The sequence below is a fragment of the Schistocerca cancellata genome, chromosome 4 (genome assembly GCF_023864275.1).
Source record: "Schistocerca cancellata isolate TAMUIC-IGC-003103 chromosome 4, iqSchCanc2.1, whole genome shotgun sequence".
Lineage (NCBI taxonomy): Eukaryota > Metazoa > Arthropoda > Insecta > Orthoptera > Acrididae > Schistocerca > Schistocerca cancellata.
The window spans coordinates 21,732,463-22,870,018 of record NC_064629.1 but is presented as its reverse complement, the minus strand read 5'-3'; the positions used below and the strand labels follow the sequence as shown (position 1 = coordinate 22,870,018).

At 42.3% G+C, this 1,137,556-nt stretch overlaps 3 protein-coding genes, 1 non-coding gene and 3 pseudogenes across 5 annotated transcripts in view; 4 read left to right on the top strand and 3 right to left on the bottom strand.

Annotated features, from left to right (window-relative positions):
• Window positions 1-29,167, top strand: part of LOC126185129 (BTB/POZ domain-containing protein 7) — a 63,946-nt gene extending 34,779 nt beyond the window's left edge. Inside the window, exons 6-9 of the mRNA XM_049927954.1 lie at window positions 1-405; window positions 649-821; window positions 12,597-12,818; window positions 28,607-29,167. The exon at window positions 1-405 is cut by the window's left edge and continues 63 nt beyond it. Of these exons, the coding sequence (XP_049783911.1) occupies window positions 1-405; window positions 649-821; window positions 12,597-12,818; window positions 28,607-28,933 (1,127 nt within the window). The 3' untranslated portion in view covers window positions 28,934-29,167. The remainder of the gene's footprint in view (window positions 406-648; window positions 822-12,596; window positions 12,819-28,606) is intronic.
• A 139,461-nt stretch (window positions 29,168-168,628) lies between these two features.
• On the bottom strand, window positions 168,629-719,558 carry LOC126183868 (polypeptide N-acetylgalactosaminyltransferase 16-like; the record flags this gene model as incomplete). The annotated part of the gene is made up of 14 exons (XM_049926159.1): window positions 168,629-169,381; window positions 201,734-201,971; window positions 210,984-211,067; window positions 215,649-215,741; window positions 215,823-215,949; window positions 228,624-228,727; window positions 233,784-233,868; window positions 233,941-234,028; window positions 253,930-254,051; window positions 288,409-288,474; window positions 288,565-288,632; window positions 304,991-305,092; window positions 374,807-374,985; window positions 719,478-719,558. Coding segments are annotated over 14 exons (1,611 nt in total), but the record flags the coding sequence as incomplete, so codon positions are not given.
• LOC126185440 (5S ribosomal RNA) lies at window positions 379,912-380,029 on the top strand (annotated as a pseudogene).
• On the top strand, window positions 558,269-558,386 carry LOC126185526 (5S ribosomal RNA; annotated as a pseudogene).
• On the bottom strand, window positions 572,500-572,617 carry LOC126185953 (5S ribosomal RNA; annotated as a pseudogene).
• A 107,306-nt stretch (window positions 719,559-826,864) lies between the features above and the next one.
• Window positions 826,865-931,525, top strand: LOC126183611 (golgin-84-like). Of its 2 annotated transcripts, none has more exons than XM_049925721.1 (11): window positions 826,865-827,192; window positions 827,269-827,401; window positions 851,269-851,620; window positions 867,586-867,727; window positions 867,831-867,965; window positions 875,852-876,072; window positions 894,639-894,898; window positions 895,420-895,665; window positions 895,820-895,895; window positions 930,626-930,786; window positions 930,887-931,525. In XM_049925721.1, exons 1-11 carry the CDS (start codon window positions 827,053-827,055, stop codon window positions 930,953-930,955), a joined length of 1,935 nt encoding a protein of 644 aa, XP_049781678.1. In that variant the 5' UTR covers window positions 826,865-827,052; the 3' UTR covers window positions 930,956-931,525. The 2 variants fall into 2 exon arrangements, with proteins under 2 accessions (XP_049781678.1, XP_049781679.1); XM_049925722.1 differs by having other exon boundaries at window positions 826,866-827,192; window positions 827,272-827,401.
• Window positions 835,756-835,827, bottom strand: Trnaw-cca (transfer RNA tryptophan (anticodon CCA)). Its single transcript has one exon. It is a non-coding gene; the product is annotated as a tRNA-Trp (tRNA).
• Window positions 931,526-1,137,556: the final 206,031 nt, after the last annotated feature.

The window sequence follows — 1,137,556 nt, the reverse complement described above, 5'->3', positions numbered from 1 at the left end:
TGAGTGATGTTGAACTTAGAGAAATTTTGTCAGATTTGTTGCCACTGGTACGTATGGACCATGTACTGCCTCCAAGTAGTGAAGTACTTAGCCAAGCAATCAGACGGGGCCTTGTAAGCACGCCACCCAGTCACATGATAGGAGATGAAAGAGAGAACTTGCGCCTAAACGCATGGATACGATGTGGGAAGAATAATGGACTTTTTGTTCGGCCTCGTCTGTTCATGCCGTATTATGAAGAAATAAAGGCACAGCTTGATGATCATATGCTACAGGAGGTAGAATTACTTCGAATACGAAGAGCTCGATATGCCCCTGACATTCCTGATACGCTGTACATGGTGGAGGAGAAACCTCGACCAATGGGTGCAGCTGGTGTTGATGTTCTAGCTGCAGCACTTCCAGGTATGGGCAATGTTCCACATTTCATCTTTAAAAGCTGTTGTTTAAAATAACAGCAAAAGAATATATGGTTGAGGAGAAGCAGATTACAAAGCCATTATCTGAAAATGGTTACTAGATTTCACAGTTATTTTTACTACACATATAGTAAGGATTAAATGTATATTTCTAAATGTAATAACTTTTTGCATTGAAACTGTTTACTTGAGCATTTATGCATATCATTAAAAATTTTCCCTTTTGCAGATGCTGCCACCATGACAGCTATGTTAAAAAGGGAGCAGAAGTTAAGACAGTCTCCAAGTTGCCAAAGAGCCATTGCCTTGCCATTATCTAATCGCCAAGAAATCAATAAACAATTAAGACTTCGTGTTGTAAGAGAGTTCAACTTGCCAGATGCTGTCTCTGATTTGCTAGAGGTAAAAATACTTTTATGATTTCACCATTCAAAAAAATTAAATGATGGGTTAAAATAAAAACAATTATGTGTTTTTGCTTGGCATGTAATATGTAATTGAGAAACATATACTATTGTAAGTGGTATTGATTTTGTATTTAAAATAACAGCACAAGAATATATGGTTGAGGAGAAGTAGATTACAAAGCAATGTAAATTAATAGGGATAGAGGAAGAAACATGGAATAATAATAATAATAATAATAATAATAATAATAATAATAATCTTATTAAAATGATGAAGCAGTAATTCTGTTTATCAATCAGATAACGTCTGAAAAGGAAAAAAAAAGGTAGTAGTATAGTATATTCACTGGTAGCAAGTTTATGTTTGTTGCTCCATTGTCATGTTCTTAAAAACCAAACAGAACTTTGTAGGATTTGATGATTAGTGGAGGAATTAGCTATGATCTTTATAGGAGAATTATTATTAAGTGAAAAGGTTGAGGCAACATATGGAACTCATGGATTTTGGGTATAATAGAAAATTATGCATTGGTTTATTCAAGATATGAAGAGAAGCACATTGCAACAATGAATTGGTTTCTCCCTGTTTAGAAGGTGAGAAAAAAGTTTGTGGATGCAGTCAGTTCCTCAGTGCACCCAATAGTAGAAATGTGGTAGTTGCTTAAATATGTACCTGTTGCCCAACGATATCTGGCATGTTCCCATGAATTATTTTTTTTTTTTTTTGTTATAAATAGTTTTAAAACAGAAATGTATAAAATGTTTGTGCTGTTTTTATATGTTATGTTATTGTGTGGCTGCTTTTATTTGCACTGCTGTGATATTCACTAGCACTGTGTCTTAAAGCATGATAATTTCACATGGTTAGACTGCTACATATCTGTGGATGCAACTGCGTTATAAGTTGTTGGTAGTTCTGGTATGTGGTGAAGTTCTCGATCATTCGATCGAAAGATGAAATAGACATTTTGTTAGAATGTCAGTTATTCCTATTTTGAAACCTGTTTAATGTACACTGATGAGCCAAAACATTACGACCACCTTCTTAGTAGCATATTGATCCACCTTTGGAATGCAGTGCAACAGTGATTCTGCCTTGCATTGATTCAACAAGGCCTTGGCAAGTTTTTGCAGGTATGTGGCATCAGATACCTAGGCACAGGTCTCACAATTAAGATTAATTTATGAGCCGGTGGTTTGTGTCCATGGTGCTGGTGTCCAATAGCATCCCAGATGTGTGTCATTGGTTCCAGAGCAGGTGAATTTAGTGTACAAGATGCCAACATGAAGTCAGTATAATGCTACACAAACTACTGTGGCATAATTATCTTGCTGGAAGATGCCATTGCATTTGAGGAAGACATCAGTCATGAAGGGATGCAGGTGGTCTATAATAATGTTCATGTAGTTCACAGCTGTCATGGTATTTATGATTACTACCCCAGGCCCCCCCCCTGCGGGTTCGGGGGTTAGAATAGGCCCGCGGTATTCCTGCCTGTCGTAAGAGGCGACTAAAAGGAGTCTCACATGATTCGGCCTTATGTGATGGTCCCCTCTCGGGTTTGACCTCCATCTTTCTAAATTATTCCGAAGAGCGAGCCAATTGGGGAAGGGCGCCTTACATGGTGCACTGTATCCGTCGTGCAATTAGACCTTTAGCCGTCTTTCTCGTCGTTGCAATGGTGTCCCGCTCGTTTTCGATCTCTTGGGCGATTACCACACTGCACTCTGCAGTGTTTCTTTTAACTGCGACGACGACCTTGGCCATTTTTGCACCTAAGATCCAGCACGGTAGCCAGCCCGTTGTGGTGGGGCCGCCATGTACCCTCTTGGTTGTAGCCCCCTGACAACACAGGGATCGCTCTACTGATGCCTGCGCCGTTCACTCCCCACGTATGCCAAGGAGTAGATGCCCATCTCCCTGGGGCATCAGGACTCCCAGCAATGGCCATCCTGCCAGGTGGCTATTGCTGCGGCTGGGTGGCGCCCGTGGGGAGGGCCCTTGGTCGGAGTAGGTGGCATCAGGGCGGATGACCCGCAATGAAGCGTGGTACATCATCTCTCGCTGGTGGGCCACCACCAGCAGTCTCTAAGCGATCGAGGTCTAACCTCAACGGCAGGAAATACGATCCACGATCATTTCCCTCCCTGGCCACTCCATGGGAGGAACGTATGGCAAAAGAAGGCAGTGGAGACTATTCACCCCGGTTCCTTGTGTGTACGCGAGTTGATGGGGAATCGTTTATGTCAACCAAGCCCCAGTTTTTTGTGGAGCATTTAGAGGACAAGTTCGGGGAGGTGGAGGGCTTGTCCAAGATGCGCTCTGGTTCTGTGCTCATCAAAACGGCATCCTCTGCCCAGTCACGGAGGTTGCTCAATTGTGACAAGTTGGGGGATGTTTCAGTTAACATCACGCCGCATAAGAGTCTGAACATGGTCCAGGGTATTATATTCCACAGGGATCTTCTTCTGCAGTCCGACGATGAATTACGCGCCAACCTCGAACGACGAGGTGTTCACTTCGTCCGGCGCGTCCATCGGGGTCCGAGGGATAATCAGGTAGCCACCGGTGCCTTCATCTTGGCCTTTGAGGGTGATGTCTTACCCGAAAAGGTTAAGGTGATGGTTTACCGTTGTGATGTGAAGCCATATATCCCTCCTCCGATGCGGTGTTTTAAATGCTGGAAGTTCGGGCACATGTCATCTTGCTGTACTTCCAGCATCACGTGTCGGGATTGTGGACGTCCTTCGCATCCTGATACTCCATGTGCCCCGCCTCCTATCTGTGTTAACTGCGGAGAACACCATTCCCCCTGCTCGCCGGACTGTAGGATCTTCCAGAAAGAAAGGAAGATAATGGAATATAAGACCCTGGACCGCCTGTCCTACACCGAGGCAAGGCGGAAATTTGAGCGGCTACATCCTGTGCCAATGCCAACTAGTTATGCCGCTGCTGCAACACCAGTTCGATCTCAGCTCGGTCAGCATTCACCGGCCCCCTTGGTTGTGGGGGGCACTTCACTCCCTGTTGCTCCTGCTCCGTCTTCTTCAGGAGCAACACCACCCCAACCACCGGGGACATCTGTTCCCCCTTCACAGCCGGAGAAGCGTGAGCCTTCTTCGGCTCCTCTCGCTCGGAAGGGGTCCCTTGGGGCCCTCCCATCCCAGGCTTTGCCCAGTGCCAAAGCGGACACCCGCAAGGTTGTCAAACAACCACCGGTCGCTGGTCGTAGGGCGTCACGGTCGTCTTCAGTCCCAGAGACTGACCCAGTGAGGCCCTCCCAGCCGGAACCACCTAAGGCTCAGCGCGCAAAGCAGTCGAAGAAAAAGGCTCCCAAGCATCCTGAAATTGCGGTGGCACCTGTCCCACCGCAACCTTCTCCCTCTGCGTCCGAAGATGAGGTGGAGATCCTGGCGTCCGCTGAGGACATGGATCTCGCCAGTCCCTCGGATGCAATAGACAGCTGTTGTCCAGGTGGTGACTCAGTAGCAGCAGGGGCCCCGGAGGCGTAATCTGCCTCCCCAGTCCCTTCACGCCTTTCCCATCCATGGCTAATACCATCCTCCAGTGGAACTGCAGCGGTTTTTTCCACCATCTAGCTGAGCTCCGCCAACTTCTCAGCCGTCATCCTTTCCTTTGCATTGCTCTGCAGGAAACTTGGTTTCCAGCACTGCGAACCCCCGCCCTCCGTGGGTATCGGGGTTATTTTAAGAACCGAGCAGCTTATGAAAGGGTGTCTGGTGGCGTCTGCATCTATGTCCTTAACTCTCTTCACAGCGAGTTTGTACCTCTACAAACAGCTTTAGAGGCTGTCGCTGTTTGGGTGTGGACGCCACAGGCTATCACCGTCTGCAGTATTTACCTTCCACCTGATGGTGTTGTCGCACAGCATGTCCTGGCTGCTCTGATAGCCGAACTGCCGCCACCTTTTTTGCTGCTGGGTGATTTCAATGCCCACAACCCTCTATGGGGTGGGACTGTCTCCGATGTTCGCGGTCGGGCCGTGGAGCATGTGTTGGCTCAGCTCGACCTTAGCCTCTTGAACACCGGTGCTCCCACGCATTTCAGTGTGGCCCATGGCTCGTTCTCGGCCATCGATCTCTCTATTTGCAGCCCTGGCCTTCTCCCATCCCTCCACTGGAGAGTGCACCCTGACGTGTGTGGTAGTGACCATTTTCCCATCTATTTGTCACTGCCCCAGTGTCATTCTTCTGGGCGCTTGCCCCGCTGGGCTCTCCACAGGGCTGACTGGCCAGCTTTTACTTCCGCTGCAACCATTGAGTCTCCCCCACAGGGTGACATTGACGAGGTGGTTCGTGTTTTAACCACGTCCATCATTTCAGCGGCCGAGGCTTCCATCCCCCGTTCTTCTGGCCTCCCTCGGAGGAAGGCTGTCCCCTGGTGGTCGCCGGAGATTGCTGAGGCTATTCGCGACCGTAGGCGGGCTCTCCAGCGTCATAGGCGGCACCCGTCTCTGGAGACCCTCATCGCCTTTAAGAGGCTCCGTGCCTTCGCCCGCCGTCTTATTGCACGGCGTAAGCAGGAGTGCTGGGAGCGGTATGTTTCCTCCTTGGGCTCCCGTGTTTCCCCCTCGCTCGTGTGGTCCCGGATACGGCGGATTTATGGACACCAGACCTCTACGGGTGTCCCTGGGATCTCTTTGGACGGCGCTGTGTGCACGGACGCTGCCGCCATTGCTGAACACCTTGCTGCGCACTTCGCTGCGAGCTCTGCGACTGCAACTTATCCCCCCGCCTTTCGCTCTCTCAAGGAGCGGGCCGAGCAGACGCCATTATCGTTCCACACGCGTCGTTCTGAAACTTACAATGCTCCTTTCAGCGAGAGGGAATTCCTCGCTGCCCTCGCCGATTGCCCTGATACAGCACCAGGACCGGACTGCATCCACGCACAGATGCTGAAGCATCTCTCCAGGGACTGCCAGAGACACATTCTCGTGATATTTAATCGCATTTGGAGCGAAGGCGTCTTCCCGTCGCAATGGCGAGAGGGTGTTATTGTCCCCATCTTGAAGCCCGGTGCGGACCCACTGGCGGTGGACAGCTATCGTCCCATTACCCTCACCAACGTTTTGTGCAAATTGCTCGAACGTATGGTGGGGCGGCGTTTGTGTTGGGTCCTTGAGTCGCGCGGTCTCCTCGCTCCATCCCAGGGTGGCTTCCGTCGGGGCCGGTCTGCAGTGGACAATTTGGTGCGGCTGGAATCTGCTGTCCGTATGGCCTTTGCCCGACGTCAGCATCTCGTTGCTGTGTTTTTCGATCTGCGGAAGGCGTATGACACCACATGGAGGCATCACATCCTCGCCACATTGCATGAGTGGGGTCTTCGTGGTCGGCTCCCGGCTTTTATTCAAAGCTTTTTATTGCGCCGCTCTTTCCGGGTGCAAGTCGGTGCAACCTCTAGTTCCTCTTACATACAGGAAAATGGGGTCCCGCAGGGCTCGGTGTTGAGCGTCTCCTTATTTTTAGTGGCCATTAATGGTCTGGCTGCAGCAGTGGGGTCGTCGGTGTCTCCTTCTTTGTATGCCGACGACTTCTGCATCTCATTTAGCTCCACGACTACGGGAGTCGCCGAACGCAGGCTGCAAGTCGCCGTTCGCAAGGCAGCATCATGGGCTCTGACTCACGGTTTTCAGTTCTCTGCACCCAAGACTCGAGTTATGCACTTCTGCAGGCGTCGGACGGTCCACCCTCATCCTGAACTTTACCTCGACGGCCACCTGCTTGAAGTGGTGGACACTTGCCGCTTCTTGGGACTCGTGTTTGACGCCCGGCTCACATGGGTTCCTCATGTTACTCAGCTGAAGCAAAAATGCTGGCGGCACCTCAACGCCCTCCGCTGCCTTAGCCACACGTCTTGGGGTGCAGATCGCTGCACGCTGCTGCTGTTGTACCGAGCCCTTGTGCAGTCCCGGCTTGATTATGGGAGCCTGGCCTATGGGTCTGCGTCCCCCTCAGTGTTGAAGTTGTTAGACCCCATACACCACTGTGGGGTTAGGCTTGCCACTGGCGCTTTTCGCACCAGCCCCGTGGATAGTCTACTGGTGGAGGCCGGGGTTCCCCCGCTGCGGATTCGCCGCCATCGTCTGCTCGTCGACTATGCTGTCCACGTTCATTGCTCGCCAGATCATCCCAATCGTCGCCTGCTTTTCCCTGCTATGGTCCTCCATCTGCCCGAACGGCGACCTAGGTCTGGGCTTTCCGTCGCTGTCCGCGTTCAGTCCCTGCTGTCGGAATTGGGTTCATTCCCTCTTCCGCCTCCCTTCCGGGTCCGTGCACCTACGCCTCCCTGGTGTTTGTCCCGGCCGTCCGTCCGTCTGGACTTGGCACAGGGACCCAAGGACTCGGTTCCGCCTGTGGCCCTCCGTCGCCGTTTTCTTGCTCTCCTCGCCTCATTTTCGGACTGTGAGACTGTCTACACTGATGGTTCCCTGGTTGATGGTCGCACTGCCTACTCTTTTGCTCATGCTGTTCATGTTGAGCAACGCTCCTTGCCGGCTGGCTGCAGTATATTTACTGCAGAGCTGGTGGCCATATTGCGCGCTCTTGAGCATATGCGTTTCTGCTCAGGTAGGTCCGTCGTCATCTGCAGTGACTCCCTGAGCAGCCTTCAGGCCATCGACCGCTGCTATCCCTCCTCTCCTCTGGTGTCCTCCATTCAGGAGACTGTTTCCGCCATTGCCCGTTCTGGTCGTTCGGTGGTCCTGGTTTGGACGCCCGGTCATGTTGGCATCCCAGGGAACGAACGTGTAGACAGGCTGGCCAAAGGGGCGATCGACGCCCCGGCTTTGGAGGTCGGCCTTACGGCTCGCGACCAGCAGATGGTGTTGCGCCGTAAGCTGATTGGGATGTGGGCTGCTGAGTGGCGTGGCATGACAGCCCCGAATAAACTGCGGGCTGTCAAGGGGACGACCGATGTGTGGCGTTCCTCCCTGCGGGCTTCTCACAGGGACTCGGTAGTCCTGTGTCGGCTGCGCATCGGCCATACATACCTGACGCACGGCCATCTGTTGCGTCAGGAGGATCCCCCCTTGTGTCGGTGTGGGTCCCGGCTGACGGTCGGCCACATTTTGCTGGAGTGTCCTCGACTGCGCACACTCCGGCAATCTTTTAATCTCCCGGGCACTTTGGCTTTGGTTTTATCTGACGATGCCTCCATGGCTGATGCCGTTTTAAATTTTATCCGTGGTAGTCCGTTTTATGGTTCGATTTAGGGTGGTCCTGCACCTTTCCTTTTCTGTGTCTTTTGTCCTTGTGTCTGTTGCTGTTCTGGTGTGCCGTGAGATGGTTGGCTCTTTCCCTTTTCTTGTTCTCGTGGTCAGTCAACCAGTCTCCGGCCGTCTTCCTTTCTTCTGCTTCTTTCTGTCTGGTGTTCCTCTGTCCTGTTCTTGTCTGTAATGTTTGTTGCTCCATTTGTGTTCTTTTAGCGCCTGGGGGGTCGTCTCCTCCCCCTTTGGTTTTTATCTGCTCCGTAGATTTTCGGCTCGCCTGATTTTGGAATGGGGGGCTGATGACCTTCGCTGTTTAGTCCCCCTTAAACATCCCAACAACCACCACCACCCCAGGCCCCAAGGACATCTACGTGAATGTCCTTCATGGTGTAATACTGCTTCCACTGTCCTACATCCATAGCAAGGTGCATGTTTCAGGCAGCCATCTGGAAATGATTGTCGATCTGGTGTAAAGTATATGATTCGTATGCCCAGGTGACTGGTGACCATTGATCCATGATCCAATATTGTTGATTCTTTGTGCACTGCAGTCATAATGGACAATGTTGGATCAACATGGGAACAGGGAGGAGTCATCTGCAGCGAAGCCCCATGTTCAGCTATGTACACTGAATGGTGTGTTCAAAACTCTTGTACCTGCACAAGCATTGTACCCTGTCATCAGATCTGCCACAGAGCGGGCAAGTCTCTCACTTCTCCATTCTGTGACTTGTGACTAGGCATGTATGCCCACCACCTTGTCACCTACTCTTGAATTCACTGTCCATCAACTGTAAGTAGATGTTAAAGACCATAGCATGCAAACACCCAACCAGCTTCACCATTTCCAAAAGGCTTATTCCCCAGCAACATGCCTTGATAATCTGTCCTCTGTGCATGTCAGTTATGTCTGGGGATTTCCTCATTTGCTGCTCATACTGTCACTAGAATTTGTCTCTGCTCCTCTTAGATACTTTCCTTACTGATTCACGTGTATGCAGTGCCAAGGCAGTGGTCATAATTTTTTGGCTCATCAGTGTAAGACAAATTACATAACATATCTTCTTCCTGAAAGTTTGTCAGAGATATGGCTGTAAGAATGCCTGTACAGATAGAATCCATGTAAGGTGGTACGCAAGATATCAATGTGACCTGTTGATACTGAATCAACCAGTAGTGATGAATGCCCTCAGAAGAATTGAGTATGAGCATATTTCTTGCACAAGTAATTGCCAAACTTCAGCATTGTTGCTCATGCATTGTAGAGAATCTCCTGAACTTGAATATCATACCTGACATTCCAAAGCAAAACTTCTATTTATCAAATAACGACATTCAAATATCCTTTGCAGTGCTGTACTACAAAGACTATTGAGACATCAGTGATGTGAGACAGTTTTTAATGTAGTTTAGGACCCAAAGACTGCTTGTGTAACATTTTTGTCCACATTGTGTTAATGACATCATTTGACTTCGTTAGTCCATGAAAATTATCTAATGTTCTTTAAAATTAATGAGAATATTCGTACAAATTCTTCCTTCCATTAATACAAGGATTAACATATAATCCTGCAATATTCTCTCTCTCTCTCTCTCTCTCTCTCTCTCTCTCTCTCTCTCTCTAATCGTATTCATGCCATTTAATGATTCATAGCAATCTGTTACTTAACTTTGTTTATGTAAAATTGGCATTTTACTTACCACTACCATACTCCTAAAACTATTAAAATTTCACTTCTATATTTCTGCGTCAAAGTCAGCATCATTTTTGTAATAACGCAACTGTTTGTTCATTATAGGATTATCCTACAGCGCACTATTTTTGTACGATTGTTGTGATATACAGCCTCTGCCCAGAAAGTTTGATGAATAACGTCATATGCTCACAGTGGTAAGAGTTACCAGACAAGTCGAGACATGGCTGAACAAGTTCCACAGCAGCAGTACTGCAAGTGTCCTTCTCGTGTGGAAAAAGACTGAGCAAGGTAGTGCAGTGGTTAGCATACTGGACGATGGTTCAAACCCACGTCTAGCCGTACACATTTTGATTTTCCGTGATTTCCGTAAATTGCTTAAAACAAATGCTGAGATGGTTGCTTTGAAAGGGCACGGCCAATTTCCTTCTCCGTCTTCCCTAATCCGAGCTTGTGCTCAATCTCTAATGATTTCATCATCAATAGAATGTTAAACAATAATCTCCATCTCGTGTAAATTGCATGGTGGAGAGTGAAGGTGTATTGCACACAGTCAGAACACAAAATGGATCAGCGAACGAATATGCTATTTTGTTTCAAACTTGAAAAATCAGTTAAAGTCTCTTGAAATGCTGATAATAGTTTATGAAGAATGTGCTGTCACCTTGAAGTGTATTTGACTGGTTTAAATGGTTCCGAGAAGGGCAAGACACCTTGGAAGACAGCCACTGAGCTGACTGGCCTGCAACTGTTTGCACCATGGAGAGTGTACTGGAAGTAAAGGAACTCTTGTCCCAGGATTGTCGTGTGACAGCACGAATGATGGACAACAAAGTGGGAATAGTGCCCATCTCAAAGTGATGCAAGCTTCGGTCCTGACCTTTTCCCCACACTTTGATGCCATAAAAAATACAACTTCAATTAACGCCTGTGGAGACATCATCAAAATGGTGGGTAGAGAGCCAAATTTCCTGAAAACCATCATCGTGAGCAACAAGACCTGGTGTGTGAGGTACAATTCCTAAGGTAAGTGACCCAGTATAATGTGGTGGGGTTATAAAATCGCCAAAAAGCAAGAAGGAAAATAGTGAGAGATCCCACATCAGGATAATGCTTGCGGTGTTCGAATCTGAGTGTCTTGTCCATAAAGAATTCCTCCTGGTGGGCACCACGTTACATGCTGCTATATGTGTGGAAATGCAAAAATGTCTGCTGTAGCAGATAAAATGGGTATGCACCCGTACACCAAACAAGATGACTTGATCCCTTTCCACGAAAGTACCTGGGCGCACACTGTCTTTCTGGTACAGTAGTTCCTGACTGTTAGGGGTGTAGTCACTCAATAACCCACTCTACTCCCCTGACTTGTCTGCCCCAGATTTTTTTCTCATTTGTAAAATTGAAATCTGTGCTGAAAGTTAAGAGGTTTGGACAGAATGTTATGACCCAACTGAAATCTATCTGTAAGGACCCCAGATTTTACAAAGGGTTTCCGTGACTTGTACAGCTGTTACCAGAAGTGCATTATCATCGATGGGGTTTACTTCGAAGGACAGAAGCTGCTGTCTCAGGTAACTCGACAATCTGTTTGCGATATAGCCATTCAGCGAACTTTCTCGGCAGAGGTTGTATATTATTCTTCGACACTTTGAAATTAATTTTTGTTTTGCCATACATCCTCCCTTTTCACCAATGGAAAACCTGTGGCGTATTTTTTTGATTATTGACTAATAGAAATTGAAATAATTGTATTACTGAAGTTCCCACAGATGTTACTCTTATATTATTAAAACTTTTTAAGAGACAAAAATTTAACATGGAGATATATTTCTTAAGCTCATATGTAATTGGCAGAAGTGACAAGCAAAATAATGTATTGTGTGTGTGTGTATTGTATCTTATAAGTGCTGAAATGAATCAGAATCAAAGCTTCCACTCTGCAGCTGTGTATAAATTGAAAGTGACCTTACATCACAAAATACAAGGTCCAGGTTTGAGTCATGGAGAGCCCAAGCATTTTAACTTTCGAGGAAAATTCATTGCTGTGAACAGTTAAGATATGCATATTTTCATGTTGGAAATCATTTACCTGTAAAGCAAGGAAAAGAGTTCTGTTAAAGAGTACTGGATCAAAGATTTTTTACCACTGGCACCTCCCGTTATTTTCTGGGAGGAGGTGGATATGTTTACAGATCTGCAGCCATATGTAAAACATTTACGTATACATCTATACCCTGCAAGCCACCTTCTGGTGTGTGGAAGATGGTACTTTGTGTACCAGTGTCACTTCCCCCCTTTCCTGTTCCAGCTGCAAATATTTTGCAGGAAGAATGATTGCCGGCAAGCCTGTGTGTAGGCTCTAATCCCTCTAATTTTTCTTCATGATCTTTTCATAAGATATATGTAGGAGGAAGGAATGTATTTGTTGGCTATTCTTGGAACGTTTTAACATGAAACCGCGCCTTATTGCAGAATGCTTTGCTTGCAGCAAAGTTGATTAATCATCTCTGTGATGCCTTCATTCTTACTAAATGTAGTGTGGTTTATTAAAATACAGTACAATTAACATAGAAAACAAATGTTTTAATATGATTTTGTTATATACTCATAACTACTCTTCTTTTATCATGAACATAATTTTCTGTTGTTAATCAGTGATGTAAAAGGATATAAATCACGAAAACTTTAGAGTAAAAAGTTAGAAATCGTTTGTAGAGAAAACTAATATACTAAGAGCTGTATAAGCATTTTTGAGCAGTTTTTTGCCAGTAATTCATAATGTTGATAACTTTGCTGATAAATATTTGCAATGATTTCATTGAACTTTCCTTTGTCTGAAATTTCCAGACAGCAGCTTGTTATTGTGCTCAGGAAGAAGAGGAAGACGTTGCTATGGACGGAGAACCAGTTAAGGCACCTGTTGGAAATAAACAGCCAGTATGCTCTCCTGGGATACCGCCAAATTTTGGCCGGAATATGACCTTCCCACGTGGTCACACAAGTTATTCACAGCGCCACGAGTTGCCAGCCATTGTCACGGAGGGTGATGCTTATAGAAGTCACGGAGAGGTAATTTCAACAATATGTTCTTTCTTCTTTTTATAAGACTTTACCCGTGTAAAAGAGACACTTGAAAAGTAACTCACTTTAGCATTTGATACTTAGATGTTTCTTCTTCAGAGAAGAAAGAGGGACTAGTGATCGGTCGAGGTTGGAAAGTGTCGAGGATAGATCACTAGGACTCTGGGTGGAGAGGGACGCCATCTGTTGTGTGAAGAGGAGAGGCAAAGATGATGGAGATCATGTCAGAGAGAGTAGGTGGTGACATAGTGCAGTGCTAAGCACTGTGCTGGCTTCAGACAGAAGGTGACAGATGGGGCAGAGTGAGACATAATGATGAATTAAAGAAGAAGAGAAATGAAAAGTTGAATGAATAGTGCAACCAAGAAGTGGTATGAGAAGAGGAATAGAGTGTGGGAAGAAAACATCAAGAAAGAGTGAATGGGGGAGAGAACTGAAAATAGAAATAAATAATTCAGTAAATGATCGGTGACTCACCCAGGCTTCAGACAGGTAGCATTAAGTATGCACGGCTGAACGACTTGGCTGACATGGTGGGTCACATGATAGAGTTATGATTTAAGTTTATAGAGAACAACATAAGGCAAGTGAAAAACATCACTTTCGTGTAACTTAAATGATTTATGCAGTGCTCGCTAGGAAAGTTTTCAGGTGGCACAACTGTTGTGTTCTATATTTAATTGGCATTCGGAATGACACCTTGTGCCAAAAGTGGAAGCTGCGAGCTACCGGGCCGCCCGGTCTGCCCTGAATCAGTGTATATGTTAATGAAAACTGTATCAAAATCCCTGCAGTAGTTCCTAATAAGATTATCCTTCACATACAGAAAGAAAAACGTGTTGGGGGACTTTAACTTAGAAATGGTATACTTAGAAGTATAGCTTCAGGTAATAATAATTTTATGTGGCTCTGTGGCCTGGACGATATTGACTCGACTTGGGAAGATGTGCGTGTAGCACAAAATGTGCAAAACCCAGAATGGAAAGCAATAATAGCTCAGATAAATGTGACAATGTTGTCTTAGTGAGAATATAGAACCATACCTATAGCGAGGAGTGGTGAAGATGAAATGCTCTCGTTCATACAGTAACAGCCTAGGCTGCCAGTTCTGCCATTCACTATTAGATGACAAAAACGTTTTCTCAGCAGTGATTAATTCATTATAGTTCGGCCAATTGCATGGAATATTCATAAATTACATACACAAACCGTCCTTGTAAATCAGTCTACCTATTAGTAAAAAGATATCAAAATCGCTACAGTAGTTCCTGAGATTAGCCCAAGCAAACAGACAAAAGCAAGCTGGAGACATCATTTTATATATATGAGAGAATATTTTACCATTGAGAAAATAAAGGTCTGTGTGGTGTTGGGGGGGGGGGGGGCAGATGTTAATGGAAGTAAGTCCAGGAGGGTGGTGATGAGAGAATGTTGGAGGAAAAGTTCCAGTATTTAAAGTTAAAGTAAACTAATACTGGGCAAGAGGATTCAAATGGTCTTTGTGGTGTAACAAGCACTAAGGTCACTTGAGTTCTCCTGTAAAGCAAGCTCAGCCACTAGATACTGGGTATTCTCAAGGAAGGCACTTTTTTTTATATTCATTCATTTGTTCAGCTTAGAGGTACCTCTTCATATATAAAAAGTTGTGCAGTAAATCCATCTTAGTGGTCAAATAACATGAACTGTTTCACATGGTGTTCTTCTTTTGATAAGTCAGGATTTTGGAAAGAATGACATTTCAGTTGTTAAGGAGATACTACAAAATTTATTTGTGTCTGTGAATTCTTTGACATCAGCTTTATTAGTTGTAGATATAGTACCTGTTAGTGACATAATAGAAATTTGTGCCAGAACAGGACTCTAATCCAGATTTCTCACTTAGTGCAAGAGGTCACCTTAACCGATTTGGTTATCTATGCACCCTGCTCGAACTAACCCGAACCTTCACACATCACATTGTGGACATCCTTATGCCTTAGTCTCCTATAGTCACCACCTAATGCTCGCCAACATTATTAATTGGATTCCTGCCCAGGGAGAATGAGACTGAGGAATCGAGACCACTGCTGTTATCACTATATACCCATCTGGGCTTGTAATACTTCACTCGCATGTTTGAAAGAACAGACAGTTTGCAGTCAAAGCAGAAATCTCAAATTATTTCATGTAGCTGTGGATCGTTAATAATGTCTGTTCTTTCAGATGTGCAAATAAAGTATTAAAAGCCTCGTCAGGTATACGACAATAACAACAGTGGTCCCGACTGATAGTAGTCTCATTCTGCCTGTGCAGAAATCAAATTGATAATGTTGGTGGGCATTCGGTGATGCGTGATGCATGTAGGGAACTGTGATGTCAGGATGTACACCGTGTGACATATGGAGGTTTGGATCAGTCCAGCATGCACAGATAGCTGAAGATGTTTGTACAACAGATCGTGACAAGCAGTAAATTGGGATTTGAGTCTCTGTATGGCACAGATTTTTGTATGTCACTAATAGGTAGCACACCTGTACCTAATACTTCAGTATCCTTTAGCTGAGTAATGTGACTGCCAGTGTTGAGATACACACTTTGTAGTAACAACTGTTTATTAACGTGACTAAACTGTGTACAGCTTCTGAGAACAAATGTTCATATGACCCAGTGACAGAAATGTTGTCCTTGACAGTGTGTAACATGTGCGGACTAGGGCAAAGCCCATAAAAATCGAAGTCACGAGGAATAGAGAGGATAAGTAATGACACAGTCCCTCTGTGCTGGGAGCTTGTAGGTAGCCCACTGATGAGCAGCAAGTTACTGTAATGACATGGTCCCACAAGGTAATGAGCTTGTGGGCAGTCACGTGTGGATACTTTGAAGTGATGCCCTAGGCAGTGGCTGACAGAATTGCAGCATCATACATGGCTCACAGCAAGGGCTAAACGACACGTTGTAGGATGGTGGCAGCAGCAGCAGAGGCAGCAACAGCAGGTGTTGGGTTTTTATTGGAGACTTGTAGCAGCTGTCAATTGGTCGGAGAATGGATCATAACGGGCTCTTGATGGGTGGAGTGTCGACCTAACTAGGCGTGTATGGAAGAGTGCGTGCGTAGTGTCACCTAGACACACGATTGTGCGGATGCGAGTAAGTGCCCGAGACTTCAGCGCTATGCACCGTGACCTGGTTGCCCTGTAGTGGCATGTCTTGCACTTCCAGGTGCCGTGGCAGGTGCCGAGTCTTTACAGTAAACAGCTCGGCAACTCTTCTGTGAACAAAAGTCTTGCAAGGTGATGTGGGGACCATACCTGATTTGCAAAATGCATGTGTAGGTATGGTGGCCAAATACGTATGGGCACAGCCCTGCATGTACTGCAAATATAACTAGTGTCAAAGAACTTAGTCAGTGAATAAGCTTTGGGTTTGTGCAGCTGTGGATCATCAATAATGTCTCATCCATCAGATGTGCAAGTAAAATATTAATGAGATGTTTGTTGATTGTTTAAATAGTTTTTAAAATGGTTTATTAGCTGGCACAAACAAAAAATTTCAACAAAAATTATAATTTTCTGCCATTACTGGCCTATCTACAGATTGTAAAAGGAAGCAATTAATTGTGAGCACATTGAGAAAACCACAGTGATAGTGTCAGATCCTAGATCCACACTGATGATGCTGTGTCATCCAAACAAGACACAGCCAAGGCAAAAGCACCAGAGGCGCAAAGGTTCGAGCTGGTGCCCGTGCTGTAGAGACTCACTACTTGTGCGAGTTCCACCAGTGCCACAGGCAGTGCTGAGGATGAAGATATCGACTTCGCCGTGGCCAGTTGCTGGCCAAGTACAATCCGCCAATGATCAGATGATAATGGGCAGAAGCCTACTTGGAAGATAGAAGAGCAGCTCTCGCACACTCGGCTATAGATCATCGTCCAGTGCGACTTAGACAGGGAACGTCATTAGTGCACTCTTAGAATTGATCAGACAGTTGTTTTAAATTGCATTTGCTATGTACTGTGAAGTTTACCTACGATTATTTGCACTTTGCCATTGAGGGCCTCTTTTGTGTTATATTACAAGTAGTGTTGCAGACTTCTTATTTGTCGAGATGCAAAGATAAGTAATCCTTTTAACTCATTTGTGTGAATTTGTTACTAATTTGTTGGAGTGTTGTAGAACCTTCATTCTCCTAACCTGTTACCTGACCCTGGCGCATAGCTCTGTAATAGCGGCAGGGACAAACTGTCCTAGTGGTGTACTGCACCAGAAGCCATTTCACAAACTCTGCCTACTGTAAGAGCAGTGGCAACTCGGCCTCCACAGCAGTAGCAATAAGGCCTTTACAAAACTGGTGACAAGGCTTTACAAAAGGCAATGTGGTTTTATCAGTGTGTTTGTGATTGAACTATTGCTTCTGCGCATAATCTAGAAATTTCTTGTGGAAATTTTATGTGGTTATGTGTGACAATAAACCATTTTACAAAGATGTAGGATGTACCAGTGATGGGACTAATTTAAATGGTAGTGGATGATTTTATTTCAGAAATAAGAAAATAATCACTTTGGCAAAGATAGTGAGTAGTGAGGCATTCAAGGCCTGAGTAGTGCTGGATATTATTTTTATTTATTTATTTATTTTTTTTTTGGGGGGGGGGGCGTTGCCCTCTCCACACTATATATTTTTTCAGAAGATTGAGATAGGAGAGTGCCAGGGAGATTTGTTTTTGGTCAAGATCAGAGGGGCAGTTGACAGAGGAAAGCCTGGGAGAGGGTATTGGTATAAGCATTGAGACTGAGTATGACTATGGAGCAGATCAATTTACCAATCATGCCTAGGATGAAGAGAATGGAGCAATTTATGTCGAAGGGCTGGCAGCTCTTGAAGTGGAGGTATTGTTTCCCTAGTTGCTAGTTTTATAGAAATTGAGGGTTGTTTAATATCCCTGCCAATGGCTGATATTGATAGTGGCTCAGAGGCACTTCAGCTCGTGGTGTTGACCACCATTAGGGATATGTGCAGCAGGTCACACAGTTCGAGCTGCTTGCCGCTATGGGGTAGGCGGGCAGTCATGATTCAGTCTACTGCAGTATGTTGCATGAGCTACCGTCAATTTTGCCATGCTGCTTAATGGATTTTGACCCAGCATTGTACTTGGCCTTTCATGTTCTCATTACTTGCATTCATTCAGTATTCTACTCTTGACGAACTTGGCTTCATTTATGGAGTACATCTTCGTATTGGGAGCAGATAGAATGTAGACGTGAGCCTCAACGAGAAGGTCAGCATTGATGAAGAGTGCTTTGGATTTGGAAAAGGGTCTTGGTGGATTGCAGTTGGGAAATGGAGTTAAGCTGCTGCAGGGAATAGTGTTCTCTTTCACAGTAAATCCAGACTACAAATATGTCTTCAATAAAGACAGTTGGCACAGTTTCTGGGTGTTGAGGGATGCTTCAACTGTGCAACAAATGACATGGTTGGAATAGGATAAAGCCATTCTGGTTCCAATATCTAGTGTGATAATGACTAGAGTTTTTCAGACATTTTCAGGTTTGCATTGGGAGAGGAATTTTTCTGAGGATGAGAAGCTGTGTGTCCGCAGGGATGTCAGTGTGGAGCAAGGTCGTCTCAGTTGTGATGAGGAAAGGTTCAGGTAGGACACATGTGGGAAATGATTTGACATGTTGCGGGAAGTGGTTGGTGTCTTTTAAGTAGTTAAGTAAATTAAAGTGTTTCAAGCTCATGCAGTCGTTCTTTCTGTGCACCATTTATGGCAATTTGGAGGGGGGGGGGGGGATTGGGGAGGGAGAGTTGTGCAAACAACGCCCACAGCCACATATCTTAAGGTGGATTGTAGATTGTAGGTATGGGATGGGAGACTGTGTGATGGGTTTTAGGTGGTGGTCTACCAGAGCTGAAATGGGTTCAGTTGGAACTTTGAAGCCTGTTGCAAAGTGATAACTACAGCAACATGACTACACTGCAATTCACGCGTAGGTGCCTTGCAGAGAGTTCATCAAACCACTTTCACACTATTTCTCTATTGTTCCACTGTTGAACAATGCATGGGAAAAACAAATGCTTAAATTTTTCCATATGAGCTCTGATTTCACTTATTTTATTACGATGATAGTGTGTGTGTGTGTGTGTGTGTGTGTGTGTGTGTGTGTGTGTGTGTGTCAACTGAATAGTTCTGCATTCAGATTCAGAGGACTGCCTTTATTTTAATGATTGCCACCTCATCCCATGTATTACATCTGTGACACTGTCTACTGTATTTCACTATACTACCAAATGTACTGTCCTTCTTTGAACCTTATTCCTTTTAGTACTCATGTGGACAGTTTCACACTTTTCATTACTTATAATCAATTGCCACTTTTATGCAGATATCTTGACTAAATCATTTTGCAGTTGATTTCGATCTTCTGATAAATTTACTATACAGTAAATGACAGCATAATCTGCAAACAGTCAAAGAGGGCTGCTCAGATTGTCTCCTAAATCATTTATATAAACCAGGAACAGCAGAGAGCATATAAAACTTCCTTGGGGAATGTCAAGTATCACTTCTGTTTTACTCAATGATCTTTCGTCAGTATGAACTGTGACCTTTCTGACAGGAAGTCACAAATCCTGTTGCACAGCTGAGACAATACTCTATAGACACACATTTTGATTAGAAACTGATTGGCAGGAACCAAGTCAAAATCGTTCCAGAAATCTGAAATCAATTTGAAATCCACTTCGATTGCACTCATTACTTTGTGAGAGTAAAAAGCTAGTTGTGTTGCAAAGAAGCGATATTTTATGAATCTGTGCTGGCGATGTCAGTAGATTTGTTTTCTTTGAGGTAATTCATAATGATTGAACACGGTATATGTTCCAGAATCCTACCGCAAATCAACGTCAGTGATATTGGTCTGCAATTCAGTGGATTATTCCTGTGTCCTTGCTATTGTTTTGGTGTGATCTGTGCAACTTCCCAGTATTTAGGTGTGCATCTTTCATCAAGCAAGCTGTTTTATATGATTCCTAAGTGTGAAGCTGACTATATCAGCCAACTCTGCAAGAAAGCTAATTTGTATACAGCTGGGGCCAGAATACTTGCCTTCATTAAATGATTTAAGCTGCTTTGCTACCATGAGGATATCTACTTCTAAATTAATCATGTCAGCAGCTGTTCTTGATTTGAACTCTGGAATATTTACTTCATCTGCTTTGATAAAGGACTTTTGAAAATCATGTTTAGTAACTCCATTTTAGTGGCACTGTAATTGGTAACATTACTATTGGTATCATGCTGTGTAGGTATTGATTGTATACTGCCACTGGTGTACTTTACATATGACCAAAATCTTTTGGGATTTTCTGTGAGCTTTTGAGGCAGTTTTGTTGTGGGAATTGTTAAAAGCATCTCACATTGTACCCCTGCTAAATATTAAGTTTCTGTAAAACTTGCCGATCTTGGGGATTTCACATTCATCTAAATTTGATATACTTTTTAATTGCCTCTACAAGTGTTTCTGACGCGTTTTGTGTGCCTTGAGGGATATGTTCCACCTCGTATTAAATTATTTGATATAGATCTCTCAATTACTGTTGATATTATTTCCTTGAATTCAAGCCACATCTGGTCTAAACTTAGTTCAGAAGGAATGAAGTCTGTCTCTTAGGAAGGTATCAAATAGATATATTTTACAAGTATTTTTAATGGGTTTGGATGTGATGGTATTCAGGCTCGCTACAATGACGTTGTTGTGTTTTGGTAACCATTTGCAATTCAAGTGAGCTCCTGAACAAATTGCTCAAACTAATATGCAGGGAAAACATTTATTACAATTTTGGATGAAGTTTTATGCTTACCACCTGCTTTGACCCTCAATTTTTGCTAACATATTGAAGGTAGGTTGAAGTTGATACCAACTGTAACTGAGCAAGTGGGTACCTATTTGAGACAATACTTTCAGAAATTGTAACATCTGAGTCAATGGTTTGAGAAAAGGAGCAAATTATTAATTTATTTCAGTTCTCAAATATAACCTCTACCCATACTAATTCACAATAACTATCTGTTTCGATTTCATTACAATATTAACTACTTTTAGCATCAACAAACATGCCAACTGTATTTAATTCATCCTTTCTGAAGATGTGAAGGTCCTTTCTAAAAATTTCAACTGACTTTATCTCCAACTAAAGCCAGCTTTCAGCCGAGATGGTAATTTTTGTACATTTTAGGAAGTATACAGAAGGTAAGTGTGCTTGGATCAGGAAGCATACAGACTTCTATGGAGGCAGTTAAAACCTTTTAAGGTACTTACGGCTCTTAGAATTTTATATTGATCATTCTGGATTCAAGGACAAAACTACATAAAATAAATACATTGCTTGACACAAGAAAAGTGAAATGAAATGTTACTTCACCAGTTGATATGATATGTGGTGTTACTTCAGTAACAAATAAATTGGCAGTATGAGCCCATATATCAGTATGACATTTCAATCCGCTGGTCTGGATATGTGCATTTATTTGCTTTGAAAGGTGTCATAAAGCCATATAGTCCTCTCATGAGGCAAGCTGGCCCCTATCTATAGTAACTGGTTCTGTTAAGCGTGATCTCAGTTTCCGTAAAGTGGATGTCCATCATATTCCGTGCAGTTGTGGCATGTCATATATTGGTCAGACTGTCAGGAGCTCGAAGGACCAGTGTGTTGAGCATAAGCGTCGCACACACTTACAACAGCTAAGCAAATCAGCTAGAGTTGCCTGATTTCAGTGAGGGGAAAGTAGGAACACATTTATCGACACTGACATTTTTTAAAATAATTATGTTCACTGGACATTTTCTTCATAATACACTCAACACAATGAAGAGGAGTACCTTCTAGTTGAGCAGGCAATTCTCAACATTTTTCATTAGACAATACTGTCTTATAAAAATCACTGCAACTTTCATCATAATTGAAATAAGTGTACCACTCATTTTTTGTTAGATCAACTGAACATATATTTCTATCATCCCTCCATTTAATGTTCATAATGGAGAAAACACTCTCTGTGAATGCATTTGAAGGAAATATACTTAAAACAAATCTAACTAAAACACTGCACATTTTTGATGTATCAATCATTTCTATAATGTAGACCCATCTCTGTGATATTGCCATAGTAGCTAACTTTGCTTTCAAATGGTCATTCTCCCCCCCCCCCCCCCCCCAAATAAAAGAGAAATCAGAAACATTTGTGACCTCTGAATACATATTATCTACGATTAGGAAATCAACAATACAAAATTATTACACTAATTTCAGAATATTTGAAACTCAGTCTCTCTCTCTCTCTCTCTCTCTCTCTCTCTCTCTCTCTCTCTCTCTCTCTCTCTCTCTTTTGAAGTGATATACAATCCATTAATGACAAAACATTACTCTCATCAAAATCAAACCATTTATTTAAATATTTCAGTCAAACTTCATATACACTGAAGAACCAAAGAAACGGGTACACCTGCCTAATATTGTGCAGGGCCCCCGCAAGCACGCAGAAGTGCCACAACATGACATGGCATGGACTTGACTACCATCTGAAGTAGTGATGGAGAAAATTTACTCCATGAATCCTGCAGGGCTGTCCATAAATCCGTAAGAGTACAAGGGGGTGGAGATCTCTTCTGAACAGCATGTTGCAAGGGATCCCAGATATGCTCAATAATGTTCATGTTTGGGGAGTTTGGTGGCCAGTGGAAATGTTTAAATTCATAAGTGTGCTGCTGGAGCCACTCTCTAGCAATTCTGGACATGTGGGGTGTTGCATTGTCCTGCTGGAATTGTCCAAGTCCCTCGGAATTCACAATGGACATGAATGGATGCAGGTGATCAGACAGGATGCTTATGTATGTGTGAGTTGTATCTAGATGTACCAGGGTTCCGATATAACTCCAACTGCACATACCCCACACCATTACAGAGCCTCCACCAACTTGAACAGTCCCCTGCCGACATTCAGTGTTCATGGATTAATGGGGTCGTCTCCATACCCGTACATGTCCATCCACTTGATACAGTTTGAGATGAGACTCGTCCGACCAGGTGACATGTTTCTAGCCATCAACAGCTCAGTGCTGGTATTGATTGGCCCAGGTGAGCCGTAAAGCTTTGTGTCATGCAGTCATCAAGGGTAAATGAGTGGGCCTTCGGCTCTGCAAGCCCATATTGATTTTTTGTTGAATGGTTCGCACGCTGACATTTGTTGATGGCCCAGCACTGAAATATGCAGCAATTTGCAGAAGGGTTGCACTTCTGTCATGCTGAATGATTCTCTTCAGTTGTCGTTGGTCCCATCTTTTTCCAGACCCAGAGGTGTCAGAGTTTAATGTTTTATCAGATTCTTGATATCCACAGTACCCTCATGAAATGGTCATACAGGAAAATCTGCACTTCATTGCTACCTCAGACTTGCTGTGTCCCATTGCTTGTGCGCCGACTATAACACCACAGTCAAACTCTGTTAAATCTTGATAAACTGCCATTGTAGCTGCAGTAACTGATCGAACAACTGCGCCAGACACTTGTTTCTTATATAGGCGTTGCCAACCACAGTGCCGTATTCTGCCTGTTTACATATTTTTGTGTTTGAATACGCATGCCTATACTAACTACTTTGGTGCTTCAGTGTCTATGTCTGCATTCTTCCAGTTGTGTTTCTTTTTCACCTGGGATCAGGCCATCCAACTGATCTAGCAATTGTTGCACGTTATTGCACATTATAACCAAAAAACAGGTCAGTTAGTCTATGTTCTAACTCCATTTTTATTTTCTCCATCACATGGTATACTTCACAAATTGTCAGTTCATTTTTTTCTAAGTTGAGTGCACCCTTCAAAAAAACATCAGTTAAGTGCAAGGAAAATTGTAGATATAATTCCACTGAAGTAAGCTGTTTTCCTGAACCAGACACATCTATTAAGTTGTTTTTAATGAAGCTGGGCAATTGTCTACACTAGAAAAGTATGATATAATTGTAGGAAGATTTCTCAACAATCTTTCTATGGCAGGCTTTAGACTTAAACACCTTGTTGGAACATGTCTCAACTAAGCATTGCATTCTATGTTAACAAATTAAAAAAAAATCTTTCAGCTGAGATACCCTTTTAGCTGAATTCGAGAAATAGTTGAAAGTCTTAATTACTAACTTTTCGATGTCTATTGACATAGTGATCATACCAGATTTAAAGTAATTATGGACTATATGTGCACAGCAGTTTGATTTCACTGTATCATGATTTTCCTTTTGTAAGTAAACGTAAAGAGAGATTTCTTCCCATAGTTTGCAAATGTATTGTCAGCAGTAAAACAAATTCGACTTGTATTTTGTTGTATTTTGGAATCCTTTTCAAGATCTGCTCAGACATTGCAGATGTAGATTCATCAGAGTCCTCATAGAAATCTAGAATACTGTGAGACACACCTGCTTGCAAATCAAGATACCTTACACTCAAATAGGATAGTGCTTTTGATTAACCTTTGTTGGAAGTGTCAAATCCCACACCGAAAAACTTGTTATCCTTCAACTTCTGAGTTAAATTATTGACGCTATTTGGTCTCAGAACACCAGTAAGGAATGTCTCACATTTTGTTTTACCACACATGGTTTTGTTCGCAATTGTCGAATCTGGGAATAACTGAGAAGATATTTTTACATTGCAGTTAGTGCTGGCATAGCTAAGATGATGTTTAACTGTGTGAAAAGTGAGTTTAAGCTCAGATGCTGTTATCTGAAAATGAGGAAAGAAGCACTAATAATAATAACATCTTTTTATAATTGGCTAAACAGATTATTACCTTGAAAGTTAGAGATGTTGAAATTAGTGTGAACCTACTACATACCTTGTCTGCTTCATCAGAGTCCATCTTGTAGAGACTTTTTATCAGTGTGGTTTTTACTGGTATTAATCGTTTGTGTTTGTGGTTGACACTGTTAAAATGATGCTGAACATCAGTTATGCCACCATGTAAAATCGAAAATCCCTCTCCAGCTTTTCCAACACATAAGGTACACCTTGCTTTATATACATTTTCTGGAACTGGCCGCAATTCGGGAAATTCTTTTTCCCAAACTGAACGATACACATGCAGTTTTCTATTCCGGTGTGTGCTGGTTTTGAATATCTAATTTTCTTTTTGTGGGATTTGTCACAGTCCCATCCATTTTGAACACACTACTTCCACAAAGAAATAAGTTCTAAAACATAAAATATACAATGGCTTGCATAAAGTGTTGAATCTGCTTCCGAAATGAACGAAACAATGTGCCTCATTGCATGGAGTGGAAGTACAGCTTGTTCAGAAAAAGAAGAAAAATTCTGAGGGGGTGTGGCATTGGGGGAGCAAGCCGCACTTCCATCATACAGTGCTATTGCTACACTCGCAATTACATACCGTTATCAAATTATGCCCAAGCAAGGCTCCAGTCGGAATTGATAGTTCCATGTTGAGTGATGGTGCTTTTTTGCTCCTAATTCCATATCATAGACAATTAGAAATTGAAAAGAGCCAGTAATAAAACTTACATTGTGGCAATAAAAAGAACACATCCCAACAATCACTTTGCAATGGTAACAAGACAAGGTTCTGTGTTGGATCGCTGAGGTTGACAGCGACCAACATAAAACGTGAGCAGGCCTAAGTTGGTCGACTTCTGCCGAGCAAGAACTAGGCAGGACTCGTTGATCTGTTTGTTAATATACTGCACACAATGCGGTTCTGATTCTGATGTCACATCCGTCTTGTTCTCAGTCCCAACTGCCATCACATGTGCACCCTAGCACATAGAATGTAATCTGCATTGTAAAATTAGGCACTGAAAGATTAAAAAATATAAGTCATTATACCTCATGTTCAAAATCGGAATGTTTGGCATATGGTTAAAGGTTTGCACCGTGCCCAGAACAAAATGGGAAAATTCCGTATTGTTCTGGCTAAAATCGTATGTCTGGCAACCCTAAAATCAGGTATTGCAAAACACGGTCTTGCACCAGTCATCTTATGGGATATGACAGTGTGGGGATTCTGGCATGTACTTCCAGCTATTGGCATAGTGTTCTTAAGGAAGCATTTAAGATTAAATTAGCAAGTAACCTTGTAAATAGAGATGGAGATTTTTGCTTCATTTCTATGTGGAACCCTGCTCTCTGTCTTATAAAAAAATGGGGGAAGAGTTAATGCTACGCCCCTCATTACTTAGTAATTTTCACTTTCGATAAGTTTGTTCATCTTTGGTTGTGTGGTGGCGCTAATGTTTATATGTTTATTTTGTGTGTGTGTGTGTGTGTGTGTGTGTGTGTGTGTGTGTGTGTGTGGGGCTGGAATTGCTATGCAAACCAAGGTTTTAAATTCAATTTATGAATGTCCATCCTATTGCATGGACAACACTTAACACTTACTTGCTGCAGTTCTGCCTTGATAATGGCAGGGTGGCCACCTGTCGGTTATCTATGCGATGATGTGTCACCTGGCTGCATTGTCATAGTTTACTTGAACATAGTATACACCAGGAAAAACTCAGGTCTGACACTGAAGACTCTTGTCATGTGTAAGTTAACCGAATGTTACTCTATAAGTAAAAATGAAGAAGGCTGGATGGGGACTGTCCACATTGAGGCAGCGTTAGGTAAAGTAGTTACCGTATTTACTCGAATCTAAGCCGCACTCGAATCTAAGCCGCACCTGAAAAATGAGACTCGAAATCAAGGAAAAAAAATTTTCCCGAATCTAAGCCGCACCTGAAATATGAGACTCGAAATTCAAGGGGAGAGTAAAGTTTTAGGCCGCACCTCCAAATCGAAACAAAGTTGGTCCATTGTAATATGAGACACAATTTAGGTCGAATGAATGACGATACAGCTACAGTAGTTTGGTTCGCGTAGTAAGCTAAGCAGTTAGGCTTTACCAGGTAGCCATAGCTATGCGTCAGGCGCTCCGTCCATAATTATACGGGTACCCTTCCTTTTTCACGTGCTTCATCTGGTTTGGATCGATTGCTTATTTTTCTTTGATCTTATAAGTGCCGTTCTCTTTGTTTACGTCACTCTAAGCTGAAAATGCATTACTGTACTGTGTCATGCACTGTTTGTCTCATTCTGATAATCAGTGTTTACGGCCTGTCGCCGCTCGCGGCGTGGCTTGCTTTTGTGCGCACTACCGCCGCTTACAATTAAAAAAAGAAAAAGAGAGAAATCGTCTCATTAGCGAAACAATGGCAAGAGACTGCTATTTGTTGTTACTAACACTGCTGCTTTCTTTGACGATCAACAAGAACCAAATAATAAACTGCGTATGATAGAAGATGTTCTGAACGAGAGTTTAGCGAAAATTTTTCTGTTTGGAAATCTTTGCAGACGTCTCTTTAGTACATAACGTTCTGCACAGAAATTAGTCATCTTAAATTTAAAAATCTAGTCAATTGACGTGCTTCATTTCTGACTATCACTATTAGGCATAAGAATAATACGAATATAAACATGAAATGATATGTATATTCTTCGGCGTTTGCTGTTGTCTCACTCTAGTTTCGTAGTTTATTAAGCGGACAGGATTTAAATGCGATAGCAGCAAACACGAAAGAATACATGGCAAAATGTTTATATACGTATTATTCTTATGGTGAAGAGAATACTGCATGTGATTCACAATTCATAAAAGTTCCTATTAGTAACCATCTCTTCTCATAGGTAGAAAAAATTCAGAACGTAGAGTTGGCCATATTGACAAACATCCCAAACAGTCTTGCCAGTCGGATTTTCGTAGTACAGTACATTGAAATGTTGCTACATTCGAAGACTAACAATACGGAATTTGTATTTACTTCGTTGGATAATGTATGAAAATGCAGTGGTCGAAACTCGGGGCGGAGAAAAAATTTCGTCTTCCATCGTTTTTTTTTTTTTTATTTATTTACTGACGCAGAGGTTTTGGCGCCAGTATTTATCTTTGTGCCTGAAAAGCATGCATGTAAATCGCTACATATATTCAATGGCAGAAGTTAGTTGTGGCGGCACCTACCAACATTTTTAAGAACTTCCGCTTACTTTGCACTCGATTCTAAGCCGCAGGCGGTTTTTTGGATTACAAAAACCGGAAAAAAAGTGCGGCTTAGATTCGAGTAAATACGGTAAGTGTAAATTTCACTTTGAATATCTGTAAGATGTTCATAAAGTGAGTGTGTTAGTAGTGTGGTTTTATGAACTTATGCAATCACTACTACTCTCTCTCTCTCTCTCTCTCTCTCTCTCTCTCTCTCTCTCTCTCTCTCCCTCCCTCCCTCCCCCCCTCCCGTCTCAATTTTTCCATATTGTTATACCTCTTCAGTCTTCAAGAAGGGATTTGAAATCAGTAGTTTCTTTGTCTTCCTTTATAACAACTTTGTGTTTCATGCTTCAGTAGAGCCCAGATGAGTCTTATTGTATTTTACATATCTTGCTACAGATATTGTGACTCACCAATTACAGTCAAAAATGATTTAAAAAGACAGAGTATTGAATTTAGTCAATAAATAGGAGGACATGTGTGGTTGCCATACCTTGTATTCTTCCATCCAATTTCAATTAACATTTTATAATTCTTGTTAAATCTGCTAATTTAAACTGTTAGTGTTTTCATTACTTGAATGATGAAGTTTGTGTGTGGCTAGAGAGAGAGAGAGAGAGAGAGAGAGAGAGAGAGAGAGAAGTAAGGTATCTTTAATGTAGAGTCATCTTGTTGAATTGAAAAAAATTAGTGCAGTGATTGTTTTCTTCCATTAGCCTGAAAGCAGTTCATGCAGCGATGGGCACTTATCGGACATAATGCCAGATGTGGCAATGGCAACAGCGTCCTTTGGCCAACTGCAGTTACAAGATGGTCAGGAACTGGAGCTTGACCTCGGTGATGGAGCAAGCCATTTGGGATTTGGAGGCCTCAGCACTGTGTCAACTAGGGGTCCGAGCTCTCGCGCTGCATCTCACAATGCTGCACCCTACCATCGCTACCTGTCTGCTGTCGGTCCCAGCCCTCCCCCTCCATATCGTCCATCACCATCTCTCGGACATGGACACTCTACATACCATTCAGGTCCACCACGCTTCATATAGTCCACTGGTATTCCCTCTTTTATTAAAGAGGAGTGCCCAAGCTCATGGGTGCAAAACTTCTTCTGGTGTTACAGCAGGATCTGAATTTCACTGGGAATGTGTGTTATTATGTTCAGACAGCTTCAATGATGTTGCATGTATTGTATAACATGCAAGTAGTAATTTGTATGTATAGATAGCCACTGCTGGAATCTGGTAGCAAGTTTCTTTTGTGACATTTGTATAAAGTTTATTGATATAACGCTATTTTAATGTGATAGTAACACATGTGAAAGTGTTAGAGCTGTGTTATATGTTCATTTGCGAAATGAAATGGAAGCTTGTAAATATTGTTTCCTTTTTTCATTTTCATTACTTTGTTATTGTTACTGTTACTTTTCTCTCTGTTTTTTTTTTCTTTTTTTTTTAAGTAATAGTTCTGTGAAGCAGAGACTGAGAAAGCACAAGCATTGGTCAATGAGTAATCCTCTGGTGCAGAATTGCTGGTAGAAATACTAATGTCACTTGTATGTGCTTTGTTCATTTTCTGCTGACACAAATTAAAATCACTCTCTATTTGCTATCTGCATTGAAATAATGGCACTGCCATAAGTACCAGAAAATTACTCGTATCTTAATCAAAAATATTGTTTTGAGAATCTGATACCAAGCTTTTGGGAAACTAAGTTACTTATAGACAATGGGTTTTGTAGAATCTGCTGTTACTGTTGTGATTTAAAAACGAAGCCACAAAATTATATTTATTAGTTTTTTTAGAATTTGTGGGGAAACAGCTGAAGCTATCTACTCTAAAGTTGTTGTTAATAACTTGTGGAATGGGTGCCAGTTACGAGGTGTAGTCATGGAATGGGCATCTCATGATGCAGTGCCATAAAACTCTGTATTAAAGATTTGTGGAAACCAGCACTGCTAGCCACTCACTCCTTGCTTAATCATCACTTATGATGTGTACTCTGGTCAGAATTCTTTACAGACACCCTAGAGATATATTAATGCTCTTTCTCAAGGTTTGAGCATGTTGTACTTATTCTGTGTGTCACGAGCTTCTACATTCCTTTATAGCAAATAAATCTTGCTTAAATTTAAAGACAGTGTATCTGTTAGGTATGTTTCTTTGCAAAATGTGCATTCAGCTTCCTAGAACATGTGACTGTAGTACGTCGGGACTAGTGGTCTAGTGGTGAAGCACATGCCTGGAAACCAAAAGGTGGTGGGATTGAATCTCTGTCGGACCTTGAATTTTTTCAGTGTGCCTTTAACCCACCCTTCACCTCTGATATTAATATTCGGCAGCAACAACACATGGTTCAGATTCCACATTAAACTGTACAACATGTTTTCTCGGTAGATTTACTAGAGTAGGTAGAGACATGCAAGTTGTCAAAATGGTGTCCAATTGAGAAGTGTGCGCCAAGTCGTTGAGCAACAGGAAAATATTATTTATTATTGCTGTAATATTATTTCTTTGCAAATGTTAGCAGCCATGGTGTCTTTTCAAGGGCTCTGATAACCTCTTGTCAGATCAGTGTTGTCTGTTACAATCAGCTTGTCTGTTATGTTGGAGAGACCTTCATCCTGCCCCAGTTGTTTTAAAATAATAATTGCAATTTTTTGTAATAGTGAGGGTAACTTCTCATTTTTGTTTCAATTTTTGTTGCATAGAACTGAAATGAAGACCATTATTGCAATTTAATCATGAGAAAATAATGGCTATATTCAGATATTTTCAGTTCATTTTAGTGTACTTTTTGCAGATTGATCTAATAACATCATTTAAAATTGTGTGACAGTACCAATTGCATACTATGAAAATTATTTCCCAGTGTGTATCTGTTAGAACTGTTATTTACTGTTCTGAGATCATTTTCATGAAAAAGCATTACTAATAAACATTTTACTTCACATTTGTTGGTCGGTGACTAAGAGAAGTGAATTTCGTGTTATTTTCTTCTGTTGCCGGACATCATTATGTGCTAATTTATGCACTCCATACTTCATAGGATCTTGAAACAGAATATGAGAGAGAAAATGGAAATGTCACAAATACTAAGCTTTTTCATTCTTTGTTTAATTATTATTTTATATTTGATTGTAAACTATAGCAGTATGAACCGAAATTTTTAAGATCTATTGTGGAATATTCTGTTGATAGCTGACTGTTGTTTGTAGGTGATGTTCATGAGAGGCAGACATTAAAATGACATTTCACAAATAATTTTCAACTTGTCATTGTGCTGTCAGAAAACATAAAAAACAAAATCATTGCATTAATGACATTCAGATTATTAGCTCATTGCCCCAAAATGCAGGAAAGGCTTGGCAACAGCGTGTGATTGTGGCATTATCTTCACTTTCTTTTTGCCTCATTGAATCACACACAAACAGTATTGGGCCATTAAAAATATGACAAGTGAATGTACAACTCGAAATTTTGTACCTCAAAAATCACTTGTCAACTAAGCAAAATTTTCAAAGGAACTGCGATGAGTAGGATATTGGGTATTCTTAAAGCGTTGTGGAGATCTCATAAGCATGGACTATTCTTGAACAGTTACAAACACTACTTTCCTATTTAGTCCATACTTATTCATCAATGTGGTGCCAAATTTGGATTTTTTACTACCTTAGTACATTGACTAATGTTACCGAAACTATTAAGACAACCGTAAGCCTGGGATTTAAAGCACAAACCACTTCTTGATGATCCTAGTTTGTACATACCATAACTTGTGGGTAGGATGAAAGTTTAAGATTAATTTTGCTGTCTTGACATTTAGTTGGAAGAAGTTGAACACCTCATCTGTGTTGCCTCATAAACCTGATACCATTGTAATCTTTGGACAAATGTGTATGTTCTCAGATGCCACATTCCACACTGACTCTTTCAGTGAATATAAACACAGCATAAAACGATTCCCATGACCTAAAACTCACAACTTGTTTGTGATACATTATGGTGCAAAGTTATATTGTGAACTTTCTCCCATTGCATCAGTATTCTCCCAAACAAAAAAAATTACTGTGATAATCTCTCTGTTGTGTTAAGTTTGCTCCTGTTTGATCTCTGATGTGAAAAATATACTTCTTCTCATATCTTTCTTAACTAATGCAGCAGTCTTTCCCGTATGGCAGTTGAATATGCATGGCACTCATTCTTTGAGTGAGTGAAGAATATACTGGCCCTTTTTTCCCGGATGGAATGTCTCCTCATATCTCCCCCCAGCTTTTGTCTTAAAAAGTACCTTCATTCATCCTCTATGTACTACCTTCCCTATTAAGAATTACATCTCTAACAAGAGGTGAAAATAATAATCTAATTCTGTGATTCTTTAAATCAGAAATACTTGGGTTATTGTTATATGCTCCAAAACTACTTGTAACTCACCATAAAAACTGTCTTTGCTCATATCTTTGAGAAAGAGAGAGCATGCACTCAACTATGCTGTCTTGTGATCAACAGATTTCCACTAATCATTGTTCCAGTTTACCCCGTACAACCAACCAAATATTGCCTTTTACTGAAGTTAAGCTGACCAAATATTTTTAATACTGAACTATTTACATTATTCTTCCTACAGTCCAACTACCTACCTATCCTATCTATGTACCTAACCACCCACCCATTATTGTTCCTGTTTGAATTGTAGTTTACCCACCATCTTCTGCAGACATTGACTTTGTTTTCCATTCTAGTGTCATAATATTCCTATTTTAATCACGTTCCTGTGGACACAACAGTCTTACAGTGTGTGCATGACTTCTCCCTCACTCCCCCCCCCCCCCCTCTCTCTCTCTCTCTCTCTCTCTCTCTCTCTCTCTGTCTGTCTGTGTGTGTGTGTGTGTGTGTGTGTGTGTAAGATCATATGAAAGTACCAGTGATCAGAAGGCTGTGTTTTACACAGCACTGTGCTTTTTCTGTGTGCCGGTAATATGGAAGATTCCATTAATTCCACTACTGTAGTGTTTATGAATTACTGTTTAACTTTTTATTGTTATGTCATGACTTCTGACACCTTTGCTAGGAAGAAAAGTACTTTGATTTGATGGAGACACGAACTTGCTTTAGAAGAGATTCTAAAATAAGAGAAAGATATTTTTTAAATTTTTTAGTGGGTGAGGAACAGATATACTAGTAATTCTAAGGAAACTTTTTTTCCGTAGAAATGCAATAATTGTCTTAACTTCCTAAATAAATGAATGATAATTTACAACTCATCTTCTTTGTTTAACTGGATGAGTGGCAAATGGAGTAGTGGCTGGAAGCTGTTGGAACATTTCAATTTGTTCACTCAGTCTTTTATATATTTGAAGATTAGAAGTAATTATATTAAATACCTGTGAAATATTTATATACATATTATGAAAACTCTGTGTTGACATAAACTAATAGAAAAATTCAGTGTTTGTACTGGCACCACATTATATAAATTGTAAATTAATTGGTGAGAGATTGTTGTATACTGTTTCTTAACATACTCAATACAGAATCTGATTTGTGCTGCATATAGCTGTAAACTTGCACATTAGTATTATCTGTTTGCAGCTTTTTTAAATTTGATGTAATATCTGTACACTTATTTTGTCTTGTTTGGGATTTATCACATGTACAGAAATACTTGTTAAATGTTTTCCACTTTCTCCGAAAAGAAGTTTCTAGCTGTCAAAAATATTCTACTGTGTGTTATATTGCTATTTCTTAAGCATTAAACATTCTTATAAATTGTGGTCCTCAAAAATTTTGTGGAAAGAATTTAATAATGGATGTCTGCATATGATATTACTAGTTCACAAGATTTGGTTGTATAGGTTTTTTGCCGAATGTCAAAACTGAAAGCACCCAGCTTTTACATTCTTTTGCTTTCAAGTAATGCAAGCATTGGCTATTCTTAAGCTCAAGGTTATTAAAAGTCTGAGAGATTGTGATACCATCACAGTTTTCACTTTTTGGACATGGGTTAAGTTGTATTTCGTGTAGTTTTAGAATGCTGAATGTGGCAAAACTTCATTTCATCCACCTTAAAATTGGATTTCCCTCCTCTTTCTCTGACAAACTGGTCCTTATTTGAACATTCCATCTGAAATACTTGTGAAGATGTAGATCTGTAAGTTTCCTACATTCCACCTATAACCTTAATTGTTATATCAGATGTGTTTGTACAGAACATGGCTGACAGGTAACATGTGAAACTACTGTATAGGCACAAGATAAAAAGATACCATTGCAGTCATGTATAAATGTGTTTGTAAGTAACCTTCCTCTTTAACTTTTTGCTGTTTGAGTACTGGGTAAAGTAAATTGGGCTTCCCACAAATACCCTTGTTAGAACTTCACTGCATGATTAAATATGTGGTGATCTTGTCACGTATATAAGCTGCGATATTGGAATATGGGGAATGAGATGATGATCTGTCGAGGAGATTGTTTCAGTATTACTTCCATTAAGGAAGTATGTGAAGTAAAAATTATTGTACTTGTATTAATGTAAATAATATGCAAACAAATATATTTGAATCACTAATTGTTTGTGAAGTGTTCTGACTAAATAATATTCACACAGTAGTAACTGGGTCTATTAAAGTAATATATGAGAAACATGAATGTGTAATGCACAGTTTTTAATGGAATATGTTTTTATGCCTCCGTTTTACACTCATTAAAAAAGGATTGAGTGCAGTGTTACGTCTGTTTTGCTTAAAGTAAAAATGGTGCACATCACAAAGTATAGAAAAAAAATGTAGCAAAAATTTCTCTAAAATTCATGCTCATAATTTCTGTTTCCATGAAATCTCTCATTACACACATTCTTAAGATTTCTCATTCTCTGAATCTTATACTTCTGTGGGAATGGATACAATTATAAATTCTAAGCTGATAGGGGATCTTCCAGGAAATAGATTAAGTTTCTGTTTATTTATAACATGTCCATTATTTCCCATAAGGTAATAATTAATTACTGGAGACATATGTACAAATTATTTGTTGGGAATTAAAAATATTTACAGTTTTTGTTACATTCATTGTACGTGTAATTCAGTTGCATTTTGGCAGTAATATACATTTGTTATGTAACTTCAGGGTTTTTTTATGGTGATGTTCATGGTTGATGATTTCTCAGGTGTGCAGTCAGTTGTCACAAGATGCTCTCACTGACTTCACATTTAACAATAATCCAGCCAATATACTTTTGTGTGGTTTCATAATTATTTGGATTGTATCAGTACATAACACGCCGTAAGCCACACTTTTCACATGACAGCTCTCTATTTGTTTGTAAAGTTATGCATAATATACTTTTACCACTGGTGCATAAATTATAATTTGTACATGTAATCTAATTTATTTAAAAGCTTTAGGTACTGGAAATTTCCACAATTATTCGTGGGTTATATCTGCCATTGGTAAATACAGTGGGTGCATTTACAGGTAGGAAAATGTTTCTGAAACCAGGTTATTACTACTTGGAACTGAAGCTTAAAAGTAACTGTATGGTGCATGAGAGACGATAGTAACTTTCGTTAATTGTCATGTTAGTATCGTAAATCACATATCACTGATGCATACGTGATGGTGAATAAGTTACAGGAGTGTAAACGCGAGTAAATATTTTATTTCATACAATCTTCCACCTTTAGGTGTAACTTTGATTCCTGTAGAGTATGTAGGATACCAAGTTTTAGTCGTTAATTGTTGTTGGTGGTGACCAGTGACATCTCTGTGATAACTTAACTGAAGAGTAACAAATGATGGATGACTAAATATCATTTTTCTTCTTGTGGTTTCAATCTCACAGTTGTCACCCTTAACATTGCTGGTGGACACCAAAAGGGATTGTTGAAAACTGACTTTAAGAAAAAGAGAGAATATTTTCAACCAACAGTAAACAGGCTAGATACACTATGATCAAAAGGGGCCTATTGTTTTAGGTGTGCTGGTATTTACTTTTGTTTCTAAATTTAAAAGTTACGATACACAGTTAATGTGTCATTGTATACCTCTGTGACTTCAATTCGTAAAATTGGTTGTGGAGTTACAGTTCACAATTTTATGTGATTTTTACCACACAAAAATAGATATTCTAGTAATTTGAATATAGAATATTGAGTTATATTGTTGTCAGGTAGGGAATGTTAACTTAAATACCTAGCAGTTTACCACTACTTTTCTCTACACTTTTGGCTCCAAACTAATGACATTTTACTTGCAAGTAACTGCTAAAAAGAATCATCAAGTAGAGAAATCATTTTACACACTGATAATCTGAATTTGGGCTCCAGTTTTGAAGAAATTTTTATACTATGAATTTGGTACCATAAAGAATACCTCATTGAACATCAGCAATTACCCTGTAAAGTCAGTTATAAAAAAATTCACCCAGTCTCATGGATAGTTCTTGTACTGCTATTTGATGTTGAGTGAAACTACACTAAAATAGAAAGGAGATGCAGCAACTTATGGATCTTCATTGTGTATATGTTGCATTCATTTAGATTAATATTGAAGGTCATTTTAACTTTGTCATCAGTTGATTTATGCACTCAACCAGCGTGAGGTGATTTCTTTTAAATTTTTTGTGTATCAGTGTCAGGGCATTTTAATGCCAGATACAGTGCAAAAGCAACTGATTCTTTGAATCCTCTGATGCTCTGGATAAGTAATAGATCAATGGATGAATTTTACCCTATGAAGAAGCTAAATGTAATAACAAGTTACGGTTTATGATGATAGTAGTAGTAGTAGTTTCATACCCTTCTCTTGTCTTTCAAAGAAGAACTACGATATTTTCTTTTCTTGAGAGTAATTCAAAGTTTATTGTGTAACAACACTGTTGGACAATTAATTTAAAATATGACATATAAATCACACTGATGAAGTCGTAAGTGATGTTAGAACACATTGGATCCATCAAATGATTTTTTCTTCTTTTTTATTATCTAGTGAGAATATTCCTCACTACACAAGAGTTTGATATCATACCAGTGCCTACACTTTCACAACTGATTTAGAGAGAGAGGGAAGAGGGGCTAGACTGTGAAAATGAGGGAAGAAATATACATATTTTTTGGGTCCTCTGTTTGAAAAATAACTTTTGTGATTAAACATTTGTACTAAAGTGGTAATTATTTTCTATCTTTCCAAAAGCATGACAAGGGTAGACATTGTTATAACTGTCACTCATAATGTAATCTGTGAGGTAAGTGGTAAAATGCCGTAATAATAGATGCTGTATCATTTAGCATTTATTATTATTAATGCCATTGGAATTTATTACTCTTCCTTGGCATCAATGTTTGTTGGAGTACCACAGCAGAAGGGGGTGATATTTGTTTAAACCAAATCATATTTAAATCATTTCATCATCTCCCAATCCTTTTATTTTTAAATTGTGCGAAATTCATAAAAACAAAATGCACAATTTCTTGTAGCTTTCAAAGGAGAAATGCTTACTGTTATCGACTTCTGCTAAATTGCATCTTGCATTACATCATGTTCTGTGCCATAAAATTTTGCATTACAAAATAAGTGAGAGCACTTGTTTAATGATACTAGTGTGGATGTTTCTGCCAACACGGTAGCTGCTATACAGCTGTTTATTGTATGATTGATTATAATATGTTGTTTATGAAGTACATTAACTCTATCAGCAATCTTATCAGTATTTTAATAATTTTGGGCTCTTATTTGGTGATATTCCAGTAGCTATTGAAGTTCTATAATGAGCTTAATAATAATAATAATAATAATATTAATATTAATAATAATTATAATAATAATAATAATAATTATTATTATTATTATTGTTGTCATGGTTATTGTGGACAATGCTATGCTAATGTACAATACAGACATTGACAGATTGTGTAATTTATAAAAGTCAGAGAATTTCCGGCAGAATTTAGCAGTATCATAAAGTCTATTCTGGTATCAAATTCAGTTCAAGCAGCAAGTATTTCCATTTTCAACATGAATTCTGATGATAAGATATAAATGTTAACAGATGCACAAGATGTGATCCTTCTTTTAACAGTATTATGTTTTTGGTGGTTATAAAACAAAATTTATCTTGGTAGTTTGACTTGCCTTTGTCATATGGTAGATCAGTATTGTGCTTTATGGCTTTGTCATCCAGTAGTGTTGCTTTAGTGTGATTTGGCACTATAAATAATTGTTGATTTCTTCATCTATTGATCTTGGTGTTACTATGTTCCATAATTTTGCAAGATCTTTCAGTTTGAGACTGTTTGTATATTTTAAACCAATTTTTGTACTTAATATTCATTACTAGATAAGTTAGGTATGTTGTTTTTCTTTTATATCTCATTTAGGTTCTCTATCTTGTGTTTACAAGTAGTTTCTAAACACAAAATATGGCTAACTGTGATTTCCCGCTTATCACATTATGAGGATGTAATAGGCAGATGTGGATAAAATCAACACTCTTGTTTTACTTGATCTTTTTTTTCCAATTTGATCTTTTTCATGTTTATATTTGCTTTTTGTAAGCGGATGTGGAGGAAGTGGGAGATCATTTCAGAGGTGTCCTGGTATTGTTTTTCTTACATATGGAATCTTGCATGTGCCTGCAAGTCACAGGTGTTTTGCTTTTCACGTGAAAATGCTTAATCCTTTTGCTCTCATCTAAAGTTTGTATTTCTTTCTTTAACATATTTTTGCCCAGAAAAGGTAGCAGAGATAGGCACAAAACTACCACAGTTACAATTTTTATATGATTTTCAACACAACTTAACATTTTCAGAAAACTACTTGCTTTGTGAAGTAGCACAAATTGCACTTTACTGCATTTCTGTAAGCATTATATGTGCACAGTATCTATAATGACGAAAAGTGTTGCAGTTCATAAAAAAAGAGTCTGAACCTGATAATCTGTGTTTGATACTCTGTAACATATCTCATTTTTTTTACTGACCTAAGTTATTTATGAGGAAAATACTGGAGTGTGCAGTTTTTATTTCTCATTTTAGGCCATGGTAGCATGAAATGAACTTTACAGTAATAAAATTCTTGCTATTATAATGAAATTTAGAGAAAAAAATATAATTTTTCATTTGTATATTCCTTGTCTTATTTCTCAGCCAAGCTGCTGCGAAGCAGTAAATGGATTTCATGCTCTCTTTAAAGTCAGACTGACATTTTCATGCTGATAATATTTGTGAAATATGCTGATATGTCTAAATGTCCATTTTCTTTGCCTGTTCTTTATTTTACAACTGTATAAATTCCGGAATATCGTGCGGACATCATACCTTGCAACTGAAAAATACATTTTAAATGATGATGTTTTAGTTACCTTTAAGCTGCATCATTGTTTTGTTATACACTTACTGGATATGTTTCAGAAATGCACTGGTTTTCAACAGTCAGTTGTCTGCCCTAAATGGAATGCTTTTCTAAAACCTGCTAAGTATGTGAATACAAAAACAATGACACGGTTTAAAGGTAACAATGTGTCATTATTTTTTTTTTTAATGTATACATTGTGGTTTTCAGTACTGCCATTAATACGCAAAGGAACCTGCCATTTTATGGCAATTTATTTTAGTAAATTTTGTGTATTTAAGTTAAGAAAAGTTTTGTTGCTGAAAACAGATAGTAGTAAATAAATGGATTATACAGTCTAATGTTAATTCATTTCACTGCACTCTCTTTGTCAGCATTTTTCTATGCTGCTTGTGTCTACACTGTTGTCAGGTAATGTGTACACAGTGCACAATCAAGGAATCCACTAAGTACCTGTTTTAGGATGAAAATGGTAATGTTGTTGAACTAAGTTAAAACTATTGGAGTGCATTAGTTTTGGATACACTGTGATGATGTAAGCTTTATTGTTGTTTGTTCTATTTCGAAAATGATCAGGCTGGAAATGGAGGACTTAAGATGTCATATTGTTTAAAGCATTATTAATTTGATATCATATATAAAAAGCATCATAAAATTAACAGGATCATTCCATTGAAATAGTTTTAAAATGGACATGACGAAATTTCATATTCTTTGTTGTATTTGAGTAGTACAAATGCTGAAATTGTGAAAATAATGAACTTATATATTTGTGACTGCTTTGTCACTTAAATGTTAAAGCGTAGCCTTTGAATATGTGTTGTTGTAATAAAATTTCTCTTTGAACCAAAGCATTTATAATTATTCTATACAACAATAACTTTATAGATTTTTTTAATGTCTGTAGTTTTCTTCCATTTGTGATTGTGAGTTAGTATCTCTGTGTTTTTCAAACTTACAGAGAGGTAAAACATAAATGTATATGTATCCATGAAAGGACAGTCATATGCAGTGAAGCTTTAGTCTGTCACATTAGTCAGAAAATCTTGAGACATTATTCAGTGACATGTGCAAGTTCATTTTTTAGATTAGTAGCTGTCCACTCCCCCCTCTCCCTAAACAGACCTAAGTTCAATTTAATTGCAAATTAGAATAAATTAAAAAAGGTGGAAATATATTGAGAATGAGCCAACACTGGAGATTAGTTGACAGTGAAGAGAGTGCTGGAACAATTCTGGTACTCGCATAAGCGTACACATTGAGGGAACACTATGGAATTAAACATGTGGCTTCTCATAGGGTTAATGCAGTTATAAAAGGGCAGTGACTAGGATGCAATATATGTATACAAGACAAATTTGATATCCAGAAGCAAATGTCTGTAGTAAGATTTGTGGCTCGGAATTTAGTTGTTCAGTAAAAACCTGAGGTGTATTACCTTCCTGCTAACTGGCACTGTTGTGGATCTGTCCAGTAATATTTTGGTCTGAAAGTGCGTACGAACTTGTACATTCATTAGTAGACTAGCTTTTATGGAAGAGATACAAGCATATACTGCTAGCATAGGTGAGTGACACTTATCAACTGCAGCAGAAAAAGAGGAAATTTCATAACCTGTTGCCCACTACAATAGCAGATAAAAGGAAACTTTTCTTCTACAGTTTTATGCAATTTCTGCAGTAAACATGTTTCAGGTGTAGTCATCTTAAGAGCTGTTCCAACCAAAACATTTAAACTGCAGTATGTTGTACTAAGTATCTCTCTTTACAAGGGTTATTTAACTATTTGCCAAATCTCTTCCAAACACATAGCTATCACACTTTTTTTCCTTTATCTACTAACAGTACATAAATGACTACTCAGAGGAACCTTGTGACACACACACACACACACACACACACACACACACACTGGTTTTCTGCTTGCCTTAGGTGACTTTCTAATGGAGTTGTCTATGGCATGCTGCAAAGTACTGTAGTGTCATTGAGACATTGACAGCAATTTTCTCTCGGCCTCCCTTTCCATTTATCGGAGCTTGGTCCTTTGAAACAATGTAAGAGAGTTATTCATGAGGGCAGATGTAAGAACATTACTCACTAAAGGCACTTCATAGTTAGATACTTTTTCAGTATGCCAAATTCACTTTGCTTTTCTTACCAGTGCATAATCCTTTTTGATATTGATCAAATTGAAGGCTTTTTATGAAGCATGGTCTTATTTAATTTGATAAGCTGTTTTATTAATCTTACTTGTGGACTCAGCCAGGCAGTTATGAGGGCAGACCTTCAGATTCACATAGAATCTGAGCTATGGAGAAGTTTGGCATTTTTCGCATATGTGGGGTACTGTGAAGGACATAGGTTATTCTGGTTGTATGACTGCTCCCTGATTCAGAATAATCTAATGTTTTAGCCACTATTGTAGAGATATGTTCAGGTGTGTGCCGATACATACCAATGGACTCTCATTCAGGAGGTTGGTGGTTCAAGTCCTCATTCATACATACAAATTTAGGTTTTTGTGGGTGTTTTAAACCATTCAAGGCAAGGTTCCTTTGAAAAGTATAGTGCTGATTTCGTTTTTCAGCCTTCCCCAGTTTGAACTTGTGTTCTATGACCACATCATTGACACGATGTTAACACCAGTCTTCCTTAATATATATCATTGATGTAGTTGTTGTTTCCCTTCCTAATCTATCCTGTGCCAGTCTCTTCATCGCTGCATAACCACTGCATCTTACATCCGTTTTGACCTGCTTACTGTATTCAAGCCTTTTCTGCTTTCACAAATTTTAACCCCTTTGCTTCTCTCCATTACCAAGTTGTCTGTTACTTGCTGCCTCTGGGTGTATTCTGTCAACCAGTCTCTTATTTTAATCAAGTTGTGCCATACATTTCTTTTTTCCTCAGTTCAGTTACATATCTCCTCATTAGTTATTCAGTCTACCTATCTAATCTTCAATCGTTGTCTGTAGTACCACATTTTGAAAGCTTCTGTTCATGTTTTTTCTGGACTGTTTATCGTTTGTGTTTCATGGCTACACTCCAGACAAATACATTCAGCAATGACTTCCTAACACTTAAATTTATATTTGATGTTAACACTGTTCCTGTTATTGTCAGCTTACATATTCTCTCTAATTTTGATATCATCAGTTAGTTTGCTGCCCAACTAGAAAAACTCATCCACTAATTTTAGTGACTAATTTCTTAATTTTTCCCCTCGCCGTTACCTGATTTCGTTTGATTCCATTCAATTACCCTTGTTTTACTTTAGCTGGTGTTTATCTTGTAACCTCTTTTCAAGACAGTATCCTTTCTGTTGACTGCTCTTCCAAGTCCTTCACTGTTTCTGAGATAATTATAATGCCACTGCCAAACACCAAAACTCTTTATTTCTTTTCCATGAATTTAAATTCCCTTCCCAAGTATCTTCTTAGTTTCCTTTACTGCTTGCTCATTGTTCTGATTGAATAACATTGGATATAGGTTACAACCCTGTCTTACTCCCTGCTCAACTACTACTTTTCTTACATATCCTTCAACTTTTATGATTGCAGTCTGGTTTCTGTACAGGTTGAAGAGAAGTTAAGATAGTATTCCAGTCAACACTCTAAAAATATTCTATATCTACAAATGCTATAAACATAGATTTACCTTTCTACAGTCTATCTTCTAAGATAAATGGTTGGGTCAGTATTGCTTTTTGTGTTCCTACATTTCTCTGGAATCCAACCTGATATTCCCTGAGCTTGGCTTTACCAATTTTTTCATTCTTTTGTAAATAGTTCGTGTCAGTATTTTGCAACCGTGAATTATCGAACTGATAGTTCACTCACACACATGTGCCCTCATCTGCCTTTTGGGATTGGGATTATTACATTTTTCTTTAATTCTGAGGGTATTTTGCAAGTCTCATATATCTTGCACACTTATAGAATAGTTTTGTCACAACTGCTGCTTTTGAGGATGTGACCGATAATGACCCTTACCACTCCCACTTGTGCAGCAGTTTCTCCTCTGTTGAGGCCTACACGCACACAGAGAAGAAACTAGGGGCTCTAGGCAGTTCCAATTTTGGGTGTGTGATGACCTCTTTCAGAGAAATAACATCACAGTAGGGGGACAAGACCAATGGGCACTCTGTATATATCTGGGGAGGATCTGCCTGCCAGGTCAGCAATTGAGAAGTTGGATCGCAGTCAGCTGCAGATTGTCACTCATGTAAGCATTGATGACCTGTGTTGCCAGTTCTCAGTATGCAGAAATGATTTATCATATAGGATCAGCAGTACTGTAGGATTGTCAGCTGATGATGCTGTTGTGTACAGGGAAGTATCATTGTTGGATGATGGTAAAGAAATGCAGAAAAAAAACTTGGACAAAGCTTGTGCTCGGCTCTCGTTAAATGTGGATAAATGCAAGAAACTGAAAGAACCTGATAGTCTCAGATTATGAAATTAGTGGTGAACATCTTGAGTGTGTCACATCATATAAGTACACTGCCTGACAAAAAATTGAAGCACTGCGAAGTGGAGGAGAAAAAAAATGAAACTCAATGGGTCGAGATTGTACATGATGTTATTACAGAGATCACAAAATCGAGTTAAATTTACAAACAACTTACCAGTATCATTTTTTCAAGGGAACGCACTGTCATCTGACAGTTTTATTGTTTATTGCTAAACAGGCTTTTATGCCACTTTCAAGTATTTGATTTTATGTCTTTAACATATATTGCAAATCACTTAACATGTTGTCAAGTGTCCTGCAATATATATTAAAGACGTAAAATCAAATAGTTGAAAATGGCATAAAAGGCTGAAACCTGGCTTGTACTTAAATAAACAACAAAACAGTCAAAATGTGGTATGTTCCTTTAAAAAATATAGTATGACTGGTGCTCAGCAACATCATAAACTGTGTAGCAATATCAACCCACTATCAGTACGACGTTGCACCAACTGTGGTCCAGATGCACGCACTGATTCTGTTGGAAAGGGTGTCGTAAAGCCACTTCATGTGTCTCTCTATGAATTGCCCTGTTGAAAAATGGCAGCACGATACTGTCACGTGAGTAGTTACAAGTGAAAATGCTGGATGTCCGTAACATACTGTTGTGCTGTCAGAGTTCCCTCAATCACTGTCAGCTGTGATCTGAAGTGATACCCAATGGCTCCCCACACCATAACACCAAGAGTAACACCACTGTCCCTCTCCAAAACACTGGAAGAAGGGACCACTCCCCAGGTTGCTGCCATATTCGCTGATGATGGTCGGTAGGGATAGTACAGAATTGCAATTAATTGCTGAATAAGATGCCATTCATCTTGAGTCCATGTTTCTCATTAGTGACACCAATTTGTAGGCAGCTGTTTATGTTGTGGTATTAATGACGGCCCATATACAGGACAACAGAAATTCCCTAGACTGGCCGCTGGTGCAGGATGATTCAGAATGTTGCAGAGAGTCAATTACTGGTTTTTGGAATAGAAGGTGCAGACACGAAGGCATTACGTGGTCGGTGAACAATGCGGCGGTCCTCCCTTGGGGTGGTCAGATATGGCCGGCCTGAATTGTACCTACTCTCAAGTTTCCGTGCAGTCTGATGTTGGGCTACAGTCACATCTGTTTGCCCCACAGATTGGGATATTTCAAAATTTGTCCAGCCAGCCAATTCAAGTCCCACAATGAATCCCCTTTCAAACTCTGTCGGGTGATGATAATGCAATCTCATGAAAGTACGTAGCATCTCCCAGTCCTTCACAGTGATCACTCAACATCTGATGCTGTTGACATCCCTTATATACTCTATCAGGCCTTGTAACAACATTAAACATGATAAACACTAACACACTCTGGTGGCTGTTCTACTTGTCACAGAAAATTGCAACTCTAATCACTTACATGCTTGCTAATGGTCTTTTTGTGTATAAGTTACACTGACATCTGATCATGTCTTCATTGTGCTTTAATTATTTTCTCAGGCAGTGTATTCAGCAATAATACCAAGATGTGATATGAAATGGGATGACCACGTAAAATCAGTATTAGGGAAGGCAAATAGAAGGCAGATTTGTTGTAAAGGTTCTGTGGAAATGCAGTGAATGTGTACAGGAACTCTAGAGTATGATACTCCATTTGAGACACGATCAAGTTGGCATCACAGTGGACTTCAAACAAACTCAGACACACACTACTAGGACTGTAACATGTTGGTGTAGCTCACATGAAAATGTAACAAAATGCTTGGGAACCTTCAATGGCAGTTCTTGGATGAAAGATGACATAGTTCTCAGAAAACCCTGTTTTGTACATTTACAGAATGTATATTTGAGGAAGACTGTGTGGCCATTCTGCTGCTGCTATCATATATCTAGCATAGCAGTCATGATATATATATATCAGCGCACCTACAGAGACATACGGCAGTCATTTTTCCCCTCTGAATATATGAATAGTATAAAACAGAAAATTACTTATATTAGTATGAAGCGTGCTCTGATATGCACTGTACTGTGGCCTGTGGCACACACACCGAGGTGACAAAACTATGCACATATACATATATACAATGTATAAAAAAGGGCTGTGCATTGACGGAGCTGTTATTTGTACTTTGGTGCTTCACATAATTATGGCCACATGACAGCAATTAACAGGCTATGAATGTGGAATGGTAGTTGGAGTTAGATGCATGGAACATTCCATCTCATAAATCATTAGCCACAGACAAGGCAGTGGCTGATGGCCTTCACTTAATGACTGATAGCAACAGTGTATGTGTAGAGTTGTTGGTGTTAACAGACAAGCAACAGTGTGTGAAATAACTGCAGAAATTAATGTGGGATGTACAACAAACATACATGTAAGGACAATGTGGTGAAATTTGCCGTTAATGGGCAATGGTGGCAGATGAGCGATTTGAGTGCCTTTGCCAACAGCATGACATTGCTAACAGTGCCTCTCCTGGGCTCATGACAATATCGATTGGATCCTAGATGACTGGAAGACCGCGGTCCGGTCAGATGAGCCCTGATTTTGGCTGGTAATAGCTGATGGTAGGGTTCAAGTGTGGTGCAGACCCCATGAAGCTATGGACCCATGTTGTCAACTAGGCACTGTGCATCCTGATGGCTCTATAATGGTGTGGGCTGTATTTACAGGGAATGGACTGGGTCCTCTGGTCCAACTGAACTGATCATTGATTGGAAATGGTTATTTTCAGCTACTTAGAGACCATTTGCAGTGTTCATGGACTTCATTTTCCCAAACAATGAAGGAATTTTTATGAACAATAATGCGACATGTCACCAGTTTGAAGAAAATTCTGAACAATGCGAGGTACTGATTTGGCCACCCATATCACCCAACATGAATCTCATTGAACATTTATGGGACATAATTGAGATCTCAGTTCGTGCACAAAACCATGCACTGGCAACACTTTCGCAATTACGGATGTCCATACAGACAGCATAGCTCAATATTTATGCAGGGGACTTCCAATGAGTTGTTGAGTCCATGTCACATTGAGTTGCTGCACTATGCCAGGCAAAAGGAGGTCTGACACAATATTAGGAAGTAGCCCAAAGTTTTTGTCACTTCACTGTATAAGTGAATGTAGATGTTAGAAAATGTAATGTAATGGGTAAATGGTGAGCTTCACAGAACAGCCCTATTACTCAGCGATAGGTCACTGATGTTATTACAACACAACAAAGCTGGTTGTATTCCTCCTGAGATGCATAGTTATATGGTCAACATAATGAGATATGTTAAATATCAATATTATGGGATCATCATCATAAATTGTAAAATTCAGGAAATTCGTGACAAAGTGGCACATTAACATGGAACACTGTGTTCACTATTTCTACCCTACATAGACTGCTTTGGAAACCATGGAGTTGGTTGTGATTGATTTTAATAGAAGAATAGATAAATCATAGTCTCGAAGTAAATACTTTATGCTGAAGTGAAAGAGGGATATAAGGCTATTAAATGTCCAGTGTCTGCAACTACATGTACATTCTGTAAGTTACAGTGTGCTGTGTGGGGGAGGGTACTCCTGCTATCATTATTATTTCCCCTGTTCCATTCACAAAAAATTCTCAGTCATTATGACTCCATATGAGCTCAAATTTCTCTCATTTGTCCATCATGTTCAATTTGTGAGATGTATCTGGTTGGAAGCAATATATTGCCTAAATTGTCTTGGAACATGCACTCTCAGAAATCTTAACAGTAAACCAACCCTTGACAAAATGCACAAGTCTTATTTGCATTTTCTCCATTTCCTGCATTAGTCATACTTGTTAAGGGTTCTGTAATGCAAGATTACCTCCCTTCGTGAGTGACTTATGTTCTGTAAGGATTCAGCTGATGAACCTCAGTTTGGTACCTACCTTTCCTACAGCTGGTTTTGTGTAGACCTTCCACTTTAAACTGCTCTTGATGTACAACCTTAGGTATTAAATAATTGAGACTGTTCCTCATTATTGATTTCCAGTTGTGTTATCACGCAATAATGGGTCATTGTACCTGTTTATCTACAATCCATTACATTCGTTTATGTTGATTAACAACAGTTTTTAGCACCATGTGTTGATGTCATGCATGTCATCCTGCATTTCACTACAATGTTCTCTTGTTTTGACATCCCTACATGCAACATCAACACCCAGTGACAACCGTACAGAACTTTTGATGTTATCTACCAGCCCATAACAATCTGATAAATTTTCCTCGGTAAGAAAAATGGACTGGGTTGTTGGCTAGGAAGTCTTCAATCCAGTCACAAAGCTGGTCTGATATTCCATAGGGTCAAATTTTGTTCATTAGGTGGTAACTGCAGAACTGTGTAAAATGACTTAAACCTTGTGAATCTCATGAATGAGCAGAGAGAGCTGATTCTAAGTCAATCACTGTTTATGGAGTGCAAGACAGGGTCCATATTTCTAAAACAGATTGAAATAATAAAAAGCCAGAATTATCCACATTTGTCTGACGTCCAGTCTTGGAAATGGAAATGGCTTATACTTTTTCCCAATCATTCGGATTGTTTTGTTGTTCTAGCAACCTACAATAAACTGCTCCTTGAAGGGGAGCAGTTCTTTCATAAATTTTCTATAAAATCATACACATTTCTCACAAGGTTCAGTTATACAGCCTGTATTAAGATACTTTAGTTGACTTCCTGTTCCTCCATCATTTCTTTTAATATGTATCATTTTAGTGTTGACTTGACTGTCAAAAGGAAGAATCATAGTATGATTCCTCACTGCAATAGTTTCAAAAGACCAAAGTCAGTATTTAAGCATTATCTGTGTCATACTTAATTTTGATACAAAAATGACCATTGAGAAACTAGACAGGTATGAAACTTCCTGGCAGATTAAAACTGTGTGCTGGACTGAGACTTGAACCCGGGACCTTTGCCTTTCGTGGGCAAGTGCTCTACCATCTGAGCTACCCGAGCACGACTCATGCCCCATCCTCACAGCTTTACTTCTGCCAGTACCTCATCTCCTACTTTCCAAACTCCACAGACGCTCTCCTGCAAACCTTGCAGAACTAGCACTCCTGGAAGAAAGGATATTGTGGAGACATGGCTTAGCCACAGCCTGGGGGATGTTTCCAGAATGAGATTTTCACTCTGCAGTGGAGTGTGCGCTGATATGAAACTTCCTGACAGATTAAATCTGTGTGCCGGACCAAGACTCGAACTCGGGACCTTTGCCTTTCTCGGCCAAGTGCTCTATCATCTGAGCTACCCAAGCATGACTCACGGCAAAGGTCCCAAGTTTGAGTCTCGGTCTGGCACACAGTTTTAATCTGCCAGGAAGTTTCATATCAGTGCACACTCCTATGCAGAGTGAAAATCTCATCTAGGAACTAGACAGGCAGTTTGACCATTTGTGGCATCAAGAGTTTCACAGAGTATTGCTGGTTGGTTGAAATCTCCACCTATTACCAATCTACAGTCAGGAAATTTTCTTTTAAGCATTCTGGCATTATAACTCCTGAGTTGTGTCATCAATAAAAGCATCTTGATTTCCATCTTTCATCTATCTTTGATGCTTATCTTTAGCCAAATTATTTCAAATTTAAAATCTACAATAACTTCACTACACAATATTAGGTTCCTTACAGCAATAAAAGTCACCCCTGTCATCAATGTACAAACCCACAAACCAGTCTCATGAGAATATATTTTCTTTTATATTTTCCTGTGACTTAGTACAGAAAGAACTTTTTGTTCTCCAAGCGGAAGGTGACACAGAGCAGTTTCAATATGTCATGTTGTAACATGGCACATAAGGAAACAATATTATGAAATTGTCAGTGCCAGGATTGATGATCATCTCAATACACTGGTCGTGTATAGAACACTCATTTTGTGGACTGCTGCTAGCATGATCAAACTTGTTTCCACTTAGATATGAGTCCGCCGCTCGTGGTCTCGCGGTAGCGTTCTCGCTTCCCGAGCACGGGGTCCCGGGTTCGATTCCCGGCGGGGTCAGGGATTTTCACCTGCCTCGAGATGACTGGGTGTTTGTGTTGTCCTCATCATTTCATCATCATCCAGGAAAGTGGCGAAATTGGACTGAGTAAAGACTGGGTAATTGTACGGGCGCTGATAACCACGCAGTTGAGCGCCCCACAAACCAAACATCATCATCATCACTTAGATATGAGTTTTAATTATTAATACTTTATGGTCAAGTGAGTATGGTTTGGTCTTTCAAGTCATTATTTTGCTTAAATTTACTTTTGTGGAAAATTTCATAAAAATGTGCAACTCATCAGTTCCTGAAACCATTTTTCTAAACTGTATACCTTAGATATGATGAAAAATGTTGAATACCAAGTCAAGATTCAGTATATATGTTAGCTTGAAAATCGATTTTGTAATTAAAAAATGAAGTTAATGTGTTTTGAAACCAATTGTTATCATTACGTAACGTATGAAATTTCATACAGTAAAACATATTCAGCCATGATTTAAAGTATGTAAACAGAATTTCCATTTGTTGAAGAACATTTTTTAATATTTGAACTTATGTGAAAGTTTAATTTTCAGTTTTATGTTTAATCCTGTTTGGGAACTAACAATGCATGAAAAACATCTAAGGCATCTTATCACATAAATCATCCAGCAGGAGAGAATGCTATAGCTCATTTTTGGCACTCTTGCTTCAGCCTTTGTATTGCTCAGTATCAGTTGTAACCATGTTTGAGTATTATTCACGATTTTAATACTGACCTGTGTGAAAGTTTGGACAATCTTAAATTTATCTTGCTGAAGAAGTTAAAGAATAAAAAAACAACAATAAATGGAAATATTCTTCTGGTTATTGCACTTTAATGCAAAAGGATCACCCAGGGAGAGTTGAGCTATAGTCCCTGAAGGTAAGTATACATTCAGATACTGATGTAGTTGTGCATTACCTCTTGATGACTTACAATGGAAGTTTATTCCCATAAAGTCATCTACAATATTTTTAAAAGTTGACATGAATATAAAAGATTTTTGTATAATAATGAACAATAATGTCACAACATATGGATAATGACCAAGGCCATTTTGTTCACACTTAGCACTGGATTTGTGATTTTTCTGAGCTGAACTGGTAAATGTGAGATCAATTTTGTATGACAGGACTCCACACTCTCCTGTGAAGCCAAATGAGTTGAGAATTCCTTCTTGGTTGCATGATTTTAACCACGACAGTCGCTTTCTGACATTGTTCATTTCAGCACTGCTCCATTGGTGGTTGACTTTATTTTCCAGACGTCTATGGTGCACCACTAGCTTTATTAGAGCTCAGATGTCATGCGCGAAGCTGCTCTCAGTCCTGTTGGTAATTCCTATTATCTCTTTTCCTCCTCATGAGACTGTTTACCATATTCATCCCCTTAATTAAGGCTCAAGAGCCCCTACTTAATCTAGCCTCCTTTCATTAATAAAACAAAGTCTCTTTTTTAAAATTCCTATTAATCATTTGCTTCAAAGTCACTGTTCATCCCTTGTCCACTGCCTATTTGCTTTTCCATCCTTGGAACAGCTAGCATCAGATGTTGGATGTATACCCATCTGGCCAACAATATTTCCATTGGTCAGTGACCACTTAATTACAATTTGTGCATCATCTATTTTGGCAAATGATTAACTGAGGCTGATAGTGGTTAGTTACCAACATAAAGTGAAAATGTTACCTTGTCAAGCATGAACTATGCTACAATTCACTGAAATCAAAATTGACTGCTGCCTGTCATGCCACTGGGTGCTGTTGTGAGCAAGCTGGTTGTTGTTACCTTAGTAGTGAACAGTGCATCATCACAATCTGATGGCCATGGGTTAGAGATGTTGGCATAGTCTGCCTTCCTCTACAGAGCAGTCACTGTGCATACACTCTGCACCTGTACACAGCTTCCACTGCCTCAACACTGTTTTTGCCGTCATCTCTCTTGAGGTCAAATGTGACTGTGACAGTGAAGTTATCTGGTCATGTATAACCAAGTTAATTGTTGGGTGTTTTTACTGGCCACCCAATTCTGTTGTGACAGTTCTAGAGTCATTCAAAGAATGTCTATGGTCAGTAGTGTGTCAATACCTAGACCATGTATTACTAGTTGGAGGCAACTTTAGCCTACCAAGTGTAGACTGGGTTGTCTATGGTTTCATTGCAGGGGGTACAGGCAGACCATCATGTGAAGTACTTTTGAAAATGTTTTCTGAAAATTGTCTTGATCAGCTAGCTTGATAGCCCACACAAAATGGAAATATCTTTATCCTTGTAGCTGCATGTAGTCCAGACCTTATTGACAACATCAGTATAGAAATGTGGATTGGCAATCGTGATGTCATTTTAGCAACTATGGTTATGAAACTTAATAAAGGCAAGGAGAGCGTTTTTGTTAGAAAGAGCACATGAGCTTTTGTTAGCATCTCCCTTACACAGTGAATTGACATCACTTAGTTCCAGTAAGATGGACGCAGAGGAATTATGGACAAAGTTTAAGCAGACTGTAAATTGTGGTCTGGAGGACTACATGCCTAGTAAGTGGATTAAGGACGGAAAAGACCCACCATGGTTTAATAACGAGATTTGGAAAATGCTGAGAATGCAGAGCCTGTTGCACTCTCAGTTCAAAAGAGAATGTGCAAATAATGACAAGTGAAGGTTAGTAGAGATTCATATGTCTGTGAAAAGATCTATGCTTGAAGCATACAACTACTACCACTGTTATATCTTAGCAAAAGATCTGGCAGTGAACCTGAAAAAATGCTGGTCCTGTGTAAAACTGGAAGGATATTTAAGGCTTCCAACCAGTCACTTGTTGACCAGTCTGGTGTGGCAGTTGAAGATAGCAAAACAAAACCTGAAATTTTAAATTTCACATTCAAGAAATCATACACAGAATCGTGCAAACATTTGATCGTTTGACCATTGAACAGACTCCCATATGAACAACATAGTAATAAGCATCCTTGGAATGGAGAAACAGCTGAAGGAGTTGAAAACAAATAATTCACCAGGTCTAGATGGAATCCCAATTCAGTTTTTGAAAGAGTATTCTATGGCATTGGTCACTTACTTAACTTGCATTTATCACAAATCTCTCACCTAGTGCAAAGTACTAAGAGACAGGAAAAAAATGCAGGTGATTCTTGTGTATAAGAAGAGTAAAAGAAAGGGCCCAAAAAATTACAGACCAATATCCCTAACATCGGTTTGCTGCAGAATCCTTGAACATATTCTCAGACTGAATATAATAAATTTTCTTGAGACTGAGAAGCTTATGTGCACGAATCAGCATGGTTTTAGAAAGCATTGCTCGTGCAAAACTCATCCTACCGTTTTCTCACATAATGCACTGTGAAATATTAATGAAGGGCAACAGGCAGATTCCATATTTCTAGATTTGTGGAAAGCGTTTGACACGGTGCTTCAGTGCAGGCTGTTAAAAGAAGGTATGAGCATATGGAATAGTTTCATAGATATGTGAATGGCCTGAAGGCTTCTTATGTTATACAGCCCAGTATGTTTTCCTTGATGGCAAGTGTTCATCAGAGAGGAGGGTATCCTCAGGAATGCCCCAGGTAAGTGTAATAGGACCATTGTTATTCTCTATACACAAAAATGATGTGACAAACATGATGGGCAGCAACCTGCAGTTGTTTACTAATGATACTGTGGTGTATGCTACATCTACATCTACAGGATTACTCTGCAATTCACATTTAAGTGCTTGGCAGAGGGTTCATCGAACCACAATCATACTATCTCTCTACCATTCCACTCCCGAACAGCGCACAGGAAAAACGAACACCTAAACCTTTCTGTTCGAGCTCTGATTTCTCTTATTTTATTTTGATGATCATTCCTACCTATGTAGGTTGGGCTCAACAACGTCTTTGCTTTAATGACTTCCATCCCAACTTGCGTATCATATCTGCCACACTGTCTCCCCTATTACATGATAATACAAAATGAGCTGTCCTTTTTTGCACCCTTTCGATGTACTCCGTCAATCCCACCTGGTAAGGATCCCACACTGCGCAGCAATATTCTAACAGAGGACGAATGAGTGTAGTGTAAGCTGTCTCTTTAGTGGACTTGTTGCATCTTCTAAGTGTCCTGCCAATGAAACACAACCTTTGGCTCGCCTTCCCCACTATATAATCTATGTGGTCTTTCCAACTGAAGTTGTTCGTAATTTTAACACCCAGGTACTTAGTTGAATTGACAGCCTTGAGAATTGTACTATTTATCGAGTAATCGAATTCCAACGGATTTCTTTTGGAACTCATGAGGATCACTTTTCGTTATTTAGCGTCAACTGCCACCTGCCACACCATACAGCAGTCTTTTCTAAATCGCTTTGCAACTGATACTGGTCTTTGGATGACCTTACTAGACGGTAAATTACAGCATCATCTGCGAACAACCTAAGAGAACTGCTCAGATTGTCACCCACGTCATTTATATAGGTCAGGAACAGCAGAGGCTCCAGGACGCTTCCCTGGGGAACACCCGATATCACTTCAGTTTTACTCGATGATTTGCCATCTATTACTACGAACTGCGACCTTCCTGACAGGAAATCATGAATCCAGTCACACAACTGAGACAACTAGATTGACTGAGACAATTGATTAGAAGTCGCTTGTGAGGAACGGTGTCAAAAGCTTTCCGGAAATCTAGAAATACGGAATCAACTTGAGCTCCCCTGTCGATAGTGACCATTACTTTGTGCGAATAAAGAGCTAGCTGCGTTGCACAAGAACGATGTTTTCTGAAACCATGCTGATTACGTATCAATAGATCGTTCCCTTTGAGGTGATTCATAATGTTTGAATACAGTATATGCTCCAAAACCCTACTGCAAACCGATGTCAATGATATAGGTCTGTAGTTTGATAGATTACTCCTACTATCCTTCTTAAACACTGGTGCGAACTGCACAATTTTCCAATCTGTAGGTACAGATCTATCGGTGAGCGAGTGGTTTTATACGATTGCTAAGTAGGGAGCTATTGTATCAGCGTAATCTGAAAGGAACCTAATTGGTATACAATCTGAACCTGAAGACTTGCCCGTATCAAGCGATTTGAGTTGCTTCACAACCCCTAAGGTATCTACTTCTAAGAAACTCATGCTAGCAGCTGTTCATGTTTCAAATTCTGGAATATTCCATTTGTCTTCCCTGGTGAAGGAATTTCAGAAAACTGCATTCAATAACTCCGCTTTAGCGGCACAGTCGTCAGTAACAGTACCATCGGCACTGCGCAGCGAAGGTATTGACTGCGTCTTGCCGCTTGTGTACGTTACATACGACCAGAATTTCTCCGGAGTTTCTACCAAATTTCGAGACAATGTTTCCTTGTGGAACCTATTAAAGGCATCTCGCTTTGAAGTCCGCGCCAAATTTCGTGCGTCTGTAAATTTTTTCAAATCTTCAGGATTTTGCGTTCTTCTGAACTTCGCATGCTTTTTCCGTTGCCTCTGCAACAGCTTTCGGACATGTTTTGTGTACCATGGGGGATCAGTTCCATCTCTTACCAATTTATGAGGTATGAATCTCTCAATTGCTGTTGTTACTATATCTTTGAATTTGAGCCACACCTCGTCTACATTTGCATAGTCAGTTTGGAAGGAATGGAGATTGTCTCTTAGGAAGGCTTCTAGTGACACTTTATCCGCTTTTTTAAATAAAATTATTTTGCATTTGTTTCTGGTGGACTTGGAAGAAACGGTATTGAGCCTAGCTACAACGACCTTGTGATCACTAATCCCTGTATCAGTCATGATGCTCTCTATTAGCTCTGGATTTTTTGTGGCTAAGAGGTCAAGTGTGTTTTCGCAACCATTTACATTTTGTGTGGGTTCGTGGACTAACTGCTCGAAATAATTTTCGGAGAAAGCATTTAGAACAATCTCGGAAGATGTTTTCTGCCTACCACCGGTTTTGAACAAGTATTTTTGTCAACATATCGAGGGAAGGTTGAAGTCCCCACCAACTATAACTGTATGAGTGGGGTATTTATTCATTATCAGACTCAAATTTTCTCTGAACTGTTCAGCAACTATATCATCGGAGTCCGGGGGTGAGCAGAAGGAGCCAATTATTAACTTAGTTCGGCTGTTAAGTATAACCTCCATCCATACCAATTCGCACGGAGTATCTACTTCGACTTCACTACAAGATAAACCACTACTGACAGACGCAAACACTCCACCACCAATTCTGCCTAATCTCTCTTTCCTGAACACCGTCTGAGACTTCGTAAAAAATTCTGCAGAACTTATTTCAGGCTTTAGCCAGCTTTCTGTACCTATAACGATTTCAGCTTCTGTGCTTTCTATTAGCGCTTGAGCTCAGGGACTTTCCCAGCACAACTACAACAATTTACAACTACAATTCTGACTGTTCCTTGATCCAAGCATGTCCTGTATTTGCCATGCACCCTTTGAGATTGCAGCCCACCCCATACTTTCCCGAGCCCTTCTAACCTAAAAAACTGCCCAGTCCATGCCACACAGCCTCCGCTACCTGTGTAGCTGCCAGCTGAGTGTAGTGAACTCCTGACCTATTCAGCGGAACCCGAAACCCCACCACCCTATGGCGCAAGTCAAGGAATCTGCAGCCAACATGGTCGCAAAACTATCTGAGCCTCTGATTCAGACCCTCCACCCGGCTCTGCACCAAAGGTCTGCAGTCGGTTCTGCCAACGATGCTGCAGATGGTGAGCTCTGCCTTCATCTCGTAAGCTAGACTGGCAGCCTTCACCAAATCAGATAGCCGCTGGAATCCAGAGAGAATTTCCTCAGATCCAAAGTGACACAAGTCATTAGTGCTGACATGTGCTACCACCTGCAGCTGGCTGCACCCTGTGCTCTTCATGGCATCCGGAAGGACCCTTTCCACATCAGGAATGACTCCACCCAGAATGCACACGGAGTGCACACTGGATTTCTTCCCCTCCTTAGCCGCCATATCCCTAAGGGGCCCCATTACTCGCCTAACATTGGAGCTCCCAACTACCAATAAGCCCACCCTCTGTGATTGCCTGGACCTTGGAGGCTGAGAATCATCCTCTGAAACAGGGCAGGCAGCTGCATGTGGCTCAGCCAGAGACAGTACCTGAAACCTGTTTGTCAGACGCACCAGGGAGGCTTTCTGATAAGCCTCCGGGGACGTCTTTCGCTGCCTGCCACGCCTTGGAACAACCTCCCAATCAACCACAGGCGAGGGCTCAGCCCCACTGTGGGCAGCAACCAGGGCAACGACAGCGGCAGACTGATCTGGGGACAGACGGGACGAGGTTGACATCCCCGTGATACCCAAGTCCGGCTCCCCACAGTGGTGCCCATTGGCAACAGCCTCAAGCTGCGTGACCAAAGTCAGCGCCACCTGCAGCTGTGAGCGAAGGGATGCCAACTCAGCCCTCATCCGAACACAGCAATCACAGTCCCTGTCCATTCTAATCGATGTTGAACAACAGTTACTGAAACAGGAGTCTGTGCCTAGATAATGCAAGGGAAACACGCAAAGAATGTATGAACTAACCTGTACAAATGCCTAATGACTGTGCTACAATATGCCTGAATTTACGATTACAGTAACTAAAACTCGAAATTACACCTCCTATACGAAACTCACACGCAATTTAAGTAAGAATCTACGAAGTAAACACAGAAAAGGTGCTATATAGGTATCTTTCTGCGCTGTCGATGTTCACCAACTGGGAGCTCAGGACACACTGGCCTCCGAGAGCCTACTAGACAGACAAGGTGTCAAAGTTGAGTGAGTGTGGGAAGATACAAGATGACAAAGTTTCTAGTTGTTGTGATGAATGGTAGCTGACTTTAAATGTAGAAAAATATAAGTTAATGTGGATGAGTAGCAAATACAAACTCATAATGTTTGGATACAGCATTAGTAATGTCCAGCTTGACACAGTTTTGTCATTTAAATATCTGGGCATAACACTGCAAACCAATATGAAAAGGAACAAGTGTGTGAGGATTGTGGTAGGAAAGGTGATTGGTCAACTTTGGTTTATTGGGAGTAATCTAGGAAGGTGTGGTTCATTGTAAAGAAGACTGCATATAGGATGCTAATGTGACATATTCTTGAGCACTGCTCAAGTATTTGGAATCCATACCAGATGGATTTAAAGGAAGACACTGAAGCAATTCAGAGGCTGGCTGCTAGAATTGGTACTGGTAGGTTTGAACAACATGCAAGTGTTACAGAGATTCTTCAGGAACACAAATGGGAATGCCTGGAGGGAAGGTGGCATTCTTATCTAGGAACACTACTGAGAAAATTTAGAGAATTGGAATTGGAAACTGACCGCAGGACGATTCTGTTTCTTCCAACATACATTGTGTGTAAGGATTGTGAAGATAAGCTATGAGAAATTAGGGCTCTTATAGAGGCATATAGATAGTCATTTTTCCTCCATTGTATTTGTGAGTGGAACAGGAAAGGAAATGACTAGTAGTGGTACAGAATGCCCTCTGCCGATGTAGATGTAGATGAACACACAGATCCTTTCTAAGCCAGTAATATAAGTGTGGGTCTCAAATACTGTAGTAGGCTTTCAACAGAGTACTGATACAATTTTTAGCCATCACGGAAAATGTCTGTGGTTGCTATTAATACTATTAGTCAGATCAGTAATATACAATATGAACAGCAAGATGGTAAAGTTATCTGTAATGAAGTACTACCCGAAAAAAGCTGTCCAAATATTCAGTCAGGTATTTGTAAGATTTCAAAATGGTGCTAAGACTGGAAATTTGCTTTAAATGTTCAGCAATGTAAAGCTCTTCACTTCACATAAAAAGTAATATCTTTTGGCTATAATATCAGTGAATCACAGTTGGAATCAATCAATTCCTAGAAATATCCAGGTGTAAAAACCTGTAGGAATATGAAATGGAATGATTAAATAGGGTCAGTCATAGCTACAGCAGATGACAGACTACGGATCATTTGAAGTATACTAGTACAATGCAGTCAGTCAGTCTCCAAAAAAGATAACTTACAAAACACTCATGTGATCCATCCTAGAATATTTCTCAAGTGTTTGGGACCGATATCAGTCATGACTAACATGGGATATTAAAAGTGTACAAAGAAGGGCTGCACGAATGGTCACATGCTTGTATAATCCATGGGAGAGTAGTACAGAGATGCTGGAAAACCTGTACTGGCAGGCTCTGGAATAAAGATGCGTACTATCCTGTGGAAGCCTACATACAAAGTTTCAAGAACCAGTATTAAGTGAGAAATCTATGAATATACTATAACCCCCATGTATCATTCGTGTAGTGATTCTTGAGACAAGATTAGTCTAATTGTAGCGTGCACAGAGGCATTTAAGCTATTATTCTTCCCACACTCCATAGAGGAATGGAATGGGAAGAAGCCCTAATAACTGGTACAATGGGAAGTACCTTCTGCCATGCACTTCACAGTGGTTTGCAGAGTATAGATGTAGATGTAAAACTGGAAAAGTGTAGATTTCTGATGCAGTTACTGGTATTAGCCTATTTCGATTTTGAGAAACTGTCCGTTTTACCTTGCAACAGTAGTGATTGTGTCATAAGGTGTGTTTTAAGTCAAGTTGATGGTGACTTTTAAAGACAAAGATGTCTTAAGTCAAGCAGAGCTTAACTAAAGCATTACTGAAAAAGTGTTTCTGGCACGAGTTTTTGGTATAAATTATTTACAATGTTACTTATCAAGTAGAAACATCACTACTGTTATGGGTCATACTCCAGTGACACAGCTGTGGAATCCCCAGCAATGGTTTAACATGCTGGTCTTTAAAACTAAGTAATATGATTTCAGTTTCAAATATAAACTTGAGAAATGACATTGTGTATATTTGGCATCAAGAAGTTTCATGTATTGTACCTGTATGGTGCTAAGTTTCACCTGATCTCTGATTACAACTCCCTCATTTCACAAACCAGTCTCCACTCCTAACTTCCTGATAAGATGGTGCAGCAGCTGCAAGATCCATTATAGGCCCACAACACAGTACTCGAATGCAGACACACTTTCACATTTGCTGTGTGTTCCAAATGCAGTTTCTGACAGGCATGAAGCACAGTATTTAGCCTTAGATCCCATCAGTCACACATTCTCAATTAAGTGCCCATAATGATGTGTCAATTGGCAACAGAAAAGGGCACCAATCATGCTACTCTGCAGTGTGTTGTATACTGTACAGTGGGCTTGGTGCAAATATCTTGTGTTATTACACCAGTTTTATGCAACTGATGGTGTCTTATTGTTAGCCTGAGACAAACCTGAATACTGGGTGGTAATTCTCCCCATGGTCCACTCCAGTGTCCTCTACACTGCACATTGTGAAATGTGTAGAATGTAGGCAACAATGCTCGTGTGGTAGCCCAGTGGTGACACCACCAAAGAACATAGGGTTCAGAACTGGCAGGGCTGCAACCACAATAAATCAGCCCTGGCGCAGCATTCCAGCCCTTGGCCATGTTCTGATCACTTCTGGCAAAGAGTACACATGTATTTTGCCTTACCATTCCAAGGGGCGATGTGGCTGCTAATTGTCAATGCCCTTTTCAGCTTCCCATATGTGGCATGGATGGCTACCACTACCACAGCATGCCCTCTTCATCATATTTGCAATAGAGTGAACACCTTACACCCTGGTTTCTGACAATGTCCCCCAATTCATGGCATCCATGTTTCAGGGTTTTTATAAATGCAATGGTATTGAGCACCTGACCACTGCCCTCTTCCATCCGATGTCCAATTTGAAAACCATGCAGATAATCAGGATCTTTAAAAACCAGATGCACAAGATAAAGACAGCTAACTCTAGAGAACTACTCACCAGCATCCTCACAACCTACACGATCTAGCCAAAATTTTACATGAGTGCAGACCTTGTAACATCTTCAACGTGCTGCACTTGACTGAGCTGCCTTGCCAGCCATGCACACAGCCTTATTACTGCATGGGCTCCCATGTATGAGCTTGCACTTTCAGCTGGAACCCTGGGCGGACTGAGGGTGTCGTTGCTGGCAATAGGATGAAAGGAAGGAAGATTAGATTTTAACATTCTGTCAAGAATAAGGTCATTATAGACAGAGCACAAGCTTGGATTAGGAAAGTATGGGAAAAGAAGCTGGCTGTGCCCTTTCAATTGCTTTAACTCTCAAACAGCACACTATTTTTCATAAGACTAGTGGGGCGTGGCATACTTTGTACACATGTAATGAATAGCTGTCTTTATGTTTCAGGATAAATATGTATGAGCAGAATCATAGTTAAATCTCAGTTTAGTTACACAATGGTAAAATAAACTTACATTATATGAGTGAAATCAGTGTTTAATCAAACAAGAATAAAATAAACTTTCATTATATCACTCTGTTTCTGTCTACAAGTGGTTTCTCCTCACCAATGACTCACTCAAAGCATTAAACAGCGTAGTTGCAACAGATTCATGCCAACCACTTATTTGATTACTAATTATCTCATAGATAACTGCCTCACTGTGCGATTGTGCTTCTAGTTTGGAATCTTGGTCATTTTTTGCACAGATTGTAATTTTCTCCTCACTTAGCTCACTGTTTATTTTATTTTACTGCTGCTCACTTGGACATATGACAAAAGAACTTATCACTGTGTTAACTGAAGCAGTAATGAAGGAATAGGTATGAGTTTGCAATTGTAAAAAACAATGGATTTTTACAGAACAGTGTTTCTTGTGATTGACACATGTTATACATAGGCACATCCGCTCGAGGGTTAAGTGACTTACGTAAATCATGGAAAACTTAAATCTGGATGGCCAGATGGGAATTTTAACCATCGTCCCAAATGTGAATCCGGTGTGCTAACTACTGTGTCACCTTTCTCAGCATCGGCCACAGGTGGCGGCAAATCAGCTCCGGCCACAATGAAATGTACCACCTCCCCCCCTTCTCCTCTGCAGCTGACTGGGCATGACTCACACAACTACACACATTACTCATCTACCCGACAACCCACCTGCAACCACTATGACTTCTGCCCCTGATTTAGGTGCCAACAGGGATTGACAGTGACCAAGGACATGAGCCGGTGAAGGAGGACACATGCCACTTCTGGCTCCTACTGATGCCGGACAACCCATTGTCTCACATTCAGTGGAGTTCAAACATTCTTAGACTGAGATGCCCATGGAGGCTGAAGCATTGTCTCTGTCTGAACTATGGCTGACACTCACTCCCCTGCTGGCAAACCAGAGCAGCACCCCAGAAATTATCAATTGGCCAGTAATTCCGGCAAAAGTACTGACATCTGATTTGGTTGAATGCAATATGGAAATAATGTGGGAGTCTTTGATGGGGATTCCGGTGTCTCAATCTCCACTTCCTCAATGAAGTTGGCACAAGATGGACCATTTCCACATGTACATGTTGATTAAATAGGGTAGAGGTTTAGTATCCAACAGTGATTCAGATTCTCTGCTCAGCATGAATTTGATGAGCAGAAAAGGTCAGAGATACTCAAGTTTCATACTGTGGCTGCAGCTTACTCCCAGGGAGGGTGGTGCCATCACTGCAGGGGTATCACATGGGCCTATAGTGTTTGTAAATACTGTGGCACTGCATTTGGAAATTCTCACTATGCTCTGAAGCCTTTGATATGTGCCATTGATAGTCAGGTGATTGGCCTTGTCTATGTTTACATTTTTGTATTTAAATTACTCCCAGGGCTGTTTGCAAATGCTTAGGGTGACTTTTTCTATGCTTTGGACTTTGATTCTGGCTAGGTGTTCACTTTTTGATCTCCACTATCATCAACCACTGGAAATGCATGTTTGTTACGGTGCTCAGTGTGTCACCAGCAGTGCGAGTGGTGATAAACTGTGTTCTAGCTATTAGCTATGTTAGGAAAAAGGTAATGTGTGTTCTGTATGACTGAAGGCATGTGAACTACTCAGCTGACATCACAAGAGTTAATTTTTAAAATTAATTGGGTACGGGAACAGAGGCTCGAGTTGTCTCATGGACAAGTACAAGTTCTCTAGACAGTGAATCACAACATGCACTGTTTTTGCAAAGATCAGGGATACAATGACACCTGGTCAATTTCAGTGGAAAGGATGAGTAAATGTAAACAGGTCATCTCACAAGGGTCCCCTTGAGTGTGAGGTTGTGAGTTCAATCTTTAGTAAGGCTTGTTCGAAAAATTGTGCTAAAAATTATGACAGGAAAAATATTAGTTGCTAAGCTCCTGCAGTCAGGTACTTGGGAGAATGGATCTCAGCTAGTGAGAGTGAAACCTTGACCATTGACACTAGGTGCACCAAGTTAGAGAGGGCCTATCATTCCTGTAAGAACATTTATATCTCCAAGTACCTATCCAAGAACATAAAGCTGAAGCACTACAGCTCAGTAGTAAAACCCTCTGCACTCTATGCCTCTGAGTGCCTCTTGATGAATCGAAAGAGTCCACTCAGGAAACTAGAACTTAAAGAGAGGAAGCTCCTGAGGCAAATAGTAGGACCCATAAGAGAGGAAGACGGTATCTACAAAATTGGGCACAATAATGAGCTCTACGAACATCAGGAAGACATAGTAACACCTATAAGGAAAAGGCGACTGACCTTATATCGGTACATGACCCGCCTGAATCACTCCAGGCTCACCAACAGAATCCTCTCAGTAATAACTAGGGGAAAGGTGCCCAAAGCCAAGTGGATCACCTCTGTTAAATCAGACTTAGAGTAACTGTAGATCCCATTAAAGACAACTGAGAACTGAACTCAATACCAGCAGGCCATCCTGCAGGGAGTCTTCCCACTGTCTCTCACAAGCAAGAAGTGTACAGGCACCACAAGACCTAAGTGGACGGATGAGAGGAAGCAAGCTCACAGCCAGAAGATGAAGGCATACTGGGCCAAGAAAAAGCAGAAGAACCTAGCTGAGAGTTAAGGCGAGCCCCATGGTCTGTGGTAGGCCAAAACAAAATGAAAAAAAAATTAGCTGCTAATGACTCACTGTGTGCATCAGGAAAGGTGACAGAAAATGAGTGTCTGAGAGGTGCAGATATCAACATTCTATGGATGTATGTATGATATTTCACAAAATAGACATTATCAACATTCAAGAAATGTTGAAAACAAACCATTAACTTGTATCCTGAACACCAAATGAAAAGTGGCATGCCACAGTGATCACAAAGGATTGCACCATTCAGATTTAATGCAAACTCAGGACTATGTAGGACATTCACCTAGGTATCCACTCTTAAGGAATGCATGTAGAATCGTAGCAGTGTAAAGGGGTGATGAGAACTGATCGAATGTGATTTCATGCATCGAATGCAAAACAGTCTGCCATGGAACTTATCATTCAATTAGCTATCCTTTAAGACATAGCTGTGATAGTGCAATAAAATGTTTTATAAGCACAGAAAAAAAAACATTCAGAAGCTGAATTTGCCCAGTGGTTGCAGGTGGAATGAACTACAATGTCACACACTTTTCAGGAGGGATAGTTCTGTCTAAATAAGTGTGATTTTTACACATGGACTAGGAGTGAGCAAACCCAAGTTATTTTGACCAGCTATTGGCCAAAAACAGTTCTCTTACACCCATTTTCTCACTCTTGCTTGCTGTGACATTCATATTCCGTACTGTCCTTGCAAGATCACACACAAAAGAAAGAATCATAGGCGATAGAGCACTTCCAACTTCTTGCTGCACAATAAATAACATTCCAGCCTATTTACCAACCAGATTAACAGTTGGCATAATTGTATATGAATGTGTTAAGACGTCGTTGTTAGTTGATCTTGGCACCTCTAATTTCTAGGGTTCCTTTCATATGCATTTCCTCTTCAAATCCCAATTTTGCAGAGTCCAAAATAAATTCCTGAACAGTGAGATAAGTTTGTTTATCTCACCTACAAATTTTCAGGCCTATTCTGCAGTTTTCTGTTTGAAATGACATTACCTTATGTCTTCCAATTCTGTAGCACTGTTTGAAGTTACGCAACCATCCACTGCTTCCCTGAAATCACTGTAATCTATGTTGTCTGCAGTTTGATATGCATAACATAGTAGGTCACCACCATGCACATTTTGTAGATTGTATCAAGCATCCCTAAAATGAGCAAACATCAGTTTTTGTAACAAGTGAACTGTGTCCTCCCTTGAATATCCATAGTTTTTATTGTGCATGACATGGTCATGTTGCTGCAGATTTATTTTATATATATATATATATATATATATATATATATATATATATATATATATATATATATATACTATGCTGCAGATTATCTTTGTCATATGTAATTATGTTTAGTTCCTGCTCCTGGGACAACAAACAATTGTCCTTTAGCATGTTGCACTGAACATGGGATTTGTGACTCCCTGTTGGCAAGGATCATGAACTAAATGGCTCAACAGCTGCTTCAGTATCACTTCCACTTGGTAAGAATATAACATCATCATTGTATTCCTTGCGCACATTGTCCACACAGTCAAACATATATGAAACCACAAATTCAATTGACTCATCTTGCAGAAATTCTAATATTTCATATGCCACTTCTTTGTACTCTGCAAAAGTCCTTGGGTTCCTTTTTGATGAAATGTCAACTTTGGCAACTGTTGTTGTAGATATGAGCAATATTAGCTTTCTTTATTATTGCCACTGCTCTGCTTTGTATCAACACCACTAACACTGTAGCACAGTTGTGAGTTACTCTTTGACTAAGCAGTTCAACTACACTCCATAGCCTCATGCTGTGCTCACTATTGGAGTCCTTCAGTACTGCCCCCTGTTGCCATCTGCAGCCAATATTGTTGGTGCGTGGTAGACAATACATGGGTTGTCGAATGTTGTCAACATCATTGACCTTTTGTGATCTCGCACTCAATGGGTTCCTTGGCAGTTATCATAAAAGCTCTATTGATGGACATGCAGAGTTCTTTGTGTTTCTAAATGCACCCAAGTCTTCATGGGTATTTAGGTGTGAATCCATGGATGAATAAAATGAAAAAAAATCATTATACAATATGGTAACATTCTTTTACAATGCTTATTTAATTGGCTTTGTGGGGAGTATGCTAGCTGACGATAAAACAAGGCTCTTGGACCTTAATAGTATTGAAGATATATGGGCTGCTCTGTTAGTATATGGATGGTTGCTCCTCCCCAATCCTCCTTCTCCATGTCTTTCCATGTGAGCTAAAGAAGTTCCAAGGTGCTCAGTGAAGATAATAGACATATGCCAGTGTCCAAAAGTGAAGCGTAATTTTAAGAAAAAGAATGCATATTTCCAGAATAGTATGCCAGATAGTTTACTGAACAAGGTAAAGCTTAATCACAAGTATATACCATACAGCAGTGTACAAAATATGTAATTATGAAATTCTAAAACTGAAGATACATGCAAGAAAAGTAACCAGATCTCTTCCAGCAGATCAAAACAGTAAATAGGTGATCTGGCTACCCATGGCTGCTGCATATGCTTGACAAAATGCATTACAGTCCCTGTGAAGGGGTTGAAGGATTCTATTGACAGTAGATTCGGTTTTTGAGAAAGAGCTGTATGGGGGTTTGAAAGAGTCATTGGTAGAGTCTGATGAGCAGCTGTCAATCTCTTGAGTGCTTCAAACAAAAGGGACAAATGGAAGATCAGGAGTTAACATCCATTTGACACTGAGGCCATCAAAGGTGGAGCTCAAGTTCAGGTTAGAGAAAAATGGCAAAGGAAATCATTTGTGCCCTTTTCAAAGGAGCCACCGTGGATTGTAGATTGTATTTTATTGGTCCTGTTGTCTACATAGCAGCTTATGCATAAGACATTGGACAAGTCAAGTTATAAATATACAGGCTGAAAGTAATTTCAAGGCATACATATTTAAGCTTACAATAATACACTTTACACACAAGTATTTATATAACACATTTCATAAATTTAAATATTCTTCAATGGAATAAAAGCAGTGATGCTGTAAATATGACTTTAGAGATTTTCCAAATGTATTGACCTCAGTGATAGCTTTTATGTTTTCAGGAAGTTTGTTATAAAGCTTAACTCCCATGTGAAAAGTACCTTTTTGGCACAGTGCTGTGCTGATTTGAGTCATATGTAAGTTCCTGTTTTGTCTGGTAAAGTGCTCATGTATATCACAGTTTTTTTGTAGCCTCTGGTCCTTGCCTATTACATTTAATTTAAAGAACAAAAGGGTTTCCATAATGTGTACACACGGTAATGGGGGAATACCAGATTTCTTAAACAGGGGTTTACAAGAGTCTCTAGGCTTGCACCCAAACAAGATTCTAATGGCCCTTTTTTGTAGTTTAAAAGTGCTATTAGCTATTTTAGAGTTTCCCCAGAAGGTGACCCCATATCTAAGACGAGAATGAAAGTACGCATGATATGCATTCAATACTGTTTTCTCACTACAGCATGATTTTAATGAACAAAGAAGATAACATGTTTTGCTCAGTTCTGCATTGAGACATTCAATATGCTTATTCCATCTGATGTTACTCTGCAGCCAAAGTCCTAAGAATTTGGTTTCAGTACTGTTACCAACTGTTATTTTGCTTAAGTGATTTAGGGAAACTACAAAAAATCTAAACCTGGCTGGTCAGATAGAGCTTTGAACCATCATACTCCTGAATACAAATTCAATGTCTTAGCAATGTCCCACCTCAGTCGGTACATCCCAGATGTGCTCTATACATAGGATCCAATCCTAGAGCCAGAAATCTCACTGCCCAAACCATGCAATGGATATCTTTACCTGTGATAAACTTTCTTCACCAGTGCAGTTTGACATAAATAGGCATTATAATTTGGGAGGAGTAAGTTTTGAATATTTGCATATCTGTAAAATTACACATAAAAGTTGTAATACCTCTGAGCATTAATGGTATCTTTGTGACCACCAGAAAAGGTGTGAAGCTCCATTCACATACCCAACATGATATCTTCATCCACCAAAAGCTCACCAATGTCAAAAATTCATCTTTCCGTGACATATGACCTATCTGTGATTGTACCAACTGCCACTTTTCCTACCGACAGATGTATGATCAGAATCATTCTTCAAACAGTAGTGGTATTTGTGTAGTTAATCTGGTTCTGTATCTTAGAACCAGTGTCAAAGCCTGAAATAACAGTTTATAGCACAGTCAAGGTTACTGAGATGGTGAGTTATAGATGACCAGCTTCAAGATGCTCTAGGATTCTATTCTGAAAAATATGGGGAAATGGCCTCCTTGGAAAATTACACCATGTATTTACTTATTTAATTCCATGGATCCATAAAGCAATGAGTTCACCTTGGGTATGGAATGAGTCAGGATGCAGTTAAAACTGTTTTTGGAAATATCTGGGCAATACAACTCAGATGAAAAAAAGGTTGTAATAAAAGTTGTTCATCTCGAAAGGAGACATCCAATGACACTAAACCTGATCCTCCTGCCCCATCCCCAGGTGATAGGAGGGGGTTAACTTTGAAATCTTCAATAGGAATGCCCAATTTTTATTGTAGATTCAGATTCTCTGAAAAAAAATATATGTAACTTTTCTATGGAACAATTTTATCATTTCCCAATGGATGGCGCTGAAATTGACACAAATCAAATAGGTTACAAACTATTGAGAAGTGATAGGGGAATATTTGGTATGTTAAAGATTGTCTGCAATATATTTTGTACCATTCAAATAACCATCTGTGTTGCATGGATGGTGAACATGCATCACAGTCTGTGTTCAGACTCTTGCTGTAGGTGCAACACCTCTATGTGCAAGGATGTAGTTCCATTGTCTTGAGTTTGACTGTGACTGTACTGCAACCAGCAGACAAGGAAACAATGGCACAAAGCGGTCATGGTTCACTTTACTGCAAACATCCCAACTGCAAACATCTCTTTCTATGTGTGCAATGATGTTGATGACTGCAAAGTGGGTAGATATTATTCCTTTGTACATTACATCAGATAGGCATTCAGGAGAAGCTCATTGATGGTATGCAAACCTGTTTCCTGAGAGGAATGTTTCTTCTGCAATGGCTTTTCACAGTATCATCCAACTGTTTACTGCAACTGGAGGTATTCAATCCACACAAAGAATCTGACCACGGCCTGCAGTGAATGAAAATGTTGCAGTCGTTGCTTTAGCTGTACCTGCAGCATATCCTCACATTAGTTTGCGGCAAATTGCATGAGGTGCAGGATTTTTATGACAAAGTGTTCTGTGCATACTGCATGAACACAAATACCTCCCATCTCACCTATTGTTGCATCAAGCCCTACATTTGGGGGGTGACTTTCAAAGCTACTTGCACTTTTGCAATTGAATACCACAACAACTAGCAGCCAATGATGTTTTTCATTCACAGGGAATTCTCTCTGATGGAGCAATGTTTGCAAACCATGATCACATGAACTAGCACAACATGCATTATTTGGTAGTGGAGAATCCCCACTGGTTAATGCAAGCAAGCTTCAACACCCCTTGAGTGTCAATGTTTGGTGCAGTGTGTTGGGTACCCAGATAATTGGCTCATACTTCATAGGCAGTAATGTGAATGGTTGAATATATGATGACTTTTTAGATAATATTTTGTCAATGCTACTAGAAGATGTTGCACTTCAAATGAGAATGGGTATATGGTTTCAACATGTTGGCTGTCCAGCACATTATTCATTGATGTTTTGTGATATTCTGAATTGACACTATCCTGGTTGATGGAGTGGACAAAGAGGCCCTCAAGAGTGGCCAGTACATTCACCTGATTTGATGCCTCCAGATTTTTTATTGTGGTGAACACTAAAAGAAAAATGTTATATGAATGTACTAACAACACTGGAAAATATGCGGCAGTGAATTATCACTGAATGTGCAAACATTAGTGAAGAGATACTTAGAGATGTAAGATTGTTTTCAGAAACAGGGTTGCAACATGTATTGTAACAAATGGGCCCCATTTTGAACATTTGCTTCAGAAAAACACTAAAATAAGCACCCCAATGGTGAGAGGCAAGGGGACACAACTTCAACAACCAACTTGTTGGTGAGAGGAAAGGGGATTCGCCTAAAACAAGCACCCTGATGGTGAGAGGCAAGTGGACTCACCTACAACGAGCACCCTGATGATGAGAGGATAGGGGACTCTCATTAAAAAAACACCATGAATGGAACTAAAAATTACTACATCCACATTGTTGTTCCTGGGGAACACTACATGTAGTTGCTACTGCACTGACAAACAAACGAATGACCTGTTCCAACTTCTTTCCACTTTGACACCATTTGTGAAGGTAATTACACCAATAATGTAGACACTATAATACTGTAATGTGTTATGGACTGGAGAATCATGTTGGTTTGCTATAAAACACCAGTGTCACATTACAGCATGTAAGAATACTACCCCTCTACCCTCCTGGGATCCTAAGCTTTTAGGCAATTTCCTGAGATATTATATTTCAATGAATTGTAACCCATTTTTATTTGTGTTAATTACAGTGCCGTCTATCACGCAATGATAAAATGCTTCCATATAAAAGTTACAAATTTTTTCCCAGAGAATCTGAATCTGATAAAAATTGGGGGTTCCTACTGAAGATTTCAAAGTTGACCCTCCTCCCTCACCCTGAAAGTTGGACAAGGAGGTCCCCGTTCAAGATGAACAACTGTTACTACAGCCCTTTTTGTAATGTGATGTGTAGTTTCCCAAAACAGTTTTAACCACCCCACCCTGTGTATTTACATGTATATTAAATTGCAGGTTACTACTCAATAGATGTTACAGTATTTCAAATAAAACAATAAAGGATTATTGTCTTTAATCCCGTATTGCAACATGTTTATAAGAAAGTAACAGACAGAGTTGTTGTCATACTGCTGGGCAATCAGTTCTGTGATACAATTACAGTAAAAATATGTATATGAACTACACAGTGCCCAAATCAAAATAACAAGACCTATATAAAATACTTATATTAACATTTGACAAATTATTATTTTCACACTTCATTAGTGATGTGTTCAGGACAGTTTTGCAGGCATAGTTGTTGTCACTCTGTTGGGCAGTCAGTTCAGCAACACATATACAATAAAAATACATATCCACACCACAGAGTGACTGAATGAAATAACATAATCTACAGGAAATGCATGAATTAACATTAGACAATCATGAAACTGTTTAGCTATATCTTATCTTAGGTAAGCTCTCATCCACAAATTCCTCAACAGAGTAAAATGGGTGATTCAAGAGAAATTGGCATAGTTTAGTTTTGAAAAGGGATTCATTATTATTTAAGTTTTTAAACTCAGTGGGAAAAAGGTTGAAAAAGTTTGCTCCAGCATACTTAGTACTTCTCTGCACCAGGGACAGCTGTTTTACTAGGCAGTGGATGTCATTATTATGTCTAGTGTCATATGTGTGAACTTCTGAGCTGTTTACAAGACAAACAGGGTTACTTGTCACAAAGCATACCAGAGAAAAAATATGTTCACAGTGGTGGTAAGTATTCTGAGCTGGCTTAATAATTTGTGACAGGAGGTTCTTGGACTTATTCTAAATGTGACTCTTAGTCTGTCTATTCTCTGGACAATGGAGATATTTTGAGCAAATGGAGAGAAGATAATTCCATAAGACATGATAGAGTGCACATAAGAAAAATAAGCTGTCTTCATGACAGTTTGATCAGTGTGATACACTACTCTTAGTGCAAAAGTTGCTGTGTTCAATCTCTTCACAATTTGATGAATGTGATGTTCCCAGATTAGTTTTCAGTCTAAGTGAATGCTCAGGATCTTAGTGCTGTCAGCTCTCTGTAACTGCTGGTTACTGAGTGTCACTGAGTATTCCTCTGGGTTTTCATAACTTGATCTAAACTGCATAAAATTTGTCTTGCTTAGGTTGGCAAAAATGGAGTTAACAGTAAACCTGTTATAGATTTTTGATAAAATGTTGTTGGTTTCTATGTCTGGCAGATTTTCTGTTACAGTGCTGTGTGCAACACTATTCTTCACAGCTGTAAGCCAATCATTAGCATAAACCAAAAACAATAAAGGTCCTGGAAGGGAATCTGTGGAATTCCAGCATAAATAACACCCAAGTTTGGGGGAAAAAACAGCTATTCCTGATTTGCAATATACAGCTTCCAAAATTACTTTCTGCTTCCTGTTAGCAGTAGGTGTCTAACGGGCTCCTGATGTCATAATACAGGGCTTTCTCTAATAGTAGTTCATGATCCATACAATCAAAGGCTTCAATAAAATCACAGAAGATACTCGATGGTGAACTGTACTTATTTGGGGAATCTAAGACGTATTTCACAAATGTGAAGATTGCCTGATCAATCCATATTTTCTTTTTTAAAAATACAAGCTGCCTTTTATTTAAAGTATTAAAGTGTTTGAGATGTTTGACTTTCCTAACATGCAAAAACTTTTTGAATACTTTTGAATATGTAATACCAAGTGAAATCAGTCTAACTAATCACATTTTTGGAATAGATTTTATAGTGGCAAATTTCATCCTCTTTGGGAATATATGTTAACACATTTCTGAGTTAAGGGTATGGGTCAGTATTCGACTAGATCAGTGTTTCAGCAGATTTAATAAGATAATGTCAAACCAGTTGAAAGTTTATTTTTCATTGAGACAATTGTGTTTTTAAGTTTTCTGGTGGCTATGGAGATAACATTATTTCACCAAAAGTGTTTGGAACTTGCTGTTTGAGAATATCTGTCATCTAACGCAGAACTGACCTAAGGTTTGTCTGCTCAGCAACACTTAGAAAGTGTTCACTGATGATCTCGGTGATCTCTCGCTTATCGCTAACTCTATTATTTTTGTGGTTAAGGACAATATTGGAAGTCTTGGAGGTAGCAACACTTGTCTCACTTTTTATAGAATTTCACATAATTTTCTTTTTGTTACCTGAATATTGATTTTGTCCAACAAGGACATATTTTTCTTGTCATTCTCCAGCAATTTTCAACTGTGCTCTGATATTCACTGAGTTAACTGTCAGCATTTGTGCATAGTGGTCTGGAGGGCCACTTATGACTTGTCTGACAGAAATGTCAGTTTTGTAGCTAAAAACAATGATTTTGTCAATTAATGTGCTAAAACTGGCAGTGACTCTGGAGGGGAAATTAACTACTTGTACTAGATTAAAGGAATGCATCAGGTGTTTAAGATCAGCTTTGTGGCATGATTTTTTTTAGAAAATCTGTATTAAAATCCAAATAACTATTGTATTCTTTGATTTTCCTGTACAATGTTGCAGCAGATGCTCTAGCTGTCTGATAAAGTACCTGAAATTATCAGAAGGAGCTCTATGAGTGACCACAATTATTACATGTTGACAGGTGTTGACCACATCAATAGCACATGCCTGCTATGCTGCACTGTGCAATATTTCTGAATATCAAGTGTTTGAAAGGGCACTTGAGTTTTATAGAAATCATAGAAATGTGTGATCTAAATGCATTAAATGTAAACTCATAGCAACTCCTATTTTTGTTGTAATCTATTCAGATTTAGTGTAGCACTGAACTGGGCTGTGTTGTGAGTCAGCACGCAGACTAAAACTTTCTTTGTCCACCACTTGAAGGAAAGCCGTTAAATTTGTTTATATTCACAGAGCTTGTGTTGTATATTGCAAGTAACAGTTTTGCATCAAGTGCTTTGTGCTTCTTTACTTTTATCCTTCTGATGATTTATCACCTCTAACTTGCAGCAGTTCATGCACATTTTGCTTTGAATCAGATGCGTATTTTCATACTTCAATCTGTTGCTTTCCCTTCTTAGATCATTGGTTACACACTGTAAATCTGAAAAGGCATTCATTATACTTCAAGAATTTGCTTTTGCTCTTCACACAAACTATATTTTTGACTGCATCACTGTAATTCATCTTAACAGTAAAATCACAACACTTATACTCACCACCATCCTGAAGTGAACTATAAATGCCACAAAGAGACTGCACTCTACAGACAACAGAGGTGCAAATGTGACTGGGACATTATTGGTTTAATGCACTACTTTTCATTATCTATGAATGAGTTATCTATTTTATGAAGGGAATACTGTTTTCATCTACATGTATCACAGTTCTGGTTTGTGAGGAAATCTTGATGGTCATCTAAAATTGTTGCTCATCTTCTCTCATTACATTTCCCTCTTTTCTTGATTGACTTAAATTTTGGGCAAAAATTTAGATTAAAATCAAGCTGTTTACAACTCATACTAACAGCTTGCAGCATTGTTGTGAGGCAGTCATTTTTAGGATTTTTTGAAACTCACTACTTATTATTATGTGTCCATGATGAAGAATTATTCTGACAATGCTGGATGACCGAAACACAATTCAATTTTCTTCACTTTGATTGTGATATTTCCACTGCTGTACCACCATATTACTTGGTTTGCTTTATTTACTGTGAAAGGTATGCTAAAGAGCTAAAAAAATTGCACCACCTGGGTATCCACCAACTTGTGTGGGCTTAGATTCAAAGGGAGCAGCAATGAAAAAATAAGTCTTATGAAAAAATTCCTATGAGTATTGCAACAAAGCTCAAATCTATCATAAGAGAAACTATTCAATTACTGACACAACAGAAAAGAATGTCTGAAAGGTGAAGTTGACAAATCCTGAAACGACCAAGGGAGCTGATGAAACAGAAAAATCAGTACCCCTGCTGTCATTGCTGCCTCATTGTACCACAGCACATGACCACACACAACATAAATACTACTCCTGTCTTGGCGTATTTCTATTTAGTTGCAGTGGTCCCGTCAAGAGACAAGGCTTATATCAGTTGACCCTCTACTCAACTTTGAAATTCCATGGAACATTAGGACCTGTTGGAGGGACTTAGCTGATGTGATCTGCTGTGCTACTACTGAGCCAAAATTGATGGGGTTGTGTGACTGTCACCATCCAGTTGGCCTTCTGGACTCCTAAACAGTAGGGTGTAGGAGCAGATCGTCATCCACCATTGTGAGGGTAAGCCACTGCTGCCACTCACCCTGGTTCCTGCAGCAGACTCTGATGCTGCCAGCCTTTCTCTCCTAACTGGAGGTCACGGTCTTTCTCTGCACAGCTACATGAAATCCAAATGGGGCTGGGAGGTTGCTCCCAGTGTCGAGATACGACACTGACGAGAGTGCTCTGGACATCAATTAGCAGGGCTGCAGACCACTGTCCAATGCTGTGTGTGTTGGTGGAACTATCAGGGCCTTTGTCCACTCACAACATAGCAACCTGCTAAGTGAGCCATCACTGCTGCTCTGAGACTGCAAGGTGTGCATGTGTCAGCATCCGCTGTCCTGGTGTCTGCTCCACCTATGTGCCTAAGCTGCTGGCGTCTTAAGGAAGACAATTGTGTATGTGTGCTTAGTAAATATATAACTGACAGAAATGATTTCTTAAAGCTTTTGAGTGTTTGACGGATCCTCACCACTGTGTCCTGCATAGTGCAGGCATGACAACTGTGGGGGCTGTGGGCTGGGCATCTGTATCTGGTGTCAGCAAGTGGGTGCCAGTGGTAGAGACATTTATGCCTGATGCCTCACCCACACATCTACAGCATCATCAGCCAATGTCGTGGATTTTATTGTGTCTCTTTATTCATGGCCATTTTGAGTCATAGGGACACTCACAGTACTTTAAAAGGGTCACTTTCCAAACTGCAGACCTTCTCAGCTCTTGGAAATAGTAGGGAAGTTTTCCTGAGGCTGATGAGGTAACCATATCATAATTTGTCTGGATATGAGCTACTGTGTGTTCAGGCAGTGTAAACTGTATGTAGATACACTACTGGCCATTAAAATTGCTACACCACAAAGATGACATGCTACAAATGCAAAATTTAACCGTCAGGAAGAAGATGCTGTGATATGCAAATGATTAGCTTTTCAGACCATTCACACAAGGTTGGCGCCAGTGGTGACACCTACAACGTGCTGACATGAGGAATGTTTCCAACCGTTTTCTCATACACAAACAGCAGTTGACCGGTGTTGCCCGGAGAAACGTTGTTGTGATGCCTCATGTAAGGAGGAGAAATGTGTACCATCACGTTTCTGACTTTGATAAAGGTTGGATTGTGGCCTATCGTGATTGCGGTTTATCATATCATGACATTGCTGCTCGCGTTGGTCGAGATCCAATGGCTGTTAGCAGAATATAGAATCGGTGGGTGCAGGAGGGTAATACGGAATGCCGTGCTGGATCCCAATGGCCTCGTATCTCTAGCAGTTGACATAACAGGCATCTTATCCACATCGCTGTAACGGATCGTGCAGCCACGTCTCGATCCCTGAGTCAACAGATAGGGACGTTTGCAAGATAACAACCATCTGCACGAACAGTTCAATGACATTTGCAGCAGCGTGGACTATCAGCTCAGAGACCATGGCTGCGGTTACCCTTGACACTGCATCACAGACAGGAGCGCCTGCGATGGTGTACTCAATGATGAATCTGGGTGCACGAATGGCAAAACGTCATTTTTTCGGATGAATCCAGGTTCTGTTTACAACATCATGATGGTCGCATCCGTGTTTGGTGACATCACAGTGAACACACATTGGAAGCATGTATTTGTCATCGCCATACTGGCATATCATCTGGCGTGATGGTATGGGGTGCCATTGGTTACACGTCTCGGTCACTTCTTGTTCACATTGACGGCACTTTGAACAGTGGACATTACATTTTGGATGTGTAACGACCCATGGCTCTACCCTTCATTTGATCCCTGCGAAACCCTACATTTGAGCAGGATAATGCACGATCGCATGTTGCAGGTCCTGTACGGGCCTTTCTGGATACAGAAAATGTTCGACTGCTGCCCTGGCCAGCACATTCTCCAGATCTCTCACCAATTGAAAACGTCTGGTCAATGGTGGCCGAGCAACTGGCTCATCACAATACGCCACTCACTACTCTTGATGAACTGTGGTATCGTGTTGAAGCTGCATGGGCACCTGTACCTGTACACGCCATCCAAACTCTGTTTGACTCAGTGCCCAGGCGTATCAAGGCCGTTATTACGGCCAGAGGTGGTTGTTATAGGTACTGATTTTTCAGGATCTATGCACCCAAATTGCATGAAAATGTAATCACATGTCAGTTCTAGTATAATATATTTGTCCAATGAATACCCGTTTATCATCTGCATTTCTTCTTGGTGTAGCAGTTTTAATGGCCAGTAGTGTACATGTAGAGGGTTTGGCCGCAGGGCACAGCAGTGCACAGAATCTCACTGAGCTATGATGCAGCACAAATATTAGTATAGTTTGTTTGTTGTTTGTGCATTGTGGGTACAGTTTTCTTATTTTTCTTGTATGACAGCAAATGGAGGTTGCAGAAATGTTAGATGTGTGGCGACTTTGCATGAGACAGTGGAAGACATGAAAGGGTAGACAGCTGAACAGAAGCTCAGTAACATTGCATTACAAAGGTAAGTAGAAGAATTACAAGCTTCTGGTGGGCAAGCACAATCTGATTCAGGAGAGATCAAAGCCTTGTTGAACATATCGGACCTTTCAACTGATCATGTAACACCAGCCTCATAGCTCTGTTTTAGGGGAAAATGGTTGATGATCTGTCTATTTTCATTAGTCATTGAGAGCTGCTGCCAAACTGGGACACTGGTCAGAAGAAGCTTCCTTAAATATGGCTAGGGTACAATTATTGGGTAATGCAAAGATGTAAATTATGTACCATGAGCCCCTTATGAAGCCACAAAGATTTGAGGAGCTGGCTGCTGGACTTATCGTGTTATCGTAAATAAAACATTCACAAGATTTTAGGAAAAACTCAGTGGGTTGTCAGAGAAACATGGTGAATTGATGGAATCCTTCTCGGACAGGATTAGGAAGGTAAATGCATAACCTTATGAGCTAAAATGAAATTCAGGGATTGACAGAATCATTCTGCATGAGACAGAGAGTAAGTTTCTAGATGTGTTTGTGGGGAGTATTTCTGCTGACAGAACCAGAAGGATGAGGATGGAGAACCCAAGTGATTTGTCTGCTGCTATTAGAATTGCCATAGAGGTGGAAGAAATTGACATTGATACTTGGAAACAAAGTGACCAAAATGTTTTCTCCTAGTTACAAGAGTGGGCATATGGGAGACATCAGGAAACAGTGTCACCAGTTAGAATGTTGTGGTTGTGGAGTAGTGGGATGCAGCTATGTAATTGCTGCAGCAGAAAATGGAATAAGGAACATCCAAATAAGCATTTGTTATACAGGTACAGGAGTGCCTCAACTGCTGGATGGCATTCCCTGTAGAACAGAGGACTGCAAAAATACATGCAGAGACAGAATGCTGCTTGGTAGGCACAGTGAATGCTGGGGAATATAAATTTTTGGCCGATGTAGGTGCTCATGTGTTGCCTGTCAATTGGATTTCTTGAGCAGAAAGAGACTGAGGTCTATGCAGTATAGGTTAGGTGGGGTCAGTGATAATGATGTGATGTCACTGGGGACAACACTGCTCACCTGTGGCATGGGAACCAAGAGTTTTTTGGTAGCATAAGGAAGTGTAGACACATGTTGTTGAGGGGTACTGCACAATACTATGATTTGATTTTCTTGATAAACATCATGCAAGAATTCACCTTTAACAGCACACAACTGCATTTGGTGGAACATTGTTTCTGCTATTGGTGATGTGGTTACGATGTTGCAAGGGTAATTGATTATGAAGGTGGTACCAAGTAAACTGCAGATGCATACACTAAAGATTGATTCATGTAGTAGCATACCACAAGGTACTAGGAATCTGGTCTTACCAAAGGACATATTATGTGTTGTAGAGCCACTGGAAAGCAAAAAGGAATTGGATGTCACACTGTCTTGTATGCAGAAGCATAATACATGTCAGTGAAGTAGATGGAGATTTTATGCCTCCAGTCAGTCTTGATAATTTTGGCATGGACAATGTGAGTCTGCCAAAGGGTTTACTTATTGCTAATTTAAAGCTATTAGCAGAAGATGATACAAATAGGTCAAGTGAGGAATTTGCTGCATGTTCCACATGCATTATGTGAGAAAGTGAAGTCTTATAAGGAAACAACAGGAAAACTTACAGATTTATTTAATCCAAGTGGTACATTTCTAGTTACATTAGTCATGCTGTTCCGGCATAACGACAAGCGCCGGCGTGACAATGGAGATTGGAAGAGCAGAGACGGCTGTGAGATGACATCAGCCAATAGTACACTAACTAGGAAAACACCAAGAGAGGAGCAGCATCTACAAGGTGAGTCACTAACTATTGCCACCAAGAATAAATCCAAAAGTATGATAGGAGCTGAAAAGTTTGTGGGACAAATGTTGCGTGGGACAACAGGGACCCATATGACATTGGTTTTCTGTTGCTACGTGGGGTCGCTTCAGAGATATTATGGTCAACTTTGTTTTTTTAAATGGGATGCTATAGCTTGGTACTTATTTTATGATAGTGGCTATTGAGACGAATCCAATGATGTGTAACAGTAAGGTCTTTGAAGGTCACTGAAGGTCACAAAAGTGGCATGAACGTCCATTTACAGAAGGTGTTCAAAGTGATGACCACTGGTATCAATCCAGTGCTGCAATATTCTTAGCATGGATTGAGTGATATTCCTTATCACATTGGCATTTATCGAAGCACATGCTCTGGCAATTCTCTCTCGCATATCTTCAGGTGTTGTTGGAATTTCTTTATAAACAATGTATTTTACAAATCCACACAAGAAAAAATCCATCGGCAGGATTCAATGTGACACATACAATCCATACCAGTTAATCCTTGGTGGTGACTAATATGGTAAGAATGATATTTATGCAGAACATGAACGACACTACTCTGGCCCGTGCCAGATTCTGTTATGATTTGACGCGAACTAACACAAGGACCTTGGACCACAGTGCCAAGAGTACCAATTTCCATTTTCTCATTAGTAACTTTCCTTTCCTGGATATGTTTCTGATGTGTTAAGATCCAGTTGTTCTCAATTTATCATACACATATTTAAATGTATAATGTGTAGAGTGAGTACATTGAGGATATCGTTCAGTGTGTAAGTCTCTAGTTCTCACTGAATGTTGTTGGCATTCTCCATAAATGAGAAGCTTCCTAGACACCCTATATTAGATGAGTGGGCAGGATGTAAAAATTGACAACGAGGATTTAAAAAAAAAAAAAAAAAATCCCCGCACATCACAGCCACAAAATTTTCTTTGTTTTGCTGGCGCCTTAATTCTCTCTTGTCTTTTCTTTTCAGGGGTGTTCACTTGTTTTAACAGTCTCTTCTCATGTCTTTGCTAATCTGTGTCTTCAGGTGGGTGTTGCAAAAATTTTCTTTGCTTTTGTAATTATTTTTCTTCCTTGCCTTATCTGTTGCATTTGTCTCTTCCAACATGCCCACCCCACCTATACCACCACCTGCTCATGCACCACAGTTGCCAGCATTAGATGCACTGCAGCTAATGCAGATGTTTCAGTTTCAGAGCCAGCCAATATCTTCACTGCTAAACAAGGTACAGCAGTTCCTGGCGAACCAAACTACTAATGCAGCACAAGCAACACCTACAGCACCTCCATGTGCTGTACTGCCTTTTTTTCCAGTTTCATGAACAACAGGAGGGATGGCTCAAGTGGCAGTAACAGTTTGAAGTCCACGTAATTGCTCACAACATACTAGGTACTGCGAAAAGCCATTACTTTCTCTCAACAGTAGGAAGTGCAGTGTTTAGGCTTCTACAAAAATTGTTTCCTAATGTCACCCCAAGTGAACTTCCATACCACACGTTGTGGATTTGCTAACTGACTATTATGACCAAGAAGTGACTGTGGTAGCAGCTAGGTATCAATATTTTAATTGTAAAAACCGGTCAGAACAAACTTATCATGAGTGGGTAACTGATTTGCTGGGTATGATGAGGAAATGCAAATTCAAATGTGCTTGTGGTGCTTTATATTCAGATGTTATGTTGTGTGATGTGCTCATGTACTGTGTAATTGACGTCAAACTCAGAGAACAGATTATGAAAAAGTCCAATCCATCATTTCAGCAAGTAGTGCCAATACTAGATCAGTACGATTCAGGTGCCCTGCCAGCCAATAAATTTGAACAGCTACCAATTTGTTGGGTTTAGTCCCTTGTTTGGAACCAGTCCATTCAGCAGCGGCAGCTTGTGCTCGACATGCGGCGGAAACAACTTTCCACACCACATAAGCAGCTCGCTAAACTGGTGGCTACACAGGTGAACAGAATTAAGTCATGACTACAGTGTTATTCATGGCACAAATGCCAGAAAGCTCCCCCCCCCCCCCCCCCCCTCCTGACAAGCACAGTGTTACGCTTATGGCAAGAAGGAACATGTATAATCCGTATGTTTGCAATGGAACAAACATAAGAATTCTGCCCACTCACAAAAATCTAGCCACAAGGCCCATGTCATTAATTCAGTATATTCAAAGTCTGCAACAGGCATTAGCAAAACTAGCAAGAGAGCAATTTCTTTACCGCTATGCCAATCCAACAAACTTTTTGTTCCTTTGCTTCTTTGTGGAAAACATGTGAAATTTCAATTGGACACTGGTGCCTCTATTACATTGCTGAATTGTCACACATATGAAATGTTAGGCTCCACACACCTGTCTACAACTAGCATGCACCTGATGGTGGACATGACATTCATGTCCTAGGAAAATGTACTTTGTCTGCCATGTATCGCTTGCATATGTGAACAGTGATTGTGAGAACATGTTTGGCCTTGATTCTTTTGATTTGTTTGGCTTTAACATTCAGGACAATATACTGTCAGTTTCTGCCTTCCATGCAAAAGACAGTGTAGCTAGCATGCTGAAAGAATTCCCAGAACTCTTTTCTGAAGGTTTAGGCAACGCTAACAATTTTGTTGCACATATTATGAAAGACAATGCTCAGCTAAAATTTTGCCAAGCTAGATCTTTTCCCATTGCATTATGGGACAAAGTTGCTGCTGAACTTAAAGAACTGCAAGATAGCAGAGCTATTGTGCCCCTACATACTAGTCAATGATTTTGCTTCCCAAACTTTCAGGTCACATTTGCCTCTCTGTTGACTTTGTCTACAGTCGACCCACAAGCTGTGATAGATACTTACACCTTTCCATGCCCAGAGGATCTCATGGACAGATTAGGCACTGGTCATTACTTTTCAAAAACTGATTTGTGCGATGTGTATCTTCAAATACCGCTTGATAAAGAATCTCAAAAAGTTTGTGTAGTGAATACTCATTTGGGCTTGATTAAATATTTGCATTTGCCTTTATGCATTGCTTCCACACCTACCATTTTCCAATGCTATTTGGAACAGCTTACTGCTCAAGAGTCAAACTGTTTAAACTATTTGGACAATATTGTTGTAACAGGTCGTACCCCTGAAGATCAAACTGAAAATTTGCATGCCTTGTTTTGTGTGTTATCTGATGCAGGACTTAAATGGAGACTGGACAAGTGTGATTTTTTAAAACCTGAGTTGCAGTATCTTGGTCATGTCATAAAAAGTCAAGGTGTACATCCTCTTCAGTCGCATTTGTTAGCCACATGAGATTTGCCAGTTTCTCTCAATGTCTCAGAATTGCAGTCAGCCTTAGAGAAAACAAACTATTATATTTGGTTCATACCAGATACTGCACAAATTGTAGCTCCATTGCATTGCAGGAATGTCCCCTTTGTTTGGGCAGATGAGGGCCAAGTAGGTTTTCAAAAACTTAAAAATGCACTGCTCAGTGATCGATACTTTGTTCACATTGATCCTGACAAACCAGTTGTATTGCCAGTTGGCACTTCCTCTTATGGAACTGGTGCAGTGCTGTCACACAGAACTGATGATAAAGACAGGCCTATCACTTTTGCATCACAAGGATTCATCCAGAGCTCAGCGTAGCTACTCACAAATTGAGAAAGAGGTTTTGGGCTGTTGTATATAGTGTCACCAAATTCCACCACTATTTGTATGGCAGAAAATTCTACTTAGAAACAGATCACAAGCCATTGCAGTCCTTGTTTCATAAGATGAAACTGGTTCCTGTACAAACTGGCCAAAAACTGCAAAGATGGGCTTTATTGTTGTCTCAATACTATTACGAGATTGTGTATCATCCGACAGCTCAACATGGTAATGCAGACACACTTTCACATCTTCTGATTGTCCCTGATACAGACTTTGATGCTTCTGCTGCATGTTGTCATCATATCAATGCTCAGGATTCTGAATTGCTTCAATCTTTTCTGCTGAACTATAGGAAAATTCTGCAGACCATGGAAGCTGATTCAGATTTGAACATTTTGCTAACATACATTCTCATATATTGGCCTTGTTCCTTGCGCCAATACTTTGCATGTCAGCACAGCCTCTCTACATCTACATCTACATCCATACTCTGCAAGTCATCTGACGTTGTGTAGCGGAGGGTACCTTGAGTACCTCTATCGGTTCTCCCTTCTATTCCAGCCTCATATTGTTCTTGGAAAGAAAGATTGTCGGTATGCCTCTGTTTGGGCATGTGTATCATTTATAAAATCTCTCTGATTTTATCCTCATGGTCTCTTTGCAAGATATATGTAGGAGAGAGCAATATACTGCTTCACTCCTCGGTGAAGGCATGTTCTCGAAATTTCAACAAAAGCCCTTACTGAGCTACTGAGCATCTCTCTTGCAGAGTCTTCCACTGGAATTTACCTTTCATCTCCATAACACTTTTGAAATTACTAAATGATCCTGTAATGAAGCATGCTGCTCTCTGTTGGATCTTCTCTATCTTTTCTATCAACCCTATCTGGCACGGATCCCATACCGGTGAGCAGTATTCAAGCAGTGGTTGAACAAGTGTACTGTAACCTACTTCCTTTGTTTTCGGACTGCATATCCTTAGGATTCTTCCAATGAATCTCAGTCTGGCATCTGCTTTACTGATGATTAATTTTATACTGTCATTCCATTTTAAATCACTCCTAGTGCCTACTCCCAGATAATTTATGGAATTAACTGCTTCCAGTTGCTGACCAGCTATATTGTAGCTAAATACACGCCTCAATTCATTGCAGATCCTTCTGCATTTCAGTACAATTTTCCATTGTTACAACCTCTCGATATACTACAGCATCATCTTCAAAAAGCCTCAGTGAACTTCTGATGTTATCCACAAGGTCATTTATATATATTGTGAATAGCAACGGTCCTACAACACTCCCCTGCGGCACACCTGATATCACTCTTATTTCGGAAGACTTCTCTCCATTGAGAATGACACACCGCATTCTGTTATCTAGGAACTCTTCAATCCAATCACACAATTGGTCTGATAGTCCATATGCTCTTACTTTGTTCATTAAACGACTGTGGGGAACTGTATCAAATGCCTTGCGGAAGTCAAGAAACATGGCATCTACCTGGGAACCCGTGTCTGTGGCCCTCTGAGTCTCGTGGATGAATAGCGCAAGCTGGGTTCCACACAGTCGTCTTTTTTGAAACCCATGCTGATTCCTACAGAATAGATTTCTAGTCTCCAGAAAAGTCATTATACTCGAACATAATACATGTCCCAAAATTCTACAACTGATTGACATTAGAGATATAGGTCTATAGTTCTGTACATCTGTTCGACATCCCTTCTTGAAAACAGGCATGACCTGTGCCCTTTTCCAATCTTTTGGAATACTACACTCTTCTAGAGACCTACGGTACACTGCTGCAAGAAGGGGGGCAAGTTCCTTCGCGTACTCTGTGTAAAAACAAACTGGTATCCCTGGTATCCCATCAGGTCTAGCAGCCTTTCCTCTTTTGAACGATTTTAATTGTTTTTCTATCCCTCTGTCATCTATTTCGATATCTACCATTTTGTCATCTGTGCGACAATCTAGAGAAGGAACTACAGTGCAGTCTCCCTCTGTGAAACAGCTTTGGAAAAAGACATTTAGTATTTTGGTCTTTAGTCTGTCATCCTCTGTTTCAGTACTATTTTGGTCACAGAGTGTCTGTATATTTTGTTTTGATCCACCTACCACTTTGACATAAGATCAAAATTTCTTAGGATTTTCTGCCAAGTCAGTACATAGATCTTTACTTTCGAATTCGTTGAATGCCTCTCACACAGCCCTCCTCACACTACATTTCACTTTGTGTAATTTTTGTTTGTCTGCAAGGCTTTGGCTATGTTTATGTTTGCTGTGATGTTCCCTTTGCTTCTGTAGCAGTTTTCTCACTCGGTTGTTGTACCACAGTGGCTCTTTTCCATCTCTTACGATCTTGCTTGGCACATACTCATCTAATGCATATTGTATGATGGTTTTGAACTTTGTCCACTGATGCTCAACACTGTCTGTACTTGAGATAAAACTTATGTGTTGAGTTGTCAAGCACTCTGAAATCTGCTTTTTGTCACTTTTTCCAAACAGAAAAATCTTCCCACCTTTTTTAATATTTCTATTGTGGCTGAAATCATCGATGCAGTAACCACTTTATGATCGCTGATTCCCTGTTCTGCATTAACTGTTTCAAATTGTTTGGGTCTGTTTGTCACCAAAAGGTCTAATATGTTATCGCCATGAGTTGGTTCTCTGTTTAACTGCTCAAGGTAGTTTTCACACAATGCACTTAAAAATAATTTCACTGGATTCTTTGTCCTTGCCAACCATTATAAACATTTGAGTCTCCCAGTCTATATCTGGTAAATTAAAATCTCCACCCAGAACTATAACAAGGCTGGGAAATTATGTTTAATGCTATGAAACAGGCACTGATATTGGATTCAGTTTCAGTATTTCCCTGTGTTGAAAAGACATTCTTTTCATCCTGTGATTCTAGCAATGTGGCAGTCAGGTGCATTCTCTGCCACAGTATGGATAACAAGGAACAGCCAGTAGTGTCCACATCTACACAACTGAATAAAGCAGAATGACATTACTCCACTATGGAGAAGGTGGTGTTAGCATAATGGTATTTTATACTTCCACTGTCACTTGTATGGTGAAAAGTTTTAAGTAGTGATGGATCATGTCATGTTAAAGTGGTTGTCAGGATTAAAAAACCCTTTCAATAGGTTGACAAGATGTGTGATAAGGCTGAGTGAATTTGATTATGAAGTGGTACACAAACTGGGTAAAAATCACACTAACTCTGATAATTTAAGCAGGAAAATTGCACTTCTGCAAGCACTTGGCAAGAGCATTGAAAAGTGGCAAAGGGCCTGGATAGCTGATGGTGACTGTCAAGCACTCAAGTCACAGCCACAATTTGTGAGGCATGATGGCTTACTGTGCAAAATGACAAACTGTGGATCAAGTGTGGTGGTACCTGCAGCACTCTGGGACAAGGTCTTGAAACTAATACATGACCATATGTAAGCAGGTCATAGTGGTCATAGAGGAACTGATCAATGGATGGCTGAAAAGTTTTGATGGAGGACTGGGAAACAAAATGTCAAGCAATGCTAGGAATTGCATACTTTGTGCTCAACAAGTAGACCTTAGTCACTGACCAGTTCCCCTGCAACAGCTACCAGAAGCATTGAAACCATTCAATTTGATACAACTGGATATTTTAGGACCATTTAATAGGACATCAGCAGGTAATCAGTACATGCTGACCATAACTGAACATTTATCACTGTTCGTAGTGAGACTTGCAATTCTTGACGAGCAAGCAAGTATGGCAGCCCAAGCAATGATAAATTATTGCTCACTCACATTTGGCATTCCAGACACTTTAATCACAGATCAGCACACTAATTTTATGTCTGATGTAATTAGGCTGTAGTGACAATTGCTTCATATTCACAAGCTCATGACAAGCCCACTTCCACGCTCAAGCTGATGGGAGAGAGGAGAGAGTTCATCTCCTGATTTCTAAGATGTTATGCTATTATGTGAATAGTAGTAGTGAGAACTAGCATGTATATCTTAATTACATCACCACTGCATACAATTCCAAAGCCCACACAGCTACTGACGTTTTGCGGTATGGGGTGATGTATGGTAGGAAAAAGTCTTCATCTTTCAAAGTGATAAAATCAAAGCTTGGAACTGATGCTGAAATGGTAAAGAAGTTTGAAAAAAAAAAGTTGTGAGATGTTTTGGCAAAAGTTAAAACACACAAATACAAAATCTTTGGAGCATCAGTAGCAAATAGGACAATATGTGGGGAAGTTGCCACATTATATGGTTGGTCAAAGGGTTTTTGTTATGAATTCATACACACCTAAAGGCACAATGAAAAAATTCTTAACCCAATACCATGGACTGTACAAAGTGGTGGAAATGACATCGTCTGTTAATATTAAGATACAGATAGCTGTGAAAACTTGTTATTCACATGGTGTGTGTTAAGGAATTTGAGGGAACTGCGGGTGCTTTGCCACAAGTGGCACCATCATCTGCAGTGCAAAATACTAAGTCTAGGAAGGAAAAGACAGAATCAGCCAGCAGTGAACAAAGTGCACACAGGATAACTTTCGAACTTCCATCACATTGATAACTGGGATTGTGACTAACTTTCAGATCATTTTTGATAGTTGTGTTTAACACTGATTGTCTTTGTCTAGTTTATTAAGGAGTGTCATGAATTTATTTTGCATCCTGTGTACCATGCGATTTACAGGTTTTGTTTTCTTACTCACTCTTTGTTGATAAAGTTGTGTCAGAGGATACAATGAAGGTTAGTTTTGTTGCATGTTAGGGTTGTGTTATTTAATCCATGTAGCCTCACCTTTTGGAGGAGGGAGGGGAAGTGATGAAGGTTTCTTTCTCTCAGGTGGCATACCAAGATGAGGGCCCTGAAAGGATGTTGTAATCCAGATGTTCCTGCACCTCACAAGAAGAGGAGTAATGAATGCATTGAAGACTCAGTCTCTCGAACCTAGAGTACTTTTCTCTAAACAACCAGATGTCTTACTGACTAACTATCAGTGGATACTTAGACTGTCCTTCAATGCATGGGAAGTACAAGAGGCATACTGAGGGTTACAATTATTGTATGAAAATCTAAGAGAACAGCTTAAGTTAAATACTAGTGTATGGAAAGAGGGGGATGATTAGATGCAGGCAGCAACCTGCTGAAAACAGTATTTGACACAGTCAACAATGAGAACATCTGGAGCTAGAACAACATGGTAGGATAGATACAATCAGCAGTGGATGCTACCATAACGTGGTGGAATGGCATATCACTCAGTTGTCAAACTTAGACCAACATGTGCTGAATAACAGCAGGGTAGTATGGGAACTAACCACCAAACTAATACAATGTACACGAGATACAGTGCAAGCCACAAACAGTGACTTAGAAACAGTAAAAAATTGATTGAATGCCCTGGGTGGAAGAATTTCTGTAGCTAGTTTACTGTGAGCATTGACAGGCAGTTTGAATGATGCAAAGATGGGAATAGATTCATCACAAAAAGCAGTACACAGTGCATTCACAGACAACTGAGTCTTACATTGTTACCTTCACAGCAATTTCTAGTCAGAATATCCAGAGCACAGAAGGAATTCACAGCAGAGTTACAACACATAGTGGAACCAACTGAGGAAACCTTACCATGCACTGTTCTATCATCTGTCAAACATTGAAATGAGTACTGATAGAGCAAGTTTACATGTGTTAATTCCATTCCCAAGAGCAGGCATGAATGCCAGATATGAATGTTTCACAGTACACACCTGTCCAGTGAAGTGGAAAAGTGTAAAGAAGTTGGTACAGGAACAAACCAGGGAAGCATTGGTACTTTAGGGGCAAAGGGAAGCTTACATTCTGATGTCACTAGAAGATTTACAAGGAAGTCAGAGACAAAGTATTATGATCTACCCAAGAGGAGTGATTTGACTGGCACACAGGCATGTGAGGTATAATTGTTCTTGAGAAAAACTGAAGAAACTGAATGTAGAAGAGAAGTATTAACCCCGTAACATCATTTCCAGAAACTAAGTACACAATGAGTCTTCTCAGTTTTCCCCCTAGAAATAGTTATAATTATTTACTACAAAAATGGAGAACCAAAGGAATGAGATTGCAGGACAGCATAATATTGACGATTGGTACAATTTCTGACATAGCAGGCATGATGTTTCGCCTTCCTGTTACAGTCCCTGGTACAATTGCGCTTAAGTGGACAAAACCTATTGTAAGGTTGAGCCAGATAGTAGGGAATTCTATCTCTATTTTCTTTCAAAAGGTTTATTTCATTTTCTTGTTACAGTCAAGCATTAATTGCTAGCTTCAGCTACCTGTAATTTTCTCATCCCATGGTCTAGCAGCAGCAATTCAGCACCGAGGTGGGCGATCTCGATCACACGCCTCTCTCATGTGCTGATGAGGTAATGCTGCTTAGGTGAAGCTGAACAGCCCATGCTTCGGAGCTTTCCATGCTGCCCCTGTGATTTTCTCGGCTCCTGACCAATCAGGGCAGAGGAAACTGCGTGGCCGTGCTGTAGGTACCCTGCCGCCTGTCGGCTGAAACTCTCTCTCGGCTGCACACCCTGTGGCTGTGAACATCATCTTCTCCACTTTTTTTAACTTCGCCTAAATTTGCTGCGAACTATCTTTCTCCCACCACTACATCTTGGCTCACCCTCGCCTCCCCAGGCCTGACTCATGTTGCCCATTTGAATTTGCATCTGTTGGTTTTACTGCCAATAAATGGCCTCATTTCAAAAAAGGTGTCAGAATAATTTCTTTCAACCCATTTGCCCACCACATTAGCCTCTCCTAACAGAGCTGTTCCTGCACAAACTGGTGTCAGAATTGGGATTTGTTCCCATAGCGACTTTGTTGCTAATTTAAATTCTTCCAGCGAGGGTACCCTGGCAGTAGCCCCATGTCATAATATCATTAGCACTTTTCTATGACAATGAGTGGTACGCCATGGCAGGACACTTCCACTGCATTACGATTTTAGCGCCAAGCATTTTGCATATATAGAATGTGCCAACCGGCCATCTCGTTCACACTGCACGGGACGTGGCTGTGTCAGTAGAAACAGACAGGGTGTGCGCTGCAGTGCCACAGCCTCCTGAGTCCGAGATAACCAATGATGCGGGACAGACGTCGTCGCGTCGTCTGCTGCCACATGAGGGGACATGCAGCCGTGAGATGGGCAAGCCACCGTCATCAACCACCAACACATCTGCTGCTGCCTGAGGGTCTAGTAATAGCCAGCCTGCATATATGACAGCTGCTGACGATCCTGCTGTCCGCCACTTCACCTCGCTGTCGCCACCGCCAACATGTCGCACTGAGTCAACTTCAACATAAGTCACAGCATTACTTCAAACCTTAACATTTTGGGCTGTCCACTGTTGGATTAGGTTATTTTGTGGCCCCCCTTTTTTGTAACGTTCATCTCATGGTCACTTGTAAACATGCTGATGGGAACTCAAGCAACGGAACAGGATACTCCCGGAGAGGCAGCTGCCTTGCAAGACCTGCTTGAGGCTATCAATGCTAGAATGAACCAATTGTTCATACAAAATCAAGAGTTAATTGAGCAAAACTGCATCTTGAAACAGACACTGGAAGCCAGCATGCAAACTTCTGTACCTGTGGCTAGCTCCACACCTGTAACAACTGTACAACCTGTGACAGTTAATACTAATTCTGTCACTAATACAACTACCACAACCTCAGATAACATGGAAGAAGTAAGCAATTTTCCTGCAGCTTCTTTCATTTCCACCTTTTCTGGAAAGTCCAATGAAAATGTAGTTATGTTCATACAGAATATTCATGATGTGGGTCACACTTGTGCCTGGTTGGATGATCTATTGGTCAATGTAGCCAGATCAAAATTGACAGGGGAAGCAAGAATGTTCATAGAGACAGTGGATGAATTGTGTGATACGCATGATTTTGAAGTTTTGGTCTGCGGATTAATGACACGTTATTCCAACACCAGAGGTATCGGCTATTACCAAGATCAATTATCAACTCTTATGCAGAAGCCTAACGAGGATTTTGATGCTTTTGCAGATCACATACAAGCCGTATCTTGTCGTACCTACGAGCTGGTCGAAAACACCAGTGAGAATAGGATTTTATGCTCGGAGGCAAAAGCCTGTTCAATTGATGTGTTTATTCGCAGTATTGACCCCGAATTGGTGGAGAGGTTAAAGCGGCCTCTCCCACCCCTCTGTTTGATGCTGTCAGTTGGCAGTAGTATGCGAAGATGTATTGCACTTCTGCGCTGCCACACCACATCTGCCAGAGCCATTAGCAGTATTAGCAAGGGAAGTAAGTTCTCAGCATTGTGGGAGACCTAACCACACGGCAATGTGCTGTTGCACACCTTTGTGCACTATTTGCCAGACTGTATGCCATCTCAATTATTTTTGCCCAACAAAATCACTATTTTATAATGAGACGTGCGGTCACCGCTGCAATGCGGGGTTGAATCAGGTAAATGAGAGGGGGGCAGGCTCCACCACCCACCCTCACCCCCCACTAGAATAATACACCCGGTGAGGACCAGAGAGAGTAAAGAGGTGGAACATATTAGTGTAAGTGGCATACTCAGGAACAAATTAGTTAAGATTCTAATTGATACTGGTGCACAAATGAGTGGGTTATTTGTAGATAAAAACAATCAAAGGGTGCTGCAGCCACTTCAATTTCATATTAGTTGTCTTGGAGAAGAAACAATTATCCCTGCAGGTATGTGTGTGGTGAACCTGCAAATAGATGAGAATAGTTACAGTCAAGAGATGGAAGTAGTGAGGCTAAAGAAACACAATTTCAGCATCATATTAGGGAATGACTTCCTGCACCGTTATCAGGGGATAGTGATTTGTCCAATGTGAACTGTGCAGTTAGGTGAAGCAATTCTTTGTTTCAGGAATGCACCAACCCATCAGATGCGAGGAAGCTGTGAAAGGCGCTGTTCACAGTCTCCCATAAAACCATGAATGTGGGTGATAAGAACCACTGTCCATGTAAGGAAAAAGAGGCGGAAGTGGAAAATTTCTTTGGGTAGATGTCAAGAATTGGAGGCAGCTGAAGACAGACATTCTGGTGGATCCACTCACCTAGAATGATGTGTTAGACCATCAACAAGTTCATATTAAGAGAAGTATTTGTCAACCAGAAAGAAAACAGAAAGGTTTTGCAATACCTGTGAGTATAGACAATTTTGGTGTGAAAGATGTTACAATACCAAAAGGTACTATTGTCACTAGTGGGCGTTATGTAGCATCGTCATTACAGAATCAGTTGTCAGAGAAGTTAAGCCATTTATGTATTGAGGAGATAAAGATGTTACAGCCAGTATTAGAGGAGTTTTCTTGGTTGTTTGAAGAGAGGCAGCTTATACCAGCTACGGATTTGGTTCAGCATGAAATTCCAACTGGTGAAGCTCAGCCGATTGTACAAAAGCCATATTGTTTACCGTATCATTTGCAATCAGTACTCGAAGATATGATTCAGCAGCAGTTAGCAGCAGGAATTATTCAGCCTTCCTCAAGCTTGTGGGTGTCTCACGTGGTCATTGTGCTGAAGAAGTCAGCAAATGGTGAGAAATACTATCGTCTATGTGTCGATATGAGGGCGGTGAACTGAGTAACTACTCCAGACACATATCCCCTACTTCGTATTGATGAAACCTTGGACTGGATAGGCAACTGTAAGTTTTTCACCACACTTGATTTGCATTCTGGATATCACCAGATCCCTGTTGCACCTCAGGATCACCATAAAAGTGCTTTCGTTGTACGTACGGGACTATATGAATTTGTAAGAATGCCATTTGGTTTGAGGAATGCACCCACCACTTTCCAGGGATTTCCGGACTTGTTGTTGTGCAGACTAAAACCCATGACTTGTTTAGTATATTTAGAAAACATTATCATTTTTTCTAAGACCATAAAGGAACATGCAGAGAGATTGAGGGATGTGTTGGAAAGGTTGAGAGGAGCCCACCTGAGCGTGAAACTGGAGAAGTGTGCCTTTGCTCAATCACAGGTGAAATATTTAGAACATACAGTGTGTTACAAAAAGGTATGGCCAAACTTTCAGGAAACATTCCTCACACACAAAGAAAGAAAATATGTTATGTGGACATGTGTCCGGAAACGCTTACTTTCCATGTTAGAGCTCATTTTATTACTTCTCTTCAAATCACATTAATCATGGAGTGGAAACACACAGCAACAGAACGTACCAGCGTGACTTCAAACACTTTGGTATAGGAAATGTTCAAAATGTCCTCCGTTAGCGAGGATACATGGATCCACCCTCCGTTGCATGGAATCCCTGATGCGCTGATGCAGCCATGGAGAATGGCATATTGTATCACAGCCGTCCACAATATGAGCACGAAGAGTCTCTACATTTGGTACCGGGGTTGCATAGACAAGAGCTTTCAAATGCCCCCATAAATGAAAGTCAAGAGGGTTGAGGTCAGGAGAGCGTGGAGGCCATGGAATTGGTCCGCCTCTACCAATCCATTGGTCACCAAATCTGTTGTTGAGAAGCGTACGAACACTTCGACTGAAATGTGCATGAGCTCCATCGTGCATGAACCACATGTTGTGTCGTACTTGTAAAGGCACATGTTCTAGCAGCACAGGTAGAGTATCCCGTATGAAATCACGATAACGTGCTCCATTGAGTATAGGTGGAAGAACATGGGGCCCAATCAAGACATCACCAACAATGCCTGCCCAAACGTTCACAGAAAACCTGTGTTGATGAAGTCAACATTACCTTCCTTCAATTGGGCCAACTGGCGGTGAATTGAGGAAGTACAGTACATATTGATGAAACTAAAATGAGCTCTAACATGGAAATTAAGCGTTTCCAGACACATGTCCACATAACATCTTTTCTTTATTTGTGTGTGAGGAATGTTTCCTGAAAGTTTGGCCGTACCTTTTTGTAACACCCTGTATAATAAGTGAGGAAGGTATGAAACCGGACCCCATTTGACCACAGCAGTAAAGGACTTTCCAACACGAACAAGTACCAAAGAATTACAGTCATTCTTAGGCCCTGCAAATTATTATAGACGTTTTGTGAACAATAAAGCTACCATTGCTAAGCCACTGACTAAACTATTGAAGAAAGGAGTTAGTTTCACCTGGACCAAGGAATGTGATGAAGAAATGCAACAAATTCAACATGTTTTGACTAGAGCCCCTTTACTAGCCTACCCAGATTTTGAAAAACCAATTATTCTGTCGGTAGATGCCTCAGATTATGCCATAGGAGCTATTTTGTCACAATAAATTGATGGAGAAGAGCGACCAATTGGTTATGCATCTCGACAGCTTAACAAAGTGGAATTGAATTACTGTACGACTGAGAAGGAACTTTTAGCACTCATGTTTGGCGTAACTTACTTTTGATGCTATTTTTACAGGAGGAACTTTACTATTATTATGGATCATGCCTCATTACAGTGGATGCTAAGCTTAAAAGATCCCAGCAGCAGGTTAACTCATTGGGCTTTAAATTTGAGTGAATTTGAATAATGATATTTCTATTGAAGAATTAAGGGAAGCACAGCAAAGAGATGTTGAATGCCAGAGGTATGAAACTTTGCCCAAATTTTCTGTTGAAGATGGAATTTTGTATAAAAAAACCCAATGGGTAAATGAGTAGTAATCCTGAAAGAATTACATCCTAAGATAATAGCACACTGCCATGATAGCCTGCAAGTGTGTAATAATGGTCTTCGCACCACCAACTGTCAAATAGCCATCTGTTATTTCTTAAAAGGCAGACGGCGAGACATGCAAAAGTATACACAAAATTGTTTTCCATGCATTAGGAGGTCATTGTCGCCTCAAACAAAGGTACCTTTGCAACAAGTTCCAGAAGCCACTTTCCCCTGTGCCTTAGTAGCACTAGATATTGTCAGTCCTTTCCCTTTGAGCCCACAGAATAACTGATACATATTGTCAATTTTAGATCATTTTTCCAGATTCCTAATTTTTGTCCCCATACCGGACTGTAGCTTGAGCATTTGTCACCCACTTGGTGTTACCATATGGATGTCCTGTAGCTGTACTTACATATCAAGGCACGAACTTTTTATGTCAGCATTATGTTCAGAAGTTTGTCAACGATTGCGAATGATAAAGTGGAGAATGATCTTGTTTCACCCTAAGGCTAATGGACACTTAGAGCAAGGCCACTGCACATTTACACGTATGCTTTCTTATTATGTCAATAAAAATCATTCTGAGTGTGTCAGGTACGTCCAATACATCATGTCAGCATACAATAGCCACGTCCATGAGGCCACTGGATACTCCCCCTATGAGGCCATATATGGCCGACCTATGAATTCACCTTTTGGAATTGGCAAACTGCCCCCAGGGATTAGATCCATGGACGTGAAAGGTTTAGCACAACGTTTAAAAGCTATTTGGAAGAAAGTAAAGGGAAGCAATGCAAAAGCTATGGCTCAGCAGTTAAAAAGGAATAATGAGAGAGCAATAATGCCCGAGTACAAGGTAGGGGACTTAGTGATGTTACGCAATCCAGTAGTTAAGAACGGAAGGACAAAGAAGTTGACTCCTATGTATGAAGGTCCATACCACATCATACGGCTTACTTTGCTGGAAAATGCAGAAATTCAGTTAACAGACCAGACAGTGATCATTTATTTTGACAGATTAAAGTTGTATTAGGATGCCTAGCCACCTCTGTTTGACAATAAAGCATAGCCTGCTACACAAGTAGCCCCAGCCAAGAAGATAAGAAAGAAAGTAGCGCAACCACCTGTAGTGCAACCTAGATATGCTCTAAGGTCATAAGACCCCTATGGATTATGATCCAGGGACTAGTCCCAGCATGCCATGTATTCAATTTGAAAAGTCTTTAGTGAAGCAAGAGAATTAACTGACGGGAAACTGCCGTCGTTGCAATGTATTCATTTAAGTTGTGCATGTTATTTGTAAATATTCATAAGTATTGGAAACCATTTTTAATAGCAGTTAGGATGTCATAAGTTAATGGGAAGGGATTGGAGTTTTTTGTAATCATTTTGTCTTGCAGAATTCAATGTCTCCAGTAATGTTGTCATAGCAGTAAAGAGCTGGAAATACAATCACTCATTAGTCACAGAATTAAGGGAAATGTTGTCCTTGTCAGTAGAACACACAGAGTGAGAATCATGTAATTCTTTTATATGTCAAATGGAATGACACATCACATGTTGATTTAGTGAAGAGCAAACAGGAACAGCTGTTAGAGCTTTGCCATAAAAGCATGTTAGTAACATGTATTTGTAACTGCCATTAGCATAAGATCAGTGACAACCTGCCGTCCTCTACTTACAGTTTGGGATACACCAAATCACGCGTATGTTTATGCTAAGAGTTCAGACACCCATAATAACAATGTTAAAAAGAGAAAAAACAATTTGAACACCAGGCTAGAGAGACAGTGGTTTCAATTAACAAGAATACCTACGTTCAAGTTGAACATCAAACATGTTACTTTAAAAGTAAAAGGAGTCTTCCCTAAGTACTATTTCATTATTTCTTAATATGCTGCTGGAGAGACAACAAGGTAGGTGTTCATAATACTAGTTCATAATACTACATGTTTTTGTATACCAAATGCAAAAGAGAAAGTTGTGTGGTTAATGTCAGGAAAGATAGCCACACGCAGGATGTTTACAAACCGCAAGTGTTGCCCTCCCCACCATGTGAGCTTCCATTAGGATTCCACCCCTCCCCACTGCCTTGTGACGCGGTACCCCTCACTCCCCTCCCTCCTCCCCACAGGCCACATGCCTTTGCTGCGCTGGAGTAAGCCCCCACACTACGCTTCCATACATTCTATCACAGGGTTGGAATGTAACCAACAGACCCAAAGAAGATAGTTATAAAAATAAACTCACCAGCCTAATATTGCCCTACAGATTCTACTGATTTTACTCTAGGATAGAAATCTATTTGTGTCACTTATTTGAATTTTCAGTATGAAAAAAAAAGTTTTTTTTTTTTTTTTTTTTTTTTTTTTTTTTTTTGTAAATACTGCCTAATCCACCAAAATAGGAGATGTTGGGGTCTCAAATCAGTCTCCAACTATGTTGTATTGCCACTCTCGTGGTTCATAAACAGATCTATATGGCGTTCAAGTAAGCCAACCCTTGCCATGATATTTATTCAGTAAAGTGATCACTGTGTGGGAAACACATCAACCAAAAGGATCAAGTTTGAAATGCCATCATAAAATAGAGAAAAGTAGAGTAAAAACGGAGTTAGTACCAATCCAGAATAACAGTGCTAACTGCATACCCCAGTGTCAATTTCAGAAGTTGTTAGATCCAAGTTTCAAGTACCAGTAAACAATATTTAAGAGAGTCAAGTCGTCATCACAACTCACACAAAAGTACAAAACCTATCAATTACATACATTTTGGAAGAACAGAGTGTCTAAGTGAGTAAATGAATCGTGATAGTTCCATGAATATTAACGATTAAGTTATTTGAGTCCCTTGAAAAGAAGGCTCCTATGAATTAATGTTGTGAATGACATAAGGTAAGCCTAGAAGAAATTTAGTAACTGCCCAGAGGAACTTAACTCAGTGCGTAGCAAGGAAAGCTACCCAGCCTCCACATACAAAGGCCCTTTTATGCTCACACCATACAAGTAACTTTCAACAGAATAATAGTCAAAGTAAAATATAAAACTGCCACATACTTCAGTTGGGAAAGAGACAGCTCCTACTAGCATTGAACCCATGACCTGCAAAGAGTTACTTGAGAAGTCATCTATGCCTCTATCAACGATATTAGGTATACGAGTTACATTGCAGTCACCGTTAGTGCTATAAAACAAGCACTGAACCTACCTTTCGCAGAGAATTATTCTGGAGTTATTTAGCACGCAACGCTCTGCCAGTAGGATGGATCCTGTGGCCATGGATACCAGCACTGCTCCCACACTGGTTAGATCCAGCCATAACTATAATGTCAGCACTCTGCAATCTTACGAGTGCAATGTCTGCTGCATCTTAGTGCCTCAAACAGCACTGATCCTCAACATAGAATTCTTAACCACTATACAGCGAATATTTTGTATAACTTTATGCACATTTTCAACACTAAGAAATTACCTTCCTTCCTATACACTCTACACATGGAAAATTGACTCTAATTTTATTCAAAAACAAAAACATTGGCAGGTAAGTTATGTCGACATCATCAAGAGGCAACCAGTATCGTCGAACCGTCATCAACAAATATTAGGGAGCAGGTAGGTGAGAGAGTTAACAAAAGGAACAACAATTGTAACTCAGCACAATTGGTTAGGAGGCTGCCAACAACCAACATTACATAGTTGCGAGACAAGGAGTACAAATTAAAGCAGGTGACGTTGTACAAAATAGGTTAACATTTAATAATATCAAGGAGGGTAATGGCAATTATCGATCTAAGAACTGAAGGAGACGTGAAACCATTTTAAACTAAAACATTGCTAGACGAAGTATTAACTTGACACTATACTATTATACAGCATTACTAATAACATTGGCATGACCTAACGACAGCATTCATGTAGGTAGACATACCAAAGACATGTCAATCAGTATGGAGATACAAAGAAGAGCATAAAGAGAATAATAGAGACTACTTATACTTATTTTGCTACTAAATATAACTGGAGAATAAGGGAGTTTTGTGTAAGGGAGATAGTATTTTGTACTTTTGCTCCTATCGTGGTTTTGCCACCGCGTGTGTGACTGTGATGGGTTGCCAATTACTTATGTCTATATACTACTTTAAGTAATCATTTTGTCTTTTTTTATTATCAAGTCTTTACAAAGGCAGTTCCCTAGAGTTTTTCCAGCACCAGTAATTAAGCATTTGCGTCAATGAGCCTAATGTTTCTATGTGTTAATTTGTTGCCAGAGTTATGAGGGTAGTTATTTATTTTGTGGGATTCCAATTCTACCAGAGTAAGTTCCCAAGTATTGCCCATTATTTAAGTGTCTACTGATAATGTTCTAGATAAGAAACTATTATGGAAGAGTAACTTAAGATTTATACATGCTTTATTTCATTTGTGTTTGAATGCTTATTTGGAGGGATATGCCACATGCCTCCCTACTGTAGGTCATGTAAACAGAGTGAATAACCCCCACAGGTCAAGAGATTTTGGCCGTACATCTTGTTTGTTAGATAAACCAGGGGGCAACCAATCCCCTCTGGTTCTTGTGTCAACTTACTATGTTCCCCCCTTGATGTTCATTCAATAATGAAGGTGCCTCTGCAATTCCCTTTTTTTTTTCTCCATCTATGCAACACATTAAGTGAGCGATCGGCTATTGCTGGGAATCAACCCAGTTGAGAGCCAAAAATGATGTCTGCTGAGATCTTTTGCCCTCCCCTGTATCACTTACTCTACTATCGAATTGTGGAAGCTATCCTGTTTTTCCTCTTCTGTCAGCTTGCTAGTTCGTTCTGACAGTACCGGTCCTATCTACCTTTCCAGCCACATCAAATGAGATAACGTTCCTCCCTTCTTACAATTAAGTGCCGTCGGTCATTGTTCATGGGTTATCATGTGGGAGAGGTGATTTTGCCACCGATAAGTAACATCCAATTCTGCTGTCACTCTATGTGAGTGCTAACCAGTATTGGCCACAACACCTAGTTCAACTGACTTCGAGAGGACAACCTGCAAGGGCACATTTTTTGCATGATGTGACTGGCAATCGCACAGATCCCTAGCTGTCTATGTCATTCCTCAACTTTTCAATTTTGTGGCATAGTCCATCCTACCCACTTTCATCTTTCAACTTGCAACAGAACAACACCTGAAGAGTCATGCATCTTGCATGAAGTAGCCAACAACTGCACAGACTTCAGCTAATCACAACATACATTACACCTTTAGTTTTTGTGCCACAGCCCATTCCATGTACTTTACTCTTTTGTGTTGAAGAACAGTTCATGATAACAGTGTTCTGTGCTCTCTGAAGATCACTGTTCAAGCACTGTCAGACGCAAGCCATGTCTAGCCTGCAGCTTAACCGCTAGGAAGCAGAAATCTCAGTTCAAAAACCTGTGCATTCTATGACATTGTTCTTCCATTGTATTTTCTTCTGACTACTGAAGCAGTATTATTTGACTGTATGATGTGGCTCAGGGCACTGCGATATATCCGAGGATAGCTGGACCTGATGATGCCAGCACCAAGGAGTTATAGAGACAGCAAATCGAGTCACAAAATGATGAGAGGATTTGGTCATGCGACAAAGTTTGTTTTGAGAGAGAGGTCGAGTTTTAAGAAGAAATACGTAGCAGTTATCTTGGAATTGCAGTATTGTTGTATAAATGGTTGAGTAGGTGATACCATCATGTCAACGATGTGCTGTACATTCTACCTTCATAAGGGAAAAGCTCATCAGGAATAACGCTCAACTTAGTCTTTTATAACTCAATCCCTTACACTTTCTGTTTCCACTGTGGAAGTTTCTAGATTCTCATCAAGTTTTGTTTTTCTCTTCTTGTTCTCTACGATTTGACATTCAACGACACAATTTTTGTGCCCGAGAACAGGAACCCGAACCTAGTAGATAAACTTATCTGTTCAATAGGTGCATGAACCCATAATTACATGCCTTATAATTATTGTTTTTTTGGTAATCACTTAATGAACCATATCGATTGCGCTCATCTAGCCTTATTTAGTAATATTATACCCCTTTTGTGATGTTTATATTCACCACTTCTCACTATGAATCACATAAATACATTCATCGGGTGTAGGAGCCCAGAAACATGGAGAGTTTCTGTTCTGCAAGTAATCAAGAGTGCAAAGTACAGTCAGCACAGTAAACAGCATCAGTATGCTTTATTTCTCTCTCGTTCTCAGACCCGCTGCTTACTTCCTGCATAGCACAGTGACATAGTGCGAGAATCAGCCTTGAGGTCATCTACCATGTGCTGCTCTGACGTAGCTGCTGTGCTGACCCCCCACCCACATTATTAGTGCTACTACCATCAACTTTGATGTCAAACACTTTGTATACTGTGTAGTTCACAGCTCAATGGCCATTGCTTTGAAAAACTGCTGACCTAACTCATTGCTCAGCAAATACTTGACCTTCACTTCTGCGAATACGTTTGATTCCTAATATAAGGGGAGAACAGCACTTCTTGTAACCTTCAGTCACCTCTTTTGAACCATGTCTGCAAGTAGTATTGGTGTGCACATTCTATCTTTGCTCACTACTCTACACTTAAGGTAATAAAACAAATGATTGTCTTTTTTTCTGTCATTCATGCAACGTATTTTCACGATTCTGGACTGCCAGAAGGATTTCAGACCATCGTTTATTTCCAGATTTTGGACATTTGGAATTACATGGATGCAAGTGCTCCACTACCTGCCCTATTACATTTGCCACTTCATTGTCCTCAACTATCGCCTCATCATGAAGAGGATACTTCTGCTGTCAGCTATTCGTATTGTTTCCAGTGCCCCACCATGTACGAACCATCCTTCGGTGTCAGGCATCATGTTTGAGAAACCCGAAAATCTATGGTATGCCACACATCATCTAGTGATTAACACAATACTTGATACTATGTCCCTCATAAAGAAAGAGTTAGCATTGCAACAAACTGCCAATCAAATGTTAGGATATGAACCATTGCTTGTAAAAATGGGTCAGAAGAAAGCTTTACTGGTATTACGTGATCTTAGGCAAAATATTGATCATCTTCAATGCGAACTGCATCATATAGTTTCAACTGTACAGCCCCACGTGTAAAATGAGCCTGGTTCGACGCCGGAGGCACCATACTCAAAACTGTGTTCGGAGTCCCCGATCATAAAGACGCCCAACATTAGAATAAAGAAATTAGACAAATTGACACATTTACCCAACAGAACCATGATATGTTATTATGCCAAGTACAATTAATGCACATTGAAGACAATCTGTTATCAGGCACTAGGCAAATATGCAGTGTTGCAGCTATGATACTACACCAATATGAATCTTTTAAGAACTCTGTACAATGAGACTTTGTGCCTATACAAGCCGAGATATCCCACCTTACACTAAACCTTGAAGCATCTGAAGCCATACCAATGCTGTAACATAATGTGCAGACTACCCAACTGCTACTTGTCAATTTACGTGTCACAATACAACTAGGATTGTGTGGAATTCTGAGTTCAGAACTTTTACCTCCCAAACAATTTATTCAAGTAGTGCAGACTGTTACCACCGATTTGCCCCTGTCAATGTGTTTAGTGTTGCCTGAACATGAAGCTATGTTACCCGATTATTATGCTATGCAAGGACTCAGTTATTAAAATACACCAACACCCTATAGTTCCATATACTTATACCCCTTGCCTGTTCGTATTGTCAATTTGAGTGTTACAAGATACATGTGTTCCCTGTTGTGTGGTCAGCAACCAGACATTATACATACTGGAATACGGCAGACATTCTAGTCATTAGTCCGGATCACCAAAAATATTCTACGATGTCTCAAAATCCGTTGAATGAATGCATACATGTTCATATTCTCATGTGCCGTGAAATCATTCTTCGAAACCATCTTATGGGATGTGAGATTAGCCTTTTCTTGGGAAAGCATCAAATCACCACCCTGTTCAACAACTGTCATTTCCTAGTGGAACCCTGCTTTAAAATCATTAGCACAAACCTCCTATACGCATTAGGCCAAACTACGATATTAACACTTCTTTGCTATGAACATAATTTCCAGTCACAAACATACGAGATACAAATCTCAAACGGTGGATTTTTAGCAAACAGTTCCTATTGTGATGTTAACACACCACTTGTAACCTTTCATGCCAGTATGGCTTACTCTGTCAGTACTCGTGCCCCTTTACCTACATTTCTTCTACCTGAAATTTCATTTGTGGTTCCTTTGTCAACTGAATTACCTGTTTTATCTAATATATTGAATGATCACCTTTTAATGTCAATCAATGACCTTTTAAAACACAAGAGAGGACAAATTTCTTACGATTGCCTGTTAGCACCATTTAAGTGAATGGCAGATAGCCACTAATCTACATACAACTATTGTACCCAGTGTCACAGTAATCCTAGTCACTGCTATTTTTATTATTGTACTGATATGGATATTGTATAAAAAGGGATTTTGCGAACAGTTATGACTGTACCCTCCAATAGTTCCAGGACCCCAGCCTCATGGCGGATATCACCAATGTTTCAAAAGAAAAGCCTATCAAGGCATGTGCCCTCCTTTAATTTTTAGAGTTCAACTATGTTATTAATTAATGTGAAAACTGGTGCAGCATAGTGAAGTGCTCCCCTAGGTTAATCCCCTTTTAAATGTGTGTGAAACTTGTGAACCTCCCCTCATACTCCACTGCGCTGAGTTCCAGTGGACAGGCCTGGCCACCGCCACACCCCCTTCTAGCCGCCAGCTTGGGCCCTGCCTGCCGAGGACAACACAGTGCCCCGTGTCATGCCACTCAGCCTTGCATGTAACTTCTGTGGTGATACATATATGCTTTTAAATTCATTTAAGAAATAAAGATGCTTGGCGTGTACTCGTGATTCAAACTATTACCTTCCAATGTGTTTTATTCACGCTTGTTAACTGATGTAATTTTGTTTTGGTGTTTTATAATATTTATTCCTTGTTCTTGTGTAAACATAATATTGTTGTAGTGTGTAAACCCTTTTGTGACCCCTAAGAGGTCTTCAAAGTCTCTACTCCCACCCGTAGTTTAAGGCCCCTGCCATCTTCCGTGGAAACCTTTAACAATCAAACAATGTCTATTTTGTCTTTTCAAACTAAAATTGTCAACATTTAAATAACAATTGCATTGAGCGAAATCACATAAGTTTTCCACTCCTATGGAAGGGGGAGGAGTGTAAGGTTGAGCCAGAGAGTAGGGGATTCTATCTCTATTTTCTTAGAAAAGGTTTATTTCATTTTCTTGTTATGATCAAGCATTAGCCGGCAGCTTCAGCTGCTTGTAATTTTCTCGTTCCATGGTCTGGCAGCAGCAAGTCAGCACCGAGGTGGGCAATCTCAATCACGCGCCTCCCTCATGTGCTGACAAGGTAATGCCACTTAGGCGTAGCTGACCAGGCCACGCTTTGGAACTTTCCATGCCACTCCTGCGATTTTCTCGGCTCCTGACCAATCAGGATGGAGCAAGCCGCGTGATCGTGCTGGAGGTACCCTGCCGCCTGTCAGCTGAAACACTCTACCGCCACATGCCCTGTAGCTGTGAACATCATCTTGTCTTCCCAGTGCTGTGGTGCTGAGGACTTTGTTTCTGTAGCTGCCATGCCATTTTGACTTGTCCGAATGGCAGCCACCACTTTTCTTTAACTTTGCCTAAGTTTGCTGCGAACTATGTTATGCCCACCACTACGTCTTGGCTCACCCTCGCCTCCCCAGGCCTGGCTCATGTTGCCCATTTGAATTCGCATCTGTTGGTTTTTCTGCCAATAAATGGTCTCATTTCAAAAAAGGTGTCGGGATAATTTCTTTCAACAAATTCGCCCACTGCCTTAGCCACTCTTTAACAGAGTCGTTTCAGCACACTATGTTATATTGGTCAGAGAAACCATTAGAGGTGCTCCCAACTCAAAACCTAACTTTCCTGGATAAAGCCTTAAATCTAGACATCCTACACTCACTAGATGAACGTTTAGTGACACAAAAAGGAGGAATCACAGCAGAGCAAATGCTCGAGCTCATGCACAAATATCATGATAGACAACATCATAACTCAAGAACTGTAAGTGTTACATCTTTGAGTTCTGTAGTGATCCTGACTGCAATTAGTCCAATCTACTTTTGCTTTAGATATTCAGTACATTGTTCAGAGTCACCTGTACACCAAATGCATGTTAACTGGTTTGTTAATAGAGCTAAGGTTTAATAAGTGATTATGTGTTGAACCATTGAATAAACTTGTACATGTAAAATTGTGTTAGCATGTAATTAATGACTTCAACAAACATCAATATAATTGATCCACTGGACTGAACATAGAATATAATGTTATAAGATTCAGAGTCAATACAAGGGTAATGTGATTCAGCTTCAAGAGAGTGAAAGGATAATTAAATTGTACAGTGTATAATTTTTGATGTCATTCATGTATGATGAGATTATTACAGAGATGCTCAATCCAGAGAAATTCTAGGAGAATTTTCTAAAGGAAGGGGGAAATGTTGTACCATTGAATAGTATTCCAGGTAGACATTACAAAATGATCAAAGTTTTTCTTTGTGAATGCAGAAGCAGTGCAGAATGAGTCTATGGTGTCACCGCCAGACACCACACTTGCTAGGTGGTAGCCTTTAATTGGCCGCGGTCCGTTAGTATACGTCGGACCCACGTGTTGCCACTATCAGTGATTGCAGACCGAGCGCTGCCACACGGTAGGTCTAGTCTAGAGAGACTCCCTAGCACTCACCCCAGTTGTACAGCTGACATTGCTAGCAAAGGTTCACTGTCTACAGACGCTCTCAATTGCAGAGACGACAGTTTAGCATAGCCTTCAGCTACGTCATTTGCTACGACCTAGCAAGGCGCCATATTCAGTTACTATAAGAATGTATTCTGAACAGATAATATTGTGAATCATGTACCGTCAAGAGCAACATTCATCATTAATGGATTAAAGTTAAGTACCAAACTAATTACACCCGCTTTCTGAATTCTAATTCCTTGTCATGTTCCAGACCTCACATCAGTATAGTTCTCCCCTCCTCATGCCAGCCTGTGTGAGCTAAAATGCGTGCATTTTGGCTGCCTCTAGTAACACGGTGTTGGCTCTTCTGCCAACACAACATTGGCGACGAGCAATAAAAACGGTGTTCTTCACTATACTGACATATATTGTTGCGACTGCCCTGATTTAATTGTGTAATGGCTTCGCCACAATCTCCAGATGTACTGTCCAAATTTTATCGCTTACAGAATCAGCAGACGCAGGCATTACTTGATGCCCTTTGGCAGCTCGTCCAGGGTCAACATGCAATGCAAAACAATGCAGCAGCCACCTCTCCACTGCTAACACAGCCACAACACACAGTTGCACCGACCTTCCAACCTTTTGATGCTGCACTGGAAAGCTGGACGGAGTGGTCACGCCAATTTGGATTTCATCTCGCCGCCTACAGAATTCAAGGTAACGAGCGGCAGCCTTTTCTTTTGTCGTCTGTCGGTGTGCAAACCTACCATGTGATAGTCAAATTATTTCCCTGACGCGACGTAGCAACTCTGTCCTATGAAGAAATTTTGTCTGCATTAGATGCATATTTCAAACAATCTGTCAATGTAGTTGCGAAACGGTATACCTTCTTTTGTACAAAACGTATGGCAGGTCAGACTAATCGGGAGTGGGTCGCAACCTTGCAAGGCCTTACTAGGGATTGTGCTTTTGAGTGTCAATGTGGACTCCCATATTCAGATACTATGGTACATGATCCAATTGCACAGAATGTTTATGATGTTCATATAAGGGAACAGATTTTGAAACTAGTCAATCCCTCCCTTCAACAAGTGATGGACATATTGGCGACCGCTATGGTCGCAGGTTCAAATCCTGCCTTGGGCATGGATGTGTGTGATGTCCTTAGGTTAGTTAGGTTTAATTAGTTCTAAGTTCTAGGCGACTAATGACCTCAGAAGTTAAGTCGCATAGTGCTCAGAGCCATTTGAACAATTTTTGGACATATTGGATCGGCAGGACACACTTGACTTTGCTCAGGAATCATTTGGAACTTCACAAGCGGTGTGTCAGGTTAACCAGCCCACAGGGTGAGCTGCACGGAGCAGTAAACAGCCCTTGCACCCGGCCACGCTGCTGCCGCCAGGGTCTCAGCCACGTGTGTTGCACCGGCAAGCAAATGCAGTGCTCAAATCATGCCTGCGGAGTGCTACTAAACATTCGCCAAGCTATTTGCTTTTACTGTAATAAAAAAGGACATGTTCAGAGTGTTTGCCAGAAAAAGCTCAGATCAGAAACTCCAAACCATTCCAGGCCCTTTGCTTTGAACTGGAATCAGAATCGAACCAAGGATACTCAGGCTCGCGAAACTTCGCCCATGGAAATTCATGTCATTCATTCCACTCCGCCCAGTGCCACTCTCTCTCTCTACCAGTGACTGTGTTCGTCCCACAAATATTCTGTGTCGAAATCGCTGGAACTCCCATCAAGTCGCAAGTGATTTTGTACCAGTGTCAGTTCATGTTGCACGAGACAGTTGCTCTTGTCATCAGCAGGAAAATAAACTTTTTGTAGACTTGGACATTAACGGCAAAGTGATACCATTCCAGCTCGATACTGGAGCTGCAGTTTCACTGATCAATCAAGATACTTACAAACTGCTGGGCACACCTCCGTTGCGTGCCACAAATGTTACGTTAACTAGCTATTCAGGTCAAGAGATCCCAGTGTTAGGACAGTGTAGCCTTCTTGCAACATACAAAGGACAAACAAAACTTGTGTCATTTCACGTCCTACATTCTTCTTCTGCAGTGAACTTGTTTGGTTTCGATTTATTTCAGTTGTTTAACTTGTCTATAGTAAATCAGGTCCTATCAGTGAACCAGACTGTGCCTTCAGTAAGTGTTTCTCGTCTATGTGAAGAATTTGCAGACATTTTTGCACCGGGCCTCGGTTGCGCTAAGAACTATACAGCACATTTGTAACCGAAAGTAAACACGCAACCAAAATTTTTCAGAGCGTGCAATGTTCCCCACACATTGTGTGATGAGGTTGCAAAAACATTACACGATTTGGAATCACAAGGTGTAATTGAACGTGTGCAGACTTCTCTCTGGGCATCACCCTTAGTAATTTTGCCAAAACCTTCGGGAAAATTGAGACTTTGTGTGGCCTTCAAGGCAACAGTGAATCCACTACTAGTGATTGCAACTTTTCCTTTACCTCACCTGGAATATCATTTTTCCCGTGCAAATATTTTTCGAAGTTGGACCTAGAAGATGCATACTTGTAAATACCGGTGGACAAAGAATCCCAGCGTGTTTTGGTGGTTAACACGCATCTTGGTTTGTATCAATTCAAACAACTGCCATTCGGGTGTGCATCTGCCGCTGCATTGTTTCAGCAATATCTACAAACTGTTTGTGTGTCGGTCCCTACTGCAGCAAACTATCTGGACGATATTGTGATCTCCAGAAAGACGGAAGAAGAACATTTAGCCAATCTCAGAACATTATTTCAGGTCTTGCGACATAATGGTCTTCGCTTATGGAAGGACAAATGTGTGTTTTTTGCTCGTGACTTGCCTTACCTGGGCCATGTACTCAATGCCCAAGGCATACATCCCAGTCCCACGCACCTCCATGCCATACGAGACTTGCCTTCACTGCAGACTCTGAAGCAGCTACAGAGTGTGTTGGGAAAAATCAACTATTATCACAGATATGTGCCACATGCCTCTTCCATTTCAGCTCCGCTTCATCGCTTACGCTGTAAAGGTGTTCCATTCATCTGGACGACGGAATGCGAATGTGCCTTTCGCCGGTTGAAATCGGCGTTGCTTTCCAATACTTGGTTTACACCATTCGATCCCCAGAAGCCCCTTTTGTTGATGGTGATGTATCGGATTTTGGGATCGGTGCTGTGCTTGCGCACAAAGATGGCTTGCACGATCGCCCTATTGCCTTTGCGTCTAAATTGCTCCCGTCTGCGCAAAGAAATTATTCACAGATCGAGAAAGAAGCATTGGCTCTCGTATTTGGTGTTACAAAGTTTCACGTATGGTCGTTCCTTTACCATTATCACAGACCACAAACCTTTGACATCACTTTTTCATCCAAACAAGCCTGTACCTCCACATACAGCACAGAAATTCATTCACTTGTCTATTTTCCTCTCGCAGTACTGCTACGATATCTTGTATTGGTCCACTGCTAAGCACAGAAACGCCGATGCGTTGTCCTGTTTGCCTGTTGCTGAGGATAGGGCATTCGATTGCTCCGAACTTGCTTGCATGTTCATTGATTCAGAAACTCATGACGTGGTCGAATCATTCCCGATTGATTTTCGTCGTGTAGCTACAGCCACAACTGTTGACCCTGTCCTTGCTACTGTTCTACGTTTTGTTGCTATGCAATGGCCCTTGTCAAAGTCACAGATCGGGGACCCGTTGGTTTGCTCACGGATTGGGGACCCGTTGGTTCACTGATTTTTTGCTCACAAAGCGAGACTTTTTGATCGACATGGCATTTTGCTGTTGCGTTCTGATAATGATCAGTCCAGGGTCGTGGTCCCATGTTCGTTACAGTCCTCTATCTTATTAGGGTATAGTGAGAACAAAACAACTTGCTCGTCAGCACTGTACTTGGTTCGGAATCAATGGCGTGATTATGAATATGTGCTCTTCTTGCATGGTGTGTGCCGAACAACAATCAGCACCACCGAGGAAATTCTTTGCATGGCCAAAAGCCAATTTCCCTTGGCAATGCTTGCACATCAATTTTGGTGGTCCATTCTGGAATGCTCGATGGTTGGTTGTGATAGATTCATTCAATAATTTTCATTTTGTTGTCTGTGTGTCTTCCACGACATCATCTGCCACCATCAAAGCATTATCTGCTATCTTTTGCATTGAAGGTCTTCCACAGACAATTGTTTCCAACAATGGCCCACAATTCATGTCCACAGAATTTCAGTCATTCTGCAAGGCCAGTGGTATTTCACATCTGACGTCCACGCTGTTTTCGCCACAGTCAAATGGTGCCGCTGAACGATTGGTCAGGACTTTCAAGTCACAGGTATTGAAGCTGAAAGAGTCGCATTCTCGGGAGGACGCGTTATTGTTCTTTTTGTCCTCGTATAGGTCTCAGACCCGAGATGGTCGCTCACCGGCTGAGTTGCTCCATGGTCGTCATCATCGAACCTTGATGTCTTTGCTACATCTGCCGCATCAGGTTCCTGTGCAGCGGCAGACACCTGCTTTTGCCCCAGGCGATGTTGTCTACTACCGCCACTATCGAGGTTCATGGCGTTGGCTCGAAGGGCGCATTCTTCGCTGCCTCGGATGCGCTATGTATCTGGTTTTGGGGCCTCTGGTGAGGTGCGCCGGCATCTCAATCAGCTGTGCCTTTGTCATCGCAATGGATCTGCCGCTTGCCGTCTGCTTTCAGCGATGGTGCCGTCCGGTCAGCGCCCCAGGGACCCATCTACTGGCTCGCCTCAGCCCCAGGTGTTACCGACGCTGCCTTCCATTTTGCCCCACAGCGACATGCCACCGCCGCCTGTTCTTCCGCTGGTGACACCCGCAATGGACGCGTTGCTGCAGCTGTCGGGCGCCTTCCTAGGTCACGCACTGCTGATCGCTCTCCGTGACCAGTTGTCCTCCGACACGGAACTCTCGCCTGCTCCGCACCATATGTCGTCTTCACCCGTCGGGTGCCCCGGCCCGATGGAGGTCGACCCTTCGGCCCCTCCTGTCTCTCTACGGGTGCATACACCGCATGTCGGCATGCAACCTGGAGTAGGTTTTCAGGCGTTCCCTAGATCCCCGCGGTCCGAATGGCAGGGTGCGGGTGGCACAGCCTCGCCTGTTGTTACGCTCCTCAGCTCATCGCACTTGTCAACATGGAGCTCGCCCCATGGTGGGTGGAGGCCTTATACCACAACCATCCACCGATTTTCAGGGGAGGAATGTGGTGTCACCGCCAGACACCACACTTGCTAGGTGGTAGCCTTTAAATCGGCTGCAGTCCATTAGTATACGTCGGACCCGCGTGTCGCCACTATCAGTGATTGCAGACCGAGTGCTGCCACACGGCAGGTCTAGTCTAGAGAGACTCCCTAGCACTCGCCCCAGTTATACAGCCAACTTTGCTAGCAATGGTTCACTGTATGCAGACACTCTCAATTGCAGAGACGGCAGTTTAGCATAGCCTTCAGCTACATCATTTGCTACGTCCTAGCAAGGTGCCATATTCAGTTACTATAAGAATGTATTCTGAACAGATAATATTGTGAATCATGTACTGTCAAGAGCAACGTTCATCATTAATGGATTAAAGTTAAGTATCAAACTAATTATGTCCACTTTCTGAATTCTAATTCCTTGTCATGTTCCAGACCTCACGTCAGTATAGTTCTTCCCTCCTCACCCCAGCCTGCGTGAGCTAAAACGCATGCATTTTGGCCGCCACTAGTAACACAGTGTTGGCTCTTCTGCCAACACAACAAAGTCAATGATTGGTGGAATGCCAGCAAGAGAGAAATGCTGACTGAGTGGCAGTGAACATGGAAACTATTGCAAGACTCCAAACACAATGACATCAAGGGAACAGAAGGACACCATCGTAATGGAGACTGCACAGAGTGTCACAAGAAAGCCCACATCTATCACAATAGCAACTATTCAGTTATCAAGACAGCACAAAAGAGCATCTGAAAGGTAAAGTTGTCATGTCCTGAAGTGACCAAGAAAGCTGACCAGACTGGAAAATCAGGATGCATGATGGCACTGCTGCCTCACCCTACCAGAGCACGAGTGCAACCAGCATAAATACCCTCCTGTGCTGGCAGATTTCTATTCAGTTGCAGTGATTCTTTAAAGGAGAGAGTCTTATGTTGGTCAACCCTGTACTCACCTAGCCACCTTCAAACTTCCATGGATCAAAAAGCCCAGTTGGAGGGACTTAGCCACAGTGAACTGCAGCACCTACTGTTGAGACAAAACTGATGAGATGCTGTGAGTATCACCAACCAGCTGGTCTTCTGGAAGTCTAACCAAGAGGGCACAGCAGCAGATCATCATCCATCATCCTGAAGATGAGTTACTGCTGCCGCTCACCCTGGTTCGTGCAGCAGACACTAGTGCTGCCAGCCTCTCTCTCTTAATGGGAGGCCATGGCCTCCCTCTTCATGGCTACATGCACTCCAAATGAGGCTGGAGGATGTGTCTCCTGGGCATTGATCTTCAGTGTCATTGAGAACACACTGGAGATCAATTAGCAGAGCTGAGGACCACCACTGCATGCTCTTTGTGTTGGTGGCACTACTGAGATTGTCATCCACTCATCATGTAACAGCCTCCTACCTGAGCCATTGCAGCCACTTCCAGACTGCAAGATGTGCATGTGTCAGCATCTTCTGGCTTGACATGTGATCCACCAGTGTGTCTAAGCTGCTGGCATCCTGCAGTAGACAACTGTGAACTTGTGATTAATATACAGGGTGAGTCACCTAACGTTACCGCTGGATATATTTCGTAAACCACATCAAATACTGATGAACTTATTCCACAGACCAAACGTGAGGAGAGGGGCTAGTGTAATTGTTTAATACAAACCATACAAAAATGCACGGAAGTATGTTTTTTAACACAAACCTACGTTTTTTTAAATGGAACCACGTTAGTTTTGTTAGCACATCTGAACATATAAACAAATACGTAATCAGTGCCATTTGTTGCATTGTAAAATGTTAATTACATCCGGAGATATTGTAACTTAAAGTTGACGCTTGAAACCTCCGACGTTCAGTTGCGTGTTGTAACAAACACGGGCCACGGTCGGCAAGCAGCATCTGCAGGGACATGTTTACAATGACGGATGTGTTTATGAGTGTGGCTGTAGTGCACTGTTGTGGTTTGGTCTAGCTGTCGCAGTGTCCACATGTAGTGCTTGCTGCTATTGTTATTCTGCATTCGTCTCCGCACCCATACCAACTGTAGTACACCATGTTACCAGACGTCTGTGATAGTGTAGTGTTGTAGGAACTGTGACCATGGTGTATTCAAACTCTGAAAAGGCAGAGATGATACTCATCTATGGCGAGTGTTGAGGAAATGCAGTGAAGCCTGCTGGGTGCATGCAGAACAGTACCCGGACAGAGAGCATCCAACGTGCTGCACATTGCAAAACATCTACCACCAACTGTATGCAACAGGTATGGTCGTAGCACGCAAACGGGTCCGTAACAGGCCCGTCACAGGAGAAGCCTGTGCAGTTGGTGTCTTAGCTGCTGTTGCCATGAACCCACACATGAGTACATGGGACATTTGGAGAGCCGGTGGACTGAGTCAAAGTAGTGTCGTGCGCATACTGCATCGTCACCGCTTTCACCCATTTCATGTGTCAGCAATTACATGGTGATGACTTTAATCATCAAGTGCAATTCTGTCAATGGGCATTAACAGAGAATGTGTTGCAGTTCTACCTGTTTACCGATGAAGCGGGTTTCACAAACCACGGGCAGTGAATCTATGGAACATGCATTACTGGTCCATGGACAATCCTCGCTGGCTCAGACAGGTAGAGCAACAGCAACCGTGGACTGTAAATGTATGGCGCGGAATTATTGGCGACCACCTTATGGTCCTCACTTCATTGCATGGGCCCAAACAGCTGCATTTCTACAGAATGATCTGCCAACATTGCTCGAAAATGTCCCACTGGAAACACGTCGATGTATGTGGTATCAGCATGATGGTGCACCTGCACATTCCGCAATTAACACTAGGCTGACCCTTGACAGGATGTTCGACGGGTGTTTCATTGGACGTGTAGGACGCATAAATTGGCCAGCCCATTCTCCTGATCTTACACCTCTGGTCTTCTTTCTGTGGGGTACGTTAAAGGAGAATGTGTACCGTGATGTGCCTACAACCTCAGAGGATATGAAACAACATACTGTGGCAGCCTGCGGTGACATTACACCAGATGTTCTGCGGCATGTACGACATTCATTATGCCAGAGATTGCAATTGTGTGCAGCAAATGATGGCCACCACATTGAACATCTATTGGCCTGACATGTCGGGACACACTATTCCACTCCGTAATTGAAAACGGAAACCACGTGTGTACGTGTACCTCACCCCTCATGGTAATGTACATGTATGTCAGTGAGAAAGACCAATAAAAAGGTGTTAGCATGTGGATGTAATGTGCTGTTCCAGTCTCTTCTGTACCTGAGGTCAATCACCGTTCCTTTTGGATCTTTACGTAATTCGGTGCTCTCCGATACACACGATCGAACAGCGGAGGAGTGGTACTCAAGCGTCAATTTTACGTTACAATATCTCCAGATGTAATTAACATTTTACAATGCAACAAACGGCACTGATTACGTATTTGTTTATATGTTCAGATGTGCTAACAAAACTAACGGGGTTCCATTTTTAAAAAATGTAGGTTTGTGTTAAAAAACATACTTCCGTGCATTTTTGTATGGTTTGTATTAACCAATTACACTAGCCCCTCTCCTCACGTTTGGTCTGTGGAATCGATTCGTTAGTATTTGATGTGGTTTACGAAATATATCCAGCGGTAATGTTAGGTGACTCACCCTGTATATATGTATATATCACATCCAGCACAGTGCAACCCTGATGACTGTAGGGGCCATGGACTGGCCTTCTGTAGCAGGTTTTCATGATGTGGATATAGTGTGATCATGCAGTAATGCCTTAAAACAAGAACCCACTGCTGAAATGTTGACTGTAGGGCTGAACAATATGTTAGTAGATCCTGTCTCAGCACTGCACAGTCCTTAAAGTATCCTCAGTAGTGATGACATCTGTACATGATACTGACTCAAGGCATGACTGACCTAGCTGTTTACTGAACTCATGGGACCAATTGCTGTGACATGCATTGGTATCTGGCTGCCACCACATTTTCCTATGATAGTCTTCAGTTGTCAGATAAACCCATCACTTGTCAGTAAAGAGAACCTTATGCCATTGACTCAGACTCCATATTAGGTGTCCCTTGCTCGCCTTACTCATATATCTTGGTGCTGATTGCTGAGAAGCTGGTATAATTGATTCAGATTCCATTTCAGACGTTCCCTACTCACTTTCTGCATATATCATGGTGTTGGGTGGTTTGTACTGTTTAAATTCTATCCCTAGAAGTCAAACTGATTGTATGGGGATGGTCATGAATTGTCTATGTCAACATAGCCCCCCAATTGCCTTGAAAAAGACAGCATGCAATTCTGTTCTATTATCCTTGGGGTATCTATGAGCCATAATTTATGGGCAGTAATTACCAGCCGATGTTGTTGACCATAGCCAACTGTTATGAGGCAAACATTCAGTGTCTGTTTTTTTTCTGTCTTATTAGTGGCTGAATGTTTGAATGATCTCCTAGTGATCTATGCCACTTTATTGTGCAACTTCTCATGCTGACAACTCTTCTTGCCATAATGTGATTATGTGCACAGTCTGAGCCTGGCGTGTTGACAGAAAGTCAATGTTGGATAAAGGAGGAATTGCCACATTCATCAAGAACTGTCATAAATTTAAGAACATAGACATTCATAAATTTTGCCTAGAACAGCATATGGAAGCATGTGCAACAGAAGTAGAATTTCACAAAAAATCCTTCATAATATTAAGTGTATATCAAGCACCTGCAGCTAACTTTAATCTGTTCATAAACCACCTTGAAGCTGTACTAGCCTATTTAACAACCAAAAACAAAGAAATAGTGATTGCTGGTGATTTCAATGTAGATTTCCTTAAAGACTCTCCCAATAAGAACTTATTTGAGTTAGTAACACTATGATTCAACTTAATTCCCACTGTAAAGTTCCCCACTAGGGTAGCCAATTGCTCACAAACAGCCATTGATAATATATTTATAGAAAAGTCCAATGAACAAAATTATATTACAAAACCAATAGTCAATGGCCTCTCAGATCATGACATGCAGTTCCTTCTGTTAAATGTTAGTACTGAACAGCATATAAAATCTGTTAAATCTGATTATTTTAGGACACTTCTCAGAGATATTCACTGGATTGATGTTTACAGTGCTCATGGCATGAATTAAAAATATTACAATTTTGCTAATAAAGTGTTTACCTTATTTGAACACTGTTTTCCCCCAAAACCAACCAAGGTTAGAGCAAAGTCTACAAAGCAGCCATGGATTACTCAAGGAATAGGAGTATCTTGTAAAACAAAAAGGAAACTGGATCTGTCAATCCAAAACAGTTCTGATGTTGATGCTATAGCACATTACAATAATTCTGCAAAATATTAAAGACAATAATACAGACATCAAAGCAAATATATTACAAGGAAAAGATAGTCATATCAGATAACAAAATAAAGACTATATGGGATATAGTGAAGGAGGAGACCGGTAGAACCAGACATGAAGAGCGACAAATAGCACTAAGAGTAAATGATACATTGGTGACAGATGTGTATAGTTTTGCAGAAATTTTTAAAAAAACATTTTATAACTGTTATTGAAAAGATGGGATTGTCAGTTTATGTAGATGCTGCTATGGAATACCTCAGACTAGACATCTCAAGTAACTTCCATAATGTGAATTTGACCGTCACTACCCCAGCAGAAATAATATACATCATAAAATCTTTAAAATAAAAAAGTCTAGTGGGTATGATGAAATATCAACGAAGTTAATTAAAGAATGTGATTCTGAGCTATGTAACATATTAAGCTATCCGTGTAACCAGTTGTTTATCAGTGGAATATTTCCTGAATGGTTGAAATATGCTGAAGTTAAGCCACTGTTTAAGAAGGGAGATAAAGAAATAGCATCAAATTTCCATCCAATTTCACTTTTGCCAGCATTCTCAAAAATTTTAGAAAAAGTAATGTACAACACGCTTTATAACCATCTTATCTCAAATAACATTCTGTCAAAGTTGCAGTTTGGATTTCTAAAGGGTTCTGATATTGAGAAGACTATCTACACTTACAGTGAAAATGTCCTTAACTCATTAGACAAAAAATTGCAGGCAACTGGTATATTTTGTGATCTGTCAAAGGCATTTGACTGTGTAAATCACAATATACTTTTAAGTAAATTAGAATATTATGGTGTAACAGGAAATACTGCAAAATGGTTCAAATCTTATATCTCTGGCAGGAAACAAAGGGTGTTATTAGGAAAGAGACATGTATTAAGCTATCAGGCATCATCCAACTGAGAATTAATTACATGTGGGGTCCCACAAGGTTCCACTTTAGGACCCTTATTTTTTCTTGTGTATATCAATGACCTTTCATCAGTAACATTACCAGAGGCCAAGTTTGTTTTGTTTGCTGATGATACAAACATTGCAATAAATAGCAAATCAAGTGTAGTCTTAGAAAGATTGGCTAATAAAATATTTGTGGACATTAATCACTGGTTCCTAGCCAATTCTTTGTCACTAAACTTTGAAAAAACACACTACATGATGTTCAGAACTTGTAAGGGGTGCCCCACAAGTATATGCCTAACATATGAGACAAGGAGATAGAAGAAATGGACAGTGTTAAATTCTTGGAATTACAGCTTGATAATAAATTCAACTGGGAGGAGCACACCACAGAACTGCTGAAGCATCTTAACAAATCTCTATTTGCAATGCGAGTTGTGTCAGACGTAGGGGATATAAAAATGAAAAAGCTGGCATACAATGCTTGCTTTCGTTCCATAATGTCATATAGGATTATTGTTTGGGGTAATTCATCAAGCCAAGCTAAAGTTTTCTGGGCACAAAAACGTTCAGTAAGAGTTATATGTGGTGTGAACTCAAGAACATCCTGCAGAAGCCTGTTTAGGGAATTAGGGATACTAACTACTGCTTCCCAATATATTTATTCCTTAATGAAATTTGTCATTAAAAATATATCACTTTTTCAAACCAACAGCTCAATTCATGGAATCAATACTAGAAATAAGAATAATCTTCACAAGGATGTAAAGTCACTTTGTCTTGTACAAAAAGGTGTGCATTATTCAGGAACACACATATTCAATAACTTCCCAGCAGCCATAAAAAGCTTAACAACCAATGAAATTCAGTTTAAGAGAAGCCTCTGAAGGATTTTTATTGGTGGTCAACTCCTTCTACTTCACTGATGAATTTATCAGTAGAACCAATTGATTTGTGTGTGTGTGTGTGTGTGTGTGTGTGTGTGTGTGTGTGTTTGTGTGTGTCTCTATATAACTTCTGCACAATTTCAGTGCAGTAATGTGTTCATTGTAAATAAGTATTATAGTAGTTCTATTACATGTTTATTACCTTATAAATAAAAAACCTTTTTTTTTATTTTAAATTCAGTGCATCAGTGTTTGTAAAATGATTCTTTCATATAGTGTTCATTAAGAAATGACGATCATTCCACTTGGGACCTGTGGAATGGTAAATTAGCTTATTTGTTTGAGTTGTAAATATTTGTCATGTATTATTGTTTTTCTGGCATGTTCTACATCCTGGAGGACCTCCTCACTATGGATCAATTGGAATGAAAGTAAATTTAATCTAATCTAAACTGAACAGTATATGAAAGCTATTCACAATTAAAGATGGAGTGTACTCTACCAAACTGACTGAGAATGCAATTTTAATTTAATATTGGGTCTGTTCTTGTTATTGTTCTCATAAATTATCTGCCACCATACACTATGTGAGAACCTCAAGCTAATGATAGTAGTAGTGTACAGGCCACCTAGTGGTGACCCCCCATATCTTTCTGGAGAAACTCGAGGAACTCTTAATGTACAATCGTGGACAAAACGAGCGAGACCCCTCGCCTTTTCGTTATGCTGATCCGCACGGCTTTAAAGTCTGCTACACAGCATAACCGGCAAGGCGACGAAGTGCTACCAACATACTATGCACTTGCGTGAAATTGACAAACTATCTGAACTTTTTTAGGCTGTTTCCAATAATTTGTAAGACTATATTAATGCTGATTAGTGTGTTAAATACAACACGTAAATATAAGACAGAACTGAAAGAAGAAACGCTAATTGGTATGAACTGTACCAATAAAAATGAATTTCAACTTATCGAGATAACATAATTGTTTTAGTAATACAAAGAACGCCGGATCGTTACGAATTAGCAAAATATTATCCGCTTTCGGCCGCGAAACGGTGTGTGTCAACGTTCAGACCAGTCATACTGGATTACCGTTGCTGACCTACCATGAAAGTGTGCAAATTTAACAATGTGTGAAGATTCATAACGAAATTCAGTTAAAAATCATTCAGTGCCACACTTAAGTCAATTCCATTATTGACAGAAGCGGAAAAAGTAGGCAGTAACATGTATGAAATTCTACAAGAGTGTCATATTGACATGCACAGGGCGGCAGTACAGAATAAAGGTAGCGATAAAAAGTATTGAGGGCGCGAGAATTTCTTAAAATTGCTTTACTGATATTCTACCTGCCTCCATCGAGATTAGAACCGAAAACAAACCAGACCCTCCTTTCCCTACGCTAGCAGACAACCCATGCAAACCTCTATTATTACCCCAGACATGAATAAGCCACCAATTTCGCAATGAAAATGGCATATTGATCTGCAGTTTCTGTTGCATAGAGCTTTCTGGACTCAAAAACATGAATTTTCTTCCTTTATGTCACCGCTTATGTGACAACCATTCGGGATGTTTATCGAAATAGCAAAATACTGTTATTAGAGAGTAAATTTAGTAGGATATTTCTGCACCACCCTAGGAAATAAACGGCTCCACAGCTGCCAAACGTATTCTACACAGTTTCGAATTCTCCACTAGACTCGCCACAGCCGCAAAACGTTCATTAGCCTCAGTGTTTCTTAAGCTAGCTAGCAATGGGAATGTTGGCACTTCTAAAACGCGGTAGCATTAATACTGGGATGTGAACTACCACGTGTATAGGCAAATGGATTCTATTTGCATTCCTGTAAACGTGATTTGGATCGAAAGCGTAGCTACGATTAATATGCTGATGTATCGACTGCAATTAGAACATTTCGAATAAAGAGTAGGGGGTGTTATTTATGCAGCCCTCATCTTCAGTATCTGTCGTAGCTGTTTTCGTTGTTAGGATTTCGTCACCTAAACCGGTAAAAACGGAACCCTACAAGTCTCACTTTCTTGACCGTCTATCGGTCTACCCAAACTTTAAAACCCGTTTACCTCCAGAACGGGTAGACATAATAAGCGGAAATGTATCGCACTTCTTATGGTAACCGGTCCCTTGGTGGTGTAAAAAAGTGAGCTTCTATGTCAACGCAATCTAAAGATACGGCCGTTTATGAAAAAAAAATTTACGTGAAAGGTCAAAAAATGGCTCCAAGAACTATGCGACCAAACTGCTTACGTCATCAGTCCCTAGCCCTATAACTACTTAAACCAACCTAACTTAACACACATCCACGCCCGGGGAAGGATTCGAACTGACGGCGCAAGCAGACGTGCGATCCGCGATTGACGCCGTTGAAAGCACGGCTAACCCGCACCGGAAAGCTGTTAATATCATCTGATGTTGCTAACATGTTATTTACTTCTGGTGAATGATTTTCTGCGCAGTTCATTTAAGATAGAATAACTAAAATATATTTGATGTTACGGAAGACGAAGGGTGCCTAATTCATTTCCCTCTCTTTACTTATTATGTTACATTCGCAATCTGAGCATACGTATTATCCATAACCACACTTTAGCGCCACACAGATACGTGAATGAAACACATTGGAGTACAGTTTTAGACATAAAAACTGACCGCCGGCCGCCTGCCACAGAGACTAAGTCCGAGTCTATTCACTTAACGTAGCCAATAAAACTGACCGGCCATCTGCACAATCTGGCAACACTGTAAGATGCGGAAGCGTTAGGAGGAAGTGTTGTCTACTTCCGAGAAGTTCTCGGATTGTGTGAGCCCGTGGTCTAGTGCTAGCCGGCACGGTAGCTCAGCATGTTCGGTCAGAGAGCCGGTTGGCCTCTGTAATAAAAAAACTGAGTGGAAGGATCAACCACCGAACTTGAACAGGATGTCCTGCGACGTCTGCAATGACCAAACACAACGATCGATAATGAACAATAAAAAAAAAAGAAAAGAAAAAATGGTAATCGTCATGCATTCTAAGCTTATGGTCTCCTGTTCGTGTCCAACAATTTTTTTTTTTTTCCACAATTCGGTCTAAAGTTATGATTCTGATTGAGCATCGAAGATAATTCGCTTAACATTCTACCCACCAGCAATGACAAGTATTCCAGAAACAACTCCACAGGACAGCTCGTGGCAGCGCCGCGATCATAACAGCTTACGCTCGAGCGTTTCCTCACAATGCAGCGGCTACCGGCCACTGGCCAGACGCCACCCGCCGCCTGAAATCCGGCGCCGCCCATGTGAACGCGGCGCCACGCTGTCAGTGTATGTATCAACTGTCATTTTCGAATTTGAAGTTCTAGTTATCATCTTGCAGTTAAACATTCGATTTTGCATACTTGAAAATCATGAACTACAGTTAAGCATTGTAAAATTGAGTCGCAAGTGGAAAAAGGTGTAACACCTGAAACACAACGTTTATTTTTGGTATAACAGAGGGGTGAATGCAGAGGAGGCAGCTAGAAAGATTTGAACTATGTTTAGAGCGAGTGCTTTTGGCAAAAATACGCCAGAAAAAGATATTCGTGTTTCAACAAAGATCGTTCTGGCATGAATGATTTTCCACATTAAGGAAGTCTCGACTACTGATATATGTGATAGATTACCATTTAACCATCATGCGACATTTGCATTCAACAGGCAAAGTTCAGAAGTCTGGTGTAGGAGTACTGCATGCTCTAATTCAAAACAACAAAAATCAACGGAGTGACTATTATTGAACGTCATCAGGTCACTCATCGAGCATTCCTTTCGGTCGGAGTGTAAGAAAATCGAGCAACAAAACTACATCACCTGTGCTACTGTATGATAACGCACTATGTTGATTTGAGGAACAAAACAATCCAGGAGATTGATAGAAAAGTCGTCTGTCAGGCACTTGTATTGATAGGGAAGTCCTCTCTCAAGCACTTGTCCCTCTCGTCATATATTTGTAAAATTTTACCTTTCCCGCTCTTGATCAATCAACCGTCAAGGCAATTCATTTCTAGACGGAAATACTCTTAAAACTACTCTGGTTTAATGACATCGTTAGAACCAGTAGGCTTCTACAGGCGTAGAATTTGTAAACAACTTTAGCATTGTCAGATCGTTTTAGATATCGTGAAAGAAAATTCTGCTGCTGATTAATTTCTCTTTGATAATTACTGTTGCGTTTAGTAAACTAATGGAAAATGCAATTAAAATATTCACTGTACTAATACAAATTCAGCTTCCTACAGAAACATCACGACGGCAGTCTATCTTAATAAAGCATTATGTGTTTGTGAGACGATCGAACCTATTTTAACACGAATTAGTAGGATATTACCAACTTTTGACTTCGAAAAGATCTGTATTTATTTCATTTACTGTACCATTCGCAAGTATTATGAAAATGTGACATTTCATAGATAAAATTATGTATTCACAACAACAAAAAATATGTCGGCAGAAAACAAAAGTGGCATTATGAATTTGGCAGTACCGTAAGGTTTTCGCTCTGACACTAAGAGTTACTGAAAGTAGCAAGACGAATTTTGCTCGAGCGTTGTCTTACGATTCCCTTATTGAGTTTTTATCAGCCTGCTTGTAGCTGTGCTACAAAAGAATTAAAAATCTGGCTTTCAGCGAGTCGCGAATGGCGAACGAAAGCAGCTTGCACCTGTTAGCTAAGCATGTTACCTGGGAACTGGTTTTTTCCTAAACTGGGAAGACGTCCTTTTGTGGTTGAATTGTTGACGTGTGCCGTTGGTCTAAGTGTTACGGTGTGTTGAATCTGTGCCAATGATTTTTCTACAGGTTTCTTCTGTCCCAAATAGAGAGTTGAAGTATCCCACTAGTGTTTTCACGTCATCCTGGTGAATTTTGCTCATAGTATTTTCGAGTGTGTTCCAAAATTTTTCGACATTTTCGGAGTTTTTCTTATTTTCGATGTTGGTGGCGACACGTGCATTGATGAGTGTATATTTTTTACTGTGGCTCTGAATGAGCATAGTCATAAGTCGCTTGTTGATGGGCCGGCCACGGTGGCCGAGCGGTTCTAGGCGCTTCAGTTCGGAACCGCGCGACTGCTACGGTCGATGGTTCGAATCCAGCCTCGGGCATGGAAGTGTGTGATGTCCTTAGGTTAAGTTAGGTTTAATTAGTTCTAAGTTCCAGGGGACTGATGACTTCCGGTGTTAAGTCCCATAGTGCTCAGATTCATTTGAACCTTTTCATTGTTGATGGGTGTGATTTCTTTGACAGAGTTGATGATAGATCTGTGTTCGAGAAATGCAATGCCGAAGATTGGTATGCCTTTCGCTACCTTTTGTTGTATTTTGCTTTTGAAGACGCAATGGTTTCCCTAATGCAAGGTTTCATTGTCAGTTAGTCGTGGTTCATGAAGAGCAAGGATGAGAATTTTTTGTCGGTGGATTTCTTTTGTGAGATTATTTAGTTTTCGTGTTTGGATCATTGTATCGATGTTTACTTTTAAATGTATGTTTCTTCCTTGTAGGGAAATTTACCAGAGATCTTCGATATTCTCTGCCGTGCTAACCTGGACTCCCCAGAATCCGAAAATCCAACTGCCGTCTGTCGACAGCCGGGTTGTGTACCACCTGGGGTAAAGTTGACTTTGCTTGCATAGTTCATGTTTGCTTGTGTTTCATTGGTTTGGCTTGGGTGATACGAGGACCGGACAGGACCAGAGGGTGTTGAAGCCTTTGAAAGCAAATATTTTCAGCCAAGCCCATTGAGCTAAGAGACGGTGACCAGAGTAGCGGTGAATTTCACTCAGACGTGTCTGGATTTTGGGTTCAACGGATTTGGTAGCCGTTCAGGATTGTGTTAGTATTTGGTTCACCCCTAGTATTTGATTTCCTCGGTACCACCCATATGGGGGAGGGTTTCCCCTATCCGCCACACGCGATTATTATTATTATTATTATTGTCATTATGTCATCAGCAAATCCGATATGGTGTATCTTCCCACCACTGAAATAGATGTGTATTGTTCGATTCAGTATTTCCATCACATAAATGTGGGTTATAATTACGTTACATTGCTGCTAGAAGACATATTTCTCACTTTTTCTTAGCCAGTTGCTACCTGTTACTCCATCATAGGAATTTATGTGCGCAGCATTGTTGCAATACAGACGTTCAAATTATCCGATTTCTGTAATTTCGTTTCGATACCAGATAGTTCTAATCGGATTCAGCTAGGCAGTCTTAATGTGAATATCTGACTACGACTCTCATCATGTGATAGACTGGGAAAATCACATTCTTAATCGGACTGTTGAATATAGATCACTTATCTCTGACAGGGCCTGAATTCTTAAACACTGTGGAAAATAATAATCCAATGTGCTTATTACAAATACGTTATTTAAATATAAATACATGGACTAACGAGATAATAGTTTATTTACAGGAGCAGAGCCCCATCCATCATAGCAGAGCAGTGCGTGATTGGTTTCAGGCCCAAGAGAGGATAAAGCTGTTGCCGTTTGTTCCACGATCACCAAACATCAACCAGATAGAGAATATGTGGGCAGAGGTAACAAGGCCATTGCCACGTGGATCTACAAAAGCAAGCGACCTTTGGACAAATATAGAAAACATATGTTGGGAAGTAAACCATCACGCTACACTGTCGACGACTTAATGAAATCAATCCCCTAAGCCTTCCAGAAATCTTACGTAATGATCGTGGGTGGGTTGGTTACTAAAAGTATAAAAAAATGTTCAAATGTGTGTGAAGTCTTATGGGACTCAACTGCTAAGGTCATCAGTACCTAAGCTTACACACTACTTAACCTAAATTATCCTAAGGACAAACACACACACTCATGGCCGAGGGAGGACTCGAACCTCCGCCGGGATCAGCCACGCAGCCCATGACTGCAGCGCCCTAGACCGCTCGGCTAATCCCGCGCGGCTGCTTAAAGTATACTCGTCCACAAAACCCATGTGGACAATTATCTGATAATCGGTCAAGATTTGCTTTGTGGCAGCTCTTTACCATACAAGACCATTTACTTTCAGGCTCCTCCTTACAATTCTTGCAGTGCAAGGTAATTGAAAAAACTCATCCACTCGACGCCAACTGAGGAACTGACTGGTGCATGTGTTGTTCAACACACAGTAGTTGTCAGCCTCACTAGAATCAATGACTGTGTGTCTGTGTGTGTGTGTGTGTGTGTGTGTGTGTGTGTGTGTGTGTGTTTTCGTGTTCATGCACAATCTGAATCAATACTATTAACATTAGAGAGACAACCAACAATAAATAATTCATCAAATATGACTGTGAAGTATTTTAATGCGATGGGAAGTTACTAACTGAATTTTCACCCAACCCACGTCCAGCATATTACTTTAAGTAAGATGTATTAACTCCATAGTATCGTTAGCAGAGACAGTGCGCTCTTGTTGTCGAGGCTCGCGACAAGCGCAGCGATCAGCAGTGCCCAATGCCGCCGCGATTTGTTTATGTTGGCTGAGCGTGGACACTGCAGCAGACGCTTCACCATAAACAGAAAGAAATCACCTTGTCTCTGACCGCAGTGAGCGGATGTCACTGCCTGCGTGTTCTTATAGTAACCAACGTGAGACTCTACTCACAGGAGCCATGGAGCAATTGCAATGGGTATCATGTCATTAGTCATCAGAATATTAACCAGTGATGAAATGTCCACTCTATATGAATCCCAAGAAAATAGGAACCTTCTCACAAAGGAATGTGAGGTGATATCAAAATTTATCCAACATACAAAAACTAACTGCAGGGCTTTCATGTATGCAGTAGTAGCACACAAGGAAATATTATGTCTTGGAAGCGTATATTTCATTTCTTCTTCTCATTTTAACGCCCTTGTTTTAGTATGAAGTGGGAAAATAAACACGAAAAACTCAAGTTCCTGAGAAGCATATAAGTCATTTCCTCTTCTCATATCATAACTTTTGTTTTAGTATGAGGTAAAAAAATAAACAGTTTAGGGTTCTGAAACATGATATGACACCAGATTCTTATCGTAGGCGCTATCGGAAACGCAAAAAGCAGGGAGCTGTCCATTGTTTTGTCCAAAAGTCTGTTTCCTTTCATGCATTACTCACGTTAGGAGATTCTTATTTAAGGACTTGTGGGCATCAAGTTCTTCAGCAGAAAAACAGCCTTATGTTATTGTGCTAATTACGGTATGGAAAAAATGCAACAAAGACGAGTTCCCCTGGAGCACATGTCTGTATTCAGCAATGACTGCCAGCTGCCACAACACTTCACAGAATCCTTGCGGCGGGCAACACAACTGTGCGTGCACTTCAGACTTCATTCAGTAAGACGTCAGGAGATGGATGGAAACGTCAAATTAACGTTTCTTTCCGAGTCGTATTCAACCCAGAATGAGGTGTTATTAAGGTAGTTGAACGTTCTAGCAATTACACTTATGTAATTCCAATATGAGTATTCAGATAGCCAAAAGAACCCGTTAGTGCGAAACCATCTGGAACTGCATTAACATCAAACTGCAAGAACTTGAGACAATACGTGGACTCTTCTCTTCGCTAGGTGACCTATTACTGATATTTAGGATTCTCACCTGCCTAGGCGTAATGGAAACGGAACTTCAGAGGCGCTTTCCGCTATTCTTGACAAACATGAGAAACTTGTAATCACTGCGAGTTACAACTGCGTGATGATAATGGTTCAGGTTGTCAGTAGTTGTGGTGGTGTTATGCTGTCAAACTGCTTACTGCAACGTTAACGGTGGCGCACATAATTTAGCGCTGACTATCTACCTAAGTAAAGATAGTGTTGTGGCGTCGTCGCTTGTCTTTATTTGGCCTCAGCTTGAGTAATCCGATTTAACGAACATAGTACTACATTCGCGGGCTGCTAATGATACAGTATGACTACAGAGATCATCGTGCGGGTATTACATTAATTCTGCAATGAATTGCTTAAAAAATGTTGCCCTCAGCTATGCAGCTGGAATGACTCATTACACAGGTACTCTATGTTGCACTTGGTTAAGTGATCAGTTCGCTGCAATCCTGCTTCTTCTGTTTGTAAATGCTTGTATACGTCAAAAATGGTTCAAATGGTTCTGAGTGCTATGGGACTTAACATCTGAGGTGGTCAGTCCGCTAGAACTTAGAACTACTTAAACCTAACTAACCTAAGGACATCAGACACATCCATGTCGGAGACTGGAGTCGAACCTGAGACCGTACTCTCGCGCGGTTCCAGACTGTAGCGCCTAGAACCACTCGGCCACCCTGGCCGGCATACTTGTATACTGACCATTCGTTATTTGACTAAATATGAACTACAATCTAATTCGCATGTATATGGCATGGGTTAGCTCCGGCACGAAGGTATGACTAAGGATTGGTTTCCGTTGGAGTCCCGTTATTTTGATGGCAAGACTAATGTTCGCAAATCACCTCTATTGCCTCAAAAAACAATTGCATCTTAAATATCGAAGGACCGACGTCCGCACTGTCACAGCGCGTTGAAATACAGCAACGACAGCAGATGAAAATTTGTGACCGACTGAGCTTCGAACCTAGACCTGCTGCTTACTTGACAGACGTTCTGACCACTGCACTATTACTTTTTTTTAAAGTTTGAGAAGAATTTCAGCACCAGGTAGGCGGAGGCAAAGAGGGCAGGGGTCGAAAATCCGAGGCCTGGCCACAGTGCCTCCCCCATACCTGTCACTGAGCAGCTGCATTATTCACATGTATTCCATGTTTGCACTCATATATTCCTTTAAATTGTTGAACAAAATTGAAGTAGTAATTAAGGTAAAATAAATTACAGATTGTCGCCTCCAATCGCGTGCGATCCTTGTGGAACATAACTTATAACAGTGAACAGGGTGACGGAAAAATAAATAACAACCATTCATTCAGAAATATATTCACAATTTAAGTTATTATGCACTGGATGCATATGAAGTCTGTAAGGAAGCCATATATTTTTCAACAAATGGAAGAAGTTTCGGAGCCGGAGGGGGTTTGCCAAATTAGAACAGTTGTGATTTAAGAACCGACGTAAAAGAATATTCCAGGAATAAAAAAAGTGAAAGAATAGTATTCTGCTTCTAATCAATAAAACTGTCCATCTCTTTGTAGCCCACATAAAGCAATAGATAAAAATTTTTTAAAACATTCCTTATATTTGTTATTCTTCTTCAGCTTAAAATGTTCTTCTGCAATATAAAACATGCACTCTTCTAAGTTCTAAGTTTTGTTTATTACGACGTACAACACAAACTGTCCCAGAAGCCACGAATAACTGTTATTCTTTGCGGACGGGTAACATTTCCAGTCAGGTTTAAAGCTTCAGTTATCGGTACATGACTTTCTGCGGTTCTGTAGATAGTGCTGATTTCTTCCTAGAACAGAAAACTTTAGATGAGCCGCGGAGACCCAAATAATTATACAGGAAGTTTCAGGAGGAATAATAAATATTGTAGGAGGTGGTAGTATGGACAAGTTGCAGAAAAAATGCCATTTTGCATGTGTCCAATTTTTATTTCGTACATACAGCTGGGTTCAATGCATTTATGTTTCGTATGTTGGTCCTTACAGTACCCAGTTGTCTACATTTCCTTGAAAATGACTTCCAGCGTTATTGGAAGAGGTTTATTTGGCTACAGGAATGCCTATGTTCCTCCAGCATGACGGGGCTCCTGCAAATTCTAGGCGTCAGGTGACACATTATCCAAACCTAACATTTTCTGGAAGATGGATCATTAGATATGGGCACTTTTCTTGGCCTTAAAGGTCCCTGGACGTTCTCTCTTTGGATTTTTGCCTGTGGGGATGGTTAAAGGCGAAGTCTACAAAGAAAACGTAAACCCAAGAGCCGATTTGATCGTTCGGATTATGAATAGTGCAGCCCTCATAAAAGAACGCAAAGATGACCTCAGAAGATCTAGACGTGGTGTTATCAAGAGAAGTCAAATGTGCATTGAAGTTGGTGGGGAAATTTTTGAAAATCAACTTTGAACGTCCTCATTTGCCTTTGATTTGAGTTTGTTAGGGTTACGTACACTCTTTGCCATAAAACTCGACCGGCGGCCGGCCGCTTCAGAGGCTAAGTCCGCGCCGATCGCGATATGGGACAAAAAAACTGGCCAACTCGCTAATTCTCTAAGTCCGGTTATCTGCACAATCTGGCAACACTGTAGACTGCGGCACTCCCTGGAGGAAAACTTGTCCCAAGATAGAGAGACTCTAGGCTGATTACGCCTGTGGTCTTGCGGTAGCGTGCGTTGTTTCTGTTCATAATGTCAGTGGATCGAGAGCAGCTGGCATAAAATATTTTTATAGCCTCTTCTGTCTGAATGCTGAAGACGTGAATGTAATGGTAGCGCAGCTTAAATATATTTCGCTTTATGACACACCGATATCAAAATTTTATCTAGTAACGATTTTGCGGCACATTTCCTGCAGACTGTCCTCCTCTGGACGCCGTATGCGGCAAAGCTCCGGGATCCATTTGCTGGCTACTGGCAGCGGCCGTGGCGACAGCAGCGGCGCTGCACTCCCCCGTTCTTTATCGAAAGCGCCTGCTACCGCTCATCGCTTTTGATGATTTAAAACGCTTTATTATTAAATGTTGCTCCACAGAAAATTTCTACAATTTCCATTCACGCTCAAAAGCAACGGAGACAGACGCCCTGATTAGTAGGCGGGTAATCGGCAAGAGCTGAGTATGGCCCGAAATTAATTTTATAGACTGGGACGAAATTAAACCACCTCACTACATTCGATGAATTTATAAATGCTTCATACCTCGTTTCTTTTCCTTTCAAACTTAATTATTTGTGCAACTTTTGGTCAATGTTTGGATGTTTTCGTCAAGCCAGAGTGAGCGTCTGTGGTGTAAAGTGTATTACAGTTCTTGTTTCATTCCTTATGGTAAGTCTATGCGATAAACTGTGTGAATACCTTGCAATGCATGCTCTGTAGCAGTGCAGGCACACTGCACATTTGTAGTTCCATGTATGGGTTCATGAAGTATTTATTGTTGATCGGAAGTGATAGTTAAGGTCATCAGATTTCAACCAGAAAAATTTGTCGTTTTGAAGGTTTCAGAGAACGGAAAGGAATTGCTAACGCCGGTGTTAGAAAACGTCTACAGTTAAATGCTATTGCAAAAATTTAGAAGATGGGAACTATATTAATGAACAGGTGCACTTCATAAACAACCTTCCGACATGTTAGACCTATATGACGAACAAAGCTCAAATTTATATCGTTGACAGTCGGTTTGAATCTTTTCAGGACCTATTTTACAGTGAAGCACCTTGGAATTTGCAAAGCAGAAATCCATGATATTAACATAATTTACTAAGTCGAAATCGGACGAAGATTGATGTTTAAAGGCATTCTTTAGATTTCGCATAAGAAATTTTTACTAGCAGTTTGCAACTCCATTAATTAAAATGAAAAATAAAAGGTTGTAGTCAGCGGCTTCTACTGTGATTCGAACTTATAGTACAAGCACTGCAACGCACAAGGGAACCTCTGCGCTAACGACACACTGGCGGCCAGAGGCGGACTATAGTCACTGCGATGTTGCCTGAGCCTCAAAACGCAACCTTAAACACACAAACAGAGGAGGTGGAGATTACTGTTTTAACATCCCGTCGACCACGATGTCATTAGAGACGGAGCACAAGCTCGGATTAGGGAAGGATGGGGAAGGAAATCGGCCGTGCCCTTCCTAAGGAACCACCCCGGCATTTTCCTGAAGCGATTTAGGGAAATCATTGAAAACCTAAATCAGGATGGCCGGGCGCGGGATTGCACCGTCGTCCTCCCGAATGCACACACAAACAGGTGTTACTTATGTGAAGAACGCCTTTCTTGGAGTCCAGAAATTAAATATACTTTCTAATTGTGTCATCTTGCAGTGGATTATATCGTACGAGTCTTCGATATGGAAAACGAATGTCAAGTGAATTTAGCGAGGTAACGCCGACCTACACCCGGAAGTAAATGCACTATCAGAGTGTTGACAAATACTTGCTACGACGCTGCCATTTCTCGGCTCTCTGACGAGGCAGCTCTTCAGCGAAATGCTTGCCGTGATTCTCCGATACGGTTCTTCAGAGTGGAGACGCGCGCGCACGTTTGGTTTTTATGCGGCGTTCTCCCCTGATGGTTTCTGACGTCGCCTTGTGGGCTATGTATACATATGAGACATTCAATTATCATTAATCCAGAATGATACAAGTTTCAGCTTCCGGCGTGGAAGAAGGCTGTTGACGCCGACATTATATCATTTCAACGTAGGGAAAGCAAAACGGATCATTCAATGTTTCTCATTCAACATAAAGCATGTGAGATAAATTTCCGTAACGTTCATAATCATCTAAAAATACAAACGAAGTAAAAATACACCGGAAGCTTATTCGAATTGAATATAATGTAAGATACCAAACGCTTTGCACCTCGATGTCGAATTTGTCCACTTGCAATCGTTTGCAGCATGCACATAGAATGTCATGATTACCACGAGAATGAAGAAATATGTTGGTAAGGATGGAAGCAAGAAGAGACGCAGTCAACAAATATTCTATTCCTCGTGGCATTCATTTCATTTGACACGTAAGAAGAGGTAAAGCGGGAATTTACTTTCGTTAACACGAAAGATATGCCGCACATATTGATAACGAGGAAGTCTGCGTCTTCATACGTTTCCTCCTTGAAATCTGTATGCTCTATTATATACTAAGTAGCCCGATCATTGTTTCAGTAATGTTACCCTCTTGTTTGACCCCGTAACGATGAACAGATTCCAAATGCATGTCTCTGCGTGAAAGTAGCTGTTCGAACCCTTCCTGGGTTGTTTTTTGTGTTTTATTGCTTGGAATTCCTGAAGCAGACCACTGTGCCTTCCCCCCTCGTGGGTTAGGTCTCAAAACTAAACCGCTTTGTATCCAATGGCATAATTTATTCATACAGCATCAGCATAAGACTCTTCCGAGTGAGAGAATGACAATAACAATCGTAACAAGAACAAGCAAATAATGAATGATGTTTATTCCAACGCAGAACGAGAATGGCTTTAAATATAAAAATCTATATCTATATCCATATCTATTGATCTTTGAGTTGGCACAATGCAAATATATTCTTAGCATTTAGTTACTGAATTTAGTTCTGGATGTTTGCAGAGAAAAGGAAAAGTCGGTACTTTTCGCTAGTGTAATATAATGTGAACACGACTCAAGCAGGTCCTCAAGCAGGCACTGCTGCATTCTGTTCCCTGACATTGCTCTGATGACGGTTAATGCAGATAGTTCCGATTATGAAATACAAAACGTATTGCAGGTTAGTTCCTAGGATAGTAACATTGAATTTGCGTTGTAGATGGCACATGAACGTGATGACTATCCATATTACTCATCAATATAAAAAGACAATATTTTGGGAATTTAGTAGGATTACTCAAAATGAATTCTGAAATTGGGTGACTGACCGCACAGGTGCTAAACGTCGTCAAGAGTATACGATGTCCTAATCGCATTAGTAATATGAAGATCGTCTTCGACAGCTCGCCACTTTCACATTGCTATCTCCACCCTACTCCAGACAGCTCTCGGTGGAGAGAGTAGTTGCACTACGTTGCCGATGTTATGGAAGGCCTTCAAACCGACAACAGACCACATATTTAAAAATACAAGCGAATTCTCTTGCAGCGTAAGCTTATTGTAACTAATCTAAAAATTATTGGAGAGGAACATTGTCCTATTCAAAAAAAGTAAAATGTTACACACTATTGACGTCAAACGGACATTATCTATGTCCTGTCTTGTGTCCTACTCATCTATAATATCAAGTGTACTATGAAAATGATTATATATAATGGATTATAAGGTAATGCATTGATACCAGATGGTGGGGGCCGGCCGATGTGGCCGTGCGGTTCTAGGCGCTTCAGTCTGGAACCGCGTGACCGCTACGGTCGCAGGTTCGAATCCTGCCTCGGGCATGAATGTGTGTGATGTCCTTAGGTTAGTTAGGTTTAAGTAGTTCTAAGTTCTAGGGACTGATGACCTTAGAAGATAAGTCCCATAGTGCTCAGAGCCATTTGAACCATTTGAACTATTTAACACAAAATGACATTAAAAATTTAAGTTATTCACGAGCAGCTAGTTGAGAATATGTATGAAAATTAAATGACACGACGAACCGTCTTGTTCTGCATATGGATTCAAACCCAGCTCATGCAGACCAAGCAAAGATTTCGTGACTGACGGAAACTAACAGTCATTCCTGATTAGGCATACAGAGAGTGATATACCTCGATTTTAGACAGTATCGGTTAGCAAATAACAACTTTAAATTGCATAACGCAAACACTTTTAACAGACGCGAATTGCTACCCAGCATCTATTGTCCCTGTTAACGAACTACGAGAGATGTTAAATATTGCTTCTTCACAAGTAACTTACTTGAAATACCGTGAGGTAAAGCTGTGTGTTGGACACGGATTCGAACCCGGAACCTAATCGGATTGCCATCGAAGCACAGTCAAATGTGACATATCGGAATTTCGCGGTAGTAACTAGATGTTTTAACTGAAATGACGAGACGAAACATTAATTTTTTCCTTTCCAGGACTCCAACCCGGCACCTATCGCTGTTATATTCTAGAGAAAACTAACGTTAAATATGGGTTTGTTGCACCAGCAGTGACATGTGAGCATGTTTGAACTGAAATAATATGACGAAGAGTTCAGCGCTCACTGGGAATAGAGCCCCACACATATCGTTGTTGACTACACACAAAGAGACGTCAGCTACCGAATTTTTCTCCACCAGCTGCTCAGAATAGCATCTTGAACTTACAGTCATCTCGCAAATAGTTCTGTGTCTCACTGGGAGTTAAAAACGTCGGATATCGTTAGTGTTGACAGCGAATGAAAATACATTAAAAATCAAAATTATTATCCACCAGCAGATAGGTGTTCTCATGCTAGAGCTTGATAATACATAATTAAATCTTTAGTGCCGGGCCAGGATTCGATCCCATTCACGCATAATATGTGAAGGTGTTGAGGAATCTGCAGTTTTGAACAAACAACAAATTGTAGTCGAGCTGTATTGCCACGAAGGGATCAAATATCGCGTTAAGGGCGGTCTGAGTTGCATTCCCAGTTCACAACCAATTTTATCGACATACAGAAGCTCAAATAAAAGATGGAATAAGTGTCCTGTGACCATACATAGCGTTTGTGTCGTCACTTGAAATAAATAACTAGTATAAGAAAGGTTACTGGTGATAGAGTTTCTACATGTCGCCACTCCAGACTTTATTGTGGTTCAACCTACCGTCTACTTGGTAAAGAAGGAATATCATCTTTAATGTGAATTTTCAGACCACGCAGCCATTATATCTCCTTCACTTGGTGTAGCCAGGAGAGAATGGAATCTGTCTCTCCCTATCTAAAATCATTGACAGAAGTGGGAATCGAACCCAGACCATAGGTATAACAACCTACCATCCGTCCAACAGACCACGAAATCCTCTTCTCTGCGAGTCATTTTTCTATCGTAACGCAGTTGCGCCACACTGGATGAGAATTCTGACACACAGGCTCCCTGTAGTAATTTGCAGCATGTTCAGTAAATTCATTTACTTGGTTGACCGAATCACCATGAACTAGCTGCCTCGGCTACCCAGTGCATACATTCGACTATTTTGTAATCACAGAAATAAAATCACGTTACTGCCACCTATACACAACTGCCAACATTGTAGGATGCAGAAGTTTAAATAGTCATGTCAGCAGGATGTAAAGAGTCTTCTAGGCATCATAGGCTGGATGTGAAGCCATTTTGATTTTTCACAAATTCAGCAAATTTCTTAGTTCGAGAAAATCCACTGTGAAGTGTGAAGTTGCCGGATAATTCGATTATTACTGTTATTATTAATATCATTTTATTCATACTGCTGCTGTAACACAAGTGCTTGAACATCATTTAGTGCCTTTTGGTCACTATAGAAGTAGTTTCCCAAGTACAAGTTCTTTCCCTGTCTACGGAATCCTTTTCATGTTAATATCAAACACCTGCAATTACTCGTAGATTACATTAAAACTAAAGTAATTGACGAAGACGTTACTTGGTAAAAAAAACGCACTGCTTTTTTTCATTTACTTTCGCCTAGAAATGGCTATCGAGTACTGACAAACCAAAAGGCAAGAGATCTTACTGCCTTCCGATATACGTTGCTGTTAGTTCTTCCACATGATTTGGTCGACATGACCTGTTTCAAGTAGTGTATGACAGACAGTGTTTTAGAAAATCTATTGTTTCCCTTTGCAATAAACAGAAGTATTTTCATTCTAAGCTGTCCAAGTACAAAATTTTCGCAATATTAGTGCAAATTTAATATTCGCTTCTATAATGTATAAAAGTATTTCACAGTCGCAAAACTCGCATTCGAAACGTTGCCAGTGCTCTTTCTCACCTGAAAATACGCAATTGACTCATTTGGCTCCATAAGTACACTGTAACAGTAATTTCTGTGTGAAATTTGTCAGTAAGCTTTCGCCTTCCAACCGGCAAAATACGGAAGAGTACGGCCGGTAAACAATTCACAAACCACGATTTAGTGCCGATAAGACGATTTCTTTAAACATTGTCGAAGCTGAGGGAAACTAGTTTATGCTTAAATCGTCTTAAGCAGCAACGTTCACAGATATCTCAAATAGGAAAAAGCTGAATATCCAGGTACGAAGGTTGTAAAACAAACTTCCCACAGTTTGTGTCAGGTTGATCTTTTCGTCTGATAACACTGCTTAAGTATTTTGTCTAGGAGGTATCACAAGTAGTATCCCTGTAGCTGTGGGAATCATTGGTTGAAAACGTGTTTAACACCAATGGGTACAGTGCTGCTATATTTTCAAAATTATTATCAACCTAAGTCTGAGTTCATCCACAAACTGAGGCGTATTTATAATATTGAAGCTAGACTGTGTATCCTTGTCTTTCTTGAGTGGTCATTGGAAGGCGTTTACACACACGTATACAATACTATGAATACTTCGAACGCTATGGTTAACGTTGCTCTCATAAACTACTTTTTTTTTAATTCTTCTGGGTCTTAAGCGTGCAATATGTGTTGTAGATACAGTCTCAGACCAAAAAATTGACCGCCGAGTCGTTCACGTAAGGTGGACAATACAGTCATGCTCCTCTCACAATTCTATGTCTGGCAATATGCTCGATCTAGCAACATGTAGACTGCGGCACTTCCCAGAGGAAGTCTTGACTCCAGTCTTAGTACATTACTCTTGACTACGACCGTAGTCTTGAGGTTAAACGCGAGACCAGCTAATATGATATTGTAGATTCGCTTGAATTACACTCATAGCTTCAGCACCGAGAGGAAAGGGGCGATAAAAATGTTGTCGATATGTGCTTTCGGTCGCCAGACGTCATATTAGCTGGTCTCGCGTTTTACCTCAAGACTACGGTCGTGTTCCATCAGCGGTATGAATAAAATGATATTAATAATAACAGTAATAATCGAATTATCCGGCAACTTCACACTTCACAGTGGATTTTCTCGAACTAAGAAATTTGCTGAATTTGTGAAAAATCAAAATGGCTTCATATCCAGCCTATGATGCCTAGAAGAGTCTTTACATCCTGCTGACATGAGAATAGCATAATCTCTGCGTCAGAAGCTTGCTTCTACTTGACCATTTAATAGACTCGCATTTTTTCCACCGTGACTAATTTTGTAAGCTAAGCACATCATCCGTTACAGCACACTCCTGGGGCTGGGTAATGTGGCCACAACGAACGAGCTATCACAGGTGCAATGCGTGGGTTCAGGCATTTACTTTTAAGAGGCACAAACAGATTTATTTTACCTCTGGTAACCTCAAGAGAAAGACGTTATAATCCAGAATCCGCATTAAACATCACGTTCCTTCATTACCAACTGGGCAGAGCCGGTTTACGTTGGGAAATGACACAGCGGAAGTCATGGTAAAAAGAAATACAGTCGCCAGTAAGCTCACTTACATTAGAAAATATTATTTTATTTGATGAACCGATAGCCATTTAAAGGGACAGGGCTCTTATTTTACTTGTACTTGATTGAACTAGAGACGTTTAAAAATTTGGTGCTGGACTGTGATTCGAATTCGTATCTCCTCTTTCGAGGATCTGAATCTCTCGGAACAGTATAGTTCAGTCATTTCGTTCCTTTTCCCAAGACTGCAATCTTCTCTAGGTCTCCTCCAAAGGTAAGTATGTGGGTCTGAAACCTGATCCAGTACAAAAATATTCATAATTTCATTTCTAGCTTTATCAAGTGCACACCCACCTGCTAGTGAAAATTAACGCGCAATTTCAATGTCTGTTCATGTGTTGCCAACAATCGCAACAGGTGTCGTTATTTCTGGTCCAACACGCACACATCTTACTGTTCATGAGTAAGCAACTGATACTTAAGCTATATTCGTGGATGCACGGTAGGTGTGCAGTTCGATTGTCGCTTAGGCACAAAAGTTTGTATCCTTATTTTAGTTTCAGACACCTAGCGGCTCGTAAGAAAAACCGATACGTAACATTTGATTTTTCTTAGTTAACAATCGGATTACGTGTTGGGTTCGTATCTCCGTCACAGAACTTCACATCATGCACTTCATCTTTAAATGCATGCACACTTTGTTACTTCAGAATGGAGGTATATCAGACATCTTTCGTGGTTAGATAACAGGGATGAAAGGGTCTTGATAGGAGTCACGGTTTATTACAAAAATTGTCGTCTTTTATTTTCAAGTTTAGATTTGATTACTGATATTGGCAAAACTTTCGGTAATTCATGACTCTTCATGGCTAATCATCAATATGATGTGATTAGATTAGATTAGATTAACTCTTGTTCCATAGATCATGAATACGACATTTCGTAATGATGTGGAACGTGTCATTTTAATGAAAGATTTCTTTAAATACCATGATTCAATTTCTTTACAACAATTTTTTACACTCTCTCTCATTGCTTTTTATTTCTCTCTCTCTCTCTCTCTCTCTCTCTCTCTCTCTCTCACACACACACACACACACACACACACACACACATTCTTTTTTATTTTTATTTGTATGTTGTGCTCGACTATCGGCGAGGCACGAAAACGCCTGTGAATGACTTTCTTAGTTTTGAGTGCACTTACGAAAGAAATATAAAAACAATAATGAGAGTTACTGATTTATGATGCTCAGTTTGCAGTCAGTTCTGAGTATTATTAGTAACTACGCTCCAGTCCCTAAACCTAGTTACAGAAAGCGAATCAGACGCATTACGTATTCCAGGCCGTAGCAGCCGCGACTTGGAGACACCAGCTATGGTCACTTCCCAGACCGCTGTAGGATCACATCGGTTCGTCTTCTTCCTGCTGGTACTGTAACTGAGATTTGGCAACAAGGCAACGTATGTTTGGCAACTCTGTGATCGACGAGTTACTTCCTGGTGTGCACGCAATTAAGCCTCAAAGTTCACTTGATTTTACCTGTCATTTCCATTGAATAATCTGAGTTATTATAGCTTGAAGGGTAACAAAAGATTGAAAATTTACGGTTTTCAGCCCAGGAAAGTCGTTGCAGGTGGAAATCGCAACTAATCTCGACCTTTAAATAGCGGTTTACGAGTTCTATTTACTATTGCCGTCGTAATAGGAAGCTGAGACACATACCTCCTCGCCAGCTCTGTGGTAACGTGCTGACCTGTGAAACAGCGTCTGTTACGATTCGCAGTTCCAGTCTCGCTGACTGAAACGTTTTTATCCCTTCTGTGAAAGAGCTACAAGCAGTCAGATCAAACATCAATAAGGAAATCGCAAGAAAATGCTTTCAGCTCATAGTGCAATGTTGAAAAACTTACAATGCTGCACAACAGGTAACGCCTCTTTCCGCTGCTGACAAGCGAATTTTGGGTTTCTAGGAATACGTAACTATATTTATGAAATGCCACATTTGCATACCTCTTGAGTATGACACAGCATACCAATTAAACACAGACCCAATCAAAATCTAAGTGAGTAGAATTTTATTAATTCGTGTCGATAGAGGCATGCTTGTGTACAGATACTTTCGTCGTAAGGTTATCATGGTTAGTTTTATTTCATTTCTTATAATACAGTGCACAATTTTCGTAAGGTTTCCTTTAGTGTTGTTAAAACAATAGTAAATATGAGAGAGAAATTAATCATCAACGATATATGCGAATTCTCTGATGTTACCTATGACAGTCTGACAATGCACATGCAGTTTATTGATTACATGCATGTAGAAAATTTGTTCTGAGTTAAAGCTGTCAATCAAAGTTTGAAGAAGAATCAAATATCACTACCACACGACGGCTAATGTAGAAAATACTTTTCTGACAAATTATGGCACGATGCGCTCTCCCTGCACATCTTCGAGATGCATCTGCTGCCTGCTGTCTATTAAACCTGAATAGAACAAAATGTCACAGTAGTAAGTCCTTTTTCCACATGCGAATACTTTGCTTTGAGAAGTGAAGGGAATTATGTTCAAAGTTCCATTAGATTGATAACTTCAGCAGAGAGCAGAATTGCGTTTTAAAAAATGTAGTACTGCATGTATTCGAACTCGCGACATCTTATCTATGCTACAAGCTGACACGTAGCTACAACAGCTCCAGAGCTCGGCAACTATTCCTCCAGAACTTTTGGATTCCACAGCACTGTGAGATTATGCATATGGCCAGGTCTTGACTTCTGAGAGACAAACAGTTACAGCTTTTCTTTTGGACTGAACGACGTTTTCTAGTAACAGATAGCGCAATAGAATAGCTCAAGTGGAAAGGAACACTTCCTATTTAAACTTCTGCATCCTACAATGTTGGCAGTTGTGTGTAGGTGGCAGTAACGTGATTTTATTTCTGTGATTACAAAACAGTCGAATGTATGCACTGGGTAGCCGAGGCAGCTAGTTCATGGTGATTCGGTCAACCAAGTAAATGAATTTACTGAACATGCTGTAAATTACTACAGGGAGCCTGTGTGTCAGAATTCTCATCCAGTGTGGCGCAACTGCGTTACGATAGAAAAATGACTCGCAGAGAAGAGGATTTCGTGGTCTGATGGACGGATGGTAGGTTGTTATACCTATGGTCTGGGTTCGATTCCCACTTCTGTCAATGATTTTAGATAGGGAGAGACAGATTCCATTCTCTCCTGGCTACACCAAGTGAAGGAGATATAATGGCTGCGTGGTCTGAAAATTCACATTAAAGATGATATTCCTTCTTTACCAAGTAGACGGTAGGTTGAACCACAATAAAGTCTGGAGTGGCGACATGTAGAAACTCTATCACCAGTAACCTTTCTTATACTAGTTATTTATTTCAAGTGACGACACAAACGCTATGTATGGTCACAGGACACTTATTCCATCTTTTATTTGGGCTTCTGTATGTCGATAAAATTGGTTCTGAACTGGGAATGCAACTCAGACCGCCCTTAACGCGGAATTTGATCCCTTCGTGGCAATACAGCTCGACTACAATTTGTTGTTTGTTCGAAACTGCAGATTCCTCAACACCTTCACATATTATGCGTGAATGGGATCGAATCCTGGCCCGGCACTAAAGATTTAATTATGTATTATCAAGCTCTAGCATGAGAACACCTATCTGCTGGTGGATAATAATTTTGATTTTTAATGTATTTTCATTCGCTGTCAACACTAACGATATCCGACGTTTTTAACTCCCAGTGAGACACAGAACTATTTGCGAGATGACTGTAAGTTCAAGATGCTATTCTGAGCAGCTGGTGGAGAAAAATTCGGTAGCTGACGTCTCTTTGTGTGTAGTCAACAACGAAATGTGTGGGGCTCTATTCCCAGTGAGCGCTGAACTCTTCGTCATATTATTTCAGTTCAAACATGCTCACATGTCACTGCTGGTGCAACAAACCCATATTTAACGTTAGTTTTCTCTAGAATATAACAGCGATAGGTGCCGGGTTGGAGTCCTGGAAAGGAAAAAATTAATGTTTCGTCTCGTCATTTCAGTTAAAACATCTAGTTACTACCGCGAAATTCCGATATGTCACATTTGACTGTGCTTCGATGGCAATCCGATTAGGTTCCGGGTTCGAATCCGTGTCCAACACACAGCTTTACCTCACGGTATTTCAAGTAAGTTACTTGTGAAGAAGCAATATTTAACATCTCTCGTAGTTCGTTAACAGGGACAATAGATGCTGGGTAGGAATTCGCGTCTGTTAAAAGTGTTTGCGTTATGCAATTTAAAGTTGTGCTGGGTTTGAATCCATATGCAGAACAAGACGGTTCGTGGTGTCATTTAATGTTCATACATATTCTCAACTAGCTGCTCGTGAATAACTTAAATTTTTAATGTCATTTTGTGTTAAATAGTTCAAATGGTTCAAATGGCTCTGAGCACTATGGGACTTAACTTCTAAGGTCATCAGTCCCTAGAACTTAGAACTACTTAAACCTAACTAACCTAAGGACATCACACACATTCATGCCCGAGGCAGGATTCGAACCTGCGACCGTAGCGGTCACGCGGTTCCAGACTGAAGCGCCTAGAACCGCACGGCCACATCGGCCGGCCCCCACCATCTGGTATCAATGCATTACCTTATAATCCATTATATATAATCATTTTCATAGTACACTTGATATTATAGATGAGTAGGACACAAGACAGGACATAGATAATGTCCGTTTGACGTCAATAGTGTGTAACATTTTACTTTTTTTGAATAGGACAATGTTCCTCTCCAATAATTTTTAGATTAGTTACAATAAGCTTACGCTGCAAGAGAATTCGCTTGTATTTTTAAATATGTGGTCTGTTGTCGGTTTGAAGGCCTTCCATAACATCGGCAACGTAGTGCAACTACTCTCTCCACCGAGAGCTGTCTGGAGTAGGGTGGAGATAGCAATGTGAAAGTGGCGAGCTGTCGAAGACGATCTTCATATTACTAATGCGATTAGGACATCGTATACTCTTGACGACGTTTAGCACCTGTGCGGTCAGTCACCCAATTTCAGAATTCATTTTGAGTAATCCTACTAAATTCCCAAAATATTGTCTTTTTATATTGATGAGTAATATGGATAGTCATCACGTTCATGTGCCATCTACAACGCAAATTCAATGTTACTATCCTAGGAACTAACCTGCAATACGTTTTGTATTTCATAATCGGAACTATCTGCATTAACCGTCATCAGAGCAATGTCAGGGAACAGAATGCAGCAGTGCCTGCTTGAGGACCTGCTTGAGTCGTGTTCACATTATATTACACTAGCGAAAAGTACCGACTTTTCCTTTTCTCTGCAAACATCCAGAACTAAATTCAGTAACTAAATGCTAAGAATATATTTGCATTGTGCCAACTCAAAGATCAATAGATATGGATATAGATATAGATTTTTATATTTAAAGCCATTCTCGTTCTGCGTTGGAATAAACATCATTCATTATTTGCTTGTTCTTGTTACGATTGTTATTGTCATTCTCTCACTCGGAAGAGTCTTATGCTGATGCTGTATGAATAAATTATGCCATTGGATACAAAGCGGTTTAGTTTTGAGACCTAACCCACGAGGGGGGAAGGCACAGTGGTCTGCTTCAGGAATTCCAAGCAATAAAACACAAAAAACAACCCAGGAAGGGTTCGAACAGCTACTTTCACGCAGAGACATGCATTTGGAATCTGTTCATCGTTACGGGGTCAAACAAGAGGGTAACATTACTGAAACAATGATCGGGCTACTTAGTATATAATAGAGCATACAGATTTCAAGGAGGAAACGTATGAAGACGCAGACTTCCTCGTTATCAATATGTGCGGCATATCTTTCGTGTTAACGAAAGTAAATTCCCGCTTTACCTCTTCTTACGTGTCAAATGAAATGAATGCCATGAGGAATAGAATATTTGTTGACTGCGTCTCTTCTTGCTTCCATCCTTACCAACATATTTCTTCATTCTCGTGGTAATCATGACATTCTATGTGCATGCTGCAAACGATTGCAAGTGGACAAATTCGACATCGAGGTGCAAAGCGTTTGTTATCTTACATTATATTCAATTCGAATAAGCTTCCGGTGTATTTTTACTTCGTTTGTATTTTTAGATGATTATGAACGTTACGGAAATTTATCTCACATGCTTTATGTTGAATGAGAAACATTGAATGATCCGTTTTGCTTTCCCTACGTTGAAATGATATAATGTCGGCGTCAACAGCCTTCTTCCACGCCGGAAGCTGAAACTTGTATCATTCTGGATTAATGATAATTGAATGTCTCATATGTATACATAGCCCACAAGGCGACGTCAGAAACCATCAGGGGAGAACGCCGCATAAAAACCAAACGTGCGCGCGCGTCTCCACTCTGAAGAACCGTATCGGAGAATCACGGCAAGCATTTCGCTGAAGAGCTGCCTCGTCAGAGAGCCGAGAAATGGCAGCGTCGTAGCAAGTATTTGTCAACACTCTGATAGTGCATTTACTTCCGGGTGTAGGTCGGCGTTACCTCGCTAAATTCACTTGACATTCGTTTTTCACATCGAAGACTCGTACGATATAATCCACTGCAAGATGACACAATTAGAAAGTATATTTAATTTCTGGACTCCAAGAACGGCGTTCTTCACATAAGTAACACCTGTTTGTGTGTGCATTCGGGAGGACGACGGTGCAATCCCGCGCCCGGCCATCCTGATTTAGGTTTTCAATGATTTCCCTAAATCGCTTCAGGAAAATGCCGGGGTGGTTCCTTAGGAAGGGCACGGCCGATTTCCTTCCCCATCCTTCCCTAATCCGAGCTTGTGCTCCGTCTCTAATGACATCGTGATCGACGGGATGTTAAAACAGTAATCTCCACCTCCTCTGTTTGTGTGTTTAAGGTTGCGTTTTGAGGCTCAGGCAACATCGCAGTGACTATAGTCCGCCTCTGGCCGCCAGTGTGTCGTTAGCGCAGAGGTTCCCTTGTGCGTTGCAGTGCTTGTACTATAAGTTCGAATCACGGTAGAAGCCGCTGACTACAACCTTTTATTTTTCATTTTAATTAATGGAGTTGCAAACTGCTAGTAAAAATTTCTTATGCGAAATCTAAAGAATGCCTTTAAACATCAATCTTCGTCCGATTTCGACTTAGTAAATTATGTTAATATCATGGATTTCCGCTTTGCAAATTCCAAGGTGCTTCACTGTAAAATAGGTCCTGAAAAGATTCAAACCGACTGTCAACGATATAAATTTGAGCTTTGTTCGTCATATAGGTCTAACATGTCGGAAGGTTGTTTATGAAGTGCACCTGTTCATTAATATAGTTCCCATCTTCTAAATTTTTGCAATAGCATTTAACTGTAGACGTTTTCTAACACCGGCGTTAGCAATTCCTTTCCGTTCTCTGAAACCTTCAAAACGACAAATTTTTCTGGTTGAAATCTGATGACCTTAACTATCACTTCCGATCAACAATAAATACTTCATGAACCCGTACATGGAACTACAAATGTGCAGTGTGCCTGCACTGCTACAGAGCACGCATTGCAAGGTATTCACACAGTTTATCGCATAGACTTACCATAAGGAATGAAACAAGAACTGTAATACACTTTACACCACAGACGCTCACTCTGGCTTGACGAAAACATCCAAACATTGACCAAAAGTTGCACAAATAATTAAGTTTGAAAGGAAAAGAAACGAGGTATGAAGCATTTATAAATTCATCGAATGTAGTGAGGTGGTTTAATTTCGTCCCAGTCTATAAAATTAATTTCGGGCCATACTCAGCTCTTGCCGATTACCCGCCTACTAATCAGGGCGTCTGTCTCCGTTGCTTTTGAGCGTGAATGGAAATTTTAGAAATTTTCTGTGGAGCAACATTTAATAATAAAGCGTTTTAAATCATCAAAAGCGATGAGCGGTAGCAGGCGCTTTCGATAAAGAACGGGGGAGTGCAGCGCCGCTGCTGTCGCCACGGCCGCTGCCAGTAGCCAGCAAATGGATCCCGGAGCTTTGCCGCATACGGCGTCCAGAGGAGGACAGTCTGCAGGAAATGTGCCGCAAAATCGTTACTAGATAAAATTTTGATATCGGTGTGTCATAAAGCGAAATATATTTAAGCTGCGCTACCATTACATTCACGTCTTCAGCATTCAGACAGAAGAGGCTATAAAAATATTTTATGCCAGCTGCTCTCGATCCACTGACATTATGAACAGAAACAACGCACGCTACCGCAAGACCACAGGCGTAATCAGCCTAGAGTCTCTCTATCTTGGGACAAGTTTTCCTCCAGGAAGTGCCGCAGTCTACAGTGTTGCCAGATTGTGCAGATAACCAGACTTAGAGAGTTAGCGAGTTGGCCAGTTTTTTTGTCCCATGTCGCGATCGGCGCGGACTTAGCCTCTGAAGCGGCCGGCCGCCGGTTGAGTTTTATGTCAAAGAGTGTACTAACGGCTGTATCTCTGTCCTCAATAAAAAGTGGACGCATTTATATGGAATTTTTTTATGCATTTCGTCTGTACTACCACCTGCTAAAATATCTACTATTCCTCCTGAAACACCCTGTATATGGATATATGTGTGATGTCTGTTCTTTCGGACACGTCCGAAAGAAAATGTTTCATGGCATTCTGCAACGACCTTCGATCTAGTTGTACGGGCTGATAGAGATTTCAGAGCTGCTTGGCTGTCTGAATAAAAGTGGATGCTACGATTTTTGTAGGGTCTACTCTAATTCTCTTCCGTGCACTTGCTGATAGAAGATGTCATGTAATACTGTGGCCATCTTCCCTAAAGAGATTCTAGGCAGTACACCAGACCCGGTACATTCATCAGTTCTCGACCTCTCAGCAAACCACGATATTATGTCTCCTGCACGGTTTAGTGGTTCATTCTTCCACTGCTCCCTGCCTCCAACTGTTACATGGCAGGGTTTATTGAAACAGCTACAAGTTATTGTATAGTTAGTCGGCATTTACCGACCCAGCGCCATACTAATTTGGGATTCCGTACATTCTAACTATATCCAGCTATTTCCAATTTTTAGCCTTTATGTCCCTGCCGCTGTCTCCATTTTAAGCCACAGGTGTAAGGCTGGCATGTCTAGCGTAATATCAATCCCAAGAGTGGATGTCCTGCTAATTCCATCTGTTTGTGAAAGCAGATCAGTCTCTGCACTTTGCCAGACTCCCTAGCAGCCACCTTCTGTTCGACTTTGTTCATATTATAGGCCTATAAATTACCAATGGTCTTTTTACAGAGGTGTATATCCAGTAAGTACTGGGTTTAGACCCAATTTTACCCTACAGCAGCTTCTAGTGCTTATAAGATTGTCTTTCGCAGTGGAACAAATTATTTATGTGAGGTGTTCATAATATTTTTCCATCTAGGGCTACCTCTAGATACATTACAACCCAGCTATATGTATGTTCAATAAAAATTGGACACATGTTATATGTCATTGTTTCTGCAATTTGTCTATACTACCATCTCCTACAATAATTACTATTTCTCCTGAAACATCCTGTATAATTATTTGGCTCTCGACGGGTCATCTAAAGTTTACAGTGCTAGACGCACGGCATCGTCCGAACCCTGACGCACGACATCGTCCGAACCCTCGCGGGAATACAGTGTGGCCGCGAGCGAGTGGAATAATGGTCGGCGAGGAGGGGGGTGGGGGAGGGAGGGGGGAGTACCGCACATGTGGTATACGGCAAAGATGGGAATTCGCGTCTGATGAGGAGCGTGTGTAGATATGTGCTGCAGAGAGGTTGGTCGCTGTGTCCCGACAGTGCCCACCGTCGGAGCTTCGAGTCCTCCCTCCGGCATTGTCCATATTTTAAGTTAGATTAAGTAGTGTGTAAGCTTACTTGGTCCCATACGTTCTCACCACAAATTTACAAAATTTTAAATCCAAAATACTGCATCTCGGTTCCTACAATAGTGCAATAAGTGCGCACTGGTTAGATGTAACTGAAGTGAGTCTCCATCTCGGATTGTGGTTAACGGCGAACCCCAAGCGAATGGCCACGAACAGTTGGGAGCGGAAACTTAATGTCATCGGAACCGTGTTGAAGGACCATGATATGCGATCGTTAGAGTGACTGCAGAAAGTTCAGTTTATAAATACATACATACGTAGCAAAATTTATCATGTCACAACTGTCTTACCGATACTGCAGGTCACTGCACATAAAATATTAGCTGTAGCCTCTTGGTATGTGTGGAAACAAAATATCTTCAAAGTACCCTTCCACACGGCGACTTTGCACAGGCAAAACAGAGGACTTGGAATTAAAGACGTGCCTTTAAACTAATACATGCCACTAAGACAAGCATCACGAAACTTCTGTTCCTCTCGCTAGATCCTGGAGATAAGAACGCTCCTGTTAATGTAGCACGCCAGCCTAGATTACGTCCGAAAGTACTATGGCGATTGGAGCTGTATAAGACTTCCACCAGCACAAACCAACACTAGAACCGTCTATGATTATATTACCAGACATCGTCTACACAAACCAATTCCGGTGAATTAACGTACAAAAAACTGTAGAAACGTCTGGAAAAATATCAACAATAAAATTATACCAACTAGAGTTAGTGCCGTATGGTGCGACGTTGTAAACGAAACCATACCCTCAGCGGAACGATTATGAAAAATCAAATTGAGACCATCTTCATACTGCGACAAATGTGGGCTTCTAGAAACTGTAGCGCACATCTTCTTATGTGAAAACAGAATCAGAATTTGGAACTGAACTACGAAGAAATTAGCACTATCCACAGAACCGCAGAAAGTCATATACCGATAACTGAAGCTTTAAACCTGACTGGAAGTGTTACCCGTCCGCAAAGAATAACAGTTATTCGTGGCTTCTGGGACAGTTTGTGTTGTACGTCGTAATAAACAAAACTTAGAACTTAGAAGAGTACATGTTTTATATTGCAGAAGAACATTTTAAGCTGAAGAAGAATAACAAATATAAGGAATGTTTTAAAAAATTTTTATCTATTGCTTTATGTGGGCTACAAAGAGATGGACAGTTTTATTTATTAGAAGCAGAATACTATTCTTTCACTTTTTTTTATTCCTGGAATATTCTTTTACGTCGGTTCTTAAATCACAACTGTTCTAATTTGGCAAACCCCCACCGGCTCCGAAACTTCTTCCATTTGTTGAAAAATATATGGCTTCCTTACAGACTTCATATGCAGCCAGTGCATAATAACTTAAATTGTGAATATATTTCTGAATGAATGGTTGTTATTTATTTTCCGTCACCCTGTTCACTGTTATAAGTTATGTTCCACAAGGATCGCACGCGATTGAAGGCGACAATCTGTAATTTATTTTACCTTAATTACTACTTCAATTTTGTTCAACAATTTAAAGGAATATCTGAGTGCAAACATGGAATACATGTGAATAATGCAGCTGCTCAGTGACAGGTATGGGGGAGGCACTGTGATGATGATGATGATGATGTTTGGTTTGTGGGGCGCTCAACTGCGTGGTTATCAGCGCCCGTACAATTACCCAATCTTTGCTCAGTCCAATTTCGCCACTTTCCTGGATGATGATGAAATGATGAGGACAACACAAACACCCAGTCATCTCGAGGCAGGTGAAAATCCCTGACCCCGCCGGGAACCGAACCCGGGACCCCGTGCTCGGGAAGCGAGAACGCTACCGGGAGACCACGAGCGGCGGACGGAGGCACCGTGGCCAGGCCTCGGATTTTCGACCCCTGCCCTCTTTGCCTCCGCCTACCTGGTGCTGAAATTCTTCTCAAACTTTAAAAAAAAGTAATAGTGCAGTGGTCAGAACGTCTGTCTAGTAAGCAGCAGGTCTAGGTTCGAAGCTCAGTCGGTCACAAATTTTCATCTGCTGTCGTTGCTGTATTTCAACGCGCTGTGACAGTGCGGACGTCGGTCCTTCGATATTTAAGATGCAATTGTTTTTTGAGGCAATAGAGGTGATTTGCGAACATTAGTCTTGCCATCAAAATAACGGGACTCCAACGGAAGCCAATCCCTAGTCATACCTTCGTGCCGGAGCTAACCCATGCCATATACATGCGAATTAGATTGTAGTTCATATTTAGTCAAATAACGAGTGGTCAGTATACAAGTATGCCGGCCAGGGTGGCCGAGCGGTTCTAGGCGCTACAGTCTGGAACCGCGCGAGAGCTACGGTCTCAGGTTCGACTCCAGTCTCCGACATGGATGTGTCTGATGTCCTTAGGTTAGTTAGGTTTAAGTAGTTCTAAGTTCTAGCGGACTGACCACCTCAGATGTTAAGTCCCATAGCACTCAGAACCATTTGAACCATTTTTGACGTATACAAGCATTTACAAACAGAAGAAGCAGGATTGCAGCGAACTGATCACTTAACCAAGTGCAACATAGAGTACCTGTGTAATGAATCATTCCAGCTGCATAGCTGAGGGTAACATTTTTTAAGCAATTCATTGCAGAATTAATATAATACCCGCACGATGATCTCTGTAGTCATACTGTATCATTAGCAGCCCGAGAATGTAGTACTATGTTCGTTAAATCGGATTACTCAAGCTGAGGCCAAATAAAGACAAGCGACGACGCCACAACACTATCTTTACTTAGGTAGGTAGTCAGCGCTAAATTATGTGCGCCACCATTAACGTTGCCGTAAGCAGTTTGACAGCATAACACCACCACAACTACTGACAACCTGAACCATTATCATCACGCAGTTGTAACTCGCAGTGATTACAAGTTTGGCTCTGAGCACTATGGGACTCAACATCTTAGGTCATAAGTCCCCTAGAACTTAGAACTACTTAAACCTAACTAACCTAAGGACATCACACACACCCATGCCCGAGGCAGGATTCGAACCTGCGACCGTAGCAGTCCCGCGGTTCCAGACTGCAGCGCCAGAACCGCTAGACCACCGCGGCCGGCGATTACAAGTTTCTCATGTTTGTCAAGAATAGCGGAAAGCGCCTCTGAAGTTCCGTTTCCATTACGCCTAGGCAGGTGAGAATCCTAAATATCAGTAATAGGTCACCTAGCGAAGAGAAGAGTCCACGTATTGTCTCAAGTTCTTGCAGTTTGATGTTAATGCAGTTCCAGATGGTTTCGCACTAACGGGTTCTTTTGGCTATCTGAATACTCATATTGGAATTATATAAGTGTAATTGCTAGAACGTTCAACTACCTTAATAACACCTCATTCTGGGTTGAATACGACTCGGAAAGAAACGTTAATTTGACGTTTCCATCCATCTCCTGACGTCTTACTGAATGAAGTCTGAAGTGCACGCACAGTTGTGTTGCCCGCCGCAAGGATTCTGTGAAGTATTGTGGCAGCTGGCGGTCATTGCTGAATACAGACATGTGCTCCAGGGGAACTCGTCTTTGTTGCATTTTTTCCATACCGTAATTAGCACAATAACATAAGGCTTGTTCTGCTGAAGAACTTGATGCCCACAAGTCCTTAAATAAGAATCTCCTAACGTGAGTAATGCATGAAAGGAAACAGACTTTTGGACAAAACAATGGACAGCTCCCTGCTTTTTGCGTTTCCGATAGCGCCTACGATAAGAATCTGGTGTCATATCATGTTTCAGAACCCTAAACTGTTTATTTTTTTACCTCATACTAAAACAAAAGTTATGATATGAGAAGAGGAAATGACTTATATGCTTCTCAGGAACTTGAGTTTTCCGTGTTTATTTTCCCACTTCATACTAAAACAAGGGCGTTAAAATGAGAAGAGGAAATGAAATATACGCTTCCAAGACATAATATTTCCTTGTGTGCTACTACTGCATACATGAAAGCCCTGCAGTTAGTTTTTGTATGTTGGATAAATTTTGATATCACCTCACATTCCTTTGTGAGAAGGTTCCTATTTTCTTGGGATTCATATAGAGTGGACATTTCATCACTGGTTAATATTCTGATGACTAATGACATGATACCCATTGCAATTGCTCCATGGCTCCTGTGAGTAGAGTCTCACGTAGGTTACTATAAGAACACGCAGGCAGTGACATCCGCTCACTGCGGTCAGAGACAAGGTGATTTCTTTCTGTTTATGGCGAAGCGTCTGCTGCAGTGTCCACGCTCAGCCAACATAAACAAATCGCGGCGGCATTGGGCACTGCTGATCGCTGCGCTTGTCGCGAGCCTCGACAACAAGAGCGCACTGTCTCTGCTAACGATACTATGGAGTTAATACATCTTACTTAAAGTAATATGCTGGACGTGGGTTGGGTGAAAATTCAGTTAGTAACTTCCCATCGCATTAAAATACTTTACAGTCATATTTGATGAATTATTTATTGTTGGTTTTCTCTCTAATGTTAATAGTATTGATTCAGATTGTGCATGAACACGAAAACACACACACACACACACACACACACACACACACACCCACACACACACACACACACAGTCATTGATTCTAGTGAGGCTGACAACTACTGTGTGTTGAACAACACATGCACCAGTCAGTTCCTCAGTTGGCGTCGAGTGGATGGGATTTTTCAATTACCTTGCATTGCAAGAATTGTAAGGAGGAGCCTGAAAGTAAATGGACTTGTATGCTAAAGAGCTGCGACAAAGCGAAGCCTGACCGATTATCAGATAATTGTCCACATGGGTTTTGTGGACGAGTATACTTTTAGTAGCCGCGCGGGATTAACCGAGCGGTCTGGGGCACTCCAGTCATGGGCTGTGTGGCTGATCCCGGCGGAGGTTCGAGTCCTCCCTCAGGCATGAGTTTGTGTGTTTGTCCTTACGATAATTTAGGTTAAGTAGTGTCTAAGCTTAGGTACTATGCTCCTTCAGAGCCCCAGTAAAAAATATACACTCATCAATGCACGTGTCCTCACCAACATCGAAAATAAGAAAAACACCGAAAATGTCGAAAAATTCTGGTTCAAAATGGTTCAAATGGCTCTGAGCACTATGCGACTTAACTTCTGAGGTCATCAGTCGCCTAGAACTTAGAACTAATTAAACCTAACTAACCTAAGGACATCACACTCATCCATACCCGAGGCAGGATTCGAACCTGCGACCGTAGCGGTCGCTCGGTTCCAGACTGTAGCGCTTAGAAGTGCATGGGAAAAATTCTGGAACCAAGTCGAAAATACTATGAGCAAAATTCACCAGGATGACGTGAAAATACTAATGGGAAACTTCAACTCTCTATTTGGGCAGAAAAAACCTGTAGAAAAATCTTTGGTACAAATTCAACACACCGAAACGCTTAGACCAACGGCACACGTCTGACTGACATTTGCCAACAATTCAACCACAAATGGACGTCTTCCCAGTTTAGGAAAAAACCAGTTCCCAGGTAACATGCTTAGCTAACAGGTGCAAGCTGCTTTCGTTCGCCATTCGCGACTCGCTGAAAGCCAGATTTTTAATTCTTTTGTAGCACAGCTACAAGCAGGCTGATAAAAACTCAATAAGGGAATCGTAAGACAACGCTCGAGCAAAATTCGTCTTGCTACTTTCAGTAACTCTTAGTGTCAGAGCGAAAACCTTACGGTACTGCCAAATTCATAATGCCACTTTTGTTTTCTACCGACATATTTTTTGTTGTTGTGAATACATAATTTTACCTATGAAATGTCACATTTTCATAATACTTGCGAATGGTACAGGAAATGAAATAAATACAGATCTTTTCGAAGTCAAAAGTTGGTAATATCCTACTAATTCGTGTTAAAATAGGTTCAATCGTCTCACAGACACTTAATGCTTTATTAAGATAGACTGCCGTCGTGATGTTTCTGTAGGAAGCTGAATTTAATTTGTATTAGTACAGTGAATATTTTAATTGCATTTTCCATTAGTTTACTAAACGCAACAGTAATTATCAAAGAGAAATTAATCAGCAGCAGAATTTTCTTTCACGATATCTAAAACGATCTGACAATGCTAAAGCTGTTTACAAATTCTACGCCTGTAGAAACCTACTGGTTCTAACGATGTCATTAAACCAGAGTAGTTTTAAGAGTATTTCCGTCTAGAAATGAATTGCCTTGACGGTTGATCGATCAAGAGTGGGAAAGGTAAATAAAATTTTACAAATATATGACGAGAGGGACAAGTGCTTGAGAGAGGACTTCCCTATCAATACAAGTGCCTGACAGACGACTTTTCTATCAATCTCCTGGATTGTTTTGTTTCTCAAATCAACATAGTGCGTTATCATACAGTAGCACAGGTGATGTAGTTTTGTTGCTCGATTTTCTTACACTGCGAAAGAGAGGTGTCTCAGTTGTGGCAACAAATGCCAGCTGTGTTGCACACACCCTGGGGGCAGAATTCGTAGCCCAAAACACACTTTTGGAATTATCAGATGTAAAATATCGTGTTCACGTTACTTTTTCCTCGAGTTTACGTCTTTTGGTGGGGCACAGCCTTTATTTCTTCTTAGGAAGTTGACAATAAAGGCAACAAAATACGTCACCAGTAACAGTACTGCATAGGAATGGTCGATGAGTGACCTGATGACGTTCAATAATAGTCACTCCATTGATTTTTGTTGTTTCGAATTAGAGCATGCAGTACTCCTACACCAGACTTCTGAACTTTGCCTGTTGAATGCAAACATCGCATTACGGTTAAATAGAAATCTATCACATCTATCAGTAGTCGAGACTTCCTTAATGTGGAAAATCATTCATGCCAGAACGATCTTTGTTGAAACACGAATATCTTTTTGTGGCGTATTTTTACCAAAAGCACTCGCTCCAAACACAGTTCAAATCTTTCTAGCTGCCTCCTCTGCATTCACCCCTCTGTTACACCAAAAGTAAACGTTGTGTTGCAGATGTTACACCTTTTTCCACTTGCGACTCAATTTTACAATGCTTAACTGTAGTTCATGATTTTCAAGTATGCAAAATCGAATGCTTAACTGCAAGATGATAACTAGAACTTCAAATTCGAAAATGACGGTTGATACATACACTGACAACACGGCGCCGCGTTCACATGGGCGGCGCCGGATTTCAGGCGGCGGGTGGCGTCTGGCCGGTGGCCGGTAGCCGCTGCAGCGCGAGGAAACGCTCGAACGGAAGCTGTTATGATCGCGGCGCAGCCACGAGCTGTCCTGCGGAATTGTTTCTGGAATACTTGTCGTTGCTGGTGGGTAGAATGTTAAGCGAATTATCTTCGATGCTCAATCAGAATCATAACTTTAGACCGAAATGTGGTAAAAAAAAATAGTTGGATACGAACAGGCGACCATAAGCTTAGAATGCATGACGATTACCATTTTTTCTTTTCTTTTTTTTTTTCTTATTGTTCATTATTGATCGTTGTGTTTGGTCGTTGCGGACGTCGCAGGACATCCTGTTCAAGTTCGGTGGTTGATCCTTCCACTCAGTTTTTTTATTACAGAGGCCAACCGGCTCTCTGACCGAACACGCTGAGCTACCGTGCCGGCTAGCACTAGACCACGGGCTCACACAATCCGAGAACAACTCGGAAGTAGACAACACTTCCTCCTAACGCTTCCGCATCTTACAGTGTTGCCATATTGTGCAGATGGCCGGTCAGTTTTATTGGCTACGTTAAGTGAATAGACTCGGACTTAGTCTCTGTGGCAGGCGGCCGGCGGTCAGTTTTTATGTCTAAAACTGTACTCCAATGTGTTTCATTCACGTATCTGTGTGGCGCTTAAGTGTGGTTATGGATAATACGTATGCTCAGATTGCGAATGTAACATAATAAGTAAAGAGAGGGAAATGAATTAGGTGTCCTTCGTCTTCCGTAACATCAAATATATTTTAGTTATTCTATCTTAAATGAACTGCGCAGAAAATCATTCACCAGAAGTAAATAACTTGTTAGCAACATCAGATGATATTAACAGCTTTCCGGCGCGGGTTAGCCGTGCTTTCAACGGCGTCATATCGCGGATCGCACGGAGCTTGCGTCGGCGGTGTTTTTATGTCTAAGGCTGTACACTTGAGATATTTCGTTTCCCATGAAACGGTGGCAGACGATGCTGTGGTGTCTTCGAAGCGCGAGCTTCGTCAGTGCAAGATATCTCATCACAGCTGAGCGTACGTTTTCTTCCTGCTGCTAGTCTAATGGACAATGGCAATACTGTAGACTACTTTTTTACAACTATGTGATCATCGATTTATGTTCGTGGGTGGTTTATAATTATGTTAGTAAAATCACTCGATATTTTTATGTCCTTTAAATTACATTTGCTTCATGATTCGTATTGAAGACGTAGGAAACGTATGTTATTTGGTCCAGGAAGCACGTTCCAACATAAATTGATGCTTACACTGACATTTATGTTGCGAATTAGTCGTCTTATCCATCACATGGATAACGAGGATGCTCCGTTTCGCTACAGTTGTTTCATAGCTAACAAGGGAACCTCCCTATAAGTTGGCGCAGTGGATAGGCCTTGAAAAACTGAACACAGATCAATCGAGAAAACAGGAAGAAGTTGTGTGGAACTATGAAAAAAAAGCAAAATATACAAACTGAGTAGTCGATGCGGACTGTGATGTCCTTAGGCTAGCTAGGTTTAAGTAGTTCTTGGTCTAGGGGCTGATGACATAAGCAGTTTGGTCGCATAGTTCTTGAAGCCATTTTTTGACCTTTCGCGTAAATTTTCTTTACATAAACGGCCGTATCTTTAGATTGCGTTGACATAGAAGCTCACTTTTTTACACCACCAAGGGACCGGTTACCGCAAGAAGTGCGATACATTTCCGCTTATTATGTTTACCCGTTCTGGAGGTAGACGGGTTTGAAAGGTTGGGTAGACCGATAGACGGTCAAGAAAGTGAGACTAGTAGGGTTCCGTTTTTACCGGTTTAGGCGACGAAATCCTAACAACGAAAACAGCTACGACAGCTACTGAAGATGAGGGCCGCATAAATAACACCCCCTACTCTTTATTCGAAATGTTCTAGTTGTAGTCGATACATCAGCATATTAATCGTAGCTACGCTTTCGATCCAAATCACGTTTACAGGAATGCAAATAGAATCCATTTGCCTATACACGTTGTAATTCACATCCCAGTATTAATGCTTCCGTGTTTTAGAAGTGCGAACATTCCCATTGCTAGGTAGCTTAAGAAACACTTAGGCTAATGAACGTTTTCTGGCTGTGGCGAGTCTAGTGGAGAATTCGAAACAGTGTAGAATATGTTTGGCAGCTATGTAGCCGTTTATTTCCTGAGGTGGTGCAGAATTATCCCACTAAATTTACCCTCTAATAAGAGTATTTTGTTATTTCGATAAACATCCCGAATGATTATCACATAAGCGGTGACATAAAGGAAGAAAATTCATGTTTTTGAGCTCAGAAAGCTCTATGGAACAGAATCTGTAGATCATTTTACCATTTTCATTGCGAAATTGCCGGCTTATTCATGTCTGGGGCAATAATAGAGGGCTGTTTGCCTGGGTTGTCTGCTAGCGTAGTGAAAGGAAGGTCTGGTTTGTTTTCGGTTCTAATCTCGATGGAGGCAGGTAGAATATCAGTAAAGCAATTTTAAGAAATTCTCGCGCCCTCATTACTTTTTATCGCTACCTTTATTCTGTACTGCCGCCCTGTGCATGTCAATATGACACTCTTGTAGAATTTCATACATGTTACTGCCTACTTTTTCCGCTTCTGTCAATAATGGAATTGACTTAAGTGTGGCACTGAATGATTTTTAACTGAATTTCGTTATGAATCTTCACGCATTGCTAAATTTGCACACTTTCATGGTAGGTCAACAACGGTAATCCAGTAGGACTGGTCTGAACGTTGACACAGACCGTTTCGCGGCCGAAAGCGGATAATATTTTGCTAATTCGTAACGATCCGGCGTTCTTTGTCTTACTAAAACAGTTATGTTATCTCGATAAGTTGAAATTCATTTTTATTGGTACAGTTCATACCAATTAGCGTTTCTTCCTTCATTCTGTCTTATATTTACGTGTTGTATTTAACACACTAATCAGCATTAATATAGTCTTACAAATTATTGAAAACAGCCTTAAAAAGTTCAGATAGTTTGTCAATTTCACGCCTGTGCGTAGTATGTTGGTAGCACTTCGTCGCCTTGCCGGTTATGCTGTGTAGCAGACTTTAAAGCCGTGCGGATCAGCATAACGAAAAGACGAGGGGTCCCGCTCGTTTTGTCCACGACTGTACATATGTATACCAAAATGGAAAAAATACAATATTGTCATTGGTGGGGATATCAATTCAAGTTTTGATGTCCTGAAGGACAGAAAAACTGTGACAGAGCTCAAAAATGTGCTTCAACAATGTAACCTGTACTATGTTAACTGCAAACCTACCAGAGGCTCATCCTGTCTACACAATATATTTACAAATATTAATAGAAATTGTATGTCCACTGATGTAATTAGTTTCCTTTACTCAGACCATGATGCAGTATATCTTAGTCTTAATAATGTAACTTCAGACTGCGCCAAACCAGAATTTAAAATTGTGATTACTAGACCTGTGAGCAGAGAGAGGATGTATAGGTTTAGAGATGCCCTCACTTATTTCAGTTAGGACACACATTTTATTAGGCTTCAACACTGTTCAGCTGATATTGTTTTCACCAAGTTTTTCTCCATATATTTAAATATATTAGAAAATAACATCCCTCTGAAAATATGTACAGTGAATATTAGTAGTAATTACAAGAAAAGGAAAAATGAAGGAATGGTATACTCCACAGTACAAAACCAGTAAATCAGAACTGTATAAAGAACTGTATGCTAAAGCCGAATACAAGTATAGGAAGGCAATAAATGAAGTGAAGAAACTGCATAACATAGTAAACATTGAAAAATGTAACAATAGATGCAAAAAGGCCTGGGGTGTAATAAACTCCATTGCTCATACTAAACACAAAGAGGAAATCGCCATTACCCCAGAAGAATTTAATAAATATTGCATTCAATCCATTGAAGAAATCAGTAGCTCAATAAACAAACCCCTTGAAAATGCAATTAGTATTATGGACAGCTGCTTTAAAAAGTTTCCTCCAAGCACTTTCACTTTCACAGAAGTGAGCCCAAATAATATCCTAAAAATAGTAAAAAATTTCAAACCTTCAGTTAGTGTTGATTATTATGATATGACATGTTATTTTTTTGAAAGATGTTATTGATTGTGTGATTTATCACTTACATTTTTGTATTAACAAATTCCTAGTTGAAAGTAAGTTCCCCGACATACTAAAAATTTATAGAGTTGTGCCCATATATAAAAAAGGGGAAAAGAACTGTCCTGCTAGTTACAGACCTATATCCATAACCTGTTTTTTCAAAAATTTTAGAAACAATTATGTATGAGCAAGTTAGTGTCTACTTGGGTAAACTAAATATAATTAGTGATAAACAGTTCGGATTTAGGGAAGGTAAATCCACAACGGATGCAATGGACTCCCTCATAAAATTAGTACTAGATGTGTTCGAGGCTAGGGACTACGCCCAGGCTACATTTTGTGACCTGAGTAGAGCCTTTGACTGTGTAGAGCATGACACTATGCTGAATAAGTTAGTTTACTATGGTTTTGATGACAACAGTATAAATATGTTAAGGTATTTTATGAGAGCCATCAACAAGTTGTGTGCAATGGTAGGGAGAGATCAAATTTGGTTAATGTTAGGTATGGTTAAGTAAACTAGAATATTATAGTGTAACAGGAAATGCTGCAAAATGGTTCAAATCTTATATCTCTGGCAGGAAACAAAGGGTATTATTAGGAAAGATACATGTATCAAGCTATCAGGCATCATCCAACTGGGAACTAATTACATGTGGGGGTCCCACAAGGTTCCATTTTGGGCCCTTACTTTTTCTTGTGTATATCAATGACCTTTCATCAGTAACATTACCAGATGCCAAGTTTGTTTTGTTTGCCAATGATACAAACATTGCAATAAATAGCAAATCAAGTGTAGTCTTAGAAAGATCAGCCAATAAAATATTTGTGGACATTAATCACTGGTTCCTAGCTAATTTTTTGTCAATAAACTTTGAAAAAACACACTACATGCAGTTTAGAACTTGTAAGGGGTGTCCCAAGAGTATATGTCTAACATACGATGACAAGAAGATAGAAGAAGTGGACAGTGTTAAATTCTTGGGATTACAGCTTGATAATAAATTCAACTGGGAGGAGCACACCACAGAACTGCTGAAGTGTCTTAACAAATCTCTGTTTGCAATGCGAATTTTGTCAGACATAGGGGATATAAAAATGAAAAAGCTGGCATACTATGCTTACTTTCATTCCATAATGTCATATGGGATTATTTTTTGGGGTAATTCATCAAGCCAACCTAAAGTTTTCTGGGCACAAAAATGTGCAGTATGAGTTATATGTGGTGTGAACTCAAGAACATCCTGCAGAAGCCTGTTTAGGGAACTAGGGATACTAACTACTATTTCCCAATATATTTATTCCTTAATGAAATTTGTCATTAAAATATATCATTTTTTCAAACCAACAGCTCAATTCATGGAATCAATACTAGAAATAAGAATAACCTTCACAAGGATTTAAAGTCACTTTGTCTTGTACAAAAAGGTGTGCATTATTCAGGAACACACATTTTCAATAACTTGCCAGCAGCCATAAAAAGCTTAACAACCAATGAAATTCAGTTTAAGAGAAACCTAAAGGATTTATTGGTGGCCAACTCCTTCTACTCCATTGATGAATTTCTTAGTAAAACCAACTGATTTGTATATAAGTACAACATAACTTCTTCAAAATTTCAGTGCAGTAATGTGTTCATTGAAAATGTGTGTGTGTGTGTGTGTGTGTGTGTGTGTAAGTATAATCTAACTTCTGCACCATTTCAGTGCAGTAATGTGTTCATTGTAAATAAGTATTACAGTAGTTGTATTACATATTTATTACCTTATAAATAAATAAAAAACTTTTTTATTTTAAATTCAGTGCATTAGTATTTGTAAAATGACTCTTAGTGTTCATTAAAAAATGACGATCATTTCACTTGGGACCTGTGGAATGGTACATTAGCTTATTTGTTTTAGTTGTAAATATTTGTCATGTATTGTTGTTTTTCTGACATGTTCCACATCCTGGAGGACCTCCTCACTACAGATCAATTGGAATGAAAGTAAATCCAATCCAATCCAATCCAATTAGACATTGTGAGAGAGCAGAATGGTGCACTCCGTGGAACACACAGACTTTGAATGTGGTCAGGTGATTGGGTGTCACTTGTGTCATACATCTGTACATGAGATTTCCACACTCCTAAACATCCATAGGTCCACTGTTTCTGATGTGATAGTGAAGTGGATATGTGAAGGGAAACATACAGCAGAAAAGTGTACAGGCCAACCTCGTCTGTTGACTGACAGAGACCGCTGACAGTTGAAGAGGGTCATAATGTGTAATAGGCAGACATCTGTCCATACCATCACACAGGAATTAGAAACTACATCAGGATCCACTGCAAGTACTATGACACTTAGGCAGGAGGTGAGAAAACTTGGATTTCATGTTCAAGCGGATGCTCATAAGCCACACATCATGCTGGTAAATGCCAAATGACGCCTCGCTTGGTGTAACGAGCGTAAACATTGGACGATTGAACAGTGAAAAAATGTTGTGTGGAGTAACAAATTGCAATACACAATGTGGCAATCTGATGACTGGGTTGGGTATGGCGAACACCTGGTGAACGTCATCTGCCAGTATGTGTAGCGCCAACAGTAAAATTCGGAGGTGCTGGTGTTTTGGTGTGGTCACGTTTTTCATGGAGGGTGCTTACACCCCTTGTTGCTTTGCATGGCTCTATCACAGCACAGGCCTACATTGATATTTTAAGCACCTTCTTGCTTCCCACTGTTGAAGAGCAATTCAGGAATGACATCTGCACCTTTCAACATGATCGATCACCTGTTCATAATGCGCAGCCTGTGGTGGAGTGGTTACACGACAACAACATCCCTATAATGGACTGGCCTGCACAGAGTCTTGACCTTAATCCTATAAAACACCTCTGGGATGTTTTGGAATGCCGACTTTGTGCCAGGCCTCAGTGACCGACATCGATACCTCTCCTCAGTGCAGCACTCTGTGAAGAATGGGCTGCCATTCCCCAAGAAACCTTCCTGCACCTGATTGAACATATGCCTTCGAGAGTGGAAGCTTCCATCAAGGATAAGGGTGGGCCAACACCATATTGAATTCCAGCATTACTGATGGAGGGAGCCACGAACTCGTAAGTCATTTTAAGCCAGGTGTCTGGATACTTTTGATCACATTGTGTAAATCCAAGAGACAGGAATGTTTTTCTTTGCTGATGGTGGAAGTCTTATGATCAAGACAATGGGTAAACTTCAACACTTGAAAAGTTGTAAAGTTTTTCTTCAGAATTAATAACTGTTTTTATGCAAATTGTCTCTCACTGAATAGGGATAAAACACAGTGCATGCAGTTCTATACTGTCCAAGGTCTGTCTACACCATTAGAAATAATGTCTGAGTATAAGTCAATAAATGAAACAGAATATTCTAAATTCTGAACTGGTTATATTGATAAGAGCCTGAACTGGAAGTCATATGTTACAGATCTTGTTAAACATCTAAGCTCTGAAACTTTTGCATTTTGGGTAGTATCAGATTTGGAGAAGAAAATATCAACTACTTCATTCTCTTTTCCCATTTCAGTTCACTAATACCTTGTAACATTATATTCAGGGACAACAACCCATAGAACAATAAGTATCTGTGCCATAGAAGTGTGCGCTAAGCTATAAACAACTCTTTAATCAACTGAGCTTACAAGCAGCTGCTGAATCAGTCCCAATTCAAGAACAATGGTAACATTCATAAATATAATACTAGAAGAAGAAAAGATGTACTATCCTTCACTCGGCCATAGTATGGCACAGAAAGGAGCGAGGTATTCAGTCATAAATATAACACCTGTTTGTATTGAGAGAGAGAGAGAGGGGGGGGGGGGGAGGGGAATATAACTATATATAAAACACTGTATGAAAAAGGAAGCTTAAGATAATCATGTAAATGGTCAGCATATTAGAATATTTTTTACTGAAAATGCATTACACTGTAAACCGAATCATTCTACAGGAGAGCAAGAATTTTGAGTTATGATCCATGGAACATGCAAATAATTGAACTAAGCTTACTTCTGTTATATCAGTGATTGTACATAGTGATTTCCTATGATCCAAAGAGAACTGTGTAAGGGAGTTTGATAAAAAGACAATTATGCAAGTTACGAGGATGGTGCAAAATCTTTTTTGGCCAGTTTATAATTAAAAAAAGGGACAGGTAGGTATGGTTATGAAAATTTTAATGAAAATTTTACAAAATACATATTATGGCTCCACATTTAACTGTTTATGTGGCTACCTGCTTTGGGTGGGACAGATGCATTTTCTCCACAGTTGGTCACTTGAAAAACAAGTCTTCTGGTTTGGAATTTATTGGAATCATTAGACAATCTTTAGCATACACGTGATGCTGAATGAACAATATTGCATCTACTGCATTGTCATAAATGTTATTTCTAGATGAGATAAAGAACACTTTTCTAAACTTCCAACTGCAATACTTGTACATTTGTTGAAACTTTGTGTGCTACACCACAGCTCCCGCCGGGTAGTCTGCCCTTCTGTCATGGGTGGTGAGCGTTAAGGCCTACATTAAGATGAGGCAAAAGCAGTGAGTACTTAACCATGTTAAAGAGAGGCTCCCAGTGATGACTGCACTACTTTGTGCATCTCTGTCATGTGCGCAAATCAGGATGAGGGATGACATCACTACTTGAGAAGCCATGAGTGGATACGTGATACCACTCGACAGCCACAATCAATCATGCAGATTCCCAGTATCAATCCATATGGCTATTTAACTCATGCTCCAGTGAGTTAGCAGCACTCTTGTCTCAAATCTGTGATCCACAGTCTTCACCTGGATTCTTCAGTCCATGGGTACAGCAGTTTTGTAGCCATGACTGCTTAGCAAGAACAATAATAGACAGCTCTAGACAGTGTTTAGTTCTGGAGAGTGAGTATGTTGTGTATTGGACTTGTTCTCAGCCAGAACAGGTTCTGACAAATGTCATACTTGAACTGGTTGTTATGATTTTGTGTTATTGTAATAAATGAGTATCCATTGATGTTGTACTGATTATGTGGTAGCAGTGTTGTAGACACCACAATATTGAATAGAAATGTTTGCAGCATGTTTAATATACTGTTTTCTGCCTGACATGAGAAGATTTTGCAAGTAAAATATGTGAATCAGAATATCCTGTTGTTGGTATGCACTATGCCATTTAAAAAATACACTCCTGGAAATGGAAAAAAGAACACATTGACACCGGTGTGTCAGACCCACCATACTTGCTCCAGACACTGCGAGAGGGCTGTACAAGCAATGATCACACGCACGGCACAGCGGACACATCGGGAACCGCGGTGTTGGCTGTCGAATGGCGCTAGCTGCACAGCATTTGTGCACCGCCGCCGTCAGTGTCAGCCAGTTTGCCGTGGCATACGGAGCTCCATTGCAGTCTTTAACACTGGTAGCATGCCGCGACAGCGTGGACGTGAACCGTATGTGCAGTTGATGGACTTTGAGCGAGGGCATATAGTGGGCATGCGGGAGGCCGGGTGGACGTACCGCCGAATTGCTCAACACGTGGGGCGTGAGGTCTCCACAGTACATCGATGTTGTCACCAGTGGTCGGCGGAAGGTGCACGTGCTCGTCGACCTGGGACCGGACCGCAGCGACGCATGGATGCACGCCAAGACCGTAGGATCCTACGCAGTGCCGTAGGGGACAGCACCGCCACTTCCCAGCAAATTAGGGACACTGTTGCTCCTGGGGTATCGGCGAGGACCATTCGCAACCGTCTCCATGAAGCTGGGCTACGGTCTCGCACACCGTTAGGCCGTCTTCCGCTCATGCCCCAACATCGTGCAACCCGCCTCCAGTGGTGTCGCGACAGGCGTGAATGGAGGGACGAATGGAGACGTGTCGTCTTCAGCGATGAGAGTCGCTTCTGGCTTGGTGCCAATGATGGTCGTATGCGTGTTTGGCGCCGTGCAGGTGAGCGCCACAATCAGGACTGCATACGACCGTGGCACACAGGGCCAACACCCGGCATCATGGTGTGGGGAGCGATCTCCTACACCGGCGTACACCACTGGTGATCGTCGAGGGGACACTGAATAGTGCACGGTACATCCAAACCGTCATCGAACCCATCGTTCTACCATTCCTAGACCGGCAAGGGAACTTGCTGTTCCAACAGGACAATGCATGTCCGCATGTATCCCGTGCCACCCAACGTGCTCTAGAAGGTGTAAGTCAACTACCCTGGCCAGCAAGATCTCCAGATCTGTCCCCCATTGAGCATGTTTGGGACTGGATGAAGCGTCGTCTCACGCGGTCTGCACGTCCAGCACGAACGCTGGTCCAACTGAGGCGCCAGGTGGAAATGGCATGGCAAGCCGTTCCACAGGACTACATCCAGCATCTCTACAATCGTCTCCATGGGAGAATAGCAGCCTGCATTGCTGCGAAAGGTGGATATACACTGTACTAGTGCCGACATTGTGCATGCTCTGTTGCCTGTGTCTATGTGCCTGTGGTTCTGTCAGTGCGATCATGTGATGTATCTGACCCCAGGAATGTGTCAATAAAGTTTCCCCTTCCTGGGACAATGAATTCACGGTGTTCTTATTTCAATTTCCAGGAGTGTATATATAGGAAGTAGTATACATGTAACTGCTTTATTTATTCCTTTAACTTTACATTTAAGTTGTGTGATAAGCTGATGAGATAGTTTATGTTTCTTTCTTGAGATAAAATGTGCCACTGAGTTCTTGTGCATAAATATTTCCAAATTCTGAAATATAAGGATAACTGCTATTCACACTCATGCTAACTGACAAGAAAAAAATAACTACAACTTGAAGAAATCATCTGAAAAGTATCAAATCTGTGTTAATAAGGCATTACACCAGCCAGCTGTGTGTGTGCTTGGATCAGAGGTTAGAAACCTTGGGTACCCTGAAAACTTTGGTAATTTCTGAAGGATAAGGCAGATCAGGCACAAGTTTTTTCATTGAAAGTAGGAAGTGTATAGAGCACATGCTTTAGGCCAAGGAAGATGATAGGAGTAACGTGTATATTAATGATTAAAGATAGACTTAATTTAGGATTTAAGGTCATGGCTAAGTCAAAAATACTAGGAGAGATAATCTGGAAAAATGTGACCCCTAGGGAAAATAGTTAACTGTTACTACCTAGTTAATCAAGAAAGGTTTAAGCCATGGTACAGTTCTGGTAAATTAGAACAATAATAGAGTGTCACAATGGTACATCTACATCTATACTGTGCAAGCCACCTGACGGTGTGTGGCGGAGGGTACCTTGAGTACCTCTATCGGTTCTCCCTTCTCGTATTGTTAGTGGAAAGAAAGATTGTTGGTATGCCTCTGTGTGGGCTCTAATCTCTCTGATTTTATCCTCATGGTCTCTTTGCAAGATATACATAGGAGGGAGCAATATACTGCTTGACTCCTCGGTGAAGGTATGTTCTCGAAACTTCAACAAAAGCCCGTACTGAGCTACTGAGCATCTCTCTTGCAGAGTCTTCTACTGGAGTCTATCTGTCATCTTCATAATGCTTTTGCAATTACTAAATGATCCTGTAATGAAGCACGCTTCTCTCTGTTGGACCTTCTCTATCTCTTCTATCAACCCTATCTGGTACAGATCCCACACCAGTGAGCAGTATTCAAGCAGTGGGCGAACAAGCATACTGTAGCCTACTTCCTTTGTTTTCAGACTGCATTTCCTTAGGATTCTTCCCATGAATTTCAGTCTGTCATTAGTGATGGTTAATTTTATATGGTCATTCCATTTTAGATCACTCCTAATGCCTACTCCCAGATAATTTATGGAATTAACTGCTTCCAGTTGCTGACCTGCTATATTGTTGCTAAATGATAAAGGATCTTTCTTTCTATGTATTTGCAGCACATTACACTTGTTTACATTGAGATTCAATTTCCATTCCCTGCACCATGCGTCAATTTGTTGCAGATCCTCCTGCATTTCAGTACAATTTTCCATTGTTACAACCTCTCGATATACTACAGCATCATCTGCAAAAAGCCTCAGTGAACTTCTGATGTTATCCACAAGGTCATTTATATATATTGTGAATAGGAATGCGTCCTACAACACTCCCCTGCGGCGCACCTGATATCACTCTTACTTCGGAAGGCTTCTCTCCATCGAGAATGACATGCTGTGTTCTGTTATCTAGGAACTCTTCAATCCAATCACACAATTGGTCTGATAGTCCATACACTCTTACTTTGTTCATTAAACGACTGTGGGGAACTATATCAAATGCCTTGCGGAAGTCAAGAAACACGACATCTGCCTGGGAAACCGTGTCTATGGCCCTCAGAGTTTCGTGGATGAATAGCACAAGCTGGGTTTCACATGAATGTCCTTTTAAACCCATGCGTGGTTAGGTTTCACTGTCTTCACATCATGTGGCCTTGTCTCAAAACACTAAAAGTGCTGAAATACCCATGGATTGACGATGGTTGTTAGACATGATATCACCAATTACACTGTCCCAGGTCCTTCAAGAAGAAATGTCCATGATAGGGCTCGATTCACCAACAATAGCCAAGCAAGCAAAAGAAGTGACAAAGTGGGAAAATCTATCAGATGTCAAAAGATATATGGAAGTAAAGGAATTTATAACATACACCTGGGCTGATATAGCATCTGTTGCTTGGAAAATGATACATCTGTTGTACATTACAGGTAGGTCTGATACAGTGTCCATGTTATCACTGGGTATGTCTCTGAGAGTGGGAGGAATTAAATAAAGAATTAATGAACAATGAAAAGCATAATAGGTTATAGTACTTCAGATAAAATTTTCAGCCACAATGTCTTGAGACCATGACTGAAGCATGGTTACTGTGATCTCCTACTGCTGTAAATAAGTGGTTCCAGACTACTAAGATAAAAGAATATGGAGTAAAAGGACAGTGTGCAAACCACAGATCTCACGCAGGCCAGAATCGAAAAACAATAGGGTAGTGCACATACCATTGTGTTCATGATGGTCAGTTTCGTTCCCCACAGGTTAAGAAAGGCTTTAGCCCACAGCACATTGTAGTCATTCATGACAGGTAGTAATTATTAGTGTAAACTTGTAGACGATGATACAGGAGGAGTAGATGAGAGAAAGTCAGCTTTAATTCTAGGAAGCCGCACTGATATCTGATCCCTTCCCTGTAATGGAGCTAAAATCTGCTCACCAATGAGAAACAGTCTGACAAAGGACAGAAGTAACTGTGAAAGAACACTCCATGTATGAGTCATGAGCTAGCATGTTCAGAAAAAGTATAAATAGTGAAAAAGGAGCAAGTGACACCATTAGTGAAGTGTGAATAATTTAGTGCCTATGATACAGCAAAATTTTCAATGGAAATTCAAGTGTAGATTTTTTCTTAGAAATGAGGAATTGTGAGGGACTAAAACTACAGCAGAAGAGGAAGCCAGAGTAGTAACCAGACCACAACCAGAGTCAGATGGCACTGGTCATTGCACTGTGTGATCAGTGGGAACAGCCGTCTCTGTGTTGTCAGACTGTGCATACCCCTGCATGACTAAGTCTTCAGGAAGTACTACTGGCAGATATGACAGCCAGTCAGTGCCTCTGTTCCAGATTGTTTGGACCAGCCATCCCTTCCTTTGCCGAGGTGTCAACTGAGGACGTCTCACTCTGGGACACTGCAACCTGTTGCAGCTGGTTGTACACACAGCTACTGCTGGTGGGTAGCCTGTACTTTGTCCAGGGGCTATAAGCAACTAGAGGCCATCATGCTGAGGGTTGTGGTGATAGAGTATTCACATTGCTCACCATCATCATTTGCAGTTCCCCAAGTCCCTTGATTGTAAACAAACATCAATAAATAAGTGGTAGTAACCTCACCAGGACATTCTTCTGCTGCACTTACATCCATTTTTGGCAGAGAACTGTGACTCACTCCTAGCTGTCTTGTCATCCTGTTATATTTGATAGATTTAGTACAGGATGATGAGATCAGTATTCAAATTCATTACTCATGAAAAACCGTGACTGCACTATTTGCACGCCAATGTGAAGTGACTAGATCTTTCTGATGATTCATCACCTTTCCCACAACAACCTACTCTCTCTTAAAAAATCAAGACTGCAAGAAAACTGTTTTACACTGGACATCTTGTATATGAAGGAAGGAGGATGGTAACTAATCATCTCTCAAGGAATTGTAAATCCAGTATCCATCATCATCATTTTCATTCAGCATCAAGTAGAAACCATTCAAAATCATTATCCACTGCTGAGATTAATTCTATCATCAGTTTGCAAGTGCCTGTCAGTCTAGGCTTCAGTGACCAGACATTCCAAAAATTAAAAGTAAGTAATAAGTTTACACATTCACTTGAAAACTCAGTCATAAATGTCCTCTGCAAATGAACTATGCACTTTATTTAGCTTACCTTGTAATACTACAGGAATACACACAGCATGACTTTCTTTTATGCTACAGTCTAAATAAATTATTTTTGTAGCTCATGAGGATAAAAAAGTACTGTACTGGTCCAGTACAGGTAATTTGGATTTGTTGTTATGAAGCTTAAAAGTTATTTATTATTTGCACCACTATGAGGTATAACTCAAAAGGTGTCGTAGTTATTTGATCACTGTGTATTTACCTTTCCAGGTAATATTTAGATCCCTCTAGCTGGTCAGGAATTAAGGGAATTTACAGAATATTACTACATTTTAAATTTAAGTAACAAATTTATTATAAACCAGAACTACAGAATGTGACAGCTCTGTGGAATGAAACAGTCTTAGCTTAATCATGTTTTGGAAAGTATATTCCAAGCTGAAGCTGGTAGAGAACTTAGAATTCTACTTGTGATGTACAGTCTGATCTGCAAAATAACAGATCACATATACTTGTAATATCTCATTGTCTATGATTATAAATAACAATATTCATGTGTCCATCATGGCATTAAAATAAATAATGTTCTTTTTAGTTCAATTTTTCACAGCCATTAATTGACATTTTTATATCTTTAACATCTTAAGCACCTTAATTGTTAACTCAGTTCATTATTTTATCTAGGTAATGCCCCTGAAGTGAATTTCATTTATGTAAATGTCTCTGTTATAATAAGAATGATTTCTCATTTACACATTCTTGTTTCATCACCACAAAACATAGTTTTGATAGCTAAATGCTATTTTCATATACATGTAGCCTAAATACAAAAAAGACAACATGTGTATAGCATAATGTTGATTATCTCATCTTTTTCCATGAGATTTATTACATATGTTTTAAACTGATTATGACAATCACGTAATCCGGACGGAGGAATCATATTGCATTTGTAGTTCCACAGTGAAATCCCATTGTTGTGACAGTGCTCCAAGCCGACACTCTGATAACATAACTTCACTTTGTATTCCTGTTTCAAGGCACTGCCCTCTAGCAGTTAGTATTACTGCTCGACCATGTCGACTCCATTCCTAAAACACACACTTATCAGTTAAACTTCCTTCAGAGCCATGTTAACATCGATGTTTACAAAAGTTACTTCAGTTATGAACAAGTCACTTGTACTCAGTAAAGAACATACTGTCTTGATTTTTAGAACAGTGTCACTAACAAAATTTCAGGTTCATTTATTGTATTAAAGATACCTGTGGCAAGTAAGCGGTTGCATCAGTTATGTTATGTCTCCTTGTGAAAATGAATTTACTGACTATGGGCACAAAAATTTTTGCTGAGATGAAAAGGGTTTTCTAAACAGGTAAATTCTGTAACTTTTATATCTCTGAAATGTTTGTCCTGCATGAATAAAGAGATAAAAGTACTTCAAGTTCTTAAAGCATTTACTAAAGGGACAAGTAATTCCTCACAGGGGAACAAATATGTGTGGAACAAAAGAACAAAATAGTGTATGTACTTTATAAGTATCCTGTTAAAATGCTAGAATACAAAACTTGAAAGACATTATAGTAAAATGATTGTATTGTGAGAAGATAAACTCCTCATCATAAATGTCAACAATCAGAAACAAACTACAGGGGATGAAACTATTCTATTGATTTGCCGGTTTGCTGCAAATTTAAATATATTATCTCATATATCAAGTATATTGTTTTATGAAGATGAACTCATCTCAGAATATTATTTGGCTAAAAATTTACAAAAGCTTACAAAATTGTTCTCTATTAGTTTCACCATATCAAATGTAATCTGTATGTTATTCTGTATATTACTCCTTGTTAATACCTTTAGATTAAAAGAAACCACTCATGAAAAATTGAGTTCTCTCTACACATACACAAAAAAAAGAAAATTTGCTGGCTTTTGGAGTAACCCTTTTATGAGCTAGAATGAGATACATACATAATTTTTGCAGGAGAGCTTCTCTGAAGTTTGGAAGGTAGGAGAAAAAGTACTGGAGGAAGTAGAGCTGTGAAGACACTTGTGTGGCTCATTTGATAGAGCACTTGCCCATGAAAGACATAGGTTCTGAGTTTGAGTCTTGGACCAACAGACAGTTTTAATCTGCCAGGAAGTTTCATCCTATTTACATGCTTGGTAGCAGCACACCTCCATACTTTAATTCCATATGTGAGACATGGATGCACTAAAGCATAGTTAGATAATAATAATTTGCTCATAACTGAGAACTTGCAACATTGTCCTTATTGTGTAAATTGATTTTCTTAATTTTTGGCATAAAAGATGAATGTGATGCTCCTGAGAGATATGTCTGTCTAAAATTACACCAAACAAAGTTTTATTGTCCAATTGTATTTCTGCACCATCATCAGATACAACAGTCCATTGCACTCCATCTGTTTGATGATCTATTTGGAAGTTCATTTGGCTTTCTTTTACTAATGTTTAAGCTTAAGTGATTATCTTGGAATTAGTTCTTCGAATAATACACCAGAAAAATTATTGGCCAGATCATTCTTGTTGGGTCCCCAATGAACAACTGTTGTGCAATCAGCATAGTTAAGTACCTTTTGTTGTGCCATGTGGACAGATCATTAATATATAACATGACCAATAAAGGCCTCAGAACTGACCCTTGGGGCACACTGCACTTTACGATAACTGGACTGAAGTTCTACTTCTTAATAATGTTGGCCACTTTGTGTGTGACTTGTGAGCGTGCATGTCTATCTTGTAGCCCATAAGTTTCCAGTTTATCAAGTAGAAGCTCATGAGATGAAATATCAAATGGATGTGAGAAATCTTGGCACAAACATGCCATCTTTCCTTTCTCACCCAATTTCTTTAATATTGTCTGCACTAGGTCACATATGGCAAATGTTGTTGAGTAGCCTTATCATAAAACCATGTTGGGTTTCTTTTAAAACTTTTTCTTGGATAAGAAAATTTTCTAATCTTAATACAATAATTTTTTCTAATACTTTTCTTAAGATCAGAATTAAGCTGATTAGTTGGTACTTTTCAACTTTATTGGTACTACCTTTTGTGTAATAGGCTGACTGTTGTATACTTCAATTCAGATGGAAAAACAACTCCATTCAATTTTTTATCAAAAAGATGTACCAGAACAGGAATGAGTGAGTGTTTGCATCATTTTAAGATAATGGAGGAAATTTCATCCGATGCAGTAGAGAATTCATTCCACACTTAATTTATAATTTGTTCTGTTTCAGCTTATCTGTTTCATACCTGTATACTAATTTCTGTACCTGGTAAGGAGGTCCGAAGTCATTAGCTCCTCATCAGCTCCAAAGTTCAAACATATGCTACCTCAATTACTAAAAAGCATATTAAAAGCACTGCTGGCCACTAATGCTCTAAAACATTTACACTATCACCCTTCAGTTGGATATTGCTGACACTAAGGTTTGTTTTTATGTTAAATCTCTCATTTATACAGTTCCATACTGATTATTTTGTTATTTGAGTTTGCTACTTTTTGTTGTATAATTTTCTTAGTGTATAAATTTCGTGCCTGTTTATAGGCTTTTCAACATATTTGGTAGTTATCTCTAGCTGATGTCTTTGGGGACTCTTCATAGATTTTCCAAGTAACAAACATTTTGTCCTCCAGCTGTTTCACTTCTGCAGGCAGTCTTACATGGTTTTCAGCATATTTATTTTTGAAAGTAATTGGGCATGTTACATTGAAATGAATGAAGAAAATGTCATACAAGTTATTCCATTTTGTCTGCAGCATTTTCTCCACAATAAACAACATTCCATGTCTCAGACTGCGATGCAGACTAACTTCTCTAAAGACTTCTCATTTACACATCTTATTTCCCTCATCTCATTATGTGCTTTGTGAATCATGTATATTCAGTATTTCCATTATCTGGCAAAGATGGTCAGAGTGGTGATAGTTTATTCTATCAACTGTACAGTTATCTAAGTCAGTGTAAAAGATATCTATACAGATAAAGGTGTTTGTAGCTAGTCTGGTTGGCCCATCAGCTCTGTTTGGCAAATTATAGCTACACAGAATACTATGTGCTTTTTTAAAAAATCACCAGATAAAACAATACCTATGTTCGTATATTTTCTGCATACAGTGTCAACCATTTTTTCTGTATATTGTAATAAATTATCAGCTATGCTACTAGGAGATCTGTGCAGTCCTATAATAATTAGTGGTATTTTATTTACCACTAGCTTTATTGCTGAAAATTCAAATGTCATTTACATAAAATCCAGTTTTGTGAAATGTAGTTAGTCTTTATAATATATGTCAACACCCCTTCCCCCTTTTTTATGTTATGATAAACTGAAATTACTGAGCAGTGTATAGCTGTCAAATTTAGTCATAGTAATTATGCTATTGGACAAACCATATGTTGTAATAATGAACACATCTGCATTTTCCTCATTGAATGCTTGCTATAATTGTATGCACTTGTTGCTTAGATACTTGATTTTTGGTATAGTACTTTGAGCCCCATTCTGTTTTTTTTTGTTTCTTCAGGATATTTCTTGCCAAAGCTTACCTTTTCACAATTTTCCTGTGGTATATTAAGTTCAGGTGCTATTGAAAATGTGAACATTTCTCTGTTTACTGTATCATTTACCATTCCCATTAGGATATATTTGCTTCCCAAGCCCATTGCATTGTTCTCTCATACCATTAGTTTCCTTTACTTATATTTATGATTGTTATACAAATGATACACTGCCTGACAAAAAAGTGAAGCACTCAGAAGACATTGTTGGATGTCAATGTATCTATGTATATGATCATACCTTTGGTAGGTATGTAAGAGATTTGAGTTGCAATTCTCTGTAACAGGTAGAACAGCCACAAGATTGTGTTAGTGTTTTTTATATTTAGTGTTGTTACCAGACTCAGTAGGGTATATAAGCGGCATGAACAGCATGAGATGTTGAGTGATTACTGTGAAGGACACATACTGATATACGCGTGCGAGACAACATTATCAGCACCTGACAGAATATGAAAGTGGCCTCACAGTGGGTTTCGATTTGGCCAGCTGGATTTTTGGGGCATTCAGATATGACTGTGACCCAATGTTGCACTACATGGGAACATAAGGGCAAGTACACCTATCCTCAAGTTTCTAGTTGGTCACGTCTGACCATTATGAGGGAATATCACTATATTGTGCACCAGGCACATTATAACCTTGTCAAATATGTGCCTGCCATCCAAGAACAAGTAATTGATTCCCTGAAAAATTCTGTGTTATTCCATATTATTTGTCAGAGACTACCAGCAGCAGGAGTAGCAAATTGTTGTCCCACGTGTAGATGACTGTTTCATCACAACACAAATGGCCACATTTGGAGTGGTGCAGTTACTAGGAAGAATGTATAGCTGGTGAATGACATTGTATTGTGTTCAGCGATGAATCACAGTTCTGCACTACCCTGGATGAGTCTGGTGGCAACCTGAAGAGAGGTCAAATTCTTCCAGTGGTTCGGAGAGGCACAGCAGCGATGCTCCTTGTGTCATGGTGTGCGGAACCATCAGGTGTGACTTCAGGTCACAGCTGGTAGTAATGGAGGAAACTCTGACAGCACCTTGGTATGTGACAGACATCCTGTGTTCTCATGCATTACCCCCATGTGACAATATTGTGGTGCCATGTTTCAACAAGAAAATGCTTGTCCATAGATAGCAGGTGTCTTACAAACTGTCTGTATGATGATGAGCTACTCCTGTGGCCAGCAAAATCCACACATCTGTCACTGATAGAACATGTATGGGATCAATTTGGATGTCAACTCAATCCCAGTGCCAGTATCCAGGACATCACAGACCTGTTACAACAATTGTGAGCCAGTTTGCCTCATGAGAATACACAATGACTTTATGACATCCTTCCCAACCAAATCAGTGTGTGCATCCAGATTAGAGGGAGTGCAACATCGTACTGATAAGTGGGCTCATACCACCAAGTTCTTTATATGTTTGACTCAATTTTGTAATCACTGAAATAATGACCATGTACCATTTCAACTTGTGAAGTTTCATTTCATTCCCTTCTCCCCTTCTAACTGCTTCACATTTTTGTCAGGTAGTCTATATCCAGAATAGCAAAACTGTTTTACAATTTTATATGCATAATGGTTCTCTGAAGTTATGTAGCAGTGTTTAATTAGAAAAAAATGTGGCTTTTACAGTAATTTGAATTTATATTTTTGAGATCATTCAAAGAAAGAAAAAGAAGGGTGATTGTGGCCGCATCATGTTGATGATGAGGTCATTAAATATCAAGAACAGGCTTGGATTGGGGAAGAATGGAGAAGGAATTCAGCCACATTCTTTCACAGGAACCATCTCAGGACTCACATTAAACAGTTTAGGAAAGTCACAGAAGGGCTAAATCTTGATGGGGGATTTTAACTGCTGACCTCCTACAGATAAGGCCAGTGTCTTACGACTGTGCCACCTCACTTAGTGAGCACATTGAGGATATCTTTGTATGGAATAAGGTTGCATGTGGCATACCAGCAATATATCTGAGAATTTATTTGATTTCTGTACATGACACAGAAGCAATGTTGTTTTAACTTTCCTATGCTAATCATACGCAAAAGGGACAGACAGGGCTGGTTCAAGGCCCAAGCAACACAAGTGACCACTTGGTGGGCCAAGGTGAGAGGGGTGCCAGAAGTGCCATTTGTACAGAATTTGTACTCAGGGTGTATCATAATTTATAGTGAAAACAGCTCATTTCCATGCTCAACAAGTCAGATTATTTTTAGAAGTCTTACCAAGAGCTCAACAAATAACAGGTAATGTATGAGGAAGAGAGAGAAAAGGGAGAGGGTGCCAAATGATGTGGTGCTTGTGTGGAAAAGTAGAAGGGGGGAGTGGCTCCGAATTCCTGCAACAAATGAACATGAAGTGATTAGGGTGACTAGGGGCTTAAAACCAAAAATGGCAGCAGGTGTAGATGAATCAGTAATAATAAACACTGCAGCACGGATTTCAAAATCTTTAGCACATATTGCCTATTTATCTTTCAGTGAAGGTGTGTTTCCTCAGTCACAAAAGCTCTCAAAAATGAGACCACTATTAAAAAATTGAGACAGAGATAAAATAGAAAAATTCTGTCGATATCACTTCTTTCTGTTTTCTCTGAAATATTAGAGAAACTGATGAAATTAAGAGTCACTAGTTACCTAGACAACAATAAAGTTTTAAATTGTAATCAATAGAATTTCTGTGCAAAATGCAGCATAGAAGCTGCAGTCATAGGCTACACTCAAGAAACAATTATAAATTTGGAGAAAAACAAAATTGTAGTAGAGATTAGTTTAGATCTGTCTACCGCCTTTGATACCAACTTCCATTAAATCCTCCTTGATAAGCTTGAAGGAGTAGGTATTAGAGGAAGAGCTAAAATGTGGGTCCAGTCATATCTCAAAAACAGATCTCAGATTGTAGAGCTCATCACTGTTAATTCAAATAAACAAGTAAGGTTAGTTTCAAAAGGAAAATAAGTTCCTTTAGGAGTATACCAAGTCAGCGTCTTAGGACCACTACTCTTTCTCATGTATATGAATGAGTTACATTATAATATGACCAAAATTGTATTATATGCAGATGACACACATCAAATAGTGAGCAACTTTAAAAATTCATTACATTCCACTACTAATAAAATCTTAAAAAGTATTGAGACTTGGTTCAGTGCAAACAAACTTACATTGAATGCAACGAAAACAAATTACATGCAGTCTGGTAAAATGATTCAGTATTAAATCATTCATCTAGAACTAGATGACAGACTAATAGAGAGAGTGCAGTTTGCAAAACTGTTGGGAAAGCATCTAGATGAAGCTATGAATTGGAAACAGTGTGTAAGACTCCTTACACACAGACTTAGAAGGCATCAGAATGGCATACTTTACATTTTTTTCATTCCATTGCCTCATATGGGACAGCATTCTGTGCTAGTTCAAAATCTAATTTAAAAGAAATTTTTATCTTGCAAACACAGGCTGCTCAAATAATAAGCCACAGTCCTACACAACATCACTGCAGGTCTCTTTTCAGGAAATCAGGAATACTTACTTTTGTCATCACTCTATATATTTAAATGTGAACTCTTGACCAAAGCAAATCTAAGCAATCTCCACACAGATGCTGATGGTCACAAATATAACACAAGAAACAGGAATGATATCCACATAGAACAAATAAAAAGATCACAAACTGAGAAGTGTGTAAGCTATATGGATATTAAACTCTACAATGCATTATCTCAATATGTTAAAGTATTTTACAGGATGGCATAAATTTTAAATTAGAAAATTTGTAATTGATAAATGTTGCTACTCAGTAAATGAATATCTTGAAGACCAAGAAAAAGATTTTATAAACTATTCTCCAATATACATACTGCAGTTTTGTGATAAATCTCCGTGTGGGGTGGCTGTGCGGTTTGAGGCATATTGTCACGGATTGCGTGGCCCCTCCCACCGGAGTTTTGAGTCCTCCTTTGGGCATGGGTGTGTGTAGTTTTCTTAGGATAAGTTAGTTTAAGTAGTGTGCATGTCTAGGGACCGATGACCTTAGCAGTTTTGTCCCTTAGGAATTCACACAGATTTGAACATTTGTGGTAAATCATGTGAGAAGTTTTTACCTTTGCATGTTTCAGTTTATACTATACTACTTTACCATTTTTATTATTATTTATTCTACATGTAATTACTACTGGGAAAAATTATTAAACAACATTCATGTTGTTGTTGTTGTGGTCTTCAGTCCTGAGACTGGTTTGATGCAGCTCTCCATGCTACTCTATCCTGTGCAAGCTTCTTCATCTCCCAGTACCTACCGCAACCTACATCCTTCTGAATCTGCTTAGTTTATTGATCTCTTGGTCTCCCTCTACGATTTTTACCCTCCACACTGCCCTCCAATACTAAATCGATGATCCCTTGATGCCTCAGAACATGTCCTACCAACCGATCCCTTCTTTTAGTCAAGTTGTGCCACAAACTTCTCTTCTCCCCAATCCTATTCAATACTTCCTCATTAGTTATGTGATCTACCCATCTAATCTTCAGCATTCTTCTGTAGCACCACATTTCAAAAGCTTCTATTCTCTTCTTGTCCAAACTATTTATCGTCCATGTTTCACTTCCATACATGGCTACACTCCATACAAATACTTTCAGAAACGACTTCCTGACACTTAAATCTATACTCGATGTTAACAAATTTCTCTTCTTCCGAAATGCTTTCCTTGCCATTGCCAGTCTACATTTTATATCCTCTCTACTTCGACCATCATCAGTTATTTTATTCCCCAAATAGCAAAACTCATTTAGTACTTTATGATGTGTTGGCAGAAGAGCCAACACCATGTTGCTAGAGGAGGCCGAAATGCACGCGTTAAAGCTCATGCAGACTGGCGTGAGGTCTGGAACAGTTAAGGGAATGTATAGTAGCAAATAAAGTATGTAGTTGATGTAATACTTAACTTTAATCCACAACTGGAGAACATCGCTCTTGTTGATACATGACTTATAATCTCAATATAAACTGGCAATGGCGCCCCGCCAGGCTGCAGCAAATGACGCAGCTGAAGGCCACGCTAACCATCATCTTGGCAAATGAGAGCGCATTCGCCAGCGTAGCCCCGTGAGCAAAGCTGGCTGTACAACTGGGGCGAGTGCTAGGACGTCTCTCTAGACCTGCCGTGTGGCGGCGCTCGGTCTGCAATCACTGACAGTGGCGACACGCGGGTCTGTTGTATACTAGTGGACCGCGGCCAATTTAAAGGCTACCACCTAGCAAGTGTGGTGTCTGGCGGTGACACCACACTTTAAGTGTCTCGTTTCCTAATATAATTCTCTCAGCATCAACCGACTTCATTCGACTACATTCCATTATCCTCGTTTTGCTTTTGTTGATGTTCATCTTATATCCTCCTTTCAAGACACTGTCCATTCCGTTCAACTGCTCTTCCAAGTCCTTTGCTGTCTCTGACAGAATTACAATGTCATCGGCGAACCTCAAAGTTTTTATTTCTTCTCCATGGATTTTAATACTTACTCCGAATTTTTCTTTTGTTTCCTTTACTGCTTGCTCAATATACAGATTGAATAACTTTGGGGAGAAACTACAACCCTGTCTCACTCCCTTCCCAACCACTGCTTTCCTTTCATGTCCCTCTAGTCTTATAACTGCCGTCTGGTTTCAGTACAAATTCAAAGAAATTATAAATTTACTGGTATATGTTGTATTCAATTTCATTTTGTACATTCCATATTTTTAATTTCTGTGTATGACAAGTTTAATATCATTTGTATGATGACATGGATCCTAAATAAATAAATAAGTAAATAAGATGTCACTTGCATGAAAAAATGTTCTTGAACCAGCCCTGGGGAAAGACATACATTTCCAAGCTGCGAAGTTATTTGGCTTAAGATTTCAATGTGATTTATACCTTGATCATTCAATAAAATATCTCCACTCATTGTATAATCAATTGAGTGGACAATTTTGAAGTTTCTCTATAACTATGTGTAGCATTTCTGTATCATGCTGTTACCTTTGGTGAGGAATTCTGCAGCAACGGCAACTTTAAATCCTATTGAAATTTCATTAGGACCTGGTACCTCATTTGTCCAGAGCTATTTCCATTGTTTTTCAACTATCACCGTTCTGTGTCATCTATGTGGAAGTTTGTGTGGTAACATAACATGGTCTCCCTGTGTAAATAAACTTTGAAATACAGAATTTAAGGTTACAGCTTTAGTTACATTGGCATTTTCTTAGTGCCAGGCTCAGTAATGCATTGTGTAATTAGGGCTAAAAGCTCCTGAGTTTCTCTGACAGATCTTGAAGTAAAGTCTATGTTTAGAAGTTGCAGTAGGAGTCATCAACAGATTGCCTTAAAAATTTGTGAATATCTACTTTTTTTCTGTTTTGCTCCACATATTTCTTCTCTGTTGCTTTACCAATTTCAGATATGACTTTTAAACAAAGATGGGCATCTCCTAACACTTTTTACCATATTTGATATTAATATACTTATAACCTATAAACTGATGAGACTGGCCACTGTGAGATTGAGTGTCACCTGATGACACTGTGGTCATGTAATGCTGTAAGGAAAGTATGTAAGCTGAGAAGAGACAAATGGAAACAAACAGGGAAACATTCTAGCAAGATAATGGGCTACAAATGTGGAAATGCACTGACATAACTGACTTTCACAAAGGGCGAATTGTTGTGGCTTGGTGCCTGGGAACAAGCAGCTCTGAAACAGCAAGGCTGGTCAGCTCTTCATGTGCTACTGCCATGAGAATCTATGAAAACTTTTTTTTAAGGACATTGGATGTCCATACCTCATCACAAAATGTCAAGTTTGGAGGCTTGTTTGCTCTGTAAAGCAGGAAAGGAGGTAATCTGTGTAGATCCAAAGATAGTGTACATTGGTTGTCCAAGAGTAAGTGTTTCAGAAACACACCATTCAGTGCTCATTGTTGAAAACAGAACTCCACAGTAGACAATCCCTACATGTTCCTATGTTGACCCAACAGCATCACAAATTAGGATTGCAGCAGGCTAGGTATCATTGAGATTGGATCTTGGACTAATGGCAATGTGTTATCAGATCAGGTGAACCATGCTTCTCATTACATCAGGTTGACAGTTGTGTCGGGGGGGAGGAGAGATGTTGTAAGCTGACATGCACTAAATGACAAGGTTATCAGCACTTGGTTGTGTATGGATATGCAATGACCATGCACCACACCATGAGAGCAGGCCTGTGGGGCAGTAATATGCTATTGGGGACAATTACCTGGATGTCCAAGGGACCAGAGGTAATCAAAGGCATTATGACAGTTGTGTACTACTTGGACATTATTTTGGACCACCTGCATCCCTTCATGCTTGATGTCTTCCGTGATGATGATGGTGCATTCTAACAGGATAATTGTCCATGTCACAAGCCAGAATCATGCTACAGTATTTCAAGGAGTGTGGTAGTGAGTTCATGTCCATATCTCTGCCAGCAAATTCACCTCGCCTGAGCCCTAAGGAACATATATAGGACACGATAATTATGATGATTTATAGCAGTATGATAGCTATTAATACAGTGGCCTAGCTTGTCAGACAGGTAGGGGAGCCAGAACTGGATCAAACCTGTGCAGTGGGTTAATGATCATGTGCTCGTACATCAGCCAGCCTGAGTAGGGTTATTAAGTGATTTACCATGTTCATTTAGGCAAATTATGGGTAGGTCCCCAAATTCCATACAAAAAATATTATAACACACATATTTACATGATTCACATACAGATGGGATGCACAACTTCCCTCCCTTAGGTTTCCTGCGTGACTGGTATTGAGAAGGGTGCCCTGCCACTCAGTCAAATAATAAAATTTGCCAAATCCTGAAAAGAGTGGATCCCATATTAAATGGGATAAATGGAAAAATCAAAAAAAGATAAATGGTTTATAGTAGTGGGTCACATTACATTTCAAAATTTCACAAACTGAACTGCTCAAAAAGAGTTTTGCATCACTGGTATATCTACGAACATGTGTAGTTTGATTCCTGTAAAGCATGGAATAGAAGGATATATTAAACTAAAAAAAATTATGTTCCTGTGAAATGAAAACAAAGCAATGACCAAAGTAAAGTCAGTCTGTGTGAAAGTGCACAGCTTCTCACAACTTTCAAATCAAAATCAATATCATGATGCTCTACCCCTTGCATTGTAATATGCTTGCTTCCTCCTTGGCATGCTGTCCACCTGGTGGTCGAGATGTTGCTACTAATATCACCCACTACACAAAGAAGTTTCCTGCAGTGGTGTTCTACAAGTTTCAACTGGTCTCAAGATGCCCAATCATGTTCATATCAGCAAGTATTGCAGGCCATTCCGTTGACTGACTCCTGCAAATATTTTGCTTCATCCAGGGTTTATGACTTTTGTCTACAGTCTTAATTTTATGTAATGTACTATCTGACACATGTAAACTTTAACATAACACCATTCCAGCAATATGGAGACAGACTTGGAGAGAGGCGTTGATTTTATGCATTTGACACACAGTTCTGTCATTCGCTATCTTGACCCAAGAGGTCACAGTTAACATGTTTTACGGTACTACCCCTTAGCTCTCTCCAGGAAATTACTGCCCAGCTAAGCTGGTAGATCAGGAGCTTGTATCTATTCATTGAAGCTATCATTATGCCAGTTCTCTAATACAACTGTTATTTCATTTTTCTGGGCATGGAATTTCATTTCGAATTCTGTTCGATTGTGTGTTGTTGAATAAGATGATTCTTGTTTAGTTCATTGGTAATGATTTAGATACATGTTACTTTCAGTCATAATGTTTACACTCCACTGCATTTTTTAACATTGAGCTAGTGATAGTTTTTGTTCCTACAAAGTATGTGGTTTATGGCAGTGACCTGCCTAATTAATGTTAAGCTATGACAGGACTTGAACCAATGAATTTTATTAGTGCATCATGGACACAAAGTCTATTGAGTTATGTCAGCAGCAGATGATGCTGCAGCAACAACAGCACAACAAGAGGAATTACAGCACCAAATTATGAGACAGTTCATTACACTACAGAAACAGCAGAACAATCTGCTGAAATGTACAGCAGTATGGGATAATGTTCTTCTAACACTACCAAACACTGCTCATATTGAGGCCAGTATTGTGAGAACTTACATTTCCAGTGTTTCATCATTAGAAGGAAACTTGGAACACAAAACTCCAATAGTTTCTTCTGTTTTGCAAGACTAGAAACATTTATTATACTCATGTTCAGCCTATTTTTTTTTTTTTTTTGCCTTCTATTAATCACATTTCTGAGCTGGTTCACAAATAGTGATCACACATAGAAAATAGTAGGCTGAGTAAAATCTTCTTGGTTCTCAAGATATGTCATCTCAAATATCCTCAAGCTTTTGACAGCTTTCTCTATCATTGTTGCCAGGAGTAAAACTACTGAATGTTAGCCTTACTGCTGCAATTTTCTTTTTTTTTTAATTTTGATGTTTTCTTATATGCATAGAATCAATTTCAAGACAATATTATTTCATCTTCAGGTACCTGTTAGGTGTACTACACAAATTGAATGCCCTAAGTACCGTAACTGTTGTTCCTACATGGGAGGTGCCTATAATGTGTCTGCCACACTGTTTGATAATTCATGTGTCGAAGCAAAAATGACATAGTTTTTATACAGAGAGTAGAGGCTGTTTGACACGAAAATATCAATTTGTGTGGCAGACAAATCATAGGCACCTTTCTTGATGGAATGACAGCTACAGTACTTATGGAATTCAGTTCATGATGCATGCCTACCAGGTGTCAGAAAATGAGACAATGTTGCCTTGAAATTGATTGTAAGTACATGAGATAAACATAAAAATAACGTACAGCTGTAAGGCAACTGATTTTCATTGGAATAAATAAATATCAGCTGAAAGTCCTCTGGATCTCCATTATGTAGCCAACAGACAGCAGCATCTTCCAGAGGGGGGCTGAAATGACACATGCACATGATGAACATTTGGGCAGCTTCTAGCAACATGGGCCTGCTGCAGGACTGAGTGATGTCTGAGGGGCATGAGGGGCTGCCACCACATTTGAAATGGCTGCTCCCACTTCTCTACATGTGTCCAGCACCCATATTTACCTTTGTTATATAAGCAGAATTCTGTGCCAGTCCCAACATTTGAAGCTGTGCTACTGATGATAATGATGCTGGGGATAGCTGTTAAAAGCTTGAAGATTAGGTTTGAAATGATGTTGCCTGAAAGCCAAGAAGATTTTATTCAGGGATACTGCTGTGAAAGATTTCAAGGACATGTAACCTCATAGCTTATCATTTGACTTCTTGTGTGGTTTGTTGCCCACTGATTTTGATATGAGGAGCATTGTTTCAAATTAACTTATCCCCAAAAAACAAAATTTTACAGGAGAAGCAAAAAAGCTGATTGCTCCTAACTCAGAAATTTTTCAAAAATTGTTAAATATGAAGTTATTGTGTTTGTACTTGTTTGTATTTGTACTTTGCTAATCATTATTGCCACAATCACATCATGCTTATTGATACCAGTTTCAATGTGGGCATCCTCAAAGAGGTCAGGACTATTTGCTGTCATTAGATCCAATGTATTTTAATTCTGAGTGGTGTTCTACATAGTTTTCAGTGAAGGTATTTGGTAATGTTTCACAGGATATTTTATCATATCCACCACTAACAAAATGTAATTTTCCCAATTAATTGTTGAATGTTTAAAGTCTCCACTCATGATTAAGTACAACTAGGGAACTTCGGTACAGAGGTTTTCTCTAAAGTTTTTGGTTATATCAAGAGACAAGTCTGGTGGCTGGAGATATAAGGATCCAATTACCATTTTATGCCAACCCCTGATACTAAGTCTTGCCCAAAAAATCTCACATGCAGCTCCAATTTCTATCTCTGTGGATCTGAGTTTCTTGTTGACTGTGACAAATACACCACTTTCATTTCTCAATTGTCTCTCGTTTTGATATACACTGAAATTTTCCCCAAAAATCTCACTGCTATCAGTTTCAGATTTCAATGAGCTTCCTGTATCTAGCATTATGTGAGCTTCACTGCATTTCAGAAATGCTTCAAACTTTGACCACGAAGTCACAGCCTTGCTTGTTACAGAACATTCAAAGTCTCTGGTTCAGTCCTTCCACTTGACTCAGAACCGAATGGCTACAATCTGTTTGTCTCTCTGCTACAATTCCTTAATAATATATTGTATTATTTAAATACTCAATTGTGTTGTTATTTACAAAACTGTTAGTCCAAAATCTTAATCTTCTGGTTAAATGTTTTGATTTATAGAGTGTTCAGAATGGTCATCCTGTTTGTTTTGCTTAAAATTTGATTCAGTCCTCATTGTTCTTCCAAACAAACGCAAACTGACATACAAAATTCTTCCTCATTGCCAGTTATCCTAGCAACTGAATCGAAGATGTTAGCACAGAAATCCAAATCTCCTACGCTGCTCCAGTCAACCCCAAATTGTTTGCATGGTAAATTATTCACATCAGTCTACTTTGCTTAATACTCTCTGCTCAATTATGATTTAAGTTGATGGCTATGCTTGGTTTTTAGTTTTTCAGGACAGCCAAAAGTCACAGTCAGTATATTTTATTGACTCTTTAATTTAATGTGAGCATTAAAGAGTGAAACCATTCAGCTAAACATAGTGAGTGTAACTTGTGGCTGTCCTGAAAAACTGTAATTTCAACAGTCACTGTTTCCCTGCAGGGAATGCTTGCTCTTGCTATGTTTGGTTTTATTTTCACTCTTTCGGCTGTCTCTTGAATTATCACCAATAACAATTTCTGCGTGAATGAAAAAGCTGTTCCCTTGCACACAGTCCCCAAGTAAAAGATAACTGTCATTACTGAACATGTGGCATTGTCAAGGAAAGCCTGCTCATCATCGTACAACCAGCTGAGCACTGTAACTAATCAGCTTCACGTAGTGTTAATGTTGGACATGATATGGTTTCAAACACACAATATAGAGGACTGAATATGATTTGAAACAACAGCTAGTTTTCAACAGCTATTTACACTGTTAGTGAATATGATTTGTTACAACCTGACTTCACAGCATGAAACATCACTTCAGAAACTGTACTCAGTTTTGTCCATTGGTGGACATAATACAATTTGAAATGAGGCTCCTCATATACACACACATTTAGTGGCTGTTAGATTACTTGATCGGCAGCTGAAACAGTTATAAGTGTTAGATAGTATTGTGTAGGTCACCAGTATGCTTCCCACTTCCTGTAATTACCTATCATTTAAAATTTAAAATTTCTGAAATGTTCTGGGCCTGACTATTGTCCTTCATTAGAACATTCTCTGTATGAATAAATTGGAGCACTCACTACTGAGGCAGGCAGTTCATCTCCATGTATACTTTATGTGTGCTTAATAATTGTGCTCTCAGTTTGAAGTATGAATTCCTGTTGATGACTGTGCTCTTATAAGCGATATTCAGTTTTCGATTCTATATGAAACCATCTATGTTAGTAAGCTACTATCCTTGAACACTGTACTAATAGCAGGTTGCCTATGTAACTGCTTCCAGCAGTAACAATAATCCGATTATAAAAATTTTGGGTGATTATTAATCAAATTTAAAACTGTTAAAGTGCTGTTTTAATCTGCTCATTAAGAGGTGTGATTTTATATTAAAAGTTTAACATAGTAAGGCAAGTACTATTGTTAGAAATTGCATGTTCTTCTTCACGCAGCATGGCTGATGGCACACAAATACCCTGATTATATTCATGCAGTATTTGAGAATGAGAGCAATTAGTGACACAAACTTTACACATAATTTTAAACCTTCATGAAACTTCTCTTGCTCACACCCCACACAAAATGATTGAAGGAAAACGTTTATCACTTATGGTACTATATCTTTTCTGTTCATGCAGTCAAACTTCAACATCTGGAACAATGTTTTAATTCATTAATTCTTTATAACTGACTCTATTTACAACACAGTTTGCAGAGAGTATTCACATATGCACCTGCAAAACTATATCACTGAATGACACATAGTTCAAGAGCTATTATGTCATAAGTAGTCAGATGCATGGAAAACTAGCTTTTGCTAAAAATGGCAGACAGTTAAACTTCAGCATCATGAGTCATGTTTTAATTAATTACTTATTTACTGTTAACTCTATTCATAAAACACTTTGCTGACAGTATCTACATGTATCACTGAATGTATTTGCAAAATTATGTCACTGTATGACAGGCAGTTCAGAAGGTAAGACGTCAGAATAATTGAGGTGTGTGAAAAACTAGCTTAAAATGGAGTGCAAATTACCCAGATGACATTCAACCAGTGTTTCATGATGAAAGCACTAAGTGCCTTCCAATAAACTTTAAATTTTTCTAAACTATTTCTTGCTTACATATTTAAAGTCAGATATTCAACACATTAACTCATTTGTAACATAATTAGACATTTGAAGCTGTTTTATACATGGCAGTTTGATTATTTAAGGAATCAAGGGTTTACTGACAAATCCTAAATGGCCACACCTATTTGAGAACACTGCCAAATTCTCTTTAAACCTAGGTATCTCAGATCACTCTGCTCTGCTTATAGAACTAAACTTTAAAAAAGAGCTACATGCTGAGCTGAAATCAAATAAGAGTCCTGAGTTCACAAAATATGTTAAAGCATATAAAAAACTATTTAAGAAGGTTGCAAAAGCAGCAAAGGAAATGGAAAACACTAAATTCATTAAAAACCACACAAATAAATCCAAGGCAGTATGGACAGTAGTCAAATCTGAACCTGGAATCAAACCTAGCAACCAGGAAATCTCTAAAATAAAGGTACAAAACAAAATAATTGTACATCCTACTCAGATATCAGAAAATTTTAATAAATCCTTCATAAATGTAGCAAAATCTGATGTTGATGTAGTCTCTTATCAAGGCAATGTACATTTGTTTGGCTCAATACAGAGCAAGAAAGAGAGCCTACTAAATTTAACAAAGTAACAGTAAAATATGTAGAGAAAACTATACTAATCGTAAAAAATAAAAATTCTGTGGGAGGGGATGAAATACTTGCCAAAGTCATTAAGGCAGTAACAAATATAGTAGCACACCTACCACACAACATAATTAATCAGTCACTTGAAGATGGGCACTTTCCAGACTTACTAAAATATGCAGAAGTCAAACCAGCATTAAAGAAAGGCTCCAAAGATGATATGCGAAATTACTGTCCAATTTCTCTTCTTCCCGTGTTTTCTAAGATGTTTAAAATGATTGTTGCAATTCAAATCCAAAATTTCTGCTACAAATACAATGTTATCTCAAAAAATCAATTTGGATTCCAGTAAGGCAAAAATACAATTCATGCAATCAATAAATTTGTGACTTAAGTTAGTTCCACTTTGGACAAGTCACAAAAACCTGTGGGAATCTTCTGTCACTTAACATTTGACTGCATGAATAACTCCATACTATTATATAAAATGAAAAAAGCATGGAATTATGTGTAGCGCCTTACAGTGGTGTAAGTCATATTTAATGGAGAGAAAGCAAAGGGTTGTCATAACATCATGCAAAGGGAAATACTCCTTGAAGTGGAGAACCATCTCACAGGGCCCAATCCTCTTTCTTTTTTTATGTAAATGATTTACCCACAAATATAAATTATCATTCAGTTTTATTTGCTGATGACACATCAGTACTGGTAGAAAATAAAAACACAGAAAAAATTCCTGAAAATTTCATAGAAACTCTAGAAAACCTAGATGTTTGGTTCCATCTAAATGGCCTAAAGCTAAATATTTCAAAAACACAGCTGATGCAATTTAAGACAAAACAGTCTTGAATAAATGATATTCACATTATGCACAGAAGCCAGGAGCTAAATGAAACAGAGCATGTTAAATTCTTAGGAATACAATTGGATGGAAAACTAGCATGGTCCTCACACATAGATTATCTAAAAAATAAACAAAACAGCTTGTCCTTTGCTATGACAATCTTAGCCAATGTCACTAGTATAGACACAAAACAAGTAGTATACCATAGTTACTTTGAGTCAGTAGTGAGATACAGTATTGTCTTCTGGGGGAATGCTAGCAACATGACAAAAATATTAACCTTTCAAGAAAAAACTATCAGCAAGAGAATCTTGTTGGCTATTATTAAGAGATCTTAATACAACTAAGCATCAAATAATTTCCAGCATAGTTGCGAAACTAGAAACAAAGAAAGCTTCATGCTGCCTACACACAGGCTTAATCTTTTTGCACAGACTCCACAATATATGAGAATGAAGTAGACAAAGACACAAATTTTAGAAAGATCGAAACTGAGGCAGTAAAAAGAGAATTATATAGCACTCTGGTGCAGAAACGTGATTACTCTATTGATGCATTTTTTGATGACCTGACCATCTGGACAGGATAAAAAACAATAACAATAAATAATATTCAGATTTTATTGTGATTATATAAAATATTATATTCCATGTATAATTTATCATAGTTATAAGCTGACAAGTCTCCTGTACATAAAATCAATGATTTAACTTGTACATTATGAGACAATAAAATTCTGATTCTGATTCCACAGATTCTAGTTGATACTACAATTTTCTGTGCTCACAGTGTGGCATATCTTACTCCAGATCTTTAATTCATGGAGTGGTTATGCATCTAGCTCCTGACAAAGGAAACAAAAGCTCTGGTATCCAATGGAAAAGCTACGTACACATGAGATCATCAGTTTGAGTGGAGTTTTGGTATTTGTTGATGCTGGGAAATGCAGTGTCATTTTATGACAAATGCTGTAGGTGGCTTAGATAGACAGCAGCCCCATGTCCACATTTCTTGAAAGCAAAACACATAGCAACACACTGTTGATAATTCTACCAGCTGTGACTGCAGTAACATTCAGTGTACAATTTCCTTATTTTTGCTATACTGTGTGCCCTACCACTATGATAATTGCTACAGCAACAACAACATCATCAACAACAACAACAACAACAACAACAACTACTACTACTACTACTACCACTATGATTACTGGAATTGTATTTTTGCCTGAGCTGACAAAGAGGACAAATTTCTAACTACATTTCTGACTGGCTAACTTGCACTTTTGTGTGAGTGTGCTACAGAGCCTGTGGATGATGATGATGTCCTATCACCAGTTGCTTTTAGGGAATGATGTTGTCAAGCACTGCATAAAAAAGGGGATATGTCTGATGTTCCCCCCTATGAACCATTGACCTTGCCGTTGGTGGGGAGGCTTGCGTGCCTCAGCGACACAGATAGCCGTACCGTAGGTGCAACCACAACGGAGGGGTATCTGTTGAGAGGCCAGACAAACGTATGGTTCCTGAAGAGGGGCAGCAGCCTTTTCAGTAGTTGCAAGGGCAACAGTCTGGAAGATTGACTGATCTGGCCTTGTAACATTAACCAAAACGGCCTTGCTGTGCTGGTACTGCGAACAGCTGAAAGCAAGGGGAAACTACAGCCGTAATTTTTCCCGAGGGCATGCAGCTTTACTGTATGGATAAATGATGATGGCGTCCTCTTGGGTAAAATATTCCGGAGTAAAATAGTCCCCCATTCGGATCTCTGGGTGGGGACTACTCAGGAGGACGTCGTTATCAGGAGAAAGAAAACTGGCGTTCTACGGATCGGAGCGTGGAATGTCAGATCCCTTAATCGGGCAGGTAGGTTAGAAAATTTATAAAGGGAAATGGATAGGTTAACGTTAAATATAGTGGGAATTAGTGAAGTTCGGTGGCAGGAGGAACAAGATTTTTTGTCAGGCGAATACAGGATCATAAATACAAAATCAAATAGGGGTAATGCAGGAGTAGGTTTAATAATGAATAAAAAAATAGGAGTTCGGGTAAGCTACTACAAACAACTTAGTGAATGCATTATTGTGGCCAAGATAGACATGAAGCCCATGCCTACAACAGTAGTACAAGTTTATATGCCAACTAGCTCTGCAGATGATGAAGAAATTGATGAATTGTATGATGAGATAAAAGAAATTATTCAGGTAGTGAAGGGAGACAAAAATTTAATAGTCATGGGTGACTGGAATTCGAGAGTAGGAAAAGGGAGAGAAGGAAACATAGTAGGTGAATATGGATTGGGGCTAAGAAATGAAAGAGGAAGCCGCCTGGTAGAATTTTGCGCAGAGCATAACTTAATCAGAGCTAACACTTGGTTCAAGAATCATGAAAGAAGGTTGTATACATGGAAGAACCCTGGAGATACTAGAAGATATCAGATAGATTATATAATGGTAAAACAGAGGTTTAGGAACCAGGTTTTAAATTGTAAGACATTTCCAGGGGCAGATTTGGACTCTGACCATAATTTGTTGGTTATGAACTGTAGATTAAAACTGAAGAAACTGCAAAAAGGTGGGAATTTGAGGAGATGGGACCTGGATAAACTGAAGGAATCAGAGATTGTAGAGAGATTCAGGAAGAGCATAAAGGAACAATTGACAAGAATGGGGGAAAGAAATACAGTAGAAGAAGAATGGATAGCTTTGAGGGATGAAGTGGTGAAGGCAGCAGAGGATCAAGTAGGTAAAAAGACGAGGGATAGTAGAAATCCTTGGGTGACAGAAGAAATACTGAATTTAATTGATGAAAGGAGAAAATATAAAAATGCAGTAAATGAAGCAGGCAGAAAGGAATACAAACGTCTCAAAAATGAGATCGACAGGAAGTGCAAGATGGCTAAGCAGGCATGGCTAGAGAACAAATGTAAGGATGTAGAGGCTTATCTCATGAGGGGTAAGATAGATACTGCCTACAGGAAAATTAAAGAGACCTTTGGAGAAAAGAGAACCACTTGTATGAATGTCAAGAGCTCAGATGGAAACCCAGTTCTAAGCAAAGAAGGGAAAGCAGAAAGGTGGAAGGAGTATGTAGAGGGACTATACAAGGGTGATGTTCTTGAGGACAATATTATGGAAATGGAAGAGGATGTAGATGAAGATGAAATGGGAGATATAATACTGCGTGAAGAGTTTGACAGAGCACTGAAAGACCTGAGTCGAAACAAGGCCCCAGGAGTAGACAACATTCCATTAGAACTACTGACAGCCTTGGGAGAACCAGTCCTGACAAAACTCTACCATCTGGTGAGCAAAATGTATGAGACAGGCGAAATACCCTCAGACTTCAAGAAGAATATAATAATCCCAATCCCAAAGAAAACAGGCGTTGACAGATGTGAAAATTACCATACTGTCAGTTTAATAACTCACGGCTGCAAAATACTAACGCGAATTCTGTACAGACAAATGGAAAAACTGGTAGAAGCCGACCTTGGGAAAGATCAGTTTGGATTCCATAGAAATATGGGAACACGTGAGGCAATACTGACCCTACAACTTATCATAGAAGCTAGATTAAGAAAAGGCAAACCTACGTTTCTAGCATTTGTAGACTTGGAGAAAGCTTTTGACAATGTTGACTGGAATAATCTCTTTCAAATTCTGAAGGTGGCAGGGGTAAAACACAGGGAGCGAAAGGGTATTTACAATTTGTACAGAAACCAGATGGCAGTTATAAGAGTCGAGGGGTATGAAAGGGAAGCAGTGGTTGGGAAGGGAGTGAGACAGGGTTGTAGCCTCTCCCCGATGTTATTCAATCTGTATATTGAGCAAGCAGTAATGGAAACAAAAGAAAAATTCGGAGTAGGTATTAAAATCCATGGAGAAGAAATAAAAACTTTAAGGTTCGCCGATGACATTGTAATTCTGTTAGAGACAGCAAAGGACTTGGAAGAGCAGTTGAACGGAATGGACAGTGTCTTGAAGGGAGAATATAAAATGAACATCAACAAAAGTAAAACGAGAATAATGGAATGTAGTCAAATTAAGTCGGGCGATGCTGAGGGAATTAGATTAGGAAATGAGACACTTAAAGTAGTATATGAGTTTTGCTATTTGGGGAGCAAAATAACTGATGACGGTCGAAGTAGAGAGGATATGAAATGTAGACTGGCAATGGCAAGGAAAGCGTTTCTGAAGAAGAGAAATTTGTAAACATTGAGTATAGATTTAAGTGTCAGGAAGTCGTTTCTGAAAGTATTTGTATGGAGTGTAGCCATGTATGGAAATGAAATGTGGACGATAAATAGTTTTGACAGGAAGAGAATAGAAGCTTTCAAAATGTGGTGCTACAGAAGAATGCTGAAGATTAGATGGGTAGATCTCATACCAATGGGGAGGTATTTAATAGAATTGGGGAGAAGAGGAGTTTGTGGCACAACTTGACAAGAAGGAGGGACCGGTTGGTAGGACATGTTCTGAGGCATCAAGAGATGACCAATTTAGTATTGAAGGGCAGTGTTGAGGGTAAAAATCGTAGAGGGAGACCAAGAGATGAATACACTAAGCAGATTCAGAAGGATGTAGGTTGCGGTAGGTACTGGGAGATGAAGAAGCTTGCACAGGATAGAGGAGCATGGAGAGCTGCATCAAACCAGTCTCAGGACTGAAGACCAGAACAACAACAACATGTCTGATGTCAACAACTACTGCCCAATCTCTCTTCTGACTGCCTCATCCAAAATTCTTGAAAAAGTAATGTATTGTAGAGTAGCTTCCCACCTTCGTAAAAATATTATTTTAACAAAATGTCAGTTTGGTTTCCAGAAAGGTTTTTCAATGGAAAATGCTATATATACTTTCACTACTGAAATATTAAATTCTCTGAGTAACCGGAAGTCACCCGTTGGGATTTTTTGTGACCTCTCAAAGGTTTTTGACTGTGTAAATCATGGAATACTTCTAGATAAGCTCAAGTACTGTGGTATGAATGGGACAGTGCTCAAATGGTTTAAATCATACCTAACTGGAAGAGTGCAGAATGTTGAAATAAGCAGTTCACATAATATGCAAAAAACTGGTGATTTCTCAAACTGTGGATCAATCAAGAATGGGGTGCCACAAGGTTCGGTCTTGGGTCCTCTGCTGTTCTTAATATATATTAATGACTTGCCGTTCTATATTCACGAAGGTGCAAAGCTGGTACTTTTTGCTGATGATACAAGTATAGCTATCACACCCAACAGACAAGAATTAACTGGTGAAATTGTAAATGATGTTTTTCAGAAAATCATTAAGTGGTTCTCTGTAAATGGGTTCTCATTAAACTTTGACATAACACAGTACATACAGTTCCACACAGTAAATAGAATGACACCATTAATAAATATAGACTTCGATCAGAAATCAGTAGCTAAGGTAGAATATTCAAAATTTCTATGTGTATGCATTGATGAGGGGTTGAACTGGAAAAAACACACAGAGGATCTGCTGAAACGTTTGAGTTCAGCTACTTATGCTATTAGGGTCATTGCAAACTTTGGTGATATACATCTCAGTAAATTAGCTTACCACACCTATTTTCATTCTCTGCTTTCGTATGGCATCATATTCTGGGGTAACTCATCATTGAGTAAAAGAGTGTTCATTGCCGATATGTAATCAGAATAACTGCTGGAGCTCATCCAAGATCATCCTGCAGACACTTATTTAAAGAACTAGAGATCTTCACTGTAGCCTCACAAAATATATATATATATATATATATATATATATATATATATATATATATATATATATATATATATATATATATATATATATATATATATATATATATATATTTAAAAACAAAGATGATGTGACTTACCAAATGAAAGTGCTGGCAGGTCGACAGACACACAAACAAACACAAACATACACACAAAATCCAAGCTTTCGCAACCAACGGTTGCCTCGTCAGGAAAGAGGGAAGGAGAAGGAAAGACAAAAGGATATGGGTTTTAAGGGAGAGGGTAAGGAGTCATTCCAATCCCGGGAGCGGAAAGACTTACCTTAGGGGGAAAAAAGGACAGGTATACACTCGCACACACACACATATCCATGTGTGTGTGTGCGAGTGTATACCTGTCCTTTTTTCCCCCTAAGGTAAGTCTTTCCGCTCCCGGGATTGGAATGACTCCTTACCCTCTCCCTTAAAACCCATATCCTTTTGTCTTTCCTTCTCCTTCCCTCTTTCCTGACGAGGCAACCGTTGGTTGCGAAAGCTTGGATTTTGTGTGTATGTTTGTGTTTGTTTGTGTGTCTGTCGACCTGCCAGCACTTTCATTTGGTAAGTCACATCATCTTTGTTTTTAAATATATTTTTCCTTCGTGGAATGTTTCCTTCTATTATAACCATATATATATATATATATTTGAATTCGTTCGGATTTTTAATAACAAATTTCATAAGTGAAAAAAAAAAAAAAATATATATATATATATATATATATATATATATATATATATATATTTTTTCACTTATGAAATTTGTTATTAAAAATCCGAACGAATTCAAAAGTAATAGCAGTACGCATGGCTACAATATTAGGAGAAAGGATGATCTTCACTACTCAAGGTTAAATCTAACTTTGGCTCAGAAGGGGGTAAATTATGCTGCCACAAAAGTCTTTGGTCACTTACCTTATAGCATCAACAGTGTGACAGATAGCCAAATAGCATTTAAAAGAAAATTAAAAGAATTTCTTAATGGCAACTCCTTCTACTCATTAGATTAATTTTTGGATATAGTGAGTGGGCAATTTCCAATTTCCCCAAACCCCCCCCCCCCTCCCCCCCAAAAAATTAAGTGTCATATAATATTTTGTGTAATGTATTATCTTGTATGGACACCTTTTATTAACTTGACATGTTCCACATCATTACGAAGTGTCGTATTCATGATCTGTGGAACAAGTACTAATCTAATCTAATCTAAGGCTACCAATGTGCCACACCTAAGTCACCATTGGATGCATATTGTGCTGCTGATGAATGAACTTTCATTGTATGCTACCTACTCATTGGGGTGCTTAGGAAACATGCTTTCTTGAATTGCTAGACAAAAATTCAAGCAAATCATATTAATGAATTTTATTTACAGAAAATAAATGACAATACTTAACTTTGAGAAATACTGATGCGTTGCGAGCAAAGGGTGACAGACAAGCGAGAAATCTCTTCAGTATATACAATTCGAAATACAGGAGAAGTAATACAGTGAATGCTTCCATCCAGGTCACTGGTCTTGACACTTCTCATAGAACTTGCAGAACTGGCCACAGCCAGGTAGGTGCAGTGCTTAAGTTCTCTTTGCCTAGAGGGCACTGTCGTTGCATTGTCATCCCGGAGAGGGGTCGGTCTGTGTACAATTGGCTGACAACATCTTCACAGATTTCTCTGCTCTAATGTTCCTGACTGGCATGCCGGCAATTGACTTTATGCCAGAACATTCCTGCCCCCCCCCCCCCCCCAAAGTGACAGACCATCATCGTGTAAGGAGCTCGAGAATGGGAGGATAGGCAGGATTGTGGATGTTGTACTGAACCGGTAGCTGTGGCTGCAGGGGACATCAGGCTTCTGGTCATACCCCGCCATCCAGCCCTTGCTCTGTTAGAAACGTCCCTTGGAAAATAACCAGAAGGGTGTGTGTCCACCTCCTGAAGCCCACAACCAGCTGTAGAATGAATCTGATGCTGCTGTGGGGCAGGTCCAGCTCCATCAGTAGGACAAGAGGAGGCAGAGGAGGTGAAAGCTCCATCTCCACGGGGTCATCCAACTGTGTCACGGTGACACCTTCTCATCATTGCAGTGGCCACACTGTCCTCAAGATCTGTGAATCTGAGGGAGAGACACAGAAGGATCGCCATGCACATGACAGTGGCGAATTTGATTGTGCTGTCAGTGCTGAAATCTGTCGGGACCTGAAATGAGATACACGCATGCACCATGTCGAGGAAGGATCTCGCATTGCGCCACTAGGAACCCTGTAAAACACAATATCAAGTGGCACAAAGTGATACTTGTGGACTTCCTTTGGCACCTGATGCTAAGGAGGGTGGAGCTGGTGGAGCAGTGTCCGATGGTGGCGGCCATGAAGCAATTCCACCGGTGAAGGTCCATCTCATGGTTGTGAGTGACAGGAGGCGAGAAGCAGTTGCAATGCTTTACCCCTATTGTGTGAGGTGCGAAGTTTGGTCATCTGCTGCTTGGAGGTTCTGACAAAACGTTCCACTTTGATACTGGACTGTGGATGGAACAGTGCACTAGTTAGCTACTGTATGCCATTGCATTCACAGAATTATTCAAATTCATTTGACGTGAACTGAGGGCTATTGTCTGACACTATGATTTCAGGCAAACCTTAGAGGCAAATAATAGAGGACAATGCCCGAATTGCACTATGTGACATTGTTAAGTTCATTGCCACAACAAAAGGAAACTTGCTATAAGAGTATACCACAATCAACCTACAGGTTTTCCAAAAAGCTCCCGCAACATCTATGTGCACACATTGCCATGGTGATTGTGACTTAGGCCAAGCAGTGGAATTAGGTGACACCATACACAATAGCCAATGCCTCTTTCTCTATTTGTGAATAGTTACACAGAGTTTTGACAACACTTTTGATGTGAAAGCAATAGGCCTGTCCTTATCACCAATTCTGTGCAAAGCACTGCACCAATTCTGTAAGAGGAAGTGTCAACTTGCAACACAACCAGTTTGTCAGGATTGTAGTGAACCAAGCATTGATAACTGAGCAATGAATCTTTCAGTTTCTGTAAAGCTTATTGGCACTCACCTGTCCAAACAAAGGGGGCATTCTTGAAATGCAAGCAGTCCAATGGAGATGCAATTTGTGCAGCATTCAGTATGAACTGAATATAATAGTTCATTTTCCCTAAAACTGACTGCAATTCTGTGACATTGTGAGGGTCCGGCAGGTCCCGTATGGCTAACAAATGTGACTGAAGAGGATGTACACCTTGACTGTTTATGACATGACCAAGATACTACAACTTAGGTTTAAAAACATCACACTTCATCAGATAACACATGAAACAAAGCACACATATCTGCAATGTGTTCTTCAGGTGTACAACAATATTGTCCAAATAGTTTGAACAGTTTGGTACTTGAGCAGTCAGCTGTTTCAAATACCATTGGAAAGTGGTGGGTGCGAAAGTGCTGCCAAAAAGCAAATGCAAATATTTAAACAAGCACAAGTGAGTGTTCACAACACACACATTTGAGATTCTTCATCTAGTGGTATTTGAAGATATGTGTTGCAGAAATCAGTTTTTGAAAAGTAGCGGCCAGTGCCTAATCTATTCATGAGATCCTCTGGGCATGGAAAGGGGTAAGTATCAATCACAGTCTGGGGGTTGACTGTAGACTTAAAGTCAACACAGAGGTGAGTGCAACCTCAAGGTTTGGAGAGCAAAACCAGTGGCCTTGCCCATTGACTAGCTGGTATGGGCACAACAGCTCTGCTATCTTGCAAGTCTTTAAGTTGTCCCATAAATCAATGGGTACAGTTCTGGTCTGGCAAAATTTTGGCTGGACATTGTCTTTCATAGTAATATGTGCAACAACATTGTCTGCCTTACCTAAACCTTCAGAAAAAAGGTCAGGGAACTCTTTCAGCAAACTAGTTACACTGTCTTTTGCATTGAATGCAGAAACTGGCAACACATTGTCCTGAATTTGAAAGCCTAACTAATCAAGAGAATCAAGACCAATTATGTTCTCACAATCACATGATTGTAGTACAGTGAAAGTTATAGTACACATATGTGAGTGATACGTAGCATGCAAAGTATATTTTCCAAGAACGGGATTGTCTTGTCCATTACAAGCTTTCAGGTGCATGCTAGTTTTAGACAGGCATGGGGAGCCTAACAGTTCATATGTGTTATGATTCAGCAGTGTAACAGAGGCACCTGTGTCAAACTGAAATTTCACACATATTCCACCACTAATACACAAGTGAACAAAAAGTTTGTTGGACTGTTCACTTGCTAGTTTTGCTAATGCCTGTTGCAGGATTTTAATACACTACATTAGTTACAAAATTTTTGTAAGTGAGCAGAATTCTTATGTTTGTTCTGTTGCAAACAGATAGATTGTATGCGACCTTTCCTGCCACAAGCGTAATACTGTGCTTGTCTGGCCAGGCAGTCTTGGTGTTTGTACAGTGAATAGCACTGAGGGCATGACCTAATTCCATTTGCCTGTTTAGAGAGCTGTTTGCGTGGCATGGAGAACTGTTTATGTGGCATGGCACATGCAAGCAGCCCCTGCCTGATCGGCTGGTCACTAGCAAGGGGTGACTCAACTCAACATATTTGTGGCTGCTCAAATTTATCAGCTGACATGACACCTGAAACACACTGATCTAGTATTTGCACTACATGCTGAAATGATGGATTGGACTGTTTCAAAATCTGTTCTGAAAGTTTGACATCAGTGACATTGCACACAATCACATTACACAACATAACATCTGAATATAAAGCACCACAAACACATCTGCATTTGCATTTCCTTGTCATACCCTTCAAATCTGTTGCCTACTAATGATAAGTTTGTTCTGACCTTTTCTTACAATTGAAGAATTAGTACCTAGCTGCTACCACATTCACTTATTGGTCATAATAGTTAATTAGCGAATCCACAACCTGTTCATAGGAAAGTTCGCTTGGAGTTGCATTAGGGAATAACTTCCGTATGAGGTAAAACACTGCAATTCCTACTACTGACAATAAATCATGGAGTTTCAGAGCTCCTGATATGTTGTGAGCAATTATGTGGGCTTCAGACTGTTGCAACCACTCGAGACATTCCTCTTGTTGTTCATGAAACTGGCAAAAAGGTGGTATGGCACTCAGAGTTACTGTAGGTGCCTGCTGCACCATATTGGTGGCTAGAGCAGTGAATAGCTGCTGTACTGTATTTAGTAAGGTTGTGATTTGTTGACTCTGAAACTGAAACACCTGTGTCAGCTCTGTTGTATATATCCTTGGAGCTGTGGCACCTGAGAAGGGGTGGGAGAGTTGGGGTGGGCATGTTGCAAGAGACAAATGCAATAAACAGACAATACAAGCAACATAAATAAGTAAAAAAGCAGAGAAAATTTTTGTAATGTCCACCTGAAAACACTGATTAGCAAAAACACTATAAGAGACACTATTAAAGCAAGTAAACACACCACTGTGAAGGAAAGGCACTGTAGAATTAAGGAACCAGCAAAACGCAATACCCCACAAAAAAACAAAACAGAGAATCAGTGGTGGCTGTCAGCTCTGGGTTCTTTGTACACCTCGTTGCCAATGTTATATCCTACCTACTTGTCAAATATGGAATGCCTGGGAAACATGCTTTCTCAGATCACTTGACAACAGTTCAAGCAAATCGTATTAATGAATTTTAGTTACAGAAAATTAATGACAATACTTAACTTTCAGAAATACAGATGTGTTGTGAGCAAAGGGTGACAGACAAACAAGAAATCTCTTCAGTATATACAATTCGTAATACAAGAGTTATACAGTGAAGAGTAATACAGTGAATGCTTCTATCCAGCTTGCCGGTCTTGATGCTTCTCGTAGAACTCACAGAACTGGCCATGGCCAGGCCAGTGCAGCACTTATAATCTCTTCACATAGAGGGGGCTGCTGTCACATTGTTGTCCTAGAGAGGGGTCGGTCAGTGTGCACTTGGTTGATGTCTTCTTTACAGCCCTCTTTGCTCTAATGTTCCTGACCTATGGGCCAGCACTTGAATTTATGCTGGACCATGTTGAATGCACATTGGGCCACTGATACAAAAAATGACAGAGACCACAGACACTGGACTATGGGAAGCATATGGAGATTGAACCACTGCTCCCAAATGTGGAAGTCCTGTGCCGGTAGAGGAACAAGTTCCAAATTCCCTGTCCATGACACCAATTGTAAATAGAGCTTTGGCAGGAATATTGATCTCCCTTCCTCCTATATCACCAGTCCCAGTTTCACTATGGGCACTAACACTTAAAGGGCATAGGGAGCTTATAATCCACCATTCTAGTGGTATGGAGATGATCTCGGAGAGCAGCAGCAATATAATTTATATGACACACAGTTCTGCCTTCGGCAGCCATGACTCAAGGGATTGTAGCCCCAAGGGTACAGCTGTTAGCCCTCTATAGGAAATAAATATACAGCCAAGCAAGTGGATTCTGCTTGTATCTCATCACAGAGGCCTTTGTTACACTGATTCTCAAATATAATTGTTACCTCAATTTTTTGGATGTTGACTGTTTCAAATACTGTTTTATTGTGTGGTGTTGTTTAAGGAAATTCTGGCTTTGTTCATGGGTATTAACTTGGGTTCATATTACTTGCAGTTGTAACATTAACTTGGCTACAATACAAAGTAAACACCTAAGACAAGATTTGTACTGAGATGTCGTCTTGATTGCTAAAACAAACACAATATTTTAAAAATCAATAAAATTCCTGGGAATAATCAGCAAGTAGGTGATTCGGTAGTGATAATGTATAAAGAAGTAATTCATGATAGATAATGGGTCTGCATTGATGAATAAAACCCAGCAATATAAACACAGCGTTTCTTGACAGAAAATGTCATAACAAGTCAAATAATGATTGTTTCTTGAGCTATCAGTCATGTAACTCTGAAAAATTGGAGGAAATAAAAAATGGAATAAACTATTCTTAGATAAAAACACAGAAGATACATAGTTCACAGAACTAGAGAGATGGGGCAGGAGGGGGAGCGATGAAAATGGTAAACACACATTGCTTTTTACTGCTTTCTTAGACAAGGGAATTTCTTGCAAATTATCCATTATGAAAAGATACACTACTTGAGGAAGTTCTTACACATGCATAATACTAAACAAATGTACATTGTAGTAAAATTAATAATACATCGTCAGTGTAACGGAAACCTATTACTCAACAATTTCTTAAATTGGATTATTTGAACTGCTTGTGCAGCAAGTGTATTAATAAAGATTTCTCTTCTGTAGTTTTTGCATTTTTCAGTCAGTACACTTATAAATCAAAGGGTGTGTTCATTTAGAGAGCATGTGAATAATGCTGTGTGAGAATGTATGAGTATTATCAACAATAAGACTATATCTAAAAACAAAGATGACAAGACTTACCAAACAAAAGGGCTGGCAGGTTGATAGACACACAAACAAACACAAACATACACACAAAATTCAAGCTTTCGCAACAAACGGTTGCTTCGTCAGGAAAGAGGGAAGGAGAGGGAAAGACAAAAGGATGTGGGTTCTAAGGGAGAGGGTAAGGAGTCATTCCAATCCCGGTAGCAGAAAGACTTACCTTAGGGGGAAAAAAGGACAGGTATACACTCGCACACACACACACACACACACACACACACACACACAGAGGATATGTGTGTGTGTGTGTGCGAGTGTATACCTGTCCTTCCCTCCCCCTAAGGTAAGTCTTTCCGCTCCCAGGAATGGAATGACTCCCCACCCCCTCCCCCAGAACCCACATCCCTTCGTCCCTCCCTCCCCCCCCCCCCCCCCTCCTGACGAAGCAACCGTCTGTTGTGAAAGCTTGAATTTTGTGTGTATGTTTGTGTTTGTTTGTGTGTCTATCGACCTGCCAGCGCTTTTGTTTGGTAAGTCTCATCATCTTTGTTTTTAGATATATTTTTCCCATGTGGAATGTTTCCCTCTATTATATTCATATCAACAATACGAATAAGTTGACTGTAATCTCAGAGTCATTAAGAATGCAAATCACCAGTAACAAACTGTGCATGGGAAAGTTACTAAAGACACAGAAAATAATTGCTTGAAGTTGTTTGTACCATTGATCATTCAATGGTCATTACAGTAGTTTCAGTTTGTAGTCTGTATTACCTGCTGTGGTGAAGAGTGGCATGTTTGAAGACGTGGTATTACAGTGCCCTCTGGTACAGCAAGGCACAGCTTACCATGCTGGATAGTATGTACATGTGAATTGTATGCCCAAAGGTTTTGTGATGTGGACATTTCACTGCACAAGGCAAGTTGTACAGGTGACTTTTCATTTTCAACTTGTAAGCAATGTGATCCTTGACGTAACTGGCCAAATGCACTGCTGTCTTCATTTGGAAGTCTGAAATGAAAAATTATAAAACTTGTTTACAGGAATCTAGCTCAGAGCATGTATCAAGCAAGGATGACACTGTCCAAAATACTTATATCCTATGAAATAGTTTATATATTTGTTTTAAAACCATATTATGGAGTATTCAATTATATATAACATACAAGACTAATAATGAATGGTATAGCACTTTTGTTTTATAAAAACATGAAAAATTATAGATATCACTAAATAAAGAGTTATTCTGAACACCAAGATAAACTAATAACAAACTGAAATGAGAACAGGTAACTATTCTCCTACATCTGATTGATGTGTGTCACACTCTATCTGTCTCTTTCTCTGAACTATGTATTTTCAGTACCTATGAATGTTTTATTCCAGTTGTTACTTTCTAAGACATACATGACAGCACATAAAATTTCACATACACAAACACAAATGAACACTGCTTTAGTAACGGTGGGGGGGAGTGAGGTTTGGGAATGCATCAATTAGCTGCAGATGAGTGGTTGATTACCTTCATTTTAGATTATTGTTGCCATGTTGGACTTCACATTATCATAGTAAAATCAATAATTGAAAAAAGTCATTACTTTGATCAGTTGACTTTCATACTCCACCACTTCCTTACCACCTTTCTGTTGAATCTAACCTATTACAATTGTGCTTTTTTCTTGTGTACAAAATGATACACAATCAGAAAATTGAGCACAGAATTGCAAATTACTTTTGATATCTATAAATAATCAAATGTATTGAAGTGTGCAGACCTGGCAGGCAAAGCATGATGGAAATGGTGGCTCAGCACACAATTCAAATCAAAAAATGTGTGCAAAAGGTCTTTGACATGTGTAGCAATATGGGGTGCAGTGGAATTCTGCATAAAAGTCATACCTTCCAGCAGGTGTTTATCAGCCAGGCTAGGGATGATGCAATTCTGTAAGATATAGGCATACCCTACACCCATCACACTGACAGTTTGAAAAGCAGCATGCACATTTCCTTGACAAAAATGTGCCTGATCATGATTGATGTGGCAAACCCACATCACACTGTGACTTTCTCAACATGCAACAGAGTTTCTATGACACTTCTGCTAAAAATTCATGATGATGCTGCAATTTGTACAGACAGCATTGGAGGGTACACCTTGGTGCTGTCCAAACAGTAGTGCATGAAATGCCAGTGTGATGTGCGGCTTATGAGAGCTGACTTCACAATCTGGAGACGAACCTGCTAAAGTCTCCTTTTCTTCCTGAACTGTCTGAGTAGAAGCACTTTTGTCTGGTCACCCACTACATGGCTGATTGTCTAAACAATCCATGACTTTCAGCTTTGTGATCATTTTCTTCACAGCGACACTTGTCACAGGTATACCATATAATTACACAGAAAAATACAGTGTACAAGTAATGTAATAGGTGTAAAGGAACTCAGTGCTTGGTGCCATGCAGTGAGTGTTTGTTTCCACTTGTGATGAGCTGTTTGGATACATTACATGGTTTTATGTCACAATTAATAAACATTTGCAGCAATAACTGACTTGAGACATTTTAGTTGACAGTAAATGGGCTTGGTGTATTGTCACAATTGCTTGCTACTAACACTGTTGTAACTGCAACAGGAATAGTCACAAGGTTGCCACTAATGAAAATGTGGCGGGACCGAATGGAAGCAGCCCGCGAACAAATAAGGCAGACAATCGAGCAAGACACCGAGATCAACAACAAAGTATTAAGCAATGAGGTCACAAGAGATAACTTCACAGAATCAAAACAACGCCCACTCGTAAATGGGAAGTAAGCACACACAACATAAACCTGATGTCTGTAAGTGAGATATCAACTGACTCAACGTGAATACCAGCTTGCCTTGCTGAGTGAGAGGCAGCCGCCTAAATACATAACAGGGTATGTCGCTATTGGTCGCTGGGATCACATGCTCCACAGTGGCCCCCTCACATTAGACTCAGGCCAAGAGTGCGTGCAGCCATGGCTTATGGTGTGACTGCTGCAGAGACTTCTAGCGGTCATCAAGTTCCATGCTGTCTGGCACGGACTCAAAACCCGCAGTGCTTGGTACCAGAAACACCATTTAAACCAGGTTGTTAGAGTGCATTGAGTCCAGTGCATTTTTAAAGGCATGAGGGCTCCAGAAACCCTCAGCAGGTTTATCACAGAGATGTTTGTCTAAACTGACAACCTCATCAAATGGATTCATGTGCTATGCTGTCTGTTGCCCAACAGCTTGCTGTAGTACTTATATAACAATCTATGGTTTTGTCTCAGCACCAATATAAAATTTTAAAGAGCTTCAAATCATCTGTAAACTGATAAGAGAACATTTAGCTTGGTGGATCTTTTGATGCTATTTAAGACCAGACCAGGTTTCATCAGCAGCAGCATTATTAACATCATCATCAGTATCATCAACAAAAATATAAACTTTACATTACACTATCTATGCATTCAGCACTGTCACAATTAAGACCTTGACATGTCCAAATAGTTTCAAGTAGAAAGGCTTGCACTAAAACCTGAGATATGCAAGTACTGTAAATAAAATTCCAAGGGTTGAGTGGCTGATAAATACACAACTCTGCAGAGCTTAAGAATGAGGTAGAGAATGTGACACAACATATTAACAACTTAGTGGAAGTGAATTAAAGGGCAGAGGCATGCTGCCAGAGGTCTCTGATGTGCATGGAAAGCTGGACGTCATATAGCACGAGGTCAGTGTGATTACAGCACCAAATAGGGCTGGCCCTGTAATATGAAGCAGTTGAAGGAATAAGAGAAGACTGTGTGTATTGATCAGGGAGCAGTTACGGTGCCCTGTGGTGGTGTTCTTCATTACAACATGGCCTGGAGACAACATTTGGATGACTTACCATGGAGAAGAATCATCAGGAAACTGGAAGAAGGACGAAGTGTGACAAGTGTAGCTTAGGAATTTGGTACTGTTCACAGCATTATTTCAAGTTCATGATGTCCAAAAGAGGAGAGTAGTTGGTTGATCATGGTCAACTACAGCAGAAAATGTCCACTGCAATGTGCAGCAGGCAAGAAGTGACCCAGGTCAGACAGTGGGTGCAATTGCAACCACATTTAACGGGATTTAAGGCATGCAATCTCATATTACACAGTGGCATGATTACTGCATAGATGTGGTCTCTTAGCTCAGTGATCAATAGGTTGTATTCTGTTGGTACCTGCACATTAGTGACACCATTTGCAATGGTGCCAAGAGCATAGAGATTGGACCATCAAGGAGTGGGTTTGTGTGGTCTTTTTTGATGAGAGCAGATTCAGTGTTGTCAGTCTAGCCCAAGCAACAATTTGCAGTGTCTCACAATAAGAAGCTGATTCACCTTGCATGGTATGTAAATAATTTTCAGAAATGGACATGATTTTATGATGCATTTCAGTCATCTATATGTTTTGTTGTCAATAGAAGAATTCTATTAAAAACATGAAAATTTGTTACAAATCAATAGTATTTTTATGTATAGGTCCAATTCTACTGTGGACTTCTTGAGGGAAATCATTTTCTTTTAATTGGTGGTTTTATTTTGAAATGATCACTTTACTTAGCTACTAGCTAACTTTGACCCCTTGAGCATTTTCAAGCTACCTCTGTTACCTGCATCACAGTAAAAAGTTCATAAATGTATAACATCACATATTTCACATGTCTTATAAATTGAAGACATAAAGTCAGAAAATGAGTCCCTGATCATATTTTGGCACTTTATTTTACAGCTCCATCTTGATCACACAAATTTTGCACTTTACTATTACCAGTTTTGTGAGCACTTACTATGTACCTACATGTTTAGTTTGACGTTGACACTACATCTGAATATTTTATGATATGATGATGGCAGTAGCCAAAACTGGTAATAATGAAGTGTAAAATTTTTGTGATCAAGACAGACCTGTAAAATAAAGTTTTACATATGTGTGTGGAGGAAGCAACATATGGTTGCACCCTTAATAATGATTTCTCACAACTGTGGTGAGTAGAAGCACAACTGCAGAAGCATGAAGTCCATATATAAAAACAGTAGAACGTGAGTATTATGCAGGTTTTATCATTGTGCCAGGTCCGAAACCTTAAAATTTGATGCTTCACCTGAAATGCATCAGCACAATAAAGGATTTACTCCCATCTGGATCTCCATTTCATCAGGCTATCAGTATTTTTAATGTCATATATATATACTGAAATTAAAATATTGCATTTAGAATACAACTACAATTGATGTAGACAGAGTCTTAAAATAAAATGGAGTACATATCAATGACTTTAATATGACAATGTCATGTTTCCTGAAATGAATTGTGATTGATTTTTAGCAAAAAATAGTAACTTTCAGTTTCTGTTTATTGATGTAGAGAGACATACTTTTTGTTCCCAGCCATAAGCAGAAATCTAGTAATGTGTGTCTGCTGCTTTCAGCAAAAAATTGTTGTGATCTATAGAGGATTAATCACTGAAGACACACAGCAGTTGGCTCCAGAGTAGAAATGCTGAAGTTGTGCCCCCCCCCCCCCTTTTCAACATCCATAAATCCATCTTCGTGCAATTTTTTTATTATGCTGAACTATAAAAGTCCATAAGTAGGTTAAATACAAATGAAGCATTACTAAAAATATTACTTAAATGAAAAATAATTAGTATTTGCAGCCATGCTTCATTAGTTACATGTATCATCTAGATAAGAATAAATATTATCCATTTTTCCAACTGAATGTTTATTTTGTTTTAAACCAAACATGTGTCAACCATTTGTACCAGGCGTCTTCAGTGGTCTATAAAATAAAGGACAATTGTTCAACTGTAAATATTATGTTATGAGACATATAGGGTTTCATGGCAGCAAATATACAAACATAGGTTATCTTACTATTTACAATTATCGGCTTGTGATTTATATTTCCTATTCTTCATTTTTCCTCCCATCAAGGCTTGCCTCATTTCTTTCTCCACGAGAGAAATCCAATAGCAGAGCTACACTGCATGGAAAATAAAAACATCATCATGCTGGTGCCTCTAGCCAATAATATGCACCCATGCTAACCATAAAGAAACCAAAGAGTCCAGTGTGCATAGGCAAGAATTTCAAGGTAACAATTGACATGTAATCTGAGATAAACAGCACTACTGGTACTCACTGAGTTGCTTTTACAATAACTGCTTGGTGATGAATTAACACTTAACAATGCTAAAAAAGCATGGTGGAAGATGACGAGTGGTTGAGTAACATGTTGTGGACTGACAAACCTCATTTCACACTCCGAGGGTCTGTAAATGCCCACAACTGCAAAATTTGGGCTACCGAAAATCCTAGAACTGTTGTGGAAACTCCATTGCACAACGAGAAAGTCACAATATGTGTTGGATTTACCACATCTACCATTATCTGACCTTTTTTCTTTGAGGAAATGCGTGATTCTGGTTTTGTAACTGCTACCGTGATGGGTGAGAGGTATGCTGATATGTTACAGAATTGCATCATCCCCAGCCTGGCTGATAAGCACCTGCTGGAACGTATGATGTTTATGCAGGATGGCGCTCCACCCCATACTGCTAGACGCATGAAAGATCTCTTGCGTGCATTGTTTGGTGATGATCATGTGCTCAGCCACCACTTTTGTCATGCTTGGCCTCCCAGGTCCCCAGACCTCACTCTGTGTGATTATTGGCTTTGGGGTTACCTGAAGTCGCAAGTGTATCGTGATTGACCGACATCTCTAGGGATGCTGAAAGACAACATCCGACGCCAATGCCTTACCATAACTCCGGACATGCTGTACAGTGCAGTTCACAACATTATTCCTCGACTACAGCTATTGTTGAGGAATGATGGTGGACATATTGAGCACATCCTGTAAAGAACATCATCTTTGCTTTGTCTTACTTTGTTATGCTAATTATTGCTATTCTGATCAGATGAAGTGCCATCTGTCGGACATTTTTTGAACTTTTGAATTTTTTTGGTTCTAATAAAACCCCATGTCATTCCAAGCATGTGTGTCAATTTGTACCTCTCTATCTACATTGTTCCGTGATTTATTCAGTTTTCAAATTTATACTGACTTTTTGATCACCCAGTAGATATAGACATAGATGTAAAGAAAGTAATGAGAGCCAAATATAAAGATCCTTCACTAAGGACAGTAAAAAATGTCCAGCATGGGTTTTTAGAGAGCCTACCAGCATGGACATCCCTGACATTGCACCACCCCACCACCAAAATATTAGTCATGGCATCATCCTGCTGCTGACAGAAGATTTGGAATGCAGGGTACTCATTTCAAAAGCTACAGATACCAGAGATACTCTATTAGTCCAACTGGATATTATTCTAAGTATGGATGCCAACATAGAACTGGTGATCCAGGGTAAGGTCACTTGTGCCTGCAGACAGGCAGTGCCTCCACAGAGGTACTCTCTACAACCTACACTGCACAGTGGGAGTGTACAAATAGTGGTTGACAGTTGTGGGTATCCTCACCAAGATTCTGTACATCACATGAATGACAGCCACCACATCACAGGCCATGATCCAGGCTCCTATGAAGATCTTCACTATCGAGTGGACTCCATGCACCACAGCCTTGGGGAAGAGCCTGCAGATTGTCTTCACAGCTTGCTGCAACTTTTACTGCAGAAGTGGCTTCCAGTCGTTGATCACCACACCACTGAACCCAATACCCAATGTAGACACCAAGTGGCTTGTTGGGACATTCAAAACCAAAATGCAAGAAGTGATGACGATAGTTTCTTCCAATGAATCCCTTCCTAACTACATTGCAACACACTACTCTTCTGTCCATGGCCACAACCCCCACTGAGGTGCTTCACAAACTTAAGTACTGAACACTCCTGGATCCATTTCAATCACCACAATGAGCCAAGGGAATACAGCAGTAATTGAACAGCCTCACAAGGTTCCACATTGGGCTTCCACATTCAGGCACATGCCGCGGTGGATACAGGGTGGTGTTATCAGCCAAAAGTGATTGCATTCATTGATTGTCAAATATAAATGGAGGGGGGGGGGGGGGCAGTTGACATCCCACAAGAATCAGCCGCTGCCACAGGAACCACCAGTGGTACCAATGGTACCAGTAGTACCTTCCCAAAAGCTCTCACAGCAGTTGGTGCCAGTCATATGCCCCATCTCTGGACATGCAGTGATACCACAATCAACCACGCCACACCCACCCTCTACCAATGAATTTGAGGAGCTGCGGGGTGACATGTGGGCACCTCCTGAGGTTGATACAGCACTGCTTGTTACAGCACCACTGATGGAGACACCTGTTGCAGCCATCCCTCTTGCCATCCAACCAGATACCATTTGGGAACAACTGATCCTATGGTCTGGTTAAATGGAGATGAGATTTAATAACTACATTGGAAGCGAATATGGGCTTAGACTCTGGTGGTATCAATAATAGCCAGTTAGTATGTTCTTGAATCAGTGGGAGACACTAGAGTTGCCAGCAACACAAAACTTGGACATTGACTCTGGGCAGCTTCACTTGATAAATTTGCATGCCGACACATGAAGTGCCAGTATTCTGTTTACATGAAGTCTACTAGTATTGCTGTCATGAATGTAGAGACGATTGTGCAACAGTCTTGGTTACTGCTTAGATTTTCCTTGGGATGGTTTTATGTGCTTGCAACAGACTTTTCTCCTTGTAATAGTTTTGATTTGACTCACAGTCAATTTGTCAGTCTATGATAACAAGTACTGCACTTGGTGCACCAATCATTTACTTTTTCAGTGTGTAAATAAACTCTGAACCTAAATATACTACACATGATTTGTATGATAATGAACACTTTATGTTATGTGTTATATTTTCAAGTACACTGCACACAATCCTAGTTACTCTTGTTACCATATTTTTTTAAAGTGAACATATAGTTTTTAATGAAAATGGAAGCAATTGAGTTCTTAATAATTAAGAATTTTATCACATATTACCAACTGTATAATGACAAGAACTGGCATGTTTTAAGTATGTCACTTCTTGGAGCTCTCAAATATTGAAGAAAAGACATCTTTTAATATTCAACACCAACGTAGCTTTGGTGTTAAACATTAAAAAAAGTATTTTCTTCAACATTTGTTTTTGTAAACAAGGCACTCATCACCTTACATATAAATTTATTATAAACGCTTAACAATAGTAGCTTTTGAGAAATAATATAAATGCAATGATTAACGATTGTTTATTTAACCTGTTGCACTCTTCAATGCTCCATAATGGAGACGCAGGGCATCCCTGGGCACTCTAATTTTAATCACCGCTGCCTGGGCAGCAAATGAACCACAGAGAATTGTGTGAGTCTCTTAATGGAAACAATGAGATCAGTAACCAACAACTAGGATATACTTTAAAACAAAAAGTGCACTTTCATTCAAATATATTTTCATAAGTGTTACAATACAAAACTTTTCACTGTATCATATTTTTTGCAACTATTCAGAGTAAAGTGTTTCCATTGTCATTTCAGTTGAATTGTTTACAAATGAATAACTGCCATAATCAAAATCATTGTCATTAAAATCATTGTCACTCTCATTTTCACTTAGATGTTCCTCTAAAAGCCCTATAATCTCTTCCTCAGAAAGGATTGTGCATGAAGAACTAGCCATTTTGCACCTACTAACTACAATGTAATAATTACAGCCTTTCTCTCAACACAACTGCTACAGCAGTTTGATCCCAAGTTAACAGAGACTTTCCTTGATAGCAGTACTATGCAGCATTGACACCTAGTACAGTCATATTTGAAAATAGATCATGTGAGAGCTACAAAAGTTATGTCAAATGAGGCTCAAAATTGGAGTGGAAAACAAAATTTGCAATGTTGAGCACCACTAGCTGTTGGAGTGGAAAGGGTTAATGAGGGAGTACACAGAATGAGATTTTTTTTTTTTTTTTTTTTTTTACATGTAACACTGACAGCAATAGTTTATTTGGAACAACTCACCTGAGTTCAGGAAAAATATTTTCCAGGTACCACTGAAATGGCTTGCACTGCAGTTGTTCTTTAAGTTTTGATCTTTCTTCTAAGCTGAAAAGTAATTCAAATTAAAACTATAAAGTACTCTCATCAAATGTGAATGTTGTACAGAAATTTTAAATCCTTTTTTCAGTGAATAATAAATTAATTGAGCAATGTGCTTCCATAGTTTGAGTTACTAACACAACATGCTGGGATCTATCCAAGTCATTGAAAAGAAACTGATAAATCCTTAAATATATCAACACAATAATTACTGCAATACCTAACTGATACATTTTGAACCAATATTGTGCAATGGCTGTTTAGCTGCTGAAGTGTGAAGGTAATGTGGTTGAGATTGTATTAACTTTATGAAAGGGAATTTAATTCTTTTTTGGCACTTTCAAGGGAGTCAGTTTTCACATGCTTTTTAACACTTTTCTAGCAACAGCTTTATAAATTTGCCACTCATCAAAGATATGAATATGATTTTTTGAGTGATTTGTGAATACATCAGAGTACCATGTCCTCTTGTGTTATAAACAATTATAGATGGAAGCAGTACGGTGCTCGTATTTATTTCAGTGAGTGCGTATACAGTAGGCAATGACACTGTGTACATGTCTTTTAACTGCTATTATTGTTAAAACATGCAACAAATTACAACAGTTACAGTAGACAACAGCTACACATCACATAAAAGGTGTGCAACTATTAATTTTAAATTTCTCATGTGACAACTTCAGACATTGCAGCTTACCTATACTTGGCCTTATGCACTGTGATTCAATATCGACAATAAGAAACTAATCTGCCTCCTGGAGCAATACATCACAGTAACTCTAGCAATCACTCATAAAAATTTATGGAGATGTAAGCTTTTAGAATGGATATTTCTCTTCTGGAGGTACAGAGCTTCAATGTAAAAGTGAAAGGTGTTGAAAGTACACATAAGTAAGAGTTCCTCAGTAAAAGTAAAATGTGTGGGGAGTAGAAATAAGCTATACAATAAAAAGTAAATAAATTTGAGTATCTGTTTTGGATAAACAGCATTATAGCAAGCTGAAATGAATGCTGAATATGCAGCTAAAGTGACAAATTTAGTTAATGGAACCTTCATCTACTGTTGGGTTGCAGAGAGGACACTGTTTAAAGAAGTAAACAAAAATAAACTATGTTAGCATGAATCTCCAGACACCCTAATAAATCTGCTCATTTTGACAGTGCTGTACACATTAAATGAAGTACAATCATAATGGATCATACACACAAGTCTGAGGTACCCTCTGCAGATGACCCAGCACTGCCACTGAGCATAGCTGAGCTAGCCTTAAATAGACTGATGCCCATGGCGGGTTCTGATGGTGACCTCATACACACAAGTCTGAGGTACCCCTGCAGATGACACAGCACTGCTGCATGTATGGCCTTTTGAAACTACATGCATGTATCACTGCAGTGTCGTTATAAATCACGGGAGATAACTGAGAGGATTCAAATGGGACATGATTGTTGGGGTCCATGTGTGAAGCATTCCATCATAGAGACAACAGTGTGCTTAACCATTAATCTGGCAGATCTAAAACATTAACTGACAGGAACTGCAAGCTTCAGCTTGTTAAAATGTTTTGTTATTCAGTGTAAATTATAGACCTTTTGTCCAGTTGAATATGATAAAGACTTTTCATACATGTTTTTCTTTTCCTTAATGTGATGCGTGTTACTTGTCAGTTTTATGTTTAGTAAAATTCAGTGCACATTAATTGTATTTATGTTTTGTTATAATGTAGTACTCAATAGTTTTATTGTGATCATGCCAACCATCATAACAACTAATGTCAATACTGAAAACTTCCATACTGTCCAAGAATGACAGCAGTTGATGGTAAGGCTAGATGTGAACATTTTAAGTGACAGTCCCATGCAAGACTGTTTTGAAAGTTCACCCTCTGCAATACATCACATTTTATGTATAAACATGGAAAGGCAATGGCTAGCTGCTGTGTAACGTTGAGTATAAACATGACTATGTAGTTCCAGATGTACACATATCAAACAACTGTAGATGGCATAACCAATACATTATATCTCTATTACTCAATATTGATCAGATCTTGATAAACAAGTACAAATATGCCTATAATATACAAGTTGTGAACATGGATTTTGGTGATCATAATGCTCAAATTCTTCCAATGACTATTTCAGGACACTCAATTCCCAATAGAATATGACACACTGTAGGGAATTTCAGTACAAAAAAATGTGAATATTTTTGTTCTCTCCTAAAGGGTGAAATCTGGAAAGATGCATATGATTGTAATGATACCAATGTGAAATATGATAAGTTTATGGCTACATTCAAACATTTTTTGAAATGGCTTTTCCCAAGAAAATAACTACATTTAATTCTACTCAAAAAACAAAAAAAGTGGATTACAAAAGGAATTGGATATCATGTCAAAATAACAGGAGATTGTATGAGTACTCCAAGCAAAATACTAATCCTGACTTTATTCCATACTTCAAAAGATACAAAAGAATACTAATGCGAGTTATTTCAAACGCAAAACAACTAGAAAATGGCAAAATATTGCGTAATCCCAAGAATAAAACTAAAGCCACTTGGCAAATAATAAGGAAAGGAATGGGCACCAGGCCAGTTAATCACAGAAATACAGAGCTGATTAGGAATAAAAATAAACTAACTGACCCTAAACATGTGGCTAGTGCTTTCAACAATTATTTCTCTAACATAGCATAGCAGTTAATAAATACACACCTTGACAAACAGCCAGCCAGTCACTCAGATCAAAAGATTCATCCAAACACATTATTCATGCATCCAGCAACACCTGAGGAACTGTCAAGAATCCTAAAAGAGTTACCTAATAAATATTCATTGGGTGTTCATGAGATACCAAATGCTATTATCAAAGTCAGTGCAACAGTTATTGTGGAACCACTAACAGACATAGTAAATTCATCTTTTGAGAGTTGTGCCTTTCCAACTAATCTGAAAACTGCAAAAGTAACACCTTTGCATATGAAAGGTGCAAAAAGTGATATTGATAATTATAGGCCAGTTTCAGTATTGTCAGGCTTCAGAAAAATAGTGGAAAAAAATGTTCCTTAGAAGATTAACAGTTTTGTTAAACAAAGAGAGCCTGATAAGTGACTCCCCACATGGTTACAAAGCTGGGAAGTAAACTCAGACAGCAAACTTTGCTTTCTTAAATGAAGTATTAAAAGCAGTGGATGATAAGCAATATGTATCTTGGATATTTCTGGATCTTACTTAGCCTTTGATGTTATTGATTATGGCATTCTCTTGCATAAATTAAGTAAATGTGGAATTAGAGGCCAGTATGAAAGGTGGCTCCAGTTGTATCTCAGTAATCAACAGCAGATTACAGAAATGAAACACAAAGATAGTGAAACAAAAAATTTCTAGTTTTTACAGTGATGAGGAGAAAATCAAGTATGGAGTCCCACGATGTCAATTCTGGGACCTGTCCTATTACTACTGCATATAAATGGTGGCTTGTAAAATACATTATGGAACCACTGTACTCTTTGCAGATGACACCAATATTCTAATTAAATCACAGAATGAGGGAAATCTGCAGGAGGCTGCAATATCAGTTATGCATACCTTAATGCACTGGTTCAGGACCAATAAGCTCATCAAGAATTCTGAAAAATCTGTGGCAGTTAACTTCCACATCACACCCTGTTTTCACTATCAAAGGAAAAAAATGTGTCAAAGGTCAGTAATACAAAATTTCTAGGCATTCATGTTCAGTCAAATCTAAAGTGGGAGGTGTGCCTAAACAATTTAAAAAAGAGACTGAATTCACTAGCATATGCTGTCAGAATCAAAAAAGATTATCAAGGTGATAAAAAAAGCTAAATGTAAGGATCCCTGTGGACCCCTTTTTAAAATTCTCAAAATATTGCCATTGCCTTGCTTGTATATATATATGAAATTCTAATTTTCACAAAAGTGAGCATCTTAAAAAAGGAAGATTTCTTCACACACAACTATGATATACAAACTTATGAAACTAGACACAAGAAGAACCTACACATGAACACAGTAAATACAAATTTATGCAAAAGAGGAGTGTATCATACTGGAGCTGTGTTATATAACCATTTGCCTTCTTACCTAAATTGCATACCAACATTAAACGCATTTAAAATAAAGTTGAAACAGTTCTTGCTTGACCACTGCTTCTATTCTTTGTCTGGATTTATGGAACATCATAATAAGTAAACCTCATTTACCAAATTTTACTAATTGTCAATTCATAATATAGTTTATGTTGTGCTTATCATGTCATCTCACTTAATAACTGCTATTATAACATGTAGAAGCAACATAGTACACCAATCTAGATTATTATGTATTTTGATTATGTCAACAATGTAGTCAAAATGACTACTGTATTGTAAAGTAACTAGGTTTACCACTGTCCTGTACCACATGTACAAACAATGTATTAAAATGATTCTTGGAAAAATAAACAAATAAAGAATGAATGTTATTAGTTTTCTGACTGTACATTTTTGTGCCAGAGTACAGAGCTTCTTTCCCAACTTAGGACATTTTTGCCAATTAATGAATGACTTCTATTGAAGGCATACCTTCCAATCTCAACATCAACAGCATTTGGCCTTGCTTCATAAAAAAATGTCTTGTATTCTTCAAGCCACACTTCTGCTATACGTCTGCTGTTCCTAAAAATTAATTTTTTCACTGTTAAGTAATTTGCATAGACTCAAATTTGTACTAGATAATGCTGAAGGATCTAATCTTACCTGAGATATGTTTGTGCATTTCCACGTGGGAATGAATAAGGATGCTTTTTTCGGAACACGTGTCCCACTCTGCTACAGGGAATGATTTCAAGCCTTCCTCCACACAGCCATGTCTTGAGAGAAATTTCTAAATAAATGAACAACTAAGTCAAAATTCGACTTGTAATACCACTTGTCTGTTGTAGGAATACATAATTTGGAAGAGAAGAGGTAAGAAGCAGGTTAGAAAAATTGGACAAGGCAAATTTCAAGACTGATTCATGAGAAGATCAGTGGAAGTTAAAATAGAAAAAAAAAAAAAAATTACCATACTAAATCCATGGATGTTAATAAATAAAACATAAATTGAAATCAGGAACGAATAAATTAAAATTGAAGGGCATGCAACAATATAAGATGAAAAATTTGATATTAAATTGGAGATAGAAAATATCAAAAGAAAGTCAAATGGATAGAAAGTGAGAGAGAAAGTTGCATCAAATAGTTAGCTACTAATAATTTGATTACCTCTGCAAAACTATAATTTAAAACTAAAGCCAAATGAAAAGAGGAAAATAAATATTCCATACTAAACAACAACAGACACACCAAAGGAATTATTTGTGGGTATTTGACAGGTAAAGTCACTGCTTAACCAAACTTTTTTGGTGATGTGGCTTTTTTACCATCTTCAGGTGACTGATAACTGCTCCCAAGGGACGTTGATACTCTGTAAAAATGGTAAGGTGTGATGGGGCAGTGTGAGTCATATCACATGTCTCATTACTATCTTTTACTGCCATCCTACTGTCATTGTTTTTTAACTTATTTCATGTTGTATTTTAATGATCCAGAGACAGTATCTCAGTCCATACTGAATTCAATTGCGTTTCCAAACTTCTCATAAAATCCTAAGCTGAAGAAGGTTGATTGTTTTTTAATGTCCCATTGATGACAAGTTGATTTAAGGTAGTCCAAATCTCATAATGAGGCTAAAATCAGCAAAAAGCATATACCTTACACTGATCAGGCAGAACATTATGACCACCTACCTAATAGCTGGTATCATGTCATATCACTTAATAACTGCTATTACCACATGTAGAAGCAATGTAGTACACCAACCTTTGCCTTTGGCATGGATAACAGCAGTGAGGCATTATGGCATGCAAGCGATGAGGCCTTAGTAGGTCGCTGGAGGGAGTTGGCACCACCCCTGCACACACAAGTCACCTAATTCCCATAAATTCCAGGGAGGGGGGGGGGGTGATGAGTTCTGATGCCACATTCAATCATATCCAAGATGTGTTCAATCAGGTTAATATCTGGTGGCTAGAACATCAATTGGAACTTGTCACTGTGTCCCACAAACCACTCAATCACACTCCAGGCCTTATGACTTGATGTATTATCTTGTTGAAAATGGCCACTCATTCTGGGAAACATGATCGCTATGAAGGGGTGTATGTGGTATGGAACCAGTTTATGATACTCCTTGGCTATTATGGTGCCTTGAACAAGCTCCACTGGACCCATAGATGCCCATGTGAATGTTTCCCAGAGCATAATGAAGCTGCCGCCAGCTTCTCTCCATTCCACAGTACAGGTGTCATGGTACTGTTCCCCTGGAAGACAACAGATTTGTGCCCTCCCATTGGCTTGATGAAGAAGGTATTGGGTTTCATCAGACTGTGCAATGCTTTGCCAATGCACCAACATCAGGTGCTGACAGTCTTGTGCCCATTTCCATCATAGTTGCCGTTGTGGTGTTAAGCCAATGTTGTGGTGTTAGTATTGGCACACGGATGGGTCGTTGGCTGCAAAGGCCCATTGGTACAAGTGTTTGGTGCACTTTGTGTTCAGACACACTTGTACTCTGCCCATCAGATCCGACACAGTTCACCACCTGTCCTGTTTTGCAGTCTGGCCAGCCTATGATGTTCAACATCTGTAATAATGGGTGGACACCCTACCCTACAACATCTGGTTGTGGTTTCACCTTGGTTTTGCCACTTGTTAAAGACACTCACCACAGCACTCCCCAAACACTTGACAAGTTCTGCAGTTTCCAAAATGCTCATGCAGAGCCTCAGGGCTATCACAGTCTGCTCTTGGTCAAACTCAGATAGATCACGTGGCTTACCTATTCTACACACGGACAGCACGCTCACTGACAGTACATGCATCATGCATGTATCTGACTAGCAGTCATTTCTTGCCAGGTGATGCCGCTATCGCCTTGATGGGTTTATATTGATAGCTGCTCAGTGGTCATAATGTTCTGGTTGATACTTTTCTGGTGATACTGACACCAATAATTCTATGTCATCAATCACACCTTCTCTGTGAGATTAATCAAGACTATTAGTGTTTTTGCTGTTGTGACTATTTTCCTCTTTTGGATACTCAAGCCCAGAGTCCTGTTCATTTAAATAATCAGACTGTAAGCATTGTAATTTTCTCTCTCCTTGTGTACAAGATGGTGCACTTCCATAGCTTGGTGGTCAGAATGTCTAGCAGCTATGAGGAGGACCAGGATTTGATTTCCAATACTGCCACATAAGTGAGAAGTAGGGGATCAAAGGTCAAGAAAGTTGACAGCAACTGGGTGTGTGGTGTGCTGACCCCATGTGCCTCCATACCACATCTGAATGATGCCATTGGCAGAAGATGACATGGCGGTCAGTTGGTCCTGCTTGGCCCATCAGGGTCATAACATGGAGCTTTGCTTGCTTGCTTGTGTATAAGATACACAAAACAAATTCACTTTGAGAATTGTGGTGAATATCTGGAACCATGTAAATTCAAATGTGTGCATAGCAGGCACTCTACAGATTGTGATCAATGGAACTGTTAATTTTCCATCTCCTCAGAATGTTCGGGCTCATGATGGTGCATTCTGATTCTCCTCCACGGCCACAGTAAGCTACATGGGAGGATACAGAAAACTGAGATATTTCACAACAGTTTGTAAGGGTTTGCCTTCTTTTATTTTTTCATTGATTGTCCTCAGTGTCGACATACTGGCTGAAAAAATAGGGGGTGGAAGTGCAACTACTTTCTACTGTAAATGATGTAGCTGACAGATCCACAGTTGTGTTTCACAGTCTTTTACTTTCACTGTTCACAACCCCCCAATAATCCAAAGTTATATATGGCCAGTGCACTATTGTTTAAACTTTCCATAAGCCTGATTAATAGTTTTCAGGTGAACATCCTCATACTGCTACAAAAGTTTACTGTTGAATATCTATGAGCAGTAGAAACATAACCACATAATTCATAGTTCTTTTGGAATAATCAGGTACCCACGGAGCAGACACTGTCATTGTTTTACTGCATAGCCTAATTGTGTAACACTTATTTCATAGTTTAGTTGAAGCATTGTCGTTGTTGTGAGCAACACAAGTTTCTCGTCTGAAACTCGGCTGTGGACTGACTGTCTTGGGACCAAAAATTGGGCCCTTATACATACTCACAATAATAGGTACTGCAAGTACACGGTGTTAGAAGTTAAATTTACAGAAATTACAATTAAAACTTAACTCACTAAATTAACTGCATACATCGAAAAATTTGTTCCTTTTAACACTTTCTTCTAATACAAGAGTTAGGCCAATTTATTAGTTTAAATGATGAAATTAACACATATAATTATGTAAACAATACTTTTGAAAAAAAAAACTGTTAGTTACTTTGGAATTAATTAAGGGCTGGCTTTGCCAAATAGATCCTTTAAGAATGCTATTGTTTCATCTCCCAAATGTTTATAATTATACAGAATTTATATTTGTTTATATGTCAACAATAGAATTTAAGTTACAAAACAATGACTGATTTCACCCTATAATGAAAGATACGAACTTGGAATAGTCAAAATAAATTAGAAAACCAATTACATACATAAAACTAAGCACAAATTTAGATCTGTTGTTATATTCTTTAACACTGAGGGCCAACCTTTCTCTTTTATGAAAATGCAGATTATACTCATGTATGTTAATGGTAATTAGTTAAGAACAAAATGAATTTTAAGGAGGCAGATGGAAAAACAAGAGGGGAAGTAAAATTATCCCAGCTTGCTTTGTCACAAGTTCATTTTCATAAGATCACAAATAAAGAAACCTTGTGGTGTGGACCTAGCAAGACAAATGACAACAACCAAAAGTAAGGCCACAATGAAACTTGATCAGCCTCCCAGGGAATATAACTGATGAAGTTGTCTCCCGAGTGCAGGCTAAGGGTCCAAAATTCACTCTGATTCCAACTCAATTACCAATTGCAGATTTTGTAAGCAACAAGGAACCACAATAAGCTAATTCTTTACATCAGCACAAATAAGTCCACATCATCAAGTCACACTCCTATGTGCTGGACCATAGTTCATTGCATTTTTTATTGTTGTAACTGATGTTTTTGTTCCTTATGCTCAAACCTAAAGCCCTGTTTGTTGAAACAATTAACTCATGAATGCTTTAATTTGCTCAGTTCTCCTTCATCTGAAGTTTTTGCAGCTCAATGAGCAATTTTCATAGATGATGATTTCCAATTTTCAGGTTCATATCAAACCAGCAACAGTAGCTCCATTGTGACAGCTTTGACTCAACCCACATTAAAAAGTAGGTATTATACATACTTGCACTCTTAGGCACTCATCCATAGTGGGAAGCAGGAGTTACCTAAATATGCTGATAATCTTACCAGAGCCTTTACAAACAATATCCTGCCCATCTAGTCCAATCCCATGTCATTTCTGTTACACCTATTATGGCAGAAAGTCTGTCACCTCCGTGAACCAGTCATTTACCAGTGCTCAGTATTACCCGATCCTTTAAAAATTCAACCAGATCCACTAAATTTCATTGTGCCCTGATGTTCAGAGCACTGTGAGCTAATACAACTAACTGCTGGGAATCAGCAATTCAAATGTATGTCGAGTAACATACCCCTAAAGGAAATGGTAACAACGAATAACTGGAGCATCAGTCATAATGCTGAAGAGGCCATTACAACAGCCACTGAGGAACAGGGTGCAACTAGCTACAGATTGTGGTGGGTATCACAACAAACAATGCTTGCCCTCTGGGCTCTGAGGTCACACTTGAACCATCCTAATTACTGTCAGAGAAGTTGAGAGCCTTTCTCATGGGATTTCAACAAAGCTCGCAATCTGCAGTATTGTTTTCATAACTGATTGTGGGCCCCTGGTTGTGAGTTGGGTGGAAGGTGTGAACCAGTGACTTTGAAGGTTCTGGCACATGATAGGATGTCACTCCTAGACTTGCATAAAGGGATGAGAACTGTAGGTATTCCCTATATGACTCTGGGGTGCACTACATATAAGAGGTTGCTACCCAGGTGGAGTACACATAAGTACCCTGAAGTATTAATATAAAATCCAAAGAAGTACACTCCATAGATGAGACTATTTACATTGTGGTGGAAAATTACTAAAACATTCACAACAAATTGTAATGGTTTGAAGCACTCCTGTAATACTAGGCACATAATGCAAGCTGAAACACAAAATTGCAGTAGTGAGGTGATGGGGCAATTCTAAACATATACCAAAATGACAGGGTATTTGGAAGCTGAGGTTGTGTATTCATTGCAATAGACAAGAAACTTAAATTCACCAAATAGAAACAGAAGCTGCACAAGAGATTGTTTGTGTAAGACTCAGTATCAAGTGTGGACATAAATGTATAATTTTATCTTGATACTAAAAATCAGACTCCCCCCAAATATGTAAGTAAAAATTTTAGAAAAAAATCTTCGATCACTAGTACATACACTGATCAGCCAAATTATTATGACCACCTTCTTAATAATGTGTTGGTCCACATTTGGGAAGAAAGCAATACAGCTACAATTCTGTGTGGCATGGATTTCACAAGTCTTTTGTAGGTTTCTGGAGGTAGATGGCTCAAGATGCTCAGTGCATATTTCGAGCAGCCATTCTCCTGAACAATATCTGGAGACAACCTATTTGGTGTTTCTGAAAGACTTGTGGCTGCACCAGCACTGTACTCTGTCATCAGATCTGTAACAAATTTCTACCTATCCTGCTTCACAAAGTGAGCAAATCTCTAATCTACACATTCTGTAATGAGGTGTGGATGTCCAACAGCTTGTCACCTACTTCTGGCTTACCCATCCTTTAAGCACTTTCCATAGGTGTTCACAACAGTAGTATGATAAAAGCTGGTCAAATTCACTATCTCTAAAGTACTTGTTCCTAGGTGCTGGTTAGTAACAATCTGCCCTTTGTCAAAGTTACTTATGTCAGTAGATTTCCAGCTGATGCAGAGTGTAACTTTAGTTTGTATTAGTGCTGCTTCTCATGATGCAATTAGTAATGGCTGCTTATCTCATGTGGATGTCCAGACATGAGCTTCCAGTTTGCAATATGACATCACTGAAGTCCTTTTGACTTCAAAAATTATATCCATTGACAATACTGGCATATTTTCAGTGTCATGCATGATGGGTCACCCTTTATGCTAGTCAGATACAGTACCTGGTTCCTACAATTACTACAGCATGCCAGTTTGAATACTAGATGGAACATTCATATCTTACAAGCATTCAAAAAAAAAAAAAAAAAAAAAAAACAACCTGAAAATGTCCCTCATTGACAAAGTGACTGAAGTTTTTCAAAGGAAATATTATCATGTAGAAGAAGGTGTAATCAGACGAATGATGAACACTAACTTCACTTAACGAAGATTTATTTAGCATTTGCACATACAAGAGTGCGGAGTGAACTGCATATGGCCAGAACACATATTGTACATTTACAGTTACAGAACATTCCACTACAATGATTCTTGACACTCAAACTGAATATAGAAATTAAAATTGTACAGTTCAGGAGAGTTTTGAACTCACCACCCTCCATACAACAGTCTAGTATCATAACCACTACACCACAGTGACTGCATTACTCAACTTCTTCTGCAACATTGCTCCCTCCTTCAGAGAACAGTGTGTCTGTGTTGTGTCCTCCTAGTCCGGGAACGAGTCATAGGTCATGCATACTCCGACTCCTAATGACTGATGTTTGCGCTTGTGGTGATTTTCTTAGAACTTCCTTTGCCACTATGCTCTTCATCACCTTTCCACTTGTTGCCTGTTGCTGAAGCTTCAAATTTACCCTGGGTTGCAGGATCCTTATAGTGCTTCATTCGAACGACATGGAACGTATCTCTGATCTTTCATTGTCTTGTGTCGGTGTCAAAATCTTCAACTTCATAAGTAACATCAGATAACTGTTTTACAACCTTATAAGGTCCAAAGTAGTGCCTGAGGAGCTTCTCAGAGAGACCAACCTCCCGCACACAAGTGAAGATCCAGACGAGATCACCAGGCTGGTAGACAACAGCGCAATGGCTCGTGTCATACCTTCAGCGATCGTTTTTTTGAGCCTGCAGCATGTGTGGAGTTGATCTAACTGCCAAGCTTCCTCAGCTCTGGTTAACACCTGGCCGATGTAGTCATCGTCCAAGTCATCAGGATGTAACAGTGTCCATCGTCGTAGTCGCCACACGCCCATGCACCAGGAAAAATAGCATAAATCCTGTGGTGTCTGGTTTGGCAGAGTTGTAGGCAAACGTCACGAAAGGTAATACCTCATCCCAGTTGCTCTGCTCAACACTGACGAACATTGATAGCATGTTGACCAAGGTCTTATTAAGGCATTCAGTAAGCCTGTTAGTTTGTAGATGGTAGTGAGTCATCATGTGATGAGTAATGTTGCATCAACAGTTTATCTCTGTCACAAGATTTGATTGAAAAACTTTCACTCAATCCGTAATTAACTATCTTGGGGCACTGTGTTTTAATACAATGTCTTCCATGATGAATTTGGCTACCTTGAGTGCTTCAGCTGTTTTCACAGCTTTTGTAATGGCATAGCATGTCAGATAATCAGTACAAACAATAATCCATCTTTTGCCACTAGCAGACATTGGAAATTGTCCAAGGAGATCAATCCCAGCACTCTGGAAAGGCATTTCAGCTGTTGGAATTGGTATGAGTTGACCAGGTGGTTTCTGAGGAACTGCCTTTCTCCTCTGGCACTCTCGACAGTGTGACACATGGTGACAGACGCTCCTAAATGAACGTGGCCAGAAAAATCTCTTGCAGATCCTATCGTATGTCTTAATAAATCCTAAATGTTGGGCCTCAGGTGTGTCATGGAATTTCTGTAGAACATCTATGTGCATGTGTTTAGGAATCACTGGTAGCCACCTCTTTCCAAATGGATCAAAGTTTTTCTTGCAAAGTAATCCATTAACTACCTTAAATTGTCCTTTCACATCTTCTGACCAATTTAAGGCAAGCATGATTTGAGATATCTTGGCATCCTTCTACTGCTCAGCAGAGAGATCCTGGAGCGCAGTGAGACAGTCACTATCTTCATCAAAGTCTTTATGGTCTTGCACAGGGATTCTTGAGAGACAGTTGGCATCTTGGTGTTTTCTTCCACTTTTGTACACTATGGTAATGTCATACTCTTGCAGACGCAGTGCCCATCTGGAGAGTCGTCCTGTTGGATCCTTGACCTGTCAACCAACAAAGTGAATGATGGTCTGTAACAACTTTGAATGGCCTTTCATAGAAATGCTGTTGAAATTTTCACATGGCCCAGATCACAGCAAGACATTCTCTTTCTGTAGCCGAGGAGTTTCTCTCGGCTTTTGTAAGTGTCCTAGAAGCATAGGGTATAGTCTTCTCTTTTCCATCCAAAATTTGCACCAGAACAGCACTGATCCCACACCCACTGGCATCTGCAAGCAGTTCTGTAGGTGCTCTCTCATCATACAGACCAAGTACAGGGTCAGTTGTCAGAGCATTTCACAGCACATCAAAAGAATCTTGTTGGGCACTACCACAGGTAAATTTAGCATAGGCTTTTAACAACTCTTGGAGTGGCCTGACTTTGATAGAAAAGTCTTTGATAAAACGGTGGTAATAAGAACATAATCTGAGGAAGCTTCTCACATTTCTAATACTTTTACAAATAGGAAATTCCATTATAGATCTTACCTTTTCTGGGTCTGGCCGCACACCTTCGTTTGACACAAGATCTCCAAGTATTTTGATTTCTTTTGCTCCAACGAGACACTTTCTTGGATTAAGTTTCAGTCTGCCTTGTAGGAGACACTTAAGAACATCCCTCAGTCTTTTTATATGTTCATCAAATGTCTCTGAGAACACTATAATGTCATCTAAATAACTAAGACACACCGTCCACTTCAGGTGACTTAGAAGATTATCCATCATCCATTCAAAAGTTGCTTGTGCATCACACAAACCAAATGGCATTAACTTAAACTCACACAGGCCCTCAGGGGTGATGAATGCAGTTTTCTCACGAGCTGCCTCATCTACTCCACTTTGTCGGTATCCCGAGTACATGTCCAAGGTTGAGAAAAACTTAGCCCCTTCAGACTATCTAGTGTATTGTCAATTCATGGAAGGGGGTAAATGTCCTTTTTAGTTATCTTATTAAGCTTCCTGTAATCAACACAAACGCACCAACTGCCATCCTTCTTCCTAACAAGAACTACTGGTGACGAACATTGGCTCTGAGAAGGCTGAATGATGTCATTCTTCATCATTTTCTTTACCTCATTGCAAATTATTCAACATTCTGTTGCTGACGCGTGGTATGCTCCCTGGCTTATTGGTTGATGGTCTCCAGCGCTAATCTGGTGCTTCACTGTTGATTTGTCTAATTTGCTCTTCACCTGTGGATTGAAGCATTCAGAGAAATCTTGAAGAATGGCAAGTAGCTTCTTCTGTTGCTCCTTAGTGAGACCTGGTGATAGTCGAGCTAGAAGATCTTGTCTTGTAGTGGTAGCTCCAATTTCGCCCACAGACTTGGCATGGGAGGTTTCTATGATGCTCAGCTGTTCAGCAAATACTGGCTCAGTGTTTGCTACATACATGCATCTTGGAAAGATCTGATGTCCTCGACGACAGCTAACTATTCATAATTCACCGAATACATTCTTAGATGAGATGACAGAGGCTGGGATGACCAAGTTTTCTTCAGTGGTATGCTTCTCTTACATTCCACTACAAGATTCACAGGTTGATGCATGGGATGACATATGACAGTTACCTTTCTAGTGCTGGCTGCAGGAAAGATCACATCATCCAGCACACATAGTCTCCACACACTCGGATGCGCATCTTCCTGTCCACAGTATCTCATCTTGTCTAGCATAATCTTTGACTGACCACAATCTATAATTGCTTGAGAAGCTTTCAAAAAGTTCCATCTGAGAATGATGTCATGTCTACACTCTTGTAAGACGATGAATTCTAAGGGCTTTTTATGGCCACTTATACCCACACAAATGACACATCTTCCTGTAGGTTTTACATATTTCCCATTAGCCACCTTCAGCAGAGGTGTTTTGTTGTCGATGAATACGGTTTTATGCAACTGGCGGTGGTACTTCTCTGAAATGACAGAATATGATTCTCCAGGGTCCACAAGAGCTTGGGCTGGTTGGCCATCCATGAGGATATTGACGCAGTTTCCTATAATTTTTGTAGTGATCAATGGCAGAGGATTTTTCTCTTCAGCGGCCTCACCTCCAAGGAAGGTCACACCCTTTAGTTTTCCAGGTTGCAGTGGCTAGGTGATTGGCTGGAGCTTCTAAATGGCAATGGAGACCTTTATCGGCGTCTTGGCGAACATCCTCTTCAGCGGCTAGCTTGCAGCGATGGTGACCCATGTCATCCTGCACCCGCATCTTCTTGTTCATCTTCGTTGTCCCGGAGCTGGTGTTGGCTAAGATCAGTCTGCTGTCTTCTGGTGTGGGTGTCGTCAAATATCTGCCACCTTTGTTGACAATAGTGCACCACATGTACCAGTCGTCCACAGTGGAAACATACTGATTGGTTATTCTGGGTCCTCCAGACAGCAGTCTTCCTTGGTGCCCAAACAGGTTCCTCATGGGGCATTGCAGAAACATAACTTGCCATGGGTCTTGACTTTTTCATCGTTTTAAATGGAAATGAAGGATGAGAGATTGGGTTCAATGTTTGTTCCACTTCTTCCCTTATGACCTCTTGAAGCATCTTGGTTTTTTGCTCGCCGTGCAATCCAAGTGCCTTCTGAACTTTCTCTCTGACTATCTGATGAAGAACACTTGTGAAATCAGTTCCTTCCTCCATTGCAGACATTGATACAGTGTTTGGAAGCCGTTCAAACTTCTTGCATGTAATTCTTTTTTGATGCATTGTCTTGATATACTGTCACTATTTTAAGATGTCGTCTGCTGTCGAAACCTCCTTCAGGAGTAGTGCTTGATACATGTCCTCAGCAACACCCTTCATGAGATGTGCAATCTTATCTTCCTGCTTCATTCTAGGATCCACTATTTTACACAGCTCCAAGACATCTTGAATGTAGGATGCTGTAGTTTCTCATGGGCATTGTGGCTTGCACTTTAATTTATATTCAGCATTGCTCTTCTGTCATTGTGTGTCACCAAAATACTTGCACAGTTCTGCCTAGAATACTTCCCAGCTTGTGAACTTCTCCTTGTTGTTCTCACACCATTGCTTGGCAGTGCCCTCCAAGTAGAAAAATACCTTAGCCAAACACACGGTGTCATCCCACTTGTTAAATTTGGCTATACACTCATATACCTTCAGCCACTTGTTTGGATCTTGGTCATCATCACCAGAGAAACCGGAAGGATGTCTCATGTGGTACCACACAGCTGCTGTCATTGTAATGTCCTATTCTTCTTCTGTCTCCGATAGATTGCGATCTGTTGAATATGGCTCGAACTCAGGTTTCTCGCCACGTAAACGGTGGCTGTTTCGTGGCCTGATGGGAGCCACTGTGTCATTGATAATGTGCACTATCACAAGTTCCAATACCCAGCGTCTCCACCAGAATAATGTCACATAGATGAAGGTGTAATTAGATAAATGACAGATACTAACTTCACTTAATGAAGGTTTATTCAGCACTTGCACATACAGAGTGAGGAGCAAACTGCCTCCATCCAGAAGACATATGGTATATATACAGTTACAGAACATTCCAGTGCAATGATTCTTGACACCTGTGTATACTTCTAGAATGTACTCAAATGAAATAAAGAGATTTAAATTTTACACTTCAGGTGAGTTTTGAACTCACAACCCTCCATGCAACAGTCTAGAATCATAACACTACACCACAGTGACTGTGCTACTCAGCTTCTTCTGTGACAATATAAATCAAATTTTACTGAAAAATAAGGTAAACATAGAATATATTTATATATCAGTGTAAAATCCATGCATCTAAAAGGTAGTTAAACTGGGTCTATGCTGCAAATGAACATGAAAATTCACTGGAATTAGTATTTTAAGCTGTTTAAATTTTTATGGTTTATCATAAAACTGTCCTTGACCTCATAATACTATAATCAAAAACCACCCCATATTAAGATAGTAGGATCTTTATCAAGCATCTGCTGTTGTGCATCATAGTGAACTAAATTTATCTTTATTGTTACATGATGTGTGTGTTTATTATAGGCATAAAACCCCACTGGGCTAAAAAATGGGAAAAGTATCTTATATTTAAAACAAATGTGTTACTGTAATGGCAATTTTAAAGGACTTGATTGGTACTCACTAATGGAAACTGAGAAGTTGTTGTTTCTCTGTTTTAAAGACAACCATTGTGTATATGTTTAGCATACCCTCTTGTCTTGAAAATTCCTTCACAGTTTATGAAGCTGTGGATGTGATAGTTTTCCTTACATTGTACATATAAAATCTTAATGGATTAATACTTACCTAGGCTTTCAGCACCCCATATCTCCAAGCCTGGATCAAAAGCCCCAAGTTGATGAAACCAATCTTTGCTGATTAAAAATAATCCACCAGCAATGGTTGGACTCCTAGGATTATTAAATCAGGATTTGTAAATGGAGAAAAAGTGTATATTAATATGTTGCTGATGCTGTTCACAATAACTGCAGAAAGTCAAAGGAATTTAAACAAAAGTACATGTCATTTTATATAATGTGTAAACTATGATGGCAAAATTCTGTAGCTCTTGATATACAATAATAATGTGGAATAAATCAATTTACAGGCTATTCAACATAAGTTAATTTTTATACAAATGTTTTGTATAAATATATGTATGGGTAGTTTAACACTGCATTATATTAAATTAAAATTATACACATATAATAATAATCTATGAGAGCAGCAGATTTTAATTTATGATGAAGGTGATGGTCATCAACTATAGTTAGCAGCTATCATGGTATTACTTTGGAAACCCAGTCACAGTGACTGGGTCTGCTAATTACCCTCACTTTTCTATAGAAGTGCAACATTTTCAAAATTTCTTACTTTCAGTATACTACGTTAAAATTGTAACATTTGACAAATAGAAGAAGTAACCCACAAAAAACTTTAACTTGTGATTGAAATCTGTACCTTGTTACTGTCAGTTTTTATTTCATGTGGGGACCATGTTCAAGTTGTGGGGTGCAAAGCAATGCACACTTTGCTGTATGATGGACAAGATTACATTCTCTGTATAGAGGTTGTTCCATTACTTTGTGTTGCTTGAATGGATACAGTTATTAATTTCAAGTGAGTGTACATTGCTCATAAAAAAATTTCAAGACAGAAAGTGTGTGTGATGTTGTCAATTTAGAGTGCTCCACTTATTGAAGAGTGGCTTGGAAGTATTTGAAGTAAATCAGATTCAGTGTAACCCATGAGTTGTCAGTGGCCAATGTCCTGGTTCTAGCTCAAGGTATTATTAATTTCTATCAGGATGCACATATTTTTGGGCAGTTTAATGACTTTTCTAGAAAGCAGTACAGTATTTTTTGTACAATACAAGTAACCTTTTTTTTTGAGGGGGGGGGGGGGGGGGAGCAGGGAGCTTTGTAGGAAACCTAATTTCAAATACTGACACAAATTTTCTGTGGAATATATTGAGCTTCACGTTAGGATCTCCTTCAATATATATACCTCAACTTATTCTTAAAACATTCTGTTCTGGTCTCATTAATAAGTGTCACTGCTTTGTACACCTCACAGCTGTAAGATGCTACATTGTCTATTTTCATTAATTGTGCACCATGATGAGACAGCCCATTAACAACTGGGTACATATTAATCATTTCAGCTTGAGCACTGTCTATAAAAATGTTATCAATCAGGCTCCTGCTATACTGCTGCACATAAGTTGGAAAATTCACTGCCGAAACAGCCAAACAATGATTCCAGTTCATTTTTCCTGTCAGAATCTTTTATGAAATCTACACTGAAATCTCACAAACTACTACCTGTTTCTTCTTATCTGACAGGTAGCTCAGTAATACACCTAGATTTTTCATAAATAGCTGAAAGCTTCTTACAGAGGATCTGTAGACTGTTACAATTACAAGAGAAGTTTTCTGCAGTAAAAACTCACAAGCATGTGCTTTTAGGTCCTAATCTACACAAAGACTGCTTTTTACAATATCTTTGACTTTTTGTCCAACTTTTCTATGTGCCACAACACCTTTTGTCTTGTTAAATCTACACAAAAAAATTTAAGTCTATAATCCATGATGTTTGACTTTTTTATCCCTGTGGTTACATGTTGCTGATATAGGCACTTAGCATCTATCACTTCAGAATTTTCCACACCTGCTAGAGACACAAGAAACTCATACACCTTTTTTTTTCAGCTACCTAATGCTATGATGAAACAAATTAAGTTTACTTTTTTGGAAACTGTTATGTACATTATGGTCCTGTTCTGTCCTAGTGTCTTAGTCTATTTGAAGACTGTCTGTCTATAGTCTGACTAACCTAAAAAAAAATGCTCTCTGACTTCAGTAATGGCAGGGATTTTGCCTTTTGTGCTTGTGGATGCCCTTACACTTTCTGCAGTCTGCAGTTCCCCCTCCTGTTCAAGCACAGGTCACTGTTTGTGACCAGGAAAAGCTACTAAGGAGTGTTAGATGGGTGCCTACATGAAGGAAGAGAGATGTGACATCAAAACTGATCAGGAAGTCACTGTTGCCCAGACACAGGTTTTGAGCACTTTAAAAAATGTCTTTGAGTGCTTGACATAGTGAGGGCAATGATCCATGAGAGACTTCAGCAACCTTACAAGTTTTTGACAGTACCACACACAGGGAAAATTTATTTTTCACTGTGGACATAAAATAGTGCTCCTTGCTTATGCATTTTTGTAAGACCATTAAGCAGTAGCAGTGTCAGTTCTCGGGGGAACCGCATTTTGGCAATTCCTTGTCTAAGCCTGAGCTGGTGAGGAGTGAGATGGTCTTCCATGTCACAGCTGGTGAAGAATCCTTTCTCACTTGCTTGTAAGCCAGGTTTTATGTCAATGCCCCAATCTTCCACCAGTAGTCAAGTGATGTAACACCACAGTTGCACTGTCTTCATCTGTTGCTAGGTTAACCATGACTTCCTTCTCAAAAAGAGCCAAGTGCTCTCTCACAGAGATGTTAGTCTTTGGCATTTTAACTTTGTTCAGGACTTTTTTACATGTCATCTTTCTTACCTTTTCAACAGCACCAGAGGGGAACCTATGAATAGCTTTCTTGATGCTGCTTATGCTCTCATGCTTAGTAATGCTCTTATAACTGGAGCAAAGTAGAGGCCTTTGAACAGCATTAATTTTATCACTTCATTTAGTTCCTTATGCATTAAATTGACAGCTGTCCTCAAATTCTGAGTGCCAATATTTTTCCTGTGATCTTCAGATGGTTTCAGGTAGTTATTGGAACTTTTTGCATTGTTTTACAGCAGTTTTAGTTATTGGAACTTGTTACACTGTTTCACAGTAGTTTACCTACTCCCACTAGCAGGGCAAGATTCTGGAGGCAGGTGCAAGTGACAGATGAGCAAAGTTCATACTTTTTTTGCCAAAGTCTTGCTTGCTAATGCAGATATGCTCTCACACTTCATTCAGAGATATTCATGAGAATGCAGCTTTTCGACTCGTTAACACTTCTTGGGTTATCAGCCGAGTGGTTATGGGACTATTTTTAAAGAGGAAAAGAAATTATGATCATGGCAATTAGGAGAACTGTTTCATCTAAGTTCTTCATGGAATGTGATGATAAGATAAATTCATCAAGAATATTCCCATTTGAGAGTGTTGCAGGCAGCAGACAGAGTAGACAGAAAACATCTTCACATTCTCACTACTGTGAAACATCACTTCTAAAAAAGTGTTCATAGCTCTTTAAGTATGCATTTTAGAGTCAATGTTAAATAGGAAATTTTTTCTTGTTTTGGTCCATACTACCTTTTCCCAAAATATGGAAAGCAAAGAGTTTGTGCTAGAAGAAATTTGTTTCACAGTATTGAAGATGAAGAATTGCTCATAGCTGCATGCAGATATGCATACTGACCATTCCTCCTGGCACATCCTGTAGACACTACAAGTTTCTAAATAAAATTCAACTATCAAATATCATAAAATGTTGGGAAGAAACACATTAGATTTCTTTGAAAAGTAACTTTTCTATCTGTTCACCCTACAGCATAATTAGCCAGTTCACTGAAAATTTTTCAGTTTGCTATGTGGTACTGTAGATAAGGTTATTATTAGTCATTCTGATCTGTGACAAATTATGTACAGTAACTTTTATAAGAGAATATACACACTATGTACCAGCATTGAAAATTGTTAACATCATTATGGAAGAACAGTGATCATGTTGAATAAACAGCATGTTTAATAAACAGCAGTCCATAGCACAATAAATTTTTATTTTTAGTTCTGGCTATTGGTTTCAGTCTGTAAGACTATTCTCAGAGCAAGACTCCAGATGACAGGAGGAGGTGGTGCAGAGAACTGCTGTGCACCAATGATTAAAAATCTTTATGTCATTATGGAACAACACTAACTGTACTAAATACTTTAATAAAAAGCAGACCAGATCTTATTAAATTTTCATTTTTACTTCTGGTTGCCAGCTCTGATTTAAAAGACCATCCTCAGATAAAGGTTCTAGATGATATAAGGGGCTGCTGCACAGAGCTGCTGTGTAGTACCAACTGGTACATGTCACAAATTGGATATTTTTGAACCAATCATTTATTTTCTTTTCTTACCATGGTTCCATACCTCAGATGGTAAAAATAGAACCCATATGAATGGATTACTTTGTTGTCCATCTATCTGTCTGTTAAGACCCCTTTTCCTCAGGAATAAGTAGAGGTATCAAGTTGAAATTCATGTAAGGTACTAAGGTCTACAGTCCATTGGTGGCACGAAAAATTTAAGCTTGTAAGCCAATGCAGTCAAAAAATGCACCCATGTATGTCAAATATATTGATACTCACTAACTCCTTCATCAAAACATATAGATGAAATATTTACTTGTTGGGTCTGGTGGTCTAGCATGCCTCAAAACAGAGGTCACAGGATCAAATCTTGGTTGGGCCACAGAGTTTTTAGTCTTTGTTTTAACCTAGCCTTCACTCTCAGTGATATGAGTCACCAGAAATAGCACATGGTTCAGATTCCAATTTAAACTGCAGGCCCCTTTCCCTGGTTGGATATCTGGGGTAAGTTAGAGGTATGCAAGTCACTAAAGTGAGGTCCATTAGAAAGACTTGCACCAGGCCACTGTGCCACATGAAATTGTTACCTATGTACATAATTAAGTTTGTACGAAATCCTCAGAGCATATGTCCCACTTGCACTTGTCCACTTTTTTTTAAGCTTCCACACATCTGATAAACATTACAGCTGGACAAAACATGTTACTATCAACACTGTAAACACAGTACTTGTTGCAGAAAGGCAGTTAAAATGTTGGTGTGGTTTATGTAAGATGTATTACAAAGTGGTTCAAAGTTTGTATTTACCTTTATAAAAGTAGCATACTACTTTCTTTAGTGGCAGTTAACTCAGGGAGACAAGAATTACTTTGTATGTCATATAAGGAAAATTTTACCTACGTGAAAGGTTCAGATGGATCTTTCTTACTTTCTTTCTCTTCATTTGAGAGAGGCAACCATTTGAAATGCAGACTCCAATCAAAACCTGCAAAACATGTTGCAGTGCGTTATTTAATGACAGTGGGAAATTAAAACACATTTGGCAACAATTGCTTACCTCCTTTCAGTTGTGATGAAGAAGAGTGGTAGTCAAATGTGTCTTGGTTTATCACATCAATGACAGGACTAGCAACTAGCAGAGGATTCTGTAAAGAGAGAAATCTCCACAATTACACTAATAATAACATAATTTCTTTAGTATACATTTCAGAAACACAGTATAAATTTAACAAGTGTAAGTTTTTAAACTTTTGACATAGTTTTAAGCATTCATTCAGCTGAACCAAATTTCTACATCTACATCTACATCTACATCCATACTCCGCAAGCCACCTGACGGTGTGTGGCGGAGGGTACCTTCAGTACCTCTATCGGTTCTCCCTTCTATTCCAGTCTCGTATTGTTCGTGGAAAGAAGGATTGTCGGTATGCCTCTGTGTGGGCTCTAATCTCTCTGATTTTATCCTCATGGTCTCTTCGTGAGATATACGCAGGAGAGAGCAATATACTGCTTGACTCTTCGGTGAAGGTATGTTCTCGAAACTTTGACAAAAGCCCGTACCGAGCTACTGAGCGTCTCTCCTGCAGAGTCTTCCACTGGAGTTTATCTATCATCTCCGTAACGCTTTCGCGATTACTAAATGATCCTGTAACGAAGCGCGCTGCTCTCCGTTGGATCTTCTCTATGTCTTGTATCAACCCTATCTGGTACGGATCCCACACTGCTGAGCAGTATTCAAGCAGTGGGCGAACAAGCGTACTGTAACCTACTTCCTTTGTTTTCGGATTGCATTTCCTTAGGATTCTTCCAATGAATCTCAGTCTGGCATCTGCTTTACCGACAATCAACATTATATGATCATTCCATTTTAAATCACTCCTAATGCGTACTCCCAGATAATTTATGGTATTAACTGCTTCCAGTTGCTGACCTGCTATTTTGTAGCTAAATGATAAAGGATCTATCTTTCTCTGTATCCGCAGCACATTACACTTGTCTACATTGAGATTCAGTTGCCATTCCCTGCACCATGCGTCAATTCGCTGCAGATCCTCCTGCATTTCAGTACAATTTTCCATTGTTACAACCTCTCGATACACCACAGCATCATCTGCAAAAAGCCTCAGTGAACCTCCGACGTCATCCACCAGGTCATTTATGTATACTGTGAACAGCAACGGTCCTATGACACTCCCCTGCGGCACACCTGAAATTACTCTTACTTCGGAAGACTTCTCTCCATTGAGAATAACATGCTGTGTCCTGTTATCTAGGAACTCCTCAATCCAATCACACAATTGGTCTGATAGTCCATATGCTCTTACTTTGTTCAATAAACGACTGTGGGGAACTGTATCGAACGCCTTGCGGAAGTCAAGAAACACGGCATCTACATGTGAACCCGTGTCTATGGCCCTCTGAGTCTCGTGGACGAATAGCGCGAGCTGGGTTTCACATGACCGTCTTTTTCGAAACCCATGCTGATTCCTACAGAGTAGATTTCTAGTCTCCAGAAAAGTCATTATACTCAAACACAATACGTGTTCCAAAATTCTACAACTGATCGACGTTAGAGATATAGGTCTATAGTTCTGCACATCTGTTCGACGTCCCTTCTTGAAAACGGGGATGACCTGTGCCCTTTTCCAATCCTTTGGAACGCTACGCTCTTCTAGAGACCTACGGTACACCGCTGCAAGAAGGGGGGCAAGTTCCTTCGCGTACTCTGTGTAAAATTGAACTGGTATCCCATCAGGTCCAGAGGCCTTTCCTCTTTTGAGCGATTTTAATTGCTTCTCTATCCCTCTGTCGTCTATTTCGATATCTACCATTTTGTCATCTGTGCGACAATCTAGAGAAGGAACTACAGTGCAATCTTCCTCTGTGAAACAACTTTGGAAAAAGACATTTAGTATCTCGGCCTTTAGTCTGTCATCCTCTGTTTCAGTACCATTTTGGTCACAGAGTGTCTGGACATTTTGTTTTGATCCACCTACCGCTTTGACATAAGACCAAAATTTCTTAGGATTTTCTGCCAAGTCAGTACATAGAACTTTACTTTCGAATTCATTGAACGCCTCTCGCATAGCTCTCTTCACACTACATTTCGCTTCGCGTAATTTTTGTTTGTCTGCAAGGCTTTGGCTATGTTTATGTTTGCTGTGAAGTTCCCTTTGCTTCTGCAGCAGTTTTCTAACTCGGTTGTTGAACCACGGTGGCTCTTTTCCATCTCTTACGATCTTGCTTGGCACATACTCATCTAACGCATATTGTACGATGGTTTTGAACTTTGTCCACTGATCCTCAACACTATCAGTACTTGAGACAAAACTTTTGTGTTGAGCCAACAGGTACTCTGAAATCTGCTTTTTGTCACTTTTTCTAAACAGAAAAATCTTCCTACCCTTTTTAATATTCCTATTTACGGCTGAAATCATCGATGCCGTAGCCGCTTTATGATCACTGATTCCCTGTTCTGCGTTAACTTTTTCAAATAGTTCGGGTCTGTTTGTCACCAGAAGGTCTAATATGTTATCGCCATGAGTCGGTTCTCTGTTTAACTGCTCAAGGTAGTTTTCCGATAAAGCACTTAAAAAAATTTCACTGGATTCTTTGTCCCTGCCACCCGTTATGAACGTTTGAGTCTCCCAGTCTATACCGGCAAATTAAAATCTCCACCCAGAACTATAACATGGTGGGGAAATCTACTCGAAATATTTTCCAAATTATCCTTCAGGTGCTCAGCCACAACAGCTGCTGAGCCAGGGGGCCTATAGAGACATCCAATTACCATGTCTGAGCCTGCTTTAACCGCGACCTTCACCCAAATCATTTCACATTTCGGATCTCCGTCAATTTCCTTCGATACTATTGCACTTCTTACCGCTATAAACACGCCTCCCCCTTCACTGTTCAGCCTGTCTCTGCGGTATACATTCCAATCTGAGTTTAGGATTTCGTTACTGTTTACGTCTGGTTTCAGCCAACTTTCTGTCCCTAGTACTATATGGGCGTTGTGATCGTTTATTAATGAGAGCAGTTCTGGGACCTTTCTATAGACGCTCCTGCAGTTTACTATTAGCACATTAATATTGTTATTCCCTGTTGCATTTTGCCTACTCCTATCTTGCCGCGTCTCAGGAGGCGTCTTGTCGGGCCTAGGGAGGGGATTCTCTAACCTAAAAAACCCCCATGTGCACTCCACACGTACTCCGCTACCCTTGTAGCCGCTTCCGGCGTGTAGTGCAAATTTCAGGGTCATCTCTAATGACATCTTCATTGAAGGAACATTAAGCCATAAAGTTTCTTCTTTTTATGTCCCAAGGGCAGAGCCAGTTGTATTGTAGTAGCATAATCCTTTTTTCTTGAGAAACATTGGCCAACTGATGTGGCCGAGCGGTTCTAGGCGCTTCAGTTTGGAACCGCGCGACCGCTACAGTTGCAGGTTCGAATCCTGCCATGGGCATGGATGTGTATGATGTCCTTAGGTTAGTTAGGTTTAAGTAGTTCTAAGTTCTAGGGGGCTGATAACCTCAGAAGTTAAGTCCCATAGTGCTTAGAGCCATTTGAATCATTTGAGAAACATTGGCATTGTTGCTCTGTATTGTAATCTGTTAAGAAAGAAGAATATTTTAAGGCTATTTCCTCCCATAATTTTGTCCTGCATTTTAGGAAGGGCATACCAAGTTTCAGAAAAAGTAAAGAGGCACAAAAATAGGAAAATTTTATTGTGAAAGGTATAATGAATAATTGAAACAAAAACTTACTCTCCTTTTCTCTAAACGTACTTAACACATATAAAATTTTGATAATACTTTTCATCTAAGTATTTTTTCTCTTAAAACATGAACAACTCTTATCAATCTTCCACTTACTGTCTGATATGTATAGAAAATGATGCTGTGCAGTATATAAGAAGATCTGAGTGCAATATAGGTATCCTCTAGGGTTATTTCTTCATTAATGATAAAGATGCCTGACTTCATACCTCTTGTAACTAAATTAGAGTGGTGTCATGTAATATGATCTGAAATATGACCTCCAATTAGCCAATTTGAGTACTAACCATTGGAACAAGTTCTGTCATACCAATCTGTTTTCAAGCAGTCATGTCTGACATATAGATCCTGATGACTACTTTTTGTGAAGAATCATGTGTTGAATACCAATCTCTCTGCAGTGCATTATTGGACAGTTGTTCATTGGGATCAAGTCTTCACATCATGATGGTGCTGATGCTAAGTTTTATTCTCTCTCCACTTCATTATCACATTTTTTTCCACAATATCAAAGCCATAACACTCTGCTTAACATACAATCATCCACATTACACAGTTACTCATTTCACACATGATATGGTAGGGTCAAAGTAAGACTAATGGCAAGCCATCTTTACTTTGGTTTTGCTGAGAGAGCAGTGTAAGATTTACAAACTATACAAAGACATATGAAGGTACATCAATTTTTTGATAAAGGGTGGGCATGGTACTCACAGATATGACAACTGGAAAGTAAGACATACAAAATTATAGCCAGTCATTAAACTCTTTAAATTCATCTAGTGTTTAAAAATGAGGGTATGATTCTTTTATCCAGGAATTATTAACATGCAGTATATAGTTTGTACAACATTGTTTACAAGTGTGGAATAGCCTGTTGAGCCACTATTAAATTCATAATTTCCTTAGCTGAATAACATTTGAAGTAACCAGAATTACGGCATCAAAAAATGAGGAATTGGAAAAAGAAGTATTATTTTGTGGCCATTTTTAAATAAGGTATGGAAGGTAGATTAAGATTTAATACCCTCTGGACAATGAGCACCATTAGAGGCAAAGTACATTTTTGATACTTGTTAACTCCAAGAAAGAACATTATCCAAATACATAGCTATGATTTCAGTCTTTTTAGGCACCTATCTGCCACTCAGTGTTTGAACTATACAGCAAATGGTTTTCTTTACTCTTTCCATTTTTTATATATACATTTGTTAGTCAAAATGTGTTTCAGAGACCAGACTTCATCTTCAGATGGCAGTCTAGGACTACAGTTCAACAGTAATGCTCCCACAAACATATGGTTTTGAAGACATGCTGTATAAACTCTTGCTGTTTTGGCCCAAAGTGCAAACAGAGCAAAACTACAGCAAGTATTCAGAACATGCATATTTAAGCTATAAATTGAAAATTATTGTGTTTTTCATTTCAAAATTTGCATTACTTTAAAACACCTAATTGCTCTGTAATATCTTCTTTAGTTTGTGCTCCACAGATCTAATAAAATACATTTTTATATACCACTAAAATCTGCTAACATGCCAACACTATACATGTATTGTATTCCATGTATTGTATACTATATTTTTATGCAATGCATTTTAACTATTTACAAAATCTATTTGTATGTTTTAAAAGTTATGCAGTTGTTTTCTGACTAGGCTTTTCATAAGAAGACAGGTGGTTAATAGTTGTTAAGCCTGAAAGTCTTAAAGTACTATGACACATTGGTTTTACAGGATATATTATTTAGTTTTATTTAACAATTATATGATTTATTGTAACATTCTAATTAATGTTGTTGTATATTGTAGATTAAATTGTATGTAGTTTAATAACAAATTATGTCAGTGGTGAACATATGGATTTCAGTGTCAGTCATCATGCAGGCTGGTAGTTCTGACAAATACGTAGAGGAAGCCTTCAACAGATTCATCAAAATTATCTCTTAAACCTTTAAGGTCTATTGCTCAAAGATTGAAAAACAATATATAGAATTAAAGAAGAATACCCAGGCACTGACACAGAACTAATGGTATACATCTAACTTACAGAAACTAAGGCTCTTGGTAATTCTTTGCTATGAAAAAGTAAAAAAAAAGTGGTAATGTGGACAAAACCACTTATAACAACCTCAAAGGATATTATAGATCACAAATTAGAATAGCCAACTGTAGGGAAAATGAACATTACATTGAAAAATGAAATAATATATGTAAGCCAGCATAAAAGCACAGTTGGGTACAGATTGTAAAGAAATCATAAGTACTGTCTGTATCACAGCGCATGAATTTAATCCATTTTTTGTCAAGGCAGCAAACTTGACTACAACCCCAACTTCTTGTCAGTATATTTCTGGTTCAATGTATGCTCCTAATCTAGACCCCATTTTTGACAATCAGATTCTTCAAAATTGTGCAAATACTCGGCCAACTTTCAAGTGGACACAAATAGAAGTATGTGATGTGGTTAAAACAATTAAAAAACTAGAAAATTCAAAATCTCAGAACATTTATAGCTTGTCAAATTTTGTGATTAAAAATAGTGGATCTCATATCAACTCATCTTTTTACATTAATAAACTGAATGTATGCCAGTAGCCATTTTCCAGAGCTTCCTAAAAGAACAGTTGTCATCCCTATTCATAAAAAGGGCAACAAAATATGCACAAAGAATTATCGTCCAATTTCATTGGCAGTTATCCTTTTCAAAATAAGAGAATGCTGAGTACAACAGGAAATTTGCAGACATTTTTCTGGAAACAATGTTTTGACTCAATCTCAATATGGTTTTAGGTCTAAATGATCAACAATGAAAGCAGTTAAAGACATCATTTCTTTTATACAAACCTCATTTCAATCAAAGATATCTGCTGAAGCCATTCTAGTTAACCTAAGGAAGGTATTTGATTTGGTGAAGCATACAGTGCTACTGGAGAAACTGGTGTTATGGAGTCAAACACTTAGAATTTTCCATCATAAGGACCTATCTCAATGTGACAGGAAACAAACTGTAGTTTAGAATAACCAAAAGTCCCAATACTTAGAGGTAACTCAAGGTGCTCCTCAGGGTTCTGTGCTTGGCCCTTTACTGTTTATAATATTTGTGAATGATCTTCCTTGTCACATGCTCACTAAATCTGTAGCTTATGCTGATGACACATCATTCATTAGCTCTGGGAAAGACATAAAAAATTGAAACAGAAAAACAACGAGTATCTTAACATGTCTATTATGGTTCAAAACCAATGAGCTATCCATCAACTATGAAAAGACAGTGAACATCACTTTCAGCTTATTTAGCAGTGAAACTGAGTGCTCAGCTGTTACGCTACTTGGTATATACCCTGACTGCAAATTAACTTGGGACAAACAGACAGACCACTCATGCAGAAAGCTCTCACATGTTACCTTTTTATTGACTAAACTACAGACACGTGTAACAAAACCTCTGTTACTTAACTTTTATTGTGCCTTTTTTTCACTGCCACCTGCAATATGGTATCCTTTTATGGGGTAATTCTGCAGGTTTCATAGAATGAGATTTTTACTCTGCAGCGGAGTGTGCATTGATATGAAACTTCCTGGCAGATTAAAACTGTGTGGCAGAGTGAGACTCGAACCTGGGACCTTTGCCTTTCACAGGCAGAGCACTTGCCCAGTCTTGAGTTTGAGTCTCAGTCTGGCACACAGTTTTATACTGCCAGGAAGTTTCAATTCTGCAGAAAAAAAAGACTATCAAGTCTATTTCCGAAGTTACAAAATCTAAAACCTCCTGCATAGCACTTTTTAAATACTTAAAAGCATTGATAGTCCCAACACTTTATATATGTCCTGTTGCCTACTAAAGATTAAAGAAAACTTAAACAATTATATCTTGGGAGAAGCTGTACATCAACATAAAGCTTGGGAGCTGAAACTAATAGACTTCCACAAAACTATATTAAAGAAAACAGTCTACTTACGAATATTTGGGTATAAAATTATTTAATACCTTACCTTTACAGGTGCATAATGACTCACTTAATGATTTTAAAACAAAAACTCAAAAATTGTTGGAAAAAAGGCTTTCTACAATATTTCAGAATTTCAAAACTGTTCTAAGGATGACCTGAGATGCTAAATTATTTCTAACTGTAAACTATTTTCTGTTTATCTTAGTATGGCAATAGTTTATTTGATACTTCTGGATATTATTTTCTATGTACGGTAAATTAAGAAATTGTTCTCTAGAGTATATTTTATGTGCCTTGTATTATTATTATTATTATTATTATTATTTGTACTGTAACTATGTCAACAAAATGTATTTGCAGAATATATGTAAACTCTCTATGATGACATCAATTGCATAAAAATGCTCAGAGATGGATCAAGTTAAATAAATAAATAAAACCAACTGAGTTGTGTTTGGGGACTGGTTGATGAAAAATGACACACAAGGTAGTCTGTGACTGAATGTGAAGAGCTGCTGTCAATGATATGTAGCATCAGGGTTCTGAAGTGCTCTATCCTATTAAAAGTATCCACACACACCTATGTAATGAGTAATTGACTACTACATGTCGTGAGAGGCAGCCCAATGGTATAAAAGGAGGCGGTGAGTATTGTGTTGTCAGTAGAGAAGCAGTAACAGTAGAATGGGTCCATCAGTAGAGCTCATTGATTTCATACAAGAACCAGAGTAACAAATTCATCAGGGACACTTGAAACCTTCTAAAGCTGCTCAAGTCGACTGTTCACAATGTGATTGTGAAGTGGGAATGTGAAGGAAAAACCACAGCTAAACCAAGACCAGGCAGACCTCACATACTGATGAACAAGAACTGTCAAGTATTGTGAAGGGTGGTTGTAAAATATCTCATTGAATCAGCAGAAGAGATCAATCGTGAGTTCCAAGGTACTACCATCAATCCAGCTAGCACAATGTGTAGGAAGCTGAGGAATATGTGCAATCGTTGATCAGCTCCTTATAAACCACACATTTCTGCAGTCAGTATTGAGTGACGATTGAGATGGTGTAAAGAGCAACATCATTGGACAGAGTATGACTGAAAATGAATTATTTGGAGGGAAAAATCTTGCTATACCATGTGGCAATCCAGTGGAAGGGTTTAGTTTGGCGAAAGCCTGGAGAAAGGTACTTGCCATCATATGTAATCCTAACAGTGAAGTACAGAGGGGGTGTTATGTTATGGGGGCATGTTTCATGGTCAGGGTGTTGTACCTTTATTGTGCTTATGAAAATGTTAGGTATGGAAGGATATGAACACATTTATCATAAAGTAAATGGAAACAATTATTATTTGTATCAGAATGACAAAGCAGTTTGTCAAAAAGCAGGTTCTGTGAGGCAATTATCTGTGGACAGTGACATTCCTGAAATGGACTGGTGTGCCCAGAATCCTGGCCTGAACCCAAATGGAACACCTTTGGGATAAGCCAGAATTTCGATGTTGCTGCAAAGCCAGGTGTCAAACATCACTTCCTTCTCTGGTTGTGGCTCTTGAGGAAGAATGGGCTGCCATTCCTCCACAGACATTCAGACATCTTATTGAAAGTGCTTCCAGGTTATTTCAAGCCACTGTAAAGGTGAAAGGTGGAACTCCCCATATTAATGTCCATTAACAGGTGTCCAGATACTTTTTATTTTTTTATTTATTGATAATATGTGGTACAATGTAGATGATAATGGACTTAACTCTAGTTACTACAGAGGACAGTTTTCTATACTTCTTCATGTTAATGTATTACAAGAGTTACAGATCTATACATTTATTGTGGTTCAAGTATTCACTTACTGAGCAGAAGCAATAGTAATGTAGATATTCTCTAATTGATCTTTCAAAAGCATTAATATTTAGCATGGATTTTATATCATTTGGTAACTTGTTGAATAGTTTTATTCCCATGTAGCATGTACCTTTCTGATAGTGTATATTACACTTGTGTTTGTAGAGTCACTTGCCTCTAAATGTTCAAATGTGTGTGAGTTCTTAAGGAACCAAACTGCAGAGGTCATCAGTCCCTAGACTTACACACTACTGAAACTAACTTAAACTAACCTATGCTAAGAACAACACACACACCCATGCCTGAGGGAGGACTTGAACCTCCGGTGGGAGGGGCCACGCAGTCAGTGACATGGTGCCTCTAAACGCGCACCCACTCCGCACGGCTCACTTGCCTCTATAGCATTAACTAGATACTCGCACTATTCATCCACGAGACTCAGAGGGCCATAAACATGGGTTCCCAGGTAGATGCCATGTTTCTTGACTTCCACAAGGCGTTTGATACAGTTCCCCACACTCGATTAATGAACAAAGTAAGAGCATATGGGCTATCAGACCAATTGTGTGATTGGATTGAAGAGTTCCTAGATAACAGAACGTAGCATGTCATTCTCTATGGAGAGAAGCCTTCCAAAGCAAGAGTGATTTCAGGTGTGCCACAGGGGAGTGTTGCTATTCACAATATATATAAATGACCTTGTGGATAACATCGGAAGTTCACTGAGGCTTTTTGTGGATGATGCTGTAGTATATCGAGAGGTAGTAATAATGAAAAATTGTACTGAAATGCAGGAGGATCTGCAACAAATTGATGCATGGTTCAGGGAATGGCAATTGAATCTCAATGTAGACAAGTGTAATGTGCTGCAAATACATAGAAAGAAAGGTCCTTTATCATTTAGCTACAATATAGCAGGTCAGCAACTGGAAGCAGTTAATTCCATAAATTATCTGGGAGTAGGCATTGGGAATGATTTAAAATGGAATGACCATATAAAATTAATTGTCAGCAGATGCCAGACTGAGATTCATTAGAAGGATCCTAAGGAAATGCAAAAAAAAAAAAAAAAAAAAGGTTCAAATGGCTCTGAGCACTATGCGACTTAACTTCTGAGGTCATCAGTCGCCTAGAACTTAGAACTAATTAAACCTAACTAACCTAAGGACATCACACACATCCATGCCCGAGGCAGGATTCGAACCTGCGACCGTAGCGGTCACGCGGTTCCAAACTGAAGCGCCTTTAACCGCACGGCCACACCGGCCGGCGCTAAGGAAATGCAGTCCAAAAACAAAGCAAGTAGGTTACAGTGCACTTGTTCACCCACTGCTTGAATACTGCTCACCGGACACACACACACACGCACACACACACACACACACACACACACACACACACACACACACACACATATGCACACGGCTGTCTCCCTACAGTGTTCTCAGTCAACTGCCAGCTCTTTCCTGGACCATGGAGTGTGTACTGGGTGAGATGGGGTTGCAGGATGGAGTGGGATGAAGGGTGGAGAGAGGCAGGAGGCACGGAGAGGGTTGGAGGCAAGTGTCTAGCAGCTTGTAAGAGAGAGAGGAGCCGCCTGTGGGCTAGGTAGTGGTGCAGCTGGAGGGGTCAGGTGACAGACAGCTGGGCATGAGACTTCACTGACTAGAGCATGAGATGACAGCACACAACTAGCTGACACAAAATGGGTGGGAGTACTGGGACAGGAGATGGAGTGTGTACACACACACACACACACACACACACACACACACACACACACACACACTATTGGGTGAGGGTTGTGTGGGGGGGGGGGCAGTGAGTTACCTTAGGTTTAGGCCATGGAGGTTACGGGAACGAAGAAGGATGTGCTGTAAGGATAGCTCCCATCTGTGCAGCTCAGAAAAGCTGGTGGTAGTGAAGAGGCTCCAGATGGCATTGGTTGTGAAGCATCCATTGAACTCTTGCATGTTGTGCTCTGCTGCATGTTGCCCCAATGGGTGAGCTGCCTCATTTTTCGCACCAGTTTGGTGGTAGCCATTCATTCTGATTGACAGATGCTTGGTTGTCATACCAATGTCAAATGCTGTGGAGTGGCTGTAGCAGAGCTGGTATATAACATGGCTGCTTTCACATGTGGCCTGGCCTCTGATGGGGTAGAATAAGCCTGTGACAGGACTGGACAAATAGAACATCTGCAAATGTTGTTATGAAAAAACAGCTTCCATGATAACAGCACAACTCACAGACAAAGAGGAAGAATGAGAAAAGGAATAGGTCATAGGCACTTGCACTTTATTGGGGTAATTGGACAGATCCTTAGAAAACACTCCATTAAGATGGTTTTCCACCTGCTGACTAAATCTGGGGCACTATTAGTGAGTGTAAAGGACATTCTCACACTGTGTAAAGCCATGGTATATCAGATACCTGCCAATGTGGGAAGAAGTATATCGATATAGGTACATATGTCTAATGGCCAAATGGTGCACACAGTCAAAGATATCTGCCATGAACCCCACCACCACACTCCAGTCAAATGAGTCAGGGGCTGCACACATCATTTGCCCATATTACACGCTATGGAATAAGACTACACCAGAATTTTGGCATAGACATCTGAATATTGGGTCTGTGTAATAAATGAAGCCACCCTAATATGGCATAGGGACCAACTGATAAACTGTGGCTGCACCTTCACCTCAGGAAAGCCTGGGAACCTGCCCTCATTACGGTTAAGGAGGACAGATCTATGAAAACATCAAAGAAATATAAAAGACTTACTGTCAAAACTGAATGCTTTAGGAGGTAGATGGGTTTTTAACTAAGGCAAAGGAAATGGAGAATTAACAGCATGTAGTGTATTGCTATACATCACTGAACATTCACAATAAATATTTTATTTCAGTGATTGTAACTTTGTTATTACATACTTATATCAATAAAGTACTGACTTGAGTAAGGTCTAAGATGACCTCGAGATCATCCTTGAGTCCAGGCCAGTAGCAGAATGAGTTTTACAAGATAGGGTAGCACAGCTAATGGCAGATAAGTCAGAGTTAGAGGGACTGATGAATGGTTAGCATGTCTAGCTGTCTGAGCGTGAAGTGAATCCACCCTCCACCAAATTGATCACTCCTTTTTCTGGTAGGTGTCCTTTTTGGAGCACTTGAAGACATCGGCAGATTTTGGTAGTTGGTCAGATAGTCAGTTGTTACTGATGACAAAATTGTCATATATCAGTGAGGCAAAGACGTTTGATAGATGTAATGATGTGTTAAAAGCTGCACAAACTTTGAAGCAGTTGAGGCATCCCTCTTGAAATAGTCAAGAAAGCAAAACAGTGTGACGTTTTTTAGGGGCAACTGAGTACGTTTATAGAAAACATAGGGGAACAGTAGAGGAGTTCATCCATAGAATACATAAAGTTAAGATACAGGATTATGAGTTAGGGGAGAATGATAAAATGAATAAAGTAACAATGCAGGAAACCAAACATAGAGCTCTCAACACATTCCTGAGAGGCCTGTCACCTAACATGATGTAGACAGGTACCTCAGAAGTTCTATATTCTAATGCTAGATTAGCAACAGAATACAAGGAAATTAGTTTAGGAACTGGTGAACCTGATTAATGTGGGATATTCTCCAATGATCTGAAATGTTGTAAATGTGGGAGTGTCAGCAGCCTCAGTGGTGTAGGAAGGGTGGTTATCAGCAGAAAAATAATGGAAATGGCAATAGAGGTAAATAATGAGTTAATTGTCCTGTATTAAACATTGAAGTGAATCCCAAGTCTGCTGAGTGGCACTCCCAGTAAATGTCAATGCAGCTTGGATACTAGGGTGCATGTGTCAGTAGTGAGTAGAGAGCTTCTCAGTCGAAAATGATTGGCCTCCCATACCATAGGTTGCATGGGGTAGGGGATAGTGATGTGAGAGCAACTGGATTGATTGAATTAAGTTTTCAAATTGAGGTGGTTCAGTTTGAACAATGTATGGATGTGTTGCATCATGTAAGTGATGGTTATTGTATTATCTTAGGGTTGGACTTTTTTTATGAACATTGTGCCAAAAGTGTCTTCAAAAATGCATAGTGCAACTCATTGGGACAACTTTTCACCAAGGGAAAACTGTCGGCCATGGAATGCTGTTGCAAGGGGTGTCTGTCTTTAGGGACACACCATCTAAGCTTTGTACAAGATCACTGAGGCTTGATCACATGATACTGGGCCTAAGGGCTCTGGAAAGCCACTTTGGGTGAGTGTGGAGCCAGACTTACCAGTCAGTATTGTGTTGTGTGTGGTAGAACCACTGAAAGAGAGTGATATATGGGATACCCCATGGCGTTTTGGAAGAAGAAGCGTTGTACACATACAAGAGGGAGATGGTATCCTTGAATCTTGATATTTTTACTCCCAACGAAACAAATTTAACGAAGGGGATGATTATAGCAAATTTGAATATCCTGGAGAATGATTTGGATGTACAGAATGTGAGCCATGGTCAACAAGATATTGCTGCTAGAATTGCATTATGTAAGAAAATAGAGCATCTACAAGGGACAGAAACATATGAAATGTGGATTTATGATACGAGTTTGAAGATGTGTTTTTTCCTTAAGGACTGACAAAGGAAACACCCATTATGCAACATCAAATACTGAATGGAAATGAAGTATCCTTAACAATATCGGTTGCTTCATTATTTGCAGCCAATTACAGAATAATTTATTGACCAACAGTTAGCTGACAGAATAACAGCAGAAAGTTTTAGGCCATGGGGTGCCACTAATGTCCCTGTGCCAAAGAAATGGACAGATGAGTCCAAGAAATGTAGGTTTTGCTGTGTATATAGACATCTTAACAGTAAGATGGTGACTGACACATACCCCATCCCTAATATCGTGGAGGCTGTTGATGATTTAGGACAGTGCCAATAATTTTCTGCTATGGATTTTTGATGAGTAGATACCACAAAATAGAGGTAGCTATGGATGAACAGTCAGCAACAGCATTTTTGATACCCTGGGGTTATTATCAGTATAGGATGCCATTTGGATTGAAGAATGCTCTGGAAACATTTCACGAGTTATTAGATGGGGTTCTGAGGTGATTAAAATGTGGGCAGAATTTGGTATATCTGGATGATATAACTGTGTTTTCAGAAGATATGGATGAACATTGGCAGTGATTAAAAGAATTTTTGAAAGACTGTAGGTAGCATTTTGACAATGGGCCTAGAGGTCAGGCAGGAATTGGGTTACTTAGGTCACGTAATCAGCAGGGAAGATAACCAAAGCAGACCCAAGGTTCAGTTACTAAGGCAGGTAAGGAGTTGTGATCATTTCTAAGAATCACTAATTATTATGCAAAATTCGTGAGGAGCTTCACAGATATAGCATAAGCATTTATACAGTTGTTAAAGAAAGAGGTTACATTTAACTGGACAGAGTAATGTCAAAGTGTGTTTGAATCACTGAAGAAAGCATTAACATTGAGCCCATTTTTAGTATTCCTGGACTATCAGGAAGAATTTACGTTACCACGTGATGCATCCAATCAGGCATTGGAGTGCATGTCGAGCCCATGATGTCATTGATGAGGAAAGCAGAAAAGAACTGTTCCACTATGGAAAAAAGGATGCTTAGTCCCATATACAGAATTACATATTTGTGGTGTTACTTATAAGGGGCAGTCAAATGAAAATGAGACAGATGGAAAGAATAAGCTAGCTGTATATTATTTCAAAAGTAATTGCTATAACCGGTAATACATATATCCCACTGTGAGACAAGATTGTCAATGACTTCATGGAAAATTTTTTCAGTTGCCAGTGGAATCATGACTGTACCAGGCATGCACCTCTTCATCCAAAGAAAATCAACAGCTGTGAATGTCTTTCTTCAAGGCTCCAAAAATAAGGAATCACCAGGGGTTATTTTGAGATTGTATGGAGGATGCGTAAAGATTTCACAGTGTAATTTCTGCAGTGTAGTAAAAAAAACCCTGGCAACTTGTGGATAGGCATTATCCTGAAACAGAATCATGCCATCCACCACCATTCCTGGCCTTTTTGACTTGATAGCATGCTCCAATTTTTGCAAAGTGCCCACGTAACATTGTGCATTAATTATGGCACAGTGTTTCAAAGGATCATCTTGGCTTACATGGACTGGCGTACCTATTGTATTGACAATGCTGCAGAAGTTTTGCTGGGAAGCCCTTACATATTCTCTATAAAGCCCTGATCTCTCTCCATGCAATTTCCATATTTTTGGAGTCCTGAAGAAAAACATTTGTGGCTGTTGATTTTCTTTGGATGAAAAGACCTGTGCCTGTATATAATTATGGTTTTGTAGGCAACTGCAAACATTTTTCCATGAAGGAACTGCCTGTCTTGTCTCACAGTGGGATACATGTATCAATAGCTTTGACATTTACTTTTGAAATAATAAAATTTAAAGTAGTTACACATTGTACAGCCCTAAAGTGTTTATTAGGCTTGAAGGGTCATCGAGTATGTTAACAATGTGGGCATTACATCTCTGTAACTTGACCATGAAGCAGTACATAGGCCAGGGAAGATACACAGGAATGTAGATGGGTTGAGCAAGAAGGTGGTCACAATACAAACATAAGGGCTAGGCCTTGCCCAATGGCAGGTAGTACATATTTCCAACTGCAAGCTATATAGGGTACAGCTCCAGTTCAGCATATGTGGCAGTCTGTTGTGTAAGACAACAATGTTAGGGTCATGCATGGTGGTGCCATACAAATGCAAAGAGGAAGTACTAAAGGAAGCTCACAATCATGTATTATTTGGAAGTCATGCTTGTAGGGCAACAAATTGGAGGGTAGCAGAGAGGTACTGGTGGAGAGGAAGAAAGAGATGTGTGAAGAATAGTGCACAGTCTGCACAGACAGCAGATATGAGACATAAACAGGTGTTATTGCAGAGATTACCAGAGGCTACAAAATCATTTAAAATGTTTGGAATGGATGTGTTGGATACGTTTAACAGGACTCCTGTAGGAAACCATTTTGTGTTGATAGCTATTGATCATTTTCCTAGCTATGTGGAAATGACTGGAAATGACTACAGTCCCTTATCAGTACGCAGCAACAGTGGGAGAAGCCATTGTCAACAGTTGGCTACTGACATTGGGAGTTCAACTTGATGAAACAGTTATGTACATTGCTACAGATTTGCAAATTTATAACTAGTCTGCTTCTACACACAGATGGATGGTGGAATAGAGAAGGTACACCGTATTGTAGGAAACATGTTGAGTGACTACCCATATGTAAACTCACACCATAATGACTGGGACCCATATCTTTCACTTGTAATGGCACCTTACAATTTGAAGGTTTACACCAGTACAGTACTACAGATTTGTTAATCCATATGAGGTGATTTATGGGACAAAAATGCCATCGCCATTTGATACAATTAAAACAAAGTACGGTAGAGACAAAAAGGTAGAGCGTAATTTCACACAAACATTGACAGAGGTGTGGAGGCAAGTCCAGAGGAGAAATTCAAAGGCTTTGGAGCAACAAGAAGCAGCAGTTGAATGCAAGGGAAGACTTCTACATGATAGGGTAAGACAAAAGAGTTTGTCACAGGATAGCAAGGACCATATCAGGTGATAGAGACCATGACTCCAGTTAATGTGAAGCTACAGTTGCCTATAAAAACACAATAGTGCACGTTGAATGCCTACGGCCATTTTGAGGTGCTCCAGATACATCACCACAAGTACTGAGAACTACATCTGGGAATCAGACAAAAAAGAAGAAACGTAGGGGTGAATGCTCGGATATTGAATAACCAATGCAGAAAGTACCATACACAATGCAGTCAGGAAATTAATGAGAACATATAATGTACTTTCAGTTACAATAATGTGATCACAGGCTTAAAGGATTTTGAGGCAGTGTAAGGAATTACAGAGAGTAATGATTTGTATTGTGTAGCAAGTTAGTTTCATGTGCAGTATTACTGTAGTATTTAGAATACGATTCTTTTTTTTTTTTCATATGTGTGTCTAATATAAACCAGTGACAGTAGACTTTATTTTAAGGGGGAGAGAGAGTGACTGTAGTCCTTGTCCTCAGGTTGCTGTGCACCAAGGTTAAGGATGAAGGGGATTCTAGCCATGTCAGTACTACACTTCTTCCTCAGGTTTGCGGTGTGGGTGCTTCATGTTCATTGCCTGCAGGGTGGAGCACTGTTTACAAGGCAGGAAAATATGGTAATTACCAGCCATCAGTGGACACTTAGATTTTGAATGCATGGAAACTAAGAAATGAAGTAAGAAGGTTGGAAGACGTGTTTTCTGGACTAAGGTGAGACACAAACATCGAGGGAGCACTCGGAGAAGTATTGAGGGAATATGTTTAACTACATTGGTCTTACGGACAGCTGAGGGAGAAAATGCAGTGAGCAATAGATAAGAGTGCTGTGAACTATATGGTGATGTAAGATAGACCATTAGATAATGGAGAGAGAATAGTGAAGATGGCTTTCAGGCAGTGTGCGATTTGCAGGGGGGGATGGGGGGGGGGGGGGATTTCTCCCCCTCTGCATCAGACCATCCCCTCCTCTGGTTATAGTTTATGCATCCCAACCTGGGGTGTTTATTTCCCACTCACTGTAGTAAAACTTAACATATAATTTAAATTTGAAACTGAAAGTTTTTAATAAGTCTTACTATTAATACTATTAATATGTTTCAGTTTTCTATCATCAGAATAAGTACAGCTTTTCACAAATGTGCCTCAACTTTTTGAGTTCCCCTCGTATACCTGTATGAAGACGATTTTGTAAATAAGCTTTACCTATAATGTACTTTTAAAGATATAACAAGAGATGGCTTTTCTGATAGTGCATACGAGTGAATAGTGAGTTTCGGCATTAACATCTATTTAATGTCAGCTGTTTAACCGTGCGTAATGCCACAGTCTGAGCTAGTAACATATATAATTCTACTAACCCCCTAAGACATCCCCCCCACCGGTAAAAGCACAAATCGCACCCTGCTTTCAGGACTGTGAATGAGTAAGACACCAGGGAAGTGAATGGGACTACAGAAAGAGTGAAGTAGTAGGAATCAGGAAGGCATCGGCTAAATGGCATACCGTGTAGTTAACAAGTCTAGAACACGAAGTACTGAACAATGCAAGCACGTTAGGAAAACTGATGGGAGAGTTACTGAAATACAGAAAAGCATCGACCGATACTGCGAATCAGGATTTTGGAATTATGCAAACTCGAGTGGGTTCGAAACTTCCCGGCAGATTAAAACTGTGTGCCAGACTGAGACTCGAACTTGGCAGAGCGCTCGCCCGTGAAAGGCGAAGCTCCCAAGTTCGAGTCTCGGTCTGGCACACAGTTTTAATCTGCCAGGAAGTTTCATATCAGCACACACTCCGCTGCAGAGTGAAAATCTCATTCTCGAGTGGGTTTGTTAGACACAAGAGTCACCACAGGGACAATGTCAAAACAGTAGCACCTGGGAAGCACGGACAGTGATGATGAGCTTGCAGGAAGCTATTTAACACAGAGTACACGGACAGCTGAGTCCAGCATTGCTAACCTCAGAGCAATATTTGTTAGCATTACACAGGGTGCAGGAAGATCTGCTGACTGAGGTAGGACTTATTGTGGAGCCCAGTAGATAGAACTATTATAAAATATCGATAGAGGTCAGAATGGTGTAGGTATTGGTATTATTCCCAGTGGTAGAGTGCAATGCACAATTTAAATGTTTCACTATACATCTTTGCCCGATAAGGCAGTTGCAAGAGGGAAGGAGGACGGTTAGCCAATAAAAGTACAGAGTGGTTCCTAGGAAAAGCAGATGGATGAGGGTACCTCAGGAATATAACAGAGCCCAAACCATATTCACAGCAGGAATGATACTACTGGATTTACTCATTATACAATGCTGTAATAGTAGTGGAGAACTGCTATGAGCAGGCTATACTCACAGTGGCAAAACAGTTGGAGTTAGCAGTAGCAGAATATTGACAAATGGAATGATATATAACATAATGAGACTAACCCTCCATCTATAACCACAGTTCCAGAAACTACCAGACTAAACGTAATGCAGCCTCAGTTGTATCGGTGAGACAAGCTGTCAGCAGTGTCACCGGTGTAGAATTCACCTACCTCACTAACACCTCGAAACCAGACCTCATCAGTTACTCGAACTGTATCACTGCGTACGGTTTCAGAACAAATATTACGAATTGTCCGGCAATAGAAGGAGGGTCAGCACTGGAGAACAGTGATCCTGGGTATTATGTTGCCTAGTGCCACAGTACCTCTGGCTTTGTTTTGTGCAACCCCCTTCTGGCTCCTTCTTTCAATTAAAAAAAAAAAATAACTGTTAGAAAAGGTATTAGTTAGCAAAAACTTTCACGTACGAGTTAGTAGATATATAATACTTAACTGATGACCTTTACCTGCGAAAGCCTGTCGAGAAGTGGCTCCAGCCATCCAGTGTTAACCTCGCAGTGGCTGTCCAGAAAAACTAAATAGTTGCCTCTTGCCTCGCTGGCTCCAATGTTGCGTGACCTGATTAGGCCTAAGAAGACAAGATTGTTTATTGTGAATTTCAGGAACTGTTGGTGACTTGATACATCATTCTTAATTTTACTGTTATTTATTTCCTCTTAATTGTGAACACGAAAAAAAGAAATCATAAAAAGCTGCCAAGAAGTTGATGAACTGAACACCTGCTTCACTCTCCATAAGGCATTAATTTATGAAATCTACCAAACAACATTGCATTTGAGAAGATGATTGTTTTTGTCATTTTAACATCCACCTTCTAGCTGTTTCAATGAGAATAGAACTGACACATGTCATTACCACTGTCAATACTATGTAATGCTGATATGGGGAAATATGTATGATAAACAGAAAATAATCAGCCTCAGCAACTTGTTTTACACAGGGTGACTTTATACAGGGTGATTGATTGATGAGAGGATATGGAACAAAAAAGGACTAATGAATTTACGTCCAGAAGTGCATGGTTTTTACAGTATGTGTTGAAAATGGTTTCCATGTGCGTCAACACATGCATTTATGTGCCATAGCATGTTCTGTCCCAAACATTTACATCAGCCGTGCTGCATCAGAACAGTGTCAAAGGCAGCACGGATACACTGCTCTCGTGTCTGCACATCTGGAATTGGCTCTGCATACACAATACTTCTGAGCTAGCCCCACAACCAGAAACTGCACGGATTGAGATCCAGTAAACGAACAGGCCACGAAACTACATCCCCTCATCCAATCCATCGACCAGGGAAGACGTGTGTCCGGAACATGGTGAAGTGGGCTGGAGCACCATCACGTAGCAGCCACAGAACCCTTTCAGACATCAATGGCATTTCTTCCAGCAGGGGAGGCAAAGTCATCCACAAGAAACGCCTATAGTTTCGTCCTGTTAGGTGACGTGGAAGGAAGACTGGTCCCAAAATACGGTCGCCAATTATCCTGACCCACACATTCCGACTGCACTGATGCTGATGATTCACTGTCACCATGTGGTAGGGGTTTTGCATACTATCCCACAGATGATGGTCGCCAAAGCTGAAGATACTACTCTGCGTAAAGATGGCCTCATCTGTGAATAGGATGAATGACACAAATCGTGGTTGCCTGGTGAATAAACCAGTGAGAAAACTGCTCCTGATGCGGAAAGTGTGTCGCTAGTAAGCCCTGCACACGCTGTAAGTGATAAGAGTAGTAAAAATTGTCGTGGAGAATGTTCCACACGGTAGTCTGGCTTATCCTGTAATGGCAGACCAACTGCCTGGCAATTGACATGGTCATTGCCTTCCACAGTGTTAATCAAATTTTCCTCCTAATCTGGTGTCCGAACATTTCGGGCATATCCTTCATGATTTCCTGCTTCCTGAAGCGACCCTGTTTCAGACAAACGGCGAAAAACTGTTGCAAGCTTTGAATGCTGTGGTTGTTTCCAGCAGGGATGGGTCTCCTGATACAAACTTGCTGCTCGTCGTTCATAAGTAAGCATTATGTTGGCAAGCTCTCGTTTGGAATACAGAAGCATTGTGTACAAGGCTGTATCACATCCACTACAAGGTGAGTCTGCGAGAGAAGTGAATCAGACACATTACCAATGACTATGGCATGAGAGGGCACTAGGGGCATGACGTATGAGGAGCACTACTACCTTCTAGGAGGAAGCCGTGCGTACTGTAACATTGGCTGCATGGTTGCGCGCCTATTAGACCGCACTCTTTGTAACAAAGTATGATTGAGTAAATGGTCTCTAGCATGGAAATCATGCATTGTCGGACATAAGTTCATTATGACTTTTTTGTCGTGTATCCTCTCATCGATCAATCCCTAGAATTTGTACACGAAGGAAACAGATCACTCTGTATATGATTCTCATTAGTGTGGTTAATTTTTCAGACGCTACTCACTAATTAGTTAACGGGAATATGTTTCGTCCGTGCATATTATTCTCCAGGTAGCAAATGTATAGGTGTTAGAAGAAATAATGTCGAGTGTTCCCTTTTCTTGTTCCACTGTAGAATAATTTGCAATTACAGGTTATTGTCCACGTCGAAATCTGTGATAACTGAACAGGAATTAATAACTTCTAGGAGACATGACGCTAATACCGTGTAACATCGCCTCTAGCCTTTTAATAGCCGCAGTTCTGACAGGAAGAGAGGCCGCAAGTTTCTTCAGGTATGCCACATCCAGCTGAAGCCAATCATTGATGATTAGATACTGTGGAACTAACAAACTCAATGTATGTTGATTGCTACGTTTCACCAGCTGTTCCAAATAGTCGCAGACATCATCTTTGAGATGAAATGAGTGGTTTAGCGTGCCATTCGAGATACAATAGACTGCCTGAGTATTCGTCAAACCAGGAACGTACGCGTGAACACCGCTGTTGTCACCTTAAAATACAGGAGTGTCCACAACATATTCATCTCGAAGATGTAGAATAAATGGCAAAACTTGGTCACCGCGAACACTGAAATAAAACATCTTTGATGACGTTCATGGTTAGCAGGTCTGCCCCCGGTAGCTGAATGGTCAGCGTGACGGATTGTCAATCCTCTGAGCCCGGGTTCGATTCCCGGCTGGGTCGGGGAATTTTCTCTGCCCAGGGACTGGGTGTTGTGTTGTCCTCATCATCATCCTATCATCCTCATCGACTGCAGATCGCCGAATTGGCGTCAAATTGGAAGACCGGCACCCAGCGAACGGCCAGCCCGACAGGGGGCCCTAGCCATACGATTAAATAAATTAAATAAATGGTAAACAGAATAAAAAGGCCCAATTACTGGTACGAAAAACAACTCCAAAACATCTGAGAACCGTTTTCAGCGTCACTACACCGTCCACATACTGCAGGTCCAACGCCTCATTCGGCCATCGGTGCACTTGTTGCCTTGCATCACTAAAAAGTTCCAAAATTTCGGATCATACTACGCGCTTGCACTCAGCTACGGTGCTGTTGTTGGGTTGTTTGGACCACTGAAGACGAGCAGCCTTACGTGCAGCGGCGATAAGTCACCTTTTGCTATGTACCCGACTTCAAATGTCCATCGCAAGCTGTTCCATTCTCAATGTTCTCTGGAAGCTAGTTGAGAGAGATTTGAATTCAAGCATATTCGTAAATCAGATGGACACAGCCCTGTGGGACTTGAAAATTCAAACCCCTTTTAGAGCGAAGGCATTCACTGAAACCGGCATTTCCTGTCGGATTTGAAATCATCTTTATCGAGAAGAAGTGACACTCGTCTTCACTCCCCATCGATTAGGATCTATTTACGGCCACTCTTCCTACTCTGTATTAGATGGTTGCGAGTGGCACACCAATCCTTGAACACACAGTGAACAGTCCGCTGTGTGATATCATTCTTACGGTGGTCATGGGGACCTATAAACACGATAGCCTCTTTCGGTCACTCATTCGGAGTTCCACGTCGACTAATCTTACCACACTGGTTCCAAATAACCGACTGGCACTTATACACCATTTCACTGCCATGACATGCGTCAGTGGTGGAGGGTCACATAATCACCTGGTCCAATTATGCAACGTGAACAACGCTCAAAAGGGGGTTCATTACTATTTCGTCTGGTGAACGTCGCGCAGTGGATGCTGGGAGCGAATGTACACGATACATGCAACACACATGCAGCATATACTTTCCGGGATGTGAGGTCGTGGTCCAAGAACTTTTCTGCTCCTTACGTTTCGTCCAGGACTGCGCTGGACTTCCTCAGAGGCGCTGCTCCGCTGAGTCTTGCCGACTCAAGACTCAGCGGAGCAGCGCCTCTGAGGAAGTCCAGCGCAGTCCTGGACGAAACGTAAGGAGCAGAAAAGTTCTTGGACCACGACCTCACATCCCGGAAAGTATATCAACAGCCATGTCACCCGGTCGTGAAAGCCTTCATTCTACAAACACATGCAGCAGTCCTGCAGGGCGGGTAGTATATGAAACAAACACCTACGTGTGTTTCTACAAAAATATAGACGATATACAGAGATAACCAAGGAATGGCAAAGTTACGTTTATAGCACTTTTAGACTTGGAGAAACTTTTTGACAATGTTGGATGGAATACACTCTTTGAAATTCTGTGAGTGGCAGGGGTAAAATACAGAGAGCGAAAGGCTATTTACAACATGTACGGAAACCATACGGCAGTTATGAGTCAATGCGGATGAGAGGGAAGCAGTGGTTGATATGGAAGTGAGACAGAGTTGTAGCCTATACCCGATGTTATTCAGTCTGGACACTATGCAAGCAGTAAAGGAAACAAATGAAAAAGTCGAATTAAATGAGGTAATTCTGAGGGAATTAGATTAGGAAGCGAGACACTTAAAATAGTAGATGAGGTTTGGTAATTAAGCAGCAAAATAATTAATGATGGTTGAAGAAGAGAAGATATAAAATGTGTACTGGCAATGGCAAGAAAAACGTTTCTGACTGAAATTTGTTAACATCGAGTATAGATTTAAGTGTTAGGAAGCCTCTTTTGAAAGTGTCTGTGTGGAGCGTAACCATGTCTTGAAGCGCAACTTGGGCGATAAACTGTTTAAACAAAAAGAGAACAGCAATTTTGAGATGTGGTGCTACAAAAGAATGAGGAGGTTCTGAATAGAACTGAATAGAAAAGAAATTTGGGGCACAACCTGACTAGAAGAAGGAATCGCTTGATTGGACATATTCTGAGACATCAAGGGATCACCAAATTAGTACTGGAGGGAAGTGTGGGGGGTAAAAATCGCAGAGGGAGACCAAAAGATGAATACAGTAAGCAGATTCAGAAGGATGTAGGTTGCAGTAGTTACTCGGAGATGAAGAGGCTTTTACACGATAGAGCAGCATAGAGAGCTGCATCATACCAGTCTTTGGACTGAAGAAAGACAGCAACAACAACAACACCAGACATGGTCTCAAAAATTTTGTAGTACTTACTGAAATTTTGTCGCTATACATTACAAAATGCTGTAATACAATGCAACAGCGAATAGGATTGTTTATTATTACTGGTACTGAACGGAAGAAAGCCTGTAACGGCCGACTTCAACAGATTCATCTACTCGTAGCACTCCTTCCACGAATGGCCCACTTATGTTATACATGTAACAACGGTCTTTTTACTGGGCAACGTTCTTTTATTCAAAACGCTGCCAGGAACATTTTCTGCTTGTAATTTCACTGCGTTAGGAAATTAATGAGGAAGGTGGAGACTAGCTCAGGCTGTCCTGTGATATCTCTTCCTGGAATTTACACACTGATTAGTCAAAACATTCTGACCACAGGTCACCGCCAGACTGAATGTCGCCTGGTAGCGGTGCGGGCACGTGATGCGATAAGGGAAGTGCATAAGCGGCACAGCGATACGGGTCGCAAACGTGACAATCCACTGACATAAGCGAGTTTCACGAAGGGCAGCGCCCTGCGCTTGAGAACGACCATCTCGGAAACGGCGAAAATGGCCGGCTATTCGCGTGAGCACTTATAGAAAGTGTCTGAAGGACGGTAAAACGACGAGTAGGCGACAAAGTGTTGGACGTCCACGCCCCACTGCAGAAAGTGGTGGGCGGAGGCTTGCCCGCTTTACACTTAGGTGACAAAAGTCATGGGATAGCCATATGCACATATACAGATGGCAGTAGTATCGCGTACACGAGGTGTAAAAGGGCAGTGCATTGGCGGAGCTGTCATTTTTACTCAGGTGATGCATGTGAAAAGGTGTCCGACGTGGTTATGGCCGCACGACGGGGATTAACAGATGTTGAACGCGGAATGGTAATTAGACCTAGACGTATGGGACATTCAGTTTCGGAAATATTTAGAAATTCAGTATTCCGAGACCCACAGTGTCAAGAGTGTGCCGAGAATACTAGATTTCCGGCATTTCCTCTCACAACGGTCAACGCAGTGACCGACGACCTTCACTTACCGTCCGAGAGCAGAAGCGGAGTTGTCAGTGCTAACAGAGAAACAACGCTGCGTGAAATGACCGCAGAAATCAATATGGGATGTACGATCCTGTACTATCCTGTAGGATAGTGTGGCGTTAATTGGTTATGGCAGCAGACGAGTGAGGCGAGTGCCTTTGCTAACAGCACGGCATCGCCTGTAGCGCCTCTCCTCGGCTCGTGAGCGTATCGTTTGGACCCTAGGCGACTGCAAAACCGTGCTTTAGTTGGATGAGTCCCGATCTCAGTTGGTAAGAGCTGACGGTAGGGTTCGAGTGTGGCGCAGACCCCACGAAGCCGTTGACCCAATTGTCAACAAGGCACTGTGCAGCCCGGTGGTGGTTCCATATGGTGTGGGCTGAGTTTATATGGAATTAACTGGGTCCTCGGTCCCACTGAATCTATCATTAACTGGGAATAGTTATGTTCTGCTACTTGGAGACTATTTGCAGCCATTCGTGGACTTCATGTTCCCAACCAATGATGAAATTTTTATAGATGACATTGCCCTGTCTCACCAGGCCACAATTGTTCGGGAATAGTTTGAAGAACATTTTGGACAATTCGAGCGAATGATCTGGCCACCCATCTAGCATTTAAGAACATAATCGAGAGATCAGTTGGTGCACAACATGCTGCACCGGTGAGACTTTAGTAATTACGGACGGCTATAGACACAGCATGACTCAATGTTTCTGAAGGTTGTTGACTCCACGCCACGTCAAGATGCTGCCCTACGGCGGGCAGAAGAAGGGCCGACACGATATTAGGAGGTGTCCTATGAGTTTTGTCTTCACAGTGTAAGTAAGTGGCCAGTTTGAGTATTTATTATGGAGAGGGAATGTGACTCGTGTCTTTTTAATGATATTGTGTTGAAAGCGTCAAACGTTGACTTCACAATCCCACTTTAGTTATTTAAAGTTCGATAATGCTATTAGAAGGTAGCCGGCCGCTGTGGCCGAGCGATTCTAGGCGCTTCAGTCCGGAACCACGCAGTTGCTACGGTTTTAGGTTCGAATCCTGCCTCGGGCATGGATGGGCGTTGTGTCCTTAGGTTAGTTAGGTTTAAGTAGGTCTAAGTATAGGGGAATGATGACCTCAGATGTTATGTACCGTGGTGCTTAGAGCCATTTGAGCCATTTATTAGAAGGTATACAGCTTTTGTGTAAAGACGTCAAAGAGAGCAAAGTTGCCATCTCTTGCGGTGGCTTCTGGCCGCTTTTCATAGGGGGAAAACTTAAAAGCAGCAGCGGAAACGTGATCTCAGCAGCGAGACTTGCAGCATATCCTTTTAAGAGTAACCTAGAAGCGGAAAATAAAAAACGAGGAGAAGAGAAAGAAAGCAAACACTAGGAGAAACTGAAAGCAGTTGAAGAGAAGAAGATTGCGAAGAGCAGGAAGCACAATCCTAGAAGATCTCATTTCGACAACACAGGAGAGTGAGTGCATGTACTGCGAAGAAAAATTTTCAGATTGGAGGACAGAAGAGCAGTGGATGAAGTACCAGTTGTGCTTCCTCTAGGCCCACGAACTCTGTACGGGAGTTGAGGAACACAGTCTTTTATTTGTGACAAGTGCAAGTAATGTAATTCGAAACATGTTTCACAGTAAAATATATTTAGTTCTTTGTTAAAACAGTTTTTATCCCTTGTTATTGATTTTAAAACTAAAATTGATTGTTTAAACTACTTAATTTTTTTACGCAGGTGATTAAACTATTCTATATTATACTTGAGTAGTTGTGGATTATAATCACTCATTTCTATGCATTTCCTTCTGCTGCTACTCAGCTTAAAAAATAGGAATATCTTAGCCTGGCCACTATATCCGACTCCCCCATCCTCATGATGTCTGTAGTAGATCAGCGGCTGTATACATGGATGCTGTAGGTTGACTTCGAGAAACCTTGTCAGTCCAAAAAGTCTAGAGTCTGGATTAAGAAAAAATCGAGAAATATTAAGATTGTAGTTTTAATGCTTCAGGTGTTCTACATAGTCTCCGCCCTGGCACACTTCCAGACTTGAGTACTACTGAACTCACGTGGGTGCGACATACCGGCAGATCGTCAACATTTAGAAACACACTGCCGACGCACAACACTTCCAGAGATGTTATACGGTAGTACGAAGAAACAAAGGCCATATTTTGTGGTTTACGAATAGTTTAGAAAATGAAAACCGTGAAAATTAGGTGTATTTACAGTACAGCGTTTATATTATTTTGTCAATTCCTGTACTTCGTGAAAGGTTCGACATATAATTTTTCTGTATAATTTAATGCTGCATGCCCGAAGATAGCTGCTAATCGTCTGCAGAACCTTCAGTGTCACTTCAATAGTTTTCGCAACTTCTACAAGCACTATTAATAAGTCGGTTATCTTTTGCTTTCACTGATCTCTGTCATAACGCACCCTGGTATTGTCAGTCTATAAGCCTTTTTTCAAACTGATAGCGCTGAAAGCAACATACCTCGACCATGCTACAGTGGAACTGCGTTCACAAAATGACACACAGTGATAAATATTTGGAGTCAATGTGTACAAAGTGGCACAGTTAACACCAGCCTTCGCTGTTTGATGATTTATGTTCAAACACCTAGCAATACTGTTCGTCGAAGTTTCATGATGATAATAGCATTCACTTGGTTCTCGAAATTCTGCACAGCACGCCTATTAACCGAAAGTATAAACTGCTATTCTGCAACTCACATTTGTGGCGAAATAAATAAAAAAACATTTGATTTTATTGTGTTTTTTAACTTTATAATTTTTGAAAGGCTTTTCTACGGATTGTATTGACCGGCTTGAATGCGGACAAATACAGTGCTGCGTGAAATATGCCTGTAATATAATTTACCATTCCGATTAATTACATTTTGAATTCTACGTCATTGTTGATTTAATCAGAGTTCTCACCTTAGACGTAGAATTAGTCCTTCTGCCACAATATTAATTTATCAGTCGCCATCGAAGTTCTTCTCTTTGTTGACCGTGTGTATCTTCCTAAGTCGGCATCGGTTCACTTCACGAAGACGGTGGAAACCAGGGAATACAATGCTACGTCGCTTTAAATAACTTTCGTAACACTTCGATACTTCTCACTATTTTTATTCACAAGACAATAAGACTTGCTCTGCTCGTCGCACAAACCATAATTACTAACTATATGGCTGCCTTTCCGCACAGTCCAAAAATCACGTCCATCCTCCACGAGGCAACAATCAAAAGTGTCCCTTAGCTCCTTGGAGTATGAAACAAAAGAGAATCCAATGTGAACTTTACAAAGATTATAATATACATGCCTCTCAATTTATCTTTGGCGCAGCTTTTAAGATATTGTATGTCTCTGCATAGGAATGTGTCATTACAACTGCCCCCCTACTGTATACTGTCACTAGAAAATTTTATTTGATTGACAGGATACAGTAGTCGACCTTGCAATTGATAGGTTTGGGGGTCTTTTATTTACAACCTTCATTTTTATTGTCTCATTTTCATGGCACTGTGAATTCTTTGGTATTACTGAGTGTGTGTCAGTTTTTGGTATACTTATGCTAATATTTACAAACCTTAATCCTAATATACAAAGTTTTGGTTAACACTGAGAAAACAACATCATGTGGTAAAGTTTGTACAATAAAATATACAATGAATACAACGTTATTTACAAATGTTTCCTTCCTCAACAGAGGTGAAAATTAAGTCCTTGTATTGCTTTCTGTATTTATTCTGGGGCGACGAGGTTTGTTCGCTAGCCGCAGTGTTGAATATGGGCGGGTGATACGCGCGCCTGATTGTTTGGTCGTCCGTTAGCGGGCGACGTTGGTTGAATGCGCGCGCCAGTGCACTGAATGTACACCGACGTGCGGGTACCGTCGAGACTTCCGAACCTCAGTATGCGTGTGCTTTTTGTAGTTCCTTCCAGTACTTAGACTGGATACGACGAGGTACATTGGAATATGTGCCCCGAAGAACACACCACACTATGTGCGAGGCGGAGGACGATCCCGTCGATGCAACTCCAGGTAAGAAGCGTACCATGTCAAACTTGTTTGGCATTGTCCTTTCCTATTGTGACGCCATGGGTCGTTTGACGATACTAGCTTCAATTTTTCGATGTCCCTTGTTTAGGCTCGCTGACACTTGCAACGTAGCACTACTTTGCACAATTTCAATTTCTACACACACCACTTTAACCGCGAGTATTGCGATCGAAACTTCCTTTTTCACTACTTTTTTCTTCGCATTAACCCCTTTTACCTATTGTACCGAGATTCATTCCCCTCAATACTTCTGGTCAATGTACATAAATATTCACAAATTTGTAAGTCACGGGATTTGGCATGAAATACAAAGTACATCACATACAATGGAATAACATAAAACACATACAATACATTAGTTACATTAATTACAGGAAAAAACTATCGACTAAAATTGAAAAAAGTTTTGACCACTCATAGTGGCTTCTTCGTCTTGGATTTTACTGACACACACACCCTTTTCCATTAATCAGTTAGAAGGAACAAGTCCTTTGTTTTCTTTCTTAAACTCGAGTGTAAGTTAAGGTTTACCTTCGTTACGTATTCTTCATACGCAACGACATGCATCAGCATGCAGAGAATACACTTGTAGCCGCTCCACTACAGCTCGGGAAGGGAATTTTCTACCTTCTACTTAGGGTAATGGCAACGACTACGTGTATGCTACGGTTTTTACCTATAAAATATGAAAATGCACGAAATAATCATTTATATGCAACGTAACCCTAATATTTACAGTGTTTAGTGCTTAAGCAAGTTCTGGTGTGCTTGTAAATCATTACCTCTAATAAAATTTCCTACATTAACATAGACATATAAACATACAATCTTGAAGTTCAGGGTGTAGCAACTATTAATATGTACAGTGTTTCATAATAGCGGCACGCCCTTGTGTGCGTGTATCATCTTCAATTAAAGTGCGCTTATAGGCGTCTTGTGTTATCATGGGAGAAAAAATACAGACATTTTAATGCATCGGTTGTCATGAAAATCTATGTACACGAATAATCCGACTTTCATAGCTTCAGTGCAGCATGAAATTCTGTATGCTGGTTTTGTTCATAATTCATTTTATAGACGATTCCTTTGCTTACAGGTCGTCGATCACACTACTTACCTGTTTCTCGTACAGCGGCGATATCATTTTCATTCTTTGTGACTGTAAATCGTGATATGTATGTAAGATATAATTTTAACATGATTTATCATTTCATGTTTCAAGTGTGTAAAGTAATCCATATCTTCCTTCCGCATACATGAGTGAAGAATCGCTAATGTTGCACTTTGTATCAGGTTTTTCGTATTTTCTCGTAAACTCGTAGAGTCTTACGGTTTTAATTGTTTCTTGACGTTAGGTATACCTGTTTATACGAGGTTGTCTCAAGAGTTTAATTTTCCTTATACACTTCTACGTTGGTTAAGTTCCGTACATGTACAGAGCTTCTTTCGCCTTTCACACATTCATACATACGTCTATACACACAAAAAATATCTACCACTATATTATACACTTTGCTGGTGAGGCCCTTTTTCGGTACCTTGCACCATTCCTTCAATATTCCAAAATAGTTCAGGGTGTGCTGAGCATCGTCCCTTCATACTAATAATACTTACAACTAAATATTTCTTCCTACATACATAACTGCCTTACGGTCCATTAATGCGCAATCATTCCATATTTTCCTCCTTTACACTTTAGCTTTCGTACATGTAACCTCGTGTATAGCTTATATATTCTACAAAGTTGTTTGCTGAGTGCTTTAGGTGTTTCCTAACGTTAATGTGTTTCAAATCCTAGGTATGTGTTTTGAGAGCGATTCAGTTCATTACTCACGCTGCATAGATCTGTTTATTATTTTCCTATTTTAACGCTTGTGTCATTCTTTTCCTTAGTCACAAAGATTAACGCGTTTGCCTTGTTGTTCAATCTGAAAATCTCTCGCTACTGTGTAATGTAAATGTATGCGTTATCTCTTTTCTTTCCTCTTTGCTGCTTTTTCCCTATATGTAATGGTGTGTTGTTCTCGTGTACATAGCCTTTCTTCCGGTTATTTATCTGCATTATTTATTTTTTTTTTCTTTTCTTTCTCCTTCCGTACAAGCTAAGATTTTTACTCAGTATAATATAATATTACAATACCGTCCATGACCAGTATGTACTTGTATGTTCACTTTTATTACGTAGTACCAGGTTATAATTAAATTTTCTAAGCTACTATTTACTTGTGTACCATTTTCTTTCTTGTTTTTGAATGGCTTTCATCACTGTGTCTCATAGTAAGCGTGGTCTCAAAACTTTTAAACGTTTCGCGCATGCGCGCTTGTGTACCATGACTGGACTGCAGGCGCGAAGAAAACTCTGCATTGTTGGTGAACATTATTCGTGATAGCCGCCATCGTGTAATAGAGTCACGTGACGCCTGGACTCGACCGCGCATGCGCCTTCGCGCTTTGTATACACTCAGCTGATCGGACAGGGAAGGGGGAAGATTTCTCCCCGACTCGCTGCCTACAGCGCGGCCAATGACCTCGTCTTGACATGCATCTATCGCGTGCACATCAGCTGAGCGTTGGATTGTAACTTCGACGCGTGGTTTGTTGCTCGTCTCAAGCGAACAAACTCTGACCTTCGCGTTAATTTGGCTTCGTTCCTCTCTCTTAAATAACTGAGTTAGACTACAAAAGTACCGTGTGGTTTATTTTATAGTGTTAAGACTCCCAGTAACACATGTTTCATTAGGTGTAGTTGACTATGCGTTTTTTAGCTGGCATATGCCCCCAGTTGGTTACTAGTTTCGATGTTTACTTTATGCTGCCGGAAAACTTCCATACCTAAAATACAGTTGACGATTAATTTCTCAACGATTAAGAATGTACAGTTTATCGTGACATCGCTAATGGTAACAGGTATTTGCGTCTGCCACTTAATACTTTTTGACTTGTTACCTACAGCTGTCAAGATTTTACAATTTTCCATTGGCAACACTGGTACTTTTAATGCTTTCGAAACTTCTTTGAATAAACTGTTAGAAATAATATTCGTAGATGCCCCTGTATCTAAAATTACGTTGGTAATTATAGTTCCTATCTTTGCTGTTATTACAGCCTGCACGAGGTCACTTACCTTGTCTGGTGCTTTCATCTCTTCTTCACATAGATCATCTTCTACGGTCGCATCCTGATCATATCTTAAAAATAATTGTCTAAGATGTAATGTGTGCTTGTTTGTGCCCCCTGTTGTCAAATCGGTCGGCCGGTGGGGGCTCATTACGACCGATTGTTGTTTACCGGGGGAGACAACGGCGTTGCTTCAGTACTGTCCGTTACATCTACAAAGTGTACTGAGTGGTTATTCTGTCGCCAATTAGTTTCCGGACCGCTGCGTGCAACATTTTCTTGCGACCGGCCGTCGCTATTCCTCCTTGGTCTGTCATTCCTATTACTGTAACTATTGTAATTTTCATTTGTGTGCCGCCTTCCATCACGCGGGCCTGACCAATCATTCACGTGATTTCTATCATTTCCATACCGGCGTGGACCGTAATCTGTACTATACCTTCGGTCTTCACGTCTCTGTGGCGCCGAATTCCTCCGATTCCCGTAATTCCAGGTTCCATTATTTGGCCTTGTCGCATACGGATGCCAACTGTGTGGGTTTTGTCCACTGCCTTTAAAATGATTCCCGTTACCGTTGTTTTGATTGGTTACGGAGTGTTCATTCCGATTACTTGTGCTCGGCTCTTCTTCGTATATTAGATCAATTGAGTCAAGCACGGAAAGAAAGTATTCAAGGTCGTTCTCCGGTATGGTTACCAATTTTTCGCGTAAGTTCGCGGGTAGTCTGTTTTTCAGAATTTTGAGAACGTCTACGTGCGGTATTGGATTGTTCCAATAGCGCGTCTTATTCAAGTACTTTTCGAAATACTTTCTCAACCCGCCGTTTTTGAGGTTGAACGGTTGTGGGTTGAATACCTCACGTCGCAGTCTTTCTTGGACCCCAGCAGACCAATATTTCTCCAAGAAAGCCCGTTCAAATTGTTCGTAGGTGACGCACTGTTCAGCCATGTCTGTGGCCCACAAAAGTGCGTCGCCTTGTGTGAAGCCTACTACATATCTAATCTTCTGTGCCTCAGTCCAGTTTCTTGGTAAGACATTTTTAAATGCTCTTACAAATACGACTGGATGAGTTTTTCTGGATTCTGTGGAGAAAACTGGAAACTGTCTATGTTTCAACAGGCTCTCATCGACTAGAATCGTCGAGATGCAAGGCGACACGCCTGCTGCCTGTTGCAGCACCGCGTTTGGCGAATAGCCATTGTTTGCCTGTGCCGGTGCGTGCACATACGCCGAACTGGGCGCGTGATGTTCTGCGTTATTGACATCGTAGTCTGGCACGGGCGAATAAGTGTCAGGCTGCCTGTTGCTTGACGTAGGCAAGTCATTTGAAACATTCAGTCTACCAGCAATTTCCTTGCGTATTCTGTCCTCGGCTACTTTGATTTCATTACCTAATTTTTCAAAAAGTTTTGTTTCCCGGTCAGTTATTGATTCATTTACATTACCGTTTTCTAAAGTTTCATTTATTTTGATAATGTCCGCCTTGATACGTCGAGTCTCCTGTTTCAGAAAACCGACTTCTTCGTTAACTTTATTAACTTGGTCAGGTATTTCTTCACATGCGGACTGTACTCTTGTTAAATTTAATTGAATAGCCTGTACGTTTTCATGTATTTCTTTTTGTACGGTTTGTGTTTGATTGTGTGTTTCTACTATTTCTGACAGTTCCTGTTCCTGTTTGTTTGTAAGATCTGACAATTTCTTTTCTAAGTCATTTGCCAATACATTGTATACACTATTGACGGTTTTGATGACTTTGTCTTCGATCTTTTGATCGATTTCATTGGTGAGTTTATTTAAGCGTTGATCGAAATGTCTGTGCATGTTCGCCAGTTTTGTGTTCGTTGTGTTGTGGCTGACTTCTAGATTCGCCAGTTTTGTGTTCGTTGTGTTGTGGCTGATCTTTAAATCAGATAATTGCTCGCTCACGTTTGACATCAGACTATATAATGCCTCAAGCGTAACTGACGAAGCTTGTGTGTTTGTATTTATGCCATTATTTGTAGCCATTGTTTCTCTACCACGATCTGATTGAATCGAAACCGGGCTAGGTTCACTGATTTCACGCGAAATATTTTCATCTGATCTGGTAATCGATGCTTCATCGACTGTGCACAATGTTTCATTTGCAAGTGGTTCATTATTGTTAATCCCTGTGGAGTGCAATTGAATCGTATTTACTTCTACATTATGTTGTGCTGAAAAACTAATTGCGTCATCATTTACGTCACTATTGTCAGAATCGGTGACGTGTCCATGAACATTTGTCAAATTAAAGTTCTCCGATTTCATTGTGGAGATATTATTTTTATCTGTACTTTAATGTTAATCTAAATCTTTAAATTCTCTCGCAGTTTAATTAATAAAAATATCTCGCGATTGTTATTTGTTGCGCGTCGGAAATTTACAAGATGGCGCACTACGTCTTCTAATTCTGCAATTGTTGAACATAAAAAGTAATTATCAAAGTGTAATTGTGTGTTGCCACAAACACTACCAGGATTTTAATATGGAAAGGAAAAGGTTCTGCTTTAAGTGGAGCTAAGCCAAGGTGCAGCCACTGCATGCGTTTGCGCTTTCCTACCTTAATTCCGGCTGAGCTGCGTCACTCACGATTACGTTAGTTTTGTAAATCCTTGTCCTTGTTCCTTCTGGTTATTGTGCCATCCGTTTATACAGTTAACATTGTTTCACCTTATTCATCATTTTCCATGTGCGTCATGTAACAGAGAAACAGTAATTAGTACAAGTACATTTGTAGCACAACAATCAAGTACTTACTCTTTGTTCCACCAGCACTGTCCCTGTCAGCGGTCGCCAGTGTGGCGAAATAAATAAAAAACATTTGATTTTATTGTGTTTTTTAACTTTATAATTTTTGAAAGGCTTTTCTACGGATTGTATTGACCGGCTTGAATGCGGACAAATACAGTGCTGCGTGAAATATGCCTGTAATATAATTTACCATTCCGATTAATTACATTTTGAATTCTACGTCATTGTTGATTTAATCAGAGTTCTCACCTTAGACGTAGAATTAGTCCTTCTGCCACAATATTAATTTATCAGTCGCCATCGAAGTTCTTCTCTTTGTTGACCGTGTGTATCTTCCTAAGTCGGCATCGGTTCACTTCACGAAGACGGTGGAAACCAGGGAATACAATGCTACGTCGCTTTAAATAACTTTCGTAACACTTCGATACTTCTCACTATTTTTATTCACAAGACAATAAGACTTGCTCTGCTCGTCGCACAAACCATAATTACTAACTATATGGCTGCCTTTCCGCACAGTCCAAAAATCACGTCCATCCTCCACGAGGCAACAATCAAAAGTGTCCCTTAGCTCCTTGGAGTATGAAACAAAAGAGAATCCAATGTGAACTTTACAAAGATTATAATATACATGCCTCTCAATTTATCTTTGGCGCAGCTTTTAAGATATTGTATGTCTCTGCATAGGAATGTGTCATTACACATTACAGTCTGTGCTGACAGCGATATTCTCTTCAAGCCTTTACAACAAACTACAGAGACCTGGGCTTTCATTTCAGACATTTCTAGATAAAAAATAATCACACGAAAAGACGCAGGTCGAATACTGTATAATTACATGTCGTTAATGACGTATCTTCACTCGACTACAGTAAAATTTAATGGAGTACTAGAAGTTGTTTTGGAAATAAATAATTTTTGCAAAAATGACTTAACTTTTGTTACTCTTGTGGAAACTTAATATATGCTGTGAGACCTTAGTTTCTCCCGCGTATACAGGGTTATTACAAATGATTGAAGCGATTTCACAGCTCTACAATAACTTTATTATTTGAGATATTTTCACAATGCTTTGCACACACATACAAAAACTCAAAAAGTTTTTTTAGGCATTCACAAATGTTCGATATGTGCCCCTTTAGTGATTCGGCAGACATAAAGCCGATAATCAAGTTCCTCCCACACTCGGCGCAGCATGTCCCCATCAATGAGTTCGAAAGCATCGTTGATGCGAGCTCGCAGTTCTGGCACGTTTCTTGGTAGAGGAGGTTTAAGCACTGAATCTTTCACATAACCCCACAAAAAGAAATCGCATGGGGTTAAGTCGGGAGAGCGTGGAGGCCATGACATGAATTGCTGATCATGATCTCCACCACGACCGATCCATCTGTTTTCCAATCTCCTGTTTAAGAAATGCCGAACATCATGATGGAAGTGCGGTGGAGCACCATCCTGTTGAAAGATGAAGTCGGCGCTGTCGGTCTCCAGTTGTGGCATGAGCCACGCGTGAAACTTGCCCGCACGCGTTCAACCGTTTCTTCACTCACTGCAGGCCGACCCGTTGATTTCCCCTTACAGAGGCATCCTGAAGCTTTAAACTGCGCATACCATCGCCGAATGGAGTTAGTAGTTGGTGGATCTTTGTTGAACTTCGTCCTGAAGTGTCGTTGCACTGTTACGACTGTCTGATGTGAGTGCAATTCAAGCACGACATACGCTTTCTCGGCTCCTGTCGCCATTTTGTCTCACTGCGCTCTCGAGCGCTCTGGCGGCAGAAACCTGAAGTGCGGCTTCAGCCAAACAAAACTTTATGAGTTTTTCTACGTATCTGTAGTGTGTCGTGACCATATGTCAATGAATGGAGCTACAGTGAATTTATGAAATCGCTTCAATCATTTGTAATAGCCCTGTACTTTGTTCAAAAAATTTACGGGGATGCAGCCAGGTGACGTTGTCGACAACCGCCGATATTTCGACAGCTGCACACCCTTCCATTTTCAAGGCAAAACTGCAGCAGGTAAGTGCTGTGCAAGGAAATTTAATACCTTGGTTTTCACACACACACACACACACACACACACACACACACACAAACTTTAAACACTAGAGCCATCACTGACTAAAGATGACCGACGTCAGAAGTTATCGATAGTGAAATTAATAATCAACGGGTGAGGCAGCATAACCTCTGCCCCTGTGTTTTTGACATGTCAGAGAGCAGGACTCCATGCAGAATTTAAACAAAAACCACCATCTCTATTTATAAAGTTACTTGCTAATTTAATTTCAACAGCTTCCTTAATAACCTTAATAACACTGTCCCAAAGCCTGCCAGACTCTCCATGTTGTTATGTGATGGGAAGCCCGTTGTTACCTATTACTGCCAATTTGCACATGGAAGATTTCGAAGAATGTGCCTTGGAGTCGGAGACTTTGAAACCTGCGTGTTTTTTTCAGAAGTGTAGCCGGCCGAAGTGGCCGTGCGGTTAAAGGCGCTGCAGTCTGGAACCGCAAGACCGCTACGGTCGCAGGTTCGAATCCTGCCTCGGGCATGGATGTTTGTGATGTCCTTAGGTTAGTTAGGTTTAACTAGTTCTAAGTTCTAGGGGACTAATGACCTCAGAAGTTGAGTCCCATAGTGCTCAGAGCCATTTGAACCAATCAGAAGTGTAGACGATACTTCTGTTGATTGGCCTCATGGCAGTGAGAATTTAGACGACTTTTTAGAGCACCCGAAGTCAACCCAAATGAATGTTCGTTTGACGATGGAGGTGATAAATGATGGCTGTCTTCCCTTCCTTGATGTGTTGGTTAGGTGGATAGTACGTTGGGACATGCTGTTTATAGGAAGCCTACTCACACTGACTTGTATCTGCAAGCTGACAGTCGTCAACGTGAGGGATAACTTGGTTCACAAGCCCCATGTCATGTCGGCCCCTAAGAGTTTTCAGCCGAGGTAGTCGCCTTTCATCAGAATGGCTACCGTGAAAGACAGATTCGACGTGTGTACCGGGTGAGTCATGATAATTCCGAGGTGGCACCAAAGTCTACGGCCTTTGTGCCTTATGCAGGGAGCATCCCGAAAAGAACTGGTCGTATTTTGCGGAAATATGATGTGAAGTGTGTTTTTCGATCACCATCTAAGGTCAGGGTCCTTTTAAGTTCCGTAAAGGATGATTTTGATTTGCGTATGGCGGGGGTCTACCGAATTCCTTACAGTTATGACATGTCATATATAGTTAAGACTATCAGGACTGTGGAGGACCGGTGTACAAAGCATAAGCGGCACACACGCTTGGAACAGTCGAGCAAATCTGTCATTGCAGAACATTGTCTAGGCACCGGTCATCCTATGGAATATAACAAAACGGAGACTCTAGCATGCACTTCCAGCTATTGGGATAGTGTTATTAAGGAAGCAGTTGAAATTAAATAAGCAAGTAATCTTATAGAGATGGTGGGTTTTGTTTACATTCTGAATGGAATCCTGCTCTTTCACTTATAATATAAAAAAAGGGACAGAGGTCATGCTACCTCACCCACTGATTATTGATGTTACTATCGATAACTTCTGACGTCGGTCATCTTCGGTGTGTCACGGCGCTAGTGTTTACAGTGTGTGTGTGTTTGTGTGTGAGGTATTAAATTCCCTTGCGCAGCTCTTACTTGCTGCAGTTTTGCCTTGAAAATGGCAGGGTGTGCTCCTTTTGAAATATCGGCGGTTGTCGACGACGTCACGCGCTGCATTCTCGAAACATTTTTGAACTTAATATATGCTATATACATTATGGAAACACCTTCGCATGTCATAGAATTCACACGAAGCTATCCACGATTCACAATAATGGTAAATAAATGGTAAATACTTCACTGAAAGTCATTTTATCTGCAGATATTTCTTTATATTGGCCACTTAACACATGATGTGAATCTTGGTGTTGTCCCTTCCCAATAAAGTTAATGGCAAATTATATTATCAACGTTTCTGTGGCACTCCTACCGACAGAGAGGCTCCTTTTTTTCATTTGTTAACACTTGAAAATGCTACGTCCTCCCTACCGGGAAGTCTTCAGTGCAGTAGCAAATATCATTTGACACTCAAACGCTTTTCTGAAGTCAGCAATTACTGCATTCACCTCATTGTCTCGATCCATGGCTTTCAGGATGACATCTGAGGAAAGCGTAAGTTGGGTTTTGCATGACCGATGTTTTCGAAACCCATCCTTGTTGGCACGGAGTAGATCATTCCGTTCGACATGTGTCATTACGCTTGATCTCAGAAAAATGTGATTCGACAACTCGTCAATGATAATGGCCAATAGTTTAGTGGACCAGTTCTCTTATCCTTCATGAAGCCTATCGTGACTTGGGCATTCTTTCAACCACACGGCACATCTTTTTGTTCGAGAGATTGCAGTATATTATGGTTAAGAGAGGGGCTAACCTAGCTGCAGTTTCTGTAAAACATTTGACAAGGATTCCATCGATCCTTGGGGCCTAGTTCAATTTTAGTTTTTCAGTTGTTTCTCAACGACACCGGTACTACTGATGGATCCTCCCTTGTAAATGAACGTTTCAAAGCGGAATTCAGCACTTTTGATTTTGCTTTGTTACCCCTGGTTTCAGTTACTGTGCCTGGAAACTAACTTGCCATCACCATACGCCTTAGCATATGACTAGAAATTCTTTGGCTCCTGTGGCACGAATTTCGATAATATCCTGCTACTATAGTCGTCGAAGGTTTCAATCATCGTCTTTTTGACAGCCAAAGGCATTTCATTTAGCATATCTCTATTTGTAACCATGCGCTTTGCTTTACACCTACTGCACAGAAATCGCTGTTTCTCAACATATATTGTATGACGTGGAGTGTCCCTCACAGCGAGCTATTCTATTAGCTACATATATATCCACTTGGTACGCTGTTCTTCTAAGCTTGAGCCACAGTTACCTTACATGCTACTACCCAGAGAGCCGCGCGGTATTAGCCGAGCGGTCTTAGGCGCTTCAGTCATGGATTGTGCGGCTGGTCCCGGCGGAGGATCGAATCCTCCCTCGGGCATGGGTGTGTGTGTTTGTCCTTAGGATAATTTAGGTTAAGTAGTGTGTAAGCTTAGGGACTGATGACCTTAGCAGTTAAGTTCCATAAGACTTCACACACATTTGAACATTTGAACTACCCAGAGCCAAACGTTTCGTGTTCCTGCTTGGGACATATCACTGCATATTTATCTAGTTTAATGATTACGTAAATTTTCCACCTCGTTTTAGTTGTCCTTTGTACTTCGTTAATCATTGTTGCTATAATTGCCTCACTGTGACTGGTTCCAATTTCAAGCCGGCCGCGGTGGTCTAGCGGTTCTGGCGCTGCAGTCCGGAACCGCGGGACTGCTACGGTTGCAGGTTCGAATCCTGCCTCGGGCATGGGTGTGTGTGATGTCCTTAGGTTAGTTAGATTTAAGTAGTTCTAAGTTCTAGGGGACTTATGACCTAAGATGTTGAGTCCCATAGTGCTCAGAGCCATTTGAACCATTTGAACCAATTTCAAGAAGGACATCCTCAACAAGGTCGGGTCTATTTGTTGCCATGAGATCTACTTTATTTCTTTATTTCTGCTTCCGAAATATCTATTCTAAGTAGTTTTCAGAGAATGCATTTAGTATTGATTCGCAGGATGTCTCGTCAAGCTAACCACTTATCAAAACGTCAGTATAAATTTGAAAACTGAATAAATCACGGAATAATGTAGATAGAGAGGTACAAATTGACACACATACTTGGAATGACATGGGGTTTTATTAGAACCAAAAAAATACAAACGTTCAAAAAATGTCCGACAGATGGCGCTTCATCTGATCAGAATAGCAATAATTAGCATAACAAAGTAAGACAAAGCAAAGATGATGTTCTTTACAGGAAAAGCTCAATATGTCCACCATCATTCCTCAACAATAGCTGTAGTCGAGGAATAATGTTGTGAACAGCACTGTACAGCATGTCCGGAGTTATAGTGAGGCATTGGCGTCGGATGTTGTCTTCCAACATCCCTAGAGATGTCGGTCGATCACGATACGCTTGCGACTTCAGGTAACCCCAAAGCCAATAATCGCACGGACTGAGGTCTGGGGACCTGGGAGGCCAAGCATGACGAAAGTGGCGGCTGAGCACACGTTCATCACCAAACGACGCAAGAGATCATTCACGCGTCATTTTTGGTTCTAATAAAACCCCATGTCATTCCAAGCATGTGTGTCAATTTTTGCCTCTCTATCTACATTATTCGGTGGTTTATTAAGATTTCAAATTTATACTGACTTTTTGATCACCCGGTAAATTATAATTATATCAATCAATTGTTGGATTATTAGTCTCATCCAATGATGACTGCATGATTGGGAAACATATATATAGACGGGGTGCAGATTTCTCTAAAGTTTTCGGTTTCATTCGCCGGTGAGACATGTGCTCAATAGAAGGATCTAATTGTAGGTTTATGCCCGTCCTCGATAATGAGTCTTGCTTATACGATCTCGCAAGCACCATCAATTTCTGAGACATACTTGGCCTCGTTCTTTCTGCTAGAGGTGCTACTTCTTGCAGACTAGAAGAGAGTATGTGTACAGCGCAGGAGACAAACCGGCGCGTGTTGGATAGCTCACCCGAAGTGTTGCGAGGACTAAGCCACTCACTCTGTAAAGGGCTAACTGGTTGTGTAGCGAGGCAACTCAAAATGAATCTTCATTTCGAGGACGGCTGTGTACTGACGAAACAGTCATTCGCCTCGCATGGCTAACAGTCATTCGCAGCAGACTTAAAATCCTGGTCTGCCCATCCAGGTTTAGGATTTTGCGGTTTCTCTAAATCACTTAGGAAACATGTCATGATGCTAACTTTGAAAAGGACATGGCCGATTTACGATTGTATCCTTATCCTTGTCTCTACATCTACATCTACACGGTTACTCTGCAATTCACACTTTAGTGCCTGGCAGAGGGTTCATCGAACCATTTTCATGCTACTTCTCTACCATTCCACTTTCGAATGACGGGTGAAAAAAGGAACACCTAAATCTTTCCGTTCGAGCTCTGATTTCTCTTATTTTATTATGATGATCATTTCTCCCTACGTAGGTGGGTGTCAACAAAATATTTTCGCATTCAGAAGAGAAAGTTGATGATTGAAATTTCGTAAATAGATAACGCCGCAAAGAAAACCGCCTTTGTTTCAGTGGCTGCTACCCCACCTCGCGTATCATATCAGTGACTCTCATCCCTCTTGTGCGATAACACGAAGCGGGCTGCCCTTCTTTGCACTTTTTCGATGTCCTCCGTCAATACTACCTGGTAAGGATCCCACACCGCGCAGCAATATTCCAGCAGAGGAAGGACAAGTGTAATGTAGGTTGTCTCTTTAGTGGGTTTGTCGCATCTTCTAAGTGTTCTGTCAACAAAGCGCAGTCTTTGTTTCGCCTTCCCCACAATATTATCTATGTGGTCTTTCCTATTTAAGTTGCTCGTAATTGCAATTCCTAGGTATTTGGTCGAATTGACAGCCCTTAGATTTGTGCGATTCATCGTATACCCAAAATTTATCGGATTTCTTTTAGTACCCATGTGGATGACCTCGTACCTTTCTTTGTTTAGTGCCAATTGCCACTTTTCGCACCATACAGAAATTCTCTCTAGATCATTTTGTAATTGGAATGGATCATCTCATTATTTTACTAGACGGTAAATTACAGCATCATCTGCAAACAATCTAAGGGGGCTGCTCAGATTATCACCTAGATCATTTATGTAAATCAGGAACAGCAGAGGGCCTATGACTCTACCCTGCGGAACGCCAGATATCACTTCTGTTCTACTCGATGATTTACTGTCTATCACTACGAACTGTGACCTCACAGAGAGGATATCACGAATCCAGTCACACAACTGAGACGATGCTCCATATGCACGCAATTTGATCAACAGTCGCTTGTGAGGAACGGTATCAAAAGCCTTCTGGAAATCTAGGAATACGGAATCGATCTGAGATCCCTTGTCGACAGCACTCATTACTTCATGGGAATAAAGAGCTAGCTATGTTGCACAAGAACGATATTTTCTAAATCCGTGTTGGTTATGTATCAATAAGTCATTTTCTTCAAGGTGATTCAAAATGTCCGAGTACAGTATATGCTCCAAAATCCTGCTGCAAATTGATGTCAGTGATATGAGTCTGTAACTCAATGGGTTACTCCTATTTCCTTTCTTGAATATTGGTGTGACCTGTGCAACTTTCCAGTCTTTAGGAACAGACCTTTTGTCAAGTGAATGGTTGTATATGATTGCTAAGAAAGTCACTATTGTGTCTGCATACTCTGAAAGGAACTTGATTGGTTTATCTTCTGGGCCGGAAGACTTGCCTTTCTTAAGTGATTTGAGTTGTTTCGCAAAACCTAAGATATCTACTTTTATGTCACTCCTGCTAGCAGCTATTCTGGTTTCAAATTCAGGAAAATTTACTTCATCATCTTTCGTGAAGGAGTTACGGAAAACTGTATTTGGTAACTTCGCTTTAGTGGCACCATCATGGGTAACATATCCGTCGCTATCGCGCAGTGACGGTATTGACTGTTTTTTGCCACTGGTGTACTTTACATATGACCAGAATCTCTTTGGGTTTTCTACCATATCTTGAGACAATGTTTCATCGTGGAAACTATTAAAAGCATCTCGCAGTGACGTCCGCACTAAATTTCGAGCTTCCGTGAAAGTTAGCCAGTCTTGGCGATTTTGCGTTCTTCTGAATTTGGCATGCCTTTTTCGTTGCTTTTGTAACAGTGTTCTGACGTGTTTTGTGTGCCATGGTGGATCAGTCCCGTCTCTTATTAACTTATGCGGTATGAATCTATCTATTGCTGTCGATACTGCATCTTTGAATTTGAGCCATATCTGGTCTATACTTACATAATTAGCTTGGAAGGAATGGACACTCTCTCTTAGGAAGGCATCAAGTGAATTTTTATCTGCTGTCTTAAATAGATATATTTTGCGTTTATTTTTAGTGGTTTTGGTTGATATGGTTTTGAGCCTCGCTACGAAAACCTTTTGTTCACTAATCCCTGTATCCGTCATGACGCTCTTTATTAGATCAGCATTATTTGTGGCTAAGAGGTCAGGTGTATTTTCGTAACCATTTACAATTAGTGTGGGCTCATGAGCTAATTGTTCACAGCAATTCTCAGAGAAAGCATTTAGCACAATTTCGGAAGATGTTTTCTGTCTACCACCGGCTTTGAACATGTATTTTTACCAACAAATCGAGGGTAGATTGAAGTCTCCACCAATTATAACTGTATGAGTGGGGTACTTATTTGTAATGAGACAGAAGTTTTCTTTGAACCGTTCAGCTGTTATATCATCTGAGCCTGGGGGTCGGTAGAAGGAGACAATTATTATTTTGGTACGCCTGTTGAATATAACCTCTACCCATAGTAATTCGCAGGAACTATCTATTTCAACTTCAGACATAAACACACCACCACCTACTTTATTTAATCTATCCTTTCTGAACACGGTTTGCGCCTCTGTAAAAATTTCGGCAGAATTTACCTCCGGCTTTAGCCAGCTTTCTGTACCTATAACGATTTCAGCTTCAGTGCTTTCTATCGGCGCTTGAAGCTCTGATACTTTTCCAACACAGCTACGACAATTTACAACTACAATACCGACTGTTGCTTGGTCGATTCTTGTCGTTTCTTTGCCCTGTACCCTTTGAGACTGGAGCCCTTTTTGATCTTTCCCAAGACTGTCTAACCTAACAAACCGTCCAGTCCACGCCACACAGCCCCTGCTACCCGTGTAGCTGCCTCCTGTGTGTAGTGGGCACCTGACCTATTTAGCGGAACCCGAAACCCCACCACCCTACGGCGCAAGTCGAGGAATCTGCAGCCTACACGGTCGCAGAACCGTCTGAGCCTCTGATTCAGACACTCCACTCGGCTCTGTACCAAAGGTCCGCAATCGGTCCTGTCGACGATGCTGCAGATGGTGAGGTCTGCCTTCATCTCGCTAGCAAGACTGGCAGTCTTCACCAACTCAGATAGCCGCCGGAAACCAGAGAGAATCTCTTCCGATCCATAGCGATACACGTCATTAGTGCCGACATGAGCCATCACCTACAGTTGGCTGCACCCTGTACCCTTCATGGCACCCGGACGGACCCTTTCCTCATCTCGGATGACTCCCCCCAGTATGCACACGGAGTGCGCATTAGCTTTCTTCCCGTCCTTAGCTGCCATATCCCTAAGGGGCTCCATCACCCGCCTAACATTGGATCTTCCAATGACAAGCAATCCCACCCTCTGCGCTTGTCTGGACCTCTCTAATGGTCATATCGTCGAAGCGACATTTAACCCTGATCTTCATTCCTTCCTTACATTTTCATTAGTAAAAAACTATATAAATTATCTTGCAAGACGTTAAATCTCTAACAAAAGTTGTCGTGTAAAAAGATACTGGGAAAAGTTTAAAGATTTCTGTTGTAGAAAAACATTTACGAATTTCATTAAAACTACCTTCTTCAAAATAATCGTATAGTTCAAAAAGTTGTAAGTGTCTGTATATCTGGATATCTTTCACCCCTACATAAGCTCATACCTTAAGTAAGAAAAATACCCTACACTTCCTTCTTTAGAGTTCTTGTTGATCCTGTCGGACAGAAAAACAAGAAAACAGACATTACTTTTTAGGTTCGATTTAGATGACAATACCAAACTAAGGTAGAATTTTCACTTTTTTTGCAAACTTTCTTTTCATAGTTTGTACAAACTTATATACATGCTTCTAAATAAATAACCTCGGTTTTCAAGGAGTTAAAAGGAAATTTAATGTGAAACATGACATTCTCAGCTTTGATTACAGACTCATTAGACGGTCTCATTGCGTTGCGACTATTGCACGCACGTCTTGTGTTGTTAGCAGCAGTATCATTATAAATTCGCAGTCTGCAACTAATAAATAAAATTCGTTTCCATATTAACTACACTGAAGTGACAAAAGTCACGGGATACCTCCTAATATCGTGTCGGACCTCCTTTTTCCCGACGTAGTGCAGCAACTCGACGTGGAATGGACTGTACAATTCGTTGGAAGACCCCTGCAGAAATATTGACCCATGCTGCCTCTATAGCAATCCGTAAAGCGGAGGTGTTGCCGGTGTAGGATATTCTGAGCGAACTGATCTCTTGATTGTGTCCTGTAACTGTTGCACGGGGTCCAAATCATTCGCTCAATTTGTCCAGAATGTTGTGTCTAGAAATTTTGCATACTCGGTTCGCTAGATAAACAATCAAACAATTTGTATTAATGAGTTTTATAACAACAAGACAATTAACTTTGATAGATGTGTCGCAAGCAAAGGGCGACATACAAAATAATCAGTCTCCTTCAGAACAGACAAACACAAGTCTGTGCTACGTAGAAAGTAGTAATGATAGAGACTGCGATGCGTGTGCTAACGAGGTGGCTAACATTGAAGCTGCTATCGAAGTGGGCTGCCATCAGTCGGCCGCGGCGCTCATGTCCTCTTCACCTAGGGGCCACTGCTGTCACGTTGTCATCCTGGAGGGAGGTCGGTCAGCATGTGATTGGCTGACCTCTTCTCACAGCCGTCTTCTCTCTGTCGTTCCCAACTGGCGTGCCAGCTCTGACTTTACGCCGTAAAACAGAATGTTCTTAAAACCAAAGATGAACAATTGTGCCCTGGTGACATACCGCAAAGTCATCCATAAGAGCTCGATAGTTGTTTCGGAACATGAAGTCCATGACTGGTTGCAAAAGGTCCCCAAGAAACCGAACGTAACCATTTCCAGTTAATTATCGGTTCACTGAGACCAGAGAACTCAGTCCATTCCGTATAAGTACATCCCAAACCATTATGGAGCCACCACCATCTTGTGCGGTGTCTTGTTGAAAACTTATGTCCGAGGCTTTGAGGAGTTTGCGCCAAACCCGAACCCTACAATCAGCTCTCACCAACTTAATAGGGATTCATCTGACCAGGCTACGGGTTTCCAGTTTTCTGGGGTCCAACCGATATCGTCAGGAGCCCAAGAGAGGCACTGCAGGCAATGTCGAGCTGTTAGTAAAGGCACTCGCGTCGCTCGTCTGCTGTCATAGACTATTAACGACGAAGTTCACCACACTTTCCTAACGGATACGTTCGTCGCACATCCCACATTGATTTCTACGGTTATTTCATGCAGTGTTGCTTGTCTGTTAGCACTGACAACTCTACGCAAACGCCACTGATCTATCATTTAGGGAAGGTCGTCGTCGGCCACTGGGTTGTCTGTGGTGAGAGGTAATACCGGAAATTTGGTATTCTCGACACACTCTTGAAACTGTGGATCTAGGAATATTGAATTCCATAGCAATTTCCGAAATGGAATGTCCCATATGTCTAGCTCTAACTACCATTCCGCATTCAAAGTCTGTTAATTCCAATCGTGCTACCGCAATCACGTCGGACACCTTTTCACATGAATGACCTGAGCACAAATGACAGCTCCGCCAACGCACTGTCCTTCTACAGTACGCGATACCACCGCCATCTGTGTATGTGCATATCGACGTTCCGTGACTTTTGTCACATCTGTGCTCGTAAACATTCTTGTTTCTTCTCTTCTGTTGTAGTAGGCATATTTCACGGTTACCTGATAATTATGTTATGAAAGAACCATTCTCAGAGTAGCGTCATATTTGAACGGAATGTTATTGAAGAAGAGGGAAATCTCATGGAAACCAAAAATAATTAACCGTCATTTTATCACTAGATGGTGCTCTAAGCGTCAGAATATGCAAAGTAAAAGACTTAGGGTACACAGCTGTTCCTTAGTTTTCGTCTGAGACGCTCGACATGACTGTTTCACAGTAGGATCGCGAGCTACTGGTAAAGCTCTTTCACAGGAACCATAGTGACTGTGCGCCAGTAGCTTTGTAGCAGTTCTGGACACTCAAAGGTACGAAAAACGGCGTTGTTCCGATGTCTGCCAAGGCTCTGGAGAAAATAATCACAGAGTTCGAAAACACAGGTTCTTTTCAAATGCAGTGTGGCAAAGGGACGAAGACAATTGATCCTACTTCAGTAGCAAACGTGGCCAGAACACTGAAGGAAGGGTCGAATGATAGAGGGCATGGAAATTGCCCAAACGCTGGACATAACTATGAGCACGGTGCATGAAATTCTACGAAACATCCTGCACTGCTATCCATACAAAGGTACCCATGTTCAAGTGTTGCTTCATGCTGACCTGTCAGTATCACAAGCGTTTGCTCTGTAATTTCTTGCTCGCGTGGAATAGGCCAATGAATGGCCATGGGACACTTTATGGACAGACGAATCCCACTTCCATAGACATGTCAATACACAGAACTGTAGAACATATGCAACCGAAAATCCGCTCGCATACCACTTCATTCCCCTAAGATAACCGTGTGGTTTGGGTTGACGACATCATTTATCGTAGGGAGGTGGCTCCTTCGGGTCCTGTTATCCGTACTGTCACTGGTAAACGCTGCGGGAGCCCTTTGTGCACCAACGTCATTCCAACCCTCCAGCATCGTGAATGTGTGGATAGGATCATTTTTATGCAACATGACACTCCTTCACAGATTGCACAGCCAGTGAAGCAGCTGCTGCAGAAGCATTCTGGAAATGCTAGAATTATCAGCCGCCATTTCCCTATAACCTGGCCGTCCACATCACCTGATCTTAAACGGGGTGACTTCCGGCTGTGGGTTTATTTGCAAGACGCTATGTTCAGTGCTCCGATTACAAACATAGCTGAACTGAAGGCACGCATTGCACAGCGTGAGCAGTGGGACACTCCGATCTGTTGTCGAAAGTGCTATTCCTCAAATTCTGCTTGTGGCAGGAAACAGAGGAAAACATAATGAGCGTGTCTTGCGTCAGTCTCACGACAGTTAAAAATCGACTTGATTGTTGCTTTTTATGCGGTTTTTGGCCTCAGGACAGTTAAAAACCGATTTTTCCCATCCTATGTAGTACGACCTTCCAGTGGTGGATGGACTCACTTAACTAACAGTGCCACAACTGTTGACTGCGGTCATGCTTATTGCAAAGTACGGTTGGTTTAATGTGCAACTCGCACCATAGTCGTCGCATTGTGATTCATCAGTCATTTGTGGCAGAAACCATTTACGTTATGACGCCAACAGCGCCATCTAGTGAGAAAATTTTCGTTAATTTTTATGTTGCCGTAACGTTTTCCCATTCTTCGATAATACTCCGTTCAAATTTAATTTCATTCTGAACAGCGATTCTTTCCTTGCGAGCGTTTTTAAATTGGAACTTGAATTATTATCACTCCGAATACCTGTATTTATGATAAGCACAAACGAGTTTCTGTATCACCAGAAGTCTAAAGTGCTTGACACTAATCTGAACCACAAAATGTATCGTTTTACTCTTGAGAAAGCACGCATATCTGACCTAGTGTAAAACTTAAGCACACAAAAAAAAAAAAAAAAACAAAAACAAAAAAAAAAAAAAAAAAAAAAAAAAAAACTTGAAACAAAATATGTATTTTCAGTTATATGTTTCCTAATAAAATATTCGTCACGCTAACACAGTGGGACACCACCTCTCGATAACGGTCTCAGTTAATCGAGGAAAAGAGTTCTCCAGTGTCTTCAGATATACCAAGTCTAGCTGAAGCCATTCATTGCTGATTAGAAACACGTAGAGCTAGCAGATTCTGGGATGTTGAGTGTTAAGTTTCCCGCGCTGTTTCAAATAGTCCCAGACATATTCTACGGGATTTGGTGGACCAGTCGATGTGCGACAGGTCACCAGAGTATTTGTTAAAGCAGCAGCTGACGCATACAGGCTTGTGAACACAACTACTGCCTTCTTGGAATACAATACTGTTCACACCATATCCTTCGTGAAGATGTAAAAGAAGGGCAACACTTGATCACGGAGATAGTGAAATAAATATCCTTGACCATGTTCGTGGCAAGCAGAATAAGTAGGCCATGGTACGAAAAACACCCTCAAAACATAACAGAACCATTTCTGGCCCCAACTAGGCCCTCTACACTGAGGTGACAAAAGTCATGGGATACCTCCTGATATCGTGCCGGAAACCCTCTAGCCCGGCGTAGTGCAGAAACTTGACGTAATATGGACTCAACAAACCGTTGGAAATCCCCTGGATAAATATTGAGCCATGCTGTCTCTATAACTGTCCATAACTGCGAACGTGTTGTCGGTGCTGGATCTTGTGCACAAACTATTCTCTCGATTATGTCCCATAAATGTTCGATGGGTCGCCAAATCTTTCGCTCGAACTGTCCAGAATGTTCTTCAAACCAATCGCCAACAATTGTGGTCTGGTGACATAGCACAATGTCATCTATAAAAATTCCATTGTTGTTTAGGAACACGTGAATGGCTGCAAATGGTATCCAAGTAGCAGAACATAATCAGTCGGACCAGAGGACCTAGTCCATTCCATGAAACACAGCTCACTCCATTATGGAGCCACCACCAACATGCACAATGTCTTATTGACAACTTGGATCCACGGAACCGTGGGGCCTGCGCCACACTCGACCCTACCATCAGCTCTTACTAACTGAAATCGGGATCCATCTATGTAGACCACGGTTTTGCAGTCGCCCAGGAAAGGTGCTACAGGCGATGTTGTGCTGTTAGCAAAGGCACTCGGCTCGCTCGTCTGCTGTCACAACCATTAACAACACAGTGTCCTAAAGGATACGTTCATCGTTCATCCCGTATTGATTTCTGCGGATTTTTCAAGCAGGGTCTGTTAGCACTGACAACGATACGCAAACGCCACTGGTCTCGGTCGTTACGTGAATGCAGTCGATCACAGCGTTGTCCGTAGTGAGAGGCAATGCCTGAAATGCGGTATTCTCGGCACACTCTTGACACTGCAGATCTCGGAGTATTGAATTCCCTAACGATTTCCGAAATGGAGTGTCTAGCTCCAAATACCATTCCGCGTTCAAAGTCTGTTAATTCCCGCCGTGAGGCCATAATTGTGTCGGACACCGTTTCACACGAATAATCTGAGTACAAATGACAGCTCCACTTTTTATACGTTGTGATATACGCATATCAATACCCCATGGCTTTTGTCATCCCTGTGCATACTCTGCAAGTTAAACGCATCATACGGCGACTAGTGCACTCTGAACGTTGCGTCATTGGAAAAGGAGACAAAATCACGACTCGTCTGACCACACTACACGCATCCAGACATCTGCTGTGCAGTATCTACAGGGTGTTTCAAAAATGACCGATATATTTGAAACGGCAATAAAAACTAAACGAGCAGCGATAGAAATACACCGTTTGTTGCAATATGCTTGGGACAACAGTACATTTTCAGGCGGACAAACTTTCGAAATTACAGTAGTTACAATTTTCAACAACAGATGGCGCTGCAAGTGATGTGAAACATACAGAAGACAACGCAGTCTGTGGGTGCGCCATTCTGTACGTCGTCTTTCTGCTGTAAGCGTGTGCTGTTCACAACGTGCAAGTGTGCTGTAGACAACATGGTTTATTCCTTAGAACAGAGGATTTTTCTGGTGTTGGAATTCCACCGCCTAGAACACAGTGTTGTTGCAACAAGACGAAGTTTTCAACGGAGGTTTAATGTAACCAAAGGACCGAAAAGCGATACAATAAAGGATCTGTTTGAAAAATTTCAACGGACTGGGAACGTGACTGATGAACGTGCTGGAAAGGTAGGGCGACCACGTACGGCAACCACAGAGGGCAACGCGCAGCTAGTGCAGCAGGTGATCCGACAGCGGCCTCGGGTTTCCGTTCTCTGTGTTGCAGCTGCGGTCCAAATGACGCCAACGTCCACGTATCGTCTCATGCACCAGAGTTTAAACCTCTATCCATACAAAATTCAAACGCGGCAACCCCTCAGCGCCGCTACCATTGCTGCACGAGAGACATTCGCTAACGATATAGTGCACAGGATTGATGACGGCGATATGCATGTGGGCAGCATTTGGTTTACTGACGAAGCTTAATTTTACCTGGACGGCTTCGTCAATAAACAGAACTGGCGCATATGGGGAACCGAAAAGCCCCATGTTGCAGTCCCATCGTCCCTGCATCCTCAAAAAGTACTGGTCTGGGCCGCCATTTCTTCCAAAGGAATCATTGGCCCATTTTTCAGATCTGAAACGATTACTGCATCACGCTATCTGGACATTCTTCGTGAATTTGTGGCGGTACAAACTGCCTTAGACGACACTGCGAACACCTCGTGGTTTATGCAAGATGGTGCCCGGCCACATCGCACGGCCGACGTCTTTAATTTTCTGAATGAATATTTCGATGATCGTGTGATTGCTTTGGGCTATCCGAAACATACAGGAGGCGGCGTGGATTGGCCTCACTATTCGCCAGACATGAACCCCTGTGACTTCTTTCTGTGGGGACACTTGAAAGACTAGGTGTACCGCCAGAATCCAGAAACAATTGAACAGCTGAAGCAGTACATCTCATCTGCATGTGAAGCCATTCCGCCAGACACGTTGTCAAAGGTTTCGGGTAATTTCATTCAGAGACTACGCCATATTATTGCTACGCATGGTGGATATGTGGAAAATATCGTACTATAGAGTTTCCCAGACCGCAGCGCCATCTGTTGTTGAAAATTGTAACTACTGTAATTTCGAAAGTTTGTCTGCCTGAAAATGTACTGTTGTCCCAAGCATATTGCAACAAACGGTGTATTTCTATCGCTGCTCGTTTAGTTTTTATTGCCGTGTCAAATATACCGGTCATTTTTGAAACACCCTGTATGTTGTTTGGTCCACTAAAGACGTGCTGCTTTTTGTTTAAGGGTGATCAATGGCCTTCTGTGAGGAACGTGACTCCAGACGTTAGTTTCACGGAATGTTCGTCCGGAGACGCGGCCACTATTCTTACGTCATATTATACAACTGCGAGAGGGAGAGACCTTGGACAGTCCGTGTTGATACAACAACGCACTTCAGCACGGCGTTGTCACGGTCACGTCAAAAGCAATAGCTCCTTTCGTTCTGCTACGAGTACGCTCGACTCATTTTACTGCGCTGATTCCATAAGACTGACTGGCACATATACAGCACTTTGCTGTCAGCGATGGAGAATTAGACGACGGTGCCAGCTGGAAACCATCTGGAGCGTTCTAAAGACACAAGTGTGCTCTTTCAAGCGTAGTGGTTAATATTTTGTCCGGTCATCTTAGTTTCTAGTATGGTGGAAGAAGTGCAGGGAAAAATCTTTATTCGGTTTGCGATAGGCTTATGTAATCGTGATTTCAGAATGATAAGCTGAAAAAGTAGTGAAGCTTAAAAAAATAGTGAAATTTCTGTGTCAATGATCTTCCATCTCAGAGGCCTATGGCAATTCGAAAAACGTGTTGACATTAGTGGCAGTGCTGTCACACCGACAGTTCTACTTACCTTCTCTGACAGTATTCCTTATGACCCGAACTTTTGGAATGGCTTCAAGAAGCGTACCGTCCTCCTCTGTAAAAAAGAATGCTGTTGTCATAACTGTCATCTCCGCAATACGCAGTTAAGACAGTCTATAGTGAGTGTGTGTGTGTGTGTGCTTACCATCGTCACTGAAGTCGTCTACAAGCAGTATTTCCTCCAGCAGCTCGGCGGGTGTGCGGTTGATTATGCTATTATGATAAAAACAAAAAGCCGTTACAATAACGATGACATAAATGTTTGAAAGAACAGTTTTTAGCAGCGTTAGGCAAAGTGTATTGTCGAGCACTACGTGTTTTCAGAATACTGCTTCAGTATTTGGGATGTTTATGAAGCAGTCCTGAAAGTGGATGTCGAAGTAATTCAAAGACGAGCTACTAGGGTCGAAACACGTCAGTATAGCCCACAGGAGGGAACTTAAATAGCAATATTAGGTATTATTAAAACAAACGCAACCAATCACTTGTACCTTTTGTTGATGTTACTTCACAACGAATAACTAGATTCGAATGGACAACCACTCGCTGCAAGATACGTCTGTAACAGGTTTGTCCAGTAGCATGTGGTAATAGCCATCCAAAGTAGTTCTATGACGTTTGCCGGAAATTCGAGAATGGTCGCCTTCAGTCTGCGCAAAACACCCTAAAAATGTAGTGAGAACAGTTTCCTCCTCATAAGAAAAAATAATGATACAGATATACAGTACGATAAATTGAGCGGGCACGCTAATAAGCCGAAGTGTACGGTAGTCAGCACGAGCTTTACATAGTGTTCACATATGATAAAAGACCTCTTTGCTCGAGCCTGTTTCGTGCAGACTCAGTAAGATAATTCTTGCACCGACGTCACTCGTCCGTAATGTTACACCGAAAACGACATTTGGATAGCTGTTAGCACGAGATACAAGACAAACCTCTGCAAACGTCGCGTCTAGGCATCTGAAAATCTGCATATATGCTCAAGAAGTCACCGCACAGTACATATAGAGGATACTTTGTACCACCATTTGCTAGCTTCTGCCTTCTTCCATTTGCCTAGAGAGGAACAAGAAGAATCTCGATACCCGCTCTACTCTCTGACTTCTTAGTCTCAAGATCCCTAAACGCGGTACGCGATGGAAACAGCTTACTGTTGTGCAGTCTGCCTCGAATACTGATTCTCTAAATTTACCCAAAAGAGTTTTGTGAAGCAACTGTCGCCTTTCTTTCAAATATTCCCGCTTAAGTTCCTCCGTGCAACGTGGTAGCCCTTTGTATGGGCTGCACCGACCCGTTGCGATCCTAGCAGACCCTCTATGAATTTGTTCGTTACGATTCTGTAGTTCTCGAGACTTGGTAACACTAGTGTCTTGTATGCTGTTTCCTTTATACACTTGTGAGCCAAAATAGTATGACCGCTGCTCACCGCGATATAGAATACCGCCTCGAGGCGTTGCTGGTACGTGGCCCGGTAAGGGAAGCGTACAAGCGGAGCAAACATCAACATTCTAACCGCAATACGGACCGCAAATGGGGAAATCCACCAACGTAAGTGGCTTTCACAAAGAGCAGATTGTTATTCCCACTGTCTGGAATCGAACTTGTCGGAAACGCCGAAGCTGAACGTTTGTTGGCGTGCTTATAGTGCACATCTGTGGGCATCCTGATGTCTAATTCCATTGGGAACCGTGTGCAAAAAAAATGGCTCTGAGCACTATGGGACTTAACATCTGAGGTCATCAGTCCCCTAGAACTTAGAACTACTTAAACCTAACTAACCTAAGGACATCACACACATCCATGCCCGAGGTAGGATTCGAACCTGCGACCGTAGCAGCAGCGCGGTTCCGGACTGAAGCGCCTAGAACCGCTCGGCCACAACGGCCGGCGAATCGTGTGCACCACGATCGTATTATTGCCAATATATATTGAATAAATGGTATGATCGGTTATAAATATCGAAAGTCTTTATTTTACAGATAGGTTTCGGTCACTGTGTGACCATCTTCAGTGCTAAAAATACACAGGGACCATCAGACATGAGGATCTTAACACAAATGTGGTCCATCAAAAAAATTCAGAAACATAAAACATATACAAATGTACAGATACTCATTCAATAAATTTTTTTCTGTGCTTGTGACCGCAATGTCATACGCTAAACTAACGAAGTTTTGGTTCCTGTTGCAACTTTCTTCAGGATGTTTTTGTTTACTGCTGGATGTTTCTTATATACCTGTAGAAGTGGCTGTTATCTAATTCAGATAGACTGTTAAGGATGAAGGGATGGGATGTTAGAAGTCTTTATTGGTGTTTTTATTATTTCTTTGCAGTAATGCAAACACCAATTAAAACGTCAGGTTTCCACCAACGAAAAGAAATAATAAAAATACCAATAAAGACTTCTAACATCCCTTCCCTTCATCCTTAACAGTCTATCAGAATTAGATAACAGCCACGTCTGCAGGTATATAAGAAACAAAGTTTTCTCATTCAGCAGTAAACAAAAACACCCTGAAGAAGGTCACTTGCAACAGGGACCGAGACGTCGGTAGTTTTAGATATTGCCAATGTGGTCACAAACCCAGAAAAAATTTATTGAACGTGCAATGGCCGCGGAAGCCTACGTTTATATACAGATTCTCGTACGTACCAAATTATTCGAATGTTGCACGCTCATATCATAATTGCACAACATTTTCTATGAGTTGTGACATGTACCACGATGACTACTTCCAACAGATATCTTCACTTTTACTGCATACAATAATATTTAAATTAACAGAGGGGCCTATCTCATAACCTTAGCAGTTGCCGATCCAACGTACGGTGAGCATGTAGTTTACACAGCCAACTAACTAAGCTCAGTATTGCAAAACAAGCATCATAGTGCCCTCTATATTACAAAGTGTAGACCACGAAGACATCAAAAACAACAAATACCATCAACAGAAGAACCAAAGCTTAAATAAAACATAACCTTTAAAATAACATGACTTTTTACTACCAGAAGTCACAGAAAACTTTAAAAGCGCAGTACAGCCACAATAAAAAGAAAAAAATACAATAAAGTTACCACGTCTGACCCAAAGTACAAGATAAAATTTTATAGGAATATACCCAACGTAAAAACACATACTAGTTTTTTAAACACAAATACAGAGAAGTTAACATCAGAAACAGCCTTTTTACATTTAATCGATGTTTCCAAAAACATCGATTAAATGTAAAAACATTAACACTTTACAGTGGGACTTCACTCCCTTTTTTATCATACTCTAAGACTTGGCCAACCTAATGAATGACATTATCAGCATATGTTCTTAACAAGTATTTACAAAAAGTAATAAAAAATTAACAAAAATACAATAATTTCCCATATAAATAAGGCCACTTTTGTGTTAAGATCATGTCTGATGGTTCTTATGTATTTTTAGCACTGAAGATGGTCACACGATGACCGAAATCGATCAGCAAAGTAAAGGATTTGAATATTTACTACCGTTTCTGACATTTAACCAAAATGCACACATCAAAAAAAGTTTTGCATCATCTCTGTTCCGAGATTTCCGGAACCTGTACAGAAAATTGGAATAGAGATAAACACAAACATCATTTCCACCCTTTTTTATTGCTCATGAAAACCACACCTTGCCTGTTGTACCACCATACAGCGAGACTTTCAGAGGTGGTGGTCCAGATTGCTGTACCCACCGGTGCCTCTAATATCCAGTAGCACGTTCGCTTGCATTGATGCATGCCTGTATTCGTCGTGGCATACTATCCACAACTTCATCAAGGCACTGTTGATCCAGATTGTCCCACTCCTCAACGGCGATTCGGCGTATAGCGCTCAGAGTGGTTGGAGGGTCACGTCATCCATAAACAGCCCTTTTCAATCTATCCTAGGCATGTGCGATAGGGTTCATGTCTGGAGAACATGCTGGCCACTCTAGTCGAGCAATGTCGTTACTCTGCAGGAAGTCATTCACAAGATATGCACGATGGGGGCGCGAATTGTCGTCCATGAAGACGAATGCCTCGCCAATATGCTGCCGATATGGTTGCACTATCGGTCGGAGGATGGCGTTCACGTATCGTACAGCCGTTATGGCAACTTCCATGATCACCAGCGGCGTACGTCGGCCCCACATAATGGCACCCCAAAACAGCAGGGAATGTCCATCTTGCTGCACTCGTTGGACAGCGTGTCTAAGGCGCTCAGCCTGACCGGATTGCCTCCAGACACGTCTCCGACGATTGTCCGGTTGAAGGCATATGCGACACTCATCGGTGAAGAGAATGTGGTGACTCTCCTGAGCGGTCCACTCGGCATGTTATTGGGCCCATCTGTACCGCGCTGGACGGTGTCGTGGTTGCAAAGATGGACCTCGCCGTGCACGCGGGAGTGAAGTTGCGCATCATGGAGCCTATTGCGCACAGTTTGAGTTGTAACACGACGTCCTGTGGCTGCACGAAAAGCATTATTCAACACGGTGGCGTTGCTGTCAGGGTTCCCCCGAGCCATAATCCGTAGGTAGCGGTCATCCACTGCAGTAGTAGCCCTTGGGCGGCCTGAGCGAGGCATGTCATCGACAGTTCCTATCTCTCTGTATTTCCTCCATGTCCGAACAACATAGCTTTGGTTCATTCCGAGACGCCTGGACACTTCCCTTGTTGCGAGCCCTTCCTGGCACAAAGTAACAATGCGGGTGCGATCGAACTGCGGTATTGACCGTCTAGGCTTGGTTGAACTACAGACAACACACGCCGTGTACCTCCTTCCTGGTGGAATGACTGGAACTGATCGGCTGTCGGACCCCTTCCATCTAAAAGGCGCTGCTCACGCATGGTTGTTTACATCTTTGGGCGGGTTTAGTGACATCTCTGAACAGTCAAAGGGACTATGTCTGTGATACAATATCCATAGTCAACGTCTATCTCCAGGAGTTATGGGAACCGGAGTGATGCAAAACTTTTTTTGATGTGTGTATATTCTCTATGGAAATTGGATGAAGGCCAGAGAAAACACGAGTAGGCGGTAAGTTATTGGACGTCCACGCCTCAACGGAGGCTTGCCCGCTATGTACGGCGACGATCTGTTCTTAGGATGATCTGACGACAACGTCACTTACGTTTGCAGTGGGCAGAGAATCCTCGAGATTGGTCCGTGGATCAATGGAAACGTGGCGCCTGGTCGGAGGAATCATATGTGTTGTTAAACCAGGTTGCTAGTAGTGTATGGATTCGCTGTCATCTAGGAGAACAGCTACTTGAAACACGCACGGTATGACGGACGCACAACGCTGGGGGCAGTGTCATACTATGGGGGGCCTGTGATAGTAATGGAAGACATCTGTAGACTACGTGAACATTATTTCTGTCCACCTGCGTCGTTTCGTGCTCGATGTCGTCCCCGACGGCGATGACATCGGAGCAGCAGGATAACTGTCCGTGTCAGAACGACAGAATCGTGCTATAGTAGTTTGAGGAGCATGGTAGTCAAGTCATGTTGTCATTATGGAGAAAAAATTCGTCCAACATGGATCGAACAGAACACGTCTGGGACGCCATCGGGCACCAGCTAAGCGTCAAAAAACCACCAGACCGTAGTTTATGGGAACTACGTAACCTTTGCGTAGACATTTGGTGCCACATGCCTTCCGAAACCTACCGAGGACTTTTTGAATCCGTATCACGCGTATTCGCTGCTGTAGTGCGTCCAAAAGGTGTACCAACTGGCTATTAAGCAGGTGGTCGTAACGTTTTGACTCGTCAGTGGAGATCCACAACACTATCCCGACAAATGTGCCTTCCATTCAGTTTCCCTTTTGTTGATTTTACGCGTTAGTCTCACATCGTGTCGCTTTGTAGTTTGTCCCACAGATAAACAAAATACCTGTCACCCTCGTAAAGAGGCCGCAGAACGCTTTGGAGGGCTGTAGGTGGTTCATAACTGCTAGTAGGCGGTGATGTGAGCCTACAGCCCCGACGTAAGTCTTATCAGTGAAGTCGTGTGTATGTGACAGTCAGCTGTGTGTAATCAGCGAAGTAAGATGACCTGACATTGAGACGTGACAGCAGCCATGAAGTTTGTATGTGCCCATGGCAACACCATGAATTACGTCGCCAGATTTGTTGATTTATTAACGCGAGCTGTCCAACGTGTGTACGGCGTAGGAACAGAGGTCGTGAAGAGATTCTAAGCGACAGGGATTGGTGACTAGTGATAATCCGTACCTAACCCAACAGTAATTGCTGTTCTCAATGAATACAGGTCCATCTCAATCATTTCCCGAAAGAATGTTACGAAAGGAAGTGCATGCAGTAGACAACTGGAACAGGGTTCCTCGCAAAAGGCCGTTGTTCACAGCGATATATGAAGGTCCGCGCCTTCAATGGGCCAAAAAACACAAACTTGACGATAGGTGACTGCAGGCAAGTTGTGTGGTCCGAATAATTGTAATTTTATCTCTTTTCCGAATGATACAAGCTGCCACGTGCATCGAAGGCCCTACGACGGGTTTAACTAGCAGTGTGTGGAGGCTGTAGTTCAGACCGCAGGTGGTTCCGTCACGTTTTAGGGTGTTTTCCGTACCATGACTTGGGCCCACTCATCCAAGTCACAGCGAATATGGACCAGGATGTTGATTTTAACATTCTCAAAAATGGCTCTGAGCACTATGGGACTTAACTTCTGAGGTCATCAGTCCCCTAGAACTTAGAACTACTTAAACCTAACTAACCTAAGGACATCACACACATCCATGCCCGAGGCAGGATTCGAACCTGCGACCGTAGCGGTCGCGCGGTTCCAGACTGTAGCGCCTAGAACCGCTCGGCCACACCGGCCGGCTTCAACATTCTCGATAACCAGATGTTGTCCTTGCTTCCACATTTTCATAATGACTATGTCGTGGACATTTCTGTCTTTCAAGATGACAACATCCCTGTTCACAGGGTTTCACGCATTGGTTGCCGGTTTGACGAGTACTTAGGTGCCATATCGCACATCGACCGGCCTGCTAAGTCATCCGATGCTACGAGACAGTGAATACGTGAGTCTATTTGGAAAATCGTGAGAAACATAGTAATCGACGTCCCGCAGTCTGGCAGCTTTGCGGGATGTAATCATCAGTGAGTGCCTTCAGCTTGATGTGGCATGTTGTTGTTTTGGTCTTCTGTCCTGAGACTGGTTTGATGCAGCTCTCCACGCTACTCTATCCTGTGCAAGCTTCTTCATCTCCCAGTACCTACTGCAACCTACATCCTTCTGAATCTGCTTAGTGTATTCATCTCTTGGTCTCCCTCTATGATTTTTACCCTCCACGCTGCCCTCCAATACTAAACTGGACACGAAGAAATTTGAGGACTCCCTTCCCGGCGAAATTGAGACCTTTATCACGGCTAAAGGTAATGGTATACGGTATTAATTTGATGACTACTGGGGGTGGTTACTTTTTTGCCTGCTGTGCTTATTTAAACGAAGTGAGAGGCTTTTGAAGTTTTCGACTGATCTTGAATTAGTGTCAACATATCCACCATTCGGTACACCCAGTGGAGATACTACGTCGCTCTTAATTTACTTCAGGTTATCTAGCGGCTACACTGTCTCGTGGCCGAAATATTGAATTCTGTCTTCTGCAATTGCTTCACTGCAATTCCTCCTTTCAGTCACTGCAGGAAAGCCGAGATCACAGATATTCAGATATCATGGAAGAGAAAATTATCTGTAATTGTGGCCAGAGGAAATATCTGTGGACCTGATGAGCTTCTTGTATGATGACGCGAAAACAACTGCTAACACTGTATCAGAAGTTTATCGTAGGTCGCTGGAGTAACACACGACTGCAAAAATGCGCAGGCTGTACCCGTTATCAAGGGGGGTCACAGGGCAGATTCACATAATTATAGACCTGTATCGCTGTCGTCAATCTGTTATAGAGTTATGGACGCGATCGAGAACATTTCTCCGCACAAGCGACGTACCATTTGGCGCCCCCCCCCCTCTTTTTTTCTCTCTCGTACACTGTGACCTGCGTCAGTTTTCACAACTGTGATGCGCAGTATATACGCACTTTACGCTTACACGCCTGGCGCCCGTTTCAGTTTGGCGCTCCAAGCGGGCCCTACTAGTTGTGATACTTCTTCTGCAGAAATCTTACAGTTGTTTCCCTTTCCAGTGTGGCGCCCCAAGAGGCGGCTTGCGTCACTTGACCTTAAAACCTGCCCTGGTTATGGAACACACTACATACTCATGTATATTTTTGGAGAACCATAATCTCCTCTGTAGGAATCAATATGGATCCACAAACAGAGACCTTGGGAAACTTTGCTCTCTTTGTCCGTGAATACGTTCCATACTTTCGCTTCGTTAAAAAAAATACAAACTTATCGGACCAGATTTCCAACTACTGGCTCCGGGACTTTTAAGCAGACAGAACTCAACACGTGGTTGTTAATGGGATGAAGTGGACAGATGTAAAAGTAATTTCGAGGATGTTATAGGGCCGCAACTGTTTACAGTATATGTAAAGGATCTAGTGGATAATGCTGGAAGCTCCATGCGAACAATGCTGAAGCTGCAGCTCCAGGAAACTTTAGCGAAATACAGGACGACTTGCGGAGGATCGATAACTGGTACACTGAGTGGCAGTCGATGATCAACGTGAACAAATGTAGCGGTGTACTCAGCCGGCCGCGGTGGCCGAGCGGTTCTAGGCGCTTCAGTCTGGAACTGCATGACTGCTACGGTCGCAGGTTCGAATCCTGCCTTGGGCATGGATGTGTGTGATTTCCTTAGATTAGTTAGGTTTAAGAAGTTCTAAGTTCTAGGGGACTGATGACCTCAGATGTTAAGTCCCATAGTGCTCAGAACCATTTGAACTAACCTGTTGTACTCATAAACAGGCGAGCTGGCCAATTACGCTGTTCTCAGTAAATGACTGGAAACAGTACCAACCGTAAAATACGTAGGAGTAACCGTACAAAGCGAACTAACAACGACCACATAGACTAGCTGTAGGAAAAGCAGATGTCAGGCTGAGATTCATTGGAAGAAACTGCTCAAGACGGACAACATAGGCCGCTTGTATGCAGAACGCTCAGTTGCCAACTGTACTCGGAAAGTTACGTTGAAGTCGAAACTTCAGCAACTTCGTCAAACAGTTACAATTAAATGAAAGTATACTAGACAGCCAACGGAAGACAGGCTGTCCAGAGCAGCGTGAGCTCAGTCTTGTAACCTACTCCGACCGAAAGGGGAGAGCCGACTCTCTCAAGAGCACCTGTACAAGCCGAACACAGAACATTGCCGCCCCCACGACAGTGGTCGTGGTTAAACGTGCCAATCAGCAACTCGAAAACCGGCGGAAAATTCCCTCTATTGCTGATGCAGTACTATCCCACCAATGGAGATACTTGGCGCGAATTTCTGCGCCGATTTTGCTACGCCACGGAGCTATTCCTTAAGCAAGCCAATCACAGTTATGATTTTGCAGAAAACGCGGGCATTTTGCCCACCAAGACTGCCTGGGAACACGAGTCATTCCCTAGCCTCGCTGGTAGCCCGCTAGAAAGTGTTTTCACTAAGTTTCTGCGAAGTAACGGAATCTATAGCCCAGCCGCTCCGTCAGGCTCCTGTGGGCGTGTCGCCGCCGCTCTTATGACAATGTCGGCGTCTGGAAAGCATCCACTCAACTCCCTCACACCCGTCGGCTTAACTCTTTCAAGACCAGCAGAACCCGCCTGTCACCGGACCACCCGGGTGACGAGAGACGCCGCGTGGGAAGTCCGCGTGGGAAGGAATAGCGACTTTTCACCGCATGCAATTATAGAGGAAAATCGAATTACTCAAAGATAGAAATATGAGACGGGGCTCATGCCACCTCTCAGATGGTGAGAAAGAATTACTGTCTCACATCTGCACATATATTTTTTAAAAAAGAAAGCTTATAAATATTCAGCATGTAGCCATATTTACAAACTAATTTTCGATGTGAATGTAAAATGACGCATTCCATACCATTACGACTTATTGTGCAAATTATCCATGAAACACGAAACTAACTACCTAACTACTGTCTGGAACCGTTTTCGAAACATCACCGTTTCTCCAGTGTCTAGGTGGCAAACAGGTCCATACTTTTTCTTTCCCAGCACTTTCCTTTCAAGAACGTTAATGATGAAAATGATATCTCTGATGACACGTCCAATGAACGTTATTTCTTTCTTTTCCATCTAACTTAATAATCTTCTCTATTCGTTTACTTCCCTTAAGACTTTCACGTTGGCTCTTCTTCCCGAACAGCTTGTTTTTGTCATTTTTCTCTGTATCCACATTTCAGCAACTTCAGGTAGATTCCTTCCCAATCTATCCGCCATAAAATATTATGGTAGCTCATAGATATTCTATCTAGCATTCCACAACGAAATATTTCAGGTTTGTTACTACTGCATCAATATTTCTTGTCGCACCGGATATATTGAGATATGCATCTTTATTTGGCGTCACATTAGTCCTTCCGTCTCTGATAACCTCGTCATCGACGGTACGTTAAAACTTAATCTTCCGTCCTTTTGCCTTACGTTAGTCACTGCAAAAGATATCACAAAAATATGCTCTTCAGTTCTATCCTTCTCCATTAAACAGTCCCATTGAGTCCATGCGTAAAGCCTGCCTGCAGTAGAAATTCGTGGTAGAAGATCGCGCTGTTGCGTGTAACACTGAAGCAAACTGATTATTAGGATACTGCATTGCCTGTGTTATTCAGAAATACGATGCATGCATGTCCGAAGGAAGAGGCACCGCGGTGACTACAGCTGTTATGAAATACATTAAATGTACTCGAAGTTTCGAACATGGACAACCATCAGCAGCATAATGGAATGACGACAATGAAAATTTGTGGGGGACAGGGTCTCGAACTCGGATTTCCCGCTCGTCGAGAGCGGTAGCCTTATCATGTGTCTATCCAAGCACGAGTGGCGCCACACCCAAACTTCCATATGTCGTCAACCATTTGACTACATCCTCTACTCGTACAGGGGAGACATTTTACTTGGAAGTCGCTTTCCCAGTGTCGGCGGATAGATACGATATTGCAGTGCCTGTGTTATTCATAAATACGATGCATAGTTCCTTCGGACATATACGCTTCACTGCTGCGAAAACAGCCGCTGAGGATTTCGTGTCTTTGATGGTGTAATTTCCACCGATGAGCCAAAACGTTACCAGTACATGTAGCTCTTCAGGCTTTCCCAGAGAGACGTTGCCATCTTGGAAAATTGCATTTTCTACCGGTAATCCGCTTCTACCTCCACAATATTTGATGTTGGTCTAGTGGCTAGCGTTGCTGCCTCTGGATCACGGAGTCCCGAGTTCGATTCCTGGCCGGGTTGGGTATTTTCTCTGCCCAGGGACTGGGTGTTAGTGTTATCCTCATCATTTCATCATCATCATCATCATTCGTGACAGTGGCTACATTGTACTGCGTACACACTGGACTGTGTAAAAACTGGGACTTTGTACAGGCGCTGAGACTGCGCAGTTGAGCGCCCAACAAATCAAACATCATCATCACGATATTGGATCGCGTAACTCGCAATCTTCATCAGGTGCTCCCTGAGGCCTCAAGGAACCTCAGAGAGCACGCGATGAACACTGAGAGTTACGCGATCGAAATACCCTGCAAGGACGACGTGGATTGTCGGCAGAAAACCCGATTTTCCTAGATGATATTACCAACGCCTGCTTAGTAGTGCGCGAGTTCACCTTTCGAACGTAGTACAGCAGCGATTCTGCGTGCTGGAGATTAGACAAGCCCTTGATAGGTTTCCAGAAGTGCCTCTCACCGGATGTTTACGTACAGCTCATGCAGTTCCCCTAAATTACGGGCCGGTGGTTTGCGGCCGCAGAGATGGCAGCCGATAGCGTCCCTGATGTGTTATCCGGGTTCAGGTCAGGCGAATCTGTTGGTCCGAACATCAGCGTCAGTTTACTATCGTGCCCCTCACACAGCTTTGGCACGATTCTGGCCTTGTGACACGTTCAGTTATCCCGCTGTTCAGGTGCCATCGCCGTCGGGAAGAGATCAAGCACGAAGGGACGTAGGTGCTCCGCAGCAATGTTCGTGTTCTCCACAGTTGTTTGGTGTCTTTGATTACTACTGCATGTCCCGTGGAAAGCCAGGTGAATGCCCCCCCCCCCCCCCCCCTAGCGAAATGCTGCGCCCATTGGCCTGCGACCGTTGTGCGGTGCGCGTTTCTGGAAGCCGGCTGATGGCGTACCCGGACACAGCGAATGTCACGGTGTAACAATAAATGTGATTCGTGCGACACTTTTCCGTTGATCCACGGCCCAATCTCAACGATACCGTGCCCGCTGAAATCGTAATTGACAGTACTGTTAGGTCACAAAGGAAACACGTTCGAGTCGTCTACTGGGGAGCTCCATCTTCGACAATGCGCGCTGAGTGGAGTGGTACGAAATACTTTTGCCTACACCAGCTATGTACACACATTGCCACCTATCCTGATTCACACAGCGGGTAAGCCTCCCACCTCCACGTTCTGTGATGGGCCTAAACGTCCAATAATTTGTCGTCTAACTCTTAGTTTCACCGTCCTTCAGTCACTTTCCTTAGATGCTGATGACAGTAACACGCGATCATCCGACCTGCTTTTCTATTTCCGAGTTCCTCGTCCCCAGGCACCAGCCATAACATTCTGTCATTCGTCAAAGTTCAGGTGCCCGTAAGCCTAGCAACTCGTGGTGGTTGTGATTACAATGTTTTGGCCCATTGGTGTATAACCAATGCGGTTTTCAGTTACCAGAATAAGATAGTTATCATATGAACAATTTCACGAGTACGTGTTCCAAGTGGGTATATGCATGTTCCCTCTTTCTCTCATACCTCATTTTTGAAGAGTTATATAACATTCGAAAGAGCTCATGAACGCGACAGCATATGAAATTTCTAAACACTTCCATTTGTTAGTCTGAGACGAGGGGAAGAAACTGGAATTCTTTTCGTAATTACTCGTACAGCCATTCAACTGAGCTTGTGCGGTAGTTAATGTTCGGAAGGAAGAAAATTATGAGTAGTAAATGATTTATCTTTCAAAATTATCCAAAATGGCCGTACTATTTCTAGCTCATTGGCGGAGTTAGTGTTGGAGCGATCCTACTACATTCCGCAGATAAACCTTCCCTAAATAACTCCTCGAGCCCACAATCTTGAAGTACACAGAACTTCTTAAAAAATGAGACGGCGAAATGACGCGGGATGTCGTTACAGGGCCGCTCCTTGCCTCTATGCTGTTTTTGTCAACTGAGGTACTCAGCTGTAATGTCAAAACACGAAATATTATAATTCCGCGAAATTATGAAAATGACATTACATTCACTGCTTTCAGGTTCTGCTTAAGGAGCTACACGGTTACTCCTAATGACTGCCAGTATCGTAGCTCACAGGAAAACTGTCAGCAACTCAAGGTAAACGAGAAAGTAGGAAGTTAGGGTGGGAGGAAAGTGTTTCTCGGTCGAAAAAGTAACTGCGAACAGCGAATGAAGCTCGCCAAAAGCTTCAATTCCAGCTTTCACTTAAATTCTTCGTAGAGCTATTTCTTCTTGCTGTATCATATTACATGCTAAAGTTGCTTTTGTGTTTTAAATTCTAGTAGTTGCTCAGAAACGTTTGAATCTTTTATATACTGTAGTGTCTCCTAAACACCAGAAGGTTGCTTTTCGAAGACAATAACTTGTCACAAGCAGTTTACCTTAAAACGGTATGTAATATTTATTGTAGCTCCCTTGTCCTTCTCAATACTAAACTTGTTGTTACATGAAATACTTAGGTAATGATATCTTCAAAACGAATGTATTAGTATATTTGTCAGTACAGTCAGACACGTAAACCTGGTTTTGTAATCCGACGGCCTCTTCATTGTTGTAAATCATTTGACTCACTACGGCATGGTCCAATCCAACATGTCGAAACCTACCCCGAAATTTTTCACACAGGAAGAATACAACGAAAGAAACGCACTGCCAAAATTTTAGCTGATAAGGCGCACTGCACGTATTTAAAAAAAAAATGTTAAAATTACTCATTTTTGCCGTACGAAAAACCGCTTATAACAGCGATTTGTAGAACGCTTCCTGCCTAGTGCGTGAATCGGCGGATAAGCAGACGCAGCCGTGATAAGAGAACGTAGCGCCGCGTAGCGCTAAGTCCTAAGAGCACACTCGCGAATTTTAACCACTTAAACTATACCAGAAATGTCTCAAATAATCAATTTTTTGGGTAACTTGCAAACTTGCAATTCATATCAGCAGCTAAACTGTTGTAATTGTTGCACAGGTGACTAGCAGAGGAAATAAAATCAAGGCAATGATGTTACATTACAGACTCATCCATCAGGGCCGGCCGCGGTGGCCGTGCGGTTCTAGGCGCTTCAGTCCGGAACCGAGCGGCTGCTACGGTAGCAGGTTCGAATCCTGCCTCGGGCATGGATGTGTGTGATGTCCTTAGGTTAGTTAGGTTTAAGCAGCTCTAAGTTCTAGGGGACTGATGACCTAAGATGTTAAGTCCCATAGTGCTCAGAGCCATTTGAACCATCCATCAGGCGGGACTTCATTTTATTGACATAAAACATTTTATAACAATACCTGTGGCACAGTTCTAATGATAATTTTTGAATAATAACGACGAATCAGTCTCTTTTTTTATTTCCTGTAGTTGTCACAAAAATGTGAAGTTTCTTTTGGAAGACGAAAACAAACATTTTCCTTACACCAGACATGCCTGATAAAAGAAGAATTAACGCATTCAGGCACTCTACAGTAATTACTAGCGTTATTCAGACAGAACTAGAACTGCGTAGGAAATGATTCTGGTTTAGTTCTGCGTACCGGGCATACCTGACCAAATTAGTCATGCAAACTGACACTGCAGAAATGACTGAAGTTAAGCATTAATGTATCGCTGATAAACCTGAAATGGCAAGGAGCTATCGGAAATTATATTCTCCTACATCTTTTTGAAAAATGCTTTACGCTGCTCAAAATTTTTTCTGTCGAGAGGTTGAATTACATTATTAATTCAGGGTGGAATATGAATTTCTTTTCGTTGTCCTCCTAAAGGCAGAGGTATCATTATGTTCAGATCAAGAGTCCAACAAAAAGAATGAATTATTTCATAGAAACGATAAGAAGACCGTCCGCTTCCTGTAGTTGAGTGGTCGGTGCTACAGAATGTCAGTCCTAAGGGCCCGGGTTCGGTTCCCGGCTGGGTCGGAGATTTTCTCCTCTCATCGTCATTTCATCCCCATCAACGCACAAGTCGCCGAAGTGGCGTCAAATCGAAAGACTTGCACTCGGCGAACGGTCTACCCGACGGGAGGCCCTAGTCACACGACATTTACATTTATATAAGAAGACTTTCAGATGTAACATTGAAAATTACTCTTTTGTATCTTTCCAGATTTTAATACGTCGATTACAAGATTTTTGCAAGTAAACAGTCTTCGTTTTCTAATATTTTGTTCTAATTTGGCTTGATGTTGCTGAAGACAGATATAAAGCTGCGGAAACAGTAACCCCATTAGCACTGTTGTATAAGAATAAGTCACAGCGTTCATCGAGCGCACGAGTGATTGTTTAAGTTTATGCGTTTTCTCCCTCCTCCGTTTAACCAAAAGATATACAGCCTCCATTTTTGTTCTGGAGTTTAATTCGCACATCTTCGTGTCAACCATAATCAGTGTTTCTTCTAATGTTTCCACAATTTCTAATGAAATATCGACATCATTCAAATGAATGTCCAAGAAATTGACTAATAAATAACACACATGTAGGTCTTCAGGAGAAGTAAATGATTTCGACTGCATACCGCGTTCCTCTGCATTTGATCATTGTAAGGCTGAAAACATTAATTGGATTCCACGTTACTGTAAAATTCTGGAGCCTGCGCAAAGACAGGTGCAAGTATATTTGAAGAAATCACAAAGAAAATTAAGTTTTATCTCTATTGTTGACACTTAGTGATACCGCAAAAGCAACTGCTAATTGTTATGGATATTAAATGAGTTGCGAAACGAGTGAATGGTAACTGTGAAAAATTTGTTGTGTTAGAGGAACTATCAAAGGAACCTGGAATTCGCTTTACGAATTATGATCGCGTTGTGCCTCGTTATCTGTTTACCGATGAGTTGTCAACGAATGATATGTGGCCACCATGTTGCGCATGCTCTGCTTGCTACAACTACGGCAGCGTTGTATAGTTCTCCAGTCGCCCGGTGAGCTGTGATCGGCAATTTCCAACATTTTTAAACTAATAATTGCAGTGTGTCTTAGCAACTAAAATTTTGAAAATATGTTGCTTTCGGTGTATTCTTCCTGTGTAAAAATAAGGGCAGGTTTTGACCTTTTGGATTGGACAATTATCTTATCAGAAAGAAATTATTTGTGCTCTGAGGTCTGTGAAAATGATACTCGATAGAAAACTGAATTATTTGTATGTCGATTTCGACATTGAAGCTGGTATTAAAGTTGGAGAGCAGTAACTTACCTGACGACAGTCCTTAGGAGGGCCGAGCGGGCTTCGTTGTGGAAGGAAATCACTACGCTCGTTGTCTTATCGCTGTCTATGGTGTACGTCATCTCTCTGCAACTAGACAAACAAAACGCACAAGATGTTGCTCGGTAGTACCACATTGTAACGCAAAGGACAAGTTTAGTTACTAGAATGCACAAACAATCCATCTCTGGTGTTGGCTGCAGTTGATTTGCAGCCAGACTCAGGACAAGGATGCATGTTGGTCTTGTATTACTGTTGTGGCCGAACAAAATAATAAAAATATGGAAAATGAAAAATATATGCCAAGAGGAGTCACTTTCCCGAAAGTAGTTTTATTACATATACACTGACGAGCCAAACCATTATGACCACCTGCTTAACAGCTTGTTTGTCCGTCTTTGAAAAGAAATACATCACTGATTCTGTTTATCAGGGATCCGATAGCTTATTAGTAGGTTTGTGGAAGTATGTGGCATTAAAAATCTACGCGCAGGCCATGTAATTTGCGTAAATAACGAGCCCTTGATTTGCGTACGCGGTGACGGCGCCCGGTAGCGACCCAGACGGGTTCCGTTGGACTTACATCAGGCGAATATGGTCGACGACACACCAACATGACTTCACTACAGCGTTCCTCAAGCCACTATAGCACGGTTCTGGCTTCGAGATGCGGATAATTTTACTGCCGAAAGATGACAGCGCCGTCGGGGAAGACAAAGCACGAAGGGATTCAGGTCTTTGGCAGCTGTCAGCGTGTCTTCGATTACTACCAGAGGCCCCATGCTAGCGCAGGAGAATGTCTCCCGTAGCATAGTACTGCTGCCACCAGCCTGCGTCAGTGGCACGCTGTACGTTTCGAGCCGCCGTTCACCTCGGTGACACCGTTTGTGGAGACAACCATCGTGATCTGCGTAATAATAATCTGCCCTTTGTCAAAGTCACTTATCTCAATGGAGCTCTCCATTTGCAGCCCATATCTTCGCCAGGGTGATCTCCCGCCCGTGTCTGCCCCGCTTACTTTTGTTAACCGCGTCACATGCCCAAAACGCCGCCAGGCGGCATCCAACGTAGCGATGGGACTGAATGCTCCCTGCGGCGTCGAGGGAACCGGAGGCGGTCAGGAAAGTACACTATGTGATCAAAAGTATCCGGACACCCTAAAAAACATACGTTTTTCATATTTGGTGTATTGTGGTGCCACCTACTGCCAAGTACTCTATATCAGCGACCTCAGTAGTCATTAGACATCGTGAGAGGGCACAATGGGGCGCTGCGCGGAACTCATGGACTTCGAACGTGGTCAGGTGATTGGGTGCCACTTGCGTCATACGTCTCATACGAGTTTTCAACACTTCTAAACATACCTAGGTCCACTGTTTCCGATGTGATAATGAAGTAGAAACGTGAAGGTTCCCGTACAGCACAAAAGCGTACAGTCCGACCTCATCTGTTGACTGACAGAGTGCGCCGACAGTTGAAGGGTGTCGTAATGTGTAATAGGCAGACATCTATCCAGACCATCACACAGGAATTACAAACTGCATCAGTATCCACTGCAAGTACTATGACAGTTAGGCGAGAGGTGAGAAAACTTGGATTTCATGGTCGAACGGGTGCTCATAAGGCACACATAACGCCGGTAAATGACAAACGACGCCTCGCTTGATGTAAGGAGCGTAAACATTGGATGATTGAACCGTGGAAAAACGTTGTGTGGAGTGATGAATCACGGTACACAATTTGGTGATCCGATGACAGGGTGTCGGTATGGCGAATGCTCGGTGAACGTCATCGGGCAGCGTGTGTAGTGCCAACAGTAAAATTCGGAGGCGGTGGTGTTATGGTGTGGTCGTGTTTTCCATGGGGGGGGGGGGGGAGGGGGCCAACCCTTGTTGTTTTGCGTGACACTATGATAGCACAGGCCTACATTGATGTTTTAAGCACCTTACTGCTTTCCACTGTTGAAGAGCATTTCGGGGATGGCGGTTGCATCTGTCAACACGATCGAACACCTGTTCATAATGCACGGCCTGTGGCGTAGTCGATACACGACAATAACATCTCTGTAATGGACTGGCCTGCACAACGTCTTGACCTGAATCCGATAGAACACGTTTGGGATGTTTTGGAACGCCGACTTCGTGCCAGGCGTCACCGACCGACATCAGTACCTCTCCTCAGTGCAGCACTCCGTGAAGAATGAGCTGCCATTCCCCAAGAAACCTTCCAGCACCTGATTTATCGTATTCCTGCGAGAGTGGAAACTGTCATGATGGCTAAGGGTGGGCCAACACCATACTGAATTCCAGTATTACCGATGGGGGGCACCACGAACTTGTAAGTCATTTTCAGCCAGGTGTCCGGATACTTTTGATCACGTAGAGTATGTAAGCAGAGCAGAGACGAATGGGGAATCATTCTAGTGACGACACAGTCCGCAACGGGTTAAATTCACTAATACAAGCGATTTTCACAAAGGGCAGAAGGATACTATCTGGTGCCGGGGAATGAGTATCTCGGGAATGGTACTGTCGTGAGCATCTATGGAAAGTGGTTGATGGACTGGGAAACCACAAGTAGGCATCAAGGTGTTGGGCGTCCAAGCCACACGTGGACGTTGGAGGTTTGCCATTACAATAAAACGAGATAGGTGGCGACCTGTGGCAGGACATTGTAGAACACGGCGCTCCACAGGAGATGATTCCAACATGTTATCATGTTGACCAGTGGCGGCCGGTTATCATACGCTAATACACTACTGCTCACTGTAAATACTGCACAACAATTGCGCTAATTTCGCTTTGAATACGAGCCGGAAATCGAACTAAAATGACGCCTTTTCTCTTAGATTGCGTGCTGGTATGCAAATAAAATGGATGAAAGCATGTTTTGTAACACTCTTCCTGTGATAACAAGAAACCACTATTGAGTGCTGAAATGATTGTGAGCCGCTCTATGATCAACTCAGAGAAGTGACGCAGCTGTCAGTTTTCGACCATGCTTGTTCTGATGTGATGTTTACCTACCAGCACTGTGAGTGCTACGTTCGTCACAACGCCTGGTCAGTATTTTTCCTTGAACTTACGTGTAACATATTGTCAAACATAGAGTAAGAGGAATTTTAGAGGAGCAGTTTTTGTAATGGCGCTATGGTCAAACGTATCTTCTGTACCTATGGATGGGGAAAGCATGCCACCGGCCGCTGCTGATGAGACCCATATCGGCACAAGTGTACCAGTGTACTGTAAAAGACGTACCGGCCGTTTTCGTTTCCAGTGATTCCCAGGAGCCGCAACGCCCACCTGTGGAGGAGTGGGGTCTGTCGTCTGTGCCAGATGCTAAATTTCAGCAGGACCGCCCGCACCCTCCCCCCCCCCCCCCCCCCCCCCAACGTCACCCCATATGGCAGTCGCTTTCCTGTCCTGCAATAAACAGCGTTTTCAGCCTGAACGTGCGGCGTCGCGAAAAAAGAAGAAACATAAAGAGGATGGAGGAAAGTGCTCCAGTACTTTACATCCAGATTCATCTGTTGAATCTGCCATGGACTGTGATACACGACCGTATCCAGGCCTATACCTTTCTTACTATGAATGTGAACATAATTAGTTCTGATCTTAAGAATTGTGGCTCTGCGACACTTTATGTACGATTCAAGTGAAGACGTAATATTTTTGCTATAGGTGTTACTTGATTATTTTTCTATTCCCAGCTTTTCTACTTTCTTTAATGTGGCTCCTAAACGATCTACTGGTACTGCGTTATTTTACAGAGAGGAAATACCACTGACCGATTTCGAAGTTCTTGATAATGGATGGGCAACGGATAGCTTGCACTTTTTGTAACCTTAGTTTAATTCTTCTTTATGCTCCTTCAAGTTCTGGTCATTCCATAGACCGAATGCGTTTTTACAAAGACGTTATAGTTTATTTATTTCGTAAAACTCCGCAGAAACTTCTTTTGTGTTTAGTGTCCTGCGGATCAGATCCCAGTTTTAATTTTAGCAAGAAACTAGATGATTTTATGCACTCTTCACAAAAACGTGATTCATGGATGTGTCACTATCCAATTCTTTCCAGGTATACGCATTTTACAGCTTCTTCCAGCAGCAGACTCGATTATTTTTATCTGTCCGATTCTTTATCTGGCATCTGTTACCGATAGACGTGATACCTACTTGTTTCACTGTTATTGTGCCCTAGCTGTCACATTATATCATGTGCCGCAACCAGTAAAACCGTATCGTCTCCCCTGGATGTTGAACACATTTGTCTTAGAGGACACTTCCCCCGAGATTATAGTTCGCGAGGTTTAGACCTGTAACTTGCATTCCCAGTACCGTTATCCTTGTCTTATGGAACGTTGGTCAGAGCATGCAAAGCCGTTGCCCCGGAAAGCGTTAACGCATTACGGCGTTGACAGGGCGAGGGCTTTTCGGCAGACCCAGGAATTTTATTGTTTCGTCTTCAGACAATTTTGTGAAGGTACCAGACAATCTCCACTGTGGATTGGATGTTCACTAGTCCACCATGTCAAGGCCAAGCTTTTTCAGTTGAAAATACAACATATGAAAGGACTTAGGGTGTGATCACAATCACGCTCATTCCTACAGAATGAACTGACTTCCCAATATAGAAGAAGCGCATGTATCATATCCCTCAGTCACACCGATGGTCACGGACTGACGTCCCAACGTGATATTTCGAGAGGGATCTATAATTACTTTACCGACCTTTATGGCGTCCGTGCTACTGATACGATTTTCTCTGATGTATTACTCGTCTATTGGATTGCGTGGTTACTTCTGCATTAAATAATGAATTCCTAAGCGATTTTACTCGAGATGATATATATCGCCTTATTGTTGGTTCACCACCGCAAAAATTGCCAGGACTTGATGGTATTCCCAAGGAATTTTACGTACATTTTTGGGCTCTTATAGGTGATACCATTACGTCACTGGTTAATGAGGTGATTCCTCCCCTTTCAAGGTTGGCAAAATCGATCTAATTCCAAAGACAATCGGAGGTCCAGGCATTGATAAATTATGCCCGATCTCATTCCTTAATTTCGATTACAAAACTGTCAACCCGGCCGTTAATAGCCGTTTGTCGAGAAAATTCTTGAAACTGCCTGACAGATTAACACTGTGTGCCGGACTGAGACTCGTATCGGGACCTTTAACTCGAGTCTAGGTCCAGCAGACAGTTTTAATTTGTCAGGAAGTTTCATATCAGCGCACACTCCGCTGCAGAGTGAAAATCTATCTGGAAACATCCCGCAGGCTGTGGCTAAGCCATGTCTCCGCAATATCGTTTCTTCCAGGAGTGCTAGTTCTGCATGGTTCGCAGAAGAGCTTCTCTGAAGGTTGGAAGGTAGGAGACGAGGTACTGGCAGAATTGAAGCTGTGAGGACGGGTCGTGAGTCGTGCTTGGGTAGCTCAGATGGTAGAGCACTTGCCCGCATGAGGCAAAGGTCGCGAGTTCGAGTCTCGGTCCGGCACACAGTTTTAATCTGTCAGGAAGTTTCATACCAGCTCACACTCCGCTGCAGAGTGAAAATCTCATTCTGGAGAAAATTCTTGCAGTTCACCAAAGCTGTGTGCCTGGGCGCATGGTCCTGACTTCTGCAATCGAATGTCGGGACGTCGTCTCGGTGGCTGCACTTATTTCTGTTTCTAGAGCTTTACTTTTTATTGTTTTTAATAAGGCATTTGACCAGGTCAGTCACAGCTTCGTCGTGCAGGTGCTCGAGGCGACCAGTCTCAATCATACTGCGGTAAGCCCCCTCTCCCTGTCTATTTTTGTCTTGTCCCCAGAGCATCTGTCTGATTCTTTATCTGGCATCTGTTACCGATAGACGTGATACCTGTTGCTGATCAATTATATGGCTGGAAGATATTGGGAAAACCCTTCTCGGTGTGAGCGGATGATGTTATAGTATCGCTACGATATATCGATGACATATCCTTGCTCGACGACATATTGGATTCATTTTGTTCTATCTCTGGGGCCCACGTTAATGAACGGAAATGTACCCTGTTACCATTTAGGAGCTTTCATCAGGCTGTCATCCTATTTCACGGTGGTTGCTCGCCACAAATCGTTGGGTATTACTACCCAATGAAAATGGCTCCACTAAACTGGCGGGAGGTGACGGATGGAATTCAAGGGGCAATTCTTGAACACGAAGGCCGTTTCCTTGGCCTTCTTCACGAAGTGTACCATGTTGCACAAATATTTTTGCTCCCAGCGATGGTGGCGCAGAAATAATGCAATAATCCGGTAGTTTCCTATGTAAAAATCATATTTTTCGACTTCGGTATGAAGTGGTAGCAAGGCTTCGCCCCCTTGGAGGTTTGCCACTTTCCAATATCAGGCCTCAGTATTGTTTATATGGCGTAAAATTTTAACTCGATAGAAGATTAATACGACTATATGGCTCCTCGGACACTACGTCCACCGAGCAAGCTGGCGCAGTGGTTAGCGCACCCGACTCGCATTCGTGAGGCAATCCTGATTTAAGTTTTCCATAATTCCTCTAAATCGCTTCAGGCAAACGCAGCGATTGTTCGTTTGAAAGCGCACGGTCGACTTCCTTTCCCATCTTTCCCTAATCCGATGGGACCGATGGCCTCACGGTTTGGTCCCCTCCCCCGCAATCAACTATTCTGATTTAGGTTTTCCGTGATTTCCCTAAATCGCTCCAGGCAAATGCCGGGATGGTTCCTTTGAAAGGGCACGGCCGACTTCCTTCCCAATCCTTCCCTAATCCGATGAGACCGATGACCTCGCAGTTTGGTCTCTTCCCCCAAACAACCCCACCCAACCCACAATCAACCAACGATCTAACACCACGTCCACTATGTAGTCGCGCATGACAATGATGCCGATCGCCGTGTTTTTCGCCAGTATATGGTGAACTCGCATTGGAAGTGGCCGAGGCTATCACGTTATCGTGCTTTATTTGCAATATTGATCCTTTCCTTTAATCGTCATGGTAGTGGATGGTTTTTGTTTGTTTCCCATTGTTCTGGAGCCTTCTCTCATTGTGTTCTTCCTAGAGAGAAAAAAAATTGGTTTTGTTTTGACTCCTCGAATTGTGAAATTTATGTCTGTAAAAGTTTTTTAAAATAAGTAAAATAACAGGCCTGTACCATGTCAGGGACTAGCACAGTAACAGGCGGGAAGGAGGCATCGTGACCAGACATTGGGTTACTACCCCTGTCCATTTTGTCTCCATCCAGCCTGAAGTCATCAATAAAAGAAAAATAAAAGTGGTTAATCGTGGCTAATCGCACTGACTAGCAATTTGTCAGCTCTAGTTCGATTTCCACCGCTATCAACATTTTCTTCACTTTCATTTATTTTATTTTATTCCTCACAATGATAAACTATTAATTATAAAATTAAAATGTATTTAAACAGTTAAATTTATAAACGTAAAATTAGTATATTCAAGTTAGTTACGATTACTATCCTTGCAAGTCAAAAGGCTATAGCCCACCACATTGTAGCACACTGTTAAAATTTTGCACTGGGAGGATTCACCTGAGCTTCCAAAGGACCTGTGGTAGTAAAAGAAGGCACACGACAGCTGTGGACTGTGTGAACATTATTGTGAATCACCCGCATCCGTTCTTGCTTGATGTCGTCCCCGAAAGGGATAGCATCTTCCAGCACGATATATGTCTGTGTTACAAGGTCAGAAAGGTACCACAGTGGACGCAAGTTGATGTCTTGGCCACCAAATTGCCTGATCTGAACCCAATAAAAAAAATCTGGAACGCTATCTGGCGGTAGCTTGGTGCCTACATACCACTGGCCTGTAATTAACCGGTACCGAGTAGACGTCTGGTGTAACATACTTCCAGGGACATATGCAATTCTTGCCACGCATAATCGCTACTACACCGCGCACCAAAGCTGGACAAACGCGTTATCAAGCACGTGTTCATAATGTGATGTATTATATAGCTTGTTTGCTGCATATGATCGTAACTGCATGGAGGCGGAGGAGGTGTTTTTAGTGTTTAACGTCCTGTCGACAACGAGGCCATTAGAGACAGAGCACACGCTCAGATTAGGAAAGGAAATCGGTCGTGCCCTTTCAAAGGAATCATCCCGGCATTTGCCTGCAACGATTTAGGGAAATCACGGAAAACTTAAGTGAGGATGTGTTGTGTACATAGTCCCGCGTAGTCAGCGCGTACACAACTTTCCCACTAGAGCGCGCCCCACTAAGGCCAACAGCGCAGGCGCAGCGCTCCTCCGTCTCCGCACTACGAGATGGCGCTGCCTAAGAGATGGACCAAATTCTGCTTCCACCGGTCCACGTATTAATATGTAATGCAGCCAATGAGATTGCTGCTAACGTAGAACCTCTTCTCCTCTCGGATCACACTCGCGCAGTGATACCTGAACGTGCGAGGTATTATAACGAGTGTACAGACCTCCGATTAGTTAGTCTGCATTAGTCTGTACCAGTCTGCATTAGTCTGTAGTCAAGTTTTAGTCTGCGCCTAATAAGATTATCATATTCCTGTACATAGCCATGAAGATAAATGTATAGACACTTTGTCAAGTATCAGAGATATGTGAGAATAAGATTAACGTACCAACACCAAAGGAACTTCAGATTGTCAATTGTAAATAGCATCCAGAATCAAGTTAAGTACGGTTTATGATTGTTATTATTTTAATAAATGTGTGTGAAAATTAATCAAGTACTGTTTAAAGTTGGTCACCGTCAATCTGCTAGTCTAAGCGTGCAAGTGGCATTTCTATCGTCTGACCTAATGGCAGAAGATAAACACGCCACGCTAAGACCACGAGACATATTGCTGACACTCGCCTACTTCGTTAGAGCGACAAGTCAAATTATCTGATGGTGTGTGTACCGAAGGTCTTACAGTACGCACACCACAGGATGTCCGGAGACAGGTTTGAACCATCGTCCTCCCGAATGCGAGTCCAGTGTGCTAGCCACTGCGCCACCTCGCTCGGTTTAACTGCAGAGTTATGCAACTGTGAACAGATTATTTTGGGTAATAATTTCAATATCTTGCACACTCTTCGCTAGCTACAATATAGACATATAAATTACTCATAAAAAAGATCATGCAAATGTCTAATACAACACTGTTTCCCTCTATTAGCACTAGAGAGCGGATTTTCATACGTGCATTTAGGGAGTATCACGCCGTTAAACATGCAGAGAAAGGCAGCAAAACAATAAAATCATGTGGTATCAACATTCAGTTCTACATTTACTTCCATTTTCTTCTAAAAAGTACACAGCAACCGATTTCTCCTTTCTTCACGTAGGCTCATGGGTTTATCAGACAGAACATTTTTGTACGAAAGAAATGTCCTTTCTGCGTCACAAGAAGTGAGAGGCGTATACTTAAGAAATTTAATGTTGAAAGTCTCTTACTTTTTCACCACAAAACAATTTTTTGTTCACTTCATAAACACAGAACCACGATTTGAACGTTAACTTCGATCATCTCATCTCTCGCTGCATCACACTGCTCCACAGGGTGGTTGCAAAGATTTTTCAGTCTTTTAAATAAATATTCCACCAGTTACCTATGGCTTTAACTTCGATATTGGTGCAGGCAGGCAAATGCACAAAAATCTGATTTGATATAAATCGGGTCTTGCTTCTAATCCCTTTTCTTGAATACCAGTTCCGTGTCTTTAATGTAAGCTGTATCAGTCGCTCCCAAACTGTCTACGACCCACAACTGAAAAAAAAGGAAAAAAAAAACAAATAGAGGGCAGTAACTTAAGGCTCTTCAATAGAATGAAGCAAACAGATGTTAATGTCAATAAATTTACGGGAATTTATGGTCTCTTACAGACTTCATCAAAATTATCACAGCACATATCCAGTACACTATACTGGTTGTGCTGGCAAAGCTAAATGTGACAGTATATCTGTAAATGAAGCAACACGGGCAGGAAAAAAGTCAGCCTTATCTCGCAGTGTTTAAACTATGAATGGAATTGCTACTTTAGTGTTCTTAGATGTAAGCAGAATACAAGGATGCTTTCCGTTTTGTTGTTCAGTTTGTTCATTGATAAACGTATGTGGTTGATTTTTAATTGACTAAATTTTTCTATTTCCTCTAGAATATTAATTTTCTTCCCTTTCTTCGTCTGGTGAAGTATTTAGAATTTATCATAAATATCATAAATATTCCAGGATGTGCGTTTGTTGTTTACGAGATGCACTGTGGGTGCTCTTGCAATATTGTCATTAGATTCCATACGTCATACCAATTAAATCCGAAAATTTCTTCTAGTTTACCTGATGTGTATCATATTACAATCGCCACATCCAATTTTAAACATTACTTATATATCTGATGGTTCACTTGTATGTACAGTGTATCTTCTCATACTTTTAATATTTTTTGGAGGAAAATCGAAATTATATTCTCACATTTTCAAAAGTGTTGGTTATTTGTTCAAAATGTTATCATAATATGGGAAAAATTAGTCTTTTGTTTAGCTGTTCCTCTCTCTTGAGATAAATTGTTTGTGGCTGACTTTTGTTTCATTTTTAACTTTTTTTGAACATTTCTTGAACCATTTGTAGTTCGAAATCATTCAGTTTAGCTAAATTTTCAGGGGTTACTATTCTTCTGTTAAATTCGTTTTTATCAAGCTGAAGATTTATCATTCTCCACATCACTGCAGGACGGTACGTTTTTTAATGGATTACTGGGTGGCATGATCCATTACTGATTAATGTAACTGTAGTAATTGGTTTCTGAAAAATTTCGGATTTGTGTATTGAGTTTTTTCTTTATTTTAACATTCAAAAAGTTATTCAGTTATTTACTTCGACTTCTTTGGTGTATTTGATCTTATCATGTACACTGTTTCATCATGACGGAATATTAGCGACATTCTCCTCTACACCATTCAAAATGACTAAAGCTTCATTGATGCAACATTTACAGTAAACAACTTTGTCAACTTTCTATTTAAATCGATCAAAAATTTTGTCTTAATTATGATTAGTTAATATGTTGGCCAAGGATCCAGCCATCTTGTTCCCCATGACTAAACCACCAAATTGTGAATATATACCATCTCGATAACTAAAGCTGTTTAAGTAACAGTAGGTTGCAACAGTTGAATGAGCTGACAGATTTGAACTGGATAGTTTCTTGGGCTTTATTAAGTTATTTTCGATCATATCTGTGGTTTCTTTAATTGAAATAGTAATATCGAAATAAATCAGTTTACCATTGTCATGAATAGTAGTTTTATTGATTTGGGCACTTAGTTCTTGTGTATTCTTTATTGTGTATTTCTTCTCACATGTACAGAATTTGTTGAGTAAATAATTAAGTTTTTTTGCATAAAATATAGGAGATGACTGTCAATACTATCAATGATGGTTCAAATAATGATGTCTTTTTTATGAATTTTTGTTTGTGCACACAATGCTGGGGCTATGGTGTTCATAATAATCCATTCTGTTTCTTCTTCGTCTGTGAAGAAATAGTTACATTTCTTAATGGCTTTCCTGATTTGTGCACTAAATTTGTTTGTGTGATCTTGTTGTTACTTGTAAATTACTCTTTTCAAAAAATTCGAAAGTTTAATTTTATAAATATCAATTTGTATTACAGCTAATGTGTTGCCTTTGTCAGCTTTTGTACCTATTGCATCATGTCCTTATTAATTCTTTGTAATATACATTGGTCAGTTTTTCCTTTGTGATTGTCTTTTCTGCCATGCTTCATTTGATCTGAAATTATTTTGGAGATTTCAGAGGTTCATGTAAACAGAGCGTAAGTTAAGAAGCTGCAGTTATTTTACCGGTATTCCACTCAGAATTACAATTCTGAACGCAGGTATGCTAATGCAAGCGTTCCCATTTACGTTTGGTAAAGTGAATCTTCCTGTTTTTTGTTTATTTGTCTTAGTGGAGGGTTTTACCCTTCCTATCCCGCTTAACTTGCTGTGGTTTTCTGGTTTTACCTGTAGACTGACAAACCATGTCGATTTTGTTGCTGTCATCAGGTACAATCAGCCCATGAATGGGCATCTTTACGTAACTGGAATATTTCTTGCAGCTGGTCAGGCTGTAAGACAATCGACGTCAGCAAGCTCTCAAGAAAGCAACTGAAAAAATTCTGTATTAAAATTAATATAGCGTGTAATTTTCTAAACATCCTTATCGTTCTCGAGACTCTTAGTTATTGTTCTGAGGTGGAGCATATCGATACCCGGGACAGCAGAGAATCATAATCACTGTCGGATATTTAACTTTCAGTAAGGTAAATCCAGTTGATAAGGGCTAGTGTTGTCATGTAGCTTGATTCATATATCGTACACGGCAAACCTTAGAATCATTAAATTACTGCCCTATATTAATGCCCAATTCAAATATGGTGTTTATACATCTTGTCTTTACAGATGTTCGGTTTTAGTTCTAACTGGTGGCTGTAGATCCATGTGTAAACATACAACTTTCAGGCTATGTTTACTTACCTTCTTGCAACAAGTGGAAGCTGTTATAACATTCATCATGTGTTGTAAGTCACCTGACGTCAATGATCGTTGCGATCTTACGTTCATGATATAAAAGCAAGTTGCCAGCGTCCTCCCAGTTGTATCAGTGACAACAGTCACAAATGGACTCGCGTTAGGGCACACCAGGTTCAAATACCCGTTCAGGCCTCCAGATTAAGATTTTGCATAGTTCACGGTTTCCCTAAAACACTAAAGACGGACGACCGGATGCTACCTTTGGAAAAAAAAACACGACCGTTCTTTCTCCAACCTTTCCCAGTCCGAACTTATGGTCTCTAATTATCTAGCCGTTGACAGGGCGTAAAACCCTAATCTTCTTTCCCGTTTCCTTCAACAATCGCAGATCTAATAGAGAAATCAGGAGAAAACTTCGCATGCGCTAAATACAACAGTGGAAGTAAAACTGGAGACAGGAGGCAGACAGGATTATTATCTTAAATAAAATGAATAGAGACACGAGAGTGACTGATGAGCGTAATACGCATCTAGAAAACACAATTTAAAGAAAAAAAAAGAGAATGCTACTGGAACGATATAAAATATTTTGGGTGAGCAGCTTCAATGTATTTAAAAAAACGCCACTGTTTTCCGCGGGTAGCGCCTGTATTGTCTACTTTATCAGTTGAAATTGGGTTTAATCACTTGACCATCTGTCGACAACAAAAAAAGTGAAGCACCGTGGAGACATGGTCAGATTTCAATGTAACGTAACTTCTTACACGTATACATCATCGGTGGGCATGTAAATGATTAGAACAGCAATTCTCTGTGACAACCAGAATGGGCACCAGAGTGCATTAGTGTTGTTCATGTTTACTGTTGTTACCAGGCCTGGCAGGGTATATAAGGGGCGTGACCAGCGTCAGAAACAGAGTGGTCAACGTGAAGGGCACGGAGATGCCGTGTAATTGTGTGAGACAACGTTATCAGCACCTGAAGGAGTTTGAAAAGAGGCTCGTTGTGGGTCTCCATTTGGCCAATTGATCGAATCTTGCAATGTCCAGATTTCTGGGGCATTCAGAAGCTAGAATGGCCCGATGTCATATTGCATGAGGATGTGAGAACAGGCATACTCGTCGTCAGGTTTCCGGTCGACCACGTCTTGCCACCATAAGGGAGGATTACTATACTATGCAACAAGCACATAACAACCCCTACGCATCTGCACCTGTCATCCGAGAACAGGTAATGGTCTCCTTCCAAAATAATGTGTCATCAATCGCCACTAGTCAGACTAGCAGCAGCTGGGGTATGGAATTACCGTCTCACGCGCAGCCTGTGTTTAACATAACATACGCTGCTTTTGGAGTGGTGCTGTGACTGGGAGGAATGTATTGTTGATGAATTGTTCAGCGATGAATCGCGTTTCTGCATTACCCTGTGCGGTCATGGTCACGAGTATGGCGACGACCTGGGGAAACGTCCCATTCATCCAATGTTTAGAGAGGCATAGTGGCGCCATGGTGTGAGGAACCGTAGGGTACGACTTCAGGCCAAGGCTGGTAGTAACTGAGGGAACTCTGACAGAAGAAAAATACGTCATGGACCTCATGTGTTACCTCTCATGCGACAGAGTCGTGGTGCCATTTTACAACAGGACAAAATTCTTCCACACATGGCACATATCTGCATGAACTGTCTTCATTATGTTGAGGCTCCTCTTGGACTAAACCTCCAACAGCATCCTGGTTATCAATAATCTAGTTGGTCTTTTTCGTTAGAATCGCCTGCCCATCGCTGTCGCCAATGAACCAGCCATACTCCAATGCTATTTGGAACACCTGAGATGGTATGTTCTGGGGATGGCAAATTATTTGGACGATATCACTGTTACTGGCAAAAATGCACAGGATAATTTGGACTTCATGTTCAGTGAGCTCCAACAAATGGTTCAAATGGCTCTGAGCACTATGGGACTCAACTGCTGTGGTCATAAGTCCCCTAGAACTTAGAACTACTTAAACCTAACTAACCTAAGGACGTCATACACATCCATGCCCGAGGCAGGATTCGAACCTGCGACCGTAGCGGTCGTGCGGTTCCAGACTGTAGCGCCTTTAACCGCGCGGCCACTCCGGTCGGCGAGCTCCAACAGGCTAACGTGAAATGTCATAAGGAAAAATACTCTTTCTTTGAGCTGCAAGTGCATAGTTTCAGCGTATTAGGGATACGCCACACTCCATATCATACTGACGCCATACAAACCTACCAGTCCTAAGAGACGTCAAACAATTCGGATCCATTTTACGTCAACTAATCTATTACAGAAAATTCATTTCTCATTTGGAAGCTATTGTCGAACCACATCAGCTCCTTTGCAAGAATGTGGTGTGGCAATGGTCCTTCACTTGCAGCATGTCTTTTAGAAACTTTATAAAGGCTCTGCTACGGCCATCATGTCTTATGGCATTTGATTTTTCCCAGTTCCTGATATTGGTGGCAGCTGCATCCCACTGGGACTTGGGGACCATTCTTTCTCACACATCGATGGAGCTGGACAACCAACTGAATTTTTTTCCGAGATTTTAACGCAGGCACAGCGAAATTACAGTCGAATCGAAAAGAAAGCCTTAACTATCATATTTACATGGAAGAAATTTCATGAATATGTGCACAGGATGCGCTTTATCCTGTTAACAGATCATAAGCCTCCGTTACTACTGTTCAATGCCCACGTTAATACTCTGATCAGGACTATCTGACAGCTGCAGAGATGGGCGCTGTTCCTCCTGGGATATCACTATGATCTACAGTGCAAAGTGCTGATGTGGTCATCCTAACATGTCTCCCAGTGGGACAAGACCCAAAGTTTGATGCAGCTCCTGACGTCTGCTTTCATACTGACGCCAAAGCTGAGGCAGCAGTGGCCAGCTTAACCATTGACGACAAAGTTACCATCCGCTGGTCGCCAGAGGACCTGGTCTTCTCAAAAGCCAGGCAGTTGGTGAAGAATAATTGGCCAGCAGATCACAAGATCCTTGAACATCTGGACATTCAGGCCTACTTGTACTACCGATATGAGTTGTCTACTCTCAATGGTGTCCTCTTGCTCCGAGGAGATAATGGCCGCATCAGAGTGGTCATTCCAGAAGCATTCCAACACTGTGTCTTGACATTACTTCAAGAAGGTTATTGGGGTATGGTCCTTACCAAATGGTTGGCCCACCAACATATCTTCTGGGGGGGGGGGGGATCCACAGAGATACAGAACATGGTTGTGGCGTGCTCGACATGTCAAAGGAAGTAGGCACCACCAGCCCATTGTATTTTCCTTTACCTGACGTGATATTCCCGTGGTCTCGCACTCATCTAGATTTTACACAACCCTTTCTAGTTTACTGTGTTAATCATGATAGATGCTGTCAGCTGTTTTCCATATGTTTCACAGATGCACTTGACATCATCAGCAAAAATCATCCAGGCTTCATGTCGCATTTTCTCAGTAGTAGTGCTCCCAGGAACCTTTGTGACAGATAATGGCCCCCCATTTATGTCAGCAGAATTCCAGTTTTTGTATGGACAATGGCATAGCTTTAATGTGTACAGTGTTATTCCAGCCTGCTTCCAACGGACTGGCAGAGAGGTTTTTCTGCACTTTTAAAACTCAACTGGCAAAGTTGCACTGACATTATAATCTACATGGAGTGCTCAGTTTATTTCTGGCCTCCTACCGCTCTTATCCACAGGATAGATCCGGTATGGCCGTAAAACTTCACGGACAGCTGTATAGATTGCAATTATCTGTCATCCATCCCAACTCTCTCCTGTCTACCACCTGCCATTCGCGCAGTCACCCCTCAGGATGCAGTCTGGGCACTAGTTTTTGGCAGAGTCGCCAAGAGTGTATATCGGTTCACATCACACACCTTTTGGCCAGAGCAGTGATCGAAGTCCAGATGCCTGCAGCAGAGGCATATCAACGAAGTACGACCCTGGCGTGCGTGAGCTGCCCAAACAGAGAAATTCCCACAAGTTTCTGTTCTAGAATTAGTCCCCTTGATGCCCAAGAGTGTCCATCGCGACTGCTGGCACACATCCCAGTTACACGATCCTTCCTGTAGGCCTGGCGCCCACTCTCATGGACACTGAAAGCAGTCCCCCAGGTTCCCTGCTTCCCCCATACACTGCAGCAGGACTGCCATCTTCTGGGAAGCAACTATCTCTCTTCTAAGGGCGGGTTGGGTGGTATAGTTCGTGCAGAGTACCGTGGCCGGTAGATGCGCGGAGGGCAGGGGAGAGTGGTAGTGATGGGGCCTACGGGCAGACGCTGTAAGGGATATGCCAAATGCTGGAGGAGAAGTGCCATTCTAAACTGAAGCCTACACTCGCATTTTTTATAAATATTAAGCGAGGCCTTTATATGCCTACAATTACATAGTAATCATTCAAAAAGATCTGTCACCTCTGCTTTGTTTAGTATCTAAAAGGAATTTCGCTGAAAATGTAGCGATTTATTTTCGCCAGGCTTGTTAACCATTTGTAACTTTCATAGAAGTGTCACGAGTATCGAATTTTGAGTAAAACCTACACATTTCTCTTGTTGGCATATTAAAATCTAATTCTTTTCACAAAACACAGCAGAGTTTACAAAGTTTCAATTCACTAACATGTCGTGCAGACGTAATGGCGAGATAATTGTGAAACTGTGTTTTTTTTTTTAAAGCGAGGAGCTGAGGAAAAGCAAGGTCAGTATCTTATGAAAAAGCACATCCTCGGTACGAAATAAACGTGTAATTTCTTCACTTATGTTGTTCCAAAACCCACTGCATTTCTCATTTCACGACGTATCGATGACCGTTTACTTGTATTAACGTGCCACAGCAATGCCTAGGCGACGTGCATGGCGACGTCGCTGGCGGCGCAGCGTTCTTTTTTAAAGAATTAAAACTACTTAATTGTCTTAAATACTGTTAGGTTAGATGAATATAGCCTCAATAGAATAAATCCTCAAAGTCTTTATCAGACGCACAGCCGAAGGCCATCCTATGAAATGGCCTCACGGTAAGTGAGGTCTCCTTCTCAGGGTGATTAAAATAGACAATTAAAGAAGTGTATTAAAGAAGTGCCTCAAAGAATGCTTGTACTTCTTGGCTGGCGTTGGTGGGTGGGTCATTGTTGAGCACGTTCAGTATATTTACTTAACCCGTGTTGCTTGAAAATTCACTTCCGGTACGTGTTATTCTTATGGGCCTTATCAATTATTTTGATCAATTCATTAAAATTGGTTCGTATTGTTGTCATTGTTGAGCACGTCCAGTATATTTACTTAAAAAGAAGTCTGTAGTTAGAGGAACAACACGGTAGACAATGAAGTTTTGCCTAATAACAATGTGGAAACATACTCTCCTCTTTGTGTACTATCATTTGCTAACATTTCATTTCGATATCTCAAACCGTTTATAAAATATATGACATGTTGTGGATATTTCACTCTGAATTTATCGCTGGTGCGGCGACATCAAAAATGAGTGTGCTACGTGAGATCAGTTTTCTCAAGCTTGGTGATAGACAGAGACCTGCACCCGACACTAAGTGAAAAATTCAATATATTCACCAAACACAAAATCATATTGATACCTATTTTTCATTGCAAACTTATCCGAATTTCGCGCAGTGTCTTATTTCCAAGTAAATATCACAATAACTATAACTATTAACGAAATGATGGGCACATCATAACGAATATGACATATAAGGTTACCGAATAATTTCTGTAAAATCGTTTGAGAAAGATTGCAGGGCATGCGCCTCGCTTCTGTGATCGGTGACAGGCCCAAAACCGCGCGACCGCTGCGGTCGCAGGTTCGAATCCTGCCTCGGGCATGATTGTGTGTGATGTCCTTAGGTTAGTTAGGTTTACGTAGTTCTTCGTTCTAGGGGACTGATGACCTCAGAAGTTAAGTCCCATAGAGCTCAGAGCCATTTGAACGATTTGAACCGGCCCAAAAGTGGCAAACACTTGTCGCCCTGCCCTTCCGACCAAACGAATGAACTCACCCGGCGCTTTGGACGAAAACTGGTCACTGCGCATCGGTCACCGTATCCTGCACAGAGTCAATATTGGGGCTGATAGCCCTCTAGCATAACAGTGCTGCACCACAGGTGGCCGATGCCAAAAGTCGCTGGGGCTACAATGGCGAACACCGCTGCTGCAGTACTGAGTACATACTTCGCCAACAGGTGGCACCAGCATCATTCCAAGAGGCAGCAGTCAGGGAAGACGTATTTTCATTTGCAGTATCAGGTGCTCGAAAATAGGTCTCACCATATCCTGGCTCCTCAACACTATTTATTCCAGTGCACAGTTAATGCTAGTCAGTTCTGCAGAGGCGAGCTCTCTGGTCTCCACGCTGATAGCTTCCACAGTTCCTCAATCTATAACTCTCCAGGAATCCTCCTTCGAACTGTCATCCGATGGAAGTCTACCTGCCTCAGATCGCCATCTCCGACATTACGTGTAGCCACAAGCGGTGGTCCTCGAGCTATGTCGGGCCTTCGCCTCTACAGTGCGGAGTTCCAGGTCTTTCGTATATTGGCGAGAGACAATGTTTGTGTAATTAGAATCAGTTCCCCGTGAATCACTACTTTGAATCTAATAATTATGATTCAGTTTTCAGTGGCTGACACACCACTGAGCTAACGTCTCTCACCCAGTTCAAAGACAGAGACATAACTGTGAACTATTTCTTGTGCTGCGTAATTATGCTTTGAAGAAGGAGAATTGAAGCTTTATTTTCATTTCAGTAAATATGCTTTTTATTGGGCTTTAATTTCCTTACGCAGACAATGACATGGGCCATTACAGGAAGGATCCACAGATCTGTCTCTGATATAACACGTAAGGGAACAGCTTGAACATCAACTCCATCCCAGTGTCTGTACCAAGGATACTAAGGCCCTGTTACAACAGTTGTGGGCCAGCTTGCCTCAGGATAGGATACAACGGATTTATATCCTCCCCAACCAAATCAGAGAATGCATTCAGGCCAGAGGGAGTGCAACGTCGCATTGGTAAGTGGCCGTATACTGCCAATTTCCTTGTAAATTTGACTCGAGTTTGTAATCACGGAAATAACATCACGTCCCTCTCAAGCCGTGAAGTTTCAGTTCGTTATCTCCTCCGCTTCTGAGTGCTTCCCGTTTTTCATCAGGCAGGGTGTGGCTTCCAAGACAGGTCACCACAAATACATCCGGAATGAGTAAATACACTGAAGCGCCAAAAAACTGGTATAGGCATGCGTATCCAAATACAGAAATATGTAAACAGGCAAAATACGGCGCTGCGGTCGGTAACGCCTATATAAGACAACAAGAGTCTGGCGCAGTTGCTAGATCGGGTACTGCTGCTACACTGGCAGTCTATTAAGAGTTAAATAAGTTTGGACGTGGTGTTATAGTTGGCGTACTAACGATCGGACACAGCATCTCCGAGGTAGCAATGAAGTGTGGTTTTTCCCGTACGATTTCACGAGTGTACCGTGAATATCAGGAATCCGGTAAAACATCAAATCTCCGACATCGCTGCGGCCGGAAAAATAGCTTGCAAGAACGGGAGCAACGGCGACTGAAGAGAATCCTTCAACGTGACAGAAGTGCAACTCTTCCGCAAACTGCTGCAGATTTCAATGCTGGACCATAAACAAGTGTCAGCGTGCGAACCATTCAACGAAACATCATCGATATGGGCTTTCGGAGCCGAAGGCCCACTTGTGTACCCTTGATGACTGCACGACACGAAGCTTTACGCCACGCCTGGGCCCGTCAGCACTGACATTCGACTGTTGATGACTGGAAACACGTTCCCTGGTCGGACGAGTCTCGTTTCAAATTGTATCGAGCGGATGGACGTGTATGGGTATGGAGACAACCTCATGACTCCATGGATCCTGCGTGTCAGCAGGGGACCGTTCAAGCCGGTAGAGGCTGTGTAATGGCGTGGGGCGAGTGCAGTTAGAGTGATATGGGACCTCTGATACGTCTAGACACGACTCTGACAGGTGACACATACGTAAGCATCCTTGCCTGATCATCTGCAACCATTCATGTCCATTGTGCATTCCGACGAACTTGGCCAATTCCAACAGGATAATGCGACATCCAGTACGTCCAGAATTGCTACAGAGTGGCTTCAGAAACGCCCTTCTGAGTTTAAACACTTCCGAGGGTCACCAAACTCCCCAGACATGAATATTATTGAGCATATCTGGGATGCCTTGCAAGGTGCTGTTCAGAAGAGATCTCCACCCCCTCGTACTCTTACGGATTTACGGACAGCCCTGCAGGATTCATGGTGTCAATTCCCTTCAGCACTTCTTCATACATTAGTCGAGTCCACGCCAAGTTGTGTTGCGGCACTTCTGCGTTGCTTGCGGGGGCCCTACACGATATTACGCAGGTGTACCAGGTTCTTTGCCTCTGCAGTGTATATACAGGGCTATTACAAATGATTGAAGCGATTTCATAAATTCACTGTAGCTTCATTCATTGACATATGGTCACGACACACTACAGATACGTAGAAAAACTCATAAAGTTTTGTTCAGCTGAAGCCGCACTTCAGGTTTCTGCCGTCAGAGCGCTCGAGAGCGCACTGAGACAAAATGGCGACAGGAGCCGAGAAAGCGCATGTCATGCTTGAAATGCACTCACATCAGTCAGTCATAACAGTGCAACGACACTTCAGGACGAAGTTTAACAAAGATCCACCAACTGCTAACTCCATTCGGTGATGGTATGCGCAGTTTAAAGCTTCTGAATGCCTCTGTAAGGGGAAATCAACGGGTCGGCCTGCAGTGAGCGAAGAAACGGTTGAACGCGTGCGGGCAAGTTTCACGCGTAGCCCGCGGAAAACTGGCTCATGCCACAACTGGAGAGCGACAGCGCCGACTTCATCTTTCAACAGGATGGTGCTCCACCGCACTTCCATCATGATGTTCGGCATTTCTTAAACAGGAGATTGGAAAACCGATGGATCGGTCGTGGTGGAGATTATGATCAGCAATTCGTGTCATGGCCTCCACGCTCTCCCGACTTAACCCCAAGCGATTTCTTTCTGTGGGGTTATGTGAAAGATTCAGTGTTTAAACCTCCTCTACCAAGAAACGTGCCAGAACTGCGAGCTCGCATCAACGATGCTTTCGAACTCATTGATGGGGACATGCTGCGCCGAGTGTGGGAGGAACTTGATTATCGGCTTGACGTCTGCCGAATGACTAAAGGGGCACATATCGAACATTTGTGAATGCCTAAAAAAACTTTTTGAGTTTTTGTATGTGTGCGCAAAGCATTTTGTAAATATCTCAAATAATAAAGTTATTGTAGAGCTGTGAAATCGCTTCAATCATTTGTAACAACCCTGTACATGTGCGGTTTTCGACTAGTTATAGCGGAAAATATTGTGAATTTCCTAGCCTTCGCAAGTACATTTTATCATTTATAGTCGCCGAATGGCGACATCGAATTTGTATTTTCTGATGGAACCTTATACTTTTTTCTGTGACATTTGAAACAAGCTTGTAAGAGAACACCAACGACATATCATGTATGGGACTTGATCAAATAGAATCAATATAACAGCGCCGCAAACGACTGTGCTACCGTCAGGAGGAGAGGTTCCACAAACGCCTGCCCTATTATACCAAGTGTAAGTATCTCAGGTACGGTTCGTATTTTTACTATCACAGCTGCCATACCAAGTGCTCAAAATGTTGGCTTTCAGCATTGATACACGCTGTAAATTGATTCTGGAGAAATTATAATGCACGTTGAATTTCATTTGGAGTTAACGGCAACACAGACCCTTGTTATAAGGCATTTCATGGCTTCGAAGATCGTTGGTGTTTCCTAGTAGTCCTCCTGTTTTAATTTTCGTATAGAAGTATAGAAGTATTTTCTATTCTGAGTTTCCTGACCGATTGTCTGATTGCTCTCCAAATGTTCCTTTAAGAGGGTCTATCATTACATGTGCAGAATGGGAGGGACATCCGACATGCTGGTACCACACTGACTTCCGTATGTCCAGCGGGACGTCTTCCTATAGCCACGGCAACAGCATACCTTACGAACACGAGATCTTGAGTGTGTTTAGGTTCCCATCAATAAACGTTTTTGAGCCAGCGTGGATTTTCAACTGAAGATTAATGGATATTGCGAAGACTGACTTGCCCATGTTTTGAAAATGAGTCTGCTTCCTCTTAGTGACGTTTTCATTATGTGTTACTGCTGCTAAAATGTTAGTTCCGTTTCTTTCACCAGTTGCTCTTCTTTTTCCTTGCCGTGTTATATTCTCCACACTTTAGGTTCTAGAACTTTCTTTTAAAGTGTGCAAAGACAGATCGTGAGCGCTTCGCAGTACCTGGATACTCTTCAGCGTACAAACGCACCGCTGCTCTAATAATTTGGCGACGTTCGCCATAAACGATATTCACTTTTTCGACTGTGACGTATATAGATCCACTAGAAGAAAACAAAATCGGTATCGTAGGTCGACGGCTATAAACGATAAAAAGTTGTTATAACTTCGCAAAATTCGCCATATTGTCCGCTATAGCTTGGTGAAAACAGCATCTCTGTACATTAATTCGTTCTGAATATATTTGGGGTGGCGTGTCTCGATGTACTATATGCGATTAATAAATAATGCTAGTGATGAGTTTGTAAGACATTTATTTATGAAAATATAAACTACAGTCACCAACAAACTTAACATATTCACAAACTCCTTTACCTTTAACCCAAATGAACACAGACTCATTTATAGATATCTTTCTCTTACTACGAGTATACAAAGACAATGCAGATGACGACGTATAAGCAGATTTACCAAAGTCTTTATTTGCAAGTTCGGCCACATGGTAGGTACGATAGGCAATAATGTCTCTATCAACAAAACTTTCAAGTCCACCAACACTAGGTACACCTGAAGCTCCATGTACAACGGTTACGGTGAGCCAACCATTACCATGCGAAAAAGTATCATTAAGGTCAATACTAAAATTAAGTCTACAACCACAGAAAACACAGGGTCCGTCGACAAGTGCTGTAGCAGCAACACTCTTGCCTTGTATGCGATTCTTCTTGTCCCCGGCTGTAGTGGCGAACTCGATGTTTTAAATAGTTTTGTAGACTGTCTGTCTGGTACGGCGACGAATTCTCCTGTAGGGCATCGTGGGTGCGTTCAATGCACTTGCAGCCGTGAAATATACCGGCTGTCTCTCCCAAGAGTCGTCAGGCGCAATTTATTTGGTGCTTCGACAGATATTTGAGATTTATCTTTTGCAATATTTAGGTGGAGTCATCCCAAACAAATATTGTCCATCACGTCTTTCGTGTGACGCTCATTGTAGACGGGCTGTGTCGGTTTATTTATTGTCGCAAACAAGAACATTTTAAAGAGGAATTTAGGGTGCCTTTTCGACTATGCGGTCTCAATTTACTCTAGTGCAATATTCGTTTTATTAATATGTATTAACAGGGAGAAAAAAGTAGGAAGAGTAGCCTGGACTCGTGCAGCGACTGTGTGCCATCGTGGCCCAGGTTGACCGTTATCGCCGTGCAGCAGCGTTGCGCAGTCGCTGCTGGAGTACTGGATATTCTTCATGTTTTAATGCCCCTGTTAACACAAATCAATAAAATGAGGCTGCGCTGTTATATTTTACCACGAACGGCACTTGTACAATGTCCTAAATACGTTGGAAGTATCAGTCATGGTCAGAACTGTGTTATCACGCCCGGGTTCCCGGGTTCGATTCCCGGCGGGGTCAGGGATTTTCTCTGCCTCGTGATGACTGGGTGTTGTGTGATGTCCTTAGGTTAGTTAGGTTTAAGTAGTTCTAAGTTCTAGGGGACTGATGACCATAGATGTTAAGTCCCATAGTGCTCAGAGCCATTTCAGAACTGTGTTATGTGTAGTTGTGAGTGCATTATGTCGGAGCTAAGTGATTTCGTACGTGGGCAAATTGTTAGTGCTAGTATGATGGGTTATTCCGTAACCGAGAGAGCGTAACTGTTTGGTGTTACAAGAGGCGCCGTATTGAAGACTTATACAGCATACAGGTTCAAATGGTTCAAATGGCTCTGAGCACTATGCGACTTAACTTCTGAGGTCATCAGTCGCCAACAACTTAGAAGTAATTAAACCTAACTAACCTAAGGACATTACACACATCCATGCCCGAGGCAGGATTCGAACCTGCGACCGTAGACCGTAGCGGTCGCTCGGCTCCAGACTGTAGCGCCTAGAACCGCACGGCGACTCCGGCCGGCCAGCATACAGGGATTGTGGAAAAACATCGTCCGCTAAGTCACAACGCGGTCGAAAATGAATGTTGAGCGATCGTGACGGGCTGTCGTCGAAGAGGGTTGCGGCGAAAAATAAGAGGACGACAGATGCAAAAGTCACTACAGAACTGAATGTCGCTCTCCCGATTCTTGTTAACACCGAAACAAAACGAAGAGAGCTCCATAAGCAGGGAACTGCAGTGTGAGCTGGAATTCTAAAACGATTCATCAGTGAGGCAAATGCCAGTAATAGCAACACGTCGTGCCGAATCCATAAAACCTGGACTTTTGAGCAATGGAAGAGTGTCATTTGGTCGGATGAGTCTTGTTTCACACTGTTCCCAGCTTTTAGCAGAGTATACTTCCCAAAAATGAAACATGGTGGGGTTTAGGTGAGAGTTTGGGCAGCTACATAATGGTATTCCGTGGGCCACATGGTGACTCTGCAACGCTGCATTACTGTCAAGGATTAGGTGACCATTTTGGCTGATCAGGTCCATCCCACGGTACAATAAGTGATGATGATGTGTAGCAAGACGACAGAGCCGCTGTTAACACAGCTCGCGTTTACGAGGAATGGTTTTGAGAGCACGAGGATGAATTGTTGCATCTCCCCTGGCAACCATAGTCACGAAATCTGAATATTATCGACATTTTGTGTTCTGCTTTGGAAAGAAGGGTGCCTGATCGCTGTTTCCCTCCATGATTGTTACCTGAAATTGCCACTATTTTGCAGAAAGAATGGTATAAGGTTCTCCTGAAAATGGTGCTTGATCTATATCTATCCATTCCGAGACAACTTGAAGTTGTTTTGAATGCCAATAGTTTTCCTACAACGTATTAGGCATGGTACTGTGTTGTGTTGTTTGGTGTTTCCAAGTTTTTGTAATTCCCTTCGATTATTCCCTTTTGGAGTGCGTGTGAACTTGAGGCAGTCGCAGCTTGACTCCTAATTTCCTCATTTAGTTTCTTCCCAAGACTTCTTTATTAATTCACTATGTTTTTTCCCTTTTCTCTGTCCATATTTTTTACCCTGCTGTTTGATTTTCTTGATGATTGTCAAATTTTCATGTTTCTGCCTTCATTTCTCATTTGTTTTCTGTTCTCAATTTCTTCTTCTGAGATTTCTAATCGCTCCACGTCTTCTTGTGTTTGTTTCATCCATCTGGTCTTTAATTTACTTACATTAACGACGTTGAAAATGTTCTAAGTGAGTCTATATTCATCCGTCCTCCACAGGAGTCCGTAGAACTGCAGGCGTCTTTCCCTAAATTTATTTGCAATGCTGTCTGTGTTTTTGTAGAGTTCCTTTGCAGGTCGTCTGACCCACGTTCCTTATCGGAGAACACCGCCATAGTTTTTTCTAAGGATTTTCCGTCCTTGCTTCGTGAGGTCGTGAATTTTTGTCATCCCTCTAATTACTATGGATACTGTCGCATACAAGGTTCCTGGTGAAACAACCGTGTAGGAGTGTCGTGGTTTTGTATTAAGAAATACTGCTATTTTTTTAGTGCAGAGATTCCATGTAAGTTTGTACGCCCTTTGAAGTTTGAATATTCTTTCTGTGTTAGAGATCTTGTTCAGTCCCGAGAGTTGGATAGTTCCTCCTAAGTAACTGAAGTGAGTGACCTGAGATATTTTTCCATACTGTGTTTTCAGAGAGAGTTTTCCGATTGATTTGGTGTCCATGTACTGAATTTTTTCATAAGAAATTTTTAGTACGGTTTTACACGATATTTCATTAAGTTTATCTCGTGTTAATTTGGCATCACCTTCGTTGTTCATTAATATAGCCACGTCATCTGCAAAAACTAAGTATTTCACAGTGACTCTTTCTTTTTCAATTAGGATACCTTTGACGTGCTTTTCCCATTCTCTGATTATTCTTTTTCCAATCGACGTTGAACAAGAGTGGCGATAAGCTATATCCTTGTCCGACCCTTACGCGAATTATTAATGAAATTGAGATTTCTCCCATGAATATCACTTTTGAGGGAGCTGACGATAATGTTTTCGGGATGATGGCCATGGTTTTCTTGTCAACACCTAATTCTTCTACGTTATTAAACAGAGTTTGTCCGTTGAAAGAATTGTAAGTTTTTTTGAGTTCCACAAATGTGAGTATAGTGCTCCAGTATCGCGTGACGTGTAGTTTGGTTTTGAGGTTCCAGATCTGCTCAATACAAGATCTCCCTTTAATGAATCCGCCTGGTATTCGCCAATCTGTGGATCCGCTTGGGGCTGGAATCGGTTCAAAAATGTTTAAGAGAGAATTTCATTAGTTACTGGAAGAAGTGAGATTCCTCTGTAATTATGAGGACTCGTTTTGTCTCCTTTCTTGTGGAGTGGGTCCATCAAGGCACTCCTCCAGTCTTTTGGAATTTTTTGTTTTCTGGACTTCAGATATTATCCTGTGAAATTTTGGTGTTCTGTTTTTGTCGTCCAATTTCCGTAATTCTGCAATGTAAATCATATGAGTTAATGTAATCGGAAGGTTTCTCCAGACGTGTTATTATCATAAATGCTCAAAAGTTTTTCTTTGGCAGCGAAGCCATCTAGGTGAAATCCTTGGAGTCACAGAATAGAAAATCTTATTCTTATGCTGGTAAAATCTTGCCATGTCACTTGTAAAAACTGTCGGTTTCTTTACATCACTGCTAATGTCGGTTTCTTTACGTCACTGCTATCAAGTGAGCGTTTACGCTGACCACTTGCGACGATCCTAAGGGCTGGATCAGCTGATACCTCTTTACATATGGAGCCAGTGATAGTGATTCTGCGATATCGAAATCTTCGGGTAGTCAAACATACATCTAGACCAACGTTCCAGATCTATATGTTCTATGCTGGTAAAAGATTTCAAACGTGTGATAGCACTTTTAACAAATAGTAATTTCTGTGTTACACTAATCAACCCTCGGAATACTGCTGTTTCATATGGGAGATTACAGATAAAACGTATATGCATATATAGTGATACAAACACTAACTTCATCGTGTTATACTTACAGATGGTGTATGAAATTGATTGTTTCATGTATAAAATTCCACTATTAAAAACTACTTCAGTCTACTCTTACAGGTTACAGTTCTTCTTTCATATTCAGTTGAATTTAAACTTATATACGAAATAAAACATTTAATAACATTAATAATTACGTTAGAAATTACATTAATAAAACCGACAAATTGCAGGGACTAATTTCTGACCGGAAGTGGAGGAAAAAAGGCTCTATGAACATGTGTCCAGAAACGCATCGTTGCCACGGTTGATGGTGCTGACGAATGACAATTTCTCTGACCACGTGCCGTGGGTTCCTTATGTGCTGCAGGCTGCGTGATTGCATTTAATAACATTAATAATTACATTAGAAACTACATTAATAAAACCGACAAATTGCAGGGACTAATTTCTGATCGGAAGTGGAGGAAAAAAGGCTCTATGAACATGTGTCCAGAAACGCATCGTTGCCACGGTAGATGGTGCTGACGAATGACAATTTCTCTGACCACGTGCCGTGGGTTCCTTATGTGCCGCAGGCTGCGTGATTGCATTTAATAACATTAATAATTACATTAGAAACTACATTAATAAAACCGACAAATTGCAGGGACTAATTTCTGATCGGAAGTGGAGGAAAAAAGGCTCTATGAACATGTGTCCAGAAACGCATCGTTGCCACGGTAGATGGTGCTGACGAATGACAATTTCTCTGATCACGTGCCGTGAGTTCCTTATGTGCCGCAGGCTGCGTGATTGCATTTAATAACATTAATAATTACATTAGAAACTACATTAATAAAACCGACAAATTGCAGGGACTAATTTCTGATCGGAAGTGGAGGAAAAAAGGCTCTATGAACATGTGTCCAGAAACGAATCGTTGCCACGGTAGATGGTGCTGACGAATGACAATTTCTCTGACCACGTGCCGTGGGTTCCTTATGTGCTGCAGGCTGCGTGATTGCATTTAATAACATTAATAATTACATTAGAAACTACATTAATAAAACCGACAAATTGCAGGGACTAATTTCTGATCGGAAGTGGAGGAAAAAAGGCTCTATGAACATGTGTCCAGAAACGCATCGTTGCCACGGTAGATGGTGCTGACGAATGACAATTTCTCTGACCACGTGCCGTGGGTTCCTTATGTGCTGCAGGCTGCGTGATTGACGCAGCGCACAGTATGCAGCAGCATGGTCCGATATTCATGTCGGGAAGAAGGCGAGATGGTACCGTGCACGGCCTAGCAGATGAAAACGGTCGAGAGGCATTTCAACAATGTCAAAACAAGTACCGTTATAGACACCAACCACATCACACAACATTTCAAGCGCTTTTTGTGTGTTCGTATGATCATGGATCCTTTCAGACAGACGAACATGCAAGGAGGGGCGGACTTTGCGTACACCAGATTTGGAGGACCGTGCTCTACAGGCTACTGAGACGAACCCTAGTACAGGAAAGTGGCCCCTCAGCGTGGTGAAAGCCAAACTACGGTTATGCATGACAGCCGCTACTATCCCTATCATCTGAAATCCCATGGAGGCCACTTTCAACATCCGTCAGGGCGTGGATGCTATGCAGCTCTGTACTGTGTTAGGTGACGATTTGTTGATGTTGCAAGCACAACGTCCATTTCCGGACTCATGTTCATAGGACCTTGTTTCCTCGATTTCCAGTCAGGAATTCGTCTCTGCAGTTTGTCGGTTTTATTAAAGTTCACCCTGTGTAGTAACATAGTCTCTCGTTTAAATAAAAGTATCAGTTTTCTAATTACATTTGTAGATAATGTAAGAATCTAATATATCGTAATATAAAAATATAGTATTAAGATCAGTTTTTAGTCTGCAACATTTCGGTTCATTTAAAATAGAAATACAGTTACTAGTCATGTCTTCACATTCTAACTGAAGTGCGTAACAAAGAGCGTCTGTGACGGTAGCATTACTATGACAATTTACAAAGCAGCGTTGTATATTTATACACCCATAAAACTCAAGTAAAACACTGAAACTGAAGTTGTGGCACGTTGGAAAAGGGACCAGGGAACAACAATGAGAACCAATAATAAATGACAGAAAGCGCTTTATGAATCACGACTGGCTGACTGCTCATAACGACGTTTATTGTATGACTGTATTGGCATGAGAACACATTCTTAAACTGTCTGGATATTACTGAACGCTCAACTAGTAAAATATGGTGTGAAGCCATATAAAAGGCAATAAGTAACTTATAAACGTATCAGGAAGCAGGAAGGGTATCCTTAAGCTCCGGAAAATCGTAAAGAACTGGCCATAGATTCACTGTTTGAGCCCACAGTTTATAGAAATGCTTCCCAGAGGACACCCAGGCACAGTCAGGGTGCGATATACTTAGCCAGTAGACAGGCCACTGTAAAAGCGGGCTCTGGTATGCTGCGAAAAAGGCTCAAATATTTCAGGCAACACGGGACCGAACTTATTCTAGTTGGAATATACTGCCAGACATACTAGAATAGCGGCGTTGAAGTTTGCGAGGCGTGACTCTCACGGGAACCAGAAACGTGTTACAAGACTCAAAAGAATTAAAATTTTCAGTTGTATACTGTAGTGAGTAGGGCTTTGAACCCTGGAACTTGACGCAGACGTAGAGTACTGCTAAGGGTGGTTACTCTTGTTAGCCGAATTTCCGACGATACCTGTTTATAGTCACCACAGTCACGCCTGTCTTTCGTTCTGCGAGGCGCTCTTGAGCACGTAGTGTCATAGCCGACCAACGGTCCACTCGCCGGGCCAGTTTCAAAGACAATGGCGTGTCGGATGGGAAGTGGCCGAGTTTCCGGGCACCGGCCCTCTATAGCTAGCGCTGCATTCGCTTAGCCAGTCCACTATTGTGCTCGTCATTTTTTGCGTCAATAGTGGGAGTGTCGTTGCCTCGATCTGCGCTTGCTGAGACAGCTTTCGGATAAAAACCTGTAGTAGCGAGAGTGGCGCTGGGCAAAGGTGTGCAGTTTAATTTTAAGTCCTTCATTTACATAATGTCCTATGCTGTATGTTGTATTCCGACAACGGTTGTGTGCAGTGGCACCACATATAAGCTCATTAAACGAAGTGCGTGCGATATACAATCTCAGCAACTAGGCTTGTCAAGGTTCCGTTTACCACAGGAATCTTCGCGGAAAACGTTTACCACCGGAATCTTCGCAGGAAATCTGAAACAATCAAGTACTTCATAAAAAGAATGACATAAACATCTACAAATGGCTCTGAGCCCTACGGGACTTAACTTCTAAGGTCATCAGTCCCTAGAACTTAGAACTAATTAAACCTAACTAACCTAAGGACATCACACACATCCATGCCCGAGGCAGGATTCGAACCTGCGTCCGTAGCGGTCACGCGGTTCCAGACTGTAGCGCCTGGAACCGCTCGGCCACCCCGGCCGGCAAAACATCTACAGATCAGTCAAATTACACTGCCGGAAAAAAAATTAGTACACATGGATAGACCATGTCGATTTTGATCCGCCACCTGGGGAATAGTAGATATACTGATAATGGTTTCAGCATCGTTCGCCAACAGGTAGCGTAGTATCGTAGCTACCACAGTGTCGTCTGTGTCTACCCTTTAATACGGAATGTTCACAGCCAGAACATTCAGTGTGGTCTAAACGTGTGAATCAAGCTGGCGACTGTGCCACGGAGAATCACTCGTGCTTCGTACAGCCAAATGAGCGAGTTGGAAATGGGTCAAATTCTCGCCTTCCAGGTGGCGGGATGGTCATTCCGGGGAACTGCCACACAAGATGGATATTCCGCGTCGGTTATGCAACAATGCTAGTGTAATTGATCACGTAAAGGTTCTCATACCCATAGATGAGGTACTGGAAATCCACGCAGCACAGATGCTAGCCAGGATCGTCATATGCAAGGGCAGCAGTGGCAGATCCAACACAGATGAGAAGGTTTGTGAGCCCAGACGTGTCTACACCCACTGTTGCGAACCGGTTATTAGCAGTGGGATTACCGGCACGCACACCTCTAGCCCATCCTTCACTCACGCCATAGCATCGACGTGGACGTCTCGACTGGTACAGTCAGAGGATCACTAGGAGATGGGATGGCATGCCGTGGTCTTCAGTGACGATAACAGATTCTGCCTTCACGCAAGTGACGGTGGTTGGCGCGTACGATGTAGACCTGTGGAGCACTGTCTCAGAGAGTGCAATCGTCCGAGACACACTGTCCCCATCCCAGGCCTTGTGATCTGGGGTGCGATAAGCTAAAACTCTCGGGCACCTCTGATATTTCTGGAGAGGACGCTAACCACCACTCGGTATGTGCAGTATGTTGTTAGACCGGTTCTTTTGCCGTTCTTGCAGCAGGAAGGTGATGTGTTGTTCCAACAGAATAATGCTCGCCCACATACCGTCCGTGAAAGTGAACGTGCTCTGCAAGACGTACAGTAACTTCCCTGAGCAGCACAAACTCCGACTTGTCGCCCATCGAACACATGTGGGGCACGATGAGATGACAAGTGACCTGTGTGACTCATCGACTAACAACTCTTAGAGAACAACGTAAACAAATCGAACAGGCGTGGCATAATGTATCCCAGGACAGTATGCGCCACCTGTACGATCGACTGGACGCCAGAGTCAGCGCCTACATTGGCGCCTGTGGAAGGCTACACCACCTACTAATATGGATGTTTCAGCATGGGTTGATACCTGGAACCTCAGAACCGCTTGTGCTATTGATCTGTAAATATAATCATTTCATGTACTCCATATCCACTGTAGCAACAACAAATCTTGAGTGAACTGGAAACGTCTAAAAGGGCCAATTTTTTTCTGGAAGTGTATTACATCGATTTTCTAAAGTAATGAAAAGGGCCACAGAAGAGAACCTTCTTAAGTACTACTGACGAATATCAAAAACGATTTAAGGAGAATGAATTAGCTGACATAATAATCTTTGAGATTCTGAAGGAAGTTTGTTACGCCATAGATCGTGATGATACATCAAAAAATTCTCTACGTATTTCACATTTTAGATTCATACATATGTAATTTCTAGTTACGAAACTACTAAGCCGAGTGTCATATTGAGAGTACAATCGCAGCTGCAGGTTTAACTGAAAAGTATCATAACTTTGTGTAATGTCATCTATACGTGCACATAAGCACAGCGGATAAAAAACTAGTTACCCACAAGACACATCACCCTGATACCTTGCGACATCACCTCTAAACTCGCCCGGGTAGCCGCATGTGTTAACACGACCATTTGCGGGACGGGGATGCATGCTGGCCCAACTGAATAAAAAAAAATGGTTCAAATGGCTCTGAGCACTATGGGACTTAACTGCTGTGGTCATCAGTCCCCTATAACTTAGAACTACTTAAACCTAACTAACCTAAGGACATCACAAACACCCATGCCCGAGGCAGGATTCGAACCTGCGACCGCAGCGGTCGCGCGGTTCCAGACTGTAGCGCCTAGATCCTCTCGGCCACTTCGGCCGGCCCAACTGAATCCGATCGGCAGATGAGTGATGAGGGTTTGGTGTGCTGACCAGATTGGAAATGGTTTTTAGGCAGTTTTCCACACTCCACTAGGTGAATACTGGGCTGGTAACCATGTTCCACCTCAGATACACGCTATGCAAACATTTTGTACATTTTCTCACACTTCCACAAAGAACTTACTCCATCCACAGTCAAACTGGATACACTGCTTCTGTCCTGGTGGGGTGGATAATAGGAGACTGATGACCTTAGCTGTTTCGTCTCCCTAAACACTTACTCAGCGCCACTTCTATCCTTGATAATGGATTCATTGCGGTGAGTAAGAGAATCCACACATTTCCTCTGGTGTGTCATATGCAGGCGAACCACTCACTGAACATTAGGTCCTGTACAGCTACCAGATTGAGGGGAAGTGGATTGCTGAGTTTCAAGTGCTGTTCCAAGTATTCCCACACATTTTCTACAGCATTAAGATTGGGTGATACAGCGTACCAGCTGAAATGCGACACAATGTCAGTATTTGACAAACCAGAAATGTCTTGCGAACATGGATGTTGTCATAGGGGAAAGTGGCAGTGTCAACAGCATAATGACCATGGACATGCTAGATTTAGAAGAAATGGCAACACTAGACCTTTGAGATCATTGAAATAAACACGCTGGTTCATGTTCACAGTAGTAGTGGGACAACAAGGACATGAGCACAATTTGTTAGTGTGAGATGTCTAGATAAGGGGCGTGTATACACTCAGGGGCGCAAACCTATTGTTCTCTTTGATTGACAGGTTCTTAAGCTATTGATCTCCACCCCTTCCCCTCACCTCCTCCTCCCGAGCCCTCTGGAAACCTCCAACCTACCCTCCTTTACCTCGCTGATACAGATACACTTTCAAGCCTGACCTATTCAAACAGCCCCCTCTCACTCTTATCATTACGACTGACTACTTAATTAAACAGCTCCATTAATAAAATCCACCCTCTCGGAAACCCCCCTCCCCTACCTAGAAATTGGTGGGAATAAGATTCAGTTGGTTGGTCATTTGGAAGGAATCGAGTGCAGTGTTTGGAATACTGTTTATTTATTTATGGCAGTGTATGGAATATAGTTTGTTTATTTAGTTACAGAATTTGTCAGGAAACCGACTTAGTACGTTTGAGTATCACACACAAACATTATGCAAATCAGGTATTGAAATTTCCACTACAAATAGATCCTAGCACTAAATTTAGCCAAGGTCTTGCACACACCAGTGTTTGAGAGCACAAACACCCTCCTCCACGACACCGCTTCTACTAAACATATCTGTTGAAAACAATCCTACCAATCACACAAAATAGCGATCGCGAGACGCATGGCCTCAGCTGACGGCAGGGCAGCCCCCATCAGCACCAGCTGGGAGAGAGAGAGCCATACCCGATCACATACCTGCGTGCAATACACCTATCAGAAATGCGATGGGGTTTTTAAAAGTACTATAGGATTCCTAAATTGATTCTCTCCACTACATTCAGAAAGATGAAGAAAGGCTCCATGACTGAATGGGTTCGAGTGCAGTGCTATATTATGCCGCCCGACAAGAAAAATATTGCATTTGCACTAGCTGTTGGCAACTGTACTACAAGCAACTCTAAAATACGGTATGAGAAGTGATGCCATGATCGCATGGGTAGAAGTGACATAAAGTCAATAAACTACGAAAAATGACGGAAAATACGTATAAATTGAGGGAAAATACGTCGAAATACATGGAAATTGAGGGAGAACTTATATGTCTTCTGCTTGGTGCAGAAAAATTCCTGTACATGAGAACGAGTATGCGACAGGAAGAGGAATATGAGAAAACGTTAACATGGAAGCACTGGGAAACAGGCAAACAGTCATTTTTTTCGTCAAGGTAATAGTGATACACACAAGTTGACAGCTGTCTTTGATGTTTTTCTGGAAAAAAGAGAACCATCTGCCACTAAACTTACTTGTATTTGCGTTAAAGGGTGAAAGAAATTGGATGGTGTGATCGGTTGAGATGGAGTCGTAACAAGCTACGATTTCATGGTAGACTGATGATGTGATGCATTCTAGAGAGAGAGGACGATGTTGCTGTAGGTCATTTAATCACTTTTTCACATTGATCTGTTGGGATGTATCAGCTATGTGACATAACCTGTGTCTGACTCATATACAACTGCGTGTGACTTAGAGGAGTATCTATTATCAATCGTTAACAGTAAACCTCTCAGTCATCAGAGGACTTCTATATCATGTGTGATGAAAAATGTCCATCCTGTTTCGGCGCTTTTGTCAAGACAAACGAAGATTTATGGCACATACTCCATTCCCCTGCCGCATATTTGGCATAAAATCGAGTCTTCAATTTCATAACTACAGTGATTCTAAGTTAGCGACAGGTGTTTGTGAGATACTGCAATCCTCGTGTACACATCTGCGTGATAGATGTTCTGTTTATGGAGTTAGTGGCTGCATGACATGTAATTTTCACATGTCAAACACCACTGCTATGCGTTTGACTCTTTCTTTGTAAGAGGTATTCTCCGTTACTAACAATCATTTTATACAGCACTGATGCGAGCATAGTATAATTTCTGAACCATGATCGGATATTAACAGTGGGCAATATATACCTCTGGAAAGCTATATTGTGCATGTATCGCAAAGAATTATTGTTTTAAGAAAGAAGTTTTTTCATTTCTCAGTTTCTCACCATAGGAGAATGTATGTAATGCACTGGAGATATATTTCTTACATCGGTGTAGTAACAGCGTTGGATTCCCCATGGGTAATAGGTTGGAATCCACACTGCTCTAACATTATAGCTTGTTTTAAGTGCAGAACCGTGTAGCCTTAGGGGTGTATGTGCTTATGTTCTCTCTTACCAATACCCAGACACTAGAACAATACTTTAAAATTGATAGCACAGTTAATTTATGTAAAATTCTCCAAACTCCGTCTTTCTGGGGCTCTATCATGCATAAAACCACCAGTTTCTTGTTCTTATCATGTTATATCATGACAACAGTTTCATATTTACTATACTCCGCCGGCCGTGGTGGCCGTGCGGTTCTAGGCGCTGCAGTGTGGAACCGCGCGACCGCTACGGTCGCAGGTTCTAATCCTGCCTTGGGCATGGATGTGTGTGATGTCCTTAGGTTAGTTAGGTTTAAGTAATTCTAAGTTCTAGGGGACTGATGACCTTAGAAGTTAAGTCCCATAGTGCTCAGAGCCATTTGAACCATTTGAACTATACTCCAATAAGGGGTGCAAACCTCCTCGACATTTGTGCGTCTGGAGCAATGTTATGCTCTTGGATGGGTGCGGGACAGCGTTTACGGACTCGGCTTTCACTGTTCCTTCACAAAAGTGGAATGTAGTGGCCTACTTCTGGTCAGCCAGTGCTGCAGGGAGCGTTGGTCAGAGACAATGCGAGGAAATCTTTCGGTCATTAACTTTATCCTAAGAATGCGAGAATATCCTGTGACTCCCATCCACACAGAGAAAGATTGTAAATTACTCACTATGCTCGAAGTGCTAGAAATATGTAGATCACTGTGTGGTACACTTTGATGTATATGTTCAAGAATTAACAATAAATGGACGTACTGCACAGTCATCTATCTTCATTCACAATGGTACTCGCAAAGTAGTGGACAGGCGGTTTAGCAATGATGCAGAATTTAGGAAGCCTGCTGCCACATCATTGGTTGGTGTCGATATTATGGTAAAATTTATCGCGCTATCGGCTGTGATGCTTATTATTAGAGTACATCTGATCACTGGTTCGCTGTTGGCTACCAGATAAAGATTGACTGACATTGCTTGTTTGAAATGGACAAAAGAGTCTTGTTGGAGGGGCAGCACCTTCAGGCGATGGCTAGCAACAAAACAGTCATCACGTACATGACTGCAATGTGAGGGATTAATCGAAACAGAACACAGAGCCGTCAGCTATAACATCACTGTGAAAGTTGAGTTTACATTTAGAAGTCGTCAATCGCCTTCAGACAGCAGTTTGGGAATGCTCCACAACACTGCAAAACTCTCCCAGTTTCTGTATGTTGTGTCTGTCTTTTATTTAAAATCACCCAGTGTGTGTGCTGTGGTAGCAGCAGCAACATGATTTACACCGTGCGATGCCTAGTTTTCTGGATCAAAAGGTGTTAATGCCAGTTTAGAACCAGACACAGACCTCCAAGGAGCAGTGGAAAAAACAAAATGTATGGCAATGTACAAAGTGTGTTATAGCAGAAAAAAACAATGTATGAAACAACAAAAAGGAGATCCTCTCTTGCGACTGATTGTTGGATATGGTCCTCCCACAGTATAGGCGATGAGACTTAACACTGGTCTGTGCAAGCAACTTCCATCCAATGGATCAATACCTGTATATTTAATAGGATCACCACATATGCCTGACGCCAGCACACAGATGGTCCTTGATTTCAATATATCGGAAGAGAGAGATGTGGTAAAAATCTTACCGAGTTCTCTGTCTGGAGGGAGGCCGGGGCAGAGACCGAGGAACAGTTACAAGATGCAGAGGAATTGTCTAAAACCACATTGGAGTTTTGTTGTAGCGGATAGGTTCGAAAAAGGTGACTTGTTTCAAGATATTAGAGTGGCACTGATGTTGTTCGCCAGTGGCTGTAATCATTAAAAGATATCTCCATAAGATCCAACGCAAGTTTGTGGCTGAATGTAGAGACTTGATTCAAATCGCGGACATCATTTCTACCAGAAAGTGTTACACTATCATCGACTTTTGTGTGAGTCTGTAGAATCAAGACCGCTTTTTATGCAGTGTGACGGTAACAATAGGTTAAGGACCTGTCAATCAAAGGGGTGGGTTATCCCGAGGTGGTCATAATCTGTCAATGAAAAGGGTGCATTATTCAAAAGAGAACAATAGGTTTGCCCCTGAGTGCATACCTGCCCCTGATGTAGGTAAGCCGGCCGCGGTGGTCTAGCGGTTCTGGCGCTGCAGTCCGGACCCGCGGGACTGCTACGGTCGCAGGTTCGAATCCTGCCTCGGGCATGGGTGTGTGTGATGTCCTTAGGTTAGTTAGGTTTAAGTAGTTCTAAGTTCTAGTGGACTTATGACCTAAGATGTCGAGTCCCATAGTGCTCAGAGCCATTTGAACCATTTGATGTAGGTAACTCACACTAACAAATCGCGCTTATGTCCTTGTTGCCCCACTACTCACGATAGTGACTGAATAACCTGAAGTTATTTGATGAAAACCGTCAGAAAAACATCACGAAACAACCTCCAGGCTGAAATTCGCTCTCGACACACTGTGCATTAACCACCTGATGGGGCCATTGATGCGCTCAGCTCCTAGAATGATTTGAAAAGAGGTAAAGTTATGACTGGTCAGACCACGGTACACGCCTCCAGGCAGCTACTGTCAAGTTTCTGTCTTCTTTGTCCCATTGCAGACTTACAGCTTCATATGCTGCTAAGAGGCATGTCATTTTCTGAGGTACGCGATTCCAAATGTCCAATGCGTGCAGTTTCCTTCGCAGTGTTCGCTCACAAACCGACTGAGACGGATCTGCATTCTCTGAGAGCTGCTGTTGTCATTGACAATGCGTGACACCCGCCTCCGCTCGTTTATGCTGGGATCTTCTTCCGACTACCGTGGTTACGGCTTGTTGCGTGTCTGCAAGTGGTAAACCATTCCTTGTAGACACGCAGGACAACCCTTGCTGGTACACCGGGCACTTCATTCCCACTTCGTTGGCATGTCCAAATACGATAGGTCTTTTCTGCCACCCTGTTGCGACTCCTCGTCCCATCTTACTCCGCTTACATCTAGCGTCTCTACTCCGCAAGCCACTCTGCGGTGTTTGGCAGAGGGTACTTCTGGTACCACTACCTGATTCCCCCTCCCCATCCCCTTCCCTGTTCCATTATCGACAGCGTGTAGTATGAACCTCTACAATAGCTGTAATTTTCCTATTGTGGGAATTTCGCGAGAAGTGTTTGGGAGAATGTAATATGTTGCCGGAACGTTGACGAAATGGAATTCCAACAGTGAACAGTGACGCGCAACGCTTCTCTTGTAGCGCCTGCCACTGCTGTTTGTTGAGCATCTCCATAATGCTCTCGCGCCGACTAAACGATCCCGTGACTAACCGCGCTGCTCTTCGTTAGATCTTCTCAGTCTGCTCCATTAAACCAACCTGGTAAGCGTCCCAGGCAAGTGCGAAACAATCAGGAATCAGTCGAACGACTGCTTTGTACGCCCCTTCTTTCGCGAGTGAGATATACTTTCTTCAGATTCTTACTATGAATCTCAGATCTCAGCCTGCCACTCGCTTTTCGTACTATTTATTTTATATGGTCATTCAATTTCCATTTCAGGTCGCTCCGTTTGGCTACTCCTAGGTAGTGTTTGATTTGTAAAAGAAGAGGTTCCGGTATTGTGACCACCTTCCAGGGTGTGTTTTTGAAATTTAGACTTCTTCAAATGTTATTTTAACGCTTTTCTGAGCATTTTAAAAGTGTGAATACAACATCTGCTGTACATAGATTCAATAGCAGCAAACTTTCTGTTGCTCCACACTCAAAATCTGCGGTTCCGATTTTTTCTCGTTAGAAGTAACGATACGGCATAACGGTGCGTAAGGTCACAAATGAATCACTGCTCCTGGGTATTTTACGGTAGTTACTGTTTCCAGCGACTTGGCACCAATGGTGTGGTAGTACTGTAATAGAACTCGTCCCAAATATGTTATATTTATTTAAGTTCAGGGTAGACTACCAGGCCCTGCATCATTCTTCACTCCCCTGCAGGTTTTCTTGCAGTTCGCTACCGCAAACATAGGGATGCAACCGCACTGTAGGCAACAGAATCTTCCTCCAACTTTATCCACTAGATCAAATGGCTCTGAGCACTATGCGACTTAACTTCTGAGGTCATCAGTCGCCTAGAACTTAGAACTAATTAAACCGAACTAACTTAAGGACATCACACACGTCCATGCCCGAGGCAGGATTCGAACCTGCGACCGTAGCGTATCCACTAGATCATTAATATAAATTGTAAATAGTAGCGACTCCGTAACACTCCCTTACAGTACCCCAGAAACTAAGTTTACATCTGTCGATCTTTTTCCGTTGAGTTCTGTCTGTGATGAAGTGCTATTTCTAACCACAAACCTTGTCCGATACTCGCTAAGGTCTCGTTCTGTCCACTAAATGTCAACCTGACGGCCGTTGTCTACAGCACTAGGAATTTCTGAAAGTGTTCTGAGCTGTTAGTACGTCTGAGATCGTTGTGATACGGTGTACATCTACCATCACGACGGGACGAACAGATATCCAACAAAGAAGAATGTCAGTTATCGCTTAGTAGGTGCACCAGAGAGCTACTCCATCGAGTGCCATGACAGCATATGGAGTTCATTTGGATACGTCGTCTGCTTAATCTGTATCTAATGTCCTCACTAAACCCTAATCTTATTTCCTTCCTTCTTTCAACCAATAGTCATAATGGTGAAAAAAAGGCCTAAATTTAATAATGAATAGCGGAAGAAATCGATGAGGATTGTTGCCGTTGTAAGTAGGCTGTTTAGGTTTTCTTATTGGTAACGCCACATAGCGCTCTGTATGAAAAATCACTGGCTGTGATGTGTGCAGTCTGTGGCTAGTTTGCATTGTTGTCTGCCATTGTAGTGTTGGGCAGATGGATGTGAACAGCGCGTAGCGTGGAGCAGTTGGAGGTGAGCCGCCAGCAGTGGTGGATGTGGGGAGAGAAATGGCGGAGTTTTGAAATTTGTAAGACTGGATGTCATGAACTGCCATGTATATTATGATTTTTCACACTATTAAGGTAAATACATTGTTTGTTCTCTATTAAAATCTTTCATTTGCTAACTATGCCTATCAGTAGTTAGTGCCTTCCGTAGTTTGAATCTTTTATTTAGCTGGCAGTAGTGGCGCTCGCTGTATTGCAGTAGTTCGAGTAACGAAGATTTTTGTGAGGTAAGTGATTTGTGAACGGTATAGGTTAATGTTAGTCAGGGCCATTCTTTTGTAGGGATTTTTGAAAGTCAGATTGCGTTGCGCTAAAAATATTGTGTGTCAGTTTAAACACAGTCAGGTATAATTTTTCTAAGGGGACGTTTCATACCGTTAACAAACAGACCACTTCTGAGCTTGATATGCGTCTAGATAGCACTATGTCAACTCTAACAGTACAACGGAAAATGAACATAAGCAATCATTGTAGTAGTGTTATCGACAAATTTCGTCTACGTCATGTGTATGAAAAGAAAGGACTTAAGTGGTGTAAAGAACATAAAAAAACTGTCCTATCAACCGCAGGATGTGTTTACTTATGAATTCCAAGAGAAGTATACACTCTTGTCTCTCTTCTTTCAGTTATGACGAGCGGTAGAGGTTCTGTAATAGCGGGAAACTCATTCTAGTTGACCATGTTCGCTCAGTATTAAGTGTAGTTCCGGATCGAGACAATGTAACCAATTACATGGTCGTATATGTCCCCGATTGATCTGATGCGCATAAGGATAAAAACATTCTTCTTCCCTCGCCAGCCGGCCGCAGTGGTCGTGCGTTTCTAGGCGCTGCAGTCTGGAACCGCGAGACCGCTACAGTCGCAGGTTCTAATCCTGCCTCGGGCATGGATGTGTGTGATGTCCTTAGGTTAGTTAGGTTTAACTAGTTATAAGTTCTAGGGGACTAATGACCTCAGCAGTTGAGTCCCATAGTCCTCAGAGCCATTTGAACCATTTTTTTCTTCCCTCGCCCTTTAAAGCTGGTGTGAATGAAAGTTATCGAACAAAATTTGCCGGTATCCGAGAAACAGGTAAGGGTTTTTTAGGATTACTCAAAGGATTTTCACTTTCTTTGCGACAAATATGACAGACCACAATTCAGTAGACGCCTATCAATACCCAGGAAAATTCACACTATTTGGTTTGCTAAATGTGGTTCAAAAATGGTTCAAATGGCTCTAAGCACTATGGGACGTAACATCTGAGGTCATCAGACCCCTAGACTTAGAACTACTTAAACATAACTAACCTAAGGACATCACACATCCATGCCCGAGGCAGGATTCGAACCTGCGACCGTAGCAGCCGCGCGGCGCCGAACTGAAGCGCCTAAATGTGGTCCTCTACCATATTCGTTTGGTGTTCATATTACTTTGTTCATTTACTGACTGTAAAATTTGTGCCATATATGCCTAGCAACGTTCCAAATAAACGATTAAAGTTTCAGATCGATAATTCTACAATTACACTACGTCTGAGACACGAACACATCGTTGTGACATATGAGTTGTAACGATACCGTCTCTATATCTAAAGCGTGTAACAGAGGCTGCATTTCAATTATCGATAAGAAGTTGCTTCTCAGCTTGCTCACTCTTTAGAGAGGAATATGACACACTAGTTGATCAGGAGTATCACCGACACCTACTAATCGACATTAATAGACGGTGTGTCTATTCTTCGCCTATATGTTGGCCTGAACTCTGCTGCGAGGTGCCTGAATGTGTGTGGAGGAATGGAAGCCCATTCTTCCACAAGAGCTGGGACCAGAGAGAGAAGTGATTTTGGAGGCTGGCGTCTGGAGCGAAGTCAACCTTCTAACTCATCCCAAAGGTGTTCCATTGGGTTCAGATCGGGACTGTGTACAGGCCACACCATTTAAGGAAGGTTATTGTCCCCAAACCACTGCCGCACTGATGCTGCTTTATCACAAGGTACACTGTCATGTTGATACAAATAATAATAACTATAGTCGACAGAATCGTCTTTAAAGAGTCAGCAACTGTAAGTTATTTAAGATAATTATAATATATTGTTACGTCTCAGTTGCACACTTTTAATTAGATAACATTTTCAATCATTCTGGATCAGCTTCAGATCTTAGCAGTTGCGTCAGCAAGCCGTCTTCTCTACTCAGAACCACACATCAGAGTACTGAATTCTGGCATCAGTCTGGCATCTACAGTTCTTTGTGACAACACAACAGTGTTTACATAGACCACCGGGGATAATTTTCATCTACTACAAGGATTATCCATAAAACAAGTTTCCCACATTGTTAAACGACACGAGACCAGGAACTGTGAAAAGTGTGTATATAAGTGATAGATACTTCTCATGTCCGTCTGTAATCGTTATGCTATTGCTTTGCTGTGGGTGAATGTAGTTTTTCTAACTCATCAACGTCTCCGTGACGAAGAGGGCAGTGTTGGTCGCACATCATTAGATGTCACCAGATGTACAGGGTGATTCAAAAAGAATACCACAACTTTAGGAATTTAAAACTCTGCAACGACAAAAGGCATAGCTAAGCACTATCTGTCGGCGAATTAAGGGAGCTATAAAGTTTCATTTAGTTGTACATTTGTTCCCTGAGGCGCTGTTGACTAGGCGTCAGCGTCAGTTGATGCTAAGATGGCGACCGCTCAACAGAAAGCTTTTTGTGTTATTGAGTACGGCAGAAGTGAATCGACGACAGTTGTTCAGTGTGCATTTCGAACGAAGTATGGTGTTAAACCTCCTGATAGGTGGTGTATTAAACGGTGGTATAAACAGTTTACAGAGAATGGGTGTTTGTGCAAAGGGAAAAGTCCTGGACGGCCGAGAACGAGTGATGAAAATGTAGCATGCATCCAGCAAGCATTTGTTCGCAGCCCAGGAAAATCGACTCGCAGAGCTAGCAGAGAGCTGCAAATTCCACAATCAACTGTATGGAGAGTCCTACGAAAAAGGTTAGTTATGAAACCTTATCGTCTGAAATTGGTTCAAGCACTGTCTGCAGCTGATAAGATTAAAAGAATCGATTTCTGTGATTTTATCCTTGCTCAAATGGAAACCGATGAATCTTTCGTTTCAAAGATTGTGTTTAGTGATGAAGCAACTTTCCACACTAACGGGAAAGTCAACCGTCACAATGTCTGTATATGGGGCACTGAGAATCCGCGGGAAACAACTCAGTATGAACGTGACTCGCCTAAGGTGAACGTTTTCTGTGCCATTTCAGCCAATAAAGTTTTTGGTCCCTTTTTCTTCGAAGGTGCTACTGTAACTGGACTACAGTATCTGGAGATATTAGAGAATTGGCTGTTCCCTCAGCTCGAACAAGAAGCACAACAATTCATATTTCAGCAGGATGGAGCGCCACCACATTGGCACTTATCTGTCCGTAACTACCTGAACGTCAACTACCCGAGGCGATGGATCGGCCGCCAGGCAGCCCGTGACAGAGCACTTCATCACTGGCCTCCAAGAAGCCCTGATCTTACCCCCTGCGATTTTTTTCTTAGGGGGGTATGTTAAGGATATGGTGTTTCGGCCACCTCTCCCAGCCACCATTGATGATTTGAAACGAGAAATAACAGCAGCTATCCAAACTGTTACGCCTGATATGCTACAGAGAGTGTGGAACGAGTTGGAGTATCGGGTTGATATTGCTCGAGTGTCTGGAGGGGGCCATATTGAACATCTCTGAACTTGTTTTTGAGTGAAAAAAAAAACCTTTTTAAATACTCTTTGTAATGATGTACAACAGAAGGTTATATTATGTTTCTTTCATTAAATACACATTTTTAAAGTTGTGGTATTCTTTTTGAATCACCCTGTATTACGTGCAGCAGCACATTATGAAGAATCGTAGCTTTCAACGACTATTTCCACAACCAATCTTCTTCTCGCCTCTTCGCGTTTCTCTAGGGGACCGGCATTATTATAAGGGTTTTCGCAGTGTTAGTGACAGATTTTGGCCAGATGCCCTTCATGTCGTCACCACTCCCTCAGGGAAGGAATCTGCGTGCCCCATCTGTCTGTGTGTAGAGTAAATCTCATCTTCACTGGCGATAGCTTGTCGAGAACAGTTGTGTATACCGTCAGTACCTTGGAAACTGTTGCTCTTGCCACTCTCGACATATTGCCAGTCTTTGTAATTCGAGAGGAGAGAAGTTGAAAACACCAACCTACTTTATGTTTTCCACGGTTAACTGAACCACATGAGGTGAATTATATGATGGTTCTTCCAACAAGGCCATGTCCGATTTTCACCCATCTTTGCGTATTTACAGCTAGCTCTCCGTCTCTGTTGAGGTCTATCTATATGTGACGATAGAATCTAACCTTCTTTCTTTAAACAGCCACTTATTCTCCCTGAAGATCAATGAAATCTTTCCATTTGGCTTATCAACTTATGGTCAGTTTCACTAGCGAATAAGAAATACGTTGCCTAACATACTGCAAACTATCTTCGCTACTGCAATAACAAACAACTCGCAAAGTAGGAAGAATTATATTTCACAAAGACGATGTGTTCCGAAGCCTATATTTTTCTATTTTTACGATTATCACCTAACAGGTCATAGTGCGCACAGCCTATTAATCCCAAGTTTTAATTAGATTTGTGTTGTGGTATATGTTACATTTAATTTATAAACTAAACAATGTCATACGGACTTCAGTTAAAGAAAGAATAATTAATGTACTATTAGGAAAATGCACTGTTACTTATGACACTGTTATCAGTCACCTCGAGTCGTCAGTATATACGCTATTTTTAGAATATCAAGGTCAGACTGGAGCTGGAGACCGCTCAGCCACAGTGTGGCGTGTGAGTGAAGCAATAAATTGACTCAGTTACTCCACTGACTCACAAATTGCATCTATGGAATTGAAATTTCCATAAAATATACGCAGTCCTGGAGCATGCGCAACGCGTACGTCAAGTTAATCAGCAGGAAGATACGCAGAGCATATTGGTACTGTAGAATCCCGTATACGGCGGTGTGCAGTGAACGACATTCGTATATATTATGAATAGCATTCCCGTAGTGGTCATAAGCACTGAGCAAAAGAGCTATAGCTGTACGAAGGCCTCATGAGATGTAAACAGATAGGATTAAACACACACCTCATTTTCATAATTTGTTTTCCGATTCATCTGTAGCTCTCTGATGCTGTCTTTTTGATTTGCCACGTACTACAACCTTTCCGAAAGTGTTCTGAGCTGTTAGTACATCTGAGATCGTTATGATATGTTGTACATCTACCATCACCTTTTCAGTATTCTGATATGTAGTTCTGAGTAGAAAAGACGGGTTGCTGACGCCACTACTTAGATTTGAAGATGATGGAGAGCGATGGAAACATGTAACTTAATGAAAATGTGCAACTGAGACGGAACAGTAAAGGAGAATTATCTTAAATTATAGACACTCATCGTCTCCAAATGGTTCCTCTGTTGTACAGACTACACAATGCTGTAAAATGTGTTCATATCTTTCCCCATTTAGCGTTTTTTTAGAGTGCCAAATGGATCACACCATATCCACGAAAAACACCCCATAACAATGCCCCCTCCGTACCTCACTGATTGCATTTCATATGATGACAAGTTAAGTTTTCCAGGCATCCGCCAAACGCAAACCTTCCATCGAACTGCCACCGGGTATGGCGTGATTCATCATTTCAAATCTCTCCCATCAGCCACTGTCCAGTTGTGTCGTTCTTTAGACCATCCAAGCGGAGCTTGGTACTGACTGCACGAATGTGTAGCTTATGAGGAGCTACTCGACCACTGTGCCCCATTCTTTCTAACCCCCTACTCGCTATCATTGTGTTAGATGGATTTCTGCTAGCATTTTGAAATTTACGAGTGATGCGACTTTTTACAACCCCTCTTCGCAAAGCTTGACAGTCGCAGTTCGTTAGCATGTGATGTTTTTCTGGTCTTGGTTTGGCTGTGTAGTTCCTTCGTGTTTCCACATCACGGTCACATAATCAACAATCGACTTGGGTAGCTTTAGTAGAATTGAAATGTCCCTGACGGATTTGTACTCAGGTGACAGCCAATGACTAGTCCCCATTCGAAGTCACCGAGCTTTCCCGACCGATCAGTTCGTTACTGGTTCTCTACTGACAACACAATAGGCCCCCACCCTCTTTTTGTACTAATCTTGTGACATGTAGCCGTCAATTCCGCATTACAGGAATGCCGGACATTTGCCACGCCGGACATTTGCCACGCCGGACATTTGCCACGCCGGACATTTGCCACGCCGGACATTTGCCACACTTGCCCCTTCGCCAGGTAGCTTGAGTAAGGGCGTCCCTTACCTCAGGTAAGGGACGCCCTTCCTCGTACTTCTTCTGTCCGCTTTCAAACCGCCGTCTCCACATCTTACTCGGTACGACCAGTACGTAAGGGACCTTCTTCATCTTGGTGAAATACAGAGCTTCTTTTCCGAAATCGAAATATTTATAACTTTTGGGAAACGAAAGCAATACCGACGATTTTGTCAGTATGTAATTAGTTCTGCCAAGTATAAATATAGATCCCTCTGTCTGTAGGGTAGCTTCCTTTCACGCTTACTGATTGCGACAGAAACAGTCCATCGCCATGGGAGCAACAAGAAAGGAACGATGTAACGAGAATGCGAATGTATACTAATCATTTGTTTTTGAGCACTGCATTTGTGCCTACTTTCTTACTACAACTGCCTACCCTAAAGACAATAAGGAAAGAATAAATGCGTATGTGAATGTTTGAAAAGAAGAACGACATAGTCCATATTAATTTACTCTCTAAAAACATTAGTTAATAAAGTGTAGCGGGACAATGTTCAAAACATAACTGAAAACATGTTCACTAAATATAGATAAGAACATCTATGATTGACATGGCATGTAAAGTCAACGTACAATTTTAAAATGTTAGAAATAAGGAAATAAAGTAATACAGAATGCTACGCTTGTAACGTACGTTGTTGTTCTACATTGTTTAGCTCTGGTATTGACAGGGTCACAGAGAAAGCATCCTAGGTTCTGGAGGGAAAAGCCGTAATTGTAATTATCTGCACTACAACAGAACCAAGAAGGACAACTTAAGGAAAAATAATGTAATGTGTGTTCAAGCTCACAATTGACATTGAAGCAGATAGTTCCTGTGACTTAGCATGGGCAGAGGTTATATTCGACAACCGGAATAAATTATTAACTGGCTCCTTTTACCGACACCCTGCCTCAGATGAAACAGTTGCTGAAAAGTTCAAAGAAAACTTGAGTCTCATCACAAATAGGTACCCTACTCATACAATAATAGCAGTGACTTCAATCTACTTTCCATATGTTGACAAAAATACATTTTCATACCCTGTTGTAAATAGAAAACAACTTCCGCAATTGTTCTAAATGCTTTCTTTAAAATTATTTTTAACAATTAGTTGACGAGGTCATTCACATTGTAAATGGTTACGAAAACATACTTGACCTCTTAGCCACAAATAATCCTGAGCATCACGACGGATACAAGGATTAGTGAACACTAAGTCATAGCGAGGCTCACTTCCGCAACAAAGAAATTAAAAAAACTGAACGCGAAATATATCTGTTTATAAAAGCAGCTGAGATAGTCTCCAATCCTTCCAAACTATGTAAATGAAGACTATATGCGGCTTAAGTTCAAATAAATAGTATCAACAGCACTCGAGATATTCATACCAAATAAATTAATAAGAGACGGAACTGATCCCCCCATGGTACACAAAACACGACAGATAGCTGCTGCAGGAGCACCGCAAAAAGGCGCGTATAATTTAGACGAACGCAAAATCTCTAAGATTGGTGAAATTTTTCTGAGGCTCGAAATTTGGTGCGGATTTCAATGCGAGATGCATTTAATAGTTTCCACAACGAAACTCGCTCTAGAAATGTGGCGGAAAATCCAAACAGATTCTGGTCCCATGTTAAGTAAACGAGCGGAAAGGCTCAGTAAGTACCTTTAATGCGCGACAGCGACGGTAATGTTACTGATGACAGTGCCGCTAAAGTGGAGTTACTAAATGCGTTTTCCGAAATTCCTTCACCAAAGAAGATGAAGTAAATATTCCAGAATTCGACATGAAAACAGCTGCAAACATAATTTAGAAGTAGATATCCCTGGTGTTGCAAAGCAACTCAAATTACACTGTCAGTGACAGAGGAAATGATCAAATATCTTTTCAAAAACTCTAATGTATAACAAAAGTAGGTCTAATACATTTGTTTGTAATGTTCTTTAGTAACAATTAATTATCAGTAGTAAGCTCCTTGCTTTTACTGGCCTGTTTAATGATAATCAACAATTTAGTACGAAATTTTAATTAAAGGAATATATCTAAATGTACTTAAGTAGATTGACATCTTCTATAAATGTTTGCAGCTAAACTTAAATAAAAAATATTTGAGGTGCCAAAATTGTCAACCTTAGGATCAGATCAGATTTGGGATGTCAATTTTAGGTGCAATTCAAAGGTTCAGTTCCCATTTTCTTTTACAAAAGCGTATACTATCAGTTTAACAAACCATGCTATTTTAGGTGATAGTTGCGACTTTGAAGCTTCAGAAAATAATTTTAGAACTCACAATTATTTAATAGTATGGCCACAATATTGGAAGGTAGAAAAAGCTTATCTTAACAACAATAGGGATACTTTTTTGAGGCTTGAAACACTTTTTAATTTTTACATTAAAGGCTGATTCCCATCACACTTTGTACAGGCTTTGGGCCGTCAAAATGTTAGATGATCATTTACCATTCTGGCATGTATAAAATCAGCCTAAACACGCTGAACTAATGTACACTCTATTTACAATTACAACTTAATATTAGCGCCGATAATGCTGCTTCAATGTTTTAATAGTTTTAACTCAGTAATCTGCGAGGACTCAGTGGTTTTCATAGTTTCTTAATACATTATTTTTGCCGTATTTTAGTCCAGTTCATGAATATGGGCAGTGGCTTTCAATCAAGGCCTAATGTTGCCAGTCTCTTCATAATTCTTTACGATTCTCTCTATCCTGTCGTCCAGCTTCAAGTACTTCTTCTTCCTCTTCTTACCTTCAAGATTCATTTCCAATTTCATGTACATGCTGTTTGTGGGCTCTGCTTTCTTTTTCAAGCACTCCACCAAATAGTTGATTCTAGGATGAGGGTTTCCAATAATACTAATTATTTTGTTGTGACACCCTTCAACAGCAATCGTCGTTCGGTGCCTTTTTCCGTAACAGTCCCACATTTCTGTTGCGATATCCTCATTCTCTAGCCAGTTATCCACTAAGTAGTCAAAAAATTGAGAGAACCTTCCGTTATCACGAGCTTCTGCATGAATCTCACTCAATCCATCCATTCCTTACGCCCTCCGTTTTTACAAATGCCAGCGCTGCACACATGCTGACGTGAAGTCTCAAATCCTCGTTCTGGCGGTCTGCTCAGTTAGACCGAGAACTCGAATTCTTCTCCATAAACTCTTCTTCATATGGAAACAGAATCAATTTATTTCAATTGTAGTAAAAACTTGACGAATATCGCAGCTGCCTCAAAGTCGACCTGTACTTGTTTAGGACACCACTCAGGGACTGCCTGTTTTATCAGAAGAAACAGACGAACATATGTGTCTTTCTTCTTATTAGGGAGCAGTGCAAATACAGTAGGAAGAATTTTTGTTTCTTTAATCGGGCCTCCTAAGTCTACGTGTATGGTGTAGATTTGTGCAAACTGCTTGCTGCAGCTCTTAAATCTTCCATCCATAAAAAAAATTGGAATATGTTTTTAAACTTTCTTTTCCTTTGCTTCCACTAAAAATCATTATTCTCTCCTCTAATCTCACGTCTTCCAGAAGAAAACTACTGCCATCTCCCATTTTTAATAGATCTTCATGAAGATTGGTTCAAAAATGGTTCAAATGGCTCTGAGCACTATGGGACTCAACATCTTAGGTCATAAGTCCCCTAGAACTTAGAACTACTTAAACCTAACTAACATAAGGACATCACACACACCCATGCCCGAGGCAGGAGTCGAACCTGCGACCGTAGCAGTCCCGCGGTTCCGGACTGCAGCGCCAGAACCGCTAGACCACCGCGGCCGGCGATCTTCATGAAGATCAATTTCGTAAGAGTTCTTTGGCTCTTGCCATGGTTCCCCAGCGCTTGACTCCATCGACGACGCGTGGTTCTCTTCATAGATTCTGAATTAGGCATCACTGTAACAAAGTCATAAATTTTATTATGTAGATTTCCCATTTCATCCGCTTATATCTGCGATAACTGTGTAGTTTCTTCTCGAGACCTTTTCTTCGCCCTTTCAACTTGCTTTCTCACTTTCAGAGCCGCATCGTCAGGTGGTCCACAGAGATGTTCTAATACACTCCTGGAAATTGAAATAAGAACACCGTGAATTCATTGTCCCAGGAAGGGGAAACTTTATTGACACATTCCTGGGGTCAGATACATCACATGATCACACTGACAGAACCACAGGCACATAGACACAGGCAACAGAGCATGCACAATGTCGGCACTAGTACAGTGTATATCCACCTTTCGCAGCAATGCAGGCTGCTATTCTCCCATGGAGACGATCGTAGAGATGCTGGATGTAGTCCTGTGGAAAGGCTTGCCATGCCATTTCCACCTGGCGCCTCAGTTGGACCAGCGTTCGTGCTGGACGTGCAGACCGCGTGAGACGACGCTTCATCCAGTCCCAAACATGCTCAATGGGGGACAGATCCGGAGATCTTGCTGGCCAGGGTAGTTGACTTACACCTTCTAGAGCACGTTGGGTGGCACGGGATACATGCGGACGTGCATTGTCCTGTTGGAACAGCAAGTTCCCTTGCCGGTCTAGGAATGGTAGAACGATGGGTTCGATGACGGTTTGGATGTACCGTGCACTATTCAGTGTCCCCTCGACGATCACCAGTGGTGTACGGCCAGTGTAGGAGATCGCTCCCCACACCATGATGCCGGGTGTTGGCCCTGTGTGCCTCGGTCGTATGCAGTCCTGATTGTGGCGCTCACCTGCACGGCGCCAAACACGCATACGACCATCATTGGCACCAAGGCAGAAGCGACTCTCATCGCTGAAGACGACACGTCTCCATTCGTCCCTCCATTCACGCCTGTCGCGACACCACTGGAGGCGGGCTGCACGATGTTGGGGCGTGAGCGGAAGACGGCCTAACGGTGTGCGGGACCGTAGCCCAGCTTCATGGAGACGGTTGCGAATGGTCCTCGCCGATACCCCAGGAGCAACAGTGTCCCTAATTTGCTGGGAAGTGGCGGTGCGGTCCCCTACGGCACTGCGTAGGATCCTACGGTCTTGGCGTGCATCCGTGCGTCGCTGCGGTCCGGTCCCAGGTCGACGGGCACGTGCACCTTCCGCCGACCACTGGCGACAACATCGATGTACTGTGGAGACCTCACGCCCCACGTGTTGAGCAATTCGGCGGTACGTCCACCCGGCCTCCCGCATGCCCACTATACGCCCTCGCTCAAAGTCCGTCAACTGCACATACGGTTCACGTCCACGCTGTCGCGGCATGCTACCAGTGTTAAAGACTGCGATGGAGCTCCGTATGCCACGGCAAACTGGCTGACACTGACGGCGGCGGTGCACAAATGCTGCGCAGCTAGCGCCATTCGACGGCCAACACCGCGGTTCCTGGTGTGTCCGCTGTGCCGTGCGTGTGATCATTGCTTGTACAGCCCTTTCGCAGTGTCCGGAGCAAGTATGGTGGGTCTGACACACCGGTGTCAATGTGTTCTTTTTTCCATTTCCAGGAGTGTACGTTCAACACTCCTCCGTTCCTCGAAAGCAGCTTTCCCTTGCAATGATCCGCTTTTCGGCGTAGGCACATCCATGTAACAACACCTTCTTTAGATTCCCTCTGTTTAAGATACGCGTAAGCTCTGTAATGAGCAGGAGGCCTGTCCTTGCTCGTTGTAATAACGTCCATACTGATGGTCACGTTAGGAACTTCGAAAGCAAACTGGGCGGCCGGGTGAGGAGGAGGAGGAGGAGGAGGAGGGAGGGGGAGGGGAGACAAGGGACCCAACCCTCGGAGCAGGTCAAATCGTGGCAAATGTCCGGCGTGGCAAATGTCCGGCGTGGCAAATGTCCGGATACCCATTACATAGGGATGTTCGGATACTTCTGATCAGATAGTGTACACAACTGCTACCACAAACCATTTTGCATTTTCAGACATTCAGTAAAGTGAGAACACACTGATGACGGCAGAGATGAGGCGAATCATGTTTGGGGAAGAGATCTAAAAACGATTTGTGCTTTGCAAAACCAAGTGGGACCCTGTCCTTTAATATATGAGTCACACAAAAAATGGACAGTGCCCTAGGCCTGCAAATATTTACGGCCAAATAAATCATTCAGGCGCCGAAACTGTGACTGGCTATGAAATTCTTTCATTGTTACGATTTAGAGAAACGGAGGAAATCTGAAGCCTGTTCAATCCGAGAAGGAGACTATGCCTCTTTGCTCAATAAAGGTTACAAGTGAACGTTTTTTGTTCAACACAATAATATGGGATGAATGGGACTCCTACTGATCCAAATTTATATTTTTTCAAGAACAATGAAAAGGAGCCAGTAGCCGAGAGTCGAAGCGCATATACTTAAATATTTGAATTTGATCGATAATGGTGTATGATAGAAGGTTGGAACAAGCGATATTTTGAAACTTCCTGGCAGAATAGAACTGTGTGGCGAAACTGAAGTAGATAGTTAGTGTGAAATAGTACGGGTAAAGGTTATACCTGACAATCGGACTAAACTATTAATTGGATAGTTTTACCGACCCCGCCCCCCTCCCCCGGCTCAGAAGATACAGCTGCTGAACAGTTCAAAGAAAACTTGAGTCTCATTTCAAATAAGTACCGCCGGCCGCGGTGGTCTAGCGGTTCTGGCGCTGCAGTCCGGAACCGCGGGACTGCTACGGTCACAGGTTCGAATCCTGCCTCGGGCATGGGTGTGTGTGATGTCCTTAGGTTAGTTAGGTTTAAGTAGTTCTAAGTTCTAGGGGACTTATGACCTAAGATGTTGAGTCCCATAGTGCTCAGAGCCATTTTTTGAAATAAGCACCCCGCTCATACAATTATAGTCGATGGTGACTTCAATTTATCCTCGATATGCTGGAAAAATTACAATTATAAGCCGGCGGCAGGCATAAAACGTCATCCGAAATTGTACTGAATTCTTTCTCAGAAAATTATTTTGGACAATTAGTTTATGAGCCCACTCGAAGCGTAAATGGTTGCGAAAGCATACTTGACCTTTTAGAAACAAGTAATCCTGGACAAATAGTGAGTATTGTGACGAATACAGGGATTAGCGACCACAAGGCAGTTGCTGCTAGGCTGAATACCGTAACACCTACAACCATAAAAAAAACGCAAAGTATATCTATTTAAAAAAAGCTGATAAAAATGCTCTTAACGCCTTTTTAAGAGACGGTCTTCACTCCTTACGATGTGATCATGTAAGTGTAGAAAAGTTGTGGAATGTTTTCAAAGAGATAGTATCGACAGAAATTGAGATATATACCACATAAATTAATAAGTGATGGTACTGATCCCCCACGGTACACAAAACGGGTCAGATCGTTGTTGCAGAAGCAATGAAAAAAGCATGCCAAATTTAAAAGAACCCAAAACCCCCAGGATTGGCAAAGTTTTACAGAAGTTCGAAATATGGCGCGTACTTCAATGCGAGATGCTTTTAATAATTTCCACAACGAAATTCTGTCTCGAAATCTGGCAGAAAACCCAAATAGTTTCTGGTCATACATAAAACACACCAGTGGCAAGGCGCAATCAATACCTTCACTCTGCGATAACAACGGTGAAGTCACTGATGACAGCGCCACTAAAGCAGAGTTATTAAACACGATTTTCCGAAACTCCTTCGCCAAATAAGACGAAGTAAATATTCCTGAATTCCAATCAAGAACAACTGACAAGATGAGGAACATAGTAGTAGGTATCCTCAGTGTAACGAGGCAGCTTAAATCACTTAATAAAGGCACGGCCTCCGGTCCAGATTGTATACCAGTCAGGTTCCTATCAGAGTATACTGATAAATTAGCTCCATAGTTAGCAGTTATATACAGCCACTCGCTCACAGAAAGATCTGTACCTAAAGACTGGAAAATTGCTCAAGTCACACCAATACCCAAAAAGGGAAGTAGGAGTAATCCGCTGAATTACAGGCCTGTATCACTAACGTCGATATGCAGTAGGGATTTGGAACATATACTGTATTCGAACATTATGAAGTACCTCGAAGAAAACGATTTATTGACATATAGTCAGCACGGTTTCAGAAAATATCGTTCTTGTGAAACACAACTAGCTCTTCATACTCATGAAGTAATAAGTGCTATCGACAGGGGATGTCAAATTGATTCCATATTTTTAGATTTCCAGAAGGCTTTCGACACCGTTTCTCACAAGCGTCTTCTAACCAAACTGCGTGCCTACGGAGTATCGCCTCAGTTGTGCGACTGGATTCGTGATTTCCTGTCAGAAAGGTCACAGTTCGTAGTAATAGACGGAAAGTCAACGAGTAAAACAGAAGTAATATCCGGCGTTCCCCAAGGAAGTGTTATAGGCCGTCTATTGTCCCTGATCTATATTAACGATATAGGAGACAATCTGCTTAGCTGTCTTAGGTTGTTTGCAGATGATGCTGTCATTTACCGTCTCGTAAAGTCATCAGATGATCAAAACGACTTGCAAAATGATCTACATAAGATATCTGTATGCTGCGAAAAGTGGCGATTGATCCTGAATAAGGAAAAGTGTGAAGTTATTCACATGAGTACTTAAAGAAATCAGCTGAATTTCGATTACGCGATAAGTCACATAAATCTGAAGGCTGTAAATTCAGCTAAATACTTAGGGATTACAATTACAAATAACCTAAATTGGAACGATCACATTGTGGGTAGAGCAAACCAAAGACTGCAATTCATTGGCAGAACACTTAGAAGGCGCAACAGGTCTACTAAAGAGACTGCTTACACCACGCTTGTCCGCCCTATTCTGAAGTACTGCTGTACAATGTGGAATCCGCATCAGATGGGACTGACGGATGACATCGAAAAAGTACAAAGAAGGGCAGCTCGTTTTGTATTATCGCGAAATAGAGGAGATAGTGTCACAGACATGATACGTGAATTGGAGTGGCAATCATTAAAACAAAGACGTTTTTCGTTGCGGCGGGATCTTCTCATGAAATTTCAATCACCAGTTTTCTCCTCCGATTGCGAAAACATTCTGTTGGCACCCACCTACATAGGGAGAAATGATCATGGCGATAAAATAAGAGAAATCAGGGCTCGCACAGAATAATTTAAGTGCTCGTTTTTCCCGCGTGCCGTTCAAGAGTGGAACGGTAGAGAGACAGCTTAAAGGTGGTTCATTGAACCCTCTGCCAGGCACTTTATTGTGAATAGCAGAGTAATCACGTAGATGTAGATGTGTGACGGGACGAGACTCGAATTCGCGACCCCTGCCGATCGCGGGCAAGTACTCTACTGACTGAGCGAGCCAAGTACGATCTAAGACCCATCCTCACTGCTTTCCTTCCTCCATTACCTCGTCTTCTAACTTCCAGACTTCACAGTAGTTCTCCTGCGAAACTTGTAAGAATAAAACTCATGGAACATATACACGTACATGTACGTCATTCAGGGGCCGAAACTGTGACTGGCTACACAATTATTCTCTCGTTGTTACGCTTTAGAGAAACGGAGGAAATCTGAAGCCTGTTCAATCCGAGAACGAGCTCACACCGCCTTGCTCGATAAAGGTTACAGGCGAATGTTTTTTGTGCAACAGAATAACATGCGATGAATGGAACTGTTACTGATCCAAATCTATATTTATACTTAGTCTGAGCTGTGTAACTTTCCAGTCTTTGGATACGGATCTTTCGTCGAGCGAGCGGTTGTGTATGGCTATTAGGTATGGAGCTATTACTCGTACATCAGCATACTCTGAAAGGAACCTACTTGGTATACAGTCTGGACCGGAAGACACGCTTTTATTAAGTGATTTAAGTTGCTACAGTACTCCTGTTCTCTATTCTGATTCTGGAATATTTACTCAGTCGTCTTTGGCGAAAGAATTTCAGAAGGCTGTGTTTAGTAACTCTGCTTTAGCAGCACTGTCATCGATAGTATTTCCATTACTATCACGTAGTGGAGGCATAGATTGTCTCTTGTCGCTGTCATACTTTACATACGACCAGAATCTCTTTGGATGTTTTGCCAGGGTTCGAGACAAAGGATACTGCGGAGACATGGCTGAGCTACAGTATGCGGGAAGTGATATTTTTGTTGGATACCTTGTAGAAATCGGATACAACAGTTTCGCAATTATATTAGTCGACCACAATATTATTGCACCTGGGAGTGAGGGCTGTAGGTCGGCTCGTGTGTTTACCTGTGCGCTCGAAGCCGATCAGTCTGAGCTCTGGCTACACATTTTGCTCGTGAAGTTATTCGGACTTCCACTGAGTATACTACAGTCCAAAAAAAATGATGTGGTTTTTGTTTCTGTAATGCCACCGCTCGTTTCCGGTAACGGCAACAGGAGGCCAAGTGCAATAATAGTTGGGTAGTACAACGCAGGGTTCCATGGCTGGTATTTACGTTCCTGTCAATTTCTGTTTTATGGACATTAGGTGGTGATCTAAGCACGTTTGTGCTGTATCCTCCGGTTGCTGCGGTACGCGAACATACAGAGGCTGCCGCACGCCAACTCCGGTTTCCGTCTGGCGTCACGCAGTTCTGTCCGGACGCCATAGAGGGCGAAAATAACGGAATATATTTTGCTTCCACCTTACGCCATTCACATAGTCCTATCCATCAGCCATAGTTATGTTCCCATACTGCAGAAAAAGCTCAAACAGGGACTATATCCTGGTCACGCCTGACGTCAGGCAAATAGTTCGGAACATACATCTGCCAATCGTGGATTTAAGACGAGACATAGCTCCACTCATCAGTCAGCGGCTGCAGAATCTCACAGTGTCGCAGTATTCGCCAAGTGTCGTGCTGCGCCTTACACGACACACAGTACCGGGGCTTCCAAATTGTCATCGCTAGTAGAACCGGACTGGGCAGAGTACTAGTTTAGTTAGCGTTCACTAGAGTCAGGAATAAGCCTGTCTTCGTAGTTCGTGAACTTCAACTAATTTGTTTCATCTCAGCATCATACTCAAATTAATTATTTATAAAGGTAAATATTGTAAATTGTCGCATATCTGTACTGCCAACATTATCTCGTCGTAATTCCATTGTTTCCTGTGAGGAGACTGTGTTGCTGTGCGTTTAGCAAGCAATCTCAATAACAGCAGTTAGTTTGTGTGGGAGGGGTTCTCTCCCTGCCCCTTTATATAGTACACGAAACACATCTGTTGCATATAACAGTTTCTGCGGTGTAGTCCTAACAACGAGGTGCCGAGGTGAGGTCGGTACCTTGTGACAGAACCTTAAGTAAACGTAGTCACTGCCAGAAGCAGCAGCGAATGAGAGACAGTAGCATAGACACACCCAGAAGAGCCGGCCGCGGTGGCCGAGCGGTTCTAGGCGCTTCAGTCCGGAACCGCGCGACTGCTACGGTCGCAGGTTCGAATCCTGCCTCGGACATGGATGTGTGTGATGTCCTTAGGTTAATTAGGTTTATGTAGTTCTAAGTTCTAGGGGACTGATGACCTCAGATGTTAAATACGATAGTGCTCAGAGCCATTTGAATCATTTTGAACAGCCAGAAGAGTTTCCCTGAGCCACCACATTAGCTCGCTTAGCACAATGCCGCTCAGGTCAGTCGGCAATCATCATTGAACACGACAGCACCGTCTCCCTACCGAGCCAGCTGTGTGACAATCGTATAAGACAGAACTCTGCACAAAATCTTATAGTAAACTGTACTCTGTGAGAAGAGACTGGTATCCTGTGCTGTATCAAGTGATACATTAATGTTTTGTGACAGTAATAAATACTCACGACATTCCTGTGGACACGGATCATAACAAAGTTATATGTTTCATCTTGTTCAAGTTATAACAAAGTGATCTAATATTCTATATATTGAGTGTCACTCGGACCCCTCTAGTAGTAAAGCTAAGAACCCACCACTGTACCGACGAGTATTATCTCGTCCAGTCCAACACTTTCTTTGTTTAATGTTTCGTTTTCTCATGCTTGAGATATCCTCGGAGACTATAAAGACGTAGTTGTTTACTTTTCAAACATAAACTTCTAGCTGAGTTTAAGTTTAAAAATTAAATAATTACGTGTTCATACTCTCTGAGGATGTCTGCAGCATTAGGAGACGAAACATTAGGGAAAGAAACATGCTTTAGACTACAGTCTAATGCCCATAAAATAGAAATCATCACATTTCGAAATAATTTCTGAATGTCCCCAACTTCCTCCACTATTGTATTTCAGAGCATTGTTCCATTACATCAACGGAACTCAAAATATCATCACAGTAATATTTTAGTTAGTCAACTGGAGAGTTGAACACAAGGAAGTATTATGTATGCGCCGGAGTAGGATGTTGCCAGCACACCAAGCAGCAAAGAGGTTGCGAGTAGATCGATAGAGGCCAAAGACATACTCCTAAGAAATGGAGCGCCAACGGCCTCTCGGCCGCTAGTATTTATATCGCCGCCGCGGACCAGAGGGCCCAGTCAGACTCAGTCAGTCCTCCAGTGAGTCAATGAGTCGAGTCTTCAGTCGCAGCCCAGTGGGAATGGCAGTCGCAGTTCGCTCCGCCTCTAGCTCAGACTCAGTCTGTACCTAGCGACCAGAATAGTGAACATAGCAGGACTTGTACTTCATCAGCAGTGAGGCTAACGTAGACTATTACAGGAGAGCTTGTACCACAACACCTGAACTATCTTGAGTTAAGTAATTTTCTGTTCTTATAAATAAAGAATCCTATTAATACATGTGTGCAGTTGTGTTACAGAAACAGGATACCAGCCACCAACAACATCGTCTCCTTGCTTCCCATGGTACTAGCCTACAGTGACAACGAGACAACACAAAAATATATATGTCTGTAATATGGATGAGTGCAGAAAGAAAGAACACTTAGGGGATGCCCACAGTGGAGTGGAACAAACTGAAATTGGTTGGGTTGGGTTGGGTTGGGTTGGGTTGATTGGAGGAAGAGACCAGACAGTGAGGTCATCGGTCTCATCGGATTAGGGAAGGACGGGGAAGGAAGCGGCCGTGCCCTTTCGAAGGAACCGTCCCAGTATTTGCCTGGAGCGATTTAGGAAAATCACGGAAAACCTAAATCGGGATGGTCGGACGAGGGATTGAACCGTCGTCCTAAAATTAATACTGCTTATAGATGCATAAGACAGTCGACTGAATAAGAAGGATGCAACAAGGTGGGTATAGATAAATACGGTTTGGAGGTCATGCCAAACACGGTTGTAGGAGTTTTCGAGGTCAAGGAGAAAAGATGGTGGATTACTTATTATAAATGAAAAGCACAGGAGTGTATATATTCTAGAGGATTAATTTATTTAGTTAAACTGCTTTCGGCTTATAAGACCATCATTGACTTTAAGTGCCTATCATTGTCAAAGAAGTTACAAAATGGTTCAAATAGCTCAGAGCACTATGGGACTTAACTACTGAGGTCATCAGTCCCCTAGAACGTAGAACCACTTAAATCTAACTAACCTAAGGACATCACACACATCCATGCCGGAGGCAGGATTCGAACCTGCGACCGTAGCGGTCTCGCGCTTCCAGACTGGAGCGCCTAGAACCGCTCGGCCACTCCGGCCGGCAAAGAAGTTACAAAATTTGTAAAAAACATTGAAACTGATACTGCTCATCAAGACTGAGGCATGAACAAGCAGTAACTGTCATCTCTGACAGTGCAGTGGTATACAATTAGAAAGTTAAAAAGAACTGAACAGTAAATATATATAAAGGGAGAAAACCAGGAGAAATCAGCTCTCTACATTGGATAAAGAACCTTTCAGTGCAAATATTAAATACTGGTTTAGATATGTGGATGATGTACTGTGGATGTGAACAGGTCCTACAAGGTAACCAACCCAATTTTTTATAACTTATACAGTCAACATTAAAATATTCAGTTAACAATGGAGATAGGCAACAAGTTCATAAACTGTCTTTATCTAACCATTGCCATCTGTACCCAAACACAGTGTTTCAAAACTAATAGAAAGCCTACAACAACAGACAAATTAATACCTTCTTGCTCGCAACACTCAGTAATATACAAGGATGCAGCTTTCCACTCCATTGTACACTATCTCATAGCTGTTGCTATGTCCAAACAAGAGTTCAAAGTAGAGTTATAGACATAAAATTTATTGCCTCAACCAACGGCTACAGTCCTGTCCTGTTTGACCACACCTTGCATAGGAAACCAGCACTGAAAATTGTATCCTTTTTCTATGGTCCCTCTGCTGCTCCTTTCACTGTCCACAGGAAGTGGAGTACACTCCCATAGCTATGATTGATATCACAGAGTGTAGAAGAAACTGTGAAATTCTTCAACTATGTATTTTCCTACCATGTAAGGAACACCACAGCCCAGTATGTTTTCAATATCAAAGTTAAGACCCAGTTATTAGCCAGTAGTGTGGCTTACAAAATTACTTTCCCAGATTGTGATACCTTTTGTATTGGTCGGTCAGTCAGAGACATAGTAACTATGTTGGCTCAACATGAGTGCAGCTGGAGGCTTCAGAATTATGATTCCACGTTTGTTGAGCATATACACAGTAAGGGTCACAGCTAGCAGCCACAGTCCCATGTCCTCCATTAGCAAACAAAGGTCAAAAACTTAGCCTACTGGAAGCCCTACATATCAACGAATATCTTTCCCACGATCTTCATTTAATAGACCATTAAATGACAAAAACACAACTCAGCACTTCCCCTCTTCTAAGCTTCACTTAATCCTCACTTTACAATGTTTCCCACACTGTCTATCCCTTTCTAGTCCTCCATTTTTCTATATTTATTTATTTTATTTTGATTGCATATGTAGTCCATATATTCTGTTATTACAATTATCAGTTCTAGTTTTAACTGTCTTTCTGTATCATTCTCCACGTATAATTCGTCTTTAAGGTACGTTTCAGTACTCTTGTCAAGACCTTATTTTATTTTATTGGGACAGTTAACTTAATTTAAATTATTATATAGGCACCGTTTTCCGAATTTATTTTTAATGTTTTTCCTGGTTTACTTTATTGTGTTCTGCTCACTCGTCTAATAGGAAACCTGCATTCCCGGATCGGTAGACAACAATTCAAGCAAATCCCATTAATGAGATTTTATTACAGTAAGATAATTGACAATACTTAACTTTTGTGAAATACAGAAGTGTCGCAAGCAGTGGGCGACAGAAAATAAGAAATTTCTTCAGAATATACAATTCGCAAAACAAGTAAAACAGTACAAGTCCTAAATCACTGCTGTAGCGTTTGTAGATCAGCTTGTCTTCCACTGGGCCACGGCTTTTTAAGTACAGCTTCACCGGTTGCTCATGGTCTTACTGTGTTGGTGGATGGTAAAACTGTTCCATTCGACAGTGATGCCATTCCAAAGACATCACCGGATTGCACTTTGAAGGTGTGGCGGTGGGACTTGAAGCCCCATACCACGCTCCGACGGTGGAAGTTCAAGTTGCAGGCAAGAGGTAACATAATGATGAACAACATTAGGTATCAACACTGGTTGTTTACGATGGTCGACACCCATCCAGTGGTCAAGTCAGTACTAACGCTGCCGGCCGAAGTGGCCGCGCGGTTCTGGCGCTGCAGTCTGGAACCGCGAGACCGCTACGGTCGCAGGTTCGAATCCTGCCTCGGGCATGGATGTGTGTGATGTCCTTAGGTTAGTTAGGTTTAACTAGTTCTAAGTTCTAGGGGACTAATGACCTCAGCAGTTGAGTCCCATAGTGCTCAGAGCCATTTGAACCAGCCAGTACTAACGCTGCGTGAGTGGCCATAAGAAGGCTAATGTTAATTGTGATCAGAATCGGAGTCCTCAAGGATGGTGAGAGGAACTGGGTGCTGGTGCCAGTGCCAGGGTGTCGTGGTGCCAATGTTTTGTAAACCAGCGACCGTGTCGTGTAGGGCTTGTACTGTGACATAGAGATGCCTTGCCTTCTCTCGCATGGACGTCTTGAGAGTGGCCATGTCCATTTCCTTGTGGAGGGTAACTACCCTCGTGAGGGGAGGGGCATGCAGGCTCCACCAAAGCACCTTATTCTGCAGGCACCAGAGGATCTGGGAAGCACTAATCGTAGCCCACGCAGTGGAGCCATAGGTGAGGGAAGGGTGGACAACCATCCAGTACAGCTGGAGCTTGGTGTTGAGGTTCAGATCCCTGCTGATGAACACTGGGTACAACGCTTTGATCAGCTTTAGTCCTTTTTGGGTTACACATTCTGCAGGGCGATGGAAGAGCAGATTTTTACCCATCCAGACACCTAGGTATTTGGTATCGGGACCATGGGACCTGGACGCCTGATATAGTGATGTTGTGGCGGAGAATGGGGCGCTGTTTAATGAAGTAGACTGCTGTAGTTTTGGCGTCATTGAGGGCAATCTTGTTGGAACAGCACCAGGTCACTGTCACGTCCACCTGTCTCTGGAGGCGAGTAATGAGTTTGTCTGTGTTGTGGCCAGTTGTATAGAACGCCGTATCATCGGCATATTGTGCCAGGTGGCAACGTAGGAGGACTGGCATATCGTTAAAATAAATGTTAAAAAGGATGGGAGACAACACAGAGCCCTGAGGTGTTTCCATCAACACGTGACATAAGCTGGAGTGTCGACTTCACTGAGTAACCAGGGAAGTCCAATCATGGAGGAAATTATCTACAATCTTCACATAGATGTTGGGTATGGTCGTCTGTGTCAGCATTTTTTACACAAGATTGTCCTGCCATATCTTGTCATGCGCGTTTTGCAGGTCCAGGAAAACCGCTGGTGTCGACATGGTGGAGTTAAAGCCCTTGCTGACATGTTCCGTGATCCAAAGGACTTGGAGTTCGGCTGACAGGTGGGAAGCGAATCCAAACTGTTCCAGACGGATGGTCCCAACCACCGCCAGAGGCTGGGAAATGCGATGGAGGATCAAATATTCGAGAACCATGGCCATGGCATTCAGAAGGCTAATGGGCCTGTTGTTAGTAGGCACCGTAGGATCCTTTGAGGGCTTGGGGATGGCAATCATTTTGGCCTGCTTCCACTGTGGGGGAAATGCGCCGTTTGTGAGACAGCGGTTCAGAATGCTGGTAAATAAGACCAGTGGCTTGTGTGGGAGCCGGCAGAGGCGTTCGTTTAAAACACCATCCAAACCTGGAGCCTACCGTCCATGCTTCCACCGGAGGATCCGCTGGATTTCCGCCGTGGAAGTAAGTTGAGGGGCAGACAGAGATGGTCTTTGTCTGAAAGAGCCAACGGCCGCTAGAATATCGTGTTCATCTTGTAGTTCATCATGCGTGTGGTCCTGGTTACGAAACTGGTTTGGGCCTCAAACGCGTCGGCCAGAGTTCCTACCACATGGGGGGCATCATAAGTTAAGCCATCAACAGTGCAGAGGGGGACAACATGGATGGGCATAGGGATTAACTTGCGGGTCTCTGGGTTCCTCTTGTTGTGTTGGTGAATCAAAGGGTCCAGGAAATTGAGACGGAGTAACTCATCTCTGACATCTGCTTCTGCAGCTTCACAAGGAAGGTCTTTGACGACAATTTTTACTCTTCTGTCGGCAGAAGCCTGATGAGTGTAGTAGTCCATAGCCCTGGACTTCACAATGTTGAGAACTAGGAGATAATCATCCATGTTGTCAAGCAGGTACTTCACGCTGTCTTTCCGTTATATTGCCTGCAGTTGGCCCGCAATAAGGCATTGCAGTTCAGTGTTCAGTTTAATGTAGTTTCTGGGATTGTAAACAACGATAGGAGGGATCTTCTCCTTCTTTTATGGTGTTGTTGGTGGATTAGGTGAAGTGGAGCTAGGAGGGGGACCCACGTCCTGGTCCACAGAGGCATCGGTATCCGAATCACGACCGCTGTGACGGGCGCGAGTGGAAGACCGTTTAGAGTGTCGATAACAGGGGGGACCGACAGGGTCGGAATCCCCAGAAGGCCCGATGGGCTGACGAGATGGTGTAGACGAGGGAGTACCCGATGGGGCGTCTGTGTGGCGGTCGGTTGTATTAATGCTGGGGGGCGACATGGCTTGACTGTCACTACGTGAGAGTCCTATCACCAGGAGGCCATGGGAATCGTTAGAGGACGAAGAGAAAGATTGGTCCCTCACGCGACGCTGTGTATAGGTTTCACGTGAGTCAGGATCACTCTCAGTGATCATCAGTGACTTGTGGCGGGAGGGACGATGCCGTCGGTCCTTTGCCAGTTGGGTGGTGGCAGTATCGGCACAGCCGGCAGCTTGCCGGGACGGCCGTCTAGCGGTCGGTGTCACATTGCTGCGAGAAGGGGCGGCGGAAGAGTCGCCTTGCCGCGAATTCCTGTCCTTGGCCCCATGCATGCTTAGCCCTGGCCCGACTGACGTAGTCAGGGCGCTGGCAGGATATGGGCACGAACGCCGGTCGCCTATATATACCAAGTACAACGGGACGCGTACGAAATAACCACGCTGCCTTACAAAGCGAATGACAAATCAACGTTGACTCGGACACTACGACTACACAACGCTGAACAACACTCGTGACCGTAACGACGCGCACAAACTCGCAAGTAAACACTGTCAGGTCTCCAGCCTGACTCTTCGTGTAGAGGCCGCTCCTGTCTCGGTATTGTGCTAGAGAAAGGTCGGTCAGCGTGCTATTGGCTGACGTCGTCTCACAGCCCTCTCTGCTCTTCCGTTCTTGACCGGGGTGCCGGCGCTTGACGTTACGCCGGAACATACTTCCTTTACATTTATTTTATGTTCGATTTTTTTACCTTCTTAACTGCATACCACTGCACTGTCAAACGTGACAGTTACTGTGAGTTCTTGTCTCAGTCTAGATGAATAGTATCAGCTCTGATGTTGTTTAGAAACGTTGTAACGTCTTTGACAACAATAATTAAAGTTTGATGACGGCATTTAAGGAAAACCGGTTATTGTAAGTAAACGAACTAATCCTCTAGAGCGTACGCAATATAGCGATTTTCATGTATATACAGAGTGAGCCACCTAACGTTACCGCTGGATATATTTCGTAAACCACATCAAATACTGACGAACCGATTCCACATACCGAACGTGAGCAGAGGGGCTAGTGTAATTGTTTAATACAAACCATACAAAAATGTACGGAAGTATGTTTTTTAACACAAACCTACGTTTTTTAAAATGGAACCACGTTAGTTTTGTTAGCACATCTGAACATATAAACAAATACGTAAGCAGTGCCGTTTGTTGCATTGTAAAATGTTAATTACATCCGTAGATATTGTAACCTAAAGTTGACGCTTGAAACCTCCGACGTTCAGTTGCGTATTGTAACAAACACGGGCCACGGTCGGGGAGCAGCATCTGCAGGGACATGTTTACGAGTGTGGCTGTAGTGCACTGTTGTGGTTTGGTCTAGCTGTCGCAGTGTCCGCATGTAGCGCTTGCTGCTATTGTTATTCTGCATTCGTCTCCGCACGCAGACCAACTGTAGTACACCGTGTTACCAGACGTCTGTGATAGTGAAGTGTTGTAGGAACTGTGACCATGGTGTATTCGAACTCTGAAAAGGCGGAGATGATACTCATCTATGGCGAGTGTCGACGAAATGCAGCTGAAGCCTGCAGGGTGTATGCAGAACGGTACCCGGACAGAGAGCATCCAACGTGCCGCACATTGCAAAACATCTACCGCCAACTGTATGCAACAGGTATGGTCGTAGCACGCAAACGGGTCCGTAACAGGCCCGTCACAGGACAAGCGGGTGCAGTTGGTGTGTTAGCTGCTGTTGCCATGAACCCACACATGAGTACACGGGACATTGCGAGAGCCGGTGGACTGAGTCAAAGTAGTGTCATGCGCATACTGCATCGTCACCGCTTTCACCCGTTTCATGTGTCGCTACATCAGCAATTACATGGTGATGACTTTAATCATCGAGTGCAATTCTGTCAACGGGCATTAACAGAGAATGCGTTGCAGTTCTACCTGTTTACCGATGAAGCGGTTTTCACAAACCACGGGGCAGTGAATCTACGGAACATGCATTACTGGTCCGTGGACAATCCTCGCTGGCTCAGACAGGTAGAGCGACAGCAACCGTGGACTGTAAATGTATGGTGCGGAATCATTGGCGACCACCTCATTGGTCCTCACTTCATTGCAGGGGCCCAAACAGCTGCAACATACATCGCGTTTCTACAGAATGATCTGCCAACGTTGCTCGAAAATGTCCCACTGGAAACGCGTCGACGTATGTGATATCAGCATGATGGTGCACCTGCACATTCCGCAATTAACGCTAGGCTGACCCTTGACAGGATGTTCGACGGGCGTTTCATAGGACGTGGAGGACGCATAAATTGGCCAGCCCGTTCTCCTGATCTTACACCTCTGGACTTCTTTCTGTCGGGTACGTTAAAGGAGAATGTGTACCGTGATGTGCCTACAACCCCAGAGGATATGAAACAACGTATTGTGGCAGCCTGCGGCGACGTTACACCAGATGTACTGCGGCGTGTACGACATTCATTACGCCAGAGATTGCGATTGTGTGCAGCAAATGATGGCCACCACATTGAACATCTATTGGCCTGACATGTCGGGACACACTCTATTCCACTCCGTAATTGAAAACGGAAACCACGTGTGTACGTGTACCTCACCCCTCATGGTAATGTACATGTGCGTCAGTGAAAAATGATGTGATGATGTTTTGGTTTGTGGGGCGCTCAACTGCGTGGTTATCAGCGCCCGTACAATTATCCAATCTTTGCTCAGTCCAATTTCGCCACTTTCCTGGATGATGATGAAATGATGAGGACAACACAAACACCCAGTCATCTCGAGGTAGGTGAAAATCCCTGACCCCGCCGGGAATCGAACCCGGGACCCCGTGCTCGGGAAGCGAGAACGCTACCGCGAGACCACGAGCGGCGGACGTCAGTGAAAAAGACCAATAAAAAGGTGTTAGCATGTGGACGTAATGTGCTGTTCCAGTCTCTTCTGTAATTAAGGTCCATCACCGTTCCCCTTGGATCCCTACGTAATTCGGTGCTCTCCGATACACACGATCGAACAGCGGAGGAGTGGTACTCAAGCGTCAATTTTAGGTTACAATATCTCCGGATGTAATTAACATTTTACAATGCAACAAACGGCACTGCTTACGTATTTGTTTATATGTTCAGATGTGCTAACAAAACTAACGGGGTTCCATTTAAAAAAAAAACATAGGTTTGTGTTAAAAAACATACTTCCGTGCATTTTTTTATGGTTTGTATTAACCGATTACACTAGCCCCTCTCCTCACGTTCGGTCTGTGGAATCGATTCGTCAGTATTTGATGTGGTTTACGAAATATATCCAGCGGTAATGTTAGGTGACTCACCCTGTATAACAGTAATTCTTGCTTGTATTGTGTCTTACATGCAGACGATGTCACACTGCTGGCAGATAATGAAGACGACCTTGAAAGGGGAATGCATTTATTAGGTAAGGTTTATGAAGAGTACCAGTTGACGATTCCAGAAAAGAAGACAAAATCAATGGCTCTCGAAGAGAAATATCCCGTACAAACAAAAATTATGGTCAACAACAGCACAATAGAAGAGGTCAAATATTTTAATTATTTAGATTTTGACGTCACATATGGGTATGGCGAAGATATAGGGAAGAAGTTAGCAAAGTTTGGAAATATACGTGGAACAATATGAGGAAAGAAACAAGACTGCGATTTTATAAGACAATGGCAGTTCCAGTGCTTGTTTACGGAAGTCAATCGTGGTTTAAAAGTGAACGTCAAGAAAGTCGCATACAAGCAATGGAGATGAGGTTCCTAAGTGCAGTACAGGGATGCACAAGAGCCAATAGATTTCGTAATCTGGAAATTAAGGTAGACCTGAACATATTTAACATCCTAAACAAAATACAGAAAATAGAAGATGCAGGAATGAACATCTCGAAACAATGAATGAAGAAAGATTATCTCTCCCTGTAAGAAGGTTTAAGCAAGTTGGGAAAAGATATCAATAAAGACCGAGGACGCAATGGGTACCGTAAAAACCAAAATAAGAAATGGCCTAATGCTTGAAGTGAAGATGATGGTGATAATGATGGTGTATAATTATGTTGTTCTATCAAGAAGCAAAGGAAGAGTCAATTAAAAAGATGACTTATTACTGGTTCTCAGTTTATGGGATAGTAAGTGCGAAATGTTAGTGTCGGTCAGCGGAAGAGAAGTTGGGATAGAACCCACAATGGTCAATAGGAAGAAGTATTCGATAGTTTTGATATTTCTGAAAGCGATGCAAGATGACGGATTCGATAACCCGAGAAACACAGTGCTCCCGCTGTCGGGGTTAGTCAGAAAGGCGTGAGGAGAAGGCGTTTACCTGTGGTGCCTGGTGTCGGGCAAGGGGCGGTCGCAGCGGAGGCGGCTGCTGGCGGCGGCGCTGAAGGCGTGACGCGAGAACGGCTCGTTGCCGGCCGCGCCTCCCTGCAGGTAGCCGCCCTGCTGCACCAGCGCTGCCCACAGATGGCTCTGCGCGCCGTCAGACCCACCCGTCCGCACCTGCCAACAGCCCGCCGCAAACTTCAACAACGGTCAACTACAAAATAGAGCAATAAACACGACAGACTCATATTTTTGTTATCTTGTTGCATAAGTTCGTAGCGTTTTTGCTTTGTGTGTTGGTATTCCGATTGGTATGGGTTTATTTATCGTTTGTCATTTTTTATTTGTAGTTAACTTTTGCTGTTTGAGTTTACATATTGTCATTTTGTCATTTGGAGATAGCGAGTGGAGCTGTGGATGCTTGCAAATAGTGTGCCAAGTGGAGAAATCGAAGCATATCCGATATATTCTTCTGTTTGAGTCCAATGGAGTGGTGACAGTAGCGGAGGCAGCCAGGAACATTTGCGCCGTGTTGGGGATAATACCATTGGACAGAACACGCCAGGAAATGGTTTTCTCGTTTTAAGGAGTACCTTTGTGTCAGCAGTGACTCTCTACGATCAGGGAAACTCCTGTACAGGAGTTGGGTTGCGAAGTCATTCAGCACCCACCTTATTCACCAGATCTTGCGCCATTAGATTTTCGCCTTTTCCCTCTCCGTCAAATAACTTCAAGGAACTCTCCGAAGATGCCTCAACGAATTCTTCGCCTCAAAACCATGTGATTTCTACAGTCGCGGAATCGAAAAATTTCCGCAGCGCTCACAGGCCGTTGTAAGTAATGAAGGAAATATATTATTGATGAGTACATTCTCTGTTGTGATGGTAAAACGCTACGAACTTATGCACCAACCCAGTACTATAGTCCTCATTTCATTTCCCTCACATGGGGGACAGACTGGCAGCAGCCAAATCACTGTAATGTGGCCAGACAATGTTAAAATATATACATATAATGTTATGGATCAGGCGAAAAGTAGTAGAAACATCTAAAAATAAGATTGACAGGAAGTGCAACCATGAATCGCTAGAGGATAGACGCAAGGCTGTAGAAGAATTTTAGGAAAGTGTGGTTCATCTGTAAAGGAGACGGTGAGTTGCACAATAGTGGGACCAATTCTTCAGTACTGCTCGAGTGTTTGGGGTCCCCATTCGATCGGATTAAGACAGCGAAGCAATTGAGAGGGAGGCTTCTAGATTTATTACCGGTAGGTTCGATCAACACGCGAGTCTTATGGAGATACCGCGCGGGATTAGCCGAGCGGTCTAGGGCGCTGCAGTCATGGACTGTGCGGCTGGTCTCGGCGGAGGTTCGAGTCCTCCCTCGGGCATGGGTGTGTGTGTTTGTCCTTAGGATAATTAGGTTAATTAGTGTGTAAGCTTAGGGACTGATGACCTAAGCAGTTAAGCCCCACAAGATTTCACACACATTTTTTTATGGAGATGCTTCGTGAACTCAAGTGGGAATCTCCGGAGGTAGGACGACGCTCTTTTTGCGGAACACTATTGAGAAAATGTAGAGAACCGGCATTTGAACCTGAGAACGATTCTTCTGGCTCCAACGTATAGTTTGCGTAAGGACCACGAGGATAATATAAATTAGGGCTCGTGCGGATGCACACGAAGAGTCGTTTTTCCCTCCTTTATTTGCGAGTAGAAACGGAAAGGAAGTGACTAGTAGTGGTACAAGTGATGCCTCCGCCGCCCACCATACAGTGGATTGCGGAGTATTTATGTAGATGGAGATGTAGAAGATTGCATTACTAGGAGAACACAAATGTCGCTAATTGTAAAATTAAACAGACCTTTGGAGAAAAGAGAAGCAGCCGTATGAATATCAAGAGCTCAAATGGAAAGCCAGTACTAACAAGGGAAACTCCCCATCGCACCCCCCTCAGATTTAGTCGTAAGATGGCCCAGTGGACAGCCCGACAAAAACTGAACACACATCAAGCATGAAAACAGGAAGGAGGTGAGCAGAACGGCGAGAAAAGAAGGAAAATAGAAACAGTTAACGGTCTACGCCTAAGATAAGCAACAGCGAGCACATTGGACTGCGAGGTCGGAGACCCGTGTTCAAAACTCCCTCGTGCTCAATTTTTTTTTCTCACAAAATTATGAACTGGTCGTACTGGCGTTGATGAATCTGTTCGCTGTATTCAAATTAGTGTCTGTGTCGTGGTGTAACGTCCGTTTGCAACAGCGAGGTGGAAGTAAGGGACCTCCAGATACACGCACCCCCTATTTGTTCTACATAAGTACCACATGTTGTGACTCTTGTCTATCTTTTTAGAAGTTTTGCTTCTTGAATTCCTTTTTTGTAGCATAGGTCACACTCATTTATTTGTTGTTTTCATTTCTGTAAGAGGTCTGTGCAACAGTAATATGTTCTTACCACATGACATATTCTATAACCAAAGTACAGCATGACAATTCCCAAGACTACAGAAGGAGAACAGACACGTCAATGAACGGACGGAAAGTTCATAATTTAGTGAATAAAAAATTTGGATTCAAGGGAGATTTGAATGCGGACCTTTTGCTTTGAAGTCCCACACCCTGACCACACGACCACGAACCCATGGTTACTGCTAGTTACTTGATATTGGATATCTTGAGCTTGGACCGTTCACTGTTTCTAGTTTTCTTCTTTTTTGACAGTTCAGTACATCTTCTTCCTTTTTTCAAGCTTGATCTTTGTTCAGTTTTGGACGGGCTATGCACTGGGCCATTGCACCATGAAATCTGACGGGGGTGCGAGGGGGAGTTACCCTTGTAAGCAAAGAAGGAAAAGTTGCAAGGTGGAAGGAATGTATAGAAGGGCTACACAAGAGAATGAACTTGAAGGCTGTTTTATAGCAAGGAAAGAGGAAGTAAATGAATATGTGATGGGAGATATGATACTGCAAGATGACTTTGACGGAGCACTGAGAGACCTAACTGAAAACAAGATACCTGGAGGTGCTGACACTCCCTCATAATTATTAAAATCATTGGGAAAACCAGCCATAACAAAACAAGTCCATCTGGTTTGAAAGATATATGAAACAGAAGAATGTATTGATTGCAGTTCCAAAGAAGACAGATGCTGACAGGTGCGAATATTACCAGACCGTCCGATTGATAAGTCATGGTTCCAAATACTCTTACTCATTATTTACAGAAGAATGCGAAAGCTTGTAGGAGTCGACATTGAAGAAGATGTTAAGAGTTCGGGCGACATGCAGAAACACAAGAGGCAATACTTGTCCTACGACTAGGTATAGTTAGAAGAAGATTTTTACAGTTTTCACTGGAATTCACTCTTTGAAATTCTAAAGATATCAGGTGTTCTGGCGTAACTACAAGCGCCGGAACGAAGATGCAGAACGGAAGACCAGAGAAGGCGGTGAGGAAACGTCGGCCAATGGTGCGCGGAATTGGAGCGCGCCGCGCCAAGAGCGACACCTGGAAAAAGTGATTATAGCGCCTCTCCTGCCTGCCTCGGGAGTTCATATCTGCCCAGTCTGCAATTGACATTAGTGCTGCGCTATCAGATTGTCGTGATTCGTATCGAGTGTTTACTTGGACTTTGTGTATAGCAAGAACTTCACTGTTTTCATGTCGCCTCTCACTAGCGATATTTGCTGTAATCAAGTTACGTATTGTCAATATGCTTTCTAGAAATAAAACTATAATGTTATTTGTTTGAACTGTTGTATAGCATTCCGAGAACGCAACATCCTTTAGGCACCCTATAAGTAACGAGTGGGCAAGATCCCACAACTGGCGACCAGGTGTTAGAAACACAAGCACCGCCTACTACAGCTGCTATACCACCTTTTCGACAGTTTAGTGAACAAGACGAGGAATGCCTCGAGTTGCCGTCTCAGTTTGACGCCCACGTCATCGCCCACAACGTGCCAGGTACTGTGAAACTGCCGGCCGCGGTGGTCTAGCGGTTCTAGGCGCTCAGTCCGGAACCGCGCGACTGCTACGGTCGCAGGTTCGAATCCTGCCTCGGGCATGGATGTGTGTGATATCCTTAGGTTAGTTAGGTTTAAGTAGTTCTAAGTTCTAGGGGACTGATGACCACAGATGTTAAGTCCCATAGTGCTCAGAGCCATTTGAAACATTTGTACTGTGAAACTTCCCTATCTATTGTCAACGGTACGAAGTGCAGTGTTTGATTAATTCAAAAACTCTTTCCTGACTCCACTCCGAGTGAACTTAGCTACGAACAGGTGGTACAGGCCCTAATAAATTATTATGACCAACAAGTGAATGTGGTAGCAGCTCGGTATCAATTTTTTCATTGCAACAAACGATCAGAACAAACTTACCGCGAATGGGTAACAGATTTTCAAAGCCGCGCAGGGTAGCCGCGCGGTCTGCGGCACCTTGTCACGGCCCCTGTGGCTTTCCCCGTCGGAGTTTCGAGTCCTCCGACGGGCATGGGTGTGTGTCTGTTGTCCATAGCGTAAGTTAGTTTCAGTTAGATTAGGTAGTGTGTAGGCTTAGGAACCGATGACCTCAGCAGTTTGGTCCCATATGGCCTTACAACAAATTTTTAAAAAATTTGGAAATGCATATTCAAATGTCTTTGCGGTGTTTTATATTCAGATGTTACGTTGCGTGATGTGATCGTGTACAATGTGCCTGATGTCAAAATCAGAGAACAAATTTTGAAACAGTCAGAGCCATCATTTCAGCAGGTAGTGCAAATGGTAGATCAGTGCGATTCCGGTGCCTTGTCGGGTCATACATCTGCGCAGCCAGCTACAGTATTTGCCGGGCTGAGTCCCTCAGTTGTGATCGCCCCATTCCGCACCGGCGGCGTCCGCTAGCCAAGGCGGGTAAACAACCTTCCACACCGCGTACGGCTGTTACACACGACGCAAACGCCAAGACTGTCCCTCCCGCCAAGATCAATGTTACGGTTGTGGTAGGAAAGGACATGCGCAATCAGTGTGTTTGCAACGCAACGAATAGCAGAATTCGGCCCACTCACGAAAATCTAGTCACAAGGCTCATGTCGTTAATGCAGTATATTCCAAGTCTGCAGGGCAACGGCCTTGCCACAGTGAATACACCGGTTCCCGTCAGATCACCGCAGTTAAGCGCTGTCGGGCGTGGCTGGCACTTGGATGGGTGACCATCTGGGCCGCCATGCGCTGTTGCCATTTTTCGGGGTGCACTCAGCCTCGTGATGACAATTGAGAAGCTACTCGACCGAATAGTAGCGGCTCCGGTCAAAGGAAACCATCATAACGACCGGGAGAGCGGTGTGCTGACCACACGCCCCTCCTATGCGCATCCTCAGCTGAGGATGACACGGCGGTCGGATGGTCCCGATGGGCTACTTGTGGCCTGAAGACGGAGCGCAAAAAAAAAAAAGGTCTGCAACAGGCAAGCGTGCGGTTTTTTCAGTAATACGCCAGTCATACAAACTTTTTGTTCATTTACTTGTTTGTGGGAAACGTGTGAAAGTTCAGTTGCACACGGGTGTCTCTGTCACATTGCTAAATCGTCACACATATGAACTGTTAGCCTCCCTGCGCCTGTCTAAAACTAGCAGGCAACTGACGGCTTATGATGGAAAAGACATTCCCGTTCTCGGAACATGTACTTTGCCTGCCATGGTTCAAATGGCTCTGAGCACTATGGGACTTAACATCTGAGGTCATCGGTTCCCTAGAACTTACAACTACTTAAACCTAACTGACCTAAGGACATCACACACATCCATGCCCAAGGCAGGATTCGAACCTGCGACCGTAGCGGTCGCGCGGTTCCGGACTGAAGTGCCTAGAACGGCTCGGACACCGCGGCCGGCTCGCTAACGATAGCTATAGTCTACTACGCAGAAATTTTTCACTCACTACTATATAACAAAAAATGGTTCAAATGGCTCTGAGCGCTATGGGACTTAACATCTGAGGTCATCAGTCCCCTAGAACTTAGAACTACTTAAACTTAACTAACCTAAAGACTTCACACACTTCGATGCCCGAGGCAGGATTCGAACCTGCTACCGTAGCACTCGCGCGGTTCCGGACTGAAGCGCCTAGAATGGCTCGGCCACCGCGGCCGGCTCGCTAACGATTGCTATAGTCTACTACGCAGAAATTTTTCACTCACTACTATATAACAAAAAATGGTTCAAATGGCTCTGAGCACTATGGGACTCAACATCTGAGGTCATCAGTCCCCTAGTACTTGTAACTACTTAAACCTAACTAACCTAAGGACATCACACACATCCATGCCCGAGGCAGGATTCGAACCTGCGACCGTAGCGGTCGCGCGATTCCAGTCTGTAGCACCTAGAACCGCTCGGCCACACCGGCCGGCTACTATAAAACAAAATCACCTACAAACGCGTAACAAATATTTACAGTGACCAACGTTTCACTTCCTTACGGTGAAATGAAATGATGGTGTGGCATTCATTGTTGGCTGGGAGGGCCCTTCCGGGAGAGGTCGGCCGCGGGGTTGCAAGTCTTACTTCAGGGCGACTTGGGCGTCGGTGATGATGAGGACAACGCAACACACACATCGGCGGAAAAAATCTCCAACCCGCCCGGGAATCGAACCCGCGCCCAGTGTATGATAGACAAGCACGTAACCACTTTTTTTTTTTTACTAGTCTCCCATGACACCTGTTCAAGTTATCGTGCTACCGTGCCGGCATTTAAATCCTTGATATAACCATTAAGTGACTAAAGAAGTAAATATCTTTACCTTTTCTTAACTGAAATCTAATTAAATCCTTTTTCTCCCATTACTGATTTCAAATCGTAATAAATCTCAATAAGACATTAATTCTTTGAGTCTTGCTCTTTGAAACCTGGAACAACTGACTTAGCTTTGCAAGACTGGCTTTTAACTACGTTGCATCAATATAGGTATTTACTCCACTTGCTTATCAGGCAAAATAGGAAGAGTCCTGGGTAGACGGGGTATAAGACCTATTTTTCGTCCTCCTAAGAAAATTAAGGAGATGATGCGCCCTGTAAGGACAGTTTCGGCCTCAGGGTCCATGGAATTTACAATGTCCCCTGTGAATGTGGAAGCAGTTATATAGGTCAGACCATTCCTACCGTTTCCGACAGCTGTGGAGAACACCAACGCCATATTAAAAATAGAGAAGTGGAGAAATCGGCAGTTGCGGACCACAACCTCACGAACAAACATAAAATACTGTACGATGAAACAAAAATTCTACCCATTCCCTCCACATACTGGGATTCTGTTATTAAGGAGGCTGTTGAAATAAGAATGTGCATGGAAACGAGTGCTCGATGCAGAGAAGCAGCAGACACATTCGTTGCAGGGTTACGTTCCAACGGAAGCGGTGGCGCCACCAGCGCACACATTGACACAGTCTGCGACAGCAGTACGTAATCGCGGACCAATCACAAGCTGACCAATCAGAAGCCGTCCACGGTCTATAAAAGGCCACCACAGCAGCAATGAAGACAGTCAGTTGCTCCTGATGATGACGATGGAGGCTATCGTCGAAAGCTTGAGGTTTTATCCCGAACTGACACGGCAAGAAAACCGAGAATGTTTTACATATCAGTGCCGTCGCGAAAGACTTCGTTCTCATATCGTATATTGTTGATCGTGGAGCTCCCAACCCCTAGGTGTTCATATGTTGATCCAACGATATCGTGAATCACGAATGCAGTGGGCACGGGACCATCGGGATCCGACCGTCGATCAATGGAAACGTGTCGGTTCTCGGGTGAATTACATTTATACTACTCTAGATCGCTCGAAGCTCGTCGTCGCCACAAACACCGTCAGCGATGTGAACGGCGGCTCGAAGCGTGCAGCGCGCCATGGATGCAGACTGGTGGAACCTGCATGCTGCTACGAGAGACATTCTCCTGCGCTTGCATGGGACCTTTGGTAGTAATCGAAGACATTCTGACAGCTGCCAACGATCTGCATCGTTTCGTGCTTGATGTATTCCCCGACGGCGATGTCGTCTTTGAGCAGTATAACTGTCCGTGTCTCGAAGCCAGAACCGTGGTACAGCGGTTTGAGGAGCATTATAGTGAATTCACGTGGATGTGAGGTAAATCCTATGGAACTCGCCTGGGTCGCTATTGGGCGCCATCACCGCATATGACAATCAGCGGCCTATTATTTACGCAAATTACACGACCTGTGCGTAGACATCTAATGTCACATGTTTGGCGTAAAGTCGAGCGCCGGCACGCCAGCCGGAAACGATAGAGAAGAGATGGGTGTGAGAAGACGTCAGCCAATCGCACACAGAACGACCCCTCTCCAGGACGACAAAGCGACAGCAGCGACCCCTGTGTGAAGAGGACATAAGCGCTGTGACCGACTGGTGACGCCCCAGTTGAATAGTAGCTTCAAGACTAGCGATTTGGATAGAAGCGTCGACGCTCGTTACTTCACTTGTACACTTTACGTTCAAATGGTTGGTTCAAATGGCTCGGAGCACTATGGGACTTAACTTCTAAGGTCATCAGTCTCCTAGAACTTAGAACTACTTAAACCTAACTAACCTAAGGGCATCACACACATCCATGCCCGAGGCAGGATTCGAACCTGCGACCGTAGCGGTCGTGACACTTTACGTAGCTCAGACATGGAATTGTTTATACTAAAGAAGATTTAATATTTTGTATGTTTCCCTTTGCTTGAGACACTTTTGTGTAACTGTCAAAGTTAAGTATTATCATTTACTTTTTTGTAATAAAACTCATTAATACGACTTGTTTGATTTGATTGTCTAGCGAACCGAGTACGAAGGATTCCAAGACACCGAATATTTGACGACAAGGCCGGACGTAATATTTGACGATGAGCATGGAGACATAATACCACATTCCTCCAAAAATCTACCATCAAACTGTCAGATCACTGATACGTATAATACGTGATGTATTTCGTTCCAAAGACGGACAAAGAAGCTATTAAGCAGGTGGTCATAATGTATTGGCTCATCAGCGTATGTGATGCAAATCGACTGAAAGCTGTTAGTATTTTCTCTCGAATAAAATTTTTTTACAGTCAAACTTCAACTGACAGACGTGTAAAACTTTCAAGTCTGAATCTCGAATTGCATTCATAATCGTGCAATGCTTTTCTTTTACGAGAAAACAATATATCACTTGGCACTTAAGTACAGTACGAAAGAGCAAGAGAGATAGTAGTTACTTTGAAATCCAACTCGTTATCCTCTAATGATCTCAACGACGGCAAGCTGCATATGATATCACATACTTATTAGTCCAAACGAAGTTCCTCCTCTTAAAGAAGAGGTGTACACAGAAGTAATTCTCTGCTCAAAATTATATCAGCTGTTCACAAGGTATTACTTGGACCTGTGACTTAAATGTAAAAGATTTATCTGCAACAGCTAATGTACGAACGCTGCTCATACGTGGACCCGACTGTCTCAGACAAAAAGATTATCAAGAGATACGAAAGTACGGAATGCTGTTGTTCCAACACTTCTAGACAAAACAAGGCAGAATTCCGTGCAGACAAACATGTCCGTCTGTTGCCTTGAACTAAATTCGAGGAACAGTTAACAACTAGTTTTTGATGGTGAAGTTCATCTCGACAAATTCCGAGCTATTGTGAAAATCACTCTTTTATACCCATTACTTACATGCTTTCGTGCAAGGCAATGATTCTATAAATTTGTCAATCGAACAGTGTTGCAAAGTACCGAAACGTCCATTTGGGAGGACTATGATCCGACTCATCAACTAAATAACAATGACATCGCTCCTTTTGATAACTCCCTTTATATGTAAGTGCTAGAGATGGGCTGTCCACTCTTGAATTGATACAAAGAGTCCGATCTTTCTAAAGATTGGATGATGGATGATTCGGAAAAAAAGAATGGTAGCTCATCTGATTTCAAAATGCGTCTCTGGTGGCTGTAATGAGCAGGATGAAAATTCTGCGCTAGGCTGCTGCAGTGGCACCCCTTCTCACATCCTTAAGAAGACGTTTCTCAAGATATAAAAACTGTGTTGTAGACCATGTGCACATGTGGATTTGCATACTTTATTAGTACACGAACTTTTTCTCATCCATGAAAAGAGAAAATAAAGAAAGCTCCATTTCTTTTTTTTTCAATTTATTGGCTGTCGGGCAGTACTCATTCACCCATCTCAATAGTAATACTAATTATGACGATAGGAAAGTAAGTATAACACAACACCCAGTCTTGGAGTGGAAAGAAAAATTTTCGACCCCCAACCAGGAATTGAATCTGTATCCCTTTACTTCACAATACGCTGCGATGGCCGCACGGCTATCGAGGCACACACTACCAACGTCGCTTCAGGCGGAAAACACTTCCAGCACCATGTTTCCAGTTTTGATTTCAGAAGAATGTCTCAAATTTCAGAAGCTCGATAAACGTTTACATACTTTGAGAGTGATTTGCTACTCCTTATCCTTATCCTTTGGCTTAGCATCGTACTCGGAATGTGTGAGCATAAAAGCTGCCGTCGGAGTGTATCGCAATGCGATCCAGGCATCACTCCGCTCCCAAGAGCTCAGCGTTCCCCAGCATTCTCACCGATCGGACCGTATGCTGTCTCTCTAGCTCACTGCTCCCCACCATTCTCAGGGGTCGGACTGCAAGGTAGCAAACTAGCTCATTGTTCCCCCACCATTCTTACTGATCTGACTGCAAGATAGCTCACTGCCCCCCCCCCCCCCCCCCCACATACACACTCTCACCGACAAGATCGCGCGGAGCAGAACACACGGCGACTTGAGGCGTCACTATGTTCGCTGCGCTTTTGGCACAGTGATACAGCTTGCAACTCGCTTTCTTGACTGAACACCTCTCCATCCGAGTTCACGTCTTTATTCTTTGTATCCTTATTTGATTTGTTCTAATCGTCGTGTTCTTGTTTTGTTGCTCTTCTGATTTATTGTTGTGTGAGTGTTGTTGTGAGGTGTACTATTATGTCTTGTTCTATGTCTGTTGCATTTATAGTTACTGTTGTCTCTGTGTTGGTATCCTTTATAAAGGTTTTAATACAATGGGTGGATAGGATACTAAATATAACGGTTTGTGTAACATAATTATTTTAACATACATGATAGTCCATGTATAAAGGGTGTCTCGGTCAATATTCGGAGATATGACAGGAAAGAACATTTGAATCAAAAAACTAAATACAGACATATGCCTTATTCCAAATGGTTTCTGAGATGGAACATACGTAAAGTTACTTTTGTATGTATTTCTTGAATAACACGAAATCGGCGACCTCTAGCGAAAACTTGTTGCAGTACAAAATTAAACTACATTCCTTTAAAAAGCTCCAGTTAATTTTTTCTCGAAGACTTACAGGTTGCGTGAAGAGAGCGAGAGAATGGGGGAAATCTTGCGCAACGTACATGTGTTGAGGTGTAAATAAGCCAGTTTGCGGTAGTTTCCCGACTTGACAGACCACGTGTCCTGTATCAGATTATTCGTTTCGACTTCGTCTACGCTACTATGGTACGTTGTAAACAGTGACAGTGTACTGAACAGTAAAGAAAATGAGTAACAATGTACATTAAATATGTTCTGTCCCGGAGACTATTCACAATAATGCATACGTACACTTGAAGTTTTCTGCTTCAAATGATCGTTAGTGTCATATCCATGAATATTGACCATTCATCCTCGCGCAGCCTATATATTACGTTTAATTTTTTATTTATTCATTTAACTTGAACAAAGTAATGCTTTAGGGTGTCCTCTTTCATCAGACCAGTTTATATGTAATTATAAAAATTATTACAATCACAGTTACTTAAAAAATCATAATAGTTGAACATAATTTCTCTTCTTCCTCTCTCAACATGTATTAGGCATTTGCCTCTTAGCCCTCTTGGTTGAAATTGTTGACTTTCCTCGCTCTTCCTAAATGTCTTCTGCCCATTTCGTAATAATTATCACCAGTTTCGGTAATCTGTCACCTTCCATTCTCGTGATATAATCCTTCCAGTTATTTCTGTATTCTTTAATCTGTTCATTGACGTTTCTCACTCTCAGTTGTTTTCTGAAGTCTACATTCACTCTCCCGTCAGACAGAATGTACCCAGCTACTCTTTTACGCAATCGGATTTCTAGTGCTTGTATTCTGGACGGAACGATTGTTTCTGCTGTGTTGTCCAGGCAAGAGCTTCAAAGTCTACAGAGCAGTAATTATTATGAGCAGTAGTAGGTCAACAATAAGTCTGATCATTCGGACTGCGCCGTCGCCCTATACAGTAAATGCTGAGCTAGAGAATTTTTCCACGGCATTGTCAGCTAAAGAAAGAATTTTTCGTGACTACAATCACTTACGTCAGTGAAATAATTAGTAAGTCTATGTTTTGTTTGCTAAAGTCAAGTACTAGTTTAGTTCCTTGGTCGGGACAATAGGATCAGCTGCAGCTTCTACTTTGCCTACTCTTCGTAGATCACACAAGCTTTTCCATAGAGTATCTGGTGGTTATGTTTTAGATTAATGTATTGGCATGTCTTACTTATCGTTTCTCTCCGATTGATTGACTCTGTTTGCTTTTTGTTTGTAATCAATTCTATTTTCAAGGGGAGGAGGTCGTTTGTAAGTCCTATGTGCAGTGTCTCCGAGATTCATGAACCATTTTAGCTCTTCCACTAGTCAAGGTGCAGGTTTTCCCTTCAGGTTCACGGTCTTTGGGGGAGCATACTATTAGTTTGGTAGTAAATCCATGGAGCTGTTCTTTCACATCCAGGAATTCTATGGAAGTCGTGTCCCAAATTATCTCTTGTGCCTCCGCTGCAAGTTCAGGTACAGTGGTACACTTAAAATCTTTGTATGTTGTCACAGTTAATTCCTTGCATATTTTAAAGAGTAAGTCATGAATATGATAATGTGCGCTGATATTCCAGTTACGAATTTCTTTGCTTGTGGATCTCGTGGCAAATATATGTATGGGGGCCTGACTATAGGCTGCATTATGGATAGGTGCAAGCTGAAATACTGTTACATTTGAAGAAGAAATTATACACTTGAATTTCAGAGTGAAGGGGCAGAGTATTTATGTTAGTGTTCCTAGCGTTATTTGTATGCTTCTAAGTCGAATCGAATTTTGAAAGGTCAGTTCTGAAACAGGCTAATCCTACTATTTTCGGAGGTCTGTAGAGGACGCACGTTATGCAAGTTTTCGTATTGGATTTGATTTTTACGAACACATATTTGACTTGTTTGTCTTCATTACGATTGAATGTTAGTAGCATGGTCAGTAATAAGTCAAAGCATTTGTATGCCACAACTTCGCCTACTCGTCTGTTACTTTGCTGGTGTCTCAGGACAATTAAGTCTATATTTAGGGAACTGGAGAGCATGCTTGGCTTAAGCCAGGTCAACGTTTGTTAGAAGAAATACATGGATGTCGATATTCATCGAAATAAGTTGAAAGTGATGGCCAACTATGTTCTACAGTAACAGTAGAGGCACACAAATAGAACTAGTGGCTGCGTGAGTAGACAAGTTCGTAGCTCCTAAAGGCTTTAGAGTTCATTTTCATTGCTTTTCTCCAACCTTAATCTGCACTATTATCCTTCCATCTCTTGTTCACGCGCTATGAGGCCCAAATTCACATTATTCAAAATTTTTATCTTTCAGCAGAGAAATCCTCGTATATTATCAGGCTTGTCTTCGCGAGTTTCTTAATCACTATGACTGTTTCAGACCTTTTCGAATATGATACAAACTTCACGATTGTGGGTTTAGGTTTCCTGGATCACAACGTTCTATTTCCTACTCTGTAACTTCTGATTATACAATGTGCTGCGTGTATATTTGATGTTGCTTTAAGCTTTTATAATTTGAAATGGTTGTGTTAATAGAAAATATTTTAATTTTACCACTTTACTTTTCAGTACTGTGCAACAATGTGTCATCCACGTTGCCTTCGCCTAGAAGAATTACGAGTGATGTTTGGTATCATTTTACGAAAATGGAAGAAAAAGGAAAATGCCGCTACTGTCAGCAGATAATTTCCATGGCTCCCGGCTCATCATCAAACCTGAAGAGACATTTAAATTCGAAGCATCCTACGGTACCTCTGGAACGATGTGGGTCAGGAAGCCCATCACGCCATCAATCGATGCAGAAATTCGAGAAATAACTTCTCGTGAACCGTCGTCACAGACCTCTGTTTCTGCTTTAGGTGAAGTTATCCTCTCAGAAAGGCAAACTGAGTCTCAAGCTGTATCCAACCCACCAGTGTTGTCAGTTTCTGCACCAAGTCCTGACTTATTTCCTTTCGTGATGCCTTCACGCCAACTGCTCTTCATTTACAACAACCAATAAGTAATTTTTGTAATATTATAAATCCGCTCACATTAAATAAAAGTATGGCAATAGATGTACAGCTTTTAAAAGTGATTTGCAGAAAATACTATTGTTGAAGAAACAGAATTTAATATATGTTTTGCACAAATTGAAATTAACCAAGTCGTAAAACGTTGGCAAACTCTACATCATGAGTTGTTTGAAAAAATTAAAAATGATTTGATCACCGCAAAGGCAGTCTCTTCTTCATCTGATACGTGGACGAGTATAAATAACATTAGTTTCTATGTACTCACTGCACATTTCATAGACGATAAAAGTGAACTAAGTCATACCTTTTAGAGTGCTCACAATTCGAACACAGACACACTGCAGAAAACATCTCAAACTGAATATAGTCTGTTATCCCAAATACAACATCAATTTCAAAATCACTTCCATAATAACAGAAAATGGCTGAAATATGAAATTAACTGTCATGCCTCTGAAACTTCCACGTATCCTACGCTTTGCACATTCTTTAAACCTCACTGCGCAACATGCAATTCAGAAGTCCATACAGAAAAAGGTTGACGATGTTAAATGAGTTGTTATCTTTCTTACGGAGAGATCCTTTGCTTCAAGCAAACTTGTCGAAATACAAAAAATTAAAAAAAAATCGACTGAAACTGGAACAAGATGGAACTCTACTTACGAAATATTGCAAAGATTTACTTTAAATAAAGAGCCCATAATTTCTTGTCTCACTATATTACGTGGAAAATCGATCACCTTAAACTTAAAAGGTACAGACTGGGAGATAATGCAACAGGCTCTACAGATTTTGAAAGTTTGCGATGAGGTACCCAAAGACGTGTCCTCAGAGAAAAGAGTCTCACTTTTAAAAATGAAAGTCTTGCCAAGATTAATGGAATGGCAACTAAAATCTTTTAAAGACAAAAATAAAGAATGTCCCCCAGAAACAGAGTCATTGGTTGATAATTTGCTTAAAGGGTTAGCAGAGTGGTGTGGGACTATCTCCAGCAACGAACTGATAAGTCAGGCAACGTTACTGGATCCTCAATGCAAAGCAAAGAATTATCAGACGACAAAACATTTCAGGTCTGCTTCATAAAGGCTACTGAAGAAATGAAAGCGTCAGTTGTTGGAAACAGGGCTCTTTTCTCAACCAGTTACCACAGTAACACATGAGACTTCTTCCTTGTGGGAGGAGTTCAGTGAAACTAACCCAGAAAGTGCAGCAATTGTAGCCAGCCGGTGTGGCCGTGCGGTTCTAAGCGCTTCAGTTTGGAACTGCGTGACCGCTACGGTCGCAGGTTCGAATCCTGCCTCGGGCATGGATGTGTGTGATGCCCTTAGGTTAGTTAGGTTTAAGTAGTTCTAAGTTCTAGGGGACTGATGACCTGAGTAGTTAAGTCCCATAGTGCTCAGAGCCATTTGACCATTTTTTGCAGCAATTGTCGCGCTGAAGAAATGTTTAGTAGAGGGATATTTGCCTAGAAACAGCAATTCCTTAAACTGTTGGGAAAGAAGAAAATTGCTGTGATCTGCGATGTATCAATTGGTTCTAAAAGTATTATGTATCACAGCAACATCAGTGGCCTGTGAAGGAATATTTTCAAAAGCAGGACAAATGTGCTCAAAGAAGAGAAAGAGACTCACATCAACTAAAACGGGTCAAATTTTATTTATGAATGCAAATATTGATTAATGTTTCCTTTATGGGAACATATATGGTTATACTGACTGTAAATGATGACTGCAGATACACTTCAACTGCAGTTGTAATAATTTTTATATCGATTTTTTTCAATAAAAGTATCAAAATATAACAAGAATCAGTCTTTATTCGTAAAATGTTTCTACTTGATAATAAATATTTAGGATTATGTTATAATATTTATAATTTTTAAAGCAGACGAAACTTTTGTATCTGAAAATTACTAGGGACATGACATAAAATTATTACTCCTCTTTATATTTTCTTTCAAAGTAGGACCAAATTAGATAAAAATACAGGGTCAGAGATCTGAATTAAAAGGGCAATGTACCTGTCTTTTACTTATTTTTGTGAGTGAATGGTGAGTGCTGCGTATGAAAAAGAGCTAGTTCATTCCAGTGAATGACCAGGTCTGATCCAGTCTCTGGAAAGAACAGTTTTGCCCATCTCTAGTCAGGACATATCATTACACAAAGAGATAACGATTCAGTTCCCGAGCTTTCCCAATTCAGAATGCGTTTGCCATCTTGGAGGAGCTTACTCGTGAGAGATTAATAAGTACAGTATCCTAAAACTAAACCATCCTTCAGGATATCCGTGCGTGTTAAAGCGCCGCTTTCGGGGCGGGGAGGTTCACCAGCCGCGGACCGAATCCTCCCATCAGATTAACGGCGAGGGTCGGTGTGCCGACCAGCCTGGATGTGCTTTTTAGGCGGTCTTCCACATTCCACTAGGTGACTACCGGATTGGTACCCAATTCCCGCCCGAGTTGCAGGATTCGCAAACTTTAGAGAAGTTTCAATCATTTTCATACGAATGACACTACACGCAAACGGTTGGGGTACACATATTCCGTCCCGGGGGGTAACGGGGTGGCTATGGAAAGACAATCCGACCACCCCTTAAAGTAACTGTGTCAAATCCATTAAGAACTGTGCCGATGCCGGACAAAGGCACAAGAAAAAGAAGAGGACTCTGAAGCTAAACCAAGTTTTCGACAAAACAGCACAAACTAGACAGTATAATTTCTGTAGGTGTTATCAGTATCCTCGTATTGAAATAAATGACGCACGGATTAGATCCTGCTCTTAACGTACACAACAGCAGATCTCATTTGAACCTTCTTAGATTGTTGGTTGGCACTGTTTTGCTTCCTTTGACTACAGAACAACCCCAGGGAAGACTGCAAGAACTCAATAAAAAAGTATGATAGGGTATTTGAAAAGTAGCTAAATACCGAAATTAAGACGGGATTTGCCACTACGATACTGAAGTAATTAACTAATTTACGCGTTAAGTCTTAATAAAGTGGAGGAGTCCGAAAAATACTTGTATCCAACAACAGGTGGAAAATGGCTGACTAGCTTTATGACGATGTTGGTGATGAAAATGATTAAAGTTCAAAAGGAAGTGAGTGCAATTATTTATGTTTACTGTTGACAACAATATAATGCAGGTCTCTCATACTTTACTTCAATTATAAAGGGAAACGTTAAAATGACACCTCATCGAGAAACGTAACAAATTTAACAGCAAGAAGTGGAAGATGAAAACTTACATTTAATAGGAATTCTGTTTAAAATGGAATTATGTTTATTTCAAGGTGCACTTTAAATACAGGTAGATGGATTGCTTTCATTTGTGTTTATCGGATTTACTCATTGTAAGGTAAACTTTCATCATACTGAAAACGATCCTTAGGAGAAAACGAGGCGGCGACTGTTGTTATCGTGCTAATACACTCAAGAAAAGACATAATTACGAATGTTGCGATATGCAATAATACCGATCTTGACGACACACAGTAAACAGGGTTATTCACAGGTAGGTCCATGGTTTCAGTAGGCGACTGTGTGAAAACTAGAAGACTTTGCAGTGGTGCCAGTTGAATCTATCAGTAGATCGGGTTTCACTAGGCATAGCCTGCACTTCAGTGTTTATGAGAAGGGAAGACTGGCAAATCTTATAGGTTACAGTGTAGTGGGTAGTGGTGGGATCACGCATGGAAAAATTCCTGTAGTGGTTGGTGTTAGAGCTGCACCTTTTTTTTTTGACTCTGGAATTATTGGTACATCAGAGCACCGCTTAAATAATTTGAAAATTCCTAGGCTTCCTTTTCCAGGATACAGATTAAGTGGCTGTTTTTCAAGGAGTTTCTTGCGGAGTGGGGGAGTGGCCATGTACGTAAAAAGCAGTATTCCATCTGAGTCCGTAGACGTATCACGGCACTGCACTGAACAGATATTTGAATGTTGTGCAGAGGCAGTTGAATTTGGTGAAACCAAACTTCTAATTTTTATTGTTTACGGGTCCCATTACTCTGACTTCAGAGCATTTCTGCTCAAGCTAGAGAGGGTTTTCGATTCACTTTATAGGAAGTACCAGAAATTAGTTATACGTGGTGACTTCAGTATTAATTTTGTATACGATTGTGCAAGAAAAAGGATGTTTGTCGATCTCCTAAACTCATATGATCTGATGCAGACCGTGTTTTTTCCAACTAGGGTGCAAGGGAACAGTGGCACAATCATAGACAATATTTTTATTCATTCCTCATTACTAGCTGGGAATTCTGTTAGTAAAAGGGTGAATGGCCTTTCAGACCATGATGCACAAATTTTAACACTAAAACTTTCTGTACTCAAACAAATGTCACATATAACTGCAAACTATGTAGGATGGTTAATCCAACGGCAAAAGAGAGTTTTTCTTAAACCTCGTCAAGGATCAAGAGTGGCAGGATGTTCCTAGTGCCGATAACATAGATGACAAATATAATGCTTTCCCTAATACATTTCTCATTCTCTTTGAGGGTTGCTTTCCATTAGAACGTCCTAAACAGGGTACTAGCAGTAAAACGCAGCCTGGGTGGCTGACTAGTGGGATAAGGATATCATGCAGAACAAAGCGGGAATTACATCAAAATGTTAGAAGTAGTCACAATCAAGCTACTGTAGCCCATTACAAACAGTACCGTAAGGTGCTTAAAAACGTTATTAGGAAGGCAAAGAGTATGTGGTACGCAAGTAGAATAGCTAATTCACGGCATAAAATTAAAACCATATGGTCAGTTGTGAAGGAAGTGTCTGGTCAGCAGCACAAGGTCGGCGATATAAAGTCAGTTCGTTGTAAAAGTTTTTCTGTTACTGATAAATTATATACATGTACAGTATTTAACAATCTTTTCTGAGCACTGACGGTGAATTAAATAAAAATTTACTTTCTAAAGGGACTCATAAAACTCTCTTGGCAAATGCCTTTCCGAAATTGATGTCAGAAATACTCCTCTGTGATTCAGACAAGGAGGAGATTGAGTCAATAATTAAATCACTGAAGACTAAGGCCTCTCATGGATATGATGGAGTGCCTAGCAGAATATTATAGCACTGTGCTACACATATTAGCCCCGTATTTAGCCATATTTGTAATTTTTCCTTAAGGAATGGTCAGTTTCCTGAACGATTAAAGTAGTCAGTAGTAAAGTTGCTTTGTAAAAAGAGAGAAAGGGATAATGTAGACAATTTTAGACCTATTTCTATGCCATCAGTGTTTGCTAAAGTTATTTTGAAAAGGCTGTGTATGTAAGGATAATTGATCATTTTATATCACACGATTTGCTATCAAATGTACAGTTCGGCTTTAGAAGTCGTTTAACAACTGAAAATGCTATATTCTCTTTTCTCTGTGAGGTACTGGATGGGTTAAACAAAAGGTTTCGAACCCAAGGCAATTTTTTTTTATTTAACTAGGCGTTTGATTGTGTTGATCACAAAATATTGCTCCAGAAGTTAGACCATTACGGAAAATGGGGAATAGCTCACAATTGGTTTATCTCATACTTTAGCAACAGACAGAAAAGGTCATTAGTCACAGTGTTAAGAATGGCTGTGATGTGGGGTCTGAGTGGGGTACTGTGAAATGTGGGGTACCCCAGGGATCAATGTTGGGGCCACTCCCTTTCCTTATTTATTTAAATGATATGCCTTCTAATTTTACAGATAACTCTAAAATACTTCTGTTTGCTGATGGCACTAGCTTGGTAGTGAAGGATGTTGTGTGTAATACCGACTCGGTTTCAAATAGTGCAGTTCATGACATAAGTTCATGGCTTATAGAAAATAAACTAACGCCAAATCACAGTAAGACTCAGTTTTTACAGTTTCTAACACACAGTCCAACAAAACTTGACGTTTTAATTTCACAGTATGGGTATATGATTAGTGAACCTAACATTTCAAATTTCTAGGTGTTCAAATAGATAGTAAGCTGTCGTGGAAAGCCCTCGTTCAGGATCTATTTCAAACACTTAATGCTGCCATTTTTACTATTCGAACGGTATCTGAAGTAGGTGATCGTTCGACACGAAAATTTGTCTACTTGGCTTATTTTCATTCGCTTATGTCGTATGGTATTATATTTTGGGGTAACTCTTCCCATTCTAAAAGGATATTTTTGGCTCAGAAACGGGTGGTTCGGGCAATAAATGGTGTAAGTTCACAAACCTCTTGTTGACCTCTGTTCACGTGTCTGGGTATTTTGACATTGGCCTCTCAGTATATATATATATATATATATATATATATATATATATATTTATCACTGTAATTTCTTTTTAACAATATTAGCTTCTCCCCAAGAATAAGGAGCTTTCACTCAGTTAATACATCGCAGAAATCAAACCGGCATTTGGATCGAACTTCCTTAACTCTTGTGCAGAAACATGAGCAGTATACAGCTGCATACATTTACAGTAAGAATTCAAAAATCTTAGCAGTAATTCACGCACTTTCAAATCGAAACTGAGGAGTTTCCTCATGGGTCACTCCTTCTATTCTGTCGAGGAGTTCCTTGAAAAATTGAGCTGATTCTTACGTTGTACTGTTGATTGCGTTTACTTAAACTTATGGCTTGATTTTTTTGGGTTCATAAACATTTTATTTTTATCTGTTATTACTTTTACATTGTAATTTCATGTACTGTCACGTTCCATGACCTTGGAGATTTGCTCCTCAATTTGGTCCCACGGAACTTAACGTGTAAATAAATAAATAAATAAATAATAGATAACATACAGAGAAGAGACATATTTCAGTGGATAGAGCATCTCCCAAGTTTTTAACTCACATTATAGGTGGTTTATCTGGGCGCCGTTTGTGACGTAGTGAACATCAATAGAAGTGAAACAGCATGTGCATCGCTGCTGCTGGTGTCGCCCACGTAGGCGCAACGTCTGCAGCCCACTTTGCGTTGCCGATATGCAGGGGCGACCTGAGAAGATCCGACAACACGGAATCGATGATTTGTCTACATGTTCTGATACATGTGTCCTTAATAGTGCACTCTGCGTCTAGGTCACGGATTGTATTACGAATCGACACTTGAAGATGCTCTATACGCTCATAAGTGTAAATTTTCTGCGTGTCTTGTAGTTTTCTCACAGTCATCTTCTGAAACCCCATAGCTTCTTAGAAAAAAACCTGTAAATTACTGTAACCATGCGTGTTAGTGAAACGAATTTCGTATCACGAGGAGGTGCACGGTAATACATAAATCATCAGATTTATGGCGCAAACTTCATAGTATGGACTCAAAACGGGCCTGGACAGGTTCTTGGCGAATTTTTTCCTCGTAAGTGGTATTCAAGTTTCAAAGTATCAGTAGTGCGTGTGGTGGATCGTAACGTAAATGCTTTCTTTTACCCACGTCCCAAACATATTCGATAGGAAACATATCAGACAAGTGTAGGGCCAGGGAGCAGTGTTATCCGTCAGTCTTCGATGGATGCAATCGAGATTAGTGTGTAGCGGCCTATCGACGACGAGATCATTAGAGACAAAGTACAAGCTGCGATAGGACGAGAATGGGGAAGGTAATCTTTCATGTCCTTTTCGAATAAGCAAACCCATCATTCGTGTTAATCGATTTAATGAAATTGCGGAAAAGTAAATCTCCGAATCTGAGTCAGTTCGCTCGGTGTCGATCTCCAAGGAAGACTCGTACGTTCCTTATTCATATCGAGAGTCAATATTAAGTTCCGACCAACTGCCCTGTCGTCATCCGCCACTGGCGGCACCGAATGCGGTATGGAGGGACACGTGGTCAGAAAACCGCTTTCCCGGTAGTTGTCAGGTTTTTTGACCACGGAAACTACTAATCGCTCGAATAGCTGCTCAGTTAGCTTAAACCGGCTAAGTACACCCCGTACCAATCATCCCACCACGGAAAAATCCCTGGCAGTTCCGCGAATGGAGCCCGGGTCTTCCGCATGGTAGTCAGCATCGCTGATCAAAATCGCTCTGAGCACTATGGGACTTAACTGCTGAGGTCATCAGTCCCCTAGAACTTAGAACTACGTAAACCTAACTAACCTAAGGACATCACACGCATCCATGCCCGAGGCAGGATTCGAACCCGCGACCGTAGCGGTCTCGCGGTTCCAGTCTGTAGCGCCTAGAACCGCTCGGCCACTCCGGCCGGCCATCGCTGATCCCTCAGCTACGGAGGCTGACAACCAGGCTGAAATATGGCATGTGGGGCTGCCTGCAGGTGGAGCAATACCTCGAACTGTATTGTATGGACACTTTAATGTGGCATTTTAAGTGTAAAGTGTGGGGGGGAATTGTTTGAACTACGGTTGCGTAAAGAACAAGTAAAGGTCGGGCCTTTACTACCTTATTACCGACATTATTCACCTCAGCAAGCTATTGTGACAGCCACTACTGCATGCTTTGTGTACTCAACTTCGTTTTATCTTGTGTTTTACTCGTCGATTCCTTATTTTGAGCTAGTAAAGAGGTTACTCCAGATCCATCGAGATGTTCCACTATGTCTCCCGCGACCCCAAAACGTTCGGTGAACATAGGAATATTTTGCCCTAAAAGCTGGGCAAAAGTCCGCTTTTGAAGTGCGAATAATTCTCGGAATGGCATAACTTCCTGCGATAGTCTGATAGGTGCGGCGTTGCTGAGGCAGTGTGTTATTTGCTTCTTGCGCACTGATACGCCGTAGACCTAGTCTGCATTTACGTCTCGCTTACAGTGCATCTGAAGCTTCTCTACTGGCTTGAAATCACTCTGCGTTTGTGAATGTATCAATGTGAGTTTTTACTTGAAGTGTGCTGAAAAGCAATATGTATTCCGAAGATCCGAGTATTTACCGTTATTTATAATTATCTTTATTCTTATTATTTACTACTTCTATTAGTAATCATTCTTTTTGATATATTCAGTGTGTTTCCTTGCATATTTGTTTATATAGTGTGATACAAAAGTCATTCCTCTAATGTGAATTTAAAAAAGTAGCCGCTGAATACCGCAGTTTGATTTTGTACGATTGTTTTACATTAATGAGCTGTCAGCTAGAAAAAACGTCATTTCCGAAATGAATTCTGAAAGCATTTTGTTTTTATCCTAGGTCCTTCGAAAGTAAAAAAAAAATATGACAAGAGAAGGCCCCTAGGACCCAAGAAGAGATATTTTGAAAAGTGTTTGTAAAAAGATTGGATTTTATGGAAAAGTGTATATTGTCAGTTCCTTCCTTCCCTGGCGAAGAAAAGAAAGGTTTTAAACATAATCTGTCTTATATAAAGTCACAATTAAAGCAACGATGGCTTGCTTCATTCAAAGTTGAAAGTACCTTCTTAAATATAACCATAATTGACTGCAAAGTACCATTAAAATTCCATGTTGAAATACTCGAGTTGATAGACCGTCAAAGTTACGCAAAAGCAGTAAAAGGCGTAAGACACAGCTATTACGAAACCTTTGTGCCCCCACAGAATTAAAGTATGTCCGTCAAATAAAGCTTTGAAAACCTGGAAATGTTGACAGTTCCAAATTGGTTAAAGATGTTACTTGATCTCCTACATGGGGAGCTAAATACAGACAAGCATTAGGTCGGAGTCGTAGGGACTTACAAGCACAAAAATTACTTTCACATATGCTAGCCTTGTCAGGCTTTGTGGAAGCCTCGCTGAGAAGAAAACAGTACGAAATAATCCGAACAGCTGATAAGAAGGTCTATCCCTGTTATAGTAACCTTCAAGAGGTAGTGTTAGCCTCTGAATCTTATCAGGTGACTACCACATGTGTGGAGATTCAACTTCGAGCCTTGCTCGGTCACACATGTGAGCGATTAATATTATATTTGCGAGAGCTTTTAAATGAACTTGCAAATGATGACATAAATGTATTGGAACTTATCTATAAACGGGGTTTTGATGCTTCACAGTAAATACAGTTTAAACGAAAATCTGAAAATACCACGATTCTGATGTGAACATATCTCAATCATCTTTAGTTGCGTATAAAGACGTAATTGTTTGGAAAATCTTACACCATCAGCTCCTCGCTATTGAAAGTCAACAGGAATTAAATTTATTCACGAAACAGATAATGTTACTAATGAAGTAATTGGTTATATCAACAGGCAAATTGAAATATTACAATAAACAAAAGTTGCAATAACACACATTGCTGATGACTATGGTAGATGCAGCAACAGAGACAGCATCAACAATGAGATCCTACATTTGCAAGGCTATCTCAGAACACTTGAATGACTTGTGACAAACAAAAGTAATAAATAGAGGCTCTTCAGTTTGGCCTGTCTGTACTCCATGCACGTATTAGATTTTTGAATTTTTTTGCATTAGTCCTATAAAATAAACACCAAAAAGTGGCAAAACCGTTCAACAGAGGAAAAGAAACATGTTCAAGAGAGGAAACGTGTCACACAAGAAATGTTTAGAAGTCGATTGGGATTAACAGTATATGTTCCCAAGCAAGGCTATGGAAATAAAATGATCCAAATACCAGTAGAAGATTTTTTGCAGACCCTGAAACATCAGCAGAAATATCAGGTATACATCTGCAACACATCTGTCAATTCAGGGTTATTCTTAAAGCTATTTCCAGTGGACATAAGGTAGACATAGACAAATGTTCTTCTTATGCTACTGAAACAGCAGGACTGCATGTTGATTTATGTCCATGGTATCCTATGTCTCCCACAGTACACAAGATTCCGATGTATGGCCCAGCGGGCATTGAACATGCCCTCTTACCCACAGGCAGTTTGTCAGAAGAAGTAGCCGAGGCCTGCAACCAGCACGTTTGTCTGTACACACAAACGTTCACTAGGAAACTCTCACGAGAAGAATGCAATCTGGACTCAACAGACAGGTTAATACTGACATCTGCTCCATTAATACGTTAATAACAGGTATGAGGCCGGAAAAAACAGCACACCTCTCATAAAAGGAACAAGACATTTACTGCTTTCAGGTGTAGGATGGAATAGGCTGAGCATGATGATTAGGAGAAGTCCCCAGTAGAAACAGACTGCTCAAATAAACAAGACTGGGAGGCATCATCTGAATAATACGTAGTTATTATAGATAAAAAAATAAAGAATCCGATAAAAATAGCATAATTTTGTTTTATTTCATGTTATAAAGTATGTAAATACATTATAATCCTACAAAAATGTTCTCTATAGTCTCAGAGTGCAGAAAATACAAAACACTAATTTTGGTCTATGGGAGGCGGTTGCTCTAACTATGTGTCAGTTCCGCTTTCGCAGAAGCACATACCACTAGTTTATGCTTCCAGCCATGCGAGAGGGAGGCAGCGCTTGTTCCCCCAGACCGCTTCTCTCCCTACTGCAGCCTAAGAGCTTGTTTGTTTACGCTCGCTGCCAGCTGCTACCTTAAAGTGTGTTCGAATCATAGGAGGCACCCGATGTAGCATTTGTAGTAAAGACCGTCCTCAAAATGTGAAAGTGTTTTGAATCCAATGTCTCCCAAAACCATCACACTTAGTGTTTGTGCGCCACGGTTCCCAACAGCGCAGGTTACCATATTGAGATTACCACAGTAGTGTCTAGATCGTATGCGGGCAGGATGAAAGCAATTGTGATTTCTGGACAACGGAAGCCGTTGCAACGTTTATGCCGCCACTTGCTCAACTCGAAGTAGACGGCGGATACCTGTCTCCGCAGACAGATTCACGTCTGTAGAAGTACTTCAGCATCCGAATTTGGATTCTTTTGGGTCCTTTTGGGCCACTGTTTCTGGTTGTTGCAATTTTACACGCGTTAGTGTTTTTCCATCAGCCTGTGAAAATTTTAGGTCACAGTTAGGTTCGACTTTTTTCTGGTGGGATTTAACTTTCGTTGGTGTCGAAGTCATCTGTGGCGAAGAACTATCGGTTACATCAAGAGCTGGAGAATTCGTAGTGTCATTCATTTTGTGTGTTTTAGAAAAATTCTGATCGGTATTGTCGGAATGGAATTTGAAGCCGCCAGTTGCTGAAAATTGGTCTATAGTTTTTGTTTCCTGCACTTTCATCTGCTGCCCAGTAACACTTTTTTTCTTTAGTTTCTACACTTTCTTGTTCATTTTCTAAGACTACCTAAGAGTTACAGTTAACTGTATTACTGTGACCATGCAGATTTATATGAAGTGCAGATGCAGACTTATCCAAGAATTTTCCGTATGGTGTGAGGCACACGATTTTATTGAAGAAGTTTTTGTGCTGTAACAACATCCTCTTCGGTGAAACCGACCAAGGTGGCGTAGTTAGTAAAATAGTCTGGAGGAATGGCTAATTCTCATCTCATCATGATGATTTAGGTTTTCTGTGTTTTCCCTGAATAACCTGAAGTGAATGCCGATGCAGTTTCTGATGCAAATTTACATCAGATTACCTTCTCCATAGTGGGCTGTTGCCACCTCGTGCTACCTCTCTGATGGCATCAGTGTCGACAGTACGTTATCTCTTCCTTCCTTTATTCCCTCTTCAGCAGCCGATGAAGAAATCGATCCGTGCCAGCATGGTCCTCGAGGTTGACGTCATCTCTCAGCAACAATCTGAATGTAATTGAGCAACATTAGTACTGGGTATACCTGTGCTACCCTTAAGAGAAATTGTACCGCAAGATTGCTTGGCGATCTTAACTCCCAGATCGTGACATCTCTTGCAAGTGAGTGAATAAAATCTACAGTAAACCTGATAGGAGGAACTGACACTCTTTGCTACAGTGCATATATGGGAAGGTCTAAACACGCAATGAATGAGACCGTGAACTGCCCATCTTAAGCTACACATTGCATAATACAATGAAGAGCCAAAGAAGCTTGTAAACCTGTATAATACCGCAGAAGTGCCGCAACACGACGTAACATGGACTCGACTGATCCCTGAAGTAGCGCTGGAGGGAATTGACACCATGAATCCTGCAGGGCTGTCCATAAATCCGTAAGAGTACGAGGGGGTGGAGATCTCTTCTGAACAGCACATTGCAAGGCATCCCAGATATGCTCAATAATGTTCGTCTCCGGAGAGTTTGATGGCCAGCGGAAGTATTTAACCTCCGAAGAGTGTTCCTGGAACCACTCTGTAGCAATTCTTGACGGGTAGGGTGCCGCATTGTCCTGCTGGAATTTCCCAATTCCGTCGGAATGCACAATGGACATGAATGGATGCAGGTGGTCAGACAGGATGCTTACGTACGTGTCACCTGTCAGTCAGAGTCGTATCTAGACGTATCAGGGATCCCATAACACTCCAACTGCACACGCCCCACACCATCAGAGAGCGCTACCAGCTTGAACAGTCCCCTGATGACATGCAGGGTCCATGGATTCCTAAAGTTTCACCATACTCGTACACGTTCATCCGCTCGATACAATTCGAAACGAGACTCGTCCGACCAGGCGACATCTTTCCAGTCATCAACAGTCCAATGTCGGTGTTGACGGGCCCAGGCGAGGCGTAAAGCTTTGTGTCGTGCAGGCATCAAGGTTACACGAGTGGGCCTTCGGCTCGGCAAGCCCATATGGATGATGTTTCGTTGAATGGTTCGCACGCTGACACTTGTCGATGGCCCAGCACTGAAATCCGCAAAAATTTGCGGAAGGGTGGCACTTCTGTCATGTTGAAAGATTCTCTTCAGTCGTCTTTGGTCCCATTCTTGCAGTATCTTTTCTGGCCGCAGCGATGTCGGAGAGTTGGTGTTTTACCGGATGCCTGATATCCACGGCACACTCTTGAAATGGTCGTACGGGAAAATCCCCACTTCATCGCTACCTAGGAGATGCTGTGTCCCATCGCTCGTGCGCCAACTATAATACCCTGTTCAGCTTCACTTAAATCTTGACAACCTGCCATTGTAGCAGCAGTAACCGATCTAACAACTGCGCCAGACACTTGTTGTCTTATATGGGCGTTGCCAACCTCAGCGCCGTATTCTGCCTGTTTACATATCTCTGTATTTGAATACGCATGCCTATATCAGTTTCTTTGGCGCTTCACTGTATGACAAAGGAACATTGTACGATGGTCAGGATTCAACCGCTTAACTGAAACTCGCCCACGAAATGAAAGCGCAAATTTTCCTAGATTAATGGTAGTAGTAACAACGTCACTTTCAGATGCCTATAGGAATTTTTTGACTGGCCCACATGTCGAAGACTTCGATATTCTTTATAAGTCATTAATTTTAGTCTCACTAATCAGTTTCGGTGTATTAAAACTCTCGGATGTCTCCATTTCACCACTTTATCTACCACTGTTCATCGCAGTGTTTTAGGTTTGTTCGAAATACTATGTGTGGAATTAATAGTATAGCAGATAACTATAATTATTTGCTTTCCAGCAGCACTCTGGTGTCCCCTTAAGTTTATTTTGATCGGTAAAGTTAGATAAGTTTTCTTCAGAACATAGATGTCCTTATGCAAGTTACGAACATTTACTTGACGTCCGGTATCAACCTGCTTCTATTAACGGGGTGTGTCAACTCGAGTATCATTAGCGGAAGAATGAGGAGTCAGGACTGAGGTACCCTATTCTCATACATATTCCGTAAACGATATCCTAGATTCATTTCGTTGGCTTCAACGGCCAGTTTCTGTCTGATAAAGAAATCTTTTTGGTTATTATGTTGCCTCATTATCAAACACTAAAACAACTAAAATGCGACTTTGCAGCGGTCGAGTTCAGGGTGATTAACTATTCATCATCCTGAAGAGAAGCGCTGCACAGTCGATCGAAACGTTGGAATTTTAGTTGTTTTAGTGTTTCATAATGACGCGGCCTAATAACCAAAAAGATTTTATTCAGATATCCTTGTTAACTGGTTTTGTACTATGTTAAAGAGATGACTGCAGAAAGGTCAGCGCGAGTACCTGGAAGTTATACAGCGTGAAGCCAAACTCCACCGACAATATTTTGGAGGCTGTTGAGGCATATATTCTATTTAGGTGTAACGGACTCATGGTTTCGGGCTACGCATTATAGAGTTATTGTGTATCGTTTGATTTCTTATCCTATACATCTTCTTATCTGCACTGTATTGGAAATATCTGCGCAACAGTGTCTTGTTTGGAAAAAAACTTCCTCAATTCACTCACGGTGCTTGCTGCTGACAACAATATTTTCATAGACTCTTATCCCTAAAGCTTGCATTCAGTGCTGTTCACTTCTGCCTATGATTTCTTTCTCCGGCTGTGATAGCTGCACGTTAACAGTGATACACGGCAGTATGGATAGGTTTACTGGTGAAGAGTTTGGCGACATGCACCTTGCGTGTGGATTCACTGAATGCAATGGGAGATCGGCGTTACGATATTATTGATCTGTTCCGGGGGCGACGGGAACCACATCACCGTACTTTCGTATCTGAAACTTTTGTGATGTATCTATGCATACTGCTATGCACCATTATTAACGTACAACGAACACTGCTGGAAAAACAAACCCGAGACGGAACCGAAGAGCATTGAATGCAAGCATCAGAGCGAAGAGTACAATGGACAACAGCAAGTACAGAGAATGAATGGAAGAAGTTTGTTTCCAAACAACTCACGCAGTGCATACCGTGGACATCTGCAATTGTTCTGCAGATATTTTCAGTGCTATACAAGTACATGGGTTCGATTCCCGGCGCGGTCAGGGATTTTCTCTGCCTCGTGATGACTGGGTGTTGTGTGATGTCCTTAGGTTAGTTAGGTTTAAGTAGTTCTAAGTTCTAGGGGACTGATGACCATATATGTTAAGTCCCATAGTGCTCAGAGCCATTTTGAGCCAAGTACATGGGAGCAAAAAATAAAATGAAACCACCGGAACCCTTACACCAAAATACTAAGAAAATGTTCATGGAAAACCTTGGAAATTTTGTTGCTGCGGATAAGATTGACTCCGTATAAGCCGACAAGCCGAGCGCTGCATCGCGACCACGGCCCCGTAGTATGCCAGTGTAAAGTGCTTAGGTCTACAAAATCACTTGTTCAAAAAGTAGTCTTCCACTTCAGCCACACATGTACGCACAGGATGCCAAGTGTAAAGCACAATGAGGGTTTAATGCATCCTACTAAAATTAACCGCACTTTCAAGGTACTTTTCCCCACACAAGGGATGCCAAGTGTAAAGTACTCCTGAAGATACGTCAAGTACAATTCCCAAAAGATGCAAATAGTTACACTCAAATACTACACAGTGGGCTCCTGAATATAGCACTTCCCACGAAAAATATGTGCCAGGATTAACAAACAAGGTGAATTTCAGTAAATAATGTCCGCGCTCAGTGGGTCCCTGAGTATAATACTTTCCACGAAAAAGATGTGCCACCAACAGACAAGATGAATTCCAGTAAATAATGTCCACCATAAATTTCCCTAGTGCAACGGAAGGGAACCTGTTTACCTTTCGTCTTATAAAGATGTAGCTGCCATCCCAATTCGTTTCTTCTCCGCTGGTCGCAGGTTATGACGTGCACGCAGTAAACAGTGCACGACGAACTGGCAAATGGGAAAGAAGTCAGTGCCATTAAAACAAATTACGGAGTATTGGGATGCCACTGGATTATATGTCTATTTATAGAAGCAAAAAATCAATAAAAATATTCTGACAGCTGAAACTTCCTGGCAGATTAAAACTGTGTGCCGGACCGAGACTCGAACTAGGGACCTTTGCCTTTCGTGGGCAAGTGCTCTACCAACTGAGCTACCCAAGCACGACTCCAAACTTTAGAAGGTAGGAGACGAGGTACTGGCAGAAGTGAAGCTGTGAGGACGGGACGTGAGTCATGTTTGGGTAGCTCAGTTGGTAAACTGAATGTTGGTACAGATGCTCTGAAAAGGACATTGTCGATTTTTAATTCCTATCCTCGTCATCTTCTATTTTATGATCCATTCCTAACTCATCTTCGGTTGCACGTTGAGTATCATATCATGCTTTCATGAGGGCTGTCGCCGAGTTCTTTCATGCTCATCTAACTGAACTAAAGCTCCGTCTCTGATCTTCACATTGACTGAACGCTAGCGCCGAGGATGGAATAGGATGGTACATATAATCATTGTGATTTTTTTTACAGAAATAATAAGCAGTTCCCCAAACGTTAAACATCAGTTGTTCCATTGATTCACACGTAACAAAACGCATTTTTTGTGAATCCGCTGTGTGCACCTGGATAATTCAATCTTACACTTGTGATCTTTATTTGAGATAATATACTAATGCATGGCTACGCGGTGTTATATGCTGAAAAAATTCTCTCGGTCTTCCAGCCGCGTCAAGCAGTTTAAAATCCACGAGCTTTCGACTAAGTATTCCTCGACCGTTGTCTAGTGGTGGGTGTCGTGTGGTTGCTGTTGTCGTCTTTATATTCATCTACGTATACATACCTGCTGTGGAATTCACACGTAAAGGCCTTGCAGAGGGTTCATCGAACCACTTTTGACTAAATATTCCTCGACCGTTGTCTAGTGGTGGGTGTCGTGTGGTTGCTGTTGCCGTCTTTATATTCATCTACGTATACATACCTGCTGTGGAATTCACACGTAAAGGCCTTGCAGAGGGTTCATAGAACCGCTTTCAAGCTATTTCCTTACTACTACACTAATGAACAGCACACTGGAAAAATAAACACTCAGATCTTTCGGCATGAGCTCTGATTTCTCTTATTTTACTATGATGATCACTTATCCCAATGCAGGAGGGCATCAATAAAATAAACACATCAAAAAAAGTTTTCTATCAACTCGGTTCCGAGAGTTCCGGAAACTGTACAGAAAACTGGAACATAGATCAACATAAACATCATTTCCGCCCTTTTTATTGCTCATGAAAACCATACATTGCATGTTGCACCACCATACAGCGAGACCTTCGGAGGTGGTGGTCCAGATTGCTGTACACACCAGTACCCCTAATATCCAGTAGCACGTCCTCTTGCATATGCATGCCTGTATTCGTCGTGGCATGCTATCCACAATTTTATCAAGGCACTGTTGGTCCAGATTGTCCCACTCGTCAACGGCGATTCGGCGTAGATCCCTCAGAGTGGCTGGTGGGTCACGTCGTCTATAAACAGCCCTTTTCAGTCTATCCCAGGTATGTTTGATAGGGTTCATGTCTGGAGAACATGCTGGTCACTCGAGTCGAACGATGTCGTTATCCTTAAAGAATTCATTCACAAGATGTGCACGATGGGGGCGCGAACTGTCGTCAATGAAGACGAATGCCTCGCCAATATGCTGCCGACATGGTTGCACTAGCGGTCGGAGGATTGCATTCGGTATCGTACAGTCGTTACGGCGCCTTCCATGACCACCAGCGGAGTACGTCGGCCCCACATAATGCCACCCCAAAACATCATCATGGAACGTCCACCTTGCTGCACTCGCTGGACAGTGTGTCTAAGGCGTTCAGCCTGACCGGCCTACCACTATACACGTCTCCGACGATTGTCTGGTTGAAGGCATATGCGACACTCATCGGTGAAGACAACGTGATGCCAATCCTGAGCGGTCCATTTGGCATGTTTTTGGGCACATCTGTACCGCACTGCATGGTGGCGTGGTTGCAAATATGGACGTCGGGAGTGAAGTTGCGCATCATGCGGCCGATCTAGCATAGTTTGAGTCGTAACACGACGTCCTGTGGCTGCACGAAAAACATTTATTAAACATGGTGCCGTTGCTGTCAGGGTTCCTCCGAGCCAGAATCGGTAGGTAGCGGTCATCCACTGCAGTAGTATCCCTTGGGCGGCCTAAGCGAGGGATGTCATCGACAGTTGCTATCTCTCTGTATCTTCTCCATGTCCGAACACGCCCGACCCGCTACCATGTGAGCGACCATTTATAGCTGTAGTTTATGGTGGGTCATGGTCCATCGAACATAGGCCGGTGTGAGGTGGAGGTTACACCATTAAGTTAAGTAGTGGTTTAGACTTTGTATATATGTACTGTTTGTGTTTGCCTTTTTTTTCGTTTATAAATGTATAGCTATGGTGTTCTTTTAATCATTGACAAAGATCTTCTTAGGCACTTGTGGGTTTTATTGTTCTGAAGAAGGTGTAGTTATCTACGCCGAAACATAGGTTAACACTAGGTGCTATTTTCGCAATCGAGGCGGGTTTTTAGTTTTTTAATATATTAACCAACGATTGCTGACGCGCTGCGATGTTGAAGGTTCTTGTACTCAAACAACCTTGATGAAGTTCACAACTCTTCTTTTGATCTCTTTCGTTAATTCAGATTGGTAAGGATCTCAGAGCGACGAATATTACTTAAGAATTTGGCCAAAGTGCATTTTTCAAGCATCCTCCTTCTTGGGTGCGTTAAACTCCGTAGGATTTTTCCAACAGAGCTCAGTCTGGTGTCTGCATTTTCTCGGTTAGATTTACCTGGTCGTTCAAAGTCACTCATTCGGGAAAGATACTCCTGCATACTTGAAAGTGGTGACTGATTCTTGTCACTGATCGTAAATCGCATTGTCAAACGATACCGGATCTTTTCGTCTATTTAGACCTATAACATTTATTTTTGTTGAGGATCTGCTTCATCTCCTTGCAGCATGCTGTGATCATCTGAAAGTCTTCATGAAGTTTGCAACAATTTTACAGTGGCGCGACTTCCCTGTGGAAAATTGGTCGTGAACCGCGACGATCCTGTCACCCTTGCCTGAGATATGGAAGGTTTTTCTGTCGCTTGTGGTCCTTCCTCCCCGCTGCTAATGACATCCTGGGTTCTATTTGCTAGGAAGTCTTCACATAAATAGAAAAAATACGAACATATCTGTTTGATATTCCATAGGCACTGTAATGTCACCTTTACGGAAGTCATTTAAGTGTGATGGACCCGTACTCGACTCATTTTCACGAGATAATAACATACGTAATTAAAGAAAAAATCTGTTCAATGTCAGTGAGTAACTTCCTAATTATTGAAGAAGCAGGGGGATAAGTATAGCGTCTGAGGGCAGTAATGAAGCAGAATCTTCTGAACAAAATAAACCAGCGTTCAGCATTCTTTGAAAACTATTGGCCTTAACAGAAAACGAGATTTGAAATTTCCTGGCAGATTAAAGCCGTGTGACTGATCGGCACTCGAACCTGGAGCCTTTGCCGTTCGCGGAAGTTTTTCTATTGACTCAACAATCAAACACAACACACGTTTCGCCATCGCAGTTTTACTGCTGCCAGTAACCCTGTCTTATTTTCCAAACTTCACAGAAGTTCTGTATGCCTAACGGGACTAGTACTCCTCGAAGAGAGGATTTCTCCGCAATATTCGGGAAATTTCGCATCGGCGCACACTCCGTTGAATAGTGAAAATTCATTCTGGTGTACACAAGGCTATACAACTTAGGAAAAGTAAAAAAAAAATCTAAAATCGAGAAAAAAGCAGTTGACACAAAGCTGAGTACCGCAATAACGCTGCACAAAACTGCCACATGCTAGCCAGCGGCGCTACAATCTGCTTTAGTTATCTGAGAAGAGCATATAGCAATTTGGGTCTGAGTCGGACGGCAGTTCGTTTCAGCCAAAGCGAAATAAGACAATTTATATTTACATCACATTACATTGGTCTTATTCAATCGATCCCACTGAGACGTGTCTCTGGGATGTGGAATGAAGTCAAGGAACAACATTTTATTTCAGAAAAATTCGGTAAAATTACTTATTATTATGAAACATGTGGTAATAGTAATTATAAAATAACATAAAGCGCTAACTACAAACATATCCAAGAAGACACAGTTCAGCAGAGAAGAAAGGTTTCCCCAATAGGAAGTCCCTTAATTAACAATTCAGCTCCACCAGTTTACTCATGAGACAATCTGTAAGCTATCGCAGTTTGTTGAACACTTGAATAGTCATACATTTGATCCCTTTCTGCAATAACGTTAATCCCTTGAAGGTTTTGTAGAGGTTGATGTTAGTCGCAGAACTACTGTATGTTCATGTCATGCATTATTTATTGAGAAAAGAGAAGCATTGGTAATGACAGAGGATGTTACCTCATAATTACTTTGTTTCGTTAAAACCGTTGACAGTGTACGAATTTTTCTGAAGAGTTTCCTGTAGAATGTCGTAGAACCAACAACACATTTAATTATTAAAAAACGCTTTTGTATTTTGAATATATTGTATCTGTAAGATGGACTTTGCCTAGAATGATCCCGTAACTCATTAATTAAGGGACATATGTAAAAGGAACTAGTTTCTTAATATTTAAATCACCTATATAAAAAATAATTCGTATTATAGATATAAACGATCTGCAGGACTTTTTAATTCTAGTGTTGGTTTTTCCAATTAAGATTGTGATCTATTTGTGGTTCCAAAAACTTAACATTATCTACTTCTAGTATTTCATTGCTTGAGTAGACTGTTCTTACAACTTGAGGTTCTCTTTGAGTAGTACTGAATTGTTTGTACTGTGCCTTGCCAAAACGGAATGCTAATCTACTAGCCTTGAACCACATACCGCTGTTTTCAAATAGTTCATTAGCTGCTTTCCAGTAAGGGGAAATATCGAACTTGTAGCTTCTGAAGCTGTAAGTCGAAGATCATTTAGACTGAGGTGACAAAAATCACGTGATATCTCCCACTATCGTGTCGGACCTCCCTTTGCACTCGACGTGACATGCATTCAACAACTCCCGTGCTGTAATATTGACAAATGCTGCCCCTACTGCCGTCCATAATAGCGTAGGTGTTGCCGATGCAGCATTTTGTTCACGAACTGACATCTCGAGTATGTCCCATAAATGATCTATGGGATTTATGTCGGCCAATCCGGGTGGCCAGAATTGTTATTCAAACCGATAGCGAACAGTTGTGGCCCGGTGACATGGACATTGTTATCCATAAATGGCTGCTAATGATCTCCAACTATTTCCAGTCAATGATCCGTTCTGTTCGGCCAGAGGACGCCAGTCCATTGTAAACACAGCCCACACCATTACGGAGCCACTACTAGCTCGCACTTGGGTCCATGGCTTCGTGGGGTCTGCGTCACACTCGAATCCTATCATCAGCTCTTACCAACAGAAATCGGGACTCATCTGACTAGGCCACGGTTTTCCATCTGTAGTGTCTGAGCGATATGGTCACGAATGCAGGAGAAGCACTGCAGGTGATGTGCTGTTAGTGAGGACACTTGCGTCGGTCGTTTTCTGCCATGGCCCATTAGCGCCAAATTTCGCCCCACTGTCCGAACGGATATGTCCGTCATACGTCCCACATTGATTGCTGCGGTTATTTCACGTAATGTTGCTTGTCTGTTAGCACTGACATCTTTAAGCAAATGCCGCTGCCCTCGGTAGTTAAGTGAAGGCCGTCGGCCACTGCGTTATTCGTGGTGAGAGGTAACGCCTAAAATGTGGTATTCTCGGCACATTTCTGAGACTGTAGATCTCTGAGTATTGAATTCATTAACGATATATGAAATGGATTGTCCCACACGTCTAGCACCAACTGGCATTCCTCGTTCAAAGTCTCTTAATTCCCGCCGTGCGGCCACGCTCACGTCGGAAACATGTCACATAAATCACCTGAGTACAAATGACAGTTCCGCCTTTTATACCTCGCGTACGCTTTACTACCTACTACTACTACTACTACTATTATTACGTGATCAGGCCCAGTGGACCGCACGCATCTACAAGTTTCCTCCTCCGCTGTATTCTGTCCATTGCTGCTATCCGCCATTCGTCCACATCTACTGACACTTGGTTTAAATCTTCATGGAGTCCATCCCTCCAACCCTTCTTGGGTCTCCCTGGCGGTCTCTTTCCTGTAGGTGTGAAATCCAGGAGCTTCCGAGGCCATCTGTGATCCTCCATCCGGGCCACATGGCCGGCCTACTGCATTCGTTTGGCTTTGACAATTGCTGCTATGTTGGGCTGCTGGTATAGTTCCTCAAGCTCTTGGTTGTATCTGATCCTCCATTCCCCTGTATCTGCATCCAGAACCGGACCGAAGATCTTCCGAAGCACTCTTCTCTCAACAACAAGGAGCTTATGGAAGTCCTGCTTCCGGATACTCCATGTCTCACAGCCATATAGAACAACAGGCTGGATCAGGGTTTTGCACAGTCCAATCTTGAACGGTCTGGAGAGGCAGCTTACTACCTTTACTACCGCCTTCTCTATATGTCCATATCGCTATCTCAGGAGTTTTGTCACCTCAGTGTATGTGTATCAGAAACAAAAGTGGGCCGAAAACAGAACTCTGAGGTAGAACATGTCTGACTGCTTCAAATTCTGACTGCTTTTTACTTTGTGTTTGACATGAAGAGACAAAGGAAACCATGAACTTGCTGTGTCTACTAGTCCACAATATTTTAACTTTCGCACTTAGATAAGTCCATCAAAAATTATTAATTAAGAGAGAACACTGGTCGCTTTTTGGCGCTGTAAATGGTGTAAAATTGGTACCAGGCGGTTATGTGAGTTCCCACGGCTTACGTAGTAAGTCACAGCAGTAAGTGGTCTCCATGTGCCTGTCGCTCGTATCGAATCAGTGCAGACGTTACGGAACGTATAACAGCAGCTATCGTGTTTAGCCATGCCCATGACCGTAGCGTGAATGAAGTTGCCCTATTCATTGGTGTATCAACGCCGACTGTCGAATGTGTTCGCAGGGAATAGTGTACCACTGGGAATCACTTAACAAAGCGGAAGAATAGTGGCCCTGAAAATGTCCTACCCGACAAGGATCGGGGTCGAGTGTCACGTATTGTCAACAACGATCGATTTCAGTTCCGACAGGAAGTAAGGCTGTCAGTGAATTCAGATTCATCTCAACCAGTTCCCGAGCAAAAATTGCAAAAGAAGTTACACGCAATGGGCATTTGGAATTGAGTCCCTCGCAAAAGGCTGTTTCTCTCAGTGATAATGAAAGCTGCATGTCTCCAGTGGGACAAGCTGAACTGTGGCTGACTGCACGAAAGTAGTGTCTTTCAATCGGTGGTGAAATCCTGTCTATTCAAATGATTCACCGAGCGAGGTGGCGCAGTGGTTAGCACACTGGACTCGCATTCGGGAAGAGCGTAGCGTTCCAAAGGATTGGGAAAGGGCACAGGTCATCCCCGTTTTCAAGATGGGACGTCGAACAGATGTGCAGAACTATAGACCTATATCTCTAACGTCGATCAGATGTAGAATTTTGGAATACGTATGTTCGAGTATAATGACTTTTCTGGAGACTAGAAAGTTACTCTGTAGGAATCAGCATGGGTTTTGAAAAAGACCATCGTGTGAAACTCAGCTCGCGCTATTCGTCCACGAGACTCAGAGGGCCATAGACACGGGTTCCCAGGTAGATGCCGTGTTTCTTGACTTCCGCAAGGCTTTCGATACAGTCCCCACAGTCGATTAATGAATAAAGTAAGAGCATATGGACTATCAGACCAATTGTGTGATTGGATTGAAGAGTTCTTAGATAACAGAACGCAGCATGTCATTCTCAATGGAGAGAAGTCTTCCGAAGCAAGAGTGATTTCAGATGTGCCGCAGGGGAGTGTCGTAGGACCGTTGCTATTCACAATATACATAAATGACCTTGTGGATAACATAGGAAGTTCACTGAGGCTTTTTGCGGATGATGCTATAGTGTATCGAGAGGTTGTAACAATGGAAAATTGTACTGAAATGCAGGAGGATCTGCAACGAATTGACGCATGGTGCAGGGAATGGCAACTGAGTCTCAATTTGGACAAATGTAACGCGCTGCGAATACATAGAAAGAAAAATCCTTTATCATTTAGCTACAATATAGCAGGTCAGCAAATGGAAGCAGTTAATTCCATTAATTATCTGGGAGTACGCATTAGGAGTGATTTAAAATTGAATGATCATATAAAGTTGATCGTCGGTAAAGCAGATGCCAGACTGAGATTCATTATAAGAATCCTATGAAATGCAGTCTGAAAACAAAGGAAGTAGGTTACAGTACACTTGTTCGCCCACTGCTTGAATATTGCTCAGCAGTGTGGGATCCGTACCAGATAGGGTTGCCGGCCGGGGTGGCCGAGCGGTTCTAGCACTACAGTCTGGAACCGCACGACCGCTACGGTCGCAGGTTCGAATCCTGCCTCGGGCATGGATGTGTGTGATGTCCTTAGGTTAGTTAGGTTTAAGTAGTTCTAAGTTTTAGGGGACTGATGACCTCAGAAGTTAAGTCCCATAGTACTCAGAGCCATTTGAACCAGATAGGGTTGATAGAAGAGATAGAGAAGATCCAACGGAGAGCAGCGCACTTCGTTTCAGGATCATTTAGTAATCGCGAAAGCGTTACAGAGATGATAAACTCCAGTGGAAGACTCTGCAGGAGAGACGCTCGGTAGCTCGGTACGGGCTTTTGTTGAAGTATCGAGAACATACCTTCACTGAGGAGTCAAGCGGTATATTGCTCCCTCCTACGTACATCTCGCGAAGAGACCATGAGGATAAAATCAGAGAGATTAGAGCCGACACAGAGGCATACCGACAATCTTTCTTTCCACGAACAATAAGAGACTGGAATACAAGGGAGAACCGATAGAGGTACACAAAGTATCCTCCGCCACACACCGTCAGGTGGCTTGCGGAGTATGGATGTAGATGTAGACGAATGTTCAAACCAGCGGCGGGCCTTTCTAATTTAGGTTTTTCATGATTTCCCTAAATCGCTTCAGACAAATGCCGGGACGATTCCTTTGAAACGGCACGGCCAACATTCTTCCCCATCCTGCCCTAATCCGACGGGACCGATAACCTCGCTGTTTGGTCCCCTTCCCCGAATCAACGAACCAACCAACGAAATGGTTCACGGCGTCGAGTGCGACGACGGCCCAATAAGAGGTTACATCCACAATGTGTGGAGGATGTGTTTCAGGGCGGGCGTGCTTCTATGATGTTTCGGGGTCACGTTTTTCGTACAGTGACTTGAGTCCACTTATTCGGGTTGCCGTTAACATGAAGCACTGCAACATTTTCGGTAAGTGTTGCCCTTCCTCCTACTACTTTATGATGAGTATGGTGGACACTCCCATCTTCCAACATGGCAACAACCGTGTTTACAGGGCTGAACGTATACGGTCCTGGTTTGACAAATACTCAGGTATCCTACTGCATCTCACCTGCGCCGCTAAATCACCCTATCTTAATTTCACAGAACATGTGTGGGACGTGTGGAACGTTGCTATCAATATCTCTGGAATTTTGTATTTCTACGGAATCTAATCACAGTGAGTGCCTTCACGGGCAGAACTTTGTCGGGAGTGGATTCTGTTCTTCGCAGAAGTGAAAGCATTATCGTGGCCAGAGGCGGTGTTACGCGGTATTAACATTATTTCTCCTGGAGTGACTAATTCTTTGTCCGATGTGCCTACCGTGGTTCACACGTTCAAAGTCTCAGCCAAGGGAGAAAATGCAGTACTCTCAATGTTGATCATTTCTTCTTGTTTATTGAATCTAGAAAATCATATTTTACGGTAAATATATATTGTCAAGTGGACAGCAACTTTTGAAATCCAAACTATTATTAATTGAGAATATTAAGTGTCCACAATCCATAAATTTCATTGTGCACAATCTTCTCAAAAAAATTTGAAATTTCTGGTTATAATTAAATAAGTTGGTTATTGTGTACTTTTCTACGTCTACATGGCTATTCTACACTCCAAACTTGTGTGCCAACAGAGAATTCTTTGAAACACTTTCACAGTATTTCTCTACCGTTCAACTCTCTAACAGCGAATGGGAAAAATGAACTCTTTATGTACGAGCTCAGATTCTCTTATTTTGTTACAGTGAGCTGTTATCCCTATGCAGGTTGGATATTATAAAACATTGAGAGGAGAAAGTTGGTGACTGAAATTTCGTGAAAAGATCACGCCGCAACGAAAAACGCCTTTGTTTTAATGATTGCCACCCCAAGTCGATTACTACATCCGTGACACTCTCTCCCCTATTTCGCGACTATACAAAACAAGTTGCCCTTCTTTGGTCTCTTTCGATGTCCTACATCAGCCATACCTGCCAAGGATTCCATATCGCACAGAAATACTCAGCAGAGGACGGAGAAGCGTAGTGTAGGCTGTCTCTATTACACCTGCCGCATCTTCTAATTGTTCAGCCAATAAAACACAATCTTTGGTTTGCTTCCCCACAACATTATCTATATGATCGTTCCAATTAAAGTTGTTCATAACTGTAATTCCTAGGTATTTACTTTAATTGACATCCTTTACATTTGTGTGATTTATCGTATAAACGAAATTTAACTGAATGCTTTTGGTACTCAAGTAGATGACACCACACTTTTCCTTATTCAGAAACAACTGGCACTTTTCGCATCATACACAGATCTCTTTTTTGTGAAGAGGCTTGGAAACAGCTGTCTGGAAAATACCACTACGAAATGAGTAATTTGTTTATTTAAATTGATTAGATGCCCAATTTCATCACCTGCCGCAAATGCATCATTTGGCGGAAAAACTACGATGGGGGGCCATTAGCAGATTGAAGTGCGTCACACTCTGCTCAAGTAATCAAATGTTTGTACCGCGTTTTGAGAAGACACTGGTAAAGATTTCTTACCACAGCTTTGGGATCCTGAATGGCCAGCCATTGATTACGACACGGAACATATTTGCTGTTTTGTAGTCTAAGTCATGGGGTCACGATCTCATTCCAACAGCGGGCTGCCCGTGCTGCAGCCACCGGAAGGGTGATATCATCGAGTACTGCGCGCTGAAAGCTTCACGAAGGTCGTATGTTTGTGTGCACCGCTCACCGCTCATCACAAGGGACTGCACAGCAACGGAAATCGATCTCTGCGCGGTCGACTTCCGAGTTAGATTGCATAGTGAAAGCTGCCGTGTTGTGGTTCGGCGAGATGCCTGAACTCATTCCCACTCAGCAACCATCAGCGAAAGGAAAGCTTAGGAAGAGACAGTGTCTGTATATGTTTTCGATTGTGGATCTTTATGCAGTCGTTAGACTTCTAGGTCCCTTCACGTGAAATCGTGTCTCCACAGGTCTCCAGAGATGTCATTGTTCATACTTGATAGGTTGGAAAACAACAGCCCACCAGTTGCAGAAATAAAAGTTTATTAACCCTTTACGATGGTTTCGACAAATACAAATTTGTCGTCCTCAGAAGGGAAATAGACCTATTGAACAAATTATCACCAAATAGTTACAAATGAAAACCTGAAATGGAATCAAAGACAACAAATTAATATTTGTCGAAACCATGCCAAAGCGTAGATAATTTTTTATTCTGCAACTGGTTGGCTGTTATTTTCCAATCCTTCCAAGTTCCTACGTGCACAGTTGCTGAAGCGCCACCATGTTTAAAATTCCGAAATTTAAAATTCATTCTTGATAACTGTGTACGTAGTTATGGTGGTAAACTAAGTGCCAATTGCATCCAACAATGCGACAACGCTCGATCACACCGAGCTCGTATGGTGAATGTGTGGTGTCACCGCCAGACTCCACACTTGCTAGGTGGTAGCCTTTAAATCGGCCGCGGTCCGTTAGTATACGTCGGACCCGCGTGTCGCCACTATCAGTGATTGCAGACCGAGCGCCGCCACACGGCAGGTCTAGAGAGACTTCCTAGCACTCACCCCAGTTGTACAGCCGACTTTGCTAGCGATGGTTCACTGACAAAATACGCTCTCATTTGCCGAAACGATAGTTAGCATAGCCTTCAGCTACGTGATTTAATACGACCTAGCAAGGCGCCATTACCAGTTACTATTGATGCTGTAAAACATGTACCGTCAAGAGCGATGTTCACCAATTATGGATTAAAGTTAAGTATTCCATCAGCTACGTACTTTATTTGCTAGTCTCAATTACTTGACCTGTTCCAGACCTCACGCCAGCCTGCGTGAGCTTAACGCGTGCCTTTCGGCTTCCTGTCATAGTGGGTTGGCTGTCTTGCCAATCCACAACAGAATGCATATCACCAACTACAACTATTCTTAGCATGGAGGAGAGAGCTCTATCCTCTAATCTGAAAACTGAAGAAAATATCTGGAATGGCCTTTGGAGCAGGAACGTGAGAATACTACACACATCAAAAAAAGTTTTGCATCACCTCGATTCCGAGAGTTCCGAAACCTGTACAGATAATTGGAATAGAGATTTACATAAACATCATTTCCATCCTTTTTATTGTTCATGAAAACCACACATTGCATGTTGTACCACCACACAGTGACTTCTTAAGTCAAGAATACCATCATAACGACCGGGAGAGCGGTGTGCTGACCCCACGACCCTCCTGTCCGCATCCTCCTCTACGGATGACACGGCGGTAGGATGGTCCCGGTAGGCCACTCGTGGCCTGAAGACGGAGTGCTTTTTGTGCTTTTTTTGCAAATGCCAGTGTGATATACCACTGCATGGGTAAAACGGGACCTGCCATAGTGTACAAAACAACAATGGCTTCTTGAATTAAAGCTTATTGTTGCCGAACTTAAAATGATTGTGTTTTTTTCGACATGTGAACAAATGGCATGAAAGACTGTATTCTGTAATGTTATTTCATGTGTCTGAAGTGTTTGTAATACACACGTGCATGACAGTTTATTTACCGACACTAATTTGAACGCCAGGGACGCTTTCAAACCATGTAATTTTGTCCATTAAACTGAAAGAAATTGCTTAATATAGATGTTTTTTTTCTTTGGAGTTTAAATTATGGCTTTTTCTTTACTCCAGTGACAGTCTGCTGTGATCAGTAGTTTTTGCAGCAAAATAATAGAAGTCTTTTCGATTTTGTGCAAGGTAGGCTTGTATAGGAGATGTAAGATAAGTTAATACATCTGTCAGATGTATCGCCATAGACCACTGACCTCTGTACTTTGGTCATCTGTAGCCGACGGCAGTGCTGTAGTTTCTTTTTTTTTTTTCGAGTCGTTGGATGTCACAAAATAAGAGGAGGCGGGGGGGAGAGAGATGTGAACTGTAACCTGCAGTCGAACGTAAAAAACTATATCGATTTTGCTCATAAAACTAAAAGAAAATGAACTGCGCCTAATTTCGTGAAAACAGGACATTTATTACCACCAGAATTGTGCTTGTTTTAAAACAGGTGCTCGCTTATAAAAGGTGTGTTGATGTTAAATACAACTGTTACAGTGAAATGCCTTCCTTCACAGAATGGCGTGAGCCAGCAGAAGCAACCAGTTATGGTAGAGACAGTGCAGTGCAGCTGCAGTTTTAGACACACAATTCGCAGTCGGGGTAGCTGCCATTTATCTCACTTTGTTCTGTGGCTTATTGTGTACGTCGGCGCCGATAGCTCTGACCGCCTGGACCGCTCGGACCTCTGGCTACAGCTGGCCGCGCCTGCCTGCTGGAGTGGATTGCGAGGTGGCAGGCTGGAGGCTATGCGCTCAGCTAGGGCAGTTGCTCGCAGTGGCAGCTACCTGTTTCCCCTAGTAGCAGGCGTTTCAAAAAGTAACCTGGAGAGTTCTCTGAAAGTTTGTTGTTGATGGTACGTTTAACAGCTTGCGGGAAGCGTCCTGTTCTCGTCTTTTGTTCATCTGTGACTGATTCCCGCAGATCGGAAACAGTATATCACCGCCACTAGATGGATCTCTTTGTGGACCATCAGTGACAGGATGGAACAGGCCAGTATCCCTACCTACAGTGAGGAGAGGGAGGGATGAGGGGTGACAGGGGGGAGATAGGACTCGCTCTAAGCAGGTTACTTCCTGATTGCACATTGAGGTGAACACACATGATGCTGCTTCCCCTCTCTCCTGGTGCTATCTTTTGAGGTCGGTTTGTGCAGTAGTTCGGTTATTAACAATGACTTCCACAATCCTCAGTACATATGTTGCATTACGACCCATTGTTTACGAGTGCTGGTTTTGTTTTCATGACAACTACTATGTGTAACTAGAACAGCGAAGCATTTCCCAACAGTTGTGGTAGCGTATATTGGCCTCTGTGAAAAGTGAGCCCAGGGCTGCAGGGTGATTGTCGAGCAGTGCTGTGGGAGGCGTCTGTAGCCAACTTTGACGTCAAACAGCGATAGACAAAGTCCTCTACTGTTTGCTTAAAGGTAATAGACTTAATAAGCTCCTCTCTGTCCAACACCAAAATCTCGCCAGTTGAACATATTTCCCGTCAAAAATAAAGATAGGACTGTTCACTCCAGCCTTCTTCCCACCAGCTTGTAATTGAAGGGATCATCCTATGTAGAGTTTAGCTCGTCTGCCACTAGTTTCGAGTGGAACTGCAGGATAACACCAGTTGTTAGGTGCACATTGAGACGCGTATAGCGCGTGTGGCGCGGCGCAGCGCAGCGCGTTTTTTTGTAACTTCACAGGTTCAAAAACGAATCAGGCTCGTCTATACTGGCGCGAGCATAGCTGCACATTGCGTCTGCTGGAGCGCCCAACAAACACTTCCACACTCTTTCATCACTCAAGCTGCTCTGCTTCCTCTCTGCTCGCAACGCGACAGCGGCTCTCCATACGCAAAGATAAACAATGGCACAGCTACTACCGTTTCGTCGTTACTATCGATACATTTAAATAAAGTTCCCTAGGCTATTAACCAGCAATTTACAATACTTTCATTATAATTAGAATAAGTTACATACAGTCAGAAATAGATACACTATTACGTCGATTACGTATTAAATATAGTTTATGTAATAAAGCTTACAGATTCAGAATCAGAAGTACAGTAAAGATTATCAACGAATATTTAACGGCGAAAAAGTTTTGATGTTGCACAAGGTATTTTATCAGCATTTTCGGTGTTAACAATGTGTATATGTAACACTGGGTAAGTGGGAGAAGGACTCACGCTCTGAGGGTTCCTGCAAAACTTAATTACGTATACAGGGTGGACAGAGATAGTCTGCATAGCTTGTAAGGATGTTGCAGGTGAGGTTCCGTCGAGAAATAATTGTTAAGAAAAAAGTTCTATACGTTGCGCTTTTTCTGAATTGTTTAGCATTGAAGTTAGCCAATCAAGTCGTTGTACGCGCAATTCCTCGAGCTAAAATGCAGTAATGCACAAACACCTGTGGGTCTGAGAGTTATCACTTGTTCAAATGCTCATTATTAGTTAAAATATGCCTTTTTCTGAAATGATAAACTAAAGATGGATGAGCAAGAGCTACGTTGCTTCGGTTTTAGGAAACCAAACGAAGAACAAGTTTGGCGACACTGTCTCTGGCAGGTTGCTCGAATTTGCGCTTGCGGCGACCTGATTGCGTAATCTCAACACTAAATAACGCGTAAACGGTTGCAACATGTCGAATTTTTTTCTTAGCAATTGTTTCTCAGCACAACCTCCCCTGTAACACACTTAAGACTTTTTCTGATACTGTATAGACAGTTCATCTATAAGTATTGCTGAGCGAGTTTCTGATACTATATAGATAGTTCATCTATAGGTATTGCTGAGCGAGTTTGCATACATGGTCATATCTTCTGAGTACATTGACTTAGAATCTTACTTTTTTACACCACCAAAGGACCGTACACATTAGTATTTTATACAAATTTCAGCTTGATACTTCTACTGTTGCTGTGAAATGGGTGTCTGAACAGACAGACAACAAAGTGATTCTTTAAGGGCTCTGTTTTCACCGGCTAAGGTATGGAACCCTAGAAAAAACGAGTCTACTTCTTTTAGAATATTTAGAATATAAATGTTTTATTGGGAAGAGGAAGGGGAAGGAAATCGACCGCCCCCTCTACAAAAAAAGAAAACGACAAAACCGGCATTCTCCTTCATCAATGTAGAGAAAGGAACGAAAACAAAAAAATATGTATGGCTGAAAAAAGAAACCCGTTTCCGCTAATGCAGGTACAGTGTTTTAACCACTGTGACACCTCGCTCAGCAAGTATACTGTTACCGTGAGGACATAAAAAGAAACTGAAGCCAGGTAATGAAACAAAAATCTAATTTTCATTACTTTTTACGGCCAAGTTCTTGTTTGCTGTATTGTATTATACGCGGAATTGTGAGGTGTGGGAGACAAACCGCAATTAGGAATACTGCAATTAAATGGTTAATCGCAGTCCTCGGCTGTGGAGTGAGCGTCATAGCGATATTCGCAGGGGACTGGCGCTTGACCTTGACGGATGCATCTGTGCGTTTTTCTCGTCATGGCGTATCTCTCGAGCAACTGAAAAAGCCAAGTCTGTGACCTTAGGACGGCCGTGCGCAGGGACTGCTGTCCACAGCTACCGGCCTCGTCAAGCTCCGACGAGAGACGATCACCGGCTTCGAACATATTCACAACGTAGTCTCCTAGAGACGTCTCAGCTTAGAAGTCTCATTCTTGTTAGAGACCATCCCACCAGCGCTGACAGCTTTCCTCCTGCACCTCTGACATCAGTTACACTGAATTTGAACTGTGAAATCTGTTTCCAATAAAAGTATGACAGTGAACTGACAGTACTTTTTATTATATTTTTATTATATTTACACGCAGCTTCATAATCAGTGAGGATTAGGGCTCAACAATCCGTCGACCACGACATCATTAGTGACGGATTGGGAAAGGAAAACGGTCTCGTCTTTTTCACTAGAAACATCACAGTATTTGCCTTAATCTATCTAGGAAAACCACGGAAAACCTAAATCTGGATGGCTGGACGGTGATTTGAAGAGCCGTCCACCTGACTTAGATTGAGTGCCTTCTTCTCTTGCTCAGTAGAAACACTCGTAAATTATGTTCTTTCTGTTGTGTCCTCTTGGAACAGTTGTTTCGTATAGGAAAGTCGTCGTCAGGCTGCAATTACTTATACAGGATTGGCAAAGGACATCGCCTCTGTGGATGATAGGGAAAATAAAGAAACGACAAGGGTGAAAACCGGTGACGGTTCATGGTGCGAAGGAGGGCGTGCACATTAACATTTCCAGGTGATTGGCAGATCACGATCCAAGTAGTCACATAACTTCACCCCATACGACTTTGTGAAGATGTACATACATAAAACTGCAACCAGTCACTTTTTTGAGATTGTTATGTATTCATTCCATAACCGAAACCTTTTCAGGCTTTTCTTCAGATGGTTTTCCAGAAGTTACATAGCTATTTCAAGCATAACGCTGGATGCTGACTTGCGATAGTATGGGCTGGTTTTGTTGTTAGTATCCATCTGTCTGCTTCCATTTTTGTGGCCAGTTGGTACCACAGCACACAATTTTACACAACACGTATGAATATACACTGTGATAACAAAACTTTTCCAGCGTCCAGCATGTGCTACAAAAAAAAAAAAAAAAAAAAAAAAATATATATATATATATATATATATATATATATATATATATATATATATATATATATATATATATATATATTGGTTCAAATGGCTCTGAGCACTATGGGACTTAACTTCTAAGGTCATCAGTCCCCTAGAATTTAGAACTACTTAAACCTAACCAGCCTAAGAACATCACACACATCCATGCCCGAGGCAGGATTCGAACCTGCGACCGTAGTGGTCGCGTGGTTCCAGACTGTAGCGCCTAGAATCGCTCGGTCACCCCGGCCGGCCTGTGCTAAACAACTCTCTTTATTGCATTGACTTAGAAACTTAAGTTTTTTCTATGCCAAGGGATCGTAGACTTCCGTTTGTGACATAAATTTCAACTTGACATCCCTAACCGTTCATGGAAAAAAGGGGCCTTACAGTCGGACAGACAGACAAACAGACCGACAACGAAGTGTTTCTATAAGGCTTCTGTTTTCGCCGCATCAAGTACGAAATATAAAAAGAGTTTTACGGTTCCAATCGATGTCCAGATCACCAACAATAGCGACACGCTCTTTCACTTCATGGCACACTCAAGAGAGATTCTCATTCTTCGTCTGTTTTGCAAATTTGGAAATTTGTGGTAAGATCTTATGGGGCCAAACTGCTGAGGTCATCGGTCCTTAAGCTTACACACTACTTAATCTAACTAACTCACGCCAAGGAAAATACACACACTCACGCCCGAGGGAGGACTCGAACCTCCGACGGGGGAAGCCGCACGGACCATGACAAGGCGCCCTAAACCACGCGGCTACACCGCCCGGTTCTACATCAGTGGTTTATTCCAACATAAACTTTTTCAGATAAATAATTTCTTTCTAAATCGGTTAAGCCTTTTTCCGTATTTCGTCTACTGCTATCATCAGATATAGACTGCATTTCAATAGAAAAAAAAAACACAACGAATACACAGCACACGCACCTCATTCCCCGTATGTACACATCCAAGTTCACCCCTCTGCGTCCTCCGCAAAAAAGAGAGGCAAAGACTCACGGTACATACACACGACAAAACACAAGAGGGAATTCGTAAATTAGCACCACGCTAGCTCACATTTACACTAGTTAGGTGCGTTAAATGAACAGAACAAAAATGAAAGTAAGTGATGAAATCGACCACAGATATGTCGGTGTCCATTTGGAAACAGGGACAGACATGACCAGAATGACCAGTAAAACATGAGCTTTAATATAGAAATACATATACTCACCAACTACTTTCTGTTATTGATATACGATGATGAAATTGATCCTTCGTAAATCTTCCAGTAAAGCACTGATGGCCCGTTGATACAAAAACTGAAACGCATCTGGTAGTAATAAAAGTATGACTAAGCAGTTATGTGTAGACAGTTTTTTTTTTAATTTTATCATTATAAATGTATTAAGGAAACGGAGACTTAGCTTCAAGATATGATACATTTAATTTGGATAGTTTCGTTACATTTTGGGAAGACGTAGTACCGGTTGCATTATTCAATATGTACGTCAGAAGGAAAATGTTATGATGAGAATATATTGCGCACACACCTTTATGACGACGTATTGAAAGGCAAGCTTGTTCATGAAGTTGGAACGAAGCTACCCAAATACAACCTGTAGAGTCCATAACAGACAGTCCCTGCCCCTAGTCACGAACAGACTGCAACACAACTTTTGATTAATTGACTGCTGTTAAGTATCTCTGTTTGAGACGTCTGTCCAGTATGGATTCAGGATCGTAAGTAGCGTAGGTGGCTACTGTTACTACGGTTCCTTTAGAGTCTAGAATACGGAATTTTGGATCTCAAGAAAGCTCATTAGTATCAATTCGTATAATTATGAACTACTGGTATATTGTTCCATGTAACATTTGACCACAATGCATTTGAACGTAGCGGAAATGAGAAACTACTTTCTCTGGGAGCATCAGCACTGTTCCAGATGAAAGTCGCACCCCGCAAACAACATCCGCCCAACAAAGCACTGATTCCCGTGTGCTATAAGTGGAAAATGTGCTCGCCCACCCACCCACCCACCCATCCACACACACCCACACCCACACACACACACACACACACACATACCAAAATTTCACTTACGACACTTATTACTTTCTTGTTTTTTGAATACAAGGAAACTGTGCAGTTCTATGTAAACGAGAGTTGGGGTATAAACGTGAACATTAATAAAATAGATAAACTGCAGGGACAGATTCCTGACTGGAAATGGAGGAAAAAAGCTCCTATGAACATGTGTTCGGAAATGCATTGTTGCCACGGAAGATGGCGCTGACGAATGAAAATTCCTCTGACTACGTGCCGTGTGTTCTTCGTGTGTTGCAGGCTGTGTGATTGACGCAGCGTCTGTAAACAGCAGAATGGTCCGGTATTCGTGTCGGGAACAAGTCGAGATGGTGTTTGTGTACGGCCAGGCAGATGGAAACGGTCGAGAAGCGGCACGGCTGTACGAAAACAAGTACCCTCACAGTCACCAACCACATCACACAGCATTTCAAGCCCTTTTTGGGAGTTTGTGTGATCGTGGGTCCTTTCAGGCAGATGATCGTGCAGGGAAGCTGCGGGCTGTACTTACACCAGATTTGGAGGACCGGATACTCCCACTCGACAGTTTCTATCTGCTTGGCCGTATACAAACACCGTCTCGACTTGTTCCCGACATGAACATCGGACCATTCTGCTGCTTACAGACGCTGCGTCAATGACGCTGCCTGCAACACCGAAGGAACCCACGGCACATCGTCAAGGGAACTTTCATTCGTCAGCGCCATCTACAGTGGCAACGATGCATTTCCGGACTCCCGTTCATAGAACCTTTTTTCCTCCATTTCCAGTCAGGACTCCGTCCCTGCATTTTGTCTGTTTTATTAATGTTCACCTTGTACGAGCGGGTACCCAAGAAAACCGGAACTATGTTTTAAAAGCTATACATTTAGGCGAGTAAGCTGCGCGGAGTAGGGGAACCGTGCCATTTTTAGCCAAACGATGTCTAACAGAAATGGCTGATGTGTACAAGTGCGTTGTCGTAGTGGGAGAACCAATCTCCTGTCTGTCACAAATCGTGTCTTTTTTATGAACACTGTTGCGCAGTCTTCTCAAAACTTCCAAATAAAAGGTTTGATTGACCGTCTGACCTAGAGGAACAAACTCTGAATCAACTACGCCCTTGGCATCAAAAAAAGCAAATCAGCATTGTTTTGATGTTTGATTTGACTTGACGACATTTTCTTGAACAGGGTGACGATGACACCTTCCATTGTCTTGACTCTTTCTTCGTTTCTGGGTCGCAGCCATAGCACCATGACTCATCACCAGTAATGACCTTTGACAGAAAATCTGGTCTGTTTCAAGCTTTTGGTTCAAACCACGACATGTTTCAACTGGACGTTCCTTTTGATTGTCAGTCAGAACCCGAGGAACAAACTTGGCAACAACCCTTTTCAGTTCTAAATCTTCCGTTAGAATTCGCTGAACCGAGTTCCAATATAACCCACTAATCTCTGTCAGTTGACCAATTCTCTGTCGACAGTCTGTGAGAACAAGCTCTCGAATTTTTTCGATATTTGCATACATTCGGGGAGTTTATGGACGTCCATTCAGTTTGTTATCAGTCGACATGTCGCAATTTTTAAATCGAGTAAATTACTCGTACACTTGAGTTTTACCCAGAGCGTCATCTTGGTAAGCTGTTTCCAACATTGAAACAGATTCAGCAGGATATTTACCGAGTAGACAAAAAATTTCACAGCTGCACGTTGTTCACTTTGACTTACCATCATAAAAACGAAACAAGAACAAAACAGCGCTAGCAAAAACAATCACTGCAGATGAGCAGAACGAGCCAGGTCGACAACACAGGCGACACTGAACTGGCAATACACGCGTAGTGGCAGAAATGCGTACTACACAAGATCCGCCCACGGCAATGTTATTCCGGTTTTTTTGGATACCCCCAAGTATAAGTTTCAGTCTCATATCAATATTCCTAATATAACTGAAAGAGCCGTTATCGACACTAGAGAGGCTTCTATTAGATTCTTAAGCTAAATGGATCAATGGGAAAGTATTTTGTGATGAAAATTAAATCATAATTGATGATTATTATACACACACAAATTTTGTACATACGTCCATTGCCTTCATTTCTGAGTTATTCTTATGATACTATCGGAACCGTTCCTGCATCCATTCATAGAAAATTTACTGCCTGTTAAGATAAAGAGCTGATGACAGTATTTTTCATTTGTCCACCGACACGTAGTCTGGTAAGAAATGTTTTAACACTAAAAAACGCGCAAAAATAATCGCATGTCAAATTAAAGCTGTAGAAATGCTGAGGAAAGTGCTATCAACCGAAACTCATGACTGTTGTGTTGCGCCCGGGTAATTATAATGGAATGTAAGAAGAGACTTATTAATCGTGACTCGTCGTTTACTGCTTTTTGAACAGGCAAGAACTCTGATTTGACGACTAATATCACTCATCAAAAACAAAAAGTAGCGTTCGCTGCCCGAATGTATCACGTTGGAATACCAATTATATTCCTCTGTATAAACACGAGTGATAACACCCATAACGCTTACAATTAAAGTCAAATGCGCGGTACAGAAAAAACGGGCAGCCGCACGACACTGTTGTCGGGATTCATCATAATAAGTTACAAGCCGATGGGTTATCGTATTCCAGAGACAACTTCGTCTTCAAGCCAATGTAGCAAAATATTCTACTTCACTTCCATCTTGTACAGTCTGTATGTGTGTAGTAGTGGAAACAACTACGGATTTTGCATCAGAAAGCAAATTGTTATTCGTATATTGCCTTTTTGCTTCAATTACTATGCAACAGTGAAGTTAGGATACTACCAAATGTCAAACTGCTTGTTCATTAATACTAGAGGAGACTTACTCTATAATGAAAAGGTGCGATGTGTCGCTGAAAGTTTCCAGGGCATTGTATACGTTATGAGTGATATAAGCGTATTCGTCTGGAGGCTCGCATTCGGGAGGACGACGATTCAATCCCGTCTCCGGTCATCCTGATTTAGGTTTTCCGTGATTTCCCTAAATCGCTTCAGGCAAATGCCGGGATGGTTCCTTTGAAAGGGCACGGCCGATTTTCTTCCCCATCCTCCCTCACCCGAGCTTGCGCTCCGTCTCTAATGATCTCGTTGTCGACGGGACGTTAAACACTAATATCCTCCTCCTCGTCTGGAGGCATGCATCAGCATCACGTACTCCTTTTGTTTCAGAATGTCATAACAAAGACAACTGAGTGACTCCGAAGGAGCCGTGAAAGTAGGTCTAAGAAATTAACTGTTAGGCTCTGCCGAACTCTGAAATCTATAGTGTGAAACAATAACAGCTTTTTTTGTCAAATATTACAGAATTTATTTCTCTAATTCAAGTTAATTATCACTAAGAAACCGGCGTCAGATCCATTTTGACCATCAGTATAGGTGAGAGCGACAGCAAAGAGGATGAAACTGGTGGTTCGTTTGGTCCCGTTTGTAGCTGACGAGATGAACGAAGACATCATGGTTATTAGGAAATTAGGCTCATTTGCTGGTATAACCTGGTAAAAGCAGCGATCTGATCCCATCGAACATCATCGAACATCATCGATTCTGGTGAGCTCAAAAACCTGACAAGGACTGTTCAACATGCTTCACAAGAATTTAAAGAAATTCGCCTTTCATTGTACCAGAAGGTTGTGAAAAATCTTCTGCAGAGCTCTTGAGGCAACAGGTACGACACATACAGATTACCGCAGAACGTTGAGCCGTTTATAAATTGATATTTTTCATTCATTGTTCATCAGGATATTACGGAGAACTAAATTCATCAGGATATTGCGGGGAACTGGAGCCCAAATCTCTGGAGTACTGATCAGCCCCTTAAACATCCTATGCACAGATCCACACACATAGTGAAGTCCAGATAATAGTCTTCTTTACTACAACAATAAATTTTATGTCGCTACCTATTGCAAAAGAGATGTAACAGACGAAAAAATTTATACTCAACTAGGAAATTTTCCATATGATTTTCATACACCATCTGATGTAGTGATGACAATGCAGATGGAATGATGCGGAGTACTCTGCGAAATAATAATGCAAAAACTCTTCAGGCGTGTGCCTATACTTCACAAAATATGACAGAACCTGAACTAAGTGCTAATGAGGAAGAGGCAGACAATGAAGAAAATGTTCAAACTGTATCACTCCAACTATGTGCTAGTACTTCACAGAATATGGATGGACAATCGTGAAGTTCACTTTCTTTCAAATTATCGTGGAAATGAAGTGCGTGGTGTATCAAGAACCCAGAAAGATTGAAGTGGTGGCACTGACAGTTGCATAAGATTATAATGAACACGCAGCTAGCGGTGATAAAGCTGACTTGCTGAGGTATCCTTATGAATCAGACAGGAGGTGAAAGAAGCATTGATACAGAATGTTTTATGCAATGGTCGACCTGACCCTTGCGAATTCCTATTATTTCATACTGTGACGTAAAATCGACACTTCAATTGATTGATTTCAAACACAGAACTGCACTTGGTCTACTCACACTTGTAAAGCAAATGCCCAAAAGGGTCAAAATTATTCTTTTTCAACTCCAGTGAGACGAAAGAGAGCATTTTCGGTACCAAACGACGTAAGTTTTGGTAATACAGGATCTTACTAACCAACATTTTTTAATTAGAAACACAGATGTGAACTTTGCTCTTCTGCAAATTTGGAATCTAGACCCCATTTAAAGTGTTGAGAACGCAATATTTTTTGCGTGTTAATGAGAACAAAACTGTTTTTGTAAGTAGCACCAGAAGCACTAATCTTAGCTGTACGATTTTTTAGGACTTTTCAGTCCCTTAATATACTTCGCCTGTATAATACTGTCGGGGCTTACATGCCCTCTGAACATTTTATGCATTTTAATGACTTTGTATCATATTTGATAGAAAGCAATTTAGGATTAATTCAATCAGAATTAATGAAGTATTAAAGCAAAAATTTTTATACCTGATTTTATGTTTTTTAATTACATTAAATAAAGTGTTAAACAAGCTCGAGGAAATTTTTGAAGCTGAATGGTCAGAGTTATGCAAACTTAAAATTCTCTACGCTGCGAGATACTTCAGACGCGACTTTTCTGTGATGTTTGTTGGAAACAGCTTGGCTATTAAATCAACTATGCCTTGCGTATCGTAATTCACTTAATATTTTAAGATACATTTCCTGACAAAAAAGTGGAGCACCCAGAAGACACGGTCGGATATCAGTGTAACTTGGTACACGTATACACCACTGGCAGTTATGTAAATGATGAGACTTTGACTGGTAGAAAGTCCACCACAGCTTATTAATGTTGCTCGCGTTTAGTGCTGTTACCAGGCCTTGTAAGGTATATAAGGGGCACGAACAGTGTCAAATCTCAGTGGAAGACACGAAGATGCCACGTTCTATTGTGAGACACCGTTATCGGCACCTAACAGACTTTGTAGGGACCTCATTTTGGGTCTCGACTTGGCCGATTGATCGAATCGTGCAATATCTTAATTTGTGGGGCATTCGAATATGACAGTGGCCCAATGCTGGAGCAGGCATACACGTCGCCAATGTTCATGTCGACTACAAGGCAGGGTCGCCGTATTGTGCACCGAGCACATCTGTGGTTATCAAATAATGGACTGACTGCAACATTCTGTGCCATGCTGCAGAGACTAGCAGCGGCTGGACTGGAGAATTACCGTAGGCTCCGCTATCACCACAACACAAAGGGATGCCGTCACCAGGAAGGATGGAGCCCTCGAACTGTGTTCACCGATGAACTGCGGTTTTGCGCTACTCCGGATGAACTTCGTCGGCGGGTATTGCGTTGACCTGGGAAGAGGTTCCGTTCCTCTACTGTTTTGGTGAGGCACACCGTTGCTAATCCTGACATTATTGTGTTCGGGCAATCAGTGTGGCTGGTAATGTTTGAGGGAAATCTGATGGCACAACAGTACGTCAAGGACAACATGCATCCTCGTGTTTTACGTCTTAAGTGACAGTATATTGGTCCATTTTTCAATAGGAAAATATACTGATCAGCCAGAACATTATGACCACCGACCTATTATCGATATAAACCCGTCCAGGCTATAGCAGCGTCGCCTGGCGACGTGTGACTGCTAGTCAGGCACACGAACGGTGCAAGTAGTGTCAGTGAGCTGCCCGTGCGTAGAATGGGGAAGGTGCGCGACCTATCTGAGTTTGACCGAGGGCAAATTGAGATGGCCCGGAGTCTCGGCACGAGCATTTCGGAAACTACACGAGTTGTCGGGTATTTGAGGAGTGCTGTGGTGAATACCTTCAGCATGTGGCGAAACCGAGGTGAAACACCGTCCAGACGTCGTGGGGTTGGGCGGTCACCTCTCATTACAGATTTCGGACGTCGTAGGCTGGACAGACTGGTAAAACGGGACAGGCGGCGGACTGCGGCGAAACTAACATCAGACTTAAATGCTGAGAAGAGTACAAGTCTGTCTGAACACACAGTGCACCGAACACTCCTAACGATGGGCCTCTGCAGCCGACGACCCCTGAATGTGCCACCACGACAGTGGCGACTACGACTGGAATGGGCACCTGACCACCGGCGCCGGACATTGGCGCAGTGACAGAGAGTTGCACGGTCTGACGTTCCCCGATAAGTTCTTCATCGTGCCCATTGGAGGGTGTGAATCAGTCGTCTTCTAGGGAAACAGCTTATTGACAACTGTACGAGGTGCATTCAAGTTCTAAGGCCTCCGATTTTTTTTTTCGCCGGACTGGAAAGAGATAGAAACATGCGTATTGTTTTAAAATGAGGCCGCGTTCATTGTCAATACGTCCCAGAGATGGCAGCACCGTACGGCAGACGGAATTTTACCGCCAGCGGCGAGAATGAGAACTGTTTCAAATACTTAAAATGGCGACGTTTTCCTTAATTGAACAGTGTGCAATCATTCGTTTTCTGAATTTGCGTGGTGTGAAACCAATTGAGATTCATCGACAGTTGAAGGAGACATGTGGTGACGGAGTTATGGATGTGTCGAAAGTGCGTTCGTGGGTGCGACAGTTTAATGAAGGCAGAACATCGTGTGACAACAAACCGAAACAACCTCGGGCTCGCACAAGCCGGTCTGACGACACGATCGAGAAAGTGGAGAGAATTGTTTTGGGGCTCGCCGAATGATTGTTGAACAGATCGCCTCCAGAGTTGGCATTTCTGTGGGTTCTGTGCACACAATCCTGCATGACGACCTGAAAATGCGAAAAGTGTCATCCAGGTGGGTGCCACGAATGCTGACGGACGACCACACGGCTGCCCGTGTGGCATGTTGCCAAGCAATGTTGACGCGCAACGACAACACGAATGGGACTTTCTTTTCGTCGGTTGTGACAATGGATGAGACGTGGATGCCATTTTTCAATCCAGAAACAAAGCGCCAGTCAGCTTAATGGAAGCACACAGATTCACCGCCACCAAAAAAATTTCGGGTAACCGCCAGTGCTGAAAAAATGATGGTGTCCATGTTCTGGGACAGCGAGGGCGTAATCCTTACCCATTGCGTTCCAAAGGGCACTACGGTAACAGGTGCATCCTACGAAAATGTTTTGAAGAACAAAGTCCTTCCTGCACTGCAACAAAAACGTCCGGGAAGGGCTGCGCGTGTGCTGTTTCACCAAGCAACGCACCCGCACATCGAGCTAACGTTACGCAACAGTTTCTTCGTGATAACAACTTTGAAGTGATTCCTCATGCTCCCTAGTCACCTGACCTGGCTCCTAGTGACTTTTGGCTTTTTCCAACAATGAAAGACACTCTCCGTGGCCGCACATTCCCCAGCCGTGCTGCTATTGCCTCAGCGATTTTCCAGTGGTCAAAACAGACTCCTAAAGAAGCCTTCGCCGCTGCCATGGAATCATGGCGTCAGCGTTGTGAAAAATGTGTACGTCTGCAGGGCGATTACGTCGAGAAGTAACGCCAGTTTCATCGATTTCGGGTGAGTAGTTAATTAGAAAAAAAATCGGAGGCCTTAGAACTTGAATGCACCTCGTACTGCGGGACAGAGATAAGCTGGCGGCGGCTCCATTATGCGAGGGGGAACATTCACGGGGGCTTCCACGGGTCCAGTGGAGCTCGTGCAAGGCACCGTGATGAGCGAGGAGTATCGTACACTGGCTGCAGACCACATACACCCCTTCGTGACGATCGTGTTTCCTGACGGCAGTGATATTTTTCAACAAGATAATGCGCCATATCACAAGGCCAGGAGTGTGATGGAATGGTTCGAGGAATACAGTTGCGAGTTCCAGCTGACGTGCTGGCCCCCCAACTCGCCAGATCTGAACCCGATCGAGCACGTCTGTGATGTGATTGAACGTAGCGCCAGAGCGCATCGTCTCCCTCCCCTGAATTAGGTGACTTGTGTGTCCCTCCAGCGACATACCAAGGCCTCATTGCTTCTGTGCCATGACGTGTCGCCACTGTTATCCGTGCCGAAGGTGGACATATCGGCTATTAGGTAGGTGGACATAATGTTCTGGGTGATGAGTGTATTCGTCCATGTGGTATCATGTATCTATACCATGCTAAAGGCGTCACAGCAGTGGAATTGAAAGTTTCCATTAGACGCCGATAGCAGTCGCGCGGGGTCTGAGAACCCAATGATGTACACCTACTGCCCCACGCCTCCAGGAGTTCTCGACTACGAGCGCCCTCGGCCGTCGCAACATAGGACAGCCGGCGGCAGCCAGTCAACGCACTTTCACGACACCGTCGTTTGTGCTCAGTACAGCGAGTCTCATCAAAGTTGCTATTGTACGAACTGGCCTCTAATTCTTGCTGCATTATTTGTAAATAGTCTTCGTACACTTGAAGAAATACAAGATAAGTGAATCTCCTGTTTGTAATGTTATCTTGTTCGCTAATCACTTTTGCTCATGTCCGGCTTTGGTACGACGACAGTTGCAGCATCACACTGTAGCCCACCTCTTCTATGAAGTCATACACAACATTCCACACATGATAGGTGTCTCTATGAATTGTCTGCGTGATGCTGAGGTTCTCCCGTGGCCGACAGGACCCCAGATCTGTTTCCGATTTACATGTGTGGGACCAACGCGGATGTCAGTTCCGTTCCAGTGCCTATAATCGGGATATCAAGGACGAGTTACAACAGTTGCGAGACAGATTGCCTCAGGAAGGGGTACAACAGCTCCATGACACCCTCCCAAACCGAATCATTGCATACATCCAGGTCAGAGGGGGTAAAAGGTCATACAGCTAAGTGGACTCCTTCTGCAAAGTTCCTCGTACATTTGACTCGATTTTGTAATCACTGAAATAATATCACATACCCGCTCAATCCATGAAATTTCATTTCGTTTGCTCCTCTCCTTCTGGGTGCTCCATTCTTTGTGTTAGACGGTGTAATACACTGCATTTAAGAGACAGCTTTACAGTACTGTGGAAGACGTGTGGTACTATAAGGTGCCATGTTTTTAATAATAAAATCTAAAGGTTACATAATTAATTTTTCCTGCTGTATGAGGAGCGCAAATGAACTAGTATTCTGAAAAGTTGATCGGTAACTGCAAACAAATTAGATTTTCAACACTCTTGTTTTCACCCCTATCATTTTTTACAATAAATGCTCGAAATTTTCGGTTTAAACTCCATTAAAAGGTAAATATCCCTGTAGAATGATTGATTAACTCTCTCGAAAATTCCCTGTATGTTGCAAATGACTAGCGTGACCTCAAAAATTCTCGCAACGAACAACACCTGTTGGGCCCCGCGCACTCCTCTCCGATTGGCTGCCGTTCAGTGCCAGAACGGTGCGTTTCCAGCATATAGTTATCTGACAAATTTCGGTCCAGAATGAGAAGTTTGGAAAGTAGGAGACGAGATACTGGCAGAAGTAAAGCTGTGAGTACCGGGCGTGAGTCGTGCTTCGGTAGCTCAGATGGTAAAGCACTTGCCCGCGAAAGGCGAAGGTCCCGAGTTCGGGTCTCGGTCGGGCACACAGTTTTAATCTGCCAGGAAGTTTCAAATTTCGGTCGGTTCGACATCTCCTACTGTGCTCCGACCGAAACTGTTTTTTCTACGGGGTCGTGCGGTGATACGACTCTGGAGTCGCGTTCGAAAGGACGACGATTCGAATCGTCTGGCTCAGCCTATACCAGCTTCGGCTCTATCTCTACCTGTAACGACATCATTGCAGACCTGACGTTAAACCCGTGTTTTACTTTCGCTTTCAAGAGAAATGATAGGGGGGATGTACTGATATATCGGTAACATTTGTCGTAGTGTCCGCATGCTTAGCCGGGTGGTTACGTGTTTGGCTCTCATGCAGCGGGCCCGGGTTCGAATCCCGGCCGGGTTGGGGATTTTCTCCTCTCGTGGACTGGGTGTTTTGTTGCCATCATCATTTCATCCTCATCACCGGCACGAAAGTCGACTTAAATAAGACTTGCACTCGGCGGCCAAACTTTGGTTCAAATGGCTCTGAGCACTATGCGACTTAACTTCTGAGGTCATCAGTCGCCTAGAACTTAGAACTAATTAAACCTAACTAACCTAAGGACATCACACACATCCATGCCCGAGGCAGGATTCGAACCTGCGACCGTAGCGGCCACGCGGTTCCAGACTGAAGCGCCTTTAACCGCACGGCCACAACGGCTGTCGGCCAAACTTTCCCGGTTGGGGCCTCCCGGCCAACAATGCTATACGGTCATTTCCATTTCCATTTGCTGTAGTGTCACATGACCTCTGCAATAACCTTCAGATGTTCGTTTGTAAAGAAGAAAGCTTTCTACGACATGTTTATATTTTTTACTCATGTTCTTTTAGCTGTCTAATTCAGTCAGGTATACTCAGTTGCGTATTCGTGCAATGAGGGCATATTTTTCGTAATCTTAATTTTACACATTACTGTTACATAGCGAGATTTCATTAGAATGATATGAAGAGAGATTCTTGAATGTGTACAAATGGTAGCCATGTACGCTTGATGTAGTATGTATTAATTTAATCCTCTATATATTTTCTCTTACTTTATGTTAACAATTTATCCTTAAGATAAATCTCACAGAACTTAAAAATATAAAAACGGTAAGCTAAATCCTTGTAATATTTTTCACTAGGTATGTGGAAGGTAGAATAGTTTTCGTGAATTGTAAATTTCGTGGACGAGAAAATGTTGTTTAACGTACGTACCCGCAGTCACATCAGAAATGTTTTAATTTGATTAGAGGATCAGACTGTAGATATTCTTGACTCCTTTTAATTTCTGAATTTTGAAATTACTGTGATAGAAAAAAATCAATTTGTATTTTAAGTAACTGCTAATTGAATAGTATGTTATGATTTGCACCAAACAAACATTCGCTACTGTACTTAGTGAAAAACAATTAAGTCCAGCTTAACAAGCGTCATTTTGTAATCGATATGTCTCCCTTTCTTCACCAGAAATTGAGCAACTTCTTGTTAATTGTGAAAATCCTATTACTTCTGTCTTCATTTGCAGTCTGACCAAATAACCGATGCATTTGTTCTAGAGTCCATTTCGTCTTGCCTGCATGTACGTGCCCGATGAACGCAACTATAATCTGTCACAATGTGTTACAGCAGCGCGCAGTCCGATGCAAAGTGAAAGGTACATTCGAGAGCAACCCACAGAGTGTATCGAAACCATTTCTCCGCCATGTCATATCTTTCAACAGTGCTACTCCAGCACGATTTGCAGGAGAGCCTCCGTGAAGTTTGGGCCGTAGGAGAAAGGTAGTCGCAAAACTGAAACTGTGAAGGCAATGTCTGCGTATTGCTGAAGAGCGCAGTCTGCTCGCAAAGCGCAAGCCTCCCTTTTCGATCCTCGATCCGGCACACAGTTTCACCTGAAAGAAAGCTTCAGATCTAGGGAAGTTCGTATTTACTATATTAGAGCGAAAGGCAAACAGATGTCCATAAAACAGATCATGAAAGTGATGATTTGATTCCAATATAGGATGTCGAATTTAACCTGTGATATAATAGTCCTCTGCCCTGTGACGATATAGGATGTCGAATTTAACCTGTGATATAATAGTCCTTTGCCCTGTGGCGTCATGTGTGAAGAAATAAAGATCTAATACAACCATAACAATATTTATTTCGCAATTGCGAATAAGGACAACCACCAGCTGCATGCATGTCCAAAGGAACTTTGCATCGTAATCAGAATAACACGGGCAGTGCAATATCGTATATTTATTTTGCATCTCTATACTTTTTTGGAGTATGGGTTGTGGTGACAATCTGATCTGCAGCGTAGTCCGAGGTCTAGGTTAAGTTGCACGTGTTTGTGAGCTGGTGAAGCAAATGAATGTGAATTAAAATTTTTCACTGTAGTAAATATGTAATTCGATGAGCGATTTACGTCTGCCATTGTGACGACGCCATGCGTCAAAAATGACGTGTGGTATCGGCAGGTTCAATACTCCCCACGAAAAAATTAGTGTAGTGTTGCTCGAGTGGAGAAAGCGAGCGAATACACAGCACGAGCCACGCCAAGCACGCGCCTTGTCTCGCCACCTGTGAAGTGCGAGCGCCGCTGGCTGTTTGCACTGATAATGTCCTCGTGTGCGTGCGAGTAGCTCGCCTCACACCGCGAGATACGGCTCGGCGCAGCGCTTGTCACGGCTGGGAGAGTTTGCTCACACGTCCACCTGCAGCCTCTTACTGAAATGTTTTCGTTTCGTCGTTTTCCCCGAATGGTAGGACACAGGCCTCGTATGCGGGAGCAGGTAATTTCAAATTCACCTCCAGCCTTTACGAGCCTTTAGTGGTTTCAGTAACTCACTTCGAGGCGAATGTCGGAATGGTTCCTTAGACAAGGCAGTGGTCGACTCCTTGCCCCATCCTTGTAAACTGAGCCAGTGCTCCGCCTCTAAGGACTACGAGTCCACGAGACGTTGAAGTCGAAGTTACATACCTTCCTTTCTCCTGGCTGGGTGGTGGTCGACGTAGAAACCTTGCCACTGTCTAGTCTCATCGCTATTATAGCACCGGAAGATATACGGGGTGATTCAAAATGAATGTGACAAAGACCAATCATTATTTCACTTCAGAAATACACACATAGACTGAAAGATTAAATCCTACAATTGCTATGGAGATTTACAAATGTTCGATGTGGGTTCTGTGGTGTCACCGCCAGACACCACACTTGCTAGGTGGTAGCTTTTAAATCGGCCGCGGTCCGCTAGTATACGACGGACCCGCGTGTCGCCACTGTCAGTGATGGCAGACCGAGCGCCGCCACACGGCAGGTCTAGAGAGACGTCCTAGCACTCGCCCCAGTTGTACAGCCGACATTGCTAGCCATGGTTCACTGAGAATTACGCTCTCAATTGCCGAGACGATAGTTAGCATAGCCTTCAGCTACATTTGCCACGACCTAGCAAGGCGCCGTATTCAATAGATATTGAGATTCTATTAATGTATCATCAAGAGCGATGTTCTACAAATGTGGATTAAAGTTAAGTATTCCAGAATCTACGTACTTTTCTTTATAGCATTCATTACGTATCCTGTTTCAGACCTCCCGCCAGCCTGCGTGAGTTTAAGCGCGTGCCTTTCGGCTTCCTCTCATTGTGTCTAGGCTGTCTTGTCTAGACACAACAGGTTCCATTTGTGACACGGCAGGTGTCTAGCCATTACTGCATTTGCTGGTCTAAAGTAGCTGAGTTAAACGCGCTGACTATCCTGCGGCAATGGGGTGACGGTGTGGTGTGCGGTGTCACTTTACCAGACTTGGTCCTAAAATATATTTGAACAACGATTACTGATGATGTTTTTCTGTATTCTGTGGCACAATATGCCTTTTATATCGCGGATGCCACCACTCTGAATACTAGCGCCAACGATGAAGAACAACAAATTTTTATGTTTGTTTCATTGCTGCCAATTCAAACTCTGAGAGTTACCCTTCCAGTCTATACAGGTTTTCCTGAAATAAAGTCATTACTGAAGCCAAATGAATACTCCCTTTATGTCCCAATGTCGCACTCGTTTCCAATCGCCCTGTATTCAAAGACCTCATCGACGGAGGTGGTGCAGTGCCAAAGCACCCGCTAAAATCCCCTGCCAGCCATTGAGATTTCGATTTTCCATGATTTCCTAAATCGCTTATGGTGAATGCCTGGATGGTTCCTTGGAAAGGACTTCAGCAGTTTCTGAAAGTTACCCTTCCAGTCTATACAGGTTTTCCTGAAATAAAATCATTACTGAAGCCAAATGAATACTCCCTTTATGTCCCAATGTCGCACTCGTTTCCAATCGCCCTGTATTCAAAGAGCTCATCGACGGAGGTGGTGCAGTGCCAAAGCACCCGCTCAAGTCCGCTGCCGGCCATTGAGATTTCGATTTTCCATGATTTCCTAAATCGCTTAAGGTGAATGCCTGGATGGTTCGTTGGAAAGGACTTCAGCAGTTTCCTTCCCTACCTTTCCCCAGTCCGAGTTTTTGTTCGCTTTCAAAAAATGGTTCAAATGGCTCTGAGCACTATGGGATTTAACATCTGAGGTCATCAGTCCCCTAGAACTTGGAACTACTTAAACCTAACTAACCTAAGGACATCACACATATCCATTCCCGAGGCAGGATTTGAACCTGCGACCGTAGCGGTCGCGCGGTTCCAGACTGAAGCGCGTAGAACCGCTCGGCCACACCAGCCGGCTGTTCGGTTTCGACAGCGCATTATACGTTATCTTCCTCCCTCCGCTGATGAGCCAAAACATTATGATTGCTGGCCACCACAAGACTAAATTCCGCCTGTTGGCGTTGTGGGCACCCGACACTGTAAGGAAAGTATATGTGCGGAGCAGAAACGAAGGGGTAATGGTGTAGCCACGATAAGGGGCGCAAATGACATAAACCACTTTGACAAAGGGCAGATTCTTACGGCGCGGTGCCTGGCAAGGACATCTCGGAAATAGCGAAGCTAGTCGGCTGTTCGTGTGACACTGTCGTGGGTACCTTTGAGAAGTGGTTTCAGAATGGTGAAACTACGAGTAGACAACAAGATGTACGTCCACGTCTTATCACAGAATTTGGAGGTCGGAAGACTGCCCTCTTTGAAAAGCAGGATAGGTGGCAGGCCTGACGACATCGTACAACGCTGATGCAGGCACAATTGTTTCGGAGCTCACGGTGATATGTCCGCCAGAAGAGGTCGTTAAGTTGCGCGGCTTTGTGCGCTGCTCCACATAAGTACACTACGAGCAGGCATCAGGTTTCACATCTTGCCATCTTCAGATGGCTCAAGTGGCTCTGAGTACTATGGGACTTAACTTCTGGGGCCATCAGTGCCCTAGAACTTACAACTACTTAAACCTGACTAACCTAAGGACATCACACACATCCACGCCCAAGGCAGGATTCGAACTTGCGACCGTAGCGGTCGCGCGGTTCCAGACTGAAACGCCTAGAACCGCTCGGCCACACAGGCCGGCTTCTTGCCATCTGTCATCATCATCATCATCATGAAGAACAGTACGAAAATAGCTCTATAGCCTTCGTTCACATATCACCATCATGTACGTTAATTAGCTACGCTTGAGATACAATCTTCACTATGCCGTGCGGTATTAGCCGGGCGGTCTAAGGCGCTGCAGTCTTGGACTGTGCGGCTGGTCCCGACGGAGGTTCGAGTCCTCCCTCGGGCATGGGTGTATGTGTTTGTCCTTAGGATAATTTAGGTTAAGTAGTGCGTAAGCTTAGGAACTGATGACCTTAGCTGTTAAGTCCCATAAGATTTCACACACATTTGAACAATCTTCACTTTGCAAGATGCCCGGTTTCAACAGTCTTAGGCTGCCATCACCTGATCTGCCAAGGAAGGACATCATTTCATGATGTAAGAGAAATTCAGACCTCAGTAGCAATTCGGCACTGAAATAAATGTAATGACAACAAGTGAAAATTTGCGCTGGACCGGGCCTCGAATCTGGATTTCCCGCTTTGCGCAAGCGGTCACCTTTATTGCTTCAGCCCAAATTCTCAACCTGTAGCACACTTCATATGTAGCTTCCACCGTCTATTATCATCGTTGTTTGCAGCTGCACGTAATTCCCACAAGAGGTCTGTCGTAGCACCCATTTGCACTAAAGGTGTCATCATTCGCCATCAGGCGCATGTATACAGAACATGAACACACATAGTACGCTGCGATCGCAGTGTAGACACTTTTGTTGCTCCAGGAGTCCCGCACCTGATCTTATGGATCTTGTAATAAAATTTCCATGTTACATTGGCAAAGCATAAAAGCCACTCCCCACGTATACATGTTTTGATAAAAATGCAGCTGATTTGTATCAATTGGATTTTTATCGAAACATGTATGCGTGGGGAGTACTTTTTATGCTTTGACTTCATGTAATGAACATGAAAATTCTATAACTAGTTCCATAAGATTAGGTGATGGTAGCATTAGACTATTGAAACCGGACATCTTGGAACAATAAAAGTGTCTACACTGCGACCGCGGCGTACAAAGTGTGTTCATCTCCGATCATACCGATCGCCCCACAGCACAGCATGAGTACGTTACCCTTACAGGGTGGTCCATTGATCGTGACCGGGCCAAATATCTCACGAATAAGCGTCAAACGAAAAAATTACAAAGAACGAAACTTGTCTAGCTTGAAGGGGGAAACCAGATGGCGCTGTGGTTGGCCCGCTAGATGGCGCTGCCGTAGTTCAAACGGATATCAACTGCGTTTTTTAAAATAGGAACCCCCATTTTTTATTACATATTCGTGTAGTACGAAAACAAATTTGAATGTTTTAGTTGGACCACTTTTTTCGCTTTGTGATAGATGGCGCTGTAATAATCACAAACATATGGCTCACAATTTTAGACGAACAGTTGGTAATAGGTAGATTTTTAAAATTAAAATACAAAACGTAGGTGCTGGAAGTACATCGCCATTCTGTCATGTAGTGAAACATCTCGTAGTAACATCGGTAGAACATTACGTAGGAAATCAGCATACAATCCACCATTTAGATTGCCATCGATGAAATGGGGGCCAATTATCCTTCCTCCCATAATGCAGCACCATACGTTAACCCGCCAAGGTCGCTGATGTTCCACTTGACGCAGCCATCGTGGATTTTTCGTTGTCCAATAGTGCATATTATGCCGGTTTACGTTACCGTTGTTGGTGAATGACGCTTCGTCGCTAAATAGATCGCGTGCAAAAAATCTGTCATCGTACCGTAATTTCTCTTGTGCCCAGTGGCAGAACTGTACACGACGTTCAAAGTCGTCGCCATGCAATTCCTGGTGCGTAGAAATATGGTACGGGTGCAATCGATGTTGCTGTAGCATTCTCAACACCGACGTTTTTGAGATTCCCGATTCTCGCGCAATTTGTCTGCTACTGATGTGCAGATTAGCCGCGACAGCAGCTAAAACACCTACTTGGGCACCATCATTTGTTGCATGTCGTGGTTGACGTTTCACATGTGGCTGAACACTTCCTGTTTCCTTAAATAACGCATCTATCCTGCGAACGGTCCGGACGCTTGGATGATGTCGTCCAGGATACCGAGCAGCATACATAGCACATGCCCGTTGGGCATTTTGATCACAACAGCCATAAATCAGCACGATATTGACCTTTTCCGCAATTGGTAAGCGGTCCATTTTAACAGGGGTAATGTATCACAGAGCAAATACCGTCCGCACTGGCGGAATGTTACGTGATACCACGTACTTATACGTTTGTGACTATTACAGGGCCATCTATCACAAAGCTAAAAAAGTGGTCAAACTAAAACATTCATATTTCTTTACGTACTACACGAATATGTAATAAAACATGGGGGTTCCTATTTTAAAAAACGCAGTTGATATCCGTTTGACCTATGGCAGTGCCATCTAGCGGGCCAACCATAACGCCATCTGGTTTCCCCCTTCAAGCTAGACAAGTTTCGTTCTTTGTAGTTTTTTCGTTTGACGCTTATGTCATGAGATATTTGGCCCGGTCACTATCAATGGACCACCCTGTATACAGGATGCTTCTCCCAAGAGTCGTCAGGCGCATTTCCTCTGGTGTTTCTACAGATATTTGCAACGTATTTTTTGCAATGTCTAGCTGCAGTTAGCCCAAACAAATACTGCTCATCACGCCTTTCGTGCGACGCCCAGTGTCGCCGGCAAGTGACGGTTTGTTTAATATTACGAACAAAATTATTTTTGAAATACAATTTTACGTGCCCATTCGATAGAGCGTCCCAAATTAGTCTAGTGCAATATTCAGCTTATCGATATGTAACAAGAGGGACAGTATAAGACGCAGAATAACCAATACTCCAGCAGCTCCCTGGCCCACGCTGACTGCTACTGACCTGCAGCAGCGTACTGGTCAGTCGCTGGTGGAGTATTGGCCATGTTTCTTGTTTTACTGTCCCTGTTATTACGTCCCGATAAGACGTAACGGGAAACAAACCGACACTTTCCATCGACACTGGGCGTCACATGAAAGAAGTGATGATCAGTATTTGTTTGGGCTGACTTCAGCTACAACTGCAAAAAGTAAATTGCAAATAACTGCCGAATCACGAGAGAAAATGCGCCTGACGACTCTTAAGAGAGACACCCAGTATATACACTGAAGAGCCAAAGAAACTGGTACACCTGCCTAATATCGTGTAGGGCCCCCGCGAGCACGCAGAAGTGCAGCAACGCGCCGTGACGTGGACTCGACTAATGTCTGAAGTATTGATGGATGGAACTGACACCCTGAATCCTGCAGGGCTATCCCTAAATTCGTAAGACAAAACGTCACTAGGCATCCCAGATATGCTCAATAATGTTCATGTCTGGGGAGTTTAGTGGCCAGCGGAAGTGTTTAAACTCAGAATAGTGTTTCTGGAGCCACTCTGTAGCAATTCTGGACGCTTGGGGTGTCGCATTATCATGTTGGAAATGGCCAAGTCCGTCGGAATGCACAACTGATATGAATGCATGCAGGTGATCAGACAGGATGCTTACGTACGTGTTACCTGTCAGAGTCGTATCTAGACGTATCAGAGGTCACGTATTGCTCCAACTGCACACGCCCCACACCATTCGACAGCGTCTACCAGATTGAACAGTGCCCTGGTGACATGCAAGATTCATGGATTCATGAGGCTGTCTCCATACTCGTACACGTCCATCTGCTCGATACAATTTGAAACGAGACACGTCCGACCAGGCGACATGTTTCCATTCATCAACAGTTCAATGTCGATGTTGACGGCCTAGGCGAGGCGTAAAGCTTTGCATCGTGCAGTCTTCAAGAATACACGGGGGGGGGGGGGCGGGGTCTTCGGTTCCGAAAGCCCATGTCGATGACATTTCGTTGAATGTTTCGCACGCTGACACTTGTTGATGGCTCAGTACTGAAATCTGCAGCAATTTGCGGAAGGCTTACACTTCTCTCACGTTGAAGGTTTCTCTTCAGTCGTCGTTGGTCCAATTCTTGCAGGATCTTTTGCCGGCTGCATCGATGTCGGAGATTTGATGTTTTACCGGATTCCTGATATTCGCGGTACACTTGTGAAATGGTCGTACCGGAAAATCCGCACTTCATCGCTACCTCGGAGATGCTATGTCCCATCGCTCGTGCCCCGACTATAACACCATGTTCAAACTCACTTAAATCTTGATAACCTGCCATTGTAGCAGCAGTAACCGATCTAACAACTGTGCCAGACGCTTGTCGTCTTATGTAGGCGTTGCCGACCTCAGCGGTTTACAATTCTCTGTATTTGAATACGCATGCCTATACCAGTTTCTTTGCGCTTCGGTGTATGTGTTGACTATGTTCTTTGTGACATGTCCGAAAGAACAGGCACCACATACATATTCAATCATTTCAATTAGGCTGCTTCTGTAGGGCTATAAATGCGTATCTTATCCGTAATAGAAAACTTCGAATTGCTGTTGAGACGATGGCTCTCTCGCCTGCGGAAGTGAACAGTAACGAAATCCTAGACACAGAATGGAATATATACCGCAAGGATAGGATAAACGCCAATGGTGGAGGAGTATTTATAGCAGTAAAGAATTCAATAATATCCAGTGAAGTTATTAGCGAATGCGAATGTGAAATAATCTGGGTTAAGCTAAGTATCAAAGGTGGGTCAGATATGATAGTCGGATGCTTCTATAGACCACCTGCATCAGCAACCGTAGTAGTTGAGCGCCTCAGAGAGAACCTGCAGAACGTTGTAATAGGGGGAGACTTCAATCTACCAGGTATAGAATGGGATAGTCACACAATCAGAACTGGAGCCAGGGACAGAGACTCTTGTGACATTATCCTGACTGCCTTGTCCGAGAATTACTTCGAGCAGATAGTTAGAGAACCAACTCGTGAAGCTAACGTTTTAGACCTCATAGCAACAAATAGACCGGAACTTTTCGACTCCGTGAATGTAGAAGAGGGTATCAGTGATCATAAGTCAGTGGTTGCATCAATGACTACAAGTGTAATAAGAAATGCCAAGAAAGGAAGGAAAATATATTTGCTTAACAAGAGTGATAGGGCACAAATCGCAGATTATCTGAGTGACCACCATCAAACGTTCATTTCTGAGGAAGAGGATGTGGAACAAAAATGGAAAAAATTCAGAAACATCGTCCAGTACGCCTTAGATAAGTTCGTACCGACTAAGGTCCAAAGCGAGGGGAAAGATCCACCGTGGTATAACAATCATGTACGAAAGGTACTACGGAAACAAAGAAAGCTTCATCATAGGTTTAAGAGTAGTCGAATCATAGCTGATAAGGAAAAGCTGAACGAAGCGAAAAAGAGCGTAAAGAGAGCAATGAGAGAAGCATTCAACGAATTCGAACATAAAACATTGGCAAACAATGTAAACAAGAACCCTAAAAAGTTTTGGTCATATGTAAAATCGGTAAGCGGATCTAAATCCCCTATTCAGTCACTCGTTGACCACGATGGCACCGAAACAGAGGACGACCGAAGAAAGGCAGAAATACTGAATTCAGTGTTCCGAAACTGTTTCACTACGGAAAATCGTAACACGGTCCCTGACTTCAGCCGTCGCACGGACGCCAAAATGGAAAATATTGAAATAAACGATATCGGAATTGAAAAACAACTGCTATCACTTAGTAGCGGAAAAGCATCCGGACCAGACGAGATACCCTTACGATTCTACAGTGATTATGCTAAAGAACTTGCCCCCTTTCTATCAGCAATTTATCGTAGATCGCTGGAAGAACGTAAAGTACCTAGCGACTGGAAGAAAGCGCAGGTCGTTCCCATTTTCAAGAAGGGTCATAAATCAGATGCGAATAATTATAGGCCTATTTCGCTTACGTCAATCTGTTGTAGAATAATGGAACATGTTTTGTGTTCTCGTATTATGACGTTCTTAGATAATACAAATCTCCTTCATCATAACCAACATGGATTCCGCAAACAGAGATCATGTGAAACTCAGCTCGCCCTATTTGCCCAAGAAATTCACAGTGCCGTAGACACTGGCGAGCAGATTGATGCCGTATTCCTGGACTTCAGGAAGACATTTGATACGGTTCCGCACTTACGTTTAGTGAAAAAAAATACGAGCTTACGGAATATCGGACCAGGTTTGTGATTGGATTCAGGATTTCCTAGAAGAAAGAACACAACATGTCATTCTTAACGGTTCAAAATCTGCAGATGTAGAGGTAATTTCGGGAGTACCGCAAGGAAGCGTGATAGGACCTTTATTGTTTACAATATACATAAATGACTTAGTTGACAACATCGGTAGCTCCGTGAGGCTATTTGCAGATGACACGGTTGTCTACAAGAAAGTAGCAACATCAGAAGACTCGTACGTACTCCAGGAAGACCTGCAGAGGATTAATGCATGGTGCGACAGCTGGCAGCTTTCCCTAAACGTAGATAAATGTGATATAATGCGCATACATAGGGGCAGAAATCCATTCCAGTACGATTATGCCATAGGTGGTAAATCATTGGAAGCGGTAACGACCGTAAAATACTTAGGAGTTACTATCCGGAGCGATCTGAAGTGGAATGATCACATAAAACAAATAGTGGGAAAAGCAGGCGCCAGGTTGAGATTCATAGGAAGAATTCTAAGAAAATGTGACTCATCGACGAAAGAAGTAGCTTACAAAACGCTTGTTCGTCCGGTTCTTGAGTATTGCTCATCAGTATGGGACCCTTACCAGGTTGGATTGATAGAAGAGATAGACATGATCCAGCGAAAAGCAGCGCGATTCGTCATGGGGACATTTAGTCAGCGCGAGAGCGTTACGGAGATGCTGAACAAGCTCCAGTGGCGGACACTTCAAGAAAGGCGTTACGCAATACGGAGAGGTTTATTATCGAAATTACGAGAGAGCACATTCCGGGAAGAGATGGGCAACATATTACTACCGCCCACATATATCTCGCGTAATGATCACAACGAAAAGATCCGAGAAATTAGAGCAAATACGGAGACTTACAAGCAGTCGTTCTTCCCACGCACAATTCGTGAATGGAACAGGGAAGGGGGGATCAGATAGTGGTACAATAAGTACCCTCCGCCACACACCGTAAGGTGGCTCGCGGAGTATAGATGTAGATGTAGATGTAGATTTAGATGGTATCCTCTGGCACCCACTGCTGTCTGTAGTATTCAAATTCAGTATAAATCTGCAGCTACACGTGTGGCTGTCCGGTCCCGCTTGCAAACTTTCAAACTTTTTTTTTTCAAACGCGGAAGTGCTGACGCTTTCTGATAGAAGCCAGTCTGTGTCTCGCTCTGGTGCTAACCGCTAGTGCTAACAGTACGGTTGAATTTATTTGAGTCGCGTCTGACTTTGTATACGCTGACTGTGAAGTTATGCTTTCTGGACAGACCTAAAACCTGTACTTCACCTGGCTGGCTTCTTTTCCTCTGTTATTTTTCCTGGTGTTTGTTCCCTTTGGTAAGGCATCCGCTTTACCGATCGCGGTAAGTCTGGCACGCAGCTTCTTCTTTTCATATTTATTGCTGGCTTGACGACTCCGTTGCGTCCAAACCATTATAGAAAGTAGTTGAAATTGCAGCGGTGGAAAATGCGAAATCATTACCCCGAAGCAATGATCCCACACGACCTACACTTATGAACCAAAGCATTGTGACCCCGGCCAACATGAAACTGAATTCGTCTGGTGGCACTGCGCAGGAACTCCTGCGAAGGTACGGCTGGGAGATAGTGGGACATCCACCGTATTCGCCCGATACGAGTATGTGCGACCCTTCACCCACATTGCTGACCTCTAATAGCTACCTGCGATTGTACAGGGTCCCATATACATATTCATCATCGCACCTTCGTCATGACAATTTTTTCATCTCACACATAGCACCGTGGCATCATTAACATTTATTAGTGACTATATTTTAACTCTAATATAAAATCGTCAAACGAGTTTTAAGAACCATCAATATTTTGCGTCTGTATGTATTTTACAAAATCCTCGTTTATTTTCACTCGTTTTTATGCAAAAATCGTAAATATCGTCCACCTATGTATTTTTTACAAAATCATCTGTTATTGTCACATTTTGTATATTTTAACCATCTATAAATACAATTTATGTGACTCTTGGCGGAAAGTAGTTTTTAGCCGGTGGCAGCCCACCCCCGTTGTGAGGAACTGAAACAACAATAAAGAACAAAAAGACTGGAGAATCATTCTAGCGACGATACGGGACGCAAATGCGGAAATCCACTGAAATAAGCGACTCTGACGAAGGAAAGATTGTTATGGCTCGCCTGCGAACAAGCTTCTCGAAAACGGAGAAGTTAGTCCGCTGTTCACGTGCTACTGTCGTGAACATCTATGAAAAGTGATTGAAGGGCACTGAAAACACGAGTGGGCGACAAGGTGGTAGACGTGAACGCCTCATCCCAGAACGTACAAGTCTAAGGCTTGCTGCTCTGTAAAGCAAGACAGGTGGGCAGAGTATAATGATAGCGCAGCCACAAGTGTTTCGGAGCAGTCTGTTCACCACTAATTGTTAAACACCGGACTCCGCAAAAGACGGTCCCTACGTGTTCCCAAGTAGATCCGACGACATCGTCAATTACGACAGCAATGGGCCCTTGTGGATCGGCGTTTGATTCCCCCAGCAGGGTGGCTGACAGCTGCTGGAAGGTCACTGGTGCACGTGAAGCTGCTGGAATACGTCTCTTCGGACATTCACCCGATCTTCCACGAGACATGTAGTATTAATCGAAGCCTGTGCGACATCAACGAATTACGTGAATATTATTACGGACACTTCATGTTTTATACTTATAAATCTGTTGCAATTCTTGTGGTACTCGTCCTTCGGGACAATGCCTGTACACGAGCTTCTCACGTTAGCCAATGCTGTTCCCAAATTGTTGGTCAACTGCAGTGTCCCGCTTGGTCACCACATTTGCGTCTCGACATACCTGGTACATAATGGGAACGCGTCTGGTCAGAGGTGAATACCGGAAACATCTCGTCACCGATGCGACAACAGGAGGACTTTTTTTTTTTTTTTTTAATGGCTCTGAGCACTATGGGACTTAACATATATGGTCATCAGTTAGGAGGAAGTAGAGTGGATATCACAGTGGTGCGCAAAACTTAAGGACGAAGGTAACTTTCGCACGATGTGTCACTGCCAAATAACATAACTCGATTAACCTTAGACCGTACATACAAAGAACCGCTACATTTAAGTACAGTACAGTACGGTCCAGAAGGCGTGATATGGTTGGTTGGGTTGAGGAAGGAGACCAGACAGCGTGGTCATCGGTCTCATCGGATTAGGGAAGGATTGGGAAGGAAGTCGGCCGTGCCCTTTCAGAGGAACCATCCCGGCATTTGCCTGGAGTGATTTAGGGAAATCGCGGAAAACCTAAATCAGGATGGCCGGACGCGGGATTGAACCGTCGTCCTCCCGAATGCGAGTCCAGTGTCTAACCACTGCGCCACCCCGCTCGGTGAGGAGGCAACTGATAGAAACACGCAATGAGATGAACAGCAATGACACTTTTATTGAAAAGCAATAATCACATTAAAGTCAGCGCGATTCTCGATGGTTCCCTGGACATTACAAAAGGCAGGACACGGTTCTCAATGGGGTGCGTGATCACCACGGACGGCAATGCATGCTCTGCAACGTGCTGCCATGTGGACCACGAGGCTGGTAAGGAATTCTTGCGGTAGGGCGTCTGATTCCTCCATCAGGGTGGCTGACAACTGCTGGAAGATTACTGGCGCATGTGAAACTGCTGGAATACGTCTCCCCTACGCATCCCACTCGTGCTCGATGGGATTTAAGTCGGAGGAATGGGCAGGCCAGTCCATTCGCCAAATATCCATCCTCTCGTTCCGAGAGCTCGTCCACCTACGTCGATCAATATAATCACGCATTGTCCTCCGTAAAAATGAAGTCAGAGAGGAATGCACATACACACAACTGAAAAGACGCATATGGGAGAGGAGTTTAGTGTCACAGTAACGTTGACTGGTGAATGTACCGTGTTCAGTGATTTGGAGGTCAGTCCACCCGTACAACATTATGCCTCCCCAAAGCACACCTGGGCGGCCTAAGCGATCATATTAGAGTATCCCGATTCAGAGAGAGGTGGGAACACGTGACGTACCCAAGAACATTGTCGAACATGATCGTTTTGGTGGTCCGGTTGTTATGGCACACTCACCAGTCAAAGTCATTGCGACACTCTACTCCTTTACCATATGCCTCTCTTCGAGGGTGCATTCGGCACTGAATTCATTTTTTACGGATGATAAGGCGCAGCCGCATCGAACAGCGCATGTGGAGGAGGAACATTGGAACGAGGGTATATTCAGCGAATGGACTGGCCTGCGAGTTCCTCCGATTTAAATCCCAACAAACATGTGTGGGATGCGTCGAGGAGAAGTATTGCAGCTCGTCTTAATGCACCAACGACCACCCAGAAGCCGTCAACCGCGTTGGTGGAGGAACGCAACGCCCTACCGCAGCATGGGGGCACGTTGCAGAGAATGCTTTGCCGTTCGTGGTCATCACACACCCTATTAAAAATCATATTCTGCCTTTTGTGATGTCCAGGGGACCATCGAGAATCGCGGTGACTTCAGTGTAATCATTGTCTTCGAATAAGTATGTCAATTCAGTTCGACTCATTGCGTATTTCTTTCAGTTGTGTTTTGGCCCGTACTGTACTCTAGTGTACTGCAGCGGTTCTTTCTATGTATGGTCCAAGTTCATCGTGCTATGTTACATGGCACTGACACATCATGCGAAAGCTACTTTCACCCTTAGGTTTTGTACACAACTCTAGTATCCACTTTACTTGTTCCTGTTGTCGCGATGGTGCCGGTATGTTGCCGGTATGCACCTCGGACCAGACGCTTCCCCATTACGTGACAGGTTTCTCGAGACGCCAAATGTGGTTACCAAACGGGACAATGAAGTTTACCAACAATCTGGGGATAGAATTCAGTAACGTGGTAAGTTTGTGTACGCGTATTGTCCTGAAGGAAGAGTATTGCAAGGGTAACAATAGAATTGGAAGTACGATTTTCTCGCTGTAACCTCCATTGTTCAGGGTACCTTCTAAAAAAAAAGTTAGGTTTTTGCACTTGGTGGCTCTACACTGCAAGATTCCCGCTCTTGTTCCGCAATGTCTCTGGCAGAAATACTCCGTTAGTTGCTACAGTCCTGAATGACGACCGTCAATGGCGCCAAGCGAGAATCTGCTCTCATCATTGAACACAATTTTGCTCCATTCATACGTCCGACAGCATCTTTCAGTACATCATCCGAAATGGGCTGTACTGAGATGAAGTGTAAGGAGATTGAAAATTGCCTAAGAAGAGCATCGCATTCTGTCACGGGTTGATCCTGTAAGAGTGAGAGCATTACGAAGAACAAAATTAGGATTACATTAATACCTTCAGCTGCTGACGGGCGTTGATATATATCAACGGGGACAGGTGAAAATATGTGCCCCGACGGGGACTCGAACCCGGGATCTCCTGCTTACATGGTAGACGCTCTATCCATCTGAGCCACCGAGGGCACAGAGGATAGTGCGACTGCACGTACTATCTCGCGCACGCCTTCCGCGAGACCCACATTCTCACCTTGAATGCCCACACACTACATCCGTAATGTCTCACCCAAACACATTCATTACTCGTGGAAGACATTCTTACCATGTCCCGTAAGAGTTCCGGGAATATGTGTGCATCCGCACAGAAGAAGAAGGTCATTGCGAGTATTGCCAGAACTATATACTCATCATGTCCGAAAGAACAGACACCATATCCATATAAGTATACATTACGAAGAAGGTCATCAAACTCCAGTGGCAGACGTTCCAAGGGAACTGTTCTACATCACGACGATTACTCGTAACATTACGACGACGTACGTTCGAAGAAGTGAGGCAGCATATTACAAGCTCCCATACACATTTCACGATATGACTGCGACGGGAAAATCAGAAAAACTGGAGCTCCTCTGGGGCTTTACCGACAGGTGGACAATAGTGGTGATCTCCGTACGAAGCCGTGCGATGTTAGATATCGATGTAAATCCAGACAAACGGCGGTCTTCATCGCAGCCCGGATTCCTGCACTGTATCTGCAGCTTGGCTCCCTATTTGTCCTGCTATCGTCGAGCAACCGACAACGACAGCTCACCTGACACGGCGGTCGAGCCGACAATTTGTACACCACTGCTGTTTACAACCAACAGAACCAGTGTGCCTCCTACGGAACACGGGTATTAACAGTGATAGTCAGCTAACACCTCACATCAAAATTTTACGGTAATTTTTCGGAAGAAGTGAATGTTACGATTTGGACGATGTCACTGAAGACGATGAGCTACCTCGGATAATGGAAAGTTGGGGCAGGAAACTGCCTGTGTTCCTTACAGAGGATTCTTTCCAGATTTCTCAGAAGGTCAATGAAACCTCTCGTATGGCTACAATATCACCTCATTGAATTTCAATTTATTGTGCGAATTGTTTTTCTACACCGTCCAGCCATGTCTACAATGTTTAGTAACCCCGTGCGAATCGCGAAACAACAGCCTAGTCTTTCAACAAGCCAAAACCAACTGTTATGTGCTCAAAATTTAATACATAGTACACGACTTTTCCTCCATTCACAATTTGACTCTTTGGTTTTATTATCTACAGTCAGTGCCTAATTCACAGCTAACGTTTCTACCCAGTGTATTTTGAGATGCTCACATTTCTTTTTCACTGATGTAGTTTCCTTTGAGCTATGAAGTACATTTAAATTATTTTGTTGGATGGACTGCTATATCTCTGCCAACGTGTGTTACAGTTGCATGTGTGGGCGTTCACATCCAGGAATATGCAGAGGGGCGTGAGCGACGTTGATACTCTACCCTGAAGCGAACTTATGAACCACATCCTGTCAGACGTAGTGGGCACGAAGACTTGTGTCACAGAGTAATCAAATAATGGACCAACATCAAGTTTTGTTACATATTGCGAAAAAAGCGATGAGGATGCATGCGACATTGGTGTAAGTGTGCGGAGCAGACGTTGTGGATATAAAATGTGTTCCTACCATTTAATCAGTTTCTGAAGGAGAAGAAACACTATGATGATATGCTGTTAGCTGAAAGGACGTATAGTGACAGGCAAAAATTGAACATTTCTTCTTTTCTTTCATGGCCTTATCCCGTATCTTCACGGGGTGAATATGTTAATCTAGATATGGCAACATTAGTGGCAGAGGGTCGCCAAGTGCCCTTCCTGTCGCCTCCCCTGAGGTGAACGGAGAGAGAGTGGGGGGGGGGGGGAGGGGAGGGAGAAGATGAGATGGACAGAGAGATATGTGGAAGGGAAGAGATGGAAAGAGAAATGGGGGAGGAGAAGATGGTCAGAGAGAGGGAGAGAAGGGGATGGAAGGTGAGAGAGGGGAAGGAAAAGATGCGAAGAGAGTGGGGGAGAAGGAGATGAACAGACAGAGGGGGAGGAGCGGATAGACAGAGAGAGGGAGAGGAGTGGAAGGTGTAACATGGAGATGGGTAGTCGGCAGATATAGGAGATATTGGGCCATACGTGGGTGAAGCCGCGGATAAAAAGATAGTAATTCTTAAATTCCGGGAATAGAGCCGTGCAGATCACAACTCTTCCACTGATGTTTCGGTTGCTGTCCTTCCGGCTATCATCGGAGCGAGCCAATTACATTTCAGACAAGTATAACGGATACTCCTAATCGTTATCGAAGGTAGTTTTACGACTGTGCAGTATCGGGAGAGGCTCTTCCAACTTATTGTCTAGCCATGCAGTCAACATTTCGGCGATGACTCTTCTTTCAGGTCCATAATGCACGAGAACACCACGCCCAACTCGCGAAAACTCCTCCAGAATGCAGGAATGAGCCGAATGAAGTGGCCTACATTATCTGATGATATAAACTTGATTGAACGTGGCTATGACAATCTGAAACTCGCATTGCTTTGCCGGAAGACCCTTAGTCTCGCACTGGATGACCCCAGCAGGGCTCGTGTCGCAGGCACGTCTCGACCTTCTTGTGTGTAGCGTACCAAGGAGCATCCAAGCACGTTGTCACGCATGGGCTGTACAAATACGCTTCTGACTGTTACCCGGCACCAGATAGCGATTTCACAAATATATGAACATGCGCACTTTCGAACAGACAGCCGTTACTTCGGTTACTGTTTTGTCTTTATTTCACAATGAAGTTCTTTTGCGCTTGTATAAGTTTTATTACTTCATTCCCTTGTTCCTTTAAATCTAAACTCACATACTCTCCCAGATTCCCAGGTGCAGTTTAGTTGGTGTGCCATATGGTCAGTTGGTTCTATGAGCCAGCTACAGGCAATCCTAGGGAGTTATATGTGTAACAACGTGCATCTCAATCGATTAAGCTTCTATTTTGAAACTCTACCGACGCTTGAACCTGTGAGGGCAGACCCGCGGTCAATAAGTGTTGCAGATGTTCACGTCAGTTATCGCTGTTTGACCTTACAGGGAGACAGCTCGTCCATCGTTTCTCGCGTGACAATCGCTGCCGTATCAAGTGGCGTTCAAAACTCGAACTGTAACTAGCATTAAATGCCAAGTGTTAAACAGCAGTATCTCAAATACATGTTACCGAGCGAAGTGGCGCAGTAACACTAGACTCGTTTTCGGGAGGACGATAGTTCAAATCCACGTCCGACCACCAAGATTTAACTTTTCCACAATTTCCCTGTATAGCTCAAGGCAAATGCCTGGATTGTTCCTTTCCAAGGACACGGCAGATTTCCTTCCACGTTCTTTAAACATTCCGAAGTTGTACTGAATCACTAATGACTTTGATGGCGACAGGATGTTAAACATTAATCTTCCTTCCTTCATTCAAACACGTGTCTTCCGAAAGAAGTATGGGCCATTCCCGTACGTAAATTACATTTTACGCTCTACTGTGAAACCCAATAATCGAAAAGTGTAATCGTTTCGCTGAGAATGAAGCTTTTCATGATGCAATTCAGTGATACTGTCAAACCTTCATCTTTCTTCAACCATCTAGTTCTTGGTACCAGCGATGGTTTCTGGTAATAAGAACGAGATAATATCCAAAATTTCGAGCTACAAAGAGAAATTAATCGGCTTGTAAGCCAAACACTTTTTATGAAGAATAGTCATCGATATAAAATAACTAGAAAGAAACTATTAACACACGTAGTATTTCTGTAATATCCTTTGTCATCAACGGTGAGGCTCCAAGCAGCAAGCCGTGTGTTAAAGTCTTCAAATGAATGCGTAGGATTTTTTAATGACTGGAATTCCAATCTTTCTAATGAAGAAACACAGAGCAGACAACTGTGAAATTTCTTCTTGAAATCGTGCATAGGTGTCCATGACGAACGTCGTTTCAAAGCAATTTTTCTTGGTAGTGGAACATGTTGCTTGCTGCATTATGTGTGTTGAAGGGTAAAAGTATGAAGTAACTGAGTGAGTGCCACTGGTCTGGGTCGAAGACACGTCACTGCAGCAGCACTTTTAAGCACTCGACGGCTGCTCGCCTGGTGAAAAAGATTGGTTAAAAGTGTGCGCGGATAGCGGCCGTACACCGTCTGTAGTGTTATGATTTAGCTACTTTCAAGACTCAACTTCAAGATTCCGAGTCGACTTACAATTTTAACTAGTCACAAACGATAAAACAGTGTACACACCACGGAGAGTAAAATCAAAGTATATCTTTAAAGCTACATAAAAGTAAACAAAAGCATGTATCAAAACATTAAATGCTAATACATTTGTCTTTATCGCCAAATTTTTTTAAATTTCTCACCTCATGATGCATTTCGTGAGAACCTCATCATCAGATCTGTTAAAATCAATACAAAATATCTTGTCTCTTCCATAACCTTAGGAACAGATGATGTTACGGAAGGGAGCAGCAAGCGACAAAATGCTTTGTATGGATTTTAACAGATCTGATGATAGGGTTCTCCCGAAAACGCTTCATGAGATGATAAATAAAAATATTATTTTAGCGACTAAGACAAGTGCATTGCCATTAGCGCCAAAGATGGTCGCAGATCGCCTGACAAGCTTTTTATGTGACGTATTGAACCATTTGAGAACAGTGACAAGAAGTACAGTGTAGTGATATGAAGCAAAATTTAGTACGTTGACGGACAAACGTCTACGGATAAGAGAATCACCAACGCATCCGCATTTGCGGATATTAAAATTTTGAATATTATTCGAAGCCGTGCGTCGGTACTCTGCCAGCAGTCTTGCCCCTGTCCTGCGTAATTTATCTTGTTACAAAATAACTCTGAGGCCGATTATGAGAATATTTTAATTCAACATAGCCTGTCATATTCTTGATATGTTCCACAAATTACATCTATCTGTTGTAATTACTGAAAATAATTTTGCCGGCCGGTGTGTCCGTGCGATTCTAGGCGCTTCAGTCTGGAACCACGTCACCGCTACGGTCGCGAGATCGAATCCTGCCTCGGGCATGGATGTGTGTTATGTCTTTACGTTAGTTAGGTTTAAATAGTTCTAAGTTCTAGGGGACTGATGACCTCAGATGTTAAGTCCTATTGTGCTCAGAGCCTGAAACGAATTTTATGAACTTGGTGGAAAACATTCCCGCAACCTTGAAATTTCAAATGAAGTCGTCTTACAAGTGGTCGTCACATATTCCAGGCTGTTGAAAATTAGTCATATTGTTCGTTTATTAAATTTACACTAGTTCACCTAAATGTTACATGGTGACAGTTATTGAACAATATGAAATAGAATCGCCATAATTTCTGAACGGTTAGCGTTGGGACATTCAAACTGCCCGTTTGGCCGCGGGGGATGATGGGTATTAGTATGCACATACGCACGCGCCTTGTTGGTTTCGTTTAGCGTCGAAGCCCACTTTCATTTGGATGGGTTCGTCAATAAGCAAAATTGGCCATTTGCGGGACTGAGAATCCGCATTTCGCGACCGAGAAGTCTCTTTACCCCCGACGGGTGATTGTGTGGTGTGCAGTTTCACGGAATAATCGGTGCGGTATTCCTTGATGGCACGGCGACTACCGAACAGCACGTGAAGGTTTTGGAAGATGATTTCATCCCCATTATCTAAAGTGACCCTGATTTCGACAAGATGTGGGCCATGCAAGACGGAGCTCGACCCCATCGAAGCAGGAGAGTGTCTGATGTCCTGGAGGAGCACTTTGGGGACCGCATTCTGGCTCTGGGGTAGCCAGAGTCCACTGGAATCGGCCTCGATTGTCTGCCATATTCTCCGGATCTGAACACATGCGACTCCTTTTCGTGGGGCTATATTAAAGACAAGGTGCACAGCAATAGCCCCAAAACCATCGCTGAGCTGAAAAACCCCATTCAGGAGGTCATCGACAGCATTGATGTTCCGGCACTTCAGCTATTCGTCTGCGCCACATCATCGCAAATGATGGCAGGCATATAAATTACACCATAACCTAAATCCGAGTATCTGTAGTGACGTTTATATGCTGAATTAAGTGTCTGCACGCCGTAGCTTGTAACTAATTTACGTTTTTTTTCATGTAGTTCAATAACTGTCACCCTGTAAATCATATTTAATGATACACTTCTCACTTTATTAAGCACTGCATTATATATTTGTAAATATGTTTAAGAGAAACGTTGATAGATTCACTGTCTTTATACAGAACATTATTTGTGTCGTCAGTGATAAACAAACAGAAGTGTGACCACGAAACAGATATTCCAAGGGAAGGAGTATCCTAGAACAGCCCCATGTCGTGTTGTGGAAGATTTCGGTAACTGTGTATGTGTCCTCGGTTACTCCAGAGGAAACAAGAATCACACAGACGTAAGGCAGTTGGTGATACGATCCATGTGCAGGATTTGCGGAAAACTAAGGAGGGGGGCATGTCGCCATTTGTAGCTGTGGTAGATGTCAACAACGCATCTACCCTACACTGGGCACTGAAGTCAATGTAGTGACATTTCGTCTCGAATAGGTAATATACTGACTTAATAAACTGAAATGACTTGAAATGATCGTATTGCTTCATTGGCAGAGGGTCCCCGTCTGACGATGTTCGGTCCCTTTGTGATAGCCTTTCTGTTTGACGACATTCAGAAGACTCCCGCGTCTGTGAAGATGAGATGAAATGAGTGGGACAACATAGCACCCAGTCCCCGAGTCAAGAAGAATCCGACCTGACCTGTGATCAAAACCAGGACTCCGCGATCAACTACTAGACCACGAGCTACGAGCATTTAATACGTTAATATTTATTGTTGTTGTTGTTGTGCTCTTCAGTCCTGAGACTGGTTTGATGCAGCTCTCCATCCTACTCTATTCTGTGCAAGGTTCTTCATCTCCCAGTACCTACTGCAACCTACATCCTTCTGAATCTGCTTAGTGTATTCATCTCTTGGTCTCCCCCTACGATTTTTACCCTCCACGCTGCCCTCCAATACTAAATTGGTGATCCCTTGATGCCTCAGAACATGTCCTACCAACCGATCCCTTCTTCTGGTCAAGTTGTGCCACAAACTCCTCTTCTCCCCAATTCTATTCAATACCTCCTCATTAGTTATGTGATCTACCCATCTAATCTTCAGCATTCTTCTGTAGCACCACATTTCGAAAGCTTCTATTCTCTTCTTGTCCAAACTATTTACCGTCCATGTTTCACTTCCATACATGGCTACACTCCATACAAATACTTTCAGAAATGACTTCCTGACACTTAAATCTATACTCGATGTTAACAAATTTCTCTTCTTCAGAAACGCTTTCCTTGCCATTGCCAGTCTACATTTTATATCTTCTCTACTTCGACCATCATCAGTTATTTTGCTCCCCAAATAGCAAAACTCCTTTACTACTTTAAGTGTCTCATTTCCTAATCTAATTCCCTCAGCATCACCCGACTTAATTCGACTACATTCCATTATTTATTGTTACCGATCGCATATCATGCAATACATGAAAATTGTAACACTGTCATTGACTTTTAACTGTTGACCACAAAGTAATTATTATTACAGATATCTGTAGTTATACCTGCAATACCTTTGTCGGTGAGGACTTCATCAACAAAGTAGTTATTACTGTATATAACCAACGGCATCAGAATAGGCCCTGACATCTACCTATACTCGATCTAAACTCTTCGTTACGTAGAAAAAAAATTTCTGTATTGATTATAACTTCCTACCATTCTCATTTTTTGTCCTTTGTTGTCCTCCAGTTTCTCTATACTTTTTCGTGTGATTGCACTATTAGATTAAGAAGAAGTTTCGCGCTCTGACGAGACAGAGTCAGTGGAGATGAAAATGGATATAGAGGACGAGGATGAATAATGGATGTACCTTTGTTCAATCTACTATCTCAAAATTCACCTAACATAACTTACATGCACTACGAAAAACCTTTTTGGAGTGATTGGAGGGAATTTAAGCTCTGCTCCTACAAGATTCGAGCCCAGTTTCAGAAACGTTGCACAGTACGTGTCGTTACAAAACATACGCTGAGTTTCAGTTCTAACAAAGCAAAATGCCTTTCGTTAATGACGCCGGACTGGCATAACTAACCTCGTATATTCCTCTTGTACCTAAACTGCAGTCCATATCTAGTAATGACGAGTGAGCGTGTCACCTTTAGTGCGTTGTGTAACCCGCGAGATGATGACAAGTTCGCTGACCACACATTCGATGGTCGATGGTTTTTAACACGAGGGTAGCGAATATAATGAGCCCCATGTAGAAGGGGCACTAAGCGAGTAGACAGTCACCCGAGCCGCTGCTTTAACAGGCAACAAGCAAAAAGCAAGTTGTTGTTGCTCCGGCTGTATTAGCATGAACGCGCGTGGCATGTTTCGTGTCCGCACCGGTGTTCAGGTTCTGGAACGCACGAAACAGCCCACGAGGTAGAAAAAGCGGTTTACTCTGCAGCATGTACACGCGGATGGAACGGGTTTCGAATTTTTTACGTCTCACGAATTATTTGACATAGATGGTCTCACATAGTGTACAGTAAAATACGAAAACGGTTAACCCGACGTAAAGCACAAAATTCTGAGTCTGTGCACTGATAAGATCTAAAACTGGAAACATTATATAGCTTACTAAACGTTATTGCTAAGCAACGTTTGCTGCGCGTCAATGCCTGTTTTAGTGATCAAAATGACAGAAAGCAGTTTGCCTTGCATATCTCCCTTCATTAATGTCAAATGGAACGATAATATGTGACAGTTCTACAGGTTGTAATGATGTTGCGCTGAGGGAAACCCCGAAGAGAGACTGCAGTTAATCTCAAAAACTGTTCAAATGTGTGAATTCCTAAGGGACCAAACTGCTGAGGTCATCGGTCCCTAGACTTACACACTACTTGAACTAACTTACGCTAAGGACAACACACACACACACACACACATGCCCGAGGGAGGACTCGAACCTCCGCCGGGAGGGGCTGCGCAATGCGTGACATGGTGTCTCTAACCGTGCGGCCACTGCGCGGCGCAGTTAATCTCACTGCTGAAAGAAGCGAGATGTGTCCTAATAGGTCTCAGCCGTTAGTGACGAAACAAGATGCAGAATTGGCGTTTGATAGATAAAGTGCTGGAGATACGAGATGATAGCCAGCGAAGAATCGGAAGTAGACTAGTCTGGCACGTAAACGGACATTTTTGAAGCGAAATAATGTTTATTTTTTATTTCTGTTTATTGTTTCCATATTTATTTACTTTGACTTTAGGCAATATCGACCTTACAACCAATAATCATTATAGCTGCATAGATGTAACGTGAAATTTGCTTCAAGTAAGCTGACAGAATAAGCTCAGCTACGTCGATAGTACGCTACTGGCCATTAAAATTGCTACACCAAGATGAAATGAAGATGATAAACGGATATTCATGGGACAAATATATTATACTAGAACTGACATTTTCACGCGATTTGGGTGCATAGATCCTGAGAAATCAGTACCCAGAACAACCAGCTCTGGCCGTAATAACGGCCTTGATACGCCAGTATGGCGTGTACAGGTACAGCTGCCCATGCAGCTTCAACACGATACCACAGTTCATCAAGAGTAGTGACTGGCGTATTGTGACGAGCCAGTTGCTCGGCCACTATTGACCAGACGTTTTCAATTGGTGAGAGATCTGGAGAATCTGCTGGCGAGCAGCAGTCGAACATTTTCTGTATCCAGAAAGGCCCGTATAGGACCTCCAAATTGCGGACGTGCATTATCCTGCTGAAATGTAGGGTTTCGCAGGGATCGAATGAAGGGTAGAGCCAAGGGTCGTAACACATCTGAAATGTAGCGTCCACTGCTCAAAGTGCGGTCAATGCGAACAAGAGGTGACCGAGACGTGTAACCAATGGCACCCCATACCATCACGCCGGGTGATACGCCAGTATGGCGATGACGAATACACGCTTCCAATGTGCGTTCACCGCGATGTCACCAAACACGGATGCGACCATCATGATGCTGTAAAGAGAACCTGGATTCATCCGAAAAAATGACGTCTTGCCATTCGTGCTCCCAGGTTCGTCGTTGAGCCGCAGCCATAGTCTCCGAGCTGATAGTCCATGCTGCTGCAAATGTCGTCGAACTGTTCGTGCAGATGGTTGTTGTCTTGCAAACGTCCCCATCTGCTGACTCAGGGATCGAGACGTGGCTGCACGATCCGTTACAGCCATGCGGATAAGATGCCTGTCATCTCGACTGCTAGTGATACGAGGCCGTTCCATATTCTGCTAACAGTCATTGGATCTCGACCAACGCGAGCAGCAATGCCACGATACGATAAAGCGCAATCACGATAGGCTACAATCTGACCTTTATCAAAGTCGGAAACGTGATGGTTCGCGTTTCTCCTCTTTACACGAGGCATCACAACAACGTTTCGCCACGCAGCGCCGGTCAACTGCTGTTTGTGTATGAGAAACTGGTTGGAAACTTTTCCCATGTCAGCACGTTGTATGTGTCGCCACCGGCGCTAACCTTGTGTGAATGCTCTGAAAAGCTAATCACTGGCATATCACAGCATTTTCTTCCTGTCTGTTAAATTTCAAGTTCGTAGCACGTCATCTTCGTGGTGTATCAATTTTAATGGCCAGTAGTGTACAATATACCAAGGAGATTTAATTATAATCCTGGGGATATTCCGTACAAGTGTATTCTTAGAATGGTTGTGTACGGAGTATCTCATTCGATATGCTTTGAGCCTTCATATGCAAAATTAAGTTCTCATTCTTTTTAAATGTACCAAGTCACAACGTGTTATTCCAGCGAGGGGCTGTTTCCATACGATTACTCGAATGAAGAGGTATAAAGTTTAAATCTGTATATTTGCCTCTTTTAAGTATTCTGCTATCAAAATTTTAGTAGTTATTTACATTGAATGTGTAGAGTACGGAGGTAATACTTGCAGGTAGGGAAAACCTCCGTGCGACAAATTCCCTATACACTACTTCTTGCGCTTCCTTGTACTTCGTGCATGCCATTGTTATACCAATCAGATCGGCTCCGTTAGTTTGATCCTGATCTCAACTCCCAGAATGTAGAATTTTTAATCGCTGTAAATGTGCAGAGTTACATTCTCGTCGCAGCCTTATACGAATGATGGACGTCACCTGACATTTACTTAGCTTCCAATAGTCGAACTACGGCCGAGGAGAGATGTTAGTTGTATGACCTCTGGGTTTCTGCCCTTATGTTGCTAAGGCAAATGCCACCCACGGTTAAAAAGGCAACGCCAACTTTCCGCACCCAGTTGTAAATGAGACTTCTAGTGGTCAAAACACACGAAGTTAAGTGGAATGTTGCTTTACGGTTATGTGGTGAATATATTTTTACATCTGGCAATGCCACTTGCCAGATTCTTCTATAATAGGCATTAAAATTTGTAGAAATGCAAAAGCAGATAAATCATAAAGGTAAAGACAGAAGAAGAGGCGCGCAGGGAATAGGTAAAAACGGCAGATGCTCATTTAAATTAAGCCTCTGGTTATGTACTTTTCTCTTATGAAAGAAGACTGCACCTCTGACCACTAAAATGGCAACAATATGAAAGCGGCATGCAACATAAAAGTTGGGAGGAGGAACGAGATCTACGTATTGTATACAGGGTGAACATTAATAAACCGACAGACTACAAGGACTGATTACTGAATGGAAATGGAGGAAAAAAGGCCCTTTGGACACATGCCCGGAAATGGATGGTGTGCGTGCAAAGACAACAGATCGTCCCAGAACACAGTAAAGAGTTCCATCGCGTCCATGTCACAACAGATGTTTAACGCGGCCTCCATGAGATGCAATGCACTCTTTCGCACGTTCCGGCCTCTCACCGAATAGCGTCACTTACGTCGTGAACACGCTGTTGAAGGTTCTGCACATCAGGAACTGGTTGAGCATACGCAACGCTTTGGAGGTGCCCCCAGAGGTAAAAATCCAGGGGGTTTTAGTCCGGTGATCTAGCAAGCCATGCTACAGGACCTCCGCGTACTATCCAACGTCGGGAGAAGATGTTGTTGAGGTGTCGGCGAACTGCAAGGCGGAAGTGGAATGGTGCTCGGTTCAAATGGCTCTGAGAACTATGGGACTTAACATCTGAGGCCATCAGTCCTCTGGAACTTCGAACTACTTAAACCTATCTAACCTAAGGCTATCACACACATCCATGCCCGAGGCAGGATTCGAACCTGTGACCGTAGGTCGCACCGTTCCAGACTGAAGCGCTCGGTCACACACGCTGGCGCATGGTGCTCGGTCCCTGTAGAAATCACATACCCTGTCGTATTGCCAAACTCATGGTCTCATGCAGCCCAGGCAGAGTATTCTGCAGGAAGTCCAGGTACGTTCCTCCGTCGCGGCATTGTGGAATGATGATGATGAAGTCCCATACTCCGTGATAGAGCGTAGGGGAACGATGCGGGAGACCCGCATCGCCGTACTAGGCAGGGTCCTAGTGGAGGTGGTTTGCCATTGCCTTCCTCCGACCGTAATGGGGATGAATTATGATGATGAAGACGACACAACAACACCCAGTCATTTCGAGGTAGGGAAAATCCCTGACCCCGCCGGGAATCGAACCCGGGACCCCGTGCTCGGTAAGCGAGAACGCTACCGCGAGACCACGAGCAGCGGACCATTGTGGAATAATAACCGGTAAATGTATTTGCTCTGCAAGTATCCCTGCCCACACATTGATGCTGGACTGATGTTGATGAGACGCCTGCACGATTCCTCGAGGATTGTCTGTAGCCCACAGATGATGATTATGCACATTGAGGATGCCAGTTTTGGTAAAGGTTGCTTCGTCGGTAAAGAGGACTGACAACAGAAATCCCACAATTGTGATTGTTTCGTACAAAAACCATCGACAAAATCCTTCCCACAGAGGGAAATCGGCCGCTGATAATCCTTGCACTCGTTGCAGATGATAGCGATAGTAGCGGTCGTCACGCAGGATGCACTTACTCTAGGTTACTCCAGGTTGGCGGGCCACTTGATTGGAGCCTGTGCTGGGGTTCGCCTCAATATCCTGTAGAGCCCTGTGCTCCAGATCTGGTGTACGTACATTCCGCCGTCTCCCTGCACGTTCATCTGCCTGAAAGCACCCACGATCACACAAACCCCCGTAAATGGCTTGAAATGTTGTGTGGTGTGGATGGTGTCTGTGAGGATGCTTGCTTTGGCATAGACGTGCTGCCTCTCAACCGTTTCCATTGCTTGGCCGTACATAAGCGCCATCCAGGCTTGTTCCCGACATGAATACCAGACCATTCTGCTGCTTACAGTAAGCTACGTCAATCACACTGCGTGCAGTACACAAGGAACACACGGCGCGTGGTCAGAGGATCTTTCATTCGTTAGCGCCATCTGCCGTGGAAGTGATGAATTTCAGGACACATGTTCATAGGACCTCTTTTTCTCGATTTCCTGTCAGGAATTCGTCCCTACAGTTTATCGTTTTTATTAATGTTCACGCTGCATAAGGTAAGATTACGCAGCAGGATTGGCATCGACAATCGCTCTCGAAAGTTCGTTGTTTGTGAGAAGATCGTGTTATGCTTCGTGTAAGATAGAGTAACATCTACCAGCACGTGTTGCAAATCATTAGGATCGTGACCTATTTAGATTGAGGTTTATCGTTCCGTAATATTGCTGCTCGTATTGTTCAGGATTCCATGACCGCCGTGTGAATATGGAAGCGATCGATTCGAGAGGGCTTAACGCAGTGCAGGGTCTCAACTGCTCCACGCGACTAACATCAGAGAGGACAGTCACATTGTTCGCTCGGCCACGTAGGATTGTACAGCCACTTCACATATCTCGAGTCAGGAAATGGGCTTGTTTCAGCACAAGTATCAACATAGACTGTACTACCACGTCTGGAGCTCCAGGGACTGCCAGCGCGGTGACCGTTTTTGCGGCTTCTCTGGATGCGCCAACTGAGAGAGGCTTGCCGAGAGTGGTGCGGCCGTGACACGAGTGGTATCACGTGTCGATACCACCCCACTGGCGTTCTACAGTTTGTATTGGAAGTGCAAGTTTGCTCCTGATGCCGGTAGCGGTGGCAGATCAGATGGTGTGCGTCCCCTGCGCCACGCCTCCAGTGGCTGTTCGCTCTGAGCGTGCCCTGCCACCGCAATATCAGACGCCTTCTGGCAGACACTCGACCCTCTCGCACTTGGACCGACTTCGCTACGGCACCATCGTTTTTCTTTAGTATGGCGAGCCTTATCCTTATTGTCATTGTGACAGCTGGACTCCATTTCTTGCTGCATTATTTGCAACGAGTCTTCGTACGTTTGAGAAACACAAGTTAAGTAAATCTTCTATTTACTGCGTTCACTTGTTCACTAACCATTTCTGCTCCCGTCGATCTCTCCTACGACGACAGTTGCCGCACCACTCTGTAGCTCACCTCTCCTTACCATTATTATACGCCGGCCGGTGTGGCCGAGCGGTTCTAGGCGCTTCAGTCTGCAACCGCGCGACCGCTACGGTCGCAGGTTCGAGTCCTGCCTAGGGCATGGATGTGTGTGATGTCCTTAGGTTAGTTAGGTTTAAGTAGTTCTAAGTTCTAGGGGACTGATGACCTCAGATGTTAAGTCCCATAGTGCTCAGAGCCATTTGAACCATTTGAACCATCATATACGAAGTCGTACTCAATAGCAGAGACACACGAGTGCATCACGTTGTCTTAGTAGTCAAGTCCCCATTCTGAACACACCATCACGGTGCATGTGGCACCTTATACCATCACACCAGATGCTGGACCCGTATGACGATGACGAATGCAATCTGGCAAATTTGTTCTTTACGGAGCCTCCACACACGGATGGAGACTGCCAGATTGCATTCGTCATCGTCATATGGCTCCAACATCTGGGTGATGGTATAAGGTGCCACCGGGTACACAACATAGTCACCACTTGTTTGCACAGCTGGTCATTTGGGCAGTAGCCGTTACTACATTTCTGGTGTATTAAGGCTGTCTTAGGTGTTGGCTCTGGGCACTATGGGACTTAACTTCTGAGGTCATCAGTCCCCTAGAACTTAGAACTACTTAAACCTAATTAACCTAAGGACATCACACACATCCATGCCCGAGGCAGGATTCGAACCTGCGACCGTAGCAGTCGCGTGGTTCCGGACTGAAGCGCCTAGAACCGCTCGACCACCAAGGCTGGCCACGAATTCTGGAATAGCACTGAAGCCACATAGAGTGATATTCCCATATCTGTCACTCCCACTCGATTCCCAGCCAGGTTAGTGCCACTGTTGCAGCCAGAGGTGGGATCTCTGCGTACTAAACTTCGCACCCTGTAAACATCCAAATTTGCTCCAGATTTAATCTTGTATTCTTCCCACTATAGTGTGTGTGTAAGTGTATGTGTGTATTGAACCGGGGACCTAGTGACGACGGAGAGGCTTCGTCCCGACGTAGACCTCAGTGGTTCACAACCCCACAACAGACCACAGCAGTCTACCTAATCGCACAGTACCTCCACCGCCCCATCCACCTATTTGGAAACGTCGCATCTAGAACGTCTCTGGCAACTTTGGCATTGTGTGCGGGACATCTATCATGTTGGAACCACATTGATAGACGAATTTCCAATCCTAGGTCCTCCGTGAGGAGCGCTAGTGTGTGTTGAAAAAATGATGCATATCGCTGTCCATTCAATGCTCCACACTAAAAATAGGGACCTACAATACAGTTAGCAATGATACCGCACCAAACACTGACACTCCACTGTCGCTGATGAGCAGCTTGGCGAATCCAGTGGGGATTTAGCACGAACCAGTAGTGCATGTTCCGCAGATCCACATTACCTTGACTTGTAAATGAAGCCTCGTCCGTAAACAACGTATTGCTTAGGAATACTGGATTACCATGCAACTGCTGAAGTGCAAAACGACCGAATGCAATGCGGGATTCAAAGTCATTTCCGTACAGTTGTTGGCGCAGTGAGATATGGAACGGATGAAACTGATGCCGATGCAAGACTCTGCACACACTTCTGTGGCTTATTCCTTGTGCGCTACAGCAGCCAGAACAGCAGCAGAACAGCATTCGTCATTAATTAAAATAATATCTAGTTTTTATTAATTACTGAAGGCTGGCATATAGACTAGATGACGGCAAATGTAACAAGTCACAAGAAAACAGGTTTTAATGTGGCAACGAGTGTGAATTACGTTACAGTGTGAAAGCAGTTCAGCGGACCAGATTTGGAGAGACTTGTACACTGAAGGTAGAGCGTGCCGTGGTGATATTGGTATGTTTACGGCAGGATACAGGCGCCAGTGCTGGCAACCCCTGCTCTGAGCACAGTACAACGTGCGATGCATTACGTGAGAAACTGTGACGACGTTGCTATCCTTTAAAAGCCACATATTCTAGGACTTATGAGGTTTAGAAACGTGAAACCAAGTGTGCTACCACTAATTGTACCTCTATTTGTCATTTCGCAACAATAAACATTATGTGCAGGACATCTATCATTCTAGAATGAGATTTTCACTCTGCAGCGGAGTGTGCGCTGATATGAAACTTCCTGGCAGATTAAAACTGTGTGCCCGACCGAGACTCGAACTCGGGACCTTTGCCTTTCGCGGGCAAGTGCTCTACCATCTGAGCTACCGAAGCACGACTCACGCCCGGTGCTCACAGCTTTACTTCTGCCAGTATCTCATCTCCTACCTTCCAAACTTTACAGAAGCTCTCCTGCGAACCATGCAGAACTAGCACTCCTGAAAGAAAGGATATTGCGGAGACATGGCTTAGCCACAGCCTGGGGGATGTTTCCAGCTGTGAGCGGTGAGCGTGAGTCGTGCTTCGGTAGCTCAGATGGTAGAGCACTTGCCCGCGAAAGGCAAAGGTCCCGAGTTCGAGCCTCGGTCGGGCACACAGTTTTAATCTGCCAGGAAGTTTCATATCAGCGCACACTCCGCTGCAGAGTGAAAATCTCATTCTGGAAACATCCCCCAGGCTGTGGCTAAGCCATGTCTCCGCAATATCCTTTCTTTCAGGAGTGCTAGTTCTGCAAGGTTCGCTGGAGAGCTTCTGTAAAGTTTGGAAGGTAGGAGACGAGATACTGGCAGAAGTAAAGCTGTGAGCACCGGGCGTGAGTCGTGCTTCGGTAGCTCAGATGGTAGAGCACTTGCCCGCGAAAGGCAAAGATCCCGAGTTCGAGTCTCGGTCGGGCACACAGTTTTAATCTGCCAGAAAGTTTCATCTATCATTCTGATACCTTATTATTTGACACATTTGAAACGTCCCCTTAGAACAATTATATAAGACTGTGCTTAAACTGACACACAATATTTTTAGCGCAACGCAATCTGACTTTCAGAAATCCCTACAAAAGAATGGCCCTGATTAACATTAACCTAAACCTTTCACAAATCACTTACCTCACAAAAATCTTCGTTACTCGAACTACTGCAATACAGCGAGCGCCACTACTGCCAGCTAAATAAAAGATTCAAACTACGGAAGGCACTAACTACTGATAGGCATAGTTAGCAAATGAAAGATTTTGATAGAGAACAAACAATGTATTTACCTTAATAGTGTTGAAAAATCATAATATATGATATCCAGTATTACAAACTTCAAAACTCCGCCATCTCTCTCCCCACATCCACCACTGCTGGCGGCTCACCTCCAACTGCGCAACGCTACGCGCTGTTCACATCCAGCTGCCGCTGCCCAACACTACAATGGCAGACAACAACGCAAACTAGCCACAGACTGCACACAGCCAGTGATTTTCATACAGAGCGCTACGTGGCGTTACCAATAAGAAAACCTAAACAGCCTACTTACACATTATAAGAGGTGGACCGGTTCAATAAGGTACAGCTCAAGAAAGGGCTAAACTGTCCCCCTTTAGGAGTGCCATCAATGAAATATGGGCCAATGATGTGTTGTCAGGCGGCCGCTGTGGGCGAGCGGTTCTAGGCGCTTCACTCCGGAACCGCGCTGCTGCTACGATCGCAGGTTCGAATCCTGCCTCGAGCATGGATGTGTGTGATGTCCTTAGGTTAGTTAGGTTTAAGCAGTTCTAAGTCTAGAGGACTGATGACCTCAGATGTTAAGTCCCATAGTGCTTAGGGCCATTTGAATCATTTGATGTGTTGTCATACAATACCACACCATACATTAACACTCCACTGATGCAGTACGTCAATCACATCACGATTACCGGCAGCGTGAGGTGCACGCTTGAGTCTCAGGACGTGCGCTAGCTGTGCGCTTCATTTATTACAAGCGTCGACTTCGCTTCGCAATTTCTCGCGATGTAATTGATGTATTGCGATGCAACCAACGCCATTATTTTTGTGAGTTTTCATGCTATTGACTGCATATGAAATAATAGGGGGTGTCCATTTAAAAACACACTAGTTTGTGTTGAAAATAGTATTTGTTTACGTTTTAAAATTTCGCATACTATTTGGTTTCTTAAGCTCCTGCCTTACGTTCATGCTGGTGAAAACCGTTTTTCAATATATATTGTTGTTCCAGAGATATCTGAAGCGGCAAAGTTAGGTGAGACACCCTGTATATGGATGTGTGTGTGTGTGTGTGTGTGTGTGTGTGTGTGTGTGTGGAAGAGAGAAAAAATCATACGTAAATAGACGGTAGTTTCCAGCATATACTTCATTAGGTTGGCAACATGTACGTAAACAAACAAAACAGGATGAGACAATGGTGCCTCACAGTAATTACGACTTTAAACCACAATTTTCAATCAAATATGTACTACTAATAACAGAAAACTAATAGTTCTCCACAGAAATAACGGAAGACAATATGAAAATTGTGAAAAAAGTTCGAAACACGAAAACGTGCGTACGTTTCGTAAGTGGAGTTGTAGCGCGATCTCCAGCATGTGACCAGATAAGAGGAATCGCAGATGCCAACCAAAACCGCGAAGAACTCTAAGTAATCACTTATTTACGTAAAAAACGAGACGTGAGACTATATCTATAAATATCGCATATCAAAACAAAATTGTATCATTCTAGATCCCACTGAAGATGCCTTAAAGTAAAAGGTGCTTCTGGAAGAAATAAAATTCTTTGCATCAAGAAAAGGCGGTTTTTATTTACAAAACGAATATTTCTGTGCTTGTTGCGGATGATGGCCACGCAAAAAAACTTGTTAACTGACGACACTATCATCGAGACACAATGACTCTTCTCACTAAACTGTCGTCACTTTCGAACATGATAAATAATATTTATAGCTGTTAATACATTTATGTTTGGCGATTGAAATTTCTGCGGCTTGTCTGGCACACATTAACAATATCAGAAGTGACCAAATTCGGCTGCAGTAATAAGATGTCTAAAATCTGTCACTTGTGTTGCTCCATTTGGTGGTTGGAATACAAATGCAGCCATTGGAAGGCACATATATTTAGTTCCTTCTTTGGCTCCATCTTTACTTATTTTCCAAGAGTTGCATTTTAATACAGCTGCCTGAGGAAGCAAGCCTGCGGCAGATTTTAAATGTGGTGATTTTTTTTTCCTTCTGGGGGTCATAATTGTCATCAAATGGGATTCGACAGCTTTTGTTTGCTAGTAATATTGCTAAGGTGGATTACGGTACTCGATATGTAGGCTACAAAATGACAGACCATTGAACTGAATCGCCATCTAGTTAGTATATTGGCAGCCATAAGTGTTTATACTACGTTCAAAAACCTGTAGAACCGTGTTTCACCAAACTGTTGGCGTTTCATTGTAGGTGCGGGAAGTGTGAATGAAATCTGAAGCAAGATGAAATACAAGTTTGGCTTGTGACTTGTGTGTGTTGTTCAGTATGTGCCGCGGCAATGTTTTTGTGGTATCTCTTGTACTATTCTTCAATTGTAATGATAGCTGACTGTGTTGTATAAAACCTGGAGACAATTTCAAGGCAATAAAATCTTCTCGGGATTCCTGTCATGTCAATTCGTACTGTATCCACCCCGATTCGGAGGACATATCTTCTACTTCCATTTTCGCCAGAAGGTGAAGGTAGAGAACACTAAAAATGACGTTCAATGAAGGAAAACTAATTTTCTGTTTAAAATGTTAAAATAGCTCCAGACCGGTGAGAAAGTTGGCTCTCGTTCCAAACTTGTAGATTAAGGGCAGTGCTGTTCAGTTACGTTGTCACTTTCCAGTCAAGTAGCGCAACGAGTTATTTAAGAGTCTTGGGTAACGCGAAGTAATAGGCAACATTCACGTACGATCTGGATATTTTCGCCTCGCATCGGTTTAGTGAATTACAAATCATGTACAGTAAATGAGGTGTATTTCACTTATAAACTTAGAATTTTACAGGGTACTAGAGGATATTTATCTAGTGATCTAAATAATCTACCAGAAAAATATCCTGTAGCAGTCTAAAATTCTAAGATTCTAAGTTAAACCTCAAACTTTAAATTCTAGATCCGCACCTCGCTTGCCGTATATGCTTTCGACCATAATTCAAAGGCACGTCAATTTTTTCTCTTATCTATTTTCTTTCTTACATTTAGACATATCATTTCACAAAATATTTGACTGTTTTTCAGTTTATTTATTTACTCGTTCCTTAGCTCCTGTAAAAAAAAAGCCACTGGTCCTTATGAAAGGAGTTATTCGGCTCGGTATTGATTGATAGAGTGGTTGGATGTCCTCCTGAGGGATATCGTGCCAAATTCTCTCCAATTGGCGCCTTAGATCGTCACAATCCCGAGATGGTTGGATGAGTCTGCCCACAGTGCTTCAAACGTTCTCAACTGGGGAGAAACCCGGCAACCTTGCTGGCCAAAGTAGCGTTTGGCAAGCACAAAGAAAAGCAATAGAAACTCTCGCCGTGTGTGGACGGGCACTGTCTTGCTGAACACTAAGCCCAGGATGGCTTGCCGCGAAGGGCAACAAAACGGGGCGTTGAATATCGTCGACGAACCGCTGTGCTGTAAGGGTGTCGCGGATGACAACCAGAGGGGATCTGCTATGATAAGAAATGGCACCCCGAACCATGACTCCTGGTTGTCGGCTCGTATGGCGGGCGACAGTCGGGTTCGTATCCAACTGCTGTCCGTCGCGTCTTCAGACGCAGGACCAACTGAAGATAGAATCACTTGTTATGTTTTTAAGAAAGATAGAGCTTTACTTTACGCATTGAGTAAGTAAACTGGAGAGTTATGTTAGTGACCAATAAACTTATTAGTGTTTGACAAAGACTTTCCTCCTATTGCTATAAAAGTTTATCGTAATAGCTTCCGTGTTTCAGTAACAGCCTACAGTTTAGGCATATAAGCCCACGGACTTAATTTCGTGAAATCTACTACAGCATTAAGAAGAGTACAAAGAAATGTAATTCTCAGAAGTATTGAGGCATTTGGGACTACTTCAACGAACATACTACCACTAACATTTGGGTGTATGTCCTATTGAACTGTCAATCGAAATACAAACTGGGAAACTGGGAAGATTAAACAGGTAATTACTCAACCATCTTTCATCAAGCATGAAATTAAGATTACCATATTAGACATATTGCAGAGACAACGGCCGCAGATTGCAGAAATTTTGAAGTGTTTACTATTGTACAACAGAGACTAATATTACGATTTTTTCTGCGAAAGCATGGAATGTCGCACTTCCTTAGCGATTGTGGTTGCTACCCATTTTATTTGTATATTTCAGGGAAAAGCTTTACGCGAGGTTGCGAGTATAATGGAAAGTTTGTGTATCGAATGTAATAGTTAGATGGCCTCGGTGGGAAGGCAGGCATTAATACACAGAAATGTAAGTGAAATAATAGGCCAGAAAGATTAACTGACTATATACTTCATAGCTTACTAGATTAAAAGTCTAAGAAACCTCAAGATGGCTTTTCAAGGCATCGAAGTTAAGTAAAAGCGAGAAGATGTCTGGTTACGTGTAGTCTACTGAGCGTTGGACAGGAGGGATGCCAACAATAGCCCGGACCCTGCGGAGATAGACTTGTACGACTATAGGCATGATTTGCAGCAAAATGTGGTAGTTTCCGCTAAATATTCAATTTTGACAGTAGTGGACTTTAACATCATATTGTTATAACAGTTTATCTTTACAGTAAATGAAAACAAATGTTTAAAATAACGAAAAGAAATTACCAGCAATGGCAATAAAGGTTAAGGAGATTGGTGAAATAATACTACGGGTAGGTCGTAATTGTCCGTAATTCTGTTATTGTTTTATCTACAAAGGATCAAGGCAATCCACTATCTGTAGCCCACGACCCCGTATCCGGAGAGCTGTAGCACCTCCAACTCTCGGCGTCGGATTCAGAAAATAAGTCCTCCTTTGTACCGGCAGATATTCACACTGATCTTCGTGCTTTTGGCATTTCGAGTGTCATGTGACTGAGGTCCCGTCCTTTGGCCGACTTTGTTGCCGTGAAGTGATGTGCTGTCTTTTTTCTTCTGTGCTGGAATTCTCACCAGTCTAGGATCACTGGAACTCGTGATGGATTCGAGAGGAGAGACTCGTGGTACATCCTGGAAACAGAATGCGCTCCGTCCCAGGTCACCACTATCTCCTCTGATGCTGAGTCTACGTTGATGCAGTGCTGTCGGATAATATCGAGTTTCCTCTTCCTCTCTGTAGATTAAGATAATTTTGTAGCTCTCTTCTGGAATGTGTGTGTCTGATAGCCTGGTCAGAGCAGCGCATGCTTCTCTGTTATGTATAATACCGTACAAACTATGACCTCTTAAACACCCAGTCTCTGCATCACCTGTGAGCCTTTGATCGAGGCGCTCCATTACTACACGTTCAGGTGTTCCTGTTTCTCCACAAATCCTTCTGTTGTTCTTCCTATACTGAATTTATAGAAATAACAATTAATTCGTGCATATCGTGGAAGGAAAAACTCAAGTGGGATGGATCGGGATTCCGATCACTGAATTCCGAGTGCCAGGCGGGCCATTTGACGGCTGCGATACCTACGGGGAAGAAAAAGAGGAAAGTAATTTCTTTATTAGCTCGTGGCTGGGAGCTATCCTGTGATGAGTGGCAGGGCTTTAACACGCGTCAAGGAACGACATAGACGTCGAGTCACGCTGACGGAGGCTTGCGCAACAGTAAATTGCTTTCTGCCTCTGGGCTCTGCACCCAAGTTTGTTTTTCACGGGTGAATTTATCAACTGAAACTACAAGATACAGTAGTGCCCAGTCACATTTATTATACTTCCTACAGCGCTTTTCGGGGCATTACACCTCCGTCACCAGGTGGGCTTATGTCAATTAATAAGTCACGGATGTATTGTATGTTGACTTTCAGTGATTTCAGGCTACTTTTCCAATCGTGTGTACGTCACACGCATTTTCTATAAACTGAACTAAACAAACATACCATACAGAAAGTATACGAGGTATGGGTATAGAATAACGAAAGGATTGGTGTAAAACATTTTATTTCAAAAATATATATTTATTGTCACCCTCAATATAGTCCCTTCCTCTATCCTTGCAACGCCCCATACGAATTTCCCATTGATGGAACCAGTGATGGAAGGCCTCCTCTGTGAGCTCCTCGATGACGCGCGCCGCTTTTTCTTTCACTGCTTCAGCAGACTGAAATCATGTTACTTTTGAAGCATATTTGACCTTGTGGAATAGATAAAAGTCACATGGCGCTAGGTCAGGTGAATGAGGCGTTTGGTCTAACACTGGGCTGCTATACTTCTTTACAGATGGTGCTATAAGAGCCGGTGCGTTTTCTTCATCCAGAACCTATGACTCCTTCTTGCACAGTTACGGTCATTGTTTCCTTGTTTTCTCAACAAGTTGAGCAAGAACGTCAAGGTAGCAACGTTGATTGTGAATATCGAAAAGACACACTCATCACTGCTTCGAATCATGATTTGCTCATTCGAGCTTTTTTCGCCCTTCCATTTGACGGACTGGCGCTTAGTTTCTGCATAATAAGAGAAAAACCAAGATTTGTAATACTTAATCACTCTTACCGTGGAATTAGGATCATTTTCAATGGTATTCAGAGTGTCAGCGCAAATATTTTCACGAGCACCTTTTTGTCCGACAGTGAGAATTTTCGGCACCATTTTCGCACACACTTTTCTCATATTAAATTACTTATGTAAAACTTGCCTTGCGCATTCTTTGTCAATTCCTACAGTTTCAACAATTGATCGAATACTCTACCGACGGTCAGATCGAATCAGATTACCTACTTTTTTTATATTTCCATCGACTTTTGACGTTGAAGGGCGTCCCGGGTACGCGTCATCTCCGTCTTTTCAGCCAGCTTGGAAACGCTTGAACACTCAAAAACTCGCTTACTTGAGAAACAGTCTTCTCCATACACTCAGTTTAGTTACAGCAGCTCTTACACAGACGATGTTCACGCCCATTTTGATTTGTCTTCAAACACCAGAGATATCGCGTTCGACTGAGGCTTCACGCTTCACAGCTGTTGGTCATTCACCTTCGGCGCATGCGTACTTACTCGGTGACAGCATCAGTCTCATTATTTTATAGTCACACTTCGTATGTCATCTAAAAGCAACCTGAGATCGTAGAAAGACAATGTCTCTGAATATCCCAAAGTCGTATATACAATACATCCATACCTGATGAATTGGCAGAAATCCGCCAGCTGATGAAGATTAACCCTCCCAAACAGGCGAGGGAACGTATAATAAATGAGGCTGGTTACAATAATTTGTATTTTCAATTGACAGTCATAACTTAGCCCACTAGGATAGATGCGCGCGTTAGCAGACCGGTTACGGGATTTGGGGAGTCGCGACAGCTGCCGATCGACTTCGCACGACGGGTTAACTACAGAGGCGGTGTGCCGGCCAGGCTGCATGTGGTTTTCAGGCAGTTTCCCACATCTGACTAGGTGAATGCCGGGCTGGTACTCCTGTCCCGCCTCAGTTACATTTAGAAAAAGTTGGCACACTTTCACGTGGAATAACACTATTCGCAGCAGATGGGATACACACATTCCGAAGCCTGGCGGAAGGGGTGGGGACAAGAAGGGGGTCTGGTCACCATCTACCACTAGTATTTCCAAGTCCATAAATTAACATGCCGATCCAGTGAAAGGCCAGGAAGAAGAAGAACTGATATTCATAACGATCACGGTGAAGTCTAACCTAAAAGTCTGAATTTATTATTGGAGCCAGAAATGTGAATACACAGGGGCAAAATGCCCCTACGTAACTGGATTTCCAGATGAATATGCTTTCTTCTGTTTATAACAAATTTATTGATAATGTGTAGTAGAAATTATTACCCTATGTGACGCACTACGTAGTTACATGTTCCATAGGTCATTCTAATGACATTACTTACACCCGAAATGTATGGACAAATATAGCGAACATATTAATGACATTCCTGTTTAAGAAAAGAGAACTGAAAGGGTATTTATCTACTCATCTCTGGATATAAAGTATTATCGAAGACTCGCAGTAGTTTTAGAAATTATCTTGCTGGAGAAGCGAACTGGTTTCAGGAATGGAAGGTCTTGTTCAGACAATACATTTGTCATCAGATAAACACTTCAAAAACATAAAGAATTTAATAGCAAAGTCCGCTATTTAGTGACTTCGTGGAAGTCATTGACAATGTAGATAGGAGAATGTCGTGGGAAATACTAGACAGGAGAGACATACCACACCATATTGTAAGAGTAAAGCTAAAAAAGTACCAAGACTCCAGAACTGCCAACGTTGGAAAAGAGAATATTAAAGTGACAACAAATTTAGCCTTACGGCAGGGATGCAGTTTGTCTCAAATACTTTTTAATATCGATGGCGAGGACAGTGACTAAAAGAAACAGAATTTTATACTCGTAACTTTAACCAACAAAATTATCTGATGACAACACTCTTTGCTGGTGACCAGCTTCTAATTATAATTGACGTGCAGAACACCCTTCAAAAGGCGATTTATAAATTAAAGACACGCATCAAAATGTTTGCATCACCTCGGTTCCGAGAGTTCCGGAACCTGGACAGAAAATTGGAATAGAGATCAACATAAACATCATTTCCGCCATTTTTATTGATCATGAAAACCACACATTGCATGTTGTACCACCATAAAGCGAGACGGTGGGAGGTCCAGATTGCTGTACACACCGGTGCCTCTAATACCCAGCAGCACGTCCTCTTGCATTGATGCATGCCTGTATTCGTCGTGGCATACTATCCACAACTTCATCAAGGCACTGTTGGTCAAAATTGTCCCACTCCAGCCGGCCGGAGTGGCCGTGCGGTTCTGGGCGCTGCAGTCTGGAGCCGAGCGACCGCTACGGTCGCAGGTTCGAATCCAGCCTCGGGCATGGATGTGTGTGATGTCCTTAGGTTAGTTAGGTTTAAGTAGTTCTAAGTTCTAGGGGACTGATGACCTCAGAAGTTAAGTCGCATAGTCCTCAGAACCATTTGAACCATTTTTTTGTCCCACTCCTCGACGGCGATAAGAGTAGATCCCTCAGAGTGGCTGGTGGGTCACATCGTCCCCTTTTTCAATCTATCCCAGGCATGTTCGATAGGGTTCATATCTGGAGAAGATGCTGGCCACTCTAGTCGAGCGATGTCGTTATTCTGAAGGAAGTCATTCACAATATGTGCAAGATGGGGGCGTGTATTGTCGTCCATGAAGACGAATGTCTTGCCAATATGCTGCCGATATGGTTGCACTATCGATCGGAGGATGGCATTCACGTATCGTACAGCCGTTACGGTACCTTCCGCGACCACCAGCGGCCTACGTCGACCCCATATAATGCCACCACAAAACAGCAGGGAACCTCCACCTTCCCCCCACCTTCGTCCGCCGCTCGTGGTCTCGCGGTAGCGTTCTCGCTTCCCGAGCACGGGGCCCCGGGTTCGATTCCCGGCGGGGTCAGGGATTTTCACCTGCCTCGAGATGACTGGGTGTTTGTGTTGTCCTCATCATTTCATCATCATCCAGGAAAGTGGCGAAATTGGACTGAGCAATGATTGGGTAGTTGTACGGGCGCTGATAACCACGCCGTTGAGCGCCCCACAAAACCAAACATCATCAACCTCCACCTTGTTGCACTCGGTGGACAGTGAGTATAAGGCGTTCAGCCTGACCGCGTTGCCTCCAAACACGTCTCCGACGATTGCCTATTGCGCACGGTTTAAGTCGTAACACGACGTCCTGTGGCTGCACGAAAAGCATTATTCAACATGGCGGCGCTGCTTTCAGGGTTCCTCCGAACCATAATCCGTAGGTAGCGGTCATCCACTGCAGTAGTAGCCCTTGGGCGGCCTGAGCGAGGCATGTCATCGACAGTTCCTGTCTCTCTGTATCTCCTCCATGTCCGAACAACATCGCTTTGGTTCGCTCCGAGACACCTGGACACATCCCTTGTAGAGAGCGCTTCCTGGCACATAGTAACATGCCGTCTAGGCATGGTTGAACTACAGACAACACGAGCCGTGTACCTCCTTCCTGGTGGAATGACTGGAACTCATCGGCTGTCGGACCCCCTCCGTCTAATAGGCGCTGCTCATGCATGCTTGTATACACCTTTTGGCGGGTTTAGTGACATCTCTGAACAGTCAAAGGGACTGTGTCTGTGATACAGTATCCACAGTCAACGTCTATCTTCAGAAGTTCTGGGAACTGGGGTGACACAAACCTTTTTTTGATGCGTGTATTACAGCCACGAGCCATAACTTATCAGTCTCGACAAAATAAACAAACGTCATGATTTTTAAAGGTCAAGAGGCGGTCACATGCTAAATTATAATGAACGACCAGAAAATAAAGAGAGCGAACGAGTTCAACTTCTTCACAAACGGAAAAGACGTACAGAAAGTATTAAAAGGTTCAGATATATTAGTGGGACCATATACAGAATTCTGAATGAAAGGCGAAGAAAGATGCCCTGCGAAAATTCTACAAAACAATGTCAATACCATTTACACAGATGAGCCAAAACATTAATAGCGTGTTGGTTCTCTTTTCAAACACAGTAGAACAGAGATCCTGCTTGGCATGGATTCTACAAGTCCTTGGCAGGATTACAAAAGTATGTGGTACCAGACATCTACGCACAGGTCAAGTAATTCCCACAAATGGCGGGATGGTGGGTTACGGGCAAGCTGCTTGCGCCCGATATGTGTTCCAGTGGGTACAGGTCAGGCACATTTTCTGGCAAAGACATCAATGTGAGTTCAGTATAATGCCCCTCAAACCACTGTAGCACAACCTCGCAACACGGACAGTTATCCTGCTGGAAGATGTCATCACCGTAGGGGGGGACAACAACCATGAACCGATGGAGGTGGTCCGCAAAAACGTTCACGTAGTTCGTTGCTGTCATGATGCCTTCGATTGCCACCTCAGATCCCGTGGGAGCACAAGTCAATGTACCCTATAGCATAATTCAGCCCTCACCGGCGTGCATCTGCGGCGCGGTGCACGTTTCGTTCAGGCATTCGCCTCGATGACGGCGTGTAAGGCCCCAACCATCGACCTAGTGCAACAAGAAATGCGGTACGTTTCTATTGATCCACGGTGAAAACTCAGTGATACTGTGCCCACTACAATCATAGGTGACGACGTCGTTGGGTCAACACAGGAACACGTAGGAGTCGTGTGACGTGGAGCAGCATGTTCAACAATGGCCTTTGAACGCTGTGCTCCGGAACAGTTGTGCCTGCTCCAGCACTCTACTCTGTTGTCAGATCTGCCACAGATCGCTGCCTATCTTAGACTGTACAGTGCGGGATCCAGCGTTCTCTGCGTTTTGTGATGAAACGCGGTCGTCCAATACCATACGGCCTATTCGTTATTTCGCCTCCCTTCAACCACTTTCCACAAGTGCTCGCGTCAGTAGTATCCCAACAGGCAACCACCTTCGCCGTTTCAGAGAGTCTGGTTTCCAGCATCAAGGCCATAACAATGTGCCATTTGTGAAAACCGCTTATACCAGTGGATTTCCGCATCTGCGATCCGCAACTTCACTATAATGACTGCCCATTCGTCCCTCTTCCGGATACGTTCTTTCTTACTGCGTCACATGTCCGCAACACTACCATAAGGCACTGAACATCGCGGTGGGCTGTGGTCATAATGTTTTGGCTCGTCAGTGTATATCTTACGGCGGTGAGACCTGGACAATAACAGCTGAAAATAAACGAAGAATACAACCTGTGGAAATCAGGTTTTCAGGAAGAGAAACTGGCTATAGACAACTTCATATGGTAACGAATACAACAGTCATAATCGAACTAAAACTTAAAAGTATAAATGAACAGATCAAGAAGTATAACAATAATTAGAGAGATCGTGTCACAAGAATGAATGAAAATACAATGCGTATAATAATAATGAATTGTTGACCAACAGGGAAAAGACCAATAGACAGAGCAAGAAAGAGATGGAGAGATCAGATAGGAAATAACCACAGAGCAAGAGGACGTAGTAGGCAAATGCCTAATGCTTGAATAAATGAAAAATAAATGAAGAGCTGAGACTGAAAGTACTATTAGATCTAAATTGAGACCCAAACTGCGAAGCGTGACGGCAGAGTGTTTCCCACGATGACAGTAAACTTAAGCTGAAAAAAGAGTTGCAGGACGCTTAAGACCTGAATTATGATTTGCTCATTTTTCTACTTTAGTTGTTACGACAATATTAGCTCCTTATTCGTTCAGCTGTTTCTTCCTAATAGAGGGATTATTACTTCGCATGCAGTTTCTGCGTGAGAGAAACAGACAAGTATAGCAGTGCTATAAAGTTAAATGGTGGTGGAACATGTAAGCAGGTAACACATCCATATTTGTGTATCAAAAAGATGGTAAAAGTACAAAATTTGCTAGAAGTAAAAGAGCTTCATATCAATAGCCTAAAAAACGAACTGGTATAGGTTCTATCGAACAATATTATTCTTTTCATAGCACTCTGTACGCTCTTGTTCGGTAGAAATCAAACACGCGTGGTGAAAACTGGATTTATAATTAACTACGATTGAAACTAAAAGAAATATTCAAACGAAAATTCGATGAATTCATTTGAAAAACTTTTTGTTAACGGTCTCGCCACTGAAGACGTGACGTGATGGCCTGTGAGCCGAGGAGCTGCAGGTGGCTGCCTCACCAGGGCCGTCTAGTCAGCAATGTAAATGCGGACTCACTTTTAATTGCAACATTATACACGACATTATTTTTGTTGTCGCAGCTTGAACCTGGTCCTCAGGTGGCACCGTGAGGTAAGCTCTTATTTCTGAGTAGGAACCCATGCACCAAAATGAACATACCAACGGGAGGTAGCACAGGCCGCGAACCAGAGTGCTCTACATGTTTTTATCTTCGCTAGAAGGTTCATTACTTGATGGTGATCGTTCGTGACAGTGCCTTGACATGCTCTACACAACAGAATTTGCCTCTACATGGCAACCTTTTCTATCTTCACATGCGAAGTTTTGGTTCTCTTTACACATTTCCTGGTACGGCAAATACGTGGGGAGAGAGGGGGGGAGGCTGGAGGGAGGGAGGGAGGGAGGGAGAGAGAGAGAGAGAGAGAGAGAGAGAGAGAGAGAGAGAAAGTGTTGTAGGTGGAAAATTATACTAATAAAACCGTAAAGGTTAAGACTCGTGTCTGCTCGATAAAACCGTCAAGGAAACGTATAAGCAACAAACAGAATTTAACGCTGTCATTTCTGCGAATTTATGATTTCGCCTTACACCTTGTGATTGATGTGGGACAAAACGACTAGGACGCACGGAAAAATGCTGCAGTACGTGCCAGTCTCGAAAGTAGAATAAGGGACAGCAGTAATCGTTGTGTAAACTCATTCGAGAAATACAATTGAGCGTTTAGAAGCTTTAACATTATCACTATTCCTACATTAGGGGAAATATGTGGGAGAACATCACATGGCAACAGTGAAGAAAATGTGGGTGGTGAACTTTCAAGCTGGATTAGTTCGGTGAGCGATAGATAGAACCCTACTGAACGTATTCTATTATGGGAACAGAAAAGAATTGACTCGGCTTGAAAGTGTTACTTATCACTTCTCCCCACAGCCCACTTCCATTACAATTTATCTCCTTGTTGTGATTATTATTTTATTCGTGAACTACAGTTAATTTCAGTAGCCGTTCCCTGTTATTGGTGAGTCAGATAAACTCTTTCAGTGGCTACTATCTGTGCAAGTCCGGTCCCTATGTGCCCCTCGCAGCTTCATTTTATGGCTGACTCTCCATTCACTTTCTACCGTTTTCCCAAACCGAATTTAGTTTCTCGTGTCGTTGGAGGAGAGGTCTGGACTGATCTACAACAGGAGAAATATGTATTTTATCTTTTGAACACGTTTCCTGCTGCAGTTTAGGATGCCAAACAGACGTTTACCTCATTTCCCAGATCTCTACAATACTTTTCTTTCTAATGTTGGAACTATGTCCTATCGAATACGCTGGTTTGCAAGTGCTTTGAGTTTTTCGAGATGTATGGCAGAATTCTTTAACCTTCTCTTATAACAGGACTGGACCACGGCAAGGCCATCGTACTCTTTATCAAAATAGTTTGAAACGTCCCCTTTGAACAATTTATACACGACTGTGCTTAACCTGACACACAATATTATTTAGCGCAACGCAATCTGACTTTCAAAAATCCCTACAAAAGAATGGCCCTGACTAACATTAAACTATACCTTTCACAAATAACTTACCTCACAAAAATCTTCATTACTCGAACTACTGCAATACAGCGAGCGCCACTATTGCCAGCTAAATAAAAGATTCAAACTACAGAAGGCACTAACTACTGATAGGGATAGTTAGCAAATGAAAGATTTTAATAGAGAACAAACACTGTATTTACCTTAATATTCATAATTGACATCCAGTCTTACAGATTATCAAAACTCCGCCATCTCTCTCCCCACATCCACCACTGCTGGCGGCTCACCTCCAACTGAGCAACGCTACGCGCTGTTCACATCCAGCTATAGCAGTTCATGACAACAATGGCAGGCAACAATGCAAACTAGCCACATACTGCACACAGCACAGCCAGTGACTTTCATACAGAGCGCTACGTAACGTTGCCAATAAGAAAACATAAACAGCAAACTTACATAAAGAAAACATAAACAGCCTACTTACATAGAGAAAACATAAACAACCTACTTACAAGTTTTTTCCATCGCTCAGTTAATTGTTCTTTTCCTCCTCGAGCGAGCATTTAACGAACGTAATGTGACGATTAAAACATAGTAAATGAAGACAAGATTACTCTTTTGCGTAACCTAAGCTTGAGAAACTTTACTTGAAAGGCGTCTAGCTTAAGATTGACGAAGGTCGAAAAAGTGCTCATCAGCCCCATCGTGGGAAACCAGTTATTAACAGAGGAAGATTGCCACGAAATGTAACATCTGGCCAAGGATAATAAAGAAGGAGGATGCGGAGTGTGTGAGTGTGTTTCAGTAGACCTATCACCGTTATTACCGACAGAATTTTTAAATCCCAGAACTAATACGATGGAGAACTAATAAAACGATGAAGCCGTGTTAGAAATATGGAGAGGTAACACAGACACGATTATTTAAACTCCCGTCCGGCAATCTTGATTTAGATTTACCTGGGTCTCTTCAGCAAATGACAGTCTAGTTACATGAACACAGTCCCGTAGTTTCGTTCCTCGTCCTTATCTAATGCCGTATGTCCAACTTTCACGACGTCGAAAGGGTTGGCAAACTTTGTCCAACATACCAGTTGTATTTTCAAAAGAAATTGACTCGCTTTTTCCGTAGTGTCCTCAAAACACTCTGAGTGAAAGTAGTGATTATTGCTTCAATAATGCAGCGGAAACCACGTAAAGGTGAAATATTGCACCCTAGCTGAATTTCTGTCAAATTGCATTTGTCTCTGGGGCTTGAAAACATTTTCTACACCAGACAGCTATTTCTCCGACAAGAATTGTATCCGCAATGCTTTCTGAATTGATAATATCATCTGTACTTTTCTTTAAAACTACCATAACTTAATGTTAAAAGAACTTTGTGATAGTGACGTCATTACAATTCACACGAGGCAATAAATAGGCAATAGCGTAGAAACAGCAAAGAAGAAAATGAATGATTTGGCTATAGCACCAGTGCAAGATCGTGCTGATATAGAAACCCGCCGATGGAAAGAGCGAAGAATGCAAGAGAAGTATGTTGGGTGGACATAAAATGTATTGAGAACGAATAGGAAATAAAGGAGAAACTAATAAAAAATGAAGTTCTGAGACGCCACGGTCATTTCAATCCCCATCACTGCACGTGAATAGCACTGTAAACAGTATCTTGTTTGAATAAGGAGCCTTTATCTATCTATGCTTGGCAACATACACTCACAATCCATTGTCCAACAATAATCAGTGCTGTTGAAGTAATAAAAGTATTGCCAAATGTTTTGGAAAATACGTATATGGTTTTGGACGGAAGCTGAGATGAACGTCTTTTTTGTTCTTCCTGCCAGGAAGAGCTTCCTGTGATTTTTCCCTGTAGCACTTATTGACGCTTCATATGAGACTGAACAGATGCCCCAGTAGGAAACCTAAAGGAAAATAGAAAGTTATCTAAAATCTATCTCAGGCTAACCTGGGCATTATTAACGTAACTCGTCTACCCTATACACAGGGCCGCCTTACAGCATACCTACCAGGATACAGGCAAGGGCGGACAATACAAAGATATAATTTTTACTGGTTCAAAACATAAAGACGCTATTGAAAGTTTCCGTCACCCCTTCCAAATCATCGTAATCAAGTTTCTAACATCCACTTAGTCCGGGATTTATGAGTTTAAGAAAAGAAATGACGTTATTACAAGAGGCGTAAGTTTGTTTTACGGGTGTGTATTTCTCCGCCGCCCAGCAGAGTGAGACGTCACTTTTAGCGTACTGCTTGCACGTCGTCGTCGCTGCAATTTCGCCATGTGTGCAGGCGCGTTCTCGCCAACCGAGATTTGTTTATTCTTCGGAATTCCTGAAAGTCACTCACTGCTTTGTTGCCACACAGTCATCTTCGCTACTCGACCCTTTTGAAAATATGCAAAAAAGTCTCAATGCTGCACTCCAATTTCTGCACTGATGCGTGTTCTGTGTTTTTGCTACGTTCTCAAATTCAAAATGACTTGAGTAGTCGACAATATCCGTAAGTTTACTTTCGCTTGCGTTTCGTTTCTGATTTCTACGAAAGCTGTCGCCCTTTAACCGTTTCTTGTATCAAGAAGGTAACAGATGCTCCTCGCCATGGACCAGGCCTCTCACGCAAGCAACTGCAGTGGCCCTCGACCCTCTCTGGTGGCCTGTTCGAATCCTGGTAGTAGAAGAAATGTTCATTGACTATTTTTGCTCATCAAAGGGAGAGAAAATGGTATCGTAAAGTTGCTTATTGCCAGATCATTTACCAGTGTGCTTTGTTAAATCTCATCCATCTCCGCAGTCTCACACTGAGTAGGAGTATGTGATAATGCTGTTGGTGATTGGTCAGTAAGATGATCGGCGCTCCCTAACCTGTTATTTGAGGGGAATAATCAGTATACTATAAATTAATTTCATCCTCTCCCTTAATTATAAGAAAAGGCAACGCACTTTTGTTTATTGTTTCATGCACCATGCTCATCAACCAAATATGGACTCAACTTTCTGTACAATAATTATATTTAATTATGTGCCGCCTTATCAAATCGCTGACTCTCTCATATCACTGCCGTCTGCTACTCCGTTTATCATCAAATGAACGTTTTTGATTCTCAAGAACAAGGAGAAGCTTGGTGTAACTTTCTTTCCTAACATCATATCCACTTACTGAAAATCTGAATGTAATTACTGACAACTTTCTACACAGTTATATAAATCTAATATGCCTGCATGAGGACTTGTTTAATTCATGATGAATGACTGATAAGACGAATATAAGTACTCTAATACTAGGTACCCATAAGAAAATTAAAAGATGACGATTAAAGTTAATACTATAAATTTAAGTCATTGTAATTGTGGCTGTATTCCACACATCCTTATAGTGCTGTTTTTGAATCAAGACAACGGATTACTAATTTCTAATCATTTCGATATTAACTTTTCGAAGTATTTTAATAGAGAAAAGTTATGTAAAGGTATTTATAACTTAGTATCAGTCGTAATTTTGGGTACTCATGTAGATTTATGCTACATAACGACAGCAGATAATTTTATTTGCGCATAAAGCTGAAGTTAAGCTAGTACACGCCAGCGTTTGTTGGCATGAACCATTTGGAAGTGATCAAAGAAAGAAAAAGCTTGATGACTAATTTTCAAAAATGGTTCAAATGGCTCTAAGCACTATGGGACTTAACATCTGAGGTCATCAGTCCCCTAGACTTAGAACTACTTAAAGTTAACTAACCTAAGAACATAACGCACATCCATGCCCGAGGCATGGCAGCGTAGCAGCAGGCGGTTCCGGACTGAAGCGCCTAGAACGGCTCGGCCACAGCGGCCGGCGTTGACTAATTTTGTGATAAAACAAATTCTAGCAATAAAACTAAAAATTCCCGTGAAAAGTTTTTATTTTTTATTTTTTTTAAAGGGTTTCAATGACAAAGTCTCTCAAAAACAAAACGTGAAATTTAGAAGATGAGTGGAACAGGTGTCGATCAGGAAGATCTTTCATGTTTTAGGCGATATTGTGTCATATTAAGAAACTCAGCAAAAGTGCATGCATAGCATACCTTGAAGTGGGAAGTTCGAATAGTAAAGCAAAACTAATATGGAGAATTGTTAAGAGGGAGACTGACATGAAAGTCAAAGAAGAAGGAAAATAAGAATACACTAATTTAAACTGTTATAGACAATGGAGAAAAGAATAGCCATCGATCGAGAAATCTATTGTTTTATTACAGCAGATCTAGATTTCAATTATTACGTGGTCATCTTCAGCGCATATAACAACAAGAGACATTAGTCCATAGTTGTTGTATGTTGTTATACGCACTGAAGGTGACTATGTAATAGTTGAAATCTAGATCTGCTCTAATAAAACGGCGGATTTCTCGATATATTGTTATTCTTTGCCGGCAGCGGTGGTCGAGCGGTTCTAGGTGCTTTAGTCCGGAACTGCGCGACTGCTGCGGTCGCAGGTTCGAATCCTGCCTCGGGCATGGATGTGTGTGATGTCCTTAGGTTAGTTAGGTTTAAGTAGTTCTAACTTCTAGGGGACTGAGGACCTCAGATGTTAAGTCCCACAGTGCTCAGAGCCATTTGAACAGTTTTTCAAATGCATCTATTCTACTTTTCCTGTTTCCCCATAGTTCATGATTCACTTCCATAAGCTGCCGTGCTCCAAACGTACATTCTATGACAAGACTTCCTCAAATTAAAGCTGATTGATACTAGTAGAATTGTTTTCGTGCAGTGCTTGTCTACTTTTTACCTTCTACTTGCTTTGTCCGTCATACGATGTTTTGCATCTAAAGTATCAGAATTCATCTACGTTGGGGACCCCAATTTTGATGTTAAATTTATCGCTAGTGTCATTTCTGCTACTCCTCATTAATTATGGTCTGCGTTCGGTTTACTCTGAGTCCATGGTTTGTGCTCATTAGATTGGGCGATAGTTGTCGCACTTATACAGCCTTGCTATCTTTGGCGTCGAGTAAATGATATTTTTCCAGAAAGCTGATGATACACTATGTGATCAAAAGTATCCGGAAACCCCCAAAAAATACTTTTTTCGTATTGGCGCTTTGTGCTGCCACCTACTGCTAGGTATTCCATATCAGCGACCTCAGTAGTTATTAGACATCGTGGGAGAGCAGAGTGGGGCATTCTGCGGAACTCGCGGGCTTCGAACGTGGTCAGTTGACTGGGTGTCACTTGTGTCATACGTCTGTACGCGAGATTTCCACACTCCTAAACATTCCTAGGTCAACTGTTTCCGATGTCATAGCGAAGTGGAAACGTGAAGGGACACGTACAGCACAAAAGCGTACAGGCCGACTTCGTCTGTTGATTGACAGAGACCGCCGACAGTTGAAGAGGGTCGTAATGTGTAATAGGCAGGCATCTATCATGACCATCACACAGGAATTCCAAACTGCATCAGTATCCACAGCAAGTACTATGACAGTCAGGCGGGAGGTGAAGAAACTTGGATTTCATGGTCGAGCGGCTGCCCATAAACCACACATCACGACGGTAAATGCCAAACGAGGGCTCGCTTGGTGTAAGGAGCGTAAACATTGGACTATTGAACAGTGGAAAAACGTTGTGTGGAGTGACGAATCAAAGTACACAATGTGGCGATCCGATGGCGGGGTGTGGATATGTCGAATGCCCGGTGCACGTCATCTCCCAGCGTGTGTAGTGTTATGGTGTTGTCGTGTTTTTCATGGATGGGGCTTGCATCCCTTGTTGTTTTGCCTATCACTATCACAGCACATGCCTACATTGATGTTTTAAGCATCTTCTTGCTTCCCACTGGTGAAGAGCAATTTGGGGATAGCTATTGCATCTTTCAACACGATCGAGCACCTGTTCATAACGCACGGCCTGTGGCGGAGTGGTTACACGACAATAACGTCCCTGTAATGGACAGGCCTGCAAAGAGTCCTGACCTGAATCCTACAGAACACGTTTGGGATGTTTTGGAACGCCGACTTCGTGGCAGGCCTCACAGACCGACACCGATACCTCTCCTGAGTGCAGCACTGCATGAAGAATGGGCTGCGATTCCCCAAGAAACCTTCCAGCACCTGATGGAACGTATGCCTGCGAGAGTGGAAGCTGTCATCAAGGCTAAGGGTGAACCAACGCCATATTGAATTCCAGCATTACTGATGGAGGGCACCACCACCTTGTAAGTCATTTTCAGGAAAGTGCCCGGATACTTTTGATCACATAGTGTATGACTTCAGACTCATAGATTCTACAAACTAACTCGAATAGTCGTTTTGTTGTCACTTTCCCGCAATTGTTATAAACACTTCTAAGGAATGTTTTGTATCCCTTCCACCTTATTCGGTCTGAAGTCTTCCAGAGATCTGTCAGACTTAGGTTCCAATACTGGGTGACTCATGTCTTCCATATTGACTCCTATTTCTTCTTCGATCACCTCATCAGACATTTACACCCCCTCGTAGAGGCCTACATCGGACTCTTCCTACCTATACGCTCTTTCCTCTGCGTTTAACAGTGAAATTCCTCTTTCACTGTTAATATCGACGCCTTTGCTTTTCGGTTCACCGATGTTGTTCTCACTGCTCTATATTCTGAATGAGTCCTTCCAACGACCATTCCTTTTTCAACTTCATCAAATTTTCCTGCAACATTTCGCCTTGACTTCCTTGAAATACCTGTTTATTTCATTTCTAAATTACTTATATTGCTGCACTCCTTTCCTTTCCTGAACATTCTTACACTTCCTTACTTATTTGATCAACTGAATTATTTCTTTTGTATTCCATGCTTCTTTCGTAGTTACCCTACTCGTACAAATATTTGCTTGTCCAACTTCTGTTATTACTCTTTCAAGGACGTCAACCACTTTTCAACTGAACGGACGATTGTGACCATCAATGTCACAGTATCTACATTGTTGGAGAACTTCAAAGGCACCTCATCATTCTTCAGTATTCTATTATCCCACTTCGTCATACACTGATTGTTCCGGACGGTTCTCTTAAACTTCAGTCCACTGCTCTACACTACATAATTGTGATTTGTGTCTGTATCTGGTCCTTGGCATGCCTTAAAATACAATATCTGATTTCTGTATCTCTGTTAGATCATGATGTAATCCAGCTGAAACCTTCTCGTGTCTTCAGCTCTTTTTCAAGTATACCTCCTCCTCTTGTCATTTTTGAACAGTGTATTCGCTGCTACTAACTCAAGTCTACAGCAGAACTCTGCTAGTCTTTCAGCTATATATTCCTACTTCCGAGTCCATATTCTTCCGTGCCTCTGTCTTCTATTCCTTCTCTCACTACAGCGTACCCATGACTATTAGATTTTTATGTCCATTTACATTTTGAATTACACGTTCAATGTACTTTTCTCTCTCTTTATCTTCTGCTTATAATGTCGAAATGGACACCTGAGCTGTTGTTGTTTGCTGTCGATTCTGACGGGAGTAATCGTTTACAGTAACTCATTCTCTTTCCTACCTTTCTGTTCATTACGAATACAACTCCCGTAAAACCATTTTTGAGAACAAACTGTAAGAATCAAGTAGCAAATAGCCCACCTTCTGAAACGAGTAGGCTCAGCAAGTTTGCCAGTAAAAACAAAATTGATTGACATTTAAATCAGTAAATTATTTATTTGCGTATACTTCTTATGGTATAATATTTTGAGGGTAAATCTGCTAGACAAAAAGAAAGTTATTATAAATTTGCATGTAACTGACAGTAACACATTTCGTAGTCTGTCGACTAACCCGTAAACGTTGTTATTATATAATGTCTCTTTCCAACAGTAGCAAGCTACTGTTTCACTTCATTCATAATTTTTTCCGAAACTGCGTAAAATCGGGGTTACGAGCTGCAACTTTGTTTCATTACGTTTTTCTCTGCTGCCAGCATTTATTTACGACATGTAGCTGTTTTTAACACCAGGTTTGCTCTTATAGCGCACAGGCTAAGGCGATAACTTGTAACACAAGGAGGTGAATCAGATCCTCTGGAATAGCAATGGCGGTTTAACGACTGTTTAACGACTTGTTTAATGAGAACAATACACCGCCACTGCACCTCCACTTGCCCGCAGTATGCTGGCGATGCAGATTCAAAAATGGTTCAAATAGCTCTGAGCATTATGGGACTTAACATCTGGGGTCATCAGTCCCCCAGAACTAACTAACCTAAGGACATCACACACATCCATGCCCGAGGCAGGATCCGAACCTGAGATCGTAGCAGTCGCGCGGTTCCGGACTGAAGCGCCTAGAACGGCTCGGTCACAACGGCCGGCTGATGCAGATTCAATTCACCGTCTCATTACAGGAAAATAACGCGTTCCGTCGACGTCAGAGTCTTCAATGAACTTCTCAACATCTGCTTATAAACACAGAGCAATCTGAAACGCAGCATACAGACTGCAATAAATATGACATACGTTAAAAAATGGGGATCGATAAACCATATAAAAAAGCGTTTTTCTTAGCGGATGTCGGTCCAGTAAGGTATCAGATGATGAACGAAGACTTCAAACGTACGGCACAGAGTAAATTAATAAGCAAATGTATGTAAATGATTACAACTGAAACAAAATAAAATTGTTCTAGCGACCTGCTCCGACTTCGCTCAGGTAGCACTAACAAGGGTTACAAAAAGCCAACGATATTTACTGCACTCGATGCCCCACATGTTGTCTACCATCCATGCAACCACAATATTAGCTACAAATGACAACAGGGAATGCGACTGGAGGTACCCAATGATGAGCACAACATGAGGCTACAGAGCACACTTGACTTGCTTAGTCGACGAGTAACTCACAACAGTGCTACAATGCTAGGGACGCTGATACAACGCAGAGCAATGGTAACGATAAAAGAAGTAAATATTGCATTGTATCTACAACAACAGTTCCCCAAGTTCACATTTCAGCAGAAAGGAACCCAAGGAATTTCACAGAGTGAGAGAGAAGGTACAGATGAAATACTACCGTTTCTGCAAGATGATTCAGTGGAATGGGTGGAATTGTATACGCCCTACTGTGCGGACAATGTACATAAGGTGGACAATGAAGATGACACATGCTGAAAAAGTGAAAGTGATATTGAAAGAGGTGTCGAGCCATGTAATTCACAATGCTTATCAGACACGGAGCCACAAATCCCGTCTCCAGTGAAACGTAGTAATGGACAATCATTGTCCAATGTGCCGGTACTAATTATAATTACATATATGGAAGATCATCCGCAGCGTAGTAAAACAAAACAATTGTGAATAGATTTAGAATACGTCCGCAGCAATATGACCGTGTAGTGCATAAGAAAAACTGCTGTAATTCAAGGAAGGACAAAACGCACTTATAAAAGCTGGTGTTTACGCGTTTTAGGGATGCTCGATACGCCGGCCGGAGTGGCCGTGCGGTTCTAGGCGCTACGGTCTGGAACCGAGCGACCGCTACGGTCGCAGGTTCGAATCCTGCCTCGGGCATGGATGTGTGTGATGTCAGGTTTGTTAGGTTTAATTAGTTCTAAGTTCTAGGCGACTGATGACTTCAGAAGTTAAGTCGCATAGTGCTCAGAGCCATTTGAACCATTTTTTTTCGAATTCTGCCTCGGGCATGGATGGCTCTGAGCACTATGGGACTTAACATCTATGGTCATCAGTCCACTAGAACTTAGAACTACTTAAACCTAACTAACCTAAGGACGACACACAACACCCAGTCATCACGAGGCAGAGAAAATCCCTCACCCCGGGGCATGGATGTGTGTGATGTCCTTAGGTTAGTTAAGTTTAAGTAGTTCTAAGTTCTAGGGGACTGATGACCTCAGATGTTAAGTCCCATAGTGCTCAGAGCCATTTGAACCTTTTTTGATGGTCGATAAGATTTGCAGGACGTGCATGATAGTGACGTACTACCTTATGCACATCAAATTGCACGCGACATGGATTACAATGATTCCAAGGGAAGCGGTGGATGGTTGCATAAGTTCATACAGTGCTACAGAATTCGAAGACGTAAAAAGATAACGAAATTTCAAGCAAAGCGTCAACTTGACGATGCACAGCAAACGGCGGAATCGGTCCGAAGATTTGTAGATGAGATAAACAAACTTATCCCGTCGTCCAGTAAGGAATTTGTTTTCAACTCCGACCATTTGGGATTTAAAGAAGAAAGGCATGTGAGAGAAACCCCGGAAATTATAGGTACCAAAAGGGTTCTTTCAAGATCAATTAACATCAATGCCGTAACGCATTCGTATACAATTATGCCGACTGTTAATATGGATGGTAAATTGGCTGGAAAATTATTCATTATGCTGCGAGAAGTTGGAGGTGCTCTGCCCCCTACGATTCTTTCTCGTGTGCGTCATCTTGCAAGGGCAGTAGGGAATGTTTACGTTGCAGCAATCAGGAGTGGAAACATGGGCGTAAGAGAACTACAACAGTGGTATGAGCTTTTGGCCAATAGCTTATCAAAATAAGTTGCTTTTGCTTGATTCCTGGTCTGCGAATAAAAATCATACTTCTTTATAGCAAAGTAGCCCTCATGAAAAGTGTGTGACATTGCAGTTCATATCACCAGGGACTACTAGACAAATCCAGCCTCTGGATGTTTTTTTTTTCAGGGCTTATAAAACACGTTATCGCACTCTCTGCAGCTGGGATAGCCAGTTTCACGATAAGCTCCGCAACGGACTGTTTCGCATTCGGTTGCATGCCGTCGCATTTCATCAGGTTCCATCACCCGTTACACGAACATGATTTTATATGCATTCTTCGAGCGTCGATACCTAGCTGGACGTCCTGCACGGTTTATAGCTCCCAAGGAGTTCACCTCCGATCCTGATGGTGCGAACCTTTCTGATCACTGGGGCATGCCATTTTTCATTCGGTGTTCATCGTGTAAGCTAATGGTTTGTTTTGAACATTAGGTTGATCTCTGCAGCTCCTGGACACTAATTTTCTGTCATCCTCCTGATGCACATATTTTTCCTGTCGTAATTGTTAACCCAACACTGTAAAATTAGATTTACTAAAGATCGAACTTGCACACCTCACGCTCAAGGTGTTCCTTGTAAGTCCGAAGAGCGCTAAATAAGTAATGCAACACTTTTTTCTGAAAGTAGGTTGTTTTTATTCAGGATTCGAATACACCATATTATTTCCCACGGTTTTTACTACAAAACGCCGCGCGGGATTAGCCGAGCGGTCTAAGGGGCGCTGCAGTCACGGACTGTGCGGCTGGTCCCGGCGGAGGTTCGAGTCCTCCCTCGGGCATGGGTGTGTGTGTTTGTCCTTAGGATAATTTAGCTTAAGTAGTGTGTAAGCTTAGGGAATGATGACCTTAGCAGTTAAGTCCCATAAGAGTTCAGATGCATTTGAACATTTACTACAAAGCCTTATTTTTGAACATAATGTCCGTTGAATGAGACGGCGTTACGCCACCTTACTGGCAGGGCCTGTATGCACCTCCCTCCACGTAGTGCTTCCCGCACAGTGCATCCTTCATTGGGCCAAACAGATGGAAGTCGGAAGGTGCGAGATCCGGACTGTAGGATCGATGAGAAACGGCAGTCCAATGAAGTTCTGTGGCCGGCCGCTGTGACCGAGCGGTTCTAGGCGCTTCAGTCCGGAACCGAGCTGCTACTACGGTCGCAGGTTCGAATCCTGCCTCGGGCATGGATGTGTGTGATGTCCTTAGGTTAGTTAGGTTTAAGTATTTCTAGGGGACTGATGACCTCAGATGTTAAGTCCCATAGGGCTTAGAGCCATTTGAACCATTTCTGAAGTTTTGTGACTGATGGAGGAATGTGTTAGCTCTACCGACAGAGGAGTCCAGCTGAGCAGCAAGGTGTTTTATTCTCATCCGTTGATCACCTTGAATGAGAGTGTCCGCAACGTCCAAAATGTTTTCAGCCAAAAGAAACACAATCACAGTTTTCTGCTTCGACTCACCTGCGTTACAGATACCATTTTGAAGGCTACGTACATTGCCGCCACCTATTGGAACTTCATGAAGCTATAGCGGATGAAGCGGGTATATTCCACGATGTCCCCCAACATTTTTTTTTTCAACCGAGAGGGAAAAAGAAAGTGTTGCATTACTTGAAACTTCCTGACAGATTAACACTGTGTGCCGGACCGAGACTCGAACTCGGGACTTTTGCCTTTCGCGGGCAAGTGCTCTACCAACTGAGCTGCCCAAGCGCGACTCACGAGCCGTCCTCACAGCTTCAATTCTGCCAGTACCTCGTCTCCTACCTTCCAAACTTTACAGAAGCTCTCCTCCGAACCTTGCAGAACTAGCACTCCCGGAAGAAAGGATATTGCGGAGACATGGCTTAGCCACAGCCTAGGGGATGTTTCCAGAAAGCGATTTTCACTCTGCAGCGGAGTGTGCACTGATATGAAACTTCCTGACAGATTAGAACTCTGTGCCGGACCGAGACTCGAACGGGTCGTGAGTCGTGCTTGGGTAGCTCAGTTGGTAGAGCACCTGTCCGCGAAAGGCAAAGGTCCCGAATTCGAGTCTCGGTCCGGCACACAGTTTTAATCTGTCAGGAAGATTCATATCAGCGCACTCTCCGTGGCAGAGTGAAAATCGCATTCTGTTGCATTACTTGTTGAACACCCGCGTATGTACTGCCGGACGACTTGTCTGGAGCAGCGATCATAAATTATGCTGGCTGTCCTAGGCGGAATGGTCAATATTCGGGGATATGATAGAAACGATCTAGTGTCTAGTAAACATGGCCTTTAAAATGCATACCTTAAGCGCTATGTTATGAGCACTTGTTCAGCAGAAGAGACGTGTTTCCACAATAGCGAAGATGAACAAGCGTTCATGCCCTTACAGTATACATTTTAGAACCCTTGGTTACTAGATTTTTTTGCTTCGAATGATCGTTCCTGTCATATTCCTGAATACCGACCATTTTCCTGGGACACCCTGTACGCACAAATGCTCCTAGTGTCTTATCTATCTGTTAGTGGAAATCGTATCAAAATCCCTGTAGTTTCTGCTGATATTAGCCTTCACACAGACACAGAAACACAGGGGGGGGGGGGGGGAGGGGAGAGTCTTCAATTTAGTAATATCTACAGTTGTGAGCAAGTACTCCATCTCGTGCCTACAATTGCAGTCTCGTTGGCGATACATTAATCATTGTTCTTCATTTCCTAATTCAACCATCCTAGGTAAGTGATGCAACTGAGTTAAAACTTCACCCTTTCATTATATTCTTTGTTATCTCATGAGAGCCAGAGACATCACAGATTTAGCTTGTCACGACTATTTGAATTTACTTAATGTCATAACTGACATTCGAATGGGTACGTCCCGAAAGCCGATGAAATGGAAAATGTCACTCGCCATAACGTAACTACTGATATGGGAGCCAGCAACAGGTAACAGCTAGTAGGAGCAGTAATAATAAAAGTAATAATAATACACAAAACTGAGACACTACAACTCAGTTAACTAACCAGTATGTCTTTAGGGGGCCTTGAAACACTCATTTTAAACAGGAAGAGTGTCACTGAAGAAATCCAAAAGAGAGAATGAAAAGTAATCAGAAAAATACTAGCTGTAAAGTATGCTGAAGAAGGCACAATCAGAGTAAGAGCCGATAAATACATTGAAAAGCACACCAACAATTATTGAAATAAGAGAAAAACATAGGTTTGAATCTATGGACAGTTTAAAAGAATGGAACCAACTAGATTAACTAGACACGTTATGGAATTCTGTGGATTTCGCATTAAGGTTAAAACTAAAAAAATAAAGTGGATCGGTGTAGTAAAAGGAGACCTAAAGAAAGCAAGACTATCAAACGTGGTGCGCCAGACAGAACATTTTTCAGGCAGAAAATTCACGAATGGACAGCTGGCCCAGCAGAAAAGCCCAAGAAGGCCAGAAGAACATGGTTTGACGAACTGAAAAGACTCCATTCTGAAAGAATGAATGTAATTTAGACACAAAGGAAAATTAATACAAAAGTCTGAAAATGGCTTTTGTTGTACATACCGTGCTCTAGTAGCTCGGAACCATGGATGATGATGATAAGAAAAATAATAATAGACTTTTAAAATATGAGCCTTAGTTTGCTGTTTTCGCAGTTTAACAATTACAGGTGGCGAAGAAATAAATCTCTGAAATCTAAGATTTTTGTACATCGGTCAGTTATTCGACATACGAATGAGAAGTTTCGGTCTAATTAAAAGATAGTATGGAAGGTTGGCGTCTAACGTCCAGACAACACGGAGATCAACACAGACGGACCACTATTTAGTTTGCACAAGGATGTGGGCAGGAAACACTTCCGAATTAAGCTGCAAGCGATTCAGGAAAACGAAGGAAAATCGCATCAGTATGGTCGGAAGTGTATTTGAAGCTCCCCATCTGTGTACCACAACGCTTGGTCGTTTTCTGGAGGATCAGATCTAAAATCCAATTTTGGTCATCTCACTTTTTTACGTTATACCAGGCTAACAGAGGTATAGAACTTCAGTAAGGAGACTGATGGTTCCCTCCATTATCCTTACCCAGAAGAAATGGTTCTATATCCATAGTAGTCTCCATATTGTCCTCGAAATAGGTCCCGTACTCAGTGAGTGCTGGTAAAAACACAGCAAGTCAGCATTGGTGTCTTTCTGCCAATGAATGTGATTTACTAGTGATTTCTGCCTACCCGTGTAACTCTATCACGTCGATAACTGCACAGTTTAGTTCTTGAGTGTGTGGTTATCGATGAGTATTAGATGGAAGAAAATGAGATACTGATATCCGATGCTTTCAAAACACCAAGGGAGTAGCTGAGCTGAATGTCTCCGTAGGATAGATGGAAAACCACCAATGCTGTATCAATCCCACAGTCCAGAAGACGATAAAACATCTCGAGTTTAACGCAGTATATTGGCACAGCAGTTAGTGATTAGGATTTGTACGTCGAAATCCTTCTTCTATCTCCGACAATGTTCAAGTCACGTAAATGTCTTCCAGGCATGGGATTCGAATTATCTACCCTCACATCGATTGCTGCCGTGTAGAACCATTTTAGTGCACTCTGCTGCAAACGCATGTTAGGATGTCAGACTCCTACAAAAATACGAACAGAAACCTTACGTGAATAGCCTAAGTACAGCAGCGACATCATACATCTGAAATAAGCGAGAGGAGCTGCCTATGTCGCGAGCAGCCACTGAAATGGTTGTAAATGGATTGGGGGAGCTGGGCGTGGATGAGTGTTTGACATTTGTGCTGAGGAAGTGGGCCGCTCGAGCAGGGGCTTCGTGTTTGTTGCCAGACAGCGCGCGCTTCCGGGTGACGTATTCGCTCTTGCCCAACCTCCCACTAAGACCAGACGTGCCGCTCCTTAGGACTACCGCTAACTTGGAGGCTGGCCACTCGAGACTGTTCAGTTTCTTTGATACCATTAGCTTTTATAGTCAGTGCTGCTGGCAAAATACATTATCCAAATTTCCGAGAGACGGGAACGTATCCCCGCCTAGTCACCTTGCTCCAGGTTTCCGAAGGGGACAGGGAGAGGGTGAGAGGGTGGTGGCTTCTTCAGGATTCAGACAGTAAGGACGCAGCGAGAAGCCGATGTTTTTCACCAGAAAATGCCAAAACTGTGGTTAAATAGCTGTTCTTGTGATGTAGATGTCATTGGGACATCAGATCATAGAAATACGAAAACCGGCTTAAGCCTTCTTAGCAACAAACCTCTTCTTAACCAATCACTAAACTTAATAGTGATTAACAATGCCATGTTTCACAGCCTTAAATTCACCTACACATAACAGTTTTGAATATTGTACCAAAGCTTTTGATACTAAACATACGAGTACTATCGACAGGGGATGTCAAAACGATTCTATATTGTTAGATTCCTAGAAGACTTTTGACACTGTTCCTCAAAAGAGACTGCTAATCAAATTACGTGCCTATGGAGCATTGTCTTAGTTGTACGACTGGATTCGTCATGTCCTGTCACAAAGGTCACGAGAGCCGCCGAGTAAAACAGAAGTGATATCTGGCGGTCCCCAAGGTAGTGTTACAAGACCACTGCTGTTTCTGATGTATGTAAAACATTTAGGAGATAATGTGACCAGCCATTTTCGCTTGCCTGCACCTGAACCTACCTACACCTACATGGTTACTCTACAACTCACACTTGAGTGCCTGGCAGAAGGTTCATCGAACCATTTTCATACAATTTGTTGATACAATAATGGATCAGCAAAGATTTTCATACTACTTCTCTATCATTCCATGCTCGAATGGCACATGGGAAAAAGGAACACCTAAATCTTTCCGTTCGAGCTCTTATTTCTCTTATTTTATTATGCTGACCGTTTCTCCCTATGTAGGTGGGTGTCAACAAAATATTTTCGCATTCGGAAGAGAAAGTTGGTGATTGAAATTTCGTAAATAGATCTCGCCGCAAAGAAAACCGCCTCTGTTTCAGTGACTGCCACAACTCGCGTGTCATATCGGTGACACTCTCACCCCTATTGCGTGATAACACGAAACGAGCTGCCCTTCTTTGCACTTTTTCGATGTCCTCCGCCAATCCTACCTGCTAAGGATCCCATACCACGTAGCAATATTCCAGCAGAGGAAGGACAAGTGTATTGTAGGCCGTCTCTTTAGTGGGTTTGTCGCATCTTCTAAGTGTTCTGCCAACAAAGCGCAGCCTTTGTTTCGCCTTCCCCACAATATTATCTATGTGGTCGTCCCGATTGTTCGTAATTGTAATTCATAGGTATTTAGTCGAATTGACAGCCCTTAGATTTGTACGATTTATCGTATACCCAAAATTTATCGGATTTCTTTTAATACCCATGTGGATGACCTCGCACTTTTCTTAATTTAGTGCCAATTGTCACTTTTCGCACCATACAGAAATTCTCTCTAGATCATTTTGTAATTGGAATTGATCGTCTCATGATTTTACTAGACGGTAAATTACAGCGTCATCTGCAAACGCCGGCCGCGGTGGCCGAGCGGTTCTAGGCGCTTCAGTCGGGAACCGCGCGACTGCTACGGTCGCAGGTTCGCATCCTGCCTCGGGCATGGATGTGTGTGATGTCCTTAGGTTAGTTAGGTTTAAGTAGTTCTAAGTTATATGGGACTGATGACCTCAGATGTTAAGTCCCATAGTGCTCAGAGCCATTTGAACCATTTGAACCATCTGCAAACAATCTAAGGGAGCTGCTCAAATTATCACCTAGATTATTAATGTAAATCAGGAACAGCAGAGGGCCTATGACACTACCTTGCGGAACGTCAGATATCACTTCTGTTCTACTCGATGATTTACAGTCTATCACTACGAACTGTGACCTTTCTGAGAGGAGATCACGAATCCAGTCACATAACAGAGACGATACTTCGTATGCACGCAATTTGATTAATAGGCGCTTGTGAGGAATGGTATCAAAAGCCTTCTGGAAATCTAGTAATATGGAATCGATCTGAGATCCCTTGTCGACAACACTCATTACTCCATGGGAATAAAGAGCTAGCTGTGTTGCACAAGAACGATATTTTCTGAATCCGTGTTGGTTATGTATCAATAAGTCATTTTCTTCAAGGTGACTCATAATCACATTATATGCACCAAAATCCTACTGCAATTGGAGGTCAGTGCTTGAATATTGGTGTGACCTGTGCTACTTCCCAGTCTTTAGGAACAGACCTTTCGTCAAGTGAGTGGTTGTTTATGATTGCTAAGAAAGGCGCTATTGTGTAAGCATACTCTGAAAGGAACCTGATTGGTATACTATCTGGACCGGAAGACTTGCCTTTCTTAAGTAATTTGAGTTGTTTCGCAACACCTAAGATATCTACTTTTATGTCACACATGCTAACAGCTGTTCTAGTTTCGAATTCTGGAATATTTACTTCGTCTTCGTTCATGAAGGAATTACGGAAAACTGTATTTAGTAACTCCGCTTTAGTGGCACCATCATCAGTAACATTTCCATTGCTATCGCACAGTGACAGGTATTGACTATTTTTTGCCACTGGTGTACTTTACATACGACCAGAATATCTTTGGGTTTTCTACCATATTTTGAGACAATGTTTCATTGTGGAAACTATTAAAAGCATCTCGCATTGACGTCCGAACTAAACTTCGAGCTTCCGTGAAACTTAGCCAGTCTTGGGGATTTTGCGTTCTTCTGAATTTGTCCTGCTTTTTTCGTTGCTTCTGCAACAGTGTTCTGACGTGTTTTGTGTACCATGGTGGATCAGTCCCGTCTCTTATTAACTCATGCGGTATGTATCTATCTAGGCAGATGATATTGTCATTTACCGTCTAGTACAATCTTCAGACGATCAAAACCAATTGCAGAATGACTTAGACACGATATCTCTATGGTGCGAAAAGTGCCATATGACTGTAAATAAGGAAAAGTGCGAGGTCATCCACTTTGGTACTAAAAGAAATCCGTTAAATTTCAATTGCACTATACGTCACACAAGTCTAAAGGCAGATAATTCAACTAAATACCTAAGAATTATAGTTACAAACAACTTTAATCGGAACGATCACATAGATAATGTTGTGGGGAAGACAAACGAAAGACAGCATTTAATTGTCAGAATACTTAGAAGATGCAATAGGTCTGCTAAAGAGACTGCCTACACTATGCTTGTCCGTCCTCTGATAGAGTACTGCTGTGAAGTATGCGACCCTTGCCAGATAGAATTGACGGAGGACATCGAAGAAGTCCAAAGAAGGGCAGCTCGTTTCCTATTATCGTGGAATGGGGAAGAGAGTGTCACGTATATGATAAGCTAGTTCAGGTAGCAATCACTAAAACAAAGGCGTTTAGCAGTGCGTCGAAATATCTTCACGAAATTTCGATCACCAACTTCCTTCTCCGAATGCGAAAATATTCTGTTGACACCCAACTACATAGGGAAAGAATTATCATCGTAATAAAATATGAGAAATCAGACTCTTACGGAGAGGTTTAAGTGTCCATTTTTCCCACGCGCATTCGAAAGTGGAATGGTAGAGAAAAGGTCTGTAGGAGGTTCGATGAATCTTCTTCCAGGCACTTCAGTGTACATTGCACAGTAGTGACATAGATGTAGATGTATCAGCTGGATAATTTTAAAAATCAGATATAAAACCCTTAGGAAAATACACTGCTTATATTGGACCACGCTACGGAAATTGTAATGGCACTGAATTTCTGATGGTTATGCTCAGGAACCAATTCATTTTCCTCACGACCTAACCAAGGTTGTGATAACGCACCGCGACTAATTAACATGCATTTAAGTGAATTTTCGCTTAATATTTTGTTACTTTAGCAGTTTAACACAGATTTACAAATATGATCGCGAGTAATGTCACTAGTTCTGTAAGCGTAGAATAGTGGTTGTTGCAATATTGGTAGGTTAATAGTTGTAGTCGGTATTCTCAAAATAGTAGTGAGAGTAATAGGCGATAAAGCTAAATGTAAAATAAGTGAATGTGGATAAAGTATAGAGAAAACTTGACTAATTTTCTGTGACATAAAACGGACACGTGACAGGGAACTGAAAACGGTGCCACAGAAGAGTGCACTTAAAGTGTAGGCAGTCAACATAATTTTAATTTTTGAAGGAAAGATGTACAATGTATTTATCATGAATATTATTATAAATTTAGGTTAAAATTAGTGGAGAAATAACCTTATTAAACTGAAACTGCAATATTAAATAATTACAAAACTTGACGAGAAGGCGGCCGAATTGGCCGTGCGGTTCTAGGCGCTACAGTCTGGAACCAAGCGACCGCTACGGTCGCAGGTTCGAATCCTGCCTCTGGCATGGATGTGTGTGATGTCCTTAGGTTAGTTAGGTTTAATTAGTTCTAAGTTCTAGGTGACTGATGACGTCAGAAGTTAAGTCGCATAGTGCTCAGAGCCATTTGAACCATTTTGAACCTTGACGAGAAACGGTCATTATTGCTTTCGAAAAGTTGTACTATTACAAATAAGCGCAGAAAATTTTCACTGTTGATTGAATTGATGAGAAACAACAGCAAGATGAAACTAATTTTAAAATATCCTGATACATACAGAGGAGCATGATAGGCCAGCAATAGAGTAGAGTACATGCGTTCAGTATTACAGGAAAAGGGAGTAGACCACTTGTTTTTGCTAGGTTGAATTAGACCTGTGTATGTGTGTGTGTGTGTGTGTGTGTGTGTTTGTGTTGTGTATTGAACCGGGGACCTAGAAACGACGTAGAGGCTTCGTGCTGCCGTAGCCCTCAGTGGTTCACAACCCCACAACAGTCCACCCATCCCACTGTTGCCCCACACCGAACTCAGGGTTATTGTGCGGTTCGACCCCAAGTGGACTCCCTCCCCCCTTCCCCCTCTGAGTACGTCTCATACCAGACGAGTGTACCCCAAATGTTTGTGTGGTAGAGTAATTATGGCGTACTCATACGTGGAGACAGTGTTGGCGCAGCAATCGCTGACATAATGTAACTGAGGTGGAATAAGGGGAACCAGCCCCCATTTGCCGAAGAAGTTCGAAAACCGCGTAAAAACCATCCACAGGCTGGCCGGCACACCGGACTTCGACACTAATCCACTGGGCGGATTCGTGCTGGGGACCGGCACGCCTTCCCGTTCGGGAAGCGGCGCGTTAGACCGCGCGGCTAGCCAGGCGGGAGAATTAGACGTACTAGCAAACGCATATAACTTTTTAATATTTGTAGATCGACCTGATCATTACGAGAGAACCAGTTTCCTCAGAACTACTGATAAAACAGAGAAAGTGAAAAGATGGCACAAAGCCAACGCATTACAACATGGTTTTGTTGTAATCCATTGGTTCTGTCTGACAATTTTAGTTTTACCATTTTTATCAGAGATCGCATGTTCCTGAATCTGATCATGTTAAATTTCGTGAAAACAGTAGTAAATATTGTATAGTTCAAATAGTGAACTTCCAGGAGTCGTGCGATGTGTATTCACAACTTTACCGGAAAATAAAGAAAGGATGTCCAGATTTAGGCAACAAACATGTGAATACCGTGGGGGAGAAAACAAAAGATTTGGGCAGGAATCTACGTGTTCACAACTTTACCGGAAAATAAAGAAAGGATGTCCAGATTTAGGCAACAAACATGTGAATACCGTGGGGGAGAAAACAAATGATTTGGGCAGGAATCTACGTAAGTGGACGTGTGAACCTCTACGTTTGGTTCTTGAAGGCTCACATATACACTCCACACATTTTCTTCTGTCGCATTCTGGTGTTGTTGGCGCCTGCTTTATTTTTTGGAAGACAATCTTCGTTTCCTATACATTAGTGAAGCATTAGATGCTAAAAGTTAACAGTAACATTCGGTTAACATGACCAGACTGTTCTGCGGTGATCAGTCCCTTTGAACATAGCTGGCGTTGGTTTAAATGAAGTTTTGCAGATCCGTCTGCAGTTTCAAGACTGTAATAGAGCAAGTACAGCAAATTGTATTAGGACACAGTAATTATCATAGCTTGATGTGTTTCTGACGTGTCCCACTGCTGACAATGATGTGGTGGTTATCAAGGTCTTTGCTGACTATGAGTTTGTGCCTCTCACAGCCTGCAGAAAGTCGGCTATCCATGGTAACGTTACTGCAACACATTCTCTGCACCAGATGTCTTTGCAGCAGTGACTTTTACTGACAGAAAGATACAACTAAGATAATTCCCACACTCAAGCGATGGATTAATGAAAGTATCCTTAGTGCACGAACAATTTTAAAGAGATGAGCACGCGATCCGTGGGGTCCCGAGCTATCAGTTATCAGGCCAGCGTCTCCCCCTCCCCCTCCCGTAAAAAGGATTTCACGGGAGCATGTCGCTCATATGGTATGGTTTTATGCTTTAAACGTGGTGTGTGTGTTTAGGGATGTCTAGATAACAAAACTGAGTTAAGTTATATCGGGTTTGCTAATACTGAAGCTGATAAATTTTCAAAACCTCACCTTTACGAGGAATAATGAGGAGTTTTAACGTCAATACTGAATATCGTGCGGGCAACCTGCAATAGTACTGTAAGTGAATTCTGGTTATTTTTTGATCCTGACACAATTGCGGCCATTAGGCCCTGTTTTACGTATAATCAATCATTCATCTTATTTTACATTACATTCATTACGACACATATTATACGATGCTTTACATCCAGTATGGAATTCAGTATTAGGAAATGGTTATGGCATAAATAATTGAAACGACAGTACGCCGTCAGTCCACAAAGCTTCGAACCTGGATTAATAAAAAATACAGAAAAGTTACTACGGTGGATTTAATGCTTCAGGTGTTCTACATAGTCTCGTCCACCCTTCTCCCCTCCCACTTGAGCACAACGAACAGAACGTTCATACAACCATGTGGAACTGACTGAAAGATCTTGTTTTCTGTTGTTTTCACCTCGCCCGTCACATTGGCTCGAATGACAGTAATTTCGTCAAAGTGTTGACCCTTCGCGTGAATTTCTGCACCTAGTCGCATTGTGGCAGTCTCGTCAAGCGTGATTTTCTTTCCGGAAAACAATTGTTCATAATTTGCATTTCAATCAAGCTGCAGCAGATATTAATGCGTCGTTATTTTTGTTGGGGAGTCAAGGTTAGGGGGACATGCATCGTAAATGCATTTCTCTTCTTCATAACATTCTGGAGAATGTCTTTAAACTTGATTTAGAGAAGTTGCTCCACTGCGATATGTGACACAACAGTTTTGACACACTATGGCCACACGTCCACGACTTAACATTGGCGGCTCACAACTGATTGGTCGAATGCAGATATGTTGAGTATAATTGTTAGTTAAAGCTGCTGCCGTATTTACTGCGCTAAAGTCGTTTATGCGCTAGGACTAACATTAATCTCAGACCTTTTTGGATGGGTGACGTAGCTAGAGCAGAAAGAAACAAAGTTTCTATTCCATTGTAAAAGTAAAGATAAATTATACCCAGGTTGATTTAAAGTACTCACTTGCATAAATGGTTTTGTGAAAGAGATAGAGGAATGTCATGGAAATAACGGAGGGAGCAAGGAAAGAAAGTGGCGCGACTGAGAGAACTGCCACAGGACGCCAGCTGTGAGTTGTTGGAATTGTTTACGGACTATTATATTAAAAATATATTCTCATGTTGGGGTCAACGGCCATGATCAACAACGTTTGGATGTCAGGAATCATTCTCGGCTGGCTCGGGCTGTAATAGTAGACTGAGAAATGGATAAAAATGTATTTCACAGATACCATTTAAAACTACGGTTTACTTATTAAATAATTTTTTCAGGCACTGCGTACAAGTAAATTTAATGCACTTAATAAATGCCAAATCTTAGCAGTGTCCCGTTTGGCACTGACTTTGAAGATATTACTGTCCACTTGGTGTGAGAATTCTTGACACTGTTGACTGTTGACGTGGATGCAGATCAAACTTCCAGAACATTTATGGGTTATATAGCAAGATGGGAAGTGCATTATTCTCAAAACTTTACATATTCTAACAGAATCCACGACACAAGTAGTGCCGTCCACCAGCTAACATAGCATCGTGGTAACAAATGCTGTCTGCAAACGCTAATAGATTTTATCAAAAATTTTTGCTGTTCAGGTTAGCTTTATTTTTGTTATTTGTGCTTTAAATATCTGGACTGCCTAAAAATGAGCTCTCAGAGTATGAAATACATAATTTCTTAAATAAAATAAACAGAAATATGTTCCTGATCGGCACCTGTGAAGTGAATTAAAATATGTGTACAACATTTTTTAAGGTGTCTGTAACATCGAGAGCTTCTGAAATCGGGAAAACGATGCATCTCATTGCGCAATGTCACCCCGGGTGAGGCTAAGAGCAGTGTTGTGATCGTGGGAGGGACCTTACAAGGACGAATCTAGATCTCTGTTCAGGTGTCACAAAATGTTCTCATCCTGTGAGACATGGGGCTTTGTAAAATTTCTTATTGAGAGAGGGATATCAGAAAACTAGACTTTGTCGTGAAACGCTTTTATGGGGAACTTTCCTGGCAAGTAGGTGTTTTTCGTATGAGAAAATTCGACGTTACTTAACAACGAAGAAAATAGTTACCAAACTATTCGTTTGGTGGGACTCAAAACCCGAGCTGGCCGGGGCGTCTTCAATTCGAAGCGATACACATCACTGAAGGCAATTCTACACCAATCAATGAGATTCTAGGCCGAAGACATGTACAATACATCTACCGATTTCCATCCCACTCAGAAAATTCCTTCGTGGTGTGTCTTTTTTTTTTGTCTTAGAGGATATGTGCACAGGCAATAAAGAAAGCGTGTTTGGAAAGTATCATTTCACTTTCAGCGCAGGCTCCCTTCTACCGACGTCAGCTTAACTCAGGTGAATGGAAGATGACTCAGGTTCAGACGCACCACAAACATGAGTGTCAGACAAAGTGACTCAGCGACCTGAAGGCAGTAGGTGTGTTCGAACAACATCGCTAGGTTGTATGCTTTTAGATGAGCACTAAGAAATGTTCGTTCGTTGCCGCCATGTGGTCTGTGTAGGCTAAGTCAACGACACGTCAGCTTCGAGTAAACTAATTTTAGGGCCAATAGCCTTTCGAAGCCAAGCTTACGCGTTCTACCGTAGCGTCACACAAGACAGTCTGGCCATTCACATATTTAAACTCAATCTGAAGCTGCTTATGTAATATACAAACACACGCAAATGTCTTGGTGGACAATACATGCGACAGAAATGCATAATGACTAAAGAAATCATTTATTATCTATTGTTCATACACCGAAATAAGGGGTAACTGAGAAAGAGCACAGACCCTCATATTTAATTAACTTCAACACCATATTTCAGAGCTATAAATACCGAATCTTATGACATTCCTGTTGATCTTTATTTATTAGCGCATAGTCAAATCTTTCCAAAGCATGCATTTAAACTCGTACTGATCCAGCCCGTGAAGTATCATTTCACTCGATAATGTTTTAGAAAATGATTTGTTTTGGCTAATCAGTCTTTTCACTGGTTTAATGCGTTCCACAACGAATTCCTCACCTGTGCCAACCTCCACCTCTTATAGCAGCACTAGCACCCATCTTCCTGAATTATTTGTTGGATATCTTTCCTTACAGTTTTTACCCTCTACAGCTCCCTCGAAGACCATGGCTGGTATTCCTTGATGTCTTAACACCCGTCCTACCATCTTCTCCCTTATCTCTGTCCTGTTCTCCACATGTTTATCTCCTAGCTGATTTCTCCTCATTTCTTATCAGTTCACCTCATTTGCTACATCCTTTATATCACCACATCTCAACTGTCTCGATTCTCGGACTTTCCTGTTTTCCCGCGGGCAGTTGTTCACTTTTATGAAAATTATATGAACTGTAGAAATTCGCAGTAATTAAAGAAATCTTTTTAAAGTAATGTCTCTTATTCTCGTACCGAAATAAACATTATTAAAAAAACAGACCTAGCAACACAAACATACTAACTTCAGTACTCCTTTCAGAACTGTAAAAACTGAATCTCATGGGAGACCTGGCGAATGGAATTGTACCGTAAAGTGGGGTAAATAGAAACAACGGGATGAATAGAAACGAAACTTCCAAAAAAAGTCTAGGCTATAGTGTCGGAAGACAACTGGGAATATGATTCAAAGATTCGTTGGTGTAGGTTACCAGTCAACCAGTCTAACAGGGAAATTATTAATTTCAAATTTGGCGACACAGTCAGTTAATGTTTTATTCATTCTATGACAAACATCTGGTGCTGAACTTCCTTATTTCAAACCTTTTTTGTAAGTATTAATCTAAATAGCATTGTTTTAGTATAAGTACATCGTAAGCAAATATGCAGTTGCGTTTCATTAATCGAAAGTTCAGTTTTGAAGTATACTTTAACCTGATTTGTATTTCAGCTGATTAAAAACTTAGGATTTGTTTTCAGAATTTGGGGAGTGAATAGGAACAGTAATTGTCAGTGTTTCTTCAGAATATCAAGAATTTGACGCAAGTGAAGAAACACCCAGCACTATTCTCAACCCAGGAGATTATCCGGTGATTAAAGTACGGTATACGGGAAGAGTAAGTAGTCGTTTATAGTTTATGCAAGTGATATTTGTTAATTATAACGCAAAGATTATGTATTCTTCTTTGAAGGAAACAAAAACAAGGTTGATCAAACACGTTTATTTTAACAGATGAGGAGTCATTTCTTAGTCAAGGAGATGTTGTTCAAAAGCTCTTCGTTATTTCTGCCTGTACAACTTGTAGATTCAAAGACGTCATGTTTAAACATGATATCAGTGACTATTTGGAAAACAGAATAAAAAACCAAAATTCGTACAATATTTTTAGTTTTTGTGTTGAAGAGAATTTTGTTGAACCAGATAAGTCCCTATCTACCGCAAAGACCAATAACTAGAAAAAATAATAATGTTAGCACTGCTGTTTTTGGTCTCTGCAGGGTGAACAGAAAAACCAAGTTTTTATTTTTTTGTGCTATAAAAGCATGAGCTAGGCCTCAAATCTAATTATAAGTTTAAAGTTAGGCGCAAGACCTCTAATTTCACACAATTTTGTGTTCATATTTCTTTTTAAAATTATCAGTTTTTTCTGTTAAAATTGTAAGCTGGTTCTACTTACCCCATTTTCGGTATTTTGTTGTCTTAAACAAAATATAAGGTGCAGTATAAATACTTCATAAGTGCATGAATAACGATGTTATAGTCCTGAAAATAATCTTATGCAAGCCAAACAGGAAACTTGTCATTACTGAAATGTCTATTTTGGCAGCTTATTTGCGCCAAAAGTGAATTAATGAATCCAAACACAGAAGACGTATTACGCCAAGTCCTATTACTGAAGAGCCAGCAAACGAAGTGGAAACGTGAAAGTAAGGGCCAGTATGTCTCGACAATATCAAGGTGCAGTACCAGTATTTGAGAACCTTCAAAAAGAACAAAACAACTGGATCTAGCAAATGCTGCTGCTGCGACAATAATATGTGTGTGAAACCAGAGGACAGAAGGGGAGCGTCTGCAGCGACAAGCTGATACTGGGCTACGTAGTGTAATCACAGCATGAAATGAGTGACATCCTGTCACCATAGTTTTGATATGCTGTACAGCTTCAATGTTGACTTGACACCCGACTGCCACATTGAGTGTACACCTGTCTACGTGGACGAAATGGAAACCACAGGGAAAATCAGAACTGTTTTATTTCCAACAGTTTGCTTCGCCTTCGAGCTACTTCTCTAATAGTCACCACTTCGACGTAGACATTTGTCGTAACGTTGTACCAACTTTCCAATAACCTCGTCATAGAAGACAGGCGCCTCTGCGTCTCTATGCTGGTCTGCAGTTCGTTGTCTGAGCCAAAATGTTGTCTCCATAGACAGCGGTTCATACGAGCTGGAATGAAAATCAGAGAGCACCAAGTCCGAGCTCGTATGCTGGGTGATCAAACACTTTCCATCAGAAACGCTAAAGGAGCATCCTCATTGCCCCTGCAGTGTGCGGCCGAGAATTGTCGCGAAGAAGGAAATGCATGACAGATGCGTTATGTGGGGTTGCATGAAGTTAGGCGTAATCTCGGAGTGGCCACCCGTACTTGGAGGGAGGCACTATTGTTCTAGATAGCTTTATGTGTTCACTGTGTGCTCAGAACTGAAAAGAGCGATGAGACGCGATCGACATGCATACTGTAACGTCCCTTAGCAAAGGACATATTTTGTAGTAGAGAGAAGGTGTTGTGCATCGTGTTCTGTTGTTGTATGGAATTATGTATTTTTTTATTATTATTTATTTTAGATAATATCTGTGTCGGCGAGTACTGAAACCGCACAGACGATAAATATCATACAGAGATGAAAAATATCCCTAGTATAAATAATACAGAACGAACAGTAATTTCTTTGTCTTCCTCTTGGAGTTACGGAAGTAAGATAGCCTGTGTCGCAGTTGTACAAGCTAACGTGGTCTTCTTTTGTCATGGTTAATCGATGTACGCCATTACGTACTCATTTTTAAAAAAGGTGTGTATTGTAGATAAGTTAACATATTTGAATGATTTGAATAGAGTTATTTAATGAAACCTTGCATTATTATTTGTAGTAGCTTGCTTAAATTATTATCCCATCCTTTTAAGACATTTTCAGTTATTTAAATATTATCCGTGGTGCAGAGCTGCGCTACGAACGAACAAGCCGCTCCCGCGGCGCATTCAAACTGCATTAAAAGAAATCGATCATACCGCAAAGAAGCGGGAAGGTAATAGTGAAATAAAATCATCTCTTTCAGCTTCCGGACTTGCAGAGCAGAGCAGCAGATTTTATGATGTGTTTTGCAGGTTGACGCGGGCTGCTGATAATATATTGCTAACAGTACAAAAGAGATAATTTACCTTCGTAACAAAATAGGAATTTTGTTGTGCTTAGTTCTGGTCTGGCAAACCTTATAGTGAAAACGTATTTTTCTCCGACAATAGTCTCATGTTCTTGTGCTAGTCGTGGTAATTATTGGTGTTTTACACTTAACAAAAATCCACTGCAAAATGTTGAACAATCTTTGCGAACTGTAACATCAGTATTTCATAACAAAGGAATTTTCATTTTTCAATAACTATAAAGTAGGGAAGATATGTTGATTTTTTATAGTGAGTTACAGTAACAAAAAAATGTTCCTTTAATAGAAAGCCAGATACAGAACAATAAGAACCCAATATATTCTGTTTTGTTGAAAATTAATGATTATAAAGAAATTCTTGGCACAGCATTACTAAAAGGTATTTCGCGGCTCTTTTCGTATATGCGTTGTTACGCAAATAATAATAATCACAATAATAATAAAACAAAAACAAAATAAAAAGAAAAGAGTAATTTACGAGTTACGCGAAATTGTCGCCCAAAAACGCGGGGCCCGAATTTGCAGTGGCCACGAAAATAAGAATATTTTATGTACTTTCTTTCAGTGTTTATTGTTATATATATATGTATGTATTTAGTGATAAATGTATGTATGTGTATCATGATTAATGCTATGTATTAATGAATGTACAAAAATTTTTCATGAAAAACCGCACCACTGCAAGCAAGTTAGAGGAAACGATCCTGATAGTACTGAGAAACTGTAACGACTACGTAATCCGGGGGCAGCCGATCCCCGAGATCAGATAAATTAAAGGTAAGACTACAGTGTAGTTGTCCTGTTTGTAGAAGCTTAACTCCAGTGAAGTGATCTCATATCGCTAGTGGTGTGTAGTTTGATGTTAGTGTTTATGACAGGACAAAGTTGATTGTAGATAGTAATTTTTAGTGTGCAGTGTACTGTAGATAAACTAACATATTTTGTGTGCAAGTGAAAAAACTGTTAGGTCTTGTGTTCGAGTAGGTAATTTATGAATATGGTTAAATTGCGTAGTCAACGTCCGAGCAATATGGATACTGAGGAACAGCCATTAGTTAGTGCAGGAAATGTAGAAACGGGTGCATTAAGCAGTACAAGTACTCTCTTTGAGGATATACCATGCGAAAATGTGGGGGCAGGGGCACAGGAAGTGATGCCACCGCCCACCAGTGCTCAAGGAGATGTAGATAAAGAAATTGCACCAACCCCAGAAAAGCAGGAACCAGAGAGTGGTAATCTGCCTGGTGGGTATTCACTTCAGGCGATATTAGAGCGCGTGCTGGATTACCAGGTAAAATTTGCGCAACAGCAAGCCGAGCGAGATCGCCAGCAAGCTGAGCGAGATCGCCAGCAAGCTGAGCGAGATCGCCAGCAAGCGGAGCGGGACCAGCAACTTGTGCAATCGTTAGAAAATATGAAAAAGGAGATTGCCGATATGAAACAGAATTATGAGTCGATACCTAAGGCCGTGCAGGAGTTGACTGTACAGGTCAACAACCTGCAAGTAGCAAACACTAACAGGGTAGACGAGATAGGTGTCTTAGCCAACCGAGTAGAAAAGCTAGAAATAGATTCCACACAGCTTGTAGAGCAGAAGTGGAACGAACAAGCGACTAAAATTGAAACCGAATTCAACTCATGGCTAGAAGCGAAGGAGAGTGAGATTGACAAAAATATTAATTTTAAGGCACAAGCAGCCATAGCGGATAGAGTTTCCGAATCGTTCAGTACCGCAGTAAATAGTCAGGTACAGAACGACGTCCAAACCATCAAACAAATACTCAGTGAGGATATTCCGCAGTGGCAAGTGAATATTAACAAACGGATATCCGACTTAGAAAAGGGTTTAACACAAAGTAGCGAACATCTTGAACATGAAACTATGTCGCCAACAGCCAATGTTTTTGGCAACGCACAAACTTATACGCGACGCAACAATGGTGAATCTTTAGGCGATAATGCGAAGAGCTGTAGCTTCGGTTCGGAGCACACAGCCTATGTCCCAGGAGCAAACCAGTATAGCCCAAAAATATTAGTTGAAGAAAGTTTGATAAAAAATAGGCAGTTTCAAACGTTTACTACTGAACGGAAGTCAGTACACCCAGTAGTATTCACAAAAAGCTTTAAAAATATCTTGCCTAGTGTGTGGAACGAAGCACAGAAAATTCAATACGTAATGTCATACATTCAGGGTGATGCAGCGTTGTGGGCTACGGAAGTAGCAGACAGCTGCATGACATATGAACAGTTCGAAAGGGCGTTTTTGTCGAAATACTGGTCGCCTTGTATACAAGAGCGGCTAAGAAAAGAAGTATACAATCCCGAACCGTACTCACCCCGTCTTGGGAATCTGAGACGGTATTTCGAGAAGTACATAAACAAAACGCGTTACTGGGACGAGCCTATCTCACCAAGAGACATAATAAGACTTCTAAAATCACATTTACCCATTCATATCAAAGAGAAATTAATACACGTACCAGAAAGCGACATGGAACATTTCCTGTCTGTTCTAGATTCAATAGACTTAAGCCAGGAAGATGCAAAAGCAGCGTGTGATCACTCGCGGAATAATGGATCAGGGTGTAAACATGACAGAAATAATAGTGCACAAAACCACAACCATGGAAATGGTGGGGGTGGTAACAAGCGGCAAGAGCATTCGCAAAATTGTAATAATGGGAGAAGTCAGAACGGGTATGGGCAGCCGTCCCACAATAAAAAGCGTCGATTTGACGACCGGTACGATTCCGGATTGCCAGGGACCAACCGCTGAAAAAATGCGCGAGGTCAGTGGCATAGCAATTTCAATGACGGTAATCGTAATTGGAATCAGAATCAGCGACCAAGCCCAGGGCGGCAGGGTAATGACCGGTACGATAACAACAGACCACCACTGCAGAACGCGCCTATTGCGCAGTCGTGGCGGCCCACAAACCAAAGCGTAAACATAGTAGAGGTCGCGGATAATAGCCGTCCAAGTACCTCGCAAGCAAGCCATCCGACAAACTAGAATCGGTCTCGATATGCTCTCCATCGCTGGCCGAGGGGTGGAGTGAGAGCAACACGAATAACAATAGTATCCCTGGAATACATATGCTGCGATACAACGACGGTATCAGTATGGAAAAAGATCTACTGACCGAACCGCATGAATGTAAGAATGATAGCAACGAAAATGTGCAAGCCATAATAGAAGCGAAAATCAATGATGTTGCAGTGAATATAATCATCGACACAGGTGCCTCAGTGAGTGTAATGAGTACAGAGTTGTTTAAAGCGCTAGGGAAGGGACGTAGTATACCGACTTTCCCGGTTAATAATTGCAAGGTGTCTGGAGCTATAAGTGCACAGAGCCAGTTAGTTAAGTACCAGGTGCAGGTGGAGATTTGTAAGGAGGGCGAAGCCATAGTGAGCTCGTTCCTCATTGTTAAAGGGTTAAAGGTGGCCTGCATTCTGGGAGTAGATTTTCTCCGTGAGAGGGACGCAGTGATCGACCTCTCCTCGGGAAAACTAAGTATAGTTAATAAAGGTAGGAGGATTGAGTTGTCTATGATGAAATCGAAGGAGGTACTTGTGCCATGTTGTAATCGAATTAATATCAAAGGTAGGAACCCCTGGGTACTACACTTTAATGATTATTCACCTGTGACGGATCTCTATTATCCAAATATAGGAGATAGAAATTTTGAACCAAATGTTGATGAATTTCGAACCAAAGTACAGGAATCTGAAAGTTTAAGCAACATACAAAAGCAACAGTTGACGCAGCTGTTATCGGAATATACCATGGTATTTACCGACCGACCAGGAATAGTCAAAGGGTACCACTATCACATAGAGGTGATGCCTCACAAAACATACTGTCGCGCATCTTACTCCATCCCTTGGTCGAGGAGGGAAATAGTGGCTAAAGAGATTCGGAAGATGTTAGAGTGGGATAGTAAGATTATTTATTCAATGACATGTCAAATGTAAACAGTAGTAGTAGTAAGAAGATTTCAGTTGTGTTTTAGAGTATAAGTATGTTAGTTTTAAGAAAGAATTTATGTATAGTTACAATTTTGAGGAAGTAGAATCAGTAAACTGAGCAATAATATGCAAATGGAAGACTTTGTTTATAGACAGTTAGTGTCATTAAAATACTACATGCTCTTCAAGCAATGAATAATCTTTTGTTGATAAAATAATGATTAATTTCTTGAATCATTTTGTAGTAAGTAAGTACAATTAATGAGGAAATCTCATATAAATATGTAGCAGATGTAATTGTGTTAGAATTAAAGAACCCTGAGAGAGAGTCTATACTAGCCAAAAATTGACTTTGTAGTACGAAATAATTATGTGATGTAATGTTTACTGCCAATAGTGATCTGAGAACGACACTGGAGCAGAATCCAATAAAAAACAAAACCGTTCCGTGTAACCTATGCTTTGTATGTATTAATCAATTGAAGCCTGTGTACTTGGTACACGTTCTTGAATATTAATTACGCGGTACGCGAATCAAGTTACGCGGAAACTACACTGTAGTCCTGTAGGATGGACCGTTAGAAATAATACTAGTACTAAATGAAGTATTTATTGAACAATATGCCCAAGTCAAGCTGTCATGCACATGGTAAAATCTGTTTGCTAGATGGGTGATAACCTGGCAAGCTACACTAAAAGAGGAAAAGAAAGCTATGTAAAAAAAAAAAAGAAATCACACACTTTTAAATAATTACAAAAAAGCAATATATGCCTAGTAATAGTATTAAAAGTGTGTAATGAGAAGGTAACACAATGGACTCAATGTAGATGAGAGTGATTATGCTAAGAACAGTTGTCATGCATTAAAAATAAACTGTGTGCATAAACAATCTAGGAAAGGACGGAATATTGTGTGTAGTAGGGACAGAAAATGACTGTTGTATCTGCACCAATATATACGTCGGTATAAGTTAAGTGTTGAGTGATTGGTTCAAATGGCTCTGAGCACTATGGGACTCAACTGCTGAGGTCATTAGTCCCCTAGAACTTAGAACTAGCTAAACCTAACTAACCTAAGGACATCACAAACATCCATGCCCGAGGCAGGATTCTAACCTGCGACCGTAGCGGTCTTGCGGTTCTAGACTGCAGCGCCTTTAACCGCACGGCCACTTCGGCCGGCTAAGTGTTGAGTGACTAACTGTCATAGTGCAGTGCTCAACGAACAGTACACTGAGTAAAAACGGTAGTTAGTGATCCGTTCGGAGTCGATTCAAACAAACATCGCTCGACGGAAAAATTGAGTAGGTGTGTACCGAAATATTTTCGCGTGTTGAAGGACGCTCTGGCAGTGTATCAACCGTGAGAACAAGTGAAAGTGTGTAGGACAATGTGCGTGTGACGAACCCTGAATACCAGTGTCACAATGCCACAAGAAACCTGTTATCACGCCAAAAGCCGGCCGAAGTGGCCGCGCGGTTCTGGCGCTGCAGTCTGGAACCGCGAGACCGCTACGGTCGCAGGTTCGAATCCTGCCTCGGGCATGGATGTTTGTGATGTCCTTAGGTTAGTTAGGTTTAACTAGTTCTAAGTTCTAGGGGACTAATGACCTCAGCAGTTGAGTCCCATAGTGCTCAGAGCCATTTGAACCATTTGAGCCATCACGCCAAAACATCCTGTGCATACCAGCGAAGCGACGGCGTAATGAACAATAAACGCTTTTAACCAAAGTGCATTTTCTTCCACAGCTAATAAATTGTATCCTTAAAGACAGTACACCGTTGTGGAATATTTGTTTCATGCGTTACGACGGGGAGCCATGCGGAGAAGCAGAGATGGGTGCCGTGCCGCCAGCCAGCCGGTCGCAGGAAACCACTGCAACACGCCGACATTGGTGAATGGTTCGGCGCGGTTCGCGACTGCTAGGGCGCCACCGCAGCACGCCGTCGATGTTGCTGCTAGCAGGTCGTCGACCTCAGCGGTCGTTGGTACGCCGCGCTCCAGACGACGCTACGCAACAATTGCTTCGCGCCGCCCGCTCCATACGACATTGTTGACGTTCAACCGAACATTACCAACTACGTTGTTCATGTACTAATATGAAAATGATTTATTGAACACGAAATTACGTGACAAACATTTTTTTTGCTGAGTATAACTCAAAACATTCACTTGTTCGATGATATATGTCATATGTTTTCGTCATATTAGTGACACAAACTGACACGAATGCCATACAATGGTAGAACATTTGTCGTGAGTAAGTGTAAAAACAATCCATTACATTGCTATCGAACTGTTTAATGATTGACCTTAATTGTGACACAGAACACAAATGTGAAAAAGTGTAGAAGGTACATTTTTAATAGAGAGGCTAAAAGGTTTAACATTTTGACATAAATAATCATTGTTATCTGTGAACATTGGACAAAGTCCACCATTGTTTGATGAACAAAACCGTGCGTTAAGACAAACCAGGCGAGATGACCATGGCTCCGGCGCAGTTTTCCCAGGTTTTCTGATCGCACGTAGCCCAAATGGGGGAGCCAGAAAACTGTAATGACCCTGGGACTAGGTTTACGGTCACCTCGCAAAGTGTGAAAAACTATAAAAAATGTAATTAAAACTATAATGTAAAAGAAGAAAGAAGTGAACAGTGAATATTCCAAACAAGGTGATATACAATGGCAAAACGGACGTTAGTGGCAGCATATTGCCGAACGTTCTTAACGTTAGTCAATTGCTGCCAGGGGGCATTGTAACGTCCCTTCGCAAAGGACATATTTTGTAGTAGAGAGAAGGTGTTGTGCATCGTGTTCTGTTGTTGTATGGAATTATGTATTTTTTTTATTGTTATTTATTTTAGATAATATCTGTGTCGGCGAGTACTGAAACCGCACAGACGATAAATATCATACAGAGATGAAAAATATCCCTAGTATAAATAATACAGAACGAACAGTAATTTCTTTGTCTTCCTCTTGGAGTTACGGGAGTAAGATAGCCTGTGTTGCAGTTGTACAAGCTAACGTGGTCTTCTTTTGTCATGGTTAATCGATGTACGCCATTACGTACTCATTTTTAAAAAAGGTGTGTATTGTAGATAAGTTAACATATTTGAATGTTTTGAATAGAGTTATTTAATGAAACCTTGCATTATTATTTGTAGTAGCTTGCTTAAATTATTATCCCATCCTTTTAAGACATTTTCAGTTATTTAAATATTATCCGTGATGCAGAGCTGCGCTACGAACGAACAAGCCGCTCCCGCGGCGCATTCAAACTGCATTAAAAGAAATCGATCATACCGCAAAGAAGCGGGAAGGTAATAGTGAAATAAAATCATCTCTTTCAGCTTCCGGACTTGCAGAGCAGAGCAGCAGATTTTATGATGTGTTTTGCAGGTTGACGCGGGCTGCTGATAATATATTGCTAACAGTACAAAAGAGATAATTTACCTTCGTAACAAAATAGGAATTTTGTTGTGCTTAGTTCTGGTCTGGCAAACCTTATAGTGAAAACGTATTTTTCTCCGACAATAGTCTCATGTTCTTGTGCTAGTCGTGGTAATTATTGGTGTTTTACGCTTAACAAAAATCCACTGCAAAATGTTGAACAATCTTTGCGAACTGTAACATCAGTATTTCATAACAAAGGAATTTTCATTTTTCAGTAACTATAAAGTAGGGAAGATATGTTGATTTTTATAGTGAGTTACAGTAACAAAAAAATGTTCCTTTAATAGAAAGCCAGATACAGAACAATAAGAACCCAATATATTCTGTTTTGTTGAAAATTAATGATTATAAAGAAATTCTTGGCACAGCATTACTAAAAGGTATTTCGCGGCTCTTTTCGTATATGCGTTGTTACGCAAATAATAATAATCACAATAATAATAAAACAAAAACAAAATAAAAAGAAAAGAGTAATTTACGAGTTACGCGAAAATACCCAAAACATCTGTGCTAAACGTTATTGAATTTTCACTGTCGTTTCCATTTCGAGACCTATCGGACTTTACTTTAAGATTAGTTCTCGCATTTCAGTAGGACAGAGCCTGGTCTCATTTCACAGGGAATGTGCAGCCTTCGTCAAATAATGATGAGTACAACAGTTTACCTGTCTTGCACAGTCACCGAACATGTCACTCACCACCGTCGTCTTGCGTACTAAACCAAAGGACGTGTCTCCCTACTAACTAGATGTTGAATGTTCTATGACCATTACTGTTCACAATAGGTGTGACCTATTAGATAACGTCGGAACGTACATGAAGCTGTTCAAGAATGATGGTTTGCATCAATCCAAATAGTTTCGAGAGTACATTAATAAAAAAATAGATAAAAGTTAAGATGGTGATTCTAATGTTTCAGATGCTCTATATACTTTCTTCCCCCCGCCCCCTGTTATGTCTCCAAAGCGCTGACCAATCTCGAAAAATTCTGCATTTTTTCGTCCTGGGTTCGTATTGATAGCACCAAGTCTAGTCACCTGTGATGATTATTTCCAGAAGCGAATTGTCCGCGTTTTGCATTTCAATCAAGTCGCGCAGGCGTCGACGCGTCGTTGTATTCATTCGGGACTCAAGGTGTGCGGAAAAAACTTTGCACACATTTTTCTCTTCATAAAAACATTTTGTAGACTGTCTTGAACACTCGATTTAAAGATGTTGCTCAGTTGCGATTAGTGACACAAGAATTTGACACATTAAGCAGCACGTCTTCTGCTTAAAACCACCTGCTCACAGCTGACATGGAATGCACATCTGTTGTTTACGGTTGTTAGTTCAAGCTGCTACCACAGTGACAGCGCTAACGACCCTTATACGCTAGGAATAAAATCAATTTCGAAACTTTTTGGACGAATGATGTGTCGATAGGACTCCAAAAACTAAATTACACATTATTATGGAAGGCCAAATAACTGTTACTGAACGATGTACTACACTTCAAAGTTCGCAGATACATGGCACTGTTTCTCAACATAGTCACGAAATCTCATTAAATATATTTACATGCGATTCCAAAACCGGATTTCGCAAACCGATTTATCAATACCGTTTCTGGCTGTCCATATGAACACTCCAAAATCGATTAAGGAAATCCGTTTCTAGCTGCCGGTTTTCCACTTCCACAATCTATTTTCGCTCCCATTTAAACGCACAACAGTTTTTGAAACATGCTTCGGCTCTCAAGTTACGTCTCGTTTTCAAAACATTCAACTAATATGGAAGGAGTGACTTATTGTGCAATGCAGGAGAAACAGAAATATGAGACTGAGCATGTCTATCTCTAATATTTAAGTGAAGAGATACAGCGACTGTGCTCTCTAAGTCAGTAACTGGAACAGTTGTTTTCGAGACTCCTTATTTAACTGGGCTAGCAAATCCCCTTCAGAGCTTAACATGTAAAGACGACAGCGAAAAACTGTTTCCGAAGTTCCGTTTTCGTCTTTCGGAAGATGTGACGCACGTAAAGGTACTTTGTAATCATCGGTCGGAACGTTCAGTTCCTCGACGACAGAAATCCGTTCCTTGGCCACGGACCCTTTCCACAACCGCTGTGTGAACATCTGCATCACTGGAAAATCTCTTTCCCTCCAGTAGTCCTTTCAGCTTGCCGAAACGATGTAAATCACACGGTGTAAGATCTGGACTTTTCGATCAGCAACACCCACGTCTGTGCGCCCTCGATCAGATTGCTGGCGCCTTTTCACTACGGTTGGACGTGACATTGCATTTGTTCCACATACCGCCATAATTTCACGGTCAATCTGAGTGCACCTTAGTCTCTTTGTCTACAAAATCTTGGTGTCCCACATACGTCAACTTTAGACTACGTTTCCAACAGCCATATATCTTGAATCGCACACTCTGATGCCCCTTTTGGCCGTACCGCAACAGAACTGTCTCTGCAAGAAACCTGGAACTTGTTCTCTTCTAGCATTGTGCCCCTCTTGTTGCGCAACGTTATTAGCGTGGGACAATCATGTGTATACGTATGTAGAAGTCGCCATGCTAGAAAATTGTATCGAAATGCTGAAAAACGTGCAGAGAATCAAAGCTCGGTGCAGAAATTGGCAACTGGAATTCAGTGTAATGCAATATAAGGTACTGAGCACGAATAAGTGGAAATACCGGCTGTTGTTCGGTTACGTGATTGCTGGACGATGACTGGAAATAGTCACATTCTATAAATATCTGGACCAGTGACCACGTAAAAATAGTCGTTGGAAAAGCAGATGCCATACTCAGCAGCATGGAAAAAATGCTCGGCAATATAGTCCATCCGTGAAGAAGGCAAGTTGTAAGACTTTCGTTTGAGCAATACCTGAGTATAGTTCCTCAGTCTGGGATCGTCAGCAGGTAAGATTGACAGACGAAACAGAGACGATCGAAAGAAGAGCAGCGCGTTGCTCCACGAGTTGGTTTAGTAAGAATAAAAACGTCTCGGAGATGCTAGTGCAACTCGAGTGGCAGGGGCTACAAGAGAGCCGTTGTGCATCACGGCGGGGTTTACTGTTAAAATTACGAGACTGTACGTTTCCAGAAGAGGCAATCAAAATTTTACTTAATTCTACGTATGGAACACGAAGGTAAAATTATAGAGATTCGAGCCGCGCGGGATTAGCTGCAGTCCTGGATTGTGCTGCTGGTCCCGGCGGAGGTTCGAGTCCTCCCTCGGGCATGGGTGTGTGTGTTTGTCCTTAGGATAATTTAGGTTAAGTAGTGTGTAAGCTTAGGGACTGATGACCTTAGCAGATAAGTCCCATAAGATTTCACACACATTTTTTAAATAGAGATTCGAGTTCATACGGAGACCTATACCCGCGGCTGCACCGGGAGATGGAGGAAGTCACAGTGATACACTAGACATACCAGACGGTGGCCTGCAGAGTATAGAGGCACTTGTAAATTGTTGGCATAACGTTAGTCGGCAACATGTCCATCACGGATCTGCAGCGTCCACTGTCGATGCTCTATGGGCTCTCTTACAACGCTATTTGCAAGGAACCTATCTGAGCGCTCTTTGATTTCAGATTGCGACATTTAGAAGCTCTCGTTATAGCATACTAATTTCTCAAAGTCAATGATCATGTACAGTACTGGAATCGTAACCACTTTCATATTTTAATGTATGTAAAATGTGATAGAAAGTTAATTTTAGCCTCATACACATTTCCAAAAAATGTTACAGTATAATATTCGTCCATGCTATAAGGAATTGCTGTCCAGTTTGATAATCTACCGGCCATCTACATCTACATCTACATTTATACTCCGCAAGCCACCCAACGGTGTGTGGCGGAGGACACTTTACGTGCCACTGTCACTACCTCCCTTTCCTGTTCCAGTCGCGTATGGTTCGCGGGAAGAACGACTGCCGGAAGGCCTCCGTGCGCGCTCGAATCTCTCTAATTTCACATTAGTGATCTCCTCGGGAGGTGTAAGTAGGGGGAAACAACATATTCGATACCTCATCCAGAAACGCACCCTCTCAAAACCTGGACAGCAAGCTACACCGCGATGCAGAGCGCCTCTCTTGCAGAGTCTGCCACTTGAGTTTGCTAAACATCTCCGTAACGCTATCACGCTTACCAAATAACCCTGTGACGAAACGCGCCGCTCTTCTTTGGATCTTCTCTATCTCCTCCGTCAACCCGATCTGGTACGGATCCCACACTGATGAGCAATACTCAAGTATAGGTCGAACGAGTGTTTTGTAAGCCACCTCCTTTGTTGATGGACTACATTTTCTAAGGACTCTCCCAATGAACCTCAATCTGGTGCCCGCCTTACCAACAATTAATTTTATATGATCATTCCACTTCAAATCGTTCCGCACGCATACTCCCAGATATTTTACAGAAGTAACTGCTACCAGTGTTTGTTCCGCTATCATATAATCATACAATAAAGGATCCTTCTCTCTATGTATTCGCAATACATTACATTTTTCTATGTTATGGGTCACTTGCCACTCCCTACAGTCCGCATCTCGTGGTCGTGCGGTAGCGTTCTCGCTTCCCACGCCCGGGTTCCCGGGTTCGATTCCCGGCGGGGTCAGGGATTTTCTCTGCCTCGTGATGACTGGCTGTTGTGTGATGTCCTTAGGTTAGTTAGGTTTAAGTAGTTCTAAGTTCTAGGGGACTGATGGCCCATAGATGTTAAGTCCCATAGTGCTCAGAGCCATTTGAACCATTTTTGAACGACTCCCTGCACCAAGTGCCTATCCGCTGCAGATCTTCCTGCATTTCGCTGCAATTTTCTAATGCTGCAACTTCTCTGTATACTACAGCATCATCCGCAAAAAGCCGCATGGAACTTCCGACACTATCTACTAGGTCATTTATATATATTGTGAAAAGCAATGGTCCCATAACAGTCTCCTGTGGCACGCCAGAGGTTACTTTAACGTCTGTAGACGTCTCACCATTGAGAACAACATGCTGCGTTCTGTTTGCTAAAAACTCTTCAATCCAGCCACACAGCTGGTCTGATATTACGTAGGCTCTTACTTTGTTTATCAGGCGACAGTGCGGAACTGTATCGAACGCCTTCCGGAAGTCAAGGAAAATGGCATCTACCTGGGAGCCTGTATCTAATATTTTCTGGGTCTCATGAACAAACAAAGCGAGTTGGTTCTCACACGATCGCTGTTTCCGGAATCCATGTTGATTCCTACAGAGTAGATTCTGGGTTTCCAGAAACGACATGATACGCGAGCAAAAAACATGTTCTAAAATTCTACAACAGGTCGACGTCAGAGATATAGGTCTATAGTTTTGCGCATCTGCTCGACGACCCTTCTTGAAGAGATTAACGACCCCTTTGTAGTCATATTTGCTGGCTTCAGCTTATAGCTGATTTTGCTGTACTTACTACCGAGTATAGACTGATTCCTTCAGACTGTCCAGACCTCGACAGGAGTGTGCCTTTCACAGCTGCGCGCAGCCAGGCAGAGTTGAAGGATGTGGAGACTTGGCAGTGGCGGGGACAAGATTCGCGGAGGCCACCAGGCCCCCAGTGGTGCCCCCCGCATTTCGGCTGCAGCCACGCCTCTCTGTCTGCACACTCTCTCGTCACTTCTAGGTACGCTGCACAGCTGGTCTTCCTGATCTAGTCAAGAGATGCACACGAGGCCACATGCAGACTACAGTGCCGGAGAAGAAAATCTACGTCTACTTACAGGTGCTGGACAAAAATATGGAAACGGCGGAAACTAAGGTGACCATCCGTCCCGTTTTTTTGGGACAGTCCCGATATTGGTGTGTCTGTCCCGAATTTTTTAAAAGGTCATTCGGGACACCTGTTTGTCCAGAAATTAACAATCATGACCCAATTTGTCCCGAATTAGACATTCATTTCACCTGTATTGGTCTATTTTATTATTAGTTTTAGTTATGGTGGTAAATCGTTTGACAATAAAGTACGACAAACTGTCGAAACCGTTATCAAACTGTTTCTACTGTGCAAACACGTGTTGGCCGCAGCTCGAACAGATAATGGGCAGCCAGAGACCACGGCAACTGGGAAAAAGTTGCACTCGAACGCATTCGCGCGGTCGAAACTGTTCTAACCGTAACTCGAACCCGAAGAAGGAAGAAATGTGCATATTTTCTGTTAGCCATGGAAGAGGCAGAGGAGATTTTATGGCAAACATGCAGACGAAATGCAAAGTAACTTGTACAGATGAACAGTAATATACGCTCTCGTTGACTTTGGCGTCGCCAACGCAGTGTATGCTGGTCTCTAGAAAACTACCATTTGTCATATGTGTGCGCCATATTATATCAGATTGAATTTTGTGTTACATCGTGTTATGGCATATTACGTTTGATAAGTTTAGTTGTGCTAACAACACTGTTACAGGTCAAAGATTGGTTGAGATGATTTCTCATTTCAGCCAGAATCATGTGCCGTTCTCAAATGTACTCAAGCCAGTGGAGTTTCTTTTCTGCTTTCCTGGCACTAATGCTGCTACTGAAAGGGTATTTTCCCACATGAACAATATATGGACAAGTGGCAAAACACAGTTGGCTGTAGAAACCATGAAAGCAATGTTAGTAAGTAGAATAAATTACGATGAAACTTGTGTCGAGTTTTTTCATACGTTGTCGAAAAATACAGACTTGATAAAGAAAATTCACAGCACTGATAAATACAGTTGCCCTGATCACACTCATTCATCTTAGAATGTATTAATAAGATGTAAATGTGTTTTTCTTTGTAACAAAGTTTATTGATATTTTGTATTTATTACATTTAATTGAAACCTTCTTCTCATACAATAAATAAATAAATAAATGTAGCCTATTTTGCAAAATATTTAATGTGTCCCGGATTTGGGCCTAGGAAATATGTTAATGTCCCGAATTTGAGTCTAGAAAATGTGGTCACCTTACGGAAACACAACATATTATTATCCCTAATACGCTGGAGGAAACCCATTGGCATTCGAAATAGCTTCGTGTCGTCTCGGAATGCATAAATACAGGTCCCGTACGGTTTCCAAGGAGATCATACAGCATTTTTCCTGCAAAACAGTGGAACGTTTAGGTAACGATGATGGTGGTGGATAGCGATGACGCATCCTTCTCTACAAAGCCAAATACTACTGACATCTGGAGTCTGTGGTGGCCGGGAGTGATGCGTCAATTCATTTCGTGCTTACAAACCAGTCCTGGTCGATGCGAGCTGTGTGAAAAAGGGCCCTGTCATCTTACAACATTGTACCGTGGGATGAACCTGATCAGCCAAAATGGTCCCATAATCCTTAACAATAATGCGACCTAGCGGAATAACCGTGGGGTCCATCGACTCCCACGATATGGCTTTCAAAATCACCACCCAACCACCACCATGTTCACTCTTGGGTCGTAAACTCGGCCAGAAGTTGTAAACAGTGTGAAACAAGATTCATCCTACCAAATGACATTCTACTATTGCTCCAAAGTACCGGTTTTATGGCTTCGGCGCCACGTTTTCCTGCTACGGACATTTGCATCACTGATAAATGGTTTTGGAATATTGCACACCTTACCCATCGAGGTGACACAGTGGTTAAACACTAGATTTGCATTCGGGAGGAAGGCGGTTCAAATTCTCGCCGATACATCCAGATTAATATTTTCCCTGATTTCCGTAAATCTCTTAGGACAAAGTTTCCTCAGACGAGGCCACGACCGATTTCTTTCCTCAACTCGAGTTTGTACTCGGACTGACTGTGTGTAGTTTTGTGCGAAATGGGAATTGTTCTTCTTCGACCGTTTTGAAATAAAGGTCCCATTATATCAATTTTTTTACTATGAATGGTTCAAATGGTTCCGAGCACTATGGGACTTAACACCTGAGGTCGTCAGTCCCCTAGAGCTCAGAACTACTTAAACCTAACTAACCTAAGAACAGCACACACATCCATGCCCGAGGCAGGATTCGAACCTGCGACCGTAGCAGTCGCGCGGTTCCGGACTGAAGCGCCTAGAAGCGCCCGGCCACCGCGGCTGGCAAGTTTTTACTATGGAAGGGACTTTTACGTACCACTTCAAACAAGAAACGGAAAACTAAGGGACTTGCTCGAACATCCTTCTTCTTAGTCAGATTTGGAACCTTCTGACTTTCGGTTGTTCATTCCCACGTCTAAAGAAATTTATAGCAGGAAACTCTTTGTGTTCAATAAACGAGCTGTGTCAACCACATGCGGCTATTTTGCTGTCTCTCCAGTGTCTCAGATCTCGAATGAAACCTACAAATTGCATGCATAAAAAATAAGTGTATTTCATAGAGGTACGTATGCTTTGACGGCCAGTGGATGTCAGGCCGCGCTATAGTGAAGCACTAACACAGTTATAAAGCCGCCACTTCGAACGTGTTGGTAGCGGTTCTCTTAAGGGCGGCCAAACTACAGCTGTTTAGTCGTCCTGAAGAGAACCGGTGCAAAGACGATCGAGACGTCAACTTTACAGTTGTTTTAGTGTTTAATTATAACAAAGCCTAACACTCAAAGGGATTTTATTAAAATACGTTGATTTCATACGTAAAAACAATCATTCACTGCCAAGCAGGAAGCTTTTTATATATCCCTCGATACATTTTTAATGAACCGGATCATTAATTCTAATTTAAGATTGGATTAGATTGTTTGAGGACAGAGACCAAACAGCGAGGTCATCGGTCTCATCAGATTAGGGAAGGACGGGGAAGGAAGTCGGCCGTGCCCTTTCAAAGGAACCATCCCGGCATTTGCCTGGAGCGATTTAGGGAAATCACGGAAAACCTAAATCAGGATGGCCGTACGTGGGATTGAACAGTCGTCCTCCCAAATGCGAGTCCAGTGTGCCTAATTTAAGACTTGTCTTAGATTTAGCGGATATCGTCCCTAGAGAAAACGTTCAAGAAGTCAGCTCAGAATGCGCAAACACCTTTTTCTTAATCTACAAGAGCTGTTATCTGTACGTCGGTATTTCGTGCCATGTTTCTTCAGTCACGTTTCAAAGACTTTCAAAATCGATGTCACGACCAGCTGCAATTTTTTATGAGGTCTAAGGTGGACCAACACGCTATTACGACGTGTTAACCATGCTGTGGCTGGTCAACAAATGTTTCTGAGATGTCCGCATGAGGTCAACTGGTGGGGACTCAATGTGATTCTAACTATCGTTAATTCGCTTATCACTGTTTTGTGTAAATGGTGTACCGGTAATTGTCTTCCTTCTTGTTCTACTCACCAATGCTGCAAGAGAACACATCAAAGCTTCCATACACACCAATACGTCCATTTGTACACAACTGTCCGTGGACATCGCAGCACCATGGAGTAACGAAGCAAACGATAGGTATAACTTTCAAAAGAAAGTTTAGGATAGGGTGTCCATTCGTCCCGTTTTTCCCGGGACAGTCCCGTTTTTTACCAAAATGTCCCGCTGTCCCGAAAGTTTTTTTGGGGACGCTCAAATGTCGCGTTTTTTTTATGATTCCGCTTGGCTAGAGTATTTTACGCTACTGGTTGTTTGACTTGCTATTAACTGCGGAATTATTTGCACTAGGAAGCGTGTGACGACTTTCAGCATACCTGAAACATGTACCGAAATGTCAAAAATCGCAAGCGCACTATAGGTTACGAATAACAACGAAGATTCTTCTCTTCTATATCGATCCACTGAATCCGTCCTTTCGGTCCAGAGATACTCTACACCACTGATACTTGCTCTCTGGCTTTCGTCACCACACTGTTTTGCACTGTGCAATCACTGTTTCATTATGCCAAAACGAAAGTGCAATATCCACTGGTAGTGGAGAAACTGTAGAATGTACGTTGTGCAGATCAAAATTTGCTATTGGTCATGGTGGAAGGTCTGACATTGTGAATCACATTAAGACGAAGAAACATCGCATGAGTGATCAAACGAAAAGAGCAAATAAATGCGTGAGTGACTACTGTGTAAACTTAAAATCGGTAGCAGAAATGGATAGGCAGTTCGCAGCACAAGAAGCAACGTTTGCATACCACAGTGCAATGCATAACCACAGCTTTAAGTCAATGGACTTTACTACAGCAGTTATTAAAAAACTTTTCAATCCTAAATTCACATGTGGACACACAAAATGTAATGCAATCATTTCAAATGTTATTGCACCGTATGCAGCTCAGCAGGTTTTACACGAACTGAAAAGTGCTCGATTCATTTCTGTAACGATTAATACATCGAGTCATCTGGATTTGAAGTTGGTTCCTCTCCTTATCAGGTATTTTCACCCTGAAAATGGCATCACGGTGAAAGTGATCGAATTGGTTAATTTAGCTGGAGAAACTTCAGATTTACTTCAGAATTATGTGCTGGAGGTTTTAAACAAATATGGTCTTGAGGGAAAAGTGATTGCAGTTTCTGCAGACAGCACTAACACCAGTTTTGGTGGTAAGCAGAGGAAAGGAAGAAACAATTTCTTCTATAAACTGCAACAGAACACAGTGAATAATATAGTAGGTGTTGGCTCTCCAGTACATGTGGTGCACAATTCCTTACCAACTGGCTCAGATTGCTTACGCATCGACTGCCAATTAATTGTAAACAAAATCTACCAGCATTTCCATATATATACAGTAAGGGTTGAATCTCTGAAGTCATTCTGTAAGTTTACTGAAACTGAATACAAAACTGTACTTGGGCACAGCAAGACAAGGTGGCTATCACTGCTACCAAGAATTGTAGAGATATTTCCTGCTTTGAAATCATATTTCATTTCCCTTGATAAGTGTCCTGTTATCCTTAAACAATTCTTTGATAACCCTGTGCCTATTGTTCTTCTACATTTTCTTGTTAGCCAGCTAAAACCTTTCTCCACAACAATTAAATGTATTGAGAAACAAGAAATCACAATAGTGGAAGTTTATCAAGAAATAAACAAATTATTGGGCAAATTACAATATAGAAAATCTGAAAGATTTCTCACATCCTTTGTACCTGAGACTCTAAGAAAGCTGGAAGAAGAGGGTGAAATTACTGTAGAACAATTCCATATTTATGCTGACATCTTCTATGACTCTTGCATTGAGTATATTAAAGAATGGTGTTTACCATTTCTCACACTTTTAAAGTATTTGACTGGGTTAATACTGAAAAGGAGCAGCTACAGTGGAAGGATATTCAGGACTGTTGTGTTCTTGCTATAGTATTGTACCAAATTTTCCTGTTGATGAAGACGAACTGTTCGATGAATTTTCATGTGCACGGAACTTCATAAAAAGTGAAGAAGGAGACAAAGAAAGTTTTAGAGCAACGTGGTGTAAAATATTTGCTTATTTCAAAACTAAAACATTAACATGATTCATTTGGTGGAGTTTCGCCTAGAAATTCCTGGATCACATGCTGCTGTGCAACGTGTGTTTTCGTTAGCGAGCTCTTTGTGGTCAGATGAAAAAAACAGAATGAAAGTTGAAACAGTGAGGGCCTTGCTCATTGTCAAAACACACTTTAATGGTGTATCGTGTACTGACTTTTATGATACGATTTCAAACGAAAATGCACTTCTTGATAAAGTACATAAAAGTGAAAAGTACGGTGATAGTGTGGCAGAATAATTGTAAAAATTGATTTGGGATCATCTGAGTGCACGTTGTAAAGGTAAAATTGTATGTGTTTTAAATTTAGTCAATACAATATTTATGTCCCGTTTTTTTCTTCATTGTCCCAGGTTTTTCTCTAATTTATTTTAAATGTCCCCTTTTTCAATGAAAATGAAATGAACGCCCTAGTTTAGGATCTAACGTCTTCCCGTCATGAGGAACAGCGCGCAAGCTTAGACTGTACAGCGAAGGGGCAGGAAAGCCGTCGAGGTTTTCCGCATCGTTCGTCTATTTGCCTGAACGGATTTTTTAAAAACGCAGCAAACGTAGATAACTAGGGGCGGACAGTTTTTTTATTAACAAACCTTCCAAATTCGATTGCAGTATTGTAACAGTTAAGCCATTTAATTCGTTTACAAGATACTCAATGCACGGAATGTATTACCTGTACGTAATTTGAATTAAGGATATAGCTCGTCTGAGAGAAATGTACTAAAGTAGAATGCAATGTTAATATAGTAATGAATGTGCCGAATTCAAGGACTAAATAAAACCGAAAGAATCAAAAACTAATCAATGGGCAACAGAAAGTACCGTCAGTGTGAGAGAACAGTCACTTGAATCACAACGGTAACGACAGAACATGGTGGTTCAGTCTAACGACGGGACAACATTGGAGCAAGGCTACAGCTGTTCAAAAGTTCACCAGAGAGTGACACGAACGCTACATGAGTATTCATCTAAGCCGTGATATCCATGATGCTATGGAAAAAGACGCCTCTAAAAACGATAGCCTCGTCAATGGAGATAATCACTTTCTGCCTGAAATAAATTGTCCTTTCTGACGAGTGACGCCTCAGATTGTCTTACACCGATGACAAAGCTCACTAGAGACGCAACAGAAGTGCATAATTTCATCTCACTAGGACGAATGCTTGACATGATCCTCTGGGACGTCATTAGGTATAACTGACAATCCCGATTTTGGGTGATCTTAGTATTCACCTCGTCAACGAAATTATAGAGCCCATATTTTTGCAACTTATTTCCAGTGTGAGTTATCTACATAGCACGAGGCGGATTTTTTGTAATTCCTCAAAAAAACGGCGATAGATTTCTTTCTTCATCTTCTCCTACATGAGCGACAGCTTGTCTCCAGTTACCTCCATGATGTGGGAATATTAAGCGTCCTCCTCCACCTTCTACATATGCCAGAAACTGCTTTCCATAAGAACAATATCCATTCATATTTTGCAAGAAATGTGCAAGACCACTTCTCTGTACGACACTGTACATGACAGTAGACTTTCTCCATAGGGTACCCATCCCCACGAATGTCACCCATTAAAAACGTGTAAGATTTAGTAATTCGGTAAGTTGACACACTCTTGATGCTCATCCTGTAAGCAATAAAGATGACCTCTAAAAACAGATATAAACTAACTTTAAAATCATTTCTCAGTGTCACTATCGAGGTCTGTCTGGTCTGATGCCAGCACTTATTGCAGCACGTGGCATCTAAAAGTTTTAATTGTATGTGGTCTTACTTTATTCATTTATGAATTTATTTCACGTGACAAGATTAGGGCCTTAAGGCGCTCTCTTACATCTAGCCAGACATTCTCAGTGAGTCAAAATCACAACTTGTATGGCACATGAGCAATATAAAACAATAATAATAATAAATATAATAATAATAATACTAATGGCAATACATACAGTAACGAATACGCCGAATTTAAGAAATGCCAGTTTTATTGCAACCAAGGAATTTTCTCCTCAACGTTCTTGTTGAATCTGAGTTGTGACATCTAACAGAAACGTGCGAGAACAGTGCAGAACAGTTGTCGTCAAACTTTTTTGCTCAAAGGCCAAAACTAACAATATGATGTGGCACCTCTGGCCGCAGATTTCCAGGTCTTTTTATTAACTGGCAAATCACGTAAATGGTGTGTTATGAACCTCCAATAGACTAGCTATAGTAAAGAAGCGAGAGGTTTACCCCTGACTTTCTAGCACTTATCGTTAAAGTCGATACCATTAGGACCACTACATATAGTATGTTCTCTGTTCCAGATTGTTGTCACCCGCAATGACCTGTAAACTGTAGCACTGTTAATTGCCCGACGAAATGTTGCTGCGTTGTCTATGTGAACAGATGGTTAATAACAGCAAATGGACTTATACTTAAATGTATTATGTAACATGAGACACGATCACAACTGTTTTCTACATGTTTTGAAAGTCATTTTTCTTCAACTCACTTGACTGAACTACAACAGCCTTAATTTTATTTCACACTAGATGCGGTACCTGGCATTGGCTGGATATGTATTTATTCCAATCTCATGTTATTCTGTCTCTTCCTTTCCTCACTCTCTGTCGTCCATCTCGACTTTCCCCTCTCTCACCATCTCTTCGCCCCTTTATCTGTCCATTTCGCACTCCCCCTGTATGTGTCCATGTCCTCCTCCCCCTTCTCCCTCCACTTTATACCATCCCCCGCCCCAATAAGACGTTGCCTTTCCTTACCCCACAATATTTCTTTACAGATAGAAAATAATATGTTTATCAGTGTGGCTGAAATCGATCCGAAGGTTTAGGATGAGAAGTGGAGGATAAACACACACACACACACACACACACACACACATACATTTTTAAGAGCTAATATTTCTTTTAACAAATATGTACCGTATATGACCGTCTCTATAATGCGTATTCATGAATCCAACGCACTTTCATTTAAGATTGATACAATAGCAGATAATTGGTACGAGACACACGCACCCATTTGTTGTCAGCACTGAGAAACAAGCAAGAAAACATATTGATTATTACGTCCCCTCCCACCGCAACGACAAATCTATCTGCCCCTGTACCAAGTGGCACCTGTAAAGGTGATAGAACAACTTTACGCTCTCCTACTTACAATTCTTCCAGTATATTTTTCATTTGACGAAGGAGACAGGTACAACCGACAGCTGCAAACCACTTATTCTTTGCCGGATTTCGATATATATCATTTATCGTTCTTCAGAAACTGTAAACATTAGCACCTGTTAAAATGAAATAGTACTTTCGGAAACAAACCACTCGCAACTGTAGGATGTATGTGACTCCTTCGCCAAATAACATTGCTGTTGAGGTTCTGACAACAATAAGCCATGTTTATGACACTGAAATTCTGCAATACAGGGAAAAAGATTTTTAAATACCCGTCCGCCGGTTTGACAACTATTAGATTATGAGGGATATATTCGTAGGAGACATACGAGTAGTTATGTCATGTTGTCAACAATTGCATTTTTAGTCAGTCTTCACAGGAGTCGAGTGTTGAGACCGACTGGAATAATCGTTGTGGTAGCATGAATCAATGATGACATGTGTCATTCACAGACTTTCACAGAGTGACTGTCAGCATGTTTACGAGTGTTGAAAACTGCATAAAACGCTTCTGATCAAAGTTCAATAAACTGGAAAAAAGCATACAGTACATCTGACTAATTCATTCCAGTTTAATTATCTCTGTGAAAATAAAATTCACATGACTTGCATAATCTTACAATATTCATGTAGCTAGGCAGGGGCATGTGAAGGGTGAAGGGAAGGAAGGGAATCATAAGTAATTTTGAGCCACTACCAGAAACAAATCTGGGATCAGTGATCCTGTCCCTGAAATTTATTTTAAAGTACTTTCATGCAAGATGAGATAGATGTATGATTAAAATATTATATTACATTATTCAAATGGCCACAAAAACTTTATTATAATTGCATTAACCTCAAACTTTCAAAAATGTAGAAATAAATAAGAAATTTAAAAAATAAGTAAAGGACAGATGCACTGCACATGCAACAGGCTATATAAGAAAGCTACAGGTCTCTTATTGAATCTGGTTTTTATTCATTATAATTGCAAAACAAACGTAAATACAAATATATAATTTTTCATTAATGTGACTTGTGATGTTGAACTTTTTTGGCTATGTCGTCTATATCTGCGTCGTTTGGGCTGCATGTAATCCTCATTGTGTCTTCTAAATGATTGGACAACCGATTACGATATTTATTCTTCAGGTACTTCATTTTTGAAAATGAAGCTTTACAAAGGTAAGTTGAAGGAAATAGTGTTAAAATGAATTGTGCACAGTCTCGTAAATTTTTATGATTGTTAGGCACACATTTCCAAAATTCAATGTACTGTTGTGTTTCATGATGTTCTATAAACAGATCTTTAAGCTGTGTGTCATGCTGAAGTTCGATTATTTCATTTAGCAAATTAGTTTTGGGAAATCCAAATTGGCAGAATAATTTGAGATCATCATGTCCAATATGCCAAGGGTTCTCTACGAGAATGAAACAGCAGCTGAATATTTCTGACATCTGCAAATCTGTTTTTTATTTCTTCCAAATAGAGGTACAAATTTTCTTTCATGTTTTGGTAAATAGTTTCGGCGATAGTTACGCCTGATCGGAGCACAGCAACAATTGGAAAATTAGAGAGATCATTTACTTCTAGTTCATTTATATATAATTCCGGTTTGGCTTCAAATGAAAATATTTTATTAGTCATTTGCCCAATTATCTTCTTTGGTCCTTGTAATTCCAAGTTAAGTGTGTTGAATTTTTGTGTAATATCGGTCAAAAAAGCTGTAAGTATCCACCATTCATCATCATCAAGTTCAGGATAATTTTTGCCACTTTTTTGTAAGAATAAAATAATTTCAGATTTCAAATTGACAAACCGTTCCAGCAGTTTTACTTCGCTTATCCATCTGACAGCAGTATGTAGGAGAACATCACTGTAACAAGCTTGCAATTCCTGCAGAAGCTCTTTAAATTTTCAGTGATTAAGTTCACGGGTACAAATGAAATTTATAAAGCTTATAACCGTTTACATAACATTCTTCAATTTTGTATTTGAAATTTGACATGCCAAACCTTCTTGATGCAGTAAGCAGTGAATGGAAAGTAAGTTTGGCAAATTCCGTTACTTCTTAATCAGTGCTATCAAACCATTGATGACGCCCGTCATTGATGGACAACCGTCTGAACATACTATTAATTTGCTCATAGATACATCATTTTTTTTACAAATTCTGTAATTGCATCCACAAAATCACATCCTTTAGTGTAACCTTTCATGGTTATAACTGCTAAAAAATCTTCCTCTATTACCCCATCATTTCTGCAGTAACGCACAAACAATGAAAACTGAGCCATCGAAGCTAAATCTGTACTGGAATCACATGCAAGACTGAAGTATTTGCATAGTTTCACTTTATTAATTACTGCCTCAAATATATATTTGAAATGTCTTCTATACGACGTCGACAGGTAGATTCTTAAAGTGTGAGCTTATTTATTTCAGCTGATATTTGTTTACTGTTCGAAAAATTTTGAAACAAAGTTTCAGAAACAGTCATCATACATTGCTTCACTAATTCAGGATCAGTGAAAGCTCTCATATTTTTTGCCAGAATATTAAATACTTGGTACGATGCTCTTGTGACAGCCTCACCTTGCCCAACTGCTGCTAACATAACGTTTTGTTGACGACGAATGGTAGATTTTAGATGAGCAATTTTTTTCCTTTCTTTCATTTGAATTCAAAGGAAAAACTACTGTAATTGAATTGTGCTTACTCGTGTAGTGGCGAAATTGTATCTCTTCAATTCCACAAACGTATCCTGGCATGTTAAGCAAGTAGCAGTACCTTCTTTGTGTCCACTTGTAAAGCAAAACTCTTCTTCCCATATTTCTTGGAAACTTCTTTTCTCTTCACATATTTTCCTCTTAGACACTGTTATTGAGATTACATCAGACATTAATTATTCCACTAATAATTATATCGCCAAATAGACTCCTGGAAATTGAAATAAGAACACCGTGAATTCATTGTCCCAGGAAGGGGAAACTTTATTGACACATTCCTGGGGTCAGATACATCACATGATCACACTGACAGAACCACAGACACATAGACACAGGCAACAGAGCATGCACAATGTCGGCACTAGTACAGTGCATATCCACCTTTCGCAGCAATGCAGGCTGCTATTCTCCCATGGAGACGATCGTAGAGATGCTGGATGTAGTCCTGTGGAACGGCTTGCCATGCCATTTCCACCTGGCGCCTCAGTTGGACCAGCGTTCGTGCTGGACGTGCAGACCGCGTGAGACGACGCTTCATCCAGTCCCAAACATGCTCAATGGGGGACAGATCCGGAGATCTTGCTGGCCAGGGTAGTTGACTTACACCTTCTAGAGCACGTTGGGTGGCACGGGATACATGCGGACGTGCATTGTCCTGTTGGAACAGCAAGTTCCCTTGCCGGTCTAGGAATGGTAGAACGATGGGTTCGATGACGGTTTGGATGTACCGTGCACTATTCAGTGTCCCCTCGACGATCACCAGTGGTGTACGGCCAGTGTAGGAGATCGCTCCCCACACCATGATGCCGGGTGTTGGCCCTGTGTGCCTCGGTCGTATGCAGTCCTGATTGTGGCGCTCACCTGCACGGCGCCAAACACGCATACGACTATCATTGGCACCAAGGCAGAAGCGACTCTCATCGCTGAAGACGACACGTCTCCATTCGTCCCTCCATCCACGCCTGTCGCGACACCACTGGAGGCGGGCTGCACGATGTTGGGGCGTGAGCGGAAGACGGCCTAACGGTGTGCGGGACCGTAGCCCAGCTTCATGGAGACGGTTGCGAATGGTCCTCGCCGATACCCCAGGAGCAACAGTGTCCCTAATTTGCTGGGAAGTGGCGGTGCGGTCCCCTACGGCACTGCGTAGGATCCTACGGTCTTGGCGTGCATCCGTGCGTCGCTGCGGTCCGGTCCCAGGTCGACGGGCACGTGCACCTTCCGCCGAACACTGGCGACAACATCGATGTACTGTGGAGACCTCACGCCCCACGTGTTGAGCAATTCGGCGGTACGTCCACCCGGCCTCCCGCATGCCCACTATACGCCCTCGCTCGAAGTCCGTCAACTGCACATACGGTTCACGTCCACGCTGTCGCGGCATGCTACCAGTGTTAACCCTAGCATTACCAACGTATTTTTTGTTACATGTAATACCAACGGGGGGGCCTCAAAGGCCCATAAAGAATACCACAATTTATTTTATCATAAATCAAGTTTATTTACTTCTGATACCTCTAATAACAATTCAAAATGCTTAGACATTGTTTTTGTATACTGGATAATAAAAGATGTTATTATAATAGGAATAAAATGAACAAATCACGAGATTCAGTTTATATATTTTTTGGAATAATGTTTCAAAATAGTGTTTTCTTATAAAAACGACTTTTTTAATTCGATACACTACATGAAGCAAACAAAATTTACTGTCTCATTCTGCAACGCATTTTTCACACAACACTGTCTTCCTGCAGTGTTTCCCACAGACGTGTTTGTGGCACTGAGAGCAGGTAACAGTTGACTTTCCCAGCTTGTTGTACTTGATCTTTTTAGATGCAGCTTCTTGGCAGCATAGGTGGCACCGTCCACGTGTTCCTGGTTCTGCTGTTGAGGATGATGGTTCTACAGAGCAGCTGAGCTTCCGTTGTGTGATGCTTTCCATTGCCATTATTACTGGCTTCTGAAGTCCATACAAATTTTGTGCCCGTTTATCTACTTGAGATCTTATTAGTTCGAGACCTAAGTTAGTGATAAAAACTCTTCTGCGGTTTAGCAAATTCTTTTTCCAATTCGGAAAGTTGAGGAGGAAGAGTGAATATGCATTTATTGCTGCTATGTCAATGAGTGTGTAGAAGAGGGACAAAGGCCATCTTCTTGTTCCTCTCTTTGTGCTGTAGTGTCTTGCCATCTGGTCTATGGTGTCCACGCCTCCCTTTGTAGAATTATAAAAAAGATTTATGTTAGTCTTTTTTGAGTCTTCATTCAACACCCCTTCTGATTGATAAGTTGAAAGCATCAACAGCAGTCGTTTTGGCTTCTCGCGGACTAGCGTTGATGCAAGAGTAACTGGTGGCCTCTGTGTCTGAGGGTCAGTATAAGCAAAGATGGAAGAGTGTAAACTGCGGCCAGTTGTAGTCTTCAGCTCTTCAGGTATGTGTCGTCTGTTAGACTGTAGGGTGCCAACAAGTGTGAGGTGAAAATCATTCCATAGAGTCTCAGCAAGCTCCACTGAAGTATAGTACCGATCTGTGGTAACATTACGGCCTGATTTTTCAATAGGTTTTATTAGTCTCTTTACAATTTCCATCGGTCCATTTGAATGCTGTGTATTTCCTGACTTGCCTGTATAGATGTCCATGCTAATCACATATCTAGTCTCAGAATCAGACAGCATTCGAATTAGAATGCCGTATTTTCCAGGTTTTTCTTTTAGAAACACCTTGAATGGACAGCGACCACGGAACAAAGACAACATCTCATCCACTGTTGTATGTAGACCAGGAATGAAATACAATGGAAGTGAAGAATTGAAGCTTTCAAAAATTTCCCTCATTGGAGCAAACTTGTCAGTCTGGCGACGAATTTCTCTTGTGTTCTTATCATCAAACCTCAATATTTTAGTCAATTCGAAAAATCGGGTCCGACTCATTGATCCATAGTACACTTGTCGGCCCTGAAGCAAAGACCATAAATCTTGGACAGGTATCTTATTGTCATGATTTGAACCCATGATTAGCAAGAGTCCTATATAACAAAATAACTCATCTTCATCTGTGTGCTGAATACCTAGTCGAGAAGTCTCTTCATTTGAGTGTAGTTTTATTAGATTCATAATTTGAGGTGTAAAAAAGAGCTCTATAGCCTCTTTCGGAGACGCAATTCTTCCTTGTTGTCCTAGCCGCATTCTTTCTCGCACTATATTTTGTACAGAACGCCGATATTGTCGAGATGGCTTCGTAATATACTCTCGTCCACTTTTTGCAATGAATTTATCACATTCCGTATCATTATTATCTGGTGGATTGGCTTCAACCTCATCTTCATTCTCAGACGATGAATCAGTTCTAATTTCTTCCACATCATCATCCACTTCACTTTCCTCTAAATCTGATTCGTTCAAAACTTCTTCTAGCACTCTTTCAATGGAACTATCACGTAAACGATGTCTACTCATGTTGCTGGTTCAACAGCAGCAGAAACACTGAAAATAACAATGGTCCGCTTCATAATAATATGTCTGAAGGCAACAATTCCAAAATTCGTTTCATGGTAAGAATTTGAAACGAGAGACTCAACCTCGTAAATCTTTCCTTGCTATTACCAACGGGTGGGCTTCTAAGGCCCACAGAGAATTAAATCAAGTAAATGAATTTTAATTACATTTTTATTCCGAAATTCTGTAATGACTCAATAGTACATTCAATAACGAACAATTACCTTTGCTTTCAAGTTCATATATCAAAGGGTGTGGATACAACATAGAAAAACTGAGTCAGTGGGCCTACGAGGCCCCCCCGTTGGTAATGCTAGGGTTAAAGACTGCGATGGAGCTCCGTATGCCACGGCAAACTGGCTGACACTGACGGCGGCGGTGCACAAATGCTGCGCAGCTAGCGCCATTCGACGGCCAACACCGCGGTTCCTGGTGTGTCCGCTGTGCCGTGCGTGTGATCATTGCTTGTACAGCCCTCTCGCAGTGTCCGGAGCAAGTATGGTGGGTCTGACACACCGGTGTCAATGTGTTCTTTTTTCCATTTCCAGGAGTGTAGTTAATAGATATACTAAAGTTAATTTGTTTCTCATTCCTTCAGGATGTTGTAATTTTCATAAGGAAAAATGAACTTAGGTGGTAGCCATTCTTAGACACTCTTCTAACTATGCGGGCTCTCTCAGTCTTAAAAAAAAAGTCATTTCGTTGCGTACATTTCTTCTCTTGTCGAGTTTTGGTTTGGAGTCTACTGCACATCTGTGACACAGATTCGTATTGATAAAACAATCGAGAACTGGATCGAGTTGTTCTTACTTTGAACTTCTCTTTCTCTTCGGTCAGTCATACTTGGCATGGCACCAAAGCAGGTGAAGGGTACTCAAGAATAGGTCTGCTAACACATTTGAGACCGGCCTCCTCTTCGGATGAGTTACACATCACGAGTCTTACAGTGTATATTAATTTATAGTTTAGTTTTCGTAGTTACAGGTTTAGGCGGTTGTTCCACTTCACGCCCCTTTTGGTGATGAAGAATAAAAGTTTAATGTTGCGAATGAAATTAGCAGCTTATGATCGATATTATGGTTAAACATTATCTGTTCTGTTCACAGCAATCGCATTTGCATATGCAGTGCACCAAAATACAGATTTTGTGCCGAGGTCTGAATTTTGTATTACTTCTGTTGCAATTCCTAACTAATTTCTAGGGATAACACTTCTCAATAACTATCATCTATTCGATAACAATTTTCTGGACACGTGAAACAGCAGTACAGGTACGTTCATATATCTATTTTATTGGATGGAGTTCAAATGGTTCAAATGGCTCTGAGCACTATGGGACTTAACTGCTGAGGTCATCAGTCGCTTAGAACTTAGAACTACTTAAACATAACTAACCTAAGGACATCACACACATCCATGCCCGCGGCAGGATTCGAACCTGCGACCGTAGCAGTCGCGCGGTTACAGACTGTAGCGCCTAGAACCGCTCGGTCACACTGGCCGGCTTTTGATGGAGTCTGCTGGGGTTAGAACCACTACTAATTTTTACACTGAAGTGACAAAAGTCATGGGATATCTCCTAATATCGTGTCTGACATCCTTTTACCTGGCGTAGTGTAGTAAGTCGACGTGATATGCATGGATTCAACAAACCATTGTAAGTCCCTGCAGAAATTATTGAGCCATGCTGCCTCTATGGGCGTCTACAATTGCGAAAGTGTTGCCGGTGTAGGGTGTTGATGCACGAGCTAACATCTCGATTATGTCCCACAAATGTTCGATGAGGGGCAAAATCATTCGTTCCAATTTTCCAACTGGGGCCCAGTGACATGGCGCATTCCCACCCATAAAATTCCATCGTCGTTTAGGAGTATTAAGTACATGAATGGTGGCAAATGGTCTCCAAGTAGCAGAACATAACCATTTCCAGTCAATGATCGGTTCAGGTGGACCACAGAACTCAGTCCATTCAATGTAAACTCAGTCTGCACCATTATGGAGCCACCACCAACTTACACAGTGCCATGTTGACAACCTGGGTCCATGGCTTCGTGAAGTCTGCGCCACATTCGAACCCTGTCATCAGCTCTTAACAACTGAAATCGGGCCGCGCGGTCTAGGGCGCCTTGTCACGGTCCGAGCGGCTCCCCCCGTCGGAGGTTCGAGTCCTCCCTCGGGCATGGGTGTGTGTGTTGTCCATAGCCTAAGTTAAATTTAGATTAAGTAGTGTGTAGGCTTAGAGACCGATGACCTCAGCAGTTTTGTCTCATAAGATCTTACCACAAATTTCAAATTTTCAAACTGAAATCGGACTCATCTGACCTAGCCACGGTTTCCCAAGCATCTAGGGTCCAACCGATATGGTAGGGAGCTCAGGAGAGGCTCTGCAAGCAATGTCGTGCTGTTAGCAAAGGCACCGCGCCGGTCGTCTGCTGCCATAACCTATTAACGCCAAATTTCGCCGCGCTATCCTAACGGATACTTTCGTCGTGCGTCCTAAACTGATTTCTGCGGTTATTCCAAGCAGTATTGCTTGTCTGTTAGCACTGACAGGTCTACGCAAACGCCGCTGCTCTTTGTCGTTAAGTGACGGCCGTCAGACACTACGTTGTCCTTGGCGAGAGGTAATGCTTCGGAGTTGGTGTTCTCGGCACATTCTTGATTTCGGAATACTGAATCCCCTACGATTTCCGAAATGGAATGTCCCATGCGTCTGGCTCCAACTACCATTCCGCGTTCAAAGTCTGTTAATTTCCGTCGTGCGACCATAATTACGTCGGAAACTTTTTCACATGAATCACCTGAGTAAAAATGACAGCTCTCCCAATCCACTGCTCTTCAATATGTTGTTTACACGATGCTACCACCTTCTGTATATGTGCATATCTATCCCATGACTTTGTCACCTCAGGGAATTATAGGTTACTCCCTCGTCATTGCACCAGTTATTTGGAGCAAACAGAACGGAAACACTTATTTTCACGTAATACTACAAAGCGGATAGGAAACGGTATAAGCGTTTGTGTTGCATAATGCATACCATGATTATAAGCAGACAAGATTATTAATGTTTTTTGTTAAATTACTCCTTCGCACACTATTTCGTAGGAATGGAAGTTCTTCTTGTTAATAAGCACCAGCTCATTGTTGGGGTGCTCTTGGGTGATAGTTCGTAAATGCTAAGAATATTCTTACAAACCAAATCCGTGTCATAATTTCACAAAACAATAAAAGCTTCATTACTCAGTATAAAATGGGTAGATGGTAAAGTGTTTAAGGCGCTGTACTGTTGTTCGGGGACATTCGGATTTAAATCCCTTCTGACCGTCCTCGCTTAGGTGCTCCGTAGTTTCCCTTAATCGTATCAGGCGAAACGTCGGACAGTTCGTTCCGCAATACCCTTTAACCCCTTATGTCAGAGTGCTGTTAAACTCTAAAATTCCTTCTTCATTCCCTGCTCAAAACAAGTGACGGAATCGCATCGTAACTTTCACACCTTAAAATGTTACCGTTGATTCCATACAGGCAGGTGGATTATATTCACCAGATATAGTCCCAGCTAGCGCAAATTTCATAAGAACAGCAGATGTCGTATCTCGATTCCTCGTTGTATAACTTAATCGGCCCACGGTGCTGTGACGTGCATACACGAAGAGCGACAGCACATACGTTAGTGTGATGTGAGGAATATGGGTGCCAGCTTACATCCGGAAAAAATATTTACGTCTCTTCTACGCTCACCGGTTTAAGGACGTCAAAATGTTTGTTCAGTCCGGTCACTTTCACACTGTGAAAGTTTCTTCACATTTCCGTTGCACCAATGATGTAGAAAGAGTTGACGTGAATATCTTCCTTAATTCTGAATCTTCTCACGTCGACTAGTTTTGCTAGTAGCGCCAAATCATCCAGCGTGAAAGTTGCACCCGTTGCAGCGTTGAATTTAATTCGTCCTCCAGCCATCCTGATGTATGTTTTCCATATTTTCGCGCACAACTTCCTTCAACCACGTCGCCAATTTATTTCCTCCAGCAAAATCAGCTGACCATCATGGAAACACACTTATTCTTCTCTTCTTGTGCCTGTATTCCGCATCGGAATGGTTATTAAGGGGGTAGGACGTCTAAAGGGCCGCCTTGGAGCAGGAGAGGCACCACAGGATATTTAAATTTCCATTGTCTATGATTTCACAAATAAATTCATAAAACTCTGTCAGCATAACCAGGAAGGATTCAGGATTCACATTCATAACAGTGGCAATTCAAAAACATAACAAATTAATTTTTTGCATGTGAAACTTCATCATTTTGTCACTTACTATTGGCTGCATTTGTTGCTATAGGTACATTTTTCTACATAAGTAAGAGAGATTCTTCGATGAATTTTGCATAGCATACAAACCATACTTACAGGTGTACAAAACTATCGAATTTTCCAGATATATTAAAAATTGTGGTAAAAACTGAGGTAATTAACTACAAAATTTGAGTTTTTTCTAAACATGAAAAAAAATATAACAGCTGATCGATTAAAAAATAAATACATAAAATAAATATTAAAAATATTAAATAAATATATAATAAATATAATAAATTAAATAAATATTAAATAAATAAATTAAATTAATTTTGGAGTTTCATACACCTGTAAGTATGGTTTGTATGCTGTGCTAAATTCATCGAAGAATGTCTCTTACTTATAGCAACAAATTCAGCCAATAGTAAGTGAAAAAATGATGAAATTTCACATGTAAAAAAAAGTATTTTGTTATGTTTTTTAACTTCCACTGCTATGAGTGTGAATCCTGAATCCTTCCTGGTCATGCTGACAAAGTTTTACGAATTTCAAAAATGGTTCAAATGGCTCTGAGCACTATGGGACTCAACATCTTAGGTCATAAGTCCCCTAGAACTTAGAACTACTTAAACGTAACTAACCTAAGGACATCACACACACCCATGCCCGAGGCAGGATTCGAACCTGCGACCGTAGCAGTCCCGCGGTTCCGGACTGCAGCGCCAGAACCGCTAGACCACCGCGGCCGGCTTTACGAATTTATTTGTAAAAGTATAGACAGTGTAAACTAAAAGGTCCTGAGGTACCTCTGCTGCTCCAAGTAGGCCTGTTTGACGTCCTACCCCCCTTTACGGATAGGGCGCGGTTAGTTTAAGGGGTAGCCGGATACCCTCCATGTTGCCACCCCGTTACTCCCCGGGACGGAATACGCGTACCCCAACTGTCTATAGCGTTATTCGTGAGAAAGTGAGCGAAGTGTTGGAAATGTTTGCGAATCGTGTAACTGAGGCGGGACTTGGGTACCAGCAGGGTATGTGGAAACCCTGCGGAATGTGGGAAACCTCCTAAAAATTACAACCGAGATGGCCACCACACCGACCCTCGTAGTTAATCCTCTGGGATGATTCGATCTGGAACCGGCGTACCTCCTCGTCCCGCCAGCGGCGCTTTAACACGCACGGCTATCCCGATGCGTATCTTCTACAGGACAGGCAGTAACTGTGCTGAGTTTAGAAGTGACAATGTTAGTAACAGTCTTCCTAGGGTACAACCGTGCCCCACAGACGAGTACGTTCTCCTGCTGAACAGCGTCAGCCTACAGGGAGTTAGGTGGACATATCGACGGCTTTCTGCTCAAGTTCGGCACAATATATCGGAGGTGTGAAACGCACAACTGTAGAACAGACGCATGTCAAGATCGACGCATTGTACAGAGAGTGATGGCCGACTGGGATGAAGTCCGAGCACATGTTGGACCTAATGTAGACCTTTGAGAACCGTCTGCCTTGCAGCAGGAAAACCACCACTGACGTCCGCAGCTCGTGGTCGTGCGGTAGCGTTCTCGCTTCCCACGCCCGGGTTCCCGGGTTCGATTCCCGGCGTGGTCAGGGATTTTCTCTGCCTCGTGATGACTGGGTGTTGTGTGATGTCCTTGGGTTAGTTAGGTTTAAGTAGTTCTAAGTTCTAGGGGACTGATGACCATAGATGTTAAGTCCCATAGAGCCATTTGAACCAACCACCACAGACGCCACGCCTCTGCCAAACACGGCTACTCCGTGAAAGAAGTGACTGCAGAGTGGAATGGCGCTCCGTTGTCTTCAGTGATGAGAGTAGGTTCTGTCTGTATGTGACGTACACGTGGAAGGCGTAGGCCTGGTAAGCTGCCCAATCCGAGTGCATTCGCCCACAACACTGTCGTTCCTTCTCTAGATTGTCGCACAGGTGACAAAATGGTAGATATCGAAATAGATGACACAGGGATAGAAAAACAATTAAAACCGCTCGAAAGAGGAAAGGCCGCTGGACCTGTTGGGATACCAGTTCGATTTCACACAGAGTACGCGAAGGAACTTGCCCCCCTTCTTGCAACGGTGTACCGTAGGTCTCTAGAAGAGAGTAGCGTTCCCGTTTCCAAGAAGGGTCGTCGAACATTTGTACAGAACTATAGACCTATATCTCTAACGTCGATCAGTTGTAAAATTTTGGAACACGTATTATGTTCGAGAGTAATGACTTTTCTGGAGACTAGAAATCTACTCTGTAGGAATCAGCTTGGGTTTCGAAAAAGACGATCGTGTGAAACCCAGCTGGCTCTATTTGTCCACGAGACTCAGAGGGCCATAGACACGGGTTCCCAGGTAGATGCCGTGTTTCTTGACTTCCGCAAGGCGTTTGATACAGTTCCCCACAGTCGTTTAATGAACAAAGCAAGAGCATATAGACTATCAGACCAATTGTGTGATTGGATTGAAGAGTTCCTAGATAACAGAAAGCAGCATGTAATTCTCAATGGAGAGAAGTCTTCCGAAGTAAGAGTGATTTCAGGTGTGCCGCAGGGGAGTGTCGTAGGACCGTTGCTATTCATAATATATATAAATGAGCTTGTGGATAACATCGGAAGTTCACCGATGTTTTTTGCGGATGATGCTGTAGTATATCGAGAGGTTGTAACTATGGAAAGTTGTACTGAAATGCAGGAGGATCTGCAACGAATTGACGCATGGTGCAAGGAATGGCAATTGAATCTCAATTTAGACAAGTGTAATGTGCTGCGAATACATAGAAAGAAAGATCCTTTATCATTTAGCTACAATGTAGCAGGTCAGCAACTGGAAGTAGTTAATTCCATAAATTATCTGGGAGTAGGCATTAGGAGTGATTTAAAATGGAATGACCATAAAAAATTAATCGTCGGTAAAGCAGATGCCAGACTCAGATTCATTGGAAGAATCCTAAGGAAATGCAGTCTGAAAACAAAGTACACTTGTTCGCCCACTGCTTGAATATTGCTCAGCAGTGTGGGATCCGTATCAGATAGGGTTTACAGAACAGATAGAGAAGATCCACGGACAGCAGCTTCGTTACAGGATAATTTAGTAATCGCGAAAGCGTTACGGAGATGATAGATAAACTCCAGTGGAAGACTCTGCAAGAGAGACGCTCAGTAGTTCGGTACGGTTTCGAGAACATACCTTCACCGAGGAGTCAAGCGGTATTTTGCTCCCTCCTACGTATATCTCCTGAAGAGACCATGAGGATAAAACCTGAGAGATTAGAGCCCACACGGAGGCGTACCGACAATCTTTCTTTCCGCGAACAATACGAGACTGAAACAGAAGGGAGAACCGATAGAGGTATTCAATGTACCCCCACGCCACACACCGTCAGGTGGCTTGTGGAGTATAAATGTAGATGCAGAGGTAGACACCCAAGTCCCCTCCAGGGCTTAATGGTATGGGGGCCATCAGTTAACAACTGGCGCTCAAGTTTGGTGTTTCTGCCTGGTAAACCAAGCACTGCCCGCTACGCTGCATAGGCTGTTACACCCGTGCTGCTGCCATTTCTTCGACAGGAAGGTGATGTGCTTTAACAGAATGCTCGTCTACATACAACTGCTGGGACACAACGTGCTCTTCGTGGAGCATTCCTCATTATAAAGATATCGTGTACAACTCCCATCAGATCATTTTTTGGCGAAAAATTCGTGTTAGTTTATTGACTATAAGCAATTATATCACCACGAGTCACATAATATCAGTTATAAACGGTCGTTGTGGTAGAAGGTGTATCGAACCTACTATTCTTCGCCATGTTCTGTCAATTAATTGTTACTTTCCGGAAACAGAGGAAACATTACATTAGCCTCTTTTAGGTTCTTTTTAATGACAGGCCTAGGAATCACATGTCCCGTAGATTGCCCAGTGTACCAATGTATCTATCATGTACAGAGAGTGGTCAAAACAGTCTGAAATGCTTGTAAGAGTGTTGGAGGGTAGGTAGCGCTGAGAAATAATTATAAGGAAAAAAATTCGATACGTTGCGCCGTTTCTGAGTTAATTAGCACTGAAGTTAGCCAATCAGGCCGTTGTGCGCGCAAATTCGATAGGTCCACCAGAGGCGGTGTCATCAAATGTGTGCTTCGTTTGGTTTCCTAAGACCGAACAAGAGAGCGACACAAAAATTGGCCCTGGGGCCGTAAGTAGGGATCGAACCCGAGCCCAAACTGTGCAGTCTCGTGCGCTATTATCTACGCTATGAGGACACCTGATACTAATACTGTATATGGTGGGCCACTTGAATTTGTGCTCGCAGCTGCCTGATTGGCTAACTTCAATGTAAATTAACTTGGAAACGGCGTATCGTGTCAAATTTTTCTTAAAAGTTATTTCTCAGCAAAATCTATCCTGCAACGTTCTTGCAAGATTTTCAGACTTTTCCTGAACACCTCATCTATCAAAGAATTAACGACAAACAATTTCTAATCTTAGTTCGCATATCGACGCTAAAACATATTCCGTAAGTTTGCTCTTGCAACTCAGCCTGCGCACGATCTCCACTCCACACTCTCTACCACATTTATTTAGACCTTATTTTTCCTCGTAGGTATATGTAAATTACATAATAAAAATATTACAGATTAAACCTGTGAAATAAGTTATGAGCAGACATTTGAGTCCAGTAGAGCCTGATGGAAGTGTCACCTTTTGTGAAGTATTAGTTTGTAATCGGAGGTTCTAAATAATGTAGATGACAAAAATTAAGCGACAAATGAACGGAAAATACGGTAAATTCATATTCATTACTATTTTTAAGTTAACATTTATCCGAGACACCATTCTAGCAGATGAACAGTTGTCTAGTTTTTTTATGAGCAGATGGAAAACTTAAGAAATGTAAGGTAAAACTCCAAATTGTAGTCTTTGTAAATGTAGTTTAAAACAGAAGCGCGTCGGACATAGAAAAATAAACATAGAAAAATGATAAACATATATCGACTGGAGATGGTTTATTGTTATTGATTACCCTGAATTAAGAGCTAAAGTCACGGTACAACAGCGGACAAAAAAAAAGTTGACATTCCAAATCGTTTTAATCACTTCGACTACCGTTTTTCGCGGTTATTTATGTCAATATGCTGAAGACGTGAGCATCAGGCATTGTGAAAATCGTGCTTTAGTTAATCAGTCAGATACTATCTCCACAATGTTATTTATGTCAATATGCTGAAGACGTGAGCATCAGGCATTGTGAAAATCGTGCTTTAGTTAATCAGTCAGATACTATCTCCACAATAAGGGTCCGACATCACAATGTCTCCCAATGAACTTACTGTGTTTGTTATTCAGAATTAAAATCGTGTATGTTAAATGATCTCGTAAACTACTGTGCAAAGTGGTGCTGCAGTTACTTGTCAGGTGATTTGTTATAAACAGGAGTATACACTATGCAGATCTTAAGATTCATGTCCTCCTACACGAAATCTGAACAGTCAGAGACCCGCCGTGGTTTCCGATGAACGCATATAACCTTGATACTTGCACCGCCAAGGTGATCTGCTGAGACAATTCATTACCTGCACGTGCACCTGGACAACCGGCCTTGACAGTAAATTGGAGAAGTACTGTTATTTTTTTTTCATTTGGACGTAATCTGATTTAATTTCAGTGTGCGATAGAAGAAAATTGCTTCCTGTGCAACAGGTACAGATAAGTAGCAGTACTGGTGGTTCTGTTTTGCAGATGCTCAATACTGGACATTCTAGTTTTCAGTAATATACCACGGTAGAAGATATAGCAATCTTTCTGGGACATACCCACAGTGATCAGTCGCTTAAAAATGCCGTTAAGCGCTGCACGATACAACAATGCAATCCGTTATTCTAAGAGGAAGATACACAGCGCTTGACATTCATGATAAACAAGAACTGTGTTCTGGGGCTGGCGTGAAGCAGGGTCATGCTCGAGGTGCAAGCCGGAAATGACCAACATGCCTTTCCTAGGTTGTACTCTTCCTAAAACACCTCAAATTTCGAGGGAAACTTTCAATCTATCACTAACAAAGGAATAACAGTGATTTTAAAATGCAGAGGCATAGACGTTCTAATAATGGTCAGTATAATTTATGCGTAAAACTCTGTATTTGTGTAGATCGATGTTTGAAAGTTTACGAACGCAATACTACACAAGCCCAATGCCACAGTGTTACAGACAACCCTAACCTGTAGATAAAAAAAGAGTCCGAAATGATGTATTATTTGACTGTAAACTAAAAATTAACTAGTGTGTTTGCGGTATTTTTACTGGTGGCGGAGGACAGTGTAATGAACAACATTACATCAGTATTTACTTCATTTGCAGACTAATAATTATAGCTATTGGGAGTAATATGTTTTTAGGTTGGTTAGTACCTCCAAGTACATGTGGCAAGAGCAAGCCATTAATGCTTTTTTTCCCTGACCATCAGGTCAGGTATTGAAGTTTGGATGCTGGACACAAAATGGTTAGTCTGTACTGACAGGCGTGGTTCACTTAGAGGTACAATTACGACCGCGCAGAAAACATCAAGTAGCAAATCATGTGACGTGTTTGTGGAAACGCAGAGAAAAAACAACTAACACACTAAAAAGAGTACGTATAAAGGTAACAATGATCACAATATCTGCACTTAAATCCCTAACATCGTACATATTAACGCACGCTACTACAAGGTCACATTACCGAAAACAGAAGCTGCTTTATTTATAGAAATCGAAACAAAAAGTAGTTGTGTTGTACGTTCTTCCCTCATTCATCACTGAAGTGCAAATGCAGAGTCTGAACGAAGTGATAAAACACAGCGTAATGGGACATGTTGTACACTTGACACAAAATACATGTCGACGTGCTAAATCGTTTTCGGTGCATCCGCACAGCAGCAGTCCAGAATAAAAATTCACGTTATCCATTTACTTTCGACGAACTGCTCCATTCCGTTAGATTTTAATCTATTCGTTGAAATCCACATTCGTATTTCGGTGATGAATAGGGTAAAAACATACGACAACACAACAACGTCTATATTCGGAAATATGATTGAAAGTATTGCATGCCTCCAATGAAAGCATTCTAGTCCTCGTGCCGAAAAGAAAAATAATGTAAATATGACAAAACCAATGGAATACATGAACGCCATACACAAAAAAGATTAGCAGACGGTTTCCATATTGAAGTGCCGTAACCGAAGCAGGTGAAGTTGTGGATTTTCCTGCTTCCTCGCTTAATGAAATGAACATGAATTGCTCTCGATTCTTTTGTGTGTCATCATTAGGAAGGTATATGGCCTCCTGTTTTCTGCACGGAAGCATGTGTACATCTACAGCGATTTTTCCGTAAATTTAGAATCGATCGTTGTTTAGTGTACTTGTAGAATCGTCTGGATATCTCATTTACTAGGAAGGAAGGAAGACTATGCTTTAACGTCCCTTCGAGAACGAGATCATTATAGATGGCTGTCATATACAGAACAATGCAGTAATTAACACTTCGTTACTCTCAAAACATCCGTCAAGTGCAGTCACTGTACACTGATTGCCACCTGATGACCCCCCTCCCCCCCCCCTCTCTCTCTCTCTCTCTCTCTATATATATATATATATCCCCCACCCCACCCAACACACACACACACACACGTACGTACGTGCAAACGCGAGCGTGTTTGCACCGCGCAGAGAGAGCCAGGACAATGGGACTTTGTGTTCCAGAATTCTGCCCTTAAACGGTTTTCCATGCTATAGATAAAACTTTCTCCAACAAAAAGTAAAGATCTTCCGCGAGGAGCAATTGTTCCTTCCCTGTAGGTAAGCTGGAAAGCATTATATTATGAATATTATACACATACTCTGGGTCATAAGTTGAATGGGCGCACCCACGCACTCATTACAGATTTTATGTTATTACTAATAAGGGGTGTCTCACGACGATGAAGGAAAATACAAGTGAGGTTTGTTGGAGCGGTCCTTTTCGCAGCAGCGATATCAACTGCGCGAGTCGCGAATAAGGAGTGCGGTTAATGATACCACAAAACAAAGTAAACAGAAGATAAAAACGAAGTACCATTTTCAGTGTTCAAAGTAGTCCCCTCTGGCCACAGAGATCTTTTCAATACGATTACAAAGCTGCAAGAAACTTTCTGTGAAGGTTTATTTCTTCATTGACAGACGCGTTGATGTCGCATTGCGGCTGCTGCACGTTAACTCACACTATATTATGGATGTCTGTCGAAATGTAATGTAGAAAGGTGCACACTCCCCTCCCGTCATGGTTGTCTACTCAGCACAGAATCAAACTTATAGCACTGTGATGATAGTTTGCAGAAAAATTTGAAATGCGTTAAATGTTTCTATGAAATCAGTTTCTATTTGCAGTCCTTTATCCTCGGCAATCACGTTACGTAGCAAAGAGCTTTCACTTATATTCTGTTGACTATTTTTGTACTTGTTGACGGGCAGTCCGAGTATGGCACACAAACAGATTCCTTTAAGTCCCGAAAGCGTTTGATGGAGTCATAAAGACTTTTTTAACAGGTCGTCTGTTCCGTACATTTTCACGAACATCGCAAGCGCCTGCGACCTCGTTTTTCGCAATTCATAAAAATTAATCTGCGTTCTTACGGGTTGTCCCGTAGTACTAAGACTTCGCTACGTTCGAGCGACCACAGCATTCAGAACAGCTCCAACGTAGTGTGAACGACTCGATGTGGTACTTTTCGGCACGCCCCTCCACGTACACACCCACGAACTCATTTGTTTCGGATGTTGTCATTTAGATGTTATCTACCCACGTAACATTGTAAACGTATATTTATGAACTATTTTAAACGAAGATTAACACTGATAATGATGACATATTCTGTTCAGAGAGGCCGCAATTGTGTGATTAATTATATACAAATTAGTGTTACATATCTATTTTTAGATCTGAAGATAATCACTGTATGATGGAAACTCCTTATCATTTGTGACGAATTACAACTGAGACTGTTAAGATAATTTTTTTTAAATTAACATGTTCATTAATTCTTTCGTCCCCCCATTGTGTCCTTACCTTGTCGTGGCGGTGGGGCGTGCTTGGTCAAATGATCCTGAGAGCTAGGCTGGGGGTGGGTTTGCTAAAGGTGATGCTCCAGACTAAATGGGACACCCCCCACACTGTAAAAAAGATGATTGTTACGATATACCAAGAAATAGCCTAGGACTCGGCACGGAACAATGGAAACGACCCCAGCAAATTTGGTGTCACCGCCAGACATCACACTTGCTAGGTGGTAGCCTTTAAATCGGCCGCGGTCCGTTAGTATACGTCGGACCCGCGTGTCGCCACTATCAGTGATTGGAGACCGAGCGCCGCCACACGGCAGGTCTAGAGAGACTTACTAGCACTCGCCCCCAGTTGTACAGCCGACTTTGCTAGCGATGGTTCACTGACAAAATACGCTCTCATTTGCCGAGACGATAGTTAGCATAGCCTTCAGCTACGTCATTTGCTACGACCTAGCAAGACGCCATTACCAGTTACTATTGATGCTGTAAAACATGTACCGTCCAGAGCGATGTTTCCCAATTATGGATTAAAGTTAAGTATTCCAGCAGCTACGTATTATTTTTGCTAGTCTCATTTCCCTGTCCTGTTCCAGACCTCACGCCAGCCTGCGTGAGCTTAAACGCGTGCCTTTCGGCTTCCTCCTAGTGGATTGGCTGTCTTGCCAGTCCACAGCACAAATCAAAGGAGGTTAATAATGCCAGCAGATCACGGAACAAACATAGAGTGAAGTGTGGGACTTGGAATGCAAAAATACTATTCTCACCTGGAAATGTTAAGGTCCTTGATGAAGAACTGAACAGGTACAGGCTAGACATAGAGGCACTACAAGAAACGAGATGGCCTGCAGAAGGAATGCACAAAGAAAAGTGGTATAGCCACTTCTCCAGTGGAACTAAACAAGGTAAACATCAGTTTGGAGTGGGCTTTGCAGTAGCGAACAGAGTACGGGGAAAGATCATTGACTTCAAGGCTGTTAATGAAAGAATATGCTGGATAAGAATAAAAGGAAAATTCTACTACTTAACTCTGGTTTTATTCCATGCACCTACAGAAGATAAAGATGACGGTGAAAAAGACAGTTTCTACGAAGACCTAGAATCAGTGTATGAAGATGCACCATCATACGATGTGAAGGTTTTCCTTGGTGAAGCCAATGGTAAAGTAGGAAGAGAAGATATATTGAGACCTTACGCTGGCCTTCACAGTCTGCATGATTCCTCTAACAACGATGGAATGAGACTAGACAAACTGACAGCTTCAAAAAAATTAAGAATGATGAGTATCTACTTTCCTCGCAATGACATCCATAAGACAACATGGAAGTCACCTGAACAAGAGACTTAGAGCCAAATAGACCACATACTTGTGGATGCCAGACACAGAAGTGCTATCCAGAATGTAAAATCTCAAAGAGGTGCAGAAATAGGATCAGAGCATTACCTTGTCGTGACAACCATACAGGAGAGAATAGAAAGCCGTAACAGCAGGAGAAGAGAAGCAGACCAGAAAATAAATGCAGACCTACTGAAAGAGGACCACATTAAGGAAAGATATACACTTGAAATTGGAAACAGGTTTGCTTCCACAGAAGAAGAAGAATAAGATGATATTGAAATGTTTTGGTCGAGAATCAAGACAGGTTTAAAAGATGCTGCAAGTGAGGTGCTGAAACCAATGAAGAAAAGGAGGAAGAGCAGAGGATGGTTTACTGATAGGTGTAGAGATGCAGTCACCAAGAGAAAAGCAGCGAAACTGTTATGGCTGACAAACGAACAGAATGAAAGAACAAGGTTGGGACACATGGAAGCAGCTAGAGAAGCAAGACAAGTTCTTCGAACAGAAAAGCGAGAGTTCATAAACAGCAAAATAAAACTGGCGGAAGTCAGTCAGGTTCTTCAAGAAAGGATACAGGATTGAAGTGATCAGAGGTCAAGAAGGACAGATAATCACAGATGAAATGGACGCTATGGAGGAATGGAAAAACTACTTCGAAAACCTCCTGAATGTGGATGCTACATGAATGCTACAACAGAAAATGAAGAAGAAGAATCATATAGAGAAAACAGAGGTACTGTAAGTATGAATTACCAAGCATGGAAGAGGTAAGAGCAACCATAAAATTGCTGAAGAGGGGGAAGGCACCAGGAATAGATGGCATACCTGCAGAGATGCTGAAGGAGGGAAGAGCTAGACTATACCACTTAATCTGCTTAATTTGAAAGAAGGAAAGGATCCCAGACGAATGGAAGGAGTCTGTCATCTGCCCTAAACTAGAGAAAGAGGACCCAACGAGATGTAGCAACTATAGAGGAATCACACTACTATGTAGAGCATATAAGATTTTGAGCATTTTGTTACTGAAGCAACTAACACCACATGTCGAGAAAGTACTGGGATTCCAAAAAGCAGGTTTCAGAAAGGGAAAGTCAACTGTAGACCATTTACATACAATACGGTAAGTGCTAGCAAAGAGCTGGGAATTCCGAAAAAATGTTCACTGCATTTTTGTGGACTTCCATAAAGCATATGATAGTGTGAATAGACAAGCAATTTGACAAGAACTCGAAAGGGCTCAAGTTCCCAGCAAACTCACAAAACTGACACAGATATGTACCCAGGAGACAACATGCATGGTGAAAGTAAATGGAAACATATCAAAGAATTTCAAGGTGAGTACTGCCTCTCCACTTTCCTGTTTAACCTGGTACTGGAGAGAGCCCTGAGAAAGGTATTAAGCCTAGAGACAGGAATACAGCTGGTAAGAAGGACCAACGCCCTGGCCTATGCAGATGATGTAGTTTAAATAGCAGAGAAAGAACAAGACCTGGTTCAGATTACAAGCACATTAATGGAAGAGACAATGAGAGCAGGCCTGAAGTTGAATATGGATAAGACAAAATACCTCGTAGTTAGCAGAGAAAATGGAGGATAAAGTCTTTGAAAGGGTAAAAGACTTTAAATATCTCGGAGCTATACTCAATGAGAGGAACGAGATAGACCAGGAAATTACCAGACGAATACAAGCAGGAAACAGATCAAGGTTTGCACTGGGAAAGCTGTTAAAGTCCCTGCTTCTATCGAGATCCTCAAAGACAAGATCTACAAGACAATAATACAACCTGCAGCCTTGTATGGAGCAGAGACCTGGACCATTACCCAAAATATGAAAAGAAAACTCCTGACATTTGAGAAACCCATCCTCAGACAGATTTTTGGGCCAGTGAAGGATGGAGACGAATGGAGGAAAAGAAAGAACTGTGAATTGCAGGAGCTATACAAGTCGATGGACATCGTGGCAGTGATCAAAGGAAGAAGACTGACGTGGTGTGGACACGTAATGCGTCGAGAAGGCCAGATCATCAGGCAGGTAGTGGAGGAAGATATTAGAGGCAAAAGACCACGGGGAAGACAACGACTCCGATGGATTGAGCAGATCAGAGAGGATATGAGTACGCTGGGGCTGTCTGAAGAAGAATACACGGACCGAGGACGATGGAGGAGGCTGATTGGTGAGGCCAAAGACCGCCTGCGGTTTGTGTGGCCAAGGCAGTAAGTAAGTAAGTAAGTATTAGTTCTTTCGTAGTTGCCTGGTAGAACAACGTTATAACTGTGAACGAAAAATACGAAACTCTGAATGTTCTACAGCATACATTAATTTTGGTAGCTGGTTTTTGGTTTACAATACCACCCACTATCAAAGTGCTACAGGAATCTTAATATTTCATACTAAATGATAAACCACAGCTTAATAGGCCTACTTTCCCTCTGGAAACTCAAATTCCCCCAATTCTTTCCACACTGTCTGTTAGATATTATTGCTCAATTTTTCCTGTATTTTCTATATTTGTATGTACATCATCCCTGCAGTAATCGTAATTCTTTATATATCCATACATATTATAAATGTGTATGTATGTAAATATGCATGTTCGACATATCTTCCTAAACCGCTGCATCGAATTCAGCCAGGCTTGGTACCCATATTGCCAACGGTCTTGCCGCAGTGGTAACACCGGTTCCCGTCAGATCAACGAAGTTAAGCGCTGTCGGGCTGGGCTAGCACTTGGATGGGTGACCATCCGGTATGCCGAGTGCTGTCGGCAAGCGGGGTGCACTCAGCCCTTGTGAGGCAAACTGAGGAGCTACTTGATTGAGAAGTAGCGGCTCCGGTCTCGGAAACTAACATACGGCCGGGAGAGCGGTGTGCTGACCACATGCCCCTCCATATCCGCATCCAGTGATGCCTATGGTCTGAGGACGACACGGCGGCCGGTCGGTACCGTTGAGCCTTAATGGCCTATTCGGGAGGAGTTTAGTTTAGTTTCGTACCCATATCACTTACTGGAAAGAACCGCTGTGAGAACAAGAAACACTACCTTTCAAAGGCTTGGTGGTTATAAGAATGCATATCTCACGACGCACAAGTAGCCAAAGAATATTCACCCAGCATTTGAGAATGAGAACTTAGGAACTCGCAACCATCCTTATACATAATTTCAAGTCTTTACGAGACACTCTGGCTGACACCCTCTCAAAATAATAAAAGGAAAAAAGTTTATCGCTTACTATAATTTCGCTGTTCATGCAGTAAAACTGCCGCATCAGCCATGATCTTTTAATTTATTACGTCATTACTACTAACTGCACTTGCAACACAATTTGCACAGTGTATTCACATATACCACTGAATGTACTTGGAGAAATATATTGTCACGTAGAAGAAGGTGTGTGTAATTAGATGAACGACGAACACTAACTCCACTTAACGAAGGTTTATTAAGCACCTGCACATTCAAAAGCGCGGAGCTAACTGCTCCGGCCAGAACACATACAGTATATATATACAGCCACAGAACATACCAGTACAATGATTCTTGACATTTGTAGATACTTCTAGAATGTACTCGCACCGAATACAGAAATTAAAATTATACAGTCCACAATTATACAATCTCATTGTACGACACACAGTTCAGGAGATATGATGTCATGAAAATGAGACACATCAGGAACTACCGCGTCATGCATGAATTTTTAATGTAATACTTCTTTCCTACCAACTCTATTCGCAACGCATTTTATACCACTGGAAGTACCTGGAAAATTATATCACTGTTCAGGAGCAATAAGGTAATAAACGTTGTGCTGCGTGAATACGAAACTACAGAGCGAAATTCGATAGAGATGCAGATGAAATATGTGTACAAACATATATGAAATATATTAAATGTGTGCGAAATGTGACATATGCGTAGAAGGGTGCAGCTGCGAGTAAAAAGCCCCTCCTTAACTCCTATATCGATTTCAACCAAACTTGGTACATGTTCCGGCCTAACGACAAGCGCCGGCACGAAGATAAAGAACGCAAGAGCAGAAAGGGCTGTGAGACGTAAGCCAATAGCTCGCTGACTAGTACCGCATCACGACAAGAGCGGCCTCTATACTAAGAGAATATAAGCGCCGCTCCTGCCAGCCTCAGGGACAGTAAAGGGAGAGCAGAAGACGGACACTAGCAAAGAGGCCTAAATGAGCAACGATATTAACGAGAGCAGTGACTTATGAGCGAGTGTGAATGCTTACATGGACATTGTATATAGTGAAGGACACTAGCTGTTTGCATGTCGCCCATCGCTTGCGACAACTCGTTGTAAATCCAAAGTTAAGTATTGTAAATCTTCTTTACAGTAATACAAACCATTAATGTGATGTGCTTGAATTGTGGTATAGCTATCTGAGAAAGCAGCATCCTTTGGGCAACCTATAAGAGACGAATGGGCAGGACCTCACAGTATACAAATTACTTATTATCTGGAAATAAATGCTGTGAAGGTAATAACCAGCAATCTCCTATTGGGGTGGGGCTGATTACATGGAATGACAAGAATACTGGGATGAGGAGAAGGACATAGACAGACAGGAAGAGATGGACAGAAGAGGGGTAGGGGAACTGCACAGAAAGGGAAGAGGAGGAGGTGGTAAATGACAGTGAAAGGGAAGAGGAGGAGAGAGACAGAGAGAGGGGAAAGGAACAGATGGAGAGAGAAAGGAAAGAGGAGAATAGACCAGAGAGAGCGGGAGTTGCAGATGGACGGAGAGGGGGTGTAGGAGGATATGGACAGAGAGGGTGGAGGTGGAGATAGAGAGAGGGGGAAGGAGGAGATGGACTTAGAGGGACTGATGAGCGAATAGTGGAGGTGGACGGGGTGAACTTAGAGGGGAAGGAGGAGCTGGATGGGGGAAACAGCAGATGGCCAGTGGGGGTGGATCACATGGGCAGAGAAAGGAAAGAGGAAAAGATGGACAGACACAAGGGGGAGGAAGAGATGAATAGAGAGAGGTGGGATGAGGAGAGGAGGAGGAAGAGATGGAGGAGCTGGACAGAGAGGGGATGAGGAGATGATGGAAAGATAGAGGTGGGAGGAGGAGATGGGCTTAGAGATTGTAAAGAGGAGATACCTGTCTGAGGAGGACATGGGCAGGTGCAGATAGAGGGGGAGGAGGAGATGGAGAGGGGGCAGGAGCTGATGGACATAGGGGAGGAGCAGGTGGACAGAGAGAGGAAAGAGGAGATGGATAGGATCAAGGGACAAGAGGAGAGAGGCAAAGAGAGGAGAAGGAAGACATGGACTTTGATAGGGGAGGAAGAGAGGGACTAAGAGGGAAGAAGCAGATGGACATGGTGGAGGATGAGATGGACAGAGAGAGGGGTAGAGGAGATGAAGAGAGAGAGGGGAGGAAGAGGGGCGGAGGAGGAAATGGACAGAGAAAGAGTGAGCAGGAGATGACCAATAGAAGATTAAAATAAATACATAACAAAGCAAAACCTGGTACTCGGCTTGGTGCAGTTGTATATCTTTTACTCTGCTTCTGTATCATCATCTATATGCATTACTTTTCCAAGCTGTTCTCAAATAACGTAAGTGAAATTGTTATGGAGGTTGATTCACAATTCACATTACTGGCTTCTAGAGGTATAGAGGGGACTTGGTAGATAAAGGTTTGATAAGGAGCCCATGCTCAGAAATGTACCGTTTGGTTATAAAATAATCCTGAAAATCGAATCATTTTCAGATCTCCCGCTTCACGTTACGCATGCGGACAGAAGAGAGCGCTGTCGTAATTATGATAGCACAAATATTTTTGTCCGACTACAACAAAATCTACGAGAAGCTGAAACGATTGTAACTGCGAGGGTTGCCTGTGGTGCTCCAAGGATGCGCTGCACCCTTGATTTGAACAGGACCCCTCCGTCACCTATAAAGGCAGCACGGCGTCGAGTACTCGAAGCATTGTCCATGTCACAGGGTCTTGTAGAGCACACATTGCCTCCGCTGTGTGCGTACCGTGAAGAGGGAGATTTGAAAGTGATCTTATTTTCAAATTTATCTTACATCCAAACGGAACATTTCCGGACATCGGTTCCTTGTCAAAATTTTATCTACTAAGTCCTATCCGCAACCCCTTAGAAACCTGTAATAGAAATTTTGTTGTATTATTGCATGTACATCTTTCTTCTGTTGACTGTAATTCTTTGCTAATGCTGCCATCCTCCTCATGTTCCTGACACACACAGAGCACTCGTGCGCGCACGCACGCACACACACACACACACACACACACACACACACACACACAAACGCGCGCATGCACGCACACGCATACATACAACGTTTTTTTCGACGTTTTCGATGTTTTCTGGTTGGTTCCCTAAAGATATATTTACTCTTTTGCTTTGACGTGTTACTCCGTCGCCGGCCGAAGTGGCCGAGCGGTTCTAGGCGCTACAATCTGGAACCGCGCGACCGCTACGGTCGCAGGTTCGAATCCTGCCTCGGACATGGATGTGTGTGATGTCCTTAAGTTAGTTAGGTTTAAGTAGTTCTAAGTTCTAGGGGACTGATGACCACAGCAGTTAAGTCCCATAGTGCTCAGAGCCATTTTTTGTTACTCTGTCGAAGATGACTTTCACTCCGTGTTTGCAGCTCACTCTGCGTGTTACTATCTGTTCAGTGTGCTCACTAGCACTATATCCTTTTCGGTAACGACTCTTATAGCCTGATGATAGCCTTGTAACCGGAAAATCGGCTAAGGAAACTTAATACTGTAGAAAATTTTGCATTTTCATTTATAATTTCATTTTAGAGTGATATCAAGAAATGATGCGTTATACATCTGTATGTGGAACCACGAAAAATTGTGGACTATCCCAGGGCGCCCACTGAAATTCGTTTTAAACAGAAAGGAGAAACACGGTTTAATTTAAAACATCTACAATGTGCGATGCAGCTGGTAGTTTCGTTTATTACAAATTGCAGATTTATGAATGTTTGCGCAGGATAATGACACTGTTTGTACAGTGTACATTTTGTTTTTCGTATGTTTGCGTTTGGAATCTACGGTGCACACAGTTAAGAGGCAACGCTTCCGACGTTTATAAAGTTGGGAAATTATGTCATCGATTCGTATCGCGGAGAAGAACAGACAGCATTATTTGTATTCAGTTTCGGCTAGCCTGAAAGAGATAAAGCGTAAATGGCAGTATTTCAAAATGAATTACTCGGAATTTGTCGCTCATTATCTTTCAGTGACTCAGGCGTGGCCTTTAATCCTTGTTAACTAAGCACGCGTCCTGTTCGCTGGCCTGAGCAATATGGACGCACACTTCGGCACTGGGTCCGCGCTGGCTTGTGGGCGCCGTGCTCACCCCGGAAACACACCGACCTCCTGCAACCGCTATGCGAACACACTGCGGAAATGCTCAAATGCTTATCGCTGGAGAAAATCTATCGTTCTGTAAGATCTGACCGAGAAATAGTTATGAACGCAAAGAAGGTTTAAAATTCTCAGAACGTCGTACACCCTCATGCAATAAGATTCTAGGGAGACGTTTTGATTTTATCACTGAAGACAGGCACACAGTCTGATGGGGGATGTCTCACTGATGGCCAGTTACTGAGATCAAATTATCTTCAATTCCATTAGCTACCTCTCGAGATGGTCCACCTTGGCTATTAGGAAATGTGACTGCTAAAGTCAAGCTAGCACTCTATTCGAAAAACAAAGGCAAGTAAATGTTAACTTTAGAAATGCTGCTCACATTATCTGGGTGCCTTTTTAACTAGTGATAATAATATGAAAAATGTACCTCATAAGCCGGCCGCAGTGGCCGAGCGGTTAAAGGCGCTACAGTCTGGAACCGCACGACCGCTACGGTCGCAGGTTCGAATCCCGCCTCGGGCATGGATGTGTGTGTTGTCCTTAGGTTAGTTAGGTTTAAGTAGTTCTAAGTTCTAGGGGACTTATGACCACAGCAGTTGAGTCCCATAGTGCTCAGAGCCATTTGAACCATTTGTACCTCATAAAGACACAAGGAGGAGGGCCTGTTATGGGAATTTACAAGTGTTTAAGAATTCTCTAATCAGAAGAACAACAAATTTAAGAGTATACAATTCCCTTATACGACCAGTTGTTATTTATGGGTCAGAAATGTGGACAATGGCTGAAGGGGATAGAGACGAACTAATGGCATTTGATGGAAAAACCCTGCGAAAAATCTACGGGTCTGTGAGAGTGACAGAGGGCTGGAGAATAAATTATAACCACTAACGTTTATTAACTGTAAGAGAATACGCTGGTCAGGACATATGGAGAGGATGGCAGCTGACAGGATGCCCTAAAGAATAATGAAAGGAAGACTGTATTCAGCCAGAAGAAAGGGCCGACCAAGAGCAAGATGGTGGGACAATGTGTTGTTGGCTGTGCTTCCCAGCATGTGGAGATCTGAGGCAGGGAACACAGTTGTAATGTGTGTGAATTCCTAAGGGACCAAACTGCTGAGGTCATCAGTCCCTAGACTTACACTACTTAAACTAACTTATGCTAAGAACAGCACACACACACCCATGCCCGAGGGAGGATTCGAACCTCCGGCAGGAGGGACCGCGCAATCCGTGACATGACGCCTTAAACCGCGCGGCCACTCCGCGCACCACACAGTTGTATGGAGGCTGTTTGTTAAGAACGCCGTGGTCCATTAAAGGCTGTAGTGACAAAGAAAAAGAATGAGCAGGTACACCAGGAGAAACGAAAAGCTGAATTACGCAACACACAAATCAAAGGACAATTCGTTGTTAGAGAACGTGAACCTTTGGTTCCACTACACACAAGCGCATGAAACAGCGCTCTACGAACTGTGTGTGTAGATGCAAACAAGAAAGAGACCTCAGTGGTGAAAGATAATTACTGAACTGCTGAGCAAGACGTCACGTCTCTCTCTCTCTTTCTCTCTCTCTCTCTCTCTCTCTCTCTCCACGCAAGTAATCAAAACAACTCACTTTTTTGCATTTAGCTTGCACTGATGACTGTTACTCTTGTGCAATAATTGGTGACACTCTTCTGCGAGAGAGAAATTTTCGTGGAAGAAACGACGCCAATTACAGTACTACTCTCCAACTGCGTTTCATCCTTACTTTGATCTACCGTCTTCTCCCTAACATACGTGAGGCGAACGCCAAGACGGTGCTTTCAAGAAGGCTGGGTCGGATTTGCCTTTCAACATGGCTTTCCAACTTTACTCCAAGCGAACTAGAACTCAGTATTTGATTACCTTCAAATCGACTGCTCTTTAACTTCAACTTGTATTCTATCATTTATTGACTCACTTCTTAAAATTTTCCATATGAAATTTCATCAAAAAGTGACGTAATGAAAACGTTGCTGTATGCAAATGCAGGGAGATTCTTACTGATAGCGAAAACAGAAACACCCCCCCCCCCCCCCCAAACACCACCATTAATTACACTGCTTCTTAAAAAAAATAGTGCTGTTATCTGTTTCGAAAAGACAGGTTAATCTCCAGGCAGCTGTCAAATGGTTCACAAGTGATAACGGTTCGACTTTTTTTTTAATAAATAGCGTCATTAACAGTGGTGGGTTCTATTTTCGCTTTCAATAAGAATCTACCTTAATATTCAAATGCTTTTGCGCGTGCTATTTCTAAGAGTGAATGACAATGGTAACATATATTTTTCTTTATTGGTCATTACAGTTTCCTCACAGGGGATGAGTTGAGGCAGGGCGGGCTGCCAGCAGCTATGCTGCTGCTCTTCAATCCAAATTATTTAAAAAATTCAAACATAACATTTATACAGTTAAAACGATTAACACAGTAAAATTAAATTACAATGAAATGTTTTCTTTCGGTTATTTACTATAGAAATAAAGTTGGTGATGGTGCGACTGGTGCTAAGATATGGAAGACGGTGCTGCTATCTGGCGAGCCAGCTCTCATTAAGTGCCGTGATGGTAGAAGGGGAGGGTGGAGAGATGAAGGGCAATGCAGATGTATAGATTGACGTGGTGGGGTGGTTCAAATGGCTCTGAGCACTATGGGACTTAAATTCTGAGGTCATCAGTCCCCTAAAACTTAGAACTACTTAAATCTAACTAACCTAAGGACATCACACACATCCATTCCCGAGGCAGGATTCGAACCTGCGACCGTAGCGGTCGCGCGGCTCCAGACTGTAGTGCCTAGAACCGCTCGGCTACGTGGTGGGGGTAGGGTGTATTAGTTAGAAGGAGCCTTAATCTGGGGAAAATATCTTGGGGTGGACGGCTACAGCTTGTAGCACTAGTAGACTCCAGGACGGATTTTTGGTTTATAAACAACGTGTCTGTTGAATTTTTCTTAGAATAGGGTATTGTGGATATAGAGGTGCAATGAGGGTATCAGCAGCAGTCCAGGATTGGAGAGGATTGGAGAGACAGTGCGGGTTTCATCTCAGAGCTTGCGGGATGCGTGGGACCTGCGAATGTGTTCGATGAGTTTGAGGGAGGATGGGGGAGTGTCATCAGCTGGTAAAGATGTGTGAAGAAGAAAGATGGATATCAAAGCTGAGGTGAGGTGTTTGGCATTCTCAGTCACGTAGTTAGGAAATCAACGCTCATTGCAGATACGGGAATCCGGCATTACCTTCTCGGGCAAGGTCCTAGTGAACGTGGTTTTGACGCTATGGAGTGTCATGTTTGTAATCGTAATAGGTAATTGTACAGTGTGGCGCTGTACTTTGTTATGGAAGAAATGAAGAGGATAAAGGCCTGTGCCATCCGACAGACGGATAAGTACAACGGCATCGCATGCTCTCGATGTAACACTGCAGAGAAATTTGGTGTAATTTGTAACTAACAGGTATTGTATACCACCACCTCTCGTTCCCTTGCCGCTCTAATAGTAGCGATGATATCAAGCGACTTGTGGGTGAGGTTTTTCCACCAAAAACACCCATTAACGTCACTGTGAGTATCTGGTCCTCCGTGCGGCTGCCACTATGAAAACAGCTAACTGGACAAAATATTAGTTACCAGTTAAAAAGACACAATGGTCCCAGTGGAGCGCTGCGGATGGTGTAGAAGTGGTACCAGGCCGTCACGTCGCCCTCCACCGCTGACATAGTAGGTCTAATGACAGAGAAGTAGTGTGTACAATCCAGACACCTACTAGTGGACATTAATATGGCGTGAGTCCACCTACTGTGGAGGAATGACAGTCCATTCTTCCTCGAGAGTCGAAAGTGAAGTTGGACGCTGCAGTCTGGAGCGAATTAGACGTTGTAACTCATCCCAAAGATGTTTCATTGGGTTCAGGTCGGAACTATGGGCAGACCATTCCATTTCGGGAATATTATAGTCAACAAACCATTGCCTCACTGATGTTGCTCTATGACAGCGTGCACTGTCATGCTGATACAAGAAAATCATCAAAATGGTTCAAATGGCTCTGAGCACTATGGGACTTAACTTCTGAGGTCATCAGTCTCCTAGAACTTAGAACTACTTAAACCTAACTAACCTAAGGACATCACACACATCCATGCTTGAGGCAGGATTCGAACCTGCGACCGTAGCGATCGCGCGGTTCCAGACTGAAGCGCCTAGAAAATCATCGTCTCAGAATTGTTGCTCTACTCTATGCAGTACATATTGTTGTCAAACCAGCTCACATCCTTTCACATTTAGTGTTTTCTTAAGTGCAATAAGAGGACCACAACATAAACACGAAAATACCCCTATACCGTAACACCACCTCCTCTGTACTTACATGTTGGCACCACACATGATATCAAGTAACTTTCTCCAGCCATTCGCCAGCCCCCAAACCCTGGCATCGGATTGCGTGATTCCTCATTCAGCATCACTCGTTCCCAGTGGTGTCGCTCTGTACACCACCTCGAGCGTCGCTTAGCATTAACTACAGATACGGAGCTGCTCTACCACTGTCCCCAATTCTTTTTAACTCCCTACGTACAGCTGTTGCGCAAGCTGGATTGCTGGCAGCACTTTGGAACTCACAAATGATTCCTTCCGTTCGTTTCGTGCTATTTGTTTTCAGTGACCCTGTGCAATACTCGACCGTCCCTGTCCGTCCGTACTTGAGGTCTACCTGGTTTTGGTTTAGCTGTGGTTCTTTCTTCGTGTTTCCATTTCACAACCTGGCTGCTTTAGAAGGGTTCACGGGTTTGTTACTGAGGTGACTGAGCCACGTTCGAAGTCAGTGAGTTCTCCTGACCACCCATTCTGCTGTTACTGCGCCGGCCGGAGTGGCCGAGCGGTTAAAGGCGCTACAGTCTGGAACCGCACAACCGCTACGGTCGCAGGTTCGAATCCTGCCTCGGGCATGGATGTGTGTGATGTCCTTAGGTTAGTTAGGTTTAAGTAGTTCTAAGTTCTAGGGGACTTATGACCACAGCAGTTGAGTCCCATAGTGCTCAGAGCCATTTGAACCATTTTTTGCTGTTACTGCTTCTCTACTGAGAACATACACTACTGGCCATTAAAAGTGGTACACCAAGAAGAAATGTAGATGATAAACGCGTATTCAATGGACAAATATATTATACTAGAACTGACATGTGATTACATTTTCACGCAATTTGCGTGCATAGATCCTGAGAAATCAGTACCCAGAACAACCATGTCTAGCCGTAATAACGGCCTTGATACGTCTGGACATTGAGTCAAACAGAGCTTGGATGGCGTGTACAGGTACAGCTGCCCATGCAGCTTCAACACGATACCACAGTTCATCAATAGTAGTGACTGGCGTATTGTGACGAGCCAGTTGCTCGGCCACCATTAACCAGACGTTTTCAATTGGTGAGAGACCTGGAGAATGTGCTGGCCAAGGCAGCAGTCGAACATTTTCTGTATCCAGAAAGGCCCATACAGGACCTGCAACATGCGGTCGTGCATTATCCTGCTGAAATGTAGGGTTTCGCAGGGATCGAATGAAGGGGTGAGCCATGGGTCGTAACACATCTGAAATGTAACGTCCAATGTTCAAAGTGCCGTCAATGCGAACAAGAGGTGACCGAGACGTGTAACCAATGGCACCCCATACCATCACGCCGGGTGATACGCCAGTATGGCGATGACGAATACACGCTTCCAATGCGCGTTCACCGCGATGTCGCTAAACACGGATGCGACCATCACGATGCTGTAAACAGAACCTGGATTCATCCGAGAAAATGACGTTTTGCCATTCGTGCACCCAGGTTCGTCGTTGAGTACACCATCGCAGGCGCTCCTGTCTGTGATGCAGCGTCAAGGGTAACCGCAGCCATGGTCTCCGAGCTGATAGTCCATGCTGCTGCAAACGTCGTCGAACTGTTCGTGCTGATGGTTGTTGTCTTGCAAACGTCCCCATTTGTTGACTCAGGGATCGACACGTGGCTGCACGATCCGTTACAGCCATGCGGATAAGACGCCTGCCATCTCGACTGCTAGTGATTCGAGGCCGTTGGGATCCAGCAAGGCGTTTCGTATTACCCTCCTGAACCCACAGATTCAATATTCTGCTAACAGTCATTGGATTTCGACCATCGCGAGCAGAAATGTCGCGATACGATAAACCGCAATCGCGATAGACTACAATCCGACCTTTATCAAAGTCGGAAACGTGATAGTACGCATTTCTCCTCTTTACACGAGGCATCACAACAACGTTTCCTTAGGCAACGTCGGTCAACTGCTGTTTGTGTATCAGAAATCGGTTGGAAACTTTTCTCATGTCAGTACGTTGTAGGTGTCACCACCGGCGCAAACTTGTGAGAATTCTCTGAAAAGCTAATCATTTGTATATCACAGCATCTTCTTCCTGTCGGTTAAATTTTGCGTCTGTAGCACGTCATCTTCGTGGTGGAGCAATTTTAATGGCCAGTAGTGTAGTACACTGGCGGGTCTGCTTCTCGCGCCATCTAGTGAGTAATTTCACTTTACAAAGTAGTGTGTCGGATATTCTTAATCAAATAGTGAATTCCCAGTCAGTTACATGGAATCTGCGCCGTAAAATGTATGGAGGTGGAAACGTGCAGAATGGCAGAAAGAACCAAGTTGTCCGATTTGGTGGTGTTCAACGCGGACTGTCCAGTGTATTTACAAGTAATGGTATTTCAGCCTGAACCGAGCAAAACGGCTTAGCAACAGTAGTCCTAAAATTTTCCTAATACATAGGCACCGGAGACGACTGTCACGCCCCGTCAAGCACAAAATAAGGCCAAAGCTGCTGCTGGTGTCAGTGAGTGCAGCTCCATCTTAACCAATTTTCGAGATGTCATTGCGAAGGGGGCTGCATGCAATGGACATACGGAGTCGGGTAAGTCAAAAACGCTCACTGATTGCAGCAGAACATGAAGCCGCTCGCTTCAGTGGGCCAAACAACACAGAAATTGGGAAGGAGCTGAATGGAAGTGTGTAGTATGGTCCAATGAGTTGCGATTTTGCCTGTTTTCGACTGCGCCGACGATCGAATGGATGTGCAGCCCGCAGTATGTGGAGGGAGCAGGCCAGGCTGGAGGTGGTTCTCTGATGTTTTGGGGGTGTATGTTGAACCGTGACTTGAACCCACTCATTCACGTAACCGTGAACAAAAACCAGGCTGTTTACTTGAGTCTTCTCAGTGATTAGGTATTGCCCTTTCACCTGATCCTTCAAGAGGAGTATGTTGTGGATGCTCCCTTATTTTCGAATGAGAACAGCCTTATTCGCAGAGGTGCACGCATGCTTATCTAGTTTGACTCGGACACCCAATCGCAATACAACTGGCCCGCTAAATTACCAGAACTTAAACCCATAGAAAATATCTGTAACTATCTGGGACAGCGGGTGAAACGTAGCCATCAACATACCCACAGTTTGGTAGCTCTACGGGATGCAGTCAACAATCGATGGTTTCAGCACAATATGACATACATGAAGAAACTTGTGATCTCCCTTTTTCGTCGAACTGAGGCCATTAACAAGACTGGAGGAGCTGTTAGAAGCTATTAGTGTGATTTCTTCTGGGAGTGACTTATTACACTGACGGGAAAAAAAATCGCAAAACTAAAATGATAAATGCAGAGCAATGAATTTATTTATTTAGCGTATGGCTCATAACATCACAGTAAAAATTACAGAAACAACACGATTAAAAAAAATCAGAGCAATGAAATTTCGGATATATATTTGTCTAGGTAACATATTTAAGTGAGTAACATTGCAAGATCACAGGTTAGTCTAAGAGCGGTATAAACAATTGCAAAATGTAAAATTCTGTGTATTAATAAACGGTGCAGCCGCTAGAGTGTTGAATGCAAGCACACAAATGTGCATGCATTGTGTTGTATAAGTGCCGGATGTCAGTTTGTGGGATGGAGTTCCACGCCTGATGCACTTCGTCAATCAGTAAAGCGACGGTTAATGCTGTTCGTGGATGATGCCGGAGTTGTCGTTCGATGATGTCCCGCACATGCTCGACTGGAGGCAGATCTGGTGATAGAGTAGGCCAAGGCAACATGTCGACAGTGTAAAGTATATTGGGTTACACAGCGGAATGTGGGCGAGAATTAGCCTGTTGGGAAACACCTCCTGGAATGCTGTTCACGAATGGCAGCGCAACAGGTCATATTACCGATTGACGTACAGATTTGGAGTCAGGGCGCGTGGGATGACCACGAGAGCGCTCCTGCTGTCATACGAAATCACACCACGGACCATAACTCCAGGTGTAAGTCCTGTGTGTGTAGCACACAGACAGGTTGGTTGATAGCCTCTTTCTAAGAAATATACGGCCATCACTGGCACCGAGCCAGGACCAGCTTCCACCCTGCCCTCCAATGAGCTCTCGGTTGACACCACTGAAGTCGCATATGGCGGTGATTTTGGGTCAGAGGAATGCACGCTAAGGGGCGTCTGGCTCGGTGGTATAATTGAAGTAACCGATTTGTAACAGTTCGTTGTGTGCCTGAGGTGCCAACTGCAGCTCAGATTTCTGCAGCAGATGCAGTACGTTGTGACAGAGCCATAGACGCTGAACACGATGGTCTTCCCTCTCGGTAGCGCCACGTCGCCGTCCGGAGCCCGGTCTTCTTGCGACCGTATATTCTCTTGACCACCGCTGCCAGCTATCACGTACTGTGGCTACATTCCTGTCAGGTCTTTCTGCAATATCGCAGAAGCAACATCCAGCTTCTCGTAGCCCTACTGCACGACCTCGTTCAAACTCAGTGAAGTACTGATCGTGGCGTCTTCGTCGCCCTAAAGGTATTCGTGCCTAACATCAACTCACCACGTCCAGTCTCAAAGGTAACTAACGCTCACCACCGTTTCAGCTTGTACTTAAAGCAAACCTGATGTGCATTATCATAGCGGCGCTACTAGCGCCATTTTTATGAAACTGACACGAAATTTGAATAGACATCATCTTTCACGCCTACCAACTTTCGTTTATGTCGCACAACTCCTCCTCGATGTTGCGATATTTTGCTGTCAGTGTATTTGTCCGAAATGCTTATTACCAACCGAGAAATAGTCGCGGCGGTTAATTTAACGATTCTTGTTGTGATCGACTGCAACTTCGATGAAATTAGCCACAGCCGACAACAGCGGTAGTGTTCTCCGGTATTTGCCACACGGTGGATCGGTGCGTCTTCCCTGAGTTGAGCATAATCTAGGACTCAATGTGAATAAATTAAAGCACTCCGTCTTCAGGCCACGAGTGGCCTACCGGGACCATCCGACCGCCGTGTCATCCTCAGTAGAGGATGCGGATAGGAGGGGCGTGGGGTCAGCACACCGCTCTCCCGGTCGTTATGATGGTATTCTTGACCGAAGCCGCTACTATTCCTTCGAGTAGCTTCGCAATTGGTATCACGAGGCTGAGTGCACCCCGAAAAATGGCAACAGCGCAAGGCGGCCTGGATGGTCACCCATACAAATGCCGACCACGCCCGACAGCGCTTAACTTCGGTGATCTCACGGGAACCGGTGTATTCACTGCGGCAAGGCCGTTGCCTGACTATATTAAGTTTACCTTTTTTATAGCAGGAGTTCAAAATAACGTCCCTCTGTAGGACGATCACCGTCATATCTTATGAATACAGTGTCAAATACTTGTCGAATTTCGCCTACTGAAATTCTTGAACATAGTCGCCATCCTATAGGCAGAGGACATCAGCGAGAACGTTATTTAAACTTTCTTTCTGTGGTGTCGTCCGAAGAGTGAGGTGCTAGAGCAAGGTTGGTACCTCGCATTGCCGCGCGGGATTAGCCTAGCGGTCTAGGGCGCTGCAGTCATGGCCTGTGCGGCTGGTCCCGGCGGAGGTTCGAGTCCTCCCTCGGGCATGGGTGTGTGTGTGTGTTTGTTCTTAGGATAATTTAGGTTAAGTAATGTGTAAGCTTAAGGACAGATGACTTTAGCAGTTAAGTCCCATAAGATTTCACACACATTTGAACATGTTTTTTACCTCGCAACGCAACCGCAAGAAAAAACAGTAGCTGCAACCGCACCGACGAATGAGCGACACTGGCGTAGCCAGGCCCAGAGATGTTTCGCTGCGCCGCGGTAAGAGATTTTCTACTGAGGGCCGAGCACAGTACCACTGAACCCAGTCTGCGATCATCGAGTACGGCGACGGAATCGTCTTCCAATAGGCGAGCTGTGCGATAAATGTGTTAGGCAGGGGACTACGCGAAAGTTACTGTTAAATGTACACTGAGTGAGAGACTTGTACTGTATATTGTCTGCGTCAGGTGGTACGTTAATGTTCAGAGACAGTTGTAAATACTCATGACTTTTCTGTGAAAACGCATTGTACAGAGTAAGTAATTCTTCTTACCATTGTTGTAATGAAGTGAACAAACATTCTACGCTAACGAAAAAAAAAATCACAACACGAAGAAGGAGTTGTGCGACATAAACGAAAGATGGTAGGCGTGTTTCTACATCTGAAAGACGATGTCTGTTCAGAATTCGCGCCAGTGCGATGCATACCAGATTCGGTCTAAATACTCGCTGTAACGATCGTGAGCATTAGTTGCTTATGAGACTGGACTTGGTGAGAGACTGAGCTTGGTGAGTAGGGGTCAGCCGAGAATGCATTTAAGGCGACAGAGATGCCATTATCCATAGCAGGAAGACTTGGCAGGAATGTAGCCGCTGTACACGATTGCAGGCAGCGGTGGTCACGAGAATGTACGGTCGCAATAAGACCGGGCTCCGGACGGCCACGTGGCACTACTGAGAGGGAAGACCGTCGCCTTCGGCATATGGCTCTGTCGCATCGATCTGCATCTGCTACAGCAATTTGAGCAGCAGTCAGCAACACACTGACACAACATATTGATTACTTTAAGGACAATTCCGAGACAGACGCCCTGTACCGTACATTCCACCCGCCACAAACTGCTACCATTCGTGATTTCAGTGGTGTCAAGAGAGAGCATATTAGAGGGCAGGGTGGAGGTCTGTTGTTCTTTTCTGGTGAAGCTAGTTCTGTCTCGGCGCCAGTAATGGCCGTGTGTTGGGCAGAAGGAGGTCAGTTGAGGACCTGCACCCAACCTGCCTGCGTGCTAGACACACGAGACCTACACCTGGAGGTATGGTCTGGGGTGCGAGGTCGTATGACAGCTGGAGCTCTCTCGCGGTTATCCTACGCATTCTGACTGCAGAATTGTGTTGTGGCTTGGCAAGACAGCCAAGCCACTATGAGGAAGACGAAACGCACGCGTTTAAGCTCACGCAGGCTGGCGTGAGGTCTGGAGCATTTAAGGAAGTTAGACTTTAGCAAAAAAGGTCGTAGCTGTTGGAATACTTAACTTTAATCCATAATTGGTGAACATCGGTCTGACGGTACAGGCATCACAAGGTAAATAGCAAATGATAATGGCGCCTTGCTAGGTCGTAGCAAATGACGTAGCTGAAGGCTATGCTAACTATCGTCTCGGCAAATGAGAGCGTAATTTGTCAGTGAACCATCTCTAGCAAAGTCGGCTGTACAACGTCTCTCTACACCTGCCGTGTGGCGGCGCTCGGTCTGCAATCACTGATAGTGGCGATACGCGGGTCCGACGTATACTAACGGACCGCGGCCGATTTAAAGGCTACCACCTAGCAAGTGTGGTGCCTGGCGGTGACACCACAAATTGTACGTCTATCTGGTGATTCCACCTGTTGTGCTTGCATTCATGAACAGCATTCCAGGGGAGGGGAGGGGGGGGGTGTTTCTCAGCAGGATAACACACATCCACATACTGCCGGTCCCGGCGGACGTTCAGGTCCTCCCTCGGGCATGGGTGTGTGTGTCGTCCTTAGGGTAATTTAGGTGAAGTAGTGTGTAAACTTAGGGACTGATGACCTTAGCAGTTAATTCCCATAAGATTTCACACACATTTGAACATTTTTGAACATTGCTGTGTAACCCAACATGCTCTACAATGGCCTGCTCGACCACAAGGTCTGTCTCCAGCAACATCTGAAAACTGCATTAATCCTCTCTGTATTGACCGACCAAGTGCGCACAAACTGATATCCGGCATCTGTTCAACACAATGCATGCACGTTTGCACGCTTGCATTTAACATTCTGGCGGTTACACCAGTTACTAATGTACCAGCTCATTTTTCAATGGCTTATCTCGCGCTTACGTTAACCTGTGATCTTGCAATGTTAATCACTCAAATATATTAACTAGACAAATGTAACTCCGAAATTTCATTACTCTACATAAATTATTTTCTTCGTGTAGCGATTTTTTCCGTTAGTGTGTATTGTCTGTATCAAGTGATACGTTAACGTTATTAAATACTAATAACTTTCCTGTAGTAATGGTTTGTAAAAAATTAAGTCATTCTTCTTATCTTTGTTGGAATAAAGCGAACTTGCATACTACGTATTATGGTATGCACTCGGTCTCCTGCCGGAGCATCGACAAGTGTAAAACAGATTGTTTCTTTTTCGTTTGCGTTTATCCCTACTAGGATATACTCCGCTGCATTAAGTATGTGGCAGGGTTATTTTATTACTCTGCGGCCGGATGTGCTTACTGTCACCGCAGTCGTCATTTACCTGACGGAGGGAAACCGTGAGCGTACCCAGTCTGCGAATTGTGTAAACTCTGTTCTGGCTGTGGTCGTATTTTAACTGTTTGTACATCGTAAATTCTGAGGCGCAAATTGGGGACCAGCCCAGCATTTGCTTAAACGAGCATGAGAAATCGCCTAAAAACCACAGTGAGGCTGTCCAGTTCACCAGCCACATCGTTAATCCGCCGTCCGGATTCGATCCGGGTCTGGTTTATTTACCTGTCTCGCCAGCTATCGCGCTGCGCGATACGCTATACGGACAGCTGGGTATATTACTTAAAAAATAACTTTATTTCTGTTCTCTGATAGAACACTCGTGGAAATACTGACCCGGGTTCCCGGGTTCGATTCCCGGCGGGGTCAGGGATTTTCTCTGCCTCGTAATGGCTGGGTGTTGTGTGCTGTTCTTAGGTTAGTTAGGTCAAAGTAGTTCTAAGTTCTAGGGGACTGATGACCATAGATGTTAAGTCCCATAGTGCTCAGAGCCATTTGAACCATTTTTTGGAAATACTGACTCCTGCCATGTTCTAACGCAGTGTTTACGGGCTATTAATAATGACTACACAACTGAAACCTAGCACGATATCTTTTAACATCCCCCAAAGATAAAAGTCACATGTATTTGGATGTGGGTAATGAGGAAACAAATGAACTATATTATGATCGAAGACACTCCGAATACTATCGCAAATGCGTTGGCGGTGTGCGCTCTTGCTCTGTCCTGCATGTAACAACCGTAGGTATTTTAGTTAGTTGTTCTATGAAAAACGGTTGCAGTATGTTGTTCACATACTTATCAGAAGTTACGAGTTACTGGAGCAAATACAACTGACATGCCAGTAACAAGTTTTTAACAGAATGACGACTTTTGTGGACTTTTTTCCGACATATCTCCAAACTAGTTTAGTTTACATTCGGTTAATGCACTTGCATTTTTAGACCTTTTTTGTTTCACACATATGTAGTGTCTTGAAATTAAGTTACTGATCTATGTGCCGTTAAGGCTTGCGGAAAATAAATTTCTGAAATTTCTGTACGGAGACAAGCTAACATTCCACATACAACTTTGTTCTTTCTTTGTACGAGAAAAGAAACACTCGCTAATTGCTCATGTGTAACGTAGTGAACGTAAACTACACGAAGAATTAAAAGGAAAAAGGAAAAAGTATAGTCGATCGCAAAGTAATCGAAATACACACACACACACACACACACACACACACACACACACGCGAACACGAACACCGCCACCTCTCCCACAATCTAAGCAATAGCCGGGACATCATGCTGTGATCGCAGCCTGCCTAGCGGGTGTATTAGTTCGCGCGCAACGACGGAGAAAACGCATAAGTAGTAACACAAAAGCCTGTATTTCGCTATCGTCGCAGGAAACGATGGTCGTAAAAGTTAGGCTCAATAACTGACAACACTAGAATCCAGCACTGATGTGTGAACACCATACATCGTTGGCGACAACGTTTACTGCTTGGCGGCTATCAGTTACAGCTTTAGATCACATCCTGTGTTTCTTGTGAGCCTGGACATATCACAGCAGTATACCGTGAGCCGTAGCAGCTGCTCTTCCATCCATTTCAGCGTGCCGTGCCCAGCGTGCTAATTTGCGGAATGGAATGCCGTAAAGCGTAATACTGAGGCTAGTTTAGCTGGCCTTTAGGTGTTACGTCACCAACACGACGTCCTACATTCTGGGAAGAGGCAGTAAAATGATGACGTTCTCAGAAAACTACGTAAATTTAGGTGAAACTCCCAGATAATCTAAGAATCACCGGTCAATAACTCAGCAGTGATGACTGAGCCGTCGTAACATCGTAATGAAGTCCTAGAATTCAACCTGCTTCAAAATATTGGGTTGGTGCATAAGTTCGTAGCGCTTTGCCGCAATAAACACAACAGATACACATATCAGAGACTTCAATATTCTGCTTCACAATTTACAACGATCTTCCACTGCTGGGGCAACTTTCCGATTCCGCGACTGTAGAAATCACGTGGTTTTGAGGCGAAGAATTCGTCGAGCCATCTTCGGAGCGCATTTTCAAAAAAATGGTTCAAATGGCTCTGAGCACTATGGGACTTAACTTATGAGGTCATCAGTCCCCTAGAACTTAGAGCTACTTAAACCTAACTAACGTAAGGACATCATACACATCCAAGTCCGAGGCAGGATTCGAACCTGCGACCGTAGCGGTAGCGCGGTTCCAGACTGTAGCGCCTAGAACCGCTCGGCCACCCCAACCGGCATCGCATTCTCATCCGGAAAGGAAGTTCTTTGAAAGTTGTTCGATAGAGAGCGGGAAAGGTGAAAATCTGAGGACGGGAGATCGGGTAAATAAGATGGGTGCTGTGTTTTTTGTCAGTCTAATACAATGCGGGCGGGCGTTATTGTGGAGCAGCATCACTTCACGCACAGTTCCTGGTCGGTGTTCTTGGACTGCTCCTGCAAGACGTCTCAGTTGTTGACAATAAATGTCAGCACTGATAACTACACCTTGTGGAAGCAATTCGTAGTACACCACACCGCGCTGTTCCACCCGATGCAAAACATAATCTTTTGTGAACTCACGCGGTTCATCGTACGAGGAGTTGTTGCTTTGTTTGGGCTCAGCCATTCCTTTCTTTTCCTTACGTTAGCATAAAGACCCCATCTGTTGTCACCAGTAACGATACAGGACCAGAATGGTCGGTGTTTTTCACGAGCCATTTGGTGACGAGCAAGCACAGACGCACATGCGGCCACCCGCTGATCTTTGTGATTTTGGCTTAGAGCATGCGGTACCCATACACCCGATTTGTGAACCTTCCCCATTGCGTGAAAATATCGCACGACGGTGGAATGATCACAGTCCATCATATCTGCCAGTTCTCGAGCATACTGACGTGGATCATTGTGGATTAATGCGTTTAAACGATGCTCATTATGCCCCGGACGTCTTCCTGAACGTGGAGAGTCACTAATGTCAAAAACGATCCTCCTCTCTTTCTGTGCTCTGTCGAATGACATTATCCTCATGCACGGCGCAAACGTTTCTGGCTGCTCCCGCTGCTTTCAACCCTCTACTGTACTCAAACAAAAGAATATCTGCCACTTGACACTCCATTTTCTAGCGTCCACAGCTCCACTCACTATATCTAAATCACAAAATGTAAATTCAAATACCAATATGAACTACAAGCAAAAATGACAATCGATAGATAAACCCACAGCAACCGGAATACCAACATGCGAAATAAAAACACCACGAACTTATGCACCAACTTAATAGAACCACCGCTCTTCAGAGCCGAATTGCGATAGTTCTTGAGACTTGACGTAATAAATAGTGAAGTCTTTACCAAGACAAGGAATTGCAGTAGAAACAGGTTCTCTAGATGTAGAGACTCTACTTCTCTGACAGGTAACAGAATAAACTTACAACCTGGAGAAGTTGAAGCGATGCGCTCTGATCTGTCGCTATACGATTCGGACGTGACAGCACGACCAATCAAATACGAAACGATTAGAAAAATTGCGAGGGCATTCGAGGATTAAGGAGAAAAATTGTTGTGGAAATGAAAGAGGTTTTAGGAGGAGTTTTGTTCTTTCATCACTGTAGATTGGGATCGTTCAGATGAGCTGACAACAGCTGAGGGATGAAAAGTATTTTGTTTATAACCTCAATATTGCATTTAACAACAGCATGTCCGTTTGAAGTTCCCACATTAGTTGAACAACGTTCAGTGATCTTTTTTTTCCTTTCTGAAGGTGAAAACCAGCTAAAAACTTATTTCGAATGACTTTACAGTATGGTAAATGTTGTATACACTACAGAATTTTTTATAAGTGAGCTGAACAGCTCAAAAATGGTCGAACCCGAGTTACTGACTAACAACGTCCTGGCTGTCAAGTTGAAGTGTCAACTTCATTGCTTGAAACCCGAACTGACGGCATTATTCTTGAAGATCGACGTATTACGGCTGAACATTTAGCAAAAACGGTTAAAGTAAGTGACGACGCAGTTCACCATGTTATCGGTAACAAGCTCTAGCACAGAAAAACAAGTGCGACGTGGGTCCCGAAAGAGTTAACGCAACAACCGAGAAAACAAGACCCAAAGAGTATACAGTCTTGAAAAGTTTTTTTCTAGATAAATTTGTTTCTTTAATGATTTAATATCCAGCGTAGTTAAACATCTACATCTACATTTATACTCCGCAAGAAACCCAACGGTGTGTGGCGGAGGGCACTTTACGTGCCACTGTCATCACCTCCCTTTCCTGTTTCAGTCGCGTATGGTTCGCGGGAAGAACGACTGCCGGAAAGCCTCCGTGCGCGCTCGAATCTCTCTAATTTTACATTTGTGATCTCCTCGGGAGGTATAAGTAGGGGGAAGCAATATATTCGATACCTCATCCAGAAACGCACCCTCTCGAAACCTGGACAGCAAGCTACACCGCGATGCAGAGCGCCTCTCTTGCAGAGACTGCCACTTGAGCCTGCTAAACATCTCCGTAACGCTCTCATGCTTACCAAGTAACCCTGCGACGAAACGCGCCGCTCTTCTTTGGATCTTCTCTATCTCCTCTGTCAACCCGACCTCGTACGGATCCCACACTGATGAGCAATACTCAAGTATAGGTCGAACGAATGTTTTGTAAGCCACCTCCTTTGTTGATGGACTACATTTTCTAAGGACTATCCCAATGAATCTCAACCTGGCACCCGCCTTACCAACAATTAATTTTATATGATCACTCCACTTCAAATCGTTCCACACGCATACTCCCAGATATTTTACAGAAGTAACTGCTACCAGTGTTTGTTCCGCTATCATATAATCATACGATAAAGGATCCTTCTTTCTATGTATTCGCAATACGTTACATTTGTCTATGTTAAGGGTCAGTTGCCACTCCCTGCACCAAGTGCCTATCCACTGCAGATCTTCCTGCATTTCGTTGCAATTTTCTAATGCTGCAACATGTATGACAGTGAAGTTAGTGTATTTTCATGATATTAATGTGGATAGAAAAAGAGTGTAGTAAGACAATAAAATATTCCACTTTTATGTTGTCAGCGTAAGTGCCCAAACGCGCATCCCAAACAAAATAAATACTAATGAGAAGAAAAGTAGTGCTAAGACAATATTACACTGCTGGCCGGCCGGCTCTTGTGGCCGAGCGGTTCTAGGCGCTTCAGTCTGGAACCGGGCGACCGCTAAGATCGCAGGTTCGAATCCTGCCTCGGGCATGGATGTCTGTGGTGTCCTTAGGTTAGTTAGGTTTAAGTAGTTCTAAGTTCTATGGGACTGATGACCTCAGCTATTAAGTCCCATAGTGCTCAGAGCCATTTGAACCATTTTGAACTGCTGGCCATTAAAATTGCAATACTGGAAAGGATAAACAATATCGAAATTTTACGGACTAGAGTAGAGTAGGAAGAATACGTGATTAAATATGTAGGGGATTTGGAAGTATAGTGTGTGCGAAATTTAGTACACAGAGCTGCCAGCTCTGGCATATACAACCGGTCTAATTCGGCCGGGCGACCGCATCGAACAGCGCAGGTGATGCAGCTCTTGAAACGAGAGAATATTCGGTGAATAGACTGGCCTGCCAGTTACTCCGACTTTAGTCCCATCGATGCGTTGGGCAGATGTATTGCAGCACGTCCACATGCACCTATGACCACCCAGCAGTTGTGAATCGCGCTGGTGGAGGAATGGAACGCCCTATCACAAGAACTCATTACCAACCTCGCGGCCAGCATGGGAGCGCGTGCAGAGTATGCAATATCGCCTACGGTGATCACATCACACACCCTATTAAGAACTCTGTCCACGGACCATCATACACTGAGGCGACAAAAGTGACTGGAGAGTCAAAAGCACATATCCAGGTGGGGGTAGTATCGCGTACACGAGGTATAAAAGGGCAGTGCATTGGCGGAACTGTCATTTGAACTCAGGTGATTGATGTGGAAACGCTTCCGACATGATTACGGCCGCAGGACGGGAAGTAACAGACTTTGAACGCGCACTGGTAGTTGGAGCTAGATGCATGGGAAATTCCAGTCCGGAAATCGTTAGGAAATTCCATATTCCGAGATACACAGTGTCAAGAGTGTACCGAAAATACCGAATTTCAGGTATGACCTCTCACCACAGACAACGCAGTGGCCGACGGCCTTCGCTTAACGACAGAGAGCAGCGGCGTTTACGTAGAGCCGTCAGTACTAACACCAAGCAACACTGCGTGAAGTAACCGCAGAAATCAATGTGGGACGTAAGACGAACGTATCCCTTAGGAAAGTGCGGCGAAATTTGGCGTTAATGAGCTATGGCAGCAGACGACTAACGTGGGTGCATTTTCTAACAGCACGACATCGCCTGCAGCGCCTCTCCTGGGTCGTGAACATATCGGCTGGACCCTACTCGGCTGGAAAACTGTGGCCTAGTCAGATGAATCCCGATTTCAGGTGGTAAGAACTGACGTTAGCGCTAGAGTGTGGCGCAGACCCTACGATGCCGTGGACCCAAGTTGTCAACAAGGGGGCACTGTGCAAGCTGGTGGCGGCTACATAATGGTTTGGCTGTTTTTACATGGAATGGACTGGGTCCTCTGGTCCAACTGATCGGATCATTGACTGAAAATGGTTATGTTCGACCACTTGGAGGCCATTTGCAGCCATTCGTGGACTTCGTGGTCCCAAACAAAGATTTCATCTCAGCGAACCACAACTGTTCGCGATTGGTTTGAAGGACATTCTGGATAATTCGAACGAATGACTTGGTCACCCAGATCGGCCGACATGAATCCCATCGAACATTTATCGGACATAATCGAGGGGTCAGTTGTTGCACAACATCCTCCACCGACAACGCTTTCGCAATTATAGACAGCTGTAGAGGAAGCACGGTTTAATATTTCTGCATGGTACTTCCACCGACTTGTGGAGTGCATGCCGTGACTAGTTGCTGCACTACGGCGGGCAAAAGGAGGTCCGATACGATATTAGGAGGTATCGCATGACTTTTGTCACCTCAGTGTAAATCGCGGAGACTTCAATGTAATTACTGTCTTCGAATAAAAATATCATTTCTGTTCGTCTGGATGGAAATTTCTTTCAGTTACCTTCTGTACTATAGTGTAGCAATTCTTTCTGTGCATAGTTCAAGATTCATCCGGCTGTGTTACTTGGCAGTAACGCATCACGGGAAAGTTAGTTTCCTCCTTAAGTTTTGCACTCCAGTGTATATCAAAGTATCATTTCATCACGTCCATACATACATGTTGGAGTAAATATTCTTAAATTAGTTGTCACGTTGAAATTGTTACGATATACTATTATACTACAAGGAGGTCGAATCTTGTCGATTTGATAAAATTTACCATTCAGATGTTGACAGAGCTTTATAAATCAGAGTTAGTGTACGGTTTATGTTTTCAGTTCGTCTTTCTATGTACATACCTCAGATTCAATTTTTCGAATAATCTTCTGACACAAAGAGTATTAATAGGAGTACGCAGGGATAGTGGTAGTATTTACCACTTTAGAATGGTCGATGAAGGGACCATTATGGTATTTTTTTATTAATTTGAAAACAAAGTATTAGCTTATTGATTGGGAAAACACTTCTAATCCGAAAAGGAAGTCATACAGGTATATGCAATGAATAGAAAGATGTCTGTGAAATCAATGTCAGGCTCACCAAATTACGTGTATCACAGAACGTAAAAAAGGCTTACGTTAATTACCTGTATATATCAGTGCAAGGAATATATAATTGCTTCTCTGGTTTACATATCAGTTTTGCTAATATTACAGCTGTAAACTTCAAGCATTCCAATAACCTGGCTGTCGTCAGCAACCCCAGAGCTACTCCTCTTCTCTCGTCGACTCGATTCTCTCTCTCATTAACTATATGAAATGCATGAGGTTGCAGAACAGCATCCACAGAAATGCTCTCTCATTAACGTATTTTGCTTTTCTATTTTACGTCGAGTAGACATTAATAATTTGTCTTATTATGCAGGACCCACCCGAACGTAATTTATGAAAAGCGTTCATGGTTCTGATTTCAGTCAGTATATTAATATGCGACAAGTTATTCCTTTTTAGAGCCATTCTCGGACCCATTTCCTCTTTTTCGTCGTTTTCTGTTGTTTCTTGTCAGCTATAGCTACTGTAATTGCGTCACAAGCTTTCTTTTGATCGTTCGATAACTTAACCGTGTCAAATCACGTTAACAGACAATACAGACAGTATTATAGATGCGGCGAGGGCCGTTTCAGTATATTGAGAGTTCGACAATCTAGGGTTGTCAGTAAATACTGAACGTATGCAGGCACTTTAAGCCCATTTTACGGGAGCGACTTTGTCTCAATCGATCATTCGCGGAAAGTGTGTCTACCGTAGCGGGTCTGGAGGATTATTCCTGTACCGCACTCGCTTGTGACGAGAGGTCGTTTTCGTGTGTTGAGAGAGGTGCCTGCTGTGAAGTTTTGCACCTGAACTGTGAAAGTAGGTTTATGTGACAGCGTCGTTTTCACGAAAAAAATTAATATAGTAACAGAATGTAGGAAGGAGCAATGATGAGAGAGATTATTAATGACCAACAAAAACTTCAGAGTGAATGTTCTTGACAACTTTCCACATTACTGAGAACTGGAAGAACAGGAAATGTGTCACCCACAGTATTTAGAAGACAGTAAACGGCGCCTTCTTACCTTATCCTTTGCATATTGTTTTCTTACCAAGTCCCAATTACACGTCAAAATTTATTTTTCTCGTCCAGTAGATCTCACTTTTTCACTGTTCGAAGAATTTTCATTAAATATGTTTATCCATTTACGTTCTTTTCTACGCCTACTGTAGGCTTTTTCCTTGTCCAGTCGTTTTAAAAAGCAAACAATCCTGCCGGAGCAGCATCCGTGACTGAGTATTATAGCAGAGGTTGAAAATACCGCTTCAGTTGTAAAGTTATTTTTATTTCTAACTAGTTAAAACACGACCGGTTTCGTGCTCTGACGTGCACATCATCGGATTTTTTACTGAAAATAAACAAGAGACCGGAGCTAATAATAGTTTTTACACGCAGTAGTACATATAAAAAAGCAAAAAAGAAGTTCCACATAACATTCTAGAAAACAGCGGTCGGGCTAGGTGCGGTAAAACGTAAGTCAATGGCAAAGTGACACCAGACAATACTACGGACGACTGCCTGGGTAAAGAAATGTGCAATGAACACCAGGACACGTACACTCCGTGCTGCGACCCCGAGCGCCGCGGTGGACGAGTACAGGACGCGGTGTACAACCAGCGAGGACAGACCACGGGGTGGCGTACACGAAGGGAGAAGCAGACTGGTAAACCAAAGTGGCAAAAGTACTGCCATGTGTTGACTAGAAGAACAACGCGCGGACAACTAGCCCGGTCGTTCACAATTTGAATTGGTGATTTACATTCAAAATGAAAAAAAACGTTACATTGGAAGTTTATGAAAAGCGTTAAAAGTACATTAAGAGCGGTAAAGGAACATATTGAACAGGGGTAGAACAGAGCTGTAGTAAAACTAACTGGAAGCAGGCGACATAAAATTTATATATGAACGGTAAAACACAATGAAAATTTTCCCTTTCCATCAGTGGCATGCAAGTTTTTAATTTAGTGGGGATCTTCACTGAAGAGCCAAAAATGTGGTACACCTGCCTAATATTGTGTAGAGCCTCCACGAGCACGCAGAAGGGCCACAATGCGACGTGGCGTCTACTCGACATGGAATCCTGCAGGGCTGTCCATTCAGACAGTACGAAGGGGGTGGAGATCTCTTCTGAACAGCACGTTGCAAGGCATCCCAGATATGCTCAATAATGTTCATATCTGGAAAGTTTAGTGGCCAACATCAATGTTTAAACTCAGAAGAGTGTTCCTGGGGCCACTCTGTAGCAATTCAGGAAGTGTGGGGTGTCACATTGTGTTGCTGGAATGTACAATGGACATGAATCGTTACAGGTGATCAGACACGATGCTTATGTACGTGTTAGCCGTCAAAGTCGTATCTAGACGTATCAGGGGTCACATATCACTCCAAGTGCACACGCCTCAGACCATTACGGATCCGCCACGAGCATAAACAGTCCCTTGCTGACATGAAGGGTCCATGGATTCATGAGGTCGTCTCCACACCCCTGCACGTCCATCCGCTCCATAAAATTTGAAAAGAGAGTCGTCTGACAAGTCAGCATGTCTCCAGGCATCAACAGTTCAATGTCGGTGTTGACAGGCCCAGGCGAGGAGCAAAGCTTTGTGTCGTGCAGTGATCAAGGATATACAAGTGGGTGTTCGGTTCCGAAAGCCCATATCGATGTGTTTCGTTGAATAGTTCGCACGCTGAGAATTGTTGATGGCCCAGCATTGAAATCTGCAGCAATTTGCGGGAGGGTTGCACTTCTGTCACGTTGAACTATTATTTTCAGTAGTCGTTGGTTCCGTTCTTGCAGGATCTTTTTCCGGCCGCAGCGATGTCGGAGCTTTAATGTTTTATCGGATTCCTGATATTCACGGTACACTTACTTGTGAAATGGTTGTACGGGAAAATCCCCACTTCATCGCTATCTCGGAGATGCTATGTCTCATCGCTCGTGCGTCGACTATGACACCACGTTCAAACTCACATAAAGCTTGATAACCCACCACTGGAGCACCAGTAACAGATCTAACAACTGTGCCAGACACTTGTCTTATATAGGCGTTGCCGACCGTAGCGCCGTATTCTGCCTGTTTACATATCTCTGTATTTGAAAACGTATGCCTATACCAGCTCCTTTGGCGTTTCAGTGTATATGGTGACGTGAAACAGCGGGCCACAGTCATGAGTTAAAAGAACATACACGTGTGAGATTCCTATTAAAAAGCATCTCCCTACTGAACAAAATGGAAGGTAGCAATACCTTACAGTCCACACTGTCAAAAATTACTATACCAATCAATAGCTAGTAGGAATTGCACTAAAGGGACACATTAAAAGTAGGATCAATTTAAAACCGGCTAACTAAAAGCCGACGACTTAACGAGCCTTACATAAGATAAGACCCACGACCAATTTTACATCATGAAAGACAGGAAAACTTTAACTTAGTGAGGACACAAATAATGACGCACAAAAATGCGCCGTAGTCATAAGATAAAAAAAAATACACAGACCTGATAATGGGCATGTAAGAGCCCGAAATCGGTCGTGTTTTAACTATTGAAAAATAAAATGAACCTTACAACTGAAGCGGTATTTTCAACCTGTGCGTTTTGAAATGTAAATAAAGTGTTGGTTTTCGACGTGTGACCTTCGTAATTTCTCATGAAAAGTACTAAAACTACGACTAAAGGTTAAGAAGACAGAAAGGCAGAAATCCATTAGTATAACAGGAGGAGCTCGGCAGGAATAGGTTAACTTCCGATGTTAGCAGAAGACGCCACAGTCTCACGGGCAGTCTGCCTCACAGTCAAGGGTTCATAACTACACACTCGGCAGTGTTAATGGATGACTGACGTCACTGACCCACTATCGACTTGCTTGGCGGCTGATTTACACGTAACCGGCCGGTGTGGCCGTGCGGTTCTAAGCGCTTCAGTTTGGAACCGCGTGACCGCTACGGTCGCAGGTTCGAATCCTGCCTCGGGCATGGATGTGTGTGATGTCCTTAGGTTAGTTAGGTTTAAGTAGTTCTAAGTTCTAGGGGACTGATGACCTCAGAAGTTAAGTCCCATAGTGCTCAGAGCCATTTTTATTTACACGTAAATATGTGACATGCACCTAGAACGACTACTCGATTTTGACCGGAAAGTCGCTCGGATAAAAGGGGTAGCCGTGTTCAGACTGCCGCACGATCGTGTTATGGGTCCGAGGAGAATGGTGAGTTGCGAATAACCAGCGCCGCGGCTCTTGTGTTATGCCATGTTCTTATCCCACGAGGCGGGCCTTTATCGCAACGTCAACTCCTGGCAATCAATCGAGACGACGCCGGCAGCCACACTACTCAGAATCTGGGGCTATCTGCAGCCACATCCAGGTAAACGCCAGTTGCAAACAAACTCTCTTACTCTCCCACAGATGGTCTGGTTTCCTTCCGGGGAAGTTGGATCCAAAGCTCTGCGGATATTGGAAACTGAAAAAGTAATATAGTCAGTTCCACAAGAAAGTGTACGCCATAATTTTAAATGTAACGTCCGCAGCGACGTCTCTGGTAGTGACCTCGAATCTGTAATCAATGTGCTTTTGCGCAGTTTATAGATAAACAGTGTGAGAGTTGAATGTTTTGTTTTGTCGGTTGCAGTTTAAAATGAGTGCAAAGTATCTGAAGCGTCACGAAGCAGTGTTCCTTAAAACTCATCCAAAGTGACCAAAGCTTTCGTATGGAACTGCTACTAAAATCCTTAGAAGGTCAAAGACATCCGTTGCGAAGTAGACCAAACGATATTTAGAGATTTGAAACGTGGATGACTTACCGGAGAGAGTGATAAGGTGGTTATAATCTATAATGGCGGCGACTGGAGTAACTATTAGGTAAATGTGGAATTATTAATAACATGTATTTTCATGTAAACATAAATTTATAATAGTGCGTTTTACTTCACACAGATAGCGGCGTACACTTTCTTGTGGAACTGACTGTAGATCTCTTCCATCTAGAGCGATTTTGCTTCTGTTTCCCTTGTCTTCATCTTTTCACGGTCAACGAAGAATCTTGTATTACAGTACAAAATAAACTGCAATTACGACTGCACCGCGTTACTTGACAATCCATTTCAGAGTAGAGCACGCTGCTACCTTGCAAGCCAAGCGAGAAAATAACCCCGGAAAATGTCTTCAAGGAAGCGCACGAAATTCGTTATTAACGTAATTAAATTTATTGACGATGAAGTCTACAACTACATCCGTGCACAGCATATCCCTTTTAAGTGCATGAGAGCGTATGCTTTGCATTGTTCCACACGTTATGATTTCTTTCCGTTTTCGCATGACTGCTTAAATGTGTCTGTGTTTTCTGTAATTAGTTAAATATCATCTCAGCGTTCCGTATAGGAGCAATACGTCGGGGGCGGTGATACATAGGGTGCAACAGGGATAAGCGCACATATTTTTATATATGCTACCTTTACACAGCGATCAGCCAGAACATTCTGACCACCGACCTACTATCTGCATAAACCCGTCCAGGCGATATCAGCGTCACCTGGCGAGGAAGTACTGCCGTCAGACACACGCATGTTGTTGTTGTTGTTGTGGTCTTCAGTCCTGAGACTGGTTTGATGCAGCTCTCCATGCTACTGTATCCTGTGCAAGCTTCTTCATCTCCCAATACCTACTGCAACCTACATCCTTCTGAATCTGCTTAGTGTATTCATCTCTTGGTCCCCCCCTACGATTTTTACCCTCCACGCTACCCTCCAATACTAAATTGGTGATCCCTTGATGCCTCAAAACATGTCCTACCAACACATCCCTTCTTCTGGTCAAGTTGTGCCACAAAATTATCTTCTCCCCAATCCTATTCAATACTTCCTCATTAGTTATGTGATCTACCCATCTAATCTTCAGCATTCTTCTGTAGCACCACATTTCGAAAGCTTCTATTCTCTTCTTGTCCAAACTATTTACCGTCCATGTTTCACTTCCATACATGGCTACACTCCATACAAATACTTTCAGAAACGACTTCCTGACACTTAAATCTATACTCGATGTTAACAAATTTCTCTTCTTCAGAAACACTTTCCTTGCCATTGCCAGTCTACATTTTATATCCTCTCTACTTCGACGATCATCCGTTATTTTGCTCCCCAAATAGCAAAACTCCTTTACTACTTTAAGTGTCTCATTTCCTAATCTAATACCCTCAACATCACCCGACTTAATTCGACTACATTCCATTATCCTCGTTTTGCTTTTCTTGATGTTCATCTTATATCCTCCCTTCAAGACACCATCCATTCCGTTCAACTGCTCTTCCAAGTCCTTTGCTGTCTCTGACTAAATTACAATGTCATCGGCGAACCTCAAAGTTTTTATTTCTTCTCCATGGATTTTAATACCTACTCCGAATTTTTCTTTTGTTTCCTTTACTGCTTGCTCAACATACAGATTGAATAACATCGGGGAGAGGCTACAACCCTGTCTTACTCCCTTCCCAACCACTGCTTCCCTTTCATGCCCCTCGACTCTTATAACTGCCATCTGGTTTCTGTACAAACTGTAAATAGCCTTTCGTTCCCTGTATTTTACCCCTGCCACCTTCAGAATTTGAAAGAGAGTATTCCAGTTAACATTGTCAAAAGCTTTCTCTAAGTCTACAAATGCTAGAAACGTAGGTTTGCCTTTTCTTAATCTTTCTTCTAAGATAAGTCGTAAGGTCAGTATTGCCTCACGTGTTCCAGTGTTTCTACGGAATCCAAACTGATCTTCCCCGAGGTCGGCTTCTACTAGTTTTTCCATTCGTCTCTAAAGAATTCGTGTTAGTATTTTGCATCTGCGGCTTATTAAACTGACTGTTCGGTAATTTTCACGTCTGTCAACACCTGCTTTCTTTGGGATTGGAATTATTATATTCTTCTTGAAGTCTGAGGGTATTTCGCCTGTCTCATACATTTTGCTCACCAGATGGTAGAGGTTTGTCAGGACTGGCTCTCCCAAGGCCGTCAGTAGTTCCAATGGAATGTTGTCTACTCCGGGGGCCTTGTTTCGACTCAGGTCTTTCAGTGGTCTGTCAAACTCTTCACGCAGTATCGTATCTCCCATTTCATCTTCATCTACATCCTCTTCCATTTCCATAATATTGTCCTCAAGTAAATCGCCCTTGTATAGACCCTCTATATACTCCTTCCACCTTTCTGCTTTCCCTTCTTTGCTTAGAACTGGGTTTCCATCTGAGCTCTTGATGTTCATACAAGTGGTTCTCTTATCTCGAAAGGTCTCTTTAATTTTCCTGTGGGCAGTATCTATCTTACCCCTAGTGAGATAAGCCTCTACATCCTTACATTTGTCCTCTAGCCATCCCTGCTTAGCCATTTTGCATTTCCTGTCGATCTCATTTTTGAGACGTTTGTATTACTTTTTGCCTGCTTCATTTACTCCATTTTTATATTTTCTCCTTTCATCAATTCAATTCAATATTTCTTCTGTTACCCAAGGATTTCTACTAGCCCTCGTCTTTTTACTTACTTGATCCTCTGCTGCCTTCACTACTTCATCCCTCAAAGCTACCCATTCTTCTTCTACTGTATTTCTTTCCCCCATTCCTGTCAATTGTTCCCTTATGCACTCCCTGAAACTCTGTACAACCTCTGGTTCTTTCAGTTTATCCAGGTCCCATCTCCTTAAAGTCCCACCTTTTTGCAGTTTCTTCAGTTTTAATCTACAGGTCATAACCAATAGGTTGTGGTCAGAGTCCACATCTGCCCCTGGAAATGTCTTACAATTTAAAACCTGGTTGCTAAATCTCTGTCTTACCATTATATAATCTATCTGATACCTTTTAGTATTTCCAGGGTTCTTCCATGTATACAACCTTCTGTCATGATTCTTAAACCAAGTGTTAGCTATGATTAAGTTGTGCTCTGTGCAAAATTCTACCAGGCGGCTTCCTCTTTCATTTCGTAGCCCCAATCCATATTCACCTACTACGTTTCCTTCTCTCCCTTTTCCTACTGACGAATTCCAGTCACCCATGACTATTAAATTTTCGTCTCCCTTCACTATCTGAATAATTTCTATTATTTCATCATACATTTCTTCAATTTCTTCGTCATCTGCAGAGCTAGTTGGCATATAAACTTGTACTACTGTAGTAGGTGTGGGCTTCGTATCTATCTTGGCCACAATAATGCCTTCACTATGCTGTTTGTAGTAACTTACCCGCATTCCTATTTTCCTATTCATTATTAAACCTACTCCTGCATTACCCCTATTTGACTTTGTGTTTATACCCCTGTAGTTACCTGACCAGAAGTCTTGTTCCTCCTGCCACCGAACTTCACTAATTCCCACTATATCTAACTCTAACCTATACATTTCCCTTTTTAAATTTTCTAACCTACCTGCCCGATTAAGGGATCTGACATTCCACGCTCCGATCTGTAGAACGCGTTTTCTTTCTCCTGATAACGACATCCTCTTGAGTAGTCCCCGCCCGGAGATCCGAATGGGGGACTATTTTACCTCCGGAATATTTTACCCAAGAGGACGCCATCATCATTTAATCATACAGTAAAGCTGCATGCCCTCGGGAAAAATTACGGCCGTAGTTTCCCCTTGCTTTCAGCCGTTCGCAGTACCAGCACAGCAAGGCCGTTTTGGTTATTGTTACAAGGCCAGATCAGTCAATCATCCAGACTGTTGCTCTTGCAAGTACTGAAAAGGCTGCTGCCCCTCTTCAGGAACCACACGTTTGTCTGGCCTCTCAACAGATACCCCTCCGTTGTGGCTGTACCTACGGTACGGCTATCCGTATCGTTGAGGCACGCAAGCCTCCCCACCAACGGCAAGGTCCATGGTTCAGGGGGGGACACACGCATGGTGCCTGTATTATCAGTGAGCGTGACTTCCGTGTGTAGAATGGGGAAGGCGCGCAATGCACCTGAGTTTTACCGAGGGCTGATTGTGATGTCCCGGAGGTTCGGCACCAGCATTTCGGAAACCGCTGCTTCCGTGAGTGTCTTCAACACGTGGCGAAACCGAGGAGAAACCACATCCAGACATCGTGGGTTTGGGCTGCCACCCCTCATTAGAGATATCGGACGTCATAGACTGGGCAGACTAGAAAATAGGACAGGCGGCGGACTGTGGCTGAACTAACATCAGACTTTAGTGCTGGGCAGAGTAAAAGTGTGTCTGAACAGAGCACCGAACACTCCTAACGATGGGTCTCCGTAGCCGACGACCCGTGCATGTGCCAATATTAACATCGTAACATCGGCAACTACGACAGAAATGGGCATGTGATCATGAACACTGGACGTTAACGGAGTGGTAGAGAGCTTCACGGAGTGATAAATACCGATACCTAGTTCATCATGTTGATGGGAAGGCGCGAATCCGTCGTCTTCCAGGGGAACAGCTCGCTGACATCAGTACTGTAGGACGGAGGCGAGATGGCGGCGGCGGCTCCATTATGCTCTGCGAAACATTCACGTGGGCATCTGTGGGTCCATTGGAGCTCGTGTAAGGCACTGCGATGACCGAGGAGTATCGTACACTGGTTGCAGACCATGTACGCCCCCTTCATGACGATCATGTTTCCTGACAGCAGTGGAATTTTTCAGTAAGATAATGCGCCATATCACAAGGCCAGGAGTGTGATAGAGTGGTTCGAGGAACACAGTAGCGAGTTCCAGTTCAGTTGATGTGCTGGCCCCCCAAGTTGCCAGGTCTCAACCGAATCGAACGCATCTGGAATGTGATTGAATGTGACGTCTGAGCTTATCACCCCCCTCCTCGGAATTTACGGGAATTAGGTGACCTCTGTGTGCAGATGTGATGCTAATTCCTTCCAGCGACTTACCAAGGCCTCACTACTTCCATGCCATGACGTGTCGCTACTTCCATGCCATGACGTGTCGCCACTGAGAACATACGGCTGTTAGGTGGGTGATTATAATGTTCTGTGTATGTACACACATCAGTGTGTTGGTTGTTTTTTCTCTGTGTAGAACAGTATTCTCACAAACACGTCACATAATTTACTACCCCATGTTTTCAGCGTGGTCGTAACTGCACCACTAAGTGGACTACCCCTGTCAGTATAGATCAACCATTTTGCATCCGTACGTCCGCATTTCGAAACCAGACCTGCTGCATAGGGGAAAATAAGCTTAATGGATTCTTCGCACATGTGCATGGCGGTACTACCCAACCTAAAGATGCCGGCCGCGGTGGTCTAGCGGTTCTAGGCGCGCAGTCCGGAACCGCGCGACTGCTACGGTCGCAGGTTCGAATCCTGCCTCGGGCATGGATATGTGTGATGTCCTTAGGTTAGTTAGGTTTAAGTAGTTCTAAGTTCTAGGGGACTGATGGCCACAGATGTTAAGTCCCATAGTGCTCAGAGCCATTTGAACCATTGAACCAACCTAAAGAAAATACAACTCGTAATAGCTATAATTGTTACTCTGCAAATGACATAAATATTGATATGATGTGCTGTTTGAGACTTTCCTGTCGTAACAACTGCTTCATTGGTTCACGCGCGTCATGTTGGATAATGTATCTGAATAGATGTAAGATAGCGAGTTTCGATGTGGTCTCTCTGTTGACATGAGTACCTCCGGTGATTCACTACAACCTACAGGACCTCGGTGGAGAAGGACTGCTTGGATCTGTTCAAACATGTGCTTACCTCGACTTAGTTTTTATTTAATAAATAACGTTCTGAGCTAACTGACGGTGTTGCTATGAATAGCCCTTTGTCTTCCATAGTAGCTAATCTTCTTAAGGAATACTTCGAGCAAAACGCACTTCATCCAGCGGAGTTGAAACCTAAATGTTTCTCGAGATATGCGGACGACATCTTTGTAGTACGGCCACACAGCATAGCAACAGTTCCTGAATTTCAGGAACACCTTAACTCCTTCTGTCTAAGTATCTGCTTCGCCATGGAGATGGAGAAAAAGGGAGCTCTCCCATTCTTAGATGTGTCGTCTGCAGAAAAGACAATGGTTTCTTGGGTCACAGCGTGTTCCATAAACCAACTCATACTGGCCTGTATCAACGAACTACGAGCTGCCACCACCCATCTCAACACAGAGGCGTGTTACGGACTCTCGTTCACAGAGAGTTTCACGGAGTGATAAATACCGATACCTAGTTCATCATGTTGATTGGAAGTCGCGAATTCGCCGTCTTCCAGGGGAACAGCTCCCTGACATCAGTACTGAAGGACGGAGGCGAGCTGGCGGCGGCTCCATTACGCTCTGCGAAACATTCACGTGGCCATCTGTGGGTCCATTGGGGCTCGTGCAAGGCACCTAAGGAGTATCGTACACTGGTTGCAGACCATGTACGCCCCCTTCATGACGATCATGTTTGTTATGTTCGCAGGAGAGTTATGTCGGATGCAGGGAGCTTATCAGCAGACCTTAGCCATCTTCGCTCTGTCTTTATACAAAACGGGTACTCTGATACACAGATTTGTAATACATTTCAACCTGCACGTTATAAACCTCAATAACAGCCAGAAGAAACGAAGAACTTCAAGTGGTCGGTTTTTCTACTCTGTGTTGGTGGCGTGTCCTTTAGTTCACGTTCAAGGCTCTGAGCACTATGGGACTTAACATCTATGGTCATCAGTCCCCTAGAACTTAGAACTACTTAAACCTAACTAACCTAAGGACATCACACGACACCCAGCCATCACGAGGCAGAGAAAATCCCTGACCCCGCCGGGAATCACGTTCAAGAAACGTGAAATAAAATGTGTCTTCCGCCCTCTAGCGCGAGTACAAACAATGTTGGGTTCTGTTCAAGACATCCTGGATCTAAGGAGACTGGTGTATATAAAGTCCCGTACCAGTGTGGGAAATCATACGGGTCGCACTGTTAAAGATAGTTGCGCTGAACATAGACGTCACACCACAATGGGTCAGACAGAGAAGTCTGCTGTTTCTAAGCACTGTCGTGACACGGGACATAGCGTGAACTACGGAGAGACAAAGATCGTTTCGTTCGTCTCCACGTACTGGGACTCCGTCAGTAAAGAAGCAGTTGAAACACGTTTGAGTAACGACCTGATTAACAGAGACACGGGCTTTCAACTCAGCAATACACGGGAACCGGCACTGGCGGTGCTAAGGCATCGTAGGCCACAGAAGAACGTATCCAAGTACAGACGGGGAATCGGATCCACATACTTAAACAGGGCGCCAACGCTCTGCTCGCTCGCGCGCTGGGCCGCGATTTGCCGCCGCGCTTTTGCGGCGCGTCGCGCTTGCGAAGACCGTGGCCCGTTTCTCCAGCAGGGGGACACTGGATGTTGCCGTGCTCTGTGACTCGCCCCATCCCGTGGCGCCTGCCGTCTTCTAGCGAGCCAGCCCACATATTGGCGAGCCACTGCAGTAACACTTCAGTAAGCACCTGAAAATAACGAGCAAGTGTCTCGTTGAAACATTTGCAGCATTCACAATATTATCCGGCGCGACGCCCGTGAACCAATGAATTACTGATGTAATGTTGTTCAGCACACCGTCCGCAGTCACTAACAGAAATATCTACACTTCTACCCATTACACCCAGTATTACTTGATCCCTCACATAACATTCGTTCTGGAAACTTTGAAAATAAGCGTTCACTAGGATCTATTTACATATATTTTGACACGTCTGCCAGTTCAGGGGTTTCAGCATTTCCGTTACGCCACCCTGTGAATCAAACAAACCTGTGACCGTTCGTACAGGCCTCTCTGCACAGTTTTAATATGCCCTGTTAGTCCTATTTGGTATGGGTCCCACAAACTGGAAAAATATTCTTGGATGGGTTACACGAGTGTTTTCTAAGCAAACGCCTTACCAGACCGATTGCATTTTTCCGGTACTGTACCAATACAAAATGTGTCACTTGCTTTGCCAACGATTGGGACTATGTTGTCACTCCATTTCATATCCCCAAAAACTGTTACACCCAAGTATTTGTATGGTTTGACTGATTCGATTTGTGACTCACTGGTAAACTCATCATAGGATAGAACGTTTACGCGTTTTGCAAACTTCACAGTTTTACATTTCTGAACATATAAAGCAAGTTGCCGAAGTTCGTACTACTTTGAAATCATATCAAGAGCTAACGGAACATTTGTGTATCTTTTTCATATGGTTTGTTGGTTGCGGGGGAGGGAACCAAACAGCGTGGTCATCGTTCCCATCGGATTAGGGAAGGATGCTGAAGGAAGTCGGCCGTGCTCTTTCAAAGGAACCATCCCGACATTTACCTGAAGCGATTTAGGGAAATCACGGAAAACCTAAATCACGATGGCAGGACACGGGTTTGAAGCGTCGTCCTCCCGAATACGGGTCTAGTGTGCTAACCACTGTCCCACCTCGCTCGGTCCTTTTTCAGACAGAACATTATTGTGTAGATAACTGTATTGTCTGCAAAAAGTCAAAGGTTACTATTAATACTGTTAGCTAGGTTATTAAGAAACGAGCGACAGTCTTAGCGAAGAAAGTGCAGAAGTGTGGTTGATCAATGGTGGCTTTGTGTTAAGTCAATGGTGTGCATAATATCGAAAGAAGGGCATGATACACAAGGAGTGGGATACAGTATATATCCCAAATATGAAGCGGTTCACAGTAAGTATTCCATTAATGCTGCGCATAAATGTGCTGTTAATCAGCCATTTATACAATACTACTAAGAATTAAAGAAGATAATAACGCTGCGAAAATTTCTCGTTGCGAGTAGTTTTCTACTCGCTGCGCTCCACAACTTGTGTTGTACATATATGGAGTGCAAGATTAGTAAAGAAACTCCAGGAAAAATTACTCTAAGTGATGTATTCGGCTTGCAAAGCTGACAGATTGAGAGAATGATCACATGTAAACGATGAAAAAAGACTGCGAAAAGAGCATACTAGGTGTTTTTCGCAAAAATAAAGCTACGAGATTCAAGTGAACAGTACTTTATTTAGACTAGACGTGGAATCAAGAGACATCACTTGGAAAATAAATACTCACTAAATGATAGTTGGTGAGTGGTATAGCTCTTAAGTGCTAAACTTTTAACTGACGTTTATCGCTTGACAATGTTTCAGTTGTAACTTTACCGCAGCGTACGTTGTTTGTTATGTCTGTATCTTTCTAAGTTCTTCACAAAAACAGCAGAGCGATCGGGGCCTTCAGTTTAGCTTGTCGCGTAATACAAACTCGCATTGGATGTTCTGCCTTCCTATGTGTATCGTAATTAAGACCATGTTTTGTTTCTGCTTTGATTTACTACACACTGATTTAAAATTTATTTATCCTTTAAATAGAGGAACTAGAAAATACTGAAGTTCTTCCCAGTCACAAAAAAATTACATTAAAGGTATATCAGAAACAATACGGTTCATATCAAAAATGAACATTTCATTACTTGTTATACCTTGTTTAACTCACATGCTAAGTTCTGTTGGTTGACTTCTTCTTACAGCTAGAGCTGTTTGACGTAAGACGTGTAAATAAATACAGTACTTAGACGTAAAACATCATTATTTAGCTTCGGAGCTGTAATAGCAGTCATGTTTGCAGATTAAATAATAGGAATCCAAGTCCGCCTACTATGCGAACAACTATTATTTTGAATGCTCAAATATGTTTCAGTGGTTAACTTTATTGAGGTGATATTCCCTAGAATTTTAGTTTCCGTAAGACCCACGTGTCATTTCTCTTTACCTTGCCATAGTTATTTTCGTGGTATTTGTCCCTATCTGCATGCTCATCTGTTGTACAAATACACACAGAAACAGGGAGCATGCCCTTAATGACTCACACCACAAGCTCAAACGTCGAGACTTCACAAAAACACAATGTGCATGTTCTTTCTCTGTTTTTGTTCCCTAATGAACATAATATTTAGTCATATTTGCTTTTAGTCAAGATCATCAACCAGTTTTCGCCAAAAACGTAAATATTCCCAGTTATTGCTATATTGTAACTTTAGAATGTGTTTTACTGGATCTTCTGGTGAGATAAGTACGCAGGCGCAAAGTAAACAGAACACAAATTTGTAGGAAACCTTGTTGTTCTTGCTGAAATTTTCTAGATGATATAGGGAAGAAAGGAGGCTGAGAAGGTGACGGAAAGTTGTCATAATAACAAACAAGATCGAATTTATCAGTCTCACGCCACAAACGATGGAAGACTTTTTCCTGCTGTATGCTGAGCGCATCGTGATGAAATCAAGGAGTATTTGTGGGTCTCTTGAGATGAACCGGCGGGCATAAACTGTGATGCAGCAAGCACAGATAAGGGGCCGCTGATTTATGAGTTACACCAAGAACGTCGGTTTCTTAAGCAATATACAGAACTCACTTGCTAAGCGTCCTTTTGTAGTAACTAAATAACTACAGAAATAACTGATGCTGGCGACACAGAGATACATGACGTCTTTCTGCAGCGCGGGGACTGGTCTCTGCAATTAGTCTTTCTATTTTAAATATTTTGAAGACCTTCTAAACCATCCGACTCCAACACCGCGACAGTTCCTTTCGGAAAGCAACGATATTACGGACGTCTCAATTCACACAATCTGTGACAAGAAAAGACGTGCCGGTGACCAATTTGACCCACGATTAAGAAGAGGACAGTGGACTCCTTGTCCTTAGTAAAGCTTTTTCATGGTAACAGACAAAAACTGGCCACCCGTCTTTCTTTTTGACGTGACACCGTCTCATTCCGGGGCATGAATGTACGAAAAGCTTGCGATAGGAAAGTTACCTTGCCTGTCCCCGGCTATTTCTAACGAACTATAAGTGATATATGCAACATCCTTGCATCACTTGGTAACCTAAGATCTTAGACAAAAACTTCCTCAATAGGTTTTACGGAATGTCATTTCTCCTGCCCGTGTTAGGAGTTAAATTTTATGCCCATAAGAACACGTGGCTAGATCACACTGATGCACCAAAACAAATGCAACCACTAACCAATTTGTGAAATTTTGGATAGTAGTATTATTTGCAAATTAGAAAACGTACAAATCTCTCAAATTATGTACTATATCATGAAATCAAACATAACGACAAAAAAGAAGCTAGTCGCAAAAAACTAAATTAGACTGGCATCAAGAAAGAGTGTAACTTTGTCTGTGGAGTCTGTGGAGTGACAGAAAGATGACAGTGAAAGACATAAGAATGTGAAACGGTCACTGACGAAGAGATATCGACTTCCACCGAAGTCACTCAAGTAAAGGGACACTCCATCATTGTGTGGTGAAACAGACCCATTGAAGGGAAGTCATATTCATAAAATTATAGGAAAGATATATGCTCCAACATCAAATAAGCTTCAGTGTAATTCAGTACCTTAAATACCTGCATTTCACGAGTAATCACCCTGTTTTCTTTCAGCTACTCTGTTTATGTCCATGTTCACTTACGTACCTTGTTCTCCCTTTCATTAGACATATTTGGGTCTGTAGATAGTCTCACTTTTGTGCAGTAAGTTAAACAGTCAGGCACTGATGAAATTATTTTTTTCTTGAATTTATCTTCATACACTTCTGGAAATTGAAATAAGAACACCGTGAATTCATTGTCCCAGGAAGGGGAAACTTTATTGACACATCCCTGGGGTCAGATACATCACATGATCACACTGACAGAACCACAGGCACATAGACACAGGCAACAGAGCATGCACAATGTCGGCACTAGTACAGTGTATATCCACCTTTCGCAGCAATGCAGGCTGCTATTCTCCCATGGAGATGATCGTAGAGATGCTGGATGTAGTCCTGTGGAACGGCTTGCCATGCCATTTCCACCTGGCGCCTCAGTTGGACCAGCGTTCGTGCTGGACGTGCAGACCGCGTGAGACGACGCTTCATCCAGTCCCAAACATGCTCAATGGGGGACAGATCCGGAGATCTTGCTGGCCAGGGTAGTTGACTTACACCTTCTAGAGCACGTTGGGTGGCACGGGATACATGCGGACGTGCATTGTCCTGTTGGAACAGCAAGTTCCCTTGCCGGTCTAGGAATGGTAGAACGATGGGTTCGATGACGGTTTGGATGTACCGTGCACTATTCAGTGTCCCCTCGACGATCACCAGTGGTGTACGGCCAGTGTAGGAGATCGCTCCCCACACCATGATGCCGGGTGTTGGCCCTGTGTGCCTCGGTCGTATGCAGTCCTGATTGTGGCGCTCACCTGCACGGCACCAAACACGCATACGACTATCATTGGCACCAAGGCAGAAGCGACTCTCATCGCTGAAGACGACACGTCTCCATTCGTCCCTCCATCCACGCCTGTCGCGACACCACTGGAGGCGGGCTGCACGATGTTGGGGCGTGAGCGGAAGACGGCCTAACGGTGTGCGGGACCGTAGCCCAGCTTCATGGAGACGGTTGCGAATGGTCCTCGCCGATACCCCAGGAGCAACAGTGTCCCTAATTTGCTGGGAAGTGGCGGTGCGGTCCCCTACGGCACTGCGTAGGATCCTACGGTCTTGGCGTGCATCCGTGCGTCGCTGCGGTCCGGTCCCAGGTCGACGGGCACGTGCACCTTCCGCCGAACACTGGCGACAACATCGATGTACTGTGGAGACCTCACGCCCCACGTGTTGAGCAATTCGGCGGTACGTCCACCCGGCCTCCCGCATGCCCACTATACGCCCTCGCTCAAAGTCCGTCAACTGCACATACGGTTCACGTCCACGCTGTCGCGGCATGCTACCAGTGTTAAAGACTGCGATGGAGCTCCGTATGCCACGGCAAACTGGCTGACACTGACGGCGGCGGTGCACAAATGCTGCGCAGCTAGCGCTATTCGTCGGCCAACACCGCGGTTCCTGGTGTGTCCGCTGTGCCGTGCGTGTGATCATTGCTTGTACAGCCCTCTCGCAGTGTCCGGAGCAAGTATGGTGGGTCTGACACACCGGTGTCAATGTGTTCTTTTTTCCATTTCCAGGAGTGTATATTACTTATCATAGGAACTAAAGTGGGAATAAGTGAAGCTCGGTGGCTGGAGGAGCAGGACTTCTGGTAAGGTGAATAAAGAGTTGTAAATACAAAATCAAATAAGGGTAATGCAGGAGTACGTTTAATAATGAATAAAAAAATAGGAATACGGGTAAGCTACTATGAAAAGCATAGTGAACGCATTATTGTAGCCAAGATAGACACGAAGTCCACACCTACTACAGCTGTACAAGTTTATATGCCAGCTAGCTCTGCAAATGAGTACGAGACTGAGAAAATGTATGATGAGATCAAAGAAATTATTCAGATAGTTAAGGGAGACCAAAATTTAATAGTCATGGTGGACTGGAATTCGATAGGAGGGAAAGAAAGAGAAGGAAAAGTAATACAGGAATATAGACTGGGGGCAAGGAACGAAAGAGGAAGCTGCCTGGTAGAATTTAGCAAGAGTACAACTTAATCATACCTAACACTTGGTTTAAGAATCATGAGAGAAGATTGTAAACATGGAAGAGACCTGGAGACACCAGAAGAGAGATACTGCTTACAGGAAAATTAAAGAGATCTTTGGAGAAAAGAGAACCTCCTGTATGAACATCAAGAGCTCAGATGGAAAACCAGTCCTAAGCAAAGAAGGGAAAGCAGGAAGGTGGAAGGAGTATATAGAGAGGCTATACAAGGGAGATGTACTTGCGAGCAGTACGGAAATGGAAGAGCACGTGGAGGAAGATGAGAAGGGAGATACGATACTGCGTGAAGAATTTGGTAAAGAACTGAAAGACTTAGGTCGAAACAAGGCCCCAAGAGTAGACAACATTCCGTTGGAGCTACTGACAACCTTGGTAGAGCTAGCCAAGACAACACTTTTCCATCTGAAGAGCAATGTACGAGACTGGCGAAATACCCTCAGACTTCAAGAAGAATGTAATAATCCCATTTCTAAACAAAGCAGTTGCTGACAGGTGTGAAAATTACTGAACTGTCAGTTTAAAAAGTCACGGCTGCAAAATACTAACACAAATTCTTTACGGAAGAATGGAAAAACTGGTAGAAGCCGACCTTAGGGAAGATCAGCTTGGATTCCTGAGAAATGTAGGAACATGCGAGGCAATGCTGACCTTAGGCCTTCTCATAGAAGATAGGTTAAGGAAGGGCAAACCTACATTTATAGCATTTGTAGACTTAGAGAAAACTTTTGACAATGTTGACGGGAACACTCTCTTTCAAATTCTAAAAGTGGCAGGGGTAAAATACAGGGAGCGGAAAGATATTTACAATTTGTACAAAAACCAGAATGGCAGTTATAAGAGTCGAGGGACACGAAAGGGAAGCAGTAGTTGAGAAGGCAGTGACACAGGACAGTAGCCTATCCCCGATGTTATTCAATCTGTATACTGAACAAGCAGTGAAAGAAACAAAAGAAAAATTTGGAGTAAGAATTAAAATTCAGGGAGAAAAAATAAAAACCTTGTGGTTTGCCGATGACTTTGTAATTCTGTCAGAGACAGCCAAGAACTTGGAAGAACAGTTTAATGGAATGGACGTTGTCTTCAAAGGAGGATATAAAATGAACATCAACAAAAGCAAAGCAGGGACAATGGAATGGAGTCGAATTAAATCAGGCGATGCTGAGGGGATTAGATTTGGAAATGAGACACTTAAAGTAGTAAATAAGTTTTGCTATTTGGGAAGCAAATTAACTGATGATGGTCGAAGTAGGGAAGATATAAAACGTAGACTAGCAATGGCAAGAAAGCGTTTCTGAAGAAGAGAAGTTTGTTAGCATGGGGCATAGGTCTAACTGCCAGGAAGTTCTTTCTGAAAGTATTTGTATGGAGTGTAGCCGTGTATGAAAGTGAAACATGGACGATAAACAGTTTAGACAAGAAGAGAATAGAAGCTTTTAAAATGTGGTCTACAGAGGAATGCTGAAGATTAGAAGGTTATGTCACATAACTAATGAGGAGGCATTGAATAGAATTGGGCAGAAGAGAAATCTGTGGTACAACCTTACTAAAAGAAGGGATCAGTTGGTAGGACACATTCTGGGCATCAAGGAATCACCAATTTAATACTGGAGGGAAGCGTGGGGGGGGGGGGGGGGTTAATATCGTAGAGGGAGACCAAGAGATGTATACAGTAAGCACATTCAGAGGGATGTAGGTTGCAGTAGTTACTCTAAGATGAAGAGGTTTGCACAGGATAGACTAGCATGGAGAGCTGCATCAAACCAGTCTTTGGACTGAAGACCACAACAGCAACATTATTTATCATGTATAAATTCAGGTATTCATCATTTTTTTAAACTTTGTACTGACCAACTAGGGTCACTTAATAACTTCAGTTCCTCTCCTTTCTATGTTGTTTGCTATTTTTGCGGTACTCCATCGTCCTCCCATGTTTTCTTTTCATTTCTTCTGTCGATGTTGTTTCCGATTTCTTATTTCGTCTGCCTTGAAAGCCTTCTAAACATTATTCTTAAATACTTTTATCCCTTTTACCTCTGTTTTTTTTATTTTTCTTTTGGGTTCTTTTCTTATTTGTACATACATCAAAGAAAGTTTTGCATCACCCCGATTCCCCGAGCTCCTGAAGATAGACGTTGACTGTGGATATTGTATCACAGACACAGTCCCTTTGACTGTTCAGAGATGTCACTAAACCCGCCAAAAGACGTAAACAACCATGCATGAGCAGCGCCTATTAGACAGAGGGGGTCCGACAGCCGATCAGTTCCAGACATTCCACCAGGAAAGAGGTACACGGCTCGTGTTGTCTGTAGTTCAACCATGCCTAGACGGTCAATACCGCGGTTCGATCGCGTCCGCATTGTTACTATGCGCCAGGAAGGGCTCTCAACAAGGGATGTGTTCAGGTGTCACGGAGTGAATCAAAGCGATGTTGTTCGGACATGGAGGAGATACAGAGAGACAGGAACTGTTGATGACATACCTCGCTGAGGCCGCCCAAGAGCAGCTACTGCAGTGGATGACGCTGCCTACGGATTATGGCTCGGAGGAACCCTGACAGCAACGTCATCATGTTGTTGTTGTTGTGGTCTTCAGTCCCGAGACTGGTCTGATGCAGCTCTCCATGCTACTCTATCCTGTGCAAGCTTCTTCATCTCCCAGTACCTTCTGCAACCTACATCCTTCTGAATCTGCTTAGTATATTCATCTCTTGGTCTCCCCCTACGATTTTTACCCTCCACGCTGCCCTCCAATACTAAATTCGTGATCCCTTGATGCCTCAGAACATGTCCTACCAACCGATCCCTTCTTCTGGTCAAGTTGTGCCCCAAACTTCTCTTCTCCCCAGTCCTATTCAATACTTCCTCATTAGTTATGTGATCTACCCATCTAATCTTCAACATTCTTCTGTAGCACCACATTTCGAAAGCTTCTATTCTCTTCTTGTCCAAACTATTTACCGTCCATGTTTCACTTCCATACATGGCTACACTCCATACAAATACTTTCAGAAACGACTTCCTGACACTTAAATCTATACTCGATGTTAACAAATTTCTCTTCTTCAGAAACGCTTTCCTTGCCATTGCCAGTCTACATTTTATATCCTCTCTACTTCGACCATCATCCGTTATTTTGCTCCCCAAATAGCAAAACTCCTTTACTACTTTAACTGTCTCATTTCCTAATCTAATACCCTCAACATCACCCGACTTAATTCGACTACATTCCATTATCCTAGTTTTGCTTCTGTTGATGTTCATCTTATATCCTCCCTTCAAGACACCATCCATTCCGTTCAACTGCTGTTCCAAGTCCTTGTCCAAATGTCATCGGCGAACCTCAAAGTTTTTATTTCTTCTCCATGGATTTAAATACCTACACCTTTAGAATTTGAAAGAGAGTATTCCAGTCAACACTGTCAAAATCTTTCTTTAAGTCTATAAATGCTAGAAACGTAGGTTTGCCTTTCCTTAATCTTTCTTCTAAGATAAGTCGTAAGGTCAGTATTGCCTCACGTGTTCCAGTATTTCTACGGAATCCAAACTGATCTTCCCCGAGGTCGGCTTCTACTAGTTTTTCCATTCGTCTGTAAAGAATTCGTGTTAGTATTTTGCAGCTGTGGCTTATTAAACTGATTGTTCGGTAATTTTCACATCTGTCAACACCTGCTTTCTTTGGGATTGGAATTATTATATTCTTCTTGAAGTCTGAGGGTATTTCGCCTGTAGCTCGTGGTCGTGCGGTAGCCTTCTCGCTTCCCATGCCCGGGTTCCCGGGTTCGATTCCCGGCGGGGTCAGGGATTTTCTCTGCCTCGTGATGACTGGGTGTTGTGTGCTATCCCTAGGTTAGTTAGGTTTAAGTAGTTCTAAGTTCTAGGGGACTGATGACCATAGATGTTAAGTCCCATAGTGCTCAGAGCCATTTGAAGCATTTGAACCATTTCGCCTGTTTCATACATCTTGCTCACCAGATGGTAGAGTTTTGTCAGGACTGGCTCTCCCAAGGCCGTCAGTAGTTCCAATGGAATTTTGTCTACTCCGGGGGCCTTGTTTCGACTCAGGTCTTTCAGTGCTCTGTCAAACTCTTCACGCAGCATCGTATCTCCCATTTCATCTTCATCTACATCCTCTTCCATTTCCATAATATTGTCCTCAGGTACATCGCCCTTGTATAGGCCCTCTATATACTCTTTCCACCTTTCTGCTTTCCCTTCTTTGCTTAGAACTGGGTTTCCATCTGAGCTCTTGATGTTCATACAAGTGGTTCTCTTATCTCGAAAGGTCTCTTTAATTTTCCTGTAGGCAGTATCTATCTTACCCCTAGTGAGATAAGCCTCTACATCCTTACATTTGTCCTCTAGCCATCCCTGCTTAGCCATTTTGCACTTCCTGTCGATCTCATTTTTGTGACGTTTGTATTCCTTTTTGCCTGCTTCATTTACTCCATTTTTATATTTTCTCCTTTCATCAATTAAATTCAATATTTCTTCTGTTACCCAAGGATTTCTACTAGCCCTCGTCTTTTTACCTACTTGATCCTCTGCTGCCTTCACTACTTCATCCCTCAAAGCTACCCATTCTTCTTCTACTGTATTTCTTTCCCCCATTCCTGTCAATTGTTCCATTATGCTCTCCCTGAAACTCTGTACAACCTCTGGTTCTTTCAGTTTATCCAGGTCCCATCGCCTTAAATTCCCACCTTTTTGCAGTTTCTTCAGTTTTAATCTACAGGTCATAACCAATAGATTGTGGTCAGAGTCCACATCTGCCCCTGGAAATGTCTTGCAATTTAAAACCTGGTTCCTAAATCTCTGTCTTACCATTATATAATCTATCTGATACCTTTTAGTATCTCCAGGTTTCTTCCATGTATACAACCTTCTATCATGATTCTTAAACCAAGTGTTAGCTATGATTAAGTTGTACTCTGTGCAAAATTCTACCAGGCGGCTTCCTCTTTCATTTCTTAGCCCCAATCCATATTCACCTACTACATCATCATGTTGAATAATAATAATGTTAAAAAATTGTATTCCACTGGCAGAAATGACACTTCTCGGTAACTGATGACATTTGTTTGTTTCCTTTTTTATGTAGTGAGTGGGTCATTTCTATCTTCCATCCTTCTGGAATATTCCTTGTTTTCCAAATGTTGTCAGAATGCAAGTGTAAATCATTCATAATCTTAGATTTTGACCATTTCAATAATCCTGCTGTAATGCAGTCTTCAGCACTTGCTAACTTTGTTTTCAGCGTTTTTCTGGCTCCTTGAATTTCTAGCTGTGTTGGTGGGAAATAATTATCAAGATTTACTCGTACTACTGAAAATTCTTTTACTGTTGAAACTGGAGAGTTTAAGAGCCTTTAACAATTTTTTGCTGGTATTTCTCAGTTTTCCTGCTTATTTAATTATATTTCGCCATTTTCATTTTTGAAACAAATACTTGGTGCTTGACACTCTTTAAGTACGGTTTAGAAGTTTGGTAAAAATATCTAATATTGCTTTTGTGAAATTTTCTTGTATTTCTATACGCTGAGATCTTTCCGAGGTTCTTATGATTTTAAAGGTTACTTTAGCTCTGTTCCTTAGTTGTCTGTATAGTTCTAGGTGTTCCCCTTTTTTGTACATCTCTGTTTCCTCCATTTTGAGCTCTTTGGTCTAGAACTTTTTCACACACCTCGTTTATGCATGTCTTATTTTTATTCTTTGGCTCTCCTAATGTTTTCTCTGCCTCTATAATAATTTGAACCTCTAGGTCATGCCAATCTCCCTTTTCAGATGTCTTAATTTCTTCTCCAATATTTTCCATTTTTTCTCTTGCAAATTGGTTCTACTGTAGTTGTGTCTGATAACTTTAGGGTTTCCTTTTTTGTTTTAGATGAGAGAAGCTGTGTTTTAACATTAGAAAGATAATTATCTGAATCAAGCTCCCCATTAATGATCGCTTTAACAGTCGTAATTTCGTTGATATCCCTTTTTGGAATGGCACTGTGATCAATTGGAATTATCCTACATTTGGATGCAGAGATATACAAGTTTTTGCTTTCCGTCGTATTTTGCGAAAATGCGTGGAAATAAGTTTTAAATGGTTTATGTTACCCATATCTGCCAGTCTTTCACCATTTCTGCTTGTTCTTATGAGTGTTGGATATTTTACATTTCTTTTCCTTCCCAGATTGCCCATTGAATTGTCCATACGTATTTTTACATTCTTTTTATGTATGATGGATATTTCAGATGCTTGAAGGTCCCAAAATTGTTTCATCAATTACTGTTTGATTTTTCCTAATACAGTAGAAGATGGTCATCCACATAAACATATTATGTATATGTTCTTTCAAATAATACTTTTTTTCCTTAGACACCAGGTGTACAATTTTGAAATATTATGAACATTTTACTCACTATTCTACACGTGTTTCACTTAAAATAAAGTTCAGAGCCATTAAACGACATTGACAATTAACAAATTGTCAATTTAAACAATTCCCATCTAGACCTACAAGAAATGATAACATTAAAGAAGAGGTGAGGTAAGAAAAAAATTTCACGAAATTCAATGATAGATTTTCAGTGATAAAACACTGAACTCGTAAACAAGAGAAAGCGAGTTCAAATTCCACGACAGCCATATAGGCTTATATTTCACACAGATTTCTTAAGCTATATCTGCTGAAATTAGTTTTCGATAGGGCGAAACGATATTAACACTTTAAAAAACGAAATAAATTGTTATCTATCTCAACGTTTAAAACCACTTTACAAATGCTCAAAATTTTTTGACTCCATCGAAGCTAGAGATTTTTTCGAGTCAAACCTAACATCCCTCCAATAACTACAAAGGTGGTAGAGTATTCGATACTGTACAGCGAAAATAGAGGCCTGGAGGTACGAAATGGCTCCAGTTGGATTACATCATGGCCAGACAGAGATTCTGAAATCGGTATTGGATCGTAAAGCACACTCAAGAGCAAATATAGACTCACATCACAGTTTAGTAATGATGACGAGCAAACTAAAGTTTAAGAGATTCGTCCAGAAGAATCATTTTGGAAAGGAAAGGGATACTGAAGTACTGAGGAATGATGAGATACTTTTGAAGTTCTCTAAGACCGTAGATACTGCGATAAGCACAGCAAAGTGGGCATTTCAGTCGAATAGGAATCTGCATCTGTAAAAAAGGTAATTACAGAAGTTAGATAAGCAAATATAGATACAAGGCAGGTATCTGCGTAGGAACGTGGAGTAACAGAAGAAATACTTCAACTGATCGAAGAAAGAAGAAAGTACAACAATGTTTCGTAAAACACAAGAATACAGCTATACAAGTGACTTAGAAATGAAATAAATAGGATGTGCAGGAAAGGCAATGCGAAATGACTGTAGGAGAAACGCGATGAAATTGAAAAAGAACAGTTGTAAGGATTTATTCAGCATATAGAAAAGTCAAAACACCTTTGGTGACATTATAAGTAAAGATGCCAACATTAAAAATGCAAGAAAATTCCATTGTTAAAAGCAGAGGAATGACCAGACAGGTGGAAAGAGTAATGTATGCTCTTTACGAGAGGGAGAAGCTGTCTGATGAGGTGACACAAGAAGAAATGGTAGTCGGTAGGAAAGACAGGGGGTATGCAGTATTAGAGTCAGCTATTCAGCTTTGGAAGACTTGTGATCAAATATGGAGGAAGGCATAGATAACATTCCTTTGCAATTTTTAAACTCATTGGAGGAAGTGATAACATAACAACTATTCAAGATGTGTTGCTGAATCTATAAGTCTCAAGACATACCACCAGATGTTTGTAAAAATATCATACACACGATCCCAAGGACAGCAAGAGCAGGGAAGTTCGTGAATTACCGCACAGTCTGTTTAACATCACATGCATCCAAATCGTTAATAAGAATAATATACAGGGAATGAAAAAGAAAGTTGAGGATCTGGTAGATAACTATCAGTTTGGCTTTAGGAAAGGTAATGACACCAATGAGGCATTCCTCATGTTGATATTGTTAATGGTAGCAAGACTTCAGAAGAATCAAGACATATGCATCGGATTTGTCGAGCTATATATAGCACTCGACAATGTATGGTGCAAGGTGTTCGAAATTCTCATAAGAACAGATGTGAGCTATAGCGAAATATTGGTGCTATTCAGCATGAACAAGAACCAAGAGGGGAAAATCAAAATGGAAGGCAAAGAACGAAGTGCTCGGAATAGAAAGAGTATAAAATAGGTATGTGGACATTTTTGCTTATTGTTCAGAGGATACACTGAATAAGCAATGTCAAAAATAAAATAAATGTTTAAGGGTGGGATTAATATTTGTGCTGAAAGGCTATAAATGATAATCGATGGTGACACTGCTATCTACAGTGAAAGTCAGGAAGAACTGCAGGACCTGCTGAATAAAACGAACAGTCCAATGAGCACACACAATGGATTGAGAAGAAAGACGAAAGTAATGAGGAATAACAGAAATTAGATTAAACTTAACTTCAAAATTGGGATTCGCGAAGAAGTCGAAGTTGGAAGCAAATTAACACATGATGGACGAAACAAGCATACGCGAAGAGGGAATCCCTGGGCAAAATAAGTCTTCTAGCATCATAAATCAACCTCAATTTGAGAAGAAATCTATTAGAAATTATATATGGAGCATAGTATTTTATGAAAGTGAATCACGGATGTGGGAAAACCGGAAAAGAAAAGACTCGAAGTCCTCGGGATGTATAGCTCTAGAAGGATGCTGAAAACCAGGAGTATTGATAGGAAATAGGAACAGGACGATAGGACAGTTTGTTAAGACATCAAGAAATAACTTCCACGGTAATTGATGTTGTAGCGGGTAAAAACTGTAGGCGAAGACAGAGACTGGAATAATTGAAGACACGGGGTACAGGTGTAACACAGATGAAGAGGAAAGGGCTGCATCAGCAAATAAGTTAGGAAACTGTTGACTCATAAAAAGACGAAGGAATTAAGGTTATATGGTTCAAATGGCTCTGAGCGCTATGGAACATCCGAGGTCATCAGTCCCCTACAACTAAGAACTACTTAAACCTACCTAACGTGAGGACATCACACACATCCATGCCCGAGGCAGGATTGGAACCTGCGACCGTAGTGGTCGCGCGGTTCCAGACTGTAGCGCCTAGAACCGCTCGGCCAGCCCGGCGGGCAGTAAGGTTATAGCTGAGGTCCCAACGATGAGAGGAGTCTCAAGCTCACATTGCAAAAGTATAAGGAAACAACTCTGTCGTGTCTTTTAGAAAGCAATCAGCCCATATTATGCGCCACTCGATATGGAAAAACCGCAGGAAACCAAAATGTGTATGTTCGGAGCATAGGTGATTTGAATGCAGATGTGAGTCTAGGGTTTCCTCACTGCGCCACCTCTCTCGCTCGGAGTGATACTGCAGACGGCATTTATTCTACACTGTGCGCTCCACATTCGTGATGAACATGCAATAGACTAGCAGAATAAAAATTGAGGAGGTCCTTCGAACAGTGATAGGGAGTTCTATAATTACTAAGCGTCTGCGCCATTATGGACATTTAGTTTCCAAAACTTACCAAAATTATGATCGACTAAGGATTATACGATACCGACCGTCATCGATTTGACTCTGGATGTCGGTATGGAGGAACACACGATTTGCATGCCCGCCTCCCTGCCATTCTCTACTGCTTCTTCCAACCGGAGCGCGTTCTTATAATTCAAATATCTGCCAAATTTTTGTAACCAAACTGAGTACAAGCAGTTTCTGCTAGTCCTCAATACAAGGAAAAGTTTTCGACTCGCCTGAGAATCGTACCTCTCGCCACCGAGTGGCCGCTGACTGGTCAGACACTGGGCTGCTACAAATAATAACCGAGAGACATGTGAACACAAAGAGAACACGGAGAAGACTGCGATCTCACTATACTGATCAGATTATGCTGCACCTGACGGTTATAAATAGGTGAAGAGCGGAGGGCAGAAACAAGAACATCGCAAAACAGCTGTAGACCAGATTTCAGACTGACCTCTAACGCTGATGAAATGGTTCCTAAATCAGATTGACGAGCCCATATTTTGTGCTCGGCAGCTTCCGATTGTAAGACCATCCTTACCCGCTGTGTCACCTCATTCGGTAAAAGAGATATGAACAATGATTCCACACAATGATGTTCTCACGATCGTATGAATACATGGGAGCTCCGATTAGGTGTGAGTCAGCGCATTTTCTTTCGCTTCATTAAGAAGCGTTTGTGTTTTAGCCCTGCCGTACTACCTTGCAGGACAAGGGCACGCGCTCGGGAGCCGCTGAGCAGAGGAAGGCCCGCACTTACTTGCCTCTCCGTACTGGCAGAGGCATGCAGGAAGCATCCTTACTAACTTATATAGGATATTTGGGGCCAACTCAAAAATTGCAGTCAAAGCTTTATCATTTAGTAGAGTCCAACGGATGGCCGCCCGCCTTCTTCGTGTAAGTAGAGACACGGAAAAAGTGTGGATACTTCTTAGTGTCTAGTAGATAATTTTTTACTCGATTCATTTGAACTGACTTTTTCTCAGATGAGTACTTTATAGCAAGTGAAAGTTATTTGGCCTGACTCGATCGTTCGTTCGTGAGCGTTAAAATGTTTGCTTGCTTTTTACTCAAAACTAAATGTACTGTCCTCCGTTATAAAAAGGTTGAACTGAAATTTCTATTGCGAACAGCGTGTCTCGTTGCACACATTTACATAAAGACAAAACTGGCAATCACTGTGCAGTTAATTAAATCAAAATTGTTACTCGAAAAACCACTACCAAAATCACACTGTGCTCTGCCCAGAAAACTGAAACACTGAAATTACATTGCAATACTATGGAACACAAACTGTTCAATGGCCCATTAAAAATCTAATTACGAAGAAAATATTTAGAATTTCGCGCAATGGAAACGTGAGATGAGAAACAAAAGAACTAACAAAAAATGTAACGAATCTCACCAGAAAAATTACAGCATAATCAGCAGCAACAGCACAGTATGAAGAAATCGCGCCAGCTAAAATATGCTACAGTAAAACCGAACTACTAGTATGATTTTCTCACACTTAGAAAAACTTCTTATTTGAAATGAAAATACTAATCCTTTTATTATAATGACAATGCTGTATTTCAAACTCTTATTTCATAAGAACGTAAGACTCACGGAAAGCCAAAAACTTCACTTTCTTTACAAAAAACTTACAACGAAATGCTTTTACCATGCGAAAATTGAAATGAATTTTACTGAAATGACGTGATGTGAGATGGAGAGGTGGACTTGTCTGTTGCAAGAATCGTTAATATTATCAGTGCGCGCCAGAAAGAAAATTATAACCTTAAAAACATATCCATAATACAGATCCATTCTCTCTGTTCCATAAATGCTGCGTCTGTAAGTCATTCCATCATATTAATAATTCCTAACAATTTTCTTGAGCAAAATCCTCCTCCAATATGCACTGCACTAAGCGTTCTGCCAAATTATCCCATGTCCAACACCTGACTACTCTCTGCTCTATAACTGAGACAAAGATAGAGAAGTTCAGAGATACTACTGTCACCACCGTAAGTCGGTTATTCCACAGCTGTTGCACGCGACTGCTTCGCTCTCGTAACATGAAATTTCCACTTATTTTGAAACTATCCGCGAATAAATGTGCACTCCACCTATATATCTCCACCTTTCACAAGTATCGTATGCTATGATAATAATAAAGATTTATTACATTTTTATTATTTACCCGAAACGTTGGCTGCGTGATTCAGTCCCAACACTTTCAACAATGCAGGCAGAACAAGTCAGGCCAACAACTGAATGAGCGATGTGGGCGAGCGAGAGAGTGAGAATAAAAAGAAATAAAATAAATAAAATAAAAAGTATGCGAGGCATCAGCAATCCTGGAAACGTTCGTAGGTGGTTCACTTGGAGTCCCTATGTTTTCAACATTCGACTAGCTTGTTTGCTTTTGTATTTTGGGTTACAGCAGTTTATGTGCGATAATTATTGTATCAGCAGGCAAATCAGATAATCATCTGAATGCAATATCCCGTTTGGGTGACCCAAGATTCAAAGGAACGTACATTTTCAGGATCTCAGAACGAGTGCTAAGACAATACCTACAATAACATGTTTATCAGCAATTAGTATTGCTGCTACCGCCGGTACCAGCAGTGACGGATCTGTAGTGATTCTTCTTTTGAAACTCGTATATGGCTTGTGAAACATTCATGAGACATTAGCACACAGAAAACAAAAGACAAAAAATCTGGAGAAGACGCCTCTTCCGAATCCGCTCTGGCTGAGCAAAAATGCGGAGTGAGCCTGTATTTGGCAATATATGTGTTTAGCAATGTGGGCTAATCCTTTCGAATAATGGGAAAACTTGAAAGTTTTCTTCCCCCGGTTGTGTAGGGTGAGCAATATAAAACAGTCTCCAAAAATAATAAAAGTAATGGATTCGTGGGTTGACCGTTGTTAATGAACAACACAGAAGATGCTGGAATCGGCTTCAAATGCCACTTCTCTAAATTTTCTCAACTGCGTCCCTCGAAAACAACGTCGTCTTTCATCCAGGGATTCCCATTTCAGCTCCCGAAGCATTTCCGTAGCACTTGTGTTATTTCGAACCTACCGGTAACTACCGTAGCAGCCCGCCTCTGAACTGCTTCGATGTCTTCCTGTAATCTCACTTCGTACGGATCACACATACTCGAGCAGTAATCAAGAATAGGTCGCACTAGTGTTCTTTATGTGGTCTCCTTTACGGGTGAGCCTCACTTTCCCAAAATTCTCCCAATAAACGATTCAACTTCCCTACCACAGTCCTCATATGCTGGTTCCATTTCTTATAGCTTTGCAACGTTCCGTCTAGGTATTTAAACTGCGTGACCGTGTCAAGCACCACAGTACTAATGCTGTATCCGAGCATTCCAGTGTGTGAGGGTTATATGCGTACATATGAGCCTTCAATTTGTCCCATAAGTAAAAATCACAAATCAGATGATCGAGATGGCCAGGAGATTGCAGTGCTTCTGTAGATTGTCCTCTACTCACGGAACACCTCTTGCATTCGTGACAATGTTGTCATGGACGTATGTGCTGTTTCTCTGTCTGGTTGAAGATATCATCATCTTGTCAGGTGATCCCTATACAGATTAAACAGTTTCTGGACAGACAGGTTAGCATTAAGAGTTTGGTGAAAGAATCGTGCTACAGTACGGACACCAGACATTGCCAGAACCATCTTGACGTTATGCAACGGCTCTTCAATTTTCTGATGCACCACGGCGCATGTTCTATGAGTTCACATACCGTGACTGACTGAACCACGCCGTATCTGAAGAAATGGAAACCTGAGTATCCAAAAGTCCTGATTCCACTTCACCCGGATACCACTGGTTGAACTCAACACATAAAAGTTCTTCTGAATGCTTTAACTCATGCCAAAGGTTAATTTGTAAGGATGCAGATGCAAGTCCAGTTTCTTAATGTTTCGACACGACGACCTGTTACTTCTCTCTTGCACAGTAAATAACGTTGAGATTTCGTTGGTCTTTGGTTCACGCTTTCCTTCAATCGAGCAAAGTTTTCTGGCCTACGTACTCCTTTCGGATAGTTACAGTTTTTATTCGCTACAGAGTTCGTTCCTCGCTATTTTATCACTACGTTTTGCATTGAAAACTTTGTTGGGGGTTTTGTTAATACACTTCCAGTCTTAAAGCCTTGCGCAGACTGTTCCGCACACGTTTTCCACGAATTGTGCTTCGCCTAACACTCGACAACGAGCAAGCACTGTTTTTTCGTAACCGTCATTTTGTGTCGCATGCAACCTGTCTACTCAAGTCACTCCTCAAACGTAATGACGCAGCGAAGTACTCGGGACAGAGCTTGCGGGCGATGGACATGCGCAGACATGTAACAGCAAGCGATTGCAGTATTTTCTGTGATGGGCAGTTCTACCGTTCATTAACAAGGGTCAGCGTTATGTTTTCCGGACGAGTTTTACTTAGGCCACACTGTAAAAGCTAGCCAACCAATAACTGTCAACTGCAGCGACGTCAATGTCCTCAGAGAGCCTATATAGTGAAGTTGTCATTTGTCATGAAACAGATTATCAGCGAAACTACTAGACAAAATATTGTTTGTGAGTGATTGTACAGAGGAAGAATGGGGAGTTTAGGTGAGATATGATTTATTCACTTTCGGATACTATTCACCAACTTTCCTGATAAAATTTTCTGTAATTTCGTATTTCCAGTTCCAAATTTTTAAGGATTGTAGTATTTAATGAAAATAAAATAATTGCTTGACTTAGAGCTTGTTTTATTATTATTATTATTCATATTTGGGCAACTCAGGACCACGTGAAACAGCTGATTTATGAAATCATGTTCTTTTCCTTTTTTGGCTTGCCAATACTTCATTCTTGCTCTGTTGTTCTCCTCTTTCTTCTGTGCATGACCCTCCTCTCTTTCTTTGTGTTGTATTCTGGAAACCCTTGGCGTTTTCTATCTTTTTCATGAATTAATGTGTTCCCTAGGTCTTTGTCCGTTATTCCCAACTCCTGTAGATCTTTCTTCACTTCTATAAACGATGAATTATGGGTTTTTGGATTTTTGTCAAAGAAGCTGAATATTTGTTTTGTCAGCGTTTTGTTATCCATTCTTTTTAAGTGGTCATAACATGTAATCCTCCGCTTTCTTCTTGTCTCTATCATATTCTCTATTTTTTCATACACCATCACGTTGCTTCTCAATTTCTTAATCTCATTTTCATACTCTGGACCCAAAGTTTTTCCGAATACTCTTCTTTCTTTCTTCCTTCTCAAAAACGGTTTGGCTCTGTTTATGGGGAGGCATTCTAAAGCTTATGGACACCCGGTTTTAATCACTACATTGTAATGCCTCAATTTCATGTAATAGATAAGCATTTCTTATTGTACGTGTTCTTTGTCAAGTGAGTCGTCATTTCCATTTTCCTGGCTCTATTTTTGTTACCTGCTTTCCCGAGAACATTTGGTTGGATCATTTCTCTCAAGTATTTAAATTCTGACACTTCATTTATTTTTAAATGTTTTGATTCTATATATTTTGGTATACCTTTAACGTTGGTCAGGTACGTGGTTTTTCAAATGCAGTGTTAATACAGTTTTTCCTGCTGCCTCTGTTTTACTGTATCTTGTAGGTTCTCTGCTAAAATTTCTACATCATCAGCAAGACGTAAGTGATCAATTTCAAAGCTGTCTCTGTTTAAAAACTGAATTATTCAGTATTATCTCTAATAAAATATACTTATACGGCTGTGTATTGCATAATGCAGATTTTAACCTTAGTTAAAGCTGTAAACCGCTTCTGCATAAATTTTTTCTCTGTATTTCTTCCAAGCTTCACCTTACTTATTCCCACTTCCGTTATTTTTCTCCATTCGCTTATTACTTTTTCCAAAACGCAGTTGAATAATAACGGGCACAGTCCATCCACCCGTCTCACGCCTATTTTAATTTCGAAAGATTTTTGTATTTCACTTAAAAATTTGTCTTTGGAAACTGTGTTAGTCAGACTGCTTAATAATTGCCATTGTTTTATAATCAGTTCCAGATTCTTCAAGGACATTGAGTGATATGTCTTTATCGACTGACTCATAGACTTTTTTAAAATCACCAGAAGTTTCATAAATATTTTGTGTTCGAAATTTTTTGTACCTGAGTAACAACTTTAAGTTAAGTGCACATGATCTTCCTCTCCTAAACCCTCCCTGTATACTCCTAAGTATTCCTCCATTTGATTTTCTGATCTTTCGCAAAGCTTTTGACACGATTTTATACGTCAATGGGAGGGCAGATATCCCTCGGTAATTTTATATAATTACAATGGATAATCAGCGCTGTTTTCCAATTTTCTGGTATTTTTTAGGTCTGCCAGATATCATCGACTCCTTTTTGTAGTAGCCTGACACGTCCGTCATCCGTGTTTTCCCACATTTCTGAAGAACAGGGAAGCTTTGGTATTATAGATAGATTTCAAAAACAGAGATAGAGAGATTGGAGGTGATAGACAGTATCTAATCTTTTTTTCAAAGAGAAGTATCGTTACTTCAGTGTATCGATACTTTTATGAGTACGATACATTTTTACGATACTATTCATATGTGAAGCATCGAGACTTACCGTTCGATACATGTCCATAACTGTAGGGCAGAATTTACTGCATGTGAACATACGTAAAGGCGTCCTATCCTTAAGTGGTGGCTGAGGTGAAGATGTTGACGGAAGTGTTTATAACCTGTGGAGAAACCTCTGATCCGCAGAATCGTATAATCGGACTCAAATCCGAACTATAACCAAAGCAACAGATCACTAACAGTTCGTGGAAGCACGGATCTTACTTTATGAACAGGTACTCCCTTTAAATTGATACCCACAGTATTCAGTTTCAATACTGTCTTGCATAATCAAAAGTCAATGTCAGCCGCATGCTCAGCTCTCATCTTCGAGACGGAGAAGGTTCAAATGGTGCAAATGGCTCTGAGCACTATGGGACTTAACATCTATGGTCATCAGTCCCCTAGAACTTAAAACTACTTAAACCTAACTAACCTAAGGACAGCACACAACACCCAGCCATCACGAGGCAGAGAAAATCCCTGACCCTGCCGGGAATCGAACCCGGGACCCCGGGCGTGGGAAGCGAGAACGCTACCGCACGACCACGAGATGCGGGCAGACGGAGAAGGAATACCGCGTTGCCTTCTCGGCAAGATCAGTGTGGAAGGAAGGAAGACAAGAACTTAACGTCCTATCGAACACAACATCGTTAGAGATGGAGGACTGGTTTGGATATGACAAGGATAAGGAAGGAAATCTGTCGTGTCCTTTACAGACGAACATTCTTCGCATTCGTCCTAGTGGATGTGGGGAAACCACAGAAAACCTAAATATGGATAACCAGACAAACCTTTGCACCCCGCTTCTTTCAAATGAGAGTATAATCTCTGAACCACGGTGTCATTTCGCTGGGTCGCTCTAGAAGAAGTGGTCTGCTGATGCCTTCCTCAATGAAGCGTCATACGGGTAGCTGTTTCGTGGTGATAACTTTGATGACGCTTGTGCCGTGTGCTGTTGTGTTTGTATTGCTATAGATGAATTATACATGAATGTAGAAGCAACTGTCAAATGAAGTGTCAGTTGTAAATCTGTGTCTCGATGCTAAACGTAATCACACTTGTACAGCGTACTGTCGGGTTTTATTGTTGTGGATGAGTTGTGCATAAATGAAGGCGTTGGCTTTCTCCCAGCAGCTGCACGTAGCTTACCCCACTTGAATAACAAGAAGGGACTTTAATGTCCCCAGCCGTCTTGTGGGTCACCGTCAACAGTGTCATACGCTCTCTTTCCGTGAGATATTGTGTAGAGCTTCAGCATTTAAGTTAGGCCAGTGACGCGGAATCTGGTGATCAGAGTATGTACGCCAGCACTTTCCGTGCTCTTGTCCCTTAAATCTAGACACGAAAATTTCTTCCAGGACTAGGATTTCTGTCGGCTGCCTATAGGACGGGCGACAGCTTGGTGAGTACATCAGCGATGTCGCCTGCGAAGGGTATGTTTCTTGAATCTTAGCAGGCTGCACGTAATTGGTACGAATGTCTGGGGTGACATTTCAGGGTAGAGCGATAAGATGCCCAAGACCTTTTAAAGTGCGGTAAAGCGGGTACTCTTCGACCGCCGTGGTTACTTTGATCACTCATACTGTACATCAAACGTTTTACAGCTCTCTACTAGCTCTCAGTTGGGTATTTAGTATATATTGTTTGGTGGCAAAGTTCCACCAATATACGCTAAATGGCCCCGCGAACCAGTTTCGACTTATAATTGTATATGAAAAAGTGTGTTAAAATCAAGTTTTGCAAAACCCATCGATATCATTTAACTGCAAAGCGATAGGTGTTTTCAACTATGATTAATTATCAAAATAGACCACTGATTAGTTTTTTGCTCACAAATATATATCTGCCACTATATTACGATTTCTGAGGTCATGTGCATGATTTTTCTGTTTCAAGGCTACTTTGACCACTGGTCATTGTTACCTCAGGATTACAGATACACAATTTATTAAACGGTGTTGATGACAATGACAGTGAGGAACTAAGGAATAAATACATTAACCATCGGTACATAGACGAAGTCCCTTTTATGACTGTTAATGTGGCTACATCTAAGAAAAAAAAATGTCCATCATATATTGCTCAAACTGCAAACAGTTATGGTTCACGCAGTGATTTAGGTACAACATATAATGTCGAATATTTCCAGAAACAAGGAATCATGCTCGTCTGGTCACAAGTGCCAGATATTGTCTCGATAAATGAAGAACAGAAAATCTTAACTCTAGCTGTAATGGACGTTTTGAAACGAGGATTTAGGTCCAAGATGGATGAAACTGATTCTATATTTAGAACAAAAACAGTGTACTTGTTATTCAAACATAAATATTTTGGATGGCCTTAGTTTCATCGTGTTTTTGAAATACTGCCCACAAATGAAATGGTAGCTGAAAGTTGTTGCGGAAGTGTAGGGCTGTGAATGTATCCCAAAATCGATGCTAACATGGACCACCTACATTTTTCCCATCGCTTCCTCTGCATTTTAGAAAAAGTGTTGTAGTAATTAGTATGTAATCCTTTCATACAAGCCCCCACGTTCACTAACATAAATATCATAGAAGTTAAAAACAGTAATGATAATCAGATTTAAATCCGAAAATCGGTCAGAGTATACCCGGTTTATGGTATACAGGAGAACAATGCAACATCCCCGCGACTTAATTTCTCTATTTACGTTTATTCACTGCCAAATTTATTTCATCTGGTAACATTACAGCCGCTGTGCAAACTGTAGACAAGCTCGAAACACGGTGTCTCACGGTAAAGTCGAATTATAAGAGTTATTCATCATTCCACAGATCGGTTTCCGCTTCTAACTATTCCATTGTCAAGTCGTGTCACTCCATAAGGCAACAGAAGTGCCGTCCATTAATTGTTGATAGGTTGTGTAAGTTATGGATTTGTACTTGGGCAGGAAACACCACGCTGTTCCCCTAAAGGAGATACAGAAACGTCAGAAAACTTAATTCAGTATGGTCGGACGGTGATATGAACCCGACTCCTAGCAAAGTTCGAGTCTCTGAGCCACCTTGCTGAGGGAATTATTCAATGACAGTAGCGATGAATAATCGCTTATTTCTGAGAAAGACCCTCTTCCACTCTCTCTACGCGCAAACACTGCTGTGGGTTGTCGGTTTTCGGTTTGAAAATCTCCCGCAAAGTTTCTGTTACTTATAACACCGGAAGTAATTCACTATGATATGACCATGCTGAAGTTTTTTCTCATTGACATTTTACTCGTGTGGCAGCCAACACCTCAACACGTGGGAACCCAAAAAAGTCCGAAAAAGATCCAGTCAGCTCTCTCGTGGTCTCTCGTCACGACACGTAGAGTGAGGTCGCTCCGTAATAAAGCAGTGGATCAGCATTCACGACGGCAGCGGTTCAGATCCCCGTCCTAAATCGCTTGAGGAAAATGTCGTTTTCCTTCCCTATCCTTCTCATTTCGCAGCTTGTGCTGCGAAAAACTATCCTTCTCATATCGCAGCTTGTGCTGCGAAAACAATCACCTCTTCGTCCACGGGAGCTTCAGCCCTAATCTCCCTTCATTGATTCCTTTCTTCGTTACGACAACGAACGCTGTACGTGGGAGTCGGGTGGCAGGTGAGATCGTTATGACCAAACATATTTCTCGATATTTCTGCTACATCGTGTATCTCTGTGCGAACAGTCGTTTAAAGGATTATGCCACACATTCAATCATTCAAACTAACACACTATGTGATCAAAAGTATTTGGACACCCCCCAAAAACATACGTTTTTTTTATATTAGGTGCATCGTGCTGCCACCTACTGCTAGGTACTCCATATCAGCGACCTCAGTAGTCATTACACATCTTGAGAGAGCAGAACGGGTCGCGCCGCGGAACTCACGGACTTCGAACGTGGTCACGTGATTGGGTGTCACTTGTGTCATACGTCTGTACGCGAGATTTCCACACTCCTAAACATCCATAGTTCCACTCTTTCCGATGTGATAGTGAAGGGACACGTACAGCAAAAAAGCTTACAGGCCGACTTCGTCTGTTGACTGACAGAGACCGCCGAGAGTTGAAGAGGGTCGTAATGTGTAATAGACAGACATCTATCCAGACCATCACACATGAATTCCAAACTTCATGAGGACCCACTGCAAGTACTATGACAGTTAGGCGGGAGATGAGAAAACTCGCCGCGCGGGATTAGCCGAGCGGTCAAGGCGCTACAGTCATGGACTGTGCAGCTGGTCCCGGCGGAGGTTCGAGACCTCCCTCGGGCATAGGTGTGTGTGTTGTCCTTAGGATAATTTAGGTTAAGTAGTGTGTGAGCTTAGGGACTGATGACCTTAGCAGTTAAGTCCCATAACATTTCACACACATTTGAACATTTTTGAGAAAACTCGGATTTCATGGTCGAACGGATCCTTATAACCCACACATCAAGACGGTAAATGCCAAACGAGGGCTCGCTTGGTGTAAGGAGCGTGAACAATGGACGATTGAACAGCGGATAAACGTTGTGTGGAGTGACGAATCAAAGTACACAATGTGGCGATCCGATGGCAGGTTGTGGGTATGGCGAATGCCCGGTGAATATCATCTGCCAGCGTGTCTAGTGCCAACAGTAAAATTCGGAGGCGGTGGTGTATGGTGTGGTCGTCTTTTTTCATGGATGGGGCTTGCACAGCTTGTTCTTTTGCGTGGCACTATCACAGTACAGGCCTACGTTGATGTTTTAAGCACCTTCTTGCTTCCCCACTGTTGAAGAGCAATTCGGGGATGGCTATTGCATCTTTCAACACGATCGAGCACCTGTTCATAATGCACGTCCTGTGGCAGAGTGGTTACACAATAATAACATCCCTGTAATGGACTGCCCTCCACAGAGTCCTGACCTGAATCCTATAGAAGACCTTTGGAATGTTTTGGAACGCCGACTTGAGCCAGGCCTCACCGACCGACATCGATACCTCTCCTCAGTGCAGCACTCCGTGAAGAAAGGCTCCCATTCACCAAGAAACCTTCCAGCACCTGATTGAACGTATGTCTGTGAGAGTGGAAGTTGTCATCAAGGCTAAGCATAGGCCAATGGCTCTGAGCACTATGGGACTTAACAGCTATGGTCATCAGTCCCCTAGAACTTAGAACTACTTAAACCTAACTAACCTAAGGACAGCACACAACACCCAGCCATCACGAGGCAGAAAAATCCCTGACCCCGCCGGGAATCGAACACGGGAACCCGTGCGTGGGAAGCGAGAACACTACCGCACGACCACGAGATGCGTAAGCATGGGCCAATATCATATTGAATTTCAGCATTACCGATGGAGGGCGCCACGAACTTCTAAGTCATTTTTAGGCAAGTGTGCGGATACTTTTGATGACATAGTGTATGAGAAAAGATGGTCCCTCTCTTTTCTCTGTCATATTCGTGCAGAAGTGGATCCTCAGAAACCTGTTTGGAAGCTGAAATTCTTGCATATCACTTTGAAGCGATATGAAGCATACAATGCTGAACCTCTAAAGCTTAAATTACGCTAATACATAATTCAGTATGTGATATATTATAAAAAGTTGGAACACTGGCACTTAGTGCCAGTTATTTGGGTTGGAGTGTGGTGATATATTTCAGTACAGGCATTACCTTCATATTAACATATTAATGACAGATCACAGTTTTAGAGGTTAATTGAAGTACAGTACTTACATCGATCATAAAGACATAGAGAGAGAGGTGGGGGAGGGGCGGGAGGTCATAAGAGTAAATATCTGGAAAGCCGAAAGATAAAAATAACAGTAAGAAAATTATTCTTGTTGAGTGAGTTTGGAACTACCATACAATCTGTTAACTTCATCGGTCCTTCAGTGTGCATGCATCCCAGTACTTCACATTAGAGGTCAAGTACCTGTCATAATCACAAGGTCTCAGTTATCAAGTATGATAGCTGTGTCTTTCCATGACACAAAAGCATTCACAACTACTTTTCTGCTACTGCTGTCCGACTTTGGAATAAGGTGCCCTGCACTCTTGTGGACCGTTGTGTGAACAGAAACGCAAATACAAAAGAAGCTTGAGAAACAAGGTCATAAACTACACAAGCTGTTGAACAGCAGAAAACAGTACGCAGAACATGCATTCTATGCAAAAGTTGCTAGTTTAACTGAAATAAAATTCTCAACACAGTATGAAAAACTACCCCAAAAGGGGACCTAAACACAATCTAAACACACAGTCACACAAAAGCAATAGAAAACATAAACAGAAAGTGAATATATTACCAGGAAGAAGGGGAAATATAGGATATTTCCATGCAGGGCTAACCAGAGAACTAATAGCAGAAGATATCAGACAAATTATCAGAAAGAAAAAAAAATACCATCAGCAATATTAAGATAATCACAGAGGAAAAAACAGCCAAAGACGTACATAAAAAAACTGAAATAACACAATACAATGGTCACAATGGCAGGCAAGGGAAGAACTTTGGTTGTCATGTATGGAAAAGACTATACCGAGAAAACATTGAATTTCATAAGTGAATGCTAAAGCTAAAAATTGACTGCATCCAAAGATTCCAAAGAGACATATAAAAACTACTATGAAACATTAAACATACAGATTAAAAGAACAACGCGAAAGAACCCCAGGGAACCCACACTCATACGTTTACAATAGATTCACAAGGTCAATATTCCAATTAAGCCTGTGATTGATTTCACAACTGCACAACTGCACCAGGGTATTATTCAGCCAGGCACATGCACAAGTTTCTACAAAAACACTACGCTTATACAAAAAGAAGATTAGGAAACAATAATGATCTAATAAACAGAATCAAAGATATGAATGTACCCAACACAGCTCCACTACTCTCATTTGACACCATATGAATGTATAAGTGCATCCACAACTAAAGAAACAATCAAAATAATTGAAAGACAACTAAGACAGACAAACATTGTCCCGTAAACACAGACACAAGAAGTCTCAATTATTTCGGAGATAATCACAGAGTTAAAGATGAACTGCACATCCAACAGGAAGGGCTCCCCATGGGGTCACCCCTGCTGGCCAACATCTTCCTTAACCACCTTGAAAACAAAAAATTTTAGGAGATAATAAAACCAAAACAGTAAAAAGTAATATATTGGTACCGTTCTGTTGATGACATAATTTGCTTGATAGATGAGACACATGACCGAGTGCTGCAGTTGCACAGAGACATCAATACTACTCACCCAAAAATACACTTCACCCTTTCAACTGTAAGAGACATCACAACAGAGAACAAAAGGCACCAACACCGGTTCCCAGTATACAAAAACCTACATCAACCAGTACAGTTATTCACAACACAGCAAACCACTCATCAGCCCAAAAGCAGGCCAGCCTCAGATACCTCCTGCACCCACTGAACAGTTTCAGTGGACAAAGATAGCTGCACACAAGGACTAAACATAAGCAGAGAGATTACCACAGAAAACTGTTACAAAATAAACTTTATTGACAAACTAAACGATGAAATAACAACACAAGTGACACAGAACACACTCAACAGTATTACAACACACCACACGAGCAGAGAACACACAATACACAGAAGATGATGAAACCACAAGCAACAAGAAAATATGGCACACACTGACGTTTGACAACAAAATAACACAAAGAATAGGAAACATCATGAGAAAAACAGGTATAAATATGGCATAAAAAATAAACAACACTTTGCAGAAAAGATTGAAAATACCGAACACCACCTCAGATCAATTGAACAAATCAGGTATGTAGCAGTTAACTTGCGAAGACTGTGCTTCAGAATATACTGGATAGACATGTAGAAAATTCAGGGTAAGATACTCAGAACATTTAAGAGCACTGGATAGTGACAGCATACATTCCACATTTGCAGTCTGCCTCATCAAAAACAGCCACAACCACAGTGACATAGAAACAGTACCACAGCCAGAAAGCTGTCACATAAGGCAAAAAAGTTCCCAGCGACCAAACAGTACGATGTAACAAAACACTATTCAGCACTCAAAACAAATTACCGGACAACAAAGAATAACACACACACACACAAACACACATACACACACAATAGAACAGAAATAAACGGAACAGAACCAAACTTAAATCAAACCAAATTAAAACAGAAAAGCATCGACAGTCGGAAACGCACCACATACATAAATTTGTTCAGTGAAACGTGTCCCCAAACCACAGAAACATAACAGGATGCAGTATTTACAAACGAACAGGAGAAAACGTGTCACTGTCAAAATACGAAACATAATCAACTAATAAAAAACCACACGAAATTTTTCGCCATACCTAAGCTTCATGCAACTTTTATCGATGTCCACAGGTTCATCTCAACTACACAAACACAATTCTGATACATAAAAACAAACTTGTCAAAGCTAAGGACCAGCAAAATACTGCTACGCTAAGGCCAAAAATAGGCATATACTACGAAGTTTGCCAAAACATTCATTTTAAAGACTGGATAATAAACAAAAAATTCAGTGTAACGATTTTCTAACATCCCTCATGTTTGCAGATGACTTGATGCACTAATTTAGAACCGTGGCTCATTTTGGGTGATAGCCACAGGAAGCACACAATGTAAAATTAAAGGTGGAATGCACATAAAGTTTAAATGATAACAAAATATGGTCTATCGTCTTCTTTAACCTAAAAATAACCTTTGTATGTATTTCATAAAAATAATAAAAAAATCCACTGAGGATGCCACAACTGTGGTGGAACATGTTTGGGTGATAAAACAAAACAGTAATTTGTGTACTCGCAAAAAGGCGAACCTATCCTTAATTCATTATTATCTCCATCTTTTCCGACTTACGCTTCACTTTGTTTTCGTTTTTCTGACAGCCATGCCACTTTCTTTCCCCCTTTCTTAATTACTTGCGTTTCTGTAACGTTCTTCTTTCTCTATCTCTTACACCTTCACTGAAGTTCGTTGCTGCCAATGACCTCAGTTTAAATTTACCTGACTGTAATCTGCTTTCGTTCTTCAAGTTTTCATTAACTAATACAAAGTCCGTTTTTTCTCCTATAGCGACTACTACTGTTCACTATTTATATTAGAGTTACTTCCAAGTATTGTATCCGTATTAAATATAAGTAATTTTATATGACCATAACGTAAAATATGTACGAGAATGAGTGAAACGAAAACATTAATAACGTAATTGGCATTAAGTCTGCCGCGCCATATTTTTGCAACTTGTCAGCAGAGTTACCAGTGCTTTAAAAATCGTCCAGCAGGTGGCAGCATCCTCTAGACAAGCGAAATGCTGCCGAAAACCCGCTTGCGATATGCACCAACGTAAAACAGCGTTGTGTCATATGTTTTCCGAGCAGCGAAGTTACGAAACCTACTGATATCTATCGGCGAATTAAAGTCCAGTACGGTGAGGTATGTTTATTACTGCAACAAGTGTACAACTGGAACAGGAAGTTCAGAAACGGCGTGACTCATGTGGCAGATACTCCTTGCCCAGCTTAGTCACACAGTGTTGTTGTGCCAGTCTGTTGCAGCAGTTGAGGCCATTGTGATGGACCATTGCGATAAGGCGATGGGTGGAACAGACGCAGATCTGAACATTAGCCATGGCTCAGCACATCACATTATTCGTGACGTGCTTGGGTTTCACAAAGTATACGAAAGGTGAACGCCACGTCATATCTGTCCAGAACTGAAACAGCAGAGCGTTGACGACTGTGAAGAACTTTTTCGGAGCTTTGAAGCATAAGGTGAAGGCTTTCTTGAGGCAGTCATTTAAGGAGTAAGTACTGCTCCACTACCATCAGCCCGAAACAGAGATAGCAAGCAAGGAATGAAGCCATTTACCCTCACCGTAACCCAAGACGTTCCTGGTGCAGCCATCTGCAGGGAAGTTTAGTTGACTCTCTTTTGAGCTGAACGAGGCGTTATTTTGAAACACTGCACACAAAGGGGAAACGGTCTCCGCAATCTGCAGTCAGATCAGATCAGATCGACTCTGACGTCTGCAACATGAAAATGCTCGATCTCATACTGCCTGTGCAACAGTTGCAACCATCACTGATCTACATTTGATGCTCTTCCACGTCCGCCATATTCGTCCGAAGTGACTGATCCACTGAAACAGGCGATGGAAGGCATGAAATTTCATTTGGATGAAGAGGTACACCAGGCGTTACATGAGTGGCTGCGCACAGGAGCAAAGAATTTTTTCTAGAGCAATTCGTGCACTTTCCCGTCCGGTAGAGGGTTTGTATTGAACGTCAGGGAGACTTGGTCGGAACACTATACACTTATGTTTCAAAAATGTTCAAATGTGTGTGAAATCTTATGGTACTTAACTGCTAAGGTCATCAGTCCCTAAGCTTACACACTACTTAACCTAAATTACCCTCAGGACAAACACACACACCCATGCCCGAGGGAGGACTCGAACCTCCGCCGGGACCAGTCGGACAGTCCATGACTGCAGCGCCTCAGACCGCTCGGCTAATCCCGCGAGGCCGAGTAGTATCGTTTCCTGTGGATGCTGTATTCTCTACAGTAAGTACAAAATCTACCAACAAATTCGAGTTGTTGTTGCGGCACTTAAGTTTCAAATGGTTCAAATGGCTCTGAGCACTATGGGACTTAACATCTGTGGTCATCAGTCCCCTAGAACTTAGAACTACTTAAACCTAACTAACCTAAGGACATCACACACATCCATGCCCGAGGCAGGATTCGAACCTGCGACGGTAGCAGTCACGCGTTTCCAGACTGAAGCGCCTAGAACCGCACGGCCACACCGGCCGGCACTTATGTTTCACTTTTGTTAAATAACTTATATGTAAAAACGTATTTAAGATATTCATTTGACTCGATTTGGTAGGAGCCTGGTTAGATGTATGATAGGGTCTGATGGCCATAGTCTTGGCAGTAATAAAATGGTTAAAATGGCTCTGAGCACTATGGGACTTAACATCTACGGTTATCAGTCCCCTAGAACGTAGAACTACTTAAACCTAACTAACCTAAGGACATCACACACATCCATGCCCGAGGCAGGATTCGAACTTGCGACCGTAGCAGTCGCGCGGCTCCGGACTGAGCGCCTAGAACCGCTAGACCACCGCGGCCGGCCTTGGCAGTAATAGTAAATAAGTGAATAAATCAATTCCTAGTTGGGTACTTTCATTTGCTTCCGTAGAAGCTACGAATCGATGCATTTCCCCGAGCCTTTGTCCTAATCGCTATACCCCAACCAGTCCTGGGAGAAATTGAACGTCGCGTACGTCCTGCGCAGAGAGCCAGAGCTATTCAAACATAGAAATACAGCTTTATAAAATGCGTACACATTCGCGACTCTCACACCACAACTCCATATTTCCGTTTTCTCGTACCATTTTCTCCATGTGGTATGTAAACTATCCCCCTTTCGTAATCAGTCACTGCTTGTCAGGCCTGTCGTGGTATCCTTTCTCGAAACTGCAGATACAAATTATACTAAAGCACCTTATGTTAACGACCAGCAATCTATGGGTCTTGTTCTATGGAGATCAGTAGAGACAGTGAGACATCGAGATATGCTGACTATATAGTGGCTGAATTTCTATATCAAGTACTGCAGGGTTTTATGCTGTAAATAGAGAATTCTGTACAATTTCGTATTGTAGCCGGCACAAAGTGCAGCTGAAGGCATTTGTCTCCAATGATGAGAATAGATTATAGAAACTGGCGCTTTCTCAGTTAGGTGTAGATTTCTATTCGATAAACGTTATGTATTGCACACACATAATTAATACTCACTGAATTGGTTTTTGTTCTACCTTCAGACTTTCTGCTGTTATCCCTAGCTCGACTGGAAGGAATTATTATCTCTCAGCTTTGTCTGGTATCCGAAAGCGAGGTACGCGAACACTGCCTTCCAAGTCCCTGATATTAATAGTAAGGCGTATGAACGTTCCTCCACTAGGCCGCGGACCGAGACAGGTAAAACTGTCCCTGTATTCGAGTTAGTACAAGTATAATGCCTCTAGGATATGTTAAGCAGTGAGAGCACAATAGAATCCTGACGGTGATTTTCACGTATCTCGTTGTCCCTTCGGTAGACTGGATCTCGTGCAGCCTACGTGCAGGCACCAGGATCCTCCATTCTCTCATCTGCGTCAGCGACACCACTGGCGTAACACTATATTTTATTCTTTCTTACCGCGCAATCGCCCACACTCTTTTTTTGTTAGAGTTGCACGTTCCGCCGTAGCCTTCCTCACCGAACGTCAGAAACAAGACTGAAGCGGCGGTGGAAGACGCCAATGCGCACGCAAATACAAAAAAGCTTCGGATCGCAGCGGCCTTCCACACCGTAAGGCGCCTCCCAGGCCCCGGGACGGTGCAGTGTTACACGATACGTCGACTTGCACTGCTCTTCTGTAGACGGGATCCAGTATATTACTTGCCTAAGAGACAGCGAAAAAACGTCGACGAAGGATATGTATGCTAGATAGCTTGTGAAAATGTGCCGCGCCGCTTATTCCCACTAGCGGCACCGGAGTGAGACCTGACTTGCGTTTTCTCTTCCTTCTGTGTCACAATTACTCGACGGACTCCGTTGCATCATTGGCTCAGACCTTACAGTCACCTCACGAACGTCTCCAGTACAGCACCACGTTCCTCGCCAGTTTTCTCTTTATTTTTTATAAATGCTTAATTTTACACCAAAAGAAATCCTGGCAGAATTCTCTTAGTGGAGTGGGAAAATGCGTTACGGGACAGTGCACACTGTGGAGAAAATGTGTAACTAGATGGATCATTCGTACATATTCGGAGGATTCTAGTGCTAACAACGAAACTCTAGGAGGATATAATGACGATCCCGACAACATAGTCCGCAGATCGTGGTCGTGCGGTAGCGTTCTCGCTTCCCGCGCCCGGATTCCCGGGTTCGATTCCCGGCGGGGTCAGGGATTTTCTCTGCCTCGTGATGACTGGGTGTTGTGTGATGTCCTTAGGTTACTTAGGTTTAAGTAGTTCTAAGTTCTGGGGGACTGATGACCATAGCTGTTAAGTCCCATAGTGCTCAGAGAGATTTGAACCATTTGAACCCGACAACAGAAACGAGGATACAATCGTCAAAATATCAGACTTGTGCTCAGCGCCGATGCTGGTAGGGAACCAACAAGTCTCGGTATAATAGACTATGTAACAGGTGGTCGTTATATATTATGTGGATAAAATTGATATCAGGATATAGTGGAAGGACACCGTGGTGTAAGAGGGTGTGAAGTTGTTGATGATCTTGCGAATGAGGCAGCTCAAAAATGTTCAAATGTGTGTGAAGTCTTATGGGACTTAACTGCTAAGGTCATCAGCCCCCAAGCTTACACACTACTTTACCTAAATTATCCTAAGGATAAACACACACACACATGCCCGAGGGAGGACTCGAACCTCCGCCGGGACCAGCCGCACAGTCCACAACTGCAGCGTCCGAGATGGCTCGGCTAACCCCGCGCGGCAATGAGGCAGCTGTTAAAGGTACAAAGACATACGATCAATTTCCTATAGGGAGTGCGGCTACATATTAGAGGTAAACATAGGAACACGTTGCATCTCTCCTGCCAGCATAAGGAACGACGCTACATGCAGACAGTCTCGAGTATCTCATAACTGTGACGCAGTGCGTAACGTGTTATTATTGCTTAAACTTCTGGTGACAATAATTCAATTTCTTTGAAACCAAAGAAGATTTAGACAGCAAACTCATCGACTGCAATAGACGCAATCATTATTTTGCTAGTAATACATTGAGGTGTCACCAACCGTAGCATCAGCGGCTGAGCTCTGACAAGGAACCCCTTCAGCGCGAGGTCGCATAAGGCCAATGATGTTTACGGCATTCGAAGCCCTACGTATTGTCTACCGTACTGGCTGCTAGTGGTAGCGTGGGGCAGGACTGGAGGTGTCCAATGAGTAAGTCACAGGTCTACAGTGCTAGTGGTCTTTACACGAAGCAGAGCAATGGCTACGATAAACAAAGCAAACATTGCATTGCCTCTACAACAATATTCGCCGAAGTTGACATTTCGTCAGAAAGGAATCCAAAGAATTTCGCAGAGTGAGAGAGGAGTGGGAGATGAAACATTACCGTTTTTGCAATATGAGTCAATGGAATGTATGGTGTCGTAAACGCTCGACTGTCCGGACCTTGTACATGAAGAGTAAAATAATGAGGATGCGTGCTTAACGAGTGAAAGTGAAGGTGACACTGAAGCAGATGTCGATCCGCGTAGTTCATCATCCCTGTCGGACAGGGAGCCATAAATCACGTCTCCGGTGAAACGTAGTAAAGGACAATCGTTCGAGGAGCGGGTCCTAAACGTAACTACGAACATGGACGATCATCAGCAGCATGGTGAAAAACAATTATGAGGAAATTTCGAATAACTCCGCAGACATATGACAGTGTAGTGCATAAGGAAAACTACGGATATTCAAAGGTGAACAAGGCGCGCTGGTGTTTGGGAGTTTCAGGGATGTTCAATACAATTTAAAGGTTGTGCATCATAGTGACCTACGACATTATGCGCAACAAACTGCGCGCGACATAGATTACAGTGATTTCAGAGGAAGCAGTGGATGCTCGCATAACTTCAAGCAGTACTCCAGAGTTGGAAGACATAATAAATTATAACGAAATTTCAAACAAAGCGTCAACCTGGCGATGCACAGCATTCTGTGGAATCGACCCGAAAGTCTGTAGATGACATATACGAACTTATCCCATCGTTCAGTAAGAAATTCGTTTTCCACTACGACCAATTGGTATTTGAAAAGGAAATGCATATGATAGGCATCCTGGCAATTAGAGGTAAAAAGAAAATTGCATCAAGATTAAATAACATCAGTGCCTTTGCGCATTCTTACACGATTATGCCAGCTGTTAATCCAGGTGGTAAATTGGCTGGAAAGTTATTTATTGTGCTGCGAGAACTTTGAGGTACTCTGTCCCCTAAGATTGTTTTTCGTGTGCGTCATCTTGCAAGGGCAGTAGGGAGTATCTGCATCACAGCAACCAAAAGTGGGAAAATGGGCATAAGAGAACTACAGCTGTGGTACGAGCACTGCTTTTGGCCAATAGCTGGTCAAAATAACTCGCTTTTGCTTGATTCCTGGTCTGCATATAAAAATCATACTCCTTTAGAGAAAACTGTCCCTCCTGAAATGTGAGTGACATTGCAATTCATAACACCTGGAACCACTGGACAAATTCAACCTCTGGATATTTGTTTTTCCCGAGCCTATAAAGCATATTATCGCTCTGTCTGCAGCTACACCTTCGTCAATTTTGTGAGGTGTAATACATACGTCTCACAAAAGGTTGATCTCTGCACATCCCGGCCACTCATTTACTGTCGCCTTCCTAATGCACATGGTGAGTCATTAGCAGCTAATATTTTTCCTGTTATATCTGTAAAACAGCACTTTAAAATGAACATTACTAAAGATTCGACCTGCAGCCTCGTGCGTAAGGGGTTCCTTGTGAGATCCTAAGTCGCAACTTCTTTACTACACCGTCAAGTAAAGCGTAGACAACTGTTTTTTACTAGTGCGAAGATGTTGAAAGTAACACATATGATGTGTCGATAGACACTGACGGAATAAAAATTGCAACATGAAGAAGGAGTCGTGCGGTATAAACGAAAATTGTTAGGCGCGTTTCTACATCTTAAGGATGGTGTCTATTCATATACAGAGTTATTACAAATGATTGAAGCGATTTCACAGCTCTGCAATAACTTTATTATTTGAGATATTTTCACAATGCTTTGCACACACATACAAAAACTCAAAAAGTTTTTTTAGGCATTCACAAATGTTCGATATGTGCCCCTTTAGTGATTCGGCAGACATCAAGCCGATAATCAAGTTCCTCCCACACTCGGCGCAGCATGTCCCCATCAATGAGTTCGAAAGCATCGTTGATGCGAGCTCGCAGTTCTGGCACGTTTCTTGGTAGAGGAGGTTTAAACACTGAAAGAAATCGCATGGGGTTAAGTCGGGAGAGCGTGGAGGCCATGACATGAATTGCTGATCATGAACTCCACCACGACCGATCCATCGGTTTTCCAATCTCCTGTTTAAGAAATGCCGAACATCATGATGGAAGTGCGGTGGAGCACCATCCTGTTGAAAGATGAAGTCAGCGCTGTCGGTCTTCAGTTGTGGCATGAGCCAATTTTCCAGCATGTCCAGATACACGTGTCCTGTAACGTTTTTTTCACAGAAGAAAAAGGGGCCGTAAACTTTAAACGGTGAGATTGCACAAAACACGTTAACTTTTCGTGAATTGCGAATTTGCTGCACGAATGCGTGAGGATTCTCTACCGCCCAGATTCACACATTGTGTCTGTTCACTTCACCATTAAGAAAAAATGTTGCTTCATCCCTCACTGAAAACAAGTTTCGCACTGAACGCATCCTCTTCCATGAGCTGTTGCAACCGCGCCGAAAATTCAAAGCGTTTGACTTTGTCATCGGGTGTCAGGGCTTGTAGCAATTGTAAACGGTAAGGCTTCTGCTTTAGCCTTTTCCGTAAGATTTTCCAAACTGTCGGCTGTGGTATGTTCAGCTCCCTGCTTGCTTTACTCGTCGACTACCGCGGGCTACGCGTGAAACTTGCCCGCACGCGTTCAACCTTTTCTTCGCTCACTGCAAGCCGACCCGTTGATTTCCCCTTACAGAGGCATCCAGAAGCTTTAAACTGCGCATACCATCGCCGAATGGAGTTAGTAGTTGGTGGATCTTTGTTGAACTTCGTCCTGAAGTGTCGTTGCACTGTTGATGACTGACTGATGTGAGTGCATTTCAAGCACGACATACGCTTTCTCGGCTCCTGTCTCCATTTTGTCTCACTGCGCTCTCGAGCGCTCTGGCGTCATAAACCTGAAGTGCCGCTTCAGCCGAACAAAACTTTATGAGTTTTTCTACGTATCTGTAGTGTGTCGTGACCATATGTCAATGAATGGAGCTACAGTGAATTTATGAAATCGCTTCAATCATTTGTAATAGCCCTGTATAGAAAATCATATTTGCTTTAAAGACACGCTGTAACGGTCGTGAGCATTAGTTGCCTTTGAGACTGGACGTGGTGAATCGATGTTAGTCAAGAACGCCTTTACTTCAAGGACACCTCCGAGTCAGATGCCCTGTAGCGTGCATACCACTATCCGGAAACCACCGCGATTTGCGGCTTCAGTCTTGTCAAGTGATAGCTCATTAGAGGGCATGATGGAGGTCTGTTGTGTTTTCTGATGACAGCCAGTTCTGCCTCGGTGCCAGTGATGGCCGTCTTGGTTATAATGAGGCCAGATGAGTGTCTGCAACCAACATGTTTTCGTGCTGGACACACAGGACCTACACCTGGGATTATGACCTAGAGTGTGATGTCGTATGACAGAATGATTATCCCATACATCCTGACTACAAATTTGTACGTCAATCTGATGATTCGATCTGTTGCGCTGGCATTCATGAACAGCATTCCAGAAGATGTCTTCCAACAGGGTAATGTTCAACCACATACTACTGTTGTAACCCAACTTGCTGTACAGAGTGTTGACATTTTGCCTTGGCCTGCTCGATCACCAGATCTATCTCCAATCGGGCACATTTGGAACATCATTGGATGACAACTCCAGCGTCATACACAAACAGCATTAACCGTCCGTGTATTGACCGACCAAGTACTATAGCCACGTAACTCCGTCCAACAAACTGATATCTGGTCCTGTACGACACAATGCATGCACTTTTGCATGCTTGCATTCAACATTCTGACAGTTATACCTCTTATTAATGTACTAGCATTTCACCATTGCAATGGCTTATCTGTATCTTCCATTAAACTGTGATCTTGCAATGTTAATCACTTAAACATTACCTAGACAAATATAGTCCCGAAATTTCATTAGTACACTTTTTTGTGAGTTACAATTTTTTCCGTCAGTGTATTATGAACTCTAATTATTCTAGTCGTTGGGAAAATAATAATACATTTTAAAGAACTTATCCTAAACGAACGAATTTCCAACCCTATAATGTGTGTGTGTCTGTGTGCCCGGGATTTTAGACCTATTTCTATGCCATCAGTGTTTGCTAAAGTTATCTAAGGGGTTGTGTACGTAAGGATAATTGATCATTTTCTATCACACGATTTGCTATCAAATGTACAGTTCGGCTTTAGAAGTCGTGTAACAACTGAAAATGCTATATTCTCTTTCCTCTGTGAGGTACTGGATGGGTTAAACAAAAGGTTTCGAACGGTAGGCATATTTTTTGATTTAACCAAGGCGTTTGATTGTGTGGGTCAGAAAATATTGCTGCAGAAGCTGGACCATTACGGAAGACGGTGAGTAGCTCACAATTGGTTCACCTCTTACTTTAGCAACAGACAGCAAAAGGTCATTAAGTCATTATTCAGTGTTGAGAATGGCTGTGATGTGGGTCTGAGTGGGATACAGTCAAATGGAAGGGGGAGGGGGGGTGCTCCAGGGATAAATGTTGGGGCCACTCCTGCTCCTTATTTATATAAATGATATGTCCTCTAGTATTATGGGTAACTCTAAAACATTTCTGTTTGCTGATGACACTAGCTTGGTAGTAAAGGATGTTGTGTGCAACACTGGCTCGATTTCACTCGATTTCAAATAGTGCAGTTCATGACATAAGTTCATGGCTTGTAGAAAATAAACTAACAAAGAATCAGAGTAAGACTCAGTTTTTACAGTTTCTAACACACAATTCAACAAAACCTGACCTTTCAATTTCACGGTATGGGCATATGATTAGTGAAACTAACAGTTCAAATTTCTAGGTGTTCCGATAGATAGTAAATTGTCGTGGAAAGCCCACGTTTAGGGTCTTGTTGAAGTCTACTTTCCTTATTTTCATTCGCTTATGTTATATGGTATTATATTTTGGGATAACTCTTCCCATTCTAAAGGGAAATTTTTGGCTCAGAAACGGCGGTTCGGGCAATAAGTGATGTAAGTTGGCCTCTCAATATATATATATATATATATATATATATATATATATACACTCCTGGAAATTGAAATAAGAACACCGTGAATTCATTGTCCCAGGAAGGGGAAACTTTATTGACACATCCCTGGGGTCAGATACATCACATGATCACACTGACAGAACCACAGGCACATAGACACAGGCAACAGAGCATGCACAATGTCGGCACTAGTACAGTGTATATCCACCTTTCGCAGCAATGCAGGCTGCTATTCTCCCATGGAGACGATCGTAGAGATGCTGGATGTAGTCCTGTGGAACGGCTTGCCATGCCATTTCCACCTGGCGCCTCAGTTGGACCAGCGTTCGTGCTGGACGTGCAGACCGCGTGAGACGACGCTTCATCCAGTCCCAAACATGCTCAATGGGGGACAGATCCGGAGATCTTGCTGACCAGGGTAGTTGACTTACACCTTCTAGAGCACGTTGGGTGGCACGGGATACATGCGGACGTGCATTGTCCTGTTGGAACAGCAAGTTCCCTTGCCGGTCTAGGAATGGTAGAACGATGGGTTCGATGACGGTTTGGATGTACCGTGCACTATTCAGTGTCCCTTCGACGATCACCAGTGGTGTACGGCCAGTGTAGGAGATCGCTCCCCACACCATGATGCCGGGTGTTGGCCCTGTGTGCCTCGGTCGTATGCAGTCCTGATTGTGGCGCTCACCTGCACGGCGCCAAACACGCATACGACCATCATTGGCACCAAGGCAGAAGCGACTCTCATCGCTGAAGACGACATGTCTCCATTCGTCCCTCCATTCACGCCTGTCGCGACACCACTGGAGGCGGGCTGCACGATGTTGGGGCGTGAGCGGAAGACGGCATAACGGTGTGCGGGACAGTAGCCCAGCTTCATGGAGACGGTTGCGAATGGTCCTCGCCGATACCCCAGGAGCAACAGTGTCCCTAATTTGCTGGGAAGTGGCGGTGCGGTCCCCTACGGCACTGCGTAGGATCCTACGGTCTTGGCGTGCATCCGTGCGTCGCTGCGGGCACGTGCACCTTCCGCCGACCACTGGCGACAACATCGATGTACTGTGGAGACCTCACGCCCCACGTGTTGAGCAATTCGGCGGTACGTCCACCCGGCCTCCCGCATGCCCACTATACGCCCTCGCTCAAAGTCCGTCAACTGCACATACGGTTCACGTCCACGCTGTCGCGGCATGCTACCAGTGTTAAAGACTGCGATGGAGCTCCGTATGCCACGGCAAACTGGCTGACACTGACGGCGGCGGTGTACAAATGCTGCGCAGCTAACGCCATTCGACGGCCAACACCGCGGTTCCTGGTGTGTCCGCTGTGCCGTGCGTGTGATCATTGCTTGTACAGCCCTCTCGCAGTGTCCGGAGCAAGTATGGTGGGTCTGACACACCGGTGTCAATGTGTTCTTTTTTCCATTTCCAGGAGTATATATATATATATACTCCTGGAAATGGAAAAAAGAACACAATATATATATATATATATATATTCTCTTGAGCAGAAAGGTTTGCAGTATACCGCTGCATCCATTTTCAATAAGCTACCACTAGAATTCAAACATCTTAGCAGTAATCCACGCGCTTTCAAATCGAAACTGTAGAGATTCCTCATGGTCACTCCTATTCTGTCGAGGAGTTCATTGAAAAATTAAGCTGATTCTTGTTGTATTGTTGATTGTTATGGCTTGACTTTTTTCGGGTTCATAAACATTTTAGTTTTATCTGTTATTACTTTTATGTTGTAATTTCATGTACTGACACGTTCCATGACCTTGGAGATTTGTTCCTTAATTTGGTCCTATGGAATTGACGTGTAAATAAATAAAATAAAGAGAGAGAAAATGTGTAGTTCAGCATTAGAATGCAGTTCATATTCTGTTCGGATTTCATGAAAGGGAGACTGGCTGAACTGATGATGACCAGCGTCCACGAAGTTAAATAAAAATGCCGTTCAAAATTCTAGAAGGTCATCTCAGTTTCGTTTTTCTCTAAATAACGCCAGGAAAATATAATACACAAATTGGAACAAATACGAATTTGTAACAATCTGTTGACTAGTCTGTTACGTGAAAATCCTTTCTTTTGTTCGTAAACCTAACAAACGTGAAAATTTTAACTCTATTTTATGCTAGTACATTTAGAGTCTCCTAAAAAAATAGAGAACGTGCCGACAGAATTGTTAATTACAAATCCTTTTACCTTTCAGTGTCTGAGGTAACGATTCTGCACAGGAAACTATGGGAAAGTCGATCGTATAAAACGATCAGATTTATCTCAAAACCTGTCTTTCGGCGAAGCAATACCACTTCTTGTGAAACTGAGTAGGAATGTAATATAATCCCGAAAATGATACTATTCTTCAACGGGAATCTATTTGAATGCTGTCCAGGACCAGGAGCCCAGGCCAAAGATATTCGTGATAACCACACACACTAAGAGCAGTCAGTTGGAAGACGTCGGAAGTAGTGACTGTCCACAGCGACAGATTGCTCTTCCACAGACAGTGGCCTGCGAGCAGTACCGCCCTCAAGCCAAGTGTCTAAATAAAAGCGGAAAGTCGAAGTGCTAACGCATGTTTAAAGAATGAAATTTGTTATGGCTCTCATTTTTTCAGTGCACATTAGGTTCTATTTGATTAATACAGCTACTGGAAGATTTGCCGCTGCTCAGAGATTTAGCCTTACCAGTTATCTCAGCCACAGAATTTAACAACTTAAAAACACCCAGAGATCGCCAAGCAACAATATTGAGAGGTGTCAACCAACAGTCGTTCCGTAATTGGAAAGACCGTTATACAAAGTGCGTCTGAAAAGTTCGGTGAATGATTTCATAAAATAAAAGAAACAAGAGTTACAAACGAAATATCTTTACTAGCCTTCAAAGTAATCATCATTGACCTACAGCACACTTCTAACGTCGGTTGTAACGCCGTTGGAAGCTGTCAGCAAACGTTTGTTGTGGAATCGTTCGAAGCGTCGTGATGACGCGTTGTTGGATATCCGCAACGTTTGGGAACGTTCGTAAACAATAGTGCCTACTCTGTATTTGCTTATCTTCAATCCCTCTGCTCTCATTCTCAAAGACAGCAGCTGATCATTCGCAAGCATCCGTCGGTCTCGTTCGATTTTATGGGGATTGTGCGTGTTGACCCAATCGCGGCTCATCCTCGACACCATCCTTTTCCTCTATAAAGCGTTTAAACCACACAAAGACACACTTTTTACTCACTGATTCAACGCCGCACACTTGCACCAACACTCCACGAGTCTCCGTCGCCGTTTTCTCTAATTGGAAGCAAAACTTCGTCTTAACACGTTACTCCATTTCAAGCTCGATTTTGCAATGACACGAATCCGAGGAATGCTTGCGGACGATCGGCGGCTGCCTTTGAGAATGAGAGGAGAAGGACTGAAGATAAGCACAGACAGTGTAAAAACTATTGTTCACGAACGTTTGCAAAGGTCGCGGATATTCAACAACGCGCGGACACGTTGCTTCTAGCGATTCCGCAAGAAGCGTTTGCCGAAAGTTTGCACCAGATTTCCAACCGATGTCAGAAGTGTGCTGCAGCTAGTGCTGATTTATCTGAAGGCCAGTAAAGGTATTTTGTTTGTAGCTCTTAGTCACTTTATTTCCTGATTCCATTCACTAAACTTTCCAGACGCATCTTGTATAACGATTGCAGTACAGGGTAGTGCGCAATGTACCGGCTTGTTAGGACGTAACAGCGTTTCTATTTACGTAACGGAGAAGATTTTTTGGCCGCGTTTTCGAGTTGTCGATTTTAAAACGTAAGGCAAGGAAGATGGTGATGTAGTTGTAAACCAGTAGTCTCGTAATACTGACGCCAGAGGCGTGCAGTTCCTTTTAGTGTTGTACTTTAATTGGGAAGATGAATAGGCCTGTGTTAAATTAATCCAAAAGTAGATGCGAGTTCCAGCGGCCGGAAAACGATAAGACCGTTTTCGACCTGGCCAGTAGCTTGTTAGTCACGCTCGCCGCTAGGGAACTGGTGCGGGCAGAATATGCTGGCTGATTACGAAGCATTTCCGCAAGACCTGGTAGTCCGATGCGATAAGAAACTGCCGATGTTCTTGGAAATCAGTCCGAGCTGGTGGGGTCCCTTGAAATCAGGAACAAACACAGAAGTATCAAATCGGAGAACCGTCCCAGAACTGTTGACAATATAGCGATGATTAGCGGAATAAGAGTGTCGCCTAGTGTTTCAATGTGCGCACCTTCAGTAGGTAGCAAATATACAGTTGAAAAGAGGACCTCTTACTTTTAGTTTTTGTTTCTACTGAAGCTTTCAGACAGTGCAGTTTATAACGCACGGTTTTACATTCATCGAAGTTATTATTCGGTATGTGACGTTGTTGGGCACAAAATGTCATTAGATCTTTACGATGATAATTCTGATTACTCTTCCTTATGATACGTCGTAAACACGCTATAAATGGGATCTTCGCAGGGTTGACATATTCACAACTAATGCCCGTAGTAAAACATTGTTCATTTACACTGGCGACCATTAAAACTGAAACAAACTGAAGGCAGCATCAGCGCATCTGCTAAAGTAAGAAGACATGCTGAAAAGTAATGCCTCCGAATTTTTTACGGGAAAACTCTTAGATAAAATTAACGTTATCATTCTTAGGGCTCCGAATTTAAGTGCGTAATGTAAGTACACTGACGGAAAAAAATCGCAACACCGAAAAGTAATCAATGTAGAGTAATGAAATTTCTGGATTAAATTTGTCTAGGTAACATATTTAAGTGATTAACATTGCAAATCACAGTTCAACGTAAGCGCGAGATGTGCCATTGAAGATGTGAAACGCTTTTACATTAATAACAGCTGTAACGGCCAATATGTTGATTGCAAGCATGCACACGTGCATGCACTGTTTTTACAGCTTCCGGATGTCAGTTTTTGGGATAGAGGTCCATGCTTGTTGCATTTGGTCGGTCAATACAGGGTCGGTTAGAGCTGTTTTGGTATAACGCTGGAGTTGTCGTCCGATGATGTCTCATATGTGCTTATTTGATGACAGATCTGGTTATCGAGCAGGTTAAGACAACATGTCGTGAAGTATGTTGGCTTACAACATCCGTATGAGTGTGAGCGTGATCCTGTTGGAAAACACCACATGGAATGCTGTTCATAAATGGAGCACAATAGATCCAAACACCCAGACTGACGCCTATAGAGCTGTCGATAGTATCACGTACACAAGGTATTTAGGACAGTGCAATGGCGGAGCGTCTGCTATCGCTCTGTGAGTGTATATATTTTCCGGCGCCCCCACCACTATCGACACAAATAAAATACGAACGCACCCGGCAATAGCAAAACAAAACACAGGAATAGGCGAAATGACAGTACTTCTTCTCAACACAAAAACATTAATATTTAGTGCAGTGAAAGTGCTGTGTGTTGAATACCCTAAACATACACGTGCAAGAGCAAGAAGGATGAAGTAAACAACAACAACAAAAAAAACGTGAGTACCGATAAGAATTCAAACTGTTTATAATGGTAAGTAAAGCACGCTAACTGTTTATGATCCTAACAAACAAAATTGTAAGAGAAAAACCATACTGTTACAGTGATCACTGAAGATGTTTTAGAATAAAGCGAAACCCGTCTTGTCTAAATAAGACGTTTATTACAGTTACAAAAGACAGTAATTAACCTGTACAGCTTGTATATCTGTAACTGCGGAAAAAAGAGGGCAAAAAAACAAAGAAAACAATATGTAAACTTTTATTTCTAAGAGAACTTCGCTCTGTTGGAATACGGCACATGTAAAAGACGAAGATGACTATTATTTCCAAAAGGACAGTTGTTAAAATCGATGCAGCTAATGTGTACGTAATAATTAGTAGCGACGACTCTTTGGTGCCAGAACTTGGTGAGACTTCTTCCTTATTATCAATATTTCACATGCGGAGGTTCCAAGTAAGTTGTATTGCAGCAAATAATAAGTTGTTTATTAACTTAAAGGGTGCGTGTTTTATGAATTGCATGTGATATTCGTTTTTCATATCATGCGTTGAACTGATCTGAGATTTTATTACTCCTACGTTCTGTAGGCCTACTATCTGCAGACATTTCGAATTACAAATCGAAGCTTACACCGTAAAATTTTAAGAACAATATTTTAATAATTCTGTAAGGAATACAATATAGTGCAATCCATATCGACACATCGTAACCACACTAACGTCAAATCTGAGAACAGGGTTGCCAGTGAAATACAGTCCTTACCATTGAAAGCGCCTTTAATATGGACAGAACTTAACTTTTGGGCAGACAGGGCTGCTATTTGTACATTGAATATTCCAGAGTATACAAACATTACAGAGAGACGAAATTTCGAGACCATTCCAAGAACAATAACTACTAAACAAAACAATTGCTGGTGGTCGGGGTTAAACTGGCGCCCCGTATCTCGTGAGCCAACTACTTTGCATGCATTTCAGATGGCGACATTGGTAAAACGGTGACCAACTGTTGTCACTGGTGCCGACTACGGCACCTTGGATCTGCATCTTCTTACAAAGAACCCCTTCAGAGAAAGATCAGAAGTTCAATCTTTAGTAAGGCTCATTTGAAAGCGTTGTATTAACAATTAAGACAGGAAAAATATTAGCTGCTAATGGCTCACCACGTGAATCTGGAGCGCGATAAAAAACCAGTGTCCGGGAGGGGCAGAGATCAACTTTCTATGCGATGTATGTATTACACTTGACAAAATGGACATCGTCGACATTCAAGAAATGTTTAAGACAAACCAATAACTTGCACCATGAACACTGCATGAAAAATGGCGCGTCATAGCGATCACTAAGGTTCGCACTATCAAGATCGAAGGCGAATTCCTTGGGAGTATATACCGTGCAGGGCGTTCAGCTGGGTATCCACTCTTAAAGAGGGCGTATGGAGTCACATTGCTGTAACGGGATGATAAGAACTGATGGAATGTGAAGGCATGCAACGAATGCGAAACAGTCTGTCGTGGAGCATATCGTGAAACTGGCTATCCTTTAAGGCGTAGCTGCAGACAGAGCGATAATATGTTTTATAGGCTCGGGAAAAACAAATATCCAGAGGCTGATTTTCTCCAGTGGCTCCTGGTGTTATGAACTGCAATGTCACTCACTTTCCAGGAGGGATAGTTTGCTCCAAAGGAGTATGATTTTTATATGCAAGCAGGAATCAAGCAAAAGCAAGTTATTTTGACAAGCTATTTGCCAAAAGCAGTGCTCGTACCACAGCTGTAGTTCTCTTATGCCCATTTTCCCACTTTTGGTTGCTGTGATGCCGATACTCCCTACTGCCCTTGCAAGATGACGCACAGGAAGAAGAATCGTAGGGGGCAGAGCACCTCCAAATTCTCGCAGTACAATAAATAACCTTCCAGCCAATTTACCACCTAGATTAACAGTTGGCATAATTGTATACGAATGCGTTAAAGCATTGATGTTAGTTAATTTTGATACAACTTTGTTGGAACCCTTAATTGCCAGGATACCTTTCATATGCATTTCGTTTTCAATTCCCGATAGATCGTAGTTTAAAACGTATTTCTTTTTGAACGCTAGGATAAGTTTGTTTATCTCACCTACCATCTACATATTTTCTGGTCGTTCCACAGTTCGCTGTGCCTCACCAAGTTGAGGTTTTCTTTGAAATTTTGTTATCTTAAGTCTTCCAGTTCTGGAATACTGTTTAACGTTATGCAACTATTCTTGTCTTCAAATCACTGTAACCTACGTCGCGCACAATTTTATGTGCATAAAGTAGTAGGTCACTATGATACACATCCTGTAAATTGTATCGAGCATCCCTGAAACGCCAAACACCAGTTTTTGTAATAAGGCGTCTTGTTCTCCCTTGAATATCCGTAGTTTTTCTTATGCATTACACGATGATATTGCTGCGGACTTATTCGAAATGTTCATAATGGTTTTTTACTATGCTGCGGATGATCTTCCATGTACGTAATTATGGTTTGTACCCGCTCCTTGGAGAAGGATTGTCCTTTCCTTTGTTTCGCTGGAGATGATACTTATGGCTCTCTGTCCGACAAGGATGATGAACTACATGCCTTGACACCAGTTTCAATAGCACTTTCATTTGTTAAACACGTTCGGCATCATCGAACTCGTCATGTACATTGCCCGCACACTCGAGTGTATACAACACCACACATTCTACTGACACATATTGCAGAAACGCTAATATTTCATCCGCCACTCCTTTTTCACGCTGCGAAATTCCTTGGGTTCCTTTCTGACGAAATGCCGGCCGGTGTGGCCGAGCGGTTCTAGGCACTTCAGTCTGGAACCTCACGACCGCTCCGGTCGCAGGTTCGAATCCTGCCTCGGGCATGGATGTGTGTGATATCCTTAGGTTAGCTAGGTTTAAGTACTCCTAAGTTCTAGGGGACTGATGACCTCAGATGTTAAGTCCCATAGTGCTCAGAGCCATTTGAACCATTTTTTTTCTGACGAAATGTCAACTTGGGCACCAGTTGTTATACATATAATACAATATTTACTTTGTTTATCGTAGCCACTGATCTGCTGAAGCACTGTTTTGAGTTACTTGTCACCTAAACAGTTCAGCTATGCTCACCATTGGATACCTCCCGTGCCATCCCCCTCCCCCCCCCCCCTCCTGATGCTATTTGCAGCCAATATTGTGGTTGCATGGTAGGCAATATGTGGGGCGTCGAATGCCGTAAACATCATTGGCCTTTTGCGACCTCGCACCCAAGGGAAGGGATAATCCTGAGTTCTATTTGTGACGTCCGACAAACGACGAAGGATACGATATGGCCCAAAGTAGCGCTTTAGTAACTTTTCCGATAATACGTACAGGCGTAAATATCCGTACGAAGTCACCTGGGCTGTGTCTCACTGGCTGATGCTTGGCTGTACAGCACTGTCGATCCTTCTCGCGTGTGTATATGAGCCAGCTGTCTTGCTTCGTCGGTCCTGCCGATGAGGTGTTTCACGTATGGTCCAGCTGAACTGGGAAAAGTGTATCCATTGTTGTTTCGGCCTCTCGACCGTGGGGCAGAAACAATGGTGTGAAGCATCTAGCCTCTTGCTTCACCGTGTTGTGTGCGAATGTCACGATGGGCAATATCGCATTGCAGTCTTTCTGTTCGACATCAATATACATCGACAGCATATCTTCCAACCTCTTATTACAGCATTCTGTGAGACTATTTATCTGTAGGTGGCAGGCAGTTCTCATACTATGCGTGATGATGCAACGCGAAATTATCTCTTATAGTAGTGTCGGATGGAAATATTTCCACGATCAGAGATCAACATATGGGAGCTCCATGCTTCAAAATGATGTCTTCTACAAGGAACTTTGCTATTTCCATAGCTTCACCAGTCGGCACAGCATTGGTGGCAGCATAGTGAGTGAGGCAGTCAGTGAAATAGTCGTTTGTCGACTTCGGCAACTTCCGCAAGAGGTCGATTTCAGTTCGGTGGTGTGATGCTGCTGCAGACGGAATACTACCAGATGACCCGGATGTAAATGTGGAACGTGCTTCTGTCGTTGGCATTCCGTACAGTAACTCAGATAGGGTCTAATGGATCGGCAGAGACCTGGCCAGGGGTACCTGAGTCTGATTTCGTCTAGGTTTTTCACATATTTCGATTCACCAGATGTTGGAATGTCGTGGAAAAACCTCAGAATAGATGGTTGTAGATGAGCTGGGATGACGAGCAACCCTTTCCTCTCCGTTGCTCTTATACACTGTTTCATTTATTAATTGGAATTTCCCTTTGGTCGGTTGCTCCAACTTCAAGGCTTAGATGTTTTTCAGCATTGCTGGATCTTCCCTCTGTTCACAGCAGTTCCATTTAGTACAGGGATGAGCGAGATTTCGTACATGCTGCCGTGTCCCACCAAGGGATACCTTGAATGGCAGTCGGTGTCCTTTTGTTTGTATCCCACTGTGACATACTTTTCCTGAAGCCTCAATGAACATCGCACCAACTGATCCAACCTATCCTTCAGGATAGTCAGCCAGCCTGAGAATTTAGTCCGTCACAACATTTAATGGTTTTCCAAATAAATACGGCCAGAACCTGTCCATGACCCAAACAACTGCAAGACAATCTTTCTCCGCTGTAGAGTAGTTTGTCTAGGACTTGCAGAGTACGCTTTCGGCACTTTCTTGAATTTGCACCACTGCAACTGCACCTGTATCATAGCCATTAGCGTCAGTGTGAAGTTCTGTCGCGGAATTCTCATCATGCAGTTCTCAGACAGGAGAAGATGATAGTGCCTCCTTAAGGACAAGGAAAGATCTTTCTTGCACCTCGTGCCAGGAAAATTTAGCGTTTCTCTGCAGTAGTTCCTCCTAGAAAAGTGCCTTGGTACAGAAGTCTTGCTTGAATCGCAAGTAGTACGAGCACTTTCCGAGAAAAGTTGTATCACGAATGTACCGAGCCGTCGGAAAATCTGTGGCTGCTCTTATTTTCTCTGCATCGGGATTCACTGGCGATGTTTTACAGGAACTCTAAATTAGTTCTCGAAATTCCTTCACCAAAGAAGACGACGTAAATATTCGAGAATTCGAACCAGCTTAAGTCACTTAAGGCAAGTCTTCCAGCCTAGAGTGCATACCAATTAGGTTCCTTTCAGAATATGCTGAAGTAATAACTCCATACTTGGTAATCATATACAACCGCGCGATCGACGAAAGATCCGTACGGAAGGATTGGAAAGTTGCACAGGTCACACCAACAAACAAAAAAGGAAAATGAAGTAATCCTCTAAATAAGAGACTCACATCACTGACATCAACTTACAGTACAGTTTTGGAACGCCATGTGCCATCATCTTGTTCTTCACAAGAACCACAGGAGAGGACCAAGGACTCTCTGAAGGTTCAGTGATGTCATCTTGCAGCATCTTCTACACTTCCTTCCGGATTATCTGTCGTTCAGCCCACAGGCGGATGCGTTATTCTTAATCCTTCCATGTTAAACATTATTTTGCATATATTAAAAAAAAATAAAAGGTCAAAAAATGTATTACGTCGTGGTAAATAATACACATTCACTACTAAAAAAATTTAAGCTAACATATTTTGAAAATCGGTGAAGTGAGACAGATGTGTCCCACGAACATAACTAGATCCATGTTTTCATGGGTATTTAGGACTTTCGGAGTGAAATTTTTAATTGTAAAATGATTTTATCGGGATGGCAATTACGGCAAAAGATACAACAGATCAGCACCAAAACACATTTATCTCCTGACAATGAAAAACATGAAATATCGCACACAAGTTTTCAACATAATATTTGAATATGGCTTTGACATACCACTACCAATGTTTTCTACATTCTATGAAGTTTTCTGGAGCATATACATCCAACAACATACAAATTGTGTACAGACTAGCAAAATAAATTACTGAGGTGTGTAGTAATGTTTCAAAAGAATGTCTGTGGTGTATAATAAAAGACAATTAGTTACCTCAGGCATTCTTGGGATGGAGAAGATGGTGATTTGATTTCATTTGATTTACATGAAACAGACGTGTTCTGCCACCTATAAATACACGCCGTCCGTTTGATCGCTCACAGCCTTCTGGTCCGTGGTAATTTTCTCCAAAAGCATCTCGCTACATCGTAACACTAGACACATATGGATCAAATTAATCATGAAAGGACTAAATCGACTGAGACGGATTCCCGAATGTTTCCCTACCACAAAACACGCAGATTTCCTTCCCCATTCTTGTCCATATGTTTCGTCTCTAATGATCTCATCGTCGACGAGATACTAAGCCTTAATCAATCACACCCACTTAATTTTAATCGTTTTAGAATCGCCCATTTCACTTTAATCGTTTTCGAGTAACCAAGGAACTCCTTCTGAACGCGATTGCGCTGAACTGACAGCTTCGCCTTTTCGCTCGGTGATTTTAGCTTAAGGAAATTTTGTACCCAGCAGTTATCAAATTACTATTTTTTTTTTTGCTTTTTGGTGACAAATTGTTGGGAGCACAACGCGCTGTACAGATTTTTTTTCATAAAACACACTTCTAGAAACCAAACATCTTGAGAGCCTTCCGAGATTACGTTACGATAACTCCATGAAGAAGAATTTGAAATTTAGAGGAAGTCATTTACAATTAAATCGATAGTTCTAAACTGAATGTCTGTTTACATTTAACGAATTATTAGAGGAGTTATGTACAAATCCAACAACTTTCAGCCACTCCTGAAATGCTCACTGACTGCAGTCAGGTACAAAGAGGAACAGCGTCAGTTTCAGTTATTTTATTCTTGCTTCTTCTAATCCAAACCGACAGTACAGTACTATTTAAAATTTTCCTAGGGCATACTGCAGAAAACTTTCATCATGATGGAAGACTTCGTCGCTAGTTCGGGGACACGGTCGAGCTAACGTGACGCAAATTCAGTAATCGGGCATCGCAGTCACAACCCGTTTCATGTGGCTCTGGTGTCCGATATAATTTCTCACAGTGGCATTAGGCGTGTTGAAAATTCAGTAATTTGGCACGTCAGCCAACGACCATAACCAGTTCTATATGACATAAGTGCGCAGTATAATTTATCAGAGCAGCCTTAGTCGAGCAAGCAACACTGGACAGACCTTGACAGTAATGTAAATGGAGTAAGGTGTGATTCGTATCTTGGGTATAATCTTTTCTCCTCCACTTCTTTTTCTTCTTCTCGTTCCGCTCCTGCTCTTCTCTCTCTCTCTCTCTCTTTGTTTCTAACTGGAGAAACGTTATAAACTCTCGTCGGTTTTTTTTATTCTATAATGCATCTTCCATTATCATTAGTCCCAGGAACCCGATCCTCCGTCTGAGGAAAGATTCCATCAGTCCTCTTTTCCTTACAAAATCTATCTAACTTCTCCTGATTTCAACAAAAAAATGTGCTACACGGGTTAACACATTGGACTCAAATGCAGGAGAAGCGTTATTCGAATCCTGGAATAGCCATTCTGTTTCAGGATTTTCTAGAGTTCCGTCCAGTACCGTACGTCAGACGAATGCCGACAGAGCATTACATGAGAGAACGGTTGTTTTCTCCATTCGTCTTCCTCCATCTGAGACAGATTTTTTTTTCTGTTTACTGCTTAACCATCCGCCTCCTTATCTGAGTGGTCAGCTAATCTAACTACCATGCGACGGACTCGGGTTCGATTCCCGGCCGGCTCGGAGATCCTCCCCGCTTGGGGACTGGGTGTTGTGTTTTCTTCATCATTATTTCATCATCACTGACATCCAGGCCGCTCAGTGTGACGTCACCTGAAAAGACTTGCAACTCGACGGCCGAACTACTCCATGTGGAGTTTCCCAGGCAGCAGGGCCATACGATCATTTTATTCACTGCTTCACCAGCTCACACTATGTTTCAGATCTTTATTTATGAGCAGATTTAAAGCTTAGCGAGTTTCTATTTTTCTACACTCACACTTAAGTCCGACTTGTGCCTTGCATAACACCGTGTGCAAGCCTTAAAACTTCAACGACTGTTTCTATAAATATGTGTAAAGTTCGCTCATTCTTTGTAACAGTTCCCGTAAGCTTTCCTTAATTTGAGTCAGAGGGGTAATGACATCAGTGAATCTTATTATTTAGTCCTTTCCCACAGCATTTTTAATTTGAATCGGAGTTTTATTTCCAAGTCCTCATTGATCCTCAATACAAATGTCAAAATTCGTGGTGTAAATTATGTTCCATCTTACACTCATCCAGATACAGTGTTGTCTTCCCTTATTTTCCCTTTTATAATTATCGTACCGAAAAAATTAAATAACGTGATTAATTTATTGTTTGTTTGCAAGTAGATGGTTCAAATGGTTCTGAGCACTATGGGACTTAACTTCTAAAGCTATCAGTCCCCTAGAACTTAGAACTATTTAAACCTAACTAACCTAAGGACATCACACACATCCATGCCCGAGGCAGGATTCGAACCTGCGACCGTAGCGGTCGCGCGGTTCCAGACTGTAGCGCCTAGAACCGCTCGGCCACAACGGCCGGCGCAAGTAGATGTCTGCAGCATTGGTACACATTGAAATCCACCTGCCACAGCACCATAGCCAGCCACCTGAGCCAAAACAAAAAGTCGCAGTGCATTCGTAAGGTGGAGTATAGTGCGTTAACATGTGTTCTCCATCTGAAGAGGAACAACGTTTGAACGAGTTGGTTGGAGTACTGGAAAACAGTGCACCATCATAAGCTCACCGGACAAAAACTTAGTCACCCCTAGAGAAAGCACCGTGTAATTGCTCCGTTAGACTTGAAAACCACCTGGCTTCGCTTAGGAAGTGAGTCCACAAGGTTGTGCAGGTGCGTCTCATCCAGGTTAAGCGACTCGCTGACGATTTGATCGCGCCATTCCACCCATTCACACATTCTTTCTGCCCGATCAATTTTGCTATTGTCTTCAAACATATGGGGAGCAATGGCTTCTGGTGCGGTGACCAACTCCAAATGTGCCCTGCATGCAGCTCCCGTTGCAATGTTCTCTCGCTGACAGCTTGGGGTGGACCTTCATTCACTGCCTGCAGCAATTACTATCGGGTTTGGAAGTGATTTTGATTCGCAAGCCGTGAAACGCATCTCCGATTCCTCTGTCAGGATCTTTCTTCGACCACAATTCTGAAGTTGTGTTTCGTGGCCAAGTGTGTTCCACCACTGCACAGATCAATCGTTTTTTGTCCACAGAGCTTATGAAACACTGATTAGTGATTACATGGCGCGAACTATTTCAATGTGTGCAAACAAAGTGACAAACCGTCTCTCTCTCTGAAAAACTGGGTATCGCAAAAAGGAGTGAAGGTCCTTGCGCACGAAGACGTATCACAACTGAGGTGATAGTGGAGAAAGTGAAAATCCGTCGTGAATGTTTTCAAATCATTGCACGATATTTTGAATACGATAAAGTTTTCCGCCCACTAGGGCCCTCGAGTGCTCATGTCATTCAAAAAGCCCGCCGAACCGGGGCAGTATTGGAAATATTGCAGCAGTGTGTGGCCGTTGCAGATGACTTCTTTAGCCACCTAATTATCGTGGACGGGTGCTGGATGTATCGCAAATACCCCGAGACAAAGGAACGAGGCAGGCAGAGCAAACGTGGATTCACCGCCCCTGAAGAAGTCGGGAAAGGTTGGGCTGGTTTTTTTTTTTTTTTTTTTTTTTGCTCGTAAAGGGCAAACCGTCAAAGGAGCATGGAGCATACTACCGATAACTCTGACAAGGTTACGGGAGGTCGTGAAGACGGAGCGTCGAGGGAAGCTGCACAAGGGGGTGCTTCAACGCCCCAGCTCGTTCTGCGCAGTCCACAGCCAAACGTGTGCTTCTTTGGGCTATCAAATTTTGCCTCAACCCAAGTAATCTCCTAAGATGGCACCCAGAGACTTCTCGAAAGAAGAAACTACTGTGTGGCAGGCGTTTCCAGAACTGCACAGATGTGATTCTTCGAGGTGGAACGTTTCCTAAACGCTCATAATGCAGACTTGTACAATCAATGTCTTCGTCAAGTCATGCATCACTGCGAAATATGTGTCGCTTTGAAATGTGAATTTGCAAAGAAAGGTCAACACCATCACCGAGATTCGTGGTCGCAGCTTGACTTTTTCTAGGTGAAAATTAAACTTTATGGCAAGCCCTCTTAATAACTTGGTCGGGTCAGGCAGAGTATTGCGGGGATGTTCAAGGCTCTTACGTGGAAATCCTTAAAATAAAGACTAAATTCTTATCTCAAAACCCTGTCGAACAACCATGAAGGACTAATATTCTAGCTAGACTGTAAGTTGATTCTGCTGCTGAAGGACTAATATTCTAGTTAAACTGTAAACTGATTTTGCTACAACACCGTATATTTCGCAGAAGTGCCGTAAGATCTAGGTAGGAGAGATCAGGCCATGTATGGAGGCTTCAAACACTTACTTTTTGTCCATCTGTCCCTTTTTCATTTGACTGCCCCTTATGTATAAGGGCTTCCCAGCTAAACGACTGCAGCGTTGTCGAAATAACAGGCACAGCAACAAGTCGTGAGACCTTTTCCTTTGAGTGCAAGGGTCCGTTCAAAATGGTTCAAATGGCTCTGAGTACTATGGGACTTAACATCTGAGGTCATCAGTCCCCTAGAACTTAGAACTGCTTAAATCTAACTAACCTAAACACATCACACACATCCATGCCCGAGGCAGGATTCGAACCTGCGACGTAGCAGTCGCGCGGTTCCGTACTGAAGCGCCTAGAACCGCTCGGCCACCGCGGCAGGCGCAAGGGTCCGTACTCATTGACTTTCTGGATCACGGTGCACAATTAACGCACGGTACGTGAATATTTTCCAAAACTGAAGTGTGCCATCAACTCCAAATGCCAAGGAACGCCTACGTGTTTCCAAGCTTGTTTCAACTAGGCTGCAGGGATTTCGCTGGAAAGTCCTTTCACAACTTCCATACAGTCCCGATCTCTCTCCATCCGATTTCCCGTATTTGGAGTGCTCAAAAAAGACATTCGTGGTCGTCGATTTGCTTCGGACGAAGAGGTGTACGCCTGCTTCCGTAGGCAACCGCAAACATTTTCCGTGGAGGCATTTATCGTCTTGTATCAAGCTGGATACATGTGTTAACAGTTACGGTGATTACGTTTGAAATAATAAACAGTTTAATTACTTTTTTCCATCTGTCTCGTTAATAATGGAACGCAGTAACATTTCGCATTCAGTGAGTGCTGACCCCTAGCAGAATATTTGCAGGTGTAAATGTTGATGAATGTAAGTCGTACCCGAAAACAATAAACTGGAGGAACTTCCAGCACTGACAGCAAAGTTTAACCACATAAGTGATAAATCGTTTTATTCAGAATAACAAAGAAATACATATTAATATGTACGCTTTGAGAATAGTAATCAATAAAACTATTCAAGTTGTAATGTATTTCCAAGTTCATCGTGATTAATGGAACGGTAAATATTCATACAAATGAATCTCTAGCACAAAAATTGTGCTGAAAAAGTCTGAAAAATCTACAGGAAATTAGCGATGTCAACTTCTGTTAGCAAACATTCGTCCAGGATGAATCCATTTCGTGGAAGACTGGAACTCACAACCCGCTTTAGACCATGCATATAATTTCATAGTTGCAGGCACTTCAGTGCCAGAGTCAGTTTGACGGCTTTCATGAAATACTCCCTGAAACGCAGGCAAACTGTCTACCCTGCATGCTGCATCTGTACTAGACGTTTTACCCACTAGTCCACTTGACACCGTGTTAGCCACACTATCATCAGTTAGTGTAGTAGTGTTTGAAACTGTAGAAATAGTAGCTACATCGTCTGCATCAGATTCTCCTACAGATTTTGAATCTTATGCGTGCGCCTCTGCAATCTCTTCCCAACGGTTTGTTACACGATCAGCCAATAATACATCTGCCATGGAACTATGCCACCTCCATGAAGTCGTTCTTGTTGTTGTGGTCTTCAGTCCTGAGACTGGTTTGATGCAGCTCTCCATGCTACTCTATCCTGTGCAAGCTTCTTCATCTCCCAGTACCTACTGCAACCTACATCTTTCTGAATCTGCTTAGTGTATTCATCTCTTGGTCTCCCCCTACGATATTTACCCTCCACGCTGACCTCCAATACTAAATTGGTGATCCCTTGATGCCTCAGAACATGTCCTACCAACCGATCCCTTCTTCTGGTCAAGTTGTGCCACAAACTTCTCTTCTCCCCAATCCTATTCAATACTTCCTCATTAGTTATGTGATCTACCCATCTAATCTTCAGCATTCTTCTGTAGCACCACATTTCGAAAGCTTCTATTCTCTTCTTGTCCAAACTATTTACCGTCCATGTTTCGCTTCCATACATGGCTACACTCCATACAAATACTTTCAGAAATGACTTCCTGACACTTAAATCTATACTCGATGTTAACAAATTTCTCTTCTTCAGAAACGCTTTCCTTGCCATTGCCAGTCTACATTTTATATCCTCTCTACTTCGACCATCATCAGTTATTTTGCTCCCCAAATAGCAAAACTCCTTTACTACTTCAAGTGTCTCATTTCCTAATCTAATACCCTCAACATCACCCGACTTAATTCGACTACATTCCATTATCCTCGTTTTGCTTTTGTTGATGTTCATCTTATATCCTCCCTTCAAGACACTATCCATTCCGTTCAACTGCTCTTCCAAGTCCTTTGCTGTCTCTGACAGAATTACAATGTCATCGGCGAACCTCAACGTTTTTATTTCTTCTCCATGGATTTTAATACCTACTCCGAATTTTTCTTTTGTTTCCTTTACTGCTTGCTCAATATACAGATTGAATAGCATCGGGGAGAGGCTACAACCCTGTCTTACTCCCTTCCTAACCACTGCTTCTCTTTCATGCCCCTCGACTCTTATAACTGCCATCTGGTTTCTATACAAATTGTAAATAGCCTTTCGCTCCCTGTATTTTACCCCTGCCACCTTTAGAATTTGAAAGATAGTATTCCAGTCAACATTGTCAAAAGCTTTCTCTAAGTCTACAAATGCTAGGAACATAGGTTTGCCTTTCCTTAATCTTTCTTCTAAGATAAGTCTTAAGGTCAGTATTGCCTCACGTGTTCCAGTATTTCTACGGAATCCAAACTGATCTTCCCCGAGGTCGGCTTCTACTAGTTTTTCCATTCGTCTGTAAAGAATTCGTGTTAGTATTTTGCAGCTGTGGCTTATTAAACTGATTGTTCGGTAATTTTCACATCTGTCCACACCTGCTTTCTTTGGGATTGAAATTATTATATTCTTCTTGAAGTCTGAGGGTATTTCGCCTGTTTCATACATCTTGCTCACCAGATGGTAGAGTTTTGTCAGGACTGGCTCTCCCAAGGCCGTCAGTAGTTCCAATGGAATGTTGTCTACTCCGGGGGCCTTGTTTCGACTCAGGTCTTTCAGTGCTCTGTCAAACTCTTCACGCAGTATCGTATCTCCCATTTCATCTTCATCTACATCCTCTTCCATTTCCATAATATTGTCCTCAAGTGCATCGCCCTTGTATAGACCCTCTATATACTCCTTCCACCTTTCTGCTTTCCCTTCTTTGCTTAGAACTGGGTTTCCATCTGAGCTCTTGATGTTCATACAAGTGGTTCTCTTATCTCGAAAGGTCTCTTTAATTTTCCTGTAGGCAGTATCTATCTTACCCCTAGTGAGATAAGCCTCCACATCCTTACATTTGTCCTCTAGCCATGCCTGCTTAGCCATTTTGCACTTCCTGTCGATCTCATTTTTGAGACGTTTGTATTCCTTTTTGCCTGCTTCGCTTACTGCATTTTTACATTTTCTCCTTTCATGAATTAAATTCAATATTTCTTCTGTTACCCAAGGATTTCTACTAGCCCTCTTCTTTTTACCTACTTGATCCTCTGCTGCCTTCACTACTTCATCCCTCAAAGCTACCCATTCTTCTTCTACTGTATTTCTTTCCCCCATTCCTGTCAATTGTTCCCTTATGCTCTCCCTGAAACTCTGTACAACCTCTGGTTCTTTCAGTTTATCCAGGTCCCATCTCCTTAAATTCCCACCTTTTTGCAGTTTCTTCAGTTTTAATCTACAGGTCATAACCAATAAATTGTGGTCAGAGTCCACATCTGCCCCTGGAAATGTCTTACAATTTATAACCTGGTTCCTAAATCTCTGTCTTACCATTATATAATCTATCTGATACCTTTTAGTATTTCCAGGGTTCTTCCATGTATACAACCTTCTATCATGATTCTTAAACCAAGTGTTAGCTATGATTAAGTTGTGCTCTGTGCATAATTCTACCAGGCGGCTTCCTCTTTCATTTCTTAGCCCCAATCCATACTCACCTACTACGTCTCCTTCTCTCCCTTTTCCTACACTCGAATTCCAGTCACCCATGACTATTAAATTTTCGTCTCCCTTCACTATCTGAATAATTTCTTTTATTTCATCATTCTTATAGATCTAAAATAAATATTCACGAATGTCAGTATGATCCCTCTAACTATCAAACATAACCAAAAATATGTAAATAATACGTGTATTACATTCAAGTGTGTGTGTAAACTGTTTTCGTCATGCTGCGTATTGTTGGAGCTCATTCTCCACGAGGTCTGTCGCCGGAAGTAATTTACATTATCTCAGCGGATAACATTTTCGAGATAATGTCTGACGTACTATTTTCAATGTTGATTCTTCATTAGAAGAAGCATTTCACAGCATACAATCAACAAAATTGGATATAACTCGGAACTGAATTCACGACGCTCTATTTGTTTACATGTACGGCGCGGAATAAAAGTACCTGAAAAAAATCTTACAGACGACTCCTGTACTCATTTTATACTTTATAATGTAGGTCTTGTTACTTTGAATTGAACTTAGAGGCGCTTATATCAGAAGAAAGAAGAGTAAATCCACAGGTGAGAAATGCTAACTGAACACAAAACCAGCTCGGAAGACGAATGCCACATAGGTCATCTGTAAATATTCATATTACACTCACTTGTTCGCTGACATCCCAAGCTTACCGACTTAGAAACATAAAAATAGTGTTCATACTTATCAGTTAATCTACTGCGAATATATTAATATCAATCAAATCGACTGTTTGTAGTAAACGAACAGCATTCACGACCAGAGGTATATACATAGTGGTCAGCAAAAATATTAAAAGCTTGTAAGGATTTTGCAGGATAGGTTTTGCTGAGAAGTAATTGTTCAGAAAAAAAATCGATACGTCGCGCCGTTTCTGAGTTAATTAGCATTTAAGTTTGGCAATCAGGCCGTTCCGCGCGCAGATTCGAGCAGCCCGCGAGATACAATTAATGTCAGTTGTTCTCATAACGTAGATGATTGCGCATGAGACTTCTCAGACTTAGGCTAGGGTTCGATCCTAACTACCGTTCCCATGACCAATATTTGTATCGCTCTGTTGTTCGGTTTTAGGAAACCAAACTAAGAACACATGTGGCGCCACCGTCTCTGGCGGAATTTGAATTTGCACGCGCAACACCCTGATTGGCTAACCTGGATGCTAATTAACTCGGAAACGGCGAAACGACTCGATTTTTTTTCTTAACAATTATTTCTCAGCACAGCCTACCCTGAAACACCCTTACAAGATTTTCAGACTATTTCTGACTACACTGTATATTTACCAGTGTTAAAGCGAGTGCACAAGCTGGCGGAATTGGTGATTTGCGGCAGGTCTTTGAGGTAGGGAGTCCACCGTGGGAGCGCCACTGCAAAATGCGGCCTCTTATCTGCCTCGTTCCACCGCCGACGCGTGCAAACGCTTCGCCTTTTACTTCGTTTTTTAGATACCTAAGCCTCGGAGAGTCTCCCCCACAATGTGCGAAATCGCGAGGTTGTACGAAGTAAGATAGGGAAGGCACTGATCCTCTTCAAGCAATATAGATAACTGCTCTCCAAATTTTAAGTGTCCCGCACGAAGACGTAGCACCCGCCTTATTTCGTGAACGGGTCAAGATAGTGGAGCGCGGTTTTCGGAAAATTATAGGACGCTGAGAGGCACGTGACGAAGTTCTTTATTTACTCCTCCTAAATTTTGTATTAACAGAGATATTGAAACTAGTACTGATTTTTAATGGTACAATACACTTTTCTTCACGCCATTCGGAAACTCCTTAGGAGTACAGAGGTACGTATTTTGTTAGTGTTGTAGTTGAAACTGCTCGCAGAAGTATCCAGGAAATGTGGTTCAGTTGAAAGGCAAGGCGGCTGAAATTGGCTGTCATCCTTGGTTTCTCAGCTCGGTGCTCTCGAGAAAATAAATTATTACTAGTAACAGACTAACAGCAGGTCACACAAACACTAATAAAATGAGACATTACTTACAGTTAATATCCTCTCCAAGCTGTGATTCCTGCCTCACTGACGAGGACATTGTACATATACTAATGGAATATGATAAATACGATCATCCAAGAACAATTTCACTCAACAAAATTTTAAAAATTGGGGATTAATTTTCTCTTACAGTAGCTCTTAGTTCCGTGGGTAGGTATGTTGCAAATATATTTAACATTTCATCCGTCTTCGTAAAAGGGAACTTCAAAATATGAGAATTTTTCTTATCTTCCATGTATACGAGTACATACACACATAAAACTGTGCGAAATGATTAATCTACAAAACAAGTTAATCTGATTGCACCATTTCAGTAAAAGATGTACATAAGAGTTTATATCAAAATTTTGTGGCTTTTATTGTAATGGTGCAATCAGATTAATTTACTTTGTAGACTGATTATCTCGCACAGTTGTGTTCTATATTTTGTGGTAATGACATCAGTCAAATATCCTCTTTGTATAATTATGCGATATAATTTGAAATGTTGCAACATACTTTACCTGAAACCAATAAAATAAAATGAAATAAAAATAAAAATTATCGGTTGCTGTATTCTAAACACCGCCAAGCGGGGTTCACACGACAAAAAGTGATGTCTTTCCCATTCTTGTCGAATGAGCCTGGTGTTTTTAATTATATGCGTAATGTAATTTGTTTTAATAACGACATTATGTAGGTGTGATGGATAGCTCTGTAGTGGTGGGTAAATGACAATTAAAAAAGACGTTCTTGGCATTAGTTTGAGGAGTGAAGGCATGAGAAACTGTTGATGTTGGAAGAGCACAAATAATTCGGTGGCCCTGTAGTGCTATTTGAGAGGAGTAGGCTAATGTGGCGATACAATGATCTTGTGGTTTTATAACACTAATTTATACCCGCCATAATTCGTTGTGAAATTGTACAATTTCCCATTCTATTACGGTTTGTTTTTGTTATTGTTTCACATGGTGCAGCTTGTTTACGGAGTCAGTTAGCTTAGGTAGTTGCGTTGCAAATATTTGCTTCAGCCTCACTATTGATGGCTTATATGTTTAAAAAAAACCAGTCACAACTACACTTACGATTAATTCTTGGAACATAGGAATAGAAAACTTGTTCTCAGTTACTCTCAAGCAAAGAAAAATCTGTTTTTTTTTTTACAAGAAGGACGAGAAAAAGGTCTTTGTCTGAGATGTCAATTGCATACATTTAGAGCTAAAATAAATTTTCAGTGTAAACGGACTATCATGGAGACTTGTAAAGGAGAGCTAATGGAGCTGGAGAGAAAGAGTGCTAATGAATAATGGTATGATTACCACACAAGAAACAATTACTCAGCACGTAGATCTGACAGTATGTTCTCATGTGTCCAGCTGTCCATTTCACTGACACTTCCACGAGTAAGTTCCTAGCATGTACGTGATCCCTACATCATCAACGCTTATTCCTCTGATTCAAAAATCAGTTTTTCGATATCACTTTTGTATCAAAATGGTTCAAATGGCTCTGAGCACTATGGGACTTAACATCTATGGTCATCAGTCCCCTAGAACTTAGAACTACTTAATCCTAACTAACCTAAGGACAGCACACAACACCCAGCCATCACGAGGCAGAGAAAATCCCTGACCCCGCCGGGAATCGAACCTGGGCGCGGGAAGCGAGAACGCTACCGCATGACCACGAGATGCGGGCTCACTTTTGTATCCGGTGTGTTTCTTTTACATGTGTTTACAGGTCCCTGGAAGCCATTAACCTTTCATATAAGTCATTAAACATGAAGGCTTGTGCACATCCTCACTTTCGTATCACCAGTAACACAAGGTCTTTGCATGAATCTTCTTTTCTCACACGATATACTGCGAACTATGGATGAAGGGAAACAGGGAGATTACATATTTCTATACTTATGGGAAGCATTTGAAACGGTGCCCCATTGCAGGCTGTTAACGAAGGTACGAGTGTATGGAATAAGTTCACAGACATGTGAGTGGCTCGAAGACTTCCTGAGTAATAGAACCCAGTAAGTTATGCGTGCAGTTTGTGTTGTAGAAAGAGGATACCTTCACCAACCAGCATCCTCTCCTTGCTTCGCGTGGTACAAGCCTACAGTGACAACGAGACGACACAAAAGTTTTCTATATACATAAATGATCTGTCGGACTGGGTGGGCAGCAATCTGCAATTGTTTGTTGAAGATGCTGTGATGTACGGTGAGGTGTGGGAGTATGAGGTACAAGACGACATAGACAAAATTTCTAATGTGACGAATGGTAGCTATCTCTAAATATGGATAAATCTATGTTAATGCGGATGAGTAAGAAGAACAAGCCAGTAATGTTGGGTTACAGTATTACTGGTGTCCTGCTCGACTCACTCAAGTTGTTTAAATATCTGGTCGTAACGTTGCAAAGCGATATGAAATGGAACGAGCATATGAGAACTGTGGTAGGGAAGACGTATAGTCGACTTTGGTTTATTGGGATAATTTTTAGAAAGATTGGTTCGCCTGTGAAGGAGACCGTATATAGGATGTTGGTGTGTCCTGTTCTTGATTACTGCTCGAGTATTATGGATCCGTACCAGGTTGGATTGAAGGAAGACATCGAAGCAATTCAGAGGCGGGCTATTAGATTTGTTACCGGTAATTTCGAACAACACGAAGGGGTTATGGATATGCTTCAGGAACTCAAATGGGAATTCCTGGAGGGAAGGCGACGTTTTTTTCGACAGACACTATTGAGAAAATTTAGACAACCGGCATTTGAAGCTGACTGCCGGACGATTCTACTGACGCCAGCATACATTGCGCGTAAGAACCACGAAGATGAGATTCGAGAAATTGGGGCTCACACGGAGGCACATAGAAAGTCGTTTTCCCCTCGCTCTATCTGCGAGTGGAACAGGAAAGGAAATAACTAGCAGTGGTACAGGGTACCCTCCGAAACGCACCGTACTGTGGCTTGCCGAGTATGAATGTAGATGTAGATGTAGAAGTGCAGGAACAAGTGCACCAACCCTGCTGGAATCCCTGGCTCGGAAAAATACTGTTTACTGATGCGAAGCGCAAGTTGATCATGCTTACTCAGGGATTTCTCATCACTTGAATGATGCTGAGTTCATTCCGCATCTCTCGTCCTGCTCACACAACTCAATGTGGCATTCCTTCGTATTCACACAATATGAAAACCGAGAAACCTGGTTTATATCGTAGACAATTCACTGTTGCTGGGACTCTTATAATTTCGTTTCATTCCCTGGCCATCTAGTGTTAATTAATTTAATTAAGATATGTTTAGATCACATTAATGTTGAGAAAAAGAGCGTCGATAGCTTTCTATAAAGCTCAATATACGTATTGTTTTTTTTTCTCCAAAATGCTCTATGAACTGATAGGCATTTTGTAGCAGAAAGAGGCGAGGAACATTTACAGTGTACCTAACTGAGTAATGTTTCCGTAAGGCGTAAGGATATGATGTGGATCGACTCGCATACTTGCCAAACGAGCGAGGTGGTGCAGTGGTTAGCATACTGGACTCGCATTCGGGAGGACGAGGGTTCAATCCCGCTTCCGGTCATCCTGATGCCGGGATGGTTCCTTTTAAAGGGCCCGGCCGATTTCCTTCCCCATCCTTCCCTCATCCGATGGGACCGATGACTTCGCTGTTTGGTCCCCTCCCTCCAAATCAATCAACATACATGCCATTTAGTGATAAATGTATTTCACGACGACAATAATCAGTAAGAGAATATATGTACATAATTCTCATAGGCCACGTAACGTTACAAGCAGCTGCTTCGACTGCCACTGGACGGAGTGAAACTGACAGGTCGGCTGTGGGCCGGCGTGAATGTTTGTTGTGCGACCAGCTGTCGGACAGGCGAGCTGAGGCAAGTAAAAGTCACGTGGCCGAGCGGTCATCGCGTTTTTCCCAGGCAGAAACAGGGGTGTGTTTCGGTGGCATGGCCACAGGACGAGCTAAGATGACGAGGCTTGTGACTTGGAATATCGTTACTAATATAGTTTTAATTAAAATACATAAAAGTCGTTACAAGCATGCTAGAGAAAAACCAATAAGTGTTTTCGAACCGCGGCAGTGGAAAGAGCTCGCTAAACACAAATCCACGTTTGGAGCTTTAACACTATAAAGTTATTAACGTTATTACCATTATTGTTTATAATAAATTGTAACAACTAAACCCATCACGTAAGTCAACTTGTGCTACACCGGACGAAAGAGAATAATGTCTGCAATATAATAAGCAAATAATGTTTCTAATTAAACATTTTTTTAAATGTAACAAATTAATAAGTTTATTTAGTAAATAGTGTCATAATTACGGAATCCTCCACAGAGACACAAATGATCTTATCAGCATGAGTTTCCTTCTTTAATATTCCAATAACTTTCGATGTTTATTGAAGTATAGTTGTGATTTATGAAATAGATCAAGTTAGTGTTTTGACTCGAGAGCCAGTAGTGGCTGTTTACATGTGACATTTGTTTAAAATTGTTGAAATAATGTGCATATGAATTTATTAAGAGGTTGTAAAATGCATGCCAAGATTTATATCTATTTTTGTATTAAGTATTTATATGAGATTATTGTCAAAATTACGAATGGTGGTCGGGATGAAAGTATCTGCAACGAATCGAGGAGTGGTCACGTGACTGGCTCATTGTCTTTCATCCGGAGTTTTGGCGAGGCATTTTCTTCTTGGTTTCATCTGGAATTGGTAATGTTATGGGCGGTGTCAATGCTACGAATGTTATTTTCGTGTAGCGGGACTTGTACGTTATTATTTAGCGCAAGCCGTTGGGTGTAAATGCTGTGGCTGCACAAAGTAATTCCAAATTTTTCACTGGTGGTATATATATGTGGCCACCATTTGCATTCGTTGCGCATTTCTGGAAAATAAAAGGGATTTATATCAAAGTTAAAATCAATGTTTTGAGCAATATAATTACACTTCGGGATTTCAACCAACAGATTCAATTCCAGTACATCTTTCATTAAATTATTCGCCAATGTCTCACTGCTAGTATAAGGTTTAGGGATAAATATTATTATGTTGTGTTGTTGGGTTATAAAGCAACCGTGTACGGCCACTACCTGTTGATGATAGTGAGCTACGCTCAGAGTTAATAGCCGTACATTGCCCATACTCTAGCGGAACTTATTATTGTTTGTATCAAAAGGGATACACGATGTAAGGAGTAGGAGCAAGAACCTCGAAAGTAGAGTCGTAACCACATTAATTAGCTTTTCCTAAAAATTCATGTAAATAAGTAAAGGAGTAGCTGTTATTGGTTGGTTTTAGTGGTTCTCTACAGTAGTTGTGAAGGTGGAACAGACATTTTCTGGCATGCGCTGTGCAGTGGTTTGCGGAGTCTGTGTATACCTGCAGACATATTCAGATTACTTTTAAAATTAACTTTCATAGTTGTTAGGCAATTTAACGTATTAAGAAAGTGATAAAAAGGTTTTTCCTCCACATAATTAGGTCGTCTTTTGTCCAAGCTCTACTCAGAAGAAAAGTCATATTTTCGTTTAGCATCGTAGTTAAGGTGTAATATTTATAAGTAATTTCATTACATAACGTATGTATCGTAAAGCTGTAGATGAAATGTCTAACCGTTTAATGATCACCACAATGTGATTGTGAATGAGGCAAATTCTTATTCGGCGCTATTGTGGAATTATAACTATCCCCCATGAAAACTAACTACACTACACTATTATTGTGTACAATATTTAACAGTTTCATTTTTCTAAAATATTAGTTTTTTTGTATGTAAAATATATCATTCAAATATTTGTCACCGAGACTTGAAGTGTCTATCAAAGCACACTATAGGTTAAACAGTGGCTAAGATAAATCGTGGTTCTGGTATTGTGTGTAGAACATCGTATTATTAGCGTTCATTCTTTTTTCTTTTAGACTTACTTTCTTCCTTTATGTAGTCCAGTGTCTAGACAGGCACATTTTACGCACAGTACACCTCTTCTGTTCCCATCCATAGACCGAACTGACGTTGTGCTTAAGGCACTGCCCTTGTATTCACGGGAAGAAGGGCTCAAATCCCCATCCGAACATCCAAATTTAAATTTTGCATGATTTTCTCAAATCATTATAGATGAAGCCCGGGGTGGTTGCTGTAGTGGACTGGCCCGACAGCCAATCCACTATGACTGGTAGCCGAAAGGCACGCGTTTAAGCTCACGCATGGTGGCGTGAGGTCTGGAACAGTTATAGGAGTTGAGTCTAGTAAAAAAAGGAGGTAACTGGTAGAATACTTAACTTTAATCCACAATTGGTGAACATCTCTCTTGAAGGTACATGCATCACAAGATAAATATCAATTGATAGTGGCGCCTTACTAGGTCGTAGCAAATGACGTAGCTGAAGGCTATGCTAACTATCGTCTCGGCAAATGAGAGCGTAATTTGTCAGTTCCATCTCTAGCAAAGTCGGCTGTACAACTGGGGCGAGTGCTAGGACGTGTCTCTAGACCTGCCGTGTGGCGGCGCTGGGTCTGCAATCACTGACAGTGGCGACACGCGGGTCCGTCGTATACTAGCGGACCGCGGCCGATTTAAAGGCTACCACCTAGCAAGTGTGGTGTCTGGCGGTGACACCACAGATGCACCGTAACGCTGCCGTCGTTTTTCTGCCACGGTCTCGCCCAGATGAGCCAGCGCTTCGACTACAGAGATATGCCTCAATCCAAATATTTAATTAATTTGTCTGCTGTATCACTGACTTCTTAACTATTATCTAATGACCTCGTGTAGACGGAAAGTTACACTTGCTTCTTCCTTCCTTCGCACCCTTGCCACGTCTTACAATAGGTTTTGCCTTTCCCACTTACAAGGAACCCCTTGAGTGCAAGGTCGCCAAAGGCCAATGATGTTTACGGCATTCGACGCCGCACATATTGTCTGCTAACGGCAACATGGGGCGGTATCCAACAGTGTGCACAGCATGAGGCTACGGAGCGTAGTTCAACTGCTTAGTCGAGTCGATGAGTAACTCATAACAGGCTACAGTGCTGTTGCTGTTGGTACAAAGCAGAGCAATGGCAACGATACACAAAGCAAACCTTCCGTTATATCTACAACAACAGTTGCAGAAGTTGACATTTCGTCAGAAAGAAACCAAGGAATTTCACAGAATGAAAAAGAAATGGCAGATGAAATATTAGCGTTTCTGCAAGATGCAATGCGTGGTGTCGTATTCGCTCTACTGTGCGGATAATGTACATGAAGAGTGCAATGTTGCCGATAAGTACTTAACAAGTGAAAGTGATAATGAAACAGGCGTCGAGCTATTTAGTTCATCATCCTTGTCGGACAGGGAGCCACAAATCCCGTCTCCGGTGAAACGTACTAAAGGACAATCGTTCTCCAAGGAGTGCGTACTAAACCTAACTACCTACATGGAAATTATCCGCGGCATTGTAAAAAAAAAAAAAAAATTGCAAACAGATCTCGGTTAAGTCCTCAGCAATATGACCGTGTAGTGCATAAGAAAACCTACGGATATTCAAGAGAGAACAAGACGCACTTATTACAAAAACTGGTGTCTAGCGTTTCTTTGACGCTCCATACAATTTACTGGATGTGTATCCTAGTGACCTACTACGTTATGACATAAAACTGCGCGCGATATAGATTACAGTGATTTCAAGGCAAGCGGTGGATGGTTCCATAACTACAAACGGTGCTACAGAATTTGAAGACGTAAGATAATGAAATTTGTAACACAGCGTTAACTTGAAGATGCACAGCAAACTGCGGAATGGGATCGAAAATTTGTAAATGGAACAAACTCATCCCATCGTTCAGTAGGGAAGTTGTTTTCAACTCCGACCAATCGGTATTTGAAGAGAAAATGCATATGAAAAGAATCCTGGAAGTTAGAGGTACCAAGAGAGTTGTATAAAGATCAGCTAACATCAGTGCCTTAACGCATTCGTATACAATTATGGTGACTGTTAATATGAATGGTAAATTGGTAGGAAAGTTATTTATTGTGCTGCGAGACGCTAGAGGAGCTCTGCCCCCTACGATTCTTTCTCGTCTACGTGATCTTGCAAGGGCAGTAGGGAGTGTTTACGCTACAGCAAGCAAGAGCGGGGAAATTGGCGTAGGAGAACTACAATTATGGTATAAGCACTGTTTTTGGCCAATAGCTGGTCAAAATAACTTGCTGTTACTTGATTCCTGGTCTGCGTGTGGGCATAAAAATCATACTCCTTTATAAATGAATTATTCCTCCCGAAAAGTGTGTGACATTGCAATTCACACCAGCTGGAAACGATGGACAAATTCAGCCTCTGGATATTTGTCTTTCCCGTGACTATAAAACATATTATCGCTCTACCTGCAGCTACGCCTTAAAGAGTAGTCAGTTTGACAATAAGCTCCACATTCGGTCGTATGCCATCACATTCCATCAGTTCTCATCACACACGTATGATTCTATGTGCATTCTTTAAGAGTGGATACTTATCTGAACGACCTGCACGGTTTGTAACTGCCATGGAGTTCGCCTTCGATCTTGATGGTGCAAACCTTCGTGACCACTGTGGCGCGCCATTGTTCATTCGGTGTTCATGGTGCAAGTTAACGTTTTTTTTAAACATTTCTCGAATGTCGACGATGTCCATTTTGTGAAGTGTGATACGTACATCCCATAGAAGGTTGATCTCTGCAACTCCCGGCCACTCATTTTCTGTCGCGTTCCTGATGCACGTGGTGAGTCATTAGCAGTTAATATTTTTCCTGTCATAATTGCTAACACAACACCTTCAAACAAAATTGTTGAAGACTGAACTTGCGACCTCATACTCAAGAGGTTCGTTGTTAGTTTATGCTTTAAGAAGTAACCATACACTTACGTGTCGTGACGTTTCCACGGCAAATACTCAAAGCCTAAAATAAAATTCTACTTTGGCCATAATTTTCTTTCTTAATAACGCTACTGGTTCCGAAGGATTAATCGGATTAATCCTCCTTCTTTATGTATTGACAGTTGTAGCCAGATGGCACGGACAAGTTATCTTCTTCCAATGTAACGAGGTAACATGCAAAAGTTCCTGAACTAAATAGTTTGCACACAAATGGCAACGAGTACATTGAAATATCGCTAGGCGTCTCTTCATACCTCTTTCTTGAATAACTGTGCCAACTTTCTGCGAACTGAGTAGTTTGGTTAGTCGGTGAGCATATTTCGATTGTAGTGTTTCCCTGAGTTTGCTTTTTTTCGATGGCTGATCTGAAACAGCAGCCTGTCTGTATAAATTAATGTTTTAAACTTGGGGCCGGCCGCTTTCACCGAACGGTTCTAGGCGTTTCAGTCCGGAATCGCACTGCTGCTGCGGTCGCAGGTTCGAATCCTGCCTCGGGCGTGGATGTGTGTGATTTCCTTAGATTATTTAGGTTTAAGTAGTTCTAAGTCTAGGGGACTGACGACATCAGATGCTAAGTCCCATAGTACTTAGAGCCATTTTTTAAACTTGGGGAAAGCGCTGTAAAATTGCATCAAATATTGAAACACGTGTTTGGAGACAATACTTTCGGTCAGACACAAACTTAAGAATGGCATAAGCGTTTCAGAAACGTTGATGACTATTGCTCCGGTCGACCGTCAACTGGCATCATACCAGAAAATGTTAACATAGTGAAGGACTCGATTCTCCAACATCCGAACGTACTGTATCAAAATAATTGAACATGAGAAGGATTCCGACTAAGTTTGTGTCACGGATGCTTCAAGAAAATTAGAAGCAATAATGCGTGGAAGTCTGCATTGAACTTCAACAACTACTTCAAGTCGATTCAGGTTTTCTTTCAGAGGTTGTCACTGGTAACGGAAGTTGAGTTTATGGCTATGACCGTGAAACTGAGGCGCTATGGTCGAAATGGAAGAATCCTTCATCACCTTGGCCAAAAACGTTCGTAAATCCAATAGTAACATTAAGTGCTTGCTGATCTGTTTTTTAGATACTGACGATATACTTCATCTTCATACAGAGTTCTTTCCGCCTGGTGAGACGGTCAATAAATAGTTCTTTCGCGTGTTTCAAACACATTTGAGGAAGTACCTAAAGAGAAAACTTCTACAGAAGTGGCGTATGAACGACTGCAAATTCCATCACGATTACACACGATCGCACCCTACCTATATTATTTAGGAATTTTTCACTAAAAACAAGATGACAGTTATTGTCCGCTCGACGCAGATGTTACTAGACACCCTAATAAACGAAGACTTCCAGAGTGTTTTTAAGGAGTAGCAGAAAAATTGGAATCGTTATATTCGCTCCCATTGTCCACTAAAGGGACTGCCTACACACGCTTGTCCGTTCTCTGCTGGCGTACGAATGTGCGCAAATGAATCCTTATCAGATAAGATTGACGGAGGACATCGAGAAGGGTCAAAGAAGGGCAACTCGTTATGTACCATCGCGAAATAGGAGAGAGAGTGTCACCGATATGATTCGCAAGTTTATGTTGCAATCATTAAAATGAAGACGGTTTTCGTTGCGGCGAGATCTTTTCACGAAATTTCAATCTTCAGCTTCCTCCTCCGAATGCGAAAATATTTTGTTGATGGCGTCCTTCGTAGGGAAAAATGATCATCGTAATAAAATAAGAGAAATCGGAGCTCGCACGGAGTGACTGAAGTGTTCATTTTTTCCGCGAGCTGTTCGACAGTGGACGGTAGAGAAATAGTGTGAAAGTGGTTCGATGAACCCTCTCCCAGGCACTTAAGTGTAAATTGCAGGGTAGTCACGAAGGTGCAGAAGGCGTTACACTGAAATTGAAAGGGAGAGTAAGATCTAGGTAAGACGTCATAATCTGAATTAATATTTTGGGAACTTTTGGAAACAGCCAAGTGATTTATAGAAATCATGGTAACCTAAATCGGAATATCGGCTGGTTCTTATACGAAAATAGAAACACAGACCAGCAACTTTTAATAATGCTACTTACTAAGAAAAAATAATTTCTGACAGACAGGTTTATCATCAGTCAGCTACTCATGTTTAAAATTATATAAAGTAGATGTAATTTTAAGCGCGAGCAGCCGTCTGATGGTGAACCTGTCGGTTCGAAACAGGTTACGGTGGTAAATGAATAACACTATTAACAGCGTCTGGTTGCTGATTTATTTTATCGTCAGAACTGACTTGTGTTTTCACGCTGCCATGGCCTCAACATATCAATTTTCTACAAACTAGCACTAAATCGGAATGGTTACAGGCTATTAGAATCACGATTCCGCAGAATGCGGATCCAGAGCTGTAAAAACTGAGCCAGTTTACTCGATCAGCCTGATAATGATCTGTGACGTAAGTGCACCTGTGCATGAAAATTGCCACTTCTTCTTTTGACTCGAAGATTCGTCACCATTTCACAAAATTGCTCGATCAGGCCGAATACTACTCCGCTGTTAAATTCAAACTTTTAGATACATTTGCCTCTAAATATTTGAGATACTTTAATTTGCTGTGAACAATACAAGTGTTTAAAGGCTACTGCAGTATCTTCTGAGTCGTTGGGCATAGAATATTAGGATTCGTATCAAACTGAAACGGCGTATTTGGGAACGTAAGCAGATCAGTCTCTCTAAGTGACTCAAATGGCTAGAATGGTGTGGATCGGTATGTTATGTTCGACCGCAATTTAATCCAAGTTAAGTGGCATACAGTTCCACCCACAGTGAAAGTCAGGTTAAAACGGTGAAGTGGTAGATGCAATACCGTGTTAATAAAATGTATAATATGAATACTTTTGCAATAGAATGATAATTTTATTACCTCTCTGGACAGTTGCATTAGAAACAAACACATTTTCATTAAGAAAAGAATCAACTGACCAATAATGATCGCTACCAAAAGGAAAATTAGTTTCCTGGCTATTTTAGGACGCAGCACGTTTCATATGTAGAAAATAACTAGCCTATCACTAAAAAATATTTATTCAACCGAAACAAACTAACCTATAACGTCTAAGTACTGTACAAGGTGCACTGTCACACAATTTTGGACAAACCTACAACAATTTATTTGTAGTTAACAGCAAGCAGATTTGCCTATACTTGAAAATTTACCACTCACGTTTATTTGAAATATCTAAATCCGTTTGATTTGTAATTAAATATGTAATAGCATTCTTGCGGAATAGTCATTGCTTCTTACGAGAAGAACAACTGCAGTACCATTCCTATATTTCGTTTTTAAATATTTTTAGTAACGATAATTGAGTGCTTATCTTTGCAATGTGTTTTTTATTTACATATATCGAAAATCCTTTTCTTTCGTGTTACTTTATTTCATTTTTTATCAGCGGACTGAGAATTATGTAGAGATTCGTTCCAGACTGCGAAGATTTGGTTCAATTGATCTCATGGAACCAGAAAAAAACAATGATACTTTAAGCTTCATGAAATTATGTTTAAACTATATTGTTTGTAACTTTAAAGCGTGCTGCATACATCTTCTCATTTTGGTTTCCTAAAAGATACATAGCATTTGAAGCATTACAAGTAGCAACATTGTCCTCGGTCGCGAATACTCTACGATACTTTCAACTTACACTTCGTTTTGAAACGTATGTTTCAGTAACTTGTTTGACATCACTAATTAAACTTTTTTTACAGATTCTGAATGAAAGAAAGGATTATAATTCACCTTCTGGACATCATGATTACTGGATATGGTGCAGTAACAGCTGGGCAATGATTGAGAAGGAAATCGGCTGTGGTCTTGCCGGAAGAATCAGTTCCACATTTACCTACGACGACTTAGGGAAACCATAGCACCAATAAATCAGGATGCCTGGAAGCAGATTCATATCCTGCTCTTCTCCAGTACGAGTCCAGTGCCTTCATCGATTTGGAACGATAGAGGTAGATAAATCATGTCCTGCTTAAGTTGGTGTTGAAACATAAAACACTCAGCTTGTTTAAGATACTGGTTCAAACCACTGGTGAAAAGTGTATGTAGTAACTTCAGGAATTAGTTAAAAACTTCAGAAAATGTATATTAGGGTCACATTTGTAAACAAAATGTATCCTAGCGAAAAATTGTGTGACAACAAATAAAGTGCAATGTTTCCAAAGCTATGTGATGCCCAGTTAATTTCACGGAAGGCCTCATTTCTCCCGTCGAAGAGTTCGACATTGTCGAGGCCTGGAATAAGTCGGTAGGTGTCAGCCTCAGAAAGATACATTCTTTCCCGATAGCCTCTTCTAATAACACAATATTAGCAGGTAGAAACATTTGTCATATCCAGAATTCTCTATCATACACCGCATATGATGCATTGGGTATATCTCCTGGCGATTTATACGATTTAATTATAAGTTCAAATGTTTCTGGATGATTTCGAATCAATCGCAAGCAGAGTAGGCCCAGAAAACTCGCATCGTCCTCCTTAAAAGTTCTATACTGGCAGAATACATGAAGTCCTCAGTCATGGAACGGTTGAGCATATGAACGACACGCTTGCTACCACATTCATGCCAGATTGCTTCGCACAGATCTCGTCACAAGTATGTCGTGCGCGCCTCATTCATCGCGGGCAACATTTGACATAATGTCGAAATGTTTTTTTGAAACTCGGACTTCGGTAGCCATGATCATTAATCAGGTTTAGTCGGATTCTGTGTTGTCGATGGCAGACGGTCATAGTGCCAAGAATATAATGTCTATACGCTACTGACAATGGGCAGAAAATTATTGATGGTCGAATAATTTATGAAATGGGATGCACCACGGATCGCGCTGTAACTATTACATAGCGTACAAGCTCAGATAACACTAAAAAATAAAGGTATTGTTATTTGTCATTCTTTCCGTATGTTACTTCAGGACTTTTCCATCACGCAGGATGTCAAATTAAACACCTTTCAGTCGTCTTGTTTTTAAAATTATTTTATTTGGTTACCAGTTTCGGCGATTTACTACGCCATCTTCAGGCCCCTGACCGACGTATAGGAAGATTCCACGTTGGTTCTGATCAAAACAGGGCCAGCAATAGTGGTATTTATAATTTCTGCTTGCTATAGCGCTACCTTGAACCATCATCTGTCGGCACATTATTTCAGATAGATGTCTGATAGATTTCTGCTTGCAGATGATGGTTGAAGGTAATCGCTATAGCAAGCAGAAATCTACTAATACCACTATTGCTGGCCCCTGTTTTGATCCGAACCGAGGTGAAATCGTCCTACACGTCGATGAGGGGCCTGAAGATGGAGTAAGAAATTGCCGAAACTGGTAGCCAAATAAAATAAGTTTGGAAACTAGACGGCTGAAAGGTGTTTACTTTGACATCCTGCATCGAACAGCTGAGTCCCGCAGCCATCTCTGAAAAGATGAACATACATCACGTGTCGTTTCTAAATTGTACCTTTCATTTTCATTTTTTATGTTACTATATACCTAGTGAAAATCTAAGTACCATTATCCACTTGAATATTCCTTTTCGACATCATACCCACATGTTTTCATTCAGTGAGACATAGACGACTTCGTCTATGGCTTAAAACTTTCAAAACTCAAGGCAGAACTGTTAGGATATAAATTTCAATTAGTGCGTTTGCAAACTGTGTGTAATGAGCATATGTTTGGAACATGGCTTAGAATTTCTTCGCAAGAAGTTCTGTCCTGGTTGTCATACCTGATATTAAAATTCCCTAATTCTATAATGAAATCAATCAAATGATGTGCAACTACCACACAATGAACAGAGTACCGTGCTGTCCTGTAAAAGTTTGAGTTACTTCAGTGAATAACAGTAATACCCAACAAGAAGTTGATCGGTCACAAACTGTTTCGTTTTCAATGTCATTTCGTAATGTGCACTGTAAAATTTGCTCATTTCTTTTGCTCTGTGCGATTTAATATTCTCCTTTCGCTTCTGTTTATGTTACATTGTAAATGTCAAGTCTTATTGAAATCTAGGTCGTCACTTAAGGCAAATATCAAATTTTATTGTAAATTAATTTCATTAAAAATGTAGAAGAATTGGGGCTGTATTGTTACGAGTTTTAGTCGTATTGCAACCTGAGTTCTCCATTTGCTTATTCGGCAACGAATCTACTGATAACATCGAAAGTGAATCGTATAGGAAGGGAGGAATAGCAATATCTGCAAGAGGAAATAACGCGCTGCTGAAACTAATTATAAAAAGTCTAAGGCGAGTGCTACGTCCAGAAAAACTATTGTTGTACTTGAGACAGCTCACGTGGACAGGCTAAGTTGATAGACGGCATCGAATTCCTGTGTGATAAAAACTCGCGAGTTTCTTGCGCTGGGACGATGATACCTAAATATTTAATGCTTCAAAAATGGTTCAAATGGCTCTAAGCGCTATGGGACTTAACATCAGTCATCAGTCCCCTAGACTTAGAACTACTTAAACCTAACTAACTTAAGGACATCACACACATCCATGCCCGAGGCAGGATTCGAACCTGCGACCGTACCAGCAGCGCGGTTCCGGACTGAAGTGCCTAGAATATTTAATGGACACACAGTTACTTTATTTCAACAAGACTATCATAATGCACAAATGCACGTATTACTATTAATTGTCTGCAAAGACCTTCGCTTAGGCATTATAGCATCTGCTTTCAATACATAAATAATACGCCAGTATATGACGTCATGAAGTAGTATACAATTCTTATGGTAATTCGCTGTCAGATAATCTTGCCTGCCCCCCCATGGTGAATGCAATATATCGAATTGCACCAATTACACATAATTACCTTTTCATCTCAGTGTTAATTATTAAAACTAATATCTTTTTTATTTCAACTAAGGATGACGTCAAGATAACTATTTACTGTTCTTTTGCTTCATGCTCTCCAAAACACTTTCATTTTCTCGGAAAGAGATCTTTTACTCTCATCGAACCAATTGACTCTAGTTATTTTTATGCTTGTTTTATCTTCCTGAAAACCTATGAATATCTTGACTTGTAGTCTGAATTTTTATCTGTTGACTAGGGTCTTCTGTCCAAAGTCCAATTTCTTCTAAGTCCTTTTGTGTCTTGCCTCCCAACTAATTAGCTTTGCCTGTTTTCCTGCTCTGAAGGAATGTGTGGCTCTTCTCTGTTAATCAGTCTTCCATCGTTCTCTTGATGTCTGTAGGGTATAACACGTTCTTTTTTTCTACCTTAACATGTTATTTGAGGGCGGAATGAATATATTTCCTTGTTTGCTCTCATAACTCAGTCACCATCTTCGTTCTTACTATTTGTTTTACTTTATTAATCCATTTATTAGTTTCCGTGGGACCATGCGAAACAAAGGTGCCTGATCGTCAATCGAGTTAATGTATGGTCTATAGAATTCTGAAAAGAAAATTTATGAACGAAAGAATTAAATAACAAATAAAACATAAAAATATTTTGTGAGAATAAATAAGAGATAACTTTAACTATTGGGAGGAACTCCTGTACAAAATTGAAAGAGTGTGCCACAAGTGAAACTTTCACCTTGATATTAAATACTTGGAGTTAATTACTCTTTTTTCAGTTCTGCCGGAAGCTAATTCAAACTCAAACTTGCTGAATAGTGCGCACCTTTCTGTATGATGCTTAAGGAAGTATTGTCCATATTCATGTCTTTTTCTGTCTAGCATTCACTGAATGAATGTTCTAGTTTCTTTTGCATGATTCAACAACGAATGATGGAATATCAGCACAGAATGGCAGAGTTTGAATTCGACGACACCTGAACGACGGCCTACACGAAGTTCGTGAATTGACACCACAGAGCAACATGACCCACTTGTTCTCAGCCAAGGACATTCTTGACGAATGCTCATGGTTTCCTCGGAACGTAATTTATTAAATACATACATTAATCAAGTATGTGATTCTCCGCTCGCCCGTTTGTTTGTGTATGTTTGTCTGTGTGTGTGTGTGTGTGTGTGTGTGTGTGTGTGTGTGTGAGAGAGAGAGAGAGAGAGAGAGAGAGAGAGAGAGAGAGAGAGAGAGAGAGAGAGAGAGAGAAGAGGAGAGTACAGTACGGAGTACTTCCTTCCTGTTTCCGATGTGATAGCGAAGTGGATACGTGAAGGGACACGTACAGCACAAAAGCGTACTGGCTGTCCTCGTCTGTTGACTGACAGAGACCACCGACAGTTGAAGAGGGTCGTAATGTGTAATGGGCATACATCTATCCAGACCATCACACATGAATTCCAAACTGCATGAAGACCCACTGCAAGTACTATGACAGTTAGGCGGGAGGTGAGAAAACTCGGATTTCATGGTCGAACCGCTGCCCATAAATCACACATCACGACCGTAAATGCCAAACGAGGACTCGCTTGGTGTAAGGAGTGTAAACATTGGACAATTGAACACTGGAAAAACGTTGTGGAGTGACGAATCACGGTACACAATGTGGCGATCCGATGGCAGTTTGTGGGTATGGCGAATGCCCGGTGAATATCATCTGCCAGGATGTGTAGTGCCAACAGTAAAATTCGGAGGCGGTGGTGTATGGTGTAGTCGTGTTTTTTCATGGATGGGGCTTGCACCCCTTGTTCTTTTGCGTGGCACTATCACAGTACAGGCCTACATTGATGTTTTAAGCACCTTCTTGCTTCCCAATGTGGTGGAGCAATTCGGGGATGAAGATTGCATCTTTCAACACGATCGAGCACCTGTTCATAATGCACGGCCTGTGGCGGAGTGGTTACACGGTAAAAACATCCCTGTAATAGACTGGCCTGGACAGAGTCTTGACCTGAATCCTATAGAAGATCTTTGGGATGTTTTGGAACGCCGACTTCGAGCCAGACCTCACCGACCGACATCAACACCTCTCCTCAGTGCATATTGGGTTGCCATTCCGGAAGAAACCTTCCAGCACCTGACTGAATGTATGCCTGCGATAGTGGAAGCTGTCATCAAGGCTAGGATGGGCCAACACCATATTGAATTTCAGCATTACCGATGGAGGGCGCCACAAACTTGTAAGTCATTTTCAGTCAGGTGCCCTGATACTTTTGATCACGTAGTGCATCACGCTGCAGTGCCTTCTTACACAGCCGGATAACCCACGCTGACAAGCCTCCAAATCGGTAGTTCGCTGACTTGCAGTGTACTGGCGTGCGCCAGACATGATGAGCCCATTGTGCTCCTCCAGCAGATGTTACTTACGAACTACTTGGAAAAGCAATACACGTGACACGCAGAATCTCCACAGAATCCTACTAAGCCCTCAAAGGCTTGTACTCCTGTCAGGATGCACCTAAATCCTCTAATGGTTCTACCGAGAGTGTCAGGACGTTTCTTCTGGAGTTTATGACATAGACGATTTCCTTGTGCTGATTAAACGTACAAGGATCGCTGAGCTGAAGAAGTGATTTTTCATAAAAACACCTTCCAACAACTTTCTATCTGTGCAAACAATATATTTATTACAAATAAAGCATGGACTCTATCTCGTTTCTTTATTTACGTCTGCAATGACAGTTTGATTTTAATGAGTTATTCACGATATACCTTGCTAACTAAAATGAACCTTGGTAATCATCGTCTGGATTAGATGTTCTTCCTTTGGCTGTGTTTGCAGAAAAAATTATTGGATATAATGTCTGCCTGTTATGCAAAACAATGTTTTTCCGTTTTGATCCATCGTCAGTGTGTTTTCTTTATTCAAATCTGTGAAATGTGAATTTGTTTTGAGTGATAAATTATCTACGAAATTTAAGCCTTAAAACGGTTTTGGTTTGTTATTGTAATTACCTTAATTTCTAATTACAGCGTTAAACAGGTCTCTCTGTACATTATCAGGTGCTAGTACCTTGTCATCTACTACTAAATGATGTTAGTGTGAATTTGGTTGTCTAGTTAAAACATCATTTTAGATATAAACGTAATTTTGCGGTGTGAGGATATTTCGCGCCTACATTTGCGATTATTTATGTTTAGCTTCGGCAAATCCTTTTTCAGCTACGTTCCCGTGCGTTACTGAAAGCCACGCACAAATCCTACACGTATTTTGCAGAAATTCGTTTGTAAATAATGCTTTTCACTTCGTCGACACACAGTGCAAACGCTGTTACTGTGTGTCTATCAGTTGGCGTTCATTTGCGTCTCGTGCCAAATTGTTCCCTCTTGCCCTCTCTCTTATTTTGTGTGTGTGTGTGTGTGTGTGTTTTATCTGTTCAAAAATGGTTCAAATGGCTCTGAGCACTATGGGACTCAACATCTTAGGTCATAAGTCCCCTAGAACTTAGAACTACTTAAACCTAACTAATCTAAGGACATCACAGACACCCATGCCCGAGGCAGGATTCGAACCTGCGACCGTAGCAGTCCCGCGGTTCCGGACTGCAGCGCCAGAACCGCTAGACCACCGCGGCCGGCTTTATCTGTTCGTGTTACCATTTCTGTAAAGATCCTTTAATGTGTTAAATAATGTTTGTGTGGTCTAGTGCAGCAATTTACAATCTGTTTTTATGGCGCTAATGCTTTCTGCAGGTGGAAGTTTTCTTCTGTTGTTAGTATGTGGTATAGGCTGGGCTGGATTTTAGTATTTTTAAATCTGTTTCTATTTTAGATGGGTGAAGGTTGGGGGCTATTACGTGGTCAGCAAACGTGCTAAGGGGGCTGCTATTGTTTAGAGCTCTGATATTTTCTGAGTGTCCTGTTTTATAGTTCCTGTATGTTCGTCCTATGTATACCGTCTGACATGTGTTGCATGTAGGTTCATATATGCCTGATCTGTTAAATTTGTCCTCTGGATGTTTCCTATGTTCTGAGCTTTTCCCGTGTTGTTTTGTCTGTCTTCTGTCCTATTTGAAGTCCGTGTTCTTTCAAATGTTATCTGTTCTATTTTATCATTGTAGACAAGTATGTTCCATTTTGTTGTGTGTGTGGGTTATTGCTCAGTTGTGTCTTGCATGACGTCATTGTGTGTTATATTCTTCTGTGTTGTGCAAGGTATATGTGACCTGTTCATTTCTTTTCTGTATATACACTCCTGGAAATGGAAAAAAGAACACATTGACACCGGTGTGTCAGACCCACCATACTTGCTCCGGACACTGCGAGAGGGCTGTACAAGCAATGATCACACGCACGGCACAGCGGACACACCAGGAACCGCGGTGTTGGCCGTCGAATGGCGCTAGCTGCGCAGCATTTGTGCACCGCCGCCGTCAGTGTCAGCCAGTTTGCCGTGGCATACGGAGCTCCATCGCAGTCTTTAACACTGGTAGCATGCCGCGACAGCGTGGACGTGAACCGTATGTGCAGTTGACGGACTTTGAGCGAGGGCGTATAGTGGGCATGCGGGAGGCCGGGTGGACGTACCGCCGAATTGCTCAACACGTGGGGCGTGAGGTCTCCACAGTACATCGATGTTGTCGCCAGTGGTCGGCGGAAGGTGCACGTGCCCGTCGACCTGGGACCGGACCGCAGCGACGCACGGATGCACGCCAAGACCGTAGGATCCTACGCAGTGCCGTAGGGGACCGCACCGCCACTTCCCAGCAAATTAGGGACACTGTTGCTCCTGGGGTATCGGCGAAGACCATTCGCAACCGTCTCCATGAAGCTGGGCTACGGTCCCGCACACCGTTATGCCGTCTTCCGCTCACGCCCCAACATCGTGCAGCCCGCCTCCAGTGGTGTCGCGACAGGCGTGAATGGAGGGACGAATGGAGACGTGTCGTCTTCAGCGATGAGAGTCGCTTCTGCCTTGGTGCCAATGATGGTCGTATGCGTGTTTGGCGCCATGCAGGTGAGCGCCACAATCAGGACTTCATACGACCGAGGCACACAGCGCCAACACCCGGCATCATGGTGTGGGGAGCGATCTCCTACACTGGCCGTACACCACTGGTGATCGTCGAGGGGACACTGAATAGTGCACGGTACATCCAAACCGTCATCGAACCCATCGTTCTACCATTCCTAGACCGGCAAGGGAACTTGCTGTTCCAACAGGACAATGCACGTCCGCATGTATCCCGTGCCACCCAACGTGCTCTAGAAGGTGTAAGTCAACTACCCTGGCCAGCAAGATCTCCGGATCTGTCCCCCATTGAGCATGTTTGGGACTGGATGAAGCGTCGTCTCACGCGGTCTGCACGTCCAGCACGAACGCTGGTCCAACTGAGGCGCCAGGTGGAAATGGCATGGCAAGCCGTTCCACAGGACTACATCCAGCATCTCTACGATCGTCTCCATGGGCGAATAGCAGCCTGCATTGCTGCGAAAGGTGGATATACACTGTACTAGTGCCGACATTGTGCATGCTCTGTTGCCTGTGTCTATGTGCCTGTGGTTCTGTCAGTGTGATCATGTGATGTATCTGACCCCAGGAATGTGTCAATAAAGTTTCCCCTTCCTGGGACAATGAATTCACGGTGTTCTTATTTCAATTTCCAGGAGTGTATATTCGGTGGTTGTGTTTCTCTATCATATGTATATTATAAACTTTTTCCGTTCCAATTTCTTTCTTTGTGTTTAGCTCCTGTGTGTAGTTCAATTTGCTCATAGACGTTCTCTTTAATCTGTGAAGCATGAATATGAATTTTCCTTGTATGTGTGTCAACCGGGTGTGAATGGTGATGCTCGTGGTTTTTGGTTTCTAAACATTGCGAAATTATGAGTATTGTTTATTCTTTGTATGGTGATATCCAGAAAATTTAGTGTGGTTCCTGTTTCTGTTTGTAATATGAAGTGAATTTTTGTGTTACATTGTTGATATCATTGTGAAGCTGTATTTATGTGTGTACGTAGTTCATGGATCAGGCATATTATATCTTTGACATAACGATACCATGAATATGTTGGCTAAGAAGCCACTAATCGCTGATCCAAATTGCAGTCGTTTGTGTAGGGAATAAAGTTCCTTTTTAAACACAAAGTAATTTTGTGTTGTTATGGTCCAAATTGCAGTCGTTTGTGTAGGGAATAAAATTCTTTTTTAAATGCAATGTACTTTTGTGTTGTTATGCTCCTGAGTATGGTTGATATATCAGTAGGTGTTCAAATGGTTCAAATGGCTCTGAGCACTAACTTCTGAGGTGATCAGTCCCCTAGAACTTAGGACTACTTAAACCTAACTAACCTAAGGACATCACACACATCCATGCCCGAGGCAGGATTCGAACCTGCGACCGTAGCGATCACGCGGTTCCAGACTGTAGCGCCTAGAACCGCTCGGCCACACCGTCCGGCTCAGTGGGTGTGTCTGCTGTGTTACCTTGAGGTTTTAGTCCTCGTGTGATGATGGTGATCGCTTTATCTACTGGAACACAGTGTATATTGATGTGACATAAGGCTTGCTGTGTTGTTGATTCTGTCTACCAATTCTTTTGAGTTTCCCAAGTTCTTGTTGTTTTCAAAAGTATATATTTTCTTTACTAATTTGTGTGTATGTTGGGCTAGGTGATAGGACAGAACATTCTGAACTTAATGACTGATCTTAATGGAATATTTTGTTCGTGCACTTTCGGTAGAGAAATTTGGTTGGGTGCCTTTGGCCTTTCCTGTGTTGCTCTTTTTATCTGGATTCCTGTGAAGGTGTTCTTGATGTTTTTCAGTGTTTATTGGATCTTTTTCTTGTACCTTACTTTTGGGTCACTGGTCAATTTGGTGATACTGTTGCTCTTCAGAAAATCTAGTGTTTTGTCAATATTCCTTTTCATTCATAATCGCAATTACGTTGCCATTGTCTGCCTTTGTTATTATGGTATTGCGCTGTTTTGATAATAAAAAGAGGTGATGTCTCATCTGTAAGACAATGAGAACATACTAAAAGCCAATTAAAAATTAATAAAATTTGCAAGAAGCAAAGCAATGGAAATTCCATGAGGGCACAATACTAAATTATAGAACTGCTGAAAGTTTTTGTGTGAAGGCACGCGTTCCAGTCCGCCACCAATATGTCAGCATCGAGAGAGGTGGCGCCATTGTTCTTATTTATTTACATACTTGGTAATGTGACCCATCGTCTGGTGCAAGCATGTCAGTCTGACACCATACTGGAGGCACGTCTGTTAAGTTTTTAGGAGTAAATGTTCGTTTGGGGGAACAGGTAAACAGTGAAGTGGTGTGCTCATACGGTTTGTGGCGATAGGAGATAAGGGGAAAACTGGGAATCGATAACAGCTCCAAGTGGTCGCTACCCCATCAAACGGACGGATGACCATGAATAGTTCAACACGCCCTCGTTCCTTATGACGTTGTGCAAATGTTTGGAATTTAATCCCGGACATTGGACGCAGGCCATTAGTCTGCAAATAAATGCCAGTACCTCTTATTATCCCGCCAGCAAGCACTGATAATGAAACTTTGTAACAACAGTAGATTTCAATAGGATTACGACTCGATCGACCACCACAGTAGTAACTTGTATTTCTTTTTCAGTTGAATAGAAGTGATTTTTTTCCTCGAGGTTGGTTCTTGTAAACTTCACCCAATTTTTTTTTTACTTTCGAAATTAAAATTTCTCTGAACTAAAAGTCTTCGAAAAGAATTCTTCTCTTGCTCAAAATTCTTAAAAAATCTATCTTGAAGTGAGTGGTACAATGGTGACAATCCTCGATTCCTGTTTAAGAAAATCGCAGTTCTAATTCCAACTTAGGCAACTTAATCTAGTTTTCCTTGGTTTCCCAAAATCACTTCAGTCCGAGATAAAAGGAATCTTTCGTCACGGTTATATTTACCCTGACGAGTAAATACGTCGTCAACAAAGATCTTCAACTTACACGCCTTTAAAAACCTTAGAAATAAGATCAGACATAACATCTGTTGTGGCGTAGCAAGACAGCCACGCTACTCGGAAGTAGCCGAAATGCACGCGTTACACACGCCGGCTGGCGTGAGGTCTGAAACAGGATACTTAATGAATGCTATAAAGAAAAGTACGTAGCTGCGGTACTACTTAACTTTAATCCATCATTGTGGTACATCGCTCTTGATAATACAAGTGAGACTCTCTCCAGAAAGGGTTAATGGCGCCTTGCTAGGTCGTAGCCATGGACTTAGCTGAAGGCTATTGTAACTGTCTCTCGGCAAATAAGAGAAAGGCTTCGTACGTGTAGTCGCTAGCAAAGTCGTCGTACAACTGGGCCGAGTGCTAGTACGTCTCTCTAGACCTGCCGTGTGGTGGCGCTCGGTCTGCAACTAGTGACAGTGGCGACACGCGGGTCCGACCTGTACTAATGGACCGCGGCCGATTTAAAGCTACCACCTAGCAAGTGTGGTGTCTGGTGGTGACACCACAACATCTTTTCTGTAACTGTGATCTTGACTAATGTTCCAAAAGTGTGTAGATGGTCCTGTAACTTTCCAGCTTTTCGGAAATGACGGAAGATTAGACGATTCGGTCGTTAGAGACGGAGTGTTTAATTGAACAGAGATAAGAGAGAAATTTGCCTTTTATTTCTGAAGCAACCATCCAGTTCTCAGATGTTAACGTCGGAAGACGTCGCTTAAACTTCAAAATATTTTGGCTAAACAAATGTTCGTCATCTTGGCTCCTTAAGAGTAATACCAAGCCTCCGGGAAGTGCCCATCTGACATTTACTACGTCGAGAAAGCCTATCTGGCATTTATCTGAAGTGATGTAAGGAAATTACGGCAAACTACAATTTGGATGAACGGACGAGGACTTTAACCTGGCTCTTCCGAACACTAATACAGAGTTCCAACTATTGCGTCAAATTGCTCGATGACTATTCACCTTTGTCGAAGAATAAAATCATTTTTATTGGCCAGCAAGTTCATCAAGCGTGACCACTAATGAAAATGTGGGCACCGTGTTTGCCTTGGAGCTGGTCTACCGGCCACTTTCACCGCTCCCCCACCAATTATCTCCGGATTTATGCCCAAGGAACCTGACACACGCTTCCGCAATAACATGCCCACAAGTGTGTTCGTTCAGTAGCATGACGTGACGGGTTTCGATGTTGCATGTGGCATCTTAAACCCATACTTATTTGCACATCGATAAATTATCATATTTTGTTTTCATGGGCTACTGAAATGTATTTTCATCGCCCTCGTTTCTGTTTCTTGGACCTGCAATCTGCGGGAACAGTTTTACACATCGTATTCTAAACATTTTTATGAAAATCATGTACAGGATATTTCCAAGATGATGATGATGATGAAGGTTCAAACTGTAAGAGAAGATAGAGAAAAGCAAAGGTATCGGTTTGAGACGAGGGATCTCGATTCGTAAACAACTGAAAGGATAGTTTTATGAGTGAAATGAGAAAATGATACCATAAATGATTATATGTTTGAGATACAAATAGTAAACGTTTCACGGTTTCAGTAGTCGAAAATGAGAAGCTGAGATCGATCTGCTGTTTTTCGTGTGCTCGGAAGAAATTGTTTACTGCTTGCATATTGATTTTAAGCGCAAACCACGATCGGAGGTTTGCTTTCGTAACAGAAAAAATAGTGAAATAAAACTGTCAACAGAAAAAAGAATCTTTCGTTACAAATTGTAAAGCCGAGGTAAGAACCAAACGCCCGAGATGAAGGCCAGCCCTCGTCCCTCAGCCTGAGACCGAAACGCAAACAAACTGTTCCATAAATTCATCGATGAAACAGACCTTGTTTGTGATCATAGGAAGCAAAGTTGCTCAAGAGCAGTTCATACAGCCAGATGGAAGTACTTGTCACTGAGGAACTGCTTTTCCATGCATCTTATGTCGAGTGTCTGCATCCCCCAGGAAGATTTAAACAATAAAGTGCGCAGGAGTTCCGTTCCATGTTGACCAAATTATTCTTGAATCACTGAATATACTTCTAATAATGAAGGCGAGGAGGATGTGGCTCATTAGAGTTTAATGTTGTGCCGTTGTTGACGTGACACTGGGATATGGGGCAAGACGAGGCTTTGTTTAAGGAACTATTCAGGCATTCGCTCGAATGATTTGGGAAACCAAGTATTTCCTCCTCCACGTTTTTTCCGACTAGCTGGCGCTCCTGCTTCAATAACTAACATCTCAAAGAGACATTACACTAAAAACTTCCATCGTATAACAAAGAGCGGCACTTTCTCGGATGCGGAATTTGTCCAAAGTTTCTATCGTCTGTGTTTCATCGGCTTGTTTGTTTCATTTAGTAAACATTAGTTAGTTGCAGAACTGTCGTTCATGTGCTCAGATGTAAATCCTATCCTTACAACTTTACACGTGGTTCGCTTCGAGGATGACGTGAGGTCATGGACTCCATTTGTGTTGTGAACGTATAAACTGTGAGTTGTGTGTTTCAGTATTTTAAAATTATTCCTGTCTCGTGTGTCTGAAGCGTATTTAGTGAATTACAACAGTGACTTTATAACCGAACGTGGAGAGTTAGCTACGAATTACACACAACAAATATATCGGACCATTTATTGTTAATTTGGCGCACGGACTGCTGAAAGAAAGTAAGATTAAGATTTTATGGCCCGTCGACGACGAGGTTATTACAGTCGGAGCATAGACTAGGATTGAGAGAAAAATGAGGAAGAAACATGACAGTGTCCTTTTTCGAAGGAACCACCTCGGCATGTGCGATTAAGAAAAATCACATAGAACCTAAACAAGGATAGCCTGAAATACGGCCCTGCCGAATACGATTCCAGCATCCTAACAATTGAGCCACCTCGCTCGGTGAGACTTCTTGCTTCGGTTCATTTCCTCGTTATAAAATTTCACGGTATCTATCGCAATATAATGTAATAACAACTAGAGGGTAACAAGTTTCGGTCGACTAGCAACCATCTCCAGGTAATGCTTACACTGTACACTATCTGATCAAAAGTATCCATACACCTATTAGTGCATATTAATAAGTGATGTGTCCACCGTTCGCCTTTACGACAGCTTCAACACTTCTGGGGACATTTTCAGTGAGATATCTCAATGTCTGTGGAGGAATGGTAGCCTATTCTTCCTCGAGACCCGAAACCAGTGGCGGTACTAACGTTGGATGCTTGGGTCTAGAGCGAAGTGGACGCTCTAACTCATCCCAAAGGTGCTCCATCGGTTACAGGTCGGGATTCGGGGCAGACCAGTTCATTGCAGAATGTTGTTGTCCAGAAACCATTGCCTCACAGATACTGCTTTATGATGAGGTGCATTGTCATCTTGATACAAACAGTCATCGTCTCCGAACTATTCCTCAACTCTACGCAGCGCACAGCACACTAGAATGTGTTCGTATTCTTCCGATTTTGGCGTATTCTTAAGCGCAATAAGGCGACCACACACTTGCAACGAAAAACAGCACCATACTGCATCACCATCTCCTCCCTACTTCACCACTGGCACCGCACATGATGGTGGGTGACACTCTCCTGGCATTCGCCAAAGCCAGTTCCTTCCATCGGAGTGCCACGGGGTATAACGTGATTCTTGACACAAAAGAATTCGTGGCGTCGCTCTCTACACCACCTCGGCTACAGAAGCGTGTGTCTTACAACAAGCTGCTCCACAATTGTACACAATAGTTTTTAACCGCCTACCCACAGTCATTGTGCTAGCTGGACTTGTGGTAGCAGTTTGGAACTCACGAGTGACTCCTTCGGCTAATTTCATGCCATTTTTTACAACCACCCTCCACAATGCTCGACAGTCTCTCTCCGTCACTACAGTGAGGTATACCTAGTCTCAGTTTATCTGTAGTTGTTCCTTCGCGTTTCCACTTGACAATCGCATCACCGACAGTCTACTCGGGCAGCTTTAGGAAGCTGAAGAGGAGTGTGGCGAAAAATAAGAGGTCGATAACAGCAGAAGTCACTGCAGAACTGCATGTCGCACTAGCGAACCCTGTTAGCACCAGAACAACAGCCGGCCGCGGTGGCCGTGCGGTTCTAGGCATTGCTGTCTGGAACCGCAGGACTCCTACGGTCGCAGGTTCGAATCCTGCCTCGGGCATGGGTGTGTGTGATGTCCTTAGTTTAGTTAGGTTTAAGTAGTTCTAAGTTCTAGGGGACTGATGACCTAAGATGTTAAGTCCCATAGTGCTCAGAGCCATTTGAACCATATTTTGAACCAGAACACCACGAAGGGAGCTGCATAAACAGGAAATTGCAGGGCGAGCTGGAATCCCAAAACCACTCAGCAGTGATTCAAAAAACTTGGACTGTGGAGCAATGGAAGAAAGTCATTTGGTCTTGTTTCACACTGTTTCCAGCTTCTTGCCCAGTTTACGTCCCAAGAGTGGAACATTGCGGTGGTTCGTTGATAATTTAGGAAGCCATACCCAAGGGGCCACGGTTACTCTGCAAGGTCGCGTTACTGACAATGATTATGTGCTCATTTTGGCTGATCGGTTCTATACCGTTGTACAATGTTTGTTTCCCAATGGTGACGCTGTGTTCCTACACGACAGGGCCCGCCGTTCACAAACCCTCGCTTCGTTCAGAACTGGGTTTTGAGCACGAGGATTAATTTTCGTATCTTTCCTGGCCTCTACAGTCACCAGATCTCAATATTATTGAGCCATTGTGGCCTACTTTGGAGAGGAACGCGCGTGATCGCTATCCACCTCCATCATCGTTAACTCAACTTGTCACTATTTTACAAGGAATAGCGGCACAAAAGTTCCTCGAATACCATACAGGAACTGTATTTATCCATTCCGAGACAACTAGAAGCTGTTTTGAATGCCAGTGTGTTTCCTACACCGTATTAGGCGTGGTAATGTGTGGTGTTTATAGTGTTTCCCTATTTTTGCCCAGTCCCTGTACGAAGTTATAATGCAGTAACATTTTGGGACCTTCCACAGCCAAACAGACACCATTAGAAAAATAGTTTGGACAGAATCAAGGTGAGCTCTGAAATTTATTTCTACTGGAATGGAACTGATTGATGTCAACGACTATCTTCCGATATTTACAAACCTGCAAACATTTTATGCTCCTGTTATTTTTATTTACCGCAATAGTTTCTCGCTACAAGTTTATCGCACGTGTTAACTTAAATTACATATTTTTTCGTAAAGGACGCAATGTTTCGCCACTTAACACAAATGGCTCGCCCATCAAAAACATAATTTTGCAAGAAAATTGTACAACACAATGTACGGATTTATCAACAGCAGGCATCTGAAGAAGTTAGCCCGTTACCGAACAGTGTCGGGCCAGACTAGTTTTGGTGAATAAATGTGACAGAAACAGGAAATGCGTGTAGTTTCGTGAATTTTGCAAGCGACTAGCTGACTGTCTATTCCATTACAACATGCATAGAAAACTTCATAATTAATACAAATCATACTGTGGTGTCACCGCCAGGCACCACACTTGCTAGGTGGTAGCCTTTAAGTCGGCCGCGGTCCGTTAGTATACGTCGGACCCGCGCGTCGCCACTATCAGACCGAGCGCCGCCACACGGCAGGTCTAGTCGAGAGAGACTCCCTAGCACTTCCCAGTTGTACAGCCGACTTTGCTAGCGATGGTTCACTGCCTACATACGCTCTCATTTGCAGAGACGATAGTTTAGCATAGCCTTCAGCTACGTCATTTGCTACGACCTAGCAAGGCGCCATATTCAGTTACTATTGATGTTGATATTGTGAATCATGTACCGTCAAGAGCCACGTTCATCATTAATGGATTAAAGTTAAGTATCAAACTAATTACGTCCGCTTTCTGAATTGTAATTCCTTGTCATGTTCCAGACCTCACGGCAGTAGAGTCCTTCCCTCCTCACGCCAGCCTGCGTGAGCTAAAACGAGTGCATTTCGGCCCCCACTAGTAACACGGTGTTGGCTCTTCTGCCAACACAACACATACACCATTAACTAAAATAACTATAATGTATGAATGGCTTCACACTTGAGAACTGTATACCAATTAGGTTCCTTTCAGAGTTTGCTGATGCATTAGCTCAATACTTGACAATCCTATAGAACCGTTCGCTTGACGAAAGATCCGTATCCAAGGACTGGAAAGTTGCACGGGTCACACCGATATTCAAGAAAGGTAGTATGAGTAATCCACTTAATTACAGGCCCATATCATTAACGTCGACATGCAGCAGGATTCTGGAACACATATTGTGCTCAAACATTATGAATTACCTCGAAGAAAACGGTCTATTGACACACAGTCAACATGGGTTTAGCAAACAACGTTCCTGTGAAACACAACTAGCTCTTTATTCGCATGAAGTGTTGAGTGCTATTGACAAGGGATTTCAGATCCATTCCGTATTTCTGGATTTACAGAAGGCTTTTGACACTGTACCACACAAGCGGCTTATAGTGAAATTGCGTGCTTATGGAATATCGTCTCAGTTATGTGACTGGATTTGTGACTTCTTGTCAGAGAGGTCACAGTTCGTAGCAATTGACGGAAAGTCATCGAGTAAAACAAAAGTGATTTCTGGCGTTCCACAAGGTAGTGTTATAGGCCCTTTGCTGTTCATTATCTATATAAACGATTTGGGAGACAATGTGAGCAGCCGTCTTCGGTTGTTTGCAGATGACGCTGTCGTTTATCGACTAATAAAGTCATCAGATCATCAAAACAAACTGCAAAACGATCTATAAAAGATATCTGAATGGTGCGAAAATTGTCAGTTGACTCTAAATAACGAAAAGTGTGAGGTCATCCACATGAGTGCTAAAAGGAATCCGTTAAACTTCGGTTACACAATAAATCAGTCAAACATAAAGGCCGTAAATTCAACTAAATACCTAGGAATTACCATTACCAACAACTTAAATTGGAAAGAACACATAGAAAATGTTGTGGGGAAGGCTAACCGAAGACTGCGTTTTATTGGCAAGACACTTAGAAAATGTAACAGACCTACTAAGGAGACTGCCTACGCTACGCCTGTCGGTCTTCTTTTAGAATAGTGTTGCGCAGTGTGGGATCACTACCAGACAGGAGTGACGGAGTACATCGAAAAAGTTCAAAGAAGGGCAGCACGTTTTGTATTATCACGAAATATGGGAGAGAGTGTCACTGAAATGATACAGGATTTGGGCTGATCACGATTAAAAGCAAGGCGATTTCGTAGTGACGGAATCTTCCCACGATGGTGGTGGTGGTTAGTGTTTAACGTCCCGTCGACAACGAGGTCATTAGAGACGGAGCGCAAGCTCGGATTAGGGAAGGATTGGGAAGGAAATCGGCCGTGCCCTTTCAAAGGAACCATCCCGGCATTTGCCTGAAACGATTTAGGGAAATCACGGAAAACCTAAATCAGGATGGCTGGAGACGGGATTGAACCGTCGTCCTCCCGAGTGCGAGTCCAGTGTGCTAACCACTGCGCCACCTCGCTCGGTCTTCCCACGAAATACCAATCACCAACTTTCGCCTCCGAATGCGAAAATATTTTGTTGACACCGACCTACGTAGGGAGGAAAGATCGCCACGATAAAATTAAGGAAATTAGAGCTCGTACGGAAAGATGTAGGCGTTCGTTCTTTCCGCGCTCTATGCGAGATTGGAATAATAGAGAATTGTGAAGGTGGTTCGATAAACCCTCTGCCAGGCACTTAAATGTGATTTGCTGAGTATCCATGTAGATGTAGATGTAGATGAATGTACCAATTACCTCCTCCATCCATGTGTCACTAGGACAGCTCAATTTGCGAAGACAAGGTGTGTTATCCAGAATGATCCAATGTACACGGAAAGTAGCTTCTGCGATTTATTCTTGCCGAAGAGGCAGTGCTTTCTCGCCAGCACCTTCTATCCTGCGTAGAAGAAACGTGGATTCACGTTCTTCATAATCCTCCTTGTTGTAGCAATGCCACTTTCCTGATACTTGTGACTGCTTCCGCAATCACCTGTCTGTGCCTGATATTTTTCCTGTACATTGGGCCATTCTGGATAACACACCTTGTCTTCGCAAATTCAGCTGTCTTAGTGACACATGGATGGAGAAGGGAAATGATACATACCACTTCTCGAATGTGAAGCCATTCATACGTTATAGCCGGCTGCGGTGGCCGAGCGGTTCTAGGCGCTTCAGTCCGGAACCGCGCGACTGCTACGGTTGCAGGTTCGAATCCTGCCTCGGGCATGGATGTGTGTGATGTTCTTAGGTTAGTTAGGTTTAAGTAGTTCTAGGGAACTGATGACCTCAGAATTTAAGTCCCATAGTGCTCAGAGCCATTTGAACCATTTTTCATACGTCATACACACATCAAAACAGTTTTGCATCACCCCGGTTCCCAGATCTCCTGAACATAGACGTTGACTGTGGATGTTGTATCACAGACACAGTCCCTTTGACTGTTCAGAGATGTCACTAAACCCGCCCAAAGATGCAAATAACCATGCTTGAGCAGCGCCTATTAGACGGAGGGGGTCCGACAGCCCATTAGTTCCAGTCATTCCACCAGGAAGGAGGTACACGACTCGTGTTGTCTGTAGTTCAACCATGCTTCGACGGTCTGCGAGTATACCGCGCTTCGATCGCGTCCGCGTTGTTACTTTGTGCCAAGAAGAACTCTCAATAAGGGAAGTGTCCAGGCGTCTCGGAGTGAACCAAATCGATGTTGTTCGGACATGGAGGAGATACAGAGAGACAGGAACTGTCGATGACATGCCTCGCTCAGGCCGCCCAAGGGCTACTACTGCAGTGGATCACCGCTACCTACGGATTATGGCTCGGAGGAACCCTGACAGCACCGCCACCGTATTGAATAATGCTTTTTGTGCAGCCACAGGACGTCGTGTTACGACTCAAACTGTGCACAACTGGCTGCATGACGAGCAACTTCACTCCCGACGTCCATCGCGAGCTCCATCTTTGCAACCACGACACCATGGAGCGCGGTGCAGATGGGCCCAACAACATGCGGAATGGACCGCTCAGGATTGGCATCACGTCCTCTTCACCGATGAGTGTCGCATATGCCTTCAACCAGACAATCGTCGGAGACGTTTTTGGAGGTAACCCGGTCAGGCTGAACGCCTTAGGCACACTGTCCAGCGAGCGCAGCAAGGTGGAGGTTCCCTGCTGTTTTGGGGTGGCATTATGTGGGGACGTCGTACGCCGCTGGTGATCATAGAAGACGCCATAAAGGCTGTACGATACGTGAATGCCATCCTCCGACCGATAGTGCAAACATATCGGAAGCATATGGGCAAGGCATTCGTCTTTATGGACGACAATTCGCTATTGTGTACACATCTGGTGCCCTGGTTTGTTGTGGACTGGGTGCGATGTGTGGCCACAGCCGTCCCTAGAGAATAATTGGGTTTGACATTTTTGCCTTTTCTGCACAGACTTTGAAAACAGAGATGCCTGAATAGTGTGAGAAAGATGGCTACTTTTGCTCCAAAATGTTGGCCATCCAATCTCATTGAGCTAGCCCGCGACCATGCCTGGTTCGAAGCATCCTACTAATTGAGGAAACACTGCTCCAGGCTGGTACCAACCTCGTGTTCACTAATGTGCCTTTTGTACACAAGGAGTGGGAAATTGCTGCTGCATTCCCCTGTTTCTTCACGTAATAAGTAATATTCTCGACCATCACATTTGCAACAAATCTGAGTCGTCCCCTCCATGTAGACTTTATTGAAAGTACAAATTGGAGTGTATTCGTCTCTGGGCCGTCATTGACAGGGAATCGTCTCCGGCCACTATATGGTGCTAACTGGCGCACACCAGCTGATTTGGAGAAAAGTAAGTGTCGCAAATTGCGATGGCGTCATCTACGTTCTGAACAGCTTACGTTGCCACGTTATAAGTTTTTGCGTCTTGTTACATCGTTAACTTTGATTCAGCGAGCTGCCCAGTACAGTCTTCCCTATTTTCAGGCACAGATTTGAGTTTTAGAGAATTTGCTCGTGTTAACTTTACTGTGATTTGTGTCAATGATTAGAGCAAATAAATAAGTGTTAATCTCTGTCTCTGCTTAGATTTCTAGAGCCCTCACTACCCTACGACGTTTCTGTGGTTAGGCGACCCACAAATAACAAATATAACCTGTTGTACACCCAATTTGTTATTCTCACTGTGGCGGTGTTTTCGTTGTGTACAGTGGCCAAAGTCAAGGATGAGTTATGTTAAGAATATAGAGAAAAAAACGAGCAACGCACTCGCTCGCCACGTATGATCAAAGATTTGTTTCATAACAAGCTTTGCACTTAACGCTCCTCGAAACAGATCTGTCACACGCCAGACGTAACTCTCAACATATTGTGCAGTAGTCTGTTTCTTTATAGTGATGGTTGCTCCATGGAGCGTCATGAACTGATCTACTTGGTACATATCTATCGAGTCCATGGCCAACTATTATTTTAAACTTTAGCCGTAGTTCCTCTACATGCTCCTGTCCTGAGATAAAAGTTTCAATTTCCTTATTCAGATATGACAGTACTGCCTCTTTACCTAATTTATTGAAACATAGATATTTCTTCTTATTTTGTTTTCCTTTGCACTTGGGTAATATTTGTTGCTAGAGCTGTCTCATGGTCACTGATACCACCTTCAATGTGGACATTCTGAAAGACGTCAGGTCTGTTTGTTGCCATTACATCCAGTATGTTTCCATCATGACTGGGATTGCGATATATGTTTCTAGATAGTTTTAAAGGAACGCATCTAGTAATATTTTACAGGATATTTTGTCACACCCGACACTAACCGAACTACACTCCTGGAAATTGAAATAAGAACACCGTGAATTCATTGTCCCAGGAAGGGGAAACTTTATTGACACATTCCTGGGGTCAGATACATCACATGATCACACTGACAGAACCACAGGCACATAGACACAGGCAACAGAGCATGCACAATGTCGGCACTAGTACAGTGTATATCCACCTTTCGCAGCAATGCAGGCTGCTATTCTCTCATGGAGACGACCGTAGAGATGCTGGATGTAGTCCTGTGGAACGCTTGCCATGCCATTTCCACCTGGCGCCTCAGTTGGACCAGCGTTCGTGCTGGACGTGCAGACCGCGTGAGACGACGCTTCATCCAGTCCCAAACATGCTCAATGGGGGACAGATCCGGAGATCTTGCTGGCCAGGGTAGTTGACTTACACCTTCTAGAGCACGTTGGGTGGCACGGGATACATGCGGACGTGCATTGTCCTGTTGGAACAGCAAGTTCCCTTGCCGGTCTAGGAATGGTAGAACGATGGGTTCGATGACGGTTTGGATGTACCGTGCACTATTCAGTGTCCCCTCGACGATCACCAGTGGTGTACGGCCAGTGTAGGAGATCGCTCCCCACACCATGATGCCGGGTGTTGGCCCTGTGTGCCTCGGTCGTATGCAGTCCTGATTGTGGCGCTCACCTGCACGGCGCCAAACACGCATACGACCATCATTGGCACCAAGGCAGAAGCGACTCTCATCGCTGAAGACGACACGTCTCCATTCGTCCCTCCATTCACGCCTGTCGCGACACCACTGGAGGCGGGCTGCACGATGTTGGGGCGTGAGCGGAAGACGGCCTAACGGTGTGCGGGACCGTAGTCCAGCTTCATGGAGACGGTTGCGAATGGTCCTCGCCGATACCCCAGGAGCAACAGTGTCCCTAATTTGCTGGGAAGTGGCGGTGCGGTCCCCTACGGCACTGCGTAGGATCCTACGGTCTTGGCGTGCATCCGTGCGTCGCTGCGGTCCGGTACCAGGTCGACGGGCACGTGCACCTTCCGCCGACCACTGGCGACAACATCGATGCACTGTGGAGACCTCACGCCCCACGTGTTGAGCAATTCGGCGGTACGTCCACCCGGCCTCCCGCATGCCCACTATACGCCCTCGCTCAAAGTCCGTCAACTGCACATACGGTTCACGTCCACGCTGTCGCGGCATGCTACCAGTGTTAAAGACTGCGATGGAGCTCCGTATGCCACGGCAAACTGGCTGACACTGACGGCGGCGGTGCACAAATGCTGCGCAGCTAGCGCCATTCGACGGCCAACACCGTGGTTCCTGGTGTGTCCGCTGTGCCGTGCGTGTGATCATTGCTTGTACAGCCCTCTCGCAGTGTCCGGAGCAAGTATGGTGGGTCTGACACACCGGTGTCAATGTGTTCTTTTTTCCATTTCCAGGAGTGTATAATTATACCAATTGATTATTGGTTGATTAAAGTCTCCTCTGATAATTACAGTATGATTGGGAAACTTACGTACTAGCGAACTCGGGTTTTCTCTAAGTTTTCGGGCTACATAAGGAGGCCAGTCTGACCTTAGAAGCCGCGCGGGACTAGCCGAGCGGTCTTAAGGCGCTGCAGTCATGGACTGTGCGGCTGGTCCCGGCGGAGGTTCGAGTCCTCCCTCGAGCATGGGTGTGTGTGTTTGTCCTTAGGATAATTTAGGTTAAGTAGTGTGTAAGCTTAGGGACTGATGATCTTAGCAGTTAAGTCCCATAAGATTTCACACACATTTGAACATTTTGACCTTAGAAAAACCCAGTAATAATTTAATGACCAGAATGAGATTATCACTCTGCAGCAGAGTGTGCGCCGATATGAAACTTCCTGGCAGATTAAAACTGTGTGCCGGACCGAGACTCTATCTCGGGACCTTTGCCTTTCGCGGGCAAGTGCTCCACCATCTGAGCTACCCAAGCACGACTCACGCCCCGTCCCCACAGCTTTACTTCTGCCAATATCTCGTCTCCTACCTTCCAAACTTTACAGAAGCTCTCCTGCGAACCTTTCAGAACTAGTACTCCTGAAAGAAAGGACCACCTCTTATAGTGAGCCTTACCCAAACAGTCTCGCACGTAGCTTCAATTTCTATCTCCTTGGATGTGATTTTCTTGCCTACTGCAACAAATACATCATCTCCATTTCCTATTAGTCTATCATTTCAGAAAATGTTTAAATATTCTGCAGCAATCTCACTTCTGTCAGTTTCGGGTTCTAGCCAGCTTTCGGTTCTTATTATTATGTGAGCTTCACTGCTTTTTAGAAGTGCTTTAAACACTGACACTTTGTTGCGGATGTTTCGGCAGTTACCCACTACGACTTTAATACTCTCGTCTGTGGGAATACTTCTTTGGATTTTGCATTGATACTTCCCAGTCTCCTACAGCTATCGTTACCAAGACGGGATAGAGAATCACCCTATTTCAAAAACCCTTTTGTGCATCTGACCCACAGTCAGCTACGTGGATAGCAACCTCTGATGTGTAGACACACCTAACCGAGTTAGCGGAACCTCACAATTCTCAACCCTGTGGCGCAAGTCTAGGAAGTCACAGCCTAACTTCTCACAAAACATTCAAAGTCTGTGGTGCAGGTCTTCCACTCGTCTCATAACCAGGGGGCCGCAATCTGTTCTGGGAACAACGATGCAGATTGTGAGCTTTATTGAAACTCGATGATCAAGGCTGATAGTCTCAACGTTCTCTGCAAGTCACTGGAATGGTCCGAGTATGACCTCAAAGCCTAGACGACAGGCATTGTTTATCCCAACGTGCTCCACAATATGCATTTGATTACACCATGTTCTCTCAGTGGGTACTGGAATAGCCTCTTCAACACGTTGAATGAGGCCCCCAGACACACACACTGTGTGCACATGCTGTTCCTTCCCAACCTTGCTGCCATTTCCCTAAGTCAATATTCGCCGCACGTTTGAACTGTCGGCAACTAATAGACCCCTACTCTTTTATGTTCGCCTCCCACTGAAACGGGACACTAACGTTTCCCAACAGATGAAGTGGGTCTCACTGATTCAATTTCAGTTTTAGTGGCAGACAGCAACTCGAATTTGTTGGTAGATTCTGTACGTCCTGTAGAGAACGCAGCATCCACAGGAAACGATACTACTTGAGTCTTGAGGTACCTTTAGTATCTTTGGTGCATGACTCTTGATAGCCCTCCCAACACACCCATTCGCACGAGCTTCCAGTAACTTTATTTTAACGTATGCTACTTTCCTTATGACTACTTTGTCAGTAAATAATTAAAATCATCGGTGTTATTTTATGTAATATGAAATTGTCATCTCTCTCACACTGTTTGTCGACGGTATCGATTTCGTCGAAACCTTCACAACTGCAATATATTAATGAATTGCATTCTTTTATACAGATGATGAGAAATCATGTTTCTTATGTATTTTGTATAACATATGTAGACAAGAATGACATGAGGACGGTGTCCCCTGCAGAGGAATGAATCCGCATTGATTCAGTTCACAGTGTGCAATTACTTGAGAATGGTACGATAGCCGAAGCCACGGTCGTAAATAAATGCGTTTAATAACATTCCAGGCGGAAAATCTTATCGTTTCTAAAATATTGCAGAACAGCTAATGCAAGTAAACAGAAAATAATAGTAGTCAAGTCAATCCGTCGCTGATGGTTCGTATGTGGACGGAACAACAAACCCCAGCTCAAAATCCCAGTTCTGTTAGAAAATTTATTACTGTATAATGACAGTTAGAGGATTCAACAGGAAAGACATGAGAACGTTAGCTGCAGATATCGTTTGATCACACATTCACACACAAAGGTTTCTGCCTAACCTGAAAAAAAGGAATCGAAACCCATGTCCGAACTGCATACTCTCATATAAACGAGAAACCTCACAAAGTTAGACGTGTTTTAGTGATTTTTAAGCATTTAAAAGACTAAGATGTGACGCTAAAGATGTCCCGTGCCTTTATATTTCATTCGATAAAAGCCTTTGTTACATTTTGGCCGTCTGCACGCGCCCTGAGATGCGGTACGACTCCGCGAGGAAGCAGCGAAAGTTTTTAACAGATTTCCGTGCCAGAACCTCCAGAACTCACTTATTTAAGGAAGTGTCGCTTTATAAGTTAGTTTAGCAACAGAAAATAAACTCCGCCCTGAGGCAGAACAGCTGCGCGGTCCTTCGCGGCAGAGCCGGCAGTTTCATCGAGTGAAAATCTCGGCCATAAACACTCTCTTCCGTCCAGTGACGTAACCAGAGCAGGTGGCACTGTGACACATCACTGCACATGGAAAGGCTTACTTCATTTGTTATTCTGTCTGCTCCTCGCTCTGAGTTAATTAGACGGGGTGCGGCTATGATACAAGGAGCAAGTGCTCGATGGCTCGGAAAGTATGGAATAAAGCTAAATAACGCACGACAATGCGATCTGTGGTTCCTACCAGAGTGACTCCAATCTCGCGTTTACGTTCGAGAGACAAGGAGGAATGCATAAATACAGAAACACCCCTATATGGTCGCAGAGGGAACGTTATTACACACTACTCGTGGCCTGGTGATCGAGTGGTAAAGCGTGTGTCTGGAAACAGAAAGGTTACGGGATCGTATACCAGTCGGACCACGGTATATTTCAGTCAGCCTTTTACCTAGCCGATATCTTACAATAAGGTGATGACTCTCCAGGTACGACACGCGGTTCGGATTCCACGTTTAAGTGTAGATCGCTCCCGCCATTGGACATTATTATTAAAAATTACTAGAGTAAATGATCAGACCAGTGATTACCGAGTGGACAGACGTAGATAAATAGGACTTAAGTTGTCTTCCGCTGCTGTTCGTGATATTTCGCTATTACTAGCCGCGCAGTTACCTCCTATGGCGATATGACGATCTTCGTCAGCTTCGTCATGTACGAATATCAGTAATGAGGAAATAATGTGCTCGAGCGAACGAATATATCGGTTTGGTTGACTACCACAAAGTTTCGAGAAGTGAGTGAAGTGTCGTGAGAAGTACTGATCAGAGGGAAAAGTATAATAGTATCCGCAGTAATGTAGTGAAGTAGCTGGATCTGTGGTGGAAGGAGAATTACAAGTCACTCGCAACGGTTCGTACTTGGACTGATAATATACTGACACCTCGTTGCGATGTATGTGGTTAATGTTGTCGGTGGACCACGATGATATCTCTTGGACCAATTCCAGCGAGTTATGGCCTATCTTACTGGAATCAATCGAAAGTGTTCTACAAGGATTTTCAATTACCTCTTTGATGTAATTACAAATAACAGGCAGCTACTTTGGTTGTTCCATCATACTCTAATCATTAGCGTTCGGACGATAGTGCATATACCTACTTCCATATGAATAGCTCGCCTAAAAATATCGTTTGAATGTTGCTGGTGGTCTGTAGAAGCTCGTAAAATGTTACTACATCATACACTCTGGAACAGCGAAAACAGCTCACCAAGAGAGGAGCATCGGAACAAAATGAAATATAGTAGATATAATGATACAGATGAGAGATTCACTTGATCCCAAAATCAAGACTTGTAAACAAATACAGTGAGGACATGTATACAAATGCAATGCAACATCTATAACGCGTTGGACCACATTTAGCAGCAATACATACCACAACACGGTCCGGCATCGAGTTGATTAAACGTCTGATGTTGCTCTGAGGCAGATTGGCCCACAAATCCTGAACAGCTACCCTCAACTCAGGTACAGAGTGACACGGCGTCATTTGGCGTTTCAACTGGTCCCACACGTGCTCTGTAGGTGTAAGTCTAGGAAGCAGGCCGGCCGTTGGAAGAGTCTGAACATGACCTAACTCGAGCTGTATGTGTACACTGTAAAAGTGCCACTGGTAGACCATACAGGAATGATTGCACATGTGGTTGAAGAATGTCATCAACATAGCGCTGGCCCGTTAAGGTTCCACGTACCACAAGCAGAGGGGCCGGCAGTCGTAGGTATGGCCCCCAGACCATTATGTCGGTTGTATGGGCAGTGTGGAGCGCGACAGCTTGGACGGAACTGTACTGTTCACCGGCCTGCCTCCAAACCCGTATGCAGTTATAGACAGTCCCCAAAACGAATCGGGACTCATCACTTAACACCATGTTTTGCCAGTCTGTGGCAGTCCATATAGTTCTGGCTTGGCACCACTGTAGATGGAAACGCCGATGTCTCGGTGTTAACGGCAGTACATTACAAAGGTGCCTTGATTGCAAAGTCGCAATGAATCTAAATTTGAATCATTGTTGACGCAAACCAATGATACATATCATAGCATTATCATTTTCACTGACTTAGTACAAAGTGTAAATGTCTGCTAAATGTCTGGTGGCCAAAACTTGACTCCTTGCGTAGTGGTCCCCAAGTGATTGAACCATAAAAGGTGTGTAGGTTCGTAAATACAGCAAGATTAGCGCTGATGTCAATCAACCCCATTTCTGTAGAAACAATAATAAGCGACAAGATGTTGTCATCTTAAACTAACTGACACACTCAGCTTCAAATCCTCTTCTAGCCAACCATGATATCCATGGCTACCCCGAAAAGGCCGAAGCAAATGCCAGCATAGTTCCTATGAAATGGACACTGCCGATTTCTTTCCCAGTCCTTCCCTCAATTCGAGTTTGTGCTCCGTCTCTAGTAAATACATCATTGTTGGGACATTAAGACACAATCTTCCTTCCTTACGTCCAGAGAAAACACTGCGCTTAGCGGAGGTGGTTGGATGATTTGGGGGGAAAGGACCAAACAGCGAGGTCATCAGTCCCATAGGATTAGGGCAGGATGGGGAAGGAAGTCGGCCGCGCCCTTTCAAAAGAACCAACCTGGCATTTGCTTGAAGCGATTTAGGGAAATCATGGGAAACCTAAATCGGGATGGCCAGACGCGGGTTTAATCGTCATATCCCGAATGTGACTCCAGTGTGCTAACCACTGCGCCAACTCGCTCGGTGAGCAACAAGCTGCCAAAAATCATTATGACAAACAATATGGATGGAAAAGTCAGCCTTCACGCCAACAAAGAGATTATACTGAACACAGGGACACAATTCTTTAGTAAGGAACCGTGAACTAAAATAGTCTAGTATAGTTGGCTCTATTTTAAAAACTCATACTAAGAAGACAATTGACGGTGGGAAGTGGTTAAAAATTTCTCCAGGTATAGCAATAAGTGACCAGTGTAGCTGGGTGAGCAGCGAGTAACCGGGTGTTTGCTCCTCCGTAAGGGCCAGTCGAATGAAAACGAGACTGATGAGAAAAAGTAAATAAACTGTTCATTATTTCAAAAGTAATCACCATAACACTGGCGCGTAAAATTCCCAGCACTGATTCGTGAGATGGCTTCACAACAAATAACGTACGTGAATTTGAAAAGCTGGCACAGTGGGACTGGCCCGCAGTTGTAGAGAACGCTCAGTCCTAGAAGATCGCCGCTTAGGCTAAGTTCTGGACTCATACTCGTGAGGAACCGAAATCAAATCATAATCCATCCACATTGACTTACGTTTTATATGGTTTCCTTGTGATCACATTAGTGGAATTCCAGGAAGGCTCCATCAAAAACTGTCGGCACTGCATGTCTGACCACCCCTGCTAGCGCTCAGTGTCAATCCTCATAACATAACAAGGCCCACAATGGTGGGATCTTAAACAAGTCAGCTGGACTTCTCTGTAGCCCTGAAAACCTCAGGCTTAATGCGAGCAGCATAATAAGTCAATGTTATATTAATTGGAGTTCACATTATACCACAAGTCCCCCTATAATCGAATGGATAAAAGAGTTAAAGGTATAAAAAAAGCAAGACTATACGACCTCCAGCAGGACCAACTCTAGCGAAGCATAGCTGTGTTCAGACCAACATTAATTAGTCTTACAATGGTGTGCGGACATGTCCGAAAGAACAGATTCCATCTTCATGTAGATAAGGCTTACCGGCCAATGATCTTCAGTGCGGATGCACTCACATTGCCCAAACTCTTACGGGAATCGGTAGATTGACTGCCGCGAGTAATGAGTATAGTGGGCAGGGGCCCTGCAAATGTAGTGTGTGACAGTAAGTTGGAAATGTGGGTCTAACGGGGAGCGTGCCAGAGATAAGTCCCTGCAGTCACACTGTTCTGTGTGTCCTCAATGGCTCAGTAGGATAGAGCGTCTGCCCTATAAGCGGGAGATCCCGGGTTCGAGTCCCTGTGGGGGCACACATTTTCATCTGTCCTCGTCGATATTAATCAAGGCCTGTAAGCAGCTAATGGTCTGAATTTCATTGTAATTTCATGCATCCATTCATGTCCATTGTGCATTCAGACGGACTTCGACAATTCCAGCAGGACAATACGACACCCCACACGTCCAGAATTGCTATAGAGTGGCTCCATGAACATTCTTTTCAGTTTAAACAAAACTCCACAGACATGAACATTGTTGAGCATTTTTGGGATGCCTTGTAACGTGCTGTTCAGAAGAGATCTCCACCTCCTCGTATGTATGGACAGCCCTGCAGGATTCATGGTGTCAATTCCCTCCAGCATTACTTCAGACATTAGTCAGTCGAGTCCATGACACGTCGAGTTGCGGCACTTCGGTGTGCTCGCAGAGGCGCTAATCGATATTAGGCAGGTTAACCATTTCTTTGGCTCTTCGGTGCAATTCATCCAGTAAACTCTGTATAGTCAAAAGCGGTGAATAACGCAGAGAAAGGCTGCATTCTCTAAACGAGGTAATTTGCAATGTTTATGTGAGCACAGTGTAATGTATGTCGCCATCTGAAGGTTGTAGTATACGAGTCTGTCGGTATGTGTCTTAGGGGTAACAATGTGACACACACTATACTAGAAAAAAAGTACTTGCTCGCCGTGAGAAATTTTGAGTAAATTATTTTAGCGTAGTGCTATGATGTATGTACCTGCTCACACAGACAAATACTTAAGCCAAAAACCTACTTAAAAATTGTTTGCTGATACTTTCTAATCATTTCATGTAATATATTTCATAGAATTAATATCTTGCTTATGGTGCCTTCTGTTATTGAAATAAGTAGACTATCCCTTAACCGTAGTGAATACATTTCAGTGTTGCTCTGTAAACTATGGGATAACTAGGAGAAATTTGCGAGAGTATTGATAATAAATGGCATTCTTAGATCAGAGGTTGTGAATCGAAACCTGATGAATTCATCTTCATCTAGGTTTTCCACAAATTTCTACTCTACATAAGTGTCGCTGTTTCTCCAAATATGAAGGAAAAGTTTCCTCCTCTATCGATTCTCTGTCAAAATGTCATAAGAAAATAAATTGACAGAGCTGTTGAAAAAGAAACAGTGAAACCGCTTTTGGCTAAGGTCTCATTCCTGTTTGACATATAATCGATTGAAGGAGCTTTCCTTGCAAGGTAGGTTCAAAATCTTCCTCAGAAGTTACGTGATAACATCTGGTAGGACTTTAATGCGGTTTCATTAAGCTCTAGAAATAAAGGGAGCTAATGTGATCGTGGAATAATGGAAGATCTGTATATATGTCTCATTGACGCTGAAATCATTAGGGACAGATCGGAGGCAGATCCCTCTTCAGGTACACCATCCTGGCATTGGCCTTAAGTGATTGAGAAAAATCCACAAAACGTAAATCTGGAAGGATGGAGGTAATTTGAACCCCATTCTTCCTAATGCGAGTATAGTGCCTTAACCACTGCGCCATCTCACTACCTACGGTCATCGAAAACACTGGCTTAAAATTGGAAATTTGTGGTAAGTTCATATGGGACCAAACTGCTGAGGTCATCGGTCCCTAGGCTTACACACTACTTAATCTAACTTAAACTAACTTATGCTAAGGACAATACACTCACCTATGCCCGAGGGAGGACTCGAACCTCCGACTGTGTGGGAGGGGGTAAGGGGTGGGGGTGTGGCAGCCGCGCGAACCGCGGCAAGGGACCATAGACCGCGCGGCAACCCCGTGCGGCACCGGTTTAATAACGGAAAATAGTCTGATATCAGGTCGGTATTTTATAATTTTCTTACAGGTGAACGCAACACTCATAAATAGAGTTTTCTTTTTTTAAATTTTGCCCTTTAAATACTCCATAATACAGACAGACATAAAATATTCAGCGTTACACAACGTTTTCTCTGCGTTCCTCAATTTTATGACAGATAATGTGTTACAAAATTCAGCGAGTCTGCTGAAAGTAGTTTAAACACAGGATGATATTTGATGGTTCGCTGACACGTCTACCTTCTGTACAATTGCTTTATCGACAAGGAAGAACAAAAGAAGGAAGGGAGGTTATCTCTGTTCAGCGTCCGGTCGCCGTGGAGGTCATTAGACATGAGCACGTGCTCTGAGAGAAGAAATCGACCGTGCCCTTATCGAAGGAACCGTCCTGACATTTGGGTTCGGCGATCCACGGAAAGCACTGTCGAATGAAATCAGGTCAACAGAACGGGCATTCGTTTCCTGCTTCTCCCGAATAAAAGTGATATGTATTAACCGCTATCCCACGTCGCTGGGTAAATGAGTTTTTATGCTTTCACTAGAGAGATAATAACTGTAACTTTGCTCCTACATCCATCACATGAAAGGTATGACAGAAGTAACGAGATAATTTCGTGACGTCCTCCGAATAGAAACACTGAGATCGTTGCTTATTCTGTTCACTAAAACAAGGTTCACTATAGGAAGGCTCAACGCCATAAGCTGTAGTGCAGGAAGGCTTGCGCAGGACCAGTTTACTGGTGCAGGGAACTACAACGTAAATAAATATAACGTATTGCACATTAATAGAAGAAAAGATCCATAACTGTCCAATTACACTATTGGCGAAAAATCCATGGAAGCAGTACTAATCATAACCGTCCGGAGCAATCTAAAGTGGAATAAACACAAAAACTAAATGTGGGAAAAGTAGGTTCCAGGCTGAGACATTGGAAAAATCTTAAGTAAATGTAATTCATCCAAAAACAAACAAATGACATTTGCCAAATAAATTTTTGATTATTGCACAATAATAGTTATTACAATCGCCGCCATTAACGATTATAGTTTGTACCTTTTTGGCATGCTTTTCACGAGGTTTTCTGTACGTTCTCTCGGTAACGATCTCCACATCATTCTACATCTACATCTACATTTATACTCCGCAAGCCACCCAACGGTGTGTGGCGGAGGGCACTTTACGTGCCACTGTCATTATCTCCCTTTCCTGTTCCAGTCGCGTATGGTTCGCGGGAAGAACGACTGTCTGAAAGCCTCTGTGCGCGCTCTAATCTCTCTAATTTTACATTCGTGATCTCCTCGGGAGGTATAAGTAGGGGGAAGAAATATATTCGATACCTCATCCAGAAACGCACCCTCTCGAAACCTGGCGAGCAAGCTACACCGCGATGCAGAGCGCCTCTCTTGCAGAGTCTGCCACTTGAGTTTGTTAAACATCTCCGTAACGCTATCACGGTTACCAAATAACCCTGTGACGAAACGCGCCGCTCTTCTTTGGATCTTCTCTATCTCCTCCGTCAACCCGATCTGGTACGGATCCCACACTGATGAGCAATACTCAAGTATAGGTCGAACGAGTGTTTTGTAAGCCACCTCCTTTGTTGATGGACTACATTTTCTAAGGACTCTCCCAATGAATCTCAACCTGGTACCCGCCTTACCAACAATTAATTTTATATGATCATTCCACTTCAAATCGTTCCGCACGCAGACTCCCAGATATTTTACAGAAGTAACTGCTACCAGTGTTTGTTCCGCTATCATATAATCATACAATAAAGGATCCTTCTTTCTATGTATTCGCAATACATTACATTTATCTATGTTAAGGGTCAGTTGCCACTCCCTGCACCAAGTGCCTATCCGCTGCAGATCTTCCTGCATTTCGCTACAATTTTCTAATGCTGCAACTTCTCTGTATACTACAGCATCATCCGCGAAAAGCCGCATGGAACTTCCGACACTATCTACTAGGTCATTTATATATATTGTGAAAAGCAATGGTCCCATAACACTCCCCTGTGGCACGCCAGAGGTTACTTTAACGTCTGTAGATGTCTCTCCATTGAGAACAACATGCTGTGTTCTGTTTGCTAAAATCTCTTCAATCCAGCCACACAGCTGGTCTGATATTCCGTAGGCTCTTACTTTGTTTATCAGGCGACAGTGCGGAACTGTATCGAACGCCTTCCGGAAGTCAAGGAAAATGGCATCTACCTGGGAGCCTGTATCTAATATTTTCTGGGTCTCATGAACAAATAAAGCGAGTTGGGTTTCACACGATCGCTGTTTCCGGAATCCATGTTGATTCCTACATAGTAGATTCCGAGTTTCCAAAAACGACATGATACTCGAGCAAAAGACATGTTCTAAAATTCTACAACAGATCGACGTCAGAGAGATAGGTCTATAGTTTTGCGCATCTGCTCGACGACCCTTCTTGAAGACTGGGACTACCTGTGCTCTTTTCCAATCATTTGGAACCTTCTGTTCCTCTAGAGACTTGCGGTACACGGCTGTTAGAAGGGGGGCAAGTTCTTTCGCGTACTCTGTGTAGAATCGAATTGGTATCCCGTCAGGTCCAGTGGACTTTCCTCTGTTGAGTGATTCCAGTTGCTTTTCTATTCCTTGGACACTTATTTCAATGTCAGCCATTTTTTCGTTGGTGCGAGGATTTAGAGAAGGAACTGCAGTGCGGTCTTCCTCTGTGAAACAGCTTTGGAAAAAGGTGTTTAGTATTTCAGCTTTACGCTTGTCATCCTCTGTTTCAATACCATCATCATCCCGGAGTGTCTGGACATGATGTTTCGAGCCACTTACTGATTTAACGTAAGACCAGAACTTCCTAGGATTTTCTGTCAATTCGGTACCTAGTATTTTACTTTCGAATTCACTGAACGCTTCACGCATAGCCCTCCTTACGCTAACTTTGACATCGTTTAGCTTCTGTTTGTCTGAGAGGTTTTGGCTGCGTTTAAACTTGGAGTGAAGCTCTCTTTGCTTTCGCAGTAGTTTCCTAACTTTGTTGTTGTACCACGGTGGGTTTTTCCCGTCCCTCACAGTTTTGCTCGGCACGTACCTGTCTAAAACTGAGTTTATATGACAGCTACATCGATGTATATATTGGCTTCCCTTCAAGCTTCATCTTAATATACGACCAAACATTTTCGATCGGATTTGCATCTACATCTACATCTACATTTATACTCCGCAAGCCACCCAACGGTGTGTGGCGGAGGACACTTTACGTGCCACTGTCATTGCCTCCCTTTTCTGCACCAGTCGCGTATGGTTCGCAGGAAGAACGACTGCCGGAAAGCCTCCGTGCGCGCTCGAATCTCTCTAATTTTACATTCGTGATCTCCTCGGGAGGTATAAGTAGGGGGAAGAAATATATTCGATACCTCATCCAGAAACGCACCCTCTCGAAACCTCGACAGCAAGCTACACCGCGATGCAGAGCGCCTCTCTTGCAGAGTCTGCCACTTGAGTTTGCTAAACATCTCCGTAACGCTATCACGGTTACCAAATAACCCTGTCACGAAACGCGCCGCACTTCTTTGGATCTTCTCTATCTCCTCCGTCAACCCGTCCTGGTACGGATCCCACACTGATGAGCAATACTCAAGTATAGGTCGAACGAGTGTTTTGTAAGCCACCTCCTTTGTTGATGGACTACATTTTCTAAGGACTCTCCCAATGAATCTCAACATGGCACCCGCCTTACCATCAATTAATTTTATATGGTCATTCCAGTTCAAATCATTCCGCACGCATACTCCCAGATATTTTACACAAGTAACTGCTACCAGTGTTTGTTCCGCTATAATATAATCATACAATAAAGGATTCTTCTTTCTATGTATTCGCAATACGTTACATTTGTCTATGTTAAGGGTCAGTTACCACTCCCTGCACCAAGTGCCTATCCGCTGCAGATCTTCCTACATTTCGCTACAATTTTATAATGCTGCAACTTCTCTGTATACTACAGCATCATCCGCGAAAAGCCGCATGCAACTTCCGACACTATCTACTAGGTCATTTATATATATTGTGAAAAGCAATGGCCCCATAACACTCCCCTGTGGCACGCCAGAGGTTACTTTAACATCTGTAAACGTCTCTCCATTGAGAACAACATGCTGTGTTCTGTTTGCTAAAAACTCTTCAATCCAGCCACACAGCTGGTCTGATATTCCGTAGGCTCTTACTTTGTTTATCAGGCGACAGTGCGGAACTGTATCGAACGCCTTCCGGAAGTCAAGGAAAATAGCATCTACGTGGGAGCCTGTATCTAATACTTGGGTCTCACACGATCGCTGTTTCCGGAATCCAAGTTGATTCCTACAGAGTAGATTCTGGGTTTCCAGAAACGACATGATACGCGAGCAAAAAACATGTTCTAAAATTCTACAACAGATCGACGTCAGAGACATAGGTCTATAGTTTTGCGCATCTGCTCGACGACCCTTCTTGAAGACTGGGACTACCTGTGTTCTTTTCCAATTATTTGGAACCTTCCGTTCCTCTAGAGACTTGCGGTACACGGCTGTTAGAAGGGGGGCAAGTTCTTTCGCGTACTCTGTGTAGAATCGAATTGGTATCCCGTCAGGTCCAGTGGACTTTCCTCTGTTGAGTGATTCCAGTTGCTTTTCTATTCCTTGGACACTTATTTCAATGTCAGCCATTTTTTCGTTGGTGCGAGGATTTAGAGAAGGAACTGCAGTGCGGTCTTCCTCTGTGAAACAGCTTTGGAAAAAGGTGTTTAGTATTTCAGCTTTACGCTTGTCATCCTCTGTTTCAATGCCATCATCATCCCGGAGTGTCTGGACATGATGTTTCGAGCCACTTACTGATTTAACGTAAGACCAGAACTTCCTAGGATTTTCTGTCAATTCGGTACCTAGTATTTTACTTTCGAATTCACTGAACGCTTCACGCATAGCCCTCCTTACGCTAACTTTGACATCGTTTAGCTTCTGTTTGTCTGAGAGGTTTTGGCTGTGTTTAAACTTGGAGTGAAGCTCTCTTTGCTTTCGCAGTAGTTTCCTAGCTTTGTTGTTGATCCACGGTGGGTTTTTCCCGTCCCTCACAGTTTTACTCGGCACGAACCTGTCTAAAACGCATTTTACGATTGCCTTGAACTTTTTCCATAAACACTCAACATTGTCAGTGTCGGAACAGAAATTTTCGTTTTGATCTGTTAGGTAGTCTGAAATCTGCCTTCTATTACTCTTGCTAAATAGATAAACCTTCCTCCCTTTGTTTATATTCCTATTTACTTCCATATTCAGGGATGCTGCAACGGCCTTATGATCACTGATTCCCTGTTCTGCGCTTACAGAGTCGAAAAGTTCGGGTCTGTTTGTTATCAGTAGGTCCAAGATGTTATCTCCATGAGTCGGGTCTCTGTTTAATTGCTCGAGGTAATTTTCGGATAGTGCACTCAGTATAACATGTCCCTACCACCCGTCCTAAACAGCTGAGTGTTCCAGTCTATATCTGGTAAATTGAAATCTCCACCTAAGACTATAACATGCTGAGAAAATTTATGTGAAATGTATTCCAGATTTTCTCTCAGTTGTTCTGCCACTAATGCTGCTGAGTCCGAAGACATTGCAGGCCAATCAATCTCGGACACCCCAATGTCTTACTTCCACGCTGTACAGAGACATCTGCGATGTTTCGGATCATTATGCTCTCGAAGCACCCACTTTGCCCCGTTCGAGCCAAATAGCTTCTTAACGGACATTTGGATGATTTACAAGGAAAACTGCCTCGTGATACTTCAGATACTTTGCACTCTTTTAGATTGCAACCGACAAAACAAAACATTCAATTCTCACACTGTGCAAAAGCGCACTGAATACAGATTCCAGACCACTACCAGTGATGTCGCTGCGGACGTTACATTTATGGCGTACACTTTCTTGTGGAAATGACTCTACATCGTCGGTACGGTGTCTCTTGAAACGACAAACACTTCGGCTACCTTGATTACCGAACCACGAGCAACGTACCCACGTTATAATGCACCGACGTTCGACATAATAGCCTCACAACTACACAGAACAACGCCCTGACCGCGACTGACACGTGTAACGTACTGAGGACATGAACAAGAGCTGTCCGTCGTGAAATACAACAACAGCGCAGCCTGGAGGCTTGGCTAGCATCTTCATTTATGTCCAGGCATTCATTTTTTCCGCTGTTTCCGTATTTCTGGCCAACCCGTGTAGCTGTAGATGTAGATGTGGTAATATTGTCTTTTTACAAAGTTTCCTGTGCAAGGCCACAAGGGATTTTGATAGCAGCGCGTGTGTAAATCAATATACACCTAAATGAAACTTAGTGAGGTTTCGACAAAGCTCAACATTACTCAAGAAAAAATCGTACCAGTGTCTTGCTTGTAGGGTCTGTTTTCCGTAAAATCGCAACAAATGACCAACTGTTCTCAAGCGCCTTTCACATGATTTTTCAGTCTTTAACAGCTAACATTCTGCAGTTGCAGATAGTTTTGGATCGCTTAAGCCCTCATTAGTAAAGGCTAAATTAGTTCGTTTGTAATTATATCGTTGTCGATAAGAAGATAACGCCTCTCACTTATCCCTTCCGTTTCAAGAACTGACACGAAAAAAAGAAAAGAAAAAAGGAGCCTGCAGTTAGACAGCCTCTGCAATATTATCTTCTTCGCTTAAACATCAGTGTTTAATGAGTTCTCAAATCTCGCTGCTTGCAGTTGATTAATTATATGCTACATTCTTATGTCTGTTATGTCTTCACAGTTAATGTTCTATTTGTTCAGCCTCTTTCCACAGAAGCGGTACTCGTAACGATATACGAAGTCACACTTCTGATGATCGGAGCAGCAGAAGTGTGTTACACGCGGAAATAAAATTCCGTTGATAAGACCACTCTAACTCAGATAAAGTTGGTTTACTTTAGCTTTTTCTTAGCCGTTAATCTTGCAACACTGGTTACGGAGAAGCGACACCTGATAGCAGAAGCCAGACTCCTTTTGAATTTCCTGTAGTTTCTTCGTGTTATTACTCTCGGTAAACTAACTTTAACGCAAATACAGTAAGAAATATACAGCTAATGATAGAAATGTTGATAACTAATTTCGTGCACTTTTTTTCTTCTCCTTATGCTTCTGCTTTTCTTCTTGTTCTGTTGACTTCCTTTGAAGGTTGATTCTCATTAGGTGGTTTGGAACTTTATTTACAGATGTTCCACAGACGTACAATTAAATCATTGCCGCATCTTTTCGAGCCGTAGTGTCATCCTACCACCAATATGCAGGATGTTAGGGGTTTGACTTCACATACTCTGATCATTGGTACCTTAATGATTACCCACTTCAGTGTGTTAGTATTTTTTTCTGAACGTCTACCAGTATTTCCCAAACACGTCACATAATTTACTACCTGATGTTTTCTGCACCGTCGTAACTGCGCCACTAACTGGACTACGCCTTTCAGTATAGGCTGATGTACTTTGGGGTACTAACCACCCTAAAACATACTACTACTATTAGATATAATTATTATTCTTCAAATGAAGTAAATACTGCTGTAATTTAGTTCAGTACACTGTCCGCTGTCACCAATAAAAATATCTGCAATTATACCCGTAAAACTCTGTCTATGTTTAACGTTAGCTATCCACGATAACCAGCAAGGTATAGCCATTGAAACTTTATTCGTTCTTTTATTATCGTTAAACAATCTGAAACAATCTGTAACTTAGTCCAGAACGTGAACTGAGAAAAACAATGTCATAACCCTATAAATTTGGAAATTTGTGGTAAGAACTATGGGACCAAACTGCTGAGGTCATCGGTCCCTAGGCTTACGCACTACCTAATCTAACTTAAACTAACTTACGCTAAGGACAACACACACACCCGTGCCAGAGGGAGGACTCGAACCTCCGACGGGGGGAGCCACGCGAACAGTGACAAGACGTCTGAGACCGCACGGCTACCCCGCGGGGCATGATAACCGTATAATTTTCGTACTGTACATACCGCATTCTGGAGATTCGTGACTTTGATTTATGAAAAAAATGGTTAATGTTTGTTTTAACAACCGCTCCCCCAAGCATTTGTGCAAAAGACCATTGAATTAATAACAGCGTCTGATCAAGAGCACGGAGCTCAGTTGGCTGCAACACCACTTCGTAGCATTCAGTTTTTATCTGAAACTGATGACTGAAAGCAATTAAAAATCAAAACAACGGAAAAGAACACTGTTCATTTTTTAGTCTTATGTATATTTCTTTTGAGTGTTTTAATTTTATCTTGCCTATCTAAAGGGTGCCTTTTATGCGTTATGAGTAAATGAAAGCCCAGATTAACTGTGTTAGAAAAAGTTCGTAAACAGCTCTCAATTTAAGACTGAATGTTGAAGCCGGATTCCCCATGTTATTAGTGTTATCATAAATCAACTTTACAGGGTAACTATCTACACAGCCACGAATAATATTTCGATGTCCCTCTCAGCATGACTAATGAGACTTGCATCATATATCAATGAAATATTACAAAATTTTAAGGCTTTCTGGCCACTTGTTGACAAACTGCGTATTGGCTTCTGTCTCGGGTTCTTCGGCCGACGTTCATCTAATGATTTTACTGACGTTTCGCCAGCACGAGTGGTTGGCATTGTTAAAGGTTCACCTTCCAGTTCACCACCGGCAATGGAGGGTGAAGCTTTGACAATGCCAGCCACTCGTGTTAGCGAAACGTCAGTAAAGTCATTAGATGAACGTCGGCCGAAGAACCCCAGACAGAAGCCAATAGGCAGTTTTTCAATAAAATATTAGACCTTATACCAGCAAAATAGACGCTTTTTTATGTTGACTTCCTTCATTAGACAGAAAATACACTGCTAGAGCTGCTGTGTGTAGCTTTCACAGGGACGTAGATTAAATATCATTTAATAGTACTCTTCCAGCACTAATCTCCAGTGACTTCACTGACGCCTTAATGTCAAACAATACATCATTCTCAACGGCAGAAGTTACTGTCAGCATATTTTTGTCACCGCGTATTTATCAGTAATGAAAATAATCCTTTAATGTTCAAATGAAAATCATGAAACAGCAAACATATATGGATGAAATATCGTTAACTACAACGCACTATTAAAAGTAAGCAGACGTATTCTTGAACCCATCGACGTAGAATAGAGTGCAAAAACTGTTCATTGAGAAAAATCCTCTCTGGATGGCGTTACACAGAAACATTTTCTCTAGCTGCCCATACAAGACTACAGAAGCTCAATAAGGCACGCAAATTTCAATGAAATGCCTATAACTACTCCGAAACCACGTTGAATATTCTGGTATTTGGATTTCGTACTAACGCTTTCGAAGGATAAAAAATGACAGCTCAGTTCAGTAGTAATGAAGAATATCACTTGGAAAGATTAGTTTAAAAAGGTTCTCAAGCACCCCATAGGCGACTATTGCAAAATACGAAAGCGGATGTGCATGGAACAGTGTCACTGTCAGTACTGCAATCTGTCACTCCTCTGACCTCGAAGGCACATCTACATCTATACTCTGCAGACCACTGTGAAGCACATGACACAATGTGCAAGTTATTAGAGTTTCTTTCCGTTCCATTCACGGGAAGAATGATTGCTTAAACGGCCTTTTGCACCTTGTAATTAGTTTAATCTTGTCTTCGCAGTTGCTATGGAAGTGATATACTCGTAGGTAAGGGTTATAATAGATTCCTAGATTCATCACTTAAAGTTGGTTACAGGAACTTTCTAATTAGGCTATCATGGAATAGTTTGCATGTATCTTCATGCAACTGCCAGTTCACTTCTTTCAGCTTCTTCGTGATCTCTCCCACGTGTCAAACAAACCTGTGACCATTCCTGTTGTCCTTTGTTATATCCGTTTAACATCCTCCTTTACTCTACATGGCACGGGTCCCACAGATGAGCAAGATTCTAGAATGGTTGCACGAGTGTTTTGCGTGCAATCTCCTTTGTAGACTAATTATATTTCGGTAGTATTCTACCAAAGAAGTGCAGTCTGCCGCCCACTTTACCCACGACTGAGATTATGTGGTCGTTCCGTTTCATATCCCTACGAATTACTGCATCCAGGCATTTGTATGACTTGACCGATTCCAGCTGTGATTCAATGGTTTTGTAGTCATATTTTTTTTTTCATTTTGTGTAAATCACAATTTTACATTTCTGGGCATTTAAAGTAAGTTGCCAATCTTTGCACCACTTTGAAATCTTATCAATATCTGATTAACTATCTATGCAGCAGTACTTCATTATAGATAACTGGAGTATCTGCGAAGAGCCTGACGCTACTATTAATATTGTTTGCAAGGTAATGAATGTACAACATGAACAACAAAGGATCCAAGACACCATCCTGTGGCACACTTGACGTTACTTTTACATTTGTCTGTGACTCTCCGCCCAAGATAACATGCTGTGTCCTCGCCCCCAAGAAATCCTCAATTCAGTCACAAATCTCGCTCGGTAACCCCCCCCCCCTTCCTTGCTCCCCTCCCCTTCCCCCATATGATCGTAGTTTCAGTAAAAGGTTTGTGTGTTGTACTCAGTTAAATGTCTTTCGGAAGTCAAGAAACACTGCTTCCGTCTGACTGCCTTGATCTATAGTGTTGTGTAATGTGACTATGTCAGTGTGTGAGAAACAGCGTGCTGTAATTGAGTTTCGAATTCAAAGAGTTCGTCCACGCATGGAGCACTCTCTCATTCAGCACGTCAATGCAAGACTATACACAAGCGCTGTGACATCTGCAAGAATCCTCCATACAGTTCCGACTAGGCCCCATATGATTTTCATCTGTTTCCAAAACTTAAAGAACGCCTTCGTGGACTTCACTTTGTTAGTGATGAAGCGGTTGAAGCAAAGGTGAGGGCTTGGTTCCGTCAACAAAGTCAAACAGATCAAACAGACTGTAGTGACGGTATCAGCAAACTGGTCGCTCGTTGGGAGAAATGTGTTTGCCGCCAGGGTTACTATGTTGAGAAATAAATATGATTACATGAAGAATGAAGACGTACAATTTTAATAACGTTTGTTTTACTTAAACAGCTTTAAGAGATTTCACATAAAAATTCTGAGGCAGTACTTTTTAGCATGCTCTCGTAGTTTCGATGTGTAATGTTAATTACTGAAAGCTCAGCATAAAGTGTGATATTTAAGTTTCTACAGAGTATTTCAAGTATAACAGTAGAATTCAGTGGCAGAACAATATTGTCTTTTAATTTTGAGTAAATGACTTTAAGAGACTAAGATAAAGAAGTGACTGGCAATGAAATCGCCAGTACATGCGTTAAAGTTTTTCATTAATGACGATTGTGCAAAGAATAAGCAAGTTTCCGCTCACAGTTACGTGTTTTCGATTAGTTATCGCATTTCATTTCATTTCCAGCTCACAATGTCTAGCTTTGAAATCTCTGACAACAGAACTGTAATTCCCAAAATGTAGTGGGTGCACTGGAAGACTAGGTCGCTATACCTCAGGAGTTTCACAAACTGTTCCGTCAGTCACCGTAATTTACCAGTAGGTCATTCTTCCCGGATCCGTTGTCTCTGGCGTTGAGAGCTAACGATCGTGCTTACTTTTTTTAAGTTTTGCACTCAGCGTATATAAGGAGCCATCCGATAGTTAAAAGCAACCGAATAATTAATTAATGATTGAAGCACTGACTCTCTTTGCACTTTAAGCAACATTTATTCGTGCCATTATCGGTTAAGAGCTGATTATCAGATGGCATGCATTGTTGTTCATATGTGAGAATCTTCATATTTGATGGCTTAGCATAACACTGGTTCCTGCGGAGCGAGCAATGCAAATTTCGAATAAAGATATATGACGTCAGATTGTTCCACAGGATTAAATTAACACACATACAAATTACAGAACACATTGGGCCCATTACTTGTGATAATTATGTTTCTGCCTAGTGTTTCAACGTTCAACCTGTGCAACATTTCATTCAAACTGAAGATAATTCTGTAAATGCTAAAACTTTGTTGCTGCCTGAGAGTCATCGAGGCTAATCGACATGTGGAATTTTTCGTGCATATAGGATACAAATTTGTATCGGCCAAACTCAGAAGTCAAGATTCAAATGCCTGAACAGTAACAAATGGTACCCGAAATGAGCTTCGCCATTTGCAGCGTGTAATGAAAGAAATCGGTGTTATTTTACGTGATTGGGTTATGCGTTTGTCGTTAATCGTTTTATTTACTACAGTCTTCTGGTATGGTTGCACCTTTCTGCAGATGAGACGTAAGTGCTTGTCTGTTCTCGATGTTGACGTTTTTTACATAATTAGCATGCTTTTACAATCTAAATACACCCATAACCTCCAACAATCGATATTCGTTGAATTTTATTTTCAAAACGCGTTTGGAAGGTCATATAAGTTATGTTCGGTGCGTTTCCGTCAGTTAACTGGATTAATATTCCAATTATTAGCAAATAAATATTCATTTACATTACTACTGCAGTTAGAACCATCGCCAGCAGCATGCAGCACAGATCTTCAGACTGTTAAGATGTTAGTAAATCAGTTTCGTACCGTAAATAGCGTCATACCAACAAATGATGTAGCACCTGAGCAGGAATCAGTAAGTAGGGTAGATTACTCCAAATTTTTGGGTGTACGTATTGTTGAAAGCTTAAACTGGAAGAAGCACATTACTGATATTCTCAAACAATTAAGTTCAGCTGCTTTTGCTTTTCGTATAATTGCTAATCTTGGAAACAAACGTATCAACCTCCTGACACATTTTTCGTATTTGCACTCAATAATGTCGTACGAAATAATTTTCTGGGGTAATTCATCACTTAGAAGGAGAGTACTGATTGCACAAAAGCGAGCAGTAAAAACAGTATACGGTGCTCACCCACAGACGTCATGTAAGTACATCTTCAAAGAGCTAGGCATTTAACAACCCCATCACATTACAAATTCTCGGTAATGAATTTCATCATAAATAATCCATCACAATTTGAGAAGAACAATGATGTACATACCTACAACACTAGAGAGCAAAATGAGCTTTATTATCCAGTATTAAAGCTGTCAGTGGGTGAGAGAGGAGTTCAAAAGTCAGCAATAAGATTTTTTGATCATTTGCCCTATAACAAAATTTTTTACATGTAGCGAGGCAAGTTTTAAATCTAATTTAAAATCATTTCCCCTGGGCAACTGCTTCTACTCCAATCAAGAATTTCTACTTAAAAACTAGTATCCAGTAAAAAAAAGAAAAAGTATTTTAAGTGTAGTTGCATGAGTACGGGAAAGAAATAAAGTGTTCATTAATGTTAACACTAATCATTCATGCATATCCCATAAACTGACTCGTTCCACGTCATTTCGATAAAAGAATCGTTCAAATGATCTATAGAACATGTAATTAACTGTGATACGTATTACCTAGCGAGGTGTCGCAGTGGTTAAGGTTGGTTCAAATGGCTCTGACCACTATGGTACTTAACATCTGAGGTCATCAGTCCCCTAGAACTTAGAACTACTTAAACCTAACTAACCTAAGGACATCACACACATCCATGCTCGATGTAGGATTCGAACCTGCGACCGTATCAGTGGTTAAGGGAATGGCTCTGTATGCACGAGCAGCTGTGTATAAATCCCGTCCGGCGATGCACTTTTAGAATTCTGTAGGTTCCCCATATCGAAGGCAAATGCCATGGTGGTTCCTTTGAAAAAGACATGAGCGAAATTCCTCATCCATGTCGCATCTGAGCTAGTGCTCCGTCTCTAATGCCCTCATCATCGTTGGCACATTAAACTCAGATGCTATTCTTTTAAATAGTTTATCGTAGTTAATGTGAGTCTATTATGATTCAACTAGCATCTCTTATCGCACAAAAGTGTTTCTCTGGAAGAAAGCAACTTCGTTGTACGGAGGAGGAGGAGGAGGAGATTAGTGTTTAAAGTCCCGTCGACAGCGAGGTCATTAGAGACGGATCACAAGCTCGGATTAGGGAAGGAAATCTGCCGTGCCCTTTCAAAGGATCCATCCCGGCATTTGCCTGAACCGATTTAGGGAAATCACGGGAAACCTAAATCAGGATGGCCGGAGACGGGTGTGAATCGTCGTCCTCCCGAATGCGAGTCCAGCGTGCCAACCACTGCGCCACCTCACTCGGTTTTCGTTGTACGGGAACGTGTAGTTGTAGCCTAGTTTTATGTTTTTTTTGCAATATTGGTATGGCTCTCTAGTGCTTAACCCTCTATTGCATGGTGTTGACGTTTGCTAGCAAACCGTAAATTTACTTATTACGTTAAGAAAAACACTCGTATATGCATGTTGCAGTCACCTGGCAACACACGCGGTCTGGCTGCATCGAGCTACACTGCGTTTAGCGTCATTATTTTACCGGAATCAGTCGAAAATCGATAATCCATGCTGAAGATCGAGTGTACGTGAAAGCAGCTGAAAGAGTGAATTATTTCTGTCACACCTAGACAAATTTTTAATGTATGTAAAATAACGTTTAATATAAGCATAAATTATGTTTGTACATCCGTGCAACTGAACAATTAATAATTAATCAATATTTTCGGTTTTTTCCGGATGGCAACAAACCCAAAATGTCGAATACATCAAAATTTCAAGTGACCGTTACAAATAATTAATGACATAGATATATAAATATACCGTAACAGGCAAAGGTCTAATACTTGAAGTGGAAAGGATATGTAAATATTTGTTCATAATTAGAATATAAATTTTTAATAGTTGTGTTAAATACACAGAGGGCACATTCACACCAAGCGAAAGACATTTATTTGAAAAATTATCTTGAGAAAGACAATTAGTTATTGAAAAAAAGGGTCCTGTCCAATGAAATGTAAGCATTTATTGGGTATAATACCAGCTATGTCGGCAGATAATTTCTGTGGCTGCGTATAATAAAGGAAATATGTATGTACTGCAGCCGGTCACAATGTTCGAGATTGTTGATCTTATAACATTAATGTATGAGCGAAGCGTTTAGAGACACTAGTGTTCACCGTCAAGCACTGAGTCGTAAAAATCACTCAAACATAATTTACGCTACTATTATTATTAAGTAGACTATAGCTAACTCAAGAAACTATCGGGTAATGTTTAAGTAATTTGTATACCTTGATGGCAAATGGTGAGCACTTAGTGACTCGAAACACTTCGTTGATAAATCAATGACATAAAATTAAAAATCTTAAACATTTTGACTGGTTGCGGCACACGCATATTTAATTTGGATGATTACACAGTTTCATCGCAGTTAGATTAAATACGCGATTAATTCTTCAAATAACACCATTTTCGCTTTTACTTGTAACTGTTTTATTACACTGTTGTAATTTCGGCTTCTGTGCCACTTCCGAGCGTAAGACTTGATGTCACGTTATGTCATAGAAATAGTAATCTTTGCCGTTCGTCGTTGACTATCTTAAGTCTGCATGTAAATAACACTAATATACTCGTGTCACTCGTAACAGCCACCGTGAGTGATACAGCCCTACAAGATCGTTATTTTTAACCTTCTTCTATGCCATCGTATGACATCAGATCTTACTCTCGAAAATGGCACAAAAGCCGAAAATAGAATAGCGTTATAAAGCTGTTAAAACGAAAAGAAAAATGAAGTCAGTTAAAGAATTTATAGAGGCTGTGGACTCGTTTTGAAAGAAGTTAACGTGATTAATTAATCGCGGTAAGTACCACTTTGCCGAACGGTGTGCAAAACCAGCGAGAGAATGATAATGCGCACGCGAGATGCTGCGGCTGCGTACACGAGAACGGGCTACCTTGCGCGTGGCGCGCTGACTGAAGGCGGCGAGGTCGGCGAGCGCGTACAGCAGCAGCAGCGCCGCGGCGGCGGCGGCGCAGGCGAGGCGCAGGCGTCTGCGCGCGGCGCGCATCTCGTGGCAGCCGGCGCGCCGCAGGTACCGCGCGCCTTCTGCGCCCACAAAACTCATTTCCCGCGTGTGCCGGAGGCGCGGCCAGTCGAAGGCCGCCGGCGCACGTCACCACCACCTGGCCGGCATTGCGCGTACTTCACAGATGGCAATACTGTCCGGCGCGCGCGCCAACAGTGGCGCTAGTGTCGCTCTCGCAGCCGACTACCGCCGCGCGCACTCCACTTCTGCGATGACGTTCGTACCCGCCGGCCGGTCTGCGGCGTACGGCGGAGGGTACGTTGCAGTGTCGTAACAGGGACCGACTTCGGCCGCCAACGACGTCGCGATTGTGGTCAGTGACGTAGATAGTGACTCGACTGCCCTGACAAGAGACGTCTCTCCGCTCGAACGGGATCTTGTATTCAAACATTTGTACGCAGACCCGCTGCACATTTCTAATCACGCCTGCGACGGCGTCCGATCACGTTGCTCTCGGTTTGTGCACGACATCACTTGCAGTCTCGGAGGAAAGGGGATGGGGTTAACACGCCAGTCAAATAGTTACCTCAGCTAGTATACTTGTACAATTTACATGCTGACTCGAGAGAGTCAAAGCCGGCCGGTGTGGCCGTGCGGTTCTAAGCGCGTCAGTTTGGAACCGCGTGACCGCCACGGTCGCAGGTTCGAATCCTGCCTCGGGCATGGATGTGTGTGATGTCCTTAGGTTAGTTAGGTTTAAGTAGTTCTAAGTTCTAGGGGACTGATGACCTCAGTAGTTAAGTCCCATAGTGCTCAGAGCCATTTCGAGAGAGTCAAGCGGGGCAGAGGTAACTATTTCTGTGCCGTAATATCCATCTTATGCTTGAAAATGACACAGAGGCCGAAATTATAATACCGCAATAAAACAGTTACAATTAAAAGCGGAAATGGTAACATTTGAAGAATTAATCGCGCGTTTAATATAATTCTGACGAAACTGCGTGACCATTCAAATGAAATGTGGAAGTGTCACAACGAATCAAAATGTTTCACACTGTTAACTTTATGATGCTGATTTATCGAGGACGTGTTTAGTATAGACTACATGTGTCAGTATTGGCACACATACAGAGCAAAAATGAGCGAGGCCATTAATGTTTGGAACATTTTAAATATTGTGGCATCCAAGTTAAGCAGGCGTTGTCCAACGGAACGCGGTGTAGGATAAGATGACGACGCTTTCGCGATGTTTTTGATGAATCTGGTTATTCAGAAACAAGAATATTCATTTGACTGCTCAACTGAAGTTACACCGGATAGAATAGTGGATTAAGAAAACGACTTTATAAGACGACATCATGATTAATGGTATTCAGGATTATAGTGCTATTGGCAGTGGCGGGAGCAGTACTCCTCAGAGAGAAGTGAACAGTTCTGGTGACTATGAATCCCCACAAGAAAAGAAATCCAATACTGTTAGTATCTTAAGAAAATTGCCGGAAGAACATCTTGAACGTATGATTACCATACACCCCCAGGTAAAGCTGCGACCTATAGATCATTATTGAAGAGGCATCCATCTATAAAAAGCGCATCAAACATCAAAGTTAATATTTGATTATGTGCAGAAAAAAGGCGTAATGAACATCCATTGCGAGGTAACAAGGCAGTCAAAAAGCTGGAGATAAAAGGTCACCCTAATTCTACACAACGAGGAATGAAGGAAAATGTGTCTATTAATATCACCAGAAATTTTGGGCAATTCAAAAATCAAGAGAAATTGGGCACACGAAGTTCTATAGCTCTCATAGCACGTCTCAAGAAAGAACACAGAATGTACCATAGACACATCACTGCTTTCGTGACAGCCACATATGTACAGGAAGACCAAGGTATTCGCCAGTCTCGGGCCCGTTTTGCCGAAGAAGTAAACCAGAAAACGGCAAGTTCCCAGACACAGCTACCCCGCATTTGGAAACTGTTCATAGTGGATTTAATTATGAACTAACTTCTGGTGCGACACTATTTAGAAACGGGGAAAAAATCAACAGTCGTCTCTGTCTAGTCTTCGCACAATATAACTCGTGCAATAGATGTTACACTTTCAACGAGTGGGCGCCTAACAAAAAAGCTGTATATTTGTCTTCAGAAAAAAACTTTCGACCAGAAAGTTGAAAAGGCTGTTGAACACAATTTTCCACGAAACATACATTTGGAGGCTAGCACAAGTGGGAAAATTTTAAAAGACAATTAAAAATTCTTTTAGTGAATTTTGTTTATGACAATGTCGCAATTAACGGAAGTATATACTACTTTGTGTTTCTTGGAGTGCTCACACGGACACGACAATAGTAAATGATTCATTTGAGGGTAAAAGCAATGAATGGATGATCATTACACCATAAGCAACAAAATACGTACATCCTTTGGATTTACGGATCTTCTAAGAATATAAAATATATAGAAGAAGGATAACAGCCTCTATAAGGACTTTCTGCAATGACTTCGACACTAAATTAGGAAATAGAATTTTCATTATGAAAACGTATTCTATTATTGATAACCAGCTACAGTGTATTACCCTGCGCTTCAGTATTTCTGGCGAACGACTGTCTACAACACTCCTGACAGTGCTGCTGAATTCGAGAATGTGTGATTCGTGTGGCATTTGATTTTGCAGCTCAGGAGTGTGATTCTGAGGTTTGTCCATCTATTGTTTTCGCCAAATGCGCCTACTGTGATTTTGCATTATGTTTCATGCATTTTTTTGCGGAACCTCTTGTACAGTTTTAAAGTCCGATAGTGGGCAAACTAAGAGCAGTCGAATGCTTTCATCATTCTAATCATAGTGCTATGTAAAGCTTCTAAATACAACATGGGTTGTCACTGCCCTTCGCCTTTGTGGCGGATTCAACTCTACTGGGAACATTTCCGGTGAGGTATCTGAATGTCTATGGAGGAATGACAGAGCATTCTTCCTCAACAACCGTAGTGGTGCTGGACGCTGGGGTGTGGAGCGAATTCGACACCTCATATGTGTTCTATAGCTTTCAGATTGGGACTTTGGGCATGTTATTGTCCACAAACTATTGTCTCGAAGATACCGAGCAAGGTCACGCAATATTTAGCACTCTGGACTCTTATTCGGGAGGACGACGGTTCGAGTCCGCGTCTGACTGGCCTGATTTAGGTTTTCCGAAATTTCTCTAAATCTCTCCAGGTAAGTGACAGGATGGATCATCTGGAACTGCACGGCTGATTTCCTTCCCCATCCTTAAATGAACAATCCAGGTTTGTGGTCCGTCTCTGATGACGTCATTAAACCGTACTCTTACTTCCATTCTTCTTGCCTACTGACGCTGCTTTACGGCAGGGTGCCCTCCAATGCTGATACAATCATAGTATCCGAACTGCACCTCTACTTAAGCAGTACACAATGTTGAAAATGTGTTCATGGGACCACACCCTAACCACAACAATCCTCCTCACCATAACACTACCTCCGTGCTTCACTGTTGGCATTGCACACGATAGCAGGTAACGCTCTCCAGAACCCAAACCCATCCATCGGATTGGTGCAGGGTGCAGCGTAATTCATCGTTTCCACTCATTCACATCCAGTGGCGCCACTCTTTACGGCACCTAAGCGTCGTTTAAGTTGAATGTATGGCATATGAGGAGCTGCTCGACCATTATGCCCCGTTCTTTTTACTCCCTGTGCACAGTCATTGTGCTAGGTGGAATGCCGGTAGCACTTTGGAACTCACGAGTGATTTCTTACGCTGATTTCATACAAATTTTTACAGCCAACTTCTCCAATGTTCGACAGTCCGTCAGTACATCATCTACCTGCTCTTGCTTTAGCTCTAGTTGTTCCTTCGCGTTTCCCCTTTGACAGATACGTTAGCAACAGTCGATTTGGGCAGCATTAGAAGTGTTGAAATGTTGCTGGTAGGTTTGTTACTCGGGTGACGTCCTATGACTAGTCCACGTACGAAGTCACTGAGTCCCCCTGCTGTTACTTCTTTGACAACACAATACTCCACGTTTCATTTTTCCGGCGCACAATGGGCCAATTCTCTTCAAAACGAGGACATAATAGAAAAATGGATACAAAATCTCACAAAATAGTGTTCCTTTTAGAGTGTTTGGATCACTGATTGATAATTCGATGTCGGAATAACATAATTCAAAATGGCGGATCCAATTTGGTGGATCAAAAATTATAGATTTAGCGGATTCGAATAAAACTTAGGGTATGGAGTATTTTGAGGTCGCTGATAACGAATTAGGAATCGAAATTGCCTTACTGAAATATTTTATTCGATACTTTACGTTTTTCGGTTGAAATCGTAGTCACATTCTTCACTTGTGTCATTACCGTTTTCAGAAGCGTCGCTGTCGGGTTGTCCACTGGGAGATGGATCGAAAATCAGATCTTCTACCTCACGTGGCATCTACTCATCTCCCTCAGCTGTCTTTTTCTGTCATCTTGAGATGAGCGGATACGAAGATGCCAGAAGCCGATGGCAGACGTCATCCACTGTTTTCTCACGGAAGTATTTACGTGTAAAATTTTCTCTGTGGCACTGAATATCCTTATTCCGAGCTTTCTGGGTAACTTCAGATAGCCGACCATTCGGCAACGGTGCAGCTTCGATTACGGCTTATCTGTGCATCAGTACTATATGGAGTGATGTCGGTATCCGGCATATTGCAGAATATTGGGAGACCGGTGAAGTTGGCATGTGACTTTCGAGAAATATACATTCTTTCAGAGTTCGTGATGGACATGCTATATTTCTAGAGTTATCTTTACAAAATTTGAGTTCTGCGGAATTAAGCAAAAAATAGTAATCGAGAAAATTGTAATCTTGTAAAAAATTGTTTGATAGATTGCGAAAAAAAATTATCATAACAGTTCTGAATAGTTCTGCAGAAACCCTAATGACATTTTTTGTACAGATGTGTTTATGGGGTAATTGCAATAATGAGGACTAATATTTTTAACCTGTGACATTGACACATGATAGAAAAATAGCTGATCAGTAAAAACGCATAAATATGCGCACGCAAATACAGTTGAACTAGTTAAATATACTATTAAGGTAGTAGGAGAGCCACTTATAAAGGTGGAGCCACGCAGAAGTAATTTTGCAGCCAACGATTTCGGGTGATAAGTAGTTTAGTTTTAAGCCGATATATATCATTACACCATTTAAACATGTCATAAACATACCCTTTGTAGTGCTACCTATCTTATATTATCCTGAGAGTTGAGCAAGATCGCTGTCATACATTAAACAGGCTCCACAAACAATATGAGACAAATGTGTCAGATGCATTGTTTACCGGCGGCTGTCACGGCACGTCTATCGACTTGTGGCTGGAATGCCACCGCAGCACTGGACGAGTACGCACCAGCGCAATCTACAGAAGATTTCAGAAGGCGCGCCCTTTCCTGTTTCTGTTCTGTGCAGGTTTTGAAGGAGTTGGCCCACTGTGCGGCTGGCCACCTCTCGTGACATCTAGCGGTAAAATCTGCATTACATACAGGTGTCTGCATACTTTGGATCAGATATTCTATCTGTAGCACTGGCTCAAGGCCTGGACGATACTGAACGATTAGCGACCTGATCTTTTTCTCGATGCAGCAGCTGCTGCTGTTAATGCTGCAGCAGTTATTTCCGGAGATGCTTGTTTTTCATTTACATCCTTGTTACTTGAACTGCACACATTCTACAGGCACTCCTTTGCATCATGCTACGACATCAATAACAAAGTACGCTGTCTTGTCCACTCCATTTCAGTATCAGTGGTTACAGGTGTTGGAGCAGCACCTTTTTAGGATAGGTAAGACAAAGATGTCAAGTTCTACGTGAGGTCAGGATTGAAACAAATCTTCGGTTTGGGAAAGAAATTAAACAGCACAATTCTATCACATTGGATCACCAATCACAGCTGTCAATTATAAATTTTCACCAATCACCAGAAATTTTATCTCCACCAAGTTGTATCTCAGTCCTAGGTAACTGCATTGATGAATTAAAGTCACCCAACCCAGTTGACATAATCTGCCTCTCTGAACACCATGTGACCACTGGTATAGGAACTAGGACTAAGCACAATGAGAAACTCAGACAGGAGAGTACTGCAAATGTTAGAATAAGGAAAGGTTCTCATAGAAGTATAATTAAAAATAATGTAAGTATATTTCATCAAAATATTGGGAGTTTAAAGAATAAAATAGATGAGCTTCTGGTTTGTTTAGAAGATTTAGAAGCTTAGGGTGAAACAGATATACAATGCCTGTCTGAGCATCACATTATTACTGATATGGATAAGGTAAACGTAAGTGGATATAAGCTCTCTGTACATGTAATTAGAGAAAATATGTAGAAAGGAGGAGTTGCCATATATGTCAAAAGTTATCATTGTGCAGAAAGTATAGAAATAAAAAAGTTTTGTGTAGAGAAACATATAGAAGCTTGTGCCTGTGAGCTTAAATTAAATAAAGGCACATTTATAATTGTAACTGTATATAGGTCCCCATCAGGAAATTTTCATCTATTTCTGAAAAATTTGGACTCCTTGTTGTGCTATCTGTCAGACAGGGGGAAACATTATTATTTGTGGGGACTTCAATGTAGATTCTCTGAAAGATGGTAATAGGAAAAATGACCTTGAAGTATTACTTGGTTCTTTCAATTTCACACCCATTATTGATTTTCCTACTCAGGTGGTAAAGGATAGCAGCTCACTGATAGATAACTTCTTTATAGACCAAGATAAGTTTAACCAGATAAATGCGCAGCCTGTTGAGAATGGTCTCTCTGATCATGGTGCACAGCTAGTTACAATATATGACATAGCTCCATTCAGCAGTACTAAACAGTCCTCCAAAGTAGTACGTTCAGTCAACGATTTAACAATTGCAAATTTCAGGGAAAGCCTACAGCAGTTAGACTGGGATGAGGTGTACTGTGAACCCGATGCCAATTTGAAATATAATTTATTTCATGACACTTTTGTAAATGCATTCTAAAACAGCTTCACCAAGAAAATAGTTAAATATACTCATAAGAAACTATGTAACAAACCATGGCTTACTAAGGGTATAAAAATATCTTGTAACCGGAAAAGGGAAATGTATCTGACAGCAAGAAAGAGTAGTGACCCAGAAACTATCAAACATTATAAAAACTACTGTGCTACATTAAGAAAAGTTATTAAAAAATCCAGAAGTATGTGTATCATGTCGGAAATCAGCAACTCTGATAATAAAATTAAAACAATTTGGAATATTATTAAAAGAGAAACAGGTCAACGAAGAGCACAGGAAGACAGTATTACCATCAGATTGAATGAAAACTTTATGAACAAAAAGTCAGAAGTTGAAAATATTTTTAATAATCATTTTCTAAATGTTGTGGATATAGTAGGATCCAGGTGTTCATTAGAAGATGCTCGGCTGTTAATGGAAGAGGCCATACCTATGCAATTTGATACAACTGAAATCTCAGCCACTTCTCCCTCTGAAGTTAGGAAAATAATAAACTTGCTTAAAAGCAAAAACTCACATGGAATTGATGGCATTTCCAGCAAAATACTAAAAGCTTGTTCTCAACAGATAAGTAAGATTCTCAGCCACCTGTGTAATAGCTCTGTGGAACAGGGCATTTTCCCTGATAGACTGAAATATGCTACTGTTATACCTTTGCATAAAAAGGGGATGGATCTGATGTCAACAATTACTGTCCAATCTCCCTTCTAACAGCTTTATCCAAAATTTTTGAGAAAGTAATGTATTCAAGAGTAGCTTCACATATCTGTAAAAATGAAGTACTAACAAAATGTCAGTTTGATTTCCAGAAAGGTTTTTCAACAGAAAATGCCATATATGCTTTCACCAATCAAATTTTGAATGATCTGAATAACCGAACACCACCCATTGGGATTTTTTGTGATCTCTCAAAGGCTTTTGATTGTGTAAATCATGAAATTCTGCTAGACAAGCTCAAGTATTGTGGCATGAGTGGGACAGTGCACAAATGGTTTAATTCGTACCTAACTGGAAGAGTGCAGAAAGTTGAAATAAGCAGTTCTCATAATATGCAAAGGTCAGCACATTCCTCAAAATGGGGAACTATCAAGAATGGGGTTCCACAAGGGTCGGTCTTGGGTCCTTTGTTGTTCTTAATATATATTAATGACTTGCCATTCTATATTCATAAAGAGGCAAAGTTAGTTCTCTTTGCTGATGATACAAATATAGTAATCACACCTGACAAACAAGAATTAACTGATGAAATTGTTAATAATGTCTTTCAGAAAATTACTAAGTGGTTCCTTGTAAATGGACTCTCACTGAATTTTGATAAGACACAGTACATACAGTTCCGTACGGTAAATGGTATGACGCCATTAATAAATATAGACCTTAATCAGAAGCATATAGCTAAGGTAGAATATTCAAAATTTTTAGGTGTGGCCATTGATGAGAGATTAAATTGGAAGAAACACATTGATGATCTGCTGAAACGTTTGAGTTCAGCTACTTATGCAATAAGGCTCATTGCAAATTTTGGTGATAAACAACTTAATAAATTAGCTTATTAATTTATTATTTATTAATTTATTTAATTTATTATTCTTGATTAATTAGCTTATTTTCATTCGATGCTTGCATATGGCATATTTTGGGGTAATTCATCGCTGAGGAATAAAGTATTTATTGCACAAAAGCGTGTAATCAGAATAATAGCTGGAGTCCACCCAAGATCATCCTGCAGATATTTATTGAAGGATCTAGGGATATTCACAGTAGCTTCTCAGTATATATACTCTCTTATGAAATTTGTTATTAACAACCAAACCCAATTCAAAAGTAATAGCAGTGTGCATAACTACAATACTAGGAGAAAGGATGATCTTCACTATTCAAGATTAAATCTAACTTTGGCACAGAAAGCGGTGAATTATACTGCCACTAAAGTCTTTGGTCACTTACCAAATAGTATAAAAAGTCTGACAGATAACCAACAAGTATTTAAGAAGAAATTAAAAGAATTTCTGAATGACAACTCCTACTCCATAGAGGAATTTTTGGATATAAATTAAGAAAAAAAGAAAAAAACAAACAAAAAATTATATAAAAAGTAAAAAAAATAAAAAATAAGAAAGTTGCTATATTAACTTAATTATGTTGTTAAATTAACTTAATTATGTCATGTATTGGAAAATTTGACTCGTTCCACATCATTACGAAATATCTTATTCATGATCCATGGAACTAGTATTAATCTAATCTAATCTAGTCAGTTTCACTGAACAGTAAACCGATCGCATAAGCAGATGGACATTAAAACTATAAGCAGACGCAAAACTAGGCGAACTAAGGGGGCTCAAACACACACAATCGCCAGCGCCCTTGATCTGGGCTGACTCTGGCACGGATAGCTGTTTCCTTGATGCAAACATGTTTGCAAACATTGGTCAGCAGTAGTTACCGGAAACAGGACCGTATCGAAAGGGAGCAATAGCTGACAGATTTAAAAAAAAAGGAAAGGTGATGTAAGAATTACATAAGTTCTCTCACCCCTCGTGTTTCTATTTTCTGCCTACGAGAACAAGCCTTTCCCTCGTCCTACAACTGTACACCCACGCTGTTGTCACAGTCTCACTCTTCCAAGTACAAAAGAGTCCTGAAAAGTGATGCCTCCAGTTTTTTATGTGAAAACTCTTAATTTTTTTTAAATAAAACATTTTGTTAACATTCTCTATCTTTACGCCTCACGTCTACATGGCGTTGCGATGAAGACTTTTTTCTCAACGAGTGATCAGTTTGTTGACTCCGTCTCGGTAGAATGTTTGACTTTGTTGACAGTCCCACAACATGCTTGCACCGCTTCATCACTATCAGTCTGAAGTCCTCGAAGGCGCTTTTTAAGTTTTAGAAACAGATGAAAATCGGATAGTTCCTGGTCGGGACTGTATGGAGGATGATCGATGATAGCGAACCCAAGGCGTCGGGTTATCGCAGATTTCGCTGCGCTCGTGTGCGGTCTGGCATTTTCATGCTGAAGGAGAGTGTGTTCTGTGTGCGGACGAAGTTTTCTGCGTTTAGAAACTCGATTGTAGCACTCTGTTCCTCACGAACAGACATAGTTACATTATGCAGCGTCATGTTACACGCTGCAGTTCGGAGCCCTCTAGCGGTAGAGGGTTGCAATTTGCGTCATCCAAGCGGGAAAGTCGACCGAGCAATATGCATGACATGTAATACCACATCCGATAGTGAGAACAGAATAAATAATTCGGAGGCTCTACTTTTCAGCACGCCCTCTTAGCTTCATACGTAAACTACTACTACCCAACAAACGTCTATAGCTAAAATGGTTTTGTAATGTTGGCAGAAGAGCCAACACCGTGTTACTAGAGGAGGCCGAAATGCACGCGTGCAAGCTCACGCAGACTGGCGTGAGGTCTGGAACAGTTAACGGAAATTATAGTAGCAAATAAAGTACGTAGTTGAAGTAATACTTAACTTTATTCCATAATTGGTGTACATCGGTCAGATGGTTCATGCTTCATCAGATACATAGCAAAGGATAAATGGTGCCTTGCTAGGTCGTAGCAAATGACGTAGCTGAAGGCTATGCTAACTATCGTCTCGGCAAATGAGAGCGTATTTGTCAGTGTAGCTTCGCTAGCAAGTCGTCTGTACAACTGGGCGAGTGCTAGGATCTGTCTTTAGACCTGCCGTGTGGTGGCGCTCGGTCTGCAATCACTGACAGTGGCGACACGCGGGTCCGTCGTATACTAGCGGACCGCGACCGATTTAAAAGCTACCACCTAGCAAGTGTGGTGTCTGGCGGTGACACCACAGGTTTATGTGACAAAATGCGCTTGTTTCACACATCTGCCGTCTACACAGTTCGTTCATGTTCAACATGGAGTCCTTGTTGCTACTTCGCTATGGTAATGCAGGATCTGAAATGACGACGAACGGGTGCTGAACTAAATATGCTATTTGACGGAAGGATTCTGATTTTGGGCGACTGAGGACTATGGTGAGCTGCGAAGATGGACGAAGCAAACAAAATACAGGGGATATGTACACTGAGGTCAAAAAACTCATGGGGTACCACATAATATCGTGTCGTGCCTCCTTTTGTCCTTTAGTGCAGCTACTCGGCGGGCATATACTCAAGAACTGTTTTGAAGTCTCCTGCAGAAATATTAAGCCATGCTGCCTCTACAGGCGTCCATAATTGCGAAAGTGTTGGAGGTGCAGGATTTTGTGCACGAACTGATCCCGCGACCATGGCCCACGAATGTTCGATGGGAATCATATCGGGAGAGCTGGGTGGCCAAATCATTCGCTCGAACTGCCCAGATTGTTATTCGAACCAGTCACGAACAATCGTGGCCCGGTGACATGGCTCATTCTCATCTACAGTATAAAAATTCAATCGTTGTTTGGGAACATAAAGTCCCTGAATGGCTGCAGATGGCCTCCAAATAGCCGAACATAACTATTTATAGTCAATAAGCGGTTCAATTGGACCAGACGACCCAGTCCATTCCTAGTAAATACAGCCCATACCATTATGGGTCAACCACCAGCTTGTACAGTGCCTTGTTGATAACTTGGGTCCATGGCTTCGTGGCTCTGCGCCACACTTGGACTCTACCATCAGCTCCTAGCACCTGAAATCGGGACTCGACTGACAAGGCCACGGTTTTCCAGTCAGCTAGGATCCAACCGATAGGGTCACGAGCCTGGGAGAGGTGCTGCAGGCGATGTGCTGTTAACAATGGCAATTGAGTCGGTAGTCTGCTGCCATAGCCAATTAACGCCACATTTCGCTGCACTGTCCTAACGGATATGTTCATCGTATGTCCCACATTGATTTCTGCGGTTACTTCACGCAGCGTTGCTTGTCTGTTAGCACTGACAGCTCTCCGCAGACGCTGCTGCTCTCCATCGTTAACTGAAGGCTATCGGGCACTGCGTTGTCCGTGATGGGGTTATTCTCGGGACACTTTTGACACTGTGGATCTCGGAATACTGAATTCCCTAACGATTTCCGAATGCTGCTCCGAAATTTATGTTGGGACGACCTACTGCGTAAATAAAAAAGAATTGAAGAATAAGTTTTCTGTGCCTCATTAATTATCCTGTGCGAGTTGCTAACCGTTGTGTCTACAGATAGTTTGATTCTGTTCACCTAAGTGTACCGTGCTTACACCTATTTCCTGGGTGGGCGTGACAGGTATTTCCTCAACGATGTAAACTCCTTTGTTTTCCTCGCACACTGCCCCTCAGTTTGTAAGAATGCGAATTCGTAATGTCGCTCTTATAAGGCCACTGACTGCTTTGTAATACAACAAAACAAGTTAACTGTTGAATAAGATTGTCGCCACTAAGCCTTATCAGCTACAAAAGAATGAAAAATGTTTGGCTCATCGCCATCTCAAAGTCCTAACAAAGAAGTTGCACATCTAATAGCGTGTTATCGTGATCATTCTGTCATGAGCCACAACAATATCACCTTAAGAGCACAGAACGCCAAAGAAAGTGTCCTGCTACGATTATCCTGATACTTAGCCACATGTTACTCCTATGACTAAATATTGGTATTGTGAAAGATATTCTATAAAAAACACACATGGTAGCGAATATAGTTATTGATCCATGCGTTGTACCGCACTTCAGCCAGTGTTGTGCTGCCCCTGGGGCGCGTCCGGCGTCTATGATGATGCACTCAGGAGTGAAGTCCTGTCCCACGGTTTCTAGCGGTCTAGTGTCCGTATTGCACCCAACCATTCGATTTCGAACTGGACTGACAGGCAATCGCAAAATTTCCAACCACAAGCCAGTCCTCTTCTCCTTGTTGCAAAACAATATTTTATTACTTTTAACACGACACATATGTCTCCGTTTAAAGGAGTCATTATATTCCCCTTTTTCTTTTATTTATTAAAGTAGATTGCTCACTGTGCTAATAAATGTAGTTTCAAGAATTTTGATATCACGCCATGATAGGGTCCACAGTCACGGTGTTCTTTCGAAAATCTCCCTCCTCTCGATAGTAGGTGACCGAAATTGCCTGCCAACCCAGCAACGGGTTTTTGTCCTTTCTGCTTCTGGAAACTGCTGCCCTGGAGTCGGCTGGAAATTGTTCATGCCAGATTGGCTCAAGCACGTCTTACGATCTCGTTATCTTACAAGTCGAATTCTCCTGAAAGCAAGTGTATGCTCTGCTACTGCTGATTTGGCTGCATTACTCAAGCATCTGGTGTCGCAAAACCCTAGAAGTAGGACTTACGAATGCTTACGTATTAAACATTCTGTATTTATTCTAGCGCAGATGAATCTCTGACATATGTCAAAGAATCAAAAAAAGTGTTAGGTTTCTTTACTAATCGCTGAACTACACGTTTAACACGTGTAGCTCTTGTAACGAATCTCACTGGACAGTTGGGTTCGCTGTGCTTAATTTTTATAAACTACTTATAAGATTAATAAATTTTATAAAGCTGCGTAGAAAAAATTGCAGAAAGGTAGTTTTCCAGGGGGTACGGCGCAGCTTTGGCACTACTGCCAGGGATGCAGGATCATCTCGCTATGGCCGGTAGCGGATGATACGTTGTAGTGGCATAACGGAGGTAGCTTCGCGTCCAGGAAAAACTTAAACTTCGCACTCCCCTCCCCCTCCCTAAATAGTGAAATCTCACCTTGTTTGTTTAATTCTCACCGCTGCTGAGCCTGTTTACAGAGTTCAGTACGGCTATAAGCCCACTTCACACCAACGGCTAACTGTTCAAAATAGACTAATCACGGTGGGTGCACATCAAATGCCTAAATGTAAATGAACCGCTGACCGAGGAGCGGATCCAGAATACGGGGGTTGTACCAGTACGAGCTCAATGGGCCCCTTGAATAAACAAACTGGCCACTTGGCCTAGAACTCTTTTGTACACAAACCAGTCACTTGATAATATATTACGTTTAAGTACATCTGATTTGTGATCCGGCTATAATAATGGCCCAAAAAAAGACAAAATCCCTGTGCCCCACGCCTCTAAGCCAATTGGGTGATGTATAAATGCTATGGTGGCCTGCTGAAATATCGTAATTGCTATGCTTGCCCAGAAACTTTGACATTACTGCAGATGTGTGAAAATGTGGGAAAAATTCAAAGGAGTATTACCCTGTTGACTGAAATATCTTAATTGCTTTAATTTATGACCCCAAAAAGACGTCATGACTGTCCAGACACTTTGGCATTACAGTGGACGTGCAGAATTCAACTGATATAGAATGCATCTACTAGAAAACATATACACACAGTGCTAATGTGCAATTATAATTCTCAGAAAAAATTAAAGGACTTGTTCTCACACGATCAGTATGTTAAATTACGTTACACTCCAGTTACTGACACGTTATAACATTTAGAAGCACATAAGGAACTTGTTCTCAAATTATTAATGTGTTAAAATACATTGCACTGCTCTTACCGACATATCATAACCTTCCAAAATACGTGAACATCTTGTTCTCATATTATTGGGGTGTGAAAATACTTCACATTCCACTCAATTGTGTGTTATAATTTTCTAAAAACGAATGTGCTGTAAGGAGCAAATGTAAAAAACTTCACACGTCAGGTGATGGTCGTTGCACAGAGTAGTGGGCTGGCAACTGGCATGGCTTATGTGCTACCGCTGCAAACACAGGACTGTGCGGTGATCACTCACCTATTAACATACTGGGCAGCGGCGAGTCTTCTGTGAGTATAGACAGTCAGTTCACTCATAGTACAGCAACATGCTACTTGTACATGCACAGAGGTGAAGAGGCTGTCGACTCATCACTCATGACGTTTCTGTGGCAGAGGGCAGACAGATATCTCACTGAGCCGTAGCTGCTGACTCTTAAGACCCGCAGTGCAGCATAATTTCATTTCAGCATATAGGCTGCTCTTATTTTAAACTGTACATCCGACTCTTCCCATGTAAACTCCCAACAGTCTAAATAATACAAAGCAGACATTTCCCAATTTTTCACCTCCATCAGAAATTATATGCATTTGGATAACTAGCCGATATAATGCACACATTCTGTATGATAATGGAGAGTGACAGGGACGTTTAATAATAAATGCTCGAAATTTATAGCCTCTGGTAAATCTCCTGTGCGCTGTCAACCCTCCATACAGTAGTAGGAATCAGTGTGTTAATTCAACCCCACACATATGTGTAATACATCTTCATAAATAAACCATACACATATCCAACTATCCTTCAGTCAACACTTGCATTGACAACAGTTATGTCAACATCCTCTTTTGCTACTGATTGAAAAAATCGCAGGAAGTTATCCCATTGGCCAAATTTGATGTCAGTATATCCTGCTTCTCTCCACCACTTGACTACATGTAATTCGCGCTATGCAGCTTAAGTCCACTTCAGTGTTAGTCCAACTGTCAGCATTAGAAGCCATAACTATCAAGCACTCTTAGGATAAACCAGGGGATAGTAATGAAGACTGTAGATGCACTCATTTAAGTAGTGACAAGATTCCTGTTATATGTCGAAAATAATCTGAGTGTGTGTGCCTGTGTTTGTGTATAGTCATGATCTAACGATTTTCTTTGATGTTATAGACTGCAGCATACCATCACCAATGATGGCATATAAACACTGGACCTCTTAATAATCTGTGCTCTAGAGTGAGGTGGCTGGTTGGGAATAATTGAACAAGCATTGCTAACAAATGAAGATTATGATCATAATTATACATACGTTAACAATCATTTGTACAATTATTATTTCATGTAAAGCTTCTCTTTCCTGTAAGAGTTTTGAATGATGGTGTCAAATGGGATAGATGGGGGTATTATGGCTGAGCTCAGTCACTGTCTGTGTGTTCCCAGAGTGTAGACACTATGGCGAGTCTGCTGGCTCTCTATGTGGTTAGCTCCTGGGACTCAGAGAAGACCAGTTTGCCAGCTGCACATCAGCTTAAGTAATATTATCATATCCGTATATATATATATATATATATATATATATATATATATATATATATATATATACACTCCTGGAAATGGAAAAAAGAACACATTGACACCGGTGTGTCAGACCCACCATACTTGCTCCGGACACTACGAGAGGGCTGTACGAGCAATGATCACACGCACGGCACAGCGGACACACCAGGAACCGCGGTGTTGGCCGTCGAATGGCGCTAGCTGCGCAGCATTTGTGCACCGCCTCCGTCAGTGTCAGCCAGTTTGCCGTGGCATACGGAGCTCCATCGCAGTCTTTAACACTGGTAGCATGCCGCGACAGCGTGGACGTGAACCGTATGTGCAGATGACGGACTTTGAGCGAGGGCGTATAGTGGGCATGCGGGAGGCCGGGTGGACGTACCGCCGAATTGCTCAACACGTGGGGCGTGAGGTCTCCACAGTACATCGATGTTGTCGCCAGTGGTCGGCGGAAGGTGCACGTGCCCGTCGACCTGGGACCGGACCGCAGCGACGCACGGATGCACGCCAAGACCGTAGGATCCTACGCAGTGCCGTAGGGGACCGCACCGCCACTTCCCAGCAAATTAGGGACACTGTTGCTCCTGGGGTATCGGCGAGGACCATTCGCAACCGTCTCCATGAAGCTGGGCTACGGTCCCGCACACCGTTAGGCCGTCTTCCGCTCACGCCCCAACGTCGTGCAGCCCGCCTCCAGTGGTGTCGCGACAGGCGTGAATGGAGGGACGAATGGAGACGTGTCGTCTTCAGCGATGAGAGTCGCTTCTGCCTTGGTGCCAATGATGGTCGTATGCGTGTTTGGCGCCGTGCAGGTGAGCGCCACAATCAGGACTGCATACGACCGAGGCACACAGCGCCAACACCCGGCATCATGGTGTGGGGAGCGATCTCCTACACTGGCCGTACACCACTGGTGATCGTCGAGGGGACACTGAATAGTGCACGGTACATCCAAACCGTCATCGAACCCATCGTTCTACCATTCCTAGACCGGCAAGGGAACTTGCTGTTCCAACAGGACAATGCACGTCCGCATGTATCCCGTGCCACCCAACGTGCTCTAGAAGGTGTAAGTCAACTACCCTGGCCAGCAAGATCTCCGGATCTGTCCCCCATTGAGCATGTTTGGGACTGGATGAAGCGTCGTCTCACGCGGTCTGCACGTCCAGCACGAACGCTGGTCCAACTGAGGCGCCAGGTGGAAATGGCATGGCAAGCCGTTCCACAGGACTACATCCAGCATCTCTACGATCGTCTCCATGGGAGAATAGCAGCCTGCATTGCTGCGAAAGGTGGATATACACTGTACTAGTGCCGACATTGTGCATGCTCTGTTGCCTGTGTCTATGTGCCTGTGGTTCTGTCAGTGTGATCATGTGATGTATCTGACCCCAGGAATGTGTCAATAAAGTTTCCCCTTCCTGGGACAATGAATTCACGGTGTTCTTATTTCAATTTCCAGGAGTGTATATATATATATATATATATATATGAGTAAAACTTGTCACACATGTCTAAAATTACATTGGGTTTTAATGAAACTAAAAAACGTTAAAAAACCTATCTACAGCTGGCACTGCACACCAGCATGTCAGTGATACAGCATGAGAACTGTGTATAAAAGGAACTATAGTGAGAGAGGTAGTGAGACGTGCCAGCAGACGTGGTATCTTGACTTTACCAGAAACGGCACTGTTAGTGAAGCTTTACTATCAGAATGGATAATCTACTATTGTAGCTTTACGATCTTGTCGCCATAAGAAGGGTATTTTAACGGATAAAGGTCCCGTGACAGGTGTTGCTGTGAAGAAAATGATTACAAAGTTCAAAACATTAGGTTGTTTATATGATCGGCCCCATAGTGGACGACCAGACACAATGCTGTTGCTGCTTGGACAGTTCAGGAAGAAATGGAGACTTTAGCGAGTTCATCTCTGCGTGGTGAAGTCGGCGCTAATGAAGTTTTGTATCACACCAGCATTCCACACACTGCTGTCTGCAGAGCACACGGGCGTACCCTTCAATGCTATCTGTCATCATGAAGTGTTAGCCACTGTTTTTTTGACGTCAAGAGCATTTGTAGTGTGGGCACTTCAGGATATGGGGGAAGATGACAATTGGTTGTCTAACATGTTGTTGACCTACGAAGCCCATTTCACACTCAGAGGGTCTGTCGACAGCTACAACTGCAGAACTTGGGCTACCAAAAACTCTAGAACTATATGTAAATAGAAAGTGGAGGGGGAGAAAGGAGAGGAAAGGAAAGGGATTACTGATGTCAGCTGCATTGGGACATTATGCGGAATCAGTGGTTATGAGCAGCAATGTGTGCCGAACCGGGATTCGAACCCAGACTCTCCTGCCTACTAGGCAGGTGCATTAACCACTGTGCCATCCGGGACACAGTGTTATCGCAACTGCGCAGACTATCGCAACAGACCTCACAGCTGAACCACATTCCTACTGAGTGCCACTATCCGCAGTCCCTGTCCATTTCCTTCATGCTCGCCATTCTGAGATTAATGCAGGAGGTTGGACGTACTTGTGCATCTGCACTGAAGAAGGTGTGTTCATTACCCATCATCTAGACAGATCAATTCCTTTTGTTTCTCTCTCCTCTCCACCTTCAATTTACATACAATATATCGCAGCTGTGGATCCCATGTGGTGTCCTTTCGGACATATCCAGATGAACAGACACCACACAGTAATATATTCCTAGAACTGCCATGGAAACCCCAGTGCATGACGAGTCACGGTGTAGTGCGGATTTATCACAGCAATCATGATTGGATCCCTTTTCTTTCAGGAAATACGGGATGCTCCATTTCCAGCTGCCAGCGCAACAGATGCGAGATCTTCCGACATGTTACAGAATTGCCTCACTCCAAGCCTGGCTGATAAACACCTGCTTGAAGGTACGACTTTTATTCTGGATGGCGCTCCACCCCATATTGCTGCATGCATAAAAGACCTGTTGTTCACTTCCTCTGGTGAGGATTACGTGCAGAGCTGCCACTTCTGTCATGCTTGGCCTCCCAGGTCCTCAGACCTCAAGCCATTGGTTATAGGGTTACCTGGCGTTACAAGAGTCGTCCGGCCTCATTAGGGAAGCTAAAAGACAACATCTGACTACAGTTTCTCACCGTAACTACTGATATGTTGTACAACGCTGTGCACAACAAGCAGGAGAAGAGGTGGTTTCATTTACGCCCTTTATGCCACCTCCCAGGTACCTTTTCGTGTCGGTACTGAGGGCGGTATGTCTGGAATGCTTTCCTCAGCCACCCATAAGAAAACCGCACGAATTCAACGCTGGTCATCATGGTTCTGACCTCCATCATAGAGGCATCAAAAGGAGAGGTGAAGCTTATGGGCGCTCAACGCCGAGGTTATCAGCGCACTTACACATTGGAAAAGAAACGAATATATGTAAAATCACATGTTGTCACATAGTGATGAGGAAACCTATAAAATGACACTTATTCACTCACTCCGACCTCACTCGCATTAACCAACACAACCACTCTATCTCACTGGTCTTAATCCAATGGAGAATGGTGAAAGGTGCTATACATGGGAATAAAACAGAAGTAAAACCACAGAAGAGATAAAAGAATGGTACAGGGAAATGTGACTGGCTGACCACTTACAAAATACGTGTGTGGGCTAATCACTCTTTTAACACATTAAGACCATCACCCTAAAATTTGAGGAAACAAGTCGGACAGATTACAAAACATTAAACCTCCAACCACATTCGTTTCAATGTCACTTAAAATAGACTGCAGGTCTGTCGACAAATCTACCGCTACCCTCTGGTCCAAAAATAAAACACAGTCTAATAAAATGTGTCACACAGTGATCTATATACCACAAGCACCACGCATTGGAGGGTCGTCACCCTGGAGCAAAAAGCAAAGTGTCAGAGGATTGTGGCCTATACCTAGATGAGTGAGGAAGACCTCATCCCATCTGCGAGGCTGGAAGAAGGTCCGCCACAGCTTACTTACTAAATGTAACTTATCAGCCACTTCCAGTTACTCATCTTCCTGTCAATACATAACTATGTACCTCAACAGTGAGATGATACCATGGAGGGGGATACCACATTGAAAAAGCTGGGGATCACTACACACCTCCTCGGCTGCTACATCCACCCTCTCGTTCCCCACAATACCTATGTGTTCTGGTACCCAACAGAAACATACCTCTTTCTGGCCTTGTTTCCATGTGCCGACCCCTTGCTGTCTGAAGCGTCGCCAACCCCAAGGGTGATGTCACAGGATGCCACGCATTTGCACCATTGTAGAGGACAGTTGTAGGCACTTTGAAGCCAAATTCCAAACTTCTATTTCGCAATGGGAGACAATTATGCGTTTAGAAAAGCGACTCTTTAATTGTGTTGCTCAGTGTATTAGCAGATACAGGATACAAGTGTTGTCATATCAGCGAGAGGTATAACTTAAATCTTAAGGCCCATTCACATTGAAAGTGAAGTGAATGGAATACAGCATCACTGTCACTGCTGGTGTGGTAGTAGCGCAAAGCCAATACAATCGCAATCTGCATTGTTGTCAAATTTACTCTCCCTCCCCCATCCTGGTATAGCGTTGTAGTGGTAGATGTGGCAACATTGCAATTTAATTATCCAAATTAATCAATTTAATTATGCAAATTATTCTTCCTCTGCCCCCTCCCCCCTTCCTATCCCCTCCACATCGTCCATCTGCCTTATGGGCAGGAATTTCGAATTTTCGCGGCAATTTTGAATTTTTGCGATAAAATCGAATTTCGAGAGAATTTCGCGGTAGAATTCATTTGTCAATTCAGAGGACGTAACATTAACAGAAATTGACAGAAATTATTTATAAAATGGAAATTGTTTATAACATGGAAACAAGGGGTAGAAATCGAAAAAATTCAGAGGACATAATTTGTATTTCAGAGGACTGGGATACTCTTGTTTAATTTACGGTCATATTGTATAGTGCAGTTTCATCATCATTAAGACACTCTGCAGTACGCTGCCTGGTGCAAGAGCACTGAGAAAGCAACGTCTTGACTCCATCCACCCAGCACTGGTGTTTGGTTTGCAAGTGAATAGGCCTTGTCTCAGCACAGACCCTGCTAGCTGCATGTCAGCAGGTCCCCTCCCGCCCTATTCCACCTCCTGCTAGTGGTGTGCTTGGCTCCACGGCTTCCCTGCCTCCCACACATGCTCTGTGCCGTCTGCCTGCTAAGCAGCAGCTACCTCACATGAGCTGGGGGGGTGGCGGCTTGGTCTGCCTCCACTGGGCCACCTTCCCTGTCTTCCACTCCCACTCCCACTCCACACTGCCTGCCCCTACCAACCCGCTGCAACCCCATGTGACCTTAGCCAGCCCAGTCCGCCTGTAACACAATGAAACAGCCCGCAACCAGCAAACACTCCCACCGAGACAGCTAGCAATCAAAGGGAAGCAGCGAGCTGAGCCACTATTCCTGAAGCACGCAGCTGTGGATGCCTGCTGCACCCTCTAGAACGAGCAAAAGACTTCTATTTGAAAGACAGCAGCTTCCTACCACAGCTGTGCTCTCACCAACAGAGACATTTATTTAGAAGGATGCAGCTGATTGAAGTCGGCTGTCAAAGCCTGATTTCGAATAAAACAAACTTCCTACGAGCAAAAGATGATGCTTCCAACCACCTCCAGCAGGAGCAGAGGAAATGCTATGTTATCTGTTAGTCACAGAACGAACAAAGGATGTTTTTCAAAAGATAGCAGTTGTGTCGTCTTTGCCAGCAGCATGCAGCCACTTGCTGGCAAACAAAGGATGTATTCAAAAGTTTTGTCTATCTTTTTGCCCAAAATGAACAGAGGGTGTTTCTCTTTAAAGATAGCTCTCCAATCACAGCAACATTGTTTCCTCAGCCACCAACACCAGGCATAACCCAGATTGCTTGAACAAGAAGAAGGCATGTTCTAACTTACCAGCATGGCCTTCTCAATTCCTATTGGTCCTCTGAAAAATAGACGGTGGAGCCTGAAGGTATATAAAGCCCAACTCCTCCACAACCATTATCAATCTGAATTTGGCATTGTCTAGTTGATTTCGTGTGCTCATTGCAGTATGAAATGTTCAGCCAGTAGCAGCGCCAGTGGCAGAAGTGATGGGAAATGCCAAACCTTGGAGTAATAGCTCAGAATCGCCTTGTAAATGCTTATAGAAAAATTATGAGTTCAGACTGCGACAGTTAAAAAATTTTGTAGCAAAGTGTTCAAATTTCTCGTGATCATGCTACAATTTCGTGACAGTGTCTATACGAAAAACAACAGCTTTCATGACAAGTGGTTATGAAAGTTCTCTTTCTTGCTCAAACAGCATTCATTACCGAAATTCTCGCCGACCTAGAGTTTCGGCTGGAAGCTGAGAAGCAGCCATGTAAGTACATTTCCATATTCTGTGTGTGTGATAGTTTACATGTTCAGAAAACGGCTCTTGATGTATTCAGCATTAGGGCGGCAGCTGACCGAACTTGAGCGGCTGCTGAAAGCCAAAAGGCAGCAGCATCAAGCCACAAATCAAAAACGTAAGTACATTTGTAACATGTTGCTGTTAGACAATTTTTTTCATCATCTATAGTTGTGAGAGACATATATTCGTCGTTGTTGTGGAAGTTGCTATGCAGAAAGTGGAGAATCTAACAGCAGTATGCGTCGAGGATGATGACCAGAAGTCATCACTTCCATCTGGAAAAAACTTTAATTATCGTAGTTATAATCAATATCTCTTTGTAGGCAATTTCAGTTCCGATTTTTTATTCGTTGTTTCTTATAATCACTATCCTGTTGTGCATGAGTTCTGTGAGATAGATTGCTGGCGGCACGGCAGTTCTGGTGAGGGTGAAATGCATGAGTGCGCCAAGGAATTAACCTCTGAGGAAGAGACACAAAGACGTTGAAGCTTGGCCCTTTTAGAGGAGGAAGACTTATATGTGTGAGTAGGGCAAATTCCTGATAATGATGATGAAATACTAATGTTCGTGGGTTATATAACTTTGACAGTATTGAGTCCCTCGTGAAACTTAAGGACACACCGAAATTTGAGAGGAAGAATGAGAGTATTCCGGTTGACGTTTATGGCTTGAAGATGAACAAGCCACATGGTGATGATGACGATACTAAAGTCGCACACGAAGTTGTAGACTCCCTCTATTTATCAAAATTTGCAGGTCAGCGTAATTTGCATGTGAATGTGCTGTTATTCTCGAATGGCCACTATCTTCATTACGTCTGGATTAAAGATTTGTCTTGAATCCTTTCATCCCAACTGAGTAAACATGGATATAAACAGCATTTTTTATTTCAGATGTCTCAATACCTTATCCACAAGCTACATATTAGCAAACCATCTTGTTGATTGCTCTGCCCAAGACGCAGTACGTGTTGAGATGCCGACCGAGGAGAACAAATTCTTATTGTTTAAGAATGCCTACCACCAGGAGCGATGTCCCTTTGTAGTGTACGCTGACATCGAGTGCCTCCTCACTCCTGTGACATGCTGTGAAGGCGACTCCACTGCCTTACATACAACCTTCAGAGAGAAACATGTACCACATGCTGTGCTTACCAGGTAATGTGCTCGTTTGATTCGAGTCTTAACACCACAGATCATTTGTTGAGGATAAACCTGCGATTTGATTGCTCATTAAGCTAAAAAAAATTCATGGGAAGTTGATGGGTTTTACAGCTGCAACAGTATGACCAAGTGCAAGGAGAATGATGATTTGTACAATAACACAGTGTACTGCCATATTTGCGGGCTGCTGTTAGACGGAAAAGTAGAAACTCCGCATAGGTATCAATGTCATCTTACAGGGAGGTCCTGTGGCGCAGCTCAAAATTCGTGGAATTTCAAGTATCAGTTACGAAAGCAATAACCGCTCACTTCCAGAATTAAGCGGGTACGAACTGACTTTCTCGTTGAGCACTTACCTCATTTCGGCTGGGAGAAAAATCAGGTCAGTGTCCTACCTGAGAGCGTCGAGAAATACATCTCCTCCTCCAAATTAATGACGCATAGAATTACCATTCGTTTCCTGGATTCGCTACGTTTTATGCAGGCGTCATTCCTGAAATTTGTTGAAAGTCTGCCTCAGGAAGACTTGCACATCGTTCAAGATGCATACCCCGATGACACAAAGTTTCAGCTTGTAACTAGGAAGAGTATTTTCCGATTTGACTATATGAATAGTCTGAGAAAACTCAACCACACCAGGCTACCCGGCATAACTGCATTCTCCAGCAGCGTTACAGGCAATGACCTTACGAGTGCAGAGTATGAGCATGCTGTGAGTGTCTGGCAGGAATTCAACATCCCGAATTTGGACGAGTATGCAAGACTTTACATGGTCACTGATGTTCGCTTGCTTACTGTTGTATTCGAGAAGTTCTAGTGAGTATGCATGACCAACTATGTTCTGGACCCCGCTTTTTATTATGAATACACAGCACCTGGGCTGTCTTGGAATGGTATGCCGAAAAAAACTAAGTGGAGCATCTAACTATTGACCGATGTTGATATGCTTCTTTTCTTTGAGTGCAGGATCTGTATAGGACTTTGCCAAAGTGTCCACATGCATGCCAAGGCAAAAACCCCACGGATGGGTGCGAGGTTCAAACCATCCCTCGATCTTAGTTACATCATGCGCTTAGATGTGAATAACTTATACAGGAATGCCATGCAACAGTCGCTGCCGACTGACGAGTTTTGATGGCTGAATGCGAGGGATTATGTGGATAAAGCAAACGTGTTGCGGCTGATTCTGATGTAGGGTTTGTTGTTGAGGCAAACCTCACATACCCTGTTAGTTTGCATAATGCGCACAGTGACTTGCCGCTATGGCCGCAGCAACATCTCCGCAAGGAGGCTCCACCTCGAAGCTGTTAACAACGCTGGATAATAAGCAGAGATACATCATTCACTACCATAATCTCCAGCAGCTTCTCAGTTTGGGAATGAAGTTGGATAGAATCACGTGGGCTGTCTCCTTCATGCAGTCCCCCTGGATGAAGGAGTACATTAATCGGAATACCGCAAAAGGGGCTTCCGCGACGTGTGACTTCAATAGAGATTTTTTAAAATTAATGAGTAATGCAATTTTCGGCAAACAATGGAACATTTGGGAAAACACTGCAAAATTCTTATTAGAAAAGAATGGGATGGCGTAAGGAAATGTATAGCCAGACCAAATTTTAAGTGGGTTACTGTTTTCGATAAGAACTTTGTTGCTATGGAAATGGCGAAGGTTGCAGTTGAGTCCACGAAACCTACCTATGTGGGGTTGTCCATACTAAACGTATCCAAACTCCACATGTACCGATTCCACTATGAGTTTGCGAAAGCATATTTCGCTGATACAGATAGCTCCATCTATTGGGTGAAGAACTGCAATGCATATCAAGTAATGAGGTACTACGGTGAAGAATTCGGCACGTCCTCAAATACGGCTTGATATTCCTTACGGTATTGTTCCACAGAACAAGAGGGTTATCGGTCTAATGAAAGACGAGACGAATGGGTCTCCAATTGTGAAATTTGTAGGTCTACATTCCAAGATAGATGCATATCACACATTGTAAGGTGACAACCAGAGTGGGCAAAGGGGTTTCGTTGTGCAGCATCAACGGTCCTCGAAATCGAAGATTATTTGCAGCGCCTGCTTGGCGGTGTTCGTGGTGCTCCTCTGCATCCGCCACACATGGTGCAGCAAACCAGTATTTGATGTCGAGGACATGACGTGTACACTGTGCTGCAGTCTAAAGTCGGCCTGTCGCCTCACGACGATAAGCAGGACATTTACGAGGACGGAATTGACACTCACCCACACTCACACTATTCACTTGATGAAAGTGGGGGTGGGGGAGGGGGAGGCTTTGATTGAGAGAGAGAGAGAGAGAGACTGGAAATAGTGTATGTATCTGGAATAGTATGACCCATTTATCAAAGTGTAAATATTGTGTGTGTGTGTGTGTGTGTGTGTATGTGTATGTGTGTGTGTGTGTGTGTGTGTGTGTGTGTGTGTGTGTGTGTGTGCGTGTGTGTGTGCGTAGATATGTATATATGTTTACCATATGTGCCACGTGCAGAGTATCTCTACACTTCGTGTGTGTTAACATATGTAAAAAAAATCGCCTCCCTGTGCTGACGAAGAAAAAATATCAACCCTGCGCATTTGTAAATAGTTTATAGTTTTTAAGTTTCATCCACTGCTAGTCACTTAGTCAGATTAGTTTTTAGTGTTGACATAGTTCCCCGTCTATCGAAAACTGTGAAAGTGCTGCTGTGTCAATTGTAAACTCTAAATACACTCAGCCAGTGCTACTGTATCAATTGCAAATTGTGGAAGGGCTAGGTGAACTGTGCATTTAATGTATCTCCCCTGAAATTCTAGTAATAGTGTTAAAAAAAAGTATCTTTGCATTAATTTTAACCTATTGGATAAACTGTGTAACTCTGGATATAAAGTATCTCTGCTGAAATCGTGAATCAAATTTTATAACTGAAATTGTAACCAAAAATTGCATCACTGAAATTATGAAGCAACTATAGCTTTTTATTTATAAAAAATGAACAAATTACATTTGTCACCATATGTCTTTGTTGTTGTTATTTAACAAAAAATCCTTATCATCAGTTTTGAAATAAACAAATATATGATTTTCGTACAACGTGCACTGCACGTGTTCTTTCTATAAGAATGGTCACATTTACACTTGCTTTAAAATGCTTTTTTATTCCAACCTCTGATCACAATATCAATTCTTTAGACGATGACCGGTTTCAGTCAGTAATGACCATCCTCAGATCTTTTTTTACACCATGTCCTAAAGTGATACGGCCATAATGGCATCGTCAAAACATATAAATATAATCAGCATCGTGACGATTCTATTGGTTTGAAAAACAATTATGATGAATCTCTGTGTCTTCAGCTGCACAGAGGTTTTAACAGCCCATGTTTGTCTGCTCGCTGTCGGTAGCACTGGATACTCAAAGAGTTCCCATAAGCGGAAAGTTAATGGCAGATATGTACCGCTATTGAGAACTTTTAAAAGCTTCAAATACTCCTCGTCTGACACAGTGATGTGTGGCATTTTCTGTATAATTTTATTAGTGATGATCTGATTCTCCTCTTGAGCTCCTCGAATGTATGAGTTGCTATCCGTTGCACTCCGTACCATCATAAGTTCCTATTTAGCATTCATAATAATTCGCTGTATGTCCTCAAAGTATCCCATACGCATTTTTGGGAGTATGCATGCCGTAAATCAGCGGCACTCTTCTGCTGTTCTGCCCACAGACTCGTCTATGAACCATCCAGCATTTTCTAAACCACTGAAATCCGAGGGTGATGATGAGACTATGTTTTAAGGGTTGATGCTATGCCCACATCACGTGTACGATCAATCTCAGTTCCCATTAAGTTCATATCGGATTTCCTGAAACACGAATGCAATCTATTTCGTGTAAGCCTTGATGATTTCCTCACCACGAAAGTCAACAAGTCGGTTATTCTGGTCCACAGTATGCAGCTCCAGTGAGTCTAATGTCTGAATAGTCACTGGAAGGTATATAGCGCTGGTAGGAGTCTCAGCAATCTCATACCCTGTTCCTACTGATGGGAAGAACCCGTAAATTGAACGAATCAGTCTGTCGTTGAGGTATGAGTTCGTTGCAGTGTTACACTCAACATGTATTGCACTGACAGGGAGAATATCCATTGTATGACCAGATGTGTAAAAATTACTAGGATCCTTCTTCAAACCTGTCCCTTTGTGAAACCCAATAGTGGGCCAAGTGAACCTTTCAGCTTAAAGACACTCGATGCATTCACCGTCCTTATTTCAGATTTAAGTGTACTGATGTTTGCACAGAGCTCGATCCGTTTATCAGACTGTTTCAAAACTTCGTTTAGACCGCCAATAACGTATGCACCAGGGTCAATTTCGACAATTTCATTTTTATCATTAATTTCCAGATGCAGTTTATTGTTAGCCTCTGTGATATTTGGAATGGTGTTGTAAGTCTCCAGTCCCATAAGCGAGATACTCCAATCTCCAATGCTTAAATTAATTGGAACGTTCAAACCCGCGTCCGGCCATCTTGATGTAGGTTTTCAGTGATTTCCCTAAATCGCTTCAGGTAAATGTCGGGATGGTTTCTTTGAAAGGGCTTGGTCGACTTCCTTCCCCAACCTTCCCTCATCCCATGCGAGCGATGACCTCGCTGTTTAGTCCTCTTCCCCCAAATCAACCAACCAATCAACGTGGGAAGTAATTCGCACATAATACAGACGATAGTTCTTTTAAAGTCAGTTTGTACGGCACTGCATCTGAACCTCAAATGGTGAATGGATGCTTAATGCCCGTCCTTATATATCATTCGTAAGAGTCAGGAGGAACATGATGCATAGATGACCACGTAGGAATGTATAAAAGTATTGCTAGCGTTGAAAAATTTAGAACACACGTTCTTCTGCCATCGTCGTAATTCTTCTGGAGGTTGTAGGTCACTGAATGAGTCGAAATACTAGACGTTATTTGTGTTATATATATATATATATATATATATATATATATATATATATATATATATATATATATATATATATATATTACGCTACCCAGTGAGTTGCAGGTCCTTCTGCTACATCTAGATTCACAATTCCGCATTCTCCTGATTTTCACATAGTCTAGTCTTCAGTAATGTATTTCGCATACACACACCTCGGAATCTCGGAATGTTGAAATTCTTCTTAACAAACTGGAGCAGATCTGTATTTGTAAATGCCCTGCCTGGTGAGACTGCTAGAGGGACATTTTTATTTATGAGGAGACCTAGTCCTTTCTTGTATAGTTTCAAGTATGGTCCTTTTCCGATGCCAGCTGCCTCCATCACGCAGTTATGTGTTCGTGCCTCCTACAGTTACTCCTGGGAGTTTTGTACATTCTTGCCTGTTCTGGCAATAGCCGCAGCACTCCCAGCCAGTGAACCCACCGCCGAGAGACCGGCTAGGACAGGAATGAGGAAGGGAAAAATCTATCCACCGTCTTGGGTATTGGTAGAAACCTGTGTGGTTTAATCGATCTTCTTTTTCTCGCTCCTTTCTGCTTAAGGGCGCTTTTAGTTGCATACATCGCTGTCAGGATGCAGTTTTACATGCGCCCTTTGGTTATCTTGTTCTTCTTCCTCAGCACCCAACGTGCAGCACTCCTACTTTGGCTGAACTTTTACACACCCAAGTCCAACCTAACTTTACCACACATGGGTTTTTCAGCTGCAAATGCTGCAATCACTTGACCTACACCAATATCAACTAAAATTCGATCTTCAGTGTCGATCTTTATTTGCTGCGTATGCGATGTCGTGTTCTATACACACTTCCTCATGCAGATTTATCCCCTTATCACTGAGTACCAATCGTTTTTGAAATTTTGTTCCAGATCCACAATAGTTATATCCAGGAATGTGTAATTCGACTGATAGTTTGTCGAGAATACCGCCTCCTCCTCTTCTAATGCTTCTGCAGCAACGCACGTTATGCTACTGTGGTGGTTGTGGTCTGCGCACCCTGTTATATAGCACATTGCTATCGTCAATCCCCCCATGAACCATGGAACTTGCCGCTGGTGGGGAGGCTTGCATGCCTCAGCGATACAGATGGCCGTACCGTAGGTGCAACCACAACGGAGGGGTATCTGTTGAGAAGCCAGACAAACCTGTGGTTCCTGAAGAGGGACAGCAGCCTTTTCAGTAGTTGCAGGGGCAACAGTCTGGATGACTGACTGATCTGGCCTTGTAACAATAACCAAAACGGCCTTGCTGTGCTGGTACTGCAAACGGCTGAAAGCAAGGGGACACTACAGCCGTAATTTTTCCCGAGGGCATGCAGCTTTACTGTATGGTTAAATGATGATGGCGTCCTCTTGGGTAAAATATTCCGGAGGTAAAATAGTCCCCCATTCGGATCTCCGGGAGGGGATTACTCAGGAGGACGTTGTTATCAGGAGAAAGAAAACTGGCGTTCTACGGATCGGAGCGTGGAATGTCAGATCCCTTAATCGGGCAGGTAGATTAGAACATTTAAAAAGGAAAATGGATAGGTTAAAGTTAGATATAGTGGAAATTAGCGAAGTTCGGTGGCAGGAGGAACAAGACTTTAGATCAGGTGAATACAGGGTTATAAATACAAAATCAAATAGGGGTAATGTAGGAGTGGGTTTAATAATGACTAAAAAAATAGGAGTTCGGGTAAGCTACTACAAACAGCATAGTGAACGCATTATTGTGGCCAAGATAGACACGAAGCCCACGCCTACTACACTAGTACAAATTTATATGCCAACTAGTTCTGCAGATGATGAAGAAATTGATGAAATGTATGATGAGATAAAAGAAATTATCCAGGTAGTGAAGGGAGACGAAAATTTAATAGTCATGGGTGACTGGAATTCGAGAGTAGGAAAAGGGAGAGATGGAAACATAGTGGGTGAATATGGATTGGGGGAGAGAAATGAAAGAGGAAGCCGTCTGGTAGAATTTTGCACAGAGCATAACTTAATCATAACTAACACTTGGTTCAAGAATCATAAAAGTAGGTTGTATACATGGAAGAATCCTGGAAATACTAGAAGGTATCAGATAGATTATATAATGGTAAGACAGAGATTTAGGAACCAGGTTTTAAACTGTAGACATTTCCAGGGGCAGAGGTGGACTCTGACCACAATATATTGGTTATGAACTGCAGATTAAAATTGAAGAAACTGCAAAAAGGTGGGAATTTAAGGAGGTGGGACCTGGATAAACTGACTAAACCAGAGGTTGTTGAGAGTTTCAGGAAGAGCATAAGGGAACAATTGACAGCAGTGGGGGAAATAAATACAGTAGAAGAAGACTGGGTAGCTCTGAGGGATGAAGTAGTGAAGGCAGCAGAGGATCAAGTAGGTAAAAAGACGAGGGCTAGTAGAAATACTTGGGTAACAGAAGAAATATTGAATTTAATTGATGAAAGGAGAAAATATAAAAACGCAGTAAATGAAGCAGGCAAAAAGGAATACAAACGTCTCAAAAATGAGATCTACAGGAAGTGCAAAATGGCTAAGCAGGGATGGCTAGAGGACAAGTGTATGGATGTAGAGGTTTATCTCACTAGGGGTAAGATAGATACTGCCTACAGGAAAATTAAAGAGACCTTTGGAGAAAAGAGAGCCACTTGTATGAATATCAAGAGCTCAGATGGAACCCAGTCCTAACCAAAGAAGGGAAAGCAGAAAGGTGGAAAGAGTATATAGAGGGTCTATACAAGGGCGATGTACTTGAGGACAATATTATGGAAATGGAAGAGGATGTAGATGAAGATGAAATGGGAGATACGATACTGCGTGAAGAGTTTGACAGAGCCAGTCCTGACAAAACTCTACCATCTGGTGAGCACGATGTATGAGACAGGCGAAATACCCCGAGACTTCAAGAAGAATATAATAATTCCAATCCCAAAGAAAGCAGGTGTTGACAGATGTGAAAATTACCGAACAATCAATTTAATAAGTCACGGCTGCAAAATACTAACGCGAATTCCTTACAGACGAATGGAAAAACTGGTAGAAGCCGACCTCGGCGAAGATCAGTTTGGATTCCGCAGAAATGTTGGAACATGGGAGGCAATACTGACCCTACGACTTATCTTAGAAAATAGGCTAAGGAAAGGCAAACCTACATTTCTAGCATTTGTAGACTTACAGAAAGCTTTTGACAATGTGGACTAGAATACTCTCTTTCAAATTCTAAATGTGGCAGGGGTAAAATACAGGGAGCGAAAGAGTATTTACAATTTGTACAGAAACCAGATGGCAGTTATAAGAGTCGAGGGGCATGAAAGGGAAGCAGTGGTTGGGAAGGGAGTGAGACAGGGTTGTAGCCTCTCCCCGATGTTACTCAATCTGTATACTGAGCAAGCAGTGAAGGAAACAAAAGAAAAATTCGGAGTACGTATTAAAGTCCATGGAGAAGAAATAAAAACTTTGAGGTTCGCCGATGACATTGTAATTCTGTCAGAGACAGCAAAGGACTTGGAAGAGCAGTTGAACGGAATGAATAGTGTCTTGAAAGGAGGATATAAGATGAACATCAAGAAAAGCAAAACGAGGATAATGGAATGTAGTCGAATTAAGTCGGGTGATGCTGGGGGAATTAGATTAGGAAATGAGACACTTAAAGTAGTAAAGGAGTTTTGGTATTTATGGAGCAAAATAACTGATGATGGTCGAAGTAGAGAGAATATAAAAAGTAGACTGGCAATGGCAAGGAAAGCGTTTCTGAAGAAGAGAAATTTGTTAACATCGAGTATATACTTAAGTGTCAGGAAGTCGTTTCTGAAAGTATTTGTATGGAGTGTAACCATGTATGGAAGGAAAACATGGACGATAAATAGTTTGGACAAGAAGAGAATAGAAGCTTTCGAAATGTGGTGCTACAGAAGAATGCTGTAGATTAGATGGGTAGATCACATAACTAATGAGGAGGTATTGAATAGAATTGGGGAGAAGAGGAGGTTGTGGCACAAGTTGGCAAGAAGAAGGGACCGATTGGTAGGACATGTTCTGAGGCATCAAGGGATCACAAATTTAGCATTGGAGGGCAGTGTGGATGGTAAAAATCGTAGAGGGAGAACAAGAGATGAATACACTAAGCAGATTCAGAAGGATGCAGGTTGCAGTAAGTACTGGGAGATGAAGAAGCTTGCACAGGATAGAGTAGCATGGAGAGCTGCATCAAACCAGTCTCAGGATTGAAGACAACAACAACAACAGTGATATAGAAAGAGGGAACGTAGTATCAGAATTAGGAAAACAGCGATAACAATGTATATTAATGGTGAAAGCTAACTTTATAAAGGAGGTTACTGACAAAATTGGTATGGTAACCCGCTGTGAAGTGAATCAATGGGAAATATTATGTGCATGATATCATGCGTTCCCCTGGTACCTGTGGACATGGTGTGGGATGTGAGAACTGTTGGGGATGGTTTATTATTTACACTCTAAGACAAAAAAAACGCTGTACGACAAAATTATCCTAATGGGATGGAAATTGAAAGATGTGATGTACATGTACAGACAAATAAGTGATTAAAATTTCAGAAAAATTGGATAATTTTTCAAGAGAAAGAGCTTCATAAACTGATCAAATCAATAATGCATTGGTTCACCTCTGGACCTTTCGCAAACATTTGTTCTTCTTGGCGTTGATTGACAGAGTTGTTTGATGTCCTCCCGATGGATATTGTGCCAGATTCTGTCCAATTGGCTCGTTAGATAGTCAAAATCCCGATATGGTTGAAGGGCCCCCGCCCATAAAGTTCGAAACGTTCTCTTTTGGGGAGAAACCCAGCGACCTTGCTGGCCAACGTAGGGTTTGGCAAGAGTGAAGACAAGCAGTAGAAACTCTCATAGTGTGCAGGCGGATATTATCTTACTGAAATATAACCCCAGGATGGTTTGCGATAAACAAAATGGAGTGTAGAATATCGTCGACATGCCGCTGTGCAGCAAGGGTGCCGCGGAAGACAACGAAAGGTGTCCTGATATGAAAAGAACTAGCTCCTCAGACCATAACGACTCCCTATCAGGCCGTATGGCGGGTGACACTTAGGTTGGTACCCCATCACAGTCTGGAGCGTGCCCAGATATGTCTTCGCTGATCATCTGGGCTAATTTGAAACGGGACTCATCATTGAAGACAATTATTGTATAGTCGATTAGAGTCCAGGCCGAAGACGTGTCTGGAGGCGCCCCAGACAGTGGTGGGATAAGAATCTGACTGTCGTCAGATACACAGCCTGACACCCAGGATTGCTGGTCTGGGGTGCCATTTCTTTTCATAGCAGGACTGTTTTGGTTGTCATCCTCGGTCCAGAGGTGGAGCAACGCGTGACTGCTTGCTCAGTTTGTGAAGCCCTTTCACTTGAATAAATAAGCCAATTTTTGTGAAATTCCGTAAAGCGCTTATTAATGGTTCTGCCAACAGTTGCAGTATTTCTTAGACGACTAGTTTCGAACATTACAGGTTCATTTTCAAGCCTGACCTACTGAGGCTGCACTGACAGTGGCTGATGTTAATAAATACTGAGTGGCAACACATGCTCTGTAAAAGTTTTCAGGATGAATGCCACCATTCACACATACCTCTTACCAAGTCAAAATCAACTTTTGACTTGGTAAAAGGTATGTTACCAAGTTACTTTCTACAGATGTGTAGATGAGATAGTTGTGTTGTGGCCACATGGCAGAGAAAACCTGTAGGAGTTCCTACATTATCTCAGTATCATAACGACAGCATCAAGTTCACGACGGAGATAGAAGAGAATGGAAACCTACCCTTGTTGGAAATTTTGATGAAGAGAAGTTCGGACGGCATGTTGGGACATTCAGTCTATAGGAAGAAGATGCACTCGGACCTTTAGATGCACGAAGTTGCCACCATCCAACACAATGCAACGCGATATTAACCATCTTAGTACATAAAGCCACGTCAATCTGCGACGGGAAGGGCTTGCCGAATGAATTACAGCATCTGTGGGACTCTTCCCCGAAAATGGTTATAATGAGATGCAAATAAGACGCAGATAAGAAGAGGGAGGACAAACCGGAAGCGCAGCGCAGCGTGTGTTTTTCCCGCCGCATGCAGGGCCGCCTGTCGCCAAGATTGCGACACATCAACTAAAGGCCCTTTTCATACAACGCGGAAAATTAAGGGGATGCTCCGCTGGACCAAATACCGGCTAGGACTGCAGACGCCGCTCGTTTACAGTACTGAGTGCGAAGGTAGGATGTAGTACATTGGACAGATACACATGAGATACGTTCGAGTAGGGTAGAGAGCAATGTGCGCAGTGGCACAGCATAGCATCAGCGAGGATACACACCTTAGATTTTGAACAAACGAAGAAACTACACAGCGCCAAGGGGTTCTGGGACTCAGTCGTCAAACAGGTGACAGAAATGTGTCAGCACAGCCTGGGATTCCACAATTACGAACACACGGCAGGCAAGCTCCATCATTAAGGCAGCAGCGTCCCGGAGAGACGGGCAGACAATAGGACCAGTGCAGCGCCACGTTCCCCACCACCGGCGCAGCGCTCTCTTCCGGACGCGAGTGGTTGGCCCGCCCACAGAAGAGGTCTGTGCTCCAGCAGCTGTATAGATACACAGAACACGACAAGAAGTGGTGGATCACCCTAAACGCCGATAAGACCCAGGCAGTAATGTTCACAAGGAACCTAAGGGTAAGACCCCCAGAAATCGACTTCCTCCTGTACTGACCTTCCAGGGCAAGAATTTACCGTGGAGGAAATCGGCGCAGTACCTAGGAGTCACGTTAGATAAACGCCTTACGTGGCAAACGCACGTAGCCAACTTACGATGAAAGGCAAGTCCCAGACTACAGGTCCTATACCCAATCCTGAACCCTAGTTGTGGCCTTCCCGGCGAGGGTTTATGGCAGTTTATTGAGGCCAATACTAGAGTATGAGTGCCCAGTGTAGGGCTATGCGGCAAAATCTCATATTAAAAGGCTCCAAATCTTGCAAAACAGAACCCTTAAAAGAGCTATTCGTGTCGATACTAGATTCCCCACCAAAGGTCTCCACGAAATAACGGGTCTAAAAACGCTAGGAGAGAGAGTTAAAGAACTTACCCAGGCTTTCTACAGGCAGGCACACTGCTCACAAAAGTAGCTTGTCAGCGGCCTAGCACAATATGACCCACTACAGATCAGGTGCAAGAGGCCCAAAATACTCGCACTGGACGACATCTAAAACATACACAAAAACATAAAAAATAAAATAAAACAAATAAAAAACCACAAAATACTTAAACAATGAAAATAATAATAAATTAATAAATAAAAACAAAAAACCGGCATCCAGCCCAAAAGGATAAAATAATCGAGCTCACTACACATAAAAGGCATACCTCAAACAGGCCAATTATAGAAAAAAAACATTCTAGCGAGGAAGAAATGTCAACAGACAATACCCTCCGTAATATACAGCCACTCATGCTGGAGGCCACAAATTAGTGAAAGTACCAGCATCGCGACAGCTCTGAAACGAACCGTACGTGTAGACAGGCGTTTTCCCACCGCAGACCTACAGGCTGCTGCCAATATAGAGACGCTAAAAGTAAGGTTCAAAATCCAATCGAAGCATTCTATCAAAGAGCCAGACACTCACCAAACGAGTTAATAAGCTTCCTAGGGAACTACAACCCTAGAGATTTCCAAATAAAATCCCCCAAATCGTTAATTGACGATTAACCAAATGACAAAACACACACACACACACACACACACACTCCCAGTCACACTTTAGACGCTGGTAATTCATTCTCATTTCTCATAAACAACGGGACCATAACGAGACCCCAGGAAATTACACTTCCCACCAAAAGGACGAAGTAAAATTGGTAAAGGGAAAAAAACTTCGAAGAAATCAGCCCTGAAAGCAAGGCTAACAGTATGAGAGACGACGAGCATCCCGACATTTCGCCTGAAGATGACGAGTACGAAACTCAATGAAACGTAACGACGACACCACAACTTGGCGGATCACCTGAGACGATTTTATCAAGAGTAATATTGTTCCCACAACCCATCAGTCTTATGTGGTAGTGCAGAGTGTCAACAGGGACTCCCCCAATCTATCAGGGAGAAAGACAAAACCAACCGAAGAACACTTTGGTTTGTGGTTCTTACTGGCGATCCTGTACGATCTTGTTACTAACACTGCCAACATAAATTACATCATAAATGGTATGCTCCTTAGCAAGACGAATTTAAACATGCCTACACCCATTGTCGAACCGTTTTGCGATAGTATTATGCTACGTAAAATTTGTGATCAGGTGGATTGTCAGGAGTAATTACAAAAGAAGGAGATGTGTACGTCATTTAACTGTTATCTATGTAGTAAATTCTCCTAGTTCGTCACTGAGAGACATGGAGTCAAGACAAAGCTACTATATCTCCTACATGGCAATGAAAATGTGACAGCAGGAGAAATACTGGAAAGAATCGCCAAGGAAGCATTGGAAACCATTTAGAAGAAAAATAGAGGTACTGTAGCTATAGCTGACGTTAAAATGGATAGATGAAATATATTTGCATTTTCCAATATGGACAACCAACAGCTGTATAATGGAATGACGACAATGAAAATTTGTGCCGGACTGGAACCCGGATTTCTCGTTTATCGCGAGCGGTCGCACTACCATTACTATCCAAGCACGCTTCACGGCCAGGCCCAAACTTCCATACATCGTTAACCATGTGTCAATAACATGCACTCTTACATCCATTATATATATTGTCTTACAGGGGAGACATTTTAATTGAAAGTCACTTTCCCTGTATCGCCAGATAAATACGATAATTACAGTGATATCGCTCGCGATAAGAGGGAAATTCGGGTCTGAGTTCAAATACGGCACAAATTTTCATTGCCGTCATTCCATTACGCAGCTCATGGTTGTATGTATTCGCAACTGCGAATACATTTCATGTATTTCATAACGACTGTAGTCACCACAGTGCCTGTTCCTTCAGACACACGTTCATGTCCGAAAAACATTGCATTGTACTTCTGAACAGCACAGGCACTGCAATATCGTTAAAGTGGATGTTCTCGTGGAAGATCTGCCAGGAATATTGCAACAGCTTTGTGTAGACGACTGTTACCTTTTGGGTTTGGACGTAACACTAGATATTACCGGGATTTTAACAAAATGGAGATGTGTGACTAATATCAAAACACGACTTCTGCACAGAGGGAGACTGCCAAGGAAACAGCAGTGTCATTTTGGACAACGAAAAGAAAGTTGGGATTGACTGTTTGACGTGGATGAACTCTGACTGTAGAGTTAAGATACATAACAAATTTAAACGGCAAATCTTAAGCCCAGGAGCGAACAAAGCTACTGGTAAGCACCTTACAGATTAAATAAAGTGCCCATGAGACTACTACAAACTTTTGTGTTTTCCTTGGCTAACGAACATGGTATTAATAGGTTGGAGGCTACAATATACAACTACAGAATGGCGTGTTTCAATCTGTGCTAGACTGTTTAACTGTATTAGACACCAACAGACGGTACTTACAATATGCTTCACTGAGCTTGCTGCCAATCGCTTTCATGTGGTGTCAATTAACGAATAACTTAGAGAACAGCTTTTGCATGCTGTTTAGTATCGTTCTGCAGTTTGTCTACAGGGGTAATAATAAAACCCGAAAATTGACTGGTGTGCAAGTGAGCCTCCCAGACACTCGAGACCGAGAAAAGCTTATAAACTATGTTCTGTCTGCATCTAGTTTTAATTATCTACACGTAAACTACGTGGTGATTCTTAACACAGACTCCAACGAAGATTATAAGTTTTACACAGTAGCGTTATATTGAAGCAGAAAAAACAATTTTTTCTCAATCTAGGACACTGTTCTCCACAATACCATGAAATATACACTCCTGGAAATTGAAATAAGAACACCGTGAATTCATTGTCCCAGGAAGGGGAAACTTTATTGACACATTCCTGGGGTCAGATACATCACATGATCACACTGACAGAACCACAGGCACATAGACACAGGCAACAGAGCATGCACAATGTCGGCACTAGTACAGTGTATATCCACCTTTCGCAGCAATGCAGCCTGCTATTCTCCCATGGAGACGATCGTAGAGATGCTGGATGTAGTCCTGTGGAACGGCTTGCCATGCCATTTCCACCTGGCGCCTCAGTTGGACCAGCGTTCGTGCTGGACGTGCAGACCGCGTGAGACGACGCTTCATCCAGTCCCAAACATGCTCAATGGGGGACAGATCCGGAGATCTTGCTGGCCAGTGTAGTTGACTTACACCTTCTAGAGCACGTTGGGTGGCACGGGATACATGCGGAAGTGCATTGTCCTGTTGGAACAGCAAGTTCCCTTGCCGGTCTAGGAATGGTAGAACGATGGGTTCGATGACGGTTTGGATGTACCGTGCACTATTCAGTGTCCCCTCGACGATCACCAGTGGTGTACGGCCAGTGTAGGAGATCGCTCCCCACACCATGATGCCGGGTGTCGGCCCTGTGTGCCTCGGTCGTATGCAGTCCTGATTGTGGCGCTCACCTGCACGGCGCCAAACACGCATACGACCATCATTGGCACCAAGGCAGAAGCGACTCTCATCGCTGAAGACGACACGTCTCCATTCGTCCCTCCATTCACGCCTGTCGCGACACCACTGGAGGCGGGCTGCACGATGTTGGGGCGTGAGCGGAAGACGGCCTAACGGTGTGCGGGACCGTAGCCCAGCTTCATGGAGACGGTTGCGAATGGTCCTCGCCGATACCCCAGGAGCAACAGTGTCCCTAATTTGCTGGTTGTGGCGGTGCGGTCCCCTACGGCACTGCGTCGGATCCTACGGTCTTGGCGTGCATCCGTGCGTCGCTGCGGTCCGGTCCCAGGTCGACGGGCACGTGCACCTTCCGCCGACCACTGGCGACAACATCGATGTACTGTGGAGACCTCACGCCCCACGTGTTGAGCAATTCGGCGGTACGTCCACCCGGCCTCCCGCATGCCCACTATACGCCCTCGCTCAAACTCCGTCAACTGCACATACGGTTCACGTCCACGCTGTCGCGGCATGCTACCAGTGTTAAAGACTGCGATGGAGCTCCGTATGCCACGGCAAACTGGCTGACACTGACGGCGGCGGTGCACAAATGCTGCGCAGCTAGCGCCATTCGACGGCCAACACCGCGGTTCCTGGTGTGTCCGCTGTGCCGTGCGTGTGATCATTGCTTGTACAGCCCTCTCGCAGTGTCCGGAGCAAGTATGGTGGGTCTGACACACCGGTGTCAATGTGTTCTTTTTTCCATTTCCAGGAGTGTAGATGTTGCTGACTTAGATCTGGCACCTGGAAACAAACTTATGCCACAAGTCTTAATAAAACGAAACCAATGTGTCGCACAGACTTAAACCATTCCCTATTAAAGAAATTATCACTTTAAGTGCAGTTAATGTGTAATGCGTAGGAAAAACAAAACTGGAAATGACAGAATAGGAGCAGCAACAGGAGAAGAGGTCGTTCACGCGACCTCAGTGACTTCGAACGTGGGATGGTCACTGGATGACACTTCAGTTAAAGATTCATTAGGGATATTTCAATCTTTCTAAAGCTGCTCAGATCTGACTGTGAAGTGGAAACGACAAGGGGCAACGACAGCTAAACCAAGACCATACAGGCCTCATATACTGACGGATAGGGACCATTGAGCTTTGCGGAGGTTGGCTGTAAAAAAAAATCGCAGAAAATCAGCGAAAGGAATACTCGTGAATCCCAAAGTGTTACAAGTAGTTCAACTAGCACAATAACAGTATGTACGAAGTTAAAAAGAACAAGGTGCAATGGTCGAGGAGCTCCTCATAAGCCACATTTCTGTAGTCCGTGCTAACGGGCGCTTGAAGTGGTGAAAGAGCGACGCACTGGCCAGTGGATGACTGATGTATGCAATAATATGTAGGGGTGTAAGTAGGCTGTTTATGTTTTCTTATTGGCAACGTTACGTAGCGCTCTGTATGAAAATCACTGGCTGTGCTGTGTGCAGTCTGTGGCTGGTTTGCGTTGTTGTCTGCCATTGTAGTGTCGGGCAGCTGGATGTGAACAGCGCGTATAGCGTTGCGCAGTTGGAGGTGAGCCGCCAGCAGTGGTGGATGTGGGGAGAGAGATGGCGGAGTTTTGAAATTTGTAATACTGGATGGCATGAACTGCTATATATATTATGATTATTAATGTAAATACATTGTTTGTTCTCTATTAAAATCTTTCATTTGCTAACTATCCCTATCAGTAGTTAGTGCCTTCCGTAGTTTGAATCTTTTATTTAGCTGCAGTAGTGGCGCTCGCTGTATTGCAGTAGTTCGAATAATGAAGATTTTTGTGAGGTAAGTGATTTGTGAAAGGCATAGGTTAATGTTAGTCAGGGCCATTCTTTTGTAGGGATTTTTGAAAGTCAGATTGCGTTGCGCTAAAAATATTGTGTGTCAGTTTAAGCTCAGTCCTGTATAAATTTTTCCAAGGGGATGTTTCAGGGGTAGCCTGTAAAACGCTACCTGTCATCAAAGAACAATGAAGAAGAGACGGTGTTGGGGTATGAGGGTATTTTTCGTGGTTAGGGTGTGGTCCTCTTATCGAGCTCTAGAAAACGCTAAATGCCGAAGGATATGAACACATTTAACATCATTGTGTACTGTATACAGTAGAGAAAACATTGGGATAAGATGCCTGTTTGTATCAGCATGAAAACGCACCCAGCATCTGTGAGGTAAAGGTTTCTGGACAATAACATTCTTGAAATGGACTGGCTTGCTCACAGTACCGACCTCAACCCAATGGAACACTTTTGGGATGAGTCAGAACGTCAACTTCGCTCCAGACTTCAGCATCCACCTTGTCTGGTTTGCACTACAGACATACAGGGACCTCTTTGAAAGTGTCCCTGGAAGACCTGAAGCCATCATAAAGGCGGAAGGTGGACACCATTAATATGTGTCTCCATACTTCTGGTAAAATAGTGTTTCTGTTTTCCAACGGAGCACAACACGGTAGAGCCCAGGACATCTCTACGCCCACAGGCGAAAATCTTCATTTAAAAATATCACTTAATTCAATATGTCACAAAAATGAAGTCATTCACCATGAGCATATCAAGGATATGAGCTAAGGAAGGAGGAGACTTATATTAGTTTCATGGTGAATGGCGAAATAGTTTTAAGACTTGAAGACTAACTGTTCATTTTGTTTGCCAGGGTGTAGTTGCCTTCCTCTCCCACTGGGCACACCCATGGCCTACGCGTTTACTAACATCCGGACACCTGATACATGATCATCCACGATACCGGCCACAAACGACTCCCCATCACATTGTCGAAATCTCTCGACAATGTGCTTTTCAAAGAGACGCGTAACCCACGCTGAACATTACTAGCAAAGCACAGGCACTGAACAGACCAACCCGCCCAGCAAAGACCCTAGTACCGCCAAAAACTGTGCTTTACAGCTGTGATCTTGTTTTGCCTCGGTTGAGATTTCTACAGAAGTTGCGAGAAACTTACTGAAGGTGGTACATTGACTATTAATAGAGAACATTTACAGCACTCATGGTCGGACTTTTTGAGTGCAGTTATGGTCTACAGGGCTTAATTGGTGCAGGACCTGTGATTGTTTTCACTTTGGGCCGAGTATCAAAACGAGGCTAACGACTCTAACCAAAACTGCTTGACAAGTGTAGCTCTCCATACAATCGATCCGGATCCTCCTATAACATTTTTCGAAACTAATCAGTTGCTTACTGCGTTGAGGTGACAAAAATCATGGGATAGCGATATGCACATTTACAGATGGCGTAAGGTATCGCGTACACAAGGTATAAGAGGTCAGTGCCCTGGCGGACGTGTTATTTGTACTCAGAGGATTCATATGAAACCATTTCCGACTTGATTATGAACGCACGGCGATAATTAACAGACTCTGAACTAGGCCACATTTTCGTAGAGTTGTCAGTGCTAACAGACAAGTAATAGAGTGTGAAGTAACCGCAGAAGTCAATGTGGGACTTACGACGAACGTATCCGTTAGGACAGTGCGGTGAAATGCGGCGTTAATGAGCCATGGCAGCAGACGACCGATGTGGGTGTCTTTGCTAAGTGCACAACATCGCCTGCAGCGGTTCTCCTGGTCTCGCGACCATATCCGTTGAAACCTAGACGACTGGAAAACCGTGGCTTGGTCACATGAGTCCAGATTTCGGTTGGTAAGGGCTGATGGTAGGGTTCGAGTGTGACGCAGACTCCACCCAAGTTGTCAACAAGGCACTGTGCAAGCTGGTGGTGGTTCCATAATGGTGTGGTCTGTGTTTACATGGAATGGCTTGGGTTCTTTGGTCCAACTAAGCCGATTATTTATTGAAAATGGTTATTTTCGGCTACTTGGAGACCATTTGCAACTACAGGGCTATTACAAATGATTGAAGCGATTTCATAAATTCACCGTAGCTCCATTCATTGACATATGGTCACGGCACATTACAGATACGTAGAAAAACTCATTAAGTTTTGTTCGGCTGAAGCCGCACTCCAGGTTTCTGCCGTCAGAGCGCTCGAGAGCGCAGTGACACAAAGTGTCGACAGGAGCCGAGAAAGCGTATGTCGTGCTTGAAATGCACTCACATCAGTCAGTCATAACAGTGCAACGACACTTCAGGACGAAGTTCAACAAAGGTCCACCAACTGCTAACTCCATTCGGCGATGGTATGCGCAGTTTAAAGCTTCTGGATGCCTCTGTAAGGGGACATCAACGGGTCGGCCTGCAGTGAGCGAAGAAACGGTTGAACGCGTGCGGGCAAGTTTCACGCGTAACCCGCGGAAAATTGGCTCATGGCAGAACTGGAGACCGACAGCGCCGACTTCATCTTTCAACAGGATGGTGCTCCACCGCACTTCCATCATGATGTTCGGCATTTCTTAAACAGGAGATTGGAAAACCGATGGATCGGTCGTGGTGGAGATCATGATCAGCAATTCATGTCATGGCCTCCAAGCTCTCCCGACGTAACCCGATCCGATTTCTTTCTGTGGGGTTATGTGAAAGATTCAGTGTTTAAACCTCCTCTACCAAGAAACGTGCCAGAACTGCGAGCTCGCATCAACGATGCTTTCGAACTCATTGATGGCGACATGCTGCGCCGAGTGTGGGAAGAACTTGATTATCGGCTTGATGTCTGCCGAATCACTAAAGGGGCACATATCGAACATTTGTGAATGCCTAAAAAAATTTTTGAGTTTTTGTATGTGTAAGCAAGGCATTGTGAACATATCTCAAATAATAAAGTTATTGTAGAGCTGTGAAATCGCTTCAATCATTTGTAATAACCCTGTATTCATGGACTTCACGAACCCAAACGACGATGGAATTTTTATGGATGACAGTGCGCCATGTCACCGGGCCACAATTGTTGGCGATTTGTTTGAAAAACATTCTGACAATTGAAACGAATGATTTAGCCACCCAGATCGCCCGATATGAATCCCATCGAACATTTATGGGACATAATCTCGGTCATTTCGTGCACAAAATCCTGCACCTTCAGCACTTTCGCAATTATGAACGGCTATAGTGGAAGCATGCCTCAGTGTTTCTGTAGCGGAGTTTGAACGACTTGTTGAGTCCATGTCACGCCGAGCTGCTGCATTACGCCTGGTAGAAGGGGGTCCGACACGATATTAGGAGGTATGCGATGACTTTTGTCACTTCAGGGTTAGTGAGCAACACAATTGACACTTATCGCCAGGGACGCTGGGAGTGGAGATATAGGTAGAAGTCGACCTATACTTGAAGATTTCCACAAGGTTTCAACCTTCGTTAATAAAAAAATCTGTCCGCATCAACATTGTATAGTAGTATTTTGTAATTTGTGGCAACAATATTTCATTTTCGGCTATATAAAATCAGGTAAGCAACAGTTATCTCCTTCTGTCACCCCTGTTTTCGTGCAAACACAGGTATATTTGTTTTATACGCTGCCTGTCCTACCAGCGTACTGTTTATGAGAGACAGTGATCTCTTACATCCGCTGCTAGTTGCTAGTGCCCTTCGCGTGAACTGCCGCGCAATATTGCCCTTACATCATGTCGCATAATTTGACACAAGGTCCGTATATCGCCAGAAAAGTGTGGATTTCGGCAACGAAAACTCCTAAAACTTTATGACGCCACAACATAATGGCGATGGAAGGTGCGTTACGATATTTCTTTAATTTTAAATGAATAAAGGTGACTTTTCAGTAATCGTTTTTAATGAGAGGCAGTTACTTCACAAAGCACCAACTGGGTTCCACATAATTGTAACGGTCCTCCATTCTGTACTTAATAATCACAGAGAAATCTAAAGCCTGTTGTCCTTCAATTAAATAAAGGAATGTTACATATACAATGTATGGTCTTTCTTCAGAATGTCTTCATTAAATTCATTAAGACTGTTAGCAATGCCACCATGAAACTTTCATTGTAATCATTGAGTATGGAGCGCCCCATACATCTACTTGCAGTTAATTGTTCACGTGACTAGTATCCCGTCTTTTTGTTTTGTAATTCCTTTCTACCGTCATGAATTTTGTTTTCTTATCATTTACTTCTAATCCAACTTCCTTTGATTTTTGAAAGTCTTTTTGCCAATATTTTAAGGTCATCCGGATTTTCAGCGATTAGTGCTACGTCATCTGCAAAAGCCAGTACATTTGTTTTTGTTCCTATTTTAATTCCCTCTGCGAGGCCCCTCCCGCCGGAGGTCGGAGTCCTCCCTCGGGCATGGGTGTGTTGTTCTTCCCATAAGTTAGTTTAAGTAGTGTGTAAGACTGGGGACCGATGACCTCAGCAGTTTGGTCCCTTAGGAATTCAAACACATTTGAACATTTTTTAATTACCTCCTCTGCTTAACTTGCTGCGTCCAGCACTACCTGTATTCCAATGTTGAGCAAGAGGGATGATATTTCATCCCCTTGCCTGACTCCTGTTTTTATGTCAAACGCCTTGGAATATTCTCCATCCATTTTCACTACCCCTTTCCAGTCTTTCAATGTCACTTTCAAAAGATTTATAATCTTCTTCGGTATTCCTAATCTCTGCGGTTTCTCCCACAACTTATCTGTGTATATACTGTCCTAGGCTTTCTTAAAAATCAATTAATAGTATAGCCATTGTTTCGTTCTACTCCCAATATTTGGATATGGCTTCTTTCGGTATGAATATATAGTTGAACGATTTTTCATAAATCCGGCTTGTTTCTCATTTATTATCGCTCTTAAATATGGTTCAAATTTTTTGTGGAGGATCTCGGAGAACACTTTATTGAAAATGCTAATTAATGAGACACCTCTCCTCCTCCTCCTCCTCCTCCTCCTCCTCCTCCCCCGCCCCCTCCCCCCGGCCCACCCATGAACCATAGACCTTGCCGTTGGTGGGGAGGCTTGCGTGCCTCAGCGACACAGATAGCCGTGCCGTAGGTGCAACCACAACGGAGGGGTATCTGTTGAGAGGCCAGACAAACGTATGGTTCCTGAATAAGGGCAGCAGCCTTTTCAGTAGTTGCAGGGGCAACAGTCTGGATGATTGACTGATCTGGCCTTGTAACACTAACCAAAACGGCCTTGCTGTGCTGGTACTGCGAACGGCTGAAAGCAAGGGGACACTACAGCTGTAATTTTTCCCGAGGGCATGCAGCTTTACTGTATGGTTAAATGATGATGGCGTCCTCTTGGGTAAAATATTCCGGAGGTAAAATAGTCCCTCATTCCGATCTCCTGGTGGGGACTACTCAGGAGGACGTTGTTATCGGGAGAAAAAGAAACTGGCGTTCTACGGATCGGAGCGTGGATTGTCAGATCCCTTAATCGGGCAGGTAGATTAGAAAATTTAAAAAGGGAAATGGATAGGTTAAAGTTAGATATAGTGGAAATTAGCGAAGTTTGGTGGCAGGAGGAACAAGACTTTTGGTCAGGTGAATACAGGGTTGTAAATACAAAATCAAATAGGGGTAATGCAGGAGTAGGTTTAATAATGAATAAAAAAATAGGAGTGCGGGTAAGCTACTACAAACAGCATAGTGAACGCATTATAGTGGGCAAGATAGACACGAAGCCCACGCCTACTATAGTAGTACAAGTCTATATGCCAACTAGCACACCAGATGACGAAGAAATTGGAGAAATGTACGATGGAATTAAAGAAATTATTCAGATAGTGAAGGGAGACGAAAATTTAATAGTCATGGGTGACTGGAATTCGATAGTAGGAAAAGGAAGAGGAGGAAACGTAGTAGGGGAATATGGATTGGGGGTAAGAAATGAAAGAGGAAGCCGCCTGGTAGAATTTTGCACAGAGCACAACTTAATCATAGCTAACACTTGGTTCAAGAATCATAAAAGGAGGTTGCATACATGGAAGAAGCCAGGAGCTACTAAAAGGTTTCAGATAGATTATATAATTGTAAGACAGAGATTTAGGAACCAGGCTTTAAATCGTAAGACATTTCCAGGGGCAGAGGTGGACTCTGACCACAATCTATTGGTTATGAACTGCGGATTAAAATTGAAGAAACTGGAAAAAGATGGGAATTTAACTAGATGGGAACTGGATAAACTGAAAGAACCAGAGGTTGTACAGAGTTTCAGGGAGAGCATAAGGGAAAAATTGACAGGAATGGGGGAAAGAAATACAGTAGAAGAAGAATGAATAGCTCTGAGGGATGAAGTAGTGACGGCAGCAGAGGATCAAGTAGGTAAAAAGACGAGGGCTAGTAGAAATCCTTGGGTGCCAGAAGAAATACTGAATTTAATTGATGAAAGGAGAAAATATAAAAATGCAGTTAGTGAAGCAGGCAAAAAAGAATACAAAATGAGATCGACAGGAAGTGCAAAATGGCTAAGCAGGGATGGCTAGAGGACAAATGTAAGGATGTAGAGGCTTATCTCATAAGGGGTAAGATACACTCCTGGAAATGGAAAAAAGAACACATTGACACCGGTGTGTCAGACCCACCATACTTGCTCCGGACACTGCGAGAGGGCTGTACAAGCAATGATCACACGCACGGCACAGCGGACACACCAGGAACCGCGGTGTTGGCCGTCGAATGGCGCTAGCTGCGCAGCATTTGTGCACCGCCGCCGTCAGTGTCAGCCAGTTTGCCGTGGCATACGGAGCTCCATCGCAGTCTTTAACACTGGTAGCATGCCGCGACAGCGTGGACGTGAACCGTATGTGCAGTTGACGGAGTTTGAGCGAGGGCGTATAGTGGGCATGCGGGAGGCCGGGTGGACGTACCGCCGAATTGCTCAACACGTGGGGCGTGAGGTCTCCACAGTACATCGATGTTGTCGCCAGTGGTCGGCGAAAGGTGCACGTGCCCGTCGACCTGGGACCGGACCGCAGCGACGCACGGATGCACGCCAAGACCGTAGGATCCGACGCAGTGCCGTAGGGGACCGCACCGCCACTTCCCAGCAAATTAGGGACACTGTTGCTCCTGGGGTATCGGCGAGGACCATTCGCAACCGTCTCCATGAAGCTGGGCTACGGTCCCGCACACCGTTAGGCCATCTTCCGCTCACGCCCCAACATCGTGCAGCCCGCCTCCAGTGGTGTCGCGACAGGCGTGAATGGAAGGACGAATGGAGACGTGTCGTCTTCAGCGATGAGAGTCGCTTCTGCCTTGGTGCCAATGATGGTCGTATGCGTGTTTGGCGCCGTGCAGGTGAGCGCCACAATCAGGACTGCATACGACCGAGGCACACAGGGCCAACACCCGGCATCATGGTGTGGGGAGCGACCTCCTACACTGGCCGTACACCACTGGTGATCGTCGAGGGGACACTGAATAGTGCACGGTACATCCAAACCGTCATCGAACCCATCGTTCTACCATTCCTAGACCGGCAAGGGAAATTGCTGTTCCAACAGGACAATGCACGTCCGCATGTATCCCGTGCCACCCAACGTGCTCTAGAAGGTGTAAGTCAACTACCCTGGCCAGCAAGATCTCCGGATCTGTAGCCCATTGAGCATGTTTGGGACTGGATGAAGCGTCGTCTCACGCGGTCTGCACGTCCAGCACGAACGCTGGTCCAACTGAGGCGCCAGGTGGAAATGGCATGGCAAGCCGTTCCACAGGACTACATCCAGCATCTCTACGATCGTCTCCATGGGAGAATAGCAGCCTGCATTGCTGCGAAAGGTGGATATACACTGTACTAGTGCCGACATTGTGCATGCTCTGTTGCCTGTGTCTATGAGCCTGTGGTTCTGTCAGTGTGATCATGTGATGTATCTGACCCCAGGAATGTGTCAATAAAGTTTCCCCTTCCTGGGACAATGAATTCACGGTGTTCTTATTTCAATTTCCAGGAGTGTAGATACTGCCTACAGGAAAATTAAAGAGACCTTTGGAGGAAAGAGAAACACTTGTATGAATATCAAGGGTTCAGATGGAAACCCAGTTCTAAGCAAAGGAGGGAAAGCGACAAGTGGAAGGAGTATACAGGGTTTTTTTTTTTTTTCGGTTTTAGGGCGCAAAACTGCTATGGTCATTAGCGCTTGGTCCGTGACTTAGGAAACAGTAAAAACCGAAAATGAAAACCAGCAGCAGTGGGAACGAAACTAAAAAAATTGGAGAAACTAAAACCAGAAGGAAGGCTTAAAAATCCACTACAGAGAGGGGTTGGTTGTCCCCCCAAAAAAAAGCTTCAAATGACTGACGTCATTTCACTGGCACTAATAAACTCCAGAACGCGATCGGCCAAGCGCGTGTCATCTGCTAAAATTGACGATATTTCAGGCGACAGCTGTAGACGGGCGCGTAACGGAGCAAAATGGGGGCACTTAATTAAAAGGTGTCTTACCGTCCAAAGCTGAGAGCAGTGGGGACAGAGTGGGGGAGGATCGCCGCTTAAAAGATGTCGATGGCTAAAAAGACAGTGCCCTATCCGGAGTCTAGTTAAAATTACCTCCTCCCGACGACGCGTTCGGGAGGAAGAGGTCCAAGCACAAGGAAGAGCTTTCACGTCCCGCAATTTATTATGGGGAAGTGTCGACCAATGTGCGTGCCATAAAAGAACAACACGACGACATAAAACGCTCCGTAGATCGGCGACGGGAATCGATTGAATAGCTGGCCGAAGAAGAGAGACTGCAGCCTTGGCCGCAATATCGGCCGCCTTATTTCCACAGATACCAGCGTGTCCCGGGAGCCAGAGGAACGCCACCGAGACGCCCCCCAGGTGGAGCAAGCGCAGACAGTCCTGAATCCGGTGGACCAGAGGGTGCACAGGGTAAAGAGCTTGGAGACTGAGGAGAGAGCTGAGAGAATCTGAGCAGATAACGTACTGTATCCGCTGATGGCGGCGGATGTAGTGGACAGCCTGGAGAACAGCGTAAAGCTCCGCAGTATAAACCGAACACTGGTCGGGAAGCCGAAATTGATTTGGGGTGTCGCCAACAATATAGGCACTCCCTACACCTAACGATGTTTTCGAGCCATCAGTGTAAATAAATGTGGTTTCCTTCATTTGTGCACATAGAGCAGCAAATGCCCGACGATAAACAAGTGAAGGGGTACCATCCTTGGGAAATTGACAAAGGTCACGGAGCAGGCAGATCCGGGGACGGAGCCAAGGCGGTGCTGTACCGCAAGTTGTGAAGAAGGTTTTAGGAAAGCGGAAGGAAAGAGAATGGAGCAGTTGACGGAAGCGGACTGCCGGTGGTAGTAGGGAGGAGGGGCGGCCTGCATACCATACATCAAAGGAGGCGTCGAAAAAAATGTCATGGGCTGGATTAGCAGGCATGGAAGACAGATGGCTAGCATAACGACTCAGAAGGACTGCTCGCCGATTGGACAGCGGAGGTTCAGCAGTCTCAGCATAAAGGCTTTCCACAGGGCTGGTGTAAAAAGCTCCAGACACTAAACGTAATCCACGGTGGTGGATAGAGTCGAGACGACGAAGAATAGACGGCCGAGAAGAGGAGTAAACTATGCTTCCATAGTCCAATTTCGAACGCACTAAGGCGCGATAGAGGCGGAGAAGGACCACTCGGTCCGCTCCCCAGGAGGTACCATTCAGGACACGGAGGGTGTTAAGCGATCGCAGACAGCGAGCCGAAAGATAGGAAACGTGGGAGGACCAGCACAGTTTTCTGTCAAACGTAAGACCCAAGAATTTAGCGACGTCCGAAAACGGAAGGTTGACAGGTCCTAGATGTAAGGAGGGTGGAAGAAACTCCTTACGTCGCCAAAAATTAACACAAACGGTCTTACTTGGAGAAAAACGGAAGCCAGTTTCGATGCTCCAAGAGTGGAGGCGATCGAGACATCCTTGAAGACGTCGTTCAAGAAGGCTGGTCCGTTGAGAGCTGTAGTAGGTCGCAAAATCGTCCACAAAGAGGGAGCCCGAGACATCAGGAAGGAGACAATCCATAATTGGAGTTATGGCAATGGCAAACAGTACAACACTCAGCACGGAGCCCTGGAGTACCCCGTTTTCTTGGGAGAAAGTACGGGAGAGAGTAGTGTTCACCCGCACTCTAAATGTGCGCTCTGCCATAAATTGGCGAAGAAAAAGGAGCAGCCGACCTCGAAAGCCCCAAGAGAACAGTGTGCGGAGGATGCCTGTCCTCCAACAGGTATCGTATGCTCTCTCCAGATCATAAAATATTGCTACTGTTTGGCGTTTCCGGAGAAAATTGTTCATGATATAAGTGGAGAGAGAAACAAGATGGTCAACTGCAGAACGATGCTTTCGGAAAGCGCATTGGTCAGGTGTTAAAAGACTGCGGGACTCCAGCCACCAAGCTAAACGGCAATTCACCATACGCTCCAAAACCTTACATACACTACTCGTGGGAGAAATGGAGCGATAGCTAGAGGGGAGATGTTTGTCCTTTCCAGGTTTCGGAACAGGAACGACGATAGCTTCCCGCCATCGTCTGGGAAAAGTACTGTCGGTCCAAATTCGATTATAAAGACGAAGGAGGTAACGCAGACTATGGGTTGATAAATGCAGCAACATTTGGATGTGGATACCATCCGGTCCTGGGGCGGAGAAGCGAGAAGAAGAGAGTGCATGTTGGAGTTCCCGCATGGAGAAAACAGTATTATAGCTTTCGCGATTTTGAGAGAAGAAAGCAAGAGGTTGCACTTCCGCTGCACGTTGCTTCGGGAGAAACGCTGGCGGATAATTTGAAGAGCTCGAAATCTCAGCAAAGTGTTTACCCAAGGAGTTAGAAATTGCGACGGGGTCCACTAACGTATCACGCGCGACAGTGAGCCCAGAGACCGGGGAGAAACTAGGCGCGCCTGATAACCGTCGAATCCGACTCCAAACTTCCGAGGAGGGAGTGAAGGTGTTAAATGAGCTAATAAAGAATTTCCAGCTTGCCTTCTTGCTATAGCGGATGACGCGACGGCATCGCGCACGGAACTGCTTATAGCGGATACAGTTGGCCAAAGTAGGATGGTGGCGGAAAACGCGAAGAGCACGTCGCCGCTCACGTATTGCGTCACGGCACGCCTCGTTCCACCAAGGAACTGAGGGGCGCCGGGGCAATTCGGAGGTGCGTGGTATTGAACGTTCCGCAGCTGTAAGAATAACGTCGGTAATATGTGTGACCACATCGTCGACGCTAGGAAAGTGACGGTCATCGAATGTCGCTAGAGGCGAAAAAAGTGTCCAATCGGCTTGGGCAAATTTCCAGCGTCGCGGGCGCATATAAGGCAGTTGAGGCTGCAGTCTAAGGACACATGGAAAGTGATCACTCGGGTGTGTATCATCAAGGGCGAACCATTCGAAGCGCCGAGCTAGCGGAACAGTACCGACCGGAAGGTCCAAATGAGAGAAATTTGTCGTGGAAGCAGACAAAAATGTAGGGACCCCAGTGTTGAGGCAAACTAGATCCGCTTGGTGGAAGACGTCTAGCAATAGTGAGCCACGTGGACAAGGATGTGGAGATCCCCTAAGCGGGTGGTGGGCATTGAAGACCCAACCAGCAAATGGGGGGGGGGGGGGGGGTGGAAGCTGACCAAGAAGATGAAGGAGATCAGCTCGTGCCATTGGTGTGGACGATGGAATGTATACAGTACAAAGAGAAAAGGTATATCCAGAAAGGGAAAGACGGACAGCGACAGCTTGGAAGGAAGTATTTAAGAGGATTGGGTGATAATGGAGAGTATCATGGAGAAGAATCATGAGTCCTCCATGGGCTGGAGTGCCTTCAACAAAGGGGAGATCAAATCGGACGGACTGGAAATGGGGGAGAACAAAGCGGTCATGGGGACGCAGCTTTGTGTCCTGAAGACAGAAGATGACCGGCGAGTAGGATCGTAAGAGGATCGACAATTCATACCGATTGGCTCGAATGCCGCGGATATTCCAGTGGATAATGGACATAGGGTGAACAGAAAATGGAGGAATGTGACTAAGGTTGCCGTCAACTCAACGACTGCTCAGAGCTTGCGACTGACAGCATGGAATGGCATTCAGCCGAAGGCAGAAGATACTGATCCACAGGTTGTTCAGGAGCAGCTCGTGCCACCAGCGATCGGCCGGTTGATCGGCCGCCAGCAGTGCGCCTCGGCGACACAGAAGACGGCCGAGGGCGATTTCCGCCATGTGGTGCTGTAGATGGGACACGCCATGGCGGAGAAGGAGATGAACTGGGTTTATTTGTAGCCTTCTTGGAAATATGATGTTTAGATGAAGGAGGAACCGATGGTTGTGAAGTGGCTGTGGCTGTAGTGCACTGTTGTGGTTTGGTCTAGCTGTCGCAGTGTCCGCATGTAGCGCTTGCTGCTATTGTTATTCTGCATTCGTCTCCGCACGCTGACCAACTGTAGTACACCGTGTTACCAGACGTCTGTGATAGTGAAGTGTTGTAGGGACTGTGACCATGGTGTATTCGAACTCTTAAAAGGCGGAGATGATACTCAACTATGGCGAGTGTCGACGAAATGCAGCTAAAGCCTGCAGGGTGTATGCAGAACGGTACCCGGACAGAGAGCATCCAACGTGCCGCACATTGCAAATCATCTACCGCCAACTGTATGCAACAGGTATGGTCGTAGCACGCAAACGGGTCCGTAACAGGCCCGTCACAGGAGAAGCGGGTGCAGTTGGTGTGTTAGCTGCTGTTGCCATGAACCCACACATGAGTACACGGGACATTGCGAGAGCCGGTGGACTGAGTCAAAGTAGTGTCATGCGTATACTGCATCGTCAGCGCTTTCACCCGTTTCATGTGTCGCTACATCAGCAATTACATGGTGATGACTTTAATCATCGAGTGCAATTCTGTCAATGGGCACTAACAGAGAATGCGTTGCAGTTCTACATGTTTACTGATGAAGCGGGTTTCACAAACCACGGGGCAGTGAATCTACGGAACATGCATTACTGGCCGTGGACAATCCTCGCTGGCAGGTAGAGCGACAGCGACCGTGGACTGTAAATGTATGGTGCGGAATCATTGGCGACCACCTCATTGGTCTTCACTTCATTGCAGGGGCCCAAACAGCTGCAACATACATCGCGTTTCTACAGAATGATCTGCCAACGTTGCTCGAAAATGTCCCACTGGAAACGCGTCGACGTATGTGGTATCAGCATGATGGTGCACCTGCACATTCCGCAATTAACACTAGGCTAACCCTTGACAGGATGTTCGACGGGCGTTTCATAGGACGTGGAGGACGCATCAATTGACCAGCCCATTCTCCTGATCTTACACATCTGGTCTTCTTTCTGTGGGGTACGTTAAAGGCGAATGTGTACCGTGATGTGCCTACAACCCCAGAGGATATGAAACAACGTATTGTGGCAGCCTGCGGCGACATTACACCAGATGTACTGCGCCGTGTACGACATTCATTACGCCAGAGATTGCAATTGTGTGCAGCAAATGATGACCACCACATTGAACATCTATTGGCCTGACATGTCGGGACACACTATTCCACTCCGTAATTGAAAACGGAAACCACGTGTGTACGTGTACCTCAACCCTCAAGGTAATGTACATGTGCGTCAGTGAAAAAGACCAATAAAAAGGTGTTAGCATGTGGACGTAATGTGCTGTTCCAGTCTCTTCTGTACCTAAGGTCCATCACCGTTCCCTTTGGATCCCTACGTAATTCGGTGCTCTCCGATACACACGATCGAACAGCGGAGGAGTGGTACTCAAGCGTCAATTTTAGGTTACAATATCTCCGGATGTAACTAACATTTTACAATGCAACAAACGGCACTGATTACGTATTTGTTTATATGTTCAGATGTGCTAACAAAACTAACGGGGTTCCATTTAAAAAAACATAGGTATTGTGTTAAAAACATACTTCCGTGCATTTTTTTATGGTTTGTATTAACCAATTACTCTAGCCCCTCTCCTCACGTTCGGCCTGTGGAATCGATTCGTCAGTATTTGATGTGGTTTACGAAATACACTCCTGGAAATTGAAATAAGAACACCGTGAATTCATAGTCCCAGGAAGGGGAAACTTTATTGACACATTCCTGGGGTCAGATACATCACATGATCACACTGACAGAACCACAGGCACATAGACACAGGCAACAGAGCATGCACAATGTCGGCACTAGTACAGTGTATATCCACCTTTCGCAGCAATGCAGCCTGCTATTCTCCCATGGAGACGATCGTAGAGATGCTGGATGTAGTCCTGTGGAACGGCTTGCCATGCCATTTCCACCTGGCGCCTCAGTTGGACCAGCGTTCGTGCTGGACGTGCAGACCGCGTGAGACGACGCTTCATCCAGTCCCAAACATGCTCAATGGGGGACAGATCCGGAGATCTTGCTGGCCAGGGTAGTTGACTTACACCTTCTAGAGCACGTTGGGTGGCACGGGATACATGCGGATGTGCATTGTCCTGTTGGAACAGCAAGTTCCCTTGCCGGTCTAGGAATGGTAGAACGATGGGTTCGATGACGGTTTGGATGTACCGTGCACTATTCAGTGTCCCCTCGACGATCACCAGTAGTGTACGGCCAGTGTAGGAGATCGCTCCCCACACCATGATGCCGGTTGTTGGCCCTGTGTGCCTCAGTCGTATGCAGTCCTGATTGTGGCGCTCACCTGCACGGCGCCAAACACGCATACGACCATCATTGGCACCAAGGCAGAAGCGACTCTCATCGCTGAAGACGACACGTCTCCATTCGTCCCTCCATTCACGCCTGTCGCGACACCACTGGAGGCGGGCTGCACGATGTTGGGGCGTGAGCGGAAGACGGCCTAACGGTGTGCGGGACCGTAGCCCAGCTTCATGGAGACGGTTGCGAATGGTCCTCGCCGATACCCCAGGAGCAACAGTGTCCCTAATTTGCTGGGAAGTGGCGGTGCGGTCCCCTACGGCACTGCGTAGGATCCTACGGTCTTGGCGTGCATCCGTGCGTCGCTGCGGTCCGGTCCCAGGTCGACGGGCACGTGCACCTTCCGCCGACCACTGGCGACAACATCGATGTACTGTGGAGACCTCACGCCCCACGTGTTGAGCAATTCGGCGGTACGTCCACCCGGCCTCCCGCATGCCCACTATACGCCCTCGCTCAAAGTCCGTCATCTGCACATACGGTTCACGTCCACGCTGTCGCGGCATGCTACCAGTGTTAAAGACTGCGATGGAGCTCCGTATGCCACGGCAAACTGGCTGACACTGACGGCGGCGGTGCACAAATGCTGCGCAGCTAGCGCCATTCGACGGCCAACACCGCGGTTCCTGGTGTGTCCGCTGTGCCGTGCGTGTGATCATTGCTTGTACAGCCCTCTCGCAGTGTCCGGAGCAAGTATGGTGGGTCTGACACACCGGTGTCAATGTGTTCTTTTTTCCATTTCCAGGAGTGTATATTCAACATTTAGAAGCTCCTCAAAATACTCCCTTCAAATTTCCATACCTTTGGATCTCTCAAGAACTGTATTGTCACATGTCTTTAATGCCTTACATCCGTCGTATATATCTTTTTCTGAAAAATCTGATCTGTGAAAGTCTCTTTCATTCCCTGCACTTTTATACTGCTCTGCTCTTTTGATTCGACTATCCATATGTTCTCTCTTTTTCCTTCTTAGAAGAATTTTAGTTTGTTTATTAACATTTTCATATGCTTCTTTACTTTCGTTGGAATCCTCCTGTAGGTGTTATTCCTTCGCTGATCGTCTTTCCTTCACTTTTTGCTCACATTCTTCTGAAAACCATGGATTTTTCTTCCTTCTTTTTCTTTTTCTGCATACTTCTAGCGCCGCTTCTTCCACATTTGCTTTTATCCTTTCCTATCCTTTCCCACCCCCCATGAACCATGGACCTTGCCGCTGGTGGGGAGGCTTGCGTGCCTCAGCGATACAGATGGCCGTACCGTAGGTGCAACCACAACGGAGGGGTATCTGTTGAGAGGCCAGACAAACATGTGGTTCCTGAAGAGGGGCAGCAGCCTTTTCAGTAGTTGCAGGGGCAACAGTCTGGATGATTGACTGATCTGGCCTTGTAACATTAACCAAAACGGCCTTGCTCTGCAGGTTTGGTTTGTGGGGCGCTCAACTGCGTGGTTATCAGCGATTGCTCTGCAGGTACTGCGAACGGCTGAAAGCAAGGGGAAACTACAGCCGTAATTTTTCCCGAGGACATGCAGCTCTACTGTATGATTAAATGATGATGGCGTCCTCTTGGGTAAAATATTCCGGAGGTAAAATAGTCCCCCATTCGGATGTCCGGGCGGGGACTACTCAGGAGGACGTCGTTATCAGGAGAAAGAAAACTGGCGTTCTACGGATCGGAGCGTAGAATGTCAGATCCCTTAATCGGGCAGGTAGGTTAGAAAATTTAAAAAGGGAAATGGATAGGTTAAAGTTAGATATAGTGGGAACTAGTGAAGTTCGATGGCAGGAGGTACAAGACTTTTGGTCGGGTGATTACAGGGTTATAAATACAAAATCAAATAGGGGTAATGCAGGAGTAGGTTTAATAATGAATCAAAAAATAGGAGTGCGGGTTAGCTACTACAAACAGCATAGTGAACGCATTATTGTGGCCAAGATAGACACAAAGCCCATGCCTACTACAGTAGTACAAGTTTATATGCCAACTACCTCTGCAGATGATGAAGAAATAGATGAAGTGTATGACGAGATAAAAGAAATTATTGAGGTAGTGAAAGGAGACGAAAATTTAATAGTCATGGGTGACTGGAATTCGTCAGTAGGAAAAGGGAGAGAAGGAAACATAGTAGGTGAATATGGATTGGAGGGAAGGAATGAAAGAGGAAGCTGCCTTGTAGAATTTTGCACAGAGCATAACTTAATCATAGCCAACACTTGGTTCAAGAATCATAAAAGAAGGTTGTATACGTGGAAGAATCCTGGAGATACTAGTAGGTATCAGATAGATTATATAATGGTAAGACAGAGATTTAGGAACCAGGTTTTAAATTGTAAGACATTTCCTGGGGCAGATGTGGATTCTGACCACAATCTATTGGTTATGAACTGCAGATTGAAACTGAAGAAACTGCAAAAAGGTGGGAATTTAAGGAGATGGGACCTGGATAAACTGAAAGAACCAGACGTTGTACAGAGTTTCAGGGAGAGCATAAGGGAACAATTGACAGGAATGGGGGAAAGAAATACAGTAGAAGAAGAATGGGTAGCTCTGAGGGATGAAGTAGTGAAGGCAGCAGAGGATCAAGTAGGTAAAAAGACGAGGGCTAATAGAAATCCTTGGGTAACAGAAGAAATATTGAATTTAATTGATGAAAGGAGAAAATACAAAAATGCAGTAAATGAAGCAGGCAAAAAGGAATACAGACGTCTCAAAAATGATATCGACAGGAAGTGCAAAATGGCTAAGCAGGGATGGCTAGAGGACAAATGTAAGGATGTGGAGGCTTGTCTCACTAGGGGTAAGATAGATACTGCCTACAGGAAAATTAAAGAGACCTTTGGAGAGAAGAGAACCACTTGTATGAATATCAAGAGCTCAGATGGCAACCCAGTTCTAAGCAAAGAAGGGAAGGCAGAAAGGTGGAAGGAGTATATAGAGGGTTTATACAAGGGCGATGTACTTGAGGACAATATTATGGAAATGGAAGAGGATGTAGATGAAGACGAAATGGGAGATAAGATACTGCGTGAAGAGTTTGACAGAGCACTGAAAGACCTGAGTGGAAACAAGGCCCCGGGAGTAGACAACATTCCATTTGAACTACTGATGGCCTCGGGAGAGCCAGTCATGACAAACCTCTACCATCTGGTGAGCACGATGTATGAGACAGGCGAAATACCCTCAGACTTCAAGAAGAATATAATAATTCCAATCCCAAAGAAAGCAGGTGTTGACAGATGTGAAAATTACCGAACTATCAGTTTAATAAGTCACAGCTGCAAAATACTAACGCGAATTCTTTACAGACGAATGGAAAAACTGGTAGAAGCCGACCTCGGGGAAGATCAGTTTGGATTCCGTAGAAACACTGGAACACGTGAGGCAATACTGACCTTACGACTTCTCTTAGAAGAAAGATTAAGAAAAGGCAAACCTACGTTTCTAGCATTTGTAGACTTAGAGAAAGCTTTTGACAATGTTAACTGGAATACTCCCTTTCAAATTCTGAAGGTGGCAGGGGTAAAATACAGGGAACGAAAGGCTATTTACAGTTTGTACAGAAACCAGATGGCAGTTATAAGAGTCGAGGGGCATGAAAGGGAAGCAGTGGTTAGGAAAGGAGTAAGACAGGGTTGTAGCCTCTCCCCGATGTTATTCAATCTGTATATTGAGCAAGCAGTAAAGGAAACAAAAGAAAAATTCGGAGTAGGTATTAAAACTCATGGAGAAGAAGTAAAAACTTTGAGGTTCGCCGATGACATTGTAATTCTGTCAGAGACAGCAAAGGACTTGGAAGAGCAGTTGAACGGAATGGACAGTGTCTTGAAAGGAGGATATAAGATGAACATCAACAAAAGCAAAACGAGGATAATGGAATGTAGTCAAATTAAGTCGGGTGATGCTGAGGGAATTAGATTAGGAAATGAGACACTTAAAGTAGTAAAGGAGTTTTGCTATTTAGGGAGTAAAATAACCGATGATGGTCGAAGTAGAGAGGATATAAAATGTAGACTGGCAATGGCAAGGAAAGCGTTTCTCAAGAAGAGGAATTTGTTAACATCGAGTATAGATTTAAGTGTCAGGAAGTCGTTTCTGAAAGTATTTGTATGGAGTGTAGCCATGTATGGAAGTGAAACATGGACGATAACTAGTTTGGACAAGAAGAGAATAGAAGCTTTCGAAATGTGGTGCTACAGAAGAATGCTGAAGATAAGGTGGGTAGATGACGTAACTAATGAGGAGGTATTGAATAGGATTGGGGAGAAGAGAAGTTTGTGACACAACTTGACTAGAAGAAGGGATCGGTTGGTAGGACATGTTTTGAGGCATCAAGGGATCACAAATTTAGCATTGGAGGGCAGTGTGGAGGGTAAAAATCGTAGAGGGAGACCAAGAGATGAATACACTAAGCAGATTCAGAAGGATGTAGGTTGCAGTAGATACTGGGAGATGAAGAAGCTTGCACAGGATAGAGTAGCATGGAGAGCTGCATCAAACCAGTCTCAGGACTGAAGACCACAACAACAACAACATCCTTTCCCAGTGGTCTTAAATATCAAGGTCGTCTTCCTTTGTTAGAAGATCAAATTTGTTTTGCAACTTAATGACAAACTCCTGTGCTTTGCCATTATCCTTCAATCTGTCTATGTCAATGTTATGGTCTTATGCTTCTTCCCCCTCCCCCCCCCCCCCCCTTACTCCACCCGCTTGGCTTTTCTACGGCTATTTTTGGCGTACCTCTGCTACGACTAGATAAGGGTCTGTGCCTGCCTCGTCTCCCTTGTGGTTTTCGCGTTTATTATACTGCTTTTATGTCTCTGATCTACCAGGACATGGTCTGTTTGGTTTTTTGTTCTTCCATCTGGTGATACCAAAATTACCTTGTGAATGTCCTTCCCAGGAAAGTGTGTGATCATAACCCTTAGGTTGGCTGCACCTGCATAGCTTAGTAGCCTCACTCCAGTATGATTACTTTCAACACGTAGGCTTTCAGTCTCAGCTATTCCTTTCCAGATGATCTCCCTTCCAGCTTCAGCATTGGCATCTCCCACAATGAGCTTCATATCATATCCGGCTGCCTTACTAATTATCTCTTCGAGAATTTCATAAAAACTGTCTTTCTTTTCACCTTCCGTTTCCTCAGCCGAAACATATAGTATAATTATTGTTATATTTGTGAATCTACCTTTTAGTCTCATGACAGCTATTCTATCATAAATCGGTTGGAAATCAATTACTGCAGCTGATAAACGTTTGCTGACCGTACAAGCTACTCCTTTCTGGAGCTTTCCATCTTCCGATCCACTGTAGTAGTATAAAAAGTGTCTGTCCGTTTCCAGTTTTCCTGTTCCTTATATCTAACTCTTGCAATGCTACTAGATCCATTCCATATCTGTCTAGTTCTTCTGATAGAATATTGGGAGCCCCAGGTGTTTCCAAAGTCCTAATGTTCCACAATAGAAATCGCAAGTCCTTGTTCGTAAGCCGTTTTCTGTACTCCTTGTTTCTATTTTCCTCCGAGGCATTTTCTTGATGTTTCGTAACAAGTTCTATTGTATGGGATGGGTTGTTAACCCGGTGCCCAACCCCCAACCTGGAGGATCAGTCCAGTTATTCTTTCACGGTGAGTATTTTATTTACTCACTGCCCTCCGACTCCGCTGGCGGCAGACCCAGCGAGCTTTCCCCAATTCCAATGGGGACGCATCCGATGGACGTAACTGGCAAATCCCCACACAGGTGCTTTACGTAAATTGAAATTGGAGAGGAGGGGGGGGGGGAGTGGAGTGAAAGGAAACGAAAGGAAAAGAAGTAATGACATCAGCTGTATGCGGAATCAGCGGCGTCGAGTAAAAATGTGGGGTGGTCTGGGAATCGACCTCCTGCTAACTACGCAGTGGCGTCAACCATTGTTCCACGCGGACACAGTGTTCACCGCAAATTCACGGACTGCACATGCCCACGTAGCAACCATGGAGGATATGGACGTGGACTGCGGATAAGTGACTATCCGCATCCCCGTCAATTTCCTCCATGCTCGCTAATTTTAAATTCCCGTTAGAAGTGGAATGTAACTGTGCACTCGCACTGAAGCTTATGGATTCATAGCCAATCGAGGCGAATTAGTTATATGAATGAGTGGTCTTTCGGACGTGTTTTGGTGGTAAGTTCCTATGGGATCAAACTGATGAGGTCATCGGTCCCTAGACTTACACACTACTGAATCTAACTTAAACTAATTTGAGTAAGGACATCACACACACCCATGACCAAGGGACAACTCGAACCTCCGAAGGGGGCAGTGGCCGGCCGGGGTGGCCGAGCGGTTCTAGGCGCTTCAGTCTGGAACTGCTCGACCGCTACGGTCTCAGGTTCGAATCCTGCCTCGGGTATGGATGTGTGTGATGTACTTAGGTTAGTTAGGTCTAAGTAGTTCTAAATTCTAGGGGACTGATGATGTCAGATGTTAAGTCCCATAGTGCTCAGAGCCATTTGAACCATTTTTTGAAGGGGGCAGTGGCGCGAACTGTAGCAACGCTCCATAGACCACGAGGCTACACCGTGCTGTTTCAGACATGTCTGAAAGAACTGACACCACGCGGTTTCCGCAGCTGTGATACAATTATGCATACTGAACCGCCAAAAACAAAGAAACTGGTATATGGCCTGTGTATTCAAATACACAGATATGTAAACAGGCAGAAGACGGCACTGCTGTCGGAAACTCCTATATATGACAACAAGTGTCTGGCGCAGTTGTTAGATCGGTTACTGTCGCTACAATTGCCGGTTATCAAAATGTAAGTGAATGTTAACGTAGTGTTATAGTCAAGGCATGAGCGATAGGACACAATATCGCCGAGGTAGCGATGAAGTGGGGATTTCCCCGTACGACCATTTCCCAGGTGTACCGTGAATATCAGGAAACCGGTAAAACACCAAATCTCCGACATCGCTGCGGCCAGAAAAAGATCGTGCAAGAACGGGACCAACGCTGACTGAAGAGAATCGTTCAACGTGACAGAAGTGCAACCCTTCCGCAAATTGCTGCAGATTTCAGTGATGGGCCACGGCAAGTGTCAACGTGCGAACCATTCAACGAAACGTCATCGATATGGGCATTCGGAGCCGAAGGCCCACTGGTGTACCCTCGGTGACTGCACGACACAAAGCTTTTCGCCTCGCCTGGGACCGTCAACAGCGACATTTTACTGCTGATGAGTGGAAAAATGTCGCCTGCTCGGACAAGCGGATGTACGTGTACGGATATAGAGACCACCTCGTGAATCCATGGACGCTGCATGTCAGCAGGGAACTGTCCAAGTCAGTGGAGGCTCTGTAATGGTGTGGAGATACGTCCCTGGCAGGTGACACGTACGTAAGCATCGTGTCTGAGGAACTGCATCCATTCATGTCCATAGTACATTCCGACGGAGTGGGCCAATTCCAGCAGGACAATGCGACACCCCACAAGTCGAGAGCCGGCCGGGGTGGCCGAGCGGTTCTGGGCGCTTCAGTCTGGAACCGCGCGACCCCTACGGTCGCAGGTTCGAATCCTGCCTCGGGCATGGATGTGTGTGATGTCCTTAGGTTAGCTGGGTTTAAATAGTTCTAAGTTCTAGGGGACTGATGACCTCAGATGTTTAGTCCCATAGTGCTCAGAGCCATTTGAGCCACAAGTCCAGAATTGCTACAGAGTGGCTCAAGGAACAGTCTTCTAAGCTTAAACACTTCCGCTGGCCACAAAATTCCCCAGACAAGAACATTTTTGAACTTATATGGGATGCCTTGCAACGTGATGTTCAGGAGAGGTTTCCACCCCCTTGTACGGATTTACGGACAGCCCTGCAGAATTCTCGCGGGGGCCCTATGCGACATTAGGTAGATGTACCAGTTTTGACGGGAGACAAAGGGGTAAAAAGGAAAGGAAAGGGAAGGAAATAATGATAGCTGCTGCATTGGCACTTTATGCGGAAACAGCAGCGATGAGTGAAAAGGTGTGCCGGTCCGGGACTCCAACGCTGGATCTCCCACTTACTAGGCAGCGCATTCTCACCTAACGCCACCTGCTCAAGCTTGGTGGGAATGCGGATCCGCTAGGGAGCATGCCGAGATAGTCCCCGGTTTCGTGTCATGGCCTGGCAGATATTTTCGCTCGTTGCCGCTTATTTCGCGAAAAGCCCCGATGAAGCTAAAATCATTACTTGCGTCTCTTTCTTTTCCTTTCCTTTCTCCTCTCTCCTCCTTCTGTTTACGTGGTATGCATCACAGCTGTGGATACCACATTAATATAAGGTGCTTTGCAATATCTTTACATGTCTGTTCTAATTCAAGGGCTTCACCACTGCATACGAAAACTTTTCTCAAAAGATTTTGGGAGTCCTCGATACCTGTAGATACATTGTTCACACTTAATAGAGTCCTTTCTGTCTTCACAGGAATTTTAGAAACTACTGTTTAAACTGCACTAGTCGATTAACATGACTAAGAGTCGGCAGTAAAACTTCTTCATCTTTCTACTCTACTATAATTAGATTCTTCTCCACATCGTGATAAATATTTTGAGAATGTACCCTTAAGCTTACCGTCCACAGTACTGCGTCCATGCTAATCTATGTGACTGCTGCTTCTCATGTCAATACTCTGTTTCTACGGCACCCATTTGGACTCGAGAATCTCGGCTCTTTATATTTCTGTTAGTTTATCACACAGTGGGATTCTCTTCGGATTTGTCCTATGAGTTTCCTGTAGTAGCATCATATTTAACTCTGTGGAAACCCCCTCGGTCCACTTCCAACTGCAGATGCTATTCATAATTCCATCCAGGCCATGTTGTAAATTACCCTTATTACTCACATGCCCCATTTCCTTTACGGCTGCCCGGGAAGTAAGGACCAATTTGAATTTGTGCTATTTTGTTATATGACTGTTGGCACCTCTAGTTTTTTCATGTTTGTTATCTACGATCCTTCCCATTAATAGCCTGATACCTTTTGCGTGGTGAGGACTGTTGCTTGATGCTTATTTTCGTCATGGAGCAGAAGGCAACTGAGCAACGTATCCAAGTTATTACGAAAACAGTGAAAGTGTCACGGCAGCCTTTCGTGATTTGCGTGTGACACTCGGACGCTAGACCCCAAGTCAGCACATCACTGGACGTGAGGCGTCAGTGATTTTCTGTCTCTCTTCTCGAAACTCAGTCTCAAATATTATAACTTCGTAGCTGTTCTGAGTTTCGTGGAGCTGCCGAAGTCATCAAGCAGGACATTTACAAATACTCTGAATAACAACTGTCCCATGACATTTCTGTGAGATATATAGTACTATCCTTTCGCATATTCTGGTGTCTTCTTACAATGAAATCCATACTGAGTTCCATTTGATAGAATTTCTTCAGTCCAATCGCATATTTGTTCCGATATTGCGTAAACACGCATTTTGTTTACTAGCTGACGGAGCGGAACTGTGTAGAAGTCTTTCAGGAAGTCAAAAACCACATCATCAAGATGAGCTCCATTATCTACAGTCTTCCGGAGGTCTCGAACGAAAAAATCAAACAGAACTTCATACGATCGGTGTTTGTGGAATCTGTGTTTGTTCCCACTGAAGTGCTGATCGGTGTCAAAATCTTTCCTTTATATTCCAGTAGAGGGTGAAGTACGAGAAAAACGCCATTTATTTACGTGGATGTGTTATATATTTCATATCTAATACATTCTTTTCTTATGCACAGTAATCTGCATCAGTTAGCCTGCACAGCGGGTAAATAGTTTATTACTATCATAATTTCATTCACGGATCGTATGTAGTAAGATATAATATGTGATAAAAAGTATCCGGACACCCCCCAAAAAGATACGTTTTTCGTATTAGGTGCATTGTGCTGTCACCTACTGCCAGGTACTCCATATCAGCGACCTCACCAGTCAATTACACATCGTGAGAGAGCAGAATGAGGCGCTCCTCGGAACTCACGGACTTCGAATGTAGTCAGTTGATTGGGTGTCACTTGTGTCATACGACTGTACGCGAGTTTCCATACTCCTAAACAACCCTAGGTCCACAGTTTCCGATGTGATAGAGAAGTGGAAACGTGAAGGGACACGTACAGCACAAAAGCGTACAGGCCGACCTCGTCTGTTCACTGACAGAGACAGTCGACAGTTGAAGAAGGTCGTAATGTGTAATGGGCAGACATCTATCCAGACCATCACACAGGAATTCCAAACTGCATCAGGATCCACTACAAGTAGTATGACAGTTAGGCGGGAGGTGAGAAAACTCGGATTTCATGGTCGAGCGGCTGCTCATAAACCACACATCACGACGGTAAATGTCAAATGACGTCTCGCTTGATGTAAGGAGCGTAAACATTGGACGATTTAACAGTGGAATAACGTGGTGTGGAGTGACGAATCACGGTACACAATGTGGCGATCCGAGGGCAGAGTGTATGTATGGCGAATGCCCGGTGAACGTCATCTGCCAGCGTGTGTAGTGCCAACAGTAAAATTCGGAGGCGGTGGTGTTATGGTGTGGTCGTGTTTTTCTTGGAGGGGGCTTGCACCCCATGTTGTTTGGCGTCACTATCACAGCACAGGCCTACATTGATGTTTTAAGCACATTCTTGCTTCCAACTGTTGCATTCGGGGATGGCGATTGCATCTTTCAACATGATCGAGCACTTGCTCATAATGCACGGCCTGTGGCAGAGTGGTTACACGATAACATCATCCCTGTATTGGACTGCCCTCCACAGAGTCCTGACCTGAATCCTATAAAAGAACTTTGGGATGTTTTGGAACGCTGACTTCGTGCCAGGCCTCACCGACCGACATCGATACCTCTCCTCAGTGCAGCACTCCATGAAGAATTGGCTGCCATTCCTCAAGAAACCTTCCAGCACCTAACTGAACGTATGCTTGCGAGAGTGGAAGCTGTCATCAAGACTGAATTCCAGCATTGCCGATGGAGGGCGCCAAGAACTTTTAAGTCATTTTCAGCCAGGTGTCCAGATTCGTTTGATCACATAGTGTAGACAGCAACCTACAAGGGGTGAACAAAATAATATGAACCCTGGTATAAACAGTTTATCTCCAGTGCTGGTTTCTTGACTTATCTGTAACGCACAGACGTCGTCTTTGCACCTAGAGTGTTGCGAAACATTAGTTAGTCTTGTACTCCACATCTCCTGTCTTGGAGCTTTCCAATTAAGTACGAGGACCCTCTCCTTGACAAAGCAATGTCTGTGTAGGTGGAGAGGTTTGCATATCTGTGTGAAGCTGAGGGCTATGCCAAAGGTAGAGGACCTACTGCCAGATAGGCCTTAGCTGATGGATCGGACTAAGAGTGTCCCACGATGTCCTCTCTTGCTTGTCCACTCCTAGTCCTTACCCAGTTCCCTTCCCCAACCGAAGGTGTGATGCGATCCGTGCCAAGGGGTGTGTGGCACATTGGAAGATATGTCACAAATGGAGCCTCATGGATACCAGGTGACCTCCCTGAGTAAGTAGCATTACACCATGTGGGTTTTCTGTGGTGTGGACCATGTAGATCCTCAAATCTCGTGGAACCTAGATAGACAAGACTGATGAAAATAATTTAAAACAAACTTAGGGGCAAACTGAGACCAAACATCGGGTGTCAGGACCAATGGCATGCACTCCAACTACTGAATCAGGGTCTAGACCTGAGCAAGAAGTGGGGACTGTGACTGAGAAGTTGGACCAGATCAAGATTAAAGCCTTGTCTGGGTCCCAGGGGAGGAAACTTGTCAAGCAACAGACAGAAAAGGAAGGAAAAGAATGGCATCTCAAACAAAAGTGGAGGGAATTGAAAGGACTTGAGCCTAAGACCCCCAAGAAAAAAACTGTCTCAAGTTGAAGGGGATACACAGGCCCCCTCAACGTCGAAGACAGGTAACAAGAGGATAAGGGAGGAATCTAAGACTCCCTCCTCTCAGGATAAGTGAGACCAGAAAAAGCCAAGGCAATAAATAAGGAAACAGACGTATATTACTGCAGTCTCGGTTTTTAGGATGGCGGTTATCCAAGAGGGCTATCCACTGGTAAGGATCACCTCACAGCTGGAGGCGGTCATGCAGATGGCGCTCTTTGAAAAGATTGGGGGAGTGGGGGACGCTGGTCCAGGATCCAAATTCAGGAGGGTCTATCTAGATCACAGTGCCCTCGTTTTTGTCTGTGAGGGTATGGATATGGTGGAATGGTCCAAGGACAAGGTGCCCATGACATCCCTGTGGGATATGGTATCAATAATGGTAACGAAGAGCCTTAAGGATATCTCTCCAAAGACTCTGTTCGAGAAAATAGGCGTCCAGGACCCAAAAGTCTCGACAGTGGATTGGAGAGTAATCAACCAGAAGGACGAACCCTGGTGGCAGAGGTCAGAGAGAAGTCCCTGAAGGCGATGCGAGAGCAAGACCTGGAATTGTTTTTAGGATTCTCACAGGTCACCATCAGGGTAATCAAAGACCTCAAAAGCAACGATAGCAGCGAGATCTGAGGTGCTGCAGATTACTCTGCAGCACAGTAAAGGGGTCCCTGCTGCCCTGAGCCGTCGCCTCGGGAGACAGAAAGTGAATGTGGCTCTGATACAAGAACCCTACTTATATAAAGGGGGTGTATCGGGCCTCGGTGGTACTGGAGCTAAGTTGATCTATGCTAGATATCTAAGAAACTCCAGAACATGCACTTATGTGAGAAATGGAATTTATTTCATGCCAATTATGGGTTTCTGTTCCAGGGACCTGGTGACCGTCAGGATGCAGCAATGTGAGGAATGTATCAAGAAGGAAATTGTTTTGGCCTCAGATTAACGTTCATATTTTAGGTCATGATCTTGGTGCTCCCTGGTACTACATTTGTTATGTATGGTTAATGACTTTTTCTACATGAGGATATTGTGGGCACAATGTCCTCGTAACTCCATGTGCAACCTGTAGATAGTGGATACGGAGGCAGCTGTTGCAGTAGTGACTGAGAACAGAGAGTAAGCCGAATTATGGGCCATAAATGCTGAGTGCAGCGAACTGGCTATGAGGGTGACTCTGGTAACAATGTTCAGTGGTTCTTACGTGCGAAGGGACTTCTGGCCGAAGCTCTTTCCTCCTTCCACTTAGCATCGGACAGAAGGGCGCCGGATTGCAAGACATTTTACCTGAACTAAGCGCCAGACCATCGTGGAAGATGCACAGATGGCTGCAGGTGGGTGGAGGAAGCCATTTAAGAGAGACTGCTGCAAACTGAGCTTTTGTGCAAAAGGTGCGAAGGTCATAAAACTCCGTGCATTCTCATGTTAGGAGTTGGGACGATATGCACAGCGCATCTGGCGTACATGCGTAGTGGAGGTACAACTGTAAACCCCCACCCCAACCTGACACCAGGAAGTGACCAGGTTCCCTTAGTGAGCGGAGAAAACATCTATTTCATCAGCACAACTGTCTGGGAAGCTTAACGGCCTTCTTTCAGAAATTCTGAATGGTTGGCCCAGAACGATTAGATCACTCCGTAAATGAGGGACTGTGTGTAACGTCGCGAGTCAATCCGCAATAGTGTTTTAATGCAGTACGGGCTCGTAGCTTTGGAGCTGGTGGCAGTGACAGCCGCTTGTACGACGGTTGTTTTTTAAGGACCGTTCGCGCGTATAGTCCCGTAGTTCGCGCGGACGCCGCAACAAGCCACCGCGTCACTTGCCGGCATCCTTCCCGTTCACACTGATGCAAGTTGCGGTTCTGTAGCTGACGTGTGCGCATCGCTGTGCTACTTTATAATGTTTACGATTATTGAATCGCCCGCCGCGTGTGAGATACGGTCAGTGATACGTTTTTTGACCGCGAGAAGCCTATCAGCTGCAGAAATTCATCGGCAGTTAACAGAAGTTTATGGCTTGAATGCAATGAGTGAAGGTAAAGTGCGTCAATGGGTTAGAGAGTTTAAAAATGGCCGTCAAAACGTCCATGACGAAGAACGCTCAGGCCGGCCCACTGTGATCACTGATGATTTGGTGGCTGCAGTCGAAACAAAGATTCGTGAGGACAGAAGATTCACAATTTCCACTCTTTCTTTGGAATTTCCACAAGTTTCAAGATCGGTTTTGTACAAAATTGTGTCTGAAAACCTAAAGTTTAAGAAACTGTGTTCTCGGTGGGTACCCAGACTCCTCACAGGGGACCACAAAGGGAAGAGGTTTGCCACTTCATTGGACTTTTTGATTCGTTACAAGGAAGAAGGGGATGACATGTTCAATCAAATTGTCACTGGAGATGAAACATGGGTATCCCATATCACTCCCGAAAGCAAGCGACAATCGATGGAATGGTGACACACAACCTCACCCGTCAAGGTCAAAGCCAAACAGACGCTGTCAAAGCGCAAGAGTATGGCAACTGCGTTCTGGGACCGGCGCGGTGTTTTGCTAGTGGACTTTATGCCACGAGGAACGACAATCAGCTCAGATGCCTACTGTACAACTCTAAAGAAGCTCCGCAGAGCAAAACAAAAGGCGCCGCATGCTGACAAAAGTAGTTTTGCTCCTGCATGATAACGTTAGGCCTCACACCTCTCAAAAGACTCAGGATTTGATTGATTCTTTTGGCTGGGAAGTTTTGGACCATGCACCATACAGCCCCGACCTTGCTCCTAGCGATTTTCACCTTTTCCGGTACCTGAAACACCATCTTGGCGGGCAGCGCTTCAATGACGACGATGAAGTGAAAGCGGCCGTGAACTCTTGGCTGTCGGAGCAGGCGGCCGAATTCTTTGAAGGGGGAATTAAAAACTTAGTTGTACGGTATGACAAGTGCTTAAATAAACAAGGCAACTATGTAGAAAAATATGTAAAAGTGTGTAGAATCAGAAAATAAAAGTTTTTTTTACAAAAGTATTTGTATCTTTTTTTAAAAAGTAAAAACGGCCCTTACTTAAAAAAACAACCCTCGTATCTCGGCTTGATTCATTCGCACCTGTCGCTAGCACGGCCGTGGGAAGTGCTACTTGTGTCAGTTCCAGCTACAGAATATTCAATCCCCTAAGAATCTAAATAAACGGTACCAAATATTATTCAATTTTGATAAAACTTAATATGTATCCCTTTGTTATTAAAAAGAAGCTGGTTGCAAAATCTCAACTTTCTGGCTGGGGTATTTTCAAAATTAGAGAAAATTACCTAAAATACCAAAAACTGACACTTAGGGAATTAAATTCAGCTAGTAACTACAATAGTTTATCTTTTGGTATTATTTAAAAACATACACAGTTCTCTCAGTGTGCAGAATTAATTAATTGAGATTTTTGGTATTAAAACTTTAATTTTCATTTTCGTAATATAAAATTCAGACAAAATTATCATTTGTGTCGTATGTCATTGTGGGAGTAAATAAGAGTGAGTGAGACTGCGTATGTGGGACATACGTTAAATTTCTAAATTAATTTTATGTAAAGCATTACGCAGTCATAGCGTGGGAAAGATGTTTGTACCCACATTGCTGATGATGCATGTCCAAGCGTACTTGTTTTTGTAAGAAGGCAGCCAGAATAGTTATTTGTAGAGTAATGTTTTCCTAAAGTTATCTCAAGATTAATTTTCGTTTAGTTTGAATTAATAAACATAACAGTGATAATTTGCTTGTGGAAGAGACGCCAATGAATCTGATGTAGTGATTGGCTCAGAACAGTTTAGGCGCAAATATCATCTTGAAAGACTGATCTGATTGGCTGTTCATTTGATCAACCAATCAGAGTGAAGTCTTTCCAGCACTCTATCAAGTAGTATATGCGCTGTGAGCAACAGCATTGAGAGACTCGTGAACTAGCTTTTGAGACGCGAAGGTCATGTTAAATGTGTCCGTCCGTAAAATGTGTAAGATGAAGACATGTTCGGTCCTTCGCGTTCAGATGGATTTGTAATGGCGGCTTTTGTTTCTACAAACATTTTGTAAAAGTTTGAGAGTCGTTGGATATTTTGTTCGGGAGATATACGCGTGTGACTTGTTGGACTTAGAAAATTCTGCGTGGCGATGTTCTGTGTTCTACTACAAAATATATTTGGCGAGCAATCTTTGTGAAAGAAATCCACCGAATGACTTACGTAATAAATCAACGTTATGTGTAGAAAGTGATTGTCTATTCGCATGATTATTCTCGGAATGGACTTAGGACAATTCTGGCTGCTTTACGTGAGACATAAACTGGGAACTTATAATAGCAGTTTTGCATACTAAATGAGGGCTGATTACACATGTTTAGGCAAAGAAAATAAAACCTACTTTTACCAGATTTCCGAACTTTCAATGAAGATCAGAACTCCTTTGTCCACCCGAAAATTTATTATGAATATTTACAGAAACAATCATTACGAGATTTACGCGGCCTCAGTAATTGTAGATATTAGGTGCTGTTTTCATCAGTGCTGCTTTTTCATCACCTTGTCAAGTGTCTACGTTGCAGAGTGAAGGGACAATGAGCAGACGCCGATCTGAGGTAGGTGAATATCAATTTGCAGCTTGCTTTAGTGACAGTGAACCTCAGAGACACTTCTGTCGCATGTAGTCCCGTCTAGGTAGATGTTTTTTGGCAAAACATGGCCATGCTTACTGTGAGAACGACGCTTCCCTAGTCTAGAGTCTTCTTTTTTCATACAGGAGAGATTTGGAGGCGCTGGTTGGGTCCTCTCAGTATACGCAAAGGAGAGGATTTCCGCTCAGCATGAGAATCCCAATGCTGTGTCTGGAATGTCTACCAGGCCAACAGAACAGTCAAGAGGGGCGATTCATGAGTAAAGTTCGATTGGTTTTTGCAATGTGGGGGCAGTTTCGTGTTGCTAATTAGGCTCCCATACTGAGGCTTGGTGGAAAGTGGTTGTGATTCTTTGGGGTCCTCGTTTTCTGGGCCTCCCCTGGTGGTCTTTCCCTAGTGGGTGAGACGTGTGGTCTGTGTCTTGTGGTGGACTAAGAGCTGTGAGAGTTTAGAACTGTACCAACAGTGGAACTGCACATCATCTCGGACATATAGGGTGTCACGAGGATGACCTTATTCGTCCTGACTTGGCCATCAGATAGGTGGTAATTCAACCACGCACCGTCATGCCTGCGAGTCAAATTGGTTTGGCCAGGTAAGCAAACGGGTGCACCTCAAACTGAGATCTGCCAGGATTTTAGGACTCTGTTAGGAAAGATTCCCGCTTTCTACATCTACATCCATACTCCGCAAGCCACCTGACGGTGTGTGGCGGAGGGTACCTTGAGTACCTCTGTCGGTTCTCCCTTCTATTCCAGTCTCGTATTGTTCATGGAAAGAAGGATTCTCGGTATGCCTCTGTGTGGGCTCTAATCTCTCTGATTTTATCCTCATGGTCTCTTCACGAGATATACGTAGCAGGGAGCAATATACTGCTTGACTCCTCGGTGAAGGTATGTTCTCGAAACTTCAACAAAAGCCTGTACCGAACTACTGAGCGTCTCTCCTGCAGAGTCTTCCACTGGAGTTTATCTATCATCTCCGTAACGCTTTCGCGATTACTAAATGATCCTGTAGCGAAGCGCGCTGCTCTTCGTTGGATCTTCTCTATCTCTTCTATCAACCCTATCTGGTATGGATCCCACACAGATGAGCAGTATTCAAGCAGTCGGGAAACAAGCGTACTGTAACCTACTTCCTTTGTTTTCGGATTGCATTTCCTTAGGATTCTTCCAATGAATCTCAGTCTGGTATCTGCTTTACCGACGATCAACTTTATTTGATCATTCCGTTTTAAATCACTCCTAATGCGTACTCCCAGATAATTTATGGAATTGCTTCTTCCAGTTGCTGACCTGCTATATTGTAGCTAAATGATAAGGGATCTTTCTTTCTATGTATTCGCAGCACATTACACTTGTCTACATTGAGATTCAATTGCCATTCCCTGCACCATGCGTCAATTCGCTGCAGATCCTCCTGCATTTCAGTACAAGTTTCCAGTGTTACAACCTCTCGATATACCACAGCATCATTCGCAAAAAGCCTCAGTGAACTTCCGATGTCATCCACAAGGTCATTTATGTATATTGTGAATAGCAACGGTCCTATGACACTCCCCTGTGGCACACCTGAAATCACTCTTTCTTCGGAAGACTTCTCTCCATTGAGAAAGACATGCTGCGTTCTGATAATCAGAACGCCAGGGCACGTAGTTTGTATATTTTCGTGGACGTGTCAGAACATTACAACTGCTACAACGCGCCGTTTTCTGCTGCCGCCTGAATTAAGATAAAACGGTAAAGTACTGCTGCACTGGCGTGGGGCTGTTAAATGAGATCTACAGCTCCCTGTTCTCATGTGAACCATAGTTTTTGGTATAGTTGATCGTAGTTGACTCCATTTGAATAGAGTTGCACCTCACAGTGGATTCGTGTAAACAAAGGTTGATTGCGTTGTAAAAGGGACAAATTCTTGGGCAGATTTGTATAGCTTCCACTCCAATGTATGCTATGCCTATCAAATACCATTTCTTAACTGATTTGTGTTTGTCATTTTTGTGTGGGATTTATGAGCTGATACACCAAAAAGTTGTGGTTACTAAAGGTTTAATAACACTTGTCAGTATTGTCTAAACTTAATTACACCACTGTTCTCATTCATACTCCCTCTACTATTCACAGTTTTTATTTTATTGTGGTGGAACATGGGTACACCGGCAATTTAAGGTTCAGTATTATTAAATTAGTTAATTTGATTATCAATTTGACTTCTGAAAGCGATTACATGCATGGGACAAATAAAGTGCCATGAGAAAATTCAGCAATTCATATACAGACTCATGTGAGCAGCACACGATCTGAAGATTATTGGCCAAGATAAAAATTTTTCTTTATGTAAAGATAATAACATTTAGCTCCGGCTTACAGTGTTATTCACAACTTGTACAGAAGCCATATTGCAGATATAAGAGTCTATGGACATGAAAGGGAGGCATTAGTTGATAAGGGAGTGATACAGAGTTATACACTATTTCCATCTTACTCAGCCTGTCTCTGTCCCCCCCCCCCCCCCACCTCCCCTCCATGAATCATGGACCTTGTCTTTGGTGTGGAGGCTTGTGTGTCTCAGCGGTACAGATAGCCATACCATAGGTGCAACCACAACGGAGTGTTGTCTGTTGAGAGGCCAGACAAACGTGTGGTTTCTGAAGATAGGCAGCAGCCTTTTCAGTAGTTGCAGGAGCAACAGTATGGATGATTGAGTGAAGTCGCCTTGTACCATCAACCAAAACAGTCTTGATGTGCTGGTACTGTAAACGGCTGAAAGCAAAGGGAAACTAAAGCTGTAATTTTTCCCGAGGGCATGCAGTTTTACTGTATGGTTGAATGGTGATGGCGTCCTCTTGGGTAAAATATTCCGGAGGTAAAGTAGTCCCCCATTCGGATCTCTGCGCGGGGACTACTCAGAAGGACGCCATTATCAGGAGAAACAAAAGTGGCATTCTATGGATCGTAGCGTGGAATGTCAGATCACTTAATCGGCCAAGTAGGTTAGAAAATTTAAAAACGGAAACGGATACATTAAAGTTAGATATAGCGGAAATTAGTGAAGTTCGGTGGCAGGAGGAACAAGACTTGTGGTCAGGCGAATACAGGGTTATAAATACAAAATCAAATATGGGTAATGCTGCAGTAGGTTTAATAATGAAAAAAAAATACGAATACAGATAAGCTACTACGAACAGTATAGTGACCGCATTACTGCAGCCAAGACAGACACAAAGCCCATGCCTACCAAAGTAGTACAAGTTTACATGCCGACTAGTTCCGCAGATGAAGGGATTGAAGAAATATATGATGCGATAAAAGTAACTATTCGATAGTTAAGAGAGATGAAAATTTAATAGTCATGGGGACTGGAATTCGTTAGTAGGAAAAGGAAGAGAAGGAAAAGTAGTAGATGAATATGGACTGAGGATAAGGAATGAAAGAGGAAGCCCCCGAGTAGAATTTTGCACATAGCACAAATTAATCATAGCCACCACTTGGTTTTAGAGTCATCAAAGGAGGTTGTATACGTGGAAGAGGCGTGGAGACACTGTAAGGTTTCACATAGATTGTATAATTGTAAAACAGAGATTTACGAACCAGGTTTTAAATTGTAAGATAATTCCAGGGGCAGATGTGGACTCTGACCACAATTTATTGGTTATGAACTGTAGATTAAAACTGAAGAAACCGCAAAAATGTAGTAATTTAAGAAGATGATATCTGGATAAACTGAAAGAACCAGAGGTTGTAGAGAGTGTTAGACAGAGTGTTAGGGAACGTTTGACAAGAATAAGAGAAAGAAATACAACAGAAGAAAATGGGTAGCTTTGAGAGATGAAATAGTGAAGGCAGCAGAGGAACATGTAGGTAAAACGGCGAGGGTTAGTAGAAATCCTCGGGTAACAGAAGAGCTGTTGAATTTAATTGATGAAAGGAGAAAATATAAAAATGCAATAAATGAAGCAGGCGAAAAGGAATACAAACGTCTCAAAAGTGAGATCGACAGGAAGCGGAAAATGGCTAAGCAGGGATGCCTAGTCGACAAGTGTCAGGATGTAGAAGCACATATCTCTAAGGGTAAGACATACTTCCTACAGGAAAACTGAAGAGACCTTTGGAGAAAAGAGAATCACCTGTATGAATATCAAGAGTTCAGACGGAAAACCAGTCCTAAGCAAAGAAGGGAAAGCAGAAAGGTGGAAAGAATATATAGAGTGTCTATACAATGGCGATGTAATTGAGGGCAATATTGCGGAAATGGAAAAGGACGTAGATGAAGATGAAACGGGAGATATGATACTGCGTGAAGAATTTGACAGAGCACTGAAAGACCGAAGTCAAAACAAGGAGCTGGGAGTAGACAACATTCCATTAGAACTACTGATAACCTTAGGTGAGCCAGCCATGAGAAATCTCTTCCATTTGGTAAGCAAGATGTTCAAATGTGTGTGAAATCTTATGGGACTTAACTGCTGAGGTCATCAGTCCCTAAGCTTACACACTAAACCTAAATTATCCTAAGGACAAACACACACACCCATGCCCGAGGGAGGACTCGAACCTCCGCCGGAACCAGCCTCACAGTCCATGACTGCAGCGCCTGAGACCGCTCGGCTAATCCCGCACGGCGAGCAAGATGTATGAGACAGGTTAAATACCGCCAGACTTTAAGAAGAATATAGTAATTCCAATCCCAAAGAAAGGAGGTGTTTACAGGTGTAAAAATTGCCAAACTATCAGTTTGATAAGTCGCGGTTGCAAAATACTTACATGAATTCTTTGCAGGCGAATGGAAAAACAGGTAGAAGCCGACCTCAGGGGAAGATCAATTTGGATTCCGTAGAAATGTTGGAACTCGTGAGGCAATACTGACCCTACGACTTATCTTAGAAGATAGATTAAGGAAAGGCAAACCTATGTTTCTAGCATTTGTAGACTTAGAGAATGCTTTTGACAATGTTCACTGGAATACACTTCTGCAGGGGTAAAATACAGGTAGCGTGAGGCTATTTACAATTTGTTCAGAAATCAAATAGCAGTTATAGGAGTCCAGGGACATGAAAGGGAAGCAGGGAGAGAAGGTAGTGAGACAGGGTTGTAGCCTACCCCCAATGTTATTCAATCTGTACATTATTTGTGCAGTAAATGAAACAAAAGGAAAATTAGGAGTAGGAACTCCAATCTGTGGAGAAGAAACAAAAACTCTGAGGTTTGCTGACGACATTGTGTCAGATACAGCAAAGGGCCTGGAAGACCACTTGAACGGAATGGACAGTGTCTTCAAAGCAGGATATAAGGTGACCATCAACAAAAGCTAAATGACGATAATGGAATGTAGTCGAGTTAACTCGGGTGATGCTGAGGGAATTAGATTAGAAAATGAAACACTTAAAGTCGTAAATGAGTGTTACTATTTGGGGAGCAAAATAACTGATGATAGTGTAAGTAAAGAGGATATAAAATGGAGACTGGCAATGGCAAGGAAAGCGTTTCTGAGGAAGAGAAATGTGTTAACATCGAGTATAGATGTAAGAGCCAAGAAGTCCTTTCTGAATGTATTCGTATGAAGTGTAGCTATGTATGAAAGTGAAACATGGACAATAAATAGTTTAGACAAGAAGAGAATAGAAGCTTTCGAAACGTGGTGCTACAGAAGAATGCTGAAGATCAGATGGGTAGATCATGTAGCTAATGAGGAGGCACTGAATAGAATTGGGGAGAAGAGGTATTTGTGGCAGAACTTGTCTAGAAGAAGGGATCGGTTGGTAGGACACGTTCTGAGGCATCAAGGGATCACCAATTTAGTACTGGAGGAAAGTATGGAGGGTAAAAATCGCAGAGGGAGACCAGGAGGTGAGAACACTACGCATATTCAGAAGGGTGTTGGTTGCGGTAGTTACTCGGAGATGAAGAGACTTGCACAGAATACAGTAGCATGGAGAGCTGCATCAAACCATTCTATGGACTGAAGAAAACAATAACAACAACAAAAACTCAGCCTGTACATTGAGCAAGCCGTGAGGGATACGTTAGCTTCATTTCGATCATACGTCTCCGTGATGTCACCATGACGTGAACATGCCCAGTTTCGACTGCGTGGGATGTCTATCGACTTTCGTGGTGGTATCGAGTCTGAGGGCGGTGAGCCTCTCGTGGCACAACGCTCACATCTGGCATACATTTTACTTACGGCCGTAACTTAATGCCTCTTAGAAGCAATATGCGTCAAGGCTGTTTTTAGTCTTCATTTACTTTCAAGCATGAAACTAATGAGTGGCTAACCAGATTATGATCATTTCAGGAAAGCCTTCTACAAATGCACAGTCGTTGTGTGTGTCTTAATAAATAGAACGTGTTTGAAGGTTGCGCACCAGTGGATAAGTCACCACTTCCCTCATCTCTTTCGTCCTTCTGAGCCCGCAGCGTGATACAAGTCTTGTGATGACATTATAAATTTGAATTGAATTGAAGCAGCGGACTTTGATTTGTTTTTATAGTGTCGTTCCCTCATGTTATTCGATTTGTTGACTTTGTTTTATGACCTATTTTTTCATTTGAGGTCAATATACGTAGCGTGATATCGTCTAGTTACATATACACAATTATACGTGCTTTGCACACCAGAATAATAAATGTAGTATTACCATAACACTCTCCTGAAACCGTACAAAGATTCAAACACGGAGAATCGACGTGCATATAGTAGCCACTCTTGCGCACGAATTACAGCAGCAACTCACATCTTCATTTTGTAGATTCACTGCAATTTTGGAAACTGTTGTTGACTTTCTCTCTTTGAAAGTGAGAATCTGACAACTTCATACCCGTTATTTACATAATTACATATTGTGAAAAGTACTTAACAATAAGCTTTCCCAATAGTGGAAGTGCACTGGTTCTGTGAAGTATGTTCTAATTTCTCTGCAAGGAAGATGAACTTCTTCCTTTGCACTTGAAAGTAACTCAAACAACGACAAAAAACAGCAGAGGGCACATTCCTCCACTAGTACCAGAATACATTTCGTCTGCACCTCTGTAAGATGTTCTAGTTTAGAAAAGAATACCTTGTAAGTTTTCTTTTATACTTTATAGTCGGCTGAGACGTAATTACCTTTTACGTTTTTCAGATTTATTAGTTTTTTATACTTTTTACACTGAGTGGTACTTAGTTTGTTTTATCAGACGGTCAACGTATTTCAAACGTATTGCTGACATTTGCGTGTTTCATGCTCAATTTGTAAGTTATTGACAATGACAGTTCACTCCTGTACGAGAACGCTATTACGTGTAATTGTCATCAAATATTGCATAACATAGTTTAGAAAAGTGAACGTAAAAATAGAATTAAAAGTAGCAATACGCCAACTAGCGCACTAGTTAAACATATCAACATAACCCAACTTGCTATCCACTATGCCACTACAGACACTTATAACTGACGATGTTTCTCCCATTTAAGTGCACGACACGTTTTCGAGAGATTTTTATTTGTATTTGTATTTCTTTATTGGTCCTGTAAATCATGTGTGGTACATATTTTGCACAAACGATGTAGGACAAGTCAGGTTGGAACAGTATATCAAAATCATACACATTGTTATTTTGAAAGGATAAATAATTAAAAATTATTCAATACATGTTGAACATCGATGACAAATTTAATATCATGAAATAAAATGATACACTTATTAAGAATATTTGAGCAGTTACACTACACTTTTCTGGTACTCTAAAAACTCGGAAACAGAATAGAAGCAGTGGTCAAGCAAGAACTCTTTCAGTTTCACTTTAAACTTTTGTAAATTATGCATCTGTTTCAAATAGGGTGGCATGTGATTGTACAGCATTATGCCAGTATGATACACTCCTCTCTTACAAATGTTTGTACTTACTGTATTGACAGGCAAGTAAAGCTTCTGCCTAGTATCATGAGGGTGGTAATCACAGTTATACTTGAAGATTTTTCCATCCTTTGAAATACTTCCTTTTGTGAAATGTAATATTTCATACATATATAAGTATGGAAGAGGCAGTATACAGAGTTTTTTTAAATATTGGTCTACAGGAGTCTCTGTACTTAGCATGGTTTATTATTCTAACAATCTTTTTCTGTAGCCTAAATGTTTTGTTTGTACCTATGGAGTTCCCCCAAAAGATAATGCCGTACATCAGCAGTGACTGAATACTGCCATAGTACATTGTGATCACAGATGCATGGCTTGTATTTTGTGCAAGGATTCTTACTGCGTACGTAAGTGTGTTTAGCTTTTGATTTACATGGTTAAAATGTGTCTCCCATTTTAGGTTTTGCTGAATATGTATACCTAAAAATTTTGTGTCGCTCGCAGATGAGACAGTTTTTCCATCAATTTTAAAAATTGGTCTTGCAGGATGCAGTTTCTGTGAATTGTGGATATTGACTGTCACTGTTTTTTTTTCATTATTTATTATTAGCTTGTTTGTTCTGAACCATTGAGTTAAATTTTGTATTATACCTGTAGCTGTTTTTTGTAGGCTTTCTTCATCACGTGATTTGATTAAGACATTTATGTCATCTACAAAAAGTAGTGTTATCCCTTTAGTTATTTTTTCTGACAAATCAATAACATAAAGAATGAAAAGAATTGGCCCAAGGACTGACCCTTGAGGAACTCCATATGTAATGTTTTGTGCATTACTGTAAAAATTACAATTTTTTTGTGTTTTTATGTCTTTGTATTTTATTTGAGTGATCTGTTGACGGTCATTGAGGTAGGAATGCATCCACTTGTGTGGCAGGCCTCGTATTCCATAATTACCTAGCTTCTGCAACAGAGTATTATGATCAATTACATCGAAGGCTTTACTAAGGTTAAGAAATATGCCAGATACATGTTGCTTAATATCTACTGCAGTTAGAATTTCATTTAAGAAGGTATAAATAGCTGACTGTGTTGATCTTCCAGTTCTGAATCCGTGTTGCACATCATTCATTATGTTTTCTTTATTTAGAAAGGCTGGCAGCCTTCTAAGAAATAGTTTTTCAAGAATTTTACCAAAGCCTGACAATACTGATCCTGGTCTATAGTTTGCAGCTTCATGTTTGTCCCCTTTCTTGTACAGTGTTGTCACTTTTGCCATTTTCAGATTTTTTGGGAATATACCACTCATGAACGATGAATTGAAAATATCCGTTAACGGTTCTACGATAGATGTTACACTTGCTTTGATGATAATATCTGGTATTTCATCAGTACCTGCTAAATACTTATTGTTGTTGTTGTGGTCTTCAGTCCTGAGACTGGTTTGATGCAGCTCTCCATGCTACTCTATCCTGTGCAAGCTTCTTCATCTCCCAGTACTTACTGCAACCTACATCCTTCTGAATCTGTTTAGTGTATTCATTTCTTGGTCGCTCTCTACGATTTTCACCCCCCACGCTGCCCTCCAATGCTAAATTTGTGATCCCTTGATGCCTCAGAACATGTCCTACCAACCGGTCCCTTCTTCTTGTCAAGTTGTGCCCCAAACTCCTCTTCTCCCCAATCCTATTCAAAACCTCCTCATTAGTTATGTGATCCACCCTTCTAACCTTCAGCATTCTTGTGTAGCACCACATTTCGAAAGCTTCTAATCTCTTCTTGTCCAAACTATTTATCATCCATGTTTCACTTCCATACATGGCTACAATCCATACAAATACTTTCAGAAACGACTTCCTGACACTTAAATCTATACTCGATGTTAACAAATTTCTGTTCTTCAGAAACGCTTTCCTTGCCATTGCCAGTCTACATTTTATATCCTCTATACTTCGACTATTATCAGTTATTTTGCTCCCCAAATAGCAAAACTCCTTTACTACTTTAAGTGTCTCATTTCCTAATCTAATTCCCTCAGCATCACCCCATTTAATTTGACCACATTCCATTATCCTCGTTTTGCTTTTGTTGATGTTCATCTTATATCCTCCTTTCAAGACACTGTCCATTCAAGACACTGTCCATTCGACAGCTCTTCCCAGTCCTTTGCTGTCTCTGACAGAATTACAATGTCATCGACGAACCTCAAAGTTTTTATTTCTTCTCCATGGATTTTAATACCTACTCCGAATTTTTCTTTTGCTTCCGTTACTGCTTGCTCAATATAAAGATTGAATAACATCAGGGACATGCAACAACCCTGTCTCACTCCCTTCCCAACTGCTGCTTCCCTTTCATGCCCCTCGACTCTTATAACTGCCATCTGGTTTCTGTACAAATTGTAAATAGCCTTTCGCTCCCTGTATTTTACCCCTGCCACCTTCAGAATTTGAAAGAGATTATTCCAGTCAACATTGTCAAAAGCTTTCTCTAAGGTTACAAATGCTAGAAACGTAGGTTTGCCTTTCCTTAATCTACCTTCTAAGATAAGTCGTTGGGTCAGTATTGCCTCACGTGTTCCAACATTTCTACGGAATCCAAACTGATCTTCCCCGAAGTCGGCTTCTACCAGTTTTTCCATTCGTATGTAAAGAATTCGCGTTAGTATTTTGCAGCTGTGACTTATTAAACTGATAGTTCGGTAATTTTCACATCTGTCAACACCTTCTTTCTTTGGGATTGGAATTATTATATTCTTCTTGAAGTCTGAGGGTATGTCACCTGTCTCATACATCTTGCTCACCAGATGATACAGTTTTGTCTTTCAGTGCTCTGTCAAACTCTTCACGCAGTATCGTATCTCCCATTTCATCTTCATCTACATCCTCTTCCAATTCCATAATATTCTTCTCAAGTACATCGCCCTTGTATAGACCCTCTATATACTCCTTCCACCTTTCTGCTTTCCCTTCTTTGCTAAGAACTGGATTTCCATCTGAGCTCTTGATATTCATACAAGTGGCTCTCTTTCTCCAAAGGTCTCTTTAATTTTCCTGTAGGCAGTATCCATCTTGCCCCTAGTGAGATAAGCCTCTACATCCTTACATTTGTCCTCTAGCCATCCCTGCTTAGCCATTTTGCACTTCCTGTCGATCTCATTTTTGAGACGTTTGTATTGCTTTTTGCCTGCTTCATTTACTACGTTTTTATGTTTCCTCCTTTCATCAATTAAATTCAATATTTCTTCTGTTACCCAAGGATTTCTATTAGCCCTCGTCTTTTTACCTACTTGATCCTCTGCTGCCTTCACTACTTCATCCCTCAGAGCTACCCATTCTTCTTCTACTGTACTTCTTTCCCCCACTGCTGTCAATTGTTCCCTTATGCTCTCCCTGTAACTCTGTACAACCTCTGGTTTAGTCAGTTTATCCAGGTCCCATCTCCTTAAATTCCCACCTTTTTGGAGTTTCTTCAGTTTTAATCTACAGTTCATAACCAATAGATTGTGGTCAGACTCCACATCTGCCCCTGGAAATGTCTTACAACCTATAACCTGGTTCCTTAATCTCTGCCTTACCATTATATAATCTATCTGATACCTTCTAGTATCTCCAGGATTCTTCCATGTATACAACCTACTTTTATGATTCTTGAACCAAGTGTTAGTTATGATTAAGTTATGCTCTGTGCAAAATTCTGCCAGACGGCTTCCTCTTTCATTTCTCTCCCCCAATCCATATTCACCCACTATGTTTCCATCTCTCCCTTTTCCTACTCTCGAATTCCAGTCACCCATGACTATTAAATTTTCGTCTCCCTTCACTACCTGGATAATTTCTTTTATCTCATCATACATTTCTTCAATTTCTTCGTCATCTGCAGAGCTAGTTGGCATATAAACTTGTACTAGTGTAGTAGGCATGAGCTTCGTGTCTATCTTGGCCACTATAATGCGTTCACTATGCTGTTTGTAGTAGCTTACCCACACTCCTATTTTTTTAATCATTATTAAACCTACCCCTGAATTACCCCTATTTGATTTTGTATTTATAACCCTGTATTCAGCTGACCAAAATTCTTGTTCCTCCTGCCACCGAACTTCGCTAATTCCCACTATATCTAACTTTAACCTATCCATTTCCCTTTTTAAATTTTCTTATCTACCTGCCCGATTAAGGGATCTGACTTTCCACGCTCCGATCCGTAGAACGCCAGTTTTCTTTCTCCTGATAACAATGTCCTCCCGAGTAGTCCCCGCCCGGAGATCCGAATGGGGGACTATTTTACCTCCGGAATATTTAACCCAAGAGGACGCCATCATCATTTAACCAGGCAGTAAAGCTGCATGTCCTTGGGAAAGATTACGGCTGTTATTTCCCCTTGCTTTCAGCCGTTCGCAGTACCAGCACAGCAAGGCCGTTTTGGTTAGTGTTACAAGGCCAGATCAGTGAATCATCCAGACTGTTGCCCCTGCAACTACTGAAAAGGCTGCTGCCCCTCTTCAGGAACCACATGTTTGTCTGGCCTCTCAACAGATACCCCTCCATTGTGGTTGCACCTACGGTACGGCCATCTGTATCGCTGAGGCACGCAAGCCTCCCCACAAACGATAAGGACCATGGTTCATGGGGGGGGGGGGGGAGACACTTATTGGGTAATCTGTTTATAATGACAGATAATTCCTCAGGTGTTGTTGGAGACATGAATAGGGTTCTTGTAAGAATTTTTGTATCTGACTGGAGTGTATTGCTGTCTGGTTGTGAGTTATAATGTTTGGTAATCAGGTGGTGTGCTACATTAGAAAAGTAGTTGTTAAATTTATTAGTCACTACTATGGGGTTGATTATTTTATTGTTGTTTTCATGAAGTTCTATATTATTGTGGGCTAATGATGTAGTACCTGTCTCTCTTTTCATGATACTCCAGGTTGCTTTATTCTTATTCCTGGAATTTTTTATTTGTTTGTCATTTTCCATTTTCTTTGCTTTTGTTATAACTTGTCTAAGTATTTGTTTATATTGTTTAAAGTAGTTGATAAATAAGGATTTGTGGTTTTCTTTGAGTATTCATATAAGATCCTTAACGTTTGAAGCAACTTATATTCATAGGACATACTTTGTAGTTTAAAACCTATCAGAAACGAGCTTCGAGTCAACCGGCGAATTCCATTATGGCTTCTACACTTCTCAGAACTCGGTACGACCACGAAAGTCGATAGGCTTCCCAAACAGTCGAAACTGGACATGTTAACGTCATAGTGATGTCACGGGGAAGTATCACCGAGGTGAATCGAACGTCTGACAAGCTGGAACGTGAAGGAAACCAACAAGACGTCTGGAAACGAAATTAAATTTCAAGGACAAGAAATAGAAACTTTTACGTTTATTGATGACAGTGTAAGTCTGTCGGAGGTGATAAAGGAGTTAGAAAAGCAGTTGATCGGAATGGATAGTGTCTTGAAAAGAGATTATAAGATGAACATCAACAAAGATAAAATAAAGCTAAAGGAACGTAGACAAATTAAATCAGGCGATGCGATATTAGGAAATGAGACACTGAAAGTAGTAGATGAGTTTTGCTATTTTGGCACCTAAGTAACTCTTGATGACCAAAGCAGAGGATATGAAATGCATACTAGCATTGGTGAGGAAGTCATTTCTAAAGAAGAAAAATTTATTAACATGGAATATAAATCTAGACGTTAGGAAAATATTTTCTGAAAGTATTTGTCTTGAGTTTACTCTCATTTGGAAGTGAAATGTAAGCAGTAAACGACTCAGACAAGAAGAGAATACAAGCTTTTGAAATGTGATGCTACAGAATAATACTGAGTAGGTCAAATAACTTACGAGGAGGCGTTGAATGTAACTGGGGAAAAAAGATATATGAAAGCCAAATATGTAAAGAGGTGAAAACGACGATATCCGACTCAACGCATCGTCACACCACGTAGAGTACAAATTAGTTTTGTCACTGCGTGGAAAAGTATTTGTGGCTGTTATATGAATATGTCGTTTAAGTTATTATAACCATATGTGTAGGCTGTGATTAAACTAATTCATAGTCCTAAAACATGTTTTTTACTCACATCATAAACTTCAAATTTAGTGTCACTGTATTGAGAAAAATCGTAGAAGAATGGACTTAAAAGTAATTGTCAGAGTTCTAACGTATTCTAACGTAGTTCCTTTTTGTCCACTACATGTGTGCAATTTCAAAGCAAGTTTAAAAAAATGTAATATGCACTGGTGTGCAAATCTTAAGGATGAAACTACCGCTTGATGTGTCACAGCCAAGTAAAATTCGCTGAAGAAACTTTGACTATACATAGGAAGAGCTGCTAGAGTATAGTACAGAAGATAATTGAAAGAAACACGCAACCAAACGACCAGAAACGATAGTTTTATTCAAAAACGAAGCCACCTTGAAGTCACCGCTATTTGTGGTGGTCCCCTGGACATTACAAAAGGTAGTACATAGTACATGGCTCTTAACAGGGTGTGTGATCACCACTGACGGCAACGCATGCTCTGCAACATGCTGCCATGATGGCATTATGGCTGGTGAGGAATTCTTGTGGATTGGTGTTCCTTTCCTCCACCAGCGAGGTTGATAATTATTAGATGGTCGAAGTTGCACCGGGACATGCTCCAATACGTCTTCACAAAGCATCCCACATGTGCTCGATGGGATTTTAGTCGGGAGCATTGGCAGGCCAGTCTATTCGCCGAATATTCTCCGTGCCAAGAGCCCCTCCATCTGCTCTGTTCGATGCAGTCGCGTATTATGATCCATAAAAATAAAATCGTGGTTGCATGCACCCCTGAAAAAACACACATGGGGAAGGGGTACAGTACAGTGTCACAATAACGTTGACTGGTGTGTGTACCAAGTTCAGAGATTTGGAGTCAGTATGCCAGTGTAACATTCTGCCTCCTCACACCGTAATACCTGGACCTCTAAAAGATTACGTTCGACAGTACTGAACGTACCTCCATATGTCGAGAGGTGGAAATATATCCTGAAAAGGCAAAGAAACCGATACACCTGCCTGATATCGTGTACGACCCCCGTGAGCACGCAGATGTGCCACAACACGACGTTGCATGGACGCGACTAATGTGTGAAGTAGTGCTGGAGGAAACTGACACCATGAATCCCGCAGGGCTGTCCATAAATCCATAAGAGGACGGGGGAGTGGAGATCTCTTCTGAACAGCACGTTCAGCATGTTCGTGTCTGGGGGGTTTGGTGGTCGGCGAAAGTGTTTAAACTCAGAAGAGTGTTCCTGGTGCCACTCTGTAGCAATTCTGGACGTGTGGGGTGTCGCATTGTCCTGCTAGAATTTCCAAAGTCCGTCGGAATGCACAATGGACATGAATGGATGCAAGTGATCAGACAGGGTGCTTGCGTACGTGTCACACGTCAGGATGGTATCTAGACGTATCAGGGGTCCCATATCACTCCAACTGCACTCGACCCACACCATTACGGAGCCTCCAATAGCCTGAACAGTCCCCTTCTGACATGCAGGGTCCATGGATTCATGAGGTTCTCTCCATACCCGTACACGTCTATCCGCTCGATACAATTTGAAACGAGACTCGTCCGACCAGGCACCATTTTTCCAGTGATCAACAGTCCAATGTCGATGTTGACGCGCCTAGGCGAGTCGTAAAGCTTTGCGTCGTGCAGGCATCAAGGGTACACGAGTGGGTCTTCGGCTCAGAAAGTCCATATCGATGATGTTTAGATGAATGATTCGCACGCTGACACTTGTGGCCCAGCATTGAAATCTGCAGCAATTTGCGGAAGGGTTGCACATCTGTCACTTTGAACGATTCTCTTCAGTCGTCGTTAGTCCCGTTCTTGCAGGGTCTTTTCCTAGCTACAGTGATGACGGATATCCGGTGTTTTACCGGATTCATGATATTCACGGTACACTCGTTAAATGGTTGTACGGGAAAATCCCCACTTCATCACCACCTTGGAGTTACTGTGTTCCATCGCCCGTGCGCTGACTATAACACCATGTTCAAACTCACTTTAATCTTGATACTCTGCCACTGTAGCAGCAGTAACCGATCTAACAACTGCGCCAGATACTTGTCTTATATAGACTTTGCCGACCTCAGCGCTATCTTCTGCCTGTTTATAATCTCTGTATTTGAATGAACATGCCTATACCAGTTTCTTTGGCGCTTCAGTGTATAATGCATCCAGAAACATTGTCGAACATGAACGTTTTGGTGGTATCCAAGTGTTGTGGTGTGGGGAGGCATAACGTTGCGTAGGTGTACTGACCTCCAAACCTTTGAACACGTTACATTCATTGGCCAACGTTATTGACACTGCCCTCCCTTCACATTTGTGTCTTTCCAGGATTTTCATGTATGCATTCGGCCCTGATTTCATTTTGATGGATGACAATGCGCTACAAGATCTAGCTGCACAAGTAGAGCTAGTCTTGGAACGAGAGGATATTCAGCGAATGGACTGGCCGGCACGTTCCCCAGGCTTAAATCCCATCGAGCACTTGGGGGATGGATTGGAGACACGTGTTGCACAACGTCGCATACGCCAACGTTCATCCAGCAGTTGTCAACCGCGCTGGTGGAGGAATGGATGCCCTACCATAAGAACTCCTGGAGCACTCTGCAGAGCAAGGCATGGCCGCCCGTGGTCATCACACAACTAATTATCAACAATCTCCCGCCATCTGCAATGTCGCGATGACTTCAATGTAACTATTGTCTTTTAGTAAAAGTGTCTTTTCTTTTCGTCTCATTGCGTATTAATTCGTGTACCTTCTGTACTATACTGTAGCAGTTCATCCCATGTATGGTCCAAGTTTTACTGAGCAATGTTATTTGGCAGTGACATATCATTCAAAGTTACTTTCGTCATTAACTTTTGCACACTGTGCATATCTCGGCTTAAAAATAGTTGTAAACGTTCTAAAGTGTTATTTGTTTCATTACAAGTCAAAAATCTCGTAGCAAGTATATCAGTGTGTGTGTGTGTGTGTGAGAGAGAGAGAGAGAGAGAGAGAGAGAGAGAATATAAGTTTATTTATATGTAAGTACATTCTAAGCAATAAAAGAGAAACGACGCACCTTGCACGTCTTTGCTGGTCATAGGGACTCAGTTCCAAGCGAGATTCATCCATGAAGACAATTCTACTCTAATCAATAAGATTCCAAGCCGAAGACATTTCTGCAGACGGTCCAGACAGCCATGGGATATCAACCAGACTGTCGCCCTCCATACAGCCTGACAACCAGGAGTGATGGTCTGGCGTGCCATTGCTTTTCCTAGCAGGACCCATCCATTGCACCGTTGCAGCACAGTGATATTTTACGCCCCGTTTTGTTGCTCTTCGTGGGAAGTTATCCTGGGCTTATATTTCAGCAAGATAACGCCCACCCGCACACGGCGAGAGTTTCTACAGTTTGTCTCCGCGCTTGCGAAACCCTACCTTGGCCAGCAAGATCGCCGCATCTGTCTCCAGTGGAGGTTTGGAGTATTATGGGCAGGGCTCTCCAACCAGCTCGGGATTTTGACGATTTAACGCGCTAATTGAACAGAATTTGACGCGATATCCCTCAGGAGGACATGCAACAACTCTATCAGTCAATGCCAAGTCGAACAGCTGCTTGCATAAGGGCCACCAGAGGTGAACTAGAACATTATTGACTTGCTCAATTTGCGAAGCTTTTTCTCTTGAATAATTCATCCAGTTTTGTGCAGATTGCAATCATTTCTTTGCCTGTACATGTAAATCACTTCTAGCGATTTTCGTCCCATTCGCATAGCTCCTTCGTGGTGTGTCTTTTTTTGTCTTAGTGTGTACCACGAATTCCCTACCCTTTTTAAATACATCGTCAGATGTCTCTCACAGGCTTTCATGCTGAGGGCTCAGTTTATCGCCATTCATTCTCTCTCTCTCTCTCTCCTCTCCCTCCCTCCCTCCCTCTCTCTCTCTCTCTCTCTCTCTCTCTCTCTCTCTGTGCGTGGGGGGGGGGGGGGGGGGGCACGGGTTCACTCGCGCGTTCGTGTGGAGGGAGGGGCGAGATATTTTGTATTTGATTTAATGGAATATTTTTTTCGTTATTGACATCCACTGTGTTTAAGTATTTTAGTATGAATGCTAAAGACCAAGACATCAGGGGCCAAGCCAAATGACATCCACATCATCATAGTAACTACAAAGTAGCTCATTAAAATTGCGATACCATGAGGACAACAGGCAAAAATCATGGAACTACATGCTTTCATATGCAAATGATTAGCATTTTAGCATAACCACACAAAAGCACAAACGATAACGCCATCTACATTTTGTATATAAGGAAAGATTACGCTGTAGGTTTCTCATTCGGAAATGACATCCCAGTTTTCGTTGTTTGTGAGAAGATCGTGTTACGAATTATGTAAGAAGGAGAAATGTCTACTAACCTGTGTCGGTATCTAACACTGGCTGGTTGGTGGCCTATAGAGATAGCGATTTATGGTTCCGTTATATTGCTGCTCGCACCCGTGAGTATCCAGCAACTATCATGCGCCTATGAAATCGATTGGATCAGGAGGTCCGTACCAAAGTCATTACGATGGACGCATTCGTGTGTGGATGTTTCGGCGAGAATAACGTCACCAGATTGCATTCGCAATCCTCATACGGACCCAGCAGGTGGCGTGATAGTGTGTGGTGTCATTGAGTACACAACGCGATCATCTTCTATTCGCATGGTCAGTAATTTTGACAGCAGGTATTACGTTTCTGACGTTTGTTCGAAATCTCCATAACATTGTCATTCAGTTACACAGGGTGAACATTTACAAAACCGACAAATTGCAGAGGCGGATTCCTGACTGAAAATGGAGGAAGAAAGGTCCTACGAACATGTGTCCAGAAATGCGTCGTCGCCACGGTAGATGGCGCTGGCGAATGAAAGGTCCTCTGACCACGCGCCGTGTGTTACCTGTATGTTGCAGACTGTGTGACTGACACAGCGTACCGTAAGCAGCAGAATGGTCCGGTATTCACGTCGAGAACAAGCCGAGATGGTGTTTGTGTACGACCACGGATATGGAAATGGTCCAGAGGCAGCACAGCTTAAACAAAACAAGTACTGTTGTGAATTGGCAGGAGCCAATTCACGGAGTTTGGAGGAAGCCGAAAGGCACGCGTTTAAGCTCACGCAGGCTGGCGTGAGGTCTGGAAAATGACAAGGAATTATAGTAGCCAAAAATAGTACATAGCTTCTGGAATACTTAACTTTAATCCATAATTGGAGAACATCGCTCTTGATGATACATAATTACAATCTCAATATAAACTGGTAATGGCGCCTTGCTAGGCTGAAGGCTATGGTAACTATCGTCTCGGCAAATGAGAGCGTAATTGGCAGTTCCATCTCTAGCAAAGTCTGCTGTACAACAGGGGCTAGGAAGTCTCTCTAGACCTGCCGTGTGGCGGCGCTCGGTCTGCAATCACTGACAGTGGCGACACGCGGGTCCGACGTATACTAATGGACCGCGGCCGATTTAAAGGCTACCACCTAGCAAGTGTGGTGTCTGGCGGTGACACCACAAGTACCGTCACACACACCAACTCCATCACACAACATTTCAAGCCCTTTATGGGCGTTTGTGTGATCAAGTGCAGGGAGGCGGCGGACTCTGCGTACGCCAGATTTGGAGGACCGGGTCCTACAGGATATTGAGACGAACCCTAGCACAAGCTCCAGGCAAGTGGCTCTCCAACATTATGGAAGCCAAAGTACTATTATGTGTATCCTTCATGGCAACCGCTACTACCCCTGTCACCTGCAACGAGTGCAGGGATTATCAGCAGAAAATTTCCTTCACCAGAACTGGCATCATTAATCTGCATAGTCGTCTTCTGTGGGCTACAGACAATCACCAGGAAATGATTGAGGCGTCTCATCAGCATCAGTTCAGCATCATGTGTGGGCAGAGATTATTGGTGACCACATACTTGTATCGGTTATTATTCCACAACGCCTCGACGCAGAACAGCACACTGCCTCCCGTTGAGGCCACTTTGAACATTTGTTGTAACGTGGATGAGATGCAGATCTGTACTGAGTTCCAGGGCGATCTGTTGTCGTTGCATGCACACAGTCTATTTCCGGACACATGTTCATAGGACTTTTTTCCCTCCATTTGCAAACAGGAGTCGGTTTCTGTAGCTTCTCGGTTTGTTTAATATTCACCCTGTATAAAGCAAGACTATGTGTTACCTGTGCTGTCGTGACCTGTCTCGATATAGAAAGTGTTCGGCTGCCCTGCCCAGCATTTCTCTCAGGCCTTGAAAATATATGATCATGTATTGTTGAGAGACTGGCACATAACAAGGCGTCAGTCACTACGATGGATGAAATCGAATGAAGTACCGTTATCTGCCATCCAGGCTGAGTTCAACTCGATACCCAGGCGGATTATTGCCACTGTCGCCGATAGACGTGGCAGATGTGGCTAGTGCCTTCCACATCATGTACACCCCTAATCGTCTAAAGCTTTAGACATGTATTCTTCCCACAATACTGTATACACATAACAAGTGTTGATTCCGGAGTCTGCGCAATTCTCAAGCGTGGTCAAGTGCCATATTCTCTCACAAATGTCATCACATCGATATAATCCATTTACATAAAAATAAAATAATGATGAATACAAAACTGCAGGGCCCTGTTAACGTTGTATGGACGTAAATGTTATGGTGTGAGATGTCTTTGTTTGTGTGTGCAGGTGTTTTTGTTAGTTTTTGGTTAGTTCTACTCCTGTCATGCACACTAATTTTACGCTGGCGCTACCTCTATACCTCCACCAAACGTGCAGACTTCTCCCAATACTAAATACTAACTTATTGTACTACCCTATGCCTTTGCTAATACTGCCGAAGCGAAATTTCATGCATTTTATTTCTTGGATACTCCTCTTTTATTTTTCGATATCTGGCGGTATTGTCTGCTGACGCTGAAGTGGCCAAGAAATGCGTCTACTCACTCAGGTGCTGGTGATTTACCTGAAAGCTTTGAATTTGCATTTCATGATTGTGTACACATAACTGTACATAGTGCAAGGATGCCTCCTATCTCCTCTGTCAGGATCACTGCTGCTGAAATGAAACAGAAGCATCTGCATTATATACATATAAATATTTTTCTAATTTAAGTCTCATCCATGGTCCATCATTTCGTTTCTGCTTCCTATTTCTGGGTCTGGGGTTTTTCACTCTATCATGACTTGCACTTGTCCATGCTAATTCCCCATACACAATATTTGGCCGACGGCGCTCACATGGCGCTGGCAAAATTCCACCACGAGACAGGCTACATCGCAGGACAGACGATGGCTCATATCACACCCAGTCTTAGCGTCGACACATGCCCAAAGTGTGGACAGCTAACATCATACGAAACACATCAGAAAATCGAGACGCACATGCTCTATCGCACGATTTACCATCTAGACACCATGGAAAACATAAAGTGACGTATATCCGTCCCTTGGACAGTGTACAACAAACCACGGAAAGGCAACAGAAATAATTTCATCGACCACGGTGATAATTGTGAAGGCTCTTCTACGAGAATGCTATGACAGAGTACGATGCTCAATTGCGGAAAGCGGACAACAGTTGTGAGGTCCAAAGAACTAATAGCAGTATTCAGTTGTTTGGAGTACTCAGTATTGCAACGTGCCTGGTTTGGTATGCCACAACAAGTGCCAATTGGTGATGAGATATAATTGGCAACGGAACTTTAATTCAATCTGCTACCTGCCAGTGAATGTTGGCGTGAAGATGTCACAAATGCGCAACTCATTTGACCACGTCCAACAAGGACTCATGCTGAAAACTAATTGAAATGACAAACAAACAGAATAAAATCGAAATAGAACAAATGGAAAATTACCCTAATTAACACAGTATCAACATTTACGTTAAACAGTTCATCCATGGAGACTATTTACATACTGCACCTTCTCTGATCTATAAATCTACTATTTACACTTATTCTACGAATGGCTTGACATGACAGACATGATGGATGCCAAGAGATTTCCTTGATTTCAAGGTCTCTTCTGTCTGTAGGCGTGTGGGATTTGGTAGGGAGGCAAGAAGAATTTAGTGTGTTCCCCCACCTGGAACGCATACATGAAATTTCGGATTCCTTCAGTTTTCGGTAGAAAGACATCCGATTTTTGCTTTAATATTCCCTCTAGCTCTTGGTTTTCCTGCGTCGGGATGTTTACTAAATTCCCTAGCATGCGATCAATAGCATCGCGCACCTCTCGTCGAATTTGCTCAACATCTTGGGTGTTGTGGCTATACTCATGGTGCCACTATTCCACGACTGAGTTTCCTCTTCCCCTCTTTTTTTTGCGTAGTTTAGATTGAAGCATTTGGCAGGGATTTTCGTACGTATTGCGTAGTCTGCAAAAGAAATCTTCATGGCGCCGTCCTTATGTAAAGTCAGTTCTCCTCGCCCTACGTACAATACAGCCTATTGTTGATTTAGAAAATCCATGCCAAATATTCTCTCAATTGCCAAAGAAGGGACGACCAGAAAGTTCGCTTCCAAGGTATTCCCTTGGCAGCTGAAGGTCAACCTGGTTTGTAACTGCACTTCTGTACGCTTCCCTCTCAGAGCGCCTGTGATTTTGGTTTTCTTCAGCGTGGGTGCCGGCCAAGAATGATTCGCAGTGCACTCTTGTATGCCGAATCCGATATCGCAGTCACTTGGCTCCCACTGTCCACAATCCCGGTTAGATTGACCTTGCCAACTGTGATGCGAATGATGGGGAGTAAATCCGGTTGTGTCATGATCTCCTTCACTTTCCGTAACAGTTCTGTTGTATCTTCGTACTCTAACAGGTTAATATCGCTCTTTCCGATCGTTTCTGCGTTATTGTTTGAGCGGAGTCCGCAGCGGCTGTGTATCAATTCCAGGTTGAATTTTCTCTGCGTGACCCCTGCGATGGGTTAGGAGGCCTCAATTCCACATATTCGCTACGTTGGTCATTGCACTGACCTTGACCGTTGTATGTCCTGATATTGCTCTGCTGTTGGTCCCTAGAATTCTGTTGATCCTGGTTAAAGTTCTGTTGCTCTCTCCAGTTTTCGTTTCATCGGTAGTTATTGTTGTTATGATTATAATTTCCTCGTCTTCCTCTATTTTCCCATGATGGCTGGTTATTCCCATTGAAGTTAGAATTTTCGTTTCGATTCGATCGATGTTTTCCCCTATTTCGTCCATCGTCATTCCTCTCTGGCCAATCTGGCCAGTTACGGTCATTGTTTTTACTTCTTTCCCGCGAGTTTTTAATTTTATTCATGTACTCGAGTTCGCACAGCGCACTCTTGAAAGCTACGGTTGCATCCCAGCATCTACCGATGAGCAGTTGCTGGTAACGTAAAGGTAACTTAATGTAGCAGTGCCTTATAATTTCCTTGGGACTGTACGGTTGATCCACGAATCGGTTCTTCTTGACCAGGGATTCGAAGAATTTGACAGGATTGCGAAATCCTGACGCTTCTAAGTCCTTTCCTAACGTGATCTCCTGTTTTATCCTCTCCTGTGTGTCTTGCGACCAATATGTGCTAAGGAATGCGTCCTTAAATTATTGGTAGGAGCGGCAACTCCCTGCAACTCCGCGCATATGTTCTGCAATCGACCCTTCTAAGAAACCACAGATAAAGTGGAGCTTATACTTCAGTGGCCAATATTCTGGTAGCACGTGATCGTAAAGTGCCATCCAGGTCTTTGGATGTAATGCGTTGTTTGCCTCCTTGCAGAATTGAAAATTCTGGGTGGTCAAGAAAAGTTTGTGGTCGATAGGTTCGACGTATCCGCCGTACGAATTTTCCCTCTCATCTGCAGCCCATGATTCCATGTATCCGTGCCCAAACGATCATTGTGCACTGTTATGGTATCCCTTCGTGTTGTCAGTTTCACGTAATAACGTTTCTGACCTCCGCAGACGGTACAACTGTTTTGCGGCTCGGTCTCTGATATGCTGCGTGTTACCGACGGATCGTGTTCTATTACGCGTTTCGCCGTGGCAGAAGCATATCCCTGCTGCATTCGCCCATGTGCAGGGGGCGTGCCCTCATATAGCGGTTCGGGGCGTCGCAAAACATTTTCTTCACTTCTGTCATCCTCTCGATGGCGCTCTACCGGACGAGTTTGTGTTTGCAATTGCGCGACCCGCTCATGTGCCTGCCGAACCTCGTTAGCCATCTCGTTTTGTTGCGCTGCGACTCAGGCCTACTGATCTTTAACTTCAGAGATTTCGGCCTGTTTAATTTCTGTTTCTTCAATTCGCTTCGCAGGCTCACTCATTTTTTCCTGCGTTTCTTGAACTATTTTTTGCCTTGCTTTTGGTGACTTGCAAGTGCCTTTTTTGTCTTACGCACCTCAGTTCTTGCCAGTTTAACTTGTTCTTTGGCCACTGATGTTTCCTTTCGTGCTACCAATCGCGCTGTTGTGGCATCGCGCTTCGCTTGGTCCGTGACCTCACGCGTTTCTACTGTCGTTTTATTGGTATTCTCTAGCTCTTCTTGGATTCCTGTGATCTATTTCTTGACTCCATCTAATCGTCTGTGACCGTTCTTATGACTAATTTGTGTTTTTCCTCCTCTTCCTCCCGTCTCTTTTTCTCTGCCTCTTGTCTCTTCCTTTCTGCCTCTTGCATGAGAGCCTCAAACTGAGATCCACCGCTGACACCTTCCAGACTAGGTGAACGACATTCTATCATTCTGTGACGTTTCGTTCTTGATTCTGGTCTGCCAGTCTCACTGATAGTGAGTCGCGTACCAGCAGCGCCTACATTTCGTTCTGCTGCGGCCTCCCGTTCACTTTCGCCACCTGACTGAGACATGTCGTCGTACTCTGCAAGTTCTACGTTCGACGTTTCTGCCCGGTCTGCAACTGAATTTACCTGAGAATCCTGTGTAATATCTGTCTGGTCACCGCTAATAATCTGACGTGGATCCATGGTTAATAAAACACAATTACTTCCGCTACTCTGTAGCGAACGTGCCTCGCTTCTTGTAAGCATGCACTCTAATTCTGACCCAAACGAATTTAAACACTACACATCCCTATGCTACACAGATTCTACTCTAAATTACGCTCCCGTGAGCTACTGATTCCTAGTTCCTGACAACGAATTCAAATAACAGCACGCTTGTCTATGCTAGCTGTGGCCCTGCGGTTCTAGGCGCGTCAGTCTGGAACCGCGAGACCGCTACGGTCGCAGGTTCGAATCCTGCCTCGGGCATGGATGTGTGTGATGTCCTTAGGTTAGTTAGGTTTAAGTAGTTCTAAGTTCTAGGGGACTGATGACCTCAGCTGTTAAGTCCCATAGTGCTCAGAGCCATTTGAACCATTTGCCTATGTTAACAAACATAAACCTCAATCTATCCGAACAAATCTGCACAACGCCGTTGGCCATCGGAAATAAACAATCAAGTGACACAGAAGCCACAACCACAACATGAAAATACACACATACAATAATTAAATATTAGTACTATGTCTAGGTGCCAGCAAGGCGAATCTACTCTACCCAGTGCACCACTTTAAACATGGGAAACAGAAACTTCACTAGGCAGTACTGTCTACTATCTGACGGTCACTGAAGGTGCCATCAATTCAGAATTCTGCGCAATGGAAGTCAAATTAAATGACTACGCTAGGCAACGCGATCTGACGGTCACAGAAGGTGCCATCAATCCGAGATCCTGGCAGAGGACGCCACAATAGAAGGTCACCCTATTTGGAGGCTATATAAATGAACGAGAATGTATGCAGAATTTAGTTTACTAATAACACTTATTTTCCCAAAACAAAGACAGACATAAATTATGCTCAACAAGTTATTGATTGAATACCGTAAACAACTAGCATGTGGTTTAAGAGCACAATGGGCAAGGATCCTGGGTTGCAGAAGTGAGTCAAGTACTCTGACCCTAAAAATGTGGATAACGCAATCTGAATTGATCTGACGCTGAGCAGACTTTGATTGACCGAATTTACTGTAAGTTCTCTCCATAGGTGCTGCTGAGAGCAAGTGGCGATTGAGATTCGTACGCCCTGACAAGGCCGGAGCGGAAAAAAAATCTTTATTCAAATTAATTACAAAGATACATATTAACCCACCACCTTACAACATTAGTGGGTCCTAATATTACAATCATTTTACAACTGCTGCAGCTTAATTGTTAACCATACAAGTTTGCAGATTCTACTCGTACTATTATTTCTCTACAGTTGTTATTGTTGACGTATATGCTACTATCTATACGTAACTAATCTACACTACCTGCAGCGTTACAGATGTGCCAGCGTTTAACAAACCTATGTTGTTGTTGGCCTTGCCCACCGAGCTAAGCCCAGTGGGCGTGCCCCTGGCACTGGGCTGGCCGGAGACGTTAATCGCTGCAGTACTGTCCTAAGGGGATTTCCTAGCTTACCCTACAACTAACCTATTTCTTTTCTATACTGTCATTGTCGGCGCTTCTCATGTTCGGTGAAAAGTGTGCACCTCCCCCCCTCCCCCTAATCCGAGACATGGCGGATCTCAGCCGTGAAGCGGCTGGCCAAGTCCATGTCCCGGCGGAACAGGATAGGTGCACGGAGTCTAATTCGGGTATTAAATATTATCGACTGTTCCGTAAAAATTATTTAAGAACTTTACTGAAAATTGCACCTGAAGGTTTATTCAGGACGTGAAAGGAAGTTGTTGTCTAAGTTCCTCTGCAACGTCGTCGAAGAGGGGGCACTCATACACCACATGGTCTGGAGTGCCTTACACGGCACCACAGTCACACGGTGATGTAGCCCGCTTCCCGAACCGACATAGGTGTGTCGCGTAGGGTCCATGTCCAGTAAGAAAGTGCAGCAGTCCTATGGTATATTTAACCTGTAATCGCTCCTCAATGTTTGGCAACAACTCATATGTTCTTCGCCCCGTTTCATCATTATCCCGCTGCTCTTGACATAATTCTTCCCCCCTTCTTTTTATTCCAATCTTATCCCCAACGTATACCCCCATTATTTCCACTACCTTTTCCCTTCTTTTCTTCTTCACCCAGTACCAGGTGGCTTGTTCTCTGATTTTTATGTCAAGGAGACAGAGCCCCTTCAGTACTAGCAGTGCCCCCCCCCCCCTGCGCCAGGGCATGTTTTGCTGCACCCTTCTTACCGCCATAGCAGGCATAACCCTCGTGAGCCTGTGTGCCCAGACCCCTGACCCGTATCCCACGATTGACGTTAGGATGCTACTGTGATATAATTTAATTAGGTCGGGAGAGAGATGGAATCGTTTGTGGCCAATTCCAATTAGGTTATTTAGCGTTTCTAATTATCTTTGTGTTACGGTGTCAATATATGATGCATAGTTCCACCTCTCGTCGACGACCACACCTAGATATCGCGCCTCACGGCGCCGAAGAAATGGAGAGCTGTTTATCCTAACAGTTGGATTCCGAATAAGTTGTCCTTTTAGTAGCAAGTATGTGGACTTGCTTGGCTCGCTTATCATTTTTGCTTTGTGACACAATGCCGTGAGAATAGATATAGCTCTTTCAACTTTTGGTTCTAAATCCTCGCGGCTACGGCTGCCAACCAGCAGGAGAAGGTCGTCTGCATAGGCTATGACTTCTAGCAGATCTTTACTGCTTTTTAACTCATCCAGAAGGGGTTCCATGTTTAAGTCCCAAAAGAGAGGTCCCAGGACAGAGCCCTGAGGACACCCCTTTGTTATTTTATAGCTAATTCTTCCGCTAGAGGCCGATAGCCAGACCTCCCTGTCTTCGCAATAGCTCCTAAGACAGCTGTATAGCGGCCCTGGACAGTTCTTCTCCCACAAGCATAGAAGAGCGCAGACCACCATAGGTTGTCAAAGGCGCCACTGATGTCCACCATGATGCCGACAATGTACTTGTGTCAGAGTCACAGACATCCGCAGCCAGGGCGATTGCATCAGACGCTGCTCGTCCCGACCGGAAGCCGAATTGTCTGTCCCTCATTGACTCAAAGCAAGTGATGTGCTGTACGTCTGTCTGCTAGCAACCTCTCAAAAAGTTTGCCCAGCAGGCCCAGTAAGCAGATTGGTCTGTAAGATTTCACTTCTTTGGGGTCTTTATCTGGACTTTTTTCGATTATTACCACATTTGCTTTTTTCCAAACGGATGGAAATTTTCTCAGTCGTAGACACTCATTGTATAATTTAGTGAGAGGTGCCACCAGCTGGGGGCGAGGAACTGCACTACTTCCGCTGGAATGCCGTCTGGGCCAGGAGCCTTGCCCTTCTTAAGGTCCTTTGTTTGGGCACCTATCTCCTCTTCGGAGAAGGGATAAACCATGGTGTTATTTATGTAGACCTGTTGGTTTTCTCTCCTGATCCTTTGTTGTTCATCTGAGTCGTCTTCCTCTGTATCGTCAGGTAACAGGACCTGGAGGAGGACCTCGGCAGTTTCCCGCCATGTCACGGTCATCCATTCCCCATCCCTGACGGTAGATAGCACCATAGACGACCTCATTTTTTCCTGTACTAATTTGTGTGGGACACCCCAGGGGACAGTAGCCAATTGTCTTTGTACGTACTTGTCGCAACTCCTCAGCCTAACTGCCCTGAGCTCCTGTTGGAACTGTTCTTTGGTTTCTCTGTACACTTGCAGCCATCGCTGCTTTTCTCCCCAGACGACACTTCGCTGGTAATACCTCCTCGCCCTCCTTACAGACTGGTGCATCTGTCCCAATTCGGCTGACCATGGTGAAGGGGAGGCCGCAACGGCTCTCTTCCTGGTTGATACAGCTATCCTCACCGCCTTAGTAACTGCTTTCACCAGCTCTACATTCTCATCACCCTCCGGCAATATCGGTATGTCGCCCTTCCTTGCTAAGCGCCTCCTGTTCGCGACCTGGTCGCCATTATCGTATGGGGAGTTCCGTACCGTACGGCAGTATCCGGCGAATACAGGGGGGAGAGCAGTGTGGACCTGCGCCAGTCTTCGGTATTTCCTCATAAGCCTTGGGATGTTTTGCCGTTATTATCGCGGGCGGGGAATCTCTCGGCCAGAACTGTTATAGCAGCAATGTCACCCAACAAGCTGGAGAGCGTTATAACGCTGGGCAGTGTGTCTGCAAGTATCGGCGTTCGTGGTTATACACACATACATCGGAGTCTGAGGAGTGATATAGAGTATCAACCCTGCAGGCGACTTGATTTCCACTGCTCACCTCTCTAGAGGTGTATTTTGTAGCGATGTGTTACAAATACAGTGTCTTTGGTTGAGGCTTCAGAATTTTACTATGACATCACACAATCTAGTAATATAGAGTGGTATTTCTTATACAATATCTTTGGTTAAAAATCGGTAGTACTTATAGAATTCTCTGTGATATCACTATTTCTACCAATGTGTTCGTTTCTAACACTGTGATGTCACATTGTAGGAAGTGACACAGATATAAAAGATGCATTTGGGGAGGTATGCTGCCGTATCAGCAATATCTAATTCGAGCCCGGACTGCATTGTGATATCCTAAGATCATCATGACGTTGACGCTATGTGGCGAACAGTCTTGCGTAATTGGTCAAAATGCCTAAAATTGAGGAAAATATGAAAAAATACATAAAATTTTCGATACATGAGAGTAATCCCATATCTATCTGGGTGTGGTCTCTACTGGTGCCTCAAATGACGCAAATTGGTATTAACAAACGGAACTCAAGTGATATAATTTGTTTAAACGGTAGACACACGTTACAACTTCTCCCTAAGCTACCCAGCTCCACAGCGCCTCCAGTTGTAAAATAGAATGATTGGTGAAAGAACATGTAAAACATGGAATAATGAGAGTACTTATATATCTGACTAATTGTGATCTCTGCTGATGCCACGTATGACTAACCTGTTATTAACAAACACAGACGTGTTCAGATTATTAGACTAAACGGTTATTTTTGATACTCTTAAGTTTTCTGGTGTAAAAATGAGAGAGAAAAGTGTAATAATTGTTTTGTTTTAATATTTTGATTGATGTCACAATATTTGCCTTCCAAGCAACTCACATATCACTGAATTTTTCACAATTGGTAAAATTTGCCATTTTCCCTCCAAATCGTGTTGGCGTTAGTTGTCTGTGTACATACTTTGAAACTGTGTTTACAGTAATGTTTTACGTTTCTGTGGTGTACTTCAGCTTGCTCTTTATTCTATCAACTTCTTGCTACATTAACAAGCCATTATATAGCTTGTGGACTTGTATGCCTTTAGCTATAGGGATAAATCGTGGAATTTCCAAAGAACGTGAGGTCATAGGGAAGACGAAAGATGTTTCACTTCGAAAAGTTTCGGCTGTGGTAAAACTTCTTACTGAAAGTCGTTATACGCAGCAAGAAATTGCTGACAGAATGAGAATATCACAGAAAACTGCCACCAGAATCAAACTTTAGGTGCAGAAATGTGGTGAATAAAAACCTAACAGGAAAGGAAAATGTGGATGTGAAAGATAAATCAGACGTAGAACAATGAAAAGACTTAAAAACAGGGCAACTTACTTCTACAGACATGAGCCATTAGCCGAAAGGTTTGTGTGTTGAAGTTTCACCTGTGACAGTGAGGAGGAGGCTGTTTGAATGTGGTTTAAAGGCATGCCGACCATGGAAAAAAACGAAAATCACACCTGCCATGAAAACCAAAAGATTGAAATGGGCTAAACAACTTCAGGAGTGGACAAGTGAGGACTACGCTAAGGTATGTGCAATGATATAGTTAATTAAGTGGGTCTGATCTCTAACATTAGGAGTTTTGGCTTGAAACTGTGATGTTTTAATGATACTAAAGAAATGCACATAAGAATTTTGGGACTGTTGAGGTCTCTTATGCTGCTATTCCCATCTTTTCTAATTTGCTATTTTGTGCACATGCTTCAGTTCTGCTTCAGTGATGCATTAGTGTTCACTGGAATCGAAGAAAGCAGCCAGTATGTTCGTTGCATTCCTGGAGAACAGTTCAAAGCTGAGTATGTGCAGCAATGTGTGAAGCATCCAGCTTCCATTATGGTCTGGAGTGTGATGTCTGTGAAAGGTGCTGGCAAATTACACATTGTTGAAGGGTCAACGAGGCAAGAACAATCTAAAGAAATCCTTGGAAAGGAACTTTTCTCCCAAATAAATGAGTGGTTTCCTAATAAGATGCCATTTTTATGCATGATGGGACACCTTGCCACAAAGCCAAAAGTGTTTCCAAGTATTTGGAAGAAAAGCAACTGAAAGTGTTGCTATGGCCAGGGCATAGCCCTGATATGAACCCAACTGAAAATTTATGGCCTACTGTAAAACATAGGGTAAGGAAATTTACAATAACCACCAAACAAGATCTCATGGAGGAACTGGAGGAAATCTGGTACCATGACAATGACATTAAAAAGACTTGTGAAAATATAATAAAAACTATGCCAAGCAGGACAAAAATGTATATTAAGAAGAAAGGCATGCATACAAAGTGTTGAGTGCACAAATATATTCTGTTTGTGGATGTAAATGTGTAATAAATGTAAAGTTTTGTAAACAATGCCTTTAGTCTAATAATTTGAACACGTCTGTAGACCTAAAGTGACATAATTTGTTATAAACATATAGACACTGTCTATAACCTTTCTCTATGCTCCAGAGTGTCTTCAGACATAAAACAGGAAAATTGTGGAAAATGGGTGCAAAATACGTGAAATTGAAGAAATCACGAAAAATATGGAAAAATGCGTAAAAGTGGATGTACTTATATATCTGCCAGGGTGTGGTCTCTGCTGGTGTCACGTAATATTGTTATTAAACAAATACACACATCCTTTCCCTTATGCCGTCCAGCTCCCTTGAACATAAGCGTCCAAGTTAAAGAAAAAGACGAAGGTGTGGCAGTGGTACATGATATTCATTGGTCCAGATAGGATTGAAGTTCTCAGGGAGGATGGGAGGGGCTGGTGATTCCACTTTGTGACCTTGATCAATTCCTGGTAGTTCCCCTGGGATATGGAGTAGGGAGCACCAAGGAGGCCAACTAGGTAACCTGGCTCCAGATGTGTAACATAACACCAGATGTGACAAGATCGTTGTTTTGCCATTAACCGGCACTGTTGTCATACTACTACTACGCTAGCGTACTGAAAAGATTGCCTCAGAAAATTCTGAAGAAGAAATCAAACTTGTGGCAATGTACCGTCTCAATCATCTCTGATAATTCGCAACTTTTATGTAGAAAAAATCATGTGATTGTTTTCTCACAGCCAATTTACTTCATAGACTTTCTTCTACGTGTGTTTTTCTTTTTCCCAAGGTTACGGTCACGTCTGAAAAGATGCCGTCTCCACATTATTGATGACGTTAAAAATAATTCGTCGTGAGCACTAACGGACGGACATTCCAAAAGACGTTTTCAGCACTGTGAATCGACGTGGAAATACTGTGTGAATGAAGGAGGAAAGTACTTATGAAAGGAACAAGGACCAAATACCTGCAAGGTGAATAATCCTGTTACCCAAAAAGTTCCGTTTTATTCTATACTCATCTCATACAGTGAACAACATCTGCCCCCTACTGTCCATGACAAACCAAGCACAATGTGATGTCACAGACCATCTTCTGCACAGATCTTCAATGAATTTATGCCTCACGCACACCAGCTCAGTGTATTTATGGCACAATGTAACAATAACACTGCTGCATGATGTTAAGATGCTTGCAGGCTTTCTGTTTACACTGTATTCGGTATATTGTATAGTGTCCAATGACTAATTAGTGCCCAAAAGATTTTTGATTTTATTTAACTCGCATTCCTCAGTTTATTGACGTAGAAGTTTTTTTATGTCTCTTTACCATGTCCTGCAAATCAGTTTTATACTGTATTTGCTCTGCATTTTTATGAAAGTTTTTGCAAAAATCACCAAATCTTTTCTTTCACAAATATTTGCCCTTCTTTCTCTTCTCCTTTTTGACAATCTGGAGCTCCTTAACAACAAACTGGCGTTTTCTGACATTTATTTTCTAGAAATGTGCTGTAGGCAACTGATGATCGCTTGGAATTCATGACTATATGCTTGGATGTCAATCAAGCCAAATCAAAAATCTTAAAATTTATATTATTTTCTTAATATAGTTCGTGCTGAAGTGTAAATTTAATGAGATATTACAATAATTTCAGCTACAGAGTTGTTTCAAGACCATTGTATGTAAGTAAATTGTGCACTCACAAAATGTTCACAAATAATTATTTTTTACAGTTATTTCACTTTACTGGAGTTTTTGGCTATTTTCTAAAGCTATCAAAATTGACTATTTTCAGCAGTCTATATGAATTTCAATATGGGGTAGTGTTATAGTAGTGGTCATTAGGTTTCATCAAACATCTGTCAAAATTTCCATTACAGTATTAGTCTAACAGATATAGTTATTAAACTTTTAGATTAGAGGGAAACAAAGGAAGGGAAAGGTGAAGGTCGAACACAACAAGAACGTCGCTCTAGGAACCATCAGAGTAACAATAGTAAATTGTCGTAGCTGTGTTGGTAAAGTATCAGAGCTCCAAGCCCTAATAGGAAGCACAGACGCTGAAATCGTTATAAACACTGAAAGCTGGCTAAAGCTGGTGATGAGTTCAGCCCACATTTTTGCGAATGACCCAGCGGCGCATGGGAAGGATACATATGGTTGGCAGTGGCGTGTTTCTTGCTGTTAGAAGTAGTTTATCTTGTAGCAAAATTGAAGTAGACAGTTCCTGTGAGTTAGTATGGCTAGAGGTCATTCTTGAGAACCGAAATAAAATAATAACTGTACCCTTTTATCGACCTCCCAGCTCAGATGATACAATTGCTGAAAGGTTCAAAGAAAACTTGAGTCTAATTTCGAACACGTACCTGACTCATGCAATTACAGTTGGTGGTGACTTCAATTTACCCTCCATATGTTGGCAATAATACATGTTTAAATGCGGAGGTCCGCACAAAACATCATCCTAAATTGTGCAAAACTCATTATCTGAAAATTATTTCGAGCAGTTAGTTCATGAGCCCACTCGAATAGTAAACGGATGTGAAAACCCACTTGACTTCTTAGCAACAAATAATCTTGAGATAATAACGAGCTTCAAAACGGATACAGAAATTAGTGAGCACAGGGTTGTCGTAGCTAGACTGAGTACCGTAACTGACAAATCCACCAAACATAAATGAAAAATATATCTGTTCAAAAAAGCAGATAAAAATTCGCTTGATGCCTTCCTGAAAGACAATCTCCACTCTTTTCGAATTAACAATGTAAGTGTAGACGAGATGTGTATTTAATTCAAAGAAATAGTGTCGACAGCAATTGAGAGATTAATACCAAATAAATTAACAAACAACGGAGTTGGTCCCCAATGGTACACAAAACAGGTCATAATACTGTTGCAGAAACAACGAAAAAAGAATGCCAAATTTCAACGAATGCAAAATCCCAAAGATCGGCGAACTTTAATTTAGTGTGGACTTCAATGTGACATGTGTATAATAGTTTCCACAACGAAACTTTGTCTCGAAATCTGGAAGAAAATCCAAAGAGACTCTGGTGTTATGCTGCTGCTGAACTCATCACAGAGTCATACGAGCAGTCAGAGTCATATTATTTGCTAAAGTAGAGAGCAGTGAAACGGTTAAAGTAATTTTGTTATCGTTTACAAATGATGTGCTATTTCTTGTTAGTTAGATCAAATAGCCTATGGTTAGATATAAATATTATACGAAAGCCATTTCGGCACACGATTATCAGTCTTATTATTTAACCCTTTTGCCAACACGACGAATAAATGAACGCAAGAGGCCAAAGAAGTGTGCAGGCTAATCATCAGAGCTTAAGCAAGTTCACTTCTTGCAGCATAGATTTACGAAAGGATTGAATTCAGTTAACTCACGACCTTTCATTGCGTACATAGTTTCGCCAGTAATCATTGCACTGAGTAGACCAGCTGCCGAAGTATGTATTAAACACAAAAGTGTGAAGACTATCTTTGATGTTAATTTGTTTGATATGAAAATGGGTGTATGTGGCTAATAAGTTGACAGGGAGTGATTTGTTGAGTTTTGGATTTGTTTACGTTCAGGAAAAACGTCAAAATTTGTGATTTAAAATGATTTGTAGGTAGCTACTGCTTAATACAAAAGGTCAACAATAGCAGCTAGCACATGACATTCGTTCAATGGCGTGGTTTAAAGATTTAGCTGGAAAAGCTGAAGACCTATTGAATCAAATAGACCAAAATGCGGCGGTTGCTTTCCAAAATGAAAAGAAAGAGAAGATGAACTCGCCATCTCCAACGTGGGAGTCATTTCAGTCTGGGTACAAACAAATTCATTTATTCCATGTCAACGTTACCATCGTGAAATATGTCAATTTGTAATTGAATTTTTTTCAGCAGTTTGAGTTGTGAACTGGCAGAAACAAAGGATTCATATCAGGAAACTGATGCACTTGCAATCGTTGTTGACTCCGGTTCCACGACTTCAGAACAGATTCTTACCACAGAACCGTATGAAAATGGATTTGAGGTATGTTAGTGTCTAACAAATCTCAGTAACTATTATCTCCATTCCAGTGTCCAAAGTAATCTATACAAAAAAATGTAGCTACGCGATAAGTGGGGCGTAAAAAACACAATTTGAACAGTTTGAATAACCAGAGTACTCTTGTTTTTAATAACTGTGAAATTGTGGCTCCAGTGAGATTACCATACAGCAAATGAATCCCCCACCCCTAGCCGAATCATGTGCTGCGATGGCAAGATACCATACTTGTAATTGAAATGTCATCACTTAAAGTCCCACTCTGGACCCCCAGATTTATGTTTTACAAGATTTCTGTAAACTGGTTAAGGCGAGTTCTGGGATGATTCCTTTGAAAGGGCAAGACTGGTTTCCTTCCGTATCCTTTCCCAATCTGATCTTTAGCTCTATCTCAAAAGACCTTTTTGTTGGTGGGAGTTTAAACACTGGCCTTCCACCCTCCTCCCCCCCCCCCCCCCCTAGATAAAACTTTCATTTTCCCACAGCATAGCATGGAAACGATTTATTTGCCTGTAAACAATAAATTGACTGTAGATTAATGGCCAAGTCATTACTATTGATTACTGCCTGGACCGTAATCACTGCAGCTGGGCAACAGTGGTTGAAATATAGAAGCGCGTAGGATAGGTAACAGTTGATTCAGTAACCTTTTTTATGTAGAATATCTCTTGCATTTATCAGTTTCTATTCATGGTGATTTTTATTATTGTACATTATTTCTATACAATCACTTATTGTGCACTATGTATGCTATATTTTTCATAGGTTACTAGAAAAACATAACTGAAAGGGCTCAGTGTTATCCCATGACTTGGGGTTACATTGACCCTTCAATTTTTTTTGTATATAAACACAGGCACAGTGGTCCAAGGATAAATAGTAGTGCCGTGCAGTATGAGTATGACCCTGCGAAGGGATCTCAATGATCTCCATTGAAAACTGAATGTTTTGTAAAATGTTAAGATAGATATTGGTGAAAAACACATTTCTATTAATATGATTATCAATCCTTTATTTGAAACACACTACAAAAACTTCTATTGACAAAATACATTAAACTTATTAATTATTAAAATCCTACCTGGAAATTTATACAGAATTCTATGCTCATCAGCCTGTAGCTCCAGTGGAGGCAGCTTCCCAATTGCATCACAGAATGGGACAGTGAATACACTGATGAGCCAAAACATTATGACCACTTGCATAATAGCGTATTTGCCCACGTTTGGAATAAAATACATATGTCTATACACAGTGCGTGTAATTTGCATAATTAATGGGCCGCTAATTTGCGTGCATGCTGATGGGCTTTGATAGTGATCCAGATGGGCTCCATAGGATTTACATCAGGTGAATTTGATTGCTGAGACGACGACTTGAGTTCATTATAATGCTCTTCAGGCCACTGTAGCATGGTTCTGGCTCCAAGAGACAGACAGTTATACTGCTGAAAGATGACATCGCCATTGGGGAAGACATCAAGCATGTAGGGATGTGGGTGGTTCACAGCTGTCAGTGTGTCTTCGATTACTATCACAGGTCCCATGCAAGTACAGGAAAATGTCTCCCATAGCATAAGACTGCTCCCACCAGCGTGCGTTCATGGCACACTGCACGTTTTCAGCTGATGTCCACCTCATTGAGGGCATTTGTAGAGACAAGCAGTGACCTAGTATAGCAAAAATGTGATTCACCTGAAGAGCCAACATATTTCCACTGATCGACGGTTGAATGCCGATGGTCCTGTGGCCGCTGCATTCATAATTGACTACGTCGTTGAATCAACATGCGAACACGTAGACGTAGTTTGCTGTGGAGCGAACAATGTACTTGTGCATACACCAGCACTGTGCTCTTTGGGCAGGGGTGCCACAGATCACCATTTGTCCTACTTTACAAGCAGACAAGCCTTCAAACCCACATTCTGTGAAGAGTCGTGGACATCCAACCATTTAGAACCTAGTGGTACTTTCACTGTCCTCCTAACTCTTTCTGTAGATGCTCATGAGAGCAGCACGTTGAACATTCAACCAGCTTCACTGTTTTCGAGGTACTCGTTCACAGTCTCTTCATACTAATAATCTGGTCTTTGTCAATGTCGCTTATCTCAGTGAATTTCCCCATGTGCAGCCCGTATCTTCACTAGGGTGCTCCCCCATCTGTGTCTGCTCCACTTACATACTTTTGTTACTGCATCATGTGCCCGCAACACCACCAGGCAGTGTCCAATGTCACAGTGGCCAGTGGTCATAATGTCTTGGCTTATCAGTGTATTTCTTTTGGACTAACTGTAGTTTTCATTGAGGCAGTAGAGTTATGCCCCATAACTTCAAATAACTTTTCCTTTGTTGTGACTTTTAGAATTACACAAATATAGTGATAAGTTCGCTTCCTCCTTTTACCCCCAACTACTTTCACCATATCAAAGTCAGTTGGAGAAAGATCTTGAAACTCACACTTAATGAGCAGGAAATCTTTGGCAGCAGGATTGTCTGAAGGATCAAAATCACTTTCATCAGTTCCCAGAGTCTCTGGCTATTTCATTACACCAAGGTCATCTTCTGATGAAGAATCACCACACTTTTGGAAGAGATATTTCATGACCATTGAGAGTCATTCACTTGCTGCGAATGACTTAGAACACCCAGTCTGAGGATCATTTGTACTTGCAGACAATTTGAATCTTTTATGCAGTGCAGACACATTTTCATTTGATGATCCTTTGAAAAATTTTGGACCAATGTTTAATGCATGGACAGCTAAAACCGTTTTACCAGGGCTTGTATTAATTTTCTTTCTTTTTATATTTGAAAGCGCTATTGGTTTTTTCTTTTCATGTAGAGACTGTAAATAAGAAATCAGAGATTCAGCTAGAGCTTCATTTTTCTCTTCTGTATCCTATTCATGTTGGAGTTTAGAGGGTACAGCTTCTTATTTGAGTGGAAATATGCCATGTGCCTTGAACACATTTTGGAGATTCGTCTTAATCATACCTTCTAGGGTATTTATGAGGTCATTAAGAAGGGTTGCATTGCATTTGTTACAGCTGAGAATTGTGGATTGCTAATTTTTAAAATTGGTTAGTATTTTCCTCCAGTGAGTCTTCAAAGAATGAAACAACCTGTAAGCAAAGGTTGTGTTAAATGAGTTGTGTTGGCTGGGATACACAGAAATTTTGTCATGTCATTTCCTTCACATAGCTGAAGAACTTCACTTGCGAAATGTGAACTTAGGTTGTCTCCTATCATTATCTTTGTTCAAGGCAGCCTCGTAGCATGAAGAAGCAGCTCTTTTTCAAACCAGTCTGTAAATATTACATTGTCAAAGCAACCATGTTGAGTTCTGTTATAGTGTGTTTTGTCTCTGCAGCACCATTCGTTGCAACAGGGTGCACCCTTTGGTTCTCCCAGAGTCCAAGTATCATATAAATTTTCACTTTTATAAACAACATAAACTGGAAACAAAACACCAGAAGCAGACCCTCACATCATAATAGTTATGAATTTATTTATTTATCCATCCATAGACGATGCAAATTTTATGGGTGTTGTCAGCATATTAATGCATAAAATACAGACACGGAGATACCTAAATGTACACAATTACAAACATAAACAATTACATAAATTTTTTGCCTTACTGAGTTACCCATTTGGACACTGGATTTAACTATTCTATTGAACATATTGTAAGATGCCTCTTAATTTCAGTAATTAATCATTAACATAATTGTCAACAAAACTTATTCATCATTTTAGGTAATCCTTTATGGTATAAAAACACTTTTCTGACAAATAGTGTTTTTAGGGTATTCCTGAAAGCATGTATTTCACTATAGTCTTTGTTCCCTTGTGATAGTTTATTGTATAGTTTAATTCCATTGTATAGCACACTGTTTTGGGTTTTTGTTTTGTTTTTTCTATTTAGATGTAAGTGGCTGTTGGATATGTGGTTCCATGTTTGTGTAGAGATCTTTTCATTGGGTACTGATCAATGTTTCTTTTAATGTGGATCACTGTTTGCAAAATGTACTCACATAGAACAATAAAGATTCCCATAGATTTAAAGAACTCAGTGCAGTGATTTCTCTTGCTACTTTTTGTAATTCACACAGCCCTTTTTTGTAGCTTAAAGACTGTTTGTCTGTTCTGCTCATTTGTTCCCCAGAACATTATCCCATTACTCATCACAGAATGAACATACACAAAATACGTTGTTCTGGTACATGAACTACTACATACAGAATTTATTATTTTAAATGCAAAGCATGTTGAAGCTATTTGTTTCCCTAGGACAGTAACATGTTCAGTCCATTTTAGTTATGTGTCACCAAGCACCCCTACTAATCTTGTTTGTGATACACGTTCTGTGAGCTCATCTTCCACTTTTTAAAATTGAGTTTAAGTTTTCTGCTTATGTGGAAACTAACACTGTGTTTTTTTTTTTTACATTTAAAGTTCATTTGTCTACCCACCTGCATAAATATATGAGTTTCTTCAGTTTTGTCCTTTTGTATAATTGGTGATGTTTCACTGATTAGAATGTTACTGTCATCAGCAAACAGTACTGCTACACCATGTTTGACACTTGGGGAGAAATCGGGTCAACGGAAGCATCCGATTCCACCCGTCGTGTTTGACCCATGACGTAAGGCTGCTGTGGTGTGTGACGTCACTGTGGCGCGACGTTTAGTTTGTGCGTTTCGCGTGTTTGTAGGTATCATGTTGATGCGGTTGGTGGTGCTCTCTGGTGGTGTGTTTGGGGGTTTCGTGTTAGGTGGTGTTGTGGGTTTAGTTTGCACTTGCCGTGTGTTTGTAGGTGGCGTTTTGCTGGGGGTCTGTGGTGCTCTCTGGTGGTGTTTGTGGGTTGCGTGTTGTGTGTAGTATTGGGTTCATTTGACTGGTAGACATTGATTGGTTTTGTCGTGCTGCTGATTGTGTGTGTGGAATATTTTGCAGTGAGTTGATGGTGTAGTTTTTTTTATGCGTAAGTTACTGTAGTGTCATTTTCGGTTGGCCGTGTGTGAATTTTTTATATTAATGTTGTTATGTCTCTGTTAGGTATGGATATGACCCAGAAGATTAATAGTTTTCAGTTATGGAGGCTTATGGGTGACACTCCCTTGCTGCTTATACATTTCCTGCAACTTTTCGGTCTTTTGGCTGAATTCATGTGGTGTTCGTTGTGTGGAGAACCTATGAGGCTTACCAAAGTTGCGGCATCTCGGACCAGGGACTGCTATATGTGGAGATGTCGGAGGGATAACGTATAGTGCTCTATACGTCAAGGTTCCTGGTTCGAGAAATCTAGGTTGGGCATGCTTGAGATTGTGTTGATGAGTTATCATCTGTGCACATTAGGTGGGTGTGAGTGAGCGAACAGTGCTTGACTGGTATTCTTTTTGTCATGAAGTTTGTTCAGAATATATTAAATACAGGGGTAAGTTGGGTGGGCCTGGGATAGTTGTAGAGGTAGCTGATTCTGTGCTTTTACCAGGCCTGAATCCAAACTGTTCTTTACACGAAAGACTGTACTTTGTTAGGTACCCAATGAGTCTAATTTTCATTATGGTTTCCATTGCTTTTGAAAGTGATGACAGTAAAGAGATGGGCCTATAATTTTCTGTATATTTGGGGTCGTCTTTCTTATGTAGGGGCAGAACCTTTGCATGCTTTAGTGCCTGTGGGAAGCAACCTATGGTGACTGATTCATTTATGATGTGCATTAAAGGGTCTTTGCACTGTTTCAGCAAGCACACAGGCACTTGATTTGTACCTGCTGAGATTTTATCTCTTCAGTTCTGAACAACATTGCTTATTTCGTATGAAGGGGTGAGTCGCAACATCATTCTGTAGAACATGTTCAGTGTTTGTACATTTATTGTGGTACCATTGTGCTGTAATTGTATGTTCACCTGTTTTGTCTTTTTTATTATTTCTTTGTGTTTGGTGACATTCCAGGCTGCTTTTATTTTGTTTTCTGCCTTTTCTGCAATTTTATCATTTTGAGACCTTTTTGCTGTTACTAAAATTTTTCTGCATATATTTTTGAAATTCAGGGTCATTTTGGTTTTTTTTTTTTTATGCTGCTGAGATATTTGAGTGCTACAGAGGATTTTTTTATCCTGTTGGTCACCCATTTACTTTTGTTTTGTGCTTTAGTGACTTGTAGTACTTTTGGAAATACATTTTCGAAACTGAATTTAAATTATGATAGAAACTTTGAAAACTTCCTATCTGTACTAGTCTCCGTGTACATTTTTTCCCATGTTCCATTGTTCACTTGCATGATAAATTCGACCCGTTTTTGCTTAGAGAAGACCCTTCTATACATGAATATTTTAGTTTTGTATTTAACAGCTATGTTGAATTTTGAGAGCTGACTGGAATGGTGTGAAAGGCACAGGTTACTTACAACAACGTCACAATTTTCTTTCTCCAAGTCAGTCAGTATTAGGTCAGTGATTTATGCTGAATGCTTAGTTAACCTTGTGGCTGTGTTAATCAATGGAGATATTCTATAGCTGTACGTAATGTTCAGAAATGTGTTGCAGAATCCATCTGGGTTCAATGTGTTGATGTTGAAGTCCCCCACAAATGATAATTTTACCCCAAGGCTTAGTAACTCGGATTAACTTTGTTATGAACATATCCATGTCACCACTGAGAGAATACATAGTATTGTTATTCTTTGGCCGTAAATCACTTAATTGCAGGATGTCCTTCCATCTGAACTGGCAGAAACTGGAAGACTTCAAGGTGCCAATGTTTCCGGGCACTGCCACTAAAATTAATAATAATAATAATAATAATAATAATAATAATAATAATAATAATAATACTTGGATTAGGCATTTTCATTAGATATTTAAGCATATGTCATGTGTATGTCTCAGTTTTGCTGCCATAGATTCAAGGTACAAAGTATTTCTGTAGTGGGTAAACTATGTGAGGGAGATGATGATCACACATTTGTTTCACAAGCTGTAGCCCCCACCACGTGTCATGCATTAATGCTAGTATTTTTTTTTTTTTTTTTTTTTTTTTTTTTTTTTTTTTTTTTTTTTTTTTTTTTTTTTTTAAAGAAAAGGGAAGTTGTGTAATCAGTATTTCGGTCATATGAAATAGTGATAAGAGTAATGATCTTTTAAAAATAACATATTTTTATGATTGAAACACAACTGAATCTTTCCCATTTTTGCCTACACCAATGTTCTTTTATGCAAACAAATTAGCTATCAGTAGTCTGCAGTTCCACTTCTAGCTGTTGCACTTTATTTCTTAGGGACTGGATAGTTTGGTGGATAATTGAAAAACACAGAGCAGTTTTACCATGGAGACTTCTCATTTCTCTTGTCTTTGTTTAAAAAATTCATTTGGATGATGATGAGCTATAGTTTTCTTGTCATTCATTTCAATATCCACTGTTGTTTCTGCTGACTCCTCACATTTTTTGCGTGTTTTGCTGCAACTGCAGATGGTTCTGTCGCTTCTACCTTCTTTTGAGGTGTTTTTTGTTGTTCCTGTTGGGTCTGGTGATGGTGTTGTGACTGTGGGTTTGGTTTTGAAGATTTTAAGGTGGTTTTTTAAAATCAGGTTTGCCAGATATTCTTTTCCCAAGCCCTTCAAGTGTAGTTCGTGTTGTGTGCGGAATCTATGCCCTATATTACTCACGTCAGTGGATTTAACATTTTTAATGTGTTTGCACATTTTACCAAACTGATTATTGGCAATTTGTATCTCTTTATTAACACACGACTGCCTCATAAGATCACGGTGATGTGGAATATTCACAATTATAACATTTATATGTGTGAGACTTTTCAGACACTAAGATCGCACATAGAACTCACTGTTTTGTTTTTGTATATGTCGTTAGAACCTCCCAAAGGTATGACAAAGTCTTTATCGTGTAGACTTTTTTGCATCAGTAGATTTCTCTTATTTTATTTGCAAGATCACAACCGTGGCTGTTTGAAAGCACAAACAGTTAGCTATCGGATTGCACAGCCTGGAAGTAGTTTTGTGTCATTTCACTAAACACTTCAGCCCAAGCGAGGTGGTGCTTTGGCTAACACACTGGATTCACATTCAGGATGACAGCTGTTCAAATTCAAGTCCGGCACCCTGATTTAGGTTTTCCACCATTTCACTAAATCACTTCAGACTTCTGAAAGGGCATCGCCGATTTCCTTCCCCATTCTTCCCTAATCTGAGCTTGTGCTCCATCTCTAATGACCTCCAGAATGAGATTTTTCACTCTGTCGCAGAATGTGAGGATGATGTTTGGTTTGTGGGGCGCTCAACTGCGTGGTCATCAGCGCCCGGAAAATTTCATTGTGACCCCGACGTGATTTGAACACGCAACCTTCTGATCTGGAGTCAGACGCGCTACCGTTGCGCGACGGAGTCGACGTCGCAGAATGTGAGCTGATATGAAACTTCCTGGCAGATTAAAACTGTGTGCCAGACCAAGACTTGAACTCAGGACCTTTGCCTTTTGCGGGCAAGTGCTCTACCATCTGAGCTACCCAAGCACGGCCCATGCCCCGTCCTCACTGTTTCACTTCTGCCATTACCTCGTCTCCTACCTTCCAAACTTGCCTGCGAAAGCCAAAAGTCTCGAGTTCGTGTCTCGGTCCGGCACACAGTTTTAATCTGCCAGGAAGTTTCTAATGACCTTGTTGTTGATAGGACAAACACTAATCTCCTCCTCCGTGAACATTTCAGCCCAACTTTGGGTCGGTAGAGTCTCACTGTCCACTTTCACGCTGGTTTTTTTATTTGTCAGTGTCAATAAATTTTCTTCTCCTGCTTCATGCACATTGTCCTTTCCCTCTTCATCTCATTCATGAGAACTGCATAGATCTGCACTTCTACAGTTGTTGTAGAAAGTACTCGAAATAAGTTTCAAGTGCAAAACTTATGTTACTTTCACAGTTTTTTTGGTTTAACACATTTTTCTTGCTGTTGTTGCATGTCACATTTGTTCACTTTTCCATATCTTATGTAAATTTCAATGTGTTCAGTTCACATTTCTCAAGCTGTAATTTCGTGGTATCTGTTTTGAAAGTACTGACAATAAACTGTAAACTGGTTGTGTGTTCATTCAGTTTGCTAATTTCGTCCTTACAGTTTTCGCACGGGTTCTTTATAACAGCAAAATTGGTGTTCTCTCTCTCTCTCTCTGTCTGTCTCTGTCTGTCTGTCTTTTTCTTTTTTTTTTTTAAAAAAAGATACATTCGTAACTTTTACCCTTGCTGCTTGATGATTTGGTATTACTGACAACACAGTCAGGATATGTAACTCCACAGCGAATTCTTCCCAGTTCATCTCATAGATTAGATTCTTCATAATTAAATACATTACAGACTGGTATATCTTTGGAAGTTGTTTCCAAATTGAAATATTTGATGAGTTGATCTTTTGTCACTTGTGCCTTGCTGCGACTAAGATTGATTGCAATCCACGATGTGAGGATAACCTTATTTCATTTGATAAATGTATGGGCCAGATCATTACTTGTATAGTTATTCTGGAATCATCTTTCATTGTGTCCAACTAGGTCTAGGAATGTTGTTGTTATAACTGTAATATCTGTAATAAGCAATGGAATCCCCCAACTAGCTCTAGTGGCAATAGAATTTGCTGGTATAGATTTTTCTTCTGATGTTAGTACACTTCTATTTCCTACCTTAAATGGTCCATTGTTCCTTAAGTTGTTTTTCACTGCCTTTCCTTTTTTTTTATCTAGTCTCTTGGCAGCCAAATTTATTGTTTCTTGGCTATTTTTAATTAACAAGATCACTTCTTCCAGTGTTTCCATAACCATATTTAGGTACAGTCTTGCACCTGAAGACCTTTATTAAGTTCTAAGCAGTGCAGTTCAATTCTTAATTCAGTTATGGCTGTACTTTATCTATTCAGACTGACACTTTATTCTTTAACGTCATTGTCTAATAAAATTGTAGCCTATTGTGTCTATTCATTACAGTTAAAACACCAGTCTCAATCTAAAACTTCTGCAATAAACAGAACACTTGTAACAACAGAGACTGACCAAGACTGACTAAGAATTTAAATTCATTTTTACCCCAATCTTAATTTGTAAATGATGATTATAAATTACACTTTTGTTTTATGCTATATTTGGGCAAATACGTGTGGACTGAAGGAAATTCAGTGATAATATTTAAGGGGTCAGTGCTACCCTCTTTTAAATAACTGTGAATTTTTAATTGTTAAAATTGTTTGTACTGTTTACAAGGTCAGTTAGCTTCATTAAAATGTGTGAATCTGAACATATAAGAACCTGATAATGATTGAATTAACCATTTCTTCTGGGCCAAGAAAATTTTACCGAACTGAATTTATAAGCAGAAATGTAGGGCTCACTTAAAATTTTTTTTAACTATAATGTGTTTTGAATTTTATTTTAAAGTGCATGAATTCAAATCAACAAATACCATTGTATTATAGTATAATTTTTATTTTCAAGAAGATATAGAAGTTTATCCAGATATCGAAAGAAAAGGGTAAATTGACCCAAGGGTCAGTGTTACCACCTGGGGGTCAGAATCATCCCAGTGACAGTAACTCCATTGTCAATAAAGAAGGGAGATTATGGTTTAACACACAGTCAGCAACTAGGTCATCAGTGATGGAGCTCTCTTGTCAGTTAACATGTTATCCAGAATATTTGTCTTGTTACTAAATTTACCATCAGCACATAATACCTAAAGGAGAGTTAGCAGCTATTGATTTGTATAAATTTTTACTAATTCTGTTTGATATTTATTGGTATCACTGAAGTGATGGGCCTGATCCAGCAGTATATGACAACAGTTGCAGGAAAAATTAAGACGTGGGTCCCAAGTAAAAAGTATTATGAAACCAAATGTAAATCTTGTCCAGGTCATAGAGGACATTAAGGCATTAATGATGAAAACCAGGTACTGGTAGTTGGGAGCAGTTAACAGCCTGCCAAGTATGTGAGGTATAGTATGAGAAGTGACCTGGTCACACCAGGAGCAGCAAATGTGCACACAAATTTTGAGTCTTGTTCAGGCTCTTCAGCAAGATGTATGAAGCTGTACAGCAAGTTAACTGGGAACCAAGAGAATTTCTGCAGGCTTCGGAGAGAATTCATGATATATCTAGCTCAGTTGATGCTGTTTTGAGATAGGAATACACGAAGAATGGCCTCTACCTTATTGGCTGAAGGGAAACAGGGTAGCGAATTTGTTAGCTGAGAGGATAAGTTGGCTCACAATCACACATGACAAAATTTCTCTCATAACTGATGCGTTGGGGTTCCTTTTTTATGTTAGAGCAGTTCATTCAGACAGATAGAATGGAATATGTTAAAATTCTACAGGAACAGAGAAGTTCCAGTGTCTATTTAATATCAAGCACCAAAATGTTAGAGGCTTAAAAAACCAAGTTAATGATCTTATTACTTAACATTGTGAACTAGAAAGTGGAAATTTAGTTGATTTACTTTACCTGCATGAGTACCATGTAAGAACAGGAATAGGCATGTTAAATGTTGAAGATTATAAATTACCAGCTTCCTATTGCAGAAGCAATATGGAGGCAGGAGTTGTCATATATGTGAAAAGTTCAAAACTAAAAGTGTAGGTAGCTTTTCAACAGAATGCCACATGAAAGCAGGTGTATGTGAAGTCATCATGCCTTACAAGAGGGTAAAGATTATTACACTTCACAGATCTCCACTGGGAATGTTTCAGAAATTCGTAGAAAAATTAGATATTCCCATTATGTCACCTGTTTGACAAAAGGAGACAAATAATAATTTATTGTGATTTCATTATTAACTTTTTGAAGGAGTCTGAACAAAACATGATGTAAAAATTTTACTTAACACTTAGCCTAACTTCATTTGTAAAGGTTATCACTAAAATTGTGCATGACAGTAGTACAGTATTCTTCTAGATAAACTGAAGTTGTATGGAATTGATGGTAGAGTCAACCAGTGGATAATGTCATATCTAACCAAAAGAATGCAGAAAGTTGTACTTTGTAATTCAACCACTATAATAAGGGGAGATTCCTCTGAGAGAAATCATGTACGGTGTTCCCCAAAGCTCAGTCTTGGGTCTGCTGTTGTTCCTCATGTGTAAATGATCTTCCATTTAATATAAAACAAGCAAAACTAGTTCTTTTTGCAGATGACACTAGCATTATAATAAATACAAGCATAAATACAGCAACAGAATAAATAGCAGACAATGTTCTTAAAAGTGGTTTTCTGCAAATGGTCTTGCTCTCAATTTTAAAGACACAACATATTCTGTTCTACACTAGAGGTACTACACTAGTGATAAGTCTAACAAATGCTGAGGAAATAATGAATAAGTCGGAAACTTCAAATATCTTTGGTGCCCTTACTGATCAGCATTTAAAATGGATAAAGTACCTTTTGGAACTCCTGAAACAACATAGTTCAGCCACATTTGCACTTAGAATCATTGCATATCTTGGGGAGAGACAGATTGATAAGTTATCATATTTTGCATATCTTCTGTCAGTAATGTCATATGGAATAATGTTCTGGGGCAACACATCTTTAAGAAAGAAAGTTTTCATTGCCCAAAAATGTTCTGTAAGAATAAGATGTGGTGCTGACCCAATGGCCATACTGTAAACATCTGTTTAAGGAGTTGGGCATTCTGACTACTGCTTCACATTAAGTTTATTCCCTCATGAAGTTAGTTGTAAATAATCCCCTGCAGTTCAAAAGGAGCAGTGATGTACATAATTACAATACCAGAAGGAAAAGTGACATTCTTACTCAACGTTAAGGTTGTCTTTATACGTAAAGTGGTGCACAATGCTGCAATTAATATTTTGGGTTACTTATCCAGTAATATAAAATGTCTGACTGACAAAAAGTAATATTTGGAAACAAATTGAAAAAGTTCTTCCTTGACAGCTCCTCCCATTCTGTAGAAAAATTTCTATTATTGTGAGTGTAAAAGGTGGTGTGTAGGATTTACTAAATCATATCTGTAGATTTAATAACAATAATAGTAATTATAATTGTTATAAATATGCAGCATTTAGCCATATTTATAAATTAATTTGCAATGTCAGTGTAAAACTACTCACTCCACATCATTACGATTTATCATGCAAATGATCCATGGAACATGAAACTAACGCTCTAATAGACATTTTTTGTATGTGAAGACACAGTCAAAGTTAGTGTTCATTCAACCACTTGTAAATGGATTATCAGATCATGAAGGACCAATTACCCATAACAGGCAATGTGATGAGCCTGAATCATTTGTTAACCAGGAATATCATTAGAATAGTTATTGAGCTCACAACAGACACATTTAGAAGGAATCTGGAAAGCATCATTTTGTGTCAGCTATATGATGCAGAAGGCACGTATTGTTAAATTAAATACAGTCTAAGTTAATTTTCTTTAAGCCTTCAGCAGCTGTCTCTCAGTGAAAACTGTGAACTATGTTACCAATAGTGTATCAAAGAAACCATAGATAACAAACTGCAGTAAAATACATGTAGGAAAGAGAGAACTGTACGAAATGTTAAAGATAAGCATATCTGTGCACTCTCTCTCTTTCTCTCTCTCTCTCTCTCTCCCATGTAAAAAAGGCATTTTTTTAATTGAGAAGAGTTATAAGAAAATCAAAATGCTTGTGTGTCATGTTAGTGATTAATAGGTTTGTAAATAAAATCAAAACAGTGTGAAGTGTAGTTAGAAAGGAAAGAGGAATCTAGCAGGGAACAAAATAATCTAGTAATTAACAATAATAACTAATGATACATGCCATCAAACATGTAGCAAACCTCTTTAACCTGCCAGTGGTCACTGCTAAAAATGTTACAATAGGTTGTGTGGATGATAGTTGTCACCCATTGAGTTTTTCAGTGTTATATGTTTACACAGTCTATTTTTATTAAAATGTATTATGCCATAATACGTGTTTAAAAACAAATTACACCTTAAAGTAGCTTTCAATTGTGAAACATAAAGTATGCAAACTTAGTAAACCATTGCAGTATATTTTGTAAAGGTAAATTAGACAATATACAAGTTGAATCTGATAAAACTAATAAACAGTCATTAAACTCTAAAACAGTTATCTGAGCAAACCCAATTTAGACACTTTTGCAGGACCTTCTGGTAATTTTATTTTTTGCTCGGGCACACGTGGCACCTTCACCTTGAACCTACAGGCCAGTATTCAGGATGACTGGATTTACCGTATTTACTCGAATCTAAGCCGCACCTGAAAAATGAGACTCGAAATCAAGGGAAAAAAAAATTCCCGAATCTAAGCCGCACCTGAAATTTGAGACTCGAAATTCAAGGGGAGAGAGAAGTTTTAGGCCGCACCTCCAAATCGAAACGATGTTGGTCCATTGTAATATGAGACACAATTTAGGTCGAATGAATGACGATACAGCTACAGTAGTTTGGTTCGAGTCGTAAGCTTAGCAGTTAAGCTATACCAGGTAGCCATTGCTATGCGTCAGGCACTCCGTCCATATTTATACGGGTACCCTTCCTTTTTCACGTGCTTCGTCTGGTTTGAATTGATTGTTTATTTTTCTTTGATATGATAAATGCCGTTCTCTTCGTTATAGGTGTTTACGTCACTCTAAGCTAAAAATGTATTACTATACTGTGTCATGCATTGTTTGTTGCATTCTGTGTTTACGGCCTCTCGCCCTCGCGGCATGGCTTGCTTTTGTGAACGCTACCGTCGCTTACAATTAAGAAAAAAAAGAGAGGAATCATCTCATTAGCGAAACAATGGCAAGAGACTGCTATTTGTTGTTACTTACAGTGCTGCTTGCTTTGATAATGATCAACAGGAACCAAATAATAGAATTCGTATGATGAATATGTTCTGAACGAGAGTTTAGCGAAACTTTTTCTCCGTTTGAAAATGTTTGCAGACGCCTCTTTAGTACATTACATTCTGCACAGAAATTAGAGTCATCTTAGATTTAAAAATCTAGTCAATTGCCGTGCTTCATTTCTGACTGTATCACTATTAGGCACAAGCATAATACGAATATAAACATGACATGATATGTATATTCTTCCGCGTTTGCTGTTGTCTCACTCTAGTTTCGTAGTTTATTAGGCAGACAGGTTTTAAATGAGATAGCAGCAAACACGAAAGAATACATGGCAAAGTGTTTATATTCGTATTATTCTTATGGTGAAGAGAATATTGCATGTGATTAACAATTCATAAAAGTTCCTATTAGCAACCATCTCTTCTCACAGGTAAGAAAAAATTCAGAACATAGAGTCGGCCATATTGACAAACATCCCAAACAGTCTTGCCAGTCGGATTTTCATAGTACATTGAAATGATGCTAAATTCGAAAATGAACAATACTTAATTTGTATTTACTTCATTGGATAATGTATGAAAATGCAGTGGTCGAAACTCGGGGCGGAGAAAAATGCTCGTCTTCAACCTTTTTTTTTTTTAAATTTATTTACTGACGCAGAGGTTTTGGCGACAGTATTTATCTTTGTGCCTGCAAAGCATGTCTGTGCAGCACTACATTTATTCGACGACAGAAGTTAGTTGTGGCGGCACCTACCAACATTTTTCAGAACTTCCGCTTGCTTTGCACTCGATTCTAAGCCGCAGGCGGTTTTTTGGATTACAAAAACCAGAAAAAAAGTGCGGCTTAGATTCGAGTAAATACGGTAGATACTTCTGTATTGACTAAATCATCATCTCTGTTCCTAATTTTGACTGGCACCAAAGGATTTTCAACTTGTTTCTGTATTTGCTGTGAAATCAGCTCCCAGCAAAATGATTTTGTAGAATCATCTCATTTGACTGTTGTATAGCCGTTATTCACTGAGTATATGCAGTGTGTTTATCCCAGACAAGTTCAGAAGATCAAAGAAAATAATGGCATGCCATCTCCTGTTCCTTGCCACTGAATAGTTTGCACAAAGCTGGTCCCACTACATCAATGCCAACTTTTGCCTAATTGTAAAAAGTGGCTATTACAGGTTTTCTTTTATTTCCAGAAGATGCACTGACTGAACCATCATCATCTATTGAATATATCTACATCTATTTGATTACTCTGCACCACAGTTAAGTGCCTGCCACTGCGTTTCGAACTATTTCTCTACTGTTCCACTCTCAAACAACATGCGAGAAAAACGAACAATTAAATCTTTCTCTGTGATTTCTGATTTCTCTTATTTTATTATGATCATCATTTTTACCTAAGTATTTGGATGCCAACAGAATATTTTTGCAATCAGAGGAGAAAGTTGATGATAGAAGTTTCACAAGAAGATCCTGCCACAATGAGAAACACATTTGTTTATATTATTGCCACCCTAATTCATGTATAACTTCTGTGGCACACTCTTCCCTATTTTGTGATAATAGAAAATGAGCTGCCCTTCTTTGAGCTTTTTCAATGTCCTCCGTCAGTACCATCAGATGCGGACTCAATACGGCACAGCAATACTCCTGAAGAGGGCAAACAAACATAGTGTAAGCAGTCTCTTTAGTAGACCTGTAGCAACTTTCTAAATGTTGTGCCAATAAGTCACAGCCTTTGGTTTGCTTTCCTCAAAATGTTGTCTCTGTGATTGTTCCAATTTAGGTTATTCATAATTCGAATCGAATTAGTTGAATTTACAGCCTCTAGATTTGTGTGAATCATCATGTAATTGAAATTTAGCAGATTTCTTTTAGTACCCATGTAGATAACTTCACACTTTTCATTATTTAGAGTCGATTACCACTTTTTGCACCACATAAATATCTTTTGTAAATCATTTTGCAATTGATTTTAATCATCTGATGACTTTCAAGACAGTAAATGCCAGTGTCGTCTGCAGACAAACTAAGTGGGCTGCCCAATATTGTCTCCTGTTTCATTTATGTAGATCAGGAACTGCAGAGTGCCTATAACAATTCCTTGGGGAACACCAGATATTACTCTGTTTTACTGGGTGACGTTCCATCAATTACTATGAACTGCGACCTTTCTGACAGGAACTCATGAATCTGGTCACACAATTGAGGCAATTTGGTTAGAAGACACTTGTGAGGAATTACGTTGAAAACCTGGAAATATAAAAATATGGAAATAATTTGACATCCTCTTGTGATAGCATTCTTTACTTTCTCAGAATAGAGAGCTGGTTATGTTTCACAAGAACAATATTTTCTGAATCTGTGCTGACTATTTGTCAGTAAATCATTTTCTTTGAGGTAGTTCATAATGTTCAAACAGAGTATATGTTCCAAAATCTTATTGCAAATTGTGTTTGTGGTATGGGTCTGTAATTCAGAATTACTCATATCTCCTTCCTTGGGTATTGGTGTGACTTGTGCAGTTTTCCAGTGTTTAGGTATGGATCTTTTGAGCAGCAAGTGGTGGTATATGGTTGCTGAGTACAGAGCTTATTTTATCAGCTTACTCTGAAAGGAACCTGACTGATATAAAATCTGGACTGAAGGCCTTGCTTTTATTAAGTGATATAAGCTACTTTGCTACTCTGAGGATATCTACTTGTAACCCAACATAAGTAATTTTTTTTGAAGTGATGCTTCCAGCAGAGGAATGCTGTAAAAACCAATTATCACTAGTAATGTTCCTATTAAAACTATAAATTGGGCTGGCAAGGCGAAGGACATCACTCCCAGCATTGCTGACTAAATAAGGCCCTGGTTCCTGTTTTCCACAATAAACTTCTAAATTCTTCATGTTCATTATTCTACAATCTACAAGTGCGAATACCTTTATACCATATTTGATATTATTATTATAATTATTGTCACTACTGCTATAAGAACCATCAAGAAATATCATTCCTGATCAAATGCGATAAAAAACCTGTAATGGGATTAGAACACCCAGTCAAATCTATGTTTGCTCAATGCTAAATAGCAGGCTGGTGTTCCACACCCTTTGGAGTTGTCTTACACTGCTCTAGTACTTGTCCTGCTACAACGGCAAAAACCAATAAGGAAAATGATTCCAGTCAGAGTGCTAATTTCAGTTTCATCTTTGAAACAACTATCCTTGTCTTTGGAGAAATTATTCTTCACTTATGTCAGAGCTCACTGCATTCGAACATGGGCAAATTGTCCTTGCTCGTATGGTGGGTGCTCCCGTAAATAAGATAGCTGCAGTGTTTGGTGTTTCAAGGTGCACTGTCTTGAAGATTTATACTGCATACACGGAAGGTGGAAAAACGTCGTTCACAAAGTCACAATGCAGATGAAAGTGTCTATTGAGTGATCGTGACAGACTGTCGTTGAAGAGACAAAAAATAAAGAGGATTAAAGCTGCAAAAGTCACAGCAGAAATGAATGTCGCACTCAAAACCCCGTTAATACCAAAACAAGATGGAGGTAGCACCATAAACAGGAAATTGCAGGGCAAGCTGGAATTCCAAAACAACTATCAGTGAGGCATGTGCATGTAACAGGAAAGTATGGTGCCTTAACCATAAAACATGGACTGTGGAGCAATGGAAGAATGTTGTTTGGTCAAAAGAATTTTGTTTCACATGGTTTACAGCTTCTTGCCGAGGTTATGTCCCAAAGTGAAACATGGCGGGGGTTCAGTAATAATTTGGGCACCCATATCGTGGTATTCCATGGTTAATCTACTAGATTACATTACTGCCAAGGGGAATGTGACATTTTGGCTGATCAGGTCCATCCCATCGTACAATGTTTGTTCCCCAACGGTGATGCTGTGTCCCAAGCTGACAGAGCTCCTATTTTCACAGCTTACACAGTACACGACTGGTTTTGTGAGCATGAGGATGAACTGTTGCATCTCCCCTGGCCACCTCAGCCACCAAATCTCAATATTATTGAGTTGTTGTGGTCTAGTTTGGAAAGAAGGGTGCGTGATCACTATCCACTGCCATCATCATTTCCTGAATTTGCCACTATTTTGCAAGAAGAATGGTATAAGATACTCTTGAAAACCATACAGGACCAGTATTTATCCTTCTGAGACAACTGAAAGCTGTTTTGAATGCCAATGATTTTCCTACACGATATTAGGCATGGTAATGTGTTGTGTAGTTCTTGTATATGACCATATTTTTAATGCAGCAATTTAACAAGGTGTCTCTCTAGACATAACTAATATGTGTCGTTAGATCACTCTTTAAGAAATATAGGCATACAGATATTAATTACTACTAATTGGTTTCACTATTAAGCTCCTTCTCAAAAGTTTTGACAAAGTTAATATGTGTAACAATGGTTTTGCATGTCTAGAAGTATAGATTTGGAATTGTTCACAATTTGTATTTCATAAAGGCCTCTTTACTGAGTATACCATCTACGACTTCATTGCCCATCTGTGTCAGAATGACAAGATGGTTCGTAACAAGATTTATTTATGGGATGTCTAAGGCATTTGACTGTGCAAGTTGCAGCATTCATTTGGAGAAATTTAATGTTTATGGCTTTAAAGGTACAATGGTTTTTGTGATTCACTTCACATTTAACTGGTAGGAAGCAAAAACTAATGCAGCTGTTATGATGAATTAATTGATTGTTTTACCATTTCAAACCTGAATCCTTTCTGTATGAAGGAAATTTTTTCTTTATGCTGTAATGCTCTTAGGTGATTTTTTTTATGACTTTAGATGCAAGATTTATACAAAAATTTGTATCCATTTTCAGAATGATGGTTTTTACACTTGACTTCTTTTTATTTACCAAAGTAACTAATTTTGAAATATTCACTGTTGTAATAAATTAACTGATCATTCACTGTAACACAAATTAATAATAATAATAATAATAATATTCAGTTATACAGTGGACTACAACCAACCAACCACTTTCGTGTATTCTGGCACTCACAAGTTGCTGTGTGCTGCTAGATTGACTTGTTGATATGTTTTGATAGTGATGCCCAACAGTTGGCAGCACTTGTGTGTGACGTTAAGATTGAACACTCTTAATTGAGTATATGAAGTTTCCATTGGGGAAAAATATTTCTGTTGCAGCTAAGACACATTAAAAGATAATGTTGTACAAAGCCTTTTAACTATGCAGACCTTTCCCTAATGGTCCATAAATTAGAAAGTGCTTTGAAATGATTCAGATTGTATTTAACATAGAGAAAAATAAGGATTAGAGTTTCACGTCCCATCAACGACGAGGTCGTTAGAGATGGAGCATAAATTCTTATTTTGAACATATGGGGAAGGAAATTGGCCATGCACTTTTGAAAGAACCAACCCAGTATTTGCCTTAGGAGATTTAGGGAAATCACAGTGAACCTAAATCTGGATGGCCGGATAGGTATTTGAACTACCATTGTCCCAAATGCAACTCCGGTGTGCTAATGACTGCACCAGCTCGCTTGGTAACAGAGAGAAAGCAACGGGTGTTTGTAGTGTCAAGTACCACCTATTGTTTCTCATACTGGAACATTATTTCAGGGACACCCACAAGGCTTTGCGCACTCCCCACACACACACACACACACACACACACACACACACACACACACCTCTGAATAAAACTTCGCAGACTGACATATCTGTACTCATTGAGAGTAAGACAACAGAACAAATTCTCCAAAAAGCCACTGGCACCCAAAACAGCTTAGAACATTGGTTTTATCTAAATGGGTTAAAATCAAACATGACAAAGATGTAGTTAACACAGTTTAAAGCTAAACAGTCAAAATCAAATGACTTCTAAAGTATCCTTAAAACTCAAGAATGTAAGGAAGCAGGCTTCTGTCAATTTCCTGGGGATATCTGTTGGAAAATTATCGTAGTCTTCTCTTGTACATTTTGGCAAACAAGCTAAACATTCTTGGCTTTGACATTATAATACTGTGCTAAGTTACATGGACACTAGAAAAATGATCAAGCTACTCTTAATCTGTTGTAAAATATGGAATAATCTCTTGGGAGAACACAAGACATGTAAATAGGATATTTAAACATAACAATACAGAATTACGAAGGGCATTCAGTAAGTAATGCACCACATTTTTTTTTCTGAAAGCAGGTTGGTTTTATTCAGGATTCCAGTACATCATATTATTCCCCACTGTTTTGGCTACAAAACGCTGTTTTTTAACATAATCTCCATTCAGTGCGATGGCCCTCTGCCACCTTACTGGGAGGGCCTATATTGCATGGTACCATTCTACTGGTTGACGTCAGAGCCAATGTCTTGCTGAATCAATAACATAAACATTATCCATGTACTGCTTCACATAGAGTGCATTCTTCATTGAGCCAAAACAGATGGGAATCGGAAGGTGCGAGGTCTGTACTGGCATGGGGTTTGAGGAAGAACAGTCCAGTGAAGTTTTGTGAGCTCCTCTCAGGTGCACAGATTTGGGTGACGCCTTGCATTTTCATGGAGAAGGAGAAGTGCATTTGCATTTTTCTGGTGACCAACACACTGAAGCCGTTTATTCAATTTTCGGAGGAGTTGCTCATTACACCATGAGGGAGGACATCAAACAGTATAACGCCTTCAGAGTCCCAGAAGAGTGTTTCCATGGCTTTACCAGCTAATGAAACTATAATGGCTGAAGTGGGAATATTCCACTATATCACACAACACATTTCACATATTATCAACCAAAATGGCCTGAGAAAAAAAAACATTACATTTCTTATTGAATGCCCCTTGTATGTATAGGAAACCATTTCCAACTTATGTATGTAATACTAGAAGCAGAGAAAATTTCATGTTGCTAGCTCATGGATTAAAACATTTTTTTCCCAGCAGCATTCCCAGGCTGCTCATGGCTATGAAAATAAAAATAAATTAAAAGGTAAAAACATTTTCATATGCAACCAGGTTAATCGGAAAGAAAATTATATTGTATCCTTATGTATAAATATCGTTATTCAGTCACAGGATTTTTAAATGCTGATCAAGCTGTTATTATAAAGTAATAAACATGTACTGATGGTTGTAAATTATGAGGGATTTAGGTTTTATGACACTCTGTGTGTGTCTGAATGATATTATATATATTACAAGATCACCAGTATGTTGAGTCAGTGATTTATGTAACTAAGTGATGAGATATTTAAATTTTGATTCTGATATACCTTTGAATGGGCACAAATTACGACGAGTGCCCTACAGGGCTCAGTTCTGGACCTCTCTTGTCCTTGCTATATATTAATGACCTACCATTTTATGCTGAAAAGCAAATCTTTGTTGATGAAGCAATCAATATAATCAAGCTCAGCGGAGCTGCATCAACAAAATGAGAGAGAAATGAAATATTGAAGTATTATTGATTAGTCCTCAGTGAAGGGTCTGTAACTTAGCAAAAACACAGTTCATTTGATTTTGTACATGTGAGATATATCACCGTTAATAACAATAGAGCATGGGGGAAATGAAATATATAAAACACATTGATCAAAATTCCTAGGTGTGCATATTGGTCAGAATTGGCACTGGAAATAACATTTTATAGATTTTCTTCAAACACTCAAGTTCAGCAACAGTTTCTTTATGTGTAATTGCTGATTTAGTTGATGAAACTATTAGAAAATTAGTTTATTGTGCAGTTTCCATTAACTGGCATCACACAGAATAATTTTATGGGGCAATTGCACACATAGACATAAAGTATTCATTACACAGAAAAGTGCTGTAAGGATAACCTATGGTACCTGTGTTGTCACCGCCAGACGCCACACTTGCTAGGTGGTAGCTTTAAATCGGCCACGGTCCATTAGTACATGTCGGACCCGCGTGTCGCCACTATCAGTAATTGCAGACCGAGCGCCACCACACGGCAGGTCTAGAGAGACGTACTAGGACTTGCCCCAGTTGTACGACGACTTTGCTAGCGACTACACTGACGAAGCCTTTTTACTCATTTGCCGAGAGATAGTTAGAATAGCCTTCAGCTAAGTCCATGGCTATGACCTAGCAAGGCGCCATTAACCATTTCTAGAGAGAGTCTCACTTGTATCATCAAGAATGCTGTATACAAATGATGGATTAAAGTTAAGTATTCCAGCAGTTACCTACTTTTCTTTATAGCATTCATTACGTATCCTGTTCCAGACCTCACACCAGTCTGCGTTAGATTATAGCGTGCATTTCGGCCTCCTCTACTACAAGGTGTTGGCACATCTGCCAACACATCAGTACCTATCCTAAAACTTCATGTAGGTAACTGTCTGAAAAACTGGCATACTAACAATTTCATGTATGCAACTGTTTGAAAAATTTGGCATCCTAACAAAGCTTCACAATAAATTTGATCCTGTATGAAATTTGTTGTGAAGAATCAGATTCAGTTTGAATATAATAGTAGCATTCATCAATATTTCACTTTGAACAAAAATAGCATGCACTATCCACAACTTAACCTTAGTCTTGTACAGAAAGGAACAAGGTAAGTAGACATGAAAATATTGGACTACCACCTCCCTTGTGAGTTAAAGATGCTAGCAGGTAATGAGAGTTTTTTAAAAAAAAATGTAAATAATTATTTGTCGAATCCTATTCTATAGATGAATTTCTGAGTAAATAGTATGTATAAACAAACAAAAAAACATTTATTTTAATGACCAACATGCAGTGTGCAGCCATATTTTCACAAAGAAAATGTTTTTAATTTGATGTTCCACATCTTGATGAATTGTTGTGAATGTGCCCTTTGGAACCTGTAAAAAACTAAACTGAAATGAAAAGTTTTGAAGTTGTGAAAGGAAAATAACACAAAACCTAGTCGGACAAATCTAAAATTTATGGGTAATTAACCACAGCCAGGATACTTTTTGTTTGCTGTTCTCATTGTTTTGTTATTTTTTAGGTGCCCAATGTGCCAGAAATTATTACTGTTGCAACAAATGATGCATTAGAATATTCCACATCAGTAAGAAACATTGATAAAGAAATGTTTGATGATGCCATTAGTGTGAAGAAGGTACCAACTGATCTACCCCAAGATGAACAGAATGATCAGTTATCTGAAGCGCTTGTGACAACAATGCACATATGGCAGCAGGCTGAAACCGAAAAGACTGAAAGTGAAAAACATGAAAATAGTTCTGCTAAATCCAAATCATCATTAATGGCAGATCATGCTATTTCTATGAGAGAACTTCAAAATGCAAAGACAGATAACGAACTTTTGCAACGAAGACTGACAGCTGTTGAGACAGGTGAGAATAGCTACTGAATCCTTTTTTCTCTTGCCCATGTATTATCAATTGCCTGGAGAGCTATAGTAATGACTTATTTTTCTTTTTAAAACTCCCGTTGAGTGCATATCAGTGTTGTGGCAGGAGTATACATGAAGTTGACAGTTATTGTACAGTTTTGTCATGCCCATAGGCACTACCTACTAGACATATTCAGAATTCACAGTGCAAAACTGTGTGTGATGCTTGTGGCTGTAGAAGAGAGAATTCATGATGGGAAAGAGTTTTCTCATCTGTTGAGATTCCCCATAACTACCCATAAAACAGCCCAAATTTTAATTAGAAGAGAGAAAGATTTAGATCATTCCCTTCTACAGGAATTAAGTAGCATTCTACTGCATACTGGTGCACTTGAGAATGCAGAGGAATGAAGAAACTGGCATAGTGACAAAGGAAACTTTCAAGGGACACCATATGAAAAATGTGTTGTCTGCTTTAGGGAAGGGTTTTAGTGTGGTATTCATGACATTCTGACATGGGTGCAGTAAATGAAAAAATGTGAACTATGGAGACATTATTACCTAATGCGTCCAAACAGGATCAACGCGCTGTTATTATTTTCTTGGCTGCCGAAGGACAAACACTGGTAGATATCCACTGGAGAATGAAAAATGTGTGTAGGGCAGCATGTATGTCAAAAACCAGCATTGTGCATGATGCGCCAAGTTCTGTGCTGGTTGGTATTCAACACAAGACACCGTCAATCTGGGAGGCCAGCCTCATCTATTATGAACAAGAACAGGCAGCCAGTTGACGATGCAATCAGGGTGGACCAGCACATAACCATATGTGAGCTAGCAAAGTATCTTGACATCAGTTTTGGTAGTGTGCATAACATTACCTGGCAGGAGCTAGGCTTCACATTATTTGGTAGGAGTTAATCTACCAAAAAGTTTACAGCCAGTGGGTTCCTGCATGTAAAATGAGAACAAAGAGTGAAGTGAATGGCTGTTTACCTGAAGTATCTGGTGTGCTTCAATGTTGAAGGCAACATGTTTCTTGAGCGCGTTATTGCAGGCGATGAAAGCTGGTTACACCACTAGGAAGTGGAGCCAGAAACATTGCTGGTGCAATGCTGTCACCCATTGTCCCCTTCTCCTCAGACATTAAATAGCCAGCCATATGCTGGAAAGGTGATGCTCATGCTGTTCTTTATCAGGGTGCATTGGTTATTGATTTTGAGGAATTTGGTGTTTCCATCTGTAGGGAAGAGTACTGTGCAATGCTGGAGAAATTATGGCATGCAATTAAGGCAAAATGTCCAGGAAAACTGCAAAAAGGGCGCTGCTGCCCCATGATGACGCACATCCCCACAACACAAATATTGTAATGCTCAGTTGGGAGACACTCAAACACCTGCTTTGTAGTCCTGATCTCTCCCCATGCGATTATCATGCCTTCGGTCTCCTAAAGAAGGGTTTGAATTGTCGATGATGTCTATCAGATGAGGATGTGCAACAGGTAGTTACAGACTTCACACAGCGGGACATGATGTATTATCGTCACCCTGGTTCACCGGTGAGATGATCGCCTTAGTGAACATGAAAATTTTACCTGACAGGCGTACCAACTCAGGATTGTATAGCCTTCAAACAGAAACTTCTTGATCGCTTCTTATATATCACATTTAGCTGCACTGTGTGCAATTCTACAGCAGTGACCAGTTGGCACCTCCGTAAGGATACATTAAAGCAGTATGAATAGTAATAGTTCATTGTGGGTACTATTGACTGATGTAACCAATAGGAGAGTATTAAAGACTTGTTTAAAAAGTTATTTCAATTGTTTTCTTCTTTGGTGTTTGTATTTTAGAGTAGCATGTCATCTCTGTGCAGGAGATTTTCATTTTATATGATTTGTTTACTTTTTCTTTATATACCAGAACTTTTGTAACATTACATTGCTGAATATTGTTTTGAATCACCTTAAGAATGATACATAGAGATCAATATTGGATTTAAGACAAGTACCGCAACAGGGAGGTCAGGCCATAGAGAATATTGTACTGTGACTGTGGCTTGATACTCTTTCAAGGTATATAATCACAGGTTAGGCAAGGCAACGAGTCCTAACAAGTATATTTGCTTTTCATAATATGACAACATGCTATACTGCTGGCTGTTTGACTATCACTGAGCACAGCAGGGTAAAATGTGTTCTACTCACACTAGCAGCTTGCGTGTTGTTTGACTAAGCCTTTCCCAAGGGGCGACTGATTTTTATTGTGGCAGTGCTCTAAAGCTACATGACTTGTCAATCAACAAACACTTTTAATAATAATATTAATGGTCAGATGACAAGAAATACTACTGATTTGTAATGAAAAAGAATCTAAAGTCTTTGTTTTGGGTACATGGAATTGTTGAATGACTTGTGACAGAGGTTGTAAAAATAATTTTCGGACAACTCTGTTCAGTATATAAAATTAAGAACAGAAAACATTCTACATACCTGTCCAAATTATCATAATGTGCTAGCAACAAAAAGTCATGTCACATGTATTACTATTTTGTACAAGAACATGCACAAATCACAGATGGCACTTGAACAAAAATCTTTCTCATAGTGCCCTTGGTATTTCATGGTGATTTCCATAAGCAGATCTTTGTGTGGAGCAGGCATTGGCACTTCAGTTATTAGACACTGTCAGAAAGTGTTGACATTTCTCTTTATCACTTTGTGCTTTTTGTGCCATATGTCAAATTTTTGTGTTTAGTCTATCTGTATTCATTTTATCAGGCTTATGCCATATAGAGTGACACTCATTTCAAAATTAGTATGTTAGATGATTGCTGTCGTATTCAAAAAGTCATTAAAATTTATGAGCTGCATAATCCACTCTTCAGTGGTGGGACTATAGTAAGAGTGATTTTAACTACCAAATACGTACAGCATTCAATGGCTTGTGAATGCACACATCATTCTCAGTTGTTTGATTATTCCAGACTAAGTTGCAGTTGATGAAATGGTAAACATTTTAGTATATGAAAAGGTGTTAGCTGTAAGAGTTTGATAGATGGGACACACAATTGCCAGTATTTCACAGACATTAAACATTGCATATGTGATGAGGACCATCAACAATTAGCAAGAATTTTGAAGAGAACCAGAAAAAACTGTGGGCTTAATATAAAATTAGAATGTAATGCAGGGTCAACTATAGATGCACCTTACAGGAACTTGAGATGTGCCTGACAGACATATTAGTTGTTGATTATCTTTGATAGAATACGGCAGCACAAGACTCAATAGTGCCTGTGTTAAGCCTACATCATAGTAAGTAATGCCTTGCCTGGGCTTGTGAAGTTTATTGGACTCTAACTAATTGGAAATATGACTTCGTCAGATGAGTTGTTTTTACTAAAAAGATTCAATGGTTAAAGCAATGGAAGGATAGACTTTAAATTTGTCAGACTATCTGTCGTGTCCTGACACAGGTGGGAGAGGGAAAAAGGGGTTGCTGGTCAGTCTGCGCTCCTGTGTGGTACAGAGCAGAAGGCAGAAGAACAATTCACAGTGAAGGCATTTGATTGTTTTCTTCTATTTGAGCCAACACTGGTACAGGCATTTACTAGAAATGCAGGTGGTGAGACTCGGTAGGGAACTCGTTGTGGAGACTCTTGGTCAAACAGGGTTTTGAAATAGTTTTTTTAATTCCAGACAGGACTAACTAATACACTGGAGGCTAGTTCTAGGGTTAGAAAAAGCATGAATAACACTGTTACAACAGAAGCCAGTGCAGAAGTCCCAGGAGTGGATGCTAACCACGTTAGCAAACACTAGCAGCATCTTAAGGCAACAACTTAGTTGCAAAACAAAACATACTGAAAGTGATACTGTTCACTGAGGCACTCAAAGTGAGAAAGAGAGAGAGAGAGAGAGAGAGAGCAGACTTACGCAGAGCTGGACCGAGGCTGGAGTCGACAGACGTGGATTCGGCGCCCAGATCGTCTGACTGAGAACTCTGCCAAAATGCGGAATCTAGGGGTTTAGGGGGTTTTGAAGAGTCGCATGGGGGCACTGTTTTTCCCACTTAAAGCCACCCAGCCAATCCCGTAGGTCTCTAGCAGGTGCCTGCCAATCGTGGTTTAGTTAGGTCCCTTCTACTGCTCCTAAAATGGGGATGTTAATGCAGTTGCACTAACTATGTCCTTATTTGGTATCAACATTGTTCAGCTGAAAGCTAACGTAACTGCTCTGCCAAATAAGGCTTGCAACATTATTGTTATACGTCATTTAGCCCTGCCCCTCAGGCTCCCAAGAGTAGGGTCTGCTAGGTCAACAGTTTTTGGGATTTTCGCTCTCTTTCTAACCCTTGTGAGTCTACTGACATTGCTGTTCTCAGGGCTGGTATTAAGCTGGCTTTATACACTAGTACGTGCCTGTTGGTTACAAAGTTCTATGGTGACAACCTACTACAGCGTCTAGACGACATATGAAGTTATATGTTAATTCCTTGAAGAGTAACTAACGCCCTGGGACCGCATCTGGGGGCGTCTGCATTTTTGCAAGGCTCTCCCCTTACTGTTTACTTCATGTAACAATATCTCTCCTAGTTTCGTCTGCCCTCAGCATTGTCTCTGCTTCCACGCCTTGGAACGCCTGTCCTCCTTTCTCATTGCTTCAAGATAACTACCCCAAAGACATGTCAAGTTGTAGACAGGCACAATTAAGACACTCGTATAGAGCTTTCAGCCACAGCCTTCATCAGTAAAACTACACACACACACACACACACACACACACACACACACACACACACACACACACAAAAAAAACCGCGCGCGCGCCAGCGTGCCAGCTCCAGCATTCCAGCCTGAGAGGCTGGAGTTGGCAGTCTTGTGTGCACTTGCTTTTTTTTTTGTGTGTGTGTGTGTGTGTGTGTGTGTGTGTGACAAATGGCCAAAAGCTTATGTGAGTGTCTTCTAATTGTACCTGTCTGCAAGTTGACGTGTCATCTTAACAGTAAGTAGCAATCTATCTTTTCCTACATTGTTGATACTCCTGCATGGAGTTTCCATTGTTGCATTATTACTTAAGATTAATATTGGAATAATTTTTCGGAGTGGCCACAGCTGATTTCCTACTCCTTCCTTGCCCAGTCTGAGCTTGTGCTCTCTCTGTTGACCTTGTTGTTGGTGCAGTGTTGAACTTTACTGTTACTTCATTCTTCTTTGAGATGTATTGATCTTATGGTGAAACTCATTTATGACACAGTTCATATAAACTAGATGTAATGTGACAGTTCTTACGAATATGAATTTGTAACTGCTTCTGAAAAATTTGTAAAATATTATATCGAGAAAGGTTGATTCAACTCCTCATCTCCTATCAGTGTAAGATGGCCAACATTTAGTGGAAATTAACTTTTGATTTAATATGTTCAACATAATTAAAAACTGTATTGAAGAAAATTGTGAGATCTGTTGTAATCACTTCTAGACAAAGGAAGGAGGGGAGGCATGCTTGCCTAGCTCAGAGATAATTTTGATTGCTCCTGTTAATTTCCATCTCTAATTATCTCATTGCCAATGGGGTGTTGAACCTTAATCTCTCTACCTTCCATCTTGCTCCTGTTAATTGAGCAAGGGCTCACCATTTGTGAGATTCCTTGGCAGCTGTTGCTTTATTATATTGACCATATATTTTTATAAATTTTCTTGCTGACAATGAACATAACCTTACTTGCTATAAGTCAACCTACAATGCCTCAAGTGCTTGCTGTGTGTGTTAGAAAAGAGAAATTTCAGGTTATTTATTGGTATGTACCCATAATCAAAGCAAGCCTATTAGCTTCCGTACAGAAATTTCTGTGGCTTCATTGATTATCAGTGTGTCTGCATGTCCAAATAGCAAACATGGATTTCAGTTCCTTTCATCCATATCATGTTCCATATGCCTGGTGATAATTCAGAGCAAGCTAGTTCAGTTTATCTTTCTCTCATTTAACTCTTGTTTCCTAAAAAAGCAGATATTTTTACTATTTGCATGTATTGAGACAGTTTTCTTTATGCCCGTCTGTGGGCACCACTTTGCAGGGAAGATGCAGGAAACTGGTTACCGTATCTGAAGCCAGGGCCACCAGACTTTTTCTGTGTTATAGAAGTTGGTCTTTGTCTGAGAGTGGTTACTAGCTTCTCCTGTGCAAACACTCTGTGATGTGCTTTCCTTTTGAAAATGTTTGTCTGCATTGTTGGCATGTATACGATGTGCAGAGAGGAGGGTGCTCATCACCTTAGCATTCTGCGTCGTGGATGGTGCTAAATAATGGAACACATCAAGGAGCCCAGTCTTTGTTGACCAAGTTTGAACTTGGAAAACACAGGATTCCTGAACTAGTGCTGGTCAGGTGCACCTGCCATCTATTACCCTAAACCTTGAGCACACTTCAGCAATAACTGGTAGGCATGAAAGTGGAATTTCATGTCTCCCAGAAAATGGGGATCTTGGTTGAAGAGAGGGTCTCAACCTTAGGTATTCATAAAGTGATTTAGTGTGCTTCGGGAATCTTTAAATTAGAATAGTGACTTAAGGGTGCAACATTGACTTCAGAAATGTCTGTGAGGGCATGCTGAAAAGTAGTGCCACTGAATTTTTTATTCTGTTAACAATGTTGGTGAAGGTATTACAAGTCATGTATATTACTAGGTTCACTTTCCCACTTAGCTGATGCAAGTTGCAACCCTTTGCCACTAGAGAGCTTTGAATTGTACCGGGTAACATGGCAGCATGTAATGTGACTATGTCGATGTGTGATAAACTGAAAACACACATTCGAAGAGTTCCTTCACACATGGAGCAACCCTCTCCTTCAGCATGGCAATGTGAGGCCATGCACAAGCACTGTGACTCCTGCAGCAATCTGATGCCTTGGGTTCACTGTCATTGATCATAAAGTCCCAACTGGGCCCCATCTGATTTTCATCCATTTCCGAAACACAAAGGACACTTTCGATGGCTTCACTTTGATAGTGATGAAGTTGTGCTGACAGAGATGAGGTTGTGGTTGTGGTAACAAAGTCAAACATTCCACAGTGATGGTATCAGCAAACTGATAGCTCGTTAGGAGAAATGTGTTTGTCGCCAGGGTGTCTATGTTCGGAAATAAATACATAGAAATGAAAATAAGGATGTAGAATGTTCACAAAGTTTTTTAATTTAAAAAGCTTAAGAGTTTTCATAAAAAAATTCAGAGGCATTACTTTCCAGCATGCCCTCGTATATCTCTGCAAGCCACACAACTACAGAAGGCAAAATTGCTTGGTGAATAACCAATACCTACAGAGCTTCACTGAATTTCATTAAGAGTGCAGTATCTTGCAGAGACCAATGGGAATGGATGTTATTGAGTATAAAGGTGAGTAGGAACAAGAAGATAGTGTTTATTGACGTAAGGAACACAATGAAGATAGTAAATGCTGATAGGTAAATAATGTAGAAGTGAAGAAGACAACTCACCGAATAATGTGTAGCTACATCATGCCAACTGAACACTAAAGTGTCAGGACTGTAGTTTGTCATGTAGACTGGAATGAGAGGCTGTATCAGGTATGGTGGATAAAGGGAGAAAGAGGTGGAAGTGGAGGAGGGGTTGGGAGAGGGTAGCTGATGGCTTGGAAGGAGGCAGTAGGTGGTTTGCAGAATTGGAATGTGGAAGGGAGAGGTAGCAGGTGCATGGCGTAGGAATGTAACATTTGGGCACCAGAGCCGGTGAGTTCGTGCGGCCCATGATGGCCATTATGGGGAAAGGGTGACGGGATAGGGGAGGAAACTTGGGGGCAGAGGGTGCAGGTGCAGTGGTTTAGCAGAGACTGAGGCTGAGAAGATTGTGGGAGTGAAGGATGTGCTGCAAGGAAAACTCCCATCTGCATAGTTAAGAAAAGCTGGGGTGGGGGAGGGGGGGGAGAGGAATCCACATGGCACGTTTTCTGAAGCAATCACTGGACTCTAGCACATAGCACTCAGCAGTGTGTTCTGTCACAGGGTGATCAACTCTGCTCTTGACCACAGTCTGATGATAGCCAAGAGCAGAGTTGAGCACTCAGTGGCAGAACACGCTGCCAAGCCCAACATGCTCAAAGTTGGTGGCTGCTTCAAAACCTGTGTCATCTGGATTATTACCCCCAGCACTAGCATTTCTGAACTATGCAGAAGGTAGTTCTTGCAACGCATCCTTGGCTATCACAATTCCCTTAGCCTCAATCACTGTTGACCCTCTTCACCCGCATCCTCCGCCCCCCAGTATCCACTTCTCTGATCTATCCCTCTCTCCTAATCCAGTACTGCATGTCATCGTCATATTGTGCTGCACTAGTTCACCAGCTCCAGTGTCCGTATGTTACTTTCCTATCCCGTACAACTGCCTTTCCATTTTGCTTTCCTATTCCGCACACCTGCTACCTTGCTGTGAGCTGTCGGCTACCCTTCCCTAACCCCTCCTCCTGCTTTTGCATGTTGTACTCTGTATGAAGAAGATTTCTTGTTGCATATTTTCTTTCCTCAACATTATACATTTCTATTTTTATGCTTCTGTATTTCAATTTCAAGTGATTTCTACACCCTTCATCCACTTCTCACATCACTAATGTGATCATCTAGTTGTAACTCTCCATCATTACCTGTCTGAATTAATGCATTCAGTATAGAGACATTTTTTAACTTACTTAGTGTTTTTTGTTTTATATGTGCTGCATTACTGTGTCCACATTATGATTTTTTTTCTAAGTTTTTCAGAATGATCTAGCTCTTATTCTCTTACTTCACTACTTGTCTTCACTTGCTGTTCTGTAGTTTTTATTCATTAACTTTGTTTTAAATGAATTGAGTCTCAAACTTCCTTCATCTGGCTATTTTTTCCACAGTCGATATGGTCACAATTTCATGAGCACCTTGGTTGTGGAATAATATTGAAGGCTGTGGCTGTGGCTGTGGCTTCTCTCCTTGATGGCTGCTGCCTTTTTAAATTTTTACCGTCAATGTCATTCTGTTTTACTGACTGTCCAGTCACATTAATGTGACTGGCTGTCAAAAGCGTGCATAACCACCTTTTGCAGTACAGACTGCTGTGAGATGTGCAGGAAGAGTTTCAGTGAAGTTGTAGTGTCCTGTGGTTGGCAGGGAAAAACTAACAGTCAATTTGAACACACTTTATTATAATTAAAGAAAAATACCTTCTTGGCATATACCAAGTGTTAAATGCAAGAACAAATAGGAAAAAACCCCACAACTCTTGTGGTGGCAAATCAGATAAGGAAACAAGACAATGGAAGAAAATACTGACCAAAATCTACTACAATGCTACAGTGACTGAATACAATGCTAGGGCCGGCGTAAGTACTGGCTGGAGCTGTTCCTAGCAGTTGGTAAACGCTGCCAGTCTGATGGTTTAGGCGTGCTTATAAAGCCAGGTCGGCAGAGTGCTACATGAGTCATATGAGTTCCTATTGGTGGAACACTGTCACATGTTGTCTGGCAAAGTAGTTCCATGTTTATTTGGAAAGTTTGTTATTGTTTCCGTCTGCTGGCGATGTTTCTCCCTGCACTCCTGAAAGGAGGTCGGCAGCCCATCTTGTGTGTCAGTTGTCCGGGCCCTCTAACAGTAAGGGGCCAGTACAACATTCCTCCCCCTGGGGAAAAAAATGCACAACACCACAAATGTCCATAGGAGTAGGGGTGTCCTGGTTGACATCCATTGGTTTGTGGCTGGCAGGGGTGGGCGGCGATGACGCAGCACAGGCAGCTGGTGGCAGAGACAGCGACTGAGGCGGAGGCGGAAGCGGAGGTTCCGTCACAGGGTGGTCAGCGATAGGCACTGGCAGCTCCCCCCCAGGCGTCATGGTCCACCAGACGGAGCTGGTTGAGTTGCTGGCGGGCGGTGGAACTGTTGGCCCACCGGAGAGATGCCATCGCCTGGCTGCAGAGCTCGGTGATGACCGCAGGCACCCAACACGCCCATGGATGAGAGAAGGTCCACGCCTAGACCGTGTGCCCGATGCAAAAGGGGTGCGTCGGCAAGTGGGAGGGTGAGAAGCCTCGGGAACCAGGACAGATAAGGGAGAGCAGAAAGGTCGACCATGAAGTATCTCTGCTGGAAGTTCACCGGCATGGGGGTGGCGTGGTATGTAGCCAAAAAAAGCACTACCTCCTCTAGCGGGTGATGGCTCAGCAGCTTATTGAGCTGGGTCTTGGACGTCCACATGAAATGTTGTGCCTGGTCGTTTGATGCAGGGTGAAATGGGGCGATATGGATGAGGGAAATTCCATTGGAAGTACAGAATTGCTTAAACTTGGTCGAAGTAAACTGTGGATCGTTATTTGTAACAATCGTTTTGGGGAGGCTCTCGACAGCAAAGAGGCACTGGAGAATTTTGATAGTCTCAGCAGAAGTGGTGTTCCTCATGCGGGAGACATAAGGGCATCCCGACCGACCCAGAGTCGATAAATATGAGCCACTGGGAACCATGAAACGGCCCTGTGAAATCCAAATGGAGATGTTCCCACGGAGCAGCTGCATCCAGCCACGAAAAATACTGGTGCGGGGATGCTGCCTGACATGTTTGGCACGTGGTGCTGACTGACATGAGGGGGGTCAATGTCTTTATCCAAACCGCACCAATAAAAGTGTCAGCGGGCCAACTGGTTAGTGAGGACTATGCCCCAATGGCCTCTGTGGAGGAGGTCGAGGACATGGCGGCGCAACGCATGCTGTATGACCACCACTATGAAAAAGGATGATGCCACTGCAGAAAAAGAGCATGTGCTCATGATCCCAAGAATGCTGGACCTTTGCATCGTGGAAACTAAGACAGCTGGTTGGCCAACCTGCAGCAGTTTGGCAGCAGAGAACTTTGTAGTGTCTGATCCTGAGTGGTGGCCCGCCAGACTGCATCAGCATCCAATGGAAGCACATCCAGAGCTATGTCCATGCCCAGTTCCACGTGGAAACAAACCAAGGTGGAGGTGTCAAACTCGTGCTCTGCCACAGTAGGCAGCCGGGACAGAAAATCGGCGTTTGTGTGCTGTTTAGAGATGTGGCAGACAATATCAAAGTTGAACATCACCAGGAAGAACGCCCAATGCTGGAGGTGGCGTGCTATCTGGGTGGGCACAGCAGCACCCAGGTGAAACAAAGAAACCAAAGGTTTGTGGTCAGTCTGCAGCGTGAAATGACGACCATACACGAAATCGTAGAATTTCGTCAGGGCAAAAACCAGTGTCAAAGCTTCCTTTCTAGTTTGACTATATTTGGTTTGAGCATTGCTCAGCTTTTTGGATTCGAAAGCCACCAGCCTCTCAATGCCATTAGCCACTTGGGAGAGGACTGCACTCAGGCCGTAGTCCAAGGCATCGGCGGCGACGATGAGAGACGAGGAAGGATTTTAAGTGGCCAGACTAAAAGGGTGGAAGAAAGATGACTTTAGACATGTGAAAGCCTGTGCTCACGCTGTGTCCCAAACCCAACGCGCACCCTTGCGCAATAACCCAGTCAGGGTCACTGAAATCTTTGCAGTGTGGAATATAAAACACTGATAATAGTTGATTTGACCAAGGACAGATTGCAGTTGCTTCATGTTGATGGGAGGAGGCAGGTTTTGAATCACCTTGACATACTCCTTAGAGGTGTGTAGGCCATGAGTATCCATCACGAACCCGAGATAGCTGACTTCCCACGCCAAAAAGTCACACACTTTTTTTTCCGGCAATGCAGGTTAGCCTTGGAAAAAACCTGAAATAGCTGATCCAGCTTGTCCGCGAGGTCCACTGCGGCCGTGCCACTGACTATGACATTGTCTAGATAGTTGGCCACCCCGGGAACAGGGTTTGTGAGGCATTCCAAATGTTGGAAAATGGTGGGGGTGCCGGTAAAGTCCACACGGAGTATTGGTGACTAGGATCTGCTGCAGTTTCTTGTCCAGTGGCAACAGCAAATAAGCATCGTGCAAACTAATTTTGGCGAAAACGGTAGAGCCCGCAAGATGTGTGAGTACATCATCCACTGATGGAACAGGATAGGTGTCAGTGACGGACTGAGAATTGACTGTGACCTTAACATAGCCATTAATGCATAAAGCACTGTTCGACTACTCAACTACCATGATAGGCATCGCCTAGTGACTGTGCGCGATGGGAGAAAGGATGCCTTCATTTTGTCAGTGGCGAAGTTCCACTTGGAGCCTGTCTCAGAGAGCAAAGGGGACTGGGTGGGCCTTAAAAAAATGAGGAACAGCAGAGGGAAGAAGCTGAACATGCACAGTGAAACCCTTCGCCAGTGGTGTGGAGGATAAGAAGAGCATTTCTTATTTGCTGAGCAACGGGGCAAGGAGGGTATCCGATGAGGGAATTGACATCGCCTGTACCACATCCTTCGCTGATAAACCCTTACAACCAAAACTGTCCACACCCAGAAGGTTAGTAGCGCCAGGGGATCCAACCACTGAAACTGAGCAGTGAAGGAACGACTGTTGTAAGAGATTTGTGTGGAAAAAATGCCATCGACTGATATAGAGTGATTACTGAAACTGCGCAAGGTGCGAGTGTATGGGGATAATGCCGGTGAGCCCAAATATTGGCATGTGGCACCATCCCCAATAGAAATGGATGATGCCGTGTCAGTTTGGAAGACAACCGGAATATGTCCAACCTCCAAGGTAAGGAGAAAACGGGTACCCGATTGGGGAATGATGGAGAATACTTGCCCATCAATGGAATGCGAGGCTTCCAGGTCCAGAGATGACGATTCGTGATGAACCTGTGCATCCACAGGAAGTGTGGCATCTATGTGATGTGTCTGTGAAGCCTGACACACCACGACAATATGGCCCACTGGGCTGCAAGCCGTACATCTTGCTCGCCGGTGAGGGCACTCCAACCGTTGGTGAGTCTGGAAACAGTTCGGATAGGATGAAAGCCAGGTGAAAGACTTCCTCTCACGGAGTGGACCAATGGATCGACGAGGCTCTCACTCAGCGCTAGGCAACTGGTGAACCGCGTAAACAGCTGGATCAAGACTTGGTGGTCGTAGCTGGTGAGACTTGAAACGCACGAATGATCGGCAGACAGGTGTCAAGGGACGAGTCCTGTAACTTCAAAATATCAGCCCGAAGACCCTTGTTTGGTGTGTGAAACACCACCATATCACGAATCAACAATGAGGCGTAAGGCGACTTGCAGCAACGTTGGTGCACCAGAATTTACAATCGCCAGAGAGACCCTGGAGCATCGTAATCCATTCCTGATAAATCTGACCTGGTGACTTTCAACAAGAAAATAAAGTCTGATGGGCAGAGGTGACATGTATTTGGGCATCTAGGTACTCAAAAAGGCAGCCCTTGATGTGAGTAAATGAGAGATCTCGAGGGGACTGCTAGGGGTTGAATTGTTGAACTAAACGATGCACTTGTGGACTGACTGTTGCTCAGAAAAGCTCGACTTGGATTTTCATCATGGATCCCATGTGCCAGTAAATATTGTCCCAAGCATTTGAGATAATTTGACCATGGTTAGACAGACCTATCGAAAGTCTGAAACGCCGGTGGAGCCACATGCAAAGTGTTCAATTTACCTGCGATGGAATCAACTCTATGAGCTACCTCTTGCAATGCTGACAAGTGAGAATGAATTTCTGAATGTGTGAGCGTTGGCTGAATCTGCTGTAGAGTTTCCACCAAGGACTGAAGAAGCTCTTCGGAGGAGATCATTCCGTTTGAAAATGAAAGTTTGTTCCTCGTTGCCAATAACTGTAGTATACTGCAGTCGGAAGGAAAGGACTAACAGTCTATTTAAATGCACTTCATTGTAATTAAAGAAAAACACCTTCTTGGCATACACTAAGTGTTAAACACATGAAAAAACAGGAAAAACCCCACAACTCTTGTGGTGGCAAACCAGGTAAGGAAACAAAACAATGGAAGAAAATACTGACCAAAATCTAATCTAAAAAATACAGTGTACTACTACAGCGAGTGAATACGATGCTAAGGCCAGCGTAAGTACTGGCTGGAGATGTTCCTAGCGGTTGGTAAACACTGCAGGTCTGACAGTCTAGGTGTGCTTATAAAGCCAGGTCGGCAGAGTGCTACATGAGCCATATGAGTTCCTATTGGTGGAACACTGTCACATGTTGTCTGGTGAAGTAGTTCCATGTTTATTTGGAAAGTCTGTTATTGTTTCTGTTCACTGACGATGTTTTTCTCTGCGCTCCTGAAAGGAGGTCGGCAACCCATCTTATGTCTTGGTTGTGTGGGCCCTCTAACAATAACGGGCCGCTACAAAAGAGGTTCTGTAAGGTATTGACAGGGAGATTGGGCCCATGTCGACTCCAGTGCTGTTGTCATCTGGGCTAGATTTCTTGAATGAGGATCTGTGGTGTGAATAACCTAGTCGAGGTGCCCCACAGATTCTCGATTGGGTATACACATCTGGAGTTTAATGGCAAGGGAGTATGCTAAATTCATCCTAGTGCTCTTTGGACCACACATGTACATTTCGAGCTGTGTGACACATTGCATTGTCCTGCTGGTAGATACCATCATGCAGGGGTTAAAAAAAAACTGTATGTAAGGGTGGACATGGTCTCCAAGGATACATGAATTGTTGCGTTGATCTGTTAGGCCTTCCAGAATGGTGAGATCAACCGAGGGAATGCCACGAAAACGTTCCTCAGACTATAACATTCCCTCTTCAGCCTGGACCCTTCCAACAATTGTTGCAGGGTGTTTGTTTTCAGTCTGTCCAGTTGCAGAATTGACATGCAAATTCCAGCCTTCATTGCTGATGGATAGGAGCCAGTGTGGGTTCATGAACCAGGCACCTGCTGTGAGGCCCATACACAGCAACAGTTGTTGAGGAAACTCTGAGGGTAGCCCTTGATTGATCTGGGCTGTCAGTTGCTCAATAGTTGCAAGTCTATTTGCCTGTACACACATCCACAGCCATTGTTTACCCCTGTCATCTGCGGCCCATAGTGCACCACAGTTGCCTCAGTTCCAGTGTTGGATAGTGCCATTTTGCCATGCGTGGTATACTTTAACTGTGGCAGCACATGAACAGTTTAAAACTTAGCCCTTTCAGAAATGCTTCCACCCTTGGCTCGAAAGCCAGTGATCGTGCCCTTCTGGACACCGGTTAAATTATTCTGTTTCTGCAATGTCATAATGACTGCATTGTTTTCCTCATTCCCTGACTTGTTTTATATTTCTGAGAGTGGTTATTGCACATTGACATCGAACATAGGTGGTGGTCACATTAATGTGACTGGACTGTGTATTTTCATTCATGAACACAATTAGTGCTTTTATTGCCACTCACTTTATAAGAAAAGCATTGTTGATAAATTATTCTATTGGATCCGTACCACTTAAAAATTAATTATTCTTTCAACAGAAATGTACCTTTGGATAACTCTTTATGTTGTGAAGTAACATTATGAAAACAAATACTTAATATTCTGTCAAAACAATTCCTGTGACATTTGAGAGTTAAATTCTTTTTTCAGTTATGAATTGGAGTGCTTTTTCATTATGCTCACTGGAGCTGTATTTAACAAAACAGAACTTGAGATATAGTTTTTTTATCTGCACAGTTCCTCAGTAGTAAAAGATCACGCTACTGCTGGAGCCATATGTGAAGTAATTACAATTTTTGTTCGTTTCTGTATCATGGTGGAGAACTTATTTTTAGTTAGTTACATAATGTCATTGTAAACAACTCATAATTGCTTGGGAAACAATTAAATTTTGTTACATGTGACAGTTCATATATAGATGTTTTTTAAGTACAGTAGTCATTGGTTTCTTTATTGGCTGTTTATATACTGATATTAAAGTTCACTTTTTTAAATTTTTGCTCCATTTTTATTGCTGTAGGTTTTATATAATAAATTACCTTTACTTTCTGATACTTAAACTGTTTATTCTGTATGAACTTAGATTGTAATGAGTACAAAGACAGAGTTGCGTATCTTCAGCAACAGTGGAACACTATGACAAAAATGCAGACTCACTTGAGAGATGTTAATGAAAAGATGAGTTTTCTTGAAGAAATCCTTAAAAATACTCACGACATTGACTGGTAAGAATACTATCCTCCTTAATTTATAAAAAAACCATGAGAAGTCTCCTGTTGTTATATTAAATACTCTGATATGGATGACTCTTTTTTTTTCTCTTCCTAGGCATCACATCCAGGACAGTGACACAAAAAATGGTGTCATCGGAACAAATAAAACTGTTCAATTGCTTGAGGAGTTCATGCAAATTAAAAATGAGGACAAGGGGCCTAAGGAGGATCAGAAACTTGTGAAACAGCTGTAAGAGCACCCTATTTCATTTCATAATTTGGTAACAAAAATGTAAGAGTCCAACATTAATGTACTCATGAATGACTATTTTACAATGCTCTGATTCTGCTTAAAAACATTGTGATATTTAGTGTTGATAGTGGAGAGAGCATTATTTGGCTTTTCCTTTATGCAATATAGAAGCAAAGAAAGAAAGGTAAACTACAAGTATGTAGGAAAAAGACATGTGGAATGGTAATGATTGTATGAGCATGTGAAGAGAGTGAATAATAACTGCAGAAAACTGTGAGAAAGATAAGAAAGTTAATAATCTAGGAGAAACTTCCCATTATTTAAGAAAATTATCTATGTATATGTGTGGTATTGTGAGTAAGATACAAACGGCTTACAGAGTGATAGAAATGTCTGTTTTTAGTCATGTTGTCATACAGCAATAACAGAAATTTTTATTGTATGTGCACTGTTTCAGATAGAACAAATATTCAGTAATATAACAACTAGTACTGTAGCTCATTTTAAAAGTGAAGTGATTTTATCGAATATTCTCTTGACTTTCATTTCTGAATAATGTGATGGACTATTCCTATTTTGTTTTTAAATATGAATAGGTAATGTTGTTTATATCAAGTGATAGCAGAAAGAAGATGTAATGCGTATTTTGGATTTTCTGACATTGTAGTTTCCCTAAACAGCCTCATGCAACTTTCAGTGTTATCCATTAGCTCATATATATTTTTTGTGAGCAGTAAGAGTCCTATAACATTCCACTGGGTACATATGAAGCTTGTGTGCTTCACATCTTATGCTTTCTCATCATTAATAACAGCAGGTTTTGCTAAGTATGCTAAGAAGTCTTTTGTTCCATCACAAAACTGGTCCAGAATTCGATAAGCTTGTATGTACCCCAAGACAAACAGAGCAAGTAGAACTGAACACAATCACAGCCTTCCCATCAGATCACATTGTGTTTTGCCTGTTTAGCAATACTAGTTGACATGATTATATATTATCATTTATTTCAATATCAGTCCAGCATTCAGTTATAATAAAAGAAGAAACCACAGTATACTACTCTCATTGAAACGGTTTAGGAAAATGGAATTCAATATTTTGCTCTTCTGTGCTATTTTCTGCTTTCATGCCAGTATGATTGCTGAATGATTCAGTAAATGCCATTCGTCCATTTACTGACTTTATGAAAGACCGACACTTCTTAGGTTTTTTGTCATATCGGCAGACAAAATTGTACTCAAGAATTCATTGAACACATCTTGCATTGCTCTTATTACACTCAGTCTGTCTTCATTTGGTGGATTTTTAGTAGAGGTGTACCCTAAGAAGAGGAAGGGGTCAGTCTTTTTTTTTTTTGTTTTTTTTTTTTGTTTTTTTTTTTTTCTTTTTTCCATGGCGATCATGACATGATTATAAGTGTCATTTGAATGTTACAAGAATTTTCCCAGTGGGTCTTGGCTGTGAAACAATAATTTTAAATGTGAACAGCCATCTGATGACATGTCAGTTCAAAACCAGTAAAGCTGCTGTTTGTTCTCAAAAAATCACATTATTAACAGTGGCGTTTTTGTACTTTATTGTAAGAATTAATGTGTAAAAGCATCTTGGTTTTGAAAGAGCTGCGCATATAACAAAATGTGTGGAATTAGTCTGAAAGAGCCTTGCTGTGACTGTTGCTAAAAGTATTTCCCATAGTACCATAGGCCTAAATAGTTTGATGGCTTTAAATTCATGCACTTTGGACAACAAGTTGACAGTCCTTGATGGGACTATGCATGAAGAACTAATTAATTTTTGAATGTCTGCTATGTTATTGTACATATACTTAACATTGTCAACACATTTTGAAAGTCAACTGAAATATAAATGACATTTTCCCCAAATTATAGCTGTATAGCTTTCTTCTCCTCTCTCCCCCCCCCCCCCCCTCCCATCATCCTCCTCCCCTCCCCACTCCCCTGCACCCCCATAGGCTTTGTACCACATTCATACACACTTTATCTATACACGTGAAAAGTCTGTGTTAACCAGAATAGCCGTTTGAGTAGTATACTGCAGTATGTATACAATATTTTTAACACTGTCAACAGTATAGCAAATTAAGAATGTACCTTAAGATTTGAACCAAATTTTCATATTTAAAGGCTGAAAGAAGAGAGATACACAAGGAGAAATTGTGGTAAAAGTGGAGAGGTGGTGTAATAAAAGATCATCACCCAATAACTTTACAATAATTGTTGTAGAGGAACAAAACAAAGTGTTGTGTAGAAGTTTAGACTGGAATTCCGGTGTTGCTTGCTGGCACGATTACCACAAAACAGCTAATAAAGAATGCATTAATTTTCTGTGTACCCATGCACTTATCAGTATTATTGAATTTAACATGCTGTTCACTAGAGCATCGTGTTTGTAGGTACTTAATAGTTGTTTCACTTCACCTAAAGGTAAATCTCTTTATTGATCAGTAGAACAAGAAGATAAATAAATACTATCACATACACTATAATCTTCCTGCTGGTTACTTCTTGCATTGCACATCAGACAACTGCATACACACCAGTAATAATTGTTCTGCAACAGGTAGTGGTCTTCTTTCTGCTTGAGAGTGTTGGTCATTCCCGACATTGCCAATGGGTAGATCAGGAGTGACCTATGAGCTGGGATCCCTACACCACCACCACCACCACCACCACCACCACTGCCATAAGACAAAAAGTACTAACTTGAACTATGAAATGACTACTGGATTGAAACAGAACCACATTTTTCATCCATAACAAGTTTCCATTGTGGCTGGTTGCTGGTAGTTGTCTAGTGTTGCAAGGGGACTGCTGCATGTAGGTGGGTGGAGGCCAATCAGTTTCCAACTGAGTGTCACTGCTCTGGATAACATTGCAATGCTGGCATATGTGGCCTAAGGTGTGTTCTGCATCCTGTGGTGGACTGTATTCCAGTGGCATGTTGTGTACTTAAGTAAGGTGCTTTCCATCAGTTAGTGGACACTACTGTATCTAACTCTTTAATGTAGAGAGGGAATACCCTGTCTTTTTGTTCCATAAGTGTGTAAGGCGTCTTATTGTAGGGCAGCTACAATGATCTGTGCAGTGGGCTTTGTCGTTGTTAGGTCTTTGAAAACAAAGGTAGAGAGTTTTCTGCATCATGTTGTTCCACTTGGTCACATAGCCCCCATTTGCCTCTAAAACCACCACAAGGAAATTTTTGCTAGAGTGAGAGAGAGGGTCTGGGTATGGTTTGAAAAACTCTACTGATAGATGCAGAGGTTCTCCATACAGCAGCTCTGTAGGAGAGGCCTGCAGGTTGTCTTCTAATGTACTGTGCAGTCCCAGCAGCAATACTGGTAGTGTATCAATCCACAACACCATTATATGACACCTTGTAACAGCATTCAAGAAAGGGTGTAAGCACTCCATAGTGCTCTTTGTGGATGTATGATATGGTGAATTCCTTGTCCTGTGTATCCTGTACAGCTAGGCTATTGCAAGTAATTTTTCTGCCTCCCCCTGCCTACTTTGGTTAGAACTAATTTGCTGGAAGCACTTTAAATGTGAAATCAAACAGCAAATGAACAAGCACAATTTGTGTTACCAGTATTACCTCTGGCCACCTGGTGTATCTGTTGATCACAAGGGAGACAGTACTGGTAGTTGAGTGCGACCGGATGTGGACCTACTAAGTCCAGGTGGATGTTTGAGAATCATCCCTGTGGAATGTCAGAACTTCAGCACGGAGCTCATTGCCATGGTATTTTGTGCTTCTGGCAGGGAATGCAGGTCCAAATCCACATACGGCAGTCCTGTATACCAATCCACACAAAATGCTGCATTACTAGTGCCCTAGTAGCACGAATTCTTGGGTGACTGAGACCTTGCAGAGGGCAGGCACATACGGGTGTAGGTTCATCTTGTGTTCCAGCAGATCCCTTAATTACCCTTCATAATTTTTCTCTGTTGCTGGTCACAGAAATCCACAGTTGCAGAGATACTGTCAACTCTAGACAAAGCATCGGCGGTTGATTTTTCAAATAACTTACATGCCAAATGTCTGTTGTAAATTGCAAAATAAAACAAACTTAGTTGATTTGCACAGAGGATAGTTATTTCATGGTTGTGAACTAATGGTCTGTATAAATAGTGAAGGCATGCCACTCCACCATGAATTGGAAATACCTGAATGCTGCTTTGGCTGCTAAAAGTTCTGTGTGAAGTGGTGACGAAGAGTGCTGCTGCTCTGTGATGTTCTTGGGAATAAATGCAAAGGCTGCCAGAAACCATTCACATTCTGTTGTAGCACAGCAACAACAGTGTAGGACAAGGCATCCAAAAAAATCATCAATGGGACACAAGCAATTGGATGCACAATGAAGGTGGCTTATGTGGGACTTGGCTGGAAGGCTTCAAATGCTGCGCCTCCAGTTCATCAGTCCAAGTGACAGGTGTGAAACTGTGCACTTTGGGGCTGACAAGAATGGCGTGGAGTGACAGATGGGTTGGCAGCTGAGGGTAAAAAATGTTGGTAAAAGTGGATTTCAGGTACTACACACTCCACACAACATTTTCAGGGGTGGGTAAGTTGTAAGTGCAGCAGTGTGCTCAGCTGCCAAATACATACCAGTTGTGGACACCCTGATTCCCATGAATGTCAATTTGTTAGTACCAATGGCATGTTTAGCCAGATTTATGCAGATTCCATAGTTATCAAACATTTGTAAAACTGTGTGTAGATATAGTTCATGTTGTTCTATGGATAATACTGCCACCAACGTGTCATCATTTTATGCAGAGCAGAAGTCCAATCCCTGCAAAACTTCATTGATAAAACACTGAAAAATCTGTGCCATATTCAGTAGAGCTTATAACATGTATGGGATTCTAATAGTCCATAGGGCATACTTACTACAGTTTTTCGGAAGTCCTCTGTTGTCACAGGTGTTTGGTTGTAGGCTTTTACAGATCCAAACTTTAAGAAAATGGTGTGCTGCAGCAGTTGGTATACAAAATCATCTCCCATGTGGTGTACAGGGTACTGGTCAGAAATTGTCAGAATGTTATGCCTCTATTGTCACCAAAGGGTTGGCACCCTCCTTTGTACCAGATGAACGGGAAAAGCACAGTTGATTTTTGATGGTTGTGCCCGGCACGCTTGGATAATTTAATCAAATTCTTCTCTTGCGATGCGGAGTTTGTTGGATGGCAACCGTCTGGCCATGAGAAAACAGGAAGATCAGGTCTTGATGTGATGCACTGCTGAGTGGATGGGCCATGACAGCATTCCAGGGTGTTGTATAATCAACAGGAACTGGTTTAGCAAACATACCAGCACTAATGTCACGGTGAGGAACTATACCAATGGTTCACTGTACTGTGTGGGCTGGCATGCTACCGTAACTTATTTGACCTAGTCCATAATGGAAGCATTCCTCACATCAAGGTTGAGATCGGAGTAGTAAAGGAAATTGAGCCTGATGATAGTGCAGGTTGCATCTTCTGTGATAAATTGCCACTCGAATAAGCCAGTATCCAACAACAACTGCATCTCAGTAGTCCTGTCCATTACCACCAGGGACTGATGACCCTGTTGTTTGGTCCCTTTACTCTCCAAATCAACCATTACCACCAGCATCATGATGGATGCTGACTGACTTGTCCTTTGGGTATTGGAGGCTACTGTTCATGTTTACCACCCAGGGGTGGGTTATCTGCACCTACATGCTCTCTTGCCAAAATCATAGTGGTAAAAACACTCTATCTGGCCTGATGAGCTTGAAGAGACCACACTGCATTGTCTTTGTGATGACATGCAATCTGGTTGTTTGTATGTGCTTAGGGCTGCAACCGGCAATTTGTCAACTTGTCAAGACATGAGGTGATGTCATCCAACCTGTCTCTGGCAGGTTTTGTAGTAAACAAATGCAGAGTAGCAGCCTTCATTACTCTGTGCACAATCTTTGCATTATCAAGAACAGGGTGTGATGCATCTCAGGCAATTGAGACAGCCATGTGGACCATAGGAGTGAGTCTCGGACCTCCTGTGGGGCCAAGGTGCGGAGATGATGTATGAACTGTTACAGCTCCATGTTGCCAATTTCCTCCCTGTGCGACAATTTTCCTAAGCATTGCATGCTGGAGAGGGAAAGCTATGAATGAGCTTGCCTCTTTAGTAAGTCATGCTTTACGGAGGCAGGTGCATTTGTGATAATGTCACTAACCTCACTGGCACAGTCGCTGTCCAGTAGCCCCATCTCGTGTGCGTATTTGGTGTTGTGCATTATCCCGGTGGTGATGAAATGGGTGTCCATGTGCATGAATCACAGTAACAGACAATCCATCCAGAGGGCTGTTGCCTTAAATGCCATGCCGTTCGACTGTGCTGCAGGCAGTGTAATGGCCAGGGAAGAGGCAGAGGTGGTGGTGGCCAGTGACAGGTGGCTGGCAAGTGACACCACCTGGCTGCATGACTGCAGCAAATCCTTTAGATGCCCCGTAGGTGGTTTCTCTGCTTCTGACTAGGGTTCATAACCACTGTTGGTGTAGTTGTTCAATCTCTTCCAGTGCTGTCACTGCCTATCAGACAGTAGCTGTAGCTGCCATAACATCAGTTTTTGCTGATGCTGTGCAACTGTCGCTGTAGCTGTTCCGTGATACTTTCTTTTGTCACTACTTTGTAGGTACTTAATAAATGGTACACTTCACTGAAAAAAAGTGCTTTTATTGGTCTGTTGAACAACAAGATAAATAACTGAAGTGTAAACTATTATCATCCTTCTGGTTATTTCACATGTTGTGTGTCCAACAACCGCACACACTCCAGTGCTCATGCTACGGCAGGTAGTGGTCTCATGACGGTTTCAAAGTGCTGTGTTACCAGTGTTGGTCATTGACATCAGTGCTAATGGATAAGTGTGAAGTGACCTGCGAGTCGAGGTCACTACATTTTCCTTGGTGCTTGGTTTACTGCTGTTGTTTCAAAACCCCCAAAATGGGCATTGGGGCTCCCAATTTTCTGTATGTATTTGTGGTTACCATCAGAAATGAGATTATTTGTGTATCATGATTTTAAAAGCTTACAGGGTATAACAAGTAGGGGGAGTATTTGCAATGAGTGGATAACACACAGTCTTAAAATAGGAATAGAGGTTTAGTTATGATAATTCTAGTGAAAGATGCTTGATATGTTATATTCAACATCGCAACTGCTGACAAAATGTGACTGTCATGTGTTTGCAGCTTGCTGAATGGACCTTGAAAATAGTGTGAACTTTCTTTGCTAAAAGTGGACGTATTGCCACAATCGAAGGAAACTGATCTCTGCCAATAGATTGATATGTTGCGCTAAATAGTATTAAGCTTTTTGAATCCAAGCAAAGCATCTAAAAGGTGTGTCTCCTTGAGATCGTACTGAACCGCAGAAATGCACCGGTTCTGAGGGTAGTCAAAATACAATAAGTGTTGTGGACTCCTGAGTCTTCTGCATTCAGCTTGCTGCCCAGGTCAGCTCCCGTGTGATTCTTTTTACTCATAGAATGTGGAAACTATGTATGTGCAAACTAAGCTTGTGTCTAAGTGTAAGGCCTGAAAGTTACAGATGGTTTATGAACTACTGTTTGACAGTTTGTAGTGCCATATGACTCTTTGCTGTTTTTGTAATGTGAAAATTTAGAATACTTGTAAAATCATTTAACCTTGCTTGAATGTATTGTAGGTTTTGTTTTCTCCATGAACGAACTGAAATGGCTATTAAGTGCTGGGGAATTAATGTCTTTTTAAAATCCAGCTGAATATTTGTTCTATTGTGTAATAAAACTTAGCAAACTATGGGGCTGTTAAACAAAAATAGGGCCACTAATTTCTCATGTTGAATTTCAGAGGATTGCTGCATCAGTTGTTGGAGCACTTTAGCCGCAAACTGGAAGTCTTATCTGTAGCAGTTAAGAAGAGTGAAACTGAACGGCAGGAGGCCTTGCAATTGGAAGAGATTGCACGCAGGGATGCTGTTGTAGCCCGACAAGACTTTGACCAGTATAAATTACGAGCACAGCGCATTCTTCAAGACAAGGAACGCGCTCTTGCTCAGCTACGTGGAGAAAGTTAGTAAAACAGCATTTATCTTACTTGTGTTTATAGCAACATTTTTATTATTTACAGAATAGCACAGTTTTGTGAGCACATTAAAAAAAAAAAAAAAAAAAAAAAAAAAAAAAAAAAAAAAAAAAAAAAAACAGCTAGAGGAGGAGAAAATCCACCTGCTTTTAAGTTGAAGGAAATTCTAGCCTGTGACCCTCCCGTACTAATAGTACACACCACTGACATTCCCCCCAGGGGGCTCACCACACTTTGGTGAATTTGTGCTTGATTACCACAGGACCCCGGCCTTTGCAGCGTCTCTCCCATTTCCATGCTGCATGTCTATACTCTTGCCATTCTTTTTCCCGTCCCTTGGGGAACATGTCTTAGACAGTTTTGGTAATGTGGTCTGAAGTTTCGATAGCCCAGCATCGGAACAGCTCCTCATCTGTTTCATTCTTTCTTCATTCTCTATCTCCTCCACTTCAGCATTTGAGCTCTCTCTTTGTTGCTTTATCCTCTCTGCGCGCTCCTGAAGGCCGGCTCATGCGTTTGATGCTTAACAGGTGACTGGGTAACTTGTAATTCCCAGCCCCGGGTTGACAGGTAGGGTTTGCATTTACCCCCTGGTACAGGCCCGGCTCAAGGAGGGGTGATTGTGTGAGGTGTTACCTTCCCAATTGCCAATTGGCACCTCTGTCAGGAGTTTAGGGGCTGTGACCTGAGGTGTGAATGGTCACCTAAGGTGGGTGAGGCCTCCCTTCTAGGCTCCCCCTCCCCCCTCCCCCAGTTGGAAGGAGTGCACCGTTGGAGACTGACAAACATGGGTGATTTTTCCACAATGAGCTGATCCCCATATCAATCTACACTCCTGGAAATTGAAATAAGAACACCGTGAATTCATTGTCCCAGGAAGGGGAAACTTTATTGACACATTCCTGGGGTCAGATACATCACATGATCACACTGACAGAACCACAGGCACATAAACACAGGCAACAGAGCATGCACAATGTTGGCACTAGTACAGTGTATATCCACCTTTCGCAGCAATGCAGGCTGCTATTCTCCCATGGAGACGATCGTAGAGATGCTGGATGTAGTCCTGTGGAACGGCTTGCCATGCCATTTCCACCTGGCGCCTCAGTTGGACCAGCGTTCGTGCTGGACGTGCAGACCGCGTGAGACGACGCTTCATCCAATCCCAAACATGCTCAATGGGGGACAGATCCGGAGATCTTGCTGGCCAGGGTAGTTGACTTACACCTTCTAGAGCACGTTGGGTGGCACGGGATACATGCGGACGTGCATTGTCCTGTTGGAACAGCAAGTTCCCTTGCTGGTCTAGGAATGGTAGAACGATGGGTTCGATGACGGTTTGGATGTACCGTGCACTATTCAGTGTCCCCTCGACGATCACCAGTGGTGTACGGCCAGTGTAGGAGATCGCTCCCCACACCATGATGCCGGGTGTTGGCCCTGTGTGCCACGGTCATATGCAGTCCTGATTGTGGCGCTCACCTGCACGGCGCCAAACACACATACGACCATCATTGGCACCAAGGCAGAAGCGACTCTCATCGCTGAAGACGACACGTCTCCATTCGTCCCTCCATTCACGCCTGTCGCGACACCACTGGAGGCGGGCTGCACGATGTTGGGGCGTGAGCGGAAGACGGCCTAACGGTGTGCGGGACCGTAGCCCAGCTTCATGGAGACGGTTGCGAATGGTCCTCGCCGATACCCCAGGAGCAACAGTGTCCCTAATTTTCTGGGAAGTGGCGGTGCGGTCCCCTACGGCACTGCGTAGGATCCTACGGTCTTGGCGTGCATCCGTGCGTCGCTGCGGTCCGGTCCCAGGTCGACGGGCACGTGCACCTTCCGCCGACCACTGGCGACAACATCGATGTACTGTGGAGACCTCACGCCCCACGTGTTGAGCCATTCGGCGGTACGTCCACCCGGCCTCCCGCATGCCCACTATACGCCCTCGCTCAAAGTCCGTCAACTGCACATACGGTTCACGTCCACGCTGTCGCGGCATGCTACCAGTGTTAAAGACTGCGATGGAGCTCCGTATGCCACGGCAAACTGGCTGACACTGACGGCGGCGGTGCACAAATGCTGCGCAGCTAGCGCCATTCGACGGCCAACACCGCGGTTCCTGGTGTGTCCGCTGTGCCGTGCGTGTGATCATTGCTTGTACAGCCCTCTCGCAGTGTCGGGAGCAAGTATGGTGGGTCTGACACACCGGTGTCAATGTGTTCTTTTTTCCATTTCCAGGAGTGTATATCTACTAAACACAAATGGAATGAGGCTAAAGATTCAAAAAAACTCATAGCTTCATCCCAATTCTTCGTGGTATCATGTACCGGAGGATGTCAGTCCTTTGCTACAGTTAATCCACTTATTATTCAAAAAGGTGTTGATGCAGTTTCAGGCCCTATGAAATCCTGCTCTTGCCTATGTAATGGGACTTTGCTTCTGGAGACCAATTGTGATTTTCAAGCCCAACAACTGCTCACAGCCTCACTCCTCCATGGCTATCCTGTTCATGTTGAGATCCATTGTATGCTGAATTCTTCTCGTGGTGTTGTTTATACTCAGGTGCTTGATGGTCTGGCCAAGGGAGAAATTAAAACATATCTCCCTGATCAGGGCATCACTGCAGTCCATTGGGTAATGGAAAAGGTTGGTACAAACTTAGTGCCTAGACACTCTCTTTTTCTCGCATTTCATTTAGTAGTGCTTTCATCAAAGATTAAGGCAGGCTATGAAGTCATCGTCATCTGACTGTACGTCCCAAACTCGATGTGTTGCTACCAGTTTCAACATTATAACCAGACACATGTGTCATGTCAAAACATGGCCAAATGTGTTTCTTGTGGTAGAGATGCTCACAAGAACAATTGCCCACCTCCTCCTTCCTGCTGTATGAGTTGTAATGGCAACCATGCCACCGTGTCCTGTGAATGTCCCACTTATCTCGATGAGCAAGCCATCCATGAGGTCTGGGTGAAAGAAAAAGTACCCCACCCTATCGCTTGCAAGTTGTTGGTTATTCGAAAGCCCTGCATTTTACCATCTGGCACTTAACAGTACTGTCCTTGCTATGCCCCGCTCCATGAAGGACACGGCCATGCAGACTTGCAACGTCGAATTCAGTACTGCAGTTGTGGAACAGCCAAATATCACCGTAGCATCTGCAGCACCTCCTCCTACAGCTGCGCAACAAGCCACCATATCTTCACTCCTGGCAGTGAAATCACCTGCTACACAACTAGCAGGCCAGAAAGAACAAAAAGAATACTCCCGTGAAGACTTTCTACATCCCTCCAGCCAACAAATATCTGAGTCTTTGTCTGCCATCTGTAAAGGCTCTAGGAAATCAAACAAAGGTAAACGGTCTTCCCCTTTCCCAACTCAGAGATCCTCTTCAATGGTGTCGGTGCGTGATACCTCACCCAGCCGACCTCCATTTCACTGGTGTGCACCACCTACTGTTTTTCTGCCATGGATGATCCAGAGAGGATGCTGATGCCTTAACCATCATTCTCCAATGGCAAACTGTATTTGTTATGAACAGTTATGTGCACAGTGTTGTCACATTCTTTGGGATAGCAGAAAAGCTAACTGGATTTCATTTACTAGTTCTTTTAATAGTTTCATACTCTTTTCCGTCATGTGGGGAAACCTCAGTCAGCTCTTTGGGACCAAGGTTCATATCCCAATTTCCAGTCTGACCATAACAGGTGATGTCTTTGTGGGCCCTGTTGCTATCCCCATCATCTTGGGCTGTTATTTTACAAAGATGTTGAGCTCCACCCACTATCACCCCACATTCTTCCTTCAGAAATGAGTGGAGGAGGCTCAGGTGATATCCTTCTCCTCTCAGAATCATGAATGCTATGATACCATCCTTACTATGAGGCAGCTAGACCACGCTCTGACTTCATGCCGATCTTCCGCCCTAGGGCGGGACGATGTTCATTTGGATGTTGCCACAACTTTCTTTTGGGGGCAAGCATTTTCTCCTTCATATGTACAGTTGTATTTGGGCGGATATCACATGTCCCAGACGCCGGCATGAAGCTGCTGTCATACCCGTACATAAACCCGGTAAGGACAAACACCTTTCTTCTAGCTACCACCTCATTTCTCTCACCGGGTGTGTTTGCAAGGTGATGGAATGTACGATTCATGGCCAGCAGGTATTGTGGCTCCACTCTCACAATGTGGATTTTGAGCAAGCAGTTCTGCACTTGACCATCTCATCACTTTGTCAACCCATGTCATGAACAGTTTTCTGTGCAAGTACCAGATTGTGGGCCATGTTTTTTGATTTGGAGAAAGCCTACGACACCTGCTGGAGGACTGGTGTCCTCTACACCCTGTACATGTGGGGCTTCTGAGGCCGCCTGCCCCATTTCCTTCAGGAATTTTCAAAAGACAGGGTTTTCAAGGTACATATGGATTTGGCCTTGTTGAACCCGCTTTATCCAGGGGAACAGGGTGGTTCAAGGCTCCATCCTGAGCGTCGTCCTCTTTGCTATAGCCATTAACCATATTGTGGACTGTCTTCCACCAGTCACCTCCGGCTCCATAAATGACTCTGTGAGCTATTGCAGTTCTCCAGAGACTTGTCTCCTTGAGCGCCGTCTTCGATGTGTTTACTCATGCAGGGTGTATACTACCCAGAACATCCGGGAGATCCGGGAAAAACCCAAGAATTTTTTTATCCGGGAGAAAACTGGGAAAAACTCAGGAATTTTTCGTTGTTTTAGTTTTCAGTTAAATTTTTGTAATTTTGACTCGTAAGAACAGATACTGCAACAAGGGATATTACTGTATCCCGCTACTGCAGAATAATACTGCAGCATCAAAACATGAACAAGAGAAAAAACAAAAATAAAACTTACATTGCAATGGAAATGCACCATATAAAATAAAACAGTGCTCGTACAAGCGTCTGCGAACAACAAAATGTGTCAAAGGTTTTCGGAAGACTATGCAACACTTCATAACAACAAATTGCCTCCAATGAGCGTGACATCATGACTGTTTACATTAGACTCATTTGATCAGTTACGAGCAGCCTCATGCACACGCGTAGTTGAGTCGCGTATGAGTAGTTCCTTCTCCCTCTTCTGGCTACAGAAATATGGCTGTTGGCTGTGTAAGCAGCAACCAGCCACATGGTACCCGAAAAAATTTAGGAGGATGCTAAGTTCACCCAACCTGGATATGATGTGATGTCATTATGACGTATATACGCTTTAGTCGATTAACACACCTAACCTGGATATGATGTGATGTCATTATGACGTATATACGCTTTAGTCGATTAACACACCTATTGACTTTTACGAACGTTCGAGATTCTAAACTGTCGTCAGCTAGTGGTTTGTTTTGACACGTGCAATTCTGAAAACAGCTCAGTGTGGCAGCGTATATGTATTTCGCCAAAATAAAAGTAAAAGAGCTGGATATTAATAGAAATATTCCTGACCGTGGCCTTGAAAACACCACGGACAACACGTTTCGTAAAAAAGTGAAGTCTTCTTATGTCCCGAACAGATTAGATTGTGTGATTGTTGTATTGAATGCTTACACCGAAAATAATATTTATTTATTATCAACATTTTAGTATGGTTTCATACAATTGGTCTTGTCAGTACATATTAGATTGTAGCAGCATACTCTTGCTGACTTTTTTTCTTAATTTATATAGCTGAAAGAGAACTCGTGCAAGTTTGTTAGCTAAGTAATTTATATGTCCATCCCAAGATAGTCTTTTTATCAAACATAATTCCATGTAATTTTACACTCGGACCGCAGAGACAGGTACCTTAGTGTCCAGTAATGACTGGTGTGTAGAATGATTGAATTTCGAACTTAAAAAGGAAAATATGGGGCATTGTTGAAGAAAAATCGTCGACCGGAGATGAAATATGAGGGGAAGTGGATTTCTCAATGTAATCTTAACCAGAGGTTAGTGTCTAGTACTGATTGACGTATGAAATGATTGAATGCAGTGTCAAAGCATTCCATGGTGGTATGATAAACCAAACGTGCTGTATATTATGTCATGTATACAACCACAATAGTTTTAGCATGTACCTGGCCATGTCAATGTGGTTTATGTCAGCAGTATATTTTGCTAAGACAAGATTATGCAAAATACGAATTGCATCACAACATGAGCGGATACCTTAAACTATGCATAAGTCTCGTTACTTTTGCTGGATGCAGTTTGCAGAAGATGGCACCAGTAAAGGTCTCTTACTCGGAGAACCAATGTGTTTGGTCATCATATACTCAGTTCAGCTTTGGAGTCTACTGTTCACAAACGAATGGCGCAGAGCACAGCGCTATCCTGTCACAACCTCTTGAAAGTTCACAAATGTCGAATAGTCGATATACGGTTTCTATCGTTTTCGATGTAGCATGTATACGTCATAATGACGTCACATCATATCCAAGTCCGGTGAACTTAGCATCCTCCAAAAATTTAACTGGCGCACCCAAGCTGCCATATTCACCCGTGCGCATCAGGCCTGGATCTATTGGGGGTTGGGGGCAAACCGGGGTATCTGAACTGGGTGGCAATTTCGGGGGGAGGGGCAAATTCATATTCTTGAGGGGGAAAAAAACCTTGTTTCACAAAGCACCTAGCATCCAGCGCATGTTGGTCTATCGATTTTTCATACGATTTTGAAATGCACCCCTGGTGGGGGGTAGGAGGTGGGGAAGGGGGGGGGGAGGGTGTATTTCCACGTGACTCGTGCTCACGTTTACTGATTTTTCTTTTCCTCTTCGTTTACTGCTCTCACATCAAATGAAACAAGGCGGATTTCTGTGGCTGAGAGCTATCAAGTGAATTAAAATACACTCACATAATTACAGAAGCCTAAAATGTGTTATTAGTTTCAGATTTTATTTTAGTTCCACCTTTCTGACAGTCAAGCATTAATCACCTTGCAGAACAATAAAGTTATTTTTGTCGGTTTGCTAAAGAAATTTGGCTTTTATTAAGCTTTCCTGCTGAGGCAGTCAATTTACTTGAAACGAAGTGTTTAATTCCACACTATTGGCTAGTTTCAACTGTTTGCTGCATTTCAAATGCACGTTTTCACTTTTCAGCACGTATGGCATTATGCCATAATGAAAAATTCACATCCCGAAAACCACACCGAAAAGCTTAATATCAGGTCGAGGCCTACATCATTGGGAATCTGGACATACGAATGTGCGCTTTAAGGCAAACTATGCATTTTAGTATGGTTCACGGAATTCCGACGCTCTTGGAGTATCCTCTGATGTCTTGTTTCTTTTATGACATAATGTAAGATCTTTTAATGTTTTACACGTACGAACATACGTAGCTGCGCAAGCGCAGTGACACCTCTTATCTGGCGCTCTCTGGAAACTGCTGAAATGAATCTATTTCTAACAGGACGCGGGAAAATATTGCGAATTGTTGTTCGAAAAGCGTTATTTTCAAAGTTAATATCCTTTCACGCAAGATGAACTATGTGCGAGAATGTACGATTAATTTGTTAAATCGCAGAGCGTTTTCTTTCTTTTAAAAATCAACTCTTTGATGACGAGCCATTTAGAAGAATTTCGAGGCCAGAAGACATTTACGTCGGTATGTAAAATTTTACTGGCGTATTTGTGTGATGTATCTTAAAGTGTAACATCTGCTAAACAGATCAACATTATATGTGAAAGCTTAGCTTTTCTTGTAGCTTATTAATCTTAGAGACAAATATTATACGCGAAAGCTTTGCCTTTCTTGTAGCAACGCTATGTATATTGATTTAAACCATTGACTTTTCGTGTTGGTGGAATTCGAATTTATACTTTTATAATATGGAAATATGCAGTGTACATGTTGCTGCACATCAAAGATCTTTCCAAAACATGTTTTTTCCCCATGAGTTTCGTTTTCTAAAGTGCCAGGAAATTCTATGCTGCTGTATAAAACCATATCCATTCAAAGGATAATCTTTACAGTTCCAAGGGCAAGTATACTGTCACTTAACATGGAAAAAGTGTATTTTCATCTGGGAGAAAATGTATTTTTAACTGGGAGATCCGGGAAAAATCCGGGAATTTTTTCCTTGTCCACGTATACACCCTGTCATGGAGCATTGGCAGTAACTTTCACTTTTCCACTGACAAAACTGTTTGTATGAATTTCTGCCAGCACAATGGCTTCTTCCACTGTCTTTACATCTTCAGCCTATTGCTTTTCCATTTGCCAAATGAAGAAATTCCTGGGGCTCATGCTCGATAAGAAACTTTCTTGGTCTTTCCACGTGTCTTACCTGGTTGCAAACTGTACTCAGTCCCTCAGTGTGCTACATGTCCTAAGCAGTACTCCCTGGGGAGCTGATCGGACCACCCTCCTCCATTTGTACTGATCCTTTGTCCATTCAAAACTAGATTTTGTGTGTTTCATTTGCTCCTCTGCACATCCTTCCATCTTTTGCCATCTTAACCTAATCAACCATCATGGAATGTGTTTGGCCACTGTTGACTTTTACATTTGCCCGGTTGAGAGAGACTATGCAGAAGCTGCCGAACTACCACAGTCATACCAGTGTGATGTCTTCTTCAGCAGATACATGTGCCATTTGTCTGCCATGCCTGGTCATCCATCCTATGCCATCTTTTTCGATTACTCTTTTGACCGTCAGTATGAAGCACACCCTTCGTCTCTGTTACCTCCCGGAGTTTGCTTTCAGCTACTGCTCTAGCAGCTTAACTTCCTGCTACATGCCACATTCCCAGTGGGTGTGAACCCTTCACAGCCTTGGCTTTGTGTGGCAGCCCATGATCATCTTGAGCTCCATTCACTTCCAGATTTGATCTGTAACTGTAAGTTTCTCGACCTCACCCGCAACTTAGCAATAGCACCTTTGTGTACACTGATGGCTTGAAGACTCACTATGGTGTCAGGTGTGTCCTCATCGGCACAGACCATTTTGGTATCAACTTCCAGAACACTGCTAGAATTTTTACAGCAGAGGTCATCGCTCACTATCATGTTACCCAGTACGTCTAGGGATACAGGCTTTTTAATTATGCCATATGCTCTGATTCTCTCAGTGCCCTTCTGAGTCTCTGTGCTGTACACAGTCCACCCCTTAGTGCAATGGATCCAAGAAAGCTTCCACTTGCTTGCTGTTGAGGGAATTTTTACAGCAGAGGTCATCGCTCACTATCATGTTACCCAGTACGTCTAGGGATACAGGCTTTTTAATTATGCCATATGCTCTGATTCTCTCAGTGCCCTTCTGAGTCTCTGTGCTGTACACAGTCCACCCCTTAGTGCAATGGATCCAAGAAAGCTTCCACTTGCTTGCTGTTGAGGGAGCCACTTTGATGTTCAGGTGGGCTCATGGTCATGTCGGTCTGATGGGAAATGAGGCTGCTGACATTGCTGGCAAGGGTGCAGTGCTCCTACCTCGGCCTACTAGCTTTTCCAATCCTTTGGATGATCTTCATGTTGCTGTGTGTTGGGAGATGGTGTCACTTTGACATTACCACTGGTCTTCTCGGGCTGGGCACAAGCTCCAGGGAATTAAACCTCTCCCAACAGCTGGCCGACCTCCTCTTGTCCCTTTTGTCACAAGGAGATCATTTCATGGTAGTTGCCTTTTGGTCACTGTCTTTTTAACCATTACCATTTGTTAAGCAGTGATCCACCACCACTTTGTGCTCGCTGTCATCAACCTTTGACAGTTTGCCATTTCCTGGCCTAATACCCCTTTTTGTAACCTTTTACATTCCAGTGTATGTTTGCCATCTGCATTATCGGCCGTTTTAGCGAAAGACACATGGGCTGTTAGCAGTATGGTGTAGGACTTTTAATCTTTGGTTCGGGACCTCCACTGTCTCTACTACATACTTTGTGAACCTTTCTCTAAGGGGAGGTTGTCGTTTTTAGCTCTCTTTCCTTCTGTTGATTGGGCTTAATGTGTAATCACTTTTAACTTTCACATATTTGTGTTCTAAGGTTATGATGGGGGCACTTGGACCTCAGCAGTTTTTGGAAGGAAAAAAAAGCCCTGGTATTCACCAGAACAGTTGGTAAAATTTTGTTATTTATTTTATAAACCATGGATTCATTGTAAAGACACCTCATAACGTATTGGCCTGACTAAGACTACTTACGTGAAAATGATTGCATAGGTGTATTTCTAAACTTTTGTGTCTAAACATCCCAGAATACAGTTAGAGTTGCAGTTTGGTCCCTTAAACCTCATTGATCCAGTCCAGTCCATTATCCCCTTGACTGATGAGTTTCGGTTCGTGTGTGAACTACACACACACACAGTGTAACATGGCTGTGATCTTAAAGAGACTACCAAAATAGCTCTGCCATATAAACCTGAAAGTGGACTCTGGAAGCCATCACTGACAAATGGTATCTACTTTGTAATTAAGTTTTACAATAGGCAGAAAGGGTGCACACTGTAGCCACATTTATGTTACTCGGGAACAGTTAGTGGAATCACACCAGAGTGTTGGAGTGGTTCTTTTCAGCAGCTCAATAAGGGCAGTGTGAGGAAATGACAGAGAAGAGATTGGAGTCTCTGTTTCATAAAGATTCATGTCCACTTTGATTGCAACGCAGTGCCATATCCACACGTGCACCGTGGAAATGGTATACTTTCCCGTGAGCTGCATGCCAACCAAAAAATTCAAGTTACTCGGTGTTTGCTAAAGAGACAGAATTTTCTGTTGCACTCAGAAATCTTAAGTCTTAGGTTTATTAGAATCGCAGACAAATCACTGTGTGAGAATTTCATAACGAATTAAAAAAAATCTATACTCAGAGATACGAGGAGGGGCAAGTGCCCCATCTTGGTTGGTTGGTTGATTTGGGGGAAGAGACAAAACAGTGAGGTCATCGGTCCCATCGGATTAGGAAAGGATGGGGAAGGAAGTCGGCCATGCCCTTTCAAAGGAACCATCCCCGCATTTGCCTGTAGCGATTTAGGGAAAACACGAAAACCTAAATCAGGATGGGTACACACGGGTTTGAACAGTCGTCCTCCCAAATATGAGTCCAGGATGCTAATCACTGCACCATCTCACTCGGTGCCCGTTCTTGCGTGTCCCCGTTGGAAATGCCTGTGGCTCTACAGTTGCAGTGGTGCACAGAATTAATGTGCTGTATCCTGTGGGGGAAAAGTATATGCCTATGCATTTGTGGAGTGTACACGTAAATAGGTGCAGGTGAGGTCACATCCACCACCCATCCCCTGACTCTGAAGTCTGTATCTATGTTTTGGGAAGTCATCCTGCTATTCTACACTGAGGCCAAAAAGGCAAGTTTATCCCTAATTTTCTTTTATCTGTGTCATTGTTTACAGTAGCTTCGGAGAAGTCTGCCTAAAAGAATGATGTATCAATGCAGACACGAATTGTGAAGACAAACTTAAATACTGCTTGTTTAAATGCACTTATAAAACAGCACCTCTCAGTGAGTCATTGCAAATGCTAGAGAGTTCTACTGGGCAGAAAACTCTCAGCAGTTGGTGTAGCAAAGGTAAGAGAAATACAACAAACAGTGTGCTCCAACACAGATTCAATCACAATTTCAGGAAGGTGAAGCTAAAGGAAACCAATAGCAGAAAATTTAGGAAGCAAAGTGTTTTCAAGCACATCAGAAACCGCTGAGCTAGGTAGTACAGTGGTAAGTCACTTGACTCACATTGAGGATGGCAGTTCAAATTGCTATTCAGCCATTCAGGTTTATGTTATCCATGATTTCCCTAATAAAAAACTTAAGCCAAGTACAGGATGGTTTCTTTGAAAGGGCATGGCTGATTTTCTATCTTGTCTTTTGCCACTCCCAGATTGTGCTCCATCTTTAATGACCTTGTTGACAATGGGAGAGTAAACACTAATCTTCCTTCCTTCACAACAGGAATCTCTATGATCATGTGTCCCACATCAGAGTTTAAGTGTGTTGAATGACCAACCAAGTACTTTCAATTTACATTGTGTTTGACTTTGGTTTTCCATCTATGAGGAGAGAAACAGCTAAGGGAAAAACCACAATAATGACAGTGCTCTTATTGTGGTGGATCATATGTTGTAACAACATACATGCAAATATGAATAAACTGAAACTTAGAGTTTGGAGAAATCTCATGTTGTTCTGTTTTTGGGCAAGTAATTCTTAATCTAATGGTACCCTGTTTCCAAAAGAGGGTAGTTTTCACTGAAAGAATGAATGTACTAGACAGGAATGAAAGGTTATATGTTGTATTTCTGATGAGCTACTAGAATCACTTCTCCACTGGAAAACCACTAATACTATCTCTCTTGTTGTTGTTTTGTTGTTGGTGTTTTGTTGTTGTTGTTGTTGTTGTCATCGTTGTGTTTTATGTCAGTGACTGATGTAAAATAGAGCATTGTAGAACAATCAGGCTTTTCTTCAAATGTGGGAAAACTGCAGTGGAGATATTTGAATTGATGAAGAGGGTGGCATGTACTGCAACTAGTTTGTCGCCAAATAATCAAATCTATGGGCCTCCAGGTAACAAAGCTAACGAAAGTAAGAGTTACAAAAGCAAAGATGAAATCAATGGTCACTGTGTTCTTCAGTGGTCATATTGTCTTTCAAGGACAGTTAATGCCTGCAGAACAAATGTTTACTGGTGACTTCTACAAAAGATACGATAGTTCGCTTACTCGAAAGTCCAATATGACGAATCAGTCTGAACCATCTCTAGGAGTAGTTTCTGCAGCTTGACAGTGCTTTTTGACATGCCATGATTATTATCAGCCAGTTTCTGGACAAAAATCAAGCAAATCTTCCTCCTCATCTTGTACTCACCCAATTTGGCACTGGTGACTATTTCTGTTTCGAAAAACTGGATGGTCCTTTGGAGGGAACATCATACAATTGCATTACTGCATTGGAAAGGCCATCTTAAGGGCATATAAAAAGAATACTGTTAAGATTTTTTCCAAAGACTTCTTGAAGGAAATGTGTATTGACAGAAGTGATGATTAAAAAAAGATAACATTCAAAACTGAAAATGTTTGCATCCAAAAACATTGATTCAGAATCCAGATCAATATTTTTATTTGATTATGGGAGATTGTAATGATTTATTAAGTGGATTGCAAGTAAGAAATTCTGTTGCTGTTCATGTATTAGAATATCAGGAAACAACATAACCAGCTTTTAAGCAGCTTTAGAATACGGTGACATTCAGACGAAACAATAATGAAAATTAATCCAGAATGACTTGTCTAACAAACAAAATAAATCATATTAAACTGACTGTAATTGTTATTGCAAGAATGAATTACAGTGGAAAGACCCGTTGTGGAAACAGTACCAACAGACGTCAGTAGATCACAGGACAAGCGAAAGTTTTAGAATGGGTCTGATTTGTGATTGCAATCTTTTATTTGTGTTGTAGTTGCAGTTGTTACACATGACCTGTGCACTCTAGATGATATTGCAGTCCGTGTTTCCCAGTTGCTCACGCACGACACTACAGGAGGGGAACAGTGACACCAGCTTGGCTGAGAACAAGGATGAGTGCAGAGAGGAGAGTAGTGAGTGGACTGGAAACTACATCGTGTTGCCAATATTGGTAATCGATACCATGTAGTTTGGAATTTTATGAACACCTACCACATTTAAACTGCAGCTTGCCTGAATCCCTTTCTAGACAGAACTGAACTGACTTTAAAAATACTCAATAACAGTATTCATTTTTTCAGATGACACAAGTCTAGACATGGGCCAGTGGGGTACTTTCACATTTCATGGTGCAGCGTTTGTCTCCATGGCATATGACTAGAACAAAATGTGCTGTTTCTACACAGTCAGTGAGAGAGCAGCGGGCAGACAATATGTTTCTAAACAAGAAATATTACAATATCCTCAAGTCAGTATAGTAGTGAAATCTGATATATATTTGGGGAAAAAAAGCTGGGTTCTCAGGCCCCATTGTAACCACAACCGGAGAAATCGCAACACGTTCGGAAGAACCAGCTAAATATTTTTGACAGCAACAAAGATATAAATTTCACAGCTGTGCTGTTCGGATGATGGTGGTGGTGATTAAAAATAGTGCTATCACAGATGACAGAGTTAGCAAGCAAAAAGGATAGAAAAGAAAATTCTTTGCATATTAATGTAAACCATTTCTTTTTGTTTATTTTATTTCTGCTTGTATTATCAAAATGTAGATGGTCAGTAAATGACATAAGTTTAGAACGGGTAACTTTTTAAGCAGATGCTTGAAGTGGGTCATCTTATATTCAGGATTGTTGTATATTCAGATAAATATGGTACTTTGATTTTGTATTTGATTTCCCTTGGGACAGATTACACTGTGGCAACAAAGTTCATGGGATAGCAATATGCACGTATACAGATGGCAGTAGTATTGCGTGCACAGTGTATAAAAGAACAGTGCATTGATGGGGCTGTCGTTTCTACTCAGGTGTCTCATGTGAAAAGGTTTCCGACAATGTTATGGCTGCACAAAGGGAATGAAGACTTTGAATGTGGAATGGTAGTTGGAGCTAGATGCTTGAGACATTCCATTTCAGAAATCATAAGGGAATTCAATATTCCGAGATCTATATTGTCAAGAGTATACCAAGAATACGAGACTTCAGGCATTACCTGTCAGCATGGACAATACAGTGGCCAACGGCCTTCACTTAACAATCAAGAGCAGCAATGTTTGCATAGAATTGTCAGTGCTAACAGACAAGCAACACTGCATGATATAACCCCAGAAATCAATGTGGTACATACGATGAACGTATCCATTAGGACAGTGCGGCAAAATTTGACATTAATGGGCTATGATAACAGACAGCTGACATGAGTGCCTTTGCTAACAGCATGACATCGTCTGCAGTACCTCTCCTGGTCTCATGACCATATCGGTTGAACACTAGACAACTGGGAAACCATGGCCTGGTTAGATGAGTCCGATTTAACTTGATAAGAGCTGATGGTAGGGTCTGAGTGTGGCACAGATTCCACAAAGCCATGGTCTCAAGTTGTTAACAAGGCACTATGCAGCCTGGTGGTTGTTCCATAATGGTATGGGCTGCATTTACTTGGAATAGACTGGGTCCTCTGGTCCACTTGAACTTATTATTGACGGGAAATGTTTCGGCTACCTGGAGACCAAGTGCAGCCATTCAAGGACTTCATGTTCCCCAACAATAATGGAATTTTTATGGGTGGTGATGCACCATGTCACTGTGCCACAATTGTTCGCGATTGGTTTGAAGAACATTCTGGACAGTTCAAGGAAATGATCTGGCCACAAGAGGTAACTGTAACTGTGGTTCCATCAATAATAAAGAGTAAAACTGCTGAATTCTGCTTTGCCTGGGTATTGTAAAATATTCCTTGAAGAATATCAAATTCAGTAGATCATATTATAGCATTTAAGACATGTTGTGGAAGTAGTCCATTTAGCTTTATCATAAAATTTGGCTGGATGGAAGCATTCTATACCCTCGCTGCACACTTCTCTGTGTTTTCTCAGTAGGTATCCACCACTGCTGCTCTCTCTGGTTGTGGGGAAATGTACAGGATTGCAAAAGTACTTAATATCTTACTTGAGTGGTAGACTCCAGGAAATAAGTTTGTTGCTATATACAGTAAGTAAGTTAATGAGGTACCAAAGCACTGTTGACATACTGCCCATGGATTTTGCTGAAGTGAGGTGCCTTACCTGCAGAAGGTTATCTGTGAGAGGCGGCCAGACAAACCTGTGGTTCTTGAAGAGAGGCAGCATCTGTCACAGTAGCAACAGTCTGGATGGCTGACTGGCCTAATTTTAGCCAAAATGGCCTTTGCTATGTTTGTACTGTGAATGGCTGAAAGCATATGAAAACTACAGTTGTTATTTTTCCCAAGGATGTGCAGCATTACTGTATTACTAAATGATGACAACTTCCTTGTGGATAAAATATTCCAAAGGTAAAGTGTCCCCCATTCAGATTCTGGCCAGGGATTGCTCCGGAATTACAAAATTTGCATTCTGTGGGCAGTGTGTTGCATGTTAGACCCCTTAATTGGGTAGGGAGGTCATGAGTGAATACTGTTAGTTGCAGATCTATATCTACTGATCATTGTAGATTGTTTTCCTGTTTTTATGTTCTCTTCCAGCATTCCAGCTGCTGCTCATCAAATGGAAGAGTTCAAATATTGTTTCTTTAAAAATATCTGATCATGCTACAGAATTCTTTCCCTCCCAAATACTCATTTTTCCTTTTAAAATAGTGTGCATTTACCAAGCAGAGAAGAGAATCCAATATGGCACAAAAAGGGCCCTCATGGCACATGTAAATTTTAGGAAATAATGCTTCAGGAAAAGCAGCTTAAGGATTCCTGTATTGGACATACTGTGACACAGTTTGTCATTCCATTGAAAATGCTGTCACCTTGCCATTAATACATATGATTGTATCCCAATGGGAGAAAGAATGTTTACTATATACCCCTACACCCCTGCTACCAATATCTCAATTTGGAAAAAAAAGACATACTGTCTTGGACATTAAGTGATTATGTTCTTTCATGTTATCTATTTTATGAGACAATCACTTGAGCATTTCACAATTTTGTAACTAGTTTCACCCAACCAGTGTCATCTACAGACTAAAACCACAGGCTGCAAATAGTTTACACTGTGTCAACAATACAATGCACAGAAACTGTTTGTGGTATGTGCCGTTAGTCTGCAGATGACCACTGGTTAGGTAGACCTGGTTGCAGCATTGTGAAATGCTCATGTGATTGTGTCGTAAAAAAATACAGAAAAATGAAAGGACTATCTGATGTGTGTTTTCAATATGGTGAGCTCGACCTTCTATTTGATAATCAATGAGGCACATTTTTATAACACGTTGGATTACCATGTGTTCCATATGTGTAATTTCGGTACACTTACAGCTAGAGTTAGTAAAAATTTTGTTTGGGATTGATCTGTAAGTGAAAGTTAATGAGACTGGGGGAAAAATAAGGTTTATCTTAATGAAGATTTTATATAATTAGTGTTGATATTTTAATTACTTTAACCGTATTCACCTCGGATTGCTTTTGTAAGAGCACTAATAATTAGACTATTGGGTATTTAAAATCAGTCCCATCATTTTCAGCATTGCACAGAGGAAAATATTTTGCAGTTTTTTGCTCACATCATGTAATGTGGAGGAAAAAAATACAAAAACTAGCTGCCTCAGTCTGTGTCTGTGGCAAGGTAGGCTGAGGATGAGCTGCATGTTTTATACAGATGCTGCCAGGTAAATGATTTACCTTGTATGTTGACAACGAGACAGTACTCGGAGAAATCTAATTGGAGATGATAACGCAGAGAGTTGACTGAATAATGCAGCTAATGTCATAAGAGCTCTAATTAAGATAGTTTTGCCATTTTTATTTTGTGTCTTTTTGGGCATATTAGCATCAATCAACAGACTTTCTGTGCTGTTGCAAAACTGAGTTGAGGAATTCTGAGAGAGAAGACCCTTGCCCCTTGACAAAAATTCAGTTGTCTGATATATTCACTCCCTCAGGAAGATATAAAGTCTACACTTTTAATATTTGCTTTCCTCTTATAGTGGCTGTGTTATTTGTCTAAGTCCTGTCACTTGCCCTGTTTTTATTCTTTGTCATAAATAATCCCATCTCTCTTATAACTCAACATTAGTATCAAGGTGCTACTACTATGTATGTTATTTCATGTGGCAGTTTAGTGCCACCGGATTACCACTACTTATAAATTATGCTTACTCCATCAGCATTTTAATTTCTGCAATCTACTAGAGTGCTTGATCTATTCTGGTGACTGCATGAGTAATGTGTCTGTTGGCTATATTTCCAGTGTTGTTTAACTTGGACTGGAAGCTGATTTTCTGGTAATAGATTTCAACCCATAATGTGGGTTACTGAAATGATTTAGTTACTGATTGTGTTCAGTTTTGTTCAACTTATTCTTTTATTGTATCTCATCTGTGTGAGACCTAGCTGGATTTTCACCTGGCATAGGCTGTTCCAAGTCTGCCCCATGGACCATGAGCACAAGGGAGTGCCCATCATCTCGCTCGCCGGCAGGCATTGCTGGTATAGGGTACGTGCCAGTTAACCCCATTGCGTGCATTCTGTGCACATGGCCTCTCCTGCTTTGGGTGTGAGACTAGGGCAGTACGGTCATGTACACTTAAGTTCAGCCATCTGACTGCCCGTACATCAGCTATTTGCCCATCCCTGCCCACAGACACCCATGTGCTGGCAGGCAGGCAAGGGAACTGTAATAGATTAACCTAGCATGTTCTCAAAAGTACAATTGTGAGTAAGCATATGCTAAGGACAGCTTCAATCTCTTTTCTCGCTGTGGTTGGGGAACTGACTTCCAATACAACACTTATATTTAGCCCCTTGGCAGAACTCCATGATGAATAAAATATAAATTTTGCTGGTAATGTGTCTAATGACAACACGTGTTTATCAGTGATGTAACTTTTAAAGAACTGTCAGCATTACTTGTATGGGCATCTGGTCAATTATTAGTTTCAGATATCAATTCAGGAGTCACTCCGACAGATGACACACACTATCTGGAACTGCAGGCTCTCCGACACGAACACGAAGTAGTGTGTGAAGAAGTTTTGCAATTGGAAGCACGCTTGCAAGGTATGAGAGAAGAATTATGTGAGGCAGAGCGGCGTTTGGCTACTGCTCGTGACACAGAACGTAGGCTCCAGGAAGCTCTAGAAAGTGAACGACGAGCTCGTCAAGCAGCTGAGGATGATTGTCGAGCACACATAGAGGTATGTTGGATTCCTAAATGTTACTTGGCTGACTGTTCAGAGGTTCCTTATTGACTCACAATTGAATTGTGAATATTAAATTCATATTGATGAATATTAGGTGAAGACAGTGAATATTAGGTGAAGACAGTAAAGCAGTAAGAGTTTCTCTTATGTCTCATCACTTCCAATAGGAATTAGAAAATTTTACTGTTAAAATATTCCCTTCTGTGCCATGTAATTTATTTAGTTCATATTGCTTTTTGCCACTGTCATTTTCAGACCAGTTCACTTGTTTAGCGACTCTTAAATGACACTAAGAATATTTTAAATTGTGAAGCAATTTTTAAAATGTGGTATACATAACAATTTGCATGCAAATCTGACCATATTTATGTCAGGACATATTTAATCTTAGGTAATCAAGTAAAAACATGTCCTTTTATCGTAATGTATTTTTAATTTATCAAGTTGTTTGCATTATGAATTATTTTGTCAGATTAAGAGATATTGATTTGACTCTTTGAAAACTCCGTTTTTAGGAACTTCGAGCGGTAAGAGAGGATTTGTTTGTGCAGCAGAGCACATTAACTACTAAAGTCCGTGATCGTGAAATTGAACTCAATAAACTACGTAAACAACTGTCTCAAAGACCAGTTTTGCCTTCATCTAATGATGTTGAATCTCGGTTGCATAGTCTTACTCATGCACTTGTTCAAAAACAGAGTGCAGTGGAAACTCTTACAGCAGAAAGAAATGCTGCACAGTTGCAGCTAGAGAAATTAGAGGTAAATATTTCATGTAAAAAAAATGTAGTACTGTAAACTGTGTTTTGATGAAATTTTATTTGTTTGATTTGCAACATTGGGTAGTTCAGTAACAGTACTTATTGACTGACTTGTGAAGCTGTCCTTTATGGTGGTTTCTTTCTTTCCTTTTCAGCACAAACATCAAGAGTTACTCACTCACATCCATCGATCTCCGGCTGGCTTTGTCAATCTGAATGATACAGATGACGGTAAGATGAACTTACTTTTATTTTATTACATGATCTTTTCAGTATTCAGTACTATTTTTTTCCACATTGAAGCTGTGTTATAGATTATAAACTGAAACTAAATGTTTGTTTCTGAGTGGACAAGGAATTTTAATAGAATATAGATGTCTAACACTTTGGCTGCCTTTCTGTTAACAACCATTTCTTGGCAGTCTTACACAGAATTATTACAGCTATCATATTATACAATAAGAACATTTCAAAGATGTAATTCATTGGCTGTTGTTTCAATTTAGCTTCTTGATACTGCGTCCCTCTTGGCCAACCATCTGACATAGAGGGTGAGATGCAGGAAACAAAACAAAGAATCAAAATTTTGGAACAATATTCCATCCATGAAGTGAACTAGGTGTTGATGCTAGGTGTTTCTAGCAGCAAGTTTGGACAAAAAGCTTACTTCGTTCCACTATATTTCAGTCTATAACAATTGAATGAGAGTAATCATAAAGTTTTAATAATAGCTTCAAAAACCAAGCTGTGACCATGAAATTTGCTGATGGTGTTAGCCCTTCTGTGCATTTTCACCCTTCTGTGTGACACATTTTTCCCAATGGTGGATGACTTGGTGACTACCTCGGCTGTAGAAGTCTGCATTTTGGATGTTTAGGAAACATTCCACCTCAAAAATCACCTCTTCATTTTTCTGAGTATGGCAATCGTGTAGTGGTTTTTCATCTGAGGAAAGAGGAAGAATTCACTGGCTGCTATGTCAAAAAAATATGGGTGATCCAAATTTGACAGCCTGTAGAAGTAGCAATTGTGCTTTTGTGAGTGAACTGGGGCATTGTGTGAAGCAAAATCATCCCCTTCATACATTGCTTCATCTTGACAAGCCTCAGGAGATTTTGGTAGTGTGTTCCTGTTAGCTCCACTCCATGATAGTCTCAAAAACCACTCATCACTACCTTGTCCATTGATGGTTGAGTCTTCACCTATTTTAGTGGTGGAGAAACTGTGTGTGGCCACTGCTTGCTTTGCTCCCTTATCTTGGGGTCATAGTGGTACACTCAATACTTATCTGCCATGATTAAGTAGCTAAAGAAGTCATCAGGCTTGGCCTAACACAGCTGCAGCATTTCCTGGAAGCTTAGTTTTAGTGGACTCTTTGAATCAGTGAGAACAGTCACAGAAACTAGCAGGTGTTACCTTTGCCATCTTCCGAATGTTGTGCAAGATGTTGAAAACTAATCAGTGACTCATATTCACTTTTTTCCTGTATCGTCTATGTCGTGATTCCTTGTTCTTCACAGAGAGTGAGTCTGCCACATTTTTCTTGCCACTGGAAATATCTGCTCCACCTAACTACTTAGTTATATGACAGTGCATTGTTGCCATACACTTTCATCCACTCTGCATGGATTGTTGCAGTGTTGTTTCCTTTGAAATGCAGAAAATGAATTGCCATCCAGTACTCAACTTTGCTCAGTGGGCTATAGTCAGGCAAATGCTGGGATGGTTCCTTTGAAAGGGCACGGCTGACTTCCTTCCCTAATCTGATAAGACCAGTGACCTTGCTATTTGGTCCCCTCCCCCAAATTAACCAACCAATCAATGGGCTATATGGTACAATACTGTGCCACAGGGATTTCAGTGTGTTCCAGAATTGCATAGTTCTCTGGAAATTAGTGAAAAGTGTTAGAACTTCAAGTTTAACACATATATTTCGGAACGACACAACAACACATATAAGTCACAGAGTAAGTTGACAAGTATGACATGTGTACACGTTAGCATTCGAATGAGCACTGAGTCCTAGTCTAGCGGCTGCTGCTCGGCTGGCCGCTTAGGTGGCGCAGCTGCTGCATGGCTGGCAGACAGCGCCGCACGTAGAGGACGCGCGTAATTGCGCGGCGGCACTTTGAATGATCGGTGAGTCACAACACTTTTCCCCCCTTTGAAATTGTTGCACTGGTCTTGATGGAGGTATCCTGGAGATGGCTAACGTCCATGGGCGTTGTTTGACTCGCCGTAAAGTCTCGAGGAGGAGGCTTCCCGTACGGACGGAAGTGTCCCCGATGATAACGGGTCGAGATGACAGGAGACGTAGGGGTCAAATCTGCTGGGGCCCCATGCACCAATCTGCCCGTTGCGGCAAGTCCAGTTGATATGACAGGAGACATGGGCGATGTGTCGGCGTCCGTTGGAGGAGGAGGCGAGTAGATTTGCTCTGACAGAGGATGGTCCTCTGGTTCCTGCATGGGCACGTCTCCTGGTGGCGTCCGTTCTGGTGCTGGCATCGCGATGACTGTGAGAGGGCTGCGTTGTGAGTATTGAGAGATGCCAAGATCCCGAGCATCAGGTAGAGCCAAAGGTGGTTTGGCGGCATTCGGAACAGGCGTTGCTGGCACCCGTGGCCGAAGCTGGTCCGAATGACACACTGCAACACTCGTGTCCGTCTGGATTTCATACAGGCGTCTGCCACGGTGTCTTAAGATGCGGCCCAGGCTCCATTTTGGCCGCCTGCCATATCCCCGTACCCAGACGAGGTCGTCGGCGGTGAACCGGCCAAGTGAAGGCACCCGCGGCCGTAAGGTGGGAGGCCGCAAAAGATGAAGTAGCGTGCGGGGCTGTCGGCCATGTAAGAGCTCAGCCGGGCTGTGGTCGCTCATGGGGGTGAAACGATAAGACGCCAGAAACTGGAGAAGCGCATCATCAGCAGCAGAAGAAGTCAGAACTTTCCGCATCTGAGCCTTAAATGTGCGGACCAGTCATTCAGCCTCACCGTTCGATTTTGGATGGAACGGCGGGGCCGTAACATGCGTAACGCCGTGACGAGCACAAAAATCCGCAAATTCGGAAGAGGCAAATTGTGGACCATTATCAGTAACAAGAGTAGAGGGGAGGCCATCCAAAGAAAAAATGCGGGCGAGAGCACTGGTGGTTGCCGCGGTGGTAGGTGACGTGCAATGGACAATGAAAAGGAAGTTAGAGTAGGCGTCAATTACGACGAGCCAATAAGTACCTAAAAAGGGTCCCGCAAAGTCAGCATGAATGCGCTCCCAGGGCTTTTCAGGCGAAGGCCACGGTGTCAAAGATGACTTCGGGGCAGCGGCCTGTGACGCACAAGGACCGCAGGCACCGACCATGTGTGCTATTTCAAAGTCGATGCCAGGCCAGTACACATGACGGCGCGCCAAAGATTTTGTGCGAGACACACCCCAGTGCCCTTGGTGAAGGAGGCGCAAGACCGAAACACGCATAGACGCAGGTACCACAACACACGACGAAGCATTGTCAGTGGAGAGGAGGATAACACCATCCCTAGCCGTGAGGCGGTAGCGCAAAGTGTAGTAGTTCCGCAACGGATCAGAAGTCTTAGCGGACGGGCGATCTGGCCAACCCTTCTGAATACAGCGTAAAACCCGGGAGAGGGTAGGGTCAGAACCCGTAGCAGCCGCCAGCCTGTCCCCAGTGATGGGGAACCCGTCCACAACCCGCTGCTCGGCAACATCCAGGTGGAAACACAAAAGTGTCCCTATCGAATGCCTGATCAAGACCCATGGGAAGGCAAGACAGAGCATCAGCATTCGCATGTTGAGCCGTTGGCCGGAAATGAATCTCATAGTCGGGAAGTGACGTTGATGGATGAAACAAAGAATCAAGTGGTTTGTGATCCGTAACAAGATGAAATTTTGAGCCATAGAGAAAAACACCAAACTTATGAAGAGCATAAATGATGGCCAAAGCTTCTCTCTCAATTTGAGAATACTTTTGTTGGGCATCCGTGAGCGTTTTTGAGGCATAAGCAATGGGTTGTTCCAAACCGTCAGAAAAACGGTGCGCAAGGACTGCACCGACCCCGTATTGAGAGGCATCTGTGGCAAGAACAAGATGTTGGCCAGGTCGATAAGTAGCCAGGCACAGGGCCTGTTTCAGCATAGTCTTAATTTCTGGAAAGCCGCTTCACATGACGTGGACCAGTGAAAAGGCACGTTTTTATGCAACAGGCGATGCAACGGCTGAGCCACCGAAGCCGCAGACGGTAAAAACTTGTGATAGTATGCTATTTTCCCCAAGAAGGCCTGCAGTTCCTTAACAGATGTAGGGCGAGGAAGGGCACCGATCGCAGCGACAGTTTGTTGAAGCGGACGAATACCATCCCGAGAGAGTTGAAACCCCAAGTACGTGATAGATGCCTGAAAAAAATTGTGATTTCTGAAGATTACACTTAAGACCGGCAGTCTGTAAGACATGAAAAAGTGTGCGGAGGTTTTGAAGATGTTCTTCAGTGGTGGAGCCAGTGACAACAATGTCGTCCATGTAATTGATACACCCGGGGACAGGGAGCAATAATTGTTCCAAGAATCGCTGAAAGAGAGCAGGGGCACTAGCAACCCCGAATGGCAAGCGTTGGTATTGATAGAGTCCGAAAGGCGTGTTAAGGACCAGAAACTGCCGGGAAACAGCGTCGAGAGGAAGTTGATGATAAGCTTCTGACAGGTCAATTTTAGAAAAATACTGGCCTCCAGCAAGTTTAGTGAACAGTTCTTCATGACGAGGCATAAGGTAAGTGTCGATGAGGCATTGAGCATTTGCAGCGGCTTTGAAATCACCACAAAGACGAATATCACCATTTGGCTTAGCAACTACGACGACAGGAGAGGACCACTCACTGGAAGTGACAGGAAGCAAGACCCCTGAAGCAGTGAGACGATCCAACTCCCATTTTACCTGATCACAAAGGGCCACAGGAATGGGCCGAGCCCGAAAAAACTTAGGCCGAGCAGTGGGTTTGAGCATGATATGAGCTTCAAAGTCGTTTGCATGGCCTAACCCAGGAGAAAAAAAAGAGATGAAAATGTCGTCAACAAGGAATCCAGTTGAGCATAAGGAATAGCATCAGAGACAATATTCACAGAGTCATCTATGGAGAACCCAAAAACGCGAAAGGCATCGAAACCAAAAAGATTTTCTGAGTTGCTCTGGTCGACCACAAATATGGGAACAGTGCGAACGACGGATTTGTAAGATACCTCAGCATTAAACTGTCCCAAGAGAGAAATCTTCTGTTTATTGTACGTCCGTAATTGCCGAGTGACAGGTGACAGGAGTGGAGAACCCAGCTGAAGATACGTCTGAGAATTAATTATAGTGGCAGCAGAACCGGTATCCACTTGCATGCGAACATCTCGACCAAGAATTTGGACAGTGAGGAATAACTTCCCTGAAAGGGAAGAAGTGCTATTGACAGACAACACAGAATCAGAATCAGCGTCATGTTCGTGAACATCATGTATGCGGTCGGATTTGCAAACGGAAGACACATGACCTTTCTTTTTGCAATTGTGACACACAGCCCAACGTTGGGGACAATCCTTGCGAGAATGTTTCGTAAAACACCGCGGACATGAAGGAAGTTGCCGGGGGTTTTGCTGCAGTTTCTTAGCGGGTTGTTTACGGCTAGGCCGAGGCTGCTCGTGGAAACGCACTGCGGCCACGTCGGCTGGCTGGGACGCACCGCACGCGTCGTCAACAGCGCACAGAGGTTGTATTTTCACGACATCACCCCACGCCTCTATTTCTGCCCCAGCGGCGCGAGAAATTTCAAAAGACTGCGCAATGGAGAGAACTTCATCTAGAGTCGGATTTGCCAACTGAAGGGCACGTTGCCGAACTTCTTTGTCGGGCGCCGATCGGATAATAGCATCCCGTACCATGGAATCGGCATAAGATTCTTTGTGAACGTCAGTAACAAATTGACACTTTCGACTGAGGCCATGAAGTTCAGCAGCCCAAGCGCGATAGGATTGATTGGGTTGTTTTTGACAACGATAAAAGGCAACACGAGAGGCTATCACATGCGTTTGCTTTTGAAAATAGACAGACGGAAGTGAGCACATTTCAGCAAAGGACAAAGATGCAGGATCCTTCAAAGGAGCCAATTGCGACAACAACCGATACATTTGAGGTGAAATCCAGGAAAGGAACAGAGACTTACACGGTTGTTCGTCTGTGACATGAAATGCCAAGAAGTGCTGTCGAAGACGTTTTTCATAATCAGACCAGTCTTCTGCCGTCTCGTCGTACGGAGGAAAAGGAGGTATAGCCAACGACGAGAAACACCTCGCATTTGACGCTGCGACGAAATCGCGAATCGCCGCTGTTAGAAGCGTTTTCTGTTCAAGGAGATTTTGCAGTAGTTGCTCGACAGTAGCCATGGAACCCTGTGAGTGAACGGTGAAAAGGAAAAATCCACTACCTCGTCGCCAATTGTTAGAACTTCAAGTTTAACACATATATTTCAGAACGACACAACAACACATATAAGTCAGAGAGTAAGTTGACAAGTATGACATGTGTACACGTTAGCATTCGAATGAGCACTGAGTCCCAGTCTAGCGGCCGCTGCTCGGCTGGCCGCTTAGGTGGCACAGCTGCTGCATGGCTGGCAGACAACGCCGCATGTAGAGGACGCGCGTAAGTGCGCGGCGGCACTTTGAATGATCGGCGAGTCACAACAAAAAGGATTTTGGAAAAATCCGAGTTGTTCTGAGCAAATTTACTGATAGGAGTACATGAACCATACAGAGTTCTTCTATTGTCTCACAAGGGAAGCCAGAATGTCAGTACACAGAGACTTGGTGCCTGGATAACCTTGTATAGCGACAGATTTTGATGTGAAGATGCAACGATTCATGTAGATTTTTAGTTAGAAGTTAAAGAGCTTGCCAACAAAGTGGGCATCGTTATGCCTTGCAATCGAAACATTAAACAGTACATGCACTGCATTATTGAAATATTTGTTTGAATGGATGGAAAGAGAATTGCTTTGTCATTCATCGAGAGAGGTTTCAAAATGCAGGTGGTGATGAAGACTTCAGGAAAAGTGTTGTGACAAAAGATGAGATATGGCTCTACCAAAATAATCATGCACTTTGTTGGATCACCACACCAGAGAAAGTGTACAAGAACCACAATTTTAAGTTACAGTGAAACCGCTCTACTTCATACTAATTGGGGTGAGTCCTAGTCCAAATCACTGGAACATCGAAGTATATAAATTTTTTAAGATCATTATCTGAAGTTATAATTTGGAATACAGTGTATGTATTGGTTAAATGAAAACTGAATGAACTGTAATATCATGTTAAGTACTGTACAGTATATTTAAATATAAAATCAACTAATGTGATGATATCACAATAATGAAGAATAGGATTAAACAAATTAAAGCTAAAATATATATTCAAAGGATACATTAAACAAGCTTGTTATGTACACTACTGCATGTATATATTACCGTGTACTTTCAAAAATGAAAGTCTGCGCTCTGCCGGAAATTGATACACTACATTCACTGTAAAGTTGCCCCCCCCCCCCCCTCCCCAAGGGGCTCGCCACTCTTTGGTGAGTTCGTGCTTGGCTACAACGGTGCCCCAGCCTTTGCAGCATTTTTTCCCTTCCGTGCTGCATGTCTATCCTCTTGCTATTCTTTTTCGTTGGAGAACATGTCTGGGGTATTATTGGGAATGTTATGCATTCTGTCGCTGATGTAAGAACGGTCTCACCTTTGTTTTTTGCTCCCTTTTCCTTTCTTTGTTTCCCTTTTCCTCTCGTTCCTCCGCTTCAGCATTTGAGGATCCTCTTTTTTTTCTTCTTCCTCCCTGTGCACTCCTGAAGGCCAGCCCACGCGTCTGATGCGTAACAGGTGACTGGGTAACCACTTAATTCCCAGCCCCGGGTCGACAGGTAGTGTTTGCACATACCCCCAGTACAGGCCAAGCCCAGGGAGGGGTCATTGCCTGAGCTGTAACCTTCCCCAAAATTGCCGATTGATCCCTCTGTCAGGTGTTCGGGAGGCGGGCCGAGGTGTGAACAATCAACTAAGGTGGGTGCACCTTCTTGTGAAGGGGTCCCCCAGGTGGAAGGTGTGCGCCATCAGAGACGCTGGCAATCATGGGAGATTTCCTTGCGATGAGTCAATCATCTTCCCACTCAGCATCGACAAAACGTAAATGTAACAAGGCTAATGGTTCAAAGACCCTTCCCGCTGCACCACAGTTCCTTGTGGTCTCACATACTAAAGATGGTCAGTCCTTCGCCACAGTGAATCTGTTTATTATTCAGGAAGGTGTAGATGCAATTTCTGGCCCTGTGAAATCCTGCTCTCATGTATGGAATGGCACTTTGCTTTTGGAGGCCATTTCTGATTCTCAAGCACAACAACTGCTTGCTGCCTCGCTGCTCCTCAGCCGCCCTGTTCGTGTCTAGGCCCATAGAACTTTGAATTCTTCCCGTAGCGTAATTTACACCAGGCTGCTAGACGCTCTAACCGAGGCTGAAATCCATTCTTACCTCTCTGATCAGGGTGTCATTGCTGTCCATTGTGTAATGAAAAAGATAGATTCCTTCTTAGTGCCCACCTGCACTCTCTTTCTCACGTTTGATTGAGTGGTGCTTCTGTCCAAGCTGAAAGCAGGCTATGAAATTATCACCGTCTGGCCGCACGTTCCAAACCCGAAGCGCTGCTGCCAGTGTCATCGTTTCAACCACACTAGAGTGTCTTGTCGACACCCAGCCAAATGTGTCACTTGTGGTAGGGATGCACACAAGGACGTGTGTCCTTCTCCTTCTCCCTGCTGCATCAACTGCAATGGTGGCTATGCTGCCGCCTCTCAGGATTATCCAGTGTATATTGATGAGCAGGCTGTTCAAGAGATCTGGGTAAAGGGGAAGGTACCATATCCAGTCACTTGCAAGTTACTGGCTAGTCACAAACCCTGTGTTCTCCCATCTAGTGCCTATGGTTCTGTTCTTGTTACCCCTTGCTCCATGAAGGACATGGCCACACAGACATGCGACATCCAATTCAGCTCCGAGATTGTGAAATCGCCCTGTGTCGAGATAGCACCGCAGCTGTGCAACAAGCCTTCAAGCTCTCGCCTCAAGGGGCAAAGCCACCAGCTACACAACCAGGAGGCCGTAAAGGACAGGAGTACTCCAGTGAAGACATCCTCAATCCCTACAACACTAGAGTCTTCATCTAACTGTAAAGGCTTGAAGAAGTCTGCCAAAGGCAAACGGTCTTCTCCTTCGCCACTTCAAAAGTCTTCTTCGATGGTGTCGCCATGTGATACCTTAGCCCGGCCAGCCTCCATGTCGCCAGTGCACACCAACAACTGTTTTTCAGCATTCGACTCTACAGAATGATCACACAAGCAAGCTGACGCTTCTGTGGACCCCATGGAGCAAGATCCTCATGCTTCTGTGTCCTGTAGTAGTGCCTCTTCCCCAGCTGTCACTCGACAGATGCCGAGGTGACACCCTTACATCTCTTCCTCATCGTGGCTCACCTCCAATGGAATGTGCATGGCCTTCGGTCCCACAAAGAGGATTTACGGCTGCTTTTAGTGTTGCAGCAACCCCTTGTACTCTGCCTTCAGGAAACGAAATTGCGCCCTCACGACCACTTTGAGCTTTCACATTTCTTACCGATTCATTTTGACATTCCCCATGAGGTTGGCAGTCCATCTCATGGGGGCGTCATGCTGCTTATACGGGATGACATTCATAGTCAACCCATCTCCGTAACTACCAGTCTTCAAGCTGTTGCAGTTCGCCTTTCCCTGCCCACCTGACTTTTTCCCTCTGTACCATGTATGTCCCTCTGTCATTTGATGTCACCAGGGCAGACTTCCTTCAGCCTATTGGGCAGGTCCCTCCCCCATTTTTGCTTCTCAGTGACTTTAATGCACATCATCCCCTTTGGGGTTCTTCCAGGACCTGTCAGAGGTGTCCTCTTGGCTGACCTTCTTAACCAACTTAACCTCTTCTGCCCTAACACTGGAGCACCCACTTTCCTTTCCGACTCCTTGCACATTTATTCCCATTTGGACCTCTCCTTGTGCACTGCCTAGCTTGCCCCCCATCTTGAGTGGTCCGTTCTTTCTGACACTTACTCGAGCGACCATTTCCCGTGTGCTATCTGCCTAAATGGCAGCTTCCTAAGGCTGACTGGCAGCTTTACTCCTCCCTGGCGGCCTTCGAAGAACAAGATTTCCCCAGTTGTGATAACCAGGTCGAATATTTCACAAACATTATCCTTACTGTTGCAGAATGTTCCATCCCCCACAGTTCTTCTGTACCATGTCATGTCCTAGTCCCTTGGTGGACTGAGTAACAGCTGCGACGCAAAGATCTAGCTGGATTTCATTCACTAGTTCATTTAACAGTTCCACACCTTCCTCTGTTATGTTGGCCAACCTCAGACAGCTCCCTGGCACCAAGTTCCATTTTCCAATTTCCGGCCTGACAGTGGCTGATGATGTCATTGTGGACCCTGTAGCTATGTCCAACACATTGGGCTGCCATTTTGCAGAAGTTTCAAGCTTTTCCCAGTATCGCCTTGCCTTTCTTCATCAGAAACGTGCAGAGGAGGCTCGGGTGATACTGTTCTCGTTTTTGAATCGTGTGTGCTACAATGCCCACCTTTACTATGAAAGAGCTAGATAATACTCTCAGTTCATCCCGATCCTCTGCCCCAGGGCCAGAGGCCATCCTCCTTCAGATGTTGCAGCACCTCTCTCTTGCGGGCAAGAACTTTCTGCTTAACATGTACAGCTGCATCTGGGCAGAGGGCAGATATCCTGGATGGTGGCGTGAAGCCACCGTCATACCCATACTTAAGCCCAGTAAGGACAAAAACCTTTCTTCTAGCTACCGCCCCATTTCTCTTACCAGCAGTGTTTGCAAGGTGGTGTAACATATGATTCATGCCGCGCTGGTGTGGTGGCTCGAGTCTCGCCATTTACTAACAAATGCACAGTGTAGATTTTGAGCGGGGCATTGTGCAGTTGACCATCTTGTTACTTTGTCAACCCATGTCGTGAATGGTTTTCTGCGGAAATCCCAGACTGTGGCCATGTTCTTTGATTTGGAGAAGCCTACAACACCAGCTGGAGAAGTGGTGTCCTCCGTACTCTTTACACATGGGGCTTCCATTGGTGCCTGCCCTGTTTTCTTTGGGCATTTTTACAACACCGAGTTTTCAAGGTGCATGTGGGTTCTGCCTTGTCAGACACCTTTACCCAGGAAAATGGTGTGCCTCAGGGTTCCGTCCTGAGCGCCGTCCTCTTTGCTATTGCCATTAACCCTAAAATGGCCTGTCACCCACCATGGATCTCTGGCTTCCTTTTTGTCAATGATTTTGCCATCTATTGCAGTTCTTCCTGGACCTGTCTCAATGAGCGGCGTCTTCACCACTGTCTTGATCATCTTCACTCCTGGAGTATCGCCAATGGCTTTTGCTTTTCCACTGACTTTTCCGTCTGTATGAATTTCTGGCGGTGCAAATGGTTTCTCCCACCATCTCTACATCTTGGGCCTGTTGCCCAAACTACGAAATTCCTGGGGCTCATGCTTGATAGGAAACTCTCTTGGTCCTCCCATGTATCTTACCTGGCAGCCCACTGTACGCGGTCCCTCAATGTTGTACATGTCCTCAATGGTACTTTCTGGGGTGCTGATTGAACCACACTCCTCCATTTGTACTGGTCCATTGCCCATTGGAAACTCGACTATGGGTGCTTTGTTTATGCACCTGCATGCCCTTCCCTCTTACGCCGTGTCAACACTGTCCACCATCATGGCATTCTTTCAGCCAAGGGCACCTTTTACACCTGCCCGGTTGGGAGTCTGTATGCTGAAGCCGCCGAACTACCATGTCGTACTCCCATGACTTTCTCCTCAGCAGGGATGCATGTCACTTGTCTGCCATGCATGGCCACCCCTCCTATGCCTCCTCGTTTGATGACTCCTTTGATTTTTAGTATGGGGCTCTTCCCTCTTCTCTGTTACCTCCTGGAGTCCACTTTCGTCACTTGCTACGGCTGCTAAACTTCACACTACCTGCAACGTTCCTGGTGATTGTGAACCCTTCACCATCTTGGCTTCATGAAGCGGCCCATGTTAACCTTGGCCTTCATTCGCTTCCTAAGGATACTACTCCAGTCTCGTCTGTCACTTTCAGTTTCATGAGCTTTGCATGGAACTTTGCAATAGTACCTTTGTATACGCTGATGGCTCTCGGGCTGACCATGGGGTTGGGTGTGCCTTCATCATTGGCACCCATGTCCTTCGATATCAGCTTCCGGCACACTCCTTAGTATTTGCAGCCAAGCTCAGTGCCTTGTATCAGGCCACAGAGTACATCCGGCAACACAGCTTTTTAAATTGTGTTCTCTGCTCAGACCTACTCTGTGCCCTTCAACGTCTGTGTGTGTTGTACACTATCCATCCCTTAGTGCAGCAGTTCCAGGAAAACTGTCACTTGCTCACTCTTGGTATATCTTATGTCATGTTTCTGTGAGTTGGTTCCTGGTCATGTCAGTCTGCCAGGAAGCGAGGCTGTTGATGCTGCTGCCAAGGCTGCAGTCCTCGTACCTCAGCCTGCAAGTACCTATATCCCTCCGATGATCTCTGCCGTTTGTCAGGAGGTGGTGTCCCTTTGGTATTGCCAATGGTCCTCCCTTCACGGGAATAAGCTTCGCCTTATTAAGCCTCTCCCAGCGCCTTGGACGACCTCCTCTTGGCCCTCCTGCCGGGAGGAGATTATTTTAACTTTGCTGCACATTGGGCACTGCCTTTTTAGCTGTTGTCATTTGCTAAGTGGTGCTACCCCACCACTTTGTACGAATTGCACCCAAATATTAACTGTCTGCCACTTCATGATGGAATGCCCTTTTTTAGCCATTTATGTTCCAGCTGGGGCTTGCCGTCTGATTTATCAGCCGTGTTAGTGAATGACACGCGGGCTGTCAATGCATTTTACTTTTTATCCGCCGAAGCAATATGGCGAAGGCCATTTAATTTTTAGTTTTGGACTTTCGTTTATGAGCGAGGTGGCGCAGTGGTTAGACACTGGACTCGCATTCGGGAGGACGACGGTTCAATCCCGCGTCCGGCCATCCTGACTTAGGTTTTCCGTGATTTCCCTATATCGCTCCAGGCAAATGCCGGGATGATTCCTTTGAAAGGGCACGGCCGACTTCCTTCCCCATCCTTCCCTAATCCGATGAGACCAATGACCTCGCTGTCTGGTCTCCTTCCCCAAACCAACCAACCAACCAACCAACCAACTTCCGTTTCTATATGGTACCTTTTTTAGCTCTTTTTCCACGTGCCTGTTTTTAGCTGTCTTCTATTCTGTCAGTTGGGACTGACATATAGTCATTTAACTCCTCTCTGTATTCGTGTTCTATAGTTTTGACTTGGGTGCATATGACCCCGGTTGTTTTTTGCACCCTAAAGCAAAACAAAACAAACAAACTGTAAAGTGGCATGTACTTTACCTGTTAATTGCTGCTGTCATCTAGATCTACAAAATGATCTACGGCAGCCAAGGACACCCTTGTACCTGATGTTGATGCAATGGCACTGTTTTCATCCCAAAATATATATTGATAACTGCTTAAAGAAGGAACTTATTTTCGGTCAACACTCTTGTGTGCACTATTCTTTTAGTACGTGTTGTGACATCTCTTTTAGTGTAAAATAGTACTCTCAGTTATCTGGATTAATGTCAGTGAAGTTGATTATTGTGTCCCAAGTTTCCCCTTACATTTTACAGTTTATTCATTTGTCTGTTACTTGTACATTCACTGATATCACTGATTCCCTCTTCAGTGGAAACTCCGTGTGCTTGGCCCAGTCAGGATTTGATTGCCAAAATCTTACTCTTTATCCAGCTTGTCACAAACTTCCTCCGTGATTGTAGCTCCAAATGCATCCTACAAATCTGAATTTACTTTTCATTCAAAACCAAACTCTGTTCTTTGTTGCATAAAAGATTATTCCAATCATTTTGAAAAGTGATAGTTTTAACTTCATTCAAGTTGCTGACATTTTATCTTCTAACAATTTTCTGTTTTCTCCTAACACTTGCCTTAGTTACTGTTTTGTACTGTACAACACTTTAATATACTTCTAAGTGGCCATGGAAATGGAATTTAACATAACTCATCGTGTGGTTTTCAGCAAGTGAACTTGGAAGGCTTTGACTTGGTTGCATGCTCATGAACAAAATGATACATTTGTTACTAAGTATTCACCACAAGTGAAGGAAGTGCTAAACGAGGGGATGCTCTCAACATTTTACAATAACTGAGCAAGGTGCAAATGTCTTTCAGTACCATAAGGCAGTGTTTCTATCTTCATGACAAAAGACCAGTTTGAATTACTGCAAATTCAAAATTAATGAAGTCCAAATTTGTGAGTTTACTTTATTACAAGAATACTGAAAAATGTGTAAGTACAAATAATGTTATTGCACTCAAAATATTTCCTTTAAAAATTTATTCATTTTTTGCACGAATCCAAACCAATTCTGGCAATGTTTTTCCCATTGATATTTTTACCTGATAGAACATGGTCCTCTAAGGATCCAACAGATTCTTAATGTGATGAAAATTACTCTCTAGACATTTTTTGTTTGGCATAAGGAGGAAAAATAGTTGTTAGGCAATAAATCACAAGAATACAGAAAATGAGACATTAATTCAGTTTTTTTATATCCATCACACAATCGATTGTTTGATGTGTTGTTTGTCAGCTGGCATTGTCATGCTGAATAATGTCACAACATTTTTCTTTGTTTTCCTGATTTTGTCGATGACTTGTGGCAAGAAAAGTCACACGCCATTCAGCATCAGCTGTTCTTCAATCGTGATTACTTGTCCAGTGTAACCAAAGAAACAAGCTATCATTTTATTTGCAAACAAATGACATTTGTCAGTTTTGATTCATCTTGGAACTCCCAAACAGTGGACTTCTGCTTAGTTTCTGGCTTGTATGAATATGTCCAAGTTTAATTTCTGTTATGAAGTTATATATGGATTTTTTTCTTTGGGAATCAAATTTTTTGACCATTTCTTTGCACCAGTTGATACGAGTTTGTTTTTGAGGTTTGGTGAAATTGTGCAGAGTCCAGATTTTTTTCGCAGCTAAAAGTTTGTGCAAAATAAAATTACTACAGTTTTCAATATTTCAGTATGTTTAAAAATGCTTCTATCTTGTATTTTCCGAAAGTGATTCAGTACCAAAAGTTGTAAGAAGTGAATAGATACAGTGTTTAGAGTTAGGCCTTTATGAAAACTGTAAAAAAAAAAAGTCTTCCAACAAAAACATTCATATAAAATTTCCATTTTTTCACTACACTGTTTCTTTAAAGGTTTACAGCAAAAAAGCTGCTCAACCAGTTTCTAAGCTGCACTTTCTTAATTATAACAAATGGCATATTTTAAAACAATAATAATGTCACATCTCATTGTGCCCTTTAGTGATCATCTGTAAAAATATGAAAGGCCACCCTCATGTGAGTTATGGTAGTTATGTTCGTTGAACTGAAAGGCAATATATATCACAGGTTCTTACACTGAGGCCATGTTGCAAACAAAAACTAACAGCAATGGGATTTGACACTCCTGTGAGAAGTTGTGTACAGGGAGAGCCCTAAATATTGGGAAAGCCAGTTGTATGCAAGGTGCCGTGATAATGCATCAGCTCTCACATGTCACACTCATCTGACATAACGTTGGACAACTTTTGTGCCTCACCCACTCTATTTTCCTAACTGGCTTTCAGAGATTTCTTCCTGTTTCATAAACTTAAAACCATGCTGCAGGAACACAATTTCCTAATTGTATACAAGATCCAAAAATACTTAATGAGATAACTTCAAATCATCCTATTAATCTTGAGCAGGGTTAAGCAGTAATCAGCATCTGCAGTACTTAGTTTTTACATAATATTAATTTAGTTTTTATTACAAATTTATGTCTGAAAGTGCAAACAGTAAGAGTTTCTTTTTGTCTGTGTTTAGTAGCAATTTTATTTTATTTACTTGTTTGTGTGTTCAGTATAAGTAATCCACAATAATTCACCCATCTGTAGACGTATTTATCGTGCCTCATTTCTTCTAGCTGTCAAGTCATGTAGCTCTGTAGGTCTTTTCAATTATTTCACATGCTTAATTAATTCTGTATAATGGTGCATGATACTCAGGGACTCTGTCTGTTGTGTGTGGGTCCTAGAGGAATTAGTCACAGTCTACTAAGTTAGGAACTGTGGTGGCAGAGGTCAACAGTCTTTGGTTACTGCCTTGAGCTGTGGCCATGAGGGGCGGGGGGTCTCTGGGGTAAAGGATGTGGCATCTGTTGTTCAATCAGTGTTGCCTGGAATCACTGATATTCTGATGATTTTGCACCTTACCATTCACTTGGTGTAGTCAGTTCATCCTCACCTGAGCCTGAATGACAAATAGTGATGAGGTTGTGGTCTCCAGGTGGAGCATGAAAAATGCAAGACCGGTTCATGGCACTGCATTGTTGCAGGCTTCTGTACATTTGGTTAGCTTCGTGTGCAAGGGGTGGAGGTAGGGTCAAGGGAAGGTTGAAGAGATTAATTGGATAAGTTTGCAGGAGAGGAAAGCAGAAGGTTTGATACTTTTTAAGGTAATGGTGGATAGTCAGTTATTGTGATCTTTAGTGAGTATGGTGGATGAGTTTTATCAATGGAACAATTTGGGGGGCAGGTTAAGGAGAGAGAACATAAATTAGAAATTAAATGCAGATGGACTATAACAGCACTGTCATGTGTTCTATTTTCCCTGACTTGAAACATGGCAGTTATTTCACTGTACATGGGAATAATAATATTATGTTGTTAGTTTATGCTTAAAATTATTTTTGAGAAATGTTCTTATAGATGATAATGTCTACCAATTTTTTTATGTCATCAGGTGTCAGAAAACTCTTTAAGATATTGAGCACTTGTGAGAGCATTCATCACACTGTTTGTGCTGATATTGTCCCTTGAAACTGTAATGTGATACTGTCTGTGATAGTCTTTGTCTTCAGTGCCATCCCACTAGTGCACATTTGCTGAACCATGACTCACTACTGCTCTAGTAGCAGTTAGTTTGCTTGTACCAAATATGTAATGTTTCTGTGTCATAACTTCATTTTCAGACTTGTCATCCGATATCTGTGACATTTCTTTGGCTACTGTAAGCCTGCCTATTACTGTGACACTTCTTTGGCTACTATATGGCTGAAGTTTGTTGTAAGCCAGCATAGTCTCCGATTAGTGTTGAAGGGTGACAGAAACTTCAGATCATATCTTGACACTTTCTTCAGGGGAAGCTGTCAGTATACTGTTGTGTTTAAGGAGACTGTCTTCCAGTTTTCGTATCATTTTCCGTATAGCCATCAAACATGAAACGAAAATACCATAACACTTTTTTTTCCATGGGAGTAATCCACAGATTCAGCAGTAGAACCTGAAAATGTTATAAACCGTTTTATGTCCTCAAACTCGGTGTCTTGTATCAAAATTTTAAAATTGATAACTCTGTGTAACTGCATAGATCAGTTAAATATGTTTCAAAGCTCCAACCAGGTAGCCATGTGTTTTGAAGTACTGCTTCCAGGACAGGGGGCTCACCAGCCCTGGATCGAGTCTGCCCAGTGGATTAACAATAAGGGCCAGCATGCTGGGTGTGAGCCAGCCAGGATGTGGTTTTTAGGTGGTTTCCAACATTCTACTAGGTGAATACTGGGCTGGTACCAAAGTCCTGTCTCCGTTACACAATTCACAGACATTTAGAAAACTTTCGTTGTCTTTCACTACACCCTCGACAGGTGGGGTACACACATTCCATCCTGGAGGGAGGGGAGGGGGAGGGAGGAGACACCCTGATGCAACCAGAAGGGCATCCAGTCACCCTTTAAATTAACCATGCAAAATCTGTTAATAACCAAGCTGACACTGTGCCAATGCGGGGGAGAGGCACAGCAAAGATAAGAAATAAATTTGTTCCATTACACCATACAAACTTCTCCTTCTTGTGACTCCAGGTCCTCTCGAATTTTGTCCTTAAACATTTTCAATATATAGGGTGTAGAAAAACTTCCACTGCCAGTGACTGCAAAAGATTACGTATTTGTCACGTGACCGGTTGTGGGCTTATGCCCATCCTCAGGTGTTTATACATTCACATACATGTTTATATTGCTGGAGATTACTGTCTAAATAGAAAGCAAATTATTTGCTTGTGACTAAACAGATATAAGTGGGACAATTGTAAATGGCAAGGCCGCATTTGTAGAAAATATATCAGTACTTACATAAAGATGAAGCATCCTTATTATAATCATGCTGTGGTGGGAGTTTTTCCACTCAGTTGCACATTGGTTATCATTTTCACGCATCCACAGCTCGTGGTCTAGTGCTTAGCATTACTGCCCCTGGATCATAGGGTCCCGGTTCCGATTCCCAGGCGGGATGGGGTTTTCTCTGCTCAGGGACTGGGTGTTTGTGTTGTCCTTATCATTTCATCATCATTTGTGATAGTGGCTAGATTGGACTGAATAAAAAATTGAGTCTGAAAAAATTGGGACTTTATATGGGCGCTGATGATGGCGCACAAACCAATCATCGTCATGATCATCATTATTTTCATGCCCCCCCCCTCTTGTTTTTAGCTGCATATTTCAGTACTGTGTCATGCACTTGTGATATGCACTGTGTTTACATACAGATATGTAGGCTGTGATCAAAGATTTTAAACATAGGAGCTGCAAAGATGTTTCTCATACAGAAACAGGTAGGTTATGGTCAGAGAACTTAGCCACAGGAAGGGCAAGGATGTTGCACACATAGAAAGTTAAAAAGCTGTTACAAATTGCGAAATTTTTTTGATCCACATTATGAAATTTTTTATTCTTATTTTTGTTGGAGAACTTAGACCTAGGAAGTACAATGATGCTGTACATATGGAATTACTGAAAGCTATTACAAATTACAAAAATGACAGAAGTGTTTTAAGCCCCACTGTTCTCAGAGAACTTAGATCTAAGAAGTACAATGATGTTATGCTCATGAAATTTTCAAAGCCATTACAAATTATGAAAATGACAGTTAAAGCATGTGTTTACAATATGACTTCTAGAAATTACAATATGGCACTTTAACTGTTGTATGATTGCTACATCGGAGTTCCATAGCGTGTTACTTTGTTATTAGATATCAGACGATAATGAGTTTTTGTTTTTGAATATTTCATGAAATATATGGAGATAAGATTTGTTTGCAAGCTCCACATGTTCGCTGAGAATAAGGTGTGGTGAGTTAGAGCTATGGATGTAAATTTCTAGCTCTTCGAGCAAATCCATTTTCTTTCCTTTGTTGACAATGTGTAGTATTTGTAGGTTGTCTGTAATGGCTGTGGCTGAGTGACAATGGTCTTTTAGATGCACTGCAAAGGTGGATTTGTCAAAGTTATTTAGCCGGAAGGCATCCATATGCTTACGGCATCTTGTAGCGAAACTCCTTCCAGTTTGACCTACGTAGAACTGAAAAGTTTATAAATACCTGATTTGTGGTGGCATTGGTTATTTGTCTTACTGTTGTGGATGATGTGCTGTTGTAGCTTGTTGTTAGTGCTAAAAGAAATTTGAATAGCAGTTTTCCGAAAGAGGTTAGCGATTTGGTATGAAATTTTACCCATAAAGGGTATGCGAGCGAATATGTTTTTTCCTTCTAACAAATCCGATTTAGGAGGAGTGCATTGTGTCTTTTTGATTTTGTTGTTAAGTTTATCAATTACATCTGGGTTGTCTCCGTTTCTACGTGCAATTTCTTTGATAATATTAATTTCTTTTTGTTCGTTATGTCGGCTGAGTGGGATTTTATGTGTACGGTTAAGTGTAAATCTGAAGAATACCATTTTGTGTTGTACTGGATAACATGGGGAGTTTTTAATGACAACATCACTAGTGGTGGGTTTTCTGTAAATCTGGAAGTCATGTTTGCTGTTTACATTAGATATTCTAAGGTCAAGAAAATTGATTCCCTTATCTACTTGATGTTCTACAGTGAAGTTGTTGTTGTGCATGCTGCTGAGACCATTAAGAAGTTTCTCTGTCTCCTTAGTTGTACCTTTGTACAAGATAATAGTATCATCCACATACCTTTAGCAGTATATTACTTTATTTTCAAGTGAGCAATCTGATCCGAAAAATTTATTTTCTAAGTGGTTAATGTAAGTATTCCTGCCAAACTACTGCCCATTGCAAGAACATCTTGTTTATGAATTTTGTTATTAAAAATAAAATAATTGTGTGGCAGGATTAGTTTTAGCAGTTCAGTGAGTTCATATATTTCAGTCTTGGATAACTTTTTGTGTTTTAATTGGTTGTTTTTAATTATCTGAATAGTGTCATGTATAGGAATGTTGGTGTAAAGGTCTACTATGTCCATTGAAGCAAATTTGGCACTTCCTGGTATTGGTAAGTCTTTGATATGTTCAATAAGTTCATAGCTATTCTTAATTGAAAAATTGTTTTCATAGATATGAAAGTTACTGGGAATGTCTTTGTTTCTTGCTGATAAAATATGCTGGACTGTTTCTTGGGTTGTATTTATGATTCTTTGGCTGCAAACATAGTTTTGGTGTCGATGGATTCATGACAAGGCATTTTAGAACATCAGAGTCAGATACAGAAAGTCAGAAGATTTCAGTAGTTCCTTAAGCTGGGTGTGGGGTCACTGTGTATTTCATATATGATGTTATTATGGAAAAATTCTAGAGATTGTTAATATATTCAAATTCACACATAACAACAGCTGAGTTCCTCTTGTCAATTTGACTACCAGAGCTTTGTTTTCAGATAGTTTTCTATTAATATCCCTGAGCAGTTTGGAATCATAGTTACATGATTTTTGGTTTTGTAAGTTTTTGTGTATAATATTCTTAACTTGCAGCCCAATACTAATGTTTTCATTATTGTTTATTTTAGCTGAGCCACATGCCATTTTAGAGCAGTCAATTAATTCTTTGATATTATTGTCAGTGAGTATTGGTGGGATATTATGTTTGAGACCCTTCTCAAGTAATTCGGTTTCATTTTTGTCAAGTTTGAGAATGGTTGAATTAATCACCCTACCATAAAACCTGTGTTCTGATGTGGTAGGAGATTCTAGTCTTTGTAGTTTGTTAGGATTGACAGCTAGTAATTTCTGATTATGCCTAGTTGACACAACTAGTTGTTCTTCGCACACTTGCTCATTAATGTTATCTAAAATACACACAAATTGCTTTGGAGTCAAGGAGTTGCTTAGAGCCAAGTGGAGTTTGAGCATTTGTTTAAGGACATCTTTATGTCTGTATAATTATTTGATTTCAGTTTTTAACCAATCAGTTTCACACTTTGACTTTGCTGTTTTGGCTGACTTAGTGAGGCTCCTAACATTAAAATTAATTTTGTTTGGTATTACTTTAGACAAAAGGCAGTTTTTGTTGAATTTGGTTGCTTGAATGGTCATCATCTTGATTTAACATGTTCTTAATGCATTGACAGTTCGTAATACCTGACTAAGTAACATTAAGTAAATTTTATCCATAGTAGAGAACTCTGTGACTGTTCCTTTATAGGGTGCAGAAAAATTTCCAGCACCAGTTACACTAAACATTATTTATTGTAAACACAAGCTTTAACTGTCAATTTCATAAATTTCATGTGTACTTCTTAAATCTCAGTTCTCTGACAACAGTGTGACTCAAAACAGTTCTGTCATTTTCGTAATCTTTGACATGTTATGATTTTAGATTGTCTATTCAGGTGATAATTAAGCCAGTAGACCAGGACACTCAGAAAACTCCTGCTGGATACTTGACCATATGTCAACAGGTGTGTGTGTGTGGGGGGGGGGGGGGGGCGTAGGATTCCAACTTGGGGTCTTCGGCCGACGTTTTTTTGATGATTTTTCTGATGTTTTGCCAACACGAGTGGCTGGCATTGTAAAAGCTTCACCCTCCATTGTTGGTAGTGAACTGGAGTGGAGCTCGCGACTACAGGTTATACATGTACTTGTCACACCAACGTCAGATAGCTTTTACGCTGTCATTATGCCTGTATTTCTCCATGTGTTATCTGCTGTGGTTGCTTTCTGCAGCATGGGAACCCAGGATCCATTCACCTCAAGGCTTTATTCTTTCTTGCTGAAGCTATTGCCATATTGGTAGATTTCTAAGGCCTCCCTGAACCTCTCTTACACAGCAAGAACTTCCATGTCAATAAGTGTTTTTTAGTAGTCAGTCTCCCATGGTGGGCGCTCTGTCATGACCGATTTCTCCTACTGCCTCAACCTGCAAAAATCATCAAACAAACATCAACCAAACCTAAAACAGGCTATTTGTCAACAAGTGACCATGGAAGCTTTAACAACTTTTCTGACAAATAATCATCAGTTAATTACATTTATTCCATAATCTGTAATGTTTAAATTGTTTAGCATTTTAATAAACAAAGTAACAGATGGGCCTGCAACAGTGTTCAGAGGGATCATGGAATGGATGAATACTCATTGTGAAATGCATCTTGTGAAAATACTTGATAACTCATAAAGTTTATGACTGAAAGTGGTTCAAAAAGTTAGACATTGAATTAGCATTCTCCATAATTCAAGCAGGCTTAGGTAAGCAACTCGAACATGTAGCCACCATTCATTTTTTTTTTTTTATTCAATCTTTCTATAACATGTGTAAAATTTGCCCCAAGTAGGGTCGGTGATGATGGTGAATAGTTTTCATCTAAGCTGATTACCTGCAAACACAAGATAACTGTGTAATTGGATCCTCATCCCATAGCTCTAGCAACCCTGTTACAGCTGAGAAGATAATGCGTATTAGTTTCTGTTGGCTGCATTCGTATCTTTCCATAGTTACAGACAGGGCTTCTGAATGTTGGAAGCAGGGGTTAGTTGAATTTGGCCACATCGTTAGTATAACAGCTAAAACCATCTGCTGTGGTTATATATATTATGCTGTAAAGTAAACAAAGCTGTGCACAACCTGAATGTTAGGTTGAACACAGCAGTGCTTTACTGGATGAGATCCTATTGAAAATGATGCTCCGGTGACCTCTGAACTGACTTAACCTAGCCAGTCGCAAAGTGACCTGTAGTTTACTGTGGACTCTGAACCACAGTGGAAAGTGTAACTTGTCACATTTATAAATCATTAGTAGAGGTGAAAGAAGTGATAAGTGGCAGAAAATATCCAACGACCTACTGGGGATCGAATTCCAGGATTTTCACTTTATAGTCGGCACTTAGCCACTGTGTCACCAAGGCGTACTGCTGCACAAAGCTTTGATACATGAACAATTAAACAGTAAAGGGAGATGAAAATATAATCGTCATGGAGGATTTGAACACCATAGTAGGCAAATGAATGGAAGAGAGTTGTGGGAGTAGCGGTAGTAGAAACGAGAGAGGAGAAAGACTAATTGAGTTTTACAATAAATTTCAGCGTGGAGAGATAGGAAGGTTACATCTTTATCAGATAGAGATTCTGAAATTAGATATTGGATTGTACAGTATTTGCAGCAACAGATACAGTCTTACATTACAATTTAGTAATGATGAAATGTAGACTGAGGTTTAGAAGTATTGTCCAGAAGAATCAGTGTGGGAAGAAGGGAGATAAGCACTACCAAGAAATGAGGAAACATGTTTGAAGTTCTGTAAGGTACAGATACTGTAATGGTGAATAGCACAGTAGGCAGTTCAGTTGAAAGGAATGCAATATCTAAAAAGGGCAATCACAGAAGTTGGGCAGGCAAACATAGATACAATGAAGGTAAGTGTGAAGAGATCTTGGGTAACAGAAGAAATAATTTAACTGATCAACAAAAGAAGGAAGTACAAAAAATGTCTAGGGAAAACAGGAACACATCAGTATAAGTAACTTCAGAGGATGAAATAAATAGAAAATAAATGCAGCCAAGACCAAATGGCTCCAGGAAAGATTGTGAAAAAAAAATTAAAAGAAATGGCCCTTGAAAAGACTGAGTTAGCATATAGAAAAGTTAAAATAATATTATGTGAAATTAAAAGCAAAGGCATCAACATTAACAGTGCAAGAGAAATTCTGCTGTCAAAAGCAAAGGGAAGAGTAGTTAGGTGGAAAGAGTATATTGAATGATGGACCCTGCAGGGGTCAGGAACTGTCTGATGACGTGATAGGAGAAGAAATAGTAGTAAAATAGAAGATTCAGGGGATCCAGTGTTGGAATCAGATTTTGACAGAGCTTTGGAAGACTTGAGATCAAATAAGGCAGAAGGTGTAAATAACATTCCTTCAGAATTTCTAAAATTGTTGGAGGGAGTGGCAATCAAATGTCTTTTAAAGTTGGTTTATGAAATCTGTGATATTGGAGATACCCCATCAGACTTTTAGAAGAATAATATCCACAATCTCAAAGACAGCAAGAGCAGGTAATTGTGGATACTATCGCATAATCAGTTTATCAGCTCATGCATCCAAGTTTCTGACAAGAATACTGTGCAGAAGAATGGAAAAGAAAATTGAGGAACTGTTTGATCGTGATGAGTTTGGTTTTAAGAAAGGTAAAGAAAGGTACAAGAGAGACAGATATGACAGTGAGCTGGATAATGGAAGCAAGATTTAAGAAATATCAACACATACTCATATTATTTGTCAGTGTAGAAAAAGCATGTAACATTGTAAAATTGTGCAAGATGATAAATATTCTCAGAAAAATTAAGTGTTAACTATAGGGAGAGATGAGTAATGTAAAATGTGTACAAAAACCAAAAGGTAACAATAGGCGTGGAAGACAAGGAACAAAGCGCTCGGATTAAAAAGGGTGTAAGACAGGGATGCAGTCCTTTGCCCCTACTGTTTAATCTGAGCATCGAAAAAGCAATGATGGAAATGAAAAAACATTCAGGAGTGTAATTAAAATTGAAGGTGAAACTATAGCAGTGTCATCTTATTATTGATAATTTTTCACCCTGAACGTAAATGTCAGTGACAAGTTTTGCTGATGACATTCCTAATATCAGTGAAAGTGAAGAACTGTAGGATCTGTTGATTGGTATGGACAGTCGAATGAACACTCACTATGTATTGACATTGAAAGACAGAAGTAATCAGAAGTAGCAGGAATAAGATTAGCAGTAAACTTAAAATCAAAATTGGGGACCATGAAGTAGACAGAGTAGTAGTCTGCTATCAGCAAAATAATATAGACACAGGAAGCATGGAAGACACAATACGTAGACTACCATAGGCAAAGAGGGCATTTCTAGGCAAAAGGAGTCATCTAGTACCAAACATTGAACTGAATTTGAGAAGAAAGTTCATAGAAATTATGTTTAGAGCTATTACTACCTTGTATATAATGTTCATACATAACAAAGAATTCAACTTTGTGTGTGTACATTGTTGTAACTATACAATAGTTTTGACAATGTTTAAATTATATTAAATTTGCTGATAAATATTACTTATCCTGCTAAGTCATGTCAGTGTCTGGGATGGCTTCTTTGCTCATAGATAAACTTTTGGAATATTTGGTCCAGGTGTTTTTTGAAATAACGAGTTGACCTTTAAACACAGTCTTCGCATGTTACTATGTTTTTGACATTCTTTTTACAACAGAACATCTTAAATATGCATTGTGCAACGTTCTTGAGCTAAACAAAGAGCTTCGTTGATCAGAGAATAACATGTGCCAAACTCAATAGCTCCTGAACCCACTCTCCTCTGAACCTTTCTAAAGCAACTCTACATAGTTCATGCCAAACTTCTCTATAAATATTACAAACCCAGTTTCCAGTACCTTCTAGAACAGGCTGTAGGCCAAATAAGTTCTAACTGAAATTCTTTTTCATATTTAATTTATCAAATGTTTCCTGGAAATCATTATTTATGCTAAGATTTATGTGCCTCACTTAATGGTTTATAATAAAAGTTGCAGATTTTGACAGTACGAAAAATAGCAGCTTCCTGTTGTCGTATAAGATTTATTTTATAATCCGTAATAAAATTAGAAGAATTATAAATGGAGGTAGAAATTTTGTATGCATAAAATCTGAAACATCACATTATTATTTTCACTGTAAACTGGTTTTCTGATCATTTAAGTTGACAATTGTGATTATTAATTTTTGTGGTTCAAGATCGATATTACGAAATGGATCTATAAGAATAATAAAAATGTATTACATAAATGTAGACAACATTGTCCTTGGAGCGCAGTGATCTGGTACTAAATTTTATTAGAACAACAGTCGAGATCACAATAACATTTACTTATTATGATCGGTTTCGGCTTCTGTTACAGCCATCCTCATATTTTTTGGCCTGGTATGGCAGATGCTGATGGCTCCTCAGTTGTTTCACGATACCACAGTCTTACACAGTATGCGATAATGGTATCACATGAAAAAACTGAGGTGCTGTCAGCACCAGTCATAGAGAGCCAAAAAATGTGAGGATGGCTTTAACATAAGTCAAAACCAGTCATAATAAGCAAATGTTATCGTGGTCTCGACTGTTGATTTAATCAAAAATATATTTCCAGAAAAATAGTCCTTTGGCAGTCAGATGTGTTAAAAAATATCTTTAGATGTGGAATATTTAATTTAAGTATAAAATTTAACTCAAATCTAACCAAAATTTATACAGAATTGAACATTTCAATTGAAGTGCGAAAGCTCCAAGGAATATATCTCACATGAAAATTAGTTGTTTTATTAAAACTTTTATCAAAAGTTGAGGGTTATGGAAGCCTTGATTTTGAAAGACCTTTTTCATAATTTTGTGTATATCTAGCAATTGGACAGTTATTATAGGAGAGAGTTTACAATGGCTTGCTGTGTCGTAAGTCTGTCTTAGCTCACTGGAGCACTGAAGTGGCTCCATAGAATCCTCAAAACCATAAAATTATTTGAATAGTCATACAACAAAGAAAATTTACATGCGCATATAATAAGATGTTCATAAAATGTCTACATAGTGATATTTAATTATTTCAATTTCTTTTCCTCAATCGTACACTGGCAAATTGCACAAATATAGTTTCATAGCACATGGAAATAACATTTTTAGTAGAATGCAAAAAAATAACTGATTGTAAGACATAATTTGATCCTCCACTACACACTAGATACAAGGACTGCATGAAGAGAAATACAAGAAAAATTAATGTCCTGGAAAACATTTCCCTGAGAATTACAGTAAAATACAATTGAATTGTACTAATGTGATTCTGGACCACTTTCCAAAACTGGATGAAGTGTTCTTGAACTGATGTTTAGCAAAAGACATGTTGAATAACTTTCTTATGATTTTACAGATAAGATTTCGTAACTACAAATACAGTCACCCAGCTAGGGATTGTACTACTTGCTTAGCACTGAAATCTATCAGTTGTATGTAACCATAGAGGTAAAAACTTTAAAATAGTAATCCACAGGACAACATGCCATTGGATAAAGTAGTAAACATCAAAGAATTAAGATCATTAAGCTTTTTAAATTTCAAATAAATTTTTAAGTTTTGCTGTGGTACCATAGTTGTAAAATATTGATGTAAAGCAGTAAGAACATATTTCATAAAAAATATTATACACAGTAATAATCCTCTAAAATCTCAAGGAATATTCTCATCAGGCAGTTGCCTTGGTCCAAATAATCTCATATTTTAGTAAAACAAGTCACATGTGGTAGGTATTTTCACCATAATAATTCACCAATTTATTTTACACTGTACAATCCCCCAAGCTGTACTTTCACAAAGTCAGATGGCATTGAAGATTTTCATGTAGTTGGCAACAACATATTTAGCACTTCATATAAGCCATTTCATACCAAGGCTAACTCTTTCTCACTCCAATGCTGTGTAATCGTACAGTTGTTAATTAAAATTCAGATATTACAAACAAATCACATCCAGCTCAAACTTCATAAACATCAAGAATATAACTATATACCAATGTTCATAATCATCATAATCTAAGTTGTGTGTGTGTGTGTGTGTGTTTCGTCTATTCTTGATGAAGGCCTTACTGGCCATCTTAGAATATTATACGGCATACCATCATAAACAAAAGCACAGTGCATTACCAAACAGAATACCAGTAAGTCCCTAACATTTCATTTCCATAACGTCTGCACAACTGCAGAATCATTACACATATTGTGGAATAAACCTCATCACAGTATCATAAACCTGAAACATCGAAGAATCACTGTACTTCACAATACTATGAATCATCTCTCAAAAATTTAGTTCAACATAAACTTCATTAGCTTTACAGAACATTTCACAAAACTTCTTAATAATATCATAAATATACCTGAAATAGAAAAATTGCTCTGAATTATAATTTCTACATTCCATTCATAATTGTACAACATTAGTTTTAAACCAAGAAATATATATTTTGCATCATAACTGATTCTTATGTACTTCATATAACCATTAGCGTTGCATTTTTCTGAAAAACACCACTCTCTATTATATCTTTTTTTTCTCACATAAACACCACAGTAATGACTGAAATGACAGAGTTTACAAAATCCTTCATTTTCATTTTTCTTTAGACAGTTTTCATTCACTAAAGCCCTAGATATTTTTGTATTACTAACACTGGATAGATATAGTAACATTATTTCAGTATGACATTTCTTTATGTAAAAATTTAAACTTTCTTTTCAAAATATATGTTAAGCTTCCCAACATGACAGTAATTTCAAATATATTTATTTTCAGTTAATTCCAAACAACAGTAATACAAAGTAGTAGATTATGGCTTAAGTAATCTGTGACAAAAAAATTTCCCATTTCTTATTTGGGCTCACATATACAAATAAGATACATAAACAATGAAAAAATCCAGAAATACTAAGAATGTTTTACATATTGGAGGTTTCCTAATATAAACTGCAAATAAATCGTATTTTTTCTGCTTTCCAGTTTCCTCAAATATATTTTTAATTCATCATATTTAATAATTGTGTATTATTAGACTGTTACAGAAAGCATCTGGTTTTTTTGTACTGAGAAAGTAGAAGACAAATGCATAGTGTAATGTGATTATAAAAAGATGAACAGATGAGTAAGAGAAAAACGTTGCATCATGGAAATCCAAATTGTTGAAGTAATATTCACAAACAAAAATAAATTATATAGTCTATGGTGGCATCGAGTAAAAAGATACAAACATTACGTACAAATTTCCTTAGCATACAGACAGAATGGAGATACAAAGTACACTTAAGATTATTTTATATAAAAAAAATATTTTTCATCAGTAACAAAGTCAATGTATTGTTTTTAGTAAGGAATCTTTTTCCAACTACAACTCACATTTTTGTTTTTGAATTAGATTTTCCACATCCTCTAATTACCATCGCAGTGTATATTAGAATTTTTTTCCTATAATATTGGGTTTCTACTTTGATTCTATGTCATTCTATCTTAACATGGATGGTAATCATAATTTTTCATTTCAGTTACTAGTTTAGTTAAATCATTATTATTTCACATTGCTCTGTACTTTCATATTTGCAAATCTCAGCCTTTTTTTCCCCACTCTTGTCTGAGACTCTTTCTTGACAGAATTTCCTGAATGTAAATTACTACCATTCATGCCACTAAGTTCCTAATCCATTGCTTTATTAACATCATATTTCCATACTCTACATCATCATCATCATCATCATCATCATCATAATATTAATCTAAAGACCTAATGCATTTCCATTAATCATCACTTCTCACAAAATATTCTCTTCACTTCACAGTTCACCACTAAACATCATCAACAGCAATAACCCTACCGTATAGAAACAACATGATAGTAGCATAATATTCATTTCCTCCTTACCATGTTACCAATACTAAATCCAGCATAATTATCAATATCACACACCTCAGGATAAAGTCTTCACTTTTTACATAACAGTTGTTTTTTACAATGACTGAAATACTTCACATTATATGTGAATTGACCGAAAATAGCTGATACTTATGATAAAAATTTATAGTCACGTCTCTGCTTATCATATTACTTTTATTTAACTTACATTATCTCTCATGTATTAATTTTACTTTTACCATAGTATACAAGTAGAAATAAAAAATTATTTTATATAGTCAACTTAGCAGTGGCAGGAATAGTACTCCTCACAGAGAAGCAAACAGTTCTGGTGACTGCACCTCCACCAGAAGAAAAGAAGTCCAATACTGTCAATATTTTAACAAAATTTTCAGAATAATGTCCTAAACATATTTATGATAATTACCATACACCTCCATGTAAAGTTGCAGCCTACAGCTTATTATTGAAGAAATATCCATGTACAGAAAGCACACTGAAGGGACGTAATGAACATTCTTGTAGAGGAAACAAGGCTGTCAAAGAAATGGAGATAAAACAACCCATTCTGTCCTAATTTGAACTAAAAAGGAATGAAGGAAATTTTGGGCAATTCAAAAAGCAAGAGAAATTGGGCACACAAGTTTTAAATACTGTGCAGCTTTCATAGTATGCCTCAATGAAGAATACAGAATTTTCTGTAGACACAGCTGTACTTTCATGACAGCCAGAGAACAAGAGGAAGACCAAAATATTCACCAGTTTAGGGCCCGGTTTGTCAAAGAATTAAACCAGAAAACTGCAGGTTTCCAGATACAGTAATACTGCATTTGGAAAACTGATCCAAATGGATTTGATGAATGTAAGTCCATCTTCTGTCTGGAGTATCCAATTAAACAATGGCAACTGCCATTATTTAGGTTTTAGTTTTAGGCTACAAGTTTTGACGATCCACTACGTCATCTTCAGGCCTGCTTCAATTCAGCAACCTTCGTGTTACAAAATAAAGCAGCACTTTTAAATGGTCTCGTAACGATTATTACAGGCATGTGTGCTCTTTGGACAACTGTCAGCAGCTGTGACAGTTGTCCAAGGAGCACACATTCCCACAATAATCATTCTGAGACCAATTAAAAGTGCTGTTGTATTTTGTAACAGGAAGGTTACTCAATTGAAGCAGGGCTGAAGATGACGTAGTGTATCGTCGAAACTGGTAGCCTAAAAATACAACCTAAAAAATGGCGACTGGTATTGTTTTATTCCAAATGCATTTAGTTGTGAACTGACTTCTGAAAATGGAGAAAAATCAACAATTGGGTTAGTCTGTTCTTCATTCAGTACAAGTCATGGCTATAAAATAGATGTTGGACAAATGATTCATTTGCAGGTAGAGACATGGAATAGATGACCATTCCACCAAAAACAACAAAATACGTACAGCCTCTGGATTTACATGTCTTATATGTAAAACACACTGAGGCTTAAAAGAAATTGGTATAGGCATGCTTATTCAGGTATGGAGGTACATAGTTCAGGCAGAATATCGTGCTGTGGTCGGCAATGCCTATATAAGATTACAAGTGTCTGGCACAGTTGTTAGATTGGTCACTGTAGCTACAATGGCAGGTTATCAAGATTTAAGTGAGTTTGAGCGTGGTATTATAGTCGGCGCATGAGCAATGGGGCACAGCATCTCCAAGGTAGCGATGAAGGGGAGATTTTCCCGTACCACAAGAGTACTTTGAATATGAGGAATCCACTAAGACATCAAATCTCCGACATCGCTGCAGCCAGAAAAAATCATGCAAGAACAGGACCGACGATGACTGAAGAGAATCATTCAGCATTACAGAAGTAAAACCCTTCTGCAAATTTTTGCAGATTTTAGTTCTGGGCCATAAATGAAACATCATTGATATGGTCTTTTGGAGCCGAAGGCCCATTCATGTACCCTTGATTACTACATGACACAAAGCTTTATGCCTTGCCTGGGCCCATCAACACTGACATTGGACTGTTGATGACTGGAAACATGTTGCGTGCTTGAACGAGTGTCGTTCCAAATTTTATTGAGTGGATGGACGTGTACGGGTATGGACACAACCTCTTGACTCCATGGACCCTGCATGTCAGCAGGGGACTGTTCAAGCTGTTGGAGGCTCTGTAATGGTGTGGGGCATGTGCATTTGAAGTGATATGGGACCCCTGATACATCTAGATACGTCTCTGACAGGTAACACATATGTAAACATCCTGTCTGATCACCTGAATCCATTCATGTCCATTGTGCATTCCAATGGACTTGGTCAATTTCAGCAGGACAATGCACCACCCCACATGTCTAGAATTGCTACAGAGTGACTCCTAGAACACTGTTCTGAGTTTAAACACTTCTGCTGGTCACCAAACTCCCCAGACATGAACATTATTGAGCAATCTGGGACGCCTTGCAACATGCTGTTCAGAAGAGATCTCCACCCCCTCATACTCTTACGGATTTATGGGCAGCCCTGTAGGATTCACAGTGTCAATTACCTCCAGCATTACTTCAGACATTAGTAGAGTCCATGGCATGTCGTGTTGCGGCACTTGCGCGTGCTTGCAGGGGCCCTACACAATAGTAGGTGAGTGTACCAGTTTCTTTGGCTCTTCGGTGTGTATGGAAGAAGGATAAAATACTCTATAAGGACTTTCTGCAGTGACTCTGACTCTAAATTAGGAAACAGAATATTCATTATGAAATGCATTCTATTATTGATAACCAGCTGCCTGCTCAGTGTATCAGCCTATGCTTCAGAACTCCTGGTAAACAGCTGGCTACAATACTCCTGCACATGTTGCTGAACTCAAGAATGTGATTAAAGTAGCATTTGATTTTCCAGGTCAATAATATGATTCTGAGAATTGTCCAGATTGCTTTCGCCAAATGTGCCTTTTCTGATTTTGCATTTTGTTTCATGAATTTTCTCAAAGAACCTTATGTACATTTTTACAGTCAGACAGTAGACAATCTAAGAGTAACACAATTGAATGCTTTCATCGTTCTAATCACCATTGTACGTAAAGCTTCTCAATACTATTGGAACACCAAATTCCTGTTTAAGCTTAGAGACTTCCCTTGTTAGTATCATTATTTCACAATTTTTTCTGCGAAATGAAAACACTGTTAATATTCTAGCTAATACTGTCTTTATTCCAGCTGACACCCCCACATACAATGTAACTCACTTCCACTTAATGCTCCTATATAATGAAGAATTTAACTTTGCTTGCATACGTGGTTGTAACTATATAATAGTTCTGACAATGTTTAAATTAGTATGTAAGAGAAAGTATATTATATTTATAGATAAATATTACTTACCTTGCTAAGTTGGTCTCATTGTCTAGGCAGCCTTATTTGCACCTATATAAACTTTCGGAATGTTTGGTCCAGGTTTTTTTTTTTTAAATAACAAGTTGCTGGAACATTGTGTGGCTTTTAAACACAATCTTCATTTGCTGCTATGTTCTTGATGTACTTTTTACAACAGCCCTTCTTAATTATACATTGTGCTAAATTCTTGAGCTAAACAAAGAGTGAGTTGATCAGAGAGTGACATGTGCCAAACTCAATATATGCTAAACCCACTTTCCTGTGAACCTTTTTAAAACAACTCTACAGAGTTCATGACAAAATTATCTATAAGTATTACAAACAAAGTTTCCAGTACCTTCCTGAACAGGATGTAGTCCAAACAAGTATTAACGTGACTGTTTTAACTGAAGTTGTTTCTCATATTTAATTTATATAATGTTTTCTGGAAATAATTATTTACGTGAAGATTCATGGGCCTAATGGTTAATAAAAGAAAGTTGTAAATTTTTACAATATGAAAGATAGCAGCTTCCTGTCATTGTATAAGTTTTATTTTATAATCAATAATAAAACTTAGAAAAATTACAAAAGGAGACAGAAATTTTGCTTGCATAAAACCTGAAGCATAATAGTATTATTTTTACTGTAAACTGGTTCTTTGATCATTTAAGTTGACAATTGTGATTACTGCTTTTCATGGTTCAAGATAGATATTACAAAATGGATCGGTATGAATGATAAAAATATATTACCAGAAAATTAGTCTTCTGCCAATCAGATAGGTTCAAAAATATCTTAAGATGTGAGATATATAATTTAAATATGAAAATTAACCAGAGTCTGGCCAAAGTTTATATGGAATCAAACATTTCAAGTGATGTACGAAAGTTCCGAAGAGGCAAGATTCATTACAGAGCACAGCATTGTATGGAAGGTAATCATGATCTGTGGGAAAACCAGAAAAGAAGAGAATCAAAGTGGTTGATATTTAGTGCTTTAGAAGGTTACAGAAAATTAAGTGGACTGATAAGATCAGAAACGTCATAGTTCTCTGCAGGAAGATAACATATGGATAATACTAAGAAGGAGAAGGGACAGGATGATAGTACATGTGTTAAGACCTCAGGAAAGAAAAGAGCATTTGAATAATTAAATAACTGCAACAACTGCCGTGCTGTGCAGTTGGATGGTGGTGTGTTTATTTATTTAGTCAAATGGGTTTATACAGCTGTGGCTGCCCCACTCTCCAAGTGATCATTGGGGGGAGGGAGGACCAGACCTACAGAAAGCCTGTCAAGCTATAGGAAGAAACTCTGCCTATGCACATCACAGTACTAATCGATAAATAAAAAAAAAGAAAAAGAAAAATTTTTTAGTTATCTATTTATTTATGTAATTATCTAGATAGAAATTTATTCAAATACTGCCCATCTCTGCCTTATACTCTACATTCAATGATTATTCCATCATATCTTATGTTCCATTTACTGTAAAATGACACCATTTTATGTACTTTTATTTTGTAACTAATCAAGATTCATAAATAAAACAACTAAATAGCATCATAAACTTAAATTGCCATTTTTGTATGTGTTAACTCTGTTTCTATTTGGTGCATTAAGAAGGTGAATGTGTGTTTACAGCCAAGGCTCAAGTCCCCAGCCTTTTTGTAGAATCACCATTTGACACGGGAGTGACACGCAGAGTAAAAAGGGCTTATACAACACTTGATGCTGTCAGTATTAGGACTGGTGTCTTTTTAAGGAGGTATCCATTGGCCCGAGTATTAGTATTTTCTTACATGGTAAGCAAATAACATCCAAAAGTATGGAAAAGAATCTTTCAGTGTAGGTAGATTCTTGACCTTGTGTTGTACTTACCATTTCTTTTCTTAATTTTTACAGATTCTTCTTCACATTTGGGTGATGGTTGTATTGTTCACATACACTCCTTCTGCTCAAGGAGGACAGTGAAACTAGAGAATCTACAGAAATTGTCATAAAAATTGGTCCAACAGTACATATCCTGTTGTGATTAATCTCTAGTTCATATTTATTTATCTAGAAATGGAACACTTTGGAACTAGAGTGAAACCATCAGTAATTGCATTGTATTCCAGTTTGTTATTATCTGTGTATAGGTATTTCTATATTAGCCTAAGCTAATTATGTTAATATGAATTAAGTTTCTTAAAAATCGAGGAATAATATCGACAAGATGTGATGAGCAAAGTTTTTGATTACATCGAGATTAACGTCATGGTGAAATACTATTTGCTGAGTGTTGAGCTATGAATACAGTCTATTACTGGTTGTAAATTTTATTTATATGCTAGGAGAGAACTGTGTATGCAGGGAATACTTTTATACTGCTGATGTATCCATTTATTTTGCTTTATGTACTCTTTCCTGTGTTGCTAAATCTGTCATCAGTTTAAAATGTTATTTTTTGGTGTTGCTAATCCTGTCATCAATTTCAAATGTGACTAAACTATGTCACTACAACTTTTGAATCTGGAAATAAAGGTATTCAAGGTCTCTTAACATGGAGTGTCTGCTGCTTCTGTTACTGTGGTTAAATCACAAATTTATAACCTTTAACAACAGTCTAATTTGGTATTGAATAGCAAGTAATGTGTCTGAATTGATATAGTGCTCAGAATCAATGTATACTGATACTGGATTTCCCATGTGATTTTATGCAGTAAAGAATAGCAGTGTTAGTGTTGCTGTATGTTACTGTGATAAGTTTCTCAATACAAAAAGTTTACTAATACATAGTCCAGGTAATAGTCTCTCTATGTAGCACTGCTCACACAGGTATAGATGTTTGTCAGTTGACATTAAACTGGGGTTTATGCTAGAAATAGCATAGCTGTGTGTGTCACAAGTTGGACGCAGAATGGCAGTTGGAACTAGATACATGGGACATTCTATTTTGGAAATAATTAGGGAATTCATTACTCTGATATTCACAGTGTCAAGAGTGTACCAAAAATACCAAATTTCAGGCATTACCTCTCACCCCGGACAATGCAGTGGCTGGTGGCTTTCACTTAAAAGACTGAGAGCAGCAGCGTTTGTGTAGACTTGTCAGTTTTTACAGACAAACAGCACTGCATGAAATCAATGTGGGATGAATGACAACCGTATCCATTAGGCCAATGTAGTGAAATTTGGTGTTCATGGGCTATGGCAGCAGATGACCAGTGTAAGTGACATTGCTATCAGCATGACATTGCCTGCAGCACCACTCCTGAGCTTTTGGCCATATTGGTTGGACCCTAGACAACTGGAAAACCATGGTCTGTCCAGATGAGTCCCCATGTCATCTGGTAAGAGCTGATGGTAGGTTTCGAGTGTGGCACAGGCCCCACGAAGCCATGGACTTAAGTTGTTAATGAGGCACTCTGCAGCCTGATGGTGGCTCGGTAACGGTGTAGGCTGTTTACATGGAATGGACTGGGTCCTCTGGTCCAGCTGAACCTATCATTGACTGGAAATCGTTATGTTCAGGTGCTTGGAGACCATTTGCAGCCAGTCATGTTCCCGAACAATGTTGGAATTTTTATGGATGGCAGTGCACCATGTCACTGGGCCACAATCTTTTGTGATTGGTTTGAAGAATTACACACCACCTTGAACTATAGCAAGGGCATTGTGTCATGCAGGGGTCTTGTAGATATTCCCAGAGAGGAAATGGGAGAGTATCACTGAGATGCTGAAAGAAATGCACTGGTCAAATCAGACTCATTTATTCTTACTTTCAGTAGCACAAAACTCCCAGAGCATGTCGAGGCAGTTTACCTTCGCCAAAGTGTGCGACCCCATGTCCATAATCCAATGTGCTTTGGGCACACCACTTTAGGATGTAAGGGTGAAGCCGCTGGTGGCAAATGGGGTAGGGCCATCGGCAAAGGTGTCATTTGTTCATCTCCTCTGAAGTATGTGAACTGCTCTGGGGCTCATTCTGTCTGGAGTAGGGACTGCAACATATGTCTTGAAGAATGGAAGATACCAGAGCTTAAAACTACCAAGTACATCTACATATGGGTCATTCCAAGTGAAGTGCCCTATGGCTCCCAGCTCAACCATCTTCAATTTTGATGAATTTTGTACAGTATGAACCTGAGGGCCCGACATGTACTTATGCAAAGTTTTAGGCTCACCTGTAACTTGGTTGAGGTGCTAGAGCTACTTTTGTCAAGACCACTTTCTCCGAGATCGAAAAGTCGCAAAGAAATCTTCAAGTTTGGAATTCCACTGCTTCTAATGTAAAAGAACTAGGCTCTTGTTCCTGGGTGTAGTGGTACAACTTTTTGTGCTCTACACACAAATGATGGAAGTAGAGTTCAGAAGCAATGCATTTGGCATAATCTCAGTTCAAAGTGGGCAACAAATCATGTTGTGAGTAATTTGTCGCATACTTTAATGAGGCATAAGTAGTGGAGAAAGTGCACTATGGGCTGGTCTTTTGCCAAACTACTGTCTGTGTAGGTGTTTAGTGTATCACAAATTTGAGCCTGGCTTGTGTGTTTAATTACTGTGCTACCATTCTGTAAATTAGCTAAAAAAACATGAATGTATCAAAATATACCCGTGTTCAAAGCCATGTGTCACAAAATGGGCACCTACCACATTACATTCATTAATACCATTCAACAGAGCACATTTCATTCTGTTAGAAAAACTTATTTTCATTTTGGTGTCTCTTTGGGTAATGTGCAAAAATTGCACCTAAGCTATTGAAATTTTTTGTAATTCTAGAAAAATCCTTGCATTGGTCCATGGTGGCTATGCCACTACCAATCTCAGTGACTGGTAGCCCCATTGCCAAGGGGCCCGATAGCCATGCAATGTCAGCCATGGGTAGGTTTCTTTACTGCAGGTTCCCAAGACTGAAGGTGGGAGTCTAGCAGGTTTCCAAGCCTGAATGTGGGTATCCAACAGGTTCCCAAGCCTTGTCTGGGTCTCTTCATGGTTCCCAAGCCATAATGCAGAATTTTTCAGTTAAATGCTTTAAATTTGTTGCTGATGTCCAAAACTATTGCTTCCAGCCAAAACTGTATTGCCACCCCATCATGGAAGCAGCTGGAACTGGTATGACTGCAATTATCTTTTGTTCTGGAATCCTGCATATGTCTCTTCTAGTTGGCCAGTGAAATGATTGAGCAGCTCCATGAGGATGCATGGAATTAATCAACGCATCTTTTTCTTCACATGAAAGTTCACAGATATTTCCTGTCCACCATTTTCCATCATAAATGCAAGCCACATACTGGCTAGGCTGTAGTTCAGTAATGGCAACATGTTTAGTAGCAACTTTAGCATATCAGTTAACATTTGCTACAAAGGACAATGTATGATTTGATACTCTATGAATCTGAAGTCGTTTTTCATCAATTACCACAAAATGGTGAGGGTCTCTTGTACCAGACACTGTACATCCATCCTCAAAACGTTTTTCTTGTTCAATTTTTGCATCTTCAATAATTTCTTTTTCAATATAGATAAATTCAATGCCATGCACATTTTTTTGGCATTATTCAAACAGATCAGTTGGTGTTAAGATTTTGTTGTCAATTTGGCACTGAAGGCTAGCTCTTGCTGCTAAATGCTTACTGAGCCCCTAATTCCATCACATGGTGATTTCCCATGGCTTGTTCCAAAAAAATTCCATTCTGCAGTAATGCCGAAATCTTTTTTATGATAGCAAAGATTTAGGAAGCTCTTAAAATTTTTGTACTCTGTGGCAGAATCATCACTAAAATAATGAATATGCTTAATTTCTTTAAAAATGCACTTCAGGGATTTGATCCAGTTCATTAAAAACACATGCACTGCAACTGTGTCATGTCGGAGGAAATCACTGATTATGCAGTAGCTGACACTTTTTAGGTCTTCATTATCTTTGTAGTAAATGACAAATGGATGTATTGTAGCTTGGCTATTTTCCCTGTGGACTCCTTGAACTGCGTCTTGGACAATAAATGAGTAATTTTCAGCGAAATCCAGTAATATAATCAGTTCTCCTGGTTTGAGACCTTTAGTGAACTGCAAATGCTTGCTCTGATGCTTTGCAATGTAGTGGTGAATAGAAAGGGCCAGAAGTTTTGTATCTAATAGTTCAATGAATTCTTCCACTGTAACTTTCCTGGTTCCAAGTGTATCTCCGTCATTGTGAGTCCATTGTTTCAACTGAATTGTATCCTCAGGATCAGTATCTGCAAAAGTGCTTTCCAAGTATTCCTTTAGAGCTTTTGTTCCTGGATGTATTTTACAGTGATGAAGCATGCAATCCTTTGTTTCCAAATTCCAGACAGTTTTGCTCAGTAACATTTTGTAATCTTCTTTTATGTAATCCTCTATGTGCCAACATTAGTTTCACATCTTGATGTATTGTGCAGACACAAACTGAATGTGAACAAGCTGTGCCTACAGTCACACACCACTTTGGCCTTAATACACGAAATTTGGAAAATCCAATTTCTGGTCCATTTTTACTGCGGTACGCAACAAACGTTTCTTTTAGGTTGCTCAGTAATAAGTATTTTTGTTTTTGAATGTTTTCTCCGTCAATCCAAACAGTAATACAGTCATTTTTTCCTGGACAAATCTGACTTAACTCTTCAGCATAAAAATGTTCTATGACTCTTGCCTTCACAGCCTCAGAAATGTTTTTCCCACATTTGTCTTTGGGCTGTGCCAATATTCCCTGTTCAGCTTTTAACTTTCTAGCCTTCCTTACCATTCTTTCTGAAACACAAAACTCTTACATAGTCTTTTTGATAGACCAGCTTTGGGGATCTAAGGTCAAAATTTGAATTTTCTCCTTATGATCTGATGTATGTAATTTGTCTTTCAATTCTTGGATCAGCTGACTGTAATCTGAACAAGCATTGCTTGCTTGTGGATCGTTGCTCCAGTTCACTGGAATCAAGTCCTCCTACTTCTGCAATTTTCTTAATAATTGTACCTTCAACTTGATGTATTTTGTGATTTGCATATCCTTTTGTACGCCTTGCACCAATTCATTGAAATTTTGATGCTGATATTCCAACAACTGTTAAGCTTGTATACAAATTGTGAGCAACATTAGTCTCATCATCTTTATCTGACTGATATGTAACTTCCATTTGTGAATATTTCAGTGTATCAAATTTTTTTCTACTGGAAGGACAATTTTTTTTGGCCTGGTTTAGTATCACACACAGTTATCCATTGTAGCAGGTCAGCTGTTTGTGTTGACTGAGGGCAAACTCTTGCGTGCAGTATGGTTTTTCTTACCAAATGGGTTGCAGCATGATCTTTGCAAAAATTCAAATCTTTGTAGTACTTTACAGTGTTTAGTCATTTTAAGACACTGTATGTTGTTAAATGACATGGGGAATCAGTATTTCCAAAACAGCTAACATTAACTTGATCTTTTTTCCATTTCAGCAGCAACTAGATGTGGTTCAGGCACTAAAATCAAATTGTCGAGTCCTAAATAAAGAAAATAAATAAAATTAATAAGCACTCAGCTTCACAAAAACTATGTAGCAGTCTTTAGTATAGTTAAATGGTTAAATTTCGCAATGAACCTGTCACAAACAGGTTTAAAATCACCAAATAAACAGCAAAATGAATATTTAAACACTGCAGACATAATCAACAAAATTTCAAATTTAAGGCGCAATTTTTGCATCTTACCCAAAGAGACACAAAATGAAAATAAGTTTTTCTAATAGAATGAAATGTGCTCTGTTGAATAGTGTTAATGAATGTAATGTGGTAGGTGTCCATTTTAAGACACATGACTTTGAACACAGGTATATTTTGATACATTCATGTTTTTTAGCAAATTTACAGAATGGTAGGACAGTAATTAAATACACAAGCCAGGCCCAAATTTGTGGTGTACTAAACACCCAGACAGACAGTAGTTTGGCAGAACACCAGGTCTATAGCGCACTTTCTCCACTACTTGTGCCTCGTAAAGTATGGGACAAATTTCTTGTGACATGATTTGTTGCTCACTTTGAACTGAGACTATGCCAGATGCATTGCTTTCTGAACTCTACTTCCATCATTTGTGTGCAGAAGACAAAATGTTGTACCACTGTACCCAGAAGTAAGAGTCTAGCTTTTTTACATTAGAAACACTGGAATGCCAAACTTGAAGATTTCTTTGCGACTTTTCGGTCTTGGTAAAAGTGGTCTTCACAAAAGTGGTTCTAGCACCTCAACCAAGTTACAGGTAAGTCTGAAACTTTGCATAAGTTCATGTAGGGCCCTCAGGTACATACTGTACAAATTTCATCAAAATTGAAGATGGTTGAGCTGGGAGCGTCTTCTAAACTGGGACACTTGACATGGAATGACCCATATACATCTACATGTACACTCTGCAAACCACTGTGAAGTGCATGGCAGAGGGTATGTCCCATTGTACTAGTTATTAGGGTTTCTTACTGTTCAGTTTACATATGGAGTGCAGGATGAATGATCGTCTAAATGCCTCTGTGTGTGCCGTAATTATGCTAATCTTATCCTCGCGATCCCTATGTGAGCCATGCATAAAGTGTTGTAGTATATTTCTAGAGTTATCATTTAAAGGTGGTTCTTGAAATTTTGTTAATAGACTTTCTCGGAATAGTTTGTGTGTATCTTCAAAAGTCTGCCAGTTCAGTTCTTTCATCATTTCAGTGACATTCTCCCATGGGTCACACAAACCTGTGACCATTCCTGCTGCCCTTCTCTGTATGCGTTCAATACCCATTGTTAGTCCTACTTGGTATGGGTCCCACACACTTCAGCAATATTCTAGAACTGGTCACATGAGTGATTCGTAAACCATCTCCTTTCTAGACTGACTGCACTTCCCCAGTATTCTACCAATAAACCGAACTCTAGCACCTGCTTTACCCACAACTGAGCCTATGTGATGATTCCATTTCATATCCCTACAAAGTGTTACATCAGGTATTTGTATGAGTTGGCCGATTCAGCAGCGACTCATTATATTATAGCCATAAGATATCATGGTTTTTCATACTGAGAGGTGCACAATTTTACATTTTTGAACATTTGAAGCAAGTTGCCAGTCTTTGCACCACTTTGAAATCTTATCTAGATCTGACTGAATATTTATGCAGCTTCTTTCAGACAATACTTCATCACAGATAACTGCATCATGTGCAAAAGACTTCCCTGGCACATCCAAAGTTACTTCTACATCTGTTGATAACTCTCCATCCAAGATAACATGCTGCAGCCTTTCTACCAAACAGTCGTCAATCTAGTCACAGATTCCCCTTACATTCACTACTTCCTTTGCTTCAGATCTTAAAAAGCCTGTTCAGAAAGCTGATGCCGCTATACAAACAGAGGTTGCTAATGTCTGCACTAGTACCTGCATTTATCAATGCACTTGGGCTGCTGCAGTTATTTTGAAGCCCGTACATCCCCCCAGAACATCAGAAAAGGCCACGGTTGCTGATTTTGTGGAGTTTCCTGCCTCTCCAAAAGTTCAGTTTGGTCCACTGTCCAGTTCTGCCACTACCACTTCTGTGGTTGTAGCTCTGAAACTGCACCAAGCCAAAAGAAACAAAGCTGAATGTCAACTACTGACAGAGACAAGAAATAAACAGATGATGTTCACATCACTCTCTCTTAAATCTCCCATTATTCATCTTCAGAGCCAGTGGACATTGATATTGGCCTGGGGCATTCATTTCTCCCCAAAACTGAGCCTCTACCCATTGTGAGCTCCCATCCACCCCGGAAAGACAGGGTATAGGTGCTACCCCAACGATAAATGGCTCCCACACATCTGTAGAGCATTAATGGTTTCAGGATGCGTAGTGCTAAAGTATCAACTGAACAACGACCTGCGCAGAGTCACAAAATGGCATCAAGAAGGTGCTGATCCACACGCAAATGGGAAGAGTGGGCAGCACCACACCTCCAGGAGGACAGAGTTCAGAGCTCCCTGTCAGTGCTGACTTAGCCAGCTGCCCATCACTGGTTGGGTCCAGATCGGTTCTCAGACTTTGAGAGTATCAGTACTTAGTAATAGAAAGATGATACTCAGCCTGCTTTCTGAGAGTAGTAACAATGTGTCAATTGCATATAGAAGTCACAATAAGCACTTCAAGCCACATCATAATGAAGTTAAGTTATGTTTCTTTCCTTTTTTAAAATAAAGTGTTCCGTTAATCAGCAAGTGTTTCATATGATCATTTTTGATTCCTGGCACCAGCCATCACAAGTTCTCTCCTTCCTTGTTTGTGTCAGTGCTGATTCCCACAGTAGCCTACACAACACAGGACACATGTGAAGGAACTGAAACTGCTAGCACAGGAACGCCTCCTGTGCTTGTGTTTGCAGGAAACACATTTTGAAGCATCTGATATCCCTGTGCTACAGGGCTGTAGCCTCCAACACAAGGATGATCTGACTGGAGAAAGGGCCAAAGGCAGCGTTGCTGTGTCTGTCGGTAACACACACCACTCCTCCCTTGTGTGTGTCAGAGGATCACTGTTTGCCCACTGCACTTACCTCCACAAGAGAGGCTCTCACATATCTTATAGAATAGCTCCCCTGACCATTTCTCCTACTTGTAGACTTCAATGCCCATCGTGTATTGTGAGTCTTGACTTCTACTTGCCTTCGGGACCAGGGTTTGGGAGCCTCGTGACGTCTCGCAGGCTGTGCATCTTCAACACAGGCACTCCCACTCGTTACTGTGCTGCTACTGGGTCATCATGTGCCATCAACCTCTCTTTCTGCTCTCCAGCTCTCATGGATTCTGTTCAGTGAGAAGTCCCTGACGATCTTCATTCCATAGATAACTCTGCACTCTGGATTCACCTACTCGATGGAGCTCTTCCTGAACAGACACAGCCACGACGAATTGTCAGCAGAGCTAAATAGATGCTGTTCAGCTAACTGGCTGTGTTTGAATGCTGCAACAGCATCCAAGAGTGGGTGGGCCACATCATGCGAGTGCTCCACCGTGCCATTTACTTCTCCATCCTTGAAGCCCTCTCATCATCCTCGGAGACAACCTATTTATAGGTGGACTGACGAATGTCATTTAGTACTCTGGGTCAGACGTGTGGCTCTGAGACAGTTTAAGTGCCACCCGATGGTGGAAAACCTCGCATCATTTCACTTAGCGAAGGATGAGACTCGCCATATCACTGAGGAGAGCGAGAAAAGGTCATGGCAAGCGTTCCTGGACTCTGTCGGCAGTTCCACTTGTTCTGATACAGTATGGGAAGCCATTAGCGGGATTTCTGGTAAAGGCAGTCAGTTACTTGTGATGGGGTTGTCGAAACAGGGGTGTCACCAAACGAGACCTGAAGACATCGTGCAGACAATGGCAGAGCATTTTGCAATGACTAGTGCCACTGCCAGCCAAGATCTAGGGTTCCAGCATTACCGTGCTACCACGTAAATGGGTGAGTGGGACTTCAGGTCCAACTATTTGGAGTTCTACAACTGCCCTCCTTGTGGGAGCAGTATTCAGCATGTCTCCTGCTCTCAACACTGCACCCACTCATGACCACGTGTGATACAGCATGCTGCGTAACTTGAAATTAGCATCAAAGGAAGTTGTCTTACAATGTTTTAATTCTGAATGGCAGACAGGCCACTTACCCAACCTGTGGAGGGAGACAATTTTGATACATCTCCCCAAACCAGGAAAAGACCGAACGTGTCCCAGTAGCTACTGGAGCATTGCCCTAACAAGCTGTGTAGGAAAGACTGATGTACCTTCACCCATGATGCACGCCATTTCAGAGGTCACGCTGCCGTACAGTTAACAGGCCCACTTACATGGGCCACCTGGGTCAACCCCCTGGCGTGCTCTGGTGAGTCACCAAAGAAAAGCGTTATTGAAGTGATCGCAAATGGGTGCTCTGCCTATTCTTTACCCTGTGCTACTATTGACCAGTCAGTGTGTTCAGTGTTACGCACAACCTGTACTACAGTGTATCGTATGTGTTGCTCTATACCTATTGTTCCATAAATCATGTTTGTTCTTGCTATACCAAACTTGGTAATGAGTGAGCGTTGGGTTTTCTCTGTGTGTTAGTGTCAGTGCTAAATCACCCGACAAACATCTAGAGGGAAGTAATACTCATTGCCCAGCAGCAAGATTTCACGGAACAACAGCAGGCCCTCATGACCGCTCTCAATCGGGTGGCATCTGCATGTTCGCAGCAGGTTACTCTCCCGTCAGTGCAACCGTCACCCCCTCCAGCATATGACGAACTGGATGAAGATTGGGACTCGTAAGAGATACAGTTACCTCAACATTTCCAGGTTTTTCACGTGGGTGTGTAGCATAGCACTTTTTTTTCTTTCCTGGCTTTCACCGCACATTTATCAGTTGTTGTGCCAACTTGTACCTTTGCGAGAACCTGCCAGTTTATCATTTGATGAAATGTGCAAGCTTCTCCCAACCTATTTCTGTTACAGAACGCATGTCACTGCAACACATGTAGAATTTTACCATTGTCAGAAATATCCAAACCAATCTTACAAAGCCTCGGCTGAGAATTCCATGGGTTGAGCTGTAATTGGAAATTTGTCACTAGTATCTGTCTCAAATGCTACACTGATCACATGGTGCATGATATTCTTCGTCTGGCCCTGGATAGGCAGGTCCACGAAAAAACATTTCAGTGTGAGAATGCAACACTTACGGATGTGCTCAATACAGCACGGTTCTTCAAAGTGTCACGGTCCACAGGCGATCAGATTGCTGCATGGGGGGAGGTACGGTAAGTTACTCAGTCAACTGCTGTTGGGCCCACTACAAGTGTTCAGAATGACAGGGAAGCCATTGCAGTTGCATAAACTTCGACTTAGTGTCATGTGGGGCAATGTAGGGTTATGGCAATAGCAGCAACGGGCCATGTCACGATGGCAGCCGCATGCCCCCCTATTGTCTCGTCCGTACTGCTTCACCTGACATGAGCATGCTGCGTGCCCTAAGTGGCAGACTGTTCATGACTAGTGTCAAAAGAAAGGCCACACTGCATTGGTGTTACTCCTCTTCAAACGTGGTGGATAAGTAGTACCAATGGACATAAACTGTTCGTCTATAATGACTGTCTCCCAGAACAAATTGTTTATTGACTTGCATTTTTAATAAACCGCTAAAAATGCAAGTGGACACAGAAGTGGCAGTGACTTTACTAAATGCACAAATGTATGTAGACCTGGAGAATATACATAGACTTGGGCTCCCCTCCCCTCACACAGGTTTGGCAGAAGTCGGTGGGCTACAATAAACAGAAGATTCCAGCCCTAGGTCAGTTCTTCACTCGTGTCTCTTACAAATCTGTTGTTCACCCTCTCACCTTCCTTGTCGCAGATCATTCCTATACTGCAGACCTTTTTGGGTTAGATGCATTTAGTGCTTTCAGTTTCTCTATTAGTGATGAGGTAAGTTCAGTGTCAGATTGAGTCCCGTAGCAGCAACTGGAGTCCCTTTGCTCTGAGTGTTCATCTCTGTTTTCCTCTGTGCTCCTGGTTTACAGGTTCACATTACCATGAAAGAGTGCCCCTGCCCTCATTCTTCTCGGGTGCGGCAGGTGCCTATCCAGTTGCGCGACTCTGTCTAGGCTGAATTAGCCTGTTTGACGTCGCTCAATGTTATTTGGCCTATTTCTTCCAATGAATGGACTACACCGTTGGTCATCGTTAAGAAGCCGATGGGTAAGCTTTCCCGCTGTGGCGACTTCAGTGTCACGATTAATGCACAGCCTGTGTAGATAAGTATCCTTTCCCTCACCCTGATGATTTGTTCACAAAATTATCGGGCAACCGCTACTTTCCCGAAATTGATTTGTTGGCAGCATACCTCCAGCTCCCTTCGGATGAGGCCACTAGGCACCTACTCCCTGTCAATACACCTTTTGGCTTATACCAGTATCAACACTTGTCTTCTGGCGTCACTAGCGCACCCGCAATTTTTCAGCATTTTTTTAAAACAGCTGATAGCCTCTGTGCCCAGCTTCAACAATTACCTTGACGATATCGTTGTTTTGGGTTCTTCCACCAAAGACCACCTTAGAAATCTCCAGTCATGTTTTCTATTTTACAGCCTGTGGGTCTCGAGTGCAGTCTTGCCAAATCACAATTTGGGTGAACTGTGCACTGTGTGGTGTCAGTGGCGTACAGATCACTGTGCGCCACATTTTACTAGACTGTTTTTAACTTTCAGACCAGAGGCCAGCGGCAGATCTTCTAATAGATATGCCATCATTTTAAGTGACATTCAAACAAATGTGGTTAGAGTTTTAAAGTTTTGTGATTTTTTTCCACCTTGTTTCATAAGATTTTGAAGAGATGCTCTTAATGTGTCAACAGGTTGACTGGCTTACACATGTTTTTTGTAAGTGGTCAGCCAGTCACATTTCCATGTGCTGTCAATTTACTTCCTTTGTCATTTTCTTTATGTTTTAATCCCTGATATTGCACCTTTCACCATTTCTCCACTGTCTTAGTGCGTGTGAGATGGAGTGGTTGTGTGAGTCAATGTGCGTGAGGTAGGAGAGAGTGTCATTTTGATTTGCAGTTGAATTTGCTGGTGACTAAATATTGAACTTTTAAAAGAGAGACAGAGTTAGACAAATAATGCTATATCAGAAGTACAATAGATAAAGAAAGGAGATGAAAGAAAGACATAGTAGCAAGAACTGCCCAAGATGAAAGAGATTTATGTAACAAAGAAACAACTGTTAACAGTAAAAAATATAAACTATAAGACCAGAAAGAAGATTAATGAAAAGCAATTTTTGAAGCAGAACTCTCCATGGCTGTGAAATGTGAAGAATGGTAACACAGAACTGAAAAAATTAGAAGCTTTTGTAATGTAGGTTTGTAGACAACTGTTGAAAAATAATGGACTGCCTGAGTATGGAATGAGGATGTCCCGCAGTGAGCTTATGAGAAAAAAAAAGTCTAATACCAAACATAACAAATTTAAGAGAAATAATGGTTGGGCACATATTATGACTTGAGTTATTGTTGAAAACAATGATTGAAGGGATGAAGAACAGAAAACATCATAGGGACAGGGTTTAGAAATGAGTGTTTAATCCAAATTATTGATTCAGAATGCAGCAATAATGCTGGAATGAAGAGGATACCAGACAAGGGAGAGTAATGGAAACTGCATCACACCAACTTACAGTGCTGGTGACTGGAACAACAACAATGAAGTTCCATGAGATGGAGAAGCTTCTGCCTGCAAATCAGCACAGTTTTAGAAAGCATCACTCATGTGAAACTTAACTTGTCCTTTTTTCACATGATATCCTGTGAACTATGGATAGAGGGCAGCAGGCGGATTCTATATTCTTAGATTTCTGAAAAGCATTTGACACCATGCCCCAGGGTAGAGTGTTAATGAAAGTATGAGCATATGTAGTAGATTCTCAGATATGTGAGTGGCTCAAAGACTCCCTAAGTAACAGAGCCCAGTGTGTTGTCCTTGACAGCTAGTGTGCATCAGAGACAAGTTTATTGTTCGTTGTGCCCCAGGGAAGTGTGATAAGACTGCTCCTATTCCCTGTGTATATAAATGATCTGATGGACAGGGTGAACAGCAATCTGCAGCTGTTTGCTGGGGATACTGTGGTGTACAGGAAGATGTCATTGTTGAGTAACTGTAGGAGGGTACAACAAGATTTGGACAAAATTTCTAGTTGGTGTGATGAATAACAGCTTGCTCTAAATGTAGAAAAATATAAGTTGATGCAGATGAGTAGGAAAAACAATCCCACAATGTTTTACTACAGCATTAACAGTGTGCTACTTGACAGTCATGTCCATTAAATATCTAGGTGTAACATAGCAAAGTGATATGAAATTGAACAAGCATATCATGATTGTAGTAGGGAAGGTGAATGATTGACTTCAGTTTATTGGGAGAGTTTTAGGAAAGTGCAATTCATCAGTTAAGGAGACTGAACATAGAACACTAGTGCAATCGATTCTTGGTACTGCTTGAGTATCTGGGATTCCCACCAGGTAGGACCGAAAGAAGACACCGAAGAAATTCGGAGGCAGGGTGCTACATTTGTTAACGGTAGGTTTGATCAACACTAAGTATTATGGAGATGCTTCAAGAACTCAAATAGGGAATCCCTGGGGGGAAGGTGATGCTCTTTTCAAGGATGGCTATTGAGAAAATTTTGAGAACCAACATTCGAAGCTGATTGCAGAATGATCCTACTGCTGCCAATGTACTCTTCACATAAGGACCATGAACATAAGGTAAGAGAAATTACAACTTATATGGAGGCATACAGACAGCCTTTCTCTCATTCTGTTTGTGAGTGGAACAGGAAGGAAAGTGATTGGTAGTGGTGCAGCATACCCTCTGCATGCAGGGTATGGTGGCTTGCAGAGTATGTATGTAGACGTAAGATACTAATTTTACTGTATTTTAGTCATATAAAAATGATCCCTGACCTGCTACAGAGCTATGATGGAAATTTATCATAGCCATGGGTAAGAATTTTCATATCCATGCCCTTTACCTCTAAAGGTTTTCTTCTGCCCAAATGCATGTTGTGCTACTATCTGCATTGCATGCATGTCACACCACACAATACTACTTCCTGGTGACAAGTGGTAACTCAAGAGACTCTGCAGAGATGTTGTAAGGACTAAGCCTTTAGAAGGCTCCAATGGGAAGTCTAAACTCTCATGTTGAACTTGATCTGTTGTATCTGAGGTATAAGGGCCATGTTGCTAAGGCTTCTGAAGTGTCTTTCTTAGGCAACTTGTGAGTACAGCAGTTTGATAACCACTGAGGAAAGTATGATGTTTTCTGTCAGCAGCAAATTTACAGTTAATCAGCATGATATATTTTCTAATCCTCTCATAGAGAGTTTTAGTCTCTCTCTCTCTCTCTCTCTCTCTCTCTCTCTCTCTCTCTCTCTCTCTCTCTCTCTCTCCCCTCCCCCCCCCTCCCCCTTGGTACTAAATTGATGATTCCTTGATTTCTCAGAATGTTTCCTATTGCCCGATCCATTCTTTTAGTCATGTTATACCACAAATTTCTTTTCTCTCCAATACTATTCAGTACCACCTCATTAATTATTCTGTCTACTCATCAAATCTTCAGAATTATTCTGTAGCACCACATTTCAAAGCTTCTATTCTCTTTCTGTCTGAAATGCTTACTGTACATGTATCCCTTCCATACAAGGTTACACTCCTGACAAGTACCTTCAGAAAAGATTTCTTAATACTTAAATTTAAAAGAATGAATTAAGGACGAGTCCACCTTTTTGCAAGGACACAAATTATTGTTTTGTTTTATCACTCAAACATGTTTCACCTTAGTTGTGGCATCCTTAGTGGTTTTTTTTTATTATTTTCCTCAAAGACATACATACACCCATTTTTGGGTTAAGAAATATGCTACATCAGATTTTGTTGTCAGTAAAATTGTATGTGCAGTTTACCATTTATTTCACATTCTGTGTGTCCAGTGGCTGCCAACCAGAATCAGCCACAGGTCTAAATTACTATACCATGTCATCTACAAACACGACTGATGATATAAAATCATCTGCATTGATTTTTTTAACACCACTCTTTAAAAACTTATGCTACACAAACCATGTTACATAAAAACTAATTGTCACAGCTAACAACTACCAAAGTACTACAATGGTAAGGCCAAAAATGGGCATATGCCATGAATTTTACCGTAACATAAATTTTAAAGGTGGTACACTATGCAAAATTCAATGCACATGATTTTCTAAGATTCCCCATGTTTTCAGATGACATAGTGTACTGATTTAGAACTGTGGCTGTTTTTGCTTGGCAGCCACAGGACACACACACAATGTAAAATAAAATATGAAATGTACATACAATTTAAATGACAACAAAATCTGATATATCATATCCATTAACCTAAAAGAGATGCATATGTATTTCAGGAAAATAATTTAAAAAAACCAGTAAGGATGCCAAAACTGTGGTGAAACATGTTTGGATGAGAAAACAAGAAAGTAATTTGTTTACTAGCAAAGAGGTGGTTCAAATGGCTCTGAGCACTATGGGACTCAACTGCTGAGGTCATTAGTCCCCTAGAACTTAGAACTAGTTAAACCTAACTAACCTAAGGACATCACAAACAACCATGCCCGAGGCAGGATTCGAACCTGCGACCGTAGCGGTCTTGCGGTTCCAGACTGCAGCGCCTTTAACCGCACGGCCACTTCGGCCGGCGCAAAGAGGTGTACCCATCTTTAATTCATTATTATATTTCTGCAAGCATGGGATCTGATCTCAAAGCTCCAATGTGATACTTAAATTTATATTTGATCTTAACAAAGATTTTTTGCAGTTGCCATGCTTTTTTTTTTACATTCCTTCCAGTTCGGCCATCATAAGCTATTTTATGGCCCAAATAGCAAAACTCATGTACTACTTTTAGTATCTCATTTACTAATATTAATTTGACTACATTCCATTACCCTTGATTTGATTTTCTTAATGTTCTTCTTAGATTCTCCTTTCAAGATACCATCCATTCCATTCAACTGTATTTTCAAGTCCTTTGCTGTATCTGACAGAATTACAAATTCACTGGCAAACTGCAAAGTTTTTATTTCTTCTCCCTGAACCTTAATTCCCTTTCCAAAGTTCTCCTTGCTTTCCTTCAGAGCTTGCTCAATGTGCAGAGTGAATAGCACTGGAGATAGATGACAAACCTTTCTCACTTCCTTCTGAGCCACTGCTTCCCTTTCATGCCCTTTGTCTTTTATAACTACCATCTGATTTCTGAAAAGTTGTAAATAATCTTTCCCTCCCTGTGTTTTAGCCCTACTGCCTTAAGAATTTCAATGAGTGTATTCCAGTCAATATTGTCAAAAGCTTTCTCTAAGTCTGCAAAAGCTGTAAACATAGATTTGCCTTTCCCTAGCCTATCTTCTAAGGGAAACCATAGAGTCAGTATTGCCTCCCATGTTCCAATGTTTCTCCAGAACCAAAACTGATCTTCCCTGAAGTCAGCTTCTACCAGTTTTTTCCATTCTTCTGTAAATAATTTGTGTTAGTATTTTGCAGTCATGACTTATGAAACTGATAGTACGCTAATGTTTACACCTGTCAGCACTTGCTTTCATTGGAATCAACATTATTAAATTCTTCTTTAAGTCTGAGAGTATTTCCTCCATCTCATATATCTTATAGACACCTGGTGGAATAGTTTAGTCTTGGCCAGTTCTCTCAAGGACATCAGCAGTTCTGAGCAAATGTTGTCTGCTCCAAGGGTCTTGTTTCGACTTAGGTCTTTCAGTGTTCTGTCAAATTCTTCTCTGCTCCCTCTCCTCTGTCTATAATATTTTCTTCAAGTTCATTTCCCATGTATAGCCAAACTATATATTCCTTCCACTTTTCAGCTTTCCCTTCTTTGCTTAGTATTGGTTTTCCATCTCAGCGCTTGACATTCATACAGCTGTTCGTCTTTTCTCAAAAGACTTCTTTAATTTTCCTGTAGGTGGTATCTATCTTTGCGCCCTAGGTAGACATGCTTCTATAGACCTACATTTGTTCTGTAGCCATTCCTGCTTAGCCATTTTGCACTTCCTGTCAATCTCGTTTCTAAAAATTTGTGTTCCCTTTCACTTGCTTCATTTTTATATGTTCTCTTTTCATCAGTTAAATTCAACATCACCTATGATATTCATAGATTTCTACTAGGTCTTGTCTTTTTACTTATTTGAGCCTTTGCTACCTTCACTATTTCATCTCTCAAAGCTACCCATTCGCCCTCTACTGTATTCCTTTCTTCTGTTTCTGTCAGTCATTGCCTAAGGCTCCCTTTGAAATTTTCAAAAAGCTCTGGTTCTTCCTATCTGGGTCCCAGTTCCTTAATTTTCTACCTTTTTGCAGATTCTTCAGTTTTAATGTACAGTTCATAACCGTTAAATTGTGACCGGATGTAACGCAGCAAGTTATTACAAGATAACATTCGCTGCAGTAAGGCACGCAGCCGTCAAGTACGGTGGCTGCAGGATGGGTATGTTTATTTCTCGCTCTGCTCACAGCAAAGCTGACGCTGCCTGCCGTGAGAACTGCATAGCGTAACATTCAGTCGATACGAAGATTCATATCATACCCTCTACGAATCTAAATAATTCATATGAGTTGTTATCTCATTTTGTTCAAATTTGGTACACAGCCTTTTGTTATTAATGGAATGATACTATCAAAATTTCAGATTTTTCTTTATTATAGTTTATATATAGTACCTAAAAGTCCTAAGCCTACGCTTGTTTTTAAAACTAAGTTGGGAACAATAACAGATTGACTTTAATTATGAGTTGAAGACATTACAAAGTTGTCTGCGCATAAAAATCAATTAATTGGGGTTTTCTTTTTAAAACTGTAGTCACTTTGCATTACGTAATACAAAAATTGGTCAACATTATTATTTGATTATATTTTGTTGTGTGAGTGCGTTAGAACGATTGAGAGAGTGTATGTTGGACATACGTTAAAATTTAATATTTCGTTTTTAGTAAAACCTTGTACAAACGAACCGTGGGAAAGTTACGTTGCAGCCCCGATTCAGGTGACGTGCTTTTGTATAAACGCAGCCAGATTGGAAGTTAGAGGCGGAAAAGTTTATTTATTAATTTGAAGAATATTTCGCACTTTGCTTATTTTGATTAAACATAATACAAGAAATTGAAGTTTTGCTGGCATTAATTACTATCAAATTAATGATTTGATAAGGCAAGATTTGCCACGAGAATGATCAGGAAGGAACGTTCTGATTGGCCGTTTAGATCAACAGCCAGAGTTAAGCTGTTCCCGTGCGAATAGAGGAGTGTGCAGAAAGGGGAGTCTCAAGAAAGTCGCTTGCTAGCCGGCCTACGGGCAACATGATGTTGGATCGCTCCTTAAAAATACACTTTAAGATGGGGAAATAGTGAGCTAATTTCGGTTCTAACATATCGTGACTGGAGCGACTGGAGTTATGAACACTTTAATGGAAGTTTGGTGTTTCGAAGTTAAATAGTTTGAGAGGTACGAGCATGTGAACTTTCTGGTCGTAGTAACAACTCCGCGTGGCGTGTTTCGTGCTCTGGAATGTTTTGACGAGCACTTCTTATGAAGAAGACCACCGGTAGCTAGTGAGAGGACAGATGTATTGCTCCAATGTATGCCAAGCCATTATAGAGGTGACAGGTCTTTGTGCTAAATTTTGCACACGGTTATATCCCAAATCATCTATAAACTCTGATATTGTGGTGATAATGGCCAGTAGTTTAGGTAATCTATAGCACAACTATCAACAGAGTAAAATGGCAGATGTTTCAGGATGTATCTCCCATTTCCATTTTAATGATCTCTGTACTAGCCAACATTATTGTGATTCCTTGATGATCCAGTGATGTTACAGTTGATACAACAATGTGCTACGTCAGAGAAGTGATACTTTGTATTACATCAAATCAGGCTTATTTCAGGAAACTATCTTCCTCTTAGAGAATGCCTGCTGAGCACATACATCTGGAGTGTATAATTACTGTTTTATTCTATTACTGACATTTCATTTAGTACCCTTGGAATGTCTATTAGTTACATAAACTACTATGAATTTATGTGTGAACGTTGTTGATCACTTGTATCCCTTAATTGACAATGTCTTCTCCACTAGAAATGGCATTTTCCAGTAAGATAATTTTCCATGTCACTAAGTCAGAGTGCTACAGTGGTTCGGGTGTATAATGAAACATTCCATTTAATGTCTTGTCATCAAACTATGCCAGATGCCCCCAACACCACTACCTATCACATATACGATGTCACTGACTGCCAGCTCGGAGGTCTTATTATCTACAGAAATCACAATACTAGGGCACAAAGATTTGGTGTTGTCTGTATGACATTGCATACTGAGAACAACTAGTCCTTCACAACGGAAGCATAGCTGATTTGCATGCTGAAAGTAGAACTGCAGAGTGTGTGCTCCTACAACAACTGCCTGGAAACATGTTGGACAAAGAACTGAGGTAAAGTGATATTACTCAGTAACAGTTACTATCACTTGCAGGCATATCACCACAGTGTTCATCCTTTTTGAGCCAGTAAGGGGTCAACTCAGGATAGTCGGATAGCTTAACATTCTTCTCTTGGAACCACACTGAAATAGAGCTTCCCAATGTTAGAAGTGTCAGATCCTCCATACAAATCCTAAATATAGTGAGGCTTCACTGGACTAAGGATGTTGTTTATTGCTGAGGTTCTACTACTCTCATGTTGCTTCGTTGTTGTAGAGTTTTAAGGGCCACAGACTATTAACTAAAAGGGCTAGTCTGTTATTTTTCATATAAAACTATATCGCTAATGGAGTCAAGGCACTTTGAAATTTCTGTACTGGTGGTCCACCCATTTTACCTCCAACGTTAGCAGTATATCTATTACTTTATCTATCTATGAGAAAAAGTTATAAATTACACTACTGGCCATTGCTCCACCAAGAAGAAATGCAGATGATAAATGGGTATTCATTGGACAAATATATTATACTAGAACTGACATGTGATTACATTTTCACGCAATTTGGGTGCACAGATCCTGAGAAATCAGTACCCAGAACAACCACCTCTGGCCGTAATAACGGCATTGATACGCCTGGGCACTGAGTCAAACAGAGCTTGGATGGTGTGTACAGGTACAGCTGCCCATGCTCCTCGATCACGATACTACAGTTCATCAGGAGTAGTGACTGGCGTATTGTGACGAGCCAGTTGCTCGGACACCATTGACGAGACGTTTTCAGTTGGTGAGAGATCTGGAGAATGTGCTGGCCAGGGCAGCAGTCGAACATTTTCTGTATCCAGAAAGGTCCGTACAGGATCTGGAACATGCGGTCGTGCATTATCCTGCTGAAATGTAGGGTTTTTGCAGGGATAGAGTGAAGGGTAGAGCCAGGAGTCGTAACACATTCACTGTTCAAATTGCCATCAATGCGAACAAGAGGTGACCGAGACATGTAACCAATGGCACCCTATACCATCACGCCGGGTGATACGCCAGTATGGCGATGACGAATACACGCTTCCAATGTGCATTCACCGCGATGTCGCCAAACACGGATGCGACCATCATGATGCTGCAAACAGAACCTGGATTCATTCGAAAAAATGACGTTTTGCCGTTCGTGCACCCAGGTTCGTCGTTGAGTACACCATCGCAGGCGCTCCTGTCTGTGATGCAGCGTCAAGGGTAACCGCAGCCATGGTCTCCGAGCTGATGGTCCATGCTGCTGCAAACGTCGTCGAACTGTTCGTGCAGATGGTTGTTGTCTTGCAAACATCCCCATCTGTTGACTCAGGGATTGAAACGTGGTTGCACGATCCGTTACAGCCATGTGGGTAAGATGCCTATCATCTCGACTGCTAGTGATACGAGGCCGTTGGGATCCAGCACGGCATTCCGTATTACTCTCCTGAACCCACCGATTCCATATCCTGCTAACAGTCATTGGATCTCTCGACCAACGCGAGCAGCAATGTCGCGATACGATAAACCGCAATCGCGATAGGCTACAATCCGACCTTTATCAAAGTCGGAAACGTGATGGTACGCATTTCTCCTACTTACACGAGGCATCACAACAACGTTTCAGCAGGAAACGCTGGTCAGCTGCTGTTTGTGTATGAGAAATCGGTTGGAAACTTTCCTCATGTCAGAACGTTGTAGGTGTCGCCACCGGCGCCAACCTTGTGTGAATGCTCCTAAAAGCTAATCATTCGCATATCACAGCATCTTCTTCTTGTAGGTTAAATTTCGCGTCTGTAGCACGTCATCTTCGTGGTGTAGCAATTTTAATGGCCAATAGTGTGTTCAGATGAAGCTGGTGCTTTTATTCTTGAAAATGTTACTTTTATTGAGGTGAAGAGGTTTAAAATTAGGAACATGTACCACTACTAGTTTGAAGATGATGTGTTGTCTTGGAGATACACCTTTATATGTCTTCTGACATATACAGGATCCATAAATGACGTTATCATGGATTTTATGACTACTAAATCTAGAAAACTATATTTTATGTAAAAAATTGTCATGTAGAAGACGGTGTGAGTAGCTGAATGACGAACACTAACTTCACTTAACGAAGGTTCATTCAGCACTTGCACATACAAGAGCGTAGAGCGAACTGCCTTCTGCCAGAACACATACAGTATATACACAGCTACAGAACATTCCAGAACAATGATTCTTGACATTTGTAGATACTTCTAGAATGTACTCGAACCGAATATAGAAATTAAAATTGTACACTACAGGTGAATTTTGAACCCACGACCATCCATGCAACAGTTTAGTATCATGACCACTACACCACAAAGCTACTCAGCTTCTTCTCCGACATTGCTCCGTCCTTACGAGAACACCGTCTTGGTGTTACGTCCACCTAGTCCGGGAATGAGTCATTGGTCCTTCATACTCTGACTCCTGATGACTCATTCTCGCCCTGGCGGTGATCTTCTTAGAACTTCTTTTGCCGCTACGCTCTTCGTCACGTTTCCGCTTGTTGCCTGTCACTGGAGCTTCGAATTTACCCTTGGTTGAGGGATCCTTATACGGCTTCATTCGAAGGACATGGACCGTATCTCTGATCTTTCATCATCTTGAAATCTTCAACTTAATAAGTAACATCAGACAACTGTTTTACAACCTTACAAGGTCCAAAGTAGCGCCTGAGGAGCTTCTCAGAGAGATGAACCATCTGAACATGAGTGAAGATCCAGACGAGGTCACCAGGCTGGTAGACAACAGGGTAGTGTCTCACGTCATACCTCCAGCGATCGCATTCTTGAGCCTGCAGCGTGCGGGACTCAACTGCTATGGTCCCCTAGAACTTAGAACAACTTAAACCTAACTAACCTAAGGACAACACACACATCCATGCCCGATGCAGGATTCGAACCTGCGACCATAGCGGTCGCGCACTCCCAGACCGTAGCGCCTAGAACCGCTTGGCCACTCGGGCCGGCTGCCAAGCTTCCTTAGCTCTGGTTAACACCTGGCAGATGTAGTCGTCGTCCATGTCATCAAGATGTAACGGAAAGACAGTGTCCATCGTTGTAGTCGTCTCACGCCCATGCACCAGGAAAAATGGTGTAAATGCTGAGGTGTCTTGTTTCGCGGTGTTGCAGGCAAACATCACCAAAGGTAGCACCTCATCCCAGTTGCTCTGCTCAACATTGACGAACATTGATGGCATGTGACCAAAGGTCTCATTAAGGTGTTCAGTAAGTCCATAAGTTTGCAGATGGTAGGCAGTTGTCATGTGATGAGTAATGTTGCACTGATGGTTTATCTCTGTCACAAGATTTGATTGAAAAACTTTCCCTCGATCTGTAATTAACGACCTTGGGGCACCGTGTTTTAATAGAAAGTCTTCCATGATGAATTTGGCTCCGTGTTTTAGTACAATGTCTTCCACGATACATTTGGCTACCTCGGATGCTTTGGCTGCTTTTACGGCTTTTGTAATGGCATGGCGAGTCAGATAATCGTTGGAAACAATAATCCATCTCTTGCGACTAGCAGATGTTGGAAATCGTCCGAGGATGTCAGTCCCAACACGCTGGAAAGGCGTTTCGGCTGGTGGAATTGGTGTGAGTCGGTCAGGTGGTTTCTGAGAAATTGCCTTTCTCCTCTGGCACTCTGGACAGTGTGACACATAGTGACGGACACTCTTAAATAAACCTGGCCAGAAAAATTTCTTGCTGATTCTATCGTATGTCTTAATAAATCTTAGATGTCCCACCTCAGGTATGTCATGGAATTTCTGTAGAACATCTAAGTGCATGTGTTTAGGAATCACTGGTAGCCACCTCTTTCCAAACGGATCAAAGTTTTTCTTGCAAAGTAATCCATTAACTACCTTAAATTGTCCTTTCACATCCTCTGACCGTTTTAGGGCAATCATAATTTGAGATATCTTGGCGTCCTTCTTCTGCTCAGCAGAGAGATCCTGGAGTGCAGGGAGACAGTCACTATCTTCATCAAAGTCTTGATGGTCTTGCACAGGGTTTCTTGAGAGACAGTCGGTATCTCGGTGTTTTCTTCCACTTTTGTACACTGTGGTAATGTCATACTCTTGAAGACGTAGTGCCCATCTGGTGAGTCGTCCTGTTGGATCCTTAAGTCCTGTCAACCAACAAAGTGAATGATGGTCTGTAACAATTGTGAATGGCCTTCCATAGAGATGCTGTCGAAATTTGCGCATGGCCCAGATCACAGCGAGACATTTTCTTTCTGTAATTGAGTAGTTTCTCTCGGCTTTTGTAAGTGTCCTCTTTTCCATCCGAAATTTGCACCAGAACAGCACCGATCCCATACCCTCTGGCATCTGTGTGTAGTTCTGTAGGTGCTCTCTCATCATACAGACGAATTACGTGGTCAGTCTTCAGAGCTTTTTGCAGCACATCGAAAGAATCTTGTTGAGCACCACCCCAGATAAATTTAGCATCAGCTTTTAACAACCCTTGGAGTGGCCTGGCTTTGATACAACACGACGGTAATAAGAACAAAATGCAAGGAAGCTTCTCACATCTCTAATACTTTTAAGAATAGGAAATTCTGTTATAGATCTCACCTTTCTGGGTCTGGCCACACACCTTCATTTGACGCAAGGTGTCCAAATATTTTTATTTCATTTGCTCCAAAGAGACACTTTCTTGGCTTAAGTTTCAGTCTGACTTGTTGCAGACACTTAAGAACGGCCGTCAGTCTTTTTATATGTTCATTGAATGTCTCTGAGAACACTATATTGTCATCTAAATGACAAAGACACGTCGTCCACTTCAGGTGACATAAAAGATTATCCATCATCGGTTCAAATGTAGCTGGTGCTTTACCCAAACCATTACCTTCAACTCATACAGGCTCTCAGGATCAGTCTCATCTACTTCGATCTGCCAGTATCCGAAGTACATGTCCATGGCTGAGAAAAACTTAGCCCCTTTCAGACAATCTAGTGTATCATCAATTCGTGGAAGGGTGGTAAATGTCCTTTTTAGTTATCTTATTAAGATTCTTGTAATTAACACAAAAGCACCAACTGCCATCCTTCTTCCTGACGAGGACCACTGGTGACGATCGTGGGCTCTGCGAAGGCTGAATGATGTCATTCTTCATCATTTTCTCTACCTCGTCGCGAATTATTTGACGTTCTGTTGCTGACACATGGTATGCTCTCTGGCTTATTTGTTGATGGTCTCCAGTGCTAATCTGGTGCTTCACCATCGATTTCTCTAGTTTGTTCTTAACCTCTGGATTGGAGCATTCAGAGAACTCTTGAAGAATGGCAAGTAGCTTCTTCTGTTGTTCCATAGTGAGAGCTGGTGATAGTCGAGCTAGAAGATCTTGTCTTGTAGTGGTAGCGCTAATTTCGCCCACAGACTCGGCGTGGGAGGTTTCTATGATGCTCAGCTGTTCTACAATTAACGGCTCAGTGTTCGCTACTCACATGTGTCTTGGAAGGATATGCGGTTCTTGGCGACAGTTAACTATCCACTATTCACTGAATCCGTTCTTAAACGAGACGACAGAGGCTAGGGTGACCAAGGTATTCTCCAGTGGCATGCTTCTGTTACATTCCACTACAAGGTCCATGGGTTGATGCATGGCATGACACATGACAGCTACCTTTCTAGCACTGACCGCAAGAATGATCACTTCATCAAGCACACATAGTCCCCACACACTCGGATGCGCATCTTCCTGTCCACAGTATCTCATCTCGTCTAGCATAATTTTCGCGCGACCGCAGTCTATAATTACCTGAGAAGCTTTCAAAAAGTCCCATCCGAGATTGACGTCATGACTACACCCTTCAAAGACGATGAATTCTAAGGGCTGTGTATGGCCACTTATACCCACACGAATGGTACATCTTCCTGTAGGGTTTATATATCTCCCATTAGCCACCTTCAGCAGAGATGTTTTGCTGTCGACGAATACGGTTTTCTGCAACTGGCGGCGGTACTTCTCTGAAATGACTGAATATGATGCTCCAGAGTCCAGAAGAGCTTGGGCTGGTCGACCATCCATGAGAATATCTATGTAGTTTCCTATCATTTTTGTAGTGATAGACGGCGGAGGATTTTTCTCTTCAGCGGCCTCACCTCCAAGGAAGGTCGCACCCTTTAGTTTTCCAGGTTGCGGCGGCTAGGTGATCGGCTGGAGCTTCTAAACGGTGATGGAGACCTTGATCAGTGCGTTGGGGAGAGTCCTCTCCAGCAGCTAGCTTGCGGCGATGGTGACCTATATCGTCCAGCACCCACCTCTTCTTGTTCATCTTTGTCATTCCGGAGTTGGTGTCGTCTAAGATCGGTCTGCTGTGTTCTGGCGTGGGCGTCATCAAATATTCGCCGCCTTTCTCGAAAATAGCACACCACATGTCCCAGTTGTCGGCAGTGGAAACATACTGGTTGGTTATCCTGGGCCCTTTAATTTATCTTCAGCCTTGCACTTCTGTCATTGTGTGTCGCCGAAATACTTGCACAGTTCCGCCTGGAATACTTCCCAGTTTGTGAACTTCTCCTCGTTGTTCCCATACCATTGCTTGGCAGTGCCCTCCAAGTAGAACAACACGTTAGCCAAACACACGGTGTCATCCCATTTGTTAAATTTGGCTATACGCTCTTATACCTTCAGCCACTTGTTTGGATCTTGGCCATCGTCATCAGAGAACCCGGAAGGATGTCTCATGTGGTGGCGCACAGTTGCTGTCATCGTAACGTCCTCTTCTTCTTCTTCTTCTTCTTCTTCTTCTTCTTCTGTCTTCGGTAGATTGCAATCTGTTGAATATGGCTCAAACTCGGGTTTCTCGCCACGTGAACGGCGGGTCTGTCGTGGCCTGATGGGAGCCACTGTGTCGTCGATAATGTGCACTATCACAAGTTCCAATACCCGGCTCTTCCACCAGAATAATGTCACGTAGAAGAAGGTGTAATTATGTGAATGTCGAACACTAACTTCACTTAACGAAGGTTTATTCCGCACTTGCACATACAAGAGCATGGAGCGAACTGCCTCCAGCCAGAACACATACAGTATATATACAGCTACAGAACATTACAGTACAATGATTCTTTACATTTGTGGATACTTCTAGAATGTACTTGAACCAAATATAGAAATTAAAATTGTACAGTCCAGGTTAGTTTTGAACTACCAACCCTCCATGCAACAGATTAGTATCATAACCACTACACCACAGAGCTACTCGGTTACTTTTGTGACAATATTGTTATTTTTAAATCTGAATAACTGATTATATGTTTTAGTGTTGTATGTGTGGTATTAAATGATGATGGTAAAACACATATTATGTAAATTCTGAAACGAAATTAATGTCTCAACACATTTTTTAAACTATCTTCAACATCAGTGGGGGCACCAAGCCTCCCTGTTGCCCATGGCAGCTGATTCTGATGCTAGTGGCAGTTTCCCAAGATGCTAGGTGTTCATGGTACAACCCTGACACAGTGGCATGTGAAAACGTAATGCTTATATAACTTCTGAGATGGAGTGCTCTATACATCAGGTGCCATCAAATGACCATCCTGTATTCAGCAGTCACCTCAAATACTAGTCCTCCGTAATGTACCCAACCACGATTTGTGGGAAAAATTATTTCCGTGAATATTCTCTGAGCATCTCTGTTAAAATTTTGAATGTACTATACTGATCTATTATGAAACAATAAGGCGTGATAAGAAAGTTTCCATCTGGAGGCGTTGCTGCAGCGTATATGCAACATATTGCAACTCTGATGCTGGTATATAGGCACTGACATGTAGGCAAGGGATTAGTGTAACATTTGTGGTTTTCCGATGTGTGGGTGGTAAATGTGGGAGTGTGAATTATGGCAACATTATTACCAAATGTGTCCAAACAGGACCAACGTATTGTTGTTATTGTCTTGATTGCTGAAGAGCAAATGCTAGTAGACACTGACTGGAGAATGAAGAATGTTTATGGGCAGCACATCTGTCGAAAACCATCATTGTGGAATGGTGTGCCAAGTTCCGTACTGCTACTTCATGATAATGTATGTCCCCATGTCACAAATCTCGCAATGCGTAAGTTACACCAACTCAAGTGAGAGACACTCAAGAATTCTCCTTATAGTCCTGATCCCTCTCCATTTGATTATCATTCATTTAGTCGCTTAAAAAAGGCATTTGGAGGACAACAATTCCTTTATATAAGGATGTGCAGCAGACAGTTATGGACTTCTTCAAGCATCAGGACACAGTTTTATCAAATGCGTGTCCTCAACCTTGAGTGTCATTAGGATGATTGTCTCAATGTTCATGGCAATTTTGCTTGATTGGCATACTGACTCTTGGGCTGTAATTCCTTCAATCAGAAACTTTTTGTTCACACCATATACCGACATATCTCTGAATTCATTTGAGATATGCTGTTGTGTCTACTTGGTAAGGCCTCTAAACACTGGAATACTCTACAAAAGGTGACAGTATTGTCTTGTATGTGATTTGCTTAACAGTTACACTGTATTTTTGGTCAAATGCTCGAACGGCATGAAAACCAGACTCCCTTGTTAGGATCGATTAACAATTTCATGATAGCGTAAGTTTATGTTTGTTCTTAAAAAACTTGTGCATTTCAGTTTTCATTCATTTTATGTCATCTCCTACCTAAAACTTACATTCAGTGAATACCTGTGTCATGTTTACATTCTCGTGTTTTACATCCATCTGCCAACTTGAAGTTAGCTGCACAGCTCATCAGAAGGTAAGTTTTCACTAATTCTTGCTTTATTGCAGTTTAAGTATGTGTTAGTGCTTTTTAGTTTATGGTGAAAGTGTAGTCATGAGTGACAAATATCAGAGTTGCTGTAGGTCAGTTGGTATGGCACAAATTTATCAGGACTGTCGGTTGGTATTTTACTGGGGTGATTGTACAGGAAACCAGCAGAGTATCAGATGAGGCTCTCCCATGGAGTTGTGGATTGTGTAGTCAAGACAAGACAACTGTTGAGCCAGGTGGAATTAGAAATGTTATATTCTGAATTAGATAGGATGAAGGGGAAAGAGATAGTAGCAGCTGAGAAATGCTCACAAGTAATAAGCAAAAGAAGAAAACATCAGAAATCATTCATATTCTCTTTAGCATTCAGTTTGACTTATTACCTGGAACAGGAGAAGACTCTCAATCAGTTTTTGACCAAAGTAGAGTGTAACAGACTTGAAGGAACAACTTTAAGGTTAAGTTGGTTCAAAAGTCAAGTAGAAAGAAGGGAATTGAATTGAAATGATCATATGGCATTGATGGTAAGGAGTTGGGAAAGTTCGGCCACCAAGGCACAGTTCTCTTCAGGTGACACCACAATACGTGACTTCTGTGTTGATGATGATGAAATGATGATGGGACAACGCAACACCCAGTCCCTGAGTGGAGAAAATCACTAACTCAGCCAGGAATCTAGGCCAGACCCACTGCATGGCTGTCAGATGCACTGAACACTCAGCTAATGGGGCAGACAGAAAGAATTGCTAGGTAACAATCATAAGAGGTGTGTAGGTCAAATGCTACAGGGAAAGCTAGGTGCAGAACACCAGGTCACAAACATCGTGAAACCCGGTGCCAAGCTTAGCCAGGTGGCAAAGAACATGGAGGCTTTGTGCAGAGATACTGATGAAGAGGATCAGGTGCTTATAGTAGTAGCTGCAGGAAAAAGCCTGGATAGCAACTTAAAGTATAGTATTAAATGTGAGTGCAGTATCAGCACACACTTGTGTGGGACTTTGTGGAGGTTTTACAATGACATGACCAGTCATGGATTAATACAGCTGTCAACCATATAAACAAAGAGTTAAGTGGGTAGCTTTTGACTAAAAAAGTCTCATATTTCTGTTGTACCTGGTGCTGGAATTGGGAGATCGGTATACACAAATCATGCCCTCCAGGGGAAAGAACAGATTAGCTGACAATTTTGAAGCAAATGTAAGGGGGGGGGGGGGGGCACAAGCACACAAGACAAAATCTCTGTGATTACTGTACTCAGGGGGCACACTTTCTATGTTAGGGTCAGGTTACAGAGAGTCTTAAAAGAAATTAAAGCAGGACAGGGCCATAACATATGTAATGTTTTCCAGAAGAGTAAAATTAAATTGTTTCATCAGAACATCAGGGGGCTGAATATCAAGATAGATGAGGCTCTTGTAAGTCTAGAAGATGTGGAAAATTCTTAAGTGATAGATGTTCTGTGCCTCTGTGAACACCATGTAACCACAGTTATGTAGAAGTTGAATATCAGGGCTCACAGATTAGCATCATTTACATGTAGGGTTAACATGGAAAAGGGAGTTGCCACATATGTAAGAGTTGGACACAAAATCAAAAATACTGAAACAAACTGTTTTTGTGTAGATCAGAACCCCTGGTAATTCCAGTAGGCTACAGATAGCCCTAGGAACTTTCAGCTTTTTGTGAGAAATACAGATGAATTATTGATCTATCTGTCAGTTAAGAATAAACAGTTAGCAGTTTGCTGAGATTTCAATGTAGATTTCTTTAAAGATATAGATAGGGGAAAAATGTTTTTATTATGTAGGTATTAAAATCTAAATTCAGTAGTCAGTTTTTCAACTCCTATAGAACAAGAGATAGGACCCTGATAACAATTTTATTGACGGTGCTCAAGCTAAAACAATTAATGTTTACTCAGTTGTTAATGGGCTCTCTGATCATGATGCACAGTTAATGGAAATAAACAATATCACACATTACAAACCTAACGCAAGACCATACAGAGCAGTGTGGCTTATTAATGACAACATTGTTCTACGGGTAACTTAAGAGAGGTGGTATGGGATGAGGTACGAATAGAAAGAGATGCTACTATCAAGTTATGTGAATTTGTGTCAATATTTGAAAGTAGCTTTCCTAACATGTTGTCCAGAAATTCCATAAGAAAAGTAAGGCCAAGGATAACTAAGGGAAGTAAAATCCAAGATAAGAGGAAGAGAGAAATTTATATAAGCCCAGAATAAGTCATGATCTGATGTTACTTGTAAACTACAAAAATACAGTAGCATTTTAAGGAAAGTCATTAAAATGTCCAGAAGTATGCACACCATGACAGAAATAAATAATGAGGATAACAAGATTAAAACTACATGGGATATTGTTAATTGGGAGACAGGATAGCCAAGGAGTTTACAAGATACAATAACAATTAGACTAAGTGACAATGTTGTGACAGATAATTCATAAGTTATGAACGCTTTTAACCCTCATTTTCTAAATGTAGCAGCAAAAATATGGCTGAGTGTTTCAAGAAACTTCTAATAGCCAAGATCACATTCAGTAATATTTATTCCTGATGACAGGTTTCAACAATAAAACTATCATCTTCTGGTCTTCAAAAAGTCTTATTTATATAAAGCCCTCTTCCAGTATGACTGCATCACATATGCCATGTTGACATTTCTGTAGCATATTCCACATGGGTGAGTTAAAAATAAAAACAGATTTGTCTCAAATGAAAATAATTAAAAAGCACCTTGTGTAGAAATGGATGCAGTTCAGCTGTGTACTTCGAGGAATGTGGATCCATTATGTATTTAATTCGTCATGATTATGTAAACAAGTGTGCAAATGTGTCTGTTATGCAATTCGACATCTAATAAGCATTGGTGGAGTGTTGTGTGTGTTGACATCCATAGTTACACAAGGTGCTTTGTAACTGTATTGTTTTTATTTTTAACACACCTGTTTGGAATGTGCTATATACTATCCACTATAATGTCAGTATGGCATGTGTGATACAGTACTAATGGAACAGAATGTATAACAACAAGACATTTTTGGAGATCAGAAGACTGAAACCAGTCAACAGGAATAAATAGTACAGTATTGATCTTGGAATTAAATGTTTCTTCAAAGCAAATACAGATAGCTCCCTCCCATGTCTAATTATGAGAAATTTCGGTTAAATGGTTCCATTAAAGAAGTAACAGAATATATTAAACATGTCATTCCACAGAACTTCAAGCAACTAGACGTATCACAGACAGCTTTCACTCAAATTAGTAGAATCTAAAAAACAAAAACTCATATGGTGTTGATGGAATTTCTGACATAATTCTGAAAAGGTGCTATCGCTTAATAAGAAACGTCCTTTGTGATATATGTAATGCATCTACATCTAAATCTACGTGATTACTCTGCTATTCACAATAAAGTGGCTGACAGGTTTCAATGAACGACCTTCAATCTGCCCACTCTCGAACCGTTCCACTCTCGAACGGCGCACGGGAAAAACGAACATTAAGTTTTTCTGTGCGAGCCCTGATTTCTCTATTTTATCGTGGTGATCATTTCTCCCTGTGTAGGTGGGTGGCAACAAAATGTTTTCGCAATCGGAGGAAAAAACTGGTGATTGAAATTTTATGAGAAGATCCCGTCGCAACGAAAAACACCTTAGTTTTAATGATTGCCACACCAATTCACGTATCTTGACTGTGGCACTGTCTCCCCTATTTCGCGATGGTAAAAACGAGCTGCCCTTTTTTGAACTTTTTCGATGTTATCCGTCAGTCCCACCTGATGCGCATCCCACACTGCACAGCGATACTCCGGAACAGGGCGGACAAGCGTGGAGTAAGCAGTCTCTTTAGTAGACCTGTTGCACCTCGTAAGTGTTCTGCCAATTAATCGCAGTCTTTGGTTTGCACTATCCACAACATTACCTATGTGATCGTTACAATTTAGGTTATTTGTAATTGTAATCCCTAAATATTTAGTTGAATTTACAGCCTTCAGATTTGTGTGAATTTAGCGGATTTATTTCAGTACTCGTGAATAACTTACCACTTTTCTTTATTCAGAGTCAATTGCCACTTTTCGCACCATGCAGAAATCTTATCTAAATCATTATGCAATTCGTTTTGCTCGTCTGATGACTTCACAAGACGGCAAATGACAGCAACATCTGCAAACAATCTAAGATGGCTACACAGATTGTCTCCTATGTCGTTAATATAGATCAGGAACAATAGATGGCCTGTAACACTTCCTTGTGGAACGCCGGATATTACTTCCGTTTTACTCGCTGACTTTCCGTCTATTACTACGAACTGTGACCTTTCTGACAGGAAATCACGAATCCAGTCGGACAACTGAGGCGATATTCCATAGACACGCAATGTGGTTAGAAGACGCTTGTTGGGAAAGGTGTCGAAAGCCTTCTGGAAATCTAAAAATGTGAACTCAATTTGACATCACCTGTCGACAGCACTCAGTACTTCATTAGTATAAAGAGCTACTTGTGTTTCGCAAGAACGATATTTTCTGAATCCGTGCTGACTGTGTGTCAATAAATCGTTTCCTTCTAGGTAATTCATAATGTTCGAACATAGTATATGTTTCAAAACCCTTCTGCAAATCGGCGTTAGTGATATGAGCCTGTAATTCAACGAATTACTCCTATTTCCCTTTTTGGGTATTGGTGTGACTTGAGCATTTTTCCAATGTTTAGGTACTGATCTTTCCGTGAGCGAGCGGTTGTATATAATTGCTAAATATGGAGCTATTGTATCAGCATACTCTGAGAGGAACCTGACTGGTGTACAATCTGGACTGGAGGCCTTGCCTTTGTTAAATGAGTTAAGCTGCTTTGCTACACTGAGGATATCTACTTCTATGTTTCTCATCTTGGCAGTTGTTCTTGATTGGAATTCAATAATATTTACTTCGTCTTCTTTGGTGAAGGAGTTTCAGAAAACCATGTTTTAACTCTGCTTCAGTGGCACTGTCATCAGTGACCTCACTGTTGTTATCGCGCAGTGAAGGTATTGATTGCGTCTTTCTCCTGGTGTGTATTATGTATGACGAGAATCTCTTCGGGTTTCCTGCTAGATTCCAAGACAGAGTTTCGTTGTGAAAATTATGAAAAACATCTCGCATTGAACTACGAGCTATATTGCGAACTTCTGCAAAACGTTTCCAATCTTGGGGATTTTGCGTTCTTTTAAACTTGGTATACTTTTTTCGTTGCTTCTGCAACAGCGATCTGACCCGTTTTGTGTACCATGGGGGATCAGTACCATCACTTATTAATTTATGTGGTATATATCTCTCAATTGCCTTCGATAGTATCTCTTTGAAATCATCCCACATCCTTTCTTCGCTTCCATGATCAGATCGGAAGGAGTGAAGACTGTCTCTTAAAAAGGCGTTAAGAGCATTTTTATTAGGTTTTTTTAAATAGATGTACTTCGTGTTTTTTATGGTTGTGGGTGTTATGGTATTCAGACTAGCAGCAACTGCCTTGTGGTCGCTAATCCCTGTGTTCGTCATGATACTCCCTGTTTGTCCAGGATTATTTGTTGCTAAGGGGACAAGTATGCTTTCGCAACACTTCGAGTATGCTCTTAACTATACTCGTGCTCGTAAATTAAGAATAATTGCAAAATGTGATGCCACACAACGTGGCACTACACAAATCTGGCGCTAATAGCATAGGCACATAGGGAACACGGTATTAGTGATAAGTTGAGAAAACTGTCCCGAAACACATGTGCTACAAAACGCCACTGTTTCCTGCTCACGTACCCCAACATCAATATGGGATATGATCACCATGCATACGTACACAGGCCACACAACGGGTTGGCATACTCTGGGTCAGGTGGTCGAGCAGCTGCTGGGGTATAGCCTCCCATTCTTGCACCAATGCCTGTCAGAGCTCCTGAAGTGTCCTAGGGGTTTGAAGACATGCAGCAATACGACGACCGAGAGCATCCCAGATGTGCTCGATGGGCAGGCAGGTCACTCCATTCGCATGATATCTTCTGTTTCAAGGTACTCCTCCACAATGGCAGCTCGGTGGAGCCGTGCATTACCATTCATCAGGAGGAAGGTGGGACCCACTGCACCCCTGAAAAGGTGGACATACTGGTGCAAAATGACGTCCCGATACACCTGACCTGTTACATTTCCTCTGTGAAAGACATGCAGGTGTGTACGTGCACCAACCATAATCCCACCCCACACCATCAAACCACGACCTCCATACAAGCCCCTTTCAAGACCACTGGTATCTGGTTCCTGGTTCACGCCAGATGAAAACCCGGTGAGAATCACTGTTCAGACTATACCTGGACTCATCCGTGAACATAACGTGGGACCACTGTTCCAATGACCATGCACTGTGTTCTTGACACCAGTCTTTATGGGCTCTCCTGTGACCAGGGGTCAGTGGAATTAACCTTGCAGGTGTTTGGGCGAATAAATCATGTCTGTTCAGTCGTCTGTAGACTGTGTGTCTGGAGACAACTGTTCCAGTGGCTGCAGTAAGGTCCCAAGCGAGGCTACCTGCAGCACTCCGTGGCCGTATGTGGGCACTGATGGTGAGATATAGGTCTTCTTGTGGTGTTTTACATTGTGGACGTCCCGTACTGTAGCGCCTGGACAAGTTTCCTGTCTGCTGGAATCGTTGCCATAATCTTGAGATTACACTTTGTGGCACACGGATGGCCCGTGCTACGACCTGCTGTGTTTGACCAGCCTCTAGTCACCCTAGTATTCTACTCCTCATAACGTCATCAATACGTGTTCTTTGAGCCATTTTCAACACACAGTTACCATTAGCACGTCTGAAAACTTCTGCACACTTACTCGCTGCACCGTACTCTGACATTCACCAACACACCTCTGCATATATGGACTGCTGCCAGCGCCACCGTGCGTATACTGCATGGTCATACCCGGAGGTGATTTAAACCCGCAAACCGCGTTGTTTCACCATGTATCAGCATTATCCTTAATTTATGAGGATGAGTGTAATTGTTCAAAATAATTTTCTGAGAAAGCATTCAGTACAATTTCGGATGACGTTTTATGCCTGCCGCTGGGTTTAAACATACAATACTTCCAGCGTATCAAGGGTAGATTGAAGTCACCACCGACTATAATTGTATGAGTGGGGTACCTATTTGAAATGAGACTCAAGTTTTCTTTGAACTGCTCCGCAACTGTATCTTCTGAGTCAGGGGGGATCGATAAAACAATTCAATTAATAATTTAGTCCGATTGTCAAGTATAGCCTCTACTCATACTATTTCGATGGAATTACCTGTTCCAATTTCACTACAAGATAAACTACTTCTGACAGTAATAAATACTCACCACCAACTGTATTTAATCCATTCTTTCTGAACACTGTTAGGTCATTTGAAAAAATTTCGGACGTAATTATTTCCAGCTTTAGCCAGCTTTCTGTACCTATAACTATTTGAGCTGCAGTGCTTTCTATTAGGGCTTGGAGTTCTGCTTCTTTCCCAACATAGCTACGACAATTTACAACAACAATACCAATCGTTTCTACAACTACCTTACTATGTTTTACCTGTTCCCTTTTAGACGGACGCCCTTTCTGTGGTTTCCTGAGACCCCATAACCTAAAAAACCGCCCAGTCCCTTCCACCACAGTCTAATATATATTAGACTGTGCTTCGACACAACCCCCGTTACCCATATAGTTGCTTCCTGTGTGTAGTGGACTCCTGATGACACATGGAATATTTCCAGACAGATTATAAAATATGCAATTGTCAAACTCCTTTATGAGAATGGTCACAAAAAACTTAAATAATTACCATCCAGTTTCTTAACTGATATTTTTTCCCCAAAATATTTGAAAAAGTAATTTACCCAAGAGTAGTTTTACATTTAAGTTTGAATACAGCATTAGTAGCGTGCAGCTTGACACAGTCACTTAGATTAAGTATCTAGGCATAATGTTGCAAAGCGATATGGGATTGAATGAGCATGTCAGGTTGGTATTAGGGAAGGTGAACACTCAACTTCATTTAATGAGGGAATTTTGGGAAAGTGTAGCTCATCTGTAAAGTAGACCGAATATATGACGCATTCTTGAGTACTGTTCAAGTGTTTGCGATTGCCACCAGGTTGGATTAAAGGAAATCATCGAAACAATTCAGGTGTATGCTGCTAGATTTGTTAATGGTAGGTGCAATCGGCATGCAATGATTACAGAAGTGCTTTAGTAATTCAAATGGGAATCCCTGGATGGAAGACAATGCTCTTTCCACAAGGCACTTTTGTGTTAATTTAGAGAACCTGCATTCGAGGTCGACTGCAGAATGATCCTACTGCTGCCAATGTACATTTTGCATAAGAACCATGAAGATAAGATGGGAGAAATTAGGACTCATATGGAGGCTTTTAGACAGTCAATTTTCCCTTGCTCTATTTGTGAATGGAACAGGAAAGGAAATGACTATTAGTGGTACCAGGTACCCACCCCCACGCATCGTATGTTGGTTTGCGAAGTATACGTATAGATGTAGATGTAAGCAGCCATAGTTACTTACCATATCACAATTTGGATTCCAGAAGGGTTGTTGGACTGAGAATGCTATTTGTACAGTCACCCACCAAATTTCAAAGCCTAATTAATAAAATATTACAGTTGCTATTTTTTGTGATCTTTCCAGGTGTTTGATTACGTAGTTCACTCTTAGAAACACTTAAGCTGATAATTTTTACAGTTGATACTAGTGTTATACTAAAACAATGAAAACTCTAGGTAGGAAAATCAACAATGTAGGAAAAAGACAGATTAGTACTTATTGTAAAGAAGATGGGTTACGCTGCAGACAGGCACAATGAAAAGATACTTACATACAGTAAGTGTCTTTTAATTGTGCCTGTCTGCAACTTACTGTGTCTTCTTTATGGTAGGTAACAGTCCGTCTTTACCTATATTGTTAGTGTTATAATAAATTGCATTAGAGATACAACAACGGAAGAGATTGTTAATGATATTTTTCAAAGAATTAAGTGGTTTTATGCACATGAGCTCTCCCTTGTTTTGAAAAATACATACTGTTATACCAAGAATTGATGTAGCACATACTGTAACAAAATAGGGTAGAATGCTCCAAATTTGTGGGTGTATATATCGTGGAAACATGAACGGAAGAAGATATTACTGAGTTGCTCAGACAATTAAGTTCAGCTACTTTTGGTCTTCATGCAAGTGCTAGTCTTAAAAACGAACGAATCAACCTACTGACCTATTTGGCATATTTCCACTCAATAATGTCTAATGAAATAATTGTGTGCCATAACTCATCACCTAAATAGAAAGTATTGGTTGCACAAATAAAAGCAATAATAATAATAATAATAATAATAATAATAATAATGTGTAGTGCTCATCTGCGTTTGTCATGTGTGTACCTGTTCAAAGAGTCAGGCATTTGAACTGCACTACTAGAATACATACATTCATGTATGAAATTTGTCATAAATAATCCATCACAATTTGAGAAGAACAGTTGTGTTCACACCTACAACACTAGATGAAAAATTACCTTTATTACCCAGTATTAAAACCGACAGTGGCTCAGGAATGACTTCCGTATACAGTAACAAAAATTTTTGATCATTTGCACAATAACATAAAACATCTGACAGGTAGCAGAACAAGTTTCAAATCTAACCTAAAATTATTTAGCCCAGATGACTCCTCCTACCCTACAGACAAATTTCTGTTTAAATATATGTAGCCTGTGGTTTTTAGGTTTAATTACATAACAGTAATAAGAGTAATGAAGAAATATTTAATCAGTGACTTGAGGGAAAAATGAAATATTTCACGACGAGCTGCTGCTAGCCATGTAAATGACATTTCAAAAAGTTCCTCTTCATGGCCTAAGTATTTTGCGTATACAAAGTTACATTGTTGTAGAAATGATGGAAGTATTTCTTTCATGTTGATAAAATAAAATGAATACTAAATTACAGTGTAAACTGAAACTACTCGGCTTGCTCTTGCTCTATATACTCTTAATAATAATGATAATAATAATAATAATAATAATAATAATAATAATAGAATAACAGTCGGTACTTACGTACATATCTCATGCTTTCTGAACAAAATTAGAATATAATTAAAAAAACAGACTTAAGTTTTACAAAATTATTTACCTAAAAGTAGAAAATAAAACAGATTAGAGAAACATTTGATGTGCCTTTGAATGACACTCGAAATCATGTACAGCAAATAAGCTGTTTCCAATGTTTCTCTAATCTGTTTTTTTCTTACTTTTAGACAAATCGTTTCACATAGCATTTGACCTTTTTTCAAGAATTTTTTACAGAATCTTCCAAAAAAATCTAAGTCTTAAATTTGTTTTAAGATTTCATGTATTTGTTTGATTTCATATTGCTTTGTGGGATGACTCCCAGATATTTAAATCACATGACAGACTGTAACAGTTTTTTGCTACTCTTGAAATTGAATAGTATCAGACTTTTTTCATTTAGATTATCTTGCTTTCATTTTCACTGAGAGAGAGCTGCCTTTCACTACCCCAAGCATAGTATAGTACTGACTGAGTAGTTCCCTTGAAAGTCATCCAACGACCGCATCTTCCTGTCGACAACAGCACCACCAGTCAACAGTCTGAGAGTGCTGTTGACTGTGGCTCTGAGCACTATGGAGCTTAACTTCTGAGGTAATCATTCCCCTAGAACATAGAACTACTTAAACCTAACTAACCTAAGGACATCACACACATGAATGCCCAAAGCAGGATTCGAACCTGCGGCCATAGCGGGCGCGCGGTTCCAGACTGTAGCGCCTAGAACCGCTCGGCCACCCCAGCCGGCACTGTTGACTGTCTGACAAATGATCTTGTATATTAAGAACATCAGATGATCTGTTACTCATCATTGTGGTGCATCCAATAGTATTTAACCAGTTCTGTTCTACACTTGCAGTTTAATGTAACATACTGGGTTCTGTCTCAAACTTATTTAATTTAACAGTCTGCAATGTGGAACATTATCAGATCCATGTAGAATATCTAGAAAGATTTATGGTAATCTACTTGTTTACTAATGCTTACCATTTGGAAGGTAATTTGGGTGGAAAAGTAGGTTCTTTGAATACGTGGATTTCCTGATCCCATTAAGATTCTTTAACAGAACTATTTTTTCCTTGACTCCACTTTAACCTGACTGAATTCAGATTTAAATTCCTAGTCTGCACAAAAACTTCCCTGAATTACAACTCAGCAAACATGTTACTTGCTTCGTGCAACAAAAATGCAATTAGTTGTTTGTACTTCAGACTGATCATATATCTAATGCAAATTGATAACTTACTAACTCAGTCTGAACAGGCCTCAGAACGCTCAACGATGCCGACAAACCGAGGCGTCATCATTGGCTATCAGACATCACTGGCTGCGGATACAGACGTGCCTGCAATCAGCACACCACTCTCCTGGTTGTTGACAGTGTCATTCAAGTAGCTCATCAGTTGGCCTCACAAGGGCTGAGTGCACACTGCTTACCAACAACACTCGGCAGACCTGGGCAGTCACCTATCCGAGTGCTAGCCAAACCTCACAGAACATCGGTGATCTGATGGGAACTGTTGGCCGCAAATTGCTCTCTAGGCCAATATAAAAATCTTTGGCAAGAACACAAGATTTCAATGTTTTAAAATGACAATCGAATATCAGAAATATTGGCCCATGTTACGACGACTTTGTTCACTGTCAGATTTTACAACTACGTCTACATCAATGCTCTTCAAACTACCAGAAGTTCATGGCAGAGGGTACTTCCTATTGTACCGCACATTAAAGTTAGGGCGTCTTCCCGTTCTAATCGTGTACGAAGCTCGGGGAGAATGACTACTTAAGTACTGCTGTGACTGCAAATTTACTTTGAGCCACGTGGATGGCCGCAGTTTAGTGTGGTGTCACGCAAACACAGAGTGGGAGCCCAAAAACATGCAAGCAACCATCAAACATGGAGGCGGCAGCGTGATGGCGTGGGGATGCAGATCTTCCAGTGGTGTTGACGAGCTTGTCTTTATTGAAGGCACCATGGACAAATTTGTCTATCTTGATATACTAAAAAAAATCTGACGAAAAGTGCTACGAAGTTGGATTTTGGAGGTGACTTTTATTTCCAACAAGACAGTGATCCTAAGCATACGGTGGAAATTCTCAAACTGTGGATCCCATAAAACAGGCCTCATCGCCTCATTACCCACTGCAGTCTCCGGACCTCTGCCCCATCGAAAACATCTGAAATGAACTGAAAACGAGACTACTCAAACGATATGTGAGCAGTTTGACACATTTTCGTGCACTGATAGAAGAATAATGGGTGAATATCGGTTCAGGTATAACGAAAAAGGTTGTTTACTCTATGCCACAAAGACTGAGGGCTGTAATACAGAGAAAGGGACGCGTTATCAATAATGACTGATGAGTGACTGAATACTTTTGTCCATCGTATATTTCGATTTTTTTTTTCTACATAAGGCGTGTTTAGTAACTTGTTCTACATATGTTCAGATTGACATACGTGTATGTATTACATATTTGTAAAGAATAAAGCGTATGTTTTGAGTTAAAAACACATTTAAGGTTTACTTCTCTGATTACTTCCAATGTCTGAATACTTTTGTGCGCCTCTGTATGTAATGCTAAGGAAGTGTTGTGTTCCAGGCTGCAAAAGCAATTACGAATCAGGACTTAAAGTTAGTGTATTCAGTTTCCGAACTGACAAAATATTACGTGGGAAGTGGACACGCTGGTACAAAGAGAAAACTTTATTCCAACGGAACGATCTCTAGTGAGTACCGGTATGCCATAAATTTGTTCTTCCCCCATCTCTAAACATATAACTAAAGAAAACACTGTCTTGTGTGACATGCTGGAAAACGTACTGTAAACTACCAAAAAGTCTACTGGTCGTTCAAATTCATGTTTAGAATACGATTTCTAACCTCTACCTCGTTTTGTTCACAGGTCTATGAACAACATTTTCAGCCAAACGATATAGAAAGAATTGAGACTGTCACTGACACCAAAACAGGAGAAACTTACTCTGCTCGTTTACATAGTCCTCGTCTGAAGAAGGTTATGGCCGTGCGGTTAAAGGCGCTTCAGTCTGGAACCGCGTGACCGCTACGGTCGCAGGTTCGAGTCCTGCCTCGGGCATGGATGTGTGTGATGTCCTTAGGTTAGTTAGGTTTAATTAGTTCTACGTTCTAGGTGACTGATGACCTCAGAAGTTGAGTCGCATAGTGCTCAGAGCCATTTGAACCATTTGAAGAAGGTTAGTTGCTTAAACTGCATGAAAGCTACATTATATTCATAATTGCAAGCTTTATATGGTGCCCATCGACCATCTGCTTTCATTGTCGGAAATTTTTACCATTGTACACTATAAAAACACTTCAGTTAGTTATTAATTGTAGGCAGCTTTCATAATATTCGTGATTTTCCAGACGCAGTTCGCACTCAGATGCCTTGCTCCCTTACATACCTATCTACACCAACACGGAGCAGGGAACATCCAGAAGATCGTAGGATACAGTACGTTTGGAGAACTCGCAGCTTAAAAGTGCTCTATATTAGCCGTCAGGCAGAGTATTTAAAAAGTGTGTCATTCAAGTCCCTACATGAGCTGAAAGGAACGATAAATAAATGTGAAATGCATAGTCACTGGTTACTTCAAAATACTGAAAATGCTATTCGGGTATTGCTTGTGAAAGACATTCCATATCCAAAAATTTTGTGTCATGTAGTCATTGATAATGACTGAATTCTTTGTGTTAAAATTACTGATATGCAGGCGAAGAAAGTGGGTGGAACAGATCTTCCAGTTAGGACTGACAATTTGAAAAGCTTAGGTTCAATAACTGAAGAAACACATAAGAAGTTTAATTGTGCAGATGGTTGTAATACTGAAGAAGATAGCTGTGTTGTTAATACATTACTACAAAACATTTCACTCCAGCTGTCAGGTCAGACAGAAAGCATAAAGTCCTTGTCAGAGCAAGTTGGCATGTTGAATACTACGAAAACAAGAGGGAGGTACACTTGTGAAGCAACAATCTTGTGTTCACTGCTTCATTCAATATCACCGCACTCATACAAATTTCTACGGAGTACGGGTGTGTTAACGTTGGCAAGTTCTGTTACATTGTCTCACCTGTGTAATAATTTTTCCGCAAGTGTCATAACAGAGGAGGATCCAAGACATTTTCTTGGTTATTTGTCTAGAAAAGTATAAATGCTCAACACAGAAGATACACTAGTACTGCATCTCATTGATGAAATACACTGAAGCGCCAAAGAAACTGGTATAGGCATGCGTATTCAAATACAGAGGTACGTAAACAGGCAGAATACGGCGGCGTTTTCGGCAGCGCCTATATAAGACAACAAGTGACTGGCACAATTGTTAGATTACTTCTGCTACAATGGCCGTTTATCAAGATTTAAGAACGCGGTGTTATAGTCGGCGCACAAGTGATGAGACACAGCATTTCCGAGGTAGCGATGAAGTGGGGATTTGCCCCTATGGCCATTTCACGAGTGTACCGTGAATATCAGGAATCCGCTAAAACATCAAATCTCCGACATCGCAGCGGCCGAAAAAAGATCCTGCAAGAAAGGGACCAACGACGATTGAAGACAATCATTCAACGTGACAGAAGTGCAACCCTTCTGCAAATTGCAGCAGATTTCAATGCTGGGTCTTCAGCAAGTGTCAGTGTGCGAACTATTCAATGCAGCATCATCGATATGGGCTTTTGGAGCCAAAGGCCCACTCGTGTAGCCTTGATGACTGCGCGACACAAAGCTTTACGCCTCGTCTGGGCCCGTCAACACCGACATTGGACTGTTGATGACTGGAAACATGTTGCCCGGTTGGACGAGTATCGTTTCAAATTGTATCTAGCGCATGGATGTGTACGGGTATGGAGACAACCTCATGAATCACTAGACCATGCATGTCAGCAGGGGACGGTTCAAGCTTGTGGAAGCTCCGTAATGGTGTGGGGTGTGTGCAGTTGGAATGATATGGGACCCCTGATACGTCGAGATACGACTCTGACAGGTGATACGTATGTAAGCATCCTGTCTGATCACGTGCATCCATTCTTGTCCATTGTGCATTCCGACGGACTTGGTCAATTCCAGCAGGACGTCCAGAATTGCTACAGAGTGGCAGCAGGAACACTCTTCTGATTTTAAACACTTCCGCTGGCCACTAGACTCCCCAGACGTGAACATTACTGAGCAATACTGGTGTCAATTCCCTCTGCACTGTTTCAGACATTAATCGAGTCCATGCCACATAGTGTTGCGACACTTGTGCGTGCTCGCGGGGGCCTACATGATATGAGGCAGGTGTACCAGTTTCTTTGGCTCTTCAGTGTAGATTCTTTCACAGAAAGGACACCACGTGGTGTAAAGATGCAGCAAGATGGGAGAGCAAAGAATGTTGGGACCTAAAGATTGAAGAAATATGTACTGTCTTGCCTGTCTGTTGTCTTTACTGCTTTGATATTTCCTATATTTAATTTTATGTCACACAAAATAGAAAGTTATTAGCTAATAATCAATAAAGAGTGCAGATTTTCTGAAGAGTTCTTATTCTCTCGGTTACAAAAAATCGCATCCAGTATTAATTGTAAATTTTTTTTAGGGGGTAGGATGTCAAACCGGCCAACTGGGAGTAGGAGAGGCACCATGGGACATATTAATTTCCACAGTCCTGAATATAGATTTTATGACTTTCACCACAAAATATACACGTCTGAGTGCCACAGAGTGAATTACAGTGGCGTGTGATAGAAGAATGCTGTGTGGAGAGGCGTGGCACTCTACTTTGGCACACTTAAGACCAAATAACATGTATTACATTTCCTCGAACATATATGTTTTGCATATCAAACTCTTCACTAAATTCTTGCCCTGGTTCGAAAATATCGTAGATCCGGGGCTGGCGTGGGGATCATTCTGTTCGAGGTATCCCATTACGATGGAAACCAGAAATGGTTCTAAGATTCTACAACAGATTGGACGTCATTTTTGTTAATCATTTGTGCTGAGGCTTCTGGTATTGGATGTGAGATATGCTTTCTTGCAGTTACTAAAATTTTTTTGTTCGGGGAACCTATGATACATTAAGGCTAAAAAGAGGCTCAAACTCAGCTTAAAATTATATATAGAATCTGACAGGAACTCCATAACGCCCAGGGATAATGTTAAATTTTAGCGTTTTCAGCTGTTTGTCAACGCCACCGACACTAGTATCTGTAGGTCTATTTTTAGTATTGCTAGCTGCTGCAGGCAGAAGAAGTACTTTTGTGATGCTGCACATTTTCATGATTTTGACGGATGTAAACTGCACACGTGGTGGATACAGAAAAACCTCAAGGAGGGGGCGCTAAAAGATATCTTGAGCTACCTTTGCTTTTACCGTAATAAAAAAAAAGTCATATGCATAGTTCAAAAAAGCTTTATTTAAACTGATTATACACATATACAAGACAATGCCATCTTATGATATTGTCACGTAGAAAAAGGTGTGAGTAGCTGAATGACGAACACTTACTTCACTTAACGAAGGTTTATTCAGCACGTGCACATACACGAGCGCGGAGCGAACTGCCTCCGGCCAAAACACATACAGTATATATGCAGCTACAGAACATTCCAGTACAATGATTCTTTACATTTGTGGATACTTCTAGAATGTACTCAAATCGAATACAGAAATTAAAACTCTACGGTTCAGGTTAGTTTTGAACTCACGACCATCCATGCAACAGTTTAGTATCATGACCACTACACCACAAAGCTACTCAGCTTCTTCTCCGACATTGCTCCGTCCTTACGAGAACACCGTCTTGGTGTTACGTCCACCTAGTCCGGGAATGAGTCATTGGTCCTTCATACTCTGACTCCTGATGACTCATTCTCGCCCTGGCGGTGATCTTCTTAGAACTTCTTTTGGCGCTACGCTATTCGTCACGTTTCCGCTTGTTGCCTGTCGCTGGAGCTTCGAATTTACCCTGGGTTGAGGGATCCTTATAGGGCTTCATTCGAAGGACGTGGACCGTATCTCCCATTTTTCGTCGTCTTGTGTCGGGGTCGAAATCTTCAACTTAATAAGTAACATCAGACAACTGTCTTACAATCTTACAAGGTCCAAAGTAGCGCCTGAGGAGCTTCTCAGAGAGACCAACCATCCTAACAGGAGTGAATATCCAGACGAGGTCACCAGGCTGGTAGACAACAGGGCGGTGGCTCGCGTCATACCTTCAGCGATAGTATTCTTGAGCCTGCAGCGTGCGGAGTGGAGCTAACTGCCGAGCTTCCTCAGCTCTGGCTAACACCTGGCCGATGTAGTCGTCGTCCACGTCATCAGGATGTAACGGAAACACAGTGTCCATCGTCGTAGTCGCCTCACACCCATGCACCAGGAAAAATGGCGTAAATTCTGTGGTGTCTTGTATGGCAGTGTTATAGGCAAACGTCACGAAAGGTAGCACCTCATCCCAGTTGCTCTGCTCACCACTGACGAACGTTGACAGCATGTCGGCCAAGGTCTTATAAGGCATTCAGTAAGCCCGTTAGTCTGCAGGTGGTAGGCAGTCAAGTGATGAGTAATTTTGCACCGACAGTTTATCTCTGTCACAAGATTCGCTTGAAAAACGACCTTGGGGCACCGTGTTTTAATACAATGTCTTCCACGATAAATTTGGCTACCTCGGATGCTTCAGCTGTTTTCACTGCTTTTGTAATGGCATCACGTGCCAGATAATCAGTGCAAGGAATAATCCATCTAGTGCCACTAGCAGACGTTGGAAATCGTCCGAGGAGGTCAATCCCAACACCCTGGAAAGGCGTTTCGGCTGGTGGAATTGGTAGGAGTCGGCCATGTGGTTTGTGAGGAACTGCCTTTCTCCTCTGGCACTATCGACAGTGCGACACACAGTGACGGACACTGCTAAATAAACCTGTCCAGAAAAATCTCTTGCGGATTCTATCGTATGTCTTAATAAAACCTACATGTCCAGCCTCATGGAATTTCTGTAGAACATCTAAGCACATGTGTTTAGGAATCACTGATAGCTACCTCTTTCCAAACGGATCAAATTTTTTCTTGCAAAGTAATCCATTAACTACCTTAAATTGTCCTTTCACATCTTCTGACCGATTTAAGGAAAGCATAATTTGAGATGTTTTGGCGTCATCCTTCTGCTCAGCAGAGAGATCCTGGAGTGCAGTAAGACAGTCACTATCTTTATCATAGTCTTGATGGTCTTGCACAGGGTTTCTTGAGAGAGAGAGAGTCGGCATCTCGGTGTTTTGTTCCACTTTTGTACACTATGGCAATGTCATACTCTTGAAGACGTAGTGCCCACCTGGCGAGTCATCCTGTTAGATCCTTAAGCCCTGTAACCAACGAAGTGAATGATGGTCTGTAACAATTGTCAATGGCCTTCCATAGAGATACTGTCGAAATTTGCGCATGTCCCAGTTCACAGCAAGACATTCTCTTTCAGTAGTCGAATAATTTCTCTCGGCTTTTGTAAGTGTCTTAGAAGCATAGGCTATAGCCTTCTCTTTTTCATCCGATATTTGCACCAGAACAGCACTGATCCCATACCCACTGGCATCTGTGTGTAGTTCTGTAGGTGCTCTCTCATCATATAGACCAAGTACAGGGTCAGTCGTCAGAGCTTTTCGCAGCACATCGAAAGAATCTTGTTGAGCACCACCCCAGGTAAATTTAGCATCAGCTTTTAACATCTCTTGGAGTGGTCTGGCTTTGATAGAGAAGTCTTTGATAAAACGACGGTTATAAGAACATAATCTGAGGAAGCTTCTCACATCTCTAATACTTTCAGGAATAGGAAATTCCATTATACCTCTCATCTTTTCTGGATCTGGCTGCACATCTTCGTTTGACACAGAATGTCCAAGTATTTTGATTTCTTTTGCTCCAAAGAGACGTCTTCTTGGATTAAGTTTCAGTCCGCCTTATTGGAGACAATTAAGAACGGCCCTCAGTCTTTTTATATGTTCATCAGATGTCTCTGAGAACACTAGAATGTCATCTAAATAACAAAGACACATCGTCCACTTCAGGTGACGTAGAAGATTATCCATCATCTGTTCAAAAGTTGCTGGTGCATTACACAAACCATTACCTTCAACTCATACAGGCCCTCAGGGGGGTTTGAGTGTAGTTTTCTCACGATCAGCCTCATCTACTTCGATTTGCCAGTATCCCAAGTACGTGTCCATAGTTGAGAAAAACAGCCCCCTTCAGACAATCTAGTGTATCATCAATTCGTGAAAGGGTTGTTAATGTCCTTTTTAGTTATTTTATTAAGATTCCTGTAATCAACACAAAAGCGCCTTCTTCCTGACGAGGACCACTGGTGACGACCATGTGCTCTGCGAAGGCTGAATGATGTCATTCTTCATCATTTTCTCTACCTCGTCACGAGTTATTTGACGTTCTATTGCTGACACACGGTATGCTCTCTGGCTTATTGGTTGATGGTCTCCAGTGCTAATTCGGTGCTTCACCGTCGATTTGCCTAATTTGCTCTTCATCTGTGGATTGAAGCATTCAGAGCACTCTTGAAGAATGGCAAGTAGCTTCTCTGTTGTTCCTTAGTGAAAGCTGGTGATAGTCGAGCTAGAAGATCTTGTCTCGTAGTGGTAGCGCTAATTTCGCCCACAGACTCGGCGTGGTAGGTTTCTATGATGCTCAGCTGTTCTACAATTAACGGCTCAGTGTTCGCTACTCACATGTGTCTTGGAAGGATACGCAGTTCTTGGCGACAGTTAACTATCCACTATCCACTATTCACTGAATCCGTTCTTAAACGAGACGACAGAGGCTAGGGTGACCAAGGTATTCTCCAGTGGTATGCTTCTGTTACATTCCACTACAAGATCCATGGGTTGATGCATGGCATGACACATGACAGCTACCTTTCTATCTTCCTGTCCACAGTATCTCATCTCGTCTAGCATAATCTTCGCGCGACCACAGTCTATAATTACCTGAGAGCCCGCATCTCGTGGTCGTGCGGTAGCGTTCTCGCTTCCCACGCCCGGGTTCCCGGGTTCGATTCCCGGCGGGGTCAGGGATTTTCTCTGCCTCGTGATGGCTGGGTGTTGTGTGCTGTCCTTAGGTTAGTTAGGTTTAAGTAGTTCTAAGTTCTAGGGGAGTTATGACCACAGCAGTTGAGTCCCATAGTGCTCAGAGCCATTTTTAATTACCTGAGAAGCTTTCAAAAAGTCCCATCCGAGATTAACGTCATGACTACACCCTTCAAAGACGATGAATTCTAAGGGCTGTGTATGGCCACTTATACCCACACGAATGGTACATCTTCCTGTAGGGTTTTCACATTTCCCATTAGCCACCTTCAGCAGAGATGTTTTGCTGTCGACGAATACGGTTTTCCGAAACTGGCGACGGTACTTCTCTGAAATGAGTGAATATGATGCTCCAGAGTCCACAAGAGCTTGGGCTGGTCGACCATCCATGAGAATATCTATGTAGTTTCCTATCATTTATGTAGTGATCGACGGCGGAGGATATTTCTCTTCTGCGGCCTCACCTCCAAGGATGGTCGCACCCTTTAGTTTTCCAGTATGCGGCGGCTAGGTGATCGGCTGGAGCTTCTAAACGGCGATGGAGACCTTGTTCGGCGCGCTGGGGACCGTCCACTTCAGCGGCTAGCTTTTGGCGATGGTGACATACGTCGTCCTGCACCCAAATCTCATCGTCGTCGTCCCGGAGTGTGCGTCGGCTATGATAGGTCTGCTGTGTTCTGGCGCGGGCGTCATCAAATACCCGCCGCCTTTCTCGAAAATAGCGCACCACATGTCCCATTCGTTCGCAGTGGAAACATACTGGTTGGTTATCCTGAGCCCTCCAGACGTCAGTCTTCCTTGGTGCGCAAACAGATTCCTGATGTGGCATTGTTGGAACATAACTCCGCCTGGGTCTCGACTTTTTCACCATTTTAAACGGAAATGAAGGACGAGAGATTGGTATCAATGTATGGTCCACTCCCTCCCTTATAACCTTTTGAGGTGTCTCGGATTTTTGCTCACCGTGCAGTCCAAGTGCCTTCTGAACTTCCTCTTTCACTATCTCTCGAAGAACACTTGTGAAATCAATTGCTTCCTCCATCACAGACATCGATACGACGTTTGGAAGCCGTTCAAACTTCTTGCGTTTAATCCTTTATTATGCATTGTTTCGATATACTGGCACCATTTTAAGAAGTCGTCTGCTGTCGAAACCTCCTTCAGGAGTAGGGCTCGATACATGTTCTGAGCAACGCCCTTCATGAGATGTGCAACCTTATATTCCTCCTTCATTGTAGGATCCACTATTTTACACAACTCCAAGACGTCTTGAATGTAGGATGCTGTAGTTTCTCCTGGACGCTGTGCCCTGCACTTTAATTCATCTTCAGCTTGGCACTTCTGTTGTTGTGTGTCGCCGAAATACTTGCGCAGTTCCACCTGGGATACTTCCCAGTTTGTGAACTTTTCCTCGTTGTTCTCATACCATTGTTTGGCAGTGCCCTCCAAGTAGAAAAATACGTTAGCCAAACACACGGTGTCATCCCATTTGTTAAATTTGGCTATACTTTCATATACCGTCAGCCACTTGTTTGGATGTTGGCCATCGTCACCAGAGAACCCAGAAGGATGTCTCATGTGGTGGCACATAGTCGCTGTCATCGTGACGTCCTCTTCTTCTTCTGTCACCGGTAGATTGCGATCTGTTGAATACGGCTCGAACTCGGGTTTCTCGCCACGTAAACGGCGGCTCTGTCGTGACCTGGCCCGCATCTCGTGGTCGTGCGGTAGCGTTCTCGCTTCCCACGCCCGGGTTCCCGGGTTCGATTCCCGGCGGGGTCAGGGATTTTCTCTGCCTCGTGATGGCTGGGTGTCGTGTGCTGTCCTTAGGTTAGTTAGGTTTAAGTAGTTCTAAGTTCTAGGGGACTGATGACCATAGATGTTAAGTCCCATAGTGCTCAGAGCCATTTGAACCATTTGTCGTGGCCTGATGCGAGCCACTGTGTCGTCGATAATGTGCGCTATCAAAAGTTCCAGCGTCTCCACCAGTATGATGTCACGTAGAAGAAGGTACCTGAATGACGAACGCTAACTTCACTTAAAGAAGGTTTATTCCGCACTTGCACATACAAGAGCACAGAGCGAACTGCCTCCGGCCAGAACACATACAGACTATGTACAGCTACAGAACATTACAGTACAATGATTCTTCACATTTGTGGATACTTCTAGAATGTACTCGAACCGAATTTTGAAATTGAAATTGTACAGTCCAGGTGAGTTTTGAACTCACGACCCTCCGTGCAACACTTTAATATCGTAACCACTACACCACGTCTCTACTCAGCTCTTCTGCTACAATATAAAAAAGTTACAATTGTGGTTCTCTTGCTTAAATGATGAAGTCTATGCGCCTATTCTTCCTGGCAAATTGGTTAATTCCATCGTCAATAGGACAATCAATGTCAGGGTGAGTGTTCAACAGAGCTTAGCCATTAAGTCGATCCTCCTTGAATTACTATGAATTACCATGATTAGAACTTCACAATCAATTGATCACTCTCATTATTGACTAATCTTCACTTTTGTACTTCTGAATGTGAACTGTCTTCCTATTCGGCGAATAGTCCGTATTTATAACACTACGTATTGAAGGTTCTCTGTACAAGAAAACAGTAGAATATTCGTGACTTTTCTCGAACAAATTCCAGACGGAATAACGTATCGAGATCACTAGAATGGCCGCGACTTTTCTCGTAGGTGTGTGTTAGCTATCTATGTGCCAGACGGAAACGTACGAGTGTAAAATACGGTGACGCGGACGCGCGTGCTACATAGGGAAGTACAACTACTCGATAACTCGATTCAGTCTAGTCGACTGACGAAAGAAATGAACGAATAGCGTGCGGACTGACTGGTGGGGGCGGCGAGGGCGGCGAGGCGGGTGACACTGCAAGTGGTGGGACGCCCCCCCCCCCTCCCCCCATATGTCACTGTCTCTGCCACTGAGCACACCAGGGTAGAATTTGTCACAGAACCAGCTACGAAAAAAAAAAAAAAATCGGTGCAATGCACACGTTTATTTACAGATATAAAAGCCGACTTCGAAATTTTCCTTTGTGTGAGACTTCACGTGCCGATGTGAAATTTTTTAAATTCTAGATTCGCATATTTTACTGCTCGTGACGCTTCTGCATTATATTTCATTGATTGTATGAATACTCGTTATATTGTGATATATTTTGAAATTTCGAGTGTTTGCGAGTGCCACAATAAACTCGTATTGTTATTGTGAGTTATAGCATTAAAATCTTTTTGATATTTTAAAATTTATGAAAACAGTTCATGACAACGTTCATGACAATCGTTCATTAATTTCATTGTATAAGTATATGAGAAAAAGGTTATTTTTGAGAATTTTCGGACGCTTACAAATCTATATTTTTGAAAATTTTTGATATGTTACGAGTGTTGTGGATAACAAGTTCCTTAGCAAATCAGCGTTTGTGATTCACAGTTACTTCAAAAGAATAGATCATCACAGATTTCAGTGTATAGCAACGCAAATAAACGTATATTTTTAAGAATTTTAGGAAGTTACGATTGTCCTGTGCATAAACTAATTCATAGTAAATCGGCGTTTGTGATTTAGTTACTGTAGCACATATTATAACCAACATATTGTGCTACATCTAGTTCTCCCTTTCAGTGGGAGTATATGTTATTTATATTTATCGTAAATTAGCTCTATTTTGGAGTTCGTTAGCGACTGTAATTAACCTCAAAAAGTTTAGGAAACTAATAATTTTTATGAAAAGTTTTCCTCTTGCCTTAACAGAAATCTCGTTGTGTGTTTTTGCTTCAATTCTTATAGTTAATTAGTAGTTTGTTAGCTCAACAGAGTAAAAGATAGTCAGCAGGCTTTGTTTAAAGTTAGTTGTTGACTGTCCTGTAAAACATTGCACAAGCCATAATGCAGACCCACTCTGAATGCTGTTCTCGAACACGGAATGAGTTACTTGACGTTCGCAAGCAGCTAGAAATCGCCCTATTTACTGTGAAAACGTTGGCAGCTGCTGTGAATTAGTGTGTTGGAAGAGCTCCCTAGAGTCATGCGCCCAGTACCGCAGGTATCTCAAGTACTATCCTCGCCTGTTGATCCTATCTCCTCTGTAGAAAGCATGAGATCTGTCATTACTCTTTTACTTGACCTCGAGTGGTGTGTCAGTGGTAAATCTAGGTGTCCTTTACGGGGTAGGTAGGAATCAGGGAGGACTCATGGTATTATACCGACCCACCTAACCAAGAAGTTCGAGGTGCTGTCTTCCACTGCAACTGAAGCTGAGCCAGTGGAACCCAATTCACCTGTTTTAGGAAACACTGCTTTTTTCTGTATCAAGAGGAGGTAAACGCAAAAGGGAAGGGTCTATTAATCATCGGTAATTCAAGTATATGGCAAATAATGGTACCCTTTATGGAAATAGCATCAAAGGGACAGGAAGGAACACCAGGAGGGGGGGGGAGATTAGTGTTTAACGTCCCGTCGACAACGAGGTCATTAGAGACGGAGCGCAAGCTCGGGTGAGGGAAGGATGGGGAAGGAAATCGGCCGTGCCCTTTCAAAGGAACCATCCCGGCATTTGCCTGAAGCGATTTAGGGAAATCACGGAAAACCTAAATCAGGATGGCCGGAGACGGGATTGAACCGTCGTCCTCCTGAATGCGAGTCCAGTGTGCTAACCACTGCGCCACCTCGCTCGGTAGGAACACCAGGTGTAGCCAGTGTGTATGCCTGGGAACCTCATTCAGCATACTGAATAGTCTATAATAACAGCCATTGAGGGCACAGGGTGCAGCCAACAACAGGTTGTGGCAAACGTGGGAACAAACAAAGCTTGTTGTGTGGTCTCCGAGGTCTTACTTGGATCATTCCAGCGACTGTCAGAGAAGGGTGAGAAGACCGGTATTGTGCATGGAATTTAACGAAACTCACAATTTGCAGCGTTGTCCCCAGAACAGACAGTGGCCCCCTGGTTCTCAGTCGAGTGGAAGGACTGAAAGAGTGACATTGAAAGTTCTGTGGCAAACTAGGCTGTAATTTCCTGGACTTGCCCCAGGGACCCTCTAAATAGTTTAGGGATCAGAGGCTGCTACTCAGGTAGCTGACTGTTTGTGGGATGCACACTAGGGTCTTTTAGATTAGGCGACTCTTAATGCAGTTCAGATAGCGACAGCTGTAGTAGACCCAGAAGTATAAGTCTAAGATCGGACAGGATCCCTCCCACAAGCGAAAGTATTAACCCTTCGGTGGGTGCGCCTGCGGCAGATAGCCGCGAGATTTAGTTTTCTGTTAGTATCACAGATAGCGTTGCAGTTGCGTCCACGTCGAGATACGTATTTGTTGTTCTCAACGGATGTCACCACTTACTACACTTGCGCTATTCATGCTGTGAGCAGTTTGGTCGCTATTGTTGTTTGAAGCGTGAGTGTTGCGTTTGCGGTGTGTTTGCCGCCACGCGCCTTGTGATGTAAGTATTTTCTATACCTGTGTTTTTCTTTCGCCTCAAGGCAATCTTTCTTTTATATTAGTATATAATGAATATTCGAATCGAATCAAAGTTTCCATATGCAATTTTCATTACTTTTTACAGTCTTGGATATTGATTTGCTACAATATATTACTTTTATAAAAACATGTGTTTCATTAGGTTTCATAAAAGCGTGGAAATGGAGAAAAAGAAGGCATTTGACAGGCACCGTCTAATTGTACGACGTGGAGACTATGAGAGAGTACTGCGAGAATTGTCAGAAGAAGAATTACAAGAATTGTCAGATTCATGTGAATCTGAGTCGAGGAGGAAGCTATTGAAGAAGGAAACCACAGCAGTGACACCGAACAATCAGCAGAGGATACAGATGACCACCTGGTTGAAGAGGGGAGACGACAAACAGAGGGTTACCGATTTTACGTAGGAAAAGATAAAGAAACTATTTGTATAAGTGAACCGCTTTCTTCTTCTCCTGAAACCAAGGCCAAGAACATCCTAAAAGTTTTTCCAGGTCCAAAAGCAGGGGCTGAAATTACGGATAAAGAAATTGATACATTTTACCTATCTATTACTGATGGGATGATTATTTTTCCTTAGGTTAAAAATGTAAAACTAATTGCGGTGCAAAAGCTGCAACGCGTCCACTCATGGAAGAACGGAAGCCGCGCCCACCGAAGGGTTAAAATCCTTGTAGTTAACTGCTGAGGCATTGCCAACAAAGTGTCAAAGTTAGAAGTGCTGCTGAAAAGCAGCGAGGTTGACATAATACTAGGTACAGAAAGTTGGTTGAAAACTGAAACTGATAGCAGTCAGATTTTTGGGGAAAATTTAAGTGTGTATCGAAAGGATAGGCTAATGGGAAATGGAGTGGTTACTTGTCGTAGTAGACAAGAAAATCCATCGAAACAGAAACTGAACCTGCATGTGAGAATTTTTGGGCAAGATTCATTATCAGGGTGATGAATGGATCTTTCTATCGCCCACTAGATTCACCTCCTAATGTAATTGAAAACTTAAGAGAGAACCTCAGTTTACTTGTCTGTAATTTCCCGAGTCAAACTGTAATCATCGGTGGAGAATTTAATCATCAATTAGGAAAATTACAGTTTTGTTAATGGTGGACATGATGCTCACATCGAAACTGTTATCAGTGACAATGACGCAGTTGTGGCAGCAACGATTATCGAAGTACAAAGGAACCCTAAACCAATTATAATGATACATACGTTCAGTAAACTAGATAGCACCGGTAGAGTCATATCGGGATGAGGAACATGAAATTTACAGCACAGGACAGGTGCGTATAGGAGAACTATGGCTCAGGTTTCAAAGATGTACCTAGTTGAACAATTAATAATTGGAGGGAGGCTTCATGGTATACAATCACTGTAAAGAAATTAAGAAAAGGAGACTGCTCCACGGTACATGTAAAACAAAGCATGGGACTACAGATAGAAAGATGCTGAATGAAACGCGTTTTTCTGACAAAGGAGTAATGCGTAAAGTCTTCAATGACTACCGAAGCAGAATATTATCAAACGATCTTTCACAAAATCCAAGGCATTCTGGTAGTATTTAAGTGGTGTTAGTAGCATCAAAGTTAGTGTGCAGTGACTCGCAAATGAGACTGGAACTGAAACCAAGGGAGCAAAACAAAAGCAGAAATGATTAACTCCGTTTTAAAACGTTCCTTCACAAAGGAAAACCCAGGAAAACTGCCACAATTTAATTCTCATACCACTGAAAAGATGAGTGAAAACGGTATTAGTGCCAATGATATTGAGCAACTGCTGTAGGTCAAAAAACCGTGCCCAGTAGCTGGAAGAAAGCACAGATCACGCCGTGTACACGACGGCTGGTAGAAGTGATCCACAAAACTACCGTCTAACTTCCTTGACAGCGATTTCTTGTAGAATCTTAGAACATATTTTGAGCTCAAACGTAATGAGGTATCTCGAACAGAATGACTTTCTCCACGCCAACCAACATGGATTCCGAAAACATCATCATGCGAAACCAAACTCACACTTCTCTCACATGGCATACTGAAGGCTTTGATCAAGGCAGTCAGGTAGATGCAGTATTTCTTGACTTCCGGAAAGCATTTCACTCAGTACCAGATCTACACTTATTGTCAAAAGTGCGATCATATGGGTATCAAGCGAAACTTGTACTCACTTGAGAATTTTTTGGTTATCTAAGACGGAGAGTCATCGTCAGATGTAAAAGTAACTCAGGTGTGCTCCAGGAAAGTGTGTTGCCCACCCTTGCTGTTCATGTTTTGTATTAATGACCTTGTAGACAATATTAACAGTAACCTCAGACACTTTGCCGATTATACTATTGTCTATAAAGAAGTTCTGTCTGAAAGAAGCTCCACAAATATTGTCAGATCTTGATAAGATTTCAAAGTGGTGCGATGATTGACTACTTGCTTTAAATGTTCAGTAATACACTCCTGGAAATTGAAATAAGAACACCGTGAATTCATTGTCCCAGGAAGGGGAAACTTTATTGACACATTCCTGGGGTCAGATACATCACATGATCACACTGACAGCACCACAGGCACATAGACACAGGCAACAGAGCATGCACAATGTCGGCACTAGTACAGTGTATATCCACCTTTCGCAGCAATGCAGGCTGCTATTCTCCCATGGAGACGATCGTAGAGATGCTGGATGTAGTCCTGTGGAACGGCTTGCCATGCCATTTCCACCTGGCGCCTCAGTTGGACCAGCGTTCGTGCTGGACGTGCAGACCGCGTGAGACGACGCTTCATCCAATCCCAAACATGCTCAATGGGGGACAGATCCGGAGATCTTGCTGGCCAGGGTAGTTGACTTACACCTTCTAGAGCACGTTGGGTGGCACGGGATACATGCGGACGTGCATTGTCCTGTTGGAACAGCAAGTTCCCTTGCCGGTCTAGGAATGGTAGAACGATGGGTTCGATGACGGTTTGGATGTACCGTTCACTATTCAGTGTCCCCTCGACGATCACCAGTGGTGTACGGCCAGTGTAGGAGATCGCTCCCCACACCATGATGCCGGGTGTTGGCCCTGTGTGCCTCGGTCGTATGCAGTCCTGATTGTGGCGCTCACCTGCACGGCGCCAAACACGCATACGACCATCATTGGCACCAAGGCAGAAGCGACTCTCATCGCTGAAGACGACACATCTCCATTCGTCCCTCCATTCACGCCTGTCGCGACACCACTGGAGGCGGGCTGCACGATGTTGGGGCGTGAGCGGAAGACGGCCTAACGGTGTGCGGGACCGTAGCCCAGCTTCATGGAGACGGTTGCGAATGGTCCTCGCCGCTACCCCAGGAGCAACAGTGTCCCTAATTTGCTGGGAAGTGGCGGTGCGGTCCCCTACGGCACTGCGTAGGATCCTACGGTCTTGGCGTGCATCCGTGCGTCGCTGCGGTCCGGTACCAGGTCGACGGGCACGTGCACCTTCCGCCGACCACTGGCGACAACATCGATGTACTGTGGAGACCTCACGCCCCACGTGTTGAGCAATTCGGCGGTACGTCCACCCGGCCTCCCGCATGCCCACTATACGCCCTCGCTCAAAATCCGTCAACTGCACATACGGTTCACGTCCACGCTGTCGCGGCATGCTACCAGTGTTAAAGACTGCGATGGAGCTCCGTATGCCACGGCAAACTGGCTGACACTGACGGCGGCGGTGCACAAACGCTGCGCAGCTAGCGCCATTCGACGGCCAACACCGCGGTTCCTGGTGTGTCCGCTGTGCCGTGCGTGTGATCATTGCTTGTACAGCCCTCTCGCAGTGTCCGGAGCAAGTATGGTGGGTCTGACACACCGGTGTCAATGTGTTCTTTTTTCCATTTCCAGGAGTGTATAAAGCTATGCACTTCACAAAACGAAGAAAACGTAGTATCTTACTACTATAATATCAATGAGACACAGGTGGAATCAGGCATCTCATACCTTTGTACAAATACCTAGGTGTAACAATCTGTATGAATATGAAACGGAATGATCACATAGGCTTAGTCGTGGGTAAAGCAGATGGTAGACATCAGTTTATTGGTGGTTCAAATGGCTCTGAGAACTGTGGGACTTAACTTCTGAGGTCATCAGTCCCCTAGATCTTAGAACTACTTAAACCTAACTAACCCAAGGACGTCACACACATCCATGCCTGAGGCAGGATTCGAACCTGCGACCGTTGCGGTCGCGCGGTTCCAGACTGTAGCACCTAGAACCGCTCGGCCACACCGGCGGGCTTTATTGGTGGAATACCGGGGAAATGCAATCAGTGTACAAAGGAGATTACTTACAAAGTACTCGTGCCACCCATCCTAGAATATTGCTCAAGTGTGTGGGACCCGTACCGAAAAGAACTAACAGGGGATACTGAATGTCTACAGATAAGGGCGGCGCGAATGGTCATCGATTTGTTTTACCCATGGGAGAATGTCACAGAGATGCTGAAGAAACTGAACTGGTAGATCTCTTGAAGATAGACCTAAACTATCCAAAGACAGACTACTTACACAGTTTGAAGAATCGTCTTAAAATTATGACTCTGGGAATATACAACAACCTTCTATGTATCGCTAACTTAGGGATCGTGAAGACAACATTAGATTAATTACAGCAAGCACAGAGTCATTTAAACTGTCATTCTCCGGCGCTCCATACGTTAATGGAACTGGAAGAAACCCTACATAATAGCTGGTACAATGGGATATATCCTTTGGCATGCACTTCACTATGGTTTACGGAGCATAGGTGTAGATGTAGAGTCAATTTTGCAGTGGTATGAGAATTAAAGTGGGGGTATTACTCCTCGATCTTCCTCTGTAAAGGAACATTTGAAAACGAAGCTTATAACTTCTGTTTTAGATTTACAACGCACATTTTCGGCTTCTGTGTCACTCATAAGTGTCTAGATACTAATCTTTGCGCCACTGACTGCATGAACATATGACCAGGCATTCTCTGGGTTTCGTGAGGGGTCTTTAAATAAGATTCTACTACTGTAGTTGTCGAAAGCTTCGCGCGTAGCCCTACTCACAGTGAAACGCGTTTAATTTAGCATCTCTCCATCTATAGCGCTAAGCTTAATTCTTCACATAGACTATACCATCAAGCATCCCTTCTATCACGAATGTTTTACTTCGTACATAACCGCGCGGGATTAGCCGAGCGGTCTAAGGCGCGGCAGTCATGGACTGTACGGCTGGTCCCGGCGGAGGTTCCAGTCCTCCCTCGGGCATGTGTGTGTGTGTGTGTGTGTGTGTGTGTGTGTGTGTGTGTGTGTGTGTGTGTGTGTTTGTTCTTAGGATAATTTAAGTTAAGTAGTGTGTAAGCTTAGGGACCGATGACCTTCGCAGTTAAGTCCCATAAGATTTCAAACACACACACTACGTACATATCTATCCAGTGATTTGTCAACTCTTCCTCTGTACTTAAGCCGCAACTAAAGAGCTAAATGTTTCGAGCTGCTTCTTGAGTAATGACAGTACTGACCAAAACTTCCTGGCAGCTTAAAACCGTGTCCCATACTGGGACTCCAATTACTTACACTAATACGACGCAACTGTAGGAAGTTCCAACCTAACTTGCCACAGTACCTTTAAAGTCTCTGGTTCAAGCGTTTACTCATCTCAGATCCAGGGGACCAGTATCAGTTCTGTGGACAATGCTACAGGTTGTGAGCTTCCATGATCAAGGTTCGTCTTCCCAACCTTGTCTGCCAGTCACTAGGGTCATCCATTTATGACCTCTGAGTCCAGGCCGTAGGCATCATTTGTTCAAACATGCGTCAAAATCGTCAGCTGTTTCTATCCTGTTTCCACAATGGTTGCCAAAACACCCTCTTCAGCATGTTGACTGAGGTCTCCAGGCACACATACTGAGTGCAAAAGGCGATCTTCCCCATCTCTCGCTGCCATTCGTCTAAGGTGTATTATTGTGCGTTTGAACTGTCGACAATTAACAGACACCTACCCTTTTGTGCTTACTTCTTGCTGACCCGGAACACAGCAGACTTCCCAACAAGTGAAGTGTGTCGCACTGGCTCATTTTCAGTTTCAGTGGGAGAATGAATTTATCACTCTGCAGCAGAGTTTGCACTGATATGAAACTGCCTAACTGATTAAAACTGTGTGTCACGGTAGCTCAGCGTGTTCAGTCAGAGGGTTAGCTGCCCTCGGTAAAAAAAAAAAAAAAAAAAAAAAAAAAAAAACCCTGAGTTAATCGATCAACAACGAACTTAAACGGATGTCTTACGACATCCGCCCCGAGAAGATGCAACGAACAAAAGCGAACAAAATTAGATTTAAAAAAAATAAGTGGTCAGCGCCACAGAATGTCAATCCTAAGGACCCGGGTTCGATTCCCGGCTGGGTCCGAGATTTTATTCGCTCAGGGACTGGGTGTTGTGTTGTCCTAATCATCATCATTCCATCCCCATCGACGCGCAAGTCGCCAAAGTGACATCAAATCTAAAGACTTGCTCCCAGCGAAAGGTTTACCTGACAGGCGGCTCTAGTTACACGACATTTACATTTATTTTTAGCCTTTGATTTCATAGCGTAGCTTTCGACCTAGTTGATTAGTGGAGAACCCGATACATCCATATGTTTTATACTTACGATTGTTATTCAATAGCTTTGGCAATAAGTTATGATTATATGAATGCATGGTGCCTGTTCTTTCGGACATGTCCTAGAGAACAGACACCATGCGAAATCCACAGCTGTGGTACATATTATGTAAATTGAAGATGGAGGGGTGAGAAAGGAAAGGAAAGGAACTAATGGTATCAGCTGCATTGGGACTTTCTGCGGAATTAGCACCGACGAGTGAAAACGTGTGCTGCACTGGGACTCGAACCTGGGATCTCCTGCTTACTAGGCAGTTGCGTTAACCAATGCGCCACCTGGACACAATGTTCAGCGCAAATGCGCGGACTGCCTCGGCACGCTCCCAGCCAACTCACACTCCCACCTAGCGCCACCTATCCGCAGTCCCCGTCCATATCCTCCGCGCTCGCTAATTTTAGAATCCCGCAGGAAGTCGAATGTAAATGTGTATCTGTACCGAAGGTTGTGGATTCATTGACCGTCCAGGTGAATCAATTATATGAGTGAAACCACGCATTCATATAACAGATTCGCCCTGATGGACTGTGACTCAACAACCTTTTCTTTTCCATTATTGAATTTTGATTCCCCCCGAAGGGGGCGGGCTGGCAGCAGCTTATTACGCTGCTCTGCAGCCTACAGACTTTTTAAAGCGTAAGAAGAAGTTAAGAAACAGTAAAAGCAGGCGATAAAATGGGGACTTAAATTGTAAAACGGTGGAAAAGTGTGGAAAGCTAAAACATAAAGCAAAGGGTTGGCAAAGCGAATAAAATACACAGGATGCAGACAGGTAACATAGTAGACAGACAATTAAAAAAAGTGGCGACAGTCTGGTTTCTGTTCGCAAGAGATATACACCAGATCAAGTTAAAGTCCAAAACCAAATTAACATCAAGATGCAACAGCCTTTATCAAGACCACCCCTTGTGACGATCTCGATAAATATTGAGGGATTCTCTAGTCATAAGAGTGTTTTATTAGCAGACATGTGCTATAAGCATAAATGCGACGTTTTGTTGGTGCAGGAAACACACCGGGGAGCCATCAGCCACAGACCTAAAACAGCAGGATGGATTTGGCCATTGAAAGACCTCACGACAAGTATGGGAGCGCGATTTTCATCAGACCCGGGCTCAACGTAACATCAGCCGCAATGACAGAAGTAAATAACATTGAAGTACTTACCATTCGCGCCCATAAGTTCTCTGTGACATCTGTGTGCAAACCACCAGATGTGGACTTTGTTTTCCATGAACCAAACAATTTTACAAATGACCATATTAATTTTGTCATGGGCGATTTCAACTGCCATGGTGAAGCATGGGGATATAATGAGACTGATGAGAACGGTGTACAGCTTGAATCCTGGGCTCACACTAACGACTTTGTTTTCCATGAACCAAACAATTTTACAAATGACCATATTAATTTTGTCATGGGCGATTTCAACTGCCATGGTGAAGCATGGGGATATAATGAGACTGATGAGAATGGTGTACAGCTTGAATCCTGGGCTCACACTGGGCTCACACTAATGACCCAAAACAGCCAGCATCTTTCAACAGCAGAAGATGGAGAAGGGGATATAATCCTGACAACATCTTTGTGAGTAGGAAGTTGGCAGCACAGTGCATGAAGCTTGTCGAAGAACCTATCCCAAGTACACAACACAGACCCGTCGTTTGTGTTGTGAATGCCATAGTTGAACCAGAGGAGGTGCCTTTCCGAAGACGGTTTAATTTCAAAAAGGCAGACTGGCAGAAATTTAAAGAGCAATTGGACGAAGAGATTGAGAAAATCCCTCCTCGACCAGATGAGTATGGTACATTTATCGATCTTGTGAAAGGGATCTCAAGGAAAAACATCCCAAGGGGTTGCCGTACCCAGTACGTCCAGGGTCTGACCGACAGCAGCAAGGTCTTACTTGACAGGTACCAAAACCTGTTCACTCAGGACCCCTTCAGCGAAGATACGATGAAGGCCGGGGAGGAACTAATGCAGGCTATTGCTGAGGATAAGAGATCACGGTGGTGCAAACTAGTCGAGAATCTTGACATGAAACAAAACAGCAGACGTGCATGGAAATTACTGAAAAACTTAAGTGGGGACCCAACTGACCACCAGCAGAAGAACAACGGGGTAACAGCAAATCAGATTGCTAGCCAACTTCTGAAGAATGGGAAAACCAAAGGGAAAAGAGAAAGGGAAAGAGTTATACCATAAGAACAAAAAGATTACGGACTCCTCAATGCTTCATTCACAGCAACCGAACTGGAAGACGCCATTCAGAGTATGAAACTGAATAAGGCCGCTGGAACTGATGACCATAGAACGGAGCAGATAAAACAGTTTGGGCCCAAAGCTCGAAACTGGTTACTACAAATGATGAACACCTGTATTAAAGAGCTGAATATTCCAAAACTATGGCGGCAGGCGAGAGTGGTGGCTTTACTAAAACCTGGCAGGGAGATAAAGGACCCCAAAAGTTGCAGACCAGTGTCACTTCTATGCCATCTCTATAAGATACTGGAGCGGATGATTCTCAACCGGGTGGCAGAAACTATATATGGAAATCTCATAAAGGAACAAGCCGGTTTCAGACCAGGAAGATCTTGTTGTGGGCAAATACTTAATCTGACGCAACATATAGAAGACGGGTTTGAAAAAAAATTAATAACTGGAGGAGCTTTCATAGATCTTACTGCTGCATACGACACGGTAAACCACAGAAAGCTATTGCGCAAATTATATCACCTCACAGGGGACTGTAGGTTGACGATGGTTATTGGTAGTCTTCTGCAGAATCGAAGATTTTATGTCTCCCTAAATGATAAGAACAGTAGTTGGCGACTACAGAAGAATGGCTTACCACAAGGAAGTGTACTTTCTCCCATCCGTTATAATGTGTACACTAATGACCAACCTATACCTCAAGATGCAAGACTCTTCGTATATGCTGATGACACAGCTGTGGTGGTCCAGGGGTCCAATTTTGATGCAACATCTGGAAATCTCTCTAGAGCGCTTGAAGAACTGGCTCAATACTATGACGCAAATCACCTCAAGCCAAACCCTGACAAAACCCAAGTATGTGCTTTCCACCTGCGCAATAGAGATGCTGGAGTTGAGCTCGACGTTACATGGCAAGGTAAGAAGCTAAAGCACTGTCCAACACCTAAATACCTTGGGGTTGCACTTGACAGAACGCTTTCCTTCAAGCAGCATTGCCAAAACACCAAAGCTAAAGTCTGCTCCAGGAATAACATCATCCGCAGGCTGACAAACTATGAATGGGGAGCTCAACCATCAGTACTGAGAACATCAGCACTTGCTCTGTGTGTTTCTGCAGCAGACAATGCAGCGCCAGTATGGGAAGCATCTGCACATGCTAAACAGGTTGATGTAAGTGTAAATGAGACAATGCGAATTGTTACTGTTGTGTCTAGACAAGACAGCCTAGACACAATGAGAGGAAGCCGAAAGGCACGCGCTTAAACTCACGCAGGCTGGCGTGAGGTCTGAAACAGGATACGTAATGAATGCTGTAAAGAAAAGTACGTAGCTTCTGGAATACTTAACTTTAATCCACATTTGTAGAACATCGCTCTTGATGATACATTAATAGAATCTCAAAATCAATTGAATACGGCGCCTTGCTAGGTCGTAGCAAATGTAGCTGAAGGCTATGCTAACTATCGTCTCGGCAAATGAGAGCGTAGTTGTCAGTGAACCGTTCCTTGCAAAGTCGGCTGTACAACTGGGGCGAGTGCTAGTACGTCTCACTAGACCTGCCGTGTGGCGGCGCTCGGTCTGCCATCACTGACAGTGGCGACACGCGGGTCCGTCGTATACTAGCGGACCGCGGCCGATTTAAAAGCTACCACCTAGCAAGTGTGGTGTCTGGCGGTGACACCACATTCCTCCCCCGCAAATCGGCGAACGGTTGTGTTATAAGGCTTCCGCCCGCCGTGGGGAGGACCCCATGTTGACGTATGCGACGAGGTGTGGAGCCTAACAACAGGCGAGGCTGTGCCACCCGCACCCGGCCATTCGGTCCAAGGGGAGCTAGGAAACGCCTGAAAACCTAGTCCAGGGTGCACGCCAACATGCGTTGTATGCGCCCGTAGAGAGTCAGGAGGGGCCGAAGGGTCGACCTCCATCGAGTCGGAGCACCCGACTGGCGAAGACGACAGATGGTCCGGAGCGGGCAAGAGTTCCATGGCGGAGGACAACTGGTCACGGGAAGCGATCGGCGGCGCGTGATCCAGGGAGGCGCCCGGCGGTTGCAGCGACGTGTCCACTGCGGGCGGCGCCGGCGGCGGCTGTGGCGGCGTCGCGACGCCATGGGGCAAAATGGAAGGCATCGTCGGTAACACCTGGGGATGAGGCGAGCCAGTAGATGGGTCCCCAGGGCGCTGACCGGACGGCACCGTCGCTGAAAGCAGACGGGGAGCGGCAGAACCCGGGCGACGACAGAGGCGCAGCTGATTGAGATGCCGACGCACCTCACCAGCGGCCCCCATAACCAGATTCATAGCGCGGCCGAGGCAGCGAAGAATGCGCCCTGGGAGCCAACGCCTTGAACCCCGATAGTTGCGATAGAATACAACGTCGCCAGGAGCAAAAGCAGGTGGCTGCCGCTGCACAGGAACCTGATGCGGCGGATGCAGCAAAGACATCAAGGTTCGATGAGGACGACCATGGAGCAAGTCAGCCGGCGATCGACCATCGTGGGGCTGAGAGCGATACGAGGACAAAAAGAGCAATAACGCGTCCTCCCGAGAATGCGACTCTTTTAACTTCAACATCTGTGACTTGAAAGTCCGGACCAATCGCTCAGCGGCACCGTTTGACTGCGGCGAAAACGGCGCGGATGTCAGATGTTGAATACCATTGGCTTTGCAGAATGACCGAAATTCTGCGGACATGAATTGTGGGCCATTGTCGGAAACAATAGTCTGTGGAAGACCTTCAATGCAAAAGATAGCGGATAACGCTTGGATGGTGGCAGATGACGTCGTGGAAGACATCTTGACAACAAAAGGAAAATTACTGAAGGAATCGACCACAACCAACCATCGAGCATTCCAGAATGGACCAGCAAAATCTATGTATAAGCGTTGCCAAGGGGAAGTGGCTTTTGGCCATGCAAAGAATGTCCGCGGTGGTGCGGATTGTTGTTCGGCACACGCCATGCAAGAAGAGCACATATTCGTAATCGCAGCATCGATTCCGAACCAAGTACAGTGCAGATGAGCAAGTTGTTTCGTTCGCACTATACCCCAATGTCCTTGGTGGAGAAGCTGTAAGACAGAGAACTGTAACGAATGTGGGACCACGACCCTGGATTGATCATTATCAGAACGCAACAGCAAAACACCACGTCGTACAAAAAGTCTCTCCTTGTGAGCAAAAAATATGCGAACCAACGGATCCTCGATCCATGACTTTGACAAGGGCCATTGCGTAGCAACAAAACGCAAAACGGTAGCAAGGACAGGGTCAGCCGCTGTGGCTGCAGCTACACGACGAAAATCAATCGGAAACGATTCGACCACGTCATCGGTTTCCGCATCAATGAACATGCAAGCAAGTTCGGAGGAACCGAATGCTCTATCCTCGGCAACAGGCAAACGGGACAACGCATCGGCGTTTCCGTGCTTAGCAGTGGACCGATACAAGATATCGTAGCGGTACTGCGAGAGGAAAATAGACCAGCGAATGAATTTCTGCGCTGTACGTGGAGGTACAGGCTTGTTCGGATGAAAAAGCGATGTCAAAGATTTGTGGTCTGTAATGATGGTAAAGTGACGACCATACAAGAAATCATGAAACTTGGTAACACCAAATACGAGAGCCAAAGCTTCTTTCTCGATCTGTGAATAATTTCTTTGCGCAGACGACAGCAATTTGGACGCAAAGGCAATAGGGCGATCGTGCGAACCATCTTTGTGCGCAAGCACAGCACCGATCCCGAAATCCGATGCATCCACCATCAACAAAAGGGGTTTATGGGGATCGAATGGCGTAAGGCAAGTGGTGGAAAGCAACGCCGATTTCAACTGGCGAAAGGCGCGTTCGCATTCCGTCGTCCAGACGAACGGAACACCTTTACGGCGTAAGCGATGAAGCGGAGCTGAAATGGAAGAGGCATGGGGGATATATTTGTTGTAATAATTAATTTATCCCAGCACACTCTAGCTGCTTCAAGTTCTGCGGCGAAGGCAAGTCTTGTATGGCACGAAGGTGCTCTGGACTGGGATGTATGCCTTGGGCATTGAGTACATGTCCCAGATATAGCAAATCACGAGCAAAAAACACACATTTGTCCTTCCGCAAGCGAAGACCATTTTGTCGCAAGACCTGAAATAATGTTCGGAGGTTGGCTAAATGTTCGTCTTCCGTCTTTCCGGAGATCACAATATCGTCCAGATAGTTTGCTGCAGCAGGGACCGACGCACAAACAGTTTGTAAATATTGCTGAAACAATGCAGGGGTGGATGCACACCCGAATGGCAGTCGTTTGAATCGATACAAACCAAGAAGCGTGTTAACCACCAAGACGCGCTGGGATTCGTCTTCCACCGGTATTTGCAAGTACGCATCTGCTAGGTCCAACTTCGAAAAATATTTACCCGAGCACAGTTTGTCAAAAAGATCTTCTGGGCGGGGTAAAGGAAAAGTAGCAGTCACAAGTTGGGGATTCACTGTTGCCTTGAAGTCCACACAAAGTCTCAATTTTCCGGAAGGTTTTTGCAAAATTACTAAGGGTGAGGCCCAGAGAGAAGCCTGCACATGTTCAATTAGGGAACATTGCGCGCTCTGAAAAATTTCGGTTGCGCGTTTACTTTCAGTTCCAAATGTGCTTCATAGTTCTTAGCGCAACCAAGGCCCGGTGCAAAAATGTCTGCAAATTCTTCACATAGCGGAGAAACACTGGCTGAAGGCACAGACTGGTTCACTGATAGGACCTGAGTGACTATAGACAAGTTAAACAACTGAAATAAATCTAAACCAAACAAGTTCACTGCAGAAGAAGAACGAAGGACGTAAAAAGACAAGTTTTGTTTGTCCCTTGTATATTGCAAGAAGGCTGCACTGTCCTAACACAGGGAGATGCTGTCCTGAATAACTAGTTAGTGTAACATTTACGGCACGCAATGGAGGTTTGCCCAGTAGTTTGTACGTGCCTTTATTGAGCAATGAAACTGCAGCTCCGGTATAGAGCTGGAATGGTATCACGTTGCCATTAATTTCCAAGTCTACAAAAATTTTATTGTCCTGCTGACGACAAGAGCGACTGTTTTGTGCAACGTGAACAGACACTGGTACAGAATCACTTGCGACTTGACGTGATTTCCGTCGATGTCGACGCACACTTTTCGTGGGACGAACACAGTCACTGTTAGAGAGAGTAGCACTGGGCGGAGTGGCATTAACTACATGAATTTCCATGGGCGAAGGTTCACGAGCCTGAGTATTCTTGGTTCGATTCCGGCGCGAAGCAAAGGGCCTGGAATGGTTGTGAGTGTCCGTTTTGAGCTTTTTCTGGCAAACACTTTGAACATGTCCTTTTTTATTACAGAAAAAGCAAATAGCCTGGCGTGACGGGCAATTCTCACGCGAATGTCTAGTAGCACACCGCGGGCATGATTTCACTGCATTTGCTTGCTTACGCGGCACACGTGGCTGCGCAGAAGGGCGCGAGGGCTGTTTACTGTTCCATGCAGCTCGCCCGGCGGGCCGGTTAATGTGACACACGGCTGGCGAAGTTTCAAATGATTCCTGAGCAAAGTTAAGTGTGTCCTGCCTATCCAATATGTACATCACTTGTTGAAGGGAGGGATTGACTAGTTTCAAAATCTGTTCCCATATACGAACATCAGAAACGTTCTGTGCAATTGCATCACACACCATAGTATCTGAATAAGGGAGTCCACATTCACACTCAAAAGCACAATCCCTAGTAAGGCCTTGCAAAGTCGCAACCCACTCCCAATTAGTTTGACCGGCCGTACGTTTTGTACGAAAGAACGTATACCTTTTTGCAATGACATTGACTGATTCCTTGAAATAGGCATCTAAAGCGGACAAAATTTCGTCGTAGGACAGAGTTGCTACGTCGCGTCGGGGAAACAATTTCACTATCACACGGTAGGTGGACACACCTACACAAGAAAGGAGATGAGGCTGCCGCTCGTTACCTTGAATTCTGTAGGCGGCGAGATGGAATCCAAATTGGCATGACCACTCCGTCCAGCTTTCCCACTCCGCATCGAACGGACGAAACGGTGGTGCAACTGCGTGTTGTGGCTGCGGTAGCGATGAAGTGGCGGCGGCCGCATCGTTTTGCAGTGCATGTTGACCCTGGACGAGCTGTCCAATAAGGCCTGCGTCTACTGATTCTGCAAGCGATAAAATTCGGACAGTACATCTGGAGAATGTGGCGAAGCCATGACACAAGTAAATTAGGGCAAAGCAAGTATAAAGAACAAGATCCTTTTTGATCCTCGTCGCCAAATATGTTGTGTCTAGACAAGACAGCCTAGACACAATGAGAGGAAGTCGAAAGGCATGCGCTTAAACTCACGCAGGCTGCCGTGAGGTCTGAAACAGGATACGTAATGAATGCTATAAAGAAAAGTACGTAGCTTCTAGAATACTTAACTTTAATCCACATTTGTAGAACATCGCTCTTGATGATACATTAATAGAATCTCAATATCAATTGAATACGGCGCCTTGCTAGGTCGTAGCAAATGTAGCTGAAGGCTATGCTAACTATCGTCTCGGCAAATGAGAGCGTAGTTGTTAGTGAACCGTTCCTTGCAAAGTCGGCTGTACAACTGGGGCGAGTGCTAGTACGTCTCACTAGACCTGCCGTGTGGCGGCGCTCGGTCTGCCATCACTGACAGTGGCGACACGCGGGTCCGTCGTATACTAGCGGACCGCGGCCGATTTAAAAGCTACCACCTAGCAAGTGTGGTGTCTGGCGGTGACACCACAGTTACAGGCTGTCTCAGACCCACACCAACGGGTGATTTGTACCTACTTGCTGGAATTGTCCCATCCAAGATCAGAAGGCAGGTGGCAGCAGACGCTGAGAGAACAAAGAAAGAAACAGACTCTCGACACCCACTGAATGGGCACGTCACTCAGGCTCGGAGGCTTAAGTCTAGAAATAGCTTTATTGCAAGAACCAAGATCCTTGACGGTTCACAGGAAGATAATAGAGCCCGTAGATGGGAGAATGAACAAACCACACTGCAGATAATACCAAAAGAGGAAATGGCACCTGGAAACAAACTTCCTTATACAGTGTGGAGAACACTAAATAGGCTGAGGGCTGGTGTACCCAGATGCAAAACTAATCTGTGTAAGTGGGGACTGCTCACAAACGATGACGACGTTCTTTGCGGATGCGGAGAGGTACAAGACGAGGCACATCTGCTCATGTGCCGACTACTGCCGGAGCCCTGCAGTTTTAGTGACCTGCTACAAGCCAACGACAAAGCCGTTGCGGTGGCTAACTATTGGAAAAATAAAATTTGATCTGGACACGGAAAAGTAAAGTAAAGTAAAGCAAGAGATATAAAATCACACCCAGCGACAGTATGATGGCCGTTCGCAACACTGCGGAAAAGACACACAACACTGAACACTCACTGTAAACACTGCACTAAAATGTCGGCACAAAGAGGACACACCATAGCCTAGGGCAGATGGGAGGGTGGACCTGGACAGATGAGGGGGGAAACAAGGAGGGAGGAGAGGAAAAACGAAAGGGGGGAACCAAAGGAGGGAGAGGACTCATAAGGGGCGGGGGGGAGAGGGGCAGGGCAGATGCGAGAGGGAATGGGAAAAGGCAGAGGAGGGAAATGCAAAAGGACTCAGGGGAGAGAAGGGGGGCAGAGAGAGGGTAGGTGGGGAAAATTGAGGATGGAAGGGGGGGAGAGGGAGCCCAGGAAAAGGATGGAGGAAAGGAGGGGGGGTGAGGATCAGAGTTGATAGGAGGGATAAATGGAGGGAGAGAGGGCATCATCCGGGAGGGGGAGTTGATGGAAGCCACCTTGGGGGCGGGGCAGGGGGCGGGGATGGAACAACCTTCAATGTGGATGCTAATTTATATTTGACCTCCAGCGGGAATATGAAATCAGCGAGCACGGAGGACATGGACAGCGACTGCGGATAGGTGGGGCTTGGTGGGACTGTGAGGTGGCTGGGAGCGTGCCGAGGCAGTCCGCGCATTTGCGATGAGCACTGTGTCCAGGTGGCGCATGGTTAACCCATTCGTGGTCGATGGGACACATATGTCCCACTAAAATAATATGCAGCTTTGAGCGTTGGGACGTCTATATGTCTAGTGATAGCATGCAGGGAGAGGCTTTCAAAATCTGAAAAAAAAAACTCCTGTCGGCTTTGGGGTGTTTATACAGAAGGCTGTGAGCAATCAAATGGGGCGGCATGTGTTAGTAGCGTGTCTGTTTCGCGAAAATAATATCAAATAGCCATCTTCTCCATTCCAAGAATGTCTGAAGTAAGTAATTGTGTTTCCTTAAACATTACAGACATTGTTTCAAAACATTATTACTCACATCAGTAATTCTGCTGGTTGGTACATAATTTGTATGAAGCGGGACTTGTATGCCCCAGAAAACTTCACAGAATGTAGAAAACATTGGTGTGTGATATGTAAAAGCCATTTTCAAATGTTGTGTTGAAAGCTTGTGTGCGATATCTCATGTTTTTCATTGCCAGAAGAATAAGTGTGTTCTAGTACTGATTTGTTATACTTTTTCCCATAATTGCAATCCTGATGAAATAATTCTAGAGTTAAATATTTAACTCTGAAAATCCTAGGTTCACATGAAAACAAGGGTTTAGTTAGGTTCCTGGGACGCATGTGTCCTACTTCACCGATTTTCAAAATCGGTCAGCTTAAAAATTTTTTAGTAGGGAAAGTGTATTATTGTCTCAAAGGAAGACAGGTTTTGATCTTCTATTTTTCCAACATATAAGAAATTTTGACCACGAAATGGTTTCTGTGCCTTCCTAGTGAACAAGAGATCCTGGGTTCGAGTTCCAGTCCGGTACACATTTTTACTGGTCGCCGCTGATTCCGCATAAAGTCCCGAAGCAGCAGATATCATTAGTGCCTTCCTAGTACTTTTCTTTCTCCCCCATCCACTTTCAATTTAGACAATAACTTACGATTTTGTATAGGTAACTGACATTTTCTATGGTTGGGTATTTTGTTTGTTCTTGACTTATAATGTAAATTCGTGCGTAACTAACAATCAAGATCATTAATATGCGTGTGACAGGTATCTCATTGTTTTACGTCATGTGAAGATGCCTATTGTTATATAAAATTTAGCTGACGCTCGTCGTGTGTATGAAGATAGCTAACAAACATTAAGATTAATACAAGGATATGTGAAAATAGCATAAAAGATGAATTGTACGAGAAAAATGTGTTATCTGTACTAAAAACCGTACTTTGTAAAAGAATTTATTAGTGCATTTAACAAAAATTGTGGACTTATTTGTCACATATTATCAGATAAAAATCGTTCTTGTATAAATATCTTACTGCGAAGTGAAAACTAAAGAGGATGAAATTCTAGGGCTGGATAAAAACACTAAAACACCACGAGAAGTGCACGTTTGAACATAAAGTGCAGTTGGTAGCAAAGCCTGAAGGTTACACAACGAACGGCATCTGTCCGATGTTCTCACTGCGTCGTGTCAGTTGTGGTCACAACGGTGTTCTGTGTAGTTGTGAGTGCATCTTGTCGGAGCTCACGTGTTCAAGTGTGGTGGGTGCTTGAGTAATCAATGCAGCCCGAGTGCTTGGTGTTTCGAGAGTAACCGTTTCGAAGATTTATACCGCATACAGAAGAAGCGGAAAAACGTCATCCCCTAGACGAGATAAGAATTCCACAATAATTTTTATTATAAGAGCTAATCTGTAAATATTTGTTAATCCCATAATAACAGTGTAGTTTGCTAAAGAGAGCTCCGGCTTAAGTAATAAATAGCGCGTTATATTCTCTTGCCAAGCCAGCTTCCTGGATTTACGTATGTGTAGCCACAAACTAGTAGCGGGCATCTCAGCAAATAGCTCACTTGTGATTGAGACAGAGGGCTGGCTGCGACACGCAAAGAAATAGCAAATCTGTTAGAGGCTCGTTTTCAACGAAAGGCATAGGTCAGGAGTGTCCCAAACTGGCTCAAAACTTTAATTTGTCAGCAAGTTTCAGTACAGAGTACACTGCGCTGCTGGACGGAGGATTCATTACGAATGGGAATTACCCGGTATAGAACTACTGTTCACATCAGCTATATGTACTTCGCCTTAAAAGATGTTATCCGTTAATCTCAGCATAAAAAACTGTTTGTGGTACTGCGTGCTATAAAAGTCCTATGAAACAAATTGTCACTGCTCTAAATTCGTAAACTTTGTTTTATTAACTAACTGGAATACGAGATCTTTCAGAGCGACAGGAGTGTGTTCGTTTCCGCATTGTTTCACATCCATAAATTATTATTCTTCACGTTTACCTAGCAATAACGCGTCAAAAGGCTTATGCCGAGGAAGCTTTCTATGAGAGATCCGCTTATAAGACTAGTATTATGCAGGATACTAATGAGCCAAATAGATCCGGTCCGCTCCTTCACACTCATCTGGTTCAAGTTGCGTGCTATAATAAACTTTAAAGAAACCTGTACCAATACGATGAAAGTATTTACTGGAGTTTGTCAAATAGTCTATCGACGGTAGGCAATGAAAACCTCGTAACTTTATGTTGTTAAATTTTGCAAGAGAAAGAAAAACGGTTTCTTAAAAAATGTGAAGTGGTACATATACAGTTGCTACACGTGTAACTACTTAATAGAAACATAGTTATTGGCAGATTACAGAAACCCAATATTTTCAAATCTCTCTTTGATATTGGAGTTACTGGTTACTGGAATTAAGAAGTTTCACAGACAGATAGAGTTAGATGTTTCCATTGCCTACCATCGCTATATGGCCAAAGGCCCCGTTTACCGTTCTGCATTCCCTGTCAAGTAGCCAACGCGTGAGGTCTCCTTATCCTACAATTACATCGTTTAACTTTGTGTGAAGCTCTGATACACTAAATACAGAGTTTTTCCTGAAAAATCCCAATTAGTTGTTGCTGGGTTGTGCGACGAAGTTCAGGCTGGGACTTTGAGCACACCAGTGCAACACTCTCACATTATTTCTTCGAATCACAATACGATGGACTTTCTCTGATACAGAGAAAGTGTTATTCTCAGATATTGCCACTGTTGGGGAATGGTGTTGGTGTCTAGAATTTTTTCGTAAGCACCTGCGATCGTTTGCCGTCGACTTAGTGATGTGACGCCAAAGTATGAAAAACTGCAACAGAGCAGAACAAAATCTTCACTGCTACAAAAACCGTATTCGGGTAAATTCTGTTGACCACACATCCAACAGATGCTTGCACGCCCATAGAAAATCCACATTCTGTGTCACTGATCAACACTCCATAATACCATCTTACGCTGCCCCACAGGCCAATGATGACGTTTATGCACTACTATAAGACATGGCACGCAGTAATTCTTTAATCTCATTCTGGGCGGCAGCACGGTCATGAGAGACAACTCATACCGTTATCATCGACCTGGTGCTTACCTCTGCACCTGTTAACGCATCGAAGTACTCAGCAATAGCTGACCGAGGGCCTCTGGCAATTGGTTGGAAGAGTAAACTTTAGATTTGAGTTTATTTCCTCAGTGTAGCAGATCGACGAGCCTGTTTGGTGCTTCTCTGGTGTTTCCATTAAGCAACAAAAAATTAACAGTGGGTCAAAATACCTGTCGCTAATATGTAATTTTTTCAGGGAAGTGTTCAAACTTACGGATATTACAATCATGCACTGTTCAAATTCGGAGGTTTTTTCTACGTATTCTGAGAGAAAATGCGTATTTGATGTTGATGTAGTACGTCTGTATTTGCGTGTCATCAAATTTAGTTTGATGTCACTTGGAGCCCGTTCTGTGGGCCATATAGTGGCAATCGCAACGTTACTTGCTACGAATACGTGAAGTTACCTTATTGAGACTCCTTTTTAAAAGTTGACTGTTCGTTACGTGTTGAACTTACGTGATATGAATCCACTCACTGCCATAAGACTTTCCTCATCTTGAAATAACCGGAATTAAGTGCTTTTATCTTACGGTAATGGTGCAGACCAGTGATTGTCAAATTGAAGCCCCAGTCAAGTATTCGTGCCGCCCGCTGTTCACATTCGTGTTTTATAATGATGATATGCTTCTAGCAACTTGGGCTGTTGATAAAATGTCGATGTTTATACATATCGATATACATATTTTCTAAGGCATATCGGCGATACATTCTTTCACGATATATCGATATAGTAACACTGGGTGCCAAATTTTTATTTTACATTATTTTTCCCAATTTTCGGTAAATATTGGAAATTGTACGTTTGAAATTGTAGTAGAGCATAGTTTTACTTTCGCTGAGTGAAGGAGTCTTACTACTTTTTGAGCTTTCATCATGTCAACTCTTTCTCTTTGACTGTGTGAAGCAGGTATAGCTGGCACAAAGAAGAAGTCCAATTGCACTGAGGGGTGGAGGCATGAATAGAATAAATAACAAGAGTTCCGATGTGTAGCACAAACAATTTTTAACTCAACTAGCGTGCTACTTTCTCACATCGCCATTCTTCAAGAACAGTTGCTGAAAACGATAAACAAAAATCTAAATGACAAGATTGGTCTTTGCGGTGGGCGGAGCCGTGTGAGGTGAAATGCCCGCTAGCGTTTGCAGCAATGAAAAAATCAGGGTTTGACATGAATTATTCCAGACAAATCTGATGTGTGACGAAACAGAACGACGGACCCATCGGACACGTTTTACTGTGCACTTACATGCAGTTACCATTGTTAGCAAAGTGGTTATCGCCAAGCGTTAACGTGCATCCTTTTCCTTTCATTCTTGCTGTAAGGGAGACAGGCGGGCTGCTAGCTTGTTGATGTTCAGAATATCTAATACTAAATCAATACTTAAATATACAGCTCTGAAACTGGCAGTACATTTACAATGTGCAGCTGGTATTTTTATAGGTAGGTACGCCGATATTTTTCCGTCGATACATCGAATTTTATTTCGATATATCGGCTGCCAATAATATTTTGTTAAATATCAATGTACCGGATTCGCGATATTTTTAAAAATATCAACGGTCCTACTAGCAACTAGAGAGGAATCCAAAAATGTCAACTAATTTGAGCTTCCTAAGAGTGGAGTGCTCCTGCTAATTATCAAAATAAAATACTTACAGAGACGGTAATATTTTATTATGTGCTTAATTTTAATTGACGGTGGTGAACTCGGCCGACAGTAGCGTGAAGTTGGTAGCTTACCCCAGAAGCAGAGCGGCCACTGCGGGGTTGGGGGATGTGAGACAACTCACGCGCGTGGGCGACTTGTACCGATCAGCTGTTACGGTATAAATTTTAACACAGAAATAACAGGGAGTCGTGTAAGAGCATTATAGAGACGGTCATCTTCAAAAGCGGCGTGCGTTTGTAGCAAAGAATATGAAATTAAATGAAGGATGTAATACAACGCAATGAGTAGAAAAAATGATATGCAAAGCATTTAGTAATTATTTGTAATAGTGTCTCTTACTGCATAATGCATTTAAATATAAATAAAAATCCCGATATTAATCAGTTAATCATCCACTCACAAAGACAAAACACCACCATTTTGTCAGGCAATTATAGCGTCTCAGCTCTGGATTGGCTGAGGGTAGCAGCTATCTGGAATAGGGAGCAATCGAAGTGTTACGAACGGTGCTGACTTTGGTACTCGGAGGGCTAGCGACCTACTTATCGTGCCCTTACTATAGCTAATTTATGTAGGTTCTTAGGTGGCGCGATGAGCCGCGTTACAATACCAATATTGGCTCTTGGGCAAAGAAGTTCGACGAGCACTGGAGCGAACGAAAGAGGTATCGCCAGTTTTGCAACCGGTGTTCTCCTAGGAGGTGTACAGTATAAGAATGTTAATCCAGTAGCCTCAAGTCAGAACCGCACTAAGTACTGTCTATGTAAGTTCAATGACTACCACAGTAGAAGCAGGAGATGTAGCCTGCTGTAAACATCCCACACTGAAAGTCATTAGAGAACAAGAACTTGCTCATGCGAAACGTATAGCCGTGATCTTGTTAAATAACTTATTGGAGCCTTTACCGGAAGTGAATTAGATAAACCGTGGGAAACCAAATCAAAACAAACACACTGATTCTTAAATATGGCTTCCTTAGCGGGGGAACCCTCTGTTTAAGCTCTGTATTATCTTGCTAAGGCTGCTTCTCTAAAATTGATGTGGCGCTCACCTGGTTTGAAAGGACAGGATTACTCATATTAAGAGGAGTCAAAGCATGAGGCTGAGGCACGTTACTTAATGTGACGTCCCGTTCAGTGTCCAAAACGCTCCGGAATCGGTAGTGTTAAAAATTCGCTCCGATTAATGAACGATCTAATTTTGCTATTACTCCAGACTCTATCGCTGCCTGTTTTATAGCGCTATGACTATTGGACGCGATGGGGTGAACTTCGTGTTCGTGGTCAGACAGGAAATGCTAGTTTCTGTTTGAAGTGAGTTGTGGAGGAACGTCATAAGAGCGTGGATAGTGGAAAGACGTCATCTGCAGTTAAAAGTTGTGCTATACGAGCCATATTCGAAAGAAATGGCTATTCGATCGTTAAAAAAGTATATTTGTTAGAAAAAGCATTTATTGGCGGTTCTAGTTTCTTGCAGACTTACTTAACTTTTCCACGTAGTCATCGTTCACTGCCAGGCACTGCTCGTAAAGTTTTCTTAAAGCCCTCTGCATAAAAATTCTCCTCCCAGGTAGCTGCGGGTGTTAACGCGACTGCTATCCGTACGGGGAGATACGCAGGTCCCGGATCAAATCCGCGCGGGGGCTTCACGATATGAGAACGGAGTGCCAACCCGATTGGATGAGGTTTCTAGGTGGTTTCCCACATCCCAGTAGGTGATCGGACTAGTTACCTTGTTCTGCCTCAGATACATGGTACGGAAACGTTACAAATCTTGCTCACAGAATTTACTCTGTACACGTACAGATTGAATACACTACTTCTGTCCTGGCGGTTGAATAGGAGACTGATGACCTTAGCTGTTTGGTGTCTTAAATACTTGCTTAGTATCAGCATGTCTACCCTGAAATCGGCAACGGTGATCTTGAGCTCCTCCTCATTTTCAAACAACTACCGGTAGACCCATTAACTAGGTATAGCTCCTGACGAATTTGACTAGCTGTAGATCCTTTTGCCCACAAAAATCTAGTAGCAGCATAATTTTCGACACTGGTTAGAGCTACGATTTCTGAGGTAATTTTCGTTTGCTTTTACCCACAAACGACTACTGAATGAAAACAATGTCACCTATGGCTCCTTAATGATCAATATGTGGCACTGCATCCGCTCAAATTCGTTATAAGCTGCCAATGTCCAGACGCATTAATGTGACCACCGCCGATGTTCGACGTCAGCGTGCAGCAACCATTCACAGGCAGCAGGTGGCAGCACTTGCAGTGGACGATATACAGGTTGGTCCATCTGAAGTTTCGGATGAGGTTATCTCGAAAACTATACATCGGATAAAAACAGTGGGTAAGACAAGTTCGCCAGCTCAAAGGGGGACATCAAATGATACTACACGTGACCTCCAGCCCTCGCCCCCTTGGGTGGGGCGAGCGTCAACTTTTAAATCTTAAATGGAAACACTCATTTTTTATTGCAGATTCGGATTCTCCATAAAGTAATCAAGTTTTGTCTGAAACATTTTTTAAACAATTGACAGATAACGCTGAAATCGAGAAAAAAGTAAAATTGGGGAAGAACTCTGATTTATTTAGAATTATCTGAGAAAGACGCATCAAATCGATAAAAAATGTGCACCAATTCTTTCCTTACGCGAAGTTAAGCTATTTTTGTACAATATGTACAGCAATAGATCAACACAAGTGTGCCTCTATCCTTGCGGACCATGTCCACCCCTGCGTGCAGTTTGCTTTTCCTTGGCACGATGGCATCGACCAGTAGGACAATGCAACGTGTCACACAACTAGCAGTGTAGATGTGTGGTTCGAAGAGCATCAGAATGAGCTTACCTACTCCCTGGTGACCAAACATCCCGGATTTATACTCTATCGACAATCTGTTGGACCACTGATATCCGGCTCTTCACGCCACGGATTCTCAGCGGAGAAACCTAGCGCAGCTGGTCTCGACACTGGATTCGTCATGGCTCCACATCTCTATCGGCACCTTTTAGAACCTCGCTGACTTTTTCTGCACGTTCGCGCTACAAAAATTGGTTATTCAGGTTTTTGACAGGTGGGCACATTAATGTGACTGGACTGCCTATGATGAAGCAGCTCTTACTTTACGAATACCCCTCGAAACATGTGCTTTTTCGCCATAAGGGGTCAGGAATGGAGAATGTTGTGTGACCAACAACTGTGGCATCGCCTAGTACCTTCCCTGACATTTGCCGTCTATTGGTGGTGTGTGCTTATATATTTTGTCGAGAGGACTAGCAGCTCTCGTTGCTCTATATGGAAACGTTAGAAAAGTGTATTGTAAGCGCAGTCGGTCTGCTTACTTGTCTACTTTCGAAGAAATGTTCAGAAATGAGCTTTGCACGTATTAGTATGAAAGAACCCTCAACAATGCTGCGCGGTTTGCCGCGAAGTAATTTCATGACAAAAAGTATCTGTTATAGACTTCTCTGCTCAGAATTATGAACTGAATCTAACTGAATATTTTCAGGCTAGTTTCGTACTGGAACAGAAAGACTTACACGGGTTTTATAAAATAAGATGAGCACTCACTTCATGTGATGTAGGCCAATATTTGCCATTCAAAGCATCCTGACCCTTCCTGGCGTTCGATGCTTATTAATCCCGGATGGTCGTGAATGAAATTTTTAATCGCAACAAGGGTTTGCAGCTCGTGGTCTAGTGGCACCGGCACGGTAGCTCAGCGTGTTCGGTCAGAGGGCTGCATGCTCTCTGGGAAAAAAAAAAAAAAAAAAAAAAAAAACCCGAGTCAATGAATCAACGACAAAAAAAAGTGGCCAGCGTCCCTACCTCTGGTTCATGGGATCCCGGGTTCGATGCCCGGGGACTGGGTGTTTTTTTGTCCTCATAATTTCATCATAATTCGTGACAGAGGCTAGATTGGATTGTGAAAACAAACAAAAAAAAAAAACGGACTGTGTAATAATTGGAACTTTGTACCGGCGCTGATGGCCGCGCAGTTGAGCGCCCCACAAACCAAACATTATCATCGCAAAAAAGGGGAAAAGGACTTATCATTTCTTGGAAGATGCTGAAGGAGCGAATTGGATCCTTATCAGCACAGAGACAACAAAGGCACGATAAGCCGATAACACTGAAATGTGACCATTGTCAAGAGTACGTGATATTTCGTCAACCTGCTGATAACTTACAGCCTTGGTAAGTTATAGAATTATCATATTTGATGATGCAATTCCCTGTTTGTAACAATAGCTCTGCTGCTGAATGAACATGTGCACCTACAATGATTTCTACATCTACATCTACATGCATACTCCGCAAGCAACCTAACGGTGTGTGTTGGAGGGTACCTTGAGTACCTCTATCGGTTCTCCCTTCTATTCCAGTCTCATATTGTTCGTGGAAAGAAAGATTGTCGGTATGCCTCTCTCGTCAGAGAACTTACGTGTTATTTTCTGCTAATACAACAACGATTTGACTGTCAAACCCATCACAAAAACTCGTCAGTTTTTCGCACGTGGAAGAAGACAGCCTTGGTAGTACGTTTCCCATGGTGTACACACACAAATATGTATTCTGCAGGAGCCAATGTAAAACTAGACTATCTAACCAATGACACGTTTCTGTTGGTCGCTAGGTTTTATGTTACTTTATGTTCTTTACTTTGACTTGCTTTATAAGATGTTCTATTTGTGCAAATCCTGTCGCAGCGGTTTGATTCTACTTTCTCCTCTGGACACATATTAAGGTCTCCAGTCATTTTAGTGGGGGTGGTTTCTTTTTAATACGCGAGCTAGTCCTCTTCGATGGTCTTATGGTCTGAATCAGCAGCTTAGTTTTATTTCCACTAACCTGCGTAGCAAATAAAATTTTTCCTTGAGTATGCTGTCACGATTAGCATTAGATATAAATGCCCTAGTAGCTTAGGAAATATCACGGAAGCAGCAAGAGGACAATGACAATATTCGCTCATTGGAAGTGCATGAAGTTGGACTTCAGATGGTTAATGAACAAGGCATGACAACAGTTACTGATGTAGTGGTGGATCAATCTTCCAGGAATGTTGAAGTAGGGCAGAAAACAAGCCCCGAGAATGAGGTGGTTATACCAGTGTCTTTATACCGCACGATGTACGCTAGTATCAGCTGTTAGTGATTAATGGATTACCACTCCCCATAAAACCTACACACCTGATCAAAGGGCCTGACAGACTGCAACCAGCCATAAAAAGAATGACACGATCATATAAGATGATCTAATGCATGGAATGAACAACCAGAAAATCCACCATTACAGTTTTATTTGGCTGTTCGTATGCATTTCACCGCGTAGTTTCTCTTAAACACTGCCGACCAATGCACTGCCACACCCTTTTAATTAACACTGTGCTCCCATTGTATTTCTGCGCATGTGACATTTTATTTTGTGTTGGCATTTTTATTTTTCAAGTTGAAGGCAAAAATCGTTATTTTTTACTTTACTTTGTGTAAAGTGGTTTTATCTAAAATTTGTTTAAGAGATCTTAATCCACAGCCAACAGACTGATTCGTAATTGGTTTGGGTCACACTCCATCCAGTTACTTACACACAGTTTTTTTCACGCGGACAGGTACATTTTTCGATGTTGACACGGTTAGTGAAAGAGCACACAGAGCAAACGTGGGACGGGGGTCCACGGTAAGTAAGATCTCGTGAAACACACACATTTAACTGTAGTTATCTATATTATTAAACTACTGTCCACAGTAATGAGCTACTGAAACACATTTCCTTCACACAAAAATGTTCTTTAATGTCATATGGAAACAAATTTTGGGGCAACTCAGTCCAAGAAAATATAGTATTTTTAGCACAAATGCAAATCATCCGGACCACTCGTTGTTTTAATTAAAGAAACACATATTTCAGAGTTCTGTTTGAGTTACTGTGATTCTTAGGCATGCCTGCCGTTGTGGCCGAGCGGTTCTAGGTGCTTCAGTCCGAAACTGCGCTGCTGCTACAGTCGCAGGTTCGAATCCTGCCTCGGGCATGGATGTGTGTGCTGTCCTTAGGTTAGTTAGGTTTAAGTAATTCTAAGTTCTAGGGGACTGATGACCTCAGATGTTAAGTCTCATAGTGCTCAGAGCCATTTTTTTTCTTAGGCACAATTCACTCTGAGACACGATATGCGATACAGCACGTTGCAATAAACGTCGCGCGATCCGATGTTTGTCGGCGCGACACTCTTGTTGCCACCAGGACTCGCCATATGCCAAGCAACTAGACAGCACGAACCACGTTTATGTTCCAGTTTAAATTGTAGTAACGAATATCATTATTTAAAGTTCAAGAAAATGAAAAATAAAATGAAATACTGGGTGCACCTGTAGAATGCTATAAACGTCAAACATAGTTTGGCCGTCGTTCCTCGCGAGGCCTCACAACACGAAAAGTCCCAGTAATTCTACAGAATGAGCGCAGACAATTTACACTTTTTGGCGCAACTACTACTACCTAATCTGACAAAGCAGGGCACAAATTTTGGACTTGCTATTTCTTCAGTTGAGGAGCGACTCATTAGAGCAGGGTAAGTTGGTGAAAGTGTGTGAATGATGTTAAAAATGCCAAGTTTATTTTTTGTAGGACCACTTAGTTTGGTAATTTATTCAATGTGGTACTTACACGCTGTCCAGTGTGACCACCTGCCAAAAGCCCAAACAAGCACATTTTGCAAGGTTCTGGGAGGTACTGATAGGGATGTGCAGCCGTGCTGTGACAGCTGTGCTAGGTTTCTCCGTTGAGCATCCGTGGCGCTAACAGCCCGATCGTGGTGCTCCAGCAGATTCTCGACTGGGTTTTAATTAGGGGAGTTTGGTCGTCAAGGGAGTACGGTAAACTCATCCTGGCGTTCTTTCAACCACGTACCTGCACTGGGAGCTGTGAGACACGTTGTGTTGTCCTCCTGGTAGATGCTATCGTGCCGAGGAAAAACAATTTGCATTTAGGGGTGTACATGGTCCTCAAGGATAGATGCATACTTCTGTCAATCTATTGTGCCTTTCAGAATGTCGAAATCATCCGGAGAATGCAATGAAAATATTTCCCAGACCATAATGCTCCCTTCTCCGGCCTTGGCCCCTCCGACGATTATTGGAGAATGGTTGCTTACAGATGTTTCACACCATACACGCCAACGGCTGCCTGTCCAATGGAGCATGCAAAGTGATTCATCCGGAAAGGTCATCTGTCGCCACTCACTGGACGTCCAGTAGAGTTTGTTGCCGATAAACAGCAGTCAGTATGCATGCATAAACCAGGCGCCTACTGTGGGGGCCCATACGCAGCGATGTTCGCTGAACGGTCGCTGAGGAGGCACTGTTGGTAGCCCGTCTGTTCATCTGGACGGTCGGTTGCTCAACAGTTGCACGTCTGTTCGCCTTACATCACGAGAGCCATCACTGAACCTGTCATCTATGGCCCGTGGTGCACCACAGTTGATTTGGCACCGGTTTTGGATAGTGCTATTTTGTCATGTACGGTATACGAGGCATGTTCGGAAAGTAAGTGTACTGTGACTATAAGGGGCTGTGGTTTTTGTTTTTTAACGGTTGGCGACACTGAGTGGTTGGAGGTGTTCTGGCGTAACCACAAGCGCCGGAACGTATGTGCGGATAGCAAGAGCAGAGAAGTCGGTTAGGAAACGGCGGCCAATGGTGCGCGGAACTGAACCGCGCCGCTCCAAGGGCGACATCTGGAAGAAGCGAATATAAGCGACGCTCCTGCTAGCCTTGGCCGCTCAGATTGGCACCGGATCGCGGACGTTAGTTATCAGTGACATGGGTCAACTTGCCAGAACGGTTCAGATATGGGGGACTCTAAATTGCCGCCCGCGGTGGCCGAGCGGTTTTGTGCGCTTCAGTCCGGAACCGCACGACTGCTACGGTCGCAGGTTCGAATCCTGCCTAGGGCATGGATGTGTGTGATGTCCTTAGGATAGTTAGGTTTAAGTAGTTCTAAGTTCTAGGGGACTGATGACCTCAGATGTTAAGTCCCATAGTGCTCAGAGCCATTTGAACCATTTGTTAAGTTCCATAGTGCTCAGAGCCATTTGAACCATTTGTTAAGTCCCATAGTGCTCAGAGCCATTTGAACCATTTGTTAAGTCCCATAGTGCTCAGAGCCATTCGAACCATTCATTCGACTTTAAATTTTATTGCAAGTCACCCCTTGTTTGCGACTACTACTTATAAATCTCCAAAGTTAAGTATTGTCAATTGCTTTATAGAAATAAAAGTACTAATGTTATTTGTTTGAATTATTGCATAGTATTCCGAGAACGCTGCAAACCGTAGGCAACCTATTAGTGATGTGTGGCCAATGTGGTGTCACCGCCAGACACCACACTTGCTAGGTGGTAGCCTTTAAATCGGCCGCGGTCCGTTAGTATACGTCGGACCCGCGTGTCGCCACTATCAGTGATTGCAGACCGATCGCCGCCACGCGGCAGGTCTAGAGAGACTTCCTAGCACCCGCCCCAGTTGTACAGCCGACTTTGCTAGCGATGGTTCACTGACAAAATACGCTCTCATTTGCCGAGACGATAGTTAGCGTAGCCTTCAGCTACGTCATTTGCTACGACCTAGCAAGGCTCCATTACCAGTTACTATTGATAATGTGAATAATGTACCGTCCAGAGCGACGTTCACCTTTAATGGATTAAAGTTAAGTATTCCACCAACTACGTCCGTTTTTTCTAAATTCTAATTTCCTTGTCCTGTTCCAGACCTCACGCCAGCCTGCGTGAGCTAAAACGCGTGCCTTTCGGCTTCCTCTAGTAACACAGTGTTGGCTCTCCTGCCAACCACAACAGCCAAGACCCCACAACTGGCGACGAGTCTTCAAACGTAATACGCACCGACGGCCACAGAAATTTTTTTTTTTTTTGTTCCGGCGCCTTAATTCTCTTGTCTGTACCCTGCAAGTACGCTCACTTTGCTTTAAAAGTTTCTTGTCGTTTTGGCTCATCAGTGTTTTCAGGTGGGTGTTGCAGAAAATTTCTTTGTACATATTTTTATCTTTTTGTTACATTTGTGTCTTCCAACATTCCCACCAATCCTGTCCCGCCCCCCTGCTCCGGCGCCGCAGCCGCAAGCGTTAGATGCCACACAGCTAATGTAGATTTTTAAGTTTCAAACGAACCAGATTTCTACCCTGCTCAACACGGTTTAGTAGCTATTCGCCAATGCTGCTCATCCACTGAACCAAGCACCACCTACTGCAGCTGCTGTACCACCTTTAGACAGTTTTGTAAACAGGACGAGGAATGTCTCGAGTGGGTGCAGCAGCTCAATGCGCATATAGTAGCTCACAACGTTCCAGGTACTCTGAAACTTCCCTATCTATTATCCACGGTAGGAAGTGCAGTGTTCCGATTAATTCAAAAACTCTTTCCTAACGCCACTCCGAGTGAAATGTCATATGGACAAGTAATCGCTCCGTTAACTAACTATTATGACCAACAAGTGAACGTGGTAGGAGCTAGGTATCAATTCTTCAATTGCAAAAAATGGTCAGAACAAACTTATCGTGAGTGCGTAACAGATTTGAACACGGAAATGCAAATTCAAATGTGCTTGCTGTTCTTTATATTCAGATATTATGTAGCGTGATGCGATCGTCTACAATGTCCTTGATGTCAAAATCAGAGAACAAATTTTGAAACAGTCCGATCCATCATTTCAGCAGGTAGTGGAAATGCTAGATCAGCACGATTCCGGTGTCTTGTCGGCTCATACATTTGAGCAGCCAGCTATTTGCCGAATTGAGTCCCTTAGTTGTGATCGCCCCATTCCACACCGGCGGCGTGCGCTAGCCACGCCAAGTAAACCACCTTCCACGCCGCATAAGCGGTTCGTTAAACAGGTGACTACACAGGCGAACACAATTAAGTCTTGCCCTCACTGTTGTACACAGCACAAACGCCAAGACTGCCCCTCCCGACAGGCTCAGTGCTATGCTTGTGGTAGGAAAGGACATGTGCAATCTGTATGTTTGCAATGGAACAGCCTTAAGAATTCAACCCACTCACACAAATCTCGTCATAAGTCCCATGCCATTAATGCAGTATATTCCAAGTCTGCAACTAGCAAGCGAGCAATTTCGTCAGTGATATGTCAGTCAAACTAACTTTTTGTTCATTTACTTCTCTGTGGGAAATTTCTGTTGGGCACGTTGTTAAATTGTCATACAGATGAACTGTTAGGCTCCCCACGCCTGTCTAAAACTAGCATACAACTGATGGCTTATAATGGACAAGACATTCCTGTTCTCGGAAAATGTACTTTGCCTGCCATGTATCCGTCACATACGTGAACAGTGAGTTTTACAGTTCTATTATCAGGCGAGTGTGAGAACATATTTGGTCTTGATTCTTTTGACTTGTTTGACTTTAACATTCAGGACAATGTACTGTCAGTGTCTGCCTTCAATACAGAAGGCTGTGTAGCTAGCTTGCTAAAAGAATTCCCGGAACTCTTTTCTGAAGGTTTAGGCAAAGCTAACAATTTTGTTGCACGTATTACGCTGAAAGACAATGCTCAGTCGAAATTTTGCCGGGCCCGAACCGTTTCCATTGCATTACGGGATAAAGTCGCTGTTGAACTTAACGGCCGGCCGGAGTGGCCGAGCGGTTCTAGGCGCTATAGTCTGGAACCGCGTGACCGCTACGGTCGCAGGTTCGAATCCTGCCTCGGGCATGGGTGTGTGTGATGTCCTTAGGTTAGTTAGGTTTAAGTAATTCTAAGTTCTAGGGGACTGATGACCTCAGAAGTTAAGTCCCATAGTGCTCAGAGCCATTTTTTTTTTGTTAAGTCTCATAGTGCTCAGAGCCATTTGAACCATTTTTGAACTTAAAGAATTGCAAGATAACGGAGTTATTGCGCCCATATCAGCAAGTCGATGGGCAAGCCCACTGCTTTTGCTCCCCAAACCATCAGTTCGCATTCGCCTCTGTGTTGACTTGAAGTCTACAGTCAACCCACAAGCTGTCATTGATACTTATCCATTGCCACGCCCAGAGGATGTTGTGGACAAATTAGGCGCTGGACGCTACTATTCAAAAACTGATTTCCGCGATACATATCTTCAAATACTACTCGATGAAGAATCTCAAAACGTGTGTAGTAAATACTCATTTGGCCTTGTTTAAATATTTGCGTTTGCCTTTTGGCAATGCTTCTGCACCCGCCATTTTCCAATGGTGTTTTGAACAGCTGACTGCACGAGTGCCAAACTGTGGAAATTAGCTGCCCAGAGCGGCCGCACAGTTTGAGGCGCCACGTCACGGACTACGCGGTCCCTCCCACCGGAGGTTCGAGTCCTCCCTCGGGCATGGGCCTATGTGTTGTTCTTAGCATAAATTAGTTTAAGTTAGTTTAAGTAGTGTGTAAGTCTAGGGACCAATGACCTCAGCAGTTCGGTCCCTTCGGAATTCACACACATTTGAACATTTGTTCAAACTATTTGGACGATATTGTAGTAGCAGGTCGAACATCTCAAGAACATATTGCAAATTTACGTGCTTTGTTTCGTGTGTTGTCTGATGCAGGACTAAAGTCTAGACTGGACAAGTGTGATTTTTTAAACCTGAGTTTTCGGGCTTTCAAAAAATAAAATGAAAAGTTGGTGTGCGGCCCTCAACTACGTACCCTCCGACTCAAAGTTGAAATATTAAAAGTTTTGGCTGGCATCGTTGTCTAGGGGCTGGGATACGTAGCTGCCGCATTACAAGACAAATACTGCTGAGTCTACAGCATACAATATGAATATACACATGAATCGAATGGTCGAAGGTTCCTATCACTCGGAAATTGCGAATGTAACGTAGAAATTTATAAATCAAAGATTGCAATTAAATAAAATCTGCAGGTACTATCTTAACGACTTTAAATGATGAATACGATAGTATAATTACTTATGAGGATGTGGTATATTTCTGCAAAACACTTATTGGTGTTGATGGTCTAGCAATTAAATAAAATAAATGTTGAATAACAGGGTAACAATAGATTCCTACTTTGCGTAATTAGTTATGAGCAACAACATAGCTCGCGAGATATTCACTTCTAAACGCACACTACGTCTTCACTGTAGAAGCCACGGAACTCTCACAAGTGCACAAGTCGGCACTCCAAAGTACTTCTATCTGCCGCGACCGTGCGTCCGTCGCGCCGTCACGGCCAGCACCCCTGCCCTGTGCCACTCTCCCGTCCCTCGCGCCGCAGTCCTCGTACTCTTCCCCCGCTTCCATCCAATCTGCCTATTCACGAGCACTGTGATTGGCTAGAGCGCTCCTGCCATGTCTTCACGCCAACACACATTCACAGAAATATTGAAACACATTCGAAATACTGGACTTACATTTAACTAACTTGAAATTAAATAAATATTCCTACAGCTGGACCATAAACACGCTTTAACACACATTATTAAATGCATAAACAAATTAAATAGACATATATCAAAAGAATAGCAAGCAAAAGTAGGCCAGTAGCCTAATGTCTCTGTACTTTCTAAAACGCAGTAAATATTTAACCAATTTCTTCATGAATAGTATATATCGGATATATACAAAGACATAGATGAATAAATATATTTATAAGCTTGCTGCTACCGTTTTTCGAGTAACTGTGGAGTACTTATGGCCTGACGCGATCTATAGTAATCGTCACTTTGACCTCCAATAACTCATGTACTATTCAAGTTAGATACCTGTAATTTATACCAATTTAGGTTTACACTAATAGCTTTCTGAAGACGCGTCGATCGACAAAATCGGATGAATCGTTTAGATTTTGGAAATTCGTTGCTGGGTGTTACTTGTATAATTTATCGTCAGATACTAAACTTTAAACTAATAAAGATATCGAAAATATGATTACACCATCAGAATCGTCGTGCAAATAAAGGTAATGTACATGTTTCTGTTTGAGGTATCATGATTCCTCTGACTGCTATTAATTTCTATATGAACTGTGAAGTGTCTGCCATTAAGGTTTCACAAAGTTCGCCATCTTTGGCACTCCCTGCATATCTCCTTCATCGACACAGCGTCACTATGGAATTCCCAGTCCGAATGAGTGCCAAGTAGCTTCTCAAAAGCTTAAAGATGCATTGCTCAGTGATCGATGCTTGATCCTGACAAGCCAGTTGTATTGCAAGTTGACGCTTCCTCTAATATAATCGGTGCAGTGCTTTCACACAGAATTGGTGATGAAGACAAGCTTGTTGCTTTCGCATAGAAAGTGTTGTCCAAAGCTCATTGTAGCTATTTACAAATAGAGGAAGAGGCATTGGATATTGTGTATGGTGTCACCAAATTCCACCACTATTTGTGTGGCAGAAAATTCTACTTAGTAACGGATCACAAGCCTTTACAGTTCTTGTTTCATCCGACCAAACCGGTTGATGTACAAAATGCCCAAATATTGCAAAGATGGGCTTTGTTTTTATCCCAATACCAGTACGAGATTGTGTATCGTCTGACAGCTCAACATGGTAATGTGAACACACTTCCACGTCTTCCGATTGGCCCTGATACAGACTTTGACGCTTCTGCTGCATCTTGTTGTCACATCGATGCTCAGGATTCCGACTTGCTTCAGTCTTTTTTGCTAAACTATAACAAAATTGTACAGACCACGGAAGCTAATCCGGATCTCAACGTTTGACTCGAATACATTGACCCCTCTCGACATCACTCCTTGACTAGCATAAAGAATTCTGTAGTGCGCCGATACTTTGCACGTCGGCATAGCCTCGCTATAGAGAAAGGAGTGGTTCTTGTTCAAAACGATAGTGAACAGCCACGTGTGCTGATCCCTAAAGCTTTGCAAAAAGAAGTGTTGCAGTTACTTCACCAAGGACACTGGGTGATTGTTCATACGGAACAGTTCGTGCGTCAACACTGTACTTGGCAGGGTGTGGACGCCCAAATAGAACTGATCACATCACAGTGTCACGCATGTGTGGAAAATCAGTCCGCTCCGCCATAAAAATTCTCTGCTTGGCCTAAGTCGCAATCGCCATGACAACATGTGCACATAGATTTCGCAGGACCTTTTTGGAAACCTGCTGGTTGATTGTGGTTCACTCGTTTAGCAAGTTTCCTTTTGCTGTGCCCATTAACTATACAACTTCACGTACCACAATTCAGGTGCTGTCATCGATTTTTTTTTGCCTAGAAGGCCTACCTGAAGTAATAGTGTCAGACAACGGACCTAAGTTGACTTCATATGAATTTCAAACATTCCGTGAGCGCAATGGCAACCAGCATCTAACTAATGCACCGTTCCATCCACAGTCAAACGGCGAAGCGGAACGTTTTGTCAGAACATTCAAGATGACCAAACTTCACTCCACACACCAGCGATCAAGCATTGCAACTGTTTCTCGCCTCGTATCGTTTGCACCCACGAGATGGACCGTCGCCGGCGGAATTGCTTCACGGACGCCGCCATCGCGCGCTGCTCTACCTGCTCCACCCTCCTCAGCATCCGGCGCCGCAGGAAGGCCGCAAGTATCGCTTCGCGCCGTCTTTTACAGGGTTTATGGCGGCAGCAGACGGTGGGCACGAGGCGAGATCGTCCGTCGACTTTGCGCTTGCATGTATCTTGTTTTGGTCCAGATGGCTTGCAGCGCCGCCATCAAAATCAACTTCGCCTCTGTCACGTACACGATGATCGTTCAGTCTCTCTTCCCTAAGATTCACCGGTCCAGAGGACAGCGCAGCCGCAGCAGCCGCCAGAGGATGTCATCACGACACTGCGGGACGACACTGCAAAGACGGAGCCTTCGCCTCCTCCGCCTCCTCTCGTCCTACCGATGGAGCTGCACGTGCCCACACTGCAGCATTCGCCGCCTTCGCCTGGTTCGTGGCAGCAGGAGGTGGACGCGTACCCTTCTGGTCGTTTTCCGGGGGACGTTTCCGCTAGTACGCAGGCCGGATGGCTGGGTACGGCCCGAAGCTGGTCGTCCCGTGCAGCCACAGCTTGCGGTCCATCAGAGCGTCCACGCTCCTGCATCCCCCGCCGTGGTAGCACTCGATACACGTCGCTTTGAGGATGGGTGGTGGGGGGGGGGGGCGGGGGGAAGAATGTTCTGGCGTAACCACAAGCGCCGGAACGAAGGTGAGGAACGCAAGAGCAGAGAAGTCGGCGAGGAAACGGCGGCCAATGGTGCGCAGAATGGTTCAAATGGCTCTGAGCACTATAGGACTTAACTTCTGAGGTCATCAGTTCCCTAGAACTTAGAACTACTTAAACCTAACTAACCTAAGGACATCACACACATCCATGCCCGAGGCAGGATTCGAACCTGCGACCGTAGCGGTCGCGTGGTGCGCAGAACTGGACCGCGCCGCGCCAAGAGCGACATCTGGAAGAGGCGAATATAAGCGACGCTCCTGCTAGATTAGGCCGCTCTGATCGGCACCGGATCGCGAACATTAGTTATCAGTGACGTGCGTCAACTTGCCTGAACAGTTCACATATCAAGGACTCTATGTAGCAAGTCGCCCCTCGTTTGCGATTATTACCTGTAAATCTTCAAGTTTAGTATTGTCAATTGCTTTATAGAAATAAAACTACTAATGTTATTTGTTTGAATTGTTGTATAGCATTCCGAGGACGCTGCATCGCGTTGGCACCCTATTAGCGCCGAGTGGGCAAAACCCTACAGGGGGACGGGTGCTCTGAACACAGGTGCAAAGAAATCGAGAAAACTGTTTCTGAAGGCCGGCAATGATAGTGTGTGGAATTTCCGTGATAGAATTTATAGAATTCCCCAGAACTCTTACATGAGACACTCACAGAAACGTTGGGACTGTGTGAAAAATGGGTCCCAAAGCAGTTGACAGACCAGCACAACAAAAATCCTGTCAATAGTGCCTGTGGGTTTCTTGAGCAGAAGGTGAGGATTTTCTGAGCTCCGTTTTGACTGGAGATGAAACGTGGGTGGCTCGTTACACGCTTGACAGAAAAAGACAGTCGCCACAGTGGCGTCACACCAATTCCCCATCCGCCAAAAAATTCAAAACCATAATTTCGGACAAAAAATGGTTTCACGAATATCTGGCTCGGGGGGAAGTCATCAATGCACAGCGGTATCGTGAGACCCTGAAATAAGCAAAGGGAGCATTCAAAACAAGAGGAGAGGAATGCTGAGGAGAGAAATGTGCTTGTTCTCACGCAGCCTCAGCCACCAAGGCGCTGTTAGACTCATTCGGTTGGGATATTTTGACCCCCCTCCCTCCATATTCACCTGACTTGGCACCTGCAGATCACCACAAGTACTGAACGGAATGGCGATTATGTAGAAAGATAGTAAACGAGTCTATCAACAATATCCTGTACTTATTTTTCAAATACTTTCCTAAATGGTTCAAATGGCTCTGAGCACTATAGGACTTAACATCTGTGGTCATCAGTCCCCTAGAACTTAGAACTACTTAAACCTAACTAATCTAAGGACATCACACACATCCATGCCCGAGGCAGGATTCGAACCTGCGACCGTAGCAGTCGCGCGGTTCCGAACTGCGCGCCTAGAAGCGCTAGACCACCGCGGCCGGCCACTTTTCCTAAAAAAATATACTTCTTGAACATGTCTCGTACGAGGGTCATTCAATAATTAAAGAGACAAATGGGTCTGGAGAAAAACGTATTTACTTTTACAAAAAATTAATTTTTCTACTTTCCAACATAATCCTCTTGAACGTATATGTAGTTGTTACAAAGGGCTACAAACTTTTTTATTCCGGCTGCAAAAAATTCTTTATCTTAATGTTTGAACCAATTTCCCACAAACGTTTTCACGTCCACGTTGTCCTAGAACCTCTTTCCAGATCATGGCTCCTTCAGTGCACCAAACAAATGGAAATCACTAGGTGCTAAATCAGGACGGTAGTAGGGTAGTGGGGTTTTTACCCCACTTTTGGTATCAAATTGATATGAAAATTAATTAAACTGATCAATTGGTTCGCCGGCCGCGGTGGTCTCGCGGTTCTAGGCGCTCAGTCCGGAACCGCGCGACTGCTACGGTCGCAGGTTTGAAACCTGCCTCGGGCATGGATGTGTATGATGTCCTTAGGTTAGTTAGGTTTAAGTAGTTCTAAGTTCTAGGGGACTGATGACCACAGAAGTTAAGTCCCATAGTGCTCAGAGCCATTTGAACCATTTGATCAATTGGTTCAAATGGTTCAAATGGCTCTGAGCACTATGCGACTTAACTGCTGTGGTCAACAGTCCCCTAGAACTTAGAACTACTTAAACCTAACTAACCTAAGGACATCACACACATCCATGACCGAGGCAGGATTCGAACCTGCGACCGTAGCGGTCGCGCAGTTACAGCCCGCAGCGCCTAGAACTGCCCGGCCACTCCGGCCGGCCAAAACTGATCAATTACTCACCCTCCGCCCCCGGCCACCCTTGCCCCCGACCACGTCCACACCCGCACCCATCCCCGGATGACGCCACGTGTTTTTCTCTGTCTGTACGTGGGCCCCAGCCCCCTACTCCCATCCCCCACCCCAACCTACCCTATTGGCAGCAATTTCAATTTTGGCGAGAATTTCGTTGGCTCAGGGATGTGCTGACGTCCTGCCCTCCCACCCAGGAATTGGCAATAAATTAAAATTGGCAGTACCCTTGCTGGGACTCGAACCCTGGTCCTCCTGGACAGAAAGCCCATGTGCACCTCCCTAACACATGGGAACTGTCCAGATGCAGGAGAGGAAAGTTAGGTTAGTGTACTTTACCTGAACAAAGATCGGTCCTAGCTAAGTAATTAATCATAAAGATCGGGCCTAATTACACAACTATATACACAGTGCTACACACGGACGGAATAAAATCGCAATACGTCTCAAAAACTGACGATGCCATACAATTGGTGTTATCCTGGTGGAAAAAATTTCGCAATACCTCTCGAAACTAGTGACAGACACTCAGACTTTACCTTACACCTGTAAGCTGGTGGGGAAAAGGCAGGGGTGTAAGGAACTATCTTTATTCTTTTTGGTGGGAAATACGTTCAACATATGAGATGCTGGTGTTGGACAGACAGGAGTTTAAAAAGTGTTTTACCTGTAAGCATACAGTATCTATTGCTGTTTGACACCAGAGTTCACTACAGGCGCCTACTCAAAAACAATCCTGCAGCCAAGGTAATCGAAGCCAATACATGCTATCACAGGTGACGGAAAAAATGCATCACAGTTCTACTTACATTTCGAAAATATCATGAAAAAAAACCAGCAGTCATAATGAATGGGTCATAATGCAGCAAATGTATTGGGGAAAATTGTCGTCCTAAAAGACTGCAAAAGGGACGGTAGCTGAACGTACGTTCTCCTCGATGTACAATCACAAACTAGTGAAAACCGAGGCCCTCGCACCTCCCCTCAGGCCTCGCCCTTCTCCCCTGCCTCCCTCCATCCACCTACGAGGAGGACACATGCTTCTTCAAATGGCCAGATGCTCCGCAGAGCGTCTCGCGCTCCCGTTGCCACCCCGCTACAACCGTGGCCTCACCAGGCCTTCCGTTACCCTCCACGGTCGCTCGCGACATGCAGCATGCCTTGAGGCGACGGTCCTAGACAACACAAAAGGGAAATTTAGTAGCACAACCTCGCCTATCCGGAGAATGCTCCAGATGCCTTTTTCAAAATTCGGCTGCTTGTGAAACAGGGAGCCCTTTCCACCTAAAGTGAGCTCAGCCTCACACCACAGTGCCTTCAGTACAAAGCAAGATGCCAGAACCCCTCAGAACGAAACCGTGAGAAATGACTGCCATCCCGACCGAGGGAGACCCGCGGTCTCTTAGGGAACTCGCCCACAGCAGCCCGCCGTTCTGTGCTAGACTATTGAACATCAAAATGGTTCAAATGGCTCTGAACACTATGGGACTTAACTTATGAGGTCATCAGTCCCCTAGAACTTAGAACTATTTAAACCTAACTAACCTAAGGACATCACACACATCCATGCCCAAGGCAGGATTCGAACCTGCGACCGTAGCGGTCGCGCGGTTCCAGACTGAAGCGCCTAGAACAGCTCGGCCACCAAGACCGGCTATTGAACATCAACACGACTCCTATAATAAAGCAACTAATAAAAAACACTGAACGAGAAGTGATGGCATGGATAGAAGTGACATAAAATCGATAACATGTCGGAAAATATGTGTAAATTGAGGGAAAATACGACGAAATGCGGGAAAATTGAGGGAGTACTTGCATGTCTTCTGATTGGTGCAGAAGAATTCTTGTACATGGGAACGGGTATACGACAGCAAGAGGAATACGAGAAAACGTTGAGATGGAAGCACCGGGAACTAGGGAAGCAGTCTTTTTATTTTTTCTCGAGGTAACATTCTACTCTAAGTCTATGGAGGTAATAGTGATACACGCGAGTTGACTGCTGTCTTTAATGCTTTCCTGGAAAAAAGAGAACCATCTGCCTCTAAACTTACTTACATATGCGTTAAAGGATGACAGAGAGTGGATGGAGTGATCGCTTAAGGTGGAGTTGTAACAAGGTAGGATTTAATGGTAGACCGATGATGCATTCTAGAGCGAGAGTGACATGTTGCTGCAGGTAATTTAACCATTTCTTCCCTTTGTTTTGTCAGGATGCATCAGTTGTGTTACATAACCTGGGTTCGACTCTCATACAACTGCGTGATCTGTGTGTGATTCGGAGCACTGTGTACTTGCGATAGTTTACAAAAATGGTTCAAATGGCTCTGAACACTATGGGACTCAACATCGGAGGTCATCAGTCCCCTAGAACTTAGAACTACTTAAACCTAACTAACCTAAGGATCTCTCACATCTATGTCCGTGGCAGGATTCTAACCTGCGACCTTAGCGGTGGCGTGGTTCTAGACTGAAGCGCCTAGAACCGCTCGGCCACTGCGGCCGGCGATCGTTTACAACTAACCTCTTCGTCATCAGAGGACTTCCGTCATGTTTCGACACATTCCTCTAGACAAAGATCTATAGGACGTACTCCATTCGTCTGCCGCATCTTGGGCATAAAATCGAATCTTCAGTTTCATAACTACGGTCATTCTAAGTTATCGACTGGTGTTTGTGAGGTACTACAATCATCATCTGCTTGACAGATGTCCTGTTTCTGGAGTTAGTGGTGGTATGAGTGTAATTTCCCATGTCAAACACTGCTGTTATGCGTTTGTCTCCTTCTTTGTAAGAGGCATTCTCTATTACTAACGATCATATTACATAGGATTGATGCGTGCATAGTATAATTTCTCAACAGTGACCAGATGTGAGGGCTATATGCCTCTGAAGAGCTATATTGTACATGTATAACAAGGAATCATGTTTTAAGGAAGTAGTTTTTCATTTTACAATTCGTCACCATAGTTTATCGTAGAGAAACGTGCAAGGAGAGTGTATGTAATGCGCTGGAAATGTATTTCTTACATTGGGATAGTAACAGCGTTGCATTCCATACGACTAATAGGTTGGAAACCGCAACGATCTAACATTATAGCGTGTTTTAAGTGCAGAACCTTGTAGCCTTAGGAGTGCACGTGTTTATGTTCTCTCGTACCAACATCTTCTTGGTAATGCCCCAGACACTAGAACAACGCTTTAGAATTGATAGCGCAGTTGATTTACGTAAAATGCAGCAAACACCATCCGTCTGAAGCTCCATCATGCATAGAAACCACTCGCTTCTTGTTCTTAACCGTCTGTTATATCATCACAACAGAGTCAAATCTCGTACTATGTCTGGAGACATCTTATGCTCTTGAATGGGTGCGGGGCAGCAGTTCTACTTCTGATCAGCTGCGGGGAGTGTTGGTTAAAGACAATGCGAGGAGATCTTTCGGTCTCTAACTTCATCCTAAGAATGTGAGAATTCCCAGTGACTCCCATCTACAAAGAGAAAGATCGTAAATTACGGCCTATGATCGAAGTGATAGAGAAATGTAGGTTGCTGTCTGGCATACTTTGTTTTATATGTTCTGAGAAATAACAATGAATGAACGTACTTCAGTAATCTATTTACATTCGCGATGGTACTCGCAAAGTAGTGGTGGGGTCGTTTAGCGATGATACAGAAATTGGTAAGCATGCTGCCGCATCATTGGTCGGTGTTGAAATTACGATAAAATTGTTAAAATTCATTGCACTATCAACTATGATGCTTATTATTACAACACATCGATGGTGTCTTTTCTACCCCTACCGTCCACTGGTATGCTGTTGATTACCAGATAATGATTGACTGATATCGCTTGTTTCAGATGGAGAAAGAGTCTTGGTGGAGTGGACAACACCTTCCGGGGATGGCTAACACTGAAACAGTGCATATACGTAGAAGGAGAAACAGCATTGGTCGTATTTTTTTGTTTTATTATCCGCAAAATCGATTTTCGGTCACTTAGTGACCATCCTCAGTGCTGTAATATACAATTTAAACTGGTAGGCACTGGTGTCAACAAGCTTAGAGCGATCACATTTATGTTTAAATTGTATATTACAGCACTGAGGATGGTCACTAAGTGACCGATAATCGATTTTGCGGTTAATAAAACAAAAAAATACGACCAATGCTGTTTCTCCTTCTAAGTATATCAATTATCTGGTCGTGGTGCACAGGACACTCCATGGAGTCGCCAATCAACTGAAACAGTGATCGCGTGCATTTTAGCAATATGACGAATCATTCAAACGGAACACAGTGCCATCAGCTATCCTGTCACTGTGAATGATGACTTTAAATGTAGGGGTCCTCAATCACCTTTGGACAGCAGTTTGGAAACGCTCCACAATGCCTCTAAAAACTTCCAGTTTCCTTATGCTGTGACTGTCTTTTATTTGTGGGATCAGCAGCAACAACATTATTTACACCGTGCAGTGTCTAGTTTCCCCAGGGGGGGGGGGGGGCAATAGACCACAACATGTTAATGTCAGTTTAGAACCTCAATACCTGTATATTTAATAGGATCGGCTCATATGCTCGATGCAGGCACATAGGTGGAAATTGTTTTCGATGTATCAGAAGAGAGAGATGTGGTAATACTCTATTGGATGAAGTTAGCGGAGCTTTTATAGTTCATAATTTTTCTCTCTTGGATGGCACAGAATAACGATGATAGAATGTTTGGGTGATAGACGGGAATGGATCGTGAGGGACGCGGATCTGCTTTGGACTGCAGTACCTGTGTGTTATTCAGTCTACCTAATTTTCCCGATAAGAAACACCATCGTAAATGTTTGTACTGTCTTTTATACTACGCCGTGTTTCAGGAGCAGGCTTCGTTTAGCGCTGACCTTACACATCGTACACAGCTGTTGGAGCTACGACAACATGTTCCCATTTCTACTGAGTGGTCAAAACATGGTCCTGGATCACTAACTCAGCTCACTCTGTTTCTACACGGGTTGCTGAATGTGGGAGATATAGATTTCTACGACTTCTGGGTAAAATTGATCTCGCTATCAACTGTGGTGTTTACTGCAGTACATCATTGCATATCAATGGTATCTTTCCCATCCCGACCCTCCACTGGGTTCACTGATGATTACTGCATAATGATTGACTAACACCCCTTGGTTGAGATGGAGGGAGCCTTGGCAGAACACGGGATATCTGATACTTGTCGCTGTGGAGCATGGGATTAAATGTAGAGGTCATCACCTCCATACAGTTGTTCGGTGTCGTTCCTCAATGCTATTTCCATATGCTGCAATGCCCTTCACATCGTTTTTTTTTTCACCAATAAAGTGACAGTACCTCTCTTTATTTGTACTATCCCACGCGTGATGTGAACAGCACCTTCCGGTGATGGTCAACACCGAAAAAGTAATCACGCACATGACTGCAAAATGAAGGAATAATGCTTTCCGAAATGGACCGCCGAGACATATCCTTTCCCTGTCGATGGGGAAGATGAGATTAACTGTACAGATCGTCACCTTAGATCTCTTCCAGTTTCAATATGTTGTGATGTCTTCAATGGTTCAAATGGCTCTGAGCACTATGGGACTCAACTGCTGAGGTCATTAGTCCCCTAGAACTTAGAACTAGTTAAACCTAACTAACCTAAGGACATCACAAACATCCATGCCCGAGGCAGGATTCGAACCTGCGACCGTAGCGGTCTTGCGGTGCCAGACTGCAGCGCCTTTAACCGCACGGCCACTTCGGCCGGCTTGTGATGTCTTCCACATTTTTATCTTGACAGACATCGCCTCTGTATTTTATTTCTACCAGCCTGTGTTGTGGTAGCTGTACAGTTTACGCCATGCGATGTTCAGCTTTCTGTGAGCGCCAGAGGATCGAAACGTGTTAATGTCGGTTTAGCAGCAGCTGACACAGATCTCTAAGTCATGGTAGAAAAAAACAGTGTATGGCTGTGTTCACTGACTCGGTGTGGTACAACTAAAAAACAGTGTATTAAACTGCTTATGAAGGAACAATACAGGAACCCTCTCATGTGGTTGATAGTCTGTTGGAAATGGTCGTCCTATAGTACAGGTGATGAAGCCTTACACCGGTCCGTGGAAGCGATTTCGATCACAACCAAGATGCAGGGGGACTGCCTAAAGAAGAGCGCTGGAGTCTTTGCTGTATGGGATCCTTAGCAGATAGGTTCGAAAAAGGTAATTAGTTTCGAAATGTGAGAGTGGCACGAATATGATTGATGAATGGCTGTAATAATTAAAAGATGTCTCTACAGGATCTAGCGCAAGTACGTGGTAGAATGGATAGACTTGATTCCAAATCGCAGACAGCATTTCTACCCGAAAGCTATCAGTAACTCGTGTGTGCGCGCCTGTAGACTCAACCCCGCTTTTTATGTAGGGTGACGGTAACATAGTCGCTACGGTCGTGTTTTTAATAGCACAGTCCTTACGCGCAATGTATGGTATGGGCTGCAGAATCTCTGTGGTCAGCTTCAAATGTCAGTTCTCAGCAGTGTTCCTCGAAAAGAACATCGTCTTCCCTGCACGGATTCCCATTTGACCTACCTGGTGAGTGTAATCCGACTACTGAAAAAAAAAAAAAATTACTCGCCATGCAGACTGACTCTCATGATCAATTTAATTAATTACCCTATCAAATTGATATGAATGAATTGTCACCTGGCGGGTGGAAGAGATGGCTAGGGCACCACGGAATGGTTCTTGATAGGCGTTTCTTTTTTTTCGTTGTGGAGATATCTTTTAACGAAATTTCAATCTCCCACCTACACAGGGCGAAACAGGCTCTCACGATTTATTTCGTAAACGCTAGTATGATACAGCATCGCATTGGTGAAAGGGGACCTGTCATAGTGTACAAAACAGCTACTTCATCTTGAATTATAGCTTGTTATTGTTGAACGTAAAATGAATGAGGTTTTTTTTTCAGTTTGTGAGCCAATGGCGTGAGAGATTGTCTGAAATGTTTGTAATACACACATGCATGACAGTTTATTTACAGAAGCTGAATGCGATAGACGCTCTCAGGTCGTGCTATTTCTACAACAAGCTGGAAGAAATTACTTAATATAGATGTTTTTTCTTTGGAGTTTAAATTCTCGCTTTTTCTTTACTTCGATGACGGTTTCGAGATAACGAGGACATTCCATGGTGATCGGTAATTTTCGCAGGAAAATAGTCGAAGTTTCCTTTTTTTCCTGATTTTAAACATGGTGGACATGTCTCCGATCATCATTTCTGAATGGTGGCGGTGGACTTCATTGGATGTCACAAAATAATGATATGTGAAGTGTATCCTGCAGTTGAACGTAAAATCTATACCGGTTTTGCTCAGAAAACTAAAAGAAAATGGACTTCGCCTATTTTCGTGGAAAGAGGACATTTATTATCGTCGCGACTGTGTTTTCCTTTTTTTAGTAGTTGCTTTATTATAGGAGTTGCGTTGATGTTCAATAGTTCAGCCCATAATGGCGGGCTGCTGCGGGCGAGTTCCCTAAGAGACAGCGGGTCTCCCTCGGTCGGCATAGCAGTCATTTATCACGCTCTCGTTCTGAGGGGTACCGGCATCTCGCTTTGTACTGAAGGTACTGTGGTGTGAGGCTGCAACCACTTTAGGCAGAAGGGGCTTCCTGTTTCACAAGCAGCCGACTTTTGAAAAAGCCATCTGGAGCATACTCTGTATGAGCGGGGTTGTGCTACTAATTTCCCTTTTGTGTTGTCTAGGACCATTGCCTCAAGGCATGCCGCGTGTCGCGAGCGACTGTGGAGGGTAGCGGAACGCCTGGTGTGGCCAGTGGCCATAGAGGGGTAGTAAGGGGGCGCGAGACACTCTGCGGAGTATCTGGCCATTTGAAGAAGCATGTGTCCTCCCCGTAGGTGGATGGAGGGGGGCAGGGGTGAGGGGGAGGAGTGAGGGGAGTTGAGAGGGCCTCGGCAGTTTGTGATTGTACATCTAGGAGAACGCATGTTCAACTACCACCCCCTTTGCAGTCTTTTAGGACGACGATTTTTTCCAGCACATCTGACACATGGCTGGCTTCACCCTGTTTAAAAGCAAATCCGAGTAGTGGCTGTTCGTTGTACGCTGCTCTTCGAGATAATCACAAAAAACTGGACCTCCGTCATCCCGAAACACTGTCAATGTGACTTTTCCTGTTAATGCTTAGGTTTTGAATTTTTTTCTTTACAGGTGAGTTGGTGTGCTTCCACTCCATGCTTTGTCCTCTTGATTCTGGCTCATAATAGTGAACCCAAGTTTAATCACACATTAAAATTTTGTTGAGGAAGTGCTCACCTTGTTTCATAACGTTCCTTTAGCTCTGTGCACACTCTCAACCTCGTTTCCTTGTGTAGCCGCGTCAACTCCTTTGGGACCCATCTTGCACATGTTTTGCGGTACTTTAGATTGTTACAGATAATCTTATGGACTGTACCAGTACTAACTTGGCCCTCATCAGCTATCATTTGCACAATCTCACGGCGGTCAGCACGAATAATGCCATCAATTCAACTTTCAAGTAAGGGTGTTGAAACTGCAACAGGTGGGCCAGAACGATGTTCGTCAGTCACTGAGTCACGACTATTTTTGAACTGCTCTACCCACTTGCAAAAATTTGCACGATTCATAGGACTTTCACCATAAAAGTTTGACATTCTACAGTGTATATTCACTGGTTTCTCACCTTCAGCATGTAAAATACGAGTAACAGAACGTTGTTCAACTAATGTGGATATTTCAAGTGGACTCACCATCTCGAAATGTATTTTTGGGGTTATAAACAAAACAATGTTGATACATCAGCTGATCAGGGCTCATCCCAGTGATGCCAACATAAAGTCATAAAAGTGTCAATCTTGCCCTACTAACAGTTTTTTCCCAATACCAATTTGTCTTTTTAATTGGGGAATCGATGGAAGCAGCCGCTGGTGTAGTATCAGTGCAGCAGTAGTGCATCAGCAGTGCAGTAGCGAGTCGCATATTTAGCTTTCATATTTGTTTTGTAGTTTGACTCTTAATTTCTTTCCGTTTGTGCGCTTGCATATTTAATTACATAAAGTCCTTGCGTATTCTCGTATTTGAGAGGAGTGATATTGCTTGTTGATAGCCGTAGAGTATAAATTCGTGGAGTCGTCAGTCAGTTGTTTATTTTGGACAGCCAGTGCTTTCTGTTTATTTCGTAGAGTCAGCAACATACAGAGGCCAGTGCAGTTTCATCTGTGCTTCCAGAGTGACGTGTGCGAGCAGCAGTAGCAGAAACTAGTCGTATATTCAGTTTTTCGTATTAGTTCCGCAGGTTTAATTCAAATTACTTTGTGTGTTTATGTGCTTGCGTGGTAATATTATTCGGATCTTTCGAATTAGAAAGGGGTAGTATCAAATTTTAATAACGGTAGAGTGTAACATCGCATAGGCGGTTGTCATTTGTACTAAGACAGGGGTAAGATCGCATTGTAATATCTGTATAGTGGCGTAGTCGTGGTCATTTGATTGCTTGGTTCGTAAGTAATTGTTCATATATCGCAGCTCAATCTGGCGCTGATGACGCAACTGTGCAGTCGCACATTACTGTTTTCTTTGTCGCAACTCTATACGTCCAGACATTAGCAGTAGGATGGATAGGGTGTGTGCATGCTGTGTGCGGGCGCCGGCCGGTGTGGCCGTGCGGTTCTAAGCGCGTCAGTTTGGAACCGCGTGACCGCTACGGTCGCAGGTTCGAATCCTGCCTCGGGCATGGATGTGTGCGATGTCCTTAGGTTAGTTATGTTTAAGTAGTTCTAAGTTCTAGGGGACTGATGACCTCAGTAGTTAAGTCCCATAGTGCTCAAAGCCATTTGAACCATTTTTTGTGTGCGGGCGCAGGAGGAACTGGCCGCGGTTCGCGAGCAGCTGAGCGTGCTGTTGGTCACGGTCAGCTGCCTTCAGGCTGCTGCCTCGAGGTGCAGCCGGCCGGAATGGCCAAGCGGTTAAAGGCGCTAGTCTGGAACCGTGCGACTGCTACGGTCGCAGGTTCGAATCCTGCCTCGGTCATGGATGTGTGTGATGTCCTTAGGTTAGTTAGGTTTAAGTAGTTCTAAGTTCTAGGGGACTGATGACCTTAGAAGTTAAGTCCCATAGTGCTCAGAGCCATTTTTTGAACCTCGAGGTGCAGCGCCGGCGGAGGGTCTGGCGCGTCGCTCGAGACACCCCAGGTGTCGCTTGCTGCGTCCGCTGACTCAGCCGCCGAGGCACCTTCTAGTGTACCCGGCGCGTTGGGGCCGCCCTCACCTCAGGGTAAGTGGCGGACTGCAACGCGTTCGCGTCGCTCGAGGCGGAGGGCCAATGTGGAGGCTGGCCGGCTGGCCTCGCCCGTTCATCCTGTCAATGGGCAGGTGGCCGCTCCTTCAGCAGGGCCCGAGCAGGCACACGGGGGCAAAGGCTTGCTGGTTATTGGGAGCTCCGACGTTAGGAGGGTGATGGAGCGCCTTAGGTTGAAAATGGTTCTAATGGCTCTGAGCACTATGGGACTTAACATCTATGGTCATCAGTCCCCTAGAACTCAGAACTACTTAAACCTAACTAACCTAAGGACATCACACAACACCCAGTCATCACGAGGCAGGAGCCCCTTAGGGAAATAGCGTACAGGACTGCGAAGAATTCCAACGTGCACTCAGTTTGTCTGCCGGGGGGCCTCATCCGAGATGTGGAGGCGGCCTTGCCTGCGGCTATCGAGCGTACGGGGTGCAGTCGTCTGCAAGTAGTTGTTCACGTCGGCACCAATGATGCGTGTCGCTTGGGTTCTGAGGCGATCCTCAGTTCGTGCGGGCGGCTGGCGGATTTGGTGAAGACCGCTGGCCTCGCACGCGGGGTGCAAGCAGAGCTCTCTATTTGCAGCATCGTTCCCTGAGTGGATCGGGGTCCTTTGATTTGGAGCCGAGTGGAGGGTCTCAACCAGAGTCTTCGTCGACTCTGTGACGGTCTTGGCTGCAGATTTCTAGACTTGCACTGTTGGGTGGGGAATTGTAGGACGCCCCTATATAGGTCAGGGGTGCACTACATAAAGGAAGCGGCTACTCGGGTAGCAGAGTACTTGTGGTGTGCACATGGGGGTTTTTTAAGCTAGGCAAAGTGTGAGGTGTCCTAATGAGCACTCACCAGTCGACGTGCAGGCAGAGAAATCAGGACGCGCTCAGTGTAATGACACTTCAGCTATCAAGATATTAGCAGTAAATTTTCAGATTGTTCGGAATAAAGTTCCTGAATTTACTGCTCTCCAGGAAGCGTGTGGCGCGCAAATTATTCTCGCGACTGAGACCTGGCTGAGCCCTGAGATAGGAAGTTCTGAAATATTTAGTGAGGGTTGGAACGTGTATCGGAAGGACAGATTAGACACCGTAGGAGGTGGTGTCTTCATTACAGTTGACAAAAATATTGTGTCTACTGAGGTCGAAGTAGAGTGTGATTGTGAAGTTATCTGGACACGTTTAACAGGGCTAGGAGAAATAAAGTTAATTGTTGGGTGTTATTACCGGCCACCAGGTTCCACCGTGACAGTTCTAGAATCATTCAAAGGGAGTCTACACTCTGTATCGCAGAAGTACCCGGATCATGCTATATTAGTCGGAGGCGACTTCAACTTACCTAGTATAGACTGGGATGTCTATGGATTCGTTACAGGTGGTACATACAAGCCGTTGTGTGAATTACTTTTGAACACATTATCCGAAAACTGTCTTGAGCAGCTAAATCGACAGCCAACGCGTAATGGAAATATTTTAGATCTGATAGCTACGAACAGACCAGACCTCATCGACGGTGTCAGTGTTGAGACAGGGATTAGTGATCATGATGTTGTCATTACGACTATTGCTACGAAAGTTAAAAAGTAGGTCAAGAAATCTAGGAGAGTATTCTTACTAGAAAGAGCAGATAAGCAGTTGTTAGCATCCCACTTAGTAAATGAATCGACTTCATTTACTTCCGGTACGATGGACGTGGAAGAATTATGGGCAAATTTTAAACGCATTGTAAATCACGCATTGGATAAGTATGTGTCAAAAAAGTGGGTTACGGACGGAAAAGACCCACCGTGGTTTAACAACGCAATTCGAAGAATGCTCAGGAAGCAAAGACAGTTGCACTCGCGGTACAAGAAAGATCGGGAGAATGAGGAGAGGAAAAAGTTAGTAGAGATCCGTGCAGCTGTAAAAAGAGCGATGCGCGAAGCATACAACCACTACCACCGTCATACCTTAGCAAAAGATCTTGCTGAAAACCCAAGGAAATTCTGGTAAAATCGGTAAGCGGGTCGAAGACTTCCATCCAGTCACTCACTGATCAGTCTGGCCTGGCAACGGAAGACAGCAAAACGAAAGCTGAAATTTTAAATTTAGCATTTGAGAAATCTTTCACGCAGGAGGATCGTACAAACATACCGCCGTTTGAGTCTCGTACAGATTCCCGTATGGAGGACATAGTGATAGACATCCCTGGGGTTGTGAAGCAGCTGAATGGGTTGAAAATAAATAAATCGCCAGGTCCTGATGGGATTCCAATTCAGTTTTACAGAGAGTACTCTACTGCATTGGCTCCTTACTTAGCTTGCATTTATCGCGAATCTCTTGCCCAACGTAAAGTCCCGAGCGACTGGAAAAAAGCGCAGGTGACGCCTGTATATAAGAACGGTAGAAGGACGGATCCTCAGAATTACAGACCAATATCCTTAACATCGGTTTGTTACAGGATTCTCGAACATATTCTCAGTTCGAATATAATGAATTTCCTTGAGACAGAGAAGTTGCTGTCCATGCATCAGCACGGCTTTGCAAAGCATTGCTCCTGCGAAACACAACTCGCCCTTTTTTCACATGATATCTTGCGAACCATGGATGAAGGGTATCAGACGGATGTCATATTCCTTGAGTTCCGGAAAGCATTTGACTCGGTGCCCAACTGCAGACTCCTAACTAAGGTACGAGCATATGGGATTGGTTCCCAAATATGTGAGTGGCTCGAAGACTTCTTAGAACCCAGTACGTTATCCTCGATGGTGAGTGTTCATCGGAGGTGAGGGTATCATCTGGAGAGCCCCAGGGAAGTGTGGTAGGTCCGCTGCTGCTTTCTATCTACATAAATGACCTCTTGGATAGGGTGGATAGCAATGTGCGGCTGTTTGCTGATGATGCTGTAGTGTACGGGAAGGTGTCGTCGTCGAGTGACTGTAGGAGGATACAAGATGACTTGGACAGGATTTGTGATTGGTGTAAATGGTTCAAATGGCTCTGAGCACAATGGGACTTAACATTTGAGGTCATCAGTCCCCTAGAACTTACTACTACTTAAACCTAACTAACCTAAGGACATCACACACATCCATGCCCGAGGCAGGATTCGAACCTGCGACCGTAGCGCTTGCGCGGTTCCAGACTGTAGCGTCTAGAACCGCTGGGCCACTGCGGCCGGCGATTGGTGTAAAGAACGGCAGCTAACACTAAATATAGATAAATGTAAATTAATGCAGATGAATAGGAAAAAGAACCCCGTAATGTTTGAATACTCCATTAGTAGTGTAGCGCTTGACACAGTCACGTCGATTAAATATTTGGGCGTAACATTTCAGAGCGATATGAAGTGGGACAAGGATGTAATGGCAGTTGTGGGGAAGGCGGATAGTCGTCTTCGGTTCATTGGTAGAATTTTGGGAAGATGTACTTCATCTGTAAAGGAGACCGCTTATAAAACACTAATACGACCTATTCTTGAGTACTGCTCGAGCGTTCAATCAGGTCGGATTGAGAGAGGACATAGAAGCAATTCAGAGGCGGGCTGCTAGATTTGTTACTGGTTGGTTTGATCATCACGCGAGTGTTACGGAAATGCTTCGGGAACTCGGGTGGGAGCCTCTAGAGGAAAGGAGGCGTTCTTTTCGTGAATCACTGCTAAGGAAATTTAGAGAACCAGCATTTGAGGCTGACTGCAGTACAATTTTACTGACGCCAACTTATATTTCGCGGAAAGACGCCAAAGATAAGATAAGAGAGATTAGGGCTCGTACAGAGGCATATAGGCAGTCATGTTTCCCCTCGTTGTGTTTGGGAGTGGAACAGGGAGAGAAGATGCAAGTTGCGGTACGAGGTACCCTCCGCCACGCACCGTATGGTGGATTGCAGAATATGGATGTAGATGTAGATCGGCTAACTACCCAGGTCACTTGACCTCATGTGTCCCTTTTCTTCCTCTGGGCCATGTGAAACAGCTGGTGTGTGAAAATGTTGTGGAAACAGAAGAAGACCTCGTCGCTAGAATTACCATCACTGCTGGAACCACTGCGGATATGCCAGGAATGTTCGAACGAACACGACAATGATTCTATGATGTACTGCGTGCATGCAGTTAGTGGTCGCACATTCGATCAGTTCGAGAATGTAAAGTATCTTCCGTCTGAATCATCCCTAGGATCATAAGTTGCCATCAGGATCCATATCCACCACAACTAAATGTATTTGTTTTGATGTTCTCTACCTCGTGTATTGATTTGAACGAATACTTTCGTAATACACTGTATACCATCCACTAGTAGTGCTGCCATATGCCGTGTGTGAGTGGTTATTGCATGCTGACGCCGAACATAGGCAGTGGTCACATCAATATGACTAGACTGTGTATGAATAATGGTTATAAATTAATAAACCTAGGACAGGATTTGTACAACTGTTCAGTTTCGCAAAATAGTGTATGATTCAGCTTGAGGAGTATTCAGAAGAAACGTCGCTACATTTGAAGTGGGATCAGTCACTGTCGATGGTGTAGCTGTGGGTGGTGAATTCTGCATAGGGGTAGACATTGTATCTGAAGAAACGTAAGAAGCCAGAGATGATAATAAAAATCCCGACGTGTCCTTCTTGGCTACGTCCAGTTGCTCATTCAGAAGTAACAGGAAATTAGCTTTCAGATCTCTTTCATGCCAGTCACAAAGTTTCCTAAAATCAGGGACCATAGACTGAAGAACATCCAGTCAGCATTATCGACTGATGACTCCCGGTGCCTTTTCATTTCAGCAAGTTTTTAATTTCCAACTTCGGCTTGTATGGGCGACATTCGAGAAAGAAAAGAACAAGGCAGCTCCGCACTCCGTATAGCAGGGCATAGCAGGGGGCAATTATGTCGCACGTGGCGCGTTGCTGTCAGTTCCGTCATGGACAACCTCAAATATATTTCGCGTATTTCCTCGAGAATTTTGATATGTTAGCCACATTTCGTGCACAGCAACCAATGACCTAAAGCCCACCTAATGTAAACTGGCCAATGACTACGTTCTTCACTGCAAACTTTTCAAAATATGGCTGGTGATTTACTTATTTGCGAAGTGTCACAGTAACTATGGACAGTAACTAAAATAAAATTAGTTTATTGTAAAACTGTGATCTCAGACTACAAAATAATTTTCTGTAGCGAACAGTTCTATCAAAATCGAGTGAAAAATACTGCACAGCAGTGAACATGTGTGAATAGCAAAACAGCGGTTTTTAAATTTTTACATAAAGAGAAAAAGTTTTATTGAAGGACTAACTACAGATGTAGCTGTTCTTCGTCTAGATACAAAAATTTTTTAGACACTCAGATTACTTGAAATTTCCCTCGCCGTCCATCGTACGACACAAGTTGCGTGGAGCAACCAGCTGGGCGCTGTGACAGAGATACGTGTTGAAGCTGGGCGCTACGACAGAGATACGTGTTGGTGCCATATGTGAAACAGTAAAGTTGCTCCAGCTACGCTTCCAGACACTCCGCCAATCTGGGTTGCTTCTGCATTTTATTGCGAGTCCCATCGCGAATCGTATTGCCTCAGTGTGAACTGCGACCTTTTGAAACCAAAAATCTTTGTTACGAGCACAACTGGCTTCCACAAGAACTGAAGGCTGCTTATGACAAGCTTCAGGTTTTCATCTCCAATATGAAGGAACTGCGTATGGCAAACTCGCAGCAGGAGTATTTTACGTCCGCTTATTTGTATTAAGGGGATGCAGTAGTAGACAATACTGGAAGTTGTGTGAATCCCAAGGTACCAAATGTTCAAATAACGTACGAGAATGTTCCCGGGTAACATCGTTGACAACCGCTAACGATGTGACAGGTGAACATCTTGTCATCAAGGGCAAAATGCCAAGAGACATCGTTGTGCACGGCAGTTCAAAACCTTTGTCGGTCCGGCCTGTACCGAAGTGGAAACTGAAAGACGGTGTAATCAGAAAGACAACGGTGTAAACAAAAAGCAACTGACAGCATCATCCAAAGATGACTTACGTCAGACATTATCGTTACTGGAACATGAACCATGAATATGTAGTGTTAACTCCGTCCACTTGCTGTTTAACTATGGACAGAAGGTGGCATTCCATATAGAATTTAGCTAAAAATTATCAGCCCCTGTTTGTTAGATCACTTGTTATAGTTTGATTATAATTACTTGATAGTTGACATCTGTAATTTGCTGCTACAGTGTTGCAAGATCTGCTGCCCGCTACCGCGTGTTATAGGTGACACACAACACGGGGGGTCACTTCACAAATATTGTTAATGCGTAATGCGGAGGTACGTTGAAAGTGGCCACCGCGAGGTACGACGGAAGTGGGAGATGCTCTGTCGACAGCCGATTTTAAATGACCGATGACTGAATTACGGTAGATGACGGGTTTTATAGCCCTGAATTTAAACTCTTGCCCTAATTTAACAACACCCTCGTCCTGTGCAATGTGTCCGAGGAAACAGCAATCAACAATCTGCGGCAGAACTAAAATCGCGACCACTTTGTTCACGGCGTTTAGGGCTAACATCTGAGAGCAAACTCAAGACAAAAGTTTCGTAATACATTTGTTTTCATCGCCATCTGCCGCAGCAAAATTTCAGATTTAGTGGTAAAAGCAAATTGTAATTTCTCGCTGTCATTGGTTACCTGATGCTACCCTCACTATCCCAGGCTGTACATGCCGCCTTACGAATCGGTGAGAAACCTGGTTGGCACTTGGTTGCAGATTATTCCGACGGAAAAAAGAATTGTAGGAAGAAAAATAAGAGCAAATAAAAATTATATATTGAAAATGATGCAGAAAAAGTGTTAAAAATAAAAGAATTATATTTAAACCAGTTGACTGTATGCAAAACACAATCAAAGTCTTTTGATTAGATTTGGAAAAATAAAAAATTCGCTGCATTTGACGAGCTGCGAATCTTCGACTTTCTGCTCATTAGGTTTCTACGCTAATCACTACGCTGCGCCGTTACACTACAAAAAAGGTGGTTGTGCTTATGACCCAGGTGTCCCAGTCGCAATAATTAATGGACAGCCTTCAAAAATTCGGCTTCATGCAGTGTCATGCGAAGCTTATCTAATGTAAGTCGATCTCTGTGATTGTAGTAACCGCATAAATGTATGAAGCGTGTGTATTTCGTTTGCATCGTTGTGAGTGTATGTGTGTGTGTGTGTGTGTTTTGTTCTTGGTGTCGTTATCATACGTGATGAAATACGAAATCAAGGGCCAGACCCAGGATTCGGGATCCAAACACATCACAAAAGAGAATTTGGATGTGAACTAACTGTTGTGGCAGTTTGGCAACAGGGAATGTTTTGGGGGTGATGTTGAGTGATGTGATAGGAGCGAACCAGCTACAGCACGTGAAGTGTCAAAGTTCAAGTAATTTTAATCAGACTGTAGTTCAATCTCAACAGCTTCCTTAATGACACTATTTCAGTAACTTGTACTGCAGGGATTCTAGCGTGCATTTCCAGTTACTGTGTGTGTGTTGTCTTTCGAAACAATACAGTTGTCATGATAAGTATGGAAAGTAAACACTATTCAAGTATTAGGCGTTAGGCCCGTTCTGCCTGGCTGAGCGGTGATTGTGTGACAGGTGATCAGGTGGGGTAATGGTGGTACTGGCGCACTTTTGATATCAAATTGATATGCAAATCAATTAAACTGGACAGCTGATTGATTTACGACCTTAACCTATTGTTATGCTAATTGATTTATGACCCTGTGTGAGCTGATTTATGACCCTCTTGGGTAATCGGTTTTTCTGAGAAAACCCCCACCCCATCACACTCCCCCTTCTCCTCCTCCTCTCCCTCTCTTCTAGGAAATTCCCAACCCCTATCTCTCTGTCCCCTGCACCAATACAAGCACACTTTTGAAATCAAATTAATTGCCTAACTAATTAAATAGATCAATTAATTACCCCCACCCCCTGATGATGTCATGGGTTTTTTCTGGCAGTCATGTGTTCCCTTCCCCCACGACCCCTCTGAGAACTGCCTTCCCCTCCACTACCCTCCCCTCCCCCAGCCAGAAAAAAATGGCGGGAAAAATCATGACTCAACTCATGAACTGTTGGAGTGGGAGAATCTCAAGACTGTACGTTAATATATCGTCAATCATATTGCATTAAATAATTTAAGGCATTGGGATATGGTTCAAACAATTTTTAGGGATAATGTTTGTTTAAACAATTTGCAGAAGCCACGGCAGAGCAGAATATTATTTATTTAAACAGTTTTTATGGTTTGATTTCACGCAGTTTGTTTACTCTATTAACGCAGTTTATTTACTCTATTAACTCTAAATAGACACTCAGCACTTTTCGAATTTTAGCTGTTTGTTTGAAGGCACTGCCAGAGAAAAAAAAATCTGAGTCCTACAGCTGCTGTGGTGGTTCCATAATGACACTCACCACTTTTCGAATTTTAGCTGTTTGTTTGAAGGCACTGCCAGAGAAAAAAAATCTGAGTCCTACAGCTGCTGAGGTGGTTCCATAAGGCGAGGTTCAACAGCTGTAAAGTATTTTATGAAATGTATTTTAACCATCAGCTGTTTAATTATTCCCTTAGTCACCTACCAGTTTCGGTTATTAACTATCATCCCGGATACAGGGTACAACAGATTAGTTGAAAGCATCCCATATCCCATATTCCTTTTATCCAATGAAATTGTGCAAACAATTTGTCTTAGAATACTGATCCCCTCAGTGGCTCAGCATTCGTTTGCTGAGCACGGGCTTGGCGACCCCGGGGTTCCTGAGATGGGGACTGGTAAGCGCCACCAGTCCTCTTTCACCGTAAGCTCTGGTCATACTTCAACGACCACCGTGCGGCGCAGCGGTGGAATGTTGTGTGTTTCGGAGAACGGAGGCCTTGACTTCACTGCCTGGACTGTGAGGACCCGCAACCTCAAGGTGTGCCACGTGCTGAGGAGGTGAATGGCTGTTGAGGTGAAACAGTCTTTAGCGAGCAACCTCTGGGGCACCTGCCGCATCCCAGTTGAATCAGTCTTGCTCAGGCATGCTGGGCTCTGCCTGGGTCGACGGTTGTTTCCCTAGCGTCTCGTGGGATCCTTATGGAACTGTCTCATGAAGCTACTACTCCTGACGGGATGGGTGTACCATCAGGCAACACCTACACCCACTCCTCAAAGAGAGCTCGGTTGGTCAGTCCTCCCGAAAAGAAGTCTCCGAGTAATAGTAACAGGGCATTAGTGTACCATAACAATTTCATTGTAATCAAGCGAAACGGAGGAAGCTTTGAGAAGATATCCCCTTTCTATATTAACAAGGCATTGGAAGTATTGCTGGGTCTCTGAAAAGTGTCAAACGACTGCGTAATGGAAAGCTTTTGGTAGAAACTGCTAATTACGGAGCTTCTAGGATGTAAAGCCTTAGGTGACTACCCAATCGAGGCTGAATTCATAACACCATTAACTATAGTAAGGGCGTGGTTACCTGCTCCGATATAATGGAGATGGACCCCGCGGAGTTGGGTGAAGAGTCGACGAATGTGGTCGTCAAGGAGGTGCAGAATTTAATGAGGAGAGTCAATGGCAAATTGGAAAAATCGGCAACGTTTATTCTACCGTTTAGTACTCCCGAATTACCGGAATATATCCTTGCCGGCTATATCCGCCTTAAGGTTCGCCCATTTGTTCCAAACCCCAGGCGCTGCTATAAATGTCAGATTTTGCCATACCACTATGGGATGTAACGGGAAGGCTACGTGTGGCAATTGTGGAGACTCTGCTCGAGAGTCAGGGACTTCTTGTACACTTCCTCCGAAATGTGTAAATTTCTCTGGGATCACCCAGTGTGGAGCAGAAAGTGTCGGGTTTACAACAAGGAAAAGAAAATTCATGAGTTGAAAGTACACAGTCGCATACCCTATGGTGAAGCTAAAAAGGCTTACAAAGCCATGCAACCACCGGTTTTTGCAACTTCTTTTGCATCAGCCCTTAAAACACCAATAGCTAAATGTGATGCCTTGACACAAACTCAGACCACAGATTCAGCTACGAGCACACGCACTTGTCACTGTACCTTGTGGGGCAAATGCTCCACTTGCAACTGATGTCGCTCGGAAGCCGTCAGCAGTAGACTTACCACCTAAGCCACATACCACTCCCCACCTTCAGAAGCCACCTAAGCCATTCCAGCAACCCACGCAGCCTCCTCCTTCTGTCAGTAAAGAAAAACGTTCTTCTAAAAGTAGTTCTAAGTCCAAGAAAGCGGTACGTAAGCCTTCTGGTCGACGAGCGCTCTCACTTTCTGATGGCGACTATGCTCTTGAAGATATGAACTTCCAATCGGAAGAACTAGAGAACACGGAACCAGCTAACGTTCCCCCTGACCTCCCCGGTAAATCACCGCCTACGAGGGAGAAAAAAAAATGGTTCAAATGGCTCTGAGCACTATGGGACTTACTGCTGAGGTCATCAGTCCCCTAGAACTTAGAACTACTTAAACCTAACTAACCTAAGGACATCACACACATCCATGCCCGAGGCAGGATTCGAACCTGCGACCGTAGCGGTCGTGTGGTTCCAGACTGTAGCGCCTAGAACCGCTCGGCCACTCCGGCCGGCTACGAGGGAGAAAGGAAAGAACCATCATCGCTAACCAATGGCTTCCATAGGGACTTCTGTGTTGCAGTGGAATTTGAATGGATATCGCTGACATTTGGAAGGCTTGCAGCTGCTGGTCTAGGATAAACTATTCTGCATCTGCTTACAAGAAACGCATTTTAAAGTCACTGACACACTTACATTACGGGGCTACCACATACACAGGAAAGACGATACTGCTGTCGGGAGGGCTAAAGGTGGAGTGGCTATTTTTCTTGTTGACAGATACCACTCCTCTGCTGTTCCTCTTGCCACGACCATCCAAGCAATTGCTGTGAAAGTTTTCTCACCGTTTACTACCACAGTGTGTTCTTTGTACCTGCCCCCCCCCCCCCCCACCCTCAATGACACTTTGGACGCGGACGCACTGGCAGACCTCTTCCAGGTACTTCCGTGCCCATTAATTCTTGTGGGGGTCTTCAATGCACACAATGTGCTGTGGGCTCGGCTACTACTTGCTCCAGGGGTAGGCTGATCGAGCGACTCGTCCATTCTGAGGATATCTGCCTTCTGAACGCGGGTCAGATGACTCACTTTTCGACAGCTACAGGGTCTTTTTCAGCTATTGATCTTCCCTTTTGTTCCTCAGCTATTGCAGATTCATTTCAGTGGGAAGTGGCTCCAAATTTACAGTCTAGTGACCACTTCCCAGTGTGGATTCGTCTGCCGCCTAGGACAGTGACCAGCAGGAGACCACGCACGTGGATGATACTAAGGGAAAATTGTTTACAGTACAGTCGACAGGCTATTTTTGAACGAAAAGATTGTGCACAAGTGTGGGTGGCCCATATCACTCATGCAATCCTAAGGGCTGCGGCAGATCTAGTAACCACCTCGGACGACGGCCTGTACGGTGGTGGAATGACGACTGTCGATTAGCAACCAGGGCCAGACGGACAGCTCTTTGGAACTTCAAACGGTGTCCAACTACAGACAATCTTCATGTCTTCACGTCTGCGAGAGCACATGAAAGGCGAGTGTGGTATACACCGCTTCTAACAAACACCGAACAACGCGCTCCAGTACGCGGCCGCCAAATACATCGCTGGCCGCACTTCTCTGGGCGGCCCGCTGATTCTTCATCTCGAGTCGCCTTTTACCAATGCAAGAAACAGCCGAATCAGACGCATAGAGAGTTGGCAGCGGAATTGCAAAGCTTGGAGCGACGATGTCACTTTGTTACCTCTAAAAATAAGGACTCCTACGCCGAAGAAATGATCCGGGACATGATAATCAGGGGTACGCCAGACAGGGAGTTCCCACATGAGGCCCTTCAGCTCGTCGACCCCTCATTGGATAAAGTCTTGGACTTGGCACAAAGCTTCGAGGTGACCCGTGCAGCAGGCAAGAAACTAGAATCATGGGTCGACATTGCAGCAGTCAATGTAAACACATCAGAGCCGGCGGCTAAGGCCCGCCCGAGTGATGATTCCGAAATAGCGATAGCGCGGGCAGGCCGCCGGTCCACTCAGCAGACCCGTCCGCCACCTCGCTCCAACCGCTCAAACCGGTCGTGGGTGCCAAAACGTCTACCATCATGTCCTGATTGTTTTAAGAAACATCAACGAGATGATTGTCCTGATCGATGGGCCTTTTGCTACAAATGTTCTTCCAAGGGCCATTTAGCTTCTGTGTGTCGAAAGTCCCGCCGGCCGCAGCAACCTTCGGATCTTCGATGGGCCTTTTGCTACAAATGTTCTTCCGAGGGCCATTTAGCTTCTGTGTGTCGAAAGTCCCGCCGGCCGCAGCAATCTTCGGATCTTCCGATGGATGTTAATCTGATCGCCGCTATTGATAATCAGGAGACCACCAATAGGATTTTTATTGAAGTCCTGATTGCGGAAAAACCGATTCAATTACAGGTCGACACTGGCGCAGCCGTGAGCGTTCTAAATTACGCCACATATTTGAGACTTGGCGCTCCTCCCTTGCACGACACGCAGCGGCACCTCATGGCGTATGGTAAACATTCCATTCCAGTCCGCGGTCAAGTCGAATTGCCGACGACATACCGGAATGTCACCCACCAGGTCACCTTCTTAGTCGTTAACAGGGACTCCTCTGAGAATTTATTTGGGCTGGACGCATTTCGGAAATTTGGTATTTCAATCGACGATTCTGTGAATTTGGTGTCGGACGAGGTTCCGTACTCGGATCTGGACAGGCTTTGCCAGGATTATGCAGACCTGTTCACCCCCGGCCTCGGTTCCGCAAAGAATTTTGAGGCACATATCACACTGAAACGAAATGCGCGGCCTCGGTATTTTCGTGCCCGTGCCGTTCCTTTAGCTCTCAGAGATCAAGTGAAGAAGGAGTTGGACCGCCTCACGGCAAGTGGCGTTCTTGAGCCTATTCCTTCCAGTCAGTGGGCTACTCCCCTCGTCGTTGTTCGGAAGCCGTCAGGGCAGCTCCGTCTCTGCGGCGACTTTAAAGTAACAGTTAACGCCCAATCAGAGATCGAGACATATCCTATTCCAAAGCCGGAGGAGTTGCTGTCCAAATTGAAGGGTGGAAAGTTCTTCTCGAAAATAGACCTCGCTGAAGCATACCTACAACTCCCACTTGATGCCGCATCTCAGCAGTTCCTGACTCTCAACACACCGCACGGGTTATATCGTCTGAAACGCCTTATGTTTGGGATAGCCAGAGCCCCTGCTATTTTCCAGCGGTTTTTGGAACAATTAGTCCTTAAAGTGGATGAATGCATTAACTATTTGCACGACATCGTGGTGACGGGTCGTACTACGGAGGAACACCTTCACAACCTGCAATCTTTAGTCCATGTCTTGCGGGAGGCTGGCCTAAAATGTAGGAAAGATAAATGTTGTTTTTTCCAACCTGAAATTGAGTACCTGGGCCACGTCATTTCCTGTTCGGGTGTTCGTCCGTTAGAGAAACATATAGAAGCCATCATCAAGCTGCCACAACCTACAACGCTGACACAAGTTCGTTCCTTTCTGGGGAAGATTTCATATTACCGAAAATTCTTACCCGCGGCTGCGACGGCAACTGCCCCCTTGTCTCAGTTATGCAAAAAAGGGGTTCCTTTCGAGTGGATGCCGGCATGTGACCGCGCCTTCCACAGATTCAAATCCCAATTACTGCAGGCCCCGTGCCTCGCACGTTTTGACCCTACTAAGCAAATCGTCATTGCAACGGATGCCTCGGATACAGGCATCGGGGCGGTCCTAGCTCACAGGGAGGCAGATGAGTCGGAGCACCCTGTGGCCTATGCATCGGAAACATTAACCGATACGCAACGCCGGTATTCCCAAATTGAAAAAGAGGCACTGGCCATCATCTTCGCCTTAAAGAAATTCCATGTTTTTGTGTATGGTACAAAGTTTCACCTCATTACGGATCATAAACCCCTCATATCGCTATTCAATCCTGCAGCAAAGATCCCTGACCGGACTGCTCATCGTCTTCAGCGCTGGGCTTTGTTTTTGGCACGATACCAGTATGAAATCCACTTTCGCAACACAACAGAGCATGCCAACGCTGATGCCCTCTCCCGCCTTCCATGGGGACCGGATTTGGAATTCGACAAAGAGGAAATTCTGTGTTTTCACGTAGACGAAGAAGCACAGGCCGCAGTAGAGGCGTTTCCCATTACCAGCTCTCGGGTAGCGGACGCAACCAGTAACGACGAGGTGCTCCGACAAGTCTGTCGTCACGTGCGTAATGGATGGCCCGAACGACCGCCTCCCACGGCTTCTGCGGCGTTTCGTCAGTTCTTTACTGTCCGCCATCAGCTTCAGTTGGTTGACGGAGTCCTTCTACTTCTTTCGGACGACGGACATCCACGGGTCGTCATTCCGCAGTCTTTACGTCAGCACGTTCTGCACATGTTACACCAAGGTCATTGGGGGATATCCCGGACGAAGCTTTTGGTTCGCCGGTTCACATACTGGCCCGCTATGACTCAGGAGATTGAACGCCTCACGCAGACGTGTCCCTCCTGCCAACGCCAGCAGGCAGCTCCACGACACTCCTTTGCCTCTTGGCCACCATGTGCTCGCCCTTGGGAACGGGTGCACGTTGATTTTGCTGGGCCGGTGTTTAATGCCATGTTTTTTTATTGTCGTCGACGCATATTCCAGGTTTCCATATATTGTCCGCTGCAACTCCGTTTCCACCTCCACCACTATTGCAGCCTTAGAAAAAATATTTGCCATTGAAGGTCTGCCGGAGGTTCTCGTCTCGGATAACGGTCCGCAGTTCCGCAGTGAGGATTTTCGGGTTTTCGGCGCCCGGCATGGCATTCGCCACATTCCGACGCCCCCCTTCCATCCTCAATCTAATGGCGAGACAGAAAGGATGGTCCGCACCTTCAAAACGCAGATGAAGAAATATCTGCAGGATCACTCCCCCGACGCATCTCTTACCTTTTTCTTGAGCAGTTACAGGTCCACGCCCATCGGAGATAAAAGCCCGGCGGAACTTCTTCACGGATGGCAGCCCCAGACCCTCTTGAATTTGCTTCTGCCGACACCTCGGTTGGCTCCGTCGCTGTCTGCTTATCGTTTCCTCCCAGGTACTCTGGTGTGGGCGAAGGTATTCGGCCGACAACCAGCCTGGATTCCGGCCACCATCATCCAGGACAGGGGCAGGAAAGTCTTCCGGGTTCAACTTCCCGACCGGGAGGTTCTTCGACATGCCAATCAGCTTCGCCCTCGCCTGCCTTCCCAATCGTTTTTCTCCTCCCCTCCTCGGCATATTCTCCTCCCGTCCCCTGCTTCCCCTGATTCCCCACGCCAACCAGAGGAGGACACGCCAGGGTGGTCCTCGCAGTTGGCTCCCGGTCGGCTCACGGACGACGCCTCCCAGCCAGAGCTTCTTCCCCCGGACGTGGACCAGACCCAGCCACAGCCAGCCGGGGACTCCGAGGTCTCCCCCGATCGCCACCCCCAGGTTACTCCGGATGCCGATGAAGACATGCCACTGGTTCCTCCCGCACTGCCTCCTCTGCTGCCGCGGTCCGCACGCTATAACCTTCGCCCCCGGCCTGGGCGCTTTCGCCCGTATGCTCCTGTGCCCAGTCTCACCGCCGACGCCGAGGTTTCGGAGGAGGAGGACGCCATGGACGTGGCGTTCATTCGCAGCCAATGTTTCCACGCTTCCCCACGGGGAAGGGGTGCGGTATCCACCACTTCTAACAAACATCGAACAACGCGCTCCAGTACGCGGCCGCCAAATACATCGCTGGCCGCACTTCTCTGGGCGGCCCGCTGCTTCCATCGCTGACCGTCTTCACACGCACGCTCCCTTACGTGGCCGAGAAATACATCGCTGGCCGCACTTCTCCGGGCGGCTCGCGGCTACCATCACTGGCCGCCTTCGCGCGCGAGCGTTTGTCAGCACACAGCAATTGGCCACGCCAGGAAACATTGCGATTGGTTGTCCCTGGAAAACAGCGACCCCAGCCGACGGCTCCATTAACTAGCAAGCCTTATATAAACCCGGCCGCCGCCGCAAACGACGGTTCTCATCGGGAAGTGCAGTACGCCGTGTTCCACTCGAGGTTACCTGGCTGCTCGGCGGAAAATCTTGCGACTTCACTTGGAGAGACTGAACTTCACTGGACTTGAGAATAATTACGGGACGTGCACACCACCCTGCACATTCGGACGTTGGTATAACCAAACTTTAATTCTGCATTACTTCTGAGTGTGAGCCTGGGTAGACGCTTGGCTAACATAATTGTTAAAAAGTTATTTGTGATTTAATAAACCAGACTGAAGAGGTTATTGTGTTATTCCTGGTTATAACAGCGAGTGATCAAAGAACGGAACAGGGATTCCTGGAGGGAATTCAACCAATAAGATGGATTTCAGGCAAGGGTAGTCCACATCCCTTTACGACCTTGTCACATAATGGCGTCTTGGTTGACACGCCAGAAGAGATGGCTCACGTTTTAGCTGAACACTTCTTTACTGTTACTAAGTCATCCAGACAAACTCCTGCTGTTCAGGTATTCCGTCGGACTGATGAGATCCGTTATACCATGCTCAGTCATCTGTGCCCTAAAGCAAAAGGTCAGCTCCTCTCTTGTTTCAAACAGATTTGGTTTGATGGACAGTACCCCACGACTTGGAAGGAGGCAATCTTAATTCCATTCTGGAAACAAGGTAAGGACCGGAGCGCCCCTAAAAGTTATCGGAGTGTCGCCCTTACTAGCTGTATGGGTAAGACTCTTGAACACATGGTAAACCGCTGCCTCGTTTGGCTGCATGAATCCCGAGGTTACCTGAGCCGCTCCCAAGGTAAGACGTGTATATTTCTATTGTCTATTGTCAAACTACAATTTATTAAAGATGTTTATATTTTATTAATAGGATTAAGTAGGAATAATTAATATTTGTCATGTTGGAAATAATTGTGGTAGCAGGGAATGTTTGCACCAAAGTAATGTTGCCAGGAGAGACCGCACATTGATATAATTTTAAAAAGGGCGGGAGAGACCGCGTATGGATACATTTTAAGAAAAGAGCGGGAAAGACCGCGCATTGATACATTTTGTAACGGTGGCAGGGATTGTCTGCACCAGAAAGCATTGTTGGCGGGAGAGAGCGCACTTTCGCGTTCATAGGAAGTCAGTAGTAAGCGAGATGTGAAGCGAGTCGGTAGCAGGTCTGAAGCGAGAGGTTGAGCGGAGCGGTGTGTCAGCCAGCCACCAGCTATGATTTACAAGAGATTATAAACGGATGTACAGAGACATCAGCTATCTATTATCATAAGAGGAACTAATATTATTGAATTATTTTTTTGAGAAACTCAATACTACTGAGGGTATGTTTGCGCAATGCTAGTTGTAAGATTATTGTAAAAAGTAAGTCCCATTTGAACGTTTGTAAAATCATTTCATTCAGAATATAATTAATTTTTGCCAGCAATATTGCAATACTAATTATAAGCCATCCCAAAAACCATCAACGTAAAACTTTGCAAAATTTTATTGTTGTCAAGAAAAGTTTAACTATGAATTACGTAACTTCAGTCAAATTAATTAAAGAATAATGTCAGCTTTGCTATTAAAGAATAACGTCAACTTTGGTAATAAATACAGCCACTTATTATGACAGCCCACCAGCAGCTAATAAGAGTATAGTAAAACACAGTAAGTATATTCATGTCGCAGTTCGATGTAGCAGTCAGATGGCGATCCAGTAACAATAAAAAAGGTAAGGAACAGTTTTGGGTTATTGTAGGTAACGACTGAGGGCCACGACGACGACACATTCTATGTTTCGTCGAAATAATCAGAAAATCATCTTTAATAAGCAGCATTTAAATTTGTATGCGAAGATTGAGAAAGAGAATTAATTTCAAAGGGAGGATTTAATTTGTTATTATTAAAGACATAGAAATCCTAAAGGAAGGTTTTATAGGTTATTGTAAAAAGGTAGGTTGCGTAACAAAAGGGATATAGAGGAGACGGAAAGGTTTCACCAGTGTGGTTTCAGGCGCTACCGTTCCACTATTGACAACTTAATTCTACTCGAGACGGCGATACGGGAGTCCTTCTTACGCCGAAACCATTTAGTTTATGCGTTTTTTGACCTCGAAAAAGTATATGACACTACTTGGAGGTACAATATCCTTCGCTAACTTCATGAACGGGAACTACGTGGACGCCTGCCGCTTCTGATCCAATCCTTACTTGAGGACAGGCGTTTTCGTTATCGCATTGGCGATGCCATATCTGATTGCTACGTTCAGAAGAACGGTGTTCCCCAGGGCAGTGTCCTCAGTGTTACATTGTTTGTCGTCGCTATCAATGGTATTTCCTCTGCAGTCAGGAGCCCTGTCAAAATCTTTTTTTTTTTTTTTTTTTTTTTTTTTTTTTTTGTGGATGACTTTGCAATCTTCTACTCTTCCTCAAGACAACGAGGCAGCTACAGCTCACCATTAGGCGGCTGGAAACCTGGGCCCAGACAACTGGTTTTCGGTTCTCACCTGAGAAGACTGTGTGTGTCAATTTTAATCGTGCTCGTCGGAGTTTTAACCAACCAGAGTTTACAATGGGGGACCGTATTTTACTTTTTCAAGACACAGTGCGCTTTTTGGGTCTATTATTTGACTCGAAATTAACATTGCTCCCAGACCTGAAAGACCTACGAACAAAGGGCTTCCGGTTGTTGAACATTTTGAAATGCCTTGGCGGAAGAACATGGGGAGCTGACAGGTCCCGCCTCCTACAGTTTTATGGGGCATTTGTTCGATCACGCTTAGACTATGACAGCGTGGTCTATGGATTGGCCCGTCCTTCCTACCTCCGGATGTTAGATGCTGTCCACCATGCGGGCATTCGGATATCGACTGGAGCCTTTCGAACCAGCCCAGTTCAGAGTCTGTGTGCAGAGGCTGGTGAACCACCACTCTGGATTCGGCGACGTATCCTTTTGGCTTGACAGGCGCTGAAAATCTCAGCGTCACCTCAGTCGTTGGCATTTAGTTCAAATATCCAACCCGTCTTCGAACGACTATTCAGAGTCGACCCCACGCGACCCAGCCATTTGGTACACGTGCTACGGCCCGCCTCAAGGATCTGGATCTCTCGGGCATGAAAATACACACCCAGGGATGGAACGCACTGCCGCCTTGGTGTCTTCAGAGGCCCAAAGTGATTTTAAGCTTGACGCAGTACCCGAAAAATTGTACCCCAGATATGATTTCTAGAACTTTGTTTTTGTCTTTACAAATTATGTTGCGGAGTTGTATGGCATTCTAATGGCACTGGAGAGGGTTCACAGACATCACCGTACGAGTTTTCTTGTCTGTTCTGACTCTCTTAGTGCACTGCAAGCGCTTCACCAAATGTATCCGGTAGACCCGCTGATTCAGCTGATCCATGACTGCTTGCAGCGGCTCCAACGCCATGGCAAGGAGGTGATCTTTTGCTGGGTACCTGGCCACGTTGGGATACAGGGTAACGACATGGCTGATAAAGCTGCCAAGGAAGCATGTTGGGATGGTGCCGTCCATCAATGTCCCATCCCGTTGCACGTCATTATGTCATTTTCTGACAGATGCATCATGCGTCAGTGGGAGACTGAATGGTTGCAGGTGTCGGACAACAAACTGCGGTAACTCAAACCGACCACAAAAGCTTGTCGGACTTCGTGTCAGCCACGCCGCTGGTAGGAGGTTTTGCTTACCAGACTGCGCATCGGGCGTAGCCCTTTCACACCTAGCTTCCTCTTCCTGGGGGAGGATCCACCTTTCTGTGAAGTTTGTGGCGTGGCACTTTCAGTTCAGCATATTGTGGCTACGTGTGTCTTGTCTACTGATAATAGGGCAGCCCTTGGTCTCACTGGAGATCTGCCCACCGTCCTCGCAGATACTGACACCAGTGTTAACAGAGTGGTGACATTTTGTGAACTATCAGGCCTCATCCTTAAACTGGTGGGGAAGGGTGGCAGACTTTAGTACGTTATAAACTGCTCTGCATGTGGGGACAGCCTTCGTCCCCACCCATGAGATTTCCTGTTGATTTTTCCTCAGGGCACTGATGACCGTGATGTCGGGCGTCCCTCAACCCAACTCATCATCATAGAATACTGATGGTCATATCTTATGTCAGACAGACATCACGGGAGGGAGAAACATGACATCGTGTTTCTCCTGTGATGTCTCAAATTCCCACATAAAAATCGGAGAATATTCCCAACAAACGCGATCACGAAGGCTGCCCAACACATACGGAGTTTTAGTTCGCTATTCACCTGCCCAGAGGGCGACAAGGTTAGGTCAACTTCATCCCCATTCCGCGCATGACTGGTCTAGGAGGCTCAGTTGTCGCTTGCGCCTTAAACCGGAAATGTCCATTCGTTCCGCCCACTGGCTAACTCTGCCATGTGCCCTGCGTGCCAAATGGTGTCGTCCTATGAACCAGCAATATATTTATTGGCTTAGTTGCTATTAAATACTACGACTGCAGCACCTATCTGGTGACATTGACAATGATCGAAGTATTGGAAGAACCTCCTCCTAACCACTGTGGTTCTGGAAATATCAGTTTACCACTTAAATACCGCGTATAAGGGGCGAATGGCATCCTGTCGTATAGCCATCCATGCTGCATTCACCTGGTTCCAAAGTACACATGTGGTGGTTTGCATTGGGTCACAACACTGCACCCGTCGTTTCACCATATCCCACATATTTTCGATTGGCGACAAGTCTGGTGATCTGAAGGGCCAGAGCAAAAGGCTGACATCCTGTGACACCAAGAAGGTACTCGTTCGTGCATCAACATGTGGTAGTACGTGCATTGCTTTGTTGAAAAATGGCGTCTGGGGTCTTTTGCAGAAAGGGTATGGCTACGTGTTGCAGGAAGGACGTAGGTCACACCGGTCACAGTGCCCTGGACACGCAGCAGCTGTGATTTGTGGTTGTACCCAATAGCACACCACACCATAAGACCTTGAGTTGGCACTGTACGTCTTGTGCGAATGCAGTCTACTGTGATGCCGCTCTGCCCCCGTCTACGACGAACGAAATTCGGCCATCATTTTCAAACAAAGAGTACCCAGATTCATCCGAAAACAATGTCTGATGCCATTTCTGTCCCCAGTGACGTCGTTCCATACACCATTGCCGTCTAGCATTTTTCTGCACATTCGTCAAAGGTAAGCTAACCCATGCCGTAATTAACGGAGACGGACTATCACCCCTGATGTAGGATGTGTTTCACTGTTCCACTGTTGCGCCAGAGTCGAGCAGGACGCAGATATATCCTGCATTGGCATTTGTATGAGGTGTCGACCGTCTCGGGCGATGGTCTGGGTTGGGCGACCTGCCCATCTCGCCGTGTTCTAAAGCCTTTCTTGGACCATTTTGCACACACCTGTTGCACTGCCGAACCCACACGAGCAGCAGTTTCCCACATGGATGTATCACATGCTCTCCTGCCAATAATATACCCTCTTTTAGACTCAGTGATTTAAACGTACGGTTCGCGCATACGTCTGCGAAGCAACTAAACGTCTACTCAAGTCATACCGATCCGTTACCTTCGGTTTATAGCGACAAAGAGAACCGTTGGCGCATTTTACCTGTGTTGCGCCGCGATATCGATGTTGACCTTGAACCCGCTGACCGACATGGTTCAAATGCTAATCATTTATTCAGAACATACTAATTTACACGTCCTGTGAATATGAGCGTACTATCTCTAGTCGTTCGAGGTGTTCTGTTTTTTCTGGACATCTACAGATTTTTATTCGTTGGGAAATCGTAATACGAATCGCCTTTCAGGCTGGGCAATAATGCTACATTGTTTTTGATGCACAGAGCAGACTGGTGCGAAGTATAGTGCTTATGTGGTCTATCGCTTCATGACAGGATGCTGAAAGAGTTCTAATGTTAGCGTTTAGAAGGAGTAAAACCTAAAAATTGGTTGGTAAGCCAACTTTTGACCGAAAAGCGGCGATTGAAGATTTATTACATGATGAGGAGCTGCTACCAACTAGGGCTGACATTAGTCCTATTGTAGTTGTAGAAGTACGTGGGCTAGAGCCCAAGCTACTCATAGACAGTGGGTCTGAGGTATCTGTAGTTTTCCTAGATTATTTTGAGGCACTGCCAAGTGAAACAGACATTGCATTGGAGCGGTGCTGGTAGCGCCACTACAACGATTCAAATCAGGTTTGCTTTAAAAACACGCTGTAACGGTCGTGAGCGTAAGTTATCTTTGAGATTGGACTTGGTGAGTTGATGTTAGTCAAGAATGCCTTTACGAAGCGGTTAATTCAAAGACAGCTCCGAGCCAGACGCCTTCTAGCGTGCATCCCACTGATCCCAGACCACTGCCGTTTGGGACTTCGGTGGTGTGAAGCGATAGCTCATTGGAGGGTATGTTGTGTTTCCTGATGACAGCTGGTTCTGCCTCGGTGCCAGCGATGGCCGTGTGTTCGTTAGGAGGAGGCCGCTTGAGGGTCTGGAACCATCCTGTCTGCGTGCTAGACACACTGGACCTACACCCGGAGTTATGGCGTGGGGTGCGATTTCATATGGCAGTAGGAGCACCCTCGTGGTTATCCCACGCACCATGACGTCAGTCTGGTGATTCGACCTATCGTGCTGCCATTCATGAACGGCATTCCATGGGTTGTTTCCCAGCAGGATAACGCTCGCCCACATACCGCTGTTGTAACCCAACATGCTCTACAGAATGTCAACATTTTACCTTGACTTACTCGATCACCAGATCTGTCTCCAGTCGAGCACATATGGGACATCATCGGACGAGAACTCCAGCGTCATCCACAAACTGCATTAACCGTCCTTGTAATGACCGACCGGACATGGAACTCCATCCCACAAATTGACATCCAGCACCTGTACAACACAATGCATGCACGTTTGCATTCTTGCATTCAACATTCTGGCGGTTACACCAGTTATTTTTGTACCAGTATTTCACATTTTCAACGGCTTATATTGCCCTTACATTAACCTGTAATCTGGCAGTGTTAATCACTTAAATATGTTACCTTGACAAGTATATTTCTGAAATTTCATTACTCTGTACTTCAACCTATTTTTGGTGATGCGGTTTTTTGCGTCAGTGCACGATTACAAGTATTGATTTTGTATGTACTTATTGTGCCACGTCGGATTTTGATATGTGTAATTTGAAACTACAAGTAGGCGAGAGGCCGTTAGTGGTGTCTATCGTAAGACAAAAGGACAAATGTGTGGGTAACTTGGAAGTTCAGTACTGAAAAGAACTGGGTGGAGAGCAAGGGATGAAATTAATTAATGTACAAAGACCTCGACGACAGAGAGAGAGAGAGAGAGAGATGGAGATTCAGGTAAGAAGTGCAACCTTCTGGTTGGAGGGTAAAAGTGTAGGGTATTTCCTTATCTATGAGAAGCTTCATAATAAAGCACTCGTGCTGTATAGAACAATTCGTCTTTTCCTTGTTTATTCTATTCTCTCCCTTGTTCTATTCTTTCCCTTTTTATTTAGTCAATGTGCAATTTTTATTTTGGGAGTTTTGATATTTCGTATACAAGGGGAAGCAACATAATTTTGACATTTAAGTAATGTTTATTGGCGTGTATGATGGAACCTAATCGTTCATAGGCAAGTCGGATTTTGAATATATAAGGGATAAGAAAATCTGAGGGGCAAGTTAGAGAGAGACTTGACTGAACTGAAGATGACGGCAGAGATGGCCAAGGAGTATAGATGTGGACAATATTGGAAATGTGCTGGTTGGAGAGTTGTGATAAAGTTTCAGCTCAATAAGGATTAAGTCAAGAAACTGATGTAACAGACGGAATTTTAGGTTCATTGATACACATACTCTTCGACAGTGTAAGGCTATCATTAATGAGCAACTTTATAAATGGTACGTATCACAGTGGAATCCAGCGAGAGAGATAAAGCAACACTGAGCATTATAAATATTTATATGTTAGTGTTTAATCTTAGGTATGTAAGAGAATGGGCTAAGCAGCGTTGAGCACTTCTGTAGGAGATTATCGTCTTTGGTGTTGTGAAATTAACTGGAGTGAGTAGCCACGACTGCCTCTTTAGAAAAGTAAACTTTTTATCCATAGACATTTAAGGATTGAACTTAATATGGGAATGAAAAACTAAGCCTTTAGATGGAAAGATATTTGAATTGCAATTGATCGCACATCAGAATTCGCTATAGTGCACGGTGGCCGCATACAACCACTGAGCGCTGAGGCCCGCTGGGTGCCCGATAAAAATGCAGGCCACCCGTTATGGGGCCAGAGCAAAGTGTTAGGAGCGTTCTGGACAGTATGAGAAAAAACTAAAACTAAGAGGAACTTTGCTGGGGGAGACAGCGCTTAGCAACAGGCTGATGGACTCGTCTCAAACCGTGGACTTTCTGACGGGAGAGGCAAAAGATGTCCATTAAAAAAAATTGAGGGCACAGCACGATCAAAATATTAATTGGCAATTTTAAGTTATTTTTTTAACTGTGGCAATACTTACATAGTTAGAGTTTGTAGCTTAGTTGAAAGAAGTTAATGCCATGTTGTTACATCATCCCTCGTCTTACTGAGGGTTGGTAGGGCGCTGCTTATTATCTTGTTGTGAACGTTCTCAGCATTGTGTTAAGTAGCTGCTGATGACTGTTTTGGTCCCGACCATGGATGTCAGTTTTTATCATCTTTGAGAATATTGTGGGTCTTGTTGCCAAGCAGATTCAGCACTATCCTGGAGTTTCGTTTTCCAGAGTTATGTGTAGATGCAGTATTATTGTGGTCCCAGAAGGGAGTCATTAATTAATGAAATTTAGAAGTGTTTCCTGTCAGTCAGAATTAGTGGTTACCATACAGGTTCCTGGAATTATGGTATACGAGTATGGTAAATGTATCCTTGCATTCCTTTGTTACTACTGTACACCAAACTCATCGGACTTTTATCCTTAACAATAGACTTGGTTCTTAGTAGAGTAGTGCGTTATATATTTCATGGTATCGACCGTATTCGTGAGTTGTATTGGGTTAATGTTAACCAGCTGGAGCGCAGCGTAAGAATGTCTGCAGACCAGGTAAAGGGCAGGTAGGTTTCAACAGGTAGAAGACCTGTTGCTGGACTACGAGTACACAGAAACACGCGATCACGTACTCCTGTATGCAACTTACAGCTGTAGAAAGCTCATTTTGACATGTCGCCGGCTTGTTTTTGGTGTATTCTTCCTATCGGTTCGAAATCGATGCAGTTATTATTCATGTTCTAAATTATTATTATTATTGTTACAGTATTAATTAATGCAATGATCAGTTAATAACTACATTTTGCTCCATTCCTGTTATGTTTTGCTATGCCTCTCTATTCAGGACATCCTCCTTGGGTACCCCGCGATGCTACATTGTTTCGTTGACTTCTCTCCAAGAACGTCATGGTCTGCTGCCTTTACAACTGCCTTCTTTCTAGTTTTACTTGATTCTTTTTCTCCATTATTGATATTCTGGTGCTTCTTCGTAAATAACCCATTTCCACAGTTATTATTCTTCTTTTGAGGTCAGTATTTAAAAAGTTCTGATCCATAGTACAGGACAGTTTCAACAATTAGCCTACCACTCTCTACTTATTGTAGAAATGTTCTTGTCCCACCAAAAAGAATTCAGACACCCTACCACTTCTTTACTTTTTCGTATTTTGTATTACCAATTCCACTTTTGTCAATATACGGCTCTAGATACTTGAAGTATTTTCCTTTATCATATCTCTTCCGTTACTGACGTGTACTTGAAGTCTAGTGCCACCGTTCACTATTTTTGTTAGACTCGGCTGTGGTCCCAGTTTGTCATATTCATGACATAAAGGTCGTATCATAAACTCCAGATATTATTCATCCTGAGCTAGAATGGCTTGTTGATCACCAGAACTTAACTAAAACACCTGTACATCGTTAACAATGATCCCCATTCTTTCACAGCTGTTCTACTATATTCGGAGAGCCACTTCTATGTATAAGTTGAACAAGATGGGTGACATAGTGCAACTTCTAAATCAGTGCACTAAATAGCAATGCGTGAGTAAGTTTATCGTTATATAATACACGATTAACAATTGAATTTTTGGACTCTTTCTTGTCCCCTGTTGGTGACAACCGGCACAACCAGGCGCAGAGGCAATCTCCATGGCTCGTTTTCTTACAAACAGATTCAAAATTACCATGGCGTTTCGTTTGCAAAGTCCCACGTGGTCTCAGACAGGAGTCGCTAATGAGCTAAATTTAATAGTGTTTCTTGTCAAACATTTGGTCTTTTTGTGTGTAATTGCCGGTATAGACCTTACCCCTTTTCATTTTTATTGTGTTCACCCACTTCCTAGACGGGTTCGTTTGTTTCTATGAACTACCATTCAATCTCTTCTCTAATATTTGTCTCTGTAGTTGCAGGTCCAACATCCGTTGCCACATAAACGAAGCTTGTGTCGTGCAACATCTATTTTTTGCGTTGGGGACAAGGAGACGTGTTGCCATATGTGTGAATCGTCAGAAGCCAAGAAGTGAGGTTAGAATTTAATATCCCACTGAAGACGAGGTCATCTCGGATGAGACAGTAAATCTTCTGACTTCTTGTGGAAGCAAGTATTCTCACATTCGTCGGATGTTATTTAGTGAAACTGCTGAAATCACTACATCATGATGGTCTATCAATTGACTCAGTTATCTAGTCTTTACATCGTGTTTTTTTAATTTTTAAAATATTTATCTTAGGCATAGCCATAGAAGCAATACTGATGGGGTAAACAGATGAAAAGAAACGGCAAATCCTTCCAAAGCGATAGACTTTGGACTGTATCTCCTCCTGTTCTCCAATGCACAACAAATTATCAGTAATTTCATGGAAGTGAAGTGGTATGCCCTTTTCATACGAACACTCCGGTAGAGTGGTAGGCCAGTGAGACTTTCACCCCAATGGGTCCATTCTTCTCATTTTGTAAACAAACTGGCCACTTGCCTGTGGCCCTTATGTAAATAAAATGGCTGTTGGATGCTTTTACACTAACGAAAACAACTGCTCACTTGTTTTCATACTTATGTTTATACATGTCCAATATATGATCAAATGCTTTTAGGCTAATCTTAATGACCATAATTTATGACCCAGACTGGCTGCCACTTATGTTCATGGAAGTATAATCTTAATTACCATAATTTATGACTCAAAAATGGCCACCTCCTCGCCACTTCTGTAGGCCTATTGGAAAAAGTATACTGTTTGTGTCATCTCGTTGTCACTGTAGGCGTGTACCATGGGAAGCAAGGAGAGGATGTTTGATGGCCATATTCTCTTCTATAACACAAACTGCATGCATGTATTAACAGGATTCTTTATTCACAAGAACAAGAAGTTACTTAAATTAGTCCAGGTGCTGTGGTACAACCTCATCCGTAATAGTCCACGTTAGCCTCCCTGCTGGTGAAGTATAAGTCTAGCTATTTACACTACTTTGGTATCTAGGTAGTGACTGACTCTGAGGTAGAGGCTGAGCTAACTGCGACCCACAGGTCTACCACTGATGACTCAACTCATTGACTCACTAGATGACTGACTGGGTCCTCCAGTCCACGGCGGCAGTCTATGTACTGGCGGTCGTGAGGGCGTTGGCGGCACGTTTCTTGAGAGTTTGTCTTTGGCCTCCCTCCTTATAGGCTCACTTGCTCCACTATCAATTGTCGATATACTCGCAACCACTTTGCCACCTGGATTGCTGGCGCTAGCTTACGCCAGTACATTCCTCGCTGCCCAAAACGCCACACTGTTGTCGTGAAGTGAGGCTGCAGACGACAACAGGCAGCGAGGCAGCATGCTGGACATAGAGATAAGCCGGGAGCAGCAGCTGTTGAGGACGGCATATTCCGGACCGTACCCCGCCATCTAGCTTGCGAGGCAACAGCAATATCCTCCAGAAAACTGCTGCCAGGGCACACGTCCAGGCCTGAGGGCGTGTCCTGGGGTGATGACGACGACGGCGGCGGCGACGGCGACGGTGGGTCCAGGTCCATTGGGTCCGCGAGCGAGTATGGCGAGGGTGAGGGCGCGTCGACCATCCGCTCCTCCTGGGATGCCCTGGTGGCATTAGTGTGCGGCTGCGAAGGCCACATGGTGCCATGAAGCCATGAAAGAAAAGCAGCAGAATCACGGGGCAAATGAGATGCGCGAATTTGGTTCTGGTGGCGGCGCTGCAAACCATCGGGACCTGCTATCAAATACATAGAAGAGCCAATGCGCTCCTGGATCACGCCTCTTTCCCAGCGTCCACGGTTGCCATAAACCCTAAAAAGAAGAAGACCGCGCAGCGCAAAGCGATACTTGCTGACCATTGGCGGCGTCGGATACTGCTGTAGGTTAGCAAGTGTAGCGGCGGCCATGCAGAAGTTCGGCCGGTGATGGTCCATCTCGTGGGTGGGAGCGATAGGAGGCGAGAAAGAGTTGCAGCGCCTGTTCCCGTGTGTCTGTGGTGTGAAACGTGGCCATCTGTTGCTTAAAAGTGCGTACGAAGTTGGACTCTGGGTAAAATGGAGCATTTTTTGTATGACGAATGCCATTTCGTTCAGAAAACTGTTCAAAATCGCGTGAAGTGAACTGTGGTCCGTCGTCCGATACAAGTACTTTTGGCCACCCTTTGATCCAAAATGTGGAGGACAACCCTTGGATGGTACTACTTGGTGTGGTAGAAGCCATAGGCACTGCAAACGGAAACTTGCTAAAAGGGTCTACCACTGTCACCAAGCGAGTGTTCCAAAATGGCCCTGTAGAGTCAATGTGCACTCGTTGCCATGGCGATTGAATCTTAGGCCAAGCTGAGAATGCCTGTGGCAGAGAGGATTGGTTCTCCGCGCCTGCGCGACACTGTGCCGTCATCTGTTCAGTGTGGGGGTCTGTACACTGCCAAGCGCGGTGCGAACAGTTCCCCAATGTCCTTGGTGGAGCAATCGCAACACATCCATTTGCAATACTTTGGGAATAAGCACACGGGATTGTCCACTGTCATCTCGGACTAGAATCACATCTTGTTGAACTGAATGGTTATGCCGACGTATAAAATATCGGCGCACAACTGAGTTCTGGATACTGTTCAATGAACGAGGCTAAGACGTTGAGGTCTGGGTCCGCTTCCGTAGCCCGTGCAATTTTTCTGTAGTGCGAGAGAAAATATTCCAGCAATTCAGAGTCCTGCGCTTCGATTTGGCAACAAGATGCAGCATATGCATCCAAATCAGAGTGTGGGCCAATCGGAAAGCGAGATAGGGTGACTGAATTACCATGCTTTGCCGTAGGTCTGTACACAATTTCGTACTGATGCCGCGAAAGCAACAAAGCCCAATGTTGCAATTTTTGAGCCGTGCGTGTAGGAACCGGCTTTGACGGATGAAACAAGGACTGCAAAGCCTTGTGATTTGTCCGTAAAAGAAATTGCGACCATACAAATAGTGATGGAATTTAGTCACACCATACACAATAGTGAGAGCTTCGTTCTCAATTTGTGAATAATAGCACTGAGTTTGAGTCGACAACTTTGAGGCAAAAGCAATAGATCTGACTTGTGTACCAATTCTGTGCGAAAACACAGCGCCGATTCCGTAGGAAGAAGCGTCGGCTTGCAAAACTACCGGCTTGGCAGGGTCAAAATGCACTAAACATCTGTCACTGCGCAAGGCATTTTTGAGTTTCTGCAATGCGTCTTTACAGTCTTTAGTCAACAAAAAAGGTACATTTTTGCGACGCAAGCGATGCAGTGGAGCTGCCATCTGCGCTGCATTCGGTATGAATAGATTTTAGTATGTCATTTGGCCTAGTACTAACTGCAGTTCAGACATATTGCCAGAAACAGGCAGGTCACGGATTGCAAGCATAATGAGATTGGAGAGGGTGCATACCCTGACTGTTTATCACTGCAGTTCAGTTTGAAAAAAGTCACAGTTTTCAAGACGACACTTGAGTCCATCTTCTGACAACACTGGAAAAAGAGTACGCAAATTGGCAATGTGTTCCTCTCGTGTCGAGGCACGACAATATCGTCAAGGATGTTTGAACAAAATGGCACTTTTTCAGTCAGCTGTTCCAAGTAACGTTGAAAAATGGCGGGTGCAGAAGCACTGCCGAGGGCAAATGCAAATACTTTAACAGTCCCAAGTGTGTATTTTTCAACGAGCACTTTCTGCGTTTATTCATCCAATGGAATTTGCAGGTAGGCATCACGCAAAACTATCTTAGAAAATTAACGTCTTGCAGCAAGCCTGTCCACGATTCCTCAGGGCGAGGTAACAGATAAGTGTCAACTACTATCTGTGGGTTGACTATATACTTAAAGTCAACACTAATGCAAATGTGACCAGAAGGCTTAGGCAACAAAACGAGAGAACGTACCCACTGACTAGCTTTAATGGGAGCAATTACACCACTATCTTGCAATTCTTTCAATTTACTAGCTACTTTGTCTCGTAAAGCAATTGCAACGGGGCAGACCCGGAAAAACTTAGGCTGTGCATTGTCTTTCAGTGTAACATGCGCTACGAAGTTATTGGCTTTTGACATTCCTTCTGAAAGTAGTTCACAACTACACTTAAATTTACACTTCCTAGTCATGCCCGTTAATTCTGTGTACCACCGTCTTTTGGTGCACATGTAGAGACTGACAGTACATGGTCGTAGATGCTAAGGCCAAACAAATCAAAGGCATCTAAACCGAAATTCTTCTCACGGTCTCTTGATTTCAACACAGTAAAATTCACTGTCCTAGTGTGTGATTTGTAAGCGGCAGGCAAACTACACTGTCCATGCTCTGAAATTTCCTTTCTGTTGTAAGCAGTGAGGTGTTTGTTAGATTTAGAAAGGCGTGGCGAGCCTAGCTGTTCGTACGTGGGACGATTAAGCAAAGTTACTGAGGCACCTGTGTCTAACTGAATGTTCACACGACGGCCAGGAATGCGTAATGAGACAAATACGTTGTTAGGACAACCTTGCATAACACTAGGGCGAGAATGAGGCACCGCCTTAATCTTACTTTTGTCAGAACCAGTTGTAGGTTTTAAAAACACAACTTTCACTGCGTGTGCACGAGCCTGTCTTTTCTGAGAGCGGGCAAAATTGGCGTTCTTGTGCCGTTGCAAACAAACTGCTTGGGCATGACCTTTTTTCCCATACTTGTAACATGTGTGAGCGTGTGGGTGCTATTCTGTCATTCTGCGCAACGGATTAATCTGAGATGTACCGCCGGCCGCGGTGGTCTAGCGGTTCAGGCGCTGCAGTCCGGAACCGCGGGACTGCTACGGTCGCAGGTTCGAATCCTGCCTCGGGCATGGGTGTGTGTGATGTCCTTAGGTTAGTTAGGTTTAAGTAGTTCTAAGTTCTAGGGGACTTATGACCTAAGATGTTGAGTCCCATAGTGCTCAGAGCCATTTGAATCTGAGATGTACCCTTTACCCTGTGGCTCCTGCAAGATGTAATTTCCACCCCCACACTACTACGGAAGTCAGACAGACGCTCCTAACGTTCTAAAGAGAAATGCCTGAAAACTTTCAGCAATAAATATCTTCTGAAGTCGTCCGCTGTAAGGAAATGACACAAAAAAAATGGTTCAAATGGCTCTGAGCACTATGGGACTTAACAGCGATGGTCATCAGTCCCCTAGAACTTAGAACTACTTAAACCTAACTAACCTAAGGACAGCACACAACACCCAGCCATCACGAGGCAGAGAAAATCCCTGACCCCGCCGGGAATCGAACCCGGGAACCCGGGCATGGGAAGCGAGAACGCTACCGCACGACCACGAGATGCGGGCAATGACACAAAAATTCACAAAATTTTTTTTTACGTAACTAGTGGGATACTTGGGGACTGGAGTAGTGCTAGTTAGTGTAAGAAAAACATGAAACTAACGAAAATTATAATTTTTTTTTTGTGCAAAAATTCTGAGAAATCACAATGGCACTTTTAGTTATGAACTGAACAGGTTATTTCCGGGTTCTTTTGGGAATGTGAAGTTACATCTTAAGGATAGGATTCGCTAATGAAATTTCTATACAAAGTTTAAGATTGTTATTGACTAGGAAGAATGGCTGAGAGCCGCACCCACTAAACTTGAATAATTATCCGTTAGAATGTTGCTAGGTATGGTCGAGGTTGTCGTGTGTGAAATGCGGTGAAGTGAACTGTTGTGGTGGAAATATGGGGCTCGCAAGAGCTGTTGCGCTCAATACCGTAAGCTCCGATGACTGCTGTCTGCGCCGCTCGCTGCTGACAAATAAGATAACTCTCGTTCTATCTGGATTGACCTTCGCCAATCAAACTCTCCCTACACCTTGATGAAGTCAATGACTCCTTTTCGCCCCTAGTCTAACTATTGGCGTGGTACACCGGACAGATAACCAGTCCACCGCGATGCCACTCAAAAATCCGCTCACAGGCGTTTAACTATAACTCAGTCCGTTCACAACGCACAATAAGTGTCGCGGCCAACACAGTGAACAACGCTTAATCGCAAGGACTCAATATAGAGTCGCACTCCGATTTGCTCTCGACAGAGGTGCTCTCCCAGTGAAGTACTGAGGAGAGACTTGTTCCGGAGTGGCCAAGCGGTTCTAGGCGCTACAGTCTGGAACCGCGCAACCACTACGGTCGCAGGTTCGAATCCTGCCTCGGGCATGGATGTGTGTGTCGTCCTTAGGTTAGTTAGGTTTAAGTAGTTGTAAGTTCTAGGGGACTGATGACCTCAGAAGTTAAGTCCCATAGTGCTCAGAGCCATTTGAACCATTTCTGTAATCATTAAGTCACTGTAAAAGCTGCCACACCTACGCTTAAATTTACACTTCCTAGTCATGACCGTTAATTCTGTGCACCACTAGCGGTACGTCTGTTCCGGCTTTTTCTGCAAGAACTGATATCTGGCTGCAGCTACTTGGACTTGCTGGTCATAGTACTGAGTTAAAGAAGCGATTAGTTCGTCATAGCTGAGTTCGTCGGGAGACGCAGTTGGGAATATTTTTTTATTAATGTGAACACTGGTGACCCCGCAATCGAAATAAAGGATTGTAGCTTTGCAGTACCTTGAACACGATGAACTTGACAATGTGCTTGGAACTGTGTCAGTTATTCGAGCCATTCCTCTTCGGTGTCGTTAAATTGCCGGAACGTTGGTGTGTTGGTCGGCGGCACTTGTTTAGCTAGTCGGTCGGTCGGTAGTTGTTGGGCGGCCGACGCGGCTTGTGCAGACAGAACTTTTTGTATCGTCGTTAGTAGGACGGCAATTTCTTGGTTCCTAAACTGAAAAGCTAATGTTAGATCGATCACATTGGCCGTCTGCGGCTGAGGTGCATGGGCAGGGGGTGGAGGGGGCGAGGTGGCCATCGTTTATCACAAATATGTTATAACAAAAAAAAAAAAACTCTGAAGAGAGAAATTTGATTAGTTCTGCGGCTCCCCTCCTGGAATACATGCGAATACACAACAAAAAATTAGCACTGAGAAATTAGCGCTGCTGTAAGCTAAAACACAAGAAAAGCAAGCAAAATCTGCACCGAATTATACGCGTCGCCAGCTTCTGTGTCGTCTCATTGTCAGTGTAGGCTTGTACCATGGGAAGCAAGGAGAGGATGTTTGGTGCCGCCGCCCGGGGAGCTGATGCCAGCTTAAGCCAGCACAATACTGATTTGACAAAAGGCATGGGATAGCGAAATGCTCGTATACAGATGGTGGCTGTGTCGCATACACAAGGTCTAAAAGGACAGTGCATTGGCGGAGCTGTCATTTGGGCTCAGGTGCCTGGTGTGAAAATTTTGCGATGTGGCTATGGTCACACGACGGGAATTAACAGACTGAATGTGAAATGATAGTTGGAACTAGAGTCATGGGACATTTCGTTTTGGAAATCGTTAGAGAGTTCAATATTACGAGATCCGCAGTGTCAAGAGTGTGCTGAGAAAACCAAATTTTAGGCATTACCTCACCACAGGAAACAGGGTGACCAGTGGCCTTAACTTAACGACTGAGAGCAGTAGCGTTTGTGTAGTGTTGTCGGTATTCACAGACAAACGACGCTGCGTAAAATAACCTCAGAAATAAAGGTGGTATATACGATGAATGAATTTGTGCGCCGAAATTTAGCGTTAATGGGCTATGGAAGCAGACAACTGAAGCAAGTATCTTTGCTAACAGAACGACATCATGGGGTCGTGACCATATCAGTTGGACCTTTGACGACTGGAAAACCATGGCTTAATCAGATGAGTCCCGATTTCAATTGGTAAGATCTGATGGTAGGGTTTTAGTGTGGTGCAGACCCCATGAAGCCATGGAATGAAGTTACCTACAAGGCACTGTAAAAGATGGTGGTGGATCCATAATGGCGTGGGCTGTGTTTACATGGAATGGGCTGGATACTCTGATCCAAGTGAACCGATCATTGCCTGGAAACGGTTATTGTCAGGTACCTGGAGACCATCTGCAGCCATTAATGGACTTCATGTTCCCAAACAACGATAAAAATTTTATGGATGACAATGTACCATGTCATTCAGACACAACTGTTCGCAATTTGCTTGAACATTCTGGACAACTCGAGCGAATTATCTGGGCACCCAGATGACCTGACACGAATCCCGTTAATCATTTATGGGATATAATCGACAGCACAGTTCCGTGCGCAAATCCTGCATCGGCAACACTTTTCTGTATGACTATACAGGCAGCAGGGCTCAACACATCTGCAGGAGATTTCGAACAACTTTTTGAGTCCATGCCACATTGAGTTGTGACACTATATTAGTCTAAAGAAGGTCCGACACAATATTAGGAGGTATCCCATGACTTTCGTCACCTCAGTGCGTAAGTATCAGGATGGGCTGAATTATCTTAATTAATTATCTTAATAAGTTAATTTATAACCCAAAATTGATGTCAGACCTTGGACACCACAGTGGATGTGTGATGTCCGCAGTTTCATTTTTCGAGTCTGTAGCAGAGTATTGTGGCAATGGCAGTTTCCGCAAACACTCCAACATATGATCGCCTTCTATTGTTATTTACAGTTTTGAGACTGTATGTTACAGTTTAGGGGCAATTTTCTCCCAGTTTTCCTAATAATCACTTTTCAAGAAGAGATATGTAAATTAAAGACTTTAAGTGTTTAACAATTAGCACAGTTAATTTTTTCTAACGCACACACTCTTGCTATATGCCAAGGCTCTTTCTTATTATAAGGAAACTCGACCCTGCATTATTACTGAGTTAAAAACAATGATCTATACCCTCTGACATCACTGTCAGGCTTCCTAACAGGAGGCTAATACCATGACATTAATGTGGATGTGTAAAAGCAGCAGGAAATTTAAAAAAATGTTTAAATAGGAGCGTTTCTATGTACACGCACGAGACATCCGTAGATGACACTAACATTCAACACCTATGTTGCTGCCACCACGATTAGGGGCAGGACTGGAGTGGTAGAGGTATGCACTTTATTTAAAAACTAGCAAAATCCTGGGTGTCTCCACAGTCAACGTGAAGCACTGCACCGAACTAGGAGCTGCCCTGTCTCTACATGACCCACTGCAGCCTTCGGATGGCTACCATTTCTCTCCGAAGTCTGCAGCCACCACCTCTGAGACGAAGTGGGGCGGGAGAAATGGCCAGAGACGTACGAAAGCAAGCATCAGTTGGAACCGTGGTCCTCTGTGCTTGATCACACCCCTCATGTTGTTTTTCTTCACACTGATCACCAGTTATTCGAGAATTTGCTTCTGTTTTAGCCATCTGCAATCTGCATACACCATCCAATCAAAAGTACTCAGGTACCTCCTAGTGGATATTAATGTAAGATCTGTCTACTGGTAGAATCGCATGCCATTTAAATGAGTAATGATGGCTGTGCCATTGTCATTCTGGTAACACACAGAACATAACTAGAGATTCTCTGGCTTTGGGCACGGTCGTGTGTAATTCATCTTTTCTCAACACGTCTAATGTGCAATATGCAATGCATATTAACGAAGATTCCCCAAAGTAGAGCTCCACATATGCGCTTTGGCTGGGAACTTTAGCAGACTGTTGAAATTCTTGTAAAGTAACACACATCGCCGATGGCCAAGGCCATGGATCTCTGATAAACGCTAGTTGCGCTTGCTGGTTAAACATATCCTTCTCTACCACAAAGAGTCTAAGAAAAGCTATTTTGTAAACAAGCTCATTATTTCCATTTCTTTGTGAAGACGTAATTTCTGCTACTACCATCTTTTAACATTCACCCCTGTTTCATTTACGAATGTCACGTGAAAAGAATATCTGTTAGTAAACTTCCATATGTTGTTGTTGTTGTGGTCTTCAGTCCTGAGACTGGTTTGATGCAGCTCTCCATGCTACTCTATCCTGTGCAAGCTTCTTCATCTCCCAGTACCTACTGCAACCTACATCCTTCTGAAAACTTCCATATGAAACTTCTGAAACTTCCATATGACCTCAATTTATCGTCGCAGTCATTGGAGGAAGTAATTGTTGTCCACATCATACCCCCTCCGATTTTTGTCACAATAAACGACTTCCTGATGCACAATGCCTCCTTTGTAGCGTCTACCACTGGAGTTTGCTTAACGTCTTGTGCCAACTAAACGATCCCTTGACAATACACATCACTCTTCGTTTGACGTTCTATTAATCTGACGTAGTAAGGATCCAGACTGACGAGCAACACATGAAATCGGTCGAATAAGTGCACTGTAAACCGATTCTTTCGTTGATAAGATTCCCCCATAGTTGCTCACCTAAAGCGGAGTGGGTACATAAAGAAACACCAAATCTATGCTGAGAGATATCCTTAGTAAATGTAATTCATCCACATAAGATGTGGCTTCTAAAACACTACTACTAATAAAATTGAATTACGTGAGTGGCTGCGGCTGACCTGGTATGGAATCGCAGCACGTGGCTGCTAGTACACTCCTGGAAATGGAAAAAAGAACACACTGACACCGGTGTGTCAGACCCACCATACTTGCTCCGGACACTGCGAGAGGGCTGTACAAGCAATGATCACACGCACGGCACAGCGGACACACCAGGAACCGCGGTGTTGGCCGTCGAATGGCGCTAGCTGCGCAGCATTTGTGCACCGCCGCCGTCAGTGTCAGCCAGTTTGCCGTGGCATACGGAGCTCCATCGCAGTCTTTAACACTGGTAGCATGCAGCGACAGCGTGGACGTGAACCGTATGTGCAGTTGACGGACTTTGAGCGAGGGCGTATAGTGGGCATGCGGGAGGCCGGGTGGACGTACCGCCGAATTGCTCAACACGTGGGGCGTGAGGTCTCCACAGTACATCGATGTTGTCGCCAGTGGTCGGCGGAAGGTGCACGTGCCCGTCGACCTGGGACCGGACCGCAGCGACGCACGGATGCACGCCAAGACCGTAGGATCCTACGCAGTGCCGTAGGGGACCGCACCGCCACTTCCCAGCAAATTAGGGACACTGTTGCTCCTGGGGTATCGGCGAGGACCATTCGCTACCGTCTCCATGAAGCTGGGCTACGGTCCCGCACACCGTTAGGCCGTCTTCCGCTCACGCCCCAACATCGTGCAGCCCGCCTCCAGTGGTGTCGCGACAGGCGTGAATGGAGGGACGAATGGAGACGTGTCGTCTTCAGCGATGAGAGTCGCTTCTGCCTTGGTGCCAATGATGGTCGTATGCGTGAGCGCCACAATCAGGACTGCATACGACCGAGGCACACAGGGCCAACACCCGGCATCATGGTGTGGGGAGCGATCTCCTACACTGGCCGTACACCACTGGTGATCGTCGAGGGGACACTGAATAGTGCACGGTACATCCAAACCGTCATCGAACCCATCGTTCTACCATTCCTAGACCGGCAAGGGAACTTGCTGTTCCAACAGGACAATGCACGTCCGCATGTATCCCGTGCCACCCAACGTGCTCTAGAAGGTGTAAGTCAACTACCCTGGCCAGCAAGATCTCCGGATCTGTCCCCCATTGAGCATGTTTGGGATTGGATGAAGCGTCGTCTCACGCGGTCTGCACGTCCAGCACGAACGCTGGTCCAACTGAGGCGCCAGGTGGAAATGGCATGACAAGCCGTTCCACAGGACTACATCCAGCATCTCTACGATCGTCTCCATGGGAGAATAGCAGCCTGCATTGCTGCGAAAGGTGGATATACACTGTACTAGTGCCGACATTGTGCATGCTCTGTTGCCTGTGTCTATGTGCCTGTGGTTCTGTCAGTGTGATCATGTGATGTATCTGACCCCAGGAATGTGTCCAAAAAGTTTCCCCTTCCTGGGACAATGAATTCACGGTGTTCTTATTTCAATTTCCAGGAGTGTATTATATTAGGTTGGTAAATTGCTGTCGAATATGTGACTGGAAACTCTAGGTGAATCCTCGGGTAAAAGATGATGTACTTCTCACAAAACACTAGTGCGTAAATTTAGGGAAAACGCATTCAACCAGGACTGCGGATATTGTTTTGTCACCACCATAATACGCTGAAGCGCCAAATAAACCGCGTATTCAAATGTAGAGATGTGTAAACAGGTAGAATACGGCGCTGTGGTCGGCAACTCGTATATAAGACAACAAGTGTCTGGCGTACTTCTTAGATCGGCTACTGCTGCTACAATGACAGGTTATCGCGATTTAAGTGAGTATGAACGTAGTGGTACATCGGCGCACGAGCGATGGGACACAATATCTCTGAGGTAACGATGAAGGGGGATTTTCCCGCACGATCATTTCACGAATGTACCATGAATATCAAGAATCCGATAAGACATCAAATCTCCAACATCGCTGCGGCCGGAAAAAGATCCTGCACGAACGGGACCAACGACGACTGACGAGAATCGTTCAACGTGACAGAAGTGCAACCCTTCCAAAAATTGCTGCAGATTTCAGTGCTGGGCCATCAACAAGCGTCAGCGTGCGAACCTTTCAATGAAACATAATCGATATGGGCTTTCGGAGTCGAAAGCCCACTCGTGGACCCTTAACGACTGCACAACACAAAGCTTTACGTCTCGCCTGGCCCCGACAGCACCAACGTTGGACTGTTGATGACTGGAAACTTGTTACTTGGTCGAACGAGTCTCGTTTCAAATTGTATCGAACGAATGGACGTGTATGAGTATGCAGACAACCTCATGAGTCTATGGACCCTGCATGTCAGCAGGGGATTTTTCAAGCTGGTAGAGGCCCTGTAATGGTGTGGGGAGTGTTCAGTTGGAGTGATATGGGATCCCTGACGTGTCTAGATACAACTCTGACAGGTGACACATACATAAGCATCCTTATCAATCACCTGCATCCATTCATACCCATTGTGCATTCCGACGTACTTTGGCAATTCCAGCAGGACAATATGGCACCCCACACGTCCAGAATTGCTACAGAGTGGCTCCAGGAACACTCTTCTGGGTGTAAACAACTTCCGCTGGCCACCTAATTCCCCGGACATGAACATTATGGGAGCATATCTGGGATGACTTGCAATTTGCTTTTGAGAAGAGATCCCTACCCCCCGTACTCATAAGGATTTATGGACAGCCCTGCAGGATTCATGGTGGCAGCTCCCTCCAGCACCACTTCAGACATTAGTCGACTCCATGCCACATCGTGTTGCGGCACTTGCGCGTGCACCCGGGGCCCTAGACGATATTAGGCAAGTGTACCAGTTTCTTTAGCTCTTCAGTGTATATACAATGTAGCGATCATAAGAATATGGTATGCGAGATTAGGGCAGGTGTGGTAGTATATAGACAATCTTTTTTACTCAATCCATGCATGACAGTGGAATGGAAGGAGAAACGGCAATACCGCTACCATTTACCACCCACCATGCACTGTACGAATGCTTGCTGAGTATTTGTTTGGATGTAGATGTTCACAGATGATGCAGCTGTCTATAAGACGGCAGTAGCAAACTACCAGAAGTCCTGTGAAGGATCAGAGATCAGTGCAGGGGCTGGCTATTGACCCAAATGTATGCAAATGTAACTATTCCACATAAATAGGCCTAGAAGTCCTCTACTGTACAATTACACTATCGATGGAAAGGGAAGCAATCGTAAAATGTCTGGAAGTAGCCACCAGGAGCGATCTAAAGTGCAATGAGCACGTAAAGTAAATAGTAGGAAATCATATGCATATAGTGTTTTAGAAGCCACATCTTATGTGGATGAATTACATTTACTAAGGATATCTCTCAGCATAGATTTGGTGTTTCTTTATGTACCCACTCCGCTTTAGGTGAGCAACTGCAAGGTAATTTACGATAGTTACGTTTTCAGCAGCTTGTGATAGAACAGTACTGGATTTCTTCTCCTATGTATGCACAATGTGCTATCTTTATTTATGTCGAGTCTCTGTTCCAGTCATTGGTATTATTTTGTAAACCACTTTTTTCATGGATGAATTACATTTCCTTAAGACTTCTTGGTCCAAGCATCTGCTTTTGCTTTATGTAGCCATTAGGTCACCTTTCATTATATTGCGCTTAGTGTAGTATCCGCATGATACTGGTTTTTGACTAGAGTGGAGTATACCTCATCCCACACAGACACAGCACAGTGTGAAGTCATCCCTCCTTTAGTTGCCTGACAGTGCTTTGTCTGACCTAGGTTAAGCGCACACTATCTGATCAAAAGTATCTAGACACCTAATAGTGGATATCCATGTTAGGTATGTCGCCCAGTCAAAATGCAAACCATATTTAAAATAGAAAATTGCGACTGAAAAGGCTGGGACGTGTGAACAGGATTTAAGGCTGATTGTGTGTTCCACAGTTCAGCCTGAGAGTTGTCCAGACATATGTATATGTATTCCTGGACATGTTTCTCATCTCCGCAGTATATGGGGATAACTGGAAGAACAACATGGTTCTCTTGAAACTCTGCTGGGTAATTTTAGTGAATGTATGTTCGAGGTCGTTTCTGAAGAAAAGAAATTTGTTAACATCGAGTATAGATTTAAGTGTCAGGAAGTCGTTGAAGTTTGTGGCACAACTTGACTAGAAGAAGGGATCGGTTGGTAGGACATGTTCTGAGGCTCAAGGGATCACCAATTTAGTATTGGAGGGCAGCGTGGAGGGTAAAAATCGTAGAAGGAGACCAAGAGATGAATACACCAAGCAGATTCAGAAGGATGTGGGTTGCAGTAGATACTGGGAGATGAAGAGAATTGCGCAGGATAGAGTAGCATGGAGAGCTGCATCAAACCAGTCTCAGGACTGAAGACCACAACAACAACAACATGTTCGAGGTAGGTTGAATGATAATTCTACGCCAGCCACTGTATATTTCCGATACATGCCATAGGAATAAGATAAGATACATTAGAGTATGTGAGTGGAATCGATATTTCAGTGCTCTGTATTAATATAGGGCAGAAAAACCTCTAAACCCTGTACTAAGCATCTTCCTCCATTTACAGAGATCTGTGATATACAGGGTGTACATTAATAAAATCGACAAATTGCCAGGACATATTCCTGACTAGAAATGGAGGAAAAAAAGTTCCTATTAACATATTTCAGGAAATGGACGGTGTGCTTGTAATGACAACAAAACGTCCCAGAACTCAGTACAGAGCTGAATCCCATCCATGTCACAAGCGATGTTCAAAGTGCCCTCCATGAGATTGCAGGTGATAGAGATAGTAGCGGTTGTCATGCAGGATACACATAATCGTACTTTGGCTTACACCACCTTGGCGTGCCACTTGTCTACTTGTCTGGAGCTTGTACTAGGGTTCGTCTCAATACAGGGTGTTACAAAAAGGTACGGCCAAACTTTCAGGAAACATTCCTCACACGCAAATAAAGAAAAGATGTTATGTGGACATGTGTCCGGAAACGCTTAATTTCCATGTTAGAGCTCATGTTAGTTTCGTCAGTACGTACTGCACTTCCTCGATTCACCGCCAGTTGGCCCAATTGAAGGAAGGTAATATTGACTTCGGTGCTTGTGTTGACATGCGACTCATTGCTCTACAGTACTAGCATCAAGCACATCAGTACGTAGCATCAACAGGTTAGTGTTCATCACGAACGTGGCTTTGCAGTCAGTGCAATGTTTGCAAATGCGGAGATGGCAGATGCCCATTTGATGTATGGATTAGCACGGGGCAATAGCCGTGGCGCTGTACGTTTGTATCGAGACAGATTTCCAGAACGAAGGTGTCCCGACAGGAAGACGTTCGAAGCAATTGATCGGCGTCTTAGGGAGCACTGAACATTCCAGCCTATGACTCGCGACTGGGGAAGACCTAGAACGACGAGGACACCTGCAATGGACGAGGCAATTCTGCGTGCAGTTGACGATAACACTAAAGTCAGCGTCAGAGAAGTTGCTGCGGTACAAGGTAACGTTGACCACGTCACTGTATGGAGAGTGCTACGGGAGAACCAGTTGTTTCCGTACAATGTACAGCGTGTGCAGGCACTATCAGCAGCTGATTGGCCTCCACGGGTACACTTCTGCAAATGGTTCATCCAACAATGTGTCAATCCTCATTTCAGTGCAAATGTTCTCAAAAATGGTTCAAATGGCTCTGAGCAATATGGGACTCAACTCTGAGGTCATTAGTCCCCTAGAACTTAGAACTAGTTAAACCTAACTAACCTAAGGACATCACACACATCCATGCCCGAGGCAGGTTCGAACGTGCGACCGTAGCGGTCTCGCGGTTCCAGACTGCAGCGCCAGAACCGCGGCAAATGTTCTCTTTACGGATGAGGCTTCATCCCAACGTGATCAAATTGTAAATTTTCACAATCAACATGTGTGGGCTGACGAGAATCCGCATGCAATTGTGCAATCACGTCATCAACACAGATTTTCTGTCAACGTATGGGCGGGCATTGTTGGTGATGTCTTGATTGGGCCCCATGTTCTTCCACCTACGCTCAATGGAGCACGTTATCATGATTTCATACGGGATACTCTACCTGTGCTGCTAGAACATGTGCCTTTACAAGTACGACACAACATGTGGTTCATGCACGATGGAGCTCCTACACATTTCAGTCGAAGTGTTCGTACGCTTCTCAACAACAGATTCGGTGACCGATGGATTGGTAGAGGCGGACCAATTCCATGGCCTCCACGCTCTCCTGACCTCAACCCTCTTGACTTTCATTTATGGGGTCATTTGAAAGCTCTTGTCTACGCAACCCCGGTACCAAATGTAGAGACTCTTCGTGCTCGTATTGTGGACGGCTGTGATACAATACGCCATTCTCCAGGGCTGCATCAGCGTATCAGGGAGTCCATGCGACGGAGGGTGGATGCATGTATCCTCGCTAACGGAGGATATTTTGAACATTTCCTGTAACAAAGTGTTTGAAGTCACGCTGGTCCGTTCTGTTGCTGTGTGTTTCCATTCCATGATTAATGTGATTTGAAGAGAAGTAATAAAATGAGCTCTAACATGGAAAGTAAGCGTTTCCGGACACATGTCCACATAACATATTTTCTTTATTTGTGTGTGAGGAATGTTTCCTGAAAGTTTGGCCGTATCTTTTTGTAACATCCTGTATACTGAAGAACATAGTTCTTCTAATGTGGTTTGCGCACAATCCACCGCCTTCCTGCACGTTCTTCTGTCTGAGCAATGGCCCATGATCAGACAAACGTCCAAAAAGGGCTTGAATGTTGTGTAATGTGGTTGGTGTCTATGAGGGTACCTGTTTTGATATAGCCGTTTTGCCTCTCGGCCATTTCCACTGCTTAGCCATGCACAAACACCATCCTGGCTTGTTCCTGACATGAATACCGGACCATTCTGCTGCTTACAGTTAGCTGAGCCAATCACACAGCCTCCCACACACAAGGAACATACGGCACGTGGACAGAGAAACTGCCACTCGTCAGCGCTATCTACCATGGCAACGATGCATTTCCGGACAGAAGTTCATAGAACCTTTTTTCCTCCATTTCCAATCAGGAACGTGTTACCGCAGTTTGTCGGTTTTATTAATGTTCACCCTGTCTATGGAACGAAAAGACGATTCCATACTTCGAGATTTGCTTCTCTTAACAATATTGTACACAGAACAACCAGATATGTAAAGATTTAGGGGTTTAATACAGATGTTGGCTATTTTTACCATGTGCTGTTTGAGAGTGGAGTAACTTTGACATCGGATTTAGGGCAGTGTAGCATATACACTGAAGAGCCAAAGAAATTGGTACAGCTGCCTGATATCGTGTAGGGCTCCCGCAAGCACACAGAAGTGCCGCAAGACGAACTGGCATGCACTCGACTAATGTCTGAAGTAGTGCTGGGGAACTGACACCATGAATCTTGCAGGGCTGTCCATAAATCCGTAAGAGTATGAGGGGGTCGGGACCTCTTCTGTACAGTACGTTCCAAGCCATCTCAGATACGCTCAATAATGTTCATGTCTGGGGAGTTTGGTGGCCAGCGGAAGTGTTTAAACCCAGAAGAATGTTCCTGGAGCCACTCTGCATCAATTCTTGACGTTTTGGGTGCCACATTGTCCTGCTGGAATTTCCCAAGTCCGTCGGAATGCACAATTGGCATGAATGGATGCAGGTGATCAGACAAGATGCTTACGCACATGTCACCTGTCAGAGTCGTATGCCGGCCGGGGTGGCCAAGCGGTTAAAGGCGCTACAGTCTGGAACCGCGTGACCGCTACGGTCGCAGGTTCGAATCCTGCCTCGGGCATGGATGTTTGTGATGTCCTTAGGTTAGTTAGGTTTAAGTAGTTCTAAGTTCTAGGGGACTGATGACCTTAGAAGTTAAGTCCCATAGTGCTCAGAGTCATTTGAACCAATCAGAGTCGTATCTAGACGTATCAGGGGTCCCATATCACTCCAAGTGCACACTTCCCACACCATTACAGAGCGTCCACCAGCTTGAATAGCCCCCTGCTGATATGAAGGGTCCGTGGATTCGTGAGGTTGTCTCCATACTGTACACGCCCATTCGCTCTATACATTTTGAAACGAGACTCGTCCGACTAGATAACATGTTTCCAGTCATCAACAGCCCAATGTCGGTGTTTACGGGCCCAGGTGAGGCGTGAAGCTTTGTGTCGTGCAGTCATCAAGGGTAGACGAGGGAGTCTTCGGCTCCGAAAACCCATATCGTTGATGTTTCGTTGAATGTTTCGCATGCTAGCACTTGTTGATGGCCCCGCATTGAAAGCTGCAGCAATTTTTGGAAAGGTTGCACTTCTGTCTCGTTGAACGATTCTCCTCAGTCGTCGTTGGTCCCTTTCTTTCAGGATATTTTACCGGCCGCAGTGACGTCGGAGATTCGATGTCTTAGCGGATTCCTTACATTCACGGTACTCTCGTGAAATGGTCGCACGGGAAAATCCCCACTTCATCGCTACCTCGGAGGTACTGTAACCCGTGCCCCGACTATAACACCACGTTCAAACTCAATTGAATTTTGCTAACCTGCCATTGTAGCAGCAGTAACCGATCTAACAATTGCGCCAGACACTTGTTGTCTTATATATGCGTTGCCGACCATAGCGCCGTATTCTACCTGTTTATATATCTCTGTATTTGAATATGTATGCCTATACTAGTTTCCTTGGCTCTTCAGTTTATCTCATCTATCTGTTGCAAGAACCCAGAAATATTTTCTTTAATAGGGACCTACTTGAGTCCGTTCAATACATTACCTCATTTTCTTACGAGCTGCAGAATAACAGTATTTTTGGCAGCTGCAACAGTTTATGGTGCTTTTTTTTCTTAAGACCTATGGAATAATAAGATGTGCAATGTCCAGGCCATTACATATTCTCCAGCAGAATTAGATGATAATTGCCCTCTCAGTACTGTTATTTAAATAATTTCTGTGATGAAATAAATGCACAAAGACTGTAGCCTTAGTGGAAGATGGAGGAAACATAGGGAAAGGTGGATAATAGGTCTCCAGAGCAGTGATCAAATAGATATTATTGGTGCACCTCTGCTGACACATTGTTCAGTATAGCAACCACAGATGGGTATAACGTTGAACAACAATATATTCCTGCGAGGTGGCAACACACGATACAGAACTACTTTAAGCGTTCGCATATGTTATGCATTTTAAGTTTTGCGTGTATTTCATATTCTCGGCGATTCTCTCGGAATCTGAAGATGATGCAATAATACCATTCCTTTAGATAAAAAGCTTTATCAATTCCTAACATGTGCGCATAGATATGACAATGGGAAAAAGGACCCACCCGTCTTGTAGCATATACCACAGCAATTGCGCTAACTAAGAAGTCATGTGCACTGGATCTTCTATTAATCCAAAATAGTAATGGGCCCAGGCTGATAAGCAATATTCAAAAATCACTCATACAAGTGTCTTGTAAATGAATTCTTCTTTTATTGATTAGTTACACTTCCTCATTTAATCATAACTTTATTTGATGACATGTGATTACAGAGTTTATTCCACCCATGCACAATGCAAGTTGATGAATAACTTCAAATGCTTTGTCTTCCCTCTGTAAAAGTACGCACATGTCGTGTCATCTCCATCTTGTACTCGTATTCAATGTTTACATTAAAGCTCCAAAGCGTCTACAACAAATAACAATTACTTCCTATGTAAACTGATTTTCCTAGTGTAATATTGTTAAAGTAATATGACATGTGGAAGTAACTAACTAATTATGATTGTTATGTCACAGGTGGTAACAGAATCTAATATTATTCCATGCAGTACACTCCCAAACAGCATCGAGGTGCTACTAGGTTAGCGGAGTGCACAAGCTATCTCTGCCATACTGTTCTCAACACAGTGATATGGACCTGTGTAGTACAGATCAGTTTTTGCGAAGCAAGTGTTAAGATCATAGGGTAATCATAGCCGCCTTCATATTAAAAGTTGAACTGTCTAAGTATTATTTGTCTCAATATAAAGTGTTAATATCTCAGTTTAAAAAATAACAGCTGCACCCATTGGACATATATCATTATACAGTATTTTCTGCTAACTCTACTGCAGTATTTTTGACTGTATATATCTAATGCAGAATATCGAAAACATCTACTCAATGTTCAATGTTTACATTAAAGCTCCAAAGCGTCTACAACAAATAACAATTACTTCCTATGTAAACTGATTTTCCTAGTGTAATATTGTTAAAGTAATATGACATGTGGAAGTAACTAATTAATTATGATTGTTATGTCACAGGTGGTAACAGAATCTAATATTATTCCATGCAGTACACTCCCACACAGCATCGAGGTGCTACTAGGTTAGCGGAGTGCACAAGCTATCTCTGCCATACTGTTCTCAACACAGTGATATGGACCTGTGTAGTACAGATCAGTTTTTGCGAAGCAAGTGTTAAGATCACAGGGTAATCATAGCCGCCTTCATATTAAAAGTTGAACTGTCTAAGTATTATTTGTCTCAATATAAAGTGTTAATATCTCAGTTTAAAAAATAACAGCTGCACCCATTGGACATATATCATTATACAGTATTTTCTGCTAACTCTACTGCAGTATTTTTGACTGTATATATCTAATGCAGAATATCGAAAACATCTACTCAATGTTCAATTTTTACATTAAAGCTCCAAAGCGTCTACAACAAATAACAATTACTTCCTATGTAAACTGATTTTCCTAGTGTAATATTGTTAAAGTAATATGACATGTGGAAGTAACTAACTAATTATGATTGTTATGTCACAGGTGGTAACAGAATCTAATATTATTCCATGCAGTACACTCCCACACAGCATCGAGGTGCTACTAGGTTAGCGGAGTGCACAAGCTATCTCTGCCATACTGTTCTCAACACAGTGATATGGACCTGTGTAGTACAGATCAGTTTTTGCGAAGCAAGTGTTAAGATCATAGGGTAATCATAGCCGCCTTCATATTAAAAGTTGAACAGTCTAAGTATTATTTGTCTCAATATAAAGTGTTAATATCTCAGTTTAAAAAATAACAGCTGCACCCATTGGACATATATCATTATACAGTATTTTCTGCTAACTCTACTGCAGTATTTTTGACTGTATATATCTAATGCAGAATATCGAAAACATCTACTCAATGTTCAATTTTTACATTAAAGCTCCAAAGCGTCTACAACAAATAACAATTACTTCCTATGTAAACTGATTTTCCTAGTGTAATATTGTTAAAGTAATATGACATGTGGAAGTAACTAACTAATTATGATTGTTATGTCACAGGTGGTAACAGAATCTAATATTATTCCATGCAGTACACTCCCACACAGCATCGAGGTGCTACTAGGTTAGCGGAGTGCACAAGCTATCTCTGCCATACTGTTCTCAACACAGTGATATGGACCTGTGTAGTACAGATCAGTTTTTGCGAAGCAAGTGTTAAGATCACAGGGTAATCATAGCCGCCTTCATATTAAATGTTGAACTGTCTAAGTATTATTTGTCTCAATATAAAGTGTTAATATCTCAGTTTAAAAAATAACAGCTGCACCCATTGGACATATATCATTATACAGTATTTTCTGCTAACTCTACTGCAGTATTTTTGACTGTATATATCTAATGCAGAATATCGAAAACATCTACTCAATGTTCAATGTTTACATTAAAGCTCCAAAGCGTCTACAACAAATAACAATTACTTCCTATGTAAACTGATTTTCCTAGTGTAATATTGTTAAAGTAATATGACATGTGGAAGTAACTAACTAATTATGATTGTTATGTCACAGGTGGTAACAGAATCTAATATTATTCCATGCAGTACACTCCCACACATCATCGAGGTGCTACTAGGTTAGCGGAGTGCACAAGCTATCTCTGCCATACTGTTCTCAACACAGTGATATGGACCTGTGTAGTACAGATCAGTTTTTGCGAAGCAAGTGTTAAGATCATAGGGTAATCATAGCCGCCTTCGTATTAAAAGTTGAACTGTCTAAGTATTATTTGTCTCAATATAAAGTGTTAATATCTCAGTTTAAAAAATAACAGCTGCACCCATTGGACATATATCATTATACAGTATTTTCTGCTAACTCTACTGCAGTATTTTTGACTGTATATATCTAATGCAGAATATCGAAAACATCTACTCAATGTTCAATTTTTACATTAAAGCTCCAAAGCGTCTACAACAAATAACAATTACTTCCTATGTAAACTGATTTTCCTAGTGTAATATTGTTAAAGTAATATGACATGTGGAAGTAACTAACTAATTATGATTGTTATGTCACAGGTGGTAACAGAATCTAATATTATTCCATGCAGTACACTCCCACACAGCATCGAGGTGCTACTAGGTTAGCGGAGTGCACAAGCTATCTCTGCCATACTGTTCTCAACACAGTGATATGGACCTGTGTAGTACAAATCAGTTTTTGCGAAGCAAGTGTTAAGATCATAGGGTAATCATAGCCGCCTTCATATTAATAGTTGAACTGTCTAAGTATTATTTGTCTCAATATAAAGTGTTAATATCTCAGTTTAAAAAATAACAGCTGCACCCATTGGACATATATCATTATACAGTATTTTCTGCTAACTCTACTGCAGTATTTTTGACTGTATATATCTAATGCAGAATATCGAAAACATCTACTCAATGTTCAATGTTTACATTAAAGCTCCAAAGCGTCTACAACAAATAACAATTACTTCCTATGTAAACTGATTTTCCTAGTGTAATATTGTTAAAGTAATATGACATGTGGAAGTAACTAACTAATTATGATTGTTATGTCACAGGTGGTAACAGAATCTAATATTATTCCATGCAGTACACTCCCACACAGCATCGAGGTGCTACTAGGTTAGCGGAGTGCACAAGCTATCTCTGCCATACTGTTCTCAACACAGTGATATGGACCTGTGTAGTACAGATCAGTTTTTGCGAAGCAAGTGTTAAGATCATAGGGTAATCATAGCCGCCTTCATATTAAAAGTTGAACTGTCTAAGTATTATTTGTCTCAATATAAAGTGTTAATATCTCAGTTTAAAAAATAACAGCTGCACCCATTGGACATATATCATTATACAGTATTTTCTGCTAACTCTACTGCAGTATTTTTGACTGTATATATCTAATGCAGAATATCGAAAACATCTACTCAATGTTCAATGTTTACATTAAAGCTCCAAAGCGTCTACAACAAATAACAATTACTTCCTATGTAAACTGATTTTCCTAGTGTAATATTGTTAAAGTAATATGACATGTGGAAGTAACTAACTAATTATGATTGTTATGTCACAGGTGGTAACAGATTCTAATATTATTCCATGCAGTACACTCCCACACAGCATCGAGGTGCTACTAGGTTAGCGGAGTGCACAAGCTATCTCTGCCATACTGTTCTCAACACAGTGATATGGACCTGTGTAGTACAGATCAGTTTTTGCGAAGCAAGTGTTAAGATCATAGGGTAATCATAGCCGCCTTCATATTAAAAGTTGAACAGTCTATGTATTATTTGTCTCAATATAAAGTGTTAATATCTCAGTTTAAAAAATAACAGCTGCACCCATTGGACATATATCATTATACAGCATTTTCTGCTAACTCTACTGCAGTATTTTTGACTGTATATATCTAATGCAGAATATCGAAAACATCTACTTATGTAACATTCCTCCGATGTTCAAAGTCTAGTGTAAACTGGTGTATATTGCTGTATCTCACATTAATTTAGCGTTTTATTAACAGAACACTTGGAATAAGATGTGTGAAATCAACCAAAGATACTGCATACACTATACTTCTCATTGTACGCATACCAACACCATCTATGTGATCAGACTATATGAACCATGTGTATTTCTCTACTGTTACACAACAATATTAGGTTGCTATAATAGTGCTAGATATACATTTATGCTTGAAATCTTTGATGGGGACCGGTTTACGTCTGTCAGACTGGTTCTTTTTCTTAAGACCTGTGGAATAACGTTGTTTGTAGGAACCAACTCTAATTCCGTAACATCTCTATATTTGATGGTATTATGAGGTACAGTGTTCTGATGTGAGCTGCTTTAATGAGTGATTTCTCCTATCGATTGCATTTAATACATTTAGACAGTCCTCCACAGTGTAAAACATGAACAATCCATTCCATAGTTATAAATAGTAGCTTAAAAGTGTATTTTCTTGAAGCTGTCTCTGATGCGCCCTAGCCACTTTTTTCCAATAAGCCTCTTTATGCTACTGTACTGCTGTTGTGTAGGAGAAGTGGTACCCTTGCCTCTACATCATGCCTCTACTCTGTTTAGTCTTCCCTCTATTAAAATACAGACATGTGACATCATCCCTCTCCTGTATAACATACTCCCATCTTCTACCACAAATTCGAATTACTTCTACTGGGTAGTGCCGTGTGCTATGAATATCTGTAAAACCGCTTTAATATTACTAAATTAATAGGATATATTGTTATAGGCAACGAATTATAATTGATATTTTGTGGACGATTTGTGTGGTGATGGTGTCAGATGTTTTTCCACACAGTACACCCCGATACAGCATCGAGTCACTGCTAACTTAACTTAGTGTAAGTGTTGCCTCTGGAGTGCTGTTCCCACACCACAAAGCACTTATTAGCAGAGGATACAAAACTTTGTAGTGCTGACGTGACAGATGGGTGTTGGCAACAAATTATGATTGTTATGTAATGGTATACTTCCCACTGCAACCCTGGGGCATTACCGTGTTACTATATTAGAAAATTGCCTGTCACATGCTATTCTTATACTGCAAATTGCTTGTTACCACATGTGTAGCACAGTCTTAATAGTAGTGCTCTGCAGGGAATAAAATGTTGTTGTCAACCCAATGGAAGTCTGCCTACATCGCCAAAGAGTGGTATTGTGTGTCAGTTCTAAAGGTGACACTAAAATCAATATTTTTAATGTGGGTCAGTGTTATCAAAGAAAATGGTAAGAGGATGGTGTAATCATAGTCACAATATTAAAAGGTGACCCATCTATGTATTATCTGTGTGGGTATAAAATGTTGATGTTCGGTATATCACTCAACAAAAAAGCTGCTATATCCTTTCAGTGTATGTAATTCAACGGCATTTTTTGCTAATTATACCATATAATTTTTGACTGAGTATCTCTAATACGATGTAAACAACGTTGAATATCCAAAAAAATCTACTTATCTCACATGGAATAAGCAGTGGTAGCAGTTTAGAGTGATTTCCCCGTAAGACAATGTGTTCATCATCCAGTCCATCACACACTAACAGGGTTTTCACTGATTTTTTTGTGTGGTAGTATATCCATCATTTTCGACAAATGCACCAATGTGGGATGACCCTCCGCTTGCATTTGCAGTAAAAACAGATATCTTGTATCTGCCATTTTATCTGGATTTTCTTCATGTGCTCTGTGTAAAGTATGCGGTGCTTAGAGATCAGCAACAGCTTGGTCTTGGTTAAATAGCAGTTTATAGATGAGAAAAAGTTTTCCACATCAACTGCACTCAAAAGCATGATTTCTTTGATAGGAATCGGCCTTAGTCTATTCTGTACCCTGCTTTCCTCTTAGTGAGATATATGGAATGACAATATGCACTATGTGCAGTCCACCACATATTGATACAATATAACCATCCTTTTTTAAGGCTACCCAACTGGGAATAGGGGCTTATAACAGATTTATCGTATATTCTTTCATCAAGTAAACACTTCAAATCCACTATCTTTATGAAAGTATGCCAACATGTGACCACTTTGCATTAGTATGTAGATTGATTCTGTGATGAAGTTACAAACTTTCATGGATGATGGAGAAAGATAAATGTATCAATTTGAGATAAGAGACTCTTGTCCAGAAACGACTGAGTCGAAAGTTACTTCTGAAAATCGTTCTGCTACCTCTGACAATGGGATACATGTGCCGGTACTGTCGTTGCTAAGATTTTCTGGTGGGCAACTGTCAGAGGTGGTAGTATGAAAGAAACCAAGAAACAATGACTAGTAAACAAGTGATCTAAAATGCATAGCTTAACAGGTATGAGCATTTCTTCAACTTCAATACCGTGAAACACATCTCTTCACTGCAAGCGCTTTGGTTTCTCTATTAATGGATGGTGTAGTATGGACAAAAACAATAAAAACTGTCCAGTAAACATAGGCTCTAAGACGCATACTTTAGTAGCTATGGGCACTTGTTCAGTAGTAATGATGTGTTTCATAGTAGCGAAGATGAACAACTGGCCGTAGCTCTTACTTACTTACTTAATAGGTCGGCCACACAGATTGTAGTCGGGTTGTGACCTCGCCAGTCAGCCTCCTCCATCTTCCTCGGTCCATGTAGTCTTCTCCACATAGTCCCATCTTACACATATTCACGCCGAGCGGGGAGACCGCGCGGATTGAGGCGCCATGTGAAGGGTAGCGCGGCCCATCCCGCCAGAGGTTCGAGTCCTCCCTCGGGCATGTTGTTCTTAGCATAAGTTAGTTTAAGTAGGGTGTAAGGCTAGGGACCGATGACCTCAGCAGTTTGGTCCTTTGGGAATTCATACACATTTGAACATTTTTCCACGTATTCTCTCTGATCCCATCACACCATCTCAGCTGTGTCTTCTTCCACGACGTGCCTGGTGATCTGGTCTTTTCGCCGCATTACGTGCCCGTACAAGATCAGTCTCCTCTCTCTAATCACAGCCACTATGTCCAGCAACTTGTACCACTCCTGCCATTCGCGGTTTTTCCTTTTCTCCAGTCGTCTCCATCCTTTATTGGCCCTAACACCTGTCTCTGAACAGCATTATCAAATATCAGGAGTTTTCTTTCTATCTTCTGTATCATAGTCCAGGTCTCTGCTTCATATAGGTCGACAGGATGTATTACTAGCCTGTAGATTCTAATCTTCGTGGAACTCGGTAGAAGCCGGGACTTCAGCAGCTTTCTGAGTGCAGATATAGACCTGTTACCTGCCTGGATTCTTGCCATTATTTCCTGGTCAGTCTCAGTCTTTCACTAAGTACCGCCCCAAGACATTTGAACACTTTTACCCTTTCAAAGATTTTACCATCTACGTCTAAAGGTCTGCCATCGTTATCTCTGGTCACAAGATATTTGGTCTTATGCATATTCATCTTCAGGCCTGCTCTCAGTGCCTCTTCCATTAACACTGTTGTCATCTGAACCAGATCTTGCTGATCCTGTACTATTAAAACTACATCATCCGCATAAGACAGAGTTTTGATTCTTCTATCCAGCTTTATTCCTATCTACAGACTTGTTACCTCTGCCAGTGCTTTTTACAGAACTAGATAAAAAGAGGGGGAGGGGAGAGGCAGCCTCCCTGTCGCACTCCAGTCTTCACCTTCAATTTCTCTGACGTCTTTCCGTCCACTTTCACCATACATGTTGTCTCTTGTATACATGCTTGTGTTATTTTTATCAGTTTTCTAGGAACTGCCATATTGCTTACCTGTTCACAATATCACAGGCCTCTTCAAAGTTCACAGAAAGGCAGTGAACACCTCTGCGAAATTCCCAGCTCTTGATAGCATTTGCCTTATTATGTGTAATTAGTCTACAGTTGATTTCTCCCTTTCTAAGCCCTGCTTCTTCGAATCCAAGTACCTCCTCAACATATGGATTTAGCCGCTTTAGAAACAACATACTCAGGACCTTATAAGTTGTGCATAATAAGGGAATTCTTCTATAGTTGCTGTATCTCATTGGGTTTCTTTTCTTTAGTATTGGGCAGATGACAGACTGCTTCCATTCCGATGGGATTATTTCTTTCCTCCAAATTAAACTGATTAAATTGTATACTCTCTCTTGTTCCATATCTCTTCCCTCTGTAAGTATATTTGCAGGTAAACTACTTCTGACAACAATAAACACTCCACCGCCAACTACATTTAATCTACTCTTCCCGAACACGTCTTCTGTAAAAATTTCGGCTGAACTTATTTTCGACTTTATCCAGCCTGCCATACCTATAACCAATTTGAGCTTAAGTACTTTCCATTAGTGCACGGAGCTCTGGTTCTTTTCCAACGTAGATATGACAATTTACAGCTACAATACCGATTGTTGCTAGGTTTACCTTCCTACGTTTTCCCTGCACGCTGCACCCCTTATTCCCTTTCTGTAGTTTCCTGAGACCCTGTAACCTAAATAAACTGCCCAGTCGCCTCCACACAGCCCTCAATATCTGCGTAGCCGCTTCGTGTGTGTAGTGGATCCCTGACCTATTAAGAGGGACCTGGGAACCTTCCACCCGATGGCAAGTCGAAGAATCTGCAGCCCACATGATCTCAGAACCGTCTGAGCCTCTGATTCAGGCCGTCGACTCCGCCCTGTACCAAAGGAATACAGTCGGTTTTGTCGAAAATGCTGCAGATGGTGAGCTCATCTCGGAAGCAGGACTAGGAGTCCTTACCACTTCAGCTAGCCCCCCAAGACCAGAGAGAATCTCTTCCGATCCAAAGCGTCACACGCAGCTGGTACCGGCATCAGCCACCATCTGCAGTTTGCTGCACCTGTGCTCTTCATGGCATCTGGAAGCACCCTTTCCACGCTTAGAATGACTCCTTCCGGTATGCACACTGGATTTCTTCCCTTATCTGGCAGCCGTATCGCTAAGGGGTCCCAGTCTGAGACTAATGTTGGAGCTCCAAACTACTAGTAAACCCATCTTCTGTGAATATCCAGACTCTGTGGTCCGCAACAGAGCGAGCGACTGCATCTTGCTCAGAGGCTTCATCAGTCACAGATAGCGTCCGAAACCTGTTCGTCAGACTAACTGGCCAGTACCTCCGATTGGCCCCTCGAAAATCTTTCTCTGCCTGCTACATCTTGTAACGACGTCCCACTCGACAATGTGTGAGCGCTTTTTGTTGAAAAAATAATCCAGTTATTCTGAAATTGTTTCAATTTGTTTGTCTGTAAAGATACACCACATTTACAAATTTCCGTCACATTCCGATAATTTCTTCTCGTTGCGTACATTGGTTTTACCTGCAGAGTTATTTTTTCTGATGGCTTATGACTATCAGATACTTTTACTTACACTAAAGCTAGAGAAGGGGAAGTTAAATACTACTTTTTCGACTTTGTTTCTGTATACACTTGTTACTCTTTTATACAATACTTACATTTCCACCGCGCGGCCGCTATGGTCGCAGGTTCCAATCCTGCCTCGGGCATGGATGTGTGTGATGTCCTTAGGTTAGTTAGGTTTAACTAGTTCTAAGTTCTAGGGGACTGCTGACCTTAGAAGTTAAGTCCCATAGTGCTCAGAGCCATTTGAACCATTTGAACTTACATTTCCTTGCTGATCATTCGATATACACTCCTGGAAATTGAAATAAGAACACCGTGAATTCATTGTCCCAGGAAGGGGAAACTTTATTGACACATTCCTGGGGTCAGATACATCACATGATCACACTGACAGAACCACAGGCACATAGACACAGGCAACAGAGCATGCACAATGTCGGCACTAGTACAGTGTATATCCACCTTTCGCAGCAATGCAGGCTGCTATTCTCCCATGGAGACGATCGTAGAGATGCTGGATGTAGTCCTGTGGAACGGCTTGCCATGCCATTTCCACCTGGCGCCTCAGTTGGACCAGCGTTCGTGCTGGACGTGCAGACCGCGTGAGACGGCGCTTCATCCAGTCCCAAACATGCTCAATGGAGGACAGATCCGGAGATCTTGCTGGCCAGGGTAGTTGACTTACACCTTCTAGAGCACGTTGGGTGGCACGGGATACATGCGGACGTGCATTGTCCTGTTGGAACAGCAAGTTCCCTTGCCGGTCTAGGAATGGTAGAACGATGGGTTCGATGACGATTTGGATGTACCGTGCACTATTCAGTGTCCCCTCGACGATCACCAGTGGTGTACGGCCAGTGTAGGAGATCGCTCCCCACACCATGATGCTGGGTGTTGGCCCTGTGTGCCTCGGTCGTATGCAGTCCTGATTGTGGCGCTCACCTGCACGGCGCCAAACACGCATACGACCATCATTGGCACCAAGGCAGAAGCGACTCTCATCGCTGAAGACGACACGTCTCCATTCGTCCCTCCATTCACGCCTGTCGCGACACCACTGGAGGCGGGCTGCACGATGTTGGGGCGTGAGCGGAAGACGGCCTAACGGTGTGCGGGACCGTAGCCCAGCTTCATGGAGATGGTTGCGAATGGTCCTCGCCGATACCCCAGGAGCAACAGTGTCCCTAATTTGCTGGGAAGTGGCGGTGCGGTCCCCTACGGCACTGCGTAGGATCCTACGGTCTTGGCGTGCATCCGTGCGTCGCTGCGGTCCGGTCCCAGGTCGACGGGCACGTGCACCTTCCGCCGACCACTGGCGACAACATCGATGTACTGTGGAGACCTCACGCCCCACGTGTTGAGCAATTCGGCGGTACGTCCACCCGGCCTCCAGCATGCCCACTATACGCCCTCGCTCAAAGTCCGTCAACTGCACATACGGTTCACGTCCACACTGTCGCGGCATGCTACCAGTGTTAAAGACTGCGATGGAGCTCCGTATGCCACGGCAAACTGGCTGACACTGACGGCGGCGGTGCACAAATGCTGCGCAGCTAGCGCCATTCGACGGCCAACACCGCGGTTCCTGGTGTGTCCGCTGTGCCGTGCGTGTGATCATTGCTTGTACAGCCCTAGAGAGACGAACTAGCACTCGCCCCAGTTGTACGACGACTTTGCTAGCGACTACACTGACGAAGCCTTTCTCTCATTTGCCGAGAGACAGTTAGAATAGCCTTCAGCTAAGTCCATGGTTACGACCTAGCAAGGCGCCATTAACCATATCTGAGAATTTCACTTGTATTATCAAGAGCGATGTACCACAAGGATGAATTAAAGTTAAGTATAACATCAGCTACGTACTTTTCTTTATAGCATTCATAACGTTTCCTGTTTCAGACCTCACGCAAGCCGGCGTGAGTTAACGCGTGCATTTCGGTTACCCGTCACTGTGGACTGGCTGTCTTGTCAGTCCACAACATACACTGTGTGATCAAAAGTATCCGGACACCCCCAAAAACATACGTTTTTCATATTAGGTGCATTGTGCTGCCACCTACTGTCAGGTCCTCCATATCAGCGACCTCAGTAGTCATTAGACATCGTGTGAGAGCAGAATGGGGCGCTACACAGAACTCACGGGCTTTGAATGTGGTCAGGTGATTGGGTGTCACTTGTGTCATGCGTCTGTATGCGAGATTTCCACACTCCTAAACATCCCTAGGTCCACTGTTTCCCGATGTGATAGTGAAGCGGAAACGTGAAGGGACACGTACAGCACAAAAGCGTACAGGCTGACCTCGTCTGTTGACTGACAGAGACCGCTGACTGTCGAAAGGGGTCGTAATATGTAATGGGCAGACATATATCCACATCATCACACAGGAATTCCAAACTGCATCAAGATCCACTGCAAGTACTACGACAGTTACACGGGACTTGGATTTCATGGTTGAGCGGCTGCTTATAAGCCACACATGACGCCGGTCGCTTGGTGTAAGGGGCTTAAACATTTAACGGTTGAGCATCAGAGAAAAGACTGTGTGGAGTGCCAGGCCTCACCTACCGACATCGATACCTCTCCTCAGTGCAGCACTCCGTGAATTATGGGCTGCCATTCCCCAAGAAATCTTCCAGCATCTGTTTGAAAGTATGCCTCCGTGAGTGGAAGCTGTCATCAAGGCTAAGGGTGGGCCAACACCATACTGAATTTGAACATCACCGACGGAGGGCGCCACGAACTTGTAAGTCATTTTCAGCCAGGTGTCGGGATCCTTTTGATCACATAGTGTACATAGATTGTCGTGGGGTTAGAGTGTGGACGTTACATCATTGTACACACACATAGCACCGTTGTGCTAGTTCATGAATTGGTCTCCTGAGGGGTCTCCACTCTTCCCTAATTGATTGTGAAGATGGTGTTAGAGGTGGTGGGAGCAGTGCCAGAGCAGGCCATCGGTGGCGGCGGAGAGGCATTTGCTGCAGTGGTATCAACAGTGTTAGAGGTGACATAGGAATATCCACCTATCAGGCACTATCCTGGGTCATATGTTGGTGGATCAATACCGAACATTATGCAGGAATTATTTCACAGATGAATCGACCCCATTCATTGCCCAAGACATTCCACAGTTGGATCCGCTCTGAAAAATATTCCCAGATGTACTGCATGCTGGTTCCAGCCTGAAAAATAATCCCAGATATAGCTTATATAATCAGGTACAGTTAGCTACTGTTGGATCCACCTTTCAGACAATGCCTAGCATCTTATGTTAGGGAATCCATACAGACAATTACTGTAGATTTTTTTCTTTTTTTTTGCAGATGGATCCACCCTAGCCACTATCCCAGACGTGGCGCAAGTGGATTTGCCCTGAATATTATCCCTGGACAAAACATATGGTGGTTCCACATCTAATAATATTCCCAGAAGTATCGCATTGTGGATCCACCATTAGAAATATGCCACACCTAATGCAGTTGGATCCACTGTTTGTATGCAACTCTGGAACGACCCTGGGATGCTGGCCCCATTACCGCTACCACTGCCGCACCGCCTCATGGCATTGCTGATATCCACTTCCGGAACTGGCTGTGCTGCCTCTGATTATAATTCTACTATTGGTGGGGGGAAGTAGTGGGAACCAAGTGGGAAGTCTACATATGTAATACCACAACTTCGCTATGTGTGTTTACAACGAAATAACATCAACACTCTATCCCCACAGCTATACATAAATGTGCATGTGTGTTTTAGCACTGACATTTGGTGTAATAAGTATAGTTCGTAGATACTCTGGCTGGGCTGGAACTCTGTATCAAAGTTGGATGGTACAAATGAGTAGCTAACCACACCTGGTAATATAACTAATCAGAGCATATGCACTGATCAACCTGAACATTCTGACCACCTAACTAATAGCTAGTATGTCCACATTTGGCAAGGATAACAGTGGCAGTTTGTCATGGCATGGAAGCAGTGAGGCCTCAGTAGGTCGCTGGAGGGAGCTGGCACCACATCTGCACACACAATTAATCTAATTCCTGTAACTTCTGAGGACAGGGGTGATGAGCTCTGATGCCATCCTAAATCATATCCCAGATGTGCTTGATCAGGTTCAGATCTAGAGAGTTGGGGGACTAGCACGTCAATTGGAACTCACCACTGTGTTCCTCGAACCACTCCATCACACTCATGGCCGTGTGACATGGTGCATTATTTTGTTGAAAAATGTCAGTTCCATTGGGATACATGATCGTCATCAAGGGTGTATGTGGTCTGCAACAAGTGTATGATACTCCTTGGCCGTCATGGTGCCTTGCACGAGCTCCACTGCACCCATGGATGCCCACGTAAATGTTCCCCAGAGCACAATTGAGTTGCCATCAGCTTGTCTCCATCCTTCAGTACAGGTGTCAAGGAACTGTTCTCGTGCAAGATGACAGATTTGCGCACTTCCATCAGCATGATGAACGACGTATCTGGATTCATCAGACCTTGAAATTCTCTGCCACTATGCCAACGTTCAGTGTGGATGGTCATGTGCCCATTTCAGTCATAGTTGTTGATGTCATGGTGTTAACATTGGCACATGCATGGGTCGTAGGCTGTGGAGGCACATTGTTAGGAGTGTTCAGCGCATTGTGTGTTCTGACACACTTGTACTCTAGCCAGCACTAAAATATGATGTTAGTTCTACCACATTCCACCACCAATTCTCTTTCACCAGTCTGTCCAGCCTATGACATCCGACATCTGTAATGACTGGTGGCCAAAAACCCCATGGCGTCTGGACGTGGTTTCACCTTGGTCGCATCACATGTTGAAGACACTCACCACAACACTCCTCGAACATCCGAGAAGTCGTGCAGTTTACAAAATGCTCGTGAGACGCCCACACGTCATCACAACCTGCCCTGGGTCAAACTCAGATTGATTGCATGCCTTCCCCGTTCTATACACTGACAGTATGCTCACTGATGCTACATGCAGCGTGCACGTGTCTGACTGGCAGTCATTCCCTGAGAGGGGATGCTGCTATCGCCTGAACGGGTTTACATCGATAGTAGGTTTACATCGATAGTAGGTCATGTTCTGGCTGATCAGAGTATACACTTCTACATTTAGATTTGGAATACGGAAAAATGCGGAAAAACTGAAAAATAAGAAAAAGGAAAAATGTGGGAAGTGTCAAAAATTTGGTAAAGTCTGTATACGACGTGGGCGTACAGGATATCTGTATACATAGAAAGTATACGAAATTTTTGAGACATAAGCACTAAATCAGTGTCTGCAGAGTTCTTGGATATGCTCCTAGAAAGCTATAAGTCTGTTCCAAGATCAGTTATGTGGATACGGAATGGTAAAATTATTTGGATGCCATGTAAAGTGGTGTTATTCCAGAAGCGATAAAGACTACGTAATCAAAAGTACCCGGACACCCCAAAAACATACGTTTTTCATATTAGGTGCATTGTGCTGCCATCTACTGCCAGGTACTCCATATCAGCGACCTCAGTAGTCATCAGACATCATGAGAGAGCAGAAGAGGGGCTACACACAATTCACGGACTTCGAACGTGGTCAGATGATTGGGTGTCACTTGTGTCATACGTCTGTATGCGAGATTTCCACACTCCTAAAAATCCCTAGGTCCACTGTTTCCGATGTGATAGTAAAGCAGAAACGTGAAGGGACACGTACAGCACAAAAGCGTACAGGCCGACCTCGTCTGTTGACTGACAGAGACCGCTGATAGTTGAAAGGGGTCGTAATGTGTAACGGGCAGACATCTATCCATACCTAGAATGAAATTTTCACTCTACAGCGGAGTGTGCGCTGATATGAAACTTCCTGGCAGATTAAAACTGTGTGCCGGACCGAGATTCGAACTCGGGACCTTTGCCTTTCGCGGGCAAGTGCTCTACCTACTGAGCTACCCAATCACGACTCACGCCCCCTCCTCACATCTTTAATTCCGCCAGTACCTCGTCTCCTACCTTCCGAACTTCACAGAAGCTCTCCTGCGAACCTTGCAGAACTAGCACTCCTGGAAGAAAGGATATTGCGGAGACATGGCTTAGCCACAGCCACGAACTTGTAAGTCATTTTCAGCCAGGTGTCTGGATACTTTTGATCACATAGTGTAAATGGATCACACACTCATATACTGATGCTACTACTAGAGACGGAATCAAGAGAAGTTTGCATTACTTAGATTAGAACCAAATACTATTGCTCAGCGTTTTCTCAAATAGTGTTTTGGTTGGTGTGGATGGCATTAAAGTAATTTTCGTCCATTTGTATGCGTTTTGAGAAACAGTGTGCATACCAAGAAAAACATCCACTCTACATCTGACCCTGGGGCTATCCAAACCATGACACACATGCGGCGCGCACACGCACGCACGCGCGCGCGCGCATACACACACACACACACACACACACACACACACACACACAGTGTAATTACATCTACACTTAGAGGGTATGGCTGAAAGTGCCATCATCTGGAGTCCTTATACATATGTCTTTGCTAATAGTATGGATAATGACGTAACTGCATCTGGAGTCCTTATACATATGTCTTTGCTAATAGTATGGATAATCACATAACTGTGTTTGATGTGTGGGGTCTCATGCAGAATATTATCCATCTATTCATAATTTCAATTATTTTACGTGGAAATTGATTACATAAACTCGTGATCGTTTGAAATACTACAGAACGATTTATAAAGTTTCCTCACAGAGTTTTGTTGTCAAAATCATTCCGATATTGGTCGTAGTTTTTTAAAGCACGCATCAGGAGCTGGTAGTGTCACGATGTAGCCACACTCCTGTATCTCTCAGTAACAGCAGCAGTCTCATAGATGGGGATCTGACGTCTCTGCATCTTAGGCAAGACCCTCGTTGGCGGATTAAAAATATTCTTATTTCCTTCCATTATTATAATTAATATTTTTGCAGAAGAGCTATTTAGTGGTATCTGAGCGATGGCTTATGCTTACATCATTGGCTCCTGCACTAGCGAATGTCTGCAAAAGGTGCTTTACTAAAATATGTATGGTATTCTTTGACAGTGGTGTCTGATGTGCTGGGTAGAGAGCTGCAGAAGTTGTTCACTATATGTAGGGAGTCTTTAAGCATCGGTAAATTCTTCGTGTTCTTTGGGCAGCGGAATCGGTGCCCAAGTGATGGACCAATGTGTATCTGCATTGAAATATAATCCTATATTACAAACACCAATGATAATGGTGTGCGTTATCGGGGGCCTATGCATAGCCACTTGCAGGTGCCATCATACCTATAACCATTTGACTAGAGATATGAATTGAGAGACTGCAGGGCACTCCCACTTCTGATTCGATGGCATGCCACGTAATGTTCTTAGGGAAGTTGATCTTTATTACTTGGTTACTATACCTAGATACGATTTGACTTCATTCATTTGATGAAATTATTGGCAGTATTTAATGTTCTTGCTTGTGTGCTCTAATGAAGGAATAGCGCAAAGCTTTACCTGCATTCAGAGGAAGAGGTTGCCGATTTAAGTGACTGCTTTAAAAGCGTATGGCGGGTGAGGGCCGAGAGAAGCATTTTTTCTGCGGAACCTGGGTGAAAACATTTGCGGACTGCTGACATCCTTGGTCTCATTGTACAGACACATTGGATGGCGCCGGTCGGTTGGCGGCCGCGTCCAGGTAGGCTGACTAGCACTGAGATACTTAATTCTCTGATAGTGTTGTTTATGTGTTTACTTGTTTTATTTACAGTGTATTTGTGTCAGTGACTTTTGTGTCACACGTCGACCGTTTTCCCGGTGTTGCTAACGGTGTTGTATTATTTTTGTGGTGTTTACTATTGTATTTTTTTTGTTTTTGGTTGTTTGTCGATTCTGGATCTAGTGTACTACTGTCGTAGTAGTCGAAGTAGAGAGGATATAAAATGTAGACTGGCAATGGCAAGGAAAGCGTTTCTGAAGAAGAGAAATTTGTTAACATCGAGTATAGATTTAAGTGTGAGGAAGTCATTTCTGAAAGTGTTTGTATGGAGTGTAGCCATGTATGGAAGTGAAACATGGATGATAAATAGTTTGGACAAGAAGAGAATAGAAGCTTTTGAAATGTGGTGCTACAGAAGAATGCTGAAGATTAGATGGGTAGATCACATAACTAATGAGGAAGTATTGAATAGGATTGGGGAGAAGAGAAGTTTGTGGCACAACTTGACCAGAAGAAGGGATCGGTTGGTAGGTCATGTTCTGAGGCATCAAGGGATCACCAATTTAGTATTGGAGGGCAGCGTGGAGGGTAAAACTCGTAGAGGGAGACCAAGAGATGAATACACTTAGCAGATTCAGAAGGATGTAGGTTGCAGTAGGTACTGGGAGATGAAGAAGCTTGCACAGGATAGAGTAGCATGGAGAGCTGCATCAAACCAGTCTCAGGACTGAAGACCACAACAACAACAACAACTGTCGTAGTAGGAAATTGGAAATTTGTCGTAAGGCCTTATTGGACCAAACTGCTGGGGTCATCGGTCCCTAATTGTCGCTGTCTTGGACTGCATACTGCTTAGCTATATATTTTTTTTGATGTCATTGCATTTTATTGTGTATATCTTTCAGTTGGATAATACGGTTGTCCACGTGTTGCACGGATAATTAAAGTTTGTGTGGAGAGGAAATTTGAATGATAACGAGAAATGGGGCACGGAGACAAAGTAGACCGGGAGCGGGAAAATAAAGCGTATGTCATGGAGGAAGAGCGCACTGAAACGGTGGAGGCACAATTTGAACGTAGGGAGGCGTTGCTGTTGAACGGTGTTAGCAACAACGATGTTGTGCAACAAGGAAATCAGGGAGACGAAAGCGATATGGCTTTTCTTGAGGGGACAGGCAGTGTCAGATCGCGTGTTATAGAAGATGTGAGCGTACCACAAGATATCGAAGCAGAAGTGATTAGTCGAAATCCGGACAGAGCAGACAGGGCGGTATGAGTACGCAATGATGCGGATACAACACCGCAGAAATCAAGTTTGAGTTCGCTCGATTACGATACTGAGGAAAAGGAAGAGGACTTCATTCGCGTGGAATTTTTAATGGGCATGGAGAAGAAATTGTAGGAGAAAATTAATGAGTTAATGCCAGATAATAACGAGACGAGGACGGACATCAAAAATATCGGTGCTCATGTAAATCAGATGCGGAAGGAACACAAGTCATGGGCAAAAATACTCCAGGAAACCCTACGTAAAGTAAACACCAAAGGAATGAAAGGTTTAAAGATTGCGCATGATGCTAAGAAGACGGTAGAGAGCGCCAAGACAGCAGCAAGTTCGGAAGACAAGTAGCAGCTGAAACATCGAAAGCGATTAAGCGCACAGAACAGCAAGGACGAGAGGCAGTGGTCAATTTGAACAAGAAGATCGAGAGTGTGGGAAAGCGGTAAAATGACGCGGAGCACCGCATCGACACGAAAATACGTGAAGCCATGGATCTTCATGCGGCAGCGGCCATAGATAAATTAGAGTCAGAGCTGCACAAATTAGGGACTGGTTCGGGCGTGACAACTGCAACTCCAGTGAGAGAGGCTGAAGAGGTCCGGACTCTCGTTCAAATCTCAACAGGAAGCGATCAACACGCGAATGGAGAAGAAATTGGAGGAGGCGCTAAGGAAATCTCAAATGCGGCCAAGCGCGAACGCAACAGAACCAGGAACAAATTCGGACGGGACGGATAACTCCATACCGTTAGCAGCGAGCAGAGGAGATGGTGAGATGGATGTCGCATTTTCTCGAAGCCATGGAGGCAGCACAAATGAGGGGACGTCGAAAGAGGACATCGAAAGGACTGATATTTCCCGTAGGACGGAAGTTATCGATGAAACGCCATTTGATTTTCAACACTTCTTACAAGTCCTAAAATTCGAATTTTTCCGAGATGAGGATAATTTTATCTTCCCACGCACTTGGATACCACAATTTAACCTCTCTTTACCTCCAAATTGTCCTTTAAAATACAAATTATACTTTATTTGCGGACACTTGCAAAGTTCAGTTGCGGAGAAAATGCACGGAATATCAGCAACGTGTAGAAGTTACCAGGAGTTGAAGGACAACTCCCTAAATATCAACTGATCCAAGGAGACGCAAGAGCGCGTAAAGTACGAGATGATTGTTGGCAAGGATTTCGCGTGTTCAGGCTACAAAAGTCCAGTCAAGTTCCATGATGCAATGATTGACAAGAACCAGTATCTTGACGTACCATTCTCCACCGGTAAAATCATACGTCACTGTTACACCAAACTTCTGTCAGCATATCAACTAGTATTAGCTGGCAGGTGTAATGTGGAGCTCAGTACTTTCCGTAACACTCTTTACGAATTAGAGTACGCATTCTGAGCAGAGAAAATCAGAGAACACAGAGGAAAGTCTGACAGATATGTTGCAGGCCCTATGTCACGTCCACAACATAAAAATTATAGTAATAGGAATGGAAATGCACGGAATAGAACGCCTTACGGAAACCATTCGCGGTCAGAAAATTTCGGGAGTATTGAAGTTGAACAACGAAGAGACTGGAATGGGAATCGCACTAATTATGTACTACGCCACAGAGGCTGGAATGGAAGGAGGAATGAAAGCTACGGATCACGAAACAACGGATGGCAAAACCATGGCTCCGGTTTCAACGATAATGGAAGAGGTGCGCGAATGAACAACGGAGGAAACGGAAACTGAGATTCGGGGACCGAACCCAGGTAGAGGGGCGCGAGGAAATGATAACAAACGTCAATGAATAGTTGAATATGCAGAAGAGGCACAAAACGCATCTGCAAGTGAACTGTAAAGAGCGGGGTTCACTCAAAATGACGTGCATCAAATTGTTATGGTAACCATAGGAGGAAAGGAAGTTAGAGCAATCCTGGATAGTGTAGTGAGATTTCGGCCATCGGGGAAGAGACATAGACAGAGTAAGGGACTGCAAGACTGGGCGGAACTATCGGTGAAGAGATTAAGAATAAAAGGAGCAATAGTAGGGAAGGTAACTGAAGTGAACATGCAGACAAGGCTAGAGCTACTATGTCAATGTCACCTGCTGGTGGGGAAACTTCCTGATCGTGCCAGAACTGACAACTGAGTTGATTATTGGAACTGATTTCCTAAGCGAAAACAATACAGTATTGGATCTAGGACGTGGTACAGCGACATTAAATAAGGATAAAAGCATCATGCTTCGAATCATTGATCGGGCGATACGGGCCCAAGTCCCGGAGAGGTGCCTTAAGATCTGGGTAGATTCAGAAGACTGGCATTTACGAAAGTCGAAATCAGTGTCGAGAGATGAAAGGGATTGCCTCTATGACCCAGAGGACTCCGAGGACGAAATCTGTCAGACGATACAAGAGGGGGTTTGTGGTATTGACAATATTACCGAAGAGGAGAGGGCAGAACTACAAACCATGCTGTTGAACAACGTTGAAGTATTCCTACCTAAGACAGGAGCCATCAATAATTTCCAGTATGCGTTTCGTGTCAAAGAAGATCAGAAGTTCTTCATCCCACCTTATCTCAATCCCATCGCAAACAGAGAAAAATTCCGGAAAGAAGTACGGAGAATGCTGCAAGAAGGGATCATAGAAACTGGCGTGTCCACATACAATATCCCATTGCGGGCAGTTGAAAAGAAGGACGGTTCGATACGTCTTGTGCTTGATTCGAGGCAAATCAACATGATAATCTTGCAGGAAACAGACCGTCCGTAGAAGCTAGAAGATCTATTGCAAAGATTTCATGATGTCAAAGTGTTTTCGTCCATTGACCTCCGTTAAAGTTTCTGGCAAATTGAATTACACCCATCGTGTCGTCAATACACGACTTTCCTAGCTGAAGGACACTGTCATCAGTTCCAGAGATTGCCTTTTGGCCTCAATTTACCTTCCGCAGCATCCATTACGATGAACGGAATTTAGTCGGGAAGTCTGAAGAACGACATGATGTCCCATGTTGACGAACACAACAAGGTCCTTGGCGGACTACTAGGAACACTAAGGCAACATGGTGTCACAATTAACTTGAAAAATCTTATTTCGGAACGAGGAAGGTGTATTTTCTTGGGCACGTGATTTCGGCAGAAGGGACTGCACCTAATCCGGAAAAACTCGAAGTTATACCCGAATTCCCGAAACCACAGACCAGAGAGGACCTCAGAGAGTTAATGGATGTCGTAAATTTTTATAAGAATTCCATTAGAACGAAGGATAATGACGCATCAAGACTTAACAGTAAAGAAGACTCCGTGAATATGGTACGAGGCAGTGGATCATGAATTCAATTCGCTTAAACAGGCCCTTGTGAAGGCACCTATCCTATCTCACCCTGAATTAACAGCGGATTTTTGCATGTGGACTGATGCAGCGAAAACAGGTCTTGGCGTAGTAATATTCCAACAAATTATGGAAGATTGGACATTAGTAAACAAGACCATAGTATTTGGGAGCCACGTCCTTACAAAGTACGAAAGGAAGTACTCAGTAACTGAGTTGGAGGCACTGGCTATCGCATAGGCTTTAAAAAAATTCGAATATTTCCTGCTTGGACACACGATCCATGTCTTTACAAACGACAGAGCGTTGGAATTTTTGCTATCGGCAAAATTGGGACACGATAGGCGGACACGGTATGTTTTATTCCTCCAACAATTTGACTTCAGCATCACACATATCCCGGGAAAAACAAATGTAATTGCGGATGCACTTTCATGTTCGCCTATTGGGAGACCAGATGCAAAGGGAGAAGATGTGGAGGATAGTCACTTTAGTCTATTTTATCTGCGGGGAGTCGCTTTCGAGAACTTCATGACTGCATCATTACGGGACATAAGAAGAGAGCAGGATAAAGATCCGTAATTGAAGCAGATGAAAGAACGTTGGAAGAACCGCCAGGAAATCGAATTACGAATGTTCTACCTTGTAAGGAAGGGGATCTTATTCCACCGACGAAACGCAACCAGAACGATATGGAGCCTTTGTATACCAGACGAGTTAGTTAATAAGTTAATCTGGTACACACACTTAAGTTATTGTCACTTCGGACCACGGAAATGCTTCCTTAAATTGAAGGACCTGTGTCATTTTAAACAAATGGAAAGACGCGTAAGGAAGGTTCTATACGTATGCAAGGCCTGTCGGAAGGCAAAACCAGACAGTCAGACAATGAAGGCACCCCTCCATCCAATCGTTACAAACCAACCGCTACACATGGCGGCCGCGGACTTAATGGGACCGCTCCCGGTCACTCGGTGTGTTTTTCGATACGTTTTAGTAGTCATTGAATGAACATCGAAGTTTGCTACATTTACTCCGTTACGACGAGCCACGGCAGTCACTGTTTGCAAAGCGTTAACGAAAGACTTCCTAGCGCAAGTAGGCAGGGTGGACAAAATTATTACAGATAACAGGGCTCAATTCAGGTCAAAACGTGGAAGGACACTCTGGAAAGATATAGGATGGCACCCATTTACATATCGGGACATCACCCGAGTTCCAACCCCGCCGTACGATGGATTCAGGACCTGAGGAATCTGTGTCGTATCTACTGTCATCGACAGCACAGCACATGGGACGTGATGTTGCGGAATTTCCAAAATGTCGTGAATGAACTTCAACATGGTTCGACTCTCTTGGCACCGATAACTGTGCTGAAGAACAGAGACCCACCAGAGAAAGTACTGGAGATAGTGGAATTTCCCCGGCGGAAACAGATTCCGCACCGAGAGATAATCGGGATAGTGCTGGAAAGGTTTCATGAAGGTGGAAGGAGAAGGAAGGAGCGAGAAGGTAGGAAGGCTCGGGTCTGGGAATTTGGCGTTGGACAGAATATTCTCGTCAAATCGTTCAGGCTCTCAAAGAAACAGAAGCAGCAGTGTCAGAAGTTCTTCAATGTGTGTAGTGGACCGCTTCGGATACGCCGTGCGTATGAGCTAGAGTTCCTGAGAGCTGGAAGATTGGCAGGAGTGCATTACATACGGCTCATTAAACCCTTCATTGAATAAAGCTGGAGGTCACGATAGCAGCAGTTACAGCAGAAGGAAGGAGAAGAGAAGAAAATATTAATGTGGTAATAGTAAACTGCAGGAGCGTCTATATGATAGTCCCAGAACTGCTCTCAATAATAAACGGTCACAATGCCCACATAGTAGTAGGGACGGAAAGTTGGCCGGCCACTGTGGCCGAGCGGTTCTAGGCGCTTCAGTCTGGAAGCGCGTTGCTGCTACGGTCGCAGGTTCGAATCCTACCTCGGGCATGGATGTGTGTGATGTCCTTAGGTTAGTTAGGTTTAAGTAGTTCTAAGTTCTAGGGGACTGATGACCTCTGATGTTAAGCCATTTGAACAATTGGAACGGAAAGTTGGTTGAAACCAGATGTAAACAGTAATGAAATTCTAAACTCTATTGGAATGTATACCCCAGAGACAGACTGGACAGTGAAGGGGGAGGCGTGTTTATAGCGATAAATACTGCTATAGTATCGAAGAAAATTGGCGGAGATCCGAAATGTGAAATAATTTGGCTGATGGTCACGGTTAAAACAGGTTCAAACATGGTAATTGGATGTTTCTATAGGCTCCCTGGCTGTTGTGGCAGAACACCTGAAGGAAAATTTGGAAAATATTTCGAGTAGATTTCCCGATCATGTTATAGTTTTGGGTGGAGATTTTAATTTACCAGATATAGACTGGGAGACTCAAACGTTCATAACGGGTGGCAGGGACAAAGAATCCACTGAAATTTTTTTAAGTGCATTATCTGAAAACTAACATTGAGCAGTTAAACAGAGAACCGACTCGTGGCGATAACATATTAGACCTTCTGGTGACAAACAGACCCGAACTATTTGAAACAGTTAACTCAGAACAGGAAATCAGTGATCATAAAGCGGTTACAGCATCGGTGATTTCGGCCTTAAATAGAAATATTAAAAAAAGGTAGGAAGATTTTTCTGCTTAGCAAAAGTGACAAAAAGCAGATTTCAGAGTAATTGACGGCTCAACACAAAAGTTTTATCTTAAGTACAGATAGTGTTTAGGATCAGTGGACAAAGTTCAAAACCATCGTACAATATGCATTAGATGAGTATGTGCTACGCAAGATCGGAAGAGATGGAAGAGATGGAAGAGAGCCACCATGGTACAACAACCGAGTTATAAAACTTCTACGAAAGCAAAGGGAACTTCACAGCAAACATAAACATAGCCAAAGCCTTGCAGACAAACAAAAATTACACGAAGCGAAATGTAGTGTGAGGAGGGCTATGCGAGAGGCGTTCAATGAATTCGAAAGTAAAGTTCAATGTACCGACTTGGAAGAAAATCCTAAGAAATTTTGGTCTTATATCAAAACAGTAGGTGGATCGAAACAAAATGTCCAGACATTCACTGACCAAAATGGTACTGAAACAGAGGATGACAGACTAAAGGCCGAAATACTAAATGTCTTTTTGCAAAGCTGTTTCACAGAGGAAAACTGCACTGTAATTACTTCTCTAGATTGTCGCACAGATGACAAAATGGTAGATATAGAAATAGATGAAAGAGGGATAGAAAAACAATTAAGATCACTCAAAAGAGGAAAGGCCGCTGGACCTGTGGGATACCAGTTCGATTTTACACAGAGTACGCGAAGGAACTTTTCCCCCTTCTTGCAGCGGTGTACCGTAGGTCTCTAGAAGAGCGTAGCGTTCTAAAAGATTGGAAAAGGGCACAGGTCATCCCCGTTTTCAAGAAGTGTAGAATTTTGGAACGCGTATTATGTTCGAGTATAATGACTTTTCTGGAGACTAGGAATCTACTCTGTAGCAATCAGCATGGGTTTCGAAAAAGACGATCATGTGAAACCCAGCTCGCACTATTCGTCCACGAGACTCAGAGGGCCATAGACACGGGTTCCCAGGTAGATTCCGTGTTTCTTGACTTCCGCAAGGTGTTTGATACAGTTCCCCACAGTCGTTTAATGAACAGGTAGTGGTTGTGGGTGGGGCTGGTAATAGTATTGATAGGGATGGGGAGTATGACATAGATGGTGACCTGGAAAAGATAGCCACTCTGACTGGCAGCACGAATGTGCATTTCGTGGAACTGTTTCAGCTTCACGATCGGCCTCATCTTAATACAACCGTCAGGCGTAGTAACATGAGGCTTGGGGGTGCGTGATGACAAAGCATGAGTCACATTTCAGTGGTGTCGGTGGAGTCTATCAGGAGGACAGGTTTCACTAGACATGGCCTGCACCTCAACAGGTATGGGGAGGGGAGGTTGGCAAAGCTTATAGGTGACAGCATAGGTGGGGGTGGTGGGATCACTCATGGGAAAATTCCTGCAGTAGTGGATGTTAGAGCTGCACCTTTTTTAGATTGAAGTCAGCTGATAGGTATTCGTGCTTAAGGGAAGTCTCTCTAACAATGGAACCACTTTTGACAAAGCTTAGGTATCCGAGTAATGAGGGAATTAGTATATTTCATCAAAATATACAAGGTATTAGATATAAAGTTAGTGAACTGCTTATAGATGTTGACTCTGAAATTATTGGTATATCTGAACACTTCTTAAATAAGGAGATAATTCAGAGGCTTCCTTTACCAGGATACAGGTTGGCTGGCAGCTTTTCGAGGAGCTCTTTGCGGTGTGGGGGAGTAGCCATGTATGTAAAAAACGGTATCCCATTTGAGTCAATTGATGTCTCGAAGTCCTGCACTGAAAAGGTGTTTGAATGTTGTGCAGGTGTGGTTAAATTTAATGGAGCTAAACTTCTACCTGTTGTTATTTATAGATCTCTAGACACCGATTTCACAACATTTTGCTAAAGCTAGAGGAGGTTCATGGTTCACTTTATATGAAATACAAAAAGTTAGTTATATGTGGTGACTTCAATATTAATTGTATAAGTGATTATGCAAGGAAAAGGATGCTGGTAGGCCTCCTTAATTCATATAATCTTATGCAAACCGTATTCTTTCCAACGAGAGTGCAAGGGAACAGTAGAACAACCATAGACAACATTTTTGTTCATTCCTTATTACTAGAAGGGCATTCTGTTAGCAAATTTTAACTCCAAAATATTTTTTGTGTTGCAACACATGTTAAATATAGTCATCAACTGTTTAAGAAAGCTGATCCAGTTACTGTAGAGACCTTTGTAAACATTATCAAGGAACGAGAGTGGCAAGATGTTTATAGCGCTGATACAGTAGACGAAAAATATAATGCTTTTCTCAAGACTTTTCTCGTGCTCTTTGAAAGTTGCTTTTCGTTAGAACTTTCAAAACAGGGTACTAGCATAAACAGGCAGCCTGGGTGGCTGACAGGAGGGATAAGAATATCTTGTAGAACAAAGTGGCAATTATATCAAAACGTTAGACACAGTCAAAATCTAAATGCAGCAGCCCATTACAAACAGTATTGTAAGGTGCTTAAAATGTTATTAGGAAGGCAAAAAGTATGTGGTATGCAGATAGAATAGCTAAGCCTCAGGATAAAATTAAAACCATATGGTCAGTCGTAAAGGAAGTGGCTGGTCTGCAGAGACAGGTCGAGGATATAGAATCAGTGCGTAGTGGGAATGTCCGTGTTACTGATAAGTCGCATATATGTACAGTATTTAATAATCACTTTCTGAATATAGCAGGTGAACTAAATAGAAACCTAGTCCCAACAGGGAATCATATAGCGCTGTTAGAAAAAAGTGTTCCGAGACTGTTACCTGAAATGCTCCTCCATGATACTGCAAGAGGGAGATTGAGTTAATAATTAAATCACTAAAGACCAAGAACTCTCATGGATATGATGGGGTATCTAGCAGAATACTGAAATATTGTTCTATGTATGTTAGCCCAGTACTTAGCCATACCTGTAACTTTTCCTTTAGGAGTGGTCGGTTTCCTGACCGATTAAAGTACTCGATAGTGAAACCACTTTATAAAAAGGGAGACAGGGATAATGTTGACAATTTTAGACCTGTTTCTATGCCATCGGTGTTTGCTAAAGTTATCGAGAAGGTTGTATATACAAGGTTACTGGAGCATTTAAATTCACATAATTTGCTGTCAAATGTACAGTTTGGTTTAAGAAATGGTTTAACAACTGAAATGCTGTCAAATGTACAGTTTGGTTTAAGAAATGGTTTAACAACTGAAAATTCTATATTCTCTTTTCTCTGTGAGGTTTTGGACGGATTAAATAAAAGGTTGCGAACGCTAGGTGTTTTCTTTGATTTAACGACGGCTTTTGACTGTGTTGACCACAAAATATTACTGCGGAAGTTGGACCATTATGGAGTAAGGAGAGTAGCTTACAATTGGTTCGCCTCTTACTTTAAGAACAGAAAGCAGAAGGTAATTCTCCGCAATATTGAGAGTGGTAGTGATGTTCAGTCCCAAGGGGGCACTGTTAAGTGGGGCGTTCCCCAAGGATCGGTGCTGGGGCCACTGCTGTTTCTTATTTATATAAATGATATGCCTCCTAGTATTACAGGTGATTCAAAAGTATTTCTGTTTGCTGATGACACCAGCTTGGTAGTGAAGGATCTTGTGTGTAATATTGAAACAGTATCAAATAATGTAGTTCATGAAATAAATTCGTGGATCGTGGAAAACAATTTGATGCTAAATCACAGTAAGACTTAGTCTTTACAGTTTATAACTCACAATTCAACAAGAACCGATATTTTGATCAGACAGAATGGGCATATTATAAGCGAGACGGAAGAGTTCAAGTTCCTAGGGGTTCGGATAGATAGTAAGCTGTTGTGGAAAGCCCATGTTCAGGATCTTGTTCAGAAACTAAATGCTGCTTTATTTACCATTAGAACAGTATCTGAAATAAGTGACAGTTCAACACGAAAAGTAGTCTACTTCGCATACGCTTATGTCGTATGGTATTATTTTTTGGCGTAATTCTTCTGATTCAGAAAGGGTATTTTTGGCTCAAAAACGGGCTGTTCGAGCTATATGTGGTGTAAGTTCGAGAACCTCTTGTCGACCCTTATTCAATAGTCTGGGAATTCTGACATTGCCCTCACAGTATATATTTTCTTTAATGTCGTTTGTTGTTAGCAATATTAGCCTATTCCCAAGAGTTAGCAGCTTTCACTCAGTCATTACTAGGCAGAAATCAAATCTGCATGTGGAATGCACTTCCTTGACTCTTGTGCAGAAAGAAGTGCAGTATTCTGCTGCATCCATTTTCAATAAGTTACAGAAAGCAGTGCAGTATTCTGCTGCATCCATTTTCAATAAGCTACCACAAGAACTCAAAAACCTTAGCAGTAGCCCTACCTCTTTTAAGTCTAAACTGAAGAGTTTCCTCATGGCTCACTCCTATTCTGTCGAGGAGCTCCTGGAAGAGCTAAAAAATTAAGCAAATTCCAGTGTTACATTGTTGATATTCTTTGTTTAAACTTACGACTTGTTGCCTGAATATGTTTTTTATATTTCATTTTATCTGTTTCTACTATCGTGGTATAATTTCATGTATTGACTCGTTCCATGACCATGGAGACTTCTCCTTAATTTGGTCCCACGGAACAATAAATAAATAAATAAATAAATGAAGTAAGAGCATATGGACTATCAGACCAATTGTGTGATTGGATTGAAGGGTTCCTAGATAACAGAACGCAGCAGGTCATTCTCAATGGAGAGAATCTTCCGAAGTAAGAGTGATTTCAGGTGTGCCGCAGGGGAGTGTCGTAGGACCGTTGCTATTCACAATATATATACAGGGTGTTTCAAAAATGACCGGTATATTTGAAACGGCAATAAAAACTAAACGAGCAGCGATAGAAATACACCGTTTGTTGCAATATGCTTGGGACAACAGTACATTTTCAGGCAGACAAACTTTCGAAATTACAGTAGTTACAATTTTCAACAACAGATGGCGCTGCGGTCTGGGAAACTCTATAGTACGATATTTTCCACATATCCACCATGCGTAGCAATAATATGGCGTAGTCTCTGAATGAAATTACCCGAAACCTTTGACAACGTGTCTGGCGGAATGGCTTCACATGCAGATGAGATGTACTGCTTCAGCTGTTCAATTGTTTCTGGATTCTGGCGGTACACCTGGTCTTTCAAGTGTCCCCACAGAAAGAAGTCACAGGGGTTCATGTCTGGCGAATAGGGAGGCCAATCCACGCCGCCTCCTGTATGTTTCGGATAGCCCAAAGCAATCACACGATCATCGAAATATTCATTCAGGAAATTAAAGACGTCGGCCGTGCGATGTGGCCGGGCAGCATCTTGCATAAACCACGAGGTGTTCGCAGTGTCGTCTAAGGCAGTTTGTACCGCCACAAATTCACGAAGAATGTCCAGATAGCGTGATGCAGTAATCGTTTCGGATCTGAAAAATGGGCCAATGTTTCCTTTGGAAGAAATGGCGGCCCAGACCAGTACTTTTTGAGGATGCAGGGACGATGGGACTGCAACATGGGGCTTTTCGGTTCCCCATATGCGCCAGTTCTGTTTATTGACGAAGCCGTCCAGGTAAAAATAAGCTTCGTCAGTAAACCAAATGCTGCCCACATGCATATCGCCGTCATCAATCCTGTGCACTATATCGTTAGCGAATGTCTCTCGTGCAGCAATGGTAGCGGCGCTGAGGGGTTGCCGCGTTTGAATTTTGTATGGATAGAGGTGTAAACTCTGTCGCATGAGACGATACGTGGACGTTGGCGTCATTTGGACCGCAGCTGCAACACGGCGAACGGAAACCCGAGGCCGCTGTCGGATCACCTGCTGCACTAGCTGCGCGTTGCCCTCTGTGGTTGCCGTACGCGGTCGCTCTACCTTTCCAGCACGTTCATCCGTCACGTTCCCAGTCCGTTGAAATTTTTCAAATAGATCCTTTATTGTACCGCTTTTCGGTCCTTTGGTTACATTAAACCGCCGTTGAAAACTTCGTCTTGTTGCAACAACACTGTGTTCTAGGCGGTGGAATTCCAACACCAGAAAAATCCTCTGTTCTAAGGAATAAACCATGTTGTCTACAGCACACTTGCACGTTGTGAACAGCACACGCTTGCAGCAGAAAGACGACGTACAGAATGGCGCACCCACAGACTGCGTTGTCTTCTATATCGTTCACATCACTTGCAGCGCCATCTGTTGTTGAAAATTGTAACTACTGTAATTTCGAAAGTTTGTCCGCCTGAAAATGTACTGTTGTCCCAAGCATATTGCAACAAACGGTGTATTTCTATCGCTGCTCGTTTAGTTTTTATTGCCGTTTCAAATATACCGGTCATTTTTGAAATACCCTGTAAATGACCTTGTGGATAACATCGGAAGTTCACTGAGCGTTTTTGCGGATGATGCTGCAGTATATCGCGAGGTTCTAGCAATGGAAAATTGTACTGAAATGCAGGAGGAGCTGCAACGAATTGACGCATGGTGCAGGGAATGGCAATTGAATCTCAATGTAGATAAGTGTAATGTGCTGCGAATACATAGAAAGAAAGATCCTTTATCATTTACCTACAATATATCAGGTCAGCTACTGGAAGCAGTTAATTCCATAAATTATCTAGGAGTACGCATCATGAGTGATTTGAAATGGAATGACCATATAAAATTAATCGTCGGTAAAGCAGATGCCAGACTGAGATTCAGTGGAAGAATCCTAAGGAAATGCAGTCAGAAAACAAAGGAAGTAGGTTACAGTACGCTTGTTCGCCCACTGCTTGAATGCTGCTCACCGGTGTGGGATCCGTACCAGGTAGGGTTGATAGAAGAGATAGAGAAGATCCAACGGAGAGCAGTGCGCTTCGTTACAGGATAATTTAATCGCGAAAGCGTTACGGAGATGATAGATGAACTCCAGTGGAAGACTCTGTAAGAGAGACGCACAGTAGCTTGGTACGGGCTTTTGTTGAAGTTTCGAGAACATACCTTCACCGAGGAGTCAAGCAGTATATTGCTCCCTCCTACGTATATCTCGCGAAGAGACCATGAGAATAAAATCAGAGAGATTAAAGCCCACACAGAGGCATACCGACAATCTTTCTTTCCACGAACAATACGAGACTGGAATGGAAGGGAGAACCGATAGATGTACTCAAGGTACTCTCCGCCACACACCGTCAGGTGGCTTGCGGAGTATGGATGTAGATGTAGATAGAAGGGGGGACATACGGTGGCTATTTCCTATTGTGAACAAGCCACAGATGTTTAATGGACGGTGACAGCTGAGCATAAGCATAGTAGCATAAGTTTTGTTTAGTTATAATAATTTTAAAGACTTCAATCATTTCTCTAGTTTGTTTTGTGATGCAATATGGTAATTAGCATAGGAACTTCTCCCATTACTGCTAGTCGTAAGAGTGAGGCATTGTTAGAATTTCACTGTACAAGTATTTCTTCGTGACATGTATCAAGTTTATAGATGTACAGTTGGTCATCCCAGAGCTGAATAATTACAGTTGTTGAGCGTAAAAATGTGCCGATTACACCACGGAAATGTCGCTGGTTATTTGATTCCTATTTCGCGCGAGTTTATATGTTCTCATAGCAGTTTTGCAGTTTGCACGGAACGACAGACTCGGGTCACTACAACGATAGAATTTTATGTCTTTGGGTCCGAAACAAGTGCACGAGTATTGGGAACGGAATTCTTCTCGTAACATCTTGGAGTTCAGCTACAGTCATATTTCTTCTGTTTATTGGATGTGCATTGCAGAAATGCCCTTGTACGATCCGGCATATAATTCGTAGTATAGTGTGTGAGAAGGGCGTCGTTGAGATTAGTTTGCAGGATGGTCGTGTATTGTCCACGTTAGAGGCGTGTTCACTTTCTTGTGTGTTTTGCTGTGGTTTGTGAGCATTGCCCAGTGCAATGTATCTTCCCTGTGGGTTGATTCTTGTCATCGCAAATGGTGCGATGTATTTGTGGTGTGTTTTTCGTCTATAGATACCGCCTTTGGTGCGATGTTTCTCACGAATGGGATATTTTATTCGAGTGTGGTTACACAGATGAGCTATCGCGTCTTAGGTGATTGTTGTTCACTGTGGTTATTCGCTTTTGGTTTTCGCATGTGCTTTTCCGCGCTATTGAGCGATGATATTCGTGTGGGCTTTCGCGGGTAGTTCATGAGTGCCTGAGTGGTAGATCTTGGGCGATAATTTGTACTATGTGACGTGAGTACGAAATGTGCGAGTCACTTTAGCATGTTTTTGCAGAGTGAGCGAGGCACACCATCAATTTGTGAGAAGGAGAGGAACAGAAGAAATGTAGCTTTGCAGACAAATGTCGATAATTCCTTGTGCTCTCTTTATGTTTATTTCAGGAGCTGGAGTGTAAAACTTGTACATCAAACTGCGAAAATTCTGCGTCAGTTTCAGCAATAAAGAGAATTTCGTAGTGGTTGTTTTGCCACACAGGGGAGAGAGCAGACTGGTGACGTCGGCACTCATAGAGATCCACGCCATACACCAGCGTTAGTGCCACCTTAATGAAAAAGTAATGGGAAATCTAATACCTTCAGTAGTTCGTAGATCTTGTACAGTAGTTGGGTTGCATGAATAAGTAGTAGACTTAGATGGTATGAGAGTGACTGAAGTGAATGTGTAATCGAAGCCGGCTTAATACTTTGAGTTGCATGAAATGTTGTGGGAAATTAACACGGCACTAAGTCCCCATGTAAGCATTGTGCAGACTGCGGAAGCTGAATGGCAGTTGGGCAGGTCGCTGACAGCGGAGCGGCTTTAGCAGCTGAGCAGACGGGGCGGCAAGGACTGAAGCGCCAGTTAAGGTCATCCTCCAGCCCTGTGAACCGGGAGTTGGTCAGCAGGTGGAGGTGACCCACATAGCGACCGCAGGGCAGCTGGGCGACATGACGTCATCAGGCTATGTGAATGGAGGCAGATGCGGACGTGCCGCTACACGCCACGAGCTGTCAACAAAGGGCTGGTGCCCTGGTGGCACGAGAGCACTTTCGCTGAAGCTTCCGACTCCAAGCTCCTGAAGGACCTACCGCTGAATGGATGGACGAGGGGGCATCACTGGGATGTGGCTGCCTGTGGAGCGCTGGATGGAGGTACTTACATGTCTAGAGACACGGTCGACGGAGGCGGTGACGGAGGAAGGAGATTCTCCTCAAACCTGAGTCCATATGCTGCCCGGGTCACCCCACGAACGTCTTCAGCAGCGGCTACGCATTTCTGACAACCACATCATCCAAGACGGTCAGTAATCGAGACACCACTGATTGTTGCCACAGACAAGGTCCTGCCACACCAAAGGTGCTACCTGTACTGTACAAGCAGTAACCCATCTTGGCAATCTCATCCCGCATAGCTGCCACATCTAACCTGTTACATGACTTGGGTAGTGCGGTGTTGTAAATTTAAAAAATTGTAAATTTAAAAATCGGACTCCTTAAAAACTTTTGAGAAGGGAACAGTAGGAGGTATTTGTTGTATTCAATTAATTTGTTTTATATACGGCATTGCTGATTTCATTTTTACAAGATTACATGTATTTTCTGTGTTTTCTTATCAAGCTTTTTTTCTGTTAGTGAACTCATGTATTATTTTTCGATTTGTGTAAAGATTCACTCGTTTTATGTCACTTATATGTTGTTTTGTTGTGTTGACACATCTTCGTATTAAAGGAACAGACTGACATATGTTAAAGAAATAAGCTGAACAGATGACACATGCAAACTGAACTCTAGGAATCTTTTATATTAGGTGAATGTGAGAATGTTTGTGATATATGTTCTGTCAAGAAATGAATGCAGCCATGTGTATAATTGAGCAGGGGTATTATTATATTCTGGTTAGGGAAATACCCTTCTCTGGCCCTAATTTTAGGATGAATGAGTAGATAAATGTTTGCATGACCATGTAACCTTTTAGTATGTGTCATTTAAGTCTGGGTCTACAAGAATATTGACCCGATGGTATATCCATCACATTTTTATCTCTCATTTTAATTTTGTAGGCATGCAGCACAGAGTGTATGTATGAGCCCTGGTTGAATGTGGTAAAGGCAGGGTATAATATTGTGCTAGGGTTTATGGTGAACAAAGAGTGATTCATGTTTATTTCTTTGATAATGAGCCGACTAAAGTGTCACAATTTGGCTCTGAGCACTATGGGACTCAACATCTTAGGTCATAAGTCCCCTAGAACTTAGAACTACTTAAACCTAACGAACCTAAGAACATCACACACACCCATGCCCGAGGCAGGATTCGAACCTGCGACCGTAGCAGCCTCGCGGTTCCGGACTGCAGCGCCAGAACCGCACGGCCACCGCGACCGGCAAAGTGTCACAATTTATTCTGTTCCATGTCACACTAACCAATTTAAAGTGTGACACTTGCCAAGAATAAATTTGAGAGGAACAGGGAGGTTGTGAGGGTTGTGAGAGGTTGCAGGGCACTCTCACTTCTGGTATGGCGTCATGCCACGTAGTGTTCTTAGGGAAGTTGATCTTTATTACTTGGTTGCTATACATGGATATGATTTGACTTCATTTATATGATGAAATGATTGGTAATAGTTTTACGCTCTTGCTTGTGTGCTTTTGTGAAGGAATAGTGGTAAGCTTTACCTGTGTTCAAAGGAAGAGGGTGCTGATTAAAACGACTGCTGTAAAAGAGTATGGCGGTTGACGACCGAGGGGAGCGTTTTTTCTGCAGAACCTGGGTGAAAACGTTTGTGGACTGCCGACTTCCTCGGTCTCATTGTACAGACACGTTGCATGGCCCCGTTCGGTCGGCAGCCGCGTCCAGGTAGGCTGACTAGCACCGAGGATTCGCTACTGTAATGGGCACAGCACTGAAGACCAGCAATAAGGCAGAGGATGGCCTCTGTTGGGCAGGAAACCGATGGCACGACTGTGTGTTTCTGTGAATTTCCGTGGAACAATTAACTGGCGCCCAGACGTCCAGACTCCGTTACAAAACATATTTGTGAAGGCACGAGGCTTTTAGCGAATTTATGGCCATTCTTTGGAATGTTTGAAATGTACGCAACAGGGGAGATAACGATCTTTTTATGGAGGGCTGTGGTTCCATACAGGTCATGCTTTTGGCAAAGACATGGTGTAAACACGTGGGAAAGAGTACGCGAACCTGAATATTTTTTCCTTTTCTCCCAGTTAACGTTAAAGTCTCTGGTTGGTCAAATCTGAGTATGCAGAGCAATGGGCAGTCTCCCAGTTTGGAATGTGGCGCTCCAGCTCGCGATTGGCTTGTGATAAAGTGGGAGTAGCCTAAAATGTAAATGTGCTATGCTACTGAGCTGGCGAGGATAGCTGAGAGAAAGGGAAGAGAACACTCTTATACTGGTGCTTCGCTAGTAAAGAACTGTAGGTCTTTACCTAATCGGTGACACTTGTGTCGCCCGCATCTCGTGGTCGTGCGGTAGCGTTCTCGCTTCCCACGCCCGGGTTCCCGGGTTCGATTCCCGGCGGGGTCAGGGATTTTCTCTGCCTCGTGATGGCTGGGTGTTGTGTGCCGTCCTTAGGTTAGTTAGGTTTAAGTAGTTCTAAGTTCTAGGGGACTGATGACCATAGATGTTAAGTCCCATAGTGCTCAGAGCCAATACACTTGTGTCCTTTGCTAGCGTGCCACTTAGAGCCTGTGCCAGTCACCATCTGAACCGTCAGAGGTACTGCTTCTAGCATCACACACAATGACCGAAGTGTGGGTGTACTTATTTGTCTTGAGTCGGCAGTCTAAACATTTGACATATTCTGTCATGCATAGTCATGGTACAGAGCCAAATTGGTATGGCAGACCATCAAACAGGTCCACCTGCATACTAGAATACACAGGGGTTTCAGAGATTCGTAGGGAAGTACCTGCAATCCGAATTAGCTGAACGCAAGACCACGTGCTTGCATTTTTCGGGCGCGTGCCATTAATAACAGATTGCTGCCGTCCATGACTCCAGTCGCTGAACGCATCATGGTGTGCCGCCCTGACCAGCAGGTGTGTAAAGTATTCGCTGCTTTGGCGTAGGGCTCCAATATATGCTTCTCAGAACCATGCTCTTTGGAACTATATTCTTCTTTATGGAATAGTAGGGTATAAATAGTACATTGTAGTGTAGTTCTTGGGCCACACCACAGATTCACGTAAATGAAGTCAGATAAAGCGATTAGTGTTCTGGTTAGTGTCATGTGTCAATCCGCAGATGATCACTTTGTTCACCATAGACAGCATATAATTGAAAACGTTATTTTAAATTAAAAAAAAGTTTTTGTGCCGTTTCTTTAGCCATTTTTTTTTGTCTTGTGATGTTAAGAGTGAATAAATCTATTGTTATTTAGACCACAACTCCTCCCAGTGTCCTGATTAACATATGCTTTGCCATTTTCATTAAAGTCTTGATTACAATTGAAAGTAGGAAGCTTTGCAGAATACTCGTCCCCAATTGATTGAAATAAGCAAGGGAATGTCGTTTTTGGGTATAAATATCAGACGTTTTGGTGACAGAAGTCATTGTAGTTTGAGATTTGCCAGAAACAACATTAGCAGCACCGATACAATCAACAGAGATGAGGCATTTTAATGGAAATGTTGGTTCATCAAAAAAAAAAAAAAAAAATAGTTCAAATGGCGCTAAGCACTATGGGACTTAACATCTGAGATCATCAGTCCTATAGACTTGGAACTACTTAAAACTAACTAACCTAAGGACACCACACAACACCCAGTCATCATGAGGCAGAGAAAATCCCTGACCCCGCCGGGAATCGAACCCGGGAACCCGGCGTGCATCTCGCAATTAACATGGAATTTCGTTTGTAGGCTCATGCAATAGTAATGTTGTGATGGTTAGTCAGGATATTATATTATAAGACATCGCTGCAAATGACAATGTGATGAGGGATTCGTGGCCATATTAAGTTGGGTTTAATTTAGAATGTGAGTAAACTACTATAAACGTATACATATAAGTTTTTTTTTGGTTATGCATCATACTTACTAACGTGGATGTTAGCTAGCACCAGCAGCAGCTGACATGACTATGATGCATCGTCGCCACAGCCCTGTACATCGAAGATGAGTTCGCTGTGCCTGCAAAAACCACCTCCACAGGGTCCATCGTTATCATCACCTTCACCAACGTGGTATGGGCTGATGACACCAGCTAGTTTGCTCAAATATTTGCACTCTGGACCTTCTCTTAATCGTCGTAATGGACCTAAGCAGGCATCACTTCGAAATCGCTCTGGCCTAGCAGCAGCAGCGCCCCCTGTCTGCTCTGATACATATCACCACAAAGGTCCTGCAGCTCCACTGGACTATTCGGTATTTGGTGGCGCTTTTGGGGACAGGATTTCACAAGCCCACATTGATAACTCGAATGTGGGCTATCAATATCCTGCCACTTTCCTCGATCATTGCCAAGGCATTTTGAGAAGCATGCTGTCTGAAAGTCAGTGACTTATAGTATTCTGCCATTAAGTGTAACTCAGCTCTATACTGTGAGCTAACACATCCCCCTAAAGAGTGTAATGATAATCGTGAGGACAAAAGCATCGTTCAAATTTGGGGAGAATTATCGTGATATTGTGGGGCTATTGATTCACAGAGTGGTTCAGAACTTTTGCCAGAGAGTCATACTTAGCCATTTTCTATTTCGGAGGAAAGACGATGGAGTTAAGGCACTCAGCTATGTACTCCACCTCGATATGTACTCACATGTCTACTGTCCTCTTAATGGGCGGTCCAGATTTGTCCCAGCCATACTGCCAATAAATATGCTTGTATTAACGTCCAGAATTTAAATGAGAAGGATACGTAATGCTTTGCATGATCGCTTCTAGCTAGTAACAGGAATTACCTAAGAGATGCACAGGATATGAGTAAATACGATATATCTTATGTCTTCCGATAATACAGTTTCCTGGGCACCTTATTCACCGTAAAACTCCAGGACCTACCAAAATTCTAGAGGCAGAATCCTGATTATTCAAATCTCTGGATGTTTACAAGCCAGAAGATGACCAAGAGCACACGGCGCAGAACAGAGAAGTGAAGCATAAACTACTTTTCAAAATTAGCCTGTCAGCACATCAAACTTATTAATTTGTAGCTATTCTCTGAGGGCGAGGAGCCATATTACGTTAGACCAAAAGCATGTCGCTTCTACTTTTCGCACAGATGAGCAAAAAACACTGTGAAACACATTTTTGCCAAACACGTCTCAACTGTTTTACCAAGGTAGAGGGTATTGAAAGGCATCCGACTGATTGCTCTAGTCAGGAACCAGTTTGGGTGGAAACGTCTATCGAGGATAAAACGTTCTTAAATTTTAAGAATACCCAACACCAAGAGTCATACCCTTTCGTTTTATATGCCAGCTTCGAAAGCCTCCTAGCTTCTGTGGCATGTGGTGAAGGCTCCCGTACTATTTTCACAGAGCTGTATATCCGTATTCAGCAATGCAATAAGTGGTTTACTTGTATGAGTCTAGTCACAACAAATTTGAATCTTATGTTAGTCATAATGCTGCGAGGTGGTTGCTCGCTGAGCTCGAAAAACTTGCATGGGAAGTTGATGGGACGTATCGCAACAACTTTCCCATGATTGACTCGCAGGAGAACGATGCCTCGTATGAGCAGGTAGTAGAGTGTCATATTTGAAATTAAATAGAGACGTGGAAGCACCGTGTAGAGACCACTGTCATGTAAGGAATAAGTTTCGCGGTACAGGTCACAACCTTTGCAATATGAAGTACTAACTGCCATCACAGATACCTATCTTTCTCCACAATTTTAGTGGGTATGCCGCCCATTTTCTTGTTCAACATTTTGGTGATTTGGAACTGAAGGGTGATAAGGTCAGTGTCATTGCTGGTATTTTATTTCCAAGAGAATCGAGCCAAAAATATAGCACAGATTTCCGGATTCTCTTCGCTTCATACATGCGTCTTCATAAACTTGCTGACATGATGCATACCATACTACCAGAACCGCATATACCAATGATGCAATGTTTCTGCTTGTGATAAAGAAGGGGTTCTTTCCGTATGGATACCCGGATGAAAGAAGGTTGTATACATGGAAGAACCCTGGAGATACTGAAAGGTATCAGATAGATTATATCATGGTAAGACAGAGGTTTAGGAATCATGTTTTAAATTGTAAGACATTTCCAGGGGCAGATGTGGACTCTGACCACAATCTACTGGTTATGAACTGTAGATTAAAACTGAAGAAACTGCAAAAAGGTGGGAATTTAAGGAGATGGGACCTGGATAAACTGACTAAACCAGAGGTTGTACAGAGTTTCAGGGAGAGCGTAAGGGAACAATTGACAGGAATGGGGGAAAGAAATACAGTAGAAGAAGAATGGGTAGCTTTGAGGGATGAAATAGTGAAGGCAGCAGAGGATCAAATAGGTAAAAAGACGAGGGCTAGTAGTAATCCTTGGGTAACAGATGAAATATTCAATTTAATTGATGAAAGGAGAAAATATAAAAATGCAGTAAATGAAGCAGGCAAAAAGGAATACAAACGTCTCAAAAATGAGATAGACAGGAAGTGCAAAATGGCTAAGCAGGGATGGCTAGAGGACAAATGTAAGGATGTAGAGGCTTACCTCACTAGGGTAAGATAGATACTGCCTACAGGAAAATTAAAGAGACCTTTGGAGAAAGGAGAACCACTTGTATGAATATCAAGAGCTCAGATGGAAACCCAGTTCTAAGCAAAGAAGGGAAAGCAGAAAGGTGGAACGAGTATGTAGAGGGTCTATACAAGGGCGATGTACTTGAGGACAATATTATGGAAATGGAAGAGGATGTAGATGGAGATGAAATGGAAGATACGATACTGTGTGAAGAGTTTGACATAGCATTGAAAGACCTGAGTCGAAACAAGGCCCCGGGAGTAGACAACATTCCATTAGAACTACTGATGGCCTTGGGAGAGCCAGTCCTGACAAAAGTCTACCATCTGGTGAGCAAGATGTACGAGACAGGCAAAATACCCTCAGACTTCAAGAAGAATATAATAATTCCAATCCCAAAGAAAGCAGGTGTTGACAGATGTGAAAGTTACCGAACTATCAGTTTAATAAGCCACAGCTGCAAAATACTAACGCGAATTCTTTACAGACGAATGGAAAAACTGGTAGAAGCCGACCTCGGGGAAGATCAGTTTGGATTCCGTAGAAATGTTGGAACACGTGAGGCAATACTGACGTTACGACTTATCTTCGAAGAAAGATTGAGAAAAGGCAAACCTACGTTTCTAGCATTTGTAGACTTAGAGAAAGCTTTTGACAATGTTGATTGGAATACTCTCTTTCAAATTCTGAAGGTGGCAGGGGTAAAATACAGGGAGCGAAAGGCTATTTACAACTTGTACAGAAATCAGATGGCAGTTATAAGAGTTGAGGGGTGTGAAAGGGAAGCAGTGGTTGGGAAGGGAGTGAAACAGGGTTGTAGCCTATACCCGATGTTATTCAATCTGTATATTGAGCAAGCAATAAAGGAAACAAAAGAAAAGTTCGGAGTAGGTATTAAAATCCATGGAGAAGAAATAAAAACTTTGAGGTTCGCCGATGACATTGTAATTCTGTCAGAGACAGCAAAGGACTTGGAAGAGCAGTTGAACGGAATGGACAGAGTCTTGAAAGGAAGGTATAAGATGAACATCAACAAAAGCAAAACGAGGATAATGGAATGTAGTCGAATTAAGTCGGGTGATGCTGAGGGAATTAGATTAGGAAATGAGACACTTAAAGTAGTAAAGGAGTTTTGCTGTTTGGGGAGAAAAATAACTGATGATGGTCGAAGTAGAGAGGATATAAAATGTAGACTGGCAATGGCAAGGAGATCGTTTCTGAAGAAGAAAAATTTGTTAACATCAAGTATAGATTTAAATGTCAGGAAGTCGTTTCTGAAAGCATTTGTATGGAGTGTAGCCATGTATGGAAGTGAAACATTGACGATAAATAGTTTGGACAAGAAGAGAATAGAAGCTTTCGAAATGTGGTGCTACAGAAGAATGCTGAAGATTAGATGGGTAGATCACATAACTAATGAGGAGGTATTGAATAGAATTGGGGAGAAGAGAAGTTTGTGGCACAACTTGACTAGAAGAAGGGATCGGTTGGTAGGACATGTTCTGAGTCATCAAGGGATCACCAGTTTAGTATTGGAGGGCAGCGTGGAGGGTAAAAATCGTAGAGGGAGACCAAAAGATGAATACACTAAGCAGATTCAGAAGGATGTAGGCTGCAGTAGGTACTGGGAGATGAAGAAGCTTGTACAGGATAGAGTAGCATGGAGAGCTGCATCAAACCAGTCTCAGGACTGAAGATCACAACAACAACAACCCGGATTCGTTGGAGAATCTCCATAAAACCACAGAGCATGACACAAATTCATTCTCCAGTAAAGCAACAGGCACGCCACAATGGATGTGGAGAGTGGATGTGAAATAAACCTGCTCGCTGACATCTTCGAGATATTCTGGAGTGTGTGCCTCGGCACATCCTATCTGGATCCTGCCTATTACACTGTACCGTGTCTTTCATGGGATGCAATGTTAATAAGAACACATGTTAACATCGAACTGTTGCCCGATGTTGACACGCTGCTCTTCTTCAAATGTGGAGTTTGCGGCAGACTTTGCCAGTGCACGCACAGGTACAATAGGACGAATAACACACAAATGATTGAGGAAGAGTACAGCCAATCTGACGATTTAAGTTACACCCTTTTCCTGGATGTGTACAACTGCAACGAGTATGTTAGGCAACGAAGTCTACAATTTGGAGGGTTCCGATGAATGTCCAAAGGCAAAATCGTCAGACTGAAAGAAAAGATGCATGATGTGGCTGCGGATGTCGGTGAGGGATATCTCCTGGAAGTAGAACTGGCTTATCCCACCCATTTTCACGAGGAGCACAGCCATTTTCCGCTATGTGTATTGCTAGTTGAAGTAGCACGTTGAACAAAAGGCGCTCACAATATGTGATTTCGAAAAATAGTTTTACAAGTTTATTAACAATTCACTTTTCGGAAAAACCTCGGAGAATGTTAGACGAAACTCGGAAGTTCATCTAGCTTACTGGTGGGATGGGCGTTATGGCGCAAGTGATTACGTCGCCAGGCCCAATTTCAAATGGGTCGCTATCTTCAATCAAGGACTAGTCGCTGTGGAGACGGCCACGGTTTCAGTGTAGTTCACTAAACCTGTCTATATTGATATGTGTATTCTGCACCTCTCCAAACTCCACATGTACCGCTTTCACTATGACTTTATGAAGACAAATTCTGCCGATCCCAAGTTACTTCATATGGATACTGACAGTTTCATCGACTGCGTGAAAGGCTGCGATCCATATGAAGTAATTAGGTACAATAATGAAGAATTTGACACGCCTGCCTATGTAGTTGATAATCCTTTTCGAATAGCACCTCAAAATAAGAAGATTTTCAGCCTGATGAAAGACCAGGCAAATGGTTTGCAGATTTTGGAGTTTGTGTGGCTGAGATCTAAGATGTAAGCATATTGTGTAGACGCCGGTACCACCCACAGGCGGGCTGGGCGTGCGCATTGTGCTGCTTCAAATGCTTTTACGACCGAAGATTACAAGCGGTGCTTTCTCAAAGACGTTGTTGCACTTTCATATATGGTTTGTCGAAGCTGAAAGTAGGGCTGTCGCATCAGGACGACAAATCGTTCATCTGTAGGGACGAAATGAGCACCCTACAGTACTCATAATATTCACTGAAGTGATCGAGTGTGTGGCTGTGGCTTTTTTTTTTTAGTAAATAGTTGCTGTTTACATGTGTGAAATATTTGGATGAATGCTTGTCATAGTTGTGTGTGTGTGTGTGTGTGTGTGTGTGTGTGTGTGTGTGAAAGAGAGAGAGATAGAGAATGAATATGACAATGCAATGGTACCGAAGTCGAGAATGTGATCTTATGAGAGCACATTTATTAGCCATAAAATGTTTTACGCGTACTGAGGGCTGTACAGAGTAAGAAAAATTATGCGTAATAGTGTTCTTGACTCACTGAATAGGTATTGTTAGAGAGAACCAACAGCCACTTTCATAACCATAGATGAGTGTACAGGGGTCCGCCTCCATAGCTGAGTGGTTGCCAGCACGTTGGCTCAGCGTGTTCCGTCAGAAGCTTAGCTACCCTCTGTAATAATAAAAAATAAATTAAAAAATTAAAAAAACCTGAGTGAACTGATCAACGAACAACCTGAACGGGTGTCATGGGACATCCACCACGAACAAATACAACGAACAATATAGAACTAAATGAGATTTTAAAAAAGCGGTCAACGCGGCAGAATGCCATGCGAGGGGCCCGTGTTCGATTCCCGGTTGAGTCGGATATTTTCTCCGCTCGGGGACTGGGTATTTTCATCACCATTTCATCCTCGTCGATACGCAAGTGGCCGAAGTGGCGTCAACTAAAAAGAGTTGCACCAGGCGACCGGCCTAACCGACGGGAGGCCTTAGTCACACGACAGTTCATTTTCAGTGTACAAGGAAGAATAAAGGAGATGGATTATATGTGGCCGAGTTTAAACAGTTGAGACAGTATTGGAAGACAACAACAATGAGTACACTGGACGAGACGATGGATAAGTTTACCCCATAAGAATGATTTGCGTGTTTTAGTTGGTATTTGGTGCCATAGCCAGATGCACTGAGCGATAATTATTGGTAGATGTGGAACGCCGAGGTTGTTATGTTTTGCCGGATGCGATAGAGTGCGGAGGTTATCAGGACCGTTTTTTGTACTTGCGGTTAAATATGGCAGTAGTGTGAGCACTGAGCGGCTGCGTAGGAAAGGATAAGTTATTAGCACGCCATGTCACGTAGAGGTACAGGAATCCAAACAACCCAAGATGCAGGATTTGCTTGTGTATTTTGTTTGTTCTGTCCACAGGGGACGTGACTGTCATCCGGTGGAAGTCCATTAATAAAACAGTTTTATAGCAAATTGAATACCACCCATGGATGAAAAACACATCATAATGATCAATGGGGTATATCAGCATATACTACCATCGCAGCATTCAGCTGTAAGGCGTACCAATAATTTATGTAAGGTGCATGCTCAAATTCCACTTAGCATCTATGGATACCTCAGGAAATTAAAATCTACATTAACTTCAAGTCCTCTAGCTGTTAACATGAACATTAGTCTGTCATCAGTTTTTCAATGAGCCTTATAGATAAAAATTTATAATAGTTCAATTGACACAAAGACATGTTTGTATTTTGACCAGTAAATATATTAATCATTTGTTAAGAATAAAAGAAATGATCGTGTGGCATTGCTGGCCGGGAGGCCCCATCCGGGAAAGTTCGGGCGACGAGTGAGAGTCTTATTTCAGTCGACGCCACATTGGGCGACTCGCGTGCCGGCGATGAGAATGAAATTATGATGGGGACAACACAACACCCAGTTCAAAGGCGGAGAAAATCTCCAAAGCGGCCGGGAATCGAACCCCGGCCCGCTGCATGGTAGGCAAGCATGTAGCCACTCATGTAAGCAGGCGAACATTTGTTAAGAGATCTACGAGACTTAGATTAGATGTTTCTCCTTTACAGGCCATGGAGCCCAGTCACATTTGTAAAGTAATGAACACTTCACAAATATATTTAATATAAAATCTGAACATCTAAGAGGCACGGTAGTTATTTAATTGTTCTGTTTTTCAAGCCAAAGATGTATGATTCATCGTTGCATAAAACAATATTATGGAATGGAATGTTTTTTGCATAAATTTGGTTATTGTATAAGTGTGTATATGTCTAATATTATCATATACTGCTAATTGAGGTCTTTACGAGTAACACAGACAATATGACTCACATGAAAAGACGACCTGACCAGAGAGGCAGCTGTCCAGTGAAAGCGGTGTGCCGGCCGGAGTGGCCGCGCGGTTCTAGGCGCTACAGTCTGGAACCGAGCGACCGCTACGGTCGCAGGTTCGAATCCTGCCTCGGGCATGGATGTGTGTGATGTCCTTGGGTTAGTTAGGTTTAATTAGTTGCGACTGATGACCTCGGAAGTTAAGTCGCATAGTGCTCAGAGCCATTTGAACCATTTTTTTGAAAGCGATGTGTCCGGACTGTCTGGTGAGCCGTGGAGAGACATCTGTCTGGGCAACACAGCCGTTCCCACCCCAACGGCAGCCTGCTTGCGAGAGCCACGTGCCTGCTGCTCATCGACGCCGCTGGAAGGCTGTACGACGGGCTCACCGACTTTAAGAAAGTCGTCCTGCCAGCTCTCCATCTGACAACCAGGTTTGAGTGATAGTTTCGGCATTCGATTGTACAAACTTCTTAATCTTATATTACTATCATTATTTCGGCCTTAAGCCATTATCAAGTACGACACTCAAAATTTTTTTGTACAAATGCAGAGAAAGTGAGAGGGACAAAAATTTAACATCAGTATGCCATTCCCATGTCAGAATAAAAATTATCGATACAGTATAATTGGACATCGTTAGGTGAAGTCATCATCAAGATCTATTGCACAGCGTGTCCCATCGTGTAAATGAGTACAAAATCACCGAAATGTATGTCAGGGAGGTAACAAACATGTTTTCCAACCATAAAACAATTGAGCCACAGAATGAACCTCAACACAACGGTTACAAATGCAGTGAACATGGTCTGAAAGATAGTTACTGGTTGGTGATCAAAGATGAATAGCATAAGTTGTAAGTCTATTGTTGTATAATCCGTGATTATGGAGACATGATAGGTACATAAAATCATAAATCTTTGGAAGAACTGTCTTATCTGTGACTGCAACTGTAAATACATCTTTGGAAGAACTGTGTTGTCTGTGAGTACAAGGTGTAAACGTTGGAAGTGTGGAGCCAGTGCTAATTTTTCATCCTGAATTGAATTTTGTGCCTATCCCATAGTTCCAATACCTGTTGTTACTACTTCCCTTCTATAATCCAGCCATTGGGGCCCTCCCCTCTTCATTCCCCACTCTATCAATCTCCCCCAATCGTTTTAGCACCCATTATACGCACATCTTTTCTAATACTTACCAGGTATCTACCCCACCCATTTCAATCTGATTCAATGTCATCCCCGACCACCTCCCACTCCCCCTTCTAACTGGCGTCTTTGATCCCACACACCCCTCACTCCATATTTATCAACTTGCGATCATTATATGAATTGTACATTTAATACCTTATATATCATCCATTATATCTCCTCTACAACATATTGGTTAGAACACATGATATTTCAATGACAAATGTTCGTAATTCTCTGTACCACGTTTATGTATGACACATAGACCCCCTTTATAATAAGACTCGACAAATGGTTGTTTTTCCACGCTTGTAGTTATTCTACTCTGCACTTATGTATGTGTGTTTCTCATTTAAACCAGAAGATGATGTACAATATGATGTACAATATATAATGCCATATTTTCGTGTTTTAAACATATTGTTCACACCTTGTATTCACAGATGACGCTATTCTTCCAAAGATGTATTTACGGATGTATTCACACAACACAGTTCTTTCAAAGATGTACGATTTTATGTACCTACGATCTTTCCGTCATCATGTATTACGCAACAGACACTTACAACTTACGCTGTTCATCATTGACCACCAGTCAACCATTAATTTCGATAGCATACTTTCAGACCATGTTCACTGCACTTGTAACTACTATATTGATGTTCATTCTGTGACTTAATGGCTGGAAAACGTATTTGCTTCCTGTCTGGCATACATGTATGTGATTTTGTACTTATCTACAGGCTGGGACACTCAGTTCAATAATTCTTGACGATGCCTTCACCTAATGAAGTATAATTATACCCAATATGTAAGTAGTATTATTTCGATAATTTTTAATCTGACATTGAAATGGCATACTGATGTTAGATTTTGACCCTTCTCACTTTCTATGTATTTGTACAAAATTTTTTTCCAGTGTTGTACTTAATAATGGCTTAAGGCTGAAATCATGATGGTAATATAAAATACAGAAGTTTTTACAGTCAGATGGATAAAATATCATTCAATCATTATTACATGACTATGGCCCATAAATATGAAAAGATTATCGACACAAGGTGATGCTGCAAAAATCATATAATCTACGACTACAACATTATCAGGCACGCTGTAAATCGACCTGGGTCATTCAAAAGCCTGTGTGGGAAGACTATGAAAGGAACTGCCTATGGCCGGCCGGGGTGGCCGAGGGGTTCTAGGCGCTACAGTCTGGAACCGCGCGACCGCTACGGTCACAGGTTCGAATGCTGCCTCGGGCATGGATGTATGTGATGTCCTTAGGTTAGTTAGGTTTAAGTAGTTCTAAGTTCTAGGGGACTGATGACCTCAGACGTTAAGTCCCATAGTGCTCAGAGCCATTTGAACCATTTTTGAACTGCCTATGAACACTGTGGTAACCAGTAGGTCATGCTAAACAAATAAACATTACACATCTGTCAATGAACATTATCTCTTGGCTTTGTTATCCACTTAGGTATTGAGCACTGAAATTCAGATTTACGGATATTACTGATGAAGATGGCGTCGTATCTCATCTTTCCCTGTGTGGGAGAAGGAACATTTTAATGACACTCGCTACAACACCAAATTAATTGTGAATCAAGAACACTTTTACTGTTGCTAACGAACTAATTGAAGACTGGATGAGATATTAGAGCAGGGGTTTATAACGATGGCCACTATTTGTAATGTGGAAAAGAACTGATCATTGTCAAAAGCAGGCTACCGACATGTAGTTTATGCCAGCCGTCCCATTAATTACGGCCTCGCTGATGACTTGGACTTATGAGCCTTTCTCCCTTCTGCGAGGAGAACTACAGAGGCTATAAACACTATGTAAAACTCCTTCATTTCCGTGTTGTCTCGCGCATCGAAAATTTCATAAAGACAATTCGTGTGACGAACAGTGTATTGCCAGAGAGCAGTGAAGTGTATGTTGTTTTGCGCTTTTGTTTTACGTTCTAGGGACAGATATATAGACTAGATAGCAGTTCCAACCAACATCTATTCAAGAATTTTTACGCTCAACATCAATAGTGCTGCAAATTTGTTTGCATTTCTTGTTTGATATTTGTACTTTTATACATATGCATTAACTCTGATGCACACCATCAGCGGTGTCGAAATTTGTGTGTACTTGTGAATTTATAATGTCTACGACGAAAACATGCTGTAATTACGTCACTAATTGTTGATAATGTCTATGCTTAATGTCGTGATTATGACACTCATTTAACAAGCTGTACCTCATCTTGTTTGTGCAGTAACACAAGTGTTTGCACATGAGAATATATCTAAAGTTCTAGTATTCTCTTTCCATTTACATACGTTGTATCTAGCCACAGTTGTATACTTTGAGAATTTACGACTTTGTACCTCTACACCATCATACAACACAAGTGTAGTGAGTTTTGATTTTACGATGTCTTGTTTATCATGCACGTACGCTTATGACTGTCTATTCCTATTGTGCAGTGCAATTTACTGTATAGTAGTACTACGATTTCGTATTGTAATACAGTAAATTTTGATATAAAAACTAATTGTACATTGTTTTGAGAATGTATCCTGACTGACTTACGGTTATAGGATTTTTAGACTTCGAAAAGGCTTATGGTGACTGGAATACCGTCTCTGAACTTCTAAAGGAAGAAGGAGTAAAATACAGGAAGTGAAAAGCTATTTACAACTTGTATAGAAAACAGACGGCATGAAAGGGAAACAGTGGTTGAGAAAGGAGTGAGACAGAGTTGTAGCCTGAAAAATTTGCGGTAGGAATTAAAGTCCATGGAGAAGAAATAAAAACGTCGAGGTTTGCCGATGACATTCTAATTCTGTCAGAGACAGCGAAGGACTTGGAAGAGCAGTTGAACACAATGGACAGGGTCTTGAAAAGAGGATATAAGATGAACATCAACAAAAGCAAAACAAGAGTAATGGAATGGTTTCGAATTAAACCACGTGATTCTAAAGGAATTAGATTAGCAAGTAAGACACTAAAAGGAGTAATTGTTTTGCTATTTGGGCAGCGAAACGACTGATGAAGGCCGAAGTGGGGAGAATATAAAATGTATACTGGCAACGGCAAGAAAAGCGTTTCTGGAGAAGATAAGTTTATTAATTTTATATATACAGGGTGTTACAAAAAGGTGCGGCCAAACTTCCAGGAAACATTCCTCACACACAAAGAAAGAAAGTATGTTATGTGGACATGTGTCCGGAAACGCTTACTTTCCATGTTAGAGCTCATTTTATTACTTCTCTTCAAATCACATTAATCATGGAATGGAAACACACAGCAACAGAACGTACCATCTACATCTACATCTACATCCATACTCCGCAAGCCACCCGACGGTGTGTGGCGGAGCGTACCTTGAGTACCTCTATCGGTTCTCCCTTCTATTCCAGTCTCGTATTATTCGTGGAAAGAGGGATTGTCGGTATGCTTCTGTGTGGGCTTTAATCTCTCTGATTTTATCCTCATGGTCTCTTCGCGAGATATACGTAGGAGGTAGCAATATACTGCTTGACTCCTCGGTGAAGGTATGTTCTCGAAATTTCAACAAAAGCCCGTACCGAGCTACTGAGCGTCTCTCCTGCAGAGTCTTCTACTGGAGTTTATCTATCAACTCCGTAACGCTTTCGCGATTACTAAATGATCCTGTTAACGAAGCGCGCTGCTCTCCGTTGGATCTTCTCTATCTCTTCTATCAACCCTATCTGATACGGGTCCCACACTGCTGAGCAGTATTCAAGCAGCGGGCGAACAACCGTACTGTAACCTACTTCTTGTGTTTTCGGATTGCATTTCCTTAGGATTCTTCCAATGAATCTCAGTCTGGCATCTGCTTTACCAACGATCAACTTTATATGATCATTCCATTTTAAATCACTCCTAATGCGTACACCCAGATAATTTATGGAATTAACTGCTTCCAGTTGCCGACCTGCTATATTGTAGCTAAATGATAAGGGATCTTTCTTTCTATGTATTCGCAGCACATTACACTTCTCTTCATTGAGATTCAATTGCCATTCCCTGCACCATGCGTCAATTCGCTGCAGATCCTCCTGCATTTCAGTACAATTTTCCATTGATACAACTTCTCGATATACCACAGCATCATCCGCAAAAAGCCTCAGTGAACTTCCGATGCCATCCACAAGGTCATTTATAAATATTGTGAATAGCAACGGTCCTACGACACTCCCCTGCGGCACACCTGAAATCACTCTTACTTCGGAAGACTTCTCTCCATTGAGAATGACATGCTGCGTTTTGTTATCTAGGAACTCTTCAATCCAATCACACAATTGGTCTGATAGTCCATATGCTCTTTGTTCATTAAACGACTGTGTGGAACCGCATCGAAAGCCTTTCGGAAGTCAAGAAACACGGCATCTACCTGTGAACCCGTGTCTAGGGCCCTCTGAGTCTCGTGGACGAATAGCGCGAGCTGGGTTTCACATGACCGTCTTTTTCGAAACCCATGCTGATTCCTACAGAGTAGATTTCTAGTCTCCAGAAAAGTCATTATATTCGAACACAATACGTGTTCCAAAATTCTACAACTGATCGACGTTAGAGATATAGGTCTATAGTTCTGCACATCTGTTCGACGTCCCTTCTTGAAAACGGGGATGACCTGTGCCCTTTTCCAATCCTTTGGAACGCTACGCTCTTCTAGAGACCTACGGTACACCGCTGCAAGAAGGGGGGCAAGTTCCTTCGCGTACTCTGTGTAAAATTGAACTGGTATCCCATCAGGTCCAGCGGCCTTTCCTCTTTTGAGCGATTTTAATTGTTTCTCTATCCCTCTGTTGTCTATTTCGATATCTACCATTTTGTCACCTGTGCGACAGTCTAAAGAAGAAACTACAGTGCAGTCTTCCTCAGTGAAACAGCTTTGGAAAAATACATTTAGTATTCCTTAAGTCTGTCATCCTCTGTTTCAGTACTATTTTGGTCACTGAGTGTCTGGACATTTTGTTTTGATCCACCTACCGCTTTGACATAAGACCAAAATTTCTTAGGACTTTCTGCCAAGTCAGTACATAGAACTTTACTTTCGAATTCATTGAACGCCTCTCGCATAGCCCCCCTCACACTACATTTCACTTCGCGTCATTTTAGTTTGTCTGCAAGGCTTTGGCTATGTTTATGTTTGCTGTGAAGTTCCCTTTGCTTCCGCAGCAGTTTCCTAACTCTGTTGTTGTACCACGGTGGCTCTTTTGCATCTCTTACGATCACATACTCATCTAACGCATATTGTACGATTGTTTTGAACCTTGTCCACTGGTCCTCAACACTATCTGTACTTGAGCCAAAACTTTTGTGTCGAGCCGTCAGGTACTCTGTAATCTGCTTTTTGTCACTTTTGCTAAACAGAAAAATCTTATTACCTTTTTTAATATTTCTATTAACGGCTGAAATCATCGATGCAGTAACCGCTTTATGATCGCTGATTCCCTGTTCTGCGTTAACTGTTTCAAATAGTTCGGGTCTGTTTCTCACCAGAAGGTCTAATATGTTATCGCCACGAGTCGGTTCTCTGTTTAACTGCTCAAGGTAGTTTTCAGATAATGCACTTAAAAATTTTCAGTGGATTCTTTGTCCCTGCCACCCGTTATGAATGTTTGAGTCTCCCAGTCTATATCCGGCAAATTAAAATCTCCACCCAGAACTATAACATGGTGGGAAATCTACTCGAAATATTTTCCAAATTATCCTTCAGGTGCTCAACCACAACAGCTGCTGAACCAGGGGGCCTATACAGACATCCAATTACCATGTCTGAGCCTGCTTTAACCGTGACCTTCACCCAAATTATTTCACATTTCGGATCTCCGTCAATTTCCTTCGATACTATTGCACTTCTTACCGCTATAAACACGCCTCCCCCTTCACTGTCCAGCCTGTCTCTGCGGTATACATTCCAATCTGAGTTTAGGATTTCATTACTGTTTACGTCTGGTTTCAGCCAACTTCCTGTCCCTAGTACCATATGTGCATTGTGACCGTTTATTAATGAGAGCAGTTCTGGGACCTTTCTATAGACCCTCCTGCAGTTTACTATTAGCACCAGCGTGACTTCAAACACTTTGTTACAGGAAATGTACAAAATGTCCTCCGTTACATGCATCCACCCTCCGTCGCATGGAATCCCTGATACGCTGATGCAGCTCTGGAGAATGGCGTATTGTATCACAGCCGTCCACAATACGAGCACGAAGAGTCTCTACATTTGGTACCGGGGTTGCGTAGGCAAGAGCTTTCAAATGCCCCCATAAATGAAAGTCAAGAGGGTTGAGGTCAGGAGAGCGTGGAGGCCATGGAATTGGTCCGCCTCTACCAATCCATCGGTCACCGAATCTGTTGTTGAGAAGAGTACGAACACTTCGACTGAAATGTGCAGGAGCTCCATCGTGCATGAACCACATGTTGTGTCGTACTTGTAAAGGCACATGTTCTAGCAGCACAGGTAGAGTATCCCGTATGAAATCATGATAACGTGCTCCATTGAGCGTAGGTGGAAGAACATGGGGCCCAATCAAGACATCACCAACAATGCCTGCCCAAACGTTGACAGAAAATCTGTGTTGATGACGTGATTGCACAATTGCGTGTGGATTCTCGTCAGCCCACACATGTTGATTGTGAAAATTTACAATTTGATCACGTTGGAATGAAGCCTCATCCGTAAAGAGAACATTTGCACTGAAATGAGGATTGACACATTGTTGGATGAACCATTCGCAGAAGTGTACCCGTGGAGGCCAATCAGTTGCTGATAGTGCCTGCACACTCTGTACATGGTAAGGAAACAACTGGTTCTCCCGTAGCAGTCTCCATACAGTGACGTGGTCAACGTTACCTTGTACCGCAGCAACTTCTCTGACGCTGACATTAGTGTTATCGTCAACTGCACGCAGAATTGCCTCGTCCATTGCAGGTGTCCTCGTCGTTCTAGGTCTTCCCCAGTCGCGAGTCATAGGCTGGAATGTTCCGTGCTCCCTAAGACGCCGATCAATTGCTTCGAGCGTCTTCCTGTCGGGACACCTTCGTTCTGGAAATCTGTCTCGATACAAACGTACCGCGCCACGGCTATTGCCCCGTGCTAATCCATACATCAAATGGGCATCTGCCAACTCCGCATTTGTAAACATTGCACTGACTGCAGAACCACGTTCGTGATGAACACTAACCTGTTGATGCTACGTACTGATGTGCTTGATGCTAGTACTGTAGAGCAATAAGTCGCATGTCAACACAAGCACCGAAGTCAACATTACCTTCCTTCAATTGGGCCAACTGGCGGCGAGTCCAGGAAGTACAGTATATACCGACGAAACTAAAATGAGCTCTAACATGGAAATTAAGCGTTTCCGGACACATGTGCACATAACATCATTTCTTTATTTGTGTGTGAAGAATGTTTCCTGAAAGTTTGGCCGTACCTTTTTGTAACACCCTGTATATCTCAAACAATGGAAAATCCAGGATGGAATGCAACAATGTTATGAAATGGAAAGTTGCTACTCACCATATAGCGGAGATGCTGAGTCGCAGATAGGCACAACAAAAGGACTCTCACAATTATATCTTTAAGCTGTTAAAGCCTTCGTCAACAATAAACAGACATACGCTCGCGCGCGCGCCCACACACACACACACACACACACACACACACACACACAACTCACACACGCGTTTGCAGTCTCAGGCAACTGAAACCACACTGCCAGCAGCAGCTCCAGTGCGTGATGGGTGACTGGGTAGGGGTAAGAAGTAAGCTGTAACAGGGAGGGGGAGGGATAGTAGAGTGGGGGTGGGGGTGGCGGGGAGTGAAGTGCTGCAGGCTAGACTGTGGGCAGGGGAGAGTTGGGTAGAGGGGGGGGGGAGTAGTGGAAAAGGTTGTGGTGGTGGAATGACAGCTGTGTATTGCCCGAATGGGAACAGGGAGGGGGCTGGATGGGTGTGTCCTCAAATTATACTAAGAACAACACAAAGACCCATGCCCAAAGGACGACTCGAACCACCAGTGGGAGAGGCCGCGCAATCCATAAATGGCGCCTCGAACCGCGAGTATGAATTTGTATGAATTCGCAATTTAGAATTAGGGCAACCATCACCTGTACAATTGAATTACGACAATGGGCATGCATGCATAAATGCATGTTATTCTGATTAGGATTCAACTTTGCATCGTTATCAGAATAGCACAGGCACTTAAATATCACATAGATTTAAGTGTTAGGAAGTATTTTATAAAGGTATCTGTCTAGAGTTTAGCCATATATTCAACAGAAACATGGATGACGAACAGTTTAGACAAGACGCGAATAGAGGCTTTTGAAATGGGGCGCTACAGAAGAATGCTCAAGATTACTTCATGTATACTGAATGGAATTGGGGAGTCAAGAAATTTGTGGTACAACTGGACTAAAACAAGTTATCATTTGATAGTACACACTGTGAGACATCAAGAGATCACCAATAATTTAGTATTGGAGGGAAGGGTGGGGGATAAAAATCATATAGGAAGACCAAGAGATGAATACAGAAAGGAAATTCAGAAATATGTAGATTGAAATAGTTATTTTGAGATAATGAGGCTTGCACAGGATAGAACAGCATGGTGAACTGCATTAAACTAGTCTTCAGATTGAAGACCACAAAGAAGTGTGGAACTTGACAAAAAACAAGTCATCCACGTATTTAAGATACTAAATAGGCATTGCCTTCATTCATGAACAATGCCAGAATAATTATTATGTGTGTGTGATTTTGTACTAGCTGCTGTTGCTCCAAATTAATCTACCCTTGCACCACCACTTTATACACTCCTGGAAATGGAAAAAAGAACACATTGACACCGGTGTGTCAGACCCACCATACTCGCTCCGGACACTGCGAGAGGGCTGTACAAGCAATGATCACACGCACGGCACAGCGGACACACCAGGAACCG

Coding starts and splice junctions, on each gene's coding strand:
- LOC126183611 (XM_049925721.1), top strand. CDS start 827,053: ATGGCGTGGTTTAAAGATTTAGCTGGAAAAGCTGAAGACCTATTGAAT. Junction 876,073..894,638: donor TGCTCAGCTACGTGGAGAAA/GTTAGTAAAACA, acceptor GTCAATTATTAG/TTTCAGATATCAATTCAGGA. Junction 895,666..895,819: donor TGCAGCTAGAGAAATTAGAG/GTAAATATTTCA, acceptor TTTCCTTTTCAG/CACAAACATCAAGAGTTACT.